At 37.8% G+C, this 1,119,514-nt stretch overlaps 3 protein-coding genes and 1 pseudogene across 8 annotated transcripts; 1 reads left to right on the top strand and 3 right to left on the bottom strand.

Annotated features, from left to right (window-relative positions):
• Positions 1–95,998: 95,998 nt before the first annotated feature.
• Eef1a1l1 (eukaryotic translation elongation factor 1 alpha 1 like 1) lies at positions 95,999–97,753 on the bottom strand. The gene has a single exon (XM_039100128.2). The coding sequence runs from the start codon at positions 97,677–97,679 to the stop codon at positions 96,291–96,293; it is 1,389 nt and encodes a 462-aa protein (XP_038956056.1). The 5' UTR covers positions 97,680–97,753; the 3' UTR covers positions 95,999–96,290.
• Positions 97,754–146,052: 48,299 nt separating this feature from the next.
• On the bottom strand, positions 146,053–650,554 carry Aff2 (ALF transcription elongation factor 2). Of its 6 annotated transcripts, none has more exons than XM_006229539.4 (20): positions 650,028–650,554; positions 483,626–483,746; positions 471,907–472,767; positions 335,232–335,276; positions 300,175–300,211; positions 299,855–299,888; positions 253,457–253,553; positions 240,578–240,615; positions 193,492–193,651; positions 190,444–191,463; positions 180,583–180,701; positions 176,495–176,714; positions 170,530–170,831; positions 169,881–169,944; positions 166,879–167,015; positions 163,294–163,365; positions 162,835–162,928; positions 160,043–160,095; positions 154,259–154,449; positions 146,053–150,392 (listed from the first exon to the last, which is right to left on the bottom strand). In XM_006229539.4, exons 1-20 carry the CDS (start codon positions 650,072–650,074, stop codon positions 150,271–150,273), a joined length of 3,834 nt encoding a protein of 1,277 aa, XP_006229601.1. In that variant the 5' UTR covers positions 650,075–650,554; the 3' UTR covers positions 146,053–150,270. The 6 variants fall into 6 exon arrangements, with proteins under 6 accessions (XP_006229601.1, NP_001414217.1, XP_017457913.1 ...); NM_001427288.1 differs by having other exon boundaries at positions 483,614–483,746; positions 650,028–650,552; XM_017602424.2 differs by having other exon boundaries at positions 299,837–299,888; positions 483,614–483,746; positions 650,028–650,385.
• A 208,536-nt stretch (positions 650,555–859,090) lies between these two features.
• On the bottom strand, positions 859,091–881,667 carry LOC134484224 (disks large homolog 5-like). The gene is made up of 2 exons (XM_063280566.1): positions 881,329–881,667; positions 859,091–859,288 (listed from the first exon to the last, which is right to left on the bottom strand). The coding sequence occupies exons 1-2, from the start codon at positions 881,665–881,667 to the stop codon at positions 859,091–859,093; spliced, it is 537 nt and encodes a 178-aa protein (XP_063136636.1).
• Positions 881,668–931,959: 50,292 nt separating this feature from the next.
• Positions 931,960–932,534, top strand: Nip7-ps14 (nucleolar pre-rRNA processing protein NIP7, pseudogene 14; annotated as a pseudogene).
• The last annotated feature ends 186,980 nt before the right edge of the window (positions 932,535–1,119,514 follow it).

The raw sequence follows: 1,119,514 nt of genomic DNA, 5'->3' as shown, positions 1-1,119,514 counted from the left end.
TTAAGTTGCTATCATAGCCATCCCCCAGCCAGAGAAATGGTGTGCTTACAATATTTTTTTAAATAGAGCTAGTTAAAATTATCTTGAAATTGAATTTCCAACACTATAAGTAAATAGAGTATTGTGTCAATTTCACACTTCAAAAAATTGTGTTTGAATTTACTGGGTACATGGTTTTTTATCTGTATCGATCTGAATAAAAAACAATTTGTATTTTGAAATGAGAGAATTTTATTCAGCAGGGTAGGGAAGGGCAGATCTACTTTCAGTTTGTGTGTGTGTGTGTGTGTGTGTGTGTGTGTGTGTGTGTGTGTACAGAACAGGGGCATTTTGATACACATTAAATCCCCTACAAGCGAGTTAAAATTGACAACAAAATAACTTGTCACTTAGCCTTTAATTTTAGCAGAAGCTAATTATATAGTCAAAGGGTACTCTCTCTTACATGTTTACTGTGCAAACACTGCATTTTAATGCTTTCCAACGCAACACAAAATGTTCATTTATCCAGCACTCAATTGCCATGGCAAGAACCACTTTGGTACGAAATTTCCTGAGGGACACTCCCTACAACAAACATCATTCTGATTACCTCATGTTTTTAGCATCTGGAAGGCACATGAAAATTTTCCAACATGAAATAAGCCTTGGGGGTTGGGTATAATAGTGTGACTTGCTAAGTCAGTTTAACTGTTCATTCTAAGTGTCTACAATGGTGGTACAATTGTGTGCCATGTTAGGCCTTTCTCTTTTCTACCCACTGCTCTTGATGAGCTCGGTGTAGCTATGTGTGTTCTCGAGAAATCTGTTATCTTTGATTTGTATTAATCTGCCTTCAAAAGCTTGAATTTCTTTTGTGGAGGCTAAAAGTCTTAACAAGCGGAGCACAAAGCCAGTGGAAACAGAAATGTACAAAACAGAAGGATTGAGGCTGAAAATGAGCAAAAATTGAATCCTACTTTAAAGTAGAATTTGCAATATGAGGTGCCATTTGCTTGTGGATGTTGGTGGGAGATTAATCTTTTCCAAGTTTCGAATTTAAAGGGTTTCTTGCAGTAAAGAAAGGTTTGAGGAAAACAAACTCAAACTGCCATAAATGTGAGGCAAAAATGTTCTGAGTAGTAATGAGAGACATTTGGAAGTAATAGTGTTGTACGCTTCCTGAGCCTTGATTCTACAAAAGCAACTCTTTCTTCTTTTTTTTTTTTCTAAGAGAAAACCTTTTGAACTTTCCTAACTCTATTCATTTGTATTGATCCAGTTTTTCAAGGCTAAAAAGGCTGTCTGGGTGAAACTGACATTCATTTCTAGGCATAGATTATGTTTCCTGAGCAGATTACTGTTTTCCTGATTCCTCTCCACTGTTCTTCCTCACTGATGAGTCATTACATCGTGGGTTCCCACATCAGGCCATCCAAGAAGGTCTCCATATATCACCATGACCAGAATCTGTCACTTTTGAATGGCCCTTATTTTGAAGCCTGTGATCTGTTGTTGGGATAGTCAGCACCCTTTGACCTTTATGGTGTAACTCCTTCTATAGACTGCCTATGTAGCTTTAGACTCCTGATTAGACAGAGTGATTAAATCTCCCGGATATGTTCACTTACATTTAATATGTTTGGACATTAATTTTAATGCTCACTAGATGATTTGCCTTGATATGGTGTTAAGTGACCTAAACAGATAGGAAATATCCCAGGGACATAAAGCAGTCTCTCTCTCTCTCTCTCTCTCTCTCTCTCTCTCTCTCTCTCTCTCTCTCTCTGTGTGTGTGTGTGTGTGTGTGTGTGTGTGTGTGTGTGTGTGGTGTCACTCGTACATTTTCCATCTATTTTCACTTTAGGAAGCTCCTGACTTCTTGGTTTGTGGAAAGGTTGTGAGTGATGGCAGCATAATGTGAAAGGGCAAAGTGACGGCCAAATGTGCAAGCATCATTCACAGTGCAGACCTCAGAAATTATTGGGAGAAACATTTCATTTCTGAAAATAAATCTGGTTTGCTACTAAAATAACAAAAGCAATTCCCCCAAAGCAAAGCAATTCCATACATGATTATTTCTTTTCATGGCCAATGCCAAAGAAAGCAATAGACCATTTTTAATCTCCAAAATTGGCATGGTTTCTGTGACTTGCTTTTCAGAGACAAGGATTTCACATTCAGCTCATGACTGAGCCCATGGTATCTGAAAATCACATTTCAAGATGAAAATGTCAATTGACCCTCAATAACTAGTGCTAGAGAAAAAGTAAATTTTAATCTGTGATAGCTCTGCTTCCTGAAGTCATTGTGGAGCCATCAATATATATTAAAATGCATGTTAAAACAAAGATCACCAAGAAAATATTTTAATTCCTATTTAACAAGAGCAGAATCAATCACATAAAAACCAATAATGACCTTGGTGTGATCTAACTAATGAAATCTTTACTAATTTGACAAATCCTAGGAAAGGAACGTCAGCTAATTACTATGAACTTGTTTCATTTCATACACTTATTTCAGAAGAAAAAGTTAATAAGACATTCCCATTTCCAACTTATAATAGGTTTTACAGTTATCTAAACACAGCTTAAGTTTTCAAAATTTATAATAGTATATGGAGAGTAGCTCATGGACCTGTTTGGTACTCATTTTGGGTAGGTTCTAATAATACCAACATGGAAAAGGGAGGATTATTACAGAGAGTACTACATTAAAACATGTATGGTCACTAAAAATAATGTTTGAAGGTTAAATGTGAGTTCTCTCTCTCTTTCTCCCTCTCCCTCTCTCTCTCTCTCTCTCTCTCTCTCTCTCTCTCACACACACACACACACACACACACACACACACATACACACACACACATACACACACACACACACACACACACACACACAGGCAATTAACTGTATGGTAGAGTTAACATTAGAATTTGGTGTAAATTCAAGTCTCTTGAAGCCAAAATGAAGGAAAAGAGAGTTAGCAGAATTACCCACTTTGAGCAAAGGTATGAAGGAATGGAATGGAACAGATGGAGGAGGAAGCTTGTGTAGCATATTAATCAAAGGGATTATGTAATGTAAGGCTGGTAGGGTAATTTGAAGGCTAGTTGTAGGGTAACCTTGAATGGTCTAGCTAAAGTGAAAGTAAGTTGTAACTTTCCCCATCATTTTCTGCCTCCAAATTATGGTCAAATACAGTCATCTAAAATCAAAGAGTATAAAGATTGGCAAGACAAGGTAGCCTGGTAGAGTAACATAATATTAATTTAGTAGTTATTATTAATAGGAATATATGTACCCTAAAACAAGTTTCTACTCTGTCATTTATTTTACTTTAGCAAAGATTTAAATTATTATCAGTTTGTTTGCTCTGTAACAAAAAATGTTTACAAAATGAACTGCTCACTAAAGTTTCCTCACAGTTCAACAAATATTCAGTCAAACAAATATTCATCCAATATGTCCTCATTTCATGAGGTATGCCTTCATTTACCAGGTCTTGGGATTAGAAATAGCTGAAGTTATAGAGAATAATAAAAACATGCCATTAGACCTCAAGGAAATCACTTAATATATGGACAGGAAGAGGATTCCTATGTGGAAGTTAGTGTGTGTGGTGAGGGAGGGGTTTGCAGGTTAATATATAAGTGTGGCAGCAAGGTACGAAAGAAATGGCAATGCTTGAGTCAGATGATGATTCTCCTATGGAGCAAAACATGATCTAGATCTTGTCCCCATGAAACTAGTGCTTAGACATGAAGACAGAGCAACAAGCTGCCATAGCAAAAAGGCCCCAAATGAATGTTCAGCCCTGCTGAGTCAAGACCTGTGTAGTTTGGAGAGGTAATAGGTGATACCCATGGGATCTTTGAGGTTGACTGAGATTAAAGGTAAGAAATAATTGAGTGAGAGTGAAGCCCAGCATTATAAAAAGCAAAGGACATAGTTTTACTTTTATCTGGAAGCAAAATTTATCCTCTCATGCATTATCAAGTGTCCAAGTAGGGCTAGGAACATGGAATTATAGAAAACATAGGTACTGATGCCAATTACATAGTGGGTTGAACTAATCACCACCCTCTACTTAGTGCTAAGTATTCTGTAGAAGACCAGCTCCTCTGTATGCACATGGCTACAGAGTGATGACTAACAGGAGACCTGAGTAATGGTCAGATATATTGTGAAGAGGGGATCTTGAACACGGTGCTTTTCTCTTTTCCAGTTTACTCACCACATACCTTAGACTGTGTTCTGTTTCCCCAGCCCTGCTCCCTGAACTTCCACAGCGGAACTGATGCTAGTCTCTGCTCAGTGTTTGGTTGCAGTTCTAACTAATTGCATGTGGCAGAGCTGAGATTGGGTCTTGATTGCTCAGAAACACACCAGTTATTTGATGAAGGAGGTAGAATTAAGTGTTGGGCATCTGTGGCCTGGTCTGCAAGGAAGTTTGTAAAAACAGGCCTTGTATCTGTTGGTGAGAGTGGCCACAAAGATTTCTTTCTTGCCACAGCTACTCTTGACCTAGATGAAAAATAGGGCAGCAATTAAAAAAAAAAAACTTAGAGTCCCAGCCAAGAGGATTTTCTGAGGTTGGGACTGAGACCTGTTGATATAGAGGGGTAATCTCCAAGATTTAAACAATGCCAACAAGTATAGAAGAATCACTGTGTTGTTTTTTTCAGGTGTTACCTTGAAATCACACTGATCAAATGTCAACTTTTAGAATTAAACCTTTTTCTGGATGATTTACTAAAGATAATTGTTAATAAAATAACAAATCATTCGTTATATACTGCAGCATCAACTTGTGAATTGAAACAGGTGTTTATTATCACTCAAACAATTTCACATGATCCATGTAAATGATAGTAGATAAGAAGTGGACAGTCCTTGACTTTTCAATTCTTACTCATTGAGCACCTATGATGGTTACATAGTCATGCACTGTATTTAATTATCAAAATAGCATTTTGAGGCAAGCATTTTTTTTCTTTTTTATAATTTATTTTTTTTTCTTTTTTTTCTTTATTTTTTTTTATTAACTTGAGTATTTCTTATATACATTTCGAGTGTTATTCCCTTTCCCGGTTTCCGGGCAAACATCCCCCTCTCCCCTCCCCTTCCTTATGGGTGTTCCCCTCCCAACCCTCCCCCCATTGCCGCCCTCCCCCCATAGACTAGTTCACTGGGGGTTCAGTCTTAGCAGGACCCAGGGCTTCCCCTTCCACTGGTGCTCTTACTAGGATATTCATTGCTACCTATGGGGTCAGAGTCCAGGGTCAGTCCATGTATAGTCTTTAGGTAGTGGCTTAGTCCCTGGAAGCTCTGGTTGCTTGGCATTGTTGTACTTTTGGGGTCTCGAGCCCCTTCAAGCTCTTCCAGTTCTTTCTCTGATTCCTTCAATAGGGGACCTATTCTCAGTTCAGTGGTTTGCTGCTGGCATTCGCCTCTATATTTGCTGTATTCTGGCTGTGTCTCTCAGGAGCGATCTACATCCGGCTCCTGTCGGTCTGCACTTCTTTGCTTCATCCATCTTGTCTAATTGGGTGGCTGTATATGTATGGGCCACATGTGGGGCAGGCTCTGAATGGGTGTTCCTTCAGTTGAGGCAAGCATTTTTACTTGTACAGTAAAAAATATGAAAAAGCCTCAAAGAAGCAACTTTCGTGTAGTCATATTCCCATTATATCAAGTTCATATATTAAGTCACTATTTTAGTTTAATAATTTAAAAAGGTTTAATTTTCTCTGTCTACTCATGTCATGTTATTTAATTTGCATTCTTGCCACACTGCACTGGAGAAAGAGATTAACTTACAATATAAAGCACATGGATTTTCATCATCTTCATTATTTTGTCTTGCCTTCCAAACTGATTGAGTTTCTTGTGCTCCTTAAATGACTTTTTTGTGAGACTAATACTGTCCGGACAAGACAGTAAAACAGTTCAAAAGGGTCATGAGGAAGAACTTTGGAAAGCAAGTAATTTTGGATTTCTTGCTCTGGGTAGAGGGATTTCAGGAGGGGAGAAGATGTCACCTTGCAAAATTATTGATCTTTAGAGTCTTCTGTAGGTATTCTCTGCTTTTTAAAAATATCCTATCCTGTTTTTGTCCACTCCCCATATTTATTTTCTTTTTGTGTGCTTATTTGTTTTTATTTGATATTTCATGTATATACATTTCAAATGTTACCCCCTTTTCCCCCTTGCCCATCTCCCCTCCCCCTGTTTCTATGAAGATGTTCCCACACCCAAACATGCACTCCCACCTCAACACCTTGGCATTCCCCTACACTGGGGAAATGAGCCTTCACATGACCAAGGGCTTCTCCTCCTATTGATGCTAGACAATGTCATCCTCTGCTACATATGCAGTTGGAGCCATGGATCCCTCCATGTGTACTTTTTGGTTGGTGGTTTAGTCCCAGGGAGCTCTGAGAGGTCTGGTTGGTTGATATTATTGTTCTTCCTATGAGATTGCAAACACTTTCAGATCCTTCAGTCCTTTTCATAATTCCTCTATTGGGGTCCTTGTGCTCATTCTAATGGTTAGCTTGCAAGCATCCACATCTGTATCAGTAAGGCTCTTGGAAGAACCTCTCAGGAGACATCCATATCAGGCTCTTGTCAGCAAGCACTTGTTAGCATAAGCAATAGTGGCTGGGTTTGGCATCTGTATATGGAATAGATCCGCAGGTGGGGGCAGTCTCGGGATGACCTTTCCTTCAGTCCCTGCTCCACTCTTTATCCCTGTATTTCCTCTCATGAGTATTTTGTTCTCCCTTCTAAGAAGGACTGAAGCATCCATATTTTTTCTACCTTCTTGAGCTTCATATGGTCTGTGAATTTTTTCTTGGGTATTCCAAGATTTAGGGCTATTATCCACTTCTCAGTGAGTATATACCATGTGTGATTTTTGTGACTTGGTTACGTCACTCAGGAAGATATTTTCTAGTTCCATCCATTTGCCTATGAATTTCATGATGTCATTGTTTTTAATAGCTGAGTAGTACTCTATTGTGTAAATCTATCACATTTTTTGTAGCCATTCCTCCATTGAAGCGCACCTGGGTTGTTTTCAGCTTCTGGCTATTGTAAATTAGGCAGCTATGAACATAGTGGAGCATGTATCCTTGTTATAGGTTGTAGCATCATTTGGGTATATGCCCAAGAGAAGTATAGCTGGGTCCTCAGGTAGCATTATGTCCAATTTTCTGATGTATCTCCAGATTGATTTCCAGAGTGCTTGTACCAGCTTACAATCCTACCAACAATGGAGGAGTGTTTCTCTTTCTCCACATCCTCACCAGCATCTACTGTCACCTGAGATTTTTGTGTCAGCCATTCTGATTAGTGTGAGGTAGAATCTTAGGGCTGTTTTGATTTGCATTTCCCTCATGACTAAGGATGTTGAACATTTCTTTAGGTACTTCTCAGCCATTCAATATTCCTCAACTGTGAATTCTTTGTTTAGTTCTGTACCCCATTTTTTCTGTACTCCATGTTTAATAGGATTATTTGGTTCTCTGGAGTCTAACTTCTTGAGTTCTTTGTATATATTACACATTACCCATTTATGGGATGTAGAATTTGTAAAGATCTTTCCCCAATCTCTTGGTTGCCATTTTGTCCTATTGACAGTGTCATTTGCCTTACAGAAGCTTTGCAATTTTATGAGTTCCTATTTGTCAATTCTTGATCGTAGAGCATAAGCTATTGATGTTCTCTTCAGGAAACTTTCCCCTGTGCCCATGTGTTCAAGGCTCTTCCCCACTTTCTCTTCTATTAGTTTTACTATTAGTTTTAGTGTATCTGGTATTAGGTGGAGATCTTTGATCCATTTGGACTTGAGCTTTGTACAAGGAGAGGAGCATGGGTCAATTTGCATTCTTCTGAATGATGGCCTCCAGTTGAACCAGCACCATTTGTTGAAAGTGCTGAAGTGCTGTCTTTTTTTTTTCTTACTGGAGGGTTTTAGCTCCTTTGACAAAGATGAAGTGACCATAGGTGTGTGGGTTCATTTCTGGGTCTTCAATTCTGTTCCATTGATCTACCCACCTGTCTCCATACCAATATCATGCAGTTTTTATCAGGATTGCTTTGTAGTACTGCTTGAGGTCTGGGAGGGTCATTCCTCCAGAATTTCTTTTATTGTTGAGAATAGTTTTCACTATCCTGGGTTTTTTGTTATTCCAAATGAATTTGTAAATTGATCTTTCTAACTCTCTGAAGAATTGAATTAGAATTTTGAGCATTGAATCTGTAGATTGCTTGAGGCAAGATGACCATTTTTACTATATTAATCCTGCTGATCCATGAGCATGGAGATCTTTTCATTTTCTGGGATCTTCTTTCATTTCTTTCTTCAGAGACTTGAAGTTCTTGTCACAGAGAGCTTTCATTTGCTTGGTTAGAGGCACATCATGGTACTTTATGTTATTTGTGACTATTGTGAAGGGTGTCATTTCCCTAATTTCTTTCTCAGCCTGTTTATCCTTTGACTAGAGGAAGGCTACTGATTTGTTTGAGTTAATTTTTTATCCAGTCACTTTGCTGAAGTTGTTTATCAGGCTTAGTAGTTCTCTGGTGGAACTTTTGGGGTCACTTAAATATACTATAATATCATCTGCAAATAGTGATATTTTGACTTCTTCTTTTTCCATTTGTATCCCTGTGATATCCTTTTGTGTTCTAATTGCTCTGGCTAGTACTTCAAGTACTACATTGAATAGGTAGGGAGAGAGTGGGCAGCCTTTTTTAGTCCCCGATTTCAGTGGGATTGCATCAAGTTTCTCTCCATTTAGTTTGATGTTGGCTACTGGTTTGCTGTATATTGTGTTTACTGTGTTTAGGTAATGGCCTTGTGTTCCTGATATTTCCAAGACTTGTGTCTTGGAGGGATGTTGAATTTCGATTAGATGCTTTCTCAAGATCTAATGAGATGACCATACTTTTTTTTGTTGTTGTTCCTTTGAGTTTGTGTATATAGTGGATTACGTTGATGGATTTCCATATATTGAACCATCCCTGCATCCCTCATATGGAGCCTACTTTATCATGACGGATGATCATTTTGATGTGTTACTGGATTCTGTTTTGGAGAACTTCATTGAGTAATTTTGCATAGATATTCTTGAGGGAAATTGATTTGAAGTTCTTTTTCTTTGTTGGGTCTTTGTGTGGTTTAGATATAAGCATAATTGTGGCTTGATAGCATGATTTGGATAGTGTTTCCTGTGTTTCTATTTTCTGGAATATGTTTTAAAAACTTCTTACTGAGATAATCTCGGTTTCCTTTGGAAAACAAGAAGTCTGGTGTAATTCTAATTGGTATGCCTTTTCCCCTTACTGCTTTTAATATTCTTTGTTTTGTGTATTTGGTGTTTTGACTATTATGTGACAGGAGGAATTTCTTTTCTGGTCCAATCTATTTGGCATTCTGTGTGCTTCTTGTACGTTCATGGGCATCTCTTTCTTTAGGTTAGGGAAGTTTTATTCTATAATTTTGTGGAAGATATTTACTGGACCTTTAAATTGGGAGTCTTCGCTCTATTCTATATCTATTATGCTTAGATTTGGTGTTCTCATTGTGCCCTGGACTTTCTGGATGTTTTGGGTTAGGAGCCTTTTGCATTTTCTTTGACTATTGCATCAATGTTTTCTATGGTATCTTCTGCCCCTGAGATTCTCTCTTCTCTCCCTTGTATTCTGTTGGTGATGCTTGCTTCTCTGACTCCTGATCTCTTTCCTAGAATTTCTATATCCATAGTTGTCTCTCTTTATGATTTCTTTATTGTTTCTATTTCCATTTTTAGATCCTGAAAGGTTTTGTTTAATTCAGTTACATGCTTTTTTGTATGTGTTTTCCTGTAACTGTTTAAGGGATTTTGTGTTTACTCTTTAAGCATTTCTACATTTTTACCTGTGTTCTCCTGTATTTCTTTAAGGGAGTCATTTATGTCCTTCTTAAAGTCCTCTATCATCATCATGAGATGTGCTTTTAAATCATAATCTTGCTTTTCTGTTGGGTTGAGATATCCAGTACTTGCTTTGGTCAGAGAACAGGGTTCTGATGATGCCAAGTAGCTTTGGTTTCTGTTGCTTAGGTTCTTGTGCTTGCCTCTTACCATCTGGTTAACTTTGGTGTTTGTTGGACTTTCTGTTTCTAATTGGAGCTTGTACCTCCTGTGGGCCTGTGAGGCTGTGACTGTAAGAGTGAGAGCACTCCCAAGAGATCAGCTCTCTGCAGACAGGCTTTGGGCCTGGAGGGCTGTGGAACAGCTTTGGCTCTGGGAGCAAATGGAGACTGAAATGGTCCTGCCCCAGACTACTCTGTGGTTTCTGTGCCCTGTGTGCTTCTGGTAGGTTTCTCTTTGGAGAATTAGTGGAACCAAAGTGGGGTCTCACCTGTGGGCTTAGGAGTGAGAGCACTGTTGGGAGACCAGCTCTCTCCCCGCAGGTTCGGGGTCCCAAGGGTTATGTGACAGCCTTACCTCTGCCTGTATGTATTTTCTATTTCCACTTATAAACAATCTAGACAATAAAGAGCTATGACAAATAAGCAGAGAACTTGATGGAAAGGAGGCAAAAAGATTTCATAGAATTCAACCTGGAGCCCCTATTCTTTTAATCACTCTGATTTAGCCAATTGTATTCAATTAGCCTACTCATTACAACTTACCCTAACACATATTTGTCTTTTGCATCAAACTCCAAATGAATAGGTCTGATCCTTTGGTATGCTGTGGTCAGAACTGTAGATAGAGAAGGTTCAGAGGTTAAATGGCCTATTCTTTGCGAGAAGCAGCTTTTGAAAAGGAACACTGTCTCATCAGAACATTTCTGAGCTCTTATTCGTTAAACCTTGGAAAATACATGAAAGCACAAATGAGATATGAATGTTGGGAGGAATAGGGGGATCAGCATACAGGGGCAATTGAATGAGAGAACTATAAGAATAAATTACATACATGAATGCTATGAATGCTATAGTGAAATATATTTCTTTGTATTACAACTTTAAGGGATAAAGTTTGCTTTAAGATACAGGAAAATTAAAAAGGCAAAAGAAGTAAAAGGAAAAAGAGAAAATAATTAGAAAACAATCTGCTTGGCTGTTTTCTCCTAGGATGTAATAAGGGAACTGGTGGTGGCCAGTAGAGGAGCATTTATCTACCAGCTCTTTATTTCTCAACTGTGATAGCACCCAGACTCAGGGCATAACCAAAGAAGATAAGGAAAGAGGTAGCAGGAACCAATCCTCAGATTTTCTCTTCATCCCAAATTTGTGTTTCTCAAGTGTATTTTTCTCTTAATGTTGGCAAATGGCAATGAAGTGAGTAGAAGTCACTGTTTTGGGGTAGCCTGTTGCACCTAGGCCACAAAAGACCAACAAAACTAAACTACAACCACTCAAGCTAAGTTCCTGAAAAACTGAAACTTGTTCTAACTTTTTAAAAAATCTGTTAAGTCCAGAGAAATATTCAATTCAATCTATTATTATATAGGAGTTTTTGTCTATTCGAAAATTTCAAATAAAATCCAATTAAATCTCTAAATTAAGTTTTTCCCTGTAAGAACACTTATGTCCATTTTACAGATCAAGAAAGTGAAAATCAAGACAGAGAAATGATTTTCCAAGGAAGCATAAATACAGTATGGTCAAATCTAGGTAATAACTATTTTTCTACTCTGCCATAGTTTCTGTATACCAGAATCATATGCATAAAGGAGGTAAACATATGAACTGAATCAAGTAATATTATAGTAATTAGAAACTATCTCCCATTGTCAAAAAGAAACTCTAACATCACTTAAAATATGGTCAGTCAGGAGTTACAAGCACTTAAAATTGAAGGAACAAACCTAGATTCATCTGCCAAAAAATGTGGATTGTCAGAGAAGAGACACCATTTCTTTTTCTTTTCTTTTCTTTTTTTCTTTTTTTCTTTTTTTTCGGAGCTGGGGACCGAACCCAGGGCCTTGAGCTTGCTATGCAAGCGCTCTACCACTGAGCTAAATCCCCAACCCCCGAGACACCATTTCTATAAGCTTCAGTTTGTTTATTTGAAAACCACAGCTATATAAAAGAGTTGTTAAAAATCCCATGCAGACAAAATATCTTAGTCTGTTCAAGTAACAACAGAAGAATGCCATAAACTGGGTGATTTCGTTTCTGGTGAGTGTCCATTTCCTTGTGTAAAGATGATGCCTTCTCATTCTGTCCTCTTTAGAACATGGTTTCTAAACTTTCTTTCATTGGGAAATGGACCCTTCCATGAGTTCTTTGCCCTTATAACCTAAATTGCCTTCCACAGTCCCAACCTTTTACCACCACACATAGGAGATTAAGGTTTCAACAGAAATTCTGAGAATCTGTAAACACTGAGATAATAGCACTTAGGAAACCAGACAGTTTATGAAAAAGTATCTGGTGCATTTTCTGTGATAGAATTATTGCAAGGCAGGCTAGAGACAACGGCAAACAAAAATGCTGACAAAAATTAATTTGAGGTGAGTCAGAAGATGGAACAGTCACACCTGTCTATGAGAAACAGAAAAGACGCCACAGAAGAATTGACCTCTGACTTGTGTTTGGAAAGATTAAGGATGATTAGGATGGATAAGCAAGGGGTAGGAGCACAATGGACTACAGTGGAATCCACTGAAATGAACAGCCATAGCAAGACATCTGTTAGCTACAAGGGAAACAGCAAGAAGCTAAGCTGTAGGAGAGGCTGAACAATAGCAAAGTGGAAGTGTCATATTCTAGAGCTTCGGAACTTTCAGGAAGGTTGGCATCAAATGCTAGAACAAGGCAGTGGAACTCTTGGGTCAGCAGTGTGAATTCTTTCAAGCTTTCATGATGGAAATGAGAAGTAGAGACATATAATCAGTAGAATTTCAAACAAGCTTTGCAACAGTCTACAGCCTATGGGGTGGAAGAGCATGGGGGAGGGGTTGAATCACTACCTCCATAAAAGATAATGAGGTGCTGAGAGTAGGAACGCAAAGAGACAAGGAGATTAAAACCTACATAAGGCAGACACAAAACAGAAGTGTGGTGGTTCATGACTGTAACTTGCGCATTCTGTGAGCATGAGTTACAAGGATCATGCTTGTTCAAGGCCAGCTACGGTTTCATAGGAAGTTCTTAACCAGTGTGAAATACAGAATGAGACTGTGTCTCAATTGCAGCAGCCCATCCCAATCAAAGACAGAAAAGCAATAGAACACAGTGGTGATTAAGAAAAGCCAGATCAGAGGCGAGGGAAGAGCAAGTTATGATTTCAGGAGTGGGGTTAGCAGAACGGGAAGGGTGATGTGCTGGGGTGGAACAAAGCACAAATGTAATACACAGGAGCCCTGTGCCTGTACAGGTTGGCTTCTGCTGCTTAATAGAAACTAACAGGCTATTGACGCTCAGGTTCAATAAAGCCACTAGCATTTCCTTTTTCAGAGTCCCAGTTGTTCTAGCACTGATGATATTCTAGGTAAAAAGCACATAAGCTGAGTGCTCTCTAGGCCTTAATATATACTGTGAACACAATCCTGCATCTTTAAATGAACATAAAACACTTTCTCACCTCTGGCCTTGTCTTGGTTCTATTGTTAATATGATAGGCCCAGTAAAATGCTGTCAGAGCAGTATTATTTATACATGAAAGATATTGTCAGAAACGGTTGGGGAAATGTGTGAAGGAAAGAGGTATTTCCTTTGTCTTCATGTAACTCTTTAAAGCCTGTGAAAGTAGCAAGATGACTGTATTCTTCAATGAGCCTTTGATAAGGCATTAGGAAGCTGACATAGTAACTCTTGATGGGCCATTACTACCTGCTTTGGATGCTGAGGACTTTCATCCACTGCAGAGTATACTAATGAGGCAGGAAAGGCTATCGGAGAAATGAAACCATCATCTAAGCATGCCTTTTTGCTTTGTTAATCATCCCTTCTTTCTTTTTTCTCCTTTACATTTCAAAAGTTGGTCCGAGTACAGTGGAGCCTGCTGGGGTTTCAGGTATAAGAAACATATGCTATTGGCTCCCACTGGGCTTTACTGAAGATTTCTTTTCCTAGTACATGCCGGGTACAGTCATTTTGATGTTTGCCACTGGGTTGCTTTTCCAGGTACTTTCCTCCTCTTTTCCCTGGGCACCAAAGGGTAAATGAGGAGTCTGTGGCCACATTTAGCAGTTGAAATAGAAACAATGGCTTCTCAAAAGGGGTGCCCACAGAACAGAGTTTTAGAAGGTAGTTCTGCTGGCATTTTTGGGAGCAAGGAGAGTTGAGCTGTGCCTGGCAAGTTGCTTCATTCAGCAGAGCTTTGCCAGCATTCAGAAGACTTTTAACTGCAAGCCTCTGTATTTATTTTATATGAAAGGGGCAAGAAAAGAAATCAGGATCATTCTTCAGATGCAAGTCACTAGGAGGCCCTGCCTGTCTTTTGCACAGAAGTCTGTGTTAATCCGTAAAAAATTGATTTATGTCACTGCCAGTTATGTGCTCATGTGGAGACGAGAGCAGGCCCCATGGAGATGAAGGGCTGCTCTTCATGTGATATTCCTCTGTGAACTTAGCACAGAATTGCCCTCATCTCCTCAGCTCCCTTCTGGGAAAGACAGAGTCTGGGTGTGTTCAGGAATAGTGTTTGCTTAATGATGCACTTAATGAAAGTCTTTGATCAATGATAATTTGTGGGCTTTGAGTAGAGAAGGCCTGAAAAGCACAATCATTTAGCTGGTAACTATTTTCTCAGGCAAGAGGGTGTGTAAATCAATGCTTCAAGTCTAGCAATCTAAAATAATATGACAGAAAGATCTGGATGGCTAAATGCTATATAGACCAAAGCTGCAGACAAAGCTGAGTAGGGATGTACAAACCAAAGTGATAGTTGACAAAGTCGAGATGAAAAGTGGGATGGAGCTGCAGTTTGTGACATGAACCTAAGGAGAAAATTAGGCAGCAAGTATACTTACTGGAATCAACACATTTGGAAACAAAGAGAAAAAAGAACAATATGGAGATCAAAACAAAAATTAAATTGTCTCTAAAGAAGACAGGGTAATGGGAAATGGTGCATACACAGCCATTCAACATGTGACAGGTGGTAGTAGGAGGAGAACTGCTGTGGCAAGGAGAAGGACTGACATTGAAGGAGGACCAGAGGACTGATGCCTAGCAGTAACCCAGTAGGCTTTCCCCATGACACGGGTGGAGAAGGGATCTGTGATCCCAGCCCAAGACCTGCTTGCCACTTCTACCAGCCAAACAGAGAATCTTAATTCCTTAACCTCAAAGGACCATGTGATAGACAGACAATGTGGCCTCTTCCCATCAGGGGTACAAGTGTGTTATGTTCTCTGCTCTCCCTCACCTAGGAGACTGCCTTCCCTTTGTATTCTGCAGTTTGCATTCTGTCCTTGGCAATACAAAACAATCATTCCCCCTTTCTGTCTTCCTTTTGAAATCCAGAATCACACTGTGTAACCTGTGTTTTGGAATGTACACTGATTCCAGTACAGCTCTGCTTTGAGGAATGTGGCCACCCCACATGAGAGTCACTGACCTACCACATCTTCAAAAGGATAGAAAAAGGCAATTAATATGAAGCTTTATTTTCAGATTTTTAAAAAGCTACAGGGTGATTCATTTCATTGTGATGTTTCGTAAGTACACATATACACACACATATGTATATCAGCGTACTAATTCTTAGTTTAGGCCTCACTGCTTTCTCAGTCCCCACTAACTCATCTGGCTGGTCCTCTTCTCCTAACCCCCCAATTTTTATTCATATGACATATTCCATTGAGATCTTCCCACTCTCTTATTTCATTTGTCTTTCCTTTGACCTTTCCCTCTCCTCTCATAGTCCCCTTAATAATTTCAGGTCCTACAGAAAATACACATATATACATACATACACCCAGATTCCACATAAGAAATAAAACATTCACAATGACATCCTGGCACGTACGGGTTATATATGGAGCCCTGTCTTAAACAACCAAAAGAAAGAAAGAAAAGAAGGAAGAAAGAGAAGAGAACAGAACAGAACAGAAGAGAACAGAACAGAAAAGACGGAAACTAAGTTAAATTCTACCAAGAGCCTTTGCTTGCTCCATCCTAAGCTTGGAAATCTAGATTTCTCCCAAACTCTATTCCACATGTCCCAAAGAGTTCGAGGTAGCCCCCTGTGTGCACCTGTATTAATCGAAGTTCGTTAAAGGAATAGAACTGATAGAATGAATTTATGTGCATGTTGATATATATTTTAATTGTTGTTTATGCATATATATTCCTAAATAAAACCTGCTCCATCTATATAAGGTTATTTGTATGTAAGTTTTCAGAGCTGACAATTTGGTATTGGATAACCAACTGCTGCGCTCTTCCCTAGAGACAATTATCCTACTCTCAGTAGTCCTTAGTTGCTATAGTCTATGTCTAGGGTTGATTACCCATGGATTTGCCCAGCTAATCTACTTTAGCATGTCTATAATTTTGTACCTGTTCAGTACAAGTGACTAAATATATATAAAGTCTCACCAACATGACTGTCTAAACATGCAATCAACCCTAGACATAGACATATATATGTTATATGTTACATATTATGTGTTACATGTTACATGGTACATTATATATTATATATAAACTTCTGACATTCCTAGAAGACAGTATCACACAGTGTGTTAGTCACAGTTCTCTTGAGCAGTGGTTCTCAACTTTCCTTATGCTGTGACTCCCGAATATAGTTCTTCGTGTAGTTGTTGACACCTAATCATCAAATAATTTTTGTTGCTACTTCATAACCACACTTTTGTCACTGTTATGATCATGTTGTAAATATGTGATATGCAGGATATCTGACATGTGACTCACGTGAAGGGGTTGTTTGTTCCCTAAAGGATTCAGCATCCGCAGGTTCAGAATCAGTGCTCCAGAGTAACAGAATGTTTAGAAATACATACATACACACACACACACACACACACACACACACACACACACACACACACACACGTGTAGAAATTTATAGAGTGGCTTACAGGCTGGGGTTCAGCTAGCCCAACAATGGCTCTCTTCCAGCAGAATGACTGGAAATCCAGAAGTTGTTCAACCTATGAGGGTGGATGTATCAGCCAATTGTCAGTGTAAGCCAGAAATCCAAAGAAATGGCTGTTGCTAATGCCAGTAAAGCTAGAGGGATGGCAATTGGACAAAGAGAAAATGCTTACTTTCCCCATGTTATTATATAGGCTGCTAGCAGAAGGCATGACCCAGATTAAAGGTGTATCTTCCTATCACCACAGATTCAGATTGCAGGTGATCTTCCCACTTTAGACTACTCGTCAAGAAAAATTTGCCACAAGTATATCCAGTCACTTGGGTTTTAGACATAGTCAAATTGACAACCAAGAATAGCCATAATAGCACCTAAAAATGTCAGATTATTTTTCAAAATATTCTTTTCTCTGATATAGAATAGCTGTAAATATTAATGGGACAGTAAAACATTACAAGTATTCAATAAGCAACAATCATATCAGGTTAATTGGTATAATCACCATCTCAGACATCTGTCATTTCTTTGAACTAAGAACTTTCAAAAACTATGCAATTAGTGTTAATAACACTTTCGCTATAGAGTATAGGACTTTAGAAGATATTCCTATTTTTGGCATTGTTCTTAGAGCTGCCAGTAATGATATTTAGGTAAAAATAATTAAAGATGGAGAATTTTAGATCAGAGAGAAAAAGAGTAAAAGTGCTCCACATGACTGTAATATACAGAATGAGTCATTTTTTAAATACTGGGTTTGAACTCTAAAGTTGTGATATTTGCTATTCATTTCAGTGGCTCTTCCTTCTGCTTTCTTTTTCTAGACAGAATCTCAAGTATCTCAAACTGGCCTTGTCTTCTTAGGGTTTTACTGCTCTGAAGAGACACCATGACCAAAAGGCAAGATGGGGAGGAAAGGGTTTATTTAGCTTACACTTCCAGATCATAATTCGTTATTGTAGGAAGTCAGGACAGGAATTCAATCAGGGCTGAAACGGAGGAAAAGGCTGAAGCAGAGTTTGTTTCCTATGGCTTCCTCAGCCTACATAACCCAGGATCACCAGCCCACGGATGACACCACCCACAATGTGCCCTCCTCTATTAATCACTAACTGAGAAAATGCCTTACAGCTGCATCTCATGGAGGCATTTCTTCAACTGAAGCTCCTTTCCTTCTGATGATCTTAGCTTGTGCCAAATTGACACACAAAACCATCCAGTGTAGGCATCAGAACTCACTCTGGAGCCCGAGGATGAGTTTGGTCATTCTGCATCCACCTCTCAAATGCTGAGATGCTATATTTGTGTCAATATGCCTCACTTTCACTTACTTCAACTAGAACTAGGCTGAAATATGTGTGGGCTTGGTCTGGAAATTAGAAGTTAATTAAACACAAGAATTTTGTTACCCAAAGGCAAAAGTGTTATGTCTCATGTCTACAGTGGATATCTAGGCATGATATAGGAGCTAGGAATATCACCTTAGCAAAAGTCTGCTAGTGCAGACTTTATTTGTTGAATAAGCAAATGAATATGTAAATTATAAAAAAAAATCATTGCAGGTTGCAGGTCGGTGAGATGGCCCAGCAAGTGAAGGCATTTGCTGCCAAGCCTGGGCCTGGATTTCATCCTGGGATCACATATAGTACAAAAAGCGAACTCACTTTCCAAAGTTGTTCTCTAGCCTTTTCACATGTACCATTGAAAGGTAGAAGTTTTAAGGTTGCCTCCCCCCCTAGACAAAGGTTCAGAGTAGAAGAAAAAAAAAACAGTTAGGCCCTGGGATTGTATGTTCCAGGAAGCTTCTCCTAGGACCATAGAATGGGTAATTACATTGGCTGGTTCGACAACTCTCTCCCAGGAACTAGCTGACCATAGAGTTAGATTAAAATCTTAGAGAACAATCTTGAGAAGCAGGAAGCCTCTCCCAGGAACTGGAGGACCATAAAGTTAAACAATCTTGAGAAACAGGAAGCTCCTCCTTGTGATTTTTCACTGGTATTCTCGACATTTTCCAATGACGCCCTCCCTACCCCCTTGGGTTGTGGTTTCTTCCTTCAAATTCCCCTTCTCTTAGCTACTGGTGGTCGAACTCCACTGCCCCTGTGTGGGATATGAGTCTCGACCCCAGTGCACTGGTTCCTATCAACAAACCTCATGTTTATTACAGCAAGGATGGTCTCACATGAGTTCTTGGGGGGTCGTGTCAACCCAAAACTTGAGTGAGGGTCTCCCCGCTCCGGGGGTCTTTCACCATGGAGTGTATGTAGTACATACACACGTCAACACACACATTCAGAAGCATGATAAATAAGTAAATAAGTGTCACTTTAAAAACTCAGAAAATTGTGAAAAGCAAAAACAAAAACAAAAAAAAATCATTAGAAAACTGTTTTTGTCTAGTGTATTTCCTCTTACATAGGGGAACCTCCCTTTCCTAAGCTATCCGAGGAAGGTGGTGATAATCTTTGTTTTTAACAGTTCTTATGAAGTTCAAATGTGTAGCAATGGCATTGTAAACAGGGAATGCAAATACACAGAGATGCGGTGTTAGTTGGTGTGATAAGAAGCCCAGAGAACAGATATATAATCCCCAAATAAGAAATGGAATTATACAAATCCTTCCCCCACTGTGAATTCCCCTCAAGCAAAATTCTAGTGCATGTAGCTTTATCTCTGTATACTTTGCCAGAAATAAATCCCCATGTGAGTATACGTGAGTCATTCCTGATAGGGATAATTAAAGAAGCAGGCAGAGGAAAGGAAGAAGAGTTAAATGAGTATCAAAGCAGAAGTAAAGACTAGGTTATTGAAAAGCCCAGGAGAATATATGGGAAGACAATAACATGACTGTTAAAAATCACAGTACATATTTAAATATCTCTTTTCCTTAACATCTTGCTTATAATACACCTAATACAATTAAAAGGTCAGTGTGTTCTGTTTAAAATAAAAGCAACAAAGATGAAAAGCCTTTGTAGAATCTGACAAGACAGAGGAATAGTCTAGTAAGATTGCCTGTAAATAATTTGTAATACAAATAAACAAGTTATTTTCCCAATTTTATACACACACACACACACACACACACGCGCGCGCGCGCGCAAACACACACCTCTGTCAATACATGTGGCATTTATTTCTCGAGTGACAAATAATTTGAATCTATCACAATTTTTTTATTTATATTTGTTATTTTGTTGTGTGGGGCACATGTGGAGATCAAAGGACAGCTTGTAGGAGTCACTTGTTTCCTTCTACCATATTTTCCAGAACGTTTGAAGATCTGTTGTCTGATCGATTGCAAATGTTTTTATCTGTTTACCCATCATATGGCCTAATAATTTAATTCTTTACAAAACAAATTAAAAACAAGAAACATTGGTTTGAAGATGTCCAGGACAAAATTTAATCTATGTTTTTGAGTGGATGTCTGAAATTTTGACAAAGGCCTGCTGGGTTGAATTTAATCACATGTTTTTAGATAGGATGACACTTCTTTTGCATTGGTCTACTTGTGTGTATGTGAACATATGTTTGCATACATGCAACATAACATACATGGAAGATCAGAGGACAACTTGAGGGAGGTGGTTTTCTCCTTCTGTCATATGAGTTACCCAGATAGAACTCCGTTGCACGACTTGGCAGCACGTGATTTTTCTCCAGAACTCTCTAAGCTCAGGAAAGTTTCTGAACTTACATATATACAAACACAGAAAAATAAATTTCTTTTCCTTTTAAAAATCATATTTAACAAAGCAAACAAAATGAACAAAATATAGAAGCCTTTCCTTGGCCTGCTTGAAGAGTAAGATACAGGGAACTGTTCTCAGTTGTTTTTGTGTGTGTGTGTGTGTGTGTGTGTGTGTGTGTGTGTGTGTGTGTGTGTGTTCTGTCTTGACTGCTTTATTCCTGTGAATGAAGAAGGAATTGCTGAACATTTTCTGCATTTACTATTGTCTCACAAGACTATGTTGGAAGTAAAGTCTATCAGCTGCTGACTTCAGCATATACATAGACATTTTTGGTGGATAATTTTATATGTCATCTTCTTTGAATCAGAGAATCCCTAAAGAGCTGCCAAAATATTATTTCATGTGTACTTTGTATTTAGAGAGTGTTTCTGGAAAGAGAAATATTTGAATCAGTAAACTGAATAATGGTAACAGATCTTTTCTGTATGAGTTAGCGCTATCAAATCTATAGAACACAGTGGTGGAAGAAGGATGGATTTGTTCTTTGCTTGAGCTGGGCTATATTTTCTCTCTTATCCTTAAATATTAGAAGCCTAGGATCTCAGATATTTTGACTCAGACCTGGACCTGCATGTTTGGATTACACCTACTTCATAAATTGTCTTAAAACTGTACTTTGATAGCATTTATTGGCTCCTGTAATTTTACAGTCCAATACCTCATACATTCCTACATCTTTGCAGATCTTGCAGTTTGATTATCTGATAAAGTCTAATATACTTATCATAAAAAACTTGTGATTGTTGATATATTGCTCACTTAATAGAAGTTATCAATATTTGAGTCTTAGAAATGTCTCAAAAAGAGTGAATTGAGAGTGAGATGTGTCTAGATTTTGGGGACCTGATTTATAGTTGATAATTCAATGCCAGAGCTTGACTTAAGATTGAAATAGTATATATTAATAGTTAGAAATCGGTGGAAAATGAGGGATAGATTTTTGAATTAATGCTTGACAAGTTTCACTCACATGAAAAGCCTACTTAGACCCATTCTCATGGGTCCCTTGCTCTAATGAGGGGTACTCAAGAGTTATTTTATTAAAATTTATGGATTTTTATGATATCTCTAGAATGATCAAAATTATATATAATTCCCTTTTTGGATAAGAATTTCCTGTCATAGTAAAATTATATTCTTAATGCAGTCAAAATTAAAAATGCTACCATGGCTAAGTTTTAATTCTGTGGATGCAAAATTGATGGCATGGAACTCTAGCATAACATAAGATGGCATGACCACACTGTTCCCCATCTCTCCTACTTAATACAGACATAACATTTATAACCTACTTAGGAAATTGAAAAATAAATAGTAGAAAATTGAAGAAAAAACTAGAAATGAAAATACCACATATTGGTGGGTAAGTCTGCCCATTTTACTTCTAATACCAGTCTCCATCCCTGAGCACGCTATAGCCCAGTATCAAAGCTGGACTTCAGATACCTACTTCTTATTTAGAAAGCAGTAAACTGAGTGAGAAAGAAAACGTGGATAGGAATAAGACAGTTACCATTTCAGTTGTTTTTCCTCATTTTTTTCTTTTTATCACTTTAGGAAGATAATGTCACAGTGGTATTAGCGGAGCTTGCAGGTATCTAAAATTCTGAGAAAGAGAACCCTCACCTATTCTGAAGGGGCTCTACAGTAACCAGAATTTAATAAATTGAGAAAAAATATGATACAGGTGAAATTAGAGAAAAATACCTGCTTTTAAAGACATGAAAGATTCTAAAGTAAGAATTATAGCACTGTCTTGTTTAATTTTAAATGGGGTAAGAGACAAAGACAGGCAACCCAGTAAGGTTTTTACATTCTTCTGAAGTGGAAATCTAGTAGTTCTCAAGAGATTGAGAAAGTAAATAAGTGAGTATGTGAATCACTAAAGAAAAAAAGCTAATCGAAAGTATATAATCAAAACCATGACTGATAGATTAACATGCATTGGTAATGTTTAAATAACCCCAGAGAAGAAAGAAGAGTAAAAACAAATGAAAAAAAGTATGACAAACCTAACAACAAAAAACTCAAATAAAACAAAATAAATGATACACTAGAAACCAGATCTGTCTACAGTTAAATGCAAATAATTTGAATACCAATTAAAATATAAAACTTGTCAGAATAAGCTTAAACATCTACAGGACCCAATTACAGGCTGTACATAACAAACTCACTTTAAATATAATGACATAACTACATGGAAAGTAAAAGCCTGAAAACAACCCATCATCTGTCATTAACCAAATGAAAGTTCAAGGTGATAAATGAATATTAAACATATTTGAATCTCAAAAAAAGAAAATTATCAAGGATAAAGAGGACTATTACAAAGTGATAGAAAGGTTAATTTGCCAAGAAGAAATACGGAGAGAGCATATACACTGATAATAGAGATTTGTAATACATGATTCAAACCATGACAGAACTGAAAAGCTGACAAACTCATATGTGTAAATGGGGATTTTAACTCTCTCCTCTCTCAGGAACTGGTAGAACTGGAAGACGAAAGTAATCGTTTAAGTTAATCAAGGTAGTCAAGAACTGAAAAATGTCATCAGCTAACTATACAGCCTGAAAGGCACAATGGCTACTCTTTATAGGTGCACACAGAATATTGATCACAATAGATTAAATTCTGGATTGTAGAACAAATCTTACCAAATTTAAAGGAATGGAACCATACAGAATATGTTCTCTAACCACACTAAAACCTGTGGTATAAAACAATGAGTAAAAAATGAGTACAAATTCTAAATGCTTGGACATTGAACAATATACTATTAAATTATTAATTAATGAAGGAGGAAGTACTGAAAATCTAATTTGGATAAAAATATCACTGAAGGACTGTAGCTCTATGGTAAATAAATTGTTCAGCCTACACAAACACACAAGTTAGATCTCCAAAACTACCACCAAAACCAAAATCAAGCCATCAGTTCTCAAATCCTGTGAAATGTAACTGAAGCACTGATTACAGTAAAATTTGAAGCATTGTATTTTTACATGAGAAAGCAAGAGATGTCTCATGGCAATACTACAAAATCTCAACTCCTGAAGTTTAGAAAATTGAGATAAGCTTACATCAACAGTAAGAAATAACGAAGGTAAGAACAGAAATCAATGATGCTCAAAATAAAAGAGAAAAATCAATGAAATTAAAAGCTCAATTAAATCTATAAACATCTTGCAAGACCATTGAAAAGGAAAAGTTTAGAAAAGAAAACTCTAAAGCCCTTTTTCTCTCTTCTATTTTTTGCCAAATATCATGTTCATTTTGGAGACATTCTCAAAGTATATAAATAAAATCCTCTAAGGCCTAATAACTCAGTAAGTGAACCAAAAGTAGTAACCTTAGTTTTAAACCTGGCATTCAGTAATTGAAAAGTGAGATTTAAAGAAAAAGTAGACGCTGGAGTTCTGATTCTTCAGGTAAGGCACTTGCTGTGCAAGCATGAGAACCAAGCTTGGATCTCTAGCACCCACAGTAATGACTGCTGGATGTAATAGCCAGGATGTAATCCCAGTATGGTGAGGTGGAACTAGGGGATCCTGGATTAAACTTTCTAGTAATACTACTTGAAGCAGTAAGATCTCTGGGTTCAAGCGAGTGATCCTGCCCCAGTATATTATGTGGGGTGCAATTGAGAAAACACCCAGTGTCAACTATACAGACATTTGTTATGGGTAGCCTCTCAGGGACAATTTATAGCCAATTGAAAGTCTTTATTCCAGCCAGCTGGGACTATACTCAAGTATTTAGGGACCTAGGTATAGCTTGAGTGTCTAAAACACAAATATTTTGAAGGTAAAAATACCATCCTGCTATGTGCAGCTGCAGGGAAGTTTTGCTGAAGTAATCAGTTTAACAGAAGCTAACATAAGCAGTTAGCTGGAGGAGGCTCTTCCTGGACAGGCAGTTTAATATATGCTAGGAAAAACAGTTAAGTGGGACCTCTTGAACTTGGGTTCTTAGTATAGAACTGGGTAATTTTCCATGGAATTCTCCTTCAAGGAGATGAAATCTAGTTGAACATGGAATGACCTCTGCACTGTCTTGCTCTCTCTCTCTCTCTCTCTCTCTCTCTCTCTCTCTCTCTCTCTCTGTCTCTCATACATACATACATACATACATACATACATACATACATACACACACCAATATACACATTTGTACACAACATACATGCCAAAATAAGTAATAAATAAATAATGGTAGATACATTGCTTTAATATTAGGTGTCCCCCAAAAGTCTGTAATTATTTGGGCAATAGGATGCTCTTGACCAATAGGGAAGCATTACTGGAAAGTGCTGGAGACTTTATGAGCACAGAAGAGAGTTATTCTTGAATAGGATTGAGACTTCAGTCTTCTCTCTCTTGCTCTGTAACTGGCCTGAGGTGTGACTTGTTCCTATATGACCTTTTGTCATGATATGTGATTATTCTGTTACCACCATAACTGAGTCAGTGCCAGTATGATGCCTATGAACTACTAAAATTGTGAGATAAATCAACATTTTATCTTTATAAATTAGTTGTCTCATGTATTTCATTATAGTAGCATGAAGTTGGTTATACATGAATTCATATAGAATCTTTACCTCCAAGAAAATTAAAATGATATAGTGAAACATTTAAGTTATTATAAAAATATGACAGTAAATATAAAGGCTCTAAACAAAATACCATGCTCATGGATTATGGATGTGAATTCTTCCTAAACTGGATTTTTAATGTAACAGAATTCTGATAAAAATGGTAGAACATTTTTTAAAAGCAGATTGTTTGGTAAGTAGAGTAAAATCTGTAACAAAGCAGTTATACCGTATGGACATTTTCCAGAAAGAACGCCCTCAGCATCCTTGCCCTATCTTATTTAAATAACAAGTCAATGGACAGTGAAAAAAGATGTACAAGTGGCTTGGCAGGATGGAACACACAGGCAAAAGGGACTTTCGTACAGTTATGGCCAATCTATTTTTAAAAAATTAGTTTATTGAGGTATAATTTATATGAATGAAATGCACCCATCTTATATACATTTTAGTAAATTTGCTCATTTGTAAACTTCAGAAAAATTTTATTACCTTAATAAAATATCTCAATTCTTAAAACAAATTTACATTTTATTACCTTAATAAAATATCTCAATTCTTAAAAACAAATTTACTTTTCTTTAGATTTTTCTTTTTCTGTCATTTTATATAAATAGGATACTTCAATATCTTTGGGGGCTTACTGGCCTTATTTTAAATCTTAGAAAAATATGCTTAACTAATTTTATTGAGTATTCACTTTATGAAAGACATAATAAACTAGGTTTCTGGTGACCTAAAAGAGACATAAATATTATGATTCAGTGTGGAAAATGAACTATCCACACAATGATGTGAATAAATTCATAATTTTAACTGAATATTCTAATGGTCTGGGAATAGGACTGGAAGTAAAAGCAAAGCTTCCTTGAGGATGTCACATATGACTAAAAGTGAAAACTAGTAAAATCAACTCAGTAAAGACCAGAACATTTCTGATAAATGGAACTGGCTGTCCCCACTTAATCAAGTTCCTGAGAAAATGTTCAGAGAAGAAAAAAGGATGCTGAGACCAGCCTAGGACAAAAGATATGTTCAGGTTATATTAGAGCAATTGCAAAACCAATAGAAAACCACTGAAGTACCTTAAACAGGTTGTGGAGGGAAGGTGGGTGACATCACCCATTTGATTAGGAACAGTTTCTCACTGTACTGTTAAGAATGAATTGAAAGAGAGTCACCATGAAAAACAGGAAATAGGGGGAATTCTGAAGTTTATGAGTTCCCTTTGGATCTATACTGGCATGCAAAATGGGTCTCAGAGAATGGTCAGCTGTCACATACTAACCTTTAGGGTGCATTTTCCGAAGTCATTTAGCATGGTTGATTGAGGGAAATAATAGTGTATACATTCAGGATAAGAAAAAAATTACAAACCCTTTTATATGTTATTGGTGTGAGCACAAAATTGGTACATTAACTCTGGGATACAGTTTTTGCAATGATTTATGAAGTTAAATTCTTACTGATACTGAGTAGATGGGAACAGATTTTTCCCTGGGTAATTAGGCAATTGTTAAACCATGTTAAATTCACTAGCAGTGTTAAAATCCAGTTGTTTATTTTTATTGGATATTTTATTTATTTACATCTCAAATGTTATCCCATTTCCTGGTTTTCCCTCCAGAAACTCCCCCCCTTTGTCCCCCTTTTTCTGATGAAGGTGCTCCCCCTCCCATCCACCCACTCCCAACTCCCAACTCTAGCATTTCCCTACACTGGAGCATACAGCCTTCACAGGACCGAGGGCCTCTCCTCCAATTGATGTTGGACAAGGCCGTCCTCTGCTACATATATGGCTGGAGTCATGGGTCCCTCCATGTGTACTCTGGTTGGTGGTTTAGTCGCTGGGAGCTCTGGCGGGGTCTGGTTGGTTGATATTGTTGTTCTTCAGCTCCTTCAGTCCTTTCCCTAACTCCTCCATTGGCGTCCCCATGCTTACTCCAGTGGTTGGCTACAAGCTCCTCAACTGTATCAGTAAGGCTCTGGCAGAGCCTCTCAAGAGACAGCTATATATATTGTGTTCATTTTCATGTATATAAGCAAAGATGTTGGAGATGGGGCAGTCAACTAGTTATAAGCTATTGAACTTTCCCTTCCTGGCTGTGCTGCCTTAAGCAAAATGCCTATTTGTCTATCAGTCAAATGGGCCACTTTTTTTTTAATTAACTTGAGTATTTCTTATATACATTTCGAGTGTTATTCCCTTTCCCGGTTTCTGGGCAAACATCCCCCTAATCCCTCCCCCTCCCCTTCTTTATGGTTGTTCCCCTCACCATCCTCCCCCCATTGCCGCCTTCCCCTCAACAATCACGTTCACTGGGGGTTCAGTCTTAGCAGGACCCAGGGCTTCCCCTTCCACTGGTGCTCTTACAAGGATATTCATTGCTACCTATGAGGTCAGAGTCCAGGGTCAGTCCATGTATAGTCTTTAGGTAGTGGCTTAGTCCCTGGAAGCTCTGGTTGCTTGGCATTGTTGTACATATGGGATCTCGAGCCACTTCAAGTTCTTCCAGTTCTTTCTCTGATTCCTTCCACGGGGGTCCTGTTCTCAGTTCAGTGGTTTGCTGCTGGTATTCGCCTCTGTATTTGCTGTATTCTGGCTGTGTCTCTCAGGAGCGATCTACATCCGACTCCTGTCAGCCTGCACTTCTTTGCTTCATCCATCTTGTCTAATTGGATGGCTGTTTATGTATGGGCCACATGTGGGGCAGGCTCTGAATGAGTGTTCCTTCTGTGTCTGTTTTAATCTTTGCCTCTCTATTCCCTGCCAAGGGTATTCTTGTTCCCCTTTTAAAGAACGAGTGAAACATTCACATTTTGATCATCCGTCTTGAGTTTCATGTGTTCTAGGCATCTAGGGTAATTCAAGCATTGGGCTAATAGCCACTTATCAATGAGTGCATACCATGTGTGTTTTTATGTGATTGGGTTACCTCATTCAGGATGATATTTTCCAGTTCCATCCATTTGTCTACGAATTGCATAAAGTCATTGTTTTTGATAGCTGAGTAATATTCCACTGTGTAGATGTACCACATTTTCTGTATCCATTCCTCTGTTGAAGGGCATCTGGGTTCTTTCCAGCTTCTGGCTATTATAAATAAGGCTGCAATGAACATAGTGGAGCACGTGACTTTTTTATATGTTGGGGCATCTTTTGGGTATATGCCCAAGAGAGGTATAGCTGGATCCTCAGGCAGTTCAATGTCCAATTTTCTGAGGAACCTCCGGACTGATTTCCAGAATGGTTGTACCAGTCTGCAACCCCACCAACAATGGAGGAGTGTTCTTCTTTCTCCACATCCTCTCCAGCATCTGCTGTCACCTGAGTTTTTGATCTTAGCCATTCTCACTGGTGTGAGGTGAAATCTCAGGGTTATTTTGATTTGCATTTCCCTTATGACTAAAGATGTTGAACATTTCTTTAGGTGTTTCTCAGCCATTCGGCATTCCTCAGCTGTGAATTCTTTGTTTAGCTCTGAACCCCATTTTTTAATAGGGTTATTTGTCTCCCTGCGGTCTAACTTCTTGAGTTCTTTGTATATTTTGGATATAAGGCCTCTATCTGTTGTAGGATTGGTAAAGATCTTTTCCCAATCTGTTGGTTGCCGTTTTGTCCTAACCACAGTGTCCTTTGCCTTACAGAAGCTTTGCAGTTTTATGAGATCCCATTTGTCGATTCTTGATCTTAGAGCATAAGCCATTGATGTTTTGTTCAGGAAATTTTTTCCAGTGAAATGGGCCACTTTTAAGCACCAGTATTGCCTAACACTCCAGGAACACTGACACAACTGTAGGATGATTCAGAGTAGATTGTCCTTGCTCCTGAGTCCCTAGGTTCATCCAGGATTGCTTCAAATTGTACCAGACTTTTTGTTATTTCAAGCCTCAATTAACTCTGTCAGAAGGCAGTCATTTTTCATGAGGGCAGAGAGCAAGTACTTTTCCCAAGTAATCTAGCAAAATTACAAGCTGTGCTGGATGCTAAGTGGTAAGGTGATACTGACTCCACTTTCAATGTTTGTGATTGTTTCTAAGGAATGAGGCTGTGATTGGCTGAAACAAACTACTTGATTGTTCCAAAACAGGCTATGACTTGTTCAAATGAAAGGCTGTTACTGGTCAAAATATGTGGTCATAGTTATTCCAAACAAATGGCTGTTACAGGTCAATGGAAGTGGTATCTTTAAAGAAACAAGTATCTCAGACTCTGGCTGAGAGGTTGTGATGTTTAGCGATGTCAGTTTGATAGGACCTGGAATCATTTAGAAGACATGCCACCAAGGGTACCTGGAAGAGGTTATATTGATGAAGTTAATTGACTAGGAAGAATCACGGGAAAAATGGGCAGCACTATTTCCTGGGATCGAGTCCCAGTCTGTATAGGAAGGTAGTGATGAATAGCATTGCTTTCTTCTTGCCTAGAGGTGCGATATTACCAGCTGTTCCAGGTTCCTGGAGCCTTGACTTCTTCCCCGCCAGGATAGACTAGACCTTCAAACTGTGAGCTGAAATAAATCCTTCTTTCCTTAAGTTGCTTTTGTTGAAGTATTTCACCTAAGTGATAGGAAACGAAACTTAATGCAGAAGTGTCCCACTGGGACCTGATAACTGAGGTCTATGAAAAGACAGCAGTGCTACAGAGTACTATCGACTACTAGTTCTGGCTGTCCACTGTTGTCACTTACTGCTGCTAAGCACTGATGGAAGTGAGACCTGCCAGAGAAGAGCACTTGAGCTTCTCCTTCCCAACTCACAATTTTATTCAGGTAGTGTTAAAGAGCCCTCAGTTAGTTAATGGGTGATATTACTATATATTATTTAGTAACCTCTGCACTTAGAGAATGGAAAATAACCTTTTGTACAAAAACCTGCACATGGTGATTGTATGAGTACATTTATAATTACCAAAGGCCAGAAGAAATGCAAAGATCACTCAATGACCTATTGATTAAGCAAATTATAGTACAGTATAATACTACACAGTTGTAAAATGGAAATCTGATTGAGAAATAGGTTTGGGTGAAGTTCAAAGTCAAGTTGAAACAAAGAAGCAAATACCAAAATATTATCTACACTATGATATCATTTACGAAAGAAATACTCCTGCAGGGATGGTGACCCAATAGTGACAGTCACAGGCTGGGTAAATTAGGGGGGGGGTATCATTAAAAACTGAAAGAAGGGAGAGTTTTTAATGAGGTTATTTATCTTTCAGTATCCTGATTTTAGTACTGGTTACACGGACTTCTATGTTAAATTTCTTATATTATTTTAAAAAGGAGATAAGATATTAAGTATGTGAGTAAGCTAAAGTAGAGATCTTGAAACTCAATTGACAAAAGGATGATGATGGGAGGTAGTTTGTAAGATAGTTATTACAAGAAAAGTTATCTTGGTAAGTATATTTATTTTGTGCATGAGTTCAAATCTTATACTGTAAAAATAATGGTAACAACCTCTTTGGGATATTATATTGTCAATAAAGTTGGAGAAGATTTTGATGAAAAAAAAACATCTAGAGGAATCTGACTGAGAAAGGTCATATGACAGTGTCACTGAAACCAGATCATATGTGTCTCAGAACATGAACTGATACACAGCTCACACTGCCACTTTCCTTCCCAGAATCTTTTAACAGATATGTATGTCTTTTGCTCAGGGTATCATTCTCCCCATTAGCCTCCTTCCACAACACAGAATTATACCCTGCTGGCTCGTTCACAGCCCTAACAGAAAACAACCTGACTAGAGCTGCTTCCTCACCAGAAGACCTGATTCCAGAGCAAACTAATAGTAGCAACAATAACATCAACTAAGATGCTTGCTATTCTTTAATCCAATTATATGTTGCTATAAAATGGACCTAAACTATGATTTTCTTTCCTGGTGACAGCCTTATTTAGAGTGATGCATTTTAACATACGTTTGCTACACGATATAAATTATTTCTTGGCATCTCAATTTTTGTACCCTTCCATTTTATAGTCTTTTCTATACAGTGTTAAAGGAGAAAATTGTTGATTAATAAAGGGGTGAACAGGTGGCTACACTACCTCTAAAGCATCAGCAGCATGATAATTTCTTAATAATTATTATAGTCTGTAAGGGATTAAATACATGCTGATATATTTCTTTCTACTTCTGGTGCCCACTAGTTACTGGCATTCTGTTTCAGTTCCAATAATTAATGGGAAATGGGGTATCTCTATACATTTTCTTCCTCCTCTGTTAGTCTCTTAAGTAACCATCCTGTCACATTTGTGATGCAAATGCTGCAGCAGTCCATGGAATTCAGCAATATAGGAGACCGGAGACCGCCTCTCAGAAAGCCTTGAAGAACTTTTAGGAAATTAACATTTTACTCCCAAAAGCAGAATTTTCTCTATTCCTTTGAAAGAAGCAGATGAAAGCTGCGTAATTGCTGTGTTTTCATCAAGGTGAAGGAACCAATGAAACATTCAATGTATCAGACAATGGAGGGGAGAATAAGCTTGTCTTTCTGTCCACGGCTGATGTCTGTGAAAGGGCGCTAAATGTACAATTAGACACAGAGTACCTGCCATCCCTGTAATAACCACCCACTTTGTGGGATAAGTGCCCTGCCTGTCCAGATAAGGCTTGTGTTTGATTAAGGGAATCATTCAGTGTAAATGCTGGCCCATGTAGCCAATCAAAGCCAGAGTCAGTCTATCCATTATAGACCTGTCAATCATGTCTGTTTGCTTATTAAAGTTCCTTTAGTGAGCCCAGTGGCTTCCCTTTGGTATGCTAAGTAGCCCCAAACCTAGCTAACATCTTAGAGTGAAGTCACAGGCCTTTGAATGACTCTGGAAGAGTCTACAGGCCTAGCCCAATTTACCATTGCATTTTGTTCCAAAAGTTTGTTTGTAAGTCAGTTGTTTGGAAGTTGAGAAGCATTTTTCCCATGGAAACAATGTTACAAATGGTGGGAAGTTTCCCAGACCAGTCCACAAAAGCCTATTTAACCAAGAAGATGGCTGGACTATGAAGCCTATAGCACTGGGGAGCCAGTCACCATCAAGATGACTGTTTCTATGGGAAAATGCTCACTGAAGCTAATTGTGGATGCCAATAGCAATTTCCCAGCCTTGTCTAGCCTCTGGCAGATGGAGTCAGGACAACCTATATCCTGCTTTCCTTCAGACTAGTGAGATGGGATGATGGAAAATCCTGTGGGAATCAAAGAGCCAGAGAATGGAAGGAGTGGGGGTTGGGCAACAGATTTCTGAAGCGGATAGTGTGGCCAGATGAATAAATAGCAGTGAGTCACTAGTTAAACTGGACTTTCCGATCTATGGATGTTTTTAAATATGCTCAATAGAATTAGAATATAAACTTTGAAATTATTTTTTCATGGAAATTTCTGTTTTAACTGTATCCTGACACCACAATTTGAATGTGAAATGTGTCCTGAAGGGCTCATGCATTTCAATACTTGATCTCTGACTAGTGGCACTACTCTGGGAGTCTGTGGAACCTTTATACAGTGGGATGAGGTTAGAAAGGTATCACTGAGAACAGAGGGTCATAAGTGTTATATACAGCGTTGTCTTCGTTTCCTGTTCTGCCACTGTAATAAAATACTATGACACAACCAACTCGAGGGAGAAAGGATTAATTATGGTTCAGAGGTCAAAGAAGTCTATCATGATGGTGAAGACAAGGAAAGCAGAGCTTAAGGCAGCTAATCACTTTGTGTCCACAATCAGGAAACAAAATAGGTAGATGCACGCTGCTGCTCAGCTTCCTTCATTTATAAGAATGAGCAGACTTGACTGACTAATCCACAGACAGACTAAGTATGTCTCAGGTTAGCTATATAGGCTACTTACATAGTTTATCATCCCAGCCAGTGAATGATGCCACTCACACTCAGCAGGTCTTCTGACCTCAACTAATTCAATCAAGATAATCACTCACAGGCATGCCTAGGAGTCCGGTCCCCGGCTGATTTTAGATTCTATGAAGTTGATAATTCTGATTATCTAAGAACCCTACTTCTAACTCAACCTCATTCTCTCTGCTTCCTGGTCCACGGAGAAACCATGAGTCCCAGCCACAGGTCCCCCCGCTCCCTGCCCCAACACACACACACACACACACACCATTAATTCTATCAGGCTTTCCTTGCCACAGCTGATTGCACTCTCAAGTTGTAAACCAAGATAAATTCTTCTCCCTTAAGATTTTTCTCCAACATTTTGTCACAGTAATAGGAAGGTAACTAATACACCCAAATGCTAGTTAGGGTGCTTTAGAGCAACCGTGGGCCTATGCCCATTGCCTCATGGAAAGATTTGAGGGAAGAGTCATTAGACCTTCTGAGATTCAGGCACTTCATTCATACACACTTTCATGACTAGTAACTCTAGTTATTAATATTAAAGAAACCATATTCCAAATTATTATTCCCAGATTCCAAAGGAAGGGCACGTTAAATGTGTCAAATAATGTACAATTATTTTTAGAATCGCCACACATATTCAGAAGTAGAAGTCTCAGGTCTACTATAGACAAAATTGGTCACTACTGAAATTAGGCTATTGTCTATGTTACTTGTAGAGAACACCTGAAAAACAAGTACTGGGTCAATGGTACACTGAAGGAGCATCATATACTATTTTATGAGATGTGTTTGTATGTGGGGTAAGGGTATGACCCATACAGCTATACCATCAATGATATCAATGATATTTAACTGGCAAATGACAAGACAACATAAAACTCAGAGTGAGTTATCACTTAGGTAGGGCTCCTATGCTGAAGTATAATTGAGTCACATATAGAAAAGACAATCAATCTTGGGAAGATTTTGTTTTGTTTTGTTTTCAGGCTTGAGTGACTGTATTGGCTATAATCCTAGGGTTCTCTCAATTCAAATAAATTTGTTTGATGTACAAAATTTCCCTTAAATGATATGAGCTGATGATTTTTGATTGTCAGAAATTGTTTTTATTTCAGATAGGTTATAGGAGATGCTTTATTTGTGAGTAATTTTTTGATCATCTGGAAAGTATCATTTAGCCAATCATATGCATTGCTGCCAAAGAGAAGCTGTTTCAGAGGTTATCTGTTGTTCCTTTGTAAGTTGCACAGTTTTCTCTGACTTTTTTTGTTGTTTGTTTTAACTTTGTTGTAGTTTTTCTGTGTTCAGTGTATAGTATGATGGGTTTGTTTTTTTTATCACATGTTTTATCAGCTCTGTGTTTCTTCCTCCATCTCTGTCTTCCACTGTCTTTTTGAGACTTCATCTTTTTCTCTCTTTTTCTAAACACACACACACACACACACACACACACACACACACACAGTATAGGGATTTTCAAACCAATGTGTTTGTACATTAAACAATTGTGGAATTTTCTACTCAATATCTCTTTAAATAAGCAATTGCTCCTCTCTGTACTCTTTGTCTGGGATTTCAGTAAAATGAAATTTATACATTATTATTATACTAGGTCCCTCCATCTCTGGGCTTTTGTTTTGCATTTACTTTTTCATGCCATTTTTTATATTTTCCAAAAAAAATGATATTAATTTATGCTTGTACACTTACATGCCATCCTTCACATGTTGAAGTCTCAGGACAACTTGTGGGAGCCAGTTCTTTCTTACTACTATGTGAATTTCAGGGATCCAACTCAGTTGCACTATTTCTTTTATGCCACAAAACACTGAAATTCATGCATAGTAAGTCATTTATAGTATATAATGTGACAGGTACTTTGAGTTGAACATTAGAGGTTTACTCAAATTCTGCAGATCATGTCTTTAGTAGTTACTAGAATACTGACATCATAATAAAATAATTTGGATTAATTGTCATCAGATAATAACCCAAACGAGAAGCTAAAATTAGGCCCTGGGAAATTTGAGGCTGTAATTAACCTTTAAAAGATTATTGTATTCTCTCTATGATAAGCTTGTTTAAATTTTTCATTCATCGATAAGGGTAGGGCTTGAAAGCCTATATCTTAAAATCAAGTATGCTAGTTATTTTCATTATCCTTATGAAAAAATAACTTTGTGAAAAATTTTAAGAGGGCAGAGGTTTATTTGAACTCATAGTTCAGAGAAAGCAGCTCTTCATGAAGGGGAAGGCATGGTGGATGGTACAGTTCCACATCTGACAATTAGATCTTGTAAAACATTCTTGTTCCTATCTTAGCAAAAGAGGAAGTAGAGATCTTAGAGCATAACCAGAAGAGGAGGGTGTCTTCAAGGCTTCCTTAGGGTAATCTATAATCAGCCATCTAGGACCCATATCCCAATGGTTCCACAGTTTCCTAAAGCAATGCCAACATTTATGGACCAACTCTTTAAAAACATAAGTCTGCAAGGGACACTTTATATTCATACCATAACTCTAGCCTATGAATTACCATCAAAAGACAAAGTATTGTGGGGAGATTTTAGTCCTCATTCTCCACTTATTTATATTCTATTTCACTTCTCTGAACATAGAAAATTCCATAAGCATAATTTCTGCTTATATTCTCATTATAATACTCTTCATTTCCAGGTATATTTGCTAGAATTCCATTCAAATATAGGTCATATTTCAGAGGGTTTAAGTATGTATCCAGATAAATCACTCGATAGTAATTTTATGGATTTTTCTAACTGGTTACCCATCCCACAGCTATAATGAAAGAACTTTGCTCAGAAGTTCATGAGTCCCAGTCTTATCATGAATTGACTAAATGCAGGAGGGTAATGGATTAAGCCAGGACATAATATTCTATGACTTCTACTCCTCAAAGGGCTTGGACGGTTTTCCCTACTCAGAAACCCAACTTTAAGTCGCAGATGCTATTTGTGATCCTGACAAAAGTGAAGGAAACTATCAGTCTTTTATTGAGTCTGATTTGTGTATTTTCCCATCACATATTCATCCTGTCCCACCCTATAAATTCTAAAGAGAGCCATAAACAAGAGACATTTTAGTAATATCAAGTCAAATATCTATTGGCACCCTTCTATGTATAAAGGAACATTAAGTACACAGCCATTGGTGAATAAGCCCTACTTTGTGGCACTGTAGTTTAGGAAAAGAGATAAATAATATTCTACAAAATGTAAGAGATGATGTCAGTAGTAAGGCTAGTAAAGCAATTACTTTAGTAGTAATTGTCTTATATAGGATTATATAACAGAAGATTACCATGAGTGAGAGCACAGGTAAGAGGGAAAGTGATAGCAAGAGTTTTGTGTGTTTTATGAAATAGGTTGAACATATAAGAAATTCACTAGAGCTTGATCTCAGAATTGGTAAGTGTGAGATGGTAGAAAAGAGGAGGAAAGGAAATGGGCAAAAGGGAAAAGCTAAGCTCTGATCATTCTTCAACTATAGATTCATCTGAGTTCAAGGGAAGACAGACAGCCCTTGTGAGGTATGCTGTGTTGTAGCCAGGAGATGGGGCCTTTTTACACTCATATTTACTTGCTGTTCAATGAATGTTTTTTAGGGGAAAGTGGTGATTGTGAGTGGGAGCACTTCTTTTCAGGAAAAGGCAATTTTCAGTTAGCTAACCACTGAAAGCTATGATCTTTGTAACTTCTCTAGAAACTAGGGGAATAAATCCTTCAGTCAAGAAAGCTTTGATTAGGGCATCCTGACCACATAGACACAATTTTTTCATATAATAGAAGGAATGGTTTCCGAGCTCTTGGGGGTACAATTTTTGAGGATTATTTTGAAGAGAGAAGCTAATAGGGCAAACTGTATTCCCTACTGCTGTAGCTATTCTTCGGGCCTCAACTGACATTGCCCATCTCTTTTATGTAGCTTCTTTTACAGAGTCTTCTTGCCCTCAGCTAATGCCTCTACTAGTTTTGATGGCTTCACAAACAGATGACAAGTCTGAGACCCTGATCTCTGATGTTTCTAAAATCTTAGGCATCATTCTCTTTACAGATCAAACTAGCTCTTGTAAATTGAAAATAAAGATTAGACAACCAACTGGTCCGTCAAAGTTGCACACAAATTCTTTCCTATCTTTACTGGGTGATGTTTTCCTTTGTGTTTCCTTATGATTGGAACCACTTATTAGCACACAGTCACTTCTTGACTGCTTATTCCGTTGAACAAGAAGCAGGATGTGTCTAGGCTGCATTTTCATTTTATACTTCAATAAAAGAAATCTTTCTGTGCCTCTAGTAAAAGTGTTTTTCTTTTGATCTTGTTTTTCCTCAAACACGGTAAGGTCTCAATATGTCACCTAGGCTGGCATTAGTTTCCCAGTACCCCTATCTCAGCTTCCTAAGTGATGAGATTATGGATATGTGACACCACGCCTGGCTATTTTTACCCTTTGAGAATCCTGAACTCTCTATAAACAGATACAATAAAAATAAAATCTTCTAAACATCACTATCTTATAAGATAGGAAATAGGTTCTTCCAGAAGGGGCACTATATATTTATCCTTTGAGTTTATTATATCCAATGTATTAAATTTTTCAGTCACATAACAAACACTAAATGCAGGTCTTAATTTATAGTGTATACTATATGCTGGAAGAAAGTCAAAGGAATCATCTTTGAGCTGTGTCTTCCACTGTACTTTCGAGGGCCTGCACTATAACTGTTAGGAGGATACCTTTCAGCTAGTGTGGATGTGTTAAGACAAATGGGCTCTATAGCATGGTGTCCTCTTCAGCAACTCATCCACTTCAAAGTAACATTAGTTTGGCACAATATTATATACGGTATCATGTCAGTGAATCAAACATTCTTATGCTATCTGAGAGCATTTCTGGAGTATATGTTATTCTTTTGAAAATCAATCACTTGTTTAATGATTCACTTTCTCTGATTAGAAAAATTCCAAGGTTATTGTCTTGCTACCAGGTCATTGGCTATTTGCACAGAGTATTATATTGAAGACTACTGCTCTTGTTCTTGCAAGTTACGCATTCTTCTATAACAGCAGCTCAGCCTGGGTGAGTAGGAACCTGCTGCCTGTGCCCTGGACTACTGGCTGCCTGACCCTACCTGCCCTTGGGGGTTGAAGATGAGGTGGGTTGGAATCAAGGACAGAGACTCCAGGAGCAGGTGCAAGCTCTGAACATTGATGCAAACTCCGTTAATACCCTCCACCCATGACCCATTGGTCCCAAGAAAGCATCTCTTTTAACAGCAGTTCCCAATTGGCTGGCATTGTCTGCATCAGAAAACATTGGTCTGTCAGACAGTCTTCAATTAGGTCCTCCTGCAGGTGATGCCTTTGTGGCTGTGCAGCCCCTGGCATTTTCATAGAGGTATAACCAGTCAAAGGTGCTTTAGTTCTCTACCAGTCCTTATATTACGTTAAACCGCAGAATATTTTCTTTTTGCATAAAACAAATGACCAAATGTATCACTGGACTAATATACTTTTACAGTTGTCTTTTAAGGTCACTCCGGAATGAACTAAAAAGTACAGCCATGGTCAATTTTTAACTTGCATTCACATATGAGCCAACTTATCTGTGAAATCGTCCCAATTATACATTATATATATATATATATATAATTTATATATATACTTTTATATCAGCTTGTTTTCTAATGAATCTGGTTGGACACCTAACTTGATGACCCCTTAATAACTACTATCAAACACTTCTTTTCTACCAAAACCTGAACAGCATACAAGGTTCTGCTTTATATTTAAGAGTCTGAATAATTACCCAATATACATGTTATTGTCCTGTGCTTTCAACCCCATACTTGTTTATAGTGATTGTACTGTTTGAGCTTGCCATAAACCCAAGAGACATAAAAGTGAAATGTGAAAACCTATAAAAACCGAAAGAATTATGATCCAATATATGCTTGTTTTTACATTGCCTATCTCAATGACTAGCATTTCTACCTTGATCAATGTGGATTCTTTTGTTTTTATATAGTTATGAGACTTATTCAAAGTGTTTTCAGTGTTCTTGCCAGGATGATAGTCCTGTGTTTTTCATGAGTGCTACTATAATAATATCATTTATACAACTTTATATTCTGCTTCTCCTAATTCTCTCTGATGCAGTATTGTGTGAGGTGAGTTAAATGATTACTGACCTAGCTAGTTGGTTTATTCTAAATCCAGCAGCTGGTTTGAGGTCAAGTCCCATTCCTTCCTCAGGACCCAGTGACATAATCTCACTATTAGACTCTTAACTAGTAAGGGAGTTGCATAAAGGCTGATCCTGAAGTTGCACATGTCACTTTTAGAGGAGTTCCTTTGCATCATACTTCAGAATGGAAGGAACATTTGTAGTAAAGACCGAAGTATATCTACAAATGCAGAAGGCTTAGATGAAGACTGACCATTCCAGATTTGAGGGCATACAGTGCAAAGTATTCACTACTTATGATGTGGTATTCCATTCTGTTTCATTTAGATACCTGGCTTTTGCCTCATAGATATGTGATTGGGAGTTTAAGCTTCATTGGAGCTCTCTCTGTTGATTAGATGATTAATTTCTAGGACTGGGCAGCTTTCTCTCCTTCTCAAATTCTGGAGACTAACACCAAGTTTTCATTTATGAGAGAGGCTGTCTAGTCTTCACATTTGTCTTGTAACAGCAGATTCCTCATTGTCTTTTGTTACATTACTGCAAAGCATTGGTCACACTTTATAAAGCTCCCTATTTCTATTCTTGCTAGTGAATTTCCTTCCCCATGCATCATATCCCAGTTTCACATGTAAAAATGTTAACAATGAATTGTCTGTTTTATAGATTCCTGTGCCACCTCTCTCCAGTGAAGAGAGTCTCAGCGCCAGTTACACGGCAGATGGTCCAGCTTCAGGATGTCATGCCTAGGATTGCTTTTTCAGACCACTATTGCCAAGATTAGCAGCTTGAGTTAGGTTCAGCTTTGAGATGGAAGGAATATCCTGGAAGAATATCAATGAAAGCCACTAGGATCAACGTTTGAAAAAAAAAAAACAAAACAAAAACCCAGGAAGCTACACTGGTCCAAGAATTTGCTCTGTTACTTGTTCTTATCCAAGGCTTTAGTTTGCCCTTGGGAATGATCAGGGCTGAGAAAACCCTTGAGAGTTTCCCATGTTGCAGTGAGCTGGCTATATCCTTGAACTTTACCCGGAATGAGCTATTGGATATAGCCTGTCATTGGAAATATACAGTTTTTCCAGCCAAGGCCAAGTGCCAACAGGTTTCCCAGCAGCTAGGGAAATGAGCTTGTCAGTTTCTGAAGGCAAAGCACTCACATGGAGGTTCCCTTTGCATAAGGTTACCTCAAAAGTTGGTGAAGTCTTTGAAAGGAGTCCTGGATATCAAAAAGGTAGCAGTGTTGTGCGTGTTTTCTGGAAGACTGGCTTAAATATGAAGTCTCAGAGCTCTGAGGAAGAGGAGCTTCAATGTATTTGAAGAGCAAAAAGGTCAGTTGTTGAGAAGAGGAGTGCACTATGATTAACTGTGGAACAGGTACTTGTCAGGTAGGACAGAACGTTGCAAGTCATAAGAAATTTGATTTTCTTCCCGATACAGTGGGTAGATGTTAGAGACATTTCAGCAGAAGATACTGGATGGTTACACTTGCTTTATTTATTTATTTATTTATTTATTTATTTATTTATTTATTTATTTATTATTTAGACACTGTAGGTCTGAATATCCCTATATATATGAGGCTGGCCTTGAACTCACAGATATCCTCATGCCCCTGCCTCCCTCCCAACTGTGTTAGACTTGTTTTTATTAAGATAGAAATGATGTAGTGCTCAGAATAGGCCAGTTATCCGTAACATTTTTTTTCTGTGCCTTGGGATTACCTGAGGAATGGGTCCTGCTAAGACTGAACCCCCAGTGAACATGATTGTTGGGGGGAGGGCGGCAATGGGGGGAGGATAGGGAGGGGAACACCCATAAGGAAGGGGAGGGGGGAGGGGGATGTTTGTCCGGAAACCGGGAAAGGGAATAACACTCGAAATGTATATAAGAAATACTCAAGTTAATAAAAAAAAAAAAGAAAACATATTGTTGTCTGGCTCCCATTCTTAGGCTTTCTTGTTTACTCTGAAATTGCACGAATGGGAGCACCACACCAAGGAAGTCACACAATATGGGAAACTATGACCCTTTAATACAGCTTCTAACCTACCCTACTCTCTTTGGACTCTGATGACTAATATTTCTCCCTTCATCTACTAAATGATCTTATGCTTCTAGTTGTAAGACATTTGTGCATCAACATATGTGTGCCACAATTAACCAGATATTTACTCAAAATTGTTTTGGATTTACCTATAAAGATATGTTTTGGTGAGTTTAACATTAAAATCAAAGGACTTTGAGTAAACGAAATTGTTTGCCATAGTATATGTGGACCTATCTAATTAGCTGAAAGAACAGATGGAAGACAAAAAGACAGGAATAGAGAATTATCCTAAATAATGCTTTTGGTCTTCATCTGCCTCACTAGCCATCAGCTGTTAAGTTCAGCAGCAGACTTCATTCCCACTCAAATATTAACTCTCCTAATCTATAGGCTGTCTATAAACACTGAAAAATTTTAACTTCCAACATAAGCCCGTTTTGTAAGAGTAAATATCTCTCTAAAGAGGATTCTCAGCTTTTGGGCTACTATTCAGTGATCCGTAAGTATATAGCATGTGTGATTTTTGGTTGATTGAGTTACCTCACTCTGCTTGATATTTTCTAGTTCCATCCATTTGCCTACGAATTTCATGAAGTCATGGTTTTTAATAGCTGAGTAGTACTCCATTGTGTAGATGTATCACAATTTCTGTATCCATTCCTCTGTTAGGGCATCTGGGTTCTTCCCAGCTTCTGGCTATTATAAATAAAGTTGCTATGAACATAGTGGAGCACGTTTCTTTTTTATATGTTGGGGTAACTTTTGAGTATATGCCCAGGAGAGGTATAGCTGGGTCCTTGGGTAGTAGAATGTCCAATTTTCTGAGGAACTACTAGACTGATTTCCAGAATGGTTGTACCAGTCTGCAATCCCACCAACAATGGAGGAGTGTTCCTCTTTCTCCACATCCTCGCCAGCATCTGCTGTCGCCGGAGTTTTTGATCTTAGCCATTATGACTGGTGTGAGGTGGAATCTCAGGGTTGTTTTGAAATGCATTTCCCTGATGGCTAAAGATGTGGAACATTTCTTTAGGTGTTTCTCAGCCATTTGGCATTCCTCAGCTGAGACTTCTTTGTTTAGCTCTGAGCCCCATTTTTTAATAGGGTTATTTGTCTCCCTGTGGTCTAACTTCTTGAGTTCTTTGTATATTTTGGATATAAGCCCTCTATCTGTTGTAGGATTGGTAAAGATCTTTTCCCAATCTGTTGGTTGCCGTTTTGTCCTAACCACAGTGTCCTTTGCCTTACAGAAGCTTTGCAGTTTTATGAGATCCCATTTGTCGATTCTTGATCTTAGAGCGTAAGCCATTGGTGTTTTGTTCAGGAAATTTTCTCCAGTGCCCATGTGTTTGAGTTGCTTCCCCACTTTTTCTTCTATTAGTTTGAGTGTATCTGGTTTGATGTGGAGGTCCTTGATCCACTTGGACTTAAGCTTTGTACAGGGTGATAAGCATGGATCGATCTGCATTCTTCTACATGTTGACCTCCAGTTGAACCAGCACCATTTGCTGAAAATGCTATCTTTTTTCCATTTGATGGTTTTGGCTCCTTTGTCAAAAATCAAGTGCCCATAGGTGTGTGGGTTCATTTCTGGGTCTTCAATTCTGTTCCACTGATCCACCTGCCTCAATTGAAATACTTCTCATATTTGTCAGAGTGTAAAGATTAAAAGGTAGACTTAGACAGCTGAGCTCCAAAACAGGTGGGAGAGTTATAGAAATTGACAATATTTGAAATGTAAATAAAGACAATATCCAATAAAAGAACAGAAAAAAGAAAAAAACAAAAATATGTCTATATAGAAATGTGCATATTTTCTGTTATGTCTGTTTCTTTGAAGAATGCTTTTTACTTGCTGTAGGTGGCTCCACCTTATCCAAACATAGAATAAGAAAAGGTCTCCCCTGCTGAAAACAGATTATTGTTCCCATGGGGCCTCATTGTTTCATTTAAAACAAGTCCTGTAGATCAGGATCCCATATGTTCAAGTACTAAAACGTATCATCTTTTAGCTGTATGCTCTGAGATGAACTTATTTTGACTATGGGTTAAAAATCAAAAGGACCTCACACAGTGCCCAAGAAGAATGACTGAGTTAAGATCTTTTAAGTCCATGCATGGCCCATAGTAGGATCTGGAGCTATTTAGAATGTTTACAGTTAGGCAGTAAAATGTGAATATTGATGCAGAGGCAGGGCAGGGAAATGAACAGAGCCAGCTCACAACCTAAACTGGGCAGTGCTAGTACTTAAAACCCTTTGCTACCTGTGGGTGGGACTTCATTAATGCATAAATGAATACAAAGACCAAATAAAAGCTCCCTAGATGATTCTAATGAATAATAAAATTTGGGAAAATATGCAGTAGAACAGAGAGACCAAGAATAAAAGCTGAAAGACCAATAAAAGAGGCTATAATAGGATTCTAGGCAAGAGACGGTGTCAGCACAGGCAAGCATAGTGTTACTAGTGGTAGTTAGAATCAGTCATTCTTGGCTAAATTCTTGACCTCTTCCCTTTCCATTATGGCACAAATGCTTCTTTTAGTGCAGCTGCTGAAATCACCAAGTTTGTTTATGTTTCACATCTTTGCATTTATTCTGTCATTTATCTGAACTCCTTGCACCACATCTTTGCAAGGCTTGCTGCCCTGGCACATGCACTCCTGGCTGGAAAACCACCTTCATTTTCTTTCAGAATAGTTTTACCCACAGCCGTGCTTCTTGTAGTCTCATCACTGCCTAATATTGCAAGTTCTCCTGCTTCCATCAGGAATTCAAGTAGAAACTTCAGGAGCAATATAGTTTTTGTTTTGTTTTTTTGTTTTGTTTTTCTCCATCATGTTCATCCCCTCTCTCCTCTGTGCCAGGATTGGATGTGTACCCATTATCTGGGAAGCTTCTGGCAACCCTGCTCACTGACGTAATGAGATTTATTACCATCATTGCAGTGCTCTTCATATATGTGTTCCAGTGCCATGTAAACCAGAAGGATGAGATGAGTTTGTTACGCCTGGGATTAATTGATGTTCCTGGTTTGCCTCTGTTTGTGCTCCCATCTTTTGTCCCAGCACTCAGAGCCCTGATTCTCTTCCTTTTGGCCTTGGGGGCTTGTAAGTTTATCTAAAGTATATTGATATAGATTAGAGCCTTTCAAAGCCATATCCATAGCTAAATGTTGACACCCAATCTGATTAAATTCTGATTCACTCAGTAATTCTATACCACAATTTCTTCTAACTAGTATCAATGTGCTTAGGTGTGCTCTGTGGTATCTAATTTTTATACCATCTGTTTTTACGTTTCATCTTCTGAGACTACCATGAAACTGTGTATGATTTCTTGTGTTTGAAAGCTTAAGACAAGTGATGCAGCCATTTCTCATGTCACCTTATGAATAAAAGGGAATGTGGACATTTACTGAGTTGTTTTTTTTTTTTTATGCCATACAGTTAGGTGGTGATATAGGCTGGCTATCCGAAAGAATCTATGAGTTACATGCCATTTACAAATGAAGAAAATGAAATTTAGCAGAAGAAATAATCTGCTGCATGTTTCACAACTAAGAAGTTGTAGCATCTTTGGACTTTAAAAATGCATATTTAGTGCATATATTTAAAAATGCTTTACAGATAAGAACAGATGATATGTAAAGCTGAGGCCAGACAGTAACTAATCCCAGACTACATTCATACAAGAAAATATCTGGAGAAGCACCAAGATCGTGTATGAGGCTTTAAGGAGGTCTTTGTTTTATGCATACAGATAATTCATATTTGCTTGTCATGATTTAATTGAAAAAAATGGAATGTCTGAAATTCAGATTAGGTTAGATTTTAAATTCAGTTTTTATTCCAGTATTTATAATAAACTATATCATCTATGGGTATTTGAAAATTTTGGCATGTATGTGATTATTACCAAATATTTATGTATTGCATAGTTGTTAATTTTGGACTGTTATTATTTATCCCAATTACATAGAGGGGGATATAGGGCCTCTCCATGACAAAGTGAGAAAACTAGTGAGAACTGGACTTTCAACCTCAGCACACTGGGGTCCCTAATTGTGACCAGTGTATCTCATTTATTCAGGTCATGTTAACCATTTGGCATAAATTCTGAAAATGCTAAAAATGAATGGTTTCTCAGCATGAGGAATATTGGTCCAGAGCTCAAGTCAATGGGGTACCTTTCTTTGAGCCTCACTCACCATATTTCTCTGCTATCCTACCACAAAACCAGAAGATAAACAAGTGGCATTGGATAAATGAGGTCAGTCAAGTATGTTATTCTTCTAAAATGCTGGACCTTCTTTCCTCAGACATTAGTAACCAATCATATTACCAACTATCTTAAGAATTATGGGCCCCACAATATATAGGCCTGAGCAGTCCAGTGTAATGTGCACTGAATGTCTGCTTTTCTCCAGTTCATGTTTAAATATTCTCAGCCTCAGTCATTGAAAACATGGTCTTTATGGAGTGAGTAGATCAAACACGGGGTTTATGACTTATAAATGAAGCTTGCTGAAGAGAACAAGCTCACTTTTTTGACAATAGGATACCAAAACATTACTCTACAACACAAAAGGGCCTAACCAGAATCTTACCATGTTGGCAACCTGATTTTAGCCTGCAAGCCTTCAGAGTACTGCAGTAATTTTTTTTTTTTTTTTTTTTTTTTTTTGGAGCTGGGGACTGAACCCAGGGCCTTGCGCTTGCTAGGCAAGAGCTCTACCACTGAGCTAAATCCCCAACCCCAAGTAATTTATATTGTTTATAAGCTACACAAGCTAAGGAATTCTATTAATGGAAGCTAAAGTGGACAAGAGCGCACTGGCTTCACACTTCATTACTCTCTACCTATGTATGCCTCTACTCATGGGTTGGCAGGGCCTAACTTCAGTTGTGTTAGCGGGCACAAAAATTCAAAAATTTTGATATGTTGCTAGACAAAGTCCCCATTTTCTCATTAAAAGGAAGCGTGGTATAACCTAATACATGATGAAAATGCTAAAATTAGAAAAGTGCTAGAGACTAGCCTGGGTCTTCTTTTCCGTGGTTGCTGACTGCCATTAGCATAATACAAACCCATTATAGCCAGACATGCAACAACTGCTGATATGTCTCCAAATAAATGATTATCATTCAGTTATGATAAAAACACAAACTATGAAACTTACCACCTTACTAACTTTTAAGTGTATAGTGTAGGTTTAGAACAATTATTATTGAATAGCAGATTTTTGAAGTATTTCATCATACCAGCCACTGATACTCAGGCTTTTTCCCCCTATGAGTTTGACTACTTTAGATGTTACATGTGCATATTTTCTATTATTTCCCTTCTGTAATTAGCTGATTTCCTTCTTCATAATTTTCTTTAGGCTTAGCCATGTTGGAATATGACAGAGTTTGCTTCCTTTAAAGGCAGAAAGCTATTCTACTGTATATATTATATTAATTTCATTTCTGTTCTTGTCACTAAAATATGTCACAGGAACAATTAAAAGGAAGATCACAGTTCTAGAGGCTTTGAGTCCACCATTTCAGAGGAAGTGTGGCAGAGCATTTATACTGAAGTGGAAATTTCTGTTTTCTTCTATCTGTGGAATTGAAGTGCAAGACTGAGACATTTCATCACACAGCCTACCGGAAAACAAAGAGAGCAGGCTGGAACTTGGAGTGCATAATTTTTAAAGACCTCACCCCGATGTCCTACTTTTGCCAGTCTGTCACAACTCCCCAAAAGTTCCACACCTTTTATAATAGCACCACAAGCTGGAAAGCTATTGTTTACTTAAGGCTACAGGGTATAAGTTACACTTCAAATTCAAAACATAACATACAAATGACAGATTTTTCTTTCTCCCTCTACTCAGTCATCTGGTAATAAACATTTTAGATTGTTTAGATTGTGTATACTTTAAATGACATTACAATAAACACAGTACAGGCATCTATTGCGCCTACCAATTTCATGTCCTATGATTAATAAACAGAAGTAGGATTATAGGATCATATTATAATTCCCTGTTTAATATTTTGGGGCAAAACTTCATAATATTTTATGAAACAACTGCACCAATTTACATTCTCAACATTAGAGTACAGGGATTACCTTTTATCCATAGCCTCAATTGTTATCTTCTGTCTTGTTTTATGCTTTTTATGCAGTATTTGTAACAAGTGTGGATAAATTATATTTAATCACGTTTTAATATTGTATTTTTGGTGCAGGAGTGGGCCACTATCCTTGCAGACAAGAACTTAAAAACACAAGCACGAGCATCACAAGATTTTCAGGCTTTGTTTGTTTTTGAAAGGAAATTGTATTTGCCTTTCTGTGTTCTCAGTTTGAAGCATATTTGTTTAACAGGAACTATGTGTACTTATTCATGATTAGAATCTGTTGCACTGCAGAAAATTCATGACTTCTGAGAGTTAGTATCTCTAATGAAAGACAACTTAGATGAACACTGGGAATAGCTACTAATCCAGCCTACATTAGAGATCATTGATGACTGAAATCTGTCAGTCTTTTCAATTTAGAAGACTCGTTCTATTAAGTGTAAATGGTGAAATATAAGGTTTCCAAACTAGCCAGTGCACAAATTATATCAGGATTAAAGCACCTCCAAATTTGATCACCACCATTTTTACATAGCAGATGGGCAGATACAGCATTAGCTGAGAGCATGCTTTAATCTATGTCCTCTGAGAATAAGGCCCTCACACTATGTGCCATCTATAAAGGATCAGAATGTAATTTAGCTAGTGCTCTTAAGAGCACTGCCACATGTTAGAATTGGAGTGCCTGCCACAGTATTTATATTACTATGTCAAAGCCCATTTGTCACTATGTTTCAGTTATAAACACTAAGATTAGGCAAAATCTGTTTTGCACCAAATTTACCAAGTTATTTTTTAACGAATTCCTAAAACTGTCAAAGTGTGAGAAGCACTTTGTGAGTGTAGGCATACTGGTATGGTTTGGAATGGCAGGGCTACAAGCTACTTAGAAAATGGACTCATCTGCTCCACCTAATCTTAAAGCTTAGCAGAGGAGGAAATGATACAAAAGAAGCTCCTGTGTAAATTCTTACCAGGCACAAAATGCCTCTTTTCGTTAGTTTCTACTCAGAGACTCTATAAAAGGAATATATGGTGTGGTTTCTATTCTGCTTGGAAGGCAATAGATTATGAAAGGAGTAGGTTTGTGGTGCCCTCAGTGTACCATCTTCCAGAATATGGGCCCACCATGTTTGAAATCAGTTTTATCAGATCTTCCCATCTATTGGAATACATGAAGAAAAGCAAGGTTCCCCCCAAAAAAATCTCTTTGTTTCAGCAGATCTTTGTATGGCAAGAAAGTGAAATCTTACTCAAAGTTCTCCCCCGTCTTTTGCTGCTTTTGGAATCTTACAAGCATACTTTGCTTATCACATTTTCTTCTTGGTATTAGAATTTGTGAACACGTGAGGCAAAATCTCATCTAAACATTGAATCCATTACAATTATAAAAGGTCAAAAAGATGTTTTTGATGCCCTGACAATTTCCAAAGTCTTTGCCAACTTCTTTCTTTCCACCAAGAGGGAAAGAACAGCAGCAGGCTTTGGTGTGTTTATTTCAGAACATAGAAGTCAAGAGTATTCAAAAACTTCATCTCTAGCAGGCAATATATATTGTCTATTAGAGGGATAGTCTGTGTTTAAAACTATGGGTTTAATTGGCAAGTGAAGGAACTAGATCCATATGAGGTTTCCATGTACTAGGAAGAGGCTCCTTCCACTAATGTGTCAGTTTGGCATGCATGCCAGATTGGAAAACTATAGTGAATTTGAAAGAAGACCTGCTAGAAGTGTCCTATGCAACATACATTTATTTGCTGTTCGTGTCTTCATGTAAATTAGAAGTCATGCAATTGCTTTCAGCTGAGAAGTAACACTGCAGTAAGAGCCATGCCATTTTACTTAGCATTCTTACCCTTACTATAGGAATTCTGATGTCAGATGCCTGAGAGTAGAGACAAAACTCATTGCATAATATGGAAGACTACTATTAATTAAATCATGACTCCTATTTAAAACATTATTACAAATGTCAGGATTGCAACTGAAGATTTCTGAAATGAGTTATTAGAGCCATCAAAGATATGGTACTCCTCTGTGCTTGTATGCTCATAGAATCGTCTCTGGCTATATTTAAGTTTTCAATTACTACAGGAGATATAGTGTATTCATGTCTTATCCATATAACATACTAGATAAAATGTGTTTCTGGATATGGAGGAAAGGCATGGTGGGGCTCACCTCAGGTCTTCTGTTCCTAACAGCAAGCCAACAATATTGGCTGTCCTCACCTGAGATCACAAGAATTTTGTTTAAAGAGGTTTCCTAGTATGTCCAATGAAGCATTCATTTCTTGATGTTTACTGTTTGCTCACCCAAGAAGTATTGCACTAGTTAAACATTTAGAAGGCAGAATAAAACAGACCATGAAATATGAAAAAATATTGGAACACTGGGGAAAACATTTGTAGCTCAGAAAATTGTGAACTATTTACAGCTTAGAAAGCTGTTATTTACATGTTTGTAAACTTTGAAGAATTTTTGGACAGAGTATTCCAAAACCTAATAGAAAAACATGAAAAAAGACCCAAGAAGGTAACTCATAAAACAGATATCAAACTACCCTTTACCCATGTTAAATATTTATTTATTCATTCATTTTGTGGGGGTGTATGTGTGAGCCAAGTATCATGGTTTGTATGTAGAAGGGGACAATTCACAAAGCTCAGTTATTTCCATTGACGTTTGGGTTCTAAGTATCAAAATCCGATTGTCACTCTTGGAGGCAGGTACCTTAACCAACTCTGCCATCACACTGGCCACATTTACCCATTTTAAAGTTGTTTGGAGTGAGTGAGATGAGGTGGTTCAGTGGGAGCCACATGAGGAAGGGAGAGGACTCTTACATATTGTTCTCTGATCTCCATTTATGCTGTGTGTGCCCCTGTACACAATTGCATGCATAAAAATAGAAACAAAATAAAGTTGTTTAAGATTATTAAACTGAGTACAACAAACTGAATATCTTTATTTCTTAAATTTATAAGTTGAAATTCTGATAGATACGATTATAATAGAAGGTGGAACTATTGGGACTAGTTTGGGTGGAGATGCTGAACCTCATGGGTGGAATTAGTACCCTTAGAAAGTAAGGCACATAGTGATCCCTATCCACATCTGGCGTGTGAAACACAGTGAAGGTAAGATCTTTACATCATGAAACTCTAAATCTGATAATGACTTGGTGTCACATGGGACATTCTTTCAAACAGTGAAACATAATTGCTGTTGTATACCAGTCACCCAGTTTATGACTTTGTTACAACAACCCAGGATTCAAAATGCAAATTTAAAAATCTATCTCAAGGGAGAGAAATTGTCTTAAAATGGACATCCTTTAGAATTAGGTAAGAACATTAAAGTACTATAAGTGCATTTCACATGTTAGAAAACATTTTAGTAGGGTTATGGAACATAAGAAGGAATTCAGCATGTACTAATGGAGATGAAAACCACAGTGTCTATGATGAAGAATGCAATTTGTGGGATTAATAATAAATTATGCCTTCCCAGTCTGAACCAGTGCTCTAAGCAGACTTTGGGAACTGGCTCCGCAACCACCCCAACAACACCCAGAGGAAGCCAGACTCCCAGGTGCTCTGAAACACCCAGGATCACAGGAGAGGCCATGACATCTGCCCCCAAGCCCACCCCAACACCAGAAGTAACTGGGACCCCAGTATCCAGGGGAACAGGAACCACAACCCAGACAGGAGTATGTATTCCTTCCAGTCTGAAACAGTGCCCTGAGCAGACCTTGGGCACTGACTCAGCACCCAGTCCCAAAACAACCAGAGGAAGCTCAACTCTCAGGTACTCTTAACACACACAAGATCACAGGATCACAGAGGAGGCTCGACTCCTAGGAGATCAGACACAACCAGGATCTCAGGATCTCAGGATTTCAGGATCACAAGATCCCAGAATCATTGAATCACAGAGACAGGTGGAGTCTGAGGAGTTCTGATACAACCAGGATCACAGGAGGGACAGGGTGCAGTCAGAGACAGCAAGGGCAGGTAACACTAGAGATAGACAGATGGCAAGAAACAATCACAAGATCATAAGCAACAGAAACCAAAGCTACTTGGCATCATCAGAACCCAGTTCTCTCACTCCAGCAAGTTCTGGATGCCTCATCACATTGGGAAAGCAAAATCACATCTCATGATGGTGAGAGAGGACGTTAGGAAGGGCATAAATAACTCCTTTAAAGAAATACGGGAGAAAACAGGTAAATAGGTAGAAGCCTTTAAAGAGGAAATACAAAAATCCCTTAAAAAATTACAGGAAAATACAACCAAATGGGTCAAGGAATTGAACAAAACCACCCAGGATCTAAAAATAGAAATGGAAACAATAAAGGGAGACAACCTAGGAAAGAGATCAGAAGTCATATATGCAAGCATCACCAACAGAATACAAGAATACAAGAAATTGAAGAGAGAATCTCGGGGCAGAAGATACCATAGAAAATATTGACAAAACAGTCAAAGAAAATGCAAAAAACTCCTAACCCGAAATATCCAGGAAATCCAGGACACAATGAGAAGACCAAACATAAGGATAATAGGTATAGAAGAAAGCAAAGATTCCCAAATTAAAGAGCCAGTAAATATCTTCAATAAAATTATAGACTGGTACAGAAAAGAAACTCCTTCTGTCACATAATAATCAAAACACCAAAAGCACAAAACAAAGAAAGAATATTAAAAGCAGTAAGGGAAAAAGGTCAAGTAACATATAAAGGTAGACAAATTAGAATTACGCCAGACTTCTCAACAGAGACTATGAAAGCCAGAAGATCCTGGGCAGATTTCATACAGACCTTAAGTGAACACAAATGTCAGCCCAGGCTACTATACCCAGAAAAAGTCAATTAACATAGATGGAGAAACCAAGATATTCCATGACAAAACCAAATTTACAAAATATCTTCACACAAATCTAAACCTACAGAGGATGGAAAACTCCAACACAGGGAGGGAAAGTAAACCCTAGAAGAAGGAAGAAAGTAATCTTTCTTCAACAAGCCTCAAAGAGGATAGTCACGCAAATATAATTCCACCTCAAACAAACAAATAAAAATAACAGAAAGCAACAATCATGTTTCCTTGATATCTCTTAACATCAATGGATTCAATTCCCCCAATAAAAAGGCATAGACTTACTGTCTGGATACGTAAAGCGGACACAGCATTTTGTTGCATACAGGAAACACATCTCAGTGACAAAGAGAGACATTACCTGAGAGGAAAAGGTAGGAAAATTTTTTCCAAGCAAATGGTCCCAAGAAACAAGTTCAAGCAGTCATTCTAATATGAAATAAAATCGACATTCAACCAAAAGTTATCAAAAACAGCAAGGAAGGACACTTTATACTTGTCAAAGGAAAAATCTAGCAAGATGAACTTTCAATTCTGAACATCTATGCTCCAAATGCAAGAGCAGCCACATTCATAAAAGAAACTTTACTAAAGCTCAAATCACACATTGCACTTCACACAAAAATAGTGGAGACTTAAGCATCCCACTCTCATCAATGGACAGATCATGGAAACAGAAACTAAACAGAGACACAGTGAAACTAACAGAAGTTATAGACCAAATGGATTTAACCAATATCTATAGAACATTTCATCCTAAAACAAAAGAATATACCTTCTTCTCAGCACTTCACAGTACCTTCTCCAAAACTGACCATATAATTGGTCGCAAAACAGGCCTCAACAGATAAAAGGAGACTGAAATGACCTCTTGCATTCTATCAGATCACCATGTACTAAGGCTGGTCTTTAAAAACAACAAGAAAGAGAGAAAGTCCACATACACACAAAAGCTCTACATCACTCTACTAAATGATAACTTGGTCAACAAAGAAATAAAGAAAGAAATTAAAGATGTAGAATTTAATGAAAATGGAGTAACAACATAGCCAAACCTATAGGACACAATGAAAGCAGTGCTAAGAAAAGCATAGCTCTGAGTGCCTGAAAAAAAAAGTTAGCAGTTTGACAGCACATCTGAAAGCTCTAGGACAAAAAGAAAAAAAGATATACCCAAGACGAATAAATGGCAGGAAATAATCAAACTCAGAGCTGGAATCAACCAAGTAGAGGCAAAAAGAACTACAAAAAGAATCAACAAAACCAGGAGCTGGTTCTTTGAGAAAATCAGCAGGACAGATAAACCCTAATACTGACAAAACAGAGGGCACACAGAGAGTATTCAAATTACCAAAACCAGATATGAAAAGGGAGATGTAACAACAGAAACTGAGAAAATTAAAAAAAATCATCAGAGCCTACCAAAAGCATATATTCAACAAAACTGGAAAATCTGGATGAAATGGCCAATTTTCTAGATAGATATCAGATACCAAAGTTACATCAGTATAAGATAAACCATCTAAGCAGTACCATAACCCCTAAAGAAATAGAAACAGCCATTAAAAGTCTGCCAACCAAAAAAAGAAAAATAAAAGCTCAGTACTAAATTGTTTAGTGCAGAATTTTATCAGACCTTCAAAGAAGACCTAATACCAATGCTCTTCAAACTATTCCACAAAATCGAAACAGTTCATTCTATGAAGTCACAATCATGCTTATACTTAAAACACATAAAGACCCAACAAAAAAAGAACTTCACACCAATTTCTTTTATGAATATTGACACAAAAATTCTCAATAAAATTCTCACAAACCTAATCCAAGAACACATCAAAACGATCATCCATCATGATCAAGTAGGCTTTATCCCAGGGATGCAGTGATGGTTCAATATAAGGAAATCCATCAACATAATCCACTAGGTAAAAAAAAAATTCAAAGGAAAAAATCCACATGGTCATCTCATTAGATGCTGAGAAAGCATTTGACAAAACTCAACACCCATTCATGATAAAAATATTGGAAAGATCAAGAATTCTAGGCCCACACCTAAACATAGCAAAAGCAATATACAGCAAACCAGTAGCCAACATTAAACTAAATGGAGAGAAACATGAAACAATCCCACTAAAATAAGGGACTAGGTGCTGCCCACTCTCTCCCTACTTATTGAATATAGTACTTGAAGTCATAGCTAGAGCAATCGGACAATGAAAGGATGTCAAAGGGATAAAAATTGGAAAGGAAGAAGTGAAAATATCACTATTTACAGATGATATGATAGTATACTTAAGTGACCCCAAAAGTTCTACCAGAGAACTACTAAAACTGATAAACAACTTTAGCAAAGGGACTGGGTATAAAATCAACTGAAAGGAATCAGTAGCCTTCCTCTACTCAAAGGATAAACAGGCTGAGAAAGAAATTAGGGAAATGACACCATTCACAATACTCCCAAATAATAATAAATACCTTGGTGTGACTTTAACCAAGCAAATGAAAGATCTGTATGACAAGAACTTCAAGTCTCTGAAGAAAGAAATTGAGGAAGATCTCAGAAGATGGAAAGAACTTTCATGCTCATGGATTTACAGGATTAATATAGTAAAAATGGCCATTTTACCAAGAGCAACCTACAGATTCAATGCAATCCCCATCAAAAATCCTAAATTCTTCATAGAGTTAGTAAGAACAATTTGCAAATTCATTTAGAATAACGAAAAACCCAGGATAGTGAAAACTATCCTCAACAATAAAATAACTTCTGGGGTAATCACCATCCCTCACCTCAAGCAGCATTACAGAGCAATAGTGATAAAAACTCTGTAGTATTGATACAGAGACAGGCAGGTCGATCAGTGGAATAGAATTCAAGACCCAGAAATGAACCCACACACCTATGGCCACTTGATCTTTGACAAGGGAGCTAAATACATCCAATGAACAAGAGCATTTTCAACAAATGATGCTGGTTGAACTGGAGATCAACATGTAGAAAAATGCAATTGATCGATTCTTATTGCCCTGTACAAAGCTTACTTCCAAGTGGATCAAGGACCTCCACATCAAACCAGAGACACTCAAACTAATAGAAGAAAAAGTGGGGAAGAGCCTCCAACACATGGGCACTGGGGAAATTTCCAGAACAAAACACCGATGGCATATGTTCTAAGATAAAAAATCAACAATGAGACCTCAATAACAAAGTTTCTTTAAGGCAAAGCACAATGCCAATAGGATGAAACGGCAACCAACAGATTGGGAAAAAAATCTTTACAAATCTTGCATCTGATAGAGGGCTGATATCCAGTATATATAAAGAGCAGACAAAGTTAAACTCCAGAGAACCAGAAAACCCTATCAGAAAATGGGGTACAGAACTAAAAGAAATTTTTCTTTTTACATCCTTTTTTAATTAGATATATTTCTTTATTTACATTTCAAATGTTATTCCCTTTCTCAGTTTCCTGTTCATAAGACCCCTATCCCCTCCCCATCCCCCCTACGGGTGTTTCCCCCATCCACCACACCTTACCACCTCCCCCGACATTCCCCTGCACAGGGGTCCAACCTTGGCAGTACCAAGGACTTCCTCTTCCACTGGTGCCCCAACAAGGCTATTCTCTGCTACATATGCAGTTGGAGCCCTGGGTAAGTCCATGTATAGTCTTTGGGTAGTGGTTTAGTCCCTGGAAGCTCTGGTTGGTTGGCATTGTTGTTCTTATGGGGTTGCAAGCCCCTTCAGCTCTTTCAATCCTTCTTCTAATTCCCCCAAAGGGTGTCCTGTTCTCAGTTCAGAGGTTTGCTGCTAGAATTCACCTCTATATTTGATATGCTGTGGGTGTGTCTCTCAGGAGAGACCTATATCCAGTCCCTTTCACCATGCACTTTTTAGCTTTATCCATCTTATCTAGTTTTGATGGCTGTATATATATGGGCCACATGTGGGGCAGGCTCTGAATGACTGTTCCTTAGTGGCCTATCTCAGCATAAGGGCTGTAGGCTAGAAGTGTGAATACAGTAGCCCCACTGGTGATTCCCAGCAAGAGGAACAATGAGGGAAGGAGGTAGTGAGGTCTGTCAGCCAGAGATGAGCCACTGCACAGCAGGGCACTGTGCGCATGATCTCCCTTCCTGAATATAACCAGTTTTAGAAAGGAAAATCACTGAAATGTACTTATTCATATATGAAATAACACAAATCACAGCAAACATTCAGAATTAAGACCAAAGAAAGACTGGGGGTGTTATTCAATCACCAGCATCATTTGGTATTAAACAATGTAGAGGAAGATGGGCATAATAAAAACAGGGTCACTTTCTACTGCTCTGTTCACATCATGAAATTCTACAGATAGCATCTGCCAAGTGCAGTCCACGTTCACTGTTCCCACCCTCAGTAAGCCATGCTGTACCCAGAGCTCCTTAATGACAAAGTGCGTTAGATCCTCACCAAACACCATCATTTTGTCTTCCTGATAGATCTCAATAGGATCAGGGGGTTGCTGATTTTGGGGGCAGTTCTTTCTTTCCAGCTCAGGATCAGCTGGCTGTCAGTTGAGATCACTGTCTGCTGAGGTCACTGTCAGCTGAGGTCACTGTCTTCCTATTGTGCATGAATTGTCATCGTCATTATACATATCATACCAATCACCATCTGGGTTTCTCAACCTCCTATTGGTCAAGCCTGTAAGGGGAAATGTGTGTGCACTGACATGTTGTAACTAAATCCTTATTGTTGGCCTTTCTGCTTAGACGGGAAGGTGTATTGGAACTTGGAAGCATAGAAACCACAGCTCTTAGGGGGAGAAGGCATTCCCATTGTAGAAATTATTTAATCTTTACCTCGGGTTTGTACCCCACCTTTGACCAATTAGTTCTCAGATAAAAGATACACGCAACCTTTACATTTATAATAAGCCTTAAACAGCACAAGAGCTGGGCAGATGACTACCCTCTATGCTGTTAGAATCTGGTTTCCTATCAATAACACCAAGTTATTACTATGTTTCATCTGGACGGCTCTTAACTCTGGGTGGCCAGCCCTTAGGGCCATGTTTTTATGACTCCTAACCCATGGAGGTTTTTCTTTCTCCTACTCCTCCACCTTCTTCCTTTTTTCTTGGTTCTCCTTCAACCTCAAGCCCAGGAAACCTAAACCCCAACTATGTCTTTTCTTCCTAGTTATTGGCTGTTGTTATTGCTATTTGCCAATCAGAAATAACTAGGGGGCAGGGTCACTTGAGTCTACATCCAGACTCCAGGTCTTGGAAGCCAGCACTTAGCATTACAATAGACAGCAAGATCATACCTTGATAGTTTCCCTTTTGAGTCCAATTAAAGGCTCATTTTCTCATAAATAAATTTAATATGGTTATAAAAATTGTGAAAATTATAAGGTATCATATACATTTATGACATCCAGTCTATTATCTTTAGCAATTTAGATAAAGTATTTTATCATTTATCATAACTTAATGAGTTTATAATTCCGTACCTCGATCATCTTTGATTTTAACTTGTATTACCACCTAAAAACCATCCTTTTATATCTAGAACACCTTATTTAATGCTAATCAACTTACGTTTAATTGTGAGACCATAATTATCTAGTCTTCAATCCCATCAGAGATTTGAAAAGGAACAAATATTTGAGTATATAGGAAGTCCAAGAATACAGCTTCCAAAATTTAAACAATTGACAGAGCCAGCTGTCTGTCTGGAAAATCCCCAACATTCCTTACAACGTTGAAGCATCTATCTTCAGCTTTCTGGCCCAGAACATCTGACAGACCTTAAGTGAAGCAGGAATTATTAAGGGCTAGATTACCCTGACTTGGCAGAACTTAGTAATTTACTCTCCTACATCCCTTTGTCTTTGGGGACAGCATTCTTTCTGTAAATAAAATTGGGGCATTTCTTGCCTAGTGGCTAGCTTGCCACAATGGAAACAACGCCACATGGAGGTAGATATTTAAGCTCATCACCTTCGTCAAAGTGGAAGGAGGGCACTGTTGGGAGCAGATATGTCTCATAGACAAAATATATTTTAATAATGAAATAACCTTAAATATCATACTCTGTGGATCTCTGAGGCTTTTGAAACCATCTATCAACATAGAGCAACCTGAATTTTTAAATTGATTATTTGTAATGATTTACTATGTAACCTTGAAAACATTTTATTGTAATTAAGTAAATTAGAATCTAATATGACAGTGAGTGTGACTATTTGACTATTAACTTGCAATCCTATCGATAACCTTGAGTAATTGCTTACTGTGTTTCATCCAGGCTGCTCTTATCTCCAGTTGGCCAGCCCTTAGGGCCACAATATTTTGATTCTTAACCCTTGGCAGCTTTTCTGCCTCCTCCTCCACATTCATTTCTTTCATGGTTGTCCTTTGACCCCAAGCCCAAGAAACCTAAACCCTACCTATGTCTCTTTTGCCCAGCTATTGGCTGTTGGCATCTTTATTTACCAATCAGAAATAATGTGGGGGCAGAGTCACTTGAGCCTATGTGCAGACTCCAGGTCTTGGGGGCCCACAATTAACATTACAATAGATAGCAATACTAAACCTCAACACACCCCAATATAAGGGCATCCTGGAACACAGAAACCCAGGAACCACACACCTCTGAGGTGGGACAGTGTCCCAGTGGAAGGGTATCCTGAGACAAAGGAGCCCAGGACCTTACAGCTCTGAGAGGAAGCCTCCTCAGCACAGGCAATGCAGCTCCCAGGAAGTGTCCCCAGATGAGCTGAGCAGCTCAGGATCTTCAGCTCTGATCCTTCTCTGTGCTCCTTCCCTTCTTCTCTTCACTGCTTCTTGTCTTCTTCCAGTGAGAGAATCATACCACGCAGCAAATCTCATGAAAGAGATTTATTGGAGGGTCCAGGGTGTGGAAGGGTGAGTCCAGAAGTGGCTGCCAGTGCTCCTGAGAGGGAGCAGACAGCAGGGAATGGAACAAAGGACATTGCTTATTACATAGGGGTTCTAGCTGTGCAGCACATTCTTGGGTGGGATTTCAAGTCCTGAGCTTGGGGGTGGGGTCAGGGATTGGTGGGCTTTCCTGTTCAGGGGATTGGTGGGTTTTACTGTTCAGGTGGGGTTTGTTCAGACCTTTCACCTAAAATTAGCATAATCTGGGGAGGATCCTCTTGAAGGGCTGGAGGTGACCTTTGTGGCAGTTACAGAGGCTGGAAGAAAAATGATGACAGTTAGGGAAGTCTGGGATGCAGGTCCTGGCTGCTAGAGCTCCTCAGGCAGGGGCCTGGCCTCTTTCCTGCCTTGAGGGGTTTACAAAGTTTACAAAGGGAATCCACTGCAGGGAAAGTCTCTCCTGCCTCTTAGGTGGCCTGAATAGCCAACACTTATCTCCTACATCTGGTTCACCTAAGACTCTCAATCTCAGAGGACCCACCTCCTTCTCTCCCTATTTGTTTGCATCCTGCTCCACACTGCAAATGTCCTACCACCGTTCCCAACCATCCACCTTCCATACTCTCCTCCCATCCATATCCCCTCCTACCTCCCTCCCTCCTTCTCTCTCCTCCCCATTCTCTCACCCTTCCTAGCTTCACCCTCCCCATTTTCTCCACTCCCCAGACTCACATCAGAGAACACAGACTTAAGCAATCATTCCTAAGAGTTTGATTTTATTTCATCATCATCTGACCACCAAAGTTGCTGTCTTTACAGTTGCCCATTGGTCGGAGAGAAGACCTCTGGACATGTGACAGGTGGTTCTGAGGTTTCTGGCCTGCTTCACTGACTATCCAGGTCTGCACTGGTGGTGCTGCTGGTACTGCTGTCCTCGCTTTGGTCAACTTCATCCTGTACATTCTGGTTAAGCTTCTGGTTGAGCCGATGGTAAAGACCTAATCTTTGTGGCTTTTTTAATTTTTTCACCTTAACCAAGGGTGTCTGAGCTCTTGTGGGGAGTGGCTTTTTCACAAAGGCTTGATCGAATCTCTTCAGAGCCACTGGTTTCTTAGTTACCTGGAAGGAGATCACAGGAAGGGATTGGTTTGGAGAAAGAAGTGGGAGATGCAAACAGGAGCTCATGGGACAGGTTGAGGTCTCAGGGTGTTTGTGCCTGTGAGGACAGGGTAGGGAAACTAGACAAGAACCTGAGGTAGAGCAGCTCACCTTGACCTTAAATTTCGATTTCTCCTCCTTCTTCCCAACTTGGGTGGTGGCACTTTTTGAATCAGCCGTGTGAAATTCCTGTAACTTCGAATTTATCACCCCCATTTCGGTGTTTCTCAGGAATTCAGCCAGGACTGCAGACCCTTCTACTGAAACCCCTCTTGATGGACAAGGAGTAGCCACGCCCTTGCATTGTTTGATCGGCAAGCCACTTCCCTACCTAGTCCTGCCCTGGTGGGTGGGGGAAGGGTCTAAAAGGCACAGAGCACCAGTTTGTTGCCCCTGTAGGGGGAGTCCTGGCTAAGTGCTGCTTAGAGAAGAGAAGAATTTCCTTAGCTTTCTAGGGTATTCCATACTGGCATGCCCACCCATTCTCACTTCCTCACATGATTTTATGAGGGTGACAGGGCAAAGGGAGGGTGTTCCTCTCTATCTTTCCCATATGTATGAGATTCAGTTGTGTGTTCTGTGTTCTCTAGCTCTTACTTATTCTGTCCCTCTGGTGTGGTGGTGGTGGTGGTGGTGGTGTGTGTGTGTGTGTGTGTGTGTGTGTGTGTGTGTGTGTGTGTGTTAAAGTGACTGTACTTAACTATCTGTGGAGATGGGCTTCTGTGCCTCCCTTGACATTCTAGTGCCCCTCTATTGCCTCATTTCTTGCCCAGCCACTCAATTCCTTTGCTTTTTTTCCTAGAGTCTGCTCATATTGCCTTGGTTTTTTGTTTTCCAGTGAGAAATCGTTGCCTTTAGTCACTATGGGTAGACTTTCTGCCCTGGGAATCCTACTGTTCTTTCAGGTTTGAGGGTCATCCTAGTGCTCTACAAGATTTGGGATTTATAGTGTGTTTGGGGAAGGTGATGGTAGTGAGCTGAGGCAAATATTCATAAGCCAGAAATTGGCCATGCTGGAAATTATGATGGAAGACTAATGAGCATTCATGGTGAAGAAGTTTCCATAACCAAAGATATATAAGTCACAGGTTTAACAGTGTTCTCCACCAGTGCCAGGAGGAACCAGGGACTTTTCTTGCTACATTTTTTTACTCTCTCTCTCTTTACATCATACCTTCCTTTAAGCCCGTCTCACAATTCAGACTCTAGTGGATTTATTTTTGTGAATAGCTCTAACAAGATTCTTTTTTTCCTACATGGGGAACAGTGTAATTATATCTTACTGGGGTACTGTTAGTCCTCCAAGGTCTTATCCTATCTCAAGCCTCCTTAGGCATAGGGTACTTCCGGACCACTATTGGAGAGTCCTGTACTTTAAGTTCTACATGGACTGCGGGCTGATACTCAGCCCTGCCCACACCTGCTGTCTCTGCCCAGGCCTCAGGGAACTCGCAGAGCCACCTGTTCATTTCTTTATCTTTGGGGTGTATATGTTCAAAGAGTCTATATTCATCTTCTAGTTTAACAGTCAGGACTTTTATAGGCTCTCCTTTCTGTCCTTTAACCACAGGCCCTTTGTGGAGGAACTGGATTTGGACCTCCAACTTGGTGAGAAGATCTCATCCCAACAGTGTAGGTAGGGGCATTCTGGTATAACAAGGAATGCGGCCCACGCCTAGGTCCACCATTCTTCAGGTAGTCCATGAATATTGTTTGCTCTCAGTAGCTCCTTGGAACCATGATTTTTGGTGGGACAGGGGTCCATCAGTTTGCAATAAGACTGAGTGTAGTGCTCCTGTGTCCACCAAGAGATAGGTGGGATTCCCCTCCACTCTGAGAGTTACCCTGGGTTTGGGGAGTGGGTCCAAACCCCATCCCCACTAATCACTATCTTCTTGCACCGCCAACACTCTGGGGTGTGGGGTTCCCTTCTTTTTTTTGCTTCTTGGGGCATTCTCTTGCCCAATGCCCTTTCTCTTTCCAGTATGCGCACTGATCTTTAGCCAGGAGTTCGCTTTTGTTGCCAGGTACTATCTTACGAGACTCTCGAGACCCCCTGGCTTCTTTCACTACAGTGGCCAGGATTTTATGGAGATTTCTTTCCTGTCTCTTGTCCCTCTTTAGCTCTCTAGACTCTTGTTCTTTCTCTCTCCTTTCTTCCTTTACTCCCTTCATTTCTCTGTTATAAAACACTTTCTTGGCTAACTGCACAAGTTCCCTCAATGTCTTATCTTGCAACCCTTTTAACTGTAACTTTCTCTTTATATCTTTGGCTGACTGGTCTATGAAGGCCACAGTAACAGTGGCCTTATGTTCTTCTGCTGTAGGGTCATAGGGCATGAACTGACAGAAATCCTCCATCAAACTTTCCAAGAACGCTGAGTGGGATTCTGTCTGCCCTTGGACCGTTTCTGTTACCTTAGCCAAATTTGTGGAGCGTTATGCTGCCCCACGGAAACCCGCCATCAGAGTCTGATGGTAGACCCTCAGGTGCTCCCTACCTTCAGGAGAGTTGTAATCCCATGATGGCCTAGTAATGGGAAACCCAGCATCTATCTCACTGGGTAGAAAGGAGGGCCTCCCATCTGGTCTGTGTACATTCTTCCTAGCCTCAAGGAGGATCTGTTGCCTCTCTTCCATCGTGAAGAGAGTTTGCAGCAACTTTTGGCAGTCATCCCAGGTCAGTTGGTAAGAGAAGAGAATAGAATACAAAAGATCAGTCAAAGCCTAAGGGTTCTCAGAGAAGGAGTGGTTATGGGTTTTCCAGTTTTAGAGATCAGCTGAGGAAAATGGCCAATATTGGAGAGATTGGTTGCCTCAAACATCTGGGAGGCCATAGGCCTGGAGGGGTAAAATGGTGGGATCAGGGGTGGAATCAGGTGTCCCTACCTGCCTACTCCATGTTCCAGCTGCCAGGCCCTGCTCTGGGGAGCCAGTGCCAGTGGAGCCAGGGGGGCGGGGGCTCTGGAGCAGCTGCCTCTCCTGCTACTGGGGGCAGAGTGCGGGGGGGGGGGTAGGGAGGAGGGCTAAAAGAAGTGGGTCTGCATCTCCAGAGGTTAGGATAGTCTTAGTCTTCTTCTTCGTGTCTGTTTTCACAGCACACACTCTCAACAGACTTGAATCTGAAAGTAAAATGAAAGGACAAACCAGCAAAGGGGATGAGTAGGCCAAGTCCTCCCAGACAACAATATAGGGGACCTGGTCAGGGTGCTGCCCTGATCCCAGGAAAATCTTGTCTTTAACCTCCTCTAACTTGTTTAAACAGAAGGAGCCCTTCGATGGCCATCCAATTTGAAAGGATGGCCACTCCAGGTGCACAAAGTCTGCCACTTTCCCTTTTTAACTTCAACAGACAAATTGTGTGCCCTAGCTTTGACATCCGTCCAGTGGTCAAGGGTAATAGTCAAGGGAGTAGAAGTCGTCTGTCCCATCGTCTCATCCAAATTAAGCATCACAACAATACCACAGAAAACAAACAGGACAAACAAGACTAAAACAGGGCATCCTACACACAATTTCCACAGAAGTCTGATACTTTCCATATGAGGCAGCAGTTCAATTCTAGCTGCCACTGGGTTAAGAAGGACCATATCTGATCCTACTTCCCAACGGGATTCAGGAGTGTCCTCCAGCTTCCTGTGGGCTGTGACATCCCAGCACATCTAACTATCACAACGACCACCCAGACAGGTCTCTCTGAGAGCCCCAAAACCTGAGACCATCCACGAAGGGACTCGAACCCCTTGGGACCAACTTGGTCTTGTAGATAGCAAACACAGACAGTGGACGCAGACAACATAAAACAGAAAGTTAACACAGACCTTCTCAAGCGAACCTCTGATCTCTTAACAAAATGTGGGTCTGGAGGGAGCACGTTCCTGGCCAATGCACCAAATGTTAGACCTCCAAGGTCATAGCCTAGGTGTGCGACCCCACAGAACACACAACTTGATGACAGATCGATGCAATGGCAAGAGGTTTATTGATCGATGCACGTGGGGTTGCTCAGCCTCACAGGGAGAGTCAACCCTAAACTCAAAAAACACACATCTTTTATACCCTCCTTGTAAGGGGGTGAACTACTATATTATGATTGGTCAGCAAAGCAGCAGTAGATTAGCAGCATTAGATTTTAAACTCTTTGGTCAAAAAGGGAGGGGATTTTGGCAGTAAGGTTGTTGACAATTTGCGGTTCTTCTCGAAATTCAGCACAGGGAGGGGTGGGGGAGTTATTTCGAGAACATTTCTTTTTGTTTTGTCTTAACTTAGCTTGGTCAGAATAGCCTAGTTATTCTGACTGCTACAACTTTGTTTTTACATTTTCAGAACATTGTTTCTACATTCCCCAAAACTTTGTTTCCACAGTACCACACATTATGTAGTCTCCCATTTACCTTTTTGTCCCAAGAGAAAATGGGTTAGCTATAGGCACTATATTACTGAATAAGTAGCAAGTTTAGCCCGCCTGAGGTCTTCAACTCTATGAGTTTTCTGTGTCCACCCACTTTTGGCTTGTCCTCCTGGCATCCTCAGCCAGCTCTCTTACAGCCCCTGAGAGAGCTTTAGGACAGGGGTAGCACTGCCCACAGTGAGCTGAGCCCTCCCACATCATTCAGCAATCAAGAAAATATACCATAAAGCTCACTCACAGACCATTTTGGTGAGAATACTTTCTAAAGTGAAGTCATATCTTCCAAAATGACTCTGGCTTAGTCACTTTGTCAAGACTAAATGTCAAGATAACATCACATGAAACATCCAGAAACCATACTAGTAGTTGCCACATGTATAGAATGGAGTTAAAAACTGGCTCCTGAGAGTCTTTTCAAGCACCTGACCATACAAATGTGAAAGGTAGCAGCCAACCATCGGACTGAGCACAGCGACCCCAATGGAGGCGTTAGGGGAAGGACTGAAGTAGCAACCCCATAGGAAGAACAATATCAACCAACCAGACCCCTCAGAGTTCCCAGGGACTAAAGCACCAACCAAAGAGTACACATGGAGGACCAACGGCTCCAAATGCATATGTAGCAGAGGATGGCCTTATCTGGCATCAGTGGGAGGGGAGGACCTTGGTCTGTGAAGATTATGCCCCCGTGTAGGGGGATGGTAGGGCACTAAGGTAGGAGTGGGTGGGTGCATGGGGGAACACCCTCTTAGAAGCAGTGGTAGGAGGAGGGAAGAGGGGGGTTGTAGAGGGGAAACTGAGAAGGGGAACAGCATTTGAAATATAAATAAATAAATAAATAAATAAACAAACAAACTAATAAAAACATTGAGTGAGGGAGAAACAAGGAATATCTAAGAGTACTACAATTTTTGTGTTTGATACTCCGGCAGTAGATTAATAATATTATGTACCTGTCAAAATTCACAAAAAATGACAGTATGAATCTGAAACAACCACTTATGGAATTCTGCATTCTGATTAGAAGAATATAACACAAATGCTTATTGTGTTTATCCCTTTTCATTGATTAGTTGTTGGGGGGGTGTTGACTTCAGTGACCTTGGAAATGAGTAGAATCGTAAATATAACAAAATGCACTGTGCATAAGCACTGCATACTACTTGGTTGTTACTCACTATATGCGGGTCAGAATCCAGACATGGAAAAAAGACATTTTAAAAATAAATTAATAGATGAAGATAGAGTGAGATACATTTCTCACTGTTCATGTGGGAAGAACGTTGAAAGCAAGCTAGAATGACCCCAAAGGTCTATATTTGAGCCATAGACAACAGTTTTATTTGCATACACACATATGTTACATCTTATGTCTGGATAGATATAGAGACTGTTACTGAGCTAAATATATACATCAGTTTTAGGACAGAGGTATAGCACCATTTTTTTTAAGATGGAGGTATGTTACCTCTTTTTTTTTTTTACTGAGAAGGACTAAAAACAGTTACAGTTCCATAACAATAGGGCACTCAGGATTTGGTTTTGCAATGAAAGAAATTTGAGATCCTTAGCAAAATAGTGGATTATAATGCTGGAGAAGGAAATATAGAAAATGAGTATAGAACATCTTCTAAGGACAGAAAAGAAGAAAGTGATTAGAAAACAATGGGAAGAAACCATCAATGTAACCTGAACAGTGGCAAGAATGAAACAAGATGATTAACAAAATGTGTAAAATAATATTAAGCTTGAACTCAAAGCAAAAATATAAAAAATAGCCTAAAATCCATGATGATAAAAATAAACAGTTGGAAGAGTAAGTAAATGCAAACAGATGAATCTTGTATATCTAATTAGAATAATTTATGCAATTATTATCTACACCAGTAAGGAAAACATTGACTCCCTACTCATTAATGCTGGCTTCTTAAAAGTGTCTTTCTTACAATCATTATGTGTGGTGGAGGTAGAGGGGAATAGTAGAAGAATGTGTTTTTATAGTGGAGAAACCTGACAAACACTACCTCAGGTGATTGACGTGAACATGAACAGGTGTAAGTCATTCTGATCGCAGGTTCCATTGATTGCAGGTTCCATTGATAGGGTACAATGAAAACGGAACTTTCTCTGCACGGTCTTCTTCCTTAAGAAAACTGTAAGTCCAATCAGATCATAAGAAAAAAAAATCAGACAAATTCCAGTCGAGGTTCATTTAGCAAACTTTCTGAATTACTTCTCAAAACTGCCAAAATTGTTAGAAGAGACTTAGTTCTCTCAAAACCAAGAAGAACCTAAGCAGACAAGAGGACTGAATGTAATCCTGCATGAGGTCCTGCTAATTAGAGGGAAACTAAGGAAAATGGAAAAAGTCTGCATTTACGTTATAACAGTATATTAACATTGTGACAAATGTGTCACATTAATATAGCATATTAACCATAGGGGACATTTTTGTGGAGTGAATGAGTATTATTTTTACCATGTAATTTTCTAAAAGTCTAAACCTCTTCTAAAATAAAAATTTAACTGTAAAACACAAAAATAGTTCTCACTCTAAATGGCCCTGGAGTGACCTGTAAAATGGTCACTATTCTTGTGATACAGAACACCTCACAAGCTCATGTAAATTTAGAAGTTCAGATCTTAATGTTTATAGCAATACCTCTGGAACTGTCTACTACATTAAGGTTATACTACTCTGAAAACCCACCAGCTATCTAAAAGAAGCAGTGTAAAACATGCTGAGGATATACTGATGGACTTGGTAGATGAAACAACGGATTGGACATGAGGTTAGTAATGTAAAATGCAGCTTGAATTTTTGCTGCACTTGCTTAAATACACAAAGGGCAACATTGAACTGAATGTTTTAGAAGTGAATTCTGTGATCATTGGACAGATCCAGCTAAAACACCTCAGAAATGACACCCCATGTACAGAGATCCTGAAAAGAGTTTGTACAGAAAGGGGTGAGAGAGAGAGAGAGAGAGAGAGAGAGAGAGAGAGAGAGAGAGAGAGAGAGAGAGAGGAAGAAGAAGAGAAGGAGGGAGAGAGAGAGAGAGAGAGAGAGAGAGAGAGAGAGAGAGCGAGAGAGCGCAGAAGAAAATGAATAAATAAAAATTTAAGAAGATAGACCTGGTGGCTCACACATATAGAAGCAAACACTTAGACGGATGTGGCATCCACGTGAATATCTAGGCTAGCATGGCCTCTATAATGAGTTTGAAGTCATCATGGTCTATATAGCAAGATATGATCTCAAAATCCAAAACAACCAATCAAACAAAAAACATGTTAATAAATTCTGCATAAAATAAATGTAAATTTCAAAAAGCACTCCACAGATATAGCTGTTGCAGATCTATTTCACATACTTGAACATTGCTGAGATGAGAGAAGAAAACCAAAGTTTTGGAGATTTAAAATGATTAGTTCAATAATGTTGAAGTATGTACAGAAGAAACTAAGAACTACAACCATATCTTTCTAAGTCATAGTCTGTTTTTCTCCTTTTTGAGTTAAAGGGTAAAGAGAAGCCATTCTTTTCATGTTAGGCAATAGAAATGAAGATTCAGTTTCTGGTTCTATATACTTGTTCATCTAGACTCTCTCCTCAGGAAGAAAGGAAGCATACCACCACCACCATCTGGCCTTTCAGACCTGTGGCCTTTCACCACAATCTGTGTGAGCTACAGAGTGATTGATTCTTCACATCTTTAACCCATTTTTTTAAACCCTTACTTGAGTTGCCAAGGGATGAAAGATGAAAAGGGGTCAAGCCAAGATTTTCTAAGGCAAATATCTCCCCAATATTATCTTTCTCCTCTATCTTCCTTTCAGAAACTAAATAGAGTCATCACTTCTCACAATCCTCTTGCCACCTTTGTTCATTTCCTACAAGAACCTTCCAATTGGCCCTCATTTTCAGGTGAGGAAACTGACACTACCAAGTGAATGGTCAAAATGAAGAGTGGGACATGATGACATACTAGCATGTGGGGTGGCAAGAGGATAGAAAATAATGTGAAGTCCTGCCTCCTCCCTCTCCTCTTCTCCCTCTCCCTTCCCCTCCCCCCTCATGTGTGCCTGTGTGTGTGTGCATGTGCATTGATCACATATTTTTGTATATTAGGGTCCCAGGACAGAATATTTGTTGTAACTTCAGTTTGGCTCTGGAAACTAAGTAGTGCTTAGAAGAACTATTTAAAATAACAGAAATTCAAGAACATCCTGGTTAGCATCTTCTGTAGTTTGAGAGTATATGTAGTAGACAAGTTCAGTATATTTATATTTGCTCCCTAATTCAAAGTGGGCACTAGATGGGAGAGAAAATTATTTCAGTCAGTTTTTTGGAAAAAGAAAAGCCAACATATGATTTCCTGATCATTATTATTTTTATTTTTACTTTCAGATGATTTTATTGGCATTTAGACAGCCTGAGGTCTACAAGCCTGTAATTATCCAGAAAACAACTAAGTTGCTATTTTGTTTAATTATACAGGAAACACAAGGGAAAGGGAATTGTGGGTCTTTTTTTTTCAGGCTGAATTTTTATCCAATCTAAACTGTGTAAAATTTCAAGCCATTGCCAGGCCTGTGGACTTTGCAGTCTGGGTTTGTCTATGTGATTTGCAGCTTCTAAATCAACTACCAACCCAAATGGAACTGGGAATTACTGCACACACTTTATAAGCCAATTTGTATTGTAAAATATTTGATTACTTAAATACCTTTTCACAGAAGACATGAATACTTTACCTTTCTATGCTGAAAAATATAATTGAGCTGCTCAACCTCAGCCACCTCCATTTGCTTTTGCTGCCATAAAATCATGACTCAATGAAAAAGCCATGTAATTTGACTTAAAAGGTGATTATATAGCTCAGCTGAATTTCGTATTGTCTTCACTTTGTACAATTATACCACTATTTAGTAGGCATTCAAATGGAAAAGGGTATTTATCAGGTGAAGGCAAATCATGTTATATGCTAATTTGGTAAAAGTAAATGTGTTTTTTATGGTAAGTGCATACATATTTCATGTATCTTGGAACAATATACAATTATAAAAACACAATTTTATGAAAGTTTAAAATGTCCACCCATGTTGAGGATTTAGCTCAGTGGTAGAGCGCTTGCCTAGCAAGCGCAAGGCCCTGGGTTTGGTCCCCAGCTCTGAAAAAAAAGAAAAAATAATGTCCACCCATGTAGAAATAATTCCTAATTTTAGGAAGGAAAAGCTACTAAGTAATCATGGTCATGTAAGGGATTCCAACAAGAGCCTGAACAAGTCAATCTCAGATGACTGGATGAGAATCTCCTCTTGCTGGTAAGCCTTAGATTATGAACATCTCCGTGCTTACCGTAATTATCATGAGTACATAAGGTTCTTGAATAAATCTTGAGCGAAGGAAAATTCCTACTTTTGTTAACCACAATCACCAAAATAAATAAATAAATAAATAAATAAATAAATAAATAAAATAATTAATTAATTAAAATAAAGATGGAGTTTTGTGGAAGACAAAACAATAGCACTTCTCCCGAACCTGTAAATGTTACCTGTAACTAACATGACTATGAGTGTAGTGTGCTTAGTTCAATGAACCTTGGAAATAGAATTATAGTTTAGGGTCTGTAGATGGGACAGTTTTCCTAGATTATCCTTCTGTGTAATTGCATATAGTCTAGCTTATTTTCAATTGCTCTAACAGAAAACTGTAGCTGGCATAATCCACAGAGTTTCAAAGCTAATTCAAGATTTTAAAGGGTGGAATGCCCAAGAGCAAAGTATCAGTGCTATTTTTGTAGAAGGATCAGTTTCTTGCTGTATCACAACATGACAGAGAGGGGTCATGTGGCAAGATAGAGTAAACATGCCACAAAGAGTTGAATTTTAACATGAAGGCTTCTACCAGGATGAACCATTCATCCAGTGATGCATGAATGACCCCACCTTAAAATAAAAAAAAAAACTGTAAGTGTGAGGGTTAAGTATTATAGTGCATGAAATTGTGGGAACATAGTTAAGCTATTTCTTAATTCTAAACTGCTATTACAAACAGCTGATGGACACAGATACACATGTGCATATGCCTACATGTATGCATGTTACCCCTCACAAACACCCACACATTCTAAAGAGAAAATAGACAAGAGGACATCATAATATGTAATTAATGTCATTTTCTCAAATATTACTTGAGGTTTCCTTTTTTCTGAAAAAAAATCATGTTAGAAACTCCTTTGTTAAGATGTTTATATGTGTGGTTGGACTATTCATTCTTTAGTCACTGAGACATCCTAATCTAATATGTAACAAGAGTCTAAAAGCTAATCAATAATGGAACACAGATCTGCCTATGGAAATACACAGACTTCCTAGTAGAGGAAGCTGCACAAGACAGCAAGCCTCTAAAGGCTTGATATTTATTTTATGATGATTCAACTCTATGTGTAATTCTTTGTATTGTCACTTCCAATTATTTTTGGAACTAAAATGCCAGGGAAAAATGCATTCATATTTGATAAATAGCTTACAGATTAGAGAGAAGATGTTTACTGAAACCAGGATTCAAAGCTTTTTCCTGGTGATCAGAATAAACTACTAGATTAAGGATAACAAATCTGCACTGCTCAGACCATTGGAAGGTAATTGGACAGGGCTACACTAAGTTGTCTATGGAAGTAAGAGTGGTTTTACATGCCTGTGCCTGATATACAGCTCTGAAGAGGCTGCAACCATTTCTTAACTCTATGTTCAATAGTAGAACAAGGGGACGAAAGAGTAGACAAGGGTCTCTTCTGATTTAATGGATAAGATCCATCTTCCACTTTCAGGATCCTGTGTGTACACTACTTAATTGCTGAATGTTTTTTTCCTGAATTCTTAATTCTTTTTCTACTTCCATCCCATTGCACTGTGCAGGATTGGAAACTCAGATCATTTCCTTTGTGTGCTATGCTCTGGGTCCTGTTAAACAAAATATCTTTTACCTGAATGCTCTTTATTAAAAATATGTATCCCTGAACTCAAGGAGTACTACAGAGCAATAGTGATAAAAACTGCATGGTATTGGTACAGAGACAGACAGATAGACCAATGGAATAGAATTGAAGACCCAGAAATGAACCCACACACCTATGGTCACTTGATTTTTGACAAAGGAGCCAAAACCATCCAATGGAAAAAAGATAGCATTTTCAGCAAATGGTGCTGGTTCAACTGGAGGGCAACATGTAGAAGAATGCAGATCGATCCATGCTTATCACCCTGTACAAAGCTTAAGTCCAAGTGGATCAAGGACCTCCACATCAAACCAGATACACTCAAACTAATAGAAGAAAAACTAGGGCAGCATCTGGAACACATGGGCACTGGAAAAAATTTCCTGAACAAAACACCAATGGCTTATGCTCTAAGATCAAGAATTGACAAATGGGATCTCATAAAACTGCAAAGCTTCTGTAAGGCAAAGGACACTATGGTTAGGACAAAACGGCAACCAACAGATTGGGAAAAGATCTTTACCAATCCTACAACAGATAGAGGCCTTATATCCAAAATATACAAAGAACTCAAGAAGTTAGACCACAGGGAGACAAATAACCCTATTAAAAATGGGGTTCAGAGCTAAACAAAGAATTCACAGCTGAGGAATGCCGAATGGCTGAGAAACACCTAAAGAAATGTTCAACATCTTTAGTCATAAGGGAAATGCAAATCAAAACAACCCTGAGATTTCATCACACCAATGAGAATGGCTAAGATCAAAAACTCAGGTGACAGCAGATGCTGGCGAGGATGTGGAGAAAGAGGAACACTCCTCCATTGTTGGTGGGATTGCAGACTGGTACAACCATTCTGGAAATCAGTCTGGAGGTTCCTCAGAAAATTGGACATTGAACTGCCTGAGGATCCAGCTATACCTCTCTTGGGCATATACCCAAAAGATGCCCCAACATATAAAAAAGACACGTGCTTCACTATGTTCATAGCAGCCTTATTTATAATAGCCAGAAGCTGGAAAGAACCCAGATGCCCTTCAACAGAGGAATAGATACAGAAAATGTGGTACATCTACACAATGGAATATTACTCAGCTATCAAAAACAATGACTTTATGAAATTCATAGGCAAATGGTTGGAACTGGAAAACATCATCCTGAGTGAGGTAACCCAATCACAGAAAAACACACATGGTATGCACTCACTGATAAGTGGCTATTAGCCCAAATGCTTGAATTACCCTAGATGCACAGAACACATGAAACTCAAGATGGATGATCAAAATGTGAATGCTTCACTCCTTCTTTAAATGAGGAAAAAGAATACCCTTGGCAGGGAAGAGAGAGGCAAAGATTAAAACAGAGACTGAAGGAACACCCATTCAGAGCCTGCCCCACATGTGGCCCATACATATACAGCCACCCAATTAGACAAGATGGATGAAGCGAAGAAGTGCAGGCCGACAGGAGCTGGATGTAGATATCTCCTGAGAGATACAGCCAGAATACAGCGAATAGCTAGGTGAATGCCAGCAGCAAACCACTGAACTGAGAACGGGACCCCCATTGAAGGAATCAGAGAAAGAACTGGAAGAGCTTGAAGGGGCTCGAGACCCCATATGTACAACAATGCCAAGCAACCAGAGCTTCCAGGGACTAAGCCACTACCTAAAGACTATACATGGACTGACCCTGGACTCTGACCTCATAGGTAGCAATGAATATCCTAGTAAGAGCACCAGTGTAAGGGGAAGCCCTGGGTCCTGCTAAGACTGAACCCCCAGTGAACGTGATTGTTGGGGGGAGGGCGGCAATGGGGGGAGGATGGAGAGGAGAACACCCATAAAAAAGGGGAGGGGGAGGGGTTAGGGGGATGTTGGCCTGGAAACCCGGAAAGGGAATAACACTCGAAATGTAAATAAGAAATACTCAAGTTAATAAAAAAATATATGTTCTATTATTTGACATAAATACTTGCTGAAAAATTAACATATTTTGTTCATTCATTCATTCTCCATTCACTTACCTACTCCAGACATTTTTTTTTGGTTCTTTTTTTTCGGAGCTGGGGACCGAACCCAGGGCCTTGCGCTTCCTAGGTAAGCGCTCTACCACTGAGCTAAATCCCCAGCCCCTCCAGACATTTTTTTTTGTTTTTTTTTTTTTATTGATCATTTTGCTTATTTGTAGATATGGAGAACAGTTACTACCTAATCACTTCTTAAAAATTTTACTTACTAATGTTACAATGACAATTAAAATTCAAGATCAGTTTTGGAAAACCATTCAAACCATAGTGATCATTTAAACAGACAAATAATCCTGATATGGGAGACGTTGGTGTAAACCCATATTATTTCTACAAATAAAGTGCTATGAGCTGAGGTATACTGGTCGAGTTGGTACAACATAGTCTTCTGAGAGGGGGAGTGAGGATGATTATAGAAAAGATTGAAAAAAGATGCAAGAGACAGATAATGGGAGGCTATAGGTCAATAACTCTCCAACAGTGATTGTACTTCTCACAGGCTTCTCATACTTCAGTACCATGGGAAGCAAAGCCACGGACAGAAACAATCTTCAGGCCCTTACCTTGAACTGTAAGTGTGCCTCCTCTTACCATGAAAAAAAAAAAATATATATATATATATATATATATATATATATATATATGACATTGTCTTTGCTCCAAACTTTGTCCCCATTTTTTTCCTTTAGACAGGAGCAATTCTGGGTTAAAAATTTGGAAATGAGTAGGTGGCTCCATCACCCAACAGGGGGCCTTGCCTAACCTCTGGATATGATCTCTATAGGTTCTCCCTTCTTATTGTTTGTCATTTCAGCTAATCTCATCCCTGTTGGGTCTGGGGAGCCTCTTGCTTTCCTAGCATTGGGGACTTTCTGGTGACTAACCCCAGTTCCCCACCCCCCATTGCCAAACACCTCTGTTCATTTTCCTGACTCTCTGTATATCATCCCTGTCCCCTCCAATACCTGATTCTGCCCGCCTTACCCCTACCGCTCCTCTCATCCTCCCAAGTCCCTCCCACTCTCTACCTCCTATGAGTATTTTGTTCCCCCTTCTAAGAAGGACTGAAACATCCACACTTTGGTCTTCCTTCTTCTTGAGCTTCATATTGTCTGTGAATTGTATCATGAATATTCTGAGGATTTTTCCTAATATCCACTTATCAGTAAGTACATTCCATTTGTGTTCTTTTGTGACTGGGTTGCCTCACTCGGGATGATATTTTCTAGTTCCCTCCATTTGCCTGCGAATTTCATGATGCCATTGTTTTTAATAGCTGAATAGTCTCCATTGTGTAAATGTACCACATTTTCCGTATCCATTCATCTGGCATCAATGAGAAGAAAGGCCCTTGGTCCTGTGAAGGCTGGATGCCCCAGTGTAGGGGAATCCCAGGGTAATGAAGTGGGAGTGGGTGGGTGGTTGGTGGAACCCCTTATAGAAGCAGGGCAGGGGGGATGGGATAGGGAGTTTGTGGAGGGGAAACTGGGAAAGGGGATAACATTTGAAACATAAATATATAAAATATCCACTAATAAAAAGAGACATTTGTTCCCATCAAAAAAATGCATCTCTTCCACCATAGTCAGTAGAATCTTCAGGCCCTTACACTGAGCCTAAGAAGTGTACCTCTTCTTACCATTCTATGCCTTAGCATGCTGGGCTATCTGCCAACAGACCCTGACCTGCCTTGACTTTGCCTGGCAGGCAGACATCCCTATCCCTCTCCTCCCTCTCCCTCTCCCTCTCCCTCTCCCTCTCCGCCCTCTCCGCCCTCTCCCTCTCCGCCCTCTCCCTCTCCCTCTCCCTCTCCCTCTCCCTCTCCCTCTCCCTCTCCCTCTCCCTCTCCGGTCCCCTACCTCTGCTTCAGAGAAGCAGACAAATAGCTCCTGTCATTGAGTGAAACTATGGTTTAGTCCAGGCAAGAAACTGGAGAGTAACCAAAAATGATCTGAAGCCTATAATAATGTTAGAATGCCATTAGAGTATACATGGGACAGTCCATGGCTCCTGCTACATGTGTAGGAGAGGATTGCCTCATCTGGCATCAGTGGGAAGGGATGCACTTGGTCCTGTGGAGGCTTGATGACCCCCAGAGAAGGGTAGTGTTAGAGGGGTGAGAGCAGAGGGGAATGGAGTCAAAGTTCATAGATGGGAGACCAGAAAGGGGAATAACATTTAATATGTAAACAAATAAAATGATTGATAAAAAAGAAAGAATGTCTGGAATAGGTGAGTGAACAAATATTCCAGAACTGTGAGAAAATGTATTTCTGTGCTTCACAAACCATGTCTGTCAGGCAGTAAGTTAGAGAAGCACAAGACAAGTCTAAAGAACTGAAGGAGCTGCATTTTCAGCTGTGGCATACAGAAGCTATCTAGACCTCTTTGAATATATAGGTCATTGAATTGTTGTATTAAAGAAGTGAAAACATGTAATGAATGTCCCTGCCATTATTTGCTGTGTCTGCCATATGACAAATTTTTAAAATGAGATGTTAGTTTAAATTATTAGATATGGTTAAGAAATAAATAGTAATTAAGATCAGGTCCATTTTAGGTGCAACTTGGAGCCTATGCTAACTAGTGGATCTACTGATTGCCCATGTGCTGCCTTTATAGGTTTTCAGTCAACTAATACAACTGGTGTGGAGATCATAATAATTCCTTGAGGAAGAAGCATTGTCTATATCATGCAGATGATACAAAAGAAATCTGTGTTGCAGAATTACTTTATCTAACATCTGCTACCATCCATGTTTATTGAAAGCGTCTCAGTGGCCAGGAACATGGGAAGGGGGACACTGGTGTAGTTTAAGTTTATTCCTGTGCTCAGTGTTACAGTCTCTTGCATCTCCAGAAGCTTATGAACTTATTGAACTATGTTTAAATATAGCAAGGACATTTTCATAAAATATTAGACACATTTGTTAATGAACAGTATATTTAGATAACAATAGCAAGAATATATTATGAACTTAATTCTATGTACCATGATTTGTGTTTTACACATATCATTGTTTCTTCACAAGAACACGATGAACTTGAAATTTTTCTTATTCTGTATATTAGGAAATAGTAATAGGAAAATGATTTATTTTGAAATTGAATGATCACTAATTAGAATACTGAGGATTTGTAATCTTGGTTTCTTGACACTCAGATTCCCCAGATTCCACACATTAGTGTCTCAGTGGCACTACATGCTTCCTAAGGACAAGGCTCAGACAGAGGTTTTCTCAGAATCTTTTCCCATTGACAGATGTATTCAGTAGAAGGGCTGGATAAAGCCTACCTTTGTGAACAAACCTCCTGGGGATCCATTCAATGCCAAAGAATTTTTGAGGCCTCCTTCTCCTCCTTAGAGAATAAGTCTTGCTGTGAGTAAGCACTGAGGGATTCCAGTTTTACTCTACGAGGGTATTCTCTGCCTTTCAGGGGGAATTGACCATTTAACATGCATACCATAGGTTCTTTTTTCAACTTAAATAGGAATACAATAGCTTCCATGTTAAGTTCTTGCTACAAAACTCTGATGACCTCTAGATCTCACTGTTTAAATATCATGTGGATGTTGAGCACATTGATCATTGTGCTGGGGCTGTTGCCTTCTCACTAAGCAGTTGTTAGTATGTCATGTTGCCAACAATATGTTAATTGGATGGAAAGTCTTTTAGAAACACAAAAAGGTCAAAATGAGATTTATATGTGACTTTCAGGTTTATCTTATTGTCACTCCGTGCTTTGTTTAAAAAATTAAAGTAGCATTAGTCTGAACAAAGGAACATCCAGCAGGATCTTCGTAGGAACACTAAGTATTATAAGTCTGTGCTTGATTAGGATTATAGTATAGTATCAGTACTTATATTTATACTTTTAAAATGTGGTATAAAATGTATATCATAAATTTTAGTATCTTAACTATTCAAGTTAACTATTTATAGTGCTGTAGTGTTAAGTCTTGTTATACAATCAATCTACAGAATATTTTCATCTTGCAAAACTGAAATCCACTAAGCAATAATATTCATTTTGACCTACCAATAATTCCTACAACTCACCATTGTGATTTCTGTCTTTATGAATTTGTCTGCCCTAAGGACTCCATAGAAACAGAACTCTGCTATATTTTATCCCAATTTTGCCTAGTGTAATGTTTTTAAGTTTGATCCATACTGTTTTACATGACAGAATTTCCTTCCTTTTGAGTTTCAAATAATAATATACTTTGTGGATAGACATTTTATTTATAGGTCAGAAGATATTTGGGTCACTTCTACCTCTTGGCTATTGTAAGTAATGCAACTATAAACATGGATATGCAAATATCTCTTTGACATTCTGTTTCTTGTGGCTATATACTCACTGGACTAAGATTGCAAATTAATATAGTAGTTGCATTTTGTAAGAGTTTTTAAGGAACTTAAACACTGTACCATTTTATATTTTCATTGACAAAACAGAAATCTCAATTTTGCCATATCCCCTTTATCATCTGAAGTTTCCTATTTTATTGGCAGCAGCCATTCTAATAAGTATGAAAGTGTCTTTATAGTTTCAAATTGTATCCTTATAGTACTTCTTAAGCATCTACAGATAAAATATGGCTTACCTTATACAGTATTATGAAAACAACAAGGAACAACATACTCTATACTTAGTACCAGTTACTTAGTAGCACTGAGAGATTTGGAATCTTAGAGAAAAAAATCTTAGTAGTGGCTTACTTCAAACATCATATTTATTACTAAATCCTACCCTTGAATGTACTCTCTAAATTGTCTAAATTATACCATTATTTGTTTATGTCTGCATCATATAGTATATGACTACCTTCAAGTAATTCTTTATTTACCTATTCAAAAGATAGCTATTTTCTAGGTACCTATTCACTCTGTACCTATGACTCAATATTCAGTACTGGTCTCTTCAATTGATCTCAGGGCACTGAGAATGTTTCTAGATGTATCATTTAATTGTGTGGAATATGGAGTCAGAATGCTGAGGTTCGACCTGTACTTAATACTGCAAGTTGGTTTATGACCTTGGGCAAATTATTCCCTTTATATTTGGACTTCAGTTTTTTCTCTCTTAAATCACGATTTTAACATAAACTTTATAACCATGTTGTGAGAAATAAATTAGTTATTATTTGTACACAGTTTGCCAAAGTATTTATAATAATATCTGAAGCATAATAGGAACTCAGATTTTTTTAAAACTCTTTATATATCTATAAGGACTGCCATTGCTATGTTACATTTCATTAAAGATTATATTTCCTAGGTAGTACATTCTAGCTTTACTTTGTCCTGGCTTCCAGTATCTACATTTAAAATAGGTCAATTCATAGACTACTGAAATTGATAATTTATGTCCTTGGCATTTGTGTTTAATGGTTCAGGAACACAGAGTTCCGAACTAATACTCCTGTTTAACAAGATTGCTTTTGTTGAACTTAGAAGTAATCTGGGTATGCTAGGAGATGACTTCTGCATTCCCTCAAAAATAAGGCATACCTTCATTTAAATTCTTTATGTAATGGGACAACAATGGGACTAGTAAGCATAGGCTAACAAATAAAAAGCCCCATACCAGGAATGAGTTAGCTCTTTAGGACATGTTAACCAGTGGGGTCCCATAGACATTCAAAAGAAAAAAAACCTACTGGCTATTGGCAATGCTTTTAGTTACTGTGAATAATTTCATGGTATGGCTTTCTTGTAAAGATACCAAATACTTGAGTCATAAAACTTGGAGAAATCAAGCTGGTACTCACCTGGAGGCTTCATCCGTACTAACTAACTTCTATAATGCTAGACAATGCTGTGTACCAAGTTGGAGAAGTACCGAAACTTACCTAGCTATGAGCCCTACAAGCTACAGTATTGAATGGTCTTATAAGGCATACTCACTAGTACAGTAGTGGCACAGAGGTCATAGGAGCAACCAGCCACTTTCTGATTGGAATTAAGGCTCATGCCATAAGTTGAAATCCATACCAGGCACTGTTATCAGGGCATAAAATTGTGGCTAGACAGGTCATAGGCCCTACAGAAAGATTTATTATGATCCCACTAAATCATCATAGAATTAACCTAATGACTAATGACATATTATTATACCTATAGTATTCTCTTAACCTTCATCAGAAATATTTCTTTTTGTGGTTTATGGCAATTAACATGGAGACTCACAGTTGGTAAAATGTAGAGAAAAAAAAGAGACTGTCAGCCCTAAATGAGTTATCCACAGAGCACATATTATCCTCTAAAGGCTCGGGGCTCAATGTGGTAGAAGGGGTAGAAATATTGTAAGAACCATCAGTGGTGAATGACTACAAGAAAAAAATGTTTATTAGATATGGAAAGGCATTTAATGTCACATATGAACTCAAAGCAGTTGTGATAACATGCATAATATCTTTATAATATCAAGGCAGAAAAAAGTCTCAACATAGAAGAGATGGACTCAAACTTTTATCCCTAACTAAGGCAATTGAGAGAGAAAGAGAGAGCCCTTTTGTTCCATAAATGTTGCCTTATATATACAGGCCACACTCCAGTGGAAGGCCATACACTCAAAAGTGAGTATACAAGCAGCACAAACTGTACTTGATGTATTAAAAATTATGAGTGGGTAGGGAAAGAAAGAATAGTAGATTTGGAAGGAATTAAAGTTGGAGGATATGATCACAATACATTGTATGAACATTTCAAATAAATAAGAAAATAAGAAAAATAAATCACAACTTATAAGGCAAGTATTTGTTAATTTTACAGTTGCAATCTCAAGTTTGTATTAAGGTCTAACTTAAATGATTCAAGCAATATATAAGAAAGGATGTCCTTTGTTCATTCTCTAGCTAGACTAATGAGTAACAGATGAAAGTCACTCTGTTATGAGGAAACTACTAGAAATGATCACTGAAGACACAGTTTATAGCCAAATGAAAGTCTTTATTTCAGTTGGAAGGACTAAACTTAGGTATTCAGGACGCAAGTATAGCCCTAGGCATGCACTTTTAAAATCAAAAAGCACATCTTGGTGACTTGCTTAGCAACTACAGGGGAAGGTTTTGTGCAAGCAAGCAGTTTAACAGAAGCTAAGTTGAGCTGTTGGCTACCGGGGGGATGTTTGTATAAGAGAGTTTAACAGAAGGTAAGATAAGCAGTTTGGAGGAGGGGGAGTTTTCCATAAATAGGCAGTTTAATGGAAGCTAAGATAAGTTAACTGGAGCATCTTGACCTCAGTTTCTTAGAATGGACTTGGTAATTTTCCACAGGATTCTCCATCAAGATCAAATTCTAGTTAAAACCTGAAATATCCTCAGCAAAAATATAAGATGGAAGAACCTCTGCACTCACTTGCTCTCTCACAACAGTTTTTCTACCCTTAATCAATCTCCAATAACTCCGGTATTTGAAACATTTGGAATCAGTGAGAGCATCATAAGAATATAACTTTTTCATTTTAGGTAATAGGTCCTCGGATTTATTTTTGTGAACCTATCAATTTTCATGGACATCTGCTTTTTGTGTAAACCAAATAATAAAGTCATGATAACTAAATGTTAAAGATGATCATTTTAGTATAACGTACTCAATTTTTACCACTACTGTTATCTGTCACTCAGCAAGCATACTTTAACTTCACCTGCACACAATTCATTTGAATCATGATTTTGCCAAGGGAGAAAGGGCATGGATCAATCAAATTTGTGAAAGATTCCTCACATAATATCAAGTATATGGTGATATAAAACATTTAAAACCCTGTTTTATGTCAAATTTGTATAGTTTTATATGAATTAGTTCACTTAATATTTAAAACAACCTTATCTGGGAGAAAAGCCTTATTAAACTATTGCCATCAGCTTAAAATGCAAAAATAAAAGCACAAGGAATTTAAGAAACCTGACTTGAGTACATATAGCTTCTAAGTAGTTCTGTACCTTCATAGATGTGATAACTATGAAATTATATAATTGTATAGGCAGTATAACTGAAGGACTCCTTAGTGACCTTATATAAATTCTTTTTTGCCATGACAAAAACACTGAGAGAAAGAACAATAGCTGTTTTAATTTGACCCTGGGGATGAAGGGCAAATCCAGGACAGTAACTCAGAGCTCCTGATTCTCACAATGCAGACCTTGTTTTCTATGCTTCCTATGGATGAACAGGAAGACACAAACCCTTTCTAGACCATTTCATCTACCTTCTTTTTTCACAAAAGTGTGCCGTTGTTATAGGACACAGAATAGTTTAGAAAGTAGTTTTCAAAATTCCTTTGTTAAGACTGCCAAATGACTTTGTTAGGAAATTTTTGGAAATGATATTGCAGAAGATTTTTTGTTCTCTTTCATTTTCAAAGGGCCTTTCATTTTTAAGATCTTCTTAATTTCAGGATTCTTCTTTTTGGACCCTGACTATGGGTTCTGTGATTTTAATGGAATGCACTTTGTTAGGTCTGAGATCCTTAGGGAAGAGCTGTGTGTCTTCTCAGGCGAGGCTGACCTTGTGTGAGTTCAGGAGGAAGAATTGCAGGCCTCTCAGACAAGAGCAGTGGCACATCTGGGACCTACTGGCAATCTGAAGAAGGAGATGAAGAAGGCAAGAGCAGTTTACCCTTCACAAATATGGATAATTACACAGAACGCAAAGCAGCAGAGAGATTAAGAAAGTTCAGCAGGAGTCTTGGGAGCTTTCCGAACTTGTGAGGATTTATCTATAATGAACCTTTACCCTTTTGCAGTTCACTGTCAGTTAATAAAAAGAAATCAATTGCAGTTATAATCGTGATGAGTTCTCCAAGAAAGAAGCTATCAGAGAGGACAGATCTTGAGATGTGTCTGACCTTGGAAAACTATCTAAATAAGGAAAGGCATTCATTTTTTTTAGACAGTACTTTCCTGGCAGACTGCCTTCCTATTTGTCATGCATGCAAATGTACCACATTTTCAGGTGAGTAAAGTTTTTCTTTCTTTTTTTTAGGATGGAAGACAAAGCAGTGCTGCCCTGTGTTCTGATGCCAGCATTCAGTAGGGGTCCAAGCTGAGACTTTGGCAGAGACCTGTCTGGATTGCAGATGAAGTCATACTTTTCTGAATCAAGAGTATACCAATATGAGAACAGTTCATTTCTTTTCCAATCAGCACATTGTGGCTCAATAGGCCTGAGATCCCATCTCAGATCTTATCTTTATGGCTGTCTCATCTGGTTTCTCTAGAAACCCCTGTATTTTTTTACTTGTATAAAATGAAAATTCTTTCAGTAGTACTATGAAGATTATTGCTTTTATAAAATTAAGTATAAGCCTCCCAGAGATTTGAAGTGCCAGGGTAGGGAAAGAACAAGGGGCCTCTACTTGCTCAGAGAAGAAGGGGATGGGGGAAGGATTGTAGAAGGGGGTGACCAGAAGGGGTCAGTGAAGGGAATATAAAATGAAGAAGTAAAAATGAGATAAAAATAAAACCAAAAGCAATCTACAGATTCAATGCAATCCCCATCAAAATACCAATCCAATTCTTCAAAGAGTTAGACAGAACAATTTGCAAATTCATCTGGAATAACAAAAAACCCACGATAGCTAAAGCTATCCTCAACAATAAAAGGACTTCAGGGGGAATCACTATCCTTGAACTCAAGCAGTATTACAGAGCAATAGTGATAAAAACTGCATGGTATTGGTACAGAGACAGACAGATAGACCAATGGAATAGAATTGAAGACCCAGAAATGAACCCACACACCTATGGGCACTTGATTTTTGACAAAGGAGCCAAAACCATCCAATGGAAAAAAGATAGCATTTTCAGCAAATGGTGCTGGTTCAACTGGAGGTCAACATGTAGAAGAATGCAGATCGATCCATGCTTATCACCCTGTATAAAGCTTAAGTCCAAGTGGATCAAGGACCTCCACATCAAACCAGACACACTCAAACTAATAGAAGAAAAACTAGGGAAGCATCTGGAACACATGGGCACTGGAAAAAATTTCCTAAACAAAACACCAATGGCTTACGCTCTAAGATCAAGAATTGACAAATGGGATCTCATAAAACTGCAAAGCTTCTGTAAGGCAAAGGACACTATGGTTAGGACAAAACGGCAACCAACAGATTGGGAAAAGATCTTTACCAATCCTACAACAGATAGAGGCCTTACATCCAAAATATACAAAGAAATCAAGAAGTTAGACCGCAGGGAAACAAATAACCCTATTAAAAAATGGGGTTCAGAGCTAAACAAAGAATTCACAGCTGAGGAATGCCGAATGGCTGAGAAACACCTAAAGAAATGTTCAACATCTTTAGTCATAAGGGAAATGCAAATCAAAACAACCCTGAGATTTCACCTCACACCAGTGAGAATGGCTAAGATCAAAAACTCAGGGGACAACAGATGCTGGCGAGGATGTGGAGAAAGAGGAACACTCCTCCATTGTTGGTGGGATTGCAAACTGGTACAACCATTCTGGAAATCAGTCTGGAGGATCCTCAGAAAATTGGACATTGAACTGCCTGAGGATCCAACTATACCTCTCTTGGACATATACCCAAAAGATGCCCCAACATATAAAAAAGACACGTGCTCCACTATGTTCATTGCAGCCTTATTTATAATAGCCAGAAGCTGGAAAGAACCCAGATGCCCTTCAACAGAGGAATGGATACAGAAAATGTGGTACATCTACACAATGGAATATTACTCAGCTATCAAAAACAACGACTTTATGAAATTCATAGGCAAATGGTTGGAACTGGAAAACATCATCCTGAGTGAGCTAACCCAATCACAGAAAGACATACATGGTATGCACTCATTGATAAGTGGCTATTAGCCCAAATGCTTGAATTACCCTAGATGCCTAGAACAAATGAAACTCAGGACGGATGATCAAAATGTGAATGCTTCACTCCTTCTTTAAAAGGGGAACAAGAATACCCTTGGCAGGGAATAGAGAGGCAAAGATTAAAACAGACACAGAAGGAACACCCATTCAGAGCCTGCCCCACATGTGGCCCATACATATACAGCCACCCAATTAGACAAGATGGATGAAGCAAAGAAGTGCAGACCGACAGGAGCCGGATGTAGATCGCTCCTGAGAGACACAGCCAGAATACAGCAAATACAGAGGCGAATGCCAGCAGCAAACCACTGAACTGAGAATAGGACCCCCGTTGAAGGAATCAGAGAAAGAACTGGAAGAGCTTGAAGGGGCTCGAGACCCCATATGTACAACAATGCCAAGCAACCAGAGCTTCCAGGGACTAAGCCACTACCTAAAGACTATACATGGACTGACCCTGGACTCTGACCTCATAGGTAGCAATGAATATCCTAGTAAGAGCACCAGTGGAAGGGGAAGCCCTGGGTCCTGCTAAGACTGAACCCCCAGTGAACTAGACTGGTGGGGGGTGGGCGGCAATGGGGGGAGGATGGTGAGGGGAACAACCATAAAGAAGGGGAGGGGGAGGGATTAGGGGGATGTTTGCCCAGAAACCGGGAAAGGGAATAACACTCGAAATGTATATAAGAAATACTCAAGTTAATAAAAAAAATAAAATAAAATAAAATATAATGTATATGAATCAAGTACTATTATGAACTAACCTAACCAGTTTTCTCGTGCATCATTAAATTGTCCCCACACTTCTAAAAGTAAGGCAGACTTAAGCAAAATTCAAGATATTTATTATTTAACTATTTTATGCAGTTCAAACTAATATGGCAGAGGATGGTAGTATCTTTACTGAGGCACCCAAACTTAATGTTTTGATTTCACAGATGAGAACAATGGGTCATATAAGAATAAGCTTTGTAAGTATAGAAGCAAAAATCTCTTACCACAAAGAGGAAGAAGTAGTATTCATTACATATTCATTACATAGAGCTATTATAAGGATTACCTGAGCTAATGTTATAAACTTAGTACAATGCCTAGGTGGAACAAAGGTTTAATATATTAAAGCTGCAGTTCATAGTAAGTCTTTGCTAAATTCAGGGGTGGATGCATAATTTTCAAAACTAAACAATAAATGAAGACAGGCTCTCAAGGATGGTGAGATGGCTCAGAGAGCTTAAAGTGTTTAGGCAATTTTCACTCAAAGCCAGACAACCTAACTTTAATCCCTAGAACCCACATAAAAGTAGAAGGTGTGCATTCCACAAAGTTATTTTTTAGGGTTTATATCATGTGACTTTTCCATTATACACCCATCATAATTATAATAGTTTAACAATAACAATATTTTTTTAATTAAGAAGAAAACATAGGCTTGTTGAATGTGAGTGAAAAAGTGATTTTGAGATTACAGAACTCTAACATGTTTTCCTTGTGATGTGTCTTGGTGACCCTCATGTGCCTTTGATGCCATGATCACAAACTTTGAAACTAAATACAGACTCTCAAAGATGTTCAGAGGATCCCATGATATCTCCTGGGTGCTAGCTTTCTTTTTCTTTTTATATTTTTTCAATCTTTTATTTTATTGTATTTTTCTTGGATAGTTTATGTACTTGCATTTCAAATCTTATCCTCTTTCCCCCTTCCAATATTCCTCCCCACTACCCCACCCCCGCTTCTGTGAGGATATTCCCACTCCCACCTCTATGCACTGACATTCCCCTACACTGGGGAAACTAGCCTTTAAATGACAAAGGGTTTTTCCTCCTATTGATGCTAGACAAAGCCATCCTCTGCTACATATGCAGCTGGAGCCATGTGTCCCTTCATGTGTACTCATCGGTTGGTGGTTTAGTTCCTGGAGGGGGTGGGAGAAGTCTAGTTGGTTGGTTGGGTTGTTATTGTTGTTCTCCCTATTGGGGTTGCAAACCCCTTCAGCTCCTTCACTCCTTTCTCTAACTCCTCTATTTGGCTCCCCGTGCTCAGTCCAATCCTTAGTCCAATTCTCATCTGTATCAGTGAGGATCTGGCAGAGTCTCTCAGGAGACAGCTATATCTGGCTCCTGTAAGCAATCACTTCTTGGTATCGGCAGTAGTGACTGGGTTTCGTGGCTGTATATGGGAAGGATGCTCAGGTGGGGCAGTCTCGGGATGACCTTTCCTTCAGTCCCTTCGCCACTCTTTGTCCCTATAATCCCTCCTTTGAGTATTTTTCTCCCTTCTAAGGACAGAAGTATCCACATTTTTAGTCTTCCTTCTTCTAGAGCTTCAGATGATCAGTGAATTTTAATTTTGGGGGGGAGGGCAGTATTCTGAGATTTTGAGATAATATCCACTTATCAATGAGTGCATAACATGTGTGTTATTTTGTGACTGGTTATCTCACTAAGGAGGATATTTTCTAGTTTCATCCATTTGAGGGCACATTTCATGAAGTCATTGTTTTTAGTAGCTGAGTAATACTCCATTGTGTAGATGTACCACATTTTCTGTATTCATTCCTCTGGTGAAGGGCATCTGGGTTCTTTCCAGCTTCTGGCCATTATAAATAAGGCTGCTATGAATACAGTGGAGCATGTGCCCTTGTTATATGTTGGAGCATCTTTTGGGTATATGCCCAGGAGTGGTATAGCTGAGTCCTTAGGTACTAGAATGTCCAATTTTCTGAGGAACATCCAGACTGATTTACAGAGTGGTTGTATCAGTTTGTAATCCCACCAACAATGGAGGAATGTTCCTCTTTCTCCATATCCTTGCCAGCATCTACTCTCACGTAATTTTTAATCTTAGCCTTTCTACAGGTGTGAGGTAGAATCTTAGGGTCATTTTAATTTGCATTTCCCTGATGACTAAGGATATTGAACATTTCTTTAGGTGCTTCTCAACCACTCAGTATTCCTCAACTGACAATTCTTTGTTTAACTCTGTAGCCCATTTTTAATAGGGTTATTTGGTTCTCTGGAGTCGAACTTCTTGAGTTCTTTTTATATACTGGATATTATCCCACTATCAGATGTAGGATTTGTAAAGATCTTTTCCTAATATCTTGGCTGCTGTTTACACCTATTCACAGTGTCCTTTGCCTTACAGAAACTTTACAATTTTATGAGTAGCTATTTGTCAATTCTTGGTCTTAGAACATAAGACATTGGTGTTCTATTCAGGAAATTTCCCCCTGTGCGTATATGTCCAGGCTCTTCACCACTTTCTCTTACATTAGTTTCAGTGTATCTGGTTTTATTTGGAGGTCTTTGAGCCACTTGGAGTTGAGCTTTGTACAAAGAGATAAGAATGGATCAATTTGAATTTTTCTACATGATGACCTACAGTTGAACCAGCATCATTTGTTGAAAATGCTATTTTCCCCAACTTTATGTCATTGTTTGTTTGCAAGAAAATGAACATTTTAACAAATGATTACAACATAAAACTAAAGAACCCATCACTAATACTAATAGTGATTTTAACAGCTTTTTTTTTGCTTTCTTTGGATAGCTTTTAAATTTACATTTCAAATGGTATCTGCTTTCCTGGGTTTCTCTCCATAAACGCCCTATCCCATTCCCCCTCCCCCTTCTTCTATGAGGGTGTTCCCCCACCAATCCACCCACCCCTTCCCACTTCCACGCCTTGACATTCCCCTACATTGGGAGGGGGGTCCAACCTTGGCAGGACAAAGGGCTTCTCACTCCATTGGTGCCCAACAAAGCCATCCTCTGCTACATATGCACCTGGAACCATGGGTCTGTCCATGTGTAGTCTTTGGGTAGTGGTTTAGTACCTAGGAGACCTGGTTGGTTAGTATTGTTGTTCTTATGGGATTGTGAGCCCCTTCGGCTCCTTCAATGCTTTCTGTAACTCCTCAAATGGGGATCCCGTACTCAGTTCAATAGTTGGCTGCAAGCATTCACCTCTATTTGTCATGCTCTGGCAGAGACTCTCAGGAGACAGCTGTATAAGGCTCCTGTCAGCATGCACTTCTTGGCATCAGCAATATTATTTGGGTTTGGTAGCTGAATATATATGGGCTGGATCCCTAGACAGGGCAGGCTCTAAATGACCATTACTTCAGTCTCTGCTCCAAGATTTGTTTCCATATCACCTTCTATGAATAATTTTGTTCCCCCTTCTAAGAAGGACTGAAGCATTCACACTTTGGTCATCCTTCTTTTTGATCTTCATGTGTTCTATGGACTGTACTTTGGGTAATCTGAACTTTTGAGCTAATATCTATTTATCAGTGAGTGTAGACCATGTGGGTTTTTTTTTTTTTTGTGATTGGGTTACCTCACTCAGGATGATATTTTCCAGTTCCATCCATTTGCCTATGAATTTCATGAAGTCATTGTTTTTGATAGCTCAGTAGTACTCCATTGTGTAGATGTTCCACATTTTCTATATCCATTCCTCTGTTGAAGGACATCTGGGTTCTTTCCACCTTCTGGCTATTCTAAATAAGGGTGCTATGAACTTAGTAGAGCATGTGTCCTTGTTATATGTTAGAGCATTTTTTGGGTATATGCCCAGGAGTTGGTATACCTGGGTGCTCAGGTAGTACTATGTCCAATTTTCTGAGGAACCACTAGACTGATTTCCAGAGTGGTTGTACCAGCTTAAAATCCCACCAACAATGCAGGATGCAATGCAGGAGTATTCGTCATTATCTACATCCTCTGCAGCATCTGCTATCACCTGAGTTTGACACACTTGGACTTGAGGTTTGTACAAAGTGATAAGAATCTATCAATTTGCATTCTTCTCCATGCTGACCTCCAGTTGAAACAGCACCATTTGTTAAAAATGCTGTCTTTATTCCACTAGATAGTATTAGCTCCTTTGTTAAAGATCAAGTTACCATATGTATGTGGGTTCCCTTTTGGGCTTTCAATGCTATTCCATTGATGTACCTGCCTGTCTCTATACTAATATCATATAGTTTGTATCATGATTTCTCTGTTATACTGCTTGAGGTCAGGGATGGTGATTCTTCCAGAGGTTCTTTTATTGTTCAGAATAGTTTTTTGTTATCCTGGGTTTTTTGTTATTTCAAATGAATTTGCAAATTGCTCTTTCTAACTCTATGAAGAATTGAGTTGGAATTTTGATGGGATTGCATCAAATGTGTAGATTGCTTTTGCCAAGATGATCATTTTTCCTATATTAATACTGCCAATTCATGAGCATGGGAATTCTTTCCACCTTCTGAGATTTTTTTTCTATTTCTTTCTTCAGAGACTTGAAGTTCTTCTCATGCAGATCTTGCTTGGTTAAAGTCACACCAAGGTATTATATATTATTAGTGACTATTGTGAAGGGTGTCATTTCCCTAATTTCTTTCTCATCCTGTTCATCCTTTGAATAGAGGAAGGCTAATGATTTGTTTGAGTTAATTTTATATCCAGCCACTTTGCTAAAGTTGTTTATCAGGCTTAGTAGTTCTCTGGTGGAACTTTTAGGGGTCACTTAGGTATACTATTATACCATCTGCAAATAGTGATATTTTGACTTTTTCCTTTCCAATTTGTATCCTTTTGATTGTCTTTGTTGTCTAATTTCTTTGGCTAGGACTTTCAGAACTATATTGAATAGGTAGAGAGAGAGTGAGCAGCCTTATCTAATCCCTGATTTTAGTGGAATTGTTTCAAGTTTTTCTTTATTTAGTTTGTTGTTGGCTACTGGTTTGGTGTATATTGCTCTTACAATGATTATGTATGGGACTTGCATTCCCAAACTTTCCAAGACGTTTATCATGAAGGGATATTGAATTATGTCAAATGCTTTCTGAGCATCTAGTGAGATGATCATGTGTGTTTTTTTTTCTTTGAGTCACTTATAGAGTGGATTACATTGATGTATTTCCTTATATTGAACCACCCTTCCATCCCTGGGATGAAGCCTACTTGATCATGATGAATAATGATTTTGATGTGTTCTAGATTTGGTTTTCAAGAATTGTTCATGAGGGAAATTGGTCTGAAGTTGTCTTTCTTTATAAAGTTTTTGTGTGGTTTCGATATAAGCATAATTTTGATTTCCAAGAACAAATTGGGTAATTTTCCTTCTGTTTCTATTTTTGTGGAATAGTTTGAAGAGTATTGGTATTAGGTCTTCTTTGAAGGTCTGATAGAATTCTGCACTAAACTCATCTGTTCCTGGGCTTTTTTTTTTTTTTTTTTTTTTTTTTTTTTTTGGTTTGCAGACTTTTGATGACTGCCTCTCTTCCTGGAGGAGTTGTGGTGTGTATATATACATATGGTTTATTTGATCCTGATTTAACTTTGGTACCTGGTATCTGTCTAGAAAATTGTCCATTTCATTTATGTTTTCCAGTTTTGTTGAGTATAGGCTTTTGGACTAAGATCGGATTTTTTTTTTAATTTCCTCAGTTTCTGTTTCTATGTCTCCCTTTTCATTTCTGATTTTGTTCTTTTGGATACACATTATGTGGCCTCTGGTCATTCTGTCTAAGGGTTTATCTATCTTGTTGATTTTCTCAAAGTACCAGTTCCTGATTTTGTTGATTCTTTGTACATTTCTTTTTGTTTCTACTTGGTTGATTTCAGTCCTGAGTTTGATTATTTCCTACCATGTACTCCTCTTGTGTATATTTGCTTCTTTTTGTTCTAGAGCTTTCAGGTGTGCTGTCATGCTGCTAGTGTATGGTCTTTCTATGTTATTATGCAGGCACTCAGAGCTATGCATTTCTTACTGTATCCCATACGTTTTGGTATGTTGTGCCTTCATTTTTATTAAATTCTAAAAAGTCTTTAATATCTTTATTTCTTCCTTGACCAAGTTGTCATTTAGTAGAACATTGTTCATCTTCCATATGTATATGGGCTCTCTGTTGTTTTTGTTGTTATTGAAGACCAGCCTTAGTCCTTGGTGACCTGATAGAATGCAGGGGGATTATTTTAATCATCTTGTATCTGTTGAGGCCTGTTTTGTGACCAATTAGATGGTCAATTTTGGAGAAGCTACCATGAAGTATTGAGAAGATATATTCTTTTGTTTTAGGATGAAATGTTCTATAGATATCTGTTGAATACATTTGATTTATAACCTCTGTTAGTTTCACTGTGACTCTGTTTAATTTCCACTTCCATGATCTATCCATTGAAGAAAGTAAGGTCTTCAATTCTCCCACTGTTATTGTGTGAGTTACAATGAATGCTTTGAGCTTTAGTAATGTTTCTCTTTTGAATGTGATTGACCTTGCATGTGGAGCATAGATATTTACAATTGAATGTTTATCTTGATAGTTTTTTTCTTTGATGTGTATGAAATGTCTTTCCTTATCTTTTTTGATTACTTTTGCTTGAAAGTTGATTTTAGTTAATATTAGAATGGCTACTGCCACTTGTTTCTTGGAATCATTTGCTTGGAAAAATTTCCCCTCCTTTTGCTCTTAAGTAGTTTCTGTCTTTGTCACTGAGGTATGTTTCCTGTATGCAGCAAAATGCTGGGTACTGTTTATGTATCCAATCTGTTAGTCTACATCTTTTATTGGTGAATTTGGTCCATCGATGTTAAGAGATATTAAGGAATAATGATAGTTGTTTCCCTTTTTTCCCCATCTTTATAAAATTGGGTATTACTTATTTACATTTCAAATGTTATTCCCTTTCCCTGTTTTCAGGCTAACATCAACCCTAACCCCTCTCCCTCCCCTTCTCTATGGGTGTTCCCTTCCCCATCCTCCCCCCATTACCGCACTCCACCCAAGAATCCCATTCACAGAGGGTCCAGCCTTGGTAGGACCAAGGGCTTCACCTTCTACTACTGCCCTTACTAGGCTATGCATTGCTACCTATGAAGTTGGAGCCCAGGGTCAGTCCATGTATAGTCTTGGGGTAGTGGCTTAGTCCCTGGAAGCTCTGGTTGGTTGGTATTGTTGTGCATATGGGGTCTAAGCCCCTTCAGCTCTTTTAGTCTTTCTCTAATTCCTTCAACAGGGGTTCTATTCTCAGTTCAGTAGTTTACTGCTGGCATTTGCCTATATATTTGCGGTATTCTGGCTGTGCCACTCAGGAGAGATCTACATCCAGTTCCTGTCAGTATGCGCTTCTTTGCTTCATCCATCTTAACTAGCTTGATGGCTGTATATGTATGGGCCACATGTCAGGCAGGCTCTGAGTCGGTGTTCCTTCAGCCTCTGTTCTAAACTTTGCCTCCCTATCCCCTCCCAAGGGTATTCTTGTTCCCCTTTTAAAGAAGGAGTAAAGCATCTGCATTTTGATCCTCCTTGAGTTTCATGTGTTCTGTGCATCTAGGGTAATTCGAGCATTTGGGTTAATATCCACTTATCAATGAGTACATACCTTGTGTGTTTTTCTGTGATTGGGTTACCTCACTCAGGATGATATTTTCCCAATTCCATCCATTTGCCTATGAATTTCATAAAATCATTGTTTTTGATAGCTGAGTAGTATTCCATTGTGTAGATGTTCCACATTTTCTGTATCCATTCCTCTGTTGAAGGACATCTGGGTTCTTTCCAGTTTCTGGCTATTATAAATAAGGCTGCTATAAATAAATATAGTGGAGCATGTGTCTTTGTTATATGTTGGAGCATCTTTTTGGTATATGCCCAAGAGGAGTATAGCTGGGTCCTTAGGTAGTGTAATGTCCAATTTTCTGAGGAACCTCCAGACTGATTTTCAGAATGGGTCTGCAATCCCACCAACAATGGAGGAGTGTCCCTCTTTTTCCACATCCTGGCCAGCATTTACTGTCACCTGAGTTTTTGTTCTTAGCCATTCTCACTGGTGTGAGGTGGAATCTCAGGGTTGTTTTGATTTGTATTTCCCTTATGACTAAAGATGTTGAACATTTCTTTAAGTGCTTCTCAGACATTCAACATTCCTCAGCTGTGAATTCTTTGTTTAGCTCTGAACCCCATTTTATAATAGGGTTATTTGTTTGCCTGCAGTATAACTTTGTGAGTTCTTTCTACATTTTGGAAATAAGCCCTCTATCACTGATAGGATTGGTAAAGATCTTTTCCCAATCATTTGGTTGTGATTTTGTCCTAACAACATTGTCCTTTGCCTTACAGAAGCTTTGTAGTTTTATGAGATCCCATTTGTTGATTCTTCATCTTAGAGCATAAGCCATTGGTATTTTGTTCAGGAAATTTTCTCCAGTGCCCATGTGTTCAAGATGCTTCCCCACTTTTTCTTCTACTAGTTTGAGTGTGTCTGGTTTGATGTGGAGGTCCTTGATCCACTTGGAGTTAAGCTTTGTACAGGGTGATAAGAATGGATCGATCTGCATTCTTCTACATGCTGACCTCCAGTTGAACCAACACCATTTGCTGAAAATGCTTTTTTCCACAGGATGTTTTTGGTTCCTTTGTCAAAAATGAAGTGACCGTAGGTGTGTGTATTCATTTCTGGGTCTTCAATTCTATTCCACTGGTCTATCTGCCTGTCTCTGTAATAATACATACAGTTTTTTTTTTATCACTATTGCTCTGTAATACTGCTTGATTTCAGGGATAGTGATTCCCCTGGGAAGTCCTTTTATTGTTGAGGATAGTTTTAGGTATCCTGGGATTTTTGTTATTCCTGATGAATTTGCAAATTGTTCTGTCTAATTCTATGAAATGCATAGGAATTTTGATGGGGATTGCATTGAATCTGTAGATCGCTTTTGGTAAAAATGGCCATTTTTACTATATTTATCCTGCCAATCCATGAGCATGGGAGATGTTTCCATCTTCTGATCTTCTGCAGTTTCTTTCTTCAGAGGCTGGAAGATCTCATCATACAGATCTTTCACTTGTTTGATTAAAGTCACACCGAGATATTTTATATTATTTGGAACTATTATTCAGGGTGTCATTTCCCTAATTTCTATCTCAGTTTGTTTCTCTTTTGCGTAGAGGAAGGCTACTAATTTATTTGAGTTAATTTTATACCCAGCCACTTTGCAGAAGGTGTTTATCAGGGATAGCAGTTCTCTGTTGGAACTTTTGGGATCACTTAAGTATACAATCATATTGTCTGTGATATTTTGACTTCTTCCTTTCCAATCTGTATCCCTTTGATCTCCTTTTGTTGTCTGATTGCTCTGGTTATGACTTCTAGAAATATAATGAATAAGTAGTGAGAGAGTGGGCAGCCTTGTCTAGTCCCTGATTTTAGTGGGATTGCTTCAAGTTTCTCTCCATTTAGTTTAATGTTAGCGACTGGTTTGCTGTAAATGGCTTTTACCATGTTTAAGTATGGGCCTTGAATTCCTATTCTTTCCAGAACTTTTATCATGAAGGGGTGTTGAATTTTGTCAAATGCTTTCTCAGCATCTAATGAAATGATCATGTGGTTTTGTTCTTTCAGTTTGTTTATATAATGGGTCACATTGATGGTTTTTCGTATATTAAACCATCCCTGCATGCCTGGGATGAAGCCTACTTGACCATGGTGAATGATTGTTTTGATGTGCTGTTGGATTCGGTTTGCCAGAATTTTATTGAGTATTTTTGCATCGATATTCATAAGGGAAAGTGGTCTGAAGTTCTCTTTCTTTGTTGGGTCCTTTGTGGTTTAGGTATAAGGGTAATTGTGGCTTCATAGAAGGAATTCAGTAGTGCTCCATCAGTTTCAATTTTGTGGAATAGTTTGGATAATATTGGTACGAGGTCTTCTATGAAGGTCTGATAGAATCTGCACTAAACCGGTCTGGACCTGGGCTCTTCTTGGTTGATGACCTTTAATGGCTGCTTCTATTTCCTTAGGAGTTATGGGGTTGTTTAACTGGTTTATCTGTTCCTGATTTAACTTCGGTACCTGGTACCTGTCTAGGAAATTGTCCATTTCCTGCAGATTTTCAAGTTTTGTTGAATATAGGCTTTTGTAGTAGGATCTGATGATTTTTTGAATTTCCTTTGATTCTGTAGTTATGTCTCCCTTTTCATTTCTGATTTTGTTAAATTGTACACACTCTCTGTGTCCTCTCATTAGTCTGGCTAAGGGTTCATCTATCTTGTTGATTTTCTCAAATAACCAACTTTTGGTTCTGTTGATTCTTTTTTTTTTTTCTCATTAAACTTGTTTTAATGGTCTCAAAATTCTGTGACAGATTTTTGGTCAAGTTGTTTCCATTAAAAAGTACTGATTTTGAAAACTAATAACTTAAAACTGCCACTCACAAAAAAAATGGTCCACAAAACATTCTTTCCTTCTGAAGGTTTTACGATGCATTGTTATCATTAACCAGTCTTTTACTATTAAACTTAAATGGCCAATTGAGACAAACAGTTCTGAGACCGTTCTTCCACCACTGATTAAGACTGGGGTGGCAGGTGTTAGGGATAATATTCATTTAGCCTTCTGAGCTTTCTGGGCAGACTTGGTGACTTTGCCAGCTCCTGCAGCCTTCTTGTCCACGGCTTTGATGACACCCACAGCAACTGTCTGCCTCATGTCACGAACAGCAAAACGACCAAGTGGAGGGTAGTCAGAGAAGCTTTCAACACACATGGGCTTGCCAGGGACCATGTCAACAATGGCAGCATCACCAGACTTCAAGAATTTGGGGCCATCTTCCAGCTTCTTACCAGAACGACGATCGATCTTCTCTTTAAGCTCGGCAAACTTGCATGCTATGTGGGCCGTGTGGCAGTCCAGAACAGGGGCATAGCCAGCACTGATCTGGCCTGGATGGTTCAGGATAATCACCTGAGCAGTGAAGCCAGCTACTTCCATTGGTGGGTCATTTTTGCTGTCCCCAGCAACATTGCCACGTCTAACGTCTTTGACAGACACGTTCTTTACGTTGAAGCCTACATTGTCCCCAGGCAGAGCTTCACTCAAAGCTTCATGGTGCATTTCCACAGACTTGACTTCAGTTGTTACATTGACTGGAGCAAAGGTAACCACCATACCAGGTTTGAGAACACCAGTTTCCACTCGGCCCACGGGGACAGTGCCAATGCCGCCAATTTTATAGACATCCTGGAGGGGCAGTCGCAGAGGCTTGTCAGTTGGACGAGTTGGCGGCAGAATGCAGTCCAAAGCTTCCAGCAGCGTGGTGCCACTGGCACTGCCATCTTTGCGGGTGACTTTCCATCCCTTGAACCACGGCATATTAGCACTTGGCTCCAGCATGTTGTCACCATTCCAACCAGAAATTGGCACAAATGCTACTGTGTCAGGGTTGTAGCCAATTTTCTTAATGTAGGTGCTGACTTCCTTAACGATTTCCTCGTATCTCTTCTGACTGTATGGTGGCTCGGTGGAATCCATTTTGTTGACACCAACAATTAGCTGTTTCACACCCAAAGTGTAAGCCAGAAGAGCATGCTCACGGGTCTGCCCGTTCTTGGAGATACCAGCTTCAAATTCACCAACACCAGCAGCAACAATCAGGACAGCGCAGTCAGCCTGAGATGTGCCTGTAATCATGTTCTTGATGAAGTCCCTGTGTCCTGGGGCATCAATGATAGTCACATAGTACTTGCTGGTCTCAAATTTCCACAGGGAGATGTCAATAGTGATACCACGCTCACGCTCAGCTTTCAGTTTGTCCAGGACCCAGGCATACTTTAAGGAGCCTTTTCCCATCTCCGCAGCCTCCTTCTCAAACTTTTCAATGGTTCTTTTGTCGATTCCACCACATTTGTAGATCAGGTGGCCGGTTGTGGTGGACTTGCCGGAATCTACGTGTCCAATTACGACGATGTTGATGTGAGTCTTTTCCTTTCCCATTTTTGCTTTGAATTAGCGGTGGCTTTCACAACACCTGCGTTCTGACGGCAAACCCGTTGCGAAAAAGCGGTTCTGTTGATTCTTTCTATGGTCCTTTTTTTTTCCTACTTGGTTGATTTCAGCTCTGAGTTTGATTATTTCCTGCCTTCTACTCCTCCTGGGTGTATTTGCTTGTTTTTGTTCTAGAGCTTTTAGGTGTGCTGTAAAGCTGCTGACATATGTTCTCTCCTGTTTCTTTTTGCAGGTACTCAGAGCTATGAGTTTTCCTCTTAGCACAGCTTTCAATGTATTCCAGAAGTGTGGGTGTGTTGTACCTTCATTTTCATTAAATTCTAAGAAGTCTGTAACTACTTTCTTTATTTCTTCCTTGACCAGGTTATCATTGAGTTGAGCATTGTTCAACTTCCATGTATATGTGGGCGTTCTTCCCTTATTGTTATTGAAGACCAGCTTAGCCCGTGGTGGTTTGATAGGACGCATGCGATTATTTCTATCTTTCTGTATCTGTTGAGGCCTGTTTTATGACCAATTATATGGTCAGTTTTGGAGAAAGTTCTATGAGGTGCTGAGAAGAATGTATATCCTTTTGCTTTAGGATAGAATGTTCTATAAATATCTGTTAAGTCCATTTGGTTCATGGCTTCTCTTAGTCTGTCTATGTCTCTGTTTAATTTCTGTTTCCATGATCTGTCCATTGATGAGAGTGGGGTGTTGAAATCTCCTACTATTATTGTGTGAGGTGCAATGTGTGTTTTGAGCTTTAGTAAGGTTTCTTTTATGTATGTAGGTGCCCTTGTATTGGAGCATATATATTTAGGATTGAGAGTTCATCTTGGTGGATTTTTCCTTTGATGAATATGAAGTGTCCTTCCTTACCTTTTTTGATGAGTTTTAGTTGAAAATCAATTTTATTCGATATTAGAATAGCTACTCCAGCTTGCTTCTTCTGCTTCTTGCTTCTGCATTTGCTCGGAAAGTTGTTTTCCAGCCTTTCACTCTGAGGTAGTGTCTGTCTTTGTCTCTGAGGTGTGTTTCCTGTAGGCAGCAGAATGCAGGGTTCTCATTGCATATCCTGTTTGTTAATCTATGTCTTTTTATTGGAGAGTTGAGACCATTGATGTTGAGAGATATTAAGGAATATTGATTATTGCTTCCTGTTTTATTCATATTCGGATGTGAGATGATGTTTCTGTGCTTTTCTTCTCTTTGTTTTGTTGCCAAGACGATTAGTTTCTTGCTTTTCCTAGGGTATAGCTTGCCTCCTTATGTTGGGCTTTCCTATTTATTATCCTTTGTAGTGCTGGATTTGTAGAAAGATATTGTGTAAATTTGGTTTTGTCATGGAATATCTTGGTTTCTCCATCTATGTTAATTGAGAGTTTTGCAGGATATAGTAACCTGGGATGGCATTTATGTTCTCTTAGGGTCTGTATGACATCTGTCCAGGATCTTCTGGCTTTCATAGTCTCTGGTGAGAAGTCTGGTGTGATTCTGATAGGTCTGCCTTTATATGTTACTTGACCTTTTCCCCTTAATGCTTTTAATATTCTTTCTTTATTTTGTGCATTTGGTGTTTTGACTATTATGTGACGGGAGGAGTTTCTTTTCTGGTCCAATCTATTTGGAGTTCTGTAGGCTTCTTGTATGTTTATGGGCATCTCTTTCTTTAGGTTAGGGAGGTTTTCTTCTATGATTTTGTTGAAGATATTTACTGGTCTTTTGAGCTGGGAGTCTTCACTCTCTTCTATACCTATTATCCTTAGGTTTGATCTTCTCATTGAGTCCTGGATTTCCTGTATGTTTTGGACCAGTAGCTTTTTCCATTTTCCATTATATTTGATCGTTGTGTCGATGATTTCTATGGAATCTTCTGCTCCTGAGATTCTCTCTTTTATCTCTTGTATTCTGTTGGTGATGCTTGTATCTATGGCTCCTTGTCTCTTCCTTTGCTTTTCTATATCCAGGGTTGTTTCCCTGTGTTCTTCCTTCATTGCTTTTATTTCCATTTCTAATTCCTTCAACTGTTTGATTGTTTTCCTGGAATTCTTTCAGGGATTTTTGTGAATCTTCTCTATAGGCTTCTACTTGTTTATTTATGTTTTCCTGCATTTCTGTAAGGGAGTTCTTCATGTCTTTCTTGAAGTCCTCCAGCATGATGATCAAATATGATTTTAAATCTAGATCTTGCTTTTCTGGTGTGTTTGGATATTCAGTGTTTGCTTTGGTGGGAGAATTGGGCTCCGAAGTTGCCATGTAGTCTTGGTTTCTGTTGCTTGGGTTCCTGTGCTTGTCTCTCGCCATCAGATTGTCTCTGGTGCTACTTTGTTCTGTTATTTCTGACAGTGGCTAGACTGTCCTATAAGCCTGTGTGTCAGGAATGCTGAAGTCCTGTTTTCCTGTTTTCTTTCAGCCAGTTATGGGAACAGAGTGTTCTGCTTTCGAGCGTGTAGTCTTTCCTGTCTACTGGTCTTCAGCTGTTCCTGTGGGCCTGTGTCCTGAGTCCACCAGGCAAGTTGCTTGAAACAGAAAAGTTGGTCTTACCTGTGGTCCCGTGGCTCAAGTTGCTTGTGGATGGTCGCTTTTGAGCTCTCTGTGGGGGCAGCAACCAGGAGGGCCTGTGATGCCTTTTCTGGGAGCCCCCGTGCAGCAGGGTCCCAGATGGCATTAGGTGTTTTCCTCTGGAGTCAGAAATGTGGGCAGAGTGTAGTCACTTCTGGCTTCCCAGGAGTGTCTGCCCCTCTGAAAGTTTAGCTCTCTCTCCCACTGGATTTGGGTGCAGAGAACTGTTGATCTGGTCCCTTCAGGTCTGGGCAGTGTCCGGAGCGTGGGGGACCTACAGCCATTTTCTTCCTTTTTTAAGAGTGTAGTTTCCCTCCTTGCGTTGGAGTTTTCCATCCATTATTCTTTGTAGGGCTGGATTTGTATGAAGATATTAAGTAAATTTGTTTTGTCAGGAAGTCTTTTGGTTCCCCCATCTATGTTTATTGAGAGTTTTGCTGGATATAGTAGCCTGTGATGGCATTTATGTTCTCTTTGTGTCTGTATGACATTTGTCCAGGATCTTCTAGCTTTCACAGTCTCTGTTGAGAAATCTGGTGTAATTGTGATAGGTGTACTTTTATATGTTTCTTGATCTTTTTCCCTTACTGCTTTTAGTATTTCTTTGATTACTGTATTTGGTGTATTGATTACTATTTGATGGGAAGAATTTCTTTTCTAGTCCAATATATTTGGAGTTTTGTATGGTTCTTGTACATCATGGACATCTTTTTCTTTAGGTTACTGAAATTTTCTTTTATAATTTTGTTGAAGATATTTACTGGCCCTTTAATTTGGGAATATTTGTTCTCTTCTATACCTATTATCATTCGGTTTGATCTTCTCATTGTGTCCCAAATTTTCTGGATGTGTTGGTTTAGGAGCTTTTTGCTCTTTACGTTTTCTTTGACTGTTTTGTGCATACTTGCTATGGTATCTTCTGCCCCAAGAGTCTCTCTTCTATCTCTTGTATTCTGTTGGTGATGTTTGCATCTATGACTCCTGATCTCTTCCCTATATTTCTGTCTCCAGGGTTGTCTCCCTTTGTGATTTCTTTATTGTTTCTATTTCCACTTTTAGATCCTAGATGGTTTCATTCAATTCCTTCACCTGTTTTGCTGTGTTTTCCTGTAATTCTTTAAGGGATTTTGTGTTTCCTCTTTAAGGGCTTTTACTTGTTTACCTGTGTTCTCCTGTATTTCTTTAAGGGAGTTATTTATGTCCTTCTTAACGTCCTCTGTCATCATCATAAGATCTATTTTTAAGTCCCAATTTTGCTTCTCTGGTGTGTTGGGATGTCTAGTATTTGCTGTGGTGGGAGAACTGGGTTCTGATGATGCCAAGTTGTCTTTGTTTCTGTTGCTTAGGTTATTGAGCTTGCCTCTCACCATTTTGTTATCTCTGAGGTTATTTGTTTGGTCTTACTGTCTCTGACTGGAGCTTGTCCCTCCTGTGAGGCTGTCAGTCTGTGAGCCTGTGATCTTAGGGTTGAGAGTGCTCCTGAGAGACTAGCTGTCTTTATTCAGGTTTGGTTTTGGAAGTCTTTGGGACAGCCTTAGCTCTGGCCACAAATGAAAAACAGAAGGGTCCTGTGCCAACCCCCGCCCCGGGTGGGTTCCTGTGGGTCTCTCCTTGGACATTTAATGGAGTGAATGTGGGGTCCCACCTGTGAATTTAGGAGTGAGAGTGCTTCTGGGAGAATAGTTCTCTGACGGTGGGTTTTTGGGTCCAGATGTCTGTGGGACAGCCCCAGCTCTGCTAACTTTCTTTGTACAAGCTCTAAAACATACACAGTGTATCCCAGCTTCTGTAATCTGCTTCTTACCATCCAGCCATTTCCTTTTATGGCATATGACAAATTTGTATGGATGGCAATATCCACTTCAGGAGACTTCTAATACCCGAATCACACTGGACTGGAGACTGATTGCTGTCGAAATGCTGATGAGCATTCCATGTTTTCTCCCTGATCTTCCATAGTACCTGACTCAGATTCTTATTATGTCCTTACTATGTAGTGAGGACCATTAATGTTCATGGTGGTAGTTACAAGAAGAGGCCAAATGATGCCTGGTGTACTAGAGTCAGAGGCATGGGTAACTGAGAGCTCATTTTATGGAGTTGTGGCAGAAGTGTTTGGAGTTGGTAAAACATACCTATCATTCTAACTAATTCAACATATAAAATGCAAATCTGAATAACAATGATTAAAAATTATACAACAGTGACCACAGAGCATTAGGCTGAGCACAGGTCCCTGAGTGCTCAACTTGGATCTTTGGTTGTACATCCGTGAAGCCAGCACTTACTCAGCATACCCACTGTATCTAGACTGGTGATAGTTGCAAAAGTGAGTATAAAGAGGAAACAGATCTATTTCTGTCTCAAAAGTGTAGTAGCCCAGCTATATAGGACAGCAAAGTTCCTACCTATTAAAGCAATGTGTAGTTTGGTTTTGTAAAAATGGGTTGACTCCAGAAAACCTTCAGAAAGGTGAGCACAGTAGCAAGCACAGTGCTGTCTGGCTGGCTTTTCTCTAGTCTGGTCCAGACCATCAGACTGTAGAGCTGATTAATTGGTCCATACTCACGGCTTCCATTCCTATCCTGTTGTACTTCACTTGAATGTTCCAAGCTTCTCACATGCCCATGAGTTTTCCTCAGGTTTACAAAAAGACAACTGCGAGGTCCAGTTTGGTATTAAAATTCTTAAGGTTTGCCTATAATAACAATTAAAACATATTATTATGTTATGATATATAATATTAGTATAACATCATTAGTAATAAAATTTTATACCATGGTTTTCTTTTTTGATGAATGTTTTATTTGCAGAAACACTGCTCATTACTGATTAAAAAATAAATAACAATAAACTGCCCAAAATGGTTCTTTATACCTGTAATCCCTACACTCAAAGAACAGAGGTAAAAGAAATTACAACTTTGTAAGATGCTGTTTCAAAAACAAAGAGATGGGGGAATAGAAAAATAATAAAAAGAAGTTGTTTTACAACCCAAATCGGAATCTATGGCTGTTTCATTATCTACTCCATCTCATGCTATTCTTACTGGGTTTCTGTTGTTATTATGAGCTCTGAAGCAAGAAAATATAAAATGCCTCCTTTCAATTACCAATAGTATAACTCTTTATGAGTTCTTTGAGTGCTTAGCATATAGTAATTAAGTGTAAGTACTACTATGTTTTTACTTAGAGAAAGGCAAAGTTTTGACAATGAGAGACGACAGTGAACTCAGCCCCAAATAAAGAATATGCTACAACCCTCTTTCAAAGTTTAGAGATCATTGTGGAAGAAGAGAATGGAAAATTATAAAAGTCTAAGGTAACAGATTACTGTAAAGATATATTATTCTCTGAATACAGTATATATCTTGACTTCTGAATCTGAAACGAATGGCACTTATCTCTCAGGGAATACTCTTTGCAAGCCTCCATTCTGACTAACCATGTAAAAGGCTTGAGAGATATACTCCAAAGAGACATGCTGTAGAGTTTATCTGGTTAATATAGTTAAAGTATTCAGAAGATAAAATGTGCTATATTAATTCTACATTCCATTATTGCTAATAAAGTCTCAACCTTCATACATTAGAATATCCAGAAAAGGACATTTGATTCATCATAAGTCAAGAGTGATTTAAAATGTTGACCCTGGCTCTAAGCATAGCCAGAGTTTTATGTGAATCATATAATGTAATAATTGCTATGGTAACCACTCATTTATATTAATTAGAGGAGTAAATAGAGTTCTGTAATACATATTCCAGAGTAATGCCGAGAGCATAAGTAAGATCTCCCCATTGAAAGGATTAATTGATGCACTTGCCTTGTAGAAAAATTTACTTTTTTCCCTCCATAGGTATATTTAGCCCATTTAAAGCAATTTTCTTTTATACTTGCTTTCCCTTCTGCTTTGCACTGCCTCTGGGATTTCGATGCAATTAGCCATTTGTGTTGAGGAAAAGGAGACCTTAATACGCAGGAACTCTGAGGTTTTTTTATGACTAAATAATGGCAACAAATGCTTCTGAAGCTTTGGATACTACAGCAATTCTCTTGTAAAGTACAAAAAGTTAAAGGCGATGTTATCAGGTGACTTTAAAGCTATCATTTGGAAAATAGGAAGTCATATCTATTTTGGATGTATTGAGTTCTTAACTTTGTCAGGAGACAAACAAAGAAACAAATTAAAAAACCCTAACAACAATAACATATTAACTAAACAGACCATTCTAGGTAATTGATGGGTCAGCCACAGATTGGCTATGTCCTTGTCAAATACATCTTCCACATGTCTCTATTCTGTCTTCCATAACCTAATTCTCTATTACTCACTACTCTAGCAAGCTTAGCTGAGGCACATCATGTATTTGTATGAACTTCTAGCTTCTACGAGGTAAAAGGTTAATATCTTGAGGCCTATTTTCTCATGTTAGAGATGGGGAAACTGGTAAGCTAGTGAGTTTGTGTGAGACTACCATACATCAGTGATAGACTTTGTGCTGTGGATCTCTGTGACTACCACGGCCAGCAAAGTCAAGAGACAAGAAGGCCGTTGAACATTGCTAGGTTGGTTAAAATTTCAGGAGTCTGACCCTGAGTAATTAATTGATTTTCAGTATATTTAAGCACAGCACAACTTGGTCAAAAATTTCCTGATGATAATTTACTCAATCCCATGTTCATAATAAAGTAAAAATTAATCTAAATAAATTTGGATATGGCTACACTGAAATGTTTTGTAAAGTACATGTGACAACTTCCATAAAGACGAGTTCTATACCTTGACTGAGAAAAGCAAGCTTACCATCAGCATCTGAGGAAGGTTCCTGTGTGGTCTCTGGTTACCAGGCCACAACTCTCAGCCTTCTGAGAGAATAGCAGGTTATGCACTCATTTGTTTGATGGAACAAACCTAAGTGTTTAACATTCCAGGTTCCTTAAGGCTTATCTGTGAGCACAAGCACATTTGTGCTTCTTAAAATTTAGGCCAATAGACTTAAGGTTCCTGGTCTCTGAGCTAAGGCTTTCTCTGTCATTTTATAAAAGCTTTCTTGTCGTCATTAGTTTGATTCATGTCAAATTTTTGCTGACACAGGCCCCACACCTCCATGAAAAGATGGTCATATGATTTCTATTTCCTTATTTCTGTATCTGAATCCCCTAATGTAGATTATTATTGCCATATGACATGTTATACATTTATTCATGTAGAGATTATTCATTCACTATTTATTTAATGGTATGATAGTTAGACTCAATTGTCAACTTTAATACAACCTAGAATTTCCTGGGAACAGAGTCTCAGTGAAGGATTATCTATGTTTTGTTAGCCTGTGGACCTGCCTGGGGAGGGACTTGTCTTAAGTTATTGAGGTAGAAAGACCCAGCCCCCTATTGGCATCACATTTTGTAGGCAGGGCTTCCTGAACTGTGTAAGAGTGGAGAAATTGAGATGAGAATACACAATCTATGGATTTGTTTATTTATTTACATTTATTTATTTATTTATTTATTTATTTATTTATTTATTTATTTATTTATTTCTGCACCCCAACTTTGTGGATATGGCATAACCAGTTGATTCAGGTTCCTGCCACTGTGGCTCCCCTGCAATGCTGAAGTTTTAAGGTTAAACAAATCCCCTTTTTCCCATAAGCTGGTTCTTCTTTGGGTATTTTGTCACAGAAACAGAAATAAAATGAAGACAGATGAGGTGATAGTCTTCATTGTCAAATTTATCAGATTTACAATCACCTTGGAAACACAGCTCTGGATGTGAGGCTGTTTCCAGAAAGATTTAACAAATAAAGGGACATCCACTCTGAATTTGGGTGGCACCATCCCATGGGATGGGGTTCTTTGTGAATAAGAAGGAAGAAGTGAGCTGATTGTGTGCATGCCATGTAACCTCCCTTTCATATCACTGCTGACACGCCTTCCCTGTCAGGGCAGAGTTTATTTACTCAAACTGTGAGCTAAACAACAACAAAAACCAAAAACACGAATCAAAAATCTTTTCTCCTTAAGTTGTTTTTGACTGAGAATTTTGGCAACAACAATGAGAAAAGGTAATAAAATGGATTTTATCCACAATATTTTCCAAGTGACTTAGTCCCTGTGCCTTAGCCTAATGAACTATCTAAGACTGGGTTATGCTGTGAAGAAAAGAGGTTCAAGTGCCAGTATCCAGTGGCGTTCTTCTTGTCAGAGTCTAAGTGCTTTGTGAGATATTGTATGGAAAGAGACAGAGTGTGCATGCAGTTATATTTTCCAGGCTGCCAAACAGATAATGCTAATTGCGTCCTAAAGGCCTCTTTCCTAAGCACTAGAGTTAGACTGGATTTTTACCATCTTTATACCTCATAATGGGGATTAAACTTCTAAACAGGAACACTTGGGGCCATGGCCAAATGCTATCTAAAACCTACAGTCTAGATAAGTTTTTCAGGGTCATGCTGGACTAATGTGACATTTAGGCAATAGTAGAAGGTTAAACAATGAGCAACAAACATTGAGCAAATGTTATTTTTCTCCTTTATTAATAAAATGCCTAAGAATGACTAAGACTTGGGCTTAATAGATCATTGACTATTTATTTGTTTGTTTGTTTGCTTAAACTTGTTAGTTTTCTCTGGTTGAATCTATGCACTGACTTCTCCCTATTGACTATTCAAAGCAAAGCAAGACTAATTCCTCAGAAACTGCACAGTGACAGAGTTGTAACAGGAACACTGCTCAAATTTGATAAGATTCTTTCAGAAACTTTCAAGGGAAATATTTCAAAGATGGCAGGCTAGTGCATGTGCAGTAACAAACAGCCTCAAATCTCAGTGCGATGCAATAAATGTTTATTTTTAACTCATGCTACATTTTTAACGTGGACCAGCAGAAAGGCTCCGCTAATTGCATATGTTTAGAGACTAAAGCTGGTAGAAGTTCAGCATCAATGTGTGTGATCTCATGTTTATCTTATCAAATGGGAGATTATGTAGCAAATTGCATCAAATATTAAAAGTGATATCTCCAGTCTCATGGTCAAATTGAACTTTAAATAAAAATAGGAAAATACAATTTTATCATCATCCTAGAAGATACACAGCAAATATATATAGTTTTAGCGGTAGTAATAGCAGAGAAAGAAACATTCAATCTTGTACAAACTAGTTTGGGGGAAGAGTTGGTGGAGGAGAAGGAGGAGGAGGAGAAGGAGGAGGAGAGGAGGAGAGGAGGAGGAAGAGGAGGGGTTGGGGAGGAGGACAGGGAGGAGGAGGAAGTAGGAGGAGGAGGGGTTGGGGAGGAGGAGGGGTTGGGGAGGAGGGGTTGGAGAGGACGGGGAGGAGGATACAACTGTATCCTTAGAACTTTGCCACCCCTCAGGATTCAAAAAGAATAAAGAGGGTTTGCTTAATTTAAAGTCATTCTTTTTTGGAGAGACATTTTTATTATAAAAGCAGGCATGGTTATAATATAAAAATATTTAAAAGGAAATCACTAGTAATCACTTTTCCCAGATGGTCATGGCATGCAGTTAGAAGTATATCCACACAATCTTGTTTTGCATTCATGTTTTCTTCTAGGTCTAAAAATATATTATCTAGGGTTTTTTTTTTTTTTCCTTAGCATCACTACTTGTTTTCCTCGTAGTGGCAATAAAGGAGAATATTAAAGTGGCATATGGACTAAAATCCCCAAGTTCCTTTTCTATTCTTGTAAAAATAGATTTTTAGTTGAGTGGCAGGAAATTTCAAATTGTCATATTAGATAAAAGTTCTTTATGATTTACATTTGCTGCAAATATCCGAGCTGCTTTGTTTATTGATTTACCATTGTCTTAATTCTTTATAAATGAAGGGGATTTCATCATAGTCAAAACTGTAATGCTGCTGCTTCTTCCTCCTCTCTCTCCTCCTCTTCCTTCCCTTTCCCTTCTTCCCCTTCTTCTCCTCTTCTCCCTCCTCTTCCTTTTCCTTCTTTCATCTTTTCCTCCTCTTCCTCTTTCTTCATTGGGTTTCCAAGACTGGGTTTCTCTGTGTGTTGCCCTGACTATCCTAGAATTCATTCTGTAGATCAAGCTGAACTCACATTTAGAGATCCATGTTCCTCTGCTTTCTGAGTGCTAGGATTAAAGTTGTGAGCCACCATCCTGCTGTGGTGCTTCTTTTTAAAATATTTTTCCCTAAGTCCTTTTGCCTATCCCAAAATGTGAAAATACTTTGTTTTCTACCAGTTTTTTCACTTTTCCTCCAACAATTTAAATATTATTACTCATGTAACTAATTTAATCTATTATGCATCTATTATTTCTAATTTGGAATTACCATCAATAACTTTTCTGATATTTCCTTAGTGTATATAAACTCCTTAGGTCTTAGAGCTGCTCTTTTTTATGTTTTTTTATTGATATGCATTAATATCTGTCTTTATGTACTTATTTTAGATTAAATATCCCCCAAATTAGTAATTTTATCTTTACCTATTTATAGCATATGCATTTTAAGTATTGAGGTTTACTTTCATATCTCATACACAGACACATACATATACATACACACATATACATACAGACATGAGTGGATAATTCCTAATTTCAACTATTTTAGTATCTTAATAATTACTTGTCCATTTCCTGACTTATGCTTTCCTTTGTCATTTTCATCATAAATTTACTTATTTGAAAGTTTCAGCCTAGTGATTTTTCATTAGCAATTATACAACATCCTCAGACCACAAGTATACGATAGATTTCCTTTCCCCTCTGTGATACTGGACAAGCTTATAGGCATTAATAGGTTGGACAAAGAGCTATTTGTTTTTTTCCCAGGAGCTTAGATGGGTTTTTATTTAAGCTGTATCCCAGATACAGTCAATAGCACTTTGTTTAAACCTCTTCTCACAGTGGAAGATGCCAATCATGGGAACATTTATACCGATTCACTGTATCAGGAAGTTCAGTCCATAGTCTGTGAAGGCATTATATCATGGGAAGGATATGGGAAAAAGGCTTGTAACCTCATGGCATCTAAGCAGGAAAGAACAAACAGAAAGGATCTAGGACAAGATATACTCTCCAATGATATACTTCTAGTGACTTACTCCTGCTAACGAGTCATCACCTGCAAATCAATGAATTAAGGGCCCTGATGATTCAGCATCCACAAAATAAGGGGACCAGTTGCAGACCAAGACTTGAATACATATGCCTTTGGAGGATGTTTTCCTACATAAACCACAATAGACAGGGAAAGAGAATGGGAAATATCACAAATCATGACTCAAATCATAAACCATAAATGGTTCCTTGATTAGAAATCACCAGTTTTTTTCTTGGAAAAATGTGCTGGGATCGTTATGTTTAACATTGAAGCAGTGATATGTTTTTCTGTAATTTGCTGTGTTTCCAATGTCTGTCATGTTATCTAATATTATTCCATAATTGCTCACTTCTATTTGTATTCTGCAAACCTGATTATGATCATCTTCATGTATAAGTCTTCATACTGTGTGTATTGAATGTGAAAAATGGTTCTTTGTCCTTCTGTAGCCACAGGATATCACAGAATCAGCTTCAGGAAATGGTTAATAAATTAGTAAGTTAGTGAATGAGTGATCTTTGGTCCTTATTAAATATGCATCCTTGAACAACACTATCTTTGACTGTGTGGAAGGATGTACAAATGAGTAGCTACTGGTGTTTTAATCTTCTTCGGCACTAGCTATATATGTAGAAGCTGACAATCCAGTTGATGATTATGTCTCTGTTTGTCATGCTGATATGATTCTATGACTTAACTGTGCAGTGTTTCTTGAACATTGATAGCTGGGTAACCACAGTAGAAGAGATCACATTTACTGAAAACTTCCAGTGTTGGAGTAAAGCTAAAGTATTTACTATTGAGATGAATTTCTCTTATTAAAACAATTACAACTGAAATTTACTTTGTATTGTTTTCTAAAGCAAGATAGCTGATCTTGGAAATTGCAGCATTAATTGCTGGGAGACCTTAATATCTATAGTCTGATTGAAACTTCAGAGTTCTTGAAGATTCCATATCAATTTACTATTCTTAATGCCATCCCTTGTCTTTTTGCTCTCACAAGTCTGCATCCTGTAAATCTGGAAACTACTCAGTGTGTATGCTGTTAACCACTAAAAATGTCAATGTGTTTATATAAATACTGTTACATCTCAAAAAATCTCTGTTCCTCATGAGAATCCCCCCAATATATCAGCATCGGCTATTATTAGTGATCTATATGGTCTATTTCATAGAACAATAACTAACAAGTGTGAAGAAGAGGGCGCCATGCAGTCAATCAAAGCTTGACCTAACACAATCAGGGGACACAAATCAAACTTAACATCTTGCTCCCCACTTCAGTCCTTCCCCTTGTTCACATAGTTAACAGCCACAGCCCTAGATCCTCTATTTTTACAATGGCCCTTAGAATTTTGGGGAGTTTGTGGAGAAGTCAGACTCAGCTATCAGGACCAAGAAGTGAAGAATCAGTTTTACAGAGCATAGATAAAAACGTAATGTTCCACAGACAAATCCATCTGTTTTCCTGCTTCTTTTTTAACCTACAGCCTCTGGGCATTTTGACATCTTCACCTGCTAGAGTCCCACTGAATCATAAATTTTTTCAGCTTTGATGAGCTTGCTGCTAAAATAAGTTCTAGAAGACTATTTGGAGAGCTTGAGCACTCCAAAAATAATTAAAATTTGAGATTATAATATAATGTTACCATTTCACCTTCCCTTCCTTCTCTCCAAACCTCTCCCATGTACCCTCCTTGCAGATTTGCTACCTCTCTTTCTTTAATTATTGATGGTTAAGGCACTATGTAAACTTCCAAAAGAGTCAACCAACAGTCCTACCCAGCTGTGATGCCCATGAGCCACTACAGCAACCAGCATTTCAATAGAATCCTAATGCTGCAATAGAGGCATGCCTACCTTGGTCATAACTATCTCCTTTTGAGTTGGAAGTTAACTGCACAGACACATGCAGGAGTAAGAAGATGTAAATTATTCAGTATGAGTTGCTGCAGAAGAGGCCTGGCAATGTTAGTGAGCACGGTGATGTTTCTTATTCCATGCTAGTCACCCATAGTGAACAATAAGTTATAAATAAGCAGTTATGCTTAGAGGAGCAAGATGTGGGGCCCAAACCCTTCCAGGACCTGCACATATACTTATAGCATAGCAAGATGGCATCTCAGTGCCCTGTCTTTCTCTGTCACATCGAATGAGATCTCAGGCATCCCTGTGATTTTTTCATGCCTATTCTCATCAAATATGTCATTTAAACAAGTGCCAATAAAAAGTTTTTTACTTGAGGCTCCAAATGCTCTAGGGACGGACAGCCTCTCTGAATAGCCCCTATCAATGTTGTTCTCTTTTCATTAATTAATTAGTTAATTAATTATTCTATATCTCCCCTCTGTCCCTCTCTCTGTGTGTTTGTGGACATGTGCACATGAGCATGTAGAGGGGTGAGGACACATTTCAAAGATTGATTCTTGACTTCCATTATATGAGTTCAGGGTAGTGAAGTCAGGTTTCATGCTTGGTGGTGAAGTCAGGACTTTCACAGGATAAGAATTAGGAACCTGGCCTGGCATGCATAGACCAAAGTCCATTGGGTGAGAACAAGGTTCACAAAGGAGGGTAGTATAGTCAAACTCAAGGAAGTAAGGAGTCTGCACATAAAGAGTAGGTGCCTGATACAATACCATGTGATCTTGGAGTTAATTCTATAGCTTTTGCCATTCACTAATTTATTCATTAATTTACTTATTTAATTGAACTACTAGCCACATATCATGCTCTGCCACAGTGAATGTTGTAGAACAGTCTTTCTTGTGGTCACGGCATCCATTCACTAAACACAAGAGAAAAACTTTCTGTATCTCTCTCTTGTACACAGCTCCTCTTTCTTGTCTGACCTCTGTGAACTTCCCTTCAAATATAAGATTTGGTTTTAGTTGTGACTCTCATGCAAGACGGTCTATACAAGTGTCTCAGAAAAGCTATTTGCTCTGCCTCATTCCTGTTCACTACAACCTGCCCTTCAGGGACAGCTTTCTCTCCCTGAGGGGCCTGCTCATGCCATTTCCTCTGTCAATAGACCTCATTAGGCCAGCATAGTAAGTATCTTAAAATGAAAAGTGAAATGGCCTTTTGCAAGAAAAAGAGTGAGATTTTCATGTTTCCAACTGAGCTCCCATTTAGTGGGCAATTTGAGGATCTCTGCCAATACTCCCTGCAGAGGGGGCTCTGTAAATGCAGCTTTTGCTTATCTCTGAAAGTAAAAGTGTTTCAAAAGAGATATAACCCATTCCTACACATACAGGAACCAGGACAATGGACAAATGGACTGTAGAGCTGAGTGGCCACCTTTAGTGAACCGTGTCATGTTCAGTTCTCCTCCCAAACCTTTCATTTGTTCGGCAAATATTAAATGAAGGCCTACCATGTACCACACACCACCATATGACAGGAATAGAGAGCAATGGACAGAATTCCTTTCTGACAATTTTCAGACTGGAAGGTTTGTCTATTTAGCAACAGATGCAATTCCATGCATATCAGGGTCTGGGGGGAAGGCTTTAAAAGCGGTGCTGGAAAAACCGCAGTTCAACGGTGACATGAAGAAAGGTGACTCACAGTCACATAGGTATTTTTCTAGAGCTCTTAAAGGAGTCTGTGTGGTGGGTACAGCCACTGTTGGTGCTTTTTGGGAGTCACCTTCTGCATGTACAGTATGAAAGCCACAATGGGTCATTTTACTAGGACTGAGGGCAGCTCACACAGTAACACTAAGCTGTATTAGTTTTGGCCTTTTCACTGCCAAACATGGGCAGTTAAAATAACAGTGATGACAACAACAACCACAAACAAAATTAGTTGCAATTAAGAATGCCCTTGATAATGAAGAAAAACAAGTATTAATTCAATTAAGCCTCGAACTTGGGTGCATTGGCTTCCTAAATCAGTCATGAAAATGGGAACTCTGTAAAGCACTTCTGCTGTAGTGTGCTGGAGGGCTGGAAGAGCAGCACAGGTGTAAATGAACTGACTGCTTCCTTGTTCTTGAATCCCATTTTCACTTGAAAGAATGGAAATACTGTGACAGTTTCAACTTGAGTATTTACTGACATTTTCTTTAAAATGAACAAACTAAGTCTGCCACCTCGGGGAAAACAATGGGCAGAAGTTTGTTTTAAATGATAAAAACTGAATGTTCAGGGAAAAGTGTGAATTTATAAAACTTGGACCCCTACACTACATCCACAGTAAGCTTGACAGTTTCCTGATTTTTAAAAAGACATTCCCGCTCAGCACTCAGATCTGTGGTGATACTTTTTAAAAAATTCTTTACAATATTTTGTAATGAAAAGTTCAATTCATGTGTTCTACGTGCTCAAATGCACAGTGCTATACAATAATGACTATTTAAAAGATCCATTCGAAGGGCAAGACGAATTATCTTATATCCGAGTACACAAATTCCATTGATAGACTTTCAGTTATTTCTATCTACCATTATTTTAAAACCCTTTTCTCTTTAAGATTTTTATTTTTAATCAAATAAGAATATTAGCAACTATTGGGCAATTATATTAAAATGCATTTTGAGTAAATTTGAAATATTTGGACTAATCTAAATCTAGATTTGTAGAGATAAATCATGAGGTTTGAAGACGAGGTCAAGTTTTCTGAACTATATGATGGCTGTATTAGATGGAAGAGCTTATGTCTCTGCCTCTCCCAAACTAATGCAATTGCCCAGGCTACACATGGATACCTTGGAGAGGGCCTGCTCTAGAAAGAGGAAAATTAAAACAAGGTGTTTTCCTTGAGTTCATCATAATGAACTCACTCAGAAGGAAACATGCATTACTGAGCTACCAACATTCATACTAGCCAGGTTCATGAACATCGTGATAGCAAACTACTGGAATCTGCAGAGAAAAATATACATGAATGTGTCACCATCAGGATAGACTTTATGTTGGACCTGACAATTCTTTGCTTCTTCTTTCTGGCTTGAATTTATATATCCTGTGTTGACTGTATAGTTGTCACAATAGTACATAAGGGGTAGAATATATTGGTAAATTCCCTGCATAGACAAGCAGGGAAGCTTGTAGTTTCTTCTGTACAGGTACACATAGGTAACTGCAGAGGGACTTAGTGGTTCCGGGTTCTAAAAATGAGAAAGCCTGGAACCCTGATAACGAGAATTTTGTAATTAAAGTCATGAAAGTTCCAGTGGACTTTAAAATGTTAGTACTGAGCCATAAAGACATTGGCACACTTGGAATTTGAGTTGCTGTTTGATAGGGCAGTGATAAAAGGCTGTCTGAAGCCCGTAGGAATTTGATCAATTGAGAAATATGCCCCAAGCGATCTACACCAGGGAGCATTGCCAGATTAGCCCAATTCCTGCACATTCTTCCAACTGACTGTTTCCAAATTAACACGAGTGTGTGATTTTTAATATCCTCCTCAGCATGAACTTCCTGCTTTATAATCTTAATGTTTTCCATATGAGGGAGACCTTGATCTTTCCATCTTTCACTGTAGACTAACTGGGTCTGAACACATTTTTAGAGATCTTCATGGGTGGTTGGTCTTTCTGACTTGTCATTTTGTTCTGTGAGTCTTCTTGTGACATTAACTAGCCCTCCTTGCTCATTGTCTTCTTTGATTAGGAGCATATTGGCTGTTCTCATTTGCCCATTCATTGTGGCCCAGGAATGAGTAGCAGAGACTGGACCTTTATGTACCTGTTTAGGTTAAGTTGTCACTTTCAGAGTTTATAGTACACGAGAGAACAAAGCAGTTCTGACATTTACATGCCTTTGAATGAAATTTTGGATGGCCAGAAGTCTTAAGATAGTAATTTTTTCTCTAGATGTGATCTAATAGTCTGTTATTCTGAGAAACCTTCTGGAGAGGGGTAATTTTCTCTTTTGAAAGGTATGGGCAACAGAGCAGCTTTTGGAACAGGATGGGGTGATTAGTAAATGAGAAAAGAAACAATCACCTCAAGCAAAGCATTCTGATCATTTTAAAGGAGGCGAGGAAAACCAAACACCTAAACAGAGAAGGAAACAGTATGGGAGATGTGTACTAGATAAGACAGAAGGCAGTTAGGGATGCCTAGCATAGAGAGGTCTATGCACGCCTGTTAGAGAGGTGAGGGAGGCTGGCAAAAGCTCCAGTTTAGTGAGAGACAGGTGGAACATGGAGGTTGTTGGGTTAAACATTTTAGTTTGAATTTTGTGAAAAATGTTTCCTGGAACACTGGAACATTTCATTCTAAGATGTGTGTGCCAACGTTCATAGCCTTCCCTTCTATCACAGTGGGTGGACAGTCTGTACTTGTATGTCGAGCCAACCTTCCCTTTCTTTTTCATTTGATCCTCTCCCCAGTCATCCTCTTGACCTACTTTAGCAGCAGTTACTACCTGATGTTCTAGATATATGAGTTTATATTGTGTATTGCCTATCTTTTTCACTGCTGTGAGCTTTGCTATAAGAGCAAAGACATTTTTGTCTTTTTGTTTCAATTGTGTATTCTCAACACCTATACTACTCTTAGCACAAAGAAAGCACTCACAAGTGGATGATGGATTAATGTTGTTAGTAGTTTTGCAACAACAGTCATAGTTAAATATCTGTAGGTACCTGAGAACTAACAGTGGGTTTACAGTTTTCCTCCAGGGAATTTTTGGAGTCTCTTAAATATTAATATACTAGAAAAAAAGCAGGTGTCTAACTTCATGGTGAATATGGGGGACGATGAAAGGAAGAGGTGGTTTACTGATCTATTTTAAAGGTAAAACTGGCAAGACTTTTAATGGATTGTATATAAATGATTATGGATAGAAGAAGAGCAAAGTAAACAGTGTGTGTGTGTGTGTGTGTGTGTGTGTGTGTGTGTGTGTGTGTGTGTGTGTTTATTTTAAGAACCCATGTTGACTGATTGCTGGCCCATTCACGGAACTGTTCCAGAGGTTGGGGATTGCATGGAGAAACAACAGATATCTGAACAGGGTAGAGATGGGGTCATGCCAGGTTTGTCAAATCACAGGAGGATTTCTGGAATGATAGCAAGTTTTTAAAATTTTTAAACAGAAAAAGGCATAATACAATTTACACCTTTAAAAGATAGCTGGTATGTAAACAGAATGTATTTATTTTGGCAAGAATATATACAAAAACAGGAGAAATTCTGGGGCTGAATGCTCCCGGGCTTGTAGCTTGCCAGCCAAGTGCCAGTCAGACCACCTGAGCCATTTTTAGATCTGACCAATTCAACATTTATGCAGTCTATTGTTCTTCACATCATTTCCCACATAAAACACTGGTTGTAATAGATTCTTCTCTACATATTTCTGTGGGCTGAGAGACTGTAGAGACCCAGAGCCTGTCCCCAGCACCCACAAGTGTCACTGAGTCTTGGACACATAGCCATGGATATGTCCTCAGAACAGCAGGTCTGCAGGGGTAACTTTACCCATCCTGATTCGCTGCCATTGTGATCCCATCAGTCAAAGCCTAGTCTCACTTTGCTATGTTTTTATAAATCACAACCTGTGATCTATAAAACTAAGAAACAAACAAAAATGCACAAAACACTCAACACACTCCACTATATGGAGGCTATGGTGTTATAGTGTAGCCAGAAAATACTGGACAAAGTGTGCCTGAGCCATTGTAGTTTGTGTATATTTGGATTTAGGAAGCTCTTCCCCACTTTCTTTCCTATTAGTTTGAGTGTATCTGGTTTGATGTGGAGGTCCTTGATCCACTTGGACTTAAGCTTTGTACAGGGTAATAAGAATGGATCAATTTGCATTCTTCTACATTCTGACTTCCAGTTGAACCAGCACCATTTGTTGAAAATACTGCCTTTTTCCCCACTGGATGGTTTTAGCTCTGTTGTCAAAGATCAAGTGTCCATAAAGTGTGTGGGTTCATTTCTGGGTCTTCGATTCTATTCCACTTATCTATCTTCCTTTCTCTGTACCAATACCATACAGGTTTTAATCATGATTACTCTGTAATACAGATTGAGGTCAGGGATGGCGATTCCCCCAGTAGTTCTTTTATTGTTGGGAATAGTTTTGGGTATCCTGGGTTTTTTGTTGTTCCATATGAATTTGCAAATTGCTCTTTCTAACTGTATGAAGAATTGAGTTAGAAATTTGATGGGGATTGTATTGAATCTATAGATTGCCTGACAAATACAGAGGCAGATGTTCACAGCGAACCATTGGGCAGAAAACGGGGTCCAAAATGGAGGAGTTAGAAAAAGTGCTGAAGGAGCTGGAGTACTGAAGGGGTTTGCAGCCCCATAGGAAGAACAACAATATCAACCAACCAGACCCCACCAGAGCTCCCAGGGACTAAACCACCAACCAAAGAGTACACATGGAGTGACTGATGGCTCCAGCCACATATGTAGCAGAGGTTGGCCTTGTCGGGCATCAGTTGGAGGAGAGGCCCTTGGTTCTGTGAAGGCTTGATGCTCCATTGTAGGGCAATGCCAGGGCCAGGAGGAGTGGATGGTTGAGTGGGGAAGGACCCTCATAGAATCAGGAGGAGGCGGGGATAGGATAGGAGGTTTCCAGAAAGGAAACCAGGAAAGAGGATAACATTTGTAATAAAAATAAAGAAAATATTCAATAAAAGAAAAAATGGACTTAGGAGGCCTATCAAAAGGTGTGAGGAGAAGATGGTTCCCTTGTATTCCTGGCTAAGATGTAGGCATGAGCCCAGGTAGATATACTCATGTCCCAGAGGCCCAGTGTATAAGTGCTGAAGAAGCAGCATTTAAAGAACACATACCCTTTTATTTATAAACAAGGAAACTGAAATACAAACATGGACTAGTTGCTCGTGCTCATGTAGCCTAGAAGGCAGTGATGGAAGCAAATAATACAGGAGATGGAAATAAAGAGCAAAGATCTGCCGCCACATTTGCAGACGTGCACTTAGTAGCTCTAGTCTGAACTCCCCCAAGGCTCATTCGCCTGATACATGATATTGAGCTCCTCACATAGGTATATCCAACAATTCTACAGTTTCCTCCCATGCCAGATTGATACCCTTCTCCCCCATGGGCAAGAATGACATTTCAAGCACAACAGTTTCAGACCAGTTCCTGTGCATTCAGTCCCTCAGTCCCTCATCAGTCCCAAGTTGCACAAAGGACATCTGAGAAAATCAGCCTGATTCCAGAAACTGGAATTCAATACAGTGAAAAAAAATATCCCTGCCTGTTCCAAAAGTTTAAACCTGAGCAAAAATAAAATTGTATCCAAACAGCAAACCTGCTAGGCTGCAAGTTTAATAAGCTATTAAACGGCACCATCTGAATCCTGCAATCAAAGCAAAAACACTGTAAAATAAATCAAGAGAGATAAGAAAAGATTTCACATTGTTAAAAGTTTATGCTATTTCTGACTTCCCCAAATGTTACCATTAACCTGGGAGTTAATCAGAGTTTTTCATTTACCTGTTGTTCAGAGCCATAATGAGCACTTTAACAGGGTAAATAAAAAGATCTAAAGAAGCAATAAACTCGAATGTCACAAGTGGCAATCATCTACCTTGTGAGGCTCATGCATTACAAAGCATAGCACAGTTGGAAACAAATGATTCCACAGAACACTGTAAATAACCTCCAAGCCCACTCCTAATTAAAGTGAAGCCCCATTTTCTCATGGGCATTGAATATATGAACCAATTAAGGAAATATCATTTATTTCCTGAAAGGGCCGAGTCTCCTTTCTCTTTTTCTCCCTCCTCCCTCTCTCCTGTCTCCATTCTGTCTCCGTTATGTTCTATCTTCCTTCTAAACTATTTTCCACCAAAGAGCTGGCCCCCAGTGTTCCTGAGCTGCAATAATGAGACATCCCTGCTTTAAGCAAATTTTGCACCTGTAACCTGCAGAAATATAGCCATAGCATTTGAAAAATTGCCTCCACACTGCACAGTGCCATGAAAATTTATCTTTGAGATGATTTTATTGCATGGTTACCCTAGGCAATTAAATCAATAAATCTTAACTGTCAGGAAGGCTGGCCCTGTGCCAGAAATAAATGAAATGCGCGAAATCAGTAAATAAAAGGTTCCTGACAACTCATTCCAGAAATTATTTAGCAGTTGCAGTTGCGTGTGTATGGGGGGGTGTGTTTCACTCCTTGGCCTTTATTGACATCTTTTCTGAGAAATGATTATGCTAACAAACACAATGGCTCGACTACAAAGAAGTCAGAGTTTCTCAGGCCATAAATTATAGTCCTTCAAAAGCAGGAAGGAAATACATCCACATGGCCAGAAGTGGTAGACTTGGAGCAGTTTTGGTTGGGGACAGGTTAGGGAATAGTTCTCTGGTGCCTTTGAAAGGGAACCAGTCAATGATTCTTGGCTCCTGCTTTGTCATGACTCTATCTAGCCTTAGCACTGACAGGAATTGCCCTCTGCCCAGGGAGTTCCACTGGCTTGCCTGGTATTATGTTATTTATAGGATTTCTAGAACATTTCTTCACTGCTGTGTTCTTCAGGTATTTTCAGTCGTAGGAAATGAGTTATTATACCCATTACACAAATGAAAAAAAAGGAGATCCAGCACAGTTAAGTATTGAGATGGCAGGCAAATTGAGCCAAGGCTAGCCTTGTTAGAGCCTGCCACACTGTACCTGGACTGCTTTAGTGTGCCTATCTTGGGCTCAGGAAGGAAAAACCTTAAACACTGTTTGGAGTCAGTTGCTCTGGCCAGGATCCTTATTACCTTTCTCTTTAGAGCTCCTCCCTCCTAGTCTCAGCTTAGCTTCCTTTAGTGAAGCTCCTCTAATAATGTCCTTTCACAGCTGACAATGGCAGAATGGCACTTACATGTTGCCTTTGAGGGTCACAGGCCTGTTTGAGAGCTAAGTGAGAATCTGAGCAGAGGCTTTGGCCTTTCTCAGGGTATCATGCCATTTCCTTCTTTTCTTTAGGCTTCCTAGGTTTCCTAAATTCAGTCCATTACTACCTCCTCAAGTGGAGCCTTTGTCATCGAGCAGGACCTTGCTAACACAAAAGTTTATAGAGCAAGAAATGATTTCTTTACCATTGTCCCCTTACTTGCAGTTTTACTTTTTTTTTTTATTCTTCTGAAGAATAACTTCATATCCTCATATCCTACTGGACAACAAGTTCCATGAGTGCAGGGAACCTTCATCCTGTGCGCATAATGACCAATTACCAAGTGATAAATGAGGAGAAGTATATTAATTTGCTAGGGCTGTCACATGAAAGCATGTGACCTTAAACGAAAGAGATCTTCTGTTTCACAGACTGGAGACTAGAAAGCAAAGATCCATGGCAGCAGGGCTCATTCTTTCTAAGGCTACAAGTGAAGTTCTGTTCTAGCTTAATTTCCCTAGTGATAATCATGTCCATATGACATTGTTCTTGTATGTGAACATGTCTCCAAATGTCCCCTACATGTTGAAGGATATCAGCCATATTAGGTTAGGACACCCCTTAATGATTACATTATTTACTTGATTATATTGATAAAGACACTATTTTGAACCCAGTTGCATTATGAGATATAAGGAATTAGAATTCTATCATATAAATTTCTAGGGGAGAGATATCAACCTGTTAGATAGGAACAACCGAACTCACACTTCTTTCTAGAAAGCCTTTAGAATTATCATCATCATCATCATCATCATCATCATCATCATGATCACCACCACCACCACCATCATCATCATCATTTTAGTGCAGAGGTAGAGTGAGTAGCAGATCCATTCCCAGCTTGCTCTGACAATTCTGTACACTGAAATAAAATCAATCCTTGAAAGGATCCCAGATGAGCTGCCTGGCTCTATCATCAATGGGAGAAGATGGCTAGAGTAACCCAAAGATGGGGAACAGCTTGGGGCCCCATCTCTTGCCTTCAAAGGGAGTGACAGAGCCACCACTGCAGCCAGGGTTGACGCTAGACACAAAGACTCAGGTTTGGGGATCTCTAGCTCAAGGTTTGTTTTCCTTTCAGTGTACACGTACTTAATAAGCCTTTCTACTGCTGTTCAGACAGTTCTTTATCAGCTCCCCCTGGGTCAGAAATATAGACACTGCACTAGATTTGGAGAGTGCTCATGGAAGAAAATATTTCAGAGGACCCTGTAGAGTAAGGGAGGGGAAAATCTTCCATAAGTATGAAAGTTATCTGTAGAATATAGATTCTCCATCAAGACAAGGATGGAGTTCAAGGAAGCAGTTTAGGAAATCATCAGTAGCTTAGTGGGCAAAAGTGGGCAGAAGGTGGAAGTAAAGGCCCATGGGAATGATGTGTAGCACCTTGTTATCTGGGGAGCAGGTCTTACATCTTCCAGGAAGGCTTAAGAAGCAAACACTAAGGAAAGAAGGCCACTGTTGGCAAGTCCCTAGGCAGAAAACACAGAATCATACAGGGGGCAACTATAGCTGTATCAGTAAAGAAAGTGATGCTGATTTGAAACTTACCCATGAGAACATCAGGGCCTTTGGGGGAATTCAAGAGATGCTAGAAATCTGTAAGCACAGCTTTTCTGTAATCCCTAGAGGGTAGGAGAGACAAACTGGTGAGAAGATATTCCTCCTGGTTGCTCATTAGTTCCCTCCTCAAGCTTCAACTAATACACATCTTTGTTTTTTCATAATTCTTGCTGGCAAGTTCCCAGGGCAAATAATTCCCTATCACGCACTAAGGTAGTTATTTTCAAATTAATGGTTTGAAGCAAAATACAAGCATTGTTATTGAGCTAGAGGCTGATAGACGGTAAAGGCGCAGTATCTAATAACTAAGTGTAGACTTTGCAATGACAGCCATATGATTTCAAAATAATAATAATTTACATTTCTATAGCACCTTTTGTCTGACTAATGAGCTTAACAAGATTAATTCATTAATTTACTGTGGTCCCATAGACAGCGAAGAAGTAACGATTGCTTGAATAATTTCTACCTGGAAAAACTAAGGCAGAAAGAAAAAAGATGTTGGCAGGTTACTGTTCCTAAGTCTTTAGGCTCACTGTTCCAGTGATCATGGGAGAGGGAAAAGTAAAGTCTTCCTTGCTTTAGTGATAAGAGTTAAGCAGAAGTTTGACATGTCCCTCAAGATTCTTGTCCCCCAGGATGTGTACCTGGCTAATACTTCTGGTGTGGCCAGGTGGTATGAATAGAATTAATATCATGTGTGTGGTGGGGTTCTGTAGGCATTATGTGATAGTACTTGGCATAATTGAAGTGATTTTACAGAAGAATCTAGGGCTGACAATCAGTTTGACTTGAGTTCACCAAAATGGAGATTATTGTGGCTGGGTGCATTTGCCATAATTAGATGAGTTCTTCAAAGGAATATCTAGAAGCCAGATACCACTTCCTATTTGCATTGAAGAAGCCAGGAGTCCCATAGCTGCAAGGAAATGACCTTGCAATGATCTAAGTTGGCTTGGAAGCCGTCAGAGCTACTCATAAGATCATAGCTTTGTCCAACATGCTGACTCTAGCTTTGAGAAGAGCCTGAGTTATTATGCAGCTAACTGATGCTAAGACTCTTGATGCATGAAATCTGTGAGGAAATAAATGCACATTATGCTTTAAGCCTCTGAGTCCGTGACACTTCATTACTCAGCAACAGAGAAGCAATATGAGGTATTACACACATGCCTCACAGATTTTTGTACTTTGTACTCTGAGCTGTCCCCAACTAAGGTTATAATCTAATAAGGCACTGGCTAACCTTAACTCAAATGGAAGAGCATTTTGTTCTTGACAGTTAAGCTGGTAAAGATTATCGTTATTTAGTGAGATGGCGATTGCTGTTGGTAACAGATTTGATAGGCTTTTTAAATGATGCTCAAGGATCCTTGGGGTAAGCCCCAGGGTTTGGATAGGACTTGTTGTAGTGGTTTAAATATACATGGCCCAGGGAGTGGCACTATTGGTAGGTGTGGCCTTGTTGGAAGAAGTTTGTTACTGTGGGCTTGGGCTTTGAGACCCTCTTCCTAGATGCCTGGAAGTCAGTCTTCTCCCATTTGCCCTTGGAACAAGATTTACAGTGCTCAGCTCCTTCTCCAGGATCATGTTCCTGCCTTGATGATAATGGACTGAACCTCTGAACCTGTAATCTGGTCCCAATTAAATTTCCTTTATGAGAGTTGCCTTGGTCAAGACGTCTCTTTACAGCAGTGGAAATCCTAACTAAGACAGATTTTGGTACCAGGTACTGGGTTATTGCTGCGATAAGCCTGACCATGTTTTTGTTTGGAAGAATGAGGATTTGGAGACTTTAGATTTGGAAATCAATGGAATGCTTTAAGTGGGAGTTAATGGGCCATACTAGTAGGAATATGGAAGACGTTGGAGCTGAGGGTGATTTAAACTGTGTGGGCTTAGACAGAGCTTTCAAAGGAGAAGAATGTTAATATGTGGCCTAGAGACTGTTCTTATGATATTTTGGTAAAGGATGTGGCTGAATTTGCCCTTGTCTGAAGAGTCTGCCTGATGCTTAAGTGGAAAAATTCAGATTAATTACATTGACAAAGAAAGTTTCAAAAAAGCCTATTTTAGACTTCGTCCTATGGTTCAGTTTTATGGAGAACATTTTGATCAAATATAGCAAGCTTAAAATGAAAAGATACAAAATGTATGGTTCAAAGAATAAAGGGTCACCAGGAAGTAGAATGGAGCTGAATCCTATGTTCAAGGAGATAAACAGAATAGGGGAATGGTGACTTGGGGCAAGATCCCACTCAGCTAAGTGTATTCTTTATGCTTTTGCAATTGAACAAGAGACTTGGTTATTGTTTTCATTTGGACTTTTAGTCTAGAATGAACTACAGTCCAGAAATGGAGGACAGAGGCTTTTGATCCAGATCTTGAAGAATAGTGGTCATGTAAAGTTTTGGCTCAGACATGGTGGTACACATTTTTAATCCCAGGAGACAAAGGCAAGCATATCTCTGAGTTCAAGGCAGTCCTAAGACAGTAAGATCTAGGTGAAGAAGAGATTAAATGCAGGTTGGTGGTACATGCCTTTAATCTCAGCATTCAAGAGACAGAGCCCTGTAGTTCAAGGTCAATTTACAGAGCAAGTTCCAGGACAGACAAGCTTAGGCAGTGAAGGAGTTGGAAAACAGGAAGCTGGTGATAATATAGTAGAACAAGGGGCCATGATCCAGCCCCAGTAAGCAGCAGAATTTGGCAGCTTTGGCCATGTGTTTCTGACTTTAGAGTCAAGAAGAGAAAGAAGTACTGGGACAATGGATGCTGGTTAGCTGAAGTTAAGAAATTAGTTGTGATTAAGAAGAGACCAGCATCACTGAGCATCAGTGAAAACTTCTGGAAAATGTTTTCTGAGAGCACAGATATGCTGTGTTCCAGAGATAGCCACGGTTGTACACTGTGCTGCAGCTGGACTTGGTAATGTGTTAAAAAAAATCACTGTTTTTGAAGGCATGATGGGGTCATGGAGAGCTTGGAAATATGAGAGACCGTGGAAGACCATTGGTGAAGGTCCAGCCTAAGTTTCAGTTGGTGGCCAAGGACTGATGTGGTCATGCAAAGAAATTGAAGTTTGGTGTCATGAAGAGAGCCTATGAGAGTCTATTGGTAAAGCCTATACAGCAGAAGACCCTCACGTGTTGGAGATGCCAGTGTCATGGGATAATTACCAAGAACAGCAGGGGGATAGAGTTAACCAGAGCTGAGAATGCCACAGAAAGCAGAGCTGGAGAAGAAACTCAAGCACTTTGGATTAGCTCAGAAGATCATGTGTGGATCCCAGACAATGGATCAAGAAGCTGTAAGTTGGCTTGGAGAACCCAAGATGTTAGAGATGGCAGAGTCATGGGATATCAACTGAAGAAGGCTGCTAGCAGATAGTCAAACTAGCCCAGGAGAAAAAGGTGTTGAAGTCAACAAAGAGGAAAGGAGTTGGAGATCTGAAGAGTGCCTTGCTATCAGACATGGAGATACAGAGTTTAGAGTTTGCCCAGCTGGCTTTTGGTCTTGGTTTCATCCAGTATTTCCTCACTATGGCATTTTGGAATGGTAATGTATATCCTGTGATATTGGATGTGTGTGATCTGCTTTTTTATTCTGATTTTTTAAAATTTTTATTAGATATATTTCTTTACTTACATTTCAAATGTTATTCCCCTTCCCGGTTTCCTGTCCATAAGCCTCCATCCCCTCCCCTCCCCCATACAGGTATTCCCCCCATACATCCCCCTTAATGCCCCCCATATTCCCATGCACTGGGGGTCCAACCTTGGACCAAGGGCTTCCTCTTCCACTGGTGCCACAACAAAGCTATTCTCTGCTACATATGAAGTTGGAGACCCTGGGTCAATCAATGTATAGTCTTTTGGTAGTGGTTTAGTCCCTGGAAGCTCTGGTTGGTTGACATTGTTGTTTTTATGGGGTTGCAAGCCCCTTCAACTCTTTCAATACTTCCTCTAATCCACCCCAAAGAGGGTCCTGTTCTCAGTTCAGTGGTTTGCTGCTAGCACTGTCCTCTGTATTGGACATGCTCTGGATGTGTCTCTCAGGAGAGATCTATATCCGGTTCCTGTCAGCATGCACTTCTTAGTTTCATCCATCTTATCTAATTTTGGTGGAGATTATATATATATATATATGGGCCACATGTTGGGCAGGCTCTGAATGGCTGTTCCTTCAGTCATTGCTCTAAACTTTGCTTCCATATCCCCTCCTATGGATATTTTTCCCCTTTTAAGAAGGAGTTGGAGCATCACATTTTGGTCATCCTTCTTCTTGAGCTTCCTGTGGTCTGTGCATTGCATCTTGGGTAATTTGAGCTTTTTGGCTAATATCCACTTAGGGTATTATGGTTAAGTGATTGGATAAACATCAGAAGAGACTTTGACCTTTGGACTTTTACCATTGTTGAGATTATGGTAGACTATGGGGACTTTTGAAATTAGACTAAATATAGTTTTCATTATGCTATGTCTAGGTATGGCCCCCATAGACTCATGTGTTTGAACAAGCCTATGGGGGTCAAGGAGTGAAATATAGTGGTTTCAATATGCATAGCCCAGGGAGTGGCACTATTGGGAGGTGTGGTCTTGTTGGAGGAAGTATGTCAATGTAGGCTTGGGCTTTGAGGCCCTCCTCCTAACTGCCTGAAAGTCTGCCTTCTCACTTTTGCCCTTAGAACAAAATGTTTTAGTTCCTTCTAAAGCACCATGTCTTCCTGGATGGTTCCATGTTTCTTGCCTTGATGATAATGGACAAAACCTCTAAACCTGTAAGCCAACCCCAATAAAATATTGTCCTTTGTAAGACATGCTTTGGCCACAGTGTCTCTTCACAGAACTTTCCAAGACAAAACATGTAATGACATTTTTTAAAAATGTATTTATTTTATATATGTGAGGACACTGTCACTATGTTCAGACACACCAGAAGAGAGTATTTCAGATAGTTGTGATCCACTAAGTGGTTGGTGGGAATTGAACTGAGGATCTCTGGAAGAGCAGTCAGTGCTCTTAATTGCTGAGCCATCTCTCCAGTCTATCCAATGACATTTTTAGTGATATATTTTGTTCTAATTTATGTGGATCTTTCTATGTCTGGGCACACAAGTGTGGGTACACACAGAGACCAGAAATGGTGTCATCCCTTGGAGCTAGAATTATAACTAGATGTAAGCTGCTCAACATAGGTGCTAGGATCTAAACCCTAGTCTTCTGTAAAAAGAGCAAGTCCTTTTTATTCACTGAGCCACCTCCCTAATCCTATCTATTAACTTGAGTGACCTTTAATCACTTACAAAAAAAGGTGAGAGGGCAGAAATTCAGCCATAAACAATGATTCTGCCCATAAAAAACTATACATTGGCATGAGTGAGGGTAAGAAGTTCTGCCCCAACTGGAGACACATTTGACTAGAAAACTGATTTTTTTCTTTTATTGGTTATTTTATTTATTTACATTTTTTTTCGGAGCTGGGGACCGAACCCAGGGCCTTGCGCTTGCTAGGGAAGCGCTCTACCACTGAACTAAATCCCCAACCCATTTATTTACATTTTATATGTTATCCTTCTTCTCAGTTTCCCCTATGAAAACCCCCTATACTCACCACCTCCCCTGTTCCTATAATAGTGCTCCCCCATCCACCCACTCCTGCCTCACCTCCCTAGCATTGCTCTATGCTGGGGCATTAAGCCTCCACAGGACCAAGGGTCTCCCCTCCCCTTGATGCCAGATAAGGCAGTCCTCTGCTACATATGCAGCTGGAGCCATGGGTCCTTCCATGTGTACTCTTTGGTTGGTGGTTTAGTCCCTTGGGAGCTTTGGGAGGTCTGGTTGGTTGATATTGTTGTTCTTCCTATGGGGTTGCAAACCTCTTCAGCTCTTTCAGTTCTTCCCCTATTTCCTCCATTGGGGTTTGTGTGCTCAGTCTGATGGTTGGCTGCAAACATTCACATCTGTATTGGTCAGGCTCTGGCAGTTCCTCTCAGGAGACCACTATATCAGGATCCTGTCAGCAATTACTTCCTGGTATCAGCAATAGTGTCTGTGCTTGGTGACTATGTGGGATGGATCCCCATGTGGGGCAGTCTCTGGATGGCTTTTTTTCAGTCTCTGCTCCACTCTTTGTCCCTGTATTTCCTTCAGACAAGAGGAAATCTGGGTTAAAATTTTGGAGATGGGTGGATAGCTCTATCTTTCAACTAGGGGCTGTGCCTAACCTCTGGCTATGGTCTCTACAGGTTCTTTCTTCCCTTTGTTGGGTATTTCAGCCAACATCATCCCCATTGGGGCCTGGGAGCCTATTGCTTTCCTGGAATCTGGGACTTGCTGGTGGCTACCACCAGTTCTCTATCCTCCATTGCTACACATATCTGTTCAATTTTCTGACTCTCTGTATATCTCCCCCATCTCCTCCCATACCTGATTCTAACCCCCCATCTCCTTCCCCTACTTGCTTCTTCTCAAGCTCTCCAACCCTCTACTTCCTGTGATTATTTTGTTCTCCCTTCCAGGTAGGATTGAATCATCAACACTTTGGTCTTCCTTCTTCTTGAGCTTCATATGGTCTGTGAGTTATATCATGGGTATTATGAGCTTTTTTTCCTAAAATCCACTTATCAGTGAGGATATACCAATTGTCTTCTTTTGTTCCTGGGTTACCTCATTCAGGATGATATTTTCTAGTTCCATCCATTTGCCTATAAATTTCATGAAGTCATTGTTTTTAATAGCTGAGTAGTACTCCATTGTATAAATATACCACATTTTCTGTATCTATTCCTTTGTTGAAGGGCATCTGGGTTCTTTCCAGCTTCTGGCTATTATAAATAAGGCTGCTATGAACATAGTGGAGCATGTGTCTTTGTTGTATGTTAGAGCATCTTTTGGGTATATGCCCAGCAGTGGCATAGCTGGGTCCTCAGGTAGTACTATGTCCAATTTTCTGAGGAACCTCCAGACTGATTTCCAGAGTGGTTGAACCAGCTTTCAATCCCACCAACAATGGAGAAGTGTTCCTCTTTCTCCACATCCTCACCAGCATCTGTTGTCACATAAGTTTTTTATCTTAGCCATTCTAACTAGTGTGAAGTGGAATCTCACCATCATTTTGATTTGATTTTCCTGATGACTAAGGATGTTGAACATTTCTTTAGGTGTTTTTTTTTTTTGCCATTTGATATTATTCAGTTGAGAATTCTCTGTTTAGCTTTGTACCCCATTTTTTAAATAGTGTTATTTAGCTCTGTAAAGCCTAACTTCCTGAGTTCCTTTTATATATTGGATATTGGATGCATGATTGGTAAAGGTCTTTTCCAAATCTGTTGGTTGTCATTTTGTCCTGATAACAGTGTCCTTTGCTTTACAGAAGGTTTTCAATTTTATGAGATCCCATTTTTCTACAGTTCATCTTAGAGTCTGGGCCATTGGTGTTCTTTTCAGGAAATTATCCCCTGTGTGATGTATTCAAGGTTCTTTCCCACTCTCTTTTCTAATAAATTCAGTGTATCTTGTTTTATGTGGAGGTCTTTGATCCACTTGGACTTGAGCTTTGTACAAAGAGATAAAAATGGGTCAATTTTCATTCTTTTACATGCTGACTACCACATAACCAGCACCATATGTTAGATATGCTGTTGTTTTTCCACTGAATGGTTTTGGCTTCTTTGTCAAAGATCAAGTGACCATAGGTGTGTGGGTTCATTTCTGGGTCTTCAAATTTATTCCATTGGTTTACCTGTCTATCTCTGTACCAATACCATGCAGGGTTTTTTTTATCACTTTTGCTTTGTAGTATAGCTTGAGGTCAGCGATGGTGGCTTGTTGACAATAGTTTTTGCTATCCTGGGATTTTATTATTCAAATGAATTTGAATATTGCGCTTACTACCTCTGTGAAGAATTGGCTTAGAATTTTGATGGGGATTGCATTGAATGTGTAGATTACTTTTGGTAAGGAAGCCATTTTCACTATGTTAATCCTTCCTATCCATGGGAGGTCTTTCCATCTTCTGAGATCTTCAATTTCTTTCTTCAGAGACTTGAAGTTCTTGTCTTACATTTCTTTCACTTGCTTGGTTAGAGTCACACCAAATTATTTCATTCTTAATCTTTATTAGATATTAGGACCATGTAGAGGATATTCACTAAACATATTATGTGGGATTAAGCATTTAATGGTGCCGGGACATGTTGATTTACACCTTTAATCCCAGCGCTTTGGATGTACAGGTTGGTGGATTTCTATGAGTTTGAGGCTAGCCTAGTTTATGTAACCATTCCAGTATAACCAGAGCTACTTAATAAGGAGACTCCTGTCTTAAAACAAACAAACAAACAAACAAACAAACAAGAGTTTGATGTTAGGGGAATACACTAAAGTCATATATGCATAGCAGATATTGGCCATTGTTTCATAGATATGTAAAGCTGTCAGGCTCTAAATATCTGAAACTATGTCTATATGGGCTAAATTTGTAGCAATTAGCTTTCATTTTGAGGTCAATGGACTTTAATGTGTGTTGTAAAAAATAGTATAATGTCTGATGTATACTGTCATTACTGTTGTGTATTCATATGTTCAATTGCCCTGTTTCTGGGAATCACTACTTTTTGTAGCCATATACTTCCTCTCCTCTGGCTTTTACACTCTTTCCACTTTTCCTTCTGCAATGATTTCTGATCACTTGGAGGAGACATGATATAGACACCTCATTTAGGGCTGAGCTTTCTGCAATCCAGACAAAATGGCACCATGGGGATGGGAGATGTATATCAAGTTCCATGTCCAGTTAAGAAGGTATTGGCAAGAGATAGCTTCTGTGGGGCAGGGGTCAATTTGGCTAAAGAGTTTAGCTCTTGGTATGTTAATCACATTTCAGTGGAAGACCATATATTCTAAAGTAAATGAGCTGCACAAATGGACTTGGGGGTTTAAGAAAAAAGGTGAAAAATTTGATTGGTTGGAACTAGGTAGTGCACATGGGAGTAGCTGGAGGAGGGAGGTGAACATAATCAAAATACATTGTATGAAATTCTGGAAGACCTACCAGAAATGAGAAATAAAAGAAATAACATAAGAGCCAATACATACTAAGCACTAAGAAATTCACTGGAAGCTTTGCCTGTATGTTTAATCTGTAATGTTCTTTCCTACAAATGATTTAGTCCAATAAGGAAAAGTGGAAGGACTATGTAAATGTACCCTTATGACAGATGTTTTCTTCCAGCTTTCTGAGTCATTGGTATATCCTGAGAGTTGGGAACTCTGTGATAAACATCACTATCTTTTACTCAAGTCCAAGCATGCTAATTGATATTGCCTCTAGAGATGTAGCCCTCCTTGAACATTTCCCTTCACATCTATGGCACGCTGTAAGGAAAATCTTATTGGTGGTAAAATGAGAATATGATCAGGAGATTGTCACTGAGATAACGCTATTCCTGGAGAGTTAAAAAAGAGGAAATGAATTATTTTACCTGAAGAAGAATACTTTATGTTGGTGTCCTATGGCTTGTGTCCTTGGAAGGTATGTAGGTTGAATAAGTAATGGGGCTTTTATCTGATGTGATCAGAGCAACAGTTCTTCATCTTGGTTTTATGTGAGAACAAACAATAGAACTTTAAAATTTATTAGCATCATCAAGGCCAGAACCTGTGGCTAGATAGGCCATGGGTCCTAGGGGAAAACCTACTACTATAGTTGTGCTAAATGGAGATAGCATTAAGTACAACCTTAATGACTTATTGCTAGACCCAAAGAGCAGTGCTTCTTTCAACAGGCACAAGAGAAGGTTTTCCTTGCATTAGATGACAGTTAACACAGACAATTAACACAGGGATTTATAATTGGTCAACAAACAGAGAATAAGAAACTTTGGAATGCTCAGCCTTAAATGGGATGTCTATATCACATCCTTCCAGATAAAATCTCAGGGATGTTTGTTGAAGAGGTGGCAGAAATATTTTAAGCATCTGAGGTGGTGGTTACTTCAAGAAATAGACTTTTCCAAATACAGAAAGACAGATAGATACACATAATAGCTCACAGCAGTTGGGATGGCATGCACAAGACTTGCTAAACTGGACAAAATTCCAATGTGAAGGAAGAGAAGTAGGAACGAAAACCTACCCTAAATGAGGAGCTACTGGCAGCTGATTGATGTTGGCATAGGCAAAGTCAGTTTTCTTGAGGATGTAAATCAACCAAGCTCCAGGACACGTACCATGACTAGGAGTACTTGGTCAATACAAACTGAACATCGTGCTTGATGTGTTTAAACAGACATGAAGGAAAGGAAGAAGAGAAAGAGGGAGGAGTAAGAGAGAGAGATAGAGATGGGGGATATTTGGGTAGGAGGTAGAGGATAATCTTTATGGAGTTAAAGAATTAATATGATCAAAACACATTATATAAAACTCATACAATTAATAGGAAAATATTATTAAAAAAGAAAATGTTATGGAATTGAGAAAGGATAATTCATAACAACTTGGAGACCATGCTAAAATCGCTCAATTGCATATTTTAAAATGATATAAATTGTGATATACTGGGGCATCGAGCCTTCACAGGACCAAGGATCTCTCTTCCCATTGATGCCCGATAAGGCTACATATGTGGCTGGAGCCATGGGTTGTTCCATGTGTACTCTGGTTCGTGGTTTAGTTTCTGGGAGCTCTGGGGGTGGGGGGTCTGGTTGGTTGATATTGTTGTTCTTCCTATGGGGTTGCAAACCCCTTCAGCTCCTTGAGTTATATCTCTAACTCTAGGGGAAAAAGGTACTGATGTCAGATACCTCTGACCCAGACCTCTGGAATAAGAATCACTTGAACTAGGCTTACATTGCACTTAAAAATTGCCCTCTAGGGTATTTTCACAGGGTGAAGAAACACAGAGGTATTATATTTTCCTTTCTAATGAAAAGAGAACCTCTTTTCTTTGTTATAGGTCAACTTTAATACATATGACACTTCTACAGTATTGTATTTCCATGTCTTCTAAAAATTTTTTTTAAAAATGTTTTTCATACAATATAGTTTTTATTGGATATTTTTAAATTTACATCTCAAATGTTATCCCCTTTCCCACTTTCCCTTCTGGAAACCCACTATCTCATCCTCCTTCCTCCATACAATACAGTTTGACCGTGTTTTCCCTTCACTATTTCTCTCAGATCTGTGCCACCTACCTACTGACCTAAGATCATATTCTCTCTCTCTCTCTCTCTCTCTCTCTCTCTCTCTCTCTCTCTCTCTCTCTCTGTGTGTGTGTGTGTCTTTTTCTCTCCCTCTTTCCTTTCCCTCTCCCCCTTTCTTCTCTTCCCTCCCTTTCTCTCCCTCCCTCTCTTTCTCTTAATAGTGTACAATAATAACTGAGCTTGGAATGACATGCCAACTGGTGCAGCAGTGGAAAGAACATTATCAGAGTAACCAGCCACTTCCTGTTAGACTCAAAGTCCTACCCCATGAGATGAAACCCATATCTGGAAACATTATTAGGCTCAGAATATATATCTAGATAAGTCATAGTCCCTAAGGGAGAACCTAGTACTATTATGTTGACATAGTATTACAGTGACTTTTAAGGATTTAGTGTTATACAAAACAAGTGGTCAGATAAGAGACTGTCCTATAGAGAAAATATATACTACATCTCTTTCCCAAGAAGGAGGGCAAAGAGGAAGAGGAGGAGTATGAAGAGAAGGAAGAAGAAGAGAAGGGAGAGGAAGAGAAGGAAGAGGAGAAGGAGGGACAGAAAGAAACTAAAAAGAGAAAGAAAGAAAGAGAGAAAGAAAGGAAGAAAGAAAGGAAGAAAGAAAGGAAGAGAGAGAAAGGGGGAGGGAGAGAGGGAGGGAAAGAGGGAGGGTGGGAAGGAAGGAAGGAAAGAAAGAAGGAAGGAAGGAAGATTATTAAAGTCAGAGGCAGTAAGTGACTACAAATACATTATTTTCTGAACACAGCAGAGTAGCTGCAAATATGAACTCACAGAAGTTGGGAGAGCATCCTCACTCAAGACCTGTGTAAGCCCAAACCAGACCAAATCCCAACATGGAGAAGGGAGTTGGACATAATTGTCATAGTGCTATTGGAAATTGTTAGCTGCTGAGAGCAGAGAGTTTGTCTTGGTAAGTCAACCAACTCTCCAGTGAAAGACCACGTATCAAGACCTTTTGGGAAACGAAATTGGTCTTTGAGGGTTTTTAAAAATAGGATATAGCTTTGATGGCTAGTGAAGGGGGTAGATTTTGGAAGAGTTGGAGTACAAGGAATAATATAACCTGAACATATTTTATGAAATTTTCAAAGAACTAGTCAAAATGGAAAAAAGAAAGGGGTGATATAATATTCTGTCTAAGCTCCAAATGTGTTTCTTGGAAGAATGTTGAAAGCATTTTCAGCCTTTTATGTGCTACACTGTGCCATGAACTACCCACCTGTGGCATATGTACTGCTGTAGCTTCAGCCTTGAAGCTGCTCTCCCTACTCTTAGACCTATAAGAGGATTGAGACTATTGGTCTTGATAATGACATTGTGTTAAACAAAAGATTTGGGAAAAAACTCTTCCAAGTTGCTGAGAGGAAGTATAGGGTGAGAAATTCTAGTATGAATATCCATGAAAAGGTTGATAGCAGATCCATTTCATAGAGAAAAGTAGAAGGCAGAGAGGTTACATTTCAGGTAGCAATAACCTGCTCTAGAATCCTGCCCCAAAGCCTCAAATCCTGCAGGAGTTAAGCAGTGTCTGGTTCTGTCTTCAAAGCATACTGATATTAAAGCTCCATCAGTCTGTGCCCTGACTGTCATTTCAGACTCAGCGGCTGGCCTATAAGGTGGGAACTTTACCTTTTTTTCTTCCAATCTAAAGAGGATTCATGCCACTGTGCCGTACCTGAGTTACAGGATCCTCTTGTGCCTTGGTCTCAATCTTCACTGAAGAATGCATTTCTGAAAGGCTGCCCCAGTGCCTGTCCTTTTATCATCAAAAGGATATCACTTCCTAAGCACTCAGACATCCTTTTTACTTTTGTTTTTATAATGAAAATGATACATCCTCCAGGGTCAAAGTTCAAGTCTTTTGCTACCACACAAGGTACAAATTTTAGCTTTGCAACTTTTGACAAGCAGCTTAACCATGTTGTGTCTCCACATGGCTATCTAACCAAGACATATAATACTTTTTCTTTATAGGGCCATTATAGGGATTTTATGCAAAACTGTGTATGAAAGTGCAAGAAGTGTGTTGGGTTACTAGTGTCTTTATTAGTGATAACAAGCCTAGAGGAACAGATCACTTCATTTAAACTCAGCACTTGACTTTTTAAAAACGCCATTCTGCATATTTTTCTAGTTTTCCATGTGCATGCATATTTTATGCATACATAATAATTTGTGGCATGTATTTTTGAGATGAGTAAGAAACAACATTATTACTCTATTTAGCTAAATTTACTAATGTAAATATATTTCTTTATCGCAACAAAAATTCATATTTGTGAATGTCATAGGTTTCAGATTAGGAAATGCTATTTCAATTCTTAGTGGTGATTCTCTATTAGATTTAAACACATTTAGGCCCATGAGTGTTCATACCTAGATTATGATTGTTATTTTGCAATGTCAACATATTTGAACAAACCCAAATATAGTGCATTTTTCCTTCACAGGACACTCAGCTAAAAGAATCGATGTCATATTTACTGACAGATGTTATATGTTATATGGTCTTCATATTGTGATTCTTCATTTCACATTGCTAGCTCCTATAGTCCGTATGTGTGGAATTTCGTAGTACCCAAAACATGTTTTTATCTATCTGGAAGATGTTGAACATTTAGGTGAAAAACATTCTAAATTAGATGGCATGTGCTTCTGACTGAATACAGAGAATATACTTAAAACAATGTAATCTCTTTCTGATAACTTGAAATTAATAGTGTGCTCTAAGATCATTATGTTGCCTTTCCAGGCTTGCAGCTACATGCCACTGCAATAAAAAGACACTACTGCTTGACCTTTTGAGGTTTTAGATTTACTTTATCAATTCTGCCATCTCTATTTACAGAGATGCCCTTATGCTTTTGAAAAAAATTTGCTTTTTAATTAAGAACCCAGAAAACAAAAATAATGAAAATTTTTTCTTAAATTAGAGGTTGTATGATTTACCTAGAGTCTATATTATAAAATGAGTTGGATCTGTGAGTTATTTATTTTTATAATGGTTCTTGATTTTATTATTGAGGTAAGTAGGAACACTGGGTCTGTCTTGTGATAAAGAGACAATAATGAGGTCCCTATTGTTGAAAAAGTCTGTAAGCACAGTAATGTACTTGTTGAAAATGAGATTTTCATAAAAAATTGATTTTGCATTTTTAAATAATTCAATGCATTAGCAGCATAGTCTGTACCTTTATGAGATAAACCAATGTACTGTGTAGCCAGTATCACTTTCCCAGAGCCATCTCGTTGAAAGATAATAAAGCACATGAAAATGATCATATGCTGTAGCTATCTTCAGACACAGTTGTCTTCAGAAGGGGGTGACATATCTCATTACAGATGTTGTGAGCCACCATGTGATTGCTGAGATTTGAACTCAGGATGTCTGGAAGAGCAGTCAGTGCTCTTAACCGCTGAGGCATATCTCCAGCCCTTGCCCCACGTGTGGCCCATAAATATACAGCCACCAAACTTAGATAAGATTGATGAAGTTAAGAAGTGCATGCTGACAGGAACCAGATATAGATGTCTCCTGAGGACACAGCCAGAGCATGTCAAACACAGAGCCAAATGCTAGCAGCAAACCATTGAACTAAGAACAGGACCTCTGTTGGAGGAATTAGAGTAAGGATTGAAGGAGCTGAAGGGGCTTGCAACCCCATAAGAACAACAATACCAACCAACCAGAGCTCACAGTAATTAAACCACTACCCAAAGACTATACATGGGCAGACCCATGGCTCCAGCTGCATTATATAGCAGAGGATGGTCTTTTTGGGCACCAGTGGAAGGAGAAGCCCTTGGTCCTGCCAAGGTTGGACCCCAAGTGTAGGAGAATGTTGGGGGTAGGTGGGAAGGTGGGTGGATGGAGAGGGGAACACCCTTATTGATGAAGGGGGGATGGGATAGGGGGCTTATGTCCAGGAAACTGAGAAAGGGAATAACATTTGAAATGTAAATAAAAAATCCAATAAAAGAAAATAAAAATAACTGTAATTTTCATGAAAAAGAGAAAATGATTTTATGTAGAGTTACTGTACTACAAAACAAACAAACAAAAAAACACGTGCGTACCACACATTTAATATGTGAAGCTGTTTGCGTATAGTTTATCCATATAAAGCACATGAAAAACAATTTTAAAAGCCATATAAGGGCTATTTCATTGTTTGACTGATTTTAAACAATTAGTTGAGCCTATACAGAATATCAAGACTCACTGAAATTCTGTTGAGACAAGTGTGCTTATTAAGAACACTGACAGCGAGCCTAAACTAAGTGTGACTATGGGTACCCTGCACCTATGAAGGAGTGCTTCAAAAGGGAAAATTGCTAAAGCCAAAAGGGTACCTCTTGTGCTATTGTTGCATTTTAATGGACTCCTGGAAGCCATCAGTATAGTAGAGACATCTTTTAGGGACAGGACCTCAGGAACTTGTTCTTGGGGGCTAGGCAAGGCTGGTACTAATCATATGTTCCTTTATTTGCTCAGGAAGAGCCCAGGCTAAATATTGACCCCATGGATCAAAGTAGCAGGTTGAAGCAAAATTATTCCTTCCATGAGTGGTCACCTGTTTGTGTTATTAGAGCTGAGATGGCCTTTGTTTTTCCTCACATGTTTCTTTACCCATTAAGTTTCTCTTGGAAACTATGTTAGATTTGAACAGAATCCATTACCTAACATCCATTTGAATGAGCCGTGATATTATGATATAAGCTCCCAAGAAGATAGAGTTTTTATTTTAAAATGCTCTCTCCATATACCGATACAGCCATTGCCTCCTATACCTGTGAAATAATGGTTTTCGGAAAGGAAAAGGTAAAGATCCCGTGGACATCCAGACACCACACACACACACACACACACACACACACACACACACACACACACACACGCTATTTCTGTAATGTTGGTTTAACACAACAATGGTCTAGAGGCATAGTTGTCAGTGCCCTCATCATTCAGAAAATGCATAGGCTGACACATTACCATTTGTGTCTTAATTAATAAAAAATCCTTATAGGTACATATTCAATATCTGTTTTTAAAATATGCATGAAAATGTTAATTCTGTTCCCCTCCCGGAGGAATAAAAAATGTTACAGAATCACATTTTCATTTGTAACGTGTTCGAAGGACCTTTCTGGGAACATAAGATAATATAACTGTGCACACAAGATAAGAATGTGGCTCTTAGTTATGAATGCATGCACTATAGAACATAAAGAAGATGCTCATGGCAACTTTCATGGATGTTTATAGGTTTCAAGTAACTTATTGTAAGATAGGCATCCTTTATTAAACCATATTAAAGCTTGATGGCTATTATAAAACCACTCATTTGCAAAACTAGATTTTTTCCTTCCTACCATTTGTTCCTGTGGGAAGTAGGAGGACAAAACAAAGAAGGAGGACTCTCTTTTTTGCTAACCCATCAACATTTGTCAAGATTGCATTCCTGGATGATATGTTTCATAGCATAATTCAAGTTTACTAATAAGTGTAATTTCAATACTTTAAAAGGTAAAAGGGCTTTTCAATCAAAATAATTCTTCAGTGAGTAAGAAGAACCCACCTTTCAAAAATAAGAGAGAGAAAAGTAAATGAACATTAAAAAAGCTTTTAAATGAAGTGATCTAGGAAATTAATTGAAGAAAGATTTGTTATTGTATTTACAATGGTCAAAGCAGCATCTGAAAATGTTTGCAGTTGCCAGGCTCCCAATTAAAGTTCATCAAAACAGTCATGATATAAGCAACTTCATTTTCATTTGACAGCAACCATTCTACATGTTCCAAAAGTGTGTAACTAAGGCCAAATGTAGACAAATTATATCAGCATGTATATACACGCACACACACACACACACACACACACACACACAGACACACACTCACACAATGTAAAAGTGTAGTTTCATAATACAGCATGGCTTTCCAGGTGGTGCATTCTAAATCAGGACATACCTATTTTGACTAATTCTTTGTGTCTTAAAATCATGAACAAGTACAATTTAGAATTTCACAATTAATTCACACTGTGTTTGGAGAGAGAAGCATCATCATCAGGAATACCATTAGGGAGTGCTTGAAGGAAAGGGAGGAAGAAAGGGAAGCAGAGAGATGTAGGGAGAGAGGGAGGGAGGGAGGAGAGAGTGTGAGACAGATTACAATTAGCCATAGCCACTACTACAAGAACAAAAGAAATACCAGCTGGTCTCTTTCCTAGAAGATCCTAAGTATATATCACTCATGAAATGTGCAAAGAAAACAATTTTTGGTATCTTTTGAACCCAGGGTCTTTTTCTGAGTATTTTCTTTCTGTAAGCCTCAAATTTAACATGTTAATTTTATAGATGGCAACACCACATTGGAATAATTTTAAGAAGCATTATTATGATCAAAATGAGAACAGAAAGCAGTAATCCATAGCATTAAATAAATGCCTAGCATTTTATCTCAGAGATTTTCCTTCCTAATATCTAGAGTTTAGAACCCTCCAGGAAGAAAACTATTTGACAAATCATCTTGAGATAGAGTCAATCTCATTTGTAATATTCATGAGTGAGTATGATTTATTAGCAAGAATGGACCTGTAGTACCATTTGATGTTAAACACATTTTCAGTTCCTTGTAGCCACAAAAACCAGTCCATTGCCTGTGGCATACAGAGTCCCTATTTAACTGCAAGGCTGATTTAATGGGACCCAGATGTTACCATTCTCTGGCAGGAACAAAAGTTGCAGGAATATCATGAAGGGATTCAGCATCTATTCTCTAGCTGCAGAAATAATTATAGAAGCAAATAATATAAAGACCAAGAACCCTGAGCAAAAACCGCATCTCTTCCAAGGTTTGCACCGGTATGGAGACAGGCTCAGCCAGAATACTGGAGATGTTAAAGAATAGGATATTTTCTCGTCTTGGCAACAAAACAAAGAGAATGAAAGCACACAAACATAACCTCACATCAAATATGAATATAACGGGAAGCAATAATCACTATTCCTTAATATCTCTCAATATCAATGGCCTCAACTCCCCAATAAAAAGACATAGATTAACAAACTGGATACGCAACGAGGACCCTGCATTCTGCTGCCTACAGGAAACACACCTCAGAGACAAAGACAGACACTATCTCAGAGTGAAAGGCTGGAAAACAACTTTCCAAGCAAATGGTCAGAAGAAGCAAGCTGGAGTAGCCATTCTAATATCAAATAAAATCAATTTCCAACTAAAAGTCATCAAAAAAGATAAGGAAGGACACTTCATATTCATCAAAGGAAAAATCAACCAAGATGAACTCTCAATCCTAAATATCTATGCCCCAAATACAAGGGCACCTACATATGTAAAAGAAACCTTACTAAAGCTCAAAACACACATTGCACCTCACACAATAATAGTGGGAGATTTCAACACCCCACTCTCATCAATGGACAGATCATGGAAACAGAAATTAAACAGTGATGTAGACAGACTAAGAGAAGTCATGAGCCAAATGGACTTAACGGATATTTATAGAACATTCTATCCTAAAGCAAAAGGATATACCTTCTTCTCAGCTCCTCATGGTACTTTCTCCAAAATTGACCATATAATTGGTCAAAAAACGGGCCTCAACAGGTACAGAAAGATAGAAATAATCCCATGCGTGCTATCGGACCACCACGGCCTAAAACTGGTCTTCAATAACAATAAGGGAAGAATGCCCACATATACGTGGAAATTGAACAATGCTCTACTCAATGATAACCTGGTCAAGGAAGAAATAAAGAAAGAAATTAAAAACTTTTTAGAACTTAATGAAAATGAAGATACAACATACTCAAACTTATGGGACACAATGAAAGCTGTGCTAAGAGGAAAACTCATAGCGCTGAGTGCCTGCAGAAAGAAACAGGAAAGAGCATATGTCAGCAGCTTGACAGCACACCTAAAAGCTCTAGAACAAAAAGAAGCAAATACACCCAGGAGGAGTAGAAGGCAGGAAATAATCAAACTCAGAGCTGAAATCAACCAAGTAGAAACAAAAAGGACCATAGAAAGAATCAACAGAACCAAAAGTTGGTTCTTTGAGAAAATTAACAAGATAGATAAACCCTTAGCCAGACTAACGAGAGGACACAGAGAGTGTGTCCAAATTAACAAAATCAGAAATGAAAAGGGAGACATAACTACAGATTCGGAGGAAATTCAAAAAATCATCAGATCTTACTATAAAAACCTATATTCAACAAAATTTGAAAATCTTCAGGAAATGGACAATTTCCTAGACAGATACCAGGTATCGAAGTTAAATCAGGAACAGATAAACCAGTTAAACAACCCCATAACTCCTAAGGAAATAGAAGCAGTCATTAAAGGTCTCCCAACCAAAAAGAGCCCAGGTCCAGACGGGTTTAGTGCAGAATTCTATCAAACCTTCATAGAAGACCTCATACCAATATTATCCAAACTATTCCACAAAATTGAAACAGATGGAGCCCTACCGAATTCCTTCTATGAAGCCACAATTACTCTTATACCTAAACCACACAAAGACACAACAAAGAAAGAGAACTTCAGACCAATTTCCCTTATGAATATCGACGCAAAAATACTCAATAAAATTCTGGCAAACCGAATTCAAGAGCACATCAAAACAATCATCCACCATGATCAAGTAGGCTTCATCCCAGGCATGCAGGGATGGTTTAATATACGGAAAACCATCAACGTGATCCATTATATAAACAAACTGAAAGAACAGAACCACATGATCATTTCATTAGATGCTGAGAAAGCATTTGACAAAATTCAACACCCCTTCATGATAAAAGTCCTGGAAAGAATAGGAATTCAAGGCCCATACCTAAACATAGTAAAAGCCATATACAGCAAACCAGTTGCTAACATTAAACTAAATGGAGAGAAACTTGAAGCAATCCCACTAAAATCAGGGACTAGACAAGGCTGCCCACTCTCTCCCTACTTATTCAATATAGTTCTTGAAGTTCTAGCCAGAGCAATCAGACAACAAAAGGAGATCAAGGGGATACAGATCGGAAAAGAAGAGGTCAAAATATCACTATTTGCAGATGACATGATAGTATATTTAAGTGATCCCAAAAGTTCCACCAGAGAACTACTAAAGCTGATAAACAACTTCAGCAAAGTGGCTGGGTATAAAATTAACTCAAATAAATCAGTTGCCTTCCTCTATACAAAAGAGAAACAAGCCGAGAAAGAAATTAGGGAAACGACACCCTTCATAATAGACCCAAATAATATAAAGTACCTCGGTGTGACTTTAACCAAGCAAGTAAAAGATCTGTACAATAAGAACTTCAAGACACTGAGGAAAGAAATTGAAGAAGACCTCAGAAGATGGAAAGATCTCCCATGCTCATGGATTGGCAGGATTAATATGGTAAAAATGGCCATTTTACCAAAAGCAATCTACAGATTCAATGCAATCCCCATCAAAATACCAATCCAATTCTTCAAAGAGTTAGACAGAACAATTTGCAAATTCATCTGGAATAACAAAAAACCCAGGATAGCTAAAGCTATCCTCAACAATAAAAGGACTTCAGGGGGAATCACTATCCCTGAACTCAAGCAGTATAACAGAGCAATAGTGATAAAAACTGCATGGTATTGGTACAGAGACAGACAGATAGACCAATGGAATAGAATTGAAGACCCAGAAATGAACCCACACACCTATGGTCACTTGATTTTTGACAAAGGAGCCAAAACCATCCAATGGAAAAAAGATAGCATTTTCAGCAAATGGTGCTGGTTCAACTGGAGGGCAACATGTAGAAGAATGCAGATCGATCCATCCTTATCACCCTGTACAAAGCTTAAGTCCAAGTGGATCAAGGACCTCCACATCAAACCAGACACACTCAAACTAATAGAAGAAAAACTAGGGAAGCATCTGGAACACATGGGCACTGGAAAAAAATATCCTGAACAAAACACCAATGGCTTATGCTCTAAGATCAAGAATCGACAAATGGGATCTCATAAAACTGCAAAGCTTCTGTAAGGCAAAGGACACTGTGGTTAGGACAAAACGGCAACCAACAGATTGGGAAAAGATCTTTACCAATCCTACAACAGATAGAGGCCTTATTTCCAAAATATACAAAGAACTCAAGAAGTTAGACCGCAGGGAAACAAATAACCCTATTAAAAAATGGGGTTCAGAGCTAAACAAAGAATTCACAGCTGAGGAATGCCGAATGGCTGAGAAACACCTAAAGAAATGTTCAACATCTTTAGTCATAAGGGAAATGCAAATCAAAACAACCCTGAGATTTCACCTCACACCAGTGCGATTGGCTAAGATCAAAAACTCAGGTGACAGCAGATGCTGGCGAGGATGTGGAGAAAGAGGAACACTCCTCCATTGTTGGTGGGATTGCAGACTGGTAAAACCATTCTGGAAATCAGTCTGGAGGTTCCTCAGAAAATTGGACATTGAACTGCCTGAGGATCCAGCTATACCTCTCTTGGGCATATACCCAAAAGATGCCTCAACATATAAAAGAGACACGTGCTCCACTATGTTCATCGCAGCCTTATTTATAATAGCCAGAAAATGGAAAGAACCCAGATGCCCTTCAACAGAGGAATGGATACAGAAAATGTGGTACATCTACACAATGGAATATTACTCAGCTATCAAAAACAACGAGTTTATGAAATTCGTAGGCAAATGGTTGGAACTGGAAAATATCATCCTGAGTGAGCTAACCCAATCACAGAAAGACATACATGGTATGCACTCATTGATAAGTGGCTATTAGCCCAAATGCTTGAATTACCCTAGTTCCCTAGAACAAACGAAACTCAAGACGGATGATCAAAATGTGAATGCTTCACTCCTTCTTTAAATGAGGAAAAAGAATACCCTTGGCAGGGAAGGGAGAGGCAAAGATTAAAACAGAGACTGAAGGAACACCCATTCAGAGCCTGCCCCACATGTGGCCCATACATATACAGCCACCCAATTAGACAAGATGGATGAAGCAAAGAAGTGCAGACCGACAGGAGCCGGATGTAGATCACTCCTGAGAGACACAGCCAGAATACAGCAAATATAGAGGCGAATGCCAGCAGCAAACCACTGAACTGAGAATAGGTCCCCTATTGAAGGAATCAGAGAAAGAACTGGAAGAGCTTGAAGGGGCTCGAGACCCCAAAAGTACAACAATGCCAAGCAACCAGAGCTTCCAGGGACTAAGCCACTACCTAAAGACTATACATGGACTGACCCTGGACTCTGACCCCATAGGTAGCAATGAATATCCTAGTAAGAGCACCAGTGGAAGGGGAAGCCCTGGGTCCTGCTAAGACTGAACCCCCAGTGAACTAGTCTATGGGGGGAGGGCGGCAATGGGGGGAGGGTTGGGAGGGGAACACCCATAAGGAAGGGGAGGGGGGAGGGGGATGTTTGCCCGGAAACCGGGAAAGGGAATAACACCCGAAATGTTTATAAGAAATACTCAAGTAAATAAAAAAAAAAAAAAAAGAATAGGATATTAAGTCAAAGTTCTTCAATCTTTCTTCATGCAGAGCTCTTAATAATTTTAGAAGATTTGTAAGCCCAGGAAAATTAGTTCTTTGAGAGTTTATACTTACTCTCAAGATGATTAGTGGTAGTGGTCTAATGGAGTCCTATGCATGCTTTAATAGAAGCACTGTTTTCTTAGAAAATGAATATTATGTCTTCTTGTTCCTGACCTTAGTTTTCTTCATAACTGCTGGAAAACTGTCATTTTACACACAGGGTTATGTTATTGCTTCAGGAGATACTCTGTTTGAAATCAGAGCTAGAACAAAGTATACAGATTTTAACTATTAACAAATGTTAAAGATTTAACTGAAGTAAAAATTTGATCAATAATGTTCATATGACAAAATTACTGTTTCCATATTACAAAAAAATTAATTTTGGATTGTGCTTCTCAGCAAAGACCCTGTAACTATTTTACCTAAGTTACATTTAAAAATTAGAAACACTGCTTGGAGGATGAAAACTCATATTCATAAGATATATTTTTATCCTTTATATTTTTAGATGACTTATGGTAGCTTTTAAAGTATTAGTCTCACTTCCATATTGTCTTTGAGATACAGAGCCTATGCCTTCACACTAATCTATTTGTGTTGAGGATTTCATTCTGTCTAGTTAGCTCCAGATTAAAAGTCAGACTTCCAGAATTTCCTAGACCTCCAGGGCCTCATCACCCATCAGCTTCATTAATAGATTGTTTCTTATTTAAACTTATGTAATATATTTTAGTTACTAAAGTATGTGTGGACATGAATATCCACATAAACAAATATATGAAACATGAACCCTCTTTGGTTGGTAATGTGTTGTAGTCAGCTTACTTTAACTCACAGGAAATCATAGTGTTCATCTCTCTCAAGTTTGTTTTCAGTAGTCACAATTGCTAAATTTGGTTTCAGCATTTGTTGTTGGAAGGTAGACCATGTGAATTGGAAAATGCTATGAATGAGATGCACTGCATCAACTAGTTGGTAAAGTTGGCACACATTAAAGGTCCCAAGAGCATCAACCTATGATCTTGAGGTTTTACAAACTTTGTTTTCTTCATTGGAACCCCTGAAGAATCCCAGAAGGACCTGAGCGTCTGTGATGCATTTGGTTATTGTCACCGTATTGGGCTCTACTTTGATACATGCCAGTTTAGTAACCACCTAAGTGATGCAGGACAGAGACAACTCTGTAAAACACTGGAGTCACCTCTAGATATGGCAGGTGGTTTCTTTTAGTGGAGACCGAAGAACCCATGATTCCTCCATAAGAACAAGGTGAAAGCATCCAGTGGGCCATTCGCAAGATGCTTTGCTTGGTACCATGTACAGGCAACTGCTGACTGGTAAGCAGGCCTGGCGTTGCTGCTGCAGCATCCCACCACCAACCCATTAGCCAATTCCTTTTCCTTTCCCCTTCCCTCCTCCAAGTCTGAGACAATCAAAGAGCCAAGAGAATTGACAAAAGAGTTTGCAATTTTAAATGATTTTTATTAAACACCGTTAGTCTACACTGCACAGTTAATGAAACAGCAAAGCTCCAATCTCAGAGGAATGATTGATCATGGATCTGAAAAGCAGTTCAGTGTCCCCTAACCCAGTGTGAGCACTATGAATGATTCTTTAACAGTTTATGTCAGAAGCAGGAAGGGGCATGAACTGCAGTCTGGCCTCCAAGGGCTTCCCCACCCTCCACCCCCCACCCACACCCCCCTCTGCCCTCCCCACAATGCAGTTTTCTTTTTTTTTTTAAGATTACAGAGAAAAATGTGATGCTCTTGGTACAGAGGGCTTCTAGATTCATGAGGAGGGGAATGGAAAGGGAACTAACACTTTCTCTTTTGCTGGAAATATCAGATGGTAGGATTAATGTCTGAGACCAGCCTATCTGATTAGTCCCCTGCCAGGGTAAATGCTGATTATCAATACACAGATGCCACTTCTGTCATTGGAGTTTGCTAACACCAAAGAGAAAATGAATCAGAGTTTAATTATGACAATAAGGCTGTGCAAGTGGAAATGCGAAACAACAACAGCAACAACAAGAACAACGATGACAAAGAATCGAGTCTGCCAGTTGGAACACAACACTCACAACTGGCTCAATAGTTTTCCCCACAGAGTTGAATTTGGGGGCACTGAATCACCCATTTTTTCTCAATGGGGATAGTGATGCTTCTCTAAGCAAACAGTGTGTTGCTTTACTGAGTACTCCTACCCAGGGATCCAGTTTGGTTCTCCCACCTGCTAACTCATGCAGGTGATGTTTATTATGTCTGTTGAGAAGAAAGTAAGGGCTTCACCCTCACTACTTTATCGAGTCTGCCTTCAAAATGATTTTCAACTTCAAACTCTAACTTCAACCTCCGGGATCCAACTTTGAGAAAACAAAATCTAAATTTCCATAGCTTCAGGTACAGTAGAACTAAACTAGCATCTTTCCAATGCAGACCAATTCCAATGCCTTTAACCATCCATCCATTTGGAAACTCAGCAAAACACATTTTAGGCAATGGCATCTAATTTTGCTACCTTTGACTGAAGATTTGGATCTTTTCATTTCACTACATGAAAGAAAAAAAAGACATTTCAAAAAGCCACAGAAGCTAGTCTGCTTTCTCCAATTATGTTACCTGAATATAAAACTACTAGTTTTTCCCAATGAGATTATTAAGTAATTAACAGTCTATAGGCTGGCTAACAACATGCGTACAGGTAAATTCTACCCCAAGGACCACACTATCAAATTCTTTTCAAATTAATCCTACCTACAAAACTCAGACAGTAATATGACAAAACCACTAAAAAATCCAAAGCTAATTAAAGATACTAAGCCAAGCCAACATCATAACACAAACTTGTCAGACTCTCTGTGGTTGGAGCTTGTGTGATAAATGAAGGCATAATGCTGGCCCTACCTGGGTCATGTTGTAGGGCTGTGGTTGTTTCTTGTATTTGTTTGGGGGTTGGGGGTAGGCTGCCTATTACTCTGCCCATCACCACACCTTCATAAACTTGTTCAGATGTGACTCACCAAGCCTCCACCAACATCCAGAGGCACAATCTTTCACTGCCATCCTTAGGTCTCATATCCCTCCCACTTAACTGGTACTCTGAAGAGATTCCCTTGACAACATCTTAAATCTTTCAATCCTGCAGATAGCTGAACACCCATAATGCACATCACCATCTTTAGCATGATGACTAGAGTGCCTAGAAAACAGAAACAAATTTAACCAGGAGACCAAAGACTCCTCATCTCCAGGGATGTGAAGGTAATCAATTCATCCTCCATGTTTAACTTGTTTTTAAGCTATGTTACAGGCAGGTCTACTAAATAATCAGGTGATGAACTAGAACTCTCCTGTCACATTTGATAATCATACTGCTGACATGGCACTTTACAATCAGTTACCAGAGATGATGGAGTATTCTCTTGCCTCCTTGTTCTATATTAGAAGAAAAGATGAGTTACTGAAACTAGAGTAACAAGTCTTTCATCTATGTGAAATATGCTTGTTTCTATGGAAAACTGCTCCTACCACTCTAATTTCTAGTTCTTGGAGACTTAATTTCAAAAATAATCTGTGTGTAAATCTATGAAGGCCTAGGATGTGGAGTAGGCTTAATTTACAAGTCAAGCCAGGAGAGCTTCCTGGTTTGCCATGGAAAACAGAGAACTTGAGTTACTGCAAAGTCATCAGCTCATTTTATTTTCATGTGACACCCATTTGGGGTGTTCTGTCTTTCATATTTTTATTTTCCTCATTTAAGAGGCACAGAGAAGATTTAGATTTCATTTGTGTGTGTGTGTGTGTGTGTGTGTGTGTGTGTGCATAAGTAAGTGTTGTTGCTGAAACTGTAGGTTTAAAGCTCAACCACATTGGGAGCATAAAAAGTGCAGGCTTCAGCTGCTGGGGTACACCCATCAGCCATAGAAACAGCATGGCTTTAGCCATTGGAATGCAACTTCCTTAACTTTATTATACCACAAAGAGCCTTAAACTCAAATATGATCAGAGCAGAACTCAAATCTGGCTCTTTTGCAACTAGGGAAGTACCTAACTTTTACAGTGAGAATACAGAGTGATTGCCTGAAGTTCTTATCACAGACCTGCATGACTTGCTTTAGAAATCATACAAGTTTGCAATTTTCATGTACATATCTATTATTTATCTGGTCATAACTCAGTGAATAGAATTCAATAACTCAGCAGATTAAAGGTTATACAGAATTATATGCCAGCAGGCAATTACAAGTAACTAATGAATGCATAGTGTTTACTATAGCTGGAGAAATTTTCTGGTGAGGTGGAACACTGAAGATGGTATTTACAGGGTGATTTTAGGGCCATAAGATGAATGTAGAGAATCATAAAGAGAGATAGTCATAATTCATAAGGAAATGCTCCAAATTAGGTGAACTGTTCCCAAACTTCAAGATTCATTCCAAGGATCCTAGGGTGAAGCACTACCTAAGATTTTCATTTTATAAAAAGAAAATTAGGTATTACTTACAGAATTTAGTATTTTCTTTGGAATTTTCGTGTAAATGACTTATACTAATGTAAACTTTAACAAAAAACCATGACTGTATTTTAGCCAAGATCTTTGGAAAGAAATCATCAAGCAAAGCTGAAAGAAAAATATCTAAAAAATAAAAAATGTGGATAATAGTTAGAAAGTCCAGATAGCAAGGACACTGGGAAATAAATTGTGCATTATCAATTTAAAAAAGTCATAACTTGACTTTTGATTCCACAGATTTTATATGCACATCTATCAAAATATATGAAGTTATGGATTTGCCTACTGGCTGAAAATGAGGCCAAGGCATGGATTTCTGGGAGGACAGCTGTCAGTCCAGTCTGATTTCTTAAGTCTAGCTAAGTGTGAAATTTTGATGATGAAGATGTGCATCTTGTAAAGGAGAGTTTTGTGCAAAGACAATCTCAGGTGAGGAGTTAAGTTTTACATTGTTTATAACAGCTGATGGCAAAGTTATGGAATTAAGTTTTTCTCCTCTTCCTCACCATTAAAATAGTAGAAAAGCATAGGTAACCAGGAATAGGATGTTAACAAAAGAGTCTTGTGTGTCATTTCAAGAGTAGAATTCTTAGGCTTGTGTTTTGCTTGCTACCCTTGATTTTATCACGTGGTTAGAATATCAAATCTGTGGGTTTGACAATGGAGATTCTCACCTGAAGATTTAGTCTATGGGAACCACAGAAATTGTTTAACAATGAATTCTGAGATACATTCTTTTCTGGACCCAAGAGTCTAGTTTGGGGAATGGCTACTGCGGAGATCTCTGCAGGTCCCTTTTCCAGATGCATGTTAGATGCTTCTTTGAGTTCTCAGGGGCCTGTCATCATCACATGTGCTTCTCATTCTTTGTTTTGAATCGTGTGGACTTAACTCAATATTGTAGGGATTTTCATTCCATAAAGCACAAAAATAAGGAGATATGAGAAATGCATATCAAATATTAAAAAATAAAACATACACTTCTCTCACATTGTAGTGTTCACTTACAATGACTTCAGTTTTTCACAGATATCAAAAATGCATAAAAACAAACATAATGAAAGAGAACTTTTCCAAATGAGTGGAGTTCCACCAGTGACCATCAAGGCACTGGTAAAGGTAGAGGGATGAGTGCTGATCCGTGAGATGGGAGAGTGCCCACTATAACAAATGAGCATCAATGCGCAGCCAACACAGTCCCTGGCGAACATAGCGGACAAGATTGGTCATGCTGCTGTGCTGGGTCAGAGGCCCCATCAGTGTATCCAGATCACCAAAGAACTCTGAAAATGAGAGTAGTACTTGGTCAAGCCTTTATTGAACTCGATAAAACTATGCACCAGATTAAAATACCAGATTGTTGTATTAGTCAATACTATAATCACCTGGACATTGAAAGACTTAATCATTTGTTCATCCATCCTACTCCTTCATTCAAGAAAGATATAAAAGAATTACTAGGGAATCTAAATTATCTATGTATCTATCTATAAAACACACTCACACACACACATATATGAGAGAGAGAGTCTGCTTATAATTAAAATCAAATATTTAACAACAGAATGTTTATGTTATTGTGATTAGTGAACCAAAACTCAGTTAAATCTATTAATTCATGTTAAGTACATTTTATATGACTATATCCTTTCTCAAACATCATATTTTTAAAGTGCATTACCATCCTCTAGAAGTTTGTTACATTATCACACACAAACGTACAGACACATATATTTTTGGCTACATATTTCTGTAAATTTATGAAACTATTTATGTATTGTAAAGTGCACATAATGTATATACAGAAATAGTCAAATATCTTACTATAATAGCTTTATTTTTATGAATGCTTCCATATACAATGAGGAGGTCCAATAAACATCATAAATTCTCTGATGTAAAGATTTTTTTTAATTTTATATTCAATTAAATTAAAATATATTTTCCTTTGGTCCAAATGAACTTTTTCTCCTGACTTTTACTCACAGAGTATAGGAAACTTCAATGAAGCTAAACAGCAAATAGAAACATTGTCATCCAACATTAAATGGATGTCTTGGAAGAGTCTGAGTTAGGAAGTCTTAGTACTGATTTTGTAGTGGTAGAAAATGACCAGCAAGTATTTACCACATGACAACTTCTACCACCCTCTTGGGTATGGTTACATCTGGTTGACTTGGGAAATGGGGTGGTCCTGAAGCTACATTACTAACTATTCACCTCTGTGACTTGCATATTAAAATACCTGTTTTGGGGTGGTATATGTGGGGAAGACTATATGGTGTCTGAAAAACTTTCTAGGCACCCCTTTTTCCCACTTGACTTGACTGACACTTTGTCTCAAGAGGTCTTAGTAGCATTTTTTTCTTGTAAGCTCCCCACAGGAAAAGTAGCCTCAGCCTTCTCTAAGAAACTATGCCTGTGCTTGATGAAGATGAAAAATTAAAATCCAGGGTAGGGGTAGAACTGGAGAGGCTGTTTTAAGGTGGCTGAGACACCTTTCTGCCTTCTTAGAAAGCAATTTCTATGCGTAGATTACATGTACTTGATTGCTCAGCAGATGGTATTTCACTGGACAGTGCGTTTATTCTTTATGTTTTATAGAACATATGGGCTTCTTCTCCAGGTATCAACTTCATTTGATTATGTGATACTTTTTAACCTGAGCAATGCAATAAAAGGAATTTCTGCTGACAATGGAGTAAATTACTTCTGGCATCGAATATTTTTTCCTTGGTAACATAATACTAAGAAAAATGTTAAACAACTAGTCTTTGTTGAATGAATGTGAGCTTTATGTGAGCTAAGACATCCCCAGAAGATTCTGTGTAAAGCTGTCTTTGGCATTTTAAGTCAGACTGCCAAGTCATCATTTTAATGACTACTTCAATAGGATAATTTATGTAGCTGGAGTATATAGGGATAGGACTTTCTGAACAAAGGGCAGAAAGTAGATTAGTCCATTGGCTTGTTTCATGACAAGCCTTCTGTAATAAACTATCTGCAAGCACAAGAGTGGGCATGCACTGACAGGAATGGAGGTTTTCTACCAAAAGAGTCAACACTGCCCATCTCGATGTCACAGCTTTCTGTGAGTGGGATGTGAAGTTTCTATCCAAAGAGAAGCTCCCAAGTTATGTCACTTCTCTCTGCACCCAGTGGATATTAGAACACTCCTCACGTCCCAGCAAGTCATAAATGACATGTCTGCAGAATTAAAGGTGGTAAGCACAACATTCCAAATTAGAGTATTTTACTAGGCCACTGAAAAGTCAGTGGCACAATTATCAGAATGTATTCTCTCTGTTGGTACAGTGACAGTGTTGTTTGGATTCAATATTAGGCAAAGAATTTAGCAACTCCTTGGCAGGCTATGCTAATGACAAGATTAGTACTATTTCACCCTAGATTCAGCACAGTCATCATGCTGCTCTTGGAAAATTCTGCTCTTCACTTAAAAGAAACTACTTGAACAGATTTTTAAAGTGAATGCAATTATAAAGGAAATATATAAATATTAAAATCTCTCACTGATATAAAATAAGACAGATTAGAACCAGATAAACCAGACATATCTCAATATGCCTAGGTCTTTGTTCACAGTTCTAGAGCCTTTGTGGGGGCATAGTTACCTAGGCAACTTATATCTGGGTTTCTAGAAGTCTAGGAATGCAGACTATGTAAGACTTTCCTTTGTTCAGATAACTGAGTTCAAAGCTTTTACCAAAGGTCTCTAAACGCCTGCCTCAAAATATGTTTTCTAGATAAGTAGAGTATCCTATTGGTTTTAACTCATCAGATCCTTTGACATTCTTTTCCTGCTTCTGGCACACTTACAGAGTTCTGATACAATGGGAAAATGTTTAACCTCAAATATCCTCAGTGTCTTCATCTATAAAACAATGACAAATAAGACAACACACAACAAATAGTATAGTACCTTGGACATAGGACTCAATATACACAAGGATGTAAGGACGTGTATATGCTCTCAGGAGTCAGTACATATTGAAAGCTGGGTTCAGAGTCAAGTCTATGTCTCAAATAATGAAATGAGCTTTGGTAACCTAGAATTGTATGTGTTATATATACACGCATGTACTCCGATGCTTGCATAGGAGTGCACATATGTTTGTATGTGGAAGAGTTTGAGTTGTTTTCTTCTATAAATCACTTTCCACCTAAATTTATTTTACTCTACCTGTGCGGCGCACAAACAAGCGTGTGCATGTGTGTGTGTGTGTGTGTGTGTGTGTGTGTGTGTGTGTGTGTCCTGCATCCTCAAAGCTCATACTGCTCAGGACCTAGCAAAACTCATGTCAACCCCAAGCAACTTAGATTGTGGAGGAGGATAATTGTTTGCCACTGCTGGTATTATTTTTATTACTTTAGCCTGCTTGTTACCTCTTTCAGGTTTGGTTCTAATAGATCCCCAGGATTCTCTACCTTGTTTGCAATTAGTGGGCTAAAAGAGCCACAGCAAGTGAATAGCTAAACTGAAAGTGTGGTTTTCGTTTTACTTTCCAATGACATTAGGTTGTCGAGGCTTTATTTTGAGTCTGAATGATGGCTGGGGTCACAGATAGCAGCACAAGTCATCAATGATTATTGACCCTGGTAAAGCAGGGTCTTCTTTCCATTTGTTCTGTAGCACATCTTGTGTCTTCCCTTAAATAGAACCTTGATCTTCCTGTCAGGGTGTGAAGAAATTCCAGATGAACTTTACTCCTTACTTATAAATGCAAACTGTGTTGTCATGTATTCATCTGTAGCTGACGAGTATAATGAAGGTACTTGACCTTAGTTCCACCTCACCTTTCAAAATACAAACAGTAGCCAAGGGGACCTTAATTAATTTTTGAATCACTCACTCCTTTTGCCTTAGCAATTATTTCTCTATGATCCTTGTCACTGAGTGAAACTCTGAAACTGTCATTTGTGAATACATTACAGATTAGATTAGTTTAAGATTTAAAAGAGAAGAAATATTTAGACCTTGAATGAATCCAAGTGTTAAAATAAATTACTATGTCAGCTTTAAGCTAACTTCCTTTCACCTAAGACATAGAAATCAGAACTGAATAATATAAGGCTAACAGTCACAAGGGACCTAGTCCTTCAAGGCAAAGAATACACCAGATAACCATACCTTTATTGTCTCTTGTCAGCTTATCAGCCATATCCCAGTGTTCATAGCCCCGAAGCACATTACTGGTAATATTCACATGGCTAGCAGCCATGTGGTGGATGCGCTGGGGAATGGTGACTGGGCCATTGTTACAATTCCCCATTGAGTTGATGGGAGAGACATTGTTGAGAGACACTGGGGATGGGGTATTCCTGGAAAAAAAGGAAAGAGACAGGCCAGGTTAAGTTGGTAGGGAAGAGTGACTGCAGTTTTGGATGCAGAGAGCATGGAGGATCCCTTATCACACTGGGATAGCTCTTCAGAATACCACTAACCAAAGAGAACTTTAGTGTGAAAAAGATGCATGTCCATATCTCTTTGGTTCTTTTCAGATCCTACAGGTTCTTTCAACATCATATATTTATTCAGAGAATCTAGTGTAGGAGAAACATTTTGACACTGTAGGTCTATATTATCTGACTAACCCACCGAGGTCTATAGTGCTGGCCCTAAAAAAACTCATCTTTATTCATTTTTTTAACTAGAAACATTGAAATGCTCAGTGCCTCTAAAATTGGAGAGCCCTTGTGTATACTGCTGGGTTTTTTAAAATAGGAAAGACAGAGGGAAAGAAGGAGAGAGGGAGAGAGGGAGAGAAGGAAAGAGGGGGAGAGGGAGAGAGAGAGAGGAAGAAGGGGAATGACAGAGAAAGGGGGGCAGGGAGAGATAGAGAAAGGGAGGGAGAGAGGGAGGATAGGAGAGGGAGGGAGGGAGAGGAGAGGAGAGGAATGGGAGAGAGAGTGGGAGGGGAGAGTGAGAGGAAGAGGGAGGAGAAGAGGAATAGAGTGTTGGATAAATATTTTTACTTACAAATATGGCTCTAACTTTGAGTGTATAAGACATATAACAATGTTTAAGAAAAAGAAACCACTCAGAGCTTTGATGCTTTCTCTACCTGCTTCAGAATGGTAACTGACAGAAGACATGACTTACAATATTGGTCTATCTTCAAATTGTTTTGTAGAAACCACAGTGACAGGTCATTACAGATACATTTGCCACAATAAGCCAAGTGCAGTTTGTCAAAGCCCTTTGAGGTACAGCATTGGAGAAGCTAGAAAGAACAGTAAGACTTCAGGATTTTTTTAAAGATGTGCAACATAGATGGACTGTTCATTGATGACTTTATCATCATGCTGGTTTATAAGGAGGAGGCTTCAAAGTTCTTACTTTTGACAGTTCTAGTGTTTGGACAGATTTTCATTGAGTTCTTTAACATCAGTAACAATGAGTTACCTGTTGGGTACACACAGCAAGGATGTGATGTTTTTCAGGGCCTGAGTTTAGGATAGCCTGATGCAGACTTGCCTAAGGACAGGACTGAATACATGAGCAGCCACAAATATATACACTGTGTGCAAGACATTTTGAAGGAGTAAAACAAATAGGCATCCCTATGTGGCAATACAGTGCTGTAATTGCAGATACTTGAGAGGCTCAGAAGTGAAGGTTGTTGATGATGGGGATTTGAGACTAGCCTAGGCAACAAAACATACACATAACCAGCAGAAATGAATCAGAACTATGTTTAAGAGTCTGCCTTTTTGAAGAAACCTCTTCTCCACCCCAGAGCACCGTCAAGGGGCCCTGTATCATGTTCTATGCTCAGGTACTTTTCCAACTTTTTTTTTCCATGAGAATTGTCATTTATTCCCGAAGTTGCCAAAATCATCACCAAGGATTCACCAGGGGTGCCAAGGGAACGAGGAGGCTCAAACACTGATTGGGGGTTGTCAAGTTTAGAGGGAGGTGGGATGGGTGGGGGAACCCCAGCTGTCCCTCCCCCATCTAATGCCACAGAAAAGGGTCCTCCTCTGGCCGGCTCCCCTCCCCATGTCCAGTTTTTCTCAAGGGGAGGTGGGTTGGGGACTTGGGAAGAGGTTTTTCCACCTTTTATTATTGGAAATTTGGCATCTCCAAGGTGGCTGTGTTTCTCAGTCTACACCTGCTCAAATACATTTGATTTGGAAAATAGGTCACATATACCAAGATGCTGAAGTGCTGTTGATAAGCTCTGTGAAGAATAGAAGATGAAATCCTCTTCTTCGGACATATATAAATTGTTCCTTCCTTCATGAGAGAAAGTTCATGTATTTCTGTCTATCTTATGGAGAGTTCTGGTTTTGGTAGAAAGTAGATCTTCAAATCCACTATGAATATGTGTGGTATAAGAACATGTGAGGTGTCCCACCTATGTTTATGATTTCTGACATATTTTTCTGCTTCACCATAGTATGACTTATTCTCATGGCAGGATGGAATATGGGAATTTCCAAGTCGAGGAACAAGTAGCAAACAGGGCTAGTCATATGTACTATTTTATAATCTTTCTCTTTGATAATTATAATTAACTCCTAAATGTTAGTTTATAGCTAGCAATTCATACATTCTCTCATTTGTAATCTCTGGAGATAACAATCTGCCAGGAGATACGTGTTGAAAAAGGAACTATATGTGCTAGAATCCTAAGACGTCAGAACTCCAAACTCATCTTAGCACAAAATTGCCATTCTACTTGATAGGCCTTATTTTCCTACAATGTTTTCTGTCATGTTTGTAGATGAAAAGGGAGAAAGAGCACATGCTGCTTTGTTTTCTAGTTCTTGGAAAGTTTGGTTTTTTCCTCACACATCGAAGAGCAAGTGTAGAAAAAGAGCCTTTAGATGCAGTGAGGAGAATCACTGCAGTACGGGCTAAGAAGCTGGAAAATTGGAAAACTGATCCAAAATACAGTTATTTACATAAGAGGAATAAGGTGGAGTGTAGTACCATTTTTATGAACTTACTGTATTTTTTTTAAGGAGAGGGATTCTAAGATTATTAGTGAACGTAGGAAGTATATACTTAGAAACATGGCATTTTAATTATCTGGATTTGATCATTATATATTTTATATATGTATCAAACCATCACATTGCTCCCTTGCTCTCCCTTGACCTCATGGGGCACACACTCCCCTGTTGTGGTTTGCCCTGGGATAATCTGTATTTTGATGCTAATTCCACTGCCTCAAGGACAGCTGCCTAGTCACATACTCAGGACTCACATGACTTCACCAGAACCTTTTCCTCATTTAATTTGTAAAATACAGGTGAGGGCAGGTACAGGATAGGAGGAGGACTGCCATTGGATGAGAAGGAAGGATGGGCGGGAGAAAAGTTTGAAGGAAGAGGAGGAGACTGGAACGGAAAGAGGGAGAGACAGGAGGGACAGAGAGTAGCTGGTGGACAACATGGAGGCTGACGTTAAGATTCTGCTCCGTGTATTTACAGGTTGTTATTAATGTTCTTAAGGGATGGATGGTACTGGGCTTTGTATGTTTATGTGGGCAATTATATCATATCAATTGGGTCAAAAGTTATTGTGTTGTGTGTTCTTTCATGTATAGATTTAAGTGTAATGGAGTGTGGGGCATCTGGTCTGGGCCACCACGGAGTTGGGATGTGTGTTTCTGGCATGGAAACCTGCCTTGGGAACTAGATAGATGGATAGATTGCTGACAGCTCAGATACAGGCCTTTGGCAGTGTGATAGGGGATGGAGCAAAGCAGGTGAGAGACACTTTGCTGATTGAGATTAAGACATCCAGCAGTTATTTTGGCGCACTGTGGTGCCGGACCAAGTGGGGATAAAAGACTTTTATTTTTTATATTTTTACAATACTTCCCCCCATTTCTCTTTGCTTAGAAATCTCATTTCAGATATTCCATGACTTAATCACAATTGTACCACTGCTTCCTGTCTTGTTTCAGTCAATTTTTGACATTTTCCTCTTTTTAGCTCCTTCCATGAGATTAAGTATAATATAATATAATACAAATGTTAAGGCATTGAGCAAAAAGATTGAAGAACCAGAAGACAGATGGAACAACCTCCCATGTTTTTGGATTGGTAGGATTAATATTGTGAAAATGGCCATCCTCCCAGAAAAAATTTACAGAATAATGTAATCTGCACTGAAATTCCAATTCAATTCTTCATAGAAATTGAAAAATAATCTGAAATTTTATTTCTAAGTACACACACACACACACACACACACACACACACACTCCCTGTCCCACCTCATGCTACACCATACCACATCACAGCATGACTGTCAATCTAAATGTGTGTACTTTCATCAGGCTGAAGCTGCTCAAGAAGTATTACATGAGTCTTTTAATGTGACCTCACAAGCTTAGAATGTGTTTGTGTTCTTCAATTTCTGAATTTAATGCCCCACCCATATCTATATCTATCTATATCTATATCTATATCTATATCTATATCTATATCTATATCTATATCTATATCTATATCTATATCTATATCTATATCTATATCTATATCTATATTCTATATCTATATCTATATCTATATTCTATATCTATGTATATGTATATGTATATGTATATGTATATGTATATGTATATGTATATGTATATGTATATGTATATGTATATGTATATGTATATGTATATATATGTATATTATATATTAGTCCCAATGATTTTTACTAGCTGCTTACATGACCTTGCCCTTCCTTTATTCTGTGCTCAGAGAAAATAGCTTTCTCTGGTTCTTTCAGTGGTTATTTTTATTTTCTGAACTTCCAGAGAGAGAAACTGTCTTTCCTTTTGTTTGTCAATGTAAGAGTAAGACCTAATTCAACCATTGAAGTGGTGCTTTCTTTCAGCACAGTAATTGAGCTAATGCGTAGTTCTTAATGGATTTGTTCCCTCGCTCTGATCTCAGAGTAAAGTTCGCTGGCCCACGCTTTTGGAGTACACTTTGTAGATATTTATAGAGTGGCAGTCAAGGCTATTCTACTCATGAGGAAGGCGTTTTGATCAGAGGTGCAAGAATTTGATAAAAACTGGGAAAAAAACAGATATAACAGGTTCACTGTGTATGTGTCCACTGACTTCTAATTGTTCTTCCTATACAGACAGGAAATAAGCTTGGAAGAGATGGGATACTTTTGAAACAAGAGATGAGATGGCTAGTCAGGAAAGTTAGCAAAAGCACATTATGGAGACAGATTGGGCTTCATAATTGCCCTCTGTCAGGATCATCTCCTCCAAAGCCCCGAGTTAGCATAAAACTTGGCCCCTTTCATTTCAAAGGGTGAAGGGTAACTCTAGGAGAGTAGCCTTGATTCTATAGCAAGAGTCTCCCTCAGACTCTCTCTGTATTGTCCTGAAGTCTAGGGTGGACCCTAAGCTGATAGGACTCTAAATAAAGCTATAAGTCTGGATCCATCCGTGAGGTCTTACCTCAGTATCAGAGTACATCCTTTTCTATTAAGATCAAGGTCTTTTAGAACTGATATAAAAATCTCCATGAATGCCCAGATAATTGACTAAGTACCTTCACATTTTTAGCTCTATTATGCCTTTGGTTTTATTAAACATCACTTACCATATATCAATGAATATTTCATTGACTTTTCATTACCAAGTGAATCACTGACAAATCATTGCAGTGGATTTAACTTTATCCCACCTTCCAGAAATGGTATGTTGCTTGCCAGCTCATTAGCAGGTAGTTTATAGCAGTAATTTAGCTTATAGATCTTTGAGGAACCACATCATTTAAAACTTTCCTGTCTTTCCATCAGCTAAAACCTGGCTAGAATTCTGTGTGCAGAAAAATGACTGGAGTCTTGAAATTGTCCTTCACTCTTGAGCAATCAATGCAAAATATGTGGGGTCTGTCCAATCATTCATTTCCATGAAAAAGCAGTTTTTGGTAGCATACTCACTTTCCGTTGCCTACCCAAGGAGACGGGATCTGAGGAACTTTTGAAGCATTTTGCTGAAAGAGAGAGAGGGAAATAAGGACATCTATTTTGTGTTTATTAATTCAGAAACAGATGTAAGTGTGATTTAGAGTACATTAATATTGATTGCAGCATTTCGGGATGCAGAACTAGGATGTATGTGCACATCAGCACACCACGACGCACACTCGATGAAAATAGCTGGTTAGGATAATTAGTGGGCTCCAATCAGGACCATGAAAGTCACTTGATGAAAGATCTTATATACTAAAAGGCCCAGTGAAATCAGACTCAGTTCTCCAAGAAGTGGTTTAATTATCCTCATCTGAAATTTATTCTGCAAAAACAAGCCCTTCAGAGAACAAGTAAGTTTTTCCTTCACCTTTAGCATTAGTTGCAAACTTCTTCCATGGGATACAAGCTAGGCTGTAATGTCTGATATCTAAGGAAGATGTCAGAATCAAGCAATATATTTTGTTCACTCGTTTGTTTTCAGGACTCGTTGTGATTTATGGTCTTTACATGCAAATTTTCATGGCTGGTTGTTTTCTCTGTTTAGCAATGCAATTAGTTCAGAACTACATTGCAAAAGAAGTTGGAATTCAAAACCTTCTCTTGTTTCTCTGACAGAATCTAGCTGATTTAAAGTACAGGCTTCCTGGTTTTTGTTCGTTTGTTTCTTGGTTGGTTGGTTGGTTTGGGGTTCTGTTTGTTTGTTTGTTTTGTTTTGGGTTTTGGTCTTGGTTTGTTTTGTTTTCTAGCCACACCCTTTTGGAAGAAAGAAAAAACTGATATTCCAGCATATACCATTACAGGAGAGGGATCCACCTTATTGTGACCCCAGTGTGAGCCAGGCCTTCTCTTGGCAATTGTAGCCAGACTGGTGCCTTCTACCACCCTCTGGTCCTCTGCTCTTTCAATCCAGCCCCTCTTGCAAAAGGGGCCTTTGAAAGGATAGCTAGCATTTGCTAGAGTTAGTACAAATTCAGTGTTGCTCTGGGGTCACAGACATAGCGCGTATTCAGTTTAAAGCTAAATGAGCACAATACATTTACGGGCTACTTAGCATCTATCTGTTTGGTGTTTTCCAGTTCCCACACAAGGCCCAGAGGACAGCTAATTAGAACAGTGGCTATCAGTGAGATGAAAAGGCCAGCAGCATGAGAATTACTTGCAAAGTTGTTAGAAATGCACATCCTCTTTTTTTAATTGGATATTATTTTATTTACATTTCAAATGTTAATCCCTTTCCAGGTTTCCTGTCTATAAGCCCCTATCCCCTCCCACTTCCCTTCCTCTATAAGGGTGTTCTCCTCCCTATCCACTTCCCTCCCCACCACCACCACCCGCCAGACATTCCCATACACTAGGGGTCCAGACTTTATAGGACCAAGGGCTTCTCCTTCCTTTGGTGCCCAACAAGGCCATCCTCTGCTACATATACAGTTGGAGGCATGGGTCAGTCCATGTATACTCTTTGGGTAGTGGTTTAGTTCGTGGGAGCTCTGGTTGGTTGGTATTGTTGTTCTTATGGGGTTGCAAACTCCTTCAGCTCTTTCAATCCTTTCTCTAATTCCTCCAATGGGGGTCCGTTCTCAGTTCAGTGGTTTGCTGCTAGCATTTGCCTCTGTATTTGATATGCTCTGGCTGTTTCTCTCAGGAGACATCTATATCCGGTTCCTGTCAGCATGCACTTCTTATCTAGTTTTGGTGGCTGTGTGTGTATATATATGTATATATGCCATATGTGGGGCAGGCTCTGAATGACTGTTCCTTCTGTCAGAAATGCATAGTCTCAGAGACCTTAGCCAAGGGCACTTGTTTGGGGAATAGAACTTGACACTCTGGTTTCTTGATTTTTTTTTTGTTTGTTTTTTGGGGGTCTTTTCACCCACATGAGCACTACCTTCATGGCATTACATCCACACTATGTAGTAACTGGGAATCTTGTTCATAATCCCAAATGAATCACAGTGTCATCATGCAGACATACACTGGTACTCGTGGGATACTTGCTACAAGGTCATGATGTGGTTAACCTCAGACAACTACTAGGTGCATTGTGGCCAAGTGGTCTCACATATTTGCAAAAAGTAATTTTTCTTTAAGGTCAGGCCTAAAGAAAGGAGCAATGAATGACCTCAATTCTAAATTATGGACAGTGTTAATAGACTAAAGCCATATTAGAGCATAGAGTAGCCAAGTCTAGTACCAGACTACTGCTTGGATTTTATGTTGGTTTATTTTCAAATATTGGTATTGTACTTTGTGGTTACTTTCTTCATTTGTAAATTAAAACAAAACAAACAAAGTCCAACAACCTCATTTTTCTAGAGGATAACTTTGTCCATTTATTTTCTTTGGTAATCAATGCAATCAAATTCCTTAAACTGAAACCGTGGCACACCAAGGTTTCCCAAGGGCAAAAGACTTTCAGAGGCATAAACGGTTGTCCACCTGGTATCAATATGGCCATGTTGACTTCTGTCACAGCTAAATAATTTCTTGGCTAGAATTTTAAATGAGACTGTACACAAGTAATGATCACCTCCATTTCCTCTCACTGCAATCAAGAGGCTGCTGTAGACCATATGCATTACTTTGTATCTTCTCCCTAAAGAGTCGGAAGACTGTGGTGAGCTGAAGGAAAAGAGGTTAGGCTTATGGTGGTATCTCTCTTCTCTTAGTTATCTGACATCTGGTTAATATTTCCAGCCTGTTTCACTAGGATTTTGGTTACCGTCTACCTATGAATCATACAAAAGAATTACTACCTTAAAATATTCCATCAGTGATCTGGAATACTTCATAGCATGGTCCTTCTTCAGCTTAAACATCCTCAAGTAGAGAAGTGACAAGCATCGGTAGCTGGGTGAGGATAAAAGGATTAAATTAATGACAGGGTCTCATGAAGACCATATACTGTTAAATACAAGATGTCACATTTTATAGTCATTGTTTAATCTCAGATTGAGGAACATTTGGAAATAAAGACACTTAACAATAGGAGTCAAAATTATTAATATCCCATTTTGAGAAGGGTGCAAATTGCAGTGGAGTGGGGTGGAGGAGTAGATGTTTAGTAAGCAACTAAAGACATCCATTAGTTATCCTTTAACAGTTCACCAGAAAGCCAGAATGATGAGCTGAGGTAAGCTGCTTGAGTTGATGTGGAATATTCGCATCCCTCTACAACATTTCAGCAGTTTCCTTGTAGTCTCTGTGTGACTCACCATAATACTGCTAGCTTTTTGTCCCCATCAGAAGCTAAGGGGCTTGCAAAGTTCTTCAGTCTCATTGCGTACCTTTGAAAAAACATAAAGAAATACTTAAGTGGAATCTGGATTACCTTTCAAAATTCTGATTGCCAAAAATGACATAGGCTTCCCTCCTTTCCATTAAATGCAGAGGCCAGATGGTCCTTTCTTAAAATCATATACAAAAAGATTACTGACACAGCATAATGGAACATGATGTAACATAAAAAACTGAACTCTACAAAAGCCAGTTTAATTGTGGACTCATGCTTTAGAATAATGTTGTGGAAATTCCATGAGTTTCTGGCTATGTACAAATGCTGGCTGGCAAAACATTGTTTCTATGAGTTTGCTAGGTAAACAATATTATTGGTTTTATAGGTGGGCAAGGTGGGCAAATATGTCAGTCTCACTTCACTTTATGACAGATGATGCAACAATAAAGAACTACGTCTGACGTTGGCTAGAGAGACCTCAATCAGGTAAAGACTCTTTTCTAATGGCTCAAGTTTTGAATATGTTCTTACAGAAAGTGTGCATTCATGCATGCGTGCATTCGTGCATGTGTGTATGCTTCACATGGGTGTGTGGTATGCATAAATGTGTTTTAAAGGAGGGCTAATTTCACAGCATTTTAACGTCTAAGCAACTTTACTTTATGAGACTTGTATATTTTGCCTTCCTATTCTCTTTAATAGTTACCGTTTCATGCTGCAGTGATAAAAGATCAAGTGGTGCTTTTTTTTTCTTTTTTTCCCCTTCTAGTTGAGCACATTTCATTCTGAGCATTCAGAGTCTTGAGACATCAATCCATTGCATAAAATCATTGTCTGAGATTTAATGCAATTTCACGGGTACTTATAGGAGAATAAGTAATCGAGTTCACTGTGGCAGAAAAATGTGAAGAGCATGTGCAGGCTGCCCGGGTTATCCCTCATTTATGGAAGGCAATAGAGGGCCTGTAGTATCCTCTTACTTGCTACTTACAGCAGCCTCTCCAGAGCACCAGAGGCTGGCTCATCCCACTCAAGAGTCTATACTCCTCAGCATGTCATCTGCCCTGCGCTCATGGTAACTTCTCAGAATCTGTTGAGTGAATGTGTTTGGCAACGGGACTTACATACTTGATGCAGGTGCTTTCTGTTGTTACAATGGTGAGAAGTGGGGTTTTCATAATGTAATGTGTCTAACTTTTTTCAACAGCAGGATTACTAAAGTGTCAAGTCATTGTGGTGCATTCTTTTTTTCCCAAATACATTTCTATAGCAGATTCCCTGGGCTCAGGACAACTATAATTATTTGAAAGAAAAAATAGGACTCTCTTCTGTAGCTAGCATGTCATTGGGAAGACAGAAATAAAAATCTCTTCTACACAATATTGTACTACTAAAAAATATATTCATATTGCAGTCATCCCCTAATTGCAACCACATTCGAAAGTTACTAGATGGTGGAATTTCAATTGCTGAAATGGGCTTGAAGACCTAGTTTGTTTCAACTCATTTTATTCCCAAAAGAAATTCCTCTTATTAAAAAATATAAAGAATTCAGAAATGAGTTCTTGCAAAGTTGGGGAAAGTCTGAAATTAAAAAAAAGAATATCTTTGGTTATGTCAATGCCAGTGTCCTGGCTCTGATACTGAACTTCAACTATAGAGGATATTATGATTGCAGGAAATTTAGAGAAGGCTACACAAGAATTCCTCACATTAGTTCCTACCACGGTACCAGAATCTATAATTGACTCAAAATCAAGTTTAGAATATTGTCTTTGGAGAGAATTTTTAAAGAGTTCTCCATTGCCTTATACTAAGGTTCCACTAAAATACATTTCCTTGAATACTAATGCCTCATGTAAAGAAAATTATAAGTAGCAAAGAAAAATTATTTTAGGAATAATTAAGGAAGAAATATGTTTGAGTGAAAATAAATACTATTTAATAATTTACTTCATGCTTTTACCACAGAGTAAAATTTAGTGTTTACCTTGTGAATTTTAAGAACTTTTATTCTTTTGTGTGAGTTGTCTGTACAAGTTTATTTACACCATGTCCTTCATTCATGAAGCCCACAGCGGCCGGAAGAGTGTGTTAAAACCCCCAAAACTGGAATAAAACCTGGGTTCTTTTCAAGAGTAGCAAGCACCCTTAAATGTTAAACCATCTCTTTAGCCCCTACTTGTGGACTTTTAGAAGAATTTGCGCTTTCCTTAAAAAGGAATAAGAAGAAAAACATCCATAATGTTATACTTTCACAATTACAACTACAATTTTAATCTTAATTCTTTCTGCCTTAATTTAGATAAATACGAACATTTTTTCATTTTTTAATTTATATATAGATCTGCACCTAAATGGTTGTTTGAAGTACTAGAGATCAAATCTAGGGCCTCCCACATGATAGGCAAGCATTTACCAATGAGCTTTGCCTCAGGCCTTGATTTTACATTAATAGAATTCCACATTTTTATGTTACTGTTTAGGCTTAATACATTTGTATATTTTGTCAATGCTGCAAAGTATTTTTGAATGTTCAATGTTATTAAATTACTCTTCTAATATTTGTGTTACTTCTGAGTCTTGATATAGTATATATATGTATAATATGTATATATTGTACTTATAGAGTTATGTTTTTCTTTCTTTCCTTTATTTTGTCATCACAATTTAGTAGACTGTGACTTTCTTACAAACATTAAATGAAGAGAGTCCCAATAATTTTTTTAACATTTTGGAATTACCTCCTTGTCTCATTTTGAAGCTATGCAGTATTTTGGGAGAGATTGTTTTGTTCAAAAAAGGAAACGTACAATAATCATGCTTTGTGAAATGTCTTTAAGGAAATTTAAATTTCAAATTTAAATCTTGTGTCCAGAGATACAAATGCTTGCTTACATGGCTTCTTAATGTAATGTCAAATTGCTTGAAATTTTGAATGATAAATTTCTACTCTCATTAGCATTATAGAAAAAGGTCTACCATATGATTTTTGTTTATAAATAGGTATTAACATTGTAATATTTTCCTGTTATTTAGCATATTTTATTTGAATTTGCATAGTTTAGTCAGATGCCCCAGAGTGACATGCTATCCAAGGGGGGCTCCCCTTCTCCTGCAATGGGGTGGAGGGATTTGTAATGGTGGGACTGGGAAGAGAGGTGGGAGGGGGCTTGATCAGGATGTAAAATAATAAAAAATAAAAATGAAAAATAAAAGAAAATATGACTCTTAATAGAAATCTGGAGAGCACTAGTTTGTTTTGAAAAGGAAAGTCAATGGCAAATGATAAAATAATTATACTTTACTTTCACCTGCGACATCTTAACTTCAATTTTATGAATATTATCAATTATGAGACTCACATTATAACTTCTGAAGGGGATAATTTATAAAACAGTGTCCATCAATTATAAATATTCTATGGCATTAATAAAATGGCATGAACTAATTACAGTGGCTTTTGGACACATTAATTGTGGAAATGATAGTTAAGCAAAAAATATTAACAGCTTCTAAATGTTTAAGATTAATTTAAGACTATGACTCTGGGAAAGCCGTTTACCTGAGGAGCTCCACAGTCTCAGAATACATGGTATATGGGGACTTCGCTTCCAGAGGATCACGTTCCATGGCATTGCCACACTCAGTGAAGGACAAGGCTGCGTCTGCATAGTTCACAGCTTTGCCAAATTTCTCAAACTGAAATAGGAAAATGACTGTCAACATGATACCCTTTCTTTTTTCCTTCATATAAAGGAATAATTTCCAACTTGTGATTTATTTTTGTCCCTATGTTTCAGGGAACATTTATCATTTGGTAGGGGCACTTTAGGTAGTTACCACTGGGCAACAGGAGGCACCTAGAAGACAGATACCAGAGGTGCTGCTAAGCATGATGAAATGCAAGAGACAGTCTCTGCAATGAAGAACTAGCTGTTCCAGATATCCAAGCTGAGATATGAGGATACATCAACCCCAATACAGAGAGATAGCAGTGTAAAAATTGGTACCAGTGATAAAAGAGCTAGTTTAAGGTTCTATTGCTCTGAAACTATGGCTGGCTGAGAAAAGGAAAATGCAGCCAAGGCATCAAAATGGATTATGGCAACAGTGTTGATGTTCACATCAATTTTGGGCCAACTACAACCTAAATGCTTTGACTCATTCCAAATCAGTAAATATACTGAATTGGCCAGTTATTGAACTGTCATTTAGTCAGATCTTGCAACTAAGCTCTGCTTTTGTTATCTTCATAGTCTATGTCTTTCTTTAGAATGTCATGAGAATATCAATCCCATTCTAACGTAAAGAATAATAGATGGAAGAGGGAAAAGTTCTAGTGTGACAGTAGACAATAGTCACATCATTTTCATTGGAAATGATGGGTTGAAATGGTGTCAAAAATATAGCACTGTTAAATATTTTACTTTAGTAAGATATTATTGCAAAAGGTTTTAGCCCTGATAATGATCATGATTAAACTGGCTTAGCCATACTGATTTCTTTTTCATGTGTAATGAATATTATATATGACACTTTCATAGTGAGGATTTTATAACAGGATTTTACATCTTCAATTTTTGACAGTTGGATGTAAAAAAATCCACTAATACAGAACTTTATGTAAAAGAACAAGTATAATGCAGCTTTAACGATTTTAAATTTTGTATACCATTTATCCAAATATTGTGTATGCAATTGTGAAGATTTCAACTTTCAAAATGGCAGAGTAGCTGTCTCTGAAAAAGGAATAAATACAACCACACAATAATTAGTTGGAGGTCTTGAAGAATCTCTCATTGTAAATGACTTTACAATAATGTTCTTCAGTTTCTATGTACTGGAGAAATTCTGTGATTTCTGTAAGCCATTGAACAGAATTACCATTTTCTATTCATTCAATTTGATCTTCTGGAAACTGATATATATATATATATATATATATATATATATATATATATATATAATGTGTGTGTGTGTGTGTGTGTGTGTGTGTGTATAAACTACTTTCTCTTGGTTTTACTGATTCCTTTGTGTCTTCATGCTTGCATGTAAACTTTTCTTTCTACTTTGTCTTATTAGGTAATTTCCTTATGTCTTCAGACTTCAAGTAGCTTTCCCTTTGGGGAATTAATTTCTACATCTTGGGTTTTGAAAGTGAGTTATCATTAAACATTATTAAGGTGAAACCTATCATTTTTTTCCAAAAGGAAAAGTTACTAAAATCCAGAAAGACAATTACATAGCCATGCCATCAGTTAATTTCCATTCACAAATTGAGAGGTTTAAACTATAAACATGTTTCTAACAGGAGGATAGATAAAAGCTCAAGGAAAATATTGTTCTTTTGATTATGTCTCAACCTTTTCCCTCCTGATCACATACCTCCAAAAACTTTTCTAAAAACATTTTATATATTACAAATAAAGCTTTAATAGCACAAAACACTGAGTTTCTCTTTATTTGATTGTTTTGAAGGGCCACAGCTCTATGCAGTAGCTAGAATTTTCTACTTTACCCTGAGAATCAATTTTTGCCACCATGGAAGCAGTTGCCAGTGATGTTACTTCTAACCACATTATGGGGATGTCTGTACATTTTATTTTTTTCCTAGTCCTTCAACTTTTTACCTTCATGGTCTTTCTTGTACATCCCAGTCTTTTTATCATTCCCTGTACCACCTTGTCAAATGGATATTCATGGACTTCCTTATTTTGATTTTAAAGAGGAAAAGCGGTGCTTTAAAAAGCTCTGGATGCTTCAGTCCTTCTTAGAAGGGGAAACAGAAATATTCACAGGAGGAGATACAGAGACAAAGTTTTGGAGCAGAGACTGAAGGAAAGGACATTCAGAGCCTGCCCCACTTGGGGATCCAGCCCACATACATACAGCCACCAAACCCAAACAATATTGCTGATGCCATGAAGTGCATGCTGACAGGAGCCTGATATAGCTGTCTCCTGAGAAGCTCTGTGAGAACATGACAAATATAGAGGTGAATGCTAGCAGCCAACCATTGAACTGAGAATAGGGTCCCCATTGGAGGAGTTAAAGAAAGAATCGAAGGAGCTGAAGGGGCTTGCATCCTCATAAGAACAACAATACCAACCAACCAGAGCTCCCAGGGACTAAACCACCATCCTGAGAGTACACATGGACAGACCCATGGCTCCAGCTGCATATGTAGCAGAGGAGGGCCTTGTTGGGCACCAATGGGTGGAGAAGTCCTTGGTCAGGCCAAAGCTGCACTCCCCAGTGTAAGGGCATGTCAGTGCAGGGAGGCAGGAAGGAGTGGGTGGTTGGGTGGGGGAACACCCACATCAGAGCAGGAAGAGGGGGATGGGATAGGGGATTTATGGATGGGAAACTTGAAAAGGGGATAATATTTGAAGTGCAAATAAAAAATATCCAATAAAAAAACAGTAACAAAAAAGAAGTAACTCATGAATTAAGTACAAAGAAAAAAAAAGCTCTGGGTGGTACTACCCTTATTTATTTGCCCTGTTTGTTTTTGTTTACAATATGGTACTTTAGAGAGTGAGACAATGAGAAGAAGAAACCTACCAGTGCATCAGCTTTGTGTTTCAGCTTCTTAGCCTCTTGCATGTAAAAATCAGCATTGTGAACACTAAAGGACAAAATACGCTCTTTTACAAACCAGCAGTTCATCTTTTCATCAGAAACTGAACAATACAAGTATTTTTTGACTATTCATTTCTACATGGTGCCTTGAAAAAGGCAGATTAATATTGTCATAGATAGTAGTGTATTATATCTATATATTACTGATACCAACCTTGAAATGACACTGTAACTGAACTTTGAAGTATAAGATAGCCTATTGGGAAAGAAACTTAGACCCTTTAACCCCAGTTACAGATATATATATATATATATATATATATATATATATATCACATAGTTATACATCTCTCCAAATAACTGAAGTCATGAATAGAAATGAATGAAAATAGCCCAGAGGAGAGAATCTGCCATAAGAAACAGTAAAAAGATGCAGGGTTAAAGTGGGCTAAAGACATTTATTACTCTTGATGGATGTATGTGTGTAGAATGGGTTTTCCTTTAACATTATAGGGCATGATGTAAATGTCTTATATGGGGTGACACATACCTGGCACTAGAAAATACATCCTACCCTCACCCCCAATCACCACTCCCAAAATGTGTCTGCAATAATCTGGGGACAACATACGAGTCATCAAAAGTGAGCTTGGGTCTCCGGACATTGGTGCTACTGCTGGCCAGGAGGGGCAGGGCTGCCCAGGATGTCATCTCCAGGTGACTGCTATCCATAAGGCCAGAAGTGATTGTAGGGGTGATGCTAGAAATAGTAGTGGTGGTTGTTGTGGTGGTGGCTGTGGCAGTGGTGGTGGCAGTAGCTGTGACAGTGGCAGTGACAATGGCAGGAGCAGTGGCAGTGGCAGTAGCAGTGGCAATAGCTGTATTGGCGACAGTAACGGTGGCAGAGGCAGGCTTTTTTGGAGCATCTCCCTCCTAGAAAAAAGGAAGACAAATAGCTTCCATTAGGTCTGGTTTTCTTAAACCATCTTTTTTTTTCATAAATCCTTTGAATGTCAAGCACAGTAGGAAACACAGCGTTAAAAAAAATGAAATAATACACATAGTTTGGGGATGTATAGGTAGGTGATCCTAGTAATATTTTATGAATATTGAGGATCATCAACTTTTGTTCTCTGGTGACATTAGACAGTAAGATAGCCAGGTTTTGTCATTATATAGCCTATAATTAGATTTAGACTGCCATGGCAAGGGTTTAAATCTAGAAGAATATATTAAAGAGGAAGGGAAGGAATAATAAATGGGGAGAAAAAGAAGAACATGGAAAAAGAGAGAGAGAAGTGAATTGAGGAGGGGGAATATCAGAAAACCTGGCACTGTTCTTCAATAGTCAGTGTCCTGGATGACAGGAGGCTGACACAGGCTTTCTTCCCTTGAGACACTTGACTGCTGTCAAAAGTGAATGGCATGCTATTTTGAAGTTTTCAGAGAGTAAAACCTCATTTGCACCAGGTCACATAACAAATGAATGAGAGATTTATTTGGGGTTTGCTTCGCACTGGCATTGCTGTAGAAAAGGATGGAACCCAGAAGGAAGTATGTGCTGAGAATTGTTAACTATGCATTCACGCAATGCCACAAGACTGTTGCCATGCTTATGTGACAGCCCACTTTTCTCCATTTGGCAACTGGACAATCCTGACTTTTAAATCTCTGATAATACTTTCCATGGTGCCATTTACTTGTTATACTCTTATTAGTTGGTATCTCCCTAAGATGGCTGTGCCTCAAAGTTTGACCCTCAGTTAACTTCTTTCTTGATCTGATTTTTCAAACTTGCATATGTTGATGCAGATTCAGCAATAAACAGTGATTCAAAAAATAGAAACATCAACCTTCCTCTTTGATGCTCTGAATCTGCAGTGACAACTTCTGAACACCAAGGTGGTCCAAATTTCTCTTAGACAATTCCTAGGAAGAACAATTCTTTTTATTTAATGACAAGATGGTGTTTCCTCTTGTCACATCGGAGCTTGCAATTGAGTTCACCAATTCCTGTGGTTGTCTCCAGGTTAGAGGCATTTCAACAGCCATGGTAGGGACAAATGCCTTCTCCACTAGACAAGCTGACTTGTGCGTGTATCCAGATGCACTTTCATTTCTCTTGTACCGTTCATGGGCCTGTCTCTCTTCCAGCCATTTTATGTTCTCCTTTGAACACAAGACTCATTATTCACATCAGATTAGAAGCTATTTCTGGTTTATGACTCTGCCCTTTCAGTCAGTACTCTTAGAATTTGCCAAGTGTGTCCAGACACATAGGTATACATTCTTGCCTTAGTTAAAGATGCCACTTTAAAGATAAAAGCTAAGTATAGTATTCCTTAAATACATGAAAATCAGTCTTTTCCACTTGATCCTTGACCTTCATGACTATCAGATAATTTTACTACCTAGGTCACATTGAGATAAACATATAAAACTGATATATATCTATAAATTCTTATGCTGTATACAGAAATATATTTTAAAGATTATCATAGATGTACATCTCTGAAAGACTCCTGTACCAGCTCCTTGTCTACACTCTTAGAGTCAGACTGACCCAGATCAAACAGTAAGGTTAGTGTCATAGTTATGGTTTTGCTGCTGTGAGCAGACACCATGACCAAGGCAACTCTTATAAAAACATTTAATTGGGGCTGGCTTATGGGTTCAGAGGTTCAGTCCATTATCATCAAAACAGGGGCATGGCAGCAACCAGGCAGGCATGGTGCAGCAGGAGATGAGAGTTCTACATCTTCATCTGAAGGCTACTAACAGAATACTAGCTTCCAGGCAACTAGGATGAGGGTCTTATAGCCTACCCTCACAATGACACTCCTACTCCAAAAGGGTCACACCTTCTAATAGTGCCACTCCCTTGGCCAAACACATACCAACCATCAGAAGTAGCTTAGAACACTATCAACTGTTTCTATGACCAAGATATATGACATGAACCTTGAAGCACTGCATATACCACACATATGGCATTGATATCAGTATAGAAACATCTAACTGGAAAATAGTAGATACAGTCATGATCTTAAAAAGTATGTGAACATGAAATATGCCTACAAATGAACTTGTTTTAATCATGGGAGGTAGAGATAGGGAGACACCTTGGTGGGAGAGGGTAGAGGACAGAAAAAGGGGGACAGCAACAGGTATTGGGGGGACAGGAGAGAGGCCTGGGGGCAGGAGCATGAATGGAAATATGCAGCTGGAATGAGTGGGGGTTTGGGGGGAAATATCTAGGAAGTCCAGGTGACCTTAACAGAAATGACCAGCAATGGGGATATGGAACCTGAAGAGACTACTCTCAGAACTCAGACAGGACCTCCAGTGGAGGGATGGGGACACCAACCCACCTACAATACTTTTGACTCAAAATTACTCCTGTTTAAAAGAAATGTAGGGAGACTGAAGGAAAGGCCAACCAGTGATCAGCCCAACTTGGGATCCACCCCATGGGCAGGTACCAAACCTTGATACTATTGCTGATGCCAAGATGTGCTTGCAGAAAAAAAAAGCCTAACATGGCTGTCCCCTCAGAAGCTATACCAGCAGCTGACTGAGATAGATGCAGATACTCAATGGCAACCATTTCAGGTCAGGGACTGAAGGAACTGAAAGGGATGGCAACAGAGTCAACCAACCTGGACACCTGGGAGCTCCTAGAGACTGAGCCACCAACCAAAAAGCATACATGAGCTAGTCCAAGGCCCCAGACATATATGTAGCAGAAGACTGCCTTGTTGGGTCTCAATGGGAGAGGATGTGCCTAATCCTGTAGAGAATTAAAGCTCCAGGGAGGGAGGATATCCGGGGCTGGGCATCCTCTCAGAGGCAAAAGGGAGGGAGAAGGGAGAACTCTGCAGGAGGGCACAACATTTGGGATATAAATAAATAAAATGTTTAATTAAAGAAAAAGAAATTTTGAACCATGAGAAATTGATAGTTTTTCCTGGCTAGCTAGTCATTCTTGGAAGAAATATTTTCTTTGATATTTGATATATCTGAATCTACAAGGAAGAGTAAATAATGCTGTATAGTTTTTCAGTACGGGATTTCCATTTGCATGAAAATGATTCCAAATAAAGATGTGTTGAGAGGGAAGGGAAAAGGACAAAAGAAAAAGGAAGGCAGCATTTGGGACACTCTCAAAAAAAGAGAATATACCCGTGGTCTCTGTCATATGTAGAAACGATTTGAAAAATAGCCTGAAATAAAAATGGGACTGTTAGTGATTGAGTATTAAATTGGGGCAGAGAAAAGAGGGGCACCTGAGAGAAAATGGAATGAACATCACAAAATCATGACATAGAAATTCCACCATGAAAGCCATTAATATTTTTAGTTGATAATTACCTTTGCAAAAGACTTGAATGTTTAAAGCAGTACCTCTGTTTAAGTTAATATACACTGAATGCATTATATATTTGCACCCGGTGATCTCATAACATCCCAGTCATGTACTATTTTGCTTTTCTGTATTAGTTAAAAATAAATTCAATTTACATTTCAAAGTAAAAAAAGAACTTAGATAAGTGTTATAAAACACAAAGGATGCATTTCTAGGACAAAATATACTGATATTTATAACATTACCCTAGTAATTTTTTGTCATGTGTATCTGACTGTAGTTTCTTGAAGCATTATGTTTGCCATAGTAAAATTTACAACATTTGCTTATATGAAACACAATCTAAGGCATCATAATTTATAATACCTAATTGTTTGTGACAATATGCTAGCAGTACACAAAGATAATTAATTCCCTTGCTATGTCCATGCCTTCCAAGATTTTGCAGTAGAAGACAGTATAAGAGTTTATGATATTAGTTATATTACACAGAGATAAACATGTCACCTGAGCCATCATAGATATTTTAGGCAATGGAGGCTTATATATCAGAAGAATGGATATATGGGAGTGCTATATCTGCATTTATCACGATATGTATTATGTATATTTATATGCATATATATTGGTCATTAACATTTTTAGTGAGGCTGTAGCTCATCATTTCAATAGCTCTTATTCTTATGTTTGAAAAGTGAAGTGAACTGGAAAATATCATCCTGAGTGAGGTAACCCAATCACAGAAAAACACACATGGTATGCACTCATTGATAAGTGGATATTAGCCCAAATGCTCGAATTACCCTAGATGCACAGAACACATGAAACTCAAGAAGGATGACCAAAATGTGAATGCTTCACTCCTTCTTTAAAAGGGGAACAAGAATACCCTTGGGAGGGAATAGGGAGGCAAAGTTTAGAACAGAGGCAGAAGGAACACCCATTTAGAGCCTGCCCCACATGTGGCCCATACATATACAGCCACCAAACTAGATAAGATGGATGAAGCAAAGAACTGCAGGCCAACAGGAACCCGATGTAGATCTCTCCTGAGAGACACAGCCAAATACATAGGTGAATGCCAGCAGCAAACCAGTGAACTGAGAATGGGACCCCCGTTGAAGGAATCAGAGAAAGGACTGGATGAGCTTGAAGGGGCTCGAGATCCCATATGAACAACAATGCCAACCAACCAGAGCTTCCAGGGACTAAGCCACTACCCAAAGACTATATACATGGACTGACCCTGGGCTTCAACCTCATAGGTAGCAATGAATAGCCTAGTAAGAGCACCAGTGGAAGGGGAAGCCCTTGGTCCTGCCAAGACTGAACCCCCAGTGAATGTGATTGTTGGGGGGAGGGCGGTAATGGGGCGGGAGGATGGGGAGGGGAACATCCATAGAGAGGAGGGGGGGAGAGGTTAGAGGGATGGTGGCCTGGAAACCGGGAAAGGGAATAACAATCGAAATGTAAATAAGAAATACTCAAGTTAATAAAGATGAAAAAAATACTAACAAAAACAACAACAAAAAAAGAAAAGTGAAGTGACGTTGTGTATGGATTTTGAAATTATATCATTCTATAGTCTATGCTAATCGAGATGCAGTATAGAACAAAGAACTGGAGAGTTGTTTAGCTTAGAGACATGATTGCGCCTTTTAGAAGAGACCCACCACAGAAAGTCAATCCTATTTTTCTAACAATTCACATTTGCAAATCTGAATAGTGGGAAGCAGCAATGTGGGGTTCCTATTCCTATTTAGTGACCTTGGACAACCTTGATTTCACCTATTTTTCTCACTAGAACAGCAGTTGTCAGCCTATGGGTCATGACCTCTTTCACAGGGATCACCTAAGACCATCTGCATATCAGATATACACATTATGACAGAAAACACCAGCATACTTAAAGTTATGAAGTAGCAACAAAAAATTTCACAGCATTAGGAAGGTGGGGAACCACTAGGTGAGAAGATCAGTGCCTACCACATAGCAGTTTCTTTGTTCAGTATTATGACAGTGCCCTTTCCACCCTCAAGGTATAGAGAGATCAAAGCGAAGGACACCCAGTGCCTTTGGAATAATAGAGAGTTTGAGTATTTCTATACAAAGACACACTTGGTTCTTCTGTGCCAATTCCTCCCTTGCAATATTCCCTTGGGAAAGTCGCACTAGTCCAGCTGCGTTAACTTATTTTTACTTGCCATAGTATTTCTTCGACGGTACTTACACTTATGGATATCCCTTTGAAAGTAGCACAGAATTTGCCTTCACTTCTTTTAGGTTTGGTAGAGGTGATTTGTCCAGCCATGGAGATATTTTTGTCTTGACTGAAGAACCCATTGTTGCCACTGACATTTCTGCGACGTGGAGGGTCCTCTGCCAGTGGGGAAAGTGCGGGAGGGAACAGCTTTTCTTCTCTTTTCCTGTTTGCTCTCCTGGATGAATTTCTGTGGAAGCAAAAAGTGTGTGGTGCCATAAAGTCTCATCTTGTTTCATTTGGAATTCTCATCACTATTATGGTCTCTTCAGCTAAAATGATGCATAACTTGATGATTTGTTATCTGTTTGAATGTGTGTGTGTGTGTGTGTATAATATATATATATATATATATATGGAAAGAATCTTGCTACATACATGTGAAGATATGTACATGAACACATCTCCAAGACCCATTCTCTCTGAGATACAGAGTCCTATGACCAATGTAGATACTTAATGAGAGGGCTACAGTTTGATATCTGAAATGTATCAAGATTAGTGTCAAGTAGCTGTACAAAACACAATGTAGTCTTCAACCTTTTCATTTTTCATGATACTCTCTTCTAAGACTTAACTAAACAGTTCAGCAATAAGTGGTGCAATAAACAATATATTCCACATTTAAACAAAATATTATGTATATACATTATGAAATAAACTACACCCTAAAGACTAGTGTAAAACTTTACAAATTGGCTTTAAAAATGCTCTATGCCAATGCCAAGATGTAAATACCCACTCACCTTAAATTGTTATATTGTAGTGTTGATTTAATACACTTGAAAATCCCATTTAAAATATTCTTTAGTGATATTGACAAGAGACATATGCAATATCAAAGTACCCCTGTGCTTTTAAAGTGATTTATCTGCCCATAAAATGGGTACCATCAAACAAACTGAGACTTCAAATAAAACAAAACAACTAAAATCTTATGCTAACTGCTTTACATGGTAATTGGGTCATGGATTTTCATTTTAGTTACTGTCTTGGCCTAATCAATGAAGATTACTTGAATTTTAATCTTTTCTTGGACAACTAATATTGCACTGTGCAGCCATTTGCTTTTCATGATTATTGACTGCAATTTTCCATAGCAAATTAAGTCAACAAGAATTTATGTTTTCCTTTTGGTCAATTTCAGTCAGTGTCTAGATATATAGATTTGCTGTATCACAGAGCAACAAATCAAGGATGAACAAGCATTCCGGTGGTCTGATTTCCTGAAGGAGAAATCAGTGAAAGCTTCTTGTTCCCCTTTCCTTTGTGATACATATTTGCTGATTATAATAGTACCATCCTTCTTCCTCATCTTTTGTCTCATTCATGTGGCTCTATTTTGTTGACATTTAGCGAACCTTTTCAAAAGGGAAAATAATTCTGCCATTATCATAAAATTAATGTAAAACACTTTCTAATTATTTTTGAAATTTCTTTGAAATATTAGCCATTTTACTATTATTGTGATGCCATCTAAAATGATAGTGGACAAATGGACCAACAGGTTTCTTTTTAGATTCATTTTATGTGTATCAGTGTTTTTCCTGCACATATGTGTTTGCTGGCACCTGAGGAGGTCAGAAGAAGGTGTTGAATTCCCTATAACTAGAGTTACTACAGGAGACTGCAAGTCACCGTGATGATGCTGGGAATCCAACCCAGATGTTCTTCAAGAGCAACAAGTGCTCTTGACCACTTAAAGACTTGTTTAGCCATATATCAGGATTCTTATCCATGAAGTTTCTCTAACAATAAAACACATAAAGTATAATAATTATAACGGTACTTGACCTTTGAAGATATGTATGCACACAAGTAAACCATTGCTATTTCCTCTATTATTTGTAACTAGCACCTCCCCCCACTTAAACTGGCTAAGAAGGTAATGTGGGCTGCAGGGTGAATAGCTGTTTTTGAGAGGTACTTGATAGTAAACTGGATATCAATCGTTTCCCATATTCTCCTGCTGATCAATGGAGAAAAGTCTAGTCCCTCTTATCTATTCAATAGCAAGCTAAAGGTTTGGGATATTTAATAATTTCATTGACAAAAGACTTTCAGGGTAGTTTTTTTCTAAGAAAGCTCACTGTGGTTGTTTTCAACCACAAGTCTTTATATATATATATATATATATATATATATATATATATATACACACATATATATATATCCATCGTTATATAGGATAGAGAAGGACAGTAGATCAAAACAAAAGAACATTGCTATGACTATGTCAAGTTCTAAATGTGAGGTACTCAAAAGAGCTTCCTTTGAGTTGATGGGGTAACTCCAGTTGTCATAATCAGATATAGCGTCTTTACCAGGTTTAGTATATTCATTTATAAAGGAAAAGATTTTTTCTTAGGAGTTTCTAAGGATTTAGAGCAAAGGGTCAAAGAACAAGTGAACATATAAAGATTTCAAGAGTGTTTCCAAAAGAAGACCCTAAGTTCCAAGGAGTTCATATTGAGAGGCATAAGAACATGTCAAAGATCTAAGCTGAATGACAAATACTCCCAGGGAAATAGGAATTTCCCATTTACTCTAAGAACAGAGTGCATATAAAACCTGGGCCATTTCTCAATTGAGAGTTACTTTCTTCTTGATAGTGACTATTCCATAAATTGGACTAACAATTCCCTGGTAAGATTGCTTAGTAAAGCATTGAGGGTGTGGCAATTGTCCACTACCCTGTGCTCTCCCTTTAATCGGTAGGTGGTATGAACTGGGAACTAAGGAAGGATTGTATCACCACTATGACATTTTATCTTTCCTCCAGGAATGACTATGTTTGAACATCAAGATCCATGCTTCCTCATATACCTGGTCTGCGCCCAGCAAAAGGGATTCCAATTGCTTCACTGGGTATCTTTTTCTGAGAACTATGTTAATAGATCTTTTAAAGACAGATTGCACCAAAGACTACATACATATGTCACAAATAGTAAGTGATTTTCAGAGGTGGGGGCAGGCATCCTAGGGATCAAATGTTACTTTGTGGAAAAGGTCTAACAATAAGGAATCTGTTTCTACCTTTCATTTCAAAACAAGAAGCCAGACACATTCAAGCTGATAACTTCTTTCCAACATCTGATGTGTGACAGATTGATGCTGTATCACTGATGTTAAATAGTAATCTGTGAAATCAATTGTTAGTGGCAGTTGTCCAGATTGCCTCTCTGCTTTGGGCACTAATAGACTCTAAAACTGGGCTTTGATGGAAGTAATCTCCAATGTTGAATGAATTTATTGCAATAATTACATAGACAGAATGTCTCGAGTAGCTGACATGATTGTTGGTTAAGTAATATTTATAAAACAGAAAGGACTCAGTTATAATGCTTGCTAGAAACAGGGTTAGACTTCTCTGGAGAAAGATGATGTTCTTTGACTAGGGAAAGAACTAGGATTCCTCATGCTTAATTCTGGAAACTTGCCACAGACAAAGAAGAGGGAGGGGGACAGTTTGTTAGAATCAACGTACCTATCTCTACCAGCCTTTTCTCAATACAGAACTACCCTCATGGGGGTAGAGCACAATTTCCCAAACATGTCATTCTCCTGAGCTCTGTAGAGACAGGATACAAGGACTAGTCTTCTACTTTTGTATTAACACTAGGAAATGGCATTTAAAGTAGCAGCCTATCAAGATAAGGGAAATTGTCTAGTCACCTTTAGAACTGAGCCTTGGCCAAAAGCAGATTGATCTTATTAAGGTGATATGTGTTTTCTGATATTTCCTTTCTTTAATTCACTTTTTTATTTTCTGCTTGGTGCAGAATGTTCCCTGTGGTTAATTTTGATTATTGTTCTGAGTTGTAATAAAGAAATGGTTCTTAAAAATTCATATCCACCCTAAACATGATATCCCATATTCTGTTCTTAATTCATGTTAGACAATCTGCCAGAGATTGTTGTCAAGCCTAGATTAAGCCACTCTTGATTCTAGCCTGACATTCTAATGAGACAAGAAGCCCCTAATATGTTCAAACATGATTTTTTTTAAGTTAAAACAATCATGCAAGGCCCAGGACATGCACACAAGGAAAACTTACTCTCTAGTGTTGGGAGGCTTGTGGGGTGGGGCTGGTGAGATGCAAGGGGGAAGCAGGCAGATAGTAGTGTCCTCCAGGCGTTGCTTCTTCTCAGGGATTTTCTCTGCAGCTTCTGCTGGCTTTTACGGGGAAAAAAATATACAGAGCTTCAGATACATACACCATACATCCAGATAAGCCCCCCTCTCCTCTCTCTCTCTTCTCTCTCTCTCTCTCTCTCTCTCTCTCTCTCTCTCTCTCTCTCTCTCTCACACACACACACACACACACACACACCCCACACATGCCACACATGCACGCACACACAAATTGAACAAGGCAGTTTTCTTGGTTGGGGAGATAAGTGTATACCTTTGATTAGACAGAAAAACAATCAAATTTCCCTAATCTACTCCTACCAAAAAGTTAGCTGATGAGAGGTTTGAACTTTAATGTAAATATCTGATTAACCTTAAGATGTTACCTCCTGTAGCCAGGCAGGAACCCCATTTGGAGGGATAGAAATACCAGCCCACCCACAAAGCTTTCAACGCAAAATTTATCCTGTCTCCAAGAAATACAGGCATGGGGGATGGAGCAGAGACTGAGGGAATGGCCAATCAATAACCAGCCCAAATTGAGACCCATTCCTTGGGCAAGCACCAATCCCTGACAGTATTAATAATTCTCTGATATGCTTGCAGATTGGAGAATGTTGTCCTCTGAGAGGCTTTACCCAGCAGCTGACTCAGGCAGGTACAAAATACCCATAGCCAAACAGTAGATGGAACTTGGGGACTCTTATGGAAGAATAGCAGGAAGGATTGTGGGCTCTGAAGGGGATAGAAACTCCACAGGAAGGCCAACAGAGTCAACTAACCTAGACTATTGGGGCTCTCAGAGTCTGAACCACCAACCAGAAAATATACATAGACGGGACCTTGGCACCCCCATACATATGTATCAGATATGCAGCTTGACCTTCCTGTAGGTTCTGAACAACTGGAACGGGGTATCCCAAAAGCTGTTGCCTGTATGTGGGCTATGTTCTTCTAGCTGGGCTGCCTTGTCTGGTTTCAGTGGGAGAGGAAGCAACTGAGCTCTCAGAGACTGGAAGTGCCAGGGTAGGGCATACTCAGAGGGGATACTCAGAGGAGAAGGGAAGGGAGAATAGGGGAAGGATTGTGAGAGGGGGTGACCAAGAGAGGAGCAGTGAGTGGGATGTGAAGTAAATAAGTAAAAATAAATAATTAAATACATATCTGATTAAAGGTTGTGTGGCACAGGGACCTTATAATAAAAGTGAAGAGATTCTATAATTTTCATACACTTCTCTCATCAACAGTACCTTTACAAAGGATAGTTCAGAAATGAACATTGTAACCTTGACTTGACAGGAATTCTGTTGAACAACATGAGGCTTGTGCGTGGCTTATAAAGGCTGTCTATGCAATCAACAACATGTAAGTGAGAGGAGCATGTGAAAAGCCCTTAATTCTTAGATATATTCATTGCAGAGGCACATTTTCACTCTGTACAGTTCTACTCAATAAGAAAGAAGAAGCAAAGTAGGTCAAGAGTGCCACACTTCTTACTCACAAGTCTAGAATTCTTTGTATAGTTTAGTGCAGAAGTCAGTAGAGAACACTGGGAATTCTCTTCAGGACGCACCCGCCTCCTAGAATTGATCTGCCTTCATGTAGTCCGGTTGAGGCAGCCCCTCCAGCTCCCCAATCACACAGATTGTTTCATTTTCCTATCACTCAAATTCCTTCGAACTCTCCTGTCTTCTTGCATCCTCTTGTTGCCTGGGAAGGACCTACTTCTTAATATGACCCTGTGACATAGTCTTGCAGAATTTTCACCCTTCTCAATGCTTGATGCTCAATGTCATGCCACTATTCTACCCCTCCTAGTAATTTCTCAGGCATCTCCAGTCTCTTAAGACTATATAGTCTTCTTGTACTTTCTTGTCCTTTGGTGATCTCCAAGTTTTATCGTTTCTCGTCCCCTAGCATTCCCCAATTTCCTAAGTCCTAGTCATTAAGTATCCCAAGGTCATTCTTCTAGTACTGTCCAGTTTCTTAGAAATTGTGTGCATCCTAGCACTCCCTAGTCCCTTAGCGGACTGTATCTCCTAATACTCATTTTATATTCTCCTAGGACCTGTCTGCTGTATCCTGATGCTTCCCACACTCCTACTGCTGCCCGTTCTGCCAGAGCTCCCCTGCCTCTCAGTGCTCCATTATATCCTAGTAAGGCTCAGTATTCTATTGCTCCTCACTCTCTTAGTGTTCCTCAATCTCTAAAACTTGCTGTGGCTAGGGAACCTCGTCTCCTACTGTCTCCTACTTACCCTTAGCCTGCAAACATTGCAAAGACTGTTAGCTCTCTCCAGTCTCTGTACACTATACTTTTCAAGTTCTTGGCTCCAGCCTATCCCTAGATCGCTAGTATTTCATAGTTTCCCAGGACATGCAGTCTCCTAAAACACTCCAGTAACCTAGCATTCCCCATGTTCTAGCATTTGCCCAATTACCACAGTTCTGCATGCAATTCGTTGTCACAATGCACCTGAGTAGTGCTCAACAGTGGGAAAGATTTTCCCATTTTCCACTGTGATGTCTAGCAGCATTCCCGTTTCCTAGTTGTGCGAGAATTTTGTATTGCCCGTCTTTAAGCAGCCGCAGTCACAGGGGTCTCACCACTCTCCTAGACATTTTGTCTTACATGCCTCCCACCAAAATTCCAAGTATTTTCGTTTCCCCTATTACTCCAGCCTTTTAATGAGCTCAAGTCTCCAACTATTTTTCAGTGTACAATGTGTTTGGCTGAAATCCCTTGTAGCCTCAAAGTTGTCCCTGGTTTTATTCTCTAGAATCTATGGTATCCCCTCTTAGAAGGTTCCTCAGTATCCTGGTATTTCTCCTCTCTTAGTATTGCCTGTTTCTAGTGATACCATTTGCTAGGGCTTCTTACCACCCTCGTATCTCACAATCTAGCATGAGGCAATCATCAGTCATCACTTAGAAGTCCCCTGTTCTGAGTCCACCAAATGTCCTAGCCCTGCCCTGTCTCTGACTATTCCTCTGACTCCTAGCACTTCCCTGTCTTTAACAACAACCATGTATCTCATCTCTCTTGTGTCTCTGAGTACTCCATGTCTCATACAACTCCTCTGTGAGTATTCTCATGTCTCCTTACACAACCCTCTCTCTGAGTACTCCTATATGTTCCACTTCTGACTCTGATTACTATTCTGTATACTAACACCCCTCTGTCTCTGAATGCATCATGTATTCTAGAAATCCTGTCTCTTAATGCTCTCTGGTTTCCTAGCAATCCTCTCTGAGTGGTCCCCTGTCACTTAGCACTTCATTGTGTCATAGCACTCCCCTTGTCTCCTAGCACTCCTCTCTAAGTGCTCACCTGTATCCTAGTACTCCTGTGACTTGAGTACTCCCCTGTCTCCTATTATTCTCTGTCTCTTGATGCTACCCTGTCTTCTCACACTCCTCTGTCTCTAAGTATTTCTGTCTCCTAGCACTCCTCTATTTCCAATTGTTACAGTTCTCCTAGCTCCTCTCTCTCTCTGTCTCTCTCTGTCTCTCTGTCTCTCTCTGTCTCTCTGTCTCTCTCTGTCTCTCTGTCTCTCTGTCTCTCTGTCTCTCTCTGTCTCTCTCTGTCTCTCTCTGTCTCTCTGTCTCTCTCTGTCTCTCTCTGTCTCTCTGTCTCTCTCTCTCTCTCTCTCTCTCTCTCTCTCTCTCTCTCCCACACACACACACTGTCTGCTAGCACTCCCCTGTCTGAGTGCTCCTCTGTATCCTAGCATTACTCTGTCTATGACTATTAACCTATCACCTGGCACTCCTCTGTCTCCGAGAGTTCCCCTTGTTTCTCCTAGTACTCCTCTGATTCTGTGTGGCCTCATGTCTTCTAGACTTCTCTGTCTCTGTGTACTAGCCTGACCTAGCACTCCTCTGTGTCTTAGTGTCCCCACTGTGTCTTAGCACTTCTCTGTCTCTGAGTACTCCCATATTTTCTAGCATTCTTCTGTCTCTGAATGCTACCCTGTTACTTAGCACACATCTGTCTCTGATTGTTTCCCATCGTCTCCAAGTCTCCCTCTGTCTCTGTGTACTACTATGTCTCCTAGCATTCTTCTGTCTCTGTGTTCATGCTTGTCTTCTAGCACTCTTCTGTCTCTCAGTGCTCCCCATGTCACCTAGCACTCTTATGTCTTAGTGCTTCTCCTGTGTCCTAGCATTTTTCTCTGACTGCTCCCCTAGTCCTAGTATCTTTCTTTCTCTGAGTACTACCCTGTTTCTAAGCATTCTTCTGTCTGGGAGCTGCCCTGATACTCAGAAGTCCTCTGACTTTGAATGTTCCCCCATTTCCTTGCACTCCTGTTTCTGAGTGCTCACCTGTATCCTAGAACTCCCTTGTCTCTGAGTACTACCCTGTCTCCTTCTGTCTCTGAGTTCTCCACTGTCTTCAAGCACTCCTCTGTCTCATAGATCTCATTGGTCTCCCTTTACTTCTCTGTTTCTGAGTTCTACCTCTCTCCTAGCACTCCTCTGATACTGAGTGCTCCCTTGTCTGCTAGGAGTACTGTTTTATACTCCATGCCCTGGCTTATATCACCACTCTGTCTCTGAGTGCCCTTCTGACTCCTAATGTTCTCTGTCTCTGTTTATTACACTGTAGCCTAGCACTCCTATGTTTCTGAGTATTCCTTCTGTCTCCTACACTCCTGTCTCTGAGTCCTCTTTTACCCCCTAGCATTCTCTGCCTTCCTTTACTAACCTGTAGCCTAGCACTCCTTTGTTTCTGAATACTACCCTGTCTCTTAGCATTCCTCGGTCTCTGATTCTCACTAGACATGATGCACTCCTCCGTCTCCGAGTGTTCGCTGACTCTTAGTCCTCCTCTGTCTCTTAGTGATCCCCTGTATCCTAGCACTCATGAGTATTTTAGTGTTTCCCTCCTCCCCAGTCTCCTAGAATTCTTCTATCTCTTAGTGCTACCCTATTTCTGAGTATTCCTTTGTCTCTTAGTGTTCAGCCCTGTTTCCTAGTATTCTTCTTTCTCCTAGCGCTCACCTCTCTTGTAGCAAACCTGTCTCCTAGTGCTCCCCTATTTCCTAATACTCCTCTGTCTCTTAGTGTTCCTGACTTCAAACACTCCTCTCTCTCTTAGTTCACTCCCATCTCCTAGCACTCTTTTGTCTCTTAGTGTTCCCTGTCTCCTAGCTCTCCTCTAACCCTGAGTCCTCTTCTGCCTCCTAGCAATCTCTACCTTCCTTTACAAACGTAGCCTAGCACCCTCATGTCTCTGAGCATGACCTTGTCTCCTACCATTCCCCTCTCTCTGATTCTCCCCTGTCCTGTAGCACTCCTCTGTCTTTGAGTGTTCCATGACTACTAACACTCCTCTTGCTCCTAGTGCTCAACTTTCTGCTAACACTCCTCTGTCTCTTAGTCTGACTCCTAGCACTCTATTTGTGCTACCCTGTTCCTAATACTTCTATGTCTCTTACTGTTCACCCCTTGTCTCCTAGCACTCTTTTGTAACTTAGTGCTGTGCTGTTTCCAGCGTATATATTCCTGTGTCTCTCTTTTTTTTCCCCCATATTATGGGCCAACATCCTCCTAACCCCTCCCCCTCCCCTTCTCTATTAGTGTTCCCCTCCCCATCCTCCCCCCATTACGGCCCTCCCCCCAACAACTTAGTGTTTACCCCTGTCTCCTAGCACTCCTCTGTCTCTTAGTGATCCTGGTCTCCTAGCACTCCTCTGTCTCTTAGTGCTTCCTGTCATCTAGCATGCCTGTTTCTCTTAGTGTTCACTCCTGTCTCCTAGCACTCCTCTGTCACTCAGTCCTCTTCTGCCTCCTAAGACACTTGACTAACCTGTCTCCTAGCACTCCTTTCTCTCTGAGTACTACCCTGTCTCCTAGAAATCTTCTGTCACTCAGTGCTCCCTCCTCTATCTCTTAGTGCTCCCATGTCTCCTAACACTCCTCTGTCTCTGTCTGCACCCTGTCTCCTAAAACGCCTATTTCTTTTACTGTTCAGGCCTGTTTCCTAGCACTCCTCTCTCTCTGATTCTCCCCTGTCCTGTAGCACTCCTGTGTCTGTGAGTGTTCCCTGACTCCTAACACTCTTCTTTCTTCTAGTGCTCACCTCTCTCCTAACACTCTTCTGTATCTTAGTACTCCCCTGTTTCCTAGCACTCCTCTGTCTCTTAGTGTTCACCCCTGTCTCCTAGCAATCCTGTGTCTCTTAGTGCTCCCCTGTCACCAAGCATACCTATGTCTCTCTGTGGTCACCCCTGTCTCCTAGCACTCCTCCTCTGAGACTTCTTCTGCCTGCTAGCATTCACTGCCTTAGTTTAATAACCTGTAGCTTAGCAGTCATTTCTCTCTGAGTACAACCCAGGCTCTTGGCACTCCTCCGTCTCTGATTCTCTTGTCATGTAGCACTCCTCTGTCTCCAAGTGTTCCCTGACTCTTAAAGCCCTTCTTTCTTCTAGTGTTCACCTGTTTCCTACCACTCCAGTGGCTCTTAGTGATCATCTATCTCCTAGCACTCCTGTGTCTCTTACTTCTCCCCTGTCTCCTTGCAATACTCTTGCTCCTAGTGACACTCCTCTGTCTGTGAGTGTTCCCTGACTCCTACCACTCCTTTATCTCTTAGTGCTTCCCTGTCTCCTAGCACTCTTCTGACACTAAATCCTCTTCTGCCTCCTAGCATTCTCTGCCTTTGTTTAATAACCAGTAGCCTACCTGAGGACCCAGCTATACCTCTCTTGGGCGTATACCCGAAAGATGCCCCAACATATAACAAAGACACGTGCTCCACTATGTTCACAGCAGCCTTATTTATAATAGCCAGAAGCTGGAAAGAACCCAGATGCCCTTCAACAGAGGAATGGATACAGAAAATGTGGTACATCTACACAATGGAATATTACTCAGCTATCAAAAACAACGACTTTATGAAATTCATAGGCAAATGGATGGAGTTGGAAAATATCATCCTGAGTGAGGTAACCCAATCACAGAAAAACACACATGGTATGCACTCATTGATAAGTGGATATTAGCCCAAATGCTCGAATTACCCTAGAAGCACAGAATACATGAAACTCAAGAAGGATGACCAAAATGTGGATGCTTCACTCCTTCTTTAAAAGGGGAACAAGAATACCCTTGGGAGGGAATATGGAGGCAAAGTTTAGGATAGAGACTGAAGGGACGCCCATTCAGAGCCTGCCCCACATGTGGCCCATTCATATACAGCCACCAAACTAGATAGGATGGATGAAGCAAAGAAGTGCAGGCTGACAGGAACCCGATGTAGATCTCTCCTGAGAGACACAGCCAGAATATGGCAAACACATAGGCGAATGCCAGGAGCAAAACCACTGAACTGAGAATGGGACCCCCATTGAAGGAATCAGAGAAAGGACTGAAAGAGCTTGAAGGGGCTTGAGACCCCATATGAACAACAATGCCAACCAACCAGAGCTTCCAGGGACTAAGCCACTACCCAAAGACTATATACATGGACTGACCCTGGGCTCCAACTGCATAGGTAGCAATGATTAGCCTAGTAAGGGCACCAGTGGAAGGGGAAGCCCTTGGTCCTGCTAAGACTGAACCCCCAGTGAATGTGATTGTTGGGGGGAGGGCGGCAATGGGGGGAGGATGGGGAGCACTCCTCTGTCTCTTAGTGCTCCCCTGTCTCCTAGCACTCCCTGCTTCTAAGTGCTTCCCTGTTTCTAACACTCTTGTGCCTAAGAGTGCTCCCCTGTCTCCATGTTCTCCCTTTGTCTGAGCGCTCCCCTCTTACCTTGTACTTTCCTGTCTGAGTAGTGTCTCTTTTCCCATTACCCTTCTGTCTCCTAGCACTCTCCATTTTCCTAGTCATTTTTTGTCTCTCAGTGCTTCTGTCTCTCCTAGCAGTCCCTGTGTCTGAGTGTTCTCTTGCCTCCTACAACTGTCTCCGAGAAGTTCTATATCACTTATCTCTCCCAGTCCCTCCTGTTTTCCAACAACCCTCCATTTCCGAGTCCTTCCCTGTTTAGTGCCACTCCCTATCATTAATTCTCCCTGTTTAATAATACTCTTCCATCTCTGAATCTTCCCCTAGCTCCTAGAACTCCTTGTCTCCTGGCACTCCCTATTTCTGAGTCCTCTCTTTTCTCCAGAACTTCCTGTCTCCTAGCATTGCTGGCCTCTGAGTACTCCCCTGTCTGCTAGCACTCCCTTGTCTCAATGTCTCAATGCTCCACCATCTCCCAATACTCTGTAAAGTTCTACATCTCCTTTTCTTTTGTACACACCTCTGTCTCTCTGTCTGTTTCTCTCTCTCTCTCTCTCTCTCTCTCTCTCTCTCTCTCTCTCTCTTTATATTCATCTTTCTCGTGGTGTTCTAGTTGCCCTGGCATTTCTTAGTGTTCCACCATGCCAGCGTAACATTTCTTGTTGTTTTGGAACTTGTCAGTGTCCAACAACTTCTCACAGTTTGGCAGTATTTCCTATTAGCCCTCAGTCTTTAATAGCACTACCCAATGTGCAAGAGCTTCCTTATGTCAGTGTTCCTGTTTTGTTTTTGTTTTTTTTTACCATTGCCTATGTCTTAGTGTTCCAAGTACTGTACTCTAGTATGCTCAAGCTCCACAATCTCATAATGCTCATTTGTTTTGTTTTCTAGGGCTCTACTTCCTGGTCTCGCAGGACTTGTCTGTGTCTTAACGCTCCCCAGTGTCCTAAGGATTCCTCAACTCCCAGTTACTCCATATTTTCCTACAGTCACTTATTTCTTTGTATCCCCCATCTGGTCACACTCAGTCTCCTACAACTCCCTATTTACCCATCACTCTTGTTTCTTCAGCACTTTTCAGACTCTCCATGATTTCACAGAAGCCTTTTGTCTGCCTTTCCCCTGTGTCCTTGTGCCTTTCCTTCTTATATCACACCCCTGTCTCCTGATATTTCACTGTTTTTTAGGTACCTTCAGTCTCCTCTACTTTTAAACTCCTTAATTACAGGGGAATGAATTCATTTAGAGCACCCCATTCAATAAGTCGCTATTGTCTGTAGGTAATCTCTTTCTTTTGCTAAGCAACAGGAGCAATGGCCACATTTAAGACAACCCTTGCTGGAGAGAAATGGGGTGTGGGGATGAACAACGGATAAGAGTTGCATCTCTGGGCTGCTATGGTGCTATGAGGAATACTATTATCAAATCAGCACCACAGAGAACTTGATTCTGGAAAATTATCCCAAGATAAGGTGATGAATCAGAGTTTATTAGCTAAAAACTCTACACATATTTTAATTGGTAAAGGTAATTCTAGATTTCTTCTTCTTGTGACCCTATCTGAACCTAGAATTCATACCAGTGTATCTTCAGATGACATTTTCACAGACTAATCCTTTCAAGTAGGCCAATTATCCTAGAAGGTATATAAAGCTTTAGTGAGGTAGATACAAGGATAACCCCAGGATAGCGGACTTATGAATGCATTAATATTTGTCCAGAGAAATGAACAAATGCAGAAGATGCCCTTGACCATTATGGGCAGAGAGGCACCCTGCTAATGTTGAAGTGGTAAACTGTGAGCAAGAATAGAGGAGCCATTGACAGTAGGAGCAATCTAAGGCACTTGCTCCAGGGACTGCGTATCATAGCAAAGGTGCTTGTTTGTATACTTAGTTCGCATATATAATAATTTCTCTTATTCCTCTTAGAAATGTCTGTTTCTTTACCAAGGTTTGCAATCCTCTGTCATTGCTCTCTTAAAAAAAAAAGACTACAAACAATTTTAGTAGCCTCTGCTCACAACCACATGGGAGACTCCATTAGACAACTCACCTTGTGCTTACGTTTGCCCTTAGGGGCTGGTTTTTCCACAGTTATGGCAGCAGTTTGTCGCTTGGGTTTAGAGGCAGTCTCCTTGTGGTGGTCTGTCTTTGCAGGTGCTGCTGGGACTGAATTTTGGCCAGGTACTCTAGAAAGTAAGTCAAGGTCAATCTTCACCCAGAGGTTTTTTGGAATCTCATGATCGTGTACAGGGGTCAAAAGCTCAGTTTGCATGGCAGGAGGTGGTGAAAAAGCTGTCTCCTCATTGCTGGTGGACAAGTTGTTGCTGTTGTTGTTGCTGTTGCTGCTGGTCAAGGTGCTTAATGTTAGGCTGGCATTAGAAGTCTCCTTGGATTTAGAAGTATTACCTCCAGGTGCAATGCAAGGTGGCAGTACTTTGATCTGCAGGGTCTCTTCCTGATCTGTGCTTGAGTCAGATGTAGATGAATCTGTTTCAATAAATTCCCGGGACTTGGGAACAATCTTCCCAGGCCCTCTATACTTCTTCTTCTCAGTGGCCAGGGGGACATGTGGCCTTGGCTCTTTCCTAGGCACTGGTTTGTGGGCAGTAGCTTTGTTGCGGCTTCGTGGTGGGTCAGGAAGCTCCACACTTTCTTTTTCTTTGGGAGTACTGCTGGTAGTATTTGGTTTGGGCCAGATAAACTCCTCAAAGCTGGTGTTTTTCTCAACTTTTTTGGGTTGTTTCTTTCCAATTGTCCTTTGAGAAACTGAGTCAACTGATGTTGACAACTTATGCTTCAAGGCCTTTGTTTCTGGAGTTTTCTGTGTAGGCCTTGGTCGAGCTTTCTCCCTAATAAGACTGAGGAGGGGCCTTTCTTTGGGTACAGCCACAGATTGGCTAGGGTTTGGTTTTACTTTGACCTGGACCTCCACTGGTTGTATTATTGGAGGAGGCAGAGAAATGGTCTCTGTGGGTGTCTCATTTTGGCCACAAATAAATGACTTGTTCTGGGACGTGACTTTGTTCAGCCATTTGTCTAGCTGCCATTTGTTGGTTGAGGGTGGCTCAGGCTGTGGATTGAGAAACAGTAACAAGGATGCATTTCACACATGTAGAGACTTTCTGTATAGTGACTATACAGTGCTAAGAAATTATTAGATGCTGTGGGCTGGGAATAGATTTAGTAGAATACTTGCCCACTATGAGTGAAGCTCTGGGTTCCATTCTCAGAACCACATAAACCAGGTATGGTTGTAGAGGTAGTGGAGGATCAAATGTTTAAGGACATTTTTAGTTACATAGCAAGTTTGAGTTTGAAGCTATTTTGGGCTACATGAGACCTTGTAACCAACCAACCAAACAACAACAAAATCAGACTACTTTGGACTTTAAGTGATAGTCCCTACACAAACTTATACACATTCATTAATAAATATACTTTCGGTGAAGATTAAAGGAGTAATTTGTTTTCTCCTGTATCTGACTAGACAAAAACATACAACTACAAATCAAAGTTTGTTTTCTGTAAACACTACTTTCTACTGTTCCCTCAAAAATATTCTCTCCTCCAGCTAGTATATAATGGATTCTTCACAAGGAGATGCTTCAGTCTATAACCAAAGGCTCCTGAGAGTGAATTCTATTCCCAAAAGCTTTTGGTAAGAATCATTGTTCCACCTATCACCAGGAGCCAGAGGTTTTGGTATCTGTTCCTTAAAAGAAATCTAAGTGCATCTCAGGTGTATTCAGAAGGTAAAGAAGGGTGTACTACATGACAGTGTGATTCATTGAAAACATTACGACCTTTGTGTTTTTTACTGAAGGGTGAAATAAATTGATTCCCTCAACCACTATGCTTTCCTAACTATATGAGAAATAATCAATTTATGGAGATGTGCATGTAGACCTTGGAATTCACTATGAAACATTGGAAATGATATATCTAATTCACACACTTGATATTCCACTCTGATTTCTACTGATTAAACTGAAAAGCCATCATTTTATTAGAAGGGCTCTTTTTCTGAAAGCCACCAAGTATGTGGCACCAGTGAATAGAAGATGGCAGAATTTTAAATGAATTAAATAGGTGTGATCCCTGCCTACAGAAAACAATAGCAGGTAACTATTAAAGAAACTCTCTCAGCTGCTACTCTTTGGAGTGTAGTGCCAGGTTAAAAGCTAGCTCTGGTAGTATACTGGCCTGAGTCTAAGCCCTTGCTCTATTACCATATCTCTGTGAGATCTTGGGGCAGTTTTGGCTTAAACTCTCATAAACATACATTGCCACCTATAACATGTCCCACAGTGTGAGAGAGTATAGTATTGGGTTGTTAGTAAGAGTGGATGAGAAAATGTAAGTCAAGTGTCCAGCACAGCATTTGCTATTTTTAACAGCAATAAAATGACTACTGTCTCTATTATTCCTTTCTAGTTATTGAGAAAGAAATATATAAAGAGCCATGAGATGAATTTCCTTGTTGTACAACACGCAGACTCGTGGAACCAGAGAACTTAACCAGAGGATGAGAAGGTAAAAACTAAGTCTTCCATTTTAGAGTTATTGTTCTGATATTTGGGGTGCTAGGCTAAACATTTCATAACTTATTATTATCTGTCACATGATATAAACTGAAATAAGGAATGTGTGACTTCTTGAGTGGTATTTGAACTTTATGGAAAGAAATGTGTCTCAAGTCTTCCTTGCTTAGTATCCATTTGCCACTTTAAAACTTTAAAGTAAAGTAGCATTGGCATCTTCAGATATATAAGTGGCTCTTAGTTCACTTTAATAGTTAAGTTGCAAGCTTGATCATTCCTATCCTAGTTTTATGTGAGCTGAAGCTTGAGGCTCAGCATAGCTCAGTGACTCCCATAGAAAATCCATCACACAGCAAGCAACCTGTACAACTTAGAGTCACACAAAAGGAATCTATAAATGTTAGGGCATACACAAACATATGTTTGAAAGAAACAATCCTTCCAAGTCTCAAGCTACGTTTCTGAAGTAGTTATTGTACTAAAGTACAACTGGTGATATATCTGGCATGCACCTTACGCATCAGCACATAGATGGATCCTGAGGCCTGACAACTCACCTCTGGAGTAGCCACTCTAGGAGCCTCGTTGGATTCGCTGTCGGTGGTGCTGCTTTCAGTGTCTGAGTCTGATTCTGAGCTACTCTCTGACTCACTGGAGCTGCCAGACCCCACACTAGCTTGAGCTGCAGATGTAGGCTGTGGTGTGGCCAAGAGTGAGCTGAAAGAAAAATGACATCATTCATTACCTCATCAAGTCTCAGACTTGAAAGAAACAGACTGGTTCAATATAAACACTTATGATCTGTGAACTGCAGGAAGAGTAGATTACAGGATGCTCACCTGACAGAAACAAAATATAAGGTTCCAAGAGCCCAGTGTGAAGGCCAATGTCAAAAGTTTGATTCAAAGCAAGCACCTTGGCCCAGCACAGTTCCTCTCTTCCAGGAAACCCTTCCTTCCTTCATATTCCATATGAAAACTTTCAACAGAGATTTCATACTAGACTAAAGGCTGAGGCTCAGAGGTTTTATTGTTCCACTTATTTCAGTAAATTTCTCATATTCTGTTATTATATAGACCTCCACCCCAACTTCTTGGAGTATAGTCTAATGTAGTCATATTTCTAAGAACTGGTAACTTCAATTTTCCTTTTATTAGAGGAAACTGAGGCCTAGGGTTGAGAAGGGACTTGACTTCAGATATGGTACCACAGTGCCCTGGCTCCTTCAAAGGATAACGGCTGTGCTCATTACATGTTATTCCAGGTCCAAGGTATGGTCCTCAATTTCTTTCTCTTGGGTCCATGAATAAGGAAATGAGAAAATGTACTTCTTTGCATTCTTCGATATTATTTTTGTAATGTTTTGAAATTCTTATCGAGGAGCATAGACCTTGAGCAAAACATCCGTCTCTAATGCTTGATTTTTAAATTTGTAGAGGTGAGCCAACAGAGTATTTGAAGACCTGCACCATTTGCTATTCTGCCTTTATTGGGAATCAACTCTTCTTTACCAATCGTTTACTTTCTGTGTACTGCACCAAATCGACTTTAATTGTCTAATAGGATTCTGGAGCAAAGCATTGTTTTTTCTGTCCTTTTAACCATTGTCTCTTTGGATTGAATTCTGCTTCACTTTGTCTTAGGAACTGTGCAAAAAACAAACAAAGAGACAAACAAAACTTCAAGGAGGTTTCTAATCTCAGTAAATCTCTTTAACCTGGTCCTCCTTTGAAGATCAATTGAGCTCAATGTCGGCTTGTGGATAGCTCACTTCCCTAAGAGACTAAGTTTGATCCCTTCTGCTGGCTCCACCTTTACCCTATAATTCTCAAACACTTGGCAATTTTCTTGACTTTCCCACCTAACATTCTTCAAGTCTGAGGCAAAAGTTGAAACAAGCGGTCATGTTCTGACATTGGGGGGGGGGGCACCTAATTCTCCGGTTCCATCTTTAAACCTATGATAGAGACATTTCAAGAATTCTCTTGTTCAGAACTCTAGAAGCATGGACATTTATCCTTGCCTGAAGCTGTACCAGTCCATGCTCATCCCATACTCTCAATAGAGCCTCTTTCCAACTCTATGTCTCTCATCACTGAGCTGAAGATTTCCTCCCATACTGCTAAAAGGGAGGTAATCCATTTTAGGGCAGCACCGGCTTCTCAGCAGGCACCATTCAGCACAGAAAACCTTTTTGCACCAGGTTTAATGCCAATCCCTAAAGTCTGGTCTTTTAATTTCCTAGGTAGACATTTGCTTTCACAGAACAAAGACTCATCTTGAATTGCTAACTGCCAAGCAAATGCTCTCCACCAGTACATTCTCTGCCAAATATACCAAGAGATTGGAGGGAAGCACAAGAAATAGCGGACTGTATCTCTTGGGAGAATCTGTCTGTGTTTCTGTTACAGGGAAAGGGAGGAAGCCTGTAACCCAAGTGTTTGTACTTTTTTGCATTTCTTTACAGAACTCCATTTAAGTGCCAGTAATGACTCCATACTTATGCTAAGTACCTTTTAAATTGAATCAATTGGTTTTTAATCTTTAGTTACTAAATAAAGATTAAGAGAATATATCTAAGTGAGACTAATCCTGAGATTAAGCAAATTTGGCCTTAATTTCCCTCAAGTAAAGTAATAATATAATTTAGCACATCTGCAATGCTGAGAATACTGGGTGGTGGATTGAGGGATACAAATCTAATTTGGATCCAAGATGATTATTTTCCAGTAAAAGGCTGGTTCATCCATACATGAATTCATTGTGATTTCTTGTAAGAAGCTGTTCAGCCTGGTATTATTTACTGAAAACTGGTTCTGGATTTACTTTGGGATATTTTTGGATAGTGTTCCCATTTACTGGATTACTTTTGAGCAATTTCTCTTTCAGAGAGAGTCACTATTGAGTTTGTGCCCTTACAATAAAATGCACTAACATAATACACATAAAGCATAGCTAGTTTACTTACCAGAATCAACTTACTCATAAACTAAAAACTCAAGCTCTACAATACTAGGAGGAGACTGTGAATGTGTATGTTTAAAGTAAGTATGCTTTATCTAAAGATATTTGAAGACAAATGCATTTTCGTATGCAGATTTTTAAAACCTCAAAATTAATATGTTGAATGTAAGTCATACACAAATACATATAATGCGCCCAATCAGATCCCTTAATGAAACTCAATATTGCTTCAGTAACCTTCACATTGTGCTTGACATTAGTTTAGGTCAAGGGTGTCATCAGATGAATTTGTCTCAAACATAAAAAGAAAGTTCTAGAATTTTTCTGAACTTCGATTCATAATAATGTGATCATGGGCATTGAAAGAAACCACTACACTCATTCTACTAAGTAATGGAAAAAGTATAACCGAGTCTAAGCCTCACTTACTATGGACTTTTCCTAGAAACAAATGAAGCCAAGACTGAAATACTATCTTCAAAACATAACAAAATCAACATGAGAATAATTGCTTCAGGCCCTGACTCTTGTCTGGAATCTACTGTGGAACTTTCACGTCAGCAGAGCATCACTGAATTTCACTTAGTTGCTCAAAACTATTAGCTGGTCAGCTAAATTACCTCTTCTGCTACATTTATTTCCATATGTCCTTAATTTCTTTTTAAAATGTATACTAAACTGACTGTGAATGAATCCAGCCGATGTGATACTTGATTTTGCATAGAAGATGAAAGATTAGTGCATAATTTATATATCTCCATTTAACAAGGCTACATTAAAATTATTTCCCACACACTATTTATTTTCATATTTACATAAACTACATTTCTAAAGAATGCTAGTAGCTCCAGTGTGTGATATTAAGATCACTAATATTTAGTACATTAAATTAACTGCCTCATACTCTGAACTCTATGACTTAAATCTTAATGGAATATAACCTCTCAAAAGATACATGTTTGTAACAACTTCAAAGTCAATCTTTCATAGATCAGCTTTGCTACTGTATTCATCAGTGAGTCAGCCTTACTCAATGAAGCAAGGCCTCATTTTAATTCCAATTTCATTCATTTTTGTCTTTATGATTGCAGTGCAGACTAGAGGGAGAATTCAAAACTCAAGAGAGAGATCTGAGTAGGCCACTGGCAGGAAAATTTGAGAGGCATTAAAATGGCTTCTTTAGAAAGGATTGTCTCTGGTTTAAGGATCTTGAGTGGGCCGGGAAAAATTAAAGGATTTAAAAGATGACCCATCTACTGCATACTCTCTTCTAGATATGAATACATTTATGATTATATTGAATAAACAGTTCTAGAAACAATTGGGATCAATTTGTGACACCATAATTAATGAGTAGATGCAAGAAAAGCAGAGGATTGAAACAGTGTTGAAGAAACTGGGACCATTTGATGGAAAGAGTTGGGGTTAGAAACATGGGTAGATCATAGCACAAGAACAATCCAGAGGTCTGTCCTTTGAAAAAATGAGTGACATAAAGAATGCCCTCTAAGATAACTGGGCATCTAAGCATCTAGTGCGGAATATGTCACTTCATATTTTTAAATGTAATTTTCCAAATGTTGAAGTAAAATATTCTTTTCAAATCAGTGATCAGGTACCAAAATAGCAATGAAAAGTGTGATAGTAAGATCGAAAGTATGGTTTTAGAGTGGGCTTGGATGCTGTTTAAGATATCTTCTTACTCAAAGGTTCTGATCCTCTTAGAACTAAAGTGTGTAGGTCTCAAATAATCTTTCAACTGCATTTCATCAGTCACATAACTCTTGATAAACTGGAGTACTAAACGATGTATTATTGAAGAGCTAATTTTTTTAAAAAATAAGTTTATTCATTTTACATTCCAATATCATGCTCATCCTCCCAGTCCCCCATCACAAGTCTCTCCCCCAGTCTCCTCTTTCCTCCTCTGAGAAGGGGGAACCCTCTTGGGTATACCCCAATGTTGGCACATCAAATCATTATAGGATTAGGCACATCCTCTCCCACTGCAGCCAGGCAAGGCAGCCCAGTTAGGGGAACAGGATTTGCAGGCAAGCAAACAGCTTTAGGGATAGTCCCCTATTCCAGTTGTTCATGACCCACATGAAGACCAAGCTGCACAAATGCTACATATGTGCAGGGGTCCTAGGTCCAGCCTGTTTATGTTTGCTGGTTGGTGGTTCAGAATCTGAAGGCTTGAAGCCCCACGGGTCCAAAGGAGTTGTCTCTGTTGGTCTTCCTGTGGAGTTCCTATTCTGAAAGAGCTGTTTGATGGCTTAGGCTTTTCATTAATTCAGGTTAACAGCTTTACAAAAGTCAAACATTTGTATTAATGCTCTTCAAGTCTGCTCCAAATTCAACTGCAAGTTCCTTTCATAAGGAGTAAAGAAAAATTATGAACTAATCAATTTGCTTAATAAATACATGTGGGCATCAAAACAAAAATTCTAGAATCTATAATAGGTGGGAAATGTAAATAGGAAATTTTGACAAGAAAGTTCTGGAGATACTGATATTATCAACAAATGTCCAAAGACTTAGAGCTCGCAAAAGACATGCAGCATTGCATATATTTCAGGGTTGACTTGCATTAATTTTTTCTCTTAATTGAGACTTGTGCAAATTTTAACATCCTACTTTCCTAATTTTAGAAGGATCACATATCTGTCTACCAGCCAATTTAGAATAATTTTATATTTGAGTTCATAATTACATTGCAAAGAGATCTCTACTTGAACTTACCTCTCTCTTCCCCTAAAATTTTACTTTATAAATTTTTAAAAATAAAATTTAGTTTATAAAACTCTGCATTTGAGAATTCCAGGAATACATTTGCTTCATTAATGCTAAGTCAATAGGAGCAAACCTTCTGAGCCATGAACTTTTTCCATGGAGTGAGAACAAACCACTTTCTATGCTTTTTAAGAAGTTTGAATCTTCCCATATTTCTCCCAGGCCTGCAACCTTAATCCACTTGGCCAGTGGAAAGGATACAAAGAGTAGAAAGCAGTACAGAGGTTAAGCAGAAGCATAATGTATGATGTAGACAAAAAGTAGAGTTGCTCTGGTGGGAGTGGATGAAAAGAGAAAATAAGATGGCCCTTGAGCACCATTGAAAGGTGAAACATCTTATATACAAATATTATCATGGCCAGCAAAAATGAGGATATTTTTTTTAAATGCTTTGAAAATTAATGTCCACTTGTGATCTGTGTCCTAAATATAATATTTAATTTGCTAGCTGATCTTTGTTTTTGTAATGAAGTCTGATCCACATGTATTTACTCACGCATTCATTTTCATGAACCATTTACTGTATACTACAAGTTTTAAATCTGTGAATGATTGGAGAGGTCTGTGGTTGGCAAAATAACATCCACACCTTTATCCCTGTAACCAGTGAATATGTCACCTTAAGTATTCAATGGGAATTTGAATGTATCAATAAATTAAACATCTTGAGGTAAAAGATTATCCCAGGTTATCCAGATGAGTCTGGTTTGATCACAAGCATCCTTCCAAGAGAAAAAAGAATTTAGAAGACAAAGTAAGGCTGCGGGTGTAGTGTGAGGATTTCATCTGCTGGCTTCGATAATGGAGCAAAGTCAAGGAATATGACAGGCTCTAAAAGCTGGGAATCAAACTTAGTTTAGAGCCATCAAGAAAACTGAAGATAATAAACTGTGCCAATAGCACAAATAAGAAAGGAACTATTTATCCTTGTCGGCTTCAATAAAGAATGCAGCTCTCACCTTGATTTTTGCCTCGTGAGGCTCATGACCAAGTTTTGAACTCCAGAACTCTGATATCAAACTTGTATTGTTTGAAATAATTTCCTATGGTATAAAAGCTACTAATTTAAGGTAATGAAAAAAATACAAGATCCTAACACAAATGACTAAAATATTGAGCACAGCAGATTATACTTTAGCACAGTTATCTCTGTTTATGAAATATCATTTTCCTTTAAAGTCTATAAGCAAGACCACACTGAGAAGCATGAGAACCAACTGGTGAGTGAGGGAGCAGGTCTCTCAGACTCAGGAAGATGCCCAAGAAAAGGGCTGGATCAGTCAGGATAACTGCAAACTAGCCTTTTGAAGCTGTCAGAAATGAAAATGAGTGACAGTGTCTGTTTCTCCTCATTTACCAGAAGCTGTGTCCTTTCTGAAGAGATAATAATGAAAAATTGTGGTAATGGCTTTTCATAATTTCATATATTTATAAATCAATCAGTTCTGAGCTGTGATTTTAGTGAACTAACCAGATCATGATCCTTGGGATTTTCTTGCTTAGGCCCACTTTCAGTCCATTTAAATAGCTACAGTTCCCCTGAAAGCTTTAGAAAGAGTATATTATTATAACCAGGAAGAGTGCAAGGATGGATACCAGAGTATCTGATCTGGTTTTGGCACTTGACCATTATGTTACCTTAGGTTAGACACTCAACAATTAAGTCTCACTTTTTTATCTGTAAGTTGGGGATAATATACTACATACATTTTTAAAGAGGACAGTATGGGCATTCGAGTGATATTCTTTTAACTAGTGTATCTCAAACTTTATTGTGCGTGGGAATCACCTGGAGACCTTGTTAGTGTGCCAGATTGTATGTAAGGAAGCCTGAGGCAGGATCTGATTTCTACATTTCTAATGGAATCCCAATGATATCGATACTGCTGGTGGATTCCACTGAGATCAGCAAGGCTAAAATCTACTCAGGGCTAATCATGAAATAAGCTATTGAAAGAAAAATAAGTTAATGTGTTAGGAATTTGAAGTTATAGGCTAAAACACAATTTTGGTGTCATATATGCATTTCCATAATTATTTTTCCACCTTTAGTCACAAAAATTTGGCTGTTTTCTGTCATTTTTATTATATATGCTATACTTTAAGCTTTTATGTTAGGGTATGTGTAAGTGCATACAAGCACATGGGTGTGTAAAACCCATGTTTGTACATGTAGAGAGGCCAGAGATTAACACTGGGTGTCCTTCATTACTCTCTACCTCATTTTTTGGAGACAGGGTTTCTCATTAAACCTGAAACTAATTTATTTGCCTAGACTGGCTAGCCTGGGCAGTGTGGTGGTCTACAGAGCTAACTACCTGTCTTTGTCCCAACCCTTGCACAATTGCCAGAACAGAGGCGTTGGAGGTCCACACTGTGTTCCACTATAGCCAGCCTTTTATATAGGCGCTATAAATAACAACTCAGCTTCTCATGCTTGTGTAACAAGTACTTTACTTACTGAACCATCTCTTTAGCCTCTCTTTGCTTTCCCCTCACCCCCTTTAAGCTTTCTTTAAGCAATCATTCTTGAAGAATTTTTATTAGACACCTTCTGATAAGAAGGGGCTTCAGTTTGGTACTTTCTTTAGGCCTTTATCTGCTCCAATAGTTATCCAAACACATTACTTTTCCATGTTAATGTGCCTAAAGGATTATTAAAATGAGGTTCTGAAATGAGATGCTTCTGTCTAAACCAAAATTTTGGGTGGTTCCAGACTATACTGATGACTACTTCTAGTAAACAACTATTTCCACAGTGCTAGATATGGGTAAAACATACTATGTACTATGTACCAAGAACTGGGTTATTGAAATTTCCCTACATCCCTTTAATGCATGCCAACACTTACACCATACTGCTTCCATTTTACAGCTGGGAATACTGATGCCCACTATCCAACAATAGCAACACAAAGAATACTTTAGAAAAGTAACGAGAAAATAAAAACTGAATTCTGTTCCACCACAGTACCTAGTAAGATGGCACTAGGGAAGACTCTAGGAAGGCCAGCTAGTGTTTGCCAATGGCATGTTATATCTTAAAAGCATCAACATTTGTGTGGCATTTTAATTTTGCAACTTGGAATCCACATTAATCCCCAATAGTGACTGGGTTTGTTGACTGCATGCATGGCCACAAGAAGAGGGAGCAGAAGTCTACCAATTTTATCAGTGAAGTTCCAGAGCTTCTTAGCCATGTAGTTGGGGCCCGGGGAGAGAGAGAGAGAGAGAGAGAGAGAGAGAGGGGGGGGGGAACAAAAAAGTTGTTTTTATTGTTGTGCCAAAAAAAATCAATTCTACCTTGAGAAGATGAAAGCAATATGAACTGCACTATACAAAGCATCCTTTTAATTATATCAAGTGGTGCTAGGGCTGACTGTAGACATGCTTTCAATGCCAGCAGAGGTAGGAAAATCTTTGACTTCAATGACAGACTGGGTTCCAAAGTGAATTCTAGGTCAGCCAGGCACATAATTGGACCCTGTAGCAAAAGAGCTAATGATAATAATTTTTAAAAAGATAATAGTGACTTGGAGTTAATCCCAAATGTTTCCTCTGGTAACTTAGTGAGATAAATGGCTAGAAGTTGGTGTTGAAAATATTGACAGCCTGTACTTCTTTGCTGAGGAATATTTTGTTGCATTTAGTTCAAAGACACATACAAAATTTCTAAAATAAAAGGCATACATTGAATGAATCTTACTTCCTACTCATATCAGAAATATCTTGCAAAGATAAGTGTTAAATGTTCAAGTTGGTGACAAAACAGCAACCTGGAAATCAGTATTTCTAGCTTCCACAAAAGAGCCAGTCATACAATCTGGTGCTATGTTAGCAGAGAAAACCCTAGTGGCTATGCCACTAGTTCTCAAGAAAGAAACTGCTGTTGACTTTCTTCAATAAAATCACAAAGATTTTGTGAACACTTACCAGTTTGACTTCCTCATTATAAAGGTCTTTGGGCTCAGAACTATTACTATTTGTTTTCTAAAACTGCTGTTTAGTGGCATAGGAAATCTTTAATCTACATAATTCTCATTTCACATACGATATTCCTTATCTATTTTCAGTCTGCACTCTCTGATAAACGGAAAGCTATGCTCAAGTAGTTCTGTTTCAGTTCCATCAACAAAATGCAGCTTATTTTAAAAGTTATTTTTTCATGTGATTGGCATTTATGGAAATACCTTTCAATAGGTCACTGAGTGTACATATGTTCATGAGCATGGGAAATAAATGGTATGCCTCCTTCTGAAAATGGGTGCTACATGCAAACACACTGTCCTGTTTTATTTAAAACACAAATTCCCATCATTTTACTTTGTGTGAAATATGGGCTCCTCTCAGATCTTGATACATTAACCAGTCTAGACAGCACTGAGCCTAAGATTAACTGGTTTTCTACTTGATGCTTTTCAGTGCAATAATTAATTTGCTCATGGAGCAAAAAATATTCCATCAAGTTGAGATTAAATATGAAGTTGAGTTGAAGTATTTTCACGAAAGACAGGACTATATCCTTCAGCTCACATGCATTGTCAGTTATGACAGTCACATCCATGTTAGTAAGAAGAAAATGTTTCTTTCCTGTAAGCAATTGGCTTATGGAAAACATTCGTCCTAGCATTTATTATAATTCACAAAATATATTACTAAACAGAAAATACATTACTAAACAGAAAGAGAAAAATCTTAACAGTTTCTATAAGAATTTACTTCTATCTTTTGCCTAAACCCATCTATACCATTTATAACACTGACATCTTATACCTTTTGCACAAAAGCCCTCTTAGTAAAAAACCCTGGCTATTCTGAAAGGAATTCCCATACTTGTTATTTTGAGTGACAACAAAAGAAAGAGTAGATCTTTAGTCCATTAATACAACCTGTCTGAAAATTCTTACCATCTAGTTAACACAATCTCCATTCTCATCAATGCTAAATTGGAGGAGGTCAAGTGCAAAAGAGAAAAGAATGGACCGTACTTTCCCCGGGCTTGTAGCGCTCATGTGATCCTGTACATAAACCACTTTTACCATTAAGAAGAAAAGTCTGTTCAAGGCCATGAGGGATAAGAAAACTAAGTATAAGCAGCCTTCTTTCTAGTGAAATAGCTGGGCTCACAAGTAAATCTAGATCAGTAACCACAGAAATGGCAAGCCTGTGTCACAATGATTATACACAGTCAATTCCAAGCTGACTTAAAAAGAAATGGAAGCAAACAAGCATTTCACCAGGAACTACTAGTAGATTCAATAAAGGCAAAGGGGCTCATAGTAATAGGTCAGAATGATTTGTTTTATTATTAAGAGAAGTTTTAATGCAGGGGAATTTTTAACACTTAGCAATTCCAAAGATTGGAGAGGTTAGAATGAGAAGGATTTAAGTAGGCAAAAACAAACATCTTTTGTGACTCAGCAAATGATAATTGCATTTGATCACTTCATTAGAAAAAGCAGGGATTCATATGTTCTGAGTACAAGGCACATACCATTTCATAATGTTAACAGTAAACTAAAACAGTACAGGCTTTGCATCAGCTAAATTCATCAAGTGCATATTTTAGGCTTAGCTTCAGGTGGACTGTGAATGTCCAAAAGAAGAAAATTATGCTTACTTACAACCTTGAAAAATATACTTTCAGTGTGATATGAATAGCTATAACTTGAAAGTATGGTTATTCAAAATCTTAGTAGTGTTTCATGAGTCCTATACTATTCCAGCTTTATATTGATAAAGGTTGGATATGCTACTCTGCCAGTGGAAGTTTAGGTAACAAAATATGAGGCAAATAAATATTTCCTAGAAAGTTCTTGTGCTAAAATATTTTTTGTCTGTAATTACATTTAAATGTGTACTTTATATCATTTTATGTAAATCCAAGGTGTTTAAATGATAAATAATATGAATATGGGCATCTATACATTGATGGTTTTGTGTGTGTGTGTATGCTTGTGCATGTGTGTGCATGTTTGTATTTAAATGAGCATATATGTGAGGATAATTACTATTTACTAAAACCCAATACATCTGATAAAATGAATTAATCAATTTCAGCATTACTTTTCATTTACTTGATTTTTAATGCTGGGAATTTGGGCCTCACATAGTAGACAAACACTCTATCACTAAACTGTATCCTCAGCCCCTAGTTAAAACACTGAAATAGATGACTGGCTAAGAAAGAAAAATATGTTTTGGAAGCAGATCTCCAAATGATGCACATAATATTAATTAAAACAATATTACTATGATTTGGATAAAGGCTGAGGTATTGAGTTCTACATCACATACTAGACAATTAGTCATTTAATAAAAGGAGATATTGTTGTCTGCCAATGTTTATACCAATCCCCATTTGTGTTCTAACCATCTCTTCATTATCAGCATTGTGGCAATATATATTAGTTAACATATTTCAATCCTATAACAAGCTAACATTAAAATTAGAATACATAAAGACAAGGATACAATTCAAGCATGAAGGGTGAGAGTGATGGTTTGGTGTTTTAGAATACTATTTTATTTTCGAGAAGACCTAGGTTCCATTCCCAGCAGCTCCTAACCATCTGTAACTCCAGTTCCAGTGGACCTGACACTCTTTACTGGCTTAGTAGCAACCAGGAGTGCATGTAATGCACATACATGCCGGTAAAATACCATATGCATAAAATAGGAGTAAATAAACTGTTTTTAAATTCGAGAATGCAGGCTGAACAAGCTCATGAGGTCCCACCCCTAGCTGAAGTATAGTTGCCAGTTGATGGTTGCTGGGGGAGGCACAGTCACTTTTGGGTCTGGCCACTGATAAGTCATCCATGCATAGTAGTGAAGCCCCAACCGTGTGTATATGAGCCACACAACAGGAAGACATGACGTTGGAAGAGAAATGGGATAGAGATTTTAGGGAAAGCTTGATGTGGAGTGAGGAGTGGCTATAAGCACAATTCATTGTGTGTGGGGGGGTATAATATGTGTGTGTGGGGGGTTATGATGTGTGTGTGTATGTATGTATGTATGTATGTATGTATGTATGTATGTATGTATGAAAAGTTTAAGGAATAAAACCTTTAAAAGGCAAAATGTCTGATCGCCCTGCAAGTGGGATTGTTTCCAGATGTTGCTGTTGACTCACTTCATCCCCAGTCAGTCCGGTGCTAAGCAAAGCTAGCAAGAAGGCTTCTGGTTCCTCAGGGTAACAGGGATTGGTGGTTTCTATGGCATTGTCCTATTCTTCATTTATATGACCTCTTTAATCTTTTAGGCGGTTTTTAATCTTGTTCAAAATAAGGTTTCCTTCTTTCCTGTCTTCTTCCTGAGTCTCCCTTCCCATTCTTCTCACTTGTTCTTCATTACTTCCTAGTATCTTATAACAATCTCAACACTCAGTAGAATACTACTGATAGTGCAGCATCTTGATTACACTACACAGTGACTTCGAAAACTCTTTTCAGGAGTTCTTTCTCTCCTTGTGAATTATCGGAATCTTCATATAAGAAGTGGCATGAAAAATTATTCAAAAAATAAAAGATTTAAAAGCTTTTAATATCTGTGTTTCAAATGGTATTTAGTTAACTCCTTTTTAAAATGAACAGAAAGAAAGAATCTAGCCTCCTATAATTTGCATGCTTTTAATGTTGTTATAGAAGGGCAAGAAACGGCATGACTTCAACAGCTCCAACAGAAACCCAAGGAGGTTTTAAACCAATACTGCCTATGCTCTTTCTTTAGAGATTGCATCTTTGAGAACTCATTATGCCTTAATTGTGTATCCAAATTGTATCTGTGAGAGGAAAGCAAAGCTACTTTTGCTTTGTGATTTTACTTTCCTTTAATATGATATTTTATACACTGTGGTTTATTCATTTGTTGGTCGGATGGTTTTTATGAGATGTGATTCAACATAGATTCTTTTCTAGTATCATGTTTTATAAAGATATGGGGAATGTAATATAAGTCTGATACAATTATGGTTATATGCCATGCAAGACGATACTGTAAATATACAGAGAGTCTGAAAAGCTGCTTAGCAAAATGATTTTAATATACATGGCAGTGTGAAAATGTACAAGGAATCTATAATGACAACGAAGATTAGCCATTTGCTCTCTAACCTTATTTACAGAAGCAATCAGAGGTATTCAGGTCGAGTTAATGACCCTGTCTCCAATTAATTCAATTGTCTACAAACAACACTGGTGCAGTGGCTGTCTCTAAGTCTGCCTCACAGTCTCAGAGGGAATACATAAGACTCCATTAAAAGTGACAATAATAATGCATTTATTACTGAAACACTATTGTATTATAAATAAATTCTTCATGTTAAATTATGCTTCATGCTTTAACAGAAATTCAATTACTGAAATAATAAAAAGACGGTGTATTTGCCAAGTGCTTGGACTATAATTTGGCTGCTTGGTTACCAATGGTTGGCTGTTTTGCAGGTTTTTTTTTCTTCATAGACTATTTCTTTTGAATAAATGCCAGACTTTTTCATACAAATTTTATGAACAAGTTGGAAAATGAAATTTTGAGCTTTTGAATCCAATTATGAAAGACATAACTAAATCTATTATTGAAAAAAATTCTAGTAAGCCCTTTGTGCCACTGTTCAGAGCTGTCTGGTAATTGAGGTAAGCACAGGTGCTGCTCATTATGGACCATTGTGCACCATCTGAATTCTGGGAACTGTGGAATTCAGATGCTTTAAACTCTGTTTGTGTGAATAACAAACAGGCCTGATTCTGCACTTGTTTGTACAAGCTTGTACACAGCTCATTTGGGACATCGAAGACACCTGCTTACCCCTTTGGAGCCAAAACAGTACCACTCATGTTCTGGCTATCCTATTGATAACAATTTTGCAAAAGCAACATATTTTATATTTTCTCTTCTTTCCTATCATCTCTTACACCATAAAACAATGCCAACATACACTTGTCTTCAGTCATAGGGAAGTCAGTTGAATAAATCTACTTTAATTAGTCAATGACAAGGGGAAATACAAAGTTGTACAATATAGCCAGGGGGAATATCAAACCAATGCTTATTGTGGAAGGTTGCTTCTGACAGACAAGCTGATGTTCTGTATGTGTATGTATGTGTCTGTGCGCATATGTGTACATGTACATGCACAAGTGTGTAGAATGCATGTGCTCACATGTACACATGGTTAAGTACTAGAATTTCCTTCCTTCCTTGTTTTTGTTTTTTTTTTTTTCTCTCCAGAGTACTCATATGTGTCTTTGCAATATCTAATCCTATTCTTTAGATGGGTCATTTGGAAACAGAGAACCTCATAATTGTAAAGACTGGCTTCTGGTTTTCAGAATGCAAAGAAAAATTTACTCACAGCAGTAATTTGTAAAGCTGTACTCCCATCCCATAGGGCTAGAGCTGGACATGAAGCCGTCAATTGTACAGTCCTATAGCAGGATGCTGGAGCTTATACTGTTATTCTGAACTTCTGGCTAAAGTCATATTATCCTGAATATGCACACCCTACAATAGCTTAGCAATGTTCCTACTAACTTTAATAATTCAGCGAGTTTCAATTTTCTATGGCAGGTTTTACCTACTGGACAACCACTGCCCAGAAAACATGTGGCGATGTTCTGTTGTAGAGCAAAACATACATTTAGGTTACTCCTACTGCCAAATGCAATTCTGGGTCTCCTCAACTGCAGCTAGCCTTTTCCACAGCGATTAAACATAAGAAGCCAGACTTTCAGATCCTGTAGTCGTTAAGCCTTATGTTTGGCTTGTGTTTTCCTGTGAGAATTCATGAATTAAGTTTAAGGTTGGAGGTGTGGGAAGTATTAAAAGACACTACAGATATTAACACTGCTTACGGTTTTGAAGCTCTACCAGAAGACCCCATAGTTAAAACTAATTCTACCTATTTTACTATGCTTGCACTCCTAGTTCCCAGAGAATTCTCACACTGAAGAGGAGTAGACCAACCACACCTGCTTACACTGCCGCTTATTTTGTCAATCAGTAAATGCTATGGTTTTGATAGGATCTAATAAAGCTAGTAGGAATGGGATTCAACCAAAGTAAGTTCCTTGCTATCAGGGAATGACTATGGCTTATAGAGTTTGGCAGGGCTCCACAGATGTGGATTGGCATCTTACCTTTTCCCTTCTGTTACCACAGAGACTGAGTGCAAGGTAAAGCCCTGCAGGAATGTAAATCATTTGGAAACTCTCATGGACAATATTCTACTGTGTCTCATTTGCACTTAAAGAAAGCTGCCCTACGGATCTTGTGTACTTTTAAGATTTATCTGAAAGATACATGAAGAAGAATCCCAGTCAAAAATGTACATATTTAATGGAATTAGATCTCCAGGCAAGAAGATGTCAAAAGAAAAGGCAAAATATGAAAGTGAATGCGAAGTGTTCCTCTCCACAGCTATCTCCTGCTTTGAGAAATATCTTCTGGGATGCCATTTACTACACAATCGTGATTTTACTGAATTAAAAAAAAACTGAAGTATAAAATATACTTTCTATCGCCGAAGTAAATTGTTGTTTTCACATGTCTCTCTGAAGTCTGCTTTTGTCAGCCAGGAAACTTGATATTTGCCTTTAGATCTGCCTTTTTCAAATTATTCTTATTGAAACATAACAATTACTGTGAAACACTCAAATTGCAGTGAGGAGCAGAATTGGGGAGCTATGCTTACTGCAAGTCCTCATTTATGTTCTGGCCCCAAGAATGAGCAGCTTCACAAGGAATCCAAGTCTCTGGAGCTGGCTGGCTGGTGAGAGCAGCAGGAAAGCCTGCAATGTGCCTGTATGGCTTTTCTCATGAAAACCCAAAGCCCCAGTAGCATTACCTCCAAACACATGCTGTAGGTGGAGAAAAGGACGGTTGGGCTGTTACATGTTTAAAAGTCTTCAGGCTTTACACCCATATGTGTGCATTCATCTCTGTATATATGCACGCATGTAGAGAAGGAATGTCTCCTATTTTTTAAAAAATGCTTTTTATCTTACTGTGTCAACAACCTGCCACTTATAAAGAGAAATTCTACATACTAATAAAATATGTTATATTTGTATCCCCCTTGAGTTTGAAGTCTATGTGTTGAGACCTAATAAGTCAGTGATACTACATATAGAAATCTTTTCTCAAACATGGTTCTTTTACCACATTTATTATTTTTATTATACCAAATATTAACAATAATAACACTTCATTCCACCCACTTCCTCATATGCACTTTGACTCTGATCAAGGTCTCAGAGCTAGGAAGTAGCAGGGAAAAAACAACTCTGTTTTGGAAGTTTTTCTTTGTTTTGCCTATCAGGCAGTTTCCCATCCATATGTGTATTTTGAGAGGGATCTATCAAAAAACAAGTACTAATATCTTTAAACATATGTTTTCATACAATTCTCTGCAGACTTTTCAAGGTATTGCATTGACGGTTGAAGATGCTAGTTATTCTTCAGTTAACAGTGATGATGATGATGATGATGATGATGATGATGATGATGATGATGATGATGATGGGAATAGCTGCTGCTGACACACCTCTTACTGTGTGCCCTGCACAATAGCCACTTTTTATTATATTCCACTTAGCTCTCATAATAGATGCACAGACTGTTATTGCTCTCATTTCCAATGAGAGGGTGGCAGTTTAGAGAGGTTAAGCAGCTTCCTTTAAGATGCGAGGGAGACAAATAACCCTATTAAAAATGGGGTTCAGAGCTAAACAAAGAATTCACAGCTGAGGAATGCCGAATGGCTGAGAAACACCTAAAGAAATGTTCAACATCTTTAGTCATAAGGGAAATGCAAATCAAAACAACCCTGAGATTTCACCTCACACCAGTGAGAATGGCTAAGGTCAAAAACTCAGGGGACAGCAAATGCTGGCGAGGATGTGGAGAAAGAGGAACATTCCTCCATTGTTGGTGGGATTGCAGACTGGTACAACCATTCTGGAAATCAGTCTGGAGGTTCCTCAGAAAATTGGACATTGAACTGCCTGGGTAGTTCAATGCATATACCCAAAAGATGCTCCAACATATAAAAAAGACACGTGCTCCACAATGTTCATCGCAGCCTTATTTATAATAGCCAGAAGCTGGAAAGAACCCAGATGCCCTTCAACAGAGGAATGGATACAGAAAATGTGGTACATCTACACAATGGAATATTACTCAGCTATCAAAAACAATGACTTTATGAAATTCATAGGCAAATGGTTGGAACTGGAAAATATCATCCTGAGTGAGGTAACCCAATCACAGAGAAACACACATGGTATGCACTCATTGATAAGTGGCTATTAGCCCAAATGCTTGAATTACCCTAGATGCCTAGAACACATGAAACTCAAGACGGATGATCAAAATGTGAATGCTTCACTCCTTCTTTAAAAGGGGAACAAGAATACCCTTGGAGGGGATATGGAGGCAAAGATTAAAACAGAGACAGAAGGAACACCCATTCAGAGCCTGCCCCACATGTGGCCCATACATATACAGCCACCCAATTAGACAAGATGGATGAAGCAAAGAAGTGCAGACTGACAGGAGCCGGATGTAGATCTCTCCTGAGAGACACAGCCAGAATACAGCAAACACAGAGGCGAATGCCAGCAGCAAACCACTGAACTGAGAATAGGACCCCCGTTGAAGGAATCAGAGAAAGAACTGGAAGAGCTCGAAGGGGCTCGAGACCCTATATGAACAACAATGCCAAGCAACCAGAGCTTCCAGGGACTAAGCCACTACCTAAAGACTATACATGGACTGACCCTGGACTCTGACCTCATAGGTAGCATTGAATATCCTAGTAAGATCATCAGTGTAAGGGGAAGCCCTGGGTCCTGCTAAGACTGAATGTGATTGTTGAGGGGAGGGCGGCAATGGGGGGAGGATGGGGAGGGGAACACCCATAAAGAAGGGGAGAGGGAGGGATTAGGGGGATATTGGCCCGTAAACTGGGAAAGGGAATAACACTTGAAATGTAAATAAGAAATTCTCAAGTTAAAAAAATAAAATAAAATAAAATAAAATTAAATTAAAAAAAAAGATGCGAATGAGTGTCATTCTGATAACAAAGGCCATGAAAGTTTACTACTGGGTTGGAACGAATTGCCTCAAGATTCTAATACACAACTTAAAGATAATATACATCATTGTTTTATTAAGTTTCTGTTTTTGTAAATACCAGTTTTAAGAGGCAAATACTGCTTATATAAGGATCTCATAAGGGCATGGCAGAATCATAGAATTGTAGCTATAGAGGGCATTGGGAGTAAGAAATCTATCTCTGTACTATCTGAGGAGGACCTGACATTAATCAGTATACTCAGAAATAAAGGCCATTTAGGGAAATTCATCAATCTCAGGCACTGATCCCAATAAAATTTGTTGCAACCATTTTGCTTTGTTGGGAGACAGGAGCTGGTGCATACAGAAAACTTGCCACAGAAAATACTATGTCTAAGACAATCACCTTTCTTTTGAATCTTGGACAATGACCATGAGATGGGTCTTTAGTTGACTAAACTGTTTAAATACATGACATTGATAACTTGGTATCTGTGGTTATTTAGGAATATGTAGCCTTTAACCCTACATATACCTAATGTCCATATGTACACATAATCCATAGGAATGAAGTTATTTTTGAATAACACCCTTTTTGATTATTATGTGTGTCCATGTTTGGTAGGCATTGGTGTGGGACATGATAGTGTAGTCTAGACTTATGGAATCAAATAAATGGCCAGAAAGGAAAAGGAATGGGGAACACTGGTTAGGGTAGGGAAAATGGTTTTTTATACTTTAGATATTTATCCCTCCTAATAGAAAACAAAATAACAACAAAAAAAACAAAAACCCCATCACAAGTAGTTAATATTCTCTTAATCCATTTACTGACAAAAGCTTTTTAAATACTGTCACATTGTTTTATATTATTATGTAGTTGATAGCATTTGTAATAATCTAGTCAACAGCAAATAGCATCTTTACAGGTACGTGGGCTAGTCTTGGACTAATTCATGACTTCATCAGAGTATTTACATTGGATCCAATTAATTCATTAGTAGATTTGTAGTATTCCTCCTGGAAATATTCTTACTCCATCCACTTTCAACCAAAGTTCTTTTTTAATGACCACTACCTGTATGCCAAAACTATTACAATATACCACATACTGTGTTGACTTTTTCTTTTTTTATTGCATTTTTAATTTACGTTTTAAATGTTATGCCATTTTCCGTTTTCCCCTCCAGAGACCCGCTATCCCATCCTCCCTCCCCCTGATTCTACAAGGGTGCTCCCTCACTCACCCACCCACTCCCCCCCACCTCCCTGCCCTGACATTCCCCTACACTAAGGCATTGGACCTTTACAGGACCAAGGGCCTCTCCTCCCAGTGATGCCCGACAAGGCCATCCTCTGCTGCATATGCAGATGGAGCCATAGGTCCAATCCTGTGTTTTCTTGGGATGGTGGTTTAGTCCATGGGAGCTCAAAGTGCAGGGCTTCTGGTTGGTTGGTATTGTTCTTATGATGTTGCAAGCTCCTTCAGCTCCTTCAATCCTTTCTCTGACTCCTCCATTGGGGAACCTGTTTGCAGTTCAACGGTTGGCTGCGAGCATCCACCTTTGTATTTGTAAGACTCTGGCAGAGCCTCTCAGGAGACAGCTATATTAGGCTCCTGTCAGCATGTACTTCTTGGCATCTTCAATAGTGCCTAGGTTTGGAGGCTATATATGGAATCCCAACCTTCCTTCACTTCTTTCTTGATAGTTTTTTTTTTATGATCCTACCATGTCACAAATTGAATAATCTCTTTCTTCTGCTCAAAGTTCTCCAATATCTTCCAACTCATTCAAAGCCAAACTCTTTTCAATAGCTCATCAGCAATTCTATAATCTGATTCACAGCAAACTTTCCTATCTCATCTCTAAATATTCTTATCCGTGTTCACTCAGCTTCAGGCATCCCCTTTCTTTAATATTTCTATGGCACCTCAGGAACAACTGTGCCTCAGGGGTTTTGCATATGATGTTCTCTAAAGTATACCTCCTCCTCATTTTTAAGGCTTTTCTCAGATGCCAGTTCCTAGAGATGCTTTCATACACACCCTAGGCCTTTCTGACACTCAACCATGATTTATTTTCCTCTAATAGCATTTATCACACTCCAGTATATGTTGTTATTACATACCTGTGTTGTTCATCATTTGTTTCAACACAAGAGAATATAAACAGTGCTAGGGGAGAGATTCAGAGGAAATGTCAATATTTCTAGCTCATAAGAAATTACATAGCAGGAATGTGATAAATATTTACTAATGCAATCTTGAATGACTAAGAAGACAGTTCAAAATGATTGACCAAGCAAACCACTAACAACAGATTGTAAGAGTGTGCATGTATTGAGAAACTACTCCAGGCTAATGGCTAATCACTTGGTACAAATTACCCCAGCCTTCATATTAATTGTCTGGAGAGATAGGAATTATGTTAGATCCAGTTGAACACAACTAGAGAAAGAATGTATATGAGCTTAATGTGGATCAGGTAAAAATGTTTTGGTACATATTTAAATTAAGTTCTCAAGACACCAAGGCTCAGGTAGCATGAGAAAGATTTCCTAAGATTACCCAGCTAATTAGTTAGAAGAGCTGGCAACCAAATCCAGGTCTTCCTGGCTCCAAAGTTCTTTATCTCACACAGACAGGAACAATAGTGTGGCAATGCTCTAAGTCCTTGTCTTCCCCCAACCACCAACCCTTAAGAAGAGCAATGGCCTTTCACTATGATTGTAGTTTACTGCAAAGTCCCAAGAAATCAAGAGGGAGCTCTCTTAGATGACTAATGCAAAAAAATGTTTGGGAGAGTTTCTCAGGACAGGCCTATACTAAAGCTAAATGGTATCTTTAATCTCATATGATTTTATCATTGGAGGCAAATCCAAATAAAGCATTCTACGTGGAAATTTTCAGAGATATACTTAGAGACCATTTTAGGTATTCATTACCCCACTTTTCCGAAGAAAATACTGAAGCCCAGACTTGTTAACAGTGACACACCAAGTTAGAGAAAAATCTGTAAGGAAATTATATGCTTCTTAAATCCTAATAAAGTCTGCCACATATTTTTCACTGGCCTAAAACATACTTCACTTCTGCAGCAGCAGCATCAACAGAAGCAAAGAACAGAGAAATAAAGCTGCACGTAAACCAAAGTAGCAAATGAGCAGCCCCTATGGTTGGCTTTTAGGCTGAGCTGCCTGCGGTTACCATTCCTTATTGGAGTGGATATTTTCCTTAATGGCCTTCTCCTCTAGTGCTCAGACAGTCGGAAGAAAGGATTTTCTAAAGCACTTTCAGAAAAAGAAGCTCACCCACTCTTGGGTGTGATACAGTATCTAGAACAGAATATAAACATGTTTATCAGCCATTCTTTACCTTGTTAATGATCACAAGCCAAAACAAGATCTTTTCCTTTCTTAGCTGTGAAAATACATTTATTTCAACAATAGAATTATTATAGATGATAACGGTGGTGCAAGTCATATAAATTGGAAGATTCTAGTTGGTATGAACTGTGTTTATTAAGACTACTACCTAATTAAAGAGATATTTATAACTGTAGTATTCTGACAAATGGTTTACAATTATTAATATAACCTTTGTATTTTTATTCTAAAAGGCAAAACTATTACTTCAAGTATCAATATACTGCAATGTGTAAATAATTATCAAAAATGCAAATCACACTCATGTCTTGCATATCAATTGAATATGTCAATCTTAATAAAACTACTTGTAAAATACTGTGGTCTTTGATAAAATGAATCAAATCTATTATGCAAGATGCATTTGCAGCTTGCAAAACAAACAAAACAACAACAAACAAAACAAAATAAAACAAAATCCCCAATCATCCATCAACTTCAGTTCTGAAGCCAGGCACTAGTTACAGCTGAAGTAACACTGCCTTAGTGGTCAGAGGACCAGAAAAAATTCTGTTATCTAAAGCCTCCATCAGGTCAATGATTAGCAACATGATATGATACATCTTCATTCCAGTAACCAGAAGCCTCAAAGAGTCCCTGCTCTATTTGCCATGTCTATAGGTGGTTTGGGACCAATGTAATTGAAATTCAAAGGTCAGATGCCAGTGGTAAACAGAAATGGGGGACAAAGCACTTAGAAACACAGTAGCTTGTGGGCCGGACACTGTTGTAAATTGTTCCTGGCTACTTGACATGCACACCAGTTTTCTACATGCAGAGGAAATACTAGGGCAGTGGCTGCCATATAGTTCACAATGATGCTAGCTGATGTACAGACACAAAGGGCTCCTGTTAAACTCTGAGAAACTCTATTTTGACATAGAGATGGCAAGTGCAATGAATTCCCATGCTTTTACTTTGGAATATGAGGCTTTCCAGATTCATAAGACACTCTGATCTATACTGTATAGGTTCAGGCATAAACTTATCTGGTATAATATACCCCTTTGATGAATATATGGTGACCATAATTTTATGCTAACTTATGGCTTCAAACAACCTGTATACATCACGGGAAAAGTAGTTACTCTGTGCACTTTGACTTTATGAGAAAAAAAAAAACAAGAAATATCATCACCCCTTTTTGCAAGGCTCAGTATGCCAGTGAAGAAACTCGTGGCTCTTAAAAGACTTAACTAGTTCAAGAACACAGCATTGTGAGTGTCAGATTCATGGGTGTCAGAATAGTTCAGGTTTGTCTGATGCCTGGGTTTTTTTGTTTGTTTATTTGTTTGTTTGTTTTGTTTTGTTTTTACATTACAACTCTGCTTGAGGCTGCAATGCTACTTAACATACAAAGGGAATGCTGATCCAGTGAGATGGTTCCTGGCTCCTAATGTTTATACACTGCTGTGGTTCAACTCACTTTATAATGCCTTCTAGAAGCTGGAGTTAGGTACCAAAGAACATCCAAGTGTCTTTTAGATCACTCTTTTTATCTATCTTTGGTTGGTAGGCCAAGAAAGGGTGTAACATCAACTGAGTCTCAGGAACTGGGCTGGTCTCCAGCCCCACTAATACTAGTGACCCATTTGGTACCTTTCAGGCATGGATTTATGGGGCATAGGGATTATGGAAACCATAGAAGTAGGTATTTCTTTCTGGTCACAGAAAGGCTACTTAAGCTGAGCACAACAATTTGCTTTGCATTTTGAACAACACACTTCAGAAATACCGTGACTCTTGCATCACCTTCTTTACAAGCTAAAGACACTTAACATCAGATTTCCTTTTAATATTAAAAGAGGTAGCTTTATTTTGAGTTTTCTAAAGAAAACACAGATGGAATACAATGATATTTTCTTTCTTATTTTCATCCATAATATGCTGTTCCTTAAAGAGAAATGCTAACTTAAGGGAAAACAGAAACTATTTTTCTAATTCAGATGGAAAAAAATCTGGATAGCTTGGCTATGATTTGCTTGTAATCAACAGCAAATCAAAAAGATTCATGTTAAAGGAATTACAATCTAATTAGTTTTCTTACTGTTTGATGAGATTAATTTAGAGCTACATCAAGACATGCAGAATTGCATATAGCCAGAAGATCCACCAGTTTCAGTCTCCATTATGAGAAAATTTATAGAGTAATTCTCAACATTGCCAGGCCAAGTGTGTTAAAATAGGCATTTCGTGTGGCTCTGTCACTACCCAATCCATTAAGCTGAAAGAAGAGCCTGGAAAGAACCTAGATAGGATTACCATGCTACTGTGCGTTTGATTTTCAACCACTAATAAGTAACCTTTCTGAGCTTAGTATCCTCTTCTGTAAGAAGATAATCTTGTTTTTTTGTTTATTTTGTTTTCTTATTGGTTATTTTATTTATTTACATTTCGAATGTTATCCCCCTTCCTAGTTTCCCCTTCACAAACCCCCTATTCCCTCCCCCTTCCCTTGCTATGAGGGTGCTCCTGCACTTGCCCACTCACTCTTGCCTCAGTGCCCTAGCATTCCCCTACCCTGGGTCCTACAGCTTCCATAGGACCGAGGGTCTCCCCTCCCATTGATGCCAGATGAGGACATCCTCTGCTACATATGCAGCTGAGGCCATGGGTCCTTCAATGTGTCCTCTAATTGGTTGGTGGTTTAGTCCATGGAAGTGCTGGGATGTCTGGTTGGTTGATATTGTTGTTCTTCCTATGATAATGAATTCTTAAACAGATACTAAAGCAATTAGTGATGATGAAGCTGAATTTGTGGGGCTCAGCAGGCCCTCAATATAGATTGACATTATTACTACTACTATTCTCAAGGTCTTTAGATCATGAAATAAAGGTTGTAGACATTGCTTGACAGAATGGGATACCAAGTAGGGGTTTTTTCCGTGTGACATTTTGGTGTCTGTATTAGAACCTGAAAGCAGTGTCACTCTTTTGTTTATTCAATTTTATAACAATCCATTTGCCATTCACAAAATTTCTTTGAAAGGTAGAAAAGAAGCATCATGGCTTGATGTCTGAATTGTCACTGACAGGTGGCTGAATAATATAAGAAGCACTAATTGTTTGGACTTAATAAACAGTTTGTTGGCCTCAAATAATTGGTGCTTGTTTGGCTGGTATGATTATTGTTATCACAGTCTCTCTATATGATGTGATCTGGCAGAAGTTTCTATCTTTTACAAGTTTTAAATCCCAATAGAATTGACAGAAAAAGCTATAACTGAAAATTGGTTTGCAATTTTCCTCCTTCTTTCCAGTAAGTCCTGTATGGTTATATTATGAACCTTGCTTCACACAAACTGCTTGTGACTTTTATGGCCCTTTTGTGATCTAAATGGCTATCTCATAAGATATTCCATTGCAGCTTCTTTTTCAATTGCTTTTACTGTGAAATGCCCTTGTGGAGAGTTCTGGAGACAATTTCACACTTATGGTATTGATTTGCTAAACCTGATGATAGGTTTATATTTAAGATACAGTATTGCATATGAGCAGAGTGAGAAGCTTATGAAAAACAGAGCTCAAGCTTCCATGACAATATGTTAGACACCATTTTTTGTGCTTAAGACTACAATAGGAATTCCTCATTATCTTTACATTTATTTCAGAAATTCAGCCTATTGAAATTGATACTGAAAAATGAGTTTGTCCAGATGTCCCAAATTGTTCAATTCAAATGAAGTACAATTTACTAATGAATGTATAAAGCCATTATAAATATCATACAACATAATGTTGCATAATATTTTAGCGTGTTATACCATTCAAATGTTGTTTAATATTCCCACTTGTTCCATTTTTGAAAGTAGGTATTAGGTAGTGCTTTTGCTACAAACACTATTCATGACGTTTCATGAGAGAGAAGTCAACATTCAGCTGGGATTCGGATTTGCAAATACAAGTTTTCTGTGACTGAACTGCTGTTTAAGAGTTCAACATGAACACCAAGTGGACTGAGCAGTTGGCAGCTACTTAATCTCTCCGGTTCAGACTCTAATTATACTTTCATTTTGCAGACTACAGAATGACAACTAAGGTGTTTGATCTTTGATCTTTACAGCATGATAATATAAGGCAAAAGAAGAAAAGGAAAGAGAGGAGAGAACTACTAAGAAATAGGAAGTAAAGGGAGCAGGCATATGTAAGAGAAAAATTGTGAAGATGAGAAAAAAAGAATCTGAGGAATAGGCTATTGTAGAAGGCTTATTTATTTTAATGGGAAATTATAATGGCATCTATTTTTGCTGCTGTAAGATTTCTCCAAGAAACACCTCCTGCTTTGAACCTTGCCTCTACCATATTTCCATGTTTTGAGGAATTTCACACTCAAGCTCTCCCAACTTCTACTTAGAATCTATATTAGTTTTCTGTATATAATGAAAAGATTCTCATTCATATAAAATGCTAACATTATTCAAAAAGTTAAACAAATTATTCAAATTTATAAATACTTAATCACAATCACTAGAGAAAATGAGGTCTAAAATATCTGGGAAAGAAAAGCTGTGCATAGGACACTAACTGAAAGCTTTGTGTGCTTTTCAATTAGATCATCAGAGGAGAATACATAAACTTTGTTTTTCATGTGACTGTGTCATTGACACTGATTCTAATGGGTCACAAAGTTAATCTACTCATCTGTTTCCATGTAAGTAACAAAAATCAATAAATATGGATTGAAGTGGTGTGGGAGGTTTAGTCATTGAGAAAATGAAGAGATCATTGCAATCTAGCGTACTATGACATGGGAATGCATACATTACTGTGAGCACCAAGCAAGATGGACATTAATGAATATACCCTACAATTATGATTTATAAATTCTACTTCCATTTGTGAGCTCCATATGCTACGTCTTCATTTAGAAATCATCATTATCATTGATGGCTACTTCCATCTCAGCTCAGAAATGAAATTGATTTCCTATACATCCTCAATAAGAATAACAACTTCCTTTTCTGTGTTGAAGGGTGAAATAAACCTGATTGGGGTTTGAGGGTCTCCCTCCTAAATTGTGTCACCATCTGACACCGATCACTGATGGAAAGCTCATTGAGAAACGTGTGTTGTAGAGTATGAGAATTTCTACTCATCCTTTCTATCTCATCAGAGAAAAAGAGCATGGAGCTGTGAGGCTTTGATGTCTCAAGGTTGTTTTTGGCAAAGGCACCAACACATACTGTGTTGTTTTCTTTTATAATACAGCAAGCTTAGAACTAAAATGGAGTCTGTTTCAGCCTTGATGTCTCTTGCCCCCCTGGACTTAAGCTTGATATAATGAACAATGCATGGGCAAGAGCAGAGCTGCAATATCAGACAGAAAGTAACAGGAACATCATTGCCACAAAAAGGCAGCTGGCCTCTGTTGATTTCACTCCAAAGGCCTTCTCAATAGAGACTTATCCAGAAATTACAACAGGCAAGAATGTTTACACACAGAAGGTGATTTAATATTTAATGATAAGCCACAAAACAATTATGCAAAACATTATCTCTCTTTTCAAATAAAAAAACTAAGAATAAAAAAGATTATTCAATGCTAAAATCTAACTGATTTTCAAACCCAGGTGGTCTATCATGTCTAGAGTATTGGCCACTTAACAAACTGTAGTTTATCCACCACAGAAATAAACATCCCAGAAAACACTCATAGGTATACTGTTTCAAGTGCATTATATAGGTCAACATATCTAACAGCCACCACAATCCTATGAGGTATATATTAGCATAAGCTTCATGTCACATCGTAGAAAATGGAGGCAAATAGAGGTGAACCAACTTGGCCCAACTAGCACTAATGAACTATCAGCGCTTGCAAAATCTGTGAACTTTATCTCATGCCTTTTGTGATCCGGGTTCTTTGAAAGCCTTACCAAGGTCCTGGATTCCTGAGCTCAGGACCAGTACCCAGTATTCTGCTATGTAGGTAACTGTTTGAGAACTCTCATCTACTGATGTATATGTGTAATGTACTATGGAGTTACTATCCTGGAAGCTGAGGGTTTTTTGTTGTTATTATTTATTTCTCATAGTCATTCATTAAAACATATTAATCCCTGTGTGCTAGTCACTAAATCTTGATACACTAGTTTAGAAGTTCAAATTATGCTTTCTGATTAAAAAATTTTTTTCCAAATACACACTATTTCTTTAAGGTTTGGGATTAAATAACAAATGTTCTCAAATTTCTCCTACTGACAGAATGCCATACATTAGTGGATGAAGACTCATGGATCAGACATAAATAGAGCCACATGGATCCTTAGTGCTCCTGCAGTATCTCCCATATTTTGATCCAGGAATGGATGGGGACAAATGGTACAGCTGCTCTTAAAACAAAATCTAGAAATAATTTAATTTAAAATCATACAGGCCTAGTTTTTAATCACTGAATAATGGGGTTGTTAGATGTGTATGTGTGTGAAGTTGTCTTGCTATATACATAGATTTATTGCATAGAACTGGATGTTTAGATATATTAGGCTTCCATGAATCTTCTGGAAAATTTTGAGATAGAGGTAGAACACCGACATCAGAACTTATCTGAAACAGTGAGAACAGTTGTTACCTGATATTTCTAGAATTAGCGAGATTTGTTCAGGGTACTGGCTTGATTTTGGAATTTAATATGATTATACTGGTTTGGAAGCTATATGGAGACAGGAGCATCTCTGTATCTGAACGACTTCCTTTCTATATCTTATCAGTTCTGATACTCCTCTAAGTGTGCACCAGCTTTCATATTTTGTCATCTCTTAAAGCATTTGGAAGAGTAGAGATGATACACATTTCCATTTATTATATCACGTCATGCAGAACACTTTCCTTGCTGGTAGTACTGGTTGGCTGGCTTACCTCTGTTCTATAAATTGAAGTTTTGTTCGTCTAGTAGGGAGATATAAAACCAATAATCTTTCAAGTAAACAGATGCACTTTTCATGCCAGAAAGGTGGGGAGAGTAGAGGAAAAGAAGGAAATGGGGACAGATTTTCTACAAATTCTACTATCATAGTATTTTCCTTTTGTTATATGGAAAATTTAATCACTATATTTAGAAATCAAGTTCCTGACACAAATCAAAGCACATGTAATAAGAGATTTGTGTAGTTTGGGTCCTCGTGGTTGTTCATCCATGGGTAATTCTAAGAGTTGAAGGCCATCCAATATCAATATTGAATTCACTTACTTTGTAGACATAATTTAGTAGTTTGAATTGTTAGTTTTCTATAACCATGACCAAATACCAGAAATGAACAACTTCAACGAGGGAAGCTTTATTCAATGGTTAGTCAGCTGCTCCATTGCTGTGGGTCCTTGCAATGCTGAAATTGCATGCGGGAAGTGTATGATTGAAAAAGGCTGTTCATTCTACAGCACCCTGTAAAGAGTGAGACAAGCAAGAGCAACTTAAAAGGCATGCTACTAATAATGATCTTCTGGTGACCTACTTCCTTCAACAATGCCCTATATCCTTTAAATAACTATCATGATGTAATTCCATAAATGGATTAACCCTCTGATTATAACCTAATGACTAGATCCACAATCTGGGGAAGTATGGTTCCAACAAACAAGTGTTCAGAGCAAGACTTCATCTCCTAATCATTTGCAATAAATGTAAAATATAGTTTGCTCTTATATATTTGCTATCAATTGCCAAGGTCTATGTGTTAACTCCATTTTGGTGAATTATTTTCCAAAATAGTTACACACATCCATAGGAAGAGTCCTCCAACTACTTATTCTATACCAAATATGTTGTGTTCCTTCTACTGTGGTCAAGTTACCCACCAGGCCAATGCACATATGCCATCAGATAAGTTTTGTTCGGGTTTGGAGTGATCTGAGATTCTGTTGGTGAGTATATGATGCACTATGGATTCCATCATTTGGAACAAAAATGTTGCCAAAGCAAAGATTATATCCGTATAATATGGCAAACAATTCTGTGTTTTCTTAGTAGTCAAAATGTCTTTTCAATCCTCTATGCTTTGTCTGTGAAACACCATTTAACTATGCTAATATATACTTTGATTTTTCACACATGCTCTTACTTTGTCTATGATATGTTTAGTTTTACTTACTAGTAAGCTAGATATCATTTGCTATGTTTATGGTTTTGTATTTCTGAAATAGCACATGAGTTTAATACACTCAGAACTCACACTGTAAAGCTGACTCTAGAGACAACATTATGGGATGATTTTATTGGCGGAAACTATCTTTTACTAATTTCAAGAATTAAACTCATTGTGCCAGGCTTATTAAATATAAATCTTCTTTAGATCTAAATTTATAAATTTTGGTAGAAATAGTGTAATGGTATCAAAATATAATTCTATTTCTCCAATACAGATTATAATATTACAGACTCACTTCATCTTAGTAACTTTGGATTCAAAGCCTACATTCCTCATAGGTTTGGGTATATGAATCATCAATGTGCTTTATTATCTAAGAAATGTCTATGTACATTATACATGGTACCTGTATAACAATGAACACATCACTAGCTATAGGACATTAATGCCTAAACAATGCCAACCAATTGCTTGCTATAGTTTCAAAAGTCTGTCAGTGAAATCTGTGCTTTCCCATAATAAGTATGTTCTTCTACCCATGGCTGTTGAACCCTTGCAAGCCAATGAGTTGGAATCAAGAGGATATACTTTGGCAAAGAGAAAGCATTGAAAAATGAATAATAAATGCCATCTTCTCTGCTGGTGGGGTGGGATAGGGATTGGAGCGATTTTTCACTGGTGATTGACTTTGAGTGTCAGGCAGAAGGTTAGAGAAAAATGATAGGCGGGAAATAGAATTAACTGTCTTTGTTTTGCTGCGGATATCTTGATAATTGAGAAGAAAACAGGAAGGTGTGAGTGCCTGTTAATAAAAAGCACTGGACTATCCAAAACCTCTTGGTGAAATCATTCTAATACCTGAGAATGAAAAGATAAGAAAAAGAAATTTTTTAGATACGAGATCATTTCCATGTTTTTGCTTTTAACAGAGAAGATAAGAGAGACCAAGATGAAAGACATTCATTGTATTTCCAAAAACTAAACCATGCTCCATGAGGACCAAATGGTGCTGAATTTGAATTCGTTTTTAGCCACAAATTAGCACCTCTCAAGAGCTTCATGGTTTTGAGCCATTGATTTTGGATAAATCCTGATTGGCAAATGTGAGAACAGATGGAGGTGTGCCAGATGGTTTTTCCAGACATGTTCAGGTCTAACTGCCAGACTTTGAGCTGGCTAAAGCTGAGGATAGGAAGCAATTCTTTATTCTTTTTCTCCTGGCTCTGGGGAAGGTGCTATCTGTGCCCACTAGTTCATGTACTGTGTGCAATATCATCAATTTGAAAAAGAATCACCGACTCATCTTCTAGGCCAAAAGAAATACACAAATGAAGGGGAAACAGAAAGTAGCTTCCAAAAATTAAAATATGCTGGAAAACAGGGAAATATCCATTATCAGTTATGCAAGATTTTATGAGAAATTGCCTGAATCCTTTGAGCCAACAGTGTTTACAGTTACTGCAATGAAAATTCTAATTTTGGGCTCTAATGAACACAAAACAATCCATATTCAACCTTGGCAAAACTTATAATGACTATGTAATTGAACTGACTTTGCCATATTAAAATATTTTGTAAAATTATAGGAAGCTGCCAAAATGTAAGTACATGGAGTTTGAAGCCTTAGATATGTGGTAGGACAGTCAACCCACTTCCCCATATTTTCCAAGCAGACAGAACTGTCAAACAATGAAAACACCATCCACACTTAACACTACCTTACTAAGATGTGATAAAATACATTGAATGCTTTGGACAATGAGTCAAATAATGTATAGTTATTTTAAGCATCAAAATATATCAAGTTTGCATTTACTTTTATTTCAATATTTTTATTTCAATATTTTTCAAAATGCTTAAAGTGGTATCAAATTCTTTCTAGCTATACAGTTGAGATATACTAAAGCAAAGCTGTCTCCTGCCCCATAATATCCCCTTGCTGCAACTAGCTAATATTTATCACTCATACTGAAACATGGGAAAGATCTTGCCAAGTAAAAGAAGGTATGCACTACATGTAAAATGATTGCAATTCTGTGAAATATCCAGAAAAGGCCAGTCCGTGTAGTTAGATAGCAAGTATATTAATAGTCTGACCATGTTGGAGGAGACTATTAGAGTATTTAATGACTAAATTGGTCCCTCTGCAGATGATGGAGATGTTTTAAAACAAATCAAATCATTGCTAGAATTGGTAAATATACTATGTGCTATTGAATTATATATTTCAAATCTGTGAATTGTATGGCATATGAATATTATCTTAGTTAAGTTGAGGATTCTTGTAGTGAACAAATTTTTGAGAGAGGATAGGCATTACAGGGTGTCTACAGGGATAGAAACTACAGAATCTCCAATACTAATGTGTTCACCTAACTAAACCATAATGCTTCCCTTTTAAGCTTACTTTACCTGCTTATAGTGAGCCTATGTTTTAATGACTTTCTTTTCTGGACCATTATCATGGAGAGTTGATCATTTGGTAAGCTGGTGAACCTTCTATTATGTGTCCCAGAGTATCCATATGCCAAAAGCAGACTTGCTAAAGAAATGTTTGTTCCTGATAAGTGCAGATAGAGTCACATAAGAATTCTTTTTAACTCAACACACTGGTGAATTGAAATCACTTACACAGCCCACCGCTGTTTATTTCTGTATGCCTCAAAGTTGATTCTGATATATCAAAGGCATAAGGTTTTTATGGTCAAATGGTTTTTGAGATACTACAACCAACAGTTGTTTTCCTTCTTAGAGATGTCTACTGTATGTTATTAGCATGTTAGGGTTCAAAAATCAACCTAGGGGTAAACTTTCAGATAAAGAATTTCCCATACTTATTTAATGACTATTGAGAGACAAATCTTTTGGGTTTAGATGCCATCTTAGAGAACTTGAACTAAGGTTGAAATAAGGTTAACTAACAGGCTGGTACCTAGAACCAATTTCCAGGCTACTTCCCAATATGACCTGATTCTACCAGTTTCCAGGTTAGCCTGCCCCCGAAAAAACCTGCATCTAGAACCAGTTTTCAGGTTATTCCCCAACAAATCTGCACCCCTAGGTTACAAGCCTGTCTCTGGCACTTTGATTCCTAACAACCACCAATCAGGAGAAAAACTCAAGTTCAATTTATGGTTTGGCTCCCAGCACCAGCCAATTATGTGAAATAACATCATGGCCCCGAGCAAATGTGTACCAGGCTACATACCCACTTCTGAGAGAGAGAGAGAGAGAGAGAGAGAGAGAGAGAGAGAGAGAGAGAGAGAGAGAGAGAGAGAGAGAGAGACATGGGAGCACATACATTTGTTTTTATCTTCTGAAAGGTATCTATTTAACTACTGACATACTTAAAAATATTTTTTATGGATCATACTGGCTGTAAGGCTAAATTAACTAATACAATTCGCTGAATGAAAAGTTAACTGATTAATATTGTCTGAATCCTTTATCTCCCTTAACAACATTTTAATCTTAACAAAATAAGCACTAATATACACTGCTCCTATATATATATTTTTCATAACTTTCTATGCATAGGGGTGGGCTGGGGTATTATAACAGGCTAAATAAACAAGATGATTTTCAATCAAGATGCTTTAGATCTCATCACACAAGAGTTGTAAGGATCAACAAACATCCATCTCTGTAATATATACTAGTAAAAAGCCCTAGAGAAGTTCTGATCTCAACAGTATGTTGAAACTCCACCCCTGATTAAATGATTTTCATGTGGGTGAATTACCAAAGGGGTGGTTCAATACCAACCTACGAAATCAAGGATCATGACTGAATACTTGTAAAAATTAGGCTTAAACTGATTTTGTTTAAGTCCTTAGAAATGTTGAACACTTAATATTTTGTACAAATAGTATAATGAGAACTCATCATCACATTGGCAATCTTGTTTGGTCTACTTGATTATCAAAGGGATTAGAATGTGCATCATATTGCTTCATCATATGGGAATTTGGTATCTTTCAGTTCCTTAAAAAGCATTCTCTCTACATGTGGTATTTCCATTAATCAAATTACATTGATTAACCAGAGAATTTCTTTCCAGAGACCTGTCTAACATTATTGACAAAACCACAAATTTTCAAATACAACTATTTTGTCTTTATTACTCTTTGACTATATTATTCTTTTTTTGAAAGAACTGCTTGTATGTATGATTGTTAGAAGAAAATTGATTTCAAGGATCGTGTTTCTGAGTGTACCATATTATGCTTTCACTAGGAAGACAAATTGAATGTGACATGAAGTTTCATTATGAAGAAACTGTTACATAGAGTGACATTGGTTATTGAAAATTGAAATGAAGTGAGAAGAAGCTAACACCAATGTGTATGAGAGTTTTCTTTCTTCAAATGACACAAAGAACTCAATATATCTAATCATCTCTGCTATGCCCCCTGGGGACTGAGCTATAGTGATATTGCATGAGGTAGCTTCTTGATTGCTTGCAACCTAATTATTAAGCCATATGTCACTTATATGTAGATAAAACCTTTGTGTGACTGATAGTTCTTGGGAATTGATGTTTATTCACTCACGGCTAAAGTAAATAATATTAGTAATCTAGCCATGAAACTCATAATGTAAGAGGACAAACCACTCACTATAGACTGGCATTTTGGCTTTTACATCAACACATGCACTACTACAAACCTAGAAGTAGGCCTTGGTCACATTGTCTCTAAGCACATTTTCTTATGCTCCAAATGTCCTAAGCAGAGAGTCTTTTTAACAGGAATCCAATGGGGAATTTTCCCTCCTCTTGTGCTATGTGAGAAGCTCAAGGACTAGATTCAATTTATGTTTCTGAGTTCATCATTGTTTTTTCGGTCCTATCCACAAAACTATGCCTTCTGAGTCCCTTGGCAGATGATCCTCCCAAGCTTGCAAAATGAGTCATCATTTGATTATCCGTTCTTTGACTGCTAAAGCTAATGCCACCCAAAGATTATGAGGATCCCTCCTGATGGCGAGCATCTTTGTCATTTTCCTCTTTCTCTTCCTCCGTCTCATCCAAGAAGCTCAGTATATTCCCTTTAGTTATTTTATGTTTATAGCTGGATCTTTAGAGGTGGGGTGAACCTAAATGGGCATCTTGGTGAGATATGATACACAGCACCACCACGATGACTCTGATTATCTTTGTAATAAAAACCCCAATATAAGCTGGGCTTGGTGGCATCAGCATTAAGGAGACTACGTCTGGAAAAAAATCACAATTTTTAATTCAACCTGGGCTGTATAGAAAGGCTGTTCCCAAAAACAAAACCAGCATGAAGCAAATCCCAATGGACAGAGAATGATTGATGGATGAGCCATGCTTACATTAGAGTGAGGGCTTCATTACTAGATATGGCCATTCATTCTATCCTCTCTTGGACTTTTACTGTAATTTCCTCCTGTCATTTGAAATTATTTAGAGAAGTGGGTCATTATGCAAAAAGAGTTTTATGCTAAGCATTTGAAGTAAAAGTTATAGTGAGCCCTATTATTATAATAAAATATTTAATGTACATTTTTAGAACCACACTTTGATTGTTGACCTACTAAACCATAAGTCCTCCAAATAATTCAAAGTAAATTTTCCTAATGTGACTAGTTTTTACACCCTGCTTGAAGGAATGCTAATGAATGAGCTGCCTGAATGAACAGAGAGATTGCAAACTCAAACAGTGCTGGCCTGAATAATATGCCACTGTCACCAGAAATGAGTTCTTTCCTATGCAAAGTTTCCTCTGGAGTTATGCTCCTCACCCAGAGGTGATTTTCCAATAAAATCAGTTTTCATTATTGCAAGTGTAAGGACAATCCTTGAGGGAAGAAATCACACAATCCAACTCTAAAAATTGCCATATGAAGCAAAATTTACTTGGTGGGAGTTTTATTTTCTGAAATACAGTATTGCTTTTTTAGTATCCTTTGTACACATTGGTATTAAGTGAGCACATTTTTACCCCATAATTGAAATATTACCTATGGTTTGAGTTCCTTATATATTCATGAAAAATGAAAGGAATGTTGTTTAGTTGTATAATTCTACAGAGTTATTTCTTAAACTCTCGTAACAAGAAACATCTATGACTTAGTGTGTCAAGTCTGGATTAGTAACAACTTCATTTGCCCTGATTACTTTGGAGTTACACAACTTCAGTGACTATTAGCCAAAGAAAAGAGTTATGGAATCTCTCTTTCCCACTGTGATTGCACACTTTGACAGGAAAGAGTAGGGAAGAAGGAATAGCTCTCAGATTCCCCAACTCCTAGAGGGAAGCATAAGTGTATGTTCTGGCCTCACTGCTTCATGTCCAATCCTGTTCATTCCTAAGCATAAAGATGGCCTTTCAAAATAGGAACTATCATTATCATTTATAGTTTCACGGTTTCTTTTTTGTTTTCTTAACCCACGAGGTAAGAATTTGCTTTGGCATTCTTGGAAATACCTAATGATATCAAGCAAAACTGAGACTGCCCATATGTAACCCCCATCCAAAATGGGGACAGAGCCAAAGAATCACCTAAAATGGTTACAGCACTAGGTAAAAGTACTTACTTAAATGCAGCTTGCATTCTTGTGGAATGGCAATATTGTGGCTTAAATAAGAAATGTCTCCTATAGATATACATATTTGAACACAATGTCCTAGTTGGTGGTCCTGTTTGTGGAGCTTTTGGAACTTTTAGGACAGGAGTGTTGTTAGAGAAATATGTCACTAATTACATGCTTTAAGATTTGATACCTTGCCCCACTTTCATTTGTTTTTTCTGCTTCTCATATGCAGTTGAGATCTGATCTCTTAGCTCTGTCTCCTGTTGCCATTACAGATATGTATTCTTCAGGAGGCTTAAGGCAAAACACATTGTCAGGTTTCTTTTGCTTGTGATGTTTTTCAAAACAGCTAGTTATCTTGGGCCATTTATGTTGGAGGAATCATTTTAACAGTGTTGCTCAGACTCAATTCCCTTACAAAAATCCCCCTTTAGGTATTCTCTCTTGCAACAGGAGAGAATGACTCTTATTTTGAACTAACACCCACATTACTCACAATGAACATACATTCCAATAACCATTGTTCTTATTCACCATCTTGGACGAGTTTTTAGATGTTAAAATTATATTCTAAATTCTGCCAGCTATAATCAAAGGCCAGCAGAAAATTATCAGATATAGTTTTGATTGTACATTTCTTGATGCTCCCTCAGCAGGATCTGTTCCCAACAGTATTAATGTAGGGAGGGCTCAGTCGCTCTCTGCGATGTCATTGCAGAACAGTTCCCATTTGGGTGTTAACTGAAAACATATCATGCCATATTTTACAGGGTTTAGAAGTGATTGTTCACTTACTTTTTAAAGTGTTCTCTACAAACTTGTTCAACTCCTGTTAAATCCCTTCTTGAAATTAGGTAGGTTGTTAAACGAGTGTAGTGTGTCAGAAGTATATATTTACATCCATATACCCAAAGTAAGTCCATTAACAGATCTAATTTGCTTAGTAACGACCCTTGCATCAGTGTGTAAGTACTACATGCTAATAAACTGCATGTTTGGAACACTGCATCACTGTATAAGTAAGTTCAAATTTAATCTAATTTATGTTGAAAGTAACACACAGCTCAAGGTAGTAGAAAAGAGATGTATAAGGCATATTTCTATATATACAGTTATTCCCAGATTCCCAGGAACATGTGCTATAGGGTTCAACAATGCAAACCTGGAAACAGTTGGAATGAATCCACGCCTGCCATGAGTGTACCTCATAATGCTTTCATGTAGGGGTATTGTTATATACATTATGAACTGGCTCAAAGATTAGCTAAGAAACCCAACCAATTTTTCTGGAATATCGTTCAAAATATGTGAAATGTATTTATAAGTACATGGTATATAGAAGAAGCAAAATATTTAAAACTTTGTTAAGAGGTGAGAACTGAGAAAAATATTTCAGGGGTTGGTTAGATAGATTAATAGTAATCATTTTCTACATAATTGTAAGAACTAGAGTTGGGATCCCTAACACTAATGTGACATTCGGGTAGGTATGGCAGCTTGTCTATATAATCCCAATGCTGAGGAGATGGGGACAAAGGTTCCCTAGGCAAGCTGGTTAGCTAGAAAAGTCCAATCAGCAAGTTTTGAGTTCAAATGAGAAATGCTGCCTCAATATATAAGGTAGAGATGATTGAGGAAGATACAAAATGTCAACTTCTGGCCTCCACCTGTCCCTGCACACATGAACACATTCGCCAACACACATATTATTACTCATACATGTGTGAAGTTACATATATGTAAGTATGCATAACATGTACACACCTACATCTGAACATAAACACACCCAGACCCACATCCCGCACACACCTCAAAACTGAAAATTTTATTTACTTGTGGCTGTCTTTTCCTTCCTCATGCCAAGCAAAATTCTCTTAGCCTTATGTCACCCTCAGTATAAACATATATTACATGTAAACACTGGCTTGTGATAGCATGTAGTCAGCCACTGTTGTAAATTCTACAAATGAAAATGTTTTCCTGGGGAAGAGCACTTTTGTTTTTCTCCAAATGTGGGCTTTCTGGTTAATTGTTATTAGTTTAGGCCACAATTTTAAGAAAGCAGAAATTATCTGTTTCCTGGTTTAGTTTCTGGTTAAAATGACTCATGTCTATTCTTCTCAGTCCTGCAAAAAGTAGTCACCTACATAATAAGTTATCACCACAAGCTTTTGAACACACTGATTGACTCTTTGGAGCTTTGTGCTATCATAGAGGCACACATCATTTTCATAAGAATAAAAATAGTCCTACTATGCTTATGAATTTTTTTGGATAAAAATACATTTTGAAGAAAACTCATGTCTGTGGGAAAAATATTTTCTATAGCTAAAATAATATTATTATATGTAATGACAAAAATACATTTGAGCAATATGGAATTAAATGTGTGGAAGTCAATAAATTATCAATCAAGAATGCATGAAGCTACAAGAAATCAGCTAGATACTTAGAGAACTTCGGCATGAGTTGATATTTACTCAAAAGCCCACAGACAAAGATTAATCGGATATAATCAGATTTGATGTCAATTTTTGGAAGCCATTTAAAAAACGCTACTTTATGACTACTCCTGAACTTTAAACTATAACTAGTAAAGTAAGTAAATCTCTTCCAAACCTTCTTAGTTTTATCCACATTTCATTGTTCTCCACTTACCCATCAAACGCAGAATGCACATTTTGGGATTTCATCTCCTTGGCATTTGTCACTACTTGTTCCTTTCTTTCCTCTAACTCACAAATGGTATTTTCTGCTACTGTAAAAAATGGCCTCTCTCCTAAGCAGCTTCTGAGTAGCACACATTGCTTACAGCACAGCACCTGCTTTCTTCTTTTAGTGCCTTTTGAAAGTGTTATTTTACTCTCTTGAATGGCTTGTACTCCTACAGTTTATCAGGGGACTCCTGCTGCGACACGGAGAGCTGCTTCCAAGCAATTGCTCAGTCCTTCATGTGTACCTCACAGGATGCTGTATGAACTTCAATCACAGACCCAACCTGTTTCCATTTCAGTGGAATGATTTGTGAGTTTCCCTACCAGACTGTGAAGATTGCCTGGGCCGTGATCTTGTCTGACTCATCCCTCTAGAAATTGTGTTAAGCACATGATAGGTACATAATTAACATTTGTTAAAAGAACAAAGGTTTGTGGCTTTCCAGAGTTTTTAACAGATCAGCTATGCAACTCTGGATTTCTGACAGTTTTCTCAAAGATCACTGAATGGGGTCTGCAGATATAGCTCTATGGTTATGAGTTTTTGCTGCGCATTCATGAGAGTCCCACAAGTGTCTGTAACTACAGCCCCATGGCAGCTAATGAACTCTTTCTTCTATTTACTTACATAACTACATGCTAGTGCACATATGATCATGCAGGCACAAACATATCATACATACACAAATAAATAACATGCATTTTTAAAAGAGAAGGTAACAGAATGGCAATGTCAAAATATAATTTTTAGTATACCTGATCAATTTCAAAATGACTCATTTGAATAACAGCACATGGAATTGTCCATCCCTGTCTATAGAAAACACTAACCAGCGCAACAAGAAACCAGGATGTGAATCAGTCCCTATCAGAACCAAGGATGAGACTAAACATACTATGTTCACTTGCCTTTTGTTGACTTTCAGCATCATTAATTCTATAGATCATGCAGAGTAAAATACGATTAGTGTCCCACTAGATTAACTGTAGATAACCCCTCTGCTGTATGGGTCATGGTGGTAAAAACTGCCTCAGTTACTTTTCAAAGACCTGACAGCAACTCTTGGTGAAAGCACTGACTCTTCATCTGGTGCTTCAGGTGACCAACAGTGACTAAAACAGGCTGAACCTTACCTTCTCTACCATTAATAAGATTCCATGGCTGCTTTGTTACCTTAAACTTTTTTCCTCAGATTGTCTGATTAACTCTACAAACGAACATATTTACATTAAAATTCCCCCATCTCTTTTCTTCCCTTTCAAGCTTAGATAATAATAGTAACTAAGATGTTTTTAAGATGTACAAGGGTAATAGGAATAACCATCGATTCACATCCCATCTCATTCCAGATTATCAGCGATATACTAAGTGGTCTCTAGTTGTCTCACGGTTCCTTACTTAAATTACTTACTTAATCTTTCCCCTTTGCCTAAGGACAAAAGGCAATCAAGTCTGCTGAATGACAATGGTGCTTTCCAGACCTTAGCATCTTCCTGTTTTGCTGACATTCTGATGAAATCTTTTCTCCTTCAGAAACTTATTCTGGGTTTACTGGGTCCTTTTTATGTGCTACATATTTGATCTGGGTTTGTTAATAGGACCTTTAGATTGTTGTTGCTTACAAAAATGTAGCTTAATTTCCTTTCAAAGGTTTTGCTTTTACAACTTTAGGCTTACTTTAATGTTCCACAAATTTAGAAATAAAGAGGTGCTTCCTGTTTTTATTTCATCCTTGTGTTGATCAGGATGTTAATTTGCTACCTAAAGAGATATGTTTTTCATAAAGCTTTTGGAAAGGTGCGTGATAATAATGTTACAACTAAAATGCTTAAATCTTTGAAAGTATTCTTTACAGATATAATAAACCCCATGTAGCTGAAGTTGTTCTAAATGTTTAAGTGCCTTTCAATTTCATGAATCGTTAGTTATTGACACATTTGATACTAATTTTTGAAGAGAATGAACAGCTATGCAAAGTTATGTAATATAACTTTTTAAATCTTCCAAGCATTCAGAGGAATTTAAAATCAGTGTGTTTTTCCTAAATGGTAGTGGCCACTGTGTGAAGTATATAGAAACACGGGGTTCTGACCTCTCTGAGTTTCAGTTGTCTCCTTTTAGCTTATACATAGCATTTCTCTCAAACTCCAGGGGTGGAAGTACCAGAAAATTGTGCAGCAGTAACCTGGAAACTCGTGTAGCGTTTACTAAGCTGTGAGGATAAATTCTGAAAGCTTTTGTATCCAATTGTAGCTACTTTTACCCTATAAAAATACATATAATTTTACAGTGTAATTTTATGTAGCTGTTTAGAGAAATATATTTTGCTGTCTTCTCATTAGTTGGCTATGAAATAGAGGTGATTATAGATTGACTAGAGATTTATGAAGCATACTGCTGTGGGTATTTCACAGTTAAGATATGAGTGGACAGGTAATATTAAGGTATGAGTGGAGCCTGCCCCTCTGGTGTAGCACATTGAAGACTACAGGTCTTTGCCTATGGCATTCTGAGGGAGCCACATTTCCATGTTCCATAGTCTTGCTGGGGTGTGCACCAGGGGATATTTGCAACCCTTAGAAATGATTTGGAATGTGACAGTAAAAGAAATACAGGAGATATTTTGTAGCTTCATGACTTGGAGTTTACTTTCCATGAGACCTTTGAAGATAGTATGCTTAATTCAGGAACTCTCATTAAAGACTAGGTATGAGTTATTAGGGCACTGGATTTCTCAAACTACCTATGGAGACAAGGCTTCAGTGTGGCCACTTTTTTCCTATGGACTGATCTTCCCATTCAACATCCCACTATATATTTTTCAAAGTAAACATGTCCTCTGGCCAAACACATTTGGGAAACTCTTAGTAAAATAAATCTCAACTGAACAGTCTATAGGACTTCTCTGTGCTAAACCCCCATAGTGCATAGTCATATTGTTCTAAAGACAAACCCACAAGAGTAGTGTTTGGCAGAACCCAGTTGAGAAGTCATTGTCCTATCAGTATGAATGAGGGTGATAAATCCAATTCCATTCCATATATCTGCAATATGCATGCATGGAAAATCATTCAAAATGAATCTCTGAAAACTTTCATAAGGGATCATTTCAGAGTATCAGTCCAACATACTGATAGCCACAATTATTTTCAACCTTACAGATCTCTTTTAAGATATAATTATATAGGTTCTTGTCCTTTAATTCTCAGATGTGAAATGTAGAAATGATGGATGAGGATACAGTCATGTCTGTGCACAGAAACCCATCAGACTTTTTAAAAACTATAATTATATGGGTTATTACTCTCTAATTCTCAAATGTAAATTTTAAAAAATGATGGATGAGGATTTATATGTGTCTCTCTGTGTGTAGATGATATACTTATGTACAATGATTGTAGCATACATGCATGCTACTTCAAATTGGATTAAAGATTATCTAGAATGAGTATATTTATAAAACAAGTTTTTAAGCTTCTGTTTTTATTAAGATCTAGAGGACCTTGCTGAGATGTGGAGTGAGGAAGGGATGTATTCAATTTTATATGATAAACTAATGTCAACTTCAGGACTTGAACCCTATATTAACACTTCCTTGCTGTTTAAATGACTAAAGTACTAATTGATTGTTCATGTTCATAAGAAGATAAGAGCGCTTTAGTGCTATTTGACTCTACAAAGCTAATTCCTTTCACTTGAGTTTTCTACTTGTCCCTTCACTATCTTCACACCACTGGACAGTCAGAATTCTTTATATCCACTTCTATTCCTCAAATTAGTATCTTAAATCAGTAGTATTTGCACTCTTGATGCAAATGTTTCTCCTTTACCCTTTCCACCCCTAACTTTAACAGTGCTAAGTTTTCCCCTGAGAGCTCCCCCCTTGATTTTTCACTTCCTGCATACCAGAGTCATCCATCATTCTATCTTCTATTTAGCTCTTTACAAAAAGATATTTTTCACCACTACTAAATATTCTACTCCTCAAGAATAAGACTTGTGTCAGATTTACTCTTAGTTCTGTCAACATCCATCATAATTTCTAGAATTCTGCCAGTCTTAATAATAAAATACCCATTACATGAAATAATAAATGATATGCAAGCGACTGTCTAGAAAATCTTTCTGGGCATTTTTTTTTCATTTTCAACAATGAAACCACCATATCTATAAGATAGACCATTTTCCAAATAAAACTGTAATTTCATCATCTCAGTTGATTCTGACTCTGTTTTGTGAACGACAACTACCCCGTTCTTCAATGTTGTTAAAGTGTAAATTCAGGAGATAATTTTATGCTTTCTTCCCTATTTTTTTCTCTCAACAGATGTCAACCTCAGTTAGATTCAACTTAGCTTATTAGTGCATGGATTTTAGCCAAAAGCAATTCACATTTTCATAAATATACTATCACATAAGTCTTAATAACAGAAATGTAGATTTTTACTAAAAAATATATGTGATAAGTCACATATGGTGGGGGAAATGTGTACATCTCTCAGGCCTTGTTATTACAATGACAATCTATAATATAAAAGTGAATGGCTCTTCTCCTAACACATTACAGAGCTCTAGTTTTACTACATCCATCAAGATTTTCTGCTACTGTAGTTCCACTATATAGAGAAATAAAACAGACAACTCTTGGCTGATTGTTAATCTTAGGAACAATCACTTCGAGTCTGACTCTCAGAAGTAATATTTAATGGTCAAGGTAAGGTCATTATTATACATGAGGATATTACGCATTTACATTCCTTAAACATGTATGTGTTTATTCTCCTTTATATGGAATATTTACTGATGTGGACCATAGTTTCCCCACAGTGATGGAAAGAATACATACCCAGGAAGTTATTGAAAATAAATTGAATGAGTAGCTGAGAAATACGGAGGGCTTGAACTTTTATAGAAGAAACTGAGTGAAGTTAGTGAATAGTTTGCTACAAATCTAACAATAATTTATATAGCCTTAGGTAGATCTAGAAGTTACATAATTTATAAAAACCAATATGAATTTTGAATTGCAAAAGACTAGCAGTACATTGTAGATAAACATTCGTTGTTTTTTGCGATATCATTGCCTGATGATGCACCATGTATTCATTGGATCCTCAATAAAGAGTGAATTGTTTGTCTGTATTGATAACTACGTAGTATGTCAGTCCCAGAAAATCCTGAACACCCAGTAATGGCTCATTAAATGCCTATTTAGTGCCTAAGATTCTTTCTAATACTAGTATCCACCAAAGTAAAAGACTTGGTAGCTTAACCTGTAGTGTCTTTAAAAGTTCTTCTGCCTTTTCCTACCTGTCCAACTACATCCAAAGATAGGGAACTTGTAGCATATAGACTTATACAGTAAGCATGTAAAACTCTATACAGTATATAGTATTTTTTAACTATTCAACTTTGCCACTGCAGAATAAAAACCAATACAAATAATATACAAATGAAGAAATGAATCTATATTCCATTTACAATTTCACATGCAGATAGATATTGAAAAGTCATGTTAGTTTTCACATGACATGAAATATTCTTATTATATTTTGAATTTTTCTAAATATTTGCCATATTATACATAAAAGTACTATATAAAATCTCATCAAACAGTCATCTTCACAGCACTCTATATTTCAGTTGTTATTGATGCCATTAGACCTCAACTTCCACTGAGCGTGCATCAAAATTTTCTAATTGATGTTCCAATAATAGAACCAAATGCTCATTCTAGCTAGAGACTAAAAGACAAGTAAAAATATGAAAAGCCTCTAGAAGGAATAAGGGCATCATGTGGACAGTTTTAGACATGACATAAATAAGAGTAACAGGGAGTAGGTGAGGACACATTTACAACATATAAGCTCCTATTGCCTAATGGTGGCAACCTACTAGATGAGAGCTAACAACTTTGTTAAGCTTCTGGGCAAGCTTCCCAGAAAGACCATTTTCTGAATAATATGTAATCTATTCATTCATATGGAAAATGTGGCTCAAATTTTAATCTTGGGGGCAGGAAGTGCAATGAATGCAATAAAAATTTATTGACAGTCATTAGACATGAAGATCACTGTATATTAAACTTTAAAAAACTCTTTTGTTGTTCTTCTGCCTGCCAATGTAAATAATGCTGTAGAGTTTCTGCCCATGGAATGAGCTTGGGAAGATGGTTTTCTTCTTCAAGTGTCCACCTAATTGTGGCTGTCAACTGAATTTGATATTATGATTCAAAGTACAACAAGATACACTAAACTAATACCGGATTATTTAATTAGAAGACATTTCTAAATACTTAGTACTTTAACTTAACTTTATTACTAAGTAGACTTTTTAAATGTAGTTAAGAGCAGGAAGATCTACAATACTTTGAGCCTTCCAAGGTTTCTATCTTCTTTTAAAAACACTTTAAAGATCTAGTATTTGAAAGAATTTACATTACGAATTAATAAGAATTCATAAAATGTATAATTATATGTAGGGCCACAGTTTTACAATGATCAGGTAGAAAACAGGTCCCACTTCAGGTTATTAGATTATAATGTAATGTAGTCCCATAAAGAGATACTGGACTGTTCTATACATGCAATAGTGAAGCTTGGGCTCATTTCCTGTAGGAAGAGCTTAAACTTAGAGCAACTGAAAGCAAGATTTATACTCTGACAGCCCTTGCCTTACCCCTTGTAACCTGAAGCACACATCTGTATGCAACCATACAGGAGAGAAGGATGTAATCTGACTGTCTGTGAGGGGAAAACACCACTAATGAATCACCCAGGGTAAATTAATCCCTGCCTCATTAGCACCATCTTCTAATCTGTGGAGCTGTCCAGACAGAGGCTTACAGTGGAAGAGCTATCAGACTACACATGGAAAAGAAGCCAGGGTTCAGAGAAGATTCTAACCTCAATCATACAAGACTAAAACCTCAGTTACTAAACTGGTTCCCATAGGATCAGTATAGCATAATACACTTCCCAACTGTCGAGGGCCCTGGAAAGGGCTACAGACAGGTGAAATGAAATATAAGAGTACAGTATACATATGTTACCTCTGGAAAATGATTCTGGGTTTAGACTTAAGGGTATGCTAAACACTACCTGTATGACATAGAAAAGCTAATTCTCCCACACTATGGGAACAATCTTTTTATTCTTGACGTAGCTAATCCATTCTCCAAGAACTATTCAAAAAATGCATACTCCATCTCTGTATTTTATACTAGGTATAATGGAAGTTTGCTGGCATAAATTAACACACACTTTCTAAACATGTTATTGTTCTAGGCTTATAATAAACCAGTCAATACAGCAAGTCCTTCCTTGGCCATGTCCTTGACCAGAATGTTATGCATCATAAGATTGCAATCAAATGACACAAACCAAAAAGACAAGACAGCCATTTTTTTTAATTTCAAGAATCCTTCTAGAAAAGACAGGGTGTGTAACATGTACTATATTTAAGATGACAATGTATGCCTTATTAATAATTTGCATGTCCTACAAAACAGCTTAGTTACTGGTCTTTGTTAGCAACCACTACACACCATTCAGTTAAATGTATTTTTATGAGCTTTTCATTAACTGAGTACCAAGTCCTTGATGCCAAGGTGCTGCCCTCCCCACGTGGCTGGCGATCACTTGGCACATGTTCAGGCATTTACATCTCTGTCATAGGCCCAAAGTTTGCAATTAAAAATGTAATCTTTTTAGCATAAGAAAAAACCTTGAAGCAGTATGCATTGAATATGATTATAATATTACTTTGCAGCTATTCATAATGGCACATATTAATTTATGTAAACTGTATAAATTTGGAGCATTTCCTCATCAGGGACACATGGAAAATATATAAGCTGGTCCTTGCTCATTGGTGGGTGATTTACCCCCGTGTTTTGCTTTTGACTTTAAATGGTCATGAATAGAGATTAATGCAAAATACAAGTAATTTATGACCTTATTTTCCCCCATGCACAGAGTTCATTAAAATTAACATTTTCAACTAGCAAAAATAATAACTTACTTCACAGGATTATTCTTAGGTTTTGCCTTTTCAACAGCCTGCAAACAGAGAGAAAAATGCAATTAGACATTATTAACAGGCATAATCTTTGCAACTAGTAACCAAAACAATAAGCAGTATAAAATTAGAAAATGTTTTTAGAAACATTAGGAGTGAATTAAACAGGCTCCCATGGATAAGCAGTGATATAGAAAACAATTTTCTTCCCCGGGGATGTAGTTACTTGTCTAAGTGCTCAAACACAGATGGCCATTGTCAGAGCACCTGACAAAGTTCAGCAGGAGCCATACAAGGTGGTGGGTGCACAGAAAGATCCTTCCTTCCTCACCTCTTACTCTAACGTTACCCCAGGTGAGCCTGATTGAGTTGTAGTGACAGCTTGGGGGACTGACAAAGAAATGGTTGGTCTATGGCAGGGGACCATTAACCTTAGCTTTCTTCTTGACACCCAGACACACCTGCACTGTGAGAGAAATGCAAAAAAAATGTTCATTTTCAAAACTACTTTTAGCAGTAGACATTACAAAAGGGCAAGGAATTCCCAAATACTGAGATCAATTTCCTCCCCTTGGAACCTTTAGGAACACAAGCACCCAATCTGAAAATGAAGAAATTTCTGGGCCTCATGGCCTGAGTCACCTTAGACATGGAGACTGGTTCCAGTTTATTGCTGAGCCCATTGATCTGTATACAGTCCGTTTATCATTCATGAAAAGAGCTAGTGATCTTCACAGTATATTAGAAGGAACAACTCAGATCATCTGTCAACAGCCCTCTTATTTCTGTTTCCCTCTCCATGGGGATTTCATCTCCTTCGATTGTTCTGGAATTAAAATGTTGCTAAGCAACACAGCTGGGGGCGCTGATGGCAGAATGGCTACAGTCTATCAAACTGTTTAAGCACCTGGAGGGCCTAAGTGATGTTTTTTCCATATATCTGTAGCATAATTATGTAGTCAGAACTAAACCTGTACTCTACTAGACTTTATCAGGCTATCAGAATAACATTTAATATGGAGAGCAAAGAAGAAGCAGCTTGACCACCTTCAGGCCTGTTCACTTTTAAACAATATCCATTAGGGGACCTTGTTTGTGAATTGTGAAGTGGGTAGAGTCCAAGGGAGAGGAATGGTACTGTAAATTAGAACACTGAGGCAATCATTTTAACAGAGCTACTCTCATAGTGCACTTGACATTGTAGCTGATCACCAGTGAGATGCGATACATTGAACTCCTCTATGCCAAGTCAATGCATTTAATAGCAGCAAACAGTTCCCAATATTCATACATTAGAGACCTTCTTTCTTAAGTCTCAGTCTCTGTCACTATATAAAAACATCTGCTGATACTGGGCACTTACTTTGCCGTCATAGGCAAAAATCACTTTCTTTTTTTTATTAGATATATTTCTTTATTTACATTTCAAATGTTATATTCCCTTTCCCGGTTTCCTGTCTATGAGCCGCCTATCCCCTCCCCCTCCCCCATCCAGAGCATGTCAAATACAGAGGTGAATGCTAGCAGCAAACCACTGAACTGAGAACAGGACCCCCTTTAGGGGAATTAGAGGAAGGATTGAAAGAGCCGAAGGGGCTTACAACCCCATAAGAACAACAAAAATCACTTTCTTACTACCTATGCCTGAGTTTGTTTTCTGGCGAGTCCTATAAGAAGACAGTTAGGAAATGAGACAACAGATGAAAACAAGAAAACAAGAACTGTGTCTCGCCTCTCCAAATTCACATCTAATGCATATAGAGGACATGTGAGACCATTTTCATGCAATCCATGTAGACAAAAGTTGTTCTGTCAAGAAGTGCAATGATGACCATTAAACTTTCCTGTGGTAGTTATATTTGGTCTATATCAGCTTGCACACTCCCCTCTGCCCCAATTTCCCTCCTGTCATTCTTCCTTCCCCTCCCCTCCCCTCTCCTTTCCTTCCTCCTCCATTTCCTGTCCCTTTCCTTAGTGCTCTCTTCCTCCCCTCTCTCTCTTTCTTTCCTGTTACTTTCTTTCATACCTTCCTCCTCCTGCCTTCTCCAGGTTCCAGCCATCTCACATCTGTCTGGTTATGGGTAAGGTGTGGTAGTCAGCAGAAGATGCATTACTATGGAAATCATATTAATTCACTTTTCACAATTAAAATGCAAACAAGTCTGTCTTAGAAGCTGTAAGTAATCATAACATAATAAGCACTGTTCCAGTAGTTTCTCTTGCTTGATGTGCTAAAGTGAGCATGGTACTGGCAGATGAGATAGAAGGGAAAAATCAAATTAACATTGTAAACCCAGCTTTGATTCAGAGACAGTTTTTGAAAATGTCTTCTCCTTCTTGTTTCATAACTGTTAATTTTACACAGATATTTTTTCCTGATCAGAAGAGTATTATAGACCAGATTCTTCCAAACCTATGCCATTATGTACAGCCATTGGAAGAATATAACTTCATTCAAGTTATTTTTTTTCTGGATTGCGTGGCTATCGATCAGAAATGTTATATGCTTAGAGGTTCACTTTTCATTTGAAAGGAACTTACAATCATTTCAATGTCTCACAGTTAAAGCCAAATATACTCATGTCATCCCGTGTGCTCATCATGGGGAATTTCTCAACTAAGTGATGACAGGGAACCTATGTCAGATGAGACATGACTCACAATTTATATTCTTCACATTTGTGCAATTTTCTGTGTTATAGGCATGCTATGGGGGATTGTAATAGTAAAAAGATGTGGGGAAAATTTAAGCAGCTTTTTTGGATGCAAATTATACATGCCTTTAAGGCATAAAAATTACAAATTTTACAAGCTCTTATTTGAAACAAGCAAATATAAAAAGGCAATCTCATATTCCAAATACTCGTGGCAGGATGTGAGATGTGATGCAAAAGGAGGTAAATTAAAAGGAAATGACGCACTATAATTCACCAAGCATTAAGAACGTGGTGGAGGGAGTAACCTGGAAATGGGCTATCATTTGATATGTAAATGAATCAAATGATTAATAAAAAAGAAAGAAAAATATAAACAATAAAATATTATTACTAATATAAAAGAAAGACAGCTAAATTTAAGTTTAAAAACCTACATTAAACTAATTTAAACTGATTGGAAAAATGAATAGTGGATAGTTCACAGTTATGTTGCTTTAATTTAAAATTTCTGTATTCTTTGAAAAATCTATATTCTCCTTATTTTGCATCATATTTCTATGACATGATATATATCTCAACAAGGAGGACATTCTCATGTAAGGAAGAATAATGAAAGAACTTTTAAGGGTTATGCCCTAGAATGACATGATGAGAGGTAGTGTACTGTACAATAGTGCCCAATCACTTGACATTGTCATGTGCAAATGTGTAAGGATTTTTTCATAGCTACCTTGAAGTACATGTAGCCTCTGGACCAAAGGTTAGACCTACCTGCTAGTAGAAGAATAAGTTACTGGAAATGTTAATAAACTAAGTTGTGATTCTTGTTTTGCTACTTATGGTATTAGCAAGAGAACTCCAGTTTGCTCCTTTTGATAATGAAGATAACCTTTCTCATCCTTTCCATATTAGTGGCTATTGTTAGCATTCAGCATTGATGGCTATGCTCAGAAGAGTCAGTAGGCTAAGCAAATGCCTGCACATTTGTGAGTGCTTTCTACAAAGGAGTTGGTGAATTGAGAATAATGGTAGGACTATTTGTACATTTACCAAGTAGTCGTCAAGTCCCAGTATCAGCCATATTCAGTTACTATCATGAGATAAGAAATAATATGCTGCTTTCTCCATACCAGGAATAGCTCTGAGATGAAAATAATGCCCCTGTCTAGAAAGCAGTATTAACAGAAGACTCTGGGGTACTGAGAAGACATAACCATAATGAAGCAGGGGAGGGCCTTCTACTATTGTATAGGTATGAATCTTCCATGATTCTTGGAACTTAATGGCAGAACACTCAGGGCACTGGAGGTAGTGGTGTGGGTCCTAAGTATGTTTACATACCACTCAATCTCCCTCTCCTTCCCTTTTCCTTCCTTTCTTTCACTCCTTTCTCTTAGTGAAGCCTAGGATGATTGAATGATCCTTTGTGTTCTCTTACTACACATCCTAGTCTGGCATTGAACAGGTGATTGCTCTATTTCTGTCTCCCAAAGGTTGTGATTACAGCTTCATGCTACCATACTCTGCTCACTGAATCCTCATTTTCAGGTTACCCATCCTTCAGAAACCCCTCCTTCTACAACTCACACCATCATGGGTGTTTCCTTTCACTAACATGTTATGCAAAGCATATTGAAAAAGAACCATACGCCAGGGAAAAGACACTTCTCTTATTCTAAGGAATGTTTATTGTTTGAGTCATACCTCATTACCAGCACTGTACTATCCAAGGTATCCTGCTAAGCATCAAATTTATTTCCTCAGGATGGAAGATGTAGGTAGACTTATAGATGCTTATTCATTAAATCTCCCGTCTTATAAATAGGAAAATTTTCTGTTTTCTATAGAGAAACCACGAATTGCACTAAAGCTAAAATGTTTCAGGGACCACACTGTGTCACAAAAAGCACATGATGTGCAGTTCTCACCACAGAAAGGAAGAAATGAAGGGCAGTAAGTGGCTACCTCGTGAGCACCATCTACCACAGTGTACATAACATTTTGAGGAAGAAAATGCTACATGTAAGCAACTTAGAAAATTTGCTACTCATTTTCTCTATAATGCTAAAACTTTTTCAAAATACTTTAGGATAATTTTGACCTTGTGGTTTTGAAGAATTACAGTACTTTTCCATTAGACCACAGAGAATTTAGAGAGAGTTTGGAGGCTTTTCAGAAGGAAGGCCTGAATAGTTACATCCAGACTTGTACATTCCGCACCTTCTATGAATTATGGAAAACAAACATAATGCTTTATATTCCCTTTATGTGGAGGCTGTCAAAATGAGCACTCAGATGGCTTGGAGATATTGTCCCAGTGGACTCATTTAATAATGATATGTACTCACATACGGCTTTGTTCTGTAATAAATAATAATACTGTTAGCCAAACCTAAATTATTTTATTAGTATTTCTGTGCATAACTTCTAGTTTCCTACTGATATGCTTTTCTCTGTTATTCTACAAGCATGTGTGCCTACATTGAATGTTTATGCTTCTCTGTAAAAAAGGAAAATTTAATCATTCAGATAATTCCAAGTAACTGTTCATTAGGCAATGCAGAACTAAGACAAGATCGATATTATATTAGTTTTATATTCTTTATTGCTACCCATTTATATCTCTCTCTTTTTAACTTTTCACATAGTTGTGTTGCATGACACATTTATGTCCCAACCTAGAGACAAACATTGGTAAATTTCATTGATTACCATAGTTCAGCAAAGCACACCTTTATTGACAAATGGACTCATCAGTAAGGCATTCAGGTGGCTTCCAATCAATGCCTATAGAACTAGCTAAATCACCTGAAAAGATGTATACTGAGAACACTTGCCCAAATATGACAATGCATTTCACTTCAGTCAGTAAAATAAGAAGTCACCATATCCTGGAGACTGAGGTCTCAGCTAGCATAAAGTATACATACTCAGGATGAAAGAGTAAGAAAAAGTGTCACTCGATTTGTACAGAACCTGGATTCTTGGCTGTTTCTGACTTTCCATCCAGGGAGTAGGAAGATGCCAACTATCACTGTACTCTTAGTGGAACCTGAAAGCCAACGTGAAAGTTGTACCATACATGCAGGGCGCAGGAATGGAACTTTGGAGGAAAGTTAATGTAAGTTTGTACACTTAAAATGCTTATGATTTTTTTCTCTTGCTATAAATAAAAAAGTATATATGGGAGCCCAAGAATGAGGTAAACTCTCTGTTCCATTCAGAACATGATCCAACACCACATTTAAAGAGTGGCTTGTGGCTTTTCTAGCAGATGGCCAATACTTGGTGAGAGTTTAGGGTAAGAACACGTTTGACACCTCTACCAAAGCCTCAGTTACTTTTATTTCAAAGCTATCATATCAATTTAAACATCATATATCTTTAATTTGGAAATATTTTTATTACTAGTATTTATGGGACATGTTCATATTTCTATAATATAGTCTAGAATTTTGATTAAAATCAAAGCTTGGAAACTTCCCATAAATTCGGGCGCATGTGGTGCATTTCCCAGAGCTTGCTTACTAATGACTCCAAGATGCAACATCCAGGCATCACCCATGCATTAAGACAGAGGTTGGGAAGATAAAGAGTTTTAAAAGAAATAGCACAATTGAACCAAATGGAGTAGGGCGAGAGCAGAGACATGATGAGATGATCACTGCTCTTTGGCCAATTTCTTCAGCTTACGGTCAGTGACAAAAGAAATAAGGTCATGTCTCTTCCTTCTGACACTTCTATTCAGATGTGCATATAGTGATCTGTAGCTTCTCAGAGGTGGTTGATACTGTCTACTGCCACAATGTTTACAGAGGCAAATATGTGCTGTGTTTTGTGAATGAACAGCCCATGATCATTTTGTCATATGTGAATGTAATCCATCCAGACATGAAAATATTAGTTATTTTTTCAGTTTCAGTCTAGGACAAGCACTTTACTATGACAAATATCTGATTTAAATTTACTATGTAAAAAGTGTCAAGCTAAGCAAAAGAAGTATTGGGTTTCAATAACAATGTGCATAGATGGATAATTTATAAATTATCATGCACAATAACTAGGACATGGTTACTACTGATGATATGACAAACACACCATGAAAAATTTTTGGACTTCTCTACCTCTTTGCATATGACTTCTCTACCTCTTTGCATGCTCAGGCATTCCATTATATAGAGATAACAAGCCTAAATATTTGGTACTGAAAATGGAAAAAACATAATTACGATGAAAAAATGAGCATATGGGTTTCTAAATAGTCACAGACTTGCCAGAAGCATATTAAAAATCATACCATACAAGCCTTAAGCAGTTTTTTTATTAATCTAGTCTCTATGCTAATGCAACCAAATGGGAAACACAATCTTGGGAATATAAAAGCCAATGTTATTCTATTAACCTTGTATGTTATCCTATTTACTTTCTTGTCTTTAATGAATAAATTAAAATGTCCTGTCTTTCTCTAATTGCTGGGTAGTTTTAGTATGACAATGTATGGATTTTATTCTGTTACATTCTGTAACCTCAACAAGCCCCAACTCTATCATTTTGTGGGTATTTCAATGAAAGTCAATGACAGATAAACTGTTTACATTAAAAGACTCTATTAAAGTTATTTTGCAGCCAGTTTCAACCTAATCCATCTGCTGTTTCTCTAGCTCTGACAGGCTGACCTCTCTTGCTGTGTTTGCTGTATCAATGTCATTATAGAAGAGGCCTTCCCTTGCCTTTCTGCTGATAACAAAGTAAATGGAAATGTGGTGAAACCTTGGGGAGGTAACAACTTGTTCAGCACAATGAGGGAGAACTGTGGCCACAAAACAGGAATGATTACAGCAGGGAAGAGTATCTGTTGTCACAACGAATACATTCACTACACCATATCAACTCCAAAAAGAACCAGCGGATAGCATGAGTAAAATGTAATGCATTGTTTAGACTAGCAATTTTTCTACATAAAAGCAGACTTTCAGTTTAAGTTGGCTAATATATTTGGGAAGTTTAGTATATGTTTAAACAGCTCATCCAGAACCTTCCAGAATGCCCAGGATTTGCATGTCTAGGAATTTTGTGCCATTTGAAAGTATTTAAAAATCATCAACCTAGCCAGAAGGTAGTCCAGCAAGTAAATGCTTCATATATAAAACTAAAATTAAGAGTCAGGATTGAAAGCAAGCTTTTATATATGGGAGTTGTTTTAAATCTACAGAAAAAAATGACATAAAATAATGAAGTGAAGGGTAAAACATAAGAAAATACTTTTTTCTATAAACCTGATATGTTGGAGATAGACATACACACAATCTCCACTAACATGCTTTGAATTAAGTACATGTTTTAGAGTATAAGGAAGTTCTTATGGAACTAAATAAATTTGGGTACATTGGAGCTACTTAGATAATATATCCAGATATTAGAATGATTTTGTTCTCAAAGAAATTTTGAATTGTTTGGCTACTCTTTAAAGAAATTAAAACAAACTAATACAAACAATTTTTTTCAGAATATAGACCAATTTGGCCCTTTTGGAGAATTTTTTCAAACTATATACCATCTAATTTACTATAGGCTATATGCTTTTAAAACTTTAACAAACACACAACTCCAAAGATTAGCTACAGTTCTTTGGCGAAACTGACTTATTAACTGAAAATTTCCAATCACATTCAGTGTCTTGAACTTCTAAGTGGACTAAATGAAGTCTAGGATTTGTCTGATTCATATTAATAAAAAGATAACATTACAGTTAAAATGTTTTGATGGCAGTTTCTAGAAGCAAATGTGTGTGTGACTCTCTGTCTCTCTCTCTGTCTCTCTGTCTCTCTGTCTCTCTGTCTCTCTGTCTCTCTGTCTCTCTGTGTGTGTGTGTGTGTGTGTGTGTGTGTGTGTGTGTGTGTGTGTGTGTGTGTTTTGTGTATATTCTGAGGTGATTTGGGTTAAGAGAGTGCTATGTCCTTATCTGAGTAGGTTTCACATACTGGGCATGTCAGAACATCCTACGTCCAGAACATAGACTACAAACTTGGAGGTAGGTAGGTCAAAATACTATTAATGTTATCAATCAGTGAAATAATAAGCAGGTGATTATCTGTTTCTATGAACATATACTGGGCAAGTTTTCGAGTCTGATGCTGTACATTTGAAGTCTTCAGAACCAGTCAAATTCTAGAGTGCTTAAAACTTTAAAGACAGCAATTTTAATAATTTTGTCAATACAATTCTGTTGTTTTAAAAAAAAACAGTTGAGACTGATTAGCCTGCTTATATTGAAAGAGAAGCACAGTGTCTATATCTTTAGATCTGTTATTGAACTGCAAGCACAGCATCAATAACTGCTTCTCAGCTGTAAATGAAAATTGATTTCAGGTTTAACTCCTCATTTTCAGGAGTTCCTTTAATCCCAAGAAATGTAAGAAGAGAATTTTGACAAAAAGGGAAACAGAAGGTTTAGTCAGGGCCATGCAGAGAACATGGTATGTCCCCATTCATATGTAGTTCATCCCCTTGTATCCAGGCAATCCCGAGTGAACATTAGTGAGCTGATCATAGCACCATTGCTTGCCCTGGGTGACTGACATGAAAATGGAAATTCATTAAGTTTTGCAAGGGGAAGGCCAGAGATGGAAATATATCTGTAATGTCAACATCTGAGATGGCAATTAAAATTTTTATCAGCTTGGTGATGGAGAGCAACACCATTCCATTGATATCCACTTGTTCTCTCTCTCTCTCTCTCTCTCTCTCTCTCTCTGTCTCTCTCTCTCTCTCTCTTTCTTCCTTTCTTTGTTTCAAACACTATATTGCTACAGAAATGTTCACACAAACACTAATTACAAATCATTGTTTCTTATGCTAACACTGTTTTGGAACTTTCTAATGTTCGATATGAATTCTCGGTGCTATTCTATGTTATTTCAGATTATTTTCTGAGGGAAACAGTGGAAATATGGCATGACATAGGCCTTTATGACTATTTCTGAGAGCAGAACAGGAGCTATTTCAGAAAAGGAAGAGGCACACTGAATTCAATATGTGGGATTCAACTGTCCATCTACATCAGTTCTTGGAAGAAAAACTTACGGAGACATGTAATTTTCTGGAGGAATTGATACAGTGTCATTGATGACCTTATTCTTGGAGATGCTGACTTAAAAGTTGTCAGGACTCAGGGGAGTTAAGGTCATCTACACTTGACAGATATCTTTGAATGCCAGTTAGGACATCTAATCTAGTTCTTAGTAAACCCTATGGACACCTGAGTCAAAAGGAAATGTAATGCCTATTCTCTTGTATATCTAAGAGGGAATTTCAGTTAATGCTAAATGGGCTACAAGGAAGGATAACTACATACTTGCCATGCTTACAGTTTTACACATACTTTCGCATAGCTAAGCTTTGTCTGATCCTCACAACACTCCTATGAATGAGACAAGACTATTTTATCCTAATTTACTTGCAGGAAATCTGAGACTTGAGGATGTTTGGCAATTTCCCCAAGTGTGGTATAATTAGTATGTATGAAGTAGGACTTAAGATCAGGCTTTTCCATCCCAGAAACTAAATTCCTAATGATTACACTTTTAATTTCTCATGGCCAGGAGCACACAGCTAATAAACATTAAGACAAGACAGATTTTTCTCATTCAAGTTTGCCACATGCTGGGTATTTTTCATGTACCTAATTCAGCAGTTCTCTTTATCATCTGGTTCTTTATAAGAAAGGAAAGTGGAGAGACCTAGCACTTCCAAGCACTCTAGACTTTTTAAATAATCGGATGTACCACAACAATGATGAGTATCATGTAAAGTGCTGAGTACTTGACTACACCCTAGCTTTAGTGTCAAGTTCTTTGATATGTATTGGTCAATTGTTTCATTGAATCTACTATGACTCAATGAGTAGGTAGTTCTGTTACTTTTATTTCAGAGAAACTGATCTTTTGTTAGAATTCATTCAGTTTGAAAGTGGTAAGACTAGGATTAAAACATACATCTCTTTTGCTACTGTGAACTCATGTCAACATCCCTCAAAGTCCTGATTAAGAAGTAAAATGCAGATAAATGACTAGAGCCATATTATCTACATGGCGCTGTGTTACTCAGATGCAAACTATGCCTATGGTTCTTTTATTAAAAGCAAACATAAAATTAATATGAGACCCAGTGTTTCTACTTCTTTTTCAGGTTAAAAGGAGGCAATAAAAAATAGTTGGCTTTAAGTACCTACGACAGCACTAAATAATAGCTAAAAGCACAACTGACTAAAATATCATGAACAGATGAACAGATAAGCAAAATGTGCTTCATCCAAACAATAGAATATTATTTTTCCATAATACTAAATGAAGTGTTACTGTATGGTATAACCTGAAATAACATACAAACAAATCATTGTAGTAAGTGAAGAAGGTAGATATTTAAAACATCCAATATTGTATCATCCCATTATAGGGAATAGGCAAATCTATAAGGACAAAAAAGTAGGTCAGTGGGTGATCTTCAGGGGCTAAGTGAAAGGAGGAATGAGGATACTTCATATGTATTTAGTTTCCATTTAGGATAATGAAAATACTTTGGAATTGGTCATGGATAAACAAGTTTGTCAATAAACTGGATGTCACTAAACTCTAAGTTTATAATTCTTAAGTTTATGTTGTATAATGTTTAAAATAATAAAAAGAAAATAGTTTTAAGTCACATACTCTAGGGAAAAAGTGCTAAGCTTCATAAATCCACAGCTCACCAAATGTTGTCATTAATACCAATACTATAGCTTTCTAAGTCTCTTCACTTGTCCTCCAGACTCTCCCAAGCAGCTCATCTGTGAACACTTGCAATTTTGTAAGTACTTCCTGTTCCACAAACTCAACTGTATTACTTTGCTGTGCTGTGTTTCTACCATGTCAGATCTCCTATTCATTGAGAGAACTTTAGCCTTATGAAGGAAGGCATGTCTGGTCAGAAGGCAACAGGCCATAGGAGCTCCCAACTCCTCATTCCTGAGTATCCACATGTAACAGCACTTTCTATAATTTCAGCAAAGTTATATCAAAATTTCAGATGATTCAGCCCATGAGTCTGATGCCATTTCTTAATGTAATATAAAAATAATCCTATGAATTATAAAGCAAAAATGCATTCATATGTTTACAGAAAGAGAAAATCAATGTGCAAAATTTACTCTTTATTTTTGCTACATTCTGTTCTCAACATTTCCATTAAAATTTAAGGTTGCAGCTGTCAAAATCAATGATGTAGAATTTTTGCTTTGTTTTTGTTTTATTTACAAATGTGATGCTCTTGTTATTGGCATATTAAATGCAGAAAGCAGAAATGACAGACATTGCCAATGGAGTGTGTATTTCACATTTGTTATGCAGTCCACACTCAAGTAGAAAAGGGACGGCTTGTATTTGGTAAATGCACAGCAAGCACTTCAGAAATAGCTGTGAGACTGTGAGAGTGCCGGTAATCCTCTCCTTGTGCTTGTTCTTGATAGACCACCAAAACTTAAAATCAGGCAAACATCAAAATTGCCTTCTGTATTCCATATTTTGTGGCATAACAAACAGAAAAACTCTACATATGGGAAACAGTACAGGGATCATCTATATTATATATCATTGCTGATAATAGGGATTTACAGTGATGTTTTACTTTTAAAACCAAGGAATCCAATCTCATCAGAAATGATTAAAGATATCACATTATAATCATCTCTTCTGGGAAGAAAGTACTAGAAATTATTCAGACCAGAAGAAATCAAGGACAACTGAAAGCTTTTGTTGAATGCATGATGCTGCAACATACAGGGTATTTATTCTCAGCTCCGGAGTAATATGTCTGGGAGAAGAAAATGGAGCAGTGACATTTGCACCCAAATTATTGCCTGTAAATGCTAAGCTTCACTCTGGAGTTACCCAAAGGACATGCCACCCAATAAAACAATAGTTCAAAAGACAGAAAGACAATACTCTATTGCTTATTGATGAGCAGTATTTGTGTATAGAAAATGGAGAGAAATTCAATTGGTTTTGAAGAGCTTAGAATCCCTTGGCTGTAACTTTAAGAAAAAGGGCAGTTTATTTCATCTGTTCCCAAACACTGCTCATCTTTGTTTCTTTTCTCACTGCAAAAGGAAAAGCTTCTCTTTATGAAAGCTATTCTAGTCCCTTGTGCCCCACCCCCTTAAGTTCAATCCAAAGCCCTAAGCCCCTCCTACCTGGTAGAGCTCATTGGCTGTGCACTGTGTGGTCAAGGTCTTCACAGGTTCAAGGTCATCTTCATCACTGCTCAACTTCAGGTCGTCCTCAAGCATCCTGAAGTAAATCAGAGTGGCATTTGTGTTACAAAGCATCTTGCCTAAATTATCCTCAGATTCACTTTGCGATGAGAATAAAAATATTGTTACTGGAATCTGACAGCTGCAATAGTATAGAGGGAATCAAGAGTCTTTCAGCTAATTAGATATTTGAGCTCTTATAGGTATGTCATAACGTCACATATCTTCTATGGCTACCTTACCCTAAATCAAGGGGCAAATAGATGATTTCCTCATCTTCGAAGATGGCAGGAATCTATGTAAATGTATAATAAATGTACTGGTCAAGCACTACAAGGTGATGGGGAACGCTGCTCTGTAGAACAGTTTATTTTGACTTCCAGGCAAAAGGGTGGACAGGAATGACAGCATTGCTAAGCTGATCTGGGGACTAGGAAAGAGTGTTGGGGTTCTCTGAATGACAGATGTCAAGGAAACCTTCACTGCCTCTCTGTATAGGCATCTCAGTGACCACAAAACATCTGGGTGAGAAATAGCTAGTCATTAACCTTTTGATATATGATCCATCTCTTGCTGTAAAATATGATCCAAGAGATGTAAATCCATGTTGTATATATGAAATATTTCTTTCCTAAAGTGAGATACTCAGAAAATATGAGAAGTCTAGATATTCGTGATGAATTAGCACCTTCAAAACTGTTTACAGACCACACAAAGTTTCATCAGGAGTATTAACTTGAGTGATATCTGTCTCTGTTATCTTCAGGTTGGCGCTAGAGCAGGAAAGGCAGCTTATTATCTTAAAGTTTTAGGTGCATAGCCTTCAAAGACCAATTTGTGTTCATCTTTTAATTTATTAAATATGACTTTAGACCTTATCATCATGATGCAGGTAGAGGAAATCTCCATTGTTCTGGACCAGTTCTCAACTCCTAGGCATGTTCTGCTCCTCTCCCCATCCCCCTTTTGGCTCAGTATCAAACTTAACTTTAAAGTCCAAATTGTATTTTTTCAACTCTGGAAATCATCACTGTGCCGTCCCGTGGCTCATTCAGGCTTTTATTCCTTTACAAAAGTTTTCTAGAAATAATATTCTTTTTACACACACACACACACACACACACACACACACACACACTCCCCAATTTTTTTTTTACGTGATAAAAGCAATTTTATTTTTTTTCTTTTTTCTTTTTATTATTAACTTGAGTATTTCTTGTATACATTTCCAGTGTTATTCCCTTTCCCGGTTTCCGGGCAAACATCCCCCTCCCCCCTCCCCTTCTTTATGGGTGCTCCCCTCCCCATCCTCCCCCCATTGCCGCCCTCCCCGCAACAATCTAGTTCACTGGGGGTTCAGTCTTAGCAGGACCCAGGGCTTCCCCTTCCACTGGTGCTCTTACTAGGATATTCATTGCTACCTATGAGGTTAGAGTCCAGGGTCAGTCCATGTAGGTAGTGGCTTAGTCCCTGGAAGCTCTGGTTGCTTGGCATTGTTGTACATATGGGGTCTCGAGCCCCTTCAAGCTCTTCTAGTTCTTTCTCTGATTCCTTCAACGGAGGTCCTATTCTAAGTTCAGTGGTTTGCTGCTGGCATTCGCCTCTGTGTTTGCTGTATTCTGGCTGTGTCTCTCAGGAGCATCTACATCCGGCTCCTGTCAGCCTGCACTTCTTTGCTTCATCCATCTTGTCTAATTGGATGGCTGTATATGTATGGGCCACATGTGGGGCAGGCTCTGAATGGGTGTTCCTTCTGTGTCTGTTTTAATCTTTGCCTCTCTATTCCCTGCCAAGGGTATAGAAATAATATTCTTTAAAAAGAATCTCTCTTTCCAGAATCCATCTCAGTCAGGGTAAGTGCCAGAGCCAGGAATATTTCCTGGTACCTGGATTCCAGGTCAGCTTCTGTGATGCCTAGACGTAAGCAAGTCTCTCACCCTTTCTCTGTAAAATGGTGGTGGTGGCAGTGTGTTTTCTCTCTCTCTCTCTCTCTCTCTCTCTGGCCTTCCAGAATAAGGGAGGACTGCATGCTTCAGGCCACAGAGTCAGCTAAGCAGGTCACATAGGGTTTCACACAGACTGATGTGACAATCATGGCACAATTTTCCATAGTGTTTCCTCTCATTCCCATTAATCCTTAATGCTCAGGTGACTGACAGGGTGCCCTTGATTCACTTCCTTCTCCTGTATAACATTTTCTAGAAAGGATGGGGCCTACCAACTTCATTTTGGAGACAAGGAAGGAATGATTAAGATAGGTGAACTACTTTTCTCAAAGGTCACACAACTAGTTAGTATAACATCAATCTTAAAATTCCCATTTCTGGATTCCCATCTGTGTTATGTATCTGTAAGAAGAAAGATAAAAGGGGAGATGAGGTTTCTGATTTTATTTAGCATGGAATGTTATTTTATAGGTCTTGTTCAATTGTTGGAAAGGATTTTATGCCACAGTGGGCATGTAATAATCTCCAAAGAAAGCATAGCTCTCCCACTCCCAATGGAGACATCAAGGTCTAAACAGCAACAACCACAACCAATATAAAAGGATAATTGGTGAGGAGGACAATTATCTGAGTTGGTTTTAGATAAACTAATTTTTCAGGATTTATGGTGATTCTGCAAACAACTAATAGCTATTTTCAAGATATTAGAGGAGAAAATATGTATTTTGACATGTCTTTTGAAGTTTTCGGTTTGTGCTCTAAATACACATCTCAGGAAATGAAGACTATATCACTTTTACAGGCTGTAGAATCAAATCTTTTTAAATTATCTGCACTTCTAATTGTAAAATGGTTTGCTCTGCGTATGTATGTGCATGGGTTAAAGTATATGGAAGTGGTCAGCATAACAAATTATGCAGGATTCATCTATTTGTATTGGCTAATTTTCTATGTCAGGTATAGTGCTAAATATTTGATCTGTGGCGCAGAATTCAATACCTTCAAGAAGCTTATGATGAGAATCCATTACTAGTGACATTTCCTAAATGAGGTTTAAAGATGTTACAAAATGTTCTTATAATAAACGAGTAGAAGCCATGGAGGCAAACTTGGGACCCAAACCATCTGTAGCCACAATTTAGTTGTACATGTTTTCCTAGAGGACACAAATTATAAAGAATGGTGCATTAAATTCTATCAGAAACAAGAACAAAATGAACTCAAAGACTATATTAACATGAAATAACCTCAGGTATATCATAAGTTTGGGCATATTGTCTGAGTGATTATGACATCTAAGCCATGTGTACAGCACTTGTTTTACATACTTTGGTTATGAGCAATGTGAATCACAACTGGAGCTATAGTGAAGATACTTGACAAAATCATAAAATTCATCAGGGAAGATGTCAGCAATCTACGGAAAAACAATGATAATTCAGGAAATGTCTACTAGCATCTCAAGTTGGATCTAGAAATGGGATCATGGTTATATTATTTGCTTTCCTTAGGCAGAATGAAACCTCCAGGACAGAGACCCAAATTTGGGTTACTTTACTTCCTAGAATACAGCCTATGATTTTATCATGGAAATGAAATGTTCACCAATTTATAATTCTGAAAATACGCAGCTGCTGGACCAATTCTGTTCCTTAGGACTTTTAAAGAAAATGGTGTCATTTTGAGGTTATTCTATGCTTTCCAGTATATTCTATCTGCTTGCCTTAGGGATGTGGAGTAAGGGACTGTTTCATTCAAGTTTTAGACTTTAAGCTAAGGCCCACAGTCTCTGGTCCATCTAAGTATTTTGGGATCTTCTGATTACTTAGATTGTCATTGGCATACTGAGTACCAAGAGCTGATGGCAATCAGAGTAAGATCCTGATAGCTTCAGTTGCATCTCACAGCTGGGCTTGGGGATAATCATATCGTCCAAAGAGTCATAGGATACTTTAGGACTTATGCCTTCTCATCAGAGTCTCACTCTGTACCATCTTCTGGAATAGTAATTCAGCTCCTTGCAGTTCTGTGCCTTAAAGGATATTTCCTCCTAACAAAGCAATCTGGAGGGAATGAAATATGAGTGGTTTCATATTACTCAGGGGACTGTATATTTATCCTCCCTAGGTCTGCACTAGTTGGTAAAATGGTAGGTAACTATTTAAGAAGTGGTAATAATTTTCAGAGTATCAAGTTTGCTTTCCTAGGGTAAAGGTTCTGTGGCTTTTCCTCATATCTTAGAAAGAAGAACTTTATCTAATTTCTGAGATTTTAAATTATAAGTTTCTGATTCAATGATTATCTCACTGGGAATCTTGAGCAGTCTCAGCTTGAGGACCATGGGAAAGGGAAATTGGTTGAAAAAAGAGTATTACATTTTATGAAAGCCTCAAAGATCTATCAAGTGGAGCTATTGGCCCAAGTCCCTCATCCTAGGCCAAGAGCCTGTGACTGCCCCAGATGTTGTACCTACCATGTACATGTAGACCTTAGGAAAGACTATATTCTATAGCAGATGAATTGCTACAAATTGCAGAAAATAGGCATCTCCAAATATTTTGATAGCTTAGCATGAGAACAAAGTGTTTTCTCCCAGAGACTGTCTAGTCCAGACCTTTCTATGTTTCTGTACTGATAATGAGTGATCTGTTTTTTTTAAATGGGTGGGAGAAAAATACTATTTCTAACACAGGAAGATTGTATAGAAATCATATTTCAGTTTTCAGAAGTAAAGTTTTATTGGTATAAGCCATCTCCATTCATTATGTATTGGTTCTAGTTTCTTCCATGTCATAATGGTCAGGCTGACTAGTTGCAACAAAGATGAAAGCCAGTAAGATTTGCCTTTGTTGGAAAAATGTTTTCTGATCTTCCACATTAAGTCAGCATTTTCCAAATTTAAGGGAAAAAAGTTCTTTCTATACCAAGTGAAATCTTCTGCAAACAACAACAACAACAACAACAACAACAACAACAACAACAACAACAACAACAAACTCAAATAAAGGTATTTAAAATCAGGATTTCCTTAGCCTCAAAGATAAGTGTAATGGGGTTGGATGAGATGAATTCATTCAATAAAGTATCAAGTTATGGAGATAATTATGGCTTCATAGGTGTGGTATAGGATTCATTAAGAAAGCCCAACCTTGTTACTTAGCTTCTCTGAACCTCAGTTTACTCCTTTGCTCAATGGGGATAAAAACATGTGTCTCAGAGATGTAGTCACTATACGATTAATGCATTCTTTCACTTTCTTCTGCAACTCCTTTCATGTCACCTACTGCCTCTTCTCTCCCTCCCCTCCCCACACATTATAAATGCATAAATACAACATGCTGTGTACTTTTACTGTTGTTCATATGCATATGTGTTTAGAGCTGACCACTTTGTATTGGATAACGGAATAGAGAGATGATCTCTGGGAAAAATTGATTCTCCTCCTCTCATAAATCATTAATTCCCTGTATATCTTCATCTAGATGTAGGACCTGTGCTATTTCCTCAGCCATGTTGTGATGTCAACTAGTAGCCTCATGTAGGACTGTCTTGGCCGACCATACTGTTTAGATTTCATAGGTGCAGCTTCATGCTATATACAGAAGACATAATCTTGCAGCAAATGTTTTGTTCGTCTGGCCTTACAACTTTTCCACCTCATCTTATTCTAGTCTCCCTGAGACTTACAAATGGACGTTGTATCATAGAATGTATCAATTAGACCTGGACACTCCATGGTCAGTTGTTCTCTGTATTGTGACCAGTTGTAACTTCCTATAATAGTCTCCATTTACTACAAAGAGAAGCTTCTTTGATGCAGGATGACAGTTAAACCTTATCTATGTGTGTAAAACATCCTAAACAAGATAGCTGACCTTCCATTCTTTAGTGGAACATACAAGTCATCTAGATAGAATTTCTTGTGTGTCACATTTATCCAAGTGACATTAATTTCATTCACACATTTAATGGGCATGGAATTTTTGAGGGCTTTGCTTGAAACAGTGAATATAGGTTAAGAGGAAGAAAAATTTATTAAGAAAATTCACTTAGACAGTGGTAGTTACAGTCCAGGCAATAGATGGTAGTAGTAGGTTTCTACTCTCTAATTGGAATATCTAATATCTCCTCCTTTCCCCACTTCTTGGCAATACTCCTGCCTCAGCCTCCCAAATGCTGGGTTTTGGGCATAATGCATCAGACTAAGCATAGCTGATATTGTGCTCCAATAATATCCTTTAGGATCTTTGATTCCAGGTACTGCACTGTTTGTAGTACTCGCTTGTCTCTGGAAACAGGCCTGAGTAGCTTTATTCTCATTGGAAGGAAAATTTCACACTAAAATGCCACGATTTTGGGGTTATGCTTCTCATAATTTCTTAAGTTTCTAATCAGCCAAGAGCTGATTAGAGAAAGAAACCTTTGGGCATACCTCCAAAGTACCTCATGATCAGAAGGTGCTTCATTACTCATCTCCCAGATCAGCTTCAATTATTAAAGGATTAAGCAAAGAGCTCCTTTGTGGAGCTGGTCCCTTAATCTCCACCTAACCAACTCCTCAAAACTACTGAAGAATTTAGTTGGTGTTAAGGGCACTACAACTCACGTCTGCTTAAAATTACTTCACCTGAAATTAAACTTATTGGTGGCTAGGGCCAATACTTTACTTGTATCTGCAAACTCAAAGGCACTGACAACTGAACACTTTAACTGGAATGTTTCTAGAGAAAGGCTGAAGACAAGAGCTGTTTCCTGCATTGATATCACAGGCAGGGTTTCTTTTATGCTGATGCATAAAGAAATTACTTTTCATTTCCGATTATTTAAGCAAAATAGTCAGACTGGACAATTTAGGTTCAACTAAATTTTAACAACAGTGTTGCTCAGTTGTTTACACATATTCTACCAGATTTGTATGATCAGCTCTTTTTGCTGCCACTAAAAGTGACTCTTTACATTTCAAAGTACAAGGGGGTAAATTGCCTCATAACCCACATTGACAGGGCTTCAACTCTCTGCAATGCTACAGCTGGCATGTGTTGCCTATGACACATATAAATTGCATCAGTGAATGTATATACATACAAGATAGGACAATGTCAAGAACAAGTCTTGGCTGATTTACCTTTTAAAGCCACAAAGACTTATTTTCACATTTAAACTGTTTACTACTTACATGATGAACGTTAGGAAGAACAGCCGAAGTTACCTGCTCCTTTTAGATTCTTGGATTGGATCTACATACCCAAAGGGGTGTGCCAAATTCCAAGTGGCTCTGAGAAAACTTTAGAGTGAGTTATAGAATAGTCTGTAGCTGGGCTCTTCTGAACTGGAGCTCAGCAGATTTTTATGAGGAATTTCTATTCTTCAAGGACAGGGCAGGCTTTGTACCTCTGAAGAATCTGAGAAGCCATAGAAAACTGTCCTATGACAGCCTCCCACAGGAGATAGGAAGGCAAGTGGGAGATGGCCCTGAAGTCTATCATGTTTGTCTTCACTCTCTGAGAAGGGAGGATCACTAAGTGTTTCACTGAGATTCAGATTAGCTGCAGCTCAAGTTGCTGACTATGTGGTCTGTCTATATACCTTTAGTTCCCATGGTTGTATAGAAGACATATTTCCCACATTACCGTGCATCCTTAGCAGTTGGTAACTACATCTTACTGTACCTCCCTTGTAGATTCATGCTGAATATATTATATATTCATTTCACAGGGCATATATAATATCATATTTAATTTCTAGCAAAGACTAGGAAATGTATTATTATATAGGAGATAAGATCTAATAGATTTATTTTTCTGTTAAGAATGATATATATGAACTAAGATGGCATAGTAATGCAGCACCCCTTCAAGTCCAAGGATATAGACTGGCAAGAACTAGCCAATGTTCCTTAGCTTACCGAGTTCCTTTCTGGTACTATGGTTTCTGAATGCAGTAAAGTTCCTGGCTTATGAAATCATCTTTGCCTGAAGTCAGATAGACTGAAGCTCAAATCTTCACTAGCCAATTTACTTTATTCAAACCCCTTGAACTCTTGAGTGCCTAAGTGAATTGGGAACCATGATATACCACCTTAGTATATAGTTTCAAATATTAAATGAGATACTCAATATTGAACACTTACCATAAAAGAATTGGCCAATCTTTATCAGTCCTTGTGATTATTGACTCACAGTATTCCAGTTTAAATTACAATGAATACATCAAATACAATTCTGTTTAAAAAATGAGCTTCATGTTAAAATAAAACCCAGATGGTGAAGAGCTGCATCCTTTCACACGACTACACATCAGAAACCTCAGGAAACTATATTATTTTCTCAAGTTTTTCGATTTTAAACTATGTAAGTCTACACAAAATGCAACTGAATTTTAGACCACAAAATATACTAACCAATTACTTTCAATGGTTTTGTTGTTTTATTTTGTCATTTTGATTTTAAATTTCATTCTTTTCTCATATATTACATTCTGACCACAGTTTCCTTCTGTCCTCCAGTCCTACCCAAACCTCCTGTCTCCCACAAATCCACTCCCCCTTCATTTCCCAGGGACTCCCAGAAATATCAACTAAACAAGGCAATAGACTAGGCACAAATCCTCACATCAAGGCTTGATGAGACAACCAGTAGGAGGAAAGGGTCCCAAAGGCAGGCAAATGAGTCAGAGACAGTTCCTACTACCACTGTTAGGAGTCCCAAAGGAACACCAAGCTACACAAGCATATCACAAGATGTAGGGGTCCTATCTCAGAATCATATAGGCTCATTTTTTTCTCCCTCCCAAGTAAGATTGAGGCATCCTCACTTGGACCCTTCAGCTTGTTTCACATAGGCTCTTAATGTTTATTTTCATGATATATCCATGCCATCACCAAGCAAAATGATATAAACATATGATAATAAAAAATAGTATCTTATTTGATACAGCTCCAGAATGTTTCCAGATCCCTACTTTCAAAAAAAAAATTAGGTCAAGAAGAAAGAATTCATTCTATATAAGGAATGTGTAATGGTAAAGCATGAACTTCAACATTGGTTTCCATAAGTATGTCCATATTTGCATTAATACTTGAATATATATTTTAAAACAGAATTGGAAATTTAAGTGTTCTGATTCATTTTTAAGCAGAAAAACAGACTGGTATAATCCATTGGTAATATTTTTTAATAATTACACCAGTTTATATTATTATGCTTTGTACAGTTCAGAGAATGGTCTACCATAGCCATGTTTTTTGTTTGAAATGAGTAAAAGCAGCCAATAGTGAAGATAACAACACACAGAGTAAAATATCATCAAATTGATGTTTACAACATCTAGGTGAACTCAACTAAGGAAATGCTGTTAAAACTCTCACCCAAGTTATTAGTATGAGACTTGTTTTAGGAATAAGACTTTCTGTATACTCTCCATAGATTGACTTTCAATAGTAAAATATTATTATTATTACTTAGTAACAATAATCTAGAAAATATTGAACACAGAAAATAAAAGCATCTAAATGAATCACAAAAGACATCATATTAGTTTGTTTTTTCTTAGCCTGTCTATATCACTGTAACTGGAAAGAAAAAATAAAATCAAGGGTACCAAAGGCTCAGTGGGCAGAAACAAGAGCAGATAACAGGCATGCAGCAAATAAGTCTGAAGAAGAAAAAGAATATTCTATTTCATTTAGAGAAAAGCAGGCTAGGAGATGTTGCACAGACACAGAAAGCATTAAGATTCAACATGGCCCTCGTCTTGTCTCCTGCCTGAAGAAAACAAAATCCTCCCTTATAATGACAAATCCAACAAACTGTTGAAATTGAAGCAGTTGTTGCTATATGCGTTGCAGAGAGGGACTTCAGCATAGAGGAAAAAGCAAAAATACCTGATGTGCTGATTTGGTGCAAAACAGTGGATTTTTAAAAATTCCCTGATCATGAGAAATTCCGGAACCTTTTCTTATCTGCTTGGCCTTGCCCCAGTCCCAAATTCTCCATTGTTGGTTTAAGATGTAACACTTTAATGAATGATTTGGCCTTGAGACTGCTACTTTTTCTGATCATGTACTCAGGCACTTAGCATGCTGCTTGCAACTTCCCAGCTGTTAAGAGTTCTGAGACCAGCAGGTACCAGCCCACAGCAAGGGGAGAGGAAGGGGCTTAGCTCTTCTTGCTCATCTGTAACTCTGAAAAACTCTTAAGTACACCTCAAGCTGAAAATGGACACAATGACTTTTTTCTTCCATGTCCTCGAAAGCTGCTGTATCATTGTTTCTAGCTGTTGCTCCTGCACACTGTCTGGCAGCTGGTAATCCTATGCTTTGGTATCAGGTTGGGAACTGTGTTTTTCCAGACTTCTCCTTGGGATCTTGCAAATTAAGATAAGACTTTAGGCCAGATCAATCAATGACCAAGGGGCCAACCCTAGATAGGCAGGCTCACCTGAAGCCATGCTGAAGAGATAGATGACGCAATTAAGTTTTGAATTAGGGGCTTAGAGTTTCATCAAGACCAAACCACACCTTCTCACTTATCATACCAATAATTTACTATTACCAGAGACTTCAAAACATCTGCATATGCTGGGTGAGTTTGAAGAAAAAGAAATGGAAACATATAAAGAGAGAAGAAGTGCCAGAAAATTTTTTACAATCAAAAGTAGCTTGCCTGCCAAGGGCCAATGTTCCATATTCTTTTAAAACCAGTGAATCATGGAAGACTGTGAGGTCAGATTCCAGCCAATAGTGATAAGACACATTTACCACCTGCATTAGAATAAAAGCCAAGTGAACTTCCCTATCCTGCTGTGCTTACTAACCCAGTTTGGGTCATGGCACACACTGTTTTTGCAAAAGAAAGGGGCAATGCTAACCTAAAAATTTTAAACCAATTTAAACATTTTAGAGATATCGAATATAAATTTTACAAATAATCTTAAGGGGATGAAAAGCCGTACTGTCCATTTTCAAAAACCATCAAGCATTAAAGCACACCCTCATTCTATTGACAGTCAGGATTATCTGCAGGAGTCATAAATACAGAGATGCCAGTTAATGTAACGCAAAATTTGATCACACTGTTTTAACAAAGTAAGAATTGCTTTATAAGAGGCTCCATAATGTCTCCACTATATTTCCCTAAGTAACAGTCTAAGACATACATTCCCCCAGAGAATTCAATGTTCATGCTGAAGCTCTTGACTTCAAGGCCATTTTTGCATTGGGCTATATAATACAGAAGAATTTTTTTTAACATTTTGAGTAATGGGACTGATATAATTTAATGGCTCCTTCTGTGCATGTTAAATGAGTTGCATGATATATTAAGCTTTTGTAGAAGATTTGTTTATACTATAAATTGTAGTACATGGCATAATAACATTGTAGTAGAAGGCAGCCATGTTGAGTCATTCTGGCCATCTCTTTCCAAATTTCAACAGTGCAAATGAATTCTCTGTGTCTCAACACAACCTGAGTTTTTCTAAATGCAATGGCCTTTCTGTGATACATATAAGGCTAGCATCTTAGTACTGCCACTGAACCCTACAAAAGGACTGACCAGGTGGTCTGAGAGGATTCTCAAGATAGGGAATGGTTTGCTACAGAAAAGTGACATTGGTACATAGCTGTTGTGCTAATGTATTAACAGAAATCCAGGTTTTTAAATTAAGTTTGAGAGACTCCCCAAAAGTCATGCTAAGTAGATGAGAACCACATATTGAATGAATGAATGTGTGTGTGTTTGTGTGTGTGAGCAAGACCACATATTGATGGACTACATTTAAAGTAAGTAAACAGGTAGACACAAAAAGTAGCAAGGACTCTGGTTGTCAGAAGATGAGTGGAGGTAAACCAAGGAGTAGCCACTAATGTTAGAGAGATTCTTTGGGCTGGTAAAAATGGAGTTGGAAAATGGCGCTGGTTCATACTGCATGAGTATACTAAATAGCACTGAATTATACACTTTCAAGTGGTGAGTTTTATAGTATTGCATATCAAAAAGGCTGATTGTAAAATTCTGACTCACAGCTGGCCACAGGGAGGAGAGGTAGAATGTCAACCAATACCTTCCAGCTGCCATATTCCTGATCTCTCTAGTTGCTGCCCCGCATGACTGGGATTGGCAGATTGTCTCAGATGCACCCTGACATCTACAGAGAAATGTAGAAAATGAAGCCAGTTTGCCAACACAATCCCTTTCTCTCTCCATTTTTGTACATTGAAATTCCAATTGATGCAGCCACTACAAGCCACACTGTGGGGGAAAAAACAGCTTTATCCTTTCTGAGTGAGATAAAGCACTGCATTAAAGATGCAGCTGTTAGGATGGCGTGCATACCAAGCCAGGATCTCATCCACAGAGACTCCTCTACGCTTCTTGACTTCAGGATCTTCAGACCTGACTCTAATGATGAAAGGAATTTATGTAATCACTGGCTCCTTCTAGGCAGTACCAATTTCCTGTGCCTATACCCAAGAAGCCCTACAGACATGCAAGCATTTAACACAGACTGACAATGCCCATGAGCTGCTTTAATTGGAGTGCGGGGCTGGGAAAAGGAAACCCATATTTTAGTGGAGTAGAAGGATGAGGTTATTTATTTGGCAGTTGTACCAAGGGATTCCCAAAGCACAAGTGAGACAGGCACGCTTCTATCTCAGCACAGGAAAGGTAGCTGTCTGCCCTGGTCTTTAGTGTGGCTGCCTGGATGATAGCAGTTTCTCCTAGTCTCCCATCAGCTAATTTATTTTCTAGGCTGTGACACTTAGGATTAAGTTTACTCCTATGAGGGCCAAGCCCCAAGAATACAGGACCTACATGAATGCAAACGTCACAGATCACTCTTAAATTGAGTTTCTTGAGCCTGAGAGATAGATAATTGTTGTTTAATCCTCTCCTGATTGCCTGTCCTCTAACCTTCACAACCTCAGATTCAATATTGGGAAGCTGTCTATGTTCTTTTTCATGCAGAGGAGATCCCTCCACAAACACATACTCCAATAACAAGCAACTGTGTTTCTACTGATTATCAGCACTGTAAATTCTTTGCCTGTCTTGCAACTCTACAGATATTATTGTCATCTCCCCCCTGCGACCTTGCAATCCCAGATCTGGACAAAGAAAACACCCAGGGAAACTTGGAGGGATGATGTCTTGTCCACAGGCCTCTTCTCTGTGACTATGAAGGTCAGAGTGCCTTCAGTCTAGGACCAAGTAAGGAACAACCAATTGCCCTGTTGTTTTGCACTATGGGTGTTTCCATGTATCTTTCTTGACTTTGGTTATTTTTAAACACCCACTCATTCATCGTGGCCAAATCAGCTTGGAACTCTCTACCAGACTTGAATCTGACAGCGATACCTGCTGTTGTTTAATAAAAACCTGCATTCTACCCATTTACCTTACCTCAGTTTGACAGCTTCACAATAACTATCTTCCTTTGAAATAAAACTGATTTAGTGGAGAAAGAATGTGGGACAGCAACATGATCTGTCTCTTGATCTCCAGTGGGTTCTCTTGGCATAGTGTGATATCATGAAGCCAGAGAATGAACTTCCACAAGGAAAAAAAAAATGATGGTCAAAATCCAGGAACAATTAAGAACATAATAGAGTAGAACTGTTTGCAAAGAAAGTGGGATCAACTTCTGCAAATATTGTCTTTACAAGGAAAAGGAAAGTATACCATTTTCTTAGAAAATTTCATCAATTACCTAAGCATTGCTAGGGCGGGTTTTCTTAACTGAGTGATTATGGTAACTGTTATTGGGTAATTACCATTTGCAGATGGCTTGGACTTAGCTCCTTAACCCTATGTCATTTTGAGATATTAGAGAAGAAGGAAGTTCATGGGAGTTTTGGAGACAGGAGAGGGATCTGTGGTATGTAACTAAGTATCTGACAACTGCTATAATCTGAGAGTCATTAAAATTTGCAAATTCGTGAAGTGGTATTTTCAGCATTTGAACTGTGTTTTCCATCTTCACACACTCAATTCCAACCCTCAGTACCTTGGATTATAACCTGTTCAGAAGACAGGGATTGAAGGTATTACAGTAGATTCCAAAGCAAAGAAATGGACATGCATAAGAGGAACATGTGAAGAGAGACACAGGAAGCAGACAGCCATGGGTACAAGCCTAGAAGAGAGGTGTCAAACACATCCTTGCCTCAACAGACCTCATAGACAGGATATCTTATATTAATGCCTTGATTTTTAGATTCCTAGCCTGGAGAATTGTGAGACAATATATCACTATGATTTCGAGCATCCCAGCTTGAGGTTACCACATATAGTTCCTAGTTTCTATGAGTACTAGTTACTCTTCTATTGCTGTGATAAAGCGACATGACCATGACTTATAGAAGGGCTTTACTTGAGGTCTATAAGTTCCAGAGTGTTAAGAGTCCATGATAGTGGAGCAAAGGCATGGCAACGGTAATGGCTGACAGACCATGTTTTAAACAACAAGCAGGAGGCAGAGAGAGAGAGCTCACTACAAACCTCAAAGCCCATTCCCAGAGACATACTTCCTCCAGCAATGCTGTACCTCTTAATCTTTAACAAACAGTCACCAAAAGGGAAACAAATAGAATGGTATTTAGAATATCAAGTCAAAGCGCATTGTATAGCAAGTGGGCAGAGGGGAGGAAAGTAGGGGGAAGTGCTCACAAAGAGCAATTGGAGGAGTGGAACAGTTCCTACCTCCCCTTTCTCTTTCCACTTTGCTGGGGAGACAAATGTGGCCAAGTGTAGCCCATACATTCATGCTGCCCAAATTAGCTCACATTTGTTTCCTTGTATTTAGTTAGTGACTGCTGAGGGCTCCACTCCATATTACTCTCATCAGGGAAAAACACAGAGTTTTCCCTGAGACTAATAGGAGGCATCTCATTCAAACCACTGTGCCAGGTCCTCAAATTACGTTGTTGAGGCAATATGTTTATATCTCAAATAGGTATATTTTAATCTACCTCCCATCCATATCATTACATATAAAACAGAAACTTTATGGATATGATGTAAGTGTTCACAGCAAACAGCAACTAAATTGACACATAGATAGCATGATCAATTTTCTTAAGTAGAAAATAACTGAAATGTAAGTCATCTAGACTTCTTGAGTTCAAATCTCATCAAAACTCCAACTCAAAGCCCATTGTAGCCTCTACCCCCTTTGAGAGACTGTCATAGTCTAAGAGCTATTATTCATTGGCTTTTAGATATCTCATTTGCTTTCACCTTTGCTAGTTAGAAAGCTGGATTTTATTCCTAGGTACTTATGCCAGTACCATCTCATGGCATCTCTTTCAAGTATGTGACATTTTAAAACTTAATCATTCCCGGATCATGAGTTGTATCCTCTAGAAAGATTAAAGTGTCACCCCTTGAAACATTCTAGGCCAAAGACTTCAGAGGTAGTGCTGAGTCACACAGCATGATGGACCAAATACCAGAGAAGAGGACATAAGGGAAAATCTCATCAGGATGATTACTGTGCATGTAGAAATTATGGGCTACAATTTAGCTTGTCTTCTCTTTAGCAAAGATGGAGAGAAAGGGAGGAGGTAGGGGCTGTTCTGAGTTCCATTCCTCCATTTGCCCCCTGTTAGATTTCACCTTCTCCATGCTTTCTTCCCCTCTACCTACATGCACAAATGCTCCATTTTTGTACATTCCTCTCCATCTCCTAGCTGTTGTAATCTATGATCCTCACTCCTCCAGCTACATCTTCAGCCTAGCATACTCCTAATGAGTTCATCTTTCAAATCTAAGTCTGCCACAAATGGCTCAAGCCCAAATAAATTAAAACTGGACTTACTTTTTCCTTCTGTTGTTTATGGCTGTGTACATGTATTCATTCATCACTCCTTTATTCTTTATTTCTATCTATCTAAATATTATTAAATTTTCAACTTTGTGAATTTGTTTTGTGGTAGGTAGGTAATTATTATCATAGTAAAATAATACTTTGTATAATTTGTTGCTTTAAAATGGACTGTATGTTGCCTTTTAGAGCATTCACAATATTGGGCAATTATGACCATTATTGAGTTCTAGAACATGTCATAATTGTAGACACATCTTATAACTTTTGACTATGTAAATTTTAGCTATCACTCACCAAATCGCTATATAGCTTCCTACACTCAAGTCCTAGACAACTCCTTATCTGTTTTCCATCTATAGAAAGTAGTCTACCCTAGTAGACATCTTGTATGAATGAAGCTGTGTGCCTTTGTGTCTGGCTTCCTTCATTAAACATTCTGTTTCTGGTTCATTGACAGTGTATGATGATATTTCATTCTTTTTTTTTTATTAACTTGAGTATTTCTTATATACATTTTGAGTATTATTCCCTTTCCCGGTTTCCGGGCAAACATCCCCCTAATCCCTCCCCCTCCCCTTCTCTATGGGTGTTCATTCTTATGCTTTCATTTTTCCTCCTTTTTTATGCTTTGCATGTTTGTGCAACCTCTAAAAATCATGTAAAAATTTAACCCTTGATGCATTGCCATTATAAGGCAGGGACTCTTAGGCTTCAGAGAATCTTTGGATTAAGGGCATGGATAGGATTACAGGTGTTCCTCAATTCATGATAGTATTTCTTGATAATTCCATGACAAATACAAAACGGCAGTAGAACAGCCATTTAATATACTGAAAATAAGAGCTATAAATAGACAATTTGTAAAAATGGTGGGATTGGAAAACACAGAGAATAATATTTAATAAATACCACAGCAACACAATATCAGTTGTTTGCAATTCGATCTAGTGGATGGATGAGAGTTATAGCCTGCTGCTACAGCCAAGCATGTGAAGAGAGGTATTGATACCTGGGAAAAATATCAAAATCCAAAATTTGAAGCATAATTTCAGTTTCCATTGAATATTTTTTATAAAATCATAAGGGTCTAATGGTTAACTGGACCCATTGTAAGTCAGATCACTAGCAACACTTTATAAAAAAATTGAGGCTTTGCCAGAGCCTCACCAATATACACGCATATGCTCACAGCCAACCATTAGACTGAGCACAGGGACCCCAATGGAAGAGTTTTGGGAAGGACTGAAGGATCTGAAGGGGTTTGCAACCCCATAGGAAGAACAACAATGTCAACCAACCAGACACCCCAAAGCTCCCAGGGACTAAACCACCAACCAAAGAGTACACATGGAGGGATCCATGACTCCAGCTGCTTATGTAGCAGGGGATGGCCTTGTCAGACATCAATGGGAGGGTAAGCTCTTGGTTCTGTGAAGGCTGCGATGTCCCAGTGTAGGGGAATGCAATGGCTGAGAGGCAGGAGTGGGTTGGTGGATGGGGTAGCACCCTCAGGGAAGCGGACAGAGGGATGGGATAGGGGATTTGCAGAGGGGAAATCAGGAAAGGACATACCATTTGAAATGTAAATAAATAAAAATCAACAAAAAAACTTAACTGGAAGTAGCTAAGTCCTTTGATCTCACTTGCCTTGAGAGAACATCTTCTTTCTCCCTGATGGAGGATATAGGATAAAGGTGCTAACTTGAAAGTCAACACAATTCTTAGTAGACACTAAACATGCTACAGCCTTGGTCTTGGACTATCTATCTAGTTGCCAACTATGAAAATATATTTCTACCCTTTGTGAATTGTTGTTTAGGTACTTTGATGTTACTCATTCCTAAAATATCCCTAAAAAGCCACTGTCTCCATACATTACCAAGCAAACAAAACTTGGGATCATTTCAAAGTTTTACTTACCTTTGTTTTGTCAGTCACTCACTTCCTGTGATGAGAATTCACATGATCATCCTCTAGTCTGCTGCCACATATTTCAAGATTTCAGTATCTCTCACCTGAACCAGAGTGATGTTTCAGAAAGATAACTCTTGTCTGGTAATTCTCTTGACTAAGATACTGTAAGGGTAGCAAAGGCTAAAGCTACTAAAATCAGGGTTTTTTGGGGGGCAAAATATATGAATAGTAGTGTGGCTCTAAAGGAAGTAGTGTCTTGGCCATGTGGAGGAGGTTGCTAGGAAGTTCTCAAACTGGGGCAGTTCAATGCTAGCTGTTATTTTGATATACCAGAGGAGGGCTATGATCGTGGGTGAGTTGTAGTCTCAGCATCAGAGTGTGCTGATGGCCAGGCTTGCACGATGGAAAGGGGTGAGAAGAACTTCATCAGGCATTTAGGGCTCTGACTAAACTTATATTTCCACTTGTGGGATGTCCTTGATGGAAAAGAAGATGCCTGGAAAGGTACATAATACAGGGGGGCTCAGAGGAGATTCTAGAATATGGACATGAACTCACAATTGCTAGGAGATATGCCCTTTGGCAAGGAGAGGACAATGTACCTTTGATACTTGAACTAGTCATATTGTATCTGGTGTGATTTCTACTTGAGGTAGACATGCCAGGATTCCTTAAGTTAGGAATCTTTGTGTGCAATTCTAAGAGCCATAGAGGACAAGGATTTCTAGAGTACTATAGAGAAACAGACATCAAAACCCATGCAGTATAAAAAGGTATGGCCAGGTGTTAGCAAGAACAGATTCCAGAACACATATTTCCTATATCTCTGCATTATGTGAATATATAAGACCTTTAGAATCTGTGCATCTTTTCATACCTAAGATGCTGCTGTTAACTTTAAGGAAACTATTGTTCGGCTTATCTATATAATATTGGTGCTAATTGTTACAGGATTAAAAATATCAAATATAGACTTGTGATTTCTCACACTTGTGAGTTTTGATGGACATTCCTTGGTGGTATTTAATTTTGTAGATGCAATCTCTTTGTCTTCCTGACAGAAAACAAAGAGTTTGGGGGAGAATAATCTAAATATAAGACCCTTCCTAGCTCTTCAGAAATGAAAGTCAACATGGCACAATAGAAGGAAATCTGGCATATTCCTAAAATGCCACATGTGAAACACATGTGAAAGCCATTTTCCTCCTTATTAGTTCTCAATTGAATAAATGTAGACTAAGCATTTTGACATAACTCCAAAGCTTAAAATTATAGAAAAATTAGAATTTGCAGAAACTTAAAGCACATCTCTATGAAGGCTTTGTATGTAATATTTATTAGAATGTAGCTACAAGCTGTTTTTCCATCATGTATAATCTTGAGCGCCACTCACATGAGCACTAGTTTATAATAATATATCACTTTCCCCAAGATGTCCATATTCTCAGTAGACTGCTAACTTCTCAGGAAGTAATGGTAGTTTACCAGGGTTGATGCCAGCGCCAAACATCTTCTGGCTTATGTTGACATCTAGATTTGCTATGATGGTTTTTCTCATGTTTAAGTATGGCTTCATTTCTCCTTTTTTTAAAACCTGCTCTTTGAAGCAGTAACAGACTAACATAAAAGTGTCTATCATTCTATCACATTGGTTGTTTAGTACTAACTATATATTGTTTTATTAAAAACAAAAGCCAATGTATACCTTAGGAAAACAATCTAACTAGGCTGACAGCTTAGACATGTGAAGTCCTTTGTTGAGGGGAGGGTTACAAATAATCCCAGAAGCCTTAAAAACACAAATTTACCTACACTAAGTCCTGTCTTGAGAACAACTCCAGGAATCAGGAAGGGCAGTAGCCATAGAAATAACCTTGTCAATCCCTCTGCCAGCAAACAGCAATAATGACAGTTAAGGTTTCTCTCTACCTCCGCCTCTGCCTTTCCCTTTCCTCTCCTCTCTTTCCTCTCCCCTCTCCCTTTTCTGCTTTCTTCTCTCCCTTCTTCCCTCTCTTGGCCATTCTCCTCTTTCCATATACATTGTACTCAAACTTCCAGCTCATTTTACAAGGGCCTAAATATCAGACAGCAATTCACTTTAGTCTCTGCTAATGGAGTCTCATAAACTTATAAGAGGTTCTGAATACTTCTCTTGCTAGTCAGTCCCACTATTCCTGCTTACTCTACTATAAATTCATAGTTATCTCATTGTGACAAAGAGATGCTTTCATGAAGTCTGTGGCATACTGGCTAAGAAAAGAGGTGGCAAAGATAAAGCACAGGGACACAGGCTTCTTGCTTCTCCTGTATTCTCCATGATGCCTCATTTTTTCAAAAATAACGTGTATTGTTGCTCAAATAAATGGTTTTTGTTTTGTCTCTGAAAAAAGTCCTGGTGGGGTAAAGGACAGTGGGCTGCTGTTTAATTGAACCTATTCTGTGTCCACAAAGGCATTTGGTGATGCAAATGCAGGTGGTCCTGCTGTTTCTTTTTCCCTTTATAAAGTGGCCTTTCAATGTGTGTTTGGGACAGGACAAGACCCTGGTGACTCCCACCTTGTTTTACTCTGTGTGGCCCTAAGAGGAATTTCATTATTCCAGGGCAGCTTTATAATAACATGTTATCACAGACAGTACCTATGCTAGTCTGCTGTACTTTGTACTTTGAGAGATTTGCAGAATTCATCATAGACTGGGAAGACCATTTTATCTAGCAAAGTAGTCCTTTAATTTGGATGTTTCTCTGGATTCCATTATAAAGTCTTTGTCCTTTCACTTCAAAGTAAACAAACACAAGCACTGATCTTTAGAGAGCTATCAAATTTTACTGTAAAACACATTATTGCCCTATCATTTTCTTGAGTTCTCTAATAAAGTTATTTCACATTATTCAATTTGTGACCTGCCTTGTGCAGTGAAATGTCATGATTCTTCTCAGAGTGAGTTAAGAGTCTCATAAGAAGTAGAAAAATAAATGGATTTAAAGCATGATGGAGTCCCGGCTGCTAGCAGGCTGTAAATTGTTCTATTTTAAACATTTGAATTGGGCACACTTAAAATACAAGGGTGTATTTCTTCAGTATTCATGTTTTTCCCTTGACTTTTTCCAATGTTTCACCCATCAAATGATGAGAGAGAGCTTGTCTGGACAAATTACAGTTAATGGTACCTAATGATGCCTAAATACAATGGACTGGTTTTCTGATTTGTTTTACTTTTGCCAGAAAGAATGAAAGTATTACATGGACAACCATCATGGTGCTTGCAAAATTATGTCCCACCTCAATGGTAGGAAATATAAAGCTTGGTCTGGTTTATAAAACAATCCTTGTAATTTATATTTATGTTTTATTTAATCCACTCTATTAGCTTGAGCTAGGAATGAATTATAAAATATATCTCACAGACACAATTTGCCAAACTATGCCAAATTAATCTGCACAAGTTTACACCTGTGTTTCTAGGACTCTAGAATGAATACTGATGAAAAATAAATTTACTTATACTGTAGTACTTGTGGAATTTGGAAGATTTAACTTTAAATAACAACACCTAAGTTCTCAGAGGAAATAATGCCATCTATACTATCTACACCCGCTTAACACTGTAAGTTTTCAAGTTTTAAAAAAGAATTTGAAGATGTAAAGAAGTCTTTTCATCTTTGGCAGATCCAAAGTAATTCACTTGGATCTCCAACAAATTACCACTGGGTGTTGGTATAAACAGACAGATCAGTTGCCCATTTAAAGGAAATCTACTCAACTTTGAAGTAGGGAAACCAGAAGTTTGAAATGCACTGATTCCTCTACTTAAATCACTTTGAAAACAGTATTCTTTGTTGACCACACAAAAATGCTAATGATTTGTTCCCAGTGTACTGGATCTTCACAAAGCACTTGGACTACACTGAGTATATATATTTGAGACTTTCCTTGCTACTGCTACTGGTTAATTTATTTTTTTTCTCTTGGCTTTCATCAAATCCCAGCCAGAGTCAATAGAATGCAGTTAGGAAACACCTACCCCAAGGCCCATCTGGGGCTGATTTGTGAATAAAGTTTCAGCTTCTAAGAAAATGATTGCTATTTTTCATTATAGATAAAAATCATCTCTCCCGTAGACTCTTATATTTCCTGCTTCCTTGCTCCCATTGCCCTCTCTTTCCTTGTGAATGAGGACAGAACATCAAGAGGAAGCACTGTTCACACTGAGTGGCATTCTTGCATTGTGATTACCTCAACTGTAGAAACTAAACTCATGTCTGTATTTGTTCTTTGATCTGTCCTCAAATATGATATAGACTTGGCCATACATAGTGACATTTTATTGCTGTTCATTTAAGTGGTTTTAAGCATGTACCTTTTGCTCTGTCTATATTGTTTTTTTCAGTCTGATTGTCTGAAGCCTCCATGAGTAGACAAGTCATCTGCCATGGTTTACAAGTATGAAATGCAGCCGGACAGTCATTTCCTAACCCAAGAATCCATGGCAATGTAAAGTGAGTTTGTTTTGTGAATGGTTAGTTCAGATAGATTTGGTGTGTGACTGTTGGCTACGTTTGTTCAGCAGTTTCCAACCTCGAGGAGGGAAGGTACAGTCTTATAAATGACAATTTCATTCCAGCCTTGTAACACTTTATATTTCTATTTTCTTTATGATATGACTCATAGTTCTACTACCAAGTTTCAGAATTAAACATGCCAGGTTATAAATTAAATGCTATTTAAAAATGTTTATAAAATGTGTAAACTGGTGATATTACAAATAAAAATATCCACATAAAATTTAAAGTTAATCCCAGAAATAAAATTTTTAATATTTATCTTCCCCATGATAAACAGTAGTTTTTAATAGTCTAACTATAGCTACTAGATAATTTCTCTCTACACCCCCAGGATACATAATGCTGTATTGACTTTACATCAGGAATAAACACTATGAAAAATATTTTATTGGCAAACAATTAAACAGTCAACTAATCAGAACTTATTTCATTTCGTTTACTCAATAAATATTTTAGGTATTTTCCTATCAAATCAACTAATTACCTATGATCAGGCTTCAGATATAAATGAGGTAAAACAATGAAAATTATTAGTTGCTTGTATATTATTATTGCGAAATTTGTCCAACATTAATGTTTAAGCTAATAAAATAATTAAAGTGATAATTAAATGGAGTACCATGCACACAAAACACTCTTTGCTCGACATATGTAGATCAGAATACCAGCTCTCTTTTATCATGTCACAATAGGAGACTGTCAAGACTGTGCTGCAATAAAGGACACATTCTGGGCTTGGTTAAAATGAAGAGTTAGGTGCACAGAGAGAGCTACATCAGCTCTGCATGCCTGCAGCTCTGCAGTGTGTGCCTGATGCACACAGTGAAAAGCACAGAGAGATGCGAGACTGGAAGGCTCTGACTCTGTGCAACGCAGTAGTGTCTCACAACATTTCAAATTCTCTTCTTACTTGTGATGTTTTCCTTAGTTTCATGTTAGGGGAGCATGCATTCAACTAGCCCATTCTCACAGAGGGAAGGAGAAGACAGTTCTGAGCTGGCTTGGGAGGCTGCAGCAAGGCAAGTGGAGAAGACATAATTTAAAGTGGGCGACCATGTGTTAAGTTTTGAGAGTTGACTTCATTACCGCATTTTCAATAGTACTAGCATTCAAAGTGCTCTCAAAAGTCACTAGGATAATAGTACTATTATCTTTCTTGGCGGTATCTAATATAAAAAACCTGCTAAGCACTTCTAGTCCTAAGCACATCTAGTCCTTGGTTTTAGAAAGAAATGGCAGCAAATTATCTCCTGAGAATGTGTGAGAAGGCTGTGTTCTTTCTCTATTCAGCTTGCTTTTCTCCCTAGTGAGGGAAGATGCTCAGGAGCCAACAACCCGGGAGACAATGTACAGTTGCAGGTGGTCTGGCAGGGAGGGAGAAAGAAAGAAAGAAAAAGAAACAGACAAAAGGCTTTACATAAAAGAAATCTTCTGGGGAAACTTGGTGGGATTTCAGAACACCCTCCATATTATCAGTACAAAAATGAAGCTCCTTGAGTTTTGAATGCAAATTGTCTGTGATTTCACTTATCTGCTTGAATGGAACATTTGATTTAAAACAGACTCTCTGACAACTAGAGGAAAGGTGAGTGAAGGTGGCAAGATACAAATCAATGAGCAGCTACATTCTAGGTAGCTACTGACGCTGTACAAGCACAGAGAACTCACAAAGACGCACTCATCAACATTAGTATGGACCAAACTATTCCACAGTATTTAGATAGGTATTCTGAGGAAAAAAATTCTATGGCCAAATCAGTTTGGGAAACATTTCACATTCTACACCCATCCTCTTGTAGAGACACAGTGAACATTAGCATATTAAAAGCTCAAAGAATTCCTACAATGAAAAGACTTGTTGGGTTTTTGTTTAACCCACTGCTCCCCAAATATATTGTATCAAAAATTTGGAGGGAGGGAGAAAAGAAAAAAAAAAACAAATAGTATTTCTAAGTAACCATTTCCTGTCTGGACATTTAGTAAGTATTAATGTGGGTGTTTCATTCTTTAAAATAAGTTCATCATATGCATAGACATAACTGACTGTGAACTGAGGTTATTTCTTTCCCTCTGATTTTACTTGCCTCAAACATTCACATCGCTGATATGGTATAAATGAAACAACACATCCAGAGCTTCCAAAGAAAGACATTTGATGTTAATAGGGGGAGATTCTAATTCCACTAGATAAAACTTCCCCATTGGTTCATAGATGAGGGTTAGTCTTTTCACCTTTAATAGTACCCAGCAACACAAACATAAATCTTTTTTTTTTGAGTCACAGATAAATTTTAAGAAGGTAAAATTTTGAGAGGGGAAAATTAAGAGGCAACTCCATTTATGAAGTCTGAAAGTTCTTTATAAATAAGAACCCCAGGATCGACCTTTGTATAATCAATTCAGAATCATTTTTGATAAAGTTTTAAATTTGGATTCCACATGGAAAGGTAAAAATCTGTTAAATGTAGCTCTGGGGGTGAGTGCTTTAAATGCTTGGATTTATTTTAGGGGCAGAGGCATGAGTTTCTCAAAAAAAAAAAAGACCCTTAGAAGAATAAAGAATAAAAGCAGTCAATCTCAGTAGCACCAGAGTATTCCTGTCTGATTTGACCCTCTCTCAACAAAGATAGAACAATTTGCTTTAAAAATATTACTCAGCTATCAAAAACAACGAGTCTATGAAATTCGTAGGCAAATGGTTGGAACTGGAAAATATCATCCTGAGTGAGCTAACCCAATCACAGAAAGACATACATGGTATGCACTCATTGATAAGTGGCTATTAGCCCAAATGCTTGAATTACCCTAGATCCCTAGAACAAACGAAACTCAAGACGGATGATCAAAATGTGAATGCTTCACTCCTTCTTTAAATGAGGAAAAAGAATACCCTTGGCTGGGAAGGGAGAGGCAAAGATTAAAACAGAGACTGAAGGAACACCCATTCAGAGCCTGCCCCACAGGTGGCCCATACATATACAGCCACCCAATTGGACAAGATGGATGAAGCAAAGAAGTGCAGACCGACAGGAGCCGGATGTAGATTGCTCCTGAGAGACACAGCCAGAATACAGCAAATACAGAGGCGAATGCCAGCAGCAAACCACTGAACTGAGAATAGGTCCCCCGTTGAAGGAATCAGAGAAAGAACTGGAAGAGCTTGAAGGGGCTCGAGACCCCAAAAGTACAACAATGTCAAGCAACCAGAGCTTCCAGGGACTAAGCCACTACCTAAAGACTATATATGGACTGACCCTGGACTCTGACCCCATAGGTAGCAATGAATATCCTAGTAAGAGCACCAGTGGAAGGGGAAGCCCTGGGTCCTGCTAAGACTGAACCCCCAGTGAACTAGACTATGGGGGGAGGGCGGCAATGGGGGGAGGGTTGGGAGGGGAACACCCATAAGGAAGGGGAGGGGGGAGGGGGATTTTGCCCGGAAACCGGGAAAGGGAATAACACTTGAAATGTATATAAGAAATACTCAAGTTAATAAAAAAAAAATGATACTAGCCACCACTCCATATAAGACATTATTGTGAAAGAACAAGTCATGTCCTCTGTCTTCAAGAGGCACTGCACTTAGAGTTCCTGGGCAGACAGACATCAAGTGATGCTATATAACCCAGCCCTGCTGAGTTTCTAGTGCTGGTTTGTTTGCTTCTAATGGACTCCAGGTAAGCACTGTGCCTTGGCTCCAAGGATTCACTAGAGAGCTCTTTCTCTCTCACTCTCTCTCTCTCTCTCTCTCTCTCTCTCTCTCTCTCTCTCTCTCTCTCTCTCTCTCATCTCTTGAGGTATGACACACCATGCTTTCTGTATATTTTACAGTGGCTGCCATATCCTGAACACTCAAAATTGCATCCCATCTCAAAAGGTACTCTTGAAAACTGGTCGAATTTTCTCAGTAATTTATTGTTCGACTTTTCAGCTCATGCTATGTGTCCATGAACCAGACAAACTTAAGAAGGGACTGAAGGATTAGGTTCCCGTGAGAACAAGAACAAGACCATGGTTGATTGACTGCCGCTGAAATAGGGCATTTCTCTAATTATGAATGAGCATTATGGAACTACCTCTGAGGCAGCCTGTGGCATCTCCATCTCCACTTGTGTTAACAAAAACTGGTTGAATAGAAATGATTAATATTAATGTTGAAGAAACTATAAACCACGGACTATATTTTTTATAAAATAGCATTTGTTTTTTATCTTATGCAAGCAAGCATCAATTTGCACAATAGATTTATTGCTGAAAACTGCAAGTAAATTGATGTTTTGAAAATTAAGCCAGTTTGTAAATGGAGGAGATGGGCCTAGAATTTACAGGAAAACTGTGGCCAACTATTTTTAAAGTGAAGGATTCGTTTTAAGGGTGAAAAAGTACTTTTTTATATATTAGAAAATATATGCTGGAATCTTTGTGACAGCTTTGTGTCAAGTGGGAAAACATCTATATACAGCTTTTCTTTTTCTCTCCCACATAAAATGACGTTTCATAATGATTTAATAATATACTTCATGCAGCCAATCTACAGCATAATAGGGTAGGAACATGCATGTGTACTTCCTCAAATTGTTTTTCAGACATTTGCAACAATTCATCCACTTTATTGTTTGCTTTCTATTAAAAAAGTGAAATTCTACTTATAGGAAGCTGTGCTCCAAAATCTTTGTATCTATGGATCCCTGCCACCTTGGAATTAAACAAAGATTTTTATGCTATATGTTAAATCTTGAGAAACTACGTAATGGCTTTAGAGCTAAAGTGCTCTCAAATGTTTACAATGTGCATGATAAGGCATCTCATCTATCATATCCCTCTTGTTGAGGGGACCTCATCAATTTTTCTACATTGAATTAAGAGACAATAAACCTTAATTTAGATATGATTTGTAAAACCACATCACTTTATTTCAGACCTATAATTTTTAGTGAAAGCAATAGAAAGGTGCATGCTTAAGAACGGCTATTATTCCAGCATATTTTAATGGGGAGACTTTAACAGAAAATAACATGAAAATGTGTTTATTTACACTAGTGTACTTATTCTGCTTATGACTTCAGGCTCATAATAAAGCTGTCAGTAGTAAATGCTCTGGGTGTAAAATGCCAAGTTATATGGTAAGCTAGAAGGATTTAATTGAACCTCTTTTGATTCTACTCTAGGAAGTTAATTTATGTCACATTCAGAATCAAATTGCTAAAGACATTGCTTTGCTCAAAATCATTATCTTCTAAAATGAGTTTAGACCTTTACTTAATATGCCACTTAGCTAAATTTCTTACTGTGTACTTTTTCTAACAGGAGAACAAAAGAGTATCCTATTGGGCCTAAAGAAAACATTCTAAAATACACACAAATTTTTTAAACAGTGTACATCGACTTTATGGCAATAGGCTCTTTACTGAGTACTTAGGAATGAGGGAAATAGCACCTCAGTGGATTATTTTTCATAGTTCACTCAGCAATGTGTTTACTATGTCAGTTTCAATTACGTACTTATATATTTTGATATACAGTGTGTTCTACAGTGTGTGCCTTTTGAGATTCCATTCTTATTTTTAAAACCTATTTAAATATTACTTTATTTTTCCTCCCAGCAAAAAGGGAGCTTATTTCTCAGGGGACTCGTAGTCAAGCCTGATAATAATTAAAGGGAGACTCTGAAATGTCTTTTTAGACCATGGAAAGAGGAACAGATATGTGGAATCAAGAATAATATGACAAGGCAAGGGGATAGACTGTTTGTTTCATAGAACGAAAGCTTATTTGCACTTTGTACCCAGATGATTTCCCTTATGCATTCAAAGACCTAGAAATTTCAAAAATGATTCTGTTTACCTCATTAGAAATCTGGCAACACTCTTATGGTATTGCAAGTATAGTCATTCACAAATAAAATAAACCAAGCTATAAGCTTTGGCTCAAAGATGATTACAACAGTGGGTTTAGAATACAAAATGCTTTTGGTCAAGTTACCGTTCTCTACTGTTTTCTCTTGTGCCCCTGTGTTATCTCTGGAGAGGTATTGCTACCATCCAGGACAATTGAGTTCAAGTGGACTCTGGGTTTACAAATTGTATGAGCAGGCAGGAAGGACAGGTTTTAAGGGCTATTTTGAAATCAGTCAAACACAAGAAAATTCATGGACTTGTTGTTATAAACCATAATAATTTGAGATTCAGTACATGAACATTACTAATTCGACAGTAAAGTGTGGGTGACAATAATGAATGCATACCATTGACTTGCAACAAGCTAATTTTTTGGATATTTTATTTATTTGCATTTCAAATGTTATCCCTTTCCCCATTTCCCCTGTGGGAACCCCCATCCCATCCTCCCCCACCCACTCATGCACTTCCTCTTCTCTGCCCTGACATTCCTTTATACTGGGTCATCAAGCTTTCACAGGACCAAGGCCTTCTCCTCCCACTGATGTTCACCAAGGCCATCCTCTGCTACATATGCAGCTGGAGCCATGGGTGCCTCAATGTGTGCTCTTTGGTTGATGTCACCAGTTAATTTGATAGTAGATATGAAACATGCAATATCAATCCTAGCAGTTAATTTGTCTTATCTCTTACTTTTTAATACAACCAGGAAATAAAGGTAAATTGTCACTGTGATAATGTGCTATAGTAACATCTAAGAATAATAAGGTGTTCAGTATAAAAGTGTATGTATGTATGTATGCATGCATATATTTAAGGCAATTTATTTTATTTTATTTATTTATTTATTTATTTATTTATTTATTAACTTGAGTATTTCTTATATACATTTCAAGTGTTATTCCCTTTCCCGGTTTCCGGGCAAACATCCCCCTCCCCCCTCCCCTTCCTTATGGGTGTTCCCCTCCCAACCCTCCCCCCATTCTTATTTGCATTATTATAAACCAAGACTTCAGACAGAACTACTCCTCTCAAAGTTCTCTCCTATCTCCAGTGGATGAGAATTTCCATAGCTCTACTTCCTTAGCCAAAATTAACGAATATTCTCTAATAAGTTGAATTTGCTTGATATCTGCGATATGTAGAATTATGTTAACTTTCTTGAAAGTTTTACACTGAAATTGTTCCTTTCTGCTAGTTAGAAACATACAACAATGTCTTCTTATTGGCATGTAAGAAAGGAAAAGAGGAAAGGGAAGGATAATGAAAGAAAAGAAGAGGATGAAGAAAAACAGAGGAAAGGAGAAAAGAGAGAGGGTCTAAAGCACAGTTTCTCAACCTGTGGGCCACGGCTCCTGGGAGTCTAATAACCCTTTGTCAAGGATTGCCTAAGATCATGAGAAAATACAGATATTTATATTGTGATTCATAACAGTAGAAAATTACATTTATGATGTAGCTATGAAAATAATGTTATGATTGGGCATCACTGCAACATGGTGAACGGTATTAAACTGTCACAGCACTAAAAAGATTGAGAATCACTGATCTAAAGAAAGAAAAGCATGTTGCCTTAGAGCTATGGAACCACAGATGCATTTATAACTTACTGCAAAGGCTACAATGCCATGCTTCCCTTGGGACAGAAAGGTATAATGAAAATCCTAAAATTACCATTGTCTCGTTTCTTCATCTTCTTGAGAGGTAAGATACATCATATTTCTTGTTTTACTTCTCAGACTTGGAGAACAGTCATAGAATTCAAGTCTTTATGCTACAGGGTTATCTGTGACCACATGTCTTCTTGAACCGAAAATCCGTCAATCTGTTTCTCCACATTGTACAGATACCCAGATGCCTAGACATAATAGTCTGTCCATTAACTGTACCTGACATTTATGCCCTTGGTATAGTGAAGTTCAGCAGTACCTTTCTATCCTTACATCTTTATTGTGCCTCTTGGCTTCCTGCCACCATGAATACTGAACAACATGGTTCTTTCTGAATAGCATAAATTGAGCTGAAGTTGATTTAAATTTCATGGAAAAAACAGCTTTGCTTCAAACTGAAGCCAGTCCTTTTTTCAACAGTTAAAAAAACCTACACATATATAATCTTTCTCTTCTCTTTCTAATACACATAAACTTAACATTTTAGTCAATTGACATATGGATGATTTTCGTTAATAGGGTGTCCTTGTTGTGTGCCATCTATTTTTTTTCAAAGTTCACAGCAACAGCACACTTCTAAATTTCTTAGTGATTCTGTCAGGGTTTAATTTTGAAGGCACAGTTCCCATAGTAACAACCTGGAATTTTAATACACCAGTAAAGTGCAAGTCAGGTCACTTTTTAGGTCCTCTTCAATCTCAGAAATAAAAAAGCAGCATGAAGAAGGATGAGGATAAACGCAGGCCCAACCCTACATACAGTTCATATAACCATGAACTTGTATGAACCATGTGATTTTTAAAAATATTCAGATTATTCTACAAGTGCTTGAAGCATCATTATATTAAATAATGATTCAATGCATCTTAACAGAGTGGAAATATGCACTTTTATGAGAAATGTTTAAATATTTAGAAACATACTGAAAGTATAAAACTGGATGGGGGTAGCACATGCCATTATAGATTTAAATCTGTTGTCCTTTGACAGCATTGTCAGGCTGATTCCCTGATTCCAAGCACATTGACACAACACTTGTAAAACATGATGTTGAACGGCAAAAAAGAGCATCCAGCTGCAAGCCTAAAAGCTTAGGACTAAGCAACTACCAATACTACTTACTGTCTATGAACTTGGAAACCTCACCCAGCCTAGCTGAATCCAACTCTCATTTTCAATAGGGAAGGAACTTGGAAAATAGTTGAACTCAAAGCTCATCTGAAGACAATGTAGCCCACTAAAGAGTCTGAATAATGTATCATCTTTGCTTGTTCTTTTCTTTAAATGGAGAAACATATGCTAAGGAAAGCACAGAGTGAATTCAGCAGAGTATAGGACAGAGGACTTTAGAGAGGTGAAATTTGAATGACTCCCAGAAATAGAGGCCACACCTCTTGACCTAGACAATTTAGAAAATTCAAAATGCAACAATTACTAACATCGTACAATACTAAACAATAGCAGTTGCGTAGATTATAACCTTATATGGTTAAGCTAACACACCACAAGATGTTTGAGTTCTAAATTCAAGAGTCTTAGAATAAAATTTCAGTTCCCTTAAGAAGTAATTCTGTGATTTTTCAGCAAGTCATTTAATTTCTGTGAGATGAACTTGTGTGATTTTTCAGAAAGTCATTTAATTTCTTGAGATGAAATTTTCTTCTCCATAAAATTTGTTAAATCATATCCACCTCTCAGAATGTTGTGAGCATGCAGTATGATTAAGCACTGCTGTATGGCTTGTTACAGAGAACACTAGGTAGGCTTGAGTTCCACATTAGCATCAGCATTGATTACGTAAAAATGAAAGTTTGGACATGTCAGAGACCTGGAAAGACAATCACTGGACTGATACTGCTTTGAATATAATAGCATCTTGCAAGGTTGTGGTTAAAAGAAGAATTACTCTATGTGTGTCAACTATTTGTCACAGTGCCTGGAATTAAGTAGGTAACAGAAGAGTTAGCTATAATTATCTAAGCACATTAGTGATATATAGTTTATTTTCTTTATTTTATACTATATGTCCTATGAAAGTTACTGTCTGAACATTTAGAATCCCCTTCCAATATTCAGATAGCTTAGAGACTCTCTAGTTGTAATCATAAAAGTCCTTTTGTTCCTCTGAAAACCCTAGTAATACACATATTGAAGTATCTATCTAGGATTATATTTTTCAAATGTATACAACATTTTGCAGAATCAAGTAAGCTAACCTTATTAAAATGGGGTACAGAGCTAAACAAAGAATTCTCAACTGAGGTATTCTGAATGGCTGAGAAGCACCTAAAGAAATGTTCAACATCCTTAGTCATCAGGGAAATGCAAATTAAAACAACCCTGAGATTCCACCTCACACTAGTCAGAATGGCTAAGATCAAAAACTCAGGTGACCCATGGCTCCAGCTGCATATGTAGCAGAACATGGCCTTGTTGGGCATCAATAGGAGGAGAAGCCCTTGGTCCTATGAAAGCTTGTTTCCCTAGTATAGGGAATGCCAGGGAGATGTGGTAGGGAGTGGGTTGGAGGGGGATCATCCTCATAGAAACAGAGACAGGGGGATGGGAGAGGGGAACCAGGAAAGGGGATAACATTTAAAATGTAAATACATAAAATATCCAAAAAAAAACCTTAAATAAGTTACAAAAAATCTAGGCAATGAGGCTAGCAGAATTATTGTCTACAAAACCATTACATTCCACACTGCCTACTCATCTTCCTTTTCAACACAACTCTCTTAAGTTTGGTTCCTTCATCAAGGACATGACAGTGCAAAAGTACTATCCTGACAAATTGCTGGTATAGATATTCCATGGGTAGCAAATCCAATTCTATTTTATTCCATTGGCAGCAATTTTGAGACTCTTTCTTTTTGTATTCATGGCAAATAGAAATGGATTAGCCACAATGACAGTCATTTGATTTTTTGACTGATTTTCAGTCATAATTGTGTATGCATATGTGGTGCTTTACCAAAGCTGCTTCCTGCTTGTCAGTAACATTTAAAGGCTTTTAGCACTTTTAAAAATGTGTCAAAAGCAAAGCCTTTAAGTATGACATTCCTAACAGCACCTCTGTGATGCTTCATAGGATGGGAAAACCGAGCAGACAGTTTAGAAGTAGGGAAGATAGTTCGTGTCATCTCTCTGGCCTCAGTTGGACTTTTTCCTCTTCCTCGACATCCTTCTTCTCCTCTTCCTCTTTAATTTCTATTCTGCTGCCATTTTTTTTTTACCCATGACTGGAAGACTTACCAGAAATCTAATCAATGAGTTCTGGATTTGTTATCTTGGAAATCTGGGAACAAGGCAGACTATTCTACTGGTCGAACATTGTCTTCATATCTGGTCCTGGCTACTCTTAAGGTGGGAGAATTTGAGCAGGTATCTTGCACTCCCATGTCTGGTCTCTTCCGAGCCGGTCATTAATAAAACTGCTCTAATTACTTTCGGGAGGCTAATAGAATGGATGGAAGTGCTTTAAAATTGTCAGTCACACGCCAGAGGAAAAAGCCAAAGACCATCTGGAACCCTGGTGCACTGAAGCTCCCGGAAGGGGCGGCACAGGTCTTCCTGGTTGCTGCCGCTGCAGAGAGCCCCTGGGCAGCACCCCACGAGCGAACTTGAGCCTCAAGACCACAGGTAAGACCAAATTTTCTGCTGCAAGAAAGCTGCCTGGTGAACTCAAGACACAGGCCCACAGGAACAGCTGAAGACCTGTAGAGAGGAAAAACTACACGCCCGAAAGCAGAACACTCTGTCCCCATAACTGACTGAAAGAGAGGAAAACAGGTCTACAGCACTCCTGACACACAGGCTTATAGGACAGTCTAGCCACTGTCAGAAATAGCAGAACAAAGTAACACTAGAGATAATCTGATGGCGAGAGGCAAGCGCAGGAACCCAAGCAACAGAAACCAAGACTACATGCCATCATCGGAGCCCAATTCTCCCACCAAAACAAACATGGAATATCCAAACACACCAGAAAAGCAAGATCTAGTTTCAAAATCATATTTGATCATGATGCTGGAGGACTTCAAGAAAGACATGAACACACTTAGGGAAACACAGGAAAACATTAATAAACAAGTAGAAGCCTACAGAGAGGAATCGCAAAAATCCCTGAAAGAATTCCAGGAAAACACAATCAAACAGTTGAAGGAATTAAAAACGGAAATAGAAGCAATCAAGAAAGAACACATGGAAACAACCCTGGATATAGAAAACCAAAAGAAGAGACAAGGAGCTGTAGATACAAGCTTCACCAACAGAATACAAGAGATGGAAGAGAGAATCTCAGGAGCAGAAGATTCCATAGAAATCATTGACTCAACTGTCAAAGATAATGTAAAGCAGAAAAAGCTACTGGTCCAAAACATACAGGAAATCCAGGACTCAATGAGAAGATCAAACCTAAGGATAATAGGTATAGAAGAGAGTGAAGACTCCCAGCTCAAAGGACCAGTAAATATCTTCAACAAAATCATAGAAGAAAACTTCCCTAACCTAAAAAAAGAGATACCCATAGACATACAAGAAGCCTACAGAACTCCAAATAGATTGGACCAGAAAAGAAACACCTCCCGTCACATAATTGTCAAAACACCAAACGCACAAAATAAAGAAAGAATATTAAAAGCAGTAAGGGAAAAAGGTCAAGTAACATATAAAGGGAGACCTATCAGAATCACACCAGACTTCTCGCCAGAAACTATGAAGGCCAGAAGATCCTGGACTGATGTCATACAGACCCTAAGAGAACACAAATGCCAGCCCAGGTTACTGTATCCAGCAAAACTCTCAATTAACATTGATGGAGAAACCAAGATATTCCATGACAAAACCAAATTTACACAATATCTTTCTACAAATCCAGCACTACAAAGGATAATAAATGGTAAAGCCCAACATAAGGAGGCAAGCTATACCCTAGAAGAAGCAAGAAACTAATCGTCTTGGCAACAAAACAAAGAGAATGAAAGCACACAAACATAACCTCACATCCAAATATGAATATAACAGGAAGCAATAATCACTATTCCTTAATATCTCTCAACATCAATGGCCTCAACTCCCCAATAAAAAGACATAGATTAACAAACTGGATACGCAACGAGGACCCTGCATTCTGCTGCCTACAGGAAACACACCTCAGAGAAAAAGACAGACACTACCTCAGAGTGAAAGGCTGGAAAACAACTTTCCAAGCAAATGGTCGGAAGAAGCAAGCTGGAGTAGCCATTCTAATATCAAATAAAATCAATTTCCAACTAAAAGTCATCAAAAAAGATAAGGAAGGACACTTCATATTCATCAAAGGAAAAATCCACCAAGATGAACTCTCAATCCTAAATATCTATGCCCCAAATACAAGGGCACCTACATACGTAAAAGAAACCTTACTAAAGCTCAAAACACACATTGCACCTCACACAATAATAGTGGGAGATTTCAACACCCCACTCTCATCAATGGACAGATCATGGAAACAGAAATTAAACAGTGATGTCGACAGACTAAGAGAAGTCATGAGCCAAATGGACTTAACGGATATTTATAGAACATTCTATCCTAAAGCAAAAGGATATACCTTCTTCTCAGCTCCTAATGGTACTTTCTCCAAAACTGACCATATAATTGGTCAAAAAACGGGCCTCAAAAGGTACAGAAAGATAGAAATAATCCCATGCGTGCTATCGGACCACCACGGCCTAAAACTGGTCTTCAATAACAATAAGGGAAGAATGCCCACATATACGTGGAAATTGAACAATGCTCTACTAAATGATAACCTGGTCAAGGAAGAAATTAAGAAAGAAATTAAAAACTTTTTAGAATTTAATGAAAATGAAGATACAACATACTCAAACTTATGGAACACAATGAAAGCTGTGCTAAGAGGAAAACTCATAGCGCTGAGTGCCTGCAGAAAGAAACAGGAAAGAGCATATGTCAGCAGCTTGACAGCACACCTAAAAGCTCTAGAACAAAAAGAAGCAAATACACCCAGGAGGAGTAGAAGGCAGGAAATAATCAAACTCAGAGCTGAAATCAACCAAGTAGAAACAAAAAGGACCATAGAAAGAATCAACAGAACCAAAAGTTGGTTCTTTGAGAAAATCAACAAGATAGATAAACCCTTAGCCAGACTAAGGAGAGGACACAGAGAGTGCGTCCAAATTAACAAAATCAGAAATGAAAAGGGAGACATAACTACAGATTCAGAGGAAATTCAAAAAATCATCAGATCTTACTATAAAACCTATATTCAACAAAATTTGAAAATCTTCAGGAAATGGACAATTTCCTAGACAGATACCAGGTATCGAAGTTAAATCAGGAACAGATAAACCAGTTAAACAACCCCATAACTCCTAAGGAAATAGAAGCAGTCATTAAAGGTCCCCCAACCAAAAAGAGCCCAGGTCCAGATGGGTTTAGTGCAGAATTCTATCAAACCTTCATAGAAGACCTCATACCAATATTATCCAAACTATTCCACAAAATTGAAACAGATGGAGCACTACCGAATTCCTTCTACGAAGCCACAATTACTCTTATACCTAAACCACACAAAGACACAACAAAGAAAGAGAACTTCAGACCAATTTCCCTTATGAATATCGACGCAAAAATACTCAATAAAATTCTGGCAAACCGAATTCAAGAGCACATCAAAACAATCATCCACCATGATCAAGTAGGCTTCATCCCAGGCATGCAGGGATGGTTTAATATACGGAAAACCATCAACGTGATCCATTATTTAAACAAACTGAAAGAACAGAACCACATGATCATTTCATTAGATGCTGAGAAAGCATTTGACAAAATTCAACACCCCTTCATGATAAAAGTCCTGGAAAGAATAGGAATTCAAGGCCCATACCTAAACATAGTAAAAGCCATATACAACAAACCAGTTGCTAACATTAAACTAAATGGAGAGAAACTTGAAGCAATCCCACTAAAATCAGGGACTAGACAAGGCTGCCCACTCTCTCCCTACTTATTCAATATAGTTCTTGAAGTTCTAGCCAGAGCAATCAGACAACAAAAGGAGATCAAAGGGATACAGATCGGAAAAGAAGAGGTCAAAATATCACTATTTGCAGATGACATGATAGTATATTTAAGTGATCCCAAAAGTTCCACCAGAGAACTACTAAAGCTGATAAACAACTTCAGCAAAGTGGCTGGGTATAAAATTAACTCAAATAAATCAGTTGCCTTCCTCTATACAAAAGAGAAACAAGCCGAGAAAGAAATTAGGGAAACGACACCCTTCATAATAGACCCAAATAATATAAAGTACCTCGGTGTGACTTTAACCAAGCAAGTAAAAGATCTGTACAATAAGAACTTCAAGACACTGAGGAAAGAAATTGAAGAAGACCTCAGAAGATGGAAAGATCTCCCATGCTCATGGATTGGCAGGATTAATATAGTAAAAATGGCCATTTTACCAAAAGCAATCTACAGATTCAATGCAATCCCCATCAAAATACCAATCCAATTCTTCAAAGAGTTAGACAGAACAATTTGCAAATTCATCTGGAATAACAAAAAACCCAGGATAGCTAAAGCTATCCTCAACAATAAAAGGACTTCAGGGGGAATCACTATCCCTGAACTCAAGCAGTATTACAGAGCAATAGTGATAAAAACTGCATGGTATTGGTACAGAGACAGACAGATAGACCAATGGAATAGAATTGAAGACCCAGAAATGAACCCACACACCTATGGTCACTTGATTTTTGACAAAGGAGCCAAAACCATCAAATGGAAAAAAGATAGCATTTTCAGCAAATGGTGCTGGTTCAACTGGAGAGCAACATGTAGAAGAATGCAGATCGATCCATGCTTATCACCCTGTACAAAGCTTAAGTCCAAGTGGATCAAGGACCTCCACATCAAACCAAACACACTCAAACTAATAGAAGAAAAACTAGGGAAACATCTGGAACACATGGGCACTGGAAAAAATTTCCTGAACAAAACACCAATGGCTTATGCTCTAAGGTGAAGAATTGACACATGGGATCTCATAAAACTGCAAAGCTTCTGTAAGGCAAAGGACACTGTGGTTAGGACAAAACGGCAACCAACAGATTGGGAAAAGATCTTTACCAATCCTACAACAGATAGAGGCCTTATATCCAAAATATACAAAGAACTCAAGAAGTTAGACCGCAGGGAAACAAATAACCCTATTAAAAAATGGGGTTCAGAGCTAAACAAAGAATTCACAGCTGAGGAATGCCGAATGGCTGAGAAACACCTAAAGAAATGTTCAACATCTTTAGTCATAAGGGAAATGCAAATCAAAACAACCCTGAGATTTCACCTCACACCAGTGCGATTGGCTAAGATCAAAAACTCAGGTGACAGCAGATGCTGGCGAGGATGTGGAGAAAGAGGAACACTCCTCCATTGTTGGTGGGATTGCAGACTGGTAAAACCATTCTGGAAATCAGTCTGGAGGTTCCTCAGAAAATTGGACATTGAACTGCCTGAGGATCCAGCTATACCTCTCTTGGGCATATACCCAAAAGATGCCTCAACATATAAAAGAGACACGTGCTCCACTATGTTCATCGCAGCCTTATTTATAATAGCCAGAAAATGGAAAGAACCCAGATGCCCTTCAACAGAGGAATGGATACAGAAAATGTGGTACATCTACACAATGGAATATTACTCAGCTATCAAAAACAACGACTTTATGAAATTCGTAGGCAAATGGTTGGAACTGGAAAATATCATCCTGAGTGAGCTAACCCAATCACAGAAAGACATACATGGTATGCACTCATTGATAAGTGGCTATTAGCCCAAATGCTTGAATTACCCTAGATCCCTAGAACAAACGAAACTCAAGACGGATGATCAAAATGTGAATGCTTCACTCCTTCTTTAAATGAGGAAAAAGAATACCCTTGGCAGGGAAGGGAGAGGCAAAGATTAAAACAGAGACTGAAGGAACACCCATTCAGAGCCTGCCCCACATGTGGCCCATACATATACAGCCACCCAATTAGACAAGATGGATGAAGCAAAGAAGTGCAGACCGACAGGAGCCAGATGTAGATCGCTCCTGAGAGACACAGCCAGAATACAGCAAATACAGAGGCGAATGCCAGCAGCAAACCACTGAACTGAGAATAGGTCCTCTATTGAAGGAATCAGAGAATGAACTGGAAGAGCTTGAAGGGGCTCGAGACCCCAAAAGTACAACAATACCAAGCAACCAGAGCTTCCAGGGACTAAGCCACTACCTAAAGACTATGCATGGACTGACCCTGGACTCTGACCCCATAGGTAGCAATGAATATCCTAGTAGGAGCACCAGTGGAAGGGGAAGCCCTGGGTCCTGCTAAGACTGAACCCCCAGTGAACTAGTCTATGGGGGGAGGGCGGCAATGGGGGGAGGGTTGGGAGGGGAACACCCATAAGGAAGGGGAGGGGAGAGGGGGATGTTTGCCCGGAAACCGGGAAAGGGAATAACACTCGAAATGTATATAAGAAATACTCAAGTTAATAAAAAAAAAAAAAACATAACTCACATTATAACTAAGGACTGATTGGTATATGGTAATTTGTCTCAGGAGGAAATTTAATCTGTTGCATCGAGTTTATTAGCTTTATATAGATGAAGTACAATAAAAAATTAAAATAAATGCAAGTTTAGATTTAAAAAAAATTATCAGTCACAGATCATATGAAAAACATTTCTGATGACTATATTCTATGATCTAGTAAATGGAAAAGAGCATGCATGTATCCCCATTTATCCTACTAGATCAGACTGCATTAGAAGGCCCTCATTTTGGAACACAGAATGTATGTGCATCTGTGCAAAGCATATATGCGTTATCATAACACTTTTTAATTATGCATCTGAAATTATTTTAAATTTTGAATCTTAATAATTTTGTATATACTAACAGTATACAGTACTAAAGTCCTAGTTACAGTTCAAAACCGTGACGGAAACTCTAAAATATGGTTGAGGACAGATGGGAATTCCTTTTTTAAGTATACTATGAGAATGTAAAGCAACTTCCCAATCATTGAACAGGTTTCTGGGAATGAAAGGCAATGGTTAAACATTTCATAAAAGCAGTCCCATGTACTAGTTCTATATTTGTTTTACTTTAATATGAAAAGTGGAGATTTCCAGAGAGAAATTTGTTTGCATCACATGCCATAAAAAACCATCTTATGTGGATTTTTCATGATGATGTAAGTCCCTTGCAGGCATCGATCCTTTAGCCTCACTGTAGGGACATTTTACAATCTTTGTGATACAATCTGTCTGCAGTGTCTGAGATGAAGAAGTATCTGCTTCCTGAGTTTCCATATTAGCATGCATAGTCTAAACATTGCATGGAAGACTGAGCTCAACAGCACTTTGGAGATCCCTGATTTCAATTAAATTGTTAATTACCATATAGGTCTAAAGTGAGATTAGGTCTAATTATTGGATAAGGAATATCCTGACTTCAAATAGCTACTTCCTAAGTGGCCAAAGTAAGGTCTTAATGTAAAAAGGGTACACGCATGCAGTCAGTTCCAGCATTGACCTTTGCAAGAGTGGCTTTGTGTAACTTACTCAGTGACTCTGAACTTTGGTTTCTGCTTTGGTCATAATGGTCAACACTACAGACTTGCTGAACATAGAAAGACTGAATGGAATGTCCAGGCACACATTAGATACTCCATATGTATAAACTGGTGGAGTTATTGGTTTCTAATTTTACTGAGACTGTGAGCGCCTTGAAATAAAGATGGGCAGCATTCAGCCAGAGTTACAATATGTGACCCAGAGATCCATGTAGTAGGTGTTGTACACATATTTGTTGAAAGTAAGAAAGCCCTAAGAAAATAAATGAATGTAAGTCAAGTAGAAGAGGTACCTGACTTTTCTCAGAGACAGAAATAAAACATGTGCTTTTCTAATTAAATCGACATCTCAAAATCTATGTATAATATTTGAAGGCTAAGATAATGTTGGACCTTTGAAGAACGCCACAGAAATCAAACACGATCTTTCAACTACATTCATATCTGACTGTGAAAGCGAAAACCTCTAGCTTCCTTTACAGTTTACCCCGGTCTCAGCCTCAGCACCTATTAATCCACAGCAGCTTCAGCATGTCTTGATGTGAAGCTTCCAAATGCCAATATTGCTTGTCGAAACATTAGCCAATATACAACCTTCAATATAAAATCCTCTTAATGTCTGATTGCTCTTCTTAAGGAACTCATGCTGCTTCATTTCAAACTGTGAATTACCTTTAATTCACAGCTTGAACAGACTGCCAAATTTTGTTTTCTCTGCTCCCAGGTGGCTGTTCCTGATGCAGTGGAGAACTTCCAAAAATATATTAAGTCCTTTGGAGAGGTTGGCAAGATGTGAGACATAGGCATACAAGACAGGTTAAAAGCAAGTGTTAGCATTTTAAAAAATGTTTTGTTTTTGTTTTAGTTCAAAAATCTGACTGTCTGTGACTACTGAAAGACACTGAGGTTACCAGATTTTTCAGAGAAGTAAATTGTTGGATTAAATCAAAGTTATTATTAGCATTGCTAAATTCCAAGTACCAAATCATATGTTTTAATTAAGCATTAATCAGATTAAAAAGATAACATTTTATTCCTGCCATAACATAGCTATTTTGCTACCAAATTACATCCAAGCAGCAGACCAAATACCTACTTAGGAAGGAACATCTGAAATTGCTAGAGAATTTGGGTTATTGCTGTGCAATAAGGCAGAACAGTTCATAAATTTCAAATCAAATCCTCAAAGGAAACATTTTTGATGATGAAAGTTTTGGCAGGAAGATGGTCATAGCTATAATGAATATGAGGATTTTTTGTTGTTAAATTGGTGAAAATTCATCTAAAAATAATGTTTTCTTTCTATCGGTTATAGCATTCTGAAAGACACATTCTCATAAACTTGCTATTCTCTATGGTAATGAAATCTTCATAATATTTAGAGAAAGTTTAGAGATGATGATAGTTGAGTTAAATAAAGCAATTTTATCCAGTTTTGTATCTTCCAAAGCAGAGGGGTATAATTTCTTGTGGGGCCCATTCCTACCAACCAGCTCAGCTAGTCTCCTTAAAGTTTGTGTCATGAAACAAAAACCAATATGCATGCATGCACTCTGCTATATACTCCTACCTCTCCCTTTCTTTTCTTTAATTTTTCTTTTTGAAAGAGTCTCATTTGGCCCAGGCTGGCCTCAAACCTGAAACACTTTATTGTCTTGCTCTGACACCCTAAGTTCTGGGATTATAGGCACGTGCCAACAAACCTGGACAAAAGGCACAGTTGTCTCAAATTCCTGAACCCATTGGATCACAATGTAAAATAACAGCCAAGCCTTGCAGGAAATGAGGAAGATTTAAACACACAGGCTTTTACCCTAACTTCACAATTTCTTAGCTGAACAACACCATTATTTAAATAGTTCTCTGTAGCCCAAATGTCCTTTGGAGATAAGGGTGTGTGGTTAATTTATCTTCTAAGTGGGTTGCATAAGTTTTGGGGACAGAGACTCTATTATAGCTTCAGGATGACAGACAAGATCATCCTAACAGGTGTGCTCAAAACACAATGGTCATCACTTAAGGTTTCTGCCCTTTATGTAATGGCATAGCTCTCTTTCCTACTATGTAGAACTACATGCATGCATTTACTCATGGAAAAACATATTAACTGCACATATGGAAAGTATAGCTGGGAACAGCAAATCTGATTTCACATTGCTTATCATCAGTTCTCTAGTTCATGGTTTCAGACACATAGTCAGCAGTGTAAGTAAAGGTACTGGTTTTAAGGCAGGGAAAAAGCATCATGATTATATCTGACTTTATATTGGGGCCTGTATGGAAACTCTCCAGACATTGTCAATAGCATGCCTTAAAACACAGAGTTGCTTGGATAAGAGCGATTCTGGATGGTTTCCAGTTGGGCAGAGTCCAAATGCTAATAACCAAGTTTAACAAAGGAACTTGATATTTGGAGTTGCTGTCTTCTCAACAGTACTCACAGAATAACTGAGTTCAAAGGCTAACTGAATGAACATTTATAAGTTCATGGAAGCCATCTAGGATTCTTTTCAGGGCAACTGAATATATTTCATCTGTTGTTGTTTTAAATGCCTCTCCAAATTCAAATATAAAGAGACAAAGAGAAGCAAGTAAGAATGTTGCAGTGGAAAGTACCTGATGATATATTATTATCAATTTGATGAGGCAATGCAAAGAAAATATAGATTTTGTTTTCTCCTCTATTAGCCCTTAATATGTTCCTTAAGAGTCTATAAAGTAACATGATACCTGGTGTGTCCACTGAGAGACTGAATCTAGTAATTGATATATACAAAATGTACATGATATTCATGTTCAAACATATAAAACTCATATTCCTGAAAAAAAATTGAACATCTAACACTCATGCATTTTCCTTTTTGGAGAACAAAAGCCATTTCTGTAAGAGATTAGACATTTTGGATTTAGATTTAAGTCAGAGTATTTTAATGATTATAATTCAGACTCACTGAACACTGGCAGTGGGGGTGGCTGACTGCTGGGTCTTCAATTTTTCTAAAAATTATTAAGGATTAAAGTTTAACACACTTTTACATAGTTACATTTAATTACTAAAATATATGTTTATATTTGAAATCTAGGAAGCTTTTGTGGGGGTATATATGTTTATACATATTTTCTTAAGTTTCTTAATTTCCTTTAATAGATTCTTCGTACTTCCAAATAAAAATAAATTAGGCTGTGATTTAAACTCACATCTTCTATATCCAGTGCCCCTCCCACACACAAAATACCATGACTACAGTGGAACAGAGACTCGTAAATTCTCAAAGTCAGATTCTCTTGTCTAATGAAAATATATAGGTTCAACTGGAGCAGGTAGGAGCACTATATGTCAACAAAGAATAGCAAGTGAGTAGGAAAATACCTAATTCTCCAGAAGGCCAATTAAGTGTTTAGGTTTGCTCAAGGAAAAAGTAGCAAATGTCAAGAACAAATAGTGAGTCTAGGTAGTTGCAAGCCATGACTCAGACCCATAGATGAGAAAGATCACTGGATCAGTGGCCATGAGTGCAGTTCTTATAAACAATCCATACTTGAATGGAAGATCTGTATCTTGTCAGGCAGGGAAAGCAAATCAAGATGAGGAAAATAAATAGACTATCTCAGCAATTAAGGGATTGTGTTTTCCAAGGCTCTAAGCTCCTTCTGCTGTACTAAGAAGTAGGTTACATGCCTTAGACACTTGCTGGCCTTGAATGGGTGTTTCTCATAGCTTGCTTGACTTGAGAGTTACTTCTGACCAACTAACTTCCCAACTTTTGCATTTAGTCTATTCTCAGAATAGATTAATCACCCTCAGGATTACCCTGTCAAATGTAAAATCCTAGAAGTTGGCTTAATAGTATACCTAGGTAAAATATGAGAAAATAATAGTAATAATGTCTAACTGATAAGAATTTGAAAAGCTAAAACAAAAACAATTTTATCACAACTCCCATCTCCCATGCACTAAACAAATACCTTCCCATAATAAGGAAAGTTTCCAAATACAGTCTGATGGACAATACTTGGAGGAGGCTCAATCATAAAATGAATATAGTACCCTCAAGTCATGTTAATACTTATTAGAGAGAATTTTAGTCTTACCATCTGCACAGTATATTGTGCAGTAAATGCTATTCTCTGAAAAGCAGCCTCCAACTCTAAGCCACCTTTAACACATTTCTTTGTGTTAGATATAGACTACTGGGATATTTTAATCTCTAGCCTATTTGGTAAGCAGCATATTTCACAATGGAATATAGCAAACATGCTTTAGGAATAAGATCATTTTGCAATAAAAGTATAATTTCATATTCTTCCTTATTTGCAAACTTGCATTGAATTCTTGAAACCGTGTTTATGTATCTTATTATTTTTAGTAGGAAGATGGTAATTTAGGAATGGCAATAAACAAATAAGATCTATGGCTCATTCAGAACCACAAAAAGAACAGTTCATGTGATTAATGGAAAAACATGGAATGCATAGTATCAGGGACAATTTTGATTCCTGCAGGCCTATTAATGTGGCCATTACATCAAAACCTGATTTTATTATTCCATTTCCTTGTTTTGTTTTGTATTATAAAACTAAAGACTTTTTTGTGTTAAATTTTAGCTTTTAGTTACAAGGTATAGGTCAGCTGCAAAAATCAAATCCAAACAATAACAGCACCACAAAAAGACTGGTGTTCAGGTCAGGGATTTGAGATTTAATTACTACACTGCATCAAGAAGATGGAGTAGAAGCACCATTGGCTATGTCAGAGTCTTGGTTGACTTGGAGACAGTCCCAATTGTTTTATGCAATTATTCATGATCTTCCAAGAGGTGAGCAATTCACTTCAAGTGTATCATTAGACCACTTGTGTGTCATAAATTATTTCATTTTCAAAAATTTCAAGTATATACTATTACACAGAAAAGTCAACTTTCATTTTTTATTATCAGGAAAGATAGAAGTTATGACAAAAATACATTGATATACTCTTGGGCAAATGGATATTTAAAACAATCTACAATAGCTATAACTCCTCTTCTGGTTGACATTAATAAAAAACGAAGAGAGTGCAGAGTGAATTGCAAGGCTCTGACTTCTAAACTTCACTCTTATACTCTGCCATCTTTTTCTCAGCCTCCCTAGCTGTTCTTATTTGTCTATAACAAACAGATGACAGATGATCTACCATCAGTGGAGACTTGGCAAGCCACATTGACGTTCTTGTCCATTCTTTGTCCTTTCTAGTAACTAGACAGCCAGTTGTACTAAAGTTAAGTGAAGCTCAATACACCATCAAAATGTGAGAAACCGGTGTTTGGACTGTTTTCACTGAAGTCACAGCACTTTTCAGGTATTGACCTAGACCACGTCAACATCATTGGATAGCAGATTACTGACCCACGTTCACTTTTACTCTTACTTGCTGACCAGAGGCACTTCAGTTTAAATGATTGTGTCTACTAAAGATATATATTTGCTATCCTTCCCCAGGAGGTGACAGTACTAGGAGGTGGGACACTGAAGAGCTAATTCTGTCACAAAGTAGAGCCTTCATTAATAGGATTTGTGTCTTTATAAGAGCTCCTTCAGAGAGGGTCTTGCCACTACTACAATATGAGCTTAGAGTGAAAATGAGGCTATTTCAACAGACAGCTCTGACTTTACCTCTGCCTTTCTAGAATCTAGAACTGTTAGGCATCTATGTCTCCTATTGATAAACTGCTCAGCTTATGGTATATAAGCAACTGACATGTACAAAGGGAATGAGAATTTGATTACTCCCTTACAAGCTTGAAAAACAGGAGTAAAGGTTCATAGTCTCAAAGGAAAAATAGCAAGGGAGTGGCAGCTCAGCACTGTACTCTGGGAGGCCAAATACTCACGACTTGAGTGGTACTGACTTTGTTGAAGCTCTGCTGCTTGGGTCACTCCACTCTGAATAGAAAGGACACAAATAATTACTATTCATGCTTCTACTCTCAAATGAATATCCACAAGGAAATTACTTTCTAAACATGCAGCCCTGCCAGATGATTTTATACCCTTCTGTTATAGTAGTAGATGAAAAATAGGAACTAGAACAGTGAATCCCAATGATACCTTTGTTTCCATTATTCCTTTATGACTTAATGACATTAAGCAGAACAGAGGGGAAAAGTAAGGGAAGTGAGGATATTGATGGCTGCCATAAAAAGGAATTGGAAAAACAAAACCCACTTACTTTGTAAGGTGAATCCTGGAGTCAGATGCTGAGATTCCTGTAAGGAAGAACGTATAATATAGACATCACTAAAATGATATGGCAGGGGGAGTTATCTGTTATTTCTAAGGATATATCACTAATGTTTACAAATAAGAAAAACTGTTAAAATTACATTAGTTAAACTTCTCTATGTGGCTCTAGTTGTACCTACTACCCAAGGCTGCTGCAACAACTTTAGAAAGAATGCCACCTTATTATAATTCAAAGTTAATGTCTACCTATTTGGAACTGTAAACCACATGAGAACAAATGACCCATATATGTAAAATTCAAATGTATAACATCACTTAGTTAGGCAATGACACCTCTTAGAAAGTAAAGGAGACTTGGCTCAACCAAACACATGATCTTGCTTTGTGTAAAAGGACAAACATTAATAAATATATCTAGTTTCTTTCTTGGTGAAAAATAACTTCTTTTAAAATATGCAAGTTTCAACTTAGTTCAACAAAAGTGTTCATCAAACTTTATTAGAAGGCTCTTGAGATCAAGGAAGTTATTTGAAATATGTTATTGAAAGGATTTAAATTTTATTTCAAAGTACCTTTTACAAAATTCATTCACAGTTTTGAGAAATCTAGACTTGTACTTATGACTCTTTCGGGGAGCATGGTATATCTATGCAGATCTTGACAAATTTGGCATGTAAAAGCATTAAAATAATGCTCAGAAATGGTTTGAATGAGAATGTCTCCTGTGGTCTTTGACACTTTAAAAAACTTTGTCCCAAGTTGATGGTGCTGTTTTGGTAGTTTTAGGAGCTGTGGCCTTGCTTGAGGAAGTATGTCCCCAGAGGTAGACTTTGCGGTTCCAAGGTCATGTTCTATTACCAGATCACTCTTTAAGGTTAGAGATAAGAGCTCTATCTCATCATTCATATCTGCATACCTGCTTGCTGCCACACTTCCTTGTCATGATGTTGAAAGAGTTTTATCCCTCTGGAACCATAATGTCCAAGTAGACCCTTGCTTCTGTTACTTTCCTTGGTTATGATGTTTTATTACAGCAATAGAAAAGTAACAAATATATCGAGTCATACACAGTACTGTATGGAGAATATGCAAGGACTACAGAGCAAAGACAAAGGCAGTTAACTCAAGTAAGTTTCTGGGTTCTGTCACTATCACTGCAAAGAAAGTCAATATAAAATTGCCTTTCTCGGAGTAATGCATTCATTAGGACAGTTCTCACCCTACACAGAAGAAAAAGATCACAGCATAATTTATCTTAAAAAAATAAGCAAAGAACCATATGGCTATACTGTGCTTTATCTGAAAGTCAAGTTTTCAGTCTGTTTATTTATTGTACTCGTTTCACCAGAAGTTTGACTTCTGTGATCATCACTCTAGAAAACTACAATTAACTCAGCTAAAGACTGTCACTAATCCTGCTTAAAGTTTATGGTTAAAAGGCTTCTAAAATTGAAAGAGATCTGCCTGTGAATACTTTTGTTTGGTACTATAAACTTTGCGAAAAAAAAAAAACTAAACCAAACAAACCATGAGCTGGAAAGATAATTGCCCAGAGGAGGGGACCCACCATAGTTTATGCTACCCTCACTAAGGTACATGAAACTGCAGAAGAGAAAGAAGTATTTTAAGAGCCAGAAGAGAGGGAGAATGGATGTAAAATGCTATCTTCAAGACACTGCACAGCTATTGCACACATGATCTCATAGCAGGCTTGGTTGTTTGCACTGGGCCTGTACAAGATAGGTCTGTCAAAAGCTAATTGTGGATTGGAGAGAGGCTTCTGGAACCTATCTTCACTTCTGAAGCATTGGCTAGTAATGGATTGCAGGGGACAGATACTCATTGTCTTCAAGAATCCAAGGAATAACTTATAAACCTGTGACTACATAGAGGATCTGGGTTAAAATCATTAGGTCAGAAATAAAAAAATAAGGCATGTTTGTGGGTCAAGTACATGTAGTGGAGAAAGGACATATATAAGGTATGCCATATTTAGAAGGAAAATAAGAGAGTTGAGCACCGATCAGAGTAACTTAAATGTACTATATACATTACATGAAATTGTCACAAAAATTAATCACTAGAAAGGAAAAGTCATGGAAAACAAGTTATCATTCAGTATGACAGGTTTTATTACGTTTCCCACATATATATCATTGTACCCTTCTGATATTTACTTCCTCAGTACTATTTTATTGTCTTTTGTCCCTCTGTCACTAGAGAACTTGCTGCATTTTGACAAAAGTTCTCTAAAATGTTTTCTTTCTTTCTTTTCTTTTATTGGATATTTTCTTTATTTGCTTTCATATGTTAACCCCTTTAACAGTTTCCCCTCTGGGAACACCTTATTCTATCCCCCCTCCCCCTGCTTCTATGTGGGTGCTCTCCCTCACACCCCACTCCATCCTGCCTACCTGCCCTGGCATTCCCCTCCACTGGAGCATCAAGCACACATAGGACCAAGGGCCTCTCCTCCCACTGATGTCCAACAAGGCCATCCTCTGTCACATACATGGCTGGAGCAATCGGTCTGTCCATGTGGACTCTTTGGTGGTCCGGTGGATCTGGTTGCTTAATATTGTTTTTCTTCCTATGATGTTGCAAACCCCTTCAACTCCTTCAGTCCTTTCTCTAACTCCTCTATTGGGGACCCCATTCTCAGTCCAATGGTTGGCTGCCTCTGTATTTGTTAGGCTCTGGCAGAGTCCCTCAAAAGACAGCTATATCAGGTTCCTGTCACCAAACACCTCTTGGCATTCACGATAGTGTCAGGGTTTGGTGATTGCATATGGGATAGATCCCCCAGGTGGGGCAGTCTCTGAATGGCCTTTCTTTCAGTCTCTGCTCCACACTTTGTCTCCATATTTCTTCCTGAATTTTGATGCCCTTTATAAGAAGGACTGAACAAGCCATACTTCGGTCTTCCTTGTTTTTGAGCTTCATGTTGTCTGTAAATTGTATTTGGGGTATTCTGAGCTTTTGGGCTAATAGCCACTTATCAGTGAGTGCATACCACATGTGCTCTTGTTTGATTGGGTTACCTCACTCAGGATAATAGTTTCTAGTTCTACCCAATTGCCTAAGAATTTCATGAAGCCATTGCTTTTAATAGCTGAGTAGTACTCCATTGTGTAGATGCACCACATTTTCTGTATCCATTCCTCCGTTGAAGGGCATCTGTGTTCTTTTCAGCATCTGGCTATTCTAAATAAGGCTGCTATGAACATAGTGGAGCATGTATCTTTGTTATATGTTAGAGCATCTTTTGGGTATATGCCCAGGAGTGGTATAGCTGGGTCCTCAGGTAGTACTATGTCCAATTTTCTGAGGAACCTCCAGACTGATTTCCAGAATGGTTGTACCAGTCTGCAATCCCACCAACAATGGAGGGGTGTTCCTCTTTCTCCACATCCTCGCCAGCATCTGCTGTCACCTAAGTTTTTGATCTTAGCCATTCTGACTAGTGTGAGGTAGAATCTCAAGAGTTGTTTTGATTTAAATTTCCCTGATGACTAAGGATGTTGAACATTTCTTTTAGGTGATTCTCAGCCATTTGATATTCCTCAGCTGAGAATTCTTTGTTTAGCTCTGTACCTCATTTTTAATAGGGTTATTTGATTCTCTAGAGTCTAAGACTTCTTGAGTTCTTTGTATATATCCCTCTATCAGATGTAGGCTTGGTAACCGTCAGATCTATCCCTTAGCAAATTACAGATGGCAATAAAGAGAATTTGTAGGTAGAGGTCATGCCACTGAGAAAGTCCAATATGTTGTGAAAATTAACAGCATAAGAGCCCATGGAAAATGGGATAACAGAGTCAGAACTTTAAAACTATACAAGTCTGCATCCACTTAATGGGAGAAAAACATTCTTCTTTGTGTTCTCAACCCCTTAGGGCACAATTACTGCTTAATACAATGATTGGTGCCAATAATAGTATCAAAGTTTTAAAGAAAACCTATAGCAGGTTTGACATAATTTCTAAAGATGGAAGGAAATATTATACTTCAAAATAATCTCCATCATTTGGAGTCTCTGAAACTATCAGCTAATTTCAATTATCCAGACCACTTTTCTTACATACATAAAAATGAGTTGCTAACAGTTTGCTTCAGCTTAACTTTAAACAAATATTTCTACCTTTCCCTCAAAAGAATTTTATTACAAAGATGCAGAGCAACTTTAGACTTGTATAGCTTTAGGAAATTAAACACAGGTTCTAAAGTCAATCAAAACAAATATATGATAGGAGATTAAAACACACAGTCTTCATATTTGTCTTATAAACTTTTATTAATTGGCCTTTATGCTAAAACAATCAATTGCTTCCAAGCACTGAATGTAGTGAAACATAAAGCAAATAAGAGGATGAAGTCATTCCACAATTTTGTATAATTGATTTTATATATTATTGATATTGATTTTAATGCTTATCTTGATATAGCATTTTAAACAAGGTTTACAAATAAAGAAAACACTTTTAATTGATGCCAGCGTCACTGTATATAAATACATAACTGTAACTTTATGTATCATGATCCCGGAAAAAATTTACTTTGTTCACATAATAACTGTTATTGAATAGTATAAAAAAGTAATCAGACATGAATCTCAGTATTTCTTTCACAGAAATATCATATATGCCAGTACATAACAAGGCCAAGGAATATATACAGACTCATGTAAAGCTCTTTTTAAATAACTACCTGTATAACAAGAACATGATCTGGATTTTATAGGATCCAGATTTTAGAGTGTCAGCTAACTTTTCTCGTAGAGAGCTAGATGGTAAATATCTTGGGAATTTGTAATCATAGGGTCTTTGTCTTCATTGCCATTATAGTGTAAATGGCTGTGTTCTGAAAATGCTTGACTCATACACACATTACTCACCATAATGTGTTACTTTTCTTTTGATTTCATTTAGCATTTTAAAATGCAAAGATTCCAAGGGATCCAGTGCTATCTCTGTCCTAGAGGTCATCTGCCTGTGCCAACCTTCATCCAAGGATATTGTTGCTTTTTTGGTTCTACTTAGCATATGTTTGTTCTCCTTTTTGTGAAGATTTACATTCTCTATAAGAAATGGGAATTTTAAATTTGCAAATGTTCAGCAAACTTTTCTTTAACTGTCTTTGTCTTTGTAAGTTTACAGATTCATAAGTTGATTAACTTGAAAAATCACACACACACACACACACACACACACACAAACACACTTGGTATGGATGAAGAAAATGAAACTTAGAGGATTTTCAAAAAGATTAAGCAACATACAAATGGAAGAGTTAGATTAAAGGCATCCATGACTGTAGTTCTGTCCTATGGATGAGCTCTGTCATAGCTGAAAAACAAAACAAAACAAACAAATGCCTCCCCAAAGGCCCCTGAAGCCCCAAAAACCAAAAAAACAAAAGGGAATCACTGTCTTTTGCATATTGAGTGGAGACATCCACAGTTTAGAAGAAATACTTTTTAGTGAGAACCTACCGTGTATGTCCTTTTGGGTCTGAGTTACCTCACTCAGAATGGTATTTTCTAGTTCCATCCATTTGCCTGCAAAACTCATGATGTCCTTGTTCTTAATAGCTGAACAGTATTCCATTGAATAAATGAATCACATTCTCTGTGTCCATTCTTTGTGGGATATCTGAGTTGTTTCCACCTTATAGCTATTACAAATAAGGCCACTATGAACATAGAGGAACACATGCCCCTGTGGTATGGTGGGTCATCTTTTGGGTATATTCCCAAGAGTGGTATAGTTGGGTCTTTAGGTAGGTCTATTTCCAATTTTCTGAGGAAACTCCAGATTGATTTCCAGAGTGGTTGTACCATTTGCAATCCCACCAACAATGGAGGAGTGTTTCTCTTTCTGTACATCCTTGCCAATATATGTTGTCACCTGAGTTTTTGATTTTACCCATTTTGGTTGGTGTAAGGTAGAATCTCAGGGTCATTTTGATTTGCATTTCTCTGATCACTAAGGACTTTGAACATTTCTTTAAGTTCTTCTCAGCCATTCAAGATTCCTCTGTTATGAATTCTTAGTTTAGTTCTATACCCTATTTTTTTTGATTGGGTTGTTTAGTTTTTGGAGGTTAGCCTCTTGAGTTCTTTATATATTTTGGATATTAGCCCTCTCTTGATTTTTTTCCAGAACCATAGGTTGCTGATTTGTCCTATTGACTATGCCCTTTGCCTTACAGAATCTTTCCAGCTTCATGAGGTCCCATATATCAATTCTTTATTTTAGAACATAAGCCATTGAATTTCTGTTAAGGAAATTTTCCCCATGTGTCAGTGAGTTAAAGGCTCTTTCCCACTTTCTCTTCTATTAGATTCAGTGTATCTGGTTTTATGTTGAGGTCCTTGATCTACTTGGACCTGAGCTTTGAGCAAGGTAACAAATATGGGTCTATTTTCATTTTTCAGTTTCATGAGGCCCCATTTATCAATTCTTGGTCTTAAAACATGCATGGTATGTACTCACTAATAAGTGAATATTAGCCAAAAAAAGTACAGAATACCCAGGATACAATCTATAAAACTCAAGAAGGTTAACAAGCAGAAGGGCCCAAGTGAAGATGCTTCAATCCTACTTGGGAGAGGAAAATAATCACAGGATGCAGAGGGAGGAAGGGATCTGGGTAAGAGAGAGGAGCAGGAAGTGGAAAAGGGGGAACATGATTGGGTATGGGGGAGATAGAAGAAAAGCCCTGAGGGCCAGCCTAATGAGTGGAAATATGTAACCTCAGTGGGTGGGAGGTGAGGGAGCCCTCAAGAAGTTCCAGAGACCTGGGAGGTGAGAGACTCTCAGGACTCAAAGGGAGCTTAGATGAAATGCCCAACAGTGGGGAGAGGGAAGTAGAGTTCACCTCTAGCAGAAAGACTGGTCATTAACTGGAAAGATGTGGTTGCCCTCCCACAGTCAAAAACTCTGACCCAGAAATTGCTCTTGTCTAAAAGAACTTCAGGGAAAAAATGGACGAGACTAAGGTAAAAGAGATCCAGTGACCTGCCCAACTTGGATCTAACTTAAGGGGAGACTCCAAGGCCTGACACTATTACAGATGCTATGATGTACTTACAGACATGGTCCTGAGAGGCTCAACAATCAGCTGACTGAGACAGATACTGATACTTACGCCCCAACCAATGAATTGAAGTCCGGGACCCTTGGGGTTGAATTAGGGAAAGGCTGGAAGAAGCTGAGGAGGAGGAGGGTTACTCCATAGGAAGACCAGCAGTCTCAACTAACCTGGACCCCCAGGATCTCTCAGACACTGAGCCACCAACCATGAAGCATCCAAGAGCTGATACAAGCCCCTAACACATGTATAGCAGAGGACTGCAGGGTCTGGCTCAATGGGAGAAGATGTGCCTGACTCTTGAGAGACTTGAGGCCCCAGGCACTGGGAGGTCTGTTTGTGGTGGGGAACATCCTTTGGAGACAGCAGGAAGGAAAAATGGAATGAGGAACTGTGGGAGAGGGACAAGAATGGAGGCAATGGATGAACTGAAAAAATAAAATTAATAATAAAAAAGTAAAATAAGATATACTTTGAAATCAGGCATCTGTAATATTGCTGGAGAAAAAATACCATGTTTCTTAAATTTTGTATATTTTTCCTTTTCTTACCTCCATTTTTAATATTTTCAGTTTTTCCTTCTCTTCTTTCTCCTTTTCCTTCTTTTTTACATTCCCACCACAGTCCCCCACTTAGTAGGAGCTCTGGAGTACCTTACTTAATGTGCATGCCCCTTAGTTTTCTCCTCTGTAAATTACTCATGATCAAGTTACCAATGTCTCTGCTTGGTAGTGAGGATTGAATTACTTATTCCATATGAAGTGCTTAAGATGAGTTGAGACTACAGGAATGATGCAAGCCAGGGTACCTATGAGACTGAGGAAGCATGAATGAAAAAGATGAATGTCATGCTCCAGCCTAGGGCAGTGAGGGCTACTGGTTGACTTTGATTTCATCCAAAAAAGAATGGCTATTGAAATAATTTAAATGACAGATACTGTTAAAAACATGAGCATCCCATCTGCGAAATAAGTTTTTTTTTAATAAAAAGAGAAAAACTACTTATACAGCTTCCACATCATTTCACAGCAATGCACTCATTTCCCTAGAGTTTACTTCTATAATTGAGCCTCTAAAACCTCTAATTCAACCACTGTGGTATGCATACCTGTATGGATCACAACACCCTTCATTACTCTATCTTCATCGTGTCAGGCTTCTATAGGCAGTATTCTGTTGTGTCCTTTGCCACCACTCAGTCATAATTATTCTCTAAATATTTCCACCTCCATGATAACTACTTCCTCAAGTTCTCAAGGAAGAGCTGTATACTGTCCAGAGCCTTATGTTTACTTCGAAGACTTAACAGTTCTTTAGGACTGTCATGGATAGCTTAAGTGTATTATTTTACATTCCTAACTTTAAATGTACTTTATGGCTTTAGTAAATTATTTCAGAATAAGTAAATGATAATAGGAGGGAGGAAGGAAGGATAGAAGGAAGAAATATTCTTTTAAATTAAATTATTAGCCACATCTTTCCCTGTTTTATTGAAAAGAGGTTCTTTTCTCATTTAATCAACCTTAATAACAGTTTTCCCTCCCTCTACTCTTCCAAATTTTTCCTGTTCTCCCCTCCCATTCAGACCCACTTCCTTTCTGTCTCTCATTAGAAAATAACAGGTCTGTCTCTGATCCTCCCTGTTCCAGAGACAGCCGCATCTACTCCTGCAGTGCCAGCCTTGTCCTATAGAAAAGATGGTGAAGGTCGGTGTGAATGAATTTGGCCTTATTGGGCTCCTGGTTACCAGGGCTGCCTTCTGCTCTGCATCTGGCAAAGTGGAAATTCTTGCCATCAATGACCCCTTCATTGACATCAACTACATGGTCTACATGTTGTAGTATGACTCATGGCAAATTTAACAGCACAGTCAAGACTGAGAATGGGAAGTTTGTCATCAACAGGAAGCCCATGACCATCTTCCAGGAGCGAGATCCGACAAACATCAAATGGGGTGATGCTGATGCTGAATACGTTGTGGAGTCTTCTGGCATCTATACCACCATGGAGAAAGCCTGGGCCCACTTGAAGAGTGGGGCCAAAAGGGTCATTATCTTTGTCCCTTTGTCCAATACCCCATGTTCGTTTTTGTTGTGAACCATGAGAAATATGATAACTCACTGAAGATTGTCAGCAATGCATCCTGTACCAACTGCTTATCCCCAGCAGCCAATGTCATCCATGACAACTTTGGCGTCATGGAAGGGCTCATGACCACACTGCATGCCATCACAGCCACTCAGAAGACTGTAGATGGCCCCTCTGGAAAGCTGTGGAGTGATGGCCATGGGGCAGCGCAGAACATCACCCTGCAAGGTCAACCCAGAGCTGAATGGGAAGCTCACCGGTATGGCCTTCCATGTTCCTACTCCCAATGTATCTGTTGTGTATCTGACATGCTGCCTGGAGAAACCTGCCAAGAATAGTGACATCAAGAAGGTGGTGAAGCAGGAATCTGAGGGCCCACTAAAGGGCATCCAGGGTTACACTGAGGACCAGGTTGTCTCCTGCGACTTCAACAGCAACTCCCCTACTCTTCCACCTTTGATGCTGGGGCTAGCATTGCTCCCAATGACAACATTGTAAAGCTCATTTCCTAGTATGACAATGAATACAGTTACATACAGCAGTAGGGTTGTGGGCCTCAAAGCCTACAATGGCCTCCAAGGAGTAAGAAACCCTGGACTATGTACCCCAGCAAGGACACTGAGAGCAAGAGAGAGGCCCTCAGTTGCTGAGGAGCCATTTGCTGTCTCAACTCAACCCCAACACTGAGCATCTCCCTCACAAATTTTCATCATCCCAGACCCCCATAATAACAGGAGGGGCCTAAGGAGCCCTACCTACTCTCTTGAATACCATGAGTAAAGTTCAATGTACCCATCAGAGAGAGAGAGAGAGAGAGAGAGAGAGAGAGAGAGAGAGAGAGAAAGAACAGGATTCTAAGAGACAATAACAAAGAATAACAAACTAAAAGATATCAAGATAAAACAAAACCCCCACATCAAAGTTTGACAAGGCAAACCAACAGAAGGAAAAGCCTAATAGAAGGTACAACCACCAGAGACACACATGTTCAAATACTCAGGAATCCCTTAAAAATACCAAATGAAAGCCATAATATATAAACAGAGGACATGGTGGAGGCCCATGCCAGCCCTGTGAGTGTGCATGCTTCTCAGGTTCTGTGAGTTCATATGAGCCTTCTCCATTGATTTAGAGGACCTGTTCTCTGTCCTCCATCCACTCTGGGTCTTATACTTTTTCTGCTTCCTCTTCTGTGGAGCTCCCTGAGCTCAAAGGGTATGAATTTGATGAAGACATCTCACTTAGAGCTGACAATTCCAACTTCTCTTTCTTTATGCATAAAGTCTGAGAACAGCCATATGTATGACAAAAAACCAAAACAAATTAAAAACTAGTGGTGATAAATTGTTACTGGAAGCTGATAAAGAAGTTATTTCATGTCTTGACAATAGAATTGTAGAAGAAAAGGTTCTGCCTGTGTAATATTTTGGTAGAATCAGTCTGTTAGTAAGCAAGGACTGGAAAGGTAACAGAAAAATTAAAACCAAATGACATGAATGAAGAGTATAGCTTTCTTAAATTCAAAACTGTAGGTCGAATGGTGGATTATTTATCTGGTCTTCTTTAGGGGATGATCCTCTGTTTCCTTAGCTCTATGCACCATTTACTTGGACAGAGGTATTGCCTGGGTAGTGAGATATGTGTTGTTTTAAAGACTCTTCTTTAAATTTGTGGTACCATTATGAGGACAACAGAAACTTCAGATTATTTTTAAGGCACCTGAAGGTCAGTTTTATTTTATAATCATAAATCCCACTAGAGCATTGGTTCAATGAATACAATGACTGTAAGGGAGAAGAGCAGAATACAACTATTATATTTTGAGAGTGGAAATCTATTCTACTTAGAGATTCCAGCAATGTGGATGTCAGTGAGAGAAGCGGGCTCCAAATGTGTCATGCTCTATGAGGAAAAGCAGACCACCTTTCTTGTACAAAATGTAAGGATTTATTTTTAAAAAGATTATGCTTCCTGACATTGGCACTACTTAAGAATACCTATTTAATACCCCTTCTTTTTAGAGGGGGTTAGCATCATTTGGTCTCATTCTCTTTCTACTTGGTTATTGAAGACTATCTAAAACACAAAGGTCATCTAGTTTTTAATCTGGGTGTGTGTTGCCCATGGAACACACACACACACACACACACACACACACACACACACACACACACACACGTGCACACACAAAGGGAAGGAAGGAAGGAGGAAGAGAGAGGGAGAGAGGGAGGAGAGGGAAAAAGGGAGAGGGAGAGAGAGCTCATCATGGCTTGAAACAGGTCATCTAGCTCATGTGGAGACAGCTGGATCAGAATCTTCTCTTTTGCTTGTGAAGCTAAACACCTGTCTCACAAACAATTCTACCTAGAGAGAATAATTTGGAGGCATAGGGACTCAGTTCTTCCTCCTTCACTGCCAAAGACTTTCAGCTTTGGAAGACAGCAAGTTTGTTTGCTCCCTTGTGGTATGTATGTCTCTTACCCAGGTTGAGATATATTCTTGGCCTGCTCATTTACTTTCCAGAAACTTTAAACTTTTCTTCCAATATTTCAGCTTTGAATTCTATCACTATCTTAGATGTTCTGAAGGCAGGACTCCTGACTGCCTGGGCCTTTTTTACTTCTTAGTATCCTGCTCCAGGTATGATATGAGTTCCAGGAAGGGTAGCCCCTCACCATCTTCATTCTATATGCTCTGATACTCATCTTCTACCGATGCAGCCTAACAGGGAGTGACGAGATGATGTGCATGCTTTGTATTTTCCTCTGCACAGATGGGGCAGCTAAATCATATTCCTTCAGTCACAGAGAAGGCTACTGGGAAGTTGCTGCCTTGGCTCTTCCATACCACTCATACAGTGTATCTGTAAGTCCATGGCTCCAAACAGAAAAATCACCAGTGTTTCAGTCCTCTGTTATCAGCAGGCACACCTTCTCAGCTCTTTCAAACACTCTTTCGAAAAAAGAATGCTGTTCAAATCTTGGTCAAGTCTTAGGGCTCATAGCCACCATGCTTTACCGTAAGAACAGGGATAACTGAACTGCATGCTCACAATCCCAGCATTAGAGAGAAGCTTTGTGAAACAGGAGGGAGTCAGCATGTGTAGAGTTCGCCAAACATTTTCATATATAAACATTAAATATAAAAATCATTGTAATGGTAGAAATAAAGACTGATGCTGGGGCGGGGTATACAAAGATTAGTTAGTGAATATCTTTTTTTAATAAGTGAGTTACATAAGTCTTCCTTTCAGTCTTTACAGGTAACATAATTAGGCATTTCAAAGGTAATATTAGTAAGAACTCTCAGGTAGCACTAAAACATGTTTTTCCCTCCTATAATTACCCAGTTCAAAAGGAGCCTTTGATGTATGAAGAGCTGTAATGCAAGGAGATACTTCACAGCTTCATTCCCAGCAGCTCTGCTGAAGCAGAATTTGTAAGTATTATTCTGACAAGCGCTGACACAGAATTTTCCCCAGCACTATTTAAAATGGGGGAGGTAAATACATTAAACATGCACACAAGATTTAGAAGGGATGCTTAACCTACTTAAAAGATAGGCTGTCTCCAAGTGTTTTGACTTGGGCATTTGCATCCAGTTGATAACATTCATGACAAATGACAAATGCTACTTATATATTCATCAAAACTTGCCCCAAAGTAACTCTATGTGATAAGAGTTTTTGGAAGAATTCTAATTACTTGGTGTTTTTACAATACTTACTGATCTGTTTAAAATGTATATGGTTTTCCTGACTACAGCTGGTCTCTATAAAATAATCATTTAAATTATGCAAGAGGTTTTGTCAAAGTGTAAGCTGTTTTGGTTAGGAGAAAGAAGATGTGGAGTTCATTTTATAGAATTATAACATGTTATTAATATGGAGTAAACCCAAACATTAAGGTAATGCTTGAGATGATGATGATTCAGTTAAAGTGTGCTGATCATCCCACAAGGCAAATACATTGCACATCATTGTGTTATATTTCATACACACACACACACACACACACACACACACACACACACACACACACACACAACCGAAGTTCACTAAAGGGCTGTAAGCCTTATCCCAGGAAAGAAGTGGTAACTCCTTTCATCAACTAGGCTAATCAGAGACATATTTTATCCCCTTTACTACTGTTTTTCAGGGGTTCCCTTGTGTTATCTAAAGGTGTTTCATGCACTGCAAATAAGGAAATCACTTTTTGCAGGCATACCATTTCCCCTTGCTGTATTTTTACTCCATATGCTATGAATCAGATTATCTTGAATTACCAGTGGAATATTTCACACTGTTGGACAATCCACAAAGAAGTATATATACACTGTGGCACTTTCAATTTGAGCTGATTCTTTGTATTTGAAAACATGAAATTTCGTGCAACAGCTCACTGAGTCTATGTTGCCACAGGCACATTGGTGAGAGTGGGGGCAATGTGGTTCAAATATATATATATTTAATTCTCAAATATGTATATATTTAATTTGTGGTTCAAATATGTATATATATATATATAGTTTTCTGAAAGTTATCTTTAGTATGAAGCTTCAGCATATGTTCTTTCAACTCTCAAAATAAGTTAGACAAGTAATGTGTTTCAAGCTCACAGCACACTATAATACATTTTATTAAGAACTGAAAAGTATGAATCTATTGTCCTGTTTTTTACTACCCCTGAGATAAGAATGCCCATGCATGCTTAAACATGTACATAGTGTTCATTTGCCCATCCAGCACCGAGAGGTGAGGACCTGCTCAAAGAAAGTCAGAGGTTTTGCCATTAGATCTAATGCTGAGTAGCTATACTCAAACAAAGTATCACTTTCCCTTTATAAGAAATACATGTATGCATTTAAGATTGCTTGGGCCTCCATAAAGAAGACATTTTTTAAACCTCTGGACTCCTTTGCATCTCCTGCAGAGAGACAAAACAGATATTCTTCTATCTACTAGATCCCTAAGGATAATCAATATTCTGAGAAATGAGGTTCTTACTTAAAATTTCATGCTTCATTGGAATGAACACTTGTGGTCAGTTCCAAAGACATACTACACTAAATATATCTCCCCTTCATAATGTAGAGTAATATGGTTGATGAAAAAAGAGAGCTAAATATTGATATATTGCTTTTTAATACTTGAGAATGTATTTCATGAGTACTCTGCCATTCTGAACGGGCAAGACTTCAAAGTTAAATTCAGGAAAAAAATCACAAAATACTCAATTTTCTACCACATTAGACGTATCTTGGCTCTTTGACTAGGACTCCAAGAAATTAGAACAACTTGTGGGTAGCCCCGCTTTGCCCAGTTAAGACATGAAGGCTGTGTACTCTGTAGGCACAATGAGAAATGGTGTTAGCTGTTCTTTATGCTCTGCCTATCTCAATTGTATTCCATGCTATTCGAGAAGGTTCCATCTCAAATAACTGGTATATTGCCTTAGCCTTATAGTCTACAGATTTGATTCTTTAATTCCTAGTATGCAGGTATGAGTTGGTCCTTTTGCCTCACAAACTCAAGAAACAATATGTAGGATCATATACATTTGGCAAGAGGGGAGCACAACTGCAAAGATGCTAACCAAATGAGAGTGTTTGTACTTCTTTACTTTCACCTTAGTAACTTTTAATAAGTAGACATTATGTATTGGTCCCTCTTATACAGATATGATCAAGCCAAGTTCCTTTCCTGAAAAGTTTTCCTTCTAGTAAAAATTTTCAGGGAAACAGGAGCTGAAGGAAATCATTGTATGAAACACTTGGGAAAGACTTCATTTCATTGTGGGGTTGTAGGGAGAACAGTGTGTGTGTGTGTGTGTGTGTGTGATTTTCAGAAAAGTATACTATATCTCACACATTAACTATTTCAATAATGAAATACTCTGTTGATACTACAAATATTAACTATTTTATTTTCAGGGAATACAAATTTATGAGGCAATTATTCAAACAGTATTTTACTAAGATTAGATGATAGTAGCATGTTTATAGTACATTGATATTATATTTCAGTTACATCAGGAGGAGCCCAAAAGGCATGAGTGGAATGAAAAGAGCTACCTGGATGATCCCGGTCAAGTTGCTTGTCTACTCTGAGCCTGTTTTCCTTTTGTAACAAGAAGGCCTTGGCTTACACAGTCTAGATTTTTTAAAATTTATTGATGCTATTAACCTCTAATTTGACATACTTTTCTTATGCTCTATCACAGGAGAAGCATGTAAGAGATTTAGAAAATATATGGTTTTGAAAACATTTTTACTTCCAGGCTCACAGTCATGGCTACAGTATTGCTAATATGAGCTGTTAGATCTATGCTTCACAACAGGCCATGTAAGCTCTGTTCAGAGCTGATGAGATAAAGAGGTACCCATTCCCAGTTTTTCTTTTTACTGAGATATCAAAAAATATAATCAATGCAAATGTGGAGACATTTACAAATTCCTGCCATTAAGAGTAGTAAATATGAATACCTGAGTATTTTAAGATAAAATAAATCCCCAAAGTAAAGGTTTCTTTTCATAAGAACTTAGAATTAAATTACTCTCACAGCCTCTGAGATGTTTTGGGTTTATGTATCCTTTTTACTTTTAAGGGACTTTTCTTTCCAAAAGTGACATTTTACATCATGACCTTTACAAGTCAGCACAGCCTAAGGTTGCACAGATATTAGATTTTGAAAGCCTGAAAAAATGCTATCCGCATGCTTTGTTTGTGTGAAAGTGATCTTCATTTTGACAGGCACAATTGCCTTTTTTTTTTTAGTTAATGGGCTCCTCTCCTGAGAGAAAGAAATATGTAGTGGTGGGCAGAAGGTGCTATCTTACCATGAAACTAAATGACTAAGGCTCTGTATCCATGGTCTTTGACAGTTCTCCAGGGGCAGTTAGGCTATTAGGAAAGGGAAAGGCTTTGGGATTATCAGGAGTGGTATCCTAAGGACTCAACCTTAGGACAACAGCCAAATCTCTGCTCAGCCCCCAATCTGTTATCAGTTGGGTACTGGTCTGTCAGAAGCTGCCAGTCCCTAATAGGAGAGAGAGGCAGAAGCAATAGCACATTGTCTGCAGCCACCTTAGAATCAGTCACAGGAAATGATGCAAGAGCCAGGGTACACTTGTAAAGGACCCACAAAGGGCAGGAGCCAGGTACTTGCTAAGGTGAGGATTCATGAAAAGACTGTGGCCAGTCCAGGTTTCCATTCTCAGCCCCGGAAGGCAGCCACAAACTGTGCAGACACTAAGGAAATAAAGGTTTCCCAGTGGATCTTCTGGAAGTTGAAAGCTTTGGGTGATCATTGCTATAAGAGGGGACATCTTCATCAGTGTCCATGAATTTGGCTGTTCAACATGAGATTTCTCATAGAGCAGGGCACATGAGAGGATGTTCTATTATCTTTCTTCTCTGACCATTCTCAGGATAGACATTGCATTTTCCAGAACAAGTGAACTTTGCCTTGTATTAAAGCTTTCATGCAACATATACCATTAGCAATTAGCTCAAGGACCTTTCTCACCTCATGGAACTCAAATTTGTGCACTGATAACCTGCAAGAAACATGATCCTTTCAAGGAGAGTGGGAAATTGGTATTGACATAGTATATCTTGGCATTAGAAAACCAATTGTTGCATAAATGTCTTGCGGAATAGGATAGAAATGTGAAAACTGCATTAGTATGCACCACTGTAGAAGGAGATAAAACAGATTTTTAAATAAGCAAATTCAACCTAGAAGGAAAGTCTCTAAGGGTTTTTCATAAGGTTCTTCTCTGTGTGGTATACCATTTCTTCCCAGGGTGCTATGTCATCCTCAAGCAGAATTACTGAGGTGAACTACAGAGGGCCCTGGCCATTGGTCATTACAAAGGGATAAACAGACTACTACAACCCACAGCTAGGCCTATGGCAATGGTATGGAACTGTCAACATTTTCTGAAAAGACCATGGAGATTCACTGTATTCTCCTCTAAGATCTTATTCCCCACATCTTCTTACTGCAGCTGCATATGGTCTTGTGTGTGTGTGTGTGTGTGTGTGTGTGTGTGTGTGTGTGTGTAATGGGGAAAATGCTAGGATATATATCTTCAGTGGTACAGATGAGCATGAGTTGGCTGTACTAGAGATTGGATTGTTTGATGATGTAGCTACCTTTAAGTTCCAGTGCTCTTGTACATAATCCCTATAACTTCAATGGTTTCCTCAATTAAATAAATAGTTGTATCTTTGTCTCTCAAGAGAAAATCACATTACATCTGGTTGACCAGCTTCCTAATAACAACAAATAATAGCACAATGTTTTAAAGAAAGTTCTTTTAAAAGTCATATCATTAAATTAATAATTTAAAAGAGCATGTAAAAAGTCAAAATATTAGGACAAGAGTAATCAGATCAGGAGTGATCTTGAAACACTGGTGTGAAGCACACTGAACGATTTTATTTACAGCAAATGAAATGAGTGCAAAAGACTACATAATTTCACCATAATTCATGGCATAGTCCCATAAAGATTTCAGTTGTTACCTTATTTTAATTGTAACTATTTTGGAAGTTGAGAGAATGCATACTATTCTTAGGTGACATTTATTACAACTCTTACAATGTAGAAGGTAATAATTCTGCTGGATACCATATGAAAACATAACTGTTTGAAACTGGAGCATTATCCCACATTTTCCATTTCTGCAGAAGCATAGGAGTACTACATACAAGAGAGAGTTAGATGCTGTCAGAGGAATATTACTGTCAGAAAGAAGTTCGGGATCTGCATTGTGGACCAGGAGGATCATTACCCCTATGGATGAGAACAGGAGACAGAAACTGGTTTTACACTTTTAGGGCAGGGATCCCATAAGTAGGCAGCTCTAATTCATACCTTGGCCCAGCACCAGGAATGTCTTGGTTCTTTCTTGGTCAGAGACCAAGAATATCAGAAAGTAACATTCATTCCTAATCTGGTTCCTTTATATCTTTCTTCTCCTTTTACACAACCTAAATGACTAGCCTTACCTAGAAACTGTACAAGAGGATTCAATTGAAATTAAGACTCACCAGGATTCCTAATTCTGAGACTGACTGGACTGACCAGCTCATATTCTCATACCTCATAACAGTTATGACTAAAATCCCAGAAAAAAGAACCTAACTGGCAGCTTGGTAGTTTTGCTCCAGTGGCCTCTACCTTCTTTTTCCTGAGCTCATACCTGTAATTTATAATAAAACTATTTTTAGAACTCATCTTCATTTTGTCCTTTCTTTTCTTTCTTAAGTTTAAGAGGGAGAGATCCCAGGAGCTACTGGCATGGAGTAGTTCTGGTGGCCCTTGATTTTTGTCAGACACTTTAGGTCTCCAAGCTATGCACATACCTGAGGTAGGAAAGTTGCTGTCACACTCAAGGACTCCCTGTCCCTCTGTTTTACTGTCAGCAAAAGTCATCAGTAGAACAATTTTGGTCCAAACCAAGAGAGAAAATCCAATCATGTGAGTCCTCCAACCATTGAATTATCTATCTTAGAAAGCAGTGAATGAACACTATGTCATTTAAGGTAGAATGTTGACTAGCTTGAATAATGGAAAGGGAATTTCTAGAAAAGAGAGAAGGAAGGGAGGGAGGGAGGGAGGAATGAAAGAAAGAAAGAAAGGAAGAAAGAAAGAAAGAAAGAAAGAAAGAAAGAAAGAAAGGAAGAAAGAAAGAAAGTTGCAATGTAGCAAGCTGTCCATTCTTTATCTCCGTATAGTTAGCAATGTGTAAAAGGACTGTGTAATAAGCAACTGAGTGTATCTATCTGCTCCTCCTCCTCCTCCTCTCTCTCTCTGTGTGTGTGTGTGTGTGTGTGTGTGTGTGTGTGTGTTATACACATTAGATGACCAAATTGGCTAAGCAAATTCATCATTCTTCCAGATCCAGGGTTGGGAAGGCTGTAAGAGGAGAGCCTGCTGTCTCTTAGTGAGACTGCTTACTCTTAATTTGTCTGACTGCTCAAATTTTGGAAAATCCAACAACAATGGAAACCCAGACGTCCCTGGGTTTGATTGCTAACTATTTCTGCCAAGCCTCTCTACTGGTCAGAACATTGTACTGCACTTGTTTGAATGAACATTCCTCAGTAGTGATTTTAAGATAGCCTCCAGAGATTGGAGCCCTGATTTCTGTGCATCCTGGCAAGAGGAAGTAGAAAATCAAGGGTTACATTAAACACAGCTTCGCAACCGTGACATAACAACAGACCATACCAAATGCAATGCACCATACAAAAGGAGACTAATTATTTTAAAAGTCAAAACAAATTTATGTTTTCACTAATTTGTTACTAAAATTCTGACAATACTTCTTCAAATAAATCATTTTTGGGTTTATTCAAACTCTTTAGGGTTAGGAAGTGTTTCAGGAAATATGGGGAAGAAATCCCATTGGCTGTAGAACTGTGCACAGAAAATGTGTAGCTCATATAAGCTACTGTTATCCTAACAGCCCTAATCCACGATCCTACAGGAAAAGACACTAATTCTAATTCCCATGTGAGAAGCATGATCATCAGTGCCCCAGCAACACATTGTGTGCTTAATCAGACCATGCTTTTAGCTGATAAAATCAGTCTTACACTGAATGTAATAAGAACTTTTGTGACAAGGAGTAAAAGCAGTCTGTGAAACTTCCTTTTTTGTTTTTGTTTTTCAAGACAAAATTTATCTGTGCAGCCTTGACTATCCTGGAACATACTCTGGAGACCAGGCTGGCCTCAAACTCACAAATCTGCCTACCTCTGCCTCATGAGTGTCTGTGTAACTACTTTTGGGCCACTGGTTCTTACACATTCTATCCTCATACACTTTAGAGAATCCTGTCTATAGACAATGATAATAGAGTAGAAAATGACATACTGACGTAATGGGTGGCATTAATCATCCTTACTCACTAATGCAAGCAGTAGTACAATACTTTGTGATAAGATGTTTGATATTCCTAACAGATGCTGGCATTGTAAACTTCAACCCTTATCAGAACCCCTGTATAAGTTATATTGAACTAGTCAGGATAGAAAACTACACACATCACTAGGAAATGCTGTTAGACTATACAATGCTGAATTGTTTGGTGTCTGGGCTAAAGGTAAAATTGCACAAGTTCGAGGGTTGGAAATATAAGAACTGGCCATTGTGAAACTAGTTTTATAAGCAATAGGATCAAATAAGAATCTAGTTAGATAGTTTCTACTCAGTAGTCAGTTCAAATATCTGAGGATTGATAACTAGAACTTGTCTTCTTCATTCTTAATCAAATAGTGACATCAAAGTACTGCTACCACTGTTAGTCTTTACACCAATACTATCATGGGTGTAGCTATTCTCCCTTTATTATTTTGTTGAAAATTATGCTGAATGATTAGCACTTAAAATACAATGACTGAAGCCACTTCCCAAATCTTTTGTAATTTATCCTGTTGTCTTTCCCTTTCTTCGCAGTCATTTTCTATGTGGGATGCTGTGCTATATCCTCATAGAATGAGTGGCTTCTTTATGGTTGCCCTTCAGTTGCTACTTTATGTGCAGCTCAGGCAAACCAACAGAAGAAACAACACACCTCCATTCACTTTTCTACAAGCAGTTTATTGAATAATGTACATGTAATCTCATTCATTCAAAATATCACTTGTTGACTGGAAGGCATTGAAGAGCTAGCAGAATGGAATAGGCCTAGGACCAGAGTGCAACTGTCCTAGTAGTAGGTAGAATACTAGTAATCAGAATGTATGTTAAAATAATGAAAATTTATAGTTATCATTCAAACCAGAAAAAAATGACAGGTGCAAAATGGAGTTTATTATGTTGGCCACCTCATTGTTGCACAGTATAGAGGCAGCAACAGAGCTGTCCTTTTGGGATCCACCTTGGACTGTAAGTAGAAGGTATTATTAGTGAATGGCGACTGCAGGCCAAAGGGAGAAGAGAGATTTATTTCCTGCAATCCACAGTCCAAGGCTTTGCCAGGTATTAGCGTTCCATTACTAAGGGCTGCTGCAGCTTTTCAAATGTGGTAGCTTCCTTGTAGTTTACACTTATCACATTAAGAAAAAAATTGGTAATGAGGAGTTCATGACCACTGCTTCGAAGGAACAAAGGCTCACTTGCTGAGGATGGGAGGAGAAGTAATATGTATTTTCATGCAGTGAAGCCTCCAGTGAATAATTTGGCTGTAGCTTTGCTCTCTCATTATTGCTGGGCTCAGTAAAACGAAAGCACTGGCTGCAAGTACAGAGCAAACTCTATGCAGCACCGTTTACACGGAAGTGTCTTTTCATTGAAACAATTGCTTCAATTTTAGAATCACAGCAGCAAGGGGCCAAATGAAACTGGTTTGCTTCATTCACATGAAAATAAACTGCCAATACTATCAGAAGATGTCAGTCTGCTGAACACCCAGCCCTCCACTAACCTACAGACACCCCAATAAAAGTAACCAACAACACCAGATTCTTTACCATAGCCTGAAATAACATCAAATCCCTGTGAAGCTCCAAGTGAAACTCATTCACAAAAACCCCTCTGATTACTTCAAGTCCCTAAGAAGCTGAGTAGTCCTGAATGCCTGGGCAGGCCCTCCTCTTTTTCACATCCCTGTTACCCTAAAATCTTTCCGCATCACAAGGACTAGCTAGCATTTGTATCGTATATTAAAAGTGGTAAGGAAGAGGAAGCAGGAAAAGTGAGAGAAAGAAAAGTTTCTGATCACTCCCCTGGGATTAGGAGCATGGACAACTTGGTCCCATAGGCATATTATAGAGCTTCAATCTTGTTTCAAAACCAGGAAAGAAAATCCCTTCCTCCCATGGTGAAAGCAGATGCTTGTGATACTGTCTAAGTGTGCAGCAGATACATGCTATTATACTCCTGGAAATGGTAGTTGTAGAGATGCAATATATCAAATGTTTGCTAAAAATGTGTCCCGTTTGTTCATCCTACATTTTTCATTTTTTCTTTTTGAATTCTTTCTTTCTTTCTTTCTTTCTTTCTTTCTTTCTTTCTCTCTCTCTCTCTCTCTCTCTCTCTCTCTCTCTCTTTCTTTCCTTCCTTCCTTTCTTTCTTTCTTCCTTTTTTATTTTGCCATTGTTGTAGGGTTTTTGCTTGTTTGTTTAAACTTTTAATATAAAATGTGACAACCACATGTAGGCCTTACTGTGAACATATTTTTTATTAATAATCTCCCATTGACATCTTTGAGAGTACTCACATCTGGCAAGGCATTTTATCTCACTGAGGAAAGAGTACATCCACCTGATTCCTTTCATTGCCGCCAGAGCTTTTTAATAACCCTATGAGAATTCACCATCCGTGAATATCTCCAAATCCTCTGTAAATCTCTGTTTTCAGTCTATGCCAACTCTGGAGTAACCAGATCAATACTTTTACTTCCAACCATAAATTTAGTAAAGTACCAAATAGTAGATTCAAAAGGAACAATGTCAAACTCCTCACTGGGAAGGTTCTAGCAGGCAAATACAAGATTGTGCTGGAAGTACATAAAGAGTTCACAGAGGGCTGTCCTCACACACAGACATGTTTCTCAGGTCCAAGATCCAGGGTGTTGTGTGTAATCACTTTGTAATTCCTGTTGAAAAGCCAGTCGTCAGCCAGTGGTTTGGTACTGGCCTACAGCTTTCCTGCCAGTGATAGCATGCAGCAACCCGTCCATCACAACCCCTTGCCAGGGCTCCTTGCTTTTCCTGTCTCTTCTTCTACTTTCCTTCTACTTCTACAAAGTCATTATAAAACCATCTTAAGACAAATATCTGATAGAGGGCTAATATCCAAAATATACAAAGAACTCAAGAAGTTAGACTCCAGAGAGCCAAATCACCCTATTAAAAATGGGGTACAGAGCTAAACAAAACATTCTCAGCTGAGGATTATCGAATGGGCAAAAAGCACCTAACAAAATGTTCGACATCCTTAGTCATCAGGGAAATGCAAATCAAAACAACCCTGAGATTGTACCTCACACCAATCAGAATGACTAAGATCAAAAACTCAGGGGACAGCAAATGCTGGTGAGGATGTGGAGAAAGAGGAACAGTCCTCCATTGTTGGTGGGATTGCAGACTGGTAAAACCATTCTGGAAATCAGTCTGGAGGTTCCTAAGAAAGTTGGACATTACACTACCTGAGGATCCAGCTATACCTCTCTTGGGCATACACCTAAAAGATGCCCCAACGTATAACAAAGACGCATGCTCCACTATGTTCATAGCAGCCTTATTTATAATAGCCAGAAGCTGGAAAGAACCCAGATGCCCTTCAATAGAGGAATGGATTAAAAAAATGTGGTACATCTACACAATGGAGTACTACTCAGCTGTGGAATGAACTAGAAAATATCCTGAGCGAGGTAACCCAATCAAACAAAAACACACTTGGTATGCACTCATTGATAAGTGGATATTAGCCAAAAAGCTCAAATTTCCCAAGATGCAATCCACAGACCACAGGAAGCTCAAGAAGAAGGATGACCAAAATGCGGATGCTCCCACTCCTTCTTACAAGGGGGAAAATATTCATAGGAGGGGATATGGAAGCAAAGTTTAGAACAGCAACTCAAGGAATGGCCATTCAGAGCCTGACACACATGTGGCCCATATATATACAGCCACCAAATCTAGACAAGGTTGATGAAGCTAAAAAATGCATGCTGAAAGGGACTGGATATAGATCTCTCCTGAGAGACACATCCAGAGCATGTCCAATACAGAGGTCAATGCTAGCAAGAAACCACTGAACTGAGAACAGAACCCCCTTGGGGGGAATTAAAGGAAGTATTGAAAGAGGTGAAGGAGTTTGCAACCCAGAAAAACAACAATGCCAACTAACCAGAGCTTCCAGGGACTAAACCACTACCAAAAGACTCTACATGGACTGACCCAGGGCTCCAACTGCATATGTAGAAGAGAATAGCCTGTTTTAGGGCACCAGTGGAACGGGAAGCCCTTGGTTCTGCTAAGGTTGGACCCTCAGTGCAGGGGGATATGGGGGGCAGTAAGAGGAATGTATAGGGGGAATACCTGTATGGGGGAGGGGAAGGGGAGGGAATGGGGGCGTATGGACAGGAAACCGGGAAGGGGAATAACATTTGAAATGTAAGTAAAGAAATATATAATAAAATTTTTTTATAAAGACAAACAAACAGAACTTGGTAAGGAATTTGCAAGCAACCCACAAAGAATATTATGTAGCTGGCAAAAACTTGGCTAGGCTCTGTGCTAATTCAACAAGTGAGAGAAATAGAAAAACTGCAACGTGCCTTAGAACATTGGTATGGTTTAAACTTAAAATTACAAAACAAAAGCACCAGCATTCTATAAAGCTATGTGTGACTACTACAGAGGCAACTAAGTTCCTAAAGCACTTGCTATGAATCATTCAGGTCTGACTTTGGATTCTCAACACCTACATATAAAAGTAATGCATGATAATGCCCTACCCCTCAAGCTTGTACTTCTGGTGCTAGGGAAGCAGAGGCAGGAGAATACCCGAGGCTTTCTGGTCAGACAGTCTAGCTACATCAGTGTTATCTAGGTTTACCGAGAAACACATGCCAATGAAACAAGGCTGAGAATGACTGAAAAAGATATTCCGTGTCTAACTCTGGTGTCCACATGTGTATGCATAGACATGCAGGCATGTACACTAGCATATACATGTGTATATGCACATGATGCTTATATACATATGTGCCATACATACATGATAAAGACATTCAAGAGGCTTACATGATTAATAATTTAAAAAGTTATAGGTGTGATTTAAACTCCTCAGCTAAATCAAACTGTGAATCCATAAAGGATTTAACTATAAAATTCAGTCTTTGTTTTCAAATTTTGGTATTGCAATACAACAAGAGCGTGAATGTGTACAGGGGCTGGTATTTACCAATCAATTCACTTATGTTACTGTTTTAAATCCATCCATGAATGTGGTAGAGTACTTATTTATTTTTTCCCTTTGATTCATCAGATTATTAACTGTAGAGGACAAAAACATGCATCTCAAGAATGTCCACAAAGCAATATTCAGCCTTAAATGGGCATCTACAGCATACTCTTATTCCCAAGGCTCAGTGGCCAACCCAGAAGAGGGAAAGAAAGGTTATAAAAGAGAGAGGTCAGGAAGGACTGTTGTGAAACAGTATCTTCAGGACATGACAAGAAAGTTGTATTCATGACTTAAAAAAATATATATATATATGAAAAAATCATCTCTAAATGTGTTGCAATGGCAAATGCCAACCAACATTCCAACTAGATTTCTTGCTAAATTGTAAATTGAAATTGTAACTCTATAATTAATGGGAAAAGGAACAGGAGACGAACTAATTAAACCCTTTTAGATAAAGATGATGATTCAGACTATTCTATTTTATGAATTACTCCAAAGCTATACACATAAAAGAATTATTGTATTGACAAAGAGTCTGGCGACATGGGCCAAGAGGAAAGACTAGAGAGTCCAGGCACAAGTTGAATAAAAGTGCTTAGTTAAGTGTGTACAAAATGAAAAAGCAATTCAATGCAAGAAGACACGAACTCCAAATATTTTAATTTCATTATCTCTAACAGGTGGATGGTTTTAGACTTGATTCCAAGCATTAGTTTGGTGATTCTTTGTGTTTGTATGTGTGAAATATCTATAATAGTACTAGGTACCAAACATCAAACTAAAAACCTAGCTAAAGTAAATGTATGGTATTATTGTGTTTGTAGTTTGAATTTCAACCAGCACTGATATACAATTCTATATCAAGAGATAGTTAAGTTACTGACTGGGGAAATTTAGTCAACTTTTTTGAGACATCCAAGATGTCACATATCTGTTAATTAGTGGCTTCTGGTTAATGAGATATATAGTGTTGAAAATTACACAACATCTAAGTAGGAACTTGTCAAAATATATCTTTAGCTGCACTCAGAGCCTTGACAATAACTCATAATCTTCTTTGATTTCCTCTTTCTTTTTCTGTCTCTTTTTTCTTCAGCACTCCAGATTGAACCCATGGCTTTATAGATGCTAGACATTTTCCTGTACTTTTAAAGATATGTTTTTCTTCCTTTTAAACGTCTAGTCTCATTGAAACCTCTGATTTTCCCCTGAGTACCTCTTATCTTTGCTAGCTTATTCTGAAACATGGCCTAGAATTTAAAAAGACTCCAGCTCTCTCACACTTACTTCTAATGTTTTTATTTGTTAATACATGTAGAAGCAATATCATATGTTGTGAGGTGAGGAGTCAAGATTCACTTAGAAAAAAGAATGTTTGTGCTGTTTTCTTCCTTCCCAGGAACAGTAAGGCTTTTCACTTGTTGAAATATTCTTTTTATGTCTCTCACAGTATCTTATCTTGTTCATATATCCATGATACATTTACTGTTAAACTAAACTGTAAAATGTAACATATATTAGGTATAAATGGACTATTTTGAACATTAAATCTTAAACTTCTTTGTTTTATATTTAAAATATGTAAACAATTTATAAGTATCCATCCCATATATTTATTTTAGAGAAAGAAAGCTTCCCTGATTGTTGCGTTATTTATAAGTGAAATATTCTCATTTGTGCTGACAATGCTCCCTCCAGATTCAAAGACTATGAAATGAAAACCCCAACAGTAAACATGGGAATTTCTCTTTTGAGTTGTTGATCAGGGATTTCCAAGGTATTTCCAAAATATCACAGGTTACTGCTACTGCCGTCCAAAAAGTGGAAGGTAAGATCCTATTGCTGAAGATTAAATGTACTTCTGACACAGCACAGAGAGGACCCGGAGCTGGAAGTGACCTGGTTAGCCTCCTCCTTGGAGAGTAGTTTTCATAATAGAAGGAAGGAAGCAATCAATAGTCATACCCAGCTATGACACCTATGAACCACAAAACTGATCAGCATAACATGATGATTCTATGGGTACAGCAGTGGCATGTATACCTTGGTAGTAACCAGCATCTCTCTAATTTGACTTAAGACATACTAAACAAGAGGGAAATCATGTTGGGCACTGGAAACCTAGCCAACTACTCAGGGCTTGTAAAACCCTGAGAATTTTGGAGAACCTACAATTGTCACTTTCCTAAACTAGCATAATCCTTAACTATATTCTTAATATTTGCCCTTATTCTGACAGATAAATGTAGTTCTCACTTCTCATCAAGGAAACTTCTCTTTGAAACATATGGAGACCACTACAGAAAACTACAACCAATCAAAATGCACACATCTCCCATATCTGAGGCTCAGGGACTAGTGCAGAAAAGAGGGCAGAATGATTATAAGAGCCAGAGCACCAGGTAGTTTTCTGTGAGATAGTGTCTCATAATAATGTAGAGGCCACACACATAAAATCTCACCCATATGACTGCCTAGCATCAGCTGAACAAGGACAATAATAGTGGACTTGCCAGAGTAGACAAGGGAAGGATCCTGAGATTTCAATACTACAAAAGAACTACAGACAACTGAGAAATGTGGGGAGTGGGAGAAATAGTCCTACTGAGGAAAAAGCACACTTAGTTACCCAATACTAAGTGGTCAGCCCTGAAAACACACATACATGTAACCATTTCCTTTTTTAACTGCATTATGCCCCCTAAACTCTTTCAAATTCATGACCTGTTCTTTTTTAATTATTGTTCACACACACACACACACACACACACACACACACACACACACTGTTATGGCTAATGGCTAATCTTTACTGTCAACTTGATTGACTACATCTAAAATTAGCTAAAACCCAAGTAGCTGGGCATGCTTGTGAGGAATTTTCTTAATTGCATCATTTCAAGTGAAATCCTAAATCTGGGTTACACCTTTTGACAACAGTCCACATTAAAGTACATGTAACAAGGAAGTTTTTGCTTGATGGTAGCTTATCCTCAGTTTAACTGGCAAGCTCATTTATCCTGTTGCTGAGACATTCCTTGGCTGATAATATAACCTATCTCTTTATGATTCCAATATAAAAGACCATCAGGGGGCTGGAGAGATGGCTCAGCGGTTAAGAGCACTGACTGCTCTTCCAGAGGTCCTGAGTTCAATTCCCAGCAACCACATGGTGGCTCACAACCATCTGTAATGGGATCTGATGCCCTCTTCTGGTGTGTCTGAAGATAGCTACAGTGTGCTCACATACATGAAATAAATAAAATCTTTAAAAAAAAAAGACCATCAGCTCTTTAGGAATTCTCCAGGACTCACCACCATAACAGGACTGCTGAGATATCCAATCTCACAGAGTAAACAACTGTGTTATTCTTGGCCATTCTGCCAGGAGCCATTGTTGTATTGCTCAGACCACAACCATGTACTTTATTCTGTCATTTCTGGTCCTGCACAGAATCCTGACTAGCACACACACACAAAAAATACATACATGTGTATGTATGTATGTATGTATATATGCACACACACACACACACACACACACACACACACACACACAGGCACAACCATATAACCTCCTGAGTCCATTTATTGTCACTTGTATGTATGTGATCTTATGGCTGACCCCAGCACCAGGCATGAGAAAACTTTGCTTCAAATCTTTGTTGAGAAGAAGGATCCAAAATATTTCTATAATAGTATAAACTATGGCTATCCCTCTTTGTTGCCTCCTAGAACTTAAAGACTCTACTGTAGAAGCAATTGCCCATTCCAGACTGAGTAACATGGAGAAATCCACTTGGAAGCCTCCAGAATGCTTTTTATAAATGAGAGGACTGATCTTTACTTTATTCTTCCAATTTTTCAAAACCAGAAGATGCCTACCATGTTGATTATGAAAAGGTTGCTACTTTGATGCATTTTTCAGACACTGGTCATATATTTGCAAAGTAGCAAACAGAATGGCAAAATTTCCTGTATTGCCATTTGTCTCTCCCAACTCAATTCTACTGGCAAAGTCAGGACCAAAATTCTGGTTCCCAAACAAAAGTCATAAGCTATTTCTTCTTTCAGATAAACCTAGAACCCTCTTTGCCAAGCCAATGCATTGTTTCATTGCCCTTTTCTGTTTACCTAAGATACAAAATCAGGTGTAAATTTTATACATAGCTTAAATTCTCACAGGCTCATTGAGTTCAATAGAAAACAATCAATCACCATATTCACAAAAAGAAACAGGTCGACAGAAAACAGACTCATTTTTATAGCTCAACTAAAATATATAGGGGCTCATATATCTACTCAGCTATTTTAAAGGGACTACTCTTGCTCCCTCCCTGGATAACTAAATGCTCTGTTGCTAAGTTACTGGTATTTGACATCATCTCTTTCCTGACATCTTCCCATGTGTGACAGGTTCTCATGATTCACTGAGCCAGTCACCTCGTTACTCACATTACTCACTTTCCCAATGACGTCTGTAAAATAATTTAAAATTCGCCTCATATGCTAGCTGTAAACCCTCAGATTCCACATGAAAATACTTCAGCTGCTTGCCAGGTTCTGGGTGCATTTGTAAGCACATCAGAGAGCTTACATTCATTGTTCACATAATAGATTTTATAATTAAATTTAGCATCTTTCTTCTAAGTTAGTTTATGCTAGAGAAAAGAGAAAATGATTACTGGGAAGCAAATAATGGACAATATACGTTATGGGCTAATTTGGTTCTATGAATAGCTCACCTCACATGTGCATGCTTTTTATTAGGTCCATTAGGGGTTTGAATTAGCTTCAGAAAAGGTAGTACTCCATATAATTTACCCAATCAAGGTCATTTTCACCTGCTGATAAATTTACATATTTCACAGTGTCATTAGGTAAGAGCTAGTTGTCAGATTAGGTGAGGGTAAAATCATTAGTTCATTTATTTGACTCTATCAATGTTAACATTAATTATAGTCTTAATTATGTAAAGCAATTGTCTTCATTGGATGTGCTATTTATATAGTATTTCAGAAAACTATAATTTGAAAAGCCCATACCAGAATGGGATAGATGCTTTTAGAGACATTCCAGAAATATTAATATTTAAGGGAATTATTACAAAAACATCTCCTACATGAATTCAATTTGAAAAGTATTTACAGACTCATTTGACAGGATATAAAATCAATTGCTTAATTATTGGTTAAATTTGTAAAAGAAATTTTTCTGAAAGGTACTGATTATTCTTTATAATTATGATAATATAATCAAATTTTCTTTCAGACATAATTGTCTGACCAATTTTGTTCCCTGATCCATTTTATCTCACACATAATATGGACTTTTTCATTAACCCCACTAAAGATTAAAAGTAACAAATACTGTATATGGCTATCCTATAATTATTTGGCAAGTTTGTTCCATGATAAAACTATAAACAAAAATATAAAGCTAATGAGTAGAATTGCCATAATTTAATATGCTGTAGAGACACAGATGAGCTGTAATCAAAAAGTGGTGCCTGTGTAGGTGTTTACCAACCTGATCCATATGGCAAAGGAAATTGTAAGAAAGCACAGTTTTTCAAATACAGTTCCTAAATCCTAGATAGTGAATTCAGCATTTTTCATAAACAGTGAATTACCCTTACAGATGTTTGCCTATGAAATTATCATCTACAGAAGGTACTTTGCTAGGAAACACAATCTGTTCAGCATCAAATCTAAGAGAAGCATGCTATCTGCATTTTTGACTCTAGAAAGGATTTAATTGATAGTGTGTTGACATTTTATGTAAATTCTTGCAAGATACAAATAAATCATATTGTTGCAGAACAAATAATCACTGAATATCCATCCTTAGCTGGTAGCATTTAGAGCATGCTATTCTCTTTGCCTTAATGCTCCCTGAAATGATGAGTCTATGATGCATAAAACCCCATAGAGCTCAGAAAAGAAGCTGCTGGTGTTGCCCATATTAATTACTTACAAGCAGTCTAGGAATCCCTGTATGATAAATGAATTGTAACTGCATAATACTATCACTGGGTAGAACTATTGTTATCTGTTTGCACTAGAGAGTAGCCTGACTCTAAAGAGCAAATGGCACACTGACAGAAATAAGTACATAAGCTAGGATGTAGTATCCAAATGGGGCTGCCTTCAAATTTCTAATGTATGAAATTTATAATAAGCAATAATACTCTTGTGAAGTGTCAAATGCACCTGCGTCTATATAGCTTGCTTTGTGGGTCAAAGTAGTTTTATGGAAAATTTTTGTAGGTGGATGCATTCTAGTATATTTGAAAAATTGAATATAAATAATATAATTTGTACATACTCTGTGCAAAATATATACATAATTAATGTTTTACATAATTTGCACAAAATTATGCCTTTAAAGGTTTCTCTGAGGATTCAAAGAATTGTACTTAAGTGCTATTCAGGTATTATTAACATTTCTTCTTTTGTCATGAGCAGTATATTTGCTATTGCTGTCTTTATTATCAACTGAAATGAAACTTGAAAATATTCAATAATGGCAAGGAGGAATTACTGTCATTAAGACTTGCTCAAACTCAGTTAAAGTTGTTAGTATTTTCTTTTTCAAATGCAAGAAATGCTATCCAGGGTATGAAGCATTTTTATATAATTTTTAAGAGATTCTCAATGAAAGCTGGTGGTGGCAGGGCAGTTGATAGCTAAATATAGTGCAGAGATCACTAGATTTCAACAACAAAGAAAGCCATGCTTTACTCCAGTTCAGCCTCATGCAAGCGCCCTATCCTTGCTAACAGGTCATTTAGCCTTGGGGACATTGGTTTACTGGAATTATAAATAACTACCTCATTTTCTCAATCAAAATAATGTTGTTGAAGTGCTTTGAACTGTAGTCACCTCCCACAGGAAAGTAAAGTTACCTATAAGGTCCCAGTTAGCCTTTTGTGACTGCTTGTAAGGGCATGGAGAAAAGAAGGAAAATGCTAGAAGATTAAACAGAGGGTGTTGGTATCTTATAAAGCCAAGGAATGAGAGAGAGAGAGAGAGAGAGAGAGAGAGAGAGAGAGAGAGAGAGAGAGAGAGAGACGCTGGTTTGAAGGGAAGCCGAGACCATTTTCAGAGAAATGGTGAAAGGGGCTTTCAATATATGTGAGTTGGTATGAACTTAGACAGTATTTTGAGAAATTGGGCCAAAACAGAATGCATGAAGCAAAAGTATTTCTAATGCTTATGAGACTAAAGGGTTGGCAGTAAGGAAGACTGAGGGTGTCACACCTGATTAATACAAAAAGCTGTCCTTGTGTTTCCAGGGAAAAGGAAATCATAGAGGGAAGAAAGTTAGAAGAATGAGTAAACTAAAATGTACATAATCAAATAGACTACTGTCACAAAACAATATGACATAAATGTGAGAAAGGAATCTATAGAGGGAATGGTTGACAGGGATGGGAGGGGGTACAAGATTGTGGGGGATAAGAGTAATCAGAATGAATTACATACAATATATATCAAATTGTCAAAGAAAAAATTTAATTAATAAAATTCCTTCACTAGGGGGTAGGCAGTGGGGTAGAAAGGGGGTAATCTTCCTTTGTGGTTTAGATAAACAGACTAATGCAGCTCCTGAGGAAAGAAATGCCAAGAGCAACTGGGAGCCAATTCTTTCTCCTCAGGGGGTTAGAGCCACATCTTCCAGCTACACAGTTATTTTACCTAGGAGAGATGAATCTGCTTTTAAATCAATTTAGTTTGAAAAGCACAGAAGGATTCAGAAGAAAAACTGAGCAAAGGAAAAGTTACTTTGCCTGAGTTGAATCAATTTAGTTTGAAAAGCACAGAGGGGTACAGTGGAATAGCTGAGAAAAAGAAAAAAATTATTTTCCCTGAAGAAGGACACAGATGGGGAGTACGGTGACAAACAGACTTCCTGTAGAACAAGTTACAGACAACAAGGTTCTGCAATCAGCAGCATGGACATGTCAATAAAACAAAGACCCACAGCATGCTCTGTCATGACATGAATTGTGGTCTACAACAATTTAAATATGAGTCATATGACTTGAGGAATAAACTTTGGAAAGTTAAATCTTGTTCCATGTATAGGGAATAAAACATTCCAGTCTTCCATAAAAGAAAATCTATCCGTTTATAACACTACTGAAGAAAATGAACCAAACAGAATTCTAAACAGTCGATTCCCCTTTCAAGACAAAACCAATCCACCAATCAAAACAGAAAACAAAAACACCAACTTTCCCTGGGTTCTTTTCTAAGAACAACAGTAAGATTTTTATTTCTTTTTCAATAGCAACTCCTTTTTATGAACTTACTAAGGCAACTGGCCTTTTTTTCCATGTTTATTTGAAAGGCTGCTGTTTCCCTAAGTGCTTAGACTCTGACAGGTGTTCTAGCTAATTCCCTCACTGTCACTGTGTGACACACTTAAGCACCAGGCTGGGTTGCCCTGAAGGAGAGAATTCAATAGTGACAAGTTAGATGGTGACTCTTAGATGGAGCTGACATTCTGGGTGTAAAGAAAAAGCCCTGACTGACAGACTTCATTTATGCTTGCCCATCAGGGAACCAAGAGTAGACTGAGGTTACCATGCCTACTGAGTAATCCATTTCTTTTCCTCTTGCCTTTCTTTAAGGATGCTGGATGATAGCAAGGAAGGTTTGTATGAATTTCCTGTATCTCCCCAATGGTACAAATAGCCAAGCTCCCAGGGTGTATCATGCTTGTAGATTTCACTATGATGGTTATGGCTCCTGCCAAGGCCCAGAACCCAAAGGACAGATACTGAACTAAATTGCTGGGCTCTTTTCTTACAAAAATGGCCACCATATCTTCAGTATATAGAGTATCATCTCCAATCAAACAGGTAAGGCTAATCTTTTTAATGCTCAAAAGCAAGGTCTTTTGACTGAAGCAGATTCAGAGACAGCCATAGGAAGCAAAAATGTTTAGCAGGCCAAGTTGACTTTAGGCAGCTAAATGTTCTTCACTATTCGTTGGCAGCAGGTAGGCAGGGATGGCTTCAAATACTAGGTTGCTGAGAATCCCTTACCTAGGAGCCAGTGCTTTAAGAGTTACACTGATGTTGAGAGAGGAAAAGGAATTGCTGAGTTTCACTGACACACATTTTGTCTTTTTTTCCCAAGAGGAAAACTTGCATGGTTTCTGAAGGCCAATTCTGGTCAACATTATCATAATAATGAGCATTTATATAATACTTGGCAGTTTATAAGAAAATTATGGTATTATAATCTTTGACAGACAAGAAAGGGGGATTCAGGAAGATGAAGTCATCTGTCCAAAGTCACAAAGTCACAAAAGTGACAAATGGTAAAGCTAGGACAGGAACTCCCTCCCGCTATTCATCTTCTTTAAATACTATATTACCATATGATTCCAACTGGCAAAGATAATAGGTAGATACATTTTTCTTCCTTCCTTGTGGTGTTTTACTGTGGTGCTAACTGCTATCTATTTTAACTTTGTTCTTCCTCTAAGCTCCTCCCATTCTTCTAAGTAGTACTGCCCATACATGCCAGGATTGGTCACCCTGCTCCTGCTCACTTTCCTCCACACAGTCTCTGTAACCATATTGCATTGTCAATGTATTCAAGTCCCAATGAGGTGCCACTGAGAGCTCCAAAACAGACAGGTGAGGTGAGGATTAAGGTAGGTGTGTGAATAGGGAATGTTTCCTAAATAACGTGAGTGCAACTTTGTTAAGAATTCTAAATTATGTCCTAGACCAGTGAAGAAATTGCCAGAACTTAAATTACTTTAGAGTGCAGAGTGATGAAAATGTAAAAAAAAATGAAGCAGGTGATATAAGCAGAAGACCATGGGTGTCAGGTGCAAGAGTACTTTCAACAATTTAGATAGATTGCTTTGATGTTAAAGGACACAGAAAAAAAAAGTTCAAACTCACCCGCAAGATTTCCTCAACACAGCTTGGCTCGCTGGTAAGGCTTACCTAAAATAAACAAAATATAATAAATATAACCAAATTACACTCAGAAAAGCTTACAGTGTCCAGTGTCAGATAAGCATGAAGACAGAAAAAAACCTAATAATATTATTTCCCTATTTTATGCAACAGTCTGAAATGGCTGATCTTGTACTATTCTAACAAATCAGGGAAGCCAAAGTGTACTATGTGGAAAGAAAGTGACTCCGTGCTCATTTACATGCACTATAGGATGCTGAATTGGTTTCCTCCTGTTCAGGTTTATCCGAAAAGGAAGCTTGACTCTCTGATTTCCCAGCCTTTCCACCCTGGAACATGGTTTAGCATACTATTATATTTAAAGATGAAGGCTACAAAAAAAACAACTCTGATTAATTGGATTCTTCTTCAATTTGGGCAGTCAAATAGATGCCTACTTTATTTTTAAAAATTATTATCATCATCATCATCATTATTATTATTATTATTATTATTATTATTATTATTAGTTTGCCCCATGACCACAGTTTCCTCTCCCATCTCTCCTCTCCGGACATACCCCTTCCCCAATCAACACCTTCTCCATTTCTAGATGCCAAAAGGCAGGCCTCCCAAACGTGGTGCAGTAAGACTAGGCACCTCCCGTCATGCCTACATTTCTTTTTATTACAAAATAAACTGAATTCCTGTGTGCATTGCAGATTTGCCTTGACATTCAGAGGGACTCTCAAACATATAGTAAGTGACTATCATGAGGCATTTTTCTGTCTCTCTCTGTGTGACATTTTCTTAATCAACCAAAATCCAACCCTAACATCAACATACTGAGGACTTGCTGTATGTCAAGCAAATGACATTTTTCTCCCAGGGCTTGGCAACCAGTGAAGACGATGAGCCATAAGATAGCAGTCACACTGTGTTGAACGATGAGGGACTTGGTACCATGTTTACTTGTGCAAGGTCTGAGCATCTAAACATTCTTGACTCTACTCTTTCAACCTTCCCCCTCTTCAGGATTAAAAAAATCCCATTACTCCTGTTCTGGGAAGGAAAACAGCAATTCTCTCTCATTAACTGCTTTGAGGGAGGACGGGAAAGTCCTGTATTGTGAACACGGAGGACGGCTACAGTATCTGTGAACCCAAGACCTCTTGCAAGGCTGCTTCATTATTATGCGCAGATTACAGATGAAGTTAAGAATACTTAACAAAGTTAAAGAAGATTTGAGTAAATCCAAAGGGGCCTGTGACACCAGTTTATTTTTCAACCTTAAAAAATGCACATGATATTATGTAAATCTTCAAGTATTATAGAATTCATTATTGAATAGCCATTGTTTTCCACCATAATTTATTGAATGTCTTCTACATGTAAGGGTCTCTGTTTCAGGAAGTATAAGATCCCAAGTAAACAAGACAGGCTGAGATGGTATCCAATAATGAGGTTAGCTACCTTGGATGACCACATACATTTCCAAGTTACACTTGTTATTCTATTATAATTATTAACTGTACTCCCTTTCACATTAAAAAGTTCTCCACTTTGGATGACGAATTATATAGTCATTCTTCCTAATGCAGTAACATTTGAATATGGGATAATAGAGACACTACAATTCAAGGCTCAAAAATTGGCTGGATACATGTTATAAAGAACCTTAAATTATAGGTTTCATATAGGGACTCAACAATGATTGGCCTAATGCAGTTTGTTATTGTTTAGTTTATTCAAGAAATACTTTTGAAAGGTCTTCTGAATCAGGTTGGCGATAGGCAGAAATGTAATAGGAAGCAAAAGAAGACATGTTTTTTCTTCCTCATTGACTTGGTATGTTTGATAGGAAGTTGGCTATGAAGATAATCCATATACAACTATGACTCTGTGTTACAAAGCTGTATAAAGGAGACTGTTCCATGTATATCCATATATGTATGTGTACCACATATGTACCTGGTACAAATGGAGGCAAGAAGAAAATGCCAGATCTCTTGAAATTGGAGATATGGATGCTTGTAGAAAGTGACAAGTACTCTTAACTGCTGAGTCATCTCTTCAGCTACTACTTTAGATTCTGACTTTTACATGAACAACTACTGATAGTTCACAGAATGTATATTTTCTGGCCTGGTATTTTATTCTACAACTTACAATTTGTTTTAATGGTAATTCTTAGTAAAAAATAAGATACCCACTAATTTCTCAATGATACAGCAATTGTGGTTTTCAAGATGATTCTTAAATTTTCAATTAATACCTTTCCCAAACACAAATGTCCAAATAGTTGCATGAAGACTTAAATTGTCATTGTTACATAGTGTCAGAGTCAATGCTATAGAGTAAATATTTGGCACCAAGACCCCCTTCCAGTGCCATTGCTTACCTTTTTATACAAATATATAAATATTCATTTTGAAACTAAAGAGAACTAAAACAACGATATTCATGAACATAAAGAGTACTCTCCTGAGCCAAAAACTTGGGGAAGAAACTTTGATAGGAGATATATTTAATAACTTTGCTTATCAAAGTTTCAGCATTTATACCAATAAAATATAATGTAATGTAAAGGAAAAGTAACAATAACTGATCCGCTTAAAATTCCTGGTGCCCCTGCATTTAGCAAGTGAAATGAGAAATGCTGAGTATGCTATAGCCCCTCTTGTGTGTGATTTCTCTTACTTCTAAGTGCAGCTGATAGCTGCCTCATGCCAGCTGCAAATAACATTCCTCCACCTGGAGTTACAGATGTTCATTTCATTATGGAAAGAAATTCTGTGAAGAAAAAGAGATGTGGACATAGAGATTGCAGAAAGTCAGATAATGACAATCAGAGTCAGAGACAGTATCATTGAGGATTGAGAAATATACAGACAAATCTTTATGTACCCACATGTAGTGTTTTTTTTTTTAAGAAAAGCTTGGAATGCTTCACTCCTTCTTTAAATGAGGAAAAAGAATACCCTTGGCAGGGAAGGGAGAGGCAAAGATTAAAACAGAGACTGAAGGAACACCCATTCAGAGCCTGCCCCACATGTGGCCCATACATATACAGCCACCCAATTAGACAAGATGGATGAAGCAAAGAAGTGCAGACCGACAGGAGCCGGATGTAGATCTCTCCTGAGAGACACAGCCAGAATACAGCAAATACAGAGGTGAATGCCAGCAGCAAACCACTGAACTGAGAATAGGTCCCCTATTGAAGGAATCAGAGAAAGAACTGGAAGAGCTTGAAGGGGCTCGAGACCCCAAAAGTACAACAATGCCAAGCAATCAGAGCTTCCAGGGACTAAGCCACTACCTAAAGACTATACATGGACTGACCCTGGACTCTGACCCCATAGGTAGCAATGAATATCCTAGTAAGAGCACCAGTGGAAGGGGAAGCCCTGGGTCCTGCTAAGACTGAACCCCCAGTGAACTAGTCTATGGGGGGAGGGCGGCAATGGGGGGAGGGTTGGGAGGGGAACACCCATAAGGAAGGGGAGGGGGGAGGGGGATGTTTGCCCGGAAACCGGGAAAGGGAATAACACTCGAAATGTATATAAGAAATACTCAAGTTAATAAAAAAAGAAAAAAGAAAAAAAAAGAGAAATATACAGACAAATCTTTATGTACCCACATATAGTGTTTTTTTTTTTTAAGAAAAGCTTGGAATCTTGTATTTCTCATGAAATCACTACTTCTGCAAATATCTAGCTCAGTCTGATAGCTGGTTTCTCTACAGACAACTCAAATAGAGCTGCAAGTGCTTCTTAACCAGTAAATACTTCCTAAGTGTTTGGATAAGTATTGGGCATGGGAGCTTACAGTGACAAATGCTGTGAGACCTAATCTGTATCTTAGAGTTAAACGTCTAGATGGAACAGGAAAAACAATTAGAAACCCACTGGGACATACATGGTAAGATAGTCTTGACAAGGGTAATAGAATCTCATTCATTCACACTCTGCCTATTCATCAGATCTCCCATTTACTTCTGTAGACAACAAGTCCTGATTGAACTCACACTGTGCTCAGGATGGTGTATTGGGGGTGGGGGATACTTAAAGATAAAAGACAATTGAAGACTCCATGCACATAAAGAGAAAGAGAAATTGTCTATTTACAGAAAAAATAGACAATAAGGAACTGGAGGACTCATTAAGTGCCAAGGAAAGAATAGCTATTGGTAGTCTTCTGATATTCTACTGGTATTCACTGACAAACTCATGTCCAACAGATGCTCCCAGCCCTGTGGTCCTCACTGTAGTCATCAAACCATATGGGAGTAAGAAGCCAGCGATTTAACATGACTGAGAAGTGCTGAGACCACCTGAGGCCACGTTAATTTCTGGGACCCCTGCAATACAGCACCACTCTAGTGTCACAGTGCCCTTTGGAAGAAATATACTAAAACCAAGGGTGAAATTTGTATTCTCACACACTGTCTCAAGCAAAATCACCCACAGGTTTCCTAGGAATTCTGGAGGAGAAGTTGTGGTAGTACTGGGATTAGAACAGCCACAGTGTCACTTAGGTTTGCAGCCATTCCCTCCTCTTTCTATGTCCACTGGAGTATTTGAATAGTCCACAAATCACAAGTCAGCCACTCAGAGCTGCAGCATGCTTTCAAGTCTCCCACTTCCATCCCCTCTTCCTAGAGTAGAAAGTAACTGCACAAGGATAGCATTCAGGGGAAACTTACTTCTGGCCCTAGATGACTCTCGTGCTGGGCATGGAAATGGTCTTCTGAGAGCCAGGGAAGGGAAGCATACACAAACAGGTGGTGAGTAGACTGATAATGCTCACAAGAACCTACCCTCTCTGAATCTAACCATGCACGCAGCTACTCCATGTAACCACAGAGAGGCTACATACATACAAAAGAGGCCTTTTGATATGTATGTGTGTGTATATATATATATATATATATATATATATATATATATATATATATATATATATATAGAGAGAGAGAGAGAGAGAGAGAGAGAAATAATTAGGGTACCTTTTAAATCATCAAATATTAAATTAACTCCAGCAACAATAAATAAATTTCATAGGATGTTTTAATCATTCTGGAATTAATCAGTTTGGAGCACCCTTCTTGGTGATTAGGGTAATAATACAAAATATGAAAAATATCCTGATTGTGGCATTGGGAGATATAATCGGTGACAAGAACTAATAAAAGACATGGAGATTAATATAAGACATAAAAAGAATAATGATCATCACATGTTTAACCCATAGGAGTTCAGTACATTCCTTTAAGTGCATTATTGCTAAGGGATTGTCAGGGAAGAAAGGTCATTTTTTTTTGCTATAAATCATCCAAAGGTTGTAACATAATATGTGGTAATCAAAGCCTACTATTCTGAGAATACTCTACCTTTGTAAAGATTTCTCAAAGTAAAACATAAAACTTATATAAGTTTAATTGTAAATTAAATAACTGGCTCAATTATATAATATGTACAATTGACACTGATAGCAACTTTCAAATGAATTCCATTTGTATTTTCATTAACAGATTACCACATTTATCCTCATAATTGAATTATGTGATACAGAGGTCCCTGACATAGTATTAATAATGAAGTGAAAATACATGTTATAATATTCTTAAAAATGAGCCTTTTTTTCAAATTGTTAATCTTCATCATTGGTCATTTGGAAATACGGAACCAGCAGCCTCTTGTTTCTTATTTGTATTTGCAGATCCTTGGATTTTCCCATCCAGAGAGTCCTAGGTTCCAAAATGAATTTGGAAACCACATTCACATTAAGATCTATTGCTGTCTCTGTTTCTTGCCTCATCTTAACCTGTCCCTAGTCTCATTTGTATTCGTGAATCTATGATTTAATAGGAGCGGTTAATATTGCATAAACTGCAGACAGAAGTCCTTGGGTAATAATCAAAACAACAACAACAACAACAACAACAACAACAACAACAACAACAAAGATTTGACAACAGTTAGATGCCAAATCAGATCATCTTCCAATTTTATTTTAATACAGAAGAACTCCTGTGTATGCACAGTATTGATGCTTACTTTAGAGTATGGTTCTTGGAAGGAGGTCATGAATTTGAAAGATAGCATTGGAGGAGAGGTATACAGGAAGAATTTAAGGGGAGCAGGGGAGGAGGGAAATGATGGAATTATATTATAATCTCAAGAATAAGCAATTATAAAAATGCTGCTCTTGAACAATTTTTCAGCAAGTCACATGATTGAAATACTCCACGTAAAACAGGCTAATAAATAGTATGCTATTCTCTCTAAGAAAGAAGAGGACAAAAAGCAGAATACAAAACTTAAAGGAATTCGACATATATCAAGATAAATAAAGAAAATGACTGTCTAAAATCATACAAGACAGTACAAGTAAAATGGAAAAGGTGGCAATAAGCTTTTGTTCATTACAAAATGCATGATATTATTTACTTTATTTTTTTGGAATCTCTAAGGCATCTTTGAAGTTCAACAGATTTTGATTCAAATTCCAGCTCTGAATCTTGCTTTTTGACCTTGGGGGAAAAATCACCCAAATGTCTGCCTCTGTTTACCTACCCACCTGAGAACAACTAAAATAAACTGCTTTAGGACATTCTGTGATGTTGAAATGAAGTAAGGTATGTGAGGGTACTTTAGCCCCAGTAGTAGTTTCATGCTCATGTTCATATTCTAAGTCCCTTAGGGAGGAGTCGGCATCCTCTTTCTAGAGAGCACAGAGGAGCTGCTGTTATAAGCTTGACACTGTGACATCTTCTGAATGTTGCTAATTAATCATTAAATCCTCTTTAGGGACTTAGTTCATAAGAAGCTTCAGGATGTTGATCCATCTGCTGGCTCTCACTGAAGGTGACAAAGGAGACTAGAGATGGGACTTAAGGGGATATGACAACAAAAATAAGAGGAGCGAGTGGTGGATAGGATGGGGAAGGGTGATCAATGTGTTTCATTATGAAGACGTCTCTTCACTGATTACATTAGGTATGGGCAACAGCAGAATGCATATGTAGAAAAGCCATCATCAGCTAAGAGTACCTAATGGCAGACAGAATTTAAAGTGAAGAGTACTTAATTCCATGGGTTCTGAATAGCCATTAGCATGCTGTTCATTTATGTGTTCTAATAACTACTTTCTATAGAAGAGGGAGCTATAATCAGGAGGGTGTTTTGCTTGCTTGCGTGTGTGTGTGTGTGTGTGTGTGTGTGTGTGTGTGTGTGAGAGAGAGAGAGAGAGAGAGAGAGAGAGAGAGAGAGAGAGAGAGAGAGAGAGAGAGAAAGAGATTTTACAAACAGAATAGTCATCTAGGAATATTATTATAAGTAACCAGGAACCAAGGAATGAGGAAAGTCCCTCTGGCTTGATCCACATTCTTTCAAGATTGTGTCTGCTCACTTAAGCTGACCTATGGGTTCATTACGGTTGTGTCTGCTACCATTGCCAGTACTCGAAATGTGTTGTTTCCTCCTCTGGGCAAGTTCTCAAATCTATAATCCCACTCCAATATTCTCTGTAATTTCACCTCCATTCCTTCAATCTAGGCTCAAAATTTGTGCCAAATCCTTATAGACTGTCAGCTTCCTAGATTCTGACCCAATTTGCTTGTTTTTCCTTTGTTGTACTCACCTCACCTAGTATCTACTTTACAGTTCTGCCTTACAAGAATGGGATTATGGGGATGGGGGATGAAGGGAAGAAAGGCTACACGGAAATGATGTAGTTATATTATAATCTCAATTAATGGAAATAATTTTATAGGTTGTGCTTTAAAATCTACAGACTTTCTACCCATGTCCTTTTCTTTTTGAAATATTTACATGAGTATACAACTCCCCCATGATTATGCGACAGCCACTTCCATCCCCTGGAAATCTTAGCTATATAACAATGACCATTTTAGACATAAAATGGATCCTACTGAATCTCTCCTTATTGCAGTTACGCCTGTAATTTCTTCTAGTCAAAGAAAAGAATGTAAAAATACAGATGTGCCTATTAGAATGAAATAAGGCAATTTCAGAACTAATACATGGCCCAAATATATGACAAAGATGTATCAGGAAGAACATTCATTTCTTAATTCCATCAACTAAAGAATAAATGTTTTGGTGTCTTAGAATTGCCATGCATTCCTGAGTTCTCCAATAATTACAACAGCCACTAGAATTGTTAAAATATTGTAAAGCACTGATCTCACTTTCTTGCAAAGTTTCTTATAAAATAGTAAAAATAACAAAACTCTGCCAGTCAAGATATGATCTTTGTATGTCAAACGTACATGCAAACCAAAGTAGCACTTTGCTTCTCAGCATCACTTTCTTTTCTTCCTACCACTTATTTAATTAACCACAGTTCACATATTTCCAACTGTTCTCATGTATAAAAAGCTTTATTCTGAATTTACAAGATAAGCAGAGAGGCCAAGAAGAGTAATATTAATAATTTGAAGAACCCACACTCATAATTCTGGTAATGTTATACAAGTCCAGATGAAATGAAACCCAGAGGCCAAATATATCCCCAAGGCTTGAGGATATATATATATGAGCCGAAATAAATTCAACCTTGTGTACAGAGGAATAAGGGGAACTACTTTTGCCTATATCTTTCTCCTAGAAATTAAACCTGTGCATTATCAGGAGGAGATTATAGATTTTAATATTTTAAATGTTTTAATTGTTTTAAATGAGGTTTTCAATCATTCTGATACTCTATATGTTAACAATATTTTATTTTTTAATTATTTCTTTTATTTTTTGAAATTATGATATAATCATATAATCACCCTTCCCCTTTTCGACTTGCTCTTTTTAAACTTCATGACCTTGTTTTTATTAATTATTGTCACATGCATATTTGTTTATGCATATAAATGCATATTCCTAAATATAAACTTTTCAGTCTGTATGTTATTTGTTTTTATTTTTTATTAATTATTTTTATTTACATTTCAAATGTTGTCCCCCCCTTCTAGGCCTCCCCTCCCAAATCCCCACTGAATCTCCTCTCTGTTTTGCCTCTACAAGGATGCTCCCTCACCCACCCACCTCACTCCTCTAGCATCCCTCTTCTCTGGGCATCAAGCCTCCACAGGACCAAGAGCCTCCTCTCCTATTGATGCCAGATAAAGCCATCCTCTACTACATATGTTGCAGGAGCCGTGGACTGGTCCATGTATACTCTTTGGTTGGTGGTTTAGTCCCTGGGACCTCTGAGAGGTCCAGTTAGTTGATAGTGTTGTTATTCCTATGGGTTTGCAATCCCTTTCAGCAACTTCAGTCCTTCCCCTAACTCTTCCATTGGGGTCTCCATGATCAGTCCAATGGTTAGCTGGGAGTATCTGCATCTGTCATAATCAGGTGCTGGCAGAGCCTATCAGAGACAGCCACACTAGGATCCTATCTGCAAGCACATCTTGGCAACAGCAGTAGTGTCAGGGTTTGGTGTCTGCAAATGGGAATGGATCCCAAGGTGGGACAGTCTCTGGATGGCCTTTCTTTGTGCTTTGCTTCTTTTTGTCCCTGCATTTCCTTTAGACAGTAAGAATTCTATATTAAAATTTTTGAGATGGGTGGGTGACCCCACCTTCACCTGGGGGCTGTGTCTATCTACTGGATGTGGTTTCTTCAGGTTCTATCTCCCTGTTGTTGAACATTCTGGCTAATGTCATTCCCACTGGGTCCTTGGAGCCCCTCATATCCCTGGTGTCTGGGACTTTCTGGTGGTTCCCCCACCCCATTCCCCACTCCCCACTGCTACATATTTCTATTCATTCTCCTGGCCCTCTGGCCTACTCTCCTTTCTCTTCCACCATACCTGATCATTCCCCCATTTTTCCCTCCTCATCCGCTGTCCAACCCAGGTAGCTTCCTCTCTCTGCATCTCATGATTATTATGTTCCCCTTTCTAAGTGAGACTGAAGCATCCACACTTTGGTTTTCCTTCTTATTAAGCTTCATAAGGTTTATGTGTAGTATTGTGGGTATTCTGAGCTTTTGGGCTAATATCCACTTATCAGTGAGGACATACCATGTGTATATTTGCATGTGTTGTATTGGTATAGGCTAAGTAATTAATGTGCTCATTCGTGGGAGAGACTATTTCAAAAATAATTTTATACATTTAATATATGATCACCAACATGGAGCATATTATAACATAATTATCTTTTATAATATATCTGGGTCTTCAAACATTTGTTGTTCTAAGATACGAAGATTTCTGTTTTTTGTTTGTTTGTTTGTTTGTTTTTAATGTGAAGCTGGCACTATGGTCTTTTGGGAAATTCCTGAAGACACTGCCACAGTTACTTGGTGAGGTCTTAAATTAACTGCTTTAATCACAATTTCAAGAGAAACTTAATTTTTTTTTATCTTTAGTTCCATTCTTTCAAAGTCCTTTAGAAAAGAAATGTCTTTCCTTGACTTTTGTGGTCGCTCACCCTAAAGAAATCTCTATGCTCTTCTGCTAAATACATAATTATTTAAATGCCAATTTTAGTATAAAGGAGACCAATTTCAGTTTGATTTTCTTAGTCTAATCTTCCTGGGGAAAAACATATAAGTAGAACTGACTTTAGAAATTATACTCACACATGCACTCAATAAAAATGTGACAACAGACTGCACTTGATAGAAAGTGGCTCCACTTTTAAAGTAACCTCCAATGAACTTGGTGCCTTATTGACTCTGAAAACCCTGCACTTAGGATTGTCTTAATTGCGAGAGGATGACATCGCAATTCCACAGGAACAGTTACAATTGCTCTTCTCTGACAGTGATGATCCCAAAGAACAAGCCATGTGCATGGGAAAGTGAAACCTTGCCAGCTCCCCTATTAGTTATAACTCTAATTAAAACACTTTTATCTATTAATGCTAAGTGACACTGCTAAATATATTCAAGGAAGTTCACATTTGTTCTATGTTTCTGAAATCTCTTAGGTCTGTGTCTACTTACACGTGCTCTAACTGCTCACTAAAATGAACCGATATCTAAGAATAACTTACTTCCATTAGATTTATAAATCTCATTAATTAATTCTACATCTCCAATGGTGTAAAACCCAAACTCAAATGCAAGATCTAATTAAAGAGAAGTAAAAAAAAATTGTTAAGGAATAACACTGAGATTGAAACACAGAAGTAACTGTTTAGCCTCAAATTAATGAGGCGCTGTGCTAAGTAAGCATGTCCATTAATCCCTAATGAGGATTTTAAACACATTAAAACTTCCTAATACAAAATGTTTGCCTTCTTTTTATCCAATAACAAATAAGCCAATAATTTTCTGACTCCAAATGACACTATTAACTGTCACGGCATGTTTTATTTGACAAACCCTCCATTCAAATACTGTAAAACCAATTAATCTGCTTGCTGTGAAATGTATTTCTTGATAGCTTCTATGTGAGGTTTTTGGTTTTTTTTTTTTTTCATTGCAAAGCAATGTAAATCGAAGGCCAATGTAGGTGCTTCCTTTGGTTTAAAAAAAAAATACGCTACAGTCGCTATAGGTTGTCAAATGTTTTTGCATTTCAAATGAATTGAAAGCCAACCTCTATTTTCAGGTCATCAATCACAGATTGGTCTCCTTATAAGTAAATTGCCTCAGAGTAATACTTTGGTTAATGTGAAGATGGTCACATCTTTAAGAAGGAACAGTAGGCAAAATTATTACTTTCTTCAATTATAAATAATGATGTGCAACCTGATCCTTCTTACTTTGTTAAGACAACTAGAATGCTATTGGAATTCTTCTTCTTACATGCAATCTCTCTCTAAACATTATATATTGTATAATGTATATACAATTATATATATAATTATATAATATAAACAATATATTTCTCATTTTATATAATATGCAATATATAACATATATAATATATAACATGCAATATACAATATATAATGTATAGGGTATATGGTATAATATATATGGTTCATGGTATAATATATAATAAATATATCATACATCATATGTTATATAATATACAATATTATAATATTTTAATATATAATACAGGAAATTATTTTATAAATTTGGAGTTCATTTATGATATTTTAATTTTTGCTCTTATTATTTTCAGTTCCTGTATAAAAGAGTGGGGGTTTTTTATAACTTTTCAACATGCATATCATTGTTCTTTGTTCATATTCTCCCCATCACCTTGGTCTCCTTTTCTGTATTCACTAATCTCATCCTTTCCCCCCAAAATATTCCTCTTTCTGATTTCTTGTCACACACACACACATGCTTTCACACACACAAACACACACACACATGTATTCTAGCATGAGAATATATATATATACCTTTACTACTACCCCCTTATTTTTTACATTCCTCATCATCATCCTCTTCCTCCTGTTCCTCTTTCTCCTCCTCCCCTCCTTCTCCTCTTCTTCTAAAATAGATTCATCTCTCATACAATGCATCCTGACTACAGTTTTCCCTTCCTCAACTCCTCCCAGAACCTCCCCATCTCAACTCTCCCCCAGATATATTTCCTTTCCATTCTCTTTATAAAAGAGTGACCCTCCAAGAGAGGACAGCCAAATAGTACTAAAGAAGATAAATTAAGACATCTATTCTTCTTATGAAATGTTTCATTTCCTATGCTATTATTAATAAGAATCTGTCTTTCCCTTCCTTCACAGGAGTCCCTGAAGTATCTTTAGCATTACTGCCTTTTTTGTTATTTGTTTTACTTTTTGCTTCTCTTGAAATATTTTTATTTCTCTGTGAGTTTCTAAGATAACTTTTTGGTCACAATATTATTGGTTAGTGGTTATTTTATTTAGGACTTGAAATATACAATTCTATGGTTTCTTGTCTAAATTAGTATCTCTATGTATATAGATTAGGATAGCTCTCAGACCTTATCAGAAAAGGTTTTCTTTTGCAGTGGAAGTCAGCTAATGTGGAGATTCATGACTGATCAAAGTGAAAAGAATAAGTGTTTGTGAGAATGTTCAGCCATAAATGGGAAGTCTACATCACCCTACACCTTCAAGAATGCTGAAAGCATCATGGAAGAGGGGCTAAAACAATGGTAAGAGCTAGGAGGAAGGGATGAACCAGGGTGAAATAATATCTTCTGGACATGTCAGGATCACTGCATTCATAAATTTACAGCTGCTGTGGTTGCCTACACAGTTCAATCTTTAATTTTGGGAAGATTATAATAATCATTTCGATGTTATTTAAAGAAAGTATATGTGACTCTCCCAGCCGATATGCCCCAGCCATGTGAGAGATGCTCAATGAGTTACGTGTGTGTACGTTGTTGCCAAAAGCAATAAACATATAGTATATGATTTGCTACATCAATATTTGAAGCCAAACCATGTAAAAATGACTGTTTGAAGTGATTTTCCTGAAGAAAATGCATGATGATTTCCAAATCTTCCACTGTAATCAAAGATTGCTCATATATGAAGATCACTAGAAATCATATGTCTTCTCATTCATTTCACCTGTCACAACAGACAGATTTTTATCTTATGTGAATCAACTCAAAATCTCAAAGGTTCAGTGCCAAAGCATGAATTCATTTCACTAGACATGTTGAAATTATAATTCAAAATTCAGTTTAGTTTTACGTATTTTGCTGCAATATTTTTGGCGCCCCAGGGCAGAAGGTGGAAACCTGGTTTCTAGTGAAATTGCCTGCATTGTGCCCTAAACATGGGCAGTGAAAATCCCTCATTGTCATGGCAAACAGCTGATACTGCATTCAATTACTCTTCTTCCAGTGACTACTACTTAGTCTTTGGAAGATTTGCTTTAGGTAAGGATGCTTACTTGCTGTTGGACCCCATTAAATAGAGACATAAGGTGACCTTCATATGCTTGAAGACTGAGAAATTTCTTTCATAGTTTTCATTTATTCTCATTGTTGTCAAAAGCAAAAAGGAAATGTGGTAAAGACATATACCTAGAATCATTAATAATTCAACTTTAATCAACCACATAAAGATGTTATAATATGAAGTATTATTTGCTGGTCTTTTTACAAATATTTTGTTCTGTTGATAACTTCTTCAGATATTTTATTTGCAGTGAATTTTATTGCTGTTTTAACCAGTAAAATAAATATGATTGCATTTTCATGATTTAATATTTGAAACATAAACATAAGAACAATTTGGAGTAACTCATTTGAAGTCAACATATAAAGTCCAGTCTTAATTCTTTTTTAATTAATCATTCCATTTGTTTACATTGCAAATGATATCCCCCTTTCTGGTTAACCCTCCATAACGCCCCTCCCACATCTGCCAACTCCCACCTTGCCTTTGCCTCTATGATGGTGCTCCCATACCCATACACCCTCTTCTGCCTCACAGCTCCATCATCCCCCTATGCTGTGGCATCAAACCTCCACAGGACCAAGGGCCTCCCCTCTCATTGTTGTCAGACAAGGCCATCATCTGCTATCTATGTATCTGGAGCCATGGATCCCTCCCTGTACACTCCTTAGTTAGAATCACTTTAAAAGTTTTTCTTCATCCAAAGTATTATCATAAAAATATAGATGGCATAACTAGTAATATTTATATTTTACTTAGTCAGAAATCTGTGCTTAATGACATAGTTAAAAAATAATGATGACCACACTAATAAGAAATTATATATCCTTTGCAGGAGTTAGAAAAAGGTTGAAGATCCGAAAGGGGTTTGCAACACCATAAGAACAATACCAATCAACCAGAACTCCCAGGGACTAAACTACTAACTACTCAAACACTACACTGGACAGACCCATGGCTCCAGCTGCATATGTAGCAGAGGATGGCCTTGTTGGGAACCAATGGGAGGAGAAGCCCTTGGTCCTGCTAAGGCTTGACCCTGCAGTGTAAGGGAATATCAAGGCAAGGAGGCAGAAAGGTGTGGGTGGACGGGTAGGGAAACATCCTTGTAGAAAAGGGGGAGGGGCATGGGATAGGGGGCTTATGGCCAGGAAACTGGGAAAGGGGATAACATTTGAAATGTAAATAAAAAAATCCAATAAAAAGGAAATTATATATCTTGACATACAAATATCAAATGTGTTACACTAACTTTTAAATAATTTGCCGTGTTTAGATTGTCCTCAAAAAGTAAGTATGATCTCTTCTCAACATGTTACAGTTTTAGAGCATTGTCTAGTGTATATTATCTAATGATTTAGTCTCCAGTTAACAGAATTGTAGAGAAGATTCTCACCCCTATAGTCATGGTGAAATCCCAAAAGACATTAGCCCTTAAATATAGCACCCCCATGACATATAAAAGAGAATAAGTGTATTTATATAAGTGTGTTATTAAATATGCCATTCGTGTTACTATCAACTACCACTTTTTTGGCATTTTATACAGTCATTATTAGATGAATACATACTTCTTTATCTTTCCTTACTGCTAATTTCATTGTTTTGTTACAATTTCTGAAAAGACAAAAACCATACATTAAGTTCCATCTTAAGATGAAAAAAATCAGGACTTCAAATAGTTACATGATTTGCCTGTTTTATGGCTAGTCATTGATGAAAACTAGCATTTGAGGTTTAAGCTATTCATAATAGTCTCTATGCCATGCTGTTGAATCTAAATATGAATTTTCCATGAAATTCCCATTAGGGTCACTGAAATCCACAATCTGTGTTCAAGAATAGTACTTCAATCTCAGATCAGGTGTTTCATTGAAATAAGGTAAATAATATTATCCCACACTCTGATATTTCCACAAATTTTCAAAACGGAAGAAAAAATATTAACGCTCTAAAATGAGACTTACAAACTGGCACATGGGAAAGTTGATAAGTTAAAAAGAGCATTTAGAGGGGACACTGCTTACACACTTTGAAGAATATTACTACCAAACCTAAGCTCTGAGGGCAGCACTGCTTTCCTTATCTTGGCACTGCAGTCATTTACTCTTTTTTGGCTTTTGTTTCCCAACTAGAGGAAATTTCAATAGTTACAAATGTGCCCCACCCTAAAATGTCTTTCTCCCAAAACCCATACTCAGAAGAATTGTAAATCTGTGGTAAAATGGGCTTGTTGGTATCGAGAAAGAGACGAGATACTTACTCACATAACCTAGCACATAATGTACTCTTTATGGAGTCTTAAAGAATTAAGAAGCAGCCAAATGGAGTTGACAAGTTCAAAATTTCCATCATAGAATTCTGGTTACTTATAATAAGGCATATAACTCCCCACAATGATTGCCCTTTTCACTTGACATAAACCATTAATGCTCTGACTGACAAATGCTAAATCTGATAGAACAGAGTAAGGAAAAGAGCTAAGTCATCCCAGAACTAACGATAACAATGTATCATCTTTTTCATGCAAGGTGAACATTACTGGTCCATTTGCATAGACTACTATTGAATTGCTTTTCTAGTTAAATTAATGTATTCAGCTCATAGACTCTTGTTACAAGAAAAAGCCTTGGCGTTATACATTCTAAAATTTTGCTCTCTGAACCATTTTAAAGAGAAGGACATTAAGAGGGCACGAGGTGAAATTATTTCTCCAAAGTCACAAAATTATGGTAATTGAAGACCTAAATACTAATTTTAATCCATCTACTTGAAAAACACCAAATTTGATCATTATATTTATGAATAGTGTTTATATGACTCTTATGATGGGAGATTCACTACTTCATGATCCTATTAGTTCAGGTTCAATTTACTTCAATTTAATTAATTTTTATCAAGAAGCTTGATGTGAACTGCCTTTGACTAGAAAATTTGATCTGTCAACGTTACCCACTCAGTATTCTGTTAAAAAATGGCAGAACATTTGTAACATATGTGAAAGTATGTCTCCAAAAATTCAAAGTTTGTGTGATGTATTGATTGTAGAATCATGATGAAAAGGTGCCTTTGGTAAGCAATATGGAAGCATAAAGAAACATTACTTGAAAGATGGGCTGGAAAGATGGATCTGGAGTTATCACAGGTGGTTGTGAATTTCCTAATGTGCTAAGAACCAAATGAGTTCCTCTGTAGGGAAAGTAAGCACTCAGAACAGCTTCTACTGGTTTCTGTGGCCATCTATACTCTAGTACACATACACAAACACCTACAAGCATATACTTAAAAAGGAAATGAAAACTTTAAAAACAAATTACAGAGAGGAGCGACTTGAGGCCCAAGACCAGAGATAGGACCAACTTTTCTTCTCTAAGTGACCTGCCTGGTGGACTCAGGACACACGCCCACAGGAACAGCTGAAGTCCAGTAGACAGGAAAGACTACACGCCTGAAAGCAGAACACTCTGTTCCCGTAACTGGCTGAAAGAAAACAGGAAAACAGGTCTGCAGCACTCCTGACAAACAGGTCTATAGGACAGACTAGCCACTGTCAGAAGTAGCAGAACAAAGTAACACCAGAGACAACCTGATGACGAGAGGCAAGCACAGGAACCCAAGCAACAGAAACCAAGACTACATGACATCATAGAAGCCCAATTGTCCCACCAAATCAAACAATGAATATCCAAACACACCAGAAAATCAAGATCTAGATTTAAAATCACATTTGATCATGGTGATGGAGGACTTCAAGAAAGACATAAAAAAACTCCCTTAGAGAAATGCAGGAAAACACAAATAAACAAGTAGAAGCCTATAGAGAGGAAACATGAAAATCCCTGAAATAATTACAGGAAAACACAATCAAACAGGTGAAGGAATTAAAAATAGAAACAGAAGCAATGAAGAAAGAACAAAGGGAGACAACCCAGGATATAGAAAAACCAAAGGAAGAGACAAGGAGCCTTAGATACAAGCATCACCAACAGAATACAAGAGATAGAAGAGAGAATCTCAGGAGCTGAAGATTCCATAGAAATCATTGACACAACTGTCAAGGATAATGTAAAATGGACAAAGCTACTGGCCCAAAGCATACAGGAAATCCAGAACACAATGAGAAGATCAAACCTAAGGATAATAGGTATAGAAGAGAGTGAAGACTCCCAACTCAAAGGACCAGTAAATATCTTCAACAAAATCATAGAAGAAAACTTTCCTAACCTAAAGAAAGAGATGCGAATAAGCATACAAGAAGCCTACAGAACTCCACATAGATTGGACCAGAAAAGAAACTCCTCCTGTCACATAATAGTCAAAACAGCAAATGCACAAAACAAAGAAAGAATATTAAAAGCAGCAAGGGAAAATGGTCAAGTAACATATAAAGGCAGACTTATCATAATTACACCAGACTTCTCAACAGAAACTATGAAAGCCAGAAGATCCTGGGCAGATGTCATACGGACCCTAAGAGAACACAAATGCCAGCCCAGGCTACTATATCCAGCAAAACTCTCAGTTAACATAGCTGGAGAAACCAAGATATTCCATGACAAAACCAAATGTACACAATATCTTTCTACAATAAAAGCCCAACAAAGGATAACAAATGGTAAAGCCCAACACAGAGAGTCAAGTTACGCCTTAGAAAATAATCGTTTTCAACAAAACAAAGAGAAGACAAGCACACAGACATAATCTCATGTCCAAATATGAAGATAACAGCAAGCAACAATCACTATTCCTTAATATCTTGCAACATCAATGGACTCAATTCCCCAATAAAAAGACAGAGATTAACAAACTGGATACACAATGAGGACCCAGCATTTTGCTGCCTACAGGAAACACACCTCATAGAAGAAGACAGATACTACCTCAGAGTGAAAGGCTAGAAAACAACTTTCCAAGCAAATAGTTTGAAGAAACAAGCTTGAATAGCCATTCTAATATTGAATAAAATCGATTTTCAACCAAAAGTCATCAAAAGATAAGGAAGGACACTTCATATTCATCAAAGGAAAAATCCACGAAGATGAACTCTCATTACTAAATATCTATGCTCCAAATACGAGGGTACCTAAATACATAAAAGAAACCTTACCCAAGCTCAAGACACACATTGCACCTCACACAATAAGAGTAGGAGATTTCAACACCCCACTCTCATTAATGGATAGGTCATGGAAACAGAAATTAAACAGAGACATAGACACACTAATAGAAGTCATGAACCAAATGCACTTAACAGATATTTATAGAACATTCTATCCTAAAACAAAAGGATATACCTTCTTCTCACCACCTCATGGTACTTTCTCCAAAAACAGGCTTCAAAAGATACAGAAAGATAGAAATAATCCCATGCGTCCTATCAGGCCACCAGAGGCTAAAGCTGGTCTTCAATAATAATAAGGAAAGAATGGCCATATTTACATGGAAGTTGAACATGCTCTACTCAATGATATCCTGGTCAAGGGAAAAAATAAAGAAAGAAATTAAAAACTTTTTTAGAATTTACTGAAAATGAAGGTACAACATACCCAAACTTATGGGACACAATGAAGGCTGTGCTAAGAGGAAAACTCATAGCTCTGAGTGCCTGCAGAAAGAAACAGGAGAGAGCATATGTCAGCAGCTTGACAGCACACCTAAAAGCTCTAGAATAAAAAGAAGCAAATACACACAAGAGGAGTAGAAGGTAGGAAATAATCAAACTCAGAGCTGAAATCAACGAAGTAGAAACAAAAAGGACTATACAAAGAATCAACAGAACGAAAAGCTGGTTCTTTGAGAAAATCAACAAGATAGATAAACCCCGACTAACCAGAGGACACAGAGAGCATGTCCAAATTAACTAAATCAGAAATGAAAAGGGAGACATAAAAACAGAATCAGAGGAAATTCAAAAAAATCATCAGATCCTACTACAAAAGCCTATACTCAACAAAACTTTAAAATCTGTAGGAAATGGACAATTTCCTAGACAGATACCAGGTACCTAAGTTAAATCAGGAAGAGGATATAGATCTTTCCTGAGAGACACAGCCAGAATATGGCAAATACATAGGCAAATGCCAGGAGTAAACTACTGAACTGTGAATGAGACCCCCGTTGAAGGAATCAGAGAAAGGACTGAAAGAGCTGAAGGGGTTTGAGATCCCATATGAACAAGAATGCCAACCAACCAGAGCTTCCAGGGACTAAGCCACCACCCAAAGACTATACATGGACTGACCCTGGCCTCCAATTGCATAGGTAGAAATGAATAGCCTAGTAAGGAGACCACTGGAAGGGGAAACCCTTGGTCGTGCCAAGACGAGACTCCCAGTGAATCGGATTCTTGGGGGGAGGAAGGTAATTGGGGGAGGAACACCCATATAGAATGAGAGAGGGTGGGGTTAGGGGGATGTTGGCATGGAAACCTGGAAATGGAATAACATTTGAAATATAAATAAGAAATACCCAATTATTAAAGGTAGAAAAAAAAACTTAATTAGGAAGTATTTTTGTGTGATTAGAAAGCTACTATTACTATACGTGAAGATGTATTTGTCTCCATATATTTTTGTACGTTGGTTAGAAATACAGCATATATTTACTTTGACATTATGTTGTTTTCAATTTGATACAATAAAAGTCTGTACTGAAACAAAAAAATGATTTACAGAAAAGAAAACGGTCTTTTGTCGTGCTTGATATCTTGATAATCAGCAATCTATGTTTTACCTTTACTCAATCATTTTGCCAAAAACTGGAACACCAGGAATTTAGAATCTATCTTTGCCATAACTAGAGGACAGCCTTAGAGGTATTGACTGCATATTCCAGTGAGGTAAACTGATGACCTGGGAGGTTATAGTTTTTGTCTTGGCTTTCCCATCATATCATTCTGTCTAAACAACTAACATAAACAAAGCAATTAGATGAGGTCATATAATGTTAGTGAATTAGATATATGAAGAAATTAGATGAACAAATACACTTTGTAATGTGTAAAATGAGAAACAACGATAGTACTTATTAACTTCTGGCATTTTCTTTTAAACAGCTATGAATTTCTCATTCCTCTAGAGGATCTTTCGGTGTCTATTTTCAAATGATATCTATGAGTTGCTTTTCTTTTCTCCTTTCCTTTCTTGGATACTCAAGTCACAAATGTAGCCCCAGAACAGCCTTCAAACAGGACAGCCATTACATTATTTACAATTTTGTTGGGATGCTTAAATATTGACAAGAAGTAATTTAAGGAAAAACCTTTACTGTAGCTTATAATTTGAATGGATACATGTCATAATGCTAGTGAAGACACAGAGGCAGGAGCTAGAAAAGATTTAATCACAGTGCACTCACAATTAGGAAGCAGGACAAGAACAAGGCATGGGCCCTGGCTATAAAACTGACAGACCCACCTCAGGGACCCACTTTCTTCTACAAAACTACCTTCTTAAGGTTCCACAACTTCCAAAACAGTAGTACCATCTGTTGTCAAAGTGTTCAAAGTGTTAGCATACATGCATCTATAAGAGATATTTCACATTCAAAACACAGCAGCCACAGTAAAGCAAATTGGCCCCTCCCTTTGGGACTCCCTATGTAGTGTCATTTATTCTGAGAGCCAAATTATGACCTAATTGTGACCTCTATATATTGTCCATTGGGTTTAATGCGTGTTTAGTTGTAGGTTTCTTAAAGTTATATACAATTCTGTATGGAAACCTTCCCAATATTGGAATTCACATTTAAAGAAAGAAATTATAGTCTGAGTTTAAGCTAATGAGAATGAAGCATATTCATGTATAAAAGACCTTTTCTATTAAAAAATTCCTATTTTATTAAAACAGCAACATAAATGTCTATTCTATAGAAATATTCCTTGAGCACAGATGATGAGTTCTTCATCTTACTTTTTATGAAAATCTGATGATATTACCATCATTATCCACATTCTATAGATGAAAATGAGGTTCATGGAGATTATATAATATTTCCAAGGTCACTTAAATCCAATGTGATAAATCTCATAAAATGATAATGCCACTACTTTAGGCCCTTAAAAAATCTGATAGCCATTGATAAAAATAAAAGTTCTTTTCTATTATTATTTTCATTTTATAGATTCATTTGTCTTAGAGATATAAGATAACATAATGATCAGGACAATAGAAAATAGTTCATTGAGGCTACTTTGTCTTGTAATGATGAATATGAAATGACCTATATGTAAATGTAGCTTGTCAGGATAAAAAGATACCATGATCATTTCTTTCTTCTATAACAACTATGGCCAAATACAATTTCTTCAAATCAATATATACATAAAGTATAATATTGAGCTCAATGAGCTATTTCATAAAATATCAACAAAAATCCAATTAAAACAGTCAAGGAATGATTTAGTGCCATTGTCCTCTCATGTAAGAAATGAGGAAAATTAGAAGGAAAGTGTTCATTGAGGCTATTGGTTAATGACAAGTAACACAGGAATCAGTGTTTAAAATTTTGCTTGTCTTTATTTTTTGCATGTATTTCGGTGTTGTGTATATGTATTCACACATGTGTGTGCATGTGAGTATGTATTGTGGTGTGTGTGTGTGTGTGTGTGTGTGTGTGTGTGTGTGTGTGTGTGTGAAGTCTCTGAGGGCCAGAGGACAGTGTGTTGAGTTGGTTCTCTACTATCCTACTGGCTTTGAACTTGAGCTTTCAGTTGTGGTGCCAGTGCCTTTACGGTCTGCGCCATCTTACTGGCCTGAATATTTAAAAATATAATTGGCCTCCTGTGGGTTCCTTTATTCGAAATCATAGTGTTTGAATGTAAAGAGAGCAAATACACATTGACCAACAATTGTTAACCCAGTGGCAAAAAAAGAGTCTTTTCAAAAATTCTCTCCCATTTATTTACAAGATATAAAGTTTATTGTAATTTACTAACTTTGAAGCAAACAAGGGAGGTAAACTCCTTAACAAACCAACTTCCCTTACATCCGGACTAAATAGTGTGGTAACAGGCTACAGAATAGTGGTGCTTACTGATTCCAAAGGTTTCACTTTTTTTATATGTTCTATCTAATGGGATCAATAGTGTTCACTTGGTTCCAATGGTTTCAAATGGAAGAAAACTCTGTTCTTCCTGCATTGGCTTTAAATGTATTTTGTGGTCTACTCTTTCTAAAAATGTTTCTTCAAACTTAAATCAAAGGTAACGTTTTAAAAACCAATTCCTTTGTTCATTCAAGGCATCAAAATTACATGTTGGAGAACTAGTTTGAAAATGAGTATTTCCGATAATGGACTTCATTATAAAATCACAATTAAAAAAAAAATGAGGTCAAGGGATTGGAGAAATGGCTCAGTGATTGAGAGCACTGGTCACTCTTTCAGAGGACCCAGGTTCAATTCCCAGCACCTATATTGTGGCTCACAAAGTGTAGCTCCAGTTCTAGGTTATATGACATTCTCTTTTGGCCTCCATGGGCACCACTATATGCATGTGGTATACAAACACACATGCATGCGAACATCCATATTCATCAAATTAAAAAAATGAAGTTGGAAAGTCTTGTTTCTATAACCTTGTCTCTATAACCTTGTCTCTAGACATTTCTCAGGTCCATAGTAAGCCTACTATAGTCCCTTGCAGTTTTTAATCTATTGAATGACCAGCTTTCAAGGTAAATATTCTACATTCTGTAATCTTTCACTAAATGGAAAAGTAGAACTGATTACTTACTGAATTGATTATACTTAAAATGGAGGTTGTAGATGATCTGGAAATATTCTGTAACACTGTGGATGTGAGGATGTGAGGACCTTTACCTTTACATTCAGAGCATTCCATAAGATTTGATTGTCAGATGGTCTTTATTTTACTGAAGCATGTTTTTACACAGGTATTTTGCTAAGTAGGTCCAGCAGGCTTCAAACTTAACATCTGCTTGTCGCATGTCTAATGTGCTGAGATTAACAGGTGGCCCTACAATGACTGGCTCTCAAGGTATCTCTTGATTATGTAAAATTCACCACTTGGGGCTCAAACCTTCTCTATTCTGTGGTTCATATTTCATCTAATTTTGTTTATCTTTCTGTGTAGCACTGATGAATCGCTGCTGCTCTCTGGGATATAGTCTTTTCTCTACGAAACAAAAGGGTTCTCTCTACAGTCTGTTATGGCTTCAGTGTTATATTTTTATGTATAGCTATTGTTCCTAAGGTTCCAAGGAGATTTCTGGTAAAATAATTATCTTTGGTAATAAATGGTATTTCTATTCATTTGACATATTGAAATTCCATTGGAATGTGGGTATGTTCAACTAGTCAGAAAGTAAATAGGAAACCTTGGTTTCCCTATCCTTTGACTATATCAATTTACTACAATAATCAGGGGTCGAGATAAGACTGCAAAAGATAGGATTCTTAATTGGCTAAAATACGGCATGAACACATTTGATAAAATTGACAGACCACATCTCTGTAGAAGTAACATGGTCTTAGAATGTAATTTAAAGTAATTTAAGCCAAATAACAATCATTTTCAAGAGAAAAGAGAAAAATAATATTCTTCCTCAGATCTGGTGGGAAATATACCATAACAGCTACTAAATACATAAGGAAGATTATTTCTCTCTCCTCACCATATCTAAGTGCATGTCATAATTCAGCTTTTTTTAACTCAGTTATATAAATGGGCACAATAACCTAGTCAAGCTTACCCATATAACACAAGCAACTAATGTTCGTAAGTTGTTTTTATGTACAAAAATAAAAAGCCAGAGTAAACATAACAGCTTAACATCAGGAACTAAGCAAAATAAGTTGTTTTTAATGAGTGCTGATTTCTCTACAAAGCCTTCTACATACTACCAAAATGGCATTAGCTTCCAGAATGCACAACTGATGGGAGTTGAGAGCAGTGCAGCAGCTGAAACAAAGAAGGCCTCATTACCATGCAAAGCACAGCATCCTTCAGTTGTGATGAGAAACGTGACTGCATGACAAACTGGTCCTGAGGAAATTTCAAAATATGACCACTCAAGCAAAAAGGAGAGTGTAGTGAGAACAGGAAGAGGGCAGTGGGAAGGTGGGTTAATCCTGCATTTAGGCCCCCACATATATGCAATGGTCTGCTGACCTGCAGATACGTCAGTTTTATATTAACAGAGATCCACACCAACACAGTTCTTGATATGTGGCTCTGTAAAACTGTGTAAAAATAGAGAAGTTAATGGAAGTAAAATTGTCATGCTTCATTTTTATTGTATTGGATCCTTTATTATGCATTTTAACTCGATATACTATATTGTTTTACAATATGAAACAAATTGTAGCCTCTGGATAATTGTAAAATCCTAACAGTTTCTAAAGTTCACGAATCCTTCACAGCGATTTGCACATTAGTTGTGTTGCCAAATGCACTTAAACTGTGACGAGTTGGGATTTATACAGTAGGGATTTATAGACCTCGAGAATGACAATCTAGGCATCAGCAGAGAAGGCTCACTTAAAAATGAAGCAAGTACCCTTAACTGATATACAGGTCTTCCTCTTCCAGCTAATGTACTATTGTATATTTATAGTACTGGAGGGACAAGATAACTGAGAAAGACCTTGCATATTCCTAAGCTCAGATCAATATGACTTCCTAGCTTGAGTCACTTTATTGGTGACAATCCTTTTATTATAGTGATTAGAGATTCCACATCTTTTAACAACCTTCAACACCAAAATTATGTCTTCTTATCTCTGTTATAGCAATTGACACAATGTAAAAATAATCAGTGATTTTCAAGTAGGATTTTTTCATGTTACTGATTTTCTGATTTATTTCAGCCTAGTAATAAGTGATAACATTAAGTAATTGTTACTATAGTGGTATAAACAACCAGAGAGGAATCTGACTTGGTTGTACAATTCCTTAGTTGTACCAATAAACTAAAGTAAACAAAGAACAAAGACAACACAACTTTACATTTTCTTAGTCGTTGAATAATTGCCTACTTTTTGCTTTCTGACTGCTGGGTATTACAAGCAAGCTGTGATGTAGTGTAGTAATTGGAAGGTTTTCACTCTTATAGAATGAAACACTGCTTTGAAAATGTAATAGATACCTTTTAACATGGAGTGATAAACTAGCTTTGCCTATGAACAAATAAATAGCACACATGTAGAGGGCGAATTGGACTATTCCATAAGAAAGTTGGATAACATTTTGAACCAGAACAACCATTACACCGATCTCTTATCATTACATATATCAGAATATAAAGTAATAAAATACAATTAAATTAAGGCCAATTTATCAAAGGAGTTTAATTTAATTTGCCAAATGCTTATAAGACACTTGGGTTCTACTCATTTTTAAACTAATTTTTAATCCATTATTCAGCAAAATGTTTGATTTACAACAAGCTTTATTCAGCATCTATTATGTAAAGGCATTTTGCGCGTGCACACAAACACACACACACACACACATATATATACATATATATACATATATATGTGTGTATATATATATATATATGCCTTTAGAATGTGTATAAAGGCAAGAATCGGAAACCTTACATACATTTTAGTGTAAAAATAGACTTGAATGGTCCATGGAAGAGAAATAAGATTAAAATCCACTCTTGTTTGCCTCTGAATAATGTCCATATTTAAAAAAAAAAACTATAGTCCACACACTGATCTAGACAATGTTGTTAAAGCTTTAAAACATATACAATACAAACTACATTGTTAATAACAGTTGTTAAGTATTATTTGTTCTGAACAAATGCATAATTTCTGCTTTCTGACTGTATTACAACCCAGCTTTTATAAATACAGTATTTGGGAGGTTTGCACTCCTATAAAATGGCAATGTAAGCATTAAGTATTAAAATGATAATAAGTATTATTGTTCTAAATTTCATATATATCATATATCTAACCTAATCATGTAGATATGGGAATGTGATCTCATATGTCAACAGCATCTTTATGGCAGTAATTATGTTAAAATGAGATCACTAGGCTAAGCTAATCTAATATGACTAGAATTCTTAGAGAAGTATAACTTAGACAAAAATATATGTAGAAGTATGATGATGGTCATCTAAACACCAAAAAGAAATCTAGACAAGATCCATATCTCATCGCTATAAGAGATAACCAACTATGATAGTACCTTGATCTTGGCATTCTAGTCACCAGATTGTCTTTGGGCACATGTTTAAGGTGTTTAAGGCACCCTTTTATTGACTATTTCCACATCTAAGTGTGAAGCTCCTGATGCTACTGATTTCTACCTTCATTCATAGGCATTATGAAATATATATACATATATGTGTGTGTGTGTGTGTTATAAAATAATAACTATACTTTCCTGATGGAGGAAACAAGGTAGAATGTGCACACATGAGTTGGGAGTATCATATTCTCTATAAGAGGGTCTGTTGTTAAAGTCCATAAGTATACAACCTTTGCCATCCCAAACATATCTTCTGTTCTCTCTTTCCTCCCTCCAGATCAACAAATCAACATGCTTGACTGCAAATATTTATTTTTAAATTACCAAATGCATTTTGAGTGATGGTCATGATAATAGTAAAAAATTGTAATGGCTTGACCATATTGTTTTAAACATAAAGGAAAAATTTATCAGCTCAGAGGTTTTGTGCAAATGTGAGTTAAGTATATTTTAATGCGATTTTTATTTATTTCATTCAGTGATGTGCATCAAATGAAAGTCCCTTCATGTAAGACTGCAAAGTGTGCTCAAATCACTTCAGAGAGGTGGCACTTAGAAATACCATCAAAACAAAGCACTTTTTTTTTTCCGGAGCTAAACAAAGCACTTTAAACATGGTGGCAAAACCCTTTAATTCCAATACTTGGGAGGCAGAGACAGATGGATTTCTAAGAGGTTAAGGCCAGCTTAGTGTACATAGTGGTTCTACACCACCAAAAAATACATAGTGAAAGTCTGTCTTAAAACAAAACAAACAAACAAACATAAAAACAATATTGTTAGATGGCAACACCTTGGCCATTAGTGAAGAGGCTTTATGGTGTGATATGGAATACATGAATGTTCTCCAGGGAACCTGAAATCATATTAACAAATTTTGTATGTATATCTACATGAATTTATGGTAAGAGATTCCATCATTTTGATAGAAATGTCAAAGATCTTGGGGACAACTGGCAGAATACTTGAAATTTGGCCAGCTTTGAGAAACGGAAGGCCTGTTTATAGCATATCTTTTTTACCAAATGAGCTATTAAACTGGTTATCAACCCACAGACAGAAAGAAGACTTCAACACTTATCAGAATTATAGATATGAATGTTGTACATGTGCTTTGTGACCAACCATAGGTTGACAAACAGAACCGAATGAAGGAATGAAGGAAAAGCATGAATGCGGTTCCGGTTTCCTGTTTGGTTCCATCAACATAAACCACTGAAATGTTCTAGAAGGCACATGATTTGCTTCTTATCTTTGGTACAGAATGGCTATTATGAACTGAGTGTAGTTAAATGAAATTTCCAAAACCAAATGGATGATAGGAAAAGACACGATTAAAATCCCTGGCCAAAAATTAATCTTTCTAGGCAAGGGAACCTTCATCAAAAGGACAAATAGTCCCAGCGCAGGAACTAATCTCTGCATGATACTGTGTTTAATGATATCTGTGACTGAATGCAAGCACCCAGGAGCTATACTCTATGCCTTACATTATTCTGCCTGGAAAAGATGAGCGCTCACTGGACATGCAAAAGGAAAATCAACTGCACTCATTCAAAGACCTGATCCTTCTCTAAATGTATATGTGGCTCCCAAGGGAAGACCGTTGCCAGGGGGACCTGCACTAACAGCCTGTGGCTTTGTGTATGTCAAGTACTTATATCTTTCTCTGAGAGGGGCAGCCCCTGTATGGAGACAGTAGGCTGATAGGGAGCTCCTTCTGCATGTGTAATTAGTCACGGTGCACCTGTACCTAACTGCATTAACAATTAACACAATTACACACACAATTGTGGAATTGCCCCCACTATTTGAATAATTAGTGAGCTAACAACATGATTTGCAGGTGCAATTGAGCAATTATGTACAGTTCCAAAGTGGAATGTGCATATTCAGAGGCTTGGATTGAAGCCCATTACTAAATCTTGTTCCAAATGGTCAAATTAATTTTATTATTAGAAGAACAGTACTCAGCAAAAACTATCTAATCCTGATGTACCGTAGCATTAGGTACTAGGAAGTGGTTCATCTCATCACAGTATTCATTCAGCTCTAGGGTTGCACCAACACAGACAGTCCAGCCACAAATCCACCAGTCTGTAGAGCTGTACCTCCTACTTTCCCCATCCTGCATGCAGCATGCATCTGGGGTGTGCTTCCAAATTTGCTCCTCTCCATCATTTGAAATGACTCCTTATAGTTCTTCCTAACTTAGTTCTCCTTTTTGCATTTAGGTTCAGAAATGCAACACTTCAATATAAGGAGTTGAACACATACATTAATTGAGGTGCCTACTGAAAGAAAGGAGGAAACCCAGAAAGGCAGGAACAGTGACTGGGTGCCACCCACAGCCACTCACAGTAAAGGGCAAAGCAGGGAATTATGTACAGCACTACTGGCTGCTGACAGCAATGGCTGTTGAGGCTCGATTTCTGGCATTAGAGAACTTTCCTCAAACTAGTCTGCCTTCTTTCCCCCTGCTGGCTATTGTAGTCTGCTTTGGCAATGAGAATGGCACTCACTAAAGACTGAAGTTTCAGATGTATACAGTAGGAAAATCAAGGAAATTCTGGGACATTTATTGTCCTAATTATAGAAAGTTCAACAGGAAAGCAGAGGGTCTATAGTTCTGAAACGTAGGAGAGAGACTTGGCTGCCACGGTCATAGAGGTATGCCCACTCAAGTCAACAGGCCCATAACATCCAGGCCTTGTTTTACCTCTGATCCCACAGGTTTCTAGAAGGGAAGCAGACAGTCTCAGGCAAGACTGTTTACCATGCTGGAAGTCATTCCCAGACTCTAGCTCTCTAAAAGAAACCCAAGGAATAAGCTACCCATGGCTCTAACTAGAATCATTGGCGATTCTCCCAGAGACTAAGACAATTATTTGAGAAGAAACTTAAAAGTCTTACATTTTAGATAGTTGTTACTTTCTAGAATGAACTCAAATCATGTTATATCTTCCATTACTCATTTCTGGGTGGTTATGATGTATCTATTGAGTGACAGAGTTCAGGAAATAAGATAGGTGGCCCTGCAATATGAACAGTAGAGTCTGCCAGTATGCAGAACGAACTTGCTCTTCAGACTACCATATAGTTACTAAGTGCTACTGACAGGGTTTGAGCAATATTTCTTTGTTGCTCATCTTAGTTTTGGTGTTACTTTATACCACAGAGAGACAAATAACGACTTCACCTGTCATCTAACAAACAAAATCCAATAGGAAGACTTGAGAGTCAAAATAAAAACTTGTCTTTTTGAAACCATGGATTTAGATTATAACATAAAAACAGAAATAAAGTCTAAACTGGGGTGTTTAACCAGATTCTAGAATGCTTATAAGCATGCACCCTGTTTTATGATGCTGCACACCAGGAAGAAGACAGTGATAGAATGGAAGCTCTGTTCACCATTCTCTCGAGTTCCTTATCACTGAGATTTTAGAAAGGTATATTTTAAGCCAACTTAGTGCCATATTTTATAGTTCAGCTGCATAAAAAATTACAGAATATGTTGAAATAGATTTCTTGACCCATGTATAGCTACATCAAACGGTGTAATTCAATGCAATCTAACTAAATTAACACCAATTAGACAGGCTAAATTAAAGGGTATGTTACTAATAAATTTTATGCTAAACATATTACTGATAATAAGATAACTAAAATATATAATCAAATAAAATATTCTCTTCAGCTTATCTTATTCCAAGCAATACTTAAAAGCTTTAAAAATGAGCTCGAGACCCCATATGTACAACAATGCCAAGCAACCAGAGCTTCCAGGGACTAAGCCACTACCTAAAGACTATACCTGGACTGACCCTGGACTCTGTCCCCATAGGTAGCAATGAATATCCTAGTAAGAGCACCAGTGGAAGGGGAAGCCCTGGGTCCTGCTAAGACTGAACCCCCAGTGAACTAGACTGTTGGGGGGAGGGGGACAATGGGGGCAGGGTTGGGAGGGGAACACCCATAAGGAAGGGGAGGGGGGAGGGGGATGTTTGCCCGGAAAGCGGGAAAGGGAATAACACTCGAAATGTATATAAGAAATACTCAAGTTAATTAAAAAAATAAATAAAAATAAAAATGAAATATATAAAATAAAACTTCCGTTTTCTTATAGAGAAATGGGAAAATGCAAATCTGTTTTATTAACATGGGTTCTGATGATTCATTTTGCACATGTTAGTGTGATTTTGTAATGGAAATTTCAGAACAACTCCTCTCTAGGGAACCTAGTATCCTAACCTCGGAAAGGCAAAGGGTACACTCAACTATTTCCCAATTTATTCTTGATCCAAGATAAAGTACATTTAATACAGCATTAGAAATAGTACATACTTTTTGGTATTATGGTACTTAGATTCCACTCATTCTCAATTTTTCCACTTATTAGTTGGATAAACTTTATGGGAGAACAAAAACGATCACCAAAAGGTATGATCACGTCAATGCCCTAGGATCCAAATAATAAAGTAGAAAAATTATGATAAATTTCTTTATATGGAAAAAGATGTGATCAGATTGAAGATCTTGAGAATACTTATTTCTAGTATATTTGAGTGGAGTTTAAATAAAATTACTTAAATCCTTATAGGACAGAAGAAGAGGGAGCCTTTTGGTACACACACTCACACATACACACACACACACACACACATGCATGCGTGGGGAGAGAGAGAGAGAGAGAGAGAGAGAGAGAGAGAGAGAGAGAGAGAGACAGAGAGACAGAGACAGAGGGAGAGACAAAGGTTGAGGGAGAGGAGGAGGAAATGCAGATGCCATCTGTTTATGTGAAGATGAAGTCAGAGAGAGAATGATGAATCCATAAATCAAAATATGGCAGCATATACATGCTTACATGGAAGTATAGAACTTAGAAATACAGTTTGCAAGACATTTTGAGCTCTGAGAGGCTCTACCTAGCAGCAAACTGAGACAGATGCAGACGCTCACAGCCAAGCATTAGACTGAGGTCCAGGATTCCTGTGGAAGGGTTAGGGAAAGATTTAAGGAGCTATAAAGGATGGCAACCTTATAGGAAGACCAACACGGTCTACTAACCTGGACGCCTGGGAGCTCCCAGAGACCAAGCCACCAACCGAAGAGCACACAAGGGCTGATCTGAGGCCCCAGCACATATGTAGTAGAGGGCTGTCTGGTCTGATCTCAATGGGAAAGGCTATACCTAATCCTGTAGAAACTTGATGCCCCAGGGTGGGTGAGATACCAGGAGCGTATTCTCAAAGAAGAACGGGGGTGGTGAGGAGATGAATTCTGAGAGGGGGGGACTTGAAGGGGGCAACATTTGGGATTCACAGCCAACCACTGGATTGAGAATGGAGATCCCAATGGAGGAGTTGAGAAAGAACTGAAGTAGCTGAAGGGGTTTGCAACCCCATAGGAAGAACAACAATATCAACATCAACCAACCAGACCCCACCAGAGCTCCCAGGAATTAAATCACCAACCAACGGGTACACAGGGGGTGCCCATGGCTCCAGCTGCATATGTAGTAGAGGATGGGCCTTATCAGGTATCAATGGGAGGAGAGGCCCTTGGTACTGTGAAGGCTCAATGTCCCAGTGTAGGGGAATGCCAGGGTGGGGAGGCAGGAATGGGTGGGTGGGTGAGTGGGTGGGTGGGGGAGCACCCTCACTGGGGCAGGGGGTAGGTGGATTGGATAGGTGGTTTCTGGAGGGGAAACCAGAAAAGAGGATAATATTTGAAGTGTAAATAAAGAAAATATACAATAAAAAACAAATATAAAAGAAAGAAATTTTGAACCAGGAGAAACTGTTTTTCCTGGTCCCTTAGTAACTCTTTTAAAGAAATGTTTCCTTTGATATTAGATATATCTGATTTTACAAGGTACAGTAAATAATGCTGTACAGCTTTTCAGTAAGGGATTTCCATTTGCATGAACAATGATTCCAAATTAAGATGTGTTGATTTTGCATAATTCCAATAAATCAAGCAAAAGAGCTGAAGTTCACAACCAATAGAATTTCTCTGCAGGTTTCAGTCCAATAACTTCTACCTCACTCTTTTCGCCAGTCTAAATGTTCCAAGAGTTCATTCCATGGTCTAATACTCACTGACTTTCATTTTCTCTGCTATCTGGCTAAAGAACAAGCAACAGCATTGGACAATAGCAATGTTTTACAGCCAGTATTTGCTTAGTAACTTATGAACTGCAGTCCTTCTCTGTCATTCTGGGCATAGTAGCACATGCTTTTAATCTCAGCACTAAGGAGGCATAGAAAGGAGAACTTTTGAGAGTTTAAGACTAGAACAGTTTATATAGTAAGTTCTATATACAGCAGGACCCTTTCTAAAAACACAAACAGAATGAAACAAACAAACACAAGCATGTTTAAAATATAAATAAGATAGAGAAGGTGCTTCTGGAATAATTATAATATTCTTCCAGAATAATTATATACATTTTAAATATTAACTATCAGTTTTATTGCAGCAGTAGCCAAGTTATTTAGAGTTGTGAAACATGTATAAATACTGATATAATTAGGAGAAAATATAGGACACAAAGTCAGCAAAGCAGGAAGGAAGATATGTTTGTTAAAAATGCTTGTCTTAAAACATATAAAATGTATCGATCAATGGGTTGCTAAATTCAAATCTTTCAAGACTTTTTATTTCAATGAAATTCTGCTGGTTGAAGACGTATGTAGTAGAGATGTCATGATGAAAATATGAGTACCAAACACAAATTAAGTGTTCAGTCATGGATGGCAACTACAGGTGAAATTCTTGGTGGTGTTATTCTTTATTCTAATGACAGTTATTATTTTTTCTATTTCATAGACTTTGAGGAAGAGTTATAACATAAACCAATAATGTAAAGTGAATTAAAAATGGCAGGATGTCAGAGCTGGAAAAATGGCTCAGTGATTAAGAATAAGAAGTGTTCTTGTGGAGGACCCAACTTTGGTTTCTAGAACCCACATAGGGTGGTTCAATGGTCACTACATTCACATGTTCATTCCCTACAAATACATATACACAGAATTAAAAACAGTAAAATTAAACCTATAAGATATGAATGGATATTTGTATCATTTCTGGCTAGTAGTACTACCAGATATCCTTGTAGTAACTATGGATGAATAATAAATAACTCTATACAAGGGAAAGTGTCAGAAATTGTAGCATTCTTTCACAAGCTTAAGTTGACCCACATGAAATAACTTATTAGAGGTGGGAAGTCCCACACCTTCCACTTTCAAATCCTTCAGGAAATGAACAATTTCTGTATGTAATTGTTTATGAAAATCCCAATTTTCAGTGGAAACAGACTTAGTTTCCCAATTTTCTACTCCTTTAGAATGCAGAGCAAACACATGTGACAAACACCTGGCAGAAAATGGCAAGCTATCTTCTCTATTATCATGACATCTCACTGCTCTCTGGAATCTTAAAAGAAAAGCCAATTTCACCAAACCATTGACAATGTCTTCTTTCCTTTTCCTTTTTATTTGGGGGGGGGGGAGCAGCTTTACATCTCTACAGAGCACTCATCATTTCTTTTTGTAACTCTGATTAATTACCTCCCTTATTTTGCATATCTAAGATGAACCCCAATTACTACTTAGGAGTCTACCCTCTTTTCAGGCACTTATGAAGTTGCCTTGTCCTCCATTTGGTATTCAGAGCCTGACTATTAAAAGCTTCAAATAATCTTCTTTGGAAGGTTATTTTCTTCTCATAGAGATTTGAGGAAATATAATCACAAATAATCATAGTAACCTTCATAGTTTACATATTGTTGTTTTTTAAAGAGGAATTTTTCTTCCATCTTGAAATAAAAAGGATGTTTATTTTAAATTAAGGAAACAGATTAAGATGTATAGTACTAGATTTATAGTGCTGTGTAGTCATCTAGTGGTTTTTACAAACTCTTATTTTTTCACAGTAAAAGAATGTTGCATATAATCTGTTGCTTCTTGAGCAATGGATACATGTTTAGCTACCATGTCCTTAGTTTACTCTTAATTTTCTTCCACAGGGTTATAGCTAGGTCTCTGGCAATACAAAACAAATAAGGCACCTGTTTTCTTAATCCCATTCTAGACTAAACATGTGCACTTCTTTACTGGCTTCAAAATATTTGGAAATCAATGCATGGTTTTCCTTTAGATGGTAAAAGGCTTACACAAACAGCCATTAGAATGATTCATCATTGAAAATTTAAAAAAATCAATTATCACACTGAAGAGTTGTGGGGGATTTAGGCAAAAAGTAATTGAAAATACAAGACACAACTATAACAATCACATGGTCTTTTATAGCCTCAGTGTTAAACTCATCGAAAGCATCATTCTGCCATTCTTTCCTTTTGGATCCCACGTTTCAAGTAAGCAAGCTGCTTTCAGATGCTTCTATTATCCTTTCTTCATGGCCACACACTGTGGTGCATAAAGGATGGAAAACAAACTTGTCAACTATTTGAGAATTTTAATGTATCAAACATCATTTCTAAATACATTCTATTTCATTTCAAAACACAAAACATGAGTGACTTGGTTTGAAGAAGTCAGTCTGGTTCATTAACCTATAATGGTACAAAAGCAAGAGTCAAGTACATTGCCACATCAGATGTGTGTTGAGATAATTTCCCTGAAAAGAAGATGTAAGTGTGTCCATAAAGGCAGTGAAATGTGACCTATTAAATCAGCCTCTAACTTATTTTGGGTCAAAAAACACATTTGTAAGGTCAGCAGTCTCCTGTCTACATCTAGTATTGCATGGATTCTGCAGGTGTTTTTTGCAAGTAAACTTTTAGTCTGTTATTTCTTGGAGTTCTGCCTGCCTACCTTCACTACACCTTGCTGCGATATGGATGTAGATATGTTCTTCACAGAATTAATTTTCTACTTAAAATTGCATCATTTGAAATCTACTGGCCTAACTGAATACAACATTAGGACAATTAAATGAGCAAGCCTCATTAAATGAGCAGAGGCTAATTTTGGTTCCTTTTCCTGTAAGCTCTCTTCTTGTTACTAATGAGTAACACTGATTTCCGTCTGCAAAAGCAACATTTGTTAAAAGAAAGCAAATGAATCAATGATCAAATTGAATCAACATCACCTGATATGAGAAGAAAATTAATTGCTATTGCCTATACCAGGATTACAACCAAATATTTCAGACAAAAATTAGTGGAGAGGTAAAAAGAGAGCCTCTATTCTGAATATTAGCCAGGGTAGAGGATGCTCGTTATTAGTTAACTTAGTACAGAAATAACAAGCTACTGTCTTGCAAATAGAGATGGAAAAGACAAACGCATGGCTATAATGAAGAAATTTGATTCTGATTCCTGTCTGTGGAGGCCTTCTACAAATTCATAGCATGCATTCAAAACTAGTACTTCAGTACTGAGGATGCAGTATTGTGGTAAAGCACTTGTCTGTGATGTGCAAGGCTTTTGAGTCTATCCCTGGTTTTCCAAGAATGTTTGTTATTCTCTTGGTTCAGAGGACACAAAGACCATATTATGTATATGTTAATTATGTATGATAAGATTTAAAACACCATCCATAATTTTAGAGAGAACTAAGAAGTACTTATAAGACTCAGCATATAATTATCTTATACCCAATGTTTATGATAGAAAAGCACTATATCACAGGACCTTAGAGAAGAAATTTATGCCTCCATGATGTCTGTATGAACAGTATAGGTTTGATAAGATATCTTTTTTTGTTTTTTATCTTTATTAACGTGAGTATTTCTGATTTACAGATTTCTTTTATTTTTAAAGTGTTCATTCCAAGGCCAAGATCCCAGAAGTCAGCTAGGAACTAAATTTGCAAGCAGGCTCTTTGCATGCAACATAAATGTTGCTATGTCAAGTCTTCTCTGCACAAATAAACCTACATTTCATAAACAGAAGCTCACCATGCAACAGAGAAGTCACCATAAAGGGAGACAAGGCTGTCTCTCTGTCTAAACATTTTGTATTCTACAAAGAAGACAGAGAAGCTTTCTGTATTGCATCTCTTCATATGTCCCATCCAAGACTTCACACATGTTCTGTCAAAGACATCTGAAGCCTTGCCAGACTTCAATAGTCATAACAATCTTTTCCCATACATTCCTGTTGATCTTGCAACATCACTAATAACCAGTTTTAAATGTATGTGAGTTTCTGCTCACCCATTTGCTCATGTGTTTATTATCCTGCCTTCATTTGTAGTACTTCCTGCTCTTGAAATCATACCTGAAAAACCACTATTATAAATTGTAATGATCACTCAACGTTTAGGTTCAATTACTTCTCTTGCTTTTGAAGTCTTTATGACCCTGTGTGAAATTAATTTGGCCCTTAAATGTCAGAACTATACTTTAAACTCTGACCATTTTTGCAGCTATCATGCTACACATAGGCTTTCCCTCCTCACCTGTAAGTCATATGAATATAGGTCTACTCTAATCATGATTGCTTGGTACAGTCTGTGATTTCTGTTTCATATCTCATTAATATCTAGCATAATATAGTAAGTCATTTTCTTGCTACTCTGACAATATGCCTGATAAAAGAAATTTAAGGATGGCACAGTTCGTTTTTCATCCAAGTTTAAGAGTCCAGACTGTCCTGGCAGGGAAGGCATGGTGGCAGGAGCATATGTTAACTAGTTGCATTGCAGGAGAGGAATGCCTGTGTTCAACTCAAATTCGCCTTTTTATGCAGCTGGTGCTTTGTACATTTAGGGTGGGTGTGATTTGTGTTTGGCTACTTTGTGGGTCCTTCTCTCTTATACCCTTCTTCTCTATCTTTTTCATTCTTCTCTTTCAAGTCCCTAACACTAGATAGGAGAGAAATAATATAGAGGAAGAGATCCCTGAATATTACTAGGGGTAGGAAAGGGGGACGATATTATGGTTAGACTATTCCTGCTGATTAGGGGTATCAAGTTCCTTGGGCTATGTTTGATCTTTACCATCAGGATATCTAAATTCTTCTTGTTACGTTTTCTTTGTACATGACTACATGATAAACTACATCCAACAACAACCAATAACAACCAACAGCCAACCAATACCCCTGCCCTGGCCGCCACCCCTCTGCCCCCTAGCATTTATATTCACTCTGAAAAATGCCCAGAATTCAAAAGGTCATGCAATCACAGAAATTATCTACCACTGGCAAATTCATGCCCCTGCTAGAGCCCAAGACAAATCATAGTCAGCTGCTATGGACAATCTGAAATAGATCTGACCCATATCCCACTTCTATGATTAAAATGAAAACATTCTATTTCTGTGGTTTTTTTTTTTTTAAGAAACGGAAATTCCAAAATTGTCACTACAGATGGGTTCTTCCACATCAACTGACTCAATCTAGAAACCTTCTCATAGACATATCTAGAGGTTTGATTTTTAGGTGACTCTGGGTTCTGTCAAATTGCACACAAAAGTAGTACATAATAGGAATATGGAAAATGCCTATTACCATATGGATGGATGACAATGATGGAGCAGTTGAAAATCTGGGAATCTCTCTCGGGAGATGGGCCACTATTTTGTATCAAGTCAACAAGGTAAGGTATAAATTTAAAAAGAATTCAACTGATATAGAGTGTTATTATGAATATGAAATATCCTTCTATGGGTCATTATCTGAGGGCTTGGCTTGCATTATCTGAAGGCTTTTGGAAAGTGATCAGATCATGATAACTACCTTCATGGATGAATTCATGCAAGGTAGATATATAGTATGTTGACATCATTGGGAGGTAGTAGGAGATTTTGGAAATGGGACGTAGTTGGTGGAAGTAGGCTTGTATTGTTGTTTTTCTATGTTACTCTTGCTCTTACATGCTTTTGAATGTCTGGTTGGAACTCTCTCTGAAGTTAAGTCAAGCAGAGGAAAAAGGAACCAAGTCTGGGGTAGAGGAGGAAGACTGTGTCTTAATTTAAGACTGAGAGGAGGCTTAATATTTCAAGCAACATACCTACCCAGTAACATGATGAGTCGGAAGATAAATGACTGTGCATTTTAAAACTGCCCAACAGTTTATCAGTAGAAACAGAAAGGACATTACTGTCAGTGCTTCCTATTACTCTGTCACCTGAGTTTCTTCTGTCACAGGTTTGTGTCTCTTCTGTTTATGAAAACCTTCCACACTTCCCACTTATTGGCAGCATTCATGCTGCTATAGCTGCCTTTTATCTCATGAATTCAAAATAGCCCCTTAACAGGAAAGCCGTACCTTGCCTTCCACAAAGCAGGGCCAATTGTAAAAACTTCTGTAGCAACTCTTTTTTAAATGCAAAAATCAAATTTATCTATTTTTAATATGATTTTTATCTATCAATTTCTTTCCAACAAAGCCTGCCTCCATTCAGGTGAGAGAGATGAGAAGCCACCCAGATAGCCTGAAGTTCATTCCAATAGATGGACACACACTAGTTGAATAAAAGCTGAGCTCCTTGGCCTCTCCGGATATCAATGTTTTCATCTTTAAATGGAATAGAATATCATCTACTTCAAAGCACTCTAGAGAAAGAATTAAAAGAGAAATTTGGGGATAAAAAATAAATGATACAGTGACAAAATCTGATTCTTGATCTTGATTTTGATCTTCATCTTGTGTCGTCATGGAGATGTATCCAGGGCACAGGTGAGACAGATGGGTGGAAGAAATCCTAGGCCTTTTCATGACAATTATTATAGTACAAAAGAAAAAAAAAGATGTTTCTCTAACTTTCTGCCACAGCAAATACATTTTGGTCAGTGAATCCAAAGGATACTTTATAGTCTTGATTTAATGGCTTAGAAAAGATTTTCCTCCAGCAGAAGTTATTATTGCTTTGAAAGGGAATGGTTCTATTAACTTACAAATATATGCATATGACTGTGGGTGCTCATGCACATTTCGGTCTTGTGTGAAGGAAAAGCTCTAAAGATCCTTTGTAAAATTGTCAAAAGCAGCAGCAGGAGTGGTAAACAGGAGGCTTGCAGCTCAGAAGACCTGGAAGTGCAGTCAAGGAGGTACAAAGTGCATTTAATTAGCACTTCTTTATCTTCAGCTGTTGTCTGGACAAAAGGATATGCAGGTAACCGGTGTGCATTCAAATATGTAGGGCAAAGGGGTTTCAGCCTGCTCCGAAAAGCACTGGTGCAGAGATTATTGTATTGATTATACTGATTATATATTATTGATTTTACTGATATTGATAGATATTTTAACAGCCATAGGAACAAGAGCAAGTCATTATCAACCACCAGCATTGAGACTGGGGCTAGGAAAAGAGCATGGAGGAGCAGGGAGAAACTTGTCTAGCAAAAGACCAGCTTGTGTAGGCTCTTATGGGCTGAAATAAAAGTTCATTGGGGAGAAAGAGTAAAGACATTCAATTATTCTAAGAAGACAACAATATCACGAAGAAGGCGTGTCAGCAGAGAAAGACAATAGTTAACCAATGAAATGCCAAATGCATTGCTTAATAGTCAAATGGGCACTCTCTATTCTCAACAAACCGGGGCCACAATTACAATCCTCTAGCCAGGGATGTTACACAGAGAAACCCTGTCTTGAAAAACCAACCAAGCAAGCAAATGGGAAAGAAGTCTAACAAAGCTTCCTTTGCAGAAGCTTTAGAAGGATAAAGAAAGGAAGTAAAATTGACTTCAATGATATCTGCAAATATAAAACACTATATAACTCTGTAATATTGCTCATTAAAAAAGCATTAAAAACCCTTTCACCTTCGTTACAAGCCAAGTTGTGAAAATAAAGCTGTCTTATTTCATTAAGAGTAACCAACTGAGTCGAGAATGTCAATAATCACCCTCTATCAAGATGGCGGTAATTTGCTTGTCAGCCCTTTTAAGTTGTTAGCAAATTAGTTTGTTCAGCATGTGGTTGCAACCATATGATGAAATCACAGACTTTGGAATGCCCAGTGCTCCTTTTTTTTTTTTTTTTGGAGCTGGGGACCGAACCCAGGGCCTTGTGCTTGCTAGGCAAGTGCTCTACTGCTGAGCTAAATCTCCAACCCCATGCCCAGTGCTCTTACAACAAGCTTTAGGTTGTTTAGGGCTTCAAGAGTAACTGCCCTATGAAATCCTATATTCTAATAGAAGCAAGTGAGCTCACAGGAGTAAATCTCTTTGAATTGAAAACTCTCTTCTGAATTCCTTGTTGGAAAGGCATTGATGATATATTAAAAACAGAACATTTTTGTAAATGGCCACGTTGATGCCACTTATTATATTACAATCACATTATATTCCTTGATTAGATTTTTCTTAAGGTATTTTGATTTAAGGACTGGTAAGCTTTTAAAACTACTCTTGACTATAGTTATTTAAGCTATACCCACTAATCAAATTAATAATACAAATAGGGCTTATGATGAATTTTTTAGCTTGTCATTTTTGTATCCAGTTTCATATTTATTATTGTTGTTATTTATTTAAAACTTTAATAGTTTTATTTATTTATATTCCAAATTTTGTCCTCCCTTCCTGGCTCCCCCTCCAAGAGTTCTTCACGCCCTCCCCCTCCCCTTTGCCTGTGAGGGGGTGCTCCCCTATCCACCTCAGCTTCCAACCTCCTTACCTGGGGCATCAAGTCCCATTAGGCAATCCTGTCCCTCTGAGACCAGACAAGGCAGTCCTCTGCTACATATGTGTCTTGGTGGGGGTTGGGGTGTGTGTGCAGGAAGGGGGAACAAACCAGCCCATGTATGTTCTTTGGTTGGTGGTTTATTCTCTAGGAGCTCTCACAGGTCCATGTTAGTTGTTAGTTGATCTTCCTATAGGGCTGCAATCTCTCCTTCTCTCTTACCCAGGTCCGTCTTTCCCTCTAATTTTTGGAACATGGAGCATCACTTATCCTTTAAAGTATTCTTCTTTAATACTATACAATGTAGGAATGTCATTTCCATGATTATGCTATTAACAATTTCTCACCAATAGAATTCAGTATTTAAATTAAGATGGTGTTTTAAATATCATGTTTCCTAAAATCTAATGAAAGTTACTCTTGACTTTATACCAAGACCAATAAATTGAGCTCAGGACATAAAACAAAATAGAAAGGACAAAGATACTGTTAGCCACATTTTAAGGTAGATTTCTACTTCAGTATGTCTTTTGACATTTTTCAGTACTGAGAAACTTGGAAAGAACAATAAACCAAGAAGAAACATCACAATGATCAGTTACAATGAAAGATGCCTGAGGCAGCAGCATCCTACAAAATCTTTGATAGATCAGAATCTTTCTTAGATAGGAAAGAAACTCACAACTTCACTTAGCCATCACTTGTAAAATTTTAATGACCCCCAGCTAGTAGGATATTCAATGTTATCCTAAACAGAAATTCTGTATGTTATACCATCATGTATACATGTTATTTTTGCAGAGAAAACTCTTTATTTGCAAACAGAAAATAAGCTTCAAAAGGAATTTTCATTGCTTAATATAGGACCATGTCTCTTTCCGGAAATCCACGTATTTCCAACAAAGATGAAGTTAGGAGTTTCACAATTCACAATGAAGTGAGGCACCGTGTGATAGAAACAGCTTATTGGAAATGAAGGAATTTGGCCTATAGGGTCTGTGGAGATTTAGGAAGAATATTTAACCAATTGCTGATACTGAAGTTATCAGACCACCTTAGCAAAAACAAAAGTCAGCATGAAACAAGGAAATGAGAGCAGAGAGAGAGGTGGGGGGACAAGAAATTAAGAAAAAACAAGGACACAGTAGTGAAGTACATATTACAAAGGTGATGCATTCTGAAGCCCCATTAAAATCTCAGATTTGCTGATCAACAGCTCATGCTTCTCTCAAATGCCAAGATCACTAGAGATGTCAAGCAGTTGAAGAGATTGACTCTAGTGCGGAAATTAGGAAGGAATATTTTAAAAAGATCTGTCATCAGGAAGCAACGTTTCCCTTTTAGTAAAACCATTCAGAACTGGTAAATTTTACTTCCAAGGTGAAACAATAGAAGTGTTTAAAAACATCTGCATGTATGAAATTGTTACCGGTACTTTTTATGTATGCTGAATGAAGAAGACCTGGATCCTGCCTTTCTGTGTGCAAAAAGGAGAGTTTTCAGGAGGAAACGAATGGTGTATTATAAAACTAAAATCATATTCAGAGAAAAAATCAACACAAAAGGAAACCAAGAGGATTACAAATAGTTACTGTCAAAACAACTTAACACCCATCATCCTACTGATATTATTCAAGTACTAATGTATTTCTAAACCCATTTACTACTGGAACCTTGAACAAACAGACAAACAAATTTGCATGTCCATATTTTAATTACTTAGACAACACTTTTTATGGTAAAACCCAGAATTCATCAGAAGTCTCATGTTTCAATGCTAATTCTAATTAGAACAAGCACTGCATTTTGTATGCTTTCCAATTATACATGAGAAAAGTCAGCATAAGTGTCCTCTCTTATCATAATTATCTGTTTCTAATTTCAATTTTGGCTATGACTTTGCACTCAATGATGTAAATGTAACTGTTCCTGTCAGATGAAGATTAATTTGATTTAAGCTTTCTTTGTTCTAATTATATATTCTATTTCGGCTCACTATGCAAGTTTCTTTTTAAGACACATCTGTATTTTATCACAACAATGGAAAGTTTCTTTGGTATTGAAAAGACCCCTACAACATTTCTTTTTGGCTCCATTATGACAACTTTGCTAAGCCCATGCCAATGGATTTCTCAGATTAATGTAACTATTAGTTGAATATTAAAGCATACATTTCCTCAGTGAAATCTATAAAAGACATTGTTCTAATTAGTTTCTCTGCTACCAGGAAAACATCATCACTGTTAGTTTATTACCTGAGTAAATTCCTTTTTGTGGGTGTTGAGACATTTGCTTAAACATTTCAACTCGTATCATTTTTCAGGAAGTGGCAAAAATAAAAGGTTTTTCAGTCAGGAATTAACCTTCCTTTTCTGTAGGCTGAGAATATGAAAATCTTATATAGTAATGCACAATTTATCTTTATAATTTCTAGCTTCATCATTTTAAAAAGATGCTCAGATGAAAATGAGGAAAAAGCAAGATAACACAAGTAATGTCAAACTTGAAAGTTTGTGGAATATGACATAATAAATAAGAACTGGTACCAGGAATCATTTTTGAAAGCTAAGCTGTTAAACCAGGCTTAACATTTGATTAGCATGTTCAACATGTATCTAAGAGACTAAAATTTGGAAGTTGTGATTTTTGCCATATTAAAAAAAATATCAGTCTGCAAATGTGTAATTCACCTTGATTCAGCAAACACTTTCTACATGTCCAAAACAATGAAAACACACTGATGGTTTTACTAAAAATTATTGTCAAGTCTAGATACCATTTGTTTGTAAAACACAGTGAAAGTTTCAATAATTAAATGGCTCTTTTTTTTCAGTCATCATTTCTTGTTTTGAGAATTGCCATGGTACATTTTTCTTTAAATATAAAGCAAGGCAACAAAGAAGGCATGGAGTTTGTTCCAGTAATGACCTTCTTTGGCCTGGTCTATGCAGGTCAGCTATCATGTACCACATACAGTTTTTATAGTTTATATTCTCAATACTGTTCTGTTAAGGAATAGATATGACAACTAATATCAACAGGATGGCAGGAAATGGGAGAAATGAAGATGGTGGGAGCAAGCCAAGATTAATAACTCACGTGCCCTTTCATAAAGCCTTCACAGTTCAGGCATGTCACAGAGTGCTCACTCAGTTTCCTGAGAGGGACTCCCGAGATTCAGAAAATACATGAACTCAACACAAGACAAGTATGTACTAAGTCTTTAACTTGGGTTAAAGCCTGTGGTCTTCTGGATTCATAGGACATAGCAGATTATGCATGTTTAAGCAGTGCCGTGATAGTAGGTGTCTTAGGAGGTACTTTATTGCCAGAGAAATTTTAAGACAGTTGTTATCACTCAATTTCTCAAAAATATATTCACTCTGACATTCATTGCCTACCCCTACATCCTATAGAGATCTGCGTTACTATAGACATGATGCTCAGCAACAAGGCAGCCACAACAGAAGGGGCATGCACTTCCGCTATATGCTGTGAGTGCACCATCCTACTCTGCTCACAGAACCTAGAGATGGATATCTCTGGCTCTACAAATGGTTATTGAAAATAAAGTTCAATGAGATTTAATTTTTCATAAGTAATTGATCCTATGTAAGTACTCAAAATGATACATATATATATGTGTATATATATATATATATATATATATATATATATATATATATGCAGCCAACATAATATTGACCTGATAGTCACAGTAAATCCATGAAGCATTATGGTGGAATAAAGTTAATTTACACATATGTATAAAACTATGGTTGTTCCACATGTTTTTTCTAATGCCACAAATAGATAATATGAGGAGGGTTCAATGTAGGCAAGTGAAACTTACATCTTCTCTTGGCCATTAGAAGTATTTCACAGTTGCAGTTTTAATATTCAATGTCAGATAAGAATATTATCAGTCCAGTTTCTATATTCTAAAGAAATAACAATATTTTGAGAAAAGTTGCATAAATTATTATTATCCTAACAGTCTATTCAACATAGTCCATTGACTACATTGAAACTGCTTTAATTGTTCAAGTAGATAGAAGAACATTTCACTATTTTACACATAGAACATTTCCAATTTAGTTGTAGTGGTTTAACTTCTTCTCAATAAGGCTTTTCCATTCACTGTCTCCTAACCCACTGACACGGTTGAGGTTTGAGCATGAAATTGAGAGTACAATTTTTTAAAAGCCCATTTTCCTATATATATTTGATAATGCCTGAATGCCAATGGATTTTTATGAGAAGTCAGTGACGTAGACACAGATGGAAGGGAGGAATCTTTGTGATTTCTTTCAGAAGATGATGTCTTATTTCTTACAATGATTTAAGTAATCAGGTTGTAGAGGGAGGAATCATAAACCTTTGAAAGGAGGCCCATAGAAAACTGCAGGATAGCGTCATTCAGTCCAGTTTCACAGGCTTCAAGGGATGTGCAACTGTTTCCATTGAAACCCAATTCTTGTTTGTTCTGTAGCTTATCTATTAAATCTGCCATAATAGATCGTAGCTTGAGGGTGAATTCTGCTTCCGACCTGATGAAAATTTCAACTACCGCAGAGATATTTGAACAAAGAAACAAACAAATGACTATGTTTTGATGTATTGTTTTTAACTTAAAAGATTGTTTGTTATTACAACAAACCACAGCAAAAATAGCCGGGGGGGGGGGGTAGATAGATTTGGTAGCAAATGAATAAGCTCAAGAGGTGAATTTTCAATTCTGTACTGTCTAACTGTGGCTTAAAGCAAAGGATGAAGAAAGCATATTTAATAAATTTGAGGGGCACTACAACTGCCATTAATCAGTTGCTTCAAAGTTTCTTTTCTAACATTCCCTTGAAGTTGATAAGATTAGTGAATTCTTTAGCCAAGCAATGATTTTCTATCCCAGGCTGAATGTGGCTGAGGTTTACAGACACAGTTCAGGCACTATTCTAATTACAATATGTTGGTGACATGAACTGCAACACACAAGTGATCCCTAGGATGACACAATGACCCTTGGAACTTCAATACACAATGAAAGGTGTTTCCACCCCACTTCTCTTGCTATGATTCGGATCAACTCTGTCCTCTTACAGGGCATTTTGTGGTCAGTACAATGTGAAGTGGGAGAACTATGTCAGCAAACATCCCATTATGAAATGCTTTACTTCTTTGAAATAATTTGGGTATCCATGACCACGCAAAGATTTCGTATCTCAGTAAAATCCTTGAACCTTCTTCACAGAGTTCTTGCAAAGCATATCCCTTTCAGGATTTCCTGGGTTTAATTAATTATATTTTTTTAGTTTGAAAGAATACAACGATTCCCCAGAACCTTCTTAAAACTGAGTAGTTTATGATTTCGTAAAGATTTTTCGAGGGCCATTAAAAGCTAAAAGGAATAACTTTCTCATGGACGTGTAGTTTATCATTATCAAGGCCTCCTTCAAAGTTCAAGCCCAATGCTAGCCAATGGAGAATGGAAATGTTTTGTAATGAACATTTATACTTTCAAAAAAAGCAAAATTCAAAAGTCATACTCCTTAGTGCTGTCAAGGAAGAGGGTCTGGCTATATTAGCATTCTAGGTTTCTGACAGGATTTTTTTCACAGTGGCAATACTTGCCTGGTGGACAGTTGGAAAACACACACCAATCTTCTTAAAACATTGAACCAATAATTATAGTCATAAAATTGTATTTGTTGAGTATAAATTGAGATGCTGATACCTGAGTCATGCAAATGTCTCAGGCTCTGATAGTGCTGAGATCAAGCAGATGGCTCACCATGAGGCTTTGCCCTGCATAGATAAGATTAAGCAAAATACTGTTACTGCATGCTTCTACATAGTAGCGGTAAAAACCTGAAGTAGATTATTCAAATTTTTCATTGCTGTGATCTGACACCTACTTAATATGAATCTACTTTTAATGTACTATTAAGATAAAATTTAGAAATTTTCATATTTTAATAAAAGTAGTTATTTTGAGTTCAGACTCTTGATGTGTAATATTAGACTACTGGTTTTATTTCCAGCTTATGAAGCAGAGACACATGAGAGTTCTATTTTAAAAAAGCTTAAAAACAGAAAAATGAGTGAGAAAATATGTTTTATAAAAATTTTAAGGCTTAGTTATTAAATGTTCTATTTAGGTTCTATTTAGGTGAAAATAAGGTCGATGTATGTATTTAGTTTTTAAAAATTAATAAGTCTTCTATTTCAAGTACTTATTAAAATTTCTTTCCTGTGGGGATCAACAGAAAAGCAGCCCCATTTAGTTTTCTTTTTGAAGAGTCAATTGTTTTAACATTAGTAACTTTTTAAAATCACTTCCTGAGGACCAACTCACATCATAGGCTCTTAGAACCTATAGAATTTTCATTATTATTTTCAATTTCATAGGTATGCTTGGTAATTTTATATTCATACATTGATAACTTTCTTGCTCTTACAGAACAGAAGGCAGTAAACATTTCTTGCCGGGGAATAGATTGCATATTTTTTCAATTTTATGGGTCCCATGGTATGTTTTTAAGTATACAACTCTAGATTTTTAACATTAAACAACCATAAAATATATTTAAATGAATTGAAATGTTTCATATTGATAAAACTTTATTTAAAACACAAGTATATGTGCTTTGTGAACCCATGGTGTATACTAAATAAAAGTTTAGTATAATACTGCCTACACTCAGAAAGTTTTACCCTGAAGGTAGCATTTATTGTAAAGCCAAACATTTTCCAAATACACAAGGATGCAGTTAGATAGGTTTTAATTTTAAAATTCAACAAGATCCTATAATTATTCTATCAGGGAATAAAGAATTCAGGTCATGTGACCATTTTGCTAGACACCATTTTTTATCATGTTATTTGGATGTTCTATGACATTTCTTAATTACCACCCTCTCCAAGGATTTACAGGTTAAATGTAGTAATGAGTTATTCAAGGGTTACATATTTATCATTCACTCATTATATGTATGTATCTCTTACCCAGTTAGGTCACCATCTGAAATATATCCTATATTCACACTTAAGCCCCTGTATATTATCCCTCAAAATACTGTGCTATGTAAATCGTCATCAGAGTAGGGAAGAGTTCCCTGTCAAACATGTTTCATTTCATTTATATTTAAAATCCCAAATCATAATTTTGCTTAACAAGCTTGGGCAGGTTTCTATATTATTCAGGGATAGTAAATAAAGGCTCAGACTCACTACCAAGGAAACATTATATTAAAATAGGTCAATTTATAAACTATCTTTTATTACTGTTTCAAACAAGTTATTTGCTGATTACGGGAGATACCAATAACCATTATTAAATGAAATGTTCTTATTTTGAACACATCAGTTTCGGAATTTTCACATTTCACCAGTAAAAGGCACAGGTCATTTAGCTGTCCTGTATGAGATCATTAACATAACTCACTTCACCAATTTGCTAACTTCTTAGGAAAGCTCTAGCCAACTCCCTTTTCAACCAAGACAACTCTATTTAAAGGTTAGGTTAGTCCATATATGTCACAGCACAGCTTTTGTGATAAAAATTTCCTGTGATCCTAATGCTGCAGGAGAGCACTATTATCCCCATTTCACAGATAATGAAAATTAGACTGTGGACACAAATACTTTTCACAAGTGTAATGATATAGCCCCTGGGTATAAATTCTGGTATTATATTATAAAGTCTATGTTATTCCAATTATATATCCTACATTGACCCTCAGTAAGAAGGGCATTTACCCCACCTTTATCAAGCCTATCTATCAAGCTTTTAAGAAATCGGTAACTGTAAACATTAAACTTAGCCAGTGCTTCACCTTAGCTATTTGACCTCACTGATTTTCCTTAACTGACCAAGTAGTGTAGGTATTCAACTACATTTTTTTCAGGAATGTATTTGAATGTTGCAAGCAGAATTTAAGAAGCATCCTATGATAACATAGTAGCCAAAGGCAGGGATGGATAGACAGACAAATAAATACTGGGTAACTTAATATGTGATAACTTTAATGATACTTAGAATTTTATTATTAGAGAATCCAATATGTATCATGTCCTAGTTAGATTTGTTAACTTGCCAAGGCATCTGAAAGGAAAACCAAAACTGAGGAATTGTCTAGATCATACTTTCATATGTGCACGTCAGTGAAAGATTGTCAACTGTCAATTGATGCAGAGAGGCCCTGCCTACTGTAAATAGCAGCAGTCCTTGCACAGTGGGCTGAAGGTTATATAAGGACGCTAACTATGGAGGAACCTGCAGATAAGTAAGTCAGCAGGCACTACTCTCAGATCTCAACTTCCCTCAGTGGAAGTTCCTGACCTAGAAGTGTAAACCAAACACTTTTCTCCCCAAGTTGCTTTCTGTCAGAATATTTTATCAGAACAGAAGATAGGAGACTAGAACACGCCCTTGTCCAAAGAGAGGCCCAATCACTGTAGTGTGATGATCAGATCTAAGAGCACCTGGGCATATGCAATGACCCTTTATATGTAAGACTTGGTATATACAGGTAAATAACTGACAATATGTGATTACCCTTAGTGAAGTACCTGTCACTCCCTCATCTGTTTGTGATTTAGCATAACCTGAAAAGGGACCAATCTATTCTTTTGTTGAGAGGAAAAAAAAAAAAAACACAGGATGGTCAGAGTTAAGGCTCTGATTAACAAAGACTGGAAAAAAATAAAAATGCTTTTCTGTAATTGAATATCTTAAGCCCCAAATAATGTGCTTTCTAAATGTCACAAAGATTTCAAAACAAAACCAATTAAGGCCGTTTGAATCCTTACCAAGCTATGCTTCGATGTATAAGATGGAAAGAACTGATGGTTCAGGAGTTGCTGGTTTGAGTGTTGGCAAGCCCAATGCTAATATGGTGAGCAAAATAGAAAGCAAGTTCCCAGTAACGATTCATTTATTTAACTCCGAAAACCTCCAAACCAGTAGAAAGGTAATCATTTTTTTTTGCAACTAATAGAAAAACTGTCCTCTGTGAGAACGGGATCCCAATAGGCATGTCTGTGATTTTGTCTAACTTGTGCATAGTCTGCAAAAGAATTATGGATAAGAGCCTTAGTATTTATGTCACTGTAAATTTTTGTACATTTAAATTAACTTTTCTATACATCTTAGACTTCTGGAGTGGTGTTAGGTGGGTAGTATTTATCTTATGGTCTCTAATAGTACATTTGAATTTAGTAATAAATGAACAAGAAAGCAAAGGACTATAAATCATAAGAAAACACCATTTTCAGCATTTTATACAACCCTATTCAACATTGATTAATTGTTCATCTATTATCCATATAATCACTACCTAAACAGTGAATGGATTTTATAACAGAGATGTATCCTGCTGGCATTGGGAGAGATAAGGAGAAGGACTATTACAAGAAGGAACAATAATATAATTCCCTCCATTAATTGTGCTAAAGGTCAAATGTTTGAATCAATAAATAGTAGTTGAGTCTTTAAGTCTAATAAATAAATCTTCTTCATTTTTTATACCTTCTCCCACTACCAATATAATTTGAAATTTAGGGATTTCTGTTATTCTTCACTGATGTTTCACCAATTCTGTCTTTTAAAGGAATTATTTTAGTGAGAGATATATAAAACTCAAAAAGGAAAGAACTAGTGTCTGAGAACTTATGGCACTGAGTTGAGGTATCTGTGTATGTTCAATATATAAATACATATATTTGTGAATTTCTAAATCCAAAGGTACAGTCTTGATGGTTTACAGTCTTGATGGTTTTCATTATAGAGGAATAACTAAAAATAATGATCAACTCAAATATCCTAGAAAGTAGTGATATGTGGAAAGGTAAACGAGCCTCAGATTTCCTGAAGAGTGTAATAAGACAACCCAACTAGTGATAATTAAGTGTTTAACTGATGATTATCAAAGAGAAAAAAATTGTTACATATCTTGACATTGCAGGGTCTATTATATAATCAATGAATATCATACGTTATTTTCTTATAGAAATATTTAGAACACAGCTTTGAAATTTTGTTGTTATTGAAACTTACACTTGAGAATTCTGCTTTCCTGGTTTATTCTTGATTAGCCAGAATGAGCTATATAATCAAGTCCAAGATAACCTATGCCCATTTGTCAAATTGTTCTTTCATATGCAAAAGAAGATTGTCTAAATATAAAAAGATTGCAGATTCTGTATTCTGAATAACTTGCCTAAACTTATGATTAGTAAAATTTGGAAGCCATGAATTAGGCAGGTGGAATAGAAGGGCTAAATGGCAGACCAGTAGGAGAGACTTCTACTGAGTGCAGATATAACTGATAGAAATTAGACATCATGTCCTATCACTTATTTGGATTTATGGTAAACTTTTCACTTAAGGACTTTGGCTGACATCTCAATATCAACTTAGAATGTTCATAAGAACTGCAGGCAACCAAACCGGTGGCAAAATTATTTTTCCCCAAAAAGCTATTATATGGGTGTTTTGACAGCCAAAGAAATCAGATACTACTACATGAAGAGTATGTCAGAATAAATTTAATAAGATAAATGGGGATATACTAAAGCATGTAAGACAAGAAGCATATCTTCTAGTATTAGCTGAGCCATGTTATCTGTCCCATAATCTATTTCATTATTGCCTTAAAAGTTTCTATGAGTGTTATATAATTGCATTTAAAATATATTCCATAGTATATAATTTTCTCACCAAAACCAAAAACTTAAAAAGTAGCCTCAGAACAATCAAAATAGCTACATCTCACAAATCCATTTGAAGAATTTAAAATCATATTATCAACTCCCAGTGGTAGGAATTTTTCTGAAACAAAAAGTAAAGAGCATCTTTCAAGGATTTCAGAAAAAATTCAACAAATTATGGATATTATAAAATGTTGAGTTGAGTGATTCTGGCACGGTTTCACTTCATTTAATCCTATTTCATTTCCTACAGACAAACAGCTGTCTCATAACATCATTCGAAGAACTTATGTAGAACTTACAAAGCAGTAAGCCTTATGAACAGCTGCCCAAGTCTACTCAAACTTGACCTACCATCCATGCTCACTGAGGAGGTTTGTCCCAGGAAATGGGGAGGATAAGCTCTATTGTGACTTTGTGAGGGCTTTAATATTGTTAAGATGGAATTTTAGGAATTGTAGTTGATGTCTAATTTTTTTTCAAGTCAATAAATCATTGTGAATAAATCAAGGCAATAAAAATCATTGTGAAGTTCCTGGAAGAATGTCAGATAATGTATTTAATAGGACAATTAAAACAATATAATGCTGATTCTATAATTAGAAACATATCCAAACATGTAATTTTTCTTCAATGCAGTTCAAAAAATCATGAATTTCAGTCAGTGTTCAATTAGCGTCTAGACTAGATAGCACTGCCACATTAAAGAGATGAGATTATCTACCACGAAGGTTAAATGAAAAGAAAAGCCAAAGCCCCAAATGGTATATGTTCTTCCATCACTACTTAGATTTTCACGCAGAATAATTAAATCAGGGATGTGTTGTGGCTAGTTCAATGGTAATATGACCATGGCATTCTCTCACTTGAAATCCAATTTTTAAAATTAGGATGCTATTCAAGAATACAAATAGAAGTGCAATCTCTATAGTTGGATCATTAACATGTCATTTGGTTCCCCAGTGAGTTTGCTAATTTCCTGGTTTTCCCTACCATCTTCACTTCCTCTCATCTTCTGTTTTCTCCATGAACATTGACAGAGTTGTCTGAAACTCTAACAGTGGATGGTGGGCAAGACTTTACAATGTTCACTCAAAAACTGGTTTTCTTTGTTGTTTGAAACAGATATAGGAAATGATTAGATGAGAAAATAAGGAGTATGATATTTCTGACAGTGGTCATAGCACATGTGACATGGTTAAAAGGTTTGTATCCCCAAATTTATATGTTAAAATCTTAATGGCAGAGATGATGTTTACCGAGAGTGGGGACATTAGGAAGCGATCATTTGCTCATGAGAGCAGAGAATCTATGTATAGGGCTACTGATGCTATAGAATAACCCCCAAAGCTGCCTTGACTTTTCTATTATGTAAGAAGATATTATGAAGGCTCTCACTTTGAATAAGGAATGTAGTCTTCATCACACTTCAAGTTTCCCCACACTACAAATAGGACTTTTCAGCCTCCTGAACTATTGGAACTGCTATAAATTACCTTTTCTATTTTATTATAGTAGCTTCAATATACTAATAAAACTTCCATAGAGACTGAACAAGCAGCTTGTTTCAGAAAAACAGCCAGCCTGACTATTTAGGAAGAGTCCAAAAGGTAGACATACAGACACACACACACAGAGAGAGAGAGAGAGAGAGAGAGAGAGAGAGAGAGAGAGAGAGAGAGAGAGAGAGAGACAGAGAGACAGAGAGACAGAGAGACAGAGAGACAGAGAGAATGTAATGTATATGTAGATTAGAGGACAATGTACAGAGGTGGTTTCCTCTTTTCACCATGCAAGTTTCTGGAATCAAGTTGTCAGATTTGGTGGAAAGTGCCTATAATCACTTTAGCCATGTGGCTAGCACAGTACTACCATTTTAAAGCACCTGGTATTTGGACATCCAGGATAAATGTGTTATATAATTTAAAAAAACCCCAAATCCTACACATACGCAGATGATATTTATGATAGATATCTCCAGAACACAAACTCTATTAGGTACTTTTGACTCCAGTAATGCCACTGTAGTCACATGCTCTTTGCCATGGTCAGCAGGATGTCATAAAATTGTTCATAATTAATTTACATAATCTGGTAATCTCATTTTGCTCTTGAAGGACATATCATATTCATTCCCAAAGATAATACCTCAGTTGTAAAATAGCACCATGGCCTAGAAAGAAGGACACAGCACACACACACACACACACACACACACACACACACACACACACACACTCATACAAACACATACGCACACGCTCATACACACACACATATACACACACACGTACACACACATACACACACACAAGGATGATGCTATTAAAATAGATCGATGATGTTTTAATTCCATTTTCCCTGCAGCTAGTAACGTGATTAAGTCAAGACAGGAAGCACACCTCAGTTTTGGCATGACAGTTTCCTAAAGAAACTTGTTCTTTCCTTCAAATGTTACATAATGTAGGCAAGAGATTATTGCTTTATGCTGCAAACACTGTTATCTCTATGTGGATTCAAATGTACATTTATGAGCTGAAATATTTGGAAATAAGCGAAATTTGTTATGTTCTGCTCATAGAATGAAAACAAACTATTGCATTTGGCATCAAATAAGAAGTTGACCACGTGACATTTTATGGTGGCAGTTTGATAGATGCATAGTTTCTAGCTGCTCATGGAGAGTGTGACAAAGACAGGATATGCTCATTAAGAATGACAATGCACAGATCTATTTTCCTTCCCAGGAAGGTCTTTGCGTCTCCCTCTTATGCTGTACTTCTTACTTAGGCTGTTGGTCTGTGGATTACAGCATGATTGTTTTTTACTTTATAGCTAATAACCACTTACAAGTGAACATGCCATGTTTGTGTTTGTGTATATGGGTTACCTCACTCAGGGTGATGATTTTCTAATTACATTTATTTGTTAGCAAATTTTATGATGCCTTTTATTTTAATGGCTTATAATACTTGGTTTTACAAATATACCACATTTTTCAACTCTTTGTTTGAGAGACATCTAGGCTATTTCCAGCTTCTGAATCTTATGAATAAAGATCCTATGAACACGGTGAAAAAAATAAAGAATGACAATGCAAGGAATCTTGTGACATGTGACCTAACAGTAAATTCTAGTTTTAAGACTAGCCACTATTGTTTAGTGTTTACTATATACCACAATCTGTGCTCAGTCCTTTACAGTCTCATTTTAAATTCTATATGCTCTATAAGGAACTGTAACTATTTCCAAGTTACAAATGAGGAAATGGGGGCTTAGCAAATGTTCATCAGCTTTACTGAGTTTACTCAGCAAATATCTTATAGAAATCAGTTTTCAGTCCAAAGTTGGCACAAATGACAGCTAGATGTGCAAGAAGGGATTCTAGAAATGTGACATAAGTTGAAATGCCTGCTTAAGTGACTGGAATTTAAAAATGAATACATCAGATGACTGACAAGGACAAAGGTTAAGACACTGAAATGCTGATCCTTTATGATGTGGGCAGAAGAGAAAGACACAGCACAAGGGGCCTGGTATGCGTTCTGACAGAATTCAGTGTCATGGAATATCTTCAAACTGAACACTGTCATATGCTATTGCCTCTAAAAGAAATCAAGAAAAATGAGGTCTGACAAAGAATCATTGCTTTGGAGGCCTATGGACCAATGTTAAGATGTTGCTATTTGATATGATAGTGAAGAAAAGTGCTGGAAATTGCGAGAGAAGCAGCTGAAGTGGAAAGATCCTTGCTCAAATTGCCCATGATGTCTTCATTGCTTAGCTACTAATTAGCTGACATTCTTGAGCCTCATGTCCCTCCTTAAAATGCTAACTACCTTACATGTCCGCTTAGGTTTCAGGAAGAATCACGCCATATTGGAGCACCTCTTGTCTGTACATCGCAGATTGCAGTACCTGTTTGGTCACTTTTTGGCACTGCTCAGTTGCTTCAACACTCACCACGCACTGTTCTTATGAATGGTATAAAGTAGCCAATGCAGCCTTAAGAAATAATCTTTCCATAATGGTTATAATTATTATGATTAATAAAGTTTGAATTTGCTAGTTAGGGCATACTCTACAAAAGACTCAGAAAATATGTACTAAAAACCTCAAAGGAAAATAAAGACTTTTTGGGACATGTTCAATAGCATTGAGAGAAAGATAAGGAAGCACAATGTGTGGTGAATATGATTGATCAGAATACACACACACAGACACACAGAGACACATAGACACACACACAGACACACACGCACACAGACACACAGACACACACACACACACACACACACACACACACACACACACACACGAAACTGTCAAGGAATAAATAAGAAAATGTGTTTTAGACCACAAACTGGAAAGTCAACATGGGTTTCATTAGTTTGAGCAAAGCTCAGTCAATGAAATGACTACATCCCAAGTAATCTCAGAAGTGGAAAGCCAAAACAGCAGCACTTGTATTAAGGGAAACAAAGAGATGGAGATATATTGGAATGTCAGCTGTGTAATGGGGTCTCTCCTCTTAAAACTCTGTCAAGTGCAGATTTTATATTTTCTCTAGCAGGTAGAACCAAAAATGGGAGAGATTTTTCCCATGCCCAAAGGATATTATTCTTGGCAATAAAGAATTTTGAAATTAATGAGCTGTCTACTTGAGATCTACCATTAAAAATGTATATGAGAAAACCAGTCTATGCAAACTCCATCCCCTCAATCCGTAAACACTGTCCTGGGAGTTAATTCCGAATTTAACAAAAGTTCCATTAACTCTTGCAAACCTCCCTTATCTCAGTCAGCTGTGAATGCTGAATTTATTCCACCCTCTCTCTGCTGTGGCCTGCAAAAGAGTAAGCACTTTCCCAGGACACACATGGTTGTTTCCAACAAAGTTTCTATTTCCTCATTGGAGAGCTTTCTGTGACCTCTAAAATCAAGATAGGTCCTGCCTAAAGCAAGGGAAGGCACACATTCTCTACAAAAGATGGATAAGTGCCTATGATCATTAGTACCACACTTACTGCTTATATTGGAGAATGAAGAAATGCTAATGAAATTGCTTTTATGGGCTGACATTCATGGGTGGCAGAAAGGGACATCAGAGAATGACTGCAATATTTGCTCTTCTGAGTATTGAAGCTTTCAGAGAGGCTCAGTGGCAAAATGACATGAAAATCACATAGTAATACATGCACCATCTCACCGAAGTGTTAAAGGCCACTGGGTACTTGTTAATGTTGAAGTGGACATTTTTAAAAACTTGGTATTTGCCCCCAACAATACTCAAAGCTTCTTGTAAATCATATTCATATACTTAAGCATTAATTTACATACTTAATTTCTGACAGGCTGACAACCACAAGCCTTCTCCCCTCTTAGTGTAAAGTGAGAAGTCACTTGTTATTCAGTGTATCCGTTACAGTGGTGGTGCCGCTAACGGTATTTTATATAATGTGCTATCTGCAGAAAGGCAGATAAGAATTTGATTTAACATCCAATTAAAAGCCGTCATTGAAAAATTACTTCAAATAAGCCTTTTATTTTCTTTAATCAGTCTTCAATTCAAGCCTTCCTTGGACCTACTGAACCAAGCATCAGGACTCATGAATTTTGATTAAAAAATTTGAGCCCATTTCTAACTTAAGCAGATTTTTTTTGTTGCACTGTTTGATAGAAATTTAATAAATCTATGAATCCTAGCCTGCATCATTTATCATCTTTTTTTCCGCAAGACTGGCCTATTATACCTAGGCAGTAAATTATGAGGGAACCAGCAAACCAAAACTTTTCAGCCCGTTACTGAAGAAGAGATATAATCACTTGCATTGAACCATATAATTATAGTAGAATATGAAGCTCTGAAACATTAGGTCCTGTTTTGAATATGTAATGCCCATGCTTAGAGAGGCTAAAGATTCTGGATGATCTAATACAGCTCACTGTAGCACCATATTAAAGTATTTTTTATTAATGAAAATAACAAAAAAAGTAAAAATAAAACAAATCCAAAATGTTTGTAAACAAGAAACCTGAGAACTGAACCTGGCTTTTAAAAGACAGATCAAAAGCCAAGAGCTGTCAACTTGCTACTTGACAGCTAAATATCTTGTTATAAAGGTTTGGATTGTAATTTCCATCTACTCCTCCGAATAAAAAAATTATTTTCTTTCTTCTTCTTTTTAAAGTGATGCATGTTCAAGATTTCACATACGTCCCATATGGCACTTTAGTGTATGGAATATATACTACTTTGTTTGGTTCATTCAAAAAATGTTTCTTTACGCCTGTAGGGGACACATAGTATGTTTTGCTTTGAACTACAATTGTTCAAAACAAAAACAAAAACAAAAACAAAAACAGGCAAGCGTAACGTCTAATACCTATTAAGTAAAGAGTAATGTGGAAAGGTTTTGCACAGGCCCCTATGAGGGATGCAGAGTTCAGGGAAAGCTTCTTTACAACACTGTCATTTAAGGTAATTATTAAAAGGCAGGTAACAGTTTCTAAAGAGTAGTGCATGTTCTGCTACCAATGGCTTCTACTGATACCTGATATTTGGGAGGATGACACTGGAATATGTCATGTAGAATTCACAGGGTCACCATGAAAAAACAGTTGGAAAAGATTACATTGTCTCAGCAGTCACACTATATCTAATGCAGCTTTTCACTCTATAAATCAACTTACTTGCCCTTGCAGTTCTTGGTCACTATGTCAGTCACTTCTAACACTGGAATTCTTTAGTTTTAGGATAGGCCAGTCCTTTGCATATTTCTATGCTATTTATATAGTATTGTAGAATGTCAATCCTCACCAGTCTTTAGCAATAAATGAGATTGCAGTCTTTAAGAAAGGGAAATATTCAGAACAGCCTAACTGCTGTGTCTCCCCTTGGCTGAGTTCTCACAGAATCCTGGTAACCCTCTATTATATAACATAATATTACCATAGCTCATATACTTTTCTCTTCTACAAAATGTATGAAAGAACAAGTAAGGATGAATGGACTGATGAATAAAATACTTTACTGTAGTCTTAACTTCTTACTATGCTGACTTTTATGTTTCTGGTGATTCTGGAAGACAAAATTCTTAGCCAAACACTCTAGGCAGAGGTTTAAAATGCTCCAAAGGATGAACAACACTGATCCCCTTAGAAAATCCAACAATGATGAATTAACTATAGAACTAAGAGGGATTCTGCTTAGCTTCACAACTTGTGTTCTTTTATATGTAGTCTTCCTCAAACACTTTGGGCATAAAAGAAGGCAAATGATGTTTTAAAATGCTCATTTTCAAAAAGGTTGAAAGATAAAAATTTAATTCAAAGTCAGGAGAATAAAGTAGCATCTCACAAACGTGAGCTAATATTCCAAGAAGGAAAAAGGATGGTCAGTGAAAGGATGCTTCAATATTAATTGAGAAGAAAGATCCATATAATCGAGGACCACATGTTGGCTTCTACTTACAGCATTGCCACCATGCATCAGGCAGTAAGTTCTAATCATATTTTTATTTGAGTTTTTTAATTGATAAGCTACATTGCTCCCTTATTTTTATTTTTCCTGTTTAAGTTATGCAGTGTGATTGTCACTCTTTAGTGCAATGTAGTGTTAATATGCAGGTCATCCCTTATGTTTTAAAGACATGGGGGCAATAATCATTGCATTCATGTACAAGACACAGGCACAGGAATTCCAGCTTAAGCTTCAAGATACTCTTAAAAATATACCAAAACCTTTGTTTTATTTTAAGCCAATGGACATTCTAAATCAAATAGATTCCATATATTATTGATTCATTAAAAATTGTCTCATCAAAATAATATTAGCAAGATGTCATGAAGCAACTGGATTCTAAAATAAATCTTGGCATGGGGAAGATGAAATCTCTAGTTTGAGTTCTGTTGCTGTGATAAGCACCATGACCAAAAATCATGACTTTGGAAAGCAAGGATTTATTTGGCTGATATTTTATATCACAATCCATCACTGAAGGAAGTTAAGGAAGGAGTTCAAGTAGGCACTGAAGCAGAAACCAAGAAGAAACACTGTTCATTGTGTTGTATATTCTTGCATCTGCTGTGATAGTTTTCTTATAGAGCTCAGGATCCATTGCCTAGGGATGATCTCACCCAAGTGACAATCAAACTGACAATCAAAAAATGCCACACAGATATACCTAAAGCTCAATCAGACTGAGGCAACCTTGAAACAGATATTTACGCAGATAACTCTGAACTATGTCATAATAACTGTACTACTAACTAAGAGATTGTGATAAAAGCTCATGGATATAAGAATATCTTTTACTTTTACAATCTACCATTGTAGTTTTGTTGGAGGACTCATATCTTATCATTCACTAAATAGTATATTATAAAAGAACTATGCATTTAAATGAGGTCCTGTGGTGGCTTAAATGAGAATGCCTCAAGAAGCTCATGTATTTACATGTTTAGGTTCCAGTTGAACTGTTTGAAAGGATTAGTAGGAGTGGCCTTGTTGGAGGAGGTATGTCAATGGGATGGACTTTAAGGTTTCAAAATATCACACCAAGCTTGATATCTCACTCTCCCTCTCTTTCTGTTTCTCTCTCTCTCTCTCTCTCTCTCTCTCTCTTTCTCTCTCTCTCTCTCTCTCTCTCAGAGATCAGGTTGTGGATCAGGTTGTAGCTCTCTGCTACCTACAGGACCATACCTCCTTGCATGTTGCTATGCTTCCTTCTCTGATGATAATGGAGTAAAAACTCGGAAATCTGTAACCCAGCCCCAATTAAATGTCCATTTAAAAGAGTTGTTTGGTCATAGTGTCTCGTCACAGCAATAGAACAATGACTAAAACAAGTTAGGTAGTTCAATATCTTCATTTCAGAGATGAAGCAAGAGAGGAATTGAGGGGTTCACAGTTGCACAACTATACCAAAGCAAGATGGGAACCTTGAAGCATTGGCTCACCCTTGATTTACCAAAACATCTATACATGAGACTATCAGAGTAGGAAAGCGACATGGGTCCACATGAAGAAAGTATGGCGCCAGGCACAAAAGTGATCACCCCTAAAATACTGGAGAGATATCATGAGAAATTCTAGTATGTTCTGTGAATCTTCAAAATTCTGAGTCTTATGTGATTTTAACTCTTCCTTAAATCCCTTCTTCTTTGGAGTATCATTCCAACTTTACAAAAACAAATACACTGTAGGACAGGTAGAGACATGAGTAAGAGCCCTTGGCTGATTTTTCCAGAGGACCCTGATTTACTTACCAAAACTCACATTGTGACTCACAACTGTTTGTAACTCCAGTCCCAAAAGATCCGATAACCTTTTATGATTTCTGTGGGTACTATTTATTCATGTGGTACAGAGACATAATGTGTAGGCAAAATATGCATACACATAAAAAAAAAGAAATCACAAGAGACAAGGTCAGGACAAGTTTAGAGTTAAAGATAGAAGCATGGCCAGCTAAAATCTCAGCACATGTAAAAATTTCTTTTTCAATATTTTCCTTCTTGGTATGTGGTACAAACAAAATTAAAACAAGCCTCTACATTAGGATTTCCACAAGACAATATAATTGTATTATTGATGGCTCTTAGAGGGCCCTCATTTATGTGTATATATTAATTTTGGACAGTCAACTATGAGAGATGAACTCCTTGAAGGAGGATGACATGATCTGGAGAAGGTACTGGATTTTAAAATTGTTCTTCTGAAGGCTACCTAATAATATGCAGAAATGCTTATATTTTAGGAGGAAAACCAAAGGCGAGATAAGATTTCAGGAATAATCTCAATTTTTACCTTTGACCTACACATGCATGCATCTTCAAGTAAAAGAAACTGTTAGTAGTAGGTATTTCTAAATGATGATGCTTTTACCTTACTCACAGGATATTTAAGCAAGCAATCATAAAAAATGAAAGTGGAATGGATCATGTGGTAGTATTTGATTCTTTGTCTCACCAACGTCAAGTTACACGGCAAGAGCAGACAAGTTCCTTTTAAGTTTGCTATGGTCTGTATCTTTAAAAGGGTTTCTATCTTACTAGGCTATTTCACACAATGACTGAGCTTATGTGGGAAAAAAGGCAAATGAAAACAGATACAAGCAATCTTCGGTGGTTCTTAACATCATTATTGACATATAAAATTTGGGGATATGATTTCCTAGGCTATTTCTATACAGAAAACTTGGCATCATAATAGAAGATAATGTGTCCCATATATCACACACACTTTTTTTGAATTCTATTTCCTTTAGAAAATATCTTTCAAATAAATTCAGCCTAAAATTGACAGTTGTATTTCATGAACTTAAACCTGTAAGTAGCTGCAAATCTATTGAGATGGACACTATGTATGTGACTTTATTTTAAACAATATGTATAGCATAACCTATTCTGATCTTCAAAGAGTTCCTTTTCTAGGTCCTATAATGTTTTCTCATTGTATTTGTTGAGTTGGGGGGGAAATCTGGAGTCTTCCTATAAAATTTAAGAAACAAAAAGAGAAAGAGTATAGGACATTCATCATGTCTACTCAAGTCCAGCATGATACATTCACAAATATACCTTCCTGATACCCAGTAACTTACAAAGAGTTACTGGGAGTTGTATTTCATTGTTCAATGAGTCATAGAGAACAAAATACTATATACATTAAGAAAAATGGGAGGTGAGGGGTTGTATTATGTATGGGGGCAGTTTTCTTTTACTGTATTTAAAGCTTATAACCATTGAAATTCTAATATTTATGTAACAAAACATTGAAATTTTCAGCTATAAAGTCTTCACTTTCATTGATTGTCACAGGTGAGGGGCATCAATTGCTGCCCGTTACTTAAAATGAAATATCTCTTGATTGCTGCGTACTATTACCTCTTGAAAAACATCTCAGTCTCAAAGTGATTGGTTGAGCTGGAGCATTATAATGTAATGCCATTTGTTAAAAATCTCAGGTCCATAGGATTACTTAGGTTTATAGGGAAACTCAAGTGTATGCTGAAAAGCAAATATTAGTTGTAACATGAGATCCAGAGGAAGCATGTAAATGTAAATTTAGGGGCAATAATACCTAACTAAAAGGAGAGCTGTAAACAGATAAACATGACTAATCTCAGCCAAGAAACTAAAATTTGGAGGAAATCATGATAGAATTGGTACTCAACATTAGAAGAAAAACTAACTTTGGGATAAGTGACTGTCACAGCCTAGAACAGGATTCAGATAAGTTTCTGAAACTAAGAGAAATGGTTTGAAGAACACATAACCAGGCTTTGTTGAGGATTCTACAAGCAACAAAAATGACCTATTGGGATTTTCCTAACCAGTCATCCCATTCTTGTGGAAAAATAACCCTTAATTTTCTTCTTTTTCACCATAAATATAATTCTTAATCTCCCTACCTGAAATTCAGATGTAACATACCTAATGGTGTAATGTTAGAGCTAAAAGTGTAGTGTGTAAACTTGACCCCCATCTTTATTTCATAGGCCCCAAAATGTGGCCCAGTGAACTCTGATAGCAAGGTGTGATTGCTATACCAAAACATGTCATAGGCTCAAAAAACTGAATAAGGACTGCTTCCTTTAATTTTAGAGCCTTAAGTTATACTCTAAACATGATTTCTAATACCTTCTACAAACGGGCAAAATAGAATAATTGAACTAATAAAGGTTGCCTTTTCCTTTTCCCATTGACAACTGAAGTGCCATAATATGGAGGACATTGACAAGTCTATTTTTCATCCAGAAACAAGAAACTGGTTTCTTATGTAATGGTTTCATGTAAATATTGTTGAATGGTCATTTCTACTGTAATCTATAAAAAGTTGAGTTTAATAGCTTTTAAAAGACAGAGGCTTACCATTGAATTCATTTATAGCAAGAGATAGTATTTATTTGCATTGCTCACTTATTTGTAAAATTAAAAATCTACAATGAATTTAATTGAATTTTGATGTAAGTGAAAAATAGTACTTTCTAATACTTTCAGATACTTTAGTCCTTTGCCATGGTCAAAATTATAATCCTGATCAGCCTAACTAAGCCATGACAGTGACACATATTCAGTCACAGTCATCTGTGTTATCTGAGTTAATAAGTAATGTTGAAATAGGTTTAGTGTATTAGAGGTTTTCAAAAACACAAGGGCTATGAAGTTAACATGGATTTGACGTGGAATCTTGTCTCCATCCTTCACTGCATGGTTTTAGGAATAAGGCTGACTATTGTTTCAGTGAGACATAATATTAACTCATATTTCATGGAAATCTTTGGAAGTTCAAGTAAAATGAAGTGCCAAGCGTGACTATGCCTGCTAAGTTTCTTCTTCATTCATCCTGTTTCCTACTACTGTAGTTTTGGTTCTAGTCCCCAAAGTATGGACAAATTATTAGGCTCCAGTCATATAACAGCTCAAGTATAAGAGCCAAAGAAGTATCTGCTAAAGAATGAAAATGTTAAACAACACTGAAAGCAAAGGAATCACAGAGTAAACAGCTTAGCACATTCCCACAGGCATATACAAACTATCCTAAGATATCCCCATTGTGTGAGCAGAAGCCACAGTACATGTTGTGTCCCCAGATTTTGGTCCCATAGCATGCCATGAAAGGTCATCAGGAAGTCTAAGCAAGAAGAGTTTTTTTTTTTTTGGTTGGAATTCACACCACCGCATGAAAATAGTTTGGGTAGATGTTGGTCTCCTCCTATCAGGTTATAGGCCATGTACTATAAAATGGGCTAGTTGTATCTTCCTCAAACAAAAATTGATCAAGGCAACTATCAGATTAAGGTGTTAAATTATGCTTATGGAGACTTTCTGAAAGGTACAATTTCCATGCATTAATTATATATCCTAATAAAGTATGCATCTAATGATATAGTAACTAACTGGCAGCATTCCAAAATAAAATAGGTAAAACCTACAAATATATACCAATCATGGAGGTCTAGGATGTATGGCATTGACTTTGCTAACATATGGAAAAATGTTATTAGTTAATATGTTTTTCCCCTTCTTTTTCATTAACATTGTTATAAGCTCCATGTTAAGGATTATAGAGAATTCTACCAAGCTCCATTTCCAGAGTACTTGCAATGTTTATCATATGTAAGAGATCAATTCTAGTATTTATCAGAAATTGATGGATAGAGATATGGATATTGCATAAAACAAAGATGAGTACACTATGCTTAAAAAGACATAATGCATTAGGGAAGAAAATACTATATAGCATTTAGTTACTAAGATGACAGTGCAGGCGATATGGACATTGTATCACAAATATTTTAATGAATAAATGAATGACAATTTCACTCATCCACAACCAAATGCTTTTGAGAGATAATATAAAACAGGCAGGCAATATATTGCATGAGTAATCAAAATTAGCTACTTTTATTAATTTATTCTGAGCAGTTCATTAATAGGGAAAAGACAATGAACTTTACCTTCTGAGAAAATCTCACAGGTATAATACTAATTGTTATAATTGTTTCAGGATGACCACAGTCAGCGATGGGAAACTAATTGCATCTCTAAATCTGAGTCATTGATAACTTCTTAACCAAAGATCAAATTGTTTTGAACCTAGTTATATTTATATAGAAGGAAAAGGAAGCCACAAAGATGTCACTGGGTGTTCCTTAAATAGAAGAGTGGGCTGCAGGGTTATAGAATTCTTCCTGCCTCTACTGACAGGTAATTAACCTAAACGACTATGTATTCTCCGACTGAAATACATTCTTCTTCCCAAATAGAAAGTTGCAAATAATCAACCCTTTATATATTTTAAATAATGAATACATTCCTATAGAAATTACCCACTCATGTGAAGTCAAGTAGTGCTACTTTGTAATTTACATCACATAGGACCTTGCTCTTGGCCCTGATATACTCTGTGTTTCTAGCTTTCCTTGGTAATTATGCCATGATCGTGACATCTGTAATATTCTGACACCCTTACTGCAACCAGGCATCACCTTCACAGTTTCCCAGAATGGCACCTTGGAACCTTCTTCCAGTGAAAGGTCTGGCTTGGGAGTCTCTCTGAAACAAGTCCACTATGACTGCAAAACTAGTACCATAAGGGTGATGCTTTCAAGTTGCATTGACAGATTGAGATGCAGTGTAGTCCCTTTCTTTTTTTTATTTTATTTATTTTTTTTATTAACTTGAGTATTTCTTATTTACATTTCGAGTGTTATTCCCTTTCCCGGTTTCCCGGCAATCATCCCCCTAATCCCTCAGTCCCTTTCTAATGCAGCTATAGTGGCTTTTGTTCACATTGGCAGCTCAACCTGAGAAAATACATTCCCAAGATTTAGGACTAGGGCACAGGTAGACTAACCCCTACACTAGAAGTTTCATTTCAGGATCTCTCTTTTCATTAAAATGTATAGTTTCACAAGTTGTAGCTTGTCAATGAGTCTTGCTCCAAGCTACTTTTTAATGGACAAACTGTTAAACACAAGATTTCTCTCTAATTGGCATCAATCACTTTTAAAAATTATAGCTGCATTCCTACACCTGCCCTCTTTGCATCTTTAAACTCAACTATGTTTTTTTATTCATATTTTCTCTCACTATACAGCTAAGACCAGTGAGAAGTAATTATCACACAGTTTGGATGTTGTGGTGTCTTAAGGTCTCTTCTGCCAAAAAAAAAAAAAAAAAAAAAAAAAAAACTTAAATTATTTTGAATTCAGCTATACTCAATATTTCAGGACACGGATAGAATGAAGCATTTTTTCTTTTTTCTTTTTTTTTTTATTAACTTGAGTATTTCTTATATACATTTCGAGTGTTATTCCCTTTCCCGGTTTCCGGGCAAACATCACTCTCCCCCCTCCCCTTCCTTATGGGTGTTCCCCTCCAAACCATCCCCCCATTGTCCCCCTCCCCCCACCAGTATAGTTCACTGGGGGTTCAGTCTTAGCAGGACCCAGGGCTTCCCCTTCCACTGGTGCTCTTACTAGGATATTCATTGCTACCTATGAGGTCAGAGTCCAGGGTCAGTCCATGTATAGTCTTTAGGTAGTGGCTTAGTCCCTGGAAGCTCTGGTTGCTTGACATTGTTGTACATATGGGGTCTCGAGCCCCTTCAAGCTCTTCCAGTTCTTTCTCTGATTCCTTCAACAGGGGACCTATTCTCAGTTCAGTGGTTTGCTGCTGGCATTCGCCTCTGTATTTGCTCTATTCTGGCTGTGTCTCTCAGGAGCGATCTACATCCGGCTCCTGTCAGTCTGCACTTCTTTGCTTCATCCATCTTGTCTAATTGGGTGGCTGTATATGTATGGGCCACATGTGGGGCAGGCTCTGAATGGGTGTTCCTTCAGTCTCTGTTTTAATCTTTGCCTCTCCCTTCCCTGCCAAGGGTATTCTTTTTCCTCATTAAAAGAAGGAGTGAAGCATTCACATTTTGATCATCCGTCTTGAGTTTCGTTTGTTCTAGGGATCTAGGGTAATTCAAGCATTTGGGCTAATAGCCACTTATCAATGAGTGCATACCATGTATGTCTTTCTGTGATTGGCTTAGCTCACTCAGGATGATATTTTCCAGTTCCAACCATTTGCCTATGAATTTCATAAACTCGTTGTTTTTGATAGCTGAGTAATATTCCATTGTGTAGATGTACCACATTTTGTGTATCCATTCCTCTGTTGAAGGGCATCTGGGTTCTTTCCAGTTTCTGGCTATTATAAATAAGGCTGCAATGAACATAGTGGAGCACGTGTCTTTTTTATGTGTTGAGGCGTCTTTTGGGTATATGCCAAAGAGAGGTATAGCTGGATCCTCAGGCAGTTCAATGTCCAATTATCTGAGGATCCTCCAGACTGATTTCCAGAATGGTTGTACCAGTCTGCAATCCCACCAACAATGGAGGAGTGTTCCTCTTTCTCCACATCCTCGCCAGCATCTGCTGTCACCTGAGTTTTTGATCTTAGCCATTGTCACTGGTGTGAGGTGAAATCTCAGGGTTGTTTTGATATGCATTTCCCTTATGACTAAAGATGTTGAACATTTCTTTAGGTGTTTCTCAGCCATTCGGCATTCCTCAGCTGTGAATTCTTTGTTTAGCTCTGAACCCAATTTTTTAATAGGGTTATTTGTCTCCCTGCGGTCTAACTTCTTGAGTTCTTTGTATATTTTGGATATAAGGCCTCTATCTGTTGTAGGATTGGTAAAGATCTTTTCCCAATCTGTTGGTTGCCGTTTGGTCCTAACCACAGTGTCCTTTGCCTTACAGAAGCTTTGCAGTTTTATGAGATCCCATTTGTCGATTCTTGATCTTAGAGCGTAAGCCATTGGTGTTTTGTTCAGGAAATTTTTTCCAGTGCCCATGTGTTCCAGATGCTTCCCTAGTTTTTCTTCTATTAGTTTGAGTGTGTCCGGTTTGATGTGGAGGTCCTTGATCCACTTGGACTTAAGCTTTGTACAGGGTGATAAGCATGGATCGATCTGCATTCTTCTACATGTTGACCTCCAGTTGAACCAGCACCATTTGCTGAAAATGCTATCTTTTTTCCATTGGATGGTTTTGGCTCCTTTTTCAAAAATCAAGGGACCATAGGTGTGTGGGTTCATTTCTGGGTCTTCAATTCTATTCCATTGGTCTATCTGTCTGTCTCTGTACCAATACCATGCAGTTTTTATCACTATTGCTCTGTAATACTGCTTGAGTTCAGGGATAGTGATTCCCCCTGAAGTCCTTTTATTGTTGAGGATAGCTTTAGCTATCCTGGGTTTTTTGTTATTCCAGATGAATTTGCAAATTGTTCTGTCTAACTCTTTGAAGAATTGGATTGGTATTTTGATGGGGATTGCATTGAATCTGTAGATTGCTTTTGGTAAAATGGCCATTTTTACTATATTAATCCTGCCAATCCATGAGCATGGGAGATCTTTCCATCTTCTGAGGTCTTCTTCAATTTCTTTCCTCAGTGTCTTGAAGTTCTTATTGTACAGATCTTTTACTTGCTTGGTTAAAGTCACACCGAGGTACTTTATATTATTTGGGTCTATTATGAAGGGTATCGTTTCCCTAATTTCTTTCTCGGCTTGTTTCTCTTTTGTATAGAGGAAGGCAACTGATTTATTTGAGTTAATTTTATACCCAGCCACTTTGCTGAAGTTGTTTATCAGCTTTAGTAGTTCTCCGGTGGAACTTTTGGGATCACTTAAATATACTATCATATCATCTGCAAATAGTGATATTTTGACCTCTTCTTTTCCGATCTGTATCCCCTTGATCTCCTTTTGTTGTCTGATTGCTCTGGCTAGAACTTCAAGAACTATATTGAATAAGTAGGGAGAGAGTGGGCAGCCTTGTCTAGTCCCCGATTTTAGTGGGATTGCTTCAAGTTTCTCTCCATTTAGTTTAATGTTAGCAACTGGTTTGCTGTATATGGCTTTTACTATGTTTAGGTATGGGCCTTGAATTCCTATTCTTTCCAGGACTTTTATCATGAAGGGGTGTTGAATTTTGTCAAATGCTTTCTCAGCATCTAATGAAATGATCATGTGGTTCTGTTCTTTCAGTTTGTTTATATAATGGATCACGTTGATGGTTTTCCGTATATTAAACCATCCCTGCAAGCCTGGGATGAAGCCTACTTGATCATGGTGGATGATTGTTTTGATGTGCTCTTGAATTCGGTTTGCCAGAATTTTGTTGAGTATTTTTTCGTCGATATTCATAAGGGAAATTGGTCTGAAGTTCTCTTTCTTTGTTGTGTCTCTGTGTGGTTTAGGTATAAGAGTAATTGTGGCTTCGTAGAAGGTATTCGGTAGTGATCCATCTGTTTCAATTTTGTGGAATAGTTTGGATAATATTGGTATGAGGTCTTCTATGAAGGTTTGATAGAATTCTGCACTAAACCCGTCTGGACCTGAGCTCTTTTTGGTTGGGAGACCTTTAATGACTGCTTCTATTTCCTTAGGAGTTATGGGGTTGTTTAACTGGTTTATCTGTTCCTGATTTAACTTCGATACCTGGTATCTGTCTAGGAAATTGTCCATTTCCTGAAGATTTTCAAGTTTTGTTGAATAGAGGTTTTTATAGTAAGATCTGATGATTTTTTTAATTTCCTCTGAATCTGTAGTTATGTCTCCCTTTTCATTTCTGATTTTGTTAATTTGGATGCACTCTCTGTGTCCTCTCGTTAGTCTGGCGAAGGGTTTATCTATCTTGTTGATTTTCTCAAAGAACCAACTTTTGGTTCTGTTGATTCTTTCTATGGTCCTTTTTGTTTCTACTTGGTTGATTTCAGCTCTGAGTTTGATTATTTCCTGCCTTCTACTCCTCCTGGGTGTATTTGCTTCTTTTTGTTCTAGAGCTTTTAGGTGTGCTGTCAAGCTGCTGACATATGCTCTTTCCTGTTTCTTTCTGCAGGCACTCAGCGCTATGAGTTTTCCTCTTAGCACAGCTTTCATTGTGTCCCATAAGTTTGGGTATGTTGTAACTTCATTTTCATTAAATTCTAAAAAGTTTTTAATTTCTTTCTTTATTTCTTCCTTGACCAGGTTATCATTGAGTAAAGCATTGTTCAATTTCCACGTATATGTGGGCATTCTTCCCTTATTGTTATTGAAGACCAGTTTTAGGCCGTGGTGGTCCGATAGCACGCAGGGGATTATTTCTATCTTTCTGTACCTGTAGAGGCCCGTTTTTTGACCAATTATATGGTCAATTTTGGAGAAAGTACCATGAGGAGCTGAGAAGAAGGTATATCCTTTTGCTTTAGGATAGAATGTTCTATAAATATCCGTTAAGTCCATTTGGCTCATGACTTCTCTTAGTCTGTCGACATCACTGTTTAATTTCTGTTTCCATGATCTGTCCATTGATGAGAGTGGGGTGTTGGAATCTCCCACTATTATTGTGTGAGGTGCAATGTGTGTTTTGAGCTTTAGTAAGGTTTCTTTTACGTATGTAGGTGCCCTTGTATTTGGGGCATAGATATTTAGGACTGAGAGTTCATCTTGGTTGATTTTTCCTTTGATGACTATGAAGTGTCCTTCCTTATCTTTTTTAATGAATTTTAGTTAGAAATTGATTTTTTTTTGATATTAGAATGGCTACTCCAGCTTGCTTCTTCTGACCATTTGCTTAGAAAATTGTTTTCCAGCCTTTCACTCTGAGGTAATGTCTGTCTTTGTCTCTGAGGTGTGTTTCCTGTAGGCAGCAGAATGCAGGGTCCTCGTTGCGTATCCAGTTTGTTAATCTATGTCTTTTTATTGGGGAGTTGAGGCCATTGATGTTGAGAGATATTAAGGAATAGTGATTATTGCTTCCCGTTATATTCATATTTGGATGTGAGGTTATGTTTGTGTGCTTTCACTCTCTTTGTTTTGTTGCCAAGACGATTAGTTTCTTGCTTCTTCTAGGGTATAGCTTGCCTCCTTATGTTGGGCTTTACCATTTATTATCCTTTGTAGTGCTGGATTTGTAGAAAGATATTGTGTAAATTTGGTTTTGTCATGGAATATCTTGGTTTCTCCATCTATGTTAATTGAGAGTTTTGCAGGATACAGTAACCTGGGCTGACATTTGTGTTCTCTTAGGGTCTGTATGACATCAGTTCAGGATCTTCTGTCCTTCATAGTTTCTGGCGAGAAGTCTGGTGTGATTCTGACAGGTCTGCCTTTATATGTTACTTGACCTTTTTCCCTTACTGCTTTTAATATTCTTTCTTTATTTTGTGAGTTTGGTGTTTTGACAATTATGTGACGGGAGGTGTTTCTTTTCTGGTCCAATCTATTTGGAGTTCTGTAGGCTTCTTGTATGTCTATGGGTATCTCTTTTTTTAGGTTAGGGAAGTTTTCTTCTATGATTTTGTTGAAGATATTTACTGGTCCTTTGAGCTGGGAGTCTTCACTCTCTTCTATACCTATTATCCTTAGGTTTGATCTTCTCATTGAGTCCTGGATTTCCTGTATGTTTTGGACCAGTAGCTTTTTCTGCTTTACATTATCTTTGACAGTTGAGTCAATGATTTCTATGGAATCTTCTGCTCCTGAGATTCTCTCTTCCATCTCTTGTATTCTGTTGGTGAAGCTTGTATCTACAGCTCCTTGTCTCTTCTTTTGGTTTTCTATATCCAGGGTTGTTTCCATGTGTTCTTTCTTGATTGCTTCTATTTCCATTTTTAATTCCTTCAACTGTTTGATTGTGTTTTCCTGGAATTCTTTCAGGGATTTTTGCGATTCTTTCAGGGATTTTTGCGATTCCTTTCTGTAGGCTTCTACTTGTTTATTAATGTTTTCCTGTGTTTCCCTAAGGGAGTTCTTCACGTCTTTCTTGAAGTCCTCCAGCATCATGATCAAATATGATTTAAACTAGATCTTGCTTTTCTGGTGTGTTTGGATATTCCATGTTTGTTTTGGTGGGAGAATTGGGCTCCGATGATGCCATGTAGTCTTGGTTTCTGTTGCTTGGGTTCCTGCGCTTGCCTCTCGCCATCAGATTATCTCTAGTGTTACTTTGTTCTGCTATTTCTGACAGTGGCTAGACTGTCCTATAATCCTGTGTGTCAGGAGTGCTGTAGACCTGTTTTCCTCTCTTTCAGTCAGTTATGGGGACAGAGTGTTCTGCTTTCGGGCGTGTAGTTTTTCCTCTCTACAGGTCTTCAGCTGTTCCTGTGGGCCTGTGTCTTGAGTTCACCAGGCAGCTTTCTTGCAGCAGAAAAGTTGGTCTTACCTGTGGTCCCGAGGCTCAAGTTCGCTCGCGGGGTGCTGCCCACGGGCTCTTTGCGGTGGCAGCAACCAGGAAGACCTGTGCCGCCCCTTCCTGGAGCTTATGCAGCCTCAGGAGTGCCCACCTGAGCAGGCGGTGAGGTCTCTTTCCCACGGGGTCTGGGAGCAGAGAGCTGCTGCGGGCTGGGATCCGCGGGTGTGGGACTTCCGGTAAACACAGGACGTGCCGGTCCTAGAGGAATTCTGCCTCTGTGTGTCCCGATTTCACCAGGCAGCCTTCTTGCAACAGACAAGTTGGTCTTACCTGTGGTCCCGAGGCTCAAGTTTGCTCGCGGGGTACTGCCCAGGGGCTCTCTGCGGCGGCAGCAACCAGGAAGCTTTTTCTTTTTTCTTTTGGCCAAGGTATAATGTCAGGGACCTTTATGTCAGCTTCGGCTAGAGTCACCATATCCCTCTGAGGCCTTAAGAGCTTCACCACTGTTTTTACTCATCTTGGCATTCTGGTCTTCTAAACTCCTACTAGTATTCTTAGGCTTTCCTAACTATGGATCCAAAGTATTTGATATTTGCCATTCAGACAATTTTTAAAAGAATAGGAACTGTATGGTCAAACTTCTCTGTGTAGAACCCTGGGTCCTGGTGCCATTTTCCCATAATAATTATTTAGAAGTTACCATAGTAAAATGGTATAATCAACTGTATTGTGGAAGGAATGGCACTGAGCTGACTGTCGGTCTGCTGGATGGCATAAGTGTGAAGAGTCTGATCACGTTGGGTCCATAGACAAAATACTGATAGCAATAGTGCTTGCGTTTCACTTGCTGCCTTGATTTGACTCAGTCTTTTTCTTCTGTTTATGTGCTCTTAGAATCTAGCCCATTTAGTCATTCTGTACACAGAGTTTGTCTTTCCTCCTCAGTGAAAATCCTCTAGAATTACTCTTACAGGCTGTCCAAAAGTGTGTCACCATGATCATTCTAAATCCCATTAAATTGACAATCAAGATTAACAATTATACCATCTGCCTTCCTTTTACCTCCTGAGTTTATGCTTTGTTCTCCATCAGGATTAGAATATTTGAACATATACTTGTTTTTTTTCACAAACCAATATAATACACAATGAATCCATCCACTTTTCCCTAACTTAAACAGAATAGAAAATAATCTACTCACTGTGACATATAAATATTCTGTTAACTGGTCCATTTAGCCTTACCTCTTTTGATATTCCCCATGGAGACTATACAATATTTTCTTTTGTGTCTTTACCATTGTTTATTCAATAAGAAATGTCCTTCATCCACATTTCACTAGTTATTGTCATTAGCATCCTTCTTCAAAGTCCAGTAAACCTAGTGCATCTTTTATGATACATGTTTGCCTTTCAATCAGAATGTTCAGTCGTCTGTTCACTAACCCAATATATCAATTGATGCTCTGTTCTACATTTAGGTAATTCTACCCTGTTTATATTTCTGTATATACTCATGTTTGGATCTATCCTGTGAGGCTATACATTTCTGACAGGAAAAGACAATGTTTGATTAATCCTCATGTTTCATGTATATTGCAACAACTAGTATCATCCTTAGGCAACAGAAAAACATGTAACTGCCATGTAAATAAACATATGGGGAAGAACCAGCATAAGTAGAACAGTTTAAACCTCTGAAGTCATTAGATTTACCCGACGCTTGGATCTCAACACTATTTAGGGAACAAGTATGGAGTTACTTTTCTGTCTTAGTCCTTAACAACCCTCTTGAAGTTTATACAGTGAATTTTACAATGTCAGCTCATTCCCAATAAGTGACTTCTTTACCAAGTGTACATCTTTTTCATTTATCACATTGCTAGCCCTGTGTGAAGGGACGTTAAGAGGCATAGAATAATATAGTACTTACAAGCAACTGTCAAAAGCAGTGTACTAATAGATCTGCATTTGTGTGCACATTATTAAAATATACCTTAATGTGACTAGAGCATTTTCAAACAGCTGGCATATTCATCTGAAAAAAATAATTAGTTTTCAATGAAAGTTGCTTTTTATTACTCAGGAAAAGTCCTCCAGTGACTTTTAAGGATCTGCCAAGTAAAATTTCAAAATGAAAATAAAGTATCCCTGATGGCTACTGGCCAAGTGGAATGAAAAGACAAACACTAATTGTGCCAAGTCCTAGACACATTGTGAAGAGGCGAAGTAGGAAAGTACCCACCTGGTTTTAATTTTGCATAAGAAGGCTCAGTGTCCTTCCCAGCCCTACAGAAGACTGTCCACTGAGGCCAGTGGCCTATGGATTACAACAGTTTTATCTCTCTGACCTTATAGCTAGGAAATGAAAATGGGTTCAGGAGACAACAGAGAATTCTTTTATAAGTCAGTCTGTCTCTGAGAAGACTAATACCCAGAGAGTTGTTACATAGTCTAACAAAAAGGGCCCAGGAGAATAAGCTTAATGAGGCTGGGAGAATAGCTCTGTTTAAAAAGAGGCCTGCATGTGACTCCTCCCTTTAGCTAGTTCTTTAGAACCATGTGATAAACTGCTCTAGCTATGAATAATGGTTAGTAAGTCTTAGCAGTTTATGGCTTAACAACTTCCTTCTTGTTCCAGTGGTCTTTCTAATGTATACATCTGCCAAAATAGCAATATCATTAATTCCATTACCACCAACAAATATACAAACTTCTTATGAAATACTCTATTGATTTTTGTACCAAAAATTGAGGAATACCTAAATAGAAACATCAACCTTAAAAACTTAGTCTTGTTTTTAGAACATGAGCAAATCATCAACTAGGTTTTCTTCAATGTCATGAACTTTCTCATGCTGAAGCAAGGGATAGACCAGGAATTCAATAGTCAGTATTGCAACAAAGAAAACAACAACAAAAAAAACCCAAACAAAAAACTGTAGAGTACCTTCCACATTTCTTTCAATGGAAAGTTACACTGTAGATTTAACCTGTACTGCTGTAAATGACCTAACCATTAGCGAAACTTTGGTCTTTCAAAGACACCACGGGTATGCTTCCTTTGCAACTTCTCACTAACATGATGATACCTCATACCTGGAAAGATTTCAGGTCATGGGCTATTTCTAAATTAATGCCTCACAATAACAATTAAAGGTTCATTCAAAACTATAAGAAAGAAGTTCTTAATCTACCTTACTATGATAAATATAATTTTTGTGGGGCATATGAATTTCTAAAGAATAATAGATTTTTGTCTCAACTATTTCTATATTTAGATATCATTGATCCTGACATTACTTTTTCCTCTTCTTCATTAGTCTCCCTTCTATCATCAGATTGCTTTTGTTTCATATTTCACATAGAAGAGAAAACATACAACAAAAGGCAGATATAAATTTGGAGGTATATTAAGTGAGTTGTGTTATGAAAGAAAATGGGAAAAAGAAAAATGTACAAACATTTATCAAAGAATATTTCATTAGAAAAGTTGAAACGTGATCACATACCAACCATTCATTAGTTAAGTATTTTTTAGAGCAAGCACTTCATTTCTACTTGCCCATAAGGTTGACTTTCAGTATTCACTTGTCATCTAGTAAAACCATATAAAATAGAGGTCAACATGTGGGTAAACTGAACATAGGAATGATGAGGCCACGTAAATTGACATTGCTCCCAGATTCCTTGGATCGGGTTTTGGACTGGCATCTCCTTTCCTTATCCCACATCTGAGGTATTTTCTAGATTCTGATGCACTGTTAGATGGCTATGACTATCTTGGTTTGTTTTGAATCCTTTGGAATAGACTATTATCACTCATAGGCTCAAGAGTTGTAAAAAGAATGGATTTTCATGAGTCAAGCTTTTGAAATCCAGCAACCACATGCCATGTGACTTACCATTACCAAGAACCAGAGTGACTACAGTTTAATATAGCCATTCCGTATAAGGCTCAGCTACAAATAATAGTATTAAAAGTTCAGATGACTCACTGTTGCTGCCGTTCTGCTTTCTTTCATTTTTTTATTGGTAATTTTTTTTTTACATTTCAAATGTTATTCCCTTTCCCTGTTTCCCGGTAAAAAGCACCCTATCCAATCCCCCTTTCCTTCCTCTATAAGGGAGTTCCTGCTCCCCAACCACCTACCCTTCCTGCCTCCCTACCTTGACATTCCTCTATACTGGGGGATCCTACCATGGCAGGACCAAGGGTTTCTCCTCCCATTGGTGCCCAACAAAGCCATCCTCTGCTACATATGCAGCTGGAGCCAAGGGTCTGTCCATGTGTACCCTTTGGGTAGTGGTTTGGTGTCTAGGAGCTCTGGTTGGTTGGTATTGTTGTCCTTTTGGGGTTGCAAGCCCCTTTAGTTCTTTCAAACCTTTCTCTAACTCCTCCAATGGGAACCCTGTTCTCAGTTCAATCGTTTGCTGTTAGCATTCACCTCTGTATTTGTCATGCTCTGGCTGAACCTCTCAGAAAACAGCTATATCAGGCTCCTGTCAGCATGCTCTTCTTGGCTTCATCAATACTCAGGATATATGGACTGGATCCCCGGGTGGCAAAGGCACTGAATGACCATTCCTTCAATCTCTGCTCCAAACTTTATCTCGATATCCCCTCTTATGAATATTTTTGTTCCCCCTTTTAAGAAGGACTGAAGCACTGGAAAGGAAGAAGTCGAAATATCACTATTTGCAGATGATACAATATTTTAATTAAGTGACCCCAAAAGTTCCACCAGAGAAATACTAAACCTGATAAACAACTTTATCAAAGGGACTGGGTATAAAATTAACTGAAACAAATAAGTAGCCTTCCTCTACTCAAAGGATAAACAGGCTAAGAAAAAAATTAGGGAAATGACACCCTTCACAATAGTTCCAAATGACATAAAATACCTCGGTGTGACACTAACCAAGCAAGTAAAAGATCTGTATGACAAGAACTTCAAGTCTCTGAAGAAAGAAATTGAAGATCTCAGAAGATGGAAAGACCTCCCATGCTCATAGATTGGCAGGATTAATATAGAAAAAGTGGCCATTTTGCCAAAGGCGTCCTATCATTTCAATGCAATCCCCATCAAAATTCAAACTCAATTCTTCATAGCATTAGAAAAAGTAATTTGAAATTCATTTGGAATAACAAAAAAACCAGGATAGTGAAAACTATCCTCAACAATAAAAGAATGTCTAGAGGATATCATCATTTCTGTCTGCAAGCAGCATTACGGAACAAGAGTGATAAAAAAAAAACTGTATGGTATTGGTACAGAGACAGGAAGGTAGATCAAAGGAATGGAATTGAAGACTCAGAAATGAAGCCACACACCTATGACCACTTGATCTTTGACAATGGTACTAAAACCATCCAATGGAAGAAAGATAGCATTTTCAACAAATGGTTCTGGTTCAACTGTAGGCCAGCATGTAGAAGAATGCAAATCAACCCATTTTTATCGCCCTGTACAAAGCTTAAGTCCAAGTGGATCAATGACCTCCACATCAAACCAGATACACTCAAACTAATAGAAGAAAAAGTAGGGAAGAACCTTGAACACATGGGCACTGAGGAAAATTTCCTAAACAAAACACCAATGGCTCTTGCTCTAAGATCAAGAATTGACAAATGGGACCTTATAAGACTGCAAAGTTTCTGTAAGGCATAGGACACTGTTATTAGGACAAAACAGCAACCAACAGATTGGGAAAAGATCTTTACCAATCCTCCATCTGATAGAGAGTTAATATCGAAAATATACAAAGAACTCAAGAAGTTAACAGACTTCTGAGAATCAAATATCCCTATTAAAAATTGGATACAGAGCTAAACAAAGAATTCTCAGCTGAGGAATATTGAATGGCTGAGAAGTACCTAAAGAATTCGTCAACATCCTTAGTCATCAGGGAATTGCAAATCAAAACAACCCTGAGATTTCACTTCACACCAGTCAGAATGGCTAAGATACAAATCTCAGGTGACAACGGATGCTGGTGAGGATGTGGCCAAAGAGGAACACTCCTCCATTGTTGGTGGGATTGCAAGCTAGAAATCAGTCTGGAGGTTCCTCAGAAATTTGGACATTCCACTATCTGAAGACCCAGCAATACTACTACTGGGCATATATACAAATGATACTCCAACATACAAAAAAGAAAGATGCTCCACTATGTTCATAGCAGCCTTATTTATAATAGCCAGAAACTGGACAGAACCCAGATGCCCTTCAACAGAGTAATGGGTACAGAGAATGTGGTACATCTACACAATGGAGTACTGCTCAGCTATCAAAAACAAGGACTTAGTGAAATTCATAGGCAAATGGAATGAAGTAGAAAATATCATCCTGAGTGAGGTAACTCAATCACAGAAAAACACACATGGTATGCACTCACTGATAAATGGATATTAGACTAAAAGCTTGAATTACCCAAAATACAATTCACAGACCACATGAAGCTCAAAGAAGAAGGAAGAACAAAGTGTGGATGCCTTTCTGCTTCTATTTCTTTTCATTCCAGCCTGATTTCAGTAGCTTTCTTACTCTTCCACCAGTAGTAGGATATGCTTTTTTCCCCAAATATACAACAAGGAAAGAAAAAAATCTTTTCTATTCTCGAGTTCATTTATTCTTAAAGTTTGAAGACCTGTATTCAAATCAAATTTGTAAACTAATAATGTGTTCTATGTGTTTGCATCACTTTTCATTGATAACCTGGCATAGTAATATCTGTCATCAAGTTTGGTCATAATATTAATAATAATAGAGGTAAAGCTAACTGAATACTTCCCCTCAAACTGTCATATATGGACAACAAGGTATTATTCCTTCATAAAGTATGATATTTTGTCATTTTCCACAAAATGAGTATAACTGATATGAACCATGCTAGATGGAATGAGATAGATCCAGCAATATAATCAGTATCCTTTCCAACCATCTATGGAATCTGAAATTTTAAGGAATGAAAGTAGAGGTCAGACTCTTAGGAAGAAAGAAGGGGAAGAAGTGCAAGAGAAAGGGAAATCAGAAAGGGTGGAAAGAGGTAAGAATATGCTCAATGTACACGTTATACCTCTATGTAAAGTTACAATGCTAACTTATATTATAGATATATAAAAATTATAAAAATAAGGACACAAACTGTCAAAATATTGTGGCTAATATTGATATTGATAATACTACTCTCTTTCAGGTTCTGGGCTGGAGAGATGGCTCAGGGTATAAACATAGTTGATGCCAAAGTTGATGACCTACAATTGATCCCTGGGCACCACAATGTAGAAAAAGAGAGCCAACTCCTGAAAATTGTTTTTTGATCCCCACAGATGAGCTATGGTATACATGTCCCCAGTATACATTCATACAGACAAACAAATAAGTTAGAGTAATGAAACTTAAATTTTACTTTGTTAGTCTTAAAATGAGTATACAGCTACCCATTTATTATTTGAGGATGAGGTTACCAAAGTATCAATGCCATGTAAATCACTCAGAGGAAAGGAGGAATAGAATATATTTGACTATTATACTTCAAATATGTGCCCTGAGACCACCTGTACTACATGGGAGGTCACCCAATATCTAAGTCTTTTAAAGGACAGAAACTCAGTGATTATTCTAATAATATTTTCTTCAAATTATATACTATATGTTTGTGTATACACAGCTCAATGAAAATCACAAGCTTTTGATATTTTCATTACGTTTATTCATATTCTATTTTGCAGACTAGAAATGGGGTGTGAGAAAAACTGGACACTTGCTAGTGACCTATTCCAACTTCTCCAGAATATGCTTGGCAATTAGCATGACTCTGCAATTAACATGAGTAACATTGCTCCCTTATCATGTTCAATGTACCCAGCTAACATCAACAAAAAAGAAAAAAAAAAGAAGGGGACATTCACACTTCATTACAATTTTGGTTAAAGAACAATAAAGGACAGGTGACAAGCCCAGCTGGAAGGCCTCTTTTTCATTTTCCTGTGGCCACAAATCAGACATCTTGGGCTCACAGCAGGACAGGCTCCACTGGCAGTAATTGGCACCATCTGTAGCTGTCAGAGCACTGGCTGGCATTCCAGCATTTCATCTTTCTAGTCAAGGCATTCATCACTAGTCTAAAACTCAGCCAGCTGACACCGAAAGATGAACTTGCATTGATTTGCTTGGCTAAACTTGTCTGAGCTTCAGTTGGTACTGAGTATGCTTGTTTAATAGCTGTTTCCATTCAATATATTTACAAGGTAGATTGTGTACTGAATATTATCTCAATTATACTTAATGTACTCTCAATAATTATGGTGAATTAAAACATTCAAAGTAAGTATTCTATATGAACTATGTAGATCTCTGTTAAATGTCAACACATGGGCTGTGCCATGAAAAATTCCTCATCTTCTTCCCAAGTTAAACTAATGACTTCTCTTGCTAAAGGATTTGTAGAATGTAGAGGCAATATTCCCTCCTTAATAGCTGCCAAAAGAGATTGGAAGGCTGTCATCTTTAAGAAAATTCTAAACAATGTGATCGTTGCAAATAGACTCTCCATTCCAGCCCAGAACAGTTTCTTAGTTTTTCATCCTGGACCAGACTCGGTCAGCACTTAGTATAGCAGATAAAGAAAGACACATTCTAGTTCTCCTTAATTGTTCACTATGTGATGGAGTAGAAATTTGATTTAATTAATGATCATGATATTCCATGATATACAACAGAGTAAATGTTTAATTGCTGTTTTATTATTATTAGGACTATTAAGCACAGTTAAGCAACATTTTCTTATTTGCTGCATATAATAATGGCTTCTTAACCTCTAGTATTTGTGGATATAACCTTATATGGAAATATGGCCATAAAAAGTATGGTCACTTGACATATACAGAGTATCAACAGTATCAAGAAGTGACTATAGGAAGAAAAAACAGGTAGAAGAAAGGTAGAATGGGGTAGAGTGGTCTCTGAATCCAGTATGACTAATGGCGTTAAAAGAAGACAGAAATCCAGACCAGAGTGTGCAGAGGGATGATGGAAATTGAAGATGACACGCCTTCTGCTGCAAGCAAAAGAACATCTTGGGTTACAGAAGTCTAGCGGAAGTAAAGAAGATCATTCCTCTAAGGGTTTCAGAGGGACTATAGCTCTTGTCACATTGATTGTTGAGCTTAAGACTTCAAAACTGTGACATAATTTTCTGTTCCTTAAGCCATTTTGTATATGGTCCTTTTGTTATTTCAGTCCCAGAAAACTTATAAATTAAAACATAAGAAAACCTACATCCTCTATGAAGCTTCATTCAAGTCTCTTCAAGCCTGATATTATTTATCTTGACAAGTCAGAAAGTAATACTATCACTTAATCCTTTGCCTTCATCAATTCCTGATCTTATATCAATGGTCCCAACCTAGTGGGAGATTGACATGCATAATATGTCTAATAGTAAAATACTAATAACAACTCCCAATTATGAAGAGATTCAAAATACTAAATACTTTAAAGATTTTCTTTTGGGTACTCACAAATGATTTTAAATGCATTTGTTTTATTTGTACTCAAGATGATAATGAATCAATGCTTAGTATTATCTACAGCACATAGGTAAGGAAACTGACTTCCATGTAAGGGCTTTTTCCAATACCACATACATAATAAATATTAAGCCCAGTGGTTTCCATTTCCAAATCATGTGCTTTTCATGCCTATGGTCAAGATATTATTTGTTCATACCAATCTTTGCTAGATAGTTGCCCAATTTTGTCAAGATATATGCAACTTCTTTTTTATAGTTTGGTTCAGATTTTAAAATGTCTGTTGCTCATTGAGAAATATATACTCAGCAGCCATTTGTCCTCTAAATGATCAGATGAAATAATTTATATAAATATATTTAAAATCACAATGTTAAGAGGTAATAGGTCATACATATGTAGCATATTATATATATATGTATATATATATATGGAATAATTTTAGCTTCTGAGAACAAGGACAAAAACCTCATAATATACAGGGAAATCAACAATTGGGCAGGAGGGAGGAATTGCACAGATATGTTTTTTCTTTTTTAGCTTACTTGAAAACATAAATTAAAAATGTAACAATACTACACACTGTTTAAAGAAATGAAACTCCCAGCATTTGCATTGGAAAGCAAAGCAAGTGATAAATGACAAGTCTCATGGAAATTTTCACCCTCTTACTTGACAATGTAAATAAGATGATGTTCTTTGAATAAAAATGTGGGAGTCAAAATAACACAAATATTTATATAGATATTATCAATATATTATTAACAAATATGTTTCCATTATCAATATATTATCAACAAATATGTTTCCATCATCTTTTAGGAAGTAATTGATGACAACATTAATATTTAATTTTGTACTTGAGGAGAAAATCATTGGGAAATAGTAAATGAACTGCTTTATCTATTACTGCTATCTTTAACACTCATGAAACCATTCATGAAACAATAATCATAAATATGTATAAGTCCAAAGGGCAAAAATCAAGAAATATTTGACAAGATTTACAGATAGAAGATTAAATATATATATATGGATATAGATGGTACATGATTGAGGATTAGAGGGCAGGGGATGGGTAAAGAAAGGGTAATGAAAGAGAAAGAAAGAAAGAAATGGAAAGAAATGAAAAAGGATAGAGGAAAGGGAGAGAAAGAAGAAAAGGAAGAGAGGGGATGAGGGGCGTGTGTGTGTGTGTGTGTGTGTGTGTGTGAGAGAGAGAGAGAGAGAGAGAGAGAGAGAGAGAGAGAGAGAGAGAGAGAGAGAGAGAATCCACATGTGTACATGTGTAATGGCTTAAACATTCTCTGGAAATTGGTGGTGTGTTTTTATAGTTTGTCCAGCAACAACCTCTTACCATGCAAAATTTGAAAATGAGATTCCTTCAAAGATGAATTCAACAGCCACTTCAGCTAAGAGAGTTATTGTATGTGAATTGCCTTGTGTCCATATTTATAGCCTCCTGCATACTTGCGGGCAAGCACCACTTATTGTGGCTAATCTTGAGTTCTCATTTCTCAGTAACTAAATGCTGATAATAAGCCTTATTTTATGGAGTGGTTTTCAGGTTCAAATCAAATTTAAAAATTCCCAAACATGAAAACAAATAAAAATACTACCATCAAGACATAGCCATTTATCTACTCTTTAACTATTCATGGGTACAATAGTAGAGTGAGCCAGCAGCAATGGGTTGGGCTTTAATGTGACAATTAGCTTCTCTATTATCACCTGTGTTTTGCTGCTGTACCAGTAATACTAATGGTAGCAGCTAAGCACAGCATATCAAGAACTTAGCAGGATTTTTTTAGAACATAGTAAATACTCAATGAGAATTACATCACTCAGGGAGCACACTGGAAAGATACTTTGTGTACGTAGACCCTCCTAAAACCCTCTCTACATCTTGGATTTTATAGCATTAAAAAATAATAAAGAAACTTAGTTTCAGCATGTCCTTCTCCATGATCCTAAAACTCACCTGATCCCTCCCAGCACCTGAGCAAATGACCACAAAATGAAACATCGGAAACAGCAGCCCAAAATAAATCTTTCTTTCTTTCTGTTGAAAAGTTTTAAGGTACTCGTCATAGCAATATAAAGAGACAGCATAGTTAATATAAAAAACAACAATGCAAAAAAAAACCTTTAACTCTTCTAAAGAACTCAAGAGACTAGATGTCAAGAAATCAAATAAAACAATTAAAAATGAAATATAGCTCTAAACTGAGAATTCTCAGCAGAGGAATATTGAAGGGTTGAGAAGCACTTAAAGGAATGTTCAATATCCTTAGTCATCAGGGAAATGCAAATCAAAACGACCCTGAGATTCCACCTCACACAAATCAGAATGGCTAAGATCATCAAAAATTTAGGTGATAGCAGATGTTGTTGAGGATGTGGAGAAAGAGGAAAACTCCTCCATTGCTGGTGGCATTGCAAGCTGATACAACCACTCTGGAAATCAGTCTGGAGGTTCCTCAGAATACTGGAAATAGTTCTCCATGAGGACACAACCATACCTCTCCTGGGCATATAACTAAAAGTTGCTCCAACATACAACAAGGACACATGTTCCATTATGTTCATAGCCAGTTCACATAATAAACAGAAGCTGAAAAGAACCCAGATGCCCTTCAACAGAGGAATGGCAAGAGAAAGTTTGGGGCATTTACACAATGGAGTACTATCCTGCAATTAAAAACAATGACTTCATGAAATTCATAGGCAAATAGATATAACTAGAAAATATCATGCTGAGTGAAGTAACCTAGTCACAAAAGAAAGCACATGGTAAGCACTGATAAGTGAGTATTAGCCAAAAAAAAAAAAAAAAAAACTCAAAATACCCATGATATAACTCACAGATGATATGAAAACCAAAAAGAAGAAAGACCAAAGTGTGGCTGCTTCAGTCCTACTCAGAAAGGGGAAGAAAATAATCACTGGAGGTACAAGGAGGAAGAGATCTGGGAGGAAGTGAGGGAGGGAGGGGTGACAGGATCAGATGTGGTAGGACACTGAGAAGTACAGAGGGTCACGAAATTGAACAGTAGTGTGTAGCAGTGGGGGATGGGAAACTAGAGGTCAAAAGAGGCTTCCAGAACACAACAGGGCAGACTTTAGCCGAAATACTCAACAAAGGGGAGAAAACCTGTAGAGACCATATCCAGTGGCTAGGCACAGCCCCCAACTGAGAGATGGGGCCACACATCCATCTCAAAAATATTAATCTAGAATTTCTTCTGTCAAAGGGAAATGCAAGGACAAAGAGTGGAGCAGAAACTGAAGGAAAGGCCATCCAGAGACTGCCCCTGTGGGGATCCATCCCATCTGCAGACACCAAACCCAGACACTGTTGCTGATGCCAAGAAGTGCTTGCTTACAGGAGCCTGATATAGCTGCCCCCTGAGAGGCTGTATATGGACTGCAGACTGAGCACTGGGACCCAAATAGAAAAGTGAGGGCAAGGACTGTAGGAGCTGAAGGAGTTTGCAACCACACAGGAAGAACAACTATTAAAAGGCCTAAATACGTACAAACTTTACAGGAATCTGTGACCAAGAGGAAAGGATAGTTTATGATACAATTCTTGGACTCAGGGAAAATATGAAACATCTTTCTTTACCTCTCTACTACCTGTGTTGTCACCACTGCCAATCATGGCAATTATTTGGATCAACTATAGTAGGAAACTACTAAAATCAGAGATGAGGAAGGCAAAGGCTATTCCCATGGGCATTTCTTCAGTCATTCCCAGACACACTATCTCCATCTTGTCTTTTGGAGCTGCTAAACAGGTCCCCATTCAAAGGGGTATTACAATGGGCACTACCACCTTTACTTGTAATGGCCATATCCTGCAGGTTTAGCTCAGGTGGCAGCTTTGTCCAACTCTCCTCCATTGTATCATTAAAATTCCCCTAGGTTTCTCTAGTTTTCTATTTGAGATAACATTACAAAGCATAAAGTTAAATGTGACCCATTTAAGGACATATAATTTAATACTATGGATCACATTCACAATATTGTGTCACCACCACCACCATTGTGTTATTCTGGAACGTTCTCAAAAGGAGACACCAGCACATTGAAAGATCAATCTCCATTTCTCTCCCACTAGTCCTTAGGTAGTACAGGTCTCTTCTGATTTTTTGGACATTGCTGGTTTTGAATATATCACATCAATGTAAACATACAGTAAGTTACATTTCATTGTGACCTTTCACCCAGCCTTCTACAGTGAGGTGCATACATCTCTTAGTATGTATTAATAATTCATTCAGATTTTGTGGTAGGTATTTGAGGTGTTGCTACTTCTTGGATATTCTGAATAATGCTTTCATGCATCAAAAAGTTCTGTATGAAAATTTACAGTCAGTTTTCTTGTACAAGGGGGTAAATTATCCGGTCACATAATACTTTTACTGTTAATTTTTATGGAACTTTCATTTTTTCACTATTCTATATATCATATAATTTTCTTAATGTCTATTGTTTCATTTTTGCCTAATTGCTTTTTCTCCTTCTAAAATATTATTCCCATAAGAACATACTTTTTTCTTTAATGGATCTTCATGGTATAATCCCACCAAAAAGCATTATAGTAGATAAAGTCAGCCACAGTGACACCAAAAGGACCTGGCTGTAACCCTGAATGCCTGCCATGACCAAGTACCTGTATGGACAATAATGGAAGACCAGAGACACTCCCTTTCTTCAAAGGCAAGATATGTACTCAGGAATAAGAAGTAAGGAAATAAAGTAGTTCATTCTGCACTAGATGTGGGTTTGCATAGGATGACATTTTCTTTCAAATTAAATGTGCTTGTCTAGAGAGTTCTCTGGAGAATGTTAGTAAGTATGGGTATAAGCAAAACACTATTACATGGTTTTGTTAGGGCCAAACACCAATGGAGGTAGATGAGAGAGGAGGGGAGGGATGGAAGGAGGGAGGGAGAGAGACAGATGTTTATCTGAAGGCATTGAATTCAAAGCAGTTTTTATCTACAAAATCAGAAAGGATAAAAATTTCAGGCAAATATAAAAAGAAAAGGATTAGTTGATACCGTTGTTCTTTCTATTGGGTTGCCATTCCCTTTAGCTCTTGGGAAGAGGGGCAACATTTGGAATGTAAATACATAAAGTAATTTTAAAAAAAGAAAAAGAAAAGGAATCTGTGGCTTAGTTGAAGTGTTTGTATTTACAAATAGTGTCCGCCCATGTTTTCTGTGTAAGCAAACCCGCCTCAAAGTTATCAAATAACATTTATTTCTCTTGGGGAGATTGGGAAAGACCAAAGTCAAACATTTGGTCTTCAGACAGAGTGAAAAGCAGTTACTTTGGAGTGTAACTCTTCTAGTGTTTCTCACCATGTCACCTTGGCATTTGTTATTGTCCATAGGATTCTTGCTTGTAGAAAGACTTTTGCCAATGAAGACTCTGTTAGATTTATATTTCCTAAAATCCTTCTGATAATAACAGCAGTAAACAATAATCATGAAGAATAAGGCACTGCTTTTATCTCATTTTATGGTACACCTTGTTTTGCCATAGTGAGGTCTGCCTTGTGACTTCTCTGGCAAGATTATTGACATGATGTTTGAAAAGTCACAATGTACCTCATCTTAGAATCAAAGAGGCCTAACAGGGTCATACAACACATCAAATTACAAATATGAGATATCTCAGATGAAAGCTACCCACAGTTAACTTCTGTAGTAAAAACAGAAATGCTAGGATGGTGTTTTGTGCATGCATGAGCATGAGTGTCTCTCTCTCGCTCTCTGTCTCTCTGTTTCTGTCTCTCTGTCTCTGTCTCTCTGTCTCTGTCTCTGTCTCTCTCTCTGTCTCTCTCTCTCTGTCTCTCTGTCTCTGTCTCTGTCTCTGTCTCTGTCTCTCTCTCTCTCTCTCTCTCTCTCTCTCTCTCTGTGTGTGTGTTATCTACACAATGGATACCTAAATCTATGATGTAGCCACGCTTTGAATCCTTTTTCCTAGGGAACAGAATAAACAATTTTATGACTAAGCTATTGGCCATCGAATTCATCTATATAGATTCCTGAAGCCTATAATGAGGATAATATTGACCACAGTAAAGATCCTGCAAGTTCTTTGAGATCCCCCAGTGAGCATATATATAGGTTGCTGATTCTTGATAATTTTGTATTGTAGCCATGACACATGCCAGTTCATTTTGAAAATGCCAAATTATTTCCATACATAAAGCATCCTTTGAAGTAGGCACTGCAGCCACTGACTCTGACAGAATATAACTGTTGGAACCACTTTTGAATTAACATTAAATATCTTGAAGCAATAAAATAAATACAATTGCATAGTTTTACATCGACTTTCAGAGCTTACTACCTTAAAATGTAGGTATTAACAACTAAGTTTACAAAGTAGATATGAAACCTTTTGTTTGAGATAGAAGACCAGGTCAAAAGCATATTTTGCAGAATTAGGGAATAATTCATTAGATATAAGGGCATATATTAAATATAACTTCTCATATATTTCATCTTCTGAGTACCACAATTATTAATCAAAAGTTTACATGTTTTTTCATACTAATAAAATAAATGTGCACAACTCCAGTTAAATGTACTATGGAAATAAAAATGTTCTCACAGAAGTTTTTACTATGCCTAGCATAATTTATAGGATTTAAGTCACACAACTGGGGTATGTTTATATCATTGCAGCGAGTAATTTAAGAGTATAATGACCTACTTGAAATTATTTAGCTACACTATTACTTGGGTCACAACTAATGACAATATCCTCAATTAAAGCCATACTTCTTTAAAACATGCTCCCTTGTATCTGATCACCATGAGATTCACTTCTTTGCAGTTTCAAACTCTTAAAGGGATCATTATCACAGGACTTCATAAGCAGACCAAGGTTAACACATTTAAACTCAAGAGATTCATTTCAGGACATAATAATGGGAAATATGCCCCTTAAGACATAAACTATCCCCTTTCTTACATTTCTGTGGAGTCGAATTTGTCATTCTTTCCTCTATATTCCTGTCTACCTCCTCTATTTGTGCTGAGACTCCCTCAAATTGATTTTTCAACTCAAGTCAATATCTTGGCAGCTATTTCAAGTGTATCCCTGTCAGTGGTTGAGGTGATACCTAAAATGTCTATAATTGGGCTGATTGCAAGTGCTTTGAAATATATTGCTTTAGAAATTTTCCTTGTTGGACAAAATAGGAAGTACTATCAATTGTATAATATCTTATAATTGTACAATATATCTTATGGGATCTATTAATAATTATGTAAGTATTCTAATTCCACATTACTAATTATCCCTCTCCAAAGTGCTAGTCTTATGACATGTAAATTTTATGAAATCCTTTGTCTATATCAAGGGAAATGATTAACCATGATCCAACTTTGAATGCACTGAAATGCCTCACCAGAGCACCTTGCTTATGCTATGGAAAACCATCCAGTTGTTACTCAGTATAAGACACAGAACCCTTGTCAATGGTCTACAGGTGCTCCTGACCCATTCTTCTTATTCAAAACCAAATTAACATTCATTCTCCTGCCTCATTTGCTGCTATTGATCCTCCTCTCTTTTACAGTCTCCCTCAGATAGCTGATATTTTTTATAATTGTTTGTACTTACTACTATCTTTAACTGGAAGGCTGTCCCCCAACATGGTTTCTAGCTTGCTTCTTCACCTCATGGTCTCTGTTTAAAAGCTATTTCTGTTTGGTCTCTCTTACAAGAAGCTGAGCTCTTGTATAGAATTGTTTCATTATCAACTCCACAAAAAGAAAGAAAATGAGCCCTTATGTAATTCCTTAAACAATCACTGTATTTCACAACCCTAATCATTACCATATCTATTTTATATTTTTCACATTTGTTTTGTTAAATATCAACACATTCTACACATGGTTATAGAAGGCAGGTTTTTAACAATGTTTTATTCAATAATGTGTACCTAATCGCTATAAAAGAGATTATGAATACTTACTGTGTATAAATATGAAAATATATCTTTTTAAGTGAGTTAATTCAATATATACTGAACTTATGGTTAGAATCATTTAAAACTAGTAGCTAATATTTCTCTCAGAGCAGAGTTTTAAACCAGAAGGACAGTCTCAATGGAGGAACAGGAACAATGTGTCCTTTTAAGGTTCTTTCATTTTCCTTGGAAAAGGGTGATCTTCTTGAGTGTCATAAGAATAGAAAATTTTAGATTCTAAAGAAATGATACCAGGTTTTGAAAGAAGAATTTAGAAAAGGAGCTAATGTTTAAATATAATCTCTACTTGGTATGAGACGACATCTTTAAATCATCAGGACTCCTATTGATAAACACGTGTTCTTCATTTCCAAGTCATAGTAATGCATCTTACAGTAAGTTTACCAACTATTAGAATAAAATCCCTGGTAACATAAGCTAAGGTCACTCTTCTAAGTGGGGATGGATGTGAGTGTGATTGAATTTTGGAAACCATTATTTTTTGTTATCTGTATATTTTATTGGAATAGCAGCAAGGAGATAGATAATTCTTACTAATGCCAAGAAAATGTAGCTCAGTGCACCGGTGGATGGATAATCAGTACTATCACGACCGCGAAATCTGAAAGTATGTATGGTATTGAAAGAGAAGGATATATCATCACATAGTTAACGAAATAGTGGCGGGCCCTTGAACAAATACTCCACAAAGTCTTCAGAAGGTGACATAGAACAAGTTTCTCTGTAAGGAGGCATGTGTTAAGTGATATGAATGGGACATAGTACATACTACTATTTAAATAGTAGTACCACATAAGCTCAGTTTGATGGAGTGCTTCCATTTAAAGTTATTAATTGGGATAAATGGCTTGAACTCAATAAAAGGAATATATTGGATAAAAGAGAAAGTGGAACAATATTGTCTTCATTAACATAAAATCTTCCAGGTTTTCTAATATACTTCCCAAAGAGAATTGGAAAAATGCCTCAATTTTCACCAAATTTTTATAGTTTTATAGCAGCCCTGGATATGCATGAATTTCAGAATACATTTACTTGAAAATTCATTATATGAAACATTTATCCCATGAATAAATTAGAGAGTCTGGAATACAGTGTAATAAAACTTTTGCTGCTAGAAGAATTTTATGGGTGAAATAATGTGAAAATTAGTAGCATCAAATATGATTCCTCTTGACCTAGACTAGTCCTCCACACAATTATTTTGACATGGTCTGTCATACATAATAATGTAGCTTTTCAAATAATGCTACCAAAAGGGGTTATAACAATTCTTATCAGAATTTCAAAATCCATGAACAATCACAGGGTAAAGAAAATGCCAGTGTATCTATCTATTGTAGAAAATGATTTTCACAAAGCTCAATTGGATTGAATAACTTGTTCTGTCTTTATAAATTATCTATGATATATTTGCGCAAGAAAATAAAACCATTATACATAGCAAAAACATTTTCATCTCTGTTTACTCAATTGCACATGACTATGCTGTCTAAACTCAGCAAATGAAGCATTTCAATAATATTTGACTATGGGTAACACATTTAAACACATCATAATGCTGGTAATTTCATCAGGTGCAATTCATTATAGAAACAAGAGATTTCTAAACAATTGAACAACTTATAAAAATGACAGTCAGTATGTGCAGTATTAAACTGAGTATAGTCATTATTTTCAAGACAGATCATGATGCTAGACCATACAGTCAATTGACCTGAAGCCAAGGCCCAATCTTATCATGTGGAACTGTTATGATTTTGCTTATGCAAATATGTGAGAATTGCTTCCAAGGGAAATGACATAAATGTAAAACAAATAAAATAGTTGTTTAGATTTAATTATACAGGAAAGAATAAACCAACTGTGCAAATGATCCATGAGGAGATAAAGAACTACCTCCATACAATTTTCAAAAAATCAAGATGGATTTTCATTCCCAAAACGTAAGATTACAATGTTGTGTTTGAAATGATAGAAGAACTTTGGAGATAGATAAGGATGATGGCTTGCAACACTGTACATATTTTCTGCAATTGAATTGTAAACTAAACAGTTAAAAATGATAATATTTGTGGATGATTTTTTGAGCTAGGAAACAACTAATGCTACTTATAAATGACTAAGACTTTTATAACTTTACTCATTAAAGTTATAAAACATTTATAAATTAAATGCTTCCATTTGTCTCAGGTAGGAGGGAGAGCACAGACCCAAAAGTTACAAATGTTCTTAGAACTATATTGATGGATGGAAATTGCTATCAACAGAGACTGAGAGGTAGAGTTCGGAGAATCATTTTGGAAGATTCATTTTATTGCTCCACAATAAATACAATAAAAGTCTTACTTGTCTCCAGTTCAGTTTTGCCATTATGTCATTATTTTATAACAAGTTAGGTATGCAATGAGAATAATTTGATCAAGCTATCCAGAAGTTAAAAATCTAATTTCCAATTGGAATCTTCCTTTTAACTCATTGAGGGCTTAAGAGATGGTTCATTGATTAAGAGCACTCACTGCTTTTCCAGAGGATCGAGGTTTGATTACCAACGTCCATATAGTAGCTCACAACAAGTTGCAATTCCAGTTCCAGGGTATCCAATATCCACTTTTGAGCCAGATGGACAATAGGCATGCATGCAGTGAACAGACATACGTGCAGGAAAACACCCATACACAAAAATAAAATCAATTTAAGCTGCTTTTCTGGAGTGCCTTTTTAAAAAAACATATTCTTAAAAAAAGAAACAAGAAAAAGATTTTTAATGGACTTGAATGAATTGTAAGAGTATAAAAAATCAAGAAATTTTATAAAAGATTAGGTATCTTATCTATGAATATATATTTAGATCACCACTTATTGTCATGATCAGTGATCCTAGAATGGTTATTGATGGTTATAATTGATAAGATCTCTCATTTGAAAAACTTGACAATGAATATCTAATAAAATAAATTGCCCATGACCAAAGATATTTCTTTTTAATGATTGCTTTTATTTTATTTTTATGTGTTCTGGTGTTTTCCTGCATGTAATTCTATGTGCTATGTTTGTTTCTGATCTCCATGGGAGTCAAAAGAGAACACTGCATTTCCTGGAACTGAAGATACAGATGATTATGAGCCAGCCACCATGTGTGTACAAGGAATTGTACCCCTGAGTCCCCTGCAACAGCAACAAGTGTTGTTAACTGCTGCGCCCACTCATTAGCACAGTGTTTGCTTATTTTAAAGAACAGCATCCTTTGCCTTTAATGAACAACAATGCCAAGCAACCAGAGCTTCCAGGGACTAAGCCACTACCTAAAGACTATACATGGACTGACCCTGGACTCTGACCTCATAGGTAGCAATGAATATCCTAGTAAGAGCACCAGTGGAAGGGGAAGCCCTGGGTCCTGCTAAGACTGAACCCCCAGTGAACTAGACTGTTGGGGGGAGGGGGACAATGGGGGGAGGGTAGGGAGGGGAACACCGATAAGAAAGGGGAGGGGGGAGGGGGATGTTTGCCCGGAAACTGGGAAAGGGAATAACACTCGAAATGTATATAAGAAATACTCAAGTTAATAAAAAAAAAAAAAGAAGTCTAAGTACTATAATCCCTATCTCACAAACAAGAGAAGTGAAACAAGATAGACAACGATGATTTCTGAAATCAGAGAATATGAAATTGTAAAGTAAGTGGAGAAAGATTTCACATTCTACCACACCACACAGCATGTGCTTCTCTGTGTTCACATGAATGCATGTGTGTAATTTTAGAGTTTCATCAACAAAGATACTGTGAAGGGTAATTACTTGAGTATATACTTTTCTTTTTATATCAATTGACTGAAAATGTGCTAGACATTATTAATGATACTGAATTATATAATTTTATCTTTATATCATGATGCAAGACAGCTGACACAGTTATTGTATATAGGTCCTACATAGTATATTGAAGATTTTCCCCGATAGATATTCATAATAAATCAGTAAATTCATGATTCCATAAATATGCATTTATTTAATGCAAACCACCATAAGCATGTACGAGGCATCTTTTAAAAATAATCATTCTCGTCTTTTATTTTTCTATTTGTGTTCAAAGTAGTGAGCAAGGCAGGTGCTGCTTCTAGACTACTTGGCTAAAAAAGCCACTCAATAAAAAAGTTTGTTATTGTAAAGGTTAAAGAAGTAAATTGCATCATAAAATATGATCTAAAGCGGCCCACTTGCATCAGATTATCACATGCCTAGTGTTCACCGTCAGACCAAAGTAATTTAAAGATTTTCATTTATGTTGGAAGAAAAACGGCCAAGTCATGTGCTGAAGAATTTTTCTCGTTATTGCCTATGAATTTTAACTCATTTTTCGTTGATCAAAGAAGATGAGAAGACAGCCATTACTTATGAACTTTATCTTTCACTTATACTTTAATGTTATGTATTGTCTCTAATGGAGAGACTAGGATACAATTTTTCAGTTTATAACTTTGTTTTTACAGGAAACAACTTTATAAGATGATTCAAATATCTTTATACACTTTTGCGTTTCATTTATGTAAATTTACAAATGATCGTACTTTTAGTAGCTCAAAGATATTTCTTTATTAATCATTTTATCTGTTTACATTTCAAATGATATCCCTCTTCTTGGTTATCTCTCCACAACCCCCTCATCCCATCTTCTATCTCCCCCTCCCTTTTGCCTCTATGATGATGCTCCTCTACCCACTCACCCACTCCCACCACACCACTCTAGCATCCTCTTACACTGGGGCATCACACCTCCACAGAACCAAGGGCCTCCCCTCCATTTGATGTCATATAAGGCTATCCTCTGCTCCACATATATCTAGAGCCATGGACCCTCTATGTATACTCTTCTGCTGATGGTTTAGTCTCTGGGAGCTCTGGCTGTCCCAGGTAGTTCATATTCCTATGGGCTTGCAATCCCCTTCAGCTCCTTCAGTCCTTCCCCTAGCTCTTTCATTAGGATCTCTGGGCTCAGTCTGATGGTTGACTGTGAGAATCTGCATCTGGATTAGTCAGGTGTAGAGACTGAAAGAAAGGTCTTCCACCTAGGGAACCATGCCATCTGCAGACACCAACCCCCTTCACTATTTATTGCTGATGCCAAGAAGCACTTGCTCACAGGAGCCTGGTATGCCTGTACCCTGAGAGGGTTTACCAACACCTAACCAATACAGATGTGGATACTCAAAGATTTTTTCTTTAGAAAAAGCTAATTAGAAGACTACTTGGGAACAAGGGTTTAGATAATCATTAAACAGATAAGAACAAAGTCTCAGATACAGAAGGGTAACAATGATAAGCTAAGAATAGTAGTTAAAAATGGAAATGGTTTGAAAAACATTTAAGACACTGCAGAGTAATTCTGATGGTATCATTTGCTCTTTTTACTTTATATTTGTATTTGTTTTCTATTTAAAATAATTCAAAACTTTTCCCCTCTAATGTATTGTATCTTTAGAATGGGTGGTAAGCATCACACACTTTTAATGTTGACATTAGATCAGGACCAATATAAATAAAGCTAGATGCCATCCACAGCAAACTTGACAAATGTATATGCTAGACCAGAAAGGAACAGTTGGCAACCGGGGTATATTTAAGAACAAATCTTTTATTTTGTGATCCAGGGAAGATTTAATCTTTTTCAGATTCATTTTCAAAATTAAAAACATTGCGATGATAACATATTTCACAAAGAATCCCCCCCCCACACACACACAAAGAAGTTCGTAAGACAATTCAACTTTTGGCAAAGAAGATGCAAATCAACTTCTCCTACCAAATGAAAATGGTAAAAAGGCCAGGAAATATGAAGTATGGCTCAACAGTAGAAAACTTGACCTAAAAGTTCTGAATGCAATGCCCAGCATTTTACAAAAGGTAAAATTTAAAAATTACATTATTTTCTTTTTCTTTCTTTTTCTTCCTTTCCTTCTTTCCTTCCTTCCTCCCTCCTCCCTCCTTCCTTCCTTCCTTCCTTCCTTCCTTCCCTCCTTCTTCCCTCCTTCCTTCCCTCCCCCTTCTCTCTATTTGTTTCCTTCTTTCTTTTCTTGAGACAGGTTTCTCTCTGTAGCCCTGACTGTCCTGGAAACTGCTCCATAGAGCAGTCTGGCCTTAAACTCAGAGATCTACCTGCATCTGCCTCCTGATTGCTGTAATGATGGTCACATTATTTTGATTCCTGAAATAGTATAATAGTATATTATTTTCTCAATTGGCAAATAAAATGCCTAATTATAATATATAGAATTTTCAAATATAAAAGTGACACATAGTGCTTTCATAGAGAAATAATGTAATTTAATATGTTAAAACTACAATATATTTTAGTCTACAATAAATAGCTAAAACTTAATAAGAGTTATCTCTAGAGATCAGATATGGCTAAGTAGTAGAATGATTTTCCTGTGCATGGCATGTATGAGACTGGTAATGTCCTGACTTAAATTTCCAGCACAAAAGAAAAATAGATGCACAGATATATAGACATATACACAGAGACAGAAATAGAACAGGAGAGAGAGACACACACACAGAGTGACACACGGTGAGAGTTATACTAATATAAAAAGAAGAATAATTAATGAACTACCCACTCAAGGGACTCTCTAGCCTTTCCTTTGAATACTGTGACTGGAAAGATTTGTATGCTGTCAACAGGATGGATCTTCAAAATTGGCAGCCCTGAGGCTTTCATGAATGAAAAAGGAATCAATTACTATAGAGCTAAGTAGAACAAACTTGATTCGTCCTTTTTCTCCATTTAAGTTCCCTAGACTTTACTGTTCCGTAAGATCTCCAACTTGGGTTCACATGGTAATGCCTGAAAGTTTACTTAAGTCCCCTCTGCCCCATCTACATGGTGGCCCTTTTAAATGCAGCACAAAGCCCCCAGTGAAATTTTCACAGTGCAATGTGCATTGCATTGCACCAGGAAGTGTATTGCCTCTGTATGAGACCATGCCTGATCCATATCAACTTTGTACAATGATTTCCTAGGATAGCCTTTTCTAATCATCTTAACTCACAATGCTTATGGAATGACTACTGTATAAACAGTATTCCCCTTCTCTCCACAAAGTTAGTTTAGTGCCATTTCTGTTTGCTTGAATTTCTTTAGCCCAGTTACTCCTGGGCTACATCAAATTTCCTGTTTCTAAGCCTTGTAAGTCAACAGATTTAAGTAGAAGAAAATTTAGTGAGGAGGTTTAAATTATAAAAAATGAACCTTATTTATGAGAAAGTCCATTAACCAATTCTAAATTAAAGCGAGATGGAAATAAAATTATAGTAGAGCATGTATAAAAGAACATGTAATATTCACATGGATACCTAAGTGAATCCATTATCCTAAGTACTCTTCCAGTAGTAGCAAATGAATTCATAATGATGGCACACTTAAGAAATATGAAATCTAAAAATATAAATGTCAAAATATCTATATATGGTTCAGCCTTACAATTTACCTTTTCATTGCACTGCAAATACAGTGTCAAACTGAATCTATGCAAAGGATTTCACTCTAATACTTTCGGCTCATGAATTAGACTTGATTATTATAAATGGAGTTTTATGTAAATTAGAGGGACAGATGATAAATTTCATGGCTTGGTCTTGGCAAAGATGGCAAATTTCACAGTAAGTCTCAGGCTGATGTACATATACACAACCACAAATATAATCAATTCAACGGCTAAGTAAATTATACTTGAGGATTGAAACTCAGAATATGGATGTACCAGGGATTATTCTAGTTCAGATGCCCTGAAAACTCTACCCTAAACTGATGAATCGAGAAGTTTTTCTACAGCACAATAGTGATAGTCTATATAGTTCTCAAATCGTTTCATGTTTTTATTGCTACTTGGAAACACAGAAATTCATAAGTAATATTTGAAAATACTGATTTATATTTTAAATATGGGATCTTATTGAATTTGCTTTAATCATTTAAATATCACATGAACTACTTTAAGTTGTGTCACTTATCATTGGTGTAAAATTACCAAATTATGAGCATAGTGTTTGAATTAAGGAATGAATGGATATTAGATACTATGAGGCAAAACAAAAGGTCCTAGATGATTTTTGAGTCTGTTGAGAGCTTGTTACAAGCTAAAACTGACAAGCATTCAAACAGGCCTGAAAAGCAATATTTAACATTTTCCATATATAAGTTCATACTCATCAAAATGCTCATAGCACATCACTAAGAACAAAGTTTTTCTGTCTAATATCACATTCTTAAACATAGGGGGCAATTTCAATATCATGGACACAACACAATCGTTATCGCTATCATCACTGGTTTTTTACAGTTCAGTAGACTATGCTGAGGCAATTTACTGTAATAGTATAGGCAAATGTTCATATGAGCACAACACAGAGACAGAAACAGATACACATAGACATGCACACACACACACACACACACACACACACACACACACACACACACACACACACACATGCATAGGCACCCACACATACTTCATGTCATTATAGCTAAGAAATAAAGGTGCTCACAAAATACAACAATGATCTTAATGATGAACTCAAGTTTTATTTAGTAAATTCTACTTACTTTTGGGTTTTATAATCTCTAATAGGTGAAAGATTTTCATCCCCATAAAACATGTGATGGGGCATTTCCTAGTCAATTGATGTAGCTTCAGAAGTATTGCAACATAGTAGGGCCAAGTATAAGTAAACTATTTGGCCTGTGGTTTATACATAACTAAATTAGAATCTTAGAAAATAGATGAATTTTGGATGTTTTTTCAAAACAAGTGATAATATTTTTCTGCAGTTATATTCCCAAGCAACCCTTCTTTTCCAGGAAGAATCAAAAAAGGGGCATGGTCACAGTAGCTGTATCAGCATGAACAAATAATCAAAGGCAGTTTAGGAAGATTAGGAGTGCTTCATTGTCAAGATCGAGGCTGCTTTAGGATCAAGGTGTTAGTCCTGTCAGAATGGGTTCTCTCCCCATTTCAGCTATAGTTTCCAATTTTGGATCAATGTAGAGTTCAAATACTCTCTTGGATAACTTCACCATATTGGGTGCCTCACACATTTAATTAAGCTAAGTATAAGGAGAGCCTATCTGGGGAGACAGCCTGCTCGCCTGGCCTTGTTGCAAAGAAGGCTGGTTTGAACAGAGCATCAGAAATAGAGATTTGGCAATTTTTCAGCTCATCTGTTCAATGAAAGTGGCCAAAGTAGATTATTTTTTGTCTGAATCATGAAGTTTGGCTGTCTTTGTCAAAGAAATGACCCATAAAATTGCCAAATTTTCATTTCACCCAGTTCCACAACCCAGTCTTTTGAGGATCCCAGCACTTATCCTGACTTTGTCCCCATTTGTTAAATAGGATGAACAGTAACTGGAATCACATCTCATTAGAAAGCAATATAAACCCTTCAGGTGCGATCCAGAAATTACTATGTGCTTAAGACTGAACAGAAAACACAGTGGTAAAACCAAACACAAAGTATACTACTAAAATCTTGATATTGGATTGAATGTAGTTCATACTTACTGTGGTCTTCTTTGGAGTTATTATATGAATATTAGGTTCTCTTAGAAAATATATGGCAAGGGAGATGCAGAGTCAGGGCAGCACTGCATTTTTATCTGGTACTATTTTATTCTGGCAGACTTTCTAAGGACAAATGGTGGATGGAACTGAGCTAAGTTTGTAGAAGCCAATTTTCTCCTGTGAAGGACCTGAGCACAAACCCAGTATGAAAGTTCATCATTATCTCCCAAGAGCACTGACTTGCCCTGTCGTTTCTACCTCCTTCTGACTTTGTTGTAATAGTACTTTGCCACTAGAGAGGTATATTCCAAGCTCTTCCAAATATCATTGCCACCCTTCTGGCATTATGGGCCTCCTTTGCAAATCCTGCCTCAACATTTTCATTGACTGCTCTATGCAGTATAACTCGTATTGTAGCAGCTTCCTCTACATATATGTTTCTGCAATCTGACTGACAATAGTGTCAGAAAACAGTACAGATTGTGTGTGTTTATGTGTCTCTGTGTGTGCATGCATGTGTATGTGTGTGTATACTTTTATTTATTCACACATGCACACTCATGTAAAGATGTGTGCACATGCATTGATCATATTTAACATACTTGCTTGCTTTCTAAATTCTTCTGGAGAGAAATAAATGTATATTTTTCTCATTATGAAAAGCTGACAATTATTTCTATCAATTACATCCTGTATATACCCATCCAGTCCATCTCTGCCCTTAGTGTAGCCAGTGGCAACATGAAATCTGGTCAGTAAGCTACATGCTTACTAAAATACTAGTGTGGCTAATTCAACAGGAACGTTAGTGTTATACTCATCTGAGTAGAAGATGATGCAAATAACATGATGCACTCTAAAATAACCCACAGGAAGGCTTTTATTACTTCTTCCCATTGCTGTGCATTGTTCTCTCTCATTGAATAATAAACTGCACGCATTTGAAGAGTATATATCTACTTACCTTGCTGTTAAATCTTTAAATACTAGGCTAAGGTAAAGTGGAGAGGAAATACTAGAACATGGGAGATCCATAGGTTCGGTTCACATTTAATATGATTTCTATCTTGAGAAGAAGCAATACAGCTGTAAAATTTTCAAAGTTTCAACCATGATGCAGAAGAACTGACTACATTATTATCTATTCAGTTCACATAGTTTAACATTTGTTTATGCAAACCACATAATTGGAAACTCTGTCCGTTTTCTGCTTGTGCTAAGTGTTCTGTGTATAAATACTTTTTTCATAGTAGATAAATAGGGTTTTTATTTAGGTCTTATCACATTCATATTACATATTCATTGATTTCTAAACTGCCTTAAACAGCTCTGTAGCTAGGAAACATTATGAATGCAGCTTTGGCACCTTGGTATTAAATTTGCATACCAGGTCACGCGTCGCTTGACATACATGCAAAATTGCACTGCGGCTATTTTATTACAAGCCACAAAAGATATTCAGAAACTGCATACAACATCAAAAATAAATTAAAATGGATCAAAGACCAATAAGAAGCCACCTTTTTATTGTTTTGTGATGCCTAAAGCCATTTAGATGTTCTAGTCGGTAAACGAAAGTTAGACTAACAATTTTTAGTCTTCCTAGTTGTATATTGTAATTACCAAAGGTTAACACAATTTTTCTTTATAACATCAGAACTCTCTTTTGTAGTAAAGAGTTTAATATTAAATCCACTCTATTATGACACCAGCAATGACATGTATACTCTAGATATTCCTGTGCATGCTTGTCACCATAATAAAAGTATACTTTGTTGAAATATTCAGCATTTGCCCTTCTGAAATGATATGACATTTATTAAAATGTATCAACATCCCCTTATAAATTACCTGTCCTGGTATTTTGTATTTAAATAAATCAACAAAACATTTTCCATGCTAAGTCTGTGACATACAGTAGAAATGAGGAATGCTTATATTATTTCTAGATACACTGAAAATTTTTAATTATATAAAAGGCTCAGGATCATAGGCTGGATCTTGTGTCTTACATATACAACATGACTTCTAACCCTTTAACAACCCAATAGTCTAAGATACTCAAATATAAAAATGATTCACCACACTATCAAAAGTCAGAATTGTAGACTTACCTAAATTAGTTTGTCTGAGGAGAGAAACTAGAAATAAGATAATTTGCTACCCATCTGAAGAAGTTATGATTGTTTTTGATATATAGAGAAGAGAACATGGTAAGAGAAAGATGTACGAGCAATAGACTAGAAAACAAGTGTGCCTCTAAATCTTGTTCTGTCAATGACCCAGAGTATCTGCTGTAGATGGAGAAGTGGTGTTTAACTTTGGTTGCTGATTTGCAACAGTAACTTACAACCTGGAATGATTATACTCCCAAGTAAAAGGAAACCAAATGATTTCATGTAAATTCAATATCATAGTAGTTAGAACAATAAAAAGTAACTTTTCCCTAAGAAACTGTAAATGTATTTATAAACATTTTATCTCAAGGACATTGCATTTCACTAAGATGAACACTTGGATTTCTAGGACATTCATCTCACAGAATCCATACATATATAATATACCCTCTAAGATTACTCATTTGAGAATATTTAAAGTGGCTTAACAGCCCAAAGACATTTGAGAAAAATCTGAAGCACAAAACCTTTAAGTTTTTCATAACTTTTCCTTAATCTGAAATATATACCTTAATAAGACCTATTGTGATTGTCTTTGTTGAGACATGTAGGTATGATGGAATGGTACTAATATATTTTTCATACGGAATAGATGTGAGTCTTTTAGGGGTTATAAGACGAACTATGAGAGATCAAATAATGCCTTCCTTAATGTCGTTCACACCCCAAACCTTTGATCCTCCCAATATATTATTTTACATAAAAGTGTGAATAAATAAAGGCTCTTGAGATAAAGATGTTATTTTGAATCCTACTAGCCCATTGCAACGAATGAAACAGGTTCTTCAAAATGGAAGAGAGAGTAAAGAGAGTCCATGGGAGAAAAGATAATGTAACAGAAAACAAACAAACACAAAACAGAAGTATAGGTCACACCAGAAGCAAAAGTCAGGGAAAGATGTAAAATGTGGTATTGGCTCTGATTGTGATATGAGATCACATATTAAGGTAAAAAGAGATACAGGTTAGAATATCACTAGAAAACAATGCTAGAGTTTGTTCTTATGCATTGTGTTTAAAAAAGTTAATAAATTCAGTAAGTCAGAACTCAGGCCATTAAATTAGAAAGTGTTACTTATTCTTAGAAAGAAGTGGAATTTGTTTCTTGGTTTTGGGAATAGGTGTATATTTTTAATGAGGGATTTTATTTAAGTGACTGTACAATGCCAGCAGGTTAGATTTAGTTTAGATCTCGCATCAAAGTCTCTATTGTGTAGAAAAAATCTGTTGGCTGGTGAGGTAACTCACTTCTGGATTTTGCCTGGCTCCTCAGATATACCACTCCAGATAATGATTTCTAATCAGGATCACTTTCTCTAGACCATGCTTTTTAAAAGGAACAAATTTATTCAAAGCATTATTATAGACCACCATGTGAAATTCCCACATTCTTAGCAGTCTGAGAAATGTTTAATTTATGTTTATGTATTCTTATTCAAAATGTTAGTTAACAGTCTGTAGGGACCCAGTAATAGGACCTTTTTTCTTTTTTATGTTTATTAGCTACATTAATGACTGTTTCTGCAATTCCACAGCAAAGACTTTTGTTAATGAACGCCAATTAATTCTGAAATGATTTTAAACAAAGGGCGATGAGAATAACCAATCAACCATGACAGCTAGGAGAGCAAGCAAGCTGTTGTGGCCCAAATTTCCTGTGTTGATTATTTGCTGTCAGATGGTATTGTTATTCCTTAAGCCTGTCTTCAGATTCCATGGACATGAGTTCTCCTGGAGTGTCATTATCTCAGTCATACTTGGGGTCCTTCCTTCAGTGGCATACGGTTTGTATTTAGTAGATCATGTGCACAGTTGGAATGAGGGTAGAAGTAAAACCAAGTGCATAGAAAATTAAGTGGCCATGTTAAATGGCAGCTAAATTGTGCCTTATGATGCCTCTATTTCATGGTTCAAAGCAGATGTTCTATTTTCAAATTTAGAAAGCAACACATTCTCAAACATTGACTGTAACTATAATTTTCCTAAGCACATTCATTATAATTGATAACAGTTTACACACACACACACACACACACACACACACACACACACACACACGCATGCACAATGTATACTTATATTTCTAAAGCTAAAACATCAACACTTCAAATATGCTGCAGCTGATTCAGGTATAGTGACACCAATGTGTTATTTGTAGAATGAAAATACAAGTTTCACTCATAGTAGTTGCAGAGTCTATAAACTTCACTTCCTCCTCCTATCTATAATAACTCACAAGTTTGTGTACCCAGAGTTCTCTTCAAGTTTAAAAGCATTAGTGTCAGAGCACATACAGCTGAATTGAAGGTACTCTTTAATTAAAAGTGCATTCTTCATAAGAGGTCATGAACAGGCTAGTCCTAGGCAACAGTAGAGCTTTCCATATTTGGGCACTTCATTCTTTTAAACAACTCTGATTTACACAGACATTCATTCCATTGAAACAATAAATTATTTGTAGGAAACCTAATAAACCTCTTTCCCTTGTCAGGCAAGATCTAATGGACTTTGGATCTCACATGTACGAAAGATGTAATACTGTGTCTATATAAAGAAAGTGATGGCTTTTCTTCAAGTGGCTTTATCCAGAAGGCATTAATAAGCATTACATCAGGTTAGTTGAAAATGTGTATTTAAACAATTTACCTATGTGATGAATCTGCTGTGAAATGATGAAAAAACCTAGCATGTCAATTCCTAAGTTAAACACCTGTTATATGTATCAATATCAGTATTGCTTCCAGCAGATGCAGAGTATGCGTACTGGTGTAGATTCTCAAGTAGTGTCATAAGTGACCTAGGTCTTCTCTGACCTCATACTTAGAAGAACTCATACATCCTTTGCTACGAGAAGTGTTTACTAGCTACACAGGACTGAACCTCCATTCTTGGAATTATCCTTCACCGCCAAGAGCTACCAATACACACGGTTGGGACAACTTTCCTCAAAGCGTAATTACTGGTTGATATGGCAATATAAAAGCTTCAACTTGATTTTATCTCAGAGAAACATAAAGTGTTGGTTGTTCTATTTTCTTTGGAAGGGTTTCCTCCCAAATGCACTCTTGGAGAAACTTTCCACATAGATAAATGCCCATATCCTAGTCTGAAGACCAGTGAGAGCATTATTGGAAGCATCTTCTGACTCTGAGATATATTAAACATAAGCAAAGCAAGCAAGTAGGAAACATTTTACGTGTCAAGTCATATCTATGTGTAATTATGTGCACGCATTAACTTATATGTGCTTTAAACTTCCAAAAATTCAACTGTACATGATTCCTGGTCATTTAAGACTAATCTACCTCATTAATAGGCTCCTATTTCTCTCTGAATAAGACATGGATATTGAAACAGCACAAAAAATGGCAAGTCAAATTATCGAGAGTGCTCTGTATAACTCCTAGGTCCTATGATAATAATCTACAGTGCTGATCATACACCATGTCCTATTTACATGCCTTGTTACAAGAGAGGATAAACCCAGGGTTTTCTTTTGGGGTTATTAGAAAAAATAATACATTAGTTTTTGGCAAAACCATATATTCATTTTTAAAATATTCTAGACCAAGATTCCAATGACCATCATATGATGCTATAATTTGTAAATTTCATTGAATGTTAGGATCTCAATGAAGCCAGTTAACATAAAACAGAGAAATCTAATCTTTGTTTTTCAAGTAACAATTATAAATCTATGTAATTATGTCTGACCTAATTCAATTCTCCAGAAGAATATTTCTAACATATCTACAAATCAGCAAACGAAGTGTGTTGTATAAACTAAAAAAATGCAGCCTTAGGTTATGAATCTCAAGAATAGTAGTTTTTAGGTAAGGTGAATTTTTCTGTTAATTCTATTTATTAATAATTGGCATCCCCTGCAGCTAGACTAAAGACCAACTTTCACTGAGTGGTAACAGTTGTCTGAGTGACTGGACTTAGGTGGATTCAAAACTATAATAAGGATGAGTGGGAAGAAGTACTGTAATCAATTACTAATGTTTCTATTTTATTAGCCAGTTTAGTGAATATAATACTAGTCCACGTTGAAATACACAATTGTTCAGTCTCATCACATATAACTGTTATCAATCCAGCTGAAGCTTTGATTGTACTAAGCTATGGTGGGGCAATTGTTATCTTTAACACTTTGTAGCCTATGCATGTTTTTTTGTGTCACATCAAAATATTTCCTCATTGTTGGCTACTTGGTCAATTTTGGTTCATATTCTGTGATTTATCTTCTAAGTTAAATTTCCTAGAAAGTATTTCATGTTCTTTCTTAAATATGGCTTTATAATTTTGACATCTATAATTATGAGGAAATTTTTTTTTTGTTTTTTTGTTTTTTGTTTAAGCCACCAAATCTGTGATGATTTGTTTTGGCTTCTCTAGAAAAATGCATATAAACAGAAAGTGTCTTGCCAAAGTGTTAGTGTGGGGCTCCAACTGAGGAAATTTAGTTCTTGAGTCCATGCCATTAACTTCTAAGATTTATTGTTTCTTAAATGGAATTTATAGTTATAACATGCTAGAACTAGCAGATTGCTGCTAATTACGATGTGATGAAAGAGAAAAGTGAGAGTCAGAAGGAGCACACTTCTAGTGACTAACTCTAAGGAAGCCTCTAACCCTTCTCTGGACTTCAGTTCCACCAGATTTCTAAAAGGCTTCAACTAGGAGTCAGAGATAGTCTTTTGTTTCTTTGGTTCTGTGACTATATGATTCACATTGTCAGAGAACAGGTTGTACTAATCAGAAAGTTGAAAACAGAAAGAGCTATTTGCCAGATATTTACTTTCTTTTTTGATATTTACTTTCCAAAACCAAGAATACTTTCTAACCAGTTGCGGTATCATCTTACCAATTATTTTTTATCTCAACTGGTAAATCTATCTTGTTTTCTCAAGGTGACAATCCATCCTTTAAATTTTTAGTATTAGAATCAGTCTTTATCCTTTGGAAGAGCTATGACCCTACACATTTCATTTACTTTGACTCAAGAAGTCTAATGATATGCCAGGTCCATTGATTCAAACATACTTTCCACTAGGTAAATTGTGAAGCCTAGCTGAAAAACAAAGCCTATTTTTGAGACCATTTTAGTGCCATAAAACACATTAGTATGGTGTATACACACACACACACACACACACACACACACACACACAGAGAGAGAGAGAGAGAGAGAGAGAGAGAGAGAGAGAGAGAGAGAGAGAGAGACTTTAAAGGTTATAACAAGTGCTAGTGAATCCAACACACCAGAAAGAGAACAGTATATTGATAATTTATGTTTCTGAATAAAGAAACAATTGATGAATAACATACCCAACAAACAGGATAAAGAACCTATAAGAGACTATATCCAGAGGTTAGGTACAGCCCCCAGTTAACCCAGAATTGCTCCTGTCTACAGGAAATATAGGGACAAAGAGGGGAGCAGAGACTGAAGGAAAGGCCATCCAGAGACTGCCCCACCTGGGGATCCAGCCCATATACATATAGCCACCAAACCCAGACACTGTTGCTGATGCCAAGAAGTGTTTGCTGACAGGAACCTGATATAGCTGTCTTTTGAGGGGCTCTGCCAGAGCCTAACAAATACAGAGGCAGATAGATGCTCGCAGGCAAACATTGGACTGAGAACCGGGTCACCAATGGAGGAGTTAGAGAAAGGACTGAAGGCACTGAAGGGGTTTGCAACCCCATAGAAAGAACAACAATATCAACCAACCAGATGCCCCAGAGCTCACAGGGACTAAACTTCCAACCAAGGAATACATATTGAGCTATACCCATAGCTCCAGTTACATATATAGCAGAGGATGGTCTCATCTGACATCAATGTGAGGGGAGGCCCTTCGTCCTGTGAAGGTTGATGCCCCAGTGTAGGAGAATGCTAGGGGCTGCGAGATGGGAGTGGGTGGGCTGATCGGGGAGCACCCTCATAGAAGCAGGGGGAGGGGAAAGGGATTGAAGTTTTGTGGACAGAAAACTGGGAAAGGGGAAAACATTTAAAATGTAAATAAATAAAATATCCAAAAAAAATAATCTGTGATGTAACAAATAGACTAATGTCAGCCAATTAGTTTTTGAGTATCGATGTTTACTTTCCAAGTGACTCTACTTAGAGAATCTAAGAAGAAGACTTCTAAAGTACATATAGAAAAAAGTAAATGTTAGACTGCATCACACAAATATAGTATTCAGGCAATAGTTGCATGAAAATATTAAAATATGTTTTGGTTCCTAGAGAAAAGAACATGCCTAGGGTCTGACAAAACAATTGACATTAAAAGAAGATAGATCTTTATCTTTGGCCCTTAAAACACTCTATTGCTGTGGGAGCAAGAAGGCCAGTAGAATCTGTGAATTTGAAGAGTTTATTGCTCCAAATAGACTTGGAACACTCACACTCAAAGCCTGTAGACTCTGTGACTGTTTTCCTGGCTGTTGTGAGAGATGCACTGTAAATATTTTTATTTGTCCATAGTAAGAAGGTCTAAAGCAGTAAGTGGTCTACTGGAGTGTAAACATCGGAAAGAGAAACTGTGAGGCTAGATTGTATGCCCACAAATAATCTACGTTCAAAGAGAGCACCCAGAAATACCTCAGGATATGTTTGGCATTGGAAATAAAATCTTTAAATAGTAATTCAATTGAAAGGTGTTTACTTGTACTACTTGTTATGACTAGCCTGGAAAACTAATAAAGCAAGCCAGGTCACAGTTATTATTAATTGGGACTTTACATAAATTCTAAGCACTGCGCTAGGTAGGTGTGAGGAATATACAAGGAAATGAACTATCTATACTTCCTAACCTCAAAGAGTTTCCAGATTATTGCAGAAGAATCACTAACAAGCAATTAAATTCCAATGTAAAACATGCTTATATAGGGCACATATTACACATGGCAGAAGCATGGGTCTCACTTTATAAGTCTCACTGGAAAACGAGAAGCATAGAATGAGGCAAGACTGTGAGAGAGAACATTGGCTCATTTATACAGTTGGAAAACACTAGATGAGAGGATGTTGGGACAAGCTAGGAAGTAGAGTAATGAACAGGTCAAAAATTGTCAAGACCTATGGCTTTCTTGTCTACAAAATTGTAAGAATAAAAACCATCTATGGCTGCAACACAGAAAGTGCAGAGACGGGGTGAGGATGAGGTAAGAAAAACAGATGCAGAAAGATGCTGAGGAAATAAGGAAAGGAACACTAGGATTCTGGAACATGTAGTTCAAGAAAGAAATATCTAGAACACAACATACTGTACATAGAAGCAGGACATAGTAATGTCATAATATATGAAAAAGAAGAGAAACACAGAGTGTAAGGAGAGAAAATCTGGACCCTATGGAAGTCCAAATCGTTTTCAGTGAGTTTTCCTTAGCTAATTCAAATGCTTGAGCATCATTCCTTACTAAAGAGGAAGCACCTCTACAATCTTCAGTTGGGCCATGAAGAGAAAACACTGTTTAGTAAGATCCCAGGAAGTGAGAGAGACACATGCTGCTTGTTTCAAGAAGAATTAAACAGAAAGGAAGCCAGAGGCTTAAGGATAATGAGCTTGTACCTAAGTACCAATATCATCTTGAGGTGCAAACTAAATATGTAGAAAACACTAAGTATCATCAGCTAAATGATATTTGGAAATATGCCTTTCAATATTTTCTCTAGTATGAGAAGCGCAACTAAATTTTCTGTTGCTTCCAAATCAACATGTTGATTTGAATCTGAATGACTCTCATGAAAATAAAGAAACAATGACACCTCCAAAAAGTTCAGATTTTTGTCATCCAAATAGGTAACTTTGGATCACCAAAAAATTCAAATTTATGCCAAAGTGGAAAAATTACTGTTTAAATACTTAGTCTTCCCACATGTTGAAATAGTTTCCATTGAAATGTGATCTTGCTTGTTCTGTTTTTAAACATGGAAATCGTAGAATACTTGCCCCCTGTTCCTAAAATATACTGATACTTACATTACAACAAAAGCATAGAAATTTCACACATCTAAATACAGCCAAGAAATTTCCTTGTTCATCCCCATGGAAACAAACAGACTCATTAGTGTCAAGTGTCTCTATGAAGCCAAATACACAAAAAGAACTCCTTTAAGTTCCCCAGATTTCTAGTTCACTATTTGATGAAGATACTTTTGCTTTATATATTTGATTATATATTCTCCTCTTGTTTTTAAATTATTCTTGGCTGGAAGCAGTTTAACCCACAGCTAATGAAAAGTAACTCACACAGACAACCTAACACAGTGGTAGATGCTCGGTCACTATGTACTACTGAGGAGATGTACTCTGATTGAAGAGTGAGTGGTAAGGTCCCTCACATTCAGGTGAGAAATAGAACCCTAGGTATGAACCCCGGCATCAGTTTTTTCTTAACCTTTCATTAAGAGAAATAATATCAACTTTATTCTGTGATTTCTTGAATGCATTAAATACATCAGAATAGAAATACAATAAGTTATGGTTTTGTCAATGTGCATGCACACATTCATTTTGACTTTGTTAAAAGTTATAGAATTTATAATTTCTAGTATACTATGGAATTCTATCTCAGCTATTTCTGAAAATGAGCATGTGTGATTGGATTTTTTTATTTACAATTCAAATGTTATTCTCTTTCCTGGTTTCCTATTCATAAGCCTCCTATCTCATCCCTCTCCCCTTCTTCTATGAGGGTGTTCCCCCTCCCCATCCACCCACCACATTCTGCCTCCTCACCCTGACCATCCCCTATACTGAGGATCTAGCCTTGGCAGGACCAAGGGCTTCTCCTCCCATTGGTGCCCAACAAGGCCAAGGGATAGGTTTTTTATTTGGACAAATTTTATATCAAAGTTCTGAGAGTTTACAAAATAATTAAATTGGTTTGAATTTTATAAAGGGAATGTGTGATTACAGGTGGTTAGAAGGGAGAGATTTAGCAACTGTGAGAATTAATTTCCAAAAGCCATGGTGTTCCTTATATAAAGAACAGGGGTTATTTCTCCAATAAGAATTACTTGTATATTCAAGATTTCAAAGCTTTTATTTGATATTCATAGCACTGGATGCTTTCTCCTATATCCAAAGTGTCACGTTTATAATAAACCAGAATAGAATCACTATTCATGTTCTTTTCTGTAATTTGATGCCAAGACCTTGAAATCTCTGTGCAAATGTCATAGATGCCCCTGTATATTACTTTATCAGTATCCAATGGTTGCTGCCATGACATGGGCATAATTGTGATAATATTTTTCTGACTTTGTTAAAATAATATAGAAATTATACAATTATTAAAAATTATTTTCAGCCATGGTCATTGTTTTTTTATCTACTTTTTCTCTCCTCTCCTCAAGGAGGAAACACCGAGATATAAACTACACAGAGATCCTAACAGGACACTTCTCCTTGCCTAAGATTATGGTAAGGTGCATATTGGCCCATAGTAGTTTTGGGGTTTTAACATGGTAAATTTTCACATAAATGCCTAGTGTGTGTGTTTGTGTGCGCGTGTGACTTTTTAACAAGTATACATTAATTTCAAACTGACAGTTAGAATTGAGAACTTAAGAACTAATTTATTCTCTTAACATATAATATAGGTAATGTCTACGGAAGTATAAGTTGTAATAAGACCAAGGTTAAAAGATGGTTATTTTAACTAAAAGATAGATAATCCCATTTTTCAACAATACACCAATGCCATAATCATGTGGTTCTTTCCTTCTACCACGTGGTTCCAGGTGAGAAAACTCAAATCTATCTGACATTCTACATTTTTAGTCACAATGACTTTATTTCTATTTCACCAAAGAATTGTAAGTAAATTTTTATTTAACTGGCAAATACTCATTTTTTATTTTATTATTTATTCATCATTTTATTTATTTACCTGTCAAATGTTGTTACTCTTTTCAGTCTCCGCGCTGCAAATCTCCCCTGAATCTCTCGCTCCCTTTTTCTTCTAAGCTGATACTCCCACACCTCCCTACCCACTCATGCCTCACCCCGCTAGCATTACCCTTCTCTGGGTCAAGCCTTCACAGGAGCAAGCAACCCCCCATTGGTGCCCAACAAGGCCCTCCTCTGCTACACATGCAGCTGGAGCCATGGGTCTGTCCATGTGCACTCTTTGGTCGGTGCTTTAGTCCCTGGGAGCTCTGAGGGGTCTGTTAGTTGATAGTGTTCTTCTTCCTATGCTTGTTTTGCACACCAATGTTTGTACCATGAGGCTCACCTTAAAACTTTGTTGCTCTGCTCCAAAGAGATGAAGTGAAGTATAGAGTAGCAAGGTATAGGTTTATTCAAAGTTCCTATGAGCCTATTTTATTATATTTATTTTTATATGTCTGTATGTATTTAACATGTACATTTGTGCATATAAACTCACCAAGGTGTGTGAGTGGAGGTTGCAGGCAAATTTGCAGAAGTCAGTTCTCCCCTACTACCATGTGCATTTCAGGAATCAAATTAAGGTCCTCAGACTTGGCAGCCATCACCTTTATCCTCTGCTCCTGTTTGCTGACAGCTATTTAAGTGGTACAGGAATTTGTGCTTTAAATAGAGGGCCCAGGCTATCAATGTGGTCTCAGATCGTTAATTTATGCATGATTCCCTTATGTGTGAAACTTGCAATATATCTATTTAAAGCCATTTTAAAGAAATATATATCTACCTACAAAATCTCTTTGAGCTTCCACATAATAGTCCATGACTATGAACACTTTAAAACTGAAGGCACAAAGTTAAAGATAACCAAATCTTCCACCAGAAATAAAATTGTTCGGCCTTGCTAAATACAAAAAGAAACTAGTATTCAAAAGCCTGTTTATTAAGTGGGAATCATTGGGATTAGTGAAGGGCGATTATACTCATTAATCATTTTATAACCATAAGGATCATACCTTTTATTTTTTATTGGTTATTTTATTTATTTACTTTTTAAATGTTATCCCCCTTCCCTGAAGTTTTCCCTCCATAAAACCCCATCTCACCCTTACCCCATGCTTCTGTGGGGGTGCTCTCCCACCCACTCAACCATTCCTGCCTCACCAGCCTAGCATTCTCCTATACTGGGGCATCAAGCCTTCACAGGACCAAGGGTTTCTCCACACATTGATGCCCAACAATGTCATCCTCTGTTACATATGCAGCTGGAGCCATGGGTTCCTTCTAGCTTCCTTTTCAATGATAATGTTCTTAAATCTGTTATTGTCTTTCATATTTAAATTGTTGATACACCTAATTCATTTAACATAATAACATAGATAGTCCTTCCCAGAATAACTTCTGAAAAATTAGGTATGCCTGGATTTAATGTACACCAGAAAAAAATTTAGTTGGATGATGAATAGTCAAACAGAAAGCACAATTCTCCTGTGTAATAGATTTTTTTTAAGAAGACATGCTCTAAGTAGATTTCCAAGTCTCAAAAATCTAGTACTTTGAAAAGAGTGATATACCAAAAAAAAAAGTCTAGAATAGGTGTTTTGGATTAGGGATTGTTAGGAGAAAGATTGTGTTTTATGAAAGACAGCCAATTTGAGGAATCATACAGTTTAAATCTGTACTTAATCCTTCTTCAATAGTGAGGTGAAAATAGGACCAAGATACATACCTTATTTTAAAAGCCATGCTTCTCACCTAGTACCAATGCTACATGCACATTGAGAAAATAACCATAACAGTAACTCAATACCATTCCAAGCTTCCCAGCTCACAAGAACACAAAGAAATCCGTATATGAATATTCAAAGCTAGAGCTCAAAGCATGGTAGTTTAACTCCAAATGACAACCAATTCAGTCACTGTGTGCAATGTTAAATTACCCTTTCATATTCATAACCATAAATATTGAAAAATACACATGCAATTTTGATTGAACAGGTAAAAATGTCTAGAGGGTTCTACTGAAGATAACTGAAATCATCATATGCATACAAGACAATTTACAATTTGTACAGCACTTGAACATGTAGAACCATAGTAAATTTTCTCAGAGCTTCTTAAAAACCAAAGTAAATCAAGGATTCTTTCCCCCTCTAACAAAGCTGAGATGTACTTAGCTTGGAGAATAGATGTAAGTTGGTCAGTAAATGAGTAACTAGCACAAGACTCAAGAACCACTACCTAGAATAGCTTGATGGTAATAGTTTTCGCTGTTACTTTCCCACTAGCTCACCAGGAATGCAGTTTAGTGTACACCACATAACCTCCTTTATCCTTGATTCTCCAGAAAATGTTTCCCTCTAATAGTGAAAACAGTAATTGTATGATTTGCAAGCTCTTATGTATCACTCACTCTTTTCTGACAGTCTGCAAATCCACAGTCCTTACCAATTGCTATTTATCCAAATCACCAGCATTTTGGATTTTCTCAAATAAAGGCAAGACAAAATCAACTCACTTCATTAGCAATTCAGGAAGTTTCATATAAGTGTATAATACAGTATTGAGTATTAACTTTTGGCACAACAAATCACAAGTATTTTGTTCTTTAAAAATAGATTCGTGTCTCTTTCTCATGTAAACAAGTATGCTTTGATAAATTAGCATATAGATCCTAATCTTACTGTATCATTAGGTTTGCTTAACCATCCACCCATACATCCACCTGTCCACCCTTTTTTCCATGAAACAAATACCTACTGGTTGCCTCATTTCTGGCAAGACCTTGCTGCTCTCCAGGTCTTGCATTTTGCGTCTTTCTCAGGAGCAGGCTGGTCTGACAATCTTTTATTTCTCTTGAAACCTGGGACACTAAGGTTCACATGACACTTGACGGGTACCATGGTAGCAGGAGGGGGTCGCATTCACACTTTCATTCAAAGGACTTTAGATGTCAAGAGGAAGCTTAGCCCACATGGTGTGTGTGCTAAAAGTGTATTCAAATAATTACGCATTTTATTTTGGAGAAAATAACTACAAAGCAATGAAAAGCTCAATAGAAAGGCTTTGTGTATATAATGAGTATTAATTCCACCACTTTTCTTAAAATTGGGTTTGCATATTTTTAAGCTTAGGAATCAACATGTTCACAGTATACAAAGCCAATCTGAATCACCTGTACAATGACCAACTGAATAAGTTGATTTTAAAGCTAACCACCCACTGCTGCCCTCCTTTAATTTCCACATCAAATGTCATGTTTATAAAGCTACCTACATCATCACTTTGTATAACAACTACAGTATGTGTCATCTGCTGCAACCCTGTTTTTATGTATGATTGTGCCAATACATATATGCATGTTTCTCTGTAAATATGTATGTTCCTATACAGATTTTAAAAATGTTATTTTCTTCTTTCAAATAGAGTTTCATGTTATCCAGGCTGGCCTTGAACTGCTGATCTTGCTGCCTCTACTATACTACTAGTGGGAGTAGATGGGGGACCACAAACCTTCAGCTGTCCATTAGTAAGTCAACATAAACCATGGGCAAGTCCATTTTAAGTCCATTAGCAGGTGTGCAGGAGAAGTATGAAAGGCCAACAGTCTCCAATGGGGAGACAGAAATAAGATAAGCAAGAATGTCTAGTTTTGTATCATTCTAATGGTCCTTCATGTGTACATTCTATGCATTTTGGATTTATTAAACGTTTATTTAAACATTTGGGCTTGTTTTTTGATGGTTGTAATCTAGGAATTCAGTGTGGGCTTATATTTCCTCAGCTAATATTTCTCTGAGCACTCATAATTTTACCATTTTGATGGTTTTTAAAATCCAAATTGATCTGTTGGCTAGGACAGCATGAAAAACAGCTCTCAACATTAGTCTAGCAATGTAGAAAATTCCTTTTCCTTGATGGAAATACATAAAAAATATGGTAGCTATTGAGAATAGAAAAATATGTTTGGTGTTTGACAATGTGACTAAATGATTCTTATTAATACATTCAGTGCCAAACTCACTGAGAGGTTACTGTTATCTATATTTTACATAGGTGAAAACAGAGTGTAAGAACTTGAGAAATGTGCCCAAAGCAAAAAACTAATGGAAATAAGTTGAGCTGCAACTATGACTCTGACTCTTTCCCTAATCCTTGTTCAAGAATTGTGTTAAGTATCAGTGCATGGATTCTCTCAAAAAACCATAGGCTATCTTCAGGAAGTCAAAAACATTGTTTGCATAGTTCCACTTATTCTAGAGAGAGGAGCTAAATAACTTATTAGCACCTTGAACTGTTCTGAGACTCTCTAAGTTTATAAAGGACCATGTCTTCTGCTAGTGCCTTGATACAGTTCAGTGAGGTTCAATACGTCCCTACAGACATCCTAGATCTACTGTCATCCTTTTCTTATGTCTGTATGCATTTCATGCTCTCATGGGCTCCACTGGCATTGAAACCCTGCTAATTTACCTTCCTTTGGTGGTGGTAGAGGTGGTAGTGGTGGTGGTATGTGCATTTCTCCCTGCGATACACAAATTTCTTTGTTTTTGGTTTTGTTGGTTTTGGGTTTTTTTTCTTTTGCTTTATGGAAATTTTATTGGAACTCTCTAACCATGCATTATATTTTTCTTTTCAACATCTTGTTCTGCAGCTTCCTTTGCCATTTTGGCTTGGATGCCAAAGAGCCTGGCATTGGCACAAACCATGTGAAGGCTGACAAAATCCTTAAAGTTCTTCTCTTCTGTGATCAGTCTGGCCTTTTCCTTTAATATACATCCGGAAGGGCATCACAGGTCCTGTTAGCTGGTTGGCCAATTTAAATTCTTCAGCACAACTTTCTCCCTTCTGTGGAGCAGAAGGCTTCTTGGGGTAGAGTATGAGCTTGGGGCAATACTCCTTCAGGCCCTGCACGTTGGCCTGTAGTGATTCAATGGATTTGTTTCGCCTCCTTGGGTCCACAGAGATGCCGATGGTGCGAGCCATTTTCTTGTGGATACCAGCCAACCTGAGTTCCTCTGGGCGGAAGCCCCTGTCATTCCGGCCTTGGTGTGGTATCTAACTGTAGGGCACCACACAATGGGCCTGATTGGACAAGACAAGGGGCAGTGTGGCGCGCTTTAACCTGCCGGGCCTTGCTTCTGTGGATCTTGTGTGCTGGCTGATTGAACCAAGTGTCCTGCTGTCAATCTTTGTGGAAGTGAGGCTTCGGGATCATGGCATTCCAGCTGGGTGCTATGGGTGCGTGGAGACTATAACTATTGTATTTTCAATATTATCTCTTATAGTCTAAAAATGTACATATAGTAGAAGCTTGGCAAAAGCCTACTGGTGTTGATTTGTTCTCTTATCAAGTTGTACTTAATAAAACTGCTTAGTATGAATATTACTGACCGCATTCCTCTCTCTGAAGTTCAAAGGATTCTCTAGTTATGAAAAACCCCAGATTAAGAAAGTCTTGTGCATATATGAGTCTTATATTTTTGCCTTGTTACTACACTTCCACATACCTATTTTCTTATGATTATTCTTTAATTATGATCATATATGTGATGACCATGAGATTCATTCAGTTACAAAACATTGTTAAGGAGAACTGAGAAGAAACCTCTGTAATTGAAATCAAAGAAAAATGATCATGTCTTTTAACATTTTTGAGCCCTAACAAAGTTTAGAACTGTATCGTACACATTTATGTGCTCAATATTAATAACTGGATGAATAATAGCTGGATCAACTTTTCCAGGAAATTACTTTTGTTGTTCACAATGGCCAAGAATAGGCTAGCTGTATTGCTTTCATTTTTAGCAATACTGAGTTCCTTAGAAATATGAGTGCTTTTTCAGAATTACAATGCTTATGGGTTTATAAACTAGTTTTGACTGGTATATATGTAAGGAAATAATCACCTGCTGAGCCATAATTGAAATCAGATGTCACATAAATGACACCCAGAATTTACAAATATGCCTCCTCCAGTGAACAGAAGTGACAAAGCATACAGTTGAATGTCCTATGGCCTGGGCTTTACACATTCAGGAAGGCAGGTAAGAAGAAAAAAGAGATAGACAAAGAGAGCATCAGCGATACACTAGTACAATTTTAATTGATTGGTCAGATGCATGGGGAGTAGGCCTCCCTTGCCATCAAGAATGCTTCAGTAGTACAGGATACCATAACCTGGGCTAAGATTCCATCCCATTTATCTGGAAAGTCATTCTCTCATTGGCTTTAAGAACTTCCAAATGCTACATAATGAATAATTAAAGGGAAATTGGAAATAAATAAGAGTCCTTTAAAGTTATGTTCACAAGGCATCTCTATCCCATTTAAAATTTAAGCCTAATTGTAATGTCCACTGCAGAGAAAGTTAATACTAATTATTGAAATAAATATGGTTTATAAATTAAATGGCTATGCAAAATCGGAACTGCAGAATAGTAGTAAAATCAGAATGGTTTTTTCTAGCTCTAGTATCATATCCTCTTGATTTATGAAGATGTAATTTTAGACACCTATTAGTTAAACCTTTTTAACTTGCACCATTTTGAGTTTACAATTGAATCGTCATTGAAAATAACACGAATCTCTCCCTAACGGTGAACAAGTATGGTCTCTGCCAGCTTTTGTATAGCTTTAAAGGTATGTGATTTTATGATTTATAAATATATTCATCTACCTATATAAATGGCATAATAAATCATTTTATAATTAAAAGTAATAAACAATATCCATATTTTTTCAGCATTTCTCCTCAATGCAATATGTCATTTAGTGTTCCAAAGTATTACTAAGTAAGGCATAAAAATACTGTCATAGGTTTGATGAACTCTGCTTCAGAAATTAACTATGGTTTACATAAACAAAGTCACAGCTCTTGCCCTCAACGTGCTTTCTTCCCCGTCTCTTCCTCTCCACATTTCTCTCTCTCTCTCTCTCTCTCTCTCTCTCTCTCTCTCTCTCTCTCTCCCTTCTCCCCCTCTTTCGCTGTCTCTCTGTCTCTGTCTGTCTCTGTCTGTCTCTGTCTCTGTCTCTCTCTCTTTCTTTCTGTCTCTCTCTTTCTCTCTCTCACGCACACAGGCATTCTCTCTCTGATGCTGGCCTCAGTCTTTTTATCATGTTACCCTTTAAATGGTAATTCCAAGAAATATCTGAAACAGGCAGAAGCTAGCTATGATTGTCTTTAGACTCTCAAATAGCCATAGGTCTAATTCAAAATACAGATGTGAGATATTTTCTTAAATTGCTAGATTCATGTTTCCAAGAATATACTAAGTAAAGATCTAACATCTATATATTCAAAGTGTGGAAAACCATCAAGTGTCATGACCTACTTATTTTTGAAGCACTTTATTTGAGGTCAAGGTCCTATCTGTGGCCTTGAAAGACCTTTCAGAACAAGTAATGTATAGATCAAAAGATTGAAAATGTATTGTTAATGAGCCAGTAAACTTGTGCCATTCTTCCTGTAGTAAGATCATTTAACTGCATAAATAGAACCATTGCTATTGCCAGTCTTGCCACCACTCCCAGCCCCCACTCAAGAGACAAAGATGACTCCATTTTCTAGACATAGTGCAATTTCAACTCTGTGTATTAATTGCATATAAACTGTTTTGTAAAGTGTTTACTTTTATCCCCTTTTAGCTAACTGCATGGATTTGGAAGTAGAGTTCTAAAGTTTTGATTGTACAATCCGTTGCCATAAATGGCTTTTAGTAAAACCTCCTATCTGGCCTCTGGATTCTCCATTGAAAAAAGTGACCCTTTCAACTTCCAAACTCTTCTGTTCTATAGTAATGAAATATAAGAAAATGTATAGGCATTAATGAGAGAATTTCAAGCACATGGAAGTGGATTAGCAAACTTTAGCAAATACATTATGATTAATTTCTCTATATTAGAAAAATCACAATTTCAACCCAAGAAACTGTAGACTCTAAAAATGTTAGACACTTAATTGTATTCTTTTTCCCCAGCTTCCACAACCAAAACTTCATTGACCTTACTAGAATTCAATGACCATAATCACGAAATATATCAAGCAATATGTGAGATAACAATTTATATGGTCGAATGAAATAACCCTATATTAACTCCAATTCCAAGGACATGGTTGATGTATCCCACAATTTTACATCAAGTGGGTTGAGGCTGAGTGCAATGGTACCAAAATTCTTCATTCTAAGTCTGTAACTCTTTCAGACAGCTTCAGTCTAAAGAAGAGAAAGGTAGGAAGAACAAAAGCAAAGGTCATAACTCTCACTACAACTGAAAGCCTTCATGCCTATGATTTTTTTCCAGAAATATCCAACATAATTTCTGATGTTTGTGAACTCCTATAAAATTATTCCGAGATAAGTTATTAGTTTCTAAGTATCAAATAAAAATGTCATTTGTGTGAAATAAATTCTTCATGGATGCAAAAGAATTAATCAAGATTTTTGCACATAGATTTACACAAGAAGTTCCATGTAACCATTAACATAACAATGTTTAAATCTATGATATCATGATGGTATGGTAATAAAAGAGATAAAAATAGAAACTTACCTACTTTATGAAGATCTGAGTTTCAAGAGAGCAATCTTATATAATGGTACTATTACATTGAACAACCTCAATATTATTTTATATCTCTTTTCTAGCTTGCTCTTAATAGCCAATCTAATTGGCTACTTGATGCAATTGAATCAACTTTAAAAGTCTATCTCAGAAATGCTTCTAGTTCAAATTGCTAGCATTCTGTCCTGGCATATTGCAACAGCTTACTCACCTCTTGTCTCTAGTCTTAGCAGCCTTCTGAGGCTTCTGACACCCTTTCTCCCATTCTCCTGCCATTTTCTTCCTAACATGACTTTTGTAAAGTCATCACTCACGAAGCTCCAATCTCATACCTCTAAATGGATTAAATTTTTGCCTTATTGCCAGGAACTGGCACAGCACTCTTGATTTTTTTCCAGCTATTTTCCCTCAGAACTCTTCCAAAATTGCTACATATTATGAATTCCAGCATCATCAGGCCCACTTTTAACTTGCTCTGAGTTTGAATCATGAAAATGTCACAAACTAGTTCAATACCTAACATACAGTTATTTGGAAAAGCCTTCTGAAATACCCCCAGACACTATTAGATATCCTCTCTGCTTCCACAGAAGATTAAACATCTTCATTCCCCACTTAACTCTGTATGATTCTTTTCCATCTTGCTTCTATATTTCCTGATTTAAACTATCAACAGAGAGAATTTATCAAATTAGGTTTCTAGTTTGTAGCATAGTGTCTGATATAAGTACTTAATAAATGTATTTCTCAATGAATGAAAAAGAATAAAGCATAAAATAAATATAGGGTTTTATAAAATAGTTATTGTTTAAGGAGTCTTTCTATAAGTATACATAATCCATGGTAATTGAAATGTGACATTGCACTTTATATTTGTTCTTGGACTAATTTTTCCTTAGAGCATTCAAAAGCCTGTCCTATTCTACACATAATCAAGATATGTTGTGGAGTCAGACTAAAGTCTCTTCTGCAAACCCATTTTACCTATTAACCTTGAGTGAGAAGGAAAGTTAGATTTTTCTATCTTACCAAGAATCTGCAGGCTATATTTATTCCAATAAACAAGTATAGCCACACAAAGGCCATTTGGATGCCTCAATTTCAGGAGAACATTCTTGCCAGTTTCTTGGGTAGGTTTGCATGGAAAGACTAGAACTGTACAGGTAAAAAAGAAAAGAGAAAAAGAAAGAAAAGAAGAAAAACAAAAGAAAGAGAAAAAAGAAAAAGAAAACCTCCCGAGTAAACTTACACGAAGTCCTGGGTGAATACAAAAAAATCTTGACACATGAAAATATCAAAAAAGAGTTGTACTTTCAACACAGCACCATCTCTTTACCCAGCTCCAGAATTATTTCTCACATGGTATTCCATCTGAACAGTGATCCCCGAAACTATGTGATACGGCAGTCAATACTAACCTCTTTCAATAAAATTGCAACACTTTTAAAGTTGTATTATGCCCCCCATTTGAAATAGTGATCTGCCATCATACCTTTAAGTCATAGGAAGCTGGGTATATATATGCAGTCCATTTCAGGTGGCTAAGATACACTTTTTATCAACACAGGCATTACTCAAATGCCTTAGATCAACTTCCCTTCATCCTTAAAGCCATTTAGTCAGATCTTTTCCTACCACTCTTTCATTCTATACCACCTAAGAACGTAGGGATTTTCTGAAGCAGCAATCCATCACTTTCCAGCATTCCTCTGTACTATAGGATTTAGTATTTATTTACAACTGATGAAAAAGTCACTGTCTCTACCTACCCTTGGTAAGCATATTTATCAACTCCATATACTAAATAGTTTGTGAGGTCAGTGTAGTGGAGAAGCTCCAGCATTTGAGAGACTATTATCCCCTGAAATTGCTTGTCGTTGGGTTCAGATTTTACTGGTCTTTCATCTGTACCTAGATTCATCGTAATAATATTGGGATTTCGGCCACAAAAGTCTTGGTTGTTAGCTGTGCTATTTGGACATACTGTTAAATTATCTCAGCAAAGTGACAGAAACTCTGAAATCCTATGTGTGAATCAAAACATGTCCTCTAACAAGTTGTATCATATGTTACTCATTTAAAAATATGGAAAATGCATGGCTTCTTAACATATTTGTAAATGAAAAACATGTGACTATAACCTGTTTGCATGAGGAAAACTATTCCTTTTGTATGCTCAACCAAGCCCAGACTTTTGAAATATAAACCCCAGGGGATTTTAAGTTAAGCTGAATTCAGCTCATTATATCCATGCTCTATATGCGCTAACAGAGAAGCTATTTTTAGAAGAGTAACCAATTGTGCATATATTACTCTACCGTCTTCTAAATGCCATAGAAGAAATAACACTTTGCACCTAGATTTCAGGTCCAGCATGATCACCTGTGTTGATCTCAACGGCTGTGTGATTTTAGTCAAATAAAACTTGGTTGCTTTGAGACTTGGTTCCTTCATACATGAAAAGGGGATAATGATAATTTTAGGTCCTGTTGGGAGCAGGTCAAGATGAAACATTGTATTACAAGGAATAGGCGTTGTTTCCCATATTGCAAACTCAATAATGTCAATCAAAGCATACTCCATTTTTAAAACAATGGTGAATTAAAGATTAATCACCTTTGCAGTAAATATAAATACTAAACACTCAGCACCCATGAAATTTTTTATAAGTCATCTCTAGAACCCTTTGTATTTATTATTTTAGTGGGATCAATATGGTTATTTACCTGCCAATTTTTCTTATTATTTAACACGGAATGAAGGCTATCCTTTTTTATGGCTATCTCAGCAAGTACTGAACTAATGAGTCCAGTGATAACAAGATGATTTGGTACACACATTACAAAGGCTTATCCTGTCACTTTATACTGAACCTGTTCAAATATGTTTTTTAGATATAATACAAAGCAGATATTCTCTGTCCTCCATTATTTTAGTGAATGGTAACAAAATGATTACAAGGCTATTTGATGATTCCACAGCTTAGTGCTTTTGAATGAAATGCACCATGTACCTATTATTAAAAGTTGAACGTTGCTCTAGGCTTAATTTCAAATTATAACCCAAATATACTCAGTTTACTCATATTTTCCCAGTATCAATAACTCCTAGATTATTGTAAAATGTGGTGATGAGGAGTGTAAAGAGTGATATGCTCCCATTCTGTCTCCATGTGGATAATCTTGGGAAACTGGAAGGGACTGGTTAAACTTACGTTAGAAACAAAATCGAGTTAGACTTACCTTGCAAGGAGAAATGCACCTTCAGTGAACTAGAGACATTCTGATCTCACCACGGAACCAGTCTAATCCTGTGTGACAGGAGGTCCAGAAATGAACCTCTCAAATTTGCAAACCAAGGCAATCCAGTAGATCCTGTATGCCAGCATAAGTCATTGATATTATGCTTTGTGACTATACCACATATTCCCTCATAGACATATTTGCTTTCCGTTGTCTCATAAAGATTTACTAAACTGAATAAATAGTGATCTTTTAAGTTTTATCATTAATAATGGTGATCACTTAAATTTGTATAACACACTAGAAGTTGTATTACAGAATGAGGATTAAATAGTCTTTTGGCTTATTTTCATTCACAAAAAATTACTAGCAATGACAACATATTTAAAAACAAAGGACACCAAGAATAATCTGTGGAAAGCAACTGTCCTTTAACTTTGAGAAATGAAAGGCTGATGTAGCTGACAGTTGTTCAGGGGGCTGCTGGATATATTTCCAAAGAAAATGTTGCATATAGGAAAACAGTAGGACTTGGAGAAACAAGAAAGGGAAAAATCAGGAAACCAAAATGGTGTCAATGCCAGTGTTTCTACATACCACTGTTGATTAGTTCTAATGGGCAAATGAAGGGAGGAATGAAATAAATGAGCAGCAAGCATACACACTAGAATAGGCTTTCCCGCTTTTTCTTGGCTAGAGCTTTAAGGCATCTCACAGAGGAAAAGCTGCAGTATTGAAAAGAAAAAAATATAATGTTCTTTCTTATAAGGGAGCGGAGAACACACATAGGTGACTCAGAACTTCCCGGTGGGATTCTAAGGAAAATTAGCTTGTTGTAAAATACACCATAAATTTAAATAGGTTTACATTACTTTCCCCTTCCCTTTCCTCCTCCAACCCCCTCCCATGCCTTTTACTCACCAATTGATGGTGTCTTTTGCTTTAACTGTTATTGCTAAATATATCCACATGTATGCATGTATATGCACAAATTCATAATACAACCTACTGTGTTCATATTTGTTGTTATTTATGTTCTCAAGGATTACCATATTATATTGGACAATGAATAAGAAGACTTGATGTGGCTTTTTAGAGTTCTCTAATTAACCATTAAGTCAGAGAAACTGAAATGTCTAGTGGATAATTGTATTCTGACTGATTGCCACACTACCTATACATTCAACATAAAGAGTATTGTTTATTGTTGTTCTGACTGTTGTTTAGCCCTATCTCACCTTGGTCCTACAAACTGTTAGTTGTAGACAAACATGTCTTTCCCTAGAATATGTTTAGAATTTTTTATTGTCTTCCAGTTTTCTATGTGTCATCCCCTCTATCTACTAATGATATGCATATATATGACTTGACATACAGATTTGTAATTTGATTTAGCATTCAAGATCAAGTTCAAAATCTTTCTTTCAATCATTGTCTGTAAAACTTTGACTAGCTATTTCTATATACCAGTGATTTATAGAGCAATCCAACTATTTTAGGAAAGGTGCCGGCCTTCTCACCTCAGAACCCCTTTCCTCTTTACTTAAACGAAATAGTAAGAGTCCTCTTCTTGCATCAGTGACCTCACAAGAAATGCAGGCTATCCTTTGCTATCCTGTTCAAGTGCTCTGGTGGACTGGCTTCATTTAACTTCAGAAAACACTAAAATTAGGCAAAGCCAGAAATGATGTGTTTAGGAAAATGACTGTGAATATCATTAAGACTAGACAAGTTAGAATGTTTCATTCAAAATCTTTAAAAAAGCACAACTGTATGAGGACAAAATATTCTGTATTCTACACATGTGTAGAAACTTTTTTCTCATGTCTTGAATGTGTACGACCATACAGAGTGTGTCTATTCTTTTTTTGTAAGATTTATATTAGGCCACTTATAGCTGAAGCTGAATCCTTCTTTACTTCCCTAAGAATTAAATACACATCCAGTGAAAACACAGAAGATGTATTGCAGACACATCTAAACCAACATTGGAGAGATTCCAGCATTCTCTATAATAGTCACAGAAGGGATAAAAGTTTACCATTAACATCATGGTAACTAAAAATAAGTATTCTTACATGTTCATGTACAAGGCATAAAAATAAAAGGCATAATCATGAATGTGAACAAAATTTTTCAGCTAGGTGACAAAACTTCACAATCATTATCTATAAGTCCCATTAAACTTTTGTACAAAGTTCCTAGTTGTTAGGCAATTGGAGTCATCAGCAACCTTAATAAAAGCAAACAGAAGTTTGTGTAGCAAATTAGGATGATGTCACTCTATATGTTAGTGCTATGCTCGCAAATGTTTTTTAAGATACTCAGCATGAGATACTGGATTTCCCATATGTAAACAACACCAATAAGAAATTGAAATTGGACACAAGGAAGCAGAATTTCTCTAGGACCGGGCACGTTCTGTGTTTACCGGAAGTCCCACACCCTCGGATCCCGGCCCTCAGCAGCTCTCTGCTCCCAGAACCGGTGAGAGAGAGACCCAACCGCCTGGTCAGGTGGGCACTCCTGAGGCTGCAGAGCGGAAGAGACCACCAACACTGCTCACCCCTGCCCACATCCCTGGCCCAAGAGGAAACTGTATAAGGCCTCTGGGCTCCCTTGGGGGAGGGCCCAGGAGCAGCAGGACACCTGCCAGAGACACCGCCGGAACCTGAAAGAAACAGACCGGATAAACAGTTCTCTGCACCCAAATCCCGTGGGAGGGAGAGCTAAACCTTCAGAGAGGCAGACAAGCCTGGGAAACCAGAAGAGACTGCTCCCTGCACACACATCTCGGACGCCAGAGGAAAAAGCCAAAGACCATCTGGAACCCTGGTGCACTGAAGCTCCCGGAAGGGGCGGCACAGGTCTTCCTGGTTGCTGCCGCTGCAGAGAGCCCCTGGGCAGCACCCCACGAGCGAACCTGAGCCTCGGGACCACAGGTAAGACCAAATTTTCTGCTGCAAGAAAGCTGCCTGGTGAACTCAAGACACAGGCCCACAGGAACAGCTGAAGACCTGTAGAGAAGAAAAACTACACGCCCGAAAGCAGAACACTCTGTCCCCATAACTGACTGAAAGAGAGGAAAACAGGTCTATAGCACTCCTGACACACAGGCTTATAGGACAGTCTAGCCACTGTTAGAAATAGCAGAACAAAGTAACACTAGAGATAATCTGATGGCGAGAGGCAAGCGCAGGAACCCAAGCAACAGAAACCAAGACTACATGCCATCATCGGAGCCCAATTCTCCCACCAAAACAAACATGGAATATCCAAACACACCAGAAAAGCAAGATCTAGTTTCAAAATCATATTTGATCATGATGCTGGAGGACTTCAAGAAAGACATGAACACACTTAGGGAAACACAGGAAAACATTAATAAACAAGTAGAAGCCTACAGAGAAGAATCGCAAAAATCCCTGAAAGAATTCCAGGAAAACACAATCAAACAGTTGAAGGAATTAAAAATGGAAATAGAAGCAATCAAGAAAGAACACTTGGAAACAACCCTGGATATAGAAATCCAAAAGAAGAGACAAGGAGCTGTAAATACAACCTTCACCAACAGAATACAAGAGATGGAAGAGAGAATCTCAGGAGCAGAAGATTCCATAGAAATCATTGACTCAACTGTCAAAGATAATGTAAAGCGGAAAAAGCTACTGGTCCAAAACATACAGGAAATCCAGGACTCAATGAGAAGATCAAACCTAAGGATAATAGGTATAGAAGAGAGTGAAGACTCCCAGCTCAAAGGACCAGTAAATATCTTCAACAAAATCATAGAAGAAAACTTCCCTAACCTAAAAAAAGAGATACCCATAGGCATACAAGATGCCTACAGAACTCCAAATAGATTGGACCAGAAAAGAAACACCTCCCGTCACATAATTGTCAAAACACCAAACGCACAAAATAAAGAAAGAATATTAAAAGCAGTAAGGGAAAAAGGTCAAGTAACATATAAAGGGAGACCTATCAGAATCACACCAGACTTCTCGCCAGAAACTATGAAGGCCAGAAGATCCTGGACTGATGTCATACAGACCCTAAGAGAACACAAATGCCAGCCCAGGTTACTGTATCCAGCAAAACTCTCAATTAACACAGATGGAGAAACCAAGATATTCCATGACAAAACCAAATTTACACAATATCTTTCTACAAATCCAGCACTACAAAGGATAATAAATGGTAAAGCCCAACATAAGGAGGCAAGCTATACCCTAGAAGAAGCAAGAAACTAATCGTCTTGGGAACAAAACAAAGAGAATGAAAGCACACAAACATAACCTCACATCCAAATATGAATATAATGGGAAGCAATAATCACTATTCCTTAATATCTCTCAATATCAATGGCCTCAACTCCCCAATAAAAAGACATAGATTAACAAACTGGATACGCAACGAGGACCCTGCATTCTGCTGCCTACAGGAAACACACCTCAGAGACAAAGACAGACACTACCTCAGAGTGAAAGGCTGGAAAACAACTTTCCAAGCAAATGGTCAGAAGAAGCAAGCTGGAGTAGCCATTCTAATATCAAATAAAATCAATTTCCAACTAAAAGTCATCAAAAAAGATAAGGAAGGACACTTCATATTCATCAAAGGAAAAATCCACCAAGATGAACTCTCAATCCTAAATATCTATGCCCCAAATACAAGGGCACCTACATACGTAAAAGAAACCTTACTAAAGTTCAAAACACACATTGCACCTCACACAATAATAGTGGGAGATTTCAACACCCCACTCTCATCAATGGACAGATCATGGAAACAGAAATTAAACAGTGATGTTGACAGACTAAGAGAAGTCATGAGCCAAATGGACTTAACGGATATTTATAGAACATTCTATCCTAAAGCAAAAGGATATACCTTCTTCTAAGGTCCTCATGGTACTTTCTCCAAAATTGACCATATAATTGGTCAAAAAACGGGCCTCAACAGGTACAGAAAGATAGAAATAATCCCATGCGTGCTATCGGACCACCACGGCCTAAAACTGGTCTTCAATAACAATAAGGGAAGAATGCCCACATATACGTGGAAATTGAACAATGCTCTACTCAATGAAAACCTGGTCAAGGAAGAAATAAAGAAAGAAATTAAAAACTTTTTAGAATTTAATGAAAATGAAGGTACAACATACCCAAACTTATGGGACACAATGAAAGCTGTGCTAAGAGGAAAACTCATTGTGCTGAGTGCCTGCAGAAAGAAACAAGAAAGAGCATATGTCAGCAGCTTGACAGCACACCTAAAAGCTCTAGAACAAAAAGAAGCAAATACACCCAGGAGGAGTAGAAGGCAGGAAATAATCAAACTCAGAGCTGAAATCAACCAAGTAGAAACAAAAAGGACTATAGAAAGAATCAACAGAACCAAAAGTTGGTTCTTTGAGAAAATCAACAAGATAGATAAACCCTTAGCCAGACTAACAAGAGGACACAGAGAGTGCGTCCAAATTAACAAAATCAGAAATGAAAAGGGAGACATAACTACAGATTCAGAGGAAATTCAAAAAATCATCAGATCTTACTATAAAAACCTATATTCAACAAAATTTGAAAATCTTCAGGAAATGGACAATTTCCTAGACAGATACCAGGTATCGAAGTTAAATCAGGAACAGATAAACCAGTTAAACAACCCCATAACTCCTAAGGAAATAGAAGCAGTCATTAAAGGTCTCCAAAACAAAAAGAGCCCAGGTCCAGACGGGTTTAGTGCAGAATTCTATCAAACCTTCATAGAAGACCTCATACCAATATTATCCAAACTATTCCACAAAATTGAAACAGATGGAGCACTACCGAATTCCTTCTACGAAGCCACAATTACTCTTATACCTAAACCACACAAAGACACAACAAAGAAAGAGAACTTCAGACCAATTTCCCTTATGAATATCGACGCAAAAATACTCAATAAAATTCTGGCAAACCGAATTCAAGAGCACATCAAAACAATCATTCACCATGGTCAAGTAGGCTTCATCCCAGGCATGCAGGGATGGTTTAATATACGGAAAACCATCAACGTGATCCATTATATAAACAAACTGAAAGAACAGAACCACATGATCATTTCATTAGATGCTGAGAAAGCATTTGACAAAATTCAACACCCCTTCATGATAAAAGTCCTGGAAAGAATAGGAATTCAAGGCCCATACCTAAACATAGTAAAAGCCATATACAGCAAACCAGTTGCTAACATTAAACTAAATGGAGAGAAACTTGAAGCAATCCCACTAAAATCAGGGACTAGACAAGGCTGCCCACTCTCTCCCTACTTATTCAATATAGTTCTTGAAGTTCTAGCCAGAGCAATCAGACAACAAAAGGAGATCAAGAGGATACAGATCGGAAAAGAAGAGATCAAAATATCACTATTTGCAGACGACATGATAGTATATTTAAGTGATCCCCAAAGTTCCACCAGAGAACTACTAAAGCTGATAAACAACTTCAGCAAAGTGGCTGGGTATAAAATTAACTCAAATAAATCAGTTGCCTTCCTCTATACAAAAGAGAAACAAGCCGAGAAAGAAATTAGGGAAACGACACCCTTCATAATAGACCCAAATAATATGAAGTACCTCGGTGTGACTTTAACCAAGCAAGTAAAAGATCTGTACAATAAGAACTTCAAGACACTGAGGAAAGAAATTGAAGAAGACCTCAGAAGATGGAAAGATCTCCCATGCTCATGGATTGGCAGGATTAATATAGTAAAAGTGGCCATTTTACCAAAAGCAATCTACAGATTCAATGCAATCCCCATCAAAATACCAATCCAATTCTTCAAAGAGTTAGACAGAACAATTTGCAAATTCATCTGGAATAACAAAAAACCCAGGATAGCTAAAGCTATCCTCAACAATAAAAGGACTTCAGGGGGAATCACTATCCCTGAACTCAAGCAGTATTACAGAGCAATAGTGATAAAAACTGCATGGTATTGGTACAGAGACAGACAGATAGACCAATGGAATAGAATTGAAGACCCAGAAATGAACCCACACACCTATGGTCACTTGATTTTTGACAAAGGAGCCAAAACCATCCAATGGAAAAAAGATAGCATTTTCAGCAAATGGTGCTGGTTCAACTGGAGGGCAACATGTAGAAGAATGCAGATCGATCCATCCTTATCACCCTGTACAAAGCTTAAGTCCAAGTGGATCAAGGACCTCCACATCAAACCAGACACACTCAAACTAATAGAAGAAAAACTAGGGAAGCATCTGGAACACATGGGCACTGGAAAAAATTTCCTGAACAAAACACCAATGGCTTATGCTCTAAGATCAAGAATCGACAAATGGGATCTCATAAAACTGCAAAGCTTCTGTAAGGCAAAGGACACTGTGGTTAGGACAAAATGGCAACCAACAGATTGGGAAAAGATCTTTACCAATCCTACAACAGATAGAGGCCTTATATCCAAAATATACAAAGAACTCAAGAAGTTAGACCGCAGGGAAACAAATAACCCTATTAAAAAATGGGGTTCAGAGCTAAACAAAGAATTCACAGCTGAGGAATGCCGAATGGCTGAGAAACACCTAAAGAAATGTTCAACATCTTTAGTCATAAGGGAAATGCAAATCAAAACAACCCTGAGATTTCACCTCACACCAGTGCGATTGGCTAAGATCAAAAACTCAGGTGACAGCAGATGCTGGCGAGGATGTGGAGAAAGAGGAACACTCCTCCATTGTTGGTGGGATTGCAGACTGGTAAAACCATTCTGGAAATCAGTCTGGAGGTTCCTCAGAAAATTGGACATTGAACTGCCTGAGGATCCAGCTATACCTCTCTTGGGCATATACCCAAAAGATGCCTCAACATATAAAAGAGACACGTGCTCCACTATGTTCATCGCAGCCTTATTTATAATAGCCAGAAAATGGAAAGAACCCAGATGCCCTTCAACAGAGGAATGGATACAGAAAATGTGGTACATCTACACAATGGAATATTACTCAGCTATCAAAAACAACGAGTTTATGAAATTCGTAGGCAAATGGTTGGAACTGGAAAATATCATCCTGATTGAGCTAACCCAATCACAGAAAGACATACATGGTATGCACTCATTGATAAGTGGCTATTAGCCCAAATGCTTGAATTACCCTAGATCCCTAGAACAAACGAAACTCAAGACGGATGATCAAAATGTGAATGCTTCACTCCTTCTTTAAATGAGGAAAAAGAATACCCTTGGCAGGGAAGGGAGAGGCAAAGATTAAAACAGAGACTGAAGGAACACCCATTCAGAGCCTGCCCCACATGTGGCCCATACATATACAGCCACCCAATTAGACAAGATGGATGAAGCAAAGAAGTGCAGACCGACAGGAGCCGGATGTAGATCGCTCCTGAGAGACACAGCCAGAATACAGCAAATACAGAGGCGAATGCCAGCAGCAAACCACTGAACTGAGAATAGGTCCCCTATTGAAGGAATCAGAGAAAGAACTGGAAGAGCTTGAAGGGGCTCAAGACCCCAAAAGTACAACAATGCCAAGCAACCAGAGCTTCCAGGGACTAAGCCACTACCTAAAGACTATACATGGACTGACCCTGGACTCTGACCCCATAGGTAGCAATGAATATCCTAGTAAGAGCACCAGTGGAAGGGGAAGCCCTGGGTCCTGCTAAGACTGAACCCCCAGTGAACTAGTCTATGGGGGGAGGGCGGCAATGGGGGGAGGGTTGGGAGGGGAACACCCATAAGGAAGGGGAGGGGGGAGGGGCATGTTTGCCCGGAAACCGGGAAAGGGAATAACACTCGAAATGTATATAAGAAATACTCAAGTTAATAAAAAAGAAAAAGAAAAAAAAATAAATTGAATACCAGAGCCTGACAAATACAGAGTCAGGTGCTCACAGCCAACCATTGACCTGAGATCAGGGTCCCTAATGAAGGAGTTAGAGAAAGGACTGAAGGAGCTGAAGGGGTTTGCAACCCCATAGGAAGAACAACAATATCAACCAACCAGACCCCCCCGGGAGTTCCCAGAGACTAAACCATCAGACAAAGAGTACACATGGAGGGAGCTATGGATCCAGCCACATATGTAACAGAGGATGGCCTTGTCAAGCATCAGTGAAAGGAGAGGCCCTTGGCCCTGTGAAGGCTCAGTGCCCCCGTGTAGGGGAATGCCAGAGTGGGGAGATAGGAGAGAGTGGGTGGGTAGGTGGAGGAACACTCTCATAGAGGCAGGAGGAATAGGGAAGGGCTAGGGGGACTCCACAGGGGATATTGGAAAGGGGAGAACATCTGAAGTGTAAGTAAAGAAAATATCCAATAAAAGGGGAGGGGGGGAATCGACTGAAATTGCAACAAAATCCAAGCTATCCAAATGAGCATTTTCATCATAATGCAAAATGTAAAATAAGATGGAAAATACAATAAAACTAAACCTTTGGAACAGAATCATGTATAAAGGTCTATTTATTAACAATTTCATTTTAAGAAAACATAATTTGCAAATGACTTTGAGTTTCTCTTGGGTATAAATAAAGGCTTTACTATTTTCAGTTGCACTTTCTAGAAAATTCTTCTGTAGCCAACTATATAGTACATTGCTCTTCTTTGTTGGCATAAAATGTTAATAAATTTTTAACATGGTGTTTTTATCATTTGCTTAAATGTTAAGCCCCAATTGGACAGCTGACCTTTGCCATAAAGTTGGTTGTACATTTTGTCTTCTTACTGTAATATAGAAATTTTAAGAAATGAAGAATGGCTTCTTGAATGAGAAATAACCTTTTTCCCAATAAGTATAGGCCTAAATTAACATGAACACACACAAACACACACACACACATACACATACAAACACACACACAAATGCATATCAGGTTTAAAAAAATAATTTTAACTGATGGATATGTGAAGATTATCATGTCTGATTGTTTGTATGTGTCTGAGTTTCAGTGGTATGAGTGGTATCATCTAATTTTCCCTGCTCCTTAACCAGGCCAAATAAACTTCACTAAAGTGTCAGGTCCTGTCTCTAGAGCCAGGGAAAGAACTGCAAATGCTTAGATAAATACTGAAACTGCTCTGTAGATAAGTGTTCGGAGGAATAATTCAAAGTAATACTGGAAGCCATCAAAAATAGCTGTGCTGACAGGGACCCAGAACCAGTGGCCGAAATTCTGGTGTCATGAGCTAGAGCTGAATTCTAAAGCTAAGTGCTTTGAAAAAGTCCATCAATATTTAATAGGGTGAATTTTCAGAATTGGTCAGAATTTTAGCCACATTAATTCCATTAGGTTCAAAGCTCCATAATGCACTACCATGTCTATATTCATGTGCAAATTTCAACCTACAGCCTTCAAAGTTGTCTGTTGGGCTGTCTAAGGTCTCAATTTCTTTCCTCCTAATTTTGGTTCAATTACCTCTCAAATCTGTTTATTCCCTTAGCTTTAGGGCCCTAAGCTTCACTCTTCCTTCATCTGAAATCCTTTGAGACCTCTATTTCAAAATAAACACCCTCTTCACTCATCTCCTATCATGACTTTATTAACAGCTGACAAAGTTACACCAGAGTCCATTTGAACCATCACTAAGGCTGCATGAATATGACTGCTCCTTGGACAATCATATCCAGAGATGATACCAGCTCACTCAGAAAATGTACCTCTTGTAGCATTGAGGAAGAACCATGAAGTTATCTTTGTGTCTGGATCAGCTATTTTGTGTATATATAAGAGTGAAGTGTACAATGGAATGGATACCACTGGATGGGTGACCTGTCACTCTGTTAATGAGTTATGGAGCAGCCGAGCAGACTGCTTTATGGAGAAGCACTACTTGTAGGTCTGTGCTGAGTGATGCCACCGCAATATAAGGAGAGAACAGTAGTAGATACTAAGACAAGAGAAGGTTCAAAGGATATTTCAATTTCCTATTATTGTCCTCTTCCTTCAAAGCATGTCCATATTTAGTTCTTTTATATTAAAACCCAATATTAAGACATGCTGAAGAAATTAAAATTAAGATTCCTTGATGACTACATAAGAATATAACAGAGTAAGAAAGAGGCAGAAAAATTACAATTAAGTATTGCTGAAGACGTATTTTCTACCAAACAATTCCTTTAGTACCAGAAAGGAAAAGTCAAGTCAAAGCGTGAAGAGACTTAGACATGGAACTAAAACCACTGGAGATTGTTATGATAGTAATGACAATCCATTGAAGAATCCAAATAAGGGACTGGCATGTATGAAGAGAGGACTGTTTGGAGGAGGAGTGCGACAGGAGGAAGAGGCTCAGTTAGGAAAGGTTCCAGCAATCCACAGACAAAGGCACTGGGTATAGAGAACTGGAGCCAGATCACAGAAATATGGAGGTACAAGTTTGACAAGACTTTATGAATAATAATACAAAAATAAAAGTACCTCGATATGAGACAATATCAAAGCATAAGGTCCACAAAATACAACCATATGCCCTAGACCGCTCTTTCATTGTGTTTGTATCATTCACCAAAGTCATCATCAACATATCTACTGAGAATGAGGAGAAGATGAGAAGTTAAAATATGAAGTATGAGCTTATTGGCACTGACTCAGAATATCTAACAATTCAGACTGTTAGCCTATAACTTTCAATGATTGAGAAAGATAATGTGTTTTTTCCCTCTGTGTTTTTTCAAGCTTCTAGTGACCAGTCACAGAAATCTGACCCAAAGGCCATGGCTTCTTAAAAACCATGTGCTTGAAGTGGCAGCGAGCAGCTGTTTACATGAGATCATCTCAGGGGCAGCCTTATCTATTTCCTCCACTCAGGGCCCATAAGGCCTATCATAATCATTACCTATTTGTTTGCAAGAGGTGATGGTACCCCTAGACTTCTCATTTACAGGTAATGGTTCTTGAGTTAGACAAAGTATTAGTCATTTTAAGCATGGTAAAACTTGGTTGGATATAGCAAGGATAGAGGTAATTATGAAAAGGGCTATGTTGACATCTGTGGAAGAAAGTGGCACCATAAAGAAACTGGGAGATATGGAAGATATTATCAATACCTTGACAAATAATGCTCCTTTCAACAGACTCACACGACATGAAAGAAGTATTTAAAATGCCTTGTCATGCTAGGCCCTGAGTATTATGGTGTGTGCTTGTACTTGGAACATTTGGTAGGTTAAGGTGGAAGGATCAGGAATTTAAGGTCAGTTTTTATTTCTTTGTGAATTTTATACCAGCCTTTGCTATGTGAGGTCTTGTTTCAAAGAAAACATATTAATGCATTCATTCTAGAAAATGCGTTCATGTTGTACATAATTTTATTACAAGATAATTTTCTTAAATCATTCTTTAACTACCCCATTTCATTCACTCAACTCAACCATGCATTTCTTCATTACAAATTATGGAGACCTAACTGAACTTACAGAGTGTTACCTATTTGGGTCACAAGTTACCATAAAGTAAGAATGAAATTCACCTTGAAGACATCTATGCACACAGCTCAGTAAGATAAACGAATAGGTAACAAGTAGTTGATAATGGAGAATAGAAAACCCAACCATAAAATAAAAGAAAATGTTAAAAATTACTTACTTCACTTGTTTGCAGGATTGTGAACTTTGGCAGTTTGTTCTTTGTACTGGCTGCACTGGGTTTCCCATCCAACAGTGATCCAAAAGAGAGGTTTCCAAAACTGTTCTCAAATTCAATGGAAGGCTTCAGTGTCGGAGAGATGTCAGTTGCCTGGTCCTGCCCATCCATGGGCCTTACATATGCAGTTGGTTTTTGTTGTCCCATGCTTGTTTTGCAGTAAAGCCCTGGTGGGAAGGTTGGGACTGAAAGGCCACTGCTGGGAGCTAATAAAGATGAGGCAACTAGGGGAGACCCAGGAGCTTGGACTGTAAATTCTGATTCTTCTGGTGAATTAGACTGAAAGATTTCTTTGAAAGCATCTTCTCCACCTGAATTAGGGTTATTATCTTCCTTTGCAGATGGGTTAGATTTTTCAGCTGTACCAATTTGAGGTTGCTCAGCTGGGTAGACAAAGAAGTCTTCCAGGCGGGTTTGAGGTGGGTCTTGTGTGGATGTCTGTATCTTGTTTGGTTGACTGCTAGCCTGGCATGCTTGTCCAGGGCTAGTGTTATGATTATCTCGTGGCCACTCAGATTTTGATTTTCTGTTGCTGTTTATTAGCGTGGAATTGAGTATCACGACTGAAGGTGGAGGCATTGGTACTGAGGAGTGGGTATTCTCCTGGTGAGATGGGATCATCCGATTCTTTTGTTCTGGATACAAGCTTGCTTCACTTTTGCTGATGGGAGTTTGGGGCACCGAATTCTTTGGGATGCCCACCAGATGATTCTGGCTGGAATGGTTAGAGAGCAGATCCTTCATTTCATCATAACTTCCAAGAGTGTTCTGGACTCGGTTGGCAAGGGCGTCCCCTTTGTTTGTCTAAAGTAACAAAAAGATAGGGGTGGGAGGAGAGAAAAATTAATATGTGTCTGCTACCTAACATTAACACTTCAAATAGATGCCATATATAGTCCAGTAAACAAAGCTCTTTAAAATTGCCATACTATCACATAATTTCATACTTTGTGAACTAAGTGAGGAGAACATAAATATTATATTGAAAGGTATTTTGGATCCCGATTAGAATTTTTCACAGATCTTCAGTGACCATTTTTAAGTTTCATGTGGAGTCACATACATACACATACAAACTCTCTCTGTGTGTTTCTCTGTGTCTCTGTGTCTCTCTGTGTCTCTGTCTCGCTGTCTCTGTCTCTTTATCTCTGTCTGACTCTCTGTCTCTCTGTCTCAGTCTGTGTGTCCCTGTGTCTCTCTGTCTGTCTCTGTCTCTGCTTCTCTCTCTTTCTCTGTCTCTCTCTCACTCTGTCTCTCTCTCTTTCTCTCTCTCTCTCTCTCTAGAAAGGACAGATATATCTTCCTAAGAAAGGGAAAGAGAGAAAGTTATATATAAATGAGGATAGAGACTGGAATAGGAGGATCAGTTAGAGAGAGGGAGGAGGGGCCCAAGGAAGGAAATACAGGGAAAAATAGCTAAAACTAAGGGTCATTTGAAGGGTAGTATCAAAATCTAGTGTAATAGGCACTTCCATATATATATATATATATATATATATATATATATATATATATGAAGGCAATCTAAATGAAATCACTAATTAATGGGGGAGACAGCAACCCATAAGACATAGCTTGTTACCAAATGAAGCTTCCAGAACTGGGATTGGGACATATATAACTAATTGAGTTGTTGGACAAAGGGGTCCCAAAGAAATCCCCGAACAATCCAGGATGTAGCCACAACTCTAAAATGCTCTCTACAAACTGATAGAAAGTTGACATTGCTGAAAACAAGATCTAAAATCTCACTGAACATGGAAGTCAATCTGTTGCCTACATAGAGTCTTTATCTTTAAGAGCTAGCATCTTTGGTATAGGGATGCTTCATACTACCAAAGGGGAGGTATAAACAGCAACAAAGACATAACCCTTTGATATGCAATGATTTCCTGCTTGCAAGAAAACTGAACAATATCTGATTTGACTGAAAGTCTATTCCATGAGAGAAACCAGTACCTGACCATGCTAGAGTGATAAAGAACCTATGACTAGATAAGACTAAATATTTCTGCTCTTTTAAAAAAGTAGCAATCAAATACTCCTTAAGACATTTCACATAGTCATATGTCAGTGCCCTGCCCAACCATCATCAAAGAAGCTTTCTCCTACAGCAGATTGGGGCAAATAAAGAGGCCCATGGTCAGATATTATGCAGAGAATGAGAAACTTTGGAACATTTAGCTTTAAAGGGGATGTCTAATCAAAGTCATCACCTTGGGGCTCAAGGGAGCCTATCAAAAGTGGAGATGGAAAGAGTGTAAAAGCAAGAGGGAATGGAGGATACCAAGAACACACAGCACTCTAAATCAACAGGATCAAAAATCGGATGGACGAAATAATAGAGACTGAGGCAGCATAGAAATTGTAGGGGTCTGTATATCGGGTCATAGGACTGAGAAAAGTAGTGGACCTAGACCCTCATCCTTAATCAAGAAACAATCTCCAACTAATAACCACTTGCAACTGAGTAGTTTCTTCTAAGGAGTTTCAGTGAGTATATAAACCACAATTTAGGTTAGGCCCCAGGCCTAAGAGTTGTTAGTTGGCCAACATAAAATGGTTTGAATGGTATTGTTTAGAACTTTATGTATCATTTTACATTGTTTTGGCAATTGTGTCCAATTAATCTTTTACTTGCTTACATATTGTGACTTTCAGTTTTAGTGTTTTATATGAGATTCCTTAGTGTGCAAATGAGTGTGGCTCTGTTTCTTGTACCTGCTCTTGAGCCCTTCTCCTCTTTGTTTTGTCATTTTGTTTTTGTGTTAGCACTCAGAAGCCAGCTTGTTTTCTAATGAGAGAAAGAAAAGGGGTGAATCTGGATTGGACAGTTGGTGGGGAGGAACTGAGAGTAGTAGACAGAGGGAAATCATAACCAGGATACATAATGTGAGACAAAAAGGTAGTTTGAATAAAAGAGGGGATTTAGAATGAATAGTGAGGGTAAGTGGTTGGTGTTCTTCATGTTCTGCCCTTAACACATTTATTGCAAGAGAATGTTAAGGCAAAGTGAGTAATTTAGCAAAACAATAATGAAATAAAAACAGAAAACCCCACTAATTGTGGGTTTGATGAGATGGACTGATGCATTGTACATTAAAATTAAAGCTATCTTCTTATTGGTGGTTGAGTCACAAGGAATGCTTGATTTGTGTGACATATTAATCTTCGTAATACATTATACCATAAAATGCAAAGCCTGTTTGATAGAGAAATCAGTTAAACTATTCCTTCCTCACTACACGAACTTTAAACAAGGCAATGGATTAAACAACGTCTAATTGAGCTAACTTATGACTAACATGAATCTAATTCCTTAATCAGAGAACTGTAGAAATTGCTGGGGCCTGCCTACATATTCTGGGGGCGGCTGTGTTTACACATTGATGATTCATACTCATTTACTTTGAAATGCTGCATTGTTCATCAACAGTGACTCAAGTTCTCCTGTGTCTTTCCAGTAGTTAGAACATTTTTTCAAGAATTTAAATGTGACTTAAGTAAATCAAAACAAAGTTATTTTTTCAAAGCAATGTTAGCCTAATGTGGAAGCGTCGAAGAGGCAACCAAATCAATCTTTTGAATAATCAGCTGCCTATCTCCATCATATCCTTGTAGGATATGCTAATCTCATAAAATGCCAGATTATTATTTTATGAAATAATTAGAGACTTATATTTTTGCAATGAAGAATCAAAGCTTTTATGACTAAAATAAGGATAGCTGTATACTTGGAAATAAATCTGATGAAATTCAGTTGCTAATTCTCAAAATTAACTTTTAAGCTTCTCTTTACATCTAAATAGGCTACCAAAAGAAGATGTTTAATTCAGAAAAGCAAAAGACTTCATTATGCCTATGTAGTACTATTGTGGCACCATATGTTACAAAAAGTAAAAGCTACCATTATCCTAGGTATCATTTGTCAATGGAGCCATTAGTTACTAAAGATCCCGTATTATATGGCCTTTATGTCATAGAAACCATGAGCATGCCATGCTTTCCATGCACAAAAGTAGAAGGCAATGTGGTCCATAAAAGTTAGATGTTCTACATTCAAAGTATTACAAATGCCCCCAATACTTCCTTCTCTCTTAGGCCACACGAGTGTTGTATTTATTCAAGTCTCAGATATTAATTTCTATTTAAGGATATATAACTCTATTGTCTTTGCATGTGAAGATGGGAAAATATGAGGAAGGATAAAGTGTGATAGATTAGAAATTGATGATATCTCCTAGAGAAAGAAAAAAAAATGGACTGAGAAGATTGGGCTCAAGCAAAACATTTGGAGCACATGCACTTTTAATAGACAGAGTCAAGAGGAGCCAGGAAAGGACAGCAAAAGGGAATAATCAGAGAGTGAATCAAACTAGGAACCTTGGCCTCATTATTAGAGTGATCTCCACATATTTAATTCATGTCATGTGTTAATTCTTAGACATTTGTAAAAAAAATTAGGGCAGTTAGAAAAATATGAATTTCAAAGACTATACAAAAATATGCTAAATATATGCTAGGAGATTTCTGTGGGGGATGGAGGTCATTAGAATTTGAATAAATACAAGTCAATTTTAGTTTGCTTATCATCAAGAACATCAAGAACATGGTTGCATCATATGCAACCATGGTGCCAAAGTAGTGATTAAACAATTAACATTCTATGGAATTCTCAGTAGAATAATTGCCCTGTTTTCAGAAGCACATTTGAAAGGCATATTTAAAAGATATAGAAGGGATAAATCATTTTTAGTCCCTAAAATTCCCTAGGTTTACCATTTTTATGACAGAAATTACTTTTTAGCAAAGACAAGAATAAACTCTTTGTGTATAGCAATTTCCTTCAACTGACTTACACAATGAACCATTTGGACAGCAGCCAAAGTCAGGATGTCTATTCACTCCCTAAATATAAAACAAAAAAATTCCATTGCCTTAAGATCCCACCAAGAATCTGATACAAGTCTGAAATATTTTCAGGGTTGTTCTACATTCTTAAAAACATCTATCTCTCAAGTCATATTATTGTATGTTACAAACACAGATACCTAGCTATGATCAAGGATCTCACTCTACCAGCAGAAACAAAGAAATTTAACTTCTCACTCAAAATATCATGGGCATGCTTAATGGATACAGTGGTAGTGCATTTCTACAAAATATCCTTATCCTTTCCCACTACTACCAGCACAACAATACCCCTTGCTGTGAGAAGTCACTCCACCCTCTAGATCCACATCATAAGGATCCACATACCTTCTATCTCATTTGCTTACAAGCAAGCTAGTAAAATGCCTGTTGTTATTTTGATGATATGTAGAAGACATATTTTTTTATCAGTAAGAAGAATAATGTCTAATTCTTAATGACTCTTCATTGATGTTTACCTATTAGAGTTACCTTAGTTTCTGAGGCAATTCTTAAAACATATTTTGAACAAAGAGAATTTCTAAACTGGCAAATATCTATCAATATGATGTCAAAATTAATAGAAGATTAATTTTTTTAAAAAGCCCAGAAATTAACATCTCGCTATTCAGTATATGTAGCAAAGGTACATTTTCATTTCCTGTCTAAACCTACAGCTATTAAAAACTTGAGGGATAAATCTGAGTCATCTTTATATCACCAAAAATTGCTACAACTTTAGTACAGTGATTCTTAACCTACCCAATGGTGAGATCCTTTAATAAAGTTTCTTGGATCGTAATGACCCCCAACCATAAAATTATTTTTGTTATGACTTCATAACTGTAATTTTCCTACTTATACGAATTGTAATAAAAATATTTGACACACAGGATGTCTATGTGAACCCTGTGAAACAGTTGTTTGACCCTCCAAAGGGGTTGTAACCCACAGGATAAGAACTACTTCTCTAGTATTAAATTATCAAATAAATTGTTGCAGAATTTAACAGAAAAAATTATATCCCATACTGTGCCTCCACCAAATGAAAGAACATATAATAACTTGAAGCAAGTGATACCCATAAAAGGCAAAGGGCATGTCAACTTGGTTACTACTGATTGAACAATAACTTGAAAATACCTTGGAAAAGTCCATGATATTAACGTTAGGTCAAAAATGAAAAGTTTAGGGGTTGGGGATTTAGCTCAGTGGTAGAACGCTTGCCTAGCAAGTGCAAGGCCCTGGGTTCGGTCCCCAGCCCCCCCCCCAAAAAAAGAAAAAGAAAAAAATGAAAAGTTTATAGGTTAAAATATAATATTTATCTATAAAAAGAAAAATATCACCACATATCATTAAGTAAGATAAAATAATATGTATGGTCTTAAAATGTAAAACGGGATTTCTATTATGGGCTCACCTATAAAAAATTTAAAGCAATTTAAAAATGATTTCTTTTTCCTTAGCACAGACTTTTGTGTAGAAAATACCAAGGTATTCCTTATATACATTTTTCATGAAGACAAAATCTATTTCAGTGAAAATGAGTGTTTATTTCAAGTTAGGAGTTAAACGATCCCAATAAGTTTCTGTAGCTTTTCTGTACACACAAGCTACAGGAGTCGACTAGAACAGTGGTAGCCTGTAAGAATGGAGGCTGCATTCCTCTTAGAAGAATTTCCTCAGCGAGCAATTGTTTCAGAAGGCCTCATGACAGGAATTCTATAGGAGATAATTTAAGGTTGAGTTTACTATCCAAGCTTTGTAAGTTAAAAAATGAAGATCTGCACAGTTTGCATAACAGATGTGCTGTGGCTACAAGTAGGATATACAGTGATCATCCATATGACAAATACTGGTAAGGAAAAACACTCACAAATTAAAGTTAGGCATAGACACATAGGCATAGATACATAGCCTCAAAATGTCCACTATTAACAACCACCAGACACTTCATAGTTCAGAACAGGTGGACAGGTCAATTTTCTGCCTCCCTACCATTGGAGAGGTGACTGTCATCTAATCTTATAATTTCTCAAAAACTAGGCATGACATAGAAAACCTAGTGGAGCCTGAAACACATCTCTCTACACCTACATTATCTCCTCTCACTATACACAATAGAAACTTCTGATGTACACTAAATGTTCCTTTTTTGCCCACCAGCAGCTTAGCAATCCTGTTAAGAAGGAAGATACTCTCACCAGACTTGTTTGAAAATTCTAAACATTTCAAAGATGGAATTTAGCTGTTTCAATCAATTATAGACTTCTTTAAATATGGCCAATACTTTACTTCTCATTCTACATAATTGGTTGATTCCTTAAAAGTAACCGGTGTAGCCATTATTTTCCAAGTAAACACAATCTCTCTATCATCAAGGAAATGCATTTCACAAGTATTTTCAAGCATGAATTACACGTCTGCTTTGTGGCTCATGACTAACAGCGCTGATTCATTTAAGCTTTCTGCTTCTCATTACCTTAGGAAATGCAAAGTTCCCTCAGTTTGCTTCTAATGTTATCTACAAATCTGTAGTGTAATTTCATTGCCAGACTAATGTGCTAAGAGGCTATTGTACCATATTATTTCCTTTTAATAAAATAAGCAAAATAATTCAAATTTCAAAGTTCATTTTTCTTCTTTTTTTTGTGGTATAACTGAAGTATGTAATTTAGTAATTTCCTTTTTTCCTAATTCTGATATTTTCACAGTTAATCTCTCTGGGCCATGAGTTGCCATTGCTTCCTCTACATATAATAATGGCACGAATAGAACTTTATGTACTTTATGGATTTTAAGGCAAGGTGTTCCAAGGCATTTCATTGGATCCTCACAACAATCATTCAAATAACCCTCCATCAGTCTTGGTCTTTACTTCCTTTAAAACAAATGTATTTGTATAAACCACTTAAACCTTTCTCTACTCCAGTTTCCTCATTTTTATTAAGTCATGAAAATCTGTAAAATAGCACTAGCAGTAGTAATTGTAGTAATAATAACAAGATCAATTTTTAAAAGGAGGACTAATGCACAAATGTTATGAGAGAAATTAACCACTTTTTGATTGGACTTAAGTTCCACTCCATGAAATGAAACTAATATCTGTCAGTGTTCAGGCAGTTAAGAACTTGAGACTACATAGGTCATTGACCTGCATGAAAACCAAACACCAAAACTTAATTTTGCTAAAGGAACATAGCAATCAAATGATTCTGAATGCTATTCTGCTATCAAACCCATAAATCGTTGCCTCATTCAACCTTCATGAGAGAAGCTTCTTCCCCTAGGTAAGTAACAAAAAGAACCACAACTCAATAGTATGCAGAGAATGTGAGTCTTCGTAATTCTCAGTCCTAAATGGAATGTCTTCATCAATCCCCTTCTTTCCTTCAATTTTCAGGACTCTATGCAGAAGAAAGAGCTAGAGACTCCAAGTGTCGTTCAGACACAGCAGGACTAATGTTCATATAAACTCACAGAGACTGTGACATATTCAGAAGCCCTGCAAGGTTCAAGCCAGATGGGGTCCTAGCACCAAGAGGAAGATAGGGACACTGGGCCCCAGCCCTAACCAAGAATCTATCCATAATTGATGACTGTTGGCAAAGGCAAAATAAGTTTCCTGCAAAGGGAATCCTACTGAGGATATAAACCACAGTTTATTTCAGTCCTCAAGCCCAGGATTAGTTAGTTGGACAACACAAAAATGGTTTCAATAGTATTTATATGGGTGGGGCTTTTTGTATCCTTTTACTTTGCTTTGCCATTTTCGTCTAATTTATCTTTTACTTGTTTATTTTGATTATTGTTTTTTGAGGGTTTTTGTGTGTCTTTCTAAGTTCTTTCTTTGTTTTTTGTTTTGAGAGAGAGAGAGAGAGAGAGAGAGAGAGAGAGAGAAACTATGACCCTGAGTAGACAGAGAGGTAGAGAAGGACTAGAATGAATTGGAGTAATGTATAACGTGATCAAAGTTATTGTGATTGTGTGATATTTTGTTGAAAAATAATAGCTAGGCAGTGGCTGCACACACCTTTAATTACAGCACATGGAAGGCAGAGGCACACAGATCTCTTGAGTTTGAGGCCAGCCTGGATTACTGAGTGAGTTCTAGTACTACCAGGGGCTACACCGAATAAAGCTTGTCTTGAAAATGAAAAGAGAAGAGAAGAAACAAAATAATAAAAACATAAACTTGAACAAAAAGGCAGAGAAAACTATGAAGCGAAGAAAATATGAAGATGCTGAGGAAACACCTAAGTTCTTAGACTTAAAATTCCTCAAAAAACATGGGGACAATTTGTACCCCACGTATTGTAAGGATTAAAAGTATACATATATAAAGCCCTAGTCTAGAGTAGGGGCATATTATTTCCTCACAAGTCTTTTTATTCTCATAAAGTCATGTCATATGGCTTCATTATTCTTAGGCCCCTTTCAAATCACTCTTGTCAACACCTTAGCAAAAACTTGAGTTTCAAAGACTCACACTACAAATATCCCCAGGGAGAAAGTTCCTATCAACAACCAAATCTTAAGAAAGTCAATATTCTTTCCACTGTGAATATGGCACAGTCCAAGAATAGAAATAAATTAGTAAACAGTATGAAAGAGTCCCATATTGCTCATCCTGCCAAGAAAAATCAGCAGGTGCAAGGGAATGTACCTATTATTGTCTATTTTTATGAACCATTGATAGTATTAGACATACTATAAAGTCCTGAGTTAAGTTTGGTACAGCTTGATGGCTGTCATTGCTATTGACATTTTTGGATTTTCCAAAGTCAGGATGTCCTTTCCCCATGCAAGATAAAGTCCATATTAATTACCTATTATTTTCTACTTAACCATTTCCTGTGCATTCTCCAATCCCTGGCAATTGTTTGCCCATAATTTTTCTATGGTCATAAATTATACTTAGACATTAGGTCCAATAATAAATTTATAGTTCTTATAGTCCCTTACTTCCTAGAGAAACAGTAGCAAATATGTTCACCAGAGAATTTTTTATTTCCTCGGTTCTCATTAAATGTTCCTTAACTTAAGAGTTCTGCCTATCAGTTTTCTTTCCAGGACTCAGCTCTTACCACCCTTTACTTCTTTTCTGATGTCACCCTTGGTAATGATGACAGTATCTATTCTCACAGCTTCCACATGTCCCTCAAATCTCTCCCTTGACCTCTCATATAAGCTCTAGATGTGGGTCTCCAGTGCCTTTTCTGTGTTATCCCACATGTATATCAAATGCAACATGGTCAAACTTGAATTATTTTTTTACACTACAGCATCAATGTTGCCTTCCTCTTAAACTACTTACTGATAACCACCATGTCTTCAGGTAAGAAACTAACAAAACAAAATGTAGACTAAATCCTCCGTTTTCCACATTACATTTAGTTAGGAACCGAGTCTTATCATTTCAACCTCCATACTTTATCATAAATCCATCCTGTAATAAGTTTCTCTTAACAAATAGTTCCTTAAACTTCCTCTCTCTCTTTCTATCACCAATGTCATCACTCACTTACAACATACTCTTGTCACTAGACTAGAATTTTCCTGAAGGTAGGGACCATATTTTGTTTCTATTTGTAAACTTGTCTAAGATACTCATCAGCTCATAGTGGACCTTCAAAACATATAAATAAACCATATATCTGAATATGCACAGATATGTGTACTACATAAAGCGGATCAATTGAAATTGGAAAAATGCTGTGTAACTATGGGAATTGCCAATCATTTAAAAATTAGTGGTTTATTCAGTCAGCCTTTGAAAACTTGAAAGGTACCCAAGTGTCTAAATCAAGAATTCTTTACTCATTCTTAACAAAGCAGCAAAACTCTTGACTTAGTAGCCACCAATGCAAACTGCTAGCTTTACACCAAAGCAGACTCTGAACCTACTCTGTATTTGTTGAGAATTTCCCGTTTCTAGAAGCTACTGTCTTTTAAATGATACCCTTCTTAAATCACCTTTTGAATTTTCATTCATTCATCTCATCTCTTTTATTGGTTTAGTCTCATTAAAAATTATACTACTAAAAAGTTTTACTTTAAAAAACAGCCAATTGCTAGTAATAACATTAAAACTCTTCCCTTCTAATCTCTTTCTAGTTACTTCTAATTTCTACCACCAAATAATCATCCTAAAATAAATACTTGGAGCTATACATGTTTGATCATTCATGAAACCTCATAGGAGGCTGGATGCCACTGGAAAAATCAACCTTACATCATTCTATAATCTGGTTGAACAATCTCCCTAGCCCATGCTTATTAGCCAGGAAGAAACATGATGGGTTTTTTTCCCCTTGCCAAGAAGCCAAGGATTTTCAAATGCTTATTAGAGCTACCTACCATGAATCCTAAACCGAACTGGAAAAACAAGGGGGAGCATCTGTTTTGCATTAGATGGCACTGATTGGGAAGATGAGTAGTCCTATCCATTGGCATTTTAATAAGGCCCACAAGATTTGCTCAGCTAAACACATAAAGAACAGAAAGAATTTTCTTATAACAAGTGTTGGGCTGTGAGGGGCTCTTTGAAGACAGAAAGTCTTACAAGTCAGAGAATATGAATTTTGTTCTTGCACACATCTTTTGAAACTTTTAATTGCCCCCAATTTAACAGTATCACTTTTAAAATAAGTTTTGTTGTTTGAAAATAAAGTTAGTATTAATAGGCAGGTTCAAAACTATAGCAAGAAAGTATTGTCCAAAAAGATAAATTACATACATATTCAGCTACCTTGTAGGGCTCCCCAAAAAGATCAAAGCCTGAAGAAAAAAGATCTTCTTCTTGTTGAACTTCTTGACTCCTTCGTTCCCATTCCCTTTTTTTAAGTGCACTACGGTCTTGTTCATAGTGACTGACATGAAAAGGAAAAGACAAACAGAGAAAATATTAATTAACCATGAAGAAATGTAGATCTCCCTATTTATGCCTAAGAAGAAAAAAAAGATGCAAAATCAATTCTTTCCAACACAGTGCTGCATAGAGAACCCTGTACTGAATTTAAAAATAAGGAAAAAAAACCCCAGAAATTTGTTGATTAGAAATTGTACTCGTGGCCGTAAAAGTATGTAGAAATCTTCTCTTTTGCCCTTTCGATTAGCAGATGCAGTTTCACAGTATGAAAAGGTAGTCTACTATGCAGAAGAGGGATAAATTACGGTCATGTCATGTTATTAACTACCTGGGGCCATGAATCCACATATGTCACACAATACAAAGAAATAAATTATTAAAGTATAAATCTTTGCGTAAAATAGAACTATTCCCAAAGCCTATACCATATTTTAATGATCACTGGTGAGTTTCCAGGCATTAAACCATCTTAAGTGGCAGTGGACACATATGAATCTTAACTAAATTATTTAAATACTTGGAATTCCTTTTTGATTGGAGACATATATGTGTATATGCATACATACATATGCATGTGTAAATGCATGTGCGCGTGTGCATGCACACACACACACACACACACACACACACACACACACACTTTACACTGCTCTAGGAACCCTTTGGGAAAACTTTTAAGAAAGGAAGGATCATAGCTAAACCAACAAATTATTGACTAGGAATGAAAGAGGTTTATGGCAGAAGAATTAATTGCACTCAATATAAAGGTGTTTTAATAACACCACTTCTAGAGTTTCATCAAATTTGAGGCTTTTCCATTGAAGTATTCAGAGATTCTAGACAACATTTAAGATCTAGTCTGTACCTCTGAGGGTTACAGAATTGATTGCTTCCATATTAAGAAAAATCTTAACCCACAAAAGGAACAAAGAGTGGAACTGAGAATGAAGGAATGACCATCCAGGGACTGCCTCACTGAGGGATCCATAAAATCTGCAGTCACCAAACCCAGTCACTATTCCTGCTGCCAAGAAGTGCTTGCTGACTGGAGCCGGTTATACTGGATTCCTGAGAGGCTCTGCCAGAGCCTGACAAATACAGAGTCAGATGCTTGCAGCCAACAATTGGACTTAGCATGGGGTTCCCAATGGAGGAATTAGAGGAAAGACTGAAGTAGCTGAAAGGGTTTGCAATCCCATAGGAAGAACAACAATATCAACCAACCAGACCCCCCCAGAGCTTCCAGGGACGAAACCACCAACCAAAGAGTACACATAGAAAGACACATGGCTCTAGCTGCATATGTAGCAGAGGATGGCATTGTCTGGCATCAATAGGAGAAGAATCCCTTGGTTCTGTGAAGGCTTGATTCCCCCCAGTGTAGGGGAATGCCAGGGCAGTGAGGCATGAGTGAGTGGGTGGGAAGGGAAGCATCCTCACTGAGTCAGGTGGGGGGAATGGGAGAGTGGGGTTCCAGAGGGGGAACCGGGAAAAAGGATAACATTGGAAATGTAAATACATAAAATATCCAAAAAAATTTAAAAATTAAAAAGGAAGTTATTCTCTCTACCATGCAATACTTCAAATTAAACTCTAAATGTATATGGGTTATACCAAAAGTTGAGAATCTCTAACACAAATATCTGAAACTCAAAATGCTACCAAATCTGAAACTTTTAAAGTGCTTACCTGATGCTACAAGTGGAAAATTCCCTAGTTAATGGTATGTATGAGAGGTCACAGTGAAAATTCAGGCACACAAATCATATTCCTTCACAGTGGGAACATATGATTTATATGCAACATAAATTTCCTGTCTTTTTCACATGATATCTATGTATGGATCTGGGAGGCACAATTACAACTAGCTTATCAAAACATACCCACTGGCATAATAGTGGGATAGGTGTTATAAGAGTAACGCTTTTGATTGAATTTAAATCCCAGTCCATAGGACAGATCCTATTACTGGCTAAGTCATAGACCATAAAGGAAAATCTAATTCCATTATTCTGCTTTTTAAAAGCACACACTATGGAATTGCATCTGGGATTTAATCATTAAAATTATAGATCAGTATAGTTTTCAACCCTTATCAGAGAAATTTACTTTTCAGTATATGGTAAGTAATCCTTTACTAATAAAATGCAGATGATAAAATATTGTGGAACTCTCACTCATAAATGAGGCACAAATTCCAGCACATCTGAGGCTCAGATGACACTTCAGAAGAGATGGTAGAACGATTCTAAGAGCCAGAGATAGTAGACACAGACATATTATTTACTCACTTTGTGGAGCTATTGTACACATGAACTTACAGCAACTCTGACTGTATGCGTATGAGATGCATAAGAACAATACATCAAAAATCCAAGCATGGATGAGGAAGGGGTTCATGAAGTTCTTCCCCTACTGGCAAATGTGGTTCTTTGAAGAGGAAGAGTCAGTTTTCTTAAGAATGTGGCCCCTGAGAGGCTACACATGCTATGCTCTAATAGATTGTCCTACATTCATGCACAGTTACTGGATTTAATAAAAAATGAACACATGTAATTGGGAGGAAAATTTAATGAGAGATAGGGAAGAAACTAAAAAGTAGGTACTATGGGTAGATTTGACCAAGCATAATATGCATGTATATGAAATTTTAAATAAATAGAGGCATGTATAGTGATGCAGGCCTTAACCACAGCATTGAAAAGACAAGGAGGCATGTGGATTTGTGTTGGTTTGAGTAATAATGGCCCCCATAAGCTCATCTATTTGAATACTTAGTCATCACAGAGTGGCACTACTTGTGAAGGATTAGGGGGTGTGGCCTTGTTGAGGTTGGTTGTACAATTTTTGCAGGAATTATGTCACTGGGGGTTGACTTTGAGGTTTCAGATGCTCAAGCTAGGCTCAGTTGCTCACTCTTGCTGCTGCCTGCAGATCTGAATGTAGAGCTTTTACTTCTCCGGCACCATGTTTGTGTGTCGCCATGCTCCCTGTGGTGGTGATAATGAACTAAACCTCAGAAACTATAAGCAAGGCCCAACTAAATGTGTTCTCTTATAAGAGTGCCTTTGGTCTTGGTGTCACTTCATAGCAGTAGAACACTAAGACAGGATCTCTGTGAGTTTGAGACGAGTTTGACCTCTATCCTGAGTTCCAGGTCAGTCATAGCTATATAGTGAAATTCCATTTCAAAAGAAAGAAAGAAAATATTTCAAAATTAGTGGAAAAATCAGAAACATGAAAGCGAATTTATTTATATAGTTATATAAATATGCATAACATGGCTATCAGGTAATTTACATATCTATACACATATATATGTATGTATTATTTATATGGATGAGTTTTCTGCCAAACACTAATACTATATTAAAGCATAAGTCATTGAAATACAATTTGCCATGATTGAAAACAGGGGTCAAAGATGTATATCAGTATACAAGTGGAGTTAGAGTTTCTGAATACATCATAAACTCGAGTGCCCAGTTAGCTAGTTCCCTTAGGAGTACTGTAGACATCATCTACAAAATAAGGGCCTTGAGCAGCAGTTCTCAACTGGTAGATCCTGACTCCTTTGGGGAATTGAACAATTCTCTCAGAGAGGTCAACTAAAACCACCCTGCATATCAGGTATTTACATTATGATTCATAACAATAGCAAAATTAGAGTTATTAAGTAGCAATGCAAATAATGTTATGGTTGAGGTCACTACAACATGATCAATCATATTAACAGGTCTAAGCATTATAAAGGTTCAGAACCACTTGTCTAGTGCATTAACTATGCACTTTAATATGTAAGGCATATGTGATGCTAATTCACTCTTCACAGAAATCTTTAAATTGTCAAACTCAGTACTTGAATTGATGGGGATATTGTCAACATAAATGACCGTTAGGTTTCCACTTTGAATTGATGACATTTCTAGAGTATTCAGCTGTACCTCCAACTTTCATAATATAGAATATGTATAGCTCATAATTCGTGAGGGGCACTCCTGAGTATGTTCTCAAGTAGTATCAGTTTGTTTGATCCCAGGCTGAGGTCAAAAACCTTACATATTGTGGCACCATGTGTTCAATGTCCATGTTGAAGGCTGATTTGAAATTAACCAGGCATAGTAAGAATTTCAGTCCTTTTACTGTGGCACTGTAACCTCAATACCACAAATAGCCACAGGTAAGAGAAACGTATCAGTTTGTCAGAAATATAAGAAAAATGTGTGCACAGTGAAATAGAATAACAATTTTAGGTAACATTTAGCATTGTAAAGGTGGGAGGATATTTTTTTTGCAATAGAGAAGGACATTAATTTCTTTGCTTTCCATAGCAGATGATTTTCAACACAAAAGCAAGAACTGAAGTCTCCTGCTTCTGAGTAAATGTGAGCAAGACGTCAGTTTCCTTGCTATCTGTTCATTTTTTGCACCTGACAGCTCAAAATGACAAGCTCATAGATCACATTTAATTCTCCCATGAAGAAAACTGAAGTGCTTTGGTCTCTTGGCTTTGCAAACTACCTTCTTTCTCCTCTGAGGGAAAGACATAATTAAAACCCTGAAGGCAAAAAAGGAGAGGGAGAAGAAAAGGAAATGTGCTTTAAGTTGCATGACAGCCCTTCAAGCGGCCAGCAATAAGGGTACTTTCGGGGCTTTAGCCCTAGCTTTCATTTGTTAGGAGGCTCTTGGCTGCATTTTGTATCAGTTCATTAGCTACCAAATTCCAGATGCAAATTTGAATAGCAGATTGAGCATGCACACGGGTGTTATCTGTTGCCGGCAAAACTGCCTGCTGCATTTTTTAACACATCTAACAAAGAACAGTTAATTCTCATATCTCCGGCGAGAAAGAATTTACTCTCCATAGAGTTCCACTGATCTTGGACAGCAACCAAATAGGTCCAACTTTTTCCTTTCAAGCCCAGCATGGTGTTGTATTGAAAGTTTCACACGGTGAAGTTTAATGAGGAATGAACTACACGGTGATGAGGTTTTCAGTGTATAACGTCACTGATTTCTGACTGAAACCAACATTACTAATTTGAAGCACCAGCTAATTAAAACCATAGCTATGTATTTAGCCTCTTGTTATACCTACTGCCGTTTATAATTATGAGGCCCTCTTTATCTACTCAATTAAAGTTCTTACAATTCATGCAGGTTGCATTTGAACCTGTGAACCCTGCAGAGACTGCAGCAAAGTCTGTCTATCCCCCTGAGGATTTGATGCATCTTTATTCTGGGACTTGTTTTTTCTTTCCCCGTGGAAGAGCAGCTGTGGAGCCTAAATAGAAAGCTCAAGCCAGAAAGGAGTTAAGGATCACATTGATGGACAGTCTGAGTTTGCTCAAGAAGACAAGGACAGGCTGAGTCAGTCTCATTAACACAAGAACCCATCTTCCTATTGAATAAAGTCCTAATAAAGCTTCTGTAAATTACTCTAGTACATATCATGAAGATGAGAAATCTCTCTCTCTCTCTTTCTCTCTCTCTCTCTCTCTCTCTCTCACACACACACACACACACACACACACACACACAGAGTTTTTATATCTTTTATATGTTCCCCATCTCTGTTCCTCTCAAGCTTAAAATAGCAGATAAATTCCATTCCTTTATACCGGGGAAACATAAGATGAGGGGAGCTGTCCTAAGATTTAAGTGAGTGTCACAGAAGACCTGAACTTGACTTCCTCCTCTCTTCATGCTGAAGCCATTCCTTCTCGACTCTTCTCTTTCTCTCACACACTCTCCTAATCTTGTCCTTAAATCTGATCTCAAATGTAGGTAACTCTCATTTTGTACATTACAAGCCCCAGGTCCATTTGTGCAGCAATAAACCCAGGGCACATGCAGATTCGATGAGATCTGGAAAGTTCAATTGTACCATATCCATTAGCTCACAGTGGTAGCTTACTTGGCCGACAATGCAGACTTCTCTTTTAGAACAGGAGCGCTAAAGCAGAGAGACACTTTAGCAATCATCTGGCTGTGTTGCCCTCATTTTACAGATGAAGAAATTTAACTAAAAAGGGTAATGGGCTCCACAGCAGGTTCCAAGTAAAATTCCAAGCATGGAAGCCAGGTTTTCACATTTTCAGACCAGCTCTCTCCCTCCACTACTCAAGGTTTGACCGCCCAGTTCCCAGCATACTCAAGAATAAATGAGTCTTCTTTGTACACACCGGCAAACTTTCCTTAGGACTGCATTGCTTTAGAAACTGTCAACAGGGAAAATGTTTAGAAATTTGGTTTGGATTTGAGTAGAGTTAAAAAGGAACATTTACTTTTATATTCAAATGTACAGAACCTAAAATTACTATAAAAATTAACTTCATCTGCTGGGATTGATAGAATAATAATAATTTAAGTCTGATTTGCTTGAATATTTCATGAAACTTATTAAATGACTCTTGTTTGCTTCATTTACTATTTTACAAACATTAAAAAGTGCTAATATTTTTAAATATTTAAAATACAATATGTTAAAGTACTGCTGTATAATATGGGATTGACTGTGTTCTAATATAACAGCATTAAGCCCCTCTATACTAACATTTTTCAGTTTCTTAGAGGAATGGGCCAGTGGGCATCCTTTGGTTCCCTCTGATCTTTACTTAGTAAGACAATAGTTGCTCCAATACTACCAGAAATTATGGTGGAAGAACTTAGAATTTCAATAGAGGGTACCTTCTGAAAAATGGGAGTAGAGATACATTTTACCCAGAAAGCCTATAGAAGCACTCTGGGGAGAAGAGCAGACCTTTCCAAAGTCATGTGTCTGGCCTCTCATTCATGTCACCTGCTAGCCTTAGCCTCATGTCTTCTGTTTCTTTCTTTCCTTTTATCATACAGACTACATTTGTTGAAACACAATTCCTATCATGCAATTTCACCTATTTTAGGTGCACAGTGCAGTGACATTTATTATAATTACTGAATTTTACAACCATTGTGTTATGCTTTCAGGAAAAGCTTGACCGATCACAAAGGAAATTATATGTTTTAGAGATCATTCTGCCCTACAATTCTCTAGCCCATACAGATCATCAAGAGCTTAGAACTTTTTCATTTGTTTCTCCTTAATATTTTACCTTCATTGAATAATATATGTGGTCTTTTATATTTTGCTTTCTTCATTAAACTTAACTCTTCCAGGAATATCCATGTTGCATTGAGAAGTACCCAGTCCTTTCTGGAGTTGAATACATTCCATTTCCTGTATACTGATGGCTTTATACTACTTCTTAAAATGGATCAACTGGCACATTCTTTTTTTCAAATGTTTAATTTTTTACTTTATTTATTCACTTTATATCCTGCTTACTGTCCTCCTCTTAGTCACTCCCACCCACAATCCTTCTCATATCCCCCTTCTCCTCTGAGCCATTGGGGTACTCCTGTAGTATCTCCCTGCCCTGGCACTTCAAGATTATAAGAGGCTAAATGCATCCTCTCCCACTGAGGCCTATCAAGGCAGTCCAGCTAGAAGAAGACACCCAGTACAGTCAACAGCTTTTGGGATAGTCCCTGTTAACCAGCACATTTTTAATGGTTTAATTGTCATTGTCTATGCATCCCATTATTAAAGACAGAAGTTTATAAGTCCCTTCACAAAGACCAGGGACAAACACAAAGAAGTTTTTGTGTATATGTAAGCCACCTGTACAATCCCTTGGGACCCTCCAAACAAAGCTATTGTTGGGGATTTTGGTTGCTCTCCACAGAATGTCAATAAGGACCCATTGTTGAAGACAATATGTGTACTTCTCATTGAATCCAGAGAAATCAAGCTTGTGTCTACATAATGACTTCACCCCTACGGCCTAATGGTTATGGCACTGCAGTAGTAACCAATGACTGATTAGCTTTATGGCATAGTTCATGAGATGGGGACCATCCCCAACATTAGGTGGCCAAAATATCTGAGACTAGATAGGCCAGGCACCTAGGGGAAATCCAAATACTATTGTTGTGTTAAAGAAATGAAGACCTAAAAAGTATTCCCAATGACATTCTGCTGTAATCATAGATCAGTTCCTTGCTCAGCTATCAGAGAAGTTTCCTCCTTCAGCATAGGAAAACAAAAGCAGAGACTCACACCTGGACAATGTGCAGAGAGAGGGAGACCTTGAAACAGGTCTAAGTGGTATGTCTCCATCAAATCCCCCCCCCCTCCATCAAATGCTATGCTGATTTGTGGAAGGGAGTGACTAAGGGTACAGAGAACACTGAGGAAAAAGGCAAAAAGACTGTAAGAGTCAGAGGGTACTGAGGACATCAAGGAAACAAGCCCCACTAAATACAGCCGGACCAATGCACATATGAACTCACAATCGGTGGAAGCATCTACAGGGCCTGCATGGGTGTGCGACAAATGGAGTCCTAAAGCTAAAAGGAAGTGTAGACATGTGCCCCCATCAGTAACCCAGAAGCTATCTCCAGCTGACAACCATTCACAAATGAATAATTTGTTTTCTCTGAGGGAGTCTCGATAGAGAAACAAACCACTCTTAAGCACAGGCCCCATACCCAGCAATAGAAGGCCAACAGAAAATGAACTCAATGATGTCTTTAGAGGTTCCTTGTCTCAGTAGTTGGGACATTTATGGGTTTATTGCTTGCTTTCTTGCTTGTTTAGTTTTATGTTCAATTTTACAATTTAGCTATTTTTATCATTTTTTATTTACCCTGCAGGTGTTTTGTGTATATATTATGACTTCTGCTCTTGTGCTTTTATAGGATCCCTATATGTACAAATGTGTATGGTTTCACATCTATATGTGTTTCTCATGCTTTTTGTGTGACTCTTTTCTTTTTCTGTTTGCTTTGTCCTATGCTGCTTTGTTTTGGTTTATCTCATTATTATTCTTTATGTGCCTGTTGTTTTGTAACTAAAGGCAGAAGACTATATATGGGAAGGAAGGAGGATCTTAGAGTAGTTAGGGGAGGGAAAACCATAATCAGAATAAAATGTGCAAAAAATCTATTTGCATTAAAAAGAATAGAAGAAATGAACACTGAACTTGAACTCTTACCCTTGATTAGTACATCTTTCAACCTTCATTACATAAGCATCTTTTGGGATGTACTGCAATCTCTTCAGAGATGCAGTTAGTCAGTATGTAGAGAATTAGATACGGTGGACGTCTCAGGTTTAAACAGAGCATGCATATCACATCCTCTTCCCTAAGAATCAGATATCACCATGAAAGAGTGTCCAGAAAAATTGTAGGAGTCATAAGTAATTGGAGTCTACATCCAAAGAATATTTACTGGATATGAAAGAACTATTAAACACATGAACTCAATGTGTATAAAACCAGCTCAAGATTAAGACACCCCAAATCCCAGCATAAATAGGGACGTGCTCATGACTCCAAATATAACTTAGCAGCTACTGGCTTTTGATGACCAATGAAAGGAGTCAGTTTTCTTCAGGAATGTAGTCTGTGAGAGATGACCCACATTCCAGTACGAGATCCTACCCATGTATATACCAGTAGCATTAACTAGATTCCATGTATTGATGTGGGAGGAATCAGAGATGAGGGATTGGGGAAGCAGATTTGACCAAATCCCATTATATGCATGCATGAAACTCAATTTGTAAAAAAGAAAAGAAGTAGCATGTGGTCTAAATTTTAGACAAAATTATTTTGACTGGCCTACCAAAACTCCAAATGAATAGATATTATAGCCTCATAAATGACACTGTAATCTGTAACAAATGTCAAATATTAAGGCTGCAATGATAGTTAAAGTATTTACAAAGAGTAAAAGTCTAAAAGCAAGCAAATAAAAACCTGACATCCACTGAAAGAATACCATTTTGCTTTTACTGAGAAGAAATCCTTGAAGAACGGTACTACCCAATGAAGATCCCACACATACTCTTTCAGTTACTAAATGCTTTCTCAATTATATACCATTTACTGTCCATAAGCCTGGACTTTCTCGTGCATAAAATAGAAATACTGTTTATGCTCTCTTCCTTCCGTTAGTGTAAATGTTGACATGCTAGTGATTAAGAAAAGGTTCAGTGAACTATTGATGGTTGCACACAGCTAATAGACAACATCACTGCCACACTAATCGCGTTTAACCTTTACCATACAACATTTACCTACAGAGGCCCTTTGTAATGGCATGTGGACAACTAGTAAAGATAACAATGTTTATTTAAATATAAAAAACTTGGGATGAGAAAAATGTTGTCCTTACACTACCTATATATTCAACCATGATCTTTGAAATATCAGCACCAAATGATAATTAAATAAATTGAATTCACAAATCAATATCAGCCTGAATTTCCACATTATATAAATATTAGTTTTCTTTTTCTCTAACTTGGTTCTTCAGCTTGACTTACATTAGAAATAGCCCAGGAATAGTGTTTTTAAGCTGTCATGATAAAACCACATGTTAGATCAATTATATACTCTCCTGTGTGAGTCTCAAACATTTCACATGCAACAACTTCTGGTACTTGCTCAGGAAATAATCATTCATAAATAAATGTTTGTATTTGATTCATTTATGTGTGCCTAACTGATAGACTGGACCTAAAACAGCCATTTATTTCTGTATTACAAGAAAGCAAATCAAAGATCAGGCACCTTTGGGGAACTAAAGGATTCTATTATGAAAAATTCTACTTTGTTGATTGAAGAAATGCCTTCGAGGCAGAAGCAGTTATTACAAAAATAGACTTGTTATACTGAGAAACAACAACAATAACAGGAACTGAATCCAGAAGCCATCATCTGAGCCAAAAGAAGTTCATCTTCTCAATAAAAAGAACACTTGTAGAGTCACAGCCAAACATTTAAGCCCTACTCATACTTCAGAAACAGTACAATTTGGGGCTGGAGAGATGGCTCAGTGGTTAGAGCACTGACTGCTCTTCCAGAGGTCCTGAGTTCAAATTCCAGCAACCACATGGTGGCTCACAACAATCTGTAAATGAGATCTCATACCCTCTTTTCCTGTGCCTGAAAACAGCTACATTGTATTCATATATAATAAATAAATACATCTTTTTTTTAAAAAAAAAGAAACAATACAATTCATCCCGGGGTGTGTCTTAATCCTGAATTCCCTACAAAGTATCCTGGCTTGTAAAAGTGCTCTTGCAATACGATGGTATAGATTCTTTTTAGTAAAGCAAGCATAGGTGGATACGCAAATGAATTTTGATCATCAATGATACAGTAGGTGTACAATAAACTTCCATTATTGAATGATTTCATTCGAATACAAATGTCATTTTTCTATAGAACAACCATGACTTTAATATTCAAAGGTTGTCACTTTTTTACAATAGTACTCACCACATCAAGAACTTTGTAGAATAGAGTTAAAATGTATTCTGAAGGCAGTCTCTTTAATGAAACAGAGTTTTTCTGTTCACACCATAATTATTGTCTAAAAGGTGGGGCCTAATATCCAACATGCTTGATTGGGGTATCCCTCCCTGATAAAAAATGTTGCTTTTGTACTCTTGCAGGCAAATGAGAATGTATCCCATATCAGTTAGCATGTCTTTGACTTTCTGACTACTCCATAAAACCTATTGATTTGCCACTTCCACATGCACACCGACCTCTATAAGAGGCCTCTATTACACAATAGGCATTGAAGAATCTCTAAGTTTCCTTTTTCTTGGGTTATCTGTATGAGTTCTGCTTTTGAGCAAATCACTTAAAGTACATTAGAGTCGGCTTACTCGATAAACTGAGACTTCACTATAACACTTAATGGCTCACTGACTCATTAGAAATAGAACGCAAAGACATTTAAGCATCTTCCTCTCAGCATGGTCAAACCATGAGAGCTACAAGCAATTACTTGGTGTGAGAGTTTACCAAAATATATCTCAAGGAACAATAGAAGCCTTGAGTAGATACTATAAACCAAAAAAGCAAACAAATAATCAGAAAATAAAGCAAGCCTATTAATTTATATGTTTGTAGATTTTGAACAGGTTCCGCACTTTAAACTGTACGATGGTATATAATTAAAGTTATATAAAATATAAATAATGAGATAAAACATCATTGCTTCTACTCTTGTCATCTACCCTCTTTCCTGTTACTAATTAGAGGTAACAACTTATTAGAACCCCGTTGCTTTATGTCTCCCTGAATTCTACATGTGATCTTCAGTCAACTTGAACTTATTCATAATTCTCTCTTTAAATGAATCAGAGTTGATGGTGATGCTGTGATTTGAGGAGCTGCTAGATCTAAATCTTGATTTACTTTAGGATTATGTGTGCCTGTTCTTTTTAATCGGAAATGGTTGCGTGGATCTTGAGCTGATGAATCATAATGGAGGAAGTGGCAGGCTCTGAACACTTGCAATGGCTGTAAAGTATGCTATGAATTGTTTGAATTCTGGCTTGAGGCAGAGTTCTGTTTGTGTATTTTATGGTGCAGATAGTTCAGGAGGCTATGTTGTTGCTATTTTCATGATTAGCCTTGTTTTGGTTGCATTCAACGACCTTCCCCGACCTTACTGACCTGGGGAGTTAGGCATAGTCCTCTTCTTGGTATCCCTAACATTTTTGGTCCTCTGCCTTTATCTCCGCAGGCTCTGCCCTTGTTACCTATCCTGAGTCCATACCATTGGCACCTGCATCCATCATACTCCAAATCTCATTCTTTTGAGTTTAAAAAGTATTACCTGGATTAGTTCCTCTCCATGCTCATTAAATATTTTCCAAGTTAAAATCGTAATATAACCTCCAGGCTTCTCATAAATGACAATTTTAAAAGGTGTTTTATTTTCACTTAACTCTAAGTAAGGCAATTTCAATAACTACTTAATTTAAAACAATATTTTCTCAGAAATAGTATCCTTAATTACTTTTAAACTAAGAAAATTAATGCCCTTAAGGAGCAGTTTATAATTGACAATTTTAAACTGAGTGTTTTCTTGTCTCACTAAACCCTTTGATCCACAGACACTCACCAAATTTACCCAGCAGGTTTTACCCCCTGCAGGCCTATCCTTTGGCCTCTGTCTCTTTTCTTGCGTGCAGCACCACCCATGAAGCTTTGACTTAGGCATGAAACCAGAACAAGAGGAAAACTCTAGGCAGAATATGTCTGTTCTGTTCTCTGCAACTTATGACCCTGGATTTGTTTTCACACATGGGCCTATAGGTGTGATCTTCCCCTCTTGCCCTGAGAAGATGGCTGACAACAATCAGGATATTCTCCTACTGTGAGTTGAATTTCAGCAAGGCATACTCACATACTCTGGCCCTCAGCATGTCTGAAATGACCTTACTTGAAAATAAGATGCTTTAAATGTTAATTAGTTAAGAGAATAGCATATTGGAACAGTGAGAGTCCATAATATTGTATAATTCTCATTCTTAAAAAAATAATAATTGGCTTGTGTCTGCACTCCAAACAATGGAGATGTGGAAACAGGAAGATGGTAGGTTCAAGTCCATCACGGTCTTCTTACAAATTTCAAGGCCAGATTGAACTATACAAGACTTTGTCTCAAAAACAAACAAAAATAGAAAAGGAGCAGTAATGTTGACATAGAGACATAGAATTCTGTATGGAAATGATGATGGAAATTGGGGTGATACTGCTACAAGTCAAAGAGGCCAAAGATGATCACATATTACTATAAATTTGACCAGATCTCCTTTACAATGACCAAAAGGAATGAGATCAACATGCCAGTGCCTTGCTTGAGTTTTAGAATTCCAGCCTCCATAACTAGGAGATAAAAAGGTGTATTGCTAAAGTACTAATAGTTGTGGTAATTTGTAATCATTGCTTAAGCAAATAAATATATTCCAAGAAACCCCAACTACACGTTAAAGACAGTTCACTTGGAGTCATCAGGGAGGTATAGATGATCTAGCCTTAGGGACTGCCCTTTGTACTTCAGATAACATGCTATCAACCCTGTCCCCATTGATTCAGTACAACTTTCTTCTGGGCTTCCAACTCTGATCTCCTATTCAGGCTCTGTCTCAAAGAACTTGTGGGTGTTAAATGACACTGTCACCAGGGAAGAATAATGCATTTATTTCGTCTTCCCATTTATCTGGAAACTCACCAAGTTCAGTGTTTGGCTTTAAATACATATTTTTTGACCGAATGAATGAACAAATAGCAGGCATATTTTTCTGCCCAAGTTCAATAACACAAGTTGATGTATATCCATTCATACATTAATGACTCTAATCCACAAACGTTTACTGGGGATGACTATGTCATGACAGGTGCCATGGTAGGTTCTTGGGGTGGGGGTGAGACACAATAAAATCCTTCAAGAAATTCACACCTGAGAAAGTAAAAAGTATGCCAAAATGACATCAATGAGGGGTATAGCTTCCAATTTTTTGAGGTTATGAAAAGAAATCTTGAAGCTGTTTGCTACATAGGTCTTGAACAATAAGAGAGGTCATATGCTGCATGTGGCTAGTACAAATATTTATAAACCAAGTGGCACCAAAGAAGAGCCTCTGGGACAAATGAGTATGAATAAAAATATAAATAATTAAAAAGGCTATAGGCACAACCAAGATCAATCCTAGTGAATATTTATTTGATGTTTGGTGACAATGACCTAAAATCTTCTCAGAAAAATCAGTTTCTGTTCTTTGAGAAAGTTGAACAATAATAGTTTGACATTTATTTATTTATTTATTTATTTATTTATTTATTATTTATTTATTTATTTTTATTTTTATTTTTTTGGCAGCAGTGGCACACTTTATTCCTGTGGTCATCGGGTCCATCGACTGCACCTTCGTGGTACATCCACACCCACATTGGACCCTACCTGTGGGTTCCACAGCCCCTACCCTCACCAGGAGGCTTCTCAAAGAAACTGTGGCCTGAGTCTCAACAGAGGCACTGCTGTCTGAGCCCTCATCCTTCACGCTTAGAGGCCCTTGGGGGCATCTTCGGTGGGAGAGACGCGGAATCCTCTTCCGTAAGGTCGGCTAGCCAGCAGGAACGTGAGGCACTTGAGAGGGGTCCCCGGCTGCCCAGACAGCTGCTCATCACACGAGACACCCCTAGGAGCATCATCAAGCAACCCTTTGGGCGTGGCCCATCAGCACAGTAGTTTGACATTTATAAATGCTTATTTCAGTGTTCTAACTATACTTGCGATGGGAGGAATATCTTTACAAAAAGAAATGAACAATGAATATAAGCATGTAAATAGTAGGTTCACAAGAACTCGAAGTAATATTCAGAAGGAAACGTTTACTGTTTCCTCAGTAGAGCACACTGTCTCTCAATATGTTTAGATATCAGTCTCAGTTATCCAAAACTAGTATGAAATAAAGCATTTGTGCAGTTATGCTTCATTGATGTCAGCTAGGGGAGCATGAAAATCTCCATGAACATGGGTAATTGATGTGTAAATCAGAGCTCAATCACTCTGTAATAGAAATGGCCCCACTGAAAATATGCTTGTTGAACACAATCACACTAGAAGCCAAAGGGAGGGAGGGAAGTAGGGAGAGGATATAAGCCTTATTTATTAAAAATTATAATCACTGGCTATTTGTGCATTGTCTCTTCCACAGAAGATGTCAGAAATGGTTGTAAGTTGTGACCGATATATTGCAGTAGTTTCCTTCTGTTCTGATGAATGATTTGTTTTACTGAAGCAAGAGGAGGCTCGGTCGAGGTATTTAAAACACAAATGAAAACAAGACGATCATTTTTGAAACATGACACATATAAACGATGCCAGTGATAGTGGTATGGTGAATGATGCTCTCTTCCCCCCACATATAGGCTTCTTGGTTTTATTAAAATCTTTCTGCCAGTTTTCATTTGCTTCCTGAAGTGCACTGAATAAAAGTGGATGATACCAACCTTATAATTTAACATATTAATACAACATATTTTAAAGCAAAATACTTGCTTAAATTGCTGAAGAACAAGTACTTCTTATATCTGTCAATATTATAAACATTTTCCTCAGTAGTACTTTAGGTGTAATGATAGTATTTGATGGAAGACTTTTCTTCCCGTCTACCATAGTAACTGAAAATCAAAAGATGTCTCTACATCAATATGACCACGGTACTTTAAAATACGATTATCATTAATATCTGATACTATGAAAATCTATGAGCTCTTCATTCACCCTCCATTTCTGATTTAAAATCAGAAGCAGCTTTGTCTGTCTCGTGTTTCTCGGCGTGGATCTTATAAAGTTTGTGCATCTGGTGCATAAGCCACTCTTGAGCGTCAGCATCTCATGTGCATATTACACTCTTGGCAAGGACACTGTTAGTGGCAATACAGGAACAAGGATGCTGGTGCCAATGTGCTCTGTCTGCGAGCTTAACTGAGGTCATCAGCTCAACTTTACATTCGCATTGTGGATATTGCTGTAATCTACATGTTCTCACCTTAAGAAATATGTCTAGACTAGGCCCATCACCAGCTAGCACTGAAGTGGGAAGCCAGACACAAAGGATTGAGGAGCAATATCTGTAATGGTTTAGTTTTATTTTTTAATATGTTGTCTTGATCAAATATTATCAATTTTATTAGAATATAGTTGAGTATATTAGTAAGGGGTGTGTTGGGATTTTAAAGTTTGCTTCTCTTTGAAAAAGCAGTAGATCTCTTACATTTTATGGCCTTTATACCCATCTTTGGTTAGTGAGATTGGATTTTTGTGAGACTTCTGGGAATCCTGAAAAATAGGAAGAGAAATGCTGCATCTTCCCATTTTACAAATAAAGCCCCCAAGATTCAGAAAGGTGAGCACTTACTGTTATCTGTGACTCTGACAATGAGGTGAAAAATAAAGCCTGAAAGAAAAGTCTCTTAGCCCTGGTACAGTCTTCTCTTTGTGATACCACCCTTTTTACTAATCGCAAAACCATTTCATACTTTATTCATTCAGAACGTGGGGGAAGTGTTTTTACCTATGTGTTAAAACAGAAGCACTTCATTTTGAGGATTTGGGCAAATTACTTTTGTAGCTCATTAGTATGAAATGGCTAGTATGACAGGTAAAAATGTCCCGTTCATAATTGTGTGGCAGAAAGCCCTCAGACTGTTACAGATTATGTGACCCTAAGCATGTCTTCAGAGTACTATGAGGCTCAGGCTCCCACAGCTCAAATACTCCTACCCTCAAAGCATTAAAAACAAACTCTTCTCCAAATAACAACAAAATCAAAGAGTAGAAGGTGCAATCATAAAGAAACCATCAAAAATGGCATTGCCCAGCCAACCTCAAAACGTGCAGTTACTAGTCTGAATTTAAATGAACTGTAAGCTTAAATTGTGTTTTGCTGTCAAAACTTTAGTAAGAAACTAGCCAAGGCATTAATTATTTTGTACATGACCACATGTTGCAATGACATTTTTAGGTATTTTTTAAACAAAGGATACACAGTTCATCTACTTATACTTTAAAAGTTATTGCTAGTATCACATGTAAACTCACATATATGACTTATATCCGTTAGCTTTCATTATATTCCTTCTCAGCAGAGCTGCTTTAAGAGGAGAGATTATCCATCTGTACTAAACAAGCCAGACAAAACTTATGTAATTCTGTCCCTGTTCTCTACTTCTAAGTGACAAAACAGTGTCTGTCTGTTTGTGTGTGTGTGTGTGTGTCTGTGTGTGTGTGTGTGTGTGTCTGTGTGTCTGTGTGTCTGTGTCTGTGTGTGTGTCTGTGTGTGTGTCTGTGTGTGTGTGTGTCTGTGTGTGTGTGTCTGTATGTGTGTGTCTGTGTGTGTGTCTGTATGTGTGTGTCTGTGTGTGTGTGTCTGTATGTGTGTGTGTGTCTGTGTGTGTGTGTGTGTCTGTGTGTGTGTGTCTGTGTGTGTGTCTGTGTGTGTCTGTGTGTGTGTTCTTTTCTTATCCACTATTTTATCCTCTCTGTTTCCTCAATTCCATCTTCACCTGAAGGTTGGATGCATATGCCAGTGTTTATTATCTGCTGCATTATCTAATTGGGACATTGTGTTGTTGATCTTAATAATATGTGTGGTATTGAGCTCTGTTTGTGTAATATGTTTAATAGGCTTGTAACCAAAGGCACCATATGGAGGCACTGCACTGTCTATTATGACCGTATTAATGCTAAGATTCAATTGAATATCACTGGTGCATAGAAAACTAGGAAAATAAAATAGACCAAGTAGTTGCTAAACATCATTGTCTCAGTATTTTCATCCACATCACAGAGTATGTTGATGTGTCAGAGGTAGTAAATATACTTTGAAATACTCCATGATTCTATACTCTAGTCCAGGCTTGGTGGACTGTATTTGACTCTGGCATTTTTCTGGCACAGAATTACAGAGAACAAGTAATTAAATGAAACAATCTTTGACAACCATCTCTTAACTAGAAACATCGTGTAGTTGTGAGGTGCTTTAATTCTGTTCTGTTGTTTGCTTGTTTATTTTTACTTTTTAAACTCAAAGCATGTATATGAGCTTGGAATAATTCTGATTCACAAAAGCCACTGCTACTTGGGTTTTTCCTATACCCCTTCCATATATACACCACACATTACTTTTTAAACCACTCAGTTTGCTGATATTTTCTTGAAAAAAAAATGCCAGCTAATCTGTAGCAAAGTGAAACTGCCCTTGCAATACAAAACAACCATTGATTAGCACATACTGTTTAAGCCAGATGAATCAGCAGCCTAAAAGGATGAACCATTTTTTATCCACATACTCTGATAAATGCATTCATTTGCTGATGGGCACCACGACATTCAAGAGCACAGGCCCACATTTTACAGCACTTCATGCTTGTTCCTCAGCACACAGTGTGCTCAACAAGAATGCAGTCAAATGAACAATTTCCTGTGATTAGGTTAGTTTCATTTGTTAATTGCAGATTCAGTAAGAACTGAATGTGGGAGCTTTTCAAATATCAAATACCCATTGATCCATAGCCCACAACATGTTCAAGTAATACTAGAAGTCTAATATAATTTATTGTGACTTACAGAACTGATTGGCTACAAGGATTATACTCCAATAAATTATGGGGCTAGCATTGAATCTGCCTATAATTGCTTCTATTCATCATGATGCATGATCTGAGGCAGACTAGGAAGAAAAGAGATGATCTACTTCAAGTTTCAGCTGTTTCAAATTCCTCAGCATGTTGCTAAGTTAATGATATTGAATATCATGCTGACATACATGCTATGTTACACTAGATGTGTATGCTCATATGTAGATTCATGCACATCTATGGTCAGTGGCCACCAAATGAGCTTGCTTGCCTCATAGAAGAGATAAAAAGATTTTAGAGCTTTTGGAAAAAGTTAGAGAATCCTTAGGAATGAAGAGTCCTCTATCACTCTTTTCTCTGCCTTAATGTTCATGGAACTCCCAGGCTAAGATTAATTCCCTATGCTCAGTGATATCTAAAAAATCCATGTCTTGACTGGTAGCTTGTGCAGTGATTAGACACCTGTGACTCATTCCTTGGTACTTCCTCAAGTAAGACTTGTACAACACTCCACCTTTCGTCTGGAATCTAAACTTCCGAGTCTCCCTTAGCACTCCCCGGCATTCTACAGCTCCTTGTCAGCCACATTGATCTTATTTGGTAAAAGTGTTTACTTGCTATTTTCCCAAATAGTTAATGAATTCCTTGAGATGAGTATGACAGATTCTTTGCTTGGACTGCCAAATGACCATAAATGTGATGGCTTCTAAAGATATAAATCTATGGTCCTTCAGTACTAAAGGTTAAAGGTGCAAAAAAGGCCTTCATGGATTAAATTGAGCAGCTAATAGAACTGCTTTAGAACTTCTGTTTTCTTGCCTTTTATAGGTTCTTTCAGGCTAGCAGCATGAAGTTCTTGGTACCTCTGTGTTTATCTCTCTTTCCCTTCTGTTTCCTTCTCTGTTTCTCCCTCCTTCTATCATTACTCTCTTCCTTATCCTTATTATTTCCTCTGATTAGGATCTTTGCAATTACCCTGGACCCATCAAGACAATACACCATAATCCTATCAGCTCATGATCCAGAACTATTACATCTAACAATCCCACATTGCCATATAAGGTAACAAACACACAAGTTTTGGGAGTGGGACATAGACATCTCGAAAAAGGCCACGATTTTGTGTAAACACAGACACAATAGTTTATTTGATTTGGCTCTACTTTTGAGAACCATTGTACGACATGTAGTAGAGCTTAAAGATTCTTATTGGGATGAATGAACTCAGGAAAGTGATTTCTTGGAGCTTTAAAAGCTCTAGAGAATCACTGCACACCTGAACAATGCCCAATAGGTTGAGGCCAGGTAAAAATGAGGGACTTATGTAATGTCATCACTACATGCCTGTCATTTAATAATTGTAAAAAGGATGGCATTGTCTGGCATCAATAGGAGAAGTCCTTGGTCCTGTGAAGGCTCATTTCCCCAGTGTTGAGGTCGGAGTGGGTGAGTGGAAGTGGGAGCATCTTCATAGAAGGAGGGGGAGGGAGGATGGGAGAGGAGGGAAGGGGGATGACACTTGAAATGTAAATACACAAAATATCCAATAAAAATAAGTAATTGTAAAACATGGGTTGAGCTGTTTTAGATCTCCAAAGACAACTTTTCCAAACGTATTTCCAAGAATCATTATAACCCTCAGATAAGATATGCATATGAATGTCTGTTGAAAGTAATTGGTTTTATGCTTGCTATTTATCTTTATCTGAGTTATTTCCAATAAAAGGGAAAATAGATCTTTAACGGATGGAGAAAAGAGGGAACACTTCTGCTTATATAAAAGATGTTAGTTATTATTGCTTAGTAAATCTAAATAAAAATAATAAAGTGATCCTAGGGATATTCCATTCATATTCCAGAAGCTCAAGAGGCTGACATAAGACATTCAAATTATCTCAAACAACTAAGTTCTTAGTTTCTCAAGATAACTGGGGCAATGCTCACCCTCTTACATTTTAGTTGGATACAGCATCAAGTTCTTAAATAACCAATAAAAATATTATGTTAAAAAAGATTTATCACATTTATGTATTACAGTACTTTAAAAATCGGTAGCTACTCATTTATATAACCTTACACATCAGCCCATCAATTCTCTTGATTAACAAAATGATTAAGTGGCATTACAACAATGTCAATGACTATATAGCTTCCACTTCATTATACGTCAAACCAGAATGAAAAGACAGAAGAAAAACTGTATATGAAAACTAATGTCAATCAGTCTTCAGCATGTATTTAGATCAAAGCTATCATTTTTCTACTGTAGAGAAGATCAAGTACAATAAGAGGAAAAGGCTGCCCAATGTCATCCAGCTGCTTAGTGACATAACTTGGAACAGAAACCAGGTCTCCTGACAATTCAGTATTCTTTTTATTTCTTGTGCCACCCTTTGGGTTTCCTAACCTCTATCCAAGGCTTTTAGCTTGCCTCATGAGAGAATGGAAGGTGAAAGAAAAGTCAAAGAAGCATTCTCCCAGCCCTGTGGGTTTAAAACAGAAGGTTGAGCAGATACAATGAGTTTTGGAAGTTTCCTTTAAAATGCTCATGAATTACTAAAATCTAAACAGGACTTAGTGTCTGCAAGCAATCCACTTTGTGTGAAAAGGCTGCGGTATTTCAGACTGTGTGGGATTAGTTTAGGAGAGAAATAACTTGGAAGTCCTCCAAGGAAAGCCCATAGTTTGGCAGAAGGCCGAGAGTTATTAAATAAAGAAGAATGTGGAAACTAAATGGCCACGTGATTGACAGAACCCTTTCTTTGTAACGGGTTGTCTTCATGTTATCTTGTAGGCACAACCTGAGGCTATTAAACCAATGATATGGCTGAATATTGGCATATAGTGAATGCTAATGGTATTTCTATATGCATACATGCAAATGTGCATCTGTAATTCATAGCAGAGTATCAAAGTACAAGAGGCCACAGGAAACACACAGTTAAGCTGCCCAACCCTCCATTCAGTATGAAACATCGTTTCTGACAAGTGGCTGGGTCAGCTCTAGGGAGCTCTCTACCTCACAAGTTGGCTAAAATGGTACTTTGCACAACTGTGGCTGGGCAAGAAAGGACATTTAGTTTTCTCCATATAAGCTTAAGGCTTCAAAATACCCAGACTTGCATATGCTGCCATTTTTCACAGCACTCCTAAAACCAAGGTTTTAAGTGTTTTGAAGGAACTAAATATCATCTGCTTGTACTGTTCCCTCCAGCTGGCTCTTGAATGCTCTCTATACCTTGGTTAAGAAGGAATTTAGGAATGTTAGATCCAGGATGTCTTCTATTATTTATGTATGTATGAACAAGCAGTTAACCCCAGGTAAGCACTTGTGGGTTTCTAGCTACAGATGGTAAAGCTGTGTGGATCCTAGGTGAAGATGTGACATTTCTTAATTAAATGTAAAGGTGGCCAGAATCACAGTGGAGTTACTTATGTTAACACTAACAAAGATTAGAAAAGCTTTAAGGTATGGGCTGTCTAATAGTCCCTAGCATGAGATACTGCTAGAGGAACAAGCTTATACAGATGATACTGTAGCCTCATACAATAAGATTTTTTTTTTGTTCTTTTTTTCGGAGCTGGGACCGAACCCAGGGCCTTGCGCTTCCTAGGCAAGCGCTCTACCACTGAGCTAAATCCCCAACCCCATACAATAAGATTTTTATAAGGACTTCTGTCTAACCACTCTCTGTAATAGACTGCTACCAACTTTTATTAGTTATTATTGTAACTATTGATTTAAGATATATAATGAAATCATCCTTACTTTTATCTTTAAAAATGACCTTTTGTCTCATCTACCTTTTTGAGTATGTTCAGGTTTGCTAGGGCATAGCTACTCTCCCTGCACTGCTCTGTTTTTTACATTGCAAGAATATATTATCAAATAAATAGCAATTTGATTTTTAAGAAAGTCTTTGATTTCTTATTTTAATTCTATATTATTTCTATAAAGTAATGTTGCATTGTGATATTTTGTGTCTACATCTGAGAAACTTTGACCACCCTCCCAATACCCCTCCAGTTAGTTGCACACATCCTATCTGCTTCAATTCCCATTCCCTTTATAACTTTTATGTTCTTTTATTTAAAGAGTTCACATATGAGAGAAAACTATGATAAAATTTGCCTTATTAAGTCTGGCTAATGTTTAAACCTTAACATAGTGATTCCCAGATCCATCAACTTTCTGTTTTGTTGACTTGTAGTTACCATCACTGATCCTCAGTGACATTGAATAATTCATTTAACCTTTCTAAACCCCAGTTTCCTTATACATATAGGATACCTTTGTTACCAGAGAGGTAGCTCAGTGAGTACAGGAACTTGCTGCCAAACAAGATGATCTGATTTCCATCTCAGAACCCATATGGTGAAAGACAAAAAGTGACAATGGTAAATTGAGCTCTGACCTCCTCGTATACATAGAAATACATGTGTGCACATAAATAAATGTAATAAAATTTATGGATGGCCCTTGTACCAGATATTTTATGGAGTACTAAGCAAGTCTTACATACTGATATTTCTTTATTAGATTCATGGATTTGCAACTTCTACCTTTTATCTCTAAGCCAAACTAGCTCCAGCCTTTTCAGAGAAGACCCCTAGCAACCCCAGTGACTTCATTATCATCCAACAAAATTGATGGTATAGAGCATAAATCAGCTTTCCTTGAGTAGCTACCTTGTGGTGTAGTCAATGATAATCCAGTAAAAAAAAGTCTGGCACCATGAAAACTAAAACTCAAGTGAATACAAACTAAAATCATATACTGAGCTGTGTTTATACTTCCAAATCCATTGCTCAGATTTTTCCAGTATTGGTATTAAATAACCCTCAAATCTCTGAGTGTAATGACTATCATACTGTAATTTTAAGTAAAAAATCTATTCTATTTTGAATTCTACACTCTCAATCTGTTGCCTCATATAAATATTATACTATATAATATGTAAATATTAAATTTTTCCTTTAACAAGTTGAGTTACAGTCATTGGAATTCTGCCAAGACTCTAACACTTTTTCATTATTTCCAAAGAGAGACCAATTTAAGAAATGCGAGCCAGTTCCAAATCATTTCAAAATTTGGCTTGATGTCAAAGAAATTTTAATGAAATTCTGCTTAAGCATTAAACATGAAGGTATTTATTTGATTATTAAGGCAGCATTCAAGTTCAATTAAAATTAGTTTTGGGTTTCTCACTGCTGTGTTTAAAGGCCAGTGAAACACAAAGTGATAGCTGCATTACCACAAATCCCTCTTCTCATGATGTAGGCATTTAAATAGACACTAAGAGATATCAGCATTTATCTGTGTTTGCCTAGACTCTTAGTATTTGGGCATGGCGCTGGCATGTTGTTCTACCTGAAGACCCAGCTACACCACTGTTGAGCATATACACAAAGGATGCTCCAACATATAACAAAGACATATGTTCCACTATATCAGTCTTATTTATAATAGCCAGAAGCTGGAAAGAACCCAGATGCCCTTCAACAGAGGAATGGATACAGAAAATGTGGTGCATCTACACAATGGAATACTACTCAGCTATCAAAAACAATGACTTTATGAAATTCATAGGCAAATGGATGGAACTGGAAAATATCCTGAGTGAGGTAACCCAGTCACAAAAGAACACACATGCTATGCACTCACCAATAAGTAGATATTAGCCCCCAAATCAGAATACCCATGGTACAACTCACTGACCACATGAAGCTTAACAAGAAGTAAGAACAAAATGTGAATGCTTCAGTTCGACTTTTAGAAGAGGGAACAAAATAATCAATGGAGGTAGAGGAAGGGAGGGACCTGGGAGGGAGAGAGGAGGGGGAAGGAGAAAGGATGGCAGGATCAGGTATGGGAAGAGACAGGAAAGAAGTCTAGAAGGTTAGGAAAATTAATGCAAATATGTGGCAGTGGGGAGTAGTGAATGGGGGATCCACTAGAAAGCCCCAGACACCGGGTAGCAATAGGTTCTCATAAACCAATGGGGATGACATTAGCCAATATACCCAACAAAGGGGAGAGAGAATCTGTAGAGACCACCTACAGTAGATAGCCACAGCCTGCAGTTGCAGGATAGGGCCACTCACTCATCTCAAAAATTTTAATCTAGAATTGTTCCTGTCTTAAAGAAACACAAAGACAAAAAATGCAGCTGAGACTGAAGGAAAGGCCATCCAGAGACTTCCCCCACCTTGGAATCCATCCTATAAGTAGACACCAAGCATCAACACTATTGCTGATTCCAGAATCTTTTGTGTAGAGGATTGCTACTGATTTGTTTGAGCTAATTTTATACACACCACTTTGCTGAAGTTATTTGTCAGCTTTCAGGATCTCTCATGTATATAGTGTATATATACACTATCATATCATTTGCATATAGTGATATTTTTACTTCCTCCTTTCCAATTTATATCCCTTTGACCTCCTTTTATTGTCTAATTGCTCTGGCTAAAATTTCAAGAACTATATTGAACACATAGGGAGAGAGTAGGCAGCCGTGTCTTGTCCCTGATTTTAGTAGGATTGCTTCAATTTCTCTCCAGTTAACTAGATGGTGGTTATTGGTTTGCTGTATATTGCTTTCATTATGTTTAGGTAGCTGCCTTGAATTTCTATTCTCTCCAGAACTTTTAACATGAAGGAATATTTTATTTTGTTAAAGATTCTTTCAACATCTAATGAGATGATTATATGTTTTTTCCTTTGAGTTTTTTTTTAATATAGTGGATTGTGTTGATGGATTTCCATTTATATTGAACTATCCCTGCATCCCTTAGATGAAGCCTACTTCATCCAAGTAGTTGGGAACGATAGTTTTGATATGTTCTGGAATTTATGCATTGAACATTTTTGCATTAATATTCATAAGAGAAATAGGTTTGAAGGTCTCTTTGTTAGGTCTTTGTGTGGTTTAGGTATGAGCATAACTGTGGCTTCATAGGACGAATTTGGTAGTGTTCCTTCTGTTTCTATTTTGTGAAATAGTTTGAGAAGTATTGGTATTAGGTCTTCTTTGAAGGTCTGATAGAATTTTACATTAAAACCATCTGGCTTTGGGCTTTTTTTGGTTGGGAGACTTTTAATTACTACTTCTATTTTCTTAGGATTATGAACCAGAATCTTATGGAACAGAAAAAGCAATAGGCTCATTAAGAACAGAAAGGAAGACTATGCAAAATTGGCTCACCAGCAATTTTCTTTGGCACTCTATCTAGACACATGAGTAAGGAATGTATAGAAACGCACACTGGGTGATTGGGAACCCTAATGATTATGGAGGTGGCAGGAGGGGTTGTAGGTCTAAGAGCAGTTTTTCCTGTGGAAGTAAGTGCACAAGGGAAATATTCTAATCTTTTCAGACCTGAGCAGAGATTAGGGCAGTGAGGTGGGAAATACAGCTAGAGGTAGAATTTGGGTGGAAATAGAATTTGGGTGACCTCTAGAATTTCTTTCCTGTAGGAATGAAGGAATTCTTAGAAGAAAACAAAAGAAAATATTTCTCCTGGATGACCTATGACTAAAAGACAAAAGAAAAGGAAAACGTGAGTTTTTATATCTCCCCTTGTTGACCCAGATAATCACAAATCATTGCAACTAGTCTACATCCTGATGAAGGCTACCTTGAACTACAAAGCCTGTTAAGAGACTTTAGAGTTTCCTGTAAAATAACTGCCTGTTGAAACATTTGGTAGGGTTCTTCTTCCTTCATCAAAAAACTTCGCTAATGTGAACAAAAGTTTATAACAAAATAAAATAAAATGGATTCACAATCTTGACTAGACAGGGCCTTGCGAATCCTATAAGAGAAACCATTTATGTGCAGGTCTGTGTTCTTAAGGATTGGTGAACATTGGATGGGTGTTCTTTAAGAGAAACAGTAAACTCAAGGTCTGTGGGCACTTGTTGAAACAGAAACTGATGGTAAAAAGATATGATGCCAAGAACATACAGACTCTTTCTTTCAGTGTCTGAATGGCAGTCATTTTGAAGACAGTACAGCTGTTCTTGCTGACTCAAAAGAGCAAAGTACTAGAAGAGGAAGAGTCTACCTCCACCCAATGGCTCAGGAGTTATTGGCTGATGTACATAGAGTTAAGGAGGGGAACAAATTCTGGATAATCTTAGGAAGGCCCTCCCATCTAAAATTCTGAATTTCAGCTTGATAAAGACATTGTCAGCCATGTAGGCTGGCCAGTGCACCATTTTTCAAAAGCCTCCCTTTCCTTTTTTAAAAATCCACTGATCCCTTCCCTGGGAACTTATTCTTGCAGTTCATCTGTTTGTATAGCCTCAATCATCAAACCCTACCAATGTGCCTTTTATCATATATATATATATATATATATATATATATATATATATATATATATATGTGTGTGTGTGTGTGTGTTTATATGTATATATATATATATATAATGGGATTTCAATTACAAATTTACATATTACCAACTGGAAATGAATAAACAACTTCTAATCAGCCAAAATAAGAAAATTAATGATGCAATTAATCAAACATTTGGCTTTTTAAAGTTTTGATTCATTGAAGTAAACTAATAATTTACTATTTGAAATCATGAATGATTTATCTCAACCCTTTAGTAATCTCAGTTGTTGTTCTGTTCATAATGTCAGAAGCATATAATATTTATAGCTGAAATTACTCAAAGAATTTAATGGGTCCTCACCTTTCATTTCATGAATGAAAAAACTGAGACATAGCGAGGATGTTACCTTTCTCATCCTATTTCACTATTTCAATAACTCTTACTATAAACACATACACCACACGTATACACACACATATTGAGCATGCACACATACATATACATAAACTTCTCTAATCTCTTGCAATATATTTATAATCCAAGGCCAATTAACATTGTTTACATTGTTTCTCTTACCCTTGGATAATAATTTTAAAAATGACTATATTTGGTGAAGTGGATATTACATCATACTGAGTTAGATCATGAGAAAAGGGTCAAGAAACATTACACTTAAATGTGTTGAAATTTTCATTTCTCTTGGCAACAGAGTCAAAGAAAGGAGAATTAAACAATATTTTGGCATACTAAAAGGTGCATGATATAGGTGATCCTAATCTTCTTTCAAGGGAAAATACAGCTTTCTAATATATCCAAGCCATTATAGTAATCTAGAGACAGTGTCAGAATCTTGATGACATCACCCCTATATCTTGACTGAAATCACTGTACCTCTATTAACATTGGGAGTCTATTGTGAAAGGCAAATATCGTAGCTTCATTTCCTTGCCCCCGTGTGACTACTTTTCTTGCCACAGTCACACACCTATGAGACATTTTTACAACTTTACCTATTATTAGTGTGAATTTGTGTATATGATGTGTGTGGATGTGGCAGGTGTGTGAATGTGTGGAGGTTAGAGAACAACTTTTAAAATTCGTTTAGAGTCAGTTCTCTCTTTCTACTATGGGTTCTGGAGATGGAACCTTGGGCATCAGCCACTCATGTGAAGCACTGTTAGCTGTTGGACAATCTTATCAGCCCTATGAGGATTTCATAATACCAACTCAAGGTATATAATGTAGGAAGAAATTTACTACGGTGGTTTCAAAAAGGCCAAATTAAACAAGATTGTTTGTTATTTAAAGCGAATATTTGAAAAACAAATAGCTTCTTCACATTTACCCTTATCAATTCATGCATACAACTGAATTCTTTAATACTCTACATTTTCATATGTTAAGTTATTCTTTCAGATGTTGATAAAATACAGCTCAAGCAGAAACTGCCACTACAACCACTTTTAGATGCTCAGTTCGCCTGGGTTACATGGATTCACAACGTTTTTTATCACCACTTCATACCAGTATTACTACTAGAAAATAGTGGGCACTAGCTCTGACCTGACCATCTGGTCTCTCATTCACTGTGTCTCTTCTCCTTGCTTCTTCCACCCTGAATGTGGAGGTTCTTAATCACTTCTCTTTTGTCTGTGCCATAAACTTTCACTTACCCACAGTGCCCAATCCCAAGACTTTGAAGAGTATACTATACCCAGCATCAAATAATTACTGTAAGATACCCCCCCTGATTTTAAGTCGAAGAGCCTCACTTGGTGAAGGGTTATTTCTGTGTGGACTTCTATTGTCTCCAAAATTACAGTATAAATTGTTCTTTTTTACTTGATTTTGTTCTTGTGTTGTTCATCATTTTAACAGATTTTCATGAGTTTCTCAGTTATCCAGTATTGATATTAGATCCTTATCTTTATCTTTATATCCTTACTTTTGCTTGCTTTATGCCATAGCGCATCTGTGATATATATATATATATATATACATATATATATATATATATATATACAAATTCCTAGATCATGTTACAGTTATGACTCTATCCTTTCAATCAATACTTATTTCTACTATTTGAACTCATATTTTTCCTACCTCCCTTATGAATGCTTTCATATCATCCTCTTTCATTTTATGGTCTTTCCTCAAACAGTGATCATCATATAGAAAATGTTCATTTGCTAAATTTCTTACTTCTATATGATGGTCACAGTAAAGCTCATTCCTATTCAATCCTAAAACATAACCCCTGCCCTCAAAATTCCATTGTCTTCTCTCTGTCCCCATGATATATTTTCCACATAGAAAGAGCTTTCTTTTGTAACTCTGGATGTAAAGGCTGTCACTTTCAGTAAGAAGACTCTAGTGGTCCTACTTGTAATTCACTCCCTGTAGCAGGTTGAATAATTATCTTCAACGGACATGTCAACTTAGAACTTGTAAATGCAAACTTATCTCGAAACGTGGGGATTTCTATATAGATGTAATTAATTTAAAATCCAGAAGTGAAATTATCTTGGATCTGTGGTAGATCCTAAATATAGTTACTAGTACCCTCATAAAAGAAAGGCAGAGAAAAAGGAGACACAAGATGTCCATATGAGTATGGAGGCAGATACTGCCTTATGCAATCACAGATCAAGAACTTTTAAGGCTACTAGATGTACTTTTATCTTTCACGTTTCAAGGAAAGTGTGGCCCTGGACACTTTAATGTTGGAATTCTGATATCCAGAAGTGTAAGAGTGAACAATACATACATGTTGTTTAAGATACCTAATTTGTGACCATTTGTTATAGCAGTCCCAGGAAACTAATGCACCACTTTCAATTATAGCTCAGAATTCCTATTCTTGAAATTCCCCACACTTCATATGAACTGTGCACCCATTCCAACAGCCTATCAAAGAGCACAACATCTGGCAGAAGGTAAATTCTTAATCAACATTGTTGATGAAGGTGCCAAAGAGGCAACAGATCTGGACCTATAGCAGCAGAGTGAAGAAGGTTGGAAAGCAGAAGACTGACCTGCCTTACCATCTCTTATTCTCACTTAGAGCCCAGTCTACAAAAACTAAGAGACTGGTGCTTTATGATAATGGAACCTGCCATCAGTATCCTTCAGTTCAATGTGTCTGGGATTAGCAGTCAATACACATTAGAGAAGGGACAGGCTGCCTATCTCAGCAACACCAATTTTTCACCAAAGATAGACATTTTTTAAAGGAAACGTTACATTTTCAAATTTACTTACCATTCCTTAGACTAAGATGCTATAAAATAAATCGATCAGAGCTCATTAATATAACTCATGTGCCTCTGGTTCTTTCAAGTTATAACTGCAATAATTAGCTATGAATGGATTTCCCAGTAATTAAATGACTGATAGGGGTTAACAGCCCTCTGGTTTTGCTGTGTGTCATCAGTTCCCTTGAGTCTGTCATTAATTCCCAGGAAGTACCTTGCTTAAACAGGTCATTGGTGATAATGGTCTGTGGTGTTTAAATGGAACTAATGTGTTTTCCTTTTTCTTTCTAAGTAAGTCAGCTTGGCTAAAAGATCCTCTATCTTTAATATAAAGACATTCTTCTCATGGAGGAAAGAAACATTTGATTATTTTCATCCCTATCACACTAGTAATAGAGAAATGAAAGAAAGGTACCTGACACCTGAATTCTTTGATAACCATCCAGTGCAGTGGAGGGAGAGACACATAGCACTATATCAGTAAATGAAGCAGCTTCCAATTGATAGGAAGCCAGATGTGACTGATAATGTGGCTGAGATACATGTTTTGTTTTGTTTGTTTTGTTATGCTTTTCTCTCAGTGGAAAGGGGTAACCAATCTTCCCTCCCTTGTTTCCTTCTACTCCACTGACCCTTGTGGAGAGTAACAAGTCAAAAGTCTGCATACTTTAGTACACCTTTCCCTGAGAAGATAACAACTCGACAAGTCAAATTATCCTCAAGGCAGGCCAGCTAACCAGCAATAGACTCATCAACCTGGCATCTCTAGAATACCTTGCAACATACTAACTAGAGGTTAGTATTCAAGTTAATGATAAAGTTTGGCAAGGTGGTTTACAGTTTCAAGTTACCGCCCCTGTGCAGAGTACTCAACCCTATGTTGAACAAAGTATGCAGGAAAAGTAAATTATTAGAACAACATCAGCAAAGACTGACAGGTTTCTTCTAACTGCAAAGAAATTTCACAGATGCCTGTGAGATATACACACAAGAGACACTTTGTCTGATTAGGATAAAAAGGCTGAGAATAATGGAGAAACTTGAGCAAATAATTAGGGATTCTAAGTGTTGGGCCTGGATTCCTGATATTCACTTGTATTTTTTATCAGCTGAGTGCAAACGAAATTTTATACATCCTTGTGCAAGTTTAACTCCATTCTCGAACACACAGTGATGTTTCTCTTGTTTTGTCGATGTAATTTATTTATTTATTTACATCCCAAGTACCGCCCCCCCCCCCGTCCCCACATCACATAGACCCTATCCTATCCCTGTCCACTTCTCCTCTGAACAAAATTTTAAGATTCAGATCATCTCCAAATATAAAGTGAACTGTCATTATATGAGCCCAAAACAAAATTTGACAAAATTGGTTCCCATTCGTCTTTATACAATAATAATTTTTTCTTGTATCAAATATTATTTGGGCACTAAAAACACTACTCATAGTTAAGGGGAAACAAATGTAAAGAGAAATACAAGTAACTTCACTTATTTGGATAATCTGCTGTTACTTTTCTCATAGGTACTATTAGTCTACAATAAATATAAGAGGATAATATAAAAATAAGTTTAAATCCATTCTCTTATTGTTGACCTGTTAAACCTGATCTGCATAGTCAATGTAAGAGGTGTATTGATGCTGAGATGTGAAGTAAAAAATGCCAGCAGCAAACCACTGAACTGAGAATAGGACCCCCGTTGAAGGAATCAGAGAAAGAACTGGAAGAGCTTGAAGGGGCTCGAGACCCCATATGTACAACAATGCCAAGCAACCAGAGCTTCCAGGGACTAAGCCACTACCTAAAGACTATACATGGACTGACCCTGGACTCCGACCCCATATGTAGCAATGAATATCCTAGTAAGAGCACCAGTGGAAGGGGAAGCCCTGGGTCCTGCTAAGACTGAACCCCCAGTGAACTAGACTGTTGGGGGGAGGGTGGCAATGGGGGGAGGGTTGGGAGGGGAACACCCATAAGGAAGGGGAGGGGGGAGGGGGATGTTTGCCCAGAAACCGGGAACGGGAATAACACTCGAAATGTATATAAGAAATACTCAAGTTAATAAAAAAAATGTAGACAATATAGTCTGTATCATTGTGAAATGACGGTACAAGCTCATGTCCTGAGAAAGCCTCAACATTAGAACAGATACAAACAAGTGCTTCTCTGATTTGCTGCAGTATGTGCTGCATAATGTGTACTGAAATGCACCAATCTGTAAAATTAACACAGAGCAATGAAAAGTTGTCCTAGGAAAACTAAAAGTCATTTTGAAACAAGACACACTGACATGAGTATAATTCTATGTATAGAGAAAGAACTGGAAGAGCTTGAAGGGGCTCGAGACCCCAAAAGTACAACAATGTCAAGCAACCAGAGCTTCCAGGGACTAAGCCACTACCTAAAGACTATACATGGACTGACCCTGGACTCTGACCCCATAGGTAGCAATGAATATCCTAGTAAGAGCACCAGTGGAAGGGGAAGCCCTGGGTCCTGCTAAGACTGAACCCCCAGTGAACTAGACTATGGGGGGAGGGTTGGGAGGGGAACACCCATAAGGAAGGGGAGGGGGGAGGGTGATGTTTGCCCGGAAACCGGGAAAGGGAATAACACTTGAAATGTATATAAGAAATACTCAAGTTAATAAAAAATAAATAAATAAAAAAAAAGAAAAGGACCAAGTTTCATGGTAAAGAAGAAGAGTTTAATATGAAGACTGGCCAGCTACAAATTTAGATGTAGGGATGGGAGTTGGAGCACAGCATGTAAAATATGTGATGATTCAAAAAGCTTCTGTATTAAAAATGTCATCTCTCAACACTTCAACACTAAATCAGAAATTATAAAGGCTTGTTTCTTTTTGAAAAGAATCCTATGCTGTTATTGATTACTAAAGTGCATTGGCCAGATCTATTGGCTTTCAAAATGTCTTATATGTGACATCTGCCAAATTGCTCTTATAAAAAAAATTACATGCTAGATCTTCCACTGACCTTGCAGAGGGGAAACCGATGATGATTTTGCACACTTGATTCATTTCTAAGAGATGTCTGTGTCATTAAATCTTTGCCACACTACCAACTCACACTGTCCCAAAATGCTTAAAGTATAACTGATATGAATGGAGAGGGACAATGAAGCTGAAACACTAGGAGCATGATTGTCAAAGCACATGACAGCTGAAAAGACTGAATGTTCACTCACTTTAAGGTAGGGGTGGGAAAAAGTGATATGAATGGAAAAACTGGACTACGTTGAAAATCTGGCATGAACTGGAAGATGGTCCTCTATTAGCTAAGGGTTCTATTGTAATGATGAAAAATCATGACCAAAGCAAGTTGAGAAGGAAAGAATTTGTGTGGCTTTCACTTCCACATCCTAATCCATCACTGAAGGAAGTTAGGAAAAGAACTTAAACAAGACAGAAACATGGATGCAGAAGCTTATGTAGAGGCCACAGAAGAATCCGGCTTACTGGCTTACTCCTTGTGACTTGACCAGCCACCCAGGCCTATCATCACATGGATGACCTCACTCACAGTGGTTTGAGCCATGCCACATTAATCACTAATTAAGAATCTATTCTATATACTTGCCTACAGCCCAATCTTACGGAGGCATGCATTTAACTGGGATTCCCTCTTCTAAGTTGATTCTAGCCTGTGTTAAATTGACAAAACTACACAGAAAACCACCCTACTGCAACAAAGATTTCTTTTTTTTATTATTAACTTGAGTATTTCTTATTTACATTTTGAATGTTTTTCCCTTTCCCAGTTTCCGGGCAAACATCCCCCTAACCCTCCTCTGTGTTTCACAAAGGACACTCCCCCTACCTGAAAGCCTTAAAAGCTGTAACGTTCACCCCAATAAACGAGACCTTGACAACAGAATCTTGCTTGGTCTCCTTCTTCTCTCGCCCCCCATTTAGGCCCAAGGGTAGCGCCCCTTCAAGACCCTGAATAACTGGGTCCCCGCTGGCAGAGACACCCATCCTCCCCGCCATTACCGCCCTCCCCCCGACAATTACATTCACTCGGGGTCCACTCAGGGTTCAGTCTTGGCAGGACCAAGGGCTTCCCCTTCCACTGGTGCTCTTACTAGGCTATTCATTGCTACCTATGAGGTTGGAGCCCAGGGTCAGTCCATGGATAGTCTTTGGGTAGTGGCTTAGTCCCTGGAAGCTCTGGTTGGTTGGCATTGTTGTACATATGGGGTCTCGAACCCCTTCAAGCTCTTCCAGTTCTTTCTCTGATTCCTTCAACGGGGGTCCCGTTCTCAGTTCAGTGGTTTGCTCCTGGCATTCGCCTATGTGTTTGCTGTATTCTTGCTGTGTCTCTCAGGAGAGATCTACATCCGGTTCCTGTTGGCCTTCACTTCTTTGCTTCATCCATCTTGTCTAATTGGGTGGCTGTATATGTATGGGCCACATGTGGGACAGGTCCTAAATGGGTGTTCCTTCTGCCTCTGTTTTAATCTTTGCCTCCCTATTCCCTGCCAAGGGTATTCTTGTTCCCCTTCTAAAGAAGTAGTGAAGCATTTGCATTTTGATCATCTGTCTTGAGTTTCATGTGTTCTGTGCATCTAGGGCTATTCAAGCATTTGGGCTAATAGCCACTTATCAGTGAGTGCATACCATGTGTGTTCTTCTGTGATTGGGTTACCTCACTCAGGATATTTTCCAGATCCATCCATTTGCCTATGAATTTCATAAAATCATTGTTTTTGATAGCTGAGTAATATTCCATTGTGTAGATGTACCACATTTTCTGTATCCATTCCTCGCAACAAAGCCTTGGCTAGCAGGACTCCAATGTGTAAAGAGAGAGCCCATCAGCAATCAGCACTGTTACTTGGGATGCAACAGCTTGACAAGGTTCTAGTTCCTAGATGACCACCCAAACACTAGTTTTGATGTGCTACAGTATTATACATGTGTTAAATGGTTCAATGGTTCAAATTAGTTCACTCTAAGCAGAGGAGGGTTTAATCCAGAATTTAGACAGCACTCATCTAATCAACTGAAGAACTTAGGGAAAACTGAAGTTCGCCAGAAACATTTTTTTTTTTTTTGCAATGAGTCTATAACAAAGACACGCTTTTCTTCCAAACTACATCAAAATTTAAATCTGGATTGAACTGACCTGCCCCATGGACTTTAGAATTGACAGTTCCCACAATTATACATCTTCCTCTCACTATTTAACTATACTTTCACATTTAGGAATGAACAGACACTACTGACAAACTTTTGAGAAAGAACCTCCGCCAGTACCTGTATTATCCCTCTAGGCTACAGAAAGTAGACAGGGACATGAGTAAACTGTCCTATTTACTTTTCATTGCAGAACACCAAAATACTTCCCTTCCTGTTAATTAATCTGTGTTCTTTACCATAAAGCTTCCTACCACAGTGGCTCCTTGATGTGACAGGACTGATATATTCACAAACTCACAGCAGTGGTGACTGTATACACAAGACCCACACAAGATGGAGGCAGTCAGCATTTCAGCATGAATGAAGGAGTGTGTCAAGGAGCATATGGGTTTAGTAATTGCATTTAGTGAATTATTTTACAAAGACGATATGAGGTTAGAAGGAGGTTATTATAAAGGGTCTGAGAGGAGTTAGAAGAGGGATTTGAAGGGTCAAAATAATCAAAATAGATTAAGATATATTATAGAAAAGACACAGCAGACAAATGTAATATTCTAGAAGCTTGACTGCAGACTCTAATAAATCAATTATAAAAATAATTCTGTATGTTTAAATAATAAGAATAAATCATTCTGGCAAATAAAAAGCAGAACTGAGCACAGTCCCTTGTGGTAAGCTGAGTCTCTGTTAAGTCCATTTTTTTACACTTTAACCTTCTGCCTGAGAACTGTGCAACCTCAAACAATGTAGCTGCTTCAAACTTTTTAGCCTTCTGAGACATAAAATCACATCCCTGGTCCTTACAAGTTCTCTAGACTGTTGTGATTCTGTTAAAAAAAGGATAAAATAATCCAAGATTTAATATTATTTTAACACACATACACATTAACAAGCACATATTTACAAATTGAATTAATCTCCTTAGTTATACCTTATATATTCTCACTAAATGATTTTCCCTTTTACAAAGTATCTATAAGTGGAAAGCAGCATTTGAAATTCAAGGCCATGGATCAGAATTTAGAGGACTTTTATTTTCTGTACTCTGGCAGCTAATATTTTTAGCTTCTTGGACTTAGAGCTTCGGTGTAAGGATCATTAGGGAGGTATATACAAGAGATATTTTATATGAGTACATTTAAGAAGCGTTTAAATCATGTCAATATTTTAAAAGGGGGAAGGGAGACTAGAGAGATGGCTTAGCTGTTAAGAACACTTGCTGTTCTTGTAGAGGTCCTAAGCGTAATTCCCAGAACACTGTTGGTAGCTCAAAACTATCTGTAACTGCAATTCCAGAATTCATTTGTCCCCCACAGACACCAGGAACACATGTGGTACACAGATAAACATACAGGCAAAACACACATATACACAAAATTAAAAATAAAATCCTGCCAACCAGTATTACTGCCTAAACATGAACTGAGCAAGGCGACAATAGACATGCTACAGTGAACAAGGGAAAGCTCTAAAGGCCTCAAGCCAGCACAAAGAACTTAAGGCAACTAAGGATGCTGACATCTGGAGAAATAGTCTTTCAATTGGTTATGCAATTCCAAACGGTCATCATTGAAAACTCTAATGCAAATAACAATATCTAGACTCAACAACTTATATTTAGGCATATATATGTGTGTATGCATGCACATGTAACAAGATTAATGTAAAACAAAGAAAGCCCACAAGTATGAAAGGCAAAAAGAAGGGTTATATGGGAGGATTTGGAACAGAAGAATGTAACTGTTTTATAGTCTCAAAAAATAAGAGGTACTGAAAATACAATAAGTAAATAAATATGTTTTAAAGGGCAGGGCCTTTGAAAATATTTTCTATTGATTTCATAATTAAAAACCTGAAATAAACAAAAAACAAAAACAAAAACAAACAGCTGGTTTTGCTTTTTTACAGGTTCTACCAGTGTAGTTCTAGATGTCAAACCATCTCTAAGCATCTAATTGATGGGAAAGATAAAGTAATATTCATTGAAAATGTGTCTGTGTCTGTCTCTGTCTCTGTCTCTCACTCTCACTCTTGCTCTCTGTGTGCATGTGTTTTCAGGGAGTAAAGAATTCACAGAACTTCACATTGCAATCATGTTTGAACTGTTTTAGTCTCCCACTATTCTCTAGCCTTCTTTCAATTTAATAAAGTAGATTCCCCCAAAATGTTACATGAATATCCTAAGAACACATAGCTAGCACATAGTGGATTTTCTAACTTGACTCAAAGTTATTCATCTAACAAATTATGGGACCACTGGAAAAGAGACAGTGTAATGTCAATTATTTATCTCAGAATTTGACAATTTCTCCTGACTCTTTGTTGGGAGAGGAACAGAAAAGCAGAACCAAATAAGAAATAGAAAAAGGTTTGTCACATTAAGTTTGTATATTACATAACCAGGGATAAGTTGTTTATATATTTGTTTGTTTTAGTTTTAATCCAGAGAGTGGACTCATAGACTGCGTCTCTATTTGTTAGACAGCTAGATGAAAAGGAAACTTAGTAAAAGAAAAACTATATTTACAAATATGTGCCTTCATCTAAATATTAGATTCTGTATAGACAGAACTTTAAAATAGGTACGTGAGAAATATAAAACTAAATTTTCCTATGATTGGGTGAATTGTTACCTTTGGTTGAGGACAAAGGAAGGGTGGTATGTTCAGTATGCATAGAGCATTTAGAGACGTTTGCTGTGATGGATATTTTAACACTCATTCTAACCATACATAGAATGCAGAATTAACACAAGACTGTCTTAATTTGGCTTATTTTATATACAAAAGAATAATGGGCTAAATGGTTTGGGATGGGTGCCATATTTATCCTTCCAGGGAGGAAAAACATGATGATTCACAGGCAGCTAAGCCAAGAGTACTGGGTCTGCTCATGAGTAGAATATCTTGTCTCATAATATTTTGCCTTCTAGTCCTGAAAGTTCCCCTAAAGGCACAAATAGAAAACACATGGAAAAATACAAAACTATTCATTTTAATTTCACATATAATAATTTTCTTTCATGGGTTCTATTATACAGATAAATCCTTGTAAACTTTAGCCATCCCAGAAGACACTATTTTCATAATGAGTCTTCAATTTTGGACGCATCTCCTATACGCCAGGATGTCAGTGGCAAGAGACTCTGTGTAGTTAAGTTAAGGAGACTCAAACTCAGCAATAGTAGATGATTTCAGTTCATCTGTTTTCTCCAGCAAATTCTTTGATTTTTGAGTGTTGCTACCTTTAGTGATTCTGTTTGTTTCACATTTACACTCATAATTATGTTTTACTGAGACTAAAATGGATTTGACTCTCTCAGAATAGAAGTCTCAGACAAAAGCAATAGGCATAAACTGTGCTGGGTGACAAGGACAGGTACAGTTGCTATAGATGCCCAGGAACTGATGATAAAGTATTCAGAGCTGAGCAAACCTTACATTAAGTGACACAGGTAGACTTTTCAGAACAACAAAAAAAAGGAATCACAGAATCATTTCTTCTACAGTTTGTGCAGAATCAAACGTCCCAGAAAACTGAGTAGGATTTTATGTGCAGAAAGAAAAGTGATGCACACTTTGTGTGGAAATTTAAGACAAATGGAGAAGCAAGAGGAGAAAGGAGGGAAGCAGAGGGAAAGCAGGAAGATCTGAGAGAAGGGTTTCCCCATATAAGACATATCTTTGACAGTAGTCTGTATTCTGTTCAATCTGAAAAATGATCATTCCAAATTGTGCTGTTAAGCATACATCAAATATGAATCTCATCTTGGCCAAGCAGGGACCTTTCCTCCAGGTGGAAAATGGTCATAGATCTCGTTTCTTTAACCTGAAAGGACATGACTTTCACTTGAACATTCAAGTCAACTCTTTCTAAATTCCTCCAACAACATGTTGGGTTTTAGAAAGGCAAAGCTCATAAAATCTAATTTGTAGGTATACTCCACTTTATAGGACACCTCATTTCTTACAGAGTAATATGTAAATGAAAGTATCAGCAATGAGTTCTCATTAAGCTTGGTTTTAGGTGATTTATTTTCATCACTAGTAGATAATAAACTAATAAACTGTCCCAACATTTCTTTCTCTGGAAAGGCCATTCAGTAGTTGCACTAAGTTGTTAAATATTTTATTTAAAGTTAAATGCTTAAGTTTTCTTATGCAAAGTTTTCCTATAAGCCAGCTATATTGGCCATATTACTCTTATTAAGTAAATGAATCGATTTCAAAATATTGGATTGGGATTTCCAGGAACGTATAAATGATTGAATGAAATACAGAACTCTCAAATTCAAGTCTAAGGTACAGAATGTTGAAAGGATATTACAAAGATTTGAATTTTTATTAGAAGGATATGGCAGGTTTCTTAGCAGAAGCATGGCCTTAAGGTATATCTTTCCATATTATATAAAGCACGAGAGAGAGAGAGAGAGAGAGAGAGAGAGAGAGAGAGAGAGAGGGAGAGGGAGAGGGAGAGGGAGAGGGAGAGAGAGAGAGAGAGAGAGAGAGAGAGAGAGAGAGAGAGAGAGAGAGAAAGAGATGAGGAGAGCAGAACAGGAGATTGATTCATAAGCTTGTGCACTGTGAGAATCAAATTGTGCTGGGAATAGGATTCCTAACCCAAATTCATGGCCTTGATTTTGAATGGGATGGAGTAGCATGGAATACCAACCAATAATAAATTACTTTAGGCAGATAGCAAAGCTGAAGCACCTCTCTAATTGTCATTCCCATTGTGCCTTTGGAAGCTTACTGAAATCGATTTAGTGAGAAAGGTCTCTTTTGCCTAGTCAAAGATGTCAACACTTAGATGAGCATTTTTGTACCCATTTTCATCCCATCCATATTCTGTATCCATTTAATATTCTTTACACCAATCCTCTCACAAATTCCACACCCCTGTGTATAACGAGAGACCTATTTCTTAAGGCAATTCCCACCAAGAAATCCTTATGAATGCTTTCAAGATTTTGCACCTGCAATTGGCTAATTGCCAACACAATAGACCACTTGAGCTTACAAAATTAAGGATTTAACTATAAGTGGGGAACAGCAATGATAAATGAAAGGCTGAACTCACACTTCGGATTTCTATGGCCTAATATCTCAGGGGATGAAAATGGAGGCAGGTCATAATGAAGCCTAGAAGCGATCCTTATGTTCACCATTGAGTCTCCTGGAAACAGCCTCTCCAATTTAGAAACCAGAGTGAAAGACTGTCTTGAAAACTGTGATGTGATCATTATTAGAATCTCAAAAGGCAGCTCAGACACAAATAGAATGGTTATTTTGTAACTTCTCTGAAAGATTGACTACTTTCCTTTCCCTTCCCCTGGCTTACAAGAGCCAATTAAAAAAGACAAAAGAACCAAAGAATGAGTTCAGGAAGGGCACATTTTCCAGAGACTCAAAACAACCCGAGAATTTTCACCAACTGGTTCATAAATATTTGCACTTCAGTTATTTCCCTTTATTAATCAGAAAATTCCCTTGAATAAAATATTCTGTCTCAGCTTAGAACAGCAGTGCCCTAGGAACAAACTACAAATCCAAGATTTAAATAAGCCCTATGTCTAAAATTCATGTGGTAACTATGTCTCCACTTATGTTGGGATATCACACACACAGACACACACACACACACACACACACACACACACACACACACACACACACACACAGTGACTGGCTTTGAAGCATCATCATTTGCTAAGGTGGCTGTATGCACTTTCCAGTTTGCCAATAACATTAATGGTATCAGGTTGACAATACTCTTTCTGGGAAACAATGTATTTCCAGTATCTTTGACAGGATACATCATACTTGGTTCTTTCATAGTAAGAGCATTCTTAGAAGAAATATCTATCAGACATAACAAGTTGGGATGGGGCGATCTCCATAAATAAGGATCTTTTTCACACAGGCAAGACTACGTGTGTGAACTGAAGCTCCAGGATGGTCTCTTCAAAACTACAAAAGGTGTCTGGCTTACACAATTTATTTGAAATTCTTTATGGCTTGACATTGGTTTCTTCCAGGTAAGCTGAATCAAAAAGAGATAGTGTAGTTAAATAGTGAGTTATAGTAGCATGTATAAATAGTCAGGGGAGAATATGGAGCTGTAGTGAATGGCAAAGCTGAGGTTTCTGGGGCAGGTCAACTGGTAGATAAAAGGTATTTCTATGTGCAAGCTAAGGAATTAAATGTCAATATGTTTAAAAAGCATAACATGCTTGATTAATAACATAGAAAAGTGAAGCCCAGAACAAAAGGATTGCAAAACTGATCCCTATTCATATGCACTGTTATAAAAATACATATTTCAGGCTTAACTAAATAGTCAACGGAGAACCTGCCTATATGAATGACATGCCTGATGATTTTAAGACTGTAATTACTTGGACGACTAAGACCTATTGACATATAAAGATAATTAACTAAATTAGATACCTTGTGACAACTGCTAAATAAGTGATAGCAATTTTAACGACTAGGGAACTCCAAAGAGGCAAGTATTTGCAGGCTGAAGTAAGAGAAGAAAGCTTTATGAGAGACGTGAAATTGGAGCTTTATTAGATGGAGAAAGGAAATAGCAAGTTTCAGGCAGAAAAGTGGGCCCAGCCCACCACAGTACAGTGGCTGACTGAGTCTGTCTAAAGATAGGAAAAGGAAGGAAGATGGGTTTTGGAAAGTTCGGTATGTGTCAGGAGAGTATGATGGACGGTGTAAGGTGCAGAGTCAGAAGCTCCAATCTTACCCAGTTGCCAAGGGCAGCAGCCATATTTGCCAGATAGCACAGTTCTCCCTCCACACTGGTGACAGGTTGCCAACTGGGTTCAAGGGAAGTAGACTACAAGCAGGAAAGTGTTTTAATTACCTGTGTTCAGTAGAATATACATGCTTGAGCTACGACACAATGAACGACTGATAAAGTGAGGTATTGTAGGCATTTCCAAGTTTTCCCATGTTTCAGATTTCAGCTAGCAGGTGGTTGTTAATCACTTTTATTCACACAGAAACTGTGGCCAGAGGAGTTTGTGAAGATGTGTTCCTAGTCTCTGAAGGGTGCTGTTGTTTGTAGACGTTTTACCTTGTCTTTATAAGTGACAATTCTGAGTCACAAAGATGTTAATCACACATATGTCAAGCTGAATAATGTATATAAATGTTCACACCCTAATCTCTCCTAAACCTGATCAGGCATAACAGACAACTCCATTAAGAAATGAATCTCGAAGATTATTCTGGATTATCCCAGGTGGAATCTGTGTGAATACGCAATCATTATTAGGGTGTAGCTGGAGGTGAGAGCCAATGGAAAAGACAGACAGTCAAGGGCAGCAAGTCAAAGGGAAATGTGGCTAATCACAATGTGAACAGCCTCTAGAAGTTGGGATGGTAAAGAAAGGGGATTCTAGAGTTTCCACAAAGAATGCTAATCCATTTTTTTGGTTTCTGACCTCCAGAACTACAAGAGAATACATTTGTGTTGTATAAAGTCAGTAAAGTGTATAATGATTTGTTATGGTAGCCCTAGGAAGCTAATATATCACATGTCTATAGAAACATATTTTTCATCTTCATAGACTTACTACTCTGACTGCCAGACCATACTGCCTGAATTTAATTTTTAATTTTGACAAATTGCACACATGACAGCAAGACATTGAGAGTCATCCAGAAGTAGCAGGCAATATGCCAGCTTTTTCCAGGAGAATACCTTCCAAATTCTAAATGACAGTAAAAAGTTTTACCTTCCAAAATCACAACATACTTGGTGCTGTCATTTGTAATCAATTAGAAAGCTATATCACAGGGCTCCACCATAGAAAGGATTACACTGCGTAATGCAACAATCATCTACTCAGTGCTTTCTTTATCTGTCATACACTTGACTATGAATGTCCAAACTCCTGCACACCAATATTCACTAGCCACCATCTAGCTCAGCTTCCTGCCTGACCATAGTGACACTATACACTTCGTGAATGCTCTTATCTTCTGTGTTCTCCCTGGAACATTAAGTTGGAGCAGTATTTGGAAAACATTGGCCTGAATTACAGGAATTTAAAACAATGTAATTTTTATGATATCCCTTGCCTTCAGTGTTTGCCAATATAATTACTGAATGTGGTACTTCTGTATTTATAGCATGCTCCCTAAATTACCTTTTAAGGGAAATGTATTGCTTCTGTGGAAGAGAAATAAAGTACATGAGGAATATATTTTATTCTATCTCTTACCAAATACAAAGTAGATTTTGAAAAACCAGACATGACTGTGGGCAAACATCCCACTAGAAATTAAATTATGATGGCAGGAACTCACCTGTGTGAATAAATCCCCAGATACCTCCATAAATCACTCATCTGTCCAGTTAAAAAAAAGAAAGTAAGCATACAACTTTCATGTACTAACACTGTTGCTCCCTCAGAGCCAAAGTGAAAAATAGAGAAAGAAATATGAATTCCTCTGCCCTCATTCAATGTTAATCATTCTCAACAGTCTTTGTTGTTATTTTGGTTGTTCTGGAATACAAAAAAATTTAGACATTCTTAAATAAGAAACATTGAGAAAACAAATATCAGGAACAGGAGCCTTTACAGTATTTAGTATTAAGTTCCTAAGTGTTAGGCTATTATAGCCTCTGTCACTTAATCGTTCACCATAAGGATTATTAATAGTAGGAAGAAGCTTAACAGTAATACTCCTAATGTGTTTGTAGTATAAACCAGCAGTGCATGCTTCAGTATTTCCTATGTGTGTTCTCCAAATCTTACAACAATCATGTGGGAAGGATGCTTGCACAGTTGGGTTTAGATTACTTAGCCTTGAATTTGGGAGGTGTTAGCGAAAAAAGAAAAAGGAAAACAAAAGCTTTCTTATATACTGCTTCCGCCTCCCTCTCAATCCCAAAGGACAAGCTGACGGAAGAAGACACAAAGAGCAGGCTATTGAACTCTGAGAAAAGTTTTATCTGTGAGTTAGAAGCTCGCTTGATACTGGCTCTCCATAGAAACAATGATGGTTCAGATTTCTTGACAATCCTCATCCTTACAGGTCTCAGGATCAGTCAGCTGAGCCAGTCACCAGGTCCATATCTGATGTCTGTGTCTCAAGATTCAGGCTTTTAAAGGGATCCTGTTCATTACTTTCCTAACTCTCCTGCACATAATAACTTAGAAAGTGTATGTGGCAAAGGTGAAGAGTTAGCAAGGGAAGTAAGTGCTTTAACATTTTTTTTTGTTTCCACAAAAAAATTGAAATGTTCCAAACAAGACAATATTAACAGTGTTTCAATTAAATCTTATTTCAGATCAAAAGCTAAGAAAATGGAGAAAAGCCCTTATAATCTAGCCAGTCACTTCTTCCACATAGTCACACTTGACCTTAGCCAAAAGGCCGAGAAGCGGTCTTCTTCCACATATTCAAATGGAACACAAATCAAATAATACCCTTAGAAGCACACACGTGTACATCCAAAGCTCAATGTAACCTAACTAGCACAAAAAGCAGGTGTTAACACTAGTCCCCAAACCACATTTCCACAGGATTTCAAAAATTTATAGCTTGTTATAAATTACACCAGGCCATGTATCAAAGAGAGAAAATCACCCATATTAAATTAATCAGAGATTTTAGAAAATTATACATTGCACATGGTTGAACATAATCCATTTAATGTTTCAATGTCATGGAACATTTGCTTTATAAATAAAATATGAAAGTGATTAAGCTCCCACAGACCCCAAGGAATATGACAAATCTACATGAGAACTCCCTAAGCTCTGGATTTGTATCTTTGCATTTTGGTTAGTGGGAAAAACTAAAAACTAAAAATTCATACAACTGAACTGGATTTCACAAGCTGGTGATACTCCAAAGGAAAGTCAATTTCAGGATGAGAAAAAGTGAAATTCAATATCCTAGCACTTAATACTTTGATTTCCTACAGCAGAATTCAAATGTTACCCTCAGCTCTAAAAGCTCAGTTGCAGCTTTCCTTTAATGGAAATTTAAGTGCACACTGAAGGCAAATTTTGTCTCAAAGACTCTCAGTACTGCACTAAACACTCCTGTTGTTAAAAGCACCTTTATACATACATGCCATTATGAACTAGGACTGAATTTCAGGATCAGAATATAAAAGGAAGACTTTGAAGAAGTCTGAAGAACAGATTAACATATTCCAACAACTCTTTTACCAAAAACTGAAGAAATAATTGACATCCCCCTCAAAAGCAACAACAAAACAACCAAATATGTCTCAGCATTCTTCCCAATCAAAAAATTATGCCAAAGTCACCAGATAATGATGACGTTGTTCAGATTCTGCGTAATTCTCTAGTTGTGCTTTTTTATTTTCCTATCATTTTTCCAATTCCTTTATAGCTCTCTGTATATAAATGTTAATTTTAGTGAATTTTGCTTTGAAAACTTTGAATAGGTTTTTAGCATTATCTGGAAAAAAACATTGACATTAAGTGACACTGGAGCATGTCAAGGGTTGTGAGCCCTGAAATATGTTTTATTCGACTTGATAATGCAATAACAGACCATGGCTTTCTTGTCAACTTTTCTAATCAAATGGCAGAAAGATAGGGAGATCAGAGTGACTATACTCTATTCCCTCGGTATGGTGGCTAGATTACAGCTGTAGGTTGACTTTGAAGGTCCTTAATTCAATTACCTCCTTTCATTCAGTATTTCTTTAAGTTGAATTTTAGCATACATTTCATTAATTATTTGAGAATTCCATACATGTATACAGTGCATTTTAAACATATGCAGTGATGCAGTGTCTTGCCTTTCCCCCAAGCCTCCTGATCCAGGATTTTTAAAGAGAGCAAGGCATTATCAGCTTCTCTCATAATTCATTCTTATTGAACAAACTGCACATGAAAAATAGGAAACATTTGGGTTTTCAAAACATCTTACATGCTTGATGAACTAGCAAACATCTGCTAAGCACATTCACATAATATACACAATCTAAGAAGAAACAAAGCAAGAAAATTTTTAGACCTGTTTTGAAAAATTTCTTCCCTTGTCCTTAAATACAAACTCAAGTTTTTATGTTATGAATAACAAGAGATGGTTTATAGCAGAACATATACCCATGACTCTTTTGGGATTTCTAAGGTAACCTTTGTATATAGCCATCAAGATCTCAAAGTATACTGAACCCTTCTAGGGACAATTTAGGATCCTGTGAAACATTGTGGAAAAGTGGAAGATTTGAGTGAAATTTGCATTTATAGGTTGTTTATTATCAAAATGAGCATACAAACCAATTACTCCATGCCTAGAACATTCAATTTCGTCATTTTGAATTACCCAACCCATAGCAGGAAGGATCTTAGTGTTCTTTATAAGTTGTTTGCTTTTGACATCTTCCTCTCTAGATCATGACCATGGTACTTGGCACACAGTAAACTTGTACTTGGAATTCAAGACAAGAGAATTGTATGATGCTCATAAACAGAATCAAGTGAGCTCAGAGTTAATACTTCCAAAAGGGAAAAGTTGCTTATTTTACTCTTCCTAGGCCAGAATTAAATGGAGAAAGTACTCTAAGAAAACTGTCATCTCCCAGCCTTGACACAGTTCTCTGTGGTCTCTTTGTTGTTCATTATCTTGATCCAGAAGATGAAATAATCCACTGGTCTATCTGCCTGTCTCTGTACCAACACCATAAAGTTTTTATCACTATTGCTCTGTAATACTGCTTGAGGTCAGGGATGGTGAATCCCCCAGAAGTTCTTTTATTGTTGAGGATAGTTTTAGCTGTCCTGGGTTTATTGCTATTCCAAATGAATTTACAAATTGTTCTATGTCTATGAAGAATTGGATTGGAATTTTGATGGAGATTGCATTGAATCTGTAGATTGCTTTTGATAAAATGGCCATTTTTACTATATTAATCCTGCCCATCAATGAGCATGGAAGATCTCTCCATCTTCTGAGATCTTCAATTTCTTTCTTCAGAGACTTAAATTCTTATCATACAAATCTTTCACTTGCTTGGTAAACTCACACTGAGGTATTTTATATTATTTGGGACTATTATGGAGGGTGTCATTTCATTAATTTCTTTCTCAGCCTGTTTATCTTTTGTGTAGAGGAAGGCTACTGATTTGTTTGAGTTAATTTTATACCCAGACACTTTGCTAAAGTTGCTTCTTTAGTAGTTCTCTGGTGGAACTTTTGGTGTCACATAAGTATACTATCATGTCATCTGCAAATAGTGATAATTTGACTTCTTCCTTTCCAATTTGTATCCCTTTGACCTCCTTTTGTTGTCTGATTGCTATGGCTAGGACTTTGAGAACTATATTGAACAAGTAGGGAGAGAGTGGGCAGCCTTGTCTAGTCCCTGATTTTAGTGTGATTGCTTCAAGTTTCTCTCCATTTAGTTTAATGTTGGCTACTGGTTTGCTGTATATGACTTTTACTATGTTTAGGTATGGGCCTTGAATTCTTATTCTTTCCAGGACTTGTATCATAAAGGGGTGTTGAATTTTGTCAAATGCTTTCTCGGCATCTAATGAAATGATCATGTGGTTTTTTATCTTTGGCTTTGTTTATATAGTGGATTGCGTTGATAGTTTTCCATATATTGAACCATCCCTTCTTCCCTGGGTTGAAGTCTACTTGATCATGATGGATAATCGCTTTAATGTATTCTTGGAATCGGTGTGCAATAACTTTATTGCACATTTTTGCATCAATATTCATAAAGGAAATTGATCTGAAGTTTTCTTTGTTGGGTCCTTGTGTGTTTTCGGTATAAGTGTAATTATGGTAGTGCTCTGTCTGTTCCAATTGTGGAATAGTTTGGACAGTATTGGTATGAGGCCTTCTATGAAGGTCTGATGGAATTCTGAATTAAACCCATCTGGTCTTTGGCTCTTTTTGGTTGGGAGACATGATTTTTGACAAAGGAGCCAAAACCATTCAATGGAAAAAAGATAGCATTTTCAACAAATGGTGCTGGTTCAACTGGAGGTCAGTATGTAGAAGAATGCAAATCAATCCATTCTTATTGCTCTCTACAAAGTCCAAGTGGATCAAGGACCTCCACATCAAACCAGACACACTCAAACTAATAGAGGAAAAAGTGGGAAAAAGTCTTAAACACATGGGCACTGGAAAAAATTTCCTGAACAGAACAGCAATGGCTTATGCTCTAAGATCAAGAATCGACAAATAGGACCTCATAAAACTGCAAAGCTTCTGTAAGGCAAAGGACACTGTCATTAGGACAAAATGGCAACCAACAGATTGGGAAAAGATCTTTACCAATCCTACATCTGATAGAGGGCTAATATCCAAAATATATAAAGAACTCATGAAGTTAGACTCTGGAGAGCCAAATAACCCTATTAAAAATGGAGTACAGAGCTAAACAAAGAATTCACAGCTGAGGAATATCGAATGGCTGAGAAGCACCTAAAAAATGTTCATCATCCTTAGTAAAGAGGGAAATGCAAATTAAAACAACCATGAGATTCCACCTCACATCAGTCAGAATGGCTAAGATAAAAAAACTCAGACAACAGCACATGCTGGTGAGGATGTGGAGAAAGAGGAACACTCCTCCATTGTTGGTGGGATTGCAAACTGGTACAACCTCTATGGAAATCAGTCTGGAGGTTCCTCAGAAAATTACACATTCCACTACCTGAGGACCCAGCTATACCTCTCTTGGGCATATACCCAAATGATGTTCCAACATACAAAAAAGACACATGCTCCACTATGTTCATAGCAGTCATAGTTATAATATCTAGAAGCTGAAAAGAACCCAGATACCCTTAAACAGAGGAATGGATACAGAAAATATGGTACATCTACACAATGGAGTACTACTCAGCTATCAAAAATAATGACTTCATGAAATTCATAGGCAAATGGACTGAACTAGAAAATATCATCCTGAGTGAGGTAACTCAATCACAGAAAAATACACATGGTATGCACTTATTGATAAGTTGATATTAGCCAAAATGCTGGAATTACCCAAAATGCACAGACCACATGAAACTCAAGAAGGATGAGCAAAATGTGGATGCTTCATTCCTTCTTTAAAAGGGGAACAAAATATCCATAGGATAGGAGGCAAAGTTTGCAGAAGGAACTGCCATTCAGAGCCTGCCCCACATTTGATATATATATATATATATATATATATATATATATATATATATCTCCACCAAAACTAGATAAGATGGATGAAGCTAAGAAGTACATTCTCACAGGAACCGGAGATTGATCTCTCTTGAGAGACACAGCCAGAACATGTCAAATACGGAGGCGAATGCCAGCAGCAAACCACGTTGGAGGAATTAGAGATAAGTCTGAAGGAGCTAAAGGGGCTTGCTACCCCATAAGAACAACAATGCCAACCAACCAGAGCTTCTAGGGACTAAACCACTACCCCAAGACTATACATTGACTGACCCTGGGTTCCAACTGAATAGAGCAGTGAATAACCTTGTTGGGGCACCAGTGGAAGGGGAATTCCTTGGTCCTGCCAAGGGTGGACACCCAGTGTAGGAGATTGTTGGGGGTAGTGGGGGGTGGTTGGGGAGGGGAACACCCATATAGAAGAGGAGAGGAAGGGGTTAAGGGGCTGCTGGACAGGAATCAGGGAAAGGGAATAACATTTGAAATGTAAATAAGAAATACCCAATTTAATAAAAATTAAAGAAAAAAAGAAGAAGAACTAAAGAATCATCAAAGATTCAGTTGCATCTTATCTAGATTTAGTTGTATGTGATTATTTAGAAATTGGTAAATCCTACATGGTATAAAAACTGAAAAATTTGACATATAGCCTTCATATGCTATCATGTCCTCAATACTTGGATCACAATGGAGAAAACACAGCCCATGTAAAGCAGACTCTTAGAAAGTTTTTTGAATCTATCTAAAACATGGACTTTATCTGTAAAACATGTTTAAATTATTTTATTTTAGAGAACAGTTATTAGCAAAGAATATTACTAACATTTTCTCAGTATACCACATTTGATGGTAGTATATCATACTGTTGATAATATTTGGATATGTTCTTAAAGTTATGTTTTCCCATTTTAATTATAATAAACTGAAAGGAGGTAATCTTGAGATTATGATGAAATTTCCCTTCAAACATGCATCCACAGACTTTAATATCCATCAGAAGACCTCTCCTGCACTTATGATACTTTTCCTAATGATAACTTTTAATTTCATTCATCAATTCACTTTTGTTATCCATTTTTATTAAATTGGGTATTTCTTATTTACAATTTCAATTGTCATTACCTTTCCCGGTTTCCAGGCCAACATCCCCCTAACCCCTCCCCTTCCCTTTCTATATCAATTCTCTCTTATAATGGCAGTATTACAACACATGTATGTATTTTAGTATATATGTGACAATTATAACGTCTATATTCTAACATCACCTGTTGGGTTGTGGGACCCTCGTCTGCCCTGCCACTGGGCAAAGCTGCTTGGGGAAGAAGGACTCAGGGAGTTTGATTCTTCTCATTCTACTCAACAGGTAGGAGCGAGTGTTGGGCTATAGGGAAGCACCTAGGCACTGATTCTGGGTGGGAAAGTGCAGTCTGAGGCTTAGGAAAGCCTGATCTGGTTCAGGAGCTTGCATGGGGAGGCCAAAAGCCCTGGGGTTCTCAGACCCTTGAATACTCAGGAGCCTCTGGGAGTCACAGAAGAGCAGAGAACAAAGGTAGGGGTTTGGGGACAGCATCTTGACAGGGGTGGGAGACAGTCTGGCTAGTCCTCTTGGGAATGTTGTTCTCTTGATGGTGAGCTGGCTTAGTAGTGGTTGTGGCTGGGAGGCCTTCTATCGGAGACTAGACTATGGCTCTGTAGGCTAAAGCCTTTTCCAGGGCTCCCCACAGGGGATCTTGATGAAAAGAGACAGACCATGTTCTATCCAGTTAATTGTTATGGTGGAAAGTTAATGTGTAAAATCTTACCCTACTTCTCAGGGTGGGCCTGAGATTAAATAGGTTTTGCAGGGAGGCATGTGTGGGAAGACAAGGTTATCAAATAAGCCCTCAAGGGCCTCTAGGAACCTCATTAGCATGGAGATCTCTGTTTTGGACTGAGATGTTAGGGATGCCCCAATCTACACCTGAAACGGCTTGGTGTGTTGCCCCTATGTGGCTGATAACCACAAGTCTGTGGGGGAAGGTGGCTATATAGCAGGGGCCTGGTGCCTGGAGCCCGCAAAGCTCCTACCATTCCTCCAGGGTCTCCATGGCTTCTTCAAGCCTATAGCTCAACAGAGGACCAGGCTTCCTCTCACAGTCCACTGCCCCAAAATCAGCTATCATTTAGAAAACATAAGTTTATGCTGATACACCAATTATAATTTAAAACCAGGTGTTTTATTCTAGTTTTCTATTTTGATTATTTGTAACTCATTTGCCAATATTGAGAAACCTGTACCCAGTGACATTTGTTCATATATATATTTACATGCTATTTACATAACAAAAAGTCACATATCTGATCTATCCTAACATGCACATGGTAGATTTAGAACTATTTGACCATTTGAACCTGCTGCTGGTGGTGGTGGTGGTGGTGGTGGTGGTGGTGGTGGTGGTGGTGGTGGTAGTGGTGTGTGTGTTTGTGTGTGTGTGTGTGTGTGTGTGTGTGTGTGTGTGTGTATGTGTATTTCAATTACAGCTTTATTCTTTTCATGAACCATGATTTGCTCAATTTTCTAAGTCAAGCAATGCCAGTTTTATCCATGTTAGAATTTGCATGGATGTTTGAAAAGTTATTAATTAAAGTGTTTATTACAATGCAAACTTAAAATTAATGAGAAAATACACAGGATAAATAATAGAAAAATAACAAAGTTGAAAGATGAAAATGTAAAATAATAAAATTTAGAATGAGTAAAAAGAAAGGCTAATCTAACTATTGTATCAAGGTTCAATATTTAAAATGCAAATAGAGGAACTGAACTCTCTTAATGAGAAAAAAGAAAAAGGAAACTGCATGAGATGTCAAAGAAGAAATAACCAATGGAGAAAAAGAAATGTAAAAATTAGACTAATCTACTTTTCAAACATCCATGCAAAATTGAAACATGGGTAAAACTGGCATTGCTTGATAGGTGTGCTTTTAATAATTTCAGATTTCAATAATGTAATGTTTCATTTCAATTATAAGTTTATAATTTCAATTTACATGTCTTAATTTATTCAGAAGTTGCTTAATACAAACCTCTTAAATTTTCTAGATGAAAATTATTTTCTGGTATTTATTTTGTTGATAATTTTTAGTTTTATTTATAATTAAGACAGTTATAATTTTCTATTTAATGAAATAATACATGTTAGTTATTACCAAAATATGATCAATTTTTAATGTATCATCTGATAAAAAATTAGTTACTGATTTCATCCAATTGTATGTACATTGCATAACATAATTGCTTTTAATAGCTCAGTATATTCCACCGTATAAATGTACCACAATTTCTTAATGCATTCTTAGTCCCCCCTTAATGTCCCTTAGTAGAGGTTTATTTAAGTTTTTTCCAGTTTCTGAAATTATGAATAAAGCTGCTATGAACATAGTTGAACAAATGTCCTCATGGTATGGTGAAGTATCCTTTAACTATATGCCCAGGAGTGGAATAGATGGGTCTTGAGTTAGATCTATTCCAAATCTTCCAAGAAACTGCCATGTTGATTTCCAAAGTAGTTTTGTACAAGTTTGCTCTCCCACTAGCAATGGAGAAGTATCCTCCTTGATCCATGTCATTGCCAGCATGGCTATCACTTGAGAATTTTTTTCCCTCTGTCTCTTATCCATTCTGATGTGTATAAGGATGGAATCTCAGCACTGTTTTGATTTGTGTTTCCCTGGATGCAAACCCAGAAAGACCAAAATAGTATGTGCTCGCTTATAAGTGGATATTAGTCATAAAGAAAAGTACAATGATGCTGCAATCCACAGACCTAAAGATGCTATGTAAAGAGGGAGCAAGGAGGGCTCAAGAGGGAGCACCTGAATCTCACCAGGAAGGGGAAATAGAATAGTCATCATGGGTAGGTGGAAGGGGAGAAAAGATTGGATGGGGAAAGGGTTGGAAATAGGAACAGAAGGGATCAGCTGGGTGGAGAGAGTGCAGGGATAGACAACTGGTACGGAGGGGTGCATCACTGGGAAAAGCTAGAAACCTAGTGCAATTGAAACCCACAGGAATCTATGATAACAAACTTAGCTAGGACTTGTAGCAATAGGGCTATGGAGCCTGAGGCAGCCATCTCCTGTAAATAGGCAAGACTTTCAATAGCGTGATTGGGATGCCAGCCCAGCCACAAAACCTTTGATTTACAATTTGCCCTGCCTATAAGATGTGCATGGGTTAAGATGGAGAATAAATCGAGAGAGTAACCAACCAAACACTGATCCAGCTTGAGACCCATGCCATGAGAGGGAACCCATCCCTGACACTGTTAATAATATTCAGCTATAGTTGAAAACAGAAGCCTAGCATAACCATCACCAGAGAGGATTAACCGAGAAACTAATGGAAACAAATGCAGAAACACTCCGGCAAACATTAGGTAGAGCCTGGGGAATCCTGCGGAAGAGTGGGAGGAAGGATTAGAAGAGCCAGAGGGGTCAATGGCACTACAAGAAAACCTACAGAATCAACTAGCCTGGGCCCCTAGAGGTTCATAGATACTTAACTACCAGCCAGGAGATATGCACAGGACCGACTTAGGCCCTCTGTTTATTTGTAACAAATGTGCACCTTGTTCTTCATGTGGGACCCCTAACAGCAAGAGCAGGGACTGTTACTGATGCAGCTTCCTGCCTTTATGGCCCTTTGTCCCTCCTGGGTTGCCTCATCTAGCCTCAACAGTAGATGTACCTAGTCTCACTGCAATGTGATATGCCAAGGCAGTTAGATACCTATGGGGGGAGGTACTCTCCTTTTCTGAAGAGTAAGGGAGAAGGAGTGGATAGGGTGGGGAGAACAGATGCGGGAAGGACTTGAAGGGGAAGCTGTGGACAGCATGCAAAGTAAATAAATAAATTAATTAATATTGTAAAAAGAAGTTAATGTCTAAATACTGTTAATTCAGGAGACCCTTAAGCCAAGACAGTTATTATGTAGAAAGTACAAAGAAATAATATAAAGAGAATTACGTAAACTCAGGGAAATTATTTCCTTATTTTAAATTAAATTGAGTGCTATTTGTGTATATGGATGCATTTCTACATACTTCTATGCACACTGTATCCGTACAGGGGCCCATGGAGGTCAGAAAAGGGAGTTGGGAGCCCTTGGAAGAGGAATTACAGGCAGTCGTGAGTGCTCAGTGTGTGTGCTGCCAATTAAACTCAGAGGCTTTGGAAGCGCTTAACCATTATGCCATGCCATTGGCACCAAGACTGGTAAGAGAAAAACCACTTTAAGTCAGAAAAGAAAATTTTAAAATAACAATTGTTTAAGTAAGAGGGCTAGAGAGATGGCTCAGTGGTTCTGATCAATTGCTGCTCTTGTAGAGGACATAGGTTCATTACCCAGCACCCACATGGTGGCTCACAATTGTCTGTAACCAGTTCCAGAAGGTCCAACACCCTCTTCTGTCCTCAGCTGACACTGCATGCACATGGTATACGTAAACACATACAAAATACTCAAAGAGTTTTCTTCCCTTTGCTCCCTCCAAACCCTTCCATATACCCTTCTGTGTTCTCCCTCAAAATCATGCCTCCTTTTCCTTCAATAATTATTGCATGTATACATTTACATGTGCATAGAAATCTATTCCTAAATATAACTTGTTTGTTCTGTATGTCACTGAACTCACAGAATTTTAAAAGCATTTTAAGCATAAAATGCATTAAGAAATTAAAAGTTAATTATAAAATTCAAGAAATAATATAAAGAACAGAAGTGTCTGAAAATTCGAAAATGTGACAAAAGTACACAAAAAAATAGATCCAAAGGAAAACTGATTTGCACTTATTGAAGAAAAGGCAAAAATGATCAGAAAGAAAGTAATAGAAATAAAATGAAGGTAAAAAAAAAGACGTAATTATGTATATTACCAGTCCCTTGAAAGACAAAAGAAAGCTAAGTTGGATTATTATTTAAAATCCTACTTAAAGAAAAGATACTTGAAATGAATAGAACCTCAGGCAACTCATAGTAGTGGCTTGCTATATATCTAGGAAGATCCATAATAATCAGCGAAACTACTAGGAAAATATTGATGAAACTCCTAGAATCTTTGAAGAAAAAGCAATTTATATAGGCAAAATAATTAGACTTGCATTAAAAATATCAAAACCAAGATACCAATGGTGAATCATTCTTAAAAAAGTAAGGCTTCCAATGAAAATGACTAGAATTAACCTGTAAGTGACCTATTGGTTAAATCAGAGCTACTGTTTTCAACATACAAGAACTCAGGGAAATCTGCACTTACCCCCTCTGAAATTGATTCAGTCTTTTCCACTTTCTGCAATGCTTGTGTCAGAGCAGGGGTGGTGACTGATAAGTTGAGAATTTTTGGTTTGTGTAAGATTTCCTATCCATATTTTGTTACTTCTTACTGTTTGACCAACTGGCATTCTTATTTCATTTTAAAAGTAAAAAATAAGAAATTCCAAACAGTTTTGTGAACTCATGATCGTGTAAAGTATTTCACCTACATTACTTTCATTATAATTTATTTTAAATGTTTATCATTAATTTTTTACAAACGATGAAGTATGACTTAGGAAAATAAGACAAGACTTTCTAACATTAGAACCAAGTGACCTGCATTCCAAAGTTGGGGCTTCCAGATATCACTCTAAATTGCCTATCAGTCAGTCTCAACCTAGCCTTGCTTTTTTCTGATGACACAATCACATTTTCATCTGACTTTCGCCAAAGCATATTCCTTTCTCTGGTTCAAATCACAATCAACTCTTACTCTTACCTAGACAGTCGCCATAATAATATATTATATAAAATATATTAATTCGTTCTCTTCTGTCCCGTATCATCTCCTCCAAAGCTGGAGCAAAATATTATTAATAAAGCATAAATCAAACCTTTTAATTCTAACATAAGGTCTGCAGTGACCTCCCACTGTGTTCAGAATAATGTCTAACTCCTGGCCATGGTCAGCCAACCCCTACAATGTCTGTGTTTGCTCACTTTCTTTCTTTTAAATCTCATTCCACTTAATTATTTTTTCTTGCAAATACTGGCTTCATTTCTCTTCCTTAAATTTGCCAATCACATTCACAGCTCCAAGTCTTGGCATTTTCTGTACACTTAGCAGAGAATGCTTACCCTAGCCTCTTCCTGCAAGTCTTTATTTGAATATCCCGGAATGACTTCCCTAGGTGTTCTCTCAAAGCTAAGGACGCCTCTTCATCATTGCAGGCCTCGATCCCTATCAGTGTTATGGATGATGTTCAATTAACCGCAGCAGAGTGTTCAGTTCTACTGTGCTGCTTGGTATATTCTCACGTACCTAAGAACATGGGACACAGAGAAGAAACCTGATGGAAATCTGATGAATGAGAATTAAATAATTTACACACTAGTCAAATTTTGAGTCCAATAATAAGGAGCAAATAAAATATTTCTATGCTGCTTGATGGAAAGGACATCTAGAATTTATCATTGGCATATTGAGATACTGAAATCTATAAGAAATGTTGGGGTTCATGGTACTTAGATAAATCTTTTAAAACAAAATATTTTTGAAAAACACAGAATTCATCCGAAAAGCAAATCCATTGCTAAAAGAACTTAAAGTCCTCTCTAGAAGGAAGGTAGTAACTGCCTATAAAATATGCATATGTAATTTATGTTGAGTGGCAGAAACTAAAAGCCAAGGGAATTGACCCAACATGGGAATGCTAAAAGATGAAGTTAGAATTGATCTTGAAGGATAGGAAAGAGTAAGAAAGCTTTCTTCACTGTATTTTTGTCCCTTTAAGGTACAGTTGGGTTAAAGCCACTGAATATGCCTATATGCCAGGCTCTCCTAAAGTACATACTACTTCTAACTGTGATTTCTTACAGGAAGCTTGTAGTTAGGTTACAGTTTCAAATATGAAGCAGATAACTTGCTACATAATACACCTAGCAGTCTCAAAGAACTCTTGCAGCCTCTTAAAATGCCTCATTCCCTAGGCAAATAGTAGCTTTACAATTCTGAGAATATGATTCATTAGCAATATATTGCTACATCTATAATTACAATTAGTACTTAAGTAGCAAGAACATTCTACACAGAAAAACAATTGTGAGAAAGAGATAAAGGGAATGTATCCCCAAAGACTTTTTAAAAGAACAGTATCCACTGTGTGGTGAAGACTCACTTACGTAACTGACTATGGGGGTTCCAGGAAGATAAGAGTTGCAGGTATTTGCACAAGGGAGGAGAGGAATTCCTTGGGATAGTGGTGAGGAACACATCGGAGTCCAATCCACCACATTGTGGGAGCAGGAGAATTGTCAGCAAACACTTCCTACACTTGATATCTTCTGTATGGAGAGCTGCACATTTAATAAAGAAGCAGCTGCCACTGCTGAACGATTAATCAATAGTGGTAGCTGACATTCGAAGAACTGCTGAACTGAAGCTTTTCTTCCCCGCTTGCATTTACAAATAAAGTGCTCACTATGGGACTACAGCCTGTTGACTTGACCAGAAAATATCAAGGTCCTATTTAAATGACATTTGGAGAAAATGAGATTTTCTTCTGGCCATTGCTCCTTATCGCTAATAATAACATCAGATTAGTGGGTTTAGGCTGGTGCAGGAGCCATGTCCTTCCTGATCCCTTCTTAAAGCAGCTCTTTCCTTCTGTCTAACCAGTGCTCCTCCCCATGCACACATATACAGTTGTACGAGCCTAACTGCAATTCCTAAATGGCCTTTCACTGAGGCCATGGTGACTTTCTATTTATAGACCTATTCGGATGCTCAGTTATTGCTGTTGAGCTCCCTCTATGATATCTACAAGTGTAACCCTTCCTCAAGAGAATTGCTACTAATGTTGAGTCATGAGATTTAAAACCAAAAAAATAATCCCAAGTGATAGAGATTTTCAAACACATTCCATTTGTCAATTAAATTTCACTTACCATCATTTCAGCTCACCAACAATTTGTCAAATTTTAACTGTGACTAAAGCTGTAATGGTTAATTGCTTTAGGGGAGGTAGACGTATGGCCCAACAGCTTCAAGATGCATATAAGGGAATATACCTTTACTACTGTTTAACATGAATTTTGAGAATTTGAATGCCAACATGATTTAAAACCTACTTGCCAGGTCCTACTAGAAAGAATGTAAATATTTCTAAAGCTTCCTCGTAAATAACCATTTTTAATATCCCCTTTCAACATTTGGCACTTTAAAAACCCTTTTATAATTCACACCTATGCTATTTAAGTTAATAGCTGACATTTTCTCTACAAAATACATAATGGAAACTTGAGTGTTTCTCTGAATCCCATAAGGCAGGAGAATCACTAGACTTAGTTCACTGCTATCTTTTTATGATCACAATTATTGCATATACTTTGTGCTAGCTTTGTATTTCAAAAAAGTATTCCCTATTTTTAACTTTGGCCAAAAAGGTTGCAATATAGTATCAAACTTCTTGCCAAGCAAAACCGTAGTAAGTTAAAGTGCTTGACACGAATTTTCAACAAAAATGAGTCTCTCCCTCTCCCTCTCCCTCTCCCTCTCCCTCTCCCTCTCCCTCTCCCTCTCCCTCTCCCTCTCCCTCTCCCTCTCCCTCTCCCTCTCCCTCTCCCTCTCCCTCTCCCTCTCCCTCTAACTTCAAAACTAGAAATTACCAACACATGAAGGAAAAACCAAGGCCTTGCATGCATCTTTTGTCCTTACCCATGTTTCTGTATATCCTCCTGGTGACTGTGGGGGAAATCCAAGGGTACTTATATGTTAAGGATGCATTCAACTGTTAAGTTATGTATGCCATAAAGTCAGTAATATATTCTGCAGAGGACACAATTCATCTTCATTCCCCGGGGTCACAATAAGTACATGACTACATTTCCTTCAGCAAGCCCAAAGATGCTCAAGCAGCAGTCATTATTTTGAAATAAACCAAGAGCACTCAGATAAACACCTTTAATAACAACGATTCAACTATTACTACTGGAGTTGAAATGGAAGGAAAATACTTTAACAAAGCAACATAATTGAAAAGACCAAAATTATTTTAGCTTAAAGGCAAGAAATGTGGAGTGAATCTGATTGTTTAAGACACAACTCAAGAAAAAATGGTGATTTTTAAATTTTTTAACTATTGTTTTTATTTTTGAGATTATAATATAATTACATCATTTCTCACTTCTTTTCTTTCCCCAAACTATCCTATATTCCTCCTTGTTCCTTTTCTAATTCATGGCCTCTTTTTTCATTAGTTGTTGTTACACACACACACACACACACACACACACACACACACACACATTTGCATGGATAATCACAACAGACAAGTTTGGTTGGTCAGTCTATCAAGCTTCTAGTGCACCTGCTTGTACTCGATGTAAAGGAAATCACTAGACACCCATTATATTCCATATACAATCTTTGTTGTTTAAAGATGTTGGTGCGACAGATAAGTTTATTTGATACTGTATTCTCTTAATATGACCTCAAACCTAACTCCGGCATTATTACTACCTTGAAAAACTAGCTTGTTGTCATGGCTAGTCCTCCCAGTATGCAATATGCAGGCAAGAATAAGTAAACTACAGGACAGTGACACCTCAAGTACCAGGGCTTTCTCACCCTGCCAACTGGTCCTGGCGCAGGAAACACATTGGCCATTTTGCTTTGTTTTTGTTTGTGTGGACTGGATCTTTCCAGTTCCCAGTCTGCAGTTGGCTGGGCATAGAAAGGAAGTTTTAGAGTTGGCAGAAAACTGAGATGGCTAAAACCTAACACATGTATTTTTTCCCTCTTTCTTAGACTTTGAAAATGAGGTACTGTACTATTTTGTTTCCATTTTTTTAAAATTCTAGTACCAAAAAAAGAACTTTCCTGTAGGACCGAACTTAACATGAGAAGCATGACCATTTGAAGACATTTCACACCCTGTGTATGTTCTCTTCAGAGTGTAAACAATCATTAATCCCCCACAACACCCGTGGAGGATGTGAGAACAGCATGACTGATTACATAACCTTCTAAAACATACAGTAATGCTGTCACTATTAATATAGGAAACCTTTATACTGGTATAAGCCATTTCCTGTGATCAAAGCCATTTTTCCTCAGTTCATTCCTGTGTAAAATGGCAAGAGTTTCTGATGAGCAGGAAGGCACTGGCTGCCTGGATTCCTGGCTGTCCACAGGTAATCATGACCCAGTGGAAGCAGAGCAACTTCTCTGGACCTTGTGCCTTCTGCCTCCTCAGGGCAGTGATTATCTCATGATAATTGTGTACCCCACCCTATTGTGACTTACAGATGAATTAACTACCACATAAAACATAGTTCTGTTTGGATCAACTTTATGTATAATATAATTGCCCTGAATTGCAGTTCTGAGATGAAAAAATAGTGGTTCAAATCACTACATATATTTTGTTTGATTAATCATGAAAAAAAATCATTAAGGGATTAAAGGGAAGCCATTTTACTCCTGCTGATCATGTTCAGCAATTTGAAATTATTTTATGATCCTGATCAATATAATTAATGAGAATGGCTGTTAATTAGTTACACTAGCAGGTGGGCCATGAAGAAATGTATTCACTTAATAATATCAAAGAACAACATGCGATTAAGGGCTCCTGTGCTAATTTTGCCTGGCTCAGAGAAAGCAAATTCCTGTCCAGCTCACCCTGTATGCTCTTTAATATCACCTCACTCCCTTCTTGGGGGCACTTCTGCTTCCCTGCCCTTTTGTAAGGTCTTTCCTAGGGCAACATACAAAACCAGCAGGGTGTGAGATTGTAAATGCAGGAAAGGAATGTGCGGCTGCAGAGCTCCTTTTCTGTTTGGACGCCCTGCAAGCAGAAGTTTCTGATAAACTCCAGGGAGGCACCAACCACGTCGAATTGACTAACTGTGCTGTCACCTCAGGAAATAGGGGAATTCATTCATCCTCATCTGCCCCATTTGATGTTATATATCTCCAGAGAGTCCTGCTCTGGTACTCTTAGGGGAGCTGATGATGATACACAGATAGGAAGACTTAACATGTTCTATCTTCCAAGTGATTTATTAGTAGTGCTCACCTTATCAAAGATTATTCTGTGTTATCACAAGATATCACGTTTCCCAAGAAGTTAGTTTAACATGCAGTAAACTCTACAAATTTTGATCATGCAACAATATAAGTAGAAAATAATAACAGTTTCAATAGTATCCTAGCTGAACTATTTAGTCATTCCAAGTAAGTGACAATAAATATATTTGTATATAATTTCGCTATGTACTTGGATTTCAATAAATTCTAACTGGCAATTAAGATCTGTACCAACACATCACTAGTTGGCCTAACTGAAGGAGCTGAGTTACTAAAAGATGAAGAAAATTCTGATTCCCATGGACAGGAGGAGATGGGGATATAGTAGTCCCACTGTATGCTTTTTGTAGGCTAAATCTCAAGTGTCTATTGTATTTGTGTTAGCTCCATTGGATTTTACAAGCAATTAGGAGGAAAGACCTGGCTTGATGAAGGGGTCTTTGTGCAACTTTGCAGGCTTCTAGGCTAGACACTCTCTCCAGTGCACAATGAAGTGGTCAGGGGCCTGGAGGTGCACTTTGGTATTAACTGCTTTTCTTGCAGAATTCAAAGTCTGATAGCAGCCTTCATTTTATAACTACCACCTGCACAGTAGGAGCTTCTATTACTACTTTGTTCATTTTCATTTTCAATCTCTAGGGAGTTTTAATTGTTGAATTTGAGAAAGGGAACAGTGAAGATGTTTAGAGTATTCTCAAACTGACCTTTACATGTGATGCTTGTAACAACCAACTAATTATAAAAGATTCTTTAAGACAAACGTGACCATGAAATACAGTTCTTCTGCATGATTTTTTAAGTTGATTTTTTGAGCATCTGATACCATTTTTCTGAATAACACAATTAAATTACTATTCCTTGATTTTTCTGTCTCGGGTGCTGATTGTTAACACTTAACATTCTGGCTTTCTTCTTTGATATCATAAGTTGAGGTATTTCTCATTCTCCTACCTTCCAAAAAGACTTACTCCAAAATTAAGCTCACTTAATATATTTTCTACATTGTCCAAGTCATGTTCTCAACTATAATCTTCTTTACTTAAAAATACTTTGATCTAAACTTCATAATTGGTTTTTATTATTTGGGGGATTATTTCCATGGTCACTAATACAAACTCAAAATCTATCAGTTTTATGAAACCTATCAAAGCATTATTCATAGCTCTCAAATCCACCTTCTTTATGAGCTTCATTCAGAACTCTCTGACCTGTTTCAGTCTCAGATCCTCAACACTCCAACTTTCCTTTGTCTTCTTTCCTTTGTTGAAGTTCCTTGTCCCCAGAGACAGTGTTTCTTCCTTGACTCATTCCCTTACTTGGTGACAAGATGCATCATGCTTATCATAAAAGGATAATTTAGAGAAAATTTTGTGAGATATTGAGTGTTTGAAATGGTTTGCATTTAATCAACTTGCTTTACAATTTGGCAGTTAGGCTAAAAAGTGTTTCCCTTCAGTGGTTTTCTAGTTTCCAGGATTACTATGAATTCCAAAGGCAGCCTGTTCTCTCACCCGCTCCTGCTTTTCCTACCTGAAAGCTTGCTGAATTTCCTCTTCCTGTCCATTTTTCCCTAAAGGTCACTAAGATTGCTGGCACCCACTCTGGGGAGGAAGGCTGATGGTGCCTACATTTAGCTAGTTGCATTTGTATGCGTTGACTTAGTATCCCTTTTTCTGGAAATATCTCAGGACAGTTTATTTCAGTCTATTCAAAGGAAGAAAGGCCCAAGAAGAGTCTCATAGGAGTCAAGAAATAGTGTACAAAGGAGGGAAAGCAGCCAGCTTTCCATCAATCCTTTGTATTCAAGATTCTTTCACTCCCCCCTTCTAGAAATAATATGTTACTATAAATTGTCAAACTTCTTAAAGACTCTACAGTCTGATTGGTGCTTAGCTTTTTCTAGTGCTAGGTTAGAATTTGTATTTTTACAGCTGCTAAAAATGTTACCTGTTTGTTTGTTTGTTTGTTTGTTTGTTTGTTTGAGAATTTACACATATTCCCAGTCCTTTTGGGTTACTCCTTAAAACCAAAAAGAACAACAACAAAAACCAAACCAAAACAAACAAAGAAACAAACAAACAAACAGCTTTATTGACATTGAGGGGAGAGCAATGGGGGATGATCAATCCACAGCTGAAAAACATCAACCTTGTCTCTCAACTCAACACTCAACTATATACGACACCATTAGCTCCAAAACTGAAAAAGAACATCAAATTTAGCAAACATAAACTGGAGACCAAACAGTCCTGAGGAAGTTGTCACAGATGTATTTCTGAATTGATTCCAGACCCAGGCTAGGGCTAAGCACCTCTAAAATTTCCCATGCTATTGTAACCAAAGCATGAGAACCCATGAATACAAAAGCTAAGTCCGACCCCTTTGTGCTGGTTTATCTGTGTCTCTTCAGCCTTGGCCATCCTGAAGCTGGAACACGTAGCTTATTTCTCTGACTGCTACCTCTACTAATGCACTCCTTCCATGTAGATATTTATGTGCAATTCATGGATGGTATAACATATCAACACACTTAATTTCCTACCCCTGAACATCATTGTGATGTCGTTCTTTTAAAAATGATTTTAAGGGAAGGGGCGGCACAGGTCTTCCTGGTTGCTGCCGCTGCAGAGAGCCCCTGGGCAGCACCCCACGAGCGAACCTGAGCCTCGGGACCACAGGTAAGACCAAATTTTCTGCTGCAAGAAAGCTGCCTGGTGAGCTTGGGACACACGGAAGCAGAATTTCTCTAGGACCGGGCACGTTCTGTGTTTACCGGAAGTCCCACTCCCGCGGATCCCGGCCCGCAGCAGCTCTCTGCTCCCAGACCCGGTGAGAGAGAGACCCAACCGCCTGGTCAGGTGGGCAATCCTGAGGCTGCAGAGCGGAAGAGACCACCAACACTGCCCACCCCTGCCCACATCCCTGGCCCAAGAGGAAACTGTATAAGGCCTCTGGGCTCCCGTGGGGGAGGGCCCAGGAGCGGCAGGACACCTGCCTGAGACACCGCCGGAAACTGAAAGAAACAGAACAGATAAACAGTTCTCTGCACCCAAATCCCGTGGGAGGGAGAGCTAAACCTTCAGAGAGGCAGACAAGCCTGGGAAACCAGAAGAGACTGCTCCCTGCACACACATCTCGGACGCCAGAGGAAAAAGCCAAAGACCATCTGGAACCCTGGTGCACTGAAGCTCCCGGAAGGGGCGGCACAGGTCTTCCTGGTTGCTGCCGCTGCAGAGAGCCCCTGGGCAGCACCCCACGAGCGAACCTGAGCCTCGGGACCACAGGTAAGACCAAATTTTCTGCTGCAAGAAAGCTGCCTGGTGAACTCAAGACACAGGCCCACAGGAACAGCTGAAGACCTGTAGAGAGGAAAAACTACACGCCCGAAAGCAGAACACTCTGTCCCCATAACTGACTGAAAGAGAGGAAAACAGGTCTACAGCACTCCTGACACACAGGCTTATAGGACAGTCTAGCCACTGTCAGAAATAGCAGAACAAAGTAACACTAGAGATAATCTGATGGCGAGAGGCAAGCGCAGGAACCCAAGCAACAGAAACCAAGACTACATGGCATCATCGGAGCCCAATTCTCCCACCAAAACAAACATGGAATATCCAAACACACCAGAAAAGCAAGATCTAGTTTCAAAATCATATTTGATCATGATGCTGGAGGACTTCAAGAAAGACATGAACACACTTAGGGAAACACAGGAAAACATTAATAAACAAGTAGAAGCCTACAGAGAGGAATCGCAAAAATCCCTGAAAGAATTCCAGGAAAACACAATCAAACAGTTGAAGGAATTAAAAATGGAAATAGAAGCAATCAAGAAAGAACACATGGAAACAACCCTGGATATAGAAAACCAAAAGAAGAGACAAGGAGCTGTAGATACAAGCTTCACCAACAGAATACAAGAGATGGAAGAGAGAATCTCAGGAGCAGAAGATTCCATAGAAATCATTGATTCAACTGTCAAAGATAATGTAAAGCAGAAAAAGCTACTGGTCCAAAACATACAGGAAATCCAGGACTAAATGAGAAGATCAAATCTAAGGATAATAGGTATAGAAGAGAGTGAAGACTCCCAGCTCAAAGGACCAGTAAATATCTTCAACAAAATCATAGAAGAAAACTTCCCTAACCTAAAAAAAGAGATACCCATAGGCATACAAGAAGCCTACAGAACTCCAAATAGATTGGACCAGAAAAGAAACACCTCCCGTCACATAATTGTCAAAACACCAAACGCACAAAATAAAGAAAGAATATTAAAAGCAGTAAGGGAAAAAGGTCAAGTAACATATAAAGGCAGACCTATCAGAATCACACAAGACTTCTCGCCAGAAACTATGAAGGCCAGAAGATCCTGGACTGATGTCATACAGACCCTAAGAGAACACAAACGCCAGCCCAGGTTACTGTATCCAGCAAAACTCTCAATTAACATTGATGGAGAAACCAAGATATTCCATGACAAAACCAAATTTACACAATATCTTTCTACAAATCCAGCACTACAAAGGATAATAAATGGTAAAGCCCAACATAATGAAGCAAGCCATACCCTAGAAGAAGCAAGAAACTAATCGTCTTGGCAACAAAACAAAGAGAATGAAAGCACACAAACATAACCTCACATCCAAATATGAATATAAAGGGAAACAATAATCACTATTCCTTAATATCTGTCAATATCAATGGCCTCAACTCCCCAATAAAAAGACATAGATTAACAAACTGGATACGCAACGAGGACCCTGCATTCTGCTGCCTACAGGAAACACACCTCAGAGACAAAGACAGACACTACCTCAGAGTGAAAGGCTGGAAAACAACTTTCCAAGCAAATGGTCAGAAGAAGCAAGCTGGAGTAGCCATTCTAATATCAAATAAAATCAATTTCCAACTAAAAGTCATCAAAAAAGATAAGGAAGGACACTTCATATTCATCAAAGGAAAAATCCACCAAGATGAACTCTCAATCCTAAATATCTATGTCCCAAATACAAGGGCACCTACATACGTAAAAGAAACCTTACTAAAGCTCAAAACACACATTGCACCTCACACAATAATAGTGGGAGATTTCAACACCCCACTCTCATCAATGGACAGATCATGGAAACAGAAATTAAACAGTGATGTCGACAGACTAAGAGAAGTCATGAGCCAAATGGACTTAACGGATATTTATAGAACATTCTATCCTAAAGCAAAAGGATATACCTTCTTCTCAGCTCCTCATGGTACTTTCTCCAAAATTGACCATATAATTGGTCAAAAAACGGGCCTCAACAGGTACAGAAAGATAGAAATAATCCCATGCGTGCTATCGGACCACCACGGCCTAAAACTGGTCTTCAATAACAATAAGGGAAGAATGCCCACATATACGTGGAAATTGAACAATGCTCTACTCAATGATAACCTGGTCAAGGAAGAAATAAAGAAAGAAATTAAAAACTTTTTAGAATTTAATGAAAATGAAGATACAACATACTCAAACTTATGGGACACAATGAAAGCTGTGCTAAGAGGAAAATTCATAGCGCTGAGTGCCTGCAGAAAGAAACAGGAAAGAGCATATGTCAGCAGCTTGACAGCACACCTAAAAGATCTAGAACAAAAAGAAGCAAATACACCCAGGAGGAGTAGAAGGCAGGAAATAATCAAACTCAGAGCTGAAATCAACCAAGTAGAAACAAAAAGGACCATAGAAAGAATCAACAGAACCAAAAGTTGGTTCTTTGAGAAAATCAACAAGATAGATAAACCCTTAGCCAGACTAACGAGAGGACACAGAGAGTGCGTCCAAATTAACGAAATCAGAAATGAAAAGGGAGACATAACTACAGATTCAGAGGAAATTCAAAAAATCATCAGATCTTACTATAAAAACCTATATTCAACAAAATTTGAAAATCTTCAGGAAATGGACAATTTCCTAGACAGATACCAGGTATCGAAGTTAAATCAGGAACAGATAAACCAGTTAAACAACCCCATAACTCCTAAGGAAATAGAAGCAGTCATTAAAGGTCTCCCAACCAAAAAGAGCCCAGGTCCAGACGGGTTTAGTGCAGAATTCTATCAAACCTTCATAGAAGACCTCATACCAATATTATCCAAACTATTCCACAAAATTGAAACAGATGGAGCCCTACCGAATTCCTTCTACAAAGCCACAATTACTCTTATACCTAAACAACACAAAGACACAACAAAGAAAGAGAACTTCAGACCAATTTCCCTTATGAATATCGACGCAAAAATACTCAATAAAATTCTGGCAAACCGAATTCAAGAGCACATCAAAACAATCATCCACCATGATCAAGTAGGCTTCATCCCAGGCATGCAGGGATGGTTTAATATACGGAAAACCATCAACGTGGTCCATTATATAAACAAACTGAAAGAACAGAACCACATGATCATTTCATTAGATGCTGAGAAAGCATTTGACAAAATTCAACACCCCTTCATGATAAAAGTCCTGGAAAGAATAGGAATTCAAGGCCCATACCTAAACATAGTAAAAGCCATATACAGCAAACCAGTTGCTAACATTAAACTAAATGGAGAGAAACTTGAAGCAATCCCACTAAAATCAGGGACTAGACAAGGCTGCCCACTCTCTCCCTACTTATTCAATATAGTTCTTGAAGTTCTAGCCAGAGCAATCAGACAACAAAAGGAGATCAAAGTGATACAGATCGGAAAGAAGAGGTCAAAATATCACTATTTGCAGATGACATGATAGTATATTTAAGTGATCCCAAAAGTTCCACCAGAGAACTACTAAAGCTGATAAACAACTTCAGCAAAGTGGCTGGGTATAAAATTAACTCAAATAAATCAGTTGCCTTCCTCTATACAAAAGAGAAACAAGCCGAGAAAGAAATTAGGGAAACGACACCCTTCATAATAGACCCAAATAATATAAAGTACCTCGGTGTGACTTTAACCAAGCAAGTAAAGGATCTGTACAATAAGAACTTCAAGACACTGAGGAAAGAAATTGAAGAAGACCTCAGAAGATGGAAAGATCTCCCATGCTCATGGATTGGCAGGATTAATATAGTAAAAATGGCCATTTTACCAAAAGCAATCTACAGATTCAATGCAATCCCCATCAAAATACCAATCCAATTCTTCAAAGAGTTAGACAGAACAATTTGCAAATTCATCTGGAATAACAAAAAACCCAGGATAGCTAAAGCTATCCTCAACAATAAAAGGACTTCAGGGGGAATCACTATCCCTGAACTCAAGCAGTATTACAGAGCAATAGTGATAAAAACTGCATGGTATTGGTACAGAGACAGACAGATAGACCAATGGAATAGAATTGAAGACCCAGAAATGAACCCACACACCTATGGTCACTTGATTTTTGACAAAGGAGCCAAAACCATCCAATGGAAAAAAGATAGCATTTTCAGCAAATGGTGCTGGTTCAACTGGAGGGCAACATGTAGAAGAATGCAGATCGATCCATTCTTATCACCCTGTACAAAGCTTAAGTCCAAGTGGATCAAGGACCTCCACATCAAACCAGACACACTCAAACTAATAGAAGAAAAACTAGGGAAGCATCTGGAACACATGGGCACTGGAAAAAATTTCCTAAACAAAACACCAATGGCTTATGCTCTAAGATCAAGAATCGACAAATGGGATCTCATAAAACTGCAAAGCTTCTGTAAGGCAAAGGACACTGTGGTTAGGACAAAACGGCAACCAACAGATTGGGAAAAGATCTTTACCAATCCTACAACAGATAGAGGCCTTATATCCAAAATATACAAAGAACTCAAGAAGTTAGACCGCAGGGAAACAAATAACCCTATTAAAAAATGGGGTTCAGAGCTAAACAAAGAATTCACAGCTGAGGAATGCCGAATGGCTGAGAAACACCTAAAGAAATGTTCAACATCTTTAGTCATAAGGGAAATGCAAATCAAAACAACCCTGAGATTTCACCTCACACCAGTGAGAATGGCTAAGATCAAAAACTCAGGTGACAGCAGATGCTGGCGAGGATGTGGAGAAAGAGGAACACCCCTCCATTGTTGGTGGGATTGCAGACTTGTAAAACCATTCTGGAAATCAGTGGAGGTTCCTCAGAAAATTGGACATTGAACTGCCTGAGGATCCAGCTATACCTCTCTTGGGCATATACCCAAAAGATGCCTCAACATATAAAAGAGACACGTGCTCCACTATGTTCATCGCAGCCTTATTTATAATAGCCAGAAAATGGAAAGAACCCAGATGCCCTTCAACAGAGGAATGGATACAGAAAATGTGGTACATCTACACAATGGAATATTACTCAGCTATCAAAAACAACGAGTTTATGAAATTCGTAGGCAAATGGTTGGAACTGGAAAATATCATCCTGAGTGAGCTAACCCAATCACAGAAAGACATACATGATATGCACTCATTGATAAGTGGCTATTAGCCCAAATGCTTGAATTACCCTAGATGCCTAGAACAAACGAAACTCAAGACGGATGATCAAAATGTGAATGCTTCACTCCTTCTTTAAATGAGGAAAAAGAATACCCTTGGCAGGGAAGGGAGAGGCAAAGATTAAAACAGAGACTTAAGGAACACCCATTCAGAGCCTGCCCCACATGTGGCCCATACATATACAGCCACCCAATTAGACAAGATGGATGAAGCAAAGAAGTGCAGACCGACAGGAGCTGGATGTAGATCGCTCCTGAGAGACACAGCCAGAATACAGCAAATACAGAGGCGAATGCCAGCAGCAAACCACTGAACTGAGAATAGGTCCCCTATTGAAGGAATCAGAGAAAGAACTGGAAGAGCTTGAAGGGGCTCAAGACCCCAAAAGTACAACAATGCCAAGCAACCAGAGCTTCCAGGGACTAAGCCACTACCTAAAAACTATACATGGACTGACCCTGGACTCTGACCCCATAGGTAGCAATGAATATCCTAGTAAGAGCACCAGTGGAAGGGGAAGCCCTGGGTCCTGCTAAGACTGAACCCCCAGTGAACTAGTCTATGGGGGGAGGGCGGCAATGGGGGGAGGGTTGGGAGGGGAACACCCATAAGGAATGGGAGGGGGGAGGGGGATGTTTGCCCGGAAACCGGGAAAGGGAATAACACTCGAAATGTATATAAGAAATACTCAAGTTAATAAAAAAAAATAAATAAAAAAAAAGAAAAAAAAACAAAAAAATGATTTTAAAATTAGCATGTAAGATACTATATATCATTATGACATTTTAAATGAAGTGTGGTATAGACTCTTCTCTGTCATTTCTCACAACCCCTTGTTACTCTTAGTTCTAATTCCCCAATGTAACTTCTAATCCCCACCACCACAATTCTCTTTTTCTTTTTATGTCGAATGTGTCATTTTTAGAATAATTGATAAGAGCTTAGATTCTGGAGCTACTGTCACATGGGTAAGACTTCTGGCTCCATATTGATAATTTGTAGGGCCACATAAATCAAACCAGTTCTTTGAGCCACACTTTTCCCATCTTTAAAATGGAGATTACTAGATTACTGAAACCTTTGGAAATTCATGTGGAAACTAAAAAGTGTTTATAAGATATTTAGCATAAGCACATAAAGGGGCAGAGAGAGAAAGGAAGTATTTGTCTTTGCAGGAGACCACTAATTCCTGTGGGTCGTCCCAGCTTCAAACCTGTATGGTGGAATGAGGTAGAGAGAGCTGCAGACAGATGAGGAGTAGGCAGACACCCAACCACAAGTGAGGAGAGAGTCACAGGGAGCCCTTGCTTGGCACTGAAGACAGATTGGAAAGGACAGAAATGCAGGTACTCCTGAGAATGCAGAGTCGACAAATTCTTTCTGCCCACATTCCTGACCCAAGAGAAAATCGCCTAGTACCATCTGTGCCCCCTGCACACAGGGACCTAGGAGCAGTCATGGGCAGGACCCTTCTGGTTTCTGCCTGTGCCAAGAGCTGAAAGCCAATTGTGGGGTGCGCCTAACACCTGAGAGTAGAGGTAAGACCAACTTTTCTGCTGCAAGTGACCTGCCTGGTGGCACCAAGACACACAAAGGCAGAAATCCTCTGGGACAAGACACTTCTGGTTTCTGGCTGTGCCCCAAACTTAACTGAACCAATCGCACAGCTCCCGGTACCCAAATGTCATGGAAGAGAGAGCTGAGCTCCCAGAAGTGCAGACAATCATGAGACCTCAGGACAGACTGCCACTTCTACCCACTTCTGCTCATTTCTACCCACATTCCTGGTCCAAGAAGAAGCTGCAAAGTGACTCTGGATACAGGAATATAGGAGCACTCAGTGACAGGAACTGAATGACTTCTGGTTGGGCCCAGAATTGAACTGAAATGGTCCCACAGCTCTCTGAAACCAAAACTCATGGGGGAGAGAGCTGGACCCTCAGAAGTACAGACAATCCTGAGAACTCAGAGGAGACAATAACTTTCTGCCCATATTAATGATCCAAGAGGAAATTGCCCAGTGCCTTCTGTGACCCCTGGGCACAGGAACCTAGGAGCAGTCAGGGGCAGGACCCTTCGAGTTTCTACCTGTGCCAAGAGCTGAAAGCCAGTTGCCTGGAGCACATACACACCGAAGAGCAAAGCTCTCTGTTCCCTGATCCAGCTGAAAGAAAACATGTCTACAGGAGTGCTAAAATACAGGCTTACAGGAGGGCCAAGCCACTTTCCAAATCAGCAAGACAAGCTAACACCAGAAACAGCCTGATGGTGAGAGGCAAGCACAGGAACCTTAGCAACAGAAACCAAGACTAACTTGGCTTCATCAGAGCCCAGTTCTCCCACCGAATAAAATAATGGATATCAAAACATACTGGAAAAGCAAGATTTCGATTTAAAGTCACATTTTATGAGGATGATAGAGGACTTTAAGAAGGACATAAATAACTCCCTTAAAGAAATACAGGACAACAAGTAAATAAATAGAAACCCTTAAAGAGGAAACACAAAAATCCCTTAAAGAATTACAGGAAAACACAAGCAAATAGGCGAAGGAAATGGACAAAACCATCCAGAATTTAAAAGTGGAAATAGAAACAATAAAGAAAGCATAAAGGGAGATATCCTGGAAATAGAAAAAAAAAAACAGATAAGAGATCAGGAGTCATAGACTCAAGCGTCACCAACAGAATACAAGAGATAGAAGAGAGAATCTCAGGGACAGAAGATACCATAGAAAACATCGACACAACCATCAAAGATAATGTAAAACACAAAAATCTCCTAGCCCAAAACATACAGGAAATCCAGGACATATTGAGAAGCTCAAGCCTAAGGAGAATAAGTATAGAAGAGAGTGAAGACTTCCAATTTAAAGGGCCAGTAAATATCTTCAACAAAATTATAGAAGAAAACTTCCTTAACCTAAAGAAAGAGATACCCATAAACATACAAGAAGACTACAGAACTCCAAATTTGAATGAGAGAAGAAATTACTCCTGTAACATAATAGTCAAAACACCAAATGCACAAAAGAAAAAAAGGAATTTTACAAGCAGTAAGGGAAAAAGATCAAGTGACACATAAAGGTAGACCAATCAGAATTATACCAGACTTCTCACCAGAGACCACAAAAGCCAGAAGATCCTGGGCAGATGTCATACAAACACTAAGAGAACACAAATGCCAGCCCAGGCTACTATATCCAGCAAAATTCTCGGTTAACATACATGAAGAAACCAAGATATTCCATAAGAAAACCAAATTTATACAATATCTCTCTACAAAACAATCCATAAAATTCTTGCAAACTGAATAAAAGAACACATCAAAACGATCCTCCATCATGAACATGTAGGCTTCATCCCAGGGATGAAGGGGTGTTTCCATCTACAGAAATCCATCAACAGAATTCACTAAGTAAAAAATCTCAAAAAAAGCACATGATTATTTTATTAGATGCTGAGAAAGCACTTGGCAAAATTCAACACCCCTTCATGATAAAAGTCCTGGAAAGAACAGGAATTCAAGGCCCATACCTAAACATAGTAAAAGCTATATACAGCAAACCAGTAGCTAATATTAAACTAAATGGAGAGAAACTTGAAGCAATTTCACTAAAATCAGGGACGAGACAAGACTGCCACTCTCTCCCTACTTATTCAATATAGTTCTCAAAGTCCTTAGCCAGAGCAATCACACAACAAAAGAAGGTCAAAGGGATATAAATTGGAAAGGAAGAAGTCAAAATATTACTATTTGCAGATGATATGATAGTATACTTAAGTGACCCCAAAAGTTCCACCAGAGAAATACTAAGCCTGATAAACAACTTCAGCAAAGTGGCTGGGTTTAAGGTTAACACAAACAAATCAGTAGCCTTCTTCAACTCAAAGGATAAACAGGCTGAGAAAGAAATTAGGGAAATGACACCCTTCACTATAGTCCCAAATAATATAAAATACCTCGGTATGACTCTAACCAAGCAAGTGAAAAATCTGTATAAAAAGAACTTCAAGTCTCTGAAGAAAGAAAATGAAGAAGATCTCAGAAGATGGAAAGACCTCCCATGCTCATGGATTGGCAGAATTAATATAGAAAAAAATGGCCATTTTACCAAAAAGCAATGTACAGATTCAATGCAATCACCATCAAAATTCCAACTCAAATCTTCATAGGGTTAGAAAGAGCAATGTGCAAATTCATTTGGAATAACAAAAAATTCAGGGTAGTGAAAACTATTCTCAACAACAAAAGAACTTCTGGGGAAATCACCACCTCTGATCTCAAATAGTATTATTGAGAAACAGTGATAAAAACTGTATAGTTTTGGTATGCAGACAGACAGGTAGATCAGTGGAATAGAATTGGAGACCCAGAGATGAACTCACACAACTATGGTCACTTGATCTCTTCCAAAGGAGATAAAACCATCCAATGTAGCATTTTCAACAAATGGTGCTGGTTCAACTGGAGGTCTGCATTTGGAAAAATGCAAATTGACCCATTCTTATTGCCCTGTACAAATATTAAGTCCAAGGGGACCAAGGACCTCCACATCAAACCAGATACACTCAAACTAACAGAAGAAAAAGTGGGGAATGCTCTCAATCACATAGGGACGGGGGAAATTTTCCTGAACAGAACAGCAATGGCTTATGTTCTAAGATCAAGAATCGACAAATAGGACCTCATAAAACTGCAAAGCTTCTGTAAGGCAAAGGACACTGTCATTAGGACAAAATGGCAACCAACATAACGGGAAATTATCTTTACCAATCCTACATCTGATAGAGGGCTAATATCCAAAATATACAAAGAACTCAAGAAGTTAGAATCCAGAGAGCCAAATAACCCTATTAAAAGTGGTGTTCAGAGCTAAACAAAGAATTCTCACCTGAGGAATATAGAATGCCTGAGAAGTACCTAAAGAAATGTTCAACATCCTTAGTCATCAGGGAAATACAAATCAAAACAACCCTGAGATTCCACCTCACACCACTCAGAATGGCTAAGATCAAAAACTCAGGTGACAGCAGATGCTGGCGAGGATGTGGAGAAAGAGGAACACTCCTCCATTGTTGGTGGGATTGCAGACTGTTACATCCATTCTGGAAATCAGTCTGGCGGTTGCTCAGAAAATTGGACATTAAACTGCCTGAGGATCCAGCTATACCTCTCCTGGGCATATACCCAAAAGATGCTCCAACATACAACAAAGACACATGCTCCACTATGTTCATAGCAACCTTATTTATAATAGCCAGAAGCTGGAAAGAACACAGATGCCCTTAAACAGAGGAATGGATACAGAAAATGTGGTACATTTACACAATGGAGTATCACTCAGCTATCAAAAACAATGACTTCATGAAATTCGTAGGCAAATGGATTGAACTAGAAAATATCACCCTGAGTGAGGTAACTCAATCACAGAAAAATATACTTGGCATGCACTCATTGATAAGTTGATATTAGCCCAAAAGCTCAAATTACCCAAGATACAATCCACAGACCACATGAGGCTCAAGAAGAAGGATGACCAAAGTGCCCATGCTTCACTCCTTCCTAAAAGAAGGAACAAAAATATTCATAGGAGGTGACATGGAGCCAAAGTTTGGAGCAGAGACTGAAGGAACGGATATTCAGAGCCTGTTCCACATGTGGTGTGCATATATATATATATATATATATATATATATATATATATATATATATATGCCCACCAAAACTAGATAAGATTGATGAAGCTAAGAAATGCATGCTAACAAGAGCCAGATATAGATGTGTCCTGAGAGGCACAGTCAGAGCATGCAAAATACAGAGGTGAATGCTAGCAGCAAACTATTGAACTGAGAGTGTGACCCCTGTTGGAGGAATTAGAGGAAGGATTGAAAGAGCTGAAGGGGTTTGCAACCCCATAAGAACAACAATGCCAACCAACCAGAGCTCCCAGCGGCTAAATCACTACCTAAACACCATACAGGAACTGACTCATGGCTCCAACTGCATATGTAGCCCAGGATGGCCTTGTTGGGAACCAAAGGAAGGAGAAGCCCTTGGTACTGCCAAGATTGGACCCCCAGTGTAAGGGAATATTGTGGGTGGGTGAGAAGGGAGGATGGATGGGGAACACCCTTATAGAAGAAGGGGAGGGGGAGAAGATAGGGGGGCTATGGACAGGAAACCTGGAAAAGGAGTAACATTTGAAATGTAAATAAAGAAATATCCAATTTAAAAAAATTTTTCAACATAGTGGAGGTAAATCAGGAAGCCCTGGATAAATATTTCCATTTTCCAGCAAATGGCCTAATTTTGAACTTCTTTATGGCTTAGTCAAAATATCATATTTTCTTATAATGTATCCATTTGCTAATGGGCAATCAAACTTATTTCATAACTTTGTTTTTGTGAATAATGTTGTAAGAATGGTAGATGTGTAAGCATCTCTATGGTACACTTTCTTAGTGTCATTCCAGTATATATCCCAGGATACTATTCTATCTATGTCATATGGCCTATGTTTAGTTCTATTAGAACCTTGGTTAATGATTTCCATAGTGATCATACTAGTTCACACTGTACAACAACAAGAACAAAAATATTCAAAGCAATCCTATGAAAAATAAACAACAGTCTGGGTATCAGAACACATGATTTGAAACCATACTATAGAGTTATCATAAAAAAGACAGTCTTTCACTGACACAAAACAAACATGTAGAACAAATCAATAGAATATAACTAATACACAGTGTTAAAGCCTTTTGCATTTGGCAAAGTGTTAAAAAAACCTACAGTGAAGAAAAGCCAGCCCCTTCAACACATACTGGTGGGAAAATAAGATTTCCCCATATAGAAAAATGAAACTAGATCCAAATATTTCACTTCTAGAAAACATCATTCAAAATGGATCAAAGGAAAATGTTAATATGAGTTAAATATCTGAAAGTGTTATAGAAATCCCTAAGAACAATATCTTAAGATGGCATGTTTTGATTCTGAATTATTACTTTGTCTCTCACTCGTGGGCTAGATTTTTATTTGTAATACCTAATATGCTAATAATGTATTAGTTATAAAAAGTATTAAATTTAAAAATTACAAGAATTGTTCCCAAAGACAGTTGTTTGACTACTACAGGAAATGTCTGCTTTAAAGAAATAACAGCTTGTCAGAAAGAGCTAGAAATGAAGATGTCAAACTTCAGCTATGGAGTTGCCAAGACATCAAGAATTCATGGGGACGTTGTTTTTGTGAACAGTCTGGACTCCCCTGAAGGGTTGGCAGAGTAGTCGTTTTCCAACACTGTGGGGCAGCCTGAGCTGATGACCTACATGGTTTAGGTTTATGTGTTTCTAAGCAAGAATTAATACAAGAGGAGGCTGGACAGAGAAGCAAAAGAAAAGGTGTAAACAAATGGCCATTTATTAGAGAATGGGATGCCAAGAAGAGAAAGAAGGTTGCTTTAACCAAAAAGATTTCAGCAAAGAAGCTGACTGCACCTTAGAGGACATGGAATGAAGACCAAGGTTACAGAGCTGATTTCCCATGAGGCATATGCGAGGGCCCGAGTCCAATGGCACACACTACAACACCTTATGCCATACACTACCTCAGGATTCTCAGGAGTAGGCCAATAATGCGAGAAGGCATAAGCCGGCCACATCACTGAAGACCTATCTACAAAGTCAAGCAACAATCTCAGAATCAGAGAATTTCAAATATCACAGATTTTGTAATGATAAACATGGAGTTTTATGCTCCATAAGTGAACATTCATATTAAACTTTGTCTTCAGAAAAATCCTGTTTCCTATTATCAGGACCTGGACTTAGCATACTTCCTACCTAAGATCCAGACAAAAGTGATCTTGTTTAGAAGATGAAACAAAATAAAATGGGAGAGAAAAATGCTGAAAAGAGGGTGTGGGAAATCTTTATGCCAAGAACTTCTTACATAGTAAACCAGAGTTTGTTTCCATGAATCATGTCTCATTCTCATGGACTTGGCCCAAGTGTTTTTCACCTGTGAAACCTGCTCTAAAATTCTCTCTGCAAAACCAAATACTGTAGCCAGCACCTATTGGCCTCTTCAGATAAAAGATACTTGGCATTAGCCAGCTCCTGAGCACATTTCCATAATCACCCTGATCATGGGTTCATAGCAGCTGCTCAATTGATGTTGTTAGACAGGGAATAAAGAGAGATGCCAAGAGTGCCCTCAGAACTGACATAACGAGGCAAACATCAGTCATTTGGCTAAAAAGCTCAGAAAAGCTCCATCAGCTGTAACACAGGTGTCTGTCTTGGACAAAACTAATGAGGAAATGCAGCACTGTAAGCATTTCCCTTCGGTAAGAGCAAGTCTGTGAGCTGCATTTTCTGTAAGTAAAATATTAAGAGGAGCGGGAGGAAGAAGAGCAGCCGGTTGAAAACCCACTCTTAATCTGGCTCTGGTGAGAAAATGATACATCCATGTTTTGAAACAATTGAGAGGAAGCTTTCCCTTAAGTGTTCTACTTCATTTTCTAACTGTGCTCAAGAGGACATAAGATTGGTCCTTGCAAGTAGTCACTTCTATGATAAGCAACATTATACACGGTATAATCTTCACTTCCTCAGAAAAGGAAATTTCTTTGTTAATGGCACAATAAATCTAGTCCACGCCACGAAAGACCTGATCATGGCTGGAAGCCATCAAATAAAGGATTTGGATAGCAATCTAAAAGCTTTAGAAGTGGCCACCACATACGTGACTTTTGAGGGTGGGGTATTTCAAGCCCTTTTACAGTGCTTCATTTGATCTGCATTGACTAAAGCAGGGAAGAACCATTATTAGTTTCAGGTCACAGGGGAGGAGCATGGCATGGAAAAACATGGAGAAACAGTGCGACTGAGACATAGAGACAGAGCTAATTTTGCAAGATAATTCATTTAAAGCCCTACAAATAATCCGTAGTGGAATTAGGCCTGCAAACCAGTTCTGTTTTAGAATTCTAGCCCTCTTGACACTATTATTAAGCTAGAACACTGACTCTTAAAGAAGCTTGCAAGCAAACTAAAATGATTGTTTATCTTCCCCAAATTCAAACACTGCCCAAGAAAGTTGACATAAAGGAATATTGATGTAAGAGGAGGAGGGTATCCTCTATTTCCTCCTATTTTATACTAGGGGCAGGCTTTTGGTCCTCTGTTAGCATTACCAGTTGCAATAGTAGGAAAAGCTTTTGAATGATAACAATTAATATTTCAATGAAAAATCAAGCTTATTGCTAATACTGATAATGCCCATACCACCTAGATAGCATCAAGAGTAATTTGAATATGAACAAAAGCACTATACAAGTATATTAGAGAGGGGTGTTTCAAAATAATCTGCACCACCCCAATGGAATTGTTCTAGACAAGTATTTTCTGAAATTCTAATGTTTTGTGTGGATGTGTGCCTCTGAATCTGTTTCCATCAGCAGCTGGATAGGTGGAGCTCAGGAAATCTTGTAGAAGAGTTGGGAAAACTGATGAAAGAAGCCAGAGCGGTCAAGGACACCTCAGGAAGACCAACACAGTCAAATAACCAGGGTCACGGGGGCTCACAGAGGCTGAATCACCCACCAGAACGTGCATGGGGTGGATCTAGGCCCCCCTACATATACGTAGCAGACGTGCAGCTGGGTCCCTAACACTTGGAGCAGCTGCTGTCTCTGGCTCTGTTGCCGGCCTGCCTGGGAATCCCTTTCCCTTTGGTGGGCTGCCTTGCTTAGTCTTAGTGGGCGAGGATACACTTGATCCTGCTGCGACTTGATGTTCCAGGGCAAGTTGGTGCCTGGTGGAGCTCCCCTTCTCTAAGGGGCTGCAGTCAGAATGAAAAGTGAATACATAAACTAATGGAAAAAAACTTAATATAAACTATTTCTTGGGAGTAGAAAACAAATATAACATATGTGTAAATTCTTCAGTTTGGATGTGAGCATCCACCATGTTTTTTTCTAGCATACTCTGATAGCTCTTCAGGAAGAGCACATATACATTTTTTTACAGCCCCTGGGATAGTCTGAAGAACACTCCCACGCTGACAAATGCCAGAAGATCATGGTCAAGGCAAGAGGAAATTTCTCCTACTCCATAGTAATAAAGAATGTGAAGATGAAAAATGTAGGACCACTGAAGACATTGGAGCTCTAAAAATTAATGAGGAACTACTTGAGGAAAGGAAGAAGAGTGAAACAAGCCCTAAAATCATATAGAAGGCATGGACATGTAAAGACCTCTCGGGGACCACGAGAATCAACAGCTAGGTAAATGCTCACTCCTCGGGAAAGGTGAATTGCTATACAGGATAGAGTGGTAGATCAATGGGGTGCTTTGGTAGGGCCCATTGCACAGTATGATCTTTAGACAATAAAGAAAGACTAATTGCCCAGTGATGGTTTGCTTGCTAGTTTTCCTAATAGCTAATAATTCCTCTGCTCCTCAAATGCCAGAAAAGCTCAGAGTAGATCTCCTTCTCAGTGCCAGCTCAGCTCAGCTCTCTGTAGAAGATAGTAATATATTTTAATGCTGTTCCAGCTGCAGGTTTGTGGGCAAAGATGAGCAAGTACCCATAGTAACAGAAGACTGAATTCATGCTTTAGAGGTGGGCTTAACATGGGAACTTCTTTGTTATAGCCTTGAAATTTAACCCACTGAGTAACAAGGCTTTAGTTTTGACAAAAAGGTAAACTATTATGGCATTTGACTGTGTCATTGGCTTCCATGTCTAGGTAGGTTTCCTCTCTAACTTGGCCTTTGTAATTTACAGTCACATAAACTAAGAGCTATTGAACAGAAAGAGTTTTGCTCCCCTCTCCAATTATCTTACTTATAGCTGTACTATTTATATTGGTATTTTTTCACAGTTTACTTTCCTGCAGTGTATTTAGGATAACAAGATTGCTATTTAGAACAATCTATTAGGCTGATAGAACAGTGCCTACTTCCTAAGGAGCTGGGAGAATTTTCCTGAGAAACCAGTGCATAGCCTGGAGCCATATGCTCGGCATACTAAATGGTAGACAATTGCAGTGCTCTGCAAACTCACCAGTTAGCAGTGGTATGGAGTACACAATGACAGTAGAAGAACAGTGGTGCAGTAAGAACTACTTATTTCAAATTGCATAACATTGCAATATGCAAATAAATTTTCCTTTCCAAATGTCAGCAGCCATGTGATTTTTCAAGGCAGGTACACTTGTGCTTCCTTGAAACTGTCAAAGGGGTACCGTTTGAATCCTTGTGCTCTTGCATCATTCCTGGAAGTTCAAGATCCATTTTCTAAATACTGCATGGAGTAGCCCTTTGGGGAAGGATATTAATGAAGAGGTGCTCTCATGCCAGCACCTACTCTATCAGAGTGCAAATGATACAGTCTGTTTGGAGCAGCTTTTAATTTCTCATAATTAACCTTGCCAGAATTAACATCCACTGCTTCAGTGACAGCAAATTAAAAAAAAATCACATCAACATAGCTAAATGACTCACAGCAACTCCATGCCCCAGCCACCTTATGTGGAAAGATAAATTCTGAATGTGTTATATTTACTACAACCTTGTCTTTGCAATGAGACCTCCTGGGCTAGCTATTATGGGGCTTCTTTCTACCCCTTCCCCTTGTTATGAATGCCAACCTAGTTCAGTTCTTAACTGGCCACACTCCATATAGATCCGTGGCAGGGTTTCAGTTTCTTTTATGCAGTGACAGAGTGGGAGTCACCAAATGCGCACTGTGAGCACTTCGAACTGAAACCTGAGAATGTGGCATTCCTGCAAGTTCTAATTCTAACTCTATGGATGAAATGACCAGGAGGTCTGATGATTCGCTTGATCTAGACTTACACAAGTCTTCTCTAACAGTTTGGGATTTGAGGAGAAAATGGAAGATGACAGTGATAAGCAGATGAGCAAATGTGACATTACCCTGGCAAGCTACTGCAAGTTGTATAAGAGTTTGATAGTTCTGTTTTCAGTAAAAAAGACGGTATAATATTCAGATGTTATGGAAGAAACAATTCACTGAAGAATACACCTGCTCAGTATGCTCGTTGTGATTTCAGGATCCAGAAGCTAGTACCTTTTCTGTCCTCTATAAGTAGATCCCCCCCCCCCCGGTTTATCAAAAGAGCTAACAAATTAGAGACCTGCTAAGGTGAAAACAATTACGTGAATCTAGGGCTTTAGCATGTTCTGTGTGTCAGATTCTTAAGAAAATGATACTAAAATCACATCACCTTTTAAAGGAGAGAATGCAGTTGATTCAGATAATTCTATTAAATTCTCTACATATATTATGCATATTCTTGAGAAAGTAATGAAGCAAGCTATTTTCTTTCTGTTAAAAATATACCATCAGCATCCAAGGGCCATTCTCTGGCCTGATGAAACCATTATAGTTAATAGCACATGGATACTATTCTGAAAATGAGACTGGACAGCCTATTGAAGGAAACACAAACAGTTAATATCTCAGCAATCAAGAAACCCTTGTATATACAAAGTGTATGTGAGGTCCAGGAAAATAGGACATCCGAAGACACAGAGAATGGATTAATACCTAACAGATAATGCTGTCTAAGAAAACATGAAAATGGATCATTTCCAGATCAAGCATTTGGTTTTAACTGATGTACATGTCGCTGAGATTTGTCTCATTTGCAAAGGTGCTTAGGGCCAGGCAGGTGTGTAATACAGGTCTCCTATATTATATTATCGGCCATATTCCCTTGGCCATGACTTAAAGTAACATTAGTATGATCTTTCCTTTTAAGAGTTCAACTCAAAGTTTCACTACAAGACTTTTTTAAGATATACTTCTCTCATTCTCAAGTGATATGCCTTTTCTAGGAACCAATTAGGTCCTCAAACTAATGTTTAGAATCACCCTTTAGATTTCAATTATGAAATTTATAACATATTTCATACTAGACATTACAAAATCCTGGATTTGTCTCAGACATTTCACTTAATAAAACACCCATATACAAAACGCATGCTTTATCAACATGAGAAATATATTTAAAGTAATTTTCTATTGCTCATTCCATTTTAGAGTGGTTAGTACTTTCTGGCTCTGAGAACACTATCATAATGAAGATAAAAGTATATCTCGTCTTGTACATAGCCCCTAAAATATGGAAATTTTGCCTATATAAACTTATAGGCTTTTTTAATGTATGAATGATCTCTGCCAGTAGATTGTCTCATCCTGGGAATTACTAAGAGAATAATTCTGTAGGAAGCTTTAGTGTACAGACAACTGTTAAACACGTGGAGGAGATGTAGTTAGAACTAAAAGGAACAGTGCAACCATGTTTATGACGGGGCTTCAGTAGTAAGAATACAGCCTGAGTCCTGAAGATTCTAATACAGAGGTGTTTTGTAAAGGAAAAGAAAGAAGCAGGCAATGAGGGGAAAAGAAGAGAAAAAAGATAGGATAAAGTCTGTATGAAGTGTGTGATCATGGTCAAGGAAATTACTCTTTCAAGTCATTTATCCCAATAGTTGAACTGAGTGGACCAATAATTTCTAGAATATTTTGCCTGCTCTATAAGTCCAAAATTCAATGACTTAAAATGTCTATAATTATATGATAAAACTGTGTATATGGATATGTAATCTGTTTGAAATATCATGCCTCTTTTGTCTAAGATGTGTGCCATTCTCCAAACATTGAAGAATACTTTATTTCAAATATTTGAACTGTACAGGATGAAGTTGGTGTATATTTGCTTAATTTGTAGACTGACCACTCAAATTCAGAAGGTTTACTCAAACACTTACCAGAACTCTAGGTCAACATTTGAGTATTATCTTCTCATAATAATGTATGCTTATGAGGTAAAGAAAGCTATTGACACATAAAACGAATGCACAGAGAATATTAATTTCTTCAAGTTCTAAAAGCCTAGGAAGTATTTCTATCATGTTCTTTATCGATTAACCGTGCTATAAAATTTAAAGCTTGTTAGTATTTGTTTGCCAAACGGAGTCCTTACCAAGCTGCTTTAAAGAAACAAACAAAATTTTAGGGCCAGCAAGACGGCTCAGTCATTAGAAGTGATTGCAAAACAAGCCTGTTCGTTTGAATTAGGTCCTCAGGTGTCAGCAGGTGATACAAAGTGGTTCTCTGAACTTAACAGGCCTGAAGTGGCACAAAATGCATGTGTACACGTGCGCGCGCGCGCACACACACATACACACACACACACACACAAACACACAATACTTTTACTACTAATAATAACAATAATACTTTTAAAATATATTTTCTTGTACCTGAAAACATTATAAGACCATATGCATTCATCAACTAACCTCCTTAGGTATATATAATTTTAACTATGAAGAGATGATCAAGATATGAAACTGATATTCATTCATTCTCACCTCATCTCCCAGCCTTCTTGTCTCAGTAACATAGGGTGTGTGAGTGATACTTAAACTGAAGTAAACATATAACTAATGTTAATCATACTAACATATACTAAAAAAATTAGTAGCTCTCTATTACCTACAAAATGAACTTTAAACCTCATTTTGATACCAAGAAGCTTAGGAGCTGTGAAACAGCTGATAAGTTTCTTAACATTCCTTTGCTTGATTTATCCATCAGTAGCCAGCTAGAAATAGTGCTGATAGCTATATCACAAGGTTAGTGAGCAGAAGAAAGGACTGATATATGCAAAGCACATGGAACAGTATCCCATATTCCCTAACAATCTCAATATAGATTTCATGCTTTTCCTTCCACTGCTTCCATCTCAAATATTCTAAGCCATTAATGCTGCTTTATTCACTCTTTTGAGGTTATCTCATATTTTCTTACCTTAGAACTCTTGTTTTTTACATTAAATGGCAAATATTTACTGGGAGCATACTACATGCCATGCATTGCGACAAATGGTGCTCATATCACCTTCCTTAACTATCTTAGATATTAAGATGGCAGATACCATTGCCTTTGTGTTTCTCAGAGTAAGGTAACTAATGCCTGAGAGGGATAAGCAAGTTTACTAGAGTTGCAGTGGTTAATAAATCCAGAAGCAACACAGTGAAGTCCAGGCATAAGTATGGTTCTGGGTATTCCCTACAACCTACTGTAACACCCTCCCCATGATTCCGCTAACCATTGGGTTTTCTGCTTCTGCAACAGGCTTCATTCCATGAAATCACATGGGCTCCAAAGAACACTCAAACCCTAATCTATCCTTAGAAAACCCCTATACCACTCCTCCCAGTTCTTGGAGTGCTTGAGTAATGAATTCTCAGGGCAAAGTATGATCTACTCGAAAGCCATTAATCAATTAATTTTTTTAATTTCCTGGAATATAGATTCTAATTTTTTTAATTCTGAAAGGTTTTACTTTATCTTATACCAATCTGGTTTGTTTCTCCTATTACATCTTCTGATACTCTTCAAGGACAGAGGCCAAATATGTTTCTTTTATGCCCTACAGAGTATTGGTACAAAATAGGTATTTAATTTTAAAGTCATTTTTACTTTAGCCTTCCAGACAAATAACTAGATCAAAGTGACCTTGACTTCATACTTAAAAGCTGGTCAGCAAGCATAATAAAATTAAGGTTTTATTTTCCATTTTTCTCTTGATTATTCAATTATTACATCAGCCATTTCTCTGTTTTTCTTCTTTGGATGCTAATATTTCCTTTTGATTCTGTGGTACCGTATTTTCTTAGAACCTCATCTTTGGAAATAGATTTAAAATACATTTTTTAAAAAGTAGACTCTTACTGCATAAAAGGGATACATTTGAAAAACATACCACAATTTCATTTTTAAAAAGAAGAGAAAGAGACACAGGTGAGAAATAAATTTTTAGTGAAACTCAAATGGAAATAAATTAGACTAAACTACCACCACTGTAGTGGAGTGTGTGGGATAATCAGAAGCAAGAGCTTGCCCAGGGGTTGTTTACTCTTTCTTTCCAAACTGAATGTCCTTAGGCTAAAGACAAAAAAGAATTTAGCAAATGGTACATAGAAGTTGGTAAGCTGCCTCCATAGCCTCATTGGTTAGCAATGCAGAAAACACTGTCTGTGTATTGCAGAACTTAGCAAGTAAGTTAATATATGCTGAATAATTGGGTACAGGGCTCTCAATGTGAGGAAAGTGAGCTATAAATATGGAAAGAGTGAAAGGTAGAATACAATCTGTAGTAAGAATGGGAATTAAAGGTGTGAATAAAATTTTATGCTTTCCAATGTGTGCCCCTAACTAGCAAACTGTATATGAAAGAAAAACTGAATTTGTGTGTGTGTGTGTGTGTGCGTGTGCGTGCGTGCATGTGTGTGGTGTGTGTGCGCATTTTCTAGCTCTACCCTATTAAAAGGGCTTACCCTATTAAAAGGGCTTAGCAGTAGCAAGAGGCACATTCAGTGCTGAGATCTTGTTTTTTTCAACTTCATTTCCACTGAAAATGAATGTTTGGAAAAAAGCTGATTCCATGCTATAATAGGGAAAATACAGAATGGACTAGAAATAAATTTCATATTTTAGCAAAGAAAGACTTACCCAAAGATTATTAATGTCAGCATGTCAAAAAAGACATCGAGACTGCCGTATGGGGGTTGTCATAGGACAAACAGTAAATAGGCTGAGAATCAATATCTATAATGACAGGAAATGCACTCAATAAAAAAGTGATGAGAGGAAGAGGAGGAGCCAAGAGACAGAAAGGTGGAGGGCATCCAGAAACCAAGAAAGAGAGAAAGATGGGAAGGAAAGAACAAAAAAGAGTAAAGGTTTCGCATGAAGTGAAGGAAGGGAGAGAGAGAAGGGGATAGGGGAGAGGGGATACTCTGCGAAATCCAACAGAAATTTCAAGGGAATTAGGAGAATTTTTTTCAGTTATACGGATGCCAGCACTAAGCTACAACTCCAGAGCACTATGGGATTTTGAGACAGGTTATCACTATGAAGTCCAGTCTTGTGACCCTCCCAATCCCCTCTCCAGGGTGCTGGGATTACAGGTATGTATTACCAGTTAAGGCTGCTATGGTGAGAGATTAAATAATTATTTACAAAATACTGTTAGTGTGTTTACTATTATAATGTTGCATATATAGTACAGATTTATTTACAGACTTTGAATGTAAACCATCAGCCATGAATCCTGATGTAAAGCATGAACTTGGGTGGCAGTGATGTGCTAACATAGGCTCCTCACCTGTGCTGGGAGATATTAGTAGTGAGAAAATACATGAAAATATATGAGGAGAGTGCATATATGGGAAATTTGTGTACATTTGTTAGTGGTGCTGTGAAAGTCAAAGCGGTCTAATGGTTGTGATGTTTAGCACATGGTGTATACCACAATAAGCAGCTCGGGAGAATCAATGAGTGATAAAACTACTAACAGAAGCCTTGTATGTATCTGCTTTCTGAAAGTACAACTCACATAGCATATAGTCTACCATTTAAAGTATATAATTTAGTGGATTTTAGTGTATCAACAAGGTTATGCAATAATTGTCATTGATTCTAGATAATTTTTATTATCCCCAAAGGAAAACTTGTGATCATTAAGCATTTGTTTCCCATCTGCCTCTCTCTACCCTACAGCGATCATTAATCTTCTTTTTGTCATGGTAACTTTGTCTAATGTGAACATTTCATAGGAGTGGAATTATACAGTTTGTGGGGGCTTGTGGCTAGCTTCTTTTACATCCTGTGTTTTGTCAAATTTGTCCAGGTTGAACTACATAATATGGCATAGTTCTTTTCAGTGAATAATGTTTACTGGATGGCGAAGTCATAAATAGGCTGATAGACATTTGTTGTCACTTTTTATTAGTTCTTTCATGAACATTCATGTGCAAGTTTTAGTGTGAGCAAGGGCCTCATTATGGTTTTGATTTGCTTTCCTAGATGACTGATGGTGTTGATATAGCTTCATATGCTTTGGCCATTTGAATATCTTCATATTTTTACTAGGTTTGTGGGTGAAGTTTTGATGAGTAACAAGATAATAGCCTCAACTATTCATAACAAGATACTTCATGACTTCAGAAAGGACAATACTGAGTTTAAAAGAAATTTGTTTATTGATTAATGTATGAATGAATAGATGGATTAGTATGTGTGTATGCATATAGTCCATAATGCATGGGTGAAAGTCACAAGAAACCTATGGGATTGGATCTCTCCTTCCACTATGTGGGGATTGAATTCAGGTTTCAGCCTCAGCAGCAGGTGCTTTTACCCTCTGAGCCACCTCAGTGACCTGAAAAATACTGACTTCATATAAGATAAAACTGGTAGATACCACTTTAAGTAAGTGATCAAAATTAGTATTAGCATCACCAGTAACAGGACAATCAACACTATCTATGTATATCTCCATAAAATACAATGAAAAGAACACAAGTCCACTCCTGTGGATTTCCTGCCAAGAGAACAGAATGTGAAGGGATTCTCAAGAAACCTTAGAAAAATCCAAAATGAAGGACATTTTGCAAGATAAACTGGCTTCTGATGTTCAAATGTATCAAGGCCACAAAATATCAAAACACACTGAGGAGCTATTCTAAATTAGACATTTATAAGCAAATGGCTGAACGACCCCTGATATTTTAATAAAAAGATTTCACTTGAACAATTACCAAAATTATTAATTAATTAAACCATTTTATTAATTAAAACATAATTAAAGCCTCCAGTATCAATGTTAGCTTTCTAATTTTGATAGATATAGTATAGTTAAATAAAACAGTTTGTGTTCTTAGGAAATATTCATTTAACTGTTAAAGTAAAGAAATAGCATGTCTATGACTCCTTAGGAAAACAACTTAGGAAAGACATGTGTAAGTGCACAGATGCATGCATGCATACATTTTTGAGAAAGATTTAGAAAGCAATGTGGTAACATATTGACATTTATGAAGAAGAGTGAGGGGTATATAGAGATTCTTTGCATCATTCTTAAAAGTTTCCTGTGGGAAAACATAAAAAATATAAAAAGAAAACAAATTTTAATGATAAGATACAGTTGTTCTTTCTTGGTTTTACATTATAAATGTAATGAACTTCAACCATTTAATCAGAGACTCATCCTTTCTTTAATGAAGTGATTAATTGCAAGCAGGTTTTATTTGTATTCTTTGTCACTTCGACAACTGTATTTTAAATAAGCCATTATTTTAACAATAGAGAATGATAGATTTAAAAAATTCCATATTATATTTTTATTTGAAATTTTAAATTTGGAGATTTTTTTAAACCAAAGTGAATCTTTTACCAAAGAAGGTTCCAGTTCCAAAGATAATTCCCTTGCAAGCATAGCAAAGCTAAGCTTGAAGGATTTACTGGCTTATGACCAATTGCAACCATCTGGCAACTGGGAAGCACTAGGCTCAAAACCTCTAGTTATGAATGGAAAAGTATATCCATCCAGGCAGGTCTAGCACTTCTCTGAGGCATAACCAAAGTGTTACAGTGTAACTTTCTTAGGAAAACACCTTGATTTTCAATCAACAGAGAAGCACGTGTTCAGTTTGCAAGCACAGAGTGACTTGATAATGGGAAAGCTTGCACTAACCTAGCCTTGCACTGCTAAAAACTCAAACCCATACACTGTCTGTGAACGAAGGGTGATCTCCTTGGATCCAAAGAGAATCAGTTTAGTGAGAATACAGGAAAGATGCTGCCTGGCCTTCCCTTTCTCTGCTAGTGTTCTAGGCTGAATTCTGACACTGTGCTCTGTCCCAATTGTTTACCCTTGAGGATGCTTCATGTTTTATACTGTGTCTTTGGTCACATGACAGGCCGACTGCAAAGAAGCCCGACCAGAAGTTACGTAACAAGGTTCGCAGACTTAGTTTTACATTTTGGATTGCAGTGATTTCTCCTTTGTTTTCTTTACTCTAGTTTTCCCTAGAACACTGGAAGATTCTTTCTATAACATTGTATTTAACAGGACAAACTTGGAATGGCATTCACAGGAGGCTGTAAATGATTAATAGCATCATTTAAATAGATTGCTGTTGAGAACTCTCTTTTGAGTGAAGCAAATAGCAAAAATCACTTTATTTTTCAAAACATGTGTAGCAGTGATATACGTGCTGCTGATAAGAGCGTATTATTTACCAAATTAAATAATGTTTGGCCTTACATTGAACTCAGAGAAAAGTATGCACGTGCAGCTCAAGTAAGATTTAGCTGCTTATTGGTGCAGGCACACTCCAGTATTGTTCACAGATAAGGTATATTAAAAACAACTGGAAACTGATATAGGTGCTTTATTCAGCCATCTCAGCCATTAATTATAGACATACTTGGGTTTTCAGTTCAGCATATATAAAATAGCTACAATGCTTAATTATCACAAACATTTTCATTCAAACTGCTGTTTGATTTTGTCTGTAGCTACATTACTGCAAGGGTGCTTGAATTCCCAATCTTCCACACACTTTTATAAGTTTGCAAAGCATCAGAAGAGTTCCCATATGCTCTCAAGCACGGCTAAAGAGGACACGACTTTAGCCAGTCATCAAAATCGGCGAGAAGGGTTTAAGTGCAGGGCCAGAAGTAGACATAACTGAGCAATCCAGGTCAAGGTATGATCTTACCACACATCTGGGCTTCCATGTTTTCTAGAAGAGTCTCTGACAAGTGGTAAATTTCTTGCCTGGAGAGACAAGCTCCCCCTTCTGGCTGGTTGTGGATTTAGCCTTTTTACTTTTCTCAGTATGAGATTTTTAGTGGGATTCCATTATCTTTGGGCCATTATTTCAATAGTCTGATAGCCAAAGGGAGGGACACAAGTGGCTTCTTGTTCTCCTAAAAAGAACATATCTATAGGTAAAAAAATTAACTTCAGTAATACAAAACAAGAAGTTGAAACAGATTGAAGATCTTTAAAGAGTTAATATGGATCCAGTTATCACTAGAAAAATTCACTGGACAAATGCTATGAGCCTGAAACTTCATAAAGCTCTTGGAGTATGAAATAGCATATGTTCCTTGTCCTCAAGAACCTTAATGTTTCCAGGCAGTGGAGAGAAACATGAAAGCACAGAACAGTTGGTTCACAATGGATATGTATCACAGAATGCTAAGGGATGACCCTAAAATTCACCCCTCAAACAAGTAAGCCAGAATAAAAAGATGATTACAGAGAAGGAAGATGCTCTGAGTCTAAAAAGAAAAGGGGAAGGGCAATATTAAATATGACAGCCTAAGGAATAAAATAGAGGCATAAAATAACAAACCCTCATAAAGGTAAACTACAGGAACCCAAGATTTCAGCTTTGCAAAACCTAGAGCTTAAGAAAGATGTGTAAATGAGTACATCCAATTACATATATTTGCAATTTTCTGACTGAGTCAGTTCACAAAACATAAAGGCTATGAGCTCAATTAAGTGTAACACATGAACAACTAAAATGAGTAAGATACTGTGCCAACTCAGGACTCAGAGAAAGAATTTGAGGCTTTTGTCGAGGCATCGGTCCTTTTGCTGGATAATTCCAGAAAGCACAGCCAAAGCGCTGCAGCTTATCAACAGATGGAAGGACACAGGGCCAACGATGCAGTTAGAATTCTAATGAAAGCACACACACAGCCTCAGAGGAGAACCGTAGGTGGTACCTGATGCACATGGGACATGGTACTTAGATGGAAAAGGCTTTTGAAGGAAAATACAATAACACCTTTGAGTGTGCTTACCAGACAGCACCCATGGAATTAGAAAGGGAAGGCAGGACTCCCAGGATGCCTAGAATGTAATGTTTCTGGCAAAAGGGAATATACAACAAAACATCCCAAACATGGGAGAGTTTCCATGAGGTGGCAATTTGTTGTGATCAACTCAGTTTTAAATAGGCAGCAAACTGGCAGATATAATGAACGCAGGTCTTGCTTCCCTTTTTCCTTTTCCTCTTGCCTTATTTGTTAATGATATTGCTAATGACCTTTCATCAGTCCAGGATGGCAGAGAATTGGAAGTCTGGGACATGCAGTGCTTTGTAGAATAAACTTGAACAAAATAACAGCATGGTTTATGAAACCAGAGGGTTTACACTCTATAAATATCTTCCAGTTATTCTGATTCTTTACACGTACATTATTACTGAAGACTGGGTGATAGCTTTTTGCTATTGCCTAGTTGACTACACACACACACACACACACACACACACACACACACACACACACACCTCCTAAGTAATGACAATATTGATTCTGAAGAGGCACCTTTTTTAGACAAGTAAAAGAGCCATAAAAGTGGTCTAATAGAGCAGGTCTAGAAATGTCATACTAAGACTTCTGCTTTTTTCACCACTAACAATCATCCTAATGGACTCACAATTCCTACTTTTTAATAGGATCAGAGGTTTGCACTGATATCAGGAAGCATATGATACCTTAGAGATACTCAAGACAGTGAGTGGTCTGTGCTATTTTATTGTAAATTAAGTTCTACATTTTCTCTTTAATAAAAAAGTAATAACGTCTGACTAAACCACATTAGATAAAGCAAGAAAATAGAAGCTTGCATGTGAAAACATCTCAATTAAGTAGAGAATTCAAATATAGAGCAAAGGGACTCTATTAAGCAATTCAAACACAAAAATATGAAAATAATTTTATCATGAAGCATGGATTAGTTTCACATACCTATAAATTCATATTCACTTCACTAAAGCAGGGGAATTGTGGAAAATGATTTTGTCTTTGGGGGATAGCTACCTCTTTCAGTTAAATGTAATATTCAAAATGTGCCTAATTCTTATAATCCAAATGTGTGACACTGTTTGGGTTTCCATGACTACTGCTCTAAAAACCATATTAATTATTCAAGAGGTCCATGCCATTCTCCCTGTGTGCCCTAAGGAATGATGGGAACGGCAGCATGCCGTTATAAAGGGAATTGTTGTAAAACAGATTGCATGACTAAATCTAAATACGAAACTTATTCTCTTTGAGTACTGAACTCCATCACAGACAGCATTAAACAGTATCATTTAACCTCGTGAGAACAACAATGAAATAAGGGGATGCAAGAATTGTGCTTACATTTAATATCATCACATGTTTGTTAAGTAAGTATAGTTGCACACTCTATTTGTTTATCTTAGAGTTTTTTTATTTCATCAAATTGGCTTCCTTACATGCCAACCTGCTCATTCCAAGACCCTGTTGCCCCAAAGGCAACCACTGTAGAATTTTTAAACCAGATAATCAAGTTATTAAAACAATGCAATAGGAAATAAAATGCATGCAGGCCATTATTTTTATTCATTATAAATATTATCAAAGCAGAAGCAAATAGGTCTGTCTGTGATCAAACAACATGCACACTCTTACTGATTTCCTGTCATATTGAAATCCACAGTTTTGATCTCATAGCAGAGTAATAAAAAAATATATCAGTTCAGTTACACAGACTGGAAAGAGAGCTAAAGGCTATATGCTATTGAGCTCCTTCAGAATTCAGAGAAACACAGAACATTTCCATTTATTACTTGCAGCATTATAGTATTAGATAATAATTACATAATAAAATAGCCTGTTTATTTTGTTCAACTTGGATATATATGATCTTTTTATTTATACTCTGCATTTACTAGATATAGCTTTTGCAAGAGACAAAAGTACAAGTTCTAAAGTTCAAGTTTGAAATGTCTCTAAGTTGAAAATTAAAGAAAATCATGTTAGTATTGGATTTTTCCAATTCTGAATCATTATTTATTATATGCTTACAGGGACGAGAAAAAGGGTAAATTCGTCAGAAGTAAGGAATCTGAGAAAATTCAAAGTACTTTGAATACACTGAATTCTTTTCTGCATAATCTTGCAATCAAATTTCAAAACAATGTGATAAAAATTATACCCTGCAGAAATATAATCACCTGCCACAAATGATAATGAAGTAAAAATCAAATGATATGTACCAATTATCTAAAACATAGTGAATACTTTATTTGCTAATTAAAAGGAAACATATCATGTATTGTAATTATTATTCAATATTTAGTAATGTAATTTCTTCATAGTTAACTTGTGAGCCTTTTGTGAATTAAAAGTTGATGGAAAGAAGTAAAAACAATGACAAATGCTCATCCCACAAATAAACAACTTTTATTATTAATTATTCTTTCCATTTGCCATTTACCACCCAAACTATCAGAAGGCTAATTACAGAAGGAAAGCCACTTACAAAAGTTATTTGGTGAGATTTTAATTTAATTTAATTTAGCAACTATATTGAATCTGTTAGGCATTGGCAAACTACTCATCACAGGTCAGGATAAAAAATAAATAAAAATAATAAACAACACATGTATTTTATTCACTAATGTGTTTTATAAGCCGGACACTGCTTGCAATAATCAGTGACACATATACACACTCACTATCAGAGTTGTATGCTTATGTGCATGAGTATGCACACTGTCCTAAAAAAGACAGATAATAAGGTTATTTGTACAGCAATCTCAGTCTTTATTATTTCATAAACCCTAAAATGAAAACTATACTTGGTATTCCTTTGTTTTTTCCTAAGGCTTAATTTGCAAGGTTGAAAAAGACATAATTCAGTACCTGAACAAAAATAACAATTACCAGATATCAGCAGATAGATAAATGCTGAGGGTAAAGCTACCTAGCACTAAATTGTTCACTCGACATTTCTTTTTTAGCATAATGGCAGTAGACCAGCATTCTAATCCCTGTCCCAGGATATAACATTGTCAGTTAGGTCTTTTTCCTACAGCAATGTGACCCAAACAAGAATAAGTAAGTTTCTGAGATACAGGATGAATCTGGCACTTTTCTTAAGAGAGATTTCCATGTCACAGGGTAGGATCAAAGCAATTGGACCTAGAGCAGTGGTTAGGTCTGATACCTACACAAGACAATGAATTGTAATGAAGAATCCATTAACTTTGATTTTGTTGATATTCACATATTTCTCTTCAGTCAGATCCACTCACAACATGCTAGCCCATCCATTTGTCACTGGCGCAGAGGGGCTGAAAGCCATGAATATAGAAAATCATTTCATATATATCAGTAAATATTGGATATATATGGCCAAGAATGAATAAGGTGTTATAGAAGACCAAATTTTTTTATGAATGATTAGTATAGTATACACAAGGTATCAATTTTCAGGAACTATCCAAGAATAAAATAATTTTGTGGTTTTGTTGGGTTTTCTTGTTTGTTTGGTTTTTTGTTCATTTGTTTTTGTTGTTTGTTTGTTTTAACAGGATCTCACTTTCATAGTTCTGGCTAGCCTGGCACTTGTTATGTAGATCAGCCTGTCCTTGAACTCAGAGACATCTGATTGCTTCTTTCTTCTGTGCACTGGAATTAAATGCATGCACCCTCACACCTATCTGTATTGTTAAGTCCTAGATGAATATTTTAAACTCATTTTTGGATGATTTAGGTAATTGCAAATCATGATGCTGGTACAGTAAGTGTAGATTGGCCAATGTCTATTGTCTGTCAGGTAAGTTTGGTATTATACCCTCAAAAGAATGCTGCTGGCTTATCACGTTTCCTCCTCATCAAAATGTACCATAAGGTATTCACAATAAAAAATTCTCTCCCTGAGCTCTAAATTTTGGAGTGTTACTTTTGAGTTCACTGTCTGTTGAGAGCATGGCACTTAACAGTCATTTCTTTATTAAATCTACATTATTATTTTTGTAGTATACAAAATACTCCACAAGTCCCATACCTTAACTTTACTTTACCGAGAATAAAATTTAAAAGATATGTTTTGTTAAAGCAAAACTTGGTTCCAAACCTGGGAAAAAAGCATTAATGTTGCCCCACATTGTGAAAATGAGAGATATTAGCCTTAAATGGTTGCTGTTCACTTGAAGGCCTTTCTACTGCAAAGTTAACCTTGCTCCCATTTTTAATAAAAAAAATACATAATTGAAAAGGGCGATGTTGTTGGCTCCAAATGGATTCTAGTGTTAATATTCTTTGTATGCATATGCTGCAGATAGAAATTTTATCTCTAATGCCATTTTAAAGAGCAAAATTTAGTATTGAGTACTGCGTTTCAAAAATCACACAAGAAAGTGTTTGTCTTGCTATAATTTCAAGTGTTTATCATTACATGCAGCATTTCCTCCAAGTGTGACCTTAGTTCAGAGCACTATTTCCACCACGGATATATTGTAGCTCAAGTGCTCTGCTTTACTGACAGTTCTATGCAGGATTCTTCAGGATCCAGGAAGTAGGAATAAATAAAGCTCCCATCACGAAAGCCAGGGTAACCTGGGGTGGTGATTGTCTCTGCTGACTGGCCCAATACTAAAACATTTCTATGTATCTTTTTATTCTTCAGGAAACTAGGTGATTCATACAAAATAGGGTGATTAATGTGTTCCGTCATAATTCACCTAACAATTTGTTAAAGTCTGTCTGCTATTTAATATCACTATGCTGCAGCAATTCTAAATGCCAGTGATAAAACTCTCCTCCAAGGGGGGAAATTGTTGGTCTTGGTTGTAAACAACGATCTAGTTAATGATTCAGTGAATCATTTGTGAGTGATAAAGACAGCAAGTGAAAAGTATGTCTGACAGCATTATCGAGCTATAATATATATACAATACTGTTCATCATTTCAAAGTATATAATTTTCTAGTCCTTATATATTCAATGATGTGCAAATGATGAAAGAAATGCTGTGTCGATTAGCAATTACTCCATTTTCTATTCCTCATGTCTCCAGACATGAGAAAATACGCTATAGATTTTGCATTTTGCCTATCTAACGTAAATGGAACCATACAATATCTAACATTTTATATCTTTTTTACTTACTATAGTGTTTTCAGAGTTTATATATACTGCAGTTTTAATTGGTATTTTCTTCCTTTTGGTGATTCAATAAACTGCATTGCATAGACAGGTCATATTTGTTTATTTGTCAGGTGGCACATGTTTTGAAGTTACTCTCATTTTTAGATACTACAAATATTATTATGAATAGGTGGTACTAGTTTTTATGTAGACCTATATCTTTAATATATATGTTGAGAACTAGGAATATTGTGACATATGGTAACTCCATGTTTAAATATTTGAGGAAACGCCAACTTGTTTTCTGTAGTAGCTACATTGTGCACAGGGATTTTCACCTTCCAACAAGCTGAGCATTTCAAATTCTCTACTTCCTTACTTTTAAATGTGTATATTTTGGACAGAGTCACCCTTATGCATATGAAATAATATACCACTATGGTTCTTATTTACATTTTCCTCATAAAATGTATACTGGTTTCTCTCTCTCTCTCTCTCTCTCTCTCTCTCTCTCTCTCTCTCTCTCGCTCTCTCTCTCTTTCTCTCTCTCTCTCTCCCTGTGTGTGTGTATTCTTTGAAGAAATATCTATTTGTATGCTTTATCCATTTTAAATTGACTTACTCATGAGTATTAATTGTTCAAAATAATCAGAAAGAAACAAATCAGAGATACAGAGATACACTTTGCATCTATATGACACTGTATTCTCTCATAAAATGATGGGGCTTTGTACGCAACTATTACTAATTCCTAGCACCTTAAGTTACTTTGAGTCTCTGTGTTTATACTACATTTCACTGGAAAGAGAGGCTTCTTTGGTAAAGGATGAGAATACCATTTGTCTATGGATATAAACATAGATGTTCAGAAGGCATTTTGACACTACATGAATTTAATCATACAAAAGTAGTAGTAGGTTCCTCACTATGGCCTGTGACTACCTTAGTAACATTCTCTTTTTTATCAGATGCATAGTGACTTGTCTTGGTTCTGTCAACAATCAGTTGTGGATGGGGTTAGGGCTCATGGTACTTATTTTTTCCTGGGAACTATGGCCTAACCATGATTTTCAGAGAAGTGAAGTCATTATCTACAAGTTATTTGCCTACTGGTAAGCCAACAAAGTTCCAGTAGATAATTCCAAAGCCGTGGTCACCAAGATGACTCAAAGTAAACTCAGATCAGAAAAATAAAGAGACATGAATGTGGAAAAGGGATGATAGGAGGTGGGTTCACAAAGATAGGAGGTAAGAGTAATTACTTTATCCACATAGGAGAGCATTAAAGAAGTTCAATTAATAACAACAAAAAAATTAAAAGATACATTGAAGTCCTAATCCTCAGGACCCCAGAATGTGACTTTATTTGGAAGGAGGACAGTACAGAAATGCTCAGGCCAAAATGAGGTCATCAGGTTTTAACTGAATATAACCATAGCTGAAGAAGAATTGTGTTCTTGAAGAACTAGACAATGAATTCAGACACCAGCAGGACCACAGGGAAGACAATGTGAATATACAAGAAGCCAGGAGAGGACACCTGACCCTCCCAAAGCTAGAATACAAATATGGAAAGCACCTTTACTCGCATCTTTGATGACAGTGCAGACAGTGTTTCCATTTTTGACTTGTAGTCTGCAAACTGAGAGACCATAAACTTTTTATTGTTCTAAGCCACACACATTCGTGCAGTTTTATTTTAACAGCCCTAACACATTGTAATAGAGCTCCAAACACTATGAAAAGGGAAAAATTCCTGTCTCTGATAGAATGAAGAGTTGCTACTTGTCTACTAACTGCTCCTGTCACATTGGCCCATCCAAATAAATTGAAAAAAGAGTGAAACATGTATAGTTTCCACACTTCTCTAAAGCTGCTCATTGAATATGAAGAAATGTCAAGTCATGTGCATAGTAGATGCAAAATTGGAGTTGTTTGTGCCAAAGTGATGCATTTGTGAGCTTAATAAAGTAGTAAATCATCCATATGCATCCATAACTCATCCATAACTCAGTCAAATAACGATGACATTTTATTCACTGATATGAAATTTTATTATCACCATCATATCAATGATGGTCTGTAGCTTTGTAGACATGGTAATGATATACAGTTAGTGGGGTTCATGTAGGTTTGATAAAGATGGCAATGACAGTTTGACTGTTACAGATCAACAGGAATATAGAGCAGGTCATTTTAATTGAGAGAAATTATAGTCTGCCTCTCAATCCAAAATAAAGTCAAATACTAAGAGAAGCAATTAAGATAGCCTCCTTTTAGAAAATAGTGAATATAAGGACAAATTTGGTTCTGTTAAAAAAATTTCCTTAATCTTAAGTTAATTGAAGTATATGATGGATTGTGTATCCCAGGTGATAAATCGTTGGAATAAATTGTGTTGAGGGATTACGGGATATTACTTACTATATATGTGTCCTTCATTTAAGGAAATTTATTTTCTTTCCACCAAACTGTATTTTAGCAAAACTTTAGGCCTCAATAGCAGAGGGATGAGAGCCAATAGCTTGGTAAAAGGAGGGTACTAATATGGTTTCTTCATAAAAACAAGGGAAAGGAACAAGCCTCATATTGCACACTTCTCATGCCTTGAGTTTTCTTATCTATGCTTGATAGCAGCCCACTGATCCATCCTCTTCTTTCGTCCGCTTCTTATCATCACCCCCATCACTATTATCACCATTCTTTAATACAGATAAAGAAACTGAAGTCACAGGAGGGAAGTGATTTATCAGAATTCACACAGCCAGTGAAAGGGGACTCTATGAGCTAGCACATTGCACATCACTACCTCCACAAGTCAGTTTCCAGGATATCAAACAGCTTTTAACACCTGCTCACAAAATGTAGTTATCTTATACACATTTGAGCTAGCATCTTATTAATGTCACTCTACAGTGTTTATAACTTATAGTGTGTGAAATGTGTTCCTTCTATTTTATTATCCAGTCCCCTTGTGTCTTGTGTTTTCTTGTGACATATTTCAGATCTGAGGAAGTTCATATTTCAGAATGACTCATTCTGCTCTGCCAACTGAAAGCAAAGACTGCAATAAATACTCTCTTGTTGATCAAGTGTATATATTTGTGAACAGGAGGAAATACTATCTAAATTTGTGTCATGTTTTGAACCACCAGCAATTAATACATTGAGATGTCAATATACTGGCTTGTTTACTTACAAAGTAAATGTCAAGCAAAGAGAAAACTCTTTTGTCTATGGCTTGCTATTCCTTCTAGCTTCTGGGACTTGTCAGATTGAAGCAAAACAGGCTTGCCTCATCCTGTCAGTACATATGACCTCAACTTCATTTAAAAGACAAGAGAGATCATTTTAGAGTTGTAGTATTGATTAGGCTTTAGGAAATCATTCCTCTTAGAATTTGATTTTCTTAGCCAATATCCACTTGAGAAGAATGTTCCAGCTCTGAAAATTAAACTAAAATGCAGGCACTTAACTCTAATTTTATAACAAAAATATTTTATGGATGTAGGCAGATGATAAAGGAAAAAATACTGGTATGTAGTCCTGAGGCTTAAATGCATGCTTGAAAGAGTGAGTTGGGTGGAGACACAACTAGCAGCACTGCACTCAATGGCAAGGAGCCCACTTAAAGGTCTACAGTCATCAGATACTGAGTTTTCTTTCTGTTTACCTCTTTCTTCTTCTTTTGACAAGAGATTCCAGTTCAGAGGTTTTCTGGCTTTGATGCTGGATGACTGGGCTGTGACCCTGCTTTGCATGAGAAGAGGCAGGGATTTCCAGGCAGCTCTTCCCTACTGCCAATGACCTTAGAGAGATGCAGACCGAGGCATTTCCCCAGCACTTGGGCCTTGTACTGTGGTTCTCTAGCAAGCTAGGACCTGATGAGCAGGCCTTACTATCATATGGACTTGGGAAAGCACCTTTCTCCTCCTGATTACTACGTGTTTCTATAGAAACAAGAAGGAATGTGTTCCTGTGCTAAAAATTTCCCTAAATGTTTTACTAGTACTATATAAAACATCTGTATTTTTTTTTGCTATTACATTCCTCCATTTAGAGCATCATTTAACCAATCAAAGAACTATGGACTGCATAAAGATGAGTGGAAGTGTCACTGGAAAAAAATTCTATCTGCATGGTGTATGAAGCATCCGTGGTAGTTCATCTCTCTTGTGACACTTTAGGACTTAAGACTCCAGTATTCTAGTGTAAATATTTGAAACAATAGTATATCAGAAAGTTAAAAGGGGTCAACAAGGCATTTACTCAGCCAGGGGTTGAGTTTTTGAACATTGGAATACTTCAACATTTACAGTATTTAAATAAACTCTGCTCATCAGTGTCATCATAAATTATCCTAGACAACTCCAGAGCTCCTTACCACAGAAACACAAGTCACAGCCTCAATTCCTGTGTGACTTTGCTTCCAGATAATGGCTGTGTTTCCCTGCTTTATTACTGTGTGTCTCTCTCCAGGGATCACATTTGTTCAGGAGTTGTGAAAGCCAGTAAATATTGTATCTGTCTTCCTGTAATCACCCAGCAAACAGACTTGCTTTCTATCACATAAACTCCCAGAGCTGTTAGGTCCTGAAAAGGGTAGAATTAGGCTAGTGCTACAGAATTAGGAACACAGGTCTATGCGGTATAAATCAAGACTAAAAGCACTAGGTAACTCATGAACCTAGTTCTATATTTTTTTCATTTATTCCTGTATTAGTAAATATTGATTGAGTGTCCACTATTTTCCAGCTACGTGGTTTAACACTGCAGGCAAGGTGAAAAACTGAGCAATAAAATTATAGACTTTGTCCACCTAGAGTCTGTAGTCTATCATGGGAGACATGTATAACACACATAATGACACAAATAATTAATGAACTCCAAAGAGTAAGAAATGCTATGAAACAAAAAATACCATTGGTGCCTAATAGGTAGTCTGATATAGCCTGGAGAATATCAGACACATAGAGTAATTTTCTGGGACTTTATTTGTAAAGAAAAACAAAAACAAACAGAAAACCCACAACGTAGTGTTTTGCATAAGGCACAATGAACTTGAAACTTTAGCATATTTTCCAAAATCATAACATTGTTAGGCATTTTAACAACCTAATGGCTCTGCATTTGGGACTGAATAGCTTTTCTCCAGAAGTTCATTAAAGACTGGGGCATTTCAGCCTTCACCAGTAGCTTACATGGTGTTTAAACTCATTCTAAGTTGAGTTCCTGCCCAGCTACCAATAGACCTGCCATAAACTCACTTCTTCACTGCACGGCTACACTTCTTTGCTCAGACTCATGTAAAGTCAAGTAAAGGCAAATGTTTGAGAGCTGACACTACTCTCATTTAGAATCACAAGATTATGCATATAATAAAAGAAATCTATTTGTATTCTTAGCCAACTAATTTTGATGTGTAGCAATCATTTCATGCTTTTGTTATTTTTAAACTAAGTTATTCAAAACCTGTAATTCTTGGAAGAAATTGACGTATGGTTAAATTAAGGATATTTCCAGTGGATCATTGTTTAGACATTAACCACACTTGGGTTTGAGGACCGACTAGACTGCCTAGCAGAAAGTAAACTTAGGCAAAATAGTAGTGCTTCTGATGGCTGATTTCTATACATGTAACACCATGGGGAAATAGTATTCTACTGAAAGGAAGTATTACATAAAGCAATGCATATAAACTATTTGTCTTAATGCCTTAAACTGTGGTAAAGAAAATAACTAAAAAATGCACATACATTACACAAATTGTTTCTCATTTAATAGTACACATGCATGCTTACATATAATTCCAACATAGCTTATTGATATATATATATATAAGTATATATATATATGTGTGTGTGTGTATATATATTGATTGTTTTTACATCTAATCATCTTACAGTTTGAATGAGATGCATAATTGCTGTGCAATGAATTACTGTTGAAAACAAGGGTAGATGGGTGAAATTCATATTTAAATATAAAAAATTCAAAGGTTTATTGGTCTTTATTTTATGTGTCTAGGTGTTTTGCCTGTATGTACCTCTGTGTAGTGTATTGGTGCAGTGCTTTCGGGGGCAAGAGATGGCATTGGATCATGTGAGACTGTATTTAGAGACAGATAGTTGTAAGTGACCATGCAGGAGTTGATAACCCAAACTGGGTAATAAAAGCAATAAGAGCACTTAATCACCAAGCTGCCTCCTCAGGCCAAAAATTAAAGAAAATTAACATTTGAAGGCTGTGATGACTCTTTGTTACCATGGTATTTTCAATGGTGTTTTAACTACATGGACAAGAATTTGGACTTTTCTTTCTTTGAAGTTCCTCAGTGATGGTGGACCCAATAATTCTGCTGACTGGATGCAAATGTGATGAATAAAAAAATCGTAATTAAATGTCACTCTTATAGCCATCAAATCCTACATAAACATATAAGGAAGTATATTATGTTCCCCCCCCTAAAGTTACTTTAACACCTTAAGATGAAAACAGCTTATCACTATGAGGTTTAGTTATCAATGTTAACTTGAAATGGGAAAAGCTAAATACAGCAGGCAACTCAGAAGGTAAAAAGTAGCATATTCATACTACTTACTATGTCTTTAAAACATAATAAGCTAATGATCTTACATTTTTCTAGCTCTGTTTCTTAGGAATAAAAGTGAATCATCTACTATAAGATATTTGTAAATTTTTGCTACTAACGCCTAAGGGGGAATACTGAGTAAAGTGTTTGAAAGTTATTTTTTACAACCTAAGATGACAGAATATAGAAGAGGCAGATATTTTGCATTATAAATACATATTTTATTAAAAGATAAATTATAGAATACTCCTCCTAACACAGAGATATTCAGCTCTTCCACAATATACAATGACCCAATAATGTCTTTCTATAGTCTCAAAGGCAAGTACTGCTGGGTTCTTATTTAACATGAATGGGCCTGAAATTATAATTTTCCCCCAGGACACCCATGTTACAATTGAAAACAAGTATTGTGTTCTTGTCTCTTAATTTCAGTTCTGCGTAATACAGTTAAGTTTCCATTTACTTTAAACTCCTGCAAGGAGCATATTCAAGAGCAATCACCTCTACTCAAAGAGAATGATAAAAGGGATCTTGATATGATCATTACTCTATTTAAGCACTCCACAGATCTCTAGTGAACATCCCCGTATAAAATGCAAAAAGGACCATGGAAAAGAGTTAGCACAGAGATATGAGAAACAGCCACAGAATGTGAGCATAATAGAAGCTAGAGGAAACACAGAGAGAAGTATAAATGCAGAATGAGAAAGTCCAACATGACTGTTCAGAAGAGATTGTTTTTTAACTAAGCATTAAGATCTCTGAGTCTCTGGCAGGATAGAAGGTAAGGGAGCTCTTTTCCTTTCCGTCAGAAGGGCAAAAGGAAAGGAATAGGCAACAGATAAAAAATAAGTAGTAAACAAAGGGAAAAGGTGTCAAATTGCATAATAAGGGTAAAAGATAAATGGGGCATACAGAAGCATGTCAAGATGCCCCAAAAAAGGAGTGCCACATAATGCTGATGTTTTTTTTTCTCTAATGAAGTAGAAACAGCCAAATTCTTTGGTAGAAAATAGCTTTCTCTGCAGACAGCACATTCGTTCTATTGCACCACAGAGATGAGACAGCTCCTCTCTAACTGCATAGACACTTTGGACTTCCTTTTGTTAATCATTTCTTTATTAGTTACCAAATATAGCCTAATGATGGTACATTTCTCATCCTAAGTATCTCGCACACAAGAGGAATGGGAGTTTATCTAGGTCTGGATTCAATAGTAGTAGAGAATTGAAAAATATTGTGATACTGCAAGACATGTAAATGTCTCTATGGGTTTGTCAAAGCTTTGCACAGTGTTAGAAAATGATTTCCAGCATGCTTTGTTGTTATTCTATTCTTCCATGGGCAGTATAGCAAGGACTCATTTCTAATCTATAGGAAAGTCCTTATTGTATTTACCTTTACATATCCTACCACTGTAATGATAAGGAAAAAGTTGGGCAAAATTCTTTAGAGGGTTATTTATATTTCTTCCCCTCCTTTGCATGTGCAGAGAGCACACATCATTGTAAGATGGACCCACAGACACAGGAATAATCAAGGGAGTATGACACAGTATTCTGTCTACCATAAGTAGACTTCAGATTCAAACACACACTAAAATTGGGTCCACAGATGGTATACATCCTACAATGAAGTATGTGGAATTGGGAATACAGAGGAAGCACTGGAGGGATGCTAATTGTTTAATTTGATATCATTTTACTGTTGTCTCATTCATGAGAGAACTTTCTTAGAAGATATGAGCTCTTTTTTTTTAGAGTAGTCATTTCAATAGATTCTGTAGTTATAAACAAATAAAATATAACAAATGAGAACAAAACCTGGGAAGCCATACTCAGCTTCCCTTCCTCAATTCTATCGCACATGCGCGCGCGCGCACACACACACACACACACACACACACACACACGCACACACACACGGGGAGTGAGAAGATCTATTAGTAATACCTGACTCTCTTTTAACCTTTCAGGAGCTTCATTTATTACCCCCACCTCTACCTTCAGCAACATCCTCTAACTCCTCCTGCTTCTCTGTAGTTTATGCTCCACAAAGTAGCAACATACTAGAAAATGTCAGGTCATTCATCGACCCCTCCACAAACTCTTCCAAAAGCACCCAATTCAGGTAAATTAGAATTCAAATATCTTGTCTTGGTCTATGAAGTACCCATGAATCTGGTCCTTGTCTTTGTCCACTACCTCACCTTCTTTAGCATTACCATCTTCAAAGGGAACTTCTCATTCCTTCAACAAGTCACATGTGTCCATACACTGAAGCCTATTCCAATTATACCACTTTCTCCTTGAAATCTCTCCCTGAGATCCACTCATGGCCAACCATTTCTCAATATTCAGATCTCAGCTAAAACAGACCTATCTCAGACCACCCAGGCAAATATAACCTTTTTTATTTCTACTTCCAAAATCCTGTCTTGCTATCCTGTTTCATTCTCTACAAATCGCCTTTTGAAATATGAAGATGGGTTGTGTCTTTATTAATTTTGTCATAGATGCCCACCCATCAAAAATATAAGCCTCATGAAAATCAGCACCAACTTCCTTTGGTCTGTAAATCAGTGCAGATTAACACTGAGCTTTCTGCCTGTACTTTGCAAGGGATAGAAGTGGAGACATGTGTGGTGGCTGTGTATGGTTTTCATCCTAGTATCTACAAGGCTAGAGAAGGAAGACTGCCATAAGCTATAGACAAGATTATAGTATGTAAGTGAACTCCATGCCAAACTGGCTGTATTATTATTGAAAAAAGAGGCATGAGAAGGAGGAAGAGGAAGAAGGATGACCATTATAATTCTTGTAGATAAGGATGATTTAACAGCAACATGATACAATTATTTTCAGATTTGATCTTTAATAGCTCATTATATCTGTGGTCTTAGTTGTAAATTGGCCTGGGGCAATGAAGGAAAGGTGATTATATAGATCCCTTTTTTGACAAGCCAGGGAAGTTATGCCCTACAGTTCAGTAGAGAGAAAGTGAAACATAGACATATTAAAATATATCTTGAGCAACACACAAGATTCAGAAGTATTGCTTTAACTGGGAGAGGACCATATCCCTTCAGGAAACTACTTAGAGCACACTGACTACTACCATTTGACAAAACATCATGACTGTTCTAAGACATTGGAAGGTTGCAGAAAATCTTCTTCCGTTTTTTCATAAGCAAAGGAGTGAAAACAATACTTGGGAAGGAGTTTTCAGAAGTGGCACTTATGCTTACATGGCTATTTAGTAACTTACACAGGGGGTCTTACCAACATACTTTGAGGAAAGGACATTCTCTGGTTAGTGATTATAATGAAAAATGTTCTAGAACCAGTTAGGTGTTCTCCATAGGATTTCCGGTTCCCAAATGGAAGGTCAAAAGGGACCACTGAAAGTTATATGTAGGAATATTAATCTATTAATGAATTTAAAATCTCAATCATTCTTATTTGCCTATTTAGTTTGCTCATTCATTTTACTGTTGTGTTGAACAACCAGAAATTATGTTTGAGTCCCAAATAACCTTTCATGAACACTGAATATACAAAGAACAAGAAGAGAAAGGTATTTTCTTTCTTTCAAAGGAGTGGTGCACTTTGTAAAAAGCAGGCTACCACAAAAAATTATAGTCACATGGCTGCAGCTGGAAGGATATCTACAACTTGCTTCAGAAATCTGATGGGAATACACTCTTACTAAGACCAAGAGAGATGGTCCAAGGAGGAATCAGAAAACAAACAACAGTAAAACAAAAACTTCAAAGATAGCAGCAGAGCTGAACTTTGAGAGACAGTAGGCTCTTCTCTCTCTCTCTCTCTCTCTCTCTCTCTCTCTCTCTCTCTCTCTCTCTCTCCTACACACACACACACACACACACATACACATATACACATACACTTACACATATACATATAGAGGTACACATACAAACCCAATCAAGAGTAATGTAATTGCATACAATATTTTAAAAATTAAAATTAAAGGATTTGGGAGTGAGTTGGTTTTAGGGTGTTTGTTTGTTTGTTTGTTTTGTCCCAGGCTCTAATATAGGTCAGAACTGCACTGTTCCAGATTCTGTGCCTATCTAAATGTTCATCTTTCGCTCGTTATAGAGAGCTGAGAATGGAAGGGCGCATCCTTCCACTCCTCCCAGGTCCTCCACACCTCCTCTTCCACCTGGATCCACTCCCTTTTTGTCTCTCATTAGAAAAAAACAGGATTCTGGGAGATAACAACCAAACATTACAAAACTAAACATAATCATCACATAGAGGCTGAAGAAGGCAATCTGACAGAAGAAAAATAAACTCAAGTGCAGACACAAGAGTCAGAGATCCAATCATTCATATACTCAGTAGTCCCATAAAAATACTAATCTGAGAGGTATAGTGTCTGAGCATAGGAGCTGAGGTATAGTGTCTGAGCATAGGAGCTGAGGTATAGTGTCTGAGCATAGGAGCTGAGGTATAGTGTCTGAGCATAGGAGCTGAGGTATAGTGTCTGAGCATAGGAGCTGAGGTATAGTGTCTGTCTGAGCATAGGAGCTGAGGTATAGTGTCTGTCTGAGCATAGGAGCTGAGGTATAGTGTCTGAGCATAGGAGCTGAGGTATAGTGTCTGAGCATAGGAGCTGAGGTATAGTGTCTGAGCATAGGAGCTGAGGTATAGTGTCTGAGCATAGGAGCTGAGGTATAGTGTCTGAGCATAGGAGCTGAGGTATAGTGTCTGAGCATAGGAGCTGAGGTATAGTGTCTGAGCATAGGAGCTGAGGTATAGTGTCTGAGAATAGGAGCTGAGGTATAGTGTCTGAGCATAGGAGCTGAGGTATAGTGTCTGAGCATAGGAGCTGAGGTATAGTGTCTGAGCATAGGAGCTGAGGTACAGTGTCTGAGCATAGGAGCTGAGGTATAGTGTCTGAGCATAGGAGCTGAGGCAGACAGGTGTAGGCTTTGTTCTTGCTGCAGCAGTCTCTGTGGGTTTTCATAAAGCATCCAAGAGGCTTGTCCCTGCCTGTCAACCCCTGTACAAGATGCTGGGTATTGGTTATTGTTTTCACTCAGTGAAGTCAGCACTTCAGAAAATAGTTATACTCAGTCACTAGGAAGCTGGATGGTGATCATTGCTCTTTTCACCCTTTTCTCTAAATTAATGCATTTGGCACTGGAAAATCAGTTTCCTCTAGCTGAGTAAAGCTAATGAGCTGGTGCAGTCTCTCTGAGAAGGAGGGAGAATTATTGGCAAGAATTCCAGGTTGTAACTTTTACATTTCAATGTAATTACAAAAAGGTGATTTTATTTGAAAGTTATAGAATTGTCTCTAACACAGTTGGAAGTGGCCATGTTCTCTGTTCTTTCTCACTATTTATCTTGCTATAAAGAAGAAGGTGGTATGGGGAACCAAGCTTAATGACAGAGAAGCTATATAGATAAGACTATGTGATAGACAGGAATACTTACCTTTCTGCAGAACAACATCCAAGAAGCTTAATTCTGACTTCAAATATTCAGCATGATAAGCAGGGAAAACACTTCGCATCCTCCACCCCCTGCTTCTTCATCTCATTGTTAGAGCACCTACCTCATTGATTTTTGTCTGAATTTATGACATCATCATTTGTTCCTCATCAGTGCCACTTGCCTGCACAAATCTACCAATCAAAAGTAAAATATAACCTAAATGGACCAAATAGAAGGAGAATAGAAAAATCAAAGAAGTAAGGTCTTGGAAAATCCACTGCTTTTGCAGGAATATTCCATTCATTTAACAGAGTTTGTTTTACTTTTTAAAATAATGTTCAAATGGTCCCTTTTATACCTGTACCAACCCAGGATACTGGGAAATGATAAGCAGGTCCCTAGGCACGTCTTTTTGAGTTTAAATGTTTTCTTTATCTTTCATAAGCTGTGCGTTTTGGTCAAGTTACTTAATATCTTTTTCCAGATATCCCACCACCAAGAAACTATGTGTTCAGCTGTCAAAATCATAGATAAATGAATTAAATAGTCATCATTGTCAAGAGCTGAAATATCTAAGGATGAAGAAATTCAGATGGAACCAGCCATTTAGGTTCCATGGCACTATTAAATAAAAATGGGTACGTGGGACCCAGTGTAAACAAAAGCAAGCTCAAGTGGAATGGGTGAAGTTCTGGTCAGAGGAGGTTAGTGTCAGCCACTTTTCACTTTATGGTCAACGCTGTAAAGACACTAAGGCAAGCACAAACTATTTCTAGCAGGTCAACTTTCTGACATAGCACCATGACCATGTACATTTGTCTAAATTAGGTTGTCTACTTTTGAGATTCTACACATAAACAGAAATTTTCAAGAGGATATTACCTCTGAAATAAAGTATTTTAGGGTTGCCTTAAGTGTAAAAAGGCTAATTTGATTCTGAATTAAACCAATGTGAAACTCAAATCTTTTCTGGGAAAGCAAAAATGAACCAGCAGAAAATCACCTTGTCCACACAGGGTTAATAAGGAAAATGCTGATACAACCTTAAGTATGATGGCGCCCGGATCCAGGGCTATAATTAATCTAAATGTACCGTAATTACACTAAATGTTACTTCTGTAGAATAGTTCCAAATCATGTGGCTTTTTAATGCTTAGATAACATGCAGTTTATTTTCAATCATGATGTAGGCATGATTTACGAAAGGAATATTAGGTCTGGAAGCAATATCTTAATCAAATCAGAATTTCTTCTGTAAAACAAATGTTTGCCCTTTGAAAAATTAGCAGTATCCAATGCCTAAGGCTAGAGATGTGAAACTGAGCTGGAGCCCTACCATTGGCTCTCCCTCTGTCTTCTGGCTTCCAGTCACTTACAAGTATGCAACTGTGTTGGTTTCTACCCACACACCTACACTTGCTATTGTCATAAACCACCACAAGTACATCTAAATTACACCCTTAAAACCCCCCATTCGAAATTACTTGTAGGAAAATTCACCTCACGTTGTTTATTCATGAACAGAAAACGGGTTCCTTTTGGAAAGTACTCACTTAAACAAAACCTAATAGCAAGCACCCATAAATTACAGGTCTGCCCTTATGTGCATAACTTGATGAATAAAAACTGAATGAATATTCTAGGACAGAAAAATTCAGATTCTTACATATGTACAAATATTTCTTATGGTGATTTGCATAGCTCACGGGATACATAAAATGGACTGAGCAACCTATAGTAATTGGCTTTTGGCCTTCCTCTCTTACTGCTCTTTACCCTAGGACTGTGGCCTTAATCAGTAACTATTTCTAAAACAGCCCAAATCTTGACAAACCAAAGTCTAGTGCTCAAACAGAGGATAACATGATAGATAGCAAAAGGTTGAGAAAAATTGCTGCATTGAAACTGACCTTGGAAACATTTTAGGCTAAAACACAGATATATTTTTGAAATGTAGAGAAGTGTGGGGTTAATTTTTTCCAATTTATCACACACAGTGATGATCAAGTGCTTAGATGAAAGACAGAGAAAGGAACAATGAAATAAGTACAGGTTCCAACAGAGACCAAAATCCTCTCAGTGCCTTTGCATCCCTTTTGCATTAACAAGTGCAGCTCTGCCACTACTATTGACAATGTACTCTGTTTTCCAATGTTTTGAGCTCCACTTCCCAAGTAGACTGCTGAGAAACTTATATTAAGTGTGGGTGTCAGGAGCCAAGAGTGTGGGAGTTAAAGGGTCACAGAGTTAGAAGTGTGAAGAAATATCAGTTCATGGAGTCAAACTCACTATTTTATGGCATGGGAGCAACAGGCCCAGAGGACATAAGTGACTGGCCAAGATCACAAGCAAATGATGGCAGAGAGAGATCAAGCATCATTACAGGCCAGAGATCCTTCTAATGATCAGTGAAGAGCTATTGGTCAGTATGTGTTGACTTACGTGATGACCTTGGTTAAACTAAATTGAGTGCTGAGACACAAAGTCTTAGTCCATTCATTTAACACATATTTGTTAACCATCCATTCTGTTCCAAGCCTACTGCTGCTGGGCATGCTTGAGATCCCAGCACTCAGAAAGGAGATGCAAGGGCATTATGAGCTTGGGACAAATTCCCAAATGTAACAAGACCTGTATTGAGAAATAATACAAGTGAAGCAGGGCCAGGAAGAGGGTGAAAAAGAAAAGTCTCTGAAGCCTCAACATCATTATCAGAGCACTTAGTGACATTAGGGTAAGAGAGTCTGATAGTGTAGGTTCCCTGGTTTTAAAAAGTGAAGTATGCCTGGTATACCCCAGCACATGCACATTAAACCAAAGTGTCTCCATGTTTCCCACTATACCTATGACAGAATAACTGACACAAGTTTCATTCAAATACACAAAGTATTCCAAATATTAGTAATTTTTGATAGTAATAGCAAATACAGATTGATAGATTTAGACCATTTCCAGCAGCAATGAAGTATACAGTGAGACATACATCCCAGTCCTCTACCAACCTCCGCTCTACTTTCCCTGGAGGCACAGGAAAATGGCATTTCAATGTCTCATTCTTTTTCCAAAATGCACCATGGCCTTTCTCATGTTGGCCTCCACTTACAACAATAAAACCCCCTATGAAGAAGACATTAAGTTTTGGAGTGACATGGGCCATGACTAAGTCATTTGTTGCTATATTGTCAGCAACTATTCTAATAGCTGGCACTTAATATATGTCTTGTGATATTTGTTAGTTGAATGAATAAAGCAATAATTGCAAAAATTTTAAAGAGTTTAATATTTGATAACTATAATAAATATGCATTATTTCTGGTGAGTTATTGAGAGAAGACTTAGAGAGCCAAAACCATTCACTCAATTTGATTTCTAATTCATGTTCTTATTTATGTATTTATTATTCTTTTACTTATTCACTTTATATCCCACTCACTGCCCCTTCCCGGTCAACTCCCCCAAAGCCTTCCCCTATTTCCCCTCATCCATGTTCTTGCCATTATTATTTTCTGTTCTTTCTTCTCATCACTTCTTTGACTTGAGTTCATAAGCATGGTTGCAGAATAGATTTGATCTTTAGAGGCTTACTGTATCCTGAGAACTATGGTATAATTCCATAAAATGATATGCAAAAAGATATTCTTCCACTTCCATCCTGTTCTAGACTGCTTCACAGATAGAATGATGTTATTGTCTTTCTTGTAGGAATAGCCATAATCACACACACGCACCCATGCACACAAGCACCCACTTATGTGCATACCATAGGTCACATTATAGAAAAAAAATCTAGTTCATTTATCCTTAGAGATGTGTTACAACATAGATGGGAGAAGCCCCTAAACACTGGTGAAATCCCCACCCACTAGGTATGAGGTATGATTCCCTATCTCACCTTCAAAGTGCAATTATCAGGATCTCATTTTTTCCTGTGGCTTTCTTTTTCTCTCCACAGCAACAAAGAATCCAAGTGAAGCTGTAACCCTGACTGACTTAAGTACAGTTGTCATAACAGAATCAGCAAGTAAAATAAGGTCCAATATCTACATACATAGACAAGAACATTGTTAAAACGAACCCACGATACAGAAAATTCACACACCATAAACTTTTCCTTACATTCTCTCAGATTTGAGTTTTTCTTTCACACAAAGGCATACATACTCTGAAGCTGAGATTCACTTCATAATACCAAACTAATTACTCCAATAAAAACCAAAACACTAAAGTGAACATGCCAAAAAGCATAGCAAGCGGCCCAAGAATATGGCTCAGAACCCACTGACAGGCAATGGCATCAGAAGCTACATCTCTATTCTGCTTACCTTGCAAATGACACCCTGTCAAATGTAGCCACAGGTGGGACTCTAGGGATATAAGATTCTAGCCAGTGGTCTCCCGAGGGAGAATGAATCCTCTGTCTGTAGGGAAACTTGTCCCTACACATGTCCTTTGGCTCCATCATCTCCTTGACCTCTAAAATCACTGGCTACTTATGAAGGACAAGCAGGAAAGCTCTCTCAGCTTTCAATGCTTTGCTTTTGTTGAGAGCCAGTCAGTAGGTGTGACGCACTCACATGCCTGACCTTAGTTATTCAGTCTCCAACTGCTTCAGTGGTCAGAGATAGTGAGTGACTCAAGGCCTCTACCTTAGACCACATTGTTAGCATAAACTAGCTGCAGTGGCCCAAGGTCTCAGGTATACACAGATACTGTTATCAGACAAGGTTGCCTCTCTGGAGCTGATGGAGGACTAGCACTTTTGTGCTAAGTTAACCCTTTATTATACAGAAGTCTTGCAGAAGGGAAGCAGTCTTCTTGATGGTACCTCTATTGTATAATGAGTCTCTGGAACAGAACTCAGAGTCACAATTCCAAAAATTACAGGCAGGGAGAACCTCCACTTTTTTCTGACCTCCTTTGTTTTAAAAATCCAAAAGGAGAGTCTACAGTATAGGAAAAGGGGCTTTGTGCCTAAAACTAATTAACAAGATGCTAATTTTTCATTATCAAACATACACATAGTAAGTGTGCGCTGAACATAGAAGAAATTTTTTATGTCCTTGGTTTTTATAATACGGAGAGAGTTAATGTCCTATCAATCATTCATATTATAAGAAAAATTTCAGAAACACCCATAAAAGGAGACAAGCTCAGATCCCAAAGGCCATTTATGGCCATGTGTGTACTCAAAGAAGTAGGGTGAAGTCAGAAGGATCCCCAGGCTCACCAGCTAGCAGACCTAGCTTACTGAGAAATTCCCAGGACAGTGTGAATCCTGTGAATAGCCTCTGAAGAACAACACCTGAGGTTGACCCCTAGTCTCCACATACTTGTACACACTTGCAGACATGCACCCGCACAAACATGAATACTCCTAGAAATATGTACACATATGTGTCACACAAGCACAGACACAAGTTGTGCTGGTATATAAGTGGGGTTTTTTTGTTTGTATTTATTTATTTACACCCCAAATGCTGTTCCCCCTTCCATACTTCCCTCAGAGTCTCTCTCCCTTCTCTTTCTCCACAGAGAGAATGGGCCCCCTCCCTGGGTATCCCCCTGCTCATCAAGTCTCTGCCAAATTAGGTGCATCCTCTCCCAGTAAGGCCAAACAGGCCAGTCATGAAGACTGAACTGCCTGTCTGCTACATGTGGGCCAGAGACCTCATTCCAGCTTGTGTATGCTTCACTGGTCTTCCTGTGGGGTTCCCATTCCCTTCAGGGCATTCAATCCTTCTCCCAACTCTTTCATAAGTGCCCCAACCTCCATCTAATGTTTGGTTGTGGACATCTGCATCTGTTTCAGACTGCTTCTGGGTAGAGCCTCTCAGATGACAATTATGCTAGGCTCCTGTCTGCAAGCATAACAGAGTATCATTAATAGTGTAAGAGATTGGTGTTTGCCCATAGGATGGGTTTTGAGTTGGATCAGCTATTGTTTGGCTTTCCCTTTGGTGTCTGCATCATCCCTGCATTTCTTCTAGACAGTACAAATTTTGGGTCAAAATTTTGTGGATGGATTGGTGTCCTCATCCTTTCATTGTGGATCTTGCCCATCTACAGGAGGTGACCTCCACAGGTTCCATGTCCCCACTGTTAGGCATCTCAGCTAAGGTCACCCACGCAGGACTATACAGTAGAAAGATGATTAAGACTCCTGGGATTCCTACTATCCTAGGTGTCTGAGACTTCCTAGAGATTCTTCTTCTCCATATCCCCACCCCTACCCACTCCCACCCCTACACCTGGCAGCTGCAGATTTCCATTCGTTCTCTTGGCCCTCAGACCTCTCTCCTGTCCTTCTTGAACCTAATCCTGCTTCCACATTCCCCTCCCCCATCCTCTCTCTCACCCAGTTCATATAAATGTTTCTTAGTGGGAGCTAAATTTATCCTAAACCTTTATGCTGATGGCACTTGGCAATGTTTAAAGACATTCTTGCTTGTTATAACATTGGCATAACAAGTATTAATTATATCAAGGGTCTAGAGACCATGATGCACAGGACTGTCCCTCACAAGAAAGTTACTCTGCTCCAAAGATAAGTTAGGCCAGTACTTGGTTCACATGCATACAATCCTTAAAGAAATATGTGAAAATATAAAAAATAAAAACTAAAACAGTCCATAGCCTCCTCATGTATTAATAACAGTACATTTTGATGCATGTCCTTCTAGTTTTCATCATGCACATATATGCATATATTATTTTAGTTCACATAATATCAGTCATGTTATTATTTTATTTATTATGAGAATACATAAAAATAACAAAGGATACTGTAAGAAAAAATTAAGAATCCCAATAGGGTAAAAAGAAGAAAAACATAATCAGAAAATCAAACCTTATGTAATTTTTCCCTTAATGTTTAATGTTTGAATGCTTTTTTTATTTCATGCTGTCTTTATGACTTAACCTGTATAAAATGTGTGAAAACTAACTCCCTTCCTCCACCAGGAGTCTTAGGCATTTAACATTTATCATCTATAAATCTATACTAGAAAGTCTTGCTTCCAGGATTGGATCATTTTCACAAAATTTCCTGGGTTAGTATGCCATTTGTTCTCACTCTTTAACATTTTACCAACACTGACACACTTCACTTAACTAAATCTGAATTCTGTCAACTCTCATTCTAACCAAACTGCAGTCATAGAGATAGGAAATACTCCTTTGGGGCCTAAACAATAGCAAATCAATATTTCCTGGCAAAGGACAATCTCTGAGGACCAGAATTGTATAGAAAGAGGGTGAAATATTTTTCCAGTTCTTAGAGGAAGCTATTTGAAAATGCATAATAAACTATTAGGTGTAGTGTTTTCAATATCCAGGACTGGAAGGTAGCAGCAAAAATGCATCCTCTGTTTTTGAGGCTGTCAAATTATAGACCAGTTCTAGAAATAGCAACTTGAAGAAAGCAGTGTAAAGAGGTGGATGATCTAGATTTTGAAATAAAAAGTCCCAGCACAAATTCAACCAAAGACCTATTGTCTTATGGTTTGCTTCATCCACTAATGATGTCTGTGATTACCGTCATCCAGGTTCCGAAGGCAAATGCTCACTAATCCCTCTTTAAATCTCACACTGGACTGTACAGCAGAGAGATGATAATGATGTGCTATGGGATCAGAGTACAGTGCAGAATCTTAGAGGCTCAGCGAGATGAACATAGAAATTGATGTGCAAAGGCTGTGATTATTCATCCAGAAGTATGAATTTAGGAAAGAATGAATATTTCTTTCAAATATAAAATGTGCAGTATGTTGTAGTAGAAACTCTAAAAACTGAATAAAAAAGATTTTCTCTGGAATGTGAAATAATTAGATGACCTCTAAAACATAATTTTCTAGGGCCTTTCATGTCTATTTGGTCATCTAAACCATAGGTATGTGTTTGGATCTTACTTGGTATTCAATTAATGCATTTCCAATAAACATTCATTGATTTACTTGACATATATTTGTCAAAGCTCTGATAATCTCAGGTAGGGGAATTGATACAGAAATAATTGTCATAACCCTACCATCATGGTTGTGAAACTGGATTTTAAGAATACCATTGGAACTCGACTACATTTAAGCTAATCACTGTAACAGAATAATTCAGATGAACTCCGAAAGTATGTCTTAGCTATTTGATCCTTATATTTTCATTCAAACAAAAATACTGTAAAATCATAAAACCAAAACATTTTTACCAATGTACTGCAATGTGACATCTTTGTAAACAAGAGTTATATCTAGCTAGTATATATCATAGCATAGTTTTTATTCTCTTAATTTTATGAATTTTTTTTAGAATTCATTCAAAGTACTAGAATTGTTCCCACCTGATGGAAATGCCTATCTTGAAGACTAGAACAAATGTTAGACTGAAAAGAGGAAACAACTGTTTATATAGTTTTATCGTTAGATATGAGTGGTCTCAATACTGGAGAAAACTCCAATATGCAGATAAAGAGAGCTCTGTGTGTTTCCCAGTAAGAGTACAGCATGTGTGTGTGTGTGTGTGTGTGTGTGTGTGTGTGTGTGTGTGTGTGTGTGTTTGCTGTTGTTGTTGTTTGTTTGATTTTTTGTTTGTTTTTTCAGTATCCTCAACACAGAATGTCAGTGGGAGCCCCCTGATTCAACAACTACAGATGGTAAGAACAGGAGTTGATTTCCTACTCACAAACTGGCAGAGTGTGACATGAATCCAGCACGATCCTTGTGGAAAGTACTTTTAGGAGACTACACCCTACTTGTGGTGGAGCGGTGGCTCAGCTGAACTGACCAGATAACAGTGAAATTCTCTGCCTAGTATATGACTTCCTATTAGTCAGCAGGAAGTATCCAGGGATAAAAGATCTTTGTATTTAGAACAGTAGAGAGTGGATAGATAGTAACTGGAGCAAGAGGAGATGTAAACCCTCTTCAGTATATCAGTAGGTAGACAGGGTAAGGACAATACTTCCAGCTAAAATACCATTCTCTGAAGAAAGGCTTCTTTGTTGTTTAAATGTGATTAAATTCCAGTATCTTGCAATGTTATGAACTTTAAACGGCGACCTAGGGACAGTTTAAAACTATTAACTACTTAAATCATTGTTTGTTGTTTAGAATATTTATTAGAAGCATTTTGAAGAGACTGTGTTCTGGAAAAAAAATAGAATTCATAGGTCTTGTTTAAGGTGAAAATCAAAGCATTGCCTTCATCCCTATGACATTTGAAACCATTGATAGTGATTCTTAGGCACACTAGGGTTTGACAGACAACCTATTATGATAGATTTCCAATATGAATCCTAAGCAAATACATATTCCTTATTTTAGAATTTTAAAAAATATCTGTAGTGTATAAGAGCATTTGTAAATTCATAGTGGTTGCATTACTACTGTATTGTTCTAACATGAATTCACATGAAAATATCCACTGAGAAAAATTTGCTTGGTCTAAAAACACAAAGGTATTCCAAATATCTATGTTACAGGTAGAATGCCATTGCTGAAATTGAAGCACTGGTTTGGCTTGCTTCATGACAGTACTTCCTAACCTCAACTATTTTAGCCACAGACACCCAGAACTAGGAATACAATTTCATGCTTACTTTCAACTTCATGCTTACTCCAACTGTGAGTAAAACACACCTGTTATCCCATGTTGAAGAACCAAGGTTGTGGGTAGTATGACCACAGTGTTATCTCAGGCTCTTTTATGCCTTCCCTCCTATTGTTTTATTCCTAAAGGAAGTCAATCCCCTTTATTTTAGCTAGCCAGTAGCCTCCTCCTTGTCCTTTTCACATAACTACCGAAATGATCTGCACATTGTTCCTTAGGCATTTTTTATCTATCTTCCACTGTGTCAGTGCGTATCTCTTCATGTACAAAATCAACAGCAAGGCCACTTGTCCTAACACTCCCAGAAGGGAGGATTACATTAGTTGTCTCAATGTCATATTCTTTCCAAAGGTCTCCTAACACTTAAAAACATGTCCTTTATTCATTTATTATAATTTTGTATATATATATATATATATATATATATATATATATGCCAGACACAATACTGTGCATATGTGGTTCTTTCCTTCCACAAAGCATTCTATGGATCAAACTTAGGTAAGTGTGCTTATGCAGAAGACTTTTACACACCAGGCCATCTTGCAAGGCCTCATAAGGCCTAATTAAAAACTACTATAGTTTTGTTGTTGCTATTTTTCTGTTTGTTTGTTTGTTTTATGGGCATTTGTTATTTCCCTGACAAGTCTTTGACTCTTGGCCAGCAAGATCAACATCTTAGTAACTGCTCAGTAGATGAATGACTGATATCATTCAAATAAATATGAACAAATTAGTGCTAAGATGATAACAAACTACACCCCCCAAAAAAAGGTAGTTTCAAACACCTAAAAACAGTTTCAACTAAAATTTTCAGTATACCTGGCCTTCAGTAAAGGAAAACTAAGGTATAATTTCCTAAGACTTAGCTTATCATTCTGGGACTATATTTATTAAAAGGATTTTATGATTAGAATCATTGACATTCAAACATCTACAGGATACTCTTACATGGAGAAAGAGGAAATGATTAAAGTTTATATTATTAAAATGTCACAAAAGCAACAACAGGAAAATAACATTATTCAATGATGCACATTGGGTCTCAAATTTAGTTCTTATATCATGGGTGTTTTGTTATTGTTGTCCTTTCCTTGAAATAACCTTGCTAGGTAGCCAAGGATAACCTCAATTTTCAGATGCTCCTGGCTGCCACTCCTGAATGGTGGAGTGATAGGCCTGCAATACCATGCCTAGCATTACAATCTTTATGTATATTCTTCACCTACAATAGAGAACTATACACAAAGCATGGATCTAGCCTAAGAGTAGAGATGTCACTGTTGCACCATACTTTTTATACAAATTTTCTTTCTTTTTTTCTTTAAAGATTCTTTTATTTTGTGTATATTTTCTGTGGTGTGTGTGTGTGTGTGTGTGTGTGTGTGTGTGTGTGTTGCCTACATGTGTGTATGTGAAAAACATATGTACACTACCCAAAAAGGCCAGAAGAGGGAATTAGGCCTTTGGAACTGGAGCTACAGGTAGTTGTTAGCCATCATGTAGGGGCTGGGAATCAAACACAGGTTCTCTGGAAGAGCAGCTAAATGCCCTTAATCACTAAGCCATCAATCCTGCCCATACTTGAGTTCTTGAGTCTTGATTTCTCCTAAGTGTGTTGTCATCACCACTGCAATGTGTATCCAAATAGATACTTAACATTAAATTAAGCAAGTCATCTTGAGGTCCATTTATGTTCTTAGTACGTAATATAAACAAGACATTAGGTGGGTTGTCCAAGAGGGCAGGTATAAATCTGTCCTCAAATTCACTGTAGCAAAGGTTTGGGAATGGGGAATATTATCTCTCTTAGTAATTCTGTTTCTTTAAAAAAAAATAGAGTCAATGCAACATTAAAAAAGTACAAATATGGGTTGGGGATTTAGCTCAGTGGTAGAGCGCTTGCCTAGCAAGCGCAAGGCCCTGGGTTCGGTCCCCAGCTCCGAAAAAAAGAAAAGAAAACAAAAGTACAAATATGAAAAATGCTTTAGCAAGATTTCCAGGTTACATTCAAAATCAGGTTGTTGTATCTGACAATATTTAAGATTGTTAATGGTTGTTGTTCATACTGATGTCACTTTTATATACAGGGATATAATCATCAGTGCTGTTATTGCTATTATTGCTCTTATTCTTCTGCCAGTAAATGAATTTCTATAAACATAATTTAATAGATAGACTAATTTGAGTACTAGAGAGCTGGTTCAGCAAGTATGGGTGATAATTGACAAGACTGAGGACCCGAAATTTGGTTCCCAGGATCCACATGGTAGAAGAGAATCAACTTCCACAAGCTGTCCAGTGACCTTTACAGACATGTGCATTCACATGCACATGTGCTTGTGTGAATGAAGGCATGCACGAACAAACACAAATACACAGTGAGTATGAGAGAGCTAATAAATAAATGTAATTTAGAAAAATAAAGGGTTTTTTAAATAAATATTTTGTTTGACAACATGCCCATATCCAAAAATTATATTCTACTAACAAATATTAAAAATATCCACAACTAACACAGTTGCAGCAGGTGTAAGTCTACCTGATCTTCTTCTCCATAAAACCACCCCATACTCATATCTAGTTGTGGTCCTACATCCAGTGCCCTGATTTAGTCTGGCCACTACTGCTTGTGCCAACCTCGGCATTCAGGCATAGAAGAGGACCCTGCTGCATTCCCACAGACCCCTTACATGCCATATCCAGCCTCTCTACCCAGCCATATCCTTGATACCTTAATCTAGGGTCTACTAAGGTGAGTTCATCTAATGGTCATCCCCTTCATGAACCCTCGATAACTCCCAAATCTACCCTCAAAACATCAGGCTTAGACCAGGACATACATATGACATACCAGCCTAGCCCCCAAGTCTATCAGACTTTATTCCACCTAACTCACATCCAACCCTTAGATCCAACTTCACTTGCATATATTGTTCTCTGCCCCAGTCTTCCGTGTTTATATCAGAAACAGAGCTATTATAAGTTCACATACCTAGGTCTCATTGCAAAAGTACAAATAGTATGAAAGATTAAAGCAGTATTCCTATCCCAAAATCCACATCCTATAAAAATATTCTCTACTATGAATTACCTAAATTAACCACAGTGCAAATAATTTAAAAGAATAATCACAAATTCCATCAAACAAAGAAAGTTAAAGAAGACAGAAAGAAACAGTTCAATGAACCTTTAAAGATAATGGACACAAGACATAAAATACCAGAGACATGACCAAGAAAACACAAATTAAGCAGCCATTCCAGAATTTGAACATGGAATTCAATGAAATGATAGAAAAGTTGAAGAAAACTCAAGCTGGAGTTTAAAAACCCAAGACCCAAATAAAAAACTCTATGGAAAGCTTTACAAGTAGAATCAATAAAGTAGAAAGCAGAATATTAGGGCCCAAAGATGAAGTAGAAGAACAAGTAAGAAATATGAAAAAACATAAAAGCATGGGGAAGGAACATGCAGGAAACATGAGACATCATGAAATTATAGGAATAGATGTCAAAGAAGAATCTCAAGTCAAGGGCGTTGAACAGATCTTCAGCAATATCACAAAGTTCTCCAAACTAAAGAAAGATACATCCGTACATATACAAGAAGCACATAGAACACAAGATAGACAAGACCAGAAAAAAAAGTCCTCATAGCATATGTTAGGTGAAACTCTAAGAATACATTTTTTAAGAGCATATTTAAAGCTAAAAGAAGAAAATGATAGTCTATATATAATGGAAAACCGACATATTAACAGCTGATTTCTGAACGGAAATTCTTAAAGCCAGAAGAGCCAAGACTACTGTACCCAGTAAAACTACCTGCCACAATTGAAGAATAGAAATTACTATTCCACAGCATAAACAGCTTAAAAAATTATGTCTAACAGACCAAACCTCAAGAAAGGACAGAAAGAAGGGAATAAGAATAATCACGCTTATGTAGAAAGAAAATAATGAAGCAATAATTGCTAAAACACAAAGTATTACTAAAAAGACAAACACCAGAAGTCAACAATGCAATGACAGCCAAAACTTTCAATAATAACATTCAACATTAATGGCCTCACCTCTCCAACCAAATGGTATAGGTTGGCTGAATAGAACAGGAAAATAAATCACCTATCTGTTGTCTACAAGAAACTCAGCTTTGTCTTAAAGGGCACCACTTTAGGATGAAGGAAAGGACAAAAGTATTCCAATCCAAATGCGACCAGGAAGCAAGCAGTCACTGCAACTAAAACTAATCAAAAGTGTTTAATTAGGGATATTTCGTTCTAATCAAGTGAGAGGTTAACAAAGATAGTAGTATCCTAAACATATAGTTTCATAAAAGTGTGCAGCTGTAATGAAAGACATGGATTGACATCAAACCACTAATACTAGGTGATTTAAACTAATATACAAATCATTTGGACAAAATCTGTGCAGAGAAACATCAATTAAATGACATGATATATCAAATGGACTTAACAGATGTCTACACTACGTTCTACCCAAACACTGAAGAGTGTATATTCCACTCAGAAGCACACCAAAGCTTCTTTAAAATAGATCATATCTTGGAATACAAAACAAAACTTAACAAATTCAGAAAATTGAAATAACCCTGAGTATACTATCTGTCCACAATCTAAAAAAACTTAAAATTGACAGCAAACAAATCTCTAGTAAATAAACAAACTCGTGGAGATTAAAAACCTCATTACTAAATCATGAATGGGTGAAAGAAGAAATCCAGAAAGAAATAAAAATCCTTGAATTAAATGAGAACACAATACACACACACATACAGCATACAGAGAGAGAGAGAGAGAGAGAGAGAGAGAGAGAGAGAGAGAGAGAGAGAGAGAGAGACATAGACAAAGACAAAGACAAAGACAAAGAGAGACAGAGTATTTAATTTACTTGGTCCAAATGGAAAAAAAGCAAGAAGGATGACAGAAGGGGAGAGGGAGAGACGGGGGGACAGACAGACAGACACACAGAAAAAGAGACAAAGAAATAGATAAACTCGTTTGTTCTCTTGCTTCCTCTAAACAACAAAGCATTGGCCAAGTAGAACACTTTTATGAAAGTAATGAATACACATGGAAGAAGTTGTAGAAGTAATTCAAGTAACAAATTGATAAATTATTTAACTTCAGGGGATTTCATTTATAATTAATGGTGGTACACATTTTGTTAAAGAAAAACAAATGAAACAAACAAATGTGATTTTATAATGAATTCGTGCAGCCCATGCCTCTCCAGAATCTACCAGAGACCTGTAAAGTGTGAGACCCTCAGTATTCAAAATGGAGCCAGGGGAGTGGGGAGAACCTAGATGAAATGCCCTACAGTGGGGAGAGGGTACTTGTTGAGTCTACCTCCAGCAGAAAGACAGGGCACCAAGTGAGGGATGGGGTTGCTATCCCACAGTCAAACTTCTGACCCATAATTGTTCCTGTCTAAAAGAACTGCAGGGATGAAAATGGGGAAGAGCCTGAGGAAAAGAAAGTCCAGTGACAGGTCCAAAGTGGGATCCAGCTCAAGGGGAGGTCCCAAGGCCTGACACTATTACTGAGGCTATGGGTCATTCACAGAAAGGGTCCTATCATGACTGCCCTCTGAAAGACCCAACAAGTAGCTGAAAGAGTCAGATGTAGATATGTGTACCCAACCAATAAACAGAATCTGCTGACCCTGTGGTTGAATTAGGGAAAAGCTGGAGGGAGCTGAGGAGGAGGGCAACCTTGTAGAAGGAACAGCAGTCTCAACTAACCTGGACCCCTGAGATATCTCAGATACTGAACCAACAACCAGGCAGCATACACCAGCCGAGATGAGGCCTCACACCTATAGAGCAGAGGACTCCCGGGTCTGGGTTCAGTCAGAGAAGATAGAGACTAGAAGCCCCAGTGAGTTTAGAGGTCTAGTGGGGTGGGGGAGGATATGGACATCCTCTTGGAGACATGGAATGTGGAACAGTCAGAGGATTGACCCGGAGGAGGATAAAGTCTGAAGTGTAAAAAAAAAAAAAAGATTAAATTAAAAAAAAGAGAGAAAGAAACACAACACAACCCCTTATGAAGATATTTTCCTGTGAGGGCTTCTTCATTTTCACTGGGCTTCCATTCCATGTTCAATCCCACAGGTAGTGATGATTATTTACTCTAAGATGAAAGTTACTACCTTATCTCAAACTACAACAAATTACCGTCTTAAACTAAGTTGACCTTTTCCATGCTTTCTATCTTTCTAGAGACAGCCAGGGGAAGTAATTAACTATTGTGGCTTAAAAGACTTCTATCTTCATGAAACAAAGAGGACAGAAAATAAAGCAGTGGTGTGCATGGCAATTGCACAAGACTCCTTCACCCACTTCCACCATTTTAATAAAAACACCAAATTAAGCCATGCAGATAACTGAACATTCAGTGAAACATCTCAAAGCCTCTTTAAAACTCAACAGCTTCACACAATATTGCCAAATAGCATTTTTGCATGTTTATCAAGAGAAACAGAAGCACACTATCAAAACAATCTCACCATAATAATTAGAGCTATTAAATAGCATTAATGGAATCATTCTCTATCTTGGAGATACAGGCAGTTCTATCTATTCTCAATCTGCTATCTGCTCTCTCCTTCAGTATGCCATTGGGAAAAAAATTGAAATCTCATCATCTAAGAGTTAGCTATCATGTTTGACAATTATCCCCTGACCCTGAACATCGTGCTCTGTGTCGATAATTTACATGTCCGTAAGATGAGGAAGGCAACACTTCATTCCTAGAATGGCTATCAGGGGAAGCAAACAGGTATACAGTTGGGGATTGGTACTTGGTAGAACCTTGATCAAGTTCAGCTCCTTTTCCTTTTTTCTTTCTCTCTTTCTTTCTTTCTTTCTTTCTTTCTTTCTTTTTTTTTTTTTTTTGCAAAAGTAAAGCAGAATGCCATCATCTTTACCCATTCACTATACCCATTGAAGTGGCTATGTAGCCCCTGCAGTGGTATGCAATCGAGAGGATGGAGTGTTCAGTCTCAGCCGTACATGCCTTCCCCAGTTACCTTCAAATAATGCAGACTTAGAATGGGGATGCCTGTGCTGGCACCTCAAATTAGGCATTTCTCAGAGGTTATATCAAGTAAGGCATATGTGGCTGATCTGTGGATTCCACTTTAGGTGCCAAGTTCTACAATGAAGGGGCCCTGCTCTCAGACTTCAGCTTGCTTTCTAGAGTACAAAATGTCCTCAGCAAGATCTTGTCAGCTCATGAGAAAATGGCAAGGCCATCTGACTCCTATAACTGATTTTCTTGCAGCTTTACCATCAGTGATCCAACCTGTGTTATGGAAGAAAAAGTTCCAAATTTCACATGTAAGCACTCACTTCTAATGATGCCCAAATGGCCAAAGGTATCACAGACTGTGAAGAAGAAAAGCACCTAGCAAGTGAAACTTTCCTGTCATCTACTATTTGAACACATCTACCTTGTTTCTCCTATGCTTAGGGATTTAACCGACCCTCAGACAGGAAAATATGATAAGAAGAAGTCTTTTTCTCCTCCCAGACTATTTCCTTCCGTTATATGACTGCCAAGCTATACCCTGGTATAGAGGATGAAAAGCTGCAGTCTCTATCTATTTGTGCCTTTAAATATTGATGATACATACGCACCGGGGTTTGAATAGGCTAAGGTTAGTGATGTGAGAGGTTCAAACATTTTTTAGTACATAAAAGGTGAAGCATGACCCTGGCCTTACCATCCCTCTAAATGATACAATTAACAGTTACTTTGAAAACACTGGGTTTCTAAATGTTTTAAACCTCTATCTTTAAGAATGGTTTCCTCCTCTAAGAAGTAGTCTTCAGAGAACTTTACAGGAGCAAACACTTTGGGGATGGACTAAAGCCACCCAGAGAGCATGCTCCCTGGGTCTATATGCAATAAAAATAATCTCACCAATAGCATTTCTTCTTTTTCTTCAGAATCAATACAGAAAAGGCACACTATGTCCAAAAAAGCATGTACCTATTGTTTAACAAAATGGACAAAATCACTAAGTAGCTAGGACGAAGCAGACTTTATACTCATATAGCACAAGTCATACATTTTCAAAAGAACTGTGTTAACCAGAAGTCAGTTTCACTTTTACAACCAAGAACATACATGGAACAAACACCATTTATGTTATAAAATCTCAGGGGTGTATCTAAAAGGGAAACTTGTCTCCACACATCTACTAGCTGGCTAGCAATCCTTGTTCCTCAGGTAACATAGCCTTACTAAGCCTTAGTTCACTTATCTGTAAAATAGGAATGCACAATGTCTTTCTGAAGGTGTATAAAGGCACTTTGAATGCTATAGCATTTTTTCTCTTATGAGTAGAAGAGCATGTTATCTGCTGTAATGTGGTTTGTTTAAAAGTGGCCCGATGTGGTCCATCAATGAACACTTTCATAATGTTAATATAGTATGTTAGACTGACTAAAATTTCAACTATGCTATCCACCCCCATCTCCTTGGAAAATTAATGAATTAATGAATCTTTAAAGGACAGTCAGGGAGGCCTCAAAAAAAAGATGCCTTTTTGAGTAAGGAGAGAAAGTAGTGGATTACAACTTAATGGTTTCAGAATAATGATAATTTCCCTATTTTCTTCACTTGCCTTAGCTCAGCTAATGGCTTCATTAATGGCCACACTCCCTAGCGAATAATAGAGGCCCTTGTCACATCCATCATAGTCACGTCACAATAAAACCAGTAAAATACAATCTAGCACCCTATCTCATGCCAATCAGCAGAAGGAATCAGAATTAGGTGAATAGCCCATCTGAAAGACTATATGTTAAATTCTTAACAATAAGCACACAACAGGCTGCTACAATAAAATGTTAACTGTACTGCACATCCTGTATATGAATAGATAACTATGACAACACTCTAAAAGCTGCAAGGATGTGCTGTTCTTTATTACAAGTTGAACCACAATGTCTTTTTATTTCCTTCATTTTCCTTTAATCAAAGTAACATATTTTCTCACAATTAGCACAATCATGTCAAATCTGCAATGTCATATCATAATCTAAAGTGTCACTTTATAAAATCAAGCTGTTTGAATGACTGAGCTGTTTCTTTTCGAAAGCATCTGGTGTAACTGAAAGATCTTAAATTTTTACACAGTTATTTTTTTCTCTCCCATCTCAGCTGGGGAGAGGAAAACCAGCATTTGGAGGGCAGTTTAAGTTTGTCACGGATGTCAATATTTTGTATTAATCAAAGATGCCAAATGTAGTTGAGCCACAGTTTTGCACTAGATGTGACAGCATTCAAGAAGTTTCATACACAATCTCATTGCCTCTATTTTGCATTCTCCCTGAGCAAAAGCTTCTCCTGCAAGTTACTCTGCATTAGGCACTACATTCGTTCATTCAGGGGGCCACCAGAAAATCAGTAAGTATCCAAAAGCAATAGCTAACATAATGGTTCCCCAAAGACCTGGATTCAACTAGGAAAGCAGCTATCAAAAAATTGCTTTGTTTATTCCCAGGAAGTGGTGTCTGCTTATGGGGAAGCTGGGCTGATGGAGAAGACAAGAAAGGATCCTCTGCTGGGGGAAGTGGAAACTGAGCACCTGACACTCCACCAGCGTTGCTTCTCTCCCCTATATTTTACAACTACATTATAATGTACTTTAACGGGACTCCATATTTATATTCAGAGAAAATGAAGACGAGGAAAAGTCAATGTTTAAGTGGTCTTTGTTCCTTCCAATATTGCTATCTTTACTCCGCACCCAGCTCATTCCAGATAAGGATGTGTCCAGTTAGTTTTAAGATGTGAAGATGAAGCAGCTGCTCTTGGAAAGGGTTTAGGTATTTCATCTTCACTCTCATCTGGAAATACTGTTTATATTTAACATTTCTCTTTATTAGCAAATGTAATATAGAAAACCCTTTGCCATTCTCCTGAGTAGCCCCAGATTAAGGAAAGAACACATATTTTCTGCAGATGCCTTATGGCTGTTTCTAATTAAAACAAGTTGATATTTAAGGCTAGCAGAATAGAAAAAAAATGATGCTTTTTACCAAACGAATTAGATCACATCTTTTTAAACAAGGGACATAGATATACTACAATAACTTTCAATGTTACATTATCATATTTGCTCTTAATTAATGCAAAGTGAGAAGCAATCTTCTTTGAAACTATGGGGGCAAGGGAGAAAGGTATTAACCTGAAAATTCCTGTGTACAAATTGTGGCCTATGTAGGTAGGGTGTATTTGAGTTTTAGAGAAGCTTTAGTGTTGAAAAGAGAGCATTCCATTGGAAAGACAAATAGGACAGAATTTCATATTGCTTCCTTCTTATGGTCAAGAAAAATTAAAATAAACAGGTACCATATACTGAATCCCTAACCTCCACCAGGAATTATAATTTGCATACGTATGACTCTTTGAAGCATAGTTTTGGTATCCTTCACACCTCAAGTTTATCTTGAGCTGTGTGATTGAGCTGGTCAGTAAACGTCATAAAATATCATATATAAAAATAAGGAGAACAATTCTTACCTTCATAACATTTAAAAGATAAAGAGCAAGTCCATATGGAAACACGGTTGATAAGTGCCTAACATATTTTACATAGTTTCATCCTCTTGTAACCTCTTAGACATCCTAGGTTTAAAGGTTGCCCAAAGGGTAACAGAAAATTACAACTCTGCATTCTATCACATGCTTATTGGGAAATTTAAAATATACTGGTTTTCAGAGTACATAAAGGCCAATGAAGCATAGCAAGGAACATTATTAACAGAATACAGGCAATTTGAATACAAATTTAATGTAGTTTGAGGCACTTTTAAGGGTATACAGTTCACTGAAAAAGAGAAGCCAATGAGCTTTGAACAACACCACACCTGGTTTGTATCTGAAGTCTGTCATTTACTTATCTATGTGATTTGTGTAATCTCTCCTGGCCTTGGTTCTGCCTTGGTAAAATGAAGATTGTCTTCACTTAGTGTTGTAAAAACTAAATGAGATAACACAGGTGAAGGTCTTAGCACAAAACCCTGAACCTAGTAAGAACGCAAGAAACGATTGATATGTGGTCCAAGGGGTTACTGTCTTTTTGAATGCCATTCTAGAGAAATCAAGTCAGGTGAGCAAACCAATAGACTTTACTTAGACTATCAGTTGCATCTAGACAACACTTGGCTAGATCTCTCATACAGTCTATATTTTCACAAGATCAAGTGACAACTCATGTCTGTACTAAAACTGAGGCCAAACCTCTTAAGATAGCCTTTGACCTTACTCCTTCAAGCGTGGGGTAACACCAACAGAATAGACTCTTGCTAGAAGCTTTTTAGAAAGCTGACATCTCAGCTCCAAACTTGCACTGTAAGCATGTATTTGTTAGGGAAGTAGGAATTCTGATGTTCTACTGTTGCTGATTTAGCAGCATTTGGCATAATCCCAGGAATACAAAAAAAAAAAAATGTTTAGCACTGAGTCCCATCAAATTGGCTTGATTTAATGCCCTGAAAGTTACTAGATTAGAAGCAGTAAATTTTCTTGGGTCTACTTAAATATCATTGGGTGTTATATAAGAAGTTTTTATTTGTTTTCATTTTTTTGTTTTTGTTTTATTTTTTATAGTGGGGGATATAAGGACACTAAGTCCATATTTGGAGGTGGAAATATTGGTTAACACCTGTGCCACTTTCTTAACTTGCATCATTACAAATTATCAACTCCTTGAACATCTTAAGAGGCAACTCAAGGGCACAGTTATCAAAGCTTGCCTTTCAGAAAATGCAGCATTTACTACAATAAGATGCTGCATTATTTAATCTTGGCACTCCTGATGCTAGCACCTGGGATATTCCTTAAACTGCTGCTTTTCTCTGGGCTATCAGCACCTTATTTCTGGAAAACAAAATAAAGGGACACCCTCATTATCTTGATGTGTGCAAATGAAGCCAAGCTAGCAGGAACCAGAGAGCTAGCACCCTGGTGGACAAGCATCAAACACACACAGCAGGGGGTGTAGGAACAGTAAATAGCCTTGAGATAAAAGGTCTGCAAATCAACTAGAACTTTTAGTGTGTTGTTTTCCTTCGAGTGCAGCAGCAGCAGCAGCCAGCAGAGCTACAATTATATGAATATTAGCTAAAAAGAAGAAAATGTTTGAATGAGCATGAAAAAAAAATAGAAGTAATCCACCATTGTTTTCAATTCCTACAAATAGAAACAATGCTGGGCCAAGCTTTCTCAGCAACTTTTTCTTAACTATTCAAAGAATAATGGCAAAACTCAGTTCATTTTAGAATTTAATATGACCTAGCAGCCAGCAAATGTTCCATGAATGGGTGTGTCTGTTTGAGTCTAAGTGTCTTAGTTACTTTTCTGTATGTTGTGATAAGACACCATGACTAAGAAGAAAGAGCTTATTTGAAGCTTACAATTTCAGAGGCTCCATGACTATTGTTGCAGGGAACACAGCAAGCAGCAGGTACATAGGCATGGAGCTGGTGTGATAGCTGAGAGCTCAACTCTTGAGACAGAAGCATGAGGCAAAGAGAGCTAGTTGGAAATGGAATGGGATTTTAAACCATTCAAGTCAGCCTCCACTGACACACATCCTCCAATAAGGTCATACTCCTTAATTTTTCCCAAATAGTTCTACCAACTGAGAACTAAATATCAAAAGAAATGAGCCTTTGTGGGCCATTCTCATTTAACACGGCACAGTAAGCAATATTTCCACCAATGCTCTTCTTTTTGATAGTTCTTGTCTTTTAGATTGTGCTTGTTTTCAGGATATTAAGAAATCTTTTCAAGTTTTAACTACTGTAAGAAAACTTTACTAGCCAACTTTCAGAGTATTTGGGAGCTGAGGTGAAATTAAAATTTTAGTATTGTAGATCTGAGAGTTGGGCCAGCATATAAAGCCACATGTGGCTGAAAATGTGATAGCGAGAGTATGTGAACTAGAAAGTTGAGAGCTCTATGATCTTTATTTGATACACTGTGTAAGGTCAGGTACATTCGAAGTGGCAGGTTCTGTGAAAGGACACAGCCTTCTTATCCCTCATTCCACATCCAGAGTCACTTCCATATATCCAGGCCACACTGAGAAATTATCAACAGCATTGTAAATTTTAGTTCCCAAAATTAAATGTAATCAAAATGCACCATATACATGTATAAAATTGACATAATGCAACAAATCCTTATATACAATTAACATGTGGTAGTAAAAAGCAAAAATAGTTCTCATACTCAAATGGATATAAATTTGTTAATCTGTACCCCTTCTAGAGAGTACTCCAAAGGCAGCTGGGGAGGTGTTTGTAAATCATTTAGTGCTCAAGAAAAATACACTGTTCTGCTGTTTAAATAACACCAACGGAATTTCTGAAGTATATGTATTCTTTCCAAACAGGTACTTAACATATATGTGTACTCACTGACAAAATGGGTCTTTTCTGAGCAAAGTTTAAATTTAATTATATATTTACTTAATTAAAATGCAATTATTCTAGGACTTTAACAATAAAGTGTTTACAACAGACTGAAGAACAGCTCTTAGAAACGTTGGCAAGGGTAAGAATACTTTCAATTGCATGATATAGATTTAGATTTCATGGTGATGGGTAAATATCTTTACAGATCTATTGGATTGATCTCTTTTAAATAAAATATAGGTATCATGGTGGATGTTCAATATTCACACATAGAAATGGCAGCTCCTATCATTTACAACTACTAATTAGGTCACTTAGGTGATGTTCCCTTTACTCTTGAAATAAGTTTTACAGAATTTTAGCCAGCAAGGTGAAATTACTAACACAATGTTGATGTGGAGTAATGCTTTCTATGAAAATACTGATTATTCTCTTGATAAAACTTTCAACATATCTACTAAAAGTTTCTTTTAGTCTATAATGCAATAACCAATAAATATTTATGTTCATTTTTCATGGCAAGTAAGAGGAAGATTTGTCATCTGAATCAATCACTCTGACTACATAGCGACACTTGTTATCATTTTTCTGCTCAACAGCACAGGATGTTATTGGTAGAGGCATCCAAGTCTATTAAGCAAGCATACAGGAAGATTGGGTATATGATTCAGAGAAGATCATTATTGACATAAATCTAGGAAACACTAGACAACTCTATTGAGATTTGAAGAGCTGAACTTCTAGTAAATACTAAATACAAAGAGATAAAGCTTTCTTAGTTAGGTTTTAGTTCTTGAAAAAAATTGGGGGGGGGTGTTTTTAAATTTTGTTCTTATTAGTAGAATGTTTCCCAAGAGCAACAACTAACCTTTATGAAGTGACTTTTATGTGCCAAACATTATTCAAGCTTTACAATCTTGAGAGGTGGATTCTGTTATTTTCACAGGCTTGAAACCAGCTCTACAGAACCATGTGATATGGTCATGGTTTTAGAGCTCAGCAGGTGGAAGAAATAGTGCTGAATAAGCATGTGGTGTCAGACGTGTTATTTACTAGGCATAATCTTGCCATTGATATATCTTTTACAGAGACCAAAGGTCTTTCACATATGAACATCATTTGATCACAGAGAAGGGCAACCAGTTAGTATTTGAACGAAGTGACTAAAGTCATGAATGTGGTCCTCAGCATATATTTTCAGTGCCTGAGCCTTGTGCTAGCCCAAGCTTAGAGCAGTCTTCCCAACCGAGAGAAGAAATTTGTGAAGTAAGCCACTCACAGTTATTCTCTAATTGTTGAAGGAAGAATCCAGCGTGAAGCCTTCAGGGTACTAATCTAACTCGTTAGTTTGAAAGCACAGACTTCATTTAAAAACCTCATTTTCTTCAGTGGATTTTCCAAGGAAATGGAATATTTGGCAAAAGTAATTGTAGAAAGAGTTTCTTATAAGCAAAACCTGTGCAAAACAAACAAACAAACAAACAAAAACAACAACAACAACAACAACAACAACAACAACAACAACTATGGCCAATAAGCTGAGGCAGGAAATAGGAAGTGGCACATAGCAAGGAAGAGGATGATTCTGGGAAAGAGTGAGAAGCAGGAGAGATTTAGGCTAGAACATTCAGGAGATGGAGAGATGTTAACCAGTAGGTAGCTGAACTCAGGATAAAATAAAGAGGAGGTTCACCCCAGACTTTGATATTTGAAGCTAAGGAAAGTAACTATGTAGAAGACATTGATCGTTTGAGTGGGTTAAATAAGTTACAAGCTAGTCGGGGACTGAACGAAAGCTTATGGCCTAGGCATTTATTAATAAATAATTAGTCTCAGAGTTGTCATTCTGGGAGCCAGGGCTGGGGATGAGTAACTGGATTTTTGGAAGTGATGATGGTAATTACAATTCAGTATGACTTGCCTAATAAAACTGAACCATCTAGTGAGCTGTATTTTTACCATAAAATTTAAAGAGGAAGTCTTTTAGAATATTTATAATTAATTACAAATATATTAAGTAATAAATAAATACTGCAGTTTAGGATTTAGTCTTCAAAAATTTTCAGAGTAATGATAGCAGAAAAATAGCACAGATGTAACCATAGTAAAACTTTTGTAACTGAGGTGGTTTAAATGAGAATGGTCCGCCATAAGTTGATAGATTTGAATGTTTGGTCCTCATTTATGGAATTGCTTCAGAAGGATTATGTGGCATTGTCTTGTTGGAGGAGCTGTGTTCCTGAGGGCAGCCTTTGAGGTTTCAAAAGACTCTAACCATCCACCCAGGGCAGCCATCCACAGTGTGCCTCCTTGCCTCCTGATTGCAGAGCAAGATTTGGGCTCTCAGCTATTACTCTAGTGGCATACCAATCCTCTTGTTGCCATTCTTCCCATGTGATGAGCATAGATTCTTATTCTGCAGAACTGTGACCTCCAAATCAAACTCTTTCTTCTGTTAGTTGTCTTGGTTATGGTGCCTTATCATGGGAGAAAAAAACAAGGCAAAACAAAACAAACAAATAAACAAAACAAACCCAAAACCCCCCAAAACAAAAATACACCAAGACAGTAACAATCTCATTTTAGGAAGATCACTTGCTATGAATCTTTATTTCCATAATTCATTGCCAATTAGAGAAACTAAAATGAAATAAATTGCTAAAGGCTAGCACTATCCATTCATCATTCCATTGCTGCATTCCCACTTTAAAGCTGTTATTTCACCAGAAAATTATAATTTATGTACTCTTTAACACAGTAATTTGGGGTGAAAGAGAAGTTTATTCTCCTTTCATAATAATTGTGTCAATGTGTTTCACCTTTGCATTTGCAAAATCCCATCATCCTCTGACACAGAGTTGATTGGACCTGCGTTTTAGTTACTACCCATAGAGTATGACTGCAAGTTTCTGGTGTGTGGAAACATGGGCCAGGGTAAGCTTTTGTAGATTTAGCCTTCTGTAAAAACTTCATTGGAAACTGTCCGAGCTGGTCACCAGATTTTAACGCTACATCATTACCTAACATTTTATAGCATATGAAGACAATGTTCCCTTCATCTTGCATATTAATATCTCTCTTCTCCCTTCTTCCCTCTTGTTCCCCTTCCCTCTCCCTCCCGCTCTCTCACTCCCCTATCACTATTTTCATCTCTTCCTTTTCCCTAATCCCTCTCTCCTCATTAAGAATATTTATAGACAACAAAGTTATTTAGGGACAAAAACAATTGTATGCCATGCAAAAGCACACACAATTGATATCAAATTAGTGCTATATTTAACACACACACACACACACACACACACACACACACACACACACACACACAGGGAAGAGGTATCTAAATTGCAATCACCTCCATGTATTTTGCTCCAAAGTGTGAATAGGATGTTTTGACCTCTTAATAAGTTCTATTTCTTTCAATTATTCTGTACTATATCTCTCTAAGTGATTTCAACTGTTGATTTATACCTTTGTATAACTTCTGTAAATATTGTCCACTTTCATAGATAGAAGCTCTATTTTTTCTAAATAAACATCATAGAGCAATCCCTTGATTGTTATTCCAGTGTTTGTGTGGATTTTGGTTGTGTGCATATGGTTAAATAAATCTTAGTGAAATGCACAATAGTGTCATCTACAACCAATTACCATCAGCAATTGCTTTGTAAACACTCAACAATGAAACAATTTATTTTAGTGAACCGAGTCTCTGTCAGTCCAACATTAAGTTAAAAAATAGCATGGAATCCACCTCAACCACAGTAGTGCTTAATTGCTACTCAATTTGCATAATTTATACAAATTAATGTAGACTCAATAATTAGCATTTTCATATGGTTTATTGGAATCTAAAAGGCACAACAGTATGGTCTGTTAGCAATCTGAACATGTTTAAACAATATGTTTTGTGAGTCACTGGCATCTTAAGTTAGCCTTGCACAAAACTGGATTCAAGGAAACATACAGATGCCAGTTTGTATGCTCTGCTTGGGCCATGTTACTGGATCTAGATTTCAGTGGTGTACTTTCACGTGATGATAATGACATGATTAAAAAACCACCATTAAAGGGTGTTAACAACACTTATATAAATACGATGGGCAGATGCTAGTCCCGCATTTTATGTCTTTTTAAAGGATAATTCATGATATCTTGTAAATACTAATTCTTTGCACATGTGTATGTAACTATTGTAATGCAAATAAGTAAAAAAGTGAAGAAATCCAGCCAAGCTGTACTGATTTAAACAAAGCTTGATCACTGGTAATATGAAGATCGACATTTCTAATTCACTTTGTAGACAAATGTTGTGTAGCCATAATATTTCCAATCATTTTTAAGAATAGAAAATCACTCTTAAACTGTTATCTATCCATTCCTAATTTTATACCATTTAATAGTCTACAGGTGCTTTCATACACACTGCCCTTAAGGTTGTCAAAAGAACTCCATTGCACCTGTGAAGAGACCGAGGCTAAAAGAAGTATCCCATTCATTCATCCCCCTCCAGCACTTAATGTAGCTCCCCTAAAGATGAAATCTCAGGTCTTAGAACTCTAAATATTTCCCTACTGCATCTAGGCTGTAGATATGGCAAGTAAAGCATATATTTCCAACCCATTCTTTACATTTTACCTGAATACTCAGAGTTCTGGAACAGGATATTTCATTTAATTTTGATCAATACTAAATTTAATTTTCTGCTTTTGTGAAGTTAAATACTTAATGTTCTCAGAAATATAGGGTTTTCAGAAGACTATCTTAGATACAGAATAAGAATATCTCAGTCCCTGTGTTTGCTCACACATATCCCAAGGTGAATTGAATACCATGTCCATACTTTTGCCATATATTTCTTTGTGATAATATTTTAATATACCTTTAAATACATAGAGGCTATATTTTTTTCTGAATGTGTTACACTTAAAATAATTTCATGGCCATTGTTATGTGTATGAGTGAAAAAAAAGAAAAAGTTAAGTCAAATGTATTATTCTTCTCTGTTTTCATTGTTGGTCCTCATAGCAGTGAGTATTGCATTGCATTGCAAAAGTATCAAGGCTTTGCTCAATATAAGACTGGATGACTACAAATAAGTAATGCTAAGCTTTCAGTGCTTCTGTAAGGCTAGCATATCTCTAAGCTTTAATTGTTGCAAGCCAATTTATTTTACACAAAGACCAGTTTACCCACTTACTATGCATGGCATTGATTTCCCTTCCAAATTCTGAGCTTCCAGCCTTACACATTTGAAACTGATCATATCATGTGCTAGCTGTCAGCACCTGCTGGTGATGTAGAGAATTGCAGCTTAAATGTACAAGACTATTAAGCGGCCTAAAAAGAGGAAGAGGCAACTTAACAAGCCTTGCACCAGATTTCAATGTGTAGAATTCATTCATATGGAAAAAGCAAAGCACAGAAGATTAACTGATATTCACTCCAAGGTAGCAGTCATCAAACTCTTTCTAACTTGGAAAATGTTAAAAAGTCAAACAAATACAAGGTTGCAGGGTGTTTATGCTGTAAGTTTATGTTGTAATGCCACTCATATTTATTAACTCCAGTATGTCTCAGGCATAGTATCATATTATAATAGTAACTAGATAGTTACTATAGTAATTAATAGTAACTATAATAGTTACTAGATAGTGAACATCTAGTCTTCAAATAAAAAGTGGCAAACTTGCATACTCATGGCCTGATAATCAAAACACTTAGCATAGTAGCTGATATTTCCTTACTATTCAATGTAAATCAAATGGTACTTTACGGTACTCTGCTGGTAGGAAATCTTTCATTGTTCTTAGCTGCCTTGGAAAGTCATAGGCATCATTATTGCTACAAGCCAGACGCTCCTTTAAGCCCGTTCACATAGCAATATGCCTGGACAACATAAATAGCCTTTCTTTTAGGGTATGAAAAGGGAGACATGTAATAATGAAGGTGACAATGAGACTGAGGGAGACAATATGACTCCAGGACATGCTGAGTACTTGTTTGCTGTTTTCTCATCCTTTCAGCAGTTCTAAGAAAGTAGCTTTGTGTTTTCATTCCCCAAAACACAGTTAAAGAAAAATGTTCCAGTTTTCTTTTAATAATCTCTACAGTCACCTGGAAATGTTTAGTGAATCTAGGTGGATTTTTAAGGTACCTCATACGCTAGTCTGGAAGCTTGGGTATGATGTTACTAGATACTTCAAAGCTGGTTTTCATATGTTAGGGAGACTTCTACCTAGGCATAATTTAATTATACCTCCAATATCATTGGAGGAGTTGTGTTCATCAAAAGGTTGTTGGTAACAATCACTTTGACTGAAGACAAGTGAATAAGCACACACTCACTTTATCACTCTCTAGACCTGTTCTGATAAGCTGACAACCAGTAGTTATCAGAGCAGCAATGCCAGCACCAGCATAATGTACTCACTTTGATTAGCCAGTTGATGATGATATCTATGAACATGTTAACATAGAAAGCTCCATTTCATAGGCAGAGTAAAGCTAGATAAATAGTCTATCAATGTGTTTGCAACAAGAACTGACTGTCTTTTGTCCTTATTTATAAAACAGAGTTTCAGTGGACTAGGAGTGTTTTAGAGTCATCATGGCATTGTTTGTCCACCTATCAAAAGCCATCCCTGAGGTAACATACTAAATATTCCAGATGTTACTCCCTCCCGTGCTTCTGCTTATTCTCTTGAAATGTACAACAGGTACACTGCTTTCTAATGAGTTCTGTGTAAAAACTGATGCTTGGTGACATTTCAGATATGAAATTGAAGTGGAAATTTCTGGTTTCTTTGGAGACTTAGTGTGTCATGTGATGCTTTCCTGGAAGCTGTCTTATGAGTACATGTTTTGCTGAAGCAGACATGTGAGAGAGTGTTTTGCTGAGAACAAACATGTGGAAGGGCACGGGATAGTTTGCTGAAGCAAACACTTGAGAGGGCATGTGATATTTAGAGAGAATATAAATATAACCCCAGAGACAATGAGAGGAAGCTCTTGTATTGGTTCACCTTGCAGTGCTTTGCTGGTCTTCACCAATCCTTGCTTGATGTGACTTCTTAGAGAGAAAAGTGCCAAAGAACTTCTTGTGGTATTCTGGCTGCCTCTTGCCACATGTGTGGACTTGTGCTGAATGGAGCCTTGCAGTTTCTTCTGAATCAAGCCACTGCTACTGATTCATGTTTGGAATTTCTCCAAAGAACTACTTCTAAACAGGTCCACATCCCCCATTTTCTATTAACCTTTTTTCACCCCTATTTTTGATAGGTGGACTAGAAGGGAGATGAAAACATTTAAAATCCCTTATTAAAATAGGTTTAAAAAAATCTAAGCCTACATGGAAACTTGGGCCAAATTTGTACGTCTGTAATTTGAAACTACTAATCATAACTTAAGAGCATAGAAGAAAATGGACTTAATACTTAAAGGAAAATACTTTAAGTGGTTATATCAACATTAATCATGATATTATTTTAATCACTTGCAAGTTATTGCATGTATAGATATGTTCAGATAAGTATATGAAGAGAATTTATTATATTACACTTTTACTGTGTTTAGAAATGAAAATAAACAACTGCAAAGAAGCCAAACCTACAATTGACTTCACTAGTTCCGGACCTAAGTCTATATTTAAGGGCAAATAATATCTCTAAAAAATCATAAATCTATCAACCCTCTGTTTGCCCCCTTATTCTTTCTTTGCCAGAGGTCAACTTAAGAAATATAGAAGAAAGGGAGGGGGAATGGATAGGGGGTTATGTCCAGGAAACCGGGAAAGGGAATAACATTTGAAATGAAAATAAACAAATATCCAATATAAAAGTAAAAACTGGGAAGTCTCTGAAACGGAAAAAAAGAAATATGAATTCCTATAGGTTTTGCTAAGCTCCCCAGTACCTACTGTCATTTGTGTTTGGCTACTTTAGATCTGTTAGAGAAATTGAAATCTGCATTACAGAACACTACCTAAGGCAGCCAGCAGCACTGTTTCTCAGACCAGCTAGATAGAAGCAAATGGTCACGACTGATGGAGAATGAAGAAAGAGACATATTCAAGTTCCCCTCCGTTATTTTTCTGCAGATAAGAAAAGAATTGAATCTCGAAAAAAAGGCCATGACTGTTGATGAATCTAGATCAGCATTCAAGTGGGGCAGATAAGCCAGTCTTGTGGCTTAACAGGGACCTGTTTGCTCTTCCAACAGATGACAGGAGCAAATGAATATAATGAGAAGGATGAGGAGGGAGAGAAAAAACAAAACTCTTCTCATTTCTTTTTTTAATTTAATTAAGTATTTCTTTTTTTTTTTAGATCCAATTGATAAGATATAATTGCCCACTTAAACATACAAAGCCCGGTACCATCCATCCCTTAGGAACATTGATAACCTGTAAATACACAGAGCAGAATCTTAACGTCACCTGCCATGGTTTCTCACCCTCTCCTCTGTCCTGTCTCTTCCTTTCTCCTCTTTTATTAAGTATTTCTGTTTTAAAAGAAAACAGGCTTCTAGAAAAGTTCCCCCAAAAATTACAAAGAGTCTACTCCCTTCACATATTGTCAAGCTATAATCATGACACCTTCCTGTCTTTTAAGCTGTCAATGTTCGTTGCCTGAAATGAATTAAGCATTCCTCCATATAACCACAATAAAATAAAGCAAATAATGGTGATGGTCTACTATTATCTCATCTCCTTATTTCATTTAAAATTCACTAGCTGTCCCTTCTATCAACAAGAACACAAAGGACAGGGAGAAAAGATGTCAGATCCAGGATCCAATCTGGATTATCTAGAATTGTGCCTGTTATTAGTTCCAATATCTCTTTATTCTCCCTTAACCTGGAGCAGTTCTTTAGTTATCTGTTTGTTGTGACTTTGGCATTTTTAAAGACAGAAAACTTATTTCATACAACACCGTTTGATATTTCTGCCTGGGTAGATTGGGATTGTGTACTTTTTGCAGGAATTGCAGGGAAGTGATGGTCTTCTGTTCCTTTAATGCAGAGAATCAAGGTACACTTGAGATCATTGACTCTCATTGCTGATGATGGTGACTTTGATCACTTGGTTGAGGCTGTGTCTTCCTGATAGGTCTACTCTCAAGGTATTGTATCTTTCTCTTGCAAGGAATATCTCAGTTACATGAATGTACTTCAACACTATATTAGAGTTTTGCTATATTTCAACTTTCCTTACACTTGATGAGCCTTACCTGTAACAATTTTTCACAGTAGCCTATTTGGATGGAGCAAATATGCAGACATATTGTGTATGGAAATATATAATTTTGTTAGTTGCATGAAGAACAATCAATGAAAACAAAAGGGAAGACTGGGAATTTGCTATCATAGTATTTTAATACATATATAGATGGTAGCTACTGATTTAAAACATAGATGTGTGTACATGTATGTATATTTGTTTTGCATATCTAACACTTTCTGCTGACATAGTGTTTAAGAAGTGATACCCAGACCCTGAACTCTTCAGATTTCCCCACATCTTGTACTTTAATTACCATTTCCCTATAAAACAGAATGAGGAATTCTAAAAAATGTTCTAGAACTTAAACAAAGAAATTTTAAGATTACCTCAGAGTATCATGATCTAGAAATGAAAAATGTACTCAAAGATCAAAAGGATATAGCAACCTAATTGAAGTGTTTCCTATTGTTCAAACTTGGGGCAGTAGTGATGACGAAAAATAAGATTCTAGTATTAGATATTATACTTGTATTTTATAAAACTGGTAAAGGGTCCATAAAAATCTTTGTGTATTGATTTTGCAAAATATGTTCTTGCTTTCTTGTCTAAATCCACAATGATCTCAAACTTTAAAATAAATAAATCATGGTAAAAATGTGTACTTATTCTTTAAAACAAGAATATACTCCTTGGAGAACTAAGATATTTTGTGGGTTTTTGATCAACAGCTAACTTTTTTCATATTTCCTGTTTGACTTTTGCCAATGCCTTATCGCTCACTGATAATCTTTGTTGAGTCAAAACTGTTACTATTATTTTGCTGGGAAACAGCTGATGATTATACAAGGTCCAACAATGTTTCTAAACTGTGTTTAGTGCGTTTTTGATGGTGCAAAGTATTTAAAGACCGAAAATATACAGAGAAGAATGGTACCCTTTGCATGTAGCTCTAGGGATTCCCAGATGTCTTGGGTATCATTTTAGCCTGCTAATATTACATTTCTATACATTGTGTCTGTGCGTGTGTACATACAGAATATTTTCTGTTTCCTTCGTTTATCTTTAAAGTACATAAATTAATCAGAATGTCCTTCCTATATGTTATAGATTTCACAGTTCAATTGCTTTTTCTAACATTTCAAAACTTTGCTGTGGTCCATGTTTAATAATACTATAAGATTTCTCTAAATATCTTACTACATTAAATATCTCTTGTTACAGGCAAATAAGGATGAAGCCTAAAGCTCAAATCATGATTCATATTTATGAAGTCTTCTGTTCTAATTATTTAGCCATAAACTATTTATAAATACATAGTCACGTTGCAATATCTGACTAACAATGCTATTATCTTCTAAGAGTCAGCTCATTCACTAGGCTGAGCTTATCACCACATACTTGTATAGTGATAATTGAGTTATAAGTGTTACAATTTTGTTTGTTCTTATAAGCTTTAATATCAGCCAGCCCTTTTTGATTAAAGTCAATATTAGCAATGCAATATTGACATTGGCTGGAGTTCAGATTTTAAATGGTATGTCAAAGCTCATTCAGTGTCTTACGCCTGGTAATGGAAAAGTTAAAAAAAAAAAAAGGAAGTTGCCATACATGCCACAAACTGTCCACAAGATCTCTCTGTGTCTCTGTCACACACACACACACACACACACACACACACACACACACACACACACACACACACATGTTCACAGATGAAGATTTGCAGTTACTTGCTTGTACAGTTGCCAGAGTCAGTGTGAAAAAAATACCAAAATATCACCAGAGTTATTTTTCCTAATAGAATACAAACATCTTGTTTTCCATTATAAGCTACAATTATGAATGTAGTGCACACATTTTACCTGTCAATTTACCTTCCGAAAATACTACAAAATTCAATTGACCTAATTTATCACAACCTGTTCCCTTAAAAGAACACTTCGAGGGGAGAAGAACACATAGCATTTGTTATCTAACTAGATTGAGTGCTTTATCAGTGATGCCTCCAATTGGTGATGTGGCAGTACAGTCCCTAAGAAAAGAAAAAAGGCTCCATTTCTCAGGACATGCACACTGCTGCTGCCTGCTCTGTGAAAATCCAGGCATGTATCACTCAGATATAGTATCTCTTGGTGTTTATATATGAAATCTGCTAATGGAAATACACTCTTTATACTTAGCCTTTTAGTACTAAGTTTGTCCAGACATTGTCTCTGCATATTCTCTAGAAATGAGACTATTCTGCAATATATTTCAGTTCCTATATCTTAATGGAAATCAAGTATACAGATCCACTATGCATCTTTATTTATGAAATTGTTCTAAATTGGGGAAGGTGTGGTTCTGGGAAAATATCTCAACTCTACAGCCAAATTAATGAGTAAAAGTAACACTTTAAAATAATTTCTTTTGGGAATTCCTGATGGCACATTTGGAAATATAGATTGTAACATTTGGTTCCTAGGGATATGTCTATCTAAAAGACAGAGAAGAAATGAGAAGCAAACCGAACTTTTACCTTCCCCAAACATAATATATTCTAGAAAACATAAAATCATTAAAAATTCTTCAGAAACAGTACTTAGAATAGGAAAATTCAAAATGGAAAGGCCAAAATGACATTACCTAGAAAACAAATAAATAAATATGTAAAAATCGAAAATAATAAACAAATGTAATAATACAGTGGTTCCCTGTCTCTATTTTAATGTTATTTCCTCACATTTAACATGTACTTTATAAGCCATGAGTTAGCAGTGGGATACACATTATTGTCAGACTACCATAGTTACCTCCACATACACATATACTTATGTACTCTTACATGGACTTCAAGAGAAGGGTACCCAGTACTGAGGTAGCTAACAGTTTAAATGGCAAGAGGCCTGGTATCCAATGCTTTGAACAAGTATCATACTGGTTCATAACAGAGAGTTTCTTTGAAATTATCAGTCTGAGTGGGGCACTTCCCACCTTTCCAAATCAGTACTCAGACTTCTTTCTTTTTTTCCACCTCCTTATCTCTACCCAAATGATTACCCTGAGGAATTTGTCATTACTTTCTCAATCTGTAGAGGCTGGATTGAAAGGCTTTCTGGAGAGGAGACAAGGCTGAAACATCTGCTATGAACAACATGAAAGAGAAACAACAGTTATAATTCACTTTGCAACTTGCCCAGTTTTAAAACTGCCAAATAAAAAGATTAATATTTGGAAATTATTTTATGAGCAGGCATTCCAATGTTTTTGCATGAAATCAAACACAGTAGGCGTCATCTTTGATCCTAATTTCAAAACACTTCTGATAAATGGTTCATAACATCTTTATCTGTGGTGTAAGAGAGCTATTTTCACTTGAACTACACAGTATATAATTGAAATCAGAGTTGTAAATTACATAGCCATCTGTCCTTAAGCTGTCACAAATCATACATGGAGGAGCATATGTATAATGAGGATAGACTGACAAACTTTTTAGAGTTTACATGCTTCTGAGTTAATTAATCCTTTATCCCCACACATTTCCAAGATTCTTTAACAATTGGTTTAATTACATGAATAGGGTATATGTGGATGTGGATGGTTTATAATGTCAGTGTTACAAATCCAAAGAACACCATGCCATGTGATATATATATATATATATATGTGTGTGTGTGTGTGTGTGTGTGTGTGTGTGTGTGTGTGTGTGTGTGTATACAATATACATTGTTAATACGTCAGAAAGTATACAGCCACAATTTTGGAAAATACCTGAGATTCATTTAAAGTATCACTGACACTGAATGAAAATGGTAAAAATAGCAACAAGGAAACTGAAAAGGTTTCTACAATATGTTCCCAAAGCAGGAAAGAAATGAAGTTATATTCCAAAGTAGTGCTTCTCAACATGTGAATTGTGACTCCTTTGGGGGTTGCATATCAAATGTTCTGGATATCAGATATTTACATTTCGGTTCATAGGAGTATTAAAGATAAAGTTATAAAATAGCAGCGAAGTAATTTTATGGTTGGCAGGGTCATGACAGCATGAGAAACTATATTTAAGGGTCACAACATTAGCAGGGTTGAAACCTCTGCTTCCCAGCCGTTTCCCACCCCTGCTTTGCAGAAACAAGAAATCCCCTCGCTCCTCTTAATAAATAGGGCAAAGAGAATTTAAGTCATGTGAAATTGCCTTTATCATCAGATGGACAGAAGGCAAAAGCTGATCAATCTGCCTCACACAAATGCATTCCCCAAAGCTCTCAAGTGCTTCTGTGACAGCCCACACAATTAAATATAGCAGCATGCACCTGCAATCCTTGGAGAAGTAGTGAAGTAGGGGCAACCAATGTTTGTCACTGGGACAGGTCGCCAGCATACATCAGGCATGATTTGACTATTTTGCATCAAAAGTTTTTCAGGGCATACTTTGAGAAGCATGCCATGGAGTTTGTATGAACCCAAAGGCAAACTGGAACATACTGAAGTACAGTGCAGCCAGCTGTACGTCCTTGTGCAGCCATCAGAGAGGAGGCAAAGGCTTTTGCTCTTTAGCAATACGATCACAAATTTTGACACTCTAGCAGAGGTTTCAGAACCCTTTCTCCATTTGTCATCCTAACCTGGTAATGGCATGAACTCTGCACATCATCAATGTGAATAGCTGACCCATTTCAGAAGTACCATACCTCTCAAATGCAGTCAAGACTCCCAGATAGAACTTGCTTGTCTATATTCTTCCTTTTCCTACTTTGAATTCCAACACCTAACATATAAAAAATGTAATTATAATTAAACGCAATCTAATCTGAAATATTCATTGTAAGCCCATGTGGCCTCAAATGAAAGAAACTATATATGGTCACTTACATCAAGGCAAACCCAATGTGGGTAATGGACTAACATGGAAATCCACGGAGAAACTCATATATATGTATATAATCTATACATTGTAATTTGCTTATAATTTGTTCTAAATATTATAAGACCATGGTTCTATATCTTACTAACACAAACAATGGTATATAAAACTTTTTACTTTTTAAAAGCAAATCTTTTTTGTAAAAAAAAAATGGCAATTTTTTCAGGTTGTAAAACTATCTTGACTTATTCTTGAATATATCTTTAATTCTAGTACTTGCAGGAAGTTGTATTGAGTTTGTATTTTAGCCTTTCCATTATCATACAAACATACAAAAATGGCAAAAAGAACCCCTCCCACTTTAGATTCTTTTCAGAAGGTTTCTTGTGATTTATCAACACTTATGAATGGAACTCTGGACTGTTTTCCTTAAGCCAAACTCCTAAGAAGAGAAAATGTTATGGGCGGTTTCATTCTAACTGCACTTTCAGTCCGTAGTAGGCCATGCACTGAGAAATGGCCCCCCTCAACTTAGTCTTCTTTATGCTGTGCTAGTCTGTTTGACTTCCACATAAAGACCTCTTCACAGGGCCAGTATCTAGGGTTGTCAGAGGCCTTTGTAATTGTACCTATAAGCAAATTACTTTAGGAAACAGGCCAGAGCCACTAGCCATAATAAAAGCGCTTGTTCAAGAGTGCTCTTGATTACTGTATATCAGATTCCTTATTAAATAGGGAGAATAGCAAGTGTAGGTGAAGTGATTAATGTTTTAATGGAGATTTAATGACTAAAATAGAAGACATGCTGAAGAATGAGATTCTCTAAGACTTTTTTTTTCTTCTTACAGATGACAAAGTAGGAGAATGGTCTGTCTAAAAAAGACAAGTTCCCTGAAAGTTTGGTCAATGGGATAAAATTCCTTCTTCTATCAAGTTTATTTGAAAATATATTTGATTGCATCCAAAGCAGAGACAGCTGGGCCAGTACTAAGCAGAGCCAAGAGAATACGACCTGCTAAGCATAGTCAGGCCAGTACAGAAATGTAGGCGCCTGCTTCCTACCACCTGGACCCTCTAGCATACTCTGCTTAAGCAATTTTTAAAAAGACTCAATTTTGTTAGATAGTTTTGTTTGTTCAGCCTCAGTAAAATCAGACTTTCTGATGGGCAGTAGAGTGGGGGTAGTGAGGGAAGTTTTTAAAAGCCGATTTAAAAAAAAAATCCCTACTTCTAGAACATCAAATGGCTCTACGAAACGACATTTGATGATTTCAGTGTAAATGAATCAGAAACATATGGATTACATTTCCCTCCACATGCACACGGGTCTCAAAATTAAAGAGGGGAAAGAAAGGCTTCAGGCAACATGCATTTGGGGTTTTGCTAAACAAAAAAGCGTTTGAAAAGTCTAAACTATAGCATGCCCACAGTGCAGTTGGGTGTGTCCATCATGGACAGTAACACATTTTATAGGTTTTTAAAATATTAGATAATTAAAGGTCCATTCTTTAATGCTTCTAAAATGTAAGCTTATGTTATATGATTTTCCCCTGTAAGTGCACAAGTGCTTAGGGCAGCTGGCATTGATTATTTTACTGTAAAAAGTAATAGTTAAAATAAAATAATGGCATAAATTCTTCGACAAAACAATCTTCGATCAGGTAAAATGGTTACTAGAAAAAAAGTATATTTGTATATATTATAAAGAAGAAAGTTGGGAGGGGCTATTATGTTCATGTATCTTAAGAGGTCATTACACACAGCTTAGAACATAAAAACTAGCAGATGTACATATGCATGGTACATGTGTATACATGTGTGTATATGTAGGAAGATGTGTATATAACATATTTATGTAAGCACATACTTGTAAACATCAGTACTAATAAATTGTTTTATTGGGTCTCCAAATGGCCATTTTAAAATCTTAAATTGATACTAAATGCATATATATATATATATGTATACATAAATATATATATATCCTAATACACAGGTCCAAAATAGAGTTCAAATTCTCTGAGTTTGTAAGCTCTCTCATTTTGTCTCATTTCCTCTCCTTTGTGTAACTCTTATGTCTACATGACTGGAAGACATTTATTAAAAATGAAACTGAATCAGAAAAATTGCAAATTATTTCACTAGTGTTTTCAAAGACTGTAATATTTTTTCCAAGGTGTTATAATAAAGAAGAATAAGATTCTTAAGTTTTATTGTACAAGTATACAAAAGTAGGTAGATACAAGGGAGGTCAACATATATTGTCCATTATAAGAATAAAACCATCTGAATTCCTAAGTGTCTTCTAAGAATAACATTCCTCTAAGAAGCATGTCAGTCTAAGAAGTGATCAGATAGAGGAAGGTCCCATGCACAGTGGCAGGGCAGTGACAGTAAGCTGGGTTGCAAGAGGCAAATAGCTGCATGTCCACAATTTACATAAGATGCTGTTGAAGTGCAACAAGAGGGTGATAGTGATTAATAGGGTCTGTTTACTAAGCTCACGAAAGAGACAAAATGTCAGAGAAGGCTACATACAGAAGCACAACTCTAAGTTTTAAAAACTTGCAAATAAACTAATTTGGATTTGTACTATTAATTTCATTGTTTGCTATATTATAGACTACAATAATCTTTTTCTTATTTTCTACTATAAACTCCCCCGCTGGGCAAAATATTGTAAGTCATCTACCTTTAAAATTTAAACTAAACTTAATATGACTTGTGAATTATTTCCTGATCAGTTCAAACACTAGAATTATGAGATGCTAAAAAGCATTATAAGAATTCAGTGAATGAAATAATCTCAAAGGCATCTGGGTCCATCTTTATCTAATGTTGGCATCTTCTCAACAGTGTTCCTCATAGGGTCATCTAGCCTTCAACAAAAGATGTATGTGCACCGCCACATTAAACACTAGGTAACCTCCATTCAAACAGAAAGGTACCAAAAATCTACAGGCAGAACTTCCTTTCTCCATTAAAGGTCAGTGCTTTTGGCAGAGCAAAGAGAATATTGATTTAACAAATGACATATGGTTATGTACTGTTTCTGCCACAGAGGACAAGCACCATGGCAAGGATATATTGCAAATATAACAGACCATGGTCCAATTAAATACAATAAAATTCTCATCACAAATGCCATCATCTGTCATCTACACTTACCAATAAAGTAGATCGCTAGAAGAACTCGGCCCCCTTGGCAAAAAAAATCAGTATTGTAAAGTTGAATTCATAGGTTTCTAATAACTTATTGATAACAAAGCAGAAGACATGGCTTGTTGAGTAATGACTGAAAGATTACAGTAATTGACAATGTCATAAGGGCTAGGTTTTGACTTCAGAACACTCTTATGCAACAAGTTTTTAAAAAGCGAGCACTAGATACTGACAAAACCATTCAAGGCAACATTGGATCAGCCTTGACTCCTGGCAGACACAAAAGAAAGCCAGATGCCATGTGCAACGAGTTTCAACATATGATTGATGACTCCAGCCCTTTTGGAATAGAATCTTTGGAAATGGTTTACTGTGGTTCCAAACAATACTCTCTCATAAACTGACCAGTCACATAAATTTCAACTATGAGTTTACCAAAGTAGTGGTTCTTAAGGGAGCTAGGAAGACTGAGATATCTCTCTTTATTTTTATGATTTTTATTGATGTGCAAATGAATGTTTTTGTGTGCACACATGTGTGGAAGCCAGAAGATGGTGCTGAATCCCTTGGAGCTCAAGTTATGGAGTGACTGTGAGTTCCCCAGTGTGGGTGACAGATTCCAACTCTGGTTCTCTGTGAACCTCTGAGGCATCTCTCAAGCCCCACAAGATACCTGTTTCTTTTTTCACTTTAAAGTGCCATAAATTGTAACCAGAAGGATCCTTATGCATGACTTTGGGTAATTTAAAGAAATATAGGACATCTAACAAACTTTTGTTGCTTTTTTAAAGGATTTAGTTGCCAGGGGGCATTCACACAAGACTTACTATGATATAACTTGTAGCTGGCCCTTGATAACTATGCACAATATGGGTAATGAATAAATCAATGAGGGAATGATCATTCTTTTCTTTCTCAGGAGATATTACACCTTCTTTTCATTCTCAGGAGATATTATACCTGAATTTCACTCATCCTAAGTGCAGATTATCCTTTACCATACATATATTATTAAAAGAGTGTCAGTTCTTGAGGCTGTAGTGTTAAAGTGGTGGGACTTGAAACCTAATCTCTACCTTGCAAGATGAATGGATACTCATCACTTGGAAGCACAGCTTATGGATGAGCTTCCAATAGTAGATTTCTAAAGATATAACTAACAAGCAGTTATCTCAAAATGTATCTCTGGGAAACCACATAAAAATACAAGGTTTTGAGTGCTTAGACACTATGTTGTCTATTATCTACCTTTGTGATTTTAAGCAAATCAGTCAATCTTTCTGGACATCAACATCAGAAAAGCAATAGTAAACATGTATACTCTCACTGAAGCATTTAACAGGGTCTGAATGCAGAGACTTTATAGATTAGTATCTGGTATGTAGCAACCCCTCAATATGGGAGCCACTATTTTCTCTCAAGTCACACAACACACACACACACACACACACACACACACACACACACACACACACACACACACACTTTCCCAGGAGGCATCAGGATTTGACATTAGGCTACTGATTTTTCCTGTTATGATTAGAGGGAATGGAGGAGAGATGCTTCCCTCAGAGAAAATGGTAGAAACCTGATTCTTGTCCCAAGTTTAGCTGAGCACTTGATGCTTATCTAATGGAAAGAACAAAAGCATTTAAGGAAAGAGAGTGTAACCACCTTCTAACCACATACCTCCAGCCCCACCCCGCCCCACCCCCATCCAGTGCTTTTCCTGGGCAAGGAATGCAGAAGGGGTACTTGCCCCCAAAGCTTGGTGAACCAAGTTGAACTGAAGAGCTTAGATTATTCTGTATTGCCTCCAGAGTACAGCTGCAATAAAGAGATTGAAGCTGTAAGACACACACATCCCACACCCCAAACTGAATGTCTTTCAGAACTGCCCAAATGGAAAGAAATCAGCTGCCTTGAGAAGTAAAAGCTGAATGCCTAACTGCTGGTAGGGAGACTGCAAAAGGATCTGGCCCGACTCTGAACCTCCTTAATGACCTTTACAGTTTGAAAGCTCTACAATTCTCACTGTTATTAGAACAAGGCTCCAGAAACACTGATGCCATGTGCTCTGCATGGAAATTGAGCCAGACAGTTTCAGGGCAACTGATCATAGATCTTTTCTTACTTTTATGACTTTTATGGTTTTAACATTTCAGTTTTTAAATGGGAAATTATCATTATGGAAAACAGGGCTAGCAGAAAGTCCCAATTCTCTTGTTATATTATGATGGAGGAGTATAGAATATCAGCACTGTAGCTAAAAATGCTTGGTGATCAGTTGTCTATGAAAGTTTAGTTGTATTGTTACACTGGAAATATAGACAAGTGTATCTTAATTTGCCACAGGAATGCAGCTAAAATATCCAGTGCTTTCAAATTTAGCAATTCAACTGTTTGAATTCAAAATTCCTCCTTGTTTTTATTTTTAACTGATGGGTCATAAATCAATATGAGTCATGATTTTTTTACCTGAACCTTAGAATACAGTGAAGCAATTTGCAAGATATTAAAGACTTCTGTCTCCTGAATGTCATCCCCCCTCCTTTCCCCCAGTGAGGAAACAGAGCGATTTGTTCATTACCCCTTCAGAATCAGCATATGAAAGGTAAAAATTGCTTATTTTCTTTTAAAATAATGTTAATTTTGTCCAATCCCCTCAATTATTCAGCATAAGCTGTTCCAATCACTACAACGTTTTAAAGATTTTCTTCATAAAATGAACAGAGTTTAGCAAAAAAAATGTTAAATGACTACAAAGCAATGATGATATTTTTCCTCTTTCAGATATCTGCTGTCAGCATCCAACCAAAGGCATAAAAACTCTGCAAGTATATCAGAAATATAAAAGATTATTAAAAGGAGAAGGATGAACCAGAACAAAGATGCCGATGTCAGGCTAGCTTCACCAAATCCCTTTTTTGAAATACCTAAGGACACAAGTGAGACAATGAACACAATGATGTTTATGAAAAGAAATGTCAGGAATTTATGAGATAGTGAAAGAAGTGAGTAGGTGAGGGAAAAGGGCGGGTTGTATACTTAAAAGGCACAGCAAGGCTTGTCTTCAAGGCCATTTGAAATCCACTGAGAACTTTGTTCACAAAGGAGGCAGGAGGAGCAACACATTAAAGGATAAAACACACACACACACACACAATCAATCAATCAATCAATCAATTCAACTTGCAGTTTCTCCACTTCCTACCCTTAGCACTGAAATGCACATTCACTGCTAGAAAGATTTATTTTTGAGAAGAAAATTATAGAAAAAATATATATGGGTGCGAAAAATGTGTAAAAGTATTCATTTTCAAAGATATACTTTATGATATATCACCCATTCCCATACCACAGTTTATAATAGAAGACTCAAACTCGCAAGTGAGGTCAATCACAAATATTCCCAGAAGGTAGAGAAAAGAAGATAGATGAAACACAAGAGGAAAAAGGAACACTTGCTTTGGCACTTCAGTTTTGTTCTCTGGCTGTTCATTTTTTTTTTTTTGTTTTTGGTGTTTACACTTCTGTGGTGTCTGGTTGTCATCACTGTTAAGAATATGTGTTCAGATAAAAAATAACAATCACAGTGACCCTAAGACCTATTTCTGGGAAGTCTTGTAGGCATAGTCATTGCCCCCTCAAATTCCTATATAATCAACAACAAAACAAAAATGGCAATAATGGTGTGAATTAGTCAAAGCTCGATGAAGATTTATTAGCAAAGCCCTTTCCCATCTTCTGACCTAAAGTCTTTCTGAGAAATGCCATAAGCCATGACGTTTCTGACTTGCGGATCATTTATGATGCCCTTGGGAAATAGGCTCTCCCTAAGAAAACCAAGGCCCAGTGCCCCATAAGGTTCTCATTACAGACAGGAATGTGCCAGGCCAGATGTACTGAGGGTTGTCAAGCTTTGTGAACTCCCCCCTAAAGAACCTCTCATAAATTTTGCAGGATATATTGCTTTTCCTTGAATTTTTATGATTATGTTCAATTTAAGGAAACTTACCCCATGCTTCATCATTTACCTTATGTTTTAAGAGTTATGTGATGTCTGTGAACTTCTATGAACTTTTTCAGAATCATATTTTTCTATCTTAAAATATAAGCCCACATATTTCCATCCAAATATTAACGTAATAGCCTTTCATTTTTAGTAAGTAAACACAAGTTAGACAGAATTCAAAGTTTTTTAAAAAGGACACACTTACCTTTCTTTATCCCATTAATGTAATGAGTCTAATGAAATATGGAGGTAATAACTGATTAGAGTATTAAAATGACCAGGTCCTGGTATTACAGTCATATTTCGAGTGACAAGAAAAGCCTCAGAGGAACGCATGTGTCTTTAGCAGCCACTATTGTGTTTGCAGTCAGGGGCATTGAGTATTCATGGTGAGCTGTTTTGGACTTAGGCAAAACTTTGTGGCCCTGTTAATTTATTGCATTTTATAATAGTATGCACCAAATACTAAAATTGAGCATACAGTAAGAGAACAGTGCCATAGATTTGTATATATGGTGATTCTTAACTCTGAAGTCAACATTAGAGGGTTTTGTTTACATCCTAGTAACCTAGAGGCAGGGAACGGACTCAATGGACTGTTGTCATCAAGGAAGATAGCAGATAGGAGACTTACACGTCGTGCTCTATTGATAGGCACTGGGGATAGGAATATGTTGCAAAGATAGGTATAATCATTTTAAAAATCAGATTATGAGAAAAAGGCAAAATCACAACTTTGCTCAATGTGTCATTTATCCTGAGTGACTGTTGTATTATTTGTATGGAGTTAAAATTGAGCCTTGAGAAACTCTGAAATAAATCAAATGCCATATTTTATGTAATTTTAACAGACAGATCCCATTAGGAGTCTACTATGCATAGCTGTTGGTTAAAATCATTGACCAACATCCTTACAAATTAATCAGCTGAGGCAAGGCTGGCTTGGCTGTCATCGTTTGCTACTAAACTACATTTAGAGTTCATTTTAACTTTTCAAGCCATGTAAGTTCATCACATTTATCTTTTTGTTCAAGATATATGAGTCAGAGCAACTGTTTACAAATGGCTTTGTGGCAGAAGGGTGTAATGAGTGCATTTTTTTCAATGGCATTAGTGTATACATTGGCATTTCACTGTAACTCCTGGATAAGATGTTGACCAGAACCCAGTAAAAATGGTCTTCATCATGCTTAATGGGAGTTTTTATAATTTACAGTCTCAATCTACTTGCACTATTGATGTTTAAACTGTCATATAACTAAAAACAGACAAATAAACAAACAAATAAAAACTAGAGTCTAATTGTAGCAAAAGAGATCTGATTAACATTGTGCCCTTTTGGGTGGTAGGGACTGCTATGTGCATGTCATGGCTCTTGGACTTTTCTGCAGGATCTTTAACTTATGCAAGTGCTTGATCTCTACTTAGAATCCCATTAAATACTTACTAACTACTTTCCGAGGATATTTTCCAACATCTAGTTAATTTAGCCAGGTGGGTGTTAGAGATACCCACCTAAAATTTCCTAGATAGTTTCATTAACCTTTTCTCTGCCTTGCTGTCTTCTAGACCTGCATGTTATCACTTTAAATTTTGGACTCTGAAGAGAAAAATAGTCAGGGGATTCTAAGCATAGCCTTATTACTGAGATATCATTTATCAACTACACATCTGTAAAGGGAGGTGGCAGTAGGTAGGAGCACAGACATCACTTTCAGGAAACCTGAATTGTAATTAGGCTTCTGCAGTTTACCAATTGCAGGAATTTGTGGAATTGTGTCTCTCTCATCTTCAACTTCTAAGGCAGTAAAACAGGGGTAAAAGCACCTATTGTTAAGGTGTTTGTTCAGTGGGTGATGCCTACAAATGATATGACCTAATGGAATGTATGTTCTTATGCTTGTTGTTGACTGTGAAAACATCTTACAGAATTCTTAACATTTGGAACTTGGAAACTTTTCTGCACATCCGTGAGATGAAACTGTCATCTGAATCCTCCAGAGGCATAAATAGAAGATGTGCTCCATCTAAAAATATATGTTTGCAAAACCCAAATCCTAGGTTAGCCTCTCAAGAAGGAAAATTATAAAAACAGCATCTGGTTCAGTGTGGAGAAACTACTCAGGAGAAGTTCAAGGCATATTTGACTCCCTTTGTACTACATAAGCCTTAATTCAGTGATTGTGACATGCTAAGACACTTTTAACTGTGGTACATGGTCTCCAAAGTATAACCTTTCTTATTCTTAAATTCAATTTCTGTGAGAATGTCATACAAGAGTCCTGTATCTCTAACTCCTCTTGTGCCTCCTCCCAAATCCCTGCCCTCTTCTTTAGTTTTAGCCAGGAAACTAAGGGCTCTAAGAATGTTAGGTAAAAACTCTTCCACTAAGCCTTAGCCAAAAGAATCTTATCTAAAATCCTCAACACTAATCTATAAAATACCATATCAGATACTGGATGTACTTGTACATTATCAGGAGAAAATAGTGGATATAAAGTGTACAATTACAAATCTGATAGACTAAGCATATTTTTACACGGCATTTGCTTATCAACAAAGAATTCTCAAGAATCTTTGCAAATAAGATGCATGTAAGAAACATTTTATTTATAACAACTCTGGAAAAAATACTCACTGAAAATGAGACAACATATCTCTCTATTTCCAATACCTACCTATAAACTGTCAACTTTTGTGTTCTGTTAAAACTAAGTTTTACACCTCTGAGTTACATCTTCACAAATTCAACCACATAAAGTATGAAGCAAGTTGTTGTACAATAATCCATTTATATATACAACAAAATATAAACAAACACCTTCTGTGGATCAGTTACTGTTTGATGTGCTGGAGAAACACAGGGTTTCTCCACTGAAGCACTCAAATCTCTAACCTAATTGATCTCAGTTCTGATGTCTGAATTATGTTCAAGTTAACAGATCAGTGCAAACTCTGGAAAGCCCCAAATTTGCTGCATATAACAAAGAGGCACAGAATCATGAGTCTTCTTGGAGTAGATACCTCATTACTTATGCCTCATATTTGATTATGAATTTAAACCAAAAGTTAATTCATAAAACCTTCAAAAATGATCAGCAAAACCCTCATCACCAGACCACTGCAAAGTCCCACAAAAAGCAGAAGGGAATCATTGTGGGTTAGCAGAGTAGTTAAAGATTCACTATATTCTATATTAAGTCCATATCTACAAAATACTACCTCAGTTTCACCTGGGGCAATTCACTAGATCTCATTGGTACTGTATAAAATACAACACATATCAGAGCCTAGCACACAGTAAATTAATACTTTCACTTTTACTCTCAGTATTAATATTAGTGGTAGCAGTATTATTATCCCACCCAGATTTACAATTTTGAATAACTATCTCAACGACTGACTGAATTTAATAAATATATGATGCTCTACTTTGAACCAAGAAGTAATTATTACTCTAGGGGAAGCATTAGAAATGTAGAAAGAAGAGGCAAGTGACACACACAAGAACCCAGGTGAATAAAGACATCAAGAAAGTGAGACAGTGTACTGCAACCAAGACAAAAGTGTATTCAGAACACAGAAAAGGGGAATTTAAGATTAGGCAAGGGTATCTGAGTTGGAAAGGGACAGTAGCCTGGGGGATGCTCCTCTCTGGTTGCTCCATAGATAAACAGCTGAAATGTGAAGAATGAAATAACTAAAGAATTATTTGATGTTTAATCAGTTAATCATAAACACATATGGAAATAGCAATCAGATGGTATACTAGCTTACAATTTAGGGAAAATAAAGAAATGCAGAGAGCGAAATCCTGCTACATACCTTCTAAATAAAAGATCACATCATTTTTCTTTAAAAAGGAGAAAAGTGAAGGGAAGCTCTATATCTGAGACTATCTAAAATGCTATGGTATACACATCTATTGAAAACAGTTATTTGGCTCGTTAGTTGCCCATCTACAAACATTCATTTTAATTGTTTCAGAAAATCAAATTTTCATTTGGTATTTCTTAGAATAAGTGCACCTATGTTTCCACAGCTTGGGCAGTCAAAAGCATTTTTATGAGTTTCGTGGCCATCTCTCAGCAATGGTACTTGGTGTTACTAAGGAGTGGATGCAACTGCACAGCAAAACAAAGCACTGGCAACTGGGAGACAAATATGAGCCAGAGGAGGTAAGCCCATGTCTACAGGCAATCATTTCCTGTTGCAAACTGGATGCTCTAGGCCTTTTAAATAACACAGTTTGCACCTTTCTATTTTTGTTTGATTGTTTGGTTAATTTTGAAACAGGGTCGTAATGCTAGCCCTGGCAATCCCCTGCCTCAGGATTATAGTCATGCACCAACAAGCCTTGATAGCCACTTCAATTCTTCCTATATATAAATAAAAGCACTTAAAGCATTTCATGGGCCGGACGAAGATTGCTTCACCTACAGTAGGTCTTTGGAAATTTCTCGTTGACTTACAAACCTGTGCCACACTGTTTCTCCACATTTAAATCTCTATTCCAGTGTTAGATCCGTAAGGCCATAGAGGCCATTTCTGTTCTCTTAATTTGCTACTAAAACTGATACAAGCTGACTGACTAGGAAAGTCAATTTACTGTGCTGGGCCTCAGTCTCCTCGTCTGTACTAGGTCGATACAAGCCAAGAGGATTCTAAGGAGCCCCATAGCCTTTAAACAGTCGGTTCTAGGGATTGATTAATGTCTATGCACCAGAGCCAAGCATTTTGCCAGCAAATAAATAATCGCTAATTGATGAGACCTCTCCATGGCACTTCATCAGAGACATCCATCATGCTGAATCTAATTTAGTTACTGTGGCTGTGCCGACCTGGCATGAAAACAATCAGTCCCTTTGGAAAATTAATTTGTTCAAAAAATTAGTTGACTGACATGCTGGAGAGGGAAATAAAGCCCATGTGATTACACTTTTTACGTCGTTCAACAGATAGTTAGGTCATCCTGTACATGTTGCTGCAGTCTGCAGGTTAAACTGACCTCATAACATGCTCCATCTGAGTGGCCAGTTTGATCAAACCAGAAATGCAAAGATGAATGAGATGTCGAACTCCTAGCAAACTCTTCCTATGTTTCAAAAACCCAAACTACAATTTCATCCCTGCTACGAGACAGATAGTACTTTGTTTCTGTTTTCTTATTGTTTACATTAGAAAGAAAACATTTTGACTCTATTTCAAAGAGATATGCTGCCTACCAAAAGAAATTTTCTAACTCCAAGAAGAGATATAATAAGGTCACCAAAAGAAACATTATCTGCTCCTGAGATCAGCTTTTCATGGAGAAGGATAAATGATGCTGAGAAATATTCTTTGGAAATCTAACAAAACAAACCATTCTTCATTGCATAGACGTGATTTTTGGTCCAGAAAGGAATACTGAAGAATGAACAGATGAGTGATTTGGAGCCTGGAATGAAAACAAAGCCAATTGCTTTAGCATATTCCCCAAAGTATGGCTTATATACCATCACTTGCCTACTGAAAAGCAGAATCAAAGACTGCAGTAAAGCACTAGTTTATATTCGTTTTCAAACAAAACATAGTGATAAGTGTATTTTTAAAAATCCCATAACCTAAGCAATTTATAATCAAAATCAGGCTCTGTCTATAGTACTATTGTCAAGTCTGCTTAAACCACACAATTTTATTTAGGCTAATGGATAATTTTTCTCAACTCAGTAAGTTGGTAGGTGTTAGTAGCTAAAGTTATTGAAAAGATTTACTTTAAACAAATCCAACAATTCAGAGCATCACCTTCTCCACAGTGCGGTGTGCCTTACTTTGAACAAGCATATAAAATTTCATTAAAGTACAACATAAACGTTTAAAATAATATGGAGCCAGTGTTGGACCTTTGTTTAACAGTCATGATAATTTATGGTGTAGATCTGCAACAGTTAAGTAGAAAAACAGCTTTCGCATGATGAAATACAAGTCATAAAGGGTGAAACTCAAGGAAAGCTGAAGGATTCCCAACCCTCCAATCACTCATCCCTTCTTCAGATTTTTGTCACACATTCTTCTTTAACTTTCTCCATACAGACTGAGAGACAATAACACTGACTCCTGTAACTTCATGCTTTAAAAGTTATTCCTTCATGTTTTTAAATGCTAAACATATTTTATATTTCATAGAAATTGTGTTTTAAATTGCACCTATAGCATGGCTTCTATTTTTGTCTTTCCTATGAAGTTTTTGTGTAACTATTACTTTGTCTCATTATTTTCTTCTAAAGAGATCAGACTGCTAACAGACTTGACAGGAGTAAGAATTAATTAAAACACTACGATGCAAGTAGAAGCTAGTATTATCTCATGGACTTATTAAACAAGTGCTTTTGAAAGACGCACATTTGCATGGATCAGTCTTTGAGCCAGGTATAGCTCTGATGTAAATCAATAGACAGTTTTTCAATACCTCGGATGGGAAGGGACAGTGCTAGATGATGCAAAGGAGTGATATGCCATCACTTAGGAAGCGATGATTTTAAACATAAATTCCTTAATGTAACAGTTGTGAGGCAGTGAAAAATACAATGAGCACATTTCATTTAACCACTCATTTACTGTGCAAACTTCAGGAAGTCACTTAACCCCTCTGAACTTCAATTTTCTTCCCTTGAAAATGGAGTTAATTATACCAGTTCTTACAAAGTCTCAAGGTTACTGGTAGGATCAAAACAAAGAACAGATGTGACAGATTACAAAGCTTTGACAAGAAGTATTATGAACTTCCTACCCCCACTTGGGGGCTGCAAATAAACGTGAGAAGTGTATTGTGGTCATCTTTATAATCAATACCAAATTTAAGAAATTTGACCATTCAAAATATGTGGTCAATGCTCAATGATTTCAACTTTTAAACTTCAGTTTTCACTGTTACATATGTATATACGGTGTACCTGTATGCTATCACAACTATAATTTATGTATTCCATACTTCTAAAAAATGTGTTGATGTATACATGTATCTGTTAATATTCATAAATGTCTAAGAAAATGCATTTATGAAAGTAACTAGAAATGAAAAGATTGATTATGGTAAAAATATTATATACACAGATAAAATTGTCAAAATAAAATCCATTATTTTCTACAACTAATGTATGCTAAGAAAAGAGAAAAACATTTCAAGAGATTGTATCAATACATAAATTGTTCTTTTTTAACTAAAAGAAAAAAATCAGTGTTCTATAGCTGGTAATTGCACAAATTTATTTTTCTTATGTAAGTATAATCTACACAATTCAATCCATTTGATTTAGTGAGAACTACTTATCCTCAAAACACACAATAAGTTAACAGTCAATAATGTTTTGTGGAGGGGCATCTGATATATATTTCATAGATATGGAATTATGATCATATCCACCAGGCTGTGTGTACTCGAGTAAAGTGTACACTCGCCATGTCTAGAATCAAGTTTGCTCATCAGAAAAATGGGAACAACTCTGTCAGTTTCCAACTCATAATGATAAAAGGATGTGTCTATGGAATAGCAATGAACTTGTTGGAAATACTGTGTTAAAATGTCCTTGATGTCCACTCCATCTAGGATGAAACCTGACCTGCATTACTAAATAGCCGACATCTCTGAAAATAACTATCATCTTAGGCCATTGTGCTACAGAAATTGCTGGGAAGATTAAGTGAGGTAGAGTACTGAATGTATGAAGTATAGAGCTCCCCCAAATGAATGAATACTCAAACTACAATAGGGCTGATTAGCCTGAGTTCTACTGCAGCTGAAACACAGGCACATGTGCATGCCCTCAAGATACTTTCTTCAACTTCAATTCTTGATTTCGTTAATCTTCATCACACATTCTTTTTGCATTTACCAGTCAATACGTTCTTTTTTATGTTACGCTTCCTTTATCTCATAGGCACCACAGAAAGACAAAATTAAGAGAGAAAAATGTAATCACTGAGTTGTTTTGTCTACATGAGAAGTTAATCTAGTATATGGCGATTGACCCTTTGAAGTATGACCTAGAGTTACAATTTCTTAGGCAAACAGCATCAAGATTATTCTACAGATGATCATTTCATTGGAATTTTAGAATTTTTAAATTATATTAAACATGTGTAAATATTGCACACAAGAAATAGTCACATCTAAGAATAATGGAGATAAAAATAAAGATTCAACACATTATATCCAACAGTAATTAACATGTTTTAATACAATATAATCTTTATCCATCTATAAAATATTTAAATGTTTGGGGAGTCATGAATGCCTATAACTGACACATTTTGAGGCAGTCATTTTCTATCTTGATTTGTGTATTTTAAAGTTGTTAAATGCTTGACTGAACCATAAACAAAACAATTCATGTATCATTAAACTGATTTCTAACATGAGATAATTTTCTTTCTTGTCCAATAGCTGTAATTTTTAAGATTAGCTCAGACAGCCTTAATTCTCTGCAGGGATATCTGGAGATTGTAGGGGAGATCTTATCAAGAGCAAGTAATACCATTTTCAATATCTCCTTTCCATACCTTTCTTTAAAACATTATATACAAAATGGTTTACTGAGCACATACTCAAGCATACTGAAGAATACATATCACACTAGGCAAAAACATGAAATATAGAGAGTTTATTTTTAATGTACCAAAGAGTATAAAGGGGAAAAGATCAATGGCTGACAGCAGAGAACAGAGGTTCTGACAACCCACAGGCCTTAAAGAAAATGAGACTCCTCCCCCTTCCAGTGTTGTTCTAGTAGCCCCAAGCATGAGAAAAGTTGTACTCCCTCTATTTCCCACACTTTCCCATCCACAACCAGTCCTGTTCTACTTCTCTGGTAGAATGTAGCTAAGGAAGCCCCAGAAGACCTGTGTGGAACACAGGAGTGGGTGGAGGCAGATGGGCTGCTGTGGTACAAGCCATGCCTGGCTGGAGCTGGAACAGTTCACTTTTGTCTGGAAAGCAGGTCCCCTCCTCCAGCCCCCATGAGGTCCAGAAAACTTGGGAAAGTGTTAGCTGTTGGAGCAGGCCCTGGGGGTTGCCTTCCTCCAAATAGAAGAAGCCTGGCTGGCACATGGCCCCTTCTCAGCCTTGACAGCCTCACATAGACCTTTGAACTTTCTATTTATATAACAGTTTAGTGAGTTTAAGTCTCTTCCTGTATAACTGCCCGTTTGCAAGCTTGCCTCTAATTAGGCTACTTGTGAGACATCATATAAAATCTACAAACAACTGGTGTGGTTAGTCCTTTGCCACGAGAATCAGGCCACTATCACAATTTCTTAACAAAAGTACGTTTTAATATTTGGGGTTTGCAATCACGAGAGATTTTACATTTCTATTCTTAAAAATTATCAATGATTTTACCCACTGAACACACACACACACACACACACACACTTTATTTTTTAATAAAAAGGTAATTGCCTAACAAAAAGAAATTTGGCATACTACAAATAGGCACTTTAATGCTATGGAGGTAGGTGCTTACGTGAAAGAAAACCTGTACAATTTGTAAGCTTTTACATTTATATTAATGACTTTGCCATTGCTAATAAAGACAGCCAAATCTATCCACATGATCTTCAGACACCTCAAGAATTTGTTTACTTGTTTAACAAGGACGAATCTATGGAATGATTTAAAAATTGTGAACTGTTGTGCTTTCCTCCCTCTCCCTCCATATTTTTTCCTTCTTTTAAAAAGATAAAATGATGTATTAGGCAGACAAACATCTGTGCCTTCCTTTCCTTTCACAGAATGGTTCATATTAAATTCCAACTCAGGTGAACACTGCTCATGCATCCAAGGATCCTAAAGAACTTGAGCTTTTGCCCTTTAATGGAGTCCAGAGCATGACCCATTAAGCTACCATTGCAGTTTGTAAAAGCCATTGATACATTCTGTTAGGCATATGAGCATTCCCAGACACTGCACATACCTGCACCATGCAGCAGCATTCCTAACCCGTCCTTGGACTGCATACATTTCCTAATATGTTTATCAATGTGCACTCAGTTTTTTAAAATGTACTATAGCCAATGTTTGAAAATAATGCATATACCTGTATATTTGCAGCCATTCTTCATTAAGCCTAGAAAGTTGATTTGCGGTTTATTATTATTTTACTTTCTCAGCTCTCCTGTTGAATTTATTGATAGATATCTAGGTAGAGTTAACATAGAAATAGTTTCAAGCTTGCTGTTCCACAAGTGAATAAGTCAAATGCAAATGAGCTCTTTAACTTTTATGCCTTTCCCCCTCATCTGTCCTTCTATATACACGAGGCAGTGCATATCAGACCTTTAACCCTCTAGTTATGTTCATGAAATGGAAGTAAACATATAACAAACATGTATGTTTTGAAGGTTATATAGATTATCATTAGAATGATGTCAGGCTTTTCAGTTTATGCACAACAGTCGGATCTGTGTTTCTTTTCTCTGTGGAGGTACTTAAAACACAGAAGCACAACCACATTACAAATATTAAAAATAATAGACCCAGATTCATAAGAAACTTGCCCTTCGCAACCACGCAATAAGAAGGAAAACTGTGTAGATCATGTATACAGAAAGGGATGGCAGGATTTTCTTTTTTTATGTAGATATATTGTACCATTCCATCAGTATTTTCTGTCACATCTACCAAATCGGTCAGCATGCTCTAAAATGGATGTGACATAGTTACAGATCAGGAGGAAAATGGTTTTGTATTTTTCTTAAGAATAGGAATTTCTAAAGGGAAACAGGCACACATGTTCCTGAAAAACAGAAATTAAGCAAAAAGGTTTACATCCCCTTTAAATATTCAACTACACATGTATAATAATGAAGTAGAATTAAAACAGTAATATATGTGACTATGTTCAAAAACCTTAATTCCCAGTATATGCTTACATTTTCAGGTAAGCTTTTAAATCAATTATAACAATGTCTATTAAATCAGCCGTGTTCCTTAAAACATTTTAGACAAATTGCATGCAGATAATAATGCTGTGGTTATCTGTTGTCAGGAAAGTAAATTACTATAGCAGAATAAATGTTGTATTTAGAAATTTAGCATTAAGTTGAGCAGTAATTTCAGGAATTTTTTTAAAAATTAGTATGAACAGATTCATTATAACATGTTTTCCTCACAGCTAATAAAATCTCACATAGTTATAAAAATATCTATAGATAAATACTGATATATTGGATGATTTATTTAGAATTTCTATAAAACAAAATATAAGGTGTCTTGGGTTTGCAACCAAGCAGTCATGAGTGGCATAAAGAAGCTATTGGCCAAGCATCTGACCCCCTTTTAAAGAAGGAAATTGCCTAAAACGACATTGACAATGGAAATTCCTGCAAAAAAAAAAAAAAAAAAAAAAAGGCACAGCATTCATGGCCAGCAGCTAGTAGCCTGAACATTGCAAAAGATTTCAAACTGTTGGTGGGCACTACAGATTCTTCTCACTACATTTAAAGGGCAAGAGTGCTACATCAAGTCTCTGCTGCTGTGCCTGCCTGCCTCGTCTAAATACTTGGGCATGGGTAGGGGGACTGCTATATTAAAATACTGTGACTTATAAAGAACGATAATGTTTGTAGTAAAGGGTGAAGTTTTTCTAAAGTTATTAGATCCGAGGAGCAGTAGGCATGAGCGTCTGTACATCAACACAGAGAGGAAGAACTTTCTGCTCCCCCACCCCCACCTCAGTCACCTTTGCACCATGTTTCAGGATCTCTCCGCAACTTTAGGGTATTTTGTTTAAAGCAGGCTAAACCTTGGGATTCTAGCTGTGTGTCCAATACACAAACCTAAGGCTGCCTCCCACTGGGAAGCCAATGGGGGTTCAGAGGCTAATTAAATGTTCATTGACTTCGGAGCTGTAGACTTTGGGGGCCAACTTCAAACACCCTTCCACTTGAAAGCCAAGCGCTAAAGGCAACCGGGCTGGAGGTCCCTAGTGCAGTGGCCCCTGAAGACGCTGCTCTGAGAAGGGGAACTTAGGCTGGATAGACATTAGGGAAGGTTTTGGACCCATGCCTTTCTGGGTGGGGATTGAGGTGGCAACAGCGTGGGCGGTGGCCGCTAAGCAAACTGAGGGTGGCCTCTGGGTACCTGGCTGTCGCTTTTTCTCCCGCCACTGGCTGCAGGCACTGGTAACTGGAAAGTTAAAGCATTTAGGACTGGATCCTACCCAAAAAACCGCTGGTGAGAAAAGACCCCAGGAGGTTGTTGTGCGGATGGGTGGCACTGGAGCTCCTATGGGCCAGCTGCAACTCTTTAGACTTGGAGTGCAAGGGGATGCTTTTGCCGGCATCTTTCCCTGTCCCTTTTCCCGCACCTCCCCCATCCCAGCACCAGACCAAGGAGTCACTGAAGCCAAAGCTAGAGGTGTCTGGGAGCAAGTGGGAGAGTGTCCGGGGCGCCCCCCACAACAGCCCAGGCTCCTCTTAACAAAGGCGAAAAGCCCAGACCAGACCGGGGATCCGACTCATCAAAAGAGAAGGCAAATTTTAATACCTACCACTGCTGCTCCAAGTCCCAATCCCTGAAAAAGTCGAATAGATCCATAGCGGCGGGGCGGCGGCGGCTGGCGGCCGTCTGTCCCTGCTCGCTGCCTGTCGGCGCGGCTCTGAGCTGCGCGGCTCTCTGGCTGCGGTCGGCGGCGCGGCTCTCTGGCCCTCCTGCCCGGTTAAAAGTGCTGGGGCCGCATTAGCGGCAGCGGCGGGAGCCCCGGGTACCTGGTCCTGCGCTCCGGAGCAGTGGCGGCGGCGGCGGCGGAAGCGATGGCACCGGGCAGGCAAGAGCCTGACCGCCCGCTCTGGTCCACTCGCTCCGCGGCTGCCCGCGTGCCCAGGGCGTCCGGGCTGCGGTGGCGGCCGCTTGGAGCTGGGGCCGGCTGGGCCGCCCGCCTGGCAGGCTGCGGGCGGGTGGCGACGGCAGAGGCGGGGGCGAGCGAGGCACTGGCAGTGGCGCGGCGCGGCAGCCGGGGCGGCAGCGGCGGTGGCGGCGGCTGCACAGGCGGCGGCGGCGGCCGAGACAGCATCACACACTTACACACTCACAGGGGGCGGAGCCTGGACAGCTCGAAGCCGCGACATGGAGCAGACACGTTATCATCCTTGGATCTGGCAGGGCTAGCCCCACCCGCCTGTGCTCTTGGATGCCCCCCACCCCCTGTCAAAATCAGCTGATGGGGGCAGTTGCAGAGCTGAAGAGTCAGACCCAGCCCAGGACCAGGAGGAGGTCCTGGGACACAGACACGGGGACACAGAAGGTGGTATCGCTGTACCAGAATGTAGAATGGCAGAATGGGACACCCCCACCCCAACCTACCACTGGGATGTAGTATTTGCCAAAAGGAAAGAGTGCACAAACTGCTGCAAGAACGGGCTAGCACCCTGCTGTTGTTGCCTGCAGTCACTGCTCAGACATTCTTTTCAGACCACTGGATCAAACTTTTGCGTCCCCAGCATCCCTCAGGGCTGCATCACGGGGCATATGTGTTCAGGGAGGGCAGGGCGGTCACCTTCACCGTTTCTGCGGTGCTGCGCATCCCAGCTCAAGTTCACGCTGCAATATCCTCTTAGGCTGAGGGAACACTGGTCGCTCAGTAGGTCCGCAAGCTCTGGGCCCTGGATCTAGCAAGCTGCAATGGGAGGGATAAAGGGCAGCCCTTTGAGTGGTGCTCGGGATAAGTGATTACAGCGCTAGTTTCTTCCAACCTTGTGCTTTGGGCAAAAACCTCCTGCATTTTCCTTCTCTGAGAAACAGGAAAACCGCTGGGTGTATGCCCACTATCCCACGCACCAGCTGCTTCTCTCTCTTCTGGCTTGAGAATGGTCTCTCTGCACGTGGAGGGCTTAACCACACCCCTCTCCTCCTTTCAGCTTGTCCTTCTAGTCCAGGAAAGGATGAATACATTACTTCAGCGAGTTCCTCAAAGGAAAAGTTTCCTCACCTACTCAAGAGAAAAAGGATATAGGGAATTGCAAAGGCTGCTCAGTTTGGAATCCCAGTTATCCGAATTGCTTCCCTACTGCCCTTACAGGAAAGGTGCAGTATTGGCACGATGCTGAAATCCTAGGGCTGGAAGTGAGCAGCGTGGTAGACAACATTGACAGAACCTCTTAGCCTCAGTTTTTCCATCTGTACAACTAAAGCGTTACCCTAGTGGCCATCTGTCTTATTCTGTTCTCTTCCCCTTTCCTCTTTGATTATTTGTTTTCAGTCATCTCATACCCTCAAAATTATCCAAATAGCCTTGCCTTTTGATCCTGATGAACTAAGATTCCCCACTAACTTATTTGCTCAAGATCTAATATTTCTCCTAGAGGGGGGTTGGGGGGTAGACTCAGATTGCAACCTTGGACCAGAGAAGTCATATAACCCTGTAGAAAGTACCACAGCTCTGTCTTTGGATTGCTTATGCCAGGGCTTATTTCATTTTATTTTATTTTTAAGGGGAAGAAAGCACATTGTTGGTGTGGAGAAGTGAAGCTCCAAGATGCTACAATTTCTGTATTCAGTGGGAATTTACCCAATGTGTCCTTTGCATGGAACTAAGTCTTCAACAGATACTATTAGATTGGCAGAAAATCAACCAATGGATAGCCAAAGGGAGAGCATGTTTCAAATCAGCTTGTTAACTGGCTACAGGTTATGTTAATTCCACTAGGATATGGCTGTTACTGCAGGATTTAAAGATAGGGATTACCGCATTTAAAAATAATGGGATTGGGGGTACAAATTATCTGTGTGTCTTGTTTATCTACTGTCTCAGATTGTGGGTCTTTCCTGTGACAAGAAATGCCCCATTCAGACACATGGCCCTCATACATTATGCCCTCAGTAAGTGATGCTCAAATTCCATTTGATTGCCAATAATGGGTTGGTGCTTGATCTGTTTAAAAATGCTTATGCAAAACCAGAACATATACAGTTAACATTTAACTGGGGACTATGGCCAATTGTTACCTGTTTTATTTTCATTAGAAGGATCTGTTGTTGGGGAAAAACAAACAAGCAATATTCTAAATGAATTCTCAACAGAAATAAAGCTGCTCCTTTAAGAGTTTCAAACCCCATCACCCCACTGGTGCACTTTCTTCCCAATCAGCAGGGGGACAGAGCAGAAGCAGAAGGAGCCAGCAAGAGGCACCACTCTGAACAGAAGTGCCTGCGGGAAGGAGAGAAGAGACAAGTGGTGCTGGCTGCTGCTTCAAAGAGGGGCAGGGGCTTTCCCTTCCTGAGATCAAAACCAAGTTAGAAGGCATGGGAGCAGCTCCCCTCCCCACCACCTCCTAACAGAGAGGAGAGTAAAAGAGCCAACACAGAAGAGGCCAGGCTGTCCCTGATGCCAGCAGCTCAGGTCCAGCACACACTAAGTGGGGGAAGCTTTTGTTATCTTAGATCTAAGGCTAGTTTTCTCCCTTAGTATTAGACATACCCAACGCTGCCTCTGATAGATGTTCCCTGGAGTCAGGGCTATCTGCAGCCATCATGCTAAAGACCATCTAGTCTCTAGAAGGACAAGTTACTTTTGTCCCATTCCACTTATTGGGCATCTTCCCCAAGGTAAAAGGGTCCTCTAGGACAGCTGTTGTCCTGGATTTGGCAGGCAAATTCCCTTAGTTGTCCCTGATTTCCTGACCTAGCAGGTCCTATGTTAGGCCACAGATTCACAGTTGTCAGTTCAATTCAGTATTTGCTAGCTGCACACTCCCTCTGCTCTGCCTGATCTTCCTCGCTATTAGTGTCTGTCATCTTGACTACCTTGTACATTGTACTTCACTAACCTTCCCCATTCACCAAATCCTCAGTCAAAGGGGGCCTGCTAGGATGGCCACTGTACAGCGTCTGCAGGCAGCACAAGATCAAAAGTGAGACTCCATATCTCAAGCCATGTAAGTAAAGCAAAAATTATTTTTACAGGTGTGACTTGAGAGAAATGCTGATTCTAAGATCTTCAGAAGGAAAATTTTCCCTTGAATTACTTTTTAAGGAGTTTAATTCAAAGTCTCCAAGTACTAATCTTCATTTCAAAGAACCTGAAACCTTCCATTCCTACAGCATTGCTAAAGGCATTGTCAGAGAGATTCTGATAGTGTCTAAAACTAAAATTAATTTTAAATAGTTTAACCATGCATGTCAGTTTCAGGAAAAGAACAAATTGACAGAGTGTGATATACATGTCATCCAGTTGTAACTCAGATTTCCGCTTTTGCTTCTGGCCTGGCATGTAGTAAGGCTGACTTACTTTCTAGGAAGAAATTACAATTTGTGTTAGTTCACATTAGTGAACCTCTTTAATGTAATTCCATGAACTACACTGGGAACATCAAGGACCTTTATGATAGAGAAACCTGGTCTTAGCTTGAGTTTACAATGGGCCACCATAACTGATGTTGGGGCAATTTCTTCAAATATGTAGCAACTTCCAGAATAATCCATGTTAATGGAGACTTCCATTTTTTTTTGTTTGTTGGCTTGTTTTTTGTTTTTGTTTTTTGGGTTTTTTTTCACTTCCAGATTTCTGTACTTACTTGTTCAAATCTGTTGTGTTCAACAACTACAGACCTCGAGGGCAGGGACAGAGACTATGCAATGAAACTCAGCACAGTGTTTGGGATCTACTGGGCCTCCCAGGGTTCATTCAACCAATCAGTGATGGTGGTGGTTCATAAGTTGATTTCAACTCAGCTCAGGGCAATTCTCTAAAAGTGTGATGATGCACCTTATAAATATACATGTGGTTTTTTTTCCCCACCATTCTACTTTGTACTTTGGATCTCAATCTTGTATTATAATTGAAAGTCTTTACCCTTGGGCTTTCTGGTTATCATAGAGAATGACCTGATTTCAGAGCTTTCCAAAGTTTCTGTCTCTGGGTTCCTGCTGGGTCTTAAATATCAGATACAATCATGCCCTTAATGATAGCCGAGAAGTGATGCTATTATGATTAAAAATTTAGATTTTTGTAATTCCTTCATTATATTTAGCATTGCAGTAAAACAGATTAAACTTGATTGTCTATCCAGACACTGGTCTAAACATACATTTGTTTGGTTATTTTTTTCATTTGTGCCTCAATGTGATTCTTTAATGTAGGTATTGCTATTAAGTCTCTTGCAGAGGGTAAGTATTTAATCAAACTCACAGAGTTCACAAGTGATATAACCAGGTTTTATACCCAGGTTTACTTGCTACCAAATCCTTGTACTAATACTTACTTAATGGAGGATTTCTTACTGTAACTATGGAAGGTTTGCAAGGCATTACTTTCATTTGACAGCCAAGAAAACCCAGGTTAAATGCCTCCATGAAGGTCACATAGTTGCACAGTTGAGTAGCTGAGTCTCAGATATTATTCTCTCCTAGCCATGCCCAGTACTAATTCTATTTGCCTTATTTTTATAGTCTTAAAGCCTAGGAGTTTGGGAGTGTAGTTGTATCATCAGTTAGCTGTTACATTTAAAAAAAAATTCTCATGATGCAATTTCCTGGATCTCAACTGTGGCTGAATCGCAGGAATCAGTTGGCTGAGCTAATTCCTATGTTAAAGAAAGTTGGTGTGAAAGGCAACAGGAAGCAAGAATATGGTGAAGCAATTCTTGCTCCATCATATAAGGAGAGCAAGGCGTGTCATTCTCCTGAAGATGAGAAATCTAGAGCTAGAAAACTTTTCTTTGGTAAACTTTTGAGGAACACTTGGTGGTTGGTGCTCTATAATCCACATCTATGGGGAACTGTCTTCTACATAAGATCAAATATATTTTAAGTGCAAATCCATAGCTATCTGTCTCCTAACTTACTAAGGAATCTATTTCCTTATGGAGAGGACTGGAAGTGGTTCACGTCTGATTCTATTTCATGTAGATTCCATGTCATGTAGATCGCACACTATAATGATTATGCAGGCATTGTGAAGAGTCAGTCACCTTGGTCACCAGATCAGTAATTTCCATTCCTGACCCTGTAGAGTAAGTTGTCTCTGTCCTGGAGCACTTTGATCAATGATCCTTGGCTTCCCTGCCCAATCCTTTCAACGGTGTGGCTACCAGAAGTCCTTTTACTGACTGATTCTACTACACAGGGATGTAGGACTGGGTTCCAGAGGCATGTCATTTTCATAGCTGTCAGCGAAGAAGACTATTGTACATGAAAGTGCTTTACAAATAGCAAAAGCCCAAATCAGTGTGTGCTCTTACCGCTTTTAGAGCTGGCATCTCAGAGGCCTCTCTGCAGGTGAGATCAGCAGTGTTCAGTGTACTAGCTGTGTTTGCAGGGCTTTCCTAAGAATATTTGCTTGTTTGCCAAAGGGTTTCCAGAGTGGGAGTTCTAGTATATGGCAATCTGGAAGTTTGATATTTTCAACTAGTAATTTAATAAGGAGTAAAAACTTCTGTACTTTTAGAGGAATGCTGGTCGTTATTTTTCACATTAAGATAAAAATGGTTTTAATTCAGTGTTTTTGTTTGAGTGATCTTGGTTCTGAATATTATTAGAACTATTTATTTGTCTAATAAATTACTGAGAGTGAAAACCTTAGGAGTAGCCATAGTAGGAATAAAATGAGTTTCTAAAGTGACCACATAACCATTTCTGCCTTGTTTCATTTTTAGGAAGCAGAATTCATTAACCTACTGAAGTTCTGAGTTATTCTAGAAAGCTTTGATGCTGGGCTTAGGAGTGATTGTCAAAGCTAGAAAGAATCTGTGGTGGTTCATGGGATGGCAGTGATTCTCAGCCGTGGGAACTTTTGTCTAATCAATTGACCTCCTAGCCATTGTTGTCCTAAAGAGATACGGCTGTCCTGTTATAAGAGATGATCCCTTCTCCTTTCCCTGCAATTGAATCCCATCAGAATAAGTAGTCAACCTGAAATGCAGTAGTGACATGACTAAGCAGGCTACTTATTACTTGCCCAATCACCCCATATAGGATCCTTCTACCTTAAGCCTGAAACAATCTTAATGAATACACTGCCTTGGTATTCACTGACAATGGTATTTGGGTCTACCTGTGATTGTTCTTGTGGATGCCTACTCATGTCAAATCTGACCTACTTCTTCATATGTTGTGAAGCATGTAAAGGTTGACTCCAGCCCAAAGTTTCTTCCTAACCTGAGAAAATATAGTCTAAAAGAGGTACATATCACTTACAAACCTGTACTTCATGCTGTCACATTTGGTTCACATAGAAGTAACATTTCCTGATGTAATTTGGCCATCTTATATAACTTTAACTGCTAGATCATGATTTCTTTCTTATTCCTTACACGCAAATTGATCAACAGAAGAATGACTCTTACAAGCTCTTTTTGTCTGCCACTATCTAGTTTTATATATCAAACGAACAGCTCCATCAGGAATTTTTGATTGTCCATACACTAATGGAGCCCTAAATTACTCATTAAGAGCTTTCAGAAAGTTTTATCAGATCTAGATTCATCAGAAAACTCCATCCAAAGATCATTAGCCATTGTGTTCTCTACCACTTTATATCATCAAATAGTTGTTACTTAAACCCTTAAGAAAAGCTTTATTTTTTGAGAAGAATGTAAATTTAACTCAAGACTCTATGAGATCCAAGTTGATTTATTTGAAAATTAATAATCTCTCTAGGCAAGGTAGAAGTAGGGTAGCCTATGCCTTTAATCCCAGCATTCAGTTGGCAGAGGCAAACAGATCTCTGTTAGTTCAAGGCCAGCCTGGACTACAAAGCAAGTTCCAGTCCAGTCAGGGCTGTTACACAGAGAAACCTTCTCTTGAAAATGGAAAAACATAATAATAATAACAACAACAACAACAACAACAATACCCTTAACAAATTATTGTCAGCAAATGTCCATTACTCTCCAAGAAGTTTCAGACTAAGCAAATCTTTGTCTCATACTACTGCTTGAAAATGTGTATGCTCTAAATAGAAAAGCATGCAGTCCACCTCATTTAAGAAACTACTAAGCATTATGTGAAAAAACAGTCAACTTATTTAAAGCCAGTATTCTTAGAATGAATTATATTAGTTCAACTAAGTATAAGTGCCAACAGAGTACTTAATTAAAATAATAAAATCAAACTAAAAAAACACATATTTATAGAGAGAAATGCTCTGTCCCTATTTTGATTTTCCATTAGTTTCATTAATAATGTGTTTTGACCAAAATGGTATCATTTGTACAGCTAATATGAGGTCTTCTTTCAATTTTCATGCCATCTTCCCCAATCCTCTCTCCAATATTATTTCCTTTTCTATTTTTGTCCATTCTGATTGGGCTCAAAGTCAAGCCAAGCTCATGCTAAGTAAACACTCTACCACTGACCCATGTCTCCAACCCCAGTTTTTCTATTTTCACCAGGAGAGAATACTATGTTCACTCTAATTTTTGGGGATTTTGGTAATACAAGTGTTCCACATAGGCCAGATGGAAACCATATTCTATATATGAAGCAGGCAAAAACTTTCCTATTTTACTCATTCATCTTCAATTCACTATGGCCAAAACTGTCACAGATGAGAATCTCTTGATCTGAAAAAGGAAGTAAAAACATAAAACATGTACCTCTCTTCCTGCAATTTTCATGTGCTTCATTTCTACTCACTGAATTGGCTTTTCATGAAAAGCACATGTAAATAAGCAGTTATTTCAACTCATTAACCACTATTAATAGGCTTCCAAGTAGCTAGTTGGAAGCTTTGCAGCATACTCACTAATGTCGCTTCCAGAAATTCAATGAAACAAACATGACAAAAACTTTCTGCTAGATTTGTGTCTGTACTTAACATTTTTAAGGTTGAATAAGCATCAAGATCATTTATAGGAACAAGAAGTTCACAGTCCCCATGAGCTTTGTAAGGAGACTGTGAAGTGAGTAACATTTTTCTGAGGCTATTAGTCAAGGGCCTTGTGTTCCTATGAACCATTAGCAGAACTTAAATCAATAAACAACATAATTAAAAGTACATAAGCTAATTGTGATGTTTAAATGATGTCTTTCTATACAACTGGACGTAACATATAAAACTTTTCAAAGATATTGTTTTAGAGTTTTAAAGTGGTAAATTATATGCCTATTGGGTATATATGCATGAAGCATTTTGAACTATAGAAACAAAACATATATAAAGGATGACATATCAGCACATAAATAGTAATAACATTGAGTGGCCCATACAATACTGGACATTGTTGAAAAACTTATTTTTAACAGTAATATATATGATGTCAGAAATTTAGACCTTAAATACCCTTGAGGATTCTGGATATAAGTTGGGGTATTTTTCAACTGAAAATGTCAGAAGTGTAAAGAAAAATAGGCATGATAAAGTTTAAAAGCTTTGGGATCTGTGGCTGGAAAGATATCACAGAGGTTTAGAGCACGTGATGTTCTTACAAAAGACCAAGGTTTAGTTTCCAGCATGTAAGTCTAGTTCCAGGGGGATCTGACACCCTCTTATGACTTCCATAAGTACAGGAATGGAGAGTATACAGACAAAATTCTCTTAAGCAAATAAATCTTTATAAGGAACAGAATGAGATTTCAAATGAATATCACCACTCTGCATCCTCTATCAAAAAGCCTTTCTGAAAAAAGCACCAGTATATGATGCCTTGCAACAAGGTTGTGGTGGTTTGAATAAATATTGTCCCTATAGGATGATAAATTGAAAGCTTAGTCACCATTGAGTTGCACTGTTTGAGAAGGATTAGAAGATATAGTCTTGTTGGAAGAAGTGTGGCCTTGTTGGAGGAAGTGTGTCCCTGGAAGTAATAACCTTTGAGGCTTCAAAATCTAGACCACACAAAGACCCAACAAAAAAGAGAACTTCAGACCAATCCGACTTATTAATATTGATGCACAAATACTTAATAATTTTCTAACAAGCAAAGAACACATCAAAACCACCATTCACCATGGTCAAGTATGCATCACACCAGGATTGCAGGGATGATTCGATATACTAAAGTACATCAACATAATACACTAAACAAACAAACTGGAGGAAAAAAGTCACATGATCATCTCATTAGATGCTGGAAAAGCTTTTGACAAAATACAGTGCCCTTCATGTTCAAAATCTCGGAGTGATCAGGAATTCAAAGCCCATACCTAAACATAATAAAAGCAATATATATCAAACCGTCAGCAAATATCAAATAAAATGGACAGAAACTTGAAGCAATCCCACTAAACTCTGGGACAAGACAATGCTGCCAACTCTCTCCATATCTATTCAATGTAGTACTTGAAGTTCTGGTCAGACTAATTAGAAAACAAAAGTAGATCAAGGAGATACAAATTAGAAAGGAAAAAGTCAAAATACCACTATTTGCAGATGATATGATAGTATACTTAAGTGACCCCTAAAATTCCACCAGAGAACACCTATCGCTGATAAACAACTTCAACACAGTGGCAGGATAAAAAAATTAACCAAACAAATCAGTAGCTTCCTTTATACAAATGATAAACAAGTTGAGAAAGAAATTAAGGAAATAACACCCTTCACAATAGCCATAGATAGCAAAAATATTTTGGTGCAACTGTTACCAAGCTAGTGAAAGATTTGTATGACAAGAACTATAAAACCCTGAAAAAAGAAATCAAAGAAGACTTCAGAAGAAGGAAAGATGTCCCATGCTCATGGATTTGTAGGAGTAACAGTGAAAATGGCTATCTTACCAAAAGCAATCCACAGATTCAATGCAATCCCCATGAAAATTCTAACACACTTACTTCTTCAAAGATGTGGAAAGAGAAATTCTCAACTTCATATGGAAAAACAAAATTCCCAGGTTAGCCAAAAAATTCTCAACAGTAAAAGAACTTCTGAGGGAATCACTATCCCTGACCTCAAGCTGTACTACAGAGCAATAGTGATAAAAACCACATGGTATTGGTACAAAAACAGAGAGCTCAACCAATGGAATAAAATCAAAGGCCCAGAAGTAAACCCACACCCCTATGGTCACTTGATCTTTGACAAAGAAGTCAAAACGTACAGTGGGAAAAGAAGACATCTTCAATAAATGGTGCTGGTCTAACTGGTGGTCTGTACGTAGGAGAATGAACATAGATCCATACTTATCATCCTGCACAGAGTTCAAGTTCAAGTGAGTCAATGACCTCAACATAATACCAGAAACACTGAGTCTTATAGAAAAAGGTGAGAAACAGCCAGCCTCAAACTCATGGGCATGGGGGAAATTTTCCTAAACAGAACTTGAATGGCTCAGGCACTAAGACCAACAATTGATACATGGGACCTCAGGAAACTGAAAAGTTTGTATAAGGCAAAAGACACCAAAAGTTTCAATAAGGCAAATCGGCAACCTATGAATTGAGAAAAATCACTAACCCTACAGAGGACTAATATCCAAAATATATAAAGAACTCAAGAAGTTAACCTCCAAAGAACCAAAATAACCCAATTTAAAAATGGGGTACAGAACAAGAGTAACAGAACTGTGCTGTTTTCTCGGGTTTTGTTTTTTTACTTTTTTTTTTTAATGGAGTGTGCTGGATGTCTCTACAGTTTTGTTCAGATGACTGCAGAACCTGGAAAAGCTGTTGCTGCTGTTGATGCATAACACACTGCTATTATTGGTCTTTTTATATAAATATAAATATATATATACAGATATATAATTTGAATTTTTTGAAACTTTAGCTGTGCTGTCAACTTTGGAAAAAAGTATCCCCGTTTACTGTGTTGAGTTGGCACTGTACAGAAATTAACAGCCATATTGGTCTAGAAATGTTGAACTTAAGTTTTTTCCATTTGTACAGGGGTAACACACTGTATTAAATATGTAAGGTCTTATCTATGTGGGTTTGATTACAAAAACTAATAAAGTATTCTCTAAATTAAAAAAATGGGGTACAGAGCTATACAGAGAATTCACAGCAGAGGAATCTGAATGGCTGAGAAGCACTTAAAGAAAGGTTCAAAGTCCTTAGTCATTCTACAAATCAAAACAACCCTGAGATTTCACCTCACACCAGTGAGAATGGCTAAGATCAAAAACTCAGGTGACAGCAGATGCTGGCGAGGATGTGGAGAAAGAGGAACACTCCTCCATTGTTGGTGGGATTGCAGACTGGTACAACCACTCTGGAAATCAGTCTGGAGGTTCCTCAGAAAATTGGATATAATTCTACCTGAAGACCCAACTACACTATTCTTGGGCCTATACCCAAAAGGTGCCCTACAATACCACATGCTCCACTATGTTCATAGCAGCCTTATTTGTAAGCTGTAACAACCCAGGTCTCCCTCAACCAAAAAATGGATATAGAAAATATGGTTCATTTACAGGATGGAATACAATTCAGCTATTAAAAATGAGGACGTCATGAATTTGCAGGCAAATGGATGGAACTAGAAAATATCATCTTGGGTGAGGTAACTCAGACCCAAAAGGACATGCATGGTATGTACTCAGTGATAAGTGTATATTAGCCAAAAGGTACAGAATATCTAGGATGCAACATACAGACTGTAAGAAGTGTAACAAGCAAAAATGCCCAAGCAAGCAGGTCTCAACCCCACTTAGAAGGGGAAGGCAATAATCACATGAGGTAGAGGGAGGGACCTGTAAGGGAGAGCAGAGGGAAAGGGGAAAAGGGCAACAGGATCAGATGGGGGGAGGGGACAGGAGAGAAGCCCAGTGGGCCAAGACAATGGAGATAAGCAGAATCTGGGGTGGGGTAGGGAGGTGGGGAGGGCTCTCTGGGAGGGGAACACCCTTATAGAAAAAGGGGAGGTGGATGGGATGGAGGCTTATATCTGGTAAACTGGGAAAGGGAATCACATTTGAAATGCAAAAAAATCCAATTAAAAAAAGAAATGCTAAAAAAAAAAGAAAAGGAAAGAAATAAAGAAAGAAAGAAAGAAAGAAAGGAAGGAAGGAAGGAAGGAAGGACAGAAAAAAGGAAGGAAGGAAGGGAGGAAGGAAAGGAAGAAAGAAAGGAAGAAAGAAAGAAAGAAAGGACCAGAAGGTGTAAGACTCTAAGGACTCACTGGTGGTAAAATTAGCAAAAATGCCCAACATTGAGGAAAGTGAACTCGAAGTGTCAATCTCTAGTAGATAGGGCCTCGTGGAGGGATAGAACTATTCCTGTCTAAAAGTACTGCAGGGACAAAAATGGAGAAGAGCCTGAAAGAAAAGAGGTCCAATGATTGGCCCAAATTGAAATCCTTCTTGTGTGTGTGTGTGTGTGTGTGTGTGTGTGTGTGTGTGTGTGTGTGTGTGTGTGTGTAAGGAGGGGTGGGAACCAAGGCCTGACACTAAACGGATGCTATGATATGCTTACAGGTAGGAGCCTAGCATGGCTGTCTTCTGAGAGGCCCTACGATCAGCTGACTGAAACAGAAGCAGATGATTGTACCCAACCATTGGACTGAAGCTGGTGGACACCTATTAGAGGAAGGATTGAAGAAGCTGAGGGGGAGAGCGACCCCATAGGAAGACCAGCAGTCTCAAAATAACCCAGACCCCAGGGAGCTCCCAGAGACTGAGCCACCAACCGGGAGCATACATGGGCTGGTCTGAGACACTTGGCATAAATATAGCAGAGGTCTGCCTGGCCTGGCCTCAGTGGGAGAGGATGCGTTTAATCCTAGAGAGACTTGAGGCCCCAGGGAAGGGGAAGAGTTGGTGGTGGTGATTGGTAATACACTCTTAGAGGCAAGAGCGGGGGGTTGAGGAATGGGATGAAGAATTGTGGTGGGGGAACTGGGACTCTTCATTATCTGAAGTTTTTGCTTCATAAGTGAGGTTGCTATGTTCTCCAGTACATAAAAAAACTATAAGTGATACATCTTCATTGTGAATTATGGCTTTCTGTACTAATATGCATGGTATTCCATTTTCCATCACTTACTTTTAACCTGTACATTTACTTGGATTTAAGAAGATTGATTATAGACATGAAGACACATATTAGTCAAAGAAAACCATAATGTTTAGAGAAGATGGATATTATAAAATAATTAATGCTCAATTCTTTATGAGAAAAATGCTCTTAAGCATGGACTTTATAATTAGACTTGAAAATGCACAAGAAAAATATGAAATTGAAAGAAAATTAAATATGTCCATGTTAGAATTGGGGACTTCAATACTCTTCTTTTAAGAACTGATAAAAAAGTGGGCAGATAATGAGGAAGCATACAGCTGACCTGAACAAGACTGTCAAGCCACTGTAAGTACTTGATGTTACTAAATGTTTTATCTAATAACAGAATTTTACACAGAGCATTCTCAAGGGTAGAAATTATTTTCTTTTATGTATATTAATAAAGTTGTGCCATTGTGCTGTTTTTCTTTCCCAAAGCCTCCAATAATATAAAACCATCCCTTCTTTGCCTTCCTCATCTCTACCTTTCTCGATGATAATTATTAATTTTCATTTTAGTCACTTCTTGAATCTCTTGTAATATTCTATAACGGTGACATTTGTCATTTTCATTCATTTATCAACATTTACAAAGTTTACTTGATGTTCTTTTGTGTTGCTCACAGTATTTATTTATCTTACTGTTCGTTTTTAAATTTATGGCTTAATATTTTCTAGCTTTAAGAGTTGTTTGTATATATTTAATCATCTTTTTCATTTTCTTAATGCTTTGTGAATAATTTTCAGGAGTGTCACCTTTTCCAGTCATAACCTTTAATTTCACTCTTCTCTGTTTCCTGTTTCTGGTACTGAACAATCTAATTTAATGTCACCTTCTTCTTGAAGAAGTCCCATATGTTTTGACTGTAATGCCTGAAATGGTCATGCTTAGATTTTGGGTTTTCCTCCAATATTGGGATTGCAGTTTCTCTCCTTTTCTCTTGGTTGGTGTTCTTTTTGACTATTTAATTGCCAAGTAGTCGTTTTGCTTCTTTTCACTTCTATTTTCTCCATCATACATGTTACATGTTTTTTTAATTAATCATTCCATTCGCTTACATTTCAAATGATATCCCACTTCCCGGTTACCCCTCCACAAACATCCCATTCCACATCTGCCCTCTCCGCTCTCACTCCTGCTTCTATGAGGGTGCTCCCCACCCTCCCACCCACCTACTCCTGCCTCACCGCCCTAGCATTCGCCTATGCCGGGGCATCAAACCTCCACAAGACCAAAGGGCTTCCCCTCCCATTGATGTCAGACAAGGCCATCTTCTGCTACATATGTATCTAGAGCCATAGATCCCTCTCTATACATTCCTTGGTTGGTGGTCTAGTACCCTGGAGCACTAGGTAGTCCAAGCAGCAGATGTTGTTCATCCTATGGGGTTGCAACCCTGTCTGCTCCTCCAGTCCTTCCACCAGTTCCTTCAATGGGGTCCCTGAGCTCAGACTGATGGTTGGCTCCAAGCATCTATATCTGCATTGGTCCGTTGGTGACTGAACCTCCCAAGGAACAGCCACACCAGTTGGCGCATTTTTGAAGATGCTTTCTTTCTGCCATCAATGCCTTTCTATATTGTTCCTCTGTTTAAATAGTACTCAATTTCTTTAAACCATGTGCGCCTCCCTTTAAATCATCAACAACTTGAATCTTTCTCTAGTTCTTGTACTATTATCCTAAAATATATTTGTTTATGGACTTTCAGATTTAGAGGGTTTTGTCTTTCTAGCAAGAGATTTAAAATGGACTTAGTATCTTTTGCTTTGTTTTCCGGTTGTATTTTTTGTTTCTTTCTTTGTTTTTGATTCTCCCCTCTAGATATGTTTTCTGATTTGCCATTGATTACCACAGACACTTCAAAAAGACATGTATGGGTGAAGATCAGGGGTGATCACACTCTGGGAATTGTATACTCTCTTACACCTAATTTGAGATTTAGACTTTTGTACCTAAGCTAAGGGTATTGTTTTCATGTGGAAGAATCTTCTACATTTCTTTTTTTCCCCACTAACAAAATGTATAAAGAAGCAGGTAATTATGTGGCAAATACTGTCAGCTACCTGATGTGTGTTTGTGTTTATTGTTTTAGGAAAGGCTTAACAATTCTTTTGCTTACAACTTTCATGAACTTTGTTAAGTATTGTTGCTGTAATCCAATATACATACATACATACACACACACACACACACACACACACACACACACACACACACACACACACGGACCACACACACACGGACTGACCATTAATGATGGAAACTTCAAAATTTAGGCAAAAAAATATGTCTAGCAAATGGTTCCACAGATCCCTCTTTTAATTATATTGTATTAAAGACTTTGCTTTGCTCCAAGATATAGACACTGGATGTTTATATAAAAAACATTTTCCCCCTTTTCAAAGCTGTCATGTAATCTTGTATTATGTAATTCAGATATTTTTGGTTAAAAGTATCTAATCACTAATGAAACGTATTTGAAACTACAAGAATATTTACTGTTAGTAACAATACATGTAAAATAGGTAAGTCTCATAGTTCAGCAGGTATTTTTATATTCTCAAGTATTCAGAGTTTCAGTTTCTATTTTGCTAAACTCTGCTTTTGTGTTATCTTTTATATTTTGGGGTAGAAATGTTTAGATTATGTCATCTCATGATCTCAACATGGCTGTTGTACCTTAATATATTATGTATGCTCTCTACTAGGGAAGATAAACACATGTGTCCTGCCACCAGGAATCCATACACATTTTTCTGAGTTAGCAGCAGATTTTGATCAAATCTAGTTACAAATACCTAGCTTTTCCAATATTTAAAGACAACAGTGAAAAAGGGAATTGAAAACGGCTGTTACATTTGTCAGCCATCAATGTCTGCCAATGGTTCCCATATAGTTGTCATTGAAAGCTTTAGCAAGACATTGAGTACTTCCAAAATAATGGCAGTTGTCAGCAGTTTATGATGACTTCCTATAACTAAGGTGGTTTCAAAGGTTTCCTCATTCTTATCTGTGGTTATACTTAAGTTTCATGTGGCCTAAGGAGGCTTACAATGCTATGTTCACATCCATGGGTGTTTTGAAAGGTAGCATGGGATCGTAACTGAAAGTGCTCGGTGTTTGTACACAAGGTATAGTCTAGTCACAGAACTCTAAGGCTACTGAAACATTTGTAGTTCTAAAGCTCTTTTTATTGTTATTTTTGTTTTTTTATGCTCTTGTATTTTTAAACCAGAATTTGGGAAAAAGAACTACAACATATCTAAATAGAATCATGGAACTCAGTTTTCCAAAGGCCTTTTCATAAAATTCTAACTGAAAAGAAGTTATATAATACAGAAACTGATTCTGGAAGAACTATGAGCTTACAACATTTACTAATCCTACCATTACTCATTACAATAGGATCTAGCTCCTTGTTTATCTGTTTTGACTTCAGTGTAAAGTATGCCAGCTGGCAACCTCATGACTATAAACATCCTATAGTTATTAAACAACAACAAATCATATTTTACTCATGACATGGAGATAAACAACCAACAATTTCTTCATTCTCTTAGGAGAATAGCAATAATCTTTCTCAACACTTATCAGGAATTTTATAGTTTAGAAAGATATTTCATTGGCTCCTCACAAGAAATAAAGAGCTATTTTCAAAGTTCATATGGGAAATGTGGGCTCAGAGGGGGGTGGGGGGAGGACTTGTCCAAAGTTGCCTAGATGTTTCCTGAAATTAGCAAGGCTTGGACTTAAGTTACCATAGTCTTGTTGTACTGTTATCTCTCTTTTCAAGATATTTCTGGGACTACTTTCAAGTCTAGGTTTCCAGAATAGAATACCCTTACTAGGATGCAGTCCCACTGTGCTAAATAAACTCGAAGATTAAAAACTGTGATTTACCTGTTACTTCTGTTTCAAAGAAATTAACCAGCATCAAATGTGCTGCCTAACTGTTCTAAGTAAAGTCACTTTGTCATTCTTGTGCATGTCCCATTCTTTTTTCACTACAAAATGGAATGAACAGTTCTCTGATACCACGACCAAAACCAATGGCTGATTTCATAACTGCACATTTTTTCTTGGATTTTTTAAAATTTATATTTTAAATATTACCCCTTTTCCCACTTTCCCCTCCAGAAACCTGCTATCCCATTCCCCTGCTTCTATGAGGGTGCTCTCTCATCCACCTACCCTCTCCCTCTCACTTCCCTACCCTGACAATCCCCTACACTGCAGGTTGAGCCTTGGCAGGACCAAGGGCTTCTCCTCCCATTGATGCCTAACAAGGCCCTCCTCTGCTACATATGCAGCTGGAGCCATGGGTCTGTCCATGTGTACTCATTGTTTGGTGGTTTAGTCCCTGGGAGCTCTGGTTGGTTGGCATTGTTGTTCTTATGGGGTTGCCAGCACCTTCAGTTCCTTCAATCCTTTCTCTAACTCATCCAAAGAGGACCATGTTCTCAATTCAATGGTTGCTTGCTAGCATTTGCCTCTGTGTTTGTCATGCTGTGGCAGAGCCTCTCAGGAGAGAGCTGTATCAGGCTCCTGTCAGCACGCACTTCTTGGCATTGCCAGTAGTGTCTGGGTTTGGTGGCTGTAAATGGGATGGATCCTCCAGGTAGGGCAATCTCTGGATGGCCTTTCCTTCAGTCTCTACTCCACACTTTGTCTCCATATTTCCTCTTGTGAATATTTTTGTTCCCAGGTCCGAAGCACCCAGACTTTGATCTTCCTTTTTGAGCTTCATGTGGTTTGTGAATTGTATCTTGGGTATTCCAAGCTTTTGGTTTAATATCCAGTAATCAGTAAGTGCATGTTCTTTCATGATTGGGTTACCTCACTCAGGATAATATTTTCTAGTTCCGTCCTAAGAATTGTCTAAGAACTTCATGAAGTCATAGCCCAAAAGCTTGAAATACCTAAGAAAAAATTTACAGATCATATGAAGCCCAAGAAGAAGTAAGAGCAAAATGTGGATGCTCCATTCCTTCTTAGAAGAGAGAACAAAATACTATTGGGAGGAAATACAGGGAAAAAGAGTGGAACAGAGACTGAAGGAAAGGCCATCCAGAGACTGTCCCACCTGGGGATCCATCCCAAATACAGCCACCAAACCCAGACACTATTGCTGATGCCAAGAAGTGTTTGCTGACAGGAGCCTGATATGGATGTCTCCTGAGAGACTCTGCCAGAGCCCTACTGATACAGATGATGGTGGTTTCAGCCAACCATTGGACTGAACAAGGGGACCCCAATGGAAGAATTAGAGAAAGTACAGCAAACAATATTAACCAACCAGACCCCACCAGAGCTCCCAGGGACTAAACCACCAACCAATGAATACACATGGAGGGACCCATGACACCAGCCATATATGTAGCAGAGGATGTCCAGCATCAATTGGAGGAAAGCCCTTGGTTCCCTGAAGACTCATTTTTCCAATGTAGGGTAATGTCAGGGCATTGAGGTTGGAGTGGGTGGGTGTGAGTGGGAGTATCCTCATAGAAGGAGGGGAGGGAAGTGGGTATGGGAGAGGGAAGAAAGGAGATAACATTTGAAATGAAAATACATAAAATATCCACAAAACATAAAATTTAAAAAAATAATTAAAAAATAGCTGAGTAGTATTCCATTGTGTAGATGTACCACATTTTCTGTATCCATTTCTCTTCCATTGTGTAGATGTACCACATTTTCTGTATCCATTCCTCTGTTGAAGGGCATCTGGGTTCTTTCCAGCTTCTGGCTATTATAAATAAGGCTGCTATGAACATGGTGGAGCATGCGTCTTTGTTGTTATGTTGGAGCATCTTTTGGGTATATGCCCAAGAGAAGTATAGCTGGGTCCTCAGGTAGTTCAATGTCCAATTTTCTGAGGAACCTCCAGACTGATTTCCAGAGTGCTTTTACCAGCTTGCAATCCCACCAGCAATTGAGGAGTGTTCCCCTTTCTCCACATCCTTGCCAGCATCTGTTATCACCTGAGCTATTGATCTTAGCCATTCTGACTGATGTGAGGTGGAATCTCAGGGTTGTTTTGAATTGCATTTCCCTGATGACTAAGGATGTTGAACATTTTTTTGGTGCTTCTCAGTCTATGTTGCTCAGCTGTGAATTCTTTGTTTAGATCTGTACATCATTTTTAATAGGATTATTTGATTCTCTGGAGTCTAACTTCTTAAGTTCTTTGTTTATATTGGATATTAGCCCTCTATCAGATGTAGGATTGCTAAAGACCTTTTTCCAATCTGTTGGTTGCTGTTTTGTCCTATTGACAGTGTCCTTTGCCTTACAGAAGCTTTGCAGTTTTATGAGGTCCTATTTGTCGATTCTTGATCTTAGAGCATAAGCCATTGCTGTTCTGTTCAGGAAATCTCCCTCTGGGCCCACGTGTTCAAGAATCCTACCCACTTTTCTCTTCTATTACCAACTGAGCATTTTTAAAACGATTTGGTCTTATAAGAAATGTCAACAGATAATGAGAAGACCTCTGAGATTGCAGTCATGTATCAACACAAAATCAAGAAACCAAAGTAAATATAATCTACTGTTCTAATTTTATTTTGTCCTCCTTAGTCTTACAAAGCATTAGCATTGTTTAGATTACTATGAGAATATATTCAGGAGAAACATACACATAAATACATAAATGCCTGTCTGTTACATACTCTAGTTACCTAGGGCATTTACTCTAGTTACCTAGAATGCAATATATATATATATATATATATATATATATATATATATATATTCCACCACAAATCTCAATATCAACTACTTTTATTTTTAAAAAAATTGAATAGGTACTGTAGGACCAACAAGAAAATAGGTCATTGTGTTTCTGTTTATTTTCTTTTGTTTTTGCATCATTCCTAGTGTCCAGAAATATTAAATTCTTCTTCTTCTTCTTCTTCTTCTTCTTCTTCTTCTTCTTCTTCTTCTTCTTCTTCTTCTTCTTCTTCTTCTTCTTCTTCTTCTTCTTCTTCTTCTTCTTCTTCTTCTCTCATACATTTTAACCCAACTGCAGTTACTGAAGTGGAAAGTTCAGGTTTCTTTGGAGACTCAGTTGTGACAAGTGATTTTTTTCTGGAAAGTCTTTTTTTTAAATGGTTATTTTGTTAATTTACATTTCCAATGTTGTCCCCCTTCCAGGCTTCCTCACCTCAAACCCCTTATCTCATCCCCTTTCTCCTGCTTCTGTGAGGGCGCTGCTCCCCCACCTACCCACCTACTCTGGTCTCACTATCATACCATTCCCCTACACTGGGCCATAAAGCTTTCAACCTTACAGACTAAATGAAGCTCAAGAAGAAGGAAGACCAAAGTGTGGATGCTTCAGTACTTCTTAGAAGAGGGAACAAAATAATCACGGGCTATGATAGAGGGTGGGAGGTCTTGAGAGAAAAACGGGGGGGGTGAGGAAAACAGGGAGGGTGCAGAATCAGGTGTGGGAGGAGACAAGGGAGATATACAGAGGGTCAGGAAATTGAACAGTGTTGTGTTCAATCCCAATGAGGGATGTGGAACTGAGGATAGCCAACTGAAAACTGTCTTATGAGAGGATGTTTTTGCTAAAAGCAGAAAAGTGGTGTTTTTCTGGATGCTGCTTGGCAAAAGGGTATAAAATATTTTTCTATTCTAAAGTGCATGCTAGAAAGAACACATGATGTTTAGAAAGGGTATACCTATAACCTAGCAGACAGTGGATAATAGTATGGCATTGGTTTACTCTGCTGGTCTTCATTGGGCCTTGCTGATAAAGCTCTGGCATTGTTTCACCTTGGTGTCTTCACTGATCATCCTTTGCTGTGACTCTGAATATAGAAATGCACCGAAGAACTTCTGATATTCTGGAAGCTGCTTGCCACTCCTGTAGACTCAAGATGATTGGCGGCACCTCCTGGTTTCTTCTGGATCAAACTGCTCTTGCTGATCTGTGAATGGTATTTGTGAGTGGCTTGAGCTATTCCTGCAGATCCTGTGAACTGAACTGCTGATATCAATATCTGGACAATGCAGATTAAAATCTCCCCAAAGAACTATTTCTAAACAGGTCCACATCTTCCTTTGCCCTATTAACCTTTTCATTCTACTCTCTGGTGAGTGGTAGACTAGAAGGGAGTTTAAATCATTTAAAAACCCTTATTACAGTAGGTTTTAAAAACTATAGCCTACAAGCATGTGAGGCCATGCCTATGCTATCTACAGACTACAGCAAACAGCATATTTATGTGGCTTTCAACCCTTCCTTGCATTATTTTGCCTATTAACATCTATTTTCAAAACTGACATGTCATATTGATAAGCAAAGTGAAACAAAACAATAACAACAAAATGTCAAGGAAAACTGTCACTTTAGTATTAATTATTGAGGCCACTCAAATGAGATATTGAGATTAAATAAATAAATAAATAGCACATCCTGGTTCTACAAAGCTTTGGATCCAGGGGCTTAGCTACTAAATAAAGCTTGGTGAAAATAAAGAAACAGAAACCCTCATAAAGGCTCTCTCAGACACCTTTTCACTACCACACATCAAACACATGTAGTTGTGGCCTCCAATGCCTGCACTCTACCTCTTGGAGTTCACATTTAACCTTGTCTCTAATTAGCAGAGTGGCTCTTGTAACTACGGTTTACTTCTTTTTTTCATATTAGTGTATTCACTTCAATTTTCTTCTATCTAACCCAAGATCTTTTAAAATTATTTTTAACCTACCGTTTGTATATGCTTTACTATAAAAATATTTAGAGTGGATATATTTGAGGCAGCACAGCATTAAAAGTGCAGTCACCAATGAAGATGTAAATCAATTAAGAAACTGTCTGTTTAAATCAGAAGGCAGTACAGGGCTTAGCTGCCCAAACAATTCCAGGATTAAGGGTTTAAGGTATCTTTGTTCCAAGGACACACCAATCTTTGGATTAAGCTTTCTTTCAAAAACAGTATCCAAGATGTTCTTAGAGATTTCTTGTCACTGAGGGTTTGATGGCTGACATATTTATTTCATACAGCGAGAACTAACACCATGTGAAAAGAGCTAAAATGAGTGTTATCTAGCTCCTTTCCTGGCAATGAAATGACTCTGCCTTGTTTTTTTCTGGGAAAGTTGCCAGGTGAACACTGAAAGGCTAGCATGGCTGAGGTGATTGCTCTGGCAGTGAAGTTTCTTCTGGCACATAGAAGGGACTTGTTTAAGACCTGGGTATGAGGTATAAAATGTCTGCCCCTCATTCGATGGGGCCAAACTTGCTCTTACTTTATTAAAATTCAAATTTGTATACTCCCTCCAAAATCTCAGAAAGCAGAGTACCTCTGTACGGAGGTTGGGTATTACCTTTTGACAAAAAGACCTGATTGAAATTCTTCCTGGTATTGTGAGCTTAAGTAAGTCACTTAGCCTTTATCAGTCTCTATTTACAAAGCGATCATAGCATTAATTAATGCATAGATTTGAAAAGAAACAACGGTATGAACTTTAAGTATGTAAAATGTATGACTTATTTATTATAAGTCATTATATTTTCTTTTTATTGTTTCTTGTTTGGTTAGGTAGCAGGCTCACCTTTTCCAACAGATTAAAGGGCTTCTTCCACTTAGCACTGGCATTCCAGCATCTAGTGTGTCTGATTATCAATGAGTATCTTCATTTCAAATTGGAACCTTTTTAAATCATTTTTGTACTACTGTAGCAGAATATATGAGCCTGACTCATTTACTAAGAATAGAAATTTATTTTATCACAGCACAGTCTTTTGCTTTTATAATTTCTGGCTTCATTGTCAATTTTATGTGTGTATATAATGCAATCAGGTCATTTCCACATTTTGTTACCCTCTCTTTTTGTCTTCTGTCTTCTGCCAAGACCCTTCTTCTTCCTAACAGGTCTCCTTCTGCCTCCCTAACATGATTTTAGTCAGGATTACTTACATGAGCATGAGTGGGAGGTAAATAGTACATTTGAGCTTGCTGGATTTCTCAGTGTACCAAGTGTTCCCAAATGACTGAGCATTTACATCTGATGTGGTTGATCACACAGTTCAATTATTGAGACCAAATTCTAGTGGTATTTGTTTCAGTTTATCACACTGCCATTTCACTACAAATCCATTTTCCAAGAGCAGTTACTTTGCTCACCAAACCAAAGTCTTTCTATGGAGATGCAATAATATTCATAGAGCTCATTCACTGGAAAGACAATCATCAGTATGAAAAGAGCTAAACACTACTTCCATTCCACTTAGTTCATTTAAATGAAGCTATTGTATGCACAAACATATGTGATAAAAGTTTGTATTTAAATGTAAATGCAAACTGTACAAACCAGTTCTCAGGCATTATTAACATACATACATATATATATGTATATATATGTATGTATATACTTTACAATGCAGTAAAAAAACCCCAATATAGAGCATTTTAAAATTTAAAAATAGGCTATTTTTGTTTCCTTAGCTTACTGGCTAAGGGTCTAAAGGTTCTAAGAGAAGTTATATAGATCAGAAGGGTGAAAGACTGATCCAAGCTAACATGATACAGCACAAATATATTCTCAGAGACAAAATACAGGTGTGTTTTATGCCTTATAAAATTGGAAATAGGTTTCTTATAGTTAAGTTGAAATGTAAAAGCTACCTTAGTACAGATAACACTTAAAGCATCCTCTCTCTCTTTCTCTCTCTCCTCCCTCCTTCTTTTCCATCCCTCTTTCCCTTCCCCTCTCTCCCATTGTGTGTGTGTGTGTGTGTGTGTGTGTGTGTGTGTGTGTGTGTGTGTGTGTGTGTGTGTGTTTAAGTTGTTGAATACAGGGTATAAGCAGTTCTGTATTGCTAACAGCACAGTGAGTCCAACTTATTTGAGGCTTCTCCAGATAGTAAAATTAAATTTAACTTTAATTCATAAATAGTAGTTTTTGAGCCTCCACATGAATTTTGTCGACATTTGTCCACATTACCAAAATGCTGCACCAGATGACACATTTTGGCACTCCATTTAATCTCCATTTGAGAAACAGAGAATTGTAATGGGGACTTGGCAGAGGCGTATGTCTGTGTTTCTACTCGTTGTATCATCGTGTTCATCTTCAGAGCTCTAAAAGACATCACTTTTCCTAGGCTTTGAGAAAGTGGTGTGACTCTCTATGAAGCTGATGATTTTCCATTGCCAATTTATTTGGGACCCAAGAGTATGCTGGTCAACTATATATGGCACTTTAGCAAAATTACCAAGCTGTTAAATATGAGGTTTTTGGTCTAACAACTCCTCAAAAAAAGAGCTTCCCTAAAAGCCTAATTGTCATTCTTTGTTTATTTTAACAAGGGGATAGTTGTAAATACAATCTTTGAAGGAATTAGACATGAGTTTTCAGCCATTAGAAATCACCAACTCTATAGGGAGAAGACTCACAAAGAACAGAAGACCTACGTTTAGCCACATGGAACTGTCCAGTTAAGCATTGGACAGATATCACTTCCTGTGTGAGGGCTGTTGTCTTTGTGGTCATCACATAGTCAAACACTGTTTAATGGGACAACTGTGTGGGAGCTAATGCTTACATACATAGTGATCTGTGTCAACGGATAAACTAAAAAGGATGACATGGAAGTTTTTACTATGAACTGGTCTCCTCACACCAGTTTTTGTTATTGTTTTGCTTTCTTACAAAATGTGAAAGGAATGTGAAAATAGTCATAGGCTTACTATTTGATTTAATTGAAATATATACATATAAAGTAATCAAATCTTTCCATTAAGGAACTGAACACTGGCATGAGAACATTTTGTATAGAATCAAGTTACTTTTGTGTGGAGTAAGTTTTTTTTGAAAGCAGATATTACTATAGAGCATTTGAAGAGGAGGGATGGGAATTAACATTTAATTAGTTTCTACCCTGTAGTGATGCTTGAAAAGTAGGGCAGAATTCTGATTGTGAAGTATTGTGCAACCCTTTCACTCTGGAACATATATGTTATACTGCACTCCTGTCCTCTTCATTGGAACAAACAAAAGATATCATTACTGAAATAGAAAGAAAATGAGACCCAAATCCATGGCTTCTGAATTTCAGGTGCTAAGATTCAGGAGTTCTGAGCATGGGACCAGCCCAGTAAGCCCCTTCACCAAGGTGCTCAGTGCATGCCTTCAGAGGGACACTGTGATGTCATTTTCAGAATAGTAGTATGACAAACAAGCTACATATTCAAATCCTACTGACACCACATACAAGGCTCATCACCCCTCTTTCACCTCAGTTTCTTCATCTGCAAATGCTACAAATTGTAGTAGCCATATATATCACTGAGCTATTCTGAAAATTAAGTTTATAAAGTTTTAGAGTATTGGTAATACAAGATCCCAGCCATTGCATAAATGTTAGGCATGAGTGGAAGAAAGGAAGAGTAAGTTAAAGTGACTGTATATGCAAGATAAAAGGATCTCTGGACAGAGGAAGTTAGGATGATAAGAAATGCGAGCAGATGCTTGGATTCTAGTAACTGATGGGCTTTGGCTTGCAATTTTCAGGTGATAGATTAGGCAATAGTGAGTTTCACAGTGATCTCTCAGTTACCTCATCATTGCTCAGGGGCAATAGATTACAAATCATGTATAGCCCCAAGGTTGAAAATACAAAAGCAGCCTCATAGTAGTCCTCAGCTCAACCAACAGGAAAGAGTAATTGGACAGTTTCTCATTCACCACAAGTAAACCCTAGAGCTAAGAAAAAGTCAAGGTGAGGAGAGCACAGAGAAAAAGTTAAGGGAAGAACAGTGGCAACTTGTTTGAACATGTTGCACCTAGATGATTTGCCCCCTCTAAGCTCTATATTCAAACTGAACACCACACTGTCTATATTAAGAAGTAAAGTCTATGAGAGGTGATTAAGCTATGCAAACTCTGTTCTCATAGGTGATATCAATGCCTCAGTAAAAAAGCAATTTGAGCTGCACATATAGCTCAGCACTTTAACTTATCCTTCTTGTGCCCTAATTCTAATACCTGCTCACTAAAAATGCAGAGGAAATGTCAGGAAGAAGAAAAGTCTTGGCAGAAGACATATGAGAAAAGAAGAGGGTAAAAAAGTGTTGAAATGACCAGATTGCATTATATATACATATAAAATTGACAATGAAGCCAGAAACTATAAAACAAAATACCTGATGCCAAGTGTGGGGTATCTCCCTTCAAGTTATTGGTCAGGGTAGTACAAGAGATCCTCCACCCAAATCATACAGGCTATTGCCATTGCTCTTAGTTGTTTTCAAGAACCCGAGGGCAAAATCCCTTGATGAAGACATAATTCACTTTACTCATAACTCTGGTAGAAATTGAGCTGGTACTGAGTTGTAAACAACTCCCTAACTTTCACAGTTGGAACTGTGGCAGGGGAGATGAGAGAAGTAACCCACACCCAAAAGAATATGTGTGGTATATACTCACTGATAAGTGCATATTAGTCATAAAGTAGAGAATACCCACGATATCCCCCATAGACTCAATTCTTTGGGTCTAAAGAAGACCCAAACAAGAAATGAGGCCTAAGTAAGGATGATTCAGTCCCACTTAGAAGGGAGAACAAAATAATCATGGGAGCAGAGGGATGGAAGGAAGTGGGTGGGAGATTGGGAGAGTATGAGGAATGGGAAGACAGGATCAGGTTTTGGGGGAAACAGGAAAGAAACCCAGAAGACCAGGAGAGTAAATGGAAATCTGCAGCTGGAAGGGGTGGGGAGGAAGGGGCATCTCTAAGAGGTCCCAGTAACTTGGGATGGGAACAGGGTTCCTCGTAGTCAATGAAATTGACCTTAGCTGAGATGCCTAACAATGAGGACATGAAACCTGCAGAGGTCACTGCCTGTAGCCACGCAGGCCCCCAGTGGAGGGATAAGGACAGCAATCCACCCACCAAACTTTCAACCCAAAATTTGCCCTGTCTAGAAGAAATTCAGGTGAGAGCCATCCTATGGGCAAGCATGAATCCCTGACTCTAGGTTAAACTTGCAGACAGGAGTCTAACATAACATTCCTCTGAGAGGCTCTACCCAACAACTGACTGAAACAGATGCAGATACCCACAGCCAAACATTGGATGAAGGTCAGGACACTTATGGAAGAGTTGAGGACAGGGAAGGATTGACGGCCCTTTAAGGGGACTGGAACCCCATGGGAAAACCAGCAGAGTCAACTAACTGTGAGTCACCAACCAAAGAGCATACATAGGATGGACTGAGGTGTCCAGCACATATATAGCAGATGTGCTGCTCAGTCTCCATGGCTTCTTTGCCTAGTCTCAGTGGGAGAGGGGGTACATAATTCTGCAGAGACTTGGTGTAACAGAATGGGGGATACCTACTAGAGGCCCACCATCTCAGAGGAGAAGGGGAGGAGGTTTGAGGGGAGGGACTTTGTGATGAGGAACCAGGAGGGCAGTATTTGGAATGTAAATAAATTAGTTAAAAAATAAAATATAATACATTGAGCCATAAATACTGAATAGTATAATAATAACTATACAGTAAGATATGCCTACTGATGCATTTGGGAATCAATATCTTGTGGTTAGCTAAGAACTATATCAATGGACTGAAAACTTGCACAATCAGACTTTTGACCGATACTGTAAACCTAGCCAAAACTCATGGCTACGAGACTCATACTGTCCAGGAGCATACTCCTAATATTTTTATAAATGGATATAATATCAAAATGTCTTATAAATATTTACCCTTATATGTTTAGATTAGTGTACAACTTACCCCTTTCCAAAGAAGCTTCTTTTCACTGTGAACAACGACATTACAAAGAACAACAACTACTCAAAGTGCAGGGAGCAAGTGACTGCACAGTGCTCAGCCCTAAACTGAACGTCTACTTCATAATTCTTCTCTGCAAGAATTAGCAAACATCAGAGAAGAAGGAGTAGAAATATTGGGGGGAGAGACTGGGGCATGTGTGTTCTGGACATGACAGGGCTTCTGAACGTATGACTTCATTGCAGCTGTGTTTAGCTGTGATCAAGCCAGACATCATTCCATCATGATAAAGGATGAGTCTCATAAGATCCCACTGATAAGTAAGATGCTCTTGATGTTTCTGCTGAGGGAAAAAGAGCCAGTTTTCTTCAGAGATATATGTCTTGGTAGGCTTCCATGCTCCAGTGGATGACCCCATATCATATATATATATATGGACAGTACTAATTGGACTTATTGGGTATAAGAAAACCAAGAGGATATAAAGTATGGAAAGGGGTACATGGTTGAAGGGGTGTACATAGGTTGGAAAATGTCAATGGGTGATGTGTGTGTGTGTGTGTGTGTGTGTGTATGTGTGTGTGTGTGTGTGTACGTACACATATTTCTCAAAAAATAAGTAATTTTAAATTTTTTAATAGATATATTTCTTTACTTACATTTCAAATGTTATTCCCCTTCATGGTTTCCTGTCCATAAACCTCCATTCCATCCCTTCCCCCTCCCCCATGCAGGTATTCCCCCTATACATGCCCCTTATTGCCCCACCAATATTCCCTTGCACTGCGGATCCAACCTTGGCAGGACAAAGGGCTTCCCCTTCCCCTGTTGCCCCAACAAGGCTATTCTCTGCTACATATGCAATTGGAGCCCTGGATCAGTCCATGTATAGTCTTTCAGTAGTGGTTTAGTCCCTGGAGGCTCTGGTTCATTGGCATTGTTGTTTTTATGGGATTGCAAGCTCCTTCAACTCTTCCAATCCTTTCTCTAAATCCCCCCAAGGTGGTCCTGTTCTCAGTTTGGTGGTTTGTTGCTAGCATTGACCTCTGTATTGGACATGCTCTGGATGAGTCTCTCAGGAAAGACTATATCCAATTTCTTTCAGCATGCATTTTTTAGCTTCATCAATCTTATCTAGTTTGGTGGCTGTATATATATATATGGGCTACATGTGGGGCAGGCTCTGAATGGCCATTCCTTGAGTCGCCGCTGCTCTAAACTTTGCTTCCATATCCCCTCCTATGGATATTTTTCCCTTTTAAGAAAGAGTGGGAGCATCCAAATTTTGGCCATCCTTCTTCTTGAGCTTCCTTTGTTCTGTGGATTTTATCTTGGGTAATTTGAGCATTTTGGCTAATATCCACTTATCAATGAGTCCATACCAAGTGGTTTTTCTGTGATTGAGTTACCTCACTCAGGATGATGTTTTCTACTTCATTCCATTTGCCTATGAATTCCATGAAGTCTTTGTTTTTGATAGCTGAGTAGTACTCCATTGTATAGATGTACTACATTTTTTTTAATCCATTCCTCTGTCGAAGGGCATCTGGGTTCTTTCCAGCTTCTGGCTATTATAAATAAGGCTGCTATGAACATAGTGGAGCATGTGTCTTTGTTGTACGTTGTTGTGGTTTGCTCTGAAGGTATGTGTATTTTGATGCTAATTCCACTGCCCCAAGGACAGCTGCCTAGTCATGTACTCAGACAGAACTTAGGTGACTTCACCAGAACCACATCCCCATTGAATTTGTAAAGTACAGGTGAGGGGCAGGTACAGGATAGAAGGAGGCCTATCATTGGAGGAGAAGGAAGGATGGGCAGGAGAGAAGTTTGAAGGAAGAGGAAGAGACTAGGGGAACCGGTAGATAGGGGCACTGGAGCTGCAGGTCCCCTGCACCCGAGACACCACCGGAACCTGAAGGAACTGGATCAACAGTTCTCTGCATCCAAATCCCGTGGGAGGGAGAGCTAAACCTTCAGAGAGGCAGAAACACCTGGGAAGCCAGAAGAGACTACACTCTGCCCACATTTGTGACTCCAGAGGAAAACACCAAACGTCATCTGGGACCCTGGTGCACCGGGGCTCCCGGAAAGGACAGCACAGGTCCTCCTGGTTGCTGCCTTCGCAGAAAGCTCATAAGAAACACCCCACAAGCAAACTTGAGCATCGGGACCACAGGTAAGACCAACTTTTCTGCTTCAAGTGACCTGCCTGGTGAACTCAGGACACAGGCCCACAGGAACAGTTAAAGACCTGTAGACAGGAAAAACTACATGCCCGAAAGCAGAACACTCTGTTCCCATAACTGGCTGAAAGAAAACAAGAAAACAGGTCTACAGCACTCCTGACACACAGGCTTTTAGGACAGTCTAGCCACTGTCAGAAATAGCAGAACAAAGTTACACTAGAGATAATCTGATGGCGAGAGACAAGCGCAGGAACCCAAGCAACAGAAACCAAGACTACATGGCATTATTGGAGCCCAATTCCCCCACCAAAGCAAACACTGAATATCCAAACACACCAGAAAAGTAAGATCTAGATTTAAAATCACATTTTGTCATGATGATGGAGGACTTCAAGAAAGACATAAAGAACTCCCTTAGAGAAATACAAGAAAACACAAATAAACAAGTAGAAGCCTATAGAGGGGAATCACAAAAGTTATGTGTGTGTGTGTCTCTTCTTTTTTGTTCTGTTGCAAGGAGATTACTTTCTTGCTTTTTCTCGGGTGTAATTTCCCTCCCTGTGTTGGAGTTTTCCATCTATTATCCTTTGTATGGCCGTATTTGTAGAAAGATATTGTGTAAATTTAGTTTTAGTTTTGTCATGTAATATCTTGGTTTCTCCATCTATGTTAAATGAGAGTTTTGTTAGGTAGTAGCCTGAGCTGGCATTTGTGTTCTATAGTTTACTGATGATCTGCTTTTTATTGATTTCTTCTTTATTTTGTGTTAGATGGTTTCTTTCTTCACAATCCAAATTTGTTAATACTTTGTTATGCAATCTCATGTCTGCTATTAATCACAATCCCAAGTACATTTCACTTTAAACGTTATCATTTCTTCTTTTAGAAATTCAGTTTGAACCCCTTGTATCTTCCATCCTGTTTTCGATGCATAAATATAGCTTTCTTTAAAACCTAATAAAAATAAATGTCCATATAAGATATTCAAGTGTGCATCTTCTGTCTTTAACATATTCATTAGCTTCTTGACCAGATGAAATAACATCTTAATGCTCCTAATCTAATAGTCTTATCATCTTAGTTAGTTCCTCTCAGCATAGGTGAGAATTTATTTACTTTTTTGTGCGTTGGACATTTTTTTAATTTTAGAGGGACATGCAAGTTGGTAATTTCTTATACATGTATTTTTGGCGTGTGATTGTACTTCAGCTTTTGGAGGAATTATATTTGCTGATACTCACCAAGCCACATCATTTGAGCCTTTTTCTAAAAATGTAACTACATTGACAGAAATGACTCGTTCTGTCTATCTTACAAAGGTTTTTTGAACTAGGATTCTCACTTTTAATGCTCTTTCATCACTTTGCACATTTTGAGGTGATGAAGGTTTGTATTGCTACTGAAACTACTTTATTCATCTCCTCGTTTTTGTTTATCTAATACATTTTACTCCCTGATGTTTTTGCAATTGTTTGTGAAAGTGGCCTCTAATTATATTAATAAGGCTAAGGGCCTGTATGTATTTAAACTTCATGATAGTGAGCACAGATACATGATATCCTGTAATGTCCATCAGGAGTTCCTGTTAAAATTAGAACTTTTAAGGAAAAATTAAACAAACAACTACAAGTGAATATGTTAATACAAAGAATGTAGACATAAGCAGAATTTTTCAAGTTTCTAGAGAAAATCTGTTATTTTTCCTTCTGATCTAATTTTAATAAGGCATGATCAGTACATTAACAAAAATTGTGGTACAAAATATTGGTGACAAACAGAGTTTGATTGGACCCTTCCTGAATACAAACTATTGCTTTCTGATGTAAAGGGGAAAGAATTAGGGAGCACAAGTATTTTCTCTTTAAAGGTATTGTTGTATAATATTTATTTAGGAGAAAGAAAAAGATGATAGGTAATACTTAATTCTTTTCTTGTAGTGACAACACAGTATCTGGAGCCTAGCTGAAAATGAAGATCATATTTCTGAATAGAAAAAGTATTTCCATGGTGGTTAGATTCAATAAAAATTATAATAAAACTATATCAATTCATAAATACACATTTATTTGAAGTGAAACTTTAATAAAATGATGGAAATGTTTGTTTAGCAAATTTTTCCTAATATTTTAGACCATCCTTTTAAAAGACATTTGTGTGTGTGTGTGTGTGTGTGTGTGTGTGTATACCTTCCTAAGTTTGTTTGTACCACCTGCACAGACTTCAAAGGAGAGTTTCAGATCCCTCGAATTGTAGTTACAGGTGATTATGAGCTATCCAATATGGATGCTGGGAACTAAATTTAAGTTCTCTGGAGCAGCAAGCACTCTTTACTTCAGAAGCTTCTCCCTATACCCATTTGAGATAATTTTGATGACAAACATTTGTTTAGCCATTACCCATACTGTGTTGTATTCCTCATTATACTCAATCTGCCCATAATTTCATATAATTAATTTTGATCGCATATACTAATCCTGATTTCAAAATGCTAAAGCCCATGACCTCTCTTTGTAATGGTCCTGAATAAGGATAGAACACTTTTGACTTTATAAGGATATGTTTTTACTTCACTAAATCACCACAAATGATTATTTTCTTTCCATTTGCCAGATATGAATAATAATGTTCAGTGTCCTTGTCATACTAGTTATATTTGTCACACCTCAATGCAGATAGTTTGAGGGCATTTCCTAGCTTCTTTATGTTTTCATGGAGCCAGAAAACCACTACTGATCATTGAGGTGTTAGTGCAAATGATAAAATTCCCTTTGGGCTCAAAATTTAATTATCAAAGTCATATTTTCCATCGGTCTTGTTGGACCTCATCACAGTGTTTGGCAATGGTTGTAACTCTATGTGTTCAAAACTATAGTGGGCATGGAATAGAAGTTACACTGAAGCTTTCCAAAATCACTGTCTCATGATCACTGTGCATCTCCAAGAGACCAATAGCATGTTAAATTTTTGCAAGATTATTTGAATCATTTAATTTTCTTCCTATGTTTAGCTTCTATTATTTTGTCCATAGAGAACAAGTGCCGTGAGTCATAAACTTTGTCACAAAACAATTGTGATTCATGTAGAATTTGATGAGTCAGTGTGTTGATTAACTATACTAACTACTGACACATTCCCCTTTCATTTTTAGTTAACTAGACAAAACACTTTTTCTTTTTTTTTTTTTTTTTTTTTTGGAATAAAGATCTTGATATGCAGTCCAGGCTGTCCATCACTTTAAATATAAAATACTTTCTGATACTCAAACATGATTACTATTTGTGTTTTGGTTAGCTTTTTATCTTTGTAGTGTTGTTCTTGGTTATCTCTACAGGATGGAAAACTAAGCTATATAGAAAAACATCGATTCACTCGGTGAGTTGAATCACTTGATGTTTAATTATGAACTACTTGGAGATTGTTAAAAATTCATGCAGTCTTGTATTCATGGTGGTACAGGTTTAAAAGTCATTAAGAAACAGCATGACTAGCTTAGATAATTAATATTTGGCTTGAAAAAGAAAAACATTGCAATTATGAACAGCATGACCCATGGTCAATTATTTTTTCAAGTGAACTCTATAAACCAAGTGTATTTGTTGTAAAATTACCCATTTATTCATTTACTCAATAAATAGTTTATTATTGTTAGCTACTTAATGCCAGGAACTGTCAGGAGCATAGAAATGAACCAATTTCCCTGTCCTCAAAGAGCTTATTATCTATCAGAGGAGTTAACACAGCCAAAAAAAAAAAAAGTCTTTTAATTCAAGGTGCATGTACCAATGAATTTATTTAATTATTTAAATAACTCAAAGAAGATTAAATTTACTTTTACTGGGAGGAATATAGTGTGTGTGTGTGTGTGTGTGTGTGTGTGTGTGTGTGTGTGTGTATGTATGTATGCTAAAAAGCTATAATGGATTTTTAAAAAAAATTCAATCACACAGAAAGACTTAAAAGGTAATGTGCCTTCAAAGACTGATACTTAAAACTTTAACAGCTAAAAATACATAGAATATATAGCGACCGGAAATCCCACACCCGCGGATCCCGGCCCGCAGCAGCTCTCTGCTCCCAAACCCCGTGGGAGAGAGACCTCACCGCCTGATCAGGTGGGCACTCCTGAGGCTGCAGAGCGGAAGAGACCACCAACACTGCCCACCCCTGCCCACATCCCTGGCCCAAGAGGCAACTGTATAAGGCCTCTGGGTTCCCATAGGGGAGGGCCCAGGAGCGGCAGGACCCCTGCGCCTGAGACACCGCCGGAACCTGAAGGAAACAGACCGGATAAACAGTTCTCTGCACCCAAATCCCGTGGGAGGGAGAGCTGAACCTTCAGAGAGGCAGACACGATTGGGAAACCAGAAGAGACTGCACTCTGTGCACATCCAGACTCCAGAGGAAAACACCAAACGTCATCTGGAACCCTGGTGCACGGAGGCTCCCGGAAAGAGCAGCGCAGATCTTCCCGGTTGCTGCCGCCTCGGAGAGGACTTAGGCAGTACCCCACGAGCAAACTTGAGCCTTGGAACCACAGGTAGGACCAACTTTTCCCCTGCAAGAAACCTGCCTGGTGAACTCAAGACACAGGCCCACAGGAACAGCTGAAGACCTGTAGAGAGGAAAAACTACACGCCCGAAAGCAGAACACTCTGTCCCCATAACTGGCTGAAAGAAAACAGGAAAACAGGTCTACAGCACTCCTGACACACAGGCTTATAGGACAGTCTAGCCACGGTCAGAAATAGCAGAACAAAGTAACACTAGAGATAATCTGATGGCGAGAGGCAAGCGCAGGAACCCAAGCAACAGAAACCAAGCCTACATGGCATCATCGGAGCCCAATTCTCCCACCAAAGCAAACACGGAATATCCAAACACACCAGAAAAGCAAGATCTAGTTTCAAAATCATATTTGATCATGATGCTCGAGGACTTCAAGAAAGACTTAAAGAACTCCCTTAGAGAACAAGTAGAAGCCTACAGAGAGGAATCGCAAAAATGCCTGAAAGAATTCCAGGAAAACACAATCAAACAGTTGAAGGAATTAAAAATGGAAATAGAAGCAATCAAGAAAGAACACATGGAAACAACCTTGGACATAGAAAATCAAAAGAAAAGACAAGGAGCTGTAGATACAAGCTTCACCAACAGAATACAAGAGATGGAAGAGAGAATCTCAGGAGCAGAAGATTCCATAGAAATCATTGACTCAACTGTCAAAGATAATGTAAAGCAGAAAAAGCTACTGGTCCAAAACATACAGGAAATCCAGGACTCAATGAGAAGATCAAACCTAAGGATAATAGGTATAGAAGAGAGTGAAGACTCCCAGCTCAAAGGACCAGTAAATATCTTCAACAAAATCATAGAAGAAAACTTCCCTAACCTAAAAAAAGAGATACCCATAGGCATACAAGAAGCCTACAGAACTCCAAATAGATTGGACCAGAAAAGAAACACCTCCCGTCACATAATTGTCAAAACACCAAACACACAAAATAAAGAAAGAATATTAAAAGCAGTAAGGGAAAAAGGTCAAGTAACATATAAAGGCAGACCTATCAGAATCACACCAGACTTTTCGCCAGAAACTATGAAGGCCAGAAGATCCTGGACAGATGTCATACAGACCCTAAGAGAACACAAATGCCAGCCCAGGTTACTGTATCCTGCAAAACTCTCAATTAACATAGATGGAGAAACCAAGATATTCCATGACAAAACCAAATTTACACAATATCTTTCTACAAATCCAGCACTACAAAGGATAATAAAGGGTAAAGCCCAACATAAGGAGGCAAGCTATACCCTAGAAGAAGCAAGAAACTAATCATCTTGGCAACAAAACAAAGAGAAGAAAAGCACACAAACATAACCTCACATCCAAATATGAATATAACAGGAAGCAATAATCACTATTCCTTAATATCTCTCAACATCAATGGCCTCAACTCCCCAATAAAAAGACATAGATTAACAAACTGGATACGCAATGAGGACCCTGTATTCTGCTGCCTACAGGAAACACACCTCAGAGACAAAGACAGACACTACCTCAGAGTGAAAGGCTGGAAAACAACTTTCCAAGCAAATGGTCAGAAGAAGCAAGCTGGAGTAGCCATTCTAATATCAAATAAAATCAATTTTCAATTAAAAGTCATCAAAAAAGATAAGGAAGGACACTTCATATTCATCAAAGGAAAAATCCACCAAGATGAACTCTCAATCCTCATCTTCGGTTGGTTTATATACAAGTGTGCAATTTCTAGGCTTGAAAGTAAAATGATGCTATCTGGTGCTGGATAGAGGAGCCTTATTTTTTATTATGGCAGCTTGCTATTTTTGTAACATGGTGATTTGGTTGAACACAATAAAGTACAGTAGTAACTGATCTCCCCTTCTTCCTGGATGAGTGAGGAGATGATTAAATGTTGATGTCAGCATCCTTGAGCATATTCAGATGAGCTTCTGCTTCTGTTGAAAAGGATGCTGTGTTTGATTGTGGTCCGAAGCTTTGAAGCACTACTTGGCTTCTCCTTCCTTGGAGGTCTCACTGTTTAAACATAACAGATTTGATAGCTTGTTGGTAAGGTGAGGTCCAGCTTGTCTCCACTAGGTCATCTTCATGTGAATCCGGTGGTTATACTGTTTTGTTCTAGGGATATTTCATTTTTTTAATAACGGTTTTAGCTGACATTCATGGAGAGAATGAATCCTTAGAACTGTGCCACTTGTGAAAGGAAATCCTGTCTAGAGTATGTTTCTTTACAAAGCTGTGTCACACCATCCTTTGGGCCCTCTGCTGGAAAAGTAGAATCAAGTCTCAAATAATGCCTTTTAAATTGTATCCTCTAGTATTATAGATGTAGGACAGTACTGTATCATACCTCTGTGGATGTAAAATAGCTTGTACCTGCTTTATGATACGTAGTAGTGACCGTGCTTTATCAGAGCTGTTTTTAATGATGTTGCTCAGAATGTTTTCTTTCCAGATGATGATTGAGAAGCTAATTTTAAAAAAAAATGGTGCCAGGTACCACAAGAGTAACAGAACTGTGCTGTTTTCTCAGGTTTTGTTTTTTTACTTTTTTTTTTAATGGAGTGTGCTGGATGTCTCTACAGTTTTGTTCAGATGACTGCAGAACCTGGAAAAGCTGTTGCTGCTGTTGATGCATAACACACTGCTATTATTGGTATTTTTATATAAATATAAATATATATACAGATATATAATTTGAATTTTTTGAAACTTTAGCTGTGCTGTCAACTTTGGAAAAAAGTATCCCCGTTTACTGTGTTGAGTTGGCACTGTACAGAAATTAACAGCCATATTGGTCTAGAAATGTTGAACTTAAGTTTTTTCCATTTGTACAGGGGTAACACACTGTATTAAATATGTAAGGTCTTATCTACGTGGGTTTGATTACAAAAACTAATAAAGTATTCTCTAAATTAAAAAAAAAAGAATAGACAACATAGGCAGGAAATGAAGAGAGAAAAGAAGTCTAGAATGCAGTCACTGAGCAGGGAAAGAAGCTTTGGAATTCCTCACTGCTCCGAATCTGCATTTAGTGGTATTTGTGGTATGGGAAGGTTTTGTTTTTAAAGCATGCATCGTTATAATTTTTGTTCAATAACTTCCAATGATGCTCGCTTTTATTAAAAATTTTCATGTGAAAAAAAAAGAATATAGCAGTTTCTTCCCAAATCTGCTACTCTTGATGTTGATCTTGTTAACATGCAGATTAGTTTAGTAGGTCTAGTTTCCAGGGACTTTGCATTTCTATTCAGATCCTAAGTAACTATGTGCTTGGTCCATGAGACATATTTTGAGCAGTAAAACACTAGATCATTATTCTAAAAGTAAGAGACAACAGTATAATACAAATGATAAGGAACATAGTACTCCATGAGAACACAGTGTCAGTGAACACTAGAGTGTTAGCCAATGCCAAGCGGAAGAAATGCAGTCAGAGCTGGGAAGTGCAACCTGTAGGGAGACTTTGTGAAGGAGGTCAATATAGGTCATAATGTTAAAAGCATAGCTTAAATAGTGCCACAGAGAACCCAAATGGTAAAACAAAGAGGCTTCAGGATCAGCTTGCCCTTTGGCATGATAGGGATGCAGCCTGAAAAATCCAATAATAATACCCCAGGGGACAAATAAAAAAAAAAAAACACTACCATCATATGCCATGTGCTTACAGCACTGAGTTTGTCGGTAGGGAATACATCTACATTTCTGAATAAAGCTACCATATGGGGACCTGGCAAGGAAAGGGTGTAAAGTCAGTTTCTCGTTGGTATTGGAATCTATACAGGATATGCAAACTAGTATTTAGTAATATAGTATAACACGAGGTAAAATTAAAAGACTAGAGACTGGGAAGACCTATCAAGTGAAGGATTGATATTTTGTACACAATTAGGTACTCAGTTTTGGAAGATGATGAAATTGTCCACAGGAAAAAATGTAGACTGGACTTCTTAGGCTTCTTTGAATGCTAATGAAAGCAATAAATCCTTTCACACTAACAAAGAAACAAGTGCACAAACACAATATGGCAAAAACTTGTAGGGGTTTTCTGGAGTTTGATGAAGTGAAGTTTATTTCCTCTTATAATTAGAATCCTAATACATAAGACAAAATTGTTGCACTACAAAGTATTGGAATAAAAAGAAGGACATGTATGGAAAAATAAAACAAATCCTCAGAAGGTAAGAGAGGCAAAGCTTTTGTAAAGCAAAGGGCATGGTCATTAGGACAAAATGGCAGTCAACAGATTGGGAAAAGGTCTTTACCAATCCTACATCTGATAGAGGGCTAATATCCAAAATATACAAAGAACTCAATAAGTTAGACTCCAGAGAGTCAAATAACCCTATTACAAATTGGGTACAGAGGTAAAACATTCTCAGCTGAGGAATATTGAATGGCCAAAAAGCACCTAAAGAAATGTTCAACATCCTTAGTCATCAGGGAAATGCAAATCAAAAAAAATTCTGAGATTAAACCTCACACCAGTCAGAATGGCTAAGATCAAAAACTGAGGTGGTGAGGATGTGGTGAAAGAGGCACACTCCTCCATTGTTGGTTGGATTGCAAACTGGTACAACCATTCTAGAAATAACTGTGGAGGTTCCTCAGAAAATTGGACATTCCACTACCTGAGGACCCAGCTCTACCTCTTCTGGGCACATCCCAAAAGATACAACATACAACAAAGACTCATGCTCCACTGTGTTCATAGTAGCCTTATTTATAATAGCCAAAAGGTGAAATATACCCAGATGTCCTTCAACAGAGGAATGAATACAAAAATTGCAGTACATCTATACAGTGGATTACTACTCAGCCATCAAAAACAATGAAATGACTTCATGAAATTCATAGGCAAATAGATGGAACTAGAAAATATCACCCTGAGTGAGGTAACCCAGTAAAAGAAACACACATGGTATGCACTTACTGATAAATGGATATTAGCCCAAAAGCTTGAATTACCCAAATTACGTACCACAGACCACTTGAAGCTCAAGAAGAAGGATGGCCAAAGTGCCGCTGCTTCACTCCTTCTTAAAAGGGGGAACAAAAATATTCTCAGGAGGCAATATAGAGAAAAAGTTTGGAGCAGAGACTTAAGGAATGGCCATTCAATGCCTGCTCCAATATGGGTATACAATATATATATATATATATATATATATATATATATATATATATTCACCAAAACTAGTTGATGCTAAGGAGTACGTGCTGACAGGAGCTTGATATAGCTGTCTCGTGAGAGGCACAGCCAAAGCATGACAAATACAGAAGTGAATGCTAGCAGCAAACCACTGAACTGAGAGGATGGCCTTGTTGGTCACCATTGGAAGGAGAAGCCCTTGATCCTGCTACAGCTGAACCCCCCAGTGTAGTGGAATACCAGGGGGGAGCAGGATGTGGTGTTTGTTGGGGAGGGGGAAGACCCCTATAGAAAAATGGGGTGGGAATGGATAGGCGGCTCCAGGAAACCGGGAATGGTAATACCATTTGAAATGTAAATGAAAAATATCCAATAAAAAAAAACCTTCCCTCACCATATTTTGCTCACAGTACTTTATGTTAACTAAGACTTTTGTAACAGAAGTGGAACATAAATTAGTCACATTACTTTCCAAAACATGACAAAACAGTCTGTAGGCTGTTGCTAATATTATTCACCTCTGAAACCTTTACATGATCTACATAGATCTCAACAATGCTGTCCCCAAAACTTATACTCTGTTGTTCCATTAAACTCTGCTTACAACATTCCTTTGTGTTTCTCATCCCAAATTGCAAAGCCTTCTACATTCTTAGAGTTAGACAGACAGACAGACAGACAGACAGACAGACAGACAAATGCATAGATGCATAGATACATAGATACATAGATACACGGAACAGCACAGTCAGGTTCTTCCATACTTCATTTCTGGTATCAATGTTGTTTTAGATACTTTGATAGTTTGTGATTAAACTCGATGTTCAACATAACTTATAGAAGGAAAACTTTGCTTCGGGTTTACAGTGCCAAAGGAAAAAAAGTCCATCAACATCATGGTGGGGAAACGACGGTAGATAGACATCCTGACCAGAGCAGCAAGCTGAAAATAGAAATTCTCTTAATTTGAAAATGAAAGCAAAGAAATAAGTAGAAATGACATCAAGCCTTTGAAATTTTAAATCCCACCCGGTCTATACTTCCTGCAGCAAAGCCTTGCCTCCTAGACTCTATCTAAACAGTTTTATCAACTGGAAATGAAACATTTTAACATCTGAATCTACAGGGGACATTATTATTAAAACTACCACACTGCAGATACAAAGAGGTGCTTTTTAGTAGTCCTAGTGAACATTACTTTGTATATTCACTGAAGTAGCAGCAATAGAAACTGCACTGGTCATATATTTGACAAGTTTTTTGATAAATCCCATATGATTTCCTTATGATTTGGACTTGCAATGTAAACACACTGAGAAATAATTTGAAGATTTTTTTGGTCTTAGAAAGTGAAAAACAAATTGTTTTAAATTGCTTCTGTTTTAAAGAAACATAGAGTTCAAACCATCCTATCAAGCCTAAAGCAACAGTTTTTTTTAAAAAAAATTTTCTCATTTAGAAGTCATTCATAATATTAAAGGTCAACCTTCCTAAATTGGCTCTTGAATGGGATGTGCAAGGAATTCTTTCTCTAACCAGTCTTCTAGCCTACTTCAGTATAACATGGAAATTTGTCAAAAATTCGGCAATTTATCTTGAAACCAAATGACATGGTTTGCTTTTTAATAATCATAGATGTCCTTTTTAACGAGGAGAACAGTTGGGATGTTTCAGAAGTTTCAGCTGCCAGTAGATTACCACAATGTCAGAGTTCAGGGTTGTTTTTGTGACTTGCCAACTGGCTGTAATAGAATGGTTTCCCAGCATCATTTACAACTCAGGAGTATTCTATGCTTATCATTCTCACTTGAGTGTTTTCTCATGCATCACCTGCCAGGCCAGCAGGAAAGAGTAGAAAGAAGTGATCTCTTTTTCAGGTGAACTGACTATATAAGTAGGATGCAGTTATGACAGAAGTTAGAAAGAGTATAACTCATGATACTTAATATTTTATTTATAAATGTTTAACTACTGTCATATTTTTTGTCACTAAAATAAAATGGATAACTCGTACCACAAGTATCATACTAAATTGAAAGCAACAGTTTGTAGAAAATTATACTTCTTCTGTTTGGAAACTTCCATATTAAGTTAAATTCGATACTTATTTGAGAACAGTTCCTAGTACCTTAGTATTTACCCACAAGCTGGATCAATGTGTGGTAAGGTGTCAAACAGCTCAGTCTTCCAAATGTGTATAAGACAATTTTTGATTTAGAAATTTTTGTGAAGACCCCTAAAGCACTGGACTAGGACCAGTGTATACATGCATGTGAAGAGCACAGGGCAAGGTGTTAAAAGGAGGATGGAAAAAAAACAAAGTGCTAACTAGAATTTGTATCTTATAGAGAGAATCACACATTAGTGGAGAAAATAGGTATGCAACTGTGTTATGAAACATGTTTCTGAGGTCCATCATAGGATCTTGCCATGATATCCTAGAGTCTTTCAGCACATTGAGCATTTGCTCAGAAGTCTGTCATATTTTGACATTTTAGGATGGTCACAGTGGTCAATTAGAATAGAAGCAAGTTTTGCTCTTTGTGTTTCCACTACTTGACCTTGTCAAAATTGCTCTTATGTAAAAGCAAAGCAAAACAAAACCACCATATAACATTCACTACAAGAGGACAATACTCAAGAAAAATTAATGGAAATGTTACTCTTGATGAAAGGAATCATATGCAGTGCTACCAAAATGAAATGTAATCCAAAAGGTGCCACATTTCTTGGCTCTGAGGAAGTTTCATAACTATCCTTAGGATGTCTTTTATTTGCATGCTGTTTTCAATGTTTCATGGCTTCTCAGTTCTAAAAACAGAAGCCACGTACGTGATAAAACCTGGGACTTATGGGGCCAACTCAATTGGAATTCTTACACATCGTGCTTTTAACTATATGCTGATTTATAATTTGGATATTAAAGAGACACAAATATGGTAATATATCCTGTCCTTAGTAGTGTCACAAATGACAACACTTTTGTCCTCTCATTGATTCAAAAAGTAGACAAACTTCAAGGTCTTCTCACTATTACTTACCTAAATTATGCAAATATCCCAGTCTACACTTCAGACTGTTCTGACAACATCATATAAAATTATTTTATTCAGTTTTATTGTTAATATAATCATAATTAATAAAGAGTTTTATCTCTATATCTGTCTATTTATTTATTTATCTATTGCTAAATTGGAAATTGAGTATATGGGAAAGGATATCGGAAAGTCATAGCAGGTTCATCATAGACTGGTAGAATTCAGCCTTTAATTTGTATTCAGCAAGAGAAACCAGTGGTAACAGGTATGAAGGACAGAGTCTCAAGGGGATAAAATTTGGCACAGTAAATGAACAACAAGCACAATTTTCTGGCTGTAACACTGGGGAGCTAATGTTGGACAATGTACACTAGATATATGTCACAAAGAATTTCATAGACCACATAAGACCCTAAGATCACAGAGAGAAGAGCTGATAGATTTTTATAATCTCTCTTCTTTTGTATATATTTTTTAATTCTAAGATAGGATCTGAATTTGCTGGACTTGTCTCATTAACACAATATTCCTTCCATAGCTTCCCAGATAGATGCAATACAGCCATCCACCGGTCTTCATAACTACTGACAAGTTTAAAAGGTTGTGTGTTGTTTTTTGGGGTAGGGATAGAGTGTGTGAGTTTTTTGAAAATGGTATGGATAGTCAGGAAAGCTAGGTTGTGATACATCAGATGAACCAGGGCTGTAATGGTAAAGTTGCATTTATTTATTTACTATATATTATTGCTTATCTGTTGCATACTAGTTACTCATTTTCTTCCCTGGCATGGTATATGTGTATGAGAGGAAATATCAATATTTAGATGGTGATGAAAAAGAAGAAAAGTTGATGATTATGCCTTTTATATACCATTCTTTGGGTATGGGTTTCTCATGAAATTCAACCTCTTCCACTAGAACTATTTGAGAGAAAACTCTCTTCCTTGGATTATTTAGCAGGTTTTTATCTTTGTTTATTTGTTTTTGGCAGCTTTTAACACCGCCTTGAAAACTTGCACGAACATAGAATGTGCTCCACAACTGCTAGCTATGAGACTGCAAATCATGCTATTATGAGAATTAGTGAAACCATCTTCAAACAGTTTAGGAAGTAATTTCATTACAAAATGCAAAGCTAGCCTATTTTTTAGTTGCTCCTTCATTCCTACCTGATCAATAAAAGTCACACAGAGTCAAAAACGTTAGCTCCTGTAAGTATTTAAGTTCTTGGAGCAGTACATTTCCTTTCATTCGTATTGCTTGTCATCATTGAAATTTTATGCCAAATTCTATTTATTCTAGTAACAGCTTTACCCCTTAAAGACAGTTCTGAGAGAGCAGGGAAAAGATTGTTATGTAGTTGTTGTTCAGTGTTGCAGCTATCAGAATTAAACATTTAAAAGATACTTTAAATGAATTTAAAACGATACTCAAAAATATTTACTAAGTAACTGAATAAATTGACAGATGGATGAAAGGTTGTGAGAAAGATTAATCAACATCAACTAGAGAAGATTGACAAAAACATTCTGGGTATTTGAGCAGGGACTTAAGAAGAAGGATTATCTATAGGAAAATGGTGGAAGATGGGGATGAAGAGCTGAAACAGAAAAGAAATAGAAAGCAATAAAAGAATAAGTCATAGATCCCAAGGACAAACCTACACCAAAGCTTCAGAGAACACAGTGTGCTCTGTTGTGCTTGGCACATGCAATGGGTACAGGCTGTTGATAAGCAATGAAGCTGGAAAAATGGGGTCTAAGTGTTTCAAAGACATAAAAGTAACAATGGCTACTTCCTTTCTTGTTGTAATAGGAAGGCTTCTAACAGCAATTGAATTTGACTCTGCAGAATCCTGTAACAGTGGTTCTGTACTGTAGTCCAAGGGTTCAGAACTTGTGAGGAATATTGATTCCTTTCTTAATTTGTCTTGGTGTGTGTGTGTGTGTGTGTGTGTGTGTGTGTGTGTGTGTGTGTGTGTGTGTGTGTATGTGTGTGTGTGTGTGTGTGTGTGTGTGTGTGTGTGTGTGTGTTTTGAGACAGGATTTCATTGTATAATTCATATGGGTTTAAACTCATTTTGTACCCCAACTTGGCATTGAATGTACAATGGTTCTCTTTCCTTTTATTTCTTAGTGCTGGGATTATAGATATAAGCTATCACTAGCTGAGAAACAGAAATTCTTGTGTCCATCACAACTCATAATCAGTGGTTCCAGGGTTGAGTCTCAACATTTTTTGCTTTAACAAACTCTCTGGAATTTAACTATGCATTAAAGCACATTAACCAATGCTTTGTATGTTAACAAACACATGCATACTTCATTGTTAAATAAACTAAACTTAATTATGTAATCTGCTTAATAGTATATGCTTAGTTAATTTTTGAGTACTTCATGTACGTCAAAGTCCTTGACCTTTCTCCTACATCACGTTACTTTACTCCTAAGAGTGGGTAGTTTTCTGAGCACATTAATGTGTTGCCTGATAATTTTTATGAGCAGAATAATTTAATTCTATTTGTGTTTTTATAAATACCAACTGGGTCCCAAAATGGCTGTATTGTGGAAGTGTTCTCGGGCAACTTAGGAAGTTGTTGGTATAGACCATTTAGAAGTATGTGAGCAAAAAATTATCATCCATTTTTAAAAAGGAGACATGATATAATATTCATACATATTCACATGCACATAAAAATATGCATAGTTCTTCCCTCTATGCTCCAATTGCAAAGGGATTGTATCTCTGAAATAAATGAGGACTGTTCATTCTGACTTATGTTTTCTAGAGCACAAATGTTAAAGCCATGCAAAAACTTTGGAAGTGTAAGGACAGCTTGGTGTTTCTATCAACAAGAGGGAAAAAACTCACAATTTTACAAAGTAGCTTACAAGTGATTATACTTTATATGTAGACTTGGGGCATGGTAGGTATGAAGGCTTAAATTCATATTCTTATCTTATAAATTTTAGTATTCCTCAATCTGGAGCCTCCTTTATTATTCTTTCCTTGATCTGGACCTAGGGAAGAAGGGTTTATAAATGTTGAAGCTACATCCCATTTTCATTAGCATAAACAAGTCCTTTCCCTGTTTTATTTATGTGTTTATTCCCTTTTATTTCTGCATGATTTTCTATCCTTATGTCACTTTAAACTCAAGGATAATTATTATAATACATTAAATGGCATCTTTTTGTTTATATTCTTATAAGGTATAGAGTCATTCTGCACATATATTTTTACTAGCTTTATTGAAGTATAATGAGTAATAAAAGCACATATATTTCTAGTGTACAACATAATGTTTGATATATGTATACATTGTAAAATGATTACCATAATTATGCAAATTAATGTATTCATCATTTCCCTGAGCTGCTCACATGCACATATTTTCATTTATGGAAATGATGCTGTATTATATGTAGCATGCAATTTTCTGCATTTCGCTGAGCACTTGGTAGGTCCATCTGTTTTATTACTTACCATTGTGTAGTATTCCACTGTATATTTACTTTGCCAAATTGTGCCAATTCAGTCCTCCACTAACATTTCCCAGAGCTTCCCCAATTCCCTACCATCTGGTGATTGTCAATATGGCTATGAACATCTTCCTGCCAGTTACTTGTTAACCTATGTGAATAATTTTTGGAGAAGCAAGTCCAGTAACTAAATTCTAAGCTATGGAGAGTATGTTTAACTTGTCCAAAACTACCTACCATATTCCTATGTGGTTTTCACTGCCAGAAACTTTTTAACCCCATGTCTCCATGAGAATTTACCACTGCCCACTCTTCTGAGTCTACCTGTACACTATCTCATTATTACTTGATTCTGTATTCTTCAAATAACTAATGAATTTGAGTATCCATTCAAATATTTTTCCAATCTTTGAATATTTTCTTCTCTAGCAATATTAACTACCCAGAGAAACAAGCTGATGATATACAACATTTTATATCCAGCTCTGACCATTCCCTGAATTCTATGCACAAACATGCAAGTCTGCTCTAGAATTTCTCAAAAATGATTTGTTTTCTTTTACCAGCAAACAATACTATTATCCACATAGTCTCCCAAGTCAGAAAATTAGGAACAATATTTAGAGGGAAAGACAGCTTTTATTTCCCTACATTTCATCTACCAATAAGCCACATGACCTTTTTTCTAAAATATATCCTTTTTTATTTATCCCTATCCCCACTCTTACAATACTGCTGTGCTATTAATGGCATTGAGTTTACATATTAGTAATATATAATTGATTCCTCTGCTTATTTATTTAGGACTTGTCTGCGTTCTCGCCCTGGTTATTATTTCCTAGAACAAACGACTATGTCTACCTTGGTTACTATTTGATCCCCAAATCCAGTAGAGCACAGGTATTCATTAAATGTTACACGATAAAAAATGTCTTTTATTTTTCACTTGGCTCTATGGGATGGTGAACAGGCATGCACCAATAAACAGCTATAGTGTCACTGGAAAAGTTGCTGTATATTGTGCAGATATTCAAATAACGTAATTCAAAACAACAGTATACATATCATTACTCTACAGAGATAGAACTTAGTACTTAATACTTGTTTTGGTACCATGATAATGTCCTTTAAGGTATCTAGTATATATAATACCTGTAATAGGTAGCATTGGAATTGATAAAACATGAAGGATAGTGAGTGTATGGAAAAATGGCTTCTCTGTGGATACATGACTGCACATATCACTCCTTGTTACACAGATCTCTTTATTAGACAGGAGCAGACTCAGAAATCTGCATTTAGTGGTATTTGTGGTATGGGAAGGTTTTGTTTTTAAAGCATGCATCGTTATAATTTTTGTTCAATAACTTCCAATGATGCTCGCTTTTATTAAAAATTTTCATGTGAAAAAAAAAGAATATAGCAGTTTCTTCCCAAATCTGCTACTCTTGATGTTGATCTTGTTAACATGCAGATTAGTTTAGTAGGTCTAGTTTCCAGGGACTTTGCATTTCTATTCAGATCCTAAGTAACTATGTGCTTGGTCCATGAGACATATTTTGAGCAGTAAAACACTAGATCATTATTCTAAAAGTAAGAGACAACAGTATAATACAAATGATAAGGAACATAGTACTCCATGAGAACACAGTGTCAGTGAACACTAGAGTGTTAGCCAATGCCAAGCGGAAGAAATGCAGTCAGAGCTGGGAAGTGCAACCTGTAGGGAGACTTTGTGAAGGAGGTCAATATAGGTCATAATGTTAAAAGCATAGCTTAAATAGTGCCACAGAGAACCCAAATGGTAAAACAAAGAGGCTTCAGGATCAGCTTGCCCTTTGGCATGATAGGGATGCAGCCTGAAAAATCCAATAATAATACCCCAGGGGACAAATAAAAAAAAAAAAACACTACCATCATATGCCATGTGCTTACAGCACTGAGTTTGTCGGTAGGGAATACATCTACATTTCTGAATAAAGCTACCATATGGGGACCTGGCAAGGAAAGGGTGTAAAGTCAGTTTCTCGTTGGTATTGGAATCTATACAGGATATGCAAACTAGTATTTAGTAATATAGTATAACACGAGGTAAAATTAAAAGACTAGAGACTGGGAAGACCTATCAAGTGAAGGATTGATATTTTGTACACAATTAGGTACTCAGTTTTGGAAGATGATGAAATTGTCCACAGGAAAAAATGTAGACTGGACTTCTTAGGCTTCTTTGAATGCTAATGAAAGCAATAAATCCTTTCACACTAACAAAGAAACAAGTGCACAAACACAATATGGCAAAAACTTGTAGGGGTTTTCTGGAGTTTGATGAAGTGAAGTTTATTTCCTCTTATAATTAGAATCCTAATACATAAGACAAAATTGTTGCACTACAAAGTATTGGAATAAAAAGAAGGACATGTATGGAAAAATAAAACAAATCCTCAGAAGGTAAGAGAGGCAAAGCTTTTGTAAAGCAAAGGGCATGGTCATTAGGACAAAATGGCAGTCAACAGATTGGGAAAAGGTCTTTACCAATCCTACATCTGATAGAGGGCTAATATCCAAAATATACAAAGAACTCAATAAGTTAGACTCCAGAGAGTCAAATAACCCTATTACAAATTGGGTACAGAGGTAAAACATTCTCAGCTGAGGAATATTGAATGGCCAAAAAGCACCTAAAGAAATGTTCAACATCCTTAGTCATCAGGGAAATGCAAATCAAAAAAAATTCTGAGATTAAACCTCACACCAGTCAGAATGGCTAAGATCAAAAACTGAGGTGGTGAGGATGTGGTGAAAGAGGCACACTCCTCCATTGTTGGTTGGATTGCAAACTGGTACAACCATTCTAGAAATAACTGTGGAGGTTCCTCAGAAAATTGGACATTCCACTACCTGAGGACCCAGCTCTACCTCTTCTGGGCACATCCCAAAAGATACAACATACAACAAAGACTCATGCTCCACTGTGTTCATAGTAGCCTTATTTATAATAGCCAAAAGGTGAAATATACCCAGATGTCCTTCAACAGAGGAATGAATACAAAAATTGCAGTACATCTATACAGTGGATTACTACTCAGCCATCAAAAACAATGAAATGACTTCATGAAATTCATAGGCAAATAGATGGAACTAGAAAATATCACCCTGAGTGAGGTAACCCAGTAAAAGAAACACACATGGTATGCACTTACTGATAAATGGATATTAGCCCAAAAGCTTGAATTACCCAAATTACGTACCACAGACCACTTGAAGCTCAAGAAGAAGGATGGCCAAAGTGCCGCTGCTTCACTCCTTCTTAAAAGGGGGAACAAAAATATTCTCAGGAGGCAATATAGAGAAAAAGTTTGGAGCAGAGACTTAAGGAATGGCCATTCAATGCCTGCTCCAATATGGGTATACAATATATATATATATATATATATATATATATATATATATATATATATTCACCAAAACTAGTTGATGCTAAGGAGTACGTGCTGACAGGAGCTTGATATAGCTGTCTCGTGAGAGGCACAGCCAAAGCATGACAAATACAGAAGTGAATGCTAGCAGCAAACCACTGAACTGAGAGGATGGCCTTGTTGGTCACCATTGGAAGGAGAAGCCCTTGATCCTGCTACAGCTGAACCCCCCAGTGTAGTGGAATACCAGGGGGGAGCAGGATGTGGTGTTTGTTGGGGAGGGGGAAGACCCCTATAGAAAAATGGGGTGGGAATGGATAGGCGGCTCCAGGAAACCGGGAATGGTAATACCATTTGAAATGTAAATGAAAAATATCCAATAAAAAAAAACCTTCCCTCACCATATTTTGCTCACAGTACTTTATGTTAACTAAGACTTTTGTAACAGAAGTGGAACATAAATTAGTCACATTACTTTCCAAAACATGACAAAACAGTCTGTAGGCTGTTGCTAATATTATTCACCTCTGAAACCTTTACATGATCTACATAGATCTCAACAATGCTGTCCCCAAAACTTATACTCTGTTGTTCCATTAAACTCTGCTTACAACATTCCTTTGTGTTTCTCATCCCAAATTGCAAAGCCTTCTACATTCTTAGAGTTAGACAGACAGACAGACAGACAGACAGACAGACAGACAAATGCATAGATGCATAGATACATAGATACATAGATACACGGAACAGCACAGTCAGGTTCTTCCATACTTCATTTCTGGTATCAATGTTGTTTTAGATACTTTGATAGTTTGTGATTAAACTCGATGTTCAACATAACTTATAGAAGGAAAACTTTGCTTCGGGTTTACAGTGCCAAAGGAAAAAAAGTCCATCAACATCATGGTGGGGAAACGACGGTAGATAGACATCCTGACCAGAGCAGCAAGCTGAAAATAGAAATTCTCTTAATTTGAAAATGAAAGCAAAGAAATAAGTAGAAATGACATCAAGCCTTTGAAATTTTAAATCCCACCCGGTCTATACTTCCTGCAGCAAAGCCTTGCCTCCTAGACTCTATCTAAACAGTTTTATCAACTGGAAATGAAACATTTTAACATCTGAATCTACAGGGGACATTATTATTAAAACTACCACACTGCAGATACAAAGAGGTGCTTTTTAGTAGTCCTAGTGAACATTACTTTGTATATTCACTGAAGTAGCAGCAATAGAAACTGCACTGGTCATATATTTGACAAGTTTTTTGATAAATCCCATATGATTTCCTTATGATTTGGACTTGCAATGTAAACACACTGAGAAATAATTTGAAGATTTTTTTGGTCTTAGAAAGTGAAAAACAAATTGTTTTAAATTGCTTCTGTTTTAAAGAAACATAGAGTTCAAACCATCCTATCAAGCCTAAAGCAACAGTTTTTTTTAAAAAAAATTTTCTCATTTAGAAGTCATTCATAATATTAAAGGTCAACCTTCCTAAATTGGCTCTTGAATGGGATGTGCAAGGAATTCTTTCTCTAACCAGTCTTCTAGCCTACTTCAGTATAACATGGAAATTTGTCAAAAATTCGGCAATTTATCTTGAAACCAAATGACATGGTTTGCTTTTTAATAATCATAGATGTCCTTTTTAACGAGGAGAACAGTTGGGATGTTTCAGAAGTTTCAGCTGCCAGTAGATTACCACAATGTCAGAGTTCAGGGTTGTTTTTGTGACTTGCCAACTGGCTGTAATAGAATGGTTTCCCAGCATCATTTACAACTCAGGAGTATTCTATGCTTATCATTCTCACTTGAGTGTTTTCTCATGCATCACCTGCCAGGCCAGCAGGAAAGAGTAGAAAGAAGTGATCTCTTTTTCAGGTGAACTGACTATATAAGTAGGATGCAGTTATGACAGAAGTTAGAAAGAGTATAACTCATGATACTTAATATTTTATTTATAAATGTTTAACTACTGTCATATTTTTTGTCACTAAAATAAAATGGATAACTCGTACCACAAGTATCATACTAAATTGAAAGCAACAGTTTGTAGAAAATTATACTTCTTCTGTTTGGAAACTTCCATATTAAGTTAAATTCGATACTTATTTGAGAACAGTTCCTAGTACCTTAGTATTTACCCACAAGCTGGATCAATGTGTGGTAAGGTGTCAAACAGCTCAGTCTTCCAAATGTGTATAAGACAATTTTTGATTTAGAAATTTTTGTGAAGACCCCTAAAGCACTGGACTAGGACCAGTGTATACATGCATGTGAAGAGCACAGGGCAAGGTGTTAAAAGGAGGATGGAAAAAAAACAAAGTGCTAACTAGAATTTGTATCTTATAGAGAGAATCACACATTAGTGGAGAAAATAGGTATGCAACTGTGTTATGAAACATGTTTCTGAGGTCCATCATAGGATCTTGCCATGATATCCTAGAGTCTTTCAGCACATTGAGCATTTGCTCAGAAGTCTGTCATATTTTGACATTTTAGGATGGTCACAGTGGTCAATTAGAATAGAAGCAAGTTTTGCTCTTTGTGTTTCCACTACTTGACCTTGTCAAAATTGCTCTTATGTAAAAGCAAAGCAAAACAAAACCACCATATAACATTCACTACAAGAGGACAATACTCAAGAAAAATTAATGGAAATGTTACTCTTGATGAAAGGAATCATATGCAGTGCTACCAAAATGAAATGTAATCCAAAAGGTGCCACATTTCTTGGCTCTGAGGAAGTTTCATAACTATCCTTAGGATGTCTTTTATTTGCATGCTGTTTTCAATGTTTCATGGCTTCTCAGTTCTAAAAACAGAAGCCACGTACGTGATAAAACCTGGGACTTATGGGGCCAACTCAATTGGAATTCTTACACATCGTGCTTTTAACTATATGCTGATTTATAATTTGGATATTAAAGAGACACAAATATGGTAATATATCCTGTCCTTAGTAGTGTCACAAATGACAACACTTTTGTCCTCTCATTGATTCAAAAAGTAGACAAACTTCAAGGTCTTCTCACTATTACTTACCTAAATTATGCAAATATCCCAGTCTACACTTCAGACTGTTCTGACAACATCATATAAAATTATTTTATTCAGTTTTATTGTTAATATAATCATAATTAATAAAGAGTTTTATCTCTATATCTGTCTATTTATTTATTTATCTATTGCTAAATTGGAAATTGAGTATATGGGAAAGGATATCGGAAAGTCATAGCAGGTTCATCATAGACTGGTAGAATTCAGCCTTTAATTTGTATTCAGCAAGAGAAACCAGTGGTAACAGGTATGAAGGACAGAGTCTCAAGGGGATAAAATTTGGCACAGTAAATGAACAACAAGCACAATTTTCTGGCTGTAACACTGGGGAGCTAATGTTGGACAATGTACACTAGATATATGTCACAAAGAATTTCATAGACCACATAAGACCCTAAGATCACAGAGAGAAGAGCTGATAGATTTTTATAATCTCTCTTCTTTTGTATATATTTTTTAATTCTAAGATAGGATCTGAATTTGCTGGACTTGTCTCATTAACACAATATTCCTTCCATAGCTTCCCAGATAGATGCAATACAGCCATCCACCGGTCTTCATAACTACTGACAAGTTTAAAAGGTTGTGTGTTGTTTTTTGGGGTAGGGATAGAGTGTGTGAGTTTTTTGAAAATGGTATGGATAGTCAGGAAAGCTAGGTTGTGATACATCAGATGAACCAGGGCTGTAATGGTAAAGTTGCATTTATTTATTTACTATATATTATTGCTTATCTGTTGCATACTAGTTACTCATTTTCTTCCCTGGCATGGTATATGTGTATGAGAGGAAATATCAATATTTAGATGGTGATGAAAAAGAAGAAAAGTTGATGATTATGCCTTTTATATACCATTCTTTGGGTATGGGTTTCTCATGAAATTCAACCTCTTCCACTAGAACTATTTGAGAGAAAACTCTCTTCCTTGGATTATTTAGCAGGTTTTTATCTTTGTTTATTTGTTTTTGGCAGCTTTTAACACCGCCTTGAAAACTTGCACGAACATAGAATGTGCTCCACAACTGCTAGCTATGAGACTGCAAATCATGCTATTATGAGAATTAGTGAAACCATCTTCAAACAGTTTAGGAAGTAATTTCATTACAAAATGCAAAGCTAGCCTATTTTTTAGTTGCTCCTTCATTCCTACCTGATCAATAAAAGTCACACAGAGTCAAAAACGTTAGCTCCTGTAAGTATTTAAGTTCTTGGAGCAGTACATTTCCTTTCATTCGTATTGCTTGTCATCATTGAAATTTTATGCCAAATTCTATTTATTCTAGTAACAGCTTTACCCCTTAAAGACAGTTCTGAGAGAGCAGGGAAAAGATTGTTATGTAGTTGTTGTTCAGTGTTGCAGCTATCAGAATTAAACATTTAAAAGATACTTTAAATGAATTTAAAACGATACTCAAAAATATTTACTAAGTAACTGAATAAATTGACAGATGGATGAAAGGTTGTGAGAAAGATTAATCAACATCAACTAGAGAAGATTGACAAAAACATTCTGGGTATTTGAGCAGGGACTTAAGAAGAAGGATTATCTATAGGAAAATGGTGGAAGATGGGGATGAAGAGCTGAAACAGAAAAGAAATAGAAAGCAATAAAAGAATAAGTCATAGATCCCAAGGACAAACCTACACCAAAGCTTCAGAGAACACAGTGTGCTCTGTTGTGCTTGGCACATGCAATGGGTACAGGCTGTTGATAAGCAATGAAGCTGGAAAAATGGGGTCTAAGTGTTTCAAAGACATAAAAGTAACAATGGCTACTTCCTTTCTTGTTGTAATAGGAAGGCTTCTAACAGCAATTGAATTTGACTCTGCAGAATCCTGTAACAGTGGTTCTGTACTGTAGTCCAAGGGTTCAGAACTTGTGAGGAATATTGATTCCTTTCTTAATTTGTCTTGGTGTGTGTGTGTGTGTGTGTGTGTGTGTGTGTGTGTGTGTGTGTGTGTGTGTGTGTATGTGTGTGTGTGTGTGTGTGTGTGTGTGTGTGTGTGTGTGTGTGTTTTGAGACAGGATTTCATTGTATAATTCATATGGGTTTAAACTCATTTTGTACCCCAACTTGGCATTGAATGTACAATGGTTCTCTTTCCTTTTATTTCTTAGTGCTGGGATTATAGATATAAGCTATCACTAGCTGAGAAACAGAAATTCTTGTGTCCATCACAACTCATAATCAGTGGTTCCAGGGTTGAGTCTCAACATTTTTTGCTTTAACAAACTCTCTGGAATTTAACTATGCATTAAAGCACATTAACCAATGCTTTGTATGTTAACAAACACATGCATACTTCATTGTTAAATAAACTAAACTTAATTATGTAATCTGCTTAATAGTATATGCTTAGTTAATTTTTGAGTACTTCATGTACGTCAAAGTCCTTGACCTTTCTCCTACATCACGTTACTTTACTCCTAAGAGTGGGTAGTTTTCTGAGCACATTAATGTGTTGCCTGATAATTTTTATGAGCAGAATAATTTAATTCTATTTGTGTTTTTATAAATACCAACTGGGTCCCAAAATGGCTGTATTGTGGAAGTGTTCTCGGGCAACTTAGGAAGTTGTTGGTATAGACCATTTAGAAGTATGTGAGCAAAAAATTATCATCCATTTTTAAAAAGGAGACATGATATAATATTCATACATATTCACATGCACATAAAAATATGCATAGTTCTTCCCTCTATGCTCCAATTGCAAAGGGATTGTATCTCTGAAATAAATGAGGACTGTTCATTCTGACTTATGTTTTCTAGAGCACAAATGTTAAAGCCATGCAAAAACTTTGGAAGTGTAAGGACAGCTTGGTGTTTCTATCAACAAGAGGGAAAAAACTCACAATTTTACAAAGTAGCTTACAAGTGATTATACTTTATATGTAGACTTGGGGCATGGTAGGTATGAAGGCTTAAATTCATATTCTTATCTTATAAATTTTAGTATTCCTCAATCTGGAGCCTCCTTTATTATTCTTTCCTTGATCTGGACCTAGGGAAGAAGGGTTTATAAATGTTGAAGCTACATCCCATTTTCATTAGCATAAACAAGTCCTTTCCCTGTTTTATTTATGTGTTTATTCCCTTTTATTTCTGCATGATTTTCTATCCTTATGTCACTTTAAACTCAAGGATAATTATTATAATACATTAAATGGCATCTTTTTGTTTATATTCTTATAAGGTATAGAGTCATTCTGCACATATATTTTTACTAGCTTTATTGAAGTATAATGAGTAATAAAAGCACATATATTTCTAGTGTACAACATAATGTTTGATATATGTATACATTGTAAAATGATTACCATAATTATGCAAATTAATGTATTCATCATTTCCCTGAGCTGCTCACATGCACATATTTTCATTTATGGAAATGATGCTGTATTATATGTAGCATGCAATTTTCTGCATTTCGCTGAGCACTTGGTAGGTCCATCTGTTTTATTACTTACCATTGTGTAGTATTCCACTGTATATTTACTTTGCCAAATTGTGCCAATTCAGTCCTCCACTAACATTTCCCAGAGCTTCCCCAATTCCCTACCATCTGGTGATTGTCAATATGGCTATGAACATCTTCCTGCCAGTTACTTGTTAACCTATGTGAATAATTTTTGGAGAAGCAAGTCCAGTAACTAAATTCTAAGCTATGGAGAGTATGTTTAACTTGTCCAAAACTACCTACCATATTCCTATGTGGTTTTCACTGCCAGAAACTTTTTAACCCCATGTCTCCATGAGAATTTACCACTGCCCACTCTTCTGAGTCTACCTGTACACTATCTCATTATTACTTGATTCTGTATTCTTCAAATAACTAATGAATTTGAGTATCCATTCAAATATTTTTCCAATCTTTGAATATTTTCTTCTCTAGCAATATTAACTACCCAGAGAAACAAGCTGATGATATACAACATTTTATATCCAGCTCTGACCATTCCCTGAATTCTATGCACAAACATGCAAGTCTGCTCTAGAATTTCTCAAAAATGATTTGTTTTCTTTTACCAGCAAACAATACTATTATCCACATAGTCTCCCAAGTCAGAAAATTAGGAACAATATTTAGAGGGAAAGACAGCTTTTATTTCCCTACATTTCATCTACCAATAAGCCACATGACCTTTTTTCTAAAATATATCCTTTTTTATTTATCCCTATCCCCACTCTTACAATACTGCTGTGCTATTAATGGCATTGAGTTTACATATTAGTAATATATAATTGATTCCTCTGCTTATTTATTTAGGACTTGTCTGCGTTCTCGCCCTGGTTATTATTTCCTAGAACAAACGACTATGTCTACCTTGGTTACTATTTGATCCCCAAATCCAGTAGAGCACAGGTATTCATTAAATGTTACACGATAAAAAATGTCTTTTATTTTTCACTTGGCTCTATGGGATGGTGAACAGGCATGCACCAATAAACAGCTATAGTGTCACTGGAAAAGTTGCTGTATATTGTGCAGATATTCAAATAACGTAATTCAAAACAACAGTATACATATCATTACTCTACAGAGATAGAACTTAGTACTTAATACTTGTTTTGGTACCATGATAATGTCCTTTAAGGTATCTAGTATATATAATACCTGTAATAGGTAGCATTGGAATTGATAAAACATGAAGGATAGTGAGTGTATGGAAAAATGGCTTCTCTGTGGATACATGACTGCACATATCACTCCTTGTTACACAGATCTCTTTATTAGACAGGAGCAGACTCAGAAATCTGCATTATTTCAAGTTCCCTATGTGACTGAGCTGCATTTTGAGAAAATCCACACTACAGAGATTGACTCAAACAATAATCTAGGAGAAAGACTGAAGATAGACTTCGGAATGGCTAGCACTCAGTTTAACAATGGCCAGAGATATGGCTTTGGACAATCAGAGAAAGGAGAGACTAACCCAGCGATGAAGGTTGCTTTTCTGAATTCAAGAATCACAGAATCATCCAGGTCAAGCACAAAGTCGCTGAAGATCAAGTAGCTTGGGTGCTTACATCTCTGAAGGTATTGTCTTGTAATCTGATTATCAATATCTCCATATAAATGTAATTAATTTGTTCATTAATTTTTTAAGCTCCTGAAATATTTTTGTACTAAGAAGTCTATCTACAAGGGCTTTAATTATTAATTTGAGGATAGGGATTTTTAAAAAGAAGCAAAGGCCCTTATATTTTAACTACTTCCCTAGATAAGATGAGGATCTTCTCAAAGACAGAGAACTGAGAAAGAAATATACACAAACAAAACTCCAGAATATTATCAAAATGATAGCTAATGGTCATTAATAATGAGACATTTCAAACCCCAATGAAGTAAAAATTATGATATTAGACAAGAGTTAAATTTAGAAAAAAATTCTAAAATATAAATCTTGACCCAAGATTTCAAAAAAACAGATTTTTATCTGAGAATCTATTTTATACTGTATTTATATAGTATAATAGATGCAATAAAATAAGAAAGGAAGAGAAAGCAAAGGCAAAGGATCTGCAAGGGATGGAGCCTTCATGCCCACTCTGTCCTGCTTGGCTCAAGGTCCAAATGTGAATTATTTATAGTCTGTTTTCTGAATTGTCATTAAACCTCTTAATTCCAATTCTGAGATTCTAGGCTTAAAAGATTTTATGATGGGATATTCAAACTCAGTTATCTTTGTTGACTCTACCACATAAGATTATATAAAAGCCAAATAATTTAGACAGTACCAAAATACTGAGAAGACTTTAGTTCATGATAGTACTTCTTTCCAGTACAAATATTATTCTAGCCTTTAGTAGCCCTTCAGGACTATTACTTTGCTATGTTGAACCTTCAACAAGAAACTTCTTCTGCATTCCATTTACAGTTATGCTCTTTGAGTTCTCCTATCTTCTCAACAGTATGGAGACATGTTTAACCTGTAACCTGTAAACCCCCAAGGCAAGAAATGGCCAAGCCTGGTAAGCAACTGAGAATCAGGTTGACATAGAAATATGTAAAATGAGATAAGTTTATTATATAACTATATATTTATATGTATTCTTACCTTTTCCATAATTAGAACACTAAAATTCCTTGATGTGGAATTCAGTTATATCCTCCAAACCTTGTCCAGAATCTCTTCAAAATGATTAAGGGGGAAACTGCATTTATAAACACTGATGCATTCATTCACTCTTGTTTTACATTGAGGTGGTGTATTTTATATGCTGCATTATGCCTTATGTCTGCAATTTTCATAACAAAATGACAGTTGAATTGTATCATCAACATTTGCTATGTTTTAAAATTAAGGTTGTAGAGATATACACCATAAGAGAATTTGAACTGCATAATTTTGTCTTGCCAAACTCAGTTTAAACCATGCATTAAAAATAACAAGTTACTACTAATGTAAATGCAGTGGAACTTTGATGTTGCACTAATTTCCTAGGCTCAGTGCTCAGCATCATTTCCTGATGCCAAGGTCTCTAGGCTTCCAGCTCTGGAGCCTATAAAGAGTGAGCTAAACATTCAAGATTCCTCTCAGAAATGAGAACAAGCCTGGTGCTACACAAGAGAGATGAAGAGATGATTAGAGCTATTTTGTGTATTTAAGACTTTCTAATAAACCCAGGTACTGATATTTAGCCAAAGTATCCCAAAGGTAATGTCTGATTGGGGTCTACATGACTTTAGAGATCAGCTCTTACTGTGTAGCCACTGCTTACATGTTTGATGTGGTAGCCATTTGTGGAATATTTACTTTCAAAAGCAAGTCTAATATCGGGATGTTTAGGTGTCTAAACAAGTAATGGTGTTTGCTGTCAAGCCTGAGGATATGAGTTCAATCCTAAGGACCCACATGGTGGAAGGAAAGATGTCAAATAACCTACAAAGCCAAGCTGTAGTATGCACAGCTGAGATCATACATGTTCTCTCTCTCTCTCTCTCTCTCTCTCTCTCTCTCTCTCTCTCTCTCTCTCCTTCTTTCTCTCTCTCCTTCTTTCTCTCTCTCTCTCTCTCTCTCTCTCTCTCAAATCAATGGTCTCTTTGTCATTATTATTTTTACATACAGGTAGGTATATGTTCATAGATACATAAATATATTAATAAAAGCTGATGAGTCAGTTTTTGTTGTTTGTTTTATATGATTTCTAAGCTTACTATTTGTATTAGATGAGCAATTAGGGCTCATCCCTTGGAGAAGCTAGTTTGTCTTCTCTCAGTCGTTATTAGTCACCTATAGTTCTTTGTCTATTGGTGGAGCTCTGTGAGATTTTCCCCTTTCCACATTATCATGTCTGTTGATACTGATATGATACTTGGAATGGCAATGTTTTTATTTTCACGATAGCTAAAATTTACCTAACAAACCTTAGTACTAATCATGAGAAAACTTGATTTGAGTTGTTGGTAAGAGTAATCCACCAACAACAAGTAATGATTCTTAGAACAATAAGGGTATTGCTGTTGCCCTTGGTTGACCTTCAGAGGTTGAAGGTAATTCCCTATTGCTAAAGGTGACATAGACTTTGGACAAAAGACTTGGATGAATTAAGATGGATTTAATTTGAAAATCTCCTTTCTGTGAAATAGGTTCCAAAGTACCAAAAAGTATGTAAGCTGTCAAGGCAGGGATGCAACAGATAGTCCTATCTATCTAGATTGCCTAAGAATCACAATGATGAGCATGGCAAGATACAAGTAAACCTCTAAGAGTAGCACTCACATGTTAGGAGTAACCATTGACAGTCCAGTTGGGATTAAAGACCATTTAATAGGAGGGAATTCATGCCTAATACTAGAAACGTAGCCAGCTATTTGGGACTAGTGAGGTAATGTATCTTAAAGGAGAATCTATTAGAGGCACATTAGTAACCAGCATATCCCCTAACTACATTCTGAAACTTATAATTTTACACAGAGATAAATATAGCTTTTACCCTTCATCAAGGAATCATCTCTTTATAGCAAATGGAAACCATTAAAGGAAACCACACTGGACACCATGCAAAGATCAAGGCATCATGGGGAGTCCAGGGTCAACAGATACATCTTCAACACAACTTCTAAAACATCAGTCCTACATAAGAGGGGAGTGAAAAGATTATAAGAGCCCAAGGACCAGGAAATCTGCTCTGAGACAGTGTTTGCTAGAAATGGCTGCTGTAAAAATCACCTGAACAAAATATAGCATCTAGCGATCACCTACTATTTGTATAGCACTTCCATCAGCACTGGATATAAAATAGTAACTGAAGCAGAAATTTATCCTTCTCTTAAAAGGAGGACAGAAGAATGAAATCACCTAGGTTTTGCTCCTTATTGATATATAACCTTAGGGTATCTACCTATCTTTCTGGTGTTTCTATTTTACATATCTGCAATAGGGTTGTTGTAGAAACACATTTTGAATTTGCTAAAAATAGAAGTAATTATTCATAAAATCCAATAGTATATAGAAAATTAGCAATCCTTAAATCTCATTATTTCAGATTTGGCCCAGATGGACAAAAATAAATGCATTAACTAATTCGACATAGTCATGAGGGCTGTGAAATCTATAAAGCATGTGGCAGACTGAAAATGATAGTACAGGAAAGAGCTTTAAGAGGAGCTATCAAACCCTGTCTAGAATATTTATTTTTCAAGGCCAAATCGAATTAAATTGGACAAATTGGATTATTGTTATGAACAAACTGAAGGAGGAAATTAGGTAAAGATTACTTTAAGCAGAGGAAAGAGGAATGGACCTGGTATTAGTAAGGTATTTGACTTGTTATAGGAACCATAAAATATTAGTGTGATAAAGTAATATGTGAAGTAAAGAGAATGGATAAAATCAATTGAATCAGAGAAAAATTTCCTGATACAGAGTTTGTTTATGGGTGAGCCTTGCCTCCATATTCCCTGATAGAGTACAGATGATCTTGGGCCCATATAAAACATATGGATTGCTAGGGCTTTTCCTTTAGAAATTCATATTGATTAGCCTCAATATCCATTAAATAGAAGATGTTCCTTAAAGAACTAGGGATATATCAAAACAGACAAAACACCTAGCTCAATGGGGCTTATTTTCCAATAAGCAAAGATTAAAAAGTGTCTTTGAAAATGATATAGTGCATTAGCTACTGATACATGCTAAAGGAGAAAGAAGCTATAACCTCATAAGTGGGATGGGAAATAACAAGGATGCAGTTTAAACAGGCTGATCAGTTCTGGATAGGACATACATATTTTTGATTTGTTAACAGGCAGATGGTGGTTAATGTGATGTGATTTAATTGGCTTAGATCACCAGATGAGTAAATGTAGACAGAGAAGTCCAAATAGTACTGTGAAGATGAGCAGGAACCAGCAAAGGAGACCAAGTGGTAGCAGTCAGTGAATGAGAAAAGAAAGCCAGGCTTAGCAGTACTCTGGTTATTGAGTAAAGAACATATTTCCAGGAGAAGAGAATGCCAGCTGTGTCAACAAGCTGTTGCTAGGTCAAGTAAGATGATGACTAAAACGTGACCATTAGCTTCAGCACAGTAGTTTATCATGATGACAGGAGCGAAGATATGTGGTGGCATAATAGCAAGACTTTGAGAAAGCTCTCAACCAATTGCTTCAATTTTCAGTGAATAATAGGAAGCTGCTTTGTGAGTTGAAAATGAAGCTGAGAAGAAGGAGATGGACACTTGGGGTGCACAAATATGTATGGATAATCAACTTTGAAAATGTGAAAGTTGGAAGGACCTGGAAAATTTTGTATGGCAGCCAAACTGCATTAAAAATCCACTTGAAGTTCATAGTCAGGACTTTTAAAGTGAGTCTGGCAAGCATAGCTGCAGGGTTTCTGCAAGTCATGCATACAGTCTGAGTACAATCCCAAACAGCATTGATAGAGATTGAACTTAGATTGTGGTTTTCCTCAATAGAGGAGGAGGACAGCGAGTTGACAATACATAGAGGGAGCAATTATAGTAGTGTTCATTTGTGGCATTGGGGAAGGAAGAGGGAAACATAAGATAAACATGAAAGAGGGTCACTAAAGCTGAACAAATGCTTGGAGACCAGATATAGACAGATTGAAGCATTGTGATAGCAAGTGAAAGAAAGAGAAGAGGAAAAATGAAACTGACATTGTAGGGGTTGGGCTTATTGGAAGTTATAAGTGCCATGAAGATGGTTTGAGGGAAGATAACTTCAGAAGAAGTCAAAGAAGAGAAGAGGCCAGTGTGCTAAAAGATCCACCCACCAATAATCAGTACAGGAAAACTATTTGGAAAATTGATATTGAGCCAGGAATGAAAATATTCACAGCAGGGAGGTAATCAAGGATTGGAAGAAAAGAAAAAAATGGCACAGAAGAGAAACTGTTAAACTCCAGCATATTTTCTCTTGAGGATAGTTTGCAAAATCCTCAGTGTAGCTTAGGTCATAGTATAAATTAATATCTAGCCATTTTTTATGCGTTTCACTTCCTGTTCTGCTCAAGAGTTGCTTAACTCACAGTCCCAATCTAGGGGAGCTCTGGTGTCATGTAAATTTTTGTTTGTTCTGCCTGTGTATCATGTTTTAAGCAGAGATCAAACCTAATTCAGAAATATAGACCACTTACTTTGAACTTCATTTAAAAGTTACAGAAGTTTTCTTTGTAGAACATAGGGCCATTAAATTAACAGGAAACAGACACTGCTCTTTATGAATAGAATATCATCAAAGAGGTAAGTAGAAACATGCCAAACTTCACATTCTGTGACAGAAGAATGTAGAAGTCGTTAACTTGAGCATAGTCATTTATAAAATAATTATTAAGTATCTTCTTTGTACAGTAACAATTGTTAAGAGTTACTGATGAGGTGGGAAAAGCCCTGATATGATTAAGATTTGCAGGCTAGAGAGGGAAGCTGGAATAAGTGAAGGAGTAAGCACATATACAAGTGTAGCTTGAAATGTGTAGATAAAAATGCTGAAACAGAAATCTGGTGAACGCATTCTAAAGTTCTATTCTACATGTTAGTCCACATCACATTTACAATAAGAATAATATTTGAAATGGTTATCAAATTTTACAGATTAAGCAATTGAGGCCCATGTAAATTAACTATCTATAGATTTGAAAAAAATGTGTATGTGGGAGGGAGCTTCTGCTTTTTCCCTTATAAAATGGGAAATAATAATAACAACATTGCCAGTATATGGATGGTTTTACAATAAAGGAGACTCCTATGTATAAAGGACTCAAAATGCTTCTTAGGACAGAGTAAATGGTGATTCTTATATTCATTTTTACCATGACAAAACTATTGTTTGGAAAGATTAAATATGAACCCAGTATATATTTTGAATATGTGAGCGAGTACATCTGTTCAATCAGCTTGTGCACTAGTCTGAGGGACAAAACAGGCCTCTTGTGTGTTTTCTATCCTATGCAAAACCCTTGTCTTATGCCCTACTGCATTTCTACACAGGCAAGCAAGACGTAAGGATGGTATAAAAATACATCGTATTTAAGTTCCCTTCTCCATGTCTGAAGATACTAATCAAACTGCATTGCAGAACTGGAACATGTGCAGTATTAGAGTGTGGCACAAAATCACAATGAAACAACTAGGGGAGAAAAGGGCATTCAGTAACATGAGAAAAAAAGGTGAGAAATAAGCAATATGTCCTTGTTTTTCTCATCGCCAGATTTTTTTTATAGTACTTCACAGTTTCTTCGACTCTTGTTTTCTATAGAAGAGAATCACGATATATATCCAAACAGCACATGGTTAAATTAAATTAGATATAAAAGACCCACTTTAAAAATTAAAGCTCTGTAATGAAGACAGGAATGGATTGCCCACTTTTTACTTTATAAGTTCCATAAAATTGACGATTCGGATAGATAAGATATGAACAACTACAACTCAGTCAAAGATTGCAGACCCCTTCAGGTTAGCTTTTAAATGTTGGCTCCTGCCCTACATGTTAGCCTGGGCATTTGCAATTGTAACATGCTAATGGTTCATGGACATTATGCTCTCTGCACTGGGATGCTTCCAGCACAAAAGACAGGAGTGCTAACCATCCCTCCTGTGTATAATGTGGCCTGCTCATATGCACTCCTCCTCATAGGGAAGACTTTCTCACATGGGGCTATCTCCACTGACCAGTCCCTACCAAGCAATGCTAACAATATATTCTCCCTTTCTATCATTGCCTCTGCCAATCCACATAGTTCTTTTAAGTTTAGATCTCTACAGTCTGCAAGCTCTCTGAGGACAGGGACAAAGCTAACGCCTCTCAGGTTCCTTACAAGTTAAACAAGCACTGAGATAGTATAGACAAAGGGACAAGGGCAGAAGATTGGGATGAGTAAAATAAATGGTAGTCTGTGATGTAGTCAGTCAGACGTTTGGCTGTTTCAACATGTTACTTCCAGCTATACCATGCTATTTCAGCTAAGAGACTTTAATGTTTGCACCAAAAGAGCCTCATGAAACTTCCAGTGATCTACTGTGAAAATAGAACTGTCCTCCATGCAAAGTGAAATACTGTATATAACATGAGTTATTTACTTGCACCATTTCCCTCTCCTCATTTTTCCCTTGGAATAAGAAGACTCAGTCAAAGGCCATTGAAGCTCTCCAATGCAGGGAAGATGGGCACCAGAAAAATCTATTAGGATTCAGAAGGCTTATGTGAGAATTTTCACTCTTTTTCTGCCCCCATCATTTTCTCCAATTCAGCGAAAAGAAAGACTTTTCAAGAGCCTGACTGAGAACAGACTTTTTTTTTTATTGCATTCAAAACCATCAGCATTGTTTCAGGCAATTTGTTTCCAAAACATACACATTAATTGGCATAGCATCCTTTCTAAAATTTGAGTTGCACCATTGTATACTTTCTTTTTTCAAGGCTGACCTCAGAATCTTCAAGGCTTTATGACAGCAAGTGATAGTGTGAAAAGCAGTTCTTTCTAAGTGCCAACAGAAGCATCTGCTGTAAGCACCCCTCAACCCCATCCCGGTCACAAGTGACAAAGGCTTTATTCCAAAATCTCAAATGTATTCAGCCTTCCACTGTTACCATGGATTAGCAGTGCCTCAGAAATGATGTCTCAGCATGGAGTCTTCCCATGTTATTTCACTCTGAAAGACCACCAAATCTCTTGGTTATTAATCTAAGCAAAGTGGCTATGAAAGCCAGTCCTAGACCCCATAGGAATAGATCCAATGGGGATAATTTGATTGGAAACTACACTTTATATCCTGACTGTCTTTTCCATCCTAAAAAGACTTTACAAAGTGCATGTGCAAGGCTTTTATAGTAGATTTTTATTGTTTAAGAGAATATAAATTAACATTCAAAATGCATTTTGAAATATTTTCTGTATCCAGGGCACTAGATATAAGCTCCACAAACCAGGAACTTTCTATCTCATCCATTTTACCTAATCTTGGAAGTATCTGTTTTGTATATCCAAAAACACAGCATATAGACAAAAGAATAACTCAAGCAACAAAGAATCAAAGAGAAACCTAGAAAAGCCTAAGACAAAAATTTTATCAGTATTGTATCGGTGTAGCTATCCATTAGTCATCAGAATCATTATTCCAAAATCAATCACTGAGGGCTGGACAGGTAGATGAGCCATTAAAGGCTAAGCTCTCCACCAATAAAACAAAATGTAGATGACCTGACCCCCTCTCTTGATTTTGTAATTGCTGTGTCATCTATGAGGGAAATGACTGAAATTCTTCATTTAAATGAGGAGCTGTGGGAATTTTCAATTTTAAAACTGATTATTGAGTAGATTTAATTACATTCCTCAGTATTACTGAATTCAAGAATATTTTCATTACCTAGAAAGGAAACCCTGTTACTTACTAAGGAATTTTTCAGTATTCATTGTTTCCTACATGATAATTGGTCTTATGTTGAACGATTCATCTCCAATAGACATTTAATATAAACATAATTATTCACTATGTGGTCTCTTATGCCTTACTCTTCATGTGATACAATAATTTCAACATTCATCCATACTGTCATGTGGAGTAGTACTTCATTCCTTTTTACATATGGACAATATCATATTGTATAGACACACTGCATTCGTGTGATATGCAACTTGCCTATTGATGGAGTTTGGGATGTTTTGATTTGGGGCACCATTATGGATCATGATGATACAAGCATTTGCTATGTGGATACCTGCTTTCTATTCTCTCTTCAGTGTGTAACCGGAGCAGGCATCAATTGAAGCCATGGAACAGGGAGACAGGATTTAGAAGAGCATACTTGTGCTCACACAAGAAGTCACTATCAGAGGCAAACTTCCCAGCCATGACAGTGCCCTTTCTCATCATGGCCATCTTACTGAGAAATCTGTGTGAACCTTTTAAAAATATTTCTTCCCAGGGATTTAGAAAGTATACACAGGGCAAGCTGTCATACCTGAATAGTCTGCCGTTGATGAGGGCTTGTCAGCAACTGGTTGAGTAACTGAACCTACCTAACAGTAACAACCTATTGGAAGTGAATGTATAGTTTCTTGGGGACCCTCACTCATGTAGCATAGGTTGAAAAGTAGACAATATAGCCATTGACTCTTCCACCTACAGAAAGTTAAGTTGCTTCTATTTCTGTCAGATACCCCAGAGAAGCATTGAGCACACTTTTTCTAGGAAATACTCCCCATTCTACCGACTACTATCATTGCTGAACTTGAACGTTTGAAGGAGAAACAGCCTGAGTTAAGGCACCAAGTTCTTTGGTGCGGCATGACTTGCAGGGGCAAATGTCCATTGGGGACTTATTTTCCAGGTACCAAATACTGATTGAAAGCTTAGTTAACTATGTATGAAATTTCAGCTCTCTCAATTAATTGGGGGCATTAAATTATGGCTGCTCCAAAGAGCAGAAAAGTCTTTATGAAAATTGAACCCGTTAAAGGGATTTCTCCCAGGTTAGTAGCAATAAACTGCAGCAGCCTGCAATGATGATGACATTTAGCAAGAACACCAGCTTCCCTGTCAGTGGAAAAGTATCAGAACACTGTCTTTGAGGTCATGCAGATCTGGCAAAATGCCAATACATTAAGGCTACACCAACTATTAGTTAGAAAACTAATTAGTTGCTTAATCGGCACTCAGGGTAACTACTTTTTTTCATATTTATGAAAAATACCCAATTCCTATTGTCTCTTTCCTCAGTGTTCATATGTTGAAATTGCAACTGGCCAAGGTTAGAATTAAAAATTACACACTTTTAGAAGGTGAATATGTCATAACTGTAAAGTTCTCATAAGTATAACTGGTACCTTTATTTTTTTTGGAGCCCAAATCCATTGTGAGGCTAGGCTAGAGATGGCATTTAAAAACCAATAAACAAACTTTCATCAAACATATAATATGCCAGATTAATGGTGGACTCCCTAGCCTTGAAAACTGTAAGAAATAATTTTATGCCTTTTAGAAAGCTATGTGGTCAAGCCTAACATGTCAAAATTCTGTAGTTCATCATTCTTGAGAACAAGGCAAGAAGATAATGAGTTCAAGGATAGTCTAGATCACATAGCAGGACCCTTTCCCACCCATTATTAAAAGGTACCCTTTGTTGTATTTGTTATGGTGGTCAAAATGTAGTAAGACACTAATAATAAATATGTTTTCTGTGCTTATCAGTAACTTTTGCCTCTGAGCTCAATTAAGCAAATGTCAAGTACAAGCTAGGAAATCAACAGGCAGTTTGAATTGATAAGCTGATAATGAATCTAAAGAATCTTCTGGAAAGCTGGCAATGAGCATAAATCAAATTCTATAAATTTTTCAAAGTGACAGTAGTAAGTGCATGGTAATAAGCTAGACAAATACAAAATATGGATTCACAAACCACAGGAAACATTAAAATAAGAATGAGTGTAGTGTCCAAAAGACATTACAAAATACCAGTCTTGAGTTGGTCTTAAGAACAACAATGCCAACCAACCAGAGCTTCCAGGGACTAAGCCACTACCCAAAGACTATACATGGACTGACCCTGGGCTCCAACCGCATAGGTAGCAATGAATAGCCTAGGAAGCGCACCAGTGGAAGGGGAAGCCCTTGGTCCTACCAAGACTGAACCCCCAGTGAACAGGATTGTTGGGGGCAGGGCGGTAAAGGGAGGAGGATGGGGAGGGAAACACCCATAAAGAAGGGGAGGAGGAGGGGTTAGGGGGATGTTGGCCCGGAAAACAGGAAAGGGAATAACAACTGAAATGTAAATAAGAAATACACAAGTTAATAAAGATGGAGAAAAAAAAAGAGAACAAGGCAAAGCCAAAAGCTTATGTAATATTAAAGTACTCAGGCATGAAAAAATGAAAAGTGGTCAGCATCCTTAAACATCAAAGAAATGAAAGTCAAAACTACCCTAGGTTTCTACATCATGCCAATCAGAACAGCTACCATTAAATGACAAGCAATGTTGACATGGATGTAGGGGACAAGGAACCCTCACATAGTACAGGCAAACAAATGCAGCCACTTTGAAAATAAGTATGGAAGTTTCTCAAAAAATAAAAATAGTTCTACCATATGGCCCAGCTATTGTGCCCCCATGTTTATTCCCAAAGGATTCTGAAAACTACAACAGAGACAATAAACCCATAGGAATTACAGGATATGAAATGAGATAAACACGGGAGTATGAAGAGAGTGTAAGCAAACTGAAAAGTAAGCCTCAGAAATAGACTGCCTTCCACTCTAATATGCCTTTCAAATGATATTTGGTCTTCATAGCTCATGGTTTCTGAATGATATCTTTAGTAGCATGTGATACACGTACCACTCTCTCTTTTTCTTTTTTTTTTTTTTTTTTTTTTTTTTTACGAGCTGGGGCCCGAACCCAGGGCCTTGCACTTGCTAGGCAAGCACTCTACCACTGAGCTAAATCCCCAACCCCCCCTCCCCGTACCACTCTCTTAATACTGTATGTTGAAGTCGCTTTTTTCAAGTATGTTCATATAAACATTACTAGACCGATAGTTGTGTGTGCAATACCATTAAATAAGAAGTACTCTATGTATACATTTTTGGAGATTATGTGCTTGAAACATATAATCAGAACCAGATATGCAAATGATTCCTGGTAGTAATATTTGTATCCTATAGTATTATATGGGTTTTTTTTAAAGATGCTACTTTAATGAATGAAGAATCTCAAGATTTTGTTAGCAAAGTTGTGTGTATGTTTATGTACGTGTGTGTGTATAGTATAGTATATGTGTTTGTGTTTTTGAGTACAGTGAATTTAACACTGTGTGGTACACATATTATTTTTTTAGTTATATATGCTGATACAGTGTGTCTAAATGACAGAGGATGTTAGCCAAGGAATGGATGGTATGTAATCAGGGTTGATGAAAAAAGCAGGATCAGGGAAGAAAAGATATGTAAAGTAGAAACAAGAAGATTCACTAACCTCAAAAGAAATCTTCCTGAAAATAAGATACTGAACCTGGAAAACTGTATACTTTGAGATGATCTATTTATTGGCACATGACCTGTGTCACATAGTATTTGAAGAGTTCTACATGATGAATTCCATTTTCTTCACAAAAGCCATTTAACACTATTGTACAGAGAAACGGAGTCACCTAGTGCAGGTGGAAAACTCTTCAAGACACTAACAATGTAAAACCTGCTTTGTCACCATTAACTTTGAGTGTCACCTTATTTTTGAAATCAAAAATGGAGAATGAACATTTCAGAAACCAAAATCAAAGTCCTCATGGATGTTTGTATTATATGAAATGTACTGAGAGAGTGCTATCATGACAGAAAAAGAGTACATTAAAGAAGAAAAATATGAAACATGAGATAAAGTCCAAGTGAAGCACATTGACTTTAGCACTCAGTTCCTTGAAAATTATAGGAAAAGTTTGGATAGTATTTCAAGAAAAGAGAAACATTTGGGTAGTAATTGTAGGTTTACAATATTTTCTCTAAAATGGTGGTAACACTGTTGAAATTATTTTACAACAAACTGTGACTTGGAGATTAAGCATTTGAGTTTGAAGGAGGAAAATATTTCACAACGTGTAAGTTTTCACAGGCACAGTCTTCGGTATAGTAGTGTATCCCACTGAAGCATAGAAAGAGTTGCTTCCTTGGACTCTTTGCAGTTATTTTGGATAGTGTGTCTGGGTTTTTTGTAACTCATGTCAATGGAGTTAGGGGCCAGTAAGGTGGTATAAAAAAGTTTTCCATATCCCCTATTTCCTTGTGTCATTGACAATAAGCCTGTGCCTTGATATGATGACACCAAAAAATGACATGCAGAACACCTTGCTTTACTCCTTCTTAAAAGGGAGAACAAAAATATTCCGAGGAGGGGATATAGAGGCAACATTTGGAGCAGAGACTGGAGGAATGGCCATTCAGAGCCTGCCCCACATGTGGCCCATATATATACAGCCACCAAAACTAGATAAGATGGATGAAGCTAAGAAGTGCATGCTGACAGGATCCAGATATAGATGTCTCCTGAGAGTCACAGCCAGAGCATGTCCAATACAAAGGCGAATGCTAGCAGCAAACCATTGAACTGAGAAGGGGACCCCAATTGGAGGAATTAGAGAAAGGATTGAAAGAGATGAAGGGGCTTGCAACCCCAGAAGTCCAACAATGCCAACCAACCAGAAATCCAAGGGACTAAACCACTACCCAAAGACTACACATGGACAGACCCATGGTTCAAACTGCATATGATGCAGAGGATGGCCTTGATGGGCACTGAGAGGAGAAGCCCTTGAACCTGCCAAGGTTGGACCCCTCCCCCAGTGTAGGGGAATGTTCAGGGGGCTGGAAGGTGTAGTGGATAGGGAGGGGAATGGTCTTATTGAAGAAGGCGGGGGGGGGGGGGGGAGATGGGATAGGAGCCTTATATCTGGGAAACCAGGAAAGGGAATAATATTTGAAATGTAAATAAAAAAATCCAATAAAAAAGAAAAGGAAACATGTTTTACATTCAATTTATGAAACGTTGGGATTAATTTCTGCCCTTGCATTATTAGTAACAGACAGTAATCTAAGTCATGCTATCAAGACAGAATCTTGATAACAATGATAGCCAAAGGACAGAGGAGGTCTGGGAAACAAAGAGTATGCAAGAGCTTCCATGGGAAGAAAACAGCCCAAATAATGGGGGTTCTGAAAACAATGCTCTGTAGGATTTATGCAAGTGCTGTACCCAAAGCCATAGAACTTCTGCTAAATAGGTAAGTGATATGAAGGTGGAACGTTTGTTGGATCCTGAAACATCTCAATAATTGGTGATCATAATAAAACTGGGAGAATTCAAAAGATACACGAGGGAAAAAGGAACAGTATAAGACATACGGCCCATTTGTTCATTTACTGTGGTGCCCCAAATAAACGAGACAGTGCTTTAAAGAGCATGTGGGATCCACAAGGGCATTTTCTTTCTTTCTTCCTTTCCTTCTTTCTTTCTTTCTTTCTTTCTTTCTTTCTTTCTTTCTTTCTTTCTTTTTTTATTGATAGAAGACATTTGAGAATATAGAAATGCTAATAGAAATACTGGAGAAATAATAGATAATGTGATTAGCTAACACATGCTGGGCACTGACTAAGCACTTTTCATGCATAATCTCATTGAAGCCTCACAGCATCCCTGTAAGATAGTGCTTTTATTATCCCTATTTCACAGTTGAAGGCATGGGGGGAGTAGAGGTTTTGAAAGGCCTGTCCAGTGTCTCACAGATGATAAGTGACAGAGCAAGAATACAAACCCAGGAAGCAAGAGCTCATGCTTTTAATTTCTCTTCTTCAGAGATAAAGAGGCTAAAGAGGCAAATGTAGGGTTGGCCACAAATTTTCAAATGCTCCAGAAGTAGTGATGGTCTCCACAGTACTAGCCTTTGACAACCCACTTCTCAGTGCTAATCAGCAGGTGAGGAGCAACACTTGGGGTATAGACAGTCAAACATATGGACTCATTGGTGGACTGTTGAAGGAGACATTTTATGATGACCTCTGTCTTGCTGTAATAGAACACCTGAATCAAATGCTGAATTTGAAAGGATGGACTGTGGTAATGTGCCCTAGGAAAATAGAAAAGATTCAAAACAGTAGACACAATAATCGAAGGAACAAACTCTGTTGAGAGCCCACTTAAGCATGGTAACCATGAATTTAAAGTAGAACCAACATACTGGGTTGTGTGAATTTCTCCAGCAGTGAACAGCTGTGGATGGAATAATAGCAGCTAACTTAATTGAATACTTAGCATGTGTGAGGCATTGTGTTAAGTACTTTACATGTGTTACCTCATTAAATGTGCTCAATAACTATGAAATACATTCAAGTACTGACTTAAAGAAGTCTTTTAACTCATATTATTTCAAATACAGCTGGGATTTTCTTTTCCTGTCATACCCTCAACCTGAACACCCTGTTGACCCTTTCCTAACACTTTTTGGATTTGTATGTTCTCCTAATTCCTCTGGTCAGTCTTTCTGAGTCCAAACCTAAACAACAGAAGCTCCTCTCCTAGTTAGCCTTTCTTCTCCAGCACTGTCCTGCTCCAGGGCCTTTTTCACATGGCCACTAGAGTAATCTGCTCTAAGGACACTAATATCTGATCAAAGTTTTGATAATATGGACTTCTCGGTAACAATTCTTAAATGGCACATCTGTACTACTCTATTCCCCAAACAGGGTCCCCAAAGAACGTCAGAGGAGATGGCAAAGAGAATTTAAATGATGGAGGATGGCAAAGAGTTTTGTGTAGTATTGTCATCCAAACATTTCAACCATGAACACAAAGCAGCTGTAGGCACCTGCACAGGATTCAATCTGCAAACTATCCACTGTGCATAGAGGAGGTGTTTCTGAAGCTGTAGTCCTTCCTGAGGAGCAAATAACTGTTAATGAATGCTGGGTAGAGGGGTATAGTATTTTTCATAGTCTAACTACAGGTAGACCATATACATAGAAAAGTCAGTTCAGAAGGAAGTGAAGAATACCAGTGGATAATTTGTGTACGTAAAATTACAACACATTGAAAACATGTATTAAACTGTCAAGAGTAAAAAAAAATATCTAAATGTAATGTCAATTTCTTTATAATGGTAAAATTCAAGAAGGTGTTTGTATTGATATTCAAGTTCCCTGTGCAACGTATATAACTAAATTTTAGTTAAGAGTATAATTACTAAAAATCAAGTAAAATTATAAAAAAAGAATTATTGGGTTGAAGGAGAACTATGATTTCATTGATTTCATTGCTCTTAGGCTCAAATATATAATGGCTTCTTATTTACTACATCTTTAATTAATAATCACATTTTCACATTAAGATTCAGAACCCAGGCTAACAGAAACCCTGCATGAACTTGCATTTAACAACCAGGACCCATATGGTGCAAAAAACAAAAAACAAAAAACACCTTCTGCAATTCATCCTATGATCTCTATATATGCACCATGGCATATGTGCCACACACAAGCACACCTTTGTATATCGCCACACATCCCCATGTATCCACACACATGCACAAGCACATGCATACACAAAAATGAACAAATGAATAATGTAGTAAAATTTTTTAAATATTTAGAATACTTTATTAAAGTTTCACTATCTTGTATCAATATTATCACAATTATCACTTAAAATTTTTTAGTAAAACAAAGTGTTTTTTTTTTTTTGAGTAAAGCGGAGATCACTCATAACTCTGAACCTAATGGGCTCTGTAAGTTTATTTTGTAGCTTTTAAATGTGTGGAACAGAAGTAACTCTAGAAAGTTTTTATTTTTCTCCCAAGCATAGAACATTATATCTGTGTTCACTTACAATTCAGAATTAATTGACTCTAGAAGTGAAACACCTGAGTTCTTTGGAGTCATAGACTATGAATTTGGTTAACTTTACCAGATATTGTCAATCAGTTTTTCAACCTTTTAGTAATTACTTATAATCCTTCCAGCATTGCACAAAAGGTCTAATTGTTCCACAACTTTGTCTATTCTTAATAATGTCAGCTTTCATAATTTCAACCATTCTTCTGGGAATGTAGTAATATCACATTGTGCTTTTAATGAGAAAGTCACTAATGACTAATAATATCTACTATGAAACCCTTTTCATGTTTTTTAACCGTTTATTATTATTCTTTTTTTTTTATTTTTTTTTTATTAACTTGAGTATTTCTTATATACATTTCAAGTGTTATTCCCTTTCCCGGTTTCCGGGCAAACATCCCCCTCCCCCCTCCCCTTCCTTATGGGTGTTCCCCTCCCAACCCTCCCCCCATTGCCGCCCTCCCCCCATAGACTAGTTCACTGGGGGTTCAGTCTTAGCAGGACCCAGGGCTTCCCCTTCCACTGGTGCTCTTACTAGGATATTCATTGCTACCTATGGGGTCAGAGTCCAGGGTCAGTCCATGTATAGTCTTTAGGTAGTGGCTTAGTCCCTGGAAGCTCTGGTTGCTTGGCATTGTTGTACTTTTGGGGTCTCGAGCCCCTTCAAGCTCTTCCAGTTCTTTCTCTGATTCCTTCAATAGGGGACCTATTCTCAGTTCAGTGGTTTGCTGCTGGCATTCGCCTCTATATTTGCTGTATTCTGGCTGTGTCTCTCAGGAGCGGTCTACATCCGGCTCCTGTCGGTCTGCACTTCTTTGCTTCATCCATCTTGTCTAATTGGGTGGCTGTATATGTATGGGCCACATGTGGGGCAGGCTCTGAATGGGTGTTCCTTCAGTCTCTGTTTTAATCTTTGCCTCTCCCTTCCCTGCCAAGGGTATTCTTTTTCCTCATTTAAAGAAGGAGTGAAGCATTCACATTTTGATCATCCGTCTTGAGTTTCGTTTGTTCTAGGGATCTAGGGTAATTCAAGCATTTGGGCTAATAGCCACTTATTAATGAGTGCATACCATGTATGTCTTTCTGTGATTGGGTTAGCTCACTCAGGATGATATTTTCCAGTTCCAACCATTTGCCTACGAATTTCATAAACTCGTTGTTTTTGATAGCTGAGTAATATTCCATTGTGTAGATGTACCACATTTTCTGTATCCATTCCTCTGTTGAAGGGCATCTGGGTTCTTTCCATTTTCTGGCTATTATAAATAAGGCTGCGATGAACATAGTGGAGCACGTGTCTCTTTTATATGTTGAGGCATCTTTTGGTATATGCCCAAGAGAGGTATAGCTGGATCCTCAGGCAGTTCAATGTCCAATTTTCTGAGGAACCTCCAGACTGATTTCCAGAATGGTTTTACCAGTCTGCAATCCCACCAACAATGGAGGAGTGTTCCTCTTTCTCCACATCCTCGCCAGCATCTGCTGTCACCTGAGTTTTTGATCTTAGCCATTCTCACTGGTGTGAGGTGAAATCTCAGGGTTGTTTTGATTTGCATTTCCCTTATGACTAAAGATGTTGAACATTTCTTTAGGTGTTTCTCAGCCATTCCGCATTCCTCAGCTGTGAATTCTTTGTTTAGCTCTGAACCCCATTTTTTAATAGGGTTATTTGTTTCCCTGCGGTCTAACTTCTTGAGTTCTTTGTATATTTTGGAAATAAGGCCTCTATCTGTTGTAGGATTGGTAAAGATCTTTTCCCAATCTGTTGGTTGCCGTTTTGTCCTAACCACAGTGTCCTTTGCCTTACAGAAGCTTTGCAGTTTTATGAGATCCCATTTGTCGATTCTTGATCTTAGAGCATAAGCCATTGGTGTTTTGTTCAGGAAATTTTTTCCAGTGCCCATGTGTTCCAGATGCTTCCCTAGTTTTTCTTCTATTAGTTTGAGTGTGTCTGGTTTGATGTGGAGGTCCTTGATCCACTTGGACTTAAGCTTTGTACAGGGTGATAAGGATGGATCGATCTGCATTCTTCTACATGTTGCCCTCCACTTGAACCAGCACCATTTGCTGAAAATGCTATCTTTTTTCCATTGAATGGTTTTGGCTCCTTTGTCAAAAATCAAGTGACCATAGGTGTGTGGGTTCATTTCTGGGTCTTCAATTCTATTCCATTGGTCTATCTGTCTGTCTCTGTACCAATACCATGCAGTTTTTATCACTATTGCTCTGTAATACTGCTTGAGTTCAGGGATAGTGATTCCCCCTGAAGTCCTTTTATTGTTGAGGATAGCTTTAGCTATCCTGGGTTTTTTGTTATTCCAGATGAATTTGCAAATTGTTCTGTCTAACTCTTTGAAGAATTGGATTGGTATTTTGATGGGGATTGCATTGAATCTGTAGATTGCTTTTGGTAAAATGGCCATTTTTACCATATTAATCCTGCCAATCCATGAGCATGGGAGATCTTTCCATCTTCTGAGGTCTTCTTCAATTTCTTTCCTCAGTGTCTTGAAGTTCTTATTGTACAGATCTTTTACTTGCTTGGTTAAAGTCACACCGAGGTACTTTATATTATTTGGGTCTATTATGAAGGGTGTCGTTTCCCTAATTTCTTTCTCGGCTTGTTTCTCTTTTGTATAGAGGAAGGCAACTGATTTATTTGAGTTAATTTTATACCCAGCCACTTTGCTGAAGTTGTTTATCAGCTTTAGTAGTTCTCTGGTGGAACTTTTGGGATCACTTAAATATACTATCATGTCATCTGCAAATAGTGATATTTTGACCTCTTCTTTTCCGATCTGTATCCCTTTGATCTCCTTTTGTTGTCTGATTGCTCTGGCTAGAACTTCAAGAACTATATTGAATAAGTAGGGAGAGAGTGGGCAGCCTTGTCTAGTCCCTGATTTTAGTGGGATTGCTTCAAGTTTCTCTCCATTTAGTTTAATGTTAGCAACTGGTTTGCTGTATATGGCTTTTACTATGTTTAGGTATGGGCCTTGAATTCCTATTCTTTCCAGGACTTTTATCATGAAGGGGTGTTGAATTTTGTCAAATGCTTTCTCAGCATCTAATGAAATGATCATGTGGTTCTGTTCTTTCAGTTTGTTTATATAATGGATCACGTTGATGGTTTTCCGTATATTAAACCATCCCTGCATGCCTGGGATGAAGCCTACTTGATCATGGTGGATGATTGTTTTGATGTGCTCTTGAATTCGGTTTGCCAGAATTTTATTGAGTATTTTTGCTTCGATATTCATAAGGGAAATTGGTCTGAAGTTCTCTTTCTTTGTTGTGTCTTTGTGTGGTTTAGGTGTAAGAGTAATTGTGGCTTCGTAGAAGGAATTCGGTAGGGCTCCATCTGTTTCAATTTTGTGGAATAGTTTGGATAATATTGGTATGAGGTCTTCTATGAAGGTTTGATAGAATTCTGCACTAAACCCATCTGGACCTGGGCTCTTTATGGTTGGGAGACCTTTAATGACTGCTTCTATTTCCTTAGGAGTTATGGGGTTGTTTAACTGGTTTATCTGTTCCTGATTTAACTTCGATACCTGGTATCTGTCTAGGAAATTGTCCATTTCCTGAAGATTTTCAAATTTTGTTGAATATAGGTTTTTATAGTATATTATTATTCTTATAAAATGAATACTCAAGTGTTTCCCCAAACTTAAATTGTTATGTTGTCATAGTAATTGTGTTGCTATACTAAAATATAAAAGATGGTAACTTTATAAAGAAAAATGTTTTATTTGTTATGAAACTTGGATGGCAGAAATTCTAAGTGGGCTGAAACTTGTGTTCATTGTCTGGTGAAGGGCCTATCGTCTACATTTCAATGTAGGTGATAGAATCAAATGGCAGGAACACATACAAGAGAAATCACAAAGAAACACAGGTAGCAAGAACCTGCCCCCCAAAGGCTAAATTCACACTGCAACAACTCTCACAGGAACTAATGTAGCCCAGTGATAACTAACGTAGTCTCTTGAGAAAGTTACAACCCATTAGTGAAGATGCATGCCTCATGATCACCCAAACCACTGTAACAGCCTTACTACTTAATAAATATGTGTATAGTCCCCCAGTCTCTGCTTTACTTTCTCACTACCTATAATTCTGTGGCAAATAATTGTTGACAAACTCATGTAACACATACATCCAAGATTTATTCCAAATATGTTACCTCTTTCTATGTCCACCTTAATGTTGTAGCACTAGCCACAGTTGTCTCCTGTCCAAGGTAAGTGTTGCATCCTCTGAACTTGCTTCTTTACTATTAGAATCCTTCTAATTAATTTTTCATACTGAAGCCACACTGATATTTTCTAAATAGAATTCAAACATGTCAATTTTCTGTTCACAAAGTACATCAATACATTTCTATTTTTCATGGCAGAAAGTTTAATTTTTGAACATACTTTTGAAATATTTGAAATCCTTTATACTCTGGTTCTTCATCACAACTATTACTTCTGCTTCCACCAAGCCTATTTTCCAAGCTCTTCAGTCAGCTACATTGATTTTGTTAGTTCCTTGAATGGGCTATATGCTCTTTTTCCATTTAGGTCTTTATGCATGCATTTGCTGTTTCCTGATTACCTTTCACCAATACTATGTCTAAACTGTGCTAATTCATATTCATCTTTAATCATTTACTATGACTCACCTCCTGTGCGCATTCCCTTGAATCATCATGAGTAAGCTGAATGACTCTTCTAAGTGCTCTCATGACACCGAAGGTATGCTTCTATTTCATTGTATTGTAAATACCCATTTAGGATTCTGTTTCCTCTGTGTAACCATTAGCATCTTGCAGGCAAAGGCTGTATCTTATTTTGAAGCCTCGCTTTCAACACAATACCTGATATATGGCAAGTACCCAATAAGCAAATAAAAAAAGTAACAATACATGAATAAATGAATGAAATCATAATCAGGGATATTTCTAATATTTTACAGAATGGAATTATGCTATTGAAAAGAATTGACTCTGGTCACTGGCACTAAGACTACAGTCTCAATTGTCTCCAAGGAATTTTGTAATATCTTTCCCAAAGCTGAGATAAAAGCAATGTAGCTTTAAACTCTAGCTGTTCCCGGAGCCAGCAAGATCCATTGAGGAAAGCACTGCTTGTTGGAAAATATTTCTGAGATAACGCTAGGAAGTTGCCTACTCAAGGAACAAAGAGAAGAGTGCAAACACACATGATGTTCCATTCATGGAAATGTCAGAATATGTTGACAGATGGGATATGGGGAACTAAGCACATTGAGGTGCCAAAAGTCACTCTCTAGTTTTTCCCTTCTCACCCAATAGGTCTACCTACCTTGACTGTTAGACAACCCACAATTTATTACTCTATGGAGAAAAAGACAATATAAACTTTAGCATTGTATAATCAGTGTCCAGAATGTCCAGGCATCTGCTAGGATAATGGAATCCCTGGATAACTGGATGTGATTCAGGAGCATTGGAATACATTAAAATTCATGATGATCACAAAATATTAGATAGATGTTTTCACATCAGTGGTTTCCTACCTGTGGGCAGGAATAGTTTGGATTGTAAAACATGAAATATGAAGACTCAAGGACTCAGCCTGATTCACTTACTATTATCACCATACTTTATTAATTTAATTTATCCAATACTTATGTAACTCCTTTGAGATAAACATTATTTTAATTTGGGAGATATCAAACAAGAGCATATCATATAGAATTTGGATTTAGTCAAATAAAAAATGAAATAAAAAATTTGAGAGCACTACAAATTTAAAGATCAGGAGCTGTCCAGGGCACAGGCTGAGCAAGTGATATTAAAATATTTTCTCTATAATATAGTGAACTTTCTACTTCAAAAGGTTTCTAAAAATAAGAATTTATTGTCTCACATAAAAAAAATGGAAGCTAGGTAGGCTTCAGGGTTTGCTCATAAATATCTCAACATTGTCCTCAAAATTCCAAGCAGTCTTCAACTCTGCTTCAATCTTTAAGGATAATATTTTTCTTGGAACAAAATATGTCATCAATGTGCAATGTCATTGGAAGATACAACAAAAGACAGAGGAACTGAAGAGAAAATCTCCTGCATCTTTCATAAAGACAGAGGAAGAGTTTGCTTTGATATAAATGAAACTTCATTAGCTTCAGAGTCCCTCCATATATGAAATCTCAAGAAGGGATTAACAATTGGTTTGCAGACACCCGCGGATCCCGGCCCGCAGCAGCTCTCTGCTCCCAGACCCAGTGAGAGAGAGACCCAACCGCCTGGTCAGGTGGGCACTCCTGAGGCTGCAGAGAGGAAGAGAACACCAACACTGCTCACCCCTGCCCACATCCCTGGCCCAAGAGGAAACTGTATAAGGCCTCTGGGCTCCCGTGGGGGAGGGCCCAGGAGCGGCAGGACCCCTGCCTGAGACACCACCGGAACCTGAAAGAAACAGACCGGATAAACAGTTCTCTGCACCCAAATCCCGTGGGAGGGAGAGCTAAATCTTCAGAGAGGCAGACAAGCCTGGGAAACCAGAAGAGACTGCTCCCTGCACACACATCTCGGACGCCAGAGGAAAAAGCCAAAGACCATCTGGAACCCTGGTGCACTGAAGCTCCCGGAAGGGGCGGCACAGGTCTTCCTGGTTGCTGCCGCTGCAGAGAGCCCCTGGGCAGCACCCCACGAGCGAACCTGAGCCTCGGGACCACAGGTAAGACCAACTTTTCTGCTGCAAGAAAGCTGCCTGGTGAGCTTGGGACACACGGAAGCAGAATTCCTCTAGGACCTGGCACGTTCTGTGTTTACCGGAAGTACCACACCCGCGGATCCCGGGCCGCAGCAGCTCTCTGCTCCCAGACCCGGTGAGAGAGAGACCCAACCGCCTGGTCAGGTGGGCACTCCTGAGGCTGCAGAGAGGAAGAGACCACCAACACTGCTCACCCCTGCCCACATCCCTGGCCCAAGAGGAAACTGTATAAGGCCTCTGGGCTCCCGTGGGGGAGGGCCCAGGAGCGGCAGGACCCCTGCCTGAGACACCACCGGAACCTGAAAGAAACAGACCAGATAAACAGTTCTCTGCACCCAAATCCCGTGGGAGGGAGAGCTAAATCTTCAGAGAGGCAGACAAGCCTGGGAAACCAGAAGAGACTGCTCCCTGCACACACATCTCGGACGCCAGAGGAAAAAGCCAAAGACCATCTGGAACCCTGGTGCACTGAAGCTCCCGGAAGGGGCAGCACAGGTCTTCCTGGTTGCTGCCACTGCAGAGAGCCCCTGGGCAGCACCCCACGAGCGAACCTGAGACTCGGGACCACAGGTAAGACCAAATTTTCTGCTGCAAGAAAGCTGCCTGGTGAACTCAAGACACAGGCCCACAGGAACAGCTGAAGACCTGTAGAGAGGAAAAACTACACGCCCGAAAGCAGAACACTCTGTCCCCATAACTGACTGAAAGAGAGGAAAACAGGTCTACAGCACTCCTGACACACAGGCTTATAGGACAGTCTAGCCACTGTCAGAAATAGCAGAACAAAGTAACACTAGAGATAATCTGATGGCGAGAGGCAAGCGCAGGAAACCAAGCAACAGAAACCAAGACTACATGCCATCATCGGAGCCCAATTCTCCCACCAAAACAAACATGGAATATCCAAACACACCAGAAAAGCAAGATCTAGTTTCAAAATCATATTTGATCATGATGCTGGAGGACTTCAAGAAAGACATGAACACACTTAGGGAAGCACAGGAAAACATTAATAAACAAGTAAAAGCCTACAGAGAGGAATCGCAAAAATCCCTGAAAGAATTCCAGGAAAACACAATCAAACAGTTGAAGGAATTAAAAATGGAAATAGAAGCAATCAAGAAAGAACACAGGGAAACAACACTGGATATAGAAAACCGAAAGAAGAGACAAGGAGCTGTAGATACAAGATTCACCAACAGAATACAAGAGATGGAAGAGAGAATCTCAGGAGCAGAAGATTCCATAGAAATCATTGACTCAACTGTCAAAGATAATGTAAAGCAGAAAAAGCTACTGGTCCAAAACATACAGGAAATCCAGGACTCAATGAGAAGATCAAACCTAAGGATAATAGGTATAGAAGAGAGTGAAGACTCCCAGCTCAAAGGACCAGTAAATATCTTCAACAAAATCATAGAAGAAAACTTCCCTAACCTAAAAAAAGAGATACCCATAGACATACAAGAAGCCTACAGAACTCCAAATAGATTGGACCAGAAAAGAAACACCTCCCGTCACATAATTGTCAAAACACCAAACGCACAAAATAAAGAAAGAATATTAAAAGCAGTAAGGGAAAAAGGTCAAGTAACATATAAAGGCAGACCTATCAGAATCACACCAGACTTCTCGCCAGAAACTATGAAGGCCAGAAGATCCTGGACTGATGTCATACAGACCCTAAGAGAACACAAATGCCAGCCCAGGTTACTGTATCCAGCAAAACTCTCAATTAACATTGATGGAGAAACCAAGATGTTCCATGACAAAACCAAATTTACACAATATCTTTCCACAAATCCAGCACTACAAAGGATAATAAATGGTAAAGCCCAACATAAGGAGGCAAGCTATACCCTAGAAGAAGCAAGAAACTAATCGTCTTGGCAACAAAACAAAGAGAATGAAAGCACACAAACATAACCTCACATCCAAATATGAATATAACGGGAAGCAATAATCACTATTCCTTAATATCTCTCAATATCAATGGCCTCAACTCCCCAATAAAAAGACATAGATTAACAAACTGGATACACAAGGAGGACCCTGCATTCTGCTGCCTACAGGAAACACACCTCAGAGACAAAGACAGACACTACCTCAGAGTGAAAGGCTGGAAAACAACTTTCCAAGCAAATGGTCAGAAGAAGCAAGCTGGAGTAGCCATTCTAATATCAAATAAAATCAATTTCCAACTAAAAGTCATCAAAAAAGATAAGGAAGGACACTTCATATTCATCAAAGGAAAAATCCACCAAGATGAACTCTCAATCCTAAATATCTATGCCCCAAATACAAGGGCACCTACATACGTAAAAGAAACCTTACTAAAGCTCAAAACACACATTGCACCTCACACAATAATAGTGGGAGATTTCAACACCCCACACTCATCAATGGACAGATCATGGAAACAGAAATTAAACAGTGATGTCGACAGACTAAGAGAAGTCATGAGCCAAATGGACTTAACGGATATTTATAGAACATTCTATCCTAAAGCAAAAGGATATACCTTCTTCTCAGCTCCTCATGGCACTTTCTCCAAAATTGACCATATAATTGGTCAAAAAACGGGCCTCAACAGGTACAGAAAGATAGAAATAATCCCATGCGTGCTATCAGACCACCACGGCCTAAAACTGGTCTTCAATAACAATAAGGGAAGAATGCCTACATATACGTGGAAATTGAACAATGCTCTACTCAATGATAACCTGGTCAAGGAAGAAATAAAGAAAGAAATTAAAAACTTGTTAGAATTTAATGAAAATGAAGGTACAACATACCCAAACTTATGGGACACAATGAAAGCTGTGCTAAGAGGAAAACTCATAGCGCTGAGTGCCTGCAGAAAGAAACAGGAAAGAGCATATGTCAGCAGCTTGACAGCACACCTAAAAGCTCTAGAGCAAAAAGAAGCAAATACACCCAGGAGGAGTAGAAGGCAGGAAATAATCAAACTCAGAGCTGAAATCAACCAAGTAGAAACAAAAAGGACCATAGAAAGAATCAACAGAACCAAAAGTTGGTTCTTTGAGAAAATCAACAAGATAGATAAACCCTTAGCCAGACTAACGAGAGGACACAGAGAGTGCGTCCAAATTAACAAAATCAGAAAAGAAAAGGGAGACATAACTACAGATTCAGAGGAAATTCAAAAAATCATCAGATCTTACTATAAAAACCTATATTCAACAAAACTTGAAAATCTTCAGGAAATGGACAATTTCCTAGACAGATACCAGGTATCTAAGTTAAATCAGGAACAGATAAACCAGTTAAACAACCCCATAACTCCTAAGGAAATAGAAGCAGTCATTAAAGGTCTCCCAACCAAAAAGAGCCCAGGTCCAGACGGGTGTAGTGCAGAATTCTATCAAACCTTCATAGAAGACCTCATACCAATATTATCCAAACTATTCCACAAAATTGAAACAGATGGATCACTACCGAATACCTTCTACGAAGCCACAATTACTCTTATACCTAAACCACACAAAGACACAACAAAGAAAGAGAACATCAGACCAATTTCCCTTATGAATATCGACGCAAAAATACTCAATAAAATTCTGGCAAACCGAATCCAAGAGCACATCAAAATAATCATCCACCATGATCAAGTAGGCTTCATCCCAGGCATTCAGGGATGGTTTAATATACGGAAAACCATCAACGTGATCCATTATATAAACAAACTGAAAGAACAGAACCACATGATCATTTCATTAGATGCTGAGAAAGCATTTGACAAAATTCAACACCCCTTTATGATAAAAGTCCTGGAAAGAATAGGAATTCAAGGCCCATACCTAAACATAGTAAAAGCCATATACAGCAAACCAGTTGCTAATATTAAACTAAATGGAGAGAAATTTGAAGCAATCCCACTAAAATCCGGGACTAGACAAGGCTGCCCACTCTCTCCCTACTTATTCAATATAGTTCTTGAAGTTCTAGCCAGAGCAATCAGACAACAAAAGGAGATCAAGGGGATACAGATCGGAAAAGAGGAGGTCAAAATATCACTATTTGCAGATGACATTATAGTATATTTAAGTGATCCCAAACGTTCCACCAGAGAACTACTAAAGCTGATAAACAACTTCAGCAAAGTGGCTGGGTATAAAATTAACTCAAATAAATCAGTTGCCTTCCTCTATACAAAAGAGAAACAAGCCGAGAAAGAAATTAGGGAAACGACACCTTCATAATAGACCCAAATAATTTAAAGTACCTCCTTGTGACTTTAACCAAGCAAGTAAAAGATCTGTACAATAAGAACTTCAAGACACTGAGGAAAGAAATTGAAGAAGACCTCAGAAGATGGAAAGATCTCCCATGCTCATGGATTGGCAGGATTAATATAGTAAAAATGGCCATTTTACCAAAAGCGATCTACAGATTCAATGCAATCCCCATCAAAATTCCAATCCAATTCTTCAAAGAGTTAGACAGAACAATTTGCAAATTCATCTGGAATAACAAAAAACCCAGGATAGCTAAAGCTATCCTCAACAATAAAAGGACTTCAGGGGGAATCACTATCCCTGAACTCAAGCAGTATTACAGAGCAATACTGATAAAAACTGCATGGTATTGGTACAGAGACAGACAGATAGACCAATGGAATAGAATTGAAGACCCAGAAATGAACCCACACACCTATGGTCACTTGATTTTTGACAAAGGAGCAAAAACCATCCAATGGAAAAAAGATAGCATTTTCAGCAAATGGTGCTGGTTCAACTGGAGGGCAACATGTAGAATAATGCAGATCGATCCATCCTTATCACCCTGTACAAAGCTTAAGTCCAAGTGGATCAAGGACCTCCACATCAAACCAGACACACTCAAACTAATAGAAGAAAAACTAGGGAAGCATCTGGAACACATGGGCACTGGAAAAAATTTCCTGAACAAAACACCAATGGCTTATGCTCTAAGATCAAGAATCGACAAATGGGATCTCATAAAACTGCAAAGCTTCTGTAAGGCAAAGGACACTGTGGTTAGGACAAAACGGCAACCAACAGATTGGGAAAAGATCTTTACCAATCCTACAACAGATAGAGGACTTATATCCAAAATATACAAAGAACTCAAGAAGTTAGACCGCAGGGAAACAAATAACCCTATTAAAAAATGGGTTTCAGAGCTAAACAAAGAATTCACAGCTGAGGAATGCCGAATGGCTGAGAAACACCTAAAGAAATGTTCAACATCTTTAGTCATAAGGGAAATGCAAATCAAAACAACCCTGAGATTTCACCTCACACCAGTGAGAATGGCTAAGATCAAAAACTCAGGTGACAGCAGATGCTGGCGAGGATGTGGAGAAAGAGGAACACTCCTCCATTGTTGGTGGGATTGCAGACTGGTACAACCATTCTGGAAATCAGTCTGGAGGTTCCTCAGAAAATTGGACATTGAACTGCCTGAGGATACAGCTATACCTCTCTTGGCCATATACCCAAAATATTCGTCAACATACAAAAGAGACTCGTGCTCCACTATGTTCATCGCAGCCTTATTTATAATAGCCAGAAACTAGAAAGAACCCAGATGCCCTTCAACAGAGGAATGGATTCAGAAAATGTGGTACATCTACACAATGGAATATTACTCAGCTATCAAAAACGAGTTTATGAAATTCGTAGGCAAATGGTTGGAACTGGAAAATATCATCCTGAGTGAGGTAACCCAATCACAGAAAGACATACATGGTATGCACTCATTGATAACTGGCTATTAGCCCAAATGCTTGAATTACCCTAGATTCCTAGAACAAACGAAACTCAAGACGGATGATCAAAATGTGAATGCTTCACTCCTTCTTTAAATGAGGAAAAAGAATACCCTTGGCAGGTAAGGGAGAGGCAAAGATTAAAACAGAGACTGAAGGAACACCCATTCAGAGCCTGCCTCACATATGACCCATACATATACAGCCACCCAATTAGAGAAGATGGACGAAGCAAAGAAGTGCAGGCCTACAGGAACCGGATGTAGATCGCTCCTGAGAGACGCAGCCAGAATACAGCAAATACAGAGGCGAATGCCAGCAGCAAACCACTGAACTGAGAATAGGCCCCCGTTGAAGGAATCAGAGAAAGAACTGGAAGAGCTTGAAGGGGCTTGAGACCCCAAAAGTACAACAATGTCAAGCAACCAGAGCTTCCAGGGACTAAGCCACTACCTAAAGACTATACATGGACTGACCCTGGACTCTGACCCCATAGGCAGCAATGAATATCCTAGTAATAGCACCAGTGGAAGGGGAAGCCCTGGGTCCTGCTAAGACTGAACCCCCAGTGAACTAGTCTATGGGGGGAGGGCGGCAATGGGGAGAGGGTTGGGAGGGGAACACCCATAAGGAAGGGGAGGGGTAGGGGGATGTTTGCCCGGATACCGGGAAAGGGAATAACACTCGAAATGTATATAAGAAATACTCAAGTTAATAAAAAAAAAAAAAGTAAAACTAAAAAAAATAACAATTGGTTTGCAAAATCATAGGATGTTCTCTCTGTCTCTGTCTGTCTGTCTCTCCATCCATCCTTCCCTCCCCTGTGTGTATGTGTCTGTCTGTCTGTCTGTCTGTCTCTGTCTGTATGTGGTGCATACACATCAGATGTCAGTTCATACAAGGCCATACATAAGAAAAGGACATCCTGTGATCCTCTCTCTCTCTCTCTCTCTCTCTCTCTCTCTCTCTCTCTCTCTCTCTCTCTCTGTGTGTGTGTGTGTGTGTGTGTGTGTGTGTGTGTGTAATTTACTTAAGGTAGATTTCCCCACTAAATCTAAAGCTTGCCATTTTGGCTAAGCTGCCTAGTCAACAACATTCTGTGATCCATCTCTCCACTGCCACTCTGCAATGCTAGAGTTTAGGTACACAGAGCCATATCCATTTTTTTTTAACATGAGTTCTGGCAATTCAGATAGATCCTCACACTTTGATAGCAAGTGCTCTTACCTAGTGAGACATTTGTCCAGACCAAGATATTTTTGAAAATATAACATAAGTATTTAAACTACCTTCAGGTAAAGCCACAATCTCTTACCATTCTTGAAATCTTTAGCCTCATACTGCCCCTTGTATAATATCTGCGTATAGAAGTGCACAATAGGGCTGGAGAGATGGCTCAATGGTTAAGAGCACCGACTGCTCTTCCAGAGGTCCTGAGTTCAATTCCCAGCAACCACATGGTGGCTCACAACCATCTGTAATGAGATCCGATGCCCTCTTCTGGTGTGTCTGAAGATAGCGACAGTGTACTCATATACATTAAATAAATAAATTTAAAAAAAGAAGTGCATAATATATTATATATGTATAAGATTATATATCAGAGAAAGGCAGAAAAGGGGAAGATGCGGAGATGGGAAAAATGAAAATGTATGGATATCTTCACATATATATATATGTATTATGTTTTTCTTTAATCATAAGTATTATAAACTGGGACCTTTAAAAATCTTTTTTTAAATAATCACTTACACATCTATATGTAAGCACTCAGTTTTCCTCCAGCTGTAGACAGTATCAACTCATATTTTCTAGTTCTAAGATATAAACCACGATCTATACTTAGGTACATATACTATGACTCACAAATTTATGCCTTCAATATACACATATGCTTTGAATCTCCATAACCAAGTGCCCATTTGACATCACTATCTATACTTCTTATTAGCCTGTCAAACTTAAACTTCCATAACTGAATTCCTGACAACACCCCTTTTTTATTCAATATTCCCCCAAACCTCTGGTTTATCCAGTTATCTATTTACTTCATTTAACAGCAACTTCAATTTCCAATCTCCAAAAATAGTCTCTATAACATCCATTGTTTTCTTCTGCTTTAATTCACATTCATTTTATCAGGAAATTCTATTTAAAACTCTTCAAAATATGTCCAAAATCTTATAGCTTATAATCATGTCAGTGTCTGTATAGCCATTATCTTTCATGGTGTCATTGCTGCAATGTAGATCTTATTTCTCCCTTAGATCCATTTCAACCTCTTACTAGAATATATGCTCCATTAGGGTCAGTCCTCGTTTTGTTCACTGTTGTATCACCAGGCTGTAGAAGAGTAACTGATATATAGAAGGTATAGTTCTGGGAATTCAAAATTCCATTTCAACATTCAGCAGCTGCTAATGTTATAGTGTTAAGAGCATGATCCTTTAAGAAACTATTAGGTTGTTCCATCATACTCTGCCATTATGAACAGGACTGTGTTTCCTCATAAAAGACCATCAACTTCTATAGAGTGAAATATTCAAAGGGCATATTTAAAACCGTGTTGAGATTCTTATCAAACAATTGAGCCTGATGCTTTGTTCTTAGACATCTAGCTCCCAAAACCATGAGAAATAATTTTATATTGCTTATAAATTACTCAGCTTGTGACCATTTGTTAACACATTGCAGGATAACACATCTCTTGAGCTAAAGAATGCCCATTCTTAAAAAATTTGTATGTGAAAAAGGTCAGATATCCATTTTTTAAAAACAGGTGTGTTTGTGGTTAGGGTATGTATATTCTTTCTGTCTCACTCTGCCTCTCTCTTTCTGTCTGTCTGTCTGTCTCTGTCTCTTTCTGTCTCTTTCTCTTTGTCTCTGTCTCTGTCTGTCTCTGTCTCTGTCTGTCTCTCTCTGTCTCTGTCTCTCTGTCTCTGTCTCTCTCTGTCTCTCTGTCTCTGTCTCTCTATCTCTGTCTCTGTCTCTGTCTCTGTCTCTCTCTCTCTCTCTCTCTCTCTCTCTCTCTCTGTGTAATATGCCAAGACATGCATTTTTATATTTTTTTTTATTTTTTTTATTAACTTGAGTATTTCTTATATACATTTCGAGTGTTATTCCCTTTCCCGGTTTCCGGGCAAACATCCCCCTCCCCCCTCCCCTTCCTTATGGGTGTTCCCCTCCCAACCCTCCCCCCATTGCCGCCCTCCCCCCAACAGTCTAGTTCACTGGGGGTTCAGTCTTAGCAGGACCCAGGGCTTCCCCTTCCACTGGTGCTCTTGCTAGGATATTCATTGCTACCTATGGGGTCAGAGTCCAGGGTCAGTCCATGTATAGTCTTTAGGTAGTGGCTTAGTCCCTGGAAGCTCTGGTTGCTTGGCATTGTTGTACTTTTGGGGTCTCGAGCCCCTTCAAGCTCTTCCAGTTCTTTCTCTGATTCCTTCAACGGGGGTTCTATTCTCAGTTCAGTGGCTTGCTGCTGGCATTTGCCTCTGTATTTGCTGTATTCTGGCTGTGTCTCTCAGGAGCGATCTACATCCAGCTCCTGTCGGTCTGCACTTCTTTGCTTCATCCATCTTGTCTAATTGGGTGGCTGTATATGTATGGGCCACATGTGGCACAGGCTCTGAATGGGTGTTACTTCAGTCTCTGTTTTAATCTTTGCCTCTCTCTTCCCTGCCAAGGGTATTCTTGTTCCTCTTTAAAGAAGGCGTGAAACATTCACATTTTGATCATCCGTCTTGAGTTTCGTTTGTTCTAGGCATCTAGGGTAATTCAAGCATTTGGGCTAATAGCCACTTATCAATGAGTGCATACCATGTATGTCTTTCTGTGATTGGGTTAGCTCACTCAGTATGATATTTTCCAGTTCCAACCATTTGCCTAAGAATTTCATAAAGTCATTGTTTTTGATAGCTGAGTAATATTCCATTGTGTAGATGTACCACATTTTCTGTATCCATTCCTCTGTTGAAGGGCATCTGGGTTCTTTCCAGCTTCTGGCTATTATAAATAAGGCTGCGATGAACATAGTGGAGCACGTGTCTTTGTTATATGTTGGGGCATCTTTTGGGTATATGGCCAAGAGAGGTATAGCTGGATCCTCAGGCAGTTCAATGTCCAATTTTCTGAGGAACCTCCAGACTGCTTTCCAGAATGGTTGTACCAGTCTGCAATCCCACCAACAATGGAGGAGTGTTCCTCTTTCTCCGCATCCTCGCCAGCATTTGCTGTCACCTGAGTTTTTGATCTTAGCCATTCTCACTGGTGTGAGGTGAAATCTCAGGGTTGTTTTGATTTGCATTTCCCTTATGACTAAAGATGTTGAACATTTCTTTAGGTGTTTCTCAGCCATTCGGCATTCCTCAGCTGTGAATTCTTTGTTTAGCTCTGAACCCCATTTTTAATAGGGTTATTTGTCTCCCTGCGGTCTAACTTCTTGAGTTCTTTGTATATTTTGGATATAAGGCCTCTATCTGTTGTAGGATTGGTAAAGATCTTTTCCCAATCTGTTGGTTGCCGTTTTGTCCTAACCACAGTGTCCTTTGCCTTACAAAACCTTTGCAGTTTTATGAGATCCCATTTGTCGATTCTTGATCTTAGAGCATAAGCCATTGGTGTTTTGTTCAGGAAATTTTTTCCAGTGCCCATGTGTTCCAGATGCTTCCCTAGTTTTTCTTCTATTAGTTTGAGTGTGTCTGGTTTGATGTGGAGGTCCTTGATCCACTTGGACTTAAGCTTTGTACAGGGTGATAAGCATGGATCGATCTGCATTCTTCTACATATTGACCTCCAGTTGAACCAGCACCATTTGCTGAAAATGCTATCTTTTTTCCATTAGATGGTTTTGGCTCCTTTGTCAAAAATCAAGTGACCATAGATGTGTGGGTTCATTTCTGGGTCTTCAATTCTATTCCATTGGTCTATCTGTCTGTCTCTGTACCAATACCAGGCAGTTTTTATCACTATTGTTCTGTAATACTGCTTGAGTTCAGGGATAGTGATTCCCCCTGAAGTCCTTTTATTGTTGAGGATAGTTTTAGCTATCCTGGGTTTTTTGTTATTCCAGATGAATTTGCAAATTGTTCTAAGACATGCATTTTTAAATTAAAAGACAACTTTTCAGGAGCCAGTTTTCTCCTTCTGCCATGCAAGTTTGAAGAGCCCTGTGTATGTTGACAGCCAGATCAGCAATCACTGTTATCTGCTAGTCCATCTCAAGGTCCCCCACCATGACTTTTGATACAGAGATTATCACTATGCCTTAGGTCATCCATTGGCTAGCAGCTCTAGAGATCCACTGTTTTTGACCTCACTACACACACACATACCACTGCTTTGACTGTTAGCACTCACTGCCATTCCTAGCTTTTACATGGGTGTTTGGAACCCCAACATAGCTTCTTATGATTGCATATCAGACATTTTAACCAACTGAATCATCTTCCTGCCCAGGAATACCTATTTTCAGAATAGTGTCAGCAAAATGTTCTTTTAGTGTATAGAGCTGAGTGAAGTAAGTGTAAGTGCTGAAGGCAAGATTTACACTTCGTAAGCGATCTGTAACCTCTAGCACACAGGAGGAGATGGGCTAAGAATGAGGATGTTTCAGATACTATGATAAGGTAAGCAGATGACATTTTACCAGAGATCAGAATGATTAGGGAAACAATAAGATCCAGGGAAAATGATTTTCCAAGCAGTGGGAAGAGATATACAAAAGTCTTAAAACAGGTAAGACCTTTTTGGGTATGTGTGTTTCAAATGGTGTAAAAAATGCAATTTGGCCAGAGAAGAGGAAATAGTGTATAAGTCAGATGAAATGAACTTGAACTTGATAACTGACACTCGACCATCTTCAAGCCTTGGAAAAGCTTCATCCATGTAAAAACACATTAATAAGGCACTGATAGGTTGAGTAAAATTATTGGTCTGTCCTTTAAAAGAGTAATTTTATCTTTTAGATAGAAAATACATTGTAGAAGAGTCCAATAAGAAATCCACAGATCTATCTACCAGCCTTGTTAGAAATGACAGCATTTCACATTCCCTAGAATTAAAGTTTGGTCCTTACTACAATGACAAGGAATGCCTATGATAATTGCCCTCAAATCATAAAGTCTCTCAATGTGCTCTCCAAAAGCAAACTGTCTTAATAATCTCTTGCAATTCCATTTAAATTCAGTGTTTTGACATTCAGAGCTATATTATGTAACATGCAAGCATTTTCATGAAGATGATTTCTCAATTTTTCAGTTTTAATAACCTCACTTTATCCTTGGACCTAATAGTTTTGGTTTTATTTAAAGATGGTGTTAAATTATTGATGAAAACACATTAATATTAGAAATTTCCAGAAATACATAACAATGCCAACTCAGTATCTACTTGTGATATAGATTTTAGTCATTGATCAATGTATCACTGATTAAAATATTTTATGTGTTTTGTGGCTATATATCTACTCATATATCATCTCTCTATCTACATCTATCACCAAGTTTTGCTAATTTTTATAACCGTTGTGTGAAATTAGTATAGTTAACATAACATTTTATGTGAGCAAAAAACAAATAATGACAAAGGAAGAGGGCATACTTTTGGCAAACAAATGACATGGTTTAAGTCTGGTTTTCTGCTAATAGAAATTGATACAAGACTTAAAATCTTTACCTAAAAATATGAATTAGACTCAACCAATATATGTTAGAAGACCATAACCTGGGGTGAAAACCAATACCACTTAAAAATCTATAAAATCAATCTAATATGATATAGTATCACTATCATTGGAACCAACCATTCATATAATTTAAATATGTCTCTCAATAATATCAGGGATGTTATTAGCTTGTTAAAAATAGCATTTAAAATAACAACCTTCCAAATGATTGAATGTAGGTTCACTATGAAAGAGAAGAAACCCCACTGTTCTGATTAACATAAAGGAAAAAGAGTTAATTGGTCCCAAGTGTGCATGCATATCTATCTACTGAAACATTTCTTGCTACTGTTCTTTTATTAATAATTCAGGATGTGAAAAACTAAGCCTATCTATATTTTACAAAATACCTGAGATAATTCTTTCAGCCCTTTGGCATTGTTATCCAACAGTGAATTATAGCTCTCTATAAGAGAGCTTCTATTCTTTAGCATTTTAGGTGATGTCCTCACAAAGATCTTTGATTTTTGAGTGAGTGTTAGTCACTTTTACTCTTAAGAAAGCATATTTAAAACTTCCAATTTGTAAGGTTTCAATTGTGTTATACTCTTAGAATTTGAGAAAAAGTGAGCCATAATAAGCTAAAAGGAATCCCTAGATACTTCCAAAAATGGAAAGTATAGCAATTTTGTTAAATAGAAAAAATGAAGGATTAGTATTTTTCCATCATCAAGATTTCTTCCATCTGCTACTGTATTTGCTTACAAAAGAGATGGGAATTCTATTTAAAAGACGGAGTAAAAGGAAGATAATAACTGTACCAGTAATATTAAGAACATTCATTCTTTAGGAACAACCCCCTCAAGACTTTATTTGTTTGTTTGTTTGTTTGTTTGTTTAATGTTTATTTATTTGCATGAATGTGTGTACACATGAATGCTATGGCATGAGTGTGCAGATCAAAGGACAACTTATGAGAGTCGGTTCTTCCTTTCTATCATGTTAGGTCTGAGGATCAAACTTACGTGTAAGGCCTGCCTGTCATGAAATGCCTCTACACATCAAGCCACCTCTGTGGGCCATTCTTAGAAGTTCCTCAATAGTCTGTCACATGTCCTAACAAATGATGACAATATATAATGACCCTTACTGCATAGAGTGACTGTCATTACTCAAGACTACTCAACATTTAAGTAATTGAAATAAATAGAAGATTCCTGCTCACTAAGGAAGCATCAAAAATGATACTGCTGATGTGACTAGAGACAAGATTTCACAGCAAAGGCACCAATCCTCAGTCTATAACAGTCTTTGCACCACCCCCCATCCTGCATTGTTACTTTAACCTTAGTTAAAACCCGAAAAGAGGGTTTTACAGATGTATACACTTGGATGAGGCTCTGCATTTTCATTGTTTATGATGTCCTATAGTGGTCTCTATTTGTTGCAAAGAGAAGTTTCCTTGATGAAGGATGAAGACTATACTCATATGTATGTATAAAAACACATATTTAGAATATGTTTATGGACTGTGTTGGTTCAGCAAAGCACTAGTTATGAGTTCACTAGCCTTAGGTATTGAGGTAGGTGTCTAGGACCCGGTGACTCTCCCCAAATGAGAGCCCGACTGTGAGCTGAACAAGAATCATAACAATGCACACAACAAGGTGAATGGTGGAAAGCCCACAATGCCTCCACCCTAGACAAAAAACCACAGTCAGCTTAGGAACTTGAGGATACAAAGAGGTACACTTCCTTGGAAAAGAACACAGGAATTGCTGTGCTGAAGGTTAGTCCTTCAAACATACATAGAAGTACATGAATGTAGCAGGTTATATGTAGGAATATATGTATATGCATACATGTATGCCATAACAGTTAGTAAAAAAAGAGAAGGAATTAATTTGAAGAAAAGCAGGGAGGGGTACATGGGAGGACATTGAGGGAGGAAAGAATTGCCTCCATTTGTGTTTTCTTTATTGCTTCTATGTCCATTTTCAGGTCTGGAACAATTTTAGTCATTTCCTTCACCTATTTGATTGTATTTTCCTCTATTTCTTTATAACTACTCATTTTGTCTTTAAAGGCTTCTACATGTTTGATTGTGTTTTTCTGTAATTCTTTAAGGCATTAATTTATTTGCTCTTTAAAGGCCTCTATCATCTTCATAAGACAAGATTTTAGGCCATTGTCTTGCTTTTCAGCTGTGTTAGGAGATCCAGGGCTTGCTGTAATAGAAGAACTGGATTCTGATGATGCCATATTGACTTGGATTTTGTCAATTGTGTTCTTGTGTTGACCTTTAGCCATCTGGTTGTCTTTGGTGTTGACTGGCCTGGTAGTCCCTGGTGGTAGCAGGCCTCTGTGACTGTATGTAGAGCTATTAGTCCCTACTGGCAGCAGGTCTCTTGCTGTTTGATATGCTAGCAGGCCTCCAGGAAGGCAGGCAGGCCTGTGGACCTGAGAGTGGAGTGCAGATTCAGGATGACAGGTAGAGGTATGGAGCAGATGATGGAACACAGAGGGAACTGGGGAAAGTACAAAGCTGCTGGAACCAACAGACAAGAGATTGGCTATCTCACCTAGCTGTCTGTGGTGTCAGCAGACCTCTAAGTCGACTGGCAGAGCTGTGACCCAGTGAGTGGAACACAGATACAAGATTGTAGGCAGAGGTGTGGACAAGCAGATGGAACAGTGAGAGGATGGGGTAGACCTCCCTGAGGATGAAAGAAAACAGAGAATACTGTAACGAGATATTAATCTCAAAAAGAGAAGAAGAAAGCCCCGGTAGTATTGTGTATATTGTAAAAGGCACAATCATTTGTCTGGCTCACTTCTCATGAAACAATGGCAACATCAACAGTCACTGGAATAATGAGAAGGATGGTGAGGACCAAAATGAATGGGTTTCTGAATCATACTTAAATCTGTGAATTTTGTATGTCAGCTTGACAGGATCATGAAGTGGTTATATTAAACATATTCCTGCATATATCTGTGAGTTTATTTCTGTGTAAATACAGAATATAAACAAAAATTCCACTAAAACAATGTCTTTCCTAAATGGGGTTTGACCTCCACTCCACTGAGGGTTTGATAGAGCAAAACATGTCAGAATAGTATTTTGATTTTTTTATTCTACCATACTCCTTCACTTAGAAAATGTCATCTACTGCCTTCAGTTTAGAATTAATACCATCAGCCTCCTTGGTTCTCAGGCCTGGGTAGTCTTGATATAATTAGACCATTGCTATCCTGGCTTTGTAGCTGGCAGACAATAAACTATGAGACTTGTTAGTTCTGAACAAGTCCTTATAACGAACCAGTACTGACTCTGTTTTATAAATAATCCTAATTAATGAAGTCCATTTTATTGCAGAAACTGCTGTAGGCACTTCATGATGTTTAAAATTTTCTCTGATTAAAAAATAACACCTAAGCCCTCCAGGGCCCTGACCACAAAGTCCCCTGAAAGTACCCACAACAGTGGTAAATTGCACTCCATACCCTGCACTTCATTTCCTGCTCCACAAATCTGCCTGCTTTCCTTGAGGACTTGCAGGCCCAGGGACACCAGGTAAGGCCCTCTCATTCAATCACCTCCAAGCCCCTACATACCAAAGCTTCTAAAAGAACCTCCAAAAGCAGCAAATTACACCCATACCCTATACTCCATTTTCTGCCTCAAAACTCTGCCTGCATTCTTGAAGCCTGCAATCACTGGGGACAATCAGATATGACACTTCACCAAGCCTCTGGTCATCACATTCCCCTAAAACATACCTATCATCCTTAAACTACACCCCTTCTCCTGGACCCCATTTTTCAACCTGCAACCTGGCCTAATTTTCTAGACGCCTGCAAGCACCAGAGACCCTGAGTCAAGCTAGAACTAGGGACCTCAGAGGCAAGTATTACACCCCAAACCTCCTAAGAACACAAGCCACAAAAACTCCCAGGGGAGATACCCTACTGGACCTAAAGTCTAGCTAGTCACCACAACTCCAGATCACTCAGGCCAGTAAACAGACATGAAACAGAAACCATGGAGTAAACATCCAAACCCCACACATCCAACAAAGATAAGCTCAGAAGTCAGCATCTAAACCTCTAATAATGACAAAACCCAGATGGATAACCCATAAGAACTCAATCAACAAGAGCCAGGACAAGATGGTACCGCCATAGCCCAGCTAGCAAACTACAACAAGAACAAGCCTGGTGTTTATTAACATAGCTGAAACCCAAGAAAATGATCTTAATGCAATCTTATGAAGAAAATAAAGCCCTTTAAAGAGGAAATAAATAAATCCCTTAACGAAATACGGGAGAACACAATTAAACAGCTGAAGAGAAAGGATAAAACTGTTCAAAACGAGAAAATGAAAGTAGAAACAGTAAAGAAAGCACAAAAAGAGGAAATCCTGGAGATAGAAAACCTAGAGAAGAGAACAGGAACTACAGATGCAACACAATACAGGAGATGGAAGAGAGAATCTCAGGTGTAGATGATAGCATAGAAAAATGTGATACATCAAAGAAAAGGTTAAACATAAAAGGTTTGTGACACAAAACATCCAGGGAATCTGAGACATTAATACCAAACCTCAGAATAATAGGAACTAAAAAAAGAGGAGAATCACAGGTGGAAGGTACAAAAAATATTTTCAACAAAATCATAGAAAAAATTCCCTAACCTAAAGAAAGAGGTGCCTATAAGCATATAAGAAGCTTACAGAACAATAAATAGATTCAATCAGAAAAGAAGATCAACCTGCCACATAATAATCAAATCACTAAATATACAGAACAAAGAAAGAATATTAAAAGCTGCAAGGGATAAAGGTCAAGTAACAAAGGCAGACCTATTAAGAGTTACACCCAAATTCTCAACAAAGACTCTAAAAGCCAGAAGGGCCTGGGAAAATTATGTCTTACAATCTCTAAGGGACCACAGATGCCATTCCAGACAACCATACCAAGAAAAACTTTAAACCATCATATAAGGAATAAAAAACAAGATATTCCATGACAAAACCAATTTTTTTTATTTTAAATTATCAAAATATTTTTTTTTATTAACTTGAGTATTTCTTATATACATTTCGAGTGTTATTCCCTTTCCCGGTATCCGGGCAAACATCCCCCTCCCCCCTCGCCTTCCTTATGGGTGTTCCCCTCCCAACCATCCCCACATTGCCGCCCTCCCCCCACCAGTCTAGTTCACTGGGGGTTCAGTCTTAGCAGGACCCAGGGCTTCTCCTTCCACTGGTAGGTGCTCTTACTAGGATATTCATTGCTACCTATGAGGTCAGAGTCCAGGGTCAGTCCATGTATAGTCTTTAGGTAGTGGCTTAGTCCCTGGAAGCTCTGGTTGCTTAGCATTGCTGTACATATGGATTCTCGAGCCCCTTCAAGATCTTCCAGTTCTTTCTCTGATTCCTTCAACGGGGGTCCTATTCTCAGTTCAGTGGTTTGCTGCTGGCATTCACCTCTGTATTTGCTGTATTCTGGCTGTGTCTCTCAGGAGCAATCTACATCCGGCTCCTGTCGGTCTGCACTTCTTTGCTTCATCCATCTTGTCTAATTGGGTGGCTGTATATGTATGGGCAACATGTGGGGCAGGCTCTGAATGGGTGTTCCTTCAGTCTCTGTTTTAATCTTTGCCTCTCTCTTCCCTGCCAAGGGTATTCTTGTTCCCCTTTTAAAGAACCAGTGAAACATTCACATTTTGATCATCCGTCTTGAGTTTCATTTGTTCTAGGTATCTAGGATAATTCAAGCATTTGGGCTAATAGCCACTTATCAATGAGTGCATACCATGTATGTCTTTCTGTGATTGGGTTAGCTCACTCAGGATGATATTTTCCAGTTCCAACCATTTGCCTACGAATTTCATAAACTCGTTGTTTTTGATAGCTGAGTAATATTCCATTGTGTAGATGTACCACATTTTCTGTATCCATTCCTCTGTTGAAGGGCATCTGGGTTCTTTCCAGCTTCTGGCTATTATAAATAAGGCTGCGATGAACATAGTGGACCACGTGTCTTTTTTATATGTTGGGGCATCTTTTGGGTATATGGCCAAGAGAGGTATAGCTGGATCCTCAGGCAGTTCAATGTCCAATTTTCTGAGGAACCTCCAGACTGATTCCCAGAATGGTTGTGCCAGTTTGCAATCCCACAAACAATGGAGGAGTGTTCCTCTTTCTCCACATCCTCGCCAGCATCTGTTGTCCCCTGAGTTTTTGATCATAGCCATTCTCACTGGTGTGAGGTGAAATCTCAGGGTTGTTTTGATTTGCATTTCCCTTATGACTAAAGATGTTGAACATTTCTTTAGGTGTTTCTCAGCCATTCGGCATTCCTCAGCTGTGAATTCTTTGTTTAGCTCTGAACCCCATTTTTTAATAGGGTTATTTGTCTCCCTGCGGTCTAACTTCTTGGGTTCTTTGTGTATTTTGGATATAAGGCCTCTATCTGTTGTAGGAATGGTAAAGATTTTTTCCCAATCTGTTGGTTGCCATTTTGTCCTAACCACTGTGTCCTTTGCCTTACAGAAGCTTTGCAGTTTTATGAGATCCCATTTGTCGATTCTTGATCTTAGAGCATAAGCCATTGGTGTTTTGTTCAGTAAATTTTTTTCCAGTGCCCATGTGTTCCAGATGCTGCCCTAGTTTTTCTTCTATTAGTTTGAGTGTATCTGGTTTGATGTGGAGGTCCTTGATCCACTTGGACTTAAGCTTTGTAAAGGGTGATAAGCATGGATCGATCTGCATTCTTCTACATGTTGACCTCCAGTTGAACCAGCACTATTTGCTGAAAATGCTATCTTTTTTCCATTGGATGGTTTTGGCTCCTTTGTCAAAAATCAAGGGACCATAGGTGTGTGGGTTCATTTCTGGGTCTTCAATTCTATTCCATTGGTCTATCTGTCTGTCTCTGTACCAATACCATGCAGTTTTTATCATTATTGCTCTGTAATACTGCTTGAGTTCAGGGATAGTGATTCCCCCTGAAGCCCTTTTATTGTTGAGGATAGCTTTAGCTATCCGGGGTTTTTTGTTATTCCAGATGAATTTGCAAATTGTTCTGTCTAACTCTTTGAAGAATTGGATTGGTATTTTGATGGGGATTGCATTGAATCTGTAGATTGCTTTTGGTAAAATGGCCATTTTTACTATATTAATCCTGCCAATCCATGAGCATGGGAGATCTTTCCATCTTCTGAGGTCTTCTTCAATTTCCTTCTTCAGTGTCTTGAAGTTCTTATTGTACAGATCTTTTACTTGTTTTGTTAAAGTCACACCGAGGTACTTTATATTATTTGGGTCTATTATGAAGGGTGTCGTTTCCCAAATTTCTTTCTCAGCTTGTTTCTCTTTTGTATAGAGGAAGGCAACTGATTTATTTGAGTTAATTTTATACCCAGCCACTTTGCTGAAGTTGTTTATCAGCTTTAGTAGTTCTCTGGTGGAACGTTTGTGATCACTTAAATATACTATCATATCATCTGCAAATAGTGATATTTTGACTTCTTCTTTTCCGATCTGTATCCCCTTGATCTCCTTTTGTTGTCTGATTGCTCTGGCTAGAACTTCAAGAACTATATTGAATAAGTAGGGAGAGAGTGGGCAGCCTTGTCTAGTCCCTGATTTTAGTGGGATTGCTTCAAGTTTCTCTCCATTTAGTTTAATGTTAGCAACTGGTTTGCTGTATATGGCTTTTACTATGTTCAGGTATGGGCCTTGAATTCCTATTCTTTCCAGGACTTTTATCATGAAGGGGTGTTTAATTTTGTCAAATGCTTTCTCAGCGTCTAATGAAATGATCATGTGGTTTTGTTCTTTCAGTTTGTTTATATAATGGATCACGTTGATGGTTTTCCGTATATTAAACCATCCCTGCATGCCTGGGATGAAGCCTACTTGGTCATGGTGGAAGATTGTTTTGATGTGCTCTTGGATTCGGTTTGCCAGAATTTTGCTGAATATTTTTGCATCGATATTCATAAGGGAAATTGGTCTGAAGTTCTCTTTCTTTGTTGTGTCTTTGTGTGGTTTAGGTATAAGAGTAATTGTGGCTTCGTAGAAGGTATTCGGTAGTGATCCATCTGTTTCAATTTTGTGGAATAGTTTGGATAATATTGGTATGAGGTCTTCTATGAAGGTTTGATAGAATTCTGCACTAAACCCGTCTGGACCTGGGCTCTTTTTGGTTGGGAGACCTTTAATGACTGCTTCTATTTCCTTAGGAGTTATGGGGTTGTTTAACTGGTTTATCTGTTCCTGATTTAACTTCGATACCTGGTATCTGTCTAGGAAATTGTCCATTTCCTGAAGATTTTCAAGTTTTGTTGAATATAGGTTTTTATAGTAAGATCTGATGATTTTTTGAATTTTCTCTGAATCTGTTGTTATGTCTCCCTTTTCATTTCTGATTTTGTTAATTTGGACACACTCTCTGTGTCCTCTCGTTAGTCTGGCTAAGGGTTTATCTATCTTGTTGATTTTCTCAAAGAACCAACTTTTGGTTCTGTTGATTCTTTCTATGGTCCTTTTTGTTTCTACTTGGTTGATTTCAGCTCTGAGTTTGATTATTTCCTGCCTTCTACTCCTCCTGGGTGTATTTGCTTCTTTTTGTTCTAGAGCTTTTAGGTGCTGTCAAGCTGCTGACATATGCTCTTTCCTGTTTCTTTCTGCAGGCACTCAGCGCTATGACTTTTCCTCTTAGCACAGCTTTCATTGTGTCCCATAAGTTTGGGTATGTTGTACCTTCATTTTCATTAAATTCTAAAAAGTTTTTAATTTCTTTCTTTATTTCTTCCTTGACCAGGTTATCATTGAGTAGAGCATTGTTCAGTTTCCAAGTATATGTGGGCATTCTTCCTTGATTGTTATTGAAGACCAGTTTTAGGCCGTGGTGGTCCGATAGCACGCATGGGATTATTTCTATCTTTCTGTACCTGTTGAGGCCCGTTTTTTGACCAATCATATGGTCAATTTTGGAGAAAGTGCCATGAGGAGCTGAGAAGAAGGTATATCCTTTTGCTTTAGGATAGAATGTTCTATAAATATCTGTTAAGTCCATTTGGCTCATGACTTCTCTTAGTCTGTCTACATCTCTGTTTAATTTCTGTTTCCATGATCTGTCCATTGATGAGAGTGGGGTGTTGAAATCTCCCACTATTATTGTGTGAGGTGCAATGTGTGTTTTGAGCTTTAGTAAGGTTTCTTTTACGTATGTAGGTGCCCTTGTATTTGGGGCATAGATATTTAGGATTGAGAGTTCATCTTGGTGGATTTTTCCTTTGATGAATATGAAGAGTCCTTCCTTATCTTTTTTGATTACTTTTAGTTGAAAATTGATTTTATTTGATATTAGAATGGCTACCCCAGCTTGCTTCTTCTGACCATTTGCTTGGAAAATTGTTTTCCAGCCTTTCACTCTGAGGTAATGTCTGTCTTTGTCTCTGAGGTGTGTTTCCTGTAGGCAGCAGATTGCAGGGTCCTCGTTGCGTATCCAGTTTGTTAATCTATGTCTTTTTATTGGGGAGTTAAGGCCATTGATGTTGAGAGATATTAAGGAATAGTGATTATTGCTTCCCGTTATATTCATATTTGGATGTGAGGTTATGTTTGTGTGCTTTCATTCTCTTTGTTTTGTTGCCAAGACGATTAGTTTCTTGCTTCTTCTAGGGTATAGCTTGCCTCCTTATGTTGGGCTTTACCATTTATTATCCTTTGTAGTGCTGGATTTGTAGAAAGATATTGTGTAAATTTGGTTTTGTCATGGAATATCTTGGTTTCTCCATCTATGTTAATTGAGAGTTTTGCAGGATACAGTAACCTGGGCTGGCATTTGTGTTCTCTTAGGGTCTGTATGACATCAGTCCAGGATCTTCTGGCCTTCATAGTTTCTGGCGAGAAGTCTGGTGTGATTCTGATAGGTCTGCCTTTATATGTTACTTGACCTTTTTCCCTTACTGCTTTTAATATTCTTTCTTTATTTTGTGCGTTTGGTGTTTTGACTATTATGTGACGGGAGGTGTTTCTTTTCTCGTCCAATCTATTTGGAGTTCTGTAGGCTTCTTGTATGCCTATGGGTATCTCTTTTTTTAGGTTAGGGAAGTTTTCTTCTATGATTTTGTTGAAGATATTTACTGGTCCTTTGAGCTGGGAGTCTTCACTCTCTTCTATACCTATTATCCTTAGGTTTGATCTTCTCATTGAGTCCTGGATTTCCTGTATGTTTTGTACCAGTAGCTTTTTCCGCTTTACATTATCTTTGACAGTTGAGTCAATGATTTCTATGGAATCTTCTGCTCCCGAGATTCTCTCTTCCATCTCTTGTATTCTGTTGGTGATGCTTGTATCTACGGCTCCTTGTCTCTTCCTTTGGTTTTCTATATCCAGGGTTGTTTCCATGTGTTCTTTCTTGATTGCTTCTATTTCCATTTTTAATTCCTTCAACTGTTTGATTGTGTTTTCCTGGAATTCTTTCAGGGATTTTTGCGATTCCTCTCTGTAGGCTTCTACTTGTTCTCTAAGGGAGTTCTTCACGTCTTTCTTGAAGTCCTCCAGCATCATGATCAAATATGATTTTGAAACTAGATCTTGCTTTTCTGGTGTGTTTGGATATTCCATGTTTGTTTTGGTGGGAGAATTGGTCTCCGATGATGCCATGTAGTCTTGGTTTCTGTTGCTTGGGTTCCTGTGCTTGCCTCTCGCCATCAGATTATCTCTAGTGTTACTTCGTTCTGCTATTTCTGACAGTGGCTAGACTGTCCTATAAGCCTGTGTGTCAGGAGTGCTGTAGACCTGTTTTCCTCTCTTTCAGTTCGTTATGGGGACAGAGTGTTCTGCTTTCGGGCGTGTAGTTTTTCCTCTCTACAGGTCTTCAGCTGTTCCTGTGGGGCTGTGTCTGAGTTTACCAGGCGGGGTGCTGCCCAAGGGCTCTCTGTGGCGGCAGCAACCAGGAAGACCTGTGCCGCCCCTTCCGGGAGCTTCAGTGCACCAGGGTTCCAGATGGCCTTTGGTGTTTTCCTCTGGCGTCCGAGATGTATGTACAGAGAGCAGTCTCTTCTGGTTTCCCAGGCTTGTCTGCCTCTCTGAAGGTTCAGCTCTCCCTCCCACAGGATTTGGGTGCAGAGAACTGTTTATCCGGTCTGTTTCCCTCAGGTTCAGGCGGTGTCTCAGGCAGGGGTCCTGCCGCTCTTGGGCCCTCCCCCACGGGAGCCCAGAGGCCTTATACAGTTTCCTCTTGGGCCAGGGATGTGGGCAGGGGTGGGCAGTGTTGGTGGTCTCTTCCGGTCTGCAGCCTCAGGAGTGCCCACCTGATCAGGCAGTGAGGTCTCTTTCCCTCGGTTTCTGGGAGCAGAGAGCTGCTGCGGGCCAGGATCTGCGGGCGTGGGACCTCCGGCAAACACAGGACGTGCCTGGTCCTAGATGAACTCTGCCTCTGTGTGTCCCAATCTCACCAGGCAGCTCTCTTGCAGCAGACAAGTTGGTCTTACCTGTGGTCCCGAGGCTCAAGTTTGCTCGCGGGGTGCTGCCCAAGGGCTCTCTGTGGCGGCAGCAACCAGGAAGACCTGTGCCGCCCCTTCCGGGAGCTTCTGACAAAACCAAATTTAAACAATAACTATTCACAAATGAAGCCATGCCTAAGATATTAAAAGGAAAACTCCAACCCAAGGATGTTAATGACATCCAAGAAAAAAAAAAAAAAATATATATATATATATATATATATATATATATAAAATTTCACACCAGCACAACCAAAAGAAGAAAATGGCAAATGCACACATGTGAACATGAGCATGTGCAATCATGCGTGTGTGTGTGTGTGCGCGTGCACGCATGCACGTGTGTGCACACACCACTACCACCAACATCAAATATTATTATTGAGCATTAACATCTCTCAACACAGGAAAACAGGAGTTGGCTCTTTCTTAGGGGTCTCAAGTTGGACCAGTCATTGGTTAGCCATTCCCTAAGTCTCTGTTTCTTTATCCCTGCATTTCTTGAAGGGATGTCCTATTCCTTCCACTGGAAGTCCTGTCTAGCTATAGGAGGTGGCCACTTCAGTTTCTATATCCCCCTCTTGTAGGAATCTCAGCTAGGGTCACTCTGATAAACTCCTCCATTTCAGGTCTCCAACTAGTCCTAGATATGCACCTACAGATTTCAATTTTCACTCTTGCAGTTTCTCACACATACCTCCTATACGTGATCATCATCCTGTTATCCCTCCTCATCCCCTCTCCCTTAAAACGCAGCTCAAATGAGACTTTCTCTCTAAAGCTTCCTTGACTACTTAGAGTCAAGGTCCTTCAGAATGAAAATACTCTGTCTTCACTCTCTTTACTTCTCCTTCGCACCTGGGACAGACACGGTATTCTAGAAGAGTGATGCATGCTTATTAACTCAACTACATCATTTGTAGCTATATAACCTTCTAAGATAAAAAGTGAATTCAATTTTTTATGTTGAAAAGGAGGAATAGATATCACTACCAATGTTAACCCAGTGAAATTCAGACAAATTCTATCTGGATGTTTTTCTGAGATACAACTGCATCATCCAGGAATCACAGATGGAATATGGTCATTTAAATACTTACCAGAACCTCCACATCAAACCAGACACACTCAAACTAGTAGAAGAAAAACTAGGGAAGCATCTGGAACACATGGGCACTGGAAAAAATTTCCTAAACAAAACACCAATGGCTTATGCTCTAAGATCAAGAATCGACAAATGGGATCTCATAAAACTGCAAAGCTTCTGTAAGGCAAAGGACACTGTGGTTAGGACAAAACGGCAACCAACAGATTGGGAAAAGATCTTTACCAATCCTACAACAGATAGAGGACTTATATCCAAAATATACAAAGAGCTCAAGAAGTTAGATATTTTACTTTATACTATTAGCACATTGCAGATAAGTCATTTCTCCTTTGTAAGTGACGAATACAAAAAAAATCATAGCAGAAAACAGTCAAGAAGTTGAAAAAATAATTGAATAAAAAAATAAAAGGAGAGGGAGAAATTGTAGTGCTATAATTCAAATTATAAGTGAAAATTCAGATTCAACAGCAAACAGACCAGTACATATAAATCCTAACCCTTTCAAATGTGACCCAGATATTGATGTAAAATATCACTGGTCTCCGCAGGGAGACAAATAGCCCTATTAAAAAATGGGGTTCAGAGCTAAACAAAGAATTCACAGCTGAGGAATGCCGAATGGCTGAGAAACACCTAAAGAAATGTTCAACATCTTTAGTCATAAGGGAAATGCAAATCAAAACAACCCTGAGATTTCACCTCACACCAGTGAGAATGGCTATGATCAAAAACTCAGGGGACAACAGATGCTGGCGAGGATGTGGAGAAAGAAGAACACTCCTCCATTGTTGGTGGGATTGCAAACTGGCACAACCATTCTGGAAATCAGTCTGGAGGTTCCTCAGAAAATTGGACATTGAACTGCCTGAGGATCCAGCTATACCTCTCTTGGCCATATACCCAAAAGATGCCCCAACATATAACAAAGACACATGCTCCACTATGTTCATAGCAGCCTTATTTATAATAGCCAGAAGCTGGAGAGAACCCAGATGCCCTTCAACAGAGGAATGGATACAGAAAATGTGGTACATCTACACAATGGAATATTACTCAGCTATCAAAAAAAACGACTATATGAAATTCGTAGGCAAATGGTTGGAACTGGAAAATATCATCCTGAATGAGGTAACCCAATCACAGAAAAACACACATGGTATGCACTCATTGATAAGTGGCTATTAGCCCAAATGCTTGAATTACCCTAGATGCACAGAACACATGAAACTCAAGACAGATGATCAAAATGTGAATGCTTCACTCCTTCTTTAAAAGGGGAACAAGAGGGGTTGGGGATTTAGCTCAGCGGTTAGAGCGCTTGCCTAGGAAGCGCAGGGCCCTGGGTTCGGTCCCCAGCTCCGAAAAAAAGGGGGGGGGACAAGAATACCCTTGGCAGGGAATAGAGAAGAAAAGATTAAAACAGACACAGAAGGAACACCCATTCAGAGCCTGCCCCATATGTGGCCCATACATATACAGCCATCCAATTAGACAAGATGGGTGAAGCAAAGAAGTGCAGGCAGACAGGAGCCAGATGTAGATCTCTCCTGAGAGACACAGCCAGAATACAGCAAATACATGGGCGAATGCCAGCAGCAAACCACTGAACTGAGAACAGGACCCCCGTTGAAGGAATCAGAGAAAGGACTGGAAGAGCTTGAAGGGGCTCGAGACCCCATATGAACAACAATGCCAAGCAACCAGAGCTTCCCAGGTACTAAGCCACTACCCAAAGACTATGCATGGACTGACCTTGGACTCTGACCTCATAGGTAGCAATGAATAGCCTAGTAAGAGCACCAGTGGAAGGGGAAGCCCTTGGTCCTGCTAAGACTGAACCCCCAGTGAACGTGATTGTTGGGGGCAGGGCAGTAATGGGGGGAGGATGGGGAGGATGGGGAGGGGAAAACTCATTAAGAAAGGGAGGGGGAGGGGTTAGGGGTATTTTGGCCCGGAAACCGGGAAAGGGAATACACTCGAAATGTAAATAAGAAATACTCAAGTTAATAAAAAGAAATGTAAATAAGAAATACCCAATTTAATAAAGATGGAGAAAAAAATAAATAAATACTTACCAGAACCTATCTCAAGCCAGCTTGCTTGCCCTAGATAGAAAGCAACATTTTAGAAAATTATTGGATCTGAGCAAGCTTTCAACCATGAATATAGGAGATGTTGATTATACATTAATTTCCATTTATGAGATTATGTTATTTTTGCCTTATCCAAAATAAATCCATTTCCAAAGTTACAGCAGTTTTGATTTACCTTAGAAGTCAGCAAGTTAAGGTAATGATAGGCTATTTAGGAAAAAAATCTACAGATGTTCTGAATCAACTACTAACTATGATATCAATCAGTCATATCTAGACCAATATTTAGCGTAACCATAGCAAGCAAATATAGAAGTAATGTAGCTCAAAGAAGATGCTCAGTCATTGTTAGGAAATACAATTTGATTCATAGCTCCATGATCTTTGGATCTATCATAGAAGCTTTTGAATCTTTTTCTTTTTCCATTTTTTTTCTTATGAAAGGAAACATTTAATTGTGGCTTTTTTTCCTTTTTATAGTTTCAAAGGTTTACTTCATTATTAGCATGCTAGAAAGCCTGGTGGCATGCAGACAGACATGGTGCAGGAAAATTAACTGAGAAGTCTACGTGTGGACCCATAGGCAACAGTAAAAGGGAATAGACAATGGGCCTGGCTTGTGCTTCCAAATCCCCAAAGCCTACTCCCAGTGACACATTTTCTCCAACAAGGCCACACAGCCAAATCCTTCTCAAGTAGTGGCACTCCCTGATGACTAAGCATTCCAACATTTAAGTCTAAGGGGTTCATTCTTTTTTTTTTCTTTTCTTTTCTTTTTTTCAGAGCTGGGGACCAAACCCAGGGTCTTGAGCTTGCTAGGCAAGCACTCTACCACTGAGCTAAATCCCCAACCCCCTAAGGGGGTCATTTTTTTCAAAGCATCACAACCTAGAAATCTTACTCAGAAATATTTGTGCTGTAGGTGCCATTCATTTTCCCCTGTTATTAAACATAGACTTCTTTCTTATAAAAAATAATCTAAATGCAGTTTCCCCTTCCCTACTCCTCCAAGGTTGTTCCCATCTCCTCTCCCATCTGTAACTACTCTGTTTCTGTCTCTCATTCAAAAAGAACAGGCTTCTATGAGTTAGCAATAAAGCTTAACAAAAAGTACAATAAGATAAAACAAACAAGTAACTCAACTGTATCAAAGTTGGACACGACAAACCAGCCAAAAACTGAAAGAGACAAAGATAAGGCCCAAAAATCAGAGACCCACTCATTTCTACATTCAGAAGTCCCATAAAAGTATTAAACTGAAAGCTATAATACATATGCAGAGTACCTGCTGCAGACCTGTGTAAGCCATGTACATGCTGCTTTAGTTTCTGTGAGTTCATATTCACTTTGCTCAGTTGTATTACAGGGCCCTGTTTTCCAGGTATCCATTATTCTTCATTGTGAAAATGGTGAATGTTAAACCCCTGCTTTTCAGGTGTGTAATGACTAATAGGCTTCACAAATGTAGTTCAGAAAGTCCCATAGAAATATTAACTCTCAATATTTGTAGAACAGAAAGGCATTATGTATATATAAATTAGTTCAACATCCTGCTTTTGCATATAAAGGGGAAGCTTAAAGAGGGAAATGTTCAATAGTATTAAGTGTAGACCTTGCTATAGAATCAGTGTTGGCTTTAGCATATTTCTTGATCATTGTAACATACTTCATGCTAGGCAAGGAAAGCAAAATAGAAAATTAGCTCTCAGAACCTGGACTAGATCATTTGAGGTGTTGACTTAGTGACTCATCCTAAAAACAGATGTCGTTTTTTTTTGGCACATGCTATTTTCTTCCCCAAAATCACTTCTCTAGACCTCACTAAGAACACGTTCATTCTACTGAGTCATTCTTGCCTTGCGGCTCAGTGAGTCAGAACCTTATCTCTCCACATCAGAAGTTCAATTTGTTGTCAGGAATAAGATGAAATATAAAAAGAGATGCAGAGGCACAGAGAAGCCATTGCTTGCCTATCCTTGGGGCATAAAGTAATTTGAATAGAAGAGCACTAAAAGAGGGACACAATCATTAATTTTACTGCAGTACCCATTCCAGCTGTGGAAATAAATTGGTAAAAAATATGTAAAGAGTATCAGCTTATATATGAAGTGGTATTTGTGAAGTATAACAAGATTATCTGTCAGGAAAATGGGGGGCCTGGACTCCAGTAGTTTTCCTTTAGGAACTTCCCTTAATGTCAGAAACTCTTGGCCTTATCTCAGGGACTTATCTATGGTGACTAGATCTGCCACCTTTGTAGGACTGGGTAAGATTGAAATTTGACACAGATAAGGTGTGGGAATTTAAATGGATGTATAATCTAAAATTCCTAGTTGGTGCCAGATATAGCCAGTTTAGCTAAATAATTAAATGTTGTCTTTATAACTAACATAATTTAGTTTCTTTTATAGATATGTGCCCCTAATGAATAGCAAAACTACTTTTAAATAAAAAGAGGCATGGTAATGAGAGGCAAGGGTAGGACTAGATGTTCCAGGGTGAGGTGGTACCCAAGGCAGTCTCCCCTTCTCTGTGGAGAAGGGGAGGAGGCAGTAGAGGAAGAAATTTGTAAGGGTAGGATAGGGAAGAGATGAGGTCTGTGGTTGGGATGTAAAGTGAATACAATAGAAAAAAGTAAATTTTGTATACCCCTCCAAAAAAGGCAAAAGACAAGATAAATGTTGAAGAGTTGTGGTTGTTTATATTTGAAATAGAAACAAAGTTCTATTCCATGGCTTGATAATAAATTGAATGCAGACATGAGGTACTTACTTTTGCTACCATCAGTCAGCTCATGTACAAATTGAAATCACAGCCCTTACTACATTGGCCTGTTGTAAAGGCTAAATGGGATCATGTGTACAGTGGGTCAAAGGCCAGACCAATAGAAACTGCTGGATAATTTGTTAAAGTGATAAGATATATATTATACCATGCTATATCTAAGATAATGTAAACATGTACGGTTTTATTAGAATAAGTCTATATAGGTTCACTATAAGTCTGTGAAACTCCCCAAAACTTAATTGCTTAAGTATTACAGGAAACCCATTTAACTGTCCAAATACACACATTGCATTCCTTGATAGCAGTTTCTCCTACAGCTGTGCTGGTGATGAACTAGGGAAGCAGTAGAAATTTTCCTTTAAACACAGATGCTTTGTGTGTTATTGTCAACTTCTGCCTTTCTTTTCAGTTTGATATTTTGAGCTTGATCATTTATGCTCCTAAAATGGCCAGAGCAGCAGACATTTGGTGAAAGCGTAAATGAGCATTCTGAAGTGTTTTACAATCAGTATAAGTGCTTTCTCTCTAAAGCCCATGTTTTTTCCACATAATTACCTTGAAATCATTAGACTTAATATGTGAACTATCAAGAAACAAAAAAATTCTCTTTAGAATGTATGGAGGGAGATACTTTTAGAAATGTCTGATATTGTAATGAAAGTGAAGAAATAAATTTCTCATGCTGAATATTTTGAGGAAAATACAAATATATAGATAAGTATCTTGTTCGTTAGAATATTTTAATGGTTTGTGTATGCTTGGCCCAGGGAGTGGTGCTATTAGAAGGTGTAGCCTTGTTGGAGTATATGTGTCACATTGGGCTTTATTATCCTAGTCCTAGCTGCCTGGAAGTCAGTATTCTGTTAGAAGGCTTCAGATGAAGATGTAGAGCTCTCAGATCTGCCTGCACCATGTCTGCCTGGATGTTGTCATGCTCCTGCCTAACTAAGACAGATATTATACCAGTAAAATCTCATACACATTTCTACATGCATAATTAACATATGATTGAGTTTACGGTCTCCTTGGAACTTCTTTGGGTTTTCTGTCTATTGCAGACATTGGAATAGAAATAATTGTATAATTTGAATCCACCCAAAAGACCAAATTAATTTGAACTCTTCCTAAAACTAGAAACTCCACTTGATCCTCCAGAAGAGTCACTCTTTTCTAGTCAGAACAGTTAGTTTCTTGCTTATTTCAGCTCCACCTGAGGGAAGTGACTTCATTTGCTGGAAAATGGACATAGTTTTACATTATACTATTAAGTGAAATAATCCAGATTTGAGAAAATAAATACAATTTTCCTTTATTTGCTAATCCTAGATTTTGCATAGATACTCCCACCCCCCACAAACTATATTTATAGCATATATATGATATATTATGATAAATATATATGTATATAATATAAAAGAAAATATAAAATTGGGAAAAGAAGATGAGTAGCATGATAAAAGAAAGGGAAAAAGGAGAAAGATGAATATAATCAACGTACATACTACACTTGAAAAAAGTCTATGAATTATGAATAACAGTATTATGTATAATGAATATACAACAGTAAAAAAGAGAATGAACCAAAATAAATGCATGCTTTCTACATAGCTCTTAAAAGTGCTTTCGGCATTTATATAAAACAAAGGCTAGAAGACTGCAAAGTGGTTGTTAGGTGAAATTAGGGATAGGCATTTTAGAACTTGAATTAGTATGCTAGTACATTCTTAAAATTAGAGTATATTTTAACTGGAAGTAGCCTGGAAATAAGAGAATGTCTTGAAAATTTAATTACTCAAAATGAAGTCAAAATCACACTTTGGTATTTACATTGCTCCTAGAAACTTCCATCCTTCCACTTAGGGCATTGGCAACATTCCATGTTTAAGGGTAAAGTGCTGGTTTACAGAGTGTCAGTAAAATGCCAAATGCCAGGAAGTTTTTAATTCTAATGATACATTATATAAATAAATGGATTGTTAAATAAAAGTAAATTTAGTAGATTAATTAGACTACAGACATTCAAAGGAAGTGTGGTTTCAGGCAGCAAGAGATATTGTCAATCAAAATTAATTAAGAAATTATATATTAATCAATAATGTTCTTAAAAGTACAGTAATGACCTTTGTTACTCTGTTTAGGCATAAACAAGATAATCAACCATGTTACCTATCTGGAGATTAGGTCTTTTTCCAATTAACTTCATTTAATTAACTCTCAAAGGTACTGAACTAAAGATGCCCCAGACACTGTACTTTATTATTAGAATTGGAGACCACATTGAATTTACTGTGGTTTTTACCATTACAATTACATTTACTTATTATAAATATATACTTTAAAATTTAAATCTATGTTCATAGAAAATATTTATAAAATAAAAACCTATGAGCCCAATATAGACAATTGAAATAAATGGAAATTAAAGACTCTTGGGACCTGTCTTTGTTCCCTCATTAGGGGCCTTAGGAAAGTAAGCAGTCAATTTCTGATAACTACATGGAGCTATTTTAAGCAAGTGGCTTTAATCATTCTTCTATGTGTTGCTTTTCTTTCTGACCTCATAAAGACACTGCAAATGGGTGGAAAAGTCCTGAGATGACAATCAAAATACATGGAAAATTCCTCTTCAGACTCAATCTCTAATGATATTTCTTCCTTCTGCCTTGATAATAAAAGAAGATAGAATCCAGCCTTTTAGTTAAGCTCTATTTGAAGTGTAGCTATTTACTGTCATTTGCATCCCCATGTTCCCCATAGAGATGTTACTTTGTCCAGCAGTCAGTGTCTCTCTGGGTCTTTTCCACCCCCTTCCCCTCCCACCCCTCACCCACTGGTTCCTTGTTCTTTGTCAATACAAGAGTTTAGATCTTCTCAATAATTCAGTGACAATATGAAATGATTTTTGTGACATGCAAATGAAATGTCCCCTTCAACAGCTCATATATTTGATCACATGGTCCTATCTGGAAGCTTTAGGAAGGAAGAGCATAGAGAAAAGGAGTTACTGGAGGGCAGGTTGTGTGTTGTTACCTAGCATTGTTCTCACCTTGGTCTTTGCTTGCTGGTTTCATTGGAAGTGAATGGGCAGACTCATTTCTGCCAGCACAACTCTAAACCACTCCGACTGCTATGCCTTCACTGTCGGGATGAGCTTTCAAATTAACTTCTCTCTCCTAAGTTTCTCACCAGATATTTGATCTTAAAAAATAAAAAATTTACTAATGCATTCCTTTAATGATCCTTTATCCTTACCTTCTTACTCCTTGAAAGATTTCTCTGTCTCTTTGTATCTTCTTTCACAATGCATCACACCTCAAGTGGTTCATGCTTTCATTGTAACCCTGATGCTACTCTCATGAAATTCTTGATGACTTCTTAATCTATAGGCATTTCTCAGTCCTTGCCTTATTTTTGTACACTGAGGTAAAATTAACACTCACATTGTAAACTATATAACTCACTGGTGTTTAGCACATTCAGATATACAGCATTCACCTTCAATTTAAGAAAAAATAACTATCATACAACAAGGAGACCATATGAGCATTAAGCAGTTTTTCTCTGTTACTTCCCATTTCTAGCTCTGATAAACTACTCTCTGTCTCTGTGGATGTGTCTTTGCACTCACCTAATCTGTAGCCTTTTGTATCTGCTTGTTTCACTCAGGATACCATTTCAAGGATTATATACCTTGCAATACACATCTGTTCTGTATTCTTTTTGAGGATTAAATAGTATTCCATTGTATCAATTTATTGTATTTTGATGGTTAGTTCTCCTCTGTTGACAGCTACCATTTTGTTCTTTCACTTCTGACTGCTACAATGCAGCAGTTTCATCCTTGATATTCTGTATATCATTATTATTATTATTATTATTATTATTATTATTATTATTATCTTATCATTTCTTAGTTGAGTGAGCAAACATTATCAAGTAAACACCCAAAGACCCCTTCATTTATTTTGTAAGACTAATGAAACAGACATATTTGGAACCCTGAGTGCATACCATGTTGAAGAAATCTGCAGAGTAGTTTGTACTCACTCCTGTTACCCAATACCCTAAGGAAAGCCAGGTCACATGGCAGACTGAAAGATCTAGAACCCCAAGCTTCTTGTAATATTGTCCCTTATACAGTCCATTTTTTACCTTCAAACCACAGATGGTCAATATCAATTCAATGGGGAAAGAAGTCAAATAATATGTGTCCCAGGGCCAGAACAACTGGTTCCCTTGCTTTTCATTTTTCAATCTATTGCTTTGTTGTCAGACACAGCATCACTGTGAAATTTTATCAGCAGGTAGAATGTTCCATCTCAGAAGTTCATGTTTTTGTTATGTTGTCTTCTCCTAAAACTGACTCTCTTTTGCTAAAATATACAATCAGCCAACATTGACTCAAAGGACTGCACAATTTACATCTTAATACAAAGTAATAAGTCTCCTTGCAGTTCTTTTGACCATGAACTACTCTGACATATTTTTTGCCTTTTGCTTTCAGTTTAATTTTTATTTTTCCTTTGTTATTTTAAAGAGCAGCAAAGATTAATACTCTGTGTTTCATAGGGTAGAATAAAATTGGACAGCATTATATTAACAATTTCTCTTGGGGTTCCAACCCTTTATCAGGGGATAAAAGGGACAAATTATTTAAAATCATCATAAATATCTCATGAGGAATATCTTTTTGGTATGAACAAAGCTAACTGGATAGCACTCATTCAACATTTAATTACCATTCATTGTCTATCATGTTTTCTCATAGAATCCATTGCCTATATAGCTAACAGTGCATTTGACATATTAAATAGAAATTCTGTTACCTTTTTTATTTCTCTCCATTTTGCACATTGAACTTCCAAAGACTGTATCCTGTTCATCACTGGATTTCTCATACATGGTAAAAACAGGGGCTAATCCATACATCCAAGTATCAAACAGGTAGTTAGAGTGCTTACCATATGCCTGACATTCAATAAAGAAAAAAGACAACATCCTTGACTCTTCTAGTGCTTGCATTCAGAAGGGTTTCTGAGTGGTGAAATAGAAAATAGAGGACAGTACAATATGTGATATGTTGAATGGTGATAAGTTCCATGGACAGATGTGACATGGATACAAGAGAGGAAATATAGAGAAGAGCAAGTTGCACTTTCAAAATTATCATAAGGGAAGGTCATACTTAAATGCTGACATTTGAACAAAGGCCACAATAATATGCACATATATGTGTATCAATGGGGATACCTAGAGAGATATTTGGAATTGTTTGGGACTGAGATATAAACTAATTGCATCTCTAAGATGGACCTACTGAGACTCTAAAATGGTAACTCCATGAAGTATGAGTGCTATGTGGTGTGTTCCTATGAGAGGTTAATCCCAACTATAATCACTCTGGGCATTCCTTCAGGAGACCATCTTGATTAGTTAAGCTGAGATGCAAATACACACCCACTGTGCACAGTGCTAGGATCCTGAACTGTATAGAAAGGGGAAATTTTAGCTGAGCACAAGCATTCATCATTTACTGCTTCTTGGCTTTGGATGCAATGTGACTATCTGTCTTAAGTTCCTGCCACTATGACTTTCCTTTTAAGATGTACTGTAACCTTGAGCTGTGAGCCTAAACAGTTTTTTCCCAGAACTGGTGTTATCAATGTGTTTCATCACAGCAATATAAAAGTAACTAAGGTAATCCCTCAATGTACTCCCAGTATGTTGACTAGCATCTGGTACACACGGTAAAATCGTATGGCATTGTATGGAATAAATGTGAATGGCTCCCATCTCATTACATCATAGTAAACAACCCCAATGTTTCAAAGCAGGTAGAGCACTTTTTTATTTAAAAAATATTAATTTTATTAGTTTGATGAAAAATATATTTGTAATATCACATGATGTTTATATACCAAGTGTATTGTCCAAAATTAATCTGATTGCCATATATACTTAATATGCATATCTTTTTAATAAAAATAATTAAAATCTAGTATTGATGTTCAAGAGTACAACATAGTACTATAACTATAGTTGCCATGCTCTGCAATAGATTTCAAACTTCTTCTCATCTAATTTGAACTTTGTATTCTTTGACCAAAGTCAACCAATCCTTATCCCTCAAAGTCAACCTCACTCATCCCTGTCATACAGTAGAGTTTTGATTAGTAAGTTGATGGGTTCATAGGATTTTGATTCACAGAAACACAACATGTGTAATAAATATGTATGTCATTACGTGTACATTTAATATAAAAGTGACAGGCAATACACATTGGAAACACCAACAGCATTATCACAAATATCCCTTAAATCTATTTTCTAACATTTCTTTACATTTTTTAGAAACAACAGGATACCGTTAAGTATTATGAACACATCTGTTAAATCAAAGTTGCAGCTTAAAGGTGTCAGAGGGTGAATGTTTCATTCTTTGAGCTAAGTGGAAAATCACCCCCTTCTAATTAAAGACAGGTAGTGATAGAAAGCTTTTTTGATTCTGAGCACAGGGATGTGCTATATGGCTTTTCTCTTTAATTAGTTCTAAAAGCCAGTGCCTGGAATGGAAAGAAAACTATTGGCACCTGTGATTGCCCTAGGACGACCCTGACAATGAGTCCCTTGGAGCAGCTATCTTTAAAGAGGCTTGGAAGTGTATTGATTCTGTACTGCTTTGCAGTGATCATCTTGCATTGATATCTCTTGTTCCAGGTTTAGTGCTACATAATGCAGAACACACAGTTATGTACCCCCACTAAGTTCATAGCCTACTAGACGGTTCAAGAAACATAATTCTGGGAACAGTTTACAGAAGATATAATGGTGTTGCTCCAGAACATCTAGGAAAGGGCATAAATCAGCTCAGTGACATGATTCAAAGTAAGGATTTTTTTAAATTGTCATTGTGCTGGGGATTAAAAAATTAAGAGGCTTTTATGGAATTTCAAAATATAGACCTAAATAAAGATAATTTTATATTAAACAATTGTTTCCCCTCTTCTACAGTAATCAATTTTGTAAATTTCATTTACCTTTTCTCCATTTTTTGTTTGCTGGTGGTGTTTTTGTTGAAATGTTCAAGTTGAACCACACGCACCATGTCATTTCACCTTACACCTTATGATTCACCTTTTCTCACTTGCCAGAATAGTATGAACATAACAACCATGTCGCTTGACTCAATTAATAATAAGAATGTCTTTTGAAGGGAAATCCCATTTGAACACATGCCTAGAGGACATGAAAGATCAAGGTATAGGAAAGCAGTGGGCATATCTATTGATGTTTCTGACTGTGAGAAGAGTTCCATCAGACCTGGAGAGGAACAAGAATAAAAACTGTCTCTTGTGGGTAACCACAAGTACCTCGGTGATCTGAGCATAGCCAACCGAATGCAAAGGCTGGATGGCTCTGAACCAAAACTCCCATTCATACTATTTTGCTTAATCTTTTCAACAATGAGACTATGATGGCTACTAATAATTATCCCTAGATAGTTGAAGGAAGTGACAGTTGTTAGGTGAATGGCCCGTAATTCTGCAACAAAATAAACAGAAGAGATGTATTGTGAAGTCAGGTTCATCTGGTGACCTGTATGCTTACCAGGAACCACCCTAACTGCATGAACATGTGTGGTGCTCTCTACACAATTATCTCTAGTCAGTTAATTTGCTTCTTAAAGGAAAACTATCCAATCTCTTGAGTGCTGATTTTGCAAATCTGTTGCAGCAGCAATAGTGGCACCACAGTTCTGAAAACTCCTGCATTTTGCTATTTGAGAAACCCCAGTATTTGCTGATGCAGATATCCTAAGGTAAGAAAAGGCTAATTATTGTGTTTTCATGAGGACTGAATTTTGAATTTAATTAACAGATTAACTTATTCCCTGTTGCCAACAGGCACTGCTCTCAATGAAACCAAATATTATGACAATTGCCAAGTTTATTAGATAGCTCATTGTGTAAATGCTAAAGTCTATTTTATAGAGAATTTCCTCTGAATAGCTTCTCCTTCAAGCTGAGGCTTTGGATTTCACAATATACTACTGCGTTAGTTTGGCTGTATTGAAATACACAAGGCATACATTTAGTGTAGGTTTCCCCTTTAAAATGTAATAACAGAAAACCTGGAAATCTGAGACATTTGTTTGTATTTGTGAAATTTCTTTGCCCCCTTCAGTTATCACTGCAATGGAATCACAGAAAGGGAAACAAAGCATGGTAAGCCTACTTTATTACCTCACCATGTACCAGCAGGATATGGTGGCTGAGGGGTTTCTGACTCCAGGAAAACATGGGGAATTTTTCTAGTCCCCCCCAATAACAGGCTACCTCAGCTTCACATGCAGTTAAGCTGTCTATATTTTGGTAAGCTGCACATTTCCATTCTTCAGTATCCTCAGCTGCAGCAAAGGGATGGTTGGATAGCTCTGTAGCTCAGTGGTATGTATAGCCCTTACCTAGTAGGCATGGAGGACAAGTCTTATCAGCACAAAAGAAAACATAGGCTGGGGTGCTCATAACAGCACCTGGACACATAGCTGTAGTAAGAAAGGATGGACTCTTTATAAGAGAGATGCTAGCCTTCATCAATTCCCAGTGTCTCAAACTAGACAAGGACATTTTGTGTTTGTTGACAATGAAAGGCTGCAAAATCCTGCTATGTAAGTTATGAAACAAATTATAATTTTACCTGTTCCTTGTATACATGTAAGAGGAAAGGAAAACTGCAAGTTGCTCATAGTTATTGCCTCAACTGGGTTATAAGACCAGTCAGTACAGGTACCCCCAAACATGTTTTTGCAGTACCTTTGAGTGCTACCTCGACAATCAACAAGTCCACTCTTAGGAGTACAATCGACTGGGTTTCTTAGAAGCATCCTAGAAAAGAAGCTCATTTCTGAAGCTATGGAATACTGTTCTGAATGGAAAGTCAGTGAGGACAGTAAGACTACTGCCCACATCTAAACTAATGTTCACAGACTCAGTCCAGGATAGCCAGACAGAAAATAGGGCAAATGCAGGATCTTTATGTTGCCTAATAATAACCTGTGTTAGTATCCACTTATTTGTGAGTACATACCATGCATGTCCTTTTGGTTCTGATTTACCTCACTTAGCTACTCACTAATAAATGGATATTAGCCAAAAAGTACAGAATACCCAGGATACAGTCCATGGAACTAAAAAATGTTAACAAGACAAAGGGCCTAAGTTAGGATGCCTTAATCCCACTTGGGAAGGAAAAGAAAACAATAACTGAAGGGAGGAGAAATAGAGAGGTCTGGGAGGGAAAGGGGACAGGGGAGAGAAAAGGGGAACATGATTTGGTATTGGGGAAAGGATTGAAGCCCTGAGGGCCAGCAAAAATAATGGAAACAGGCAACTTCGGGAGATAGGAGGTGGGGGGACCCACCATAATATACTAGAGACCTGCGAGATGAGAGACTCTCAGGACCCAAAAGGGGAAACCTTAGATGACATGCCCTACAGTAGGGAGAGGGAACTTGTAGAGCCCACCTCCAGAAAAAATAATAATAACAACAGCAACAACATCATAATAATAACTTGTATTGTCCAGACAGACAGACACATGCACACATGCGCGCGCACACACACACACACACACACACACACACACACACACACACACACATATATGTGGGTGCACACATACACATGCTATTTAAGATTTTGAAAAACTGTCTTATTTAGAGAACATACTCCACTAGCCTTTCTAGAACGTTATATAAACAAGTTATATAATCCAAGTGACAAGTAACTTATTCCATATTTAGGAAGAAAAGAAAAGAGAAATAGAAGTCAAGGTAACAAAGTAAGAAACAAAAAAATGAAGCCAGGTAAGATGGCTCATATTTCAAGATTTATGAGGCTAAAGCAGGAAGGTTACTATAAGTTTGAGGACAGAATGGGGTATGTCCTTGCAAACCTGGACTGCAGTATGAGACCATGTCTCAAAATGAAATGAATATGATGGGTACAATAAAAAAGGATGGAATAAACTGAACATGTGTATGTGTACTATAGTTGTGTGGGAAGGAACCTGGACAAAAATGGATTCAAGAAATTAAACACAGAGGATATTCTGGGAAGTACCTCAACATTAGACATAGAAAGTTTCCAGTTTCAAATGTCTAACATGTACATCTTAAAGATGGGGAAACAATGCCAATCAACCAGAGCTTCCAGGGACTAAGGCACTACCCAAAGACTATACATGAACTGACCCTGGGTTCCAACTGCATAGGTAGCAATGAATAGCCTAGTAAGGGCACCAGAGGAAGGGGAAGCCCTTTGGTCCTACCAAGGTTGGACACCCAGTGTAGGGAACTGTTGGGGGTGGGGTAATGGGGGAAGGATGGGGAGGGAAACACCAATATAGAAGGGGAGAGGAAGGGGTTAGGGGGCTGATGGACAGGAAACCAGGAAAGAGAATAACATTTGAAATGTAAATAAGAAATACCCAATTTAATAAAAGGGGGAAAAAAGAGTGGTTTTGTATTGGATCACTTACATATTAATGTCCAAAGTACTAGAGCTTCTGGAATAAAAAAGATGGGGAAACTGAAACCTACCTTCCTATAGGTAAGGAATACTCACCACCTTCTTCTCTATCTAAGGTTCTAGAAATAGTTGTCACTTCTTTGGTGCACAGTTTGGGCAGAATGAGGACTCTTTCTTTTAGAATCCATGCATCAAATGGCAGGTTTATTTCTGACAGTTTTTTGCTCTAGAGGCCAAATCTCAGTTGACCTAATATGAACAGACCATTGTATATTGTCCTTTGTCATTCTTTAGTTGTAAGTCAGATTCTTTTGTTTGTTTTGCTTTGCTTTGCTTTTTTTTTTTAAAGAGAAGGTTTCTCTGTATAGCCATGACCTTCCTATACTTGCTCTGTAGAGTAGGCTGCCTTTAAACTCAGAGATTCTGTCTCCTTCGTGCTGGAACTAAAGGCATCAGGTTTTCTCTGTGTAGCTTTGACTGTCCTAGAACTTGTTCTATAGACCAGGCAGGCCTTAAACTCACAGAGATCTGTTAGCCTCTGCTTTCTGAGTGCTGGGATTAAAGATGTATGCCACCACTAAGCAGTGTAGGTTAAGTGCTAATAGAGTCCTAAAAGTGAAAAACAGCTCCATGGAAAACCTAGAAATAATGGTCATTTGTGCCCTACTGACCTGATGGAAACAAAGAAATATCTGAATCTTCTGTAACTTTATTAAATTACTAAAAGGGAAAAAAATGAGAATTCCTCTAAAATAGTGGTGCTTTCTAGTTTTATTAGAGGAACACTTCATGCTTCTTGGAACCCATGCTGGTATCATGGACAGATGATCTGTCCTACTTGTAGATAGTGAACTTGAAAGAAAAAATAGAAACAAAATTCTCTTCAAAGTGGCTTTGAATAAATATGAATATATTATATAAACATATATAATACTTTCACAATTTAGACCAAAAACAAAAGCATAACTACTTCTGAATACAATATTGACAGTCATTGTATCCAGAAATACATTTCCCCAATGAGTTTACTGACCACTAATTCTATTCTCTAATTCTAATTCTACATTAATGAACAACTCAGACTGTCACACAGCATCCTTCATCTGGTTTAAGCTTTAGGTTATGCAGTAATAGTTCATCTTTATTAATTTCACAACTATATTCCAGTAAAAACAAGATTGCTATCAATTTGTTTGATGTCCCTTGCAAGCTGCAATAGGACATTATTAATTTTCTCCCAAGACCTTTCCCCTCTCACAAAAGGATATAAACAGAGTTGTTCTAAACCATTTACTATGTTTTGACATTCTTTGCAGAATAATTACCCTAACCTGGCTATGAGAGCAAAGGAGGACATAAAAGAAAAAGACTGTCAGGGTTTAAGTCAAAGATCAGTTTAAATATCCAACACATGTCAAAAATAATATTTAGGAAAAAAAAGCACACCCAGAAACTATGTTATACTGATTTCTACCAGATTCAGAAGGTTAATGGGGCAGACCCCCCACTGAGGCTCAGAATGAAGGCCTAGACATCTGGCTGTATATGAATGAAAAGATGCAATGCATTAAGGAGTATAATGCTTTCTTTTGATGAACTATTAAAAATAAGATTAACAAATCTAATGTGTTTGCAGCAGTCATTTTAACATTGAAAGTTGGAATTCCTTTAAAATATCACTATAAGCAAGTAAAAAATATCAAGGACAATTTCCAATTTCCCTACTAATTCATAATGAGGAGTAGCCAAATCTGTTAGCCACTGGAGGATGGAGCTAAAATTTGTTCCTAAGCAATCAGAATCTAGAGCTATACTCTAGAGGCATTGCTGCTGCTGCTACTACGACAACCAGCACCAACTACTATTACTGCTAATTATTGTTTGTGCAAGCGTATGTACCTGACATATGTTTGGGTGCCTCTGCTATGTTCGTCATGTAGGGGTCAGAGGACAATCTTATGGAGTATGGTATTCCCTTCCACATACACTTGGGTTTCAGAGACTGGATCAAAGTCACCATACTTATTCAACAAGTACCTTTACCTGTTAAGCCATCTCATTAGCCTAATTTTATGTTCTTGACAAATGGGTTCAGATGAAGCTCAGATTTCGAGCTACGGTCTGTTAAAAGATATCACTCACCCTCCAAGTAACCCTAAAGGGTATATTAAGGAATAGAAGTTGTACTTCGGAAAAATGCGTGTTCTATGATTAATTAATTTATTTTGCATCTCAACCACAGTTTCTCCTCCGTCTTTTCCTCTCGTCCCTCACCTGCACCTCCTCTCTTTCCAGCCTCCCCCCCATCCACTTCTCCATTTCTGGTCCAAAAAGGGCAGTCCTCCCATGAATACCAACTGATCATAAAGTTGCAATAAGACTAGGCTCATCTATTGAGGCTAGACAAGTCAACTCAGTAGGAGGAAAGGTTCAAAAAGGCAGGCAACAGAGTCAGAGACAGCATCTGCTCCCATTGTTAAGAGTTCCACACAAAGCCCAAGCTACACAACTGTAACATACATGCAGAAGGCCCAGATAAGTCCCAGGCATGCTACCTGGTTAGCAGTTCAGTCTCTGCGAGCCACTATGGACCCAGAATAGTTGATTCACTAAGTTTCTTGTGGTGTTCATAATCCCTCTGGCTCCTACAATCCTTCCTCCTCTTCTTCAGTTAGATTTCCAAAACTCTGCATAATGTTTAGTTGTGAGTCTTTGTGTCTATTTCCATCAGTTTCTGGGTGAAGGCTCTCTGATGACAATTGGAGGAGATGCCAATATATGAGTATATCAGATTATCATTAGGCATCAGTACTTAACTATTGTTTCGCAATTTGTATTTGGTTCTATCCTATGTCTCTGGGTTATCCAGCCTCTGGTTCCTGGCTCTCCCTGCAGTGTCAGGGCATGACTCTCAAGCTGGATCAATCATTGGTTGGCTACTCTCACAATTTCTGGATCTCCTTTACACCAACACATCTTGTAGGCAGGACAAATTGTAGGTCTAAAGTTTCTGGCTGGCCTTTCCTCTAGTCTCTGCTCCAAACTTTGTCCCTCTATTTCTTCCTGTAAATAATTTTGTTCCCCCTTCTAAGAAGGAATGAAGGATCTGTACTTTGGTTGTCCTTCTTCTTGAGTTTCATATGGTCTATGGGTTGTATCGTGGGTAATTCGAGCTTTTTGGCTAATACTCACTTATCAATGAGTGTATACCATGTGTGTTTTTCTGTGATTACCTCACTCAGCATGATATTTTCTAGTTCAATCCATTTGCCTATTAATTTCATGAAGTCATTGTTTTTAATAGCCGAGTAGTACTCTACTGTGTAAATGTACCACATTTTCTATATCCATTCCTCTGTTGAGGGATATTTGGGTTCTTTTCAGCTCTGGCTATTATAAATAAGGCTGCTATTAATGTAGTGGAACATGTGTTTTTGTTGTATGTTGGAGCATCATATGCCCAGGAGTGGTATGGCTAAGGCCTTAGGTAGTACAATGTCCAATTTTCTGAGGAGCTTTCAGACAGATTTCCAGAGTGGTTGTACCAGCTTGCAATCCTGCCCATAGTGGAGGAATGTTCCTCTTTCTCCACATCCTAGCTAGCATCTCTTGTCACCTGAGATTTTGATCTTAGCCATTCTGACTGGAATGAGGTGGAATCTCAGGGTTGTTTTGATTTTCATTTCCCTGATGACTAAGGATGTTGAACATTTCTTTAGATGCTTCTCAGCCATTCAATATTCCTCAGCTGAGAAATTTTGTTTAACTCTATACCCCATTTTTAATAGGGTTATTCGATCTCTGGAGTCTAACTGCTTGAGTTCTTTGCATATATTGAATATTAGTCCCCTATCAGATGTAAGTTTGGTAAAGATCTTTTCCCAATCTGTTGGGTACCGTCCTAATGATGGTGTCCTTTGCCTTACAGAAGCTTTGTAATTTTATGAAGTCCCATTTGTCCATAGTTGATGTTAGAGCAAAAGCTATTGGTGTTCTGTTCAGGAAATTTTCCCCAATGCCCATGTGTCAGAGGCTCTTCCCACTTTTTTTCTGACATTATTGCTGATGCCAATTAAGTGCAAGCTGACAGGAAGCTGATATATTTGTCTCCTAAGAGGCTCTTCCAGAGCACGACAAATACAGAGGTAGATGCTTACAGCCAACATTGAACTAAGAACAGGGTCAAGGAAGGATTAAAGGAGCTGAAGGTGTTTTCAACCCCATAAGAATAACCATACCAACCAACCAGAGCTCCCAGGGACTAAACCACCAACCAAAGAGTACACATGGACAGACCCACGACTCCAGCTGCCTATATAGAAGAGAATGACCTTGTTGGACATCAATGAGAGGAGAAGCCCTTGGTTCAGCCAAGGCTCGATGTCTGAGTGTAGAGGAATGTCAGGGTGGGGAGGAGTATAGGGGTGGGTAGGTGGGGGAACAATATCATCAAAGCAGGGGGGATAGGATGAGGGTTTATGGACAGAAAACCGGGAAAGAGGATAACATTTGAAATGTAAATTTAAAAAAATCCAATAAAAAATGAAAAAAACTTCTAAAATTTGTCTAATATAAGTACTGTCATTGAATAGCCATTGGTTATTATCTTCTATTTCAAGAAAGAGATTATCAAAAATACGTAATTTTTATAAGACACTTTTAAAAATTGAACTGTGTTCCCCAAAGCACTAACTCCTGGTGTTAATGAATGGGACTTTATTTTGAAAGATGGTAAGTTAAGATTAAGCCATGTTAAGTTAGATTGAGAACTTAGTAATGTTCTCACAAGTCAAGTTAGGCTGATTATTACTGGCTACAAGCTGGCTGAGACAAGGAAGGTAAACTCCCCTGATACTTCTTGCAAACAACTACATCTCAAACTTCTTGATGCTTGAATAATCAATGGGACAATGTGTGTAGTTTTTTTTTTTTAGTTTGTTTTGTTTTTTTGAATAGGAGTTAAATGTTTTATGTCAGTTCTTCTTTTCCATTTGTCCATATTCTCTATTTTGTATTTATACTTTTTTCATATAATACATCCCCACTGAGGTTTTCTCTCCTCAGTCTCGCCAGTCTCTCACAATTTGTCTCTATCCTGGATCTACTGCTCCTCTGGAAAAGAGCAAGCCTCCCAGTGATATCAACTGAGCACCACAAAACAAGATGCAATTATACTAAGACAATATATTTTAAAAATAAATTTTAAATCACCAAATAGGTTTTTAATGAAAACCTCAAGAACTAAATATTACTCTTTTGCCTTACCTTATGGAACACAGTTACTTTTCCATTGAATAATGCTTAGCACTTCTATTTAAAGAATAGACTCCTAGGAGGCTGGAGAGGTGGCTCAGTGGTTAAGAGCACTGACTGCTCTTCCAGAGGTCCTGAGTTCAATTCCCAGCAACCACATGGTGGCTCACAACCATCTGTAATGGGATCTGGCGTCCTCTTCTGGTGTGTCTGAAGACAGCTACAGTGTACTCATAGAAATAAAATAAATAAATATCTTTTTAAAGGAAAGAAAGAAAAGAAAGCTGGCTGAGCATGAACCAGAAAGAGGAGGCTGGGGAGATCCTTTGGATGATATTAACTGACTAAAGCTTTTATTTCTGAGGTGATATGACTGTGACTCTACTACAAACTAGAAGATTCATATTTATTATATCAGGTTTTAAGTCAACTTGTGAACAATTTCACATCAAAAAATGAATGAACTAATTAAAGGAATAAGCAATATATTTTATATCTATCAAAGCATAAGGCATAGTTATTCCATTTTAACTAATTTTTAAAACAATGTCCAAATTTTTAAAACTGAAGTATATAATGTATGCTAGTTCCTGATAAGTGTACTAAGAGGAAGGAAACTATGTTTTAATAAAATTAACACTCATAACTTTCACAACGAAAATCCTAACTGCATAATCGATCCTTATGAAGTCACTGAAGATTAGTAAGGTTTTGCTACCTAATAGGTATCTCTGGTATAATGACCACAATACGCTGTGATAGAGTGCATTATAACTAAGAAACCATTTGAAACTCCATTTAACTACATCAAGTCCCGTGGCAAGCAGTTATAAACCCATGCATCAAAAACTAAAAGTGTGTCATTTGAGATCGCATATTGTCAGTAAATGGAATTCCTTTGCTCTTTGGTGACATCAAAACTTTCATTTATTTAAGATTGTTTACTTCACAGAATAAATTTACTATGCAGAACTTTTTCAGTCAAATCAAATTCCCGAATTTCTAGTTCTAAATCGTTTTAACGTTTGCATCACTAGCAGTTATAGCATCCGTGTTTCTGTGGAGACCCATTGTAGACAATAGAGGAGACACTGCTGTTCATCCAAGCAAAGAGGATGGTCTAACAGCATCTTAGGCTTCCCACACACTGCTGTTTGCACCTTTGGTGTTATAAACTGAATGCTAATTAGGCCTTACACTTGTAATTAGATGGTTTATTCATGCCGCTTTAATGTTTTTTTTTTCTTTTCCAAATTTGGCTTCCTAGTTACCACTTTCCAGATGATTGCCTGAGTTTTTGTGACATCACTGGTAACTTCCTAGAGCCTTCATCAACATTATCTGTACATTAGTTGAATGAACAGTTTCTTCAGAATCCAAATAAATTCAGTAAATTTTTGTATTTACTGAAATAACTCCTTAATCTTGTCATGTTCTTTCTATCCTTGATATCCCCTGCTATACTTATACTATGTCCTCAGTTCTGCTTTCAGAGGGGTGCTCCTAAAATGACAATGAGTCCACGGACTCTGTGTATAGATTCCTCCAGTAGCTTATCATTTCACTCAGAATAAAAGCCAACATGTTCCAGGATTTCTGATCTACCAGTCTTAGATGCCTTTGGCCTATCAATTTTCTGACTTCTCCCCTACTCTCCTATTGTTTTTTGCTTGTTTGTTTGTTTTTGCCATGTTAACATTCTTTCTTACAAATCCCTCCATTATTGAAAAATGCCCATGCTTGAAGGTCACATTAGAACACCAATAGTACCAAGTTTCTTCTTGTAGATACAAGCATGACAAATCTCTAATATATTTAACCCAGGTCTTTACATCCCTATTCCAACTCTGTCCTCCATTATTTGGCTATTTTCATATATGACGACAACTATGACAGAAAATGAATAGACTATAGACATACATATATATGTATGTATATAAATACCAATGCTACCTAAAATTGATATGCAAGTTTAACACCATTTCTATTACAAGCTTAGTAGAGTTCTTTTGTGGTTAGAGCTAGGAATTGATTCTATCACATATATGGAAAAGTAAAGGATGATCAGAAAAACTTAGAAAATGGAAAGACAATTTAAAAAAACATTATACCTGATTTTAAGATATGGATTGGCAAAGCAGAAAATAAATAACTTAGAACCAGACCTACACAATCATGGCCAAGAAACTTGTAACAAAGTTACAAAGGCAGTTTAGTAGAAGAAAGATAGTCATCCAATCACAGGTTAGAGAAACAACTGTACATGCACCAGCACAAAAACAAACCATACATAGAATTTACTGTAAATGGAAAACTGCTGCAATATAAAACATAAAAACGTAAACTGGTGTGCATATATCTTAATTTTAAAGGAAGTAATTAGAAATTAGACTTTATCAAAATTAAAATTTTTCTTCTTCCAAGAAAACCACAGGTTGAAGAAAAATATGTGTAAGCAAATAACTGTCCAATATGTAGCCAGAATTCATAAAGAACTATTAAAATTCAATAAAGAAGGAATAATAAACCTCTTTTCAAAAATATAATAAATTTGAACTAAAATTTCACAGAAAGACTGCATGTAAATAATCACATGAAAAAATTTACATATCATCACCCATTCATCAGATGCATGTCAAAACCTTGCTAAGAATCACTACATGGATAATCAAAGTTCATTGCTGGTGGGAGTGCAAAATGATATAGTCACATTGAAAGGCAATTTGGTTAGTTCTTACAAGTTTAAACATACATTTGCTATACAGCTCAATGAGACAGTTTTTAAGGTATTTACTCAAGTAAGGTGAAAAATTATGTTCACAGAAAACTTTTATCTGCACATTTGGAGTATAATAATTGCCCCAAACTGAAAGTGAGAAAGATGTCACTCCATGGCTGAACGGTTAAAGAAAATTAAATGGACTATTACTCAGAGTTAGCAGAAAAAGAGAAGCTGTTAATCTACCGAACCAAAAGGATGAATAGTAAATGCATTTTCTTAAGTAGAATCTTCTAGATTAAGAAGAAAATCAAGTTTCTTATTTCATTCTATGGGTCATTTTAATGGAAAAACCATTAGAGATGAAAATATTAGTGATGGAAATTATGGGGGAAAGGAATTAACTAGAAGTGAGGGTACAGAATTGATTTTTATGGCAATAGAATTATCTCTGTGGTATAATTGTTGACACAATGATGGGATGCATGTTAAATGTCCTTTGAAGTATAAACTATGAAGATTAAATTTTACAAATCTATCAAGACCCCAGAAAAAATGTGAAGGAACATAGATTTTGATGCATGAATCTCACCATTTTCCACATATGTCATATTATCTCACAGTTAAAAAACAGATAAGGAGATGAAGGTAGTAGAACTCAGTAATTCTGGAAAGCAGTAATTTTTGAATTATAAAGTTATTTTATGTACAGTAATAGGTAAATCAATTTCTCATAGAGGTACAAACTTGTACAAATCAAGAGAAGAGTTTATGCCAAGGACTAGCTTTCTCACAGCTAAAAAGGAACTTGGAAAACATCAACTTGATTTACAAATTAGTTGTACATTTTGCACCCCACCGACAATGAGGGACTCTCCCCTTGCTCCAGATCCTCGTCAGTGTGTGCTGTCACTTGAGTTCTTGATCTCAGCCATTCTGAAGGGTATAAGATGGAGCCTCAGGGCTGTTTTGATTTCCCTGATGACTAAGGACTTTGAACATCTCTTCAAGTACTTCTCGGCCATTTGAGATTCCTTTATTGAGAATTCTCTGCTTAGTTTGTGACCCTCCTTTTTTAAATTTTCATTTTCTTGTAGACCTTATTACTTACATTTCAAATGTTATTCCTTTTCCTCCCTCTCCTATACCCCCTCCGCCCTCCCTCTCCTTCTACGAGGGTGCTCCCACTCCCACCCACCCACTCCAACTTCAACACTCTGGCATTACCTACAATGGGGAAACTAGCCTTCACAGGACCAAGGGATTTTCCTCTTATTGATGCTGGACAATGCCATCCTCTGCTACATAAGTGGCTGGAGTCATGGGTCCTTCCATGCATATTCATTGGCTAGTTGTTTAGTCGCAGGGAGCTCTGGTGGGGTCTGGTTGGTTGATACTGTTGTTCTTCCTATGGTATTGCAGCTCCTTCATTCTTTTCTCTAACCCCTCCATTGGGGTCCCCTTGTTGGGTTATTTGGGTTGTTGGTGTCTAACTTCTACCTCATGACCCAACTATACCATTCCTGGTCACATAACCCCCCCCCACCAAAGATGCCCCACTATATCACAGGAACACTTGCTTAACTATATTCATAGCAGTTTTAGTCATAGTAGCCAGAAACTGGAAATGACCTAATTATCCTTCAACTGAAGAATAGATAATGGAAATGTGTTTCATTTACACAATGGAATACTTCTCAGCTATTAAAAACAAGGACATCATGATCTTTGCAGGTAAATGGATGGGACTTAAGAATATCATCCTGAGTGTGGTAACTCAGACCCAAAAGGACATACATTGTATATATGCACTTCTAAGTAGATTTTAGTCATAAAATACAGGATTCCCATGCTACACTCCATAAATCCAAAGAAGCTGAACAAGAAGGAAGGCCCAAGCATAGGTGATTAAATATCACTTAGAAGGGGGAATATAACACAGTATAGTCATAGGAGGCAGATAGAGGGAAGCAACTGGGAGGGAGAGGGGATGAGGAGGGGAATCAGGGTGTTTAGGATCATATGTGGAGAGAGACAAGAGAGATGGACATGAGAACAAATGGAAATCTGCAACTGGTTGTGATGGGGAGGTGGGGCGTAAGGGCATCTGGAGGACATGCCAGAGAGCTGAGATAGGAGAGATGCTCAAGAGTCAATGGAGATAATCTTAGCTGAGACTCACAGCATTGGATATATGAAATCACAACCTCCTGTAGCCAGGCAGGAACCTCAGTGGAGTGATAGGGACACCAACCCACCCACAAAACTTTCCACCCAAAATGTATCTTGTCTACAAGAAATTGCAGTGACAGGGAATGGAGCAGAGACTGAGGGAATGGTTGAGCAATAACCAGACCAACTTGAAACCCATGCCTTGTACAATCACTAGTCTCTGACACTAATTAATGATAATCTGTCATCTTGCAGACAAGAGTCTAGCATGGCTGTCCTCTGAGAGGCTCTACCCAGCAGCTGACTTAGGATGCAGTTACCCACAGCCAAACATTGGATGGAGCTTGGGAACTCTTATGGAAGTGTTGGGGAAAGGATTGCAAGCCCCTAAGAAGGTAGGAACTTCACAGAAAGACCAACAGAGTCAACTAATCTGGACCTTTTGTACTCTCAGTCTGAACTACAAACCAAAAAACATACCCGGATTGGACCTAGCCCACCCATCCCGAACATATGTACCAAATGTGCAGCTTGTTCATTATGTGGGTCTCAAACAACCAGAATTGGGGCTATCCCTAAAGCTATTCCCTGTCTTTGGACTATGTTCTTCTAGCTGGGATGCCTTGTCTGGCCTCAGTGGAAAAGGATATGCCTAGACCTGCACTGACTTGATGTGCCAAGGCGGGGCATGTCAAGGCCAAGGTGGACCTCCACCCTCTCAGAGGAGAAAGGGAGAGGGGATGTGAGAAGGAACTGTGGGAGGGTATGCCAGGAAGGGGGCAGAAATTGGCAATTGTAATATAAAGTGAATAAAGAAAAGAATGAGAATAGAACTTAAGAGAAAGGAAAGGTAGAAATACTAGAAAATGAATCATATGTTGTCGAACCAGTCAGAACTATCATTACAAACATTGTATATATATGATATATGATATATATGTCAAATACATACAGGAGCTAAATGTGTATCCAAATATACTAATATAGATTACTATTTATATACTTTTACTTTAAGATAAAATGGAAAGAGGGGAGAGAGAGAGAGAGAGAGAGAGAGAGAGATATTCTGGTATAGTTATGCATTATAAAGTAAATAAATAAACCTAATAGAGTCCAGCACTTCACTACTTTATGCTGAAAACACTAGTATAGTTATGCATTATAAAGTAAATAAATAAACCTAATAGAGTCCAGCACTTCACTACTTTATGCTGAAAACACTAGGATATATGCTCAGTAATTTTCAAGTGTGAAATGTATTATTGTTATAATGTTATCAAGAAAGTATTCATCCTCCCTAACTGAAGTTTTGTCCCTTTTGATCCACACACCCCCATTATTCTCCACCCCTATTCTTTCCTCTGCTTCGATGAGTTCAAATTCTTCATTCCAACACAGAAGGCAGATGAGATAGAATTTGTATTTATATTTCTGCTTAATTTCATTTCGTCTGTTATAAATGTTTAAATATCTCTATTCTATATTATGTTTTCTGACCCATTTTTCACATATTATCCATAATTAACTAACGTTGGACATGTAGACTAATTTCCTATCTTAGCTACTTTGAATAATGCTTCAGTTAACATGAAAGCACAAATATCTCTTTAACATAACTTTAGCTCCATGATACTAGTTCTATCTTTAATTTTCTCAGGAACTTCTAGATAGTTTCCTATGATGATTGTGTGGACAGTGTAGAAGATATCCTCCTGAAGCTATCTAAATCAAGGTTATGCCTTGGCATTTTGATACATCTGACTGACATTCTTCCTGCAGTCAGGATAGTTCCTTTTATAAATTAGGAGGAGTGAACTGGAACCATTCCAACAAGACAGTGTAACAAAATTTATATGAATGTTGTGCTTTTCTCCCTCTTGAAATATTTTACTATATCTATATCCTTTTCACTTTGTTTATATGAAATGGCACAATGAGTATGCAAGGAACCAGAGGGGCTTCAACAGGGGTGCTCTTCTAAGCATAGTAGATTCATAATATGAAAACAGATTTCCATTACCTGCCCATATTCTAGCATCAATTTGACCAAAGCAAATGAGTTTGCCTTTGTGATACCTAAATTTTAGCAATAAGCAATGTTACCTTTCACCAGCATGTTTGCACACCATCTGCTTCCTAAAGCAAGGCTTGTCTGTTGTGAGAAAATTGGCAAGCATGATTATGAAACTTTGCATTCCAGATATTAAATGTTCAAATATTAATTTGTTCTGAAATGCTTACCAAAGTTACCAGTGCGTTCATTACAACCTTCATAATTAAAGTTAATATCTACTAATAAAATCAACAGGATAGTATTGTACCACCAATTATGTTGTGCTGAAAGGAAAATCTCTTCTTTTCTTCCTGTGTCATTTTGTTCTTCCCTGTTAGAGCAGTGAAGCATATGAGATGGTAAATAATAAATAATATGACATGCTTTATTGACAAAACATTTTTAAAAATCATGCCAGTAGCTATAGATGACATCACATGCACAGAGAAAAGATGTTTCAATGGGAAAAATACAAAAAATAATAAAACAAAGCAGCAATATTGATAATGGGAAGGTATTTTGCTGAAAGGAAAAATTTTGATTTAGAAATTGACTATAAGTAGGCATATCATAAAGTGTCTGTATATTAGCACTAACAATTAGCATTTCTATATTTGTATCTAACATTATTCATTGCTTCCAAACAAATTTCCCATATTTCCCATGTCCTAGAGAATGAGTAGTATAAACTTCTCAACCTCCCCACAAAAATAATGGCTGCCACTGATTGAATACATCTCTGCTGAGCACTGCCTGCATTAGCTTGCTTACACAAAATGCAGTCCTAAAAGGCAGATCTCACTATTTTCTCTATTTTACTAATGAGAAAACTGAAGGTGACAAGTTTTGAACATTGTTCCATTATGTAACTAGGAAGTAGGGAAGTAGAAGATTTCATCTCTGCAGTATCCAAATCGCATTTTTTGATTACTATAATATCATCCTCATGCCCCCCTCATGTTCTCATATAAACAGTTCACAAGGTATGACTGGAAACTCTAGTAATAGTGATGCAATAATTTACTTGGAAAAAGTATGAAAAACCCAAAGCTCTGTGGAAATTGATGACAATATCTAGAAGCTAATTAAGGGGAAAGATAAATCTCACTATTCACTGTATCTAGAGGTTTTGTTGATTGAATTTTTCTGAGACGAGAAAAGCTCAAAGAAAACCTTTATTGTTTTGTAACTTCAACGTTATAGTATTTGTTAGAAAGTTTCACATTGTTTTTGAGTGTGGAAATTATCATTAGGGGAATATTTTTAAAAGTTGTCTTAAAGTACATATCACCTGTTCTCTTAAAAGATAACAAAGGAACAATTCAAATTCTTTTCCATCGGACACTAAGCAGTACTATCTGGGACAAAAGAGAAAAGAGCAAGAACCTGTTTACAATCTGGTTTTGTAAAGTTTTTGAGTAGGCAACAGAGAAGGGTAGGAAACCTTTTTCTTTACTAATTTGGAAAAAGGAAGCAAATTTGTTAGTGAGCAAAGATTTGGAAAAAAACTTATTAGGAAGGAAATCCTTACCTCAGACTCACATGTCAGTTTAGGGGATTTCAACAGAAGCAGCTAGATGCAACACACATATGAGTTGAAGCAACTTATTGTACAGAAGAGTGGAATATTGGCAAATTATGACATTCCTGCTATTTACATTAAGTTATTGTTCAATTTTTCCTACTGGAAATGTGTATAATCAAATTTTATCCTGTTCATCTTGAGTTTGCTTGCCTCTGTTGTAGACTTTTCTGTGAGAAAACATTCTCCAAATTCTTGAAGAGATTTTTGTTACCAGTGACCAAATGTAAGATTGGTAAGAAACACCTTATCAGGAAGGAAAATACATCTGAATGTTTAATGGTGTCACAAACACATGCTGAACAAAGCAAGAGCTTTGCCTCACTTGATGACAACATCTCCTACCACTGAGGGAGATAGTACGTCATCAACATCAGCAGTTTATTTGCGTATCAGCACTAGCCACACGCGCTGATTCTTCTTCCAATTCCCCGTCTTTTCTGATTTTCGCTTTCTAGTTCACACAGCATGGCACTGCTTCTGATTCTGTCTGTTGCCATAGGAATCAACTCTCATACTAATATGTAAGTGCCACTGACTCACCTTCTGTTGGAAGGACATCCCTCTTTCTAAAAGAACCAGATACCTACACAGATGCTCCCTGGGTTACAGAAATGCAGACACCCAATTTTTTCTACTAACTCAGTTGTTCATAGCATAGGTCATCCATTTTCCCATCTCCATGAGACCATGTCCCAGTAAAATACTGAGAAGCATTATACTCATTTTTATTTATAAACATGGAAACTAAGGCGCCAAGGCATTCTAACTAACCAAAGTTCCCATGGAAAATTAGATATACTCTTGAGCAATGCTTCTCAACCTTCTTAATACTGTGACCCTTTAAAAGAGTTTCTCATGTTGTAGTGACCCCAACCATAAAATTATTTTCATTGATACTTCACAACTGTAATTTGACTACTGTTATGTATTAAAATGAAAATATCTTAAAAGAAGGATATGTGATATGCCAATCCCTGGGAAAGTGTCATTTGGCCTGCCTTCAAAGTTATTGTATGTAACCCAAGGGTTGGGAACTGCTATTCTTGAAGTTCATCTTCAAAGTCTTCATTTCTCAGTGTAGACCGATTCTAGAGCACCTACCTGTTAAGGAAAAAACATCAGGGACATTTCTATAGCCTAGGTCAGATGTCAGGAAACGATTGCAAAATGTGGCATTTTACATATCTTTCAAAATAAAGTGTTATCAAAACACAGCTATAATTACACATTTATATATAATTCCTGATTGCTTGTACACTATAACAACACAGTTGTTATGGTAGAAACCATTTGGTTGCTAACCCCCTAACATTTATTGGCTCTTCAAAGAATTAAAATGGACTATTTTCTGGCTAAAAGCATAGACTCAGAATTCCCACATTCTGAGGTCAGAATTCCCACATTCTGAGGTCAGAATTTTATCTGTGCAATTTTTCAAGTAAGATACCTTGGAAATTTGAACTTCCTGAGCTTCAGTTTCCCCATATGGATAATGAAATATATTTTTCTCTGACCTTTCTTCTTCTAAGAAGCTATGACCAATAAAACTTATAGAAGAAAGGGTTTTTTGGGGGGGCTTCAAGTTTCAGAGGATTAAGAGTTCATAACAAATCATTCCAAGAAACATGGCATCAGCTAGGTGGACATGACAGTCCAACAGTCCCTAAAAGCTTAAATTACAAGGCACGGGGGGAGGGGTGGTCAAGGAGAGAGGGATGGAACTGGGAATGGTATAGGATTTTGAAACCTCACCACCACCATCACCCCTGCCCAGTGACACACCTCCAACTACACTACACTATACTTCCTAATATTTCCCAGTTTCACAAGCTGCAGACCAAGTATTCAGATATGTGTACCTATGGGGTCCATTCTCCTTAAAATCACCATACCTTGGCAAGTTACTTCATTTTCCTGAGCCTCAGTTTCCCCATATGAAAAATGAAACAAAATTGTGCCAGTTATAGAAGGGTGTTATTTATCCTATATCAAAGGATGTTATTTATCTTATATAGAAGGGTGTTATTCACAAAAGTCAGAAGTACACTCAGAGCTTGGCATGTGGCAATCTATTCTTCTTTTTCTTCCACTCGGGGGACAAATAATTCTTGTACTTTGGGGGCATGTGTGATTACAGCAGCATGGTGCCAGCCATACACTATGCATATCCCAATGTGCCAAAAAGGGGAAGATAAAAGGACAGTGGAAGACCGTAGCAGCCCAATGTCCCAAGGAACAACTCTACTGTGTATATATAGGTCCACTCCAAACCTCTCTCGGAGAGCAGCGTGTTTCAATGGTAACCTTTGGTACAAGTGAGGCAGATCAGTGACTGCCTTGTCTGACTGATTTTCTTGTGTATGGTAAGGTGCAGTCAGCTTTACATTGCTCTGTTGCAAAAACCTAAATGCCAAGGCCTACCTGCCCCTCCTTCACATTCCTCCTGAAGTCCTGCTTGCTATGAGAGAAACTATGTCTGATTTGGTTTCTGAGCTTGATTATCAGTACTCAGACCTTTCCTCTGATAGTTAACGACATGACTGCTGTTTCTGCTTAGACACTGTTGCTATGCTTGGGATTTTTACCCTCACTGGATCTGAGCATGCAAGCAGGACATAGCCTGTGATGATAAGTAGAAGGTGAGAATTATACATTTTAGTGAAGGAATGGAACCCAAAATCCATGCCCCCTCCCGTGTGTGTGTGTGTGTGTGTGTGTGTGTGTGTGTGTGAGAGAGAGAGAGAGAGAGAGAGAGAGAGATTTTGTCATGTTTCTGTTGTTTAAAGGTATCCAAATCATATGAAGTAACTGACTATTGTGCTTACAGCTTTTATATGAAAAATGGGTTATCCCTAGTCCAGAGATGCTATGATGGCTTGGAGGGAAAGGGAAATATGGTCACTGCATATCTTCATGTATGAACTGAAAGGATAGGAATTATTAGAAGCCCCAATGTGTTCCTGACAAGGTAGTATTAGGTTATTAATTATTACCTAAGTTAAACCATTCACTCACCAAGCCCAATCTTCTCATGATCAAGGTCAAATTTTTTTCAAGAAAATTCTTCTATAAATATTTTAGGGGAATACAACATTTTGAAATATTCTGAATGACCAAAACGAATTTTTTACTTGACTAATCTCTTTCAATTTTATCTATGAGGTAATAATTTACCATTGTTCTCTTTAGAAATGTGACTGTGGGTAAGTTGATCCTTTCAATTAATTTTTTTGCCTATATGACATGGCATTGATTTCCTTATCTCAAAGATGAAGGAAAAATCAGTAGTTACTCCAAGGTTATTGTGAAGGTTAAATGGGCTAGAATAGTGTATGGCACGTGGTGCATGCTTAGTCATACTTAGATTTGATGACTATAAAGATGTGGCTAAATTATAGCATTGAACCAGGATTGACAGTCCTAACTACATGCCAGACAAATTTGAAAGTGCCTTCAGGGTATTTTTCAGGGGCAGGGTTGGTGGTTAGGTAGAATATGAAAATTATATCTTGATCTGGGGGGATTTATATTTGTTTTGGAGAATAGCCTCCTGACCTTTTTTCTTCCCTACAGACACTTAAATGTAAACAGACCATTCTAGACTCATATTAGCAGGCTCTACAACTTTAAAAACTAGTATTCCCACACCCTAACCCAGGGACACAGAAAACAAATACCTTTATTTTAATTTTCTCCTTTCAGCTATAGGGTTTACACACAGTATACTGGGAAGTTGTACATCTGTTTCTGAATCCCAGGATTAATTAGTACATTCTAGATGATATATCTATATCATTCAAGAGGAGAGTGGGCTTTCATGGATGCTAGGAATGTCAGATTTAATTAGTACAGCTGTGGATTATGTTCATGGCCCTGCTGCTCTTAGGCTCTTGTACTCCAGATATGTTTTTTTCCAGTCTTAGAGCCTCAGTGTCTTCAAGTTCAAAGTGAAGTAATGCTGAAACCCACATGTGATGATTAATCTCAGTTGTCAACTTGAGATGCAGAAGCACCTGACAGATGTGCATATGGGTATATTTGCGGGTAGTTGTCTGGATTAGGCCAATTGAAGTGGGAAGCCCTGACTAGTGTGAGTGGTAGTGTTCCCCAAGTTGAACTATCAGCCTCTATGGAATGGCTTAAGTGGGCAAGGCGCAAGTATTCACTGTTTTCTTCTTTCTTACTTTAGATGCAACATAACTATTTGCTACAAGATGCTGCTACCTTGACTTCTGCCATGATGGGTTGTTCACTGAACTGTGAGCCAAACAAATCCTTTCTTTGTCAGGATGCTTTATGTTATTGTGGAAACAAGAAAAATCACCAAGACAACATATTACTTTATCGATGGGAATAGAAAAAAAGGCAACACATATGCCATAGCTAGAGTAGTCCTGAGGAAGACGATATTCATAAAGGGGAGAGAGAGCTCTATCACTATCTAGCCACTCTTGTCTCATCCTTATCAAAATAACCAGAATATTTTCTCCTCTAAGTCCTTGTCTTTTCAGATTGAAATGTACAAGTCCAGACCTCTACCATGTGTCTAATTATGAGGCAAATAATAACATGCATCTAGATAAACTTAAGTCTCAATTCATTTGGAGAAAGGTGGGTAAATTAAGAGTACAAGAAATTCCAATACAACAGTATTTTTGTGTATAATCAAAATCATGCAGAATTGAGATTGAGTTGAAGATACTATTTCAAAAGTCTGTTGTCTTCTTTGATAGTCATATCTACTTACTATAACACCAGAAAACATTCATACTCATCTATATTCATCAGAAACCTTTTACACAAACCTTAGAATAATTGCAATGTGGCTTTATATGAATCCTGATATGCCCCATACTAAGATACATGATACATGCATCACTCCAGACAAAGTTAGGAGAAAAATTGGAAAACTCATGGCCCATAATACTCAGGGTACGTCGCATTATCTAATAAGTTATTCCTCAAGCTTTATGTAGCAATCCAAAGCTACTACTATGGACGAGCTATTCCTAGGATTATATTTAATTACTTGTGGATGGAAGTTCCATACTGTACCAGGACTGTGCACATATGCTAGCTATCTTATACTGCCATAATAAAATACCACAGTGACAGTTGCTTAAGCAATAAAAAGTAGTATTCACTCAGTTTTGGAGTCCAAAAGTCTTGTAGGATTGGAACCTTTTGAAGCTACTTTCTTTGTCTTCTAAATAAACAACTGTACATGTGCATGCGTGTGTGTGTGTATGTGTGTGTGTGTGTGTGTGTGTGTGTGTGTGTTACAGTGGGTTTCCTTTTATACATATATACATATATATTGTGTCCTAAACTCTGCTTAAAAAGATTCCAGTCTGGTTGGTTAAAGTCCTGCCCTACTGACCTTTTTTTTTTTTTTTTTATTAACTTGAGTGTTTCTTATTTACATTTCAAGTGTTATTCCCTTTCCCTACTGACCTTTTTTAATAGAATCATTTTAATGAAGATCCTAATTTCTCTCATCCATGGCTTCTGTACCAGTAGATTTAAACACTCCAGGCTTGAAAACAGTGAGGAAAGATATGTTAATACTGAACATGTACAGGCATATTTTTTCTTTTATTAATCATGAAAGAATACAGAAGAACAAATATTTGCATAGCATTCTTACTGTATTCAGTATTATAGGCAATGTAAATATTAATTATACACAAAGAGGTTGTCTATGGGTCAGAGTAAAACATGCCATTTTATACAAGGGAAAATGCATTAGTGTTTCTGCTGTCCTCTGATGACAGCAAACTCTACATTCTGAAGTACTCAGGGTAGTACTTTATTATATGGACTAGGTGGTTGTGATCCAGTCTATTATTGCTTCTGTTTCCACATGTAATATTCCTGAAGCTGCAGCATCTAGAGTGAGTGAGGTCTGAGAGGGACTTGTCCTAGGTTGTTCCTTAAAATGTGATTTTCTTTCTTCTCTACTGTATTTGCCAAAATGGATATCTTGTTATATATTAATTGATTTATGTATTCACTTTACATCCGTGTAGTGGCCCTCCTCCAAGATCTCCCTCACATAGCCTCTGCCCCTCTACTTCTCTTCTGAGAAGACAGAGCCCCCCCCCCATCATCCCATCCTAGTACAGCAAGTCACTGCAAGACTAGGTACACCCTCTCACACTAAGGTCAGGCAAGGTGATCTAGTTAAGGGAACGAGATCCACAGTCGGGCAACAAATTCAGGGAGAGTTCCTATTCTAGTTACTGGGGACCTGCATGAAGACCAAGCTTCATAGCCACTATATATATGTGAGGGACTTAGCAAGCAACGCATGCTTGCTCTTTAGTTGGTAGTTCAGGAGCTCCAAGGGTCCTGGTTAGTTGAGTTTGTTGGTCTTCTTGTGGAGTTCCTATCTTCACCCCTCCAGGCCTCTCAATCCTTCCCCCAAATCTTTCACAAGACATTTTGAGCTTGAAGTTTCAGCTAGACTCATTCCCATAGACTCAATGGGGTTTCCCTCTTTCCCAAGTCTTGGGCACATCCTAGAAACACACACACACACACACACACACACACACACACACACACACACACATACACACACACACACACACAACCTGCATGCCTCTGATTTCCATTCTCCCTCCCTCTCTATGCTTGATCTTCAACCCTGCTCCACTCCCCATCCCCTCTCCCATCTAGTCCTCTCCCTCCATCAATCTCAGGTGTCTATTTTATTTCCCGTTCTGAGTAAGATTCATTATTTAATGTCTCTGCTATCATCTTACTTTATTCGAGTTGTAAAATATATACAAACCCTATGGCTTTAATATCACCTGTCCATGACAATTTTTTGGCCCATTTACTCCAAAGTACAGCTCATTACGCTTTGCTTTAGTTAAAAAGTGTATGTGTATTGGGTGTAGCTATACCCAAGGAACATATGAGCATTTTCAGCAAAGTCCAGATTAGAAACACTTTAATATCATTCTAAGACTATGTTACTGATTATGGTTCTCACTTTGGGATTTGGGAAATGTGGACACTGTAGAGGCCATACTTCTTTACAGGCATATGCATAATTGTGTATAAATAATGTACCTCCACAGATGCATAATGAATGATAATTAAGATATTTACATTGTACATATGTGCTCTCAGTCTCAAAACTCCAATTCAAAATGCCAATTGTCTCTTAACACAAAAAGAGATTCAAAACAAATCTTTCTAGAACTTTATGACAAACGTTTTCCTTTAGTTTTATGGAACATAAAGAGAGAAGAGTGATAATTGTTGGGTATATCACACCACACATGTTGAATTTTTCCAAGGCAGTGCCAATTTTAAAGTGCAGATCACATTTTGGGGGTTACAAAATCCAATTTTGTAATTGCAGCAGTCATTTAACCTTGAGATTTGGTTGATTCACTTTCTGAATAAAAATCCCCATTTTTGAAGAGGCTGATGGGAACACCAGAGAATGACGATTGCTTTCTGTCTTTTTCTGACAATTGCTTTCTATTTTCTCTCTCATTCTCAGTTACCTCCAAGGATGAAAGCTCAGAATATCTCTAGCTATGGGTCTGAATAAAATGTTGGGAAAGGCTCTATCATTAATATGCATCCTATTTCCTGCATGATTGAGTGTTGTTAAAGAATTCTAACTATCATTCAGCTCTGATAACCTTTCTATTGACTGCTTAGTTAAGTGGTGATAAGAGAATAAATATTTACTTGTCAATAATGAAGGGTAAAGGACATCCTATAATATATAATTAATGAGATAATAGAATAAATGCAGTTGGTACTGCTTCTGTGTGTCTGGTGCGTGGGATGCAGAGGGGCAGCAGCAGAATTGGAATAAAGACAATTAAAATAACAATTTTTCCTTTTACCATATAACGTTTTATTAGAGAATTCAGATATACAACAAAACTGAAATAATTTTAAAGTGACTAATAGCCAGATGTCTTTGAACTACGAAAATAGCCCTTTCTTTCTGTTTTCTCGGTGCACCATGGTTAGGTAAACATGGGCTAGAGCTATGTTGTTTTCTGTCCTTGTGAATAGCGTGCACCTAAGAGGAGTATCTACCTTCTCAGAAACACAGATAAACATGGTAGATTTCTGAAATTTTCCATAGCTCATTGCTGCATCAATACAACTGGCCGCTCCCTTCCCCAGCCTCATGATCCTTCAACTGCCCACCATTCCGTTCACCCCCCTTCATATTCTTAATGTCAAATGTTTGAGAACACGACAATCCAGACCACAAGAAATACTCAGCTGCTACCTAGTACAGACAGTTTAACGAAGCTGGAAGTACGTTCCTAAAGCAAATGTCACAGAAAACGTCAAGAAATATGAGGTCACCTCGTTAGGCATAGAAATGTTTCTCCTCAGGTTTATTTGGCTCCTGATTCCTGTCAAGCTTGAATAAATGATAACACTGGGTTGTTCAAGTTTATCCTGTTAAAAATTCAGGGAAGATTACTAAATTTATAAAATGCAAGTGGCATAATGGAGTTGGTTATGACTAGTGTCCATATCAATTGAGGTATTATTCCAAAAGAGTCAGAACTCTGGATAAACTAGAAAATATCTGTCAAAAGTATTATATTAAGGAGTTATATTTTCAAGAAGTTCTAGCTGTATATCTGTATTGAAAATATGTATGCATTTAACTATATGTATGTATACTGTATACATATATGAATATAGTAAAAATGATAATCTTACCATATTTTTTTATTTTTAACTCAAAGACTCCAAGAAAGTTTATTAAGTATTAACTCTTACAATTTTTCTGTAAGGCAACATATATATATATATATATGAAGCATATGTATCCATTTGTATTTATTAATGAGTGCTCTATAAACCATATTTACTTAGCTTTTAAAATTCACCATGACTAATAACTCTAGTGTATATATGATAATATATCACACACTTATAATACCTTTCTTCTAAGAGCTTAGTGTATTTAACAGTTCTCTTTACAAAAGTTTTGGGGCTAGCTGGAAAGAGACACTATCACTCTGAACTTGTAAAAGCAAGCATAGAAAAATAGATGTTGAGTTGCATTGACACACACCACATTAGTGAAAAACCAACGTCCATTTTCTCACTCCAGAGGTATAACAGGAACCAGTTCCTACCACAAATTCAGTTTAAAGTGCTACAATCTCAGATGAAAAACCGAAACATTCTCAGGTGGTCATTTCTTTCCTGACCTTAGTAGGAGAAATGTAATCCAATTGTTTTATTGTAAAACAGGACACTTTAAAAATAAATTCTTATTCAACTCCTGTTCGCTGTGTTCTTACTATGTATTCTTTATGTTTAGAACAATAAGAAAAAATGGTTTCCTGGTCTGAAGAAGCTTCACAAATATTGGTTTTTAAAGGGTATCATCTTGTTGATGGGATATATGTTATAACACTGGGTGACAAAGAATTTACCTAGCACTTCCACAAATTTATTCCAGAGTTCCTTCAAACTAAGGAAAATTGGTTTGATAGACATGACTTTATCAAAACATGGGTTTAATGAAAAGGATTGCAAGATTTGTTTGTTGGCCCTAGAAGAATAGGTACTTTCTTTGTCCCAGTTCCTAAGTATTCTGAAGAGGGAGCATCAATGTACTAGGGCATTTGGAATAAAAGGATACATGAGCAGAAAACATGTTGGCAATCATTAATGTTATGTAGTATGTACCCATGTTTAGAAACACTGTAAAGCCCAAAGACATATCAAGTTCCTAACACTCATAATGAAGTGAATAATCTAGAGTAACGTTAAATAAAATGTGTGTTTGATTCTGTTGGTATACAGACTGAACTCAGGACCATATATCACAATGTAAGTGCCTACCACTAAAGCTGAACAACTGCCCTCTCTTGACAGAGTATAGATTCTTCATTAAGACACAAGATAAACACATGGGTTTAGTCACATTTTCTTGACTTGGTGCCCTAAAACTAGAGAGAATTTTGATATGTATTTAAATCTATTTAAAGGAGCAAAGAATTAATATCTAAGAATTCAAACAAGTGAAGAGCAGATCTGGCACTAAAATTCAGACTTTGTTATTCTAAGTTGCATGGTTTTTTTTCCTGCTGCACTTCTTTTTCTTTTATTGAAAATAGATTTTTATACCTATATTCTGATTACAATTCCTCCATCTTAATCTTCCCTGGTCCCCCCTACTTCCTTCCCATCCAGATCCACTATCTCTCTGTTTCTCATTAGAAAATAAGCATTCCAGAGGGGTGATAAAACAACACAAACGTAAGAGTACGACAAAGTAAACAGGAGAAAAAGTCAAAGGACAAGGACAAGAAACAACATATACACAGAAAGACACGCATATTAAGATATCAGGAATCCCATAAAAGTACATTAGATTCACAGTATATAGGCAAAGGATCTGTAAGGTAAATAAGTAAGTAAGTAAGTATGTAAGTAAATAAATAACTAAATAAAGAGAGTGCTCTGACACAAGTGTAGAGGAATTTTAATCCATCAATATGGCTACTCTGGAAAGGGATCACATTCAAAGGCCTTCTATGTTCATGCAATCAATCTGGAATGAAGCTGGTTTAATTCATCTAGCTGTTGTACACACCTTTAATTTCCTTTTTTGTTTTTGTAATTTTTATTGATTATTTTATTTATTTACATTGAAAATGTTATTCCCCCTTCCCAGCTTCCCCTCCACTGTGACCCTTGCTTCTATGAGGGTGTTCCCCCACACACAAACTCACTCCTGCCTCACTGCCCTAGCTCTCCTCTATGCTGGGTCATCAAAACTCCACATGACCAAAGGGCCCCTCCCAGTGATGCCAGATAAGGAGATCCTCTACTACATATCCAGAAGGAGCCATGGGTCCCTACCCCCATGCCATGTACTCTTTGGTTGGTGGTTTAGTCCCTGGGAACTTTGAGGCGGGTCTGGTTGGTTGTTATTGTTGTTCTTCCTATGGGGTTGCAAACCCCTTCATCTCCTAAAGTCCTTGCCCTAACTTCAAGGTTAGGTAGTAGAAGGAATCAGCCATGTTTGAAGTGTTGAACGTGATGTCTTATTGACAAAGTGACCAATCAGAGAAAGATTTGACAGAATGAGTCAGAAATAGAATATGCCCAACTCTTACAAAAACAGACAGGAAAGGGGGGCGGGTAAAGAAAAGTTGAATCGGTTTAACCCAGTCATTTTTAAGTCAGGGCAGTGAGTGCAGTGCAGTGGAGTTAAGTTTGTTCATTATCTCATGCAGTTCAGTGCAGGTCAGCAGAGGTAGCTAAAGTCAGAGAATAAGGAGCCAAAATTTAGAATAAATTTCCAGAAGAAGTTTGAGGCCAAGCAGTGAGCAATTCAGTGGGAAACTTAGAGAAGCCAGTGTGACTCAGTCAGCTGGGAGAGGGGTTTGAGTCAGAAGAGCTGAGTTAAACTAGCCAGTCAGAGTTCAGAAAGAACTAGCAAGGGTGTGAGCTTGTTCAGCCTCTGAGACAATAATTACATTTAGTCAATCAAAGATACCTTTACACACATTATGAGACAAGGAACCTCCAACCATGCCACCGCGTCCACTTTCTGTTGACTGTGTTCTGCTCGACTTGGGGCCTACTTTTAAGAGTTGCTTTCTTCTCTTGTGAGACTCAATTAGAGAAGAGTAAGTTTTCATTTGCAAGTGGCTATTAATTGGAGAAAGCTTCTGAGTTAGAGATGGGTCTTGCATTGACCTTTCCTTTCAGCTCTAGGACCCCAACTGGTACAAACGCATACAGGCCCTGTGCATGCTGCCTCAGTCTCTCTGAGCTCATATGTGTATCTGTCATGCTGTGCTTAGGAGGTCTTGTTTCTTTGGTGTTCTTTATACCCTATGGCTCTTACAATCTTTCTGTTTACTCTTTCCTAGAGTTCCCTGAGCTTCGAGGAGGGTGGATTTGATGGAGACATCCCATTTAGGGCTGAACATTCCAAGGCCTCTTGCTTGCTGCATATTTTCTGATTGTAGGTCCCTGCATTTATCTCTATCTACCCCAGAAAGAAGCTTCCTTGATGGCTGAGCAAGACACTGATCTATGAGTACAGAAATATGTTATTAGGAATCATGTTATTTCTGCATTCTTTCAGCAGAACAGTAGTATTTGGTTTTCCTCTAGGTCCATGACCTACCTATTTTCAGGTTAACCACCTGACCAGCATCAGGTATGGGTTCCTTCTCATGCAGTGGACCTTAAATTAAATCAGATATTGGTTGCTTACTCCTGTAGTCTTTGTGCCACCAGTTTATCTATGTATCTCTTAAGCAGGAAACCATTGTACATTGAAGGGTTTATAGCTGGTTAGGTGTTTACCTTTCTCCTTTGGTAGCATACTGCATCATTTACATATAATTATTAAAGGAAAATAAATCAGAGGAGACACAAAGTGGTGATGTTTTGCACACATAAAATTTGAATATTCAAGCACTCAATGGCCTAGACTTAAATATATCACAGCATCACAATTTCAATTCATCCTCTACTAATTTATTAGCCTTTTTTTTTCTTTTTCGGTTTTTTGAGACAGGGGTTCTCTGTGTAGGCTTGGCTGTTCTGAAACTCATTCTATAGACCAACTGGCCTCAAACTCACAGAGATCCATCTGCCTCTGCCTCCCAAGTTCTGGGAAAAAAGTCATGTGCCACCATAGCCTGGCTATTAGCCCCATTTTGAAATGTACTTGGTTACCAGTCTTCTTTTCCCATCCCAGTAAGTTATATCAAATTAGAAACTTGGAACCATTTTTTCTTTATTTTTTCCTATTGTGCTCCACGATCCAACCAATCAACTTTAATGATACTGTGTCCTTCAACTTTGTAGCTGGCATAAATGTCCCTCTTTATGCGACCATCCTACAGATTCTGATACATGCTCATATTTAGGAATTGCTTGTTTAAGGTTTGGTCTTGAGTTAGACACAGTAAGTGTCAATCAGGAGCTCCTTTAAATATCAGCTATTTGTGGACTCATATGAAGGAAAGAAAGGCTTAAATCTTCTTGAGGGCTTTGATACTGGAGTGCTCAATACAACAATTGGTGAAATTTACTTTAACACTTTCTGGAAATTTACTTTAACAATTTCTGGAAAATTCTCAACACTTAGAAATGTTTGGCAGGAAGGACTCATATTAATTATACCACTTACAAAGAACACTTATTTTTTGACCAATTTACCACACAAGTAATTAGGCATATCTTATTTTAACATTGTAACATGTTTTATTTGATACAATACTAATTTTTACATGTGTGCTCAATTTTCACAGTTTATCATTCATGTACCAAGACCATCTGCCTCCAACTTAGAAAATTAGAGAGACCCTGTGAAAATATTAACCCAATCAACCTGAACACATGAAGACAGTAATTAGCAGCTCCATGGACTCACATGCAAATAGGATTCGGTTCAAGCAAACTTGTAATGCCAATGACAATAGTCATACCTCAAAATAAATACTCACATTGAAATAATTTATTCTACAATAATGGCTATTGTATGTCAATTCAAATCTCTACTGTTTATATGTGTGTCCATAATTGACAATTATAAGCATACCTACTCCATAACTGAGGGCATTTCTACACTAGCCTCAGGATCCTGATGGGAATTCATTGGGAAACCCAAGAGCACCATTTGGAGTCCAGATTATTCTGAGTACTGTTTCAAATCCAAGTCTCTTCCTGGAGATTTCTAACTGATGCCAAAAGAAGCTTCTTTTATGAAAGCTAGAAACTCTGGCAAGGTACAAGTGTGAGAATCAATTGCTAGCACTTTGGGAAGGGAAGGATCTTATTATGGTTCTACATTCCATCTCAAAAATGTTATTTTAAAGAAATATTTATATTATTAATGAAGGCAGGACCTATATAAATCTTGGGAACTGAATTGTCATGAAATGAAGCCATTGCTCAGAGTACTGATTAACCCACCAGGTCAGTCAATTCATTCTGCCCACTTTATAATGATAAATAGCTCACGAAGTGTTCTGTCTGGCAGTGCCTTTCCTTATTTATAGTGTCTTACACAATCAAATGGGAAATCCCTTGTCTTGCATGTAAAATTGATACTCAATTATGTGGTCAGCTTCAGCCCTTCAGCCCATGCCTTCTAGCCAAGCAGCCTTCTTCCTGCATACCAGTTCAGGTTCAGAGAAAACCAGCTAAATTGCTATTGGAAAGAAACCATTTATAGTAGATCGCCTTGAATTAGACCCCCAGATTATCTTTCTAATTCTCATGTAGTTAGATTGATTGCATAATCCTGAAATTAGCCTTATCCATCAAAAAAGAGAGAAATTGAAAATACTATAAAGGGTGGGTGTCAGGAATAGAAAGGAATTGGCTATCACTCCAAAAGTACAAACAATTGATAAATGGTTTTCCTTCACTGATTCTTAACCTTGAGGAGATGAGTCAAGGAACTCTAAGACTGATGAAAGCTGACTCCTTCATTCTTAGCAATATCCTTACATGTATGTATGGTGCTTCCCATCCAACTTTGCTGAGTTAATTAACTTCTAATATTGCATCTATTAAACATAAGGTCAAAAGTCATCAGTAATCATAACTACCTATGTATGAATCTTATAACACTGATTTGAGAATATTTTATGATTGCTGATATTCTTCTGGGGCTCTTTCAGTAGTCTAATTCTTTTCAAGCAGAATACTTGTCTCCCCAGCTCTCTTTCTTTCCCTCTCCTTCTTCCTCTCCCTCTCATTCTCTCTCTGCCAATGACTAGTCATTATCTGTGTTTATGAAATGCAAAAAAGTAACAAAACCTTTCCTCAGCAAATGCACTCTATGTGCATATCTTTCTGTGTATTCCCTGTAATTCTAGGCACAGCTTAGAGGGAATCATATCACTATGGACAAAGAACTTCCAGACATTTGACATTTTCACTTTAGCTTTAAATCAATTCCACTTTGAGTTTTCAAATACCTAAAAAATCTTGTCTCAGAACTTCTTCACTTCTAACTTCATTATGGAAATCTTTGTGAATCTCCCATTGCTGAAAGGCCTTGTAACTTCACACATACAGCCAGAAAAAGCTCAGTCTAGTTCTCTAAGACCTTGCCTGCCACAGCTCTCTAGAACATTGGGCATCAATGGGAAGGGAGGCATTGGACCACTGTACTCAACTGGGGGCTGAATCACCTTCTTTCATTAACTTACTAATTCCCACATCTTTGAATTTGGTGCTATTTTTAACACAATGTGATTGAATAGAGCTTAGTCCTGAAGATGGTCAATGTGCCTGTGCCTGTTTGTCTGTACAGTGGTTCACTTCTCCTTTCACCCTTTCACATATGAAGTTCAATACTACAAGTAAAAGAGTTCAAACTTTGCAGTCAAGAGGAAAGAAATCAAAGCTCTGCCAGGGTGTTTTACATCAAATTATTTAATCTTCCCAAGCCTTAGTTCACAATCTGTAAAATAGGGTCAATAATGACTTCTCTGCAGGATTGGCTTAAGGATATGTATGAATGAAATGATGGCTTATAAAAGAACTTTGTTATCTCTTTTGGTATATAACTGATTCTGAACAAACAGACAAGAAACACGGAGGAAACAAGGGAGTTTAAACTGCATTCTAAGTAAGTACTAGTGGGCACTCACATGAAGCCCTTCTTCACTAAGGCCATTCATTCCTAAGGTTAAAAGCACATTTCTCGGGTTTACACAGTGAGTAAGTAATGGCTACTGCTGTCATCTCTGATACTCTATTTGAAATCAATATGGTTTAGACAAAGTGAAAAGGCCACAGGCTAAGAGGTGGGATTTTTCACTTCTAATCTAAGGTCTTGCCCTTTTATGCCACAAAGAGTGGCAGCAATGTGTCATACAGTGAATACTACCTGTTCAATTGCTCCAACAGGATTAAATTGACTTTAATGATTACAAGGTAAAGAAAAACATCTGAAGAATAGCAGTAGCGTAAAGAGGGGAGAAAGGAAATGTGAACCAGGAAGATATAAACAAAAAAGCAAGTACTTAATGACAACAGCATTGCCTCCTTTGGGCCCCAGGGGACCTTGGTCACTAATTCAATTGGTATGAACCCTTGGGACATATTTGTCATAATTAAATTCTCAGAAAGTAAAAGAGTTTGACACAAAGCAGATGAACAGAAAAAAATGAATTTATTTTGGAGGGTATGCTAAGAGAAAACACAACAGGAATGTTGTGGATATGATAATATAAGAAGTTCAGGGAAAGAAAATCTTTGCTTTTCTGAGGAATATAATCATAGATGTGAGCAAGGTTTGAAAATGATTCAGACAAATACAAGCAAGCAAGGAGAAGAACGTTGGCTTTGAGATTTGAACTGTTGAATCTTAAGCGAGAAGGGGAGTTTGCATCCATTCAATGGAAGAACATTTTGACCTTGATTATTCACTGTGCTTCAGGCCTCGGCCTATCTGCTATGCATAGTTATAACCACTGGAAAACTGTACAATGTGCATCCACCAGAAATCAGAGTGCATAGCCCAGAAAGTACTGAGTATTATATGATACAAACCCATTAAACCCTACAGTGTCCTTAAGGGCTAGTTGTTCACTTAATACAGATGAGCCATAGGTGGGATCCAAGATCTATATCTTGGTCAGAATGATTGACCTCTATTTACACTGAGTACCTCCCTGATGCTATGGAACCTTTTGGCTGACTGTTCTGCAGGGTTGGTAAGTTGCTTACAAAGAGAGGGCCACAAGTCTGTAACAAATGCAGACAAGCAACAACAATGTGAGAGACAAGGAAGAAGTGGAGTTTCATCAAAGAGGATAAGAAACTAATAGGAATAGAAAGAAATGCTATAGAGAACCAGGAGGAGCCAAAAATAAGATACAAGCTAGGTGGCTGAATCTTTTCTTTTTTAAAGAAGATAGTGTCTACAGAAGACTGTAGGGTGGTGGTTTTAGCCCATTTTCTATTTAAAATAACCTAATAGCAAAAAGGTGTGTAAATTGGGGTGGGTATAGTGGACAGGGAATTTAGTAAGAATTCACAAGACTTGACCTGGGCATAAGATGTGAGGTCTAGAGTAGGTCTAGAGTTTACAGGTGACATGGGTGCCTGGAGTGAACTAGGAGGGGAGAGAAAATGCTGGTGTCCATGTTTCTGCCACATGTGTATATGGGGTCCCTGGTAAAAAGCAGGGTTAAGATCAGCATTGAGTTCCAAAAGAATGAGGATGAGCTGGAAGCAAGAGCTGAAAGTGGCAGCTCAGGATGATGGTTTTGCTCCAAGATCAAGGGCTCACATCAGAATCTTATAGTAGTTTGGCTTTGTATAGTGAGTAATAGAGAATCTGTGCATGTGTTCGTTCTCTCTCTCTCTCTCTCTCTCTCTCTCTCTCTCTCTCTCTCTCTCTCTCTCTCTCTCTCTCATCTTTCTGAAAAGAGGCCGGGATTTCATAATGTGACTGTAACAGTAGTTTTCAAATTACAGTTATTTCCAAAAGTTTTCAAATCTAAACACCATATTCAGTTTAAGTTCATGGACTTTTAAATATCTCACAATGGGAAATGATTTCAACACATTAAACCTGAGGGACATTCAAGCCAGATTAATACTGCAGTAGTGAAAGCAGAACATGTAGAAAATGGGAAGCTCCAAGAGATGACTGGTCATCAACAAAAAAGAAAGGCAGAACAGAGCTTGAGGCTACAGGCCTAGCCATTTAATATGAACAGAAGGAATTAAGTAAGAGTAGTAGCTAAGGGAAGATAAGAGAAGTTGAGAGGGAGAGTGAGAGGGAGAGGGAGAGGGAGAGGGAAAGGGAGAGAGAGAGAGAACCAAAATTTGCACCAGAGAAAAGCATATTTCTAAATAGGCAATATAAACAACCTAAGAACCAAGGAAATTCCACATACAGCCTATAAGACTTTAAGAGCAAGGAAATGAGGCTGGTTACAAAGGACGACATGCATTTGGCCTGAAAGGACTCAGCTTGCAGTATCCTCTGCTGCATCATAACTATGTACAACAGAAAAACTAGATTTTTGCTCTTACTATGTCAAATATTTGGGACTGAGTTGGGGTATGCATATAGAGAACAGAAATACATCCTGCATACTCAGCTCTGTAAACAATATATGTCATTGTTTAGTGCTGGAATTGAGAGACTCTTGACTGAGACAAATTAGTCTCTCCAGCGAAAAAATAGTCATACCTGGTGTGTGTGTGTGTGTGTGTGTGTGTGTGTGTGTGTGTGTGTATGCACATGTGCGTGCACATGGATGAACTGCAGCTTTGTTCATCCATTTACTATTTGATAGACATTTAGGGAAATAAAAGACTCTTTCAAAGTGGCTACACCATTTTCTCTTCCTGCCAGCAGCATAGTTTCAGCTCTGCATGTTTGTCAGCATTTGGATTGCTTTTCCCCCCTGTATAGCCCCTAATTTAGTTTGACTGGTCTTTCATGATATCAAAAGAACTTCGGAGGGTTAAGGATGTTGTGTGGTAGAGTGATTGTCTAGCATGCCAAAAGCCCTGAATTTGATCTCCAGAACCACAAATATTTATTCATGAGTAAGTAAAAATAGAAAATAAATTTGGAAATTCAAGGCTTTTTGTCTCCAAAGGTCACTGTCTCCCTGAGGACTGAAAAACATCTAAAGTCCAATAAGTACTCTCTTTGAAAAACCTGTAACTAGACTTCTGTGAAGAACTGAAAATCGCTGATTTTTATGTGTGAATTTATTGGAGGGTATTTTAGGACATTATCAGAAGAATAAAATACAATATTGATTGTTTTCAGCAATGCTTTATTAATGCACTCACACTTGTGAGTGAGATTAAAAAGCAATGCCACATGACCCTTAGAATACAGAGAAAAGCATTTAAAGGTTATTTGATAAAGAATAATATCAGCAGGTAGTATAAACTGTATGGAGGTAAAATATGCTAGTGTTAAAAGCAGCAGTAAACACACCAAATATCTCCAACTTGTATAGAGGAATAGCAAAATTAAGTCTACTTCAAAATATCTTCAGAGAAAACAAATTTATACATAAAAAAGGAAGACTGTCAGTATAGCCAGGCAAGAGATATCATAAGAACAGATGATTTATAATCAAATGAGAATATTGAATTTTGTATGTTCTAGGTATAATTCAAATTAATTTCTCCAAAAATATAGTGGATGTATAAAGGTTATATGTAAATCCCCATTAGAGGAGGGCATAATATAATTTAGATAAGAGAGAGGATCAAAGAAAGCAATATTTCTTGCTGTCTAAGATATAAGATTGGTCTAAGACCTGACAAAAAAACTGTCATGATCCAAGAAATTTGCCTTCAATATGGAATCATAAGTATAAAGCTTAAGAAATTATAGTGTCAGGAAAGCAGACTATTTAAGGAAATCTGCAGCCTGGTGTTATGGAAGGAGCTTTTCCACTCAGACAAGAATTAAAGTTTGTCTTTATAAGCTTTATAAAGCCAAGGTGGACATCATCATGAACCTAAGATTGTTTATCTCAATATTGGACATGGTGTTTATTCCACATTTATTGGGTTGTTCAGAGGATATAACATTTGTAAAGTGTTCAGTTTGTGGCAGGCATTCACTATATGATAATTCTTAGAATTATTATTAAGCATAATCATGGGACTTTTAAAAGACATCTCTATAAGGCTATAGAGATGGACAAAGATACATACTCTTCCATCTCTCAGGAATATGGGCTGAGAACTGTCGGGCTGGCAGAACACATTGAAGAGATAGCCAGGCCAGCATTTGTGGCATTGGTATTGTGTTCTTTACCATCACTAGTTCATGAACTAAAGGTCTGCCACTGTGATCTTCATCTTCAGATAATGAGTCATTTGTATGTGATGTGAGGATATTTAGAGTTGGAGCCTCTCTTGGTAAACTAGGATCTGGTAAAGTGCTAAAGGCAGGGTCCTCATGATGCCAAGAGAGAGAGAGAGAGAGAGAGAGAGAGAGAGAGAGAGAGAGAGAGAGAGAGAGAGAGAACTTCTGCTGTGTTGTTCTCTCTCACCACCTGTTCACATGTGTTCTCAGAGCAAGACCCTGCAATTACAAAAGAAAACGTCCTTATGTAAGCCATGAAGAATAGACCCCTCACCCAAGCCTTACCTTGCTAACACATTGATTTCAGATTTTTAGCCTTTAGAACTGTGAGGAGTACATTTCTATCATTTAAAACACCCATTCTCTGGCATTCAAGAAAGACAAAATTAGTATTTAGCACCCACAGCAACTTTTTGTCTATATAGCACAGATTTCAGGAACCATATTCTCTGGGTCTGGTGTCTTGCTTTTTAAACTTTCAATTCGTACTTCAATGCGTTTAATGGGGCAATCTTCTATTTCTTCAGATTTAATAAAGGGCTTCAGAGTTTTCTACTTTAGTCCACAGTGAGAACTCCTCTGGCCAAGCCTGATGTGAACAAGTTACAGTTCAGGAAGATGATGTGTTACATTATATGGCAGTCACAGAGATGAAAGGCATCTTGAACTGGAAATATCTACATGGATTTAAGTAGTAGGATTCAAATTGGTTGAAAGAAAACATAAAACAAGTAAAAGATCACCCACATTCCAGTTGCAAAGGTGTGAAGAGTTTTACAAGTCTTTGAAGGGGAAAATGATTCTAAAAAGGAACTGGTCCATGAGAATAAAAATTGCATAAAAGAAAAGTATCATTTGGAGGGTTTGGGAATTTTCCATTAGGAAATTATAGAACTAGTCAAGCAAGTTTTCAGTGTAGCTCTTCATATGAAGCAGGACCTTGTGAGATGGGAGATCAGTTGACCCCTCTACTTTGTTATTAAATACCAAGTAGACCATGTACACACATACACATGCACACATGGATGTACACACATACACATTCATGCATGCATGTATACTCAGTACTAAGTGTACTTAACAGTAAACATGTAAAAGTAATAAAGAAAAAGAGGCCAAGGATTTGAGAAGTGGGGTACATGTAAAAGAAATAAGTTGGAGAAAGGAGAGAGAGGGAAAGTAATTTGAAATAATACTTTTAAGGATAGGGGGCTCATGCCCGGGAAACTGGGAAAGGGAATAACATTTGAAATGTAAATAAAAATATCCAATAAAATTTGATGAATGAAATTAAAATATAAAGAAGAAAGTAGTTTCCTGTTTACTGCATAATAGCTGCTTTCACTTACCGTGACTTTATATTACAGAAATACTCTTAGGAATAGTTCACGGATTCATTGAAGAAATGCTTAAATAAAGGTAGAAGTTTAGATTTTATTCTTCACTTTCTCACCTACTATGCATTTAACCTCTTTAAACTTTATTATTATTATTAACTTGTATGTGTGTATGCATATTTGTGTCTATGCACAGTTGTCCTTGTGTGTGTGTGTGTGTGTGTGTGTGTGTGTGGCTAGAAGTTGACTTTGGCTGTATTTCTCAATCACTATGTGCCTTATTTTTTACTATTTCTTTTATGTTTTAAGATTATAATAAAATTACATCTTTTCCCCTTCCATTTTCTCCTTCCAAACCCTCCTATATACCCTTGTTGCTGTCTTTCAAACTCACGGTCTTTTTAAAATTAATTGCCGGTTGTTTACATTTAGTCTTAATCAGAGTTACTATTGTGACAAATCACTATGATGAAAGCAACTTGGGGAGGAATGGATTGAGTTGACTTACACTACCACATTGCTGCTCATCACCAAAGGAAGTCAGAACAAGAACTCACACAGGGCAGAAACCTGGAGGCAGGAGCAGAGGCCATGGTGAGGTGCTGCTTACTGGCTTGTTCTCCGTGGCTTCCTCAGTCTGTTTTCTTATAGAAAACAGAACAACTAGCCCACAAATGGGCTCTCAGAGTTGTTTTGATTTGCATTTCCCTTATGACTAAAGATGTTGAACATTTCTTTAGGTGTTCCTCAGCCATTCGGCATTCCTCAGCTGTGAATTGTTTGTTTAGCTCTGAACCCCATTTTTTAATAGGGTTATTTGTCTCCCTGTGGAGACCAGTGATATTTTACATCAATATCTGGGTCACCTTTGAAAGGGTTAGGGTTTATATGTACTGGTCTGTTTGCTGTTGAATCTGAATTTTCACTTATAATTTGAATTATAGCACTACAATTTCTCCCTCTCCTTTTATTTTTTTATTCAATTATTTTTTCAACTTCTTGACTGTTTTCTGCTATGATTTTTTTTTGTATTCATCACTTACAAAGGAGAAATGACTTATCTGCAATGTGCTAATAGTATAAAGTAAAATATCACTATAACATTGTCATCAGAAATACTAAGAATTTAGAGGACCTTGATAATTCAGCCTTGTCATTTAGTAGCAAGCTGGAGACATGTTGTAGTAGATCAGATTTCCTGATTCTTTCTCTCAGCAAATTGTCATTTTTCATTGCAAAAACAATCATAATTCTAGAGCTTTGACACATTTTGTTTTAGGAATTTAAGGTAGTTTTTAAAATAGCAAAAGGCCAAAAACTAGGGTTTAAGCCCATACCCTTACTAAATCATAGTGAATCTGTATCCATATTTTCTTCACTGCTATGAGATAGGGGAAAAGGAGACAGAATTTAGTATTTAGTCTATTCAAATAATGATCTAAAAGTCAAAACATGATGTACACACTGGCTTTATATATTCCCTTGGCAACTCCAAACACATAGCTGCATTAGAGTCTTAAAGATTTAAACAGCATACATATTGATTGCATATATGATATAGGATGGGGTTCTATATGCTTTATGTGAGGGTTGGAAATCTCAACTGCTTGTCCACATCAAAGTCATATTGAAAATGATGTTTAGATATTTAAAAAATTGGCAAATTTGCAGCAACAGACTATATGTTAAATTAAGTCTGGGTCACTTATGAGTGTTCACATAATGTACTTATACTTACAACCCTTCTCTAGATATTGGAAGCCTTTTTTAATCCACAAAAACAAGGTTGATCCAAGCAACATCTGGCCTAAGACACTGTTTGTTATTTAGGTCCCTAGAAGGCCTCTTAAAACGTCAATATGTATTCTGTATGTCAGGCCAATTAAATCAAAATCATTAGGACTGGGAGATAAGCATCAATGTTTTAAGACATGTTTTGACATGAAATTCACATAATATATAACATACTCATTTAATGTATAACATGGATTTTCTGTCACACACAAACACAAAAAATTATACAAAAATCCCCACTACTAATTTGTAGAACAGTTACCCAGCCTGATTCCTCATACCTATTAATAGTGGCTCTCCTTCTTTGTTAGTGTTCACCTCTCAACATTTGAAGGCTATTTTCTTCTGTCTCTACATTTGTGAAATTTAAACATATCAAATAAGTAGATTAAAGTCATATGTACCCTTAGTGTATGACTTCTCTCCAGCATGCATATTTTTAAAATATCCCTAGATGATTCAAGTGCCAACAGGGATGATTTACGGAGACTTGAAATGTAAGAGTGTTTGTTCCATGCTTCATCTCATTTTTTATGTCTCTTTGCTTACTAGACTATGTGATCTTTGAAGGACAGGGCCCCATCTTTTATATACTCTCTAAACACTTAGCCCTAATACACAATTGATATTGGTAATTTTATAGTTATGCAATCATAATAAATAATGAACATTTTTCTACCCATTGAATGAGTTTATTTATCTATTTTAAATGGCATTCTTTTTTCCCTTTGGTTTTTTTATGTTTTACTCTTTTGTTTTTATTGGAAATATTTCTTTATTTACATTTCAAATGTTTTTCCCTTTCTTGGTTGCCTGTCAATAACCCCCCTGTCCTCTCCAACCCCTCCCCGATAACAGTGCCTCCCCATCCACCCCTCCTTACCATCCCCAGGACAATCCCCTGCAGTGGGTGTCCAAACTTGGCAGGATCAAGGGCATCTCCTTCCACTGGTGCCCAACAAGACCATCCTCTGCTACATATGCAGTTGGAGCCATGGGTCAGTTCATTTGTACAGTCTTTGGGTAGTGGTTTAGTCCCTGGAAACTCTGGTTGGTTGGCATTGTTGTTTTTATGGGGTTGCAAGCCCCTTCAGCTCTTTCAACCCTTTCTTTAATTTTTCCAACGGAGGTCCTGTTCTCAGATCAATGGTTGATTGCTAGCATTCGCCTCTGTATTTGACATGCTCTGGTATATCTCTCAGGAGAGACCTATATCCGGTTCCTGTCAGCATGCACTTCTTAGCTTCATCAATCTTATCTAGTTTTGGTGGCTGTATATATATATTGGCCCCCTGTGGGGCAGGCTCTGAATGGCCATTCCTTCAGTCTCTGCCCTAAACTTTGCCTCCATATCCCCTCCTATGGATATTTTTGTTCCCCTTTTAAGAAGGAGTGAAGCATCTGCATTTTGACCATCCTTCTTCTTGAATTTCATGTGATCTGGGGAATGCACCTTGGGTAATTCGAACCTTTGGCCTAATATCCACTTATCAGTGAGTGTATACCATGTATGTTTTTCTGTGATTGGATTATTTTCACTAAAGATGATATTCTCTAGTTCAATAAATTTGCCTATGAATTTCATGAAGTCATTGTTTTTGATAGCTGAGTAGTAAACCATTGTGTAGATATATCACATTTACTGAAACTATTCCTCTTTTGAAGGGTATCTGGGTTCTTTCCAGCTTCTGGCTATTTGGATATTAATCATCTATTGGATGTAGGATTGGTAAAGACCTTTCCCCAATCTGTTGGTTGCTGTTTTGTCCTAATGACAGTGTCCTTTGCCTTACAGAAGCTTTGCAGTTTTATGAGGTTCCATTTATCGACTCTTGATCTTAGAGCATAAGCCATTGGTGTTTTGTTCAGAAAATTTGCCCCAGTGCCCAAGTGTTCTAGATTCTTCCCTAGTTATTCTTCTATTAGTTTGAGTGTATCTGGTTTGATGTGGAGGTCCTTTATCCACTTGGACTTAAGCTTTGTACAGGGTGATAAGAATGGATTGAATTGCACTCTTTTTTTTCATTTAATTCATTATTTTTATTATTATTATTTTGACTCATTATCAACTTGGAATACAAATACATCACTTTTATGATTTTTCCTTTTTTGCCTAAGATCACACATGAACATCAACAGCACAATATAAAACATGTCACAGACTTTAAAAGTTCCACACAGTCTTTACAATAAAGACTTTAAAATTCAAACTCGAAAAGTTCAAAGTCTCTTTTTTTTATTATTATTTTTTTATTAACTTGAGTATTTCTTATATACATTTCAAGTGTTATTCCCTTTCCCGGTTTCCGGGCAAACATCCCCCTCCCCCCTCCCCTTCCTTATGGGTGTTCCCCTCCCAACCCTCCCCCCATTGCCGCCCTCCCCCCAACAGCCTAGTTCACGGGGGTTCAGTCTTAGCAGGACCCAGGGCTTCCCCTTCCACTGGTGCTCTTACTAGGATATTCATTGCTACCTATGAGGTCAGAGTCCAGGGTCAGTCCATGTATAGTCCTTAGGTATTGGCTTAGTCCCTGGAAGCTCTGGTTGCTTGGCATTGTTGTACATATGGGGTCTTGAGCCTCTTCAAGCTCTTCCAGTTCTTTCTCTGATTCCTTCAACTGGGGTCCTATTCTCAGTTCAGTGGTTTGCTGCTGGCATTCGCCTCTGTATTTGCTGTATTCTGGCTGTGTCTCTCAGGAGCGATCTACATCCGGCTCCTGTCGGTCTGCACTTCTTTGCTTCATCCATCTTGTCTAATTGGGTGGCTATATATGTATGGGCCACATGTGGGGCAGGCTCTGAATGGGTGTTCCTTCAGTCTCTGTTTTAATCTTTGCCTCTCTCTTCCCTGCCAAGGGTATTCTTGTTCCCCTTTTAAAGAAGGAGTGAAGCATTCACATTTTGATCATCCGTCTTGAGTTTCATTTGTTCTAGGCATCTAGGGTAATTCAAGCATTTGGGCTAATAGCCACTTATCAATGAGTGCATACCATGTATGTCTTTCTGTGATTGGGTTAGCTCACTCAGGATGATATTTCCCAGTTCCAACCATTTGCCTACGAATTTGATAAAGCCGTTGTTTTTGATAGCTGAGTAATATTCCATTGTGTAGACGTACCACATTTTCTGTATCCATTCCTCTGTTGAAGGGCATCTGGGTTCTTTCCAGCTTCTGGCTATTATAAATAAGGCTGCGATGAACATAGTGGAGCACGTGTCTTTTTTATATGTTGGGGCATCTTTTGGGTATATGCCCAAGAGAGATATAGCTGGATCCTCAGGCAGTTCAATGTCCAATTTTTTGAGGAACCTCCAGACTGATTTCCAGAATGGTTGTACCAGTCTGCAATCCCACCAACAATGGAGGAGTGTTCCTCTTTCTCCGCATCCTCGCCAGCATCTGCTGTCACCTGAGTTTTTGATCTTAGCCATTCTCACTGGTGTGAGGTGAAATCTCAGGGTTGTTTTGATTTGCATTTCCCTTATGACTAAAGATGTTGAACATTTCTTTAGGTGTTTCTCAGCCATTCAGCATTCCTCAGCTGTGAATTCTTTGTTTAGCTCTGAACCCCATTTTTTAATAGGGTTATTTGTCTCCCTGCGGTCTAACTTCTTGAGTTCTTTGTATATTTTGGATATAAGGCCTCTATCTGTTGTAGGATTGGTAAAGATCTTTTCCCAATCTGTTGGTTGCCGATTTGTCCTAACCACAGTGTCCTTTGCCTTACAGAAGCTTTGCAGTTTTATGAGATCCCATTTTTCAATTCTTGATCTTATAGCATAAGCCATTGGTGTTTTGTTCAGGAAATTTTCTCCAGTGCCCATGTGTTCGAGCCTCTTCCCCACTTTTTCTTCTATTAGTTTGAGTGTGTCTGGTTTGATGTGGAGGTCCTTGATCCACTTGGACTTAAGCTTTGTAAAGGGTGATAAGCATGGATCAATCTGCATTCTTCTACATGTTGACCTCCTGTTGAACCAGCACCATTTGCTGAAAATGCTATCTTTTTTCCATTGGATGGTTTTGGCTCCTTTGTCAAAAATCAAGTGACCATAGGTGTGTGGGTTCATTTCTGGGTCTTCAATTCTATTCCATTGGTCTATCTGTCTGTCTCTGTACCAATACCATGCAGTTTTTATCACTATTGCTCTGTAATACTGTTGAGTTCAGAAATAGTGATTCCCCCTGAAGTCCTTTTATTGTTGAGCATAGTTTTAGCTATCCTGGGTTTTTTGTTATTCCAGATGAGTTTACAAATTGTTCTGTCTAACTCTTTGAAGAATTGGATTGGTATTTTGATGGGGATTGCATTGAATCAGTATATCACTTTTGGTAAAATGGCCATTTTTACTATATTAATCCTGCCAATCCATGAGCATGGGAGATCTTTCCATCTTCTGAGGACTTCTTCAATTTCTTTCTTCAGAGTCTTGAAGTTCTTATTGTACAAATCTTTTACTTGCTTGGTTAAAGTCACACCAAGGGACTTTATATTATTTGGGTCTATTAGGAAGGGTGTCGTTTCCCTAATTTCTTTCTCGGCTTGTTTCTCTTTTGTGTAGAGGAAGGCTACTGATTTATTTGAGTTACTTTTATACCCAGCCACTTTGCTGAAGTTGTTTATCAGCTTTAGTAGTTCTCTGGTGGAACTTTTGGGATCACTTAAATAAACTATCATGTCATCTGCAAATAGTGATATTTTGACTTCTTCTTTTCCGATCTGTGTCTCAGGCTCAGGGGTCCTGCTGCTCCTGGGCCCTCCCCTACGGGAACCCAGAGGCCTTATACAGTTTCCTCTTGGGCCAGGGATGTGGGCAGGGGTGGGCAGTGTTGGTGGTCTCTTCTGCTCTGCAGCCTCAGGAGTGCCCACCTGACCAGACGGTGAGGTCTCTCTCCCACGGGGTTTGGGAGCAGAGCCTCTCTCCCATGGTGTTTGGGAGCAGAGCGAATTGCACTCTTCTACATGTTGAGATCCAGTTGAACCAACACCGTTTGTTGATAATGCTATCTTTTTTCCATTGGATGGTTTAGCTCCTTTGTCAAAGATCAAGTGACCATAGGTATGAGGGTTTATTTCTGAGTCTTAAATTCTATTCCACTGATCAATCTGCCTGTCTCTATACCAATACCATATACTTTTTATGACTACTGCTCTATAATACTGCTTGAAGTCAGGGATGGTGATTCCTCCAGAAGTTCTTTTATTGTTGACTATCATTTCCGTTATCCTGACTTTTTTGTTCCTCCAAATGAATTTACAAATTGCTTTTTCTATCTCTATGAAGAATTGAGTTGGAATTTTCATGGGTATTGCACTGAATCTGTAGATTGCTTTTGGCAAAATGGCCATTTTTACTATATTAATCCTGCCAATCCATTGCCATGGGAGGTCTTACCGTCTTCTGAGATCTTCTTCAATTTCTTTCTTCAGAAACTTGTCATAGCTTTTACTTGCTTGGTTAGATTTACACCGAGGTATTTTATGTTATTTGGGAGTATTGTGAAGGGTTTCATTTCCCTAATTTCTTTCTTAGCCTGCTGTTCCTTTGAGTAGAAAAAGGCTACTGATTTGTTTGAGTTAATTTTATACCCAGCCACTTTGCTGAAGTTGCTTATCAGGTTTAGTAGTTCTGTGGTAGAATTTTGGGGTCACTTAGGTATACTATCATACCATCTGCTTATAGTGATATTTTGACTTCTTCCTTTCCAATTTGTAACCCTTTCACCTCCTTTTGTTGTCTGATTGCTCTAGCTAGGATTTCGAGTACTATACTAATTAGGTGGGGAGAGAATGGGAAGCCTTGTCTAGTTCCTGATTTTAGTGGGATTGCTTCAAGATTCTCTCCATTTAGTTTGATGTTAGCTACTAGTTTGCTATATACTGCTTTTACTATGTTTAGGTATGGGCCTTGAATAACTGATCTTTCCAGGAATTTTATCATGGAGGGGTGTTGAATTTTGATAAATACCTTCTCAGCATCTAATGAAATGATCATGTGGTTTTCATCTCCGAGTTTCTTTATATAGTGGATTGCATTGACGGATTTCTGTATATTAAAGTATCACTACATCCCTGGAATGAAGCCTACTTGATCATGATGGATGATCATTTTGATGTGTTCTTTTACACATTGCAAGAGGTTAATTGAGTAAATTTGTATTGATATTCATAAGGAAAATTGGTCTGAAGTTTACTTTCTTTTTTGGATCTTTCAATGGTTTAGGTATAAGAGTAATTGTGGGTTCATAGAAGGAATTTGGTAGTGCTCTGTCTGTTTCTATTTTGTGGAATAATTTGGACAGCATTGGTATGAGGTCTTCTATGAAGGTCTGATAAAATTCTGCACTAAGCCCATCTGGACCTGGGTTCTTTTTGGTTGTGAGACTTTTAAGAACTGCTTCTATTTCTTTAGGAGTTATGGGGTTATTTAGATGGTTTATCTATTTCTGATTTAACTTTGATACTTGGTATTTATCTAGAAAATTGTCCATTTCCTCCAGATTTTCCAGTTTTGTTGAATAAAGGCTTTTGTAGTAGGATCTGATGAATTTTTTTTGAATTTCTTCAGATTCCATTGTGATGTCTCCCTTTTCATTTCTGAATTTGTTAATTTGGATAAACACTCTGTGCCCTCTAGTTATCCTGGCTAAGAGTTTATCTATCTTGTTGACTCTCTCAAAGAACCAGTTCCTCGTTTTACTGATTCTTTATATAGTCCTTTTTGTTTCTACTTCTTTGATTTCAGCCCTGAGTTTGATTATTTCTTGCCTTCTACTACTCTTGGGTGTATTTGCTTCTTTTTCTTCTAGAGCTTTTAGGTGTGCTGTCAAGCTGCTAATGTATGCTATGCTCTCTCCAGTTTCATTTTGGAGGCACTCAGACCTATGAGTTTTCCTCTTAGCACAGCTTTCATTGTGTCCCATAAGTTTGGGTATGTTGTACCTTCATTTTCATTAAATTCTAAGAAGTCTTTAATTTCTTTATTCATTTCTTCCTTGACCAAGTTGTCATTGAATAGAGCATTGTTCATCTTCCTTGTATATGTGGGTGTTCTGTCATTATTGTTGTTGTTGGAGACAAATCAGTGTGTGGTGATCTGATAGGATGCATGGGATTATTTCTATCTTCCTGTATCTGTTGAGGCCTGTTTTGAGACCAATTATATGGTCAATTTTGGACAAGGTACCTTGAGATGCTGAGAAGAAGGTATATCCTTTTGTTTTAGGATGAAATGTTCCATAAATATCTGCTAAATCCATTTGGTTCATAACTTCTCTTAGTCTGTCTATGTCTCTGTTTAATTTCTGTTTGCATGATCTGTCCATTGATGAGAGTGGGGTGTTGAAATCTCCTACTATTATTGTGTGAGGTGTAATGTGTGCTTTGAGCTTCAGTAAGGTTTTCTTTATGAATGTAGGTGCCCTTGCATTTGGAGCATAGATATTTAGGATTGAGAGTTCATCTTGGTGAATTTTTCCTTTGATGAATATGAAGTGTCCCTCCTTTTGGTTGAAAGTTGATTTTATTTGATATTAGAATGGCTACTGTAATTTGTTTCTTCTTCAGATGATTTGCTTGGAAAGTTGTTTTCCAGCCTTTTACTCTGAGGTAGTGTCTGTCTTTGTCTCTGAGGTGTGCTTCCTATATGCTGCAAAATGCTGGGTCCTCTTTACATATCCAGTCTGTTAGTCTATGTCTTTTTATTGAGAAACTGAGTCCACTGATGTTGAGAGATATTAAGGAATAGTGATTATTGCTTTTTGTTATTTTTGTTGGTAACTTTGGAATAATGTGTGTGTGTGTGTGTGTGTGTGTGTGTGTGTGTGTATGTGTGTGTGTGTGTCTTTCTTCTTTTGGTTTGGTTGCAAGCAGATTACTTTCTTGCTTTTTCTACAGGGTAGTTTCCCTCCTTATGTTGGAGTTTTCCATCTATTATCCTTTGTAGGGCTGGATTTGTAGAGAGATATTGTGTAAATTTGGTTTTGTCATGGAATATCTTGGATTCTCCATCTATGTTAATTAAAAATTTTGCTGGATATAGTAGCCTGGGCTGGCATTTTTCATTTGTGTTTTCTAAGGGTCTGTATGACATCTGTCCAGGATTCTATGGCTTTCAGTCTCTAGTAAGAAGTCTGGTGTAATCCTTATAGGTCTGTCTTTATATGCCACTTGACCTTTTCCCCTTACTGCTTTTAATATTCTTTCTTTGTTTTGTGCACTTCGTGTTTTGACTATAATGTGACAGGAGGAATTTCTCTTCTGGTCCAATCTATTTGGAGTTCTGTAGGCCTCTTGTATGTTTATGGGTATCTCTTGCTTTAGGTTAGGGAAGTTTTCTTCTCTAATTTTGTTGAAGATATATCCTGGACCTTTAAGTTGGGAGTCTTCACTCTCTTCTATACCTATTATCCTTAGGTTTTATCATTTCATTGTGTCCTATATTTCCTGGATGTTTTTGGGCTAGGAGCTTTTTGTGTTTTACATTTTCTTTGACTTTCATGTCGATGGTATCTTCTGCCCCTGAGATTCTCTCTTCTAGCTCTTGTATTCTGTTGGTGATGTTTGTATCTATGACTTCTAATCTCTTCCCTAGGTTTTCCATCTCCAGGGTTGTCTCACTTTGTGCTTTCTTTATTGTGTCTCTTTTCATTTTTCAATCCTGGTTGATTTTGTTCAATTCCTTCACCTGTTTGGCTGTGTTTTTCTGTAATTCTTTCAGGGATTTTTGTGTTTCCTCTTTAAGGGCTTCTACTTGTTTACTTGTGTTATACTGTATTTCTTTAAGGGAGTTGTTTATGTCCTTCTTGAAGTCCTCCATCCTCATCATAAAATGTGATTTTAAATCTACATCTTGCTTTTCTGATGTGTTTGCATACCCAGTATTGTCTCTGTTGGGATTACTGGGTCCTCATGATGCCAAGTAGTATTGGTTTCTGTTGCTTAGGTTCCTGTGCTTGCCTCTCACCATCAGGTTTTCTCTGGTGTTAGCTTGTCTTGATGTTTCTGTCGGGGGCTTGACCCTCCTGTAGGCCTCTGTGTCAGCACTCCTTGTAGCCCTGATTTCCTGTTTTCTTTCAGCCAGGTATGGGAGCAGAGTGCTCTGCTCTCAGGTGTGTAGGAGCTCCTGGTGACTGTCTTTCAGATCTTGGTACAGGCAGGAATCAGAAGGGTCCTGCCCTTGACTGCTCCTAGGTCCCTATGCCCAGGGGGCACAGCTGGCACTAGTTCATTCCCTCTTGGGTCGGGAATGTAGGCAGAGGGTAGTCTCCTCTGATTTCTCAGGAGTGTCTGCACTTCCGATGGTCCAGCTCTCTCCTCCATGATATCTGTGTGTAGGGAGCTGTTTGATAGGTTCAATTCTGTTCCAGCACAAACCAGAACCTCAGGTACCTACAGCTGACTGCTCCTATATTCCTGTGTCCAGTGGTAGTATGCAGTTTCCCCTTGGGCCAGGAATGTGGGCAAAGGTGGGCAGAAGTGGCAGCCTGTCCTGCAGTCTCAGGATGGTCTGCAATTCTGGGTGTTCAGCTCTCTCTCCCATGGGATTTGAATGCAGGGACCTGTTTGACCGGTTCTTAAATGGCATTCTTAAAGAAACAAAAATTACTACATTCTTACAAACTTTTAATATACCCTTATCCAAGACCTACTTCCTATATTTAGGGTTGCTAAGAACTTCAAATATGATTTAAATATCATAATAAAGAAATTTTATGTTCTCTCGGAACTTAATGTCTAATAGGGGACTCAATCAGGTCACAAAGAAGAAAGTGGCAATGCAGGGTCATTTCAAATGTCATTAACTAGTCTGTGATGGGACAACTAAGCGACGAAAGGTCTGTATATAGGGGGAGAAGTGGGCCACTTTAGACATCTGGTACCTGAGAGTCACTTCTTCAGATTGATTTCATGTGTAGAAACTGATCCAAATTCATCTGGTAGACAGGACGTCCAAAGTACAGAGAAACATTGTGTTCAATAAGAGCATAATATGAAGAAAGAACAGTGGCTTCAGATGTCATGGCAGTGTTTTCCTTCAGTATGTCACTCTCAGGAGTAGTAGAGATGAAGTATATGATATCCTCTTTTAAATCTAAATGCCCATGACCAATTCAGTAAAGGCACAAACCTGCATTCGCCTTGAATATAATGGCACAGATCATTCAAAGGACAAGGACATTAACAGGGAGCTTGTACCAGTATTGTACAATCTAACTCTTTGGTAAATGAAACTATGGGTGAATTTTCCATTTATTGTTATTGATGGGCTACATAGCTGAGAAATGCAACTTATTAAGAATTTGATGTATTATTTATGCCTCTCCACCAACCCTCTTTATTGTCAACTTTCTATAAGTTGCTGATTCTTTACCAATAAGCAATTAGATGAACTCCAGCCTCCATCATTTTAGAAATTCTGCCAAGATCCTACACACTTCTTCAGTGTCACTGGAATTTTTAGCCAGAGACAAAAGATACATTGGTGAGATTAATGAATTTTAGTGAAAACCCTTTTAAGGGTAAAATTAAGTGTGATAATACAAAGTTTCTATTCTCCAAACTCAAGATAGAAATGACTATATGTTCCTACCTCAAAGTTCAAACAGTGAACAAGACTACTCAGTAATTATTCTAATCTACTGATTACAAGAAGAGTGTTATCTACTGGAAATAGACTTACCTAAATACCCAGAAATACCACTCTGGAGAATATACCCAAAAGATGCCCCACCATGCCACAGGAACACATGTTCCACTATGTTCATAGTGGCCTTATTTGCAATAGCCAGAAACTGGAAACAACCTAGATAGCCCATGACAAAAGAATAGATCCAGAAAATGTGGTTCATTTACACAATGGAATACTAATCAGCTATTAAGAATGAAGACATCCTGAGTTTTGCAGGCAAATGGATGGAACTAGAAAATATCCTCCTGAGTGAGGCAACTCAGAGCCAAAAGGACATGCATGGTATATACTCGCTAATAAGTGAATATTAGCCAAATAAAAGTATAGAACACCCAAAGTACAGTCCACAGAACTCAAAAAGGTCAACAAGCCGAAGGGCCCAAGTAAGGGCACCTCAGTCCCACTTGGAAGTGAGAAGGAAACAACCACAAGAGGGGAGGGAGGGAGGGACAGGGAAGGGAAAGGGAATAGGGGTGGTGGAAGTGGGGAACATGATCTGGTATTTAGTGGGGGGAAAGGATTGAAGTTCTTAGGGCCAGCAGAAAGAATGGAAACAGGCGACCTTGGGAGGAAGGAGGTTGGGAGGATCCTCCAGAATGTACCAGAGACCTGGAAAGGGAGAGACTCTTAGGACTCAATTTGGGGGACCTTAGATGAAATGCCCTACAGTGGGGTGAGGAAACTTGTTGAGCCCACCTCCAGCAGAAAGACAGTGCATCAAGTGAGGAATGGGGTTGGTACCATAGTCAAAACTGACCAATAATTCTGTCTGGAAGAAATGCAGGGATGGAAACAGAGAAAAGCCTGAGGAAAAGAAGGTCCAGTGACAGGCCCAAAGTGGGATTCAGCTCAAGGGGAGGGCCTGTGACCTAACACCATTACTGAGGCTATGGGCTGCTCACAAAAAGGGTCCTATCATGACTGTCGTCCAAAAGATTCAACAAGCAGCTGTGTCAGATGCAGATATTTGAAGCCAACCAATGAACAGAAGCTGCTGACCCGTCTGTTGATTTAGGGAAGAGCTGGAGGAAGCTGAGGAGGAGGGCAATCCTGTAGGAGAACCAGCAGTCTCAATTAACCTGGACCCCTGAGATCTCTCAGATACTGGATCACCAACCAGGCAGCATACACCAGCTGAGATGAGGCCCCCAACAAATATACAGCAGAGGACTCCCGAGTCTGGACTAAGTCAGAGAAGATGCACCTAGCCCTCAAGAGAATGGAGGCCCTAGGATGTTGAGAAGTTTCTGGGTCAGGGGTGGCGACATCCTCATGGAGACGGGGGTAGGAGGTAGGAGGTATAGTATGTGTAACAGTCAGGGCATGGACTGGGAGGGGAATAAAATCTGGATGTAAAAATAAATAAAATTAAATTAAAATAACTGAATCTAAAAAAAAAAAATCCAGAAAGGGGGGGAGGAGGAAGGAGTAGCATGCAGATTGGGAGGTGGAGCTATATTAACATCAACCCCTCTTCCTCTGTAAGTTCTCATGAGTCAATGGTGCTGAAATGGCGGACTGCTTGAGTTAAGTCTCCAAGTTCCTGCATGTAACAGAGTTCTTGATACAAAGCAAAGGGAAGTGAATAACTAATCATAATATAACTCTTTGCCTTCAGTAAGATAAAGAAAAAAAAAACAATGACATAAAATGCCAAATGGCTTGGAGTATTGGAAAGCAGACCATTATTTCAAAGACTACAAGTACCACAACTTGCTTGTGTTTTCTAATTTTCTACCACACTAACGTGCAGATGTTCCTTTTATAGTAATTTCTTGTTGGCCTAGTTCTTGGTATTTGAAATAACAATTGTTTAATTGGCCTTAATTTAATGCCATTTTTTACCTTGGACAGCTGTATTGGAAGAAAAGTCATGCGGAAAGAAGCTGTATTTCAAATTAGAGGGAGCTGGGGGCTAGGACAAGACTTGGAGAGACATATTGTGATTGATTAGTGAGCAAATGACCAAAGAATACAACAGGACTATGCTTTTTGGTGATAAAATAGGACATTGAGTTTCATAGGAAGAGAAAGAAGGGGAAAAGGAGAAGATGAAGCTGAAACTTAACTGTGCACTGGATCAAAGCCAGGGAACTAGAGATAAAGCATCAACCTTTGATAAAGGCACCAATTGTTCTGCAATTGCTTCAAAGACAATTTGAGAAAATTACAAGGAACATGTTGTCTAAACTAGCTAAAATATTTTTAAAAGGATAAGGTTAAATAAGAATTTGTGATTCTTTTACTCAATTGTATAACCTAATAATAATTAAAATTCTCTTGCTATCTCTTCTAGTAAACTAAATGCCTTTAAAAGTTCAAGCTTCTTTTACTTGTTTTAAGTGTAAATCATAAGTATATTAGAACAACTATAATATTCAGGTAAAGAACACAACCTGAAGGCTGCCTACCAGAGGCCTGCTACACCAGGATCATCCAGGGACAACCACGTGGCTAAAGGCAAGCATAAGAACACAATCAACAAAAGCCAGGGCAATATGGCACATTTAGATCACAGCTATCCTACAACAGCAAACCCTGCATATCCCAACACAACAAAACCACAAGAAAATGACCTTAAATCCAATCTTATAAAGATGATAGAGGCCTTTAAAGAGGAAATGAATAAATCCTTTGAAGAAATAGAGGATAAAACAATCAAACAGGTGAAGGAAATGAATAAAACTATTTAGACCTGAAATTGGAAATAGAAGCAATAAAGAAAATTCAAATTGAGGGATTCCTGGAGATGGAGAATACATGGAATACTATAAAAATACCTAACCAAAGAATAATAGGTATAGAAAAAGGTGAAGAGTCCCAGCTAAAAGAAAGACAAAATATTTTTAACAAAATCATAGAAGAAAATTTACCCAACCTAAAGAAAGAGATACCTATACAACATACAAGAAGCTTATGGAACACCAATTAGATTGGGACAGAAAAGAAAATCATCCAGACAATCATTAATCAAAATACTAAATGTATAGAGCAAAGAAAGATTATTAAAAGCTGCAAGGAAAGAGCCAAGTAACAAAGTCAGAGTTAACAAAATTACAATTTTTCTCTAAAAGCTAGAAATATCTGCACAGATATCTCGTAGCCTAAGAAACTGCAGATGAAATCCTAGACTCCTATACCCTGCAAAACTCTCAGTCACTATAGATAAAGAACAAAATATTTCAAGACAAAACCGAATTTAAACAATATCTACCTAAAAATCCAGCCCTATAGAGGATAGTAGAAGGAAAACTCCAACAAAAAGAGGTTAATTACACCCAAGAAAACACAGGAAATACATAATTCCACACCAGGAAACACCTAAATCCATGCCAGCAAAAACAAAATAAGGAAAGCAAACACACACACACACACACACACACACACACACACACACACACACTAACATGACCAACATCAACATGACAGGATTAGCAATCATTTGGTCATTAACATCTCTCTACTTCAGTAGATTCAGTTCCTCAATAAAAAGGCATAGGCTAACATAATGGATGTGAAAACAGATTCCATCATTCTGCTGTGTACAAAAACACACCTCAGCAACAACATAGGTATTACCTCCCTGTAAAGGGCTAGGAAAAAGTTGTCCAAACAAACAGACCCAGGAAGCAAGCTGGAGTAGCCATTCTATCATCTAATAAAATAGAATTTAAACTAAAAATAATCTAAAGAGATGTCCAGGAAGGACACTTCATACTCATTAAAAAAAAAACCTCCACAAAGATGATGTCTCAATTTTTAATATCTATGCCCCAAATATAAAACTCAAACACAGTCATTTTGTTACCTAAACCACACAAAGTTTCAACAAAGAAAGAGAACCTGAGACCATTTCTCATATGAACATTTATATAAAAATACTCAATAAAATACAAATGGAATCCAAGAATACATAAAAATTATTACCCACCATGATCAAGTAGGCTTCATCACACAGGGATGCAGGGGTGGTGCAAAGTGATCCATCTGGTAAACAAAATGAAAGAAAAAAATCACATAATCATCTCATTAGATGGTGAAAAAGCCTCTGACAAACTCCAACATCCATTCATGATAAAAGTGTTGAAGATATGAGAGATAAAAGGTGCATACCTAAACATGATAAAAGCAAAATACAGCCAGCCAGTAGCCAACATCAAATTAAATGGAAAGTTAAAGCAAGTCCATATGGAAAGCAATTCATATGGAAAAACAAAAAACTCAGGATAGCTAACACAATTCTGAACAATAAAAGAACTTCTGAAGGCATCACCATCCCTGATTTCAAGCTGTACTACAGAGGAATAGTAATAAAAACTGCATGATATTAGCATAAAAACGGACAGGTTGATCAATGGAAGCAAAAAGAAGATCCCAAAATAAACCCACACGCCTAAAGATACTTGATATTGACAAAGCCAAAACCATATAATGGGAAAATGAAAACAACTTCAACAAATGGTGCTGGTCTAACTTGATATTTGCAAGTAAGAGAATGCAAATAGACACATACCTATCACATTAAATTTAATTGACAAGAAAGTGGAGAACTGCCTTGAACACGTTGGCACAGGCGACAAATTCCTGAACAGAACACCAGTAGGTCGGGTACTAATCAATAATTAATAAAAGGGACCTAATGAAACTGAAAAACTTGTTAGGTGAAGAACACCAACAATAGGACAAAAAGTGTCTTCACCAACCCTAAATCTGACAAAAGACTAATACTCAACATATAAAAGGAACACAAGAAATTCGACATAAATCCAGTAACCCGATTTTAAAATGGGGTACAGTGATAAAAAGAGAATTCTCAACAGAGGGAACCGTAATGGCCGAGAAACACATAGAGAAATGTTAAACATCTTTTGTCATCAGGTAAATACAAATCAAAATAACTCTGAGATCCCACTTGACACCAATCAGAATGGCTAAAATCAAAAACACAAGTGACAGCAATAGCTGAGGATTTGGAGCAAGGAGAACACTCCATTGCTGGTTGTAGTGCAAACTTCTACCACTACCATGGTAATCCATTTGATAGCTTTTCAGAAAATTGGGAATAGTTTTATCTCAAGACCAAGCTATACTATTTATGGGCATATCCCCAAATGATGCCCTGTGATATCGCCAGGACACTTGCTCAACTATATTTATAGCAGGTCTATTCAAAATAGCCAGAAAGTGGGAATAACCTTAGATGTTCCTCAACTAAAGAATGGATAAGAAAATGTGGTACAACTACGTCATGGAATACTATTATAAACAAAGCTATCATGGAATTTGCAGGCAAGTTGATGTAACTACAAAGCATCACCCTGCGTGAGGTAACCTAGACCCAGAATGACACTTATGGTATGTACTTTCCAATAAGTAGTCATTAGCCTTAAAGTACAGGATAACCATGCTTCAATCTACAGACTCAACTAAACTAAGTAATACAGATGGCCCAAGGGAGGATTAGTGAATCTCCTTCAGAAGGGAAAACAAAATAGTCATTGGAGTTGGATGGAGAAAGGAAACGGGATGGGACAGGGGGTGAGGAGGGGAAAATTATGGTGGCAAGAAGAATGCTAGGAGTGAGAATGAAAATCAGTTCGGGGAATCTCTGGGACTAGCTGGAGACCTAGATGGGAGAGGCTCCAGGGAGGTTCTGGGGGTGACACTGTACCAGTGAATATATGGAAACTGACCTCCTGTAATGTTGTGAGTCTTCCAGTGGAGATAGGGGAACATCAACCCGCCAAAAAACCTTCAACTCAAAATTTGTCCTGCCTACAAGACCTACAGCCATAAAGAAGGGCCAGAGTTTGAGAGAATGCCTTAACTGAGAACCATCCCGTGTGAGAAAGTTAACCCCTGACACTATTAACAATACTCTAGTACGCTTGTAGACAGTAGCCTAGCTTACCTGACTCCTGAGACGGTTCATTCTGCAGCAGATAGAAACAGATGTGGAGGCCCACAGCCAATCATCAGGTAGAGCTTAGGGAGTCTTGTAGTAGAGTGGGAGATAGAATTGAGTGAGCTGGCGGGGTCAAGGACACCACAAGAAGACCTACAGAGTCAATTCTCCTGGACTCATGGGGACTGAACTACCTAGCAAAGAGCATATATTAGTTGGACCTAGGTCCCTTAATATTTGTAGCAGATGTGCAGTTTGGTCTTCATGTGGGTTCCATAACAATTGGAAAAGGGGCTGACTTTGACTCTGTTGCCTGCGATTTAATCCAGTTCCCCTAACTGAACTGCATCTTTGGGCTTTGGTGCTTAGTCCTCTGAGGAGAAAGAAATGGGGCAGTGATGGGGGACATTTGAAAGGGTAGGACTTCGAGAAGGGAGGAAGATATAAAGTGATAGGGATATAAAGTGTATAAATTAATTACTTAATGAAAAAATACATGACCTACTATAAGTAATATGTGTATGTGTATATATACATATGTGTATGTGTGTATGTATATATTTCTCCCTATGAACCATATCTTTAATTTATTAATGTATCAAGTCATTAAAACATGGCTGATTAGTTTAAAATTATGAATTATACAGGAGGGAACTATTTTGCTGACAGAAATTACACTATAGAATTCAGTAGATCATTTGTGTCAAGTACATATTTATAAGTAATTCTGGTAATATTTGTAGTAATACATGAACTATAACAAATTATGAGTGCTTGGTCCCATCTTTCTAGATATTTTCAGCTCCACAATTCTTAGGAAAGTACTTAATCACCCACATCAAGCCATTAAATGAATGCAGCCTGTGATGCTTTCTTCTTAAAGGAAATAAAATGTTACCTTCCACAGGTACAAGGAGCTACCCATTGGATTCTAGATCCATCAGACCCTATTTCAAAGCTGCAGCAAATTGGGTCAATACTACACCTTCCTCATATCTCTTTCTCCAGGACACATCACAAATGATGCCTATCATAGAGCAAGAACCATGTGAATGGCTGTGAGATAGTAATAATCATTTTCAGTTTTCCTCTCTAACATTCCTATGATGACCACAGCTGAAGTGGAGATTGGATGTTACCGGAAAATATTCTGCTAAGTTAGTAGACTCTTGTCATAGAGAGCAAAATCACAACTAATTTCCAGGAATTTATGCAGTATCAGTTAAAGATATTGTTTCATTATTGTCCTTATCTGTGAAATTGATGCACGCATCACCCCCATGCCACAATCACCTGCTCCAGTCACTTAATTATACTGAAAAAATATATGGTCAGAAATAGACTATATTAGAAAACTTAAGCTGTAATGCACCTTAGGTTCAAATCTTCACTTTGTATAGTAAAGAGAATATTTTATTCCACAAGTCATCAAGATAGATTTTTTATTAAGCTGCAGCAGGGATTCATTTAAAATCACAGTGGTTGCTGTTCCTTGTACTTTTGTTGGTAGAGATGTGCAGTAGAGTGTGTGTGTGTGTGTGTGTGTGTGTGTGTGTGTGTGTGTGTGTGTACATGTGTGAGTGAGAAAGAGAGACAGAGATGGACAGAGACAATGAAAGCTGGGGTCGGAGAGGAGAGATTCTTAATATTTTATCTGAAACATACAGGTTAAGAGGTTTAATTTCAACCTTATGACATACAATCCAAAGAGCATGATATTAAATAATTGTAACTCCTTGTCATTCTAATAGGAGCTCTATGTTGGAAAGATGTGCCTAAATTTTGTGAGACCATTCTCTGTATATTTAGAAATACATATTGGCAGACTTCTACAGATATGAATGCAATAATTTTTAATAACAAAAGACCCTCTGAATTTAAAGAAGATTGTAAGGGGGTATATGAGAGGGTTTGGAGTGAGAAGCAGAAAGGGAGGAAAGTTGTAATTATAATATCAAAAATCTTGGTTGGCATAAATATGTAATCCTGTTTAGTGGGATTCTTTAGTGTAGAGCAATCCCTTAATAATTTATTCTTTGGTAAAAATCAGTTACAAAGATAACTTCTGTTCCTGACCTTTGATGGCATTTTAGCTTATGGACAAAGTCATTCCAATCCATTCCCAAAGACACAAAACCTTTCGTTAGTCATTCTTCCCAAAGCACTGTCTCCTAGCTGCTAGAAGCTAGCATTCCATAGATGAAGCATGAGTTTCCTGCTCTAGAGACGTGACCCTTCACTCTCTCTTCCAATCATCATCCTAACCTTTGACTCTCTTAGGGAGGTAAACCCATAGGTGACAATAAGCTTTAAAAACAGGAAGCAGAATAAGTAACTAAAATATTCCTCAAATGGTAATATAAATTTTTAGTCTTAATACAGGTTCAAAACAGTGGAAAATACCAAATCCTAATACTATTAGCTTTCCCTTAATCTTCTCTGTATAATTCTCAAAGAATAGAAAAATAGTTTTAATTCTTTCTATATTAACTTTAAACTCTACATTTAGTACAATGTGGGAATTAAGAAGCAGGGTTTCAGAGCTGTCTGCCTGGGTTCACACCTGTTCTACTTTACAACTGCCTCTATTCCCACACTGGAAAAAGTGCTTTACCACAGAGAATTACAAGCAAAGTAAAGTGAGTCAATATGTATAAATATCTGTAACTGTCTCTGATAGAATAAACATACAGCTAGCTCCCATCATCATGAGTGATATTTCATCCGTTATTGGTCTGCTCATGTGTAGTTAATAATGGTTCTTTCTGTTTATAGGATCACCACCATTTCTTCATGAATTCCGGGCACATTTTCTTCAGCACTCACTGTCCTATAGTGTGCTATACACTGAGAAGTGAAAAGCCAGAGTTACAAAAATAAGCCCTACCAGGTTCCTGCACTTAAGAAGAATCCCTTCACCTTGTCTTTCATCATCCCCTAGACCGATATGCCAGTCTATAAATTATAATATTGGTGTGGGTACAGAAATCTCATGAGTTGGTGCCATTATTTCCTCATCTGTGACATTCCTTGGCTTTCCTTCAACTCTACTCACTATGTTTAACAAAAATCTACCCAGAAAAATGTGTATCATCACTATTTTCTTACAATGTTTTAAGCTTTAGAAATACCCAAAATAAAACAGAAATTCCTGCTCATGAACTTTATATTTAGTACAGGGGGAAGGGTGATTTTTTTACTGTTCAAAAGTTAGAAACTCTAATGGAAACAAACCATAATAGGGAGTGTTAGTGAGTGTGGTTATTATATAACTAGCATGATCATCATGGATCTCACAAAGAATGTGAGTGCAGAAATGCTGCATGCAACACTAGTAACACCTAGGTGAAAAGGGCATGGGCAGTGGCTGAGAGAACATCCAGTGCCAAGTCCCTGATGAGAAGGCTGCTACAGTCTAGAAACAGTTGGATGGACAATGAAGTTTGAGTATCAACAATAGCTGAGGGGCAAAAAATGTTCTTAGATATAATGCGTAACTAGAGCATGCTATTGTGGAAAATTTTACTCTGAGGATGTAGAGGCTTTTAAAGAGAGCAGGAATTGACTGAGAATCTTGTATTTTCCACTTTTAAGCCATAGTAGTCATGTAGCTTCATGTGGTTTTCACTGGGATTTTCAGGCATGCATACAACTTGCTTTGTTGGATTCCCACCTTCTCCTGTCCAGTCTTGCATCCTCCTGCTACCTTGCTCTTTTGGCTCCCTTTTCCCTTTCCTACTAGTCCCTCTTCTAATTGTTGACTGGCTTAGTTTGGATTTTTGTGCTTTGATTAGATGCCATGACTATGAAAACTCTTAGAAAGAAAAAAATATTTCGTTGGTGCTGGCTCAGTTCAGAGATTTAGTACATTATCTTCTTGCAGGGAAGCACGGTGGCATGTAGCCAGACATGGTGCTGGAGACACGGTATCTGGCTCCACAGACAGCAGGAAGAAAAGTGAGCCACTAGGCCTGGTGTGAACTTCTGAGACCTTAAAGCCAACACACCCACCAGTGACACACTTCCTCCAAAGAGTCTATACCTATTCTAACAATCCACACCTCCTAATAGTGCCACTCCTTATGGGCCTGTGGGGGCCACTTTCATCCAAACCATAACACTTAATCACATTTTATCAGGATCTCTATGATAAGACTAAAGGAGAGGAAAGGGGAGCAGCAAGATCAGAAAAGAACAATGTGAACAATGTACAGGAGCAAACACATGGCAATGCATGTAGGAGCTAATGGTGACAGAATAGGCCAGGCTGGTAGAAGCAAAATATGGGTTGATGGAGTAGAACGCATATTTTGAAGGAACAGTCATATAGGTCTTACAAATCAACAGTGTATGGTGTAAAAAGAGAGACTTCAGAGAGCTCATCAGGGTGACCAGGCTTCATGAGCAATCAGAATTATCCAATAAGCCTTGAGTAGGGAACATCAAGCCTTCTTTTTGTAATCCATTGCACTAGAAATAAGTTTTATCTATCCCAGCAAAGGCACTAGGTACTCAGTGAGACAGATGATGATTTTCAGGTTTCATTGTTCTCCTGCAGGCATCATGACTAAGCCCTGCCCCCAGCTCCAATCTGTGAATTTAGCAATGAGGTGCAGGTACAATGGGAAAATACACCAGATGTAGCTTTTGTGACAAAATGAAAGTCCTTTCAGATCTGAGTCTCGTTTTCTTTATTCATAAGAATGGGCATTGTAAAACCTAGCAGCCTCCCTTACATGAAAAAAAAAACTTGTACATGACAAAAAACTTGTGTAATCTTTGCAAAGAAACACAGAATATCAGGCTACCAAAATGTGCAAGCTACAGAGCAAATGCCTCACCTCCACTAACAGGATGCTGCCTTTGGGTTACTTAAGGCAGACTCCTGTCTCCAAACGCTGATCCCTCAGATTTCTGCAAATTTAGATCTATGTTTTAACCAAAAGATGCATAGTATTCTCAAGGATGCTAGAGGTTTAATTAGAAAGGAAGGAGCTTATCAGTGTCCTGCCCTTACCTATCTGTCATCTATAGACAACTTCCAAATAACACAGGGTGGAAATCAGACTCAATAACAAACCTGAAGATCTGCTCAAAGTAGATAGAGAAAGTGATATTTTTCTCCATAAAAATGTACTTTCCGTGGCTCAGAGAGCTAAGATGACTTGCTTGTGTCACGAGTGGCAGAGCCTTAAGGTTTGTTCACCATTATATAAAGTCTTTGCAGGTTTTTCTTGCAGGGATAACATATGACCTTTATTCATGACAACAGCTGGTTATGTATCTCTGAGCATTTGCCAGAAAGTATGTGTGAATCTGTAGGATTCTTACTTTCAGGCAATAAATAGAAAAGATTGTCAGTATTAGAAAAAGTATTAAGATTGCACATTAGTGTTTCATCCTCTTCTTTTGGATGTTGAATGAGTATGAGACTAGGGAAGCAAGGTCCAGAATGGCTATCTGATCCAAAGCATGAAACTCAAAGATGGACCTGTTCCCTTCACTCAGCGAGAGACCAACAGAAAAAACTGTATTTAGGTCTTAGATATCATAGTGAGATTTCAGATGAATCCACAATTCAGAAAGTGGCATCTGAAGAAACAGAAACTCATGAAACGAGCTAGCAGCCTTTCCTGTGCATAGGTATATGTATATGTGTGTTTAACAGTGAACACACATGCTTAACAGAACAAGAAGGGGTGGATGCAAACTATCATGGAGTGAATTGATTTATTAGATTGTTTTACCTTAACTATTTCTTCCCTCCAGTGAACTCGGATTTTCCAACTTCATGAACACTCAAAGTACAGCAAAACCTTATTGTTTTGGATATTCATTTGAATATATGCAACGTCTAACTTCATGAGCAATGAGAATTGTCCAATAAACCCTGAGTTACCTCCAAATAGTGCCACTCCGTACAGGCCTGTGGGGGCTATGTTCATCCAAACCACAATGCTTACACACATTTCATCAGGATCTCTATGGTAAGACTAAAGGAGAGGAAATAGGACCAGTGAGGTCAGAAAAGAGCACTATATGAGTACAAATACAAAGCAATGCATGGGAAAGCTGATAGTCAGCAGAGTGAACTGCACACACTGTCAGAGCCTTGGAAATTGACATCAAGTTCTGTAAGCACATGATTCATTATAAACAATAGGCTGTCACTGCTCTCTAATACCATTTCAGTGAAGCGCCCTAAACAGCCAAGTTCTCAAGAACACATTCAGCATAAAGGACTCAGCAGTATTTATAGGGACGCTAACCCTGTCTTTCTACATCTAAGTAGATAATAGAATTGAGAGAAAGAAAATGAAATAAAGATGAATTTATCTCAAAAACTTTGAAAAGCTGGTCAGATGAGTAAAGGTTTCTTTTATAAAACAGACTAAAGTTTCCCAGACAAGAGCCAGCACTACAAGTTAAAATATACTGATAACGCTACCAGAATGTGTATGGTCATGTGTGTATATGTGTGAACACATATGTGCATGAATATGTGTGTACATGTAGTATACATTTTGTTAGAGACATGATCCAAGGCCTTATGTATGCAAGCCATTGAGCTATACATCTTCTCATTTCCTGTGAGCTAGATTTCACTGTGTTGCTCAGGCTGGCTTGGAACTCTTGGTCTCAAGCAGTCATCTTACATAAGTTTCTCACATAAAAAGGATGGAACAAAAACAATTGACATAGCTGAAAGTGAGTTTAATATTTCTTTGATTATACTTGTGATTATTGTAAGAAGATTTGCATTGTGCAAATGAAAACCAGTGTTGCTGTAAAGTTATAAAAAAGACTGTCTTTTACTCCCACTATGTCCGGCACTGCAGTGCCCCAAGATATCTGGTAGATACCCTGCCATTAACACACATCCCAATTCCATGGCAACCTAGTATCCAAGCCGTCACACACTCATTAAATTGCTACATGAAAGAACACACAACATATTAACCTCTGATCCAATTGATAAAATATAATTGCCCACCTAAACATACAAAGTCCTATACACATCTATCCCATAAGAGTATTCATAACAACCTGTAAATGCACAGAGTAGAATCTTAATGTTAGCCTCCATATTCTCTCCACAGCTTCTCTCCCATCTTGTTCTGGTCTCCTCCTCTTCCCTCAAACTTTTCTCCAGCCCATCCTTCCTTCTCCAATGACAGGCCTTGTTCTATCTTGCACCTGCCTTCACCTGCATTATGAAATCATCCCACAAGCCAGTCCTGTTCTATTTATGACATAAAATTCTGTAAGACAAAACGTCCAGCCTTCTAACTGTTTGCTCTCTCCCATTCGGATGAGTCAGTTCATCCTTTTGATTTGCCATGTGACTATCAAGTTTAAGTGTCTCTGAAAATATCATTGTTCTTCTTGACAGGACTGTGGTGAGGATCTGATGAGATCATAGGAGTTTGAAGCCATTATGTGTGTCCAACACACTAGGGCTTCAGTTAGTGACAGCTGTTATGAATTCACATTGCTGAGTATTTGCATATAGCTCAACCCAGTAACCCTGTAAATGAGTACAGTTTACTAATATCATTAAATATCGTCAGTCTTTTCCAGCCTGATAGTTGGCTTTTATGTCCTATTACTGTCCTGTTCTAACTGCTTGCTGCACCCAAACTTCTCATCTCAAAATCCTGTTCTGGTTCCCATGTTGTAAGAATAAAGGCCCCATTTTTTCCTGAGCCCTATAAAGCTATGCATGGCCCATGACCTCTGACTGGTCAACTTCAGCTGCACTTTTCTCACCCCCCTCCAGTCTCTTCCTGGCCGATCTTCAAACTGGACAGGCAGAATCCCATCATTAGACTCAGCACTTGTTGGCCCTTCATCTTGAAACAGTCAAATGGGCACATAGGCAGTGCATTTTCCTACTTCCATGAGGAATATGTTCAAAAAGATGGCATGATGTGTGTGGCCTTCCATTGCTACTCTGAAGGAGACTTTTTTTGTTTGTTTGCAGGGGCGGGTGTGTTTTTACTTTGCTTTGCTTTTTTAAAAAAAATAGGATTAGAAGCTTTAAATTTTATTGTTGCTTAATTTCCACAGAAGTTAATCTCCATTTGAGTAAGAAACTGATGGAATGTAGTATATTAAAGAAATATTCATATAATATAACTGAAAACTTGAAGTTAATACTATGGAAATTTAGAGTGTAAGCTACTTAAATTGGTTTTAAAAATATAGAGTTCAAGGGAATTTGTATCTTAGTGGGTTGTAGAAATAGTAAACACAAGTAAGAAATTTTATTTTTATGGTTCGATTGTTATTATTTGATAGTGTTTCACTAAGTAGCTCTGAGTGGTCTGGAATTCACTATGTAGATCTTGAACTCACAGAGATCTGTTTGCCCTACTTTCCAAGTTCTTGTGATTAGTGGTATATGCCACTATGACTGGTTAATCAAAAAGCATTTTATGACGATATATACTATTTTCATTTGTAATATAAAATCTTTCAAATGCATTTCAGCTGTAATGAATTGGTAGGGGGTGAGGAGAGGAACACCATTATAGAAGAAGGGGAGGGGGATGGGATAAGGGACTTATGTCCCCTTATCCCATTGGAAAGGGAATACCATTTGACATGTAAATAAAAAACAAATATCCAATAAAAAATCAGATATCATTAACTTGGCAGTGGTGGTGCACGTCTTTAATCCCAGCACTCAGGAGACAGAGGCAGAGGCAGGTGAACCTCTGAGATCCAGGACTGCCTGGTCTACAGAGTCAGTTCCAGGACAGCCAGAGATCCACAGAAAAATCGCAAAAACAAAAACAAACAACAAAAAAAACCCAAAAAAACAATTCAGATATCCACAAATAGACCCATGGAAATGTGGAAACATCCTGGCATGAACACAATTGGGAGGTCACAATGCTGTAAACCTTCCAGTACTAGAAGCATGAATCCGTGGCACAATCTTACCTATTCCATGAGTAAGTCCTTGTGCAAGTGAGCATACATCTGAGTGTGTGGTATTAAACGACATGGCAGTGAGTGAAAATTCTCTACAAACCAAATGAACTAGATAATGACAACTCACTTTACAGAAGAACTCTGCAATTCTGCAAACCACTTCATATAATCATTCTTTTTAAAGTTAGCTAACTGAGGCCACAAAAAATAAGTGTGACTGACCCATGTAATGAGACTAACATTCTATGTGATTCATAGAATACATCCATGTATGAGCATGCCGGAATGTCTATGGACATACACCCACACATAAATAATGCATTGAACAAACATCCCTAATTGAATTTAAGCAATGGTTAGCCAATTTTTTTTCTGCAAAGATATAAATAGTAAGCATGTTGAGTTTCTCAGGTTACATGATTTTTGTACCCACAGATAATCTGTAAACAAATAGGCATAGTTGTGTTCTAATAAAATTTTATTTACAATGGTAGAAGATTGGCTGGATTTGTCTGCTGGGCCATAGATTACTAACCCATTATGGGGATTAAAGAATATATATTCAATAGAATTGTATAAACACTCACTAAACAAACACTCTTGTATGAAGATGAAAAGCCATTGAAGAGAAGTGAAGAAAGCCAGTGCAAAGTTCTCTGTGTATATAAACAGACTATACATGTGTGTATATGAAAAAGAGGTCTATAGGAAACAAGCACTGAATGATTGACAGAGAGAGATAGCTGTTTCCAAAAGCATGGGAGCAGTGGAAATAAGAAACAGCCAAAGCCTATGATGTGTTTCCACAATTCTATAAGTTTTTTTTAAAGAGAAAGCATGTATTTTCAACCAGAAAAGCATCACAGCTATTTAAAGCAGTATATGTGTGCTTTAAAATCTCTAAGGATCTATAAAAGTGTTTTTATTTAAGTTTTTCAAGAAAAAGTGTCCTGTATATGTTAACCATTTCCCTCTTTTTTGATGCTAACTTCTGTGATGGCAAGGGCTGCAGTTCATTGTTTCCACCCATGTATCGTCAGCATACATGCACAGATGTACAAATCACACACACACACACACACACACACACACACACACACACACAGTTAGAAATTGTTAGAGGTCATAGTTTCATACACAAAGGCAAAGTAATAAACTCCAAATCACTCTGTGTGTGTGTGTATGTATGTATGTATGTATATATATATATATATATATATATATATATATATATATATGCAATCACAGGGGAAGGGGAAGGAAGCAGAAAGAAAGAAAAAGGGGGGAGAGAGAAAGAGTGGTGAGAGACAGACAGACATACACAGATACACATACATAGAGTGGGGGACAAAGTACAAAGTAGGTGGCCCAGGCACACACACACACACACACACACACACACACACACACACAAACACACACACACAGTGTCCTTAGTTCTTGGTGCTTAAAGAATCTCTCGATTGGTACTGAACCATGGAGTTTGTTTTAGAAATTGTTAGAGGTCATAGTTTCATACACAAAGGCCAAGTAATAAACTCCACATCACTGGGTGTTTATTAGAAATGTCATATTGCATTACAAAGGTGTTTTCTGTTGCTTAAGTTACATCTATCTCGTATTATATTTAAAAACAACCTTTCAGCAAGTTGACATAAAAATATACATAGAAGAAAAACTAGACTGTTTGGTGGTAGGAACATAGAAGACATAGAAATGTGTTTATTTCTAAACCAAAGCCAATAGGGCTTGTTCATTTTCACCAACCTGCCTGGCGTGATAGATTCTTCCCTATGCCCTTTACTGGCTCATTTTTATTTGTGTATTTTTTTATTTTTTTTATTAAGTATTCCATTCATTTACATCTCAAATGATATCCCACTTCCTGGTTACCCCCTCCACTAATCTCCCATTCCACATCAGCCCTTTTTTCCCTCCCCTTTGCCTGTATGACAGTGCTGCCCCTCCCACACTCTCCCACCGCACCCCTCCAGAGTTTCCCTACACTGGCCTATATTGGGGCTTCAAACCTTCCTGGGACCAAGGGACTTCCCTCCTGTTGCTGTCAGGCAAGGTCATTTTTCTGCTACATATGTTTCTGCAGCCATGGGTCCCTCCAGGTACACTCCTTGGTTGGTAGTCTAGACTCTGGGAGAACTGGGTGGTCAGGCCAGTCTATGCTGTTCTTCCAATGGAGTTGAAATCCCCCTCTGCTCCTCCAATCCTTCTGCCAGTTCCCCTACCAGGATCCCTGAGCTCAGTTTGATGGTTGGCTCCAAGCATCCACATCTGCATTGGTCAGTTGCTGGCTGGACCTCCTCAGGAACCACCACACTAAGTTTCTATCTGCAAGCATCTCTTGACCACAGAAAGTGCTGGGTTTGGTTTCTGCAGACATAATGTAGCCCCTGGTGACTAGTTTTTAAAGTTAACACTTAATGTAGTGTCCTTTTCCTACAGGGGCAACTTTTATTTTTCTATTTAAATATATTATGAATTTACATTCCAAATGCTAGCCCTTCTCCCAGACCCACATCACAGGGTTCCTTCCCCCACCCCACTTCTACTCTGAGACAGTTCCCCACCCCACCCCCAGGTATTTTTCCACACTGGGGCATCAAGTCTCTGCAGGGCCAGCATATCCTCTCCAGCCGAGTCCAATGCAACTCTCTACTACATGGGTGCAGGAGGCATAAGACCAGCCTGTTATATGCTCTTTGGTTGCTAGCTCAGTCTCTGGGGGCTTCTAGGGGTCTAGCTGAGTTGACACTCTTGGACTTCCTGTGGGGTTGCCATTGCCTTTGGGGCTTCCAATCTGCCCCCTAACTTTTCCATAGGGGTCCCCAACCTCTGTCCAATGTTTGGCTGTGGGTATCTGTATAGAGAGAGGGGGGGAGAGAGATACTACTGGGTAGAGCCTCTCAAAGAACATTCATGCTAGGCTTCTGCCTGCAAGAACAATATAGCATCAGTAAGAGTGTCACGGATTTTTGCCTGCTGATAGGATGGATCTCAAGGTGGGTCTGTCACTGGTGGCCCAGTCCTTCAATCTCTGCTCCATTTTTGTCCCTCTGTTTGTTTTCGACAGAAACAGATTTGACTTCAAAATCTTATAGGTGGGTTGGTGTTCCCATACCTCTACTGGGGGGATCCTCTCTGGCTACTGGAGGTAGTCTCTTCAGGTTTCATATTTCCACTGTTAGGAATTTCAGCTATGGTTACCTGCATTGACTACTAGACGCTCGCCTAGTAATAGTAGTAGACCCCATCCCAGGTCTCTGTTACACCAATCAGAATGGCAAATATCAAAAAATCACATGCTGGTTAGGATATGGAAAAAAGGGAATATTCCTCCATTTCTGGTAGGATTGTAAACTTGTACAAACACTCTGGAAATCAATCTGGCAATTTTCCAGGAAACTGTAAATAGTTCTATCTGAAGACCCAGCTATACTACTCCTGCACATACCCAAAAGATTCTCCACAAGGCCACATACTCCATTATGTTCATAGGAGCTTTATTCATAATAGCCAGAAACTAGAAGCAACTCAGATGTTCATCAACCAAAGAAAGTGTCCAAACAATGTGGTTCCTTTACACAATGAACTAGCTATTAAAAAGGACATAAGGAATTTCTTCCATTTTCATGGGGCAATTATTATGATCTAAAAGCTACTTAAGTAATATTATATGCATTTATTTATTTATTTATTTATTTATTTATCCAGGTAAATGGATGAAACTAGAAAATATACTGAGTAAGGTAACACAGATCCCAAAGGATGTGCATAGTATGTACTCACTGATAAGTGGATATTAGCCAAAAGTTAAGAATACACATAACATACCCCCAAACCAAAAGATGATAAACAAGAAGGAAGGCCCAAGTGAGGATGTCTGAATCACACTTAGAAGGGACACAAAATAGTCATGGAAAGCAGATGGAGGGAGAAGCCTGGGTTGCAGAGCGAGGGGGGAATAAGGCTTAGTATCAGGTGTGGGGAGAGACAGAAGAGAAGCCTAGAGGCCCAGGAGAATGAATAGAAATATGCAGCTGCTGGGGATGGGGGTGAGGGGAATTTCTAAGAAATCCCAGGGACAACTTTTTATTCTTTACTTTTTCCCCAAGTGAGAGAACATACTCAGACAACAATACACCCTCCAAGGACGCTTAAAGGATACTTTGGGTGGTTTCTATGCATAAAACACATTGAATTCAGTACAAAAAGCACCAAGCTTGGGAGTCAAGACACCTAGACTCTAATCCTGTGTGTTCTAGAGATGTATGATCTTGGGGAAAAAAGCCTTGACTCTTAGGATCTAAGTTTCCTTACCACTAAAATGGAATAATTTTCCCCATAGGTTGCTGTGCTGATAGAACATTCTTCTTGGCACAATGTGAGTTCTCAAAAGGCTGATGGTCAATATACTCCCACAAGTTGTCTTCTAGTCTTCACACATCAGTTGTGCGCTTGTATGCTTATACACAAGCTTACATATATGCATACCCATAGAGAAACACAAACACCAAAAGAAAGAAAGAGAGAAAGGAAGAAAGAAAGAAAGAAAGAAAGAAAGAAAGAAAGAAAGAAAGAAAGAAAGAAAGAAAGAGAGAAAGGAAGGAAGGAAGAAAGGAAGGAAGGAAGAAAGAAAGAAAGGAAGGAAGGAAGGAAGAAAGAAAATGCATATAAGTTTACTATCTCATTTATCTCTCAGAGGATAAAAAATAGTTTTTTGAACATAATTAATTGCCTCATAAAATGGAAGAAATAGGCGCTGAGCCTAGGCCACACAGAAAACATGCAAGATGAGAGCCACAAAGAAATTTGCCTTCATTTCTTCAGTTCCTTGGATTCAACGCATAAATATTCCTACATCTCTACTCTTTACACTGGATAAGGAATAAGAACCAGACCTGGTCTTGGGGGAATCTAGAAGTTGTAAAAGAATGTTGCACTGCAGACTAATCTAATTGGCACCCAATAGGATAAGCAATTTGAGCAGATGCCTTTAAGCTTCCACAGGGATAGATTAGTGCAGCTCTCAGACATCAAAGAAGTGTGTGTGTGTGTGTGTGTGTGTGTGTGTGTGTGTGTGTGTGTGTGCTTGTGTTGGGGTTCATTTGTGTGTTGTTTAACCAATCTGCTGTAAAGAATGCTACCCATTATTTCCTGATTGATCAGCAAATGGCTGGGGCTTATGACTGGGAAGGCAGGATAGAGGATAGAAAGGACATAGAATCCAATGAGGGGTCAAGAGAGACCACAGGAGGGAACAAGAGAGAAAACAGAGAGAGGAGGGGGGAGGAAGAGGTTGCCATTAGATAAGATGAACCAGGAGCCATATGTCCAAGAGAGATTCACCATGAGGACACACTGATGGAACAAAAGCATCCTGGAAGAGAGCAGATTGGATACTTACATAGGTTTTAACAGGTGAACTGATTAGCATAGCTCAGAATCTGAGCAATATAGTGTATACAACTCATTAACAAATTGCATTGTCTCTATGTAGTAGTATATTCTTGGGAGTTATATGGGCAAAAGTTGGATAGAAACCCCCGATAGATATTTAGGAGTAAAGGGGATGGTATAACAGTCTCCCAAAAACAATTTTGTTGTCTCTCTCTCTCTCTCTCTCTCTCTCTCTCTCTCTGTGTGTGTGTGTGTGTGTGTGTGTGTGTTTGAGCATGTGCATGTGTGTAGAATGAGGTGGTCAACACAGAAATTCACAAAAAGCTAAAATACAGTGAGTGTCTATGGACTATTTAGCCATAAATCTAACATTTATATTACCCTTTCCTTGCAAAGTTCAGGGTCCATTGTGGAAGACAGGGTGTAAGAACCAGGAGTCAAGGAAGAAACAGTGTCTTCTAGACATACCATGACTATAGACATACATTTCTGCAGATTAATAAACGCTCAACCTCTTCTTTTGCCCACCACCCACCATTGGTGGTGGAAAAGTTATTAGATATGGGGGAAATGGACCTGTTTAGCAATAGTTCTTTGGGGACTTACTCAATCTTCTTTGTCAGCAGTTCAGTCCTCTAGCAAACACCAAATATGAACCAGCAGCTGAAGTCCAGTCCTCTTGGCAGGCAGAGGCCATGCACAAACCAGCAGCTATAGTTCAGTCCTGAAGAAACTGCAAGGCTCACCAACCAGCCTGAGGCCTTTGAAGCAGCAAAAGGCCACAGTAACCTCATGAGCAGTTCTTTGGCTAGTTTCTTTTGATGTCAGCATTACCACAAGTTGAGCTCAACAATGCTAGGTAAGTGAACTAATACATGAGTGTCCTTAGTGAAGAATAGCTAGGCAGAGCAAACCAAACCAATGCTCCAGCTCCTACTGTCTGTGGAATCATTTTTATACTTCTTCATCCAGGGTCCTCTTATGGGTCTGCTCTAGCAAAACATCCTTTCACCTGTGTCTGCTTCAGGAAAACGTTTTTTTATGTGTCTGCTTTAGCAAGACGTCCTTTCACCTGTGTGTTTCAGCAAACCAACATTTGGCATAACTGACTTTCCAAAGAAACTAGAAGTTTCCACTTCACATGACCACTGTACTCATGGAGCCACATCACCTGTCGTTGCCTGCAGAAGACCTGAACATGATATAGCCAGTAAAATCTGTACTATTGAAGATGAAAGGGTTCACATGTCCCTACCATTATTGGAACAGGTGGAGAGTCAGTTTTCTTCAGGGGTGTGACACCTGGTAGGTTGACTAAGTCTTCAATGGATGAGCCCACCAACCCAGGAGTATACGGCCAGCACAACTTAGACTTGGTGGTTATTTAAACAAAAGCAGGCATGGAAGTAGAATAGGACTGGAGAGGTGGGGTTGGATCTGGGTGGAGACAGGGAAAATGTGAGGTGGATATGCTCAAAATACATTATATTGTATATTAGCGTCTCACGTGGAAATACTATTTGTTTAAAAAAATGATTATGCTTTCAACATCTTTTAGTTTCCTGTAGTTGTGTGTGTGTGTGTGTGTAGGGTTAAGGTGTCTTCAGCTTTCACCAATTCACATTACTATGTCTGTTCTTTTCTAGGGAAGAATAATTTCATCAGTCATCCAATACCAAATGGATAGTGCATTCAAGTAATATAAAGACTGAGCAGTAATCAGTCTCTTGGCTTAAATGTTCACTGGTTTTGCTTTGACACAGTTGAACAGCACTGGGGTTCAGTTCCTGATGGTTGTGTTTGCAATATATATTAACCATATTTTAAGAGTATCATTCTGGCTTTTTATGGAAAAGATAAAAATCAAACAGTATATTCCTTTGAGGGTTTTTTTAATACGTAAATATATATAAATATAATATATGATGGATTTTTTCTAATTTTTTATATTTCCTTACAATTTGGTGGCTATTATTCTAACTCCTCTTTGGCATATACTAAGTAGCTAGTCTGGGCTTTCAAGAATATGCATGGGCATTTCAGTTTTTATTAGCTGAATGAGGACATTTTGAATTCTCTTAAGTCACCTGATTATTAAATAACAATGTTTATTTTTAAAACTAACTATTTGTTGTGTCTTATTACACATTACACAGTCCTAAAGGTGCGGCTCTGATGTCTGCGAGCTGTGGGCCAAGTATTCTGTTATCAGTTCTATAGCACAGAACACTGACTAGAAATGTAAAGAGATACCCACACCAATGTTCTGTTACTGTTTTTCCAACTGATTTAGGTGTCCATTGAGTGACGTAACTTAAATGTTGGGGGAGTGGCGTGTCAGAACCAGTTATCTGGCTTCTGTTTTGTCCATAGCTTAGATTTGTTCTATTGTCAAAACTGTCCCCTGCCCTCCCCGCCCGTAACAATGGTGTGACACATACTCATGCATAAACTGTTAAATGAGCATCTTTGTATTTGTATTGTTTTCAACATTGCCAAGGTGCTATGGGAAATTAAAATTACAAAATTAGAAAAAATAAAATTATTGAAAAACAAAACAAAAAAAAAACAAAAAAAAAGATTGAGCAGGTTGAATGGTGTTGTGTGTGTGTGTGTGTGTGTGTGTGTGTGTGTGTGTGTGTGTGTATAAAAACAATGAATGAAAAAGGAGGCAATGAATTATAAAGAGAGCAAGGGACCATCCACAGGAAGGATTGGAGGAAGGAAAGGGAAGAAGGAAATGATGTAATTATGTTAGAATCTCAAAAACTAAAAGAAAATAAAAGAAATCTAAAAGAATGATTCTATGAGGTGTCATGAGGAGGAGCAGAGCTAGTATAAACTGCCTCAAAACCCCCTCACAAATAGGGAAGTCTTAATCCTAAGAAAATAAAATATTTAATTAAAAATCTTTTCAGAAGTATCTCTATAGGAAAGAAAAATATTAAAAATGACAATTTCACATATGAAAAATATTCCTCCTTCTCTTCATTCAGTCTATGCTGTGTTCTCATTACTCTAATTTCTAAAAGAAATATAATTACCCTAGTGGGTTTCTAACATATGTCCTAAATGCACAAGAAGATCTCAGGGCAAAGAATGACTAAGTGACAAGAGACAGATGGCCTAGGGGGTGTTCTAAAAATAAACAGGCTCATGTTATCATGGAATGAAAGGGCACTGTGAATCAGGAGACCTCGGTTTTGTGGTAACTCTGCTACTCAGCTCTGTACAACCGTGCCTGAGTCATTCCTCTCCTCTGGGCCCCAGTGGCTGTGTCTGTCAAATAAAACCCATGAGTTAGTTTGTCATTGAGGTATTCTTCAGAAAACTATGATATTCAAGAATGCCTCGCATATGCTATTTATTCATGGATATTTTATTAAAAGCATTGTTGCTAAATTATAGTTTGGTGCTATTCTTGGGACTATAAAGGCATTAGAACCAATGACTATTTTGACTTATTCTCACTCACAGTGTTCTTCACCTGATAACTTATTCTTAAAGCTTCAGATTAACAATGTTAGTTTGATTTGACTCCTAAGTAATTTCAAAACAAATAAATAAAATTTTGTCTTTGCTATTGCCTATATAAAAATACCCAGAGACTAAAATTCAAATTCTGCTGTGTATAAGAGCTAGGTAAGAATGTATTTGTGGGCTATTTGATAGGGATATAGCTCAGGTGGAAGAGGGTTTGCCTAACATGCATGACCCATTGTTTTGAATCATAGCACTGCATAAACTACCTGTGTCCATGCGCACCTGTAATCTCAGCAGTCTAGAGATGGAGGCAGAAGGATCAGAAATTCAAGGATGTTCTCAACTTTATAGCTATTTCACAGACAGGTTGGGCTACAAAAGACCTTGTCTCAAAAGGCAAGAATATGTGGGTATATGTGTAAGCATTCATGCAGAGATATCAATCCCTCCACCCCCCCACACACACAAAACATGACCAACCTGTCCTTCTAGCTAAGTGTCACAAACTGCCTCAAAACCATGTTGTGATAAGTAAAACAATAAGGCAATTCTTATGGCAAAAGGTACGTTCTTTCCTGTTTCTTTCCAAGGAAATTTCAATTCCCTCTGTAGCCTCAAACAGAAAATTACACAGGTACATCCTTTGAGCTACACCATGCTACACAAGCATCTCTTGGCCACACATGCTCATAGTCACCAGCGCACCTTTCCCCAACACAGCAGTTCTTGACCGTTCTCTTCCCACTTCCCAGTGATAGGCAGGAGAGTAGCTATATAAAGGCACAATGTTTATTTTACTTTCCCTCCTCCCAGTCTCTGGAGGTTTCTGCAGCATGGACTTTGTGGTTGATTTCGACAATAATTCCATGACATTGTTTACATCAAAAGAACGATTTCTAGAAATCCTTCCCTTGGTTACTATTACCCTTTCTAGTTTCCTTTCTTTCTGCATCCAGATTTTCCTGTTTTCATTTTTTATTTTCTGATAATTGTGGCAATCTGAGCATTTTAAGGCTGCTGCAGATCAATCCTAGGGCTGCATGCTTCCTCAGCATACACGTCCAGCTCACTGACATTCTGAAATGTACAAGATAGGCCTATTTCCTAGTTTGTTCTGTGTGCCCAACCACTGGCACTATCAGCAGCACAGTAGGAATAACACACATTTATTGAACCCTTATGTCTGCAATGCTGTACTGAATCATCCCTGTCAGTATCTGGCATTTTCCTTACCAGTTTCTGTGAAACAGGCAATCCAGATTTTTCAATTTACATAACTTGGTTAAAGTTACAGATACAAAAAGCACAGTAGCAAATTTTACAACTGCATCTATATAGAAACCAAACTACATATTCTTTAAAACAATTATTATATGGCCTCAAATTGCACCAAACTATATAGCCTAGAGAATACAGCACCCAATAATCTGATTTCATATTTTTAAACAAATGGTCTGATATTTCTTTTTTAATTGGATTTTATTATTTACATTTCAAATGTTATTGCATTTCCCCAGTTCCTACCCATAAGCCTCCTATTCCCTTCCCCTACCCCATAAAAGTGTTCCCGCCATCAACTCTCCCTTACCACCCCCAGAGACATATCCCTGCACTGGGGGTCGAACCTTGGCTTCCCTTTCCACTGGTGCCCAATGAGGCTATCCTCTGCTACATATGCACTTGGAGCACTGGGTCAGTTTGGAAGCTCTGGTTGTTGGCAATGTTGTTCTTATGGGGTTGCAAGCCCCTTCAGCTCTTTCAAACCTTTCTCTAATTTCCCCAAAGAGGGTCCCATTCTGTTCAGCATTTGCCTCTGTATTTCACATGTTCTGATTATGTCTCTCAAGAGAGATCTATATCCGGTTCCTGTCAGCATGCACTCCTTAGCCTTATCAATCTTACCTAGTTTTGGTGGCTGTATATATATGGGCCATATGTGAGACAGGCTCTGAATGGCCATTCTTTCAGTATCTGCTCTAAACTTTGCCTCCATAACCCTTCCTATGGATATTTTTGTTCTCCCTTTAAGAAGGACTAAAGCATCCACATTTTGGTAATCCTTCACTTGAGCTTCATGTGATCTGTGGATTGCATCCTGGGTAATTCAAGATTTGGGGCTAATACTTATCAATGAGTGCATACCATGCATGCTTTTCTGTAATTGGGTTTCCTCACTCAGGATGATATCATCTAATTCAATCCATTTGCCTAGGAATTTCATGAAGTAATTGTAGTACTCCATTGTGTAGATGTACCACATTTTCTGTATCCATTCCTCTGTTGAAGGGCATCTGGGTTCTTTCCAGCTTCTGGCTATTATAGATAAGGCTGCTATGAACATAGTGGAGCATGTATCTTTGTTATATGTTGGAGAATCTTTTGGGTATATGCCTAGAAGAGGTATAGCTGGATCCTCAGGTTGTGCAATGTCCAATTTTCTGAGGAATCTCCAGACTGATTTCCAGAATGGTTTTACCAGTCTGCAATCCCAGCAACAATGGAGGAGTGTTCCTCTTTCTCCACATCTTTGTGAGCATCTGTGTCACCTGAGTTTTTGATCTTAGCCATTGTGACTGGTGTGAGGTGGAATCTCAGGGTTGCTTTGATTTGCATCTCCCTGATGACTAAGGATGTTGAACATTTCTTTAGGTGCTTCTCAGGCATTTGATATTCCTCAGCTGAGAATTCTTTGATTAGCTCCTTACCCAATTTTAATAGGGTTATTTGGCTTTCTGCAGTCTAACTTCTTGAGTTCTTTGTATATTTTCGATATTAGCCCTCATTGGATATAGAATTGGTAAAGATTTTTTTCCCAATCTGTTGGTTGCCCTTTTGTCCTAATGACCATGTCCTTTGCCTTACAGAATCTTTGCAGTTTTATGAGGTCCCATTTGTCGATTCTTGATCTTAGAGCATAAGCCATTGGTGTTTTGTTCAGGAAATTTTCTCCAGTGCCCATGTGTTCGAGCCTCTTCCCCACTTTTTCTTCTATTAGTTTGAGTGTATCTGGTTTTATGTGGAGATCCTTGATCTACTTGGACTTAAGCTTTGTACCTGGTGATAAGAATGGATTGATATGCATTCTTCTACATGTTGACCTCCAGTTGAACCAGCACCATTTGTTGAAAATACTATCTTTTTTTCCATTGGATGATTTTAGCTCCTTTGTCAAAAATCAAGTGACCACAGGTGTGTGGGTTTATTTCTGGGTCTTCAATTCTATTCCACGGGTCTACCTGTCTGTCTCTGTACCAATACCATGCAGTTTTTATCACTATTGCTCTGTAATACTGTTGAGTTCAGGGATAGTGATTCCCCTAGAAGTCCTTTTATTGTTGAGGATAGTTTTAGCTATCCTGGGTTTTTCGTTATTCCAGATGAATTTGCAAATTGTTCTGTCTAACTCTCTGAAGAATTGGATTGGTATTTTGATGGGGATTGCATTGAATCTGTAGATTGCTTTTGTTAAAATGGCCATTTTTACTATGTTAATCTTGCCAATCCATGAGCATGGGAGATCTTTCCATCTTCTGATGTCTTCTTCAATTTCTTTCTTCAGAGGCTTGAAGTTCTTATCATACAGATCTTTTACTTGCTTGGTTATAGTCACACTGAGGTATTTTCTATTATTTGGGACTATTATGAAGGGTGTCGTTTCCCTAATTTCTTTCTCAGCCTGTTAATCTTTTTTCCTTCCTTTCTGTAATACCTCAGTTCAAGGCCATAGGTCTACTTTATTTGGGTGCATTTGTTGACGTAAATTTCTACATCCTGCATAATCAAGGGACTTGATCACAAAAGAGACCACATAGGGAAATTATATAAACACATAGATATGTTTCAAGTGATCTCCTAAACTCACCATCACATTCATTTAGGGGGAATCACTTATCCTATTAGTGTCTGTCCTTCCTAATAGACGTCTTGAATATGTCAGCAATGGCTGCATATTCCCTAGTCAAGATTTGTGCTGAATATTATTGTGTATTTAAGTTGTCTCATTCACATTTTCCTAAATGCTCTCATATCTTCTGTTAATAACAGAGTTATTTTCTTTTTTGTTTGTTTTATTTATTTTTTTCATCTTTATTAAATTGGGTATTTCTTATTTACATTTCAAATGTTATTCCCTTTCTTGGTTTCCAGGCCAACATTCCCCTAAACCCTCACCCTCCCCTTCTATGTGAACGTTCCCCTGCCCATCCTCCCCCCATTACTGCCCTCCTCCCAACAATCCCATTCACGGGGGTCCATTACGTCAATGGATTTCTGTATATTGAACCATTTTGCATCCTTGGGATGAAGCCTACTTGATAATGATGGATGATCATTTTGATGTGTTCTCAGATTCAGTTTACAAGAATTTTATTGAGTATTTTTGCGTCGATATTCATAAGGGAAATTGGTCTGAAGTCTCTTTCTTTGTTGGGTCTTTGTGTGGTTTAGGTATAAGAGTAATTGTGGCTTCATAGAAGGAATTCGGTAGTGCTCCATCTGTTTCAATTTTGTGGAATAGTTTGGACTGTATTGATATGAGGCCTTCTATGAAGGTCTAATAGAATTCTGCACTGAACCCATCTGGTCCTCAGTTCTTTTTGGTTGGGAGACTTTTAATAACTGTTTCTATTTCTTTAGGAGTTATGGGGTTGTTTAGATGGTTTATCTGTTCCTGATTTAACTTCAGTACCTGGTATTTGTCTAGAAAATTGTCCATTTCCTCCAGATTTTCCAATTTTGTTGAATATATACTTTTGTAGTAGGATCTGATGATTTTTTGAATTTCCTCAGATTCTGTTGTTATGTTTCTCTTTTCATTTCTGATTTTCTTAATTTGGATCAACTCTCTGTGCCTTCTGGCTAGTCTCTCTAAGGTTTTATCTATCTTGTTGATTTTCTCAAAGAACCAGCTCCTGGTATTGTTGATTCTTTCTATGGTCCTTTTTGTTTCTACTTGGTTGATTTCAGCCCTGAATTTGATTATTTCCTGCCTTCAACTCCTCTTGGGTGTATTTGTTTCTTTTTGTTCTAGAGCTTTTAAGTGTGCTGTCAAGCTGCTGATGTATGATCTCTCCTGTTTCTTTTTGCAGGCACTCAGAGCTATGAGCTTTCCTCTTAGCACTACTTTCATTGTGCCCCATAAGTTTGGCTAGGTTGTATTTTCATTTTCAATAAATTCTAAGAAGTCTTTAATTTCTTTCTTTATTTCTGCCTTGACCAAGTTGTCATTGAGTAGAGCGTTGTTAAACTTCCTTGTATATGTGGTTGTTCTTTGGTTATTGTTGTTATTGAATAGCAGCCTTAATCCTTGGTGAACTGATAGGATGTATGAGATAATTTCTATCTTCCTATATCTGCTGAGGCCTGTTTTGTGACCAATTATATGGTCAATTTTGGACAAGGTACCATGAGGTGCTGACAAAAAGGTATATCCTTTTGTTTTAGAGTGGAATGTTTTATAAATATGTGTTAAATCCATTTGGTTTATAACATGTTAGTTTCTCTATGTCTCTGTTTAACTTCTGCTTTCATGATCTGTCCGTTGATGAGATTGAGGTGTTGAAATATCCTAATATTATTGTGTGAGGTGCACTGTATGATTTGAGCTTTATAAGTGTAGGTGCCCTTGTATTTGGAGCATAGATATTTAGGATTGATAATTCATCTTGGTGGATTTTTCCTTTGATGCATATGAAGTGTCCTTCCTTATCTTTTTTGATGACTTTGGTTGACTGCCAATTTTATTTGATAATAGAATGACTACTCCAGCTTGTTTCTTTGGACCATTTGCTTGGAAAGTGGTTTTCGAGCCATTTACTCTGACATAGTATCTGTCTTTGTCTCTCAGGTGGGTCCTCTTTACATATCCAGTCTTAGTCTATGTCTTTTTATTGGAGAATTGATTCCACGATGTTGAGAGATATTCAGGAATAGTGATTGATGCTTCCTGTTATTTTTGATTTTAGAGGGGGAATTATATTTGTGTGTCTCTCTTCTTTTGGTTTCATTGCAAGGAGATTAATTTCTTGCTTTTTCTGCAAGGTAGTTTTCCTCCTTGTGTTGGAGTTTTCCATCTATTATCCTTTGAAGGGCTGGATTTGTAGAAAGATATTGTGTAAATATGGTTTTGTCATGGAATATCTTGGATTCCCCATCTATGTTAATTGAGAGTTTTGCTTTCAAAAGACCAATAATAAAAGGAGTTGTTTCCTATCATTTATACCCACTGCATTTTAAATGTATGGTGTAAATCTATCATTATTAAAATGCAAAGGCATAGAAACAAATATCAACACAGATTAACAAAATTTCATTTATCATCCATGCTCATCTTATTATGTACATGGAACCACTGTGAGATAAAGGAAGTACTTCAAACCACTGTGAGATAAAGGAAGTACTTCAAATCACAGGGTAAGAAACAGAATACTAACAAATGGTATTGGGACATGTAGTTATCTAGAGAAAATAAATGGAATCATTTATTGTGAACCATAAAGTAAATTATAAATGTATTATTGAGAAAATTGTTTAAGAAACGTGGGCCATAAAACCAGAAGAAAATAGAAATAAATATTTATCAAATGTCTAATGGGAATAGAAATTTCTAAGCTGGAAATAATGGAATAAATAATTTAAACCATTAATAAACCTGACTTTATACAGATTAAAAGCCCTTATAAAACAACCAAATCATCCACCATTCCATAATCAAACTTAAAGGGCAATCTGAAAAATAATCAAAAATTTTACAACAAATAAGCAAAGGATTGCTATCTTTAACATACAAAGCACCCAATAAGAAAGGAAAACATGATTATGTTATGCACATATGTGGATGTAATTGGGGAATTTGGTACATAGACTGGCGATGAGACCTTTAACTAGAACTGTTAGAACTATACTTCTGAGCCATGGCACTTCACACTTTATACCTCATCCTCCAGAGAATGGGACTAAGAATTATATCCAAGCAATACTGTGAAGGAATACTCACTGTAGAAAGCAAAATGACTTCAGAAAGAAGATACAGTGAATAACAAGACTAGCAGCCACAAGAACAATAGAGAATAATTTGAGGGTATAAGACTCTCATTTAAAGCATTAGCATTGGGATAGAAGGCTGTAATTCACAAGATGCTTAAGATAGTTCATACAAGATGAAATTCAAGTGACTTATGCAGAAAACACATTCAATCTTATCAATACTTAAAGGAATATATTTCAAAATAAATTTCCAAATTATTACAAAAATCAAATATTTTTACAACTAATAATAAATAATACTGGCCATATTGAAGTTAAAGATCTTTGTATATTGGTTTAATTACTACTTAAAAGTCAAAGTGCAAGAAAATAATTTTATTACTGATGTTACCACTCTGGAAATTTTATAATGATGCATACAAATGCTTAGATTCATACATTTCATCAACACAAGTAACTTCTGTTACTAGGAATAGAGCGTGGTAACTATTTTTACACCAATGAAAAATGTATAAGTTTTTTTTTACCCTCTTGCTGTAGATACCACATTTTGAATTGTGGAACATGGAGAAATCTAGTTGGTATTCCTCTGGAAACTTCATTTGTACAGGTTGCCTTTCATTGTACTGGAAGATGCAATGAAGGCTACAAGAGGAAAAGGTATTCATTAGCCTTAACCAGCTGTAAACCATGCAACCTACAGTAGTGATTGTTTTGGCAATTAATACCTACCAGTATAACATCATAGATGCTTTTGGCTGTATTTAAGCCCCATTCAATAAGATGAAACCATAGGTAGGACTATTGTTGTGTCAAGAACCCATGACTAGATCGGTCATAGGATAAATGAAAGAGCCTAATACTATTACTCTGCTAAACAGATATATTTAAAATGACTTATAATTATACTCATAGATTAGTGCATCTCTCAACCATCATCAGAGAAACTTCTATTGGCAGGAGGAGATGGTAATTAACACAGAGAGGCACCTGGCGAAAATGCAGAGAATAAGTTATTGTGGAATGCTGACATTACTGGGGCATCTATAATCAAATCTCCTCTTCCCAGTGCTCAGGGATCATTGGGAAAGATGGGTAGAAGGACTTTAAGAGTAAGATGTTGTGGATGAATATAAGTAAAACAGGATTTTCAGTAAAGAGTTGGTCAGCAGTACATAAGAACTCATAGCAGTTATGACAGCATGCACAAGACTTTACAAGCTTAGGCCATCTCAAATCCCAGCATAGAGAGAGGATGGAAAAAAGGAGTTACATCCCTAGCCAGGGAAGTATTGGTAAATGATAGATGCTGGGAGAAAGCATCAATTTTCTTTAAAGATGTTTCCCCTAGTAGATAAATCAATCACCAGTGGAAGGCCACATATTCATGAAAATATGGGAAGCAATTAAATTGACTTAATTAATGGAAAAAAGCTGAGGACCAAGTTGGGTAAGTACGGAAAGGGCATGACTTTGGAAAGAGTTAGGGAAGGGGATAGATATGGCCAAGATTAGTTTAAAAATGTAAAATCTAATACTATAAACTAAAAAGAAAAATAAACAAATTGGTCAAGCCCTCATAAAAGTTAACTTCTTTTTTATTTATTGGATATTTTTTATTTACATTTCAAATATTAACCCCTTTCCCTCACCCACCCACCCATCCCTTCCCACCTCCCTGCCCTGACATTCCCCTACACTGGGAGGTTCAGCTTTAGCAGGACCAAAGGATTCTCCTCCCATTGGTACCCAACAAGGCCATCCTCTGCTACATATGCAGCCGGAGCCATGGGTCTGTCCATGTGCACTGTTTGGATGGTGGTTTAGTCCCTGGAAGCTCTGATTGGTTGGTATTGTTCTTATGGTGTTGCAAACCCCTTCACCTCCCTCAATCCTTTCTCTAACTCCTGCAACGGGAACCACATTCTCAATTTAATTGTTGGCTGTTAGCATTCGCCTCTGTATTTCTCATCCTCTGCCTGAGCCTCTTAGGAGATGGCTATATCAGGCTTCTGTCAGCATGGAATTGACTCCACTGATGTTAAGAGATATTAAGGAATAGTGATTATTGTTTCCTGTTATGCTTGTTGTTAGAGGTGGAATTATGCTTATGTGACTCTCTTCTTTTGGGTTTGTTGCAAGAAGATTACTTTCTTGCTTTTTCTGGGGTATTGTTTCCCCTCCATGTGTTGGAGTTTTCCATCAATTATCCTTTGTAAGGCTGGATTTGTGAAAATATATTTTGTCAATTTGGTTTTGACATGGAACACCTTGGTTTCTCCATGTATGTTAATTTAGAGATTTGCTGGATATAGTAGCCTGGGCTGGCATTTGTGTTCTCTTAGGGTCTGTATGTCATCTGCTCAGGATCTTCTGGCTTTCATAGTCTCTGGTGAGAAGTGTAGTATAATTCTGATAGGTCTGCTTTTATATGTCACTTGGCCCTTTTCCCTTACTGATCTTAATATTCTTTCTTTGTTTTGTGTGTTTGATGTTTTGACTATTATGTGACTGGAGGAATTTCTTCTCTGGTCCAATCTATTTGGAGTTCTGTAGGCTTCTTGTATGTTCATGGGAATCTCTTTCTTTAGGTTAGGGAAGTTTTATTCTATAGTTTTGTTGAAGATATTTACTGGCCCTTTAAGTTGGGAATTTTTGCTCTCTTCTACGCCAAATATCCTTAGGTTTAATCTTCTCACTGTGTCCTGGATTTCCTGGATGTTTTGTTTTAGGAGCTCTTTGCATTTTACATTTTCTTTGACAGTTGTATCAGTGTTTTCTACGGTGTCTTCTGCCCCTGAGAGTCTCTCTTCTATCTCTTATATTCTGTTGGTGATGTTTGTGTCTATGACTCCTGATCTTTTCTCTAGGTTTTCTATCTCCAGGGTTGTCTCCCTTTGTCTTTATTGTTTCTATTTCCATTTTTAGATTCTTTAAGGGATTTTTGTGTTTCCTCTTTAAGGGCTTCTATCTGTTTGCCTCTGTTTTCCTGTATTTCTTTAAGGGAGTTACATATGTCCTTCATAAAGTCAGCTATCATCATGATGAGATGTGATTTTAACTCCAAATCTTGCTTTTCTGACCTGTTGTGATATACAGTATTTGCTTTGTTGGGAGAACTGGGCTCTGATGATGTCCAGTAGTCTTGGTTTCTTATGCTTAGGTTCCTGCACTTGCCTCTTGCCATCAGGTTGTCTCTGGTGTTAGCTGGTCTTGCTGTTCTAACAGTGGCTTGACCCTCCTGTAAGCCTGTGTATAAGCACTTCTGGAGACCAGCTTTCTCCCAGGAGGATATGCATACAGAAAGCTGTGTCACAGGGTCAGCTCAAGGTGCAGGTAGAAACTGGAAGGATCCTGCCCCAGACTGCTCCTTGATCCCTCTGTCCAGAGGGCTCCAGGCGGGTTCCTCTTGGGTCAGGAATGTGAGCTGAAGTGGTGATGGTACCCACTGAGCTCTCAGGATTTTCTGTGCTTCTGAGAGTACCCCCCATGGGATTTGGGTACAGAGAGTTGTGGTACAGGGTTATCTCTGGGAACAGGTGGAAACCTGAAGCATCCGGCCACAGATTGCTGACTGTTACTAGGTTCATGTATTTTGAGGGCTCTAGATGGGTCCCTCCGGGCAGAAGTGGTAATCGTACCAGTGCTCTCAGGTGTGTAAAAGTTAACTTCTACTGGAAGATACAGATGATAAATTATAACTGAAATAATTTACCTGATAATAGTAAATGGTGAAGAGCAATTATAATGACAGAAACAAAATATAGAAAGAGATTGAACATACCAAGCTATATAATGTAATATATCTCTAAATAGGCATTGTAAGCAGAGTTTTTTCAGAAGAACTTGCATTAACTACATAAAGACTAGAAGAAAGGACAAGAAAAACAAAGGAATAAATTACTGTTGATGCACTGAAAAGTAAAAACAAAGGATGTGCTTGATAATGGAAATTTTTTTAATTTTTTATTAGATATATTTCTTTACTTACATTTCAAATGTTATCTTCCTGCCTGGTTTCCTGTTATATGTCTCCATTCCCTCCCCTCCCCCTCCCCCATATGGGTGTTCCCCCTATACATCCCCCTTACTGCCTTCCATATTCCCTGCACTGGGGGTCCAACCTTGGCAGGACCATGGGGCTTCCCCTTCCACTGGCGCCCCAACAAGGCTATTCTCTGCTACATGTGCAGTTGGAGCCCTGGGTCAGTCCATGTATAGTCTTTGGGTAGTGGTTTAATCCCTGGAAGCTCTGGTTTGTTGGCATTGCTGTTCTTATGGAGTTGCAAGCCCCTTCAGCTCTTTCAATCCTTTCTCTAATTCCCCCCAAGGCAATCCTGTTCTCAGTTCAGTGGTTTGATGCTAGCATTGACCTTTGTATTGGACATAATTGATAAGTGGATATTAGCCCAAAAGCTTGAATATTCCAAGGTGCAATCCACAGACCATAGGAAGCTCAAGAAGAAGGATGCACAAAATGTGGATGTTCCTACTCCTTCTTAAAAGTGGGAGGGGATATGGAAGCAAAGTTTAGAGCAGCGACTGAAGGAACAGACATTCAGAGCCTGCCCCGCATGTGGCATATATATATATATATATATATATATATATATAGATAGATCTCTCCTGAGAGACATGTCCAGATCCTGTCCAATAATGAGGAAAATGTTTTTAAGTACATATTAAAAGCAGGACAGGAATGGTAGGGAGGCAAGACAGGAGAGTTGAGCAAAAGCTTGATCAACCAATATCTTGTAGATCTTATCAGGGAGTGTAAATTTTATTCTAAATGCAAAGGTAAGCTATTTTGATCTTTAATTTTTTTGAAGAGTAACTATGTCAATGTGGTCTCAAATTCTAAACAATATAATCATCCCATGGTACTGGAATCTCCAACACACTGGCGTCTTTCTGCTGCATCTAGGATGCACCTTTACCAATAGCCCTGTCTCTCCTGTGCTCTCTTCAGGGACTTCAAACCTGCATCAAAGCATCAAACCACAGCTGTCCTCATGACTCCTTGACATTTCAAAACCAATACCACCTGGGTGCCTTGTATAGTACCAAATTCAGCTTTTAGCACAAGGTACAACTTTGGCCACCCCTGGAACACAGCTGACTCTCATTCCAATGATGCTGGTCAATTCTTGATCACCACTAATGTCTCAGGTCCAATTAATCAGCATTAAGTATCCCAGCAAAGCAAAGGTTTCCCTTTAGTAGTTCTGGCCTCTTGTTGATCACAGCTGGATGTTCAGCCCCAAATGACCAGAACCAAAGAATCTTCATTCAGAATAACAAATGGCCTCTTTATAGACCTGAAACTTCTCTCTGAAACTTCACAAGCCAGGCCTCAATTGTCTGCATTGCCCTCAACATTCTTATCTTCTACACTCCCACAGAACAGTACCAGTTATCTGAATGGAGTCCTTTTTCTGTATCTAGATGTGAATTTTAGGGTAAGTAAAGTTCTTCCAGCATTTCCAGTCCTGTACAAAGCCCTAAGAGCTGAATTAGCAGAATTAAAATCTTATTTCTCTGAAATGGGAAGCCTCTGTCTTTAGAAACTGAAAATATAATTTAGGTACTTGGATTCCAGGTGTGTTGCTCTAGGCTTTAAATCAATAGTTCATCCCCTTGCCCATACCCATGTGCTTGGCAGCAATTGCAATCCTTGGTTGTAAGGAACAAAGGGCATTGGCAATAGACAACAGACAGTAGCATCAGGTAATGTCTGTTAGTGTTACAGCTCTCAAGACAGACTAGGTACTGGATCCTTGGCCCTACAACAGGAAGTATTATAACTCTGAGGCCTAAGTTGTTGATATCTTCAGGCTCTGACAATGTTTTGTTGTAACAGCTTTTGGGTCTGAAATTCTTGAAGCTTGGAAACTGCATTATACTCTTTTGGTGACCAGATCCTTCACTTTTACTTGTTTTTTTAGCATTGTCTGCCTCTGGCTGTTTTATGAAGCCCCCCAGCTGCTCTAGAATTGTCACTGCCCCCTTCTTACTGCTGTTACTACCACAGGAGCTCTTGCCACGTTTGTGGCTGTTTGCTCTGCTCTGCTGATATTTTTATCTTCTCTTCTTATTACTAACTCAGCCTCCTCTGCAAATAATAAAGGTTAAAAGTAGGCAAGTAAATAGCTTTCATGAGAAGCGCTTGATTGGACCTGACAGTGTCTACACAGGAAGATTTCTTCTGACTAACATAAACATAAGGCAAAAGCTAGTATACATTCAAGAAAGAGGGTATAGTATGGCATTTACAGAAACCTTGAAAGACCTGTCTTGTTTTGCAAATGGAAGACTATTTGACTCAGTAATGACAGAGTTCTTCTCCAAAGATGAGAACTTATTTCCATCTGTCACATTCCTTGTGGGGTGCCGTCAGAGGACATGTACTAATTCTGTCCTGGGTTTAAATAAGTACAGTGTCATCTAGAGCTTCTGTTGGTAATACGTGTAGCAAAATCTATCTGAAGCTGTCATGGTTTGGCATGGTACATCCTGGAGACAATGTTGTACTTGCACACCAAGCAGCTACCGTTGCTGCTGTGAAGTGCATCCATGGAATGTTCAGAGGATTCTAGTTGGCAAGAGGGTAATGTGGTATCTATCTCCCTGATAGCACTCTACTCACAGTAGAGCTACTCAAAGACAGACCTAACAGCGACCAACTAACAAGCTCAATCCAGCTTAACCTGATTTAAAGGGTAATTCGATGTTAAAATATTAGCTTACAATAACAACTTATAATCAATATTATCAGGGTCTGCAAGATGAAAGTCAATGGGTAAAATCCCTTCCTACCAAGTCTGCTGACTTTAATTTGATTGCCAGGATCCACAAGACAATAGAAGAGAACTAATTCTCAAACAATGTTCTCTGTCCTCAGAACTCACACAGTGGTAAATATGCAAGCACTCACACACATGTCCACAAAAAATTAAATTTAATTAATATTTACAACAACAATGTTTAACTTCTGGTGTAATGTCCAAGGAACAAGGGAGACATAACAACAAAAGCTGAAAAAATTTAAAAAACTCATCAGATACAACTAAAAAAGCCTATACTGGACAAAAGGATTAAGAGGTATATCCTTGTTGGAGGAGATGCACCACTGGGGGTGGGCTTTGAAGTCTCAAAAGACTCATGCCATTCCTAGTCCTCTCCCTCCACCATAGACTCTACCGCCATGAAATGAAAGTATAATTCCAAATGAAACCTTTTTCATAAGTTAGAGTTTTATTACTCCAAATAAACTTAAGGAAGACAAGGACCAATGAAACTTTTGAAAGAACATGTTTGGTTGAGCTTATTGTTTAAGAAGGTCAGAATTCATGATGGTAGAGCAACGACATGAAAGCAGGAATTGCTGAGAGCTCATATCTTTAAACTGTAAGCAGGAGACTAAGAGCACAATAGAAATGATAACACCCTTATAGAAGAAGGGAAGGGGGATGAACTAGAGGGCTTATGGATTGGAAACTGGGAAAGGAAATAACATTTGAACTGTCAATAAAAAATAACAAATTTTAAAAAAAGGAAAAAAAGAAGCTTCTGAAGTCGCAATGTCCACCCCTGTGACACACTTGCTCCAACAAGACCAACCCCCTAACACTTCCCAAACAGTTTTACCAACTGAGACCAACTATTCAAATATAGGAGGCTATGGGAGCCATTCTTGTTCAATCCACCACATTGCATGACTAGGTCATAGGCTTATGACCCTCTCATGATATAAAATGCATTTAGTCCAACATCAAAAGTCCCCAGTCTTTCATGGTCTCAACACACATAAATTCAAGTTTCATCTCTGATTCAAAAATTTTTCTCAATTGAAAGTCCATGTAAAACCAAAACGTAAATTACATACTTCCAGACTACATTGGCTAGAATATATATTACTATTCCAAACGAGAGGAATGGAGAAATAGGAAACCCTGCCAAAAAAGATCAAAGCCTAGTAAAGCAAACTCCAAATCTTGTAGTTTCATGTGTGGTGTCAAATGGCTTAGATGTTTCTTCTCTTCCTTTGCAGCTTTCCTTGGCAGATGTCCCACGGCTCTGGAACTTTGCACACATTGGTGTACCCAACACAACTCATAACTTTAGGAAATCACCCATCAGGCTTTCTTGCCCTCTAAGGACTTCATTCGGAAACTGCCCTGCCACATATTACATGGCCAACAACTTACCTTAAACACAGAGGAAAAGTCAAGAATCATTTTACTAATGTATTTTTTCATGACTCTAAAGGCAGAACCATGTGAGCTACATTGTCAGATTTCGCTATTAACTTGGGATGAACCTTGGACACCTTGAATCACACTGGCAGTTGCTTTGATTTGTTGTCACTTTCTATAAGTAGGAAATTCATTAGTCCTCTTCTTTTTACAAGTTGGAAGCTTAGCTGGGTTAGAACTATCCTGAGGGCACTCTCTTTATTCCAACGCAGATCAGACCTTTCTATAACTTCCTTGTGTTTCCCAGCACAATCTTTGACTCCAACATTAAATCTCCTGGTGATCTTTTCCTCTTCAAACCATCTATTTTGTATTTCTCTTTGTTCCACAAAAACCTCCTTTTAATTGGAGAGATACATCATACTGCTTCCTAATAACCACATATCAGAGTTAATAGTAGGCTTCCTTGAAATATCCTCCAACAAAGAAACTAATCACTTTTAAATCTAGCCCCAGAAAAATTATTATGACAAGGGCAGAAGGTACCCAGATTATTTGCCAAAATATCACAATAATGGCCTCCAGTGCAGTTACTGTTCAAGTCCTTGCTTTTCTCTAAAGCCTCTTGGTCAGAGCATCCATAACCCACATAGTGTCTTCCAAGATTCTAATAGCTTCCATTAAGCTCTGCTTACAATAATCACTTGTATTTGTGTTCTTGTCTAAATCTTCAAATTCTTCCATATTCCTCCAATAAACTACTCGGTCAGATCTGTCACTATGATAGCCCACTTCCTGGTACCATTGGTACCACTGTACCAAGGTAACTTATAAAAGAAAGTGTTTAGTTGTGCTTATGGTTTCACAGGGTTAGAGTCCATGATGCAGACAAAATACCTGTTGACAGGAACAGCAAAAAACTCATATACTAAAACCACAAGCAGCTGGCAGTAAGAAATAATGTGGATGATGGGAGGCTTTTGGCACCATAAAGCCTATTTGTGTGACACATCTTATTCTTCTCAAATAGTTCCACCAACTGGAGACTGGATTTAAAGTCATGAAAAATACATTAGTAAAAATGGTTGTTGACTCTTCCTCTGTGTTTAGGGAAAGTTGATGAGGCCATGTTATATGTGCCAGGGCAGTTTCTGGATGAAGGCCCTGAGAGGGCAAGAAGGCCCAAGAGGTGATTTCCTAAATATTCTCATTCCAACCACCAGAGCCATGGTACCTTATCACAGCAATAGAAAGATAACTAATACAAGACAGAAATCAGAGGAAAGCTAGGAAAGTATTATGATAAAGATGCCATATCATAAAAGTATTTCAGGAAGGAAGAAGGAGGCTGTAACTAATGAAATGAAAGAGATAAGAACAAAAAATTGTAAATTATGAAGAGTAGAGTGAGTCTGCAAACTGTAAATTTCCCTAATTTCCTTAAGTATAATTACATATTTATATCCTATAAGTACACATATATAATATATATCAATATGGCTATATATATACATATTCACATATAAATGCATATCTATATACACATAAAAAATCATTACAATAGAAATAAACAAAAAGAAATATGTACAAAGAGTCTAAATAGCCAGTTTAAAAACTTAAATCATTTCTCCTTTTATTTTATTTTTCTGTACTTTCCAAATTTTCTATAATGAATATTTATTTACATTTTCATTCTTTTGCTCTCTCTTTCAATACGATCTCGCTTTGTAGTTCAAGATATCATTGCAATTCTCCTGCCTCAGTTTTCTTAGAGTTAGAGGCATGAGCCACCATGATAGGCTCCAATATTTTTTTAATTGAAAAACCAGTTTTATAGAATTTCTTAGCTGACTGTCAGGTAGCCCATACTGGAGACTACAATATGACTGATGTTGTTTAGATGCCTATGTCAATTGCTCAAAGGTGAAATGTGCATCTTGAGAATGATTCACAATTGGTGGTTTATCTGTCAATGAAGTGTGGGTACTGAAGAGAAGAGTAATATGATCTAAGATGCTAATCATACTTTCTTATTATAAGCTTTTGGGTTCTTTTACACTTTCTGTTTTCTCCCTGTCTTAAGATTCATACTTTCTTGCTTCTGTCTGAAATGTGAGCAAGATATGTTTAGAGAGTTCTCTGCCCTTCCTTTCCCTATATAACTTGCTGAAAAATCTCAAGGTTATCATCCTGGAGGCAACAGGCTTGGTTTGCTGACTAGTTCCAACTTCGTTAGTTTCATAGACACCAGAGTAGTCACTGATTTGACTAATTAAAAAAAATCTCTCCTAAATACATATGGGGCCTGTATCACTAGTCATCTCTCCAGATGGCCATCACACTGCATTTGGCTAGGACTCTGTCAAGATCTAACATTTCTAGTCATACTCTAGCTTTGATTTCTTGCAGCCAAAAAGCAAAAGAAAAGGAAAAGAAAGACAAGAAAGGAAAGGAAAGGAAAAGAAAGACAAGGAAAGGAAAGGAAAGGAAAGGGAAGGAAAGGAAAGGAAAGGAAAGGAAAGACAAGGAAAGGAAAGGAAAGGAAAGGAAAGGAACAACCCACCAGGAAACTTGACAAGTATCTACTTTGGCAAGATAAACCATTCTACAGATTTCACCCAAAGATTATATTTGGAAACAATCAAAAAGCTCTAAGACTCAATAGGGATAAGTATCTCACTTACCTGACCTTAGCCTAAAAGCTGTATAGGTGAATAGCATGAATCATGTTATTCCTCATTCATTTAAAATTCTGTCTTCTAGCAGATTCACTTCTGTATCCCTAGTACTGATCAAAGGGCCTGGCACGGGAGAAGTGTTCAATACATTTTACATGAATATATAGACTTCTAAGTTGTCATGTGTATTAAAATATGTAAAGGAAACATTTTAGGAAAAGTTAAAAATGTGTCTATACATGTATATATATGTAAACACAAATACACATGAATATTGAGCATTTCTAATTTCTCTAATCTGAAAAACATAAATCCATCACATTCCAAAGAGTGTTAGATTTTGGATCATTTTAGATTTGAGATTTTGAGATTAGGAATACATAATCAGTAAAATATATGTAAATATTCTAAAATCTGAACTCCAAAATTAGAAATACTTTTGGTGCCAAATATTTTATATAAAGGATATTCAACCTGTACATACATATAGAGAGATTTTTAAATATATTTTAATATAATGTATGTATCACATATGAAAATTTTACCTGAGTTTGTAGACACTGAAACCCCTTACTCACACCCAAACAAATCTAAATGAATTGGCAAATTCTGACAGTATCCTCATGTCTAAATGCAGAATGAAAACAAACTTTTATTGAGTGGGGATAGAATCGCCCTGCTTCTCAAAGTTTATAGGTAACCGAATGGCATGGTAAGCCATCAGGATCCAGGCAACAAAGGCAACTGTGAATCTTCAAGATTAGGCTGGAGTCAAACTGCCATTCCAGGCCCATCAAAAGGCAAGCTAGAAACCTAGATTACTTACTGGGACTCCAGATGGTGTCAAGTCAAGGAGTGCAAGCAGTCGTCAGTGGCTGAGAGAGTAAAGGAACAGACTCTTCTGCTTTGTTTTTAAATTGTGAAATGGAAACTATTATGTGTAGCTTACAGGGAACTTCGGTATATTTATAAGTCACTGATAATATTTGTGGAGGTTTCCCCTATTATCTACTGAGTTTTCACAACTATGAACGGTATAATAATTGTGCTATTCTTTGGACACATAGAAATGACTCACCTAGGAAGTGTATATTTTCTAGCATCCCAGAGTTCTAATTCCCTATTATACTGCCTTCCTGCTTTTCTGGCATTATATGAAATAATAGGAAAGACAAGGAAAGTGAATTAATTTGAAAGTATTATTATGTAGACATTTAAACTGTGCTCATTTTGGTGCATGAAAATATGAATGTGATCACTTTGTTCCTTAATCTGAACATAAAACAGAACTTTAATTGCCTTTCTTTAAAAACCGGAAATTAATTTGAAGTGACTTGCTCCCCTTCTGATCTTCTGAACTCATATAAGCTATTCCAACAAAAACATCAATGAAAAACATAACCTTGGGAAAACTCAGTGAGGATTTAATTGTATTGTGTAACTTTTCACAACACAATAGAGTGCATTTTTTGATGTAGCACTATTTCAATTCCTTCTCAAGTATTTTAGATCATTTTTCTATGTGATTGTTTTCAGTCTTTCATTTTCTAGGTCTATCAAAAATTCCTGCTTTAGTTCATTCATAAGAATCCAATATCTCAAGGGGCAAGAATATCTGTACTATACTGTAATCATGCAAACGGATTTTCTTCCTTTCTTTTTTTCTACTCCTACACTGTCTGCTATGCATATTCTGACATAAAATATACCCTCTCATTGAATTTATAAATACCTTTAATTAAATTACAAGATAAACTTCAGGGTAGTTCACAGGCCAGATTTAAACATTATGTTTTAACTTGTAAATTTTAAACCTTCACCATTTTAACATCATTTCCTAGTAACTGCCAGACAGGCTGCAACTGAACAGCATCTAGAGTTGGTTTAATGAAATTTAGGGAAATGGGCTCATTAATGCAGCTTTGGAAGCAACTTCCATTTTCTACATCACAAGACATGATTTTTACCATCTTTTAGCACTTACATTAAAATGCTTTAGATTCCACTAAGGTGCCAAGTCATAGAGTATGTGGAAATCTAAAAATTCCTCCAATTGCTTGTAAAAAGAAATTTCCATCTTATTCTTTCTCAATATGGGATTATAAAGGGCATGTCCCTAAGTGTGACTGGGAGCTAAGCATGGCGTTTCTTTCAGATTTGTGTTGTAAGTAAGTGACAGCGAGGAGAAGAAAGAAGAAACAGAAAGTTAAATCAGATGCTTAGTATTAGCAGATCACATTCTGCTTTTCTGATTAGAGTGACACTGATGGCTTTTTTGCTACCTACTTGGTTTCTATATAGCTTTTGGAGGAGAGCTGAATTAATGATTCAATGAATTGAACAAATTTGTTTAAAATGTCAATCCAGCCAGTCAGTCATTACTGTGGACAAATAAGAAGAGATACACAGTCTTATTTTTTTTTCATTTATGTTGCACTTAAGATTTTTTGGAAGCACTTTTATACTTCTTTCTCATTTGAAGTGATGAAAAGCAGAACAGCAATTCTCAGGAATTTTTCTTGTTCTTTTTTCAAGCTTAACAAAAACATTTTGATAGGATCATGCTTGTACTTGCATAGTTAATTTGTCTCACTTTCTCCAAATCTTGGCCCTGTTATATTCTATCTTTAACATGTAGTATTTGGTTCACCATAAGTAATAATGTATTTACTATGGAGTGAATATTGATGGGGCAGTTAGTCCAATAGAACAATAAAGAATATGTTCTGAGGTACTCTGTGCCAATAATATTGGGCCTTTAGAGGAGTAGGCAGTCAGATAACTTAATTACAATGAGATCCTTGAACTATGCAGCTGCCAGCATCACAGATAAATACATTACAGAGCAAAGCAGGGAAGTATGAGTAGTAGCAGTTAAGGGAAGATATACCATTCAAAGATTAAAGTACACAGGAGTGGATTCTGTCACCACTGTAGTATTGCTGTATGTCCCCTATGCTCTTTCTCTGTGTCCCTGCAGGCAGAAATTGTCTGTTAGCAATCAGCAATGAAATCACCATATGAAAATGTAATACATATACACTATAGAATACAATTTTGCTACAAAGAAAAGTTAAATCATGAACTTTGTGGGTAAAGGTATATAACTAGATCACACAGACTGAAGTAACATAGACCAAGAAGGCAAACAACACATTCTCTCTTATCAGTAGCTCTTAGCTCCATATTTTCAGATGTGATTATATAACCTACAGTAACTTCAGAAACTAGGAAAGTAAAAAGGGGCCAATTTAGAAGTAGGGGTCTGGGCAACAACAGAGAAGGGACTAGCAGGATAAAATTATTCTAATCAAGAAAATGAAAGGGTGACTCTAATTAGGGAAGGGAGGATAAATATAGAAGTGAGAGGGTAAGTAGCAGCAATGAGGATGTCTGAAAGTCAAAACAGATACATCATTAACTATTTATCTTAAAATCCTATAGAATACATAAGTCTGTGTACAAATATACATATATGGTTTCAGTGAAAATTTCTCATCTGGGCTAACAATCTTCCCTCCAAGAGAGAAGACTCAAAAAAGAAAAAAATCAATACAGGGCATGAAAGGCTTTCTTGAGATTTTGATCAGCATTATCCAAAAGACTAACACAATATAAAACCTATTGCTGTTGGCCTTGATTGACCCAGAGGAAGACGGCAACTGCCTGTAGACACCATGCACTACATATACACGGCCAGAGGCCTCTATGCTGGAATTGAATGCATTCTCCTTAAGACTAGATTTGATGTTCATTGCTACCTATGAGGTTAGTCTTTAGGTAGTGGCTTAGTCCCTGGAAGCTCTGGTTGCTTGGCATTGTTGTACATATGGGGTCTCAAGCCCCTTCAAGCTCTTCCAGTTCTTTCTCTGATTCCTTCAACGGCGGTCCTATTCTCAGTTCAGTGGTTTGCTGCTGGTATTCGCCTCTGTATTTGCTGTATTCTGGCTGTGTCTCTCAGGAGCGATCTACATCCGGCTCCTGTCGGTCTGCACTTCTTTGCTTCATCCATCTTGTCTAATTGGATGGCTGTATATGCATGGGCCACATGTGGGGCAGACTCTGAATGGGTGTTCCTTCAGTCTCTGTTTTAATCTTTGCCTCTCTCTTCCCTGCCAAGGGTATTCTTGTTCCCCTTTTAAAGAAGGAGTGAACAATTCACATTTTGATCATCTGTCTTGAGTTTCATTTGTTCTAGGCATTTAGGGTAATTCAAGCATTTGGGCTAATAGCCACTTATCAGTGAGTGCATACCATGTATGTCTTTCTGTGTTTGGGTTAGCTCACTCAGGATGATATTTTCCAGTTCCAGCCATTTGCCTACGAATTTCATAAAGTCATTGTTTTTGATAGCTGAGTAATATTCCATTGTGTAGATGTACCAAGTTTTCTGTATCCATTCCTCTGTTGAAGGGCATCTGGGTTCTTTCCAGCTTCTGGCTATTATAAATAAGGCTGCAATGAACATAGTGGAGCACGTGTCTTTTTTATATGTTGGGGCATCTTTTGGGTATATGCCCAAGAGAGGTATAGCTGGATCCTCAGGCAGTTCAATGTCCAATTTTCTGAGGATCCTCCAGACTGATTTCCAGAATGGTTGTACCAGTTTGCAATCCCACCAACAATGGAGGAGTGTTCCTCTTTCTCCACATCCTCGCCAGCATCTGTTGTCCCCTGAGTTTTTGATCTTAGCCATTGTCACTGGTGTGAGGTGAAATCTCAGGGTTGTTTTGATTTGCATTTCCCTTATGACTAAAGATGTTGAACATTTCTTTAGGTGTTTCTCCGCCATTCGGCATTCACCAGTGGAAGGGGAAGCCCTGGGTCCTGCTAAGACTGAACCCCCAGTGAATTAGACTGTTGGGGGGAGGGGGACAATGGGGGGACGGTGGGGAGGGGAACACCGATAAGAAAGGGGAGGGGGGAGGGGGATGTTTGCCTGGAAACTGGGAAAGGGAATAACACTCGAAATGTATATAAGAAATACTCAAGTTAATAAAAAAAAAAAAAAGACTAGCTTTGATGTTATCAGAATGCCCAAGGAAACTTTCTAAAGGAAGGAAGCAAGAGTCCTACTCATTTATGACATTTATGAACTACCACAATGAACAACATTACAAGGTAACCCTGAGAGGTAGAGTAGTGACGTGACACAAATACCTTGGAAGTAACCAATAGTTCTATAATTGGCCTTAAGATTCACTCAACAAGAGGGAGAACATTCCTGCTAATGGAATGAAGCTAAGTACTCAGTATTAGTGAAATAAGTTATTGTAGGAGAATCTACAACCACTAATATACTAAACCAGTATAATCCCTAGCAACATTCTAAATATTTGTCTTTAATATTAGCAGAGAAGTGTAGTCCTCACCTCTTATCAAGGAAATTTCTCTTTGCCTAATATATCACTTTAGAAAACAACCAACCAATCAAATGCAGACTTGTGGCACTCAGTACCAATGGATATATCTATAAAATACTCTTGCACTTCAGACTTAAGGGACATTTCAAAAGAATTGTGAGAGCCAAAGGATCAGAGAATTTGTTGTGTGATTGTGTCTTCTAATAATGTCAGTAGATACACCCATTATATCTAATCAACACGACTATTTAAACATGACCCGAATAAGCACAATAATAGACACACAAAAGTACACGGAAAAAATCCCTACACAAAGCAACTACAAGAAAATGAGGAAGACTGAGAATGTGGGCAATTGTCTTCCCCAGGGCAGAGTATACCAATTGTTTGCCTAGTGCTGCATGGCCATTCCTTAAAATATTCAATTTTTATTTTTCACAGAAATATAAAACTAGTTCTAACATTCATATGGAAGCATAAAGTAGTGTAAATAGCCAACAAAATTCTTAGCATACAGAACCTGGAAAGATCCCAGATGCCCTTCAACTGAGGAATGGATACAAAAAAATGTGGTACATCTACACAATGGAGTACTACTCAGCTATCAAAAACAGTGACTTCATGAAATTCATAGGCAAATGGATGGAACTAGAAAATATCATCCTGAGTGAGGTAACCCAATCACAGAAAAACACAGATGGTATGCACTCATTGATAAGTGCATATTAGCTCAAATGCTCAGATTACCCAAGATGCACAGACCATATGAAACTCAAGAAGAATGACCAAAATGCAGATGCTTCACTCCTTCTTTAAAAGGGGAACAAAAATATCCATAGGAGGGGATAGGGAGGCAAAGTGTAGAGCAGAGACTGAAGGAATAGCCATTCAGAGCCTACCCCCACATGTGGCCCATACATATACAGTGACTAAAACTAGATAAGATGGATGAAGCTAAGAAGTGCATGCTGACAGGAACTGGATATAGATCTCTCCTGAGAGACACAACCAGAACATGTCAATGCAGAGGCGAAAGCCAGCACCAAACCACTGAACTGAGAACGGGACCCCCACTGGAGGAATCAGAGAAAGGACTGGAAGAGCTTGAAGGGGCTCGAGACCCCATATGTACAACAATGCCAACCAACCAGAGCTTCCAGGGACTAAACCACTACCCAAAGACTATACATGGACTGACCCTGGGCTCCAGCTGCATAGGTAGTAGTGAATAGCCTTGTTGGGACACCAGTGGAAGGGAAAGCCTTTGGTCCTGCCAAGGCTGGACTCCCCGTGTAGGGGATTGTTGCGGGGGGCAGTAATGGGGGTTGGACGGAGAGGGGAACAACCAATATAGAAGGGGAGGGAGAGAGGTTAGGGGGCTGATGGACAGGAAACCGGGAAAGGGAATAACATTTGAAATGTAAATAATACCCAATTTAATAAAAATGGAAGAAAAAAATCTTTAGCATAAAGAACTTTGCTGGGAGTATCACAATAAGGAATCTCAAATTATAATATTGAGCCATGTTATTAGAGAGAGAGAATATATGTGTGTGTGTGTGTGTGTGTGTGTGTGTGTAATACATATAGATATAGATATACAGCAGAAATAAAATCACATACATGTAATTAATTTTCAATAAAATATATCATAATCATACATTGGAAAAAGACATTCTCTTCATCTAATGTGTATGAACAGACAGGATTTCTACCTGTACAAGAAGGACAGTTTGGTTTCTGTCACCTTGCCCCAAGTCAATTCAAAATAGACAATCTTAATGAAAAGAGATATTTGAGATGGTTAAACAAAATATGGAAAGCATTTTAAGATATTGTCAAGTATTTTCTTTAAAAGGGACTCCAATAGCTTGTAACCTAGAATCAAAAGTTGACAAATGGAATTATAGTAAATGTCCTGCAAAAAAAGAAAAGCAATCACAGAATGAAGAGATAGCCTACAGTAGTTCTCAATATTCCTAGTGCTGTGACCTTTAAATGCAGTAATGCATGTTGTGTTGACCCCCAACTATATAATTATTTTCATTGCTACTTTATAACCCCAATTTTGATACTCTTATGAATGATAATATAAATATCTGATACATGGGATATTTGATATATGATTCCTATGAAAGAGTCATTAGACTCCCAAAAGGATCACAATCTGCAGGTTGAGAACCACTGGTATATAGAATAGGAAAAATGTCTCCCGCAACAGAGAAATTCATTAAAATGTCTGTCTACAACAGACAAATTAAGATCTAGGGTATATTCATAACTACAACCTAGTAGGCTGATGTTATAGTGAAGAGTATAATATCTATAATTCCTTAGTACAATAGCACGTTTCCTAAACAGAGTATGATATTTACATCCAAAAAGCCAATACCATGGACATTGTAGCAAGACAAAGCAGCAAACTATGCAGTGTGAGTGATCCTATGCCTCTTCTAGAGTGCAACAAAAGCAGGGAAAGCTGACATCTACCTAATAGAATAATCACTGTGACCATAATAGAGTTAATTTTTTCATCCATTATCATGAATTTTAATGTTTATACTCATGAATTATATTTCACATCTTTATCTTGGACTTGCCTACTGAATCCAGATTAGCATATATGACTACCTATTTGACATTTCAAATTTAATACATAATATTGGAATTTGGATAGCTCAATGAGCTCCGCTGCTTAGGAAGACTCCATTTCAAATTTCCTTTATATACATACCTTAATTAGACCACGTATTCAACTCTCCAGGAAAATAACCTTGTATTTATCCTTCACCTCCCTCCCTTACTGAACATTCAGAAAATTCTGTTGTCTCAGTTTTGAAATGTACTCAAGTTAGATTCTATTAATATCAGTACAATATTTCCTATCCTATTCACAGTAGAAGCATGTCTTTATTCTAAACCTCAAGCTTTTCCATGGTTTGTCCATTATCCCCTTGACTTTTCTCCTACTACACACATTTCATTCAATTGATTGATCAAACTGGAACTTTTACTGTTTCTGAAACACAGTCTCTAGTATCAGATTTTCCTGTGGGTTTTTATTTTTCTTAACAATCTTTATTATCAAATATTGGTGGGGTGATTTTATCCTCATGATTTCTTCAGACCTTTATTCAAAATTTGCCTTTCCAGTGAAGCTTTTCTACACAACTTTATCTAATGATATAATCACTTCCCAGAGTACTTTTTCTCTCCTCTCTATTTCCCAAGATTTATGACCATCCTTAGACGATACTAGGTATTTACCTCCTTATCATCTTTACCCAATGAAAACTTAACTGTATGGGACATGAGTTTGGCCTATAAAATGAATGGATAACATTTTGTTCAATTTAATAAATACATAGTCTCAAATGGTTCTTTGCAGATAACAAATATTTCATAAACATTTGCAAAGCAGATAAACAAATGAGACTTTTTTCATTATAAAAAAAGAGAATTTACATCTCTGATTGACCAATGATCACATTAGTGGTACTTTCCTTGTTAAAACTACAAACCCTCAGAGCTTCATAATTTAAAATTACTTGAGCCTAGAATTCTACATTTTTTAAAATATTTAAAAATTATTAACTGGAAGAACCAAGTAAAACTATTTTTCAGTACAAAATAAACTTAAAAATGTAAGTTCTAATTTTTTTATTTTGGAGAAAACATTCAGAAATTTATTTTCAAAATAGGCAGCAATATATCCCAGAAAAGTAGAAGGTAATATAATTTGTTTAATCTGAACATAAAACGAGAAGGATTAATGAAAACCACTTTCAGGGAGAGAAATTTCTATGTTCTGTATGGCTGAAAAATTCTAGGTTCTTAGAGATGAAATACTGGTCAATCCTCCACCCTTGAAGTAAAGAAAGTCTTCTCTGAATATGTAGCAATTATATGGCATTTCTGAATAAAGTATTCTTAATTTTAATCTGAGTATTAAAAATAATGAATTTGATATGATATTTTTGATGGTGCCAAATATATTTTTATGAAAGATATCACTTAATTAATATTTTTTTATTAACTTGAGTATTTCTTATTTACATTTCGAATGTTATTCCCTTTCCCGCTAATCCCCCTATTTCCCATCCCCCTAATCCCTCCCCCTCCCCTTCTTTATGGGTGTTCCCCTCCACACCCTCCCCCCATTGCCGCCCTCCCCCCAATCACGTTCACTGGGGGTTCAGTCTTAGCAGGACCCAGGGCTTCCCCTTCCACTGGTGCTCTTACTAGGATATTAATTGCTACCTATGAGGTCAGAGTCCAGGGTCAGTCCATGTATAGTCTTTAGGTAGTGGCTTAGTCCCTGGAAGCTCTGGTTGCTTGGCATTGTTTACATATGGGGTCTCGAGCCCCTTCAAGCTCTTCCAGTTCTTTCTCTGATTCCTTCAACGGGGGACCTATTCTCAGTTCAGTGGTTTGCTGCTGGCATTCGCCTCTGTATTTGCTGTATTCTGGCTGTGTCTCTCAGGAGCGATCTACATCCAGCTCCTGTCGGCCTGCACTTCTTTGCTTCATCTATCTTGTCTAATTGGATGGCTGTATATGTGTGGGCCACATGTGGGGCAGGCTCTGAATGGGTGTTCCTTCTGTCTCTGTTTTAATCTTTGCCTCTCTATTCCCTGCCACGGGTATTCTTATTCCCCTTTTAAAGAAGGAGTGAAGCATTCACATTTTGATCATCCGTCTTGAGTTTCATGTGTTCTATGCATCTAGGGTAATATTTATGAGCACCTATTACATACTTGACATTGTCTTAGTCACTGAGTACATAAATGAGTATAAACAAAAAGATTTTTTAAATGCTCTAACATAATGGAGCTAACATTCATATATTGGGAAAGAGATGTGGTAAGCCATGACTATATAAGAGAAATAGGATAAGAAACAAGAATATGGTTACAGATAAGTAAAGGTAGGGTTATATGTGGAAGTGTGAGTTTCCTTCATTTGCAAGGAAGAGATGAAATCAATAGTGTTAAAACTTGATGAAACAAGAAACAGAGCTGGGATATATATTTTGCAAATTTGAAAATGAAATCACTGGAGTATATTTTTAAAATAACGTAGTTCTGGTATTCTTCACAGTAGGATAATGACAGTTAACAATAATGTATATTATGAAATAATCATAAGAGAGCTTTTTGAATGTTCTTACCACAAAGATGAAATAAATATATGAGGTTATAGGTAAACTAAATAATTTGGCTTAATTGTTATACATTATACATACATATAAACACCATGGTATACCTTGCAACTATGTATAATTACTCTGTTATAATTTTAAAAAATGCATGTATGATGGCCAGTGAAATGGCTCAACAGCTAAAATGACTGTTTCATCAAATGGTCAACTAAGTCCAATTTCCAGAACCCACAGCTAAAGAATAGAAACAACTTCAGAAAATTGTCCTCTGACATCCTCATGGATGACAAAGCATATATGTCATATGTCCCTACTAAACAAGCAGACAAATACACACACACACACACACACACACACACACACGCATACACACACACACATACACACACACACATACACATACACACACACACACGCACGCACATGCACACACAAGAGAGAGAGAGAGAGAGAGAGAGAGAGAGAGAGACAGAGAGAGAGACAGAGAGAGACTCCTCACTTATAATAACCAAAAATGCATTAAATGCATACTCTCTGCTATGGATAAATCAAAGAAAGTGCATGAATGTCTTTAACATTATGCTGATAAATTCTGATTCAAAAATAGCTCTTCTCCTACTTCTTCACCCCCTTAATTCCTTCTTCTCCTCCCTGCTTCCTCCAATGAACCTCTTCTCATAGAAAAAAATAGCTCCTCTCTGAAATGGAAGTAAAGACAAAGCAAAACAGGAGAGCAAATATTCATTGTTAATCTTAGGATAACTAAAAAATTTTCTTACAAGTATTAGTTGTAAAATTAACAATGAAAATAGCAATAGCATATTTTACTGTCTGTTTTGGCACCGTCTAAAATGAAATGGTGAGTTTCTGGGTATGCTTTCTTTGACTGGCTATACCACAAAATCTCACACAGCCTTTTATTTTGTTCTCTGGGTTCTGCATTCTATAACAATGGTGTTATTTAAATATCTGAACCACAAAATTCCTACCAGGCTGATATGTCTCCTTCACCTAAAGGAAGAGATAAAAAGCTGCAACAAATTTGAGGGCAGGGAACCAAAGAAAAATTTCCCTCATAATTTGTAAATGTACTCATTAAAATGTGGAAGTTATCAACTCTTAACCTAAATTTAATGAAAGGTTTAGGTAGGTTTTTTTTTTATTTTGATCTTGTGGCATTTCATAGCGTCTCAAGTTTTGAAGGAGCATTGTGAATTTTATCCTTCACCCTACAAGAAACATCAATAAATGTTACTCTGAAATACAAAAATGTGCATCATTCATTGTTGTGATTCAGAAGAATGTGCTGGCATAGAAGAGTTTTGAAATAGGCAACAGATTTCCCCATGTGCAGGGATTGTGTTCATACACTGAAATGGAATTACTAGAATAAATAAATGTTCTGACCATTTGGCAATTTTTATATGTGCTACCTGTTTCTCTTTCCTATAAAGATATCCATAATATTTCCCTACATTTATTTCATTTGGGAGCTGTTTTCATCATGCACATATGCTTGTAAAATAAAGTCTTTACTTTTTACATTGAATAATGTCTTTGGTTACTCACCAATTTTTGACTCTGGTTATATATTTTTATATACTCCAAGTCACAAGAGCAAGAAGTAGATTTCTTCCAATCTTTTGACAGTGACTGGGGATTACTTGCCCATTGATATTGAGCAAAATGCCCACTGCCTTAGTGATCTTCTTGGTTGTTTAACAGGGAAATGGAAGCCCTTAGTAAGATGAAAAAATTTGCTTATAATCAACATCTTATCTCAAGTGTAAGTCTCTCCTATGAAGGATAAAAGAGAAAGTGGCAAAATTCAACTCTTGTGGGTTTTCAAAATCATTTTTTAGTTGTAAAATTTCTGCCTCCCTTATCCTGATGATGCAATTGATCTTTCAAGTCTATACCAACATGTTTGTTGATGCAACAAAATCTGTGAAATTCTAACAAATATTAGCCCTTTCAAAGAAATTTCTTTTTTTCTATCTCTTCTCCTGATCTTTCCAATCCTATAAATTCATTTTCATAGATTTCCAAGGTTTTGAATTTCAGTTCCCAGAATACTACTAAAATTGGAAAGAAACCAAAAGAAAGGAACATTCTACACAATGGGCTCAGAAAGTGATTTGTTTATTATCTCTTGTTTCAAGGCATATGCTTAGTTGGTATACAAAGCTTTCAATTTTACATAGGGCACTTCTGATAATTCATCTCTCAGTCTTTCAATACTAGTTCTTAAATCTTTACACTATGGTAGCAAACCCATCCACAGAATCTGAGTTGAGGGTAACCCATATGAAGTCTTAAAGACTAAAATAAGGCTCCTCTAGGTCAGTTATGTTTTAAACCCAAGGTTGAAACAAGCTTTTCAATGAGACCTCCTGATATAAAGGGACCAGGCCAGTGCATTAGTGAGCTCTGAGTACCAGGACCCTGGTGAGACACTGAGTTTGGAAGATAGAGTGTCATTGTGCAAATGGTTTTAAAATGTGTGTGTTTGTGTGTGTGTGTGTGTGTGTGTGTTTGGAAAAGCACCAAAATGTTGTAGTCACTTGATTATGGCACAACTAAGTCATTTAAAAACCCTAATAGAGGAAGAAAGTGGTGCATCAAACAATGATCATCTCCGGACATAGAAGCAAGAAGGAAGCAAACAGTTCTGTTTGGTGCTGGAAAAGGGCTCTCACAAAATGCCAACACTTAGATGCAAGAAAGACTATTTTATCTACTATTTAAAGCCATAGCCTGCTGTTTCCAAAATGCTTCCTTGAATCAAATGTTTATGGCACAATTTTGCCTATTAAAGAGGGATGGCTAGCCAAGTTCCAAGAGCTTCATCATGATGTATAGATATAAAAATATTTTTAGTACAAAAATAGCAGTTTGTCCTTAGGGATGTAGGTAAGGAAGAGGGATAAAAGAAAACAGTGTGCTTCTATTTTGTCCCTTCTCAAGATAGAATTTTAGCACACTATGTGCTCTCTAACAACAACTTTCAACAAGGACAATCTATCTGTGGCGTGTAGTAAAATAACACTGTGGGTGTTTTGCTAGCACAGGGTTTAGTATCATACAAGTGCACCAATCAAAATCAAGAAAAAAATCAAGCTCTTGAAATTTCAGTATAGCACGCACACACACACACACACACACACACACACACACACACACACACACAGAGAGAGAGAGAGAGAGAGAGAGAGAGAGACAGAAACAGAGACAGAGACAGAGACAGAGAGAGAGAGAGAGAGAGAGAGAGAAAGAGTCCTCTCTATTATATGAGCTCAAACATTTCAATCTAAATTAAATCCAATTAGAGGTAATCATAGTGGATCATATTAAAATAATTCTCAGACAGGAAAGATTATAATTTTAAATGGCTCCATAAACCACTAATGAAAAAAATCACTTATTTCAATTAAGTAGACCAATAACCAATAGTTAAAGGTCAGTGAAAAACTGCCTGTGTGGCTATTTCGCTCTTCTCTCTGAATCTCAGCTGAGCTATCAAAGCCCAGTTTTCCGAAACAAGATCTTCCTGTGATGGGATTGAGTGTAAAGCTCTCCATCAAGCTAGACTGAGTGGTCTCAGACCTTAGTAATGACAGGGGTGATTACCCCTCGAGGTGGATGTAATAGAGCACTGCAGAACTTAGATGCATAACTACTTTTCTATTACTGCATCTTCCTTTTGTACTTGATGTGTTTTAGCCAATGCTTCTATAACTTATCAAGCAACTTTATCTACTGTAAGAAGCCCCACTGGTAAATACAACTAATCTTTACTACTTCTCCCTTGAACTGAAAGCTCCCATGGAGTGACCAGACAAAATTTGCCTTGTTTTCCACTCTTCAATTGTCTAGATAATGGATGGAAAATTAAGGCAACTTCACCCTTTGTGTTAATTATTTCTGAAAGTTGCCACAAAGTGATTATTTCAGAGGCATGAAGAACTGAGCCTATTTTTGCCAACAAGCAGGTGGCCGATAATATCTTGGCTCTAGCCTAACTTAGAAGATCTGGGTTCCAGTACTGAACACAACCTCTGCTTTGCTAGTTTTAGGATCTCTGCCAAATAATTGCACTACCCTATGCCTTGGTAAACCATCTGAAAAATTGATTTTTTAATCACACCTGCTATTTCAGTATGCAACTAAGGTGCCTTAGGGGTGACTTCTGTAGAGATGAGGGGAGCTGCTGAATCAAACTCCTGTCTCCACTTTCAGTAATGTTCATTTGCCTTCATCCACAGATAATGGGAGGCCTTAACAGAAGATTTCATCTTGAAAACAGCTTTGTTGCTAAATAGTTTAAGCCAATCGTGTTTAAGGTCTAAACATGAAAGTTGAAAATAATATATAAAATGTGCTCTAGTAGAATTAAACAAAATAAGTGTTCAATAAATATCAACTTGTAAATTAGAAGAGGCCCCATATAATCTACAGAGAAACTTGGTATTCAGACAATGGAACACATGCATGCATGCTACAATTATTATGTATTTAAATACACAAAATGGGATTTTTCAATACAGAAATTGAATATATATATATATATATATATATATATACACATACATACATACGAATGATGAAAGGCTTGATCTCTAGCTGGAGTCCCTGTTGGGAACTGGCATAAACTTTGAGTCAGAGCCTTGTTGGAAGTGGTAAATGGGACACTATCAATACACTTTTGGAGGGTACACATCATTCCACCCTCCCTCCCCTTTTTCTCTTTCCAGTTTCCATGAAATGAACAAGCTTTTCTCACCATATTTTTCTGGTTTTGATATTTTTTTTCTCACCATAGTCCCTGTAACAATAGTTTCAAATGACCCAGCAGTGAAAATTGAAATCATGAATCAAGTAAGATTTCACTTCTTCACATTATTTCTTCACTATTTTCTCACAGTGGTGGAAAGGAAGCATACTATTGTAGCATAATTTTTTTAAGGAAAGCACCTCTGTGTGCTTTTGGTTGGCAGATAATGTTTCTCCATTTGTGGATATAGAAAAGGTGAATACGTAATGATATCAGTGAAATTTTATAGTGTGTGATGACATCCATACTACTCATGAAAAGGGTCTTGAAAGAAGTCTATACAACCCACTTAATTGCTTAGAAATCTTCCATTAGTAAAGTGCTTGCACCTTAAGGAGAAGCTACCTCTATCAGCTATGCTGCCTTTTACACTAACCTGGGATTATGTAGAGAGAGTCAAAACTGAGAGCCCAAATCAGAATTCCATATAGAAATTACCATAACTATTCCCTACTCAACTCTCAGCCACCTTATCTGACACTGGGATCCAGGACCACATAGACTTAGAACCCTAGCTAGAGACTCCTGTGATCCAGTCCCTTCCCCACCTATTGGGTACACAACCTACCATACAAGTCACACACCATGAGCTACCCTGCATAGAATTGCAAAGTAGTTCTAAGGCTGAGAAAACAAGCATCATTTATCTGGCCCACTGCCTAACATGCTAAGGTAACACCAAAGATTCAAAAACCCAATGAAAATAAGATCATATATCCCCACCAAGTAAGGCCACAAAGGGCATACTTCTTTACAGACCTTGGAAGAACAATTCTCAACTTCATATGGAAAAACAAAAAGCCAGGATAACTAAGACAATCTCATACAATAAAAAAATCTTATTGATAATATTTTCTAGTTTCATCCATTTGCCTATGAATTTCATGAGGTCATTGTTTTGAATAACTGAGTAGTACTCCACTGTGTAAATGTACCACATTTTCTGTATCATCCTGAATGAAGTAACCCAATCACACACACACACACACACACACACACACACACACACACAAAACCCACACATGGTATGTACTCACTGATAAGTGGATATTAGCTCAAAAGTTCAGATTACCCAAAGTACAATCCATGGGCCACATGAAGCTCAAGAAGAAGGACAACGAAATGCAGATGCTTCAGTCTTTCTTAAAAGGGGGAACAAAAATATTCATAGGAGGAGATATGAAGACAAAGTTTGGAGCAGAGGCTGAAGGAAAGGCCACCCACAGACTGACCCAACTGGGGATCCAGCCCATAAACATACAGCTACCAAACCCAGACAATATTGCTGAGGCCAAGAAGTGCATGCTGACAGGATACAGCTGTCTCCTGACAGAGGTGGATGCTTGAAGCCAACCATTGAACTGAGAATGGGGTCCCCATTGGAGGAGTTAGAGAAAGGATTAAAAGAGCTCAAGGGGTTTACAACCCTGTAAGAACAACAATACCAACCAACCAGAGTTCCCAGGGACTAAACCACCATCCAAAGAGTGCACATGGACTGACTCATGGCTCCAGCTGCATATGTAGCAGAGGATGGACTTGTTGGGCACCAGTGGGAGGAAAAGCCTTTGGTCCTGCGAAGGCTGGACCCCCCCCCCCAGTGCAGAGGAATGTCAGGGCAGGGAGGCAGGAAAGTGTGAGTGGATGAGTGGGGGATCACCCTCATAGAAGAAAGGGGAGGGGAATGGGATAGGGGACACCAGGAAAGGGGATAACATTTGAAATGTAAATAAATAAAAAATATGCAATATAAAAGTACAGAACTGTGTAAACATGAAGGGAGAAGTTAAAGAGCACATAGAAGGGGAAAGCAGAGTTGAGGCTTAAAGAAGGATGAGAACGTGGTAGAAAATAGAGAGGAGATGGAGGCCAGTGTTTCACACACTTGCCTTCATCACAGCAGCACATGGAGGCAAAGACTATCACCCCTGAGACAAGGGAGAGTTAAATATATGTTCACCACTCTGGTTGGATCTTTATGTTAGGTGCACATTTACCAATCATCAAACTATAGCCCAAGATTTCATGTAATAAAGGTAATATAAGAAGTATAAAGGATAGGGCTAGATAGCCACATTAAAAACACAAGTCTTGAAGAGATCATCGCTACAAGGGACATGCGTAAACAAAATAAAAGCAATAAACAGCAAGGCAACAAGCAATATCAAATTAAACAGAGAGAAAAGTAATGCAATTCCACCAAAATCAGGCACAAAACAAAGCTGTCCATTATCTAGCATTATCTAGCTGTTGAATATATCTATTCAATATAGTACTTGAAGTTCTAGCTAGAGCAAAAAGACAACTAAAGGAAATCAAAAGAATACAAATTCTAAAATAAGTCAGTCACTATTTGCATATGCTACAATAGCATACATATGTGACCTCCAAAATTCTACCAGAGAACTCCTACAGCTGACAAAAAAAGAAACATAGAAAAAGGAAAAATTTTGAGAAATGCTACTGTCGGTGTAAGAAAAAAGGAAAAACAATTTCCTGCTGGAAGAATTATAAGCTCTTGAAGCCACTAGAGGAGCAAGCGTGGAACTTCCTCAAAAAGTCCGAAAGTAGATCTACTTCAAGATCTACTATCCGTCTGTAGTATTCTTATGCATATACCCACAGGAACATGTCTTTCCACAATGATGCTCAATCCTCCATGTTCACTGTTGTGCTACTCACAACAGTCAGGAAAAAGAAACTGCCAAGATGTCCATCAACTTATAAATAGTAAGGAAAATGTGGTGCATTTACAAAATTGAATAATATTCAGCCAGTAAGAAGCATGAAATTATGACATTTGGAGGTAAATGAAGATACCTGGAAAAAAACCACCCTGAGTGAGGTAACCCAAATTCAGAAAGACATACATCATGTTTTCTCTCATGTGCGGATGGTAGACTAGAAGCTTTAGATATATGAACTTAATTTAAAATACTCATAGAAGTTAGGTAGCTAGTAAGATACCACCGGGTATGAAGGCATGTTTTTCAAGGAAGGGGGAATAGACTTTAGTTCTACAAAGAGAGAAGGGAGAAAATGGAACAGCAGCATTGAATGAAGTAAGGGATGGAAAGACAGAATGTAGAAGGGATTAGGATGAGAGACAACTAACACTAAAGGCCAATTGAAAAAGCCTTATGGAAACCTACAACTGTAGAAGCAACCTAAATTATATACATATTTATATGCACACATAAAGGTTTTAAATGGAGTTAGCCCATAGAGGTAGAACAATATTTCCATTAGTCAAAATACATTGCCCACTAAAGCTCCCAGTACCACAAATGGGTTACCTCTTATTCAATTCTTGGTCATTGGAGTCTGATAACCCCTGAAACATAGGTTGCTCCTCATGCTATTGTCTACTCTCTAGATCTTTATGGTAAGATCCTATATGGGAAGACACCACACACTTCAGCCATAGAACACAGAGAATTCATCTTCATTCCTACTGTCTAGCTTTCATAGTGCTCAAAAGTGCTATGCTACTTAAGGGGAAAAGTAATCAATATCATTCAGTTACGAACCCTCAGAGCTAAAATAAAACACCTCGTGAGATACTGGCCTGAATGTTATGGGAAAAACCAGGCTCCTTTTATGAGATGGAATATACCTAACCTTGTTAATGAGGCCTAGAACATGTGGCTAGATATATCATAGACCCTAGAGGAAAACCTGCCACTCTTAGGCTACAAAATGAACATAAGAATAAAAGGACTACTAATGGCATATTGCTATGCTCATAGATAAGTACACTGCTCATCTTCCTCAGAGAACCTCCTTTCAGTAGATGTTATTACACAAATACCAATCAAAATTCAACGTGGTCAGAATGTGAGGCTTTGAAGTACTCATCCCTAAATGGAATGTCTGCATCACACCCCTCCTCTCAAAACCAAAGGATTTACATGGAACAAGGGACAGGAAGATTTTAAGAGCAAAAGGTGGTGGATGACCACAAGGCAAAATTCTTTCCCAGATGCAACAGGGAAGATTCAAATGTGCACTTTTACTACTTGTAAAAAACATGCACAGGGACTGCATAAGCTCACTCCAGAGAAAAGTCCTAGCATGGGGGAGGGTGAGTGTATGTGAAATACTACTCGTACTTGAAGAGAGACTTAAATATGATTTCTGTTGGGAAAAAATAGGTTTACTTCAGTGATCTGACATCTGGTATGTCAACCACACTCCAGGACATACCACATGCCCAGAATTAGTTGATCAATACAAACTAGAATCAGCAGCGCTCTCTCTCTCTCTCTCTCTCTCTCTCTCTCTCTCTCTCTCTCTCTCTCTCTCTCTCTCTCTCTCTCTGTATTTCTATGTATGTGTTAGTTTGAATAGGTATGGCCCACATAAACTCATGTTTTTTAATGCTTGGACTATAGGAAGTGGCAATATTAGGAAGTGTGGCTTTCTTTGAGTTGGTTTGAACTTGTTGGAGGAAGTGTGACACTTGTGGGATTATGTGTGGGCTTTGAGGTCACCTATGCTCAAGCAACATCCAGTGACACAGTCTCTCCTTTCTGACTGAAGAGACAGATATACAACTGTTGGCTCTTCAAGGATCATGCCTGCTTGCATACTGCAATGCTTCCCAGCATGGCGAGAGTTGACTAAACCTCTGAAATTGTAAGCCAGCCCCAATTAAATGTTTCCTTTATAAGAGTTGTCATGGTCATGGTGTTTCACAGCAAATATATATGTGTCAAAGATATAGATATAGATATAGGTATAGATAAGAGAGAGGGGGAGGGGGAGAGAGAGAAGAAAAATATCAAATTGAGTGGTAGATAGAAAATATCTAAGACCAGATGTTGTTGGGTCTGGAGTTTGATTGTCTTCTTTTCCTGTTCGTCATTATCTTTCCGGTTCAAGTCAACCAAGCATTTCTTTAGGACTGCACAATCAAGCTGCACCCCCTTTCTCTCCTGCTTCAGTGTGACCAACTTCTTCATAAAAGTCTTCACCATGACCATCTGGCTGTGTAGGTTGCAGTAGAAGTTAATCTCCTTCTTGAGCTCCTGGATATTTTGAGGGATCTCAATGTTCTCCAACTGTAAGTTGGGTAATAATGACATGAAATCCTTCTCCTTTATCTTCAATTTTTCGTAAAATGGGTTTGGCCTAAAGTAAGGCCTCTTGTTCATGGAGTCCCCTGCTGACCAACAGCCACAGCATTTTTTGGATGAATATTCTTCCTCTTAGATAATTTCATCTGTGTTTAGAGACCATAACTTTATATATCAGTAATCCAGTCTGTCTGGTTGAGGAATTAATCTCTTTCTTGAACTGACACCACAACTTGAGGGAGAACTGTGTTGACTGCCTTGTCACCAAGTGTCCTATGAGAGAAACAGGTTGTTGGACTTCTAAATGTTCATTAAGAGGCCGCTGCCTAGAAATATTTTTTTGTTACAGTTTTCATTGAATTTTTTAGTTGTTTGGTTTTTTTCATGTTAAAGTTAGTTATATGTTATTGTTCCTGTTTTTCATTTTTGATAAGACTTTTAACTTGTTATACAAACTGTTCACTAAAAGCCTGTTTTCTGAAAATTGTATTGCTTATGAATAAAAATTGAATTCTTAAAAAAAAGAAAATATCTAAAAAGGTTGGGAGAATACTATAAAATTGATTAAAATATGTTGTTTGGTATTCTCAAAAATTTAATAAAAACATTTAAAAGGAAGGTACCTCAATCATATCTTTCATTTTAAATGAAACAAGAATATTCACAAAGTGCCATATTTTATTCATCACTTACCCCTGAAATTCACACGTGTTCAGAGTTCTACCGGCATGACTTACTTTTTGCATATTATTCCTTTAAATCACCCAATACATGATAGCTTTTGTACAAAAATGACTGATGATGGAGTTTTCTTTTTAGCATAACCATTAAATCGGCAGCTTCTCCACTGATCTGATGCAGAATGTAACAAGCACCTGATAGAGTTGTGTTCCCTTTGAGAAAAAGAGTTTTTTCTTTACTCTCTTAGTCACTTTATTTGAATGAAATCAAAGATTTTACTCCATTAGTCTTCTTAAATATCTTGCCAGTGTGTAGGAAATTGAAGCAATAAACCACAACTTGTTTGTAGTGGTGTTAACATTATTAAGTACTCAGCTAGCTGACAAGAGCCCCATTTTCCCATTAAACTGCAATCACAGCTTCATGCATATTTAGCTCTTTGGCACTTTTCTTATTTTTCCCCCTGATGACTGGTTTGAAAAGTTGACCTCAAATTCACTACACTTCACTTCACTTTGCACATAATCAAAGTTATGACATATTAGCTTAGCAAATTGCCATTGTCTTTTTATTACTAGTTTTTAAATCCAACTCAACTGCCCGTTCTCTGGAAGGACATACATAGCAATCTTTCCTCTGTATTGCCAGTTAATGGAACTGGACCTTGAAATTGTACTACTGAATTCTAAAGGATTGGGTTTTATGACTAGATATTTCTAAATTCTGTATTATTATTATTATTATTATTATTATTATTATTATTATTATTAAGAAATGTTGTAAGTCAGCTGCATTTTCATTTGATTGAGTAGTTTGTTTCATTGAGTGGTTTGAATGACTTCCAGAATTCAGGTTTTGAAAACTTAATCCTATTACAATAGTGTCGAGAAATGGGCCCAAATGAAAGGTATTTAGATAATGAAGGTAGAAAAGTCATGAATTAATGACCACATAAAAAGTGCTCAAGTAAATGGGTTTGTCCTATTATTTTTGCTATTCCATCTTCTGCCTTCTGTTAGCAAAGCAATAAGGGACAGACAAGATGCTCATTTCTTTGTACTGGACATTCCAGTCTCCAAAAGAGTGAGCTACTAAATTTCTTTTTTTTTTTATTAACTTGAGTATTTCTTATATACATTTCGAGTGTTATTCCCTTTCCCGGTATCCGGGCAAACATCCCCCTCCCCCTCCCTTTCCTTATGGGTGTTTCCCTCCCAACCCTCCCCCCATTGCCGCCCTCCCCCCATAGTTTAGTTCACTGGGGGTTCAGTCTTGGCAGGACCCAGGGCTTCCCCTTCCACTGGTGCTCTTACTAGGATATTAATTGCTACCTATGAGGTCAGAGTCCAGGGTCGGTCCATGTATACTCTTTAGGTAGTGGCTTTGTCCCTGGATGCTCTGGTTGCTTGGCATTGTTGTACATATGGGGTCTCGAGCCCCTTCAAGCTCTTCCAGTTCTTTCTCTGATTCCTTCAACGGGGGACCTATTCTCAGTTCAGTGGTTTGCTGCTGGCATTCGCCTCTGTGTTTGCTCTATTCTGGCTGTGTCTCTCAGGAGCGATCTACATCCGGCTCCTGTCGGTCTGCACTTCTTTGCTTCATCCATCTTGTCTAATTGGGTGGCTGTATATGTATGGGCCACATGTGGGGCAGGCTCTGAATGGGTGTTCCTTCAGTCTCTGTTTTAATCTTTGCCTCTCTCTTCCCTGCCAAGGGTATTCTTGTTCCCCTTTTAAAGAAGGAGTGAAGCATTCACATTTTGATCATCCGTCTTGAGTTTCATTTGTTCTAGGCATCTAGGGTAATTCAAGCGTTTGGGCTAATAGCCACTTATCACTGAGTGCATACCATGTATGTCTTTCTGTGATTGGGTTAGCTCACTCAGGATGATGTTTTCCAGTTCCAACCATTTGCCTACGAATTTCATAAAGTCATTGTTTTTGATAGCTGAGTAATATTCCATTGTGTAGATGTACCACATTTTCTGTATCCATTCCTCTGTTGAAGGGCATCTGGGTTCTTTCCAGCTTCTGGCTATTATAAATAAGGCTGCGATGAACATAGTGGAGCACGTGTCTCTTTTATATGTTGAGGCATCTTTTGGGTATATGCCCAAGAGAGGTATAGCTGGATCCTCAGGAAGTTCAATGTCCAATTTTCTGAGGAACCTCCAGACTGATTTCCAGAATGGTTGTACCAGTCTGCAACCCCACCACCAATGGAGGAGTGTTCCTCTTTCTCCACATCCTCGCCAGCATCTGTTGTCCCCTGAGTTTTTGATCTTAGCCATTCTCACTGGTGTGAGGTGAAATCTCAGGGTTGTTTTGATTTGCATTTCCCTTATGACTAAAGATGTTGAACATTTCTTTAGGTGTTTCTCAGCCATTCGGCATTCCTCAGCTGTGAATTCTTTGTTTAGCTCTGACCCCCATTTTTAATAGGGTTATTTGTTTCCCTGCGGTCTAACTTCTTGAGTTCTTTATATATTTTGGATAGAAGGCCTCTATCTATTGTAGGATTGGTAAAGCTCTTTTCCCAATCTGTTGGTTGCCGATTGGTCCTAACCACAGTGTCCTTTGCCTTACAGAAGCTTTGCAGTTTTATGAGATCCCATTTGTCGATTCTTGATCTTAGAGCGTAAGCCATTGGTGTTTTGTTTAGGAAATTTTTTCCAGTGCCCATGTGTTCCAGATGCTTCCCTAGTTTTTCTTCTATTAGTTTGAGTGTGTCTGGTTTGATGTGGAGGTCCTTGATCCACTTGGACTTAAGCTTTGTACAGGGTGATAAGCATGGATCAATCTGCATTCTTCTACTTGTTGCCCTCCAGTTGAACCAGCACCATTTGCTGAAAATGCTATCTTTTTTCCATTTGATGGTTTTGGCTCCTTTGTCAAAAATCAAGTGACCATAGGTGTGTGGGTTCATTTCTGGGTCTTCAATTCTATTCCATTGGTCTATCTGTCTGTCTCTGTACCAATACCATGCAGTTTTTATCACTATTGCTCTGTAATACTGCTTGAGTTCAGGGATAGTGATTCCCCCTGAAGTCCTTTTATTGTTGAGGATAGCTTTAGCTATCCTGGGTTTTTTGTTATTCCAGATGAATTTGCAAATTGTTCTGTCTAACTCTTTGAAGAATTGGATTGGTATTTTGATGGGGATTGCATTGAATCTGTAGATTGCTTTTGGTAAAATGGCCATTTTTACTATATTAATCCTGCCAATCCATGAGCATGGGAGATCTTTCCATCTTCTGAGGTCTTCTTCAATTTCCTTCTTCAGTGTCTTAAAGTTCTTATTGTACAGATCTTTTACTTGCTTTGTTAAAGTCACACCGAGTTACTTTATATTATTTGGGTCTATTATGAAGGGTGTCGTTTCCCTAATTTCTTTCTCGGCTTGTTTCTCTTTTGTATAGAGGAAGGCAACTGATTTATTTGAGTTAATTTTATACCCGGCCACTTTGCTGAAGTTGCTTATCAGCTTTGGTAGTTCTCTGGTGGAACTTTTGGGATCACTTAAATATACTATCATATCATCTGCAAATAGTGATATTTTGACTTCTTCTTTTCCGATCTGTATCCCCTTGACCTCCTTTTGTTGTCTGATTGCTCTGGCTAGAACTTCAAGAACTATATTGAATAAGTAGGGTGAGAGTGGGCAGCCTTGTCTAGTCCCTGATTTTAGTGGGATTGCTTCAAGTTTCTCTCCATTTAGTTTAATGTTAGGAACTGGTTTGCTGTATATGGCTTTTACTATGTTCAGGTATGGGCCTTGAATTCCTATTCTTTCCAGGACTTTTATCATGAAGGGGTGTTGAATTTTGTCAAATGCTTTCTCAGCCTCTAATGAAATGATCATGTGGTTTTGTTCTTTCAGTTTGTTTATATAATGGATCACGTTGATGGTTTTCCGTATATTAAACCATCCCTGCATGCCTGGGATGAAGCCTACTTGATCATGGAGGATGATTGTTTTGATGTGCTCTTGGATTCGGTTTGCCAGAATTTTGTTGAGTATTTTTGCATCGATATTCATAAGGGAAATTGGTCTGAAGTTCTCTTTCTTTGTTGGGTCTTTGTGTGGTTTAGGTATAAGAGTAATTGTGGCTTCATAGAAGGTATTCGGTAGTGATCCATCTGTTTCAATTTTATGGAATAGTTTGGATAATATTGGTATGAGGTCTTCTATGAAGGTTTGATAGAATTCTGCACTAAACCCGTCTGGACCTGGGCTCTTTTTGGTTGGGAGACCTTTAATGACTGCTTCTATTTCCTTAGGAGTTATGGGGTTGTTTAACTGGTTTATCTGTTCCTGATTTAACTTCGGTACCTGGTATCTGTCTAGGAAATTGTCCATTTCCTGAAGATTTTCAAGTTTTGTTGAATATAGGTTTTTATAGTAAGATCTCATGATTTTTTGAATTTCCTCTTAATCTGTTGTTATGTCTCCCTTTTCATTTCTGATTTTGTTAATTTGGACGCACTCTCTGTGTCCTCTCGTTAGTCTGGCTAAGGGTTTATCTATCTTGTTGATTTTCTCAAAGAACCAACTTTTGGTTCTGTTGATTCTTTCTATGGTCCTTTTTGTTTCTACTTGGTTGATTTCAGCTCTGAGTTTGATTATTTCCTGCCTTCTACTCCTCCAGGGTGCATTTGCTTCTTTTTGTTCTAGAGCTTTTAGGTGTGCTGTCAAGCTGCTGATATATGCTCTTTCCTGTTTCTCTCTGCAGGCATTCAGCGCTATGAGTTTTCCTCTTAGCACAGCTTTCATTGTGTCCCATAAGTTTGGGTATGTTGTACCTTCATTTTCATTAAATTCTAAAAAGTTTTTAATTTCTTTCTTTATTTCTTCCTTGACCAGGTTATCATTGAGTAGAGCATTCTTCAATTTCCAAGTATATGTGGGCATTCTTCCTTGATTGTTATTGAAGACCAGTTTTAGGCCGTGGTGGTCCGATAGCACGCATGGGATTATTTCTATCTTTCTGTACCTGTTGAGGCCCGTTTTTTGACCAATTATATGGTCAATTTTGGAGAAAGTACCATGAGAGCTGAGAAGAAGGTATATCCTTTTGCTTTAGGATAGAATGTTCTATAAATATCCGTTAAGTCCATTTGGCTCATGACTTCTCTTAGTCTGTCTACATCTCTGTTTAATTTCTGTTTCCATGATCTGTCTGTCCATTGATGAGAGTGGGGTGTTGAAATCTCCCACTATTATTGTGTGAGGTGCAATGTGTGCTTTGAGCTTTATTAAAGTTTCTTTTACATATGTAGGTGCCCTTGTATTTGGGGCATAGATATTTAGGATTGAGAGTTCATCTTGGTGGATTTTTCCTTTGATGAATATGATGTGTCCTTCCTTATCTTTTTTGATGACTTTTAGTTGAAAATTGATTTTATTTGATATTAGAATGGCTACTCCAGCTTGCTTCTTCTGACCATTTGCTTGGAAAATTGTTTTCCAGCCTTTCACTCTGAGGTAATGTCTGTCTCTATCTCTGAGGTGTGTTTCCTGTAGGCAGCAGAATGCAGGGTCCTCGTTGCGTATCCAGTTTGTTAATCTATGTCTTTTTATTGGGGAGTTGAGGCCATTGATGTTGAGAGATATTAAGGAATAGTGATTATTGCTTCCGGTTATATTCATATTTGGATGTGAGGTTATGTTTGTGTGCTTTCATTCTCTTTGTTTTGTTGCCAAGACGATTAGTTTCTTGCTTCTTCTAGGGTATAGCTTGCCTCCTTATGTTGGGCTTTACCATTTATTATCCTTTGTAGTGCTGGGTTTGTAGAAAGATATTGTGTAAATTTGGTTTTGTCATGGAATACCTTGGTTTCTCCATCAATGTTAATTGAGAGTTTTGCAGGATACAGTAACCTGGGCTGGCATTTGTGTTCTCTTAGGGTCTGTATGTCATCAGTCCAGGATCTTCTGGCCTTCATAGTTTCTGGCGAGAAGTCTGGTGTGATTCTGATAGGTCTGCTTTTATATGTTACTTGACCTTTTTCCCTTACTGCTTTTAATATTCTTTCTTTATTTTGTGCGTTTGGTGTTTTGACTATCATGTGACAGGAGGTGTTTCTTTTCTGGTCCAATCTATTTGGAGTTCTGTAGGCTTTTTGTATGCCTATGGGTATCTCTTTTTTTAGGTTAGGGAAGTTTTCTTCTATGATTTTGTTGAAGATATTTACTGGTCCTTTGAGCTGGGAGTCTTCACTCTCTTCTATACCTATTATCCTTAGGTTTGATCTTCTCATTGAGTCCTGGATTTCCTGTATGTTTTGGACCAGTAGCTTTTTCCGCTTTACATTATCTTTGACAGTTGAATCAATGATTTCTATGGAATCTTCTGCTCCTGAGATTCTCTCTTCCATCTCTTGTATTCTGTTGGTGAAGCTTGTATCTACAGCTCCTTGTCTCTTCTTTTGGTTTTCTATATCCAGGGTTGTTTCCATGTGTTCTTTCTTGATTGCTTCTATTTCCATTTTTAATTCCTTCAACTGTTTGATTGTGTTTTCCTGGAATTCTTTCAGGGATTTTTGTGATTCCTCTCTGTAGGCTTCTACTTGTTTATTAATGTTTTCCTGTGTTTCCCTAAGGGAGTTCTTCACGTCTTTCTTGAAGTCCTCCAGCATCATGATCAAATATGATTTTGAAACTAGATCTTGCTTTTCTGGTGTGTTTGGATATTCCATGTTTGTTTTGGTGGGAGAATTGGGCTCCGATGATGCCCTGTAGTCTTGGTTTCTGTTGCTTGGGTTCCTGTGCTTGCCTCTCGCCATCAGATTATCTCTAGTGTTACTTTGTTCTGCTATTTCTGACAGTGGCTAGACTGTCCTATAAGCCTGTGTGTCAGGAGTGCTGTAGACCTGTTTTCCTCTCTTTCAGTCAGTTATGGGGACAGAGTGTTCTGCTTTCGGGCGTGTAGTTTTTCCTCTCTACAGGTCTTCAGCTGTTCCTGTGGGCCTGTGTCTTGAGTTCACCAGGCAGCTTTCTTTCAGCAGAAAAGTTGGTCTTACCTGTGGTCCCGAGGCTCAAGTTCGCTCGCGGGGTGGTGCCCACGGGCTCTCTGCAGCGGCAGCAACCAGGAAGATATGCGCCGCCCCTTCTTGGAGCTTCAGTGCACCAGGTTTCTTTTTGTTTCTACTTGGTTGATTTCAGCTCTGAGTTTGATTATTTCCTGCCTTCTACTCCTCCAGGGTGCATTTGCTTCTTTTTGTTCTAGAGCTTTTAGGTGTGCTGTCAAGCTGCTGATATATGCTCTTTCCTGTTTCTCTCTGCAGGCATTCAGCGCTATGAGTTTTCCTCTTAGCACAGCTTTCATTGTGTCCCATAAGTTTGGGTATGTTGTACCTTCATTTTCATTAAATTCTAAAAAGTTTTTAATTTCTTTCTTTATTTCTTCCTTGACCAGGTTATCATTGAGTAGAGCATTGTTCAATTTCCAAGTATATGTGGGCATTCTTCCTTGATTGTTATTGAAGACCAGTTTTAGGCCGTGGTGGTCCGATAGCACGCATGGGATTATTTCTATCTTTCTGTACCTGTTGAGGCCCGTTTTTTGACCAATTATATGGTCAATTTTGGAGAAAGTACCATGAGAGCTGAGAAGAAGGTATATCCTTTTGCTTTAGGATAGAATGTTCTATAAATATCCGTTAAGTCCATTTGGCTCATGACTTCTCTTAGTCTGTCTACATCTCTGTTTAATTTCTGTTTCCATGATCTGTCTGTCCATTGATGAGAGTGGGGTGTTGAAATCTCCCACTATTATTGTGTGAGGTGCAATGTGTGCTTTGAGCTTTATTAAAGTTTCTTTTACATATGTAGGTGCCCTTGTATTTGGGGCATAGATATTTAGGATTGAGAGTTCATCTTGGTGGATTTTTCCTTTGATGAATATGATGTGTCCTTCCTTATCTTTTTTGATGACTTTTAGTTGAAAATTGATTTTATTTGATATTAGAATGGTTACTCCAGCTTGCTTCTTCTGACCATTTGCTTGGAAAATTGTTTTCCAGCCTTTCACTCTGAGGTAATGTCTGTCTCTATCTCTGAGGTGTGTTTCCTGTAGGCAGCAGAATGCAGGGTCCTCGTTGCGTATCCAGTTTGTTAATCTATGTCTTTTTATTGGGGAGTTGAGGCCATTGATGTTGAGAGATATTAAGGAATAGTGATTATTGCTTCCGGTTATATTCATATTTGGATGTGAGGTTATGTTTGTGTGCTTTCATTCTCTTTGTTTTGTTGCCAAGACGATTAGTTTCTTGCTTCTTCTAGGGTATAGCTTGCCTCCTTATGTTGGGCTTTACCATTTATTATCCTTTGTAGTGCTGGGTTTGTAGAAAGATATTGTGTAAATTTGGTTTTGTCATGGAATACCTTGGTTTCTCCATCAATGTTAATTGAGAGTTTTGCAGGATACAGTAACCTGGGCTGGCATTTGTGTTCTCTTAGGGTCTGTATGTCATCAGTCCAGGATCTTCTGGCCTTCATAGTTTCTGGCGAGAAGTCTGGTGTGATTCTGATAGGTCTGCTTTTATATGTTACTTGACCTTTTTCCCTTACTGCTTTTAATATTCTTTCTTTATTTTGTGCGTTTGGTGTTTTGACTATCATGTGACAGGAGGTGTTTCTTTTCTGGTCCAATCTATTTGGAGTTCTGTAGGCTTTTTGTATGCCTATGGGTATCTCTTTTTTTAGGTTAGGGAAGTTTTCTTCTATGATTTTGTTGAAGATATTTACTGGTCCTTTGAGCTGGGAGTCTTCACTCTCTTCTATACCTATTATCCTTAGGTTTGATCTTCTCATTGAGTCCTGGATTTCCTGTATGTTTTGGACCAGTAGCTTTTTCCGCTTTACATTATCTTTGACAGTTGAATCAATGATTTCTATGGAATCTTCTGCTCCTGAGATTCTCTCTTCCATCTCTTGTATTCTGTTGGTGAAGCTTGTATCTACAGCTCCTTGTCTCTTCTTTTGGTTTTCTATATCCAGGGTTGTTTCCATGTGTTCTTTCTTGATTGCTTCTATTTCCATTTTTAATTCCTTCAACTGTTTGATTGTGTTTTCCTGGAATTCTTTCAGGGATTTTTGTGATTCCTCTCTGTAGGCTTCTACTTGTTTATTAATGTTTTCCTGTGTTTCCCTAAGGGAGTTCTTCACGTCTTTCTTGAAGTCCTCCAGCATCATGATCAAATATGATTTTGAAACTAGATCTTGCTTTTCTGGTGTGTTTGGATATTCCATGTTTGTTTTGGTGGGAGAATTGGGCTCCGATGATGCCCTGTAGTCTTGGTTTCTGTTGCTTGGGTTCCTGTGCTTGCCTCTCGCCATCAGATTATCTCTAGTGTTACTTTGTTCTGCTATTTCTGACAGTGGCTAGACTGTCCTATAAGCCTGTGTGTCAGGAGTGCTGTAGACCTGTTTTCCTCTCTTTCAGTCAGTTATGGGGACAGAGTGTTCTGCTTTCGGGCGTGTAGTTTTTCCTCTCTACAGGTCTTCAGCTGTTCCTGTGGGCCTGTGTCTTGAGTTCACCAGGCAGCTTTCTTTCAGCAGAAAAGTTGGTCTTACCTGTGGTCCCGAGGCTCAAGTTCGCTCGCGGGGTGGTGCCCACGGGCTCTCTGCAGCGGCAGCAACCAGGAAGATATGCGCCGCCCCTTCTTGGAGCTTCAGTGCACCAGGTTTCCAGATGGCCTTTGGTGTTTTCCTCTGGCATCCGAGATGTGTGTGCAGAGAGCAGTCTCTTCTGGTTTCCCAGGCTTGTCTGCCTCTCTGAAGGTTTAGCTCTCCCTCCCACGGGATTGGGTGCAGAGAACTGTTTATCCGATCTGTTTCCTTCAGGTTCTGGCGGTGTCTCAGGCAGGGGTCCTGCCGCTCCTGGGCCCTCCCCCACGGGAGCCCAGAGGCCTTATACAGTTTCCTCTTGGGCCAGGGATGTGGGCAGGAGTGGGCAGTGTTGGTGGTCTCTTCCGCTCTGCAGCCTCAGGAGTGCCCACCTGACCAGGCAGTGAGGTCTCTTTCCCACGGGGTCTGGGAGCAGAGAGCTGCTGCAGGCCGGGATCTGCGGGTGTGGGACTTCCGGTAAACACAGGACATGCCCGGTCCTAGAGGAATTCTGCCTCTGTGTGTCCCGATTTCACCAGGCAGCTTTCTTGCAGCAGACAAGTTGGTCTTACCTGTGGTCCCGAGGCTCAAGTTTGCTCGCGGGTTGCTGCCCACGGGCTCTCTGCAGAGGCAGCAACCAGGAAGACCTGTGCCGCCCCTTCCAGGAGCTTCAGTGCACCAGGGTTCCAGATGGCCTTTGGTGTTTTCCTCTGGCGTCTGAGATGTATGTACAGAGAGCAGTCTCTTCTGGTTTCCCAGGCTTGTCTGCCTCTCTGAAGGTTTAGCTCTCCCTCCCATGGGATTTGGGTGCAGAGAACTGTTTATCCGGTCTGTTTCCTTCAGGTTCTGGCGGTGTCTCAGGCAGGGGTCCTGCCGCTCCTGGGCCCTCCCCCACGGGAGCCCAGAGGCCTTATACAGTTTCATCTTGGGCCAGGGATGTGGGCAGGGGTGGGCAGTGTTGGTGGTCTCTTCCGCTCTGCAGCCTCAGGAGTGCCCACCTGACCAGGTGGTGAGGTCTCTTTCCCACGGGGTCTGGGAGCAGAGAGCTGCTGCGAGCCGGGATCCGCGGGTGTGGGAGCTACTAAATTTCTATGTTATCACATCTTAGGAAATTTATCACAGTAATAGAGAACAGTCTAAGACAATCCAAATATGAAATTGTTCTATCTTAAAAGGTAAAGTGATCTTTCTGCCTACTCTTATGCTGGCAGAAAATAGTATGGATTTCATGGTAGGACACTTCTGCAATGGATTATTTGGATATGACAGATACTTTGTATAAGAGAAGTCAAAAACAATTGCCTATAACCTCTGGGTCTAGTGTACTGGATTTGTTTTTAAAAATTCAAGACTTGTGTGTTGTATTTTAAAATCCCATTTCGTTATCTTTTTTAAAACTTACAATTCCTAGTAGGCTTCTTATTTCTCCCAACAGAGCTACTATGTTATTCTATTGTTATCTTTTAATTGTTGTTTCCTATATTTCCAAGGCCCAAAAACCTGTGTAAAATTTTTTGTAATAATTTCTTCACTGTATTTCCAGTACACCTGAAAGATCTCGGATCTTCATCACTTTATTCAAAAGCAGCTATACTAATTTCACTGGTGCTAGTTTGTCATATTAACAACTGCCAGGGTTATTTTCCTAAGTCACTGTTGTAATTTAGCCTGGCTAAGAACTGAGTTAGTCTAAGTTGGCAGACTCTTGTTTTGTTGAGCTTCTATTATATATCTGAGAGTCTAACTACAGGTATTCATCTCTTCTGAAAGTTAATGTTGCCCCCAGTAGCTAGTGTACCATACTATAAGAACTTTTCATGCAGTAGTAGGACTTTTCATTATGTAGCTCTAAATCACCTCTTTGTTTTCTACTACCATCTCATAAGAAATCTATGTATTAGCATTATCCATTTAATAACTAATCATATAAATGCTCCTTGTCATTACGCTCCAGTCAGAGCATAGAACCACTGATACTCAGAATTCATCATGAGATTAGCTTACATGGCTCAGTGGGTAATATGCTTGCCTCAAAAGATTGATGACCTGAGCTCAATCCTCAAAAGCCTGTGTTGAAAGACATAACTCACTCTTGAAAACTTTCCTCTGACCTCCACACATGTGGTGTGCTACATTCCCATGCTTATGCACATAAAACATGCACAATAATGATAATATAATTATAAGTACATTTAAACAAACAAAGAATCCAGTCTAAAAATTTCTCAGTGATAGAACCTAAATTGAAAGGTCTCATTAAGAGTGCTTCTTACATTCTATTCCATAGTTTAAATGAACTCTTCCTACGGTGTAGTCAATTGTTTCTGTAGTTATTCTGTTGTGCAATAATTATATGTACTGTTGAGTAGACTATTATTAGCACCTAGGAAACAAAGTATCATTCTGTTCTTGTTTCCCAGAAGCTAGCACAGTGTCTAAAACATAATAGCTTCTCAATTATTGAGTGACTGAGTTCATGAAAGAAGAATGTTGAAACAATTTTCTCCAGGCAAAATTAAAGCTCTCTTCAGAATGATAGTGTTTAAATCAAATAAAGAAAACTATCCATTGACATGAAAGTTAAAACAGATTCATCAGACACTTAGTTGGTACTGAAATATCAGATATTATGTGACTAGTCAAGTGAAGTTTTGTAAGTAAGACACTGTAATAGTGGAGTAGGACTTGAAAATGATCATCCTTCTATAGAAACCTCAATATGAATACTTCATTCATGCATAATGAAATACTTTTACTAACTAAGGACACCAAAGGATAGATTATAGTACCTGGTTGTAGAATAATAATAATAATAATATTTATTATTCATTACATGCATTTTTAATAAAGAAATGACTAATAACAATTATTAGTATTATTATATAATAGATGCTTCAAAAAGTGTAAGAAGTACACTTGTCTTACTATTTTTATCACTTTTTCGAGCTGTGTAAGCATATTATATAGGAAAATACTCTTTTCATAAGAGAAAGCAGTGGAAGTAAGCAGAGAAACTGTATTGAACCACAGTATTACTCATGCTACAATAAAGTTGAGTGCTGGAATATCTTTGATCCCATATTCCAAGAATAAATCTGTAGATTGAACCTCTAGACATGCGTTGTGACCATGTAGGATCACATGTTTCCTGAATAAAATCCCCATGGAAAATTAAATCCCTGGCCCACATCACTACCAGGCAAATGTCAATAGGTTCTAGAAGTTCTTCAACTACAGCCAGGCTTCAGTGACTCTGGCCTTCAGTTATATCCCTCCAGTCATACATGTTTTGTGTGTTTCCTAATATCTTAGTCCATCACATCGCTAGGTTAGAAATGTGATAGTACCTCACCAGCTACAGTATCCTTTTGCTTCTGTATACCCAGACGAAGCCAATTTGAAAAGAAAAAAATGAGGAAGATATATACCTAATTCAAATGAGCATTTATGAAGAAAGAATATCACATCACAAGTGTAAGGAAAAAGGGTGCCCATGACTTACCTTAAAGAAATAGTAATATATAAATCCCCTCACCCCAAGGCCAAGGGATCATCACTGAACAGAGGATCAAAAGACTATAAGAAAGAAGTAGTAGGTGTCTACACTAAAATAGTATTTGTCTGACATGACAAGGCTGTTACATATGTAACACATATCAACTATGACTGCATGCATAAGATCTGCACAAGATCAGGCCAGTCAAAATCCCAGTGTACAGAGGTAGGGGAGAAGCTCAAGGAGTATCACCCTACCTGAAGAGTTCCTGGTGATTGACAAGTGTTACGGGTAAGACAATCCATTTTCATCAGTGATACAGGCACTGAGAGTCTACTCACACTCTATAGGTTGCTCTATATCCATGCACAGACAGTAAACATTAAACAAACTCAATTGGCTTTAAAAAGCACCATATAAATTTTGTAGGGAAGTGATCAATGTGTTATAAAAAGAATTAGAGGAGAGAGAATAGGGCTTGTTTTTGATTAAAATAACTATCTTTTTAGTGAAATTCTCAAAACTAAAATACATTCAAGGGTATTAAATGTATAAATATAAAATTATGGTTTAATTTATTCAAAAAACTAAATAATCTTTGAAGAAGTTTTCTATAATTGGAACTATAAATTTATAAGGCAAAATTATTTATATATAACAATAAAAAGTTTTATGTACATTTTCATATTAGGTTACATATTGAGAATAGTCAAAAGAGTGCTGATACTGACAGTGATAAATTTATAATTTGGTTGACAGAAATAAGATTTACTGAGATATATATATATATAATCCAAGACCAACCTGAGTTTCTTACTTACTTTTCTATTGCCTTGAAGAGACATCATGGCCAAGGCAACTAATTAGGACTATAGTTCCAGAAGGTGAGTCCATGATTACCATGGCAGGGAGTATGGCAACAGGCAGGAAGTCATGACATTGGATGAAAGCTCAGAGTTTACATCTAATCTACAAAGCAATCTTGGACAAAGGACAAAGCAGATATGACATGGGGATTTGAAACTTCCTTCAATAAATCTCATTTCCTAATCATTTAAATAGTTCTACCAAGTAGGGACCAGTCATTTAAATAATGAGCCAATGGAGGTCATTTTCATTAAACTACAACACTAAGAATCTCAGTGAGACCTTTTCTTGAATTAAAAATGTATAAGGTACAGAAGCAAAAACAATAGAAAAGAAAATGATGGGAAAGGAGAAGCAACGGGGTGGGGGAAATCAAGCAAAAGGAAATGTGTATGAAAATGCCCTGTGGAAACATGTAACTTTGTAAGATAATAAAGCATAAATAAAAATGGTGGTTATGAACTACCTGATAATATCTTCTATTTTGTTTCACTGGTCCACATGTCTATTTTTGTTCCAGTACTATATTACTTTTATTAATATAGCTTTGCCAAATAATCATAATGGCTATTTAAGGGAGCTTAGCAAGAAAATTTAGAAAAATAGTTCAGCAAAATAATATTTTAGTAAAATGATGAATTGCACAGTTTGAAACAATAAAACAAAAATTGAAATCTAGCCTATAAAGTAGAAAATGAAAGAAATAAAAATTCAATAGAGAATATAATCACTAAATTATATCTGGCAAAATAAATAACCTATAACTTGAAGGCAAGTCATTGGAAAATATAATGCGAGGGAAAAAAGAAGGAAGAAGAAAAGTTATAACGGTCTGTTCAGAAGGTCCTTCCCTACACCTATATCTTGTAGGGCACTGCCTGTTTCCTTCTATTGTGTTCAGGTTTCTCACTGATGTCTTTGACTCATTTAGGGTTACTTGTTGTTTGGGAGATAATGGTACAGGTCTAATTTCTTTTTTTTTTTTACATTTGAATATCTAGCTTACCCATCACTATTTGTTGAAGATGTTTTATTTTCTCCAGTTTACCTTTTTGCTGCTTTGGCAAATATCAGATAGCCATAGTTAGTTATGTGAACTCAGGTTTGGGCCTTTTATTTTGTTTCATTGGTCAACATATCTATTGTTTGTGCCAGTACCGTCTTGTTTTTATTGTTATGTCTCAGCACTATATCTTCATATCTGGAATAGAAATTTCTCCAGCATTGTTCCTTTTGCTCAAGATTTATTCAGCCATCTTCTGTTTTCTGTGTTTCCAAAAGAATTTTCAGATAATTTTTTCTACTTCTGTGAAAAAATAAAATGCACATTTTGATTGGAACCGAATTAAATTTACTAAGGGATTAAGACAAATAATTGGCAACTGAGACTTCATAAAATTAAAAATCTTCTGTACAGCTGAATAAACAATCAACTTAGTTAAAAGGAACCCATAGAGTGAGAGAGTCTTTGCCAACTATAAATCTGACAAAAATTAATATCCAGAATATACAAAAAAAAACCCTCAAAATACAAAGAATCAAAAAACAAATGATCCATTACAAAATAAACTAGGGACCTGAACAGCATTCTCAAAAGAAGAAAAATGTCTCAAAAGACTCTCCATCCCACTACAGAAGACACTCGCTCACTAGTGTTTGTTGCTGCTCTAGTCATAATAGCCAGAAATTAGAGATAGCCAATTTTCATCAACAGATGAAATATATTTTTATCAGCAGATTAGTGAATAATGAAATCATAGTGCATTTACACAGGGGGATAGTGTTCAGCTGTTAAGATAAATTTAATGATGAAATTTGCAGGTAATGAGTGGAGCTAGAAACATTCCTCCATAGTGAGGTACTCCAGAGCAAGAAGGATACATATTGCATGCTTCATTTCATCTGTAGATATTAGATTGGAATCTTCAGATATTTGTGTTTCATTTGAAATATCCATAAAGGTCAAGAAAGTGGTAAGTGACCATGGAGGTCTTTCAAGGGAGAGGATAGAACACAGTAGCATAAAGGCTCAAATGGGAATAAAGGAACAAATATGTTAAGTTGGGTGTTTGTAGGGGAAAGCACATTAGAGGAGAAACTACAGGGCGGTATACATAACAATATTGACTTTTCAAAACGTCATAGACAAACCTACTACTATTCTAATATATATCAAAGAGTTATAATGGAGTTACCCTATAATAGGATGGCCATGCCCCTACTGGACAACATGGCCTAACAACAGTCCAGTGCCTTGAATGCATTACCTCTTCTTGTCAAGAGAAGCCCCAGAGAATGCCAAATATTACAGGTTACTTCCAATACTATAGCTTACTATCACTAAAATCAGGGACTAGACAAGGCTGCCCACTCTCTCCCTACTTATTCAATATAGTTCTTGAAGTTCTAGCCAGAGCAATCAGACAACAAAAGGAGATCAAGGGGATACAGATCGGAAAAGAAGAGGTCAAAATATCACTATTTGCAGATGACATGATAGTATATATAAGTGATCCCAAAATTTCCACCAGAGAACTACTAAAGCTGATAAACAACTTCAGCAAAGTGGCTGGGTATAAAATTAACTCAAATAAATCAGTTGCCTTCCTCTATACAAAAGAGAAACAAGCCGAGAAAGAAATTAGGGAAACGACACCCTTCATAATAGACCCAAATAATATAAAGTACCTCGGTGTGACTTTAACCAAGCAAGTAAAAGATCTGTACAATAAGAACTTCAAGACACTGAGGAAAGAAATTGAAGAAGACCTCAGAAGATGGAAAGATCTCCCATGCTCATGGATTGGCAGGATTAATATAGTAAAAATGGCCATTTTACCAAAAGCAATCTACAGATTCAATGCAATCCCCATCAAAATACCAATCCAATTCTTCAAAGAGTTAGACAGAACAATTTGCAAACTCATCTGGAATAACAAAAAACCCAGGATAGCTAAAGCTATCCTCAACAATAAAAGGACTTCAGGGGGAATCACTATCCCTGAACTCAAGCAGTATTACAGAGCAATAGTGATAAAAACTGCATGGTATTGGTACAGAGACAGACAGATAGACCAATGGAATAGAATTGAAGACCCAGAAATGAACCCACACACCTATGGTCACTTGATTTTTGACAAAGGAGCCAAAACCATCCAATGGAAAAAAGATAGCATTTTCAGCAAATGGTGCTGGTTCAACTGGAGGGCAACATGTAGAAGAATGCAGATTGATCCATGCTTATCACCCTGTACAAAGCTTAAGTCCAAGTGGATCAAGGACCTCCACATCAAACCAGACACACTCAAACTAATAGAAGAAAAACTAGGGAAGCATCTGGAACACATGGGCACTGGAAAAAATTTCCTGAACAAAACACCAATGGCTTATGCTCTAAGATCAAGAATCGACAAATGGGATCTCATAAAACTGCAAAGCTTCTGTGAGGCAAAGGACACTGTGGTTAGGACAAAACGGCAACCAACAGATTGGGAAAAGATCTTTACCAATCCTACAACAGATAGAGGCCTTATATCCAAAATATACAAAGAACTCAAGAAGTTAGACCGCAGGGAAACAAATAACCCTATTAAAAAATGGGGTTCAGAGCTAAACAAAGAATTCACAGCTGAGGAATGCCGAATGGCTGAGAAACACCTAAAGAAATGTTCAACATCTTTAGTCATAAGGGAAATGCAAATCAAAACAACCCTGAGATTTCACCTCACACCAGTGCGATTGGCTAAGATCAAAAACTCAGGTGACAGCAGATGCTGGCGAGGATGTGGAGAAAGAGGAACACTCCTCCATTGTTGGTGGGATTGCAGACTGGTAAAACCATTCTGGAAATCAGTCTGGAGGTTCCTCAGAAAATTGGACATTGAACTGCCTGAGGATCCAGCTATACCTCTCTTGGGCATATACCCAAAAGATGCCTCAACATATAAAAGAGACACGTGCTCCACTATGTTCATCGCAGCCTTATTTATAATAGACAGAAAATGTAAAGAACCCAGATGCCCTTCAACAGAGGAATGGATACAGAAAACTTGGTACATCTACACAATGGAATATTACTCAGCTATCAAAAACAATGACTTTATGAAATTCGTAGGCAAATGGTTGGAACTGGAAAATATCATCCTGAGTGAGCTAACTCAATCACAGAAAGACATACATGGTATGCACTCATTGATAAGTGGCTATTAGCCCAAATGCTTGAATTACCCTAGATCCCTAGAACAAACGAAACTCAAGACGGATGATCAAAATGTGAATGCTTCACTCCTTCTTTAAATGAGGAAAAAGAATACCCTTGGCAGGGAAGAGAGAGGCAAAGATTAAAACAGAGACTGAAGGAACACCCATTCAGAGCCTGCCCCACATGTGGCCCATACATATACAGCCACCCAATTGGACAAGATGGATGAAGCAAAGAAGTGCAGACCGACAGGAGCCAGATGTAGATCTCTCCTGAGAGACACAGCCAGAATACAGCAAATACAGAGGCGAATGCCAGCAGCAAACCACTGAACTGAGAATAGGTCCCCCGTTGAAGGAATCAGAGAAAGAACTGGAAGAGCTTGAAGGGGCTCGAGACCCCAAAAGTACAACAATGCCAAGCAACCAGAGCTTCCAGGGACTAAGCCACTACCTAAAGACTATACATGGACTGACCCTGGACTCTGACCCCATAGGTAGCAATGAATATCCTAGTAAGAGCACCAGTGGAAGGGGAAGCCCTGGGTCCTGCTAAGACTGAACCCCCAGTGAACTAGTCTATGGGGGGAGGGCGGCAATGGGGGGAGGGTTGGGAGGGGAACACCCCTTAAGGAAGGGGAGGGGGGAGGGGGATGTTTGCCCGGAAACCGGGAAAGGGAATAACACTTGAAATGTATATAAGAAATACTCAAGTTAATAAAAAACAAAAACAAAAAAAAAAACAAAAAAAAAGAACTTGGTGACAAGATCCTATATCTGATGACAACACATAGCAGAGTCATTGAATATGGGGATAACAAGCTGTTACCAACATAGAGATTTCATACATACCAGCTATCTTTCATGTTGTGGGAAGGTACCATGTGTTATTGCTGGAGTAAAAAAAAAACAAAAACAAAAACAAAAATGTAATCATTAGTCTTACCCAGTTGTGAGCTATGCAAGCTGCAATAATGACCAGCCTGGCAAGATACGCCGATTCATGCAAGAGTAGTGCAAATATCATGGAAGTTATTAACCATTGATTGGATTTAGTTGTGACTTCAAAAGATGAAACTCACGCCTGGCATCATTGTAGGAGAAAAGAACTCTTGAGTAGATAGCTCATGGTCAGTAGGGAAAATCCTACTAGTATTATTCTGCTAAATGGAGATATTACTAAACTTACTCCTAATATACTATTATTATACCTATAGATTAGTGCAAGTGCAAACAATAAGATGCTGTGGGCATCTATAACAAATGGGTATCTATAGACACTTCTTCCTGCCATCACTTAGGGACCATCGTGTAACAGGGGTGGAATAACTGTGAATAGATACAAGGAAACAGTCTTTTCAAGATACAGAAATGCAACTGTATATGTGAATTTCTTGCACATGTAACAGCATGCACTAGACTTGTGCAAGATCAAGGCAGACAGATCCAAGCATGGAAAGAGGTGGTGGACAGGAAGTTACATAGTGAGCCAAGGAGATGCTGATATTTGATAACTGCTGGGGGAGCGGGGGTTTGAAGAGTATAGCCTCTGGTAATCATTTTGCAGTGCAATGTCTCATCTAATTATATATGTGCAGCATGAATTGTACTTACTGAATTAAAACAATAGTGGACACTGCTAAGCAAGTAGGGAAAAGGTAGATAGATCTTGGAGATTTGAGAGAGAAAGTGAGTACCATCAAAGTACATTCTATGACAGTACTTTCGATTAAAATTTCTAAACCAAAGAAACCAATGGGATTTCCTTGCTTCAAAGCAGCAAATCTAGCAATTTTAGGGATTAAAGAACGTGTGGCATAAGGGAAGAGACAGAAAGCATATTAAATAGTAAAAGATGGTGAGATACACTTTTAGTCTTTGTTATAGGAAGGGAAAAGCAGGAAAATCCTATATCTGAGGCTTCCCTGGGCTGTGAAAGAAAAGCAAATCTCAAAAGATAGAAGCAATCAAATAAAAGGCTTATTTAAATAAATATAAAGGAAACATTACAGATTTATGAAAAGACATTAATATCCAGGTACATTTCAGTCAAGTGTCTAGTTATATTCAACTGAAATAAATTGAACACAAAATATATTCTAATCAAGTTGCCAAAAATAAAGACAAATAAACCAATCTTAGTGGAACATGCCTGTAATCTTAGCAAGAAGAGGATTGTCAAGGGTTGCCATGGCCACAAAATGAATTCAAGGCCAGTCTGACCCAAACTGATTGAGATCCTGTCACAAAATTAAAGTAAAAAGTAGAGCTCATGATGTGGGCCAGTGGTGGAGTACTTGCCTAACATATTGAACACCATGATTTCAATTCCTGGTACTACAAAATAGATATATAGATGATAGATAGAAAGATGATAGATAGATAGATAGATAGATAGATAGATAGATAGATAGATAGATAGATAGATAATAGATAGATAGATAGATAGATAGATAGATAGATAGATGACAATAACTACAATTACAATTTAAAAACACTAAAATTACCAAATAAAAGAGGAAGCAACAGTATAGGGATGTCCTAGTATAGTCATACAAAGAATTTTTTTCCTTTTTTATTGGATATTTTATGTATTTACATTTCAAATGTTATTCCCTTTCCCCCTCTCCAATCCCCCTCCTCCTGCTTCTTTGAAGATGTTCCCACTCCTGCCCATGACTCCCACCCACCCATTCCCACCTCAACACCCTGGCATTCCCCTACACTGGGGAAATGAGCCTCCACAGGATCAGGGGCTTCTCCTCCTATTAATGCCAGACAATGCCATTCTCTGCTACATACGCGTCTTAGAGCCATGTGTCCCTCCATGTTTACTCTTTGGATGGTGGTTTAGTTCATGGGAGCTCTAGGGGGGTCTGATTGGTTGATATTGTTGTTCTTCCTATGGGGATGCAAACTACTTCAGCTCTTTCAGTTCTTTCTCTAACTCATACACAGAATTCTTAACAGAAACATTATAGATCAGAAGAGAGTGGGATCACACACCTCATATCCAGATGGAAAAAGAAACTGTTAAGGAGAAAAATGAATCCATCAAAGCTGTCATTCAGAAATAAAAGAGAATTAAAGACTTTCACAGAGAAACAAAATATTAGGGTAACCACTGCCATGAGATTTGTCATAAAAATGCTAAAGGAATGACTGCTTCAAGACTGGAGAAAGGCAAGCTAGTGATGAAACAAAAGCATCTACAATTACAAAATCGAGTGGACAAACACCAGTTTGCAAACATCTTAATACTAAAATAACTGTGTATAAATCATGCATGTTATTAGCATACAGGCTAAAATAGTAATAAACCAAAGCTACAATAATTTAATAAAGAACGTGCAATGAAAGCATATGATCGCAACATCAAAATTCAAAGTGGTATGGAATAAAGAAAACCTTGTGTCAGAATTTTTGCGATTAGTTAATTTTCACTTAATTGAATATAAGTCAATTCAATTGTCTAAAGACAGAATGGCTCCTCTTTCAGCAATGGAGCCAGATAATTCAGGCAGAAAATCAATAAAGACACATTAGACATAACTATTCTTGATCAAGTGGACCTATCAGACATCTACAGAACATTGCTTCTAAGAGAAACAAAATACATGCTCTTCTCCACTGCACACAGAAGATTCTCTAGGAAGGAGCAAATGATCTCTCAGGAAGTGAACTTTAGCAAATTTAACAAGACTGAAATCTTATTAAGCATCTTTTTTGACTAAAGTGATATACAATTGAAATTCAATAACAGGAAGATCTTTCCAAAATGCACATACATGTACAAAGCATACAATACTATCTTCAAATATTCATGAGTCAATAAAAAGTTAAAAGGCAACTTTCAGTGTCTTAAGAGAAAATAAATTAAAGTATGTCAAAACCTATGTTTTATAGAAATGCAGTTCTAAGAAGTGCACTGATTTTATAAAGGAAGAAAAAGATATTCTTTCAAATACCTTAAGGGAGTAAAAAAAATTGCCAATATCCTAAATGTAAAAGAAAAAATCATTCATGAATGTCAGGTCAGGAACAAGAAACAACACAGGAAAAAATAGAGGTAAAAAGTGAAAACAAAAGTTTTGTTTTTGAAAAGCGAATATTTAAAACATTTAGGTAAATGGAGGTTTTTAAAAGTTTAAATTAATAAAATTATAAATAAGAAAATCAAACAGATAATATAAAGATTTATGAGAAAGTATTATGAAAAATTATATTCTAAAAAACCTTAAAAAAAACACCAATGAATTTCTCCTTTAGTTTTCTTTCAGAATCTTTCCTACTAAGCCATGTCAGCCTATCCCTGTCAGTCTTCCTGCTTTCGCCACTTGAGTGACAAGATTAGAGGTACACATGTTTATACTTCATTTGAACTAATGAGCCTGAATTATGAAGAAAAAGATCTTAGCAGGTCATTGACGAGTTAGATTAAATAAATAACAAAAAGTGTACCTTCAAATTCAAACACCTAATGGCTTTCCTGATAAGGTCTATCAAACAGTGGAAGAAGAAATAGCAAAAATCCTTTCAAACTCTTCCAAAAATTAAAGAAGAAATACTAGTTCCAATCAGATTTTATATGACCAACATCTCTTTGATACTAAAGTGAGACAAAGAAAACATAGAAAACAACTCTAAACTAACATTCCTTATGAACATGGAAGTAAAAACAATCAACAGTATAGTAGTAAATTGAATGTAAAACACATTGAAAATAGTATTCACAGGCCAGTGACATGGGGCCAGTGGGTGGTTACTTGCCACCAAACCGGACCACATGAGTTTGATCTCCTGAACCCACATGGTGGAAGGAGAGATCCAGCTCCTGCAGGTTGCCTTCTGACTTCCACAAGTGAACTGTGGTGCGCACACACACAGACACACACAGACACACAGACACACACACACACACACACACACACACACAATTTTAAAAATAAAACGCCATTTTTAAAATAAGGATCAATTGTCATAAGTAAGAGTTGCCCTCAGAAAAACAAGGTTATGTGTAATATTTAAAAGAAAAAGTATAATGTATTGCATTAACATGACAAATACAAAAGCCATATTATTTCAATAGATGAAAATATGATGAAATTCAATATCCTTTCATCATTAAGAAAATCAGCAAATTTGTATAGAAGAAATATACCTCAACATGATAAATACCATGTGTAACTCATCTACAGGTAAGATGATGCCAGATAAAGAAAGGCAGATAGATGGCTGTTTCTTGGGAATCCAAAGCAAATGAGGGTAACGACAATGCCCACTTATAGTGAATAGATCACTGAAGGTCCAAGCCACGCTGGGTAAAATGAAGGAATGAAATATGTTCAAATTATAAGTACATTAAATTATACTTATTCAGACACACCAGGATCTTAAAGAAAATTCTAAAAAAAGAAATGATCATTTTAATAAACTTGAAAAATGTACAGTGACTATATTACAAATAATGAATAAACATGTATAACAGTAAAGAACACTGACTACTCCAAAAAAAAAAACAAAGAAAAAGCAATGACATCTAAAATTGCTATATGGTTTAAAATAAATTGTGGTGGAGCTTCTATGTGATATCTGTAAATATTCCATAATCGAATAAGAGGCTTAGTAGATGCTGCTGCTGGATTTCTTGGATGTCTTAGCCACCAGCAGTACTATGAACAACATAACCTGAAGGAAGGAGAGAATTCAGTTGTCCTTCCCTCCCATATACTAAGTCATTCAAGGGATTCTGCTTTGCCCTTTTGAACTGTCTACTCAGATGAAAACCATTCAGCAGCTTTCACACAGCTCTAACAGAGAGGTCCACTTAGTGATAATTGAGGTATTATGTGAAGAGCAACAAAGAACTAAAGTTCTGTGAATAGTCAAAAGAAAGAGCCATATTGGAAAGACTCCCTCAACCATTGTAAAGTCTTAGATGTACAAGCTAACACTTTTAGTATAATGTCATAAAGACTGATCTAAAACCACTGCCTTAAACTGTGAAATAATTTGTTTGCTTAAGCCACTACATTATAAGACTTTTTTTTTTCGGAGCTGGGGACCGAACCCAGGGCCTTGTGCTTCCTAGGTAAGCGCTCTACCACTGAGCTAAATCCCCAGCCCCATAAGACTTTTAAATATAATAATAGATCAGTAATTCCACAGAACTTATTAAAGTAGATGAATTTTATCCAATGATAAAAAATTATCTATACACTGGGAACAATAAAGTATTGATAGAAATTGAAAAAGACACAAATAGAAAGTTTTCTTTGTTCAAGGGTTAAAAAATGTAATATTTAAATGTCCAAGCTACCTCAAATGTTCTAACAAATTTTACACAATCAACATTAAAATTCCAATTACATTAGTCACAGAAAAGGGAAATGGTAAAACTCACAAAACATGCTGAATTACAAAATCAATCTTGAGAAGAAAGACCAAAGTTAGAGGTATACCACCTGATTTCAAAATATACAACAAAGCTTCATTGATACTGGCTACTCCTGATCTTGCCAGAAGATAACTATGTAGGCTACCTGGGGAAATTTGCCATAAACAGTTTTATTCAACTACGGATTATCTGTGTAACAATACTGAATGCCCAAGTACAAATGTTCTTCTTTGTAAAAGGGATGTCTCTTATGGAGGTAACCAACTGCTTCTCAACCAGTGAGGTGTCAAGAATAAACAGGGAACTGATTCTCTTTAATAAATGTTGTTAAGGGTGGAAGAATGAAATCAGAGACCTCTTAAAACAATATACAAAATTCCACAGAAGGGAATTCACATCTGATATATAAAATCCACTCAAAGCTTGTGAACGAGGAGATTATAGACTCTATTCGAGAATTTACTACTGATATTTAGTGAAATGTATTTGAAATACCTATCAAATTACTTTCTAAATGACTATGTACCCACCGAAAGAATAACACCGCTGTCAGCTTTGGTGAGAAAAGTTTATCTTTGTAATAGTTAGAGGTAACTGTAGAGACTCACTATTGGTCAAAGTACACAAAATAATTTGACTGTTAAACACATAGCCATAAATGTGGCATCTGTATCACATATTCTCTAAAACTCAAGGAACATTATGGAAGAAGGAACAAAAGAAATGTTGAGGTGTCTACTTTGTGGAACACTAGTTTCTAGGTGTGACACGGCTTTTCTTCTCTTCAGTTCATGACTTCTGTAGCTACCTGCAAAAGAGCTACATAAAATTGGTCTCATCAACACTTTTTCATGGCAGTTGGAGGGTCTCATGATGCCTTTACTTTTGCTGAGCATTTAAAGGTAACAATTGATGGGGGAGAAAATTACATTCTATAGTGGTGTGACCATGGGAAGTCACTGATACTTCTCTAAACAAGGTCCCACATGTGTTCCTGTAAAGAAATTCAAATAAAATCCATTGGATAACACAATAAAATCCATTGGATAGCACAATAAAATCCATTGGATAACAAAATAAAATCCATTGGATAACACACACACACACACACACACACACACACACAGAGAGAGAGAGAGAGAGAGAGAGAGAGAGAGAGAGTCATTGAGAAGAAGAGAGGCTAATATTAGTCTCTAGGTTAATGAAATAGAATTAACAACCCCAAAATAACTCTTCATACATCTTTCTAACTGCTTTTCAATAAATAAGGAATCAATCCCCTCTTTATTAAGTGTTGTTAAGTATAGAAGAATGAAATTAACTCTCTCACACAATATACAAAAAGAACTCTATTGGGGAAGCAAAGTAAACAACGCATAAGAGGAAGCACTAAGTGAGGGGAATACAGAGGCACATGAGAGTAGGCATCAAAATGCTGCAATAAAACCCATTTTCCCAATTAATGTGTGCTGATTTAAATAGGAAAAATGTGCAAATGAACTGAATGGAAATTTACCAAAAGAAGCTCCTGGCAAATGGCTACTAAAAATCTAAATGTGCTCAACATTGCTTACTATTATTAAAATTCAAATTAAACTCACAGCAAGATACTGTCACATAACTGGTAAAATCGGCACCACCAAAACCACAATAGAAGACAAAGCCATTGCTGATGGTTGGTGTGAATGCAAGTTATTGTAGTCACTTTAGAAAGCAGTGGGAATTTCCTCCATTGTTGAAAATAGAGCTACCACATTATCCACAAATCCTTTTATTAACTGTATAACGGAAATTAAATCAATTCATCAAAGGTACATCTGAACTCATAAGGACATCTGAACAACATAAGCAGCTATAAGTTGATGAATGGAAAAAGTATAATAAACATACACAATTAAATAATAACCAAACATAGGAAGAAAAAAACCTACCATTTGTGACAGTGGAAATAATCCGTCGGACATTGTGGTAATTGAAATAGGCTAAACACATAAACAAAGAAAAAATGTCATGTGATCTAATTTATATGCAAAACCTAAAAGATGATATCCTACAAACAGAGAACAAAATAATCCTAGCATGGGTTTGTGATAGTAGGAGTAAGGTTAGAAGATTCCACTCAAAGAATGTAAAATTTCAGCTAAACACAAAAGATAAGCTTAAGAATCATCATACAACTTGGAAACTAAAATAATATACTGTATTCTTGGAAAACACTAGGAAATGGGTGAAGGGTTGTCACTACAAAAAAGATACATAGATGAGGTAAGTATACATTTCTTACTCAGATGGTCATTACATCTTGTATTCAAACTTCAAATCATGGCTTACATAGTAAACAGAATTTTATGTATTTACTTTTAAAACTTAAAAAATCAGACTGTTAATATTTTTCTTTAGAAGATGTTATTTGTAAATGCATTTAATGTTTATTTTTACATCTATACCAGCATATATTTCCATACATATCTGAAAAGGCATCTTAACCATCCAACTATTTTCTGCTTCAAATAATAGTTCTTTTTAAAATAACTTGGAAGATACTTTTTCAAAAGAAAAGAATATGAACAAAACCATAAGCTTTGTGAAATCCCAAGGGGAGTCCCAAGTTTGGAGCCAGGTGCTATTACCAGCCACTATACATCATTCGAATACAGTGTTTAAGGAGGGAACCATAACCCATAGGGATCAAGTGGAAGAATTTGCAATTCATCATCTGTAGTTTGAAGTCTGGAACTGTAGTCTGTCTAACCCCATTAAATGTTCCCTCCATCATAAGCTCACAGGCATCCCTCCTCATTAGAAACATATAGAACATCTGATTTTTAAATAGGTAGCTGAACTAGATATCTCCTGATTATGATATACTTAGTTTTATAAGAAATATTCCACCATTTCTGAGTTAACAAGATAACAAGATAACAAGATTTTCTTCCTTATTCTAGGAGTTTGAACATTATATTAAGGTTTTCATAAAAATGAATAAAACAATAGCCATGTGAATAACAACTCTTCTTTCTAGGCAGCAGAACTAAGTTGCATCATTTTTTCCACTGAAGAAAAACCATCACAACCTACATTATATTATTTCCACTTCTTTTTAAAATAATACCTGAGCCTACATAGTCTGAGTTTTTACTGAGCCTATATAACTTTTGTGATAATAAATACAAATTTATTTTCATTGGTTACATATTTATGTATATATGGGCAGTGATAACTGAACAGGAGGTTAATTGTAATAAAAATAATAAAAAGTAAATTGATTAGAAAACATCTATTGATATGCTAGAGAAGCTGCACCTATTAAATTTCAACAATGTGGACATCTAAACAAGATCTTAATAAGACCAATTGACATTCCAATGTAGGTGGGGGAAAATCTCATGAGACCCCATTACTGATAAAAAGCTGTATGCAATTAATAACTGCAGAGAGTGAGTGAGAATTAGTTTTCCTTGGTTATCCTATAGGAAGTGGCTATACCTGAACATAAATATACACAAGCAACACAAATTGGACTTAGCAGGTTGTATTTATATATTTATTCACATATATAATAATTAAAGAGACTGAATTTGAGAAAGAGTAAGATGTCTGGTTGGAAGTGAGAGCATTTAGGAAACATTTTCCCTCCTGTCTAAGAGGGGGGAAAGTAATGATATTATCCGATTTTAATTAAATAAAAAATAACTTAAACAGGGACTTGATGTATACCTCAAACAAAACAATAACCATTTGGAAAGCAAGTCATAAAGTCTACCCACCAACAACAGACATTACTGAGAAAGTATATATACCAGATGGATTAGAAACATCAATGAAAATTATAGAAGCAATGTTTGCAGTAACACCACCACAGATTGTATATTATACAGACTCAATATGTTCCACCTTAATAATAAAATCATAAAAGAACAATATGCATTCAGATAAGATCAGGTAAATTATGACTTAGGAGTTCATATTGGGTCTGTGAGAAGGTTCGGTAGGTAAAGGTTCCTGCTATGAAACCTAATGACCTAAGTTCAATCCCAGGGTCCCACACGGCCAAAAGAAGAACTACCTTCTCCACGTTGTCTTCTGACTTCCAGATATGTACCAATGTCTGTGTGGTTCCCACCAGAATGACATAGGCACACCCAAAAATAAAACAAAAAATTAAAATATATTACTATTCATATCCAAGAAGTAAACAGAAACTAAACAGACATCATCTATAATTTGTTCTTTTGAAATAAAAAAAGATTTGTCCCTACCAAAATTTTGTTCAGGCTTTGTCTCTAGTGCAATAATATCTAAAGATGATAGAGTAATTATGGTCATTGGGAATCAACCTTCATGAATAGACTACTGTTTTTCTTGTGGTAATGTTTTTATTATATCAGGATTGGGTCACTTTTCCCACTCATCTGCACATACCACTTTCTTTCAACAGTGCAAAGAACAGCATGAAAATCACAGAGGAGGCTGAGAGAATAATAGCACCATGATCATGGACCTTCAGAGTAGCGAGTTAAAACAAACCTTTCTCCATTATGCATTGTATAGTCTTTGTATATACTATTACAGCAACATAAAACAGATGAAGTCAACCAACAGAAGACAAAGACACAGTAACTTCATGGGTTTGAGAAAGAATACTAGTGGGGCTGGGGATTTAGCTCAGTGGTAGAGCGCTTGCCTAGGAAGCGCAAGGCCCTGGGTTCGGTCCCCAGCTCCGGAAAAAAAAAAGAACCAAAAAAAAAAAAAAGAAAAAAAAAGAGAAAGAATACTAGTAAACTAGGAATTTCTATTTAGTAAAGTTGGTTATGATATGTAAAAGCCACAGAAATGTTACCTGAAAGACCTTAAAGATGCCAGATACTTTCCCTCTAAGAGATTGTGTTGATTACTAAATATGAAAATAAGTAAACAGGGCATGAGATGGGCTTTAAGAGGGTGGAATGGTTTTGACAATGAACAAAATGTCATTCAAAGACATTTAGAGGCAGAAAGGTCACAGTTGGTAGGGAAAACAGGGGTGATACAAAGGGTGGGGGGAGCCAGAAGCAAGGCTACTTTTCTTTATTGTAAATTTCAGATATTTATGTAACAAACTAGATATATAATTAAGCTAATTAAAGAGATTTGCAAGAAAAATAAAGAACTAAAATGGTTTTATTACAAGGAAGACAACATTGTAAAAGGAATGTTATGAGAAACTTTGGATTTGAATGTTATGAAAACTCTCTGACACCATGACCTAGCATACTGATTGGTATGAAACAGGTACTTTCTAAAGATTTATGGAATGCATAAAGAGCACCGAAAATATGTTGGTCAATTGTGTTATCACTGGATTGAATATATTTTTACAGGTACTAGTTTGAATGCTAATGCTTATTTAGAGAGAGAAATTTTCTAGTATGCTGAATTTGAAATCATACAAATAAAGGCACTATTAAACTAACTTAACAAAACACACTCATATTCTTGATATCCCTCTTAATTTAAGAGGAATGAGGGGGATATGGGAGGGTATGGAAGAAGGAAAAAGAAGGGGTAAAGAATGCAGTTGTGTTTTAATTTAAAAAATAAAAAGGAAAAGAAATCAGTGTTTTTATTAGATAGTAACATTTTGAAGTTGATAATTTTAAAAACAATGCACCATATGTCATGTATTAGACATGACAGGAAATAATAATCAAATTTGTTCTGTTTAATTAATTTACTGAGTTTATGAATATATTCTTAGCCCAAATGCCAATCATTATTTAATTAGGTCCTCCTGCTTTATGAAATGCCAACTTAAACCCAAGAAAATTGGGATGCACTTGCCTGTATTATACATGCCTGACTTGTGATTATCAGATTTACCTACAAAAGACATGGCTACCATTGGCCCAGGAGCTCTTCTCAGCTCAGACTACTTAATCTTCCTTTACTCCATCTGTGGCAAGGATGCAAGTTGTCCTGAAGCTTTTTAAATATTCAAATTTCATTAACATATATAATAAAATAAACACAGAGTTTCATTCTATTATAGTTCCCTTTGTTCTGTGAAGGTTTATTGAGTAACCCCATATGTTCAAGAAGTAAAGCAGCCATGCCAAGAAATACACATCATTTTGGGTTATTACACAAATGAGACAGCTGTGCTGGGTCAGACGAATCATCTATCTAGTCTGGTACTTGAGGTTATCCAATAACTTTCAAAAATATATGGATTATGTTTCAATTAAAATTAAAAATTGGTAATGAGTTAAATATTGTACTTTAGCTATGGTTTTCATCAAAAAGCATGCTTTCAAGAATAGGCAGAACTGACAATGTATTATATTATATAATGTATATAACAGATAATACATATTTTAGTATAAACTATTAAACCCTACCAAGGAAAACTGTTTTTAGTCCTCTTGTGATGAGCTGTGTTATCCAATAGCAGCATCTGCCATGCAATAATGAGAAGGTGGGTGGTTTCTTTTGCTGTTAGGTAACTTATTTAAATCCCCTGCTAGTTAAGAACACCAGCATATCTTTTAGGTCATTTTTGTCTTGCAGGGAGATTCCACATACATACATACATACATACATACATACATACATACATACATACATGCATGCATATATATGGTACTAAACTTATAAGACTACCAATTTTTTGTCTTCTCTTAGCTATCCTTAGTGAAGAGAGCAGTACAGTGAGGTTTTCTCTATAGCTCTTCTCTCACATTGCTAATTATGTTTCAGTATTGTTATGGGGATTTCCTCTGCTAGTGTTTATTGTCTGGTACTTAGTTTCTATGCATGGAATATGCGATAGGCACAGTGTGAATTTAGTTCCTTTCTTAGAAAAATTAAGAATTCTTATTGCAGTATTTTAGAATTCAGTATATTCTTCCAATAAAGAACTAAGAATTGCAAGAAAGTCTAGTGATTAAACTCGATCTTAAAGCTCAATTTTTTGTCTTTTCTAGCCTCTGCCTTTGAGTATAAAAACTGAAGACAGAATGAAAGGGAGGTGAAGGCTAGAGGAGTTTGCAGTACTGAGAATCCACACTGGGAGCAAATATTTCCCAAGGCTAATTAGCAAGTTAAAAAGTCAAATGTGGAATGCATTTGAGACTGCAAACGAAGTCACATGACAAGGGGAAATGCAAGTAGACGTGTGCAGCATGTAGTTGTAGAAGAGGAATTGCTACCGCCATTGAAAAAGTGAGAGACTTAGAGAAAATTAATGAAGTGAAAACTAAATTAGTTAATGAAGTAAGAGCCACAAAATTAATGAAGCAAAGGCTAGAAGAGCACATATTCAGAAAGTAACTCTTCACGCACAAATTTGAAGCTTAGCCTTCACATATTTTGAGAAGCTGGCCACCCAAGACAGAAATGAGAAATATATTGTTAATAATATTTCCTTTCTAAGAATATCAATAAGGATATACCAGCAGATTTTTTAAGCCATGGCTCTATTTCCATCCTGCTGGAAAGGTTAGTAGGAAATTGAATTAGACCAGACAGCATAGTAATAAAAGGGGAGTAGGTGAGAAAAATACCCATTTAGACAATAATCACTGTGCTTCAAAGGCTTGCTTTAAATCACTCACTCCATCTGCAAACCTTTAGACACAGGTGCCTTTGCCATTGTCAAGGTTATGAAGAGACACTAAAAAGTGACACTGAAGCCGTAGATAAGCTACATATTGAACAGCCCTTTCAATTGTATTCCAACCCCTACCCACATTTAGGCTAATAATGGGTATTCCTTCATCCTGTTCTTTGCTTCACCTCCCTTTGAAAGCTCTTTGATCTTTTCTACCAAGAATTCTTGCCAGTCGTTATTGAGTGCTTTCCACTGTGGTGCTTTATTTAAGCAACTTTACATATGGGAAAGTTCATTGTAAACATTTGGGGCCCTTTTAAATTCCATTTTTCATAAGTTTTTCTCTATTAGAATTCATCAAAATTTACAGAGAAATTACTGGGGAGAACCTGTATGCTTCCAACCTCATGACAAGTTTCCCTACTACACTTAATTAAGATCAAATTTCTTACTTTTTTCCTATAATCATGACCCTTTTCTGTACCAGCATCCTGCATTCGGTGATTATGTTTCCTGTGGTTTTTCTTGGCTCTGACAATTTCTTAAGTTTTTATTTTTTTATTGAATGTGATAGATCTAAAGAAAACTTATCAACTATTCTATAGGATACAGCTCAATTTTGATTTGTCTTGTACTTTTTAATGAGTAGATTGAGGTTGTGGGTTTCAAGACAAATACCATAGGATATAAACATGGGTAATTACTGCTCATGTTGAACTTGGACCAACTGGATGGTGTAACTTTTCCAGTTTCTACACTGGAAAAACGGATTATTATTTCTCCTTCCTCCTCTATAACCCTTAGAAAAAGATCACTATTTCCAGTACACAATGAAGTAATGACATGCTATACTATATCTCCTTGACAGCAGAGCTTCTAGAGAATTGCCATTCATAGGACAAGCCTTCTCCTCTCAATTTACTGTTTTACTATCCAAGAATTTCCTTGTATTAACATGGATTTCTGAGCATTTAGTTTACCCTTTTTTTCTGTATAGTTGTCAAATTGTCCTAACTTTAGGCATGTCTGGATAGGTTATTTGGGATTTTTATTCATTTGAATATATTCTTTATAATATTTTAAGAATACTAGGTTACTTTCTAGCACTAAAAGATGTTTCAAGCTTATGTGAATCTCCTACCCAACACCAAATACCAACCATTCATTCACAGAGTCAAGAAATAAGGTTGTGGAAACTATTTTTGAACATTGGAAATGTTCATTACTACTGGGGAGTCATTGCTTGTAGATGCTCTTAGCAAACAAAGGAAAAAGAATTATATGTGTAGTAACCAAGTATATTTACATATTTATAAATAAGTTTTCTTCATTACCATTTATACCCACACTAAGTTCAAAAATTCATGCCATACCAGTTCTTTACTCTTCCCAAGCATGCCAAACAAACCTCTTTCTCAGAATTGTAATAGTACTTCCCTTTCTTAGGATACCCATCCACATGTAGCTTCTTGCCTGATTTTGATACTGCCTGTACATCTTTTTTCAGATGTCACCTTCTCTACAAGTCTAATTTTCTAGAACATTGTATCAGTATTCTAACATTTTAGAGAACACCCATAACTCCATCTGTTGCATCCATATGTGTTGAGCATATCAGAGACTAAAACAATTCAGAAATTGTAGGTCTGAGGGTTATGTCCATCCTTCTCATCTCAAGAAAAAATACTTGGTTTCCTTTTAATCCTCTCTTTCTCAGATACTACTATATGAAACTAAATTCAGTGAATAAAAAGCAGTACCAATTCTCTCATTCAAGATGCAGTCATTGGAAGGTCCCCCAGCTCCCTGGACACAAATCCCAAGGGGGAGAGAGCTGGACCCTCAGAAGTGTGGACAATCCTGAGACCTCAGGGGAGACAACTACTTCTGTCAAAATTCCTGGCCCAAGAAAAAAACAACCAGTGCCTTCTGACCCCTCTGGGCACAGGGACCTAGGAGCACTCAGGGGCAGGAACTTTTGGGGTTCTGCCTGCACCAAGAGTTGAAAGCCAATCGGCAGGAAGGCCTATACACCTGAGAGCATAGGTAAGACCAACTTTTCTGCTCCAAGTGACCAGCCTGGCGGACTCAGGACACACAAAAGCAGAATTCCTCTGGGACAGGACACTTCCAGTTTCTGGCTATGCTTGGAGCTGAACTAGACCCACAGTTCCCTGCACACAAATCCCTTAGAAGAGAGAGCTGGATTCTCAAAGCTCAGACAATCCTGAGACCTCTGGGTAGACCAAAACTTCTGCTCACATTCCTGGCCAAAGAGGAACCTGCCTAGTAGCCTCTGGATACAGGAATATAGGGGAAGTCAGAGGCAGGAACCTCCTGATTTCTGCCTGCACCCAGAACTGAATTGAATCAGGCCCACAGCTCCCTGCACCCACATCCGATGGGGGAGAGAGCTGGACCCTTAGAAGTGTGGACAATCCTGAGACCTCAGGGAAGACTGCCACTTCTGCTGACCTTCCTGACCCAACAGGAACCCGCCTACTGCTGTCTGAGCACTCTGGGCACAGGGACCTAGGAGCAGTAAGGGGAAAGAAACTTCAGGTTTCAGCCTGGACTTAAAGCTGAAAGTCAGCTGCCAGGAGCACCTACACACCTGAGAACAGAGGTAAAACTAACTCTTCTGCCCCAAGCAACCAGCCTAGAGGATTCAGGTCACACAAACTGAGGGGCAACTCTCTGCTACCAGGTCTTGCTAAAAGAAAACAGGTCTAACAGAGGGTCAAGCCCTTGTCAGAGACAGCAAAACAAGATAATACCAGACACAACCTGATGGCGAGAGGCAAGTGCAGGAACCAAAGCAACAGAAACCAATACTACTTGGCATCATCGGAGCCCAGTTCTCCAAACAAAGCAAATACTGGATATCCAAACATCAGAGAAACAAGATTTGTATTTAAAATCACATCTCATGATGATGATAGGGGACTTTAAGAAGGACATAAACAACTCCCTTAAAGAAATACAGGACAACACAGGTTTAAAAAAAAAAAAGTCAAAGCCCTTAAAGAGAAAACATGAAAATCCATTAACGCATTACAGGAAAACACAACCAAACTGGTGAAGAAATTAAACGAAACATTCAGGATTTAAAAATGGAAAGAGAAACAAAAAAAAACAATAAAGACAAAGGGAGACAACCCTGGAGATCAAAAACCTAGGGAAGAGATCAGGAGTCATAGACACGAGCATCACCTACAAAATGCAAGAGATAGAAGAGAGACTCTCAGGGGCACAAGATACCATAGAAAACATCAACACGACGGTCAAAGATAATGTAAAACAAAAAACAAAACAAAACAAAAAAACAAAAAAACAAAAAAACAAACAAAAAAAAAAGCTCCTAGCCCAAAACATGCAGGAAATCCAGGACACAATGAGAAGATAATAAACCAAAGGATAATTGGTATGGAAGAGAGTTAAGATTCCCAACCTAAAGGGCCAGTAAATAACTTCAACAAAATTATAGAAGAAAACTTACCTAACCTAAAGAAAGAGATGCCCATAATTATACAAGAGGCCTATAGAACTCCAAAGAGATTGGACCAGAAAAGAAATTCTTCCTGTCACAATAGTGAAAACACCAAATGCACAAAATAAAGAAAGAATATTAAAAGCAGTAATGGGAAAAGGTCAAATGACATATAAAAGCAGACCTCTAAGAATTACACCAGACTTCTCACCAGAGACTATGAAAGCCAGAAGATGTTATACAGACCTGAAGAAAACACAAATGCCAGCCCAGGCTACTATATCCCACAAAATTCTCAATTAACATAGATGGAGAAGCAAGATATTCCATGACAAAACCAAATATACACAATATCATTCTACAAATCCGTCCCTACAAAGAATAATAGATGGAAAACTCCAACATAAGAAGAGAAACTACACCATACAAAAAGCAAGAATGTAATTTCCTTGCAATGAAACCAATAGAGAGACAAACAAACATAATTCGACCTCTAACAATGAAAATAACAGGAAACGAAAATCACTATCTTTAATATCTCTTAACATCAATGGACTCAATTCCCCAATTAAAAAAACATAGACTAACAGACAGGATATGGAAGGAGGTCCCAGCATTTTACTGCATACAGAAAACATACCTTAGAGACAAAGACAGAAACTATCTCAGAGTAAAAGGCAAGAAAACAACTTTGCAAGCAAATGGTCAGAGGAAAGAAGCTGGAGTAACCATTCTAATGTGGAATAAAATTGACTTTCATCCAAATGTTATCAAAAAAGATAAGGAAGGACACTTCATATTCATCAAAGTAAAAGTCTACCAAGATGAACTCTCAATCCTAAATATCTATGCTCCAAATGCAAGGGCACATACATTCATAAAAGAAACCTTACTAAAGTTCAAAGAACACATTGCAACTCACAAAATAATACTAGGAAATTTCAACACTCCACTCTCATCAATGGACAGATCATGGAAACAGAAAATAAACACAAAGTGAAACGAACAGAAGTTATGAACCAAATGGATTTAACAGATAGTTATAGAACATTTCATCCTAAAAATATATAACTTCTCACAACCTCATGGTACCTTCTCCAAAATTGACCATATAATTGGTCACAAAACAGGCACAAACAGATACAAGAAGATTTAAATAATCCCATGCATCCTATCAGATCACCACAGACTAAGGCTGGTCTTCGATAACAATAATGAGAGAAAGCCCATATTTACATGGAAGTTGGACAACACTCTACAAAATGATAACTTAGTCAAGGAAGAAATAAAGAAAGAAAGAGATTAAAGACCTTTTTTTAGAATTTAGTGAAAATGAAGGAAGAACATACCCAAACTTGTGGGACACAATGAAAGCACTGCTAAGAGGAAAACACATAACTCTGAGTGCCTGCAAACAAAAAAGCTCTAGAACACCCAAGCTGAGCAGAAGGCAGGAAATTGTCAAACTCGGGGCTGAAAACAACCAAGTAGAAACAAAAAGGACTATAACAAGAATCTACAAACTCAGGAGCTGGTTTTTTGAGAAAATCATCAAGATAGATAAACCCTTAGTCAGACAACCCACAGAGACAGTATTCAAATTAACAAAATCAGAAATGAAAAGCAAGACATAACAACTGAATCTGAGGAAATTCTGGAGGAAATGAACAATACAAAGTACCAAAGTTAAATCAGGATCAGATAAACCATCTAAACAATCCTATAATGCCTAAAGAAATAGAAGCAGTTTTTAAAATTCTTGCAACCAAAAAGAGCCCAAGATCAGATAGGTTTGGTGCAGGATTCTATCAGACCTTCATAGAAGACATCACACTACTACTGTCCAAACTATTCCACAAAATATAAACAGAAGGAACACTGCTCAATTCCTTCAGTGAAGACACAATTATGCTTAAAACTAAACCACACAAAGACCCAATAAAGAAAGAGAACTTCAGACCAATTTCCCTTATGAATAGTGACACAAAAAATATTCAATAAATTTCTCGAAAACCAAATCCAAGAACACATCAAATGATCATCCAACCTGAACAAGTAGGCTTCATCCCAGGGATGCAGGGATTGTTCAATATACAGAAATCCATTAACATAGTCTACTATACAAACATACTCAAAAAAATGATCTTCTCATTAGATGCTGAGAAAGCATTTGACAAAATTCAACACCCCTTTTTTCATGATAAGTCTTGGAAAGATCAGGAATTCGAGGCCCATTCCTAAACATAGTAAAATCAATACAGAGCAAACCAGTAGCCAACATCAAACTAAATGGAGAGAAACTTGAAGCAATTCAACTAAAATCAGGGACTAGACAAGGCTGCCCACTCTCTCCCTACTTATTCAATATAGTACTCAAAGTTCTATCCAGAGCAATCAGACAATGAAAAGAGGTCAAAGGGATACAAATTAGAAAGGAAAAAGTCAAAAATATCACTATTTGCAGATGATATGATAGTATACTTAAGTGCCCCAAAAATTCTAACAGAGAACTACTAATCCTGATAAACAACTTCAGCAATGTTGCTGGGTATAAAATTAACTCAAACAAATCAGTAACCTTCCTCTACTCAAAGGATAAACAGGCTGAGAAAGAAATTAGGGAAATGACACCCTTCACAATAGTCCCAAATATCATAAAATACCTCTGTGTGACTCTAACCAAGCAAGTGAAAGATCTGTTGACAAGAACATCAAGTCTCTGAAGAAAAAAATTGAAGAAGATCTCAGAAGATGACCCATGCTCATGATTGGCAGGATTAATATAGTAAAAGTGACCATTTTGCCAAAAGCAATCCACAGATTCATTGCAATCCCCATCAAAATTCCTACTCAATTCTTCTTAGATTTAGAAAGAGTAATTCAAAAATTCATTTGGAATAATAAAAACTGGGGACAGTGAAAACTATCCTCAACAATAAAAGGACTTCTGTGGGAATCACTATCCCTGACCTCAAGCAGTATTACAGAGCAATAGTGATAAAAAACTGTATGGTATTAGTACAGAGACAGGCAGATAGATCAATGGAATAGAATTGAATACTCAAAAATGAATCCACACACCTATGGTCACTTGATCTTTGACAAAGAAGCTAAAACCATCCAGTGGAAAAAAGATGGCATTTTCAACAAATGGTGCTGGTTCAACTCGTGGTCAGGATGTAGAGGAATGCAAATTGACCCATTCTTATCACTCTCTAAAAACCTTTAGTCCAAGTGGATCAAGGTCCTCCACATAAAACCAGATACACTTAAACTAACCGAAGAAAAAGTAGGGAAAATCCATGAACACATGGGCACTGGGGAAATTTTCATGAACAAAACACCAATGGCTTATGTTCTAAGATTAAAAATTGACAAATGGGACCTCATAAAACTACAAAGCTTCTGTAAGTCAAAGGACACTGCCATTAGGACAAAATGGCAACCAACAGATTGGGAAAAGATTTTTACCACTCTTACATCTGATAGAGGGCTAATATCCAATATATACAAACAACTCAAGAAGGTAGACTCCAGAGAGCAAAATAACCCTATTAAAAAAGGAGTACAGATTGGGAAAAGATCTTTACCAATCCTACAACAGATAGAGGCCTTATATCCAAAATATACAAAGAACTCAAGAAGTTAGAACACAGGGAAACAAATAACCCTATTAAAAAATGGGGCTCAGAGCTAAACAAAGAATTCACAGCTGAGGAATGCCGAATGGCGGAGAAACACCTAAAGAAATGTTCAACATCTTTAGTCATAAGGGAAATGCAAATCAAAACAACCCTGAGATTTCACCTCACACCAGTGACAATGGCTAAGATCAAAAACTCAGGGGACAACAGATGCTGGCGAGGATGTGGAGAAAGAGGAACACTCCTCCATTGTTGGTAGGATTGCAAACTGGTACAACCATTCTGGAAATCAGTCTGGAGGATCCTCAGAAAATTGGACATTGAACTGCCTGAGGTCCAGCTATACCTCTCTTGGGCATATACCCAAAAGATGCCCCAACATATAAAAAAGACACGTGCTCCACTATGTTCATTGCAGCCTTATTTATAATAGCCAGAAGCTGGAAAGAACCCAGATGCCCTTCAACAGAGGAATGGATACAGAAAATGTGGTACATCTACACAATGGAATATTACTCAGCTATCAAAAACAACGACTTTATGAAATTCGTAGGCAAATGGCTGGAACTGGAAAATATCATCCTGAGTGAGCTAACCCAAACACAGAAAGACATACATGGTATGCACTCACTGATAAGTGGCTATTAGCCCAAATGCTTGAATTACCCTAAATGCCTAGAACAAATGAAACTCAAGACAGATGATCAAAATGTGAATGGTTCACTCCTTCTTTAAAAGGGGAACAAGAATACCCTTGGCAGGGAAGAGAGAGGCAAAGATTAAAACAGAGACTGAAGGAACACCCATTCAGAGTCTGCCCCACATGTGGCCCATGCATATACAGCCATCCAATTAGACAAGATGGATGAAGCAAAGAAGTGCAGACCGACAGGAGCCGGATGTAGATCGCTCCTGAGAGACACAGCCAGAATACAGCAAATACAGAGGCGAATACCAGCAGCAAACCACTGAACTGAGAATAGGACCCCCGTTGAAGGAATCAGAGAAAGAACTGGAAGAGCTTGAAGGGGCTCGAGACCCCATATGTACAACAATGCCAAGCAACCAGAGCTTCCAGGGACTAAGCCACTACCTAAAGACTATACATGGACTGACCCTGGACTCTGACCTCATAGGTAGCAATGAATATCCTAGTAAGAGCACCAGTGGAAGGGGAAGCCCTGGGTCCTGCTAAGACTGAACCCCCAGTGAACTAGACTGTTGGGGGGAGGGGGACAATGGGGGGAGGGTGGGGAGGGAACACCGATAAGAAAGGGGAGGGGGGAGGGGGATGTTTGCCCGGAAACTGGGAAAGGGAATAACACTCGAAATGTATATAAGAAATACTCAAGTTAATAAAAAAAAAAAAGGGGAGTACAGAGCTAAACAAAGAATGTTCAACTGAGGAATGTTGAATGGCCAAGAAGTACCTAAAGAAATGTTCAACATCCTTAGTCATCAGGGAAATGCAAATCAAAACAAACCTGAGATTCCACTCATACCAGTCAGAATGGCTAAGATCAAAATCTCAGGTGATAACAGATGCTGGCAAGGATGTGGAGAAAGAGGAATACCCCTCTATTGTTTGTGGGATTCTCATCTTGTACAACCATTCTGGAAATCAGTCTAGAGTTTCCTCAGAATATTGGACATTGTACTATCTGAGAACCTAGCTATACCTCTCCTGGGCATATACACAAAGGATTCTCTTACATACAACAAGGACACATCCTTATTTCATAGCAGCCTTACTTATAATAGACAGAAGCTGGAAAGAATCCAACTTCAACAAGCATATTGTTGAAGGCAACAAAGGAACAGATAAAGAACATGAAGTACATCTACACAGTGGAGTACTATGCAGCTATCAAAAACAATGACTTCATGAAACTCATAGGCAAATGGATGGAACTAGAAAATATCATCCTGAATCAGGTAACTCAATCAGAAAAAACACACATGGTATACATCACTGATAAGTTGATGTTAGCCCAAAAGCTTGAATTACCTAAGATACAATCCAGAGACCACATGAAGCTCAAGAAGAAGGACAACCAAAGTGCAGATGCTTCAGTCCTTCTTAAAGGAGGAATAAAAATATTCATGGGAGGGGATATGGATACAAAGTTTGGAGCAGAGACTGAAGGAATGGCCATTCAGAGCCTGCCCCACCTGTGTATATAGCCCATTTATATACAGTCACCAAAACTAGATAATATTGAAGAAGCAAAGAAATCCATGCTGACAGGAGCCTAACATAGCTATCTCCTGAGAGGCTCAGCCAGAGCATGTCAAATACAGAGGTGAATGCTAACAGGATTCCTGTTGGAGGAATTAAAGAAAGGATTGAAAGAGCTGAAGGGGCTTGCAACCCCATAAGAACAACATTTGCAATTAACCAGAGATCCCAGGTACTAAACCACTACCCAAAGACTGTACATGGACAGACCATGGCTCCAACTGCATATGTAGCAGAGGATGCCCTTGTTGGGCACCAATGAGAGGAGAAGCCCTTAGTCCTGCCAAAGGTGGAACACCCATTGCAGGGGAATGTGGGTGGTTGGGGAGGGGGAGCACCCTTATAGAAGAAGGGTTGGGGGATGGGGTAGGGGTCTTATGGCCAGTAAACTGGGAAAGGGAATAACATTTGAAATGCAAATAAAAATATTCAATAAAAAAGAAGGAAATTAAAAAAATCAGTCTTTCAAAAGAAGTCACCAAAGTTAGAAGAACTTGCTTTCTGATATAATATAGCAATTTTTACTCTGAGGGGGAAAAGAAAGAACATCTAGTTAATGAATATTGTTCACTGAGAAACTGGCAACCATTCAGGAAATTTTCCCCTGTGCCATTGTGTTCGAGGTTGTTTCTCACTTTCTCTTTTATTACATTTATCATATCTGGTTTTATTTGGAGGTTCTTGATCCACTTGGACTTCAACGTTGTACAAGAAGATAAGAATGAATCAATTTGCATTCTTCTATATCCTGACCATCAGTTGAATCAGCACCATTTGTTGAAAATGCTTTCGTTTTCCCACTGGATTCTTTTGGCTACTTTGTCAAAGATCAAGTGGCCAAAGTGTGTGGGTTCATTTTTGGGTCTTCAATTCTATTCCACTGATCTATATGCCAATCTCTGTACCAATATCGTGTGGTTATTATCACTATTTCTCTGTAGTGAAGCTTGAGGTCAGAGATGGTGATTCCCCAGAAGCTCATTTATTGTTGAGAATTGTGAGGGTAGATAAAACCTATAGAGACCACATCCAGTGGATAGGCACAGGCCCTGGATGAGAAGTGGGGCCACACATCCACCTCAAAAATATTAATCCAGAATTCCTCCTATCAAAAGGAAATGTAGGGACAAAGAGTGGAGCAAAGACTGAAGGAAAGGGTATCCAGTGACTGCCCCACCTGGGGATCCTATTCCATATCCCAAGCTCAGACAGTATTGCTGATGCCAAGTAGTGCTTGCTGAAAGGAACATGGTACAGCTGTCCCCTGTGTAGCTCTGTCAGAGCTTGACCAATACAGATGTGGATGTACGCAGTGAACCACTGGACTGAGTATGGGGACCCCAATGGAGAAGTTAGGGAAAGGACTGAGGAGCTGAAGGGGTTTGCAATGTCATAGAAAGAACAGCAATATCAACCAACCAGAATCCCCAAAGCTCCCAAAGACTAAAGTATCAACCAAAACATACACATGGGGGAAACCCCTGGCTCCAGTTAGATATGAAGCAGAGGATGGCCTTATTGGCCATCACTGGCAGGGGAGCCACTTGGTCCTGTGGATGAGCCTGGGTAGGGTATTGATAGGGCACTGAGACAGGAGTGGGTGGGCAGGTGGGGGAGCACCCTCATAGAGGCAGGGAGAGGGTAGATGACTTTGGAAATGTGAACGGTTCCTTCGTTGTTGGAAAGCAAATGAAAAGCCAGAGAGAAAAGTTCTAGTTCTCTACCACCATTACCAACAATTTTCCCCAGCCCATCTATTCACTTAGCTATCATCCCATGGCTTCTAATTTGCCTCTGCCAGCTTCTTTCCTCCTTGTTTTCAGGACTGGATCTCACTTTTTTTCTTCTTTTAATGCCCTGATATACTGAGCTCAGCCTCCCTTCTTGAGTTTTCTTGTACCCGATGCTGCAAAGAAGATAAGTCTTCCCACCAACTTCATCCCAAGAAAGACCCAAACATATAGCTGCAGCCAGGCTAGGATCTTCAGTTCTGCCAGCAAACATGCACAGTATAAAGGATTCTTTATACAGAGCAATAAGACATTTAGATTAGGAACATCCCACAAGATGGACAAAAAGAAATATTAGGGATAATTTTTATGGTAAATAAATCGGAAGAGCTTGTTTTTGTGAGTATTTGTCATTTTGTCTCCCTGATCCTCTGAATCATATCTCCCAGTTTCAAAATTATTAAATATCTTTTACATGAGAGACATTTAACTCTCTGGTGAAGGCAAGCAGGATGGTAACTCTAGTAATCCCTGAAATTAACAACACAAAGGCAAGAAATGGCTTCAAAACTGTTGACTAAAAAACTAAATCTAAATCCATTACAAAAGTAAATAATATCATTTGTCAGATTCTTCATACCAATATTGATATCTGTAAGGGGTTAAGACCCTGTGAGTCCTAATTGCACTGACAATGTCATTTGCAAAGTGGTAAAATATGCAAAATAAAATGCAACAAAACTAAGGCTGTGAGAAATTTGCATCTGTAAGCTCAGACCCCAGACTTCTTTAGCTTTAATGAAATTGTTTTCATTCCATTGAAAATGAACATGATCTTACAGTTGATATCATACCCACCAATAAAGGAATAGGGTAAAAAGAAGACACATGTTGTGAAAGATACAGCTAAGTTCAAACAAATGAGATAAAGATATTTATACAAATATCAACGAAAGCTCAAGCCAACAGAGATCAGGATTTCTAGAGTTTTCTTACAGTTTTGTCAGTTGTATTTAGAAAACATGAAATTCATGTCTCTTTTTGTAGAATCATAAACTAACTTTATTTTTCCGTTAGAAAAGTAGCATCTTTAAAGTATCCTTAAGGAAATCTATGGCCTGACAGAAGCTGTCAGAAGGGCCAGAGCCTCTTGGTGAAGCTGGTGGCAGCCACAGCACAGACACTTCTGCAATTGTGATTGTGTTCAGCCCACAGGTCAGGTTGCTTGATCTCACTTCTTCCTCACTAGACAAAAAGAGCAATCACTTCAACATCCACAGGTGACGGGTTTAACTAAAAAGGTTGTAGAAAGATTAGTTACTTGGAAAGTTTCATGACAAGCAACTCAACAATCAATTGGAACAAGTTTGATAAGTTGGGAGAAAATAGGAACTTACACCACTGAGAAAAACATCCTAGGATTTTCAATACTTACTCACAAATGACAGTATCTTCTGTTAAAGCTGCTCTCTGGACACCACTAACAGGGAGAATCAACTTTTCACTTTACCTACTCTGAAAGAATAAAAGACTGTGTTGACAGAGCTCATCCTAAAAACTGTGGTTTATGGGCCTTAGATCTACCTAAACCAGGCCCTCTAGCAAAGGGGCAGGGATCACTGTGAATGGATAAACAAACCATTCCCTAAAGTAAATTCTAATTCTTTCACCTAATAATTCAGACTTTACAGTCCTCAGAAATATGAGATGGAGTGATGGAACATTAAGCCAAAATAAATGCTGTAAGTGCCAGGGAACTAAAGAAACAACACTGAAAATTTACAAAAGGAATTAGCAGCACATGAGTAAGCAGAGCATAAGGCAGAAAACAGCAAGAAAAACTGCCCAGGTCATTTCTGTCCTATTATTTCCTGTAATAATCACAGGAATTCATTCTTCTCATCCATGTTTTCACTCACTCATCTATTTATTTTTAAGAAAAAAAATCACAGAATAACTATGTGCCAGGTAATGTTCCAGGTACTAGAAAGATGGTGGATATAAGACGGAAATTGTCTTTACTTTCATGCAGCCCATCTCTGGCAATTGGCAATAAGCATGAAACACATAGATAAATTGTACAGATGCAAGTATTATAAATAAAATGGAAATGGACTGATGTCACAGGGAGGATACGGGTGTAGACACTCCTTTTCATGAATCAATACGTCTAAGGACTAAGTCCAAGTTCAAGCCTCATGGATGGAAGGAGCCAGTCATGCAAATAAAAGTTGTTAAGTACTATATTTTCTGTTTGTATTTTTGTTAAGGGGTTTTATGTTACCTTATGTATTAGTCAACCTATAAATCCTTGTCTTTTGATATACCATTTGTATTATAAAATTCTTTGCAATGTATCTTGTCCATATTCACACATATTCCTCCTAAGTATAACTCTCATGTCATGTACTCCATTTCTCTATTTTCTTTCAGAAGAATCTGTCCTGTAGCAAAATACAAACATACAAAACACAAAACATGGCCTTTCCAAGTTTACCCTCAACGAAAATACAAACAGGAAATGCAAATATATGAAAAATAATACTCTGAGAAGAGGGGATATCTAGGGAAATGTAATGTCTTCACAAATAAAAGCTTACATTCAGAGGAGCTGGAACTTATCAAGCCTGGTGAGTATAACAGATAAAGTCAGAGAAACTGGCAGGAACAGACTGGTAAAGACCTCATAAGCACTGGATAAGAATGCAGAGTGTAGATTGTATCCCAGGCACAATATCATAAATTTGTGTTTTAGAAGATTTTTTTACTTAGCCAAAGAGATTAGTGACAGATAAGGATGGGTATACGATGAGAATGAAAGTGCAGTAAAGAGAGGAATAGATATTGGCCAGTGTCGTGCTAGAAAAAGAGAGACGTAAACAAAGTTTGGCTCAGCTTTAATGTGGAACTCATGAGACTTGCTACTGGATTCACTGTGAATAGAGATTGAAAGAAAGGAGTCAAGAGCTTACGTAGGAACTGATTAGATAGTGGTACCAGGTTTCTGGAATGAGGGGCAATAAAAGAAGACGATTAGAAGTCTATTATGATTATCTAATAATACTGCAATAAATTGTTTTAATTTTGTTTATAGATAAGAGGACTATGTCAGAAGGCCATGTAGCCAGAGTACCCATGCTGTCCTGGCTAGTTTCCCAGGCTATAGAATGTCCCAGGGTCAAGTAGCAAATATCTCTTCCCAGGTTCTTTTCTTCCCCACAACGTCTACTAAGGAAACATCCCCCCACTGACTTTATCCTGCTGCCAAGCTCCTTTCCTGTCTTCTCATTACTCAGCTACTTCTTACCCACTGGTCCAAGCCCCAACTTCTGGAGTTATTGAAAATTACTCCATTACACACTGCAACACGGGCAAACGCAACTTCAGTAAAGGCTTTTCAAATCTCATGGTAATTTTGAGTGGCTCGTGTTTACCTCCAGTAAACAACAGCAACAAAAGCAAAGTAAAACAAACAAATGAAAACTATGCTCATACATAGAACATGAAAGCTAGAGTGATGCTGCCTCCTTTCATATTTCGTTTGCTTATCATCACATTATAAACATTGTTTAAACGCTCTTTTGTCCTAAGAATTAATATGCAGACTCCTGGATGTTTAAAAACAATTTGTAAAAGTACTATCGTATGGGTATTTAAAATAACATTTCATATGTGGGTGTGTGTCATAGTTTAATAAAAGCTATGATAAGTGGGATGACAATCTTCTTCCTCCAAAATCCATTCTCAGTCTAACACAGAGTGACAGGTACAGGAAACCTTTGGTCAAATTTTTGGTTAGGGTAGTCCAAGAGACTTCTAAAATGATATACACTATTGACATCACCCTTGGTTGCCTCAAAAAAAATGGAGATAAGAGAGGGGGGATGGGATAGGGGGTTTATGAACTAGAAACCAGGAAAGGGGATAACATTTGAAATGTAAATAAAAATATCCAATAAAAATGGAGATAAGACCCTGTGGCTGAATATAATATACACTTCGGACACAAGCTTTGGAGGAATCATTCTGGATCTGCCCTGGAAACCACCTCACTGAGGACTAGCTCTCATGGTTTTGGAAAGAGCAATTAAAGGTACCATCAGAGAAAAGCAATTGAATAGTCCTATCCAGCCGAAACACCAAGGAACGACCATGACCAGTATGGCAAGATATTCAGAAAGTACAATAGTAGTATTCAGATCTTAGAGATAAGCAACAAACTGCTCAATTGAATATTAAGGCCTATTCAATAAGAGGTAATCTATGTCTGGTACTATAAATTTAGTTAACTACCTTTGAGAGATGAGACCACAGAATCCACAGGATAACCTACTACAACCAGTTTCCTAAAGCAGGACAAGCTCTAATGGCATACTAAATATTTATCTTTATATCCATAGATATCTGTAGCTCTTGTGCATTATCCAGGAAACCTCTTTTTGCAGTAGGTTTATATCATTAAAAACGCCACAACTAGCAATTTCTACAAAAGAAATGTAGAAGTCACCTGATAATAGTATATCTAGCTTCAATGTGTCTACAACACAGCTACTATACTTACTACTCAAGGAATATCTCAGAAGAAGTGGATGGAAATATTTGAAAGCCAAGTGATCAGGACATTTGCTACAGGACAGATTCTTCTGAAAGAAAATAGAGAAATGGAGAACATGACATGGATGAGTTATACTTAGGAGGACTATGTGTGAATATGGACAAGATATATTGTAAAGAATTTTCATAATACAAATGGTATATCAAAAGACAAGGATTCATAAGTTGATTAATACAAAAAGTAACATAAAACCCCTTAACAAAAATAAAAACAGAAAACATCATTGACTAGACATGAGCATACTGTCATAGATTTTTTTTTACTGGAATGGATCATTTATTCTGAAACTTGGAGTTGTAAAGCTTGCATCTTTCATTGTAGCAACAAGTCTGTCTTCAAGAAGAAAAGGACACTGTCACTTGGTTCTCTTTTAAGTAAAGGGCATAGATGTTAATATTGAGCTATCCTTGGAAGTGAACAGAGAGCTCCGAAAGCTAGTTTAGCATAGATGGAAGACACAGTGTTTTGTGCTTGGCTTTCCTCTACTCAGAAGTGCTTCTTTGGCCCAGCTGATGTTTTAAAGGCCGCTCTAGAGGGCAGCCTCAAGGAGGTCAGGTCAGGAGGTTAGAATATGATGTGGTGAGAGGTCCTGGGGTCAGCTTTGGAGAAAAACAAAACACAAAGAGGAAATAGTTGTTACCCACTACAGAGGGAACTGACATTTACAAATACATCTGTTCCCAGAGAGTTCAGTGGAAATGGGGTTCAAAGATCATTTGTTGTCTGTGAGCTCAGACAGTCACAGAACACAACTCTGAGCATGCAGCATTCCATTCTGGTGCCATGATTCCCAGATTCATGTCTGGAGCTAATCCTTTCCAATAGCAGTAAGTATATCACATGCAGCTCTTTTCTTAAAACTTCAAGCTTAAGTTTGTTTTCCTCTCAAGCTCCTCAGCACACATCTTGACAGTTACTTTCCACATTTAAGATTACCTATTCTACCACCAATACAGGCCTTATCGTTACAGTGGGACTCTCATAATCACTTAATCACACTCATTATTATCACTTTACGACGTAGTTCCCAGAGTATCCTGAAAGCAATCTATAAGCCAAATACGCAGCATGTCAAGTCTCACACATTCAGTTTCAAAGGAAGCATCAAGGAGCTGAACTTTCTCATGTCCTTTCCCACTGTCAACTCTACCATGTTCCCATAAATGATGGGACAGTTATTCAGCTACCTTCTAGGCAGGACTCATGACCATCAAGGGTATTGACTCTCAACCTTCTTAATGCTGTGACCTTTTAAAACAGTTCCTCATATTATGGTGACCCGACCATAAAACGATTTTAATTGTTACTTTATAACTGTAGTTTGCTACTGTTATGAATCATCCCATTATGAATTGTAATGTAAATATATTTGGAGACAGATTTCCAAAGCAGTTTCTACTCATAGTTAGAGAACTGATATTCTAGAGTAATGGATGGGTTAGGGAGAAAATGACAGCATGTCTTACAAAACTTAGATCGAAATTTAACAGAAGCCAATAGGAATGTCTGTAGCATGTAGATAATGTGAAATCAGTTAAGGGTGAAATCTGGTGTTCTTATTTATAAAACTTCCCAGCATTGGACTTTTATGCAACAAAATAATAAAATAAAAGGGACATGTGGAAATAGGCAAATACATTCTTGGAGTAATGAGCTACTTCTAAAGACGTAATTGGACCAGGGGTCATGTTGAGATTTTTCTTAAAACAAGTAAAGGAAAGCAAGGATGTGAGAAAGTGGAATGCACTTACAATTACATTTAAGAATTTCCAGTTTCAAAGCACAAGGTCCCCAGGAGTCAATCTAGTGGGTAAATGAGGCCTTTAACTGAAGAACAAACCCAGGTGATGTTTGAGAAGATTATAGAATACACTGGAGAGAATCTACAACTCCTGGTGAACAGGCCCAATGTCACCTACTGTTTCCAACTGCACAATGACCGAGTGTATTCTGTGAGTGAGATGACCCTAAAGCTGACTGCTAGCATCTCCAGAGATAAGCAAGTGTCACTGGGGATGTGTTTTGGAAAGTTATACTAAGACCCACAAGTTCTGGTTACTTGTTACAGTTCTGGGTTACCTTGCACCCTTATGCCAAGTATAAAGTGTGGCTAAAGTCTGGAGCAGAGCAGTCTTTTAGTATGGAAAACATGTGTTGAAATCCGGTCTGGGTCAAATCACTGAAAACATGTCTCAGTACCAAGGAGTGGTGGTTTATTCCATGGCAGACATTCCTTTGGGTTTTGGGGTGGCAGCAAAGTCTACCCAAGGCTTCAAAAAAGTGGAACCATAAGCCAACTGTGGTGTTCCATTAAGGAGACATTGAGGAATATGGATGCCATGATGAGACTGACTTAAGATGGTCTTCCCAACAACGTTTTGCTGTGTGAGAGGACTTAGCCTTGTTTCCTGTGTACAGGCCACCATGTTAAATCTGGATAACAGCTTGTATTCTTATCAACAGAAATGGCTCAAAAATAGGGTTTCTGGCCCTCTAGCGGCAAAAGCAGGTGGATCAAAAGTGTAAGTCTGGCTCAGGATACTTGGCAAGTTCAGGGCTAGCCTGAGCTACCTAGTGACACTTATCTAAAATCTAAAATAAACAAACCAGAACCTGTGAGTGTTTGTGAGAATAAATATTGTTTCAACTTTGTATCTGCACAGTCTTTGTTTGAATCAGAAGACTTGTTCTGAGCAATGGTTCCTAACTTACTTCACTGAGGACAGGGGTGATCTTACTGATATCTGTGATAACACTGTTTTCCAGGCTCATAATAGCACAGTGAACTTTCTATTGTTTATTAATATTAAAGGTAGAAACAACCATATAAGGTTGGTAGGCTATGCCTGTGGTTTTACATAGGGAATTTAATAAATTTTGATGGTCTTGTATTAAAAAAAGAATTTCCAGTTTCAAGGGAAAATAGATAAACAAAGAACTTTTGTCCTGTGAAGCTCCTGTGAACACAAAGGGAGAGAGCTGTAAGAACATGGAAATAGATGGCTTTCCACAGAAACAGCGCAAGACCCAGGGTACTGCCTATCCTTGCAATGCAGAGGAAAACTTTAAGCATGACCTCTGAGGGGGAAATTCCTGGATATGTCAGGTGATGGAGATTCATATGGTGTTTTGCTGTGGCTGACTCACGTGTTGTTTTGCTAAGGCAAGACCCATGGGAGGACATGTAATGTTTAGCAAAAACATAAATAGAACTCAGTGGACAATGATAATATGCTTACATAGCTTGCTTTGCAATGTTTCTTTGTTCTTGTATTTTCCTTCTCATTTTTCATATCTTCATGTTATTGAGAGAGAGAGATGAGAGCTCTTGGCAACGCAGCTGGTCCTGATCACTGCCATTGATTCGTGCACATTGGGCAGCAGAAGGCTGGCATTTCTGCTAGATTGTGCCACCACTGCTGATTCGTGTTGGGTATCTTGACACTACTGAACTGGACTGCTGGTGTTCTGACAGAGATTGCAATTGCCCTAAATACTACTTCCAAACAGGTCCACATCCCCTTGTCCTATTTACCATCTTTTCTCCCCTATCTTTGGACAGTGGGCTAAAAGGGAGGTTGAAGTGTTTAAAAAAGCCCTTATCAAAAGTAGGTTTTAAAAATCTAAGGCCCCAACATCTATGCAGCAGAGGACTGCCTGGTCTGGTCTCAGTGAGAGAAGATGCACCTAACCCTTGAGAGACTTGGGGCCCCAGGAAGTACAGAAGTCTGGTGGATTGTTGGGGCTGTGGGGGTATGGGGACATCCTCTTGGAGATGGGGGAAGAAGGATGTGATGGGTAACTGTTGGAGTGAAGAACAAGAGGGAGATAGTGAATGGACTGTGAGGAAAGATTAAAGATAATATTAAGTTAAAAAAACGTAAGCCTACAGACCCCAGTACCATGGCTGACTACAGGGACCTAATCTAGATAGTTGTGCTAGTTGCTGACAGTGAGAACATCTCCATGTGACATTTCCCTTCTCCTGTTTATTTCCCACATACAGTTTTTCTTTTTCACTGTGTTTCTGTTTGTTCAGTTCCACTCTGTTCTGAGTTGTGTTATCCTGGAACCCAAGCTTCCCTGGAACTCCTTCTTCACCTCCTTCGAGTCCCTAAGTCCTGAGACTGTAGGCAAATAGCACCATGTCTCCCTCCCACTTGCCATCCTGTACAGGTTGGCAAGGTTTCCCGAAACCTAAAAGTACTAATTGTCCTTCCTATGTGAGGGTTATGCTACATTTTATAATTTTTCAAAAAGATATACTCATCTCAAATATTCTCAGTGTATGTATTTGGTGTGAGAGCTAATTTGGTCCTCAGTGTGACTGGATTTAGAAATATCTAGATTAGTAAAGCACAATTTCGGGTATACCTGTGATGATCTTTCCAGTTAATTGACTACTGAAGATATGCTGTGAAGTGTGCCACAATTCAATGGTTTGCGAGGCTGAAATGGAACAAATGCAGAAAAATGGTAAAGCAATCTGACTACTATCCCTGTCTGTTTCCTGACCTGCTATATGATCTCACACATGTATGTACTCACACATACAATCACACAAGCACATTACCACCACCATGCTCTTCCTGCTTTAGGGGATCGACACCTGTAAAACAATAAAACACATGCTGCTGCTTCATTTTAATCAGCTCTCTAGTATTTTGCTAGCAATTATGTAAAGTAACTGCCACATTTGATAAAAGTGTCTGTTTGTGGATGTGATTAAATTAAGTACTGGAGTTGTGTTATTGGCAGGGGATCAAATGCCCAAATGGTTGTTATAATAAAAGAGAAGACTGAGATCCAGAGACATACAAAGAAGACCAGGCTACATATTCACACAGGTAGTCATTAATGTGTCTACAAAGCAAGGTACATGCAAGCACAGCAAGCATGGCTATAACCATATCTTGATCTGGACACAGTAAAGCTGACTGGACTTTCAACACAAGGCCTATGAAAGAATACATTTTTGTTATTGGAAACCGATCTTTAGGATGCTGTCTTAGGGCTGGCATAGGAAGCAAATATCAAAGAGAAGTAGATAGAAGTGCTCCTGCCCTCATAGATAATTGGCATCAATACAGGAGCCAGACGTTAGGATGAAAGGAAGAGAACATTCTGTGAAAAAAAAAAACTTGTTTTCATAAAGAGAATTTGTATGCTCAGGCAAAAGCTTTTAAAGAGCCCAGTGGAAAAAATTCTGAAAGAAAGACCAGATTGCCAGGAAAAGGGAAGTAGGGAAGAAGCCCAGAATGGGGCTGCTAGGAAGATGACAAGGACCCTGGGCTAGAGACACATATCTGAGAGGAGATGTAGGGACACTGACACTGACAGGGAACACCTGCCCTCTAATCCATGCAAGACACTCTGATGAATCCTCTTCTTCAACTTACTTCTTAACCATTGCAGTGCATTTTCTCAGTAGCTCTTATTATGAGCTGTGAAACTTTGCTGTGTCCTGGTTTGTAAATATGTAACTCCTATCATTTTCTACCTTCACAAAATGTGCTTTTTTTTTTTGGTTTTTTTTTTTTTTAGCTTCTGTTCAACTTAATTTTATTTTCTTTTATCTCTTTTTGTTGGTTTTCAAACATTTTTTTTCTTTTTTTTTTTATTAACTTGAGTATTTCTTATATACATTTCGAGTGTTATTCCCTTTCCCGGTTTCCGGGCAAACATCCCCCTCCCCCCTCCCCTTCCTTATGGGTGTTCCCCTCCCAACCCTCCCCCCATTGCCGCCCTCCCCCCATAGACTAGTTCACTGGGGGTTCAGTCTTAGCAGGACCCAGGGCTTCCCCTTCCACTGGTGCTCTTACTAGGATATTCATTGCTACCTATGGGGTCAGAGTCCAGGGTCAGTCCATGTATAGTCTTTAGGTAGTGGCTTAGTCCCTGGAAGCTCTGGTTGCTTGGCATTGTTGTACTTTTGGGGTCTCGAGCCCCTTCAAGCTCTTCCAGTTCTTTCTCTGATTCCTTCAATAGGGGACCTATTCTCAGTTCAGTGGTTTGCTGCTGGCATTCGCCTCTATATTTGGTGTATTCTGGCTGTGTCTCTCAGGAGCGGTCTACATCCGGCTCCTGTCGGTCTGCACTTCTTTGCTTCATCCATCTTGTCTAATTGGGTGGCTGTATATGTATGGGCCACATGTGGGGCAGGCTCTGAATGGGTGTTCCTTCAGTCTCTGTTTTAATCTTTGCCTCTCCCTTCCCTGCCAAGGGTATTCTTTTTCCTCATTTAAAGAAGGAGTGAAGCATTCACATTTTGATCATCCGTCTTGAGTTTCGTTTGTTCTAGGGATCTAGGGTAATTCAAGCATTTGGGCTAATAGCCACTTATCAATGAGTGCATACCATGTATGTCTTTCTGTGATTGGGTTAGCTCACTCAGGATGATATTTTCCAGTTCCAACCATTTGCCTACGAATTTCATAAACTCGTTGTTTTTGATAGCTGAGTAATATTCCATTGTGTAGATGTACCACATTTTCTGTATCCATTCCTCTATTGAAGGGCATCTGGGTTCTTTCCATTTTCTGGCTATTATAAATAAGGCTGCGATGAACATAGTGGAGCACGTGTCTCTTTTATATGTTGAGGCATCTTTTGGTATATGCCCAAGAGAGGTATAGCTGGATCCTCAGGCAGTTCAATGTCCAATTGTCTGAGGAACCTCCAGACTGATTTCCAGAATGGTTTTACCAGTCTACAATCCCACCAACAATGGAGGAGTGTTCCTCTTTCTCCACATCCTCGCCAGCATCTGCTGTCACCTGAGTTTTTGATCTTAGCCAATCGCACTGGTGTGAGGTGAAATCTCAGGGTTGTTTTGATTTGCATTTCCCTTATGACTAAAGATGTTGAACATTTCTTTAGGTGTTTCTCAGCCATTCGGCATTCCTCAGCTGTGAATTCTTTGTTTAGCTCTGAACCCCATTTTTTAATAGGGTTATTTGTTTCCCTGCGGTCTAACTTCTTGAGTTCTTTCTATATTTTGGATATAAGGCCTCTATCTGTTGTAGGATTGGTAAAGATCTTTTCCCAATCTGTTGGTTGCCGTTTTGTCCTAACCACAGTGTCCTTTGCCTTACAGAAGCTTTGCAGTTTTATGAGATCCCATTTGTCGATTCTTGATCTTAGAGCATGAGCCATTGGTGTTTTGTTCAGGAAATTTTTTCCAGTGCCCATGTGTTCCAGATGCTTCCCTAGTTTTTCTTCTATTAGTTTGAGTGTGTCTGGTTTGATGTGGAGGTCCTTGATCCATTTGGACTTAAGCTTTGTACAGGGTGATAAGCATGGATCGATCTGCATTCTTCTACATGTTGCCCTCCAGTTGAACCAGCACCATTTGCTGAAAATGCTATCTTTTTTCCATTGGATGGTTTTGGCTCCTTTGTCAAAAATCAAGTGACCATAGGTGTGTGGGTTCATTTCTGGGTCTTCAATTCTATTCCATTGGTCTATCTGTCTGTCTCTGTACCAATACCATGCAGTTTTTATCACTATTGATCTGTAATACTGCTTGAGTTCAGGGATAGTGATTCCCCCTGAAGTTCTTTTATTGTTGAGGATAGCTTTAGCTATCCTGGGTTTTTTGTTATTCCAGATGAATTTGCAAATTGTTCTGTCTAACTCTTTGAAGAATTGGATTGGTATTTTGATGGGGATTGCATTGAATCTGTAGATTGCTTTTGGTAAAATGGCCATTTTTACTATATTAATCCTGCCAATCCATGAGCATGGGAGATCTTTCCATCTTCTGAGGTCTTCTTCAATTTCTTTCCTCAGTGTCTTGAAGTTCTTATTGTAAAAAATGTGCTTTTAAGTAATATGGTTTCACAATTTCATACATTCAGATAATGTTTTGTCAAGATCCCCTGCTACTAACCTCTCTTTTACCACCCTGCCTCAAGTAAATCCCTTCTCCTTCCTGATCATCATGTTTCTGCATGCATGTGAACCCCTGCTGCATGGTTGTACTTTCTGTGTTCTCTGCTTACTTTCCCTTTCTTTTTTTTTAATTTTTTTGTATTAACTTGAGTATATCTTATATACATTTCGAGTGTTATTCCCTTTCCCGGTTTCCGGGCAAACATCCCCCTTCCTCCTCCCCTTCCTTATGGGTGTTCCCCTCCCAACCCTCCCCCCATTGCCGCCCTCCCCCCATAGACTAGTTCACTGGGGGTTCAGTCTTAGCAGGACCCAGGGCTTCCCCTTCCACTGGTGCTCTTACTAGGATATTCATTGCTACCTATGAGGTCAGAGTCCAGGGTCAGTCCATGTATAGTCTTTAGGTAGTGGCTTAGTCCCTGGAAGCTCTGGTTGCTTGGCATTGTTGTACTTTTGGGGTCTCGAGCCCCTTCAAGCTCTTCCAGTTCTTTCTCTGATTCCTTCAATAGGGGACCTATTCTCAGTTCAGTGGTTTGCTGCTGGCATTCGCCTCTGTATTTGCTGTATTCTGGCTGTGTCTCTCAGGAGCGATCTACATCCGGCTCCTGTCGGTCTTCACTTCTTTGCTTCATCCATCTTGTCTAATTGGGTGGCTGTATATGTATGGGCCACATGTGGGGCAGGCTCTGAATGGGTGTTCCTTCAGTCTCTGTTTTAATCTTTGCCTCTCCCTTCCCTGCCAAGGGTATTCTTTTTCCTCATTTAAAGAAGGAGTGAAGCATTCACATTTTGATCGTCCGTCTTGAGTTACGTTTGTTCTAGGGATCTAGGGTAATTCAAGCATTTGGGCTAATAGCCACTTATCAATGAGTGCATACCATGTATGTCTTTCTGTGATTGGGTTAGCTCACTCAGGATGATATTTTCCAGTTCCAACCATTTGCCTACGAATTTCATAAACTCGTTGTTTTTGATAGCTGAGTAATATTCCATTGTGTAGATGTACCACATTTTCTGTATCCATTCCTCTGTTGAAGGGCATCTGGGTTCTTTCCATTTTCTGGCTATTATAAATAAGGCTGCGATGAACATAGTGGAGCACGTGTCTCTTTTATATGTTGAGGCATCTTTTGGGTATATGCCCAAGAGAGGTATAGCTGGATCCTCAGGCAGTTCAATGTCCAATTGTCTGAGGAACCTCCAGACTGATTTCCAGAATGGTGTTACCAGTCTGCAATCCCACCAACAATGGAGGAGTGTTCCTCTTTCTCCACATCCTCGCCAGCATCTGCTGTCACCTGAGTTTTTGATCTTAGCCAATCGCACTGGTGTGAGGTGAAATCTCAGGGTTGTTTTGATTTGCATTTCCCTTATGACTAAAGATGTTGAACATTTCTTTAGGTGTTTCTCAGCCATTCGGCATTCCTCAGCTGTGAATTCTTTGTTTAGCTCTGAACCCCATTTTTAATAGGGTTATTTGTTTCCCTGTGGTCTAACTTCTTGAGTTCTTTGTATATTTTGGATATAAGGCCTCTATCTGTTGTAGGATTGGTAAAGATCTTTTCCCAATCTGTTGGTTGCCGTTTTGTCCTAACCACAGTGTCCTTTGCCTTACAGAAGCTTTGCAGTTTTATGAGATCCCATTTGTCGATTCTTGATCTTAGAGCATAAGCCATTGGTGTTTTGTTCAGGAAATTTTTTCCAGTGCCCATGTGTTCCAGATGCTTCCCTAGTTTTTCTTCTATTAGTTTGAGTGTGTCTGGTTTGATGTGGAGGTCCTTGATCCACTTGGACTTAAGCTTTGTACAGGGTTATAAGCATGGATCGATCTGCATTCTTCTACTTGTTGCCCTCCAGTTGAACCAGCACCATTTGCTGAAAATGCTATCTTTTTTCCATTGGATGGTTTTGGCTCCTTTGTCAAAAATCAAGTGACCATGGCTGTGTGGGTTCATTTCTGGGTCTTCAATTCTATTCCATTGGTCTATCTGTCTGTCTCTGTACCAATACCATGCAGTTTTTACCACTATTGCTCTGTAATACTGCTTGAGTTCAGGGATAGTGATTCCCCCTGAAGTCCTTTTATTGTTGAGGATAGCTTTAGCTATCCTGGGTTTTTTGTTATTCCAGATGAATTTGCAAATTGTTCTGTCTAACTCTTTGAAGAATTGCATTGGTATTTTGATGGGGATTGCATTGAATCTGTAGCTTGCTTTTGGTAAAATGGCCATTTTGACTATATTAATCCTGCCAATCCATGAGCATGGGAGATCTTTCCATCTTCTGAGGTCTTCTTCAATTTCTTTCCTCAGTGTCTTGAAGTTCTTATTGTACAGATCTTTTACTTGCTTGGTTAAAGTCACACCGAGGTACTTTATATTATTTGGGTCTATTATGAATGGTGTCGTTTCCCTAATTTCTTTCTCGGCTTGTTTCTCTTTTGTATAGAGGAAGGCAACTGATTTATTTGAGTTAATTTTATACCCAGCCAATTTGCTGAAGTTGTTTATCAGCTTTAGTAGTTCTCTGGTGGAACTTTTGGGATCACTTAAATATACTATCATGTCATCTGCAAATAGTGATATTTTGACCTCTTCTTTTCTGATCTGTATCCCTTTGATCTCCTTTTGTTGTCTGATTGCTCTGGCTAGAACTTCAAGAACTATATTGAATAAGTAGGGAGAGAGTGTACAGCCTTGTCTAGTCCCTGATTTTAGTGGGATTGCTTCAAGTTTCTCTCCATTTAGTTTAATGTTAGCAACTGGTTTGCTGTATATGGCTTTTACTATGTTTAGGTGTGGGCATTGAATTCCTATTCTTTCCAAGACTTTTATCATGAAGGGGTATTGAATTTTGACAAATGCTTTCTCAGCATCTAATGAAATGATCATGTGGTTTTGTTCTTTCAGTTTGTTTATATAATGGATCACGTTGATGGTTTTCCGTATATTAAACCATCCCTGCATGCCTGGGATGAAGCCTACTTGATCATGGTGGATGATTGTTTTGATGTGCTCTTGAATTCGGTTTGCCAGAATTTTATTGAGTATTTTTGCGTCGATATTCATAAGGGAAATTGGTCTGAAGTTCTCTTTCTTTGTTGTGTCTTTGTGTGGTTTAGGTATAAGAGTAATTGTGGCTTCGTAGAAGGAATTCGGTAGGGCTCCATCTGTTTCAATTTTGTGGAATAGTTTGGATAATATTGGTATGAGGTCTTCTATGAAGGTTTGATAGAATTCTGCACTAAACCCGTCTGGACCTGGGCTCTTTTTGGTTGGGAGACCTTTAATGACTGCTTCTATTTCCTTAGGAGTTATGGGGTTGTTTAACTGGTTTATCTGTTCCTGATTTAACTTCGATACCTGGTATCTGTCTAGGAAATTGTCCATTTCCTGAAGATTTTCAAATTTTGTTGAATATAGGTTTTTATAGTAAGATCTGATGATTTTTTGAATTTCCTCTGAATCTGTAGTTATGTCTCCCTTTTCATTTCTGATTTTCTTAATTTGGACGCACTCTCTGTGTCCTCTCGTTAGTCTGGCTAAGGGTTTATCTATCTTGTTGATTTTCTCAAAGAACCAACTTTTGGTTCTGTTGATTCTTTCTATGGTCCTTTTTGTTTCTACTTGGTTGATTTCAGCTCTAAGTTTGATTATTTCCTGCCTTCTACTCCTCCTGGGTGTGTTTGCTTCTTTTTTTTCTAGAGCTTTTAGGTGTGCTGTCAAGCTGCTGACATATGCTCTTTCCTGTTTCTTTCTGCAGGCACTCAGCGCTATGAGTTTTCCTCTTAGCACAGCTTTCATTGTGTCCCATAAGTTTGGGTATGTTGTATCTTCATTTTCATTAAATTCTAAAAAGTTTTTAATTTCTTTCTTTATTTCTTCCTTGACCAGGTTATCATTGAGTAGACCATTGTTCAATTTCCACGTATATGTGGGCATTCTTCCCTTATTGTTATTGAAGACCAGTTTTAGGCCGTGGTGGTCCGATAGCACGCATGGGATTATTTCTATCTTTCTGTACCTGTTGAGGCCCGTTTTTTGACCAATTATATGGTCAATTTTGGAGAAAGTACCATGAGGAGCTGAGAAGAAGGTATATCCTTTTGCTTTAGGATAGAATGTTCTATAAATATCCGTTAAGCCCATTTGGCTCATGACTTCTCTTAGTCTGTCGACATCACTGTTTAATTTCTGTTTCCATGATCTGTCCATTGATGAGAGTGGGGTGTTGAAATCTCCCACTATTATTGTGTGAGGTGCAATGTGTGTTTTGAGCTTTAGTAAGGTTTCTTTTACGTATGTAGGTGCCCTTGTATTTGGGGCATAGATATTTAGGATTGAGAGTTCATCTTGGTGGATTTTTCCTTTGATGAATATGAAGTGTCCTTCCTTATCTTTTTTGATGACTTTTAGTTGGAAATTGATTTTATTTGATATTAGAATGGCTACACCAGCTTGCTTCTTCTGACCATTTGCTTGGAAAGTTGTTTTCCAGCCTTTCACTCTGAGGTAGTGTCTGTCTTTGTCTCTGAGGTGTGTTTCCTGTAGGCAGCAGAATGCAGGGTCCTCGTTGCGTATCCAGTTTGTTAATCTATGTCTTTTTATTGGGGAGTTGAGGCCATTGATATTGAGAGATATTAAGGAATAGTGATTATTGTTTCCCTTTATATTCATATTTGGATGTGAGGTTATGTTTGTGTGCTTTCATTCTCTTTGTTTTGTTGCCAAGATGATTAGTTTCTTGCTACTTCTAGGGTATAGCTTGCCTCCTTATGTTGGGCTTTACCATTTATTATCCTTTGTAGTGCTGGATTTGTAGAAAGATATTGTGTAAATTTGGTTTTGTCATGGAATATCTTGGTTTCTCCATCAATGTTAATTGAGAGTTTTGCTGTATACAGTAACCTGGGCTGGCATTTGTGTTCTCTTAGGGTCTGTATGACATCAGTCCAGGATCTTCTGGCCTTCATAGTTTCTGGCGAGAAATCTGGTGTGATTCTGATAGGTCTCCCTTTATATGTTACTTGACCTTTTTCCCTTACTGCTTTTAATATTCTTTCTTTATTTTGTGCGTTTGGTGTTTTGACAATTATGTGACAGGAGGTGTTTCTTTTCTGGTCCAATCTATTTGGAGTTCTGTAGGCTTCTTGTATGTCTATGGGTATCTCTTTTTTTAGGTTAGGGAAGTTTTCTTCTAAGATTTTGTTGAAGATATTTACTGGTCCTTTGAGCTGGGAGTCTTCACTCTCTTCTATACCTATTATCCTTAGGTTTGATCTTCTCATTGAGTCCTGGATTTCCTGTATGTTTTGGACCAGTAGCTTTTTCCGCTTTACATTATCTTTGACAGTTGAGTCAATGATTTCTATGGAATCTTCTGCTCCTGAGATTCTCTCTTCCATCTCTTGTATTCTGTTGATGAAGCTTGTATCTACAGCTCCTTGTCTCTTCTTTTGGTTTTCTATATCCAGGGTTGTTTCCATGTGTTCTTTCTTGATTGCTTCTATTTCCATTTTTAATTCCTTCAACTGTTTGATTGTGTTTTCCTGGAATTCTTTCAGGGATTTTTGCGATTCCTCTCTGTAGGCTTCTACTTGTTTATTAATGTTTTCCTGTGTTTCCCTAAGTGTGTTCATGTCTTTCTTGAAGTCCTCCAGCATCATGATCAAATATGATTTTGAAACTAGATCTTGCTTTTCTGGTGTGTTTGGATATTCCATGTTTGTTTTGGTGGGAGAATTGGGCTCCGATGATGGCATGTAGTCTTGGTTTCTGTTGCTTGGGTTCCTGTGCTTGCCTCTCGCCATCAGATTATCTCTAGTGTTACTTTGTTCTGCTATTTCTGACAGTGGCTAGACTGTCCTATAAGCCTGTGTGTCAGGAGTGCTGTAGACCTGTTTTCCTCTCTTTCAGTCAGTTATGGGGACAGTGTGTTCTGCTTTCGGGCGTGTAGTTTTTCCTCTCTACAGGTCTTCAGCTGTTCCTGTGGGCCTCTGTCTTGAGTTCACCAGGCAGCTTTCTTGCAGCAGAAAATTTGGCCTTACCTGTGGTCCCGAGGCTCAGGTTCGCTCGTGGGGTGCTGCCCACGGGCTCTCTGCAGCGGCAGCAACCAGGAAGACCTGTGCCGCCCCTTCCGGGAGCTTCAGTGCACCAGGGTTCCAGATGGTCTTTGCTTTTTCCTCTGGCGTCCGAGATGTGTGTGCAGGGAGCAGTCTCTTCTGGTTTCCCAGGCTTGTCTGCCTCTCTGAAGGTTTAGCTCTCCCTCCCACGAGATTTGGGTGCAGAGAACTGTTTATCTGGTCTGTTTCTTTCAGGTTCAGGCGGTGTCTCAGGCAGGGGTCCTGCCGCTCCTGGCCCTCCCCCACGGGAGCCCAGAGGCCTTATACAGTTTCCTCTTGGGCCAGGGATGTGGGCAGGGGTGAGCAGTGTTGGTGGTCTCTTCTGCTCTGCAGCCTCAGGAGTGCCCACCTGACCAGGCGGTTGGGTCTCTCTCTCACCGGGTCTGGGAGCAGAGAGCTGCTGCGGGCCGGGATCCGCGGGTGTGGGACTTCCTTACTCTCCCTTTCTGATAAGAATACAATCATTCAGTATAAAGCACACCTTTAATTGAGTACTGTGGTATTTACCTATTTTTTTGAAACCCTTCCTCCAACTAGGTCATTTTTTAAGGTTCCAGGTACACTTGAACTTTCAAGGGACCCTATCAAATGTAATTCACACAGAATTATCTATAAGCCATAGATAAAGAATTTTGCTTATATTGAACCATACCATTATTACTAGCTACATCTTCTATATGAGGAAAGTGAGGATTGCAATGAGGTTAAGCAAACATCCTGGAGTCACACAGGGCATCAGCCCTAGTTTCAACCCTAAACAATTTGGTCCCAAAAAGTCATGCTCCAAAAGCATTGGAATAATCTGGTATGAACAACTTCTTTTCAAAGAGAAAGCTATTTCATTTCTTATGCCTATCTTTCATAGGAGATCAAATTCAAGCAATATTACTAACACTTCTTCTTCTGTTTAGACAGAACATAATCCCTAAATTATCAGCTTGTTTGTTTCATTATAAACAGAAGGATGACTCATGAATTTGTTCAGTGATCTTCCCTGTTGCAGATGCCAGCTGTATGATATGGAAATAACTTATTTTCTCTGTATCATTATGTGATTTTTTTCATTATTAATTATTTATTTATATTCCAAATGTTTCCTGCCTTCCCGATCCCCCTTGCAGATTTCTTTGTCTCATTCTCTCTCCACTTTGCCTCTGAAAGGTTGTCCCTCTTTCCTCCCCCTGGGAATCCCCCTTCCCCCCTTCCCTGGGAAATGAACTCTTCATAGGATTAGGCACATCCTCTCCCACTGAGGCCAGACAGGCAAGCTTCTGTTACACCTGTGCTAGGGGCTAGATCCAGCCCGTGTATGTTCTTTGGCTGGTGGCTTAGTCTCTGAGAGCTCAAGGAGTCCAGATGTCTTAGTTAGGATTTTACTTCTGTGAACAGATTCTATGACCAAGGAAAGGCTCATAAAGAACAACATTTCATTGGGGCTGGCTTACAGGTCAGAGGTTCAGTCTGGTATCATTGAGGCAGGAGCATGGCAGCCTCCAGGCAGGCATGGTGCAGGAGGAGCTGAGAGTTCAACATCTTATTATGAAGGCTGCTAGTGGAAGACTGACTTTTAGGCAGTTAGGATGAGGGTCTTAAGCCCATGCCCACAGTGACATACCTACCCTAACAAGGCCACACCTACTCCAACAAGGCCACACCTAATATTGCCACTCTTTGGGCCGAGCCCATACAAAACATCACACCAGGTTAGTTGACACTGTTGGTCTTCCTATGGGTTGTCACCCCCTTTAGCCCATCCAATACTTCCCCTACCTTTTCCTAGGGGTCCCCAACCTCAGTCCAATGGTTAGCTATAAGTATCTGGATCTGTCTCAGTCAGCTGCTCATAAAGCCTCTCAGAGGGCAGCAATACTAGGCTCCTGTCTGCAAGCACAACATTGCATCAGTAATAGCATCTGCATTTGGTACCAGCCCTTGGGATGGATCCCAAGTTGGGCTGGTCACTGTACAGTCTTTGCTTCAGTCTCTGATTCATTTTTGTCCCTACATTTCTGTTAGACAGGAACTGGGTTAGAAATTTTGAAAATGTGCTGGTGACCCTGTCCCTCCACTGGAGGCCCCGTCTATCTACTGTGAATTATTTTTCTTTTTTTTTTTTTATTAACTTGAGTATTTCTTATATACATTTCAAGTGTTATTCCCTTTCCCGGTTTCCGGGCAAAATCCCCCTCCCCCCTCCCCTTCCTTATGGGTGTTCCCCTCCCAATCCTCCCCCCATTGCCGCCCTCCCCCCATAGTCTAGTTCACTGGGGGTTCAGTCTTAGCAGGACCCAGGGCTTCCCCTTCCACTGGTGCTCTTACTAGGATATTCATTGCTACCTATGGGGTCAGAGTCCAGGGTCAGTCCATATATAGTCTTTAGGTAGTGGCTTAGTCCCTGGAAGCTCTGGTTGCTTGACATTGTTGTACTTTTGGGGTCTCGAGCCCCTTCAAGCTCTTCCAGTTCTTTCTCTGATTCCTTCAACGGGGGACCTATTCTCAGTTCAGTGGTTTGCTGCTGGCATTCGCCTCTGTATTTGCTGTATTCTGGCTGTGTCTCTCAGGAGCGATCTACATCCGGCTCCTGTCGGTCTGCACTTCTTTGCTTCATCCACCTTGTCCAATTGGGTGGCTGTATATGTATGGGCCACCTGTGGGGCAGGCTCTGAATGGGTGTTCCTTCAGTCTCTGTTTTAATCTTTGCCTCTCCCTTCCCAGCCAAGGGTATTCTTTTTCCTCATTTAAAGAAGGAGTGAAGCATTCACATTTTGATCATCTGTCTTGAGTTTCGTTTGTTCTAGGGATCTTGGGTAATTCAAGCATTTGGGCTAATAGCCACTTATCAATGAGTGCATACCATGTATGTCTTTCTGTGATTGGGTTAGCTCACTCAGGATGATATTTTCCAGTTCCAACCATTTGCCTACGAATTTCATAGACTCGTTGTTTTTGATAGCTGAGTAATATTCCATTGTGTAGATGTACCACAATTTCTGTATCCATTCCTCTGTTGAAGGGCATCTCGGTTCTTTCCATTTTCTGGCTATTATAAATAAGGCTGCGATGAACATAGTGGAGCACGTGTCTCTTTTATATGTTGAGGCATCTTTTGGGTATATGCCCAAGAGAGGTATAGCTGGATCCTCAGGCAGTTCAATGTCCAATTTTCTGAGGAACCTCCAGACTGATTTCCAGAATGGTTTTACCAGTCTGCAATCCCACCAACAATGGAGGAGTGTTCCTCTTTCTCCACATCCTCGCCAGCATCTGCTGTCACCTGAGTTTTTGATCTTAGCCATTCTCACTGGTGTGAGGTGAAATCTCAGGGTTGTTTTGATTTGCATTTCGCTTATGACTAAAGATGTTGAACATTTCTTTAGGTGTTTCTCAGCCATTCGGCATTCCTCAGCTGTGAATTCTTTGTTTAGCTCTGAACCCCATTTTTTAATAGGGTTATTTGTTTCCCTGTGGTCTAACTTCTTGAGTTCTTTGTATATTTTGGATATAAGGCCTCTATCTGTTGTAGGATTGGTAAAGATCTTTTCCCAATCTGTTGGTTGCCGTTTTGTCCTAACCACCGTGTCCTTTGCCTTACAGAAGCTTTGCAGTTTTATGAGATCCCATTTGTCGATTCTTGATCTTAGAGCATAAGCCATTGGTGTTTTGTTCAGGAAATTTTTTCCAGTGCCCATGTGTTCCAGATGCTTCCCTAGTTTTTCTTCTATTAGTTTGAGTGTGTCTGGTTTGATGTGGAGGTCCTTGATCCACTTGGACTTAAGCTTTGTACAGGGTGATAAGCATGGATCGATCTGCATTCTTCTACATGTTGCCCTCCAGTTGAACCAGCACCATTTGCTGAAAATGCTATCTTTTTTCCATTGGATGGTTTTGGCTCCTTTGTCAAAAATCAAGTGACCATAGGTGTGTGGGTTCATTTCTGGGTCTTCAATTCTATTCCATTGGTCTATCTGTCTGTCTCTGTACCAATACCATGCAGTTTTTATCACTATTGCTCTGTAATACTGCTTGAGTTCAGGGATAGTGATTCCCCCTGAAGTCCTTTTATTGTTGAGGATAGCTTTAGCTATCCTGGGTTTTTTGTTATTCCAGATGAATTTGCAAATTGTTCTGTCTAACTCTTTGAAGAATTGGATTGGTATTTTGATGGGGATTGCATTGAATCTGTAGATTGCTTTTGGTAAAATGGCCATTTTTACAATATTAATCCTGCCAATCCATGAGCATGGGAGATCTTTCCATCTTCTGAGGTCTTCTTCAATTTCTTTCCTCAGTGTCTTGAAGTTCTTATTGTACAGATCTTTTACTTGCTTGGTTAAAGTCACACCGAGGTACTTTATATTATTTGGGTCTATTATGAAGGGTGTCGTTTCCCTAATTTCTTTCTCGGCTTGTTTCTCTTTTGTATAGAGGAAGGCAACTGATTTATTTGAGTTAATTTTATACCCAGCCACTTTGCTGAAGTTGTTTATCAGCTTTAGTAGTTCTCTGGTGGAACTTTTGGGATCACTTAAATATACTATCATGTCATCTGCAAATAGTGATATTTTGACTTCTTCTTTTCCGATCTGTATCCCCTTGATCTCCTTTTGTTGTCTGATTGCTCTGGCTAGAACTTCAAGAACTATATTGAATAAGTAGGGAGAGAGTGGGCAGCCTTGTCTAGTCCCTGATTTTAGTGGGATTGCTTCAAGTTTCTCTCCATTTAGTTTAATGTTAGCAACTGGTTTGCTGTATATGGCTTTTACTATGTTTAGGTATGGGCCTTGAATTCCTATTCTTTCCAGGACTTTTATCATGAAGGGGTGTTGAATTTTGTCAAATGCTTTCTCAGCATCTAATGAAATGATCATGTGGTTTTGTTCTTTCAGTTTGTTTATATGATGGATCACGTTGATGGTTTTTCGTATATTAAACCATCCCTGCATGCCTGGGATGAAGCCTACTTGATCATGGTGGATGATTGTTTTGATGTGCTCTTGAATTCGGTTTGCCAGAATTTTATTGAGTATTTTTGCGTCGATATTCATAAGGGAAATTGGTCTGAAGTTCTCTTTCTTTGTTGTGTCTTTGTGTGGTTTAGGTATAAGAGTAATTGTGGCTTTGTAGAAGGAATTCGGTAGTGCTCCATCTGTTTCAATTTTGTGGAATAGTTTGGATAATATTGGTATGAGGTCTTCTATGAAGGTTTGATAGAATTCTGCACTAAACCCGTCTGGACCTGGGCTCTTTTTGGTTGGGAGACCTTTAATGACTGCTTCTATTTCCTTAGGAGTTATGGGGTTGTTTAACTGGTTTATCTGTTCCTGATTTAACTTCGATACCTGGTATCTGTCTAGGAAATTGTCCATTTCCTGAAGATTTTCAAATTTTGTTGAATATAGGTTTTTATAGTAAGATCTGATGATTTTTTGAATTTCCTCTGAATCTGTAGTTATGTCTCCCTTTTCATTTCTAATTTTGTTAATTTGGACGCACTCTCTGTGTCCTCTCGTTAGTCTGGCTAAGGGTTTATCTATCCTGTTGATTTTCTCAAAGAACCAACTTTTGGTTCTGTTGATTCTTTCTATGGTCCTTTTTGTTTCTACTTGGTTGATTTCAGCTCTGAGTTTGATTATTTCCTGCCTTCTACTCCTGCTTGGTGTATTTGCTTCTTTTTGTTCTAGAGCTTTTAGGTGTGCTGTCAAGCTGCTCACATATGCTCTTTCCTGTTTCTTTCTGCAGGCACTCAGCGCTATGAGTTTTCCTCTTAGCACAGCTTTCATTGTGTCCCATAAGTTTGGGTATGTTGTATCTTCATTTTCATTAAATTCTAAAAAGTTTTTAATTTCTTTCTTTATTTCTTCCTTGACCAGGTTATCATTGAGTAGAGCATTGTTCAATTTCCACGTATATGTGGGCATTCTTCCCTTATTGTTATTGAAGACCAGTTTTAGGCCGTGGTGGTCCGATAGCACGCATGGGATTATCTCTATCTTTCTGTACCTGTTGAGGCCCGTTTTTTGACCAATTATATGGTCAATTTTGGAGAAAGTACCATGAGGAGCTGAGAAGAAGGTATATCCTTTTGCTTTAGGATAGAATGTTCTATAAATATCCGTTAAGTCCATTTGGCTCATGACTTCTCTTAGTCTGTCGACATCACTGTTTAATTTCTGTTTCCATGATCTGTCCATTGATGAGAGTGGGGTGTTGAAGTCTCCCACTATTATTGTGTGAGGTGCAATGTGTGTTTTGAGCTTTAGTAAGGTTTCTTTTACGTATGTAGGTGCCCTTGTATTTGGGGCATAGATATTTAGGATTGAGAGTTCATCTTGGTGGATTTTTCCTTTGATGAATATGAAGTGTCCTTCCTTATCTTTTTTGATGACTTTTAGTTGGAAATTCATTTTATTTGATATTAGAATGGCTACTCCAGCTTGCTTCTTCTGACCATTTGCTTGGAAAGTTGTTTTCCAGCCTTTCACTCTGAGGTAGTGTCTGTCTTTGTCTCTGAGGTGTGTTTCCTGTAGGCAGCAGAATGCAGGGTCCTCATTGCGTATCCAGTTTGTTAATCTATGTCTTTTTATTGGGGAGTTGAGGCCATTGATATTGAGAGATATTAAGGAATAGTGATTATTGCTTCCCTTTATATTCATATTTGGATGTGAGGTTATTTTTGTGTGCTTTCATTCTCTTTGTTTTGTTGCCAAGACGATTAGTTTCTTGCTTCTTCTAGGGTATAGTTTGCCTCCTTATGTTGGGCTTTACCATTTATTATCCTTTGTAGTGCTGGATTTGTAGAAAGATATTGTGTAAATTTGGTTTTGTCATGGAATATCTTGGTTTCTCCATCAATGTTAATTGGGAGTTTTGCTGGATACAGTAACCTGGGCTGGCATTTGTGTTCTCTTAGGGTCTGTATGACCTCAGTCCAGGATCTTCTGGCCTTCATAGTTTCTGGCGAGAAGTCTGGTGTGATTCTGATAGGTCTCCCTTTATATGTTACTTGACCTTTTTCCCTTACTGCTTTTAATATTCTTTCTTTATTTTGTGCGTTTGGTGTTTTGACAATTATGTGACGGGAGGTGTTTCTTTTCTGGTCCAATCTATTTGGAGTTCTGTAGGCTTCTTGTATGTCTATGGGTATCTCTTTTTTTAGGTTAGGGAAGTTTTCTTCTATGATTTTGTTGAAGATATTTACTGGTCCTTTGAGCTGGGAGTCTTCACTCTCTTCTATACCTATTATCCTTAGGTTTGATCTTCTCATTGAGTCCTGGATTTCCTGTATGTTTTGGACCAGTAGCTTTTTCCGCTTTACATTATCTTTGACAGTTGAGTCAATGATTTCTATGGAATCTTCTGCTCCTGAGATTCTCTCTTCCATCTCTTGAATTCTGTTGGTAAGGCTTGTATCTACAGCTCCTTGTCTCTTCTTTTGGTTTTCTATATCCAGGGTTGTTTCCATGTGTTCTTTCTTGATTGCTTCTATTTCCATTTTTAATTCCTTCAACTGTTTGATTGTGTTTTCCTGGAATTCTTTCAGGGATTTTTGCGATTCCTCTCTGTAGGCTTTTACTTGTTTATTAGTGTTTTCCTGTGCTTCCCTAAGTGTGTTCATGTCTTTCTTGAAGTCCTCCAGCATCATGATCAAATATGATTTTGAAACTAGATCTTGCTTTTCTGGTGTGTTTGGATATTCCATGTTTGTTTTGGTGGGAGAATTGGGCTCCGATGATGGCATGTAGTCTTGGTTTCTGTTGCTTGGGTTCCTGTGCTTGCCTCTCGCCATCAGATTATCTCTAGTGTTACTTTGTTCTGCTATTTCTGACAGTGGCTAGACTGTCCTATAAGCCTGTGTGACAGGAGTGCTGTAGACCTGTTTTCCTCTCTTTCAGTCAGTTATGGGGACAGAGTGTTCTGCTTTCTGGCGTGTAGTTTTTCCTCTCTACAGGTCTTCAGCTGTTCCTGTGGGCCTGTGTCTTGAGTTCACCAGGCAACTTTCTTGCAGCAGAAAATTTGGTCTTACCTGTGGTCCCGAGGCTCAGGTTCGCTCGTGGGGTGCTGCCCATGGGCTCTCTGCAGCGGCAGCAACCAGGAAGACCTGTGCCGCCCCTTCCGGGAACTTCAGTGCACCAGGGTTCCAGATGGTCTTTGGCTTTTTCCTCTGGCGTCCGAGATGTGTGTGCAGGGAGCAGTCACTTCTGGTTTCCCAGGCTTGTCTGCCTCTCTGAAGGTTTAGCTCTCCCTCCCACGGGATTTGGGTGCAGAGAACTATTTATCCGGTCTGTTTCTTTCAGGTTCCGGCGGTGTCTCAGGCACAGGGGTCCTGCCGCTCCTGGGCCCTTCCCCACGGGAGCCCAGAGGCCTTATACAGTTTCCTCTTGGGCCAGGGATGTGGGCAGGGGTGAGCAGAGTTGGTGGTCTCTTCCGCTCTGCAGCCTCAGGAGTGCCCACCTGACCAGGCGGTTGGGTCTCTCTCTCACCGGGTCTGGGAGCAGATAGCTGCTGCGGGCCGGGATCCGCAGGTGTGGGACTTCCGGTAAACACAGAACGTGCCCGGTCCTAGAGAAATTCTGCTTTCCTGTGTCCCAAGCTCACCAGGCAGCTTTCTTGCAGCAGAAAATTTGGTCTTACCTGTGGTCCCGAGGCTCAGGTTCGCTCGTGGGGTGCTCCCCACGGGCTCTCTGCAGCGGCAGCAACCAGGAAGACCTGTGCCGCCCCTTCCGGGAGCTTCAGTGCACCAGGGTTCCAGATGGTCTTTGGCTTTTTCCTCTGGCGTCCGAGATGTGTGTGCAGGGAGCAGTCACTTCTGGTTTCCCAGGCTTGTCTGCCTCTCTGAAGGTTTAGCTCTCCCTCCCACGGGATTTGGGTGCAGAGAACTGTTTATCCGGTCTGTTTCTTTCAGGTTCCGGCGGTGTCTCCTGTGAATTATTTTTCATTGAGCACCTTATACATACTGGGCAATGGACTAGGTGTAAAAATGTGCATGATGCATGAGGGAAACAAAAGCCTCAGTCTTGAATGTTAAAGAGAAATCCAATTAACCATTAACCAAAGAGTTGCTCAGAACATTTGCTTGTAAGAGGATGACATGTAGGCCTCATATCATGGGGAAAATCCAACGCAGAAGTCTCTAAAGGGAATTGCTGAAATGAAAATCTGAAGGATCTGTGCAAGGCAATAAATGCCTCTCCGAGAAAGTCACCTTGACCTGAGAGAAAACTAAAGAACATCCAAGAAGCCAGATGGTGGATCAGTTGAAGATGGAGCAAGAATTGAACAAATGAAGGAAAATCACTGGATATACCATCAGGTAATATTTCCTTAGTATCTTTTCTGTAATGTTTTGCATTGTTCTCATTAAGTCACCCTAACGAATGGATTGTGATCAATATTCTTCACCTCAGTTTTTCAGTTGGTGCAAACTGAAACTCTGAGCACCTTTTGAACATAGGCTATTGTTGATGGTGGCACTGTTCAGACTCAGTTTCTTCCTTGACCCATTTAAAGATGACTGCATAATCACTGTAACTATTAACAGTGTCTTCCATTTAAAGATATTAAAGCGGGCTTCCTTCATACTTCAGTATTTTGTAGCAGCCTTAAACCTAAACTAAAATATAACCTAATATCTATTTTTCCAAATGAACTCATTTTCCTCCTACACATAACATTTAGTAAGTCCAACAAATCTGTCTTCTGGCTCATGGTAAGTATTTTTTTTCTTTTGAGTTAAATAAAAACAGTGAATTCTCTAGGGACAAAAACACTTACTTCTCTTTAAGAATTCCACGTGTTTTACTTTTCTTCTTGGAAAGTTATACAACACACAGTGGATGTGTCAGCTGTACTTAGTGACCATGGGACATTACCAAAAGCATAATTTTAATAAAAACTGTCATATATATAGTTAACTATCTCATTACAATATATAGTGCATTAGGTCTGCTGCCTAAACAAATGCAAGTTTAAATCCTGAAAGCAGACTAGTTACTATTCATCAGTTCCATACTATAAATGCTGCTCTAAGCATAAATAAGTAAAGATCTTTTCTGTCTATTCATTGGGACATAAACATTTGGAGCCTTTATTCTGCTATAAAAATAAGCTTGAGTAACCTAACTCGGCCATGCAGTGAGGAAGCTAACCCACAAGAGTAGCCATGAAAAAAATGTTCTAGTGGCAGCCCTGGTCTCTGACTCACCCATATGAAGCCAGCAGATATAAAGGAATATTAGATTATCTGCACAAGCTCATATGCCAGATGCATGTCAGTAAGTGACATTACTCTATGTCATAAGTAGTAATGAATCACATGTATTTATATTTCCAAGAAGCTAGGAGACTAATTAAATGGTTACAAATGATAAGCAACTACGTTTTGAGGTTGCTATGTAGTAACAATGATTGAAAGAAAAAGCCACCACATTAGCACCATTTCACTGAGCCAACATGAGCTTGGGAAGGACCTTGGGTACAATGTTGCAGAAGAGTGAAAAGAGCAACATCAGCAGTGATGAGTTTATAGAAAGGTCTTACTCATCACTAGCTAGTTCTCCCGGTTATTTGTGTATATGTACTCCTCTATTCCTCTCTATGGCCCTGTGACATAGGGGCTCCTATCTCCAGGGCAGACAGGAGGAAATTGAGATAGATAAAGAGAGGTAATTTGATCAATTTCCTACAAACATCAGTAGTAAAGCAAGCTTTGCTACAAATAATCTTCTGTCAGAATCTCTACAAGTCACCAAACTACTCACAACATCTCTAGTAAAATATGGAATGGAAACCTTAAAGAGTGCCTCCAACCCCTAAATCCAGTGGTTCAATGGGAGGAAAGGATTTACAATAGGTGTACGGCAGACTTACTGGTCCTTCTTTTGTCCACCAGATCCAACTGTAACACTCCTTTTTAGATAAACGAGCACAAAAAAGCTTAGTGATAGAGAATTTGACTGCAGATAGCACAGTGTGGGATGTTCTGCTCCTGGGTCAGTGTGACTCTGAATCATATTCATGTTTTTCCACATGGCAAGCCCCATATTTGGAAAGTACATACCCTCTTTCCTTCAATTATTTTGGGAGCCTCTAACGTTCTTCTGGAAGTCCATGAGAATTTACACATCACAGAGTCCCTGTTAATGTGACATGGAACAAGACTGTCAGTGATGTGCTACAAGTGAAGGGAAGACTTACAATAGCACCTAAAATCACCAGCATGGTGTGCTTGGCAGGCAAGTCTGATACACTGCCACTCTTCACCAAAGGAAATAGAAGCTCATGGACAATAACTAAACTGACCAAGAGCTCACACAGTAACACAAGACAACAAAAAGTTGGACCTCTATTGGTGTAACACTAATGTTAACCTACACTACTGGGAAAATATGCCAAAATACAATGAAAGACTGATGCTAAATATGCACATGAACTGCGTTGTCTTCCTGGACTGATCAAACCTCCACCTGTTCCTGCTTTCATTGTTTCACTTCTGTCTCGTGCAATATATGAATAATTAAATACTACTGCTTTTACTCCTATATTTGTATAAAAGTAAATGTAAAGATAAGTTAATAAAATGTCTTGATTCATATAAAAAACAAATATAAAGACAAGTTGATAAAATGTCTTGCATAGGAATGCACATGACAGCGTACTGATAATTGCTGTGAAACTTTAAACAGCTGAGATGCATTCAGTTCAGGGACAGATAAAATAATTGAGGTACATCCATACTGTGGACTATTTATTAATCATAAAAGAATGATGTACTTATAATGTGTATAAGCCTATAAAATATGATTCTAAGTGAAAGAAGATGGATAAAAAGGTCGTATATTCTGGTGCTTTGTTGATATAAAATATCCAGAGCAGTTAAATTTGCAGAGAATCAAAAAACTGCTTAGTGGTTTCCAAGGTTCAGGAGGAGGAAGAATGAAAACTGACTGGTAATGTGATTTCTTGGGGAGGAATGAATTATCCTGAACTGGATTGTAGTGGTTTTTGCTTAAACCTAGAAATGCACTATAAAAACCATGGTATTGTGTAAAATAAATGGGTGGCTTTAATAGTACATAAATTAAACCTCAAAAATGTGTTCTTAAAATAGTGTTTTAGTACAAGAAGTTATTTTTTGGCATAAAAGAATCAAATAGCAAGACCTATACCTGCCAATTAATTAGCATTGAATACAATTTAGCTGTCTTTATATTTAAAAAGTATAGCATATCCAGAATAGTCTAGAAATATTGACTTGTGTTTTTGCCCCACAAATCATATTAAATTTTCACTCTAATCATATTAAATTTTCACTCTAATTTTCAGTTAAACCTGATAGTTTTAACTCCCTTTTATCCTGTCGTCTGTGAGAGATGGCAAACTGCAGTGAAGAAATAAGAGAGAAACAAAAGCAAAAGGAACCCATTTTATTGGGAAATACCAAATATAGTAGATAAATATCTCCTCCTCCTCCTGTGTATATTTCTAGTTTTGATTATTTACCAGGAAGATACTTTTGACTTTCCTATGCTGCCTCCTCTTTGATGTCCTGCCTCTCTCTCCCTCAAAAGATTCATCTGTCTTTAAACAGCTCTGCCTTTAGAACTGCAAAGTAGGGCATTTACAGGATAGCATCAGTGTGTTTTGCAGACCTATAGCAACAATTTTTCTTAGTACTCTGTCGAAATTGAAGTAGTAAAGAATCTCCAAGCCCCAGCTGTTGATTGGACAAGACACAGCTGAAGCTTTGGGAATGTGAAGGACAGCTTTGGGACTGTGTCTGTCTGCACATCACCGAGCTTCTACATCAACCATAGCTGCAAAAGGGAAAGGGAAATGTAAAAGTACCTCAAGGAGCTAGGGAATGAAGCAAACACTTCCACCTTTCCCAAAGGTCTCATTTAACTTTAATTATGGAAATTAGACTGTGTTGTTTGCAGCTGTTCTGCAGTTAGCTTTCCTTGGCCTTGGCTTTATATCTGAGTAGGCATGTCCCTCAAATAGTATCAGCATGTCACAGAGGGCAGGGCTTTCTGACACTTTCTTTTCTTTAGATTTTAGAAGCAAAGGCTAATTTGGAGGACAGTTATGTGTTGGTTATGGTTTTCTAGAGTAACAGAACTTATAGAATGACTGTCTTTATCTCTCTCTCTCTCTCTCTCTCTCTCTCATGTGTGTGTGTGTGTGTGTGTGTGTGTGTTGTTTGTATGTCTGTGAACAAGATTTATTAAAATGACTTACAGGCTGCAGTCCAGCTAATACAACAATGGCTAACTGTAAACAGAATGTCGAAGAAACCAGTATTCTTCAATATATGCTAAAATCCTAGAGAACTGGTATCTAATGTCAATAAAAGAATAGACCTGATAGTAAGGTGAGGGTAAAGCAAGAACAAAGACTTTCTTCTTCAATGTCAGTAGAAGGTATAACTCAGATTAGATTTGGTTTAAAGATCTGGATTAAAGTGTGTCTTTCTACCTCAAAGATTTGGGTTAGAAATGGATATTCTTATGAGAAATCAGTCAAACTTACCTTGCAGGTGCGACCACCATTTTTGGCTATTAGTTCCAGATGTAGTCAATTTGACAACTAAGAAGAGTCATTGTAAGTCCAGCCCTTGTCAACATCTGGTCATATCTCTCCTTATGCTCTGGTTAATTTCCAAAGAATAGAAGCAGGTCACAAAGATACCTAAACATGAGACAACTACCCCATATACAACTGCAAATGCATTATATATTGAACCAGGTCATAATTATGCCAACCATAATATAACCAACTACCCCTTGTATAACTGCAAATTAATTATAAATTTTTATTAGGTGGCAATGTCCCTTCAGAAACATTGAGTAACTCAAACTTAAATATGGTAACTCTTAATTGATCTTCATTGATGTCACATCACTTGACAAATAAATGAAAGAAAACACAAATATTTGTACAAATGCATCCTTAATAACATATGTGAGAAACACTCATGCTGATTACAATCTTTTTCTGTAATTGTTCATGTGGCTTTAGCTGACATTTATAACTACCTTCCTATGCTACTCATTCTGTATTTTCTCCACCCTTAACAAGCTCCTCAGCCAGTCCTGATTCTGTTCCTTGAAGAATGGCCTATACCTTCATTCCTGAAGAGTTCCTGCCCTTGTCATCCTGTCTTGATTAAGCTGTTGTAGTTGCCCATTGACTTTAATCACAGGACATGGTAGCACCAAGAGATGCCCTAAAGGATCTCCTACACTCCAAACAAAATCCTTAGTACCCTCATTTTGAAGAGTCAATCCAATTTCCCCATGGTAATCTGGATCAGTCATCCATTCTAACACTGTTATTCCTGTCTTGGCCTATTGGTTTAAGGGCATTTATTGAAGTTCGTAGCAGAAATGATCTTCCCACCTCCAAACCAAAACTTCTGGGCCAACAGAATTTAAGGTTGTGAGAACAGGAAACAAAGACTTTCCTAGTGGATCAAATAGATGCGGGGGTTGGGGATTTAGCTCAGTGGTAGAGCGCTTGCCTAGCAAGCGCAAGGCCCTGGGTTCAGTCCCCAGCTCCAAAAAAAGAAAAAGAAAAAAAAAAGAGTGATAATGAGTGGAACTATTCTCTTATCTACCCCTTTATTCCTGGACCCATGGATTCTGACTATGGGAGAAACTCTACCATATATTGGATGCTGATTCAAAGCATATACTGCCTTCCAGAGAACCCTGCCTCAACTTTGCAGGCTGCTTCCACCTAATTGGTGCTATTGAATCTTCAAAAATTCATTCTATCTTTCTACTGGCTCCCTAGAATGGTGGGGAGCATGATAAGACCAGTGGATTTCATGATCATGGGCTCACGCTCACATTTCTATGGCTATGAAGTGAGTTCCTCAGTCAGAGGCAATACTACATGGATAAGGCACTCTGTCAGTTCTGTAAGCCCATGGATAATGATTTTCGCAAAATCATTTTATGAAGGAAAGGCAAATCTATAACCAGAATAAGTATCCACTCAAGTAAGGAAATACTGTTGTCCTTTACACAGAGTCACAGATTAAAAAGTCCAATGTAGTTGATCTGCCACCAGATGCCTGGCCCATCACCACAGGAAATGGTGCCATATCTTGAGCTCAGTGTTGGTCACTGCTGGTGGCAGATCTGGCACTCAGCAGCAGCTGTCACCAAGTCAGCTTTAGTTAGTAGACATCTATATTGTTGTACCCTGTGTTACATAAACCCCATCTCTGCCACCATGGCCACTTTGTCCTTAGGCTCATTAGGCAATAACCAGGATGTCTGGGAAAACAGACTAAATGTCCAAACAGCAGGTCATTCCATCTATTTGATTATCGAACTCCTCTTCTCGACCTGCTTGAGCCCAGTCATATATACACCACTTCCATTTGATAATAGATTTCTGCTTTGCATGTTGTATTATATGACTTGGTGGATCAGATAGAACCCAGCTCAGGATGGTCAGCTCATGTTACTTGGTAATATGGTGACTCCTTTTCAAACATTCAGTTTCCCCTAAAGCACCATAGCAGGTCAAAAGCAGTGAGGCAGTCCTTTTATTGTTACCTTGCTAACCAAGATCACAAGTGGTAGTCAATATACAAGTAATTTAAGTACTGGCATTCCAACAAAAGGTTCATGATTCTTTGCCCCAGACATTTGCAGCTTAGTGTCCAGAAATTTGAATTATTTTAATTTAAGAAGTGCAGTTCAAAGCACATAATTGTACATGGTGCAAGAGCTACACTGGAGGCAGGAATAGAACCCAGTAGTTGAGGTAGCAACATTTTTTTGGTGACATACCTATAGTATAACTAGGATAAAGAATTTTAAATATTGACTGTGGGCTACAATCTTGCTGTAAATTAATTAATTAATTAATGAAAAAATAATCTTAAATGTCTACATGGGTAGCTATGTCTTGATCTGATTCCAAAGAAGTTATTTAGAAATTAGTAAAAGTCTAGTTTACAATATATGTGGGAAGGCCAGCAAGATGGCTCAACATGTAAAGGAGTTTGCTGACAAATCTGACTTATGAGATTTTATTAAAGTCTGATTTTCAGGTGATCTGAATAAAAAGAAGAAATGTGCAAGTGGAAGGCAGCTCTTTCAGGTCTGGATTTTCTGTGCTTGATCACTAGATATATGCAGTAGAAAGAAAAAACCATCTCCTATTCCACATTGAATTTGAATATGACAAAAAATGAAGGGGTTGTTTACCATAACTTAGTATACATAGCATCTCCCTTGCATTCATGAACCATTTCTACACCTAAGTTTCCTCATCTTCTTCACATTAGTTGCTTCATACTAGAAGAACCCATGCTTATAAACCTTGGAGCAATTCTTTGCACGTGACAACAGCTCCATAATTTAAGTATGGGTACTATCACCAAGCTTACCACTTCAGAGACTATGATGAGCATCATTCTCAAACAGTAGCAACTGAAAGGGACTAAGAAGTGAGTGCCTCAAATTTGTTCAACAATGGTTAATTTTCAGATGTTATAAATAATAAAGAAATTTGTCATGTTGGAGAGCAGATAGATCTCTCTGTTCTGGATTCTCCAGTCTTAATGCCCATGTACAAAGGGTTTGTGTTCAGAGGCTTGTCAGTCATATCAGCCTGTCAGTAATACCTGCCCAGCATTGTTCTATTTCTTATCTGATAGATCCTAACCATAGTTCTAGTCAGAATAGGATGTTTCTATAACTATAACAAACTGATTTTCCCAAGACCCTGAGACAACTGAGGAATGGCAGCTCCGTGATTCTCTCCAATCATCTCTACTTACTGTGTAAGTTATCTAATGTGTCTGTCAAGAGAACATGGACTTGGTCGTTTGGTAGACACAAAAAGGAGAACCTGATAGATATAAACATAGTAACTCAGAGACTCATGCTCTCATACACTTCACTATTTAAAGCTCATAGATGAGGAAACATTTTACTCCAATTCCCCTGATTGTGTGTGTGTGTGTGTGTGTGTGTGTGTGTGTGTGTGTGTGTGTGTGTGTGTGTATGTGTGTATGTGTGGTCTTTTGGAGTGAGAATAGGGAGGCTGATTATTCTTATGAAATTTCATTATGGTTTAATTATTTTTTTCATGAGATAAGCCCAGAAGGCCTTTGTTTCAAATATTATTTCTAATTATTCATAGCTTATGAATGCAATCACAAATAAGGGTGAGAAGGTAGGTTTATTATTTAATCAACTGCATAAAAATGATGTACTATTCAAATTTAAAAGGAAAGAAAGTCATCTTATAATTAAAGCCCTACTCAGATAATGAGGTCTCTTTGGCTATATCTATTCTCTGCTTGCTAGAACTTTTGAAGAGTAAAGCAACAGAATAATCACCCTACATAGGCATGCATAGAAGTCCAATCAAAGGAATCTGAAAGCCCCAACCCTCAGGAAAGTACTTAGAGGTCAGTTCCAACCGCCATCTTTTTTTGCAGTGAGTCTTTCTTAAACACAGGTACTACTTGACAATTGTGTATATACTCTAAATGAGGGAAAGCTCACCATCTGACAACGGACCGTTGTTCCTCAGTTGAGCAACTTGATGGATCAGGAACCATCACCATGTACTAAACTGAACAAATAAAATCAAGTTTATCTGTGCCTTCATCTTTCATATATAATTTTATTACTCTGCAAGACTCACACTCAATTCTCTTTTCTATGTTGTCAAATATGTGAACATAGGGACCACAGATGCAAGGCCTCACATACATGCATACATACATACATACAGACAGACAGACATAAAAACACACCACACACAAGCAAAGCAAACAGACAAAAGACCTTGCTTTCCTAATCTATGCTAAGCATTTATTGCATTTGTTTCTCATATGGCATGGTTTCTAGCTCACTTCTGAGGCTTAGAGGACATCATGGAAGAAGGGACAAAAAGACTTAGTTTGAAGATAGGCAACAGTGATATGAAATAATGGGTTTCTTGGATACAACAAGGGTGTTATCCGGGCCCACTCAAATTGAGTGATGTTTAACTATACAAAACTAGGCCGATCAACCTCATAGATGGGGAAAGGGCTTGTGTGGTCCCATCCCTCCTGAGAAGCTATATATAGCTAACGATTGCTGGGGAAAGGAGTCCTTTCTTAAAGGAGGACCACTGGTAATTTGCCTTAGCTCAAGTAAATAATCCACCACCAATGCACGTGCAAGTAAATCTTATTAAACTCAGTGAACTCACACACAAAAGAAACCATAGACATAGGAGAAAAGATTTACTGGAAAGATGGTGTCCAGCAGAAGGGGATAAAAGTAAATAATGGTGGGAGTGTAATATGATCAAAGTAATTTGTATGCATATATATGTATAATTTCTAACATTCATGAGAGGCTTCAGATTTCAATTAGAAACATGGGATCCCAACCCACAATTTTACCATATTCAATTCATAAAATGTACTTGAGGTCCCATCATTGTGGCAATGTGAAAGGCCAAGATGTAGGATGTATGTTTAGAAGTATAGCTTTCTAAAATATTATGCTCAGTTATTGTCATTCTTATGTAGGGCAAGGTTTATTCCTAAACGACATTGAAGCGTTCACTTTCACTTCATCATCTCTTTGGTGACTAATAAGTCCTCCTATTCTCTGTACAGAAGATTCTGGCTACTTAACTTTTCTAGTTCCAGGAAGTGAGATTTAGTACACTGTTTTTAAACAAAGATCTTCTACAAGGGCAAGAAAAATGGCTCAGTTGGTAAAAGCATATGCTGCTCAAGCATAACAAATTAAGTTCAAGCCCTGGAAGGAATATCAAGGAAGGAGAGGACAGATGTCACAAAGCTATACTCTAATCTCTACATCTGTGTTATGACATGCACACATATATGCAAATAATAATAACAACAATAGTAATAATAACAGCCATTATAATATGCTAAAGTAGGAATTTTATACTGATCATGATCATTAAAGGAAAAAAATGAATATAAATGCATGAATTTCAAAACCACCTAGGTAAACACCTTTAGCTGGGCACTGCCTTGTGACTTTGGTTCCCATATTGGATTTTGTGTTTGTAGCCACACTAGTGCCAATAAGAAATATTTTAAGTATATCAGCCTAATGAGAAAATAACAGAGATCCTCTTTGCTGAAGAGCCAGGATTTAAATCCAGATCTGTGATTATACAGCCTGTGCTTTTTATTTTCTTGGCAGTCTCTGTTCTTAAGCACCATGAAGTAATTTGCTTCTTTTGAAGAAATAGTAACATCTTTCATTAGACTTCTGGAATTCAGTGTTTCTCAGGGTGTCATTAAATGGCTGATTCTCAGAGATCCTGAAATCTTGTAAGAACTATTCAGTTTTATATATGAATTCATTTTTATAATCTAAACTAATCACTTTCCTTTTGTAGCCATCCCTATAACTAAGTACTATTATATCATTTTAGAACCTTCAGTACCAAAGTTCTTGTGCAAAAAAGCAAGGGTGTCAAAAGCCATCATGGAGAAAAGACATTAGTCCCAAAAATGTGATTAAGATGGACTCACTGAAATTATAGGTGTTCTTCAATCTATTAGCACTGAAAGTACCCCAAACATGCATAACAAGCAGATAATCTCATAAGGCAAAAAGATCTATCAATCATGGTGCTCAATTGTAAAAATTTTAGTAAGTAAATATAAATTTCTATTTAAATGGCATCATGTATTTGCTGTGTAGCAGTTTTTCTTCTGAATTTATGGCCTAGTCATTAAAGGAAACTTCTTAAGAGAAAGGATATAAAATTTAAAATTTAAAAAACAGGATTTTTAAAACTTTTTAAATTGAAAATTCATACAATATATTCTGATCAAACTGTTACGTCTACTATATCCCCCCAAGTCTTCCCCAATTCTCCACCCATCAAACTTCATAAATACATTCCTTCTCTCTCTTTGGAAAACCAACAGGCAAATCAAAACCCAGAACTTTTTAAAAAGAAAAATTAGAAGAAATGTACACACAAAAAAATAACCCTTCTAAAAATACAAAATCTGAAATCATAACATACAAGCTAAAAACCAGCAAGATAAACAATGCACAATGAAAGCAATATGAGACAGAAAAACCCTACAAAAACAACATTGAGTTCATTTTGTTTTGACCATCTGCTGCTGGGCACAAGCCCTACCCTTAAGTGTAGTTTGTGTACACATTGAGAAGCCACTAGAGAAGACTGATTTCTACTTGGCAAGTGGCTGTCAATTGGAGATAGATAGAAACTTGTTTAGAGATGGGAAATACTGCTGACTTCCCTTTCTTAGCGCTGGTACTCTGTCTGTCTTGAATCTGTATAGCCCCTGTACATGCTGCATACTCTATGAGTTAAATTGTGCATCAGTCCTGTTGTATCTGGAAGATACCATTTCCTTTGTGTCATCCATTCTCCTGGCTTACAGGTAGTATTTGGTTTCCCACTAGACATGTTCTTGGCCAGCTTAGCAGTGTAAGGCATGGGTTCTAGCTCATGGAATGAGCCTTAAGTCCAATATAATAGTGCTTAGTTCCTATCACAACATTTCTGCCACTACTGAGCCAGCATACCATGCAGGCAGGTCATCCCTGTAGATCACAGGATTTGCACCTGAATTGATAATTTCCATTCTCCTCTGTTAGAGTACAAGCCTTCCAAAACCATGAACACTAGTCAGAAGAGTTGAAGGCTCTAGTTAGGCACCAGGTTGACTTCTCCAACTTCAATAAGATATGTTAAGTGTTGTCTTTAGCAATGGGGCCTTAGCATCAATTTTTGGAGAACAATCAAATAACCTTAGCAATATCTTGATTTGTTTGCATGTTCCCATGGGTCACTTTTCTGGCCAACAACTCAATTAGATGTAATCCATTACTGGTTTCACTTGGTGGGAAATGATGTATCCTTGGAGCATTATGTCCCTATTACTGGGTGGCAACTTTAGATTTCTTCGATATATGTATATATTTTAAGAAGCGTCTACTGTAGTCGGTTTGTTGTTCCTTCCTGTTTCCTCCTGTTACTCCCATTCCCTCTCCTTCCTGCTCTTTACCCACTGTCTCATTGTGACTATATATAATATTTCCCATCCCTTCAGAGATCCACCCATGCCCCTTTTCCTTGACTCTATACCTATCCTCTGTGGTTATTCAGATTCTAGCATGCCCATAGAATATTTAAAGGCTAATGTCTACATAGAAGAGAATGTCTGACACTGCCTAGATGTCCAGGAACCAGACACTGGATGTCCAGAGACCTTGGGGAGAACCGAATGTCAATGAATTGATGCCTAATGGTATTCTGCTATACTCATAGGCCCAGCCTAGTTGTCATCATGGAGACTTCCTCAAGCAACTGACAGAAACAGATACAGAGACCCACAGCCAAACATTAGGTGGAGATTACGAACCCCAAAGAAGAGCAGGGAGGATTGTAAGGGCAAGAGAAGTTGAGGACACCAGAAGAACACAGCCAGTTAACCAACTAGCAAGGGCTCACAGAGGCTCACAGAGACTAAAGTGGTGCAGAGCCCACATAAATCTGCACTACGTCCCCTGCACATATGTTGTGGTAGTTTCACTTGGGGTTTTGTGGAACTCCTAAAAATGAGAGCAGGGTTGTCTGACTATATTGCCTGTTTTGGGGTCTTTTTCCTTCTAATGGGTTGTCTCTTCGATCCTTAATATGAGGCTAGCTGCCCAGTTTTATTGGAAATCATTATGCTGTGTTTGGTTGATATCCCTGTGAGGCCCGCCCTTTTCTGGAGGGGAACCAGAGAAGCACTGCATCAGATGGAAAACAGGGTGGTTGGAAGGAAGTAGCTGCTGAGACATATTATGTCGCAGAAAAATATATTTCTTTCTAAATCTTTATTAACTTGGGTATTTTTTAATCCATATTAACTTGAGTATTCCTTATTTACATTTCGATTGTTATTCCCCTTCCTGGTTTCCGGGTCAACATCCCCCTAACCCCTCCACCTCCCCTTATATATGGGCTTCCCCTCCTCATCCTCCCCCCATTACTAACCTTCCCCCAACAATCACATTCAACGGAGGTTCAGTATTGGCAGGACCAAGGGCTTCCCCTTCCACTGGTACTCTTACTAGGCTATTCATTGCTACCTATGAGGATGGATCCCAGGATCAGTCCATGTATAGGCTTTCGGTAGTGCCTTAGTCCATCAAAGCTCTGGTTGGTAGGCATTGTTGTTCATATGGGATCTCAAGCCCCTTCAGGCTGATTCAACTAGAGGTCAGCATGTAGGAGAATGCAGATCGATGCATGCTTATCACCCTGTAAAAAGCATAAGTCCAAGTGGATCAAGGACCTCCACATCAAACCAGATACACTCAAACTAATAGAAGAAAAAGTGGAGAAGCATCTCGAACACATGGGCACTGGAGAAAATTTCCTGAACAAAACACCAATGGCTTATGCTCTAAGATCAAGAATCGACAAATGGAATCTCATAAAACTGCGAAGCGTCTGTAAGGCAAAGGACACTGTGGTTAGGACAAAATGACAACCAACAGATTGGGAAAAGATCTTTACCAATCCTACAACAGATAGAGGCCTTATATCCAAAATATATAAAGAACTCAAGAAGTTACACCACAGGAAAACAAATAACCGTATTAAAAAATGGGGTTCAGAGCTAAACAAAGAATTCACAACTGAGGAATGCCTGAATGGCTGAGAAACACCTAAAGAAATGTTCAACATCTTTAGTCATAAGGGAAATGCAAATCAAAACAACCCTGAGATTTCACCTCACACCAGTGAGAATGGCTAAGATCAAAAACTTGGGTGACAGCAAATGTTGGCAAGGATGTGGAGAAAGAGGAACACTCCTCCATTGTTGGTGGGACTGCAGACTGGTACAACCATTCTGGAAATCAGTCTGGAGGTTCCTCAGAAAATTGGACATTGAACTGCCTGAGGATCCAGCTATACCTCTCTTGGCCATATACCCAAAAGATGCCCCAACATATAAAAAAGACACGTGCTCCACTATGTTCATAGCAGCCTTATTTATAATAGCCAGAAGCTGGAAAGAACCCAGATGCCCTTCAACAGAGGAATGGATACAGAAAATGTGGTACAGCTACACAATGGAATATTACTCAGCTATCAAAAACAATGACTTTATGAAATTCATAGGAAATGGATAGAACTGGAAAATATCATCCTGAGTGAAGTAACCCAATCACAGAAAAACACACATGGTATGCACTCATTGATAAGTGGTTATTAGCCCAAATGCTTGAATTACCCTAGATGCACAGAAAACATGAATCTCAATAAGGATGACCAAAATGTGAATGCTTCACTCCTTCTTTATAAGGGGAACAAGAATACCCTTGGCAGGGAATAGGGAGGCAAAGTTTAGAACAGAGGCAGAAGGAACACCCATTCAGAGCCTGTCCCACATGTGGCCCATACATATATAGCCACCGAACTAGATAAGCTGGATGAAGCAAAGAAGTGCAGGCCGAGAGGAACCGGATGTAGATCTCTCCTGAGAGACACAGCCAGAATACAGCAAATACATAGGCGAATGCCAGCAGCAATCCACTAAACTGAGAATGGGACCCCCGTTTAAGGAATCAGAGAAAGAACTGGAAGAGCTTGAAGGGGCTTGGGATCCCATATGAATGACAATGCCATTTACCAGTGAATTTATAATTTCAGAAATTTTAAACAGGTAAATAATATTCCATTGTATAACAATATTATATTTTCATTATCCATTAATCAGTTGAGGACATCTAGGCTGTTTCCATTTTCTAGCTATTGTGAATACAATAATAACTAATGTGGATGAACAAGTATCTCAATAACAGGGTGTAGAGCGTTCTTTGGGTATATATCCAAATGTGGGATATATTCCCGGCTCTCAGTGTGGAATGGGTACACTGGTATGCTTATTTTTTGTATCCAGTTTTTTGAGTTCCCTCCATATACTAGATAGTGTCCCTCTACCAGATGTGTAATTGGAAACAGTGTTCCCGAATTCCTTCTATGAAGCCACAATTACTCTTATACCTAAACCACACAAAGACCCGACAAAGAAAGAGAACTTCAGACCAATTTCCCTTATGAATATCAACGCAAAAATACTCAATAAAATTCTGGCAAACCGAATCCAAGAGCACATCAAAAGAATCATCCACCATGATCAAGTAGGTTTCATCCCAGGCATGCAGGGATGGTTTAATATATGGAAAACCATCAACGTGATCCATTATGTAAACAAACTGAAAGAACAAAACCACATGATCATTTCATTAGATGCTGAGAAAGCATTTGTCAAAATTCAACACCCCTTCATGATAAAAGTCCTGGAAAGAATAGGAATTCAAGGCCCATACCTAAACATAGTAAAAGCCATATACAGCAAACCAGTTACTAACATTAAACTAAATGGAGAGAAACTTGAAGCAATCCCACTAAAATCAGGGACTAGACAAGGCTGCCCACTCTCTCCCTACTTAATCAATATAGTTCTTGAAGTTCTAGCCAGAGCAATCAGACAACAAAAGGAGATCAAGGGGATACAGATCGGAAAAGAAGAAGTCAAAATATCACTATTTGCAGATGATATGATAGTATATTTAAGTGATCCCAAAAGTTCCACCAGAGAACTACTGAAGCTGATAAACAACTTCAGCAAACTGGCTGGGTATAAAATTAACTCAAATAAATCGTTGCCTTCCTCTACACAAAAGAGAAACAAGCCGAGAAAGAAATTAGTGAAACAACACCCTTCATAATAGACTCAAATAATATAAAGTACCTCGGTGTGACTTTAACCAAGCAAGTAAAAGATCTGTACAATAAGAACTTCAAGACTCTGAAGAAAGAAATTGAAGAAGACCTCAGAAGATGGAAAGATCTCCCATGCTCATGGATTAGAAGGATTAATATAGTAAAAATGGCCATTTTACCAAAAGCGATGTACAGATTCAATGCAATCCCCATCAAAATACCAATCCAATTCGTCAAAGAGATAAACAGAACAAATTGCAAATTCATCTGGAATAACAAAAAATCCAGGATAGATAAAACTATCCTCAACAATAAAAGGACTTCAGGGGGAATCACTATCCCTGAACTCAAGCAGTATTACAGAGCAATAGTGATAAAACCTTCATGGCATTGGTACAGAGAAAGACAGATAGACCAATGGAACAGAATTGAAGACCCAGAAATGAACCCACACACCTATGGTCACTTGATTTTTGACAAAGGAGCCAAAACCATCCAATGGAAAAAAGATGGCATTTTCAGCAAATGGTGCTGGTTCAACTGGAGGGCAACATGTAGAAGAATGCAGATCGATCCATGCTTATCACCCTGTACAAAGCTTAAGTCCAAGTGGATCAAGGACCTCCACATCAAACCAGACACACTCAAACTAATAGAAGAAAAACTAGGGAAGCATCTGGAACACATGGGCACTGGAAAAAATTTCCTGAACAAAACACCAATGGCTTATGCTCTAAGATCAAGAATCGACAAATGGGATCTCATAAAACTGCAAAGCTTCTGTAAGGCAAAGGACACTGTGGTTAGGACAAAACGGCAACCAACAGATTGGGAAAAGATCTTTACCAATCCTACAACAGATAGAGGCCTTATATCCAAAATATACAAAGAACTCAAGAAGTTAGACCGCAGGGAAACAAATAACCCTATTAAAAAATGGGGTTCAGAGCTAAACAAAGAATTCACAGCTGAGGAATGCCGAATGGCTGAGAAACACCTAAAGAAATGTTCAACATCTTTAGTCATAAGGGAAATGCAAATCAAAACAACCCTGAGATTTCACCTCACACCAGTGCGATTGGCTAAGATCAAAAACTCAGGTGACAGCAGATGCTGGCGAGGATGTGGAGAAAGAGGAACACCTCTCCATTGTTGGTGGGATTGCAGACTGGTAAAACCATTCTGGAAATCAGTCTGGAGGTTCCTCAGAAAATTGGACATTGAACTGCCTGAGGATCCAGCTATACCTCTCTTGGCCATATACCCAAAAGATGCCTCAACATATAAAAGAGACACGTGCTCCACTATGTTCATCGCAGCCTTATTTATAATAGCCAGAAGCTGGAAAGAACCCAGATGCCCTTCAACAGAGGAATGGATACAGAAAATGTGGTACATCTACACAATGGAATATTACTCAGCTATCAAAAACAACGAGTTTATGAAATTCGTAGGCAAATGGTTGGAACTGGAAAATATCATCCTGAGTGAGCTAACCCAATCACAGAAAGACATACATGGTATGCACTCATTGATAAGTGGCTATTAGCCCAAATGCTTGAATTACCCTAGATCCCTAGAACAAACGAAACTCAAGACGGATGATCAAAATGTGAATGCTTCACTCCTTCTTTAAATGAGGAAAAAGAATACCCTTGGCAGGGAAGGGAGAGGCAAAGATTAAAACAGAGACTGAAGGAACACCCATTCAGAGCCTGCCCCACATGTGGCCCATACATATACAGCCACCCAATTAGACAAGATGGATGAAGCAAAGAAGTGCAGACCGACAGGAGCCGGATGTAGATCGCTCCTGAGAGACACAGCCAGAATACAGCAAATACAGAGGCGAATGCCAGCAGCAAACCACTGAACTGAGAATAGGTCCCCTATTGAAGGAATCAGAGAAAGAACTGGAAGAGCTTGAAGGGGCTCGAGACCCCAAAAGTACAACAATGCCAAGCAACCAGAGCTTCCAGGGACTAAGCCACTACCTAAAGACTATACATGGACTGACGCTGGACTCTGACCCCATAGGTAGCAATGAATATCCTAGTAAGAGCACCAGTGGAAGGGGAAGCCCTGGGTCCTGCTATGACTGAACCCCCAGTGAACTAGTCTATGGGGGGAGGGCGGCAATGGGGGGAGGGTTGAGAGGGGAACACCCATAAGGAAGGGGAGGGGGGAGGGGGATGTTTGCCCGGAAACCGGGAAAGGGAATAACACTCGAAATGTATATAAGAAATACTCAAGTTAATAAAAAAAAAAGAAATACTCAAGTTAATATAAATAAATAAATAAATAAATAAATAAATAAATAGCTTCAAGAAAGCTCTGAAACTGACCCCATTCCTAGTGCTATGCCCAACCCAAGTATCCAGAAACTGAGAATTGCTAAGAATCACTCTTAGACAAGCCATTATGCAAGGAAGAGTCTCAGATAAGCCCAGGCACCTGAAAGAATCAGAGTGGCCAAGCTGCCTGGAAGAAGCAGAGACCAGCTGAATTGCTCAGAAAAACATAAAGACCAGCTGAGCTGCCTGGAAAAGGTTCAAACCTACTGAGCCACCTGGAAAGTATACTCTCCAACCTATTGGGCTGCCTACAGGCTGTGCAGTGTGCTCCAAGTTTCCAGCTTTGTGAGCTGTCATCCATGCAGGGGACTGGTGGTAATGCAGCTGTCTTTGAGTCATTTCTACCCCTGTAAGAAACTCCTCACCCGTATTACAATAAGTAACTCCAATAAAATGTATTGGTTCATCAAACTGGACTTTGGTGGTGTCTGTACTTTGTTCTATCAGTATCCTATCTTGTGTGAGTAGATAGTTGTTACATGTATCTCCAGGAATAGTGTCACACAACTCTACTGTAGTGTTATATTTCTGGCTATTAAATTTATTGTTTTTATCACATGATTATTTAGAAGCTGATCCTTTGCAAAAGTAACCATAATAATAAATGCCAAAATTCAAATGGTCTATTAAGCTATAAAAGGAAAGAAGAAAGGAAGAGGGCCTAAAAATTAAATTTTAACAGAAATCTTCTACCATATTGCTGTAGATGATCCAGATCTTCATGTCAGTTTTCTCTTACAGTGCCAATACAGACACTCAAGCTGAGATATATACACACTAGGACTGATAATAGATCTCTTGTTAAAATCATAGAAAATTTGTAAGTCATTGACACTCTACTGCATAGCCTATTCAATGACATACTCTCTAATATATAAGGATACAGAATTTTACTTCCTGCTAAGACTCTAGTAGCTCAGTTATATTACTATTTCCTAATGTGAAAAGTGGATCACTATCCCTCTATTTAATGAGATAACTTTCTAATAGAATCGCAAGTTTGTTCTTCACATACCCCATCCATATAATTTCCCTTTGTTCACTGAAAGAAAAAATGTGATTAGCAGGAAATGCCAGGGTAGAGTGTATATACGTGTATGTGGATGGGTGATCTTATAAATGTAATTAGAAGTTTGTGTCAGAAGAACTACGTTTCCTTAAGACTTTGATCTAGTTGAGTATTTTTTCCTAGAAAATGTTAAAAGGTATATGAAATTCATTTAGTTGTAATAACTGATTTTTAAAACTTTAAACTAGATACATATGACTTGAAAAGAGAAAAGGACCAAATTGTGAAAACAAAACGACCAGTAGGAGATGAGGGAGATAATAATAGACTAGACTGAGGAATGAGGATCAATTTCAATGTATAAAATGCCACAATGTCTTTTTTTGTTATGCTGATACTTTGAAATGGATGAACATTAAATTATGACTGAAGATGAAATTTATTTCATAATGGAAACTCAGAAGTATACTATAAACCTGTTGTGTATATGTCTATTTCATTCCAATGCAGTAATATTATGTATATGAATATTGCTTCTCATAAACCCTTTTTCAACTAAAAATTAGGTTGTTTCTATGAAGAATATATATGATGATTACAAGGTTAGACATGATCTGTGTTGTCATTATGTTAGACCTATAACCCAAGGTGCTCTATTTTTCCTATTAATGTTTACATAGCTGTATCATTGAAATAACAATTATTAAATAGTTCTTATTCATAAAGCTACTATGAAAAATAAATGAATAAATGCAAACAAAACAATTTAAAGTTTTCTTGGCTTGCAACAAGTATTATTAAAGTATTATCCATTATGAATATGGTTATGATTATTTGACCAGAACAAAGAAATTGAAATCAATGTTGCAGTCAAGTGCAGCAGTTCATGGTAGGTTACTCAGAACTTCCCCAACTTTTGCACTGATTCATAAATCACATTGGATATAATGGCTCTTTCAGCTAGGAATTCCTTTAATCATCACACTTTCTGTTTTCAGCTCTCTACCTTCAATATGTTATTCTCATTCTGCTTTCAGTAAATTTCAAGATAGTTACTAAGTTTGAATAATATGTTATGCCCCTGCTTCCACTCTAGTCAGACTGAACTCTATAATTTTTCAAACACCAACATATTTTCAAACACATATAGCTCAGGACTTTAATATTTGATGCTCCTTCTACTTAAGATACTCTACCCAGACAGCCATGTGATTCTCCCCATTTTTGCCTTAGGTCTCTGATCAAAATTTTAGCAAGGACTTCACATCCCACCTCGAATTGTACTGGCTATTTAAACTGTCTTGTTTCCTGTTAATAGAACATCAGCTCCAAGAAGCATGAACTCTGGCTGTTCTGCCTAGCTCTGTGTCCTCTAGTGTTTAGAACAGTACTTAATCCAGAGCAACAGACAGTAGCCATTAAATATTGGTCATCTAAGTAAATATCACTGTGAAGAATGACAGATGTCCTATATCTAGCAATAATATCCTAAAAAGGTTCTAACAACAGAGTTTTAAAAGTCCTTTGAAATGGATAGTTAAAGCATTAAATTTAGTTTAGCATGAATTACTCTCAGTGAACATAGAATTTTATACATAATAAAACAACTCTGCCATTTGTAGTACATGGCACATGAAACCCTATTAAACACTACTCTGTTGCATTTGGAGATATTGTCACAGCCTTTGGCTTTGTGACCAGAAATCAGCTCTGGCCAAATGGCCTTGAAACATCATTGATAGGCATCTCAGTTCTGCTTCAGCAGGTTCTCACTGGCACCCCAGATAAAATAAAGGTAGAAATTTCCAGGTATTTGAGCACAGGGTAAAGCAAGGACATATCTTAGAAGAGCTTCTATTCAACTTTCACATTAATGCCGTACTTAATCTTGAAATCAGTAAAGAGTATTGCATTACAACCAAACACTTCTGAGTTGCTATTGTAGGCAGGTAAACAAGTTTTGACTCGAATTTATCATTTCCCTTATTTACTCTATTGATGATATCTGTGTTTTCTGACTATTTTCTGTCATTTAAAACATTTGAAGTACATCTAGGACTTAATTTCTATTGCCAGTGTAGTGGCAAATAGTAGTAGAACTTGCTATTTAATATTGGAGTTCTAAAAAAACTTGAAATAGATACTTTCTTATATTTTAATGCAAAAATCTAGAATAAGTAGCAACGAAACTTTCATTCTTAGGAAGGATTTTGTAAAATATCATACCATATTTTTATTCTGCATTGTTCAAGACAATCAAACACCAAAATTGCAAAAGAAGTTTTGCCACTAAAAATGTCTATCCCTGTGCTTTTAATATTTTATAACAGCTTGAAACTTGCATATCCTAGACTTTTAAAAACATTTATTTAATCTTACCCTCTTTTACGTTGCCTTAACTCCTTTGTAAAATAGTGTACTGTAAATACATATTAACATATTCATTTAAAGAATGTGTGTCTGTGTATGTGTGTGTATTTTGCATGATATGATTCACTTATACAATCATCATTACATATTAATTGCCAGAAAGGTAAATTAATGGTTAGGAGAAGAGAAAACTAGCAATTTGATGATAATTACATTATCAGCATCAATTGGTAGGTACTAGCTATTCAGAAACCTAGATACATGCTATAGGGAAAGTCTTCACTGGAAATGGCATGCTAAGGCAATAAAGGACATTGCCACTAAAGCCATAAGAGCCAGACTGAAATCACGTTGCACCGAAGGGGGTCACTTAATGGATTTTATTCTAAAAAATCTTCAGCATGGTTGATGACTCAGTGACAAAATTGTAAATGAATACACATAGATAAGATAATAAAAGAGGAAAAATCTTGAAACAATTTAGGAATTATTTTTTCTATTATTGGATATTTTGTTATTAACAGTTCAAATGTTATTCCCTTTCCTGGTTTCCTGGACATAGCCTCCTATCCCATCCCCCTCCCATTTTTCTATAAGGGTGTTCCATTCCCCATCCATAACCTTCCTGCCCCCCGGCATTCTCCCTACACTGAGGGGGTCCAACTTGACAGGACCAAGGGCTTCTCCTTCCACTGGTGACCAACAAGACCATCCTCTGCTATATATGCAGCTGGAGCCAGGGGTCTAGTCCATCTATAAATATAGTCTTTGGGTAGTGGTTTAGTCCCTGGAAGATCTGGTTGGTTGACATTGTTGTTCTTATGGGGTTCCAAGCCCCTTCAGCTCCTTCAATCTTTTCTCTAATTCCAGCAACAGGATCCTGTTCTCAGTTCAATGGTTTGTTGCTAGTATTCGCTTCTATATTTGACATGCCCTGGCTGTACCTCTGAGGAGACATCTCTATCCAGTTCCTGTCAACATGCCCTTCTTAGCTTCATTAATCTTATCTAGTTTTGGTGGCTCTCTCTATATATATGGCCCACATGTGGGGCAGGCGCTGAATGGCCATTCCTTCAGTCTCTGCTATAAGCTTTGCCTCCATATCCTATCCTAGAAATATTTTTGTTCCCCCTTTTAAGAAGGAGTGAAACATCTGCACTTTGGTCATCATTCTTCTTGAGCTTCATGTGGTCTGTGGATAGTATCTTGTGTAATTTGAGCATTTGGGCTAATATCTACTTCACAGTGAGTGTATACCATGTGTGTTTTTCTGTGATTGGGTTACCTCACTCAGGATGATACTTTCTAGTTCCATCCATATGCCTATGAATTTCAGGAAGTCATCGTTTTTGATAGCTGAGTAATATTCCATTCTGCAGATGTACCAAAATTTCTTATATCCATTCTTCTGTTGAAGGGCATCTGGGTTCTTTCCAGCTTCTGGCTATTATAAACAAGGCATCTACAAACATAGTGGAGCATGTGCCTTTGTTATATGTTGGAACAACTTTTGGGTATATGCCCAGGAGAGGTATAGCTGGGTCCTCAAGTAGTGCAATGTCCAATTTTCTAAGGAACCTCCAGGCTGATTTCCAGAGTGTTTGTACCATTTTATAATCCCACCAAAAATGGAGGAATGTTCCTCTTTCTCCACATCCTCAACAGCATCTTTTGTCACCTGTGTTTTTATCTTAGCCATTCTGACTGGTGTGAGGTGAAATCTCAGGGCTATTTTGATTTGCATTTCCTTGATGACTAAGGATGTTGAGCACTTCTTTAGGTGCTTCTCAGTCATTTGATATTCCTCAACTGTGAATTCTTTTTTTTAATTTTTTTAATTTTTTTTATTATTTTTATGTCTCAGTTTTTTTTTTATTAACTTGAGTATTTCTTATATACATTTCGAGTGTTATTCCCTTTCCCGGTTTCCGGGCAAACATCCCCCTTCCCCCTCCCCTTTCTTATCGGTGTTCCCTCCCCATCCTCCCCCCATTGCCGCCCTCCCCCCAACAATCTAGTTCACTGGGGGTTCAGTCTTAGCAGGACCCAGGGCTTCCCCTTCCACTGGTGCTCTTACTAGGATATTCATTGCTTCCTATAAGGTCAGAGTCCAGGGTCAGTCCATGTATAGTCTTTAGGTAGTGGCTTAGTCCCTGGAAGCTCTGGTTGCTTGGAATTGTTGTTCATAAGGGGTCACGAGCCCCTTCAAGCTCTTCCAGTTCTTTCTCTGATTCCTTCAACTGGGGTCGTATTCTCAGTTCAGTGGTTTGCTGCTGGCATTCGCCTCTGTGTTTGCTGTATTCTGGCTGTGTCTCTCAGGAGAGATCTACATCCAGTTCCTGTCGGCCTGCACTTCTTTGCTTCATCCATCTTGTCTAATTGGATGGCTGTATATGTATGGGCCACATGTGGGGCAGGCTCTGAATGGGTGTTCCTTCTGTGTCTGTTTTAATCTTTGAATTCTTTGTTTAGCTCTGTACCCCATTTTTAATAGGGTTATTTGGCTCTCTGGAGTCTAACTTCTTGAGTTCTTTGTATATTTTGGACATTAGCCCTCTATCATATGTAGGATTGGTGAAGGGTTGGGTGCTGCTCTATCCTAATAACAGTGTCCCCTACCTTACAGAAACTTCACAGTTTTATGAGATCCTTTTTATCAATTCTTAATCTTAGAGCATAAGCCATTGGTGCTCTGTTTAGGAAATCTTCCCCTTTGCCAATATTCAGGATTCTTTCCCACTTTCTCTTCTATTATATTCATTTTATCTTGTTTTATGTGGAGTTCTTGATCCACTTGAACTTGAGCTTTATACAAGGAGCTAAGAGTGGGTCAATTTGCAATCTTCTACATGGTGACCCCCATTTGAACCAGCACCATTTGTTGAAAATGCTATATTTTTCCTAATGGATGGTTTTGGCTCCTTTGTCAAAAATCAGGGGCCATAGGTATGTGGGTTCATTTCTGGGTCTCCAATTCTATTTCATTGATCTACTTGTCTTCCTATGTACCAATACCATGTGGTTTTTATCACTACTGCACTGTAGTAAAAATTGATGTCAGGGATGTTGATTCCCCCAGAAGTTCTTTCATTGGGGAGGAATAAATAGAGAAAATGTGGTACATTTACACAGTGGAGTACTAGTCAGTTATAAAACAATGATTTCAAAAAAAATGATTTCATGAAATTCATGGGCAAATGGATGGAACTTGAAATTATCATCCTAAGTGAGGTAACCCAGTCATAAAAGAACACACATGGTAGGTACTCACTGATAAGCATATATTAGCTAAAAAGAAGCTCAGAATACCCACAATACAACTAACTCACAGACCATGTGAAACTCAAGAAGAAAGAAGATCCCACCAAAGTGTGAACGCTACAGTACACTACTCAGTAGGGGGAAGTGAGTAATCTCTGCAAAGTAGAGGGAGAGAGGGATATGAAAAGGAGAAAGGAGGTGGAGGCAAAATGGAGACCAGTTCAGATATGGGAGGAGATGAGGGAGAGGTACAGAGGATCAGGCATTTGAGAGAAGGTGTGTAGCAGTGGGGGAGGGTGAACTGGGAGTAGCCACTAGAAAATTCCAGAAGCCAGGGACCCAAGGGTTTCCAAGGACCAAATATGGAGGACTTTAGACAAAATACCCAACAAAGGGGAGGGAACCTGTAGAGACCATATCCAGTAGATAGGCACAGCCCCCAGTTGAGGGATGGGGCCACCCACCTCGAAAATATTAATCCAGAATTCCTCCTGTGTAAAAGAAATGCAGGGGCAAAGAATGAAGCAAAAACTGAAGGAAAGGCCCTTTTACCATCCAGAGACTGCCCCGCCTAAGGATCCATCCTATCTGCTGACACCAAACCCAGACAGCATTGCTGATGCCAAGAAGTGCTTACTGACAGGAGTCTGGTATATCTGTTCCCTGAGAGGCTCTGCCAGACCTGGACCAATACAGATGCTGATGTACACAGCCAAACACCGAACTGAGTGCGGGGACACCAATGGGGAAGTTAGGGCAAGGACTGAAGGATCTGAAGAGGTTTGCAACCTCATACGAATAACAATATCAACCAACCAGAACACCGCCCCCCAGAGCTCCTAGGGACTAAACCACCAGCCAAAGAGTACACATGGGGGTACTCATTGCTCCAGCTGGATATGTACCAGAGGATCGCCTTATCTGGCATCACTGGGAGGGGAGCCCCTTAGTCATGTGAAGGCCTGATGACCCAGGATAGGGAAATGCTAGGCCACTGAGGCAGGAGTGGGTGGGTGGGTGGGGGAGCACCCTTATAGAGGCAGGGGATGGGGAGGAACAGGGGATAGGTGTGCTATGGAGGAGAAACTGGGAAGGGGGATAACTTGTGAAATGAAAATAAATACATAAAATAACCAATAAAAAGAAGAGCCCATTAGATAACTTTATGCATAGGCCTGTATTACGGGAGAAAAATTAAGTCAAGACTGCTGAGTGAGCTCAGTGAGTTAAGTCATGAGATACATAACCCTGAAAACCTGAATTTGATTCCTAGAACCTATGGTGGAAGGAGATTATTGACTCCCAACTGTTGTCCTCTGACATCCACATACATATCATGGCACATGTGTGTCTTCACCCAAAACCAAATACCATATGCATACGCATATATAATATTAAATAGTATAATAATAAGTTAAAACATCAAAGAAACAAATGTAAAATCAAAATGAGTATACGTGAATTGATCGTTGGATAAGTTGGCTCTTGTAGGTACATATCTGATCAAGATTCAGATTCAACACTATTCGACAAAGCCCTTATTACTTTGACAAATTATTATTCTATAAGGAAAACAAACAACAACAAAAGGAGTGGTTTGAGAAACATGCCTTTCAGAAACAAGCCTCTAAAGAAGTTTTTAATTTCAGCTACTCGGTGGAATCATCTTTTAAGAATCTAAAACCCAGATCATGTGCTAGGTAAAACGAGTCAGAATCACAAGTAATGTGACCCACCGCACTTTCTAAATATCCCCTATGGGATTGAAATGTGTAGTGCCCTTTCCCAGAGCAATCTCGCATCAATGACTGAAAGCAAGGTAACCTATAATGTCCCACCCTGGAAAGGTTTGTACATGGGAGACAAGTTCATGCATAAACAAATTCATCAGTTTCTAAAAATAGCCCAAAAGTTTGGAGACTAATCCTTACTTTAGGGACACCTTGCAGGCTTATATCTTATGTCCATTTGTAGTGGGTTCATTATTGAAGCACAAGATATTGGAAACTCTAGTTAAAGCAGTCAAGGATTTCCTCTAGGAAAACAATATGAAAATAGAGCCAATCCTTGCTCTCAGAAATTTACTCTTAGTTTCAATCTTTCTAATCTATTTTTTGAAATAACATTGTATCTATACTTTGCTCTATAAATCCTATAACGGCCTTTGGCCAAAAGCGCTAAAATTCTGACCTGAAGATATGTAATGAGAAATGTTTTGCTGTTCTTTCCCCCAGCAACCTAATAAAAACCATATACTGTGAGCAAACGTCATTATGCTCTATTATGATGTCAAATCAGTGGTGTTTCCTCAGGATGATTGTAGTGGGTTTTAGAGAAAAAAAAAAAAACAAGCAGTGACAAGTTTTCTTCTTTGCACCCTTCCCTCAGAACTTGTTGGATTCAGGTCCTGAAAAGTGTGTACCAAATTCAGACTTAATTGAAGCCAGTTATGCTGGGTCTCAATGGCACCTAATAGATATCCATGTTAACCTTGGCTAAGTTGTTTTTCAAAATCTTAGAAACAAAGTGACCTTCTAAGATAACAAAATCTAACTTTCCACTTGTACATATGCACATATGAGAGGCAGAGAAGGGCAAAGAGTTCTCAAAGTTACAAATGAACAGAACCCACTCCTAATGCTAATTTACTTCTCTTTTAATTGAGCTCTGTTGGACCTTAGATACCCATAGGAATAATGAGACCTATCGCTAAATAATACATCATTCAGAAAAAATTCCCATCTTATGATAGTGGCTACTGCTGAATAGGAAGAACAAATCTTAGAGTAGATCCTCAGACTTCCATCCAAACTCTATCACCCTGCTAGATATAAAACTTGTGGATAGAAACCAAAGATTGCGAGTTCCCTGCACCCAAATCCCTTGGGGAAGAGAGTGGACCTCCCAGGCATGCAGACATCCCGAGGCCACGGGAAAGACTACCACCTCTGTACACCTTGGCACACATCGCTGGTCCAAGGGGAAACTGCACAGTACCTCTGGACACAGGGATATAGGAACAGGCAGCCACCTGTAACCATGGTTCTGATCTGCGCTCAGGACTGAACTCATCCTGCCAAACAGCTCCCTGCATCCAAATCCCCTGGGGGAGAGAGGTGGAACCTCAAAAGTGTGGATACTCCTGAGAAGTCAAAGGAGAATACCCTTTGCCCATAGTCCAGACCCAAGAGGGAATCACATAGTGCCAACTGTGCCTGCTGGGTGCAAGGACCCACAAGCAATCAGGGGCAGGACCCTTTGATTCCTGCCGGCTCCTAGACCTGGAAGACAGACTCTAGGAGCACTTACACAGCTGAAAGCAGAGCACCTGTTCTCAGGAAATGCTGAAAGAAAACAGGAAAACTGTTCTACAGAAGTGCTGAAACAGAAACCTACAGCAGGGCCAAGTCACTCCCAGAAACAGCAAGACAACTAAACACCAGAGACAACCCAATGGCTAAAAGCAAGCGCAGAAACCTAATCAACAAAAACCAAAACAACTTGGCATCATCAGAGCCCAGTTTTCCCAACAAAGAAAATACTGGATATCCAAGCACACCAGAAAAGCAAGATTTAGATTTGAAATCACATCTTTTGATAACGATGGAGGACTTTAAGAAATACATAAAGAACACCCTTAGAGAAATGCAGGAAAGCACAAGTAAACAAGTAGAAGCTCTTAGAGAGGAAACACAAAAATTCCTGAAAGAATTACAGGAAAACACAACCAAACAGGTAAAGGAATTGAAAATGGAAATAGAAACAATAAAGAAAGCACAAAGGGAAGCAACCCTGGATATAGAAAACCAAAGAAAGAGACAATGAGCCATAGCTACAAGCATCGCCAACAGAATACAAGAGATAGAAGACAGAATCTCAGGGGCAGAAGATACCATAGAAAACATTGACACAACCATCAAAGATAATGTGAAATGCAAAAAGCTCCTAGCTCAAAACATAAAGGAAATCCAGGACACAATGAGATCAAACCTAAGGATAATAGGTATAGAAGAAAGTGAAGACTCCCAACTTAAGGGGCCAGTAAATATATTCAACAAAATTATAGAAGAAAATTTCCTTAACCTAAAGAAAGAGATGCCCATAAACATACAAGAAGCCTACAAAACTCCAAATAGATTGGACCAGAAGAGAAATTCCTCCCGTCATATATAAGTTTAAAAAATGCACAAAACAAAGAAAGAATATTAAAAGCAGTAAGGGAAAAAGGTCAAGTAACATATAAAGGCAGACCTACAAGAATAACACCAGACTTCTCACCAGAGACTATGAAAGCCAGAAGATCTGATCCTGGACAGATGTCATACAGACCCTAAGAGAATACAAATGCCATCCCAAGTTATTGTATCCAGCAAAAACTTCAATTAACATAGATGGAGAAACCAAGATATTCCATGACAAAACCAAATTTACACAATATCTTTCTACAAATCCAGCCCTACAAAGGATAATAGATGGAAAACTACAATACAACGACAGAAACTACACCATACAGAAAGCAAGACTATAATTTCTTGCAATGAAACCAAAACAGAGACAAACAAACAATTCCAACCTTAACAAGAAAAATAACAGGAAGGGACAATCACTATTCCTTAATATCTCTCAACATCAACGGACTCGATTCCCCAAGAAAAAGACATAGACTAACAGACTGGATATGTAAAGAGGATCCACCATTTTGCTGCATGCAGGAAACACACCTCAGAGACAAAGACAAACACTACCTCAGAGTAAGTGGCTGGAAAACAATTTTCCAAGCAAATGACCCAAAGAAACAAGCTGGAGTTGTCATTCTAATATCAAATAAAATTGACTTTCAACCAAGAGTTATTAAAAAAGATAAGGAAGGACACTTCATATTCCTCGAAGGAAAAATCCACCAAGATGAACTCTCAATCCTAAATATCTATGCTCCAAATGCAGGGACACCTACATTCAAAAAAGAAACCTTACTAAAGCCCAAAGCACATATTGAACCTTACACAATAATAGTAAGAAATTTAAACACCCCATTCTCATCACTGGACAGATCATGGAAATGGAAATTAAACAGAGACATTGAGAAACCAATGGAAGTTATGAACCAATTGGATTTAACAGATATTTATAGAACATTCCATCCTAAAAGAAAAGAATATACCTTCTTCTCAGCACCTCATGATACCTTCTCCAAAATCAATCATATAATCGGTCACAAAACAGGCCTCAACAGATACAGGAAGATAGAAAGAATCCCATGCATCCTACCAGATCACCACACACTGACTTGTCTCCAATAACAACAATAATGACAGAAAGTCCACATATACATGGAAGTTGAACAATGTTGTACTCAATGCCAACTTGGTCTAGGAAGAAATAAAGAAATTAAAGACTTCTTAGAATTTAATGAAAATGAAGATGCAACATTCCCAAATTTATGGGACACAATGAAAGAGGTACTAAGAGGAAAACTCATAGCTCTGAATGCCTGCAAAAAGAAACAGGAGAGAGAATATGTCAGCAGCTTGACAGCACACCTTAAAGAAATAGAACAAAAAGAAATAAATAAACCAAAGAGAAGTAGAAGGCAGGAAATAATCAAACTCAGAGCTGAAATCAACCAAGTAGAAACGAAAGGTACTATACAAAGAATCAACAAAAGCAGGAACTGGTTCTTTGAGGAAATCAACAAGATAGATAAACCCTTAGCCAGACTAACCAGAGGACACAGAGAGTGTATCCAAATTAAGAAAATCAGAAATGAAAAGGGGGACATAACAACAGAATCTGAAGAAATTTAAATAAAAAATCAGATCCTACTTCAAAAACCTATATTCAACAAAACTGGAAAATCTGGAGGAAATGGACAATTTTCTAGACAGATACCAGGTACCAAGATAAATCAGGAACAAATAAATCATTTAAACAATCCCATATCTCATAAAGAAATAGAAGCAGTTATTAAAAGTCTCCCAATGAAAAAGAGCCCAGGTCCAGATGGGTTCAGTGCAGAATTCTATCAGACCTTCATAGAAGACCTCATGCCAATACTGTCCAAACTATTCCAAAAAATTGAAACAGACAGAGCACTATAAAATTCCTTAGATAAAGCCACAATTACTCTTATACCAAAAACACACAAAGACCCAACTTCAGAACCAATTTCCCTTATGAATGTTGATGCAAAAATACTCAATAAAATTCTTCAAACTGAATTCAAGAACACATCAAAACGATCATCCCTCATGATCAAGTAAGCTTCATCCCTGGGATGCAGGGATGGTTTAATATACAGAAATCCATCAGTGTAATCCACTATATAAACAAACTCAAAGATAAGAACCACATGGTCATTTCATTAGATGCTGTGAAAGCATATGACAAAATTCAACTCCCCTTCATGATAAAAGTCCTGGAAAAATCAGGAATTCAAGGCCCATATCTAAACATAGTAAAAGCAATATACAGCAAACCAGTAGCTAACATCAAACTAAATGGAGAGAAACTTGAAGCAATCCCACTAAAATCAGGGACTAGACAAGGCTGCCCACTCTCTCCCTACTTATTCAATATAGTTCTTGAAGTTCTAGCCAGAGCAATCAGAAAACAAAAGGAGATCAAGGGGATACAGATCGGAAAGAAAAAGTCAAAATATCACTATTTGCAGATGATATGATAGTGTACTTAAGCAACCCCAAAACTTCCACCACAGAACTACTTAACCTGATAAACAACTTCAGCAAAGTAGCTGGATATAAAATTAACTCAAACAAATCAGTAGCCTTCCTCTACTCAAAGGATAAACAGGCTGAGAAAGAAATTAATGAAATGACACTCTTCACAATATTCCCAAATAACATAAAATATCTTGGTGTGACTTTCACCAAGCAAGTGAAAGATCTGTGTGATAAGAACTTCAAGCCTCTGAAGAAAGAAACTGAAGATCTCAGAAGATGGAAAGATCCCCCATGCTCATGGATTGGCAGGATTAACATAGTAAAAATGACCATTTTACCAAAAGCAATCTACAGATTCAATGTAATCCCCATCAAAATCCCAACCCAATTCTTCATAAAGTTAGACAGAACAATTTGCAAATTCATCAGGAATAAAAAAAAAAAACCCAGGATAGCTAAAACTATCCTCAACAATAAAAGGAATTCTGGGGGAATCACTATCCCTGAACTCAAGCAGTATTACAGAGCAATAGTGAAAAAACTGTATGGTATTGGTACAGAGACAGGCAGGTAGATCAGTGGAACAGAATTGAAGACCCAGAAATGAACCCACATACTTATGGTCACTTGATCTTTGACAAAGGATCTAAAACCATCAGTTGATGAAAGAGCATTTTCAGCAAATGGTGCTGGTTCAACTGGAAATCAGCATGTAGAAGAATGCAAATCGATCCATTCTTATCACCCTGTACAAAGCTTAAGTCCAAGTGGATCAAGGACCTCCACATCAAACCAGATACACTCAAACTAATAGAAGAAAAATACCCATCTCAAACACATGGTCACTGGAGAAAATTTCCTGAACAAAACACCAATGGCTTTCTGCTCTAAGATCAAGAATCGACAAATGGGATCTCAAAACTGCAAAGCTTCTGTAAGGCAAAGGACACTGTCATTAGGACAAAAGGCAACCAACAGATTGGGAAAAGGTCTTGACCAATACTACATCTGATAGAAGGGCTAATATCCAAAATATACAAAGAACTCAAGAAATTAGACTCCAGAGAGCCAAATCATCCTATTAAAAATGGGCTACAGAGCTAAACAAAACATTCTCAGCTGAGTATTATTGAATGGTCAAAAATCACCTAAAGAAATGTTCAACATTCTTAATCATCAGATAAATGCAAATCAAAACAACCCTGAGATTTCACCTCACACCAGTGAAAATGGCTAAGATCAAAAACTCCAGTGACAGCAGATGCTGGCAAGGATGTGGAGAAAGAGGAACACTCCTCCATTGTTGGTGGGATTGCAAACTGGTACAGCCACTCTGGAAATCAGTTTGGAGGTTCCTCAGAATTTTGGGCATTACACTATCTGAGGACCCAGCTATGCCTCTCTTGAGCATGTACCCAAAAGATTCTCTGACATACAACAAAGACACGTGCTCCACTATGTTTAGCCTTATTTATAATAGCCAGAAGCTGGAAAGAACCCAGATGCCCTTCAACAGAGGAATGGATTCAGAAAAATGTACATCTACACAATGGAGTACTACTCAGCTATTAAAAACAGTGACTTCATGAAATTCATAGGCAAATGAAATGAACTAGAAAATATCATACTGAGTGAGGTTACTCAATCACAGAAAAACACACTTGCTATGCACTCATTGATAAGTGGATATTAGCCAAAAAGCTCAAATTACCCAAGATCCAATCTACAGACCACAGGAATTTCAAGAAGAAGGAAGACCAAAATGTGGGTGCTCCCACTCCTTCTTAAAAGGAGGGAAATATTCATAGGAGGGGATATGGAAGCAAAGTTTAGAGGAGGGACTCAAGGAATCACCATTCAGAGCCTAACTCACATGTGGCCCATATATATACAGCCACCAAACCTAGATAAGATTGATGAAGCTAAACAATGCATGTGGAAAGGGACTGGATATAGGTCTCTCCTGAGAAACACATCCAGATCATGTCCAATACAGAGGTCAATGCTAGCAGAAAACCATGGAACTGAGAATAGGACCCCCTTGGGGGGAATTAGAGGAAGTATTGAATGAGTTGAAGGAGCTTGCAACCCCATAAAATCAACAATGCCAACGAACCAGAGCTTCCAGGGACTAAACCACTATCGAAAGACTATTCATGGACTGACCCAGGATTCCAACTGCATATGTAGCATATAATAGCCTTGTTGGGGTACCGTGGAAGGGAAAGCCCTTGATCCTGCCAAGGTTGGACCCCCAGTAAAGGGGAATATGGGAGCGGGTGCAGTAAGGGGGATGGATGGGAATACCCATATGGCGAAGGGGGAGGGGATGGGGGGCTTATGGACAGGAAACCAGGAATGAGAATAACATTTGAAATGTAAATAAGAAATACCCAATTTAATAAAAATGGAAAAAAATAAAAAAAAAAAAGAAACTGAAGATTTCAAATGTGAATTAATCTACCTCCCAGGTAATTCAAGGCTAACCCTAAAGCTCTCTGCTGATCACACTATATAACAGAAATCATCCATGGAGGAAGTTAGGAATTGTACCACATATGCCACTAATTCTCAGAACCCCAACTTCCACATTTATTAAATGTATATAACAAAATCTCCATTCTGGATGATCAGGAGATCACAGTAGAGCAGAGAGAGCAGAGTCCCCTGACCTCCAGCATCAGGCCCAGTGCTCTCTGTCTTTGCAAGGAGGCCAGCAAAGGCCCCAGAAACATCCAGGTTAGACCACCCCTTACCAATCCCCATATTCTTCCTTCTTCTTGCCTTCAGAAGGAGGCCTTTAGGGACCCGGCAAAACCATCTAGAACATTGCCAGGCCAATCCAGTGCCGATGAGGACCACCTGGTGTAAAGCCAGCAAAGGTATAGAGCATGCTGTTCCCTGAGACCCATTGTTAGGTACATGGCTCTGCCTCCCTCCCCTAGGAGTTCTGCCAGCATCAGGATCATCCAGCCAACAACAAGAACAAACAAATGGCTAAAGGCCAGAATAAGAATTGAATTAATAAGATCCTGGGCAATATGGCACTACCAAAACCCAGCAAGACTTGGATATCATATGACAGCTGAAGAATCCAACATTATAAAGATGATAGAAGCCTTTAAAGAGAAAATAAGTTAATCCCTTACATAAAGGAAAATACAATCAAACATATGAAGAAATGAATACAATATTATAAGAACTAAAAATGGCAATAGAAGCAATAAAGAAAACACAAACTAAGAGAATCCTTGAGATAGAAAACCTAGGGAAGAAAACAGGAGATGCAAGCATCAGCAACAGAATACAAGAGGTAGAAGATAGATGACTCTCGGGCATCGAATATATGATTGAAAAGATAGATACATTGGTCACAGAAAATGCTATATAATTAAAAGTTCGTGTCAAAAACATCAAAGAAATCTGAAATACTATGAAAAGACAAAACCTAAGAAAAATAGCAATGGAAGAATATTCCCACATTAAAGGCCCAGAAAATATTTTTAAAACCATACAATAAAATTTCCCTAACCTAAAGAAAGATGTCCCTATAAAAGCACAAGAAGCTTAAAGAAAGTCAAATATATTTGACCAGAAAACAAAATTCTCCTGCCACATAATAATTAAAACAACACAAAATGTAAACAAAAAGAAAGAAATTTAAAAGCTGTGAGGGAAAAAGGCGAAGTAACATACAAAGGCAGAGCTATCAGAATTGCCCTCCACTTCTCAACAGACACTCTAAAGGACAGAAAGGCCTGGCAGATATCTTGCAAACCCTAAGAGATCACAGATGTCAGCTCAGACTACTAAACTAAGCAAAACTTTCAATCACCATAGATGTAGAAACCAAGACAACCCATGAAAAAAACAAATTTTAAAATAACTTTCTACAAATCCAGCCCTACAGAAGATACTAGAAGGAAAATTCCAACACAAACAGGCTAACTACACCAAAGAAATACATAAAATAATTAAGCCCATACAAACAAAGCAAAGGAAGGAACACACACACACACACACACACACACACACACAGAGAGAGAGAGAGAGAGAGAGAGACTCTAATACCTCCAATATCAAAATGACAAGAATTAACAATCATTGGTAAATAGTATCTCTCAACATTGATATACTCAAATTCTCCAATAAAAAGGCAGGCTAAGAGAATGGATGCAAAAACAGGATCCATCATTCTGTTGCATACAAGAACAAACCTTAACAACAAAAATAGTACTTCAAATTAAAGTACTTTGCTGGGATGAGGTTTGCCAAGCAAATGGAGACAAGAAACAAGCTGGTATAGCCACCTGAATATCTAATAAAATAGACTTTCAATGGAAATTAATCAAAAGAGATGGGGAAGGATACTTCATACCCATCAAAGAACAAATTCACCAAATTAACACCTCAACTCTGAACATCTATGCACCAAATGCAAAGGCAGCAACATTCATAAAAGAAATGTTTCTAGACCAGATAAACAGTTCTCTGCACCCAAATCCCATGGGAGGGAGAGCTAAACCTACAGAGAGGCAGACACGCCTGGGAAACCAGAAGAGACTGCACTCTGCACACATCCAGACGCCAGAGGAAAACACCAAACGCCATCTGGAACCCTGGTGCACGGAGGCTCCTGGAAAGAGCGGCGCAGATATTCCTGGTTGCTGCCCCCACGGAGAGGACTTAGGCAGTACCCCACTAGCAAACTTGAGCCTCGGTACCACAGATAAGAGCAACTTTTCTGCTGCAAGAAACCTGCCTGGTGAACTCAGGACACACAGAGGCAAAATTCTTCTAGGACCAGGCACTTCCTGTGTTTACCGGAAGTCCCACACCCGCGGATCCCGGCCCGCAGCTGCTCTTTGCACCCAAACCCCGTGGGAAAGAGACCTCACTGCCTGGTCAGGTGGGCACTCCTGAGGCTGCAGAGCAGAAGAGACCACCAACACTGCCCACCCCTGCCCACATCCCTGGCCCAAGAGGAAACTGTATAAGGCCTCCGGGTTCCCGTAGGGGAGGGCCCAGAAGTGGCAGGACCCCTGCGCCTGAGACACCGCTGGAACCTGAAGGAAACAGACCAGAAAAACAGTTCTCTGCACCCAAATCCCGTGGGAGGGAGAGCTAAACCTTCAGAGAGGCAGACACGCCTGGGAAACCAGAAGAGACTGCACTCTGCACACACATCTCAGACGCCAGAGGAAAACACCAAACGCCATCTGGAGCCCTAGTGCACGGAAGCTCCCGGAAAGGGCGGCGCAGATCTACCTGGTTGCTGCCGCTGCAGAGAGCTCGTGGGCAGCACCCCGCGAGCAAACTTGAGCCTTGGGACCACAGGTAAGACCAACTTTTCTGCTGCAAGTGACCTGCCTGGTGAACTCAAGACACAGGCCCACAGAAATAGCTCAAGACCTGTAGAGAGGAAAAACTACACGCCCGAAAGCAGAACACTCTGTCCCCATAACTGGCTGAAAGAAAACAGGAAAACAGGTCTACAGCACTCCTGACACACAGGCTTATAGGACAGTCTAGCCACTGTCAGAAATAGCAGAACAAAGTAACACTAGAGATAATCTGATGGCAAGAGGCAAGCGCAGGAACCCAAGCAACAGAAACCAAGACTACATGGCATCATCGGAGCCCAATTCTCCCACCAAAACAAACATGGAATATCCAAACACACCAGAAAAGCAAGATCTAGTTTCAAAATCATATTTGATCATGATGCTGGAGGACTTCAAGAAAGACGTGAAGAACTCCCTTAGAGAAACACAGGAAAACATTAATAAACAAGTAGAAGCATACAGAGAGGATTCGCAAAAATCCCTGAAAGAATTCCAGGAAAACACAATCAAACAGTTGAAGGAATTAAAAATGGAAATAGAAGCAATCAAGAAAGAACACATGGAAACAACCCTGGATATAGAAAACCAAAAGAAGAGACAAGGAGCTGTAGATACAAACTTCACCAACAGAATACAAGAGATGGAAGAGAGAATCTCAGGAGCAGAAGATTCCATAGAAATCATTGACTCAACTGTCAAAGATAATGTAAAGCGGAAAAAGCTACTGGTCCAAAACATACAGGAAATCCAGGACTCAATGAGAAGATCAAATCTAAGGATAATAGGTAGAGAAGAGAGTGAAGACTCCCAGCTCAAAGGACCAGTAAATATCTTCAACAAAATCATAGAAGAAAACTTCCCTAACTTAAAAAAAGAAATACCCATAGGCATACAAAAAGCCTACAGAACTCCAAATAGATTGGACCGGAAAAGAAACACCTCCCGTCACATAATAGTCAAAACACCAACGCAAAAAATAAAGAAAGAATATTAAAAGCAGTAAGGGAAAAAGGTCAAGTAACATATAAAGGCAGACCTATCAGAATCACACCAGACTTTTCGCCAGAAACTATGAAGGCCAGAAGATCCTGGACAGATGTCATACAGACCCAAAAAGAACACAAATGCCAGCCCAGGTTACTGTATCCTGCAAAACTCTCAATTAACATAGATGGAGAAACCAAGATATTCCATGACAAAACCAAATTTACACAATATCTTTCTACAAATCCAGCACTACAAAGGATAATAAATGGTAAAGCCCAACATAAGGAGGCAAGCTATACCCTAGAAGAAGCAAGAAACTAATTGTCTTGGCAACAAAACAAAGAGAAGAAAAGCACACAAACATGACCTCACATCCAAATATGAATATAACAGGAAGCAATAATCACTATTCCTTAATATCTCTCAACATCAATGGCCTCAACTCCCCAATAAAAAGACATAGATTAACAAACTGGATACGCAACGAGGACCCTGCATTCTGCTGCCTACAGGAAACACACCTCAGAGACAAAGACAGACACTACCTCAGAGTGAAAGGCAGGAAAACAACTTTCCAAGCAAATGGTCAGAAGAAGCAAGCTGGAGTAGCCATTCTAATATCAAATAAAATCAATTTTCAACTAAAAGTCATCAAAAAAGATAAGGAAGGACACTTCATATTCATCAAAGGAAAAATCCACCAAGATGAACTCTCAATCCTAAATATCTATGCCCCAAATAAAAGGGCACCTACATACATAAAAGAAACCTTACTAAAGCTCAAAACACACATTGCACCTCACACAATAATAGTGGGAGATTTCAACACCCCACTCTCATCAATGGACAGATCATGGAAACAGAAATTAAAGTGATGTCGACAGACTAAGAGAAGTCATGAGCCAAATGGACTTAACGGATATTTATAGAACATTCTATCCTAAAGCAAAAGGATATACCTTCTTCTCAGCTCCTCATGGTACTTTCTCCAAAATTGACCATATAGTTGGTCAAAAAACGGGCCTCAACAGGTACAGAAAGACATAAATAATCTCATGCGTGCTATCAGACCACCACGGCCTAAAACTGGTCTTCAATAACAATAAGGGAAGAATGCCCACATATACGTGGAAATTGAATAATGCTCTACTCAATGAAAACCTGGTCAAGGAAGAAATAAAGAAAGAAATTAAAAACTTTTTAGAATTTAATGAAAATGAAGGTACAACATACCCAAACTTATGGGACACAATGAAAGCTGGGCTAAGAGGAAAACTCATAGCTCTGAGTGCCTGCAGAAAGAAACAGGAAAGAGCATATGTCAGCAGCTTGACAGCACACCTAAAATCTCTAGAAAAAAAGAAGCAAACACACCCAGGAGGAGTAGAAGGCAGGAAATAATCAAACTCAGAGCTAAAATCAACCAAGTAGAAACAAAAAGGACCATAGAAAGGATCACCAGAACCAAAAGTTGGTTCTTTGACAAAATCAACAAGATAGATAAACCCTTAGCCAGACTAATGAGAGGACACAGAGAATGTGTCCAAATTAAGAAAATCAGAAATGAAAAGGGAGACATACCTACAGAATCAGAGGAAATTCAAAAAATCATCAGCTCTTACTATAAAAGCCTATATTCAACAAAACTTGAAAATCTGCAGGAAATGGACAATTTCCTAGACAGATACCAGGTACCGTAGTTAAATCAGGAACAGATAAACCAGTTAAACAATCCCATAACTCCTAAGGAAATAGAAGCAGTCATTAAAGGTCTCCAAACCAAAAAGAGCCCAGGTCCAGATGGGTTTAGTGCAGAATTCTATCAAACATTCATAGAAGACCTCATACCAATATTATCCAAACTATTCCACAAAATTGAAACAGATGGATCACTCCCGAATTCCTTCTATGAAGCCAAAATTACTCTTATACATAAACCACACAAAGACCCAACAAAGAAAGAGAACTTCAGACCAATTTCCCTTATGAATATCGACGCAAAAATACTTAATAAAATTCTGGCAAATCGAATCCTAGAGCACATCAAAACAATCATCCACCATGACCAAGTAGGCTTCATCCCAGGCATGCAGGGATGGTTTAATATACGGAAAACCATCAACGTGATCCATTATATAAACAAACTGAAAGAACAAAATCACATGATCATTTCACTAGATGCTGAGAAAGCATTTGTCAAAATTCAACACCCCTTCATGATAAAAGTCCTGGAAAGAATAGGAATTCAAGGCCCATACCTAAACATAGTAAAAGCCATATACAGCAAACCAGTTGCTAACATTAAACTAAATGGAGAGAAACTTGAAGCAACCCCACTAAAATCAGGGACTAGACAAGGCTGCCCACTCTCTCCCTACTTATTCAATATAGTTCTTGAAGTTCTAGCCAGAGCAATCAAACAACCAAAGGAGGTCAAGGGGATACAGATCGGAAAAGAAGAAGTCAAAATATCACTATTTGCAGATGATATGATAGTTTATTTAAGTGATCCCAAAAGTTCCATCAGACAACTACTAAACCTGATAAACAACTTCAGCAAAGTGGCTGGGTATAAAATTAACTCAAATAAATCAGTAGCCTTCCTCTACACAAAAGAGAAACAAGCCGAGAAAGAAATTAGGGAAACGACACCCTTCATAATAGACCCAAATAATATAAAGTACCTCGGTGTGACTTTAACCAAGCAAGTAAAAGATCTGTACAATAAGAACTTCAAGACACTGAAGAAAGAAATTGAAGAAGACCTCAGAAGATGGAAAGATCTCCCATGCTCATCGATTGGCAGGATTAATATAGTAAAAATGGCCATTTTACCAAAAGCAATCTACAGATTCAATGCAATCCCCATCAAAATACCAATCCAATTCTTCAAAGAGTTAGACAGAACAATTTGCAAATTCATCTGGAATAACAAAAAACCCAGGATAGCTAAAACTATCCTCAACAATAAAAGGACTTCAGGGGGAATCACTATCCCTGAACTCAAGCAGTATTACAGAGCAATAGTGATAAAAACTGCATGGTATTGGTACAGAGACTGACAGATAGACCAATGGAATAGAATTGAAGACCCAGAAATGAACCTACACACCTATGGTCACTTGATTTTTGACAAAGGAGCCAAAATCATGCAATGGAAAAAAGATAGCATTTCCAGCAAATGGGGCTGGTTCAACTGGAGGTCAACATGTAGAAGAATGCAGATCGATCCATGCTTATCACCCTGTACAAAGCTTAAGTCCAAGTGGATCAAGGACCTCCACATTGAACCAGATACACTCAAACAAATAGAAGAAATAGTGGGGAAGAATCTCAAACACATGGGCACTGGAGAAAATTTCCTGAATTGGGGAGGGCGGCAATGGGGGGAGGGTTAGGAGGGGAACACCCATAAGGAAGGGGAGGGGGGAGGGGGATGTTTGCCCGGATACCGGGAAAGGGAATAACACTCGAAATGTATATAAGAAATACTCAAGTTAATAAAAAAAAAAAAGAAATGTTTCTAAAGCTTACATCACACATCAAATGCCACACAGTAATTGTAGGGAGCTGCGACGTGCTGAGCCTCAAAGATGGCGCTGTTTTCCGCCTTCCACCCTCTGGATGGTGAGCGCTCCTTGTAGTAAACAAGTCCTTATTTGGCTATGCCTGCCTGGCCTGCTAGGTTCTGCATAGTGATAGCCTGTCTGCATGACCCACGTAGCATGTTGGGGTTGGTTGGCATTGAGTACTTAAGCTGATGTAGGGCATTCCCCGGGGTAGAAGATTGTATCAAGGTTCCTGAATAAACTGCTTAAGGAAGATCTCCTTTGGTCATGTCTTCCTTGCTCGTCAAGGTTGGTCGTGACAAGTAATAATGGGAGACTTCAACACCCCACTCTCAACAATGGATAGGTCATCCAGACAGAAACTAAACAGAGAAAGAATGAAATTAGCAGAGGTTAAAAATCAAGTGAACCTAAGAGATAACTACAGAACATTTTACCCAAAGACAAAAGAATATACATTCTTTTCAACACCTCCTGGAACAGTCTCCAAAATTGATCATGTAATAGGAGATAAAGCAAGCCTCAACAGATAAAACAAAATTGAAATAACACCTTGTATCTTAACAGACCACTAAAAATTAAAGATAGACTTCAACAACACCAGAAACAAAAAAAGGCTAAAACCTCCTGGAAACTGAACAACTCTCTACTCAATGAACACTGGGTTCAGGAAGAAATAAAGACAGAAATTAAAGACCTTCTTGAATTCAATGATAGCAAAGGCACAATGTGCCCAGCATTTTGGGATACCATGAAATCAGTACTAAGAGGAAAATTCATAGTAGTATGTGTCTTCATAAAAAAAATGGAGAGATCTTATACTAGCAACTTAAAATAACATCTGAAGGTCCTAGAACAAAAAGAAGCAAACACATTTAAGAAAGGAAGATGACGGAAAATATACAAACTAAGAACTGAAATCAATAAATCAGAAACAAAGAGAACAGTACAACAAATCAATGAAACTAAGAGCTGGTTCTTTGAGAAAATCAACACAATAGAGAAACCCTTAGTCAAACTAATTAAATGGCAGAGAGACGATATTCATATTAACAAAATCAGAAATGAAATAGGTAACATAACAACAGACACTGAGGAAAGCCAAAGAATCATTAGGTCTTACTTGGAAAAGCCTGTACTCCACAAAAATTGGAAAATCTAAATGAAATGGATTTTCTTGATTGATACCATTTACCAAAGTTAAATGAGGATCAGATAAACAATTTCAATAGCCCTATAACCACTAGGGAAATAGAAGAAGTTTCACAACAGCATGTTGTCCTCGGAGAGGTTCCACCCAGCAGTAGACTCAGTCAGATACAGAGACCCACAGCCAAATACTGAATGGAGCTTGGGGACTCTTATGGAAGAATAGGAGAAAGTATTGTGGGCCCCAAAGGAGAAGAGGATAGGAATGCCATAGGAAGACCAACAGAGTCAACTAATCTGGACCCCTGTGTCTCTCAGAGACTGAAATAGCAACCAAAAGCATACATAGGCTGGACTTAGGCCTCCCCACACATATGTAGCAGATGTGTAGCTTGGTCTTCATGAGGATCCTGAACAAATGGGGAAGGGACAGGAAACGACACCATTTGCAATAGCCACAACTGATATAAAATATCTTGGTGTAACTCTAACCAAAAGTGAAATATCTGTATGACAAGAACTTCAAGTCTCTGAAGAAATTGAGGAAGATGTCAGAAGACAAAAGATCTCCCATGTCCATGATTTAGTATGATTAACAGAACAAAAATGGCCATCTTAGAAAAAGTGACCTACAGATTCAATGCAATTCCTCCCATCAAAATTCCATCACAATTCTTTACAGCCCAAGAATCACTTAAAGAAATGTTCAATGTCCTTAGTCAACAGGAAAATGCAAATCAAAATAATTTTGAGATTCCACCTTACGTTCTCAGAATGGCTAAGATCAAAAACTGAAGGGATAGTACATGTTGGAGAAGATGTGGAGAAAGAGAAACACTCCGCCATTGCTATTGGGAGTACAAAGTTGTACAACTATTCTGGAAATCAATCTGGTGGTTTCTCAGAAAACTGGATATAGTCCTAACCTAAGACCACTTCTGGAAATATACTCAAAGATGCTCCACCACAGCACAAGTTGAGACACTTGCTGATCTAGGTTCATAGCAGCTTTTTGGCAATAGTCAGAAACTGGAAACTACCTAGATATCCCTGGAAGAATGGATAGACAAAATATGGTACATTTAAATGATGGAATACTACTCAGGTATTAAAAAGAAAGACATCATGAAACTTGAAGGTAAAAGAGTGGAACTAAAAAATGTTATCCTGTATGAGGTAACCCAGACCCAGAAAGATAAAAATGGTATGTATTCATTTATAAGTGAACATTAGTCATAAAGTACAGGATAATCACCCTATAATCCACAGACCGAAAGAAGCTAACTAACAAGGAGTACCCAAGGAAGGACGCTTGAATTTCACTCGGAGGGAAAATAAAATAGACATCAGATTTGGAGGGAGGGAGGGAACTGAGTGAGAGAGGGTGTGAGGAATGGAATGGAGGTGGGTATCAGGTGTGGGAGAAGTCGGGGAGAGATAAGAGAAATTGTTGGGGGAGCATCTCTTGATTGAGCCAGAGACCTGGAATGTGGGTTCCTGGGAGTATATGGGGTGACCCTAGCTGAGATTTCTAGTAGCTGTGGATATAGAGATTAAGTGGCCACATTTTGTATCCAGGAAGGACTTCCAGTAGAGAGCAGAGAACACCAACTCATCCCTAAAAATTGACCCAAAATTTGCCCTGCCTCCAAGAATGGAGCAGAGACTGAGGGAATGACCAACCAATGACAGGCCCAATATGAGACCCATCCCATGGGAGAGAGCCACCCTCTGACAGTATTAATGATACTATGCTATGCTTGCGGACAGGAGCCTAGCATAACTGTCTCCTGAGAGGATTCATCCATTAGAAAGTGGAAACAGATGCAGAGACCCATAGCCAAATCCCCAGAGAGCCCAAGGAGTCTTAAGGAAAAGTAGCCAATAGGATTGACTGAGCAGGAGGAGTCAAGCACACTACAAGACCTAGAGTTAACTAATCTGGGCCCTTGGGGAATCACAGTGACTGAACCTCCAATCAGGGAGCACACAGAGCTAGACCTAGGCCCCCTGCTCATATGTAGCAGGAGTACAGCTTGGTTTTCATGTGGGTCCTCTGACAATTGTAGTAGGGGCTGTCTCTGGCTCTGTTGCTGCCTTTCAATGCCCTCTCCTAGCAAGACTGTCCTGTCCAGCCTCAATTGGAGGATACACTTAGTCTTGCTGCAATATGAAGTGCCAGGGAGGATTGGTACCCATGGGTGTGCTTCTCTGAGGAGAAGAAGTAAGGTAATGGGGAGAAGCATGTGTGAGTGTGGGACTGGGAGGAGAGGAGATGTGGTGGCAATTGGTATGTAAAATGAATGAACAAATAAAGATTAAAAAGAGAAAAGATTACATTAGAGCAATGGCTCTCACATGGTGATGAATTCGTTCCCCCTAAGGGAACCTGATTAACAATTACACACATTATGGTTTACTATAACTGAGGAAAGAGGTGTAACTGCTCTCCAATGAGTAAAGACCAAGGATATCACTAATTATCATATAAGGTATCCTATAGTTTCCTACAAAGTATTTTCAGCCCCAAATGCTTACAGAGCTGAGAAAGTTTGTGCTAGAGGGATGAATACTGCACTGAGCTGTGTTGTTGGAGAAATTGCTCATAAAAATTAGCTGTGAGCTTGGCTCTGTGTGTACACTGCTTTGTAATTGGTCCAGGAGAATATTTAAGCAGCCTTCCCAAACAAGGATTAGAAAGCAAAGCAACTGTATATTTGTCCTAAAAGCCAATTTCCCCAAACAGAGCCCAACTTCCAAGTAAAGAAAATCCTATATGGGTCTGTAATGAGATAATGTCCCAGTGATGTCACCAACTTTTCAGTATTGCTAAAACCTTTCCTCCTAAATTAGGTATAAAACTTTGAAAACCTAGTCCAAAAGAAAGAACTGTAAAAGCAATGGGAAATAAGAAGATGAAAGTCTTTCTCTAGATAATGTACACAGAGTTTTTCTATGTACTAAAATGTTTCCAGGTTAAATATTGCAGTTAAAGCTAGAAACTTCTATTAAACTTGTCATGAGACACTGGCATTTTTATTCATTTGAGGTGAACCTACACACATGCGTGTACACACATACAAGCATGTGTGCCAATAGCAACAGGTCTAGCTAGTTGCCGTGTGAAGCCTATTATTTGAAGCTGGCAAGCATGATCATCTTCACTCTCCACAATCCTCAGGACTTTTTCCAGGTATGTAGGAGGCAGGCTGCTTGGAGCCAGTATAATGCTCATTCCCAGCATGATCTGCTTCATTAAATACTCTTTTAATACAACATTAATCACAATTATAAAATTGCAGTTCAAAATATTTGATAACAGCACAGTATGGAATGGAAGTGTTACTATTATTTCCTTTATAGAAGTCAGTGGGAAGCAGGTAGCTCAAGGCAGCAGTGTGCACACCACTTGATGGTCTTCCAAAAAAGAAAAGAAAGAAAAAGAAAAGAGGAAAAAATTAAAAATGAGATTGCTTAAGCTTCAAGAGATAGGACAATAGCTAGGTGCTAATATCTGTTTCAAGGAAATACACATTGTAGGTATTTAAATAATTGGAGTCAGAGAAAAGAGAAAGAACAAATCACCTAAGGATCAATTTAAAGTAAATTAAATTTTATTAAAAGAAGCTACTCCTCACTATCACCATGTTTCAACAGAGGTGATTTTCTCTCTATGGTATTAATTTAGAGGAAACTAACATAACTGAAAGCATAAGTATTGTGCTCTGTGCCTTCTTTCTTAGTGGCTTGTACACATCTGAAAAAAAAGTGAATAAATAGTTGATTAATTCTGAAAATGAACCGGAAAGAGATGGCAGCTCAGCAGCTGCCTGTTCACTCTGTAGCTATTGTACTTACACCCTAAGGTGACCCTGGTGGTCGCTAAATCCATTGGGTGGCCAGCTGCTTATACAGTCACCAAAAAGGTCTCCCTGTCCAAGATTTGTTCCATCTAACTTGTTTTCATATCCACCTTTGAAAGAATACAAATACATCTTTTTGTTTCCCATCCTTCAAAGACGTTTTTTATTTTGCACATGTGTTTTGATCATATTCACCACACCTCCAACTCCTCCAAGATCTACCCCTACTTTACATCCTTTAAAATCTCAAACCCATCGAGTCAAATTTGTGAGGCACATATATTCTTGTATGTGTGATCTCCTGGAGCCTGCTCAATCTAGCAGGAGATTACCCTTTAAAAAACTACTCTCCCTCTTCTAGCAGCTATCATTTGTCAAGGAGTTCCTTTGATACAGGTGAGACTTTCGCCCAAGTCCCCCCCTATGTTGGGATTGATATGGCTTGATTATGCACAGGCCTTGTGCATGCTGTCACAATCTCCATAAATCCAGACACGCAGCTGCCCTATTGTGTCCAGAAGTCACTGTTTTCTTATTGCCGTCTATGTGTCTGGCTCTTAAAGTATTTCTACTCTCTCTTCTGTAATGATCTCTAAGGCTTAGAAGAAAAAGTTTGATGCAAATGTCTCCTTTAGAGATGACCATTTTACATTTAATTTCTATACCTTGACCAACTGTGAGTCTCTGTGTTAATTACAATCTATTACAAATAAAACTTCTCTGATAAATTTTGAGAGATTCATTAATCTATGGGTAAAATGATTATTTTAATACTATGTCCATTTAGCAGAAAAATAGCAGTAGGTTCTTTCCTATGGTCTATGAACCATCTAGGAATATAGGCCAAATAATGATGCCAAGTACAAAGTTTATATTGGATAACAGCCTTGAACACAGTCAGAAAGCCGTTGGTTACTTCTAAAACTTATTGGTTACTGCTGCTGCTATTGGTTACTGTTAAGAACATGATACTAAGACCATATTGATGAAATCACAACATATCTGAGTCTTGAGACAAGGAGCTGTAAATCTGGTCCTGGGTTAGAAGCTTCATCATTAATGGCTAGCAGTCCCAGTGCTGGAAAGAGAAAACGAATCCATCTTACCCAGATGAGAAACTTAAAAACTACAAAAACAACTGGCTTGGCAGAGACATTTTCTTGGACTACCATTTACAGGCATACTCTACTGTAACAGCATATATGAGAATATATCTTTGTTTATGAAATTAGTGAGTACTCAGGAGGTCTACCCATACTGAGCCATGGTTCAAGGACACTCAGAATACAGCATCCAACAAGAGTGCTAGTCTACTGTGAAAAGATGACTATGGAAAAGCTAGGTAACAAAGCTAAATACCTTGTCAATTTGGTTTTGCCCAGATCCTACAAACTCTATCAGTGGTTCTCTTTTTAGGAGAGACTCAAATACTGTCAGAGAACTCCAAGGACGCAGGCTTCTGGACTCTGCAATAGATTAATCCCCATGCTCTGACAGAGGAAAAGCCTGCATTTCATGTGGTCACAAACAGCACAGCTGCTGAAGAATAGTTATAATTCGTTGTTGACAACTCTTTCCCAGAGGCATTGCCACAAACAAATCTAAAGTCTGACCAACCACAATCAACTAGGCCATTTTAATGTTCCCTCTGGGTAGTAAGGTTTCATATAATTGAAAATACAATTTCCCAAATAAGGGTGTGTTGTGCTGAACAGCTAAATTAGTGCAAACAAAAGTCACAGATATTGAGTTTTCTTCATTTTACTGACATTTGTTCAAAGAACCAGGATTATATTGGAATCTTTCATTTACTCTGTCTTCTTTGATATTTGTAAAATTATTTAAATTTAATATTGGGATACAGTGAGTAAGAATCTTATTCATGAACACTTTGTAACCATAGAGGGATTATAACCCTTGAGTTGATTCAAATTACAAATTTTAAAATAACTATGGTACTGTGATTATAGTGTGTTGATGTGTATTTATCACTAATCCTTTCTAACTAGAACAATACTTCTATATTTTCACTATATATATATATATATATATATATATGAACAGATATGTTCTTTCTGGAGTCAAGGATAGAACTGAAGGTCTTGTGTTTACAATACAAGTATTTTACTTCTGTGCCAAATACATGGTCTCTTTTACAATAATGGTTAATGTGTGTGTGTGTGTGTGTGTGTGTGTGTGTGTGTGTGTGTGTGTGTATCCTTACATGCTACTGGTATATAGAATCAACATGGAGATTACCCCCAAAAGAAGCAAACAAAAAACTCAGTGAAGATAAAGCTTTCATTTGATCCCATTTATACAATCATTGAATATATACCTGAAGGAATCTGTTAACACCACAGATTCCAGCAAATTTATTGTTGTGCTATTAATAATAGAAAACATATAGCACCAGCATAGATATGTAAAAAGAGGTGAATAAAGAAAATATTATATATGTGTGTATGTATTACATATACATAGTTGACTTCTATCATGATAGAGAAAACCAAAATGATGTGATTTTTAAGAATGAAATTATGTCATTTAAAGAAAAATGGCTAAAAGCGAAGATTATTACATTAAAAAACCTTCAAACCTTCTTAGAAGGGGGAAAAAAGAAAAACAAAATGCAAAAGACCAACATTGCATGTCTTCTTTCATGTTAAATCTCTCTCTCTCTCTCTCTCTCTCTCTCTCTCTCTCTCTCTCTCTCTCTCACACACACACACACACACACACACACACACACACACACACACAATGAAAACCAAGGGTGCAGTACTATTTGGTACTAGCAAAAAAGGGACTAGCAAAAGAGTGAAAGGGAACCTGAGAGAGTATTAAGGAACAGATATGGTCAATGCTTGGGAAACAGTAGAGAGTAATAGGATATGAATATGGTAATGAAATCCATTTTTGAACAGTAAATATAAACTAATTAAAGTAAACTTAATGAAAATTAAAAAAATGATCTGGAAATGGCTTAGCTGGGCCCTTTGTTAAGTGCCACAAGACTGCAATTACAGACATTGTTCAGGGATGGATTCTCATGCACAGACTTAGTCAAAGATTCACTTTCAAGATCACTCACATTACTAACAAATGGTTTTTTCTGTGGCAGTAACATTTAAGCCAAATTTCTTTTCAAATGTCAATGACAGAGAATAAAAGGCTCCAGAAACCGTATGCTATAAAGATGGCTTGATAAAATGTTGGATTTTCAAGATAATGATTTATCTAATCAACAATATCTTAGTTTAGGACATGCTCCTTCCTTATTCCAAGTTTAAGACAGGTATTACCTGCTCCTTCCTTGTAAAAGTGACCTCATAACTCAGTCTTGTAAGTAGGCAATTAAAAGAGAAATGTATTAAGGAGAAGCAGGGCATGACTATCCAGGAGGTCTCCTGTACAAATGTGTTTTGTAAAATAATTGTCAAAGTTAGCTTCAAAATAAGAGTGGTAAAATTCTATTCTGCTCAAATGGTCTAGAACAGAATCCATGGAGTATGGTATAGGTTTGCCCCATTTTGCTCCCTTCAATGGTCATGATAGTGAGAGTAGCTAGAACAGCTGAGACTGTTACTTTCAATCTTGAGCAACACTTATGTAATGAAAAAGTTCTGAGAAAACATCATTACACACTAGCTGTTTTATCGCATAAGGAACTGGAGAAAAACTGCTGCATAGTTTTGAATTAGCAGAGAATTAAATCTGGTAATTTTCACCTTCTCTTTTTGTAATAATACCAGATGGTGTATTCGATGTGCAGTTGTTGGTAGCTTGCTGCCCTCTGCTATTTACACTATGTCTTGGTTGTCATTGTTGGTGATTATTGCCAATAAAGAGAAGGGAAACTATTTTTCCTTTGTATAAAGCCAAATGGAGCATATGATAATATCATTTGAGATACTGGCTTCCTAACTAGTAGGAAGCCAAATTAATTTGTTCTTAACAAGGAAAATTGTAGCTGTAGATTATCAAGAGTGTACCAGGAATGATACCATTGGGGTTTATGGGACGGCACTACTGATGTCTTGTTTCATTTCATGTGAACTTGTAAAATGACTACTAAACTCATAAAATGAATTAGAACATGAGGAGTCCCTGTAACTTGACTCAGTATTAATATCTGTACTCCTCTACCCATGTTCACCATGGCATGATATTTAGTGCCATCTAGATATCTCTTCATAAATTCATACTTTATAATATAAAAAGAAGTAAGAGATAATTTTGATAATATTGAAAATCCAACTGTTAGAAATTTAGCTATCCAGTATAGGAAGTCAGAACCTTTGAGATCTCTCAGACACTGAGCCACCAACAAGACAGCATTCACCAATTGGTATGATGCCCCCAACACATATACAACAGAAGACATCCTGGTCTGGCCTCAGTGAAAGAAGATGCACCTAATCCTTAAAAAACTTGAAGTCTAGTGTGTGGGGATGGGGACATCCTCTTGGAAAGGAGGAACAGAATGGGATCAGGAACTGTCAGAGGGTAGACTGGGACAGTGAAAATAACTGGATTGTAAAACAAAATTAAAGATTATCTAGAAAGAAAGAAAGAAAGAAAGAAAGAAAGAAAGAAAGAAAGAAAGAAAGAAAGAGAGAGAGAAAGAGAGAAAGAAAGAAAAGTGCAAACTAGAACCCAAGGTCTGAAGAATGTTTTCAAGACTATAAAATTACATAAGACATATTAAAATGAGTATGACTGGAATATTTAAAAAATCATTTTCATGGTGGTGGAAGGAGATATAGTGCAGGAAGTAATCATCAATTTAACTAAAGGGAACCTTGTGAGCGACTATGATGATGCCCACTAGTATAAAAGTGAGATGAAAATCATGAGGGTAACCAATTACTTACTGATTGGACTTGAGGCCAGCTCCACATGATGAAACCATCGTATCTCATACCAATATGGGCCAAGAAACTATAGATAGATGAGACTTAGACCCTAGGAACCACCTAATATTATTTTGCTAAATGGATATATTAAGAAAATTCCTTATGATTTAACATCATACCTCTAGATTTAAGCACCATATTAAGACAATTCCTTATGACTCAACATAATACTTCTAGTTTAAAGCACCTCTCAGCCTTCATGAGAGAAGTTTCTGTTTCTAGTAGCTATGACTAACACAGACACCTACAACTGTCTAAAATGTAGAGCATGAGACTGTCCTAAATGTCCTAAATGTCCTCTCCTCCAAAGATTCAGAAATCAATGTGAAAGAGGATTCAGAAAGAGTATAAGAGCCATAGATGGTGTGTGAATACAAGGACACAGTGTATTCTGTCCATATGAACTCATAGTAATTATAATAGCATGCAGAACACCTGTGTGACTCTAAGACCGCTCAAACCCAGAATGAAGAGGGAAGTTGAGCATGAAGTTTCAGATTTAGTCATGGAGCTATTGCCAAGTGTTAGTTCCTTGGAAAGGAAGGGTTAATGTTCTCTAAGAGTGTCAGGCTCTCTTAATCCTCTATAAACCAACCATACTACATACAATCACCCATATTTAAGATTATTTCAACAATACACATTGAGCTTGATGATCCCCCACCCCCTAAAAAAATACACCGGTTGATTTGGACAGAGAGGGGCACGGATCTAGGAACAGTTGAGGAAGATAGGGTGAATATGACAAAACTCATTGTACAAACTCAAAAAATGAAGTTAATTTTATTCACTTACACATCTTTAAATTATTTTTAAAACAGTGTAATACTTTCTCAGATCTCTAGCTTTGGTAATTAATATTGAATTTCAGCTGACAGTAAACTCTAATAATTTGTTTTTTGCAACTAAAAAAACAGAAATTGAAAGAAATTTAAAAAAACCAATTTATTTGGTATATACATACCATCAAGAATGAGGAATTCATTGTTATGAAACCTGAGCAAATACCTCATTAAACTGTATTTATATGTAATCTAACTTAGAATACATTGAAAAAGGAGAAAGAATTTATATACTACTCTCCAGCCTGAAATTTAGGGTAACATATTCATTGTTTATAAACATGGCCAGGCTGTGATATTTTTTAGGCTGGAAGAGAGAACCAGAAAGAGAAGCATTAGAAAAATCACAGATAGAACCTGACTGTAAAAAGATAAGATGGGTAATTTCCAATCTTTTCAGAGCATAGAACATTATCTTGTTATTTTTTATATGCTGCTTTCATTGTCTCCTCTCCTCTGAAAGAAAATGTTTTTTTCCTTAAGGAGACATAGCCTTTGGAAGCTATATTGTAGCATGAACATAGTAAAAAACATCACACTGATAGACAAGTTCACTGGAAACACTTGGGTATATCAGATAATTTAAGCTGAAAATATATCTATCAACATTGAGGTATATATCCATGGCATCAGGAAAATAGTTAATGAAACTTTCTTTAAAATGTTAAAAATAGCAAGTTTATTAGTATTTTGGTGACACTATGAAGCCAATAATTTCAACAGGGAGAAAAGAATAGAAAATTTCTTCATCCAACTGTAGTTATTTGTACATCAAATAAAAAGTTAACTTTTTCAAACACACAAACCTGCTATATTTCCAACAAAAACATATATTCATATACACAATATCAGCTTATATGCAAAGTATACCCATTCTTATTTATTGATCTTTGGATTCATTAATCATAATTATCATTCATTAGTCATAATTCATCTTTGGATTATTAATACATTTCATTAGCTGCAGAGATTAAAACATGAGTAGAATGAGCAAATTAATGAATAGAGGCCTATGGATATAGTGGGTGGAATTTCTAAACATTTGTCTTTTTGATGCGACACACAAATATTTCAGTCTTTGTTAATCTTTCCATTAAAGTAACTCTAGCCATAGAGAACCCCTCTGGACAGGAGCTGGATTGATAACTCTTATATTTGGCTTTATTTTCCTTAAAAACTTTGCTTTCATCTATTTAATAAATAGTTATTGAAGGTACAGCATATGCTCGACAGTAACCTATGCTTTTAGGGGTCTTGGGTGAACAATATTGTTATAATCCTTGCCTCTTTGGAGTTCACATTCTAGAGGCAAAAGAAACAAGACAAAATTACAGTAACTGTGATGATTACCATCTAGAAAGCTACTAAGGTTCTACAAGACTTCCAATATAAAAGCTTAGGCTAATCTGGGAAAATAAATAAAACATTCAAAGGAAATTACTTTAGACTGAGGTCTCACAAAAGAAGAAGTCCCTAAAAAGGAGGAAGACTCTTCTGAGAATATTTAACAGTTCAAACAAAAAGATTCCAAGGAATGCAAGAGTCCTTTTTAAAAATTAGGAAATATTAATATAGGTGTATTAGAGCGACATAAATTACAGAAGAAAAACAGGTTGGGGATGGATTATGGGGGACTGCCAGGATAAGTGTGACATCTTCTAAAATCTTAAGTGTAGGAAACGCTAAAGGATAAGAAAGTGGAAAGTCCAGAAAGAGGTGTGAAACAGGTCTAACCAAATCTATCTGCTATTCCTTTGATGAAATAACTTCAACCAATTCTGGACACTTTACTCTTAAGCTGATATTCCTAGAACACCTATTGGACCATTTCTTGCCAATAGGGTATCTTCCTGATTTGTAAACAAAAATTAGTTGCAACTGAGAAGGAATAGTAAATACAGCCTGCTCAAAGCTCATAATGTCTGCCATAACTTTGTATGAACCGTTACTCAAATTGATAGAAAGCCATATTATGGGTACTTACCAATACCCTAATTGCAGGGGAAACATGTAGAAGCTGTTAAATAGGTGGGCTGGTGGCATGAGGTCCACTTTTTTAAATGACCCCCTGGTTGATTTGTAAACACTGGATAAGAATGGGGCAATACTTCAAAGATCATGGCAACTTTACCACATACAACCCTGTCCAAGGCCATGTACTAAGTGGCTTTACATGACACAAGTAAGTGTGGCATTCTCAGCTCAATGATAGTGTGTATACTCCCACTGTGAAGCTTAGTTCCTCTGAAGAGTGTACATACTCTCCTTAGTTTATATTTTGCAATAGGGCTGCCTTATCCTGCAAACATGGCTACCTTTCCAGGGGAAGAAGCCTTCCAGGGTGCTTTCACCCTTCTACTGGCTATGATATAGCATCCTGCCTGTGGGAGTAAAAGTCCTACTGCATCTCAAATTTACTTACACTTGCTCTGATATACAACTCCTATACTTGGTGGGGAGTAGTGGATTCAGAGATTCTCCCTACCTCATCCTCTTCTCAAGTCTCATTCAACAAAAAAGAATTTTACTTAAACCTGTTTCTAAAAGTATACACTGTCACATAATACCAAGATATTTCTATTAGGATTTCCAAAGCAGATTAAGTTTATATAAACATTTGTTCATATAGGAGGCTACAGCTTAATTTATCTTATTTCTACAAGACCCTGGCTTCTATGTCACATTAAAGTCCATAAAGGAAGCATCTTCCTATTATTAAGTTGCTACCAGAGGCTGTGAAAGTGGGATGGTAGGCATATTTGCTGCATGCTATTAGCACTAGAATGGAGGAGTGATGTACCCAGAGGACTATGTGCTTTCTCATTCCCTCAAGAGTTCTTCTATCGCATACAATCACATACAGGCTACTATAACTTCAATAAGAAATGCCTCTTCAAACTCCCATGCAAGTAGAAACTTGGATGATGTTTAATCCCCAGGGCTCTGACTTAATCAATATATTAAGTCATTAATGGATTCATAATGTAGCACTATTGAAAGGGGGTAAAAGGTAAGAAGGTGGACCTAGTCAAAATACATAGGTTACTAGAGGCAAGTCGTGAAAAGATGTGTCTTGTTTCTTGCCCCTTTTCTACTTTTCTGCTTCATGCTTGCCATGAGGTAAGCAATTATGCTCTCTCTCCACACCCACCCACCCCCTTGTGGTGTGTGTGTGTGTGTGTTTGTGTGTGTGTGTGTGTGTGTGTGTGTGTAAGTGCACATGCATGTGCATGTACATGTTCACACACTTGCATGTGCATGTGTGTGTCTATAAAATCTTTTGTTAGGTACAAAAGTGATGGGGCAAAGAACCATGAAATGAAACATCTCAAGCCATGAATCAAAAGAACTGTTTCCTCCTTCAATAAAGGTTCAAAAGAATTGGGCAACAATGGAGACAGAATTGAAGTTAAGCAATAGTTACTGCGGATGTGCAGCACACTGTAGCTGGGGAGGTGAGAAACAGTGGCATTAGTACACCTTAGAGGTATAGTCTGCAAGACTTAGGGTTTTTAATGAGGTGTGAAATGGATGGAATTGCAAGTTTAGTGCTGATGATGTATCTACAAAATATCCATTTGTTTTTCTAAGAAATGTGTCCTGATTTTGGAACAGATTATCATGAGATGGAACTTTCACAATTTATTTCTAAGAACTTATTCATTTGAAGGGAACAGACTCTAAACTGCTTGTAAAGGAGAAGTCTTATTTCTGTAGATATTCCGTAAGGAGGGAAACTACCCTTTGGGAAACAGAATCCCTATTCCACATTTTAAAAACAAAACATTTCTAGATGTTTAAAGCACACAAACATCCTTGGACGAGAACTATAAAACTGAGACTGATTCTGAAAAGACAATCCAAATCATGTGCTATTCTATAACTACTGAAAGTATAATTGTGATAATGATTTTAGAGATTAGACATATAAATATTCAGATAACATTTATTATGTATTTATCCTATTCTTATTACCATAATAAAAATATGTTTGTGCATTGTTTATTTCAATCCTCATGAAACTATCAATAGATACTGTGTTTTCCCCCATAAATACATGAAAAGACAGATAGATAAGAATAGCAGTGGTTATGAAGAGATTTAATAAAGGAATATATCATTAATGAATATATACCATCATTTTATTTTATAGTACTAAATCTATCTATCTATCTATCTATCTATCTATCTATCTATCTATCTACCTACCTACCTACCTAAGTACCTACCTCTATTATCTATCTGTCACTTTCAAATCGGAATTTCTGATTCACATTTGCATTTAAGGATGGGATCTCTTTCAGTTTCATGTTTCTGTTGCCATGGCTAGCACTTGCTGTCATGACTCCTTACCATGATGGTTTCTTACATCTCTTTTTTTTTTTTCCTTTTTTTATTTTATTTTTTTTTACGTTTTTTTTATTAACTTGAGTATTTCTTATATACATTTCGAATGTTATTCCCTTTCCCGGTTTCCGGGCAAACATCCCCCTCCCCCCTCCCCTTCCTTATGGGTGTTCCCCTCCCAACCCTCCCCCCATTGCCGCCCTCCCCCCATAGACTAGTTCACTGGGGGTTCAGTCTTAGCAGGACCCAGGGCTTCCCCTTCCACTGGTGCTCTTACTAGGATATTCATTGCTACGTATGGGGTCAGAGTCCAGGGTCAGTCCATGTATAGTCTTTAGGTAGTGACTTAGTCCCTGGAAGCTCTGGTTGCTTGGCATTGTTGTACTTTTGGGGTCTCGAGCCCCTTCAAGCTCTTCCAGTTCTCTCTCTGATTCCTTCAACGGGGGTCCTATTCTCAGTTCAGTGGTTTGCTGCTGGCATTCGCCTCTGTATTTGCTGTATTCTGGCTGTGTCTCTCAGGAGCGATCTACATCCGGCTCCTGTCGGTCTGCACTTCTTTGCTTCATCCATCTTGTCTAATTGGGTGGCTGTATATGTATGGGCCACATGTGGGGCAGGCTCTGAATGGGTGTTCCTTCAGTCTCTGTTTTAATATTTGCCTCTCCCTTCCCTGCCAAGGGTATTCTTTTTCCTCATTTAAAGAAGGAGTGAAGCATTCACATTTTGATCATCCGTCTTGAGTTTCGTTTGTTCTAGGGATCTAGGGTAATTCAAGCATTTGGGCTAATAGCCACTTATCAATGAGTGCATACCATGTATGTCTTTCTGTGATTGGGTTAGCTCACTCAGGATGATATTTTCCAGTTCCAACCATTTGCCTACGAATTTCATAAACTCGTTGTTTTTGATAGCTGAGTAATATTCCATTGTGTAGATGTACCACATTTTCTGTATCCATTCCTCTGTTGAAGGGCATCTGGGTTCTTTCCAGCTTCTGGCTATTATAAATAAGGCTGCAATGAACATAGTGGAGCACGTGTCTCTTTTATATGTTGAGGCATCTTTTGGGTATATGCCCAAGAGAGGTATAGCTGGATCCTCAGGCAGTTCAATGTCCAATTTTCTGAGGAACCTCCAGACTGATTTCCAGAATGGTTTTACCAGTCTGCAATCCCACCAACAATGGAGGAGTGTTCCTCTTTCTCCACATCCTCGCCAGCATCTGTTGTCATCTGAGTTTTTGATCTTAGCCAATCGCACTGGTGTGAGGTGAAATCTCAGGGTTGTTTTGATTTGCATTTCCCTTATGACTAAAGATGTTGAACATTTCTTTAGGTGTTTCTCCGCCATTCGGCATTCCTCAGCTGTGAATTCTTTGTTTAGCTCTGAACCCCATTTTTTAATAGGGTTATTTGTTTCCCTGCGGTCTAACTTCTTGAGTTCTTTGTATATTTTGGATATAAGGCCTCTATCTGTTGTAGGATTGGTAAAGATCTTTTCCCAATCTGTTGGTTGCCGTTTTGTCCTAACCACAGTGTCCTTTGCCTTACAGAAGCTTTGCAGTTTTATGAGATCCCATTTGTCGATTCTTGATCTTAGAGCATAAGCCATTGGTGTCTTGTTCAGGGATTTTTTTCCAGTGCCCATGTGTTCCAGATGCTTCCCTAGTTTTTCTTCTATTAGTTTGAGTGTGTCTGGTTTGATGTGGAGGTCCTTGATCCACTTGGACTTAAGCTTTGTACAGGGTGATAAGCATGGATCGATCTGCATTCTTCTACATGTTGCCCTCCAGTTGAACCAGCACCATTTGCTGAAAATGCTATCTTTTTTCCATTGGATGGTTTTGGCTCCTTTGTCAAAAATCAAGTGACCATAGGTGTGTGGGTTCATTTCTGGGTCTTCAATTCTATTCCATTGGTCTATCTGTCTGTCTCTGTACCAATACCATGCAGTTTTTATCACTATTCCTCTGTAATACTGCTTGAGTTCAGGGATAGTGATTCCCCCTGAAGTCCTTTTATTGTTGAGGATAGCTTTAGCTATCCTGGGTTTTTTGTTATTCCAGATGAATTTGCAAATTGTTCTGTCTAACTCTTTGAAGAATTGGATTGGTATTTTGATGGGGATTGCATTGAATCTGTAGATTGCTTTTGGTAAAATGGCCATTTTGACTATATTAATCCTGCCAATCCATGAGCATGGGAGATCTTTCCATCTTCTGAGGTCTTCTTCAATTTCTTTCTTCAGTGTCTTGAAGTTCTTATTGTACAGATCTTTTACTTGCTTGGTTAAAGTCACACCGAGGTACTTTATATTATTTGGGTCTATTATGAAGGGTGTCGTTTCCCTAATTTCTTTCTCGGCTTGTTTCTCTTTTGTATAGAGGAAGGCAACTGATTTATTTGAGTTAATTTTATACCCAGCCACTTTGCTGAAGTTGTTTATCAGCTTTAGTAGTTCTCTGGTGGAACATTTGGGATCACTTAAATATACTATCATGTCATCTGCAAAGAGTGATATTTTGACCTCTTCTTTTCCAATCTGTATCCCCTTGATCTCCTTTTGTTGTCTGATTGCTCTGGCTAGAACTTCAAGAACTATATTGAATAAGTAGGGAGAGAGTGGGCAGCCTTGTCTAGTCCCTGATTTTAGTGGGATTGCTTCAAGTTTCTCTCCATTTAGTTTAATGTTAGCAACTGGTTTGCTGTATATGGCTTTTACTATGTTTAGGTATGGGCCTTGAATTCCTATTCTTTCCAGGACTTTTATCATGAAGGGGTGTTGAATTTTGTCAAATGCTTTCTCAGCATCTAATGAAATGATCATGTGGTTCTGTTCTTTCAGTTTGTTTATATAATGGATCACGTTGATGGTTTTCCGTATATTAAACCATCCCTGCATGCCTGGGATGAAGCCTACTTGATCATGGTGGATGATTGTTTTGATGTGCTCTTGAATTCGGTTTGCCAGAATTTTATTGAGTATTTTTGCGTCGATATTCATAAGGGAAATTGGTCAGAAGTTCTCTTTCTTTGTTGTGTCTTTGTGTGGTTTAGGTATAAGAGTAATTGTGGCATCGTAGAAGGAATTCGGTAGGGCTCCATCTGTTTCAATTTTGTGGAATAGTTTGGATAATATTGGTATGAGGTCTTCTATGAAGGTTTGATAGAATTCTGCACTAAACCCGTCTGGACCTGGGCTCTTTTTGGTTGGAAGACCTTTAATGACTGCTTCTATTTCCTTAGCAGTTATGGGGTTGTTTAACTGGTTTATCTGTTCCTGATTTAACTTCGATACCTGGTATCTGTCTAGGAAATTGTCCATTTCCTGAAGATTTTCAAATTTTGTTGAATATAGGTTTTTATAGTAAGATCTGATGATTTTTTGAATTTCCTCTGAATCTGTAGTCATGTCTCCCTTTTCATTTCTGATTTTGTTAATTTGGACGCACTCTCTGTGTCCTCTCGTTAGTCTGGCTAAGGGTTTATCTATCTTGTTGATTTTCTCAAAGAACCAACTTTTGGTTCTGTTGATTCTTTCTATGGTCCTTTTTGTTTCTACTGGTTGATTTCAGCTCTGAGTTTGATTATTTCCTGCCTTCTCCTCCTCCTGGGTGTATTTGCTTCTTTTTGTTCTAGAGCTTTTAGGTGTGCTGTCAAGCTGCTGACATATGCTCTTTCCTGTTTCTTTCTGCAGGCACTCAGCGCTATGAGTTTTCCTCTTAGCACAGCTTTCATTGTGTCCCAAGAGTTTGGGTATGTTGTATCTTCATTTTCATTAAATTCTAAAAAGTTTTTAATTTCTTTCTTTATTTCTTCCTTGACCAGGTTTTCATTGAGTAGAGCATTGTTCAATTTCCACGTATATGTGGGCATTCTTCCCTTACTGTTATTGAAGACCAGTTTTAGGCCGTGGTGGTCCGATAGCACGCATGGGATTATTTCTATCTTTCTGTACCTGTTGAGGCCCGTTTTTTGACCAATTATATGCTCAATTTTGGAGAAAGTACCATGAGGAGCTGAGAAGAAGGTATATCCTTTTGCTTTAGGATAGAATGTTCTATAAATATCCGTTAAGTCCATTTGGCTCATGACTTCTCTTAGTCTGTCGACATCACTGTTTAATTTCTGTTTCCATGATCTGTCCATTGATGAGAGTGGGGTGTTGAAATCTCCCACTATTATTGTGTGAGGTGCAATGTGTGTTTTGAGCTTTAGTAAGGTTTCTTTTACGTATGTAGGTGCCCTTGTATTTGGGGCAGAGATATTTAGGATTGAGAGTTCATCTTGGTGGATTTTTCCTTTGATGAATATGAAGTGTCCTTCCTTATCTTTTTTGATGACTTTTAGTTGGAAATTGATTTTAGTTGATATTAGAATGGCTACTCCAGCTTGCTTCTTCTGACCATTTGCTTGGAAAGTTGTTTTCCAGCCTTTCACTCTGAGGTAGTGTCTGTCTTTGTCTCTGAGTTGTGTTTCCTGTAGGCAGCAAAATGCAGGGTCCTCGTTGCGTATCCAGTTTGTTAATCTATGTCTTTTTATTGGGGAGTTGATGCCATTGATATTGAGAGATATTAAGGAATAGTGATTATTGTTTCCCTTTATATTCATATTTGGATGTGAGGTTATTTTTGTGTGCTTTCATTCTCTTTGTTTTGTTGCCAAGACGATTAGTTTCTTGCTTCTTCTAGGGTATAGCTTGCCTCCTTATGTTGGGCTTTACCATTTATTATCCTTTGTAGTGCTGGATTTGTAGAAAGATATTGTGTAAATTTGGTTTTGTCATGGAATATCTTGGTTTCTCCATCAATGTTAATTGAGAGTTTTGCTGGATACAGTAACCTGGGCTGGCATTTGTGTTCTCTTAGGGTCTGTATGACCTCAGTCCAGGATCTTCTGGCCTTCATAGTTTCTGGCGAGAAGTCTGGTGTGATTCTGATAGGTCTCCCTTTATATGTTACTTGACCTTTTTCCCTTACTGCTTTTAATATTCTTTCTTTATTTTGTGTGTTTGGTGTTTTGACAATTATGTGACAGGAGGTGTTTCTTTTCTGGTCCAATCTATTTGGAGTTCTGTAGGCTTCTTGTATGTCTATGGGTATCTCTTTTTTTAGGTTAGGGAAATTTTCTTCTATGATTTTGTTGAAGATATTTACTGGTCCTTTGAGCTGGGAGTCTTCACTCTCTTCTATGCCTATTATCCTTAGGTTTGATCTTCTCATTGAGTCCTGGATTTCCTGTATGTTTTGGACCAGTAGCTTTTTCCGCTTTACATTATCTTTGACAGTTGAGTCAATGATTTCTATGGAATCTTCTGCTCCTGAGATTCTCTCTTCCATCTCTTGTATTCTGTTGGTGAAGCTTGTATCTACAGCTCCTTGTCTCTTCTTTTGGTTTTCTATATCCAGGGTTGTTTCCATGTGTTCTTTCTTGATTGCTTCTATTTCCATTTTTAATTCCTTCAACTGTTTGATTGTGTTTTCCTGGAATTCTTTCAGGGATTTTTGTGTCTCCTCTCTATGGGCTTCTACTTGTTTATTTATGTTTTCCTGGAATTCTTTCAGGGATTTTTGTGATTCTTTCAGGCATTTTTGCGATTCCTCTCTGTAGGCTTCTACTTGTTCTCTAAGGGAGTTCTTCATGTCTTTCTTGAAGTCCTCCAGCATCATGATCAAAAATGATTTGGAACTAGATCTTGCTTTTCTGGTGTGTTTAGATATTCCATGTTTGTTTTGATGGGAGAATTGGGCTCCGATGGTGCCATGTAGTCTTGGTTTCTGTTGCTTGGGTTCCTCGCTTGCCTCTCGCCATCAGATTATCTCTAGTGTTACTTTGTTCTGCTATTTCTGACAGTGGCTAGACTGTCCTATAAGCCTGTGTGTCAGGAGTGCTGTAGACCTGTTTTCCTCTCTTTCAGTCAGTTATGGGGACAGAGTGTTCTGCTTTCGGGCGTGTAGTTTTTCCTCTCTACAGGTCTTCAGCTGTTCCTGTGGGCCTGTGTCTTGAGTTCACCAGGCAGCTTTCTTGCAGCAGAAAATTTGGTCTTACCTGTGGTCCTGAGGCTCAAGTTCGCTCGTGGGGTGCTGCCCACGGGCTCTCTGCAGCGGCAGCAACCAGGGAGACCTGTGCCGCCCCTTCCGGGAGCTTCAGTGCACCAGGGTTCCAGATGGTCTTTGGCTTTTTCCTCTGGCGTCCGAGATATGTGTGCAGGGAGCAGTCTCTTCTGGTTTCCCAGGCTTGTCTGCCTCTCTGAAGGTTTAGCTCTCCCTCCCACGGGATTTGGGTGCAGAGAACTGTTTATCCGGTCTGTTGTTCCGGTGGTGTCTCAGGCAGGGGTCCTGCCGCTCCTGGGCCCTCCCCCACGGGAGCCCAGAGGCCTTATACAGTTTCCTCTTGGGCCAGGGATGTGGGCAGGGGTGAGCAGTGTTGGTGGTCTCTTCTGCTCTGCAGCCTCAGGAGTGCCCACCTGACCAGGCGGTTGGGTCTCTCTCTCACCGTGTCTGGCAGGTTTCTTACATCTCTTAACCCAAAGTCTAAAATAAAGTCTTTTATACATCACTTTAGATCATGGCATTTTGGCATAACAACAAAAAATTAACTAATATAGTCAGAGCCAGAAGCCTAAGCTTCACATTGCCAAGGCAGGAAATAACATTCCATAATCTATTGATCTATCTATTACTTATGCAACTATATAGATACACTGAGGATGAATCCTCCCCCCTGGTCATGTACTAGTCACTGACTAAAAATTATGAGTTTCTAGATATATCTTGGTCCAGACTTGAGGGACCACATAAGATTAGTCAGGACACCATGTATTTTGGTACTCAACTTTGCTGGATAACAACCAGGAGTGCTACAATTGAGCACTAAGCTAACTTCTGCCGGGAAGGTCTTTTATCTGTAGATGTTAAGGAATGGAAATATTTCTGGGCACTAATGGTGCCCACTTCAATAAAATTGAAAGGACTTAAGAGCACAGCTGAAGTTTCTCTTGGAAAAGTAGTTGAGTGCTTTCTGGACACAGCTTCATACTGTGCCCAAGGAATGTAATCTGCCTTTCTTAAAGATTGTTTTATTCAAACTTGATTAGCTAACCACACAAGTGTGACTCTTTTGAAACATATTTCTTGCTGGTGGTGTTCTTTGGTGAAAACCTGACTGATACAGGCATGTTTCATGAATCATTCTATTCAATACTTCCAACAATCCTAATGATGGGCATGGCCATTGCATCCATTTTACAGAGCACAAATAAAAATGCCAGATTAGGGAAGCTTAATCCCCAACTTGTACTGCTCAATCATTTTAGAGGCAGGATTTGGTCCTGCTTCTGAAGATCAAACTGTTGCTTTGCAGCACTAGGTCATAAACATTGTGTGATGTATTTAGAGACCCTGGACTCTAATAGAATCCCGAAATTTCTCCCCAGTTTTAAAAAAAAAGTATTGAATGCACTTAGTGCCAAGGTTTATGTATGTCAACAACAATCACTTAGGGTCATGATGCTTGCTCATTAATGTTATTCATAGGCCTCATAGCCGAATAAGAGTGCTGATTGTCTTGCTCCTTTGGAGGCTTGTAGATTACAGTTAGGGATAATATATAATTAATATATAAATTATGCCTTTTTCAGATTTGATAATTTTCTGTTGGATAAGCAAATAGGCAAGCATCCCTATGGAAAAATAACTCTCCAACTCTAAGCATTCCTTTGTTGCATGAAGTTCATTGTCTAGTGGTGGGGCCCAGCACCAGTTTCAGGTATGAATTAGATAGAAAACAATTCTCTGAAAGTATTCCTACTTTTTGGAATCTCCTCTGTGTCCTACTTCTGCTTTCTGACTCACTCTTAAGTCAATGGCTCCTACTGCATTCAGAAACCAAAGTGTGTGCTCTATTCCTAGTGGAAGTGGAAACTCGATGACCTATCATGCTCATTATTTCCTAGGTAACTCAAATCAGCGAACGTTTCCTTCACATACATGTATCAAGCACTGTTTTAGTTACTTCAGAAAGATCACTTTTAAAGCTTTAATATGAACACAAATCACATGTAAGCCTTTAAATATAGATTGGAAGTTAACAGTTCTGCGGTGGAATCTGAGATCTTATACTCCTACTGAGCTGGACCTTAGCCCACATTTTATCTCAAACGGTAAACACAAGGAATTATCTATCCCCAAGGCATGTATAATTTAGTTAGATAAATGAGAGGGGCAGTTAACATCAGGCAAACCATGTTGGGCAAGCTGTGATTAAACAAAAATGTTGGATATTTAGTCAGGATATGAAAAAACATACTGCTGTGTAATCCCTAAAGGAGAGTGTGTTTATATTGGGAGTCAGGTACTAGGGAACAGAAAGAAACTATAGGAGGTTTATGATATAAAGTCTGAAAGATGAATAGGATTTCAACAAGTAAAACACATGAAGACAAGAGTATTGGCCAAGAAAACAATAGGAGTAAGTACTAAAAGATAAGAGAGCATTAAGTGTGTTTGTAAAGGAGACAGTAGTCCTATTCACATGGCCAGGAGAAGTGATGGAAAATCAAGCAGTATAGGAATCTTGGAGATGTCAACAGAGAGTTTAAAGGCTGTAAAGAATGGGCAGTATTTATTTTGACAGATGATAGGCAAGTATTAAAGATTTTAGACCCATGACCTTATAGAACCTATCATTCAGAAAACCTGAATGTGGCTATATAATTCTAACTGGGGTGCATAGCCTCAAATCATCATGTTTACCTGAGAACTTGCTATCCATGTGGATCTGTTGTGGAATCCTGGAGTTACAAAATCTGAGAATGGTGTCCATCACTGCATTTAAATTCTGTCCCTAAGGATTCTGTTGTACCTCAAGTGGGAGAAGCACAACCCTCAACAATAGGTCACACTATACAGTGATTATGATAATTACCTGGGTAGGGTAAACAAAACCAAATTGAATCTTTATGCACAAAACACCTAGCATAGGTGATTCATTGAGATGGGATGTAAAAATGAGCATATATAAAGCAATTCAAGTTATTCTTATAGAGAATGAGTGTTGTATATCATTGAACTGAAGCAACAGCTTTAGCGAGTATGAAACTGAGTGCAGATGCCAAGAAGAATTTTGCAATAATTTGGTAAACAAACGATAAATTCCACACTAAGGTTCTTATGTGGGTCACTTGGGATAGCAACAGTGACATATTGAAGAAGACGAAGAGAAGGAGGACAGGGAGAGGAGGGGGAGGAGCAAAAAGAAGTAAGATAGGAAAGAAGAGAGGAGAGGAGAGGAGAGGAGAGGAGAGGAGAGGAGAGGAGAGAAGAGAAGAGAAGAGAAGAGAAGAGAAGAGAAGAGAAGAGAAGAGAAGAGAAAAAAGAAAAGACAAGACAAGACAAGACAAGAAAAGAAAAGAAAATTAAGTCTTCCAGGGTAAGCAAGGTGCAGGTACAATGTTGTTAAAACAACTGTTAATGTAAAAAAAAAAAGAGGATTCAACAATTTCAAAGCTTTTTTTAAATGAAAATAGTTTATCTGCTATGCTTTCCACATAAGGTATTCCACCCTAAAAAGAAGTCGTGCTTAGCACTGAGGTTTTGGGGAAGTGATTAGCTCAGGAGCACTCTTCTATCAATATTACATTACTGCATTGATTGATTCCAGTTTTATACACCATATTAAGAGGTGATGAAACTACAAAAAGTGGAGCCTGGTTGGAGGAAGTTGATTGATGGGAGCATAGCTATGTGCAGTATTCATTAATCTGGTCCCTTCTTGTCATTTTGCTGTTTGTTTTGTGTTGGTACTGAGTGTTATTTTGCCTCATGGCCAAAACACAGAATCACCTAGCTATGGCAAGGAACCCCCAAAACCTAGACCCAACATACATATTTATTCCGCTATTTTGTATGAACTATTTACTACAGTAACAGAACGTCTAATACATTGTTAAAGATGATAAGCTCAGGATAGCAAAAGCTATCCTCAACAATAAAAGAACTTCTGGGGGAATCACCATCCCTGATTTCAAGCAGTATTACAGAGCAATAGTGATAAAAACGGTATGGTATTCGTACAAGACAGGCAGATAGATCAGTGGAACAGAATTGAAGACCCAGAAATGAACCACACAACTATGGCCACTTGATCTTTGACAAAGGAGCTAAAACCATCCAATGGAAAAAAAGATAGCATTTTCAACAAATGGTGCTGGTTCAACTAGAAGTCAATATGTAGAAGAATGCAAGTCTATCCATTCTTATTGTCCTGTACAAAGTTTAGGTCTAAGTGGATCAAGGACCTCCACATAAAACCAGATACACCCAAACTAATAGAAGAAAAAGTGGGTCAGAGTCTCAATCACATGGGCATTATGGAAATTTTCCTGAACAGAACACAAATGGCTATTGTTCTAAAATCAAGAATCGACAAATGAGACTTCATAAAATTGCAAAGCTTCTGTATGGCAAAGGACACTGTCATTAGGACAAAATTGTAACCAATAGATAGGGAAAAGATCTTTACCAATCTTACATCCACTATCGGGCTAATATCTAATATATACAAAGAACTCAAGAAGTTAGACTCAAAAGATTCAAGTAACCCTATTAAAAATAGGGTACAGAGCTAAACAAAGAATTCTCAACTGAGGAGTTAGAAATGGCCAAGAAGCACCTAAAGAAATATTCAATGTCCTTAGTCATCAGGGAAATACAAATCAAAACAACCCTGACACCAGTCAGATACAATCCACAGACCATATGAAGCTCAGGAAGAAGGATGAACAAATTGTGGATGCTTCAGTCCTTCTCTAAAAGGGGGAACAAAAATATTCATAGGAGGGAATATGGAGACAAAGTTTGGATCAGAGACTGAAGGAATCATGATTCAGAGCCTGCCCCACGTAGGGATCCAGCCCATATACATATAACTACCAAACCCAGACAATATTGCTGATGCTAAAAAGTGCATGCTGACAGGAGCCTAGTATAGCTGTCTCCTGAGAGGTTCTGCGTGAGCATGACAAATAAAGAGGTAGACGCTCACAGCCAACTATTGAACTGAAAGTGGGGTCCCCACTGAAGGATTTAGAGAAAGGACTGGAGGAGCTGAAGGGGTTTGCAACAATAACAACCAGGAACCAAAACCACCATCCAAAGTTCACATAGATAAACCCATGGCTCCAGCTGCATATGTAGCAGAGGATGACCTTGCTGGGCACCAATAGGAGGAGAAGCCCTTGGTCCTTCCTGACAAAGCTGGAACCCCCAGTGTAGGAGAATGTAAGGGGGAGGGTGGGAGGCAGGAGGAGGGTAGATGGCTGAGGAACACCCTCATAGAAGAATGGGGAGTGGGGATGGGATAGGGGGTTATGGACAGGAAACATGGAAAAGCTATAACATTTGAAATGTAAATGAAGAAAATAATCCAATAAAAAATGATTTCTACAGAGACATTTAAAGCATAGCTACATCCCAAGGTGTAGTATTTGTTTTTTGACAGGATTCATAATTTTTAATGCAGCATTTTAGCAGCAATATGAATTAAGTTTAAGGAAGTATCAGCAGAGAGATTAGACTAATCATAATGAGAGGCCAGATATGGCTTAGGAGGGCTCTGGGATTCTGGGACTAAAGCAAATCCTTGTATTGTAATCTCTCATATCATTTTGTAGATCTCTGCTAAATTGTTCACCACAAGCTCCATGTGAGTAAAGGTTGCGTTTTACCTTTCCTTCCTCTGGCTGCCTAGTGCATAGTGGATATTTACTAAATGTCTACTCCTTAAAATCTCACTCTTACTCTTCTTAAATCCAGAGGCAAGCTAAAATAAAATGACATTAAAATGTCATAGTCAAACATCCCTAAATTCTACTTCTGCCTGGGATATGCCATATGTTTGACAGCATCATAATCCCAGGATTGCCCCTGGTATGCAGCACACTTCTAATACTCACTTGATTGCTACTCTAAAATGAAAGGCACCAAATACTAAGTTGAGAAGTACTATGGCTGAAACAATTTTTGAGACAGACAGAGAGAGGGGGGGGGGGGAAGGACTTAAAGGTCCCTTTTTACATTTTATTTTTAAGATTACAGTATAACTCTAATTTATCCCTCACTTTCCTCCTCCCAAACCCTTTCATGTAACCCTCCTTTGCATTTTTCAAAATCATGGCTTCTTTTTTCATTAATTGTGATTGCATGTATAAATGTATATACTTTTATATTCCTAAAGCTATTTTGATACAGAACATAGAAAATATTGAAAATAAAATGGACCCTTGGGGCTCTTGGATACTGAACCACCAACCAAAGAGCATACATGGCCTGGACCTAGACTTCCCAGCACATATTTAGCAGATTTGCAGCTTGGTCTGCATGTGGGTTCTGAACAACTGGAGGAAGGGCTATCCCAAAGCTTTTTCCAGTAGGTGGAATATGTTCTAGCTGAGCTGCCTTGTCTGGCCTCAATGGGAGAGGATGTGCCTAGCCTAGCAGAGACCTGATGTGCCAGGGTGAAGGGATACCCATGGGGCCCCCCTCACTCAGAGAAGGAGATGGGGGACTGGGAAGGATTGTGAAAGGGTGATTGAGAGGGTCAGTAAGCAGGATGTAAATTGAATAAGTAAATAAATGTATATATTAAATATATATTAATTTATATAATTAATTTTAACTATATATAATTAAATATAAATATGTTTTAAAAACTATGCATCAACGATGAAACCAAATATATTTATCAACAATTACAATCATCCCAAACTCAGATGCATAGACAACAATACAAAAACATAATCAAAAACAGTTGAGATAGTATGTCTACATTACAGCCCTGCAAGCCTACTACAACAGGCCCTGACTATTCCAGCATAACTCACACACACACACACACACACACACACACACACACACACACACACACACACACACACCTTAAAATAGTATTTAAGAACTTATATAGCAAAGGGCTGCCTTGTCTGGCCTCAGTGGGAGAGGATGTGCCTAATCCTGAAGTGTAGGGGGCACCTGGAGTCACCCTCTCAGAGGCAAAGGGGAGGGAGAGGGGGAGAGAACTCTTTTAGGCAGGCAGGGAGGGGAGCAATATTTGGGATATAAATAAATAAAATAATTGATTAATGAAAAGTAACATAAAATGAAAATAAAAAGATAGTGACCCTTAAAGAGAAAATTAATAAATCCCATAAAGTAATCTATAATATCACAAGCAGTAAAGGAAAATAAACAAAACCATTCAAGACCTGAAACTGTAAATAGACTTAATAAAGAGAGCACAAACTGAGGGAAGTTGGGAAATGAAAAATTTAGGAATTTGAACAAGGAACTTCATAAATAAGCCTACTAACAAAACACAAGAAATGAAAGAGAGATCTTCAAGTATTGGAGACACTATAGAAGACATGACTACTACAGTTAGAGAAAATGTCAACTCTGCAATTCTCCTACCACAAAATATCAAGGAAATCTGAGACACTATAAAAGTCCAAATCTAAGAACAATAGGAATAGAGGAAGGAAAAGAAACTCAAATCAAATGCGCAAAAAACATTTCCACCAAATCCTAAAGAAAATTTCACTAGCCTAAAAGAGATGCCTATCTATATGCAAGAGGCATACAGAATACCAAATAGACTGGACCAGAGAATAAATTGTCCCAGGCCCATAATAGTCAAAACATCAAACGTACAGAACAAAGAAAGAATATTAAAAGCTGCAAAGGGAAAAGACTAAGTAACATAGAAGGCAGATCTATTAGAATTGCACCTGACTCCTCAATGGAGACTTCAAAAGCCCTATATATGATGTGTGTGTGTGTGTGTGTGTGTGTGTGTGTGTGTGTGTGTGTGTGTGTGTGTGTGTGTTTGTGTGTGTGTGTGTGTGTGTGAGAGAGAGAGAGAGAGAGAGAGAGAGAGAGAGAAAGAGAGAGAGAAGAGATGCTTAACAACAATCAAAGTAAGAGAGGCCATTACTTTGAGAAAACATGGTGTACAAGGAAAAGGTTGGTTCCCAAGGTTTTAATTCCAGCAATATGACTGATAGATGGATGCTAAACCTAAACCTAGAGAATAGTTCACCTACAGTAGTACCTCTGTTGACTAACAAAACCACATAAATCATCTATAAATAAATGTCTAAATCACACATCTATGAAATTCTCACAGATTAAATTTGGCCAAATAGAAGCATGCGATCATAATATGTAAGCTTGCAAAGAAAAAATGTGAGCAAGATGAATAACAAAAAGAACAGATTTGTACATTTAAATATTTTAGACATCACTGATTATATACAACTGGATTTTCAAATAAATAAAAGACAGAGGCAAAAAATGAGCAGAATAAAGGATTTTCAAAACTAAGCACAAATATTTGAGAATTAAAAATAGAAACAGATTTTAATACAACCACAAACACTAAATCTTAATGAAGGGCTTCAAGAACAGCTGAAATATCAGTATCCAGACAACAGAGCAATATCAATATAAAGAACCTGAGCAGACAGATGTAAAGTCAAGGAAGCTGAGAGAAGCAGAATATAATATGTAAAATTTTATACCAAATTTTAAAATGCTGGCCAGAATCAAGAAGGATGTAAGACCTTATAATTTTCTAGAACTAAACATGATAATCTACAGTTTCCAAAATACAACTTTTAAGTGTGAAAATTCAAAGAAAATTCCATCCACAGAGATGTCATAGGAGGAAAGGGAAGGCTATATAAAAACAGAAAAATATCAACAATAGAAATAAGAGGAGAGTGGAAGAAGAAAAGCTAAACCCAGAAAAAAAAATGTGGTTCGGGAAGGAAATGAAAAGAGAAAGTCATGTTTAAAATACCAAAAGCAGAATTTGCCACCAACAGAGCCTCAATAAAGGAAATTCAAAAGGATGCACTTCAAGCAGAAGGATAATGATCACAGATGGAACAACGTCTGAGACACAAGAAGTATTTTTAAAGGAAGTAAGTGTGTGGGCAAATAGAAGAGGTACTGATTATATAAAACTGGAATAAAAGCATCCAGTGCACTTGAAAACAAGACAGAAGTAAAATGTTTAATAATGATGTAAGTCAGAAAGGGTAGAAGCAAAGTGAAATACCTTCATTTCTCCTCCGTGTATTAGTGTAAAATTGTTCATCACCCTCAGACTTTGATAAAGTAACCATTCATTATGATAAACTAAAATAATATAAACAAAGTTTTATATGAATTTTCAAATATAACAATAGATGCACAACTTCTGAGTGAATATAAGAATTCACTTGGAATCAAAACGCATGTAGTCATTTCTGAAAGATGAAAATTAATAAAGAGAAAAGTAAACAATCAAGAAGAATGCACAAGAATATTAGATGCAATGTTATGTTCCAAATATATCATTAATTACAAGAAACAGAAGCTAAATGTTCCTGTGAAAAGACTTAAATGGCTGATGTGAATTTTGAAAACAGCCATTCTGCTAGTTACAAGTCATGTCTCCAAACATAAGAAACCTGAAAAGTTGAAAGCAGCAGAGAGGGAAAAGCTTCATCAGGTAAGTAATTTTAGACAAATTACAGTGGATAGAAGGAACATGGTTGACAATAAGGGTGAGACACGGGTTACTTTACTGCTGTTTGTAATGTTTCTCTCTTAAATTACAATTTTCTGTATAACCAATAAAATTATAGATATATATCCTCCTTTATATGTATTATGAAATATATCAAAACATTTAATAATAGAAATATTACTTGTATAAGGAGAGCAGCTTGCTTCATCCTCTATTCATTCTGGGATCGCAGACTATGATATCATGGCGCCCACACTGTCCCATGTAAACTAACCTATTCTAGAAATGCCCTCCACAGCATGCTCAGAGATTAGTGGTGATTCCCAGTCAAGTTGACAGGGAAAACTAACCTTCACAATATTCAATATCGATTTAGTGACCACAAAACTTAGAAATATTCTAAATTTTTATTGCTTATTTTACATTACTATATCTGTAATCTGAATGTATAAATAATTGGTAGAAATAAAAGAAAATGATGTGAACTTTTAAATGTTACTTCCTAATTAAAAAGAGAAATTCTTGTCTTTGCCAGTCAACTTTGCCTTTCTTCCTAAATTTTCAAAACCTCTTCCAAACTCTCCTTGTTTTCCTATATGTCATATAGAGTTCTGTTTCCCTTATGCCTCATGTACCTAACCTGTAATGTAGTCTGAAACACACAAAGGTATAATAACCATATTTCAGAGTCAAGCAATACACTGCAGCACAGCCCTGAAAGAGAACACTGGATAATGAGTGACTTGTGGTCTGTCTCATTCTTAGTTGAAAATAATTCTTTAATAAAGAAATAACACATAGATAATGCATAAAACACATGCTTTAATAGCATTTCAATCTACCTATTTTCCTATACATACATTCTAGACATGTTGCTGAACATCACACATGGTTGTTTTCTAGATGTTACATTTAATAATGCAAAGTAAAATGTGTTATATAAGCTTGTGATGTGTGTCTTTGGTTTTAATATAGTTTATAATAAAGTTTAAGATTGCAGAAGATGGAAATCAGGAGATGACAAGAGAAATATTATTTTTCTGGCCAGGAAGTAGCTTTGTTCCTGAATTTAGGTATTCCCAGTCCAGAAGCAGAATGAATGAAGAACAAGTAAAAGCATTAATTGATGATAGAATGCCCCCTAGCATCAACAGATGTGATCCCTTGTAATGAAGCATGTGGGTCTAATTTGGCTTCACTAACCACTTGGAGGATCTCCTTGCTGAGTTCTTGCAGGCTATCCTTCTGAACCTATGTTTGGCTGGCACCTGTGCCCTGTTGAAACTGGCATACCACCCTATGGGTGGGCACAGTGCCACTCTAACAGATGGTCATGAGTGTCACCATGCCAGATAGCTACTATTGTTTCTAGCAAGTTTAACTTAACAACAATTGGCATATACAAAAGAATGGCAAAATGGCAGCCTATGTTTCTGTGGAAGATAAACTATGACCTAAAGTTGACATGCCTGAAATTGAAATTTCTGAATCATTTTAAAGATTCAATGAAAATCCACAAAGGAAGATATAGAATTGTTACAATAGCATATTGCTACTGACATGTTAGCAAAAGAAGGAATGGCACACTTCAAGATGTCACATGAATTCAGCATCCCAGTTAGCCTATAAAGAAAATAAATAATTCAAATCCCTCATCATTATAAGTAATGTTTGGAAGCATTATGCAAGCTTGCTGCTTGGTTACATGTCTAGGTCAACTCCCACTGAAAAACTACTTTTGTTCCATGAACCACCACTTAATGACTTGAGAAATGTTTCTTGTTTGTGTTTTTTGGGGGATAGTGTTAACTTTATAATTCACATATTGAAAAAATAGTTGGAAATGTTGTAAAAGAGGCCAAAAGACTACAGGGATCATGTCAGACAATATGAGGATGAATGGCTTAAATTATCTGATGGATTCTGTATACAATGAACCTCCAAACTAGGGATGAAAACCACAGTGATGCAAGGGACCATAGGGAGGTTATTAGTAACTGAAGGTACTCCATGAATAACTTCAATCAACCCTAATGTTTGTGTGAGAATGTGGATCCAGATTAAGTGGAAAGAAAAGGGAACTTAAGTTCTATGATTACCTGTTCTGTGTCAAGTATAATGAGATAGAAGTAACAAAAAAAGGTAGTAACAAGCAGTGTTTGTGCTGTGCTACTTCAACACACAAATTTTAATCACTATAATGCAGTTAAATATCACTAGTTACCCAACAGCAGAGATTAAAATTTAGTTATTATAGCACATTAACCATAAATGATTGCATGAAAGGCAAGCTTCATCACTGGCTCTTTAGTGCACAGATTTACTGTGATATAAAATATGCAGCATGACTACTTACCAGTTCAGTAACTCCCTTTGAAGTCTGTCACCAGTGATTGGTCCCCAAGCATCTGTTATTCAGAAAGTATATAGTTGTTTCACCTCCTTTTCCTCCAGTGAAAAATCCACATGGCATCACACAAGTAATAAGTAAAATGAATTAACCAATAAATGCAACAAATAAACTGCAAATGCTAATTCTTAACACGACACCTAAATCGAATAAATACACTCATAGAGGAAATAGCTGGCAATGGCAACATTTATATCATCACTGACCAAGAGGCCCTAAATATGGTATCAAAGGAACTTAGAGTAAGGTCATCAAGAACACGAGGAAGGGATTAGTAAAATCTGAGAAGATTCAACCAAAGAAGTCACAGGCAAATCTCCACATTAAAATCACCCTTAGAAACATATTGTAGAGGGGAAGATGCTGTGGCAGGACAATATGGCAGGTGACGTTAAGATTCTGCTCTCTGTATTTACAGGTTGTTATCAATGTTCCTAAGGGATGGATGGTACTGGGCTTTGTATGTTTAAGTGGGCAATTATATCTTATCAATTGGATCTAAGATTATTGTGTTGTGTGTTCTTTTATGTGATGGTTTGAGTGTAGGAAAGTGTGCGGCGGCAGGAAACACTGGGCAACCAAGGAATTGGGATGTGTTTCCGCCAAGATATCTAGCAGATATCTTGGGGCACCATGTGATGGACCTAGAGAGGTAAAAGACCACAATACTTTTTTTATTTTTTATATTTTACAACAACAGATGGCACCCATGGCAAACCAATGTGATGGGCAAGAATCCAGTAGTAATCCAAAGACTTGAGAGAAAGTTTTTATTTTCTAAGTAAGAGGAGGCCAGCGCCATATTAAGTCATGTGATATCTCAAGGGCTAGAATTCAAACAAAGAAACAGGAAGCCACCTGGGCTGGCAGGCTGTAGGGCCTCTGCTGTGTGATAAGTAATGGCAGCTCAGAGAGTTGGAGATTAAAAGTTGCTTTTTAAAGAAAGTTGTTTAGAAAGTCTTTCAGGATACTCATATTCTTTTTAACATGAGCTCCACAGGAATTTTGGGTTGAAATCCTAGTTAGATGAGCTACTTCTTAATTACAGGTATTATTAAAAGGTGATTAAGTTTGTTTTAAAAAGAAGAGAGTAAAGAGATTACCTGAATCAGGTGGGGATTTTTATCCACGGTTCAGAACTTAGATAGGAAAAATTAGTCACTACCTCCAAGTAGAGAGTTGTGATGAATGTCTGTAACACCAGGGAGAGTGAATGCAGACATATATTATAGAAGTTATTAAGGTTAAATAAAAATCTGTGGCTCTGGGTAGAGAGCTTAACAGATGGATATATTTTAGACTAAAGTCCGGGTTTGATGTGTTGCTCATTGATATTGGAATTGATAGAAGGTATTTGGTTTGTTTTATGAATTACCCCGCTAAAGGCCATATGGCTCGTTGATGCCAGCTAGCAAGGGTTTGTGGTTACTTTTGATATTTACCACAACAGGAAACTCGAATTCTCTTAACGTGGATTCCATGGGAATTTTGGGTTCATTTCCTGCTATCATAGAGTACAAAAGCCTATCGGGCTCCTTTTTTAGCTTACTTCCTTTTTAAAAAAAATTGTTTAATCTTCATAATGGTGTGACTTTGAGTTTTATGATTATATTATTACTCTGAAAGAGAGTGCACGATACAAACTTTTCTGGTTATAGACTAAGGAACACAGTATTTTGGGAGAAAGATTTTGTCTTTGTGTTTTTAAAAACTGTGATTAGGCTCCTCACAGAATCATACTAATCAGATTTGATAGAGGTAGACTGCCTGAAAAATTTATTCAGGAGAATCAAACAAAAATATATCTTGATTCTAAACTTTTGTCTTGAGAGTTGTATTTTACAGAATATGCCTACTTGGATTCCTGGTCTCAAGGACTTTCAGCTGGGTCCAGTCAGGACACATCAGCTACAGCATTTGCTTCATCCTTCCTACCCCCTACCCCCAAGAATACCTCAACGCCCATGTACAGCTTGAAGAAGTTATAGAGGAGTCGTCGCCCCAATTCCCTGGACTTCGGGGGGCTGAAAGTGGTTATTCTAAAGTTGTTTTTATGAGGAATTTAGAAATGGTTGTAATTTAACAGGGAGGGATTAGGTAGATTGAGTTATACAGTCGTAATCTTATTTGTTAACTAAGCTAAAATCATATTTTTGCTTTGATATAGAACTTATTTGTTAAAAGTTTAAAAGTACAAGGTTTAGAGCCAGTCCCTCTATTGACGTCATTACAAACTTCTGAGTTGACTACACATGTGAGTTAAGGGCCAAGTAGCAAACGTATTACTGACTTTGTGAGAGAACTTTCAAGATATTATTAAGATATAAAGACAATAGTCCAGATTGTCTTATATAGATAGATGGTTTTCAAAAACGTTAGAAATCCACAAAATTTGAGATTTAAAGTTATTTAAAAGATTTAAAGTTATTCTTTTGTTGAGACATATCTGCCCCTACAGTTCCCCTGACTCGCGCTCACATGTTGCTAACAGGGGACTGTGCCAGTGGAGATTTGTCTCTACAATCTCTCAGTTCTAGAAGCCGTGTTAGGCTTCCTATATGTATAGATATTTGGTCATTCTCAGATTTCTGAAGGTGTTGAAGACTGATTACAGTCTCATAGCCTATCAGGCTGTTTAACTCTGAAAATACATATTTTATTAGATAATTATCAGAGAGTATACAAGCTAGCCAAGATATAATATAGATTTTAAGTCTTTCTTAAGCTGGAATGGATAACTAAATGTTCTGTTTAATTGATATAGTGATGAACTGAGTGTTGAGTATGTCATATGCTTTATAAATTGTAGAATGGTAATAATTGTACTCAATTTATGTATAAGTGAAAAGGCTTTTTAACTGGACAAAAAAAAGGGGAAATGTTGTGGTTTGCCCTGAAGTTATCTGTATTTTGATGCTAATTCCACTGCCCCAAGGACAGTTGCCTGGTCAGGTACTCAGGAATCAGGTGACTTCACCAGAACCTTCTCCCCATTGAATTTGTAATGTACAGGAGAGGGGCAGGTACAGGATAGAAGGAGGCCTGTCATTGGAGGAGAAGGAAGGATGGGCGGGAGAGAAGTTTGAAGGAAGAGGAGGAGACTAGAACAGAAAAGAAGGACAGGAGGGAGAGAGAGAGGCAGGGAGAAGCCGTGGCAGGACAATATGGCAGGTGACATTAAGATTCTGTTCTGTGTATTTACAGGTTTTTATCAATGTTCCGAAGGGATGGATTGTGCTGAGCTTTGTATGTTTAAGTGGGCAATTATCAATTGGATCTAAAAAAAAACATATTGTAATGGTAGCAGTGCTATATACAGAGATAGATAGATAGATAGATAGATAGATAGATAGATAGATAGATAGATAGATAGATAGATAGATAGATAGATACAGACAGACAGACAGACACACACACACACACACACACACACACACACACACACACACACACACACACACATGGCTGGAAAGATGGCTTATATAGTAAAGATGCTTGCTGCCAAGCCTGATGACCTGAGATCATTTCTAAGAACCTACATGGAAAAAAAAAGAGAACTGACTCCTACAATTTGTCCACCAACCTTCACTTATGTGCCACGGCATTTACATGCATGTGTGTACCACACAGACACACATACACACACACACACAAACATAGAAGCGGGGAGAGACAGAGACACAGAGACAGAGAGACATACAAAGAGAGAGAAGAGAGACAGACAGAAACAGATAAATGAATGTAGTTTTAATTTTTTAAAACATATTAGGAAACAATTCAAATTTAGCAAGGTGTAGAACAGGCCATCAATAGAACAAAATGCCCAAGCAATATTGAAAATCACATGTCAAGGCAAACACTTCAAACAACCCTTCTCCTCTGCTTCCACCTCCACCTCCACCTCCTCCTCCTCCTGTTCCATCATCACCACTACTTCCTCCTCATCTGCTTGAAATTTACCTTCATATTGATTTTCCATTTTTTGAAAAAAAAATATAATGAGCATCATGTAGAAATATTAATGACATAATCCACTATGTAAACAAACTCAAAGGGGGGAAAATGATCATTTCATTGGATGCTGAGAAAGCACTTGACAAAATTCAATACCCCTTCATGTCAAAAGTCTTAGAAAGATTAGAAATTCAAGGCCCATACCTAAACATAGTAAAAGCCATATACAGCAAACCAGTAGCTAATATTAAACTAAATGGAGAGAAACTTGAAGCAATCTCACTAAAATCAGGGAATAGACAAGGCTGTCGACCCTCTCCTTACCTATTCACTAAGTTACTTTAATACCCAGCCAGAGCAATTAGACAATGAAAAAGGGTCAAAGGGATACAAATTGGAAAGGAAGAAGTAAAAATAACACTATTTGTAGATGATATGATGGTATACTTCTGTGACCCAAAAAATTCCACCACAGACCTCCTACAGCTGATAAACAGCTCCAGCAAAGTAGATGGATATAAAATTAACTCAAACAAAGCAGTAGCCTTCATTACTCAAAGGATAAACAGGCTGAGAGGGAAATTAGGGAAATGATACCCTTCACAATAGTCACAAATAACATAAAATACCTCGGTGTGACTCTAACCAAGCAAATGAAAGATCTTGACGTCTCCAAAGAAAGAAATTAAAGAAGATCTCAGAAGATGGAAAGACCTCCTATGCTCACAGATTGGCAGGATTAATATAGTAAAAATGGTCATTTTGCTAAGAGAAATATATAGATTCAATGCAATCCTCATCAAAATTCCAACTCAATTCTTCATAGAGTTAGATCCAGCAATTTGCAAATTCATTTGGAATAACAAAAACAAAATAGGATAGCAAAAATGATCCTTAACAATAAAAGAACTTCTGGCAGAATCACCATCCCTGACCTCAAGCAGTATTACAGAGCAATAGTGATAAAAAACTGTATGGTATTGGAACATAGATAGGCAGGTAGATCAAAGGAATAGAATTGAAGACCCAGAAATGAACCCACACACCTATGGTCACTTGAATTTTGACAAAAGTGCTAAAACCAACCAGTGGAAAAAAGGTAGCATTTTCAACAAATGGTGCTGGTGCAACTGGAGGTCAACCCATTCATATCACCCTATTCAAAGCTTAAGTCCAAGTGGATCAAGAACCTCCACATCAAACCAGATATACTCAAATTAATAGAAAAAATAGTGGGGAAGAGTCTCGAACACATGGGCACTGGGGGAATTTTCCTGAACAAAACACCAATGACTTAAGCTCTAAGATCAAGAATGGACAAATGGGACTTCATAAAACTGCAAACCCTCTGTATGGGAAAGGACACTGTCAATAGGACAAAATGGCAATGAACAGATGGGGAAAAGGTCTTTACCAATCTTACATATGATAGAGGGCTAATATCAAATACATACAAAGAACTCAAGAAGTTGGACTCCAGAGAGACAAATACACAAATATGCCTATTAAAAATGGGATACAAAGCTAAACAAAGAATTCTCAACTGAGGAATATCAAGGAAATGCAAATCAAAACAATCCTGAGATTCTACCTCACACAAGTCAGAATGGCTAAGATTAAAAACACAGGTGACACAGTTGCTGTTGAGGCTATGGAGAAAGAGGAACACTCCTCCATTGTTGGTGGGATTGCAGACTGGTACATCTCTGTAAATCATTCTTGAGGTTCCTCAGAAAATGGGACATAGTACTTCCTGAGGACTCAACTATACCTCTCCTGGGCATATAACCAAAAGGTGCTCCAGCGTACAACAAAGACACATGCTTCACTATGTTCATAGCAGCCTTATTTATAATAGCCAGAAGCTTGAAAGAACCCAGATGTCCTTCAACAGAGGAATGGATACAGAAAATGTGGTACATCTACACAATGGAGTACTACTCAGCTATCAAAAACATTGACTTCATGAAATTCATAGGCAAATGAATGGAACTAAAAAATATCATCCTGAGTGAGGTAACCCAATCACAGGAAAAAAAACACATGTTATGCACTCATTAATAAGTGGGTATTAGCCCAAAAGCTTGTATTACCCATGATAAAATCCACAAACCACATGAAACTCAAGAAGGATGACCAAAGTTTGGATGCTTCAGTCCTTCTTAAAAGGGGGAGCAAAAATATTCATAGAAGGAAATATGGAGACAAAGTGTGGAACAGAGACTGAAGGGATGGCCATTCAGAGCCTGCCCCACCTGGGTATACAGCCCATATATATACAATCACCAAACCCAGGTAATATTGCTGATGCCAAGAAGTGCATACTGCTAGGAGCCTGATATAGCTGTCTCCTGAGAGGTACCACCAGAGCATGTCAAATACAGAGGCGAATACTAACAGCAAACCATTGAATTGAGAACAGGACCCCCGTTGGACGAATTAGAGAAAGGACTGAAAGAACTTGAAGGGGCTTGAGACCCCATATGAACAAGAATACCAACCAACCAGAGCTCCCAGGGACTAAACCACTACCCAAAAACTACACCTGGACAGACCCATGGCTTCAGCTGATATGTAACAGAGGAAGGCCTTGTTGGGCACCAATGGGAAGTTCTGCCCTTGATCCTGCCAAGGCTGGACCCCCCAGTGTAAGGGAATGTCTTGGCTAGAGGTGGGAAGGGAGGGTGTTTTGGGAGGGGGGAGGATATAAGGGGCTTATAGACAGAAAACATGGAATTTTTATTTAAAATGCAAACTAAAATATCCAATAAAAATAAATAAACATATCAAATATAATTAATACTTTCTACATAAAAAAAGAAATATTTATGGCATCTATTCAAAGATACTCTCATCAAATTCTTGATATTACATTCTTTTTCTATTGGTTATCTTATTTATTTACGTTCCAAATGTTGTTCCCTTTCCAGTTTCCCTTCCACAAAACCCCTATTCCACCCCTACCCCTGCCTCTATGAGGTGCTCCCCCTATACCTGCCTCACTGCCCTAGAAACAAAACACTTTTAAAAAGCATTTTCAGTGTTTCAAATAATAAAATATTAAGTATACACTATTTGTTTATTTATGGAGATATAGATATATATATATATAGAAAGAGAGAGAGAGAGAGAGAGAGAGAGAGAGAGAGAGAGTTGCTAAAACTTTTAAAGGCCTCAAAACTATGACATTTTCCCATTTAAACAATGGGTCCACATCATCATCTTCAGGTAACATTGTCTTTTTTCTGAAAATGTACTAGTGTACATAGCACAGAAGCATCATTTTATTTCACTGGAAACCTAAGGTATCCTTGGGAAGAGAGGCAGCATCCAAGTTTCACCGGTGAAGAGGGAGATTAAGTGAATAAGTAAAGGTCACATAATTTAGAGCCAAAAGAAGTACATAGAAAACCCCTTGCAAGTATTAGGCACATACATCTTATTTGTGGGACAATGATGAAAGAATTTCAATAACAATGACCAAAGATTTAAGGCTTGTGGAGTCCTTTACCTTTTAAGGTTAAATTGCAAAAATTATGGATGTCTTTTTTATAAATTTTTAAGTGTTGAGAAAGTATGTATGAGGATAAAGAAACAGCTCAGTGATTATAAGAGCCTATTTATTTTTCCTATAGAGAACATCCACGTTCAGTTTCCAACATCCACATCAGAGGGCTAAAACCTGCCTGTGACTCTAGCTCCAGCATATCTCAAATTCTCTTCTGGCTTCCTCAGGGACCTGAATCCACTTGCACATAATGACATATTTACATAACTAAAAGCAAAATAAGTCTTCTGTAAAAAATCTAATAAATAATAATAATAAAGAATAATAAATAAGAAAAAAAATTTTTCTGTTGGAACACAGTCCAGGAATGCAACTGTGAGAAGAGTATTCTGGGAGCTTGTGAGAAAAGCTCAAGAAAACAAGACAAGTGTCTTGTGGCCTCAGTTTCTTTAAGAACATGTTATTGTTCTTGGAATGTGTTTTCATGTTCCTCCCAGGTGTAGTGGATAGTAAGGTATTTACTTTAGGGATTATTATTTATATGACTCTATGAAAAAACCTGTCTTTGCCATGTGTGGCTTGTCCTTGTGATTGACACCTTACTCGTGTGATTCTTAATGCTCAGAGTATAAATTGCTTGATGCTCTAAATAAAGTTGTCTATTTTATGAAACTTTATAGATTTACACAATCAACTGGAACAATACAGTTCTTTCAATGTACGTTTGGATTTAATACTGTGCTTTTACCACTAGATACCATAGCCTCCTTAATTGTCTCCTTAAATAGAATTGAGAAAATGAATCTAATATATGTAATATAATATATGATATAAAATAGTTTGAAAAAATGAGTTCTTTAACTTATGATGGTGTCTTCTCGACGAGATCACATTTAAGGAAAAAAATCTTGGTCCACCACTAACCACATGACATGTAGAATTTCATAATAAGAACCTAATGCTGAAGACATATCTTACTGCAGTTACAAGACATGAAGAAATCAACTTGCTTCTGACTAGGAAGGTTCCTCCTTATTCACTGGTTTTCACAGTACTGGAAAGGACTGTGTAAGATACTGGAACAAAAATAAAGCACCGATAGTCCTATCCAACACTGAATACCAAGAGAGGCCCACCAGTGCAATAGTGTCATGAATATTATGTATGTAACCAACTTCTTTCTGACTGGATTTAAGGCCAATTTCCCAAGAGGAAATGCAAACCTGCTACTATATATTATCCCATGGTTAGGTAGCTCATATTTTCCCACGGTAAATCTACTACTTACTATACTACATTTTTGTTTGTTTTTCAAAGACAGGATTTCTCTGTATAGCCCTAATTGTGCTGGAGCCCACTTTATAGATGAAAAGAGAGATATAACAACATAAACTGAGGACATTCAAGAACTACATCCAATCCTACTACAAAAGCATATACTCAACAGAACTAGAAAATCTAGATGAAATGAATGATTTTCTAAACAGATACCACATACCAAAGTTAAATCAAGAACAGGTAATCTATCTAAACAAACTCATATCACCTAAGAAAAGTTATGATTGCAAGCTGGTACAACCACTGTGGAAATCAGTCTGGTAGTTCCTCAGAAAATTGCATATGCAGTACCTGAGAATCCAGCTATACCACTCCTGGCATACACCTAAATTATGCTCCAGAATACAACAAAGACACATGCTCCACTATGTTCATAGCAGCCTTATTTATAATTGCCAGAAGCTCAAAAGAACCCATATGTCCCTTCAATAAAGGAATGGATACAGAAAATGTGGTACATCTACACAATGGAGTACTACTCAGCTATCAAAAACAATGACTTCATGAAATTCATAGGCAAATGGATGGAACTAGAAAATACCGACCTAAGTGAGAGAACCCAATCACAAAAGAACACACATGGTATGCACTCGCAGATAAGTTGATATTACCCAAAAGTTTGGAAAACCCAGTATACAATTCATAGACCATATGAAGCTCAAGAAGGAAGACCAAAATGTGGATGCTTCAGTCCTTAGAAGAGGGAAGAAAATACTGACTTCAGGAAACACTGAGACAAAGAGTAGAGCAGGGACTGAAAGAAAGGTCATCCAGAAACTGTTCCACCTGCAGATCCATCTCATACGCAGCCACCAAACCCAGTCACTATTGCTGATGCCAAGAAGTGCTTGCTGACAAGAGCCTTATATGGATGTCTCCTGAGAGGCTCTGACAAAGCCTTACTGATACAGATGAGGATGCTTGCAGCTAACCATCGGACTGAGCATAGGCACCCCATTGGAGGAGTTAGAAAAAGGACTGAAGGAGCTGAAGGGGTTTGCCCCATAGGAAGAACAATGATATCAACCAAGCAGACCCCCGAGCTCCCAGGGACTAAACCACCAACCAAAGAGTACACATGGAGGGACCCATTGCTCCAGCCACATATGTAACAGAGGATGGCATTGTCTGGCATAAATAAGGAGAGAAGCCTTTGGTCCTGTGAAGGCTCATTTCCCTAGTGTAGGGGAATACCAGGGTGTTGAGGTGGGAGCGGGAGCATCTTCATAGAAGCAGGGGTAGGGAAGAGGAAGTATGGGAGAGGAGGGAAAGAGGATAACATTTGAAATGCAAATATGTAAAATATCCAATAAAAAATTTAAAAAAAAACTCCCAACCGAAAGAAGTCCATGGCCAGATGGCTTTAGTGGAGAATTCTACCAGACCTTCAAAGAAGAGCTAATGCCAACATTCCTCAAACTATTCCATAAAACAGAAACAGAAGGAACACTACCTAATTCATTATATGAAGCCACAATTACTCTGATATGTAACCCACAAAAAGACCCAACAAAGAATGAGAACTTCAGATTAATTTTAGTTGTGAATATCTCTGCAAAAGAAAAAAAAACTCAGAAAAATTCTACCAAACCGAATAGAAGAACACATCAAAACTGTCATTCACCATGAACAAGTAGACTTCATCCCAGTGATGCAAGGTTGGTTCAATATATGAAAATCCATTAACATAATCCACTATATAAACAAACTCAAAGAAAAAAATCACATGATCATCTCATTAGATGCTGAAAAATTATTTGATAAAATACAACATCCCTTCATGTCAATAGTATTGGAGAGATCAGGAATTCAAGACCCATACTTAAATATAATAAAAAGCAATATAAGGAAACCAACAACCAACATCAAATTAAATGGAGAGATACTTGAAGCAATCTCACTAAACTCAGGCATAAGACATGGATGCCAGCACTCCCCATATCTATTTAATATAGTACTTGAAGTTCTAGCTAGAGTAAGACAACTAACAGATACCAAGGTGATATAGATTAGCAAAGAACAAGTTAATGTATCACTATTTGCAGATGATATGATAGTATAACTGATTCTACCAAAAATTATACCAGAGAATCTCTACAGCTGATAAACAACTTCAGCAAAATGGCTGGATATAAAATTAACTCAAACAAATCAGTAGCTTTCCTATATACAAATGATAAATTGGCTGAGAGGCTGGTCTTGAAATAAAAGATTAGCCTGCCTCTGTCTCACAAGTACTGGGATTAAAGGTATGTACCAGCATGCTTAACCTGTCTTCTACAATTATTCTTCAAAAGGCACTCTAAATACATATTTTCATGCCCATAGATTAGTGAAACTCTTAGACATCATTGGAAATCTTCTTTGTGAAGTGGACAGTCAATAATACAAAAAATTACAACACATCAAAGTGTAGAGAATAAGTTCCTGTGAAGTGGTCTTTCATAAATGGGGCACTTACATCACATCCCTTCCCTCCCTCTGTGACCAAAGGGTCAGAAAAAGCCAGAGGTTAACAAAACAAGAGCAAACCAGTAGTATCTTTATGACATGATAGGACTGTTTTACTCACGAGCTTACTATAGCTGTGTCTGACTGCAAAAGATATGAGCAAACCAAACCAGTCAACAAATATGAAAGAGGAAGGTCTCATAGGTGTTCACCCCTGAGGATCTACTGGTGGTTGATGGCTTCTGGGGAAAGGATATTCAGTTTTCCTTAAGGGTGTGCCCCATAATATGTCCACATACTCCCATTGATATCCATGAGTATATGGGCAGCAAAAATTAGACTCAGTGAGTTACTTGAAAGAAAAAAAAACAAAAAACAAAACAAAACAAAAGGAGCTAGCCACTGGGAGTTTATTCATGCTCCAGCGAGTGTGTGAGCAACACACATTGGACTTACAAGTTTATTTTCCTTTTTCCTCTCTTTCTTTTTTTGTTGTTTGGAAGAGGAGGATTACAAGGTTGGGGCATAGACCTGGTAGGATGGGAAAGTGAGAGTGATCAGGGTTCCTTATGTGAAATTCCCAAATAATCAATAAAATATTGTGTTGGAGAAAATCAGGAGGGCAAGTTAACAGTAGGAGAGTGTGAATCTGAGAAGAGTCAATGGCAAGACATGGGGACAAAGATGATAAAAATAGTTTGTATGCTTGTAGGAGTTCTAAAAAAAATACATTTTAAAATGGACCACAACGGATACTGAAGTTTATGAGATGATATCAAAAGTTTCATTCTTAGTTCCAATTCTATTTAGCTTTTCATAAGAAAGCTTCAGTCAGATTAAAGAAAACAGCAAGATCACAATGGTTATAAAAGATTCCTCATATTATGATATATCATGAGGTGAAAAATGCTTAATATGACATTAGAAATAGAAAACAAAGTCTAGAAATATTTAAATATGTGAAACTAATAATTAAAATTTGCATAGTGTAAAAAATACCTCGATGCATAAATAAAAATGACAAGTAGCAAAATATTTCCAACCCCTGAGATAGGAAAAGGAAATAGATTCCCAATATAAAATAAGCCAGTAGAAAGTGAAAATGTGACTAACAGGAGCTGGGATCAGTAGATCAGTAGTTATCCACTGTATATCATACTGTATATCATAAACATGGTGTTGGGGCTAATCCCTAGCACACCATAAAAACAAACTCAAAGAAAAAATTATTGAACAAAGAAGAGTGTCGAAAGGTACATTGTAAAATAAGAAAAGCTAAGTGGCAATGAACATATAAAATGGATTCCACTGTTAATCTTTTTTTTTCATTTTTGGTCATTAAAGTAGACAACAGAATTAAATATGCAGTATGTTATCCTTTATACACTCAATTGAGTGGCACCAATTGTACAGATTTATGTGACTTGGCACTCTCATATATAAATGTGGATTTGTATGATGCATATTCAATCATCATTTGAATCCGTTTCGATAATTTCTTCAAAGCCTGAGAGACTATTTCAATGCACACAAAATATCATTAAAGATAATATTTAGCATGGAGTAAATGTGAAGGATCTGTATTTGGTATAAGGAAAACTTTCAACCTACCTGATGGGCACCATCTAAATAAGGCATGTGAATATTCATCTATGGCATTGATCTAAAAGTCAGCTCACAAGTCACTATTGAAGAACAATGATGAGTTACACTGAGAAAAGAATTAATACAAATCTTCTAAGTTCTGATGATAGAACTGATAAAGATCTGCTAAGTTACTATTTTATAAGTTTATTCTCTTGAGTTAGCATGCAAACATGCATGTGTGTACATGTAAATTTACATATGGATATTATGACCAGAAATTGATTTAAATAATTCTGTTCAATTTTGAATATTTTTTCCTTTCTTATTCTTTTGTCAAGCCCATCTTGGACTTTCATAATCATGGTCTGAGTTTAGCATTACATATAATATTTAAAGTTAAGGAAAAAAAGACAAGAGGCTGTAATTGGTCCCCGAATCATTTTTTGTCTAAGTCATTGATCTAATAAAAGACAATATCTGAGTACTGACCCTGATAGAATACAATCCATTTACACTTTTCCTTCCCACATTCAATGTACTTTCTCTTATATGTTGTCTTATGATACCTATTTTAATTTAGCATGTTTTACTTAATAAGCAACACAATTCCAAAGGTGATTTCCTACGCATAGAAATTGTCTACATAAATTACAAAATGCATAATAGTTACTAAAAATATGCTTACTTGATCTTTATATCAAAAATTACATAAAAATTAGAGCTTTGGTTTAAAGGAAGTCTGTTTTCTACTTTCTGCCTCCACATCCGGAGATGGATCTTGAGAAGTTGACCAAGCAGGATTCAAAACAGGAGTACTTTTTGTTACTTTAAAAGCATTATTTAGCTTCTCTGAGCCTTGCCGAGTTTCAGTTCTAGGAATTGGTTATATGGTTACTCTATTAATAGCATATGACTATATTTCAAATTATACAAATATAAGCTGTTGTTTAATATTAGAATACAAACATGTTGCCACCTTAACTCTTCCTGTTTAAAAACCATCCAGCAGAGGGATGATCCACAGAAATCAAGTATTGGTTTTTCTTTCAGGTTAAGAGGTACAAGAAAATTCACTGTGAGACCCTTGATTGCTGCCACTTTCCAAAGCATCATTATGTAACAGCAAGCAAGAACTTGGATTCCAATTGTGCCTTTACTTGGGTATAGAAGCCAGGACATTTACCTTCACTGAGCTGTGGGGGAGAACTAGCTCCTAGCAATTTGGTAGAGGTAAGAGGAGAGGAATTAAGAGGGAGATCTGGGAATAACATTTGAAATGTAAATAAGAAATACCCAATAAAAAAAGAGAAAAAAGAGGGAGATCTGCCCTTCAGCAAGCATATGAGAACGTTAGTAATTATAGGGAAGAACTGAAAGAAATAGTCTTATTTGCACCCTAAACTAGTGTAACATTTCACATACCTTGAATGTCATATAAAGACAGTTCTCCTCTGGCTCTTCATAAGTTTTCAAGAAAATGAATGATATTTTAGTGAGAGCAAAAAAGAAAATCTCCGCACCATTTCAAAATTATATCAACGGTTTCTACAATGAATCACACATATTTTTAACATTTAAGTCATTTTCTAAAAAAAACCCAAAAGGCTATTATATGAGATATAAGATGAGATTACATTAGCTTGACTTGATAATTCTTTACGGTAACTTCAATATTAGAAAATATGAAATTCCAACCCATTTAAAAATATAAACTATTTTTCACAGAAAAGAGCATTGAAAAAACAGGCAATGTAAGGACAAAATATACAAGCAAAGTTGCCTTGGAACAAATGAGAGTAAAACTGAGTTCTTCTTCATTTAACTCAGACATGTTTATTTAATTACATGCATATCTATTTTAGCACACTAGTGTGTTACTATATCATAACATTTTCAATTCAAAGCGAGACTTGCTGGGAGCGTGGTTTAGCACTCTACAAAACAACTGCACATCAACCCGTGCAGGCAAACCCAAACCCATGCTACTGGTTTCAATGTAATGCAGACTTCAACACCAGAAGCTGCCAGGAAATAAAGCAATCTAAGTTAAGAACTCCAAGGGAAGCAAGAAGATGAGTGCCAAAAATGAAACCATATGTTTCCCAAGAGCCACTGAGTTTAAGGCAAGAGGAACACTTATTCCTTGGGTATAATTCCTTTGCAAGAAACAGCCCTACAATACAAAATATCCTTACATGTAATTGGACTCTCTTCCTATGTGTAAACTTGATGCTATAACATTTTGACTACCTCGTGTAACCTTTTATTAATATTCTTTAGCCTTTAAAAGTAATCGTCTTCTCCTAATAAGGGCCTGTTATAAGGCAATCAGGTTATACGGCTCTTTCACATTTCAATGAAACCCAGAGTAATTGCCCTTCTTATAATGCACACAATGTGGGAGCCAGCTTCTGAGCCAGGGCCTTTCCTACACTTAGTCAGATGAGCATTGCTTTCTATAGCACTGAAGCTGAAAAGCCACCATGCATACAGAGAAACACATTCTTCACAATATGGATACACTTGAAACCCTGTGCATCTAAAACAACTGTTCTTAGAAAGATAACAACTGAACAAGGAAAATGATAGTTGGAATTTTTTTCCCTTCGTTTGTTTAACAATTAATTTATTTTATATTGAAAAACTAAAGCAATATACATTTGCTGATGTTTTAAACTCTGTATATCTCCTGTTTTTTCTCTAATTGTTTATCTTAAAGAACTTTTGAAATTATCCAAAGTAATACAAATCAGCAATAAAATGAATGGAAAGGATTTTATATCTTGTGCTACATCTTGCTATGATCCAGACTAGAAACATATTAGGTGATGAACATTAATGCCACGTTCATTTTCCACTTCAAATTAACTTGATGGTGTTTCATTAGGCTAGAAACCATCAACATAAATCAAACGAGAATGGAGTCCCCCCTAAATAATAAGTAAAGAAATATGATAGGGTAGGAAAATACCAGATTAGCTAAAATTTTCCATCTCATTGTTTTCTGTAAAATAAAATTTTATAATGAACATGTTCCATACAAGCTGTGCTGCTAGGTCTTGCTTCCAAAAGCACTCACAGAGCAGTAATAAAAAGCAAGCATGAACTCTAGGACATCTGCTATAGCATTGTTATCAAATGCAATCATTTTGGTCACAAATCTATACTCGCTTCAACTTTTTGTTGAAATATTAGTTTGTCTGCAGCATCTCCAATCTGGCACATGAGGGCTGACAGATGCTCTGGTTTCACCTCATCTTCAACTTACACGGCTTCTCATTATACTAGCTAGAGCTCAGCAAACTATTCCTCTGTTTTGGAAGGAGGACAAAATGCCATCTGTCTCTGCATGGTTATCAAAACGGATACTGCAGTGTGAAGAAACTCGTTTCCAAAATGGGAGTGTGAGAAGTTGTACCCCATTCTCATCCTATTACAAATTATATATTTATACATACATAGTGTGCAAAGTCTCACCACTCAAGTTTTCCAGTAATTCCTTGATGTGAACACTTCAACCAAAAGGCATATCTCACCTTTCCTAGCTCTCTTTGTAACTCACACAGTTTCTATCATCTGACACTAATTACTAGCTAGAAGGCAAAGGAGCTCTGTTTCCCTAGCAAGATTCCAAGGTCATTCTGCAACAGAAAGCAGGTGGGAGTCTTACTATAAAAAATCAGGCTAGATACAGAGACAATAGCGAGAAAGAAAAGGAAAAGCCTTTAACAAAAATGGAAGGACAAGCAAATTTCAGCAACAACTGATAGCTGTAGAAAGTACAAACTAGGAGAAACAGAGGGAGGAGGGACTGAAGCTGACACCACAGAGAACCTAGGACTTGCAATGTTGACTGTTGGCTTTGATACCACTTACAGTGAAGCTAGGAGAGTGACTAGGAAAGGTAACTGCACAGAAGCACTGTCAGCTGTTCCACTCATAGCTGCAACAAAGTGTGAGAACTAGAATTTGGGGTGTGACAGTATGCTTAACTTTGATTTTCAAGCAGCCTGAGATTTGAAAGCACAGAAATGAGGAGGAACTTTCAACCTGGAAAGGAATTGTATAAATTTTAAAGCCACAGTTTTCTTCAGTGGAAACATTAAAAATGAAGATCAATTATATTGAAGAAATTGAGATTTGGAGACTGCCTTCTGGGAAATTCATCCTTTTCCTCCTTGGTTGACATTTAAAGTTGCCTGCTCAGAGCCAACAATACATTCTTGCTAACAACTGATAGGAACCAAAGTCCTCCTGGCATCCACATGAAGTCTTGTCATTTAAAAACTAAATCTTCCTCTGAACTCCTCACCCCAGACATCTGCCTAAATATTTGATGAGGATTAGAAATCCAAGTGGTGTGAAAAGAAGAGTCCTTGATGAGGGAGAGATCTCCTCTTATCTTTGGGTATAAGGATAAGTATTAAGAATGAAACAGGAAATTATACTGGTTTAGGGTTTAGGCATTAGTAGGCTCTCCTCTGAGATCGCCTCATTCGCCACTTGTAGTTGGACAAGTCATTACATGGCATGATTTTCCTCCTGTTGAACAAGACTGAAAGTCCAATTAGAGAACAATTGGTTACTCCAAGACATGAGCATCACTACTGTACCTTTAAGGATGCTTTGCTTATTGTTGTGGTTCATAGACATCACCACAGGGTGGAACTGCCTTTCTTCCTTTGCAAATTACATAGAATCTTCTGGTGATATGAAAGCTAATTCCAGGGTAGGACACAGTTTCAGTTCAATTTCTCAGAGACCTGTGTCCAAAGTGCATGTTGTGCTCAGCAATAGGAACTTACCTTCAAATTCTTGGAGGCAATCAAGAGCAACAATACCTTGTATTGTTGGAGAGTTGCTTGAAATCCCATGATGAGCAACCCAAAAGGAGTTTTCCTAACTCCTGGTACAGGGATTTTTACTACTTGCTCTATGACTTTTAAGGGGAGCATTTTATTTATTTTTTTTAATTTTTTTAATCTTTATTAACTTAAGTATTTCTTATTTCATTTCGATTGTTATTCCCCTTCCCAGTTTCCAGGCCAACATCCCCCTAATCCCTCCCCCTTCCCCTTCTTTATGGGTGTTCCCCTCCCCACCCTCCCCCCATTGCCGCCCTCCCCCCAACAATCTAGTTCACTGGGGGTTCAGTCTTAGCAGGACCCAGGGCTTCCCCTTCCACTGGTGCTCTTACTAGGATATTCATTGCTACCTATGGGGTCAGAGTCCAGGGTCAGTCCATGTATAGTCTTTGGGTAGTGGTTTAGTCCCTGGAAGCTCTGGTTGCTTGGCATTGTTGTACATATGGGGTCTCGAGCCCCTTCAAGCTCTTCCAGTTCTTTCTCTGATTCCTTCAACGGGGGTCCTATTCTCAGTTCAGTGGTTTGCTGCTGGCATTCGCCTATGTATTTGCTGTATTCTGGCTGTGTCTCTCAGGAGCGATCTACATCCGGTTCCTGTCGGCCTGCACTTCTTTGCTTCATCCATCTTGTCTAATTGGGTGGCTGTATATGTATGGGCCACATGTGGGGCAGGCTCTGAATGGGTGTTCCTTCTGCCTCTGTTCTAAACTTTGCCTCCCTATTCCCTGCCAAGGGTATTCTTGTTCCCCTTTTAAAGAAGGAGTGAAGCATTCACATTTTGATCATCCGTCTTGAGTTTCATTTGTTCTAGGCATCTAGGGTAATTCAAGCATTTGGGCTAATAGCCACTTATCAATGAGTGCATACCATGTGTGTTTTCCTGTGATTGGGTTACCTCACTCAGGATGATATTTTCCAGTTCCATCCATTCGACTAGGAATTACATAAAGGCATTGTTTTTGATAATTGTGTAATATTCCATTGTGTAGATGTACCACATTTTCTGTATCCATTCCTCTGTTGAAGGGCATCTGGGTTCTTTCCAGCTTCTGACTATTATAAATAAGGCTGCTATGAACATAGTGGAGCACGTGTCTTTTTTATATGTTGGGGCATCTTTTGGGTATATGCCCAAGAGAGGTATAGCTGGATCCTCAGGCAGTTCAATGTCCAATTTTCTGAGGAACCTCCAGACTGATTTCCAGAAGGGTTGTACCAGTCTGCAATCCCACCAACAATGGAGGAGTTCCTCTTTCTCCGAATCCTCGACAGCATCTGCTGTCACCTGAGTTTTTGATCTTAGCCATTCTCACTGGTGTGAGGTGAAATCTCAGGGTTGTTTTGATTTGCATTTCTAAGGGGAGCATTTTAATTCAAGTGTTAGAACTTCCTCTGTGTGTGTGCACACAAGCATGTGTGCGTTTTAATATATGTAACTTCAGGTAAATATAAGATAATATGATTCCCTTTCTTTTTTTAAACAGTGTTATTTACCACTCCTCCCTTGCTCTCCTTCTGCACTATCTTCTTTCTCCGCTCCCTAAAGACCTCTGCACCCATGTTCCCATTGCTTCCTTCATAGCAAGTAGACAGAAACCATTACAGAGAGCTACAACTGGTAACAATGCAGAGAACAGCTGACAATGCTCTTCTCCAATACAACCCCTACACCTAAGACTCAGGGAACATCAAGTAAGATTGGGAAGAAAGACTATAAGAACCAGAGACCTAGGAAGTCTGCTGTCTGATTATATTGTCTGTATGTACCAGGGAAGCTGTTTCAAGTAAACTCAACAGTGTGATTGTCTAAACAAGAGCTCAATAATGTTAGTACCAGTTGACATACCAATGTGAATAGAGAAAACTTAAGAGGCTCCACTACTAAATGAAGAGGTATAGCCATTTAAAGACTGGCCACAAAAAATGCCTCATCTAATACCAAGAAAAATGACACAATGGGACTTACTTTCAATTTCCTGGAAGCAATCAAGAACAGCCAAAGCCAGTGGTTTGGAAATTGCTTAGAATCTCCTGACCTGTCCTTATTCAAATCTTTCTTCTTTTTTCAATTGAATGTAATCAGAGGCTGGAGGTGTAACTTTGGGTTAGAGCACTTAACTAGGATACAGTAAGCCCTTGATTCTATGCGCAGCAAAGAATAAACAAATGAATGAAATTATTATAATGATATTACCTCTTTTCTTGGTAGAAAACATCTAACACAGAACAGGTGCTCAATAAATATTTATTAACACATTAAAAGAATTAGAAACATAAATGCCATCAAAGTATAACATGGCAATAAAGCATTGTGACTGCTACAGATTATTTTAAATATCTCGGAGATTTTCAATATTTCCACCAAATATCAAGATGATAGAAACTGTCAACTGAAAAAATACCTGAATGCAATAATAATAAGTACATTCAAATTTATTTTAAAAATAAATAATGGGATTCTAATATGATGATAATAAGGAGGGTGAAAATGATGATCATTATCAATTGGCACAATTTCCTGCATACTTACTCTAAGTTTGCTATTTATGTACAGTTTGGTTTACCTTACAGTAACATTGCAATGCATATATGATTATAATGATTTTACAGATATGAAGCTACAGCTCAAAGAAGTTAAACTGCTCTCCAATGTTCTACAGCTAGGATTTTGATCATAAGGCTTTGAAGTTCCAACAGCTTCTGATAACACAGTCTTGTTCATTGTGCATCCAATATCTTACCCAATACACAGACTCAATGGATGCCTAATTCAATCAATGCTTATTGAATGAGAGACTAACTCCAGAATAAGTATTCTTGGTATTCTATGTGCTGTCATTTACAATACCTAATCTTTTTCTTTGGTTTCTGATGCTATGTGTTTAGCTGTATATGTTCTCTTTATATTTATTTAGAGAAACTTCAAAACAACTGTAATCATTCCAGTTTTAGAAATGATGAACCTGAAATTTGTAGCATGTGTGCAATCTACGTAAATGTCCAAATAAACATAACCAGGAGTCGTGAAATTTTTGAATTCTGATAAGGATAGTTCCAAATCTTGATATTCTTATAAATATTTGAAGTTATGTTTTAATTATAAATCATTAAAGAAAGCAAAACTACAATATATATACATATATATATGCGTGACAGAGCTGTATATTAAGACTTCATGGTCATTTCGTAACCACCTCGCACCACTGTAAATGCAGACATACCTACCAAAGCATCTGGCTTCTTAGATTATAGATTTAGCATCATTTGAACCCACAGCTGAATCACAGACCAGACTTTATTCACAGCACTACCATCAGAAGTATCTTGTCAGAACAAAAATCACAGAAGAGACCTGCTTGACAGTGTCTTGTATCAATTCCATAGTTTCTTATTACCATAAAAGCAAACAAAATCATGTTGTAAAACATTCAGCATTACAAACAGAAAATGATGGCTTGTCTTACTCTTCATCGGGTAAGAAATGAAGAAAGGCAAAGTGCTTTTTTTATTTCACACACAGTTATTCTTATAAATCTGTCAATATTGGTTATTTAGGACTGAGTGAATTCATAATTTCCACTGAAATAGTGCAAAGAAGAAACGCAGCATTAGGACTGCTGCAGGTTTTAAATGATTATAGGAGAAAGGTCTGGGCATGAAACACCCTCCACAGGAAGCGCTTTGATGTGACATGTAGCATGCTACTGACATTAGCAAATAGAGTTTATAGAGGCATATGAGAGGTGACTATGTTCTATCATCTTCCACTTTGCTTGAAGTGCCTTTGATTGAAGCCACCTGTCGTACAACCCCAGTGTAATACACCCAGTATAAAAATTCCCCTCTGAGAAGGTATGTATACCTGGTACCGAAAATACCCCCTTACTCATTCACCTGAGCTTTTCTACCTGACACAATTATGCTATGCTTTCCTCTCTGCGTCTTTCACACTAGCCAAATGTCAGTTATTTCAGATCTCTATTTTGCATGCTGTCTCCCTCTATTAGCATGACCTTTCTGCTCTCACACTTTTTCTCACCATAATCCCTATGAATAACCAGGCTCCATCCATGCCTACCATGATGCTTCAAATCACCCATAACCTTCTATTCCTGTTTGTTTTACTGAATGATAAAGTCTTAGATGATAGCAGCTGTCTTCAGTCCATCTTTTGGCCTCTGGGCCTAGGCTCTGTAGGGATTGGCACCTATTAGATGCATAATAGTGCAGAGAAGAGGGGAAGAGAGATGACTTAATAAGTAAAGTGCTGTCCTTGTGAATAAAAACCTGATTTTGAGCCCCAGATCCCATATAGCAAAGCCAGCTGTGATGGCTTACACTTGTAACTTAAGCACTTGGAACATGGAAGTGTGTGGAATGCTTAGTCCAGCTTCTTCCGTAGACTCCAGACCATCAAGAAAGTCTTTCGCACAACAGAATAGATGGATCCTGAACATTTACTTCCAAGGTTGACCTCTGGCCTCCACAAGCATGAGCACATATGTGAACCTGCATGCATACATGTACTCATACAAATATACACAAGTGATAAAAAATAAGTTATGTGACTAAATACATCTCAACTCTTGAAAGATAGTATGTCCATTTCCCCTAGTTGTTCAAGCAGAAAAATTCAAAAGGGCACTTCAGTGGCATCTGTTTGATGCAGCTGCCTAATTAAATGTGTTCTCTTCCTATAGAAGGTCATCATTTTGTCTTCAGAAAGGCACAGGAAGGACAATATAAGTTTACCTTAAAGTGAAGTGTCTCCATTCCAAATGACAAAATGAGATGATCAGAAAGAGCACAGAATTTAAAAGTAAACTATGATCTAACAGGAAATGTGAGGGTCAGCTTTTAGAGCTGTTTCCCTATTCCAGATCTTTCCATATTATAAGGACTGAGATTTCCAAGTGCTTGCCTACACACTAGGCTTTTTAGACATGAGATCTGGAGAATCTAACTGAGGTTTTCACACATAAAGCAAACACTTAACTGAGCCGTCTCTTTGTCCCATTCACTGAACTACAGAGTAAATAGGTGCCAAAGATTTCAGAAACAAGAGCCGCAGATTACTGTGATTTGTATTTTGTCTTCAAGTTTGTTTGTCATTCCATTTGTTCATTCATTTGTTCTGGAGTTAATCATCCTTTCCATTTATCTATGTAAAATATCTCACACTTCTAGAGGACTTTGCTCTTTACCTACCACCAAAAGCAGTTAAAAGTAAACCTCGATACTAGCCACTTAACAGTGCACCTGGAACCTGTAGAAAAAAAAGAATCAAACACACCCAATACTAGATGGCAGGAAGTAACCAAACTCATGGCTAAAATCAATAAATTAGAAACAAAGAGGACAATTCAAAAAAATCAAGGAAACCAAGAGCTGTTCCTTTAAGAAAAATCAAAAAGAATTTAGGTAAACCCTTACCAAACTAGCTAAAAGGGAAAAATATAGTAACTCTCCAAATTAATGAAATCAGAGATGAAAGGGGAGAGATAACAACAGACACTAGAGAAATTCAAAAGATCATTTGGTCTTATTTCAAAAGGCTGTACTCCACAAACTTTGAAAATCTAAGCACAATGGTTGATTTTCTAAATAAATACCACTCACTAAAGTTAAATAAAGTAAAATAAATATAGGCAAACTATTTAAATAGTCCTATAACCACTGAAAAGCAGTCATTAAAGTCCCCAAACAAACAAACAAACAAACAAAAAACCAGGACCAGGTTTTAGCAAAGAATTCTTTCATTCTTTCACAGACAAAGCTAACACCAATACTCCTCAAACTACTTCACAAAATAGAAACAGAAGGAACACTGCTAAACTCGTTCTATTAGGCCAATTTTACCCTGATACCTTGAACACAGAAAGAATCAACAAAGAAAGAGAATTTCAGACCAATTTCCCTTATGAACACTAATCCAAAAATACTCAATAACATACTTGCAAACTGAATCCAAGAACATATCAAAAACATCACCCACCATGATCAAGTAGGCTTTATCTCAAGGATGAAGGGATGGTTCAATATATAAAAATCGATCAACATAATCCACCAGATTAAAAAAAAACTTAAAAAAACCACACAATGCTCATACATATATAGCCACCAAACTAGATAAGATGGATGAAGCAAAGAAGTGCAGGCGGACAGGAACTGGATGTAGATCTCTCCTGAGAGACACACCCAGAATACAGTGAATACAGAGGCAAATGCCAGCAGCAATCCACTGAACTGAGAACGGGGGTCCCGTTGAAGGAATCAGAGAAAGGACTAGAAGAGCTTGTAGGGGCTCAAGATCCCATATGAACAACAATGCCAACCAACCAGAGTTCCAGGGACTAAGCCACTACCCAAAGATTATTCATGGACTGACCCTGGGCTCCAACCTCATAGGTAGCAATTAATAGCCTAGTAAGAGCACCAGTGGAAGGGGAAGCCCTTGGTCCTGCCAAGACTGAACCCCCAGTGAACGTGATTGTTGGGAGGAGGGCAGTAATGGGGGGAGGATGGGGAGGGGAACACCCATAAAGAAGGGGAGGGGAGGGGTTAGGGGGATGTTGGCCTGGAAACCAGGACGGGGAATAACAATCAAAATGTAAATAAGAAATACTCAAGTTAATAGAGATAAAAAAAAAAAAACACACAATCATCTCATTAGACACAGAACATGCCTTTGACCAATTCCAACACTCCTTCATGATATAACTGTTGGCAAGTTCAGGGATAGAAGAGCAAAACACAGTAAAAGTAAATATATATATATATATATATATATATATATATATATATATATATATATATATATATCAAGATGATAGCCAACATCAAATTAAATAGAGAGAAAAAGAAATTCTACTAGAGGACAAGGCAAACTTATCCTCTCTCTCTCTCTCTCTCTCTCTCTCTCTCTCTCTCTCTCTCTCTCTCTCTCTCTTCAGTATAATACTTGATGTTCTAGCTAGAGAAATAAGACAACTAAAGGAGATCAATGGAATACAAGTTGGAAGGGAAAAAGTCAAAGTATCACTATTCATGGATGATATGATAGCATATATAAGTGATCATCAAAATTCTACCAGACAATTCCTATGAGGATGTGGAGCAAGGGGAACACATCTCCACTGATGGTGGGAGTACAAAATTGTACAACCATTTTTGAAATCAATTTGGCAGTTTCTCAGAAAAAATGGGAAAAGTTCTACCTCAAGACCTCACTATACCTCTTCTAGGCATATGCTCAAAAGAAGTCCCAATATACCACAGGATCACTTGCTCAACTATGTTCATAGCAGATTTATTCATAATATTCAGAAACTGGAAACAATGTAGGTGTCCCTCAACTGAAGAATGGATAAATAATTGTGGTACCAAGGACACCTGCTCCACTATGTTCAAAGCAATCTTAGTCATAATAGCCAGAAACTAGAAACAAGTCAGATGTCCCTCAACTGAAGAATAGATACAGAAAACATGGTTCATTTACACAGTGGAATACTATTCAGCTGTTAACAATGAGGACGTTATGAATTTTGCAGGAAAATGGATGGAAATCTAAAATATCATCCTTAGTCAAGTAGCCCCGACCTAAGTGGACATGCATAGTATGTACTCACTAATATGTGGATATTAGCCAAAAAGTACAGAATACCCAGGATACAACTCACAGACTATAGGAAATTTAACAAGAAGGAAGGTCCAAGTGTAAATGCTGCAATCCCACTTAGAATAGGCAACAAAATAATCACTGGAGGCAGAGAGAGGAAGGGAGGGAGGGAAGGAGGAAGGGAGGGAGGGAGGGAGGGAGGGAGGGAGGGAGGGGAAAGGGGGCAGGATCAGGTATGGGGGGAGACAGGAGAGAAGCCCAGAGGGCCAGCAGAATGAGTGGAAGCATGCAGCTGCTGGGTTGGAGGGCATGGGGAACCTCTAGAAAGTCCCAAAGACCTTTAATGTGAGAGACTCCCAGCACTCAGTAAGGATCACTTTAGCCAAAATGCCCAAAAGTGTGGAGATGGAACCTTAAGAGCCCTCTTTCAGTAGATAGGTCCCCCAGTAGAGGGATGGGGTCACCAAAGTACCTTTAAATTTTTTAACTTAGAATTTTTCCTGACAGAAATGCAGGGACAAATGTGGAGCAGAGACAGATGAAAAGGCCATCCAGTGACAAGCCCAAATTGAGATCCATCCCATGGGCTGGTATCAAACCCTGACACTATTACTGATGCCATGTTGTGCTTGAAGACAAGAGCCTAGCATGGCTGTCCTCTGAGAGGCTTTACTAGCAGCTGACTGTGGTATATGCAGATATTTCCATTGGAATGAGTTTGGGAACCCCTATCTAAGGGGAAGGATTGAAGGAGTTGAAAGTTAGAGCAACCCCATAGGAAGACCAACAGTGTCAACTAACCTGGATTCCTGGACAATCCCAGAGATCAAGTCATCAAAGAGCATACAGGATTTGGTCTGTGGCCCCCAGCACATATGTAGCAGAGGACTGCATTGCCTGGCCTCCGTGAGAGAGGATGTGCCTAATCCAGTAGATACTTGATCCAGAGGGTAGGGGGTTGCCCAGAGGGGAGTGCATGGGAAAGGAGCACACTCTCAGAGGAAAAGAGGACAGGGGATTGGGTGAAGGGCTCTGGGAAGTGACCAGGAGGGGGCAACATTCAGAATGTAAATAAATAAAATAATTTTTTAAAAGGAAAGGAAATTTGGGCTCTTTTAAACTTGTCTATAGTTTTGCACCTTGAAGGCAAACTACATTTAAATGAGAATACTCAAAACAAAAAATTGCATATATATGTTTATACATGAGCACATTTAGAATGCACATACTCATGTACATATTAGCAAGCATAAACATTAATTCACATATTAGCAAGTACAAACATGCTAATTCACCATTTATCTATCCCTTCATAAATAAAACAAAGAAATTAATAAGGTCCAAGTAGAAATTGAAGAGATTCAGTATCCCTGGGGAGAGCATCATTAAATGCACCTTTCTGTCTCTTTGCTGAGGTGCTTCATTAATTAAAGATACTTTGATAGGAGTGTAAAGTGGTACAACCACTCTGGAAGTCAATTTGGTGGTTTCTCAGAAAATTTGGAATAGTTTTACCTCAAGACTCAGCTATACCACTCCTGGCCATTCACCCAAAGGATGCTCTAATATATAACAAGGACACATGCTCCATTAAGTTCATAACATCCTTAATTATAATAACCAGAAGCTGGAAAGAACCCAGATGTCCTCAACCAAGGAATGGATATGAAAATATGGTACATTTGCACAATGGAATACTATTCAGCTACTAAAAATAATGACATCATAAATTTTGCAAGCAGATGGCTGAAACTAGAAAATATCCTGAGTCAGATAACCTAGGACATGTGCGGTATGTAATCACTTATAAGTGGATATTAGCTAAAACATACAAGTTAACCTTGCTACAATCCATAGATCCAGAGAAGCAAAATAACAAGGAGGGCCCAAGGGGTGCTAGTTGACTATTTCTCAGAAGGGGAAATAAAATAGATATCAGAGGCAGAGAAACAGAGGAACCCAGGTAGAAGAAGGGATGGGAAGAGGGGTGAGGGAGGAATCAGGTATAGGGAGAATAGGGAAGAAAGAATGTAAATTGGCAGTGGGCAGAGGGGCCCTCTCTAAGACATGTCTGAGACCTGGGACAGGGGGATGCCCCAGGGTACCTATAATGGTTACTCTAGCTGAAACTCCTAGGAGTAAGAGATGTGGATGCTAAAGTAGCTACTGACAGTAGCCATGCAGGACTCCCAGTGAAGAGATAAGGACAGCAACCCACCCACAAAACCTACAATCTAAAATAGGTCCTACCTGCAAGAAGGGCAGAGACAAAGATCAAGCAGAGACTGAGGGAATGACCAATCAATGACCGCCTAAAATGAGACCCATCCCATGGGCAAAAACTGGTCCTTGACACTATTAATGATACTCTGTTATGGTTGCAGACAGGATCCTACCATAACTGTCCTCTGAGAAGTCCCACCAACAGCCAATGGAAAGAGATGGAGACTCACATCCAAGCATTAGGTGGAGCTTCCAGAATCTTGTGGAAGGACTGAGGAACCCAGAGAGGATAGAGACTCAACAGGAAGACCAACAGAGACAAGTAACCTAAACACTTGGGAATTCTCAGAGACTGAACCATTAACCAAAGAACAAGTATGGGCTGGACCTAGGACCCTCTGCACATATGTACCAGATGTACAACTTGGTCTTGATGTGGGTCTCCCAACAAATGGAGCATGAGCTATCCCAGAATCTCTTGCCTGCTTGTGGATCCCATTCCCCTCACTGGGAGACTTTTTCTGGCCTTAGTGAGAGAGGATGTCACTAGTTCTGTAACCACTGGGGTGCATGGGATTAGAATATGCAGGGGAAGCTCTCCTTATCAAAAGAGAGTTGCAGGGCAAATGGGGGGCTAGCTGTGAGAGGAGCCTGGGAGGTAAGGGAGCCGGCTGATAACGGGATGTAAATTCAATAAATTAATTTTATAAAGATACTCTTGTAATTTTTTATACCCAACCATATTTTGCAATTGCATTTGGGGGAAAATAAAATATTCTGTCACTTAAAACATCTCAGATTCACATTTGACTTCCATTGGGAAAAAAGGACTTTGAAAGAATAGAAATTAAAAGAGGGGGGACATTGACAGGGAAAAAAAGTGTCAAAAATACATTGGAACAAAGATAACCATATCCTTCCAAGGAGCTGGAGCCCAAATGACAGCACTGCTCTTTCTAAAGAAAAAACCAGGACAGTACCCCAAACCACTACTTGTGATTTTCAATAGCAAGGGTTCACATACACTACACATATCTTGCTATTTCTAGTATACTATCAACTTTCTGTAACTTAAAATGAAGTGATAAACCTCAACTTGATAACTGTGTATCTTGCATGTATGCTCTACTAGATTTTGTCCACGGGTCTAAGAATAGCTTTTTTGAAGCTTTGTTGTGTTGCAGAAATGATTTTATGTCACTCTGAGCTTTGTAACACTCTATATTTTCTTTGCAATACTGTCATGAATTAACTGCATTTGTGTATGTCTGTGTATTTTAATTTCACAAGTCTACCTCATCCAAGACAAAGCCAGTGAAGTACTACATTGATTTTTTTCCAAGTTACAAATGAGTATAATTATATGTTGAAAAGAAAACTCCATTAAATAAATCAACACAAATCCACAGCCACCTATTGGTGTGTAAGAAAATCCATCCAATCATTCTCATATAATTATTCTTCAATTTAAAAGGTTTATTGAATATTGAAAAGGAATTAATGGGTCTCATACAAGTTCAGAAACAGTAATTAAATTATCCAAGGCTAGTTATGTGAAGTTTGCTTCTGGTTTTAGCTCAAAATTTCTTTCACTCCTAGCTAATAATTTTGATTTGATTGAAGCATATAATCAACAATAGTAGAAATTAGATTGTGACCACTTTGTTAAAGCTAAAGAGCATGTTTGAAGTAGAATTTATAAGACTAAACTCAAATGAATCTACTTTTTTATTGAATATTTTCTTTATATACATTTCAAATGTTATCTCCCTTCTTGATTCCCCCTCTGGAATCCCCCTATCCCTTCCCCCTCCCCCTGCCTCTATCAGAGTGTTTCCCCACCCAGTCACCCATGACATTCCCCTACACTAGGGTATTGAGCCTTTGCAGGACCAAGGGCCTCTCCTCCCACTGGTGCCCCACAAAGCCATCCTCTGCTACATATGCAGCTGGAGCCATATGTCTATCCCTGTGTACTCATAGGATGGTGATTTAGTCCTTGTTAGTTCTGGGAGGTCTGGTTGGTTGATATTGCTGTTCTTCCTTTGGAGTTGAAAACCCCTTCAGCTCCTTCAGTCCTTTTTTCTAATTCCTCCACTGGGGATCCCATTTTCAGTCCAATCTACTTCTTAAGGGTATAAAGTACAGCATTTCTTCTTCAATACCCATGAAGGCAGAACTAACCTTTTACCCTTACAAATGACAGAACATTTTGAATAATAAATGACATCTAGTATGTTCTAAAACATTGCCAAATTTAAGAATATGGGCCTAGGCCTTGATATCCTTTTAATCTAATGGTATTTATATAGAGCCTTCACCCCTATGTTTTAGCATCTTTGGTATATGAAGATACACTGCAGGCTAACAAAAAAGAAATGTAAAAACAAATATATCACCAAACACTTTGATCTACAAGGCTTTCCTGTCTAAAAATTATTATAGGACAATGTCAGCATAAAGCTTGTGTGAGAAACCAACCAATATCTGGTTTGACTTCAGGCCCCCTCTATGAGATGTGACCGTTTCCAACACTGCTTAGGTAACCAAGAATTTGAGAGTAGATAGCTCAGGGACTCAGAGCAAATCCAAATAATAGTGGTCTAAAAATAAATAGCAATAAAATGACCCCTAATATTATTCTGCTGTACTCATAGATCTATGGGAACAAATGGAGAGGCCCCGATCCAAACATGCAGAGAATGAGGGACCTTAGGACACTCAGCCCTAAGTGAATGCCTCCATTAAATCCTTCCCCTCAGGGAAGGGGAACCTTGTGGAAGAGGAGACAGAAATGTTCTGAGAGCCAGAGGGCATGGAGGACACCAAGAAAACCTCTAAATCAGCTGATCAATGCCCATATGAACTCACAGAGACTGAGACAGTAAGCATAATGCCCACATGGGTCTGAACCAGGTCCTTTGTGTATATATTGTGGCTTCCAGTTTAGTCTTTTTATGGGACTCCTTATTGTGTGAATGAGTGGGTCTCTGTTTCTTGTGCCTTCTCTTGGGCTTTTGTTCTTCTGTTTGTTTGGTTTGTCCAATTCTGATGTTTTAGTGTTTGTTTTATCTTACATTTTCTTTTAGTTATTATGTTTTATTATTATCCCTTAGAAGCCTGATTTTTTTTCTAATGAGAGACAGAAAGGAAGTGGATTCAGATAGGCAGAGAGAGGGGAGGACCTGAAAGGAGTAGATAGAGGCATAGAAAACCATAATCAGGACATATTACATGAGAATTTATTTTCAATAAAAGGAAAGATGAGAGTACACATAAATTGCAAGAACACAAAGGCAATCGATAATATATGTCCATTCAAACTAAAAGTATAATGCTACTAAACCACACAGGAGGTGAAGTGGCATTTTACAATGAGGATCAAAGCACAGAAAGTCATCTAGAAAGTAAAATTGGATCAAAGTTCAAAAGATGGTAAAACAGTTAAGAAAGATTTTTATGTACTGGAAATATCAGAAGCAAGAAAGGACAGAATCCTCGTGCATACTCATGGAATGACAAATAACAGACATCCAGTTTAATATATTATGTAGGAGATTAGGAAGTACCCTAAGAAAAGCTGACAGTTCCTGTATGTGAACTTAAAGAATTTAGGCATTGTTTAGTATGTGATTTGGTAAAAAATCTGCCATAAGATTCCTGAAGATTTATAAGCATATAATAAAAGTAACTATTTCAAAGCAAGTAGTTGTAAAACATACCAGCGTAACTCAATATCATATTCTAAAGTTAGAGAAAATATTAAAAGCCTAAGATAACTCTAGCTAGGAAATATGCAAAGTATCTAAAATGTATATATATATATATATATATATATATATATATATATATATATATATGATTAAATTGAAACACACAAAGCATGGATCTAACTAGAACAGAAACCTGGTTAGGTACAACACTATTTGGCCATCTCAGTAGATGGCAAATCAGATATCACTAAACAAGGAGTAGCTTCTAAAATTGCTAATAAAAGTAAATGTAGGAGAGCAGCTACACGCTGCTCTGAGACATTCAACACTCATCAGACAGATGAGAACAGATTAAGTTTAACTTTTATGTCTCAAGACATGAGGCAAATGGAAGCATCCATTGAACTCAGCACGATGAAAGACATAATTCTATAAAATATATTCCCACAGAAACAGCAATTATAGGAATGCAGATAGTTGTGTGTACCATGTAAGTGTGTGTGAGTGTGTGTGTGTGTGTGTGTGTGTGTCTGTGTCTGTGTGTGTGTGTGTGTGTTTGTAAAGAGCCCTGTGAATGGTAAGTATCAAAATCTGTTCATCACAGGAGCTTGGTTACAAAAAAAGTACATTGCCAAGCCAGATGTGGTGCCACATGCATTAATCCATACTTTGAAAACAGAGGCAGGCGAGTCTCTGAGAGTTCAAAGCCAGCCTTCTCTACACAAGTTCTAGACCTGCTGGAGCTACATGTTGAGAATCTATATCCAAAATAAGAACACATTTTCAATTTCCCTGCTCCAGACATGATATAGCATACTTGTGATGAGGTCTCAAGATTTTTGTTTTATTAACTGTGTTTTTTAAAACACCAAAATTACCATATTAACCAATTTCAAATGTACAGTGTAGTAATATTGAATATATTCACATAATTATGGAGCAAAACTCTGTGTTGAATAACTCCACATTTCCTTTCCCTTCATCCTTTGGTATCTACCATTTTATTTTCTGTTTGTGTAAATTTGGTTACTCTGGGGACCACATAACTAGAATTCATAAAATTCATATCATTTAGCATATAGGTTTTTGTGGCTGATTTGTTTCATGTGGCAGTAATGTGTTCATGATCAATCCATTTTCTAGTGTAGGTCAAATTTTCCTTCCTTTTTATGGATAAGTAATGTTCCATTATGTAGATAAATCATTATATATACTATATATTATGTATAATATATGATATATATAATTATGGATACTGAGTGTTTGCTGCCTCTTGGGTATTATAAATAATGATGTGTGTGTATGTGTGTGTGTATGTGTGTGTGTGTGTGTGTGTGTGTGTTCTACATGTTTATTTCATTCCCATCGAGTGGGATTTTTACATCACATGGTAGATAAATTTCTTTTTCGGATATCACCACATTATTTGAATACCAACTTCAGTCTAGTCCCACCAAAAGACCAAAATAATGAAAGCAAAAATTCAAAATAGGGTTTGAGTTACATTAATTATGTTTGATGTGTCAACATTTACACTGGTGGACGAATGACCTAGTATAGGAAAAAGCATGTGTCCTCCATGTGTAAATATCACCCTTTCATATCGAAACAGGATTTTGTGTTCCATAATTAGCACAGTATTTGCAACACAGCAGGAAGATATTAACCAAAAAAATCAGATTTTAATTTTCAAATTCATTGTAGGTATAACTATGAATTTATGTTCAGTCTTCAAAAATAGATTAGAAATATTCATTTTATGAGAAGTAGATGAATAAAAGTTTTAGATTCTGAATATATGATTAACTTATATATAAGTTAATAAATGATCAAAAATGTTTTCCTTTTGTTTCTGGGTATTTTACTTGCATGTATGTAGGTGTGCATATCATGAGTGTGCCTGATGCCCACAGAGGCAATAAGAGGGCATAAGATCTGCTAGAATTGGAGATGTAGAGAGTTGTGAGCTCCCATATGGGTGTTGTGAATTGAATCCCAGTTCTCTACAAGAGCAGGAATTGCTCTTAACCACTGATCCATTTCTCCAGCCCTCAAAAACATTTTCTGATTTCAGGTTTTAGAAAATGTTCTCTCTCTTTTTTTTTATTTGTTTCATTTATTTTTGAGATTATAATCATATTATATCTCAGTTCTACTTCCTCTTTCTAAACTCTTCAATATAACTCTCCTTGCTCTTTTTTTCCCATTAATTGCTGTTATACTCAGATGTGTATATGCATATACATGTATGTTCCTAAATTTAACCTGCTCAGTCTATATAATGTACTGTATAAATGTGTTTTCAGGGCTAACCATTTGGTATTGGATAAACAATTGTATGCAGCTCCTTAGAGAAGACTATTTTCTTGCACTCTTGGAATTACTCAGTTACCTATAGTTCTTTGTGTAGGTTTAGAGCGCCATTGACTTTCTCAGTCCACTTTGTGACTGTCATTATTCAGCTTATGTTTGGCAGTCATGTTGGTGAGACTTTATGAATATGTCATAAGAAATTTCTAAGATGCTTTGCTCCCTACCCCTTCTTGTGCAATGTTTCCTGAGCGTTAGGTGTGAGAGTGTTTTGTAGATGTAGGACTGGGCTCCACAATTATGCATTTTAATTGGTTATGTTTTTCTGTAATATTCTCCAACAAAAAGAATTTTCTGTTATAAGTGGTGAAAATACACAATTATCTGTGGATATAAGGAAAGATATTTATAGATTGTCAATAGGGGTCATGTTGGTTGAGTAAATTAGTGGTTGTAGACTCTCCAATAACCATGATCTACTAGTACTGATTAATTACCTAGGTTTCCAGTACTAAGAATGATGTCCCTCTCATAATACAGTTCTAATTAGAGAGTTGCTGCTTATCACCAAGGTATGTGACTAGTGAACTTGTATGATTATCAGGACATGGTGGACATTGATATGGTTCATAGGTATCATAGCTGGGTAGGACTATTGGTTGTCTCTTTCTTACAGTACCATAAAAGCTAGTCCCAAGGGAGGGAAAATTAAGGTCAGTATCAGCTCACAAGTTTCAGAGGCTTGTTTCTGAAGTAAATGATGTCTTCAGCAAACACAACTTACATTCCACCTTTGGGTAGTGGGTAATAAATGGCAAAAGCAACAGGCTATATGTTTATAGAATACCTAGGACAGCAATAGCCAACAATTCAAAAGTAAGTCTTTCTCATGCCTAGTACTGGGATTTTTTTAATTTACTGTTCATGGTTATTTTATGTATTTAATTTGAAATGTTATACACATTTGTCCCCCTCCCATACTCCCTCCCACCCTCCCTGCTTCTCTGAGGATTCTCCTACACGCACCCACCTACTCCAAGCTCAATGCCTTGACATTAACCTACATTGGGGAAATGAGCCTTCACAGGACAGGATCAAAGGCTTTTCCAACTATTGATGATGGACAACACCATCTTCTGATACACACACACACACACACACACACAAACACACACACACACACACACACACACACACACACACACACACAAACGCCAGGAGTCATGGGTCCCTCCATGTGTATGCATTGGTTGGTAGTTTAGATAGACGAGGGGAGCTCTGGTGGGGTCTGGTTGATTAATATTGTTGTTCTTCCTATGGTGTTGCAAACCTCTTCAGCTCCTTTAGTCTTTTCTCTAACTTTTCCATTGGAAGCCCGTGGTTCAGTCCAATGGTTAGCTACAACCATCCTCATATGTATCAGTAGGGCTCAGACAGAGTCTCTCAGGTGACACACATATAAGCCTCCTGTCAGCAAGCACTTTGTGGCATCAGCAATAGTGACTGCGTTTGGTGACTGCATGTGGGACATATCCTCAGATGAGCAGTTGCTGGATTACCTTTTCTTCTGTCCCTGCTAAACTCGTTGTCCCTGTATTTCCTCCAGAGAGTATTTTGTTCTCCATTCAAAGAAGGAATGAAGCATCTAAATTTTGCTCTTCCTTCTCTTTGGACTTCATATGATCTGTGAATTTCTTTCTTAGGTATTCTAGGCTCTTGGGCTAATATCTAGCTCAGTGATTGCACAACGTGTGTGTTCTTTTGTGACTGGCTTACCTCCCTCAAGATATTTTCTAATTCCATTCATTTTCCTAAGAATTCCATGTAGTCATTGTTTACAATACCTGAATAGTAGTACATTGTACAAATGTACAACATTTTCTGTTTCGATTCCTTTCTTGAAGGACATCTGGATTTGTTCCAGCTTCTGGTTATTATAAATAAGGCTGCTCTGAACATACTAGAGCATGTGCCCTTGTAATATGTTGGAGCATCTTTTAGATATATGCCCAGGAGAGTTATAGCTGGTTCCTCTGGTAGTGCAATGTTCAATTTTCTGAGGAACCTCCAGATTGATTTCCAGAATGGTTGTACCAGTCTGCAATCCTACCAACAATAGAGGAGTGTTCCTCTTTCTTCACAGCCTCAACAGCATCTGCTGTCACCTGAGTTTTTAATCTTAGCCATTCTGACTGCTGTGAGGTGTTAGGTATCTCAAGGTTGTTTTGATTTGCATTTCCTTGATGATTAAGGATGTTGAACACTTCTTTACATGCTTCTTAGCCATTTGGTATTCCTTGGTTGAGAATTAATGTTCAAAACAACAATGGCTCATGCTTTAAGATCAAGAATCAACAAATGAGACCTAATAAAACTGTAAAGCTCCTGTAATGTAAAGGACACTGTCATTAGGGCAAATCAGCAACCAACAGATTGGGAAAAGATCTTTACCAATCCTACATGAGATAGAGGACTAATATCAAATATATACAAAGAACTCGAGAAATTAGACTCCAGAAAGCTCAATAACCCTATTAAAATATAGAGTACAAAGCTAAACAAAACATTCTCAGCTGAGGAATATCAAATGACTGAAGAGTACCTAAAGAAATGTTCAACATCCTTAGTCATCTGGGAAATGCAAATCAAAACAATCCTGAGATTCTACCTCGTACCAGTCAGAATGACTAAGATTAAAAACTCAGGTGACAACAGATGCTGGCGAGGATGTGAAGAAAGAGGAACATTCCTCTATTGTTGGTGGGATTGCAAGCTAGTTCAACCACTCTGTAAATCAATCTGGAGGTTCCTCAGAAAATTAAACATTGCACTACCAGAGGAACCAGCTATACCTCTCCTGGGCATATTTCTAAAAGATGCTCCAACATATTAGAAGGGCACATGCTCTAGTATGTTCAGAGCAGCCTTATTTATAATAACCAGAAGCTGGAACAAATCCAGATGCACTTCAAGGAATGGATACAGAAAATGTGGTACATCGACACAATGGAGTACCACTCAGCTATTAAAAACAATGACTTCATGAAATTCATAGACAATGGGATGGAACTATAAATATCATCCTGAGTGAGGTAACCAAATCAAAAAAACACACACGGTATGCAGTCACTGATAAGTGGATATTAGCTAAAAATCTCGAATTACCCATGAAAAATCCACAGACTACATGAAGCTCAAGAAGGATGACCAAAGAGTGGATGCTTCATTCCTTCTCAAAAGGGGAAACAAAAATATTCATAGGAGCGGATATGGAGACAAAGTTTGGAGAAGAGACTGAGGGAATGGCCATTCAGAGCCTGCCCCAACTTGGGATTCAGCCCATATATATATATATATATATATATATATATATATATATATATATATATATATATATATATATATATATACAGTCACCAAAACTAGACAATATTGATGAAATAAAGAAGTGCATGCTGACAGGAGCCTGATAAAGCTGTCATCTGAGAGGCTTAGCCAGAGCCTCAAAAATACAGAGGCGAGTGCTAGCCCCAAACCACTGAACTGAGAACGGGATTCCCATTAGAAGAATTAGAGAAAGAATTGAAAGAGCTCAAGGGGCTTGCGACCCCATAAGAACAACAATATCAACCAACCAGAGCTCCCAGGTACTAAACCACTACCCAAAGACCACACATGAACAGACCCATGGCTCCAGCTGCATATGTAGCAGAGGATGGCCTTGTTGGGCACAAATGGGCAGAGAAGCCCTTTGTCTTGTCAAGGCTGGACCACAGTGTAGGGGAATGTCAGGGTAGGGAGGCAGGAAGGGGAATGCTTGGAGAGGGGGAATACCCTTATAGAAGAAGAGGAGGGAGATGAGTTAGGAGGCTTATGGACAGGAAACCAGGAAAGGGAATAACATTTGAAATGTAAAATATATATATATATATATATATATATATATATATATATCCAATAAAAAAGAGAGAGAGAATACATTGTTTAGCTCTGTAGCCCATTTTTAATAGGATTATTTGATTCTCTGGAGTCTAACTTTTTGAGTTCTTCGTGTATATTAGATATTAGCCTTCTATCAAATGTAGGATTGGTAAAGACCTTTTCCCAATATATTGGTTGCTGTTTTGTCACTGTCCTTTGCCTTACAGATGCTTTGCAATTTGGGCAGGTCCCATTTCTCACTTCTTGATCTTAGAGTTTAAGTCATATGTGTTCTGTTCAAGAAATTTTCCAATGTGCCTATGTATTTGTGATTCTTCCCCAATTTTTCTTCTATTAGCTTCAGTATATCTGGTTTTATATGGAAGTCCTTGATCCACTTGGACTTAAGCTTTGTACAGGGTGATAAGAATGGATCGATTTGCATTCTTCTACATGCTGACCTCCAGTTGAACCAGCACTATTTGTTAAAAATGCTATCCTTTTTCCTTTGGTTGGTTTTAGCTCCTTTGTCAAAAATCAAGTGACCATAGGTGTGTAGGTTCATTTCTGGGTCTTCAATTCTATTCCTTTGATCTACCTGCCTGTCAATGTTCCAATACCATACAGTTATTATCATTAGTGCTCTGTCATATGGCTTGAGGTCAGGGATGGTGATTCCCCAAGTAGTTCTTTTATTGTTGAGAATAGTTTTCAATATCTTGGGTTTTTTTCTTTTCCAAATGAATTTTCCAATTGTTCTTTATATTTCTATGAATAATAGAGTTGGAATTTTGATAGGGATTGAATTGAATCTGTAGATTGCTTTTGGCAAGAGGCCCATTTTTAATATATAAATCCTGCCAATCCATGAGCATGGGAAATCCTTCCATCTTCTGATATCTTCAATTTCTTTCTTTAGAGAGTTGAAGTTCTTGTCATACAAATCTTTCACTTGCTTGGTTAGAGTCACACCAAGGTATTTGATACTATTTGTGGCTATTTTGAAGTGTGTCAATTCCCTAATTTCTTTTTCAGCCTGTTTATTCTTTGAGTAAAAGAAGGCTACTGATTTGTATGGGTTAATTTTATATCCAGGAACTTATTTACCAGCTGTAGGAGTTTTCTGGTGAAATTTTTGGTGTCGCAATTTTTGGTGTCCCTATTCATTGTCTAATTGCTCTGACTGAAAATTCAAGTACTATACAGAATAGGTAGGGAGAGAATGTGTAGTCTTGTCTAGCCCTGATTTTAGTGGGATTGCTTCAAGTTTCTCTCCATTTAGTTTCATATTGGCTACTGGTTTGCTGTATATTGCTTTTAATATTATTAGGTATGAGCCTTGAATGTCTGATCTTTCTAAGACTTTTTATCATAAAAGGGTGTTGAATTTTGTCAAATGGTTTCTAAGCATCCAATGATATGATCATGTCTTTTTTTCCTTGAGTTTGTTTATATAGTGGATTTGGTTGATGAATTTCATATATTGAACCATCCTTCCATCCCTAGGATGAAGCCTACTTGATCAAGGTGAATGATTGTTTTGATATGTTCTTGGATTCAGTTTGGGAGAATTTTATTGAGTGTTTTTGCATCAAAATTCATAAGGGAAATTGATCTGAAGTTCTCTTTCTTTGTTGGGTCTTTGAGCGGTTTAGGTATAAATGTAATTGTGACGTCATAGAAGGAGTTGGGTAGTGTTCCTTCTGTTTCTATTTTGTGTAATAATTTGAAGAGTATTGGTATGAGATCTTCTATGAAGGTCTGATAGAATTCTGCACTAAACCTGTCTGATCTTGGGCACATTTTGGTTGTGAGACTGTTAATAAATGCTTCTATTTCTTTTGGGTTTATGGGATTGTTTAGATGGTTTATCTGATCCTGATTTTACTTTGGTACCTTGTATCTGTCTAGAAAGTTGTCCATTTCCTCCAGATTTTCCATTTTTTGAGTATAGTCTTTTGTAGTAGGATCTGATAATTTTTGGTACTCCCTAGGTTTCTGTTGTTATATCTCCCTTTTCATTTCTGATTTTGTTAATTTGCATACTCTTTTTGTGCCCTCTGGTTAGTCTGGCTAAGGGATTATCTTGTTGATTTTCTCAAAGAACCAGCTCCTGGTTTGGTTGATTTTTGTATGGTTTGTTTATTTCTACTTGGTTGATTTCATCTCTGAGTTTGATCATTTCCAACTGTCTACTCACTCCTCTTGGTTAAATGTGCTGCCTTTTGTTCTAGAGCTTTCGGGTGCGCTGTCAAGTTGTTAGTGTACACTCTTTCCAATTTCTTTTTGGAGTCACTCTGAGGTATGAGCTTTCCTCTTAGCACTGCTTTCAGTGTATCCCATAAGTTTGGGCACGTTGTGCCTTTATTTTCATTAAATTTTAAAAGTATTTAATTTCTTTCTTTATTTCTTCCTTGACCAAGTTTTCATTGAGTAGAGCATTGTTCAGCTTCCATGTGTATGTGGGCTGTCTGTTGTTTTTGTTGTTATTGAAGACCAACCTTAGTCAATGGTGATATGATAGAATGCATGGGGTTATTTCAATCTCCTTGTATCTATTGAGGCCTGTTATGTGAACAATTATATGATCAATTTTGGAGAGGTACCATGAGGTGCTGAGAAGAAAGTATATTCTTTTATTTTAGGATAAAATGTTCTATAGATGTCTATTAAATCCATTTGGTTCATAACTCTGTTTCTCTATGTCTCTGTTTAGTTTCTGTTTCCATGATCTCTCCACTAATGAGAGTGGGGTGTTTAAGTTTCCCACTATTATTATGTGTAGTACAATGTATGCTTTGAGCAGTAGTAAAGTTTCTTTTATGAATGTGGGTGCCCTTGCATTTCAAGCATGGATGTTCAGAATCGAGAGTTCATCTTGCTAAATTTTTCCTTTGATGAGTATGAAATGTGCTTCCTTAATTTTTGTTAACTTTTGGTTGAAAGTCAATTTTATTCGATATTAGAAATACTACTCCAGCTTCTTTCTTGTGACTATTTGCTTGCAAAAAAAATTTCCCAGTCTTTTACTCTTAGAATAGTGTCTCTTAGATAGTGTCTGTCTTTGTCACTGAGGTATATTTCCTGTATGCAGCAAAATGCTGGGTCCTATTTATGTATCCAGTCTGTTAGACTATGTCTTTTTACTGGGGAGTTGAGTCCATTAATGTAGAGATATTAAGAAATAATGGTTGTTGTTTCCTCTTTTGTTTTGTTGTTGTTGTTGTTTTTAGAAGTGGAATTGTGTTTGTGTGGCTATCTTCTTTTGGATTTGTTGCAAGAATAATTTCTTGTTTTTTTTCTAGGGTGTAGTTTCTATCCTTGTGTTGAAGTTTTCCATCCATTACCCTTGGTAGGTCTGAATTTGTAGAAAAATATTGTGTAAATTTGGTTTTTTGACGGAATATCTTGCTTTCTCCATCTATTGTAATTGAGAGTTTTGTTGGGTATAGTAGCCTGGGCTGGCCTTTGTGTTCTCTTGGGGTCTGTATGACATCTGTTCAGGATCTTCTAGCTTGCATAGTCTGGTGAGAAGTCTGGCATAATTCTGGTAGGTCTGCTTTTATATGTTACTTGACCTTTTTCCCTTACTGCTTTTAATATTCTTTCTTTGTTTTGCTTATTTGTTGTTTTGACTATTATGTGAAGGGAGGAATTTCTTGTCTGGTCCAATCTATTTGGAGCTCTGTAGGCTTCTTGTATGTTTATAGGCATCTCTTTCTTTAGGTTAGGGAAGTTTTCTCCTATAATTTTGTTGAAGATATTTACTTTAAGAGATTCCCTTTAAGTTGGGAATCTTCAGTCTCTTCTATTCCTCTTATCCTTAGGTTTGGTCTTCTCATTGTGTCCTGGATTTCCTGCATGTTTTGAGTTAGGAGCTTTTTGCTTTTTGCAGTTTTTTGACTATTATATCAGTGTTTTCTATGGTATCTTCTGCCCCTGAGATTCTCTTCAATCTCTTGTGCTCTGCTGGTAATGCTTGCATCTATGACTCCTGATCTCTTTCCTAGGTTTTTCTATCTCCAAGATTGTCTCCTGTTATGATTACTTTATTGTTTCTATTTCCATTTTTAAATCCTGTATGATGTTGTTCAATTCTTTCCCTGTTTGCTTGTGTTTTCCAATAACACTTTAAAGGTTTTTTGTGTTTCCTCTTTAAGTGCTTCTACTTGTTTACCTTTGTTCTATATTTCTTTAAGAGAGTTATTTATGTCCTGCTTAAAGTCCTCTATCATCACGATGAGATGTAATTTTTAAATCAAACTTGCTTTTCGGATGTGTTCGGGTATCCAGTATTTGCTTTGGTTGGAGAACTGGGTTTTGATGATGCCAAGTAGTCTTGGTTTCTGTTGCTTAGTTTCTTCAGGTTGTCTCTCACCATCTGGTTATCTCTGATGTTAGTTGGTCTTGCTGTCTCTGACTGGAGCTTGTCCCTCTTGTGGTCCTGTGAGACTGGGATCTTTGGAGTGAGAGTGCTTCTGGCAGACCAGCTCTCTACAGACAGGTTTTGTGTCTGAGGGCCGTGTTACAACCCCAGCTCTGGGTTCAGATAGAGACCTGAAAGGTCATGTCCCATGCTCCCCTGCAGCTTCCAAGCCCTGTGCACTTCCAGTGGGTTTCTCCTTGGACAGTCAATGGGGAGAAAGTGAGGTCCCACCTGTGGTCTGTGGGCTTAGGAGGTAGACTACTCCTAGAAGACGCTCTCTCTGGAGGCAGGTTTTGTGTCCTAGTACTGGGATTTTATTAATGCTCCTTGGTTCTTGGAATGAACACTGTCAGCACAGATGTGAAAAGATAGATAGATAGATAGATAGATAGATAGATAGATAGATAGAGATAGATATATGTGCATTATGGAATATTTAAGTAAATAGTTAATAGTATGAATACTTGTGGGTTTTTTTCAACATCTGTATTGTTATTTTACTCAACTCCCTGCTTCTTTTGCATTTACCTCTCTTCTCTCTAAAGATATCCTCCTTTTCTCATTTTTTAGATCAATGTCGCCCTTAAACATTCGACATATATACCCTTGTAATTACTATTTATTCACAGTAAATGGACCAGTTGATATTAAACCCTAAGTTTCTAAAATTATTTGATAAAGACTGTATCATGAATTGGAATAGTATTCTAATTCCAGTGATAAAATAACAAGAAAATGAAAATTATGTAGAAATAAAATTGGGCATGGATCAGGGTACAAAACAATTAGTGATGAGCAAAACAGAGATGTAAAGAGTGAAATTATCTCTCAGTAATTATTCATACTATAAACATCATCTTATTCTTAGAAACCTTGCTCTTCAACATGTCTGTACATTTATAGCTATGTTTCTAGCGCTGATGGATGGGCATTATTCATAAGAGATTCAAACTTGAATTTGCATCATTCTAGGGGTTCTCTAATAAGAAAAGAATGTACAAAATGTATTACTGAGTAATATGTAGAAAAGAAATATTCTTAATGCCACAATACCTAAGTCAGATGGATGTTCTCAAATGGATTTTCTTTTAGCATAGATCCTGAAAGTATAATGTCCATATTACTCTCTCACCATTCTTACTGAAAGCATTGGCTATTTTTAAGCTAGAACAAGAATTTACAAAATATTTGAGAATAAAGTGGAACTGTTCTTTAAAATGTAGATAATCTCAGAGAAATGTAAACCAGAACCATAAGGAGATACTTTATTGCAATAATAATTTGCATATTAGGATTACTACTCTACATAAAAGAGGAAACTGCATTGGAACATATTCACAAAACTTGACTTGAAATTCTTTGTAATTATGCAGACCTCTTATTTGGAATTAGTATCAACATCCCTATGTTTCCATGGTGGCACTCACTGAGTAATTGTTTTCATTCAATTATTCTTAAGGCAACTTATTATGTTAAAAATATGATAGGGGATCCTCAAATGGCTCAATAGTTAAAGGCATTTGATGATCAAATATTGATGACTGGGACTTATATGATGAAAGGAGAAAATACTCCTGCATGCTGCCTTCTGATTTGTTCACAACACTATGGCATATATAATTTATAATAAACTGTTCCCACTTTCATGTCTTATAAACAGACCATGCTATACTGAGGCAAAACATTAACATTGTATCTAAGTTTACATATCATATATTCTTGACTTCAGGAACAGAAATATGAAAATTCAATTTACAAAAAGTCTGATAAAATCAACTAGACGGGCATAAAAATCAAGGGTAGTTAATAGGCAGAATGGTTTATACAGACCATCAGTTTAGGGTATAGACACAATTCCCCACACCCAAAGACAGTTCAAAATTCTAATCATTAGAAACAAAACCTGTACATTCTGAATGATTTGGCTCTTATTCAAAAGTATATTTTTCCAGGCAGTAGATCTTAAATTACCCTAGTTAGTTTTAAAATATTCTGGCATGTAGAGTGAAATATATGTTTCATTTTGCAAAAATATGGGATGGTCCCTCTGGGTCAAAATTCCTGGGAGCATGGTAACAAAACCATTCAGACTGCTGGTTACCATGCTGTGAAGAGAATTTAAGCCTCTTCATTGTCAGAATGTACTCCATAAATCAGTAATTTATCCAATTGTTAAAAAACAAAAAGTTATTCTGAAATATGAATCACTCCCTTTTTTATACGCAAAGATAATATTTCACCATTAACCTTCATTAATTACTTCCCCTGCATCTTAGCTCTGCAATATACCCACCATAGTGAATTAGAATGAGTGTCTAACATTTATCTTTGTTGAAGACATATTTGGTAATAAATACAGTATGCCAGCTACTGTTATTTCTCTTTAGTTAATATGTGGCACCCTGCAGTTTCAATGAGAAACCAAAAAAACATTATCATTTCACAGCAGAAATTTAAAAATCTAAAAGCTCAGAAATGTGTTCAAATTTCACATTAATTTAATGCTAATGCTAGGAAAGGACTTGACTAATGACTGTGTTTTCAGATAAAGAATCTGACATAATCCCATTTAGAACTGACAAAATTCATAACCATGACAAGGTCATCTATATATGTCTAGGCTCAAAAAGAGCTGTGATTATTGAATAGGAAGATAGATATACTAGGGCCTATATCTGCAAAAACACTTTTAAACATACATGACAGATACAGTTTATGGTATTTTGAATAAAATATGAGTACCTTGGTTCCTACTTTGTGGTGCTGTTTGAAGAAGCATAGAAATTGTGACCTTCCTGTAATAAGTATGTCAGTGAAGTATGTCATAGAACTACATCAGACTATTTAAATTTGAAGCCCCATTCCATTTATACATTCCTCTCTGTGTTTTCCTGCTTGTGGTTCAAAGTGTGATGCTCTCCACTTGCTGCTCCAGCCTGCTACCTCTGCTTCACCATCATTGGACACTAAACCTCTGTAACTGTAAACTCAAACCCTTCTATCTATAAGTTACCTTAGTCTTGGTGTTTTGTGATACCATTAAGACAGTAACTAATACACAACCCATAGTGAATTTAACTAGGAAATAGCTAGATGTCTACTATCCATTCCTGTTCAATATTGTACTTAAAGTCCTAGCTAGAGTAGAAAGACAAAAGGAGATAAAGTGATATAAAAAAGAAGGGCAAAAGTAAAAGCATTTTTTTGTTTGCAGATGATATGATTTTATACTTTAGTGACTCCATCAGACAATACTACTACAGTTGGTTAATATTTTCAGAAAGAAATAGAATGCAAAAGAAATAGACAAATAGAAGTATTCCCATATACATGGACAAATATACAAAATAAATTAGAGAAACAATCTCTTTATAATAAACTCAGAAAAAATAAACCTACAGTAACTATATTCTTAATCTAGTCAAGTGAAAGACTTGTACAATGAAAACATTAAGATCCTGAAAACAGAAAATGAAGAAAATGTCTGAATAGGAAAGGAAGACCTCCCATGTTATAGGATTAATATTGATAAAATTGTCAACCAACCAAAAGCAGTGTACATATTCAACACAATTCTCATCAAAATCCCAACATGATTCTTCACAAAAATTAAAACACCAATATTAAATTTCACTTGGAAATAGAAAATATAGTCAAAATATTCAAGAACAATAAAAATGTCACTGGAGGTATCCTCTTACCAGATTTCATGTCACACTGAGATATGTAATAAAAACAGCATGGTACTGACATGAAAAATAGACACATTGATCAATGAAATGTGACTGGTGGTTCAAATATAAGCACATATTCCTATAGCTACTGGCTTTTTGACAAAAGAGGTTAAAAAGACATAGTGGAGAAAAAAATGCTATCTTCAACAAATGGCATTGTTCTAACTAGAACGCAGAAGAATGAATATGGATCTCAGTCTCTTGATTCTCACAAAACTAAACTCCAGGTAGGTCAAGAACCTAAACATAAGCCCTGATACCATGAATCTATTAGAGGAGAAAACATAAAATATTCTTCAAATTAAGGGCAATGAAAGGATTCTCTAAGGAGACTCAAGAAAATACAGGCATGAAGATTAACAACAGATAGATGAGACCATGTAAAACTTATAATCTTCTATACAGACAAATTGGACCTCATGAAATTGCAAAACTTCTGTAAGGCAAAAGACCCAACTATATCATACTTAGGAATATACCCAAAAGATGCTCCAACATCCAACAAAGAGACATCCTCCACTATGTTCATAGCAGCCTTATTTATAATAACCAGAAGCTGGAAAGAACCCAGATGCCCTTTCACAGAGGAATGGATTCAGAAAATGTGGTACACCTACACAATGGAGTACTACTCAGCTATCAAAAACAATGACTTCATGAAATACATAGGTAAATAGAGTGAACTAGAAAGTATCATCCTGAGTGAGGTAACCCAATCACAGAAAAGCACACATGGTGTGCACTCATTGATAAGTGAATATTAGCCCAAAATCTCAACTTACCCAAGATGCAATCCACAGACCACAGGAAGCTCAAGAAGAAAGATGACCAAAATGCTGATGCTTCATTCCTTCTTAAAAGGAGGAACAAACATATCCAAAGGAGGGGATATGGGGCAAAGTTTAAAGCAGATGGCCATTCAGAGCCTGCTCTACATGTGGCCCATATATATACAGCCACCTAAACTGATAAGATTGAAGCTCAGAAGTGCATGCTGACAGGAACCATATATATATATATATATATATATATATATATATATATATATATATATATATATAGCCTGAGAGACATAACCAGAACATGTCAAATACAGAGCAAATGCTAGCAGCAAATCACTGAACTGAGAACGGGACCCCCATTGAAGGAATCAGAGAAAGGACTGAAAGAGCTTGAAGGGGCTTGAGACCCCATATGAACAACAATGCCAACCAACCAGAGCTTGCAGTGACTAAACTACTACCCAAAGACTATACATGGACTGACCCAGAGCTCCAACTGCATATGTAGCAGAGGATGGCCTTGTTGGGCACCAGTAGAAAGGGAAGTCCTTAGTCCTGCCCAGGTTGGACCACCAGTGCAGGGTAATGTCTGGGGAGGTAAGGGGAGGTGGATGGGGGGGGAACAGCCTCATGGGGGAGGGGGACCGAATAGGGGGCTTATGAACAGGAAGCCAGGAAAGGGAATAACATTTGAAATGTAAATAAAGAAATATATCCAATAAAAAATATTTACAAAAATATTTTCTGGCTATATACAAAGAACTAAAAAATCTAAACATCATGAAAATAAATATTATAAATAAAAACTAGAGCAAGGAACTAAACAGAGACTTCTCAGGAGAGAAATACAAAAAAATTGACAAATATGTTTTAAATATCTGATACCCTCAGTTATCAGAGAGTCACCTACCTGTCTTGCAATCTCTTCTTGACTCATTCACAACAGCTAAGACCAGAAAAAAAGAAAGAAAATAAAATGAAAGGAAAGGAAAGGAAAGGAAAGGAAAGGAAAGGAAAGGAAAGGAAAGGAAAGGAAAGGAAGGGAAAGGAAAGAGATAAATTCTGGCATTACTTGAGGTTGTTGTTGGGGAATATTTACTTGTTCGCTATTTGTGGGGCTGCAAACTGGTACAACCAATATAGCAATAAACAAAGAGTTTCCTCCAAACCCTGGAAAAAGAATGACATAGCTATGCCACTTCTGAGCATATTCCCCAAAGACTCTACATCCTACTAGAGAGATATTTTTCTCATCTATGTTTTCTACCACTGTATTTACATGGCCAGGAAATTTAAATAGGCTAGATATTCTTCAATTGGTGTATAGTTAATGAAAACAAGGTACACACCTACAATGGAATGTCAGTTATTAATAAAAATGAAATTCACAGAAAGATGGGTGGAGCTGTATATAATCATTTTTAGTGAGATAACTTAGATCAAGAAAGACAAATGTCATGAGGTGAGGAGGTTCCCTAATTGCTGGTTGGCTAAATAAAGATGGCAGAAGCCAATTGCTGGGAAAAGATAAGGTGGGATTTCCAGGCAGGATAGGAAGAGAAGATTAGGGGTCGGACCAGGCAAGAGTGGATAAGAAGTTGCAGACATGTAGGTTGCTCAGGGCACAGATAATTTGTAGCATCCGCAGGTAACTGTAGTGGCCAAGTGCGATGGGGAACAATATTCTTCACCAATCCTTTGAGTTATCTGTCCAGTTTTAAAATATAAAGGTCTCTAGTGTTTTCCTTCCATGGGGTTAATGGTAGCTAAGTAAAGTGGCCATTGCCTCACTGGTTGAGCAACAAGCAGAGACCTGGAGAGCTAGCATGGGAGCTGAGTGAGACCAGGGTGTTTGTTGGCAGCTTGGTGGAGCTAGTCTTGAGAGGTTTAAAGAGCTTGGGTGGAGCTCTCAAGAAGGAGCAAACATGGGTGGTGGTCATGGGAAAACGCCAGCTGGCATGAGGTGGCTGTTCTAAGAGCATAGCCAGGAAGGGGCTCCCAGTGTTTGTGGGAAAAGTGTTAGCTAGCAGGCTGGTGGCTGCTAGTCCCAGAGCCTAGCCAGAACTAGCATGGTTTTCTAAAATTACACACAACAATGTCACATGTTCTCGCTTATATGGAGATGCTAGCATTGACTCTTCAGATTTGTGAATGTTGACATTTAAAGTAGTCATAAAAGTCATGAAAATACTAGGAGGCCAATGGTGATAGTGTATGGGAAGATTTCAAAGGAATTGGTAAAGAAAGCATCTGGTGTTGAGAGGGAAGGAGAATAATGGACTCAAAAAGATTAAACTGGATGGAAAATGGAAGGCCAGGCTAAAGGGAGTTAATTATAGAGAGGATAGAGGATACAGTGAAGGACAGGTATAAAGATTTTGAAAGAGCCATATGGAAACCTTTAATATAGGTTTCTAAAATATAAAGAAATGCAAAAGTATTGTGAATGGAGTTACCTTCTAATAGGTAGACAATGCCTCTTCCCAATGTTATAAACTATAAAATAGGCACTTAGCACAGAATTATTCATTAATGTTTGTTTATCATTAGCTTAATATTGCCTCAAATGGATAAAATTGTTCTCAATATGTTTAGATGAAGGTTTTTCAATAGATATCCAAACACTAGTGGCACTCATGAAATTAACACTAGGTTTGAGTAATCCAATAATTATCCCCAAATATGTGTAAACAGCAAAAGCTACAAGAGAGCACATCATTTTACCCAACACAGTCTGACTCTCAGGAAGACTCTGCTCTGCTCTCCTCTCCCTTCTCCTCCCTCCCCTCCCCTCCCCTTCACTTCCTTCCCCTTCCCTCCACTCCACCCAACACTGCTCTGTTCCTTACCACGTGAAGTGACATGTAGGATAGTGAACTGACCAATGCTACTGAGAGTGCATGTGATGCAATGAGGGCTGCCATGATCTCTAGAGTTTTAAAAGACTGCCCCTAGCAGGCAACACTAAAATACAGACTATGGTTCTAGCTCTGAAAATGAGGGAATAGATAAGTCTTAAAGGAGTAAAGGGCTTCAGAAACAGGAAGACAACAAACAAGGAAGACAGCAGTAGGAAGATCTCTGGAAGCCATGGTACTGGAAGCATGGAACAAAGAGGCCTGAGAAGTTATTTGTGACCCTATGATTTAAAGTCATATTGCACCGTGCTTGGATATAGAGAAAATAAAATGATACAAAAGGCTCATTCAAGTTTTCTCTTCCTTGTGATACACAGAAAGTTAGAAATGATAATAAAATTGAAGAGGAATGAAGAAAATGTAGTCTATGTCAACAATTACATTCTTTTTAGCTATAAAGAAGAATGAAATTATGTTACTTGCAGAAAATACATGCGTTATCATCATGTTAGACAAATTGGGTCAGTCTCAGAGAGACAAATACATGTTTTCTGTTATATATTGTTCTTCTATTTAAATGGATGTATAAAATCATGTATCTGTATATGACATGAAAGAAGAAAAATGTCTAGAGGAAAAGGGAGGATAAGGAAATGTTGTATAAAGAGGCAAGGGGGAATATTGCAAATGTATGTTACATACTCATATGTAAATGCCCTTATGTAACTACATACTGTGTATTATGTGTGCAATGACTTTTTTCAAAACAATGTCTCCCTAGCTATACTGGAACTTATGTAAATCAATCTGCTCTTGAACTCACAAAGATCCTCCTGCCTCTGCCCCTACAGTATTGGATTAAGGTATTTGCCACCACCCCAAGCTACAATGACATTTTAAAAAGGGAAATTAACAAAGGATAAGTTTTAAAACTAAGCATTATATTAAACTACCCATCAAGTAGCCTGTTTTATGAAAACCAGTTCCCATCCTTCCTAAGGGAAACCATGAGCTATTCACTAGGTCAATAAATATATTAGAAGTTGCCTGTGAGCAAACAGAATAGAAAGTCCCTAAGCAATGTTAGAAAATTTCACAGAATGCATTCCACAAGACTTAACACAAGCATGACAACATCATTATGTGGCCCTTCTAAAATTTAAAAAATGTCAATATTTTACATATTCTGGGTGATATAACATGAGTGTTAATGAGCTCTGGCTTTTAGGCAGATGATTTTTGGTATGGCTACTGTGTTAGTTCTTTCCATACTGCTGTTACCAGAACACAAAAGAATAACTTTTTTAAAATCATTACTTTTTTATCTCATGGTATCAAATGGGCCAGTCCATGGTCACTTAGTCTGATCCAATTGGCTATGGCATCTTGGCAGTGGGAATGTGTGGTTGTTCTCTGACCCTTATCATCTCATAGTGAATCAGGATTCAAAGAATGAGACAAGAAATGGCTAGAAATAACAGGTCTATAAATTTTGAAAAGAGGAAACTGAAATGGCTAAAAATACTTAAATGTTCAACACACCCTAGCAATCATGGGAATACAAATTAAAACTACTTTGAGATTTCATCTTAAACCCATCAAGAATGCCTAAGACCAATAAAAATAAGCGACAACTCATACTGTGGAGGGTATAGAACAAAAGGAAATCCTGCCCATTGTTGGTGTGACAACAAACTTGTACAAAACTGTGAAAATTGGTGTGGTAAATCCAGAGTAAGATGGGAACTGAGCTACATAAAAACCCTACTACATCATTCTTGGGCACATATACAAGGAACCCTTCTTTCTACCATAAAGACATCTACTAAATTATGCTTATTGAAGGTATACCATCATAAACAAAAATTTGAAACAACCTAAATGTCCCTCAACAGAAAAACAAATAAAGAAAATGTAATATATGTACGCAATGGAGTATTGCTCTGCTGTTCAAAAAAGGAAAACATGAAATATGCAGACAAATACATAGAATGAGGAAAAAACCTGACTGAGGTATTTCAGACCCAGAAAATCAAATATGCCAGTTGATTATATGTTAATATTCACTAATATGCTTAAGATAACTGAGCTAGAAGCCAAAGAAGCACCAGGCTTACCTATAGAATAAGCAACTGTGGGTAGGGGACAGATAAATCTCTCTAGGAAAGAAAAATGTAATAAATTGTTATGGTTGTGTGTGTGTGTGTGTGTGTGTGTGTGTGTGTGTGTGTGTGTGTGTGTGTGTGTGTAGGTCATCTAAATGAAATTGCCAAAAAACTGGAGAGTCCACCTCAATAGACCACTTCACATAACCAAATGAATCTTCCAATCTCAGGATTGAGTTACATCTAATTGAGATGCTGGCCAAAGGACCCCCAAACAATCCAGGCTAAGATGATAAGATTCTATAATGACAAAGCCCATTTGTGAAGATAATACCTACACAACTCACTGAACACTGAAAATCAAGCTGTGGCTACACAGAGCCTTTATCCCTAAAATTCTAGCATCTTTATTACTAGATGATACTCTGCATGCTTCCAAAAAAGAAATATAAAGACAAAACCAGCCATGAAGCCTTTCATCTACACTGATACCATACATATAAGATATGCTAGTGCTATGGTGGCACAAAGCTTGTGGGAGTAACTTGACATCAGGCCCCCTCTATGAGATGTGACCGTTTCCAACACTGCTTAGGTAACCAAGAACTTGAGAGTAGATAGCTCAGGGACTCAGAGCAAATCCAAATAATAGTGGTCTAAAAATAAATAGCAATAAAATGACCCCTAATATTATTCTGCTGTACTCATAGATCTATGGGAACAAACGGAGAGGCCCCGATCCAAACATGCAGAGAATGAGGGACCTTAGGACACTCAGCCCTAAGTGAATGCCTCCATTAAATCCTTCCCCTCAGGGAAGGGGAACCTTGTGGAAGAGGAGGCAGAAAGGTTCTGAGAGCCAGAGGGCATGGAGGACACCAAGAAAACCTCTAAATCAGCTGATCAATGCCCATAGGAACTCACAGAGACTGAGGCAGTAAGCATAATGCCCACATGGGTCTGAACCAGGTCCTTTGTGTATATATTGTGGCTTCCAGTTTAGTCTTTTTATGGGACTCCTTATTGTGTGAATGAGTGGGTCTCTGTTTCTTGTGCCTTCTCTTGGGCTTTTGTTCTTCTGTTTGTTTGGTTTGTCCAATTCTGATGTTTTAGTGTTTGTTTTATCTTACATTTTCTTTTAGTTATTATGTTTTATTATTATCCCTTAGAAGCCTGGTTTTTTTCTAATGAGAGACAGAAAGGAAGTGCATTCAGATGGGAGGAGAGGAGTGGAGGAGCTGGGAGAAGTAGAGGGGAATCTATTTTCATGATAAGGGAGAGAGAGCCAAGGACCCACTTCACTGGTCTATTTCTTCTTCCCTTGCCCCTGTTTCTTAGTTTCCATAGCATCTTTTGACTAGGTTGTTAAAATATGAGCTTTCGGGGGCATTATATGTTCAAATCAAAATACCTATCAACTGTTATGATGTTACAACTATATGGAAATGTTATCCTTAAGTGAGCATAGTGGAGTAAAGAAGGAGACAACATTGTGTCCTGCTAAAACAGCTGAGTCAACTCTGGTGCCATTTAAGATTTCTAGAGTAGAATGTTGGCCAGTGTTTGTTAACTCGATTAGGAAAGCAAGAGTATTGTGATGTTATTTCCAGTATAACACTGACAGATCTTAAGAGTTAATGTTGAAAACTGTCCAGATGTTGTAATAGGCTATAAAATGTTACAGAATTGCCCATTTCTAACGAAGAATCATCTATTATAGAGAACTTAAGAAAAAAGGTCCTAAGAGTAAAAAGTTTGTTCAATGACCTCAAATAATTATCTGAAGTTCTGGGATCACAAGAAAATGGGGACGTTTCCAGGTAGTTGTATATTTAAAAAGACTAATATCTCAACTTGGTTTCACTTTCATTATAGTCAAAGTTTTTGAGATACTGAAAAGGAATTGAGGCAATAGCTTCATAAGATGAGATGTGTAAAGCCAATTAATCCCTTCAATTATTTTAAACAGATATTTCTAACTTGGAATAATCCCAGAAGCAGCTTTGGACCCAAAGGTGAGAGACTTCATATCCAAAGATAGAGAAGGTCAGTTATTGGCTAGTGGCCAAATTACAAATCCAAGGACAATAGTATTCACTTAATTAGAGGTCACTAAATCTAATCTCCTAGCCAGAGTTAGCGTGAGCACAGAAGAGCCCAGGGAGATCATAAAACATATTAACACTGGAATAAATAATTAGAAAATTCCTAGAACTATATCAGGTCCAACTTCAAGGTTACAGCCAAGGAGAATCAGCATTCGCCCATTCTGCACCTCCTCAGACAGAATTAGGCAGATTGTGAAAGGAAACTCAATATCATATTAGGACAGAAGATAACATAAACAAAATGTGTTACTAGTTACAAAGAAAAATATTGTAATAACTTAAGGAAAAGGAGTGAAGAAAAGCTTCCTGATAGACTTAAGAGGAAAATAAGAATCTTTGTTTATGTCTTCAGCCTCCTTATTCTGATTATATTTTTTTCAACCCAATGCAGAAAAGCATATTGCAATTAAATATAAATGTGGTTATTTTTGTCAGTTGTAGTAACAATTTCTAAAACTTAGAATGTTACTATGTATGGTCAGAATCAAATGACTATCATTTCCATCAGTTTCTTACATTAAAATGCAAATTAGGTAGTTTGTCTATAGAATTAAAAGAAAAGTTGATTAGTTTCCTTTGGGGAATTTCCTGGAATGGAATAAGTTCACATGAATCTAGCTGCTCATTCCACTCAGGTCTGCCCACTTTGAGGCAAGAAGGATGGATCAATCCCTTCCGGGAGCACTGGCTCACCAGAGAGGTATTTTCTTTCCTATGTTTTGCTTTCCTAGTTTGTCAGCACAACTTGCTTCAGCAGTTGTTTTTCTATTGCAGTGGCAGAGTCCTACACATACACAGGACAAAGAGGTGGAATGACCTGCTTAGAAGTTATACAGCTTAAGATGGTCAAGGCTAGAAGTAAACCATATCCATGACTCTCTAGTCAATGTTTCTGTCATGTAGCACGATCCCTGCAAGTGAACAGGAACCAGGAGCACAGATGTGTAGAAGCACAGAGCTATCCACTGCTCATAGAGGATTCACTAAGGTATAAACTAATGCCTCCTGGTTGTACAGGAAGAACAGAAATGAGTATCAGGTTATAAAAGTCATGCAATAAAAACATGGAAATAATGGCAAGATGGAAGAGAGTAAGCCATTTGTAAGTGGTGAGCGTGAGGCAAGTCAGGACCTTGCTGTAATGCCCTCTTCCTCCCTTCCTCCCTTCCTTCCTCCCTTCCTTCCTTCTTCCCTCCTTCCTTCCTTCTTCCTTCCTTCCCTTCCTTGCTTGGTTGATTGATTGCTTTCATTCTCTCTTTCTTTTCTTTCTTTTCAGGAAGTTTGAAATACTTTAGTATCTTCCCATATGCTTCCTAACAGGCTCAGTCCTCCTAACAGTTAGACATAGATTAAAATGACTCATAGATTAAAATGTTCATGACCCAAAAATGTAAAGCAACTTCCCACAGCTCATCTTTTACATTAAAAACCCTGAGTGGTTGGGGCTGGGGATTTAGCTCAGTGGTAGAGCGCTTACCTAGGAAGCGTAAGGCCCTGGGTTCGGTCCCCAGCTCCGAAAAAAAAAGAACTAAAAAAAAAAAAAAAAAAAACCCTGAGTGGCCAAGGAGGTAGGTCAGTGAGTGAAGTGCTTATTACCAAGAATGGAAATGTGTATTCGGATACTTAGATATCACATAAAACTCAAGCATGCAACATGAGCCTATAACAACAGCTCAAGAGCACTGAGGCAAGCTAATCCTGGAAGCCAGCATAGCCCAGACACCATGCTCCCTTTTCAGTGAAATACCTTATCTCAATAACAGAGGTAGAGAGGTGATTAAGGAAGACATCTTCCTGTCAACTTCTGGCATAAATATCTGCATGCACACACACACACACACACACACACACACACACACACACACACTGACACACAGACACACACACATTGACACACATACATATTGACACACATCGACATACACCAACACACACACACACACACACACACAAAACCATGCCTGTACATATATGTTTGCACATGCATACAACCCATACAACAATACCAATGAAAATGAAATACAGGTACCATGCTACACTACACAGGCCCAAAGAAGCTAAACAAGAAGGAAGGCCCAATTGAGGAAGCTTGAATCTCACTTAGAAAGGGGAATAAAATAGTCATAAGAGGCAAAAAAGGGTGGAAACAGGGAAGGGGGATGGGGAGGGGAATGGGGGATTCAGGATCAGGTGTGAGGAAGGACAGGAGATGAATAGTGACCATGAAAATGAATGGAAATTGAACTTGACAGGAGTTAGGAAGTAAGGGGCAAGTCCAGGAAGAGGCAAAGACCTGGGATAAGGGAGGCACCCAAGAATCAATAGAGGTGACCTTAACTGTGACTCACAGCATTGGGGATATGGACCCTGAAGGAGCCACTCCTGTAGTCAGGCAGGAACCCCAGTGGAGCGAAAGGAACATGAACCTGCCCACAAAACTTTCAACCCAAAATGTTTCCTGTCTACAAGAAATTGGGCATGGAGGATGGAGCAGAGACTGAAGGAATGGACAAGCAATAAGCAGCCCAACTTGAGACCTACCCCATGGGCAAGCTCAAATCACTGACAGTATTAATGATGCTCTGTTATGCTTGCAGACAGGAGCATGTTGTCCTCTGAGAGACTCCACCCAGCAGCTGACTCAGATGCAGACACCCACGGTCAAACAGTGGATGGAGCTTGGGGACTCCTATGGAAGAATAGGAGGAAGGATTGCAGGCCCCAAAGGGGATAAGATCTCCACAGGAAGACCAACAGTGGATCCTTGGGGCTCTCAGAAACAGAACCAACCAAAGAACATACATGAACTGGACCAAGACCTCCCCACACATATATAGTAGATGTGCAGCTTGGCCTTCAAGTGGGTTCTGAATAATTGGAGTAAGGGCTATCCCAAAAGGGGTCGCCTGTACAAGGAATATGTTCTTCTAGCTGGGCTGCTTTGTCTGGCCTCAGCGGGGGAGGGAGGATGCCCCTAGCCTTGATGTGCCAAGGTGAAGAGATACTCAGGGTTCCTCCACCCACTCAGAGGAGAAGGGGGTAATGAAGAAAATATTGTGGGAGATGGTGACCAGGAAGGGGCAGTGAGTGGGATGAAAAGTGAATAAAAAACAAACAAAATTAAAAGGTAGAAATATTTTAAAGCCAGTGTTCCTCCCACTGATTAAGGACACTATACTCTAGAAAATCCAAGAGTGCAGATGGCACTTGCAATAGAAATGTCTTTATAGGAAATAGAGTTTCCTCCAAAAGGGAACAGTAGGAGTACATTCTTGAAAATGGGCTAGAGGAGTGCACAAGGAGGATGAGCAGAAGGGGCAGTGGACCCCTGGGGAAAGAGAGCTGTGAGTGCCATATCTGACATGATCTGATTCTCTGGAGTCCATGGCTATGCGGGTGAAGGGAAGAGACCATCTGCTCCACCTTCAAAACATCTGTTATTAAATAAGACTGATGGCATGTGTCATGTCAGGAGGATCTTGTGAAAGAAACTGCTGAGCCGTACATGATCTGAGCTAATGGAGAAGTCCCCAAGGTTTGAAGACCTAGATTCTAATCCCAATTCAACTACCAATTTACTATGGAACAATGGGAAACTGCCTAACCCTGTCTGTCTTAAGTTCTCCATTAGCAAAGGGACAGTAAAATAAACACTCTTGGGAATATTCAGAAATCACATTTTTGTATTCCTGATAGGTACAATATATCTACAAAATCCTATAAAGACAATTCATCCTTTTCCATTTCAAAAGTCTCTCTTTGTTTCAATCCAAAGAACACAAACCTAAATTATTCTGTGGAAAAATAGAAAAATGTAACATATTAGTCTTCTGACAAAAATGGTTTGAATACACTAAGAAAAATTCACAATCATGATCTCATTGCATATTTATCCTCACAACTAGAGAAACAATCTCTATTCTTTATATTTGAGATCATATAAATATTCCATTTAAAATACAAAGCAAGAATGGTTATATAGTGATATAGTTATAACCAAGAAGGTTATATAGTTGTAACAAATTCTTGTATTTCCACCTATAAATTCCCTTGAAAATAATATAGAATAGATCAGTACTTGCCCCTGAATTTATCACACTAACAAATTATGCTTTGGTGATAATAAATGTAGTTTCTTAATATGAGTTCACAGTAAAAGACATCAAACAAATTGACTAACACTCATTTGGTGTTTTCAGTTCAAGCTAGAAAACCTCTGTGGAGGAGCTAAAATAGCAACTACTCATCATCTTCATTTCTAGAAGAAAGAAGCTTTAAAATATATTAATTTGGTTCATATCCTGTCTTCTGATTAGCTGCAAATATTTGTCTATATGAAGTAAATTTACCTAAAACAGAGGATCATTTTTCTGTCAATGCATACCTTTTATTTGAACAGGTAAGAAAGGAAAAAGAACTGTTGAGGAAGAAGTAGAAGTTTTGTTAGTTTTCTTTCTGACTAGAAGCCCAGACAAGATCCAGTTTAGAAAGGGCTAGTGTCCACAACGCCAACCTTAGGTTCAACAGTTCCAGTTAATTGTTATAAAGAACAAAGCCTAAAACGAGCAACACAGATTAAGTAACATTTACATAGGCTTTGTTGTGGCATAAGGAATCTACCAATGGCCACATCCTCAAGAATAATCCGCACTATTCTCATAGCTATCAACTTCCAATAGCTCCTTAGCAAGCAGTGGAGCCTGGAGAGCATCTCGTCCAACTGGATTTTAATTTTGGCTAGACTAATTTTGTGGATGATCAAAATAAATACATGAAGTCAAGAAAGGGCTATGTTGGGAATTATTTTAGGAACTGCAGGGGAATATAGGAAGTAGATATTTCATAATATACATTATTCTCAAGAATAAAGAAAATCATATAAAACAATAGAACTTTCCCTGAAACAACAATTTATTAAGTTGCTGTCATTTTAGTACGAATCTAACATATAGCATTATCACTCAAGTAACGATTGGCAGTGGGCATGATTTGAGAACACTGGTCCCATAAATGAACAAAATGTAAACGTTTTACTTGAAATCCACTTCCATATCTTGTAAAATTATTCACAATAATCAAGATATATAGTCTACACAAACTGAATCCAACCTGCTCATTAGATGAATGAATAAAAAAAAATCACACACATACAGGCCCTGAGGAGAAGTATTATTCAAGTTTTCCAGAGTATGAAATCCTAACATTTGTGACAATACAAATAAACCTGAAGAATGTTATACTAAGTGAAATAAGCCAGACACAGAAAGACAAGAAACACATGTTCTCATATGGGACCTAGCAATGTTAACTGAGAAGTAGGGGTGCTTAGCAGGGCTAAGGGATGTGCTGGAAAATTGTGAAATGTTGATCAAAAGGTAGAAATTTTATGTGAGCAGGAAGATTAAGTTGTGGAAGTATGTTGTACAATGTGCTAATTATAGTTAATGACAATTAATTGCATACTTGGAATAATCTTAGATAATATATATAAAATAGTCTTACCACACAAGTAAAAAGAAAATCATATGAAGTGATGTATATATGAATTTGCTTGATTATGATAATCATTTCTCAATATGTATCTTGAAATATATTGTACATGACAAAAAATTAATTTGTCAAATATATTTCAATATAGCTTTAGGGAAAGATTCATGTTACAGAACAAAGACTAGATTGATAAGTCTCAAATGGTCTTTTATATACACATATTAAAGACTTGAACCTAGAAGACAATAAGCAACTGACAAAAGAGGGGATACAATACCCAGAAAGTAGATACTGGAAGGACATTAAAGGGAAACATGGACATACAGTACTCAAACAATTCCTCCTTCATCATCAGGCCTTCACCAAGCACTGACAGTATATGACATCTCATAAGTGCATTCTGGTGCAGCACTATATGGTAACATTTACACCAAAACAAGAAGTGTATCCAGTGAGATTGCAACAATGTTTAAAAAGGAAAATAATAAATGTTCATAGTGTTAGAACTTACTATGTTGTAGGACAGCTATGGAAATGACAATAGTGGCTCTGCTATAAATTTAATTAGAAATGATGTATCTTCGTATATTATTTGGCCAGTTATCTAGGCAAACTAAAACCTATCCAAATTGACATATAAAAGTCATCATCACAAATGTTCATTGCATCACCTGATTCACAGTATCCAAGGAACAACACAATACATAAAAGAATGGACAGCGAACCCATACAAGAAAATGTTATTCATCTTTAAAACAGGATGATGTTCTTGGTGTTCGTACATATTCTAACATGAGTAAATCTCAAATACCATATCCTAAGAAGTCAGTAACAAAGAATGTATATTGAATAATTATGTTTATATTAATTATTCACAACAAATTAGTGGTTTCCATGGACTGCCTGGAGACCTCAAAGGGAACAGAGAAGGACAACTCAACTTCTATGGGGTGATACAAGTATTCTGGAAACACAAAGCATTAATTGTTGCACCACATTCTGAATTTGCTAAAATGTGCTCTTTAAAGTTATTTAAAAGGGTGCTGGATATATAGTTTAATGTTTACAAGCACTGGCCATGCTCTTCCAGAGGACCCAATTCAATTTCTAGCACCTCAATGGCAGCTCACAATGGTCTGTAAGTTCAGGGAATCCAGCACTCTCTTCTAGCCTCCGTGTGCACTACATGCATATGGTACATAGACACAGAGGCAGCTAAAACACTCATGCACACAAAGTAAAAGTCAACATATCTGTTTTCACTTAAAAATGATTTATGTAGTAAAAATTATATGCATTTTATCACAATTTTAAAAATTCAAATGGTTCAAGATTTAGATCACTATTTTCAAAGCAAAATATTTGATTCATAGTGCTTCCAAAAAGGTCAGTTGATAAGAATTACATAGAATTATATTTTTTGGTTCTAAAAGCAATGCATAGGTACTAAAGTTGAAAGCAAAACAAAATCAATATACAAAATTAATATACTAGGGAAATTAGTATTTTCATCTTGATGGGTACATTCAATTCATTACAAAATGAATATTTCCTGATATGTGGGACTTTCTGATGTTTAGAATAATGCAAATAATTTTCCAAAAATAAAATTTAAATGGGCACCAAAATCAAATAATATGAAGCAAACATAAGTGTTGGTCTGTGAGTGTAAAGACAGAGCAAAAAGTATGTTTGTAAAACTGCAAGGGTGACAGACAAGACCATTCCATCTATTTCTAGATGTATTTTTTTCCTCTGTCTTTCTTGCTATAAATTACATTGCTATGCCACCCTTGGGATAGAGCCATGAGCCTGCTTGGTAATACTGAATCTATGATTCACCAAAGTGTTTCTAGTACTGCTAGTGATTGAACACATTGGCTCTGCTCCAGAGTGTTTAATGCCAAGTTTCATGCTATGTACTGTTTAGAGAAGGTTGTGTGACGTTTGGAGGCCCATATGGCATATTCTTGTTCCAACCCTTCTATTATTGTGTAATACAAGATCTTTCCAACAAAAAGAAATACACTGAATTGATTTAAGAATCCTCTATTCCTCTTGACGCCCAGGAGTTAAAAACTGTATGTTAAGAGGAGAAGACCCAATGATTTACTTGAAGCTCTATTATATGTAACACAGGAACCCCAAATCAGGAAATACTGGAAAAAAGTAAATTGAAAAGGTAATAGAGAAAGAAGACTGAGTTGTAGAAAGCACCCGATTATATTTAAAGAGAGGGACACCCCTCAGATCTGATAGATAGAAGTTGCTGATTAATTTCTCTATTCGTGCTTTTTATTTGGTATTCATAAGCTCTACTATGAAAATCAGTCAAATATAAAACAAAAAGGAAAAAGCAAGTTTTGAACCACTAAACAAAAAGAAATATCTCACATTCCTTGACTTCAGCAATATTCTAATATATGCAAACAGTAGATTAAAGTATGTAAATTTAAAAATACTATCCCATTGATGGTGAGCTTCTAGGATACATAACAACTGTTTACATCCACCATGTCATTGGTTATTGAACACAAATAACTTGAAGTTTTCTTACTAAACAGTCTTCTAGCATGAATATGTTCACTCTAATATTTTCTTTTCTTTTATTAATGTATTTCTTTATTCATTTACATCCCAATCGTGGCCCCCCATCCCTCCTCTTCTCCAAGTCCCATTCTTGCAAATACCTTCCCAGATTACCCCTCTCATTCTCCTCACAAAAATATACTAATATTTTCTAATCAAAAGTATTCCATATTCAGTGGATGATGCCACGGTCTATGAATTATTTTGACAGTGGACTTAAAATGTCAAATTTTACATTAAAAAAAATTAAAAGTTACAGCAACCTCCAAGCACAGATCTGTTGAAGGCCACAAAATACCTGTCTTGTTTTATAAACATATAAACTCTATATACAAATATGACTTGGTATCTAATACAATGGGCATAATGATGGCTCAGTGAACAAGCATAGAGCCCACAGAAATAAAATATCAGCCTCTATGCTTAGGGGACCCAAAGTTCACACCTACGGTTAGCATCCTTGCACTCTTTAAAATTCAAAATCCTCACTCCCTCACCTGTGCAAGCCACATAGCACTCTAGCCTGGCTGAGTTCTGCCTGGGAAAGTCTGCCTAATGGTGATGCATAAACCTTGATGTGGTTGAATTGAGAATGGGGCTCATCTAACCTGTGACACTGCTTCCAGTTTCTCACTTAGGCAACTGAATGATGAGGATTCAGAGAAAAGAGTATTTTTCCAAGCAGAGTGACAGAAGTGCTCTTTGCATTCTTTAACTGAGGAGAGGGCAATGGAAAGGGACTTTTAAAATTACATTTTAAAGAAAACTTGAATTAGGAAACAAATTGAAGAGGGAAAGTGCATTTCTTAGCGGACAGGGGAGACTCTCCCAAACATTAAAGCTATCTTCCAACCTTGACTTCTGTGATTATTTGAGATATCCGCAGCTTCTCCTCTTCCTGGATATAAAGCAAAGTTTCTCCCCTGTGCTCATGATTATGCTGTCAGCAAAATGATCAATCACACTATCACCAATTTTGCATCGTGACTCCACATCAGGGTGAAATCAGAGCATAAAATGGCTGTGGGGGATGAATTTGTTTAAATATAGCTAGTTTAGGAAACCAGCAAAATGGTAAGAAAAATGATGAAAAACATATGAAGTGTAAATGCATCTATCTTTAAGGCAGATCCATTTCAAAGCTTTCCACAGCATGAAAGCCATTGTATGATGCATCTGAGTGTTTAGTCTAGTAAAATACTGTAATCAGGTTGCTACTAAATGCCAATATTTCACTCTCTCGGCGGTGGGCACTGATTTGTATTTACTGCATGTTTCTAAAGTATCTAAATACACTGAAGGCTACTTAGAAAATGAAGCTTGATTTTATATTTACAACCAGGAAGATGTCTTGAGGAAATCCAACTGCCACAAATTCCAAGACCTAAAAAGGGAATCAGGAAGGAGCTTGGTAACATGTGGCCAAATGATAAGGGCACTTCGGAATGCCAACATAGATTTAAGAGTGAGATGTGAAAACGAGCTCTGTGATAAGAATATTCCAGCAGTAGTTTGGAAACAAGGGATTCAAGGAAAAGGAAAACAAACGCAGGTTCTAATTCAGAACTGAGCTGCTACAATGTAACTTCAGCAAGCAACGCTTACTTCGTTTTAATATAGATATTTCACTTAAAGGCAGGTTTTAGATAACTTGTTTAAAAATATTCAACTGTTAGAAATGATCTACTATTACAAGAGTTTCTCGTGCTCATTTAAAATCAATCATTGTAACTCTGCCTTTGTAGTAAAATCATGATACAATCCTTTCTCCCTGCAAAGCCTTCTATTAACTCTAATGTTATCCTGCCCTCTACTGGTGATAAATGAAGTGAACACCCCTTTGCTAGGAAAAGGCCTAATTAACTTCTTCTCCTGGGCTCGCAATCAAGTTTATTACAACATCTCTCCCATGCACAGCACACCAGTGGGAAGCCGAGGTGCACCAAGAAACACACGGTCTCAGGAGGTCTGAACACCACCTTTGCAGGGTATTGGGCTCACTCAGAGGAAAGGCCCTCAGTTACACAACAGTAACACTAGGGCTAGCTTTAAGGTCAACTTAAAAATATGTATTACATAAACAGTGGACAGAGTTGGATAGAATCTTGACTTTAAATTAAAACAATCTCGTGAATATGAATGAGATGTATAGTACCTTACACAGCATTCTTTTTTCTTCGTTTTTCTTTTTTTCTTTTTCTTTTCTTTTCATTTTTTTTTTCATCAGTAAAAAAGGAACCATGGTGTCTATCTTGCCTATACCATTTGGGCAGTTAAAAGGTCTATCTGCTCTTCCAAAGGTCCTGGGTTCAATTCTCAGCAACCACAGTTTCTTCTGGGATGCGGGTATAAATTAGAGTACTCACATTAAAGAAAATAAATGGTAAAACATAAAAAAAATACATAGTGATCAAAAAGAAATAAAATTGTGGATAAGATAAACATAAAATTAATAAAACATTTATAAAACTTAAGTGCTTGTTTGAAAGTTCTAGCAGGGTGAAAAGAGTTTGGACAAGGAGGGAGAGCTAAACCTTCAGAGAGGCAGACAAGCCTGGGAAACCAGAAGAGACTGCTCTCTGCACACACATCTCGGACGCCAGAGGAAAAAGCCAAAGACCATCTGGAACCCTGGTGCACTGAAGCTCCCGGAAGGGGCAGCACAGGTCTTCCTGGTTGCTGCCCCTCCAGAGAGCCCGTGGGCAGCACCCCACGAGCGAACTTGAGCCTTGGGACCACAGGTAAGACCAACTATTCTGCTGCAAGGAAGCTGCCTGGTGAGCTTGGGACACACGGACGCAGAATTCCTCTAGGACCGGGCACGTTCTGTGTTTACCGGAAGTCCCACACCCGCGGATCCCGACCCGCAGCAGCTCTCTGCTCCCAGACCCCGTGAGAGAGAGACCCAACAGCCTGGTCAGGTGGGCACTCCTGAGGCTGCAGAGCGGAAGAGACCACCAACACTGCTCACCACTGCCCACATCCCTGGCCCAAGAGGAAACTGTATAAGGCCTCTGGGCTCCCATGGGGGAGGGCCCAGGAGCGGCAGGACCCCTGCCTGAGACACCACCGGAACCTGAAGGAAACAGACCGGATAAACAGTTCTCTGCACCCAAATCCCGAGAGAGGGAGAGCTAAAACTTCAGAGAGGCAGACAAGCCTGGGAAACCAGAAGAGACTGCTCTCTGCACACACATCTCGGACTCCAGAGGAAAAAGCCAAAGACCATCTGGAACCCTGGTGCACTGAAGCTCACGGAAGGGGCGGCACAGGTCTTCCTGGTTGCTGTGGCTGCAGGGAGCGCGTGGGCAGCACCCCACGAGCGAACTTGAGCCTCAGGACCACAGGTAAGACCAAATTTTCTGCTGCAAGAAAGCTGCCTGGTGAACTCAAGACACAGGCCCACAGGAACAGCTGAAGACCTGTAGAGAGGAAAAACTACACGCTCGAAAGCAGAACACTCTGTCCCCATAACTGACTGAAAGAGAGGAAAACAGGTCTACAGCACTCCTGACACACAGGCTTATAGGACAGTCTAGCCACTGTCAGAAATAGCAGGAACAAAGTAACACTAGAGATAATCTGATGGCGAGAGGCAAGCTCAGGAATCCAAGCAACGGAAACCAAGACTACATGGCACCATCGGAGCCCAATTCTCCCATCAAAACAAACATGGAATATCCAAACACACCAGAAAAGCAAGATCTAGTTTCAAAATCATTTTTGATCATGATGCTGGAGGACTTCAAGAAAGACGTGAAGAACTCCCTTAGAGAACAAGTAGAAGCCTACAGAGAGGAATCCCAAAAATGCCTGAAAGAATTCCAGGAAAACATAAATAAACAAGCAGAAGCCCATAGAGAGGAGACACAAAAATCCCTGAAAGAATTCCAGGAAAACACAATCAAACAGTTGAAGGAATTAAAAATGGAAATAGAAGCAATCAAGAAAGAACACAGGGAAACAACACTGGATATAGAAAACCAAAAGAAGAGACAAGGAGCTGTAGATACAAGCTTCACCAACAGAATACAAGAGATGGAAGAGAGAATCTCAGGAGCAGAAGATTCCATAGAAATCATTGACTCAACTGTCAAAGATAATGTAAAGCGGAAAAAGCTACTGGTCCAAAACATACAGGAAATCCAGGACTCAATGAGAAAATCAAACCTAAGGATAATAGGTATAGAAGAGAGTGAAGTCTCCCAGCTCAAAGGACCAGTAAATATCTTCAACAAAATCATAGAAGAAAACTTCCCTAACCTAAAAAAAGAGATACCCATAGACATACAAGAAGCCTACAGAACTCCAAATAGATTGGACCAGAAAAGAAACACCTCCCATCACATAATTGTCAAAACAGCAAACGCACAAAATAAAGAAAGAATATTAAAAGCAGTAAGGGAAAAAGGTCAAGTAACATATAAAGGCAGACCTATCAGAATCACACAAGACTTCTCGCCAGAAACTATGAAGGCCAGAAGATCCTGGACTGATGTCATACAGACCGTAAGAGAACACAAATGCCAGCCTAGGTTACTGTATCCTGCAAAACTCTCAATTAACATTGATGGAGAAACCAAGATATTTCATGACAAAACCAAATTTACACAATATCTTTCTACAAATCCAGCACTACAAAGGATAATAAATGGTAAAGCCCAACATAAGGAGGCAAGCTATACCCTAGAAGAAGCAAGAAACTAATCGTCTTGGCAACAAAACAAAGAGAATGAAAGCACACAAACATAACCTCAGATCCAAATATGTATATAACGGGAAGCAATAATCACTATTCCTTAATATCTCTCAATATCAATGGCCTCAACTCCCCAATAAAAAGACATAGATTAACAAACTGGATACGCAACAAGGACCCTGCATTCTGCTGCCTACAGGAAACACACCTCAGAGACAAAGACAGACACTACCTCAGAGTGAAAGGCTGGAAAACAACTTTCCAAGCAAATGGTCAGAAGAAGCAAGCTGGAGTAGCCATTCTAATATCAAATAAAATCAATTTCCAACTAAAAGTCATCAAAAAAGATAAGGAAGGACACTTCATATTCATCAAAGGAAAAATCCACCAAGATGAACTCTCAATCCTAAATATCTCTGCCCCAAATACAAGGGCACCTACATACGTAAAAGAAACCTTACTAAAGCTCAAAACACACATTGCACCTCACACAATAATAGTGGGAGATTTCAACACCCCACTCTCATCAATGGACAGATCATGGAAACAGAAATTAAACAGTGATGTCGACAGACTAAGAGAAGTCATGAGCCAAATGGACTTAACGGATATTTATAGAACATTCTATCCTAAAGCAAAAGGATATACCTTCTTCTCAGCTCCTCATGGTACTTTCTCCAAAATTGACCATATAATTGGTCAAAAAAACGGGCCTCAACAGGTACAGAAAGATAGAAATAATCCCATGCGTGCTATCGGACCACCACGGCCTAAAACTGGTCTTCAATAAAAATAAGGGAAGAATGCCCACATATACGTGGAAATTGAACAATGCTCTACTCAATGAAAACCTGGTCAAGGAAGAAATAAAGAAAGAAATTAAAAACTTTTTAGAATTTAATGAAAATGAAGGTACAACATACCCAAACTTATGGGACACAATGAAAGCTGTGCTAAGAGGAAAACTCATTGTGCTGAGTGCCTGCAGAAAGAAACAGGAAAGAGCATATGTCAGCAGCTTGACAGCACACCTAAAAGCTCTAGAACAAAAAGAAGCAAATACACCCAGGAGGAGTAGAAGGCAGGAAATAATCAAACTCAGAGCTGAAATCAACCAAGTAGAAACAAAAAGGACTATAGAAAGAATCAACAGAACCAAAAGTTGGTTCTTTGAGAAAATCAACAAGATAGATAAACCCTTAGCCAGACTAACGAGAGGACACAGAGAGTGCGTCCAAATTAACAAAATCAGAAATGAAAAGGGAGACATAACTACAGATTCAGAGGAAATTCAAAAAATCATCAGATCTTACTATAAAAACCTATATTCAACAAAACCTGAAAATCTTCAGGAAATGGACAATTGCCTAGACAGATACCAGGTATCGAATTTAAATCAGGAACAGATAAACCAGTTAAACAACCCCATAACTCCTAAGGAAATAGAAGCAGTCATTAAAGGTCTCCCAACCAAAAAGAGCCCAGGTCCAGACGGGTTTAGTGCAGAATTCTATCAAACCTTCATAGAAGACCTCATACCAATATTATCCAAACTATTCCACAAAATTGAAACAGATGGAGCCCTACCGAATTCCTTCTACAAAGCCACAATTACTCTTATACCTAAACAACAAAAAGACACAACAAAGAAAGAGACCTTCAGACCCATTTCCCTTATGAATATCGACGCAAAAATACTCAATAAAATTCTGGCAAACCGAATTCAAGAACACATCAAAACAATCATCCACCATGATCAAGTAGGCTTCATCCCAGGCATGCAGGGATGGTTTAATATACGGAAAACCATCAACGTGATCCATTATATAAACAAACTGAAAGAACAGAACCACATGATCATTTCATTAGATGCTGAGAAAGCATTTGACAAAATTCAACACCCCTTCATGATAAAAGTCCTGGAAAAAATAGGAATTCAAGGCCCATACCTAAACATAGTAAAGGCCATATACAGCAAACCAGTTGCTAACATTAAACTAAATGGAGAGAAACTTGAAGCAATCCCACTAAAATCAGGGACTAGACAAGGCTGCCCACTCTCTCCCTACTTATTCAATATAGTTCTTGAAGTTCTAGCCAAAGCAATCAGACAACAAAAGGAGATCAAGGGGATACAGATCAAAAAAGAAGAAGTCAAAATATCACTATTTGCAGATGATATGATAGTATATTTAAGTGATCCCAAAAGTTCCACCAGAGAACTACTAAAGCTGATAAACAACTTCAGCAAAGTGGCTGGGTATAAAATTAACCCAAATAAGTCAGTTGCCTTCCTCTATACAAAAGAGAAACAAGCTGAGAAACAATTTAGGGAAACGACACCCTTCATAATAGACCCAAATAATATAAAGTACCTCGGTGTGACTTTAACCAAGCAAGTAAAAGATCTGTACAATAAGAACTTCAAGACACTGAAGAAAGAAATTGAAGAAGACCTCAGAAGATGGAAAGATCTCCCATGCTCATGTATATTGGCAGGCTTAATATAGTAAAAATGGCCATTTTACCAAAAGCGATCTACAGATTCAATGCAATCCCCATCAAAATACCAATCCAATTCTTCCAAGAGTTAGACAGAACAATTTGCAAATTCATCTGGAATAACAAAAAACCCAGGATAGCTAAAGCTATCCTCAACAATAAAAGGACTTCAGGGGGAATCACTATCCCTGAACTCAAGCAGTATTACAGAGGAATAGTGATAAAAACTGCATGGTATTGGTACAGAGACAGACAGATAGACCAATGGAATAGAATTGAAGACCCAGAAATGAACCCACACACCTATGGTCACTTGATTTTTGACAAAGGAGCCAAAACCATCCAATGGAAAAAAGATAGCATTTTCAGCAAATCGTGCTGGTTCAACTGGAGGGCAACATGTAGAAGAATGCAGATCGATCCATCCTTATCACCCTGTACAAAGCTTAAGTTCAAGTGGATCAAGGACCTCCACATCAAACCAGACACACTCAAACTAATAGAAGAAAAACTAGGGCAGCATCTGGAACACATGGGCACTGGAAAACATTTCCTGAACAAAACACCAATGGCTTATGCTCTAAGATCAAGAATCGACAAATGGGATCTCATAAAACTGCAAAGCTTCTGTAAGGCAAAGGACACTGTGGTTAGGACAAAACGGCAATCAACAGATTTGGAAAAGATCTGTACCAATCCTACAACAGATAGAGGCCTTATATCCAAAATATACAAAGAACTCAAGAAGTTAGACCACAGGGAAACAAATAACCCTATTAAAAAATGGGGTTCAGAGCTAAACAAAGAATTCACAGCTGAGGAATGCCGAATGGCTGAGAAACACCTAAAGAAATGTTCAACATCTTTAGTCATAAGGGAAATGCATATCAAAACAACCCTGAGATTTCACGTCACACCAGTGAGAATGGCTAAGATCAAAAACTCAGGTGACAGCAGATGCTGGTGAGGATGTGGAGAAAGAGGAACACTCCTCCATTGTTGGTGGGATTGCAGACTGGTAAAACCATTCTGGAAAGCAGTCTGGAGATTCCTCAGAAAATTGGACATTGAACTGCCTGAGGATCCAGCTATACCTCTCTTGGGCATATACCCAAAAGATGCCTCAACATATAAAAGAGACACGTGCTCCACTATGTTCATCGCAGCCTTATTTATAATAGCCAGAAACTGGAAAGAACCCAGATGCCCTTCAACAGAGGAATGGATACAGAAAATGTGGTACATCTACACAATGGAATATTACTCAGCTATCAAAAACGAGTTTATGAAATTCATAGGCAAGTGTTTGGAACTGGAAAATATCATCCTGAGTGAGCTAACCCAATCACAGAAAGACATACATGGTATGCACTCATTGATAAGTGGCTATTAGCCCAAATGCTTGAATTACCCTAGATCCCTAGAACAAACGAAACTCAAGACAGATGATCAAAATGTGAATGCTTCACTCCTTCTTTAAATGAGGAAAAAGAATACCCTTGGCAGGGAAGGAAGAGGCAAAGATTAAAACAGAGACTGAAGGAACACCCATTCAGAGCCTGCCCCACATGTGGCCCATACATATACAGCCACCCAATTAGACAAGATGGATGAAGCAAAGAAGTGCAGAGCGACAGGAGCCGGATGTAGATCGCTCCTGAGAGACACAGCCAGAATACAGCAAATACAGAGGCGAATGCCAGCAGCAAACCACTGAACTGGGAATAGGTCCCCCGTTGAAGGAATCAGAGAAAGAACTGGAAGAGCTTGAGGGGGCTCGAGACCCCAAAAGTACAACAATGTCAAGCAACCAGAGCTTCCAGGGACTGGGCCTCTACCTAAAGACTATCCATGGACTGACCCTGGACTCTGACCCCATAGGTAGCAATGAATATCCTAGTAAGAGCACCAGTGGAAGGGGAAGCCCTGGGTCCTGCTAAGACTGAACCCCCAGTGAACTAGACTATGGGGGGAGGGCGGCAATGGGGGGAGGGTTGGGAGGGGAACACCCATAAGGAAAGGGAGGGGGGAGGGGGATGTTTGCCCGGAAACCGGGAAAGGGAATAACACTTGAAATGTATATAAGAAATACTCAAGTTAATAAAAAAAAAAAAAAGAGTTTGGACAAAAGAGGGATAGGAATGAGCTTGTGTTTCCCAGGGAAACTCCATGTCTCAAATCTCATGAACATGCTGCCTCAGCAAGACCTCAGCATAGATGACATCGATGGATACGCTAACATAAAAGGAGAAAATCTCATGCATACCCCAACTCTACACAGTTTATGCATTTTATTACCAGAATTTTATTATGTAAGTTCAATTGCTATTATTAACAAGTCAGTTCATGGAAATTGACTAATATTCACAAAGCCCTGTTCAATGCCTCAACCTCAAGCAAACTCCTATTGTATATAGAATACTTTTAAAAATTAAAATATAGGGAGTCCCAAACCCGCGGATCCCTGCCTGCAGCAGCTCTCTGCTCCCAAACCCCGTGGGAGAGAGGCCTCACTGCCTGATCAGGTGGGCACTCCTGAGACTGCAGAGCAGAAGAGACCACCAACACTGCCAACCCCTGCCCACATCCCTGGCCCAAGAGGAAACAGTATACGGCCTCTGGGTTCCCTTGGATAAGGGCACAGCAGCAGGAAATCCGCTGCGCCTGAGACACCGCTGGAACCTGAAGGAACTGGATAAACAGTTCTCTGCACCCAAATCCCTTGGGAGGGAGAGCTAAACCTTCAGAGAGGCAGACACGCCTGGGAAACCAGAAGAGACTGCACTCTGCACACATTACTGATTCCAGAGGAAAACACCAAACGCCATCTGGAACCCTGGTGCACGGAAGCTCCCGGAAAGGGCGGCACAGATCTCCCTGGTTGCTACCCCCGCAGAGAGCTCTTAGGCAGCACCCCACGAGCAAACTTGAGCCTCGGGACCACAGGTAAGACCAACTTTTCTGCTCCAAATGACCTGCCTGGTGATCTCAAGACACAGGCCGACAGGAACAGCTGAAGACCTGTAGATAGTAAAAACTACACGCCTGAAAGCAGAACACTCTGTCCCCATAACTGGCTGAAAGAAAACAGGAAAACAGGTCTACAGCACCCCTGACACAGAGACTTATAGGACAATCTAGCCACTGTCAGAAATAGAAGAACAAAGTAACATTAGAGAAAATCTGATGGCGAGAGGCAAACACAGGAATCCAAGCAACGGAAACCAAGACTACATGGCATCATCGGAGCCCAATTCTCCCACCAAAGCAAAAACGGAATATCCAAACACACCAGAAAAGCAAGATCTAGTTTCAAAATCATATTTGATCATGATGCTGGAGGACTTCAAGAAAGACGTGAAGAACCTCCTTAGAGAAACACAGGAAAACATTAATAAACAAGTAGAAGCCTACAGAGAGGAATCCCAAAGATCCCTGAAAGAATTCCAGGAAAACATAAATAAACAAGTAGAAGCCCATAAAGAGGAGACACAAAAATCTCTGAAAGAATTCCAGGAAAACACAATCAAAGAGTTGAAGGAATTAAAAATGGAAATAGAAGCAATCAAGAAAGAGCACATGGAAACATCCCTGGATATAGAAAACCAAAAGAAGAGGCAAGGAGCTGTAGATACGAGCTTCACCAACAGAATACAAGAGATGGAAGAGAGAATCTCAGGAGGAGAAGATTGCATAGAAATCATCAACTCAACTGTCAAAGGTAATGTAAAGCAGAAAAAGCTACTGGTCCAAAACATACAGGAAACCCAGGTCTCAATGAGAAGATCAAACCTAAGGATAATAGGTATAGAAGAGAGTGAAGATTCCCAGCTCAAAGGACCAGTAAAGATCTTCAACAAAATCATAGAAGAAAACTTCCCTAACCTAAAGAAAGAGATACCCATAAGCATACAAGAAGCCTACAGAACTCCAAATAGATTGGACCAGAAAAGAAACTCCTCCCGTCACATAATAGTCAAAACACCAAAAACACAAAATAAAGAAAGAATATTAAAAGCAGTAAGGGAAAAAGGTCAAGTAACATATAAAGGGAGACCTATCAGAATCACACCAGACTTGTCGCCAGAAACTATGAAGGCCAGAAGATCTTGGACAGATGTCATACAGACCCTAAGAGAACACAAATGCCAGCCCAGGTTACTGTATCCTGCAAAACTCTCTATTAACATAGATGGAGAAACCAAGATATTCCATGACAAAACCAAATTGACACAATATCTTTCTACAAATCCAGAGCTACAAAGGATAATAAATGGTAAAGCCCAACATAAGGAGGCAAGCTACACCCTAGAAGAAGCAAGAAACTAATCGTCTTGGCAACAAAACAAAGAGAAGAAAAGCACACAAACATAACCTCATATCCAAATATGAATATAACAGGAAGCAATAATCACTATTCCTTAATATCTCTCAACATCAATGGCCTCAACTCCCCAATAAAAAGACATAGATTAACAAACTGGATACGCAACGAGGACCCTGCATTCTGCTGCCTACAGGAAACACACCTCAGAGACAAAGACAGACACTACCTCAGAGTGAAAGGCTGGAAAACAACTTTCCAAGCAAATGGTCAGAAGAAGCAAGCTGGAGTTGCCATTCTAATATCAGATAAAATCAATTTTCAACTGAAAGGCATCAAAAAAGATAAAGAAGGACACTTCATATTCATCAAAGGAAAAATCCACCAAGATGAACTCTCAATCCTAAATATCTATGCCCCAAATACAAGGGCACCTACATACGTAAAAGAAACCTTAATAAAGCTCAAAACAAACACTGAACCTCACAGAATAATAGTAGGAGATTTCAACACTCCACTCTCATCAATGGACAGATCATGGAAACAGAAATTAATCAGAGACGTAGACAGACTAAGAGAAGTCATGAGCCAAATGGACTTAACAAATATTTATAGAACATTCTATCCTAAAGCAAAAGGATATACCTTCTTCTCAGCTCCTCATGGTACTTTCTCCAAAACTGACCATATAATTGGTCAAAAAACAGGCCTCAACAGGTACAGAAAGATAGAAATAATCCCATGCGTGCTATCGGACCACCACGGCCTAAAACTGGTCTTCAATAACAATAAGGGAAGAATGCCCACAGATACGTGGAAATTGAACGATGCTCTACTCAATGAAAACCTGGTCAAGGAAGAAATAAAGAAAGAAATTAAAAACTTTTTAGAATTTAATGAAAATGAAGGTACAACATACCAAAACTTATGGGACACAATGGAAGCTCTGCTAAGAGGAAATCTCATAGCGCTGAGTGCCTGCAGAAAGAAACAGGAAAGAGCATATGTCACCAACTTGACAGCACACCTAAAAGCTCTAGAACAAAATGAAGCAAATACACCCAGGAGAAGTAGAAGGCAGGAAATAATCAAACTCAGAGCTGAAATCAACCAAGTAGAAACAAAAAGGACCATAGAAAGAATCAACAGAACCAAAAGTTGGTTCTTTGAGAAAATCAACAAGATAGATAAACCCTTAGCCAGACTAACGAGAGGACACAGAGAGTGTGTCCAAATTAACAAAATCAGATATGAAAAGGGAGACATAACTACAGATTCAGAGGAAATTCAAAAACTCATCAGATCTTACTATAAAAGCCTATATTCAACAAAATTTGAAAATCTGCAGGAAATGGACAATTTCCTAGACAGATACCAGGTACCAAAGTTAAATCAGGAACAGATAAACCAGTTAAACAACCCCATAACTCCTAAAGAAATAAAGGCAGTCACTAAAGGTCTCCCAACCAAAAAAAGCTCAGGTCCAGACGGGTTTAGTGCAGAATTCTATCAGACCTTCATAGAAGACCTCATTCCAATATTATCCAAACTATTCCACAAAATTGAAACAGATGGATCACTCCCGAATTCCTTCTATGAAGCCACAATTACTCTAATACCTAAACCACACAAAGACCCAACAAAGAAAGAGACCTTCAGACCAATTTCCCTTATGAATATCGACACAAAAATACTCAATAAAATTCTGGCAAACCGTATCCAAGAGCACATCAAAACAATCATCCATCATGATCAAGTAGGCTTCATCCCAGGCATGCAGGGATGGTTTAATATACAGAAAACCATCAACGTGATCCATTATATAAACAAACTGAAAGAACAAAACCACATGATCATTTCATTAGATGCTGAGAAAGCATTTGACAAAATTCAACACCCCTTCAAGATAAAAGTCCTGGAAAGAATAGGAATTCAAGGCCCATACCTAAACATAGTAAAAGCCATATACAGCAAACCAGTTGCTAACATTAAACTAAATGGAGAGAAACTTGAAGCAATCCCACTAAAATCAGGGACTAGACAAGGCTGCCCACTCTCTCCCTACTTATTCAATATAGTTCTTGAAGTTCTAGCCAGAGCAATCAGACAACAAAAGGAGATCAAGGGGATACAGATCGGAAAAGAAGAAGTCAAAATATCACTATTTGCAAATGACATGATAGTATATTTAAGTGATCCCAAAAGTTCCACCAGAGAATTACTAAAGCTGATAAACAACTTCAGCAAAGTGGCTGGGTATAAAATTAACTCAAATAAATGAGTTGCCTTCCTCTATACAAAAGAGAAACAAGCCGAGAAACAAATTAGGGAAACGACACCCTTCATAATAGACCCAAATAATATAAAGTACCTCGGTGTGACTTTAACCAAGCAAGTAAAAGTTCTGTACAATAAGAACTTCAAGACACTGAAGAAAGAAATTGAAGAAGACCTCAGAAGATGGAAAGATCTCCCATGCTCATGGATTGGCAGGATTAATATAGTAAAAATGGCCATTTTACCAAAACCGATCTACAGATTCAATGCAATCCCCATCAAAATACCAATCCATTTCTTCGAAGAGTTAGGCAGAACAATTTGCAAATTCATCTGGAATAACAAAAAACCCAGGATAGCTAAAACTATCCTCAACAATAAAAGGACTTCAGGGGGAATCACTATCCCTGAACTCAAGCAGTATTACAGAGCAATAGTGATAAAAACTGCATGGTATTGGTACAGAAACAGACAGATAGACCAATGGAACAGAATTGAAGATCCAGAAATGAACCCACACACCTATGGGCACTTGATTTTTGACAAAGGAGCCAAAACCATCCAATGGAAAAAAGATAGCATTTTCAGCAAATGGTGCTGGTTCAACTGGAGGTCAACATGTAGAAGAATGCAGATCGATCCTTGCTTATCACCCTGTACAAAGCTTAAGTCCAAGTGGATAAAGGAGCTCCACATCAAACCAGATACACTCAAACTAATAGAAGAAAAACTAGGGCAGCATCTGGAACACATGGGCACTGGAAAATATTTCCTGAACAAAACACCAATGGCTTATGCTCTAAGATCAAGAATCATCAAATGGGATCTCATAAAACTGCAAAGCTTCTGTAAGGCAAAGGACACTGTGGTTAGGACAAAACGGCAACCAACAGATTGGGAAAAAATCTTTACCAATCCAACAACAGATAGAGGCCTTATATCCAAAATACACAAAGAACTCAAGAAGTTAGACCGCAGGGAGACAAATAACCCTATTAAAAAATGGGGTTCAGGGGCTGGGGATTTAGCTCAGTGGTAGAGCGCTTACCTAGAAAGCACAAGGCCCTGGGTTCGGTCCCCAGCTCTGAAAAAAGAACCAAAAAAAATGGGGTTCAGAGCTAAACAAAGAATTCACAGCTGAGGAATGCCGAATGGCTGAGAAACACCTAAAGAAATGTTCAACATCTTTAGTCATAAGGGAAATGCATATCAAAACAACCCTGAGATTTCACCTCACACCAGTGAGAATGGCTAAGGTCAAAAACTCAGGTGACAGCAAATGCTGGCGAGGATGTGGAGAAAGAGGAACACTCCTCCATTGTTGGTGGGATTGCAGACTGGTAAAACCATTCTGGAAATCAGTCTGGAGGTTCCTCAGAAAATTGGACATTGAACTGCCTGAGGATCCAGCTATACCTCTCTTGGGCATATACCCAAAAGATGCCCCAACATATAAAAAAGACACCTGCTCCACTATGTTCATAGCAGTCTCATTTATAATAGCCAGAAGCTGGAAAGAACCCAGATGCCCTTCAACAGAGGAATGGATACAAAAAATGTGGTACATCTACACAATGGAATATTACTCAGCTATCAAAAACAATGACTTTATGAAATTCGTAGGCAAATGGTTGGAACTGGAAAATATCATCCTGAGTGAGGTAACCCAATCACAGAAAAACACACATGGTATGCACTCATTGATAAGTGGCTATTAGCCCAAATGCTTGAATTACCCTAGATGACTAGAACAAATGAAACTCAAGACGGATGATCAAAATGTGAATGCTTCACTCCTTCTTTAAAAGGGGAACAAGAATACCCTTGGCAGGGAACAGAGAGGCAAAGATTAAAACAGACACAGAAGGAACACCCATTCAGAGCCTGCCCCACATGTGGCCCATACATATACAGCCACCCAATTAGACAAGATGGATGAAGCAAAGAAGTGCAGGCTGACAGGAGCCGGATGTAGATTTCTCCTGAGAGACACAGCCGGAATACAGCAAACACAGAGGCGAATGCCAGCAGCAAACCACTGAACTGAGAATAGGACCCCTGTTGAAGGAATCAGAGAAAGAACTGGAAGAGCTCGAAGGGGCTCGAGACCCCTTATGAACAACAATGCCAAGCAACCAGAGCTTCCAGGGACTAAGCCACTACCTAAAGACTATACATGGACTGACCCTGGTCTCTGATCTCATAGGTAGCAATGAATATCCTAGTAAGAGCACCAGTGAAGGGGAAGCCCTGGGTCCTGCTAAGACTGAACCCCCAGTGAACTAATTGTTGGGGGGAGGGCGGCAATGTGGGGAGGATGGGGAAGGGAACACCCATAAGGAAGGGGAGGGGCAGGGATTAGGGGGATGTTTGCCGGGAAACTGGGAAAGGGAATAACACTCGAAATGTAAATAAGAAATACTCAAGTTAATAAAAAAAAAATAAAATGTAACTGTATTAGTTTCCTCTTCCTTCCTTTCCTCCCTCCAACCTTAGCTATGTTGCCTCCCAACTCTTGTGCAAATTCATGGCCTTTGACCCTCCTTTAATATTTAATTGTATAATATATCCATATTATCCATATTTATGAATACATTTAAAAACATATACCAATGATATATTTCTACATATAAGAAATACAGGGTCATGGCTGTGAGTTGCACTGAAATTTACCTCCATGCCTAATTTCTAAACTTCTTTTTCAATATCAGAAATATTATGTTTCATAGGACAATTACCTAGAAATATATTTTTCGAGTTGCCACAAGTCACAGCATTTTTGCCAAACAAAATGACCTGGAGCCTTTTTTCCTAAATGATATAACAATAATTATGGCTCATAAATAGTATTTATGTACTAATTGTTTCTCTAGATATTTAATGTATATTACCTCTATTTTCAGAATATCCCAATAAGGAAATTATATTTCAGATAAGGAACTTAGACGAGAAGAAATTGAACAGCTTACTCAATGTGGCACAGTGAAATCTGGTGTCAGATTCTATGGTTGGCACCATTTTGAGCTCTTGCCTTATAGAAAAAAATGTTTCCTTGGAGGGTGACTCATCAACACTAATAACTGAAAGAAACCAAGATTAGTAGAACATGTCAGACTTCAAGTTCAACAATGAAGAGTGTTCTCAACCAACATCAATCATTACTAGTTAGCAAATGACTTTCCTAATACACCTCTTTCTGACAATATTAGTTTTTAAATAGAAGGGATACCTGAATGCCTATTTCTCAAGTAATCTCTGGACATTTCAAAACAACCATATTTATTTTATGTTCTATAATAATTCCAACTTCACTTTTTTAATTTTCTGAAAAAAAAACAGCCATAATCTTAGTAATATTAGAAACACATATTTTCAGATTGCATCCCTTCTGAATAATAAAATTTAGACAATAATATTCCAAAGTTGCCTTAGCACCAAACAGACACCCCAAAAATCTTCAAACAAAAACCCCTTTGTCAATTAGGAATTTTTACATAGTAATTGTCATCAAGTAGAAAATCTCAGGTGAATACAATGTGGTAGCTTCTTAAACATGTTCAAATGTGGAGAGTAAACAAGAGGACAATGGGTCCAGACAGGAAAGGATTATCCCCTAGTTAGAGCACCAGGATGCTTGAGGTCCTACTTTTAAAGGGCTATTGTGGTGCAAAAGCTAAGAACTTTTGCAACTAAGAACAAAGGCACCTGGGCAAATATTTAGGACAAAACTAATTCTAGGAAGAAATTGGGAGCCCAGACTCACAAAATGACTTAACGTGGTGAAAGCGGGACAAGCCCATTGGGAAACTTGTGAAAGAATAAAGAACACTTATGCTATACTAAATACTCAGTGTCAGTGGAAATGAGAGTAATCCCAAAATCCAGCAGCTACAAGGATAATTTGGCTCTGTTCAGATTAGAGCATCTCACAAAGCCAACTGTACTCCATCCTGTAGACAGCTGCAAAGTGATTTCTCTCCAAAACAATGAGGCCAACAAGATATCACCGTGCAGTCATATCCACAAACAGCCAACATACATTTGTACATGTGTACACATTCTGGCACATGTGATTTGGAAACTTCCCAAATCATTTGCTGCTCTCAATTCTCACTATTCAAACATGAACCACAAAGCATCTGGACACCTTTTCTAAGATAAGTACACCTGTAGTCTTATGCAATTGTTTCTCAACAACTCTGTTGACAATTACTGTAGTTGTTCTCTTATCCTATGCTAGCCTTCAAAGCTCTTAAACCTGTTCTCTTAATTAGTAACTACAGAAGGAGAGATTCAAACCCTCTGGGCCAACATGGGGAGAAACCCTATATTTTCTTTACTGTCCTCTGCTTTGGGGCTGGCAAAATGCTCTTGTTTAGAAGAGCACAAACATCTGGCAATAACTTTAACACAACCATTGAGGACAAACTTTAAGGCAAATTATTAGGAGGATTTTTCATTTCACCTACTACTCAGCTAACGATATACCTAACTTGGTTAACACTTAAACTCAATGCCGCATCTCAAAAATATTCTCCTTAAAACCCAAACTTATGCTCCATAGGGCATTGAAGTGACTAAATTGATATAGGGAGACATGGTAATTTCCAGTTTTATCCATTCCAGTCTTTTGGCACCAAACTATGCAGCAGATGTGTATGTCTGGATCTTGCTAAATCAAGGGATACTGGAAAGCTGACAAGATACTGCTGTGAAAATGTTTCCTATCCCTTAGTGTCAGCTCTACTTCTTTATTTTCATATTTTGTTTCTCATGTAGGAAATAAATATATGAAGAATTACATGTGAAAATGCCTTTAATCTGTACATAGGTTAAATGAGTGGCTTGGCAAAGTATTTAAAACAATCCCACTCCCTTCAACAATGAGGATGGTCATCCTTTAGCAACTGCCAGCCTATTTTCTCTCAAATGGCTCTATCTGTAATAACAATAGCTCATTAAGATCTAGGTACCAGAAAAAGGAAAGAGAGTAGTGAATGTACTTATAAGCAGAAGTTTCTTAAGGGCTGCAGCTCCTCATGAAGGACATGAACCATTCCTCCCTAGATTGCAATAGGAAATTGGCCTGCTGAGAGTTCATAGGTCAGATGGTTCTAAGTGAGACTTACAAGCTAAGTTCCAAGTGTGTGGCCAATTTGCTTTGTCCATTATTACTTATAAGGAAATAAAATACTTCTTTTAATTTTCCTTTTATTAGATTCCTGTGAAAGGAAAGATTATTTAAGCTTACAATAAATATTTTCTCATTATTTATTCATATGCATGTTAAGTTTCATGAACTCCAGTTGCCAAAAATTAACCTGCTATTGAGGGTGAGTCCTCTTGTAGTCCATCTGTTAATGCTCAGACGTTAGCTTGCATTTCCACACTTAAAGCCCTGAGTCTGAACACACCCACATAGTCCTAGTTATACAATGGTATTCACTTTCCTTACATACAATAGTGAAACAGAAAGAGATATGCTTCAAGTACGGTCAATTAATAACCAACACACAAATCCCAAACCTTGATTTCTATAGTTTACATTCCTGCCTATCTAGCCAAACAGGAAGCTAATTGTTTTCAACTTCCAGCTCTCTCTCTCTCTCTCTCTCTCTCTCTCTCTCTCTCTCTCTCTCTCTCTCTCTCTGTGTGTGTGTGTGTGTCTGTCTGTCTGTCTGTCTGTCTGTCTTTGAAGGCAGATATAAGACTATCATACATGATAGAGTGAGCCTTCTTCGCCCTGGAAGATGAGAGTGTGGTAAGTCCTCTGTCCACAAAGATGGGTGCTTTAGCCATTGTAAATAAGTTCTGGAAAGCTGGAGAACACTAGAGAGCTTCTAGTGTTCAATTCACAATGGAAAGCCATAGAAGTTGAAATTTATTGTTAGCAGAGAATGGCATTAGCAGTTACAGGTGCCTGCATTCACACACATACAGAGAAAAGTAGGCTGCCAAGTTTAATTTCTTTTACCTTAGTCCTCCAGCTAGAAGACACAGTCCACTTTGAAAGTAGAGCTTCCTCTTCAGTTATACCCTCCTGGGAATTCCATCACAGACACATCCATAGGCACCTTCCCCATTTTATGTCTAAAACTATCAAGTTGGCAAGATCAAGAAGCACTAGGTATGTATAAGTGATTATCTATATTAATTTCACTGAAGAAAGAAGAGCAGATGTGAATCCAGGAAGCACCATTACATAGACTGTCATCCCAGACAAAATGAAATTGAAGAAAATGAGCTGAACATATCCATCCATTACTCTTTGCTTCTTGACTGTGGATGCAATTGGACTAACTGCCTCAAACTCCTGCCAATGACTACTGCACATGATGGACCTATTTCCTCAAACTGTAAACCCAAATAAACCTCTCCTAACTTGAGCAAGTTTTATAGGGATTTTTGTCACAGTGGAAAAAATAATGAAAATGAACACTTTTGGGAGAATACTACCACCAACTCTGTGTCTCCAACCTGCCTTGCAGATTTTGAACTTGCCAATTCTTTATATCTATGTTAGATCATTTCTTATGCTAAATCTCTCTTTATTATGCATATATCCTAATATGCCTTTTTTTCTCTGGAAGGTCCTAACTAATAGATAGGTTAATTGTCATCTAGCAATAAGCATCTTCTCTTCATGCTAATTCTACCCTTGGGAAAAAGCACTTGTAAACAATTATGAGTATTCAAAATGCCTAACATTTTCCTGATTAATGTTACATATCACTGAGTAATTTGTACTTACTAGGCAATTAATAAATATTTGCTGAGTAAATTAATTTGTATTAGAAATCTATCTGACTTCCATTATAATATCCTGTTTAACATTAGACTTGGGTTTATTTATACTTCAAATAAGGGAGTTGAAATGCATGAATTTTAAGGAAAACCTGATCTTATAGTTTCACTCTATATAGAAATCATTGTGCAAATGGCTAGAAGTTTACAATCTTTCAATACTGTCTGATAACAAGTAAGATGCATCAGTTGTTTATTACTCCACAGCAACTTACCATAAGCAACTTACCAACAACTTAAGAACAGACATGTTTTTAGGTTCCGTAAGGTTAAAAGCTCATGCTAACTTACCTGGGATCTCTGAGGAAGGTCACTCCAAGGCAAAATCAAGGTGTCAAAGATGTAAAACTCATCAAGATAAGCTGAATTGGAGTTTATACTGTAAGACTAAATAAGATTGTATCTACATGCTCACTCAGGTTCTTGGCAGAACTCAGTTCCTAGTAACTATAAGAATGATGTACCTACTTTATTCTTGGGTATTTATCATGGGTTACCCTCAACCTCAATAAGCACCTCTAAGTCCTTCCCATGATATCCCTCCACATTCATGCCAGCCAAAATGCTTCTCATCCATTCACTGTCGTTATTTCAATGTCTCTGCCTTCATCTTCTGCTACCATTTGAAGTAATAATAAGGTTCTGTCAGCTCCAAAGGGTCCTGAGAGTCAACTGTTTTGTAACCATGAGTACAGTGGCAGTATTACTGTTGTCACTTACCATAATCACTACAGTAAACAATTGGAATAAACGTTATGTTGGCATCTTAGCTGTCTTCCTACCACAAAGACCCATGCCAACTATTAAGAGAAATATCCTCACATTTGTTAAATAATAAGACTTTAGGATGATTATAACTCTCAGGATGTTCAGGATGTTAAAGAGAAATTATTCTGACATTTAATCATAATAATAAAGAAGGCTTTCTGGTGAATTCATAGTGAAAAAACGACTGAAATAAGAGAAAGAGAAAGTGGACACAAGCCCAAAAATGGCAAAATTAGAAATTTCTTTCTGATAATTAGAATAGGGTGATCACTGAATGAAAAATTATTAAGTGGAATTTGATTAAATATCAGAAGGCAAAAATAGACTTTCTACACTGACTTCATAAGTTTTTTTTTAGTAAAGATAAACTAATGACTTATAAACCAATGGGGAGAATTAGGATCTTGATAAAAAAAAAGACAAGGGTGGGACAAGATATAACAAGTAGAGATTCTCAATAAATTTATTTAGCACCACTCTGTTAAATTGGAATCAATAGGCCAAGGTTAAGTCTACTTCAGACAAAGGCTCCAGGGAACCTGAATGAAAGTTGGTTGAATATTTGTTAAAATATATCATTATGATTAGGCATGATACCTCATGCCTATTTTCTCAGCATTTGGGAGATTGAAGAAAGAGGATTGCCACTAATTTGAGCCACAGAACCCACTAAATTCTGGGAATGATGGCACATATTCCTAATCCTAGGCAAAGACAGGGACATCCACAGGAGATCACTAGCCAGAAATTTAGCCTAATCGGTGAGCTTTGTGCCAATTAGAAGACCCTGTCTCGAAGTAGACAGCCCTTCCTAAGAATAACACCAGATATTGCCCTCTGGTCTCTACATGCATTTATACATGTACATGTGAACATGCATGAACTCACATAGACAGTAAGTGATTTAATTAATCCATTTTAAAGAGTTATCCTCTTATATAAATAATTACATATGTTTGGAATATAAATATAAGAACTGGCAAAATCACACAGGAAGTAAGGATGCTTGCTGTCAGGCATAACCATCTGAGTTTAATCCTAGGAACCCACATAGTTCCACAAACTATCCTCTGACCTCCATATGTGCATCATGACACACAAGATAGATGATAGATAGGTAGATGATAGATAGATAGATAGATAGATAGATAGATAGATAGATAGATAGATAGACAGACAGACAGACAGACAGAATGAGTAACTTTTTAAGTCGTCATGAAACTAAAAACCTTAAAGCTGGAAGAGTGAAGAATCTTAGAGATCACCTAGTTGCTGAAACCCATCAATATTCAGAAGAGCTTCATACAAGGAGTATAAGTCTCTCTGGTACTGGAGTTCTACAATCAAAGTCCCAGGTGAGATTTCCAACAAACCAGGCTTTATCAGCTGTGCCTAACCCCTAATCAAGGAGACAAAGAGGATGGGGGACTGGAGGCTAGTTCAAAAGTCAAAAGGGACCTACTGCTATTGCAGAAGACTTAAGTTTAGTGGTAAGCACCCTTATTAGGTAGCACATGAGTACCATAACCCCAACTGCAAGGAATGTAATATCATCTTCTCAGGCCTCCACATGAAATCATAAATGTGCTTAAATACACAGAGAAAGTGAAGTGGCAGTGAAGGACAGAAACAAAAAGAGTTTTAATTACCAGAGCCATGTTTGTAAGAATATTTAAAGGCATCAGTATTCCAAAGTCAGTCTTCACTGGGCTTCACAGGAACTTTGAGATGTCACAGAAATGGGAAATAGACTAAAAAAGAAAGTTAGTGACGATAACTTGATAACTTCAGGTCTGGCGTCCAGCTTCATCACTAGGTAATTGACTTTATTTGAGAGAGCATGGTCTGTCCTGTAAGACTCAGTATTGCTTGCAGTAGTTTTCACCCCTCGTTATACAGGTATTTAGGGGACAAGTACTATTGATCTTGGGTTCAAAAATAAAGAAGAAAATGACTCAAAAGAAAGGCTGACAAGGCAAATAAAGCCTTCATTCGATGCTTCTATGATCTTGTTCATGTTATCACCCAGAATTAAGAGGCTCTTTCCTTTATCTTGCCTGCATCTGTCCCCCATTCTACTACTTCCATGGAGAAAACATTGCTTCTACTATATTAGCAATTTACAATAAGACATTATTATTTTTAAATGCCTGTCTTTTCCTGAACACCAGAAACTAAGCCATACATTCTATATATTACTTACCTATAGTATCCTATAGAAATATTCCAGAAACTTATTGTGTATTGACTTCTTGTTTGGTTAGTGGGTCAACATGAAGATAGATATATGGTTGGTTCATATGTTTCCCTAAAGAGTCCTACTTTTCTCCCCAGAAAGTGCAATCCAATGAGGCTATTTTGGTTTTTATTTGTTTTTATTTTTTTTTTTTTTGCCTTTTACTCAGTTAGAAAGCATGGTTGTAGCACCTCAAGAAAAATTAATCTAAACTCAAATCCTGATCTCATTATCCCCACTGCCCAAAATGTGCCCTTAAGAATGGCAGTGTCACATGTGGCCCATACATATACAGCCACCCAATTAGACAAGATGGATGAAGCAAAGAAGTGCAGACCGACAGGAGCCGGATGTAGATCGCTCCTGAGAGACACAGCCAGAATACAGCAAATATAGAGGCGAATGCCAGCAGCAAACCACTGAACTGAGAATAGGTCCCCTATTGAAGGAATCAGAGAAAGAACTGGAAGAGCTTGAAGGGGCTCGAGACCCCAAAAGTACAACAATGCCAAGCAACCAGAGCTTCCAGGGACTAAGCCACTACCTAAAGACTATACATGGACTGACCCTGGACTCTGACCCCATAGGTAGCAATGAATATCCTAGTAAGAGCACCAGTGGAAAGGGAAGCCCTGGGTCCTGCTAAGACTGAACCCACAGTGAACTAGTCTATGGGGGGAGGGCGGCAATGGGGGGAGGGTTGGGAGGGGAACACCCATAAGGAAGGGGAGGGGGGAGGGGGATGTTTGCCCGGAAACCGGGAAAGGGAATAACACTCGAAATGTATATAAGAAATACTCAAGTTAATAAAAAAAAAAAAAAAAAAAAAAAAAGAATGGCAGTGTCAGTTAAAAATCTGTTGAGGACTTTAAGTCCAGAAGTAATCCATAGATGGTTTAGGAACTGAGTCAGTGTGGCTCTGAACGTATAAACATAAATGGTTTGCGGTATCCTTTAGTGCTTGGAAACCCTCCAAAAGAGTGTGTTATCTTTGGAAGCACAATTCCATTCTCACATTTAAGAAGTGGTTAGCCATTATATTTTTTGGCAGCTACAAATATATTGTAGTAAGCTATACATTCAGTCGCACTCAGAATGCTGAGTGGTTTGATGGTACTCTCATTCAGTTCCATGATGTAAGTGCCACACTGTTTCTACTTGTCAATAGTCTATTGAATAAAACAAATGGTTGCATATTGGTGTATTTTGCTGACAGAAAGGCCTTATATGTCTGAAAACAGTTTTTTAATACTATCTACTATGGTACCTCTACTGTCTATTTGTATTATGAAAAAGAGATTCAGGCTTTCAATTACAGCTACTCTGCAGGCTACCACACCATCTTACAAGTGCTTATTCTTAATACCTATCCTGTCAGAATGAATCAATACCAACTTTTCTTACATTTCTCTTGCTGTTTATTCTCTATTTCAAGCTTCTAAGAGCTTGTCAACTTTGAACAACATTGTTACAAACAAGTAACTGTCATATGTACAGACCTTTGCCCATACATGATTATGAAGAAGAATGATGATTAAATTTTTTGTTCCTGTTTAAAAATACAGAGGGTTAGAGACACAAATACTTAGCCATTACTTGGCTGTTCCTTCAGTCCCAGGACCTCAGAAGGTGAAAGCAATAAGCTTTCAGTATTTTCTTAAGGTTGAATTCCACATTCACTAATTCAGATAGATATACAGCTATGGATAGCATTAGAATAGTTACATAATTGTCTGTACTACATTATTATATACTACATTACATAAAACAAAACAAATAAAAAACTCACAACTTTTCCTCCTACAGAAACACAAAAAATGGGGCTACAAGAAAAGGAATATCTTAAATTGATAGTTTCTGAAGGTTAGGTGAGAATGAAGTTTTAGTGGGGCATATCAAAATGTGTACACTCCATTTCTAACAGTCTCCCTACTAAGACATCTATGGGTGATTCTAAATTATATGCTGCATAGCAAGGAGTTGTCTCTATCCCTAAATACTGTCTCCTGACTTGTAAAAATGTTCATTCCCCCCATAAGCATATAGAGACTTTGGACTTTGTCCTTTTTATTTATTTATTCCATTCCTAAGTTCCTCCTGCTCCTCCTTCTTGTCCTCCTCCTCCTCCTCCTCCTCCTCCTTCTTCTCCTTCTCTCTCTCTCTCTCTCTCTCTCTCTCTCTCTCTCTCGATTATTTTTTTGTTATAGATTGTCAGGTCAACATGAACTAGGCTGTCTGTTATTCTTTTTTCCTATTCTCTGTGTTTTTTGTATTACTTCAATTTTAAAAAAGAATAGGAAGGCTCTGTACAATCGGAAAAGAAGAAGTCAAAATATCACTATTTGCAGATGATATGATAGTATATGTAAGTGATCCCAAAAGTTCCACCAGAGAACTACTAAAGCTGATAAACAACTTCAGCAAAGTGGCTGGGTATAAAATTAACTCAATAAATCAGTAGCCTTCCTCTACACAAAAGAGAAGCAAGCCGAGAAAGAAATTAGGAAAACGACACCCTTCATAATAGACCCAAATAATATAAAGTACTTCGGTGTGACTTTAACCAAGCAAGTAAAAGATTTGTACAATAAGAACTTCAAGACTCTGAAGAAAGAAATTGAAGAAGACCTCAGAAGATGGAAAGATCTCCCATGCTCATGGATTGGCAGGATTAATATAGTAAAAATGGCCATTTTACCAAAACCGATCTACAGATTCAATGCAATCCCCATCAAAATACCAATCCAATTCTTCCAAGAGTTAGACAGAACAATTTGCAAATTCATCTGGAATAACAAAAAACCCAGGATAGCTAAAACTATCCTCAACAATAAAAGGACTTCAGGGGGAATCACTATCCCTGAACTCAAGCAGTATTACAGAGCAATAGTGATAAAAACTGCATGGTATTGGTATAGAGACAGACAGATAGACCAATGGAACAGAATTGAAGATCCAGAAATGAACCCACACACCTATGGGCACTTGATTTTTGACAAAGGAGCCAAAACCATCCAATGGAAAAAAGATAGCATTTTCAGCAAATGGTGCTGGTTCAACTGGAGGTCAACATGTAGAAGAATGCAGATCGATCCTTGCTTATCACCCTGTACAAAGCTTAAGTCCAAGTGGATAAAGGAGCTCCACATCAAACCAGATACACTCAAACTAATAGAAGAAAAACTAGGGCAGCATCTGGAACACATGGGCACTGGAAAATATTTCCTGAACAAAACACCAATGGCTTATGCTCTAAGATCAAGAATCAACAAATGGGATCTCATAAAACTGCAAAGCTTCTGTAAGGCAAAGGACACTGTGGTTAGGACAAAACGGCAACCAACAGATTGGGAAAAGATCTTTACCAATCCTACAACAGATAGAGGCCTTATATCCAAAATACACAAAGAACTCAAGAAGTTAGACCTCAGGCAGACAAATAACCCTATTAAAAATGGAGTTCAGAGCTAAACAAAGAATTCACAGCTGAGGAATGCCAAATGGCTGAGAAACACCTAAAGAAATGTTCAACATCTTTAGTCATAAGGGAAATGCAAATCAAAACAACCCTGAGATTTCACCTCACACCAGTGAGAATGGGTAAGATCAAAAACTCAGGTGACAGCAAATGCTGGCGAGGATGTGGAGAAAGAGGAACACTCCTCCATTGTTGGTGGGATTGCAGACTGATACAACCATTCTGGAAATCAGTCTGGAGGTTCCTCAGAAAATTGGACATTGAACTGCCTGAGGATCCAGCTATACCTCTCTTGGGCATATACCCAAAAGATGCCCCAACATATAAAAAAGACACGTGGTCCACTATGTTCATCGCAGCCTTATTTATAATAGCCAGAAGCTGGAAAGAACCCAGATGCCCTTCAACAGAGGAATGGATACAGAAAATGTGGTACATCTACACAATGGAATATTACTCAGCTATCAAAAAACATGACTTTATGAAATTCGTAGGCAAATGGTTGGAACTGGAAAATACCATCCTGAGTGAGGTAACCCAATCACAGAAAAACACACATGGTATGCACTCATTGATAAGTGGCTATTAGCCCAAATGCTTGAATTACCCTAGATGCCTAGAACATATGAAACTCAAGACGGATGATCAACATGTGAATGCTTCACTCCTTCTTTAAAAGGGGAACAAGAATACCCTTGGCAGGGAATAGAGAGGCAAAGATTAAAACAGACACAGAAGGAACACCCATTCAGAGCCTGCCCCACATGTGGCCTGTGCATATACAGCCACCCAATTAGACAAGATGGATGAAGCAAAGAAGTGCAGGCTGACAGGAGCCGTATGTAGATCTCTCCTGAGAGACACAGCCAGAATACAGTAAATACAGAGGCGAATGCCAGCAACAAACCACTGAATGAGAATAGGACCCCCATTGAAGGAATCAGAGAAAGAACTGGAAGAGCTTGAAGGGGCTCGAGACCCCATATGTACAACAATGCCAAGCAACCAGAGCTTCCAGGGACTAAGCCACTACCTAAAGACTATAAACAAAATATAGTTGCCTTAACTGTTGTGCCAATAAAACACCTATCCAAAAGAGCACAAATGATTAAAATAGCATGAGATGGCTCAGTGCACAGCACTTGACTTGCATGCACTATCAAAATTGGGGGCATTTTCTGTCTTATTTGAAAGATCATATATAATTCCTTGATGAAAGAGTTAACATCTTTTTCATTCTGACAAAGCCTTCAAACAATACATACTAGATAGTTTGGGGGTTTGTTGTTTTGCTTTTTTTTGTTTTGTTTTGTTCTGTTTTTTACATTACAGTTCTTAAAGACTTGAGTAAGCTCACAAGGACTTAATGCTTACCGTACAATTTTTTGTATTTAGTATTTCAGCAAATTTAGTGATCCAGTATTTCTAAAATTCAGAAAGTGTTCAACCGTCTACATTTGCATGGACCAAAAATCTGTATGATTTGTACTCTGAGGTTCATTTTAGAAAAGTTTGCAAGTGTAAAAGAAGTCAAAAGTCTTAATAAAAAATTCATCCAACTAACTGTTTCTCTACTTTTCACACTTGAAAAAAAAGGCTTTCTGAACATTTCAGGAAAACAATTCATTAAAGGAAGTCTGACAGAAGTTCCTACCCTAAGTTACTAAATTAACATTTATTCTCCAGAATATATTGTGTTAAATACCTCTGATTTTTATTAAGACAAAACTGGAACAAGTTTTTCAAATAATGGTATCTCTCTCACCATATTTATCATGAAAGTATCAACCATACAATTGTTTGCCATTCTTACTTTCCATGTTACTAAAAATGAAATTTGTTCCTACCTTGAATGCTCAAGTTCACAAACTAAGATCAGTGAAGACCTAAGCCCCTGTTGTGTTGCTTTTCCTCACAAGCAGAATGAACTTTGATAAAGAGCCTACCTCCCTGAGACCTCATGATATTCACTACAGTTTGTGGGGATTAGAAAAATATGCGAGAAGCTATGTACCAGCACTGGGCAGAAAAGTCAGAGGTCATTAAATTCAGCTATTGTCCTCTCTGTGCCTATGTTTCTGTCTTCAGTCTGATAGGTACCCCATAACTTACAGGGTTATGAAAGTGAACACTTTCTTTGCCTTATATTTTCTTTAAGTTTGATAGTGTATTTTGTTTAGTAGATAGTGTCATAGACTCTCAGTATGCAACTCATGTTGGCCTTGAAGTCATAACGATTCTCCTGCTTCTGCCTTTCAAGTGTTATGATTACAGGCATGTACCCCATCTACATAAATGCCTTGATTTCTGTCTGCAATTGCAATGTATTTGAAATATTGACTGCCACCCAAGAAGTGATATGTATTGGCTTTTTGCTTCTTGCCTTTCTGTTTTCTATCTTTCTTATATTTTTTCTTTTCCATGCTGGAGATGGAACCCATGACCTTAGTCATTCAAGTTATAGTTCAACCACTAGGCCAAATCCCAATCCTATCAGTATAATTTTTAATTAAATTTGTTCTTTGACATTTTAATCAAACATGTATAAAATACATTGTGATTACTGTTGCCCCCTACTCTCTTGTCTTTCTTATGACTTTATAAATCCCTCTCTTCCTCTAGAAGTCATTTTTCTTATTCGTTTATTTTTGTGTTCTTTTGAGACCCAATGAGCTTAACAGGAACCATCTGTGTGACAGTGATTTGGGAACTGACCATTGGACCTGTTCATCAGTGAGTACACAGCTATTGGCAGTGACTCCCCAGTTTCCAAAATCTATCAGTGGCCTTTCCTACCCATCACCCTGTATACCAATTTCTTACACTACCTATGACTACATTTTTTGTAATGATCATTATGGCAATAGTTCATTTCACTCTATAAGAAAATAATGCATAACTACACTAACCTCCAGCCCCCAGTGCAAAAATCTCTAGGGAATTCAAACCCACAGCTGCTCTTATCTAGGGATAAGCATATACCCTACTGTAGAGGCTCTTGCCCATTCTACTTTAGAATATACCTACGATTTTAGCAAAATACAGTCCTAAGACCGATAACCCGGAATCAGTCTCCAAGATGAGGTGTGCACATCTGTGTTACAAAAGCCACAGATAATTCTGGCACATGCCACATTCTGGGCAGCAATACCTAAAATATTTCTCATGGATCTATCAAACACTATAAGACTACTCATTACAAAAGACAGAATCACTTTTTATAATTAGAAGCCCAG

Source organism: Rattus norvegicus, chromosome X (genome assembly GCF_036323735.1).
Source record: "Rattus norvegicus strain BN/NHsdMcwi chromosome X, GRCr8, whole genome shotgun sequence".
Classification (NCBI taxonomy): domain Eukaryota; kingdom Metazoa; phylum Chordata; class Mammalia; order Rodentia; family Muridae; genus Rattus; species Rattus norvegicus.
This window is presented reverse-complemented; position numbering and strand designations above follow the sequence as displayed.

Coding starts and splice junctions, on each gene's coding strand:
- Eef1a1l1 (XM_039100128.2), bottom strand. CDS start 97,679: ATGGGAAAGGAAAAGACTCACATCAACATCGTCGTAATTGGACACGTA.
- Aff2 (XM_017602424.2), bottom strand. CDS start 650,074: ATGGATCTATTCGACTTTTTCAGGGATTGGGACTTGGAGCAGCAGTG. Junction 154,450..160,042: donor CCTTGGGTAGGCAACGGAAA/GTGAGTATGCTA, acceptor CTTTTTTTCCAG/GAATACCCCATCCCCAGTGT. Junction 150,393..154,258: donor GCTGACAAGAGACAATAAAG/GTATGGTTATCT, acceptor TCTCATTTTCAG/AGTTCTTTGGTGATCTGGAT.
- LOC134484224 (XM_063280566.1), bottom strand. CDS start 881,667: ATGAACAAGAGGCCTTACTTTAGGCCAAACCCATTTTACGAAAAATTG. Junction 859,289..881,328: donor TCCAGACCCAACAACATCTG/GTCTTAGATATT, acceptor ACCTTGGTACAG/TGGTACCAATGGTACCAGGA.